Here is a 994,656-nt window from a genome sequence, read left to right as displayed (position 1 = left end):
TGAACACTGAGTGTGAGAGGTCACTGGGTGTGAACACTGAGTGTGAGAGGTCACTAGGCGTGGACACTGAGTGTGAGAGGTCACTGGGCGTGGACACTGAGTGTGAACACTGAGTGTGAGAGGTCACTGGGCGTGAACACTGAGTGTGAGAGGTCACTGGGTGTGAACACTGAGTGTGAGAGGTCACTGGGTGTGAACACTGAGTGTGAGAGGTCACTAGGCGTGGACACTGAGTGTGAGAGGTCACTGGGCGTGGACACTGAGTGTGAACACTGAGTGTGAGAGGTCACTGGGCGTGAACACTGAGTGTGAGAGGTCACTGGGTGTGAACACTGAGTGTGAGAGGTCACTGGGCTGTGAACACTGAGTGTGAGAGGTCACTGGTGTGAACACTGAGTGTGAGAGGTCACTGGGTGTGAACACTGAATGTGAGAGGTCACTGGGGCGTGGACACTGAGTGTGAACACTGAGTGTGAGAGGTCACTGGGCGTGAACACTGAGTGTGAACACTGAGTGTGAGAGGTCACTGGGCGTGAACACTGAGTGTGAGAGGTCACTGGGTGTGAACACTGAGTGTGAGAGGTCACTAGGCGTGGAACACTGAGTGTGAGAGGTCACTGGGCGTGGACACTGAGTGTGAACACTGAGTGTGAGAGGTCACTGGGCGTGAACACTGAGTGTTGAGAGGTCACTGGGTGTGAACACTGAGTGTGAGAGGTCACTGGGTGTGAACACTGAGTGTGAGAGGTCACTGGGCGTGAACACTGAATGTGAGAGGTCACTGGGACGTGAACACTGAGTGTGAGAGGTCACTGAGCGTGAACACTGAGTGTGAGAGGTCACTGGGTGTGAACACTGAATGTGAGAGGTCACTGGGACGTGAACACTGAGTGTGAGAGGTCACTGAGCGTGAACACTGAGTGTGAGAGGTCACTGGGTGTGAACACTGAGTGTGAGAGGTCACTGGGTGTGAACACTGAATGTGAGAGGTCAGCTGGGCGTGAACACTGAGTGTGAGAGGTCACTGGGTGTGAACACTGAATGTGAGAGGTCACTGGGCGTGAACACTGAGTGTGAGAGGTCACTGAGCGTGAACACTGAGTATGAGAGGTCACTGGGTGTGAACACTGTCTGAGAGAGGTCACTGGGTGTGAACACTGAATGTGAGAGGTCACTGGGCGTGAACACTGAGTGTGAGGGGTCACTGAGTGTTGAACACTGAGTGTGAGAGGTCACTGAGCGTGAACACTGAGTGTGAGAGGTCACTGGGTGTGAACACTGACTGTGAGAGATCACTGAGTGTGAACGCTGAGTGTGAGAGGACACTGGGTGTGAACGCTGAGTGTGAGAGGTCACTGGGTGTGAACACTGAATGTGAGAGGTCACTGGGCGTGAACACTGAGTGTGAGAGGTCACTGAGTGTGAACACTGAATGTGAGAGGTCACTGGGCGTGAACACTGAGTGTGAGAGGTCACTGAGTGTGAACACTGAGTGTGAGAGGTCACTGGGTGTGAACACTGACTGTGAGAGGTCACTGAGTGTGAACGCTGAGTGTGAGAGGCCACTGGGTGTGAACGCTGAGTGTGAGAGGTCACTGGGCATGAACACTGAGTGTGAACACTGACTGTGAGAGGGAGTGAGACGCTGAGTGTGAGGTCACTGAGTGTGAACGCTGAATGTGAGAGGTCACTGGGCGTGAACACTGAGTGTGAGAGGTCACTGAGTGTGAACACTGAATGTGAGAGGTCACTGGGCGTGAACACTGAGTGTGAGAGGTCACTGAGTGTGAACACTGAGTGTGAGAGGTCACTGGGCGTGAACACTGAGTGTGAGAGGTCACTGAGTGTGAACACTGAGTGTGAGAGGGTCACTGGGTGTGAACACTGAGTGTGAACACTGACTGTGAGAGGTCACTGAGTGTGAACGCTGAGTGTGAGAGGACACTGGGTGTGAACGCTGAGTGTGAGAGGTCACTGGGTGTGAACACTGAGTGTGAACACTGACTGTGAGAGGGAGTGAGACGCTGAGTGTGAGGTCACTGAGTGTGAACGCTGAATGTGAGAGGTCACTGGGCGTGAACACTGAGTGTGAGAGGTCACTGAGTGTGAACACTGAATGTGAGAGGTCACTGGGCGTGAACACTGAGTGTGAGAGGTCACTGGGTGTGAACACTGAGTGTGAACACTGACTGTGAGAGGTCACTGAGTGAACGCTGAGTGAGAGGACACTGGGCGTGAACACTGAGTGTGAGAGGTCACTGGGTGTGAACACTGAGTGTGAGAGGTCACTGGGTGTGAACACTGAGTGTGAACACTGACTGTGAGAGGGAGTGAGACGCTGAGTGTGAGGTCACTGAGTGAACGCTGAATGTGAGAGGTCACTGGGCGTGAACACTGAGTGTGAGAGGTCACTGAGTGTGAGCACTGAGTGTGAGAGGTCACTGGGTGTGAACACTGAATGAGAGGGAGTGAGACGCTGAGTGTGAGGTCACTGAGTGTGAACGCTGAATGTGAGAGGTTACTGGGCGTGAACACTGAGTGTGAGAGGTCACTGAGTGTGAACACTGAATGTGAGAGGTCACTGGGCGTGAACACTGAGTGTGAGAGGTCACTGAGTGTGAACACTGAGTGTGAGAGGTCACTGGGCGTGGACACTGAGTGTGAACACTGAGTGTGAGAGGTCACTGGGCGTGGACACTGAGTGTGGACACTGAGTGTGAGAGGTCACTGGGCGTGAACACTGAGTGTGAGAGGTCACTGGGCGTGAACACTGAGTGTGAGAGGTCACTGAGCGTGAACACTGAATGTGAGAGGTCACTGGGCGTGGACACTGAGTGTGAACACTGAGTGTGAGAGGTCACTGGGCGTGAACACTGAGTGTGAACACTGAGTGTGAGAGGTCACTGGGCGTGAACACTGAGTGTGAGAGGTCACTGGGTGTGAACACTGAGTGTGAGAGGTCACTAGGCGTGGACACTGAGTGTGAGAGGTCACTGGGCGTGGACACTGAGTGTGAACACTGAGTGTGAGAGGTCACTGGGCGTGAACACTGAGTGTGAGAGGTCACTGGGTGTGAACACTGAGTGTGAGAGGTCACTGGGTGTGAACACTGAGTGTGAGAGGTCACTAGGCGTGGACACTGAGTGTGAGAGGTCACTGGGCGTGGACACTGAGTGTGAACACTGAGTGTGAGAGGTCACTGGGCGTGAACACTGAGTGTGAGAGGTCACTGGGTGTGAACACTGAGTGTGAGAGGTCACTGGGCGTGAACACTGAGTGTGAGAGGTCACTGGGTGTGAACACTGAGTGTGAGAGGTCACTGGGTGTGAACACTGAATGTGAGAGGTCACTGGGCGTGGACACTGAGTGTGAACACTGAGTGTGAGAGGTCACTGGGGCTGAACACTGAGTGTGAACACTGAGTGTGAGAGGTCACTGGGCGTGAACACTGAGTGTGAGAGGTCACTGGGTGTGAACACTGAGTGTGAGAGGTCACTAGGCGTGGACACTGAGTGTGAGAGGTCACTGGGCGTGGACACTGAGTGTGAACACTGAGTGTGAGAGGTCACTGGGCGTGAACACTGAGTGTGAGAGGTCACTGGGTGTGAACACTGAGTGTGAGAGGTCACTGGGTGTGAACACTGAGTGTGAGAGGTCACTGGGCGTGAACACTGAATGTGAGAGGTCACTGGGCGTGAACACTGAGTGTGAGAGGTCACTGAGCGTGAACACTGAGTGTGAGAGGTCACTGGGTGTGAACACTGAATGTGAGAGGTCACTGGGCGTGAACACTGAGTGTGAGAGGTCACTGAGCGTGAACACTGAGTGTGAGAGGTCACTGGGTGTGAACACTGAGTGTGAGAGGTCACTGGGTGTGAACACTGAATGTGAGAGGTCACTGGGCGTGAACACTGAGTGTGAGAGGTCACTGGGTGTGAACACTGAATGTGAGAGGTCACTGGGCGTGAACACTGAGTGTGAGAGGTCACTGAGCGTGAACACTGAGTATGAGAGGTCACTGGGTGTGAACACTGTCTGTGAGAGGTCACTGGGTGTGAACACTGAATGTGAGAGGTCACTGGGCGTGAACACTGAGTGTGAGGGGTCACTGAGTGTGAACACTGAGTGTGAGAGGTCACTGAGCGTGAACACTGAGTGTGAGAGGTCACTGGGTGTGAACACTGACTGTGAGAGATCACTGAGTGTGAACGCTGAGTGTGAGAGGACACTGGGTGTGAACGCTGAGTGTGAGAGGTCACTGGGTGTGAACACTGAATGTGAGAGGTCACTGGGCGTGAACACTGAGTGTGAGAGGTCACTGAGTGTGAACACTGAATGTGAGAGGTCACTGGGCGTGAACACTGAGTGTGAGAGGTCACTGAGTGTGAACACTGAGTGTGAGAGGTCACTGGGTGTGAACACTGACTGTGAGAGGTCACTGAGTGTGAACGCTGAGTGTGAGAGGCCACTGGGTGTGAACGCTGAGTGTGAGAGGTCACTGGGCATGAACACTGAGTGTGAACACTGACTGTGAGAGGGAGTGAGACGCTGAGTGTGAGGTCACTGAGTGTGAACGCTGAATGTGAGAGGTCACTGGGCGTGAACACTGAGTGTGAGAGGTCACTGAGTGTGAACACTGAATGTGAGAGGTCACTGGGCGTGAACACTGAGTGTGAGAGGTCACTGAGTGTGAACACTGAGTGTGAGAGGTCACTGGGCGTGAACACTGAGTGTGAGAGGTCACTGAGTGTGAACACTGAGTGTGAGAGGTCACTGGGTGTGAACACTGAGTGTGAACACTGACTGTGAGAGGTCACTGAGTGTGAACGCTGAGTGTGAGAGGACACTGGGTGTGAACGCTGAGTGTGAGAGGTCACTGGGTGTGAACACTGAGTGTGAACACTGACTGTGAGAGGGAGTGAGACGCTGAGTGTGAGGTCACTGAGTGTGAACGCTGAATGTGAGAGGTCACTGGGCGTGAACACTGAGTGTGAGAGGTCACTGAGTGTGAACACTGAATGTGAGAGGTCACTGGGCGTGAACACTGAGTGTGAGAGGTCACTGGGTGTGAACACTGAGTGTGAACACTGACTGTGAGAGGTCACTGAGTGAACGCTGAGTGAGAGGACACTGGGCGTGAACACTGAGTGTGAGAGGTCACTGGGTGTGAACACTGAGTGTGAGAGGTCACTGGGTGTGAACACTGAGTGTGAACACTGACTGTGAGAGGGAGTGAGACGCTGAGTGTGAGGTCACTGAGTGAACGCTGAATGTGAGAGGTCACTGGGCGTGAACACTGAGTGTGAGAGGTCACTGAGTGTGAGCACTGAGTGTGAGAGGTCACTGGGTGTGAACACTGAATGAGAGGGAGTGAGACGCTGAGTGTGAGGTCACTGAGTGTGAACGCTGAATGTGAGAGGTTACTGGGCGTGAACACTGAGTGTGAGAGGTCACTGAGTGTGAACACTGAATGTGAGAGGTCACTGGGCGTGAACACTGAGTGTGAGAGGTCACTGAGTGTGAACACTGAGTGTGAGAGGTCACTGGGTGTGAACACTGAGTGTGAACACTGACTGTGAGAGGTCACTGAGTGTGAACGCTGAGTGTGAGGACACTGGGTGTGAACACTGAGTGTGAGAGGTTACTGAGTGTGAACACTGAGTATGAGAGTTCACTCAGTGTGAACGCTGAGTGTGAGAGGGAGTGAGGCGCTGAGTGTGAGGTCACTGAGTGTGAATGCTGAGTGTGAGAGGTCACTGGGTGTGAACACTGAGTGTGAGGTCACTGAGTGTGAACACTGAGTGTGAGAGGGAGTGAGATGCTGAGTGTGAGGTCACTTGGTGTGAACGCTGAGTGTGAGAGGTCACTGCGTCGGAATGCTGAGTGTGAGATGTCACTGAGTGTGAGAGGTCACTGGGTGTGAACACTGAGTGTGAGAGGTCACTGAGTGTGAACACTGAGTGTGAGAGGTCACTGCGTGTGAACACTGAGTGTGAGAGGTCACTGAGTGTGAACACTGAGTGTGCGAGGGAGTGAGACGCTGAGTGTGAGGTCACTGAGTGTAACCACTGAGTGTGAGAGGTCACTGGGCGTGAACACTGAGTGTGAGGTCACTGAGTGTGAGAGATCACTGAGTGTGAGAGGTCACTGAGTGTGAACGCTGAGTGTGAGAGGGAGTGAGATGCTGTGTGTGAGGTCACTTGGTGTGAACGCTGAGTGTGAGAGGTCACTGCGTGGGAGCGCTGAGTGGGAGAGGTCACTGAGTGTGAACACTGAGTGTGAGAGGTCACTGAGTATGAACGCTGAGTGTGAGAGGTCACTGGGTGTGAACACTGAATGTGAGAGTTCACTGAGTGTGAACACTGAGTGTGAGAGGTCACTGAGTGTGAACACTGAGTGTGAGAAGGAGTGGGGAACGAAATGTATCGGAGCGAGGGCTGTTCAGGAATGCAAGTTTCAACAACCTGTGCACACCCACACCCTCCACTCCCCTCTGACCCCATTCCCTCCCCCTGACCCCATTCCCTCCCCTCTGATCCCATTCCCTCCCCTCTGACCCCATCCGCATCCCCTCCCCTCTTACCCCATCCCCTCCACTCCCCTCTGACCCCATCGCCTCCACTCCCCTCTGACCCCATTCCCTCCCCTCTGACCCCATTCCCTCCCCTCTGACCCCATCCCTTCCACTCCCCTCTGACCCCATCGCCTCCACTCCCCTCTGACCCCATTCCCTCCCCTCTGACCCCATTCCCTCCCCTCTGACCCCATCTCCTCCACTCCCCTCTGACCCCATCGCCTCCACTCCCCTCTGACCCCATGCCCTCCCCTCTGACCCCATTCCCTCCCCTCTGACCCCATTCCATCCCCTCTGACCCACTCCCCTCTGACCCCATCGCCTCCACTCCCCTCTGACCCCATTCCCTCCCCTCTGACCCCATTCCCTCCCCTCTGACCCCACCCACATCCCCTCCCCTCTGACCCCCTCCACTCCCCTCTGACCCCATCCCCTCCACTCCCCTCTGACCCCATCCCCTCTACTCCCCTCTGACCCCCTCCATTCCCCTCTGACCCCCTCCATTCCCCTCTGACCCCATCATTTCCACTCCCCTCTGACCCCCTCCACTCCCCTATGACCCCATTCCGTCCCCTCTGACCCCATTCCCTCCCCTCTGACCCCACCCACATCCCCTCCCCTCTGACCCCCTCCACTCCCCTCTGACCCCATCCCCTCCACTCCCCTCTGACCCCATCCCCTCTACTCCCCTCTGACCCCCTCCATTCCCCTCTGACCCCCTCCATTCCCCTCTGACCCCCTCCATTCCCCTCTGACCCCATCATTTCCACTCCCCTCTGACCCCCTCCACTCCCCTGTGACCCCATCCCCTCTTCCAATCTCATCTCTTGATATATATTCACAAACCCTCTGACCTGAATTTGAACAATCTGTACTCAGCAGGAAGCTCAGCTTTCAGCCCTTACGCCCCGCACCTCAATGAATTGTCAACTCAGCACAATATTCCGCTGCCTTTGACTCAGGGCTCGTCCATTTACCAGAACCCCCACCCCCCCACACACCAGCAAACCCTTTCATCAGCCTCCAGTATTCTCCCTCCACCTTCTGCCTCATTCTTGTATTTGATATTTTCATTGGGAACTGTCGACAGAACATCAGGCATCTAAGTTTCACTGCCCCCCTCACTCACTCACTCACAACCTCCAACACCGAGAAGGACAAGAGCAGCATATACCTGACAACACCTCCACCTGTAAGTTCCCCTCCAAGCCACACACCATCCCGACTTGGAAATCTAACGTCGTTCCTTCATTGTCATGGGTCAAAATCCTGGAACTCCCTCCCTAACAGCACTGTGGGTGTACCTACACCAGATAGACTGCAACAGTTTAGGAAAGCAGTTCAACACCACCTTCTCAGGGGCAATTAGGAATGGGCAATAAATTCTAGCCGAGCCAATGACACCCGTATTCAATGAAGGATAATCAATTACTTTAAAAATCACAAGAGATGTAACATCTGCCCTCCAGCAGAGGGCAGTAGAGCGGAGCCGCTGATTGGTGTTGCAAGGGAAATTTGCATTCCTCCGTCGTGGTCACCCTAATTTGAAGGTGTACCTGAGCTAAAGACCCTAGCTGTTCGAGTGAACACAAGCATCCAGCAGAGGGCAGTAGAGCGGAGCTGCTGATTGGTGTTGCAAGGGAAATTTGCATACCTCCGTCGTGCATACCTGCGAGTCAGGTCAGGAGAGCTGCGAGTCAGAGCGGAGATTTTAAAAGATCGCGGCCTAGTTTCGGGAGCCGTTCAGAGGAGGAGGAGCAGTCTCTGTCAGGGAGAGAACCTGAGAACATCTAAGATACTCAGAAGGTAAGTAAGTGATTTTTACTCATTTTTACTTTTATACCTTTTTCAAATTGTGTGTGTCGGGGGAAACAGAAAAGCTGTGACCTGAGTGGCTGGTTGGGAATCTACACTAAATTAAAAAAATTAAGCATTGGTAACTAATTAAACATAATTACTGAATTATAATTTAGAGGGGTATCTAAGCGAGAGATCGGAGAGTACTATATTTAGCTTTCGCATTTATATTAGAAATCTAGTGCTAGGAAACAGATAGTTAACAGTAACTTTAAAAAATATATATATATATTTAAAACATTTCAAAACTTTTAATTTTAATTAATTGACGCAATGTCAGTTAGAGGGGTGCAGTGCTCTGACTGTGAGATGTGGCAGGTCCGGGAGGCTTCATCTGCAGAAAGTGCACCCAACTGGAGCTCCTCACAGACCGCATGGTTCGGTTGGAGCAGCAATTGGATGCACTTAGGAGCATGAAGGTGGCGGAAAGCGTCATAGATCGCAGTTATATAAATGTGGTCACACCCAAGGTGCAGGCAGAGAAATGGGTGACCACCAGAAAGGGCAGGCAGTCAGCGCAGGAATCCCCTGTGGTTGTCCCCCTCTCGAACAGGTATACCCCTTTGGATACTGTCGGGGGGGGTAGCCTATCAGGGGAAAACAGCAGCAGACAGAGCAGTGGCACTACAGCTGGCTCTGATGTTCAGAAGGGAGAGTCAAAGCGCAGAAGAGCAATAGTAATAGGGGACTCTATATTCAGGGGCACAGATAGGCGCTTCTGTGGACGTGAAAGAGACTCCAAGATGGTATGTTGCCTCCCTGGTGCCAGGGTCCAGGATGTCTCCGAACGGGTAGAGGGCATCCTGAAGGGGGAGGGCAAACAGGCAGAGGTCGTTGTACATATTGGTACTAATGACATAGGCAGGAAGGGGCATGAGGTCCTGCAGCAGGAGTTCAGGGAGCTAGGCAGAAAGTTAAAAGACAGGACCTCGAGGGTTGTAATCTCGGGATTACTCCCTGTGCCACGTGCCAGTGAGGCTAGAAATAGGAAGATAGAGCAGCTAAACACGTGGCTAAACAGCTGGTGTAGGAGGGAGGGTTTCCGTTATTTGGACCACTGGGAGCTCTTCCGGGGCAGGTGTGACCTATATAAGAAGGACGGGTTGCATCTAAACTGAAGAGGCATAAATATCCTGGCCGCGAGGTTTGCTAGTGTCACACGGGAGGGTTTAAACTAGTATGGCAGGGGGGTGGGCACGGGAGCAATAGGTCAGAAGGTGAGAGCATTGAGGGAGAACTAGGGAATAGGGACAGTGGGGCTCTGAGGCAAAGCAGACAGGGAGAAGTTGCTGAACACAGCGGGTCTGGTGGCCTGAAGTGCATATGTTTTAATGCAAGAAGTATTACGGGTAAGGCAGATGAACTTAGAGCTTGGATTAGTACATAGAACATAGAACATAGAACAATACAGCGCAGTACAGGCCCTTCGGCCCACGATGTTGCACCGAAACAAAAGCCATCTAACCTACACTATGCCATTATCATCCATATGTTTATCCACGTACTTGGAACTATGATGTTGTTGCCATTACAGAGACCTGGTTGAGGGAAGGGCAGGATTGGAAGCTAAACGTTCCAGGATTTAGATGTTTCAGGCGGGATAGAGGGGAATGTAAAAGGGGTGGCGGAGTTGCGCTACTGGTTCGGGAGAATATCACAGCTGTACTGTGGGAGGACACCTCAGAGGGCAGTGAGGCTATATGGGTAGAGATCAGGAATAAGAAGGGTGCAGTCACAATTTTGGGGGTTTACTATAGGCCTCCCAACAGCCAGCGGGAGATAGAGGAGCAGATAGGTAGACAGATTTTGGAAAAGAGTAAAAACAACAGGGTTGTGGTGATGGGAGACTTCAACTTCCCCAATATTGACTGGGACTCACTTAGTGCCAGGGGCTTAGACGGGGCGGAGTTTGTAAGGAGCATCCAGGAGGGCTTCTTGAAACAATATGTGGACAGTCCAACTAGGGAAGGGGCGGTACTGGACCTGGTATTGGGGAATGGGCCCGGCCAGGTGGTAGATGTTTCAGTAGGGGAGCATTTCGGGAACAGTGACCACAATTCAGTAAGTTTTAAAGTGCTGGTGGACAAGGATAAGAGTGGTCCTAGGATGAATGTGCTAAATTGGGGAAAGGCTAATTATAACAATATTAGGCGGGAACTGAAGAACATAGATTGGGGGTGGATGTTTGAGTGCAAATCAACATCTGACATGTGGGAGGCTTTCAAGTGTCAGTTGAAAGGAATTCAGGACCGGCATGTTCCTGTGAGGAAGAAGGATAAATACGGCAATTTTCGGGAACCTTGGAGAAGGAGAGATATTGTAGGCCTCGTCAAAAAGAAAAAGGAGGCATTTGTCAGGGCTAAAAGGCTGGGAACAGACGAAGCCTGTGTGGAATATAAGGAAAGTAGGAAGGAACTTAAGCAAGGAGTCAGGAGGGCTAGAAGGGGTCACGAAAAGCCATTGGCAAATAGGGTTAAGGAAAATCCCAAGGCTTTTTACACGTACATAAAAAGCAAGAGGGTAGCCAGGGAAAGGGTTGGCCCACCATAGGCAAGGGAATCTATGTGCAGAGCCAGAGGAAATGGGCGAGGTACTAAATGAATACTTTGCATCAGTATTCACCAAAGAGAAGAAATTGGTAGATGTTGAGTCTGGAGAAGGGTGTGTAGATAGCCTGGGTCACATTGAGATCCAAAAAGACGAGGTGTTGGGTGTCTTAAAAAATATTAAGGTAGATAAGTCTCCAAGGCCTGATGGGATCTACCCCAGAATACTGAAGGAGGCTGGAGAGGAAATTGCTGAGGCATTGACAGAAATCTTTGGATCCTCACTGTCTTCAGGTGATGTCTCGGAGGACTGGAGAATAGCCAACGTTGTTCCTCTGTTTAAGAAGGGTAGCAAGGATAATCCAGGGAACTACAGGCCGGTGAGCCTTACTTCAGTGGTAGGGAAACTACTGGAGAGAATTCTTCGAGACAGGATCTACTTCCATTTGGAAGCAAATGGACGTATTAGTGAGAGGCAGCATGGTTTTGTGAAGGGGAGGTCGTGTCTCACTAACTTGATAGAGTTTTTCGAGGAGGTCACTAAGATGATTGATGCAGGTTGGGCAGTGGATGTTGTCTATATGGACTTCTGTAAGGCCTTTGACAAGGTCCCTCATGGTAGACTAGTACAAAAGGTGAAGTCACACGGGATCAGGGGTGAGCTGGCAAGGTGGATACAGAACTGGCTAGGTCATAGAAGGCAGAGAGTAGCAATGGAAGGATGCTTTTCTAATTGGAGGGCTGTGACCAGTTGTGTTCCACAGGGATCAGTGCTGGGACCTTTGCTGTTTGTAGTATATCATAGATTATCATAGAATTTACAGTGCAGAAGGAGGCCATTCGGCCCATCGAGTCTGCACCGGCTCTTGGAAAGAGCACCCTACCCAAGGTCAACACCTCCACCCTATCCCCATAACCCAGTAACCCCACCCAACACTAAGGGCAATTTTGGACACTAAGGGCAATTTATCATGGCCAATCCACCTAACCTGCACATCTTTGGACTGTGGGAGGAAACCGGAGCACCCGGAGGAAACCCACGCACACACGGGGAGGATGTGCAGACTCCACACAGACAGTGACCCAAGCCGGAATCGAACCTGGGACCCTGGAGCTGTGAAGCAATTGTGCTATCCACAGTGCTACCGTGCTGATATATAAATGATTTGGAGGAAAATGTAACTGGTCTGATGAGTAAGTTTGCAGACGACACAATGGTTGGTGGAATTGCGGATAGCGATGAGGACTGTCAGAGGATACAGCAGGATTTAGATTGTTTGGAGACTTGAGTGGAGAGATGGCAGATGGAGTTTAATGTGGACAAATGTGAGGTAATGCATTTTGGAAGGTCTAATGCAGGTAGGGAATATACAGTGAATGGTAGAACCCTCAAGAGTATTGAAAGTCAAAGAGATCTAGGAGTACAGGTCCACAGGTCACTGAAAGGGGCAACACAGGTGGAGAAGGTAGTCAAGAAGGCATACGGCATGCTTGCCTTCATTGGCCGGGGCATTGAGTCTAAGAATTGGCAAGTCATGTTGCAGCTGTATAGAACCTTAGTTAGGCCACACTTGGAGTATAGTGTTCAATTCTGGTCGCCACACTACCAGAAGGATGTGGAGGCTTTAGAGAGGGTGCAGAAGAGATTTACCAGAATGTTGCCTGGTATGGAGGGCATTAGCTATGAGGAGCGGTTGAATAAACTCGGTTTGTTCTCACTGGAACGAAGGAGGTTGAGGGGCGACCTGATAGAGGTCTACAAAATTATGAGGGGCATAGACAGAATGGATAGTCAGAGGCTTTTCCCCGGGGTAGAGAGGTCAATTACTAGGGGGCATAGGTTTAAGGTGAGAGAGGCAAGGTTTAGAGTCGATGTACGAGGCAAGTTTTTTACGCAGAGGGTAGTGGGTGCCTGGAACTCGCTACCGGAGGAGGTGGTGGAAGCAGGGACAATAGTGACATTTAAGGGGCATCTTGACAAATACATGAATAGGATGGGAATAGAGGGATACGGACCCAGGAAGTGTAGAAGATTGTAGTTTAGTCGGGCAGCATAGTTGGCACGGGCTTGGAGGGCCGATGGGCCTGTTCCTGTGCTGTACATTTCTTTGTTCTTTCTTTCTTTCTTTACCACCTCACCCCTCACCATCGAAGGTCCCAAACACTCCTTCCAGGTGAAGGAGCAATTTACTTATGCTTTTTTCAATTTGGTCTACTTTATTCTTCTCTACACCTGAGTAACCAAATGCAGATTGGGTGACTGCTTTATGGAACACCTCCTGCAAGCATGACCTCGACCTTGCATAAGAACATAAGAACTAGGAGCAGGAGTAGACCATCTGGCCCCTCAAGCCTGCTCCGCCATTCAATGAGATCATGGCTGATCTTTTGTGGACTCAGTTCCACTTTCCGGCCCAAACACCATAACCCTTAATCCCTTTATTCTTCAAAAAACTATCTATCTTTATCTTAAAAACATTTAATGAAGGAGCCTCAACTGCTTCACTGGGCAAGGAATTCCATAGATTCACAACCCTTTGGGTGAAGAAGTTCCTCCTAAACTCAGTCCTAAATCTACATCCCCTTATTTTGAGGCTATGCCCCTGTTGCTAACTTTTGGTTGGTTCAATTGGCTCTATTTTATAACCTTTGCTCTAGAGTCGCCAGGTATCTTTATGATACCGCCACGAGGTTCAAGTTCAAGAAATGATCAATAACTCAACACACCAATTAGTAAGATTCAAATCAAAGCACATTTATTATACACAGTCAATCGCTACTCATGCATAAATTCTACTTCATAAACTATCTCTATAACTAGCAGGCCTATACTTAACTTCGGACTGGCCCACCAGGTCAGGGGAACAAATGGCCTTTCGTTCAGGTCCTGAGCCTACGGGATTCAAAAGCTGGTATGGACTGGTAGCTAGGAGCGCCCATCTCGTAGCGAGCGTTGACTTGAGACTTACTTGCTTGGGGGCCGCTGGACAGTTCACTCTCAGGGGTTGCTTCGCGTTGCTGAGTGACCCTGTCAAGAAGGACGATTTGAACTTGGGGGCTTTGTTTTATAGTCCCCAGGGGCTTCCTGCCCTTTGGGACGGACCCCGTACCCGGTTCCAAGTGATTGGACTTCGTTCCAATCGCTTGGTTCGATTTCTCCAATGCTGGAGCGGTTCCCTGATCGTTGGGCGGTCTTTAAGTGTCCGTTAACCTCTTTTGTGTTGGCTCCTGCTGGCGCCGAGGAGCCTGGCTTGGCTTTGTTTACCTTAAAATGTTTTGATTGTTCCCGGGGATCACTCATTACTATGCAGATGGCTGCTACATTATTATGCAGATGGCTGCTTGTATCGATGCTGTCTGGGTTTCTGCAGAGTCTAATACACAGTAAACTTGCACCTGCTAGTTTTTGCCTGTGTTGGCTGAATTTCCCTTCAGCCTTTGCGGTTCTCCATTTTAAGTCGGGAAGTGGCCAACTCAGGTGACTACACCCCCCAGTTCTGCTTTCACCCGCAGTGGAAACAACCTGCCCACATCTATCCTATCTATTCCCTTCATAATCTTATATGTTTCTATAAGATCCCCCCTCATTCTTCTGAATTCCAACGAGTACAGTCCCAGTCTACTCAACCTCTCCTCGTAATCCAACCCCTTCAGCTCTGGGATTAACCTAGTGAATCTCCTCTGCACACCCTCCAGTGCCAGTACGTCCTTTCTCAAGTAAGGAGACCAAAACTGAACACAATACTCCAGGTGTGGCCTCACTAACATCTTATACAATTTCAGCATAACCTCCCGAGTCTTAAACTCCATCCCTCTAGCAATGAAGGACAAAATTCCATTCGCCTTCTTAATCACCTGTTGCACCTGTAAACCAACTTTTTGCAACTCATGCACTAGCACACCCAGGTCTCTCTGCACAGCAGCATGTTTTAATATTTTATCATTTCAATAATAATCCCTTTTGCTGTCATTCCTACCAAAATGGATTACCTCACATTTGTCAACATTGTATTCCATCTGCCAGACCCTAGCCCATTCACTTAACCTATCCAAATCCCTCTGCAGACTTCCGGTATCCTCTGCACTTTTCGCTTTACCACTCACCTTAGTGTCGTCTGCAAACTTGGACACATTGTCCTTGGTCCCCAACTCCAAATCATCTCTGTAAATTGTGAACAATTGTGGACCCAACACTGATCCCTGACGGACACCACTAGCTACTGATTGCCAACCAGAGAAACGCCCATTAAGCCCTACTCTTTGCTTTCTATTCATTAACCAATCCTCTATCCATGCTACTACTTTACCCTTAATGCCATGCATCTTTATCTTATGTAACAACCTTTTGTGTGGCACCTTATCAAAGGCTTTCTGGAAATCCAGATATACCACATCCATTGGCTCCCCGTTATCTACCGCTCTGGTAATGTCCTCAAACAATTCCACTAAATTAGTTAGGCACGACCTGCCCTTTATAAATCCATGCTGCGTCTGCCCAATGGGACAATTTCCATCCAGATGCCTCGCTATTTCTTCCTTGATGACAGATTCCAGCATCTTCCCTAAGTTAAGCTCACTGGCCTATAATTACCCGCTTTCTGCCTGCCTCCTTTTTTAAACAGTGGTGTCACGTTTGCTCATTTCCAATCCGCCGGGACCACCCCAGAGTCTAGACAACTTTGGTAAATTATCACTAGTGCATTTGCAATTTCCCCAGCCATCTCTTTTAGCACTCTGGGATGCATTCCATCAGGGCCAGGAGACTTGTCTACCTTTATCCCCATTAGCTTGCCCATCACTATCTCCTTAGTGATAACAATCATCTCATGGTCCTCACCTGTCATAGCCTCATTTCTATCAGTCACTGGCATGCTATTTGTGTCTTCCACTGTGAAGATGGACCCAAAAAACCTGTTCAGTTCCTCAGCCATTTCCTCATCTCCCATTATTAAATCTCCCTTCTCATCCTCTAAAGGACCAATATTTACCTTAGCCACTCTTTTTTGTTTTATATATTTGTAGAAACTTTTACTATCTGTTTTTATATTCTGAGCAAGTTTACTCTCATAATCTATCTTACTCTGTCCGGCAGCCGCTCCGAGACATCCTTGACCCTTGCACCAGGGAGGCAACATACCATCCTGGAGCCTCGATTGCGTCCGCAGAACCGCCTGTCTATTCCCCTTACGATTGAGTCCCCTATCACGAGAGCCCTGCTATTCTTCTTCCTGCCCTGCTACACAGCAGAGCCAGCCACAGTGCCATGAACCTGGCTGCTGCTGCCTTCCCCTGGTGAGCCATCTCCAGGGGAACGGTAGCATTGTGGATAGCACAATTGCTTCACAGCTCCAGGGTCCCAGGTTCGATTCCGGCTTCGGTCACTGTCTGTGCGGAGTCTGCACATCCTCCCCGTGTGTGCGTGGCTTTCCTCCGGGTGCTCCGGTTTCCTCCCACAGTCCAAAGATGTGAAGGTTAGGTGGATTGGCCATGATAAATTGCCCTTAGTGTCGAAAATTGCACTTAGTGCTGGGTGGGGTTACTGGGTGATGGGGATAGGGTGGAGGCTTTGACCTTGGGTAGGGTGCTCTTTCCAAGAGCCGGTGCAGACTCGATGGGCCGAATGGCCTCCTTCTGCGCTGTAAATTCTATGATAATCTATGAAACAGTATCCAAAACAGTATATCTGTTTTGCAGGGAGATGACCGCAGGGGACACCTGCACTGCCTTCCTACTCTTGCTCTGTCTTTTGGTCACCCATTTTCTATCTCCCTCAGTGCCTTTCACCTGCGGTGTGACCAACCCGCTAAACGTGCTGTCCACAACGTCCTCAGCATCGCGGATGCTCCAAAGTGAGTCCATCCGCAGCTCCAGAGCCATCAGTCGGTCTAACAGGAGTTGCAACTGGACACACTTCTTGCACGTGAAGGAGCCAGGGACAGTAGACATATCCCTGAGCTCCCACGTCGCACACGAGGAGCATGACACGGGTCTGGGATCTCCTGCCATGTCTTAAACCTTAGGTTAACTTCAACAACTCCATTTCCCCCCAAAAAACACGAAGAAAAAAATAAATAAATATACCAATGAAAAGAAAAAGAAAACAGAAAAACTACTTACCAGTCACTTACCAAGGATAAAAAGCACCTCCTCCCCACCCAGCTTTGATTTCCCACCTAGCTTCAAACTCCCAAACTCACTCTTGGCTGTGTCTCACTCTGGCTGTGTCTTCTCTGGCTCACTGGGACCTTCTGCTTGATGTCATTTTATTCAGCACCTTGTCCTCATCCAACTGCGGTGTTCCATTGAAACCTGATGCAAGCTTGAGGAACAGGTGCCTCATCGTCCAATTAGGCACTTTTACGGCCTTCTGGCCTCAGTATTGAGTTCAGAGGGGGTGGCACGGCGGCACAGTGGTTAGCAGTGCTGCCTCACGGCACGACGGACCTGAGTTTGATCCCAGCTCCGGGTCACTGTCTGTGGAGTTTGCACATTCTCCCCTGTCTGCGTGGGTCTCATCCCCACAACCAAAAGATGTGCAGGGTAGGTGGATTGGTCACGCTAAAATGCTCCTTAATTGGAAAAAAATGAATTGGGTACTTAAATTGAAAGTATTGAGTTCAGCAACATCAGACCGTGGGCTTTGTCCTCCACTTGGATTGGCTTTTTGCCGTTGGCCAGTTTGAATCTTGTTTTTCATGTTTCTGCTTTTGTCCAAAGCTGTCCATTATTCTGCATTTCACATCAACTGGACAAATATTTTATCCCTTTACTACAATCATTACCCTTACCACTCCCTTTGCCTTTTGTTCTTTGATATATTTGACATTTAATCTATCCTGTCTTCTACCCAATACCAGATCTTCCTGTTTTTGTTTTTCTTCCTCTTTTCAATGGCATGAAACCCATCAGAATTCTACCGTCCTTCAGCTTGACTTGGAATGTGAAGGCAGTTTGTCCCTCTCCACAGATTTGCTGAGTTTTTCCAGCATTTTCTGTTTCTATTTCAGATTTCCAGCATCCAGCGTATTTTGCTTTCAGAACCATAGAGACGTTACGGTGCCTGTGCTGGCCAAAGAAGAGAAAAATCAAACCAGCCACTTATTTTAATCCCATTTTCCAGCACCTGGTCGCTGACCTTGCAGTTTCAAATTCAAATCCAAGAAGGCAAAGGGTGGGAAATTGATGGGAAATGTTCAGCCTGGAGTCCAGTTACTAGTGGTGTACCACAAAGATCTGTTTTGAGGCCACTGCTGTTTGTCATTTTTATAAATGACCTGGAGGAGGGCGTAGAAGGATGGGTGAGTAAACTTGCCGATGACACTAAAGTCGGTGGAGTTGTGGACAGTGCGGAAGGATGTAACACGTTACAGAGGGACATAGATTGTAGCCACCTAAAATGGCTGATCCCCGATTAATTTGGCCAAAACCCGATTTAAAACGGCTAACCGAAAAGGCTGATGGGAAAAGCAGCCAACAGGGCACAAACGGACAGCTGCAGACAGAACAGCGTATTCGGCTCTGGGGAAGTCGGCCCAGATCGATACCTGCGACCATTAGCAGCACATCAACCCAGACATCTGCAGTTTAATCGGCTATCCCCGGGAACAATTGCAACATATTAGCAATTGAATGCCGATCCAGACCTTTCGGCGCCAGCAGTGGCCGAGACAAAGAAAGGTGAACGACCACCCCCCGATCAAGGAATCGCCCCATTATTGGAGCATATCGAACCCAGTGATTGGGAACAAGTCCAATCACTTGCGACCAGGGTCAAGGTCCGCCCCGAGAGCCGCGAAGCCCCCGGGAACTATGAAAGATAGGGGCCAAGTTCAGATCGGCCCTTCTCTCCCTTCTTCTCCTGCTCGCATCCTTCGCAAGAACCATCGACCAGCAACCGTAAGTTTGACTCCAGCGATCGCTACCCGATAGAGACTCCTAGCCATCGACCTGTATCAGCCTTTGAATCCCGCGGGCCAGACCCAATTCGATAAGCCATTTGTTTCCCTGACCTGGTGGGCCATTCCCAAAAGTTAAGTATTGGCCAGTAGTGGTAGGTAGTAGTCTAGAAAGTAGGATTATTGTGTAAGTATTTATTGCTGTACATAATAAATGACCGTTGATTTTAATCTTACTAAGCGGTGTGCTGTCTTATTAATCATAACTAGAGCTTGAACCACGTGGCGGTATGAGAAAGATACCTGGCGACTCGTGAGCAAAGGTGACAGAATTAGAGCTAATAAAACTAAGGCTAATAAGAGCAACAAATTGGCTACTCCGCCGGGACCCGATCTAGACGTGGAAAACCACTCTGGGAGAACCCAAGAAATTTGAATAGAATCCAATTGGAAACAAAAAAAAACCCACAAGTGTTCAAGCGGTTCTGGTTAATAATTCACAATTCAGAAGTGTGTGCATGCATGCGTAACTAACAGGGTTATAAGGTAAAACTGATAGATTTTGTTGCGTCAAAACTGTCGGAAGTCGGTATTTTCGGAAATTAGCACATGCCGTACCCGCATCTACGACACCACCTTAGCCCCCTGTTCCAAATTCGACCGAAGCAAGCAGATAAGAGAGATGGCCATGCAGGCAATGCAACGCCTCATGAATCCCGAAGAATTTGCGGTCGCAGCGACCAGCAGCAGTAGAGTGGGACAGTGTACCATTTGGGAGGAGGAGATTCGGAAATATCTCAAGGGCAAAGGATGGCCCATGTGGGATGATTTCTGCAGTAATGACGACTCAGGTCCCGGATGTATAGGGCATACTTGGTGGGAGAACATGAGTGAAATCCATAAGAAGAGCTTAGCAAAAGCGCGCAAGCCGATGGCAATTGTGTCCTGTCTGGCACAATTGCGAGGCACAGAGGAGGTCGTCAGGACGCTCCGCAAAGAGGTAGAGGGCATGCATCGTATGAGTAAAGTCGATGTATGCGAGGTGGAGAAAGAGAATCTGGAGTTAAGGCGGAAATTAGTGGCAAAGGACGAAGAGGTGACTGACGCCAAACGGGGTCACCAGTCTTGTCTGGCGCATTTGAGTAGTTTCCAGTCCCAGTATGAGAAGGCTTATCAGGACACGCAGCGTGCAGTCCTAGTAAAGAAAGAGACAGAGAAGCAGGTGGAGACGCTACAGAAGCAATGTAGTGATCTCAAGGCAGCCTTGAGAGCGCTCCACGCTGCAACCACGGAACAAAGGCAGAGTACCATAGACCATGCGAAGTGCCAAAAGCAGATTGCAGACCTGCAATCACAGCTTTCTGTCCAAAAAGGATTCCAAGATACCTTTGGGGAAAGTTTAGAACAGGAAGACGGCCCTGATTGGGAAGAATTGCAGGAGACAGCGCAGCGATATGTTCAGGGAACATGTGCGCAGGGAAAGCCCCAAAGGAGGAAAGCACCCCCACCCCCCACACAGCAGGTAGTTCAGGCTCCGATGAACCCCGTAACAACCCACCGCACAGCCACAGCAGACGAGGCGGAATTCCTATATTCCACCCCCCTCACAGTGACCCAATTACGGGACGCGTGTGCGAAAATCACACCGTTCCTCCCCGCTTCAGACCCACACCATTTCTTTGCCACCGTCAAACACCAGGCGACCTTGTACGGCCTGGATGAGAAAGAGCAGGTAAAGCTCACGGTCCTAAGCTTAGACCCATCGGTAGCAGCAGCCCTTCCCGACCCACAGAACATAGGAGGAGGCACCCTTGCAGAAATGCATACCGCGATCCTGGATGCGATCGGGTATAACCGAGGCGACCCCGTAGATGGCCTGAATAAGTGCAGACAGAAGAAGTCTGAACACCCCACAGCGTTCGCAGGATGCTTGTGGATTCACTTTGAAGCCGTTTTCGGAAACGTAGACCGTGCCCATTTGTCCCCAGATAATATGGACAAATGGACCCGCATCCTTATCGCCCATGCCACAGAGGCAGGACAGAATGCCTGTAGTAATTATGACCCCTCGGAGGAGGCTCATAATGAGAAGTGGGTGGTAAAAAGATTGTCCCGCGTTTGGGAACAGTCTGCTCACAATAAACCTGCCGCTAAAACCCCCGAGGAAAAGCAAGCCGCCGCAGATGGGTAAATGAGGGAAAGAGCAGCCCCCCAGCAAAACCGCAAGAATGTTACAACTGCGGACAGTTGGGACATTTCGCCAAAGAGTGCAATGCCCCTAAAAAGCCACAGAGAGCCCAACAGACAGGCACTCTCAGTAAGAAAAAGGCAGAGTCCATACATAGCGTTACCGCCCGGTCGGATCAGACAGACTTGACCGGAACGGACTGACGGTGTACAGGCTCCCCCAGTTGGGTCTGCGATACCCTTTGGGATAGGTCAGGACGACCCGTAGTGGCAGCGAAAATTCGGGGACAGCCTATCGAGCTTCTCTGGGACACAGGAGGGTCCCGCACCACCTTAAATTCCTCCACCCTTGGTCAGGACACGTGGCCCACTACAGCCACTATCACCCTCAGCAGCTTCACAGGCCACTCACAACAGGGACATATCACAACCCCTGTACCCATCCAGATCGGAACCATTAGCACAAAACTCCCCGTAATTTTAGTCGACCTGCCCCAAACAGCAGAACACATTTTGGGAATCGACTTCATGAATTCCCACCACCTATCTTTCGGTCCAGTCAACCAGTGTGTCTGGAATATGGCGAAATCTGCTAGAGCCCCCGCAATGCTCACCATAGGGAACTACTTGAACAAAATTAGCGCAGTAGGCGAGTTTTGGTTCAACCCCACCACACTCAGCACGGTCCGACAGGTTAAGGCAGTCCTGCAAAAAAACAGGGCAGCATTCGCGACCCACAAGCACGACTGTGGACGGATGACTGGCTCCGTACAAATAACAGGACCGGACCCTAGACCCCAAAAGCAGTACGGATTCCCCCTAGAAGCAGAGGGAGAAATCCTAAAGGTTATAGAGAGCTTATTAGAGCAGGGCGTCCTAAGATCGGTAGCCTCAGTGAGAAAGCCCGATGGATCATGGCGCCTGACCATTGATTATCGGGAACTCAATAAAGTCACCCCCGCAGCAGCCCCCACCGTAGCAACAAGTCCCGAGTCCATGCTCAAACAGGGACTCCATGCCCGATATTTCACGGTTTTGGACGTCAGTAATGGGTTCTGGTCCATTCCATTGGCAAAGGCGTGCCAGTACAAATTTACCTTCACCTTTCAGAGCGCAGCAGTACACGTGGACATGCCTGCCACAAGGCTTCCACAACTCCCCCTCCATTTCCCACCGACAGCTGGCAAATGGACTAGCAAAATTTTCTCGCCCCGAATGTCTGGTACAGTATGTAGATGATCTACTACTGCAGACAGACACTAAGGAAGAGCACATTGAGCTTCTGTCCGAACTCCTGGAATTACTACATTCCATTGGATGTAAAGTAAACCCCCAAAAAGCCCAGATATTGGAAGAAAAAGTGGTATATTTGGGTACAATTATCACACACGGCAAACGCGAGATTGAGCACAAAAGAATTGACTCGATCGCTAAATTGCCCCTTCCCCAGAACGTTTCAGCCCTCCGGTCGTTTTTAGGACTGGTTGGCTACTGCCGAAACCACATTGACGGTTTTGCCAGCAAGGCAGCGCCCCTCTCAGACCTCCTAAAGAAAGGAGCCCCCTGGGAATGGCTTCCGCAGCATACGGATGCTGTGGAATCATTAAAACAGGCGCTCATAGCCACCCCCGCACTACAAGTCCCAGACCCGTTTCCCCCTTACGCCATAGAGGTAGCAACCACAGACCGCACCCTTTCAGCCGTGCTCCTGCAGGAACGGCATGACCAGCTAGCTTATGCCTCCCGAATTTTAGATGCTGTGGAGCAGGGATTTTCAGCCTGTGAGAGGCACCTGCTCGCAGTTTTCTGGGCAGTCCAGTACTTTTCATACATTACCGGACTGAACCCCATCACCATTTTGACCGAGCACACCCCCGCCCAACGTTTACTAGAGGCGCTGCTAGGTGGACCCTTCTCTTGCAGGGACGGGACATCGCAGTAAAACGGACAAAGACCCACACATACTTAGCGGACAATTTACAGTACCCCGGAACCCCCCATGAGTGTGAAATCATCTCGCCCCCACCATAATACAGGCCCCTTTATAGCTAAAACACCCCCCAGAAAACTAGCCACTCCATCTCAGAGTCCCCCTCACCCGGACACATGTGACCCCATTAAGATCTATGTGGATGGATCTTCCACAGTCTTGGATGGGCAACGCATAACAGGTTGTGGGATTTATGTGGAGGACGCGCAGGGACGCGCCCTCGAGGAAATCGCATTTAAATTACCCGGACACTTAGGCGCGCAGGCGGCAGAGCTTGCGGCCATCGCCTACATTGTAGAGCACCCAGACTCCTTCCCCAGCCCAGCAGACATATATTCAGACAGCCTATATGTCTGCAACAGCCTCACAGAATTTCTGCCGCTCTGGGAAACAAGAGGATTTGTTTCCGCTGATGGGAAACCCCTCCCCTCAGCCCCATTACTCCGCCATATTTTGCAAAAAGCCAAGGACAGGACTTTTGGCTTTATAAAAGTCCGCAGCCACCATCGTTCCTCCCCCCCTGGAAATGTAAAAGCCGACGCACTGGCTAAGGCAGGATCCAGGCATGGGTACTTTCGGAAGCCCCCCGAAAGCGCGCCAGTGAGTGCGCCAGTGAGTGCAGTTCAGGTCACACAGACTAGGATTGAGGATCTAGTAGAGGCCCAGAAGAGGGATAGCGCTCTCACTGAGATCGTGAAAGGGAAGTTTCCAGCCTCATACGAGAGGTACAGAAATACGATGACCACACATGACGGTGTGGTGCTAAAGGACACCCTTTATGTAGTTCCTGAGCAGGATAGGAACCAATTAATCTGTTTATTCCATGATGGTCATGGACACCAGGGAATCGATCCCACTACAGCCCACCTCAAACAGCTTTGTTGGTGGCCAAATCTCAAGGAAGATGTATCCCATTACATTGAGAATTGCCTCATCTGCGCACAGAACAACCCAGATAGATATGCCAAAAAGGCACAACTCAGCCACACCCGACCCGTTAACGGCCCCTGGACTAACCTCCAGATCGATTTTATAGGTCCATTGCCCCCTTGCAGGAATGGCTATAAATATGTTCTGGTGGTCATAGACACTTTTACCAAGTGGGTGGAAGCATTTCCAGCCCGCACCAATACCGCGAAAACCACAGCCAAAATCCTAACCCACCACATCTTTACAAGATGGGGACTCCCCCGCAGTATTGAATCGGACCAAGGTTCTCACTTTACGGGACGGGTCATGCAGAACGTCCTCACGATATTTGGCATAACCCAAAAATTTCACATTGCGTACCACCCACAGTCGAGTGGTATAGTGGAGCGCATGAATCGGACCCTAAAAACTACCCTCAGAAAAATGGTCCAGCAGAACAACAACACTTGGGACTCAGTCCTCCCCTTTGCGCTGATGTTTTTGCGTAACACTGTTTCCACCTCCACAGGTTACACCCCACACACCCTCATGACCGGACGCCCCATGAAAGGGACAGAATACTTGTTAGGTCTAGACCTGACCAGCCCTGAAGTAACGGCCTCACCCACAAGAAAGCCGTTGAGCAATTAGTTGCGAATGTAAAAACGGCTCAGTTAGCAGCCGCAGTTAAATTGGGCACCAAAAAGAAACATAGAACATAGAACATAGAACAATACAGTGCAGTACAGGCCCTTCGGCCCACGATGTTGCACCGAAACAAAAGCCATCTAACCTACACTATACCTTTATCATCCATATGTTTATCCAATAAACTTTTAAATGCCCTCAATGTTGGCGAGTTCACTACTGTAGCAGGTAGGGCATTCCACGGCCTCACTACTCTTTGCGTAAAGAACCTACCTCTGACCTCTGTCCTATATCTATTACCCCTCAGTTTAAGGCTATGTCCCCTCATGCTAGCCATTTCCATCCGTGGGAGAAGGCTCTCACTGTCCACCCTATCTAACCCTCTGATCATTTTGTATGCCTCTATTAAGTCTCCTCTTAACCTTCTTCTCTCTAACAAAAACAACCTCAAGTCCATCAGCCTTTCCTCATAAGATTTTCCCTCCATACCAGGCAACATCCTGGTAAATTTCCTCTGCACCCGTTCCAAAGCCTCCACGTCCTTCCTATAATGCGGTGACCAGAACTGTACGCAATACTCCAAATGCGGCCGTACCAGAGTTCTGTACAGCTGCAACATGACCTCCTGACTCCGGAACTCAATCCCTCTACCAATAAAGGCCAACACTCCATAGGCCTTCTTCACCACCCTATCAACCTGGGTGGCAACTTTCAAGGATCTATGTACATGGACACCTAGATCCCTCTGCTCATCCACACTTTCAAGAACTTTTCCATTCGCCAAATATTCCACATTCCTGTTTTTCCTTCCAAAGTGAATCACCTCACACTTCTCTACAATAAACTCCATTTGCCACCTCTCAGCCCAGCACTGCAGCTTATCTATATCCCTCTGTAACCTGCTACTTCCTTCCACACTATCGACAACACCACCGACTTTAGTATCGTCTGCAAATTTACTCACCCACCCTTCTGCGCCTTCCTCTAGGTCATTGATAAAAATGACAAACAGCAACGGCCCCAGAACAGATCCTTGTGGTACTCCACTTGTGACAGAACTCCATTCTGAACATTTCCCATCAACCACCACCCTCTGTCTTCTTTCAGCGAGCCAATTTCTGATCCACATCTCTAAATCACCCTCAATCCCCAGCCTCCGTATTTTCTGCAATAGCCTACCGTGGGGAACCTTATCAAACGCTTTGCTGAAATCCATATACACCACATCAACTGCTCTACCCTCGTCTACCTGTTCAGTCACCTCAAAGAACTCGATAAGGTTTGTGAGGCATGACCTACCCTTCACAAAGCCATGCTGACTATCCCTGATCATATTATTCCAATCTAGATGATTATAAATCTTGTCTCTTATAATCCCCTCCAAGACTTTACCCACTACAGACGTGAGGCTCACCGGTCTATAGTTGCCGGGGTTGTCTCTGCTCCCCTTTTTGAACAAAGGGACCACATTTGCTATCCTCCAGTCCTCAGGCACTATTCCTGTATCCAATGATGACATAAAAATCAAAGCCAATGGTCCAGCAATCTCTTCCCTGGCCTCCCAGAGAATCCTAGGATAAATCCCATCAGGTCCCGGGGACTTATCTATTTTCAGCCTGTCCAGAATTGCCAACACCTCTTCCCTACGTACCTCAATGCCATCTAATCTATTTACCTGGAGCTCAGCATTCTCCTCCACAACATTATCTTTTTCCTGAGTGAATACTGACGAAAAATATTCATTTAGTATCTCGCCTATCTCTTCAGACTCTACACACAACTTCCCATCCCTGTCCTTGACTGGTCCTACTCTTTCCCTAGTCATTCGCTTATTCCTGACATACCTATAGAAAGCTTTTGGGTTTTCCTTGATCCTTCCTGCCAAATACTTCTCATGTCCCCTCCTTGCTCGTCTTAGCTCTCTCTTTAGATCCTTCCTCGCTACCTTGTAACTATCCATCGCCCCAACTGAAACTTCACACCTCATCTTCACATAGGCCTCCTTCTTCCTCTTAACAAGAGATTCCACTTCTTTGGTAAACCACGGTTCCCTCGCTCGGCACCTTCCTCCCTGCCTGACCGGTACATACTTATCAAGAACACGCAGTAGCTGATCCTGAACAAGCTCCACTTATCCAGTGTGTCCAACACTTGCAGCCTACTTCTCCACCTTATCCCCCCCAAGCCACGTCTAATGGCATCATAATTTCCCTTCCCCCAGCTATAACTCTTGCCCTGCGGTGTATACTTATCCCTTTCCATCCTTAACGTAAACATCACCGAATTGTGGTCACTGTCCCCAAAGTGCTCACCTACCTCCAAATCCAACACCTGGTCTAGTTCATTACCCAAAACCAAATCCAATGTGGCCTCGCCTCTTGTTGGCCTGTCAACAAACTGTGTCAGGAAACCCTCCTGCACACACTGTACAAAAAACGACCCATCTAATGTACTCGAACTATATCTTTTCCAGTCAATATTTGGAAAGTTAAAGTCTCCCATAATAACTACCCTGTTACTTTCGCTCTTATCCAGGATCATCCTCGCCATCCTTTCCTCTACATCCCTAGAACTATTTGGAGGCCTATAGAAGACTCCCAACAGTGTGACCTCTCCTTTCATGTTTCTAACCTCAGCCCATACTACCTCGGAAGATGAGTCCCCATCTAGCATCCTCTCCGCCACCTTAATACTGCTCTTGACTAGCAGCGCCACACCTCCCCCTCTTTTGCCTCCTTCTCTGAGCTTACTAATACACCTAAACCCCGGAACCTGCAACATCCATTCCTGTCCCTGCTCTATCCATGTCTCCGAAATGGCCACAACATCGAAGTCCCAGGTACCAACCCATGCTGCCAGTTCCCCTACCTTATTTCGTATACTCCTGGCATTGAAGTAGACACACTTCAAACCACCTACCTGAACACTGGCCCCCTCCTGCCACGCCAAATCTGAGCTCCTGACCTCTATACTCTCATTCTCCCTTACCCTAAAACTACAATCCAGGTTCCCATGCCCCTGTTTTGATAAGGCAGTACATGCAACGGAGTATGATATAGGACAACAAATGATGTTGTCTGTATATAACCCCAGCACATTCCTGTCTCCGAAATACTCGGGTCCGTACTCCATTACGGATAAAGTAAGCCCATCGGTATCCAAAATCAAATACCAAAATGGTAAGACTGCGTGGTTTCACATAAACCAGTTAAAGGCTTATGGAGCCCAGTCAAACCACGGCCACCACGTCATGCTTGACGCAGCAGACCACACCCCGCCCACAGCCAACGTGACCAGACCAACCCCCACCACATCCAGCCCAGACACGGACTCGCCCTCGACTCCACCCCCAAAATCTACACTCCGCCCCGGAACGCCCACAGACTGCAGCAGCAGAGACAGCGACTGTGACTCGGACGATAGCCACAGCACGCCTCCCTACTATCCCCATACAACCGGACCCACACCCAGCGACTCCGATTTCGACTCCAGTGATCCCTTCATGATCAATTTTCTAAACAAACCACACCACCGACCACCGAACCAAACGGACAACCCCGACTTTGTCCCCACACAACTCGACAAAACTCATTGGCACCGCGACAACTCCTGCAGACTCGTCCGAAACGACGAAAGCAACCCCAACACACACTACGCAGCCCTCTCAGCATTAATTCACTCCAGAGTTTGGCACCCGGGAGAAGGGGACGACCTCGAGTCTGACCCCCAATCCGCCAACCCCTTTGCGACCCTGTTCGCAACAGAGAACGGAGGTGTCCACATGATGTTTAAAGGTGACACTTGGGAGAAGTGTTGTCCTTCCTGATGGAACCTGCAGGATGTTTTATGTTGTTTGTACGTTTGTTTAGTGTTGTTTGTCCGACAGGAGAATGTTTCTCACTGTCACACACCCATTCACCTGAAACTTCTGAGCTATTGCCCTCAGAGACCCTCTGCGGCCAGACGCTTGTTCAGCGGTACCAACTTGTCCACAGATACGTGGTCAACAGACCAGACACTTGTTCAGCGGAACTAGCTTATCTGCAGATACCTGGTCAGCAGACCACACGCTCGTTCAGAGGAACTAGCTTTTCAGCTCATACTGGTTCGGGTATCAGACGCCCGTTCTGATTCGAAGGTAGAATCACAGCAGGAACCTCACCATGATGACTGCATTTTTGCCCGTTCTTGTCGGTTGCTCAGGCAGTGGAGAAACGGTGTGAGACCCGCCCTGCCTAGGGACCCCCCCCCCGGTTGGTCAAACACGCTCGGGTAGGGGAGATACGGCATTGGTAGCCGTCCTACCCGGGGACTCCATCCAAATCTCACCCGGCGCGGCCCATACGCACCTCATTTGGCATTTTCATTTCAAAAAGTTTATTTATTTTTTGGCGACCTTTAGGTTGCTGCCACCTGCTATTTACATCCTAGAACATTGGGATGGTGAATCAGCACTGGCCCTCACTGGGAAGTGTGCCGTGTCCTAAAATTTGTTTTGAAAAAAAAATGAGGGAGTCACACATAGTGACCAATTATAAGGTATAATTGGCCCCAAAAAGGACAGACACACTAACATACCGGATATTATACCAAGGTAGTTACAGATACTATGCTTGTTTTACAGAACTCCAGAGGCTCCAGGACCGGAGAAAACAGAGAACACAAAGAAAGAGGACAGCCATGCGGACTTCTTTCATCGTGATCAACATCTTTTTTTTGGACATTTGGTTGCGCGGGAACGCGAACCCCATTACTCCAAACCTCCCTGCCGTTAATGTTTCACTGCCTCGCAGTACCCAAAGCCCAGTCACCAGCGACACTGCATCTTCCTGGTGTGCCAGGCTCATAACCTGGTACTCCATGTCTTACGTGATTGAAGCACTGTTAGCGTTGGCGATACTCTGCTGTGCAGTGCAGACTATGCGCCTCCACAAATGGAGAAGGAGAGCATACCGCGCTCGAACCCCGGTATATCGGATCCGATCCCCTATATTCGGGTATGACCAGACCCCCGACCCCCGCGACCTATAACACAATAATAAAGAACATGCACTTGCGTTTTTCTGTAAGTAAAAGATGTACAAAACTCCCATAAACAAAAAAAATGTATGATCCTGAGCTTGACTGCCCAGCCAGGAAAGAGTATATTGAATGTTATGATTGTTGTTGTATGTTTTAAGAAGATAGGATAATGCAATGTTTGGTGAGTATAGTGTATTTAGGTAAAATTAGAGGTTCCAAGTTTTTATTTTGTAGACGCATGCCCCTGCCTGACATAGCGCCCTTAGAATTGTTTAGGTAAAAAAAATTTGTGCATAGCTAGGGTCAGAGTAGTGGCCATGTAGGAGGTGTGTCCCCCCCGGTCAGGGAACGGAAAGGACAACATTTATGTGATCCTTCACGCTTCGCGTTAGGATCACAAGTAGGGTATGTAGCCACCTAAAATGGCTGATCCCCGATTAATTTGGCCAAAACCCGATGTAAAATGGCTAACCGAAAAGGCTGATGGGAAAAGCAGGCAACAGGGCACAAACGGACAGCTGCAGACAGAACAGCGTATTCGGCTCTGGGGAAGTCGGCCCAGATCGATACCTGCGACCATTAGCAGCACATCAACCCAGACATCTGCAGTTTAATCGGCTATCCACGGGAACAATTGCAACATATTAGCAATTGAATGCCGATCCAGACCTCTCGGTGCCAGCAGTGGCCGAAACAAAGACAGGTTAACGACCACCCCCCCCCCGATCAAGGAATCGCCCCATTATTGGAGCATATCGAACCCAGTGATTGGGAACAAGTCCAATCACTTGCGACCAGGGTCAAGGTCCGCCCCGAGAGGCGCAAAGACCCCGGGAACTATAAAAGATAGGGGCCAAGTTCAGATCGGCCCTTCTCTCTCTTCTTCTCCTGCTCGCAACCTTCGCAAGAACCACCGACCAGCAACCGTAAGTTTGACTCCAGCGATCGCTACCCGATAGAGACTCCTAGCCATCGACCTGTATCAACCTTTGAATCCCGCAGGCCAGACCCAATTCGATAAGCCATTCGTTTCCCTGACCTGGTGGGCCATTCCCAAAAGTTAAGTATTGGCCAGTAGTGGTAGGTAGTAGTCTAGAAAGTAGGATTATTGTGTAAGTATTTATTGCTGTACATAATAAATGACCATTGATTTTAATCTTACTAAGCGGTGTGCTGTCTTATTAACCATAACTGGAGCTTGAGAAAGATACCTGGCGACTCGTGAGCAAAGGTGACAGAATTAGAGCTAATAAAACTAAGGCTAATAAGAGCAACAAGATAAGCTGCAGAGCTGGTCTGAGAGGTGGCAAATGGAGTTTAATGCAGAAAAATGTGAGGTAATTCATTTTGGAAGGAATAACAGGAAGACAGAGTACTGGGCTATTGGTAAGATTCTTGGTAGTGTGGATGAGCAGAGAGATCTTGGTGTCCATGTACATAGATCCCTGAAAGTTGCCACCCAGGTTGAGAGGGTTGTTAAGAAGGCATAAGGTGTGTTAGCTTTTATTGGTAGAGGGATTGAGTTTCGGAGCCATGAGGTCATGTTGCAGCTGTACAAAACTCTGGTGCGGCCGCATTTGGAGTATTGCGTGCAGTTCTGGTCGCCACATTATAGGAAGGATGTGGAAGCATTGGAAAGGGTGCAGAGGAGATTTACGAGGATGTTGCCTGGTCTGGAGGGAAGATCTTATGAGGGAAGGCTGAGGGACTTGAGGTTATTTTCTTTAGAAAGAAGACGGTTAAGAGGTGACTCAATTGAGGCATACAAGATGATCAGAGGATTAGATAGGGTGGCCAGTGAGAGCCTTTTTCCTCGGATGGTGATGTCTAGCACGAGGGGACATAGCTTTAAATTGAGGGGAGATAGATATAAGACAGATGTCAGAGGTAGGTTCTTTACTCGGAGAGTAGTAAGGGTGTGGAATGCCCTGCCTGCAACAGTAGTGGAGTCGCCAACATTAAGGGCATTTAAATGGTCATTGGATAAACATATGGATGAAAAGGGAATAGTGTACATAGAACATAGACATAGGTGTTAAGGAGGTTTGGGTTTGGGAACGGGTTTATTAGCTGGGTTAGACTTCTTTATGGGGCTCCAACGGCAAGCGTAGTTACAGGTCGACATAGATCGGAGTATTTCCGACTATATAGGGGAACAAGACAGGGATGCCCGCTTTCTCCATTGTTGTTCGCGTTGGCAATTGAACCTCTGGCCATGGCGTTGAGAGACTCCAGGAAATGGAGAGGGGTGATTAGAGGGGGAGAAGAACACCGAGTCTCGTTATACGCGGATGACCTATTGTTATACGTGTCGGACCCAGCGGGGGGGATGATAGAGGTTATGCGAATTTTGAGGGGGTTCGGGGATTTCTCGGGGTATAGGCTAAACATGGGGAAGAGTGAATTATTTGTGATACATCCAGGGGACCAGAGTAGAGAGATAGAAGTCTTGCCTCTAAGGAAAGTGGAAAGAAACTTCCGATACCTGGGGATTCAGATCGCTAGGAGCTGGGGAACCTTGCACAGACTTAATCTGACACGGTTGGTAGAACAAATGGAGGAGGACTTCAAGAGGTGGGACATGCAGCCTCTATCGCTGGTGGGCAGGGTGCAAGCAATTAAGATGATGGTCCTCCCGAGGTTCTTATTTGTATTTCAATGTCTCCCTATACTAATCACCAAGACCTTTTTTAATAAAATAGACAGGAGCATCACGAGCTTCGTGTGGGCAGGGAAAGTTCCGAGAGTAAGGAGGGGGTTCCTTCAGCGTAGTAGGGACAGAGGAGGATTGGCACTACCGAACTTGGGCGATTACTATTGGGCTGCCAATGTGGCAATGATACGTAAATGGATGATGGAGGGTGAGTGAGCGGCGTGGAAAAGACTGGAGAGAAAGTCCTGTAAAGGGACGAGTTTAGAGGCGCTGGTGACGGCGCCGCTACCGATCTCACCTAAAAAGTTTACCACGAACCCGGTGGTGGCAGCAACATTGAATATCTGGGGACAGTGGAGGCGACAGAGAGGGATGCGGGGAGCCCTGGTGGGGTCCCCAATCAGGAACAACCATAGGTTCGCCCCAGGAAGAATGGATGGAGGATTTCAGAGCTGGTACCAGTTTGGAATTAGGAGGGTGGGAGATTTATTTATAGATGGGACTTTTGCGAGCTTGGGAGCATTGGAGGAAAAGTATAAGTTGCCCCGGGGAAATTTCTTGAGATATATGCAGGTGAGGGCGTTTACTAGACAACAGGTGAGGGAAGTTCCGTTGCTCCCGACACAGGGGATACAGGACAGGGTGCTTTCAGGGGTGTGGGTCGGAGAGGGCAAGGTGTCAGAGATTTACCGAGAGATGAGGGAAGAGAGGGAGGAGTCGGTGGGCGAACTAAAAGGAAAGTGGGAAGAAGAGCTAGGGGAGGAGATAGAGGAGGGTATGTGGGCTGATGCCCTAAGCAGGGTAAATTCCTCTTCCTCATGTGCCAGGCTTAGCCTGATTCAATTTAAGGTGCTACATAGAGCACACATAACGGGAGCAAGATTGAGCAGGTTCTTTGGAGTGGAGGACAAATGTGGGAGGTGTGGCGGGAGCCCGGCAAACCACGCACATATGTTTTGGGCATGCCCGGCACTGGAAGGGTATTGGAAGGGAGTGACGGGAGTGATTTCGCGGGTTGTGAAGGCCGGGTCAAACCAGGCTGGGGGTTAGCTCTATTTGGAGTTGCGGAAGAGCCGGGAGTGCAGGAGGCGAAAGAGGCCGACGTTGTGGCCTTTGCGTCCCTAGTAGCCCGGCGCAGGATCCTACTCATGTGGAAGGAGGCGAAACCCCCCGGACTGGAGGCCTGGGTAAATGATATGGCGGGGTTCATTAAACTGGAGCAGATAAAGTTTGCCCTGAGAGGATCGGCTCAAGGGTTCACCAGGCGGTGGCAGCCATTTCTCGACTGCCTAGGGGAACGTTAGAGGGAAGACAGATGACCAGCAGCAGCAACCCAGGGGGAGGGGGGGGGGGTTTAGTTTAGTTTAGGTCAAAGATAAAGGGGTTTTGTTACTTGTGTATTGTTAAAAATTTCTGAATTGTTATTGTTGCGTTTGCTTTGTAAGAGGGGAAAAATTGTTGTTTGGGAAAAAAAATTCAATAAAACATATTTTTTAAAAAAAGAACATAGACATACAGCGCAGTACAGGCCCTTCGGCCCACGATGTTGCACCAAAACAAAAGCCATCTAACCTACACTATGCCATTATCATCCATATGCTTATCCAATAAACTTTTAAATGCCCTCAATGTTGGCGAGTTCACTACTGTTGCAGGTAGGGCATTCCGCGGCCTCACCACTCTTTGCATAAAGAACCTACCTCTGACCTCTGTCCTATATCTATTACCCCTCAGTTTAAAGCTATGTCCCCTCGTGCCAGCCACTTCCATCCGCGGGAGAAGGCTCTCACTGTCCACCCTATCTAACCCCCTGATCATTTTGTATGCCTCTATTAAGTCTCCTCTTAACCTTCTTCTCTCCAACGAAAACAACCTCAAGTCCATCAGCCTTTCCTCATAAGATTTTCCCTCCATACCAGGCAACATCCTGGTAAATCTCCTCTGCACCCGCTCCAAAGCCTCCACGTCCTTCCTATAATGCGGTGACCAGAACTGTACGCAATACTCCAAATGCGGCCGTACCAGAGTTCCCAACAGGGTGACCTCTCCTTTCCTGTTTCTAACCTCAGCCCATACTACCTCGGAAGATGAGTCCCCATCTAGCATCCTCTCCGCCACCGTATGTAGATGGGCTTTAGAGTGGTTTCAAAGGTTGTAGTGAATTCCAGACACTTACCACCCTCTGGTGAATAAAAACAGTAAATGCTGGATAAACTCAGCAGATCTGGCAGCATTTGTGGAGAGAAACAGTTAACAGAGTTAACAGAAACAGAGTTAACAGACCAGGTTAAAGTCCAACAGGCTTGTTTCAAACACTAGCTTTCGGAGCACTGCTCCTTCCTCAGGTGAATGAAGAGGTATGTTCCAGAAACATATATATTGACAAATTCAGAGATGCCAAACAATGCTTGGAATGCGACCATTAGCAGGTGATTAAATCTTTACAGATCCAGAGATGGGGTAACCCCAGGTTAAAGAGGTGTGAATTGTCTCAAGCCAGGACAGTTGGTAGGATTTCGCAGGCCAGATGGTGGGGGATGACTGTAATGTGACATGAATCCCAGGTCCCGGTCGAGGCCGCACTCATGTGTGCGGAACTTGGCTATAAGTTTCTGCTCGGCGATTCTGCGTTGTCACGCGTCCTGAAGGCCGCCTTGGAGAACGCTTACCCGGAGATCAGAGGCTGAATGCCCTTGACTGCTGAAGTGTTCCCCGACTGGAAGGGAACATTACTGCCTGGTGACTGTCGCGCGATGTCCGTTCATTCGTTGTCGCAGCGTCTGCATGGTCTCGCCAATGTACCACGCTTCGGGACATCCTTTCCTGCAGCGTATGAGGTAGACAACGTTGGCCGAGTCGCACGAGTATGTACCGCGTACTTGGTGGGTGGTGTTCTCACGTGTAATGGTGGTATCCATGTCGATGATCTGGCACGTCTTGCAGAGATTGCCATGGCAGGGTTGTGTGGTGTCGTGGTCGCTGTTCTGAAGGATGGGTAGTTTGCTGCAAACAATGGTTTGTTTGAGGTTGCGCGGTTGTTTGATGGCAAGTAGTGGGGGTGTGGAGATGACCTTGGCAAGATGTTCATCTTCATCGATGACGTGTTGAAGGCTGCAAAGAAGATTTCGTAGTTTCCTGGTTTTCATGTGTGGGGCCCGGCACCCCTCAGAGTGTAAGGCCTATTTCCAAGGTGTGGGTGTTTCCCCCCTTCCTCTGGTTGTTCCTCCTCTCCCCCCTTTCCCTCCCCCTTTCTTGCTCCCCTCCCCCCTATCTGTACCCCTCTCCCCCTGCCACCCTAGTCGCTGGTTACAAACGGACCTTCGAAGAGGCTGGTGAAATTTTCCCACGTGTGGTAGAATCTCTCATCAGACCCCTTAATTTTTGACAACTTTAGGAACTTGGTTAGGTTGGTGAGACAGTTTGAGGCTCTGTGTGGTGCAGCTGACCTCCATCTGAGCAAAACCCTTTATCGGGTGATCAGGGAGGCGAAGGTCAGGATGCCGCCCCACTATCCGTGAAAACTCTCGATGCTCCGATACTCTGAAGACCACCATGAACGGGCATGGCTCCATCTTCACCTCAACCACCCTGGACATGGCCTCAAAGAAAGCAGTGCAGAACCCTTCGAGTCTGGGGAAGCACCAGAACATGTGGATGTGGTTGGCCGGTCCCCCTGACACCATTTGCACTTATCATTCACCTCCGGGAAGAATCTACTCATCCATGTCTTGGTCACGTGCGCTCTGTGCACCACTTTAAGTAGCATTGGGCTCAGCCTTGCGCAGGAGGAGGTGGAGTTGGTCCTGCCTCGATCCGGAGTCCTCCCCTTATCTCCATGCCGAGCTCCTCCCCCATTTCTGTCACGTTTTGTCAAGTGGGGTCCTGACCTCTTCCAAAAGTTGTCCGTATATGTCGCCATGCTTGTCCCCCCCCCTATCCAGCCCGGTGCTAACATCTTGTCCAGTAGGGGGTGTCTGGGGGAGCGTCATGGTCTCTGCAGAGAAAGTCTCACTGCTACAGGTAAGTGGAGCTTCTCTGATAGTTCCCCCAAGGTCACTACGCTACCGTCCCTCACCGTCAGCACCCCTCTGTCCACATACATGTCCCTCACCGTCAGTACCCCTCTGTCCACGTACATGTCCCTCACCGTCAGTACCCCTCTGTCCACGTACATGTCCCTCACCGTCAGCACCCCTCTGTCCATGTACATGTCCCTCACCGTCAGTACCCCTCTGTCCACGTACATGTCCCTCACCGTCAGTACCCCTCTGTCCACGTACATGTCCCTCACTGTCAGCACCCCTCTGTCCATGTACATGTCCCTCACCGTCAGTACCCCTCTGTCCACGTACATGTCCCTCACCGTCAGTACCCCTCTGTCCACGTACATGTCCCTCACCGTCAGTACCCCTCTGTCCACGTACATGCCCCTCACCGTCAGTACCCCTCTGTCCATGTACATGTCCCTCACCGTCAGCACCCCTCTGTCCATGTACATGTCCCTCACCGTCAGTACCCCTCTGTCCACGTACATGTCCCTCACCGTCAGTACCCCTCTGTCCACGTACATGTCCCTCACCGTCAGTACCCCTCTGTCCACGTACATGTCCCTCACCGTCAGTACCCCTCTGTCCACGTACATGTCCCTCACCGTCAGTACCCCTCTGTCCACGTACATGCCCCTCACCGTCAGTACCCCTCTGTCCACGTACATGTCCCTCACCGTCAGTACCCCTCTGTCCACGTACATGTCCCTCACCGTCAGTACCCCTCTGTCCACGTACATGCCCCTCACCGTCAGTACCCCTCTGTCCACGTACATGTCCCTCACCGTCAGCACCCCTCTGTCCACGTACATGTCCCTCACCGTCAGTACCCCTCTGTCCACGTACATGCCCCTCACCGTCAGTACCCCTCTGTCCTTTTCCCATGTCTAGAACGTGGTGTTATTTTTGCCGATGGCAGCTTCCACAGACATACCGCTGAGTTTAAAGTGTTGCCTGAACTGGTTCCAGGTCTTTAATGTGGCCTTTACCATCAAGTGTGTGTATGTGGGGGGCAGGAGCGAGGTGGTGGTTTGTGCCCAGAGATACATCCCCGTACAGGAGGCCTCCTCCATTTGAACCCACTCCGCCTCCGGCTCCCCCAAACACCCCCGCACTCTCTCTGTGTTTGATGCTGTGGTGGTATATATTAGGGGTATTAAGGTACCCTGTGATGCCGAGAGGCTATTGGTGGATAGACGGTGGGTCCCGATTGGATCAGCCGCCTGCTGGCTCCACCCAGTAAGGCGGAGTATAAGAGCCCGGGTTCTCCCAGCAGCCGCATTCTGTAACTGTGCTGCTGGGGAACAAGTCTGCGTAATAAAGCCATCGATCGACTCCTTCTCATCTCGTCTCGTGAGTGATTGATTGTGCTACCATTTATTACGCAAACTTTAAAGGACATGGAGCTGCGAATCATTCCAGAGTGCCTGCGAATCAGCCCCCACGCGGCAAACCCAGCGGCCACTTTTAAACATTGGTTAGCGTGTTTTCAGGGATACCTCCGAACGGCCCCCAGCATACCGACAGAAGAACAGCAAATCCAGGTCCTGCATGCCAGGGTGAGCCCTGAAATCTATACGCTCATAGAGGATGCGGACGATTTCCAGGTGCGCTCGCCATGCTGAGAGGAATCTACGTTCGGCCCGTCAACCAGGTCTACACACGCCACCAGCTCGCGACGAGACGGCAGATCCCCGGGGAATCGCTGGACGAATTCTCCGGTGCGCTGTTAATACTGGGGAGAAACTGCAACTGCCCATCGGTTTCGGCTAACGAACACACAGAGCTGCTGGTCCGAGATGCGTTCGTGGCAGGTATGCTTTCATCCCAAATTCGCCAGCGATTGCTGGAAAGAGATACACTAGGCCTCAAAGAGACACGGGCCCTCGCTGCCTCGTTCGACGTGGCATCGCAGAACGCCAGTGCCTACGCCCTCGACCGCGCGGCAGCCCCTTGGGCACCGTGGACCCCCACCGCGACCGAACCCCCGGGACCCCCTCGCAGGCCTGCGCTGCCAGAGCGGCAGATCACCAGGGGGGGCCCCGCTGCTACTTTTGTAGGCAAGGGAAACACCCCCGAATGCGCTGCCCGGCCCGCTCGGCCCTCTGTAAAGGGTGCGGCAAAAGGGGGAACTTTTTAGCAGTTTGCCAGGCCCAGGGGGTAGCCGCAATCTCCGGGGGAGAACCCCAAACTCAACCCCCCCAGCGATTCATGTGTGGCCATCGGGCGCCGCTATCTTGGGTCCCGGACTCCATGCGGGAGGGATGGGTGCCGCCATTTTGGGCTCCGCAGGCAATGTGCGATCCAGGGGCAGCACCATCTTGTCCACCCCCGACCGTGTGCGACCCATTGACGCCGCCATCTTTGCTGACAGGTAAGGACCCCGAGATGGACGGCCCCACGTGGCCAGAAGAAAACACCCATGATGCAGCAACTACGACTAGCTTCGGTGACCCTGGACCCGTCGCGGCCACGACCCCTCCAAACAGCAACAACGACAGTATTTATAAACGGGTACGAGACGCCCTGCCTGATCAACTCTGGGAGCACGGAGAGTTTTATACATCCCGATACGGTAAGACACTGTTCCCTTCCGATCCACCCAAGTAATCAAAAAATCTTTCTGGCGGCAGGGTCCCATTCGGTAGAGATAAAAGGGTTCTGCATCGCGAACCTCACGGTGCTGGGGAGGGAGTTCAAGAACTACCGGCTTTACGTCCTTCCCCACCTCTGCGCTGCCATACTCCTGGGATTGGATTTTCAGTGTAACCTCCAGAGTTTAACGTTTAAATTCGGCGGCCCTATACCCCCACTCACTATCTGCAGCCTCGCGACCCTCAAGGTCGATCCGCCTTCCCTGTTCGCGAACCTCACCCCGGATTACAAACCAGTCGCCACGAGGAGCAGACGGTACAACGCCCAGGACCGATCTATTATCCGGTCAGAAGTCCAGCAGCTGCTGAGGGAAGGCATAATCCAGGCCAGCAATAGTCCCTAGTTGTAAAGACCGGGGAGAAGCAGAGGATGGTCGTAGACTATAGTCAAACCATCAACAGGTACACGCAGCTGGATGCAAACCCTTTCCCCCGCATATCCGACATGGTCAATCGGATTGCACAGTACAAGGTATTTTCCACGGTGGACCTTAAGTCCGCCTATCACCAGCTCCCCATCCGCCCGAGCGACCGCAACTACACTGCTTTTGAAGCAGATGGGCGGCTATACACTTCTTAAGGGTTCCATTCGGCGTCACTAACGGGGTCTCGGTCTTCCAACGGGAGATGGACCGAATGGTTGACCGGTTGGTTGCGGGACACGTTCCCGTACCTCGAGAACGTCACCATCTGCGGCCACGATCAGCAGGACCACGACGCCAACCTCCGCAAATTCCTCCAGACCGCGCGCGCCCTGAATCTCACATACAACAGGGAGAAATGCATGTTTAGCACCGACCGTCTAACCGTCCTCGGCTACGTAGTGCGAAATGGAGTGATAGGCCCAGACCCCGAACGCATGAGCCCCCTCGTGGAGTTCCCCCTCCCTCACTGCTCCAAGGCCCTGAAAGGCTGCCTGGGCTTTTTCTCTTATTACGCTCAGTGGGTCCCCAACTACGCGGACAAGGCCCGTCCGCTAATCCAGTCCACGGTTTTTCCCCTGTCGACAGAGGCCCGCCAGGCCTTCAGCCGCATCAAAGCGGATATCGCAAAGGCCACGATGCACGCAATCGATGAGTCCCTCCCATTCCAAGTTGAGAGCGATGCGTCCGACGTAGCTCTGGTGGCCACCCTCAACCAAGCGGGCAGACCCGTGGCCTTTTTTTCACGCACCTCCACGCTTCAGAAATCCGCCACTCCTCAGTGGAAAAGGAGGTCCAGGCCATAGTGGAAGCTGTGCAGCATTGGAGGCATTACCTGGCCGGTAGGAGATTCACTCTCCTCACTGACGAACGGTCGGTTGCCTTCATGTTCGATAATGCACAACGGGGCAAGATCAAGAACGACAAGATCTTGCGGTGGAGGATCGAACTCTCCACCTATAACTATGAGATCTTGTATCGTCCCGGGAAGCTGAACAAGCCTTCCGATGCCCTATCCCACGGCACATGTGCCAACACACAAGTGGACCGTCTCCGAACCCTCCACGAGGACCTCTGCCACCCGGGGGTCACTCGGTTTTACCACTTCGTAAAGACCCGCAACCTGCCCTACTCCATCGAGGAGATCAGGACCGCCACCAGGAACTGCCAGGTCTGCGCAGAGTGCAAACCGCACTTCTACCGGCCAGATAAAGCGCACCTGATAAAGGCTCCCCGTCCTTTTGAGCGCCTCAGCCTGGACTTCAAAGGCCCCCTCCCCTCCACCGATCGCAACACGTACTTCCTGAACGTGATTGACGAATACTCCCGGTTCCCTTTCGCCAACCCCTGCCCCGACATGACCGCGGCCACGGTCATTAGAGCCCTCGGCACCATCTTAACACTGTTCGGTTTCCCCGCCTACATACATAGTGATAGGGGGTCCTCCTTCATGAGCGACGAACTGCGTCAATTCCTGCTCAGCAAGGGCATCGCCTCGAGCAGGATGACCAGTTACAACCCCCGGGGGAACGGTCAGGTAGAGAGGGAGAACGGAACGGTCTGGAAGGTCCACAGCCGGGTGGATCGGTCCTTCCCCCGGCCCCGAATAAGGGTATTAGAACCTCCCAGAGACGACAGGGCCCGAACCAGCGCCTGCATCACCACCGGGGCTAAGACGATCGGCGAGGACGACCAGGGCACCCATTCAAATCAGTATAGTAAAGCAAGAAATGCCTCTGTAAATAATTTTATTGGGTTGCCCAGTAAAAGCGCATTGTAAGTAGTACTAGTAGTTGATATCGGAGCATAGCCGCCATGTTAGCGGCATCCTAGGTACCGACTCTGTAAACCCCTACCACCATACGGCCCACTACTACCCCGCCGGGTTCTTTTTTAACAAGGGGTGAATGTGGTGGTATGTATTAGGGGTATTAAGGTACCCTGTGATGCCGAGAGGCTATTGGTGGATAGACGCTGGGTCCCGATTGGATCAGCCGCCTACTGGCTCCACCCAGTAAGGCGGAGTATAAGAGCCCGGGTTCTCCCAGAAGCCGCATTCTGTAACTGTGCTGCTGGGGAACAAGTCTGCGTAATAAAACCATCGTTCGACTCCTTCTGATCTTGTCTCATGAGTGATTGATTGTGCTACAGATGCCCAGCGATAGAATGGGAGGTTCGGCAGGGCCAGGCATCCCACGTGCTGCCGTCTTTGCAGAATGGCTTTCTGCACCCGAGGATTCTTTCTTGCCCAGACAAAGACACGATTAGTTTGTTAATCCTGGTGAAGAAGGAGTTGGGGACAAAGATCGGGAGTGTTCTGAATAAGAGGAGGATCCTTGGCAGTAAGTTCATCTTTATCGTCTGCACCCTTCCCGCTAGGGAGAATGGGAGTGAGTCCCATCTTTGCAGGTCCCTCTTCACCTCCAACAGGCTGGACAGGTTCCACTGATGGCACCTTGTCCAGTTGTGAGCTACCTGTATCCCCAGGTACTTTAATTTGGTCTGGGTCTGTTTCATAAAATTTGAATCATAGAATGTAGAGTGCAGAAGGAGGTAATTCGGCCCATCGAGTCTGCACCGGCTCTTGGAAAGAGCACCCTACCTAAGCCCACACCTCTAGCCTATCCACCTAACCCCCACCTAACCTAAGGGCAATTTATCATGGCCAATCCACCTAACCTGCATGTTTTAGGACTGTGGGAGGAAACCGGAGCACCCGGAGGAAACCCACACAGACATGGGGAGGATGTGCAGACTCCACACAGACAGTGACCCAAGCCGGGAATCGAACCTGGAACCCTGGCACTGTGAAGCCAAAGTGCTAACCACTATGCTACCTTTGGCGAGGAAAGCTGCATCCCGCCTCCATGGGGGAGGGGGGGGGGCGGAGTTGGGCCCGTCCCTTCTCTAACCACATGCAGCGCGTGGTTGGAGATTACAATCACAAAATATTCCGCTTTTGTTACCCCTGGAAGTGCCCTCTTCCCTACCACAAAAAAGCCTGTCCGGGAGTAGGCCTTATTATGGTGAAACCTCCATGTGTCTATACCCCCCCTATCTGCTCCATAAAGGTGTTCAATTCTTGTCCCATGTCTGCCACGCTACCTGTCCTGGGGTTGGATCTGCCCAGTGTCGGGTCCTGCACACAATTACAGCTCCCCCCCATGATTAGTCGGTGCGTGTCCAAGTCCGGGATTTCGACTTTCGTTTTCTTGACAAACCCTTCGTCATCCCAGTTTTGGACGTATATATTTACCAGAACTAGGGTCCCGCTGACCATTACATACCACCCCCCGGGTCCGTCATATGCTCTTCACCATAAATGAAATTGTCCTGCTAACTAATATGGCTGTTCCCCTTGTCCTGGTGTCGAAACATGAATAAAACGTTTGTCCCCACCTCTGCCCATTCCTTACCCGCGGTCGGTCCCTCTCTCTCAGCTGTGTTTCCTGTAGGAAGACTATGTCCATCCTCAGACTCTTGAGATGGGTGAGCTTCTGGATCTCTTCACCGCCCTGTTGAAGCCCCTCACATTCCATGTAACTATCTGGATGGGGAGGAAGGGGTGCCCTCCTGGGGGGAGGGGGGTTAACCATACTACCTTGTGGGCCTGGCTCTGTCCAATTGGGCCTTCCCTCGCTCATGAGTCATTCAAAATGGCCACTGCTTCCTCTTTTTCACCATCTCCACGTGTTGTCTGTTGCAACCACCACTCTACTCTCCCACTCCCCCCTTTGTTTCTCCCCCGTACCCCCTTACCATTGTGCATCCCCTTCCTGGTCCCTCTTCCCCCCTTGGCCTTCCCCCCACACCCCGTAACCCGCCCCCCCCTTATTTTATCCTTTTTCCCCCCTACATTTCTGACTTTTCTCTCTCTTTTGCGAGGTGCACCCTATCTCCAAGGAGGCGGCCACTACCTCATCCTCCACCAGCTCCCCTCTTGGGTCAGGTTCTCCTATTTAATCCCCATCTGCCTCTCCCCACCTCCACCCCCACCAACCCCTCCTGCCTACGATCTATGCCCGTGTTCGATCCTACCCATCTTGGTTCTCGCAATTTGCGTTCCAGCCCTTGCGTGCTATCACGGCCTGCTCAGGCCATTATTCTGGACAAATTTGTTGGCCTCCTCAAAATAATACTCTTTCCCCTGGTGGGTGAACAAAGAACAAAGAACAAAGAAATGTACAGCACAGGAACAGGCCCTTCGGCCCTCCAAGCCCGTGCCGACCATACTGCCCGACTAAACTACAATCTTCTACACTTCCTGGGTCCGTATCCTTCTATTCCCATCCTATTCATATATTTGTCAAGATGCCCCTTAAATGTCCCTATCGTCCCTGCCTCCACTACCTCCTCCGGTAGTGAGTTCCAGGCACCCACTACCCTCTGCGTAAAAAACTTGCCTCGTACATCTACTCTAAACTTTGCCCCTCTCACCTTAAACCTATGCCCCCTAGTAATTGACCCCTCTACCCTGGGGAAAAGCCTCTGACTATCCACTCTGTCTATGCCCCTCATAATTTTGTATACCTCTATCAGGTCGCCCCTCAACCTCCTTCGTTCCAGTGAGAACAAACCGAGTTTATTCAATCGCTCCTCATAGCTTATGCCCTCCATACCAGGCAACATTCTGGTAAATCTCTTCTGCACCCTCTCTAAAGCCTCCACATCCTTCTGGTAGTGTGGCGACCAGAATTGAACACTATACTCCAAGTGTGGCCTAACTAAGGTTCTATACAGCTGCAACATGACTTGCCAATTCTTATACTCAATGCCCCGGCCAATGAAGGCAAGCATGCCGTATGCCTTCTTGACTACCTTCTCCACCTGTGTAGCCCCTTTCAGTGATCTGTGGACCTGTACTCCTAGATCTCTTTGACTTTCAATACTCTTGAGGGTTCTACCATTCACTGGGTGACCCATAACATGGCAGAGTAAAGCATGCCAAACTGCACCTGTTCCTCTGGTCATTGACTTTTCCCTTTAGACCCTTCTGGGTCTTGATCCGGCTCATCACCTCAGCTTGGTGAGCCGCGATCTGGTCCCCTTGGTCCGTGGCCTTCTCGAGGTCTCTCACCGTCGACTCTTGGGCCTCAAGCCGACACTCCATCTTGGCCATTGCTTCCCTCATGGGGGCTGTCACCTCCTCATTGCTGTCTTGATGGCTGTCAATAGGTCTCTCTCCAGCTGCTCCCTGTGTTTTTGGAGCTCGGAGGTTATGAAGCTCGTCAGCCTGACCATCAGCCCGGGTCTGCGCTGGGAACTCTGTGGAGTCAGCCGTTCCTGGTTCCGTGTCACCTTGTGTGGCTCCCGGCTCCGAGGGTGAGGCTTCCCTCCCCTCGTCATCCTGGCGTTTCTGCTGGGCGGTTGGCTTTTTCCCAAGTGGATCAGAAATTGGCTAGCTGAAAGAAGACAGAGGGTGGTGGTTGATGGGAAATGTTCAGAATGGAGTTCAGTTACAAGTGGCGTACCACAAGGATCTGTTCTGGGGCCGTTGCTGTTTGTCATTTTTATCAATGACCTAGAGGAGGGCGCAGAAGGGTGGGTGAGTAAATTTGCAGAGGACACTAAAGTCGGTGGTGTTGTCGACAGTGCGGAAGGATGTAGCAGGTTACAGAGGGACATAGATAAGCTGCAGAGCTGGGCTGAGAGGTGGCAAATGGAGTTTAATGTAGAGAAGTGTGAGGTGATTCACTTTGGAAGGAATAACAGGAATGCGGAATATTTGGCTAATGGTAAAGTTCTTGGAAGTGTGGATGAGCAGAGGGATCTAGGTGTCCATGTACATAGATCCCTGAAAGTTGCCACCCAGGTTGATAGAGTTGTGAAGAAGGCCTATGGAGTGTTGGCCTTTATTGGTAGAGGGATTGAGTTCCGGAGTCATGAGGTCATGTTGCAGCTGTACAAAACTCTGGCACGGCTGCATTTGGAGTATTGCGTACAGTTCTGGTCACCGCATTATAGGAAGGACGTGGAAGCTTTGGAGCGGGTGCAGAGGAGATTTACCAGGATGTTGCCTGGTATGGAGGGAAAATCTTATGAGGAAAGGCTGATGGACTTGAGGTTGTTTTCGTTAGAGAGAAGAAGGTTAAGAGGAGACTTAATAGAGGCATACAAAATGATCAGGGGGTTAGATAGTGTGGACAGTGAGAGCCTTCTCCCGCGGATGGAAATGGCTAGCACGAGGGGACATAGTCTTATACTGAGGGGTAATAGATATAGGACAGAGGTCAGAGGTAGGTTCTTTACGCAAAGAGTGGTGAGGCCGTGGAATGCGCTACCTGCAACAGTAGTGAACTCGCCAACATTGAGGGTATTTAAAAGTTTATTGGATAAGCATATAGATGATAATGGCATAGTGTAGGTTAGATGGCTTTTGTTTTTTGACTTCCCATGTCGGTGCAACATCGTGGGCCGAAGGGCCTGTACTGCGCTGTATCGTTCTATGTTCTATGTTCTATGTCTATGTTCTTCCTATTTCATGCCAATGCCGTTTCTGGGGGTTAGGTTGGGGAGTTGTGGATATTTGTGGCAAAGGTTTGCTGGAGTTAAAAGGTTGTATTCGAGGATTTCATACGAGAGCCACCTGTACCACTGCTCAGCTCAGAAGTCATCACAGCGAGAGTATTGTGTGCAGTTCTGGAATTCACATTATAGGAGGGATGTGATAGCACTGGAAAGGGTGCAGAGGAGATTTACCAGGATGTTGCCTGGGCTGGAGAGTTTTAGCTATGAAGAGAGATTGGATAGACTGGGGTTGTTTTCCTTGGAGCAGAGGAGACTGAGGGGGACAGGATTGAGATGTATAAAATTATGAGGGACAGAGATGGAGTAGACAGGAAGAAACCTTTCCCCTTGGGGGAGGGGTCAATGACCAGGGGGCAGAGATTTAAGGTGAGAAGCGGGAGGTTTAGAGGGGATGTGAGGAAATCCTTTTCACCCGGAGGGAGGTGGGAGTCTGGAACTCGCTGCCTGAAAGGGGGGTGGAGGCAGAGACCCTCAGAACATTTAAGTATTTAGATGTGCCCCTGCGATCCCAGGGCAGACACGGCTATGGGCCAAGTGCTGGGAAATGGGATTAGAATAATTAGGTGGTTGCTTTTGTCCCGTGCAGGAGCGATGGGCCGAAGGGACTTTTCTGTGCTGTAGACCTCGATGACTTGTTTGTAAATCACAAGCCTTCCCTTGGAGTTCAACTTATGAAATTATGAATGCTAATTATTTGGTGATTTACAAGAATATTATTTTGATGTAACATATAAACTACTTATGATTTCTCATGACCTGAATTTCTACAAGGATATTGGGATTCGGGGAATTTTTCAATAAAGATCTTCAATAAATGATGACAGAAACAGAACAATGTATAAATTTGGCATTGGTGGGTAATATACGTATCGCCTCAGCTAATCAACAGACACCAAAAGCTTGGTGTGAATGATTACTGAGTGTCCTTGTACAGAGCTTTAAAATGGGTTAAGGTCCTAGAATCAGCTCCCTTCAGGAAAGGTCAGAGTTGTGGAGCTCTGTACTGTCCCCATTCCCAATTTGCACTTCTGCAGAGAGAGAAGCGGTGATGTGTGAAAATCTGGCTATGGTCCTCATGTTTGACATTTGTGTTAATGATGCAGACTGTTTCAAAGTGAGCAGTGTAAATGGGGCACAGCATCACAGGAGCTGCCCTACTTAACAATTTATATAAAAGTGTGCCCTATATTTAAAGAACTGGCTGTGCAGAGCCGGAGGGAATGTTTAAACTTCAATAAAATATTGCACTTGGCATCACTTACTTTTTTCTTTTCTTCTTTTAAAAAAAATTTAGAGTGTCCAATTCATTTTTTCCAATTAAGGGGCAATTTAGAACATAGAACATAGAACAATACAGCGCAGTACAGGCCCTTCGGCCCAAGATGTTGCACCGAAACAAAAGCCATCTAACCTACACTATGCCATTATCATCCATATGTTTATCCAATAAACTTTTAAATGCCCTCAATGTTGGCGAGTTCACTACTGTAGCAGGTAGGGCATTCCACGGCCTCACTACTCTTTGCGTAAAGAACCTACCTCTGACCTCTGTCCTATATCTATTACCCCTCAGTTTAAAGTTATGGCCCCTCGTGCCAGCCATATCCATCCGCGGGAGAAGGCTCTCACTGTCCACCCTATCCAACCCCCTGATCATTTTGTATGCCTCTATTAAGTCTCCTCTTAACCTTCTTCTCTCCAACGAAAACAACCTCAAGTCCATCAGCCTTTCCTCATAAGATTTTCCCTCCATACCAGGCAACATCCTGGTAAATCTCCTCTGCACCCGCTCCAAAGCCTCCACGTCCTTCCTATAATGCGGTGACCAGAACTGTACGCAATACTCCAAATGCGGCCGTACCAGAGTTCTGTACAGCTGCAAAATGACCTCCTGACTCCGGAACTCAATCCCTCTACCAATAAAGGCCAACACTCCATAGGCCTTCTTCACAACCCTATCAACCTGGGTGGCAACTTTCAGGGATCTATGTACATGGACACCTAGATCCCTCTGCTCATCCACACTTTCAAGAACTTTACCATTAGCCAAATATTCCGCATTCCTGTTATTCCTTCCAAAGTGAATCACCTCACACTTCTCTACATTAAACTCCATTTGCCCCCTCTCAGCCCAGCTCTGCAGCTTATCTATATCCCTCTGTAATCTGCCACATCCTTCCACACTATCGACAACACCACCGACTTTAGTATCGTCTGCAAATTTACTCACCCATCCTTCTGCGCCTTCCTCTAGGTCATTGATAAAAATGACAAACAGCAACGGCCCCAGAACAGATCATGGTGGTACTCCACTTGTGACTGTACTCCATTCTGAACATTTCCCATCAACCACCACCCTCTGTCTTCTTTCAGCTAGCCAATTTCTGATCCACATCTCTAAATCACCCTCAATCCCCAGCCTCTGTATTTTTTGCAATACCCTACCGTGGGGAACCTTATCAAACGCTTTGCTGAAATCCATATACACCACATCAACTGCTCTACCCTCGTCTACCTGTTCAGTCACCTTCTCAAATAACTCAATAAGGTTTGTGAGGCATGACCTACCCTTCACAAAGCCATGCTGACTATCCCTGATCATATTATTCCTATCTAGATGATTATAAATCTTGTCTCTTATAATCCCCTCCAAGACTTTACCCACTACAGACGTGAGGCTCACCGGTCTATAGTTGCCGGGGTTGTCTCTGCTCCCCTTTTTGAACAAAGGGACCACATTTGCTATCCTCCAGTCCTCTGGCACTATTCCTGTATCCAATGATGACATAAAAATCAAAGCCAAAGGTCCAGCAATCTCTTCCCTGGCCTCCCAGAGAATCCGAGGATAAATCCCATCAGGTCCCGGGGACTTATCTATTTTCAGCCTGTCCAGAATTGCCAACACCTCTTCCCTATGTACCTCAATGCCATCTATTCTATTAGCCTGGTTCTCAGCATTCTCCTCCACAACATTATCTTTTTCCTGAGTGAATACTGACGAAAAATATTAATTTAGTATCTCGCCTATCTCTTCAGTCTCCACACACAATTTCCCGTCCCTGTCCTTGACTGGTCCTACTCTTTCCCTAGTCATTCGCTTATTCCTGACATACCTATAGAAAGCTTTTGGGTTTTCCTTGATCCTTCCTGCCAAATACTTCTCATGTCCCCTCCTTGCTCGTCTTAGCTCTCTCTTTAGATCCTTCCTCGCTACCTTGTAACTATCCATCGCCCCAACCGAAACTTCACACCTCATCTTCACATAGGCCTCCTTCTTCCTCTTAACAAGAGATTCCACTTCCTTGGTAAACCACGGTTCCCTCGCTCGACGCCTTCCTCCCTGCCTGACCGGTACATACTTATCAAGAACACGCAGTAGCTGATCCTTGAACAAGCCCCACTTATCCAGTGTGCCCAACACTTGCAGCCTACTTCTCCACCTTATCCCCCCCAAGTCACGTCTAATGGCATCATAATTGCCCTTCCCCCAGCTATAACTCTTGCCCTGCGGTGTATACTTATCCCTTTCCATCATTAACGTAAACGTCACCGAATTGTGGTCACTGTCCCCAAAGTGCTCTCCTACCTCCAAATCCAACACCTGGCCTGGTTCATTACCCAAAACCAAATCCAACGTGGCCTCGCCTCTTGTTGGCCTGTCAACATATTGTTTCAGGAAACCCTCCTGCACACACTGTACAAAAAACGACCCATCTATTGTACTCGAACTATATCTTTTCCAGTCAATATTTGGAAAGTTAAAGTCTCCCATAATAACTACCCTGTTACTTTCGCTCTTATCCAGAATCATCTTCGCCATCCTTTCCTCTACATCCCTAGAACTATTAGGAGGCCTATAAAAAACTCCCAACAGGGTGACCTCTCCTTTCCTGTTTCTAACTTCAGCCCATACTACCTCGGAAGAAGAGTCCCCATCTAGCATCCTCTCCGCCACCGTAATACTGCTCTTGACTAGCAGCGCCACACCTCCCCCTCTTTTGCCTCCTTCTCTGAGCTTACTAAAACACCTAAACCCCGGAACCTGCAACATCCATTCCTGTCCCTGCTCTATCCATGTCTCCGAAATGGCCACAACATCGAAGTCCCAGGTACCAACCCATGCTGCCAGCTCCCCTACCTTGTTTCGTATACTCCTGGCATTGAAGTAGACACACTTCAAACCACCTACCTGAACACTGGCCCCCTCCTGCGACGTCAAATCTGTGCTCCTGACCTCTATACTCTCATTCTCCCTTACCCTAAAACTACAATCCAGGTTATCATGCCCCTGCTGCATTAGTTTAAACCCCCCCAAAGAGCACTAACAAATCTCCCCCCCAGGATATTTGTGCCCCTCAGGTTCAGATGTAGACCATCCTGTCTGTAGAGGTCCCACCTTCCCCAGAAAGAGCCCCAGTTATCCAGAAATCTGAATCCCTCCCGCCTGCACCATCCCTGTAGCCACGTGTTTAAATGCTCTCTCTCCCTATTCCTCATCTCACTATCACGTGGCACGGGCAACAACCCAGAGATAACAACTCTGTTTGTTCTAGTTCTGAGCTTCCATCCTAGCTCCCTGAAAGCCTGCCTGACATCCTTGTCCCCTTTCCTACCTATGTCGTTAGTGCCAATGTGGACCACGACTTGGGGCTGCTCCCCCTCCCCCCTAAGGACCCGGAAAACACGATCCGAGACATCACGTACCCTTGCACCTGGGAGGCAACATACCAAACGTGAGTCTCTCACGCTCCCACAAAATCTCCTATCTGTGCCCCTGACTATAGAGTCCCCAATTACTAATGCTCTGCTCCTCTCCCCCCTTCCCTTCTGAGCAACAGGGACAGACTCCGTGCCAGAGGCCCGTACCCCATGGCTTACCCCTGGTAAGTCCCCCCCCCCACAAGTATCCAAAGCGGTATACTTGTTTCTCAGGGGAACGACCGCAGGGGATCAAAGAACAAACAAAGAACAAAGAAATGTACAGCACAGGAACAGGCCCTTCGGCCCTCCAAGCCCGTGCCGACCATACTGCCCGACTAAACTACAATCTTCTACACTTCCTGGGTCCGTATCCTTCTATTCCCATCCTATTCATATATTTGTCAAGATGCCCCTTAAATGTCCCTATCGTCCCTGCCTCCACTACCTCCTCCGGTAGTGAGTTCCAGGCACCCACTACCCTCTGCGTAAAAAACTTGCCTCGTACATCTACTCTAAACTTTGTCCCTCTCACCTTAAACCTATGCCCCCTAGTAATTGACCCCTCTACCCTGGGGAAAAGCCTCTGACTATCCAAAAGTGACTGCTTTTTCCCAGTCCCTCTTACAGTTACCCACCTATCTCCAATCTTTGGTGTAACTAATTCCCTGAAGCTGCTATCTATGACCTCTTCTGCCTCCCGAATGATCCGAAGTTCTTCCAACTCCAGCTCCAGTTCCCTAATTCGGTCTTGGAGGAGCTGGAGATGGCAGCACTTCCTGCAGGTAAAATCAGCAGGGACACTAACTGCATCCCTCACCTCAAACATCCTGCAGGAGGAACATTGCACTCCTTTCCCTGCCATTCCTCTAACTTTCTACCAAGATCTGGCTAACAACTAAATTAAATTTTTTATAAAAAATAATAATAATATAATAAAATATGGTACTTACCTCAGACCAATGGGTTTTATTATTAGGTTAGAGGAGGAGGGCGGGTGGGAGACACTACACGTGTAGTGTCTCGGGTTTCCTCTCCACCAGAATTTATTGGTGAGGGTCTTCCCAGACGTCCGCGGGTCGACTTCCTGTTCCCACCTAAAACACTAATTTTTTTTTTTTTAAATTTTCTCAGCTCCTGCTGAAATTGACTAACCAGCCAGCTCCACTCCCGCCAAAATCGACAGGCCTGCCCCTGCAAAGACAAGTGCTTTTAAAGGACAGACTTACCTCCCAGCAACCACTTCCGCACTGCTCCCGCTGAAACTGACTCACCAGCTGTTCTCACGCCGAAATCGACTGGCCTGCCCCTGCAAAGACAAGTGCTTTTAAAGGACAGACTTACCTCCCAGCAACCACTTCCGCGCTGCTCCCGCTGAAACTGACTCACCAGCTGATTCTCCCGCCGAAATCGACTGGCCTGCCCCTGCAAAGACAAGTGCTTTTAAAGGACAGACTTACCTCCCAGCAACCACTTCCGCACTGCTCCCGCTGAAACTGACTCACCAGCTGTTCTCACGCCGAAATCGACTGGCCTGCCCCTGCAAAGACAAGTGCTTTTAAAGGACAGACTTACCTCCCAGCAACCACTTCCGCACTGCTCCCGCTGAAACTGACTCACCAGCTGTTCTCACGCCGAAATCGACTGGCCTGCCCCTGCAAAGACAAGTGCTTTTAAAGGACAGACTTACCTCCCAGCAACCACTTCCGCACTGCTCCCGCTGAAACTGACTCACCAGCTGTTCTCACACCGAAATCGACTGGCCTGCCCCGGCAAAGACAAGTGCTTTTAAAGGACAGACTTACCTCCCAGCAACCACTTCCGCACTGCTCCCGCTGAAACTGACTCACCAGCTGTTCTCACGCCGAAATCGACTGGCCTGCCCCTGCAAAGACCAGTGCTTTTAAAGGACAGACTTACCTCCCAGCAACCACTTCCGCACTGCTCCTGCTGAAACTGACTCACCAGCTGTTCTCACGCCGAAATCGACTGGCCTGCCCCTGCAAAGACAAGTGCTTTTAAAGGACAGACTTACCTCCCAGCAACCACTTCCGCACTGCTCCCACTGAAACTGACTCACCAGCTGTTCTCACGCCGAAATCGACTGGCCTGCCCCTGCAAAGACAAGTGCTTTTAAAGGACAGACTTACCTCCCAGCAACCACTTCCGCAATGCTCCCGCTGAAACTGACTCACCAGCTGTTCTCACGCCGAAATCGACTGGCCTGCCCCTGCAAAGACAAGTGCTTTTAAAGGACAGACTTACCTCCCAGCAACCACTTCCGCACTGCTCCCGCTGAAACTGACTCACCAGCTGCTCTCATGCCGAAATCGACTGGCCTGCCCCTGCAAAGACAAGTGCTTTTAAAGGACAGACTTACCTCCCAGCAACCACTTCCGCACTGCTCCCGCTGAAACTGACTCACCAGCTGATTCTCCCGCCGAAATCGACTATAGAACATTACAGTGCAGTACAGGCCCTTTGGCCCTCGATGTTGCGCTGACCTGTGAAACCACTCTAAAGCCCATCTACACTATTCCCTTATCGTCCATATGTCTATCCAATGACCATTTGAATGCCCTTAGTGTTGGTGAGTCCACTACTGTTGCAGGCAGGGCATTCCACACCCTTACTACTCTCTGAGTAAAGAACCTACCTCTGACATCTGTCTTTTATCTATCTCCCCTCAATTTAAAGCTATGTCCCCTCGTGCTAGACATTACCATCCGAGGAAAAAGGCTCTCACTGTCCACCCTATCCAATCCTCTGATCATCTTGTATGCCTCAATTAAGTCAGCTCTTAACCTTCTTCTCTCTAACGAAAACAGCCTCAAGTCCCTCAGCCTTTCCTCATAAGATCTTCCCTCCATACCAGGCAACATTCTGGTAAATCTCATCTGCACCCTTTCCAATGCTTCCACATCCTTCCTATAATGCGGCGACCAGAATTGTACGCAATACTCCAAATGCGGCCACACCAGAGTGTTGTATAGCTGCAACGTGACCTCATGGCTCCTAAACTCAATCCCTCAATAAAAGCTAACACACCGTACGCCTTCTTAACAACCCTCTCAACTTGGGTGGCAACTTTCAGGGATCTATGTACATGGACACCGAGATCTCTCTGCTCATCCACACTGCCAAGAATTTTACCATTAGCCCAGTACTCAGTCTTCCTGTTATTCCTTCCAAAATGAATCACCTCACACTTTTCTGCATTAAACTCCATTTGCCACCTCTCAGCCCAGCGCTGCAGCTTATCTATGTCCCTCTGTAACTTGTAACATCCTTCCCCACTGTCCACAACTCCACCGACTTTAGTGTCATCTGCAAATTTACTCACCCATCCTTCTACGCCCTCCTCCAGGTCATTTATAAAAATGACAAACAGCAGTGGCCCCAAAACAGAGAATGTGCAAACTCCACACGGACAGTGACCCAGAGCCGGGATCAAACCTGGGACCTCGGTGCCGTGAGGCTGCAGTGCTAACCACAGCACCACCGTGCTGCCCCTACTTGGCATCACTTTGAAGATTTTGCATAAACCTGTTTGGGCCCAAACTGAGATTCTAGAGCAGCAGTGAGATTATTTTACAATTGATACAGAGCTATGGGGAGAAAGTGGGGCAGTGGGATTAGTTTGGGGATTGATACAGGGCTATGGGGAGAGAGCGGGGCAGTGGGATTAGTTTATAGAACATAGACATAGAAAAATACAGCACAGAACAGGCCCTTCGGCCCACGATGTTATGCCGAACCTTTGTCCTAGATTATCATTGAATTTACAGTGCAGAAGGAGGCCATTCGGCCCATTGAGTCTGCACCGGCTCTTGGAAAGAGCACCCTACCCATAGTCAACACCTCCACCCAACACTAAGGGCAATTTATCATGGCCAATCCACCTAACCTGCACATTTTTGGACTGTGGGAGGAAACCAGAGCACCCGGAGGAAACCCACGCAGACACGGGGAGGATGTGCAGACTCCACACAGACAGTGACCCAAGCCGGAATCGAACCTGGGACCCTGGAGCTGTGAAGCAATTGTGTTATCCACAATGCTACCGTGCTGCCCTTAAGAACATAATAACTAAGAACAAATGAATCTACACTATAGCATTTTACCGTAATCCATGTACCTATCCAATAGCTGCTTGAAGGTCCCGAATGTTTCCGACTCAACTACTTCCACAGGCAGTGCATTCCATGCCCCCACTACTCCCTGGGTAAAGAACCTACCTCTGACATCCCCCCTATATCTTCCACCATTCACCTTAAATTTATGTCCCTTGTAATGGTTTGTTCCACCCGGGGAAAGAGTCTATGACTGTCTACTCTATCTATTCCCCTGATCATCTTATAAACCTCTATCAAGTCGCCCCTCATCCTTCTCTGTTCTAATGAGAAAAGGCCTAGCACCCTCAACCTTTCCTCCTAAAACCTACTCTCCATTCCAGGCAACATCCTGGTAAATCTCCTTTGCACCTTTTCTAAAGCTTCCGCATCCTTCCTAAAATCAGGCGACCAGAACTGTACACAGTACTCCAAATGTGGCCTTACCAAAGTTTTGTACAGCTGCATCATCACCTCACGGCTCTTAAATTCAATCCCTCTGTTAATGAACGCTAGCTCACCATAGGCCTTCTTCGCAGCTCTATCCACTTGAGTGGCAACTTTCAAAGATGTATGAACATAGACCCCAAGATCTCTCTGCTCCTCCACATTGCCAAGAACTCTACCGTTAACCCTGTATTCCGCATTCATATTTGTCCTTCCAAAATGGACAACCTCACACTTTTCAGGGTTAAACTCCATCTGCCACTTCTCAGCCCAGCTCTGCATCCTATCTATGCCTCTTTGCAGCTGACAACAGCCCTCCTCACTATCCACAACTCCACCAATCTTCGTATCATCTGCAAATTTACTGACCCACCCTTCAACTCCCTCATCCAAGTCATTAATGAAAATCACAAATAGCAGAGGACCCAGAACTGATTCCTGCGGAACGCCACTGGTAACTGGGATCCAGGCTGAATATTTGCCATCTACCACCACTCTCTGACTTCTATCGGTTAGCCAGTTCGTTATCCAACTGGCCAAATTTCCCACTATCCCATGCCTCCTTACTTTCTGCAGAGGTCTACCATGGGGAACCTTATCAAATGCCTTACTAAAATCCATGTACACTACATCCACTGCTTTATCTTCATCCACATGCTTGGTCACCTCCTCAAAGAATTCAATGAGACTTGTGAGGTAAGACCTACCCCTCACAAATCCGTGCTGACTGTCCCTAATCAAGCAGTGTCTTTCCAGATGCTCAGAAATCCTATCCTTCAGTACCCTTTCCATGACTTTGCCTACCACCGAAGTAAGACTAACTGGCTTGTAATTCCCAGGGTTATCTCTATTCCCTTTTTTGAACAGGGGCACGACATTCGCCACTCTCCAATCCCCTGGTACCACCCCTGTTGACAGTGAGGACGAAAAGATCATTGCCAACTGCTCTGCAATTTCATCTCTTGCTTCCCACAGAATCCTTGGATATATTCCGTCAGGCCCGGGGGACTTGTCTATCCTCAAGTTTTTCAAAATGCACAACACATCTTCCTTCCTAACACGTATTTCCTCGAGCTTACCAGTCTGTTTCACACTGTCCTCTCCAACAATATGGCCCCTCTCATTTGCAAATACAGAAGAAAAATACAGTTAGGACTGATACAGGGCTATTGGGAGAGAGTGGGGCAGTGGGATTAGTTTGGGATTGATACAGGGCTATTGGGAGAGAGTGGGGCAGTGGGATTAGTTTGGGATTGTTACAGGGCTATGGTGCGATAATGGGGCAGTGGGATTAGTTTGCGGTTTAATACAGGGCTATGGGGAGGGAGCAGGGCAGTGGGATTATTTTACAATTGATACAGGGCTATGGGGAGAGAGTGGGGCAGTGAGATTAGTTTGGGATTGATACAGGGCTATGGGGAGAGAGCGGGGCAGTGGGATTAGTTTAGGACTGATACAGGGCTATGGCGAGAGAGAGGGGCAGTGGGATTAGTTTATGATTGATACAGAGCTATGGGGAGAGAGTGGGGCATTGGGATTAGCCTTGATCCACTGCAATTCGCATACCGCCGCAACTGGTCCACAGCAGACGCCATCTCCCTGGCCCTACACTCACCCCGAGAGCATCTCGACAACAAAGACTCCTACATCAGACTCCCATTTATTGACTACAGCTCCGCCTTCAACACCATTATCCCAGCAACATTCATATCAGAGCTCCAAAACCTAGGACTTGGCTCCTCACACTGCAACTGGATCATTGACATTCTGACCCACAATCAGTAAGAATAAACAACAGCAGCTCCTTCACAATAGTCCTCAATCCTGGGACCCCACAAGGCTGCGTACTTAGCCCCCTACTCTACTCCCAGTACACACACAACTGCGTGGCAAAATTTGGTTCCAACTCCATCTACAAATTTGCTGACGATACGATCATAGTGGGCCAGATCTCGAATAACGATGAGTCCGAATACAGGAGGGAGATAGAGAACCTAGTGGAGTGGTGTAGCGACAACAATCTCTCCCTCAATGCCAGCAAAACTAAAGAGCTGGTCATTGACTTCAGGAAGCAAAGTACTGTACACACCCCTGTCAGCATCAACGGGGCCGAGGTGGATATGGTTAGCAGTTTCAAATTCCTAGGGATGCTCATCACCAAAAATCTGTCCTGGTCCAACCACGCCGACGTTACCACCAAAAAAAGCACAACAGCGCCTATACTTCCTCAGGAAACTAAGGAAATTCAGCATGTCCACATTAACTCTTACCAACTTTTACAGATGCACCATAGAAAGCATCCTATCGGGCTGCATCACAGCCTGGTATGGCAACTGCTTGGCCCAAGACTGCAAGAAACTTCAGAGAGTCGTGAACACCGCCCAGTCCATCACACGAACCTGCCTCCCATCCATTGACTCTATTTACACCTCCCGCTGCCTGGGGAAAGCGGGCAGCATAATCAAAGACCCCTCCCACCCAGCTTACTTGTTAAACGTTTAGCTGCTGTAGTATAAAGAGTCAAAGGTTTTGCTGCTTTTCCGTAAAACACCTTTAATTTCCTTCAACAGACTTTGCACAAAACTCTAACATCACATCATCTGACACAAGGGCCACCTGAAGCCCCTTTACATATCAGTGTCAATTATTGGATGCTTAACATAAATGAGACAACTAATTGGAATGTCTCTTAACCCATTACTTATAAGCCTCCCCTTCCTTGGAGGAAAAAAAAAATTAGATGAAACAAAGTTACAAGAAACTCAAAAACACACACGCAATTTCCCCCTTCTTTTTTTTCATTTTTGGAAGAAGAAAAAAAAACAGTCACAGAAATAGGCGCCCTTCTTTAACAATATCCAAAAGTTTCTGTGAACTAGCCCCTCTTTCTGTAAAACAGTCTGACAATTGATAGCTGCTGTCAACCCATTTAATTTTTGCTATCTCCGCTCTATCCAACATCTGCTTCAAACTTGCGATGCCTATCCTTAACCTTTTTTCATTGACACTTTTTGTAGAGTGCACATTTTCCCACAGGGATTTATTGTCAATGTGACAGTCAATAGGTATATCACCCAAATCCCCTAATCCCCAAATTTCTGTCAATATTTGAGATGTATAAAAGGCCATTTCCACCGCCTCTACAAGGCTTAACGTCTCAGCAGCCAAAGTGCTTTTTACCACTCTCCTTATTTTCTTTGTTTCCCACACAAGAGGGCAACATTTACCATTGTTCCCCAAAAGGAAAATTATAAAACCTCCTGCGCTTGAAACCCCATCACATAAATTTGCATATCTATTGGATTGGCTTTTGTGAACTTAAAGAAATGAAGGATTGTTGCTTTTCCAGTGTGTATTTTAGTTTAAGTGGGGAGACTGTTGCGAACAATGGCTCTTTCAGAGGCTCAGAGGTTTTTGGGGGTGGAGAATGTTACACGTAGTACTTTACGGACAGCAACGAAAAGCAGACTGTTAGATTTGGCAAGAACATTGCAGTTAACATCACCTGCCAAAATGCGAAAATATGAGGTAATCAAGGCGGTGGTTAAGCATTTAAAGTTGCCTGAGATAGAGTTTGACTCATTGGAAATGGCAAAAATTCAGTTGCAAATTAAACAAATGGAACATCAGAAAGAATTAAAGCGGCTTGAATACGAGAGTGAGAGAGAGAAAAAAGAAAGAGAGAGAGAGAGAAAGGAAAAAGAAAGAGAAAGAGAGAGAGAGAGGAAAAAGAAAAGGAGAGAGAAGAAAGGAGAAAAGAAAGAATAGCCCTAGCAGAACAAAAATAAAAAGAACGGGAGATACAGATCAGGGTAAAAGATAAAGAGAGGGAGATTCAACTTCAGAAAATGGCCATGAAACATGACAAGCAGTTAAAATTGGCAGACGTAAAGGGAAACGTATAGTTGGATGATAGTGATGAGGATAGTGAGAAAGAGCGTCATAGTCGAAGTCTTGGTGGGAATCTATTTAAATATGTCCAAGCATTGCCAAGGTTTGACGAGAAGGAAGTGGAAGCCTTTTTCATTTCATTTGAGAAGGTAGCTAAACAAATGAAATGGCCACAGGACATGTGGGTGTTACTGATTCAAACAAAGCTGATAGGTAGAGCTAGTGAAGTGTTTGCATCACTACCGGAGGAGGTTTCTGGAACGTATGAGGAGGTGAAGAAATCCATCTTAAGTGCATATGAGCTAGTGCCTGAAGCTTACAGACAAAGGTTTAGAAATTTAAGGAAAGAATTTGGTCAAACATACATGGAGTTTGAAAGGCTCAAACAGAGTAATTTTGAGAGGTGGATAAGGGCTTTGAAAATAGACCAAACGTATGAAGCTCTCAGAGAAATTATACTTTTGTAGGAGTTTAAAAATTCATTTCCTGATGTAGTGAGAACTCATGTGGAAGAACAGAGGGTTAAAACTGCGAGATTAGCAGCGGAAATGGCAGTTGATTATGAATTAGTTCATAAATCAAAGATTGATTTCCGACATCAGTTTCAGCCTGTGAGGGATAGAAACTGGGGACATGAGAAATACTCAAGTGGTAAAAGTAAAGGTGATACGATGGGAGACAATAAAGAGAGTGTACCTCAGATTAAAAAATAAATCCAGGAGGGTGGAAAAGAAATGAAAAGTTTCAGATGTTTTCACTGTAATAAACTATGCCATGTAAAGTCACAGTGTTGGTGGTTGAAGAAAAGCACTGGGAAGGCTGATGTGGTAAAACCGGATAAGACAGTGGGGTTTGTTAGAGTGGTAAAGGAAAGCCCAAGGGAAGCGAAGGAGGTGCAAACGATTGTACAGCCTGTTCAAGAGGTGATTGATAAGAAGGTGCCAGATGTATTTAAAGAATTTACTTGTGTAGGTAAAGTTTACTCATGTGTATCAGGAGGAGCAGGTAAAGAAGTCACAATTTTAAGAGATACAGGGGCTAGTCAATCTTTAATGGTAAGAGATGAGGAATTATGTAGTTTGGGAAGAATGTTGCCAGAAAAGGTGGTGATATGTGGAATTCAGGGTGAGAGGAGTATCGTTCCATTATATAAGGTAAGGTTGGAAAGTCCAGTGAAGAGTGGTGAAGTGGTATAGGAGTAATAGATAAACTATCTTGTCCAGGAATACAGTTTATCTTGGGTAATGATATAGCAGGATCGCAGGTGGGAGTGATGCCTACTGTGGTTGATAAGCCAGTGGAAAATCAGACAACTGAAGTGTTGAAGGACGAATATCCTGGGATTTTTCCAGATTGTGTAGTAACCAGGTCGCAAAGTCACAGGTTAAGACAAGAGGAGAAATCAAAGAGTGAAGATGAAGTTGAAGTGCAATTATCAGAAACGATTTTTGATCAGATGGTTGAAAAAGAACAAGAACAGGTGGAGGATGAGGCGGATATTTTTAGTTCAGGAAAATTGGCGGAGTTACAATAGAAAGATGTAGAAATAAAATGGATTTATCAGAAAGCAGAGACAGAAGAGGAATCTGAGAGTATACCAGAGTGTTATTACCATAAAAATGATGTCTTGATGAGAAAATGGAGATCTGTACATATGCAGGTGGATGAAAAGTGGGCAGAAGTTCATCAAGTAGTATTGCCGGTAGGGTATAGAAAGGAGGTGTTGCAAGTTGCACATTAGGTACCAGTGGGAGGTCATTTGGGAATAAGGAAAACTCAAGCTAAAATCCAGAAACATTTTTATTGGCCTGGACTACATAAAGATGTAGTTAAATTTTGTCAATCATATCACACATGTCAAGTAATAGGGAAACCTCAAGCAGTGATAAAACCAGCGCCCTTAATACCCATTCCAGCATTTGAGGAACCTTTTACAAGGGACCTAATCGATTGTGTAGGACCGCTTCCTAAAACAAAAAGTGGGAATCAATATCTTTTGACTGTAATGGATGTGTCTACTAGGTTTCCAGAGGTCATTCCAGTATGTAATATTACAGCTAAAAGGATTGTGGAGGAGTTACTTAAATTCTTTACTAGATATGGACTAGCCACAGAAATTCAATCGGATCAAGGAACAAATTTTACTTCAAAGTTATTCAAAGAAGTTATGGATAGCTTAGGAATAAAACAATTTAAACCAACTGCGTACAATCCAGAATCGCAGGGAGCGTTAGAAAGGTGGCATCAGACATTAAAGACAATGTTGAGGGCGTATTGTCAAGATTATCCAGAGGATTGGGATAAAGGAATTCCATTCGTATTGTTTGCAATTAGGGATGCACCTAATGAGTCAACCAAATTTAGTCCTTTTGAACTCATTTTTGGTCATGAGGTAAGAGGACCTTTTGAATTGATTAAGGAAAAATTGTTGGGTGAGAAATCGAAAATTACACTATTGGATTACGTGTCAAATTTTAGGGAATGATTAATTAGAGTAGGTGAATTGGCTAGGCAACATTTGAAAGTTGCACAAATGTGATGAAACGGGTAGCGGACAAGAAATCCAAAGTTCATAGTTTTGCCAGTGGGGTAACGTTTTAGTATTGTTACCAGTGGTAGGGGAGCCTTTAAAAGCTCGGTTTTGTGGACCATATGAGATTGAAAGGAAATTAAGTGAGGTGAATTATGTGGTTAAAGACACCAGATAGAAGGAAGACTCACTGAGTGTGCCATGTGAATATGCTTAAAAGGTACTTTGAAAGGGAAGGAGAGAAAAATGAGGTTTTAATGATTCTAACTCAAAGGGACAAACCAAATCCAGATGACTGTGAATTTGGCATACCTCAAATTAAATTGGAAAATGAGGATGTTCTTAAAAATTGGGATGAATTGTTAAGTTACCTTCCAGAGGAAAAATGAACTGACCTGAAAGAGTTATTGATATCACATGGGCAAGTTTGTAGAGATAAATTGGGAAGTACTCAAATGGCTATACATGATGTAGATGTTGGAAATGCTGTTCCTATCAAACAACGTCCATATAGACTTAATCCTTTAAAATTGGCACAGGTTAACAGAGAGATTGAGAGTATGCTGAAGAATGGCATAATTGAAGTGGGTTGTAGCCAATGGAGCTCACTCATAGTGATGGTACCTAAACAAGACGGTACCCAACGGTTGTGTGTGGACTATAGAAAGGTGAATGCAGTTACAAGAACGGACTCTTATCCTGTCCCACCATTGAAGGATTGCATTGAGAAAGTGGGACAATCTGCTTTTATTTCCAACTTCCAGACATGGAAAGAACATTTAAAACATCGTATGGAGTTCTTCGATCGACTTCAGGAGGCGGGTTTGGTGGTGAACCTAGCCGAAGGTGAATTTGGAGGAGCCTGAATCACTTTTCTTGAGGAGTTTCCAATACCCTCAAGACGAAGGGAAATAATGTGATTTCTTAGCATGAGTGGATTTGATCGAACATTTGTGCAAAAGTTTTGTGGCGTGATTACTCCACTGATGAAATTGCTAATGAAACGTCAAAAATTTCAATGGACAGCAGATGTTCAACAGGCATTTGACTGCCTGAAAGCTGTGGTAACCAATGCTCCTGTATTGGAGAATTGCAAGGGACTCTGTGGTCAGATTGAACTAAAGTATCTGATTCTAATGAGAAATGCCGAGGAGTAGAGGAATGGATGGATCGTGCAGAGACTTTGTTCAAAGAGACTGTCAATTGAGAAGGATTTTGGTTGGAGGAAGAAGAACAAAGAAAAATGGATTATATTATTATACCTGTTTGCACGTGTTGTTTTTTTAAAAAACGAAAAGGTATATTTACTGCGTGCATTTCTTAGTGGATGGTGCAAAAGTGAAAAATGAAACCATCTTGAAGTTGATGGGTTTTTTTTTCTTGGGGGGAGGTGTCATGTGAGAGTATCTTTAAGAATTGAATGTTTAAGCAATGTACCTTTAAGAAAACAGTGATGTCATAGAGTGGGTGGAGCTCAGCTCAGTTCAGCCATTTTGCAGTTTGGTTTTGCAGTTTGAAAAGTGCCTGGCTGGTTTTGCTGAGAGCAGTTTAAAAGTGTCTGGCTGTTTTGCTGTGAGCTGATTAAAAGGAGGAAGCCGGTTTGAGACAGCAGCTTGAGAAGTTCTGGTTTGCTGTGAGCTGCTTGAAGGGAGAAAGCCAGTTGGAAAAAGCAGTTGGTGTGTGTCTGTGTGTGTCCAGAGAGCTGCAGGAAGAAAGCAAGGTGCTGGAGCTGAAGTCAACCAAGCTAATATATCTCTGCCATTCTACAGAAAAAATATATATCCTTTAACCTGTTGTGATACTGTTTAAAGGTGTTAAGTCTCTTGGAAGTTTGAAGGAACATTTTAAGGAGTTATTTACCGTTGCAATATTTTCTGAGTTATCTTTGAAGTAAGGGGTGTTAAGAGATCCAATGTTTATTTAAGATGTTAAGTTGAGTTCATGGAATAAACAGTGTTTTGTGTTTAAAAACCCACGTGTCTCATTGAGGGAGTCTAATAAATGGAGGGGGGTGGTCCGAGGGGGAGATGAGCATCGGGTGTCGCTATATGCGGATGACCTGTTGCTGTACGTGGCAGATCCAATGGAGGGGATGGTGGAGGTCATGCAGACTCCACGGGAGTTTGGGGAGTTTTCGGGCTATAAGCTCAATGTAGGGAAGAGTGAGCTCTTTGTATTACAGGCGGGGGACCAAGAAAGAGGGATAGGGGACCTACCGCTGAGGAGGGCGGAGGGGAGCTTTCGGTATCTGGGGATCCAGATAGCCAGGAGTTGGGGGACCCTACATAAACTGAATCTGACGAGGTTGGTGGAGCAAATGGAGGAGGACTTCAAAAGATGGGACATGTTACCGCTCTCACTGGCGGGTAGAGTGCAGTCGGTCAAAATGGTGGTCCTTCCGAGGTTTCTGTTTGTGTTTCAGTGCCTTCCCATCGTGATCACTAAGGCCTTTTTTAAGAGAGTAGGCAGGAGTATTATGAGGTTTGTGTGGGCGAATAAGACCCCGAGAGTAAGGAGAGGGTTCCTGGAACGCAGTAGGGACCGAGGAGGGTTGGCGCTGCCAAACCTGGGGAGCTACTACTGGGCAGCAAATGTGGCGATGATCCGCAAGTGGGTTATGGAGGGAGAGGGGGCGGCATGGAAGAGGATGGAGACGGCGTCCTGTAAAGGAACGAGCCTGGGGGCGTTGGTGACGGCACCGCTGCCGCTCTCACCGACAAAGTATACCACGAGCCCGGTGGTGGCGGCAACGCTAAGGATCTGGGGCCAGTGGAGACGGCACCGGGGTGCAATGGGAGCATCGGTGTGGTCCCCGATCAGGGGTAACCACCGGTTTGTCCCGGGGAAGATGGACGGGGGGTTCCAGAGCTGGCATCGGGTGGGGATTAGAAGAATGGGGGACCTGTTCATCGACGGGACGTTTGCGAGCCTAGGGTCACTGGAGGAGAAGTTCGAGTTACCCCCGGGAAATGCCTTTAGATATATGCAGGTGAGGGCTTTTGTGAGGTGACAGGTGAGGGAATTCCCATTGCTCCCGGCACAAGAAGTTCAAGATAGGGTGATCTCGGGTGTATGGGTCGGGGAGGGCAAGGTGTCGGAAATACACCAGGAGTTGAAAGAAGAGGGGGAAGCGCTGGTAGAAGAGTTGAAGGGTAAATGGGAGGAGGAGCTGGGGGAGGAGATCGAGGAAGGTCTGTGGGCTGATGCCCTAGGTAGGGTTAATTCCTCCTCCTCGTGTGCCAGGCTCAGCCTGATACAATTTAAGGTGGTCCACAGAGCGCACTTGACGGGGGCAAGGTTGAGTAGGTTCTTTGGGGTAGAGGACAGATGTGGAAGGTGCTCAGGGAGCCCGGCGAACCATGTCCATATGTTTTGGTCATGCTCGGCACTGGAGGGATTCTGGAGAGGAGCGGCGGGAGCAATATCTCAGGTGGTGAAAGATGGGTCAAGCCAAGCTGGGGGCTAGCTATATTTGGAGTAGTGGACGAACCGGGAGTGCAGGAGGCGAAAGAGGCCGGCATTCTGGCCTTTGCGTCCCTAGTAGCCCGGCGAAGGATCTTGCTAATGTGGAAGGAGGCGAAGCCCCCCAGCCTGGAGGCCTGGATAAATGATATGGCTGGGTTCATAAAGTTGGAGAGGATTAATTTCGCCTTGAGAGGGTCTGCGCAGGGGTTCTACAGGTGGTGGCAACCGTTCCTAGACTAGCTCGCGGAGCGTTAGAGGAAGGTCGGTCAGCAGCAGCAGCAACCTTGGGGGGGGGGGGCGGTGGAGGGGATGTCCTGGGAGGGTGGGGAGGGGGGGGGAAGGGGGGACTGCCTGGGAGGGTGGATGAGCAAGAGATAACATGAAGGGTTGGGGAAACTGGCACGTACGGGTGAGGGTCAGTGTACAAAGCTGTGTAAATATATCATTTTGCCATGTATATACCTTGCTCTGCACGATTTCTCGTTTTTTTTGTTACGGGGGGGGGTGGGGTGTTATTGTTTGTAAGGCAGAAAAATTGTGTTAAAAAACTTTAATAAATATATATATTTTTTTAAAAACCACGTGTCCATAATTTTAATCCCACACCTAGGGAAAAAGCCGTGTGCTCGGAAAAGCAACAAATCCATTAAAGGGCGAGGTTGGTTCAACTCCATGATACATTTTGGGGTTCAGAAAACGCCTCGCCCCATATCACTATAAACTATGAGTTCCAAGTGCCTAAGGACACCTAAAACCGGGAACCTCAAAACACACTCTGCATTTTTAGTTTGACCAACGCTTTATTTGCTCTTATTATGTCTTCCACTTTGGGATCATTCATTTTTGTACTCAACTCTAAGACATCAAAACTCACGTCCGGTCTAGTCTGTCTACCTAACCAATTCAGTTGCCCAATTAAACTTTGCAATTGCTCTTTTTCCATCTTTGAAACCATTGCGGTTTTTTGTGAAACCCGGCCACAACTAATTGCTATTGGGCTAATGCTTTCCAAATAAGATTGCTGACATAAAGTTGCCCCTAACTTAGTCTGTCCAATTTCTAGTCCAATATATTTAAATGCACCGGAAGCCTGACTTCCAACCCTGAATTCTTTCCTCAAACCAGAGATTACAATAGCTTCAAAATCACTAGTCCCACACCACAAAAAATCATCGACATGCATCATAAAGATGCCAGAAAGGTTCCCTTTATAGTGCCAGTAAAACATTGCTGGATCTGCTTTCAACTGGCAACAGCCTAACTTTAACAAAACTGATCTTACCGAAAAATACCAGACTCTAGATGCATCATTTAATCCATATACACATTTGTTCAACTTCCAGAGTACCCCTTCTGTGTTAGCTGCTTCTTTAGGAGAACAGAGAAAAATGTCTCTTTGGAGCTGATGCCCCTGCAAAAAGGCAGCTTTTATATCTATAGATTTGCATTCCCATGCCTTTGTGGCTAATAGAGCCAAGAATATCTTTAAAATAACCTTTTCTGCCGTAGGTGAATCTACCCTTAAATCCTGATCTTCTAAGTTTTCTTCAAATCCCCTTGCCACAAGCCTGGCCTTTGCCTTATAAGTTCTATCCGGAAGAACCTTTTCCGTACAAATCCATCTGTGGGGGAGAGCTCTTTGTCCCCTATCCGGTACCGTGTATACCCCAAATTCACTCCAACTATGCAATTCTTGCTGTTTGGCATCTTTGATAACTTTTTCATCTAATTTATTTGAAGCCACCAAAATCTCATGTGCATGTGGGCTTCTACTCCTATTAGTATTCGTAGTCTTACTCATGTTCCGAGATCTTGACAAACTACGTCCCCTCTCCCGCCTGGTATCTCGTTCTGTACTGCTACTGCTTGATCTTTCCCTTCTGCTGTGGGATGTCCTTTCAATACTTCGCGACCTTTTCCTGCGGACCTGTTCACTATCTGATGTACTATCAGAACTGGCACTGCGTTTCTGTGCCCTCCATTTTTGAACTTCGTTTTCCCATTCCATTGTCTTGACTCCCTCCCCTGAATGCTGTACATTCAACCAATGTTTATACTTTCCAGTGGCCTTCCCTGCTCTACTCGTAACAGTTGCATCCTTCCATTGACTAGACCCTTCAGGCAAGTATGTCATTTTTGTACCAACTTTTGGCATTCGCCCTTTCGGCAAAATGGCCTGTTTTAATTCATCAGAAGTGTTGTGTTCCTCTACAGAAACCCTGTCTATATCAGTTAACTGGTCGTCATAGTTCTGCAACACATGCGTACCAGATGACTCTGGTTCCTCGTCATGTCTGTCTGCTCTGTCTAAATTTGAAAATGTATCATCTGTATCCATTATCCTTGATGAATGGACCCTAACAGTTTGATTACCATGTTGCAAAATAATTGTTTTGCCATCTATGCCTATGATCTTCCCTGGGCCTTTCCATTCATTAGAATTGTCTCTCTTATAGTATACCATGTCTCCCTGCTGAAAAACGGCATCTGATGGCCGTACATTATGTCTTAAAGCTCTGCGAATTCTTTCAGAGACTTCTGCTTCCAAAAAAGCTTTTCTACTGCTATGTAATGCGTTTAAATGCTCAGCAAAAGCAGAGCTAATTGTAGTCCCCTCACAAGCTGGAGGCTGGTCATCTAAGATGGACGGAATTTTAGGGTTTCTATCAAACACTAATTGATAAGGACTATAGCCCCCAACCATCTGCAATGAATTCTTTGCATGCACCGCCCATGCTAAAGCTGAATTTAACTTGCAGTTTGGTCTATCCGCCAAAATTTTCCGAAGCATGTCATCGATGACAGCATGATTTCTTTCACAGACACCATTACTAAATGGGCTTTCCGCAGCCGTATTCATAACTCTGATATTCATGTTTTCACACATATCCCTAAACTCATCGTTAGCAAATTCTCCCCCATTGTCCGTAAGGAATTTTGCCGGTGGGCCCATTCCTGTCCCTATCCATTTTTCCACGATTTGATCCAGAACTACGCTCTTTTCTTCACTTCGTACAATCGTTGATTGACTAAATCTGGTTGCTAAATCTACAAAATGCAAAATAAATATATTATTGGCTTTATCCCAGATCTTAAGGTCCATGGCCACAATGTCGTTAAAATCCTTGGCCAAAGGTAAGGTTACTATCGGTCGTGCTGGTGTCCTTCTGTACTTCCTACAAACTTCACAGCAATCACTAACCTGTTCTATCAGTTTAGTATAGTTTTCATCCCTTACCCCTGCATCCTTGAAAACATTTTTCAGCCTCCGAGGAGACAGCTACAGGGATGGTGCAGGAGGGAGGGTTTCAGATTTCTGGATAATTGGGGCTCATTCTGGGGTCGGTGGGACCTCTACAAACGGGATGGTCTGCACCTGGACCAGAGGGGTACCAATATTTTGGGGGGGAAATTTGCTAATGCTCTTCGGGAGGGTTTAAACTAGTTCAGCAGGGACTTGGGAACCTGAATTGTAGCTCCAGTATACAGGAGGTTGAGAGTAGTGAGGTCATGAGTAGGGTTTCAAAGTTGCAGGAGTGTACCGGCAGGCAGGAAGGTGGTTTAAAGTGTGTCTTCGTCAATGCCAGGAGCATCCGGAATAAGGTGGGTGAACTTGCGGCATGGGTTGGTACCTGGGGCTTCGATGTTGTGGCCATTTCGGAGACATGGATAGAGCAGGGACAGGAATGGTTGTTGCAGGTGCCAGAATGTAGATATTTCAGTAAGCTCAGGGAAGGTGGGAAAAGAGGGGGAGGGGTGGCATTGTTAGTCAAGGACAGTATTACGGGGCAGAAAGGACGTTTGATGAGGACTCGTCTACTGAGGTAGTATGGGCTGAGGTTAGAAACAGGAAAGGAGAGGTCACCCTGTTAGGGGTTTTCGATAGGCCTCCGAAAAGTTCCAGAGATGTAGAGGGGAGGATTGCAAAGATGATTCTGGATAGGAGCTAAAGCAACAGGGTAGTTATTATGGGGGACTTTAACGTTCCAAATATTGACTGGAAACGCTATAGTTCGAGTACATTAGATGGGTCCGTTTTTGTCCAATGTGTGCAGGAGGGTTTCCTGACACAGTATGTAGATAGGCCAACGAGAGGCGAGGCCATATTGGATTTGGTACTGGGTAATGAACCAGGACAGGTGTTAGATTTGGAGGTAGGTGAGCACTTTGGTGATAGTGACCACAATTCGATTACGTTTACTTTAGTGATGGAAAGGGATAGGTATATACCGCAGGGCAAGAGTTATATCTGGGGGAAAGGCAATTATGATGCGATGAGGCAAGACTTAGGATACATCGGATGGAGAGGAAAACTGTAGGGGATGGGCACAATGGAAATGTGGAGCTTGTTCAAGGAACAGCTATTGCGTGTCCTTGATAAGTATGTACCTGTCAGGCAGGGAGGAAGTGGTCGAGTGAGGGAACCGTGGTTTACTAAAGCAGTCGAAACACTTGTCAAGAGGAAGAAGGAGACTTATGTAAAGATGAGACATGAAGGTTTAGTTAGGGCGCTCGAGAGTTAGCTAGGAAGGACCTAAAGCGAGAGCTAAGAAGAGACAGGAGGGGACATGAGAAGTCTTTGGCAGGTAGGATCAAGGATAACCCTAAAGCTTTCTATAGATATATCAGGAATAAAAGAATGACTAGGGTAAGAGTAGGGCCAGTCAAGGACAGTAGTGGGAAGAGTCCGAGGAGATAGGAGAGGTGCTAAATGAATATTTTTCGTCAGTATTCACACAGGAAAAAGACAATGTTGTCGAGGAGAATACTGAGATTCAGGCTACTAGACTAGAAGGGCTTGAGGTTCATAAGGAGGCGGTGTTGGCAATTCTGGAAAGTGTGAAAATAGATAAGTCACCTGGGCCGGATGGGATTTATCCTAGGATTCTCTGGGAAGCTAGGGAGGAGATTGCTGAGCCTTTGGCCTTGATCTTTAAGTCATCTTTGTCAACAGGAATAGTGCCAGAAGACTGGAGGATAGCAAATGTTGTCCCGTTGTTCAAGAAGGGGAGTAGAGATAACCCCGGTAACTATAGACCAGTGAGCCTTACTTCTGTTGTGGGAAAAATCTTGGAATGGTTTATAAGAGACAGGATGTATAACCACCTGGAAAGGAATAATTTGATTAGAGATAGTCAACACGGTTTTGTGAAGGTTGCCTCACAAACCTTATAGAATTCTTTGAGAAGGTGACCAAACAGGTGGATGAGGGTAAAGCAGTTGATGTGGTGTATATGGATTTCAGTAAAGCGTTTGATAAGGTTCCCCATGGTAGGCTACTGCAGAAAATACGGAGGCATGGGATTCAGGGTGATTTAGCAGTTTGGATCAGAAATTGGCTAGCTGGAAGAAGACAAAGGGTGGTGGTTGATGGGAAATGTTCAGACTGGAGTCCAGTTACTAGTGGTGTACCACAAGGATCTGTTTTGGGGCCACTGCTGTTTGTCATTTTTATAAATGACCTGGAGGAGGGCGTAGAAGGATGGGTGAGTAAATTTGCAGATGATACTAAAGTCAGTGGAGTTGTGGACAGTGGGGAAGGATGTTACAAGTTACAGAGGGACATAGCTAAGCTGCTGCGCTGGGCTGAGAGGTGGCAAATGGAATTTAATGCAGAAAAGTGTGAGGTGATTCATTTTGGAAGGAATAACAAGAAGACAGAGTACTGGGCTAATGGTAAGATTCTTGGCAGTGTGGATGAGCAGAGAGATCTCGGTGTCCATGTACATAGATCCCTGAAAGTTGCCACCCAGGTTGAGAGGGTTGTTAAGAAGGCGTACAGTGTGTTAGCTTTTATTGGTAGAGGGATTGAGTTTAGGAGCCATGAGGTCATGTTGCAGCTATACAACACTTTGGTGCGGCCGCATTTGGAGTATTGCGTGCAATTCTGGTCGCCGCATTATAGGAAGGATGTGGAAGCATTGGAAAGGGTGCAGAGGAGATTTACCAGGATGCTGCCTGGTATGGAGGGAAGATCTTATGAGGAAAGGCTGAGGGACTTGAGGCTGTTTTCGTTAGAGAGAAGAAGGTTAAGAGGTGACTTAATTGAGGCATACAAGATGATCAGAGGATTGGATAGGGTGGACAGTGAGAGCCTTTTTCCTCGGATGGTGATGTCTAGCACGAGGGGACATACCCTTAAATTGAGGGGAGATAGATATAAGACAGATACTCAGAGAGTAGTAAGGGCGTGGAATGCCCTGCCTGCTACAGTAGTGGACTCGCCAACACTAAGGACATTCAAATGGTCATTGGATAGACATATGGACGATAAGGGAATAGTGTAGATGGGCTTTAGAGTGGTTTCACAGGTCGGCGCAACATTGAGGGCCGAAGGGCCTGTACTGCGCTGTAATGTTCTATGTTCTATGTTCCCCCCTTATTGCTTTTTTAGTTGTCCTCTGCTTGCTTTTAAAGGCTTCCCAATTCTCTGGCTTCCCACTAATACTCGCCACTCTGTATGCTTTTTCTTTAGCTTTTATGCTGTCCTTGACTTCCCTCATCAGCCATGGATGCCTTGTCCTCCCCTTAGCATGTTTCTTCCTCCTTGGGATGAATTTCTGTTGTGCCTCCCGAACAACCCCCAAAAACTCAGCCATTGCTGTTCCACTGTCTTCCCTGCTAGGCTCCTTTTCCAATCAACTCTGGCCTGCTCCTCCCTCATGTCTTTTAGTTACCCTTATTTAATTGTAATACCGTTACATCTGATTCCAGCTATTCCCTCTCAAACTGCAGGGTAAATTCAATCCTATTGTGGACACTGCTCCCTAAGGGTTCCTTCACCTTAAGCTCCCTAATCAAGTCTGCCTCATTACACATCACCAAATCCAGAATTGCCTGTTCCTTAGAAGGCTGTCACAAGCTGCTCCAAAAAACCATCTCTTAGACATTCGACAAATTCCCTTTCTTGGGATCCACTACCAACCTGATTTTCCCAGTCCACCTGCATATTGAAGTCCCCCATGATTATTGTGATATTGCCTTTTTTACATGCTTTCTCAATCGCCTGATTTATGTTCTGCCGCACATCCTGAAATGAAATGAAATGACTACTGCTAGGGGGCCTGTACATAACTCCCATCAGGGTCTTTTTACCTTTGCGATTCCTCAACTCTACCCACAGAGATTCTATGCCTTCTGATCCTATATCGCTCCTTGCTATCGATTTAACTTCATTCCTTACTCACAATGCAACCCCACCCCCTCTGCCCATCTGCCTGTCCTTTTGATAGGACACATATCCTTGGATATTTAAATCCCAGCCCTGAAACTCTCCCTTCTACACCACCAGTTTAGCCACGTGTTTAGCTGCACTATCCTCCTATTTCTAGCCTCGCTGGCACGTGGCACAGGGAGAAATCCTGAGATTACAACCCGAGAGGTCCTGCTTTTTAGTTTACTGCCTAATCCCCTGAACTGCTTCTGCAGGACCTCATCACTCTTCCTACCTATGTCGTTAGTACCTATGTGTACTACGACTTCTGGCTGTTCACCCTCCCCCTTCAGGATGTCTTGTGTTTTCATTCAGAGACATCCTTGACCCTGGCACCAGGGAGGCAACATACCATCCTGGAGTCTCTTTCCTGTCCACAGAAGCGCCGATCTGTGCCCCTTACTAGAAAGTCCCCGATAACTATCGCTCTCCTGCACTTTGCCCTCCCCTGCTGAGCAACAGAGCCAATTATGGTGCCCCTGTTCTGGTTGCTCTTGTCCCCTGATAGGCTATCCCCTCAAAAATATCCCAAACAGTATATCTGTTACAGAGGGGGACAGCCACAGCGGATTCCTGCACTGACTGCCTGCCCTTCCTAGCGGTCATCCAGTAGGGGCTGGTTTAGCACAGGGCTAAATCGCTGGCTTTGAAGGCAGACCAAGTTAGGCCAGCAGCACGGTTCAATTCCCGTACCAGCCTCCCCGAACAGGCGCTGGAATATGGCGACTAGGGGCTTTTCACAGTAACTTCATTTGAAGCATACTTGTGACAATAAGCGATTTTCATTTCATTATCCATCTGTCTGCTTGCATCTTGGGTGTGACCACGTCTCTGTAACTGCGATCTATGACGCTTTCCGCCACCTGCAAGCTCCTAAGTGCATCCAACTGCTGCTCCAACTGAACCACGCGGTCTGTGAGGAGCTACCATTGGTTACATTTCCTGCAAACGTAGTCAACCGGAATGCTGGAAGATTCACGGATCTCCTGCATTTCCAGATTTTATTGAATTCAAATTTCGCAATGTGCTATGGTGGGATTCAAAACTGTTCCCGCAAAGTATTACCCCGGATTACCACTGGATTAGTCCAGTTGCAGTACTGGCACCCTGGATTACTAGTCCAGTGGTAGTGCCGGCTCCCTGGATTACTAGTCCAGTGGTAGTACCGGCTCCCTGGATGACTAGTCCAGTGGTAGTACAGGCTTCCTCCGATTACTAGTCCAGTGGTAGTACCGGCTCCCTGGATTACTAGTCCAGTGGTAGTACCGGCTCCCTGGATTACTAGTCCAGGGTAGTGCCGGCTCCCTGGATTACTAGACCAGTGGTAGTACAGGCTCCCTGGATTACTAGTCCAGTGGTAGTACCGGCTCCCTGGATTACTAGTCCAGTGGTAGTACCGGCTCACTGGATTACTAGTCCGGTGGTAGTACAGGCTCCCTGGATTACTAGTCCAGTGGTAGTACCGGCTCCCTGGATTACTAGTCCAGGGTAGTGCCGGCTCCCTGGATTACTAGACCAGTGGTAGTACAGGCTTCCTCCGATTACTAGTCCAGTGGTAGTACCGGCTCCCTGGATTACTAGTCCAGTGGTAGTACCGGCTCCCTGGATTACTAGTCCAGGGTAGTGCCGGCTCCCTGGATTACTAGACCAGTGGTAGTACAGGCTCCCTGGATTACTAGTCCAGTGGTAGTACCGGCTCCCTGGATTACTAGTCCAGTGGTAGTACCGGCTCCCTGGATTAGTCCAGTGGCAGTACCAGCTCCCTGGATTACTAGTCCAGTGGTAGTACCGGCTCCCTGGATTACTAGTCCAGGGTAGTGCTGGCTCCCTGGATTACTAGACCAGTGGTAGTACCGGCTCCCTGGATTACTAGTCCAGTGGTAGTACCGGCTCGCTGGATTACTAGTCCAGTGGTAGTACCGGCTCCCTGGATTAATCCAGTTGCAGTACTGGCTTCCTGGATCACTAGTCCAGTGGGAGTACCGGCTCCCTGGATTACTAGTCCAGTGGTAGTACCGGCTCCCTGGATTACTAGTCCAGTGGTTGTACCGGCTCCCTGGATTAATAGACCAGTGGCAGTACCGGCTCCCTGGATTACTAGTCCAGTGGTATTACCGGCTCCGTGGATTACTAGACCAGTGGTAGTACCGGCTCCCTGGATTACTAGTCCAGTGGTAGTACCGGCTCCCTGGATTACTAGTCCAGTGGGAGTACCGGTGTGGTAGTATGTATTGGGGGTCATGTGGGACTGGAAGCCCTAATGTCATTGGCTGACGGATCCTGGGTCCTGGTTGGCCGTTGACCTCAAGCTCCGCCCTGAAGGCGGAGTATAAGAAGCCGGAGTCTTCCCCCGCAGGCCAGTTTACTATCGAGCTGCGGGGGAACAGACACGCTTAATAAGGCCTCATCGACTTCACTCTATTCGTCTCACGGAGTCTTTGTGCGCTACAATTTATTAAGCGTGCCTAAAAAAAAAAAAAGGACTCTGGAGCTCAGGATCATTCCGGAATGCCTGAGGATCAGCCCCCACGCAGTGAACGCGGCAGCAGCCTTCAAGCACTGGCAGACTTGCTTCGAGGCCTACCTCAGAACGACCACCGGCCGAGTCTCAGAAGACCAAAAACTGCAGGTCCTGCACTCGAGGGTGAGCACGGAGATTTTCTCCCTCATCGAAGACTCGGACGATTTCCAGACGGCGTTCGCAGCACTGAAAAGTCTCTATGTCCGCCCTGTTAACCAAATCTACGCTCGCTACCAGCTCGCGATGAGACGGCAAGCTCCCGGAGAATCGATGGACGAGTTCTACGCCGCGCTGCTGATTTTGGGACGAGCCTGCAGCTGCCCGTCGGTGAACGCAAACGAACACATGGACATGTTAATGCGCGACGCTTTTGTGGCAGGTATGCAATCCTCCCAAATCCGCCAAAGACTTCTAGAAAAAGAGTCGCTAGGACTCTCAGAGGCCCGGGCCCTAGCAGCCTCCCTAGACGTGGCCGCGCGTAATACCCGCGCCTACGGCCCCGACCGCGCGGCAACCCATTGGGCCCCGTACGTACCCGTCGCGGCAAACCCCCTACCCCCCCGGACACCCCACAGGCTTGCGCGGTCCAAACGCCGAGTCGCACCGGGGGCGCCCACTGTTATTTCTGCGGCCAGGCGAAACACACCCGACAGCGCTGCCCGGCCCGTGCAGCCATCTGCAAAAGCTGCGGGAGAAAGGGCCATTATGCGGTTGTGTGCCGGTCCCACGAGGTCGTCGCCGTCCCGGGAGCACAGGGAGCCCTGCAAGCAGTTTACGCACCCCAACCCCCCCAGCACGCCATGTACGACCCGCAGGCGCAGCCGCTCTGGGTCCCGACCACCGCGGTCCCGGGAGAACTGGGAGCCCTGCACGCCGCCTACGCTCCCCAAACCCCCTCCCCGCAGCCCATGTATGACCCGCCGCCGGCGCTACCGCTTTGGGTCCCGGCCAACACTCTCCACGGAGAGGAGGGAGTTTTCCGCGTCCCTAACGCCACCCTAACCCCCACCCCGCGCCCCACGCCTGACCCGCCAGCGCCACCTACTTGGGCCCCGACCACCGCTGTCCCCGGTGAGGGAGCTCCGCGCGGTCCTAGCGCTCGCGGTCCTAGCGCTCACGGTCCTAGCGCTCCCCAGCCCCCCCAGCACACCATGTGCGACCCGCAGATGCCGCCATTTTGGGTCCCGGCCACCACGAGGGGAGGAGGGGCGCCGCCATCTTGGACCGCCCCAGACCTGTACGACGCATGGGGGCGGCCATTTTGTCCACCCCCGCCGCCATCTTGTGACCCCCCAGCCACGTGCGATGTATGGGGGCGGCCATTTTGTTCATCCCGACGCCATCTTGGACGGCAACAACGGACCTCACTCCACTACTACAACCACGGCTTGCTTCGATTACGCTTGATCAAGCTCGGCCCCGGACACTCCAGACGACGACGACAACGGTACTAATAAACGGCCACAAGACACCATGCCTAGTCGACTCCGGGAGCACGGAAAGCTTTATCCACCCCGACACGGTAAGACGCTGTTCCTTGACCACCTATCCCAGCGCACAAAAGATTTGCCTAGCTGCAGGATCCCACTCCGTACAGATCCAGGGATTCTGCATAGTTACCCTAACGGTGCAGGGGAGGGAGTTCAAAAACTACAAACTAAACATCCTTCCCCAACTCTGTGCCCCCACCTTGCTGGGATTAGATTTCCAATGCAATCTACAGAGCCTTACGTTCAAATTCGGCGGCCCCATACCCCCACTCACTATCTGCGGCCTCGCAACCCTCAAGGTGCAACCCCCGTCCTTGTTTGCGAACCTCACCCCGGATTGCAAACCCGTCGCCACTAGGAGCAGACGGTACAGCGCCCAGGACCGGACCTTCATTCGGTCCGAAGTCCAGCGGCTACTAAAGGAGGGCATAATCCAGGCCAGCAATAGTCCCTGGAGAGCGCAGGTGGTAGTAGTGAAGACAGGTGAGAAACAAAGGATGGTCATTGACTATAGCCAGACCATCAACAGGTACACACAACTAGACGCGTACCCTCTCCCCCGCATATCCGACATGGTCAATCAGATTGCCCAATATAAAGTCTCCTCCACCGTGGACCTCAAGTCCGCCTACCATCAGCTCCCCATCCGCCCAAGTGACAGCAAGTACACAGCCTTCGAGGCAGACGGGCGATTATACCATTTCCTACGGGTCCCTTTTGGCGTCACAAACGGGGTCTCAGTCTTCCAACGGGAGATGGACCGAATGGTTGATCAACATGGGTTGCGGGTCACATTCCCGTATCTCGACAATGTAACCATCTGCGGCCACGATCAGCAGGACCACGACGCCAACCTCCAAAAATTCCTCCAGACCGCCAAAGCCTTGAACCTCACGTACAACGAGGACAAGTGCGTTTTTAGCACCGATCGGCTAGCCATTCTGGGCTACGTAGTGCGCAATGGGATAATAGGCCCCGACCCCGAACGTATGCGCGCACTCATGGAATTTCCCCTCCCGCACTGCCCAAAAGCCCTGAAACGCTGCTTGGGTTTCTTTTCGTACTACGCCCAGTGGGTCCCCCAGTACGCAGACAAGGCCCGCCCCCTAATACAGACCACGACCTTCCCGCTGTCGACAGAGGCTCGCCAGGCCTTCAGCCGCATCAAAGCGGATATCGAAAAGGCCACGATGCGCGCCATCGACGAGTCCCTCCCCTTCCAGGTCGAGAGCGACGCCTCCGACGTAGCTCTAGCGGCCACCCTTAACCAAGCGGGCAGACCCGTGGCCTTTTTCTCCCGGAACCTCCACGCCTCAGAAATCCGCCACTCTTCAGTAGAAAAGGAAGCCCAAGACATAGTGGAAGCTGTGCGACATTGGAGGCATTACCTGGCCGGCAGGAGATTCACTCTCCTCACGGACCAATGGTCGGTAGCCTTCATGTTCGATAGTGCACAGCGGGGCAAAATCAAAAACGACAAAATCTTAAGGTGGAGGATCGAGCTCTCCACCTTCAACTATGAGATTTTGTATCGTCCCGGAAAGCTGAACGAGCCGTCCGATGCCCTATCCCGCGGCACATGTGCCAACGCACAAATTAACCGCCTCCAAACCCTCCACGAGGACCTCTGCCACCCGGGGGTCACTCGGTTTTACCACTTCATCAAGTCCCGCAATCTCCCATACTCTTTAGAGGAGGTCCGTACAGTCACAAGGGACTGCCACATCTGCGCGGAATGCAAGCCGCATTTTTTCAGGCCAGATGGAGCGCATCTGATTAAGGCTTCCCGCCCCTTTGAACGCCTCAGTCTCGATTTCAAAGGGCCCCTCCCCTCCACCGACCGCAACGCATATTTTCTTAATGTAGTGGACGAATACTCCCGCTTCCCTTTTGCCATTCCCAGTTCTGACATGACCGCGGCCACAGTCATTAAAGCCCTGAACAGCATCTTCACACTGTTCGGTTACCCCGCATACGTCCACAGCGACAGGGGCTCCTCTTTCATGAGTGACGAGCTGCGCCAGTTCCTGCTCAGCAAGGGCATAGCCTCAAGCAGGACGACCAGCTACAACCCCCGGGGGAACGGGCAAGTAGAAAGGGAGAACGGTACGGACTGGAAGGCCGTCCTACTGGCCCTACGGTCCAGGGACCTCCCAGTTTCACGGTGGCAGGAGGTCCTCCCGGACGCTCTCCATTCCATCCGGTCGTTATTATGTACGAGCACTAATCAAACGCCTCATGAGCGTCTCCTTGTCTTCCCTAGGAGGTCCTCCTCTGGAACGTCGCTGCCGACCTGGCTGGCGGCCCCAGGACCCATCCTGCTCCGAAAGCATGTGCGGGCACATAAGGCGGACCCGTTGGTCGAAAGGGTTCACCTCCTCCACGCGAACCCCCAGTACGCCTACGTGGAGTACCCCGACAGCCGACAGGACACGGTCTCCCTGCGGGATCTGGCGCCCGCCGGCAACACGCACACCCCCCCCCGACACCATCAACCCAACCCCCCCCTTCCTGCCACCGCCGCACCCCACGACCGCCCCCTTCCCAGGAGGATCGGTTCCCCTCCCCTCAGCACCGACCAAGAATCAAGCCCGAGCTGAAACCGTACGGCTCCTGGAGGCGACAACACTGGTACAAGCACCACCACCACCGCCGGGGCCGAGGCGATCGACACGGACGACCAGACCGCCCGACCGATTCGTGGCGTCGATGTAAAACAAATATGGACTGTTCACAAGAACATTTTGCTTTTCTTCCTATACCCTCTGTAAATAGTTGCAACAGGACGAAATTGTCCAATACTGTATTGCCATGTGAATGTTTTGTCCTCCCAGGATCAGCCCTGTAAACCCTTACCACCATACGAAGCATCACCCCGCCGGGTTCATTTTTGACAAGGGGTGAATGTGGTAGTATGTATTGGGGGTCATGTGGGACTGGAAGCCCTAATGTCATTGGCTGACAGATCCCGGGTCCTGGTTGGCCGTTGACCTCAAGCTCCGCCCTGAAGGCGGAGTATAAGAAGTCGGAGTCTTCCCCCGCAGGCCAGTTTACTATCGAGCTGCGGGGGAACAGACACGCTTAATAAAGCCTCATCGACTTCACTCTATTCGTCTCACGGAATCTTTGTGCGCTACAACCGGCTCCCTGGATTACTAGTCCAGTGGTAGTGCCGGCTCCCTGGATTACTAGTCCAGTGGTAGTACCGGCTCCTGGATTACTAGTCCAGTGGTAGTACCGGCTCTCTGGATTACTAGTCCAGTGGTAGTACAGGCTCCCTGGATTACTAGACCAGTGGTAGTACTGGCTCCCTGGATTACTAGTCCAGTGGTAGTACGGCTCCCTGGATTATTAGTCCAGTGGTCATACCGGCTCCCTGGATTACTAGACCAGTGGTAGTACCGGCTCTCCGGATTACTAGTCCAGTGGTAGTACAGGCTCCCTGGATTACTAGTCCAGTGGTAGTACCGGCTCCCTGTATTACTAGTCCAGTCGTAGTACTGGCTCCCTGGATTACTAGTCCAGGGTAGTACCGGCTCCTTGGATTACTAGTCCAGTGGTAGTACTGGCTCCCTGGATTACTAGTCCAATGGTAGTACCGGCTTCCTGGATTGCTAGTCCAGTGGTAGTACCGGCTCCCTGGATTGCTAGTCCAGCATAGTACCGGCTCCCTGGGTTACTAATCCAGTGGCAGTACCGGGTCCCTGTATTACTCGTCCACTGGTAGTACTGGCTCCCTGGATTACTAGACCAGTGGTAGTACCGGCTCCCTGGATTACTAGTCCAATGGTAGTACAGGCTCCCTGGATTACTAGTCCAGTGGTAGTACCGGCTCCCTGGATTACTAGTCCAGTGGTAGTACCGGCTCCCTGGATTACTAGTCCAATGGTAGTACCGGCTCCCGGGATTACTAGTCCAGTGGTAGTACCAGCTCCCTGGATTACTAGTCCAATGGTAGTACCGGCTCCCTGGATTACTAGTCCAGTGGTAGTACCGGCTCCCTGGATTACTAGTCCAATGGTAGTGCCGGCTCCCTCGATTACTAGTCCAGTGGTAGTACCGGCTCCCTGTATTACTAGTCCAATGGTAGTACCGGCTCCCTGGATTACTAGTCTAGTGGTAGGCCCAGATCCCTGGATTACAAGTCCAGTGGTAGTACCGTCTCCCTAGATTACTAGTCTAGTGGTAGGCCCAGATCCCTGGATTACTAGTCCAGTGGTAGTACCAGCTCGCTGGATTACTAGTCCAATGGTAGTACCGGCTCCCTGGATTACTAGTCTAGTGGTAGGCCCAAATCCCTGGATTACTAGTCCAGTGGTAGTACCGGCTCCCTGGATTACAAGTCCAGTGGTAGTACTGGCTCCCTGGATTACTAGTCTAGTGGTAGGCCCAGATCCCTGGACTACTAGTCCAATGGTAGTACCGGCTCCCTGGATTACTAGTCTAGTGGTAGGACCAGATCCCTGGATTACTAGTCCAGTGGTAGTACCGGCTCCCTGGATTACTAGTCCAGTGGTAGTACCGGCTCCCTGGATTACTAGTCCAGTGGTAGTACCGGCTCCCTGGATTACTAGTCCAGTGGTAGTACCGGCTCCCTGGATTACTAGTCCAGTGGTAGTACCGGCTCCCTGGATTACTAGTCCAATGGTAGTACCGGCTCCCTGGATTACTAGTCCAGTGGTAGTACCAGCTCCCTGGATTACTAGTCTAGTGGTAGTACTGGCTCGCTGGATTACTAGTCTAGTGGTAGGCCCAGATCCCTGGATTACAAGTCCAGTGGTAGTACTGGCTCGCTGGATTACTAGTCTAGTGGTAGGCCCAGATCCTTGGATTACTAGTCCAATGGTAGTACCAGCTCCCTGGATTACTAGTCTAGTGGTAGGACCAGGTCTCTGGATTACTAGTCCAGTGGTAGTACCGGCTCCCTCGATTACTAGTCCAGTGGTAGTACCGGCTCCCTATTACTAGTCCAGTGGTAGTACCAGCTCCCTGGATTACTAGTCCAGTGGTAGTACCAGCTCCCTGGATTACTAGTCCAGTGGTAGTACCGGCTCCCTGGATTACTAGTCCAGTGATAGTACCAGCTCCCTGGATTACTAGTCCAGTGGTAGTACCGGCTCCCTGGATTACTAGTCCAGTGGTAGTATTGGCTCCCTGGATTACTAGTCCAGTGGCAGTACCGGCTCCCTGGATTACTAGTCCAGTGTAGTATTGGCTCCCTGGATTACTAGTCCAGTGGCAGTACCGGCTCCCGGGATTACTAGTCCAGTGATAGTACCAGCTCCCTGGATTACTAGTCCAGTGGTAGTACCGGCTCCCTGGATTACTAGTCCAGTGATAGTACCAGCTCCCTGGATTACTAGTCCAGTGGTAGTACCGGCTCCCTGGATTACTAGTCCAATGGTAGTACCGGCTCCCTGGATTACTAGTCCAGTGGTAGTACCGCCTCCCTGTATTACTCGTCCAGGGTAGTACCGGCTCCCTAGATGACTAGTCCAGTGGTAGTACCAGCTCCCTGGATTACTAGTCCAGTGGTAGTACCGGCTCCCTAGATGACTAGTCCAGTGGTAGTACCAGCTCCCTGGATTACTAGTCCAGTGGTAGTATTGGCTCCCTGGATTACTAGTCCAGTGGTAGTATTGGCTCCCTGGATTACTAGTCCAGTGGTAGTACCGGCTCCCTCGATTACTAGTCCAGTGGTAGTACCGGCTCCCTCGATTACTAGTCCAGTGGTAGTACCGGCTCCCTCGATTACTAGTCCAGTGGGAGTACCGGCTCCCTGGATTACTAGTCCAATGGTAGTACCTGCTCGCTAGATTACTAGTCCAGTGGTAGTACCGGCTCCCTGGATTGCTGGTCCAGTGGTAGTACCAGCTCCCTGGATTACTAGTCCAGTGGTAGTACCGGCTCCCTGGATTACTAGTCCAGTGGTAGTACCGGCTCCCTGGATTACTAGTCCAGTGGTAGTACAGGCTCGCTGGATTACTAGTCCAGTGGTAGTACCGTCTCCCTAGATTACTAGTCCAGTGGTAGTACCGGCTTCCTGGATTACTGGTCCAGTGGTAGTACCGGCCCCCTGGATTACTAGTTCAGTGGTAGTACCGGCTCCATGGATTACTAGTCCAGTGGTAGTACGGGCTCCCTGGATTACTGGTCCAGTTGTAGTACCGGCTCCCTGGATTACTAGTCTAGTGGTAGTACCGGCTCCCTGGGTTACTAGTCCTATGGTAGTACCGGCTCCCTGGATTATTAGTCTAGTGGTAGGCCCAGATCCCTGGATTACAAGTCCAGTGGTAGTACCAGCTCCCTGGATTACCAATCCAATGGTAGTACTGGCTCCCTGGATTACTAGTCTCGTGGTGGGACCAGATCTCTGGATTACTAGTCCAGTGGTAGTACCGGCTCCCGGGATTACTAGCCCAGTGGTAATACCGGCTCCCTGGATTACTAGTCCAGTGGTAGTACCGGCTCCCTGGATTACTCATCCAGTGGTAGTACCAGCTCCCTGGATTACTCATCCAGTGGTAGTACCGGCTCCCTGGATTAGTCCAGTGGCAGTTCCAGCTCCCTGGATTACTAGTCCAGTGGTAGTACCGGCTCCCTGGATTACTAGTCCAGTGGTAGTACCGGCTCCCTGGATTACTAGTTCAGTGGTAGTACCAGCTCCCTGGATTACTAGACCAATGGTAGTACCGGCTCCCTGGATTACTAGTCCAGTGGTAGTACAGGCTCCCTGGATTACTAGTCCAGTGGTAGTACCGGCTCCCTGGATTACTAGTCTAGTGGGAGGCCCAGATCCCTGGATTACTAGTCCAGTGACAGTACAGGCTCCCTGGATTGCTAGTCCAGTGGTAGTACCGGCTCCCTGGATTACTAGTCCAGGGTAGTACTGGCTCCCTGGATTACTAGTCCAGTGGTAGTATCGGCTCCCTTGATTACTAGTCCAGGGTAGTACTGGCTCCCTGGATTACTAGTCCAGTTGTAGTACCGGCTCCCTGGATTACTAGTCCAGTTGTAGTACCGGCTCCCTGGATTACTAGTCCAGTGGTAGTCCCGGCTCCCTGGATTACTAGTGCAGGTTAGTCTCACTTCACCACTGCCTTCAGTTAATGTATGTTTATTTCGGATTATGACTTATTTCTTTAAATATTTGCCATTTTTTATCTGTCAGATTATTCTTTTAATTAATCTTCCAATTTATGTCAGCCAATCATCCCTCATGTCTTCATGCTTGCCTTTGTTTCAATTTAAGACCCCAGTTTTGGAGTTAATCACATCACTCAAAATGAAAGGGAAATTCTTAAGATCACTCGTCCCAGAGGATTTGTTATAATAATGTTACTGATAAACCCTATCTCATTGCACTAGATCTAAAATCTGTTGTTGGTTTCTTGTTCTATTTTCTTCGCAGGTTTGAAACACCTTGGATGGGATTAGCCAGTGCCTGGCGGTGGGACATATAGAAACATCGAGAGCAAATAGGAGCAGGAGGAGGCCATTCGCCCCCTCGAGCCAGCTCCGCCATTCATTCTGATCATGGCTGATCATCAAGATCAATACCCTGATCCCGCCTTCCCCAAATCCCTTGATCCCTTTAGTCCCAAGAGCTGTATCGAATTCCTTCATGAAATTACACAACATTGTCACCTCAACTACTTTCTGTGGGAGTGAATTCCACAGATTCCCGCTCTCTGGGTGAAGAAATGTCTCCACACCTCAGTCCTAAAAGGTTTACCCCGTATCCTCAAACTATTACCCCCACCTAGAGTCCCCCACCATCGGGAACATTCTTTCTGAATTTACCTGTCTAATCCTGTTAGAATTTTGTAAATTTCTATGCCTTTATAGGGCGGGGTATCGAGTATAAAAGTACAAAAATTATGTTACAATTATATAGAATGTTGGTTAGGCCACGTTTGGAAGACTGTGTCCAATTCTGGTCACCGCACTACCAGAAGGACGTGGAAGCTTTGGAGAGAGTACAGAAAAGGTTTACCAGGATGTTGCCTGGTATGGAGGGTATTAGCTATGAGGAGAGATTGAATAAACTGGGATTGTTCTCCCGAGAGAGACGGAGGCTGAGGGGCGACCTGATAGAAGTTTATAAAATTAATAGGGGTGTAGATAGGGTGAACAGTTGGAGGCTTTTTCCCAGGGCGGAAATGACAATTACAAGGGGCACAAGTTCAAGGTGAGGGGGGAAAGGTTCAGCGGAGATGTAAGTTTTTTTACACAGAGGGTGTTGGTGCCCTGGAATGCACGGCCAAGTGAGGTGGGTGAGGCAGATACGTTGGCGACCTTTAAGACTTATCTGGATAGGCACATGAACAGATGGGGTATAGAAGGATACAGGCAGTTGGTCTAGATAGGACACGTGATCGGTGCAGGCTTGGAGGGCCGAAGGGTCTGTTCCTGTGCTGTATTGTTCTTTGTTCTTTGAGATCCCCTCTCACTCTTCTAAACGCCAATGAATATAATCCGAACCAATTTAGTCTCTCCTGATATGACAGTCCCGCCATCCCAGGAATCAGCCTGGTAAACCTTCGCTGCTCTCCCTCCATAACAAGAACATCCTTCCTCAGATAATGACACCAAAATTGCACACAATACTCCAGGTGTGGCCTCATCAATGCCTATACAATTGTAGTAAAACATCCTTCTTTTTTCATTTTTTCTTATACCCAACTCCTCTCGCTATGAAGACCAATATATTTGCCTTCTTTACTGCCTGCTGTACCTGCGCGCTTACTTTCAGCGACTGATGCACAAGGACACCAAGGTCTCGCTGAGTATCCACCTCTCTCAGTTTACACTGTTATGGGCCAGGGTTTAAAAACTCCAAAGTGTATTATGAAGTCCACCTGACCTACAATCTTTATGTTGAATTTGGCTGGTTGAGCAAAGAGCCTTCCCTTCAGATGTGATTCAACAGACTTCCCAGACACTTTAATCAAAATAAGCTTTATTCTAAGAACTTAGTTAACATTTATATAAAGACACAGCAAGAATTTTTATCAATTACAAACATAAAGACACCACACAGCTACAGTCATCTATGTATAACACTTAATGAATTCCCCCCTTAACTGTTCCAATTCAAAAACAAAATTCCATAAACCAAAAGCCCCTATTCAAGGGCGTGGCCCAGCACTCTGCATTCTCACTTGAATAAGACTGGCTTTCCCTGAGATTCTGACCCCGTCTCACCAGCAGGATTAAACCCTTCGGGAAAGCAAACTATATCTTTTAAGTTACCTAAACAGCAGGTAGCTATAATCAATGTTTTTTTTACTGGAACAAATATAAATTGAAAATAGAGAGAGAGAGGCCAAAACACACTGTTCTCTGTCTGAGTCCACAGCAGCCAAAAATGAAAGAGAACCCAAAAACAGCTCACAGAGCCACAGCCCAGCTCCACCCAGACAATTACATCACTGAAGCCATGTGATAAGCCAAAAACCTTTCTTAAAGGGACACTCACATGACAACACCCATTCAAATACTGTTACATCTTCAAAGAATTACAGTAGATTTGTCAAGCATGATTTTCCTTTTGTAAATCCACGCTGACTTTGATTACACCACTGCTTTCCAAATGCTGTGCTATGAAATCCTTGATAATGGACTCCAGCAACTTCCCTACTACCGACGTTAGGCTCATTGGTCTATAGTTCCCTGTTTTCTCTCTACCTCCCTTTTTGAATAGCGGGGTTACATTCGCTAACCTCCAATCTGTAGGAATCAATCCAGAGTCTAATAATTTTGGAAAATGGCCACCAAATGGATCTACTATTTCTATGGTCACTTCCTTAAGTACTCTGGGATGAGGATTATCAGGCCCTGCAGATTTATCCACCTTTTATCCCATTAATTTCCCCAAAACTATTTCTTTACGAATTCTAATTTCCTTCAGCTCCTCACTAAAACTTGTGTTTCTCAGAACTTCCGGTACATTATTCATGTCTTCCTTTGTGAAGACAGGAGCAAAGTCCGAATTTAGTTCCTCAGCCATTTCTTTGTTCCTGTTGTACATTCTCCCGTTTCTGACTGTAAGGACCTACATTTGTTTTTATTAATTTCTCTTTACATACCTGTTCTCTGATCCCACTGGCAGTGATCCCCCCCCCCCCCCCCCCCCCCGCCCATAGGGCTGCATGAGGCGGCTTCAATGCTAATTCCCGTTGACAGCACCGGGAGCAGAGAATTCAGCCATCAGCGAACGTCACGCCGTCTCCCGCTGCTGGGGAACATGTGGTTGGGAGCCCAGAGAATCAAGTTCCTTATTTCAAAGTGCAGCTAAGACATCAGTTATTTTATGGTGAAGTGGTTCTGGTAATGGGTTAAGATTGCTTTGTGTTGAGTAGGTCATATATATCAATCCATCATCAATAATAGAGCAGTGCATGTAATTCACTTCGCGAGTTAGTGGTTCAGGCAGTAATTTTGTCAACATTCACAATTAGATCTGTGGAATAATTATTTCAGATAAAAGAAACACTTGCCTTTAGATAGTGCACGTCATGGCCTCAAAACATCCCGAAGCACTTTACAGTTAATTAATTTACTTTGAAGTTGCAATGTATAAGCTGAGGAAGATATATCCGGATGGTCAAATGGGCAGAAAAGTGGCAGATGGAATTTAACCCTGAGAAATGGGAGGTGATACACGTTGGAAGGAGTAATTTGACAAGGGATTATTCAATGAATGACCTGACACCAGGAAGTTCTGAGGAACAAAGGGACCTTGGCGTGTTTGATCCAGCAGAGGCAGCAGAAGAGTATTCTGGGTGAAGTTAACTCAGTCACCTCGACTACTGTGGGTAGCCAAAGAGCTGCTGTCAAAGGGCGGTTAAACCCAAAACACTAAATTAGTGTTTCCCTCCCTCCCTCCTCCTCCAACTAAAAAAAAGGCACCGTGAGGAGGACAAGCAAGGTAAGATTCTAATTCCTATATCTTAAGTGTACAAGGGCAGAGATGGCAATTAGGGCAGTAATATGCTCCTCCTGCCAGATGTGGGAGATCAGGGAGCTTTCTAGTGTCCCTGACAACTATGCCTGCGGGAAGTGTGACCAGCTGCATATCCTCACAGACCGCGTAGTTCAGCTGGAGCATCAGCTGAACACATTGCAGAGCATACAGGGGGCAGAGAGTGTGATAGATACCAGCTTCAGGGAGGTGATCACACCACAGGTTCAGACAGGTAGATAGGTAACTGCCAGGGGAGGCAGGCAGGTAGCCTCCTGTGGCTATTCCCCTCTCAAACAGGGAGACCGTTTTGGATACTGTTGGGGGGGGGGGGCAGGATAGCCTCTCTGGGGAATATACCAGCAGCAGCCAGGCCTGTGGCACCACAACTGATTCTGCTATAGAGCAGGGTCAGGCTATGTCAAAGCGAGTGATAGAAGTAGGAGTCTCGATAGTCAGTGGCACAGACAGGCATTTCTGTGGCCGCAAACGGGACTCAGGGATGGTGTGTTGCCTCCCTGGTGCCAGGGTCCTGGATGTCTCGAAATGGCTACAGGGCATCCTGAAGCATGAGGGTAAACAGACAGTTGTAATTGTTCACATTGGTACTAATGACATAGGGAGAACGAGGGAAAAGGTCCTGCAAAGACAATTCAGGGAGTTAGGGTGGGAGCTAAAAAGCAGGACCTTGAGGGGAGTAATCTCAGGATTACTCCCTGTGCCACGTGTTAGTGAGGCTTGGACCAGGGAGCTAGTACAGTTGGACACATGGCTAAAGAGCTGGAGTAGGAGGGAGGAGCTTTCGCTATATGGATCACTGGGATGTCGTCTGCGGAAGGTGGGACCTGTAAAGAAGGACAGGTTGCATCTGAACTGGAGGGGCATCAATATCCTGGGCGGGGGTTTTGCGAGTTCTGTTCGGGATGGTTTATACTAGTGTGACAGGGAGGTGGGAACCGGGACAGCAGGCCAGTAAGTGTAGAGACTGGGGAAAAATTGAGACTGAGATAAACATAGCGCAGAGTAAGATCAGGCCGCGGGGCTCAGCGGGACTGTCGGTCTGGAGGGCGTTTGCTTCAATGCAAGAAGTATAACAGCTAAGGCAGATGAACTGAGAGCCTGGATTACTGCATGGAACTATGATGTAATTGCAATTACGGAGACATGGTTAAAGGAGGGACAGGACTGGCAGCTTAACATTCCGGGATATTGTTGTTTTAGACGGGACAGAAGGGGAAACAAAAGAGGTGGGGGAGTGGCATTGCTGACCAGGGAGCAGATCACAGCTGTGTTGAGGGAGGACACATTGGAGGGATCCCGCAGTGAGGCATTGTGGGTAGAGCTCAGGAATAAGAAGGGTGAAATCACAATGTTGGGAGGGTATTATAGACCTCCCAACTGCCCACAGGAGACAGGAACAGTTGTGTAGTCAGAAACTGAAAAGGTGTGAAAAAAGCAGGGTAGTTGTGATGGGCGACTTTAACTTCCCCATATTGACTGGGAATCCCTGACAGCCAGGAGCTCGGGTGGAGAGCAATTTGTTAGATGTGTCCTGGGGGGCTTTACGATACAGAAGGTTGACAACCCAACCAGGTAGGGGGCCAGACTAGACTTGGTATTGGGGGGTGAACCAGGCCAGATGAGTGACGTTTCAGTGGCGGAGCATTTTGGGCTTAGTGTCCATAATTGGGTGGCATGGTAGCACAGTGGTTAGCACTGCTGCTTCATAGCGCCAAGGTCCCGGGTTCGATTCCCGTTTGGGTCACTATCTGTGTGGAGTTTGCATGTTCTCCCTGTGTCTGTGTGGGTTTCCTCCGGGTGCTCCGCTTTCCTCCCACAAGTCCTGAAAGACATGTTTGTTAGGTGAATTGGACATTCTGAATTCTCCCTCTGTGTACCCGAACAGGTGCCGGAATGTGGCGACAAGGGATTTTTCACAGTAACTTCATTGCAGTGTTAATGTAAACCTACTTGTGACACTAATAAAGATTATGATGATTATTATTATTATTAATTCCGTAAGATTTCGGGTGGTCATGGGAAAGGACATGAGTGGCCAGTGGGTGAGGGTGCTTAATTGGGTGAGAGTCAATTACATCCAAATTAGACAGGAACTGGGGAATGTGGATTGGGAGCCTCTATTTGAGGGCAAATCCACATCTGACATGTGGAAGGCTTTCAAAGGTCTAACGAAAACAACCTCAAGTCCATCAGCCTTTCCTCATAAGATTTTCCCTCCATACCAGGCAACATCCTGGTAAATCTCCTCTGCACCCGCTCCAAAGCTTCCACATCCTTCCTATAATGCGTTGACCAGAACTGTACGCAATACTCCAAAAGAGGGGGTGCAGAGGAGATTCACCAGGATGTTGCCTGGGATTGAACATTTAAATTATGAAGAGGTTGGATAGGCTTGGGTTGTTTTCGCTGGAGCAGAGAAGACTGAGGGGTGACCTGATCGAGGTTTCTGATAATCTGCATCCAAGAGTACTTAAGGAAGTGGCTTTAGAAATAGTGGATGCATTGTTGGTCATCTTCCAGGATTCTATAGACTCTGAAACAGTTCCTGCAGATTGGAGGGTAGCAAATGTGGGCAGCACGGTAGCATTGTGGATAGCACAATTGCTTCACAGCTCCAGGGTCCCAGGTTCGATTCTGGCTTGGGTCACTGTCTGTGCGGAGTCTGCACATCCTCCCAATGTGTGCGTGGGTTTCCTCCGGGTGCTCCGGTTTCCTCCCACAGTCCAAAGATGTGCAGGTTAGGTGGATTGGCCATGATAAATTGCCCTTAGTGTCCAAAATTGCCCTTAGTGTTGGGTGGGGTTACTGGGTTCTAGGGATAGGGATGTGGGCTTGGGTAGGTTGCTCTTTCCAAGAGCCGGTGCAGACTCGATGGGCCGAATGGCCTCCTCCTGCACTGTAATGTCTATGAAATGTAACCTCACTATTTAAAAAGGGAGGTCGAGAGAAAGCAGGTAATTATAGACCAGTCAGCCTGACGTCGATAGTGGGAAAGTGCAAGAGTCCACTATCAAAGATATTATAGTAGAGTACTTAGAACATAGTGGCAGGATCGGACAGAGTCAGAATGGATTCATGCAGGGGAAATCATGCTTGACAAAGCTACTGGAATTCTTTGAGGGTGTAACTAGTAGAGTTGGTGAGGGGGAGCTAGTGGGTGTGGTTTATTTGGACTTTCAGAATGAATTTGACAAAGTCCCGCATCAGAGATTATTGTGCAAAATTAAAATATATGCGATTGGGGGTAGTGTTGAGATGGATAGAAAACTGGGTTGGCAGACAGGAAACAAAGAGTAGGAATTAACAGGTCTTTTACAAATTGGCAGGCAGTAACTAGTGGGGTACCGCAGGGATCAGTGCTGGAACCCCAGCTATTCACAATATATATTCATGATTTAGATGAGGGAACAAAATGTAATATCTCCAAATTTGCAGATGACACCAAGTTGTGTGGGAGGGTGAGCTGTGAGGAGGATGCAGAGATGCTTCAGCGTGATTTGGACAAGTTGAGTGAGTGGGCAAATTAATGGCAGATGCAGTATAATGTTGATAAGTGTGAGGTAATATATTTTGTTGGCAAAAACAGGAAGACAGATTATTATCTGAATGGCTTTAAATCGAGAAATGTGCAACGAGCCCTGGATGTCCTCAAAAAACAGTCGCTGAAGGTAAGCATGCAGGTGCAGCAGGTGGTAAAGAAGGCATATGGTATGTTGGCCTTCAGAGCGAGAGGATTCGAGTACAGGAGCAGGGATGTCTTAGAGTCATAGAGTCACAGCATGGAAACAGGCCCTTCGGCCCAACTTGTCCATGCCGCCCAGTTTTACCACTAAGCTTGTCCCAGTTGCCCACATTTGGCCCATATCCCTCTATACCCATCTTACCCACATAACTGTCTAAATGCTTTTTAAAAGAAAAAATTGTACCTGCCTCTACCACTGCCTCTGGCAGCTCGTTCCAGACATTCACCACCCTCTGTGTGAAAACATTGCTCCTCTGGACCCTTTTGTATCTCTCCCCTCTCACCTTAAACCTGTTCCCTCTAGTTTTAGACTCCCCTACCTTTGGGAAAAGATGTTGACTATCTACCTTATCTATGCTCCTCATTATTGTCTGGACCTCCATAAGATCACCCCTTTTAAAAAATAAATTTAGCATTCCCAATTCATTTTTTTCTAATTAAGGGCAATTTAGTGTGGCCAATCCACCTACCCTGCACATCTTTGGGTTGTGGGGGCGAAACCCACACAGACACGGGGAGAATGTGCAAACTCCACACAGACAGTGACCCAGAGCTGGGATCGAACCTGGGACCTCAGCGCCATTAGGCAGCAGTGCTGACCACTGTACCATCGTGCTGCCCTATAAGATCACCGCTAAGCCTCCTACGCACCAGGAAAAAAAGTCCCAGCTTATCCAGCCTCTCCTTATAGCTCAGACCATCAAGTCTCGACAGCACCCTCGTAAATCATTTCTTCACTCTTTCTAGTTTACCAATATCCTTCCTATAATAGGGCATTCCGATAAGGGGAAATAGTGAACAAAAATAATAGAACATCGCCCCCAGGCAGAGCAAAAAAGGTGACAAGTGTGAGACGGGAGGTGGTCAATGCAGGACTGAGGGTGTTGGACCTAAATGCGCGCAGTACACGGAACAAGGTAAATGAGCTTGTTGCGCTCATTGAAATTGGCCGGTACGATGTTGTGGGCATCACAGAGACGTGGCTGCAAGGGGATCAGGGCTGGGATCTAAATATCCAAGGATATGTGTCCTATCGAAAGGACAGGCAGATGGGCAAAGGGGGCAGGGTTGCATTGTTAGTAAGGAATGAAGTTAAATCGATAGCAAGGAGCGATATAGGATCAGAAGGCACAGAATCTCTGTGGGTAGAGTTGAGGAATCGCAAAGGTAAAAAGACCCTGATGGGAGTTATGTACAGACCCCCTAGCAGTAGTCAGGATGTGGGGCAGAAAATAAATCAGGAGATTGAGAAAGCATGTAAAAAAGGCAATATCACAATAATCATGGGGGACTTCAATATGCAGGTGGACTGGGAAAATCAGGTTGGTAGTGGATCCCAAGAAAAGCAATTTGTGGAATGTTTAAGAGATGGTTTTTTGGAGCAGCTTGTGACAGAGCCTACTCGGGAACAGGCAATTCTGGATTTGGTGATGTGTAATGAGGCAGACTTGATTAGGGAACTTAAGATGAAGGAATCCTTAGGGAGCAGTGACCACAATATGATAGAATTTACCCTGCAGTTTCAAGCTGCCATCAGAAGTAACGGTATTACAATTAAATAAGAGTAACTACAAAGACATGAGGGAGGAGTTGGCCAGAGTTGATTGGAAAAGGAGACTAGCAGGGAAGACAGCGGAACAGCAATGGCAGGAGGTTTTGTGGGTTTTTCGGGAGGCACAGCAGAAATTCATCCCAAGGAGAAGGAAACATGCTAAGGCGAGGACAAGGCATCCAAGGCTGATGAGGGATGTCAAGGACAGCATAAAAGAAAAAGAAAAAGCATACAAAGTGGCGAGGATTAGTGGGAAGGCAGAGGATTGGGAAACCTTTAAAAGTGAACAGAGGACAACTAAAAAAGCAATAAGGGGGGAGAAGGTGAAATATAAGTGCAAGCTAGCTATCAACATAAAAGAAGATAGGAAGAGTTTTTTTCAATATATAAAAGATAAGAGTGAGGCAAAGATCGACATTGGACCACTGGAAAATGTGGCTGGAGAAGTAATAATAGGAAACAAAGAAATGGCAGACAAACTGAATAGTTACTTTGCATCAGTCTTCATGGTGGAAGACACCAGTGGGATGCCAGAGCTCCAGGAGAACCAGGGGGCAGAGGTGAGTGCAGTGACCATTACTAAGGAGAAGGGTCTGGGGAAACTGAAAGGACTGAAGGTGGATAAGTCACCTGGACCGGATGGGCTACATCCCAGGGTTCTAAAAGAGATAGCTGATGAGATTGTGGAGGCTTTGGTGATGATCTTTCAGGAATCACTGGAGGCAGGGAGGGTTCCAGAGGACTGGAAAGTGGCTAATATAACACCCCTGTTTAAGAAGGGAGGGAGGCAGAAGACAGGTAATTATAGGCCGGTTAGCCTGACTTTGGTCATTGGTAAAATTTTAGAGTCTGTTATTAAAGATGAGATCGCGGAGTACTTGGAAATGCATGGTAAAATAGGACTGAGTCAGCACGGCTTTGTCAAAGGGAGGTTGTGTCTGACAAATCTGTTAGAGTTCATTGAGGAGGTAACAAGCAAATTAGACAAAGGAGCTCCAGTGGAAGTGATTTATTTTGACAAGGTGCTGCATAGGAGACTGTTAAATAAGTTTAGAGCCAATGGTGATAAGGGTAAGATCCTGACATGGATAGAGGATTGGCTGACTGGCAGAAGGCAGAGAGTGGAGATAAAGGGGTCTTTTTCAGGATGGCAGCTGGTGACTCATGGTGTGGTTGAATAAACTCGGCTTGTTCTCACTGGAACGACGGAGTTAAGGGGCGACCTGATAGAGGTCGACAAAATTATGAGGGGCATAGATAGAGTGGATAGTCAGAGACTTGTTCCCAGGGTAGAGGGGTCAATTACTAGGGGGAATAGGTTTAAGGTGAGAGGGGCAAGGTTTAGAGTAGATGTACGAGGCAAGTTTTTTACGCAGTGGGTAGTGGGTGCCTGGAACTCGCTACCGGAGGAGGTGGTGGAAGCAGGGACGATAGGGACATTTAAGGGGCATCTTGACAAAGACATGAATAGGATGGGAATAGAGGGATACGGACCCAGGAAGTGTAGAAGATTTTAATTTAGACGGGCAGCATGGTCGGCACTGGCTTGGAGGGCCGAAGGGTCTGTTCCTGTGCTGTACTTTTCTTTGTTTCTTTAACTACGTAGTAAATATTCCTGTACAGAGGTGGTTAGAAAAGAAAGGGAAATAATGAAAGGAAGAGGCGTGGCAGTATTGATTTCAGGATAAGGTTATTGTTCTGGAGAGAAAGGATAACTGTGAGGGATCAAGGACAGAATTTATTTGGTTAGATACACCAGTGGGTGTATTCTACTGGCCAACAACTGGTGGGAACAACACAGAGGAGGAAATTTGTAAGGAAATTACAAAGGTGGAAAAAATATGATAACAATGGGGGACTTTCATTATCCTAATATAGAATGGTATTGTAATAGTATAAAGAAGGCAAAGAGTTTCTGAAAGGTGTTCAGGAGGATTTTCTTGATCAGTATGTTTCTGACCCAAGAGGAAGGAAGAATCACTGGATCTGGTTCTGGGGAATGAGGTAGGACAAGTGGATCAGTATGGTAACATTTAGAAGACCGTTATCATAGTACTAAAAGGCTTAGGATAGCTATGGAAATGATCAGGAGGAACCAAGAGTAAAAACCCTTAATTGGAGGAAGGCCAATTTCAGTGGGGAGCCTTTAACAGAATCAGGAGCTTCCTTTCAAGTACAGTAAAGGTGTATTTACACAAAAAAGAAGGTAAGGGCAGCACGGTGGGGCAGTGGGTTAGCACTGCTGCCTCACAGTGCCGAGGTCCCAGGTTCGATCCCGGCACGGTGGCGCAGTGGTTAGCACTGCTGCCTCACAGCGCCGAGGTCCCAGGTTCGATCCCGGCACGGTGGCACAGTGGGTTAGCACTGCTGCCTCACGGCGCCGAGGTCCCAGGTTCAATCCCGGCTCTGGGTCACTGTCCGTCTGGAGTTTGCACATTCTCCCCATGTCTGTGTGGGTTTCGCCCCCACAGCCCAAAAGATGTGCAGGCTAGGTGGATTGGCGACACTAAATTGCCCCTTAATTGAAAGAAATAAAAATTGGGTACTCTAAATTTAAAAAAAAAAGAAAGGTAGACAAACAAAACCAGACCCAGATCACTAAATGTATATCAAGAAGAGCAAGAGTCCCAATTCTGAAGCCTGGAATTCCACAACAAGCTTTCCTCCAATCTGTAAAATATCTATTAACCACTACTCTCGGTTTCCTGTCACTCACCAATTTTGTATTGATATTGAAAATGTGGAGACCTTCCTGTTTATTTCCCTTGTTCCCATATTAATTAATTTATTATTTTTGGTCGCTGGACCTCGGGATGTGCCTTTAAGCAGAAGAGTGCTTGCCAGAACAGTACGTTCCTAGGTTTTGAATTTTGTAGAAACCAGACTCGTCGGCACCGAGTGAATCTTAGGAACTGGTTTTGGAGGAAGTCGGTTCGATTGGCTAACTGGCAACCGGTGGGTTGGCCTGGGACAGTGTTCTACCTGACAACAGTTGGCGATTGGCTCCTGTCTGGAATTTCTTTTGGGGAGAACTTGCCAGAAGCCTCTAGATCCTCAAAGGAAGAGGATCTGTGTTTTCTCCCTCTCTCTGCTGTCTCTGTGAGTATGTTGTAAAGTTCATTACCAGCAGAAAACATAAACATTGATACCAAAAGCTTTTATCAGAATATAAAGAGGAAGAGAATAGTGAATGTTAATGTTGGCCCTATCGAGGACGATACTGGTGAGGTAATAATGAGGAACACAGAGATGGCGGATGCATTGAACTAATATTTTGCCTTTGTCTTCACGGTAGAAGATGATTTAAAAAAAATCAAATTTAATGTAGAGGAACTTAATGCAATGGCCATCACCAGGGAGAAGGTCTTGAATAAATTGATGGGATTAAAGGCAGATAAGTCTCCGGGTCCTGATGGCCTGCATCCTAGGGTGCTAAAGGAGGTGACAGCGGAGATAGTGGATGGATTGGCTATGATGTTTCAAAATTCCCAGAATCCTGGAAGGGTCACGGTGGATTGGAAACATGCTGTGGTATTATAGGTATTACGGTACCTGAGAGGCTGAAGTACCATTGGTGGAACCTGTATGCCTGCTATTGGCTAGAGTGTATAATAGCTCCGCCCTGATAGGTGGGGTATAAGAACACGTGCCGCCCCAGCAGCCCTCATTCTGTACCTGAGCTGCTGGGGGAAACATCTAGCTTATTAAAGCCTTCAGTTGGACTACAACCTCGCTTTAGTGGTCATTGATCGTGCATCAATTTAATAAGCTAGAATTTTAAGAAGAAAGGATGGAGCTCCGAATCAAGCCAGAGTGTCTGCAACTTAGCCCCCACGCGGCGAACTCAGCGGCAATCTTTAAGCACTGGCTGGCGTGTTTTAAAGGGTATCTCTGGATGGCCGAAAACGCACTCTCGGGAGAGCAGAAACTGCACGTCCTGCACTCAAGGGTGAGCCCGGAGATTTACACCCTCATCGAGGAAGCGGAAGACTTCGATGCAGCAATCGAGCTGCTAAAAGGACACTATATTCGCCCGGTAAACTAGGTCTACGCCCGGCACCTGCTTGCAACAAGGCGACAAACCCCTGGGGAATCGTTGGAGGAATTCTACTGTGCACTCCAGGTGCTGGGAAGAAGCTGCGGCTGCCCGCAAGTTTCGGCGAGCGAACACACGGAACTCTTAGTCCGGGACGCTTTCGTGGCAGGTATGCTTCCATCACAAATCCGCCTGCGCCTTTTAGAGAAGGACACCCTGGGTCTCAGGGAGGCACTGGCCCTTGCAGGGTCCCTGGACGTGGCCTCCAGGAACGCCCGCGCCTACGTTCCCGACCGCACGGCAGCGCCCTGGGCAGCGTGGAACCCCGCAGCGGCCGACCCCAAGACTTCCCCCGTTCCCCCGCAGGCCTGCGCTGCAAGGTGGCCTGGCAGCCCTGAGGGGCCCCGCTGCTACTTTTGCGGGCAGGCCAGCGCTGCCCGGCCCACGCATCCACCTGCAAGGGATGTGGCAAAAGGGCCATTTCGTGGGGGTATGTCAGGCCCGAGTGGTGGCCACGGTCTCCAGTGGCGAATCCGGACCGCCACCACAAACTTCTCCAAGGGCCCCATATGGCCAGCGGTCGCCGCCACCCCCATAACCCAGGGCCACGTGCAGACCCCGGGCGCCGCCATCTTGTTCCACGGACGCCATGCTTGAGGGATGGGCGCCGCCATTTTGTGCACCCCCAGCCATGTGCAACCTATGGGAGACACCATCTTGAATGAACCCCCAGGACCCCAGCTCGGCCGACCACACACTGCCTGAACAGAATTCCCAACTACTGTGATTGGCCTCGGTGACTCTGAATCAGTCTCGACCTCGAACACTCTCAACCGCTACGACGACCGTTTTCATCAGGACGAGACGTCCTGCCTAATTGACTCTGGGAGCATGGAGAGCTTCATACACCCCGATACGGTAAGGCGCTGTTCCCTCCTCATCCACCCTGTTAATCAAAAAATCTCACTGGCCTCCGGTTCCCACTCAGTGGAGATGGTCACAGTCCAGGGAAGGGAGTTCAAAACTTTCCGTCTCTACGTCCTTCCCCACCTCTGCATGGCTACACTCCTGGGTTTAGACTTCCAGTGTAACCTTCAAAGTCTGACCTTCCAATTCGGCGGCACTGTACCCCCCCGTACTGTCTGCGGCCTCGCGACCCTTAAGATTGACCCGCCTTCCCTGTTTGCGAACCTCACCCCGGGTTGCAAACCCGTCGCCACCAGGAGCAGACGCTACAGTGCCTAGGACCGGATCTTTATTAGGTCAGAGGTCCAAAGGCTACTGAGGGAAGGGGTCATTGAAGTCAGTAACAGCAGTGGTGGTAAAGACCGGGGAGAAGCATAGGATGGTCATCGCCTACAGTCAGACCATCAACAGATTTACGCAGCTGGACGCGCACCCTCTCCCCCGCATATCCGACCTGGTAAACAGGATCGCGCATTATAAGGTCTTCCCCACGGTGGATCTCAAGTCCGCCTACACCAGCTCCCCCTCCGTACTAGTGACCGCAAATACACTGCCTTCGAGGCAGACGGGCGGCTCTATCACTTCTTAAGGGTTCCCTTTGGCGTCATTAATGGGGTCTCGGTCTTCCAGCGCGAGATGGACCGAATTGTTGACCGGTACGGTTTACGGGCAACATTCCCGTATCTCGATAATGTCACCAGCTGCAGCCACGACCAGAAGGACCACGACACCAACCTCCGTAAATTTCTCCAGACCAATAAAATCCTTAACCTAACTTACAATAAGGATAAATGCATGTTTAGCACCGACCGTCTAGCCATTCTCAGCTACGTAGTGCGAAATGGAGTTCTAGGCCCCGACCCTGAATGCATGCGCCCCCTTATGGAGTTCCCTCTCTCTCACTGCTCTAAGGCCCTTAAACGCTGTCTAGGGTTTTTTAGCTACTACGCCCAGTGGGTCCCCAACTATGCGGACAAGGCCCGTCCACTGATCCAATCCACAGTTTTTCCCCTGTCGATAGAGGCCCGCCAGGCCTTCAGCCGCATCAAAGCACACATTGCAAAGGCCACGATGCACGCCATCGACGAGTCCCTCTCCTTCCAGGTCGAGAGCGATGCATCCGACGTAGCTCTGGCGGCCACCCTCAACCAAGTGGGCAGACCCGTGGCCTTCTTCTCCCGTACCCTCCATGCTTCCGAAATCCGCCACTCCTCAGTCGAAAAGGAGGCCCAGGCCATAGTAGAAGCTGTGCGACATTGGAGGCATTACCTGGCCGGCAGGAGATTCACTCTCCTCATGGACCAACGGTCGGTTGCTTTCATGTTCGATAATGCACAGCGGGGCAAGATAAAAAACGACAAGATCTTGCGGTGGAGGATCGAACTCTCCACCTATAACTACGAGATCTTGATCGTCCCGGGAAGCTGAATGAGCCTCCTGACGCCCTGTCCCGCGGCACATGTGCCACCGCACAAGTGGATCGCCTCCGAGCCCTCCACGAGGACCTCTGCCACCCGGGGGTCACTCACTTTTTTCATTTCGTCAAGACCCGCAACCTGCCTTACTCCATCGAGGAGGTCAGGACTGCCACCAGGGACTGCCAAATCTGCGCGGAGTGCAAACCGCACTTCTACCTGATGTGCCAGGCGGAGGAGCGAGCTGTGGCTATCGGGGTGACCAGGATCGGGGACGTGCCGGGTGGGGGAGGAGCGAGCTGTGGCTCCCGGGTGACCAGGATCGGGGACGTGCCGGGTGGGGGAGGAGCGAGCTGTGGCTATCGGGGTGACCCGGATCGGGGACGTGCCGGGTGGGGGAGGAGCGAGCTGTGGCTATCGGGGTGACCAGGATCGGGGACGTGCCGGGTGGGGGGGGAGCGAGCTGTGGCTCCCGGGTGACCAGGATCGGGGACGTGCCGGGTGGGGGAGGAGCGAGCTGTGGCTATCGGGGTGACCCGGATCGGGGACGTGCCGGGTGGGGGAGGAGCGAGCTGTGGCTATCGGGGTGACCAGGATCGGGGACGTGCCGGATTGCGGAGGAGCGAGCTGTGGCTATCGGGGTGACCCGGATCGGGGACGTGCCGGGTGGGGGAGGAGCGAGCTGTGGCTATCGGGGTGACCAGGATCGGGGACGTGCCGGGTGGGGGAGGAGCGAGCTGTGGCTCCCGGGTGACCAGGATCGGGGACGTGCCGGGTGGGGGAGGAGCGAGCTGTGGCTATCGGGGTGACCAGGATCGGGGACGTGCCGGGTGGGGGAGGAGCGAGCTGTGGCTATCGGGGTGACCAGGATCGGGGACGTGCCGGATTGCGGAGGAGCGAGCTGTGGCTATCGGGGTGACCAGGATCGGGGACGTGCCGGGTGGGGGAGGAGCGAGCTGTGGCTATCGGGGTGACCAGGATCGGGGACGTGCCGGGTGTGGGAGGAGCGAGCTGTGGCTATCGGGGTGACCCGGATCGGGGACGTGCCGGGTGGGGGAGGAGCGAGCTGTGGCTGCCGGGTGACCAGGATCGGGGACGTGGCGGGTGGGGGAGGAGCGAGCTGTGGCTATCGGGGTGACCAGGATCGGGGACGTGCCGGGTGGGGGAGGAGTGAGCTGTGGCTATGGGGGTGACCAGGATCGGGGACGTGCCGAGTGGCGGAGGAACGAGCTGTGGCTATCGGGGTGACCCGGATCGGGGACGTGCCGGGTGGGGGAGGAGCGAGCTGTGGCTATTGGGGTGACCAGAATCGGGGACGTGGCGGGGGAGCGAGCTGTGGCTATCGGGGTGACCAGGATCGGGGACGTGCCGGGTGGGGGAGGAGCGAGCTGTGGCTATGGGGGTGACCAGGATCGGGGACGTGCCGGGTGGGGGAGGAGCGAGCTGTGGCTATCGGGGTGACCAGGATCGGGGACGTGTCGAGTGGCGGGGGAGCGAGCAGTGGCTATCGGGGTGACCCGGATCGGGGACGTGCCGGGTGCCGGGGGAGCGAGCTGTGGCTATCGGGGTGACCAGGATCGGGGACGTGGCGGGTGGGGGAGGAGCGAGCTGTGGCTATCGGGGTGACCAGGATCGGGGACGTGCCGGGTGGGGGAGGAGCGAGCTGTGGCTATGGGGGTGACCAGGATCGGGGACGTGCCGGGTGGGGGAGGAGCGAGCTGTGGCTATCGGGGTGACCAGGATCGGGGACGTGCCGGGTGCCGGGGGAGCGAGCTGTGGCTATCGGGGTGACCAGGATCGGGGACGTGCCGGGTGGGGGAGGAGCGAGCTGTGGCTATCGGGGTGACCAGGATCGGGGACGTGCCGGGTGGGGGAGGAGCGAGCTGTGGCTATCGGGGTGACCAGGATCGGGGACGTGCCGGGTGTGGGAGGAGCGAGCTGTGGCTATCGGGGTGACCAGGATCGGGGACGTGCCGGGTGGGGGAGGAGCGAGCTGTGGCTATGGGGGTGACCAGGATCGGGGACGTGCCGAGGGGCGGAGGAGTGGGCCACGAATTAGCACAATGTGCGGCGGTGGACATCCGGCTCGCGGCTAATGCCATCCAAGACCTCAAAATGGTCGTGCTTGGACCCGATGGCACTCGTGTTTTGGAGGAAGCACAGGTGTACGGTGGTATCCGATCTGAGCGATCCCCTGCCCGGTCAGAAATCCACATTGGCCCCAGGCCCCGAAACCTCCCTCGGGAGTTGGTGCCCCACAATCCTAGACGTCTCCACAGGGATCAGTGCTGGGACCTTTGCTCTTTGTAGTATATATAAATGATTTGGAGGAAAATGCAACTGGTCTGATTAGTAAGTTTGCAGACGACACAAAGGTTGGTGGAATTGCGGATAGCGATGAGGACTGTCGGAGGATACAGCAGGATTTAGATTGTCTGGAGACTTGGGCGGAGAGATGGCAGATGGAGTTTAATCCAGACAAATGTGAGGTAATGCATTTTGGAAGGTCTCCTAAGCAGGTCAGCTGTTCGGGAGAGAGAGGGAGCCGGGACCTTGGAAACAGCGCGGGAGTTTCAAAAAGCGCGGGAGCTGCGAGGCAGAGGGGACAGTTTAAAAGGTCGCGCCGTGGGTGAGGTAAGTACTGCTTAACCACTTCCTTACCTTGCAGGTCAGCTGTTCGGGAGAGAGAGGGAGCCGGGACCTTGGAAACAGCGCGGGAGGTTCAAAAAGCGCGGGAGCTGCGAGGCAGAGGGGACAGTTTAAAAGGTCGCGCCGTGGGTGAGGTAAGTACTGATTAACCACTTCCTTACCTTGCAGGTCAGCTGTTCGGGAGAGAGATCAGTTTTGGGAGCAGGCCTATTGGCTGACTGTAAATCAGGAAGGATACAAAGGGTGTGGCTGAAGTGCCTATAGAAACAGAGTGCTGGAGGCAAACAGAGTGTATCTGAGTTTGGGTAAGGCTGAGTTCGGGTAAGAGGGGAGTGACAAAAAAAAAAAAAAATCAAATTAATTAACTAGTTAAGGGAATTTGGTGCTCACCTGAAGGAGGTCCAGAGAAGCAGAGCTGTGAGGGAGTCTCTGGAGCAATTACATCACAGCCAGCAGGTAAGTGATTGGCTTGTAACTGGTAAGTGATTTCTCTCTCTTTGACTTTCTCTTAGCTGTGTAGTGTAGTTCAAATTTAACTTCAGGTTTAAGTCATGGCAGGAGAGCTCAGACCCGTGTCATGCTCCTCTTGTGAGATGTGGCAAGTCAGGGACCTTCAGGTTCATGGCACCGTGGCTGGCTCTGCTGCACAGAAGGACGGGAAAAAGAGTGGCAGAGCTATAGTGATAGGGGATTCAATTGTAAGGGGAATAGACAGGCATTTCTGCGGACGCAAACGAGAATCCAGGTTGGTATGTTGCCTCCCTGGTGCAAGGGTCAAGGATGTCTCGGAGCGGCTGCAGGGCATTCTGGAGGGGGAGGGTGAACAGCCAGCTGTCGTGGTGCATATAGGCACCAACGATATAGGTAAAAAACGGGATGAGGTCCTACAAGCTGAATTTAGGGAGTTAGGAGTTAAACTAAAAAGTAGGACCTCAAAGGTAGTAATCTCAGGATTGCTACCAGTGCCACGTGATAGTCAGAGTAGGAATGACAGGATAGCTAGGATGAATACGTGGCTTGAGAGATGGTGCAAGAGGGAGGGTTTCAAATTCCTGGGACATTGGGACCGGTTCTGGGGGAGGTGGGACCTGTACAAATCGGACGGTCTGCATCTGGGTGGGACCGGAACCAATGTTCTCGGGGGAGTGTTTGCTAGTGCAGTTGGGGAGGGTTTAAACTAATGTGCCAGGGGGATGGGAACCGATGTAGGAAGTCAGTGGGGACAGAAACAAAAGGCAGGAAGGGAGAGTGTGTAAAGCATGACCAGAGAAAGCAGGGCAGAGAGCAAGGAAGGTCTACATTAAACTGCATTTATTTCAATGCAAGGGGCCTGACGGGCAAAGCGGATGAACTCAGGGCATGGACGGGCACATGGGACTGGGATATTATAGCTATGACTGAAACATGGCTAAGGGAGGGGCAGGACTGGCAGCTCAATGTTCCGGGGTACAGATGCTATAGAAAGGATAGAACAGGAGGTAAGAGAGGAGGGGGAGTGGCGTTTTTGATTAGGGAGAACATCACGGCAGTACTTAGAGGGGATATATCCGAGGGTTCGCCCACTGAGTCTATATGGGTGGAACTGAAAAATAAGAAGGGAGAGATCACCTTGGTAGGACTGTACTACAGGCCCCCAAATAGTCAGCGGGAAATTGAGGAGCAAATATGTAAGGAGATTACAGATAGCTGCAAGAATAATAGGGTGGTAGTAGTAGGGGACTTTAACTTTCCCAACATTGACTGGGACAGCCATAGCATTAGGGGCTTGGATGGAGGGAAATTTGTTGAGTGTATTCAGGAGGAATTTCTCATTCAGTATGTGGATGGACCGACTAGACAGGGGGCAAAACTTGACCTCGTCTTGGGAAATAAGGAAGGGCAAGTGACAGAAGTGCTAGTGAGGGATCACTTTGGGACAAGTGACCATAATTCCATTAGTTTTAAGATAGCTATGGAGAATGATAGGTCTGGCCCAAGAGTTAAAATTCTTAATTGGGGCAAGGCCAATTTTGATGGTATCAGACAGGAACTTGCAGAGGTAGATTGGGGGAGACTATTGGCAGGCAAAGGGACGGCTGGTAAATGGGAGGCTTTTAAAAATGTGTTAACCAGGGTGCAGGGTAAGCACATTCCCTTTAGAGTGAAGGGCAAGGCTGGTAGAAGTAGGGAACCCTGGATGACTCGAGATATTGAGACTCTGGTCAAAAAGAAGAAGGAGGCATATGACGTACATAAGCAACTGGGATCAAGTAGATCCCTTGAAGAGTATAGAGATTGTCGAAATAGAGTTAAGAGGGAAATCAGGAAGGCAAAAAGGGGACATGAAATTGCTTTGGCAAATAATGCAAGGGAGAATCCAAAGAGATTCTACAGATACATAAAGGGGAAAAGAGTAACTCGGGACAGAGTCGGGCCTCTTAAGGATCAACAAGGACATCTCTGTGCAGAGCCACAAGAGTTGGGTGAGATCCTGAATTAATATTTCTCATCGGTATTCACGGTGGAGAAAGGCATGGATGTTAGGAAACTAAGGGAAATAAATAGTGATGTCTTGAGAAGTGTGCATATTACAGAGGAGGAGGTGCTGGAAGTCTTAAAGCGCATCAAGGTAGATAAATCCCCGGGACCTGATGAAATGTATCCCAGGATGTTGTGGGAGGCTAGGGAGGAAATTGCGGGTCCCCTAACCGAGATATTTGAATCATCGGCAGCCACAGGTGAGGTGCCTGAAGATTGGAGAGTGGCGAATGTTGTGCCCTTGTTTAAGAAGGGCAGCAGGGAAAAGCCTGGGAACTACAGACCGGTGAGCCTAACGTCTGTAGTAGGTAAGTTGCTAGAAGGTATTCTGAGAGACAGGATCTACAAGCATTTAGAGAGGCAAGGACTGATTCGGGGCAGTCAGCATGGCTTTGTGCGTGGAAAATCATGTCTCACAAATTTGATTGAGTTTTTTGAGGGGGTGACCAAGAAGGTAGATGAGGGCAGTGCAGTAGACGTTGTCTACATGGACTTTAGCAAAGCCTTTGACAAGGTACCGCATGGTAGGTTGTTGCAGAAGGTTAAAGCTCACGGGATCCAGGGTGAGGTTGCCAATTGGATTCAAAATTGGCTGGACGACAGAAGGCAGAGGGTGGTTGTAGAGGGTTGTTTTTCAAACTGGAGGCCTGTGACCAGTGGTGTGCCTCAGGGATCGGTGCTGGGTCCACTGTTATTTGTGATTTATATTAATGATTTGGATGAGAATTTAGGAGGCATGGTTAGTAAGTTTGCAGATGACACCAAGATTGGTGGCACAGTGGATAGTGAAGAAGGTTATCTAGGATTGCAACGGGATCTTGATCAATTAGGCCAGTGGGCCGACGAATGGCAGATGGAGTTTAATTTAGATAAATGTGAGGTGATGCATTTTGGCAGATCGAATCAGGCCAGGACCTACTCAGTTAATGGTATGGTGTTGGGGAGAGTTATAGAACAAAGAGATCTAGGAGTACAGGTTCATAGCTCCTTGAAGGTGGAGTCGCAGGTGGACAGGGTGGTGAAGAAGGCATTCGGCATGCTTGGTTTCATTGGTCAGAACATTGAATACAGGAGTTGGGACGTCTTGTTGAAGTTGTACAAGACATTGGTACGGCCACACTTGGAATACTGTGTGCAGTTCTGGTCACCCTATTATAGAAAGGATATTATTAAACTAGAAAGAGTGCAGAAAAGATTTACTAGGATGTTGCCGGGACTTGATGGTTTGAGTTATAAGGACAGGCTGGATAGACTGGGACTTTTTTCCCTGGAGCGTAGGAGGCTTAGGGGTGATCTTATAGAGGTCTATAAAATAATGAGGGGCATAGATAAGGTAGATAGTCAACATCTTTTCCCAAAGGTAGGGGAGTCTAAAACTAGAGGGCATAGGTTTAAGGTGATTGGGGAGAGATTCAGAAGGGCCCAGAGGGGCAATTTCTTCACTCAGAGGGTAGTGAGTGTCTGGAATGTGCTGCCAGAGGTAGTAGTAGAGGCGGGTACAATTGTGTCTTTTAAAAAGCATTTAGATAGTTACATGGGTAAGATGGGTATAGAGGGTTATGGGCCAAGTGCGGGCAACTGGGACTAGCTTAATGGTAAAAACTGGGTGGCATGGACTGGTTGGGCCGAAGGGCCTGTTTCCATGCTGTAAACTTCTATGATTCTATGATTCTAATGCAGGTAGGGAATATACAGTGAATGGTAGAACCCTCAAGAGTATTGAAAGTCAAAGAGATCTAGGAGTACAGGTCCACAGGTCACTGAAAGGGGCAACACAGGTGGAGAAGGTAGTCAAGAAGGCATACGGCATGCTTGCCTTCATTGGCCGGGGCATTGAGTATAAGAATTGGCAAGTCATGTTGCAGCTGTATAGAACCTTAGTTAGGCCACACTTGGAGTATAGTGTTCAATTCTGGTCGCCTCACTACCAAAAGGATGTGGAGGCTTTAGAGAGGGTGCAGAAGAGATTTACCAGAATGTTGCCTGGCATGGAGGGCATTAGCTATGAGGAGCGGTTGAATAAACTCGGTTTGTTCTCACTGGAACGAAGGAGGTCGAGGGGCGACGTGATAGAGGTCTACAAAATTATGAGGGGCATAGACAGAGTGGATAGTCAGAGGCTTTTCCCCAGGGTAGAGGGGTCAATTACTAGGGGGCATAGGTTTAAGGTGAGAGGGGCAAGGTTTAGAGTAGATGTATAAAGCAAGTTTTTTTACACAGAGGGTAGTGGGTGCCTGGAACTCGCTACCGGAGGAGGTGGTGGAAGCAGGGACGATAGTGACATTTAAGGGGCACCTTGACAAATGCATGAATAGGATGGGAATAGAGGGATACGGACCCAGGAAGTGTAGAAGATTGTAGTTTAGTCGGGCAGCATGGTCTGCACGGGCTTGGAGGGCCGAAGGGCCTGTTCCTGTGCTGTACATTTCTTTGTTCTTTGTCTTTGTTTGTTTGTCTCACGGAAATGCCCTCCATGCCTTTTCGCACTGCACAGAGGGGTATCCTGTACGGGCTGCTGCTGCACACCCGTCACCTCCTTACCCTCGCGTATCGCCCGGACACACCATTGCCTTTTTGCCGTCCGGCGGCGGAAATCCCCACTGGAGGTCCCTGTATGGTGGAATCCTCCCCCTCAATCTGGGAGCCTGGGGTGGAGGGTGTTGCATGCAGCAGGGCAGTACAATCTCTGATTGCACTAATTCACGGACTCCCAAGAAGCCTGCCTGTTTTGCAGCCGTGTGTTGTCCGTGGACCATGTCTACCGGCCTCCCCGAACAGACACCAGAATGTGGCGACTTGGGGATTTCGACAGTAACTTCATTGAAGCCTACTTGTGACAATAAGTGATTATTATAATTATTATTATATGTTACTTGTTTTAGGCTGCACCCCCTTTTTAGTTTTCCAACCAATCTTTTGTTGAAGTTTTCTTTGCACTTCAGCCCCACGCTCCTGATCTACGGGCACCCGTTGCGGAGAGGGCGGGGAAGGCGGAGGACCTCCTTGTGAACCTGCTCCTGGGCCTGGCGAAACCCGCCATTTATAGGTCCAGGCAACGGGCGACCGAGGGGGTCGTCCGACTGGACTGTCGGCCCCTCCTCTGTGGCTACATTTGCGGCCGAGTGTCCCTGGAAAGGGAGCCTGCGGTGACCACGGACACCATCAAGGCCTTCTGGGCCTGGTGGGCACCGCAGGTGTTTGGGTGCTTTATTGACCCCTTTAGCTGCACTCTTATTTGATGATGTTAAGTTTCTGTTGATCTTTGTTCTGTTCGGCATGTCCCTCTCTCAGGAACGGCTCTTTTTTGTTTTAACACAGTGGGCGCTATTCACCCCCCCCGCCAGGCCTGGTGGGAGAATCGCCGGGGCACCGCTCGAATCGTGCCGTGCCGCCCTGACCCCCGCACGCGATTCTCCCACCCCCCGGAAACCAGCGGCGTGCGATTCACACCGGGCCGCTCGGAGCGGTGAGCGGCGATTCTCCGGCCAGATGGACCGAGCGGCCGCCCCGACACGAAAGGTTCCCGCTGGCGCCGTCCACCCCGGTCGCTACCGGCGGGAACTCTGCGGGAACGCTGGGGGGGGGGGGCCTGTGGTGGGGGGGGGGGGGGGGGGTAGCCTCCAATGGGGTCTGGCCCACGATCGGGGCCCACAGATCAGCGGGCCGGCCTCTCCCCGCCTGGGCCTACCTCCTTCCGCTCGTGGCCCCAGAACACCGGCACCATGTTGGTGAGGGGCCGGCGTGCGTAAGACGTTCCCCGCGCATGCGCAGGATTGGGCTGCCCCGACTGCGCATGCGCGGGTTGGCGCGGCGCCCATTTGGCGCCGTGTAAGGATGCTGGAGCAGCATGAACCGCTCCAGCGCCGTGCTGGCCCCAGGGGGGGCCAGAATAGGTCGGGTCCGGGCCCTGTTTGAAACACGACGGCGTTCACGACGGCGTTCACGACGGCACGAGCACTTGGCCTCAATATCGGAGAATCGCCCCCAGTTTGTTTTCTTTTTCTTTCCTTTGTTTGGTTGACCTCAAAAGACAACCCGGAAAACACGTTTAATTAATATTTACCTCCTGATAACTCATAACTTGAACTTCCTGTTCCCACCCAACTCTGAAAGCACTCTCACTCAGCCAAGCAGCACTCAGTCCAGGCAAGCCAGAACTTGAGAACTCTGCTTTTATAGATTTCAAGCAACAGTTTGAATCACTGACACAATTAACTTGCCAGAGCTGAAGTTGAGTGCAACCTTTATCAAAAATATACCTATCTCCTTCTTGAAACCATTTAATGGGTGGCACGGTCGCACAGTGGTTAGCACTGTTACTTCACAGCTCCAGGGTCCCAGGTTCGATTCTGGCTTGGGTCACTGTCTGTGTGGAGTCTGCACATTCTCCCCGTGTGTGCGTGGGTTTCCTCCGGGTGCTCCGGTTTCCTCCCACAGTCCAAAGATGTGCAGGTTAGGTGGATTGGCCATGATAAATTGCCCTTAGTGTCCAAAATTGCCCTTTATTTTTAATGACTCAGATTCCACCGCACTATGGGGCAGTGAGTTCCACAAATTCACCACCCTCTGTGGTCCCTCCTCATCTCAGTTTTAAATCTACTGCCTCTCAACCTATATCTGTGACCTCTCGTTCCAGATTGCCCCACAAGGGGGAACGTTTACTTTATCAATCCCTTTTAGTATTTTATACACCTCGATCAGATCCCCTCTCACCAAAGAACAAAGAACAAAGAAAGGTACAGCACAGGAACAGGCCCTTCGGCCCTCCAAGCCCGTGCCGACCATGCTGCCCGACTAAACTAAAATCTTCCACACTTCCTGGGTCCGTATCCCTCTATTCCCATCCTATTCATGCATTTGTCAAGATGCCCCTTAAATGTCACTATCGTCCCTGCTTCCACTACCTCCTCCGGTAGCGAGTTCCAGGCACCCACTACCCTCTGTGTAAAAAAACTTGCCTCGTACATCTACTCTAAACCTTGCCCCTCACACCTTAAACCTATGCCCCCTAGTAATTGACCCCTCTACCCCGGGGAAAAGCCTCTGACTATCCACTCTGTCTATGCCCCTCATAATTTTGTAGACCTCCATCAGGTCGCCCCTCGACCTCCTTCGTTCCAGTGAGAACAAACCGAGTTTATTCAACCGCTCCTCATAGCTAATGCCCTCCATGCCAGGCAACATTCTGGTAAATCTCTTCTGCACCCTCTCTAAAGCCTCCACATCCTTCTGGTAGTGTGGAGACCAGAATTGAACACTATACTCCAAGTGTAGCCTAACTAAGGTTCTATACAGCAGCAACATGACTTGCCAATTCTTCGACTCAATGCCCCGGCCAATGAAGGCAAGCATGCCGTATGCCTTCTTGACTACCTTCTCCACCTGTGTTGCCCCTTTCAGTGACCTGTGGACCTGTACACCTAGATCTCTGTGACTTTCAATGCTCTTGAGGATTCTACCATTCACTGTATATTCCTTACCTGCATTAGACCTTCCAAAATGCATGACCTCACATTTGTCCGGATTAAACTCCATCTGCCATCTCTCCGCCCAAGTCTCCAAACAGTCTAAATCCTGCTGTATCCTCTGACAGTCCTCATCGCTATCCGCAATTCCACCAACCTTTGTGTCGTCTGCAAACTTACTAATCAGACCAGTTACATTTTCCTCCAAATCTTTGTTCTTTGTTCTAATCCTGTTGGAATTTTATAAGTTTCTCTGAGATCCCCTCTCACTCTTCTAAAGTTCAATGAATATAATCCTAACCAACTTAGTCTCTCCTCATATGACAGTCCCGCCATCCCAGGAATCAGCCTGGCAAACCTTCGCTGCTCTCCCTCCACAGCAAGAACATCCTTCCTCAGATAGAGACACCAAAACTGCACACAATACTCCAAGTGTGGCCTCACTAATGCCTTATACATATCTCTATTCCTACTCTCAAATCCTCTCGCAATGAAGGCCAACATACCATTTGGCTTCTTTACTGCCTGCTGTACCTGCGCACTTACTTTCAGCGACTGATGCACGAGGACACCAAGGTCTCGCTGGGTATCCACCTCTCTCAATTTACACCCATTCAAATAATAATCTGCCTTCCTATTTTTGCTACCAAAGTGGATAACCTCATATTTATACTCATTATACTGCATCTGCCATGCATTTGCCCACTCGCTCAACCTGTCCAAATCCCTCTGAAGCATCTCTGCGTCCTCCTCACAGCTCACCCGCCCACCTGATTTTGTACCACCTGAAAATTTTGAGATAATACATTTAGTTCCCCGTTCCAAATTATTAATATATAATGTGAACAGTGATGCGCAATCAATTACTCTCAAGACAAGGTGAGGCATAACTAATAGGCTTTAATCTGCTAGAACTCTTCCCCAACAGCTTTGATACAGAAAGTGAAGGCTGCTGGGACGGCATTGGTTCTTATACTCCGCCTCTCAGGGCGGAGCTATGTACATCAGCCAATGGTAGACTCCTAGGTCTAGCCAATGGTCATCCACCTCTCAGCTACCGCAATACCTGGTATTACCACAAACAGTTGGGGTCCTGGCACAGATCCCTGCGGTACCCCACTAGTCACTGTCTGCCAATCGGAAAAAGACCCATTTATTCCAACTTTGTGCTTCCTGTCTGCTAGCCAGCTTTCTAACCATCTCAAGACACTACCCACAATCCCATGCTCTTGGATTGGATTGCATTGGATTTGTTTATTACCACATGTACCGAGGTACAGTGAAAAGTATTTTTCTGCGAGCAGCTCAACAGATCATTAAGTACATGAAAAGAAAAGAAAATAAAAGAAAATACATAATAGGGCAACACAAGGTACACAATGTAACTACATAAACACCGGCATCGGGTGAAGCATACAGGAATCTGCTATGTGAGACCTTGTTGAAAGCCTTCTGAAAGTCTAAATAAACCACATCCACCGGTTCTCCCTGGTCAACTCTACTAGTTACATCTTCAAATAATTCTAGTGGATTTTTCAAGCATCATTTTCCTTTTGTAAATCCACGCTGACTTTGTCTAATTACACCACTGCTTTCCAAATGCTGTGCTATGAAATCCTTGATAATGGACTCCAGCAACTTCCCTACTACCGACGTTAGGCTCACTGGTCTACAGTTCCCTGTTTTCTTTCTCCTTCCCTTTTTGAATAGCGGGGTTACATTTGCTACCCTCCAATCTGTAGGAACCAACCCAGAGTCCAAAGAATTTTGGAAAATGACCACCAATGGATCTACTATTTCTAGGGTCACTTCCTTAAGTACTCTGGGATGAAGATTATCAGGCCCTGGAGATTTATCCGCCTTCAATCCCATTAATTTCCCCAAAACTATTCCTTTACTGATACTAATTTCCTTCAGCTCCTCACTGAAACTTGTGTTTCTCAGAACTTCCAGCACATTATTCATGTCTTCCTTTGTGAAGACAGAAGCAAAGTAGGAATTTAGTTCCTCAGCCATTTCTTTGTTCCCAGATATGAATTCCTCCGTTTCTTTACGAATACTAATTTCCTTCAGCTCCTCACTGAAACTTGTGTTTCTCAGAATTTCCGCTACATTTTTCATGTCTTCATCGAATAGATTCATAAAATCATAGAAAGGTTCCAGAGCAGAAGGAGGCCATTCAGCCCGTCTGTCCATGCCAGCCCAAGGCCTCCCAGGTGCCCTTTTTAATCCCACTTTCCTGACCCGGTTCCTTTGTGAAGACAGAAGCAAAGTACAAATGTTTTTTGTCCCTTGATGTTGGTTAACTCGACCCAGACAGATTCCACATCATCTGCGCTAATATCTTTCCTCAATATTGTATCAATATCTTCTTCAATCAACAGTGCAACTCCACCACCTTTCCCTTTCTGTCTGTCCTTCCTAAAAACTGAATAGCCTCAATGTTTAGTTCCCATCCTTGGTCACCTTGGAGCCATGTCTCCGTAATCCCAACTATATCATACCCCTTTACATTTATCTGCACAATTAATTCATCCATTTTATCTCAAATGCTAGACCTCATCCTCACCAATTTACCTGTCACAGATGAATTTGCCCATGACAGTATTGGTAGGAGTGACCACTGAGCAGTCCTTGTGGGGTCAAAGCCTAGGTGACAATAATAATAATCTTTATTATTGTCATAAGTAGGTTTACATTAACACTGCAATGAAGTTACTGTGAAAAGCCCCTAGTCGCCACATTCCAGCGCTTGTTCGAGTAGACTGAGGGAGAATTCAGAATGTCCTATTCACCTAACAGCACATCTTTTTGGACTTGTGGGATTAAATCGGAGCACCCGGAGGAAACCCACGCAGACACAGGGAGAACGTGCAGACTCCGCACAGACAGTGACCCAAGCCGGGAATCGAACCTTGGACCCTGGAGCTGTGAAGCAAAAGTGCTAACCACTGTGCCGTCCAGGTGCACATTGAGGATACCTTCCATCATGTTGTTTGGCACTAGAAGGACAAGAGCAGCAGATACCTGGGAACCCCACCACCTGGGGGTTCCTCTCTAGGTCACTCACCATCCTGACTGGGAGATATATCGCCATTCCTTCACTGTCGCTGGGGCAACATCCTGGAACTCCCTCGCTAACAGCACAGTGGGTGTACCTACACCACACGGACTGAAGGGTTCAAGAAGGCAGCTCACCATCACCTTATGAATGCCAATAAGGGATGGACAATAAATGCTGACCTTGCCAGTGAAGCTCATATCCCATGAATGTATAAAACAAAACTATCATTGTGCTGAATGGAATCGATTTAAATCAGATCTACCCACTGAAAACTGGGCATACATGAGGTGCTGTGGGCCATCAACAGCAGAAGGATTGCATTGAATCACAATCTCTCACCACATGTCCCCTACTCTACCATTACCACCAAACCAGGATCAACACTGATTCAGTGAAACGTACAGGACCGCAAATCAGGAACAACACTTGGTAGACCTAACAATGAGGTGACAACCTGGTTAAGCGACATCACAGGATGATAGGATGCCATTCAGTGGTAGCAGCAAGTGAGATACAGAGCTATGTGATCCCACAAACAATGGTTCAGATCTGAGCTCTCCAGTTCTGTCACATCCAGCCGTGAATGGTGATGACAATTAAACACGAGAGGAAAGAACTCCACAAATATCCCCATCCTTAATGATGTAGGAGCCCAAGATATCAATGCAAAAAGACAAGACCGAGGCATTCGCAACAATCTTTAGCCAGAAGTGCCGAGTGCACGATCCGTCTCGGTCTCCTCCAGAGGTCCCCAGCAGCACAGATGTCAGTCTTCAGCCAATACGATTTCCTCCACATGATATCAAGAAATGGCTGAAGGCACTGGATGTTAAGTTATGGGTTAAGAGACATTGCAATTAGTTGTCTCATTTATGTTAAGTATCCATTAATTGACACTGATATGCAAAGGTGCTTCAGGTGGCCTCTGGCAGGTGATGGATGGTTAGAGTTTTGTGCAAAGGCTGTTGGAATTAAATAAATGTGCGTTTGTGAAAAAGGAACAGAACTTTAGACTCTTCATATCACAGCAACTAAAACGTCTAACACTGTATACTGCAAAGGCTATGTGTCCTGACAATATCCCGGCAATAGTACTGAAGACTTGTGCTCCAGAACTTGCCACACCCCTAGCCAAGCTGTCCCACTACAGCTACAACACTGGCATTTACCCGGCAATGTGGAGAATTACCCAGGTGTGTCCTGTACACAAGAAACAGGACAAATCCAGCATAGCATATTGCGGGCAATTCTGGTCGCGCATTATAGGAAGGATGTGGAAGCATTGGAAAGGGTGCAGAGGAGATTTACCAGAATGTTGCCTGGTATGGAGGGAGGATCTTATGAGGAAAGGCTGAGGGACCTGAGGCTGTTTTCATTAGAGAGAAGGTTAAGAGGTGACTTAATTGAGGCATACAAGATGATCAGAGGACTGGATAGGGTGAGAGCCTTTTTCCTTGGATGGTGATGTCTAGCACGAGGGGACATAGCTTTAAATTGAGGGGAGATAGATATAAGACAGATGTCAGAGGTAGGTTCTTTACTCAGAGAGTAGTAAGGGCGTGGAATGCCCTGCCTGCAACAGTAGTGGACTCGCCAACACTAAGGGCATTCAAATGGTCATTGGATAGACATATGGATGATAAGGGAATAGTGTAGATGGGCTTTAGAGTGGTTTCACAGGTCGACGCAACATCGAGGGCCGAAGGGCCTGTACTGCGCTGTAATGTTCTATGATCTATAGCCAATTAGCATCCTATCAGCAACTCTCCATCATCAGAAAAGTGATGGAAGGAATCATCGACAGTGCTATCAATTGACACTTATTCAGCAATAGCCGGCTCAGTGGCTTTCAGTTTGGGTTCTATCAGGTTCACTCAGCTCCTGACCTCATCAAAGCCTTGGTTGAAACATGGACAGAAGCACCGAATGCCACAGGAGAGAGTGACTGCCCTTAACATAAGGCAGCATCTGACCAAGAGTAGCACCATTAGAATTAAGGAGAACATTTTCCACTGGTTGGAGTCATACCTGGTACAAAGGAACATGATTGTGGTGGTTGGAGGTCAATCATCGCAGCTCCAGGACATCACTGCAGGAGTTCCTCAGGGTAGTGTCCTCGGCTCGACCATCTTCAGCTGCTCCATCAATTACTTCCCTGATGCGACCATCAAAGCACACGAGATGGAGAGTTGAAGTGAACGGTGGTTTTAATCAGCTAGAACTGTGCCTGCCTGCGACTGCTCTGTACTGAGTGCCGCCTACAGGCTGCAGATCTATATACCTCCCCCGAGGGGGTGGGGCCATAGGCGGAGCCCACAAGGGCATCAACATAATACAATACAATGTAATGTAATACAATGGTGAAAGGTAGCAGTAATACATTCACCACATTCACCCCCTGTTAAAAATTGAAGTCCAGCGGGGGCGAAATGGGCTAACAGATCGAGTCTGTCCAGCGCCTTGATCGTTCACTGCGATCGCCTGCGCTCTGGCTTCGCTGCGGGCATGGGTGTTGGACCCGTCGCTGAGGGCACGGGTGTTGGACCCGTCGCTGAGGGCATGGGTGTTGAGCTCGTTGACTCGGGGAGCGTGTCGTCTGGAGCTTCATCCCTGTAGGTCGGCGATGGGTGGAGGGAGGGTGTAGGCCATGTAGGGGCGGGGGCGGTGTTCGGTGTAGGGTGTGGGGGGGTAGGTAATGGTCGCAGGGGACCCGGCGGGTGCCAGGTCCCAGAGGGAGACTGTATCTTGTCGGGAGTCGTGGTGCGCCACGTAGGCATACTGGGGGTTGGCATGAAGGAGCTGGACCCTCTCGACCAGGGGGCTGGACCTATGGCTCCTCACGTGTTTTCGGAGGAGGACAGGCCCCGGTGTTGCCAGCCAGGACGGAAGCGAGACCCCGGAGGTGGATTTCCTGGGGAAGATAAATAGACGGTCGTGAGGGCTCCCGTTTGTGGCTGTGTAGAGGAGCAAACTAATTGAGTGGAGCGCGTTGGGGAGGACCCCCTGCCAGCGGGAAACTGGGAGACTCCTAGACCACAGGACCAGAAGGACGGCCTTCCATACTGTCGCGTTCTCCTTCTCCACCTGTCCGTTTCCCCGGGGGTTGTAGCTGGTAGTCCTGCTCGAGGCAATGCCCTTACCGAGCAGGTACTGACGCAGCTCGTCGCTCATAAACGAGGAGCCCCGGTCACTGTGGATGTAAGTGGGGAAACCGAACAGGGTGAAGATACTATGCAGGGCCTTAATGACAGAGGCCGCGGTCATGTCGGGGCAGGGGATGGCAAAGGGGAAACGAGAATACTCATCAACGACGTTAAGAAAATATGCGTTGCGCTCAGTGGAGGGGAGGGCCTCTTTGAAATCGATGCTGAGGCGCTCAAAGGGCCGGGATGCCTTCACCAGGTGGGCCTTGTCTGGTCAATAGAAGTGCGGCTTGTACTCTGCGCAGATCTGGCTGTCCCTGGTCATGGCCCTGACCTCCTCGGTGGAGTAGGGTACGTTGCGGGCCTTGATGAAGTGGAGAAGCTGGGTGACCCTCGGGTGACAGAGGTCATTGTGGATGGCCCAAAGTCTGTCACCTTGCATGCTGGCGCATGTGCTGCGGGACAGAGCATCTGGGGGCTCGTTGAGCTTCCCTGGATGATATACAATATCATAGTTATAGATGGAGAGTTCGATTCTCCACCTCAAGATTTCATCATTCTTGATCTTGCCTCACTGTGTATTGTTGAACATAAAGACTACCGATCATTGGTCAGTGACGAGGGTGAACCTCCTACCAGCCAGGTAGTGCCTTCAATGCCGCACAGCTTCCACGATAGCTTGAGCTTCCTTTTCGACAGAAGAGTGTCGAATCTCGGTGGCGTTGAGGGTACGGTAAAAAAAGGCCACGGGCCTGCCTGCCTGATTAAGGGTAGCGGCCAGGGCGACATCTGATGCGTCGCTCTCCACCTGGAAGGGGATGGACTCGTCCACCGCATGCATCGCGGCCTTGGTGATGTCTGCCTTGATGCGGCTGAAGGCCAGGCGGGCCTCAGTCGTCAGGGGGAAGGTGGTGGCTTTGATAAGTGGGCGGGCTTTGTCCGCATAGTTGGGGGACCCACTGGGCATAGAACATAGAACATAGAACATTACAGCGCAGTACAGGCCCTTTGGCCCTCGATGTTGCGCCGACCTGTGAAACCACTCTAAAGCCCATCTACACTATTCCCTTATCGTCCATATGTCTATCCAATGAGCATTTGAATGCCCTTAGTGTTGGCGAGTCCACTACTGTTGCGGGCAGGGCATTCCACACCCTTACTACTCTCTGAGTAAAGAACCTACCTCTGACATCTGTCTTATATCTATCTCCCCTCAATTTAAAGCTACGTCCCCTCGTGCTAGACATCGCCATCCGAGGAAAAAGGCTCTCACTGTCCACCCTATCCAATCCTCTGATCATCTTGTATGCCTCTATTAAGTCACCTCTTAACCTTCTTCTCTCTAACGAAAACAGCCTCAAGTCTCTCAGCCTTTCCTCATAAGATCTTCCCTCCATACCAGGCAACATTCTGGTAAATCTCCTCTGCACCCTTTCCAATGCTTCCACATCCTTCCTATAATGCGGCGACCAGAATTGCACGCAATACTCCAAATGCGGCCGCACCAGAGTTTTGTACAGCTGCAACATGACCTCATGGCTCCGAAACTCAATCCCTCTACCAATAAAAACTAATGATGTGGAGAAGCCGGCGTTGGACTGGGGTGAGCACAGTACGAAGTCTTACAACACTAGGTTAAAGTCCAACAGGTTTGTTTCGATGTCACTAGCTTTCGGAGCGCTGCTCCTTCCTCAGGTGAATTCACCTGAGGAAGGAGCAGCGCTCCGAAAGCTTGTGACATCGAAACAAACCTGTTGGACTTTAACCTGGTGCAATAAAAACTAACACACTGTACGCCTTCTTAACAACCCTCTCAACCTGGGTGGCAACTTTCAGGGATCTATGTACATGGACACCGAGATCTCTCTGCTCATCCACACTGCCAAGAATCTTACCATTCGCCCAGTACTCTGTCTTCCTGTTATTCCTTCCAAAATGAATCACCTCACACTTTACTGCATTAAACTCCATTTGCCACCTCTCAGCCCAGCGCTGCAGCTTATCTATGTCCCTCTGTAACTTGTAACATCCTTCCGCACTGTCCACAACTCCACCGACTTTAATGTAATCTGCAAATTTACTCACCCATCCTTCTACGCCCTCCTCCAGGTCATTTATAAAAATGACAAACAGCAGTGGCCCCAAAACAGATCCTTGTGGTACACCACTAGTAACTGGACTCCAGTCTGAACATTTCCCATCAACCACTAGCCTTTGGCTTCTTCCAGCTAGCCAATTTCTGATCCAACTCACTAAATCTCCCTGAATCCCATGCCTCTGTATTTTCTGCAGTAGCCTACCGTGGGGAACCTCATCAAACGCTTTACTGAAATCCATATACACCACATCAACTGCTTTACCCTCATCCACCTGTTTGGTCACCTTCTCAAAGAAAGGCATAGTATGAAAAGAACCCGAGGCATCTTTTCAGGGCCTTGGGCCAGTGGGGGAGGGGGAGTTGCAGGAGGGGGCGCATACGGTCGGGGCCGGGCCCTAGGACTCCGTTTTCCACGACATAGCCGAGGATAGGCAGTCGGGTTGTGCGGAAAACGCATTTCTCCTTGTTATAGGTGAGATCGAGGGCTTGGGCGGTTTGGAGAAACTTCTGAAGGTTGGGGTCGTGGTCCTGCTGATCATGGCCGCAGATGGTGACGTTGTCCAAGTACGGAAATGTGGCCCGCAGCCCGTACTGGTCCACCATTCGGTCCATCGTTCTTTGGAAGACTGAGACCCCGTTTTTTTTTGTTTAAAAAATAAATAAATTTAGAGTACCCGATTGATTTTTTTCCAATTAAGGGGCAATTTAGCGTGGCCAATGCACCTACCCTGCACATCATTGGGTTGTGGGGGCGAAACCCATGCAAACACGGGGAGAACGTGCAAATTCCACACGGACAGTGACCCAGAACCGGGATCGAACCTGGGACCTCGGCTCCGTGAGGCTTCAGGGCTAACCCATTGCGCCACCGTGCTGCCCCGAGACCCCGTTTTTGACGCCGAAAGGGACCCGGAGGAAGTGGAAGAGGCGGCCATCTGCCTCAAAGGCAGTGTAGTGGCGGTCTTCCGGGCGGATCGGAAGCTGGTGGTATGTGGACTTCAGATCTACCGTGGAGAAAACCCGGTATTGTGTGATGTGATTCACCATGTCCGCTATCCGGGGAAGGGGGTATGCATCGAGTTGCATGTACCGATTTATGGTTTGGCTGTAGTCTACAACCTTTTCCCCGGTCCTGACGACCACCACCTGGGCTCTCCAGGGGCTATTATTGGCCTCGATGGCCCCCTCCCTCAGGAGCCACTGGACCTCGGACTTGATAAAAGTCTTATCCTGGGCACTGTACCGCCTGCTCCTGGTGGCGACGGGTTTACAGTCGTCAGTGAGATTCGCGAAGAGCGAGGGAGGGGCGACCTTGAGGGTCGCGAGGCTACATACGGTGAGAGGGGGTAGGGGTCCGGCGAACTTCAGGGTCAGGCTCCTGAGGTTGCACTGGAAGTCCAGTCCTAACAGGAGAGGAGCGCAGAGATGGGGGAGGACATATAGTTTAAAGTTGGAGTACTCGGCGCCCTGTATCGCGAGGTTTGCGACACAGTACCCCCGGATCTTCACTGAATGCAATCCGGAAGCGAGGGAGATTGTTTGGGATGCGGGGGAAATTTGGAGAGAACAGCGCCTTACCGTGTCTGAATGTATGAAGCTCTCCGTGCTCCCAGAGTCAAACAGGCAGGGCTTTTCGTGCCCATTGACCCGGACGGTCATCATCGGGTTCCTGAGGTGCTTGGGCCGTGACTGGTTGAGGGTGACAGCGCCGAGCTGCGGGTAGCCGGCGTGGTCAGTGGTAGTGGGGTGGTCCCAAGATGGCGGCCCCCATGAGTCGCACGTGTCGGGTAGGGTTAAAGATGGCGGCCCTCACAGACAGCCCGAGGCTGATCTCGCGTCCGAAGGGGGCGGCACCGGCAGCCACGCTGCGGGGTCTGCGGGCCTGTGAGTCTGTAAATCGGGCCTGTGATTTAGGAGTTTTGGATCTGGCCAGGCAGACTTTGGCAAAGTGTCCTTTCTTGCCGCAGTCTCTACAGGCCGCGTTCCGAGCCGGGCAGCGCTGCCTGAGCTGCTGGTTCTGGCCGCAGAAATAGCAGGGCAGCCCCGCGGGTTGGGCGGGCAGCCGAGCCACACAGGCCTGGGCACCCTCTGGTCAGGGGTCCACGAGGGGGGGTCGCGTGGTCGGAGGGGAAAGCGGTGAGACTCTGAAAAGCAACTTCTAAGGAGGTGGATAGTTTTACCGTCTCTTCTAGTTCGAGGGCGCCCTTTTCGAGCAGGCGCTGTCTGACATAGTTGGACCGGACTCCAGCCACATAGGTGTCCCGGATGGCGAGTTCCATATGCTGCGAGGCCGTGACGTCCTTGTAATTGCAGTTTCGAGCGAGTACCCTCAGGTCGCGTAGGTATTCCTCCAGCGATTCCCCGGGGCGTTGACGACGAGTGGTGAGGAGATGCCGCGCGAAGACTTCGTTCACCGGCCTCACATAATGTCTTTTCAGGATCGCGACCGCGTCTGCGTACGTGGTCGCTTCCTTGATCAGCACGGAGATTCTGTGGCTCACCCGGGCGTGGAGGAGACTCAGTTTCTGTTCCTTGGTGACGGCGGGCAAAGAGGAGGCGGCGAGGTAGGCCTCAAAACAGCGGAGCCAGTGCGAAAAGATTCCTTTGGCTTCAGCTGCCTGTGGGTCGAGTTCCAGTCGATCAAGTTTGAGGGCTGCTTCCGTAGCGATATTGTAGCTGATTAAATTGATGCGACCATCAATTCACATGAGACGGAGAGTTGAAGTGAACAGTGGTTTTAATCAGCTAGAACTGTGCCTGCCTGCGACTGCTCTGTACTGAGTGCCGCCTACAGGCTGCAGATCTATATACCACCCCCGAGGGGGCGGAGCCATAGGCGGAGCCCACAAGGGCATCAACATAATACAATACAATGTAATGTAATACAATGGTGAATGGTGGCAGTAATACATTCACCACACTCCCTGCCATCATAAGGTCAGAAGTGTAGATGTTGGTTGATGCTTGCACAATGTTCAACACCATTTACAACTTCTGGATCAAACCCTGGAACGTCCTCCCAACAGCTCTGTGGGTGTACCTACACAATATGGACTATCGTGGTTCAAGAAGGCAGCTCACCATCACCTTCTCAAGAGAGGTTGTGAACCATAGGGGACTGATGTGAGGTGAAGTACAAATAGAGATATGAGGAAAAATCTGATTCATGGATTGTTGGGGATGTGGAAAGCACTGCCTGTGAGTGTGAAGTAGACAGGTTCAATCATGGCTTCAGAAGGGAATTGGATCTTTATCAGGATGATGGGGAAAGGGGCGGGGCCAGTTCAATGACCCCTTTTTCTGATTCTATGTAATGGGAGAACTAGGCAAGAGTAACAAAGTTTTCCAAAGATGTTTGTTCTGAGGATTGTCAGAGTACATTCTGCAGGAAGGGTTTCTGTTCTTTCAAGGTTGAATTGATGAATGAATGATTCTGTTTCAGTGTGTAAGCCTGCTCTCCAGAGTCTCATGTCACCCAGGAAGAGAGTTTGAAGAGAAGGAGCAGAAATCTATTATAAAAGTAATATCCTATTGAAGCTGGCAATCTGAAATAAAAGCAGTAAATGCTGAAAATACTCAGCAGGTCAGATAACATTTGTGGGATCATTTCAAGTTGACAACCTTTCATCAAAACTATGAAAAGTTAGAAATGTAAAAGGCTTCAAGGAAGTGGAAAGGGGACCTGGGAAAAAGAACAAAAGGGAATGTCTGTGATAGGGTGGAAGACAAGAGTGATTAAGTGACAAAAGAGAGGGGGCAGCGCAGTAGCACAGTGGATAGCACTGTGGCTTCACAGCTCCAGGGTCCCAGGTTCGATTCCCGGCTTGGGTCACTGTCTGTGCGGAGTCTGCACGTTCCCCCCGTCTGTGCGTGGGTTTCCTCCGGGTGCTCCGGTTTCTTCCCACATTCCAAAGACGTGCAGGTTAGGTGGATTGGCCATGATAATTTGCCATTTGTGACAAAAAAAATGTTCGGAGGGTTTATTGTGTTACGGGGATAGGGTGGAAGTGAGGGCTTAAGTGGGTCGGTGCAGACTCGATGGGCCGAATTCTGCATTGTATGTTCTATGTAACCCAAAAATGTGTAGGGTAGGTGGATTGGCCGCGCTAAATTGCCCCTTAATTGGGAAAAAAAGAATTGGGTACTCTCAATTTTTAAAAAACCTAACAAAAGAGTTGGTGGTGAAGGATCAAAGAAAGTAGCAAAGGGTCAAGCCAGGGCCTGAATTTTATACATGTCAGGTGCGCATGGCAGGTGGGACCAGAAATGGCCACTTTTCTACTTCAGTCTGAAATCAACTAAAAGATGCAGTATCACACTGGCTGGTCATCTAAGGGCCAGCCAGCGTGAAACATGCCCCACAGAGGCACTGCAAGGCCAGCCCCGGGGGGCGGGGGGTGCTGGGCGTTATGTCCAATGGGGACCCAGCGTGAGGTTTAAAGGCAGCTGAGTCAGATCACAGAGGCATCGGGGAAGGCACAGTGAGCTCTCCAGATGGGTAGTAACCAGGAGACACACCAGGTGGGAGGGAAATCCAGGTAGACAGTCTACCGCCTGGTTTTCAGATGACTGTCTTTGTGCTCTTGTGGAGACAGTGAGTGCCAGGCGGGACACTCTAATGGTATGGCAGAAGATGCCACCCCACCAAACTCAAAACACCTGGGCAGAGGTGGCAGCCGAGGTCAGTGGCCATGAGGTGATAGGCTGCACATGGATATTGTGCTGTAAAAGGTTCAATGATCTTCTGCACCCGGTAAGGGTGAGTACCAAGTTGGCATGGCCCGATGTGGGTCAGTGTGTAAGGGTGTCCGTCCTTAGCGGCTTTTAGGCGGTGGCAATCAGAGTCTCAGTCAATACGTCTGTACGTGTGTGTTAAAGCTGGGAAATAAGATCGGAAGCCCTGGGTCCATCTGAGGTTCAGATACACAAAGATGTCAGGAACGTCAACATGGTTCACGGAGATGAAGTGGGGGGAGATCATGTTAAGTTGTTGGAGGTGGAGGATTGAATAATGAATGCTCCTTTGCACTTGCATGAGAAGAGAAGCAACAATAAATCTGAGTGACCTGCAACCGGCGGTGGTCAGACCATCAGACACAGGAGCAGAATCAGGCCACTCGGCCCATCGAGTCTGCTCCGCCATTCAATCATGGCTGATATTTTCTCATCCCCATTCTCCTGCCTTCTCCCCACAACCCCTGATCCCCTTATTAATCAAGAACCTATCTATCTCTGTCTTAAAGACACTCAGTGATTTGGCCTCCACAGCCTTATGCGGCAAAGAGTTCCACAGATTCACCACCCTCTGGCTGAAGAAATCCCTCCTCATCTCTGTTTTAAAGGATCGTCCCTTTAGTCTGAGATGGTGCCTCTGGTTCTAGTTTCTCCTACAAGTGGAAACATCCTCTCCACTTCCACTCTATCCAGGCCTCGCAGTATCCTGTAAGTTTCAATAAGATCCCCCCTCATCCTTCTAAACTCCAACGCGTACAGACCCAGAGTCCTCAACCATTCCTCATACGACAAGCTCTTCCTTCCAGGGATCATTCTTAAGAACCTCGTCTGGACCCTTTGCAAAGCCAGCACATCCTTCCTTAGATACAAGGCCCAAAACTGCTCACAATACTCCAAATGGGGTCTGATCAGAGACTTATACAACCTCAGAAGTACCTCCCTGGTCTTGTCATGACATGACAAGCCCTCTTGACATGAATGCTAACATTGCATTTGCCTTCTTAACTGTTGACTGAACCTGCACATTAACCTTAAGAGAATCGTGAACAGGGACTCCCAAGACCCTTTGTGCTTCTGATTTCCTAAGCATCTCCCCATTTAGAAAATAGTCTCTGCCTAAATTCCTCCTTCCAAAGTGCATAACCTCACACTTTTCCACATTGTATTTCATCTGCTACTTCCTTGCCCACTCTCCTCGCCTGTCCAAGTCCTTCTGCAGCCCCCTTGCTTCCTCAATACTACCTGTCCCTCTACAGATCTTTGTATCATCTGCAAACTTATCAACATTGCCTTCAGTTCCTTCTTCCAGATCATTAATGTATATTGTGAAACGTTGTGGTCCCAGCACCGACCCCTGAGGCACACCACTAGTCACCGGCTGCTATCCTGAAAAAGACCCCTTTTTCCCCACTCTCTGCCTTCTGCCAGTCAGCCAATCCTCTTACCCTGAACATCATGGACTCTTAACTTATTTAACACTAACACTGACCTGCAGTGAAATTGTGCCCTGGAGCTTGAGTGTAAATGTAAAGGTCCTCAGGTCACGGGGAGTAGGCATTTCAGAAGAATGTAAGAGTCCAGTTTACTGAAGTGGGAGAGGCTGAGAGTGAAAAGAATGTAAGGTCATCTGGTCTCTCATAACGACCTCTGAAAATGAGTCCCTGGTGATTAATCAATCACAAAGCAGCTACGATGCCATTGGTGTCAGTCACACCCACCTGCCCAGCATGGATATTCACTATGTGATGAGTGATAGTACTGACCAATTGTCTTCCTCCCTCAGCAGAGCCCACCTTCAGATGCAGCCAGAGAACTCCAGGGCCGTCCATCGACCCTCCACCTGAGGAGACGCTGCTGACAGATCCACCCACGTCATATCCTCTCTCCACATCAACCACCAGGACAGAATCGGTGTGTCAAAAGCACTGACTCAGTTGGTGGTGCACAATGATGAGGACACAAGACGCTGATATGTGGACCTGGGTTCAGGGCGTTGGCAGTCAGAGGGCTGATGGAGACAGGACCATGCTGAGTCAGGTGGTGAGCTTCTGGAGTTGTCTATCAGGTGGCAGAGGCTGAATGTCCAGTGGGCTATGCAGGGAGACCCAGTGGAGATCCCTGAGGGTCTGCGTGCCATGGTTTCTGTTATGGAGGGGTTCATGTGGGGCGTGAGCATTGCGTTCACTCTGCAGATCGAGTGCAGCGTCCTCCACTGTGGGAGTAGCGACTCTCTGGAGACACAACTGCAGGAACAGAAGCTGGGGTTCAGAGGGTGGCGCGTGGACCTGGAAGTGCTCACACCGGCAGAAGGACACTGTCAGTGAGAGATCGATGCGACACCTCTGGCATGATTTTCCCTCCACATTGCGTCTGGCGCTGATCTGGGCACGTCACGGTAGAGGCCCAAATCGAGATTTGCAGCAGGAGCGAACCATTTTGCAATTGACTGGGCTGCTCACAATGGCGAGAAGCTCATTCAGCCTAATTCACATTCATTTCAATCTCATTAGTGAGAAGTAGAATCCGCAGCCTCCTGTCATCAGCTGCCCCAGTGCCGGGGGGGGTGGGGGTAATTTTACACATCGCAATCAAGTCCTCCCTCAGTCTCCTCTGCTCCAAGGAAAACAATCCACACTCTCCAGCCCAGGCAACATCCTGGTAAATCTCCTCCGCACCCTTTCCAGTGCTATCAAACCTCCTCTACAATGTGGATTCCAGAACTGCCCACAATACCCTCGCTGTGACTTAACCTACGTTTTATACAGTTCCAGCATAACCTCCCTGCTCTTAAGCTTACTGCCTCGGCTAATAAAGATATCTATTCAGGTCCCAGCTATTTCTCCCCTTGCCTCCTGCAGTAACCTGGGATAGATCCCATCTGGCTCAAACCCATGGGCGGGATTCACTGATCCTGAGGCTAAGTATTGACGCCGTCGCGTTTCCCGATGGCGTCAACGTGGCCTCAGGAGGGACTTCCGGTGGCGGCCAGGATGAAGTAGGTCGCAGGTCTGATCGTTCTCAACGGTGATGGGCTAACAGACCTTTTTCGACCGGATTTTTCGGGACTTTGCGACCTGAATCAGTGGAGGAAACAACAGGGAAGAGGTTTTCCCCCTGCCGGGGTATGGACGGCTGGACCAGAAGTGGTCGAGTGGAGCGGCTAGGATCGAAGCGGGAGCAGCGGGGACCCCAGACCGGGCGGCTAGGCATGGTAGACGGCAGGGACCAGGGAGCGGAGGCTCACTGGCCAAGGGAGCAGCAGATGGAGTTTTTTAAGAACTGCTTCGCCGAATTGAAAAGAGACATCATCATGCTGGACCCGATGAGAGCGGTGATGGACCGAATGGTCGAGACACAGGCGGTCCAGGAGAAGGCAATCAAGGAGGTTGAGTCAAAGCTTTCCAGCCAGGAAGACACTGTGGTAGTCACCACTGTTGTATTATATTGTATATATGGGTATTACCACAGGTACGGGAGCAGATCCCTACCTGCTGGCTCCACCCAATAGGCGGAGTATAAATGTGTGTGCTCTCCGAACAGCAGCCATTTTGTAAGCTGCTGTAGGAGGCCACACATCTCAGTGTAATAAAGCCTCGATTACATTCTACTCTCGTCTCGTCGTAATTGATAGTGCATCAATTTATTACACAGAGATTTTTAAAAGATGGACCTCCGTATCAAGTCGGATCGCCTGCAGCTGCATCCTCAAGCAGACAACGCCAAAAAGGACTTCCAACATTGGCTAGCTTGCTTTGAAGCGCACATCGGGTCTGTGCCAGACCCAATCTCAGAAGCACAGAAGCCCCAGATTCTGTACACGCGGCTGAGCTCCAACGTTTTTCCCCTCGTCCAGGACGCGCCGACCTACGCAGAGGCCATGGTGCTACTGAAGGAAAATTACGCTCAGCAGACCAACAAGATCTACGCCAGGCAAATCCTATCCACGCGGCATCAACTTCCCGGTGAGTCTGTGGAAGATTTCTGGGGTGCCCTGCTCGCCCTGGTGAGAGACTGTGATTGCCAGGCCGTTTCGGCCGCTGAACATTCTAACCTGCTAATGAGAGACGCGTTTGTTACGGGCATAGGGTCGGCCCACACCCGGCAGCGTCTCTGAGAAGGGGCCACGCTTGACCTCGCAGCGACCAAGAAACTAGCGCTCTCGCTCACGGCCGCCTCACGCAACGTACAGGCTTATGCCCCCGACCGCATGGCCCACCCCCCCTAAGCATCGTGGACCCCACCAGCAGCCACCCCATCGTGGAACTCCCCCTCCCGCACTGCCCCAAGGCCCTCAAACGATGCCTGGGGTTCTTTTCATATTACGCCCAGTGGGTCCCTAACTATGCGGACAAGGCCCGCTCACTCATCCACTCCACCGCTTTCCCACTGACGGCCGAGGCTCACCAGGCCTTCAACCGTATCAAGGCCGACAGCGCCAAGGCCGCGATGCACGCGGTCGACGAGATGCTCCCCTTCCAAGTTGAGAGCGATGCATCAGATGTCGCTCTGGCCGCCACCCTCAATCAGGCAGGCAGGCCCATGCTATTCTTTTCCTGCACCCTCCATGCCTCTGAAATTCGGTACTCCTCCGTCGAAAAGGAGGCCCAAGCGATCGTTGAAGCTGTGCGACATTGGAGGCATTACCCGGCCGGCAGGAGATTCACTCTCCTGACTGACCAACGGTCGGTAGCCTTCATGTTCAACAACACACAGTGGGGCAAGATCAAAAATGATAAAATCTTGAGGTGGAGGATCGAGTTCTCCACCTACAATTACGAGATTTTGTACCGCCCCGGTAAGCTCAACGAGCCCCCGATGCCCTGTCCCGAGGTACATGTGCCAGCGCACAAGTGGACCGACTCCACACCCTGCATGACAATCTCTGTCACCCGGGAGTCACCCGCTTTTACCACTTCATTAAGGCCCGCAATCTGCCCTACTCCATCGAGGAAGTCAGGGCTGTCACCAGAGACTGCCAGGCCTGCGCGGAGTGTAAACCGCACTTCTACCGGCCAGACCGTGCGCGCCTGGTGAAGGCCTCCCGCCCCTTTGAACGCCTCAGCGTGGACTTCAAAGGGCCCCTCCCCTCCACCGACCGCTTTCTTAATGTTGTTGGCGAGTACTCCCGATTCCCCTTCGCCGTCCCATGCCCCGATATGCCGTCTGCCACCGTCATCAAAGCTCTCAACACCATCTTCGCTCTGTTCGGTTTCCCCTACTACGTCCACAGCGACCGGGGATCCTCATTTATGAGCGAGGAGCTGCACCAGTTCCTGCTCAATAGGGGCATTGCCTCGAGCAGGACGACCAGCTACAACCCCCGGGGAAACGGGCAGGTGGAGCGGGAGAATGGGACGGTCTGGAGGGCCGTCCAGCTGGTCCTACGGTCCAGAAATCTCCCGGCCTCCCGCTGGCAGGAGGTCCTCCCCGACGCACTTCACTCCATTCGGTCGCTCCTGTGCACCGCGACCAACGAAACCCCCCATGAACGTCTCTTTGCCTTCCCCAGGAAGCCCACCTCCCAACGTGGCTGGCAGCTCCAGGACCCGTTCTCCTCCACAAGGCGGACCCGTTGGTTGAGAGAGTACAGCTACTCCATGTAAACCCGCAGTACGCCTACGTAGCATACCCTGACGGCCGTCAAGACACAGTCTCCCTCAGGGATCTGGCACCAGCTGTGTCCCCACACCCCCCCCCCTGCCCCGGCGCCATCCTCCACTCCCATGGCGCACCCCACCACAGCCCCCTTGCTCCCATCCGGGGATGAAGAGGATTTCGACATGCTCCCGGAGTCACCGAAGACCAAGCCGCCGCCTGAGTCGCCACCAGCACTGCGGCGCTCTCACCGACAGATCAAGGCGCCCGATCGTCTAAATTTGTAACCTTCTCTGTAATTTTAAAACCAATCTGTATGTATATAGTTTTCCACCACCCCCGCTGGACTCATTTTTAACAGGGGGTGAATGTGGTAGTCACCACTGTTGTATTATATTGTATATATGGGTATTATGGTAAGGCCCCTGTACTACAGGTACGGGGGTAGATCCCTGCCTGCTGGCTCCGCCCAGTAGGCGGAGTATAAATGTGTGTGCTCTCCGAACAGCAGCCATTTTGTAAGCTGCTGTAGGAGGCCACACATCTCTTGTGTAATAAAGCCTCGATTACATTCTACTCTCGTCTCATCGTAATTGATAGTGCATCAGACACGATAACGGTGCTGGAGCACGAGGTGGAGGAACTGAACGCCCGCCAAAAGAGGATGCAGGAGCAGCTTGAGGAGATGGGAAACAGAGCCAGAAGACAGAACCTAAGGATCGTTGACCTTCCCGAAGGCAGTGAGGGATCGGACGAGAGAGCATACACGTCGAGTATGCTGAAGGTGTTGATGGGGCCGGGGGCCTTCCCTCGACCTCTGGAGCTGGATGGGGCGCACAGAGCCCCCGCAAGGAAGCCCAAGGTGGGCGACCGAGGGCCCTGGTGATTCGCTTCCACCGTCTTTCAGACAAGGAACGTGTGCTGCGGTGGGCCAAGACGGAGCGGAGCAGCAGGTGGGGGAACCGTGAGGTGCGCATATACCAGGACCTGGGAACGGAGCTGACCAAGAGGCGTGCGGGGTTCATCGAGGTAAAGGCGGCCCTCTTTAAAAAGGTGAGGTTTGGAATGCTGTATCCTGCGAAGCTTTGGGTAACATTCGGAGAGCATCACGACGACTCTGAGTCGCCAGATCAGGTTTGGACTTTTATTAAAGAGAAGAAACTGGACTTGAACTAAAGGACTTTTGGCTTCCAGAGATGTAATGTGGCGGCGGTTTGTTAATTTAATCTGTACTGTACTGCTCCATTCAAGAAGGTACTTAGTCTTTGCAGAGAATATGGACTGGAGGGACGGTTGGAGGGCGCATTGTTTCGGGAGTTTGCATGGCGGGGGGTGGGGGCCTGCAAGGGGGGCCCTGCAGTCAGTATCTTTCGGCGGGAGAGTGGGGCCTCTGTTCTGGGGGACTGGCTCTGGGCTGGTTAAGGGCGATGTAAATGTCCTTTACAGAGTAGCTGTTTACTCAATCAAGTTAATGGGTCTTTTCTGTGTTGGGGGGAGGGCCCGAGTGGTCAGGTGGTAGTCAGACAGGCGCCAAGGGTAGGGGTCAGCGAGGCTAGTGTAGGTCAGGGGCACTAGGGCCGAGCAGATGGCTGACCTGGGACTTCAGGCTTTTGGGGCTGAGGAAGTCTGGGGGTTGGGGAGGGGGACTGCTGTTAGATAGGGTAGGGGAGGCACTAGTGGGGCCAGTGGTGGGGACCAGGGGTACCCCGGAGGGGGAAGTCGCCATATTGTCAGGCCCCAGAGCCTTTGCAGTATCCAGGGCCTTCAGCCGTTTCTTGATATCACCTGGAGTGAATCGTATTGGCTGAAGACGGACATCTGTGATGCTGGGGACCCCCGGAGGAGACCGAGACGGATCATCCACTCGGCACTTCTGGCTGAAGATTGTTGCGAATGCCGCAGCCTCGTCTTTTGCACAGATGTGCTGGGCTCCTCCATTATTGAGGATGGGGATATTTGTGGAGACGACCCCTCCAGTGAGTTGTTTAATTGTCCACCCCCATTCACGGCTGGATGTGGCAGGACTGCAGAGCTTAGATCTGATCCATTGGTGTTGGGATGGATTCGCTCTGTCTATCACTTGCTGCTGATGCTGTTTGGAACACAAGTAGTCCTGTGTTGTAGCTTCACCAGGTTGACACCTCATTTTTCAGCGTGCCCGGTGTTGCTCCCGGCACCCCCTCCTGCACTCTTCATTGAACCAGGGTTGATTCCCTGGCTGGGTGGTAATGGTAGAGTGGGGGATACGCCGGGCCATGAGGTTACAGATTGTGGTTAAATACAATTCTGCTGCTGATGGTCCACAGCATCTCATGGATGCCTGATGCACAATCAACACTCTTGAGACCACGAGGAGTCATATCGATTCAGCTTTAATCAGATAGAACTGTACCCAGCAGCGATGTTACAGAAGTGAAGGCTGCTGGGATGGCACTGGTTCTTATACCCCGCCTCTCAGGGCGGGGCTATGTACATTACCCAATGGTAGACCCCGCGGTCTAGCCAATGGTCATTCACCTCTCAGGTACTGCAATACCTGGTATTACCACAATGCCCAGTCTTGAGTTGCTAGATCTGTTTGAAGTCGGGCAACACGGTGGTAGTGCCACACAACACGATGGAGGCTATCCTCAATGTGAAGATGGGACTTTGTCTCCGCAAGGACTGTGCGGTGGTCACTTGTACCGATACTGTCAGGGACAGATGCATCTGCAGCAGGAAGGTTGGTGAGGATGAGGTCAAGTATGTTTTTCCCTCTTGTCGGCTCCCTCACCACCTGCTGTGGTCGCTGAGCGGAGTCGGCACGTTCTCCCCGTGTCTGCGGGGGTTTCCTCCGGGTGCTCCGGTTTTCTCCCACAGTCCAAAGATGTGCAGGTTAGGTGGATTGGCCATGATAAATTGCCCACAGTGCCCAAAAAGGTTAGGTGGGGTTAGGGGAGAGGGTGGAGGTGTTGGCTTAGGTAGGGTGCTCTTTCCAAGGGCCGGTGCAGACTCGATGGGCCGAATGGCCTCCTTCTGCGCTGTAAATTCTATGATTTGATATGTAAATGGAATGAGAGCTGAGTTCTAACACCGAATGTTGTTGAATGGCAATTTGTGTATTAAAGAAACTGCATATAATAATTTAGTGTTAGAATGATGAAGTTTGAGATTTTAAATATTGTTTTCTTTTCATTTGCTTTAATAAAGTTTTGTTTATAAAATTTAAAAAAGCCCATTTCTTATATTATCACTCCTGGAATTAATCGATCTTTTCTGCACAGTCTTAAACGTTACGCGTCTTGCTCGGTATCTTACGCTTTGTTGAGATCTGACAAGGCGTTTGTAACAAATTGAGGGCTCGTAGCCGGGATATTCAAACTTAAACGTCAGTGAGCGTGTGTGGACTTCTTTCCAGGTTTGAAATATTGAATAGGAAGTGACTGGAAATGGCCCTTACAGTTTTAAAAGATGTCCTGGGGTTGAAGAAATCACTCGGGAGGATTTACAAGGGGAATCGAAAGCAAAGCTTTTGAGTTTGACAGAGAAATTGCAGTTAGCCCTGCGAAAAGGGGCAAAGAAAGGCAGAGATAATACAGGAAAAGCCAGAGGGCAGCAGAGCGGAGCCGCTGATTGGCTGTTGCGGGGAAAGTTTGCATCAGTGCATTGCGGTCGCTGTATCCAGAAGGTGCACCTGAGCAAGACACCCTCCGTGTTCAAGTGAAGGCAAGCATCCAGCAGAAGGCAGCAGAGTGGAGCCGCTGATTAGCTGTAGTGGGGAAAATTTGCATCAGTGAATTGCGGTCACTGTATCCAGGGAGTGGTTTGTGGACGAGCTGTTGTCAAGTGACAGGAGGGCACTATGGAGGACTCGAGCAGTGAGGCGATATGGGCAGAGCTCAGAAATAGGAAGGGTGCAGTAACAATGTTGGGGCTGTACTACAGACCTCCCAACAGCAAGCGTGAGATAGAGATACAAATATGTAAACAGATTATGGAAAGATGTAGGAGCACCAGGGTGGTGGTGATAGGAGATTTTAATTTTCCCAACATTGACTGGGATACATTTAGTGTCAGAGGCCTAGATGGTGCAGAATTTGTAAGGAGCATCCAGGAGGGTTTTCTAGAGCAGTATGTAAATAGTCCAACTCGGGAAGGGGCCATACTGGACCTGGTATTGGGGAATGAGCCCGGCCAGGTGGTTGAAGTTTCAGTCGGGGATTACTTTGGGAATAGTGATCACAATTCCGTAAGTTTTAGAATACACATGGACAAAGACGAGAGTGGTCCTAAAGGAAGAGTGCTAAATTGGGGGAAGGCCAACTATACCAAAATTCAGCAGGAACTGGGGAATGTGGATTGGGAGCAGCTGTTTGAAGGTAAATCCACATTTGATATGTGAGAGGCTTTTAAAGAGAGGTTGATTAGAGTGCAGGACAGACATGTCCCTGTGAAAATGAGGGATAGAAATGGCAAGATTAGGGAACCATGGATGACAGGTGAAATTGTGAGACTAGCTAAGAGGAAAAAGGAAGCATACATAAGGTCTAGGCGACTGAAGACAGACGAAGCTTTGGAAGAATATCGGGAATCTAGGACCAATCTGAAACGAGGAATCAAGAAGGCTAAAAGGGTTCATGAAATATCTTTAGCAAACAGGGTTAAGGAAAATCCCAAAGCCTTTTATTCATATATAAGGAGCAAGAGGGTAACTAGAGAAAGGGTTGGCCCACTCAAAGACAAAGGAGGAAAGTTATGCGTGGAGTCAGAGAAAATGGGTGAGATTCTTAACGAGTACTTTGCATCAGTATTCACCGAGGAGAGGGACATGACGGATGTTGAGGTTAGGGATAGATGTTTGATTACTCTAGGTCAAGTCGGCATAAGGAGGGAGGATGTGTTGGGTATTCTAAAAGGCATTAAGGTGTACAAGTCCCCAGGTCTGGATGGGATCTATCCCAGGTTACTGAGGGAAGTGACAGAGAAAATAGCTGGGGCCTTAACAGATATCTTTGCAGCATCCTTGAACACAGGTGAGGTACCGGAGGACTGGACAATTGCGAATGTTGTCCCCTTGTTTAAGAAAGGTAGCAGGGATAATCCAGGTAATTATAGACCTGTGAGCCTGGCGTCAGTGGTAGGGAAGCTGCTGGAGAAGATACTGCGGGATAGGATCTATTCCCATTTGGAAGAAAATGGGCTTATCAGTGATAGGCAACATGGTTTTGTGCAGGGAAGGTCATGTCTTACCAACTTAATAGAATTCTTTGAGGAAAAGAATTGATTGATGAGGGAAGGGCTGTAGATGTCATATACATGGACTTCAGTAAGGCATTTGATAAGGTTCCCCATGGTAGGCTGATGGAGAAAGTGATGTCTCATGGGGTCCAGGGTGTACTAGCTAGATGGATAAAGAACTGGCTGGGCAACAGGAGACAGAGAGTAGTAGTGGAAGGGAGTTTCTCAAAATGGAGAACTGTGACCAGGGATCCGTGCTGGGACCACTGTTGTTTGTGATATACATAAATGATCTGGAGGAAGGTATAGGTGGTCTGATTAGCAAGTTTGCAGATGACACTAAGATCGGTGGAGTAGCAGATAGTGAAGTGGACTGTCAGAGAATACAGCAGAATATAGATAGATTGGAGAGTTGGGCGGAGAAATGGCAGATGGAGTTCAATCCGGGCAAATGCGAGGTGATGCATTTTGGAAGATCCAATTCAAGAGCGAACTATATGGTAAATGAAAAAGCCCTGATGAAAATTGATGTACAGAGAGATCTGGGTGTTCAGGTCCATTGTACCCTGAAGGTGGCTGCGCAGGTCGACAGAGTGGTCAAGAAGGCATACGGCATGCTTTCTTTCATCGGAAGGGGTATTGAGTACAAGAGTTGTCAGGTCATGTTACAGTTGTATAGGACTTTGGTTAGGCCACATTTGGAATACTGCGTACAGTTCTGGTCGCCACATTACCAAAAGGATGTGGATGCTTTAGAGAGGGTGCAGAGGAGGTTCACCAGGATGTTGCCTGGTATGGAGGGTGCTAGCTATGAAGAGAGGTTAAGTAGATTAGGATTATTTTCATTTGAAAGATGGAGGTTGAGGGGGGACCTCATTAGGTCTACTAAATCATGAGTGGCATAGACAGGGTGGATAGCAAGAAGCTTTTCCCCCAGAGCGGGGGACTCAATTACTAGGGGTCACGAGTTCAAGGTGAGAGGGGAAAAGTTTAAGGGAGATATGCGTGGAAAGTTCTTTACGCAGAGGGTGGTGGGTGCCTGGAACGCATTGCCGGCGGAGGTGGTAGAGGCGGGCACGATAGCGTTATTTAAGATGTATCTAGACAGATACATGAATGGGCAGGGAGCAGAAGGATACAGATCCTTAGAAAATAGGCGACAGTTTTAGATGGAGGATCTGGATCGGCGCAGGCTTGGAGGGCCGAACGGCCTGTTCCTGTGCTGTAATTTTTCTTTGTTCTTTCTTTCTTTGTTCTAAAACATAGCTCAATATTGAAACTTACCTGTAACACATTAGAATTAGCTCAAATCCAATATAAAATTGGAAATGCAGCAAAAACGGAGAAATGGAGATGGCAAATGAAGCCCAAGAAAAAGAGAGAGTTTTCCAAAGAGAAATGGAAAGGGAAAAATTAGCAGTAGAGAGAGAATTTGAGCTTTGAAAATTAGCATTGCAAGGAAAGCAACAACTTAAAGTGTTGGAAGCAAAGGAGGAACTGAGGAACATTTCGGGGAAGAAGAAATATCCCCAGTCAAAGATTTAGTAGGGATATGTTTAAATATATGTGCGCCTTGCCTAGATTTGATGAGAAAGAAGTTGACGGGTTCTTTTTATGCTTTGAGAAAATAGCTAAACAATTGAACTGGACAAAGACCATGTGGGTGGTGTTGGTTCAATCTAAATTGGTAGGTAGAGCTAGTGATGTGTTTGCCTCACTATCGGAGGACATACCTGGGGATTATGATGTGGTGAAGAAAGCCAGATTAAGTGCCAGCAAACTAGTGCCAGAAGCTTCCAGAGGTTTAGAAATCTACGAAAAGAACCAGGTCAGACCTGATAGGTGGACAAGGATACTAAAAATAAACCAAACCTATGAGGCACTTTGGGAAATAATCCTTTTAGAGGAATTTAAAGATTCACTTCCTGCAGTAGTGAGAACTCATGTGGAAGAGCAGAGAGTTAAAACAGCTAAGCAGGCCGCAGAAATGGCTAACAATCATGAATGGTTCATAAAGCAAAGTTCAATATCCAACTGGACGTGCACCCAATGTCTTCTTGCATGATTTTGCATGCTTCCCGGTCAGGTGCACACCCACACCTTCAATGTAAAATTCTGGCCAGTGTGTTTTGAGGAAGTACAAATGGCAGAATGATTGATAGCTCCTGTCCAGAAGCAGACAGAAGAGAAAAAGTACTAAAACTGAAATCTTCAAGGTAAAAGGATACAAAATGGGGGCAGAGATTACTGTCTGATAATGTCAAACTCAATGTTGAATCTGTAAAATGCCTGACCTGCTGAATACTTGCCGCATGCTCTGTTTTTATTTTCTATTGAAGCAGAAATCGCTGAATGAAAAATACAAGAAGCTGCCGGAAATTTCTGAATGTCAGAATATTCTCATTAATCATAGCAAAGATTGCCTTCATCCTAAAAAGGCTTTTTCAATCCATCATCTTATTTTTAGAAGAAATGAGGGCAGCCATACCATATTTCAGAGAAAACAAAATGAGCCTGAATTTGATGTTAATTGTCACTGGTGTATTGCAACCCCGTTTTAATTCAGACTCACTCTGAAGATCTATGTTCTGTGACAATTTCAAAGCGGATGTTTTTCCTTTGGAATGTCTGTCACCAAAATCTTCTCAATAACAAACTCTGAATAGTACAGCCCAACAACTGAGCAGCGTGCCTGGAATCAGTAGCCCTCACAATAGGAAGCAAACTTTGAGAGCGAAGAGGGAAGAAAGTGTATCTTCAAATACTAGCAACACAATATTACCTGAAAGGGAGATTTGCATAACAAAAGTTTGTTTTGTTTTGTTTTAAAAAATATATATTTTATTCAAATTTGTTTGGCCAAACAAAACAATACAAAGGTTTTCCTTTTTACAACAATGAAACAGTATAAATAACAGTGGCCGTTTTTAACAAATAAATAAATAATATATAAACTAAATGGCAACTGCCATATCAAAAATAATAACTCTCCAAAAATAAAATCAAACAATCCAATATACATAGCCTAATACAAATATCTATACAAAAACACCCCTGAGGACCCGCCCGGGCCCTCTCCCCCCTCTCCCCCCTGGGTTGCTGCTGTTACCTTCCCATTTCCTTTATCGTTCTGCGAGGTAGTCAATGAACGGTTGCCACCGCCTGGTGAACCCTTGAGCCGAACCCCTTAGTGCGAACTTTATCCGTTCTAGTTTTATAAACCCTGCCATGTCATTTATCCAGGTCTCCACGCCCGGGGGTTTGGCTTCCTTCCACATAACAACAACAAAGAACAAAGAAATGTACAGCACAGGAACAGGCCCTTCGGCCCTCCAAGCCCGTGCCGACCATACTGCCCGACTAAACTACAATCTTCTACACTTCCTGGGTCCGTATCCTTCTATTCCCATCCTATTCATATATTTGTTAAGATGCCCCTTAAATGTCCCTATCGTCCCTGCTTCCACTACCTCCTCCGGTAGCGAGTTCCAGGCACCCACTACCCTCTGCGTAAAAAACTTGCCTCGTACATCTACTCTAAACCTTGCCCCTCTCACCTTAAACCTATGCCCCCTAGTAATTGACCCCTCTACCCTGGGGAAAAGCCTCTGACTACCCACTCTGTCTATGCCCCTCATAATTTTGTATACCTCTATCAGGTCGCCCCTCAACCTCCTTCGTTCCAGTGAGAACAAACCGAGTTTATTCAATCGCTCCTCATAGCTTATGCCCTCCATACCAGGCAACATTCTGGTAAATCTCTTCTGCACCCTCTCTAAAGCCTCCACATCCTTCTGGTAGTGTGGCGACCAGAATTGAACACTATACTCCAAGTGTGGCCTAACTAAGGTTCTATACAGCTGCAACATGACTTGCCAATTCTTATACTCAATGCCCCGGCCAATGAAGGCAAGCATGCCGTATGCCTTCTTGACTACCTTCTCCACCTGTGTTGCCCCTTTCAATGACCTGTGGACCTGTACTCCTAGATCTCTTTGACTTTCAATACTCTTGAGGGTTCTACCATTCACTGTATATTCCCTACCTGCATTAGCCCTTCCAAAATGCATTACCTCACATTTGTCCGGATTAAACTCCATCTGCCATCTCTCCGCCCAAGTCTCCAGACAATCTAAATCCTGCTGTATCCTCAGACAGTCCTCATCGCTATCCGCAATTCCACCAACCTTTGTGTCGTCTGCAAACTTACTAATCAGACCAGTTACACTTTCCTCCAAATCATTTATATATACTACAAACAGCAAAGGTCCCAACACTGATCCCTGTGGAACACCACTGGTCACAGCCCTCCAATTAGAAAAGCATCCCTCCATTGCTACCCTCTGCCTTCTATGGCCTAGCCAGTTCTGTATCCACCTTGCCAGTTCACCCCTGATCCCGTGTGACTTCACCTTTTGTACTAGTCTACCATGAGGGACCTTGTTAAAGGCCTTACTGAAGTCCATATAGACAACATCTACTGCCCTACCTGCATCAATCATCTTTGTGACCTCCTCGAAAAACTCTATCAAGTTAGTGAGATACGACCTCCCCTTCACAAAACCGTGCTGCCTCTCACTAATACGTCCATTTGCTTCCAAATGGGAGTAGATCCTGTCTCGAAGAATTCTCTCCAGTAATTTCCCTACCACTGAAGTAAGGCTCACCGGCCTGTAGTTCCTGGGATTATCCTTGCTACCCTTCTTAAACAGAGGAACAACATTGGCTATTCTCCAGTCCTCCGGGACATCCCCTGAAGACAGCGAGGATCCAAAGATTTCTGTCAAGGCCTCAGCAATTTCCTCTCCAGCCTCCTTCAGTATTCTGGGGTAGATCCCATCAGGCCCTGGGGACTTATCTACCTTAATATTTTTTAAGACACCCAACACCTCGTCTTTTTGGATCACAATGTGACCCAGGCTATCTACACCCCCTTCTCCAGACTCAACATCTACCAATTCCTTCTCTTTGGTGAATACTGATGCAAAGTATTCATTTAGTACCTCGCCCATTTCCTCTGGCTCTGCACATAGATTCCCTTGCCTATCCTTCAGTGGGCCAACCCTTTCCCTGGCTACCCTCTTGCTTTTTATGTACGTGTAAAAAGCCTTGGGATTTTCCTTAACCCTATTTGCCAATGACTTTTCATGACCCCTTCTAGCCCTCCTGACTCCTTGCTTAAGTTCCTTCCTACTTTCCTTATATGCCACACAGGCTTCGTCTGTTCCCAGCCTTTTAGCCCTGACAAATGCCTCCTTTTTCTTTTTGACGAGGCCTACAATATCACTCGTCATCCAAGGTTCCCGAAAATTGCCGTATTTATCTTTCTTCCTCACAGGAACATGCCTGTCCTGTATTCCTTTCAACTGACACTTGAAAGCCTCCCACATGTCAGATGTTGATTTGCCCTCAAACATCCACCCCCAATCTATGTTCTTCAGTTCCCGCCTAATATTGTTATAATTAGCCTTCCCCCAATTTAGCACATTCATCCTCGGACCACTCTTATCCTTGTCCACCAGTACTTTAAAACTTACTGAATTGTGGTCACTGTTACCGAAATGCTCCCCTACTGAAACATCTACCACCTGGCCGGGCTCATTCCCCAATACCAGGTCCAGTACCGCCCCTTCCCTAGTTGGACTGTTTACATAGTGTTTTAAGAAGCCCTCCTGGATGCTCCTTACAAACTCCGCCCCGTCTAAGCCCCTGGCACTAAGTGAGTCCCAGTCAAAATTGGGGAAGTTGAAGTCTCCCATCACCACAACCCTGTTGTTTTTACTCTTTTCCAAAATCTGTCTACCTATCTGCTCCTCTATCTCCCGCTGGCTGTTGGGAGGCCTGTAGTATACCCCCAACATTGTGACTGCACCCTTCTTATTCCTGATCTCTACCCATATAGCCTCGCTGCCCTCTGAGGTGTCCTCTCGCAGTATAGCAATATCCTTCGCTGGGCTACTAGGGACGCAAAGGCCAAGACATCAGCCTCTTTCGCCTCCTGCACTCCCGGCTCTTCTGCAACCCCGAATATAGCCAACCCCCAGCCTGGCTTGACCCGGACCCCACCACCTTCGAAAGCACCTTTGCCACCCCCACCCAGAACCCCTGTATTGCCGGACATGACCAAAACATGTGGGTGTGGTTTGCTGGGCTTCTCGAGCATCTCGCACACCTATCCTCTACCCCGAAAAATTTACTGAGCCTTGCTCCGGTCATATGCGCCCTGTGCAAAACCTTGAATTGTATCAGGCTTAGCCTGGCGCACGAGGACGACGAGTTTACCGTATGTAGGGCATCAGCCCACAGCCCCTCCTCAATCTCTTCCCCCAGCTCTTCTTCCCATTTCCCCTTCAGCTCATCCACCATGATCTCCCCCTCGTCCCTCATTTCCCTGTATAAATATCCAACACCCTACCATCCCCCACCCATGTCCCTGAGATCACTCTATCTTGAATCTCCTGCATCGGGAGCTGCGGGAATTCCCTCACCTGCTGCCTCACAAAAGCCCTCAGTTGCATGTATCGAAATTCATTCCCTTGGGGCAACCCATATTTTTCCGTCAGCCCTCCCAGACTCGCAAACGTCCCGTCTACGAACAGATCTCTCAGTTGCACAACCCCAGCTCTCTGCCATGCTCCAAATCCCCCATCCATTCTCCCCAGGACAAGCCTATGGTTATTTCTTATCGGGGACCGCACCAAGGCTCCCGTCCTTCCCCTATGTCGTCTCCACTGCCCCCAAATTTTTAGTGTTGCCACCACCACTGGACTTGTGGTGTATTTCTTCGGGGAGAACGGCAACGGCGCCGTCACCATTGCTTGCAGTCTGGTTCCTTTGCAGGACGCCATCTCCAATCTCTTCCACGCCGCTCCCTCCCCTTCTCCCATCCACTTACACACCATTGAGATATTGGCGGCCCAGTAGTTTTCACTTAGGCTCGGTATTCCGGATTTGGGGGGCGATTCCGGATTTGGGGTGGTTATCCCGGATTTGGGGGGTGATTCCGCATTTGGGGGGTTATTCCTGATTTGGGGGGAGATTCCGGATTTGAGGGTGATTCCGGATTTGGGGGGTGATTCCAGATTTGGGGGGTTATTCCGGATATGGGGGGATATTCCGGATTTTGGGGATGAATCCGGATTTGGGGGGTGATTCTGGATTGGGGGGGTTATTCCGGATTTGGGGGGTGATTATTCCGGGTTTGGGGGTGATTCCGGATTTGGGGGGTGATTCCGTATTTGGGGGTGATTCCGGATTTGGGGGTGATTCAGGATTTGGGGGGCGATTCTGGATTTGGGGGGCTTATTCCGGATTGGGGGGGTGTTTCCGGATTTGGGGGGTGATTCAGGATTTGGGGGGGTTATTCCGGATTTGGGGGGTGATTCCAGATTGGGGGTGATTCCGGATTTGGGGAGTTATTCCGATTTTGGGGGGGGATTCTGGATTTGGGGGTGATTCCGGATTTGGGGGGGTGATTCCGGATTTGGGGAGTTATTCCGATTTTGGGGGGATTCCGGATTTGGGGGTGATTCCGGATTTGGGGGGTGATTCCGGATTTGGGAGGTGATTCCGGATTTGGGGGCTGATTCCGGATTTGGGGGTGATTCCGGATTTGGCGGGTGATTCCGGATTTGGGAGGTGATTCTGGATTTGGGAGGTGATTCCGGATTTGGGGGGTGATTCCGAATTTGGGGGGGTTATTCCGGATTTGGGGGGTGATTCCAGATTGGGGGTGATTCCGGATTTGGGGTGGTGATTGCGGATTGGGAGGTGATTCCGGATTTGGGAGGTGATTCCGGATTTGGCGGGTGATTCCGGATTTGGCGGGTGATTCCGGATTTGGGGGTGATTCCGGATTTGGGAGGTGATTCCGGATTCGGCGGGTGATTCCGGATTTGGCGGGTGATTCCGGATTTGGGGGTGATTCCGGATTTGGGAGGTGATTCCGGATTTGGGGGGTGAATACCGGATTTGGCGGGTGATTCCGGATTTGGGAGGTGATTCCGGATTTGGGGGGTGATTCCGGATTTGGGGGGTGAATACCGGATTTGGCGGGTGATTCCGGATTTGGGAGGTGATTCCGGATTTGGGGGGTGATTCCGGATTTGGGGGGTGATTCCGGATTTGGGAGGTGATTCCGGATTTGGTGGGTGATTCCGGATTTGGGGGGTTATTCCGGATTTGGGGGGTGATTCCGGATTTGGGAGGTGATTCCGGATTTGGGGGGTGATTCCGGATTTTGGGGGTGATTCCGGATTTGGGAGGTGATTCCGGATTTTGGGGGTGATTTCGGATTTGGGACGTGATTCCGGATTTGGGGGGTGATTCCGGATTTGGGAGGTGATTCCGGATTTTGGGGGTGATTCCGGATTTGGCGGGTGATTCCGGATTTGGGGGGTGATTCCGGATTTGGGAGGTGATTCCGGATTTGGGGGGTGATTCCGGATTTGGGGGGTGAATACCGGATTTGGCGGGTGATTCCGGATTTGGGAGGTGATTCCGGATTTGGGGGTGATTCCGGATTTGGGAGGTGATTCCGGATTTGGGGGGTGATTCCGGATTTGGGAGGTGATTCCGGATTTGGGGGGTGATTCCGGATTTGGGGGGTGAATACCGGATTTGGCGGGTTATTCCGGAATTGGGAAGTGATTCCGGATTTGGGGGGGTGAATACCGGATTTGGGAGGTGATTCCGGATTTGGGGGGTGATTCCGGATTTGGGAGGTGATTCCGGATTTGGGTGGTGATTCCGGATTTGGGAGGTGATTCCGGATTTGTGGGGTTATTCCGGATTTGGGAGGTGATTCCGGATTTGGGGGGTGATTCCGGATTTGGGAGGTGATTCCGGATTTGGGGGGTTATTCCGGATTTTGGAGGTGATTCCGGATTTGGGAGATGATTCCGGATTTGGGAGGTGATTCCGGATTTGGGAGGTGATTCCGGATTTGGGAGGTGATTCCGGATTTGGCGGGTTATTCCGGATTTGGGAGGTGATTCCGGATTTGGGAGGTGATTCGGATTTGGGGGGTTATTCCGGATTTGGGAGGTGATTCCGGATTTGGGGGGTGATTCCGGATTTGGGAGATGATTCCGGATTTGGGAGGTGATTCCGGATTTGGGAGGTGATTCCGGATTTGGGAGATGATTCCGGATTTGGCGGGTTATTCCGGATTTGGGAGGTGATTCCGGATTTGGGAGGTGATTCCGGATTTGGGGGGTTATTCCGGATTTGGGAGGTGATTCCGGATTTGGGGGGTGATTCCGGATTTGGGAGGTGATTCCGGATTTGGGAGGTGATTCCGGATTTGTGGAGTTTAATTGAAAGTTTCCGCGCCTTGGCTCAGTGACGTCACTGGAGCGGAGTCGCCACAAGTTCAAAAAAGTGAAAAAAAGAAATGAGGGAAAAGAGAGAGAGGGAGAGGGGGGGGGGGGGGGGCGGCGCCGCTCGGGGACTCGGGCTCCGCCCCGCCGCCAGTTCCTGTCCCGCTCTCAGTTCCGGGCCCCGCCCAGAGCCGGAGCGCAGCGGCCGGGAGGTGAGTGCGGCGCGCGGGGGGGTTCCGGCTCCGCTCTGACTTTCCTCAAACTCCCGCCTCAGCTTCAACCCCCAACTGCCCCCCCCCTCCCCTCACCCCCCCTAACCTCCCCCCCCCCCCCAACCTCACCCTCACCCCCCAACCTCCCCCTCACCCCCCCCCTCAGCTCACCCCCCCCAACCTCACCCTCACCCCCCCCAACCTCACCCTCACCCCCCCAACCTCCCCCTCACCCCCCCCAACCTCACCCTCACCCCCCCCAACCTCCCCCTCACCCCCCCCCAACCTCACCCTCACCCCCCCCAACCTCACCCTCACCCCCCCAACCTCACCCTCACCCCCCCCCCAACCTCCCCCTCACCCCCCCAACCTCCCCCTCACCCCCCCCCCAACCTCCCCCTCACCCCCCCAACCTCCCCCTCACCCCCCCAACCTCACCCTCACCCCCCCCCAACCTCACCCTCACCCCCCCCCAACCTCCCCCTCACCCCCCCAACCTCCCCCTCACCCCCCCAACCTCCCCCTCACCCCCCCCAACCTCCCCCTCACCCCCCCCAACCTCACCCTCACCCCCCCCAACCTCACCCTCACCCCCCCAACCTCACCCTCACCCCCCCCCAACCTCACCCTCACCCCCCCAACCTCACCCCCCCCAACCTCACCCTCACCCCCCCCCCAACCTCACCCTCACCCCCCCCCCCAACCTCACCCTCACCCCCCTCAACCTCACCCTCACCCCCCCCCAACCTCACCCTCACCCCCCCAACCTCACCCTCACCCCCCCAACCTCACCCTCACCCCCCCAACCTCACCCTCACCCCCCCCAACCTCACCCTCACCCCCCCCCCAACCTCACCCTCACCCCCCCCAACCTCACCCTCACCCCCCCAACCTCACCCCCCCCAACCTCACCCTCACCCCCCCCAACCTCACCCTCACCCCCCCAACCTCACCCTCACCCCCCCCAACCTCACCCTCACCCCCCCAACCTCACCCTCACCCCCCCCAACCTCACCCTCACCCCCCCCAACCTCACCCTCACCCCCCCCCAACCTCACCATCACCCCCCCCAACCTCACCCTCACCCCCCCCAACCTCACCCTCACCCCCCCCAACCTCACCCTCAGCCCCCCCAACCTCACCCTCACTCCCCCAACCTCACCCTCACTCCCCCAGTGAGGGCTGTTAGGGGCTGTATAGCACAGGGCTAAATCGCTGTTTTTTAAAGCAGACCAAGGCAGGCCAGCAGCACGGTTCGATTCCCGTAACAGCCTCCCCGAACAGGCACCGTAATGCGGTGACTAGGGGCTTTTCACAGTAACTTCATTGAAGCCTACTTGTGACAATAAGCGATTTTCTTTTCATTTCATTTCTTTCCCCACCCCCCCCCCCGGCTTCACTCTGACCCCCCCCCCCCCACCCGGGTTCACTCTGACCCCCCCCCCCACCCGGGTTCACTCTGACCCCCCCCACCCGGGTTCACTCTGACCCCCCCCACCCGGGTTCACTCTGACCCCCCCCCCACCCGGGTTCACTCTGACCCCCCTCCACGGCATCACTCTGACCCCCCCACCCCCGGCTTCACTCTGCCCCCCCCCCCCGGCTTCACTCTGCCCCCCCCCCCGGCTTCACTCTGCCCCCCCCCCCCCCGGCTTCACTCTGCCCCCCCCCCCCCCGGCTTCACTCTGACCCCCCCCCCCCCGGCTTCACTCTGACCCCCCCCCCCCGGCTTCACTCTGACCCCCCCCCCCCCCCGGCTTCACTCTGAACCCCCCCCCACGGCTTCACTCTGACCCCCCCCCACCCCCGGCTTCACTCTGACCCCCCCCCCCCGGCTTCACTCTGACCCCCCCCCCCACCTCCCGGCTTCACTCTGACCCCCCCCTCCTTCCCGGCTTCACTCTGCCCCCCCCCCCCCTCCCGGCTTCACTCTGACACACACAATGTTCATACCTGAGGAAGGAGCAGTGCTCCGAAAGCTAGTGACATCGAAACAAACCTGTTGGACTTTAACCTGATGTTGTAAGACTTCTTACTGTGCTCACCCCAGTCCAACGCCAGCATCTCCACATCATATCTCCTCTAAAACTTAGATCTTTGCACTTCTCACACTGTCTGCTCATTCTGTTACACTGCCTTCCTATTTTATCAATCTAATCATCTGAGAATTATTTGTAATGACTTCTCTTCCTGTTCCAGACCTATTACCTTTGATAACCCAAGCATTTATCCTCGGTCCCATCTGTTTCTTAACTACATGTTGCCTGCCCCACAGTGACATCACCTGAAGATACAGCTTTGGTTTTGCAATTAAGCTGACTACACCTAACTCTATCTCACCACCACCCCCACCTCTCCCAACTCCTCCAGTCTCCAAGTTACCACACTGCTTGTCCAACATCTGCACATCGCTGGCATCTCCACATCATAACATCTGATAGTACTGGGTGACCAGAAATCGCCTCCCAATTAATTATTGGGAGGTCTGATGCCATTGTTCTCAGACCCTGCTGCACATCCGTTCCTTCACTGCTGACTCCATCTCCCTCGCAATTGTTTGAAGCTAAACTCAACTGTTTGCAACTATGGTATCTTATTTAAGCCAGAGATGATCTTCCAAACTTGTGCACACCATCACTAAGACTGCTTATTTCCATTTCGTAACATTGCCTGACTCTGTCCCTGTTTTAATTCCATCTGGTGCTGAAACCCTTTCCTTTGTTACCTCCAGACTCGATGTTCCCAGTTAGTCTCCCACGTTCTGCATTCCATAAACTTAAGGTCATCCAAAACTCTGCCACTAGTTTCTTCCCTTGCCTCAAGTCCTGTTCCCCTATGCTTCTTGATCAAAATTGCCTCCTGGTCAAGAAATGTCTTGATTTTAAAATTCAAAGCCTTGTTTTCAAGTCCCACAGTGTGCTAACTCCCTGCCCATCTCTAATCTCCTCCAGCCCCATTCCCTCCATCCCAAGATCCCTTTCTTAGAATTCCCCATTTGAATCACTTCATCCTCCTGGGCTTGAAGATTTGAAATTCCCTCTGTAAACCTCACTGTCTCTGTTTCTTCTTTTTACCCAAATGATCTGGTACTCACCTGCCTAAATGGGTGTTCGAGACCGAAAGGTTCATTGCATTGAAACATTTTTTGGAAATGCATTGAACCTACAATCACAAATCAAAAGCTGAAAGTAGAATTAGACTGGATATCTGTTTCTTGGCTGGTTTAGTCACGCTGGACCGAAGAGTCTCCTGTGAATCAGGGAAAATTACCGCACAGCGATTTGTTAAAATATTTCTGAAAGCCTATCTCTTCGCCCATGCTTTTGATCACCTTAACATCGCTTATATGACTTGTCGTTTTGTACAATAATGTGTTTATGAAGCACCTTGGGATGCTTTACTATATTCAAACCACTTTTTAAATGCAAGTTGTTGAAGTTCTACTTTTTCCATTTGCCGGTTTATATTTCTGATGTCCTTTACAGATAAACTATTTGATTTATAGGGCGGTCCTGGATACGTTCTAAAGCGTAATCCCCACTTTGACCTCAGACATGTATCTTTATTTAGGTCATTTCAAGATAGATGAAATTGGTCTTGCATCTTTCTGAATCTGACCATTCTTGTAAACACTGACCTTGCTCCCTTTTCTGGTTTCCTAGTCTCTGCTGAAAATCAATAATATTAGACTCCAAAATCAAATACTGCAGGTGCTGAAAACCTGAAATAAAACAGAAAGTCTGGAAACATGCAGGTCAGGCAGCATCAGTGGGGAGAGAAACGGTTTACGTTTCAGATCAATGAATTCCAATCTTGTCCATATCTTTTCCAGTGACTGTCACACCCTGCAAATGTGTCTACCTTGACGGGAAGATGCTGAGGGGAATATTTTCCCTTGTGGAGGAGTCCAGAACTGGGGGACACTATTAAGAGGAGGAGGAATTTTTTTCCTCAGGATTGTTCGACTTTGCTTTCTGGGGAAAATGATTCTAGTGGAGACTGGGTCACAGAATCACAGAACATACAGAGCAAAAGAGGCCTCTCGGCCCATTTCAGCTACAGTAGTGAACTCGCCACATTGAGGGCATTTAAAAGTTTATTGGATAAACATATGGATGATAATGGCAGTGTAGGTTAGATGGCTTTTGTTTCGGTGCAACATCGTGGGCCGAAGGGCCTGTACTGCGCTGTATTGTTCTATGTTCTATGTTCTATGAAAAACACTTGACCTACCTAATCTCATTAAATTTATTCAAGGCTGAGGTTGACAGATTTTTGATTGACAAGGAGGACAGGCAGCAAAGTGGAGTCAAGGCGACAATCTGATCAGCCATAAACATTTTTTAAAAATTAATTTTTTTTTTTTTTTAAAGAGTATTCAATTCTTTTTTCCAATTAAGGGGCAATTTAGTGTGGCCAATCCATAGAATCATAGAATCATAGAAGTTTACAGCATGGAAACAGGCCCTTCGGCCCAACCAGTCCATGCCGCCCAGTTTTTACCATTAAGCTAGTCCCAGTTGCCCGCACTTGGCCCATAACCCTCTATACCCATCTTACCCATGTAACTATCTAAATGCTTTTTAAAAGACACAATTGTACCCGCCTCTACTACTACCTCTGGCAGCCCTTTCCAGACACTCACTACCCTCTGAGTGAAGAAATTGCCCCTCTGGGCCCTTCTGAATCTCTCCCCAATCACCTTAAACCTATGCCCTCTAGTTTTAGACTCCCCTACCTTTGGGAAAAGATGTTGACTATCTACCTTATCTATGCCCATCATTATTTTATAGACCTCTATAAGATCACCCCTAAGCCTCCTACGCTCCAGGGAAAAAAGTCCCAGTCTATCCCGCCTCTCCTTATAACTCAGACCATCAAGTCCCGGCAACATCCTAGTAAATCTTTTCTGCACTCTTTCCAGTTTAATAATATCCTTTCTATAATAGGGTGACCAGAACTGCACACAGTATTCCAAGTGTGGCCGTACCAATGTCTTGTACAACTTCAACAAGACGTCCCAACTCCTGTATTCAATGTTCTGACCAATGAAACCAAGCATGCCGAATGCCTTCTTCACCACCCTGTCCACCTGCGACTCCACCTTCAAGGAGCTATGAACCTGTACTCCTAGATCTCTTTGTTCTATAACTCTCCCCAACGCCATACCATTAACTGAGTAGGTCCTGGCCTGATTCGATCTGCCAAAATGCATCACCTCACATTTATCTAAATTAAACTCCATCTGCCATTCGTCGGCCCACTGGCCTAATTGATCAAGATCCCGTTGCAATCCTAGATAACCTTCTTCACTATCCACTGTGCCACCAATCTTGGTGTCATCTGCAAACTTACTAACCATGTCTCCTAAATTCTCATCCAAATCATTAATATAAATCACAAATAACAGTGGACCCAGCACCGATCCCTGAGGCACACCACTGGTCACAGGCCTCCAGTTTGAAAAACAACCCTCTACAACCACCCTCTGCCTTCTGTCGTCCAGCCAATTTTGAATCCAATTGGCAACCTCACCCTGGATCCCGTGAGCTTTAACCTTCTGCAACAACCTACCATGCGGTACCTTGTCAAATGCTTTGCTAAAGTCCACGTAGACAACGTCTACTGCACTGCCCTCATCTACCTTCTTGGTCACCCCCTCAAAAAACTCAATCAAATTTGTGAGACATGATTTTCCACGCACAAAGCCATGCTGACTGCCCCGAATCAGTCCTTGCCTCTCTAAATCTTTGGGTTGTGGGGGTGAAACCCACGCAGACACGGGGAGAATGTGCAAACTCCACAAGGACAGTCCGGACCCAGGTCCTCAGCGCTGTGAGGCAGCCACCGGGCCGCCCATCGATCAGCCATGAACCTAATGAATGGTGGAGCAGGCTCAGTGGGCTGAATGTCCTACTCTGTCCTTATTTCTTATAAATCTACCTCTGATATTGTTTTAAATAAATTGGGCCACTCAATTCTGATGGTGCTTTTTGGAATATTGTGTACTTTTCCCTGATTAAATTTAATTTACTATATTGGCACATCTTGGTGCTGCTAATTGGGAGTTTTCAGTTCTAAACTGCTTTTCGTTCAGTCGGAATGTTTTCTCGTTAGTTCAGCTAAAATTCCTATTCCATCGGTTTTCCATTGTCTAGATCTACGGCTCAACCCATGACCATTGGTTCAATCTTGCGTTGTCCTATTTGTTCTCCACAGCTTTATCGGAATCTTTTCATTACATTTATGGCACAGAAGGAGGCCAATCAGTCCATACTGGCTCCCCACAGGGCAATAGGTTAGTCCCATTCCTCCCTCTACCCCCCACAGTCCTACAAGTCTATTTCCCTCAAGCATCCATTCAATTTCCTTCTGAAATCTTTGATCATCTCTGCTTCCACCACCCTCATGGGCACGGGTTCCAGGTCATTACCACTCACCGTATTTAACAATAGCTCTTCCAGACATTCCCCCTACTCCCTCCATCGTTTCTCAAATAGTTTTTGTACTACCTGCCAATGGGAACAGTTTTTCCTTGACTACCTTATTGAAGCCGATCATAATTTTGGATACCTTGACCAAAATTCCCTTTGCTCCAAGGGGAACAACACCAGCTTCAACCTAATCTTGTAGCTAAAATCTTTTTTCTGTGGAACGTAAATCTATTCTGCACCCTTCAAGGGCTCTCAGTTCCTTCCTAAAGTGTGGTGATCACAACTGGACACATATTCCAGTTGTGACCTAACCCAGGGCTCTATAAAGGTTCAGCATAATTTCACTGCTTTTGTTCTCCAGACCAGCTATTTAAATACTGTTGGTACAAGAACAGGTCAGGGGCTGGGATTTCTCTGGCGATTTCTTCAAAGCCTTTCCACCATCTACAAAACCCGAGTAAGGAGTGTGATGGAATACTCCCCACTTGTCTGGATGTGTGCAACAGCACTCAAAAAGCTCGACATCTTTCAGGACAAAGCAGTCCATTGATCACGACATCCGTCACCTTCAACTTTCATTCTCTCCGCCACCGACATACCGTGCAATCAGTGCGTACCACCTACAGCATGCACTGCAGAAACTCACCAAGGTTCTTTCAACAGCATCTTTCAAACCTATTAACCTCCATCACCTGGAAGGACAAGGGCAACTGATACACAGGAATTCCACCTCCTGCAGGTTCCCTTCCCAAGCTGCCCACCATCCTGGCTTGTAATTATATCACTGCCCTTCACTCCCACTAAGTCAAAATCACTAAGTGGTTAGCACTGCTGCCTCACAGCGCCAAAGGTCTGGCTTCAATCCCGGCCTTGGGTCACTGTCCGTGTGGAGTTTGCACATTCTCCCCGTGTCTGTGTGGGTCTCTCTCTCTCTCTCTCTCTCTTGTTTCCCCTCCCCCCAACCCAAAGATGTGCAGCATAGGTGGATTGGCCCACGCTAAATTGCCACTTAATTTTTTAAAAAGTCTATATTACCTCCATATCGCTTCTTACAAATTGCATCACCTCATACTTCTGTATTAAATTCCATCTGCCCATTCTGCTAGCCTCTCTGGCTTGTTGCAGGCATTTCATACCATCCTGATTGTTTTCCACTCCTCCAAGTTTAGTATCATCAAGACCCAAGTCATTTATATATTGCAAAAAAGCACTGAACCTTGGGAAACATCACCGTCTATCACCAGTCTGAAAAACAAACATCTACCATGACCCGCTGCTTTCTGTCCTTAAGCCAATCTTTATCCATTGGACTCTGACCCATAAATCTCAATTTTTCCAACCAGCCTTTTATGTGGTACTTTCCTGAATCCTTTATTAAATTCCATACAGGCAGCATCAACCACATTCCCTTCATGAATCTGCTAATGTTCATTTGGATTAGTCAAGCACCAACTACTTTACAAATTGTGCTGACTCACCTTAATTAACTCAACCTACCCAAGTGCCTATTGATTCCTTCCTTGATGAAGGACTCCAAAACCTTTTACCACCCCTGATGTTAAACTAACTCGCCTGTAGAATTCTAAATATTCTATAGAATTCCTCCAGTGCAGGGGGCGGCATGGTGCTGCAGTGGTTAGCACTGCTGCCTCACGGCGCTGAGGACCCGGGTTTGATCCAGCCCTTGGGTCACTGTCCGTGTGGAGTTTGCACATTCTCCCCGTGTTTGCATGGGTCTCACCCCCACAACCCAAAGATGTGCGGGGTAGGTGGATTGCCCATGTTAAATTGTCCCTTAATTGGAAAAAAAAGAATTGGGTACTCTAAATTTAAAAAAATTCCTGCAGTGCAGTAGGAGGCCATTCGGCCCAATGAGACTGCCCTGACTGAAAGAGTGCCCAACCCACTCCACCCTATTGTTGCTGATTTTCTCCTTGGTTCAATTGCTCTGTTTTATTACCTTTGCTCTCGAGTCGCCAGGTATCTTTATGATACCGCCACGAGGTTCAAGTCCGAGTAATGATCAATAATCCAATACACCGCTTAGTAAGATTCAAATCAAAGCAAATTTATTATACACAGTAATCGCTACTCATGCACAAATTCTGCGTCTAAGCTACTTCTACAACTAACAGGCCGATACTTAACTTTGGACTGGCCCACCAGGTCAGGGGAACAAATGGCCTTTCGTTCGGGTTCTGAGTCTGCGGGATTCGAAGTTGGTACGGATTGGTAGCTAGCAGCGCTTATCTCGTAGCGAGCGTCGTGTTGGTCTTCACTGCACCGGTCACGGTCAATGTTGGTTCGTGTTGCTGGGTGACCTGGCAGGAAGAAGAGGTGAAGAGGAGCTGCTGAAAGTGAAGAGCGCGATTTGAACTTGGGGGCTTAACTCTTATAGTCCCCAGGGGCTTCCCGCCTTTCGGGGCAGACCCTGTACCTGGTCCCAAGTGATTGGACTTTGTCCCAATCGCTTGGTTCGATTTTCTCCAATACTGGAGCAGTTCCCTGAGCGATGGATGGCCGGTCTTGAGGTGCTCGTTCACCTCCTTTGTGTTGGCTCCTGCTGGCGCCGAGGAGTCTGGCTTTGCTTTGTGTGTCAAAATGTTATTTATTGTTCCCGGGGATTGCTCATCAGTATGCAGATGGCTGCTACATTGTTATGCTGATGGTCGCTGGTATCGATGTTGTCTGGTTTTTGCAGAGGTAAATACACAGCAAACTTGCAGCTGCTGGTTTTTGTCTTGTTGGCTGACTTTCCCATCAGCATTTGCCATTTTGAATTGGGAGTTGGCCAATTTAGGTGGCTACACTACCCCCATAACACCACCTACGCAGCACATCCCTGGGCACTAAGGGGCAATTTATAGTAGCCAGTCAACCTAACCTGCACATCTTTGGACTGTGGGAGGAAACCAGAGCACCCGGAGGAAACCCATGCAGGCACGGGTGAATTTTCAACTCCACCCAGACTGATCCAAGGCCAGAATTGAACCGGGTCTCTGGCGCTGGGTAGTTGCTATGACTGTCCTTGTATCCTTTGTTGAATAAGGGTGTTATTTAAAATATTTATTCATTTATGGGATTCGGGTGTTGCTGTCTAGGCCAACTTATTGCCCATCCTTAATTGCTCTTGAGAAGGTAGTGGTGAGCTGCCTTGTTGAACTGCTGCAGCCCATGTGGTGTAGGTGCACCCACAGTGCTGTTAGGAAGGAGTTCCAGGAGTTTACCTGGTGACAGTGAAGGAACAGTGATATATTTACAACTCAGGATGGTGTGCGACTTGGGAGAGGAACTTGCAGGTGGTGTTGTTCCCAGATATCTGCTGCTGCTAGATGGTAGTGTTCACGGGTTTGGAAGGTGCTGTCATGGGAGCCTTGGTTAGTTATTGCAGTGCATTTTGTAGATGGTACATACTGCTGCCACTGTGTGTGTGGTAGAGGGAGTGAATATTGAAGGTGGTGGATGTGGTGCCAGTTAAGTGGGCTGCTTTGTTCTGAATGGATTGAGCTTCTTGGGTGGTGTTGGAGCTGTAAAAGTGTTCCCTTTTTTTCAAATTTTTTACATCAATCCAAGAATGTAAACATTTTGATGCAATCACACAATAAGCAGTTCAGAGATTATCATCTTGTTTTACAATCTATTGCTGAATACCTTAAATACCTGGGGCTGGTTTAGCACACTGGGCTAAATCGCTGGCTTTTAAAGCAGACCAAAGCAGGCCAGCAGCACGGTTCAATTCCCGTACCAGCCTCCCCGAACAGGTGCCGGAATGTGGCGACTAGGGGCTTTTCACAGTATTGAAGCCTACTTGTGACAATAAGCGATTTTCATTTCAAATTCCCTTTGCAAGACCTGAGTATGTATCATTGGTTCGGACGTGGACCACAGCCATTGGCTGCTGTCCCTCTCTCCCATTATGATGCCCTTCCCTTTGATGTCAGAATATATAATGCACCATCCATTAATGATGAATAAGGATTGTAAATACTCTTGCTCTTACGAGTTTTCTGCTATTCTGTTCCTGCTTCCTGTTCTCACAGTCTGCCCCGTGTAATCAAATAGAAAGTTAAGGTTCATTCTAATAATAATAAACTTTATTAGTGTCACAGGTAGGCTTACATTAACACTGCAATTAAGGTACTGTGAAAAGCCCCTCGTCGACACACTCCGGCGCCTGTTCGGGCACACTGAGGGAGAATCCAGAATGTCCAATTCACCTAACAGCACGTCTTTTGGGCCTTGTGTGAGGAAACCGGAGCACCCGGAGGAAACCCACGCAGACACGGGGAGAACGTGCAGACTCCGCACAGACAGTGACCCGAGCCGGGATTCGAGCCCAGGTCCCTGTCTCTGTGAAGAACAGTGCTAACCACTGTGCTGCCCTGCTCTCTGCAGTTTGATCACATTCTCTGATTTATGATTTGCTGTTTGGCTGTAGCTTACGTTCCTAATTTTGAAATCACAGCTGACCTTTGCCCATGTTGCGCCTGTCGTCTCCAATGCCTCCTTCAGCTTCATCCTGACCTGTTTCTTGTACTTTTCAATGAGTGTGTACTTGTATTTTCTTACAGGGAACACTTTATCGTTGTCTGTATTGCATTGCAGCAGCCACCATGGTCATTTTAAAAAAATGTTCTTGGGATGTGGCATCGCTGTCAAGGCTAACATTTATTTCCAAGTCTTAATTGGCAGGAGAAGGTGGTGATCAGTTTTAAAAGGGTTGTAATCACACAAATCCTTGAAAGTAATAATAATAATTTTTTATTGTCACAAGTATGAAGTTACTGTGAAAAGCCCCTAGTCGAATCATTCCGGTGCCTGTTCGGGTAAGCCGGTACGGGAATTGAACCCGCGCTGCTGGCCTCGTTCTGCATCACAAACCAACTGTCGAGCAGAACAAGTTAAGAAAAAGCAGATAGAGTCCTTGGCTTTATTTATAGAGGCAGATAGTGTAAAACAAGAAAGTTATGCAGAGCTATTATTTTTTTTGAAATATATTTTATTGAAGTTTTTCAAACAAAGATTTTCCGTTTTTACAACTTAATAAAGGAATATACATTAAACGTTATTTAAATAATATATTAAACTAACAACAGATGGAAAAAGAAATAAACAAAAAGCAAATATCAACAACTAACTAAGAAAAAACAAAAACACATAATAATACTCCCCCCCCCCCCCTCTCCCCCCTGGGTTGCTGCTGCTGTCTTTTCTGTTTTTCCATTATCGTTCCGCGAGATAGTCCAGGAACAGTTGCCACCGCCTGGTGAACCCCTGAGCCGATCCTCTTAACGCATATTTTATTTGTCCCAGTCTTATGAACCCTGCCATGTCATTTATCCAGGCCTCCACGCCTGGGGGCTTTGCTTCTTTCCACATAAGTAGAATCCTTCGCTGGGCTACTAGGGACGCAAAGGCCAAAACGTCGGCCTCTTTCGCCTCCTGCACTCCCGGTTCTTCTGCAACCCCAAATATAGTCAACCCCCAGCTTGGTTTGACCCGGACCCCCACCACCTTTGAGATCACTCTTGCCACACACCCCCAGAACTCATGCAGTGCCGGACACGACCAGAACATGTGAGTGTGGTTCGCCGAGCTTCCCGAGCACCTGTCCTCCACCCCAAAAAACCTGCTCAGTCTTGCTCCCGTCATATGCGCTCTGTGTAGAAGCTTAAATTGAATCAGGCTAAGCCTGGCACATGAGAACGAGGAATTTACCCTACTTAGGGCATCTGCCCACAGCCCCTCCTCAATCTCTTCCCCCAGCTCCTCTTCCCATTTTCCCTTCAGCTCCTCTACCATCGCCTCCCCCTCGTCTCTCATCTCCCTGTATATTTCGGAGACTTTACCTTCTCCAACCCATGCCCCCAAAATCACTCTATCCTGGACCCCTTGCGTCGGGAGCCGGGGAAATTCCCTCACCTGTTGCCTCGTAAATGCCCTCACTTGCATGTATCGGAAAGCATTCCCTGGTGGCAACTTATATTTTTCTTCCAATGCTCCCAAACCCGCAAACGTCCCGTCCACAAACAGGTCCTTCAGCTTCCTAATTCCTGCTCGCTGCCAACATTGAAATCCCCCATCTATCCTCCCCGGGACGAACTTGTGGTTATTCCTTATCGGGGACCACACCGAGGCACCCGTCACTCCCCTATGTCGTCTCCACTGCCCCCAGATCTTCAAGGTCGCCACCACCACTGGGTTTGTGGTGTACCTTTTCGGGGAGAACGGTAGCGGCGCCGTCGCCAGCGCTTTTAGGCTTGTTCCCTTACAGGACGCCATCTGCAGCCTTTTCCACGCCGCACCTTCTTCTTCCCTCATCCACTTACAGACCATTGACACATTGGCGGCCCAATAGTAGTCACTCAGACTCGGCAGTGCAAATCCCCCTCTGTCCCTACTGCGCTGCAGGAACCCCCTCTTTACCCTCGGGGTCTTTCCCACCCACACAAAGCTCATAAGGCTCCTGTCTATTTTTTTGAAGAAGGCCTTTGTGATCAGGATGGGGAGGCACTGAAACACGAAAAGAAACCTCGGGAGGACCACCATTTTAACCGCCTGTACTCTGCCCGCCAATGACAGGGGCACCATATCCCACCTCTTAAAGTCCTCCTCCGTCTGCTCTACCAGTCGCGTCAGGTTAAGTTTATGTAGGGTTCCCCAGCTCCTGGCCACCTGGATCCCCAGGTATCAAATATTCCTTACTACTCTCCTCAGTGGCAGAGCATCTATCCCCCTGCCTTGTTCCCCGGGGTGCATCACAAAAAGTTTGCTCTTTCCCATATTTAATTTGTATCCCGAGAACTCTCCAAACTCCCTGAGTATCTGCATTACCTCTGGCATCCCCTCTACCGGGTCCGCCACATATAGCAGCAAATCGTCTGCATATAGTGACACTCGATGTTCCTCTCCCCCTCTAAGCACCCCCCTCCACTTCTTAGAGTCCCTCAGCGCTATGGCCAATGGTTCAATTGCCAACGCGAACAATAACGGGGACAGGGGGCACCCTTGTCTTGTACCCCTATGTAATCGAAAGTATCCCGATCTTTGCCTGTTTGTAACGACGCTTGCCACCGGGGCCGCGTACAAGAGTCTAACCCATCTAATGAACCCCTCCCCGAACCCAAATCTCTTCAGCACCTCCCACAAATAGTCCCACTCCACCCTGTCGAATGCCTTCTCTGCATCCATCGCCACCACTATCTCTGCCTCCCCCTCTGGTGGGGGCATCATCATCACCCCCAGCAACCTTCGTACATTGGCATTCAATTGTCTCCCTTTAACAAACCCTGTCTGGTCGTCATGTACCACCCCTGGGACACAATCCTCTATCCTTGTCGCCATCACTTTGGCCAGCAGCTTGGCGTCTACGTTTAGGAGGGAGATGGGCCTGTATGACCCGCACTGCAGCGGGTCTTTGTCTCGTTTCAGAATTAGCGATATCGTCGCCTCCGACATTGTTGGGGGTAATGTCCCCCTTTCCTTAGCCTCATTAAAGGTTCTCGCCAAAAGCGGGGCCAACAGGTCCATATACTTCCTATAAAATTCCACCGGGAACCCATCTGGTCCCGGGGCCTTCCCTGCTTGCATGTTCCCAATTCCTTTGATCACCTCCTCCACCTCAATCTGCGCCCCCAGACCTGCCACCTCTTGCCCCTCCACCCTCGGGAACTCTAGCTGGTCCAAAAAGTGTATCATTCCCTCTTTCCCCTCCGGGGGTTGGGACTTGTACAGCCTCTCATAGAATGTCTTGAACACCTCGTTCACTTTCCCTGCTCTCTGCTCCATCTTTCCCATTTCATCCCTCACTCCTCCGATCTCTCTCGCCGCCCCCCTCTTCCGAAGTTGTTGGGCCAGCAGTCGGCTCGCCTTTTCCCCATATTCATATTGTATCCCCTGTGCCTTCCTCCACTGTGTCTCTGCCTTTCCCGTGGTCAGCAGGTCAAACTCCGTCTGTCATCTTCGTCTTTCCCTGTATAGCCCTTCGTCTGGGGCCTCCGCATACTTCCTATCCACCCTCAAAATTTCCCCTACTAAACTCTCTCTTTATCCTCTTGTTTCCCCTTGTGGGCTCTGATGGAAATCAGCTCTCCTCTAACCACCGCCTTCAGCGCTTCCCATACTACCCCACCTGGACCTTCCCATTGTCATTGACCTCCAGGTATCTTTCGATACATCCCCTCACCCTTCCGCGTACCCCCTCGTCCGCCAGTAGTCCCATTTCTAATCGCCAGAGTGGGCGCTGGTCCCTTTCCTCTCCTAGTTCCAGCTCCACCCAATGCGGGGCGTGATCTGAAACGGCTGTGGCCGAGTACTCCGTTCCTGCCACTTTCAGGATCAGTGCCCTTCCCAAAACAAAAAAGTCTATCCGAGAATATACCTTGTGGATGTGGGAGAAAAAGGAAAACTCTTTACCCAACGGTCTGGCGAATCTCCACGGATCTACTCCCCCCATTTGCTCCATGAATCCCTTAAGTACCTTGGCCGCTGCCGGCCTTCTCCCGGTCCTGGATCTGGACCGGTCCAGCCCTGGGTCAAGCACTGTGTTAAAGTCCCCCCCCCCCCCCCATTAACAAGTTTCCCACCTCCAGGTCCGGGATACGTCCCAGCATTTGCTTCATGAATCCCGCGTCATCCCAGTTCGGGGCGTATACGTTCACCACCACAACCGCCTCACCCTGCAATCTGCCACTCACCATCACATACCTGCCCCCACTATCCACCACTATGGTCTTAGCCTCGAACGATACACATTTCCCCACCAGTATTTCCACCCCTCTGTTTTTCGCGTCCAACCCTGAGTGGAATACCTGTCCCACCCATCCTTTCCTTAGTCTAACCTGATCCGCCAACTTCAGGTGCGTCTCCTGGAGCATAACCGCGTCCGCCTTCAGTCTCTTTAAGTGCGCAAACACCCTTGCCCTCTTAATCGGCCCATTTAAACCTCTCACATTCCACGTGATCAGCCGGGTTGGGGGGCCATTTACCACCCCCCCCCCCTCGTCGACTAGCCATCCCCTTTTTTAAACCATCTCCTCACCCAGGTCTCACGCACCCGTCTGTCCCCCAGACGGCGCCCTCCCGTCCCGACCACCTTGTCTCGTATCAGCTCCCCCTTACCCTCAGCAGCAGCAACCCAGTTAATCCCCCCCCCCCCAGATCCCCCTCTAGCTTGATTCCTCCCCCCATATTGCTTCTGGAAGTCAGCTAACTCTGGCTGACCTCGGCTTCCCCCGTTCATCCTTTGACCTCCCTGCGTGTGAGGCCCCCTTCCTTCCTGCGCCCTTTTTTCCCGCCATAGTTTTCATAGCGCGGGAAAATACCCGCGCCTTCGTCTCGGCCCCGCCCCTAATGGCGCTGTTCCCTCATTCCCCTTCCCTTTTCCCTTTTCCACCGGCGCCCACATTTCTTCATGTCCCCCACATCGGGGGGAGAAAAATTCCCCGTCCAACATTATCATACATTAGCCCTCCCCTCTCCCCACTTTACATTTCTATGCCACCACCTCGCTACCCCTCTCCGGGCATCAGTTTCTCAAGTCTAGTCCAATTTCTCTTCCTGAATGAATGTCCATGCCTCCTCCGCCGTCTCGAAGTAGTGGTGTTTGCCCTGATGTGTGACCCACAATCTCGCCGGCTGCAGCATCCCAAATTTGACTTTCTTCCTATGGAGCACCGCCTTGGCCCGATTGAAGCTCGCCCTCCTTCCCGCCACCTCCGCACTCCAGTCTTGATACACGCGTATCACCGCGTTCTCCCACTTGCTACTCTGTGTCTTCTTAGCCCAGCTCAGGACCATCTCCCTGTCCCTGTAGCGATGGAACTTCACCACTATTGCTCGTGGTGTTTCCCCTGCCTTTGGTCTTCTCACGAGGACCGCTCCCTCCACTTCCAGGGGGCCCGTTGGGGCCTCAGCTCCCATTAGAGTATGGAGCATCGTACTCACATACGCCCCAGCATCAGCTCCCTCTGTTCCTTCGGGGAGACCTAAAATCCGTAGGTTCTTCCTCCTCGAGCTGTTCTCCAGGGCTCCAGCCTTTCTATGCACCTCTTGTGTAGTGCCTCGTGCGTCTCCGTTTTTACCACCAGGCCCTGTACCTCGTCTTCGTTCTCGGCTGCCTTTGCCTTCACTCCACCAAGCTCCATCGCCTGGACCTTTTGTGTTTCCTTTAGTCCCTCGATTGCCAGTAACATCGGCGCCCGCACCTCTTTCTTGAGCTCCTCCACACATCGTCGGAGGAACTCCTGCTGTTCCGGGCCCCATACCATCTGGGCTCCCTCAGCCGCCATCTTGCTTCTCCCTTCTCTTCTCTGCCGCTGCTCCAAAGGATCCTCCGCAATCTGGCCACTACTGTCGCTCCTTTCCATCCACACCCGGGGGGACTCCTTCCTTTGTCACCTCACAGTGGGTTTGGCCGCAAAAAATTTCCGTTGGGGCTCCCGATAAGAGCCCAAAAGTCCGTTGAAACGGGAGGTGCCGAAACGTGCGGCTTAGCTGGTCATCGCCGCAACCGGAAGCCATGCAGAGCTATTATAAAATACTACTTGGTCCAAGCGAGAGCATTGTGTCTGATTCTGGGTTCCACATCTGAAGGAACGATTTCAAAGTTTTGGATAGGATGCAGAAGAGATTTACTCGAATGGGATTAGGAATGAGGGAATTCAGTTACATGGAGAGACTGGAGAAGTTGGAATCGTTTTCTTTAGAGCAGGTAAGATTAAGTGGGGATTTTTCAGAGGTGTCCAAATCATGAGGGGTTTGACAGTATAGATAGGGAGAAACTGTTTCCAGTGTTGGGATAGTTAATAATCAGAGAATGCAAATATAAACCCCAAGGGATACTTTTTTATGCAATAAGTTATGATTTGGAAAGTACACCTCTTAAGGGTAGTGGAGGCAGATTGCACAGTAACTTTCAAAAGGAATTAAATAAATACATATGGAGAAAATGACGGGGTCAAAGGAAAAAGTACAGGAGTGGGACTAATTGGATAGTTCTTTCAAAGAGCCAACATATGGACTGAATGGCCTCCTCAAAGAACAAAGAAATGTACAGCACAGGAACAGGCCCTTCGGCCCTCCAAGCCCGTGCCGACCATGCTGCCCGACTAAACTACAATCTTCTACACTTCCTGGGTCCGTATCCCTCTATTCCCATCCTATTCATGTATTTGTCAAGATGCCCCTTAAATGTCACTATCGTCCCTGCTTCCACCACCACCTCCGGTAGCGAGTTCCAGGCACCCACTACCCTCTGTGTAAAAAAAACTTGTCTCGTACATCTACTCTAAACCTTGCCCCGCTCACCTTAAACCTATTCTCCCTAGTAATTGGCCCCTCTACCCCGGGGAAAAGCCTCTGACTATCCACTCTGTCTATGCCCCTCATAATTTTGTAGACCTCTATCAGGTCGCCCCTCGACCTCCTTGGTTCCAGTGAGAACAAACCAAGTTTATTCAACCGCTCCTCATAGCTAATGCCCTCCATACCAGGCAACATTCTGGTAAATCTCTTCTGCACCCTCTCTAAAGCCTCCACATCCTTCTGGTAGTGTGGCGACCAGAATTGAACACTATACTCCAAGCGTGGCCTAACTAAGGTTCTATACAGCTGCAACATGACTTGCCAATTCTTATATTCAATGCCCCGGCCAATGAAGGCAAGCATGCCGTATGCCTTCTTGACTACCTTCTCCACCTGTGTTGCCCCTTTCAGTGACCTGTGGACCTGTACTCCTAGATCTCTCTGACTTTCAATACTCTTGAGGGTTCTACCATTCACTGTATATTCCTTACCTGCATTAGACCATCCAAAATGCATTACCTCACATTTGTCCGGATTAAACTCCATCTGCCATCTCTCCGCCCAAGTCTCCAACCAATCTAAATCCTGCTGTATCCTCTGACAGTCCTCATCGCTATCCTCCTGTGCACTATGTTTCTCTGCTTTGTCTTCAAGGGATAGTTAAGAGGCACAAATGCTCGATGGGTTAAGGAGGGCAGGTTTCCTTCTCTGAAGGACATTGAGCCAGTTGATTTTTTCTGACAATCGGACAGCATTATGCTCACTTGTACTGACATCTGCTTTTTATTTCGGAATATTTTTCAAACCAAATCCCTGGCGAGATTTGAACTTTTATTCTGTGGGGTGTTATTCCAGAACCATCTAGTTGGACTGATTTGCAGTGTGTTTCTGAATCTAGGTCACAAATGTAAAGGGATGATCACAATCACAGAATGCTACAGTGCAGAAGAGGCCTTTCGGCCAATCGAGTCTGCACCGCGCTTGGAAGACATCTGTCCTGCCCACCTAATCCCATTTGCCAGCACTTGTCCCATATCCTTGAACGTTAAGATGTGCCAAGTACTCATCCAGGTACTTTTTAAAGGATGTGAGGCAACCCGCCTCTACCCCCCTCCCAGGCAGCGCATTCCAGACTGTCATCACCCTCTGGGTAAAAGTTTTTCCTCAATCCCCCCCCTAAACCTCCTGCCCCTTATCTTGATTTTGTGTCCCCCTCGGAACTGACTCTTCAGCTAAGGGGAACACCTCCCTATCCACCCTCCCATGCCCCTCATAATCTTGTCCACCTCGATCACGTCGCCCCTCTGCTCCAGTGAAAACAACCCAAGCCTATCCAACCTCTCTTCATAATTTAAATGTTCCATCCCAGGCAACAGCCTGGTGAATCTCCTCTGCACCCCCTCCAGTGCAATCACATCCTTTCTGTAATGTGGCGACCAGAATTGCACACAGTGCTCCAGCTGTGGCCGCACCAAAGTTCTATACAACTCCAACATGACCTCCCTGCTTTTGTAATATATGTCTCAATTGATAAAGACAAGTGTCCCATATGCCTTTTTCACCCCCCTACTAACCTGCCCGTCTGCCTTCAGAGATCTGTGGACAACACGCCAAGGTCACTTTGTTCCTGGGAACTTCCCAGTGTCAGATCATTCATTGAATAATCCCTTGTCAAATTACTCCTTCCAAAGTGTCTCACATCGCACTTTTTAGAGTTAAATTCCATCTGCCACCTTTCTAACCATTTGACCATCCCGTCTATATCTTCCTGTAAGCAAAGACACTCACCCTCACTGTTACCCACCCGGCCAATCTTTGTGACAGCTGCAAATTTACTGATCCCACTCCCCATGTAGTCAACTATGTTGTTTATATAAATGACGAATGATAGAGGACCCAGCACAGTGGTACCCCACTGGACACTGGCTTCCAGTCACTAACGCAGCCGTCTGCACATCACCCTCAGCCTCTTACAGTTAAGCCAATTTTGAATCCACGTTATCAGGTTACCCTGCATCCCATGTGCATTTGCCTTCTTAATAAGTCGTGAGGGACCTTGTCAAAGGCTTTGCTGAAATCCAAATAAAATACATCAACTGCAATACCCTTATCTACACACTTCGTCACATGCTCAAAAAGTTCAATCAAATTTGTCCACAGAATGTACAGCGCAGAAGGAGGCCATTTGGCCCATTGAGTCTGCACCAGCCCTTGGAAAGAGCACCCCACCCAAGCCCACGCCTCAACCCTATACCCGTAACCCAGCAGCCCCATCTAACCTTTTTGGACACTAAGGGCAATTTATCGTGGCCAATCCACCTAACCTGCACATTTTGGACTGTGGGAGGAAACCGGGGCACCCGGCGGAAACCCACGCAGACACGGGGGGAACGTGCAGACTCCGCACAGACAGTGACCCAAGCCGGGAATCGAACGTGAGACCATGGAGCTGAGAAGCAGCTGTGCTAACCACAATGCTACCGTGCTGCCCTGTTCGGCATGACCTCAATCTGACAAAGCCATACTGACTCTTCCTGATCAAACTTTGCTTCTCTAAGTGGAGATACATTCTCTCCTTCAGAATTTTCTCCAACAGTTTCTCTGCCACTGATGTGAGACTCCCTGGCCTGTAGTTCCCTGGCTTATCCCTTTAATAGTCTTTCTTTAATAGTGGGACCAATTTCACGGTTCTCCAGTCCTCTGGCACCTCTCCCGTGACCAGACAGGAATTAAAACTTTGGGTCAGAGCCCCTATGTCAATTTGATCAAGAACCTCAGAGTCTCTCTCCCTGAGTTCCATATCTGCATCCTCATTCACTTGGGTGAAAATGGATGTGAAATATTCGTTCAACACCCTATCCATGTCCTCAGGCTCCACTCACTGATTGCCCCTTGGTCCTTAATGGGCCCTACTCTTTCCCTGGTTATCCTCTTCTAATTGATATATTTATAGAATATCTTGAGGTTTACCCAACTTTTACCAACCAGAGCTTTCTCATATCCCCCTCTTTGCTCTCCTAATTGCTTTTTTAAGCTCCATCCTGCACTTCTGTACTCCATTAATGCCTTCACTGATTTGTTTCCCTGGTACCTGCTAAAAGTATTTCATTCCCTTCTCATCATATCCTGAATTCCTGAATATCTCTGGTCATTCATGGTTCTCTGGGTTTGTTACTCCTTCCTATTATTCTAGAGAGAACACGTTTGACCTGTACTCTCCCCATTTCCCTTTTAACCCCCCCCCCCCCCCCCCCCCCCACCCACACCCCCACCACACACACTCTCACAAACACACACACTGCTCTTCTGTAGTAACTCTTTTCAGTCTACCTTGGCCAGATCTTTTTTTTTATGCATTTACGGGATGTGGGCGTAGCTGGCTATACCACCATTTATTGCTCATCCCGAGTTGCTCTTCAGAAGGTGGTGGTGAGCTGCCTTCTTGAACCGCTGCAGTCCTTCAGGTGTAAGTACACCCCCATGTTGTTAGGGAGGGTGTTACAGGATTTTGCCCCAGTGACAGTGAAGAAACGGCGATATATTTCCAAGTTGTGGTGAGTGGCTTGGAGATGAACCTCCAGGTGTTGGGGTCCCAGATATTTGCTGCTCTTGTCCTTCTAGATGGCAGTGGTCATGGGTTTGGAAGGTGCTGTCGAAGGAACCTTGGTGAGTTACTGCAGTGCATCTTGTAGATGATACACACAGCTGCCACTTTTGGTCAGTGGTGGAGGGTTTGAATGTTTGTGAAAGGGGGAGCAATCAAGTGGGCTGCTTTGTCCTGGATGGTGTCAAGCTTCTTGTGTTGTTGGAGCTGCACTAATCCAGGCATGTAGAGAGTATTCCATTACATTCCTGACTTGTGCCTTGTAGATGGTGGTCAGGCTTCAGGAGGTCAGGGGGTGCGTTACTCGTTGTAGGATTCATAAGAACATAAGAAGAACATAAGAACTAGGAGCAGGAGTAGGCCATCTGGCCCCTCGAGCCTGCTCCGCCATTCAATGAGATCATGGCTGATCTCGGGCTGGTTTAGCACACTGGGCTAAATCGCTGGCTTTTAAAGCAGATCAAGGCAGGCCAGCAGCATGGTTCGATTCCCGTACCAGCCTCCCCGAACTGGCGCCGGAATGTGGCGACTAGGGGCTTTTCACAGTAACTTCATTGAAGCCTACTCGTGACAATAAGCGATTTTCATTTCATTTCTTTTGTGGACTCAGCTCCACTTTCCGGCCGGAACACCATAACGCTTAATCCCTTTATTCTTCAAAAAACTATCGATCTTTATCTTAAAACCATTTAATGAAGGAGCCTCTACTGCTTCACTGGGCAAGGAATTCCATAGATTCACAACCCTTTGGGTGAAGAAGTTCCTCCTGAACTCAGTCCTAAATCTACTTCCTCTTATTTTGAGGCCATGTCCCCTGGTTCTGTTTTCACCCGCCAGTGGAAACAACCTGCCCGCATCTATCCTATCTATTCCCTTCATAATTTTATATGTTTCTATAAGATCCCCCCCCCTCGTCCTTCTCAATTCCAACGAGTACAGTCCCAGTCTACTCAACTTCTCGTAATCCAACCCCTTCAGCTCTGGGATTAACCTAATGAATCTCCTCTGCACACCCTCCAGTGCCAGTATTTCCTTTCTCAAATAAGGGGACCAAAACTGAACACAATACTCCAGGTGTGGCCTCACTAACACCTTACACAATTGCAGCATAACCTCTCTCGTCGTAAACTCCATCCCTCTAGCAATGAAGGACAAAATTCCATTTGCCTTCGTAATCACCTGTTGCACCTGTGAACCAACTTTTTGCGACTCGTGCACTAGCACACCCAGGTCTCTCTGCACAGCAGCATGTTTTAATATTTTATCATTTAAATAATCCCTTTTGCTGTTATTCCTACCAAAATGGATAACCTCACATTTGTCAACATTGTATTCCATCTGCCAGACCCTAGCCCATTCACTTAACCTATCCAAATCCCTCTGCAGACTTCCAGTATCCTCTGCACTTTTTGCTTTATCACTCATCTTAGTGTCGTCTGCAAACTTGGACACATTGCCCTTGGTCCCCAACTCCAAATCATCTATGTAAATTGTGAACAGTTGTGGGCCCAACACTGAACCCTGAGGGACACCACTAGATACTGATTGCCAACCAGAGAAACACCTGTTAATCCCCACTCTTTGCTTTCTATTAATTAACCAATCCTCTATCCATGCTACTACTTTACCCTTAATGCCATGCAACTTTATCTTATGCAGCAACCTTTTGTGTGGCACCTTGTCAAAGGTTTTCTGGAAATCCAGATATACCATATCCATTAGCTCCCCGTTATCTACCGCACTAATAATGTCCTCAATAAAATCCACTAAATTAGTTAGGCACGACCTGCCCTTTATGAACCCATGCTGTGCCTGCCCAATGGGACAATTTACGTCCAGATGCCTCGCTATTTCTTCCTTGACTGGGGCTGTTTAGCACAGGGCTAAATCGCTGGCTTTGAAAGCAGACCACGGCAGGCCAGCAGCATGGTTCAATTCCTGTAACAGCCTCCCCGAACAGGCGCCGGAATGTGGCGACTAGGGTCTTTTCACAGTAACTTCATTTGAAGCCTACTTGTGACAATAAGCGATTTTCATAGGGGCTGTTTAGCACAGGGCTAAGTCGCTGGCTTTGAAAGCAGGCCAAGGCAGCCCAGCAGCACGGTTCAATTCCCGTAACAGCCTCCCCGAACAGGCGCCGGAATGTGGTGACGAGGGGCTTTTCACAGTAACTTCATGTGAAGCCTACTTGTGACAAGCGATTTTCATTTCATTTCATGATAGATTCCAGCATCTTCCCTACTACCGAAGTTAAGCTCACTGGCCTAAAATTACCCGCTTTCTGCCTACCTCCTTTTTTAAACAGTGGTGTCACGTTTGCTAATTTCCAATCTGCCGGGACCACCCCAGAGTCTAGTGAATTTTGGTAAATTATCACTACTGCATTTGCAATTTCCCCAGCCATCTCTTTTAGCACTCTGGGATGCATTCCATCAGGGCCAGGAGACTTGTCTACCTTTAGCCCCATTAGCTTGCCCATGACTACCTCCTTGGTGATAACAATCCTCTCAAGGTCCTCACCTGTCATAGCCTCATTTCTATCAGTCACTGGCATGTTATTTGTGTCTTCCACTGTGAAGACCGACCCAAAAAACTTGTTCAGTTCCTCAGCCATTCCTCATCTCCCATTATTAAATCTCCCTTCTCATCCTCTAAAAGACCAATATTTACCTTAGCCACTCTTTTTTGTTTTATGTATTTGTAGAAACTTTTACTATCTGTTTTTATATTCTGAGCAAGTTTACTCTTATAATCTATTTTACTCTTCTTTATAGCTTTTTTAGTAGCTTTCTGTTGCCCCCTAATGATTTCCCAGTCCTCTAGTCTCCCACTAATCTTTGCCACTTTGTATGCTTTTTCCTTCAATTTGATACCCTCCCTTGTTTCCTGAGATATCCACGGTCGATTTTCCCTCTTTCTACCGTCCTTCCTTTTTGTTGGTATAAACCTCTGCTGAACACTGAAAAATTGCTTGGAAGGTTCTCCACTGTTCTTCAACTGTTTCATCATAAAGTCTTTGCTCCCAGTCTACCTTAGCTAGTTCTTCTCTCATCCCATTGTAATCTCCTTTGTTTAAGCATAAAACACTAGTGTTTGATTTTACCTTCTCACCCTCCACTGTATTTTAAATTCCACCATATTGTGATCGCTCCTTCTGAGAGGATCCTTAACTATGAGATCCTGAATCAATCCTGTCTCATTGCACAGGACCAGATCTAGGACCGCTTGTTCCCTTGTAGGTTCCATTACATACTGTTCAAGGAAACTATCACGGATATATTCTATAAACTTCTCCTCAAGGCTGCCTTGACAGACCTGATTAAACCAATCAACATGTAGATTAAAATCCCCCATGATAACTGCTGTACCATTTCTACATGCATCCGTTATTTCTTTGTTTATTGCCTGTCACACCATAATGTTACTATTTGGTGGCCTATAGACTACTCCTATCAGTGACCTTTACGCCTTACTATTCCTGATTTCCACCCAAATGGATTCAACCTTATCCTCCATAGCACCGATGTCATCCCTTACTGTTGCCCGGATGTCATCCTTAAATAACAGAGCTACACCACCTCCCTTACCATCCACTCTGTCCTTCCGAAAAGTTTGATACCCTCGAATATTTAACTCCCAGTCGTGACCATCCTTTAACCGTGTTTCAGTAATAGCCACTAAATCATAGTCATTCACGATGATTTGCGCCATCAACTCATTTACCTTATTCCGAATACTACGAGCATTCCGGTAAAGTACACTTATGTTGGCTTTTTTACCTCTGTTCTGAATCTTAACACCTCGATCAGTAACCTCTCATAAGTTATATTTCCTCTTAACTTTTCTCCTAATTTTCCTTGTCGTTGAACCCATATCTTCATGTAACAACCTGCCGCGTCGCTTACCATTAATGTTTTCACTTCCCGTTTTATTCCTTTTAGTATTACTGGGCCTATTCACTGAGCTCCCCTCAGTCACTATACCTTGTACTGTCGCTTTTTTTGATTTTTGACTATAGCTTCTCTGCCTTACACTTTCCCCCTTACTGCCTTTTGTTTCTGTCCCTGTTTTACTACCTTCCAACTTCCAGCATTGGTTCCCATCCCCCTGCCACATTAGTTTAAACCCCCCCCCCATCCCCCCCAGGATATCGGTTCCAGTCCTGCCCAGGTGCAGACCGTCCGGTTTGTACTGGTCCCACCTCCCCCAGAACCGGTTCCAATGCCCCAGGAATTTGAATCCCTCCCTTTTGCACCATCTCTCGAGCCACGTATTCATCCTATCTATCCTGACATTCCTACTCTAACTAGCTCGTGGCACTGGTAGCAATCCTGAGATTACTACCTTTGAGGTCCTACTTTTTAGTTTAACTCCTAACTCCCTGAATTCAGCTTGTAGGATTCCTCGCCTTTGATCTACCCTGGTAGCCACAGTATTAATATGGCTAGTCCAGTTCAGTTTCTGATCAATGGTAACCCCCAGGCTGTTGATTGTTGGGGATTCAGTGATGGTAATACCATTGAGTGTCAAAGAACAGTGGTTAGATCCTCTCTTGTTGGAAATGGTCATTGTCTGGCACTTGTGTGGCGTGAATGTAACTTGCCACTTGTCAGCCCAAGCCTGGACATTGTCCAGGTCTTGCTGCATTTGGACAGGGACTGCCTCATTATCTGAGGAGTCGCGAATGGTGCTGACCATTGTGCAGTCATCAACAAACATCCCCACTTCTGACCATATGATGGAAGGGAGCTGAAGATGGTTGGGCCGAGGGCACTACCCTGAGGAACTCCTGCAGTGAGGTCCTGGAGCTGAGATGATTGACCTCCAACCGCCACAACCATCTTCCTGTGTGCCGGGTATGATTCCAACCAGCGGTAAGTTTTTCCCCTGCTTCCCATTGACTCCAGTTTAGCTCGGGCTCCTTGATGCTGTACTCGGTCAAATGCTGTGTTGGTGTCAAGGGCAGTCACTCTCACCTCACCTCTGGCATTCAACTCTTTTGTCCATGTTTGAACCAAGGCTGTAATGAGGTCAGGAGCTGAGTGACCCTGGCTGAACCCACACTGAGCGCCCATGAGCAGGTTATTGCTGAGTGATAATAACAATAATCTTTATTATTGCCACAAGTGGGCTTACATTAACACTGCAATGAAGTTACTGTGAAAAGCCCCTAGTTGCCACATTCCGGCGCCTGTTCGGGTACACAGAGGGGAATTCAGAATGACGAAATTACCTAACAGCACGTCTATCAGGACTTTTGGGAGGAAACCGGAGCACCCGGTGGAAACCCACGCAGACGGGGAGAATGTGCAGACTGCACAGAAGTATGTCCCATTAATTCATCAGTAACTGAATTTTAGATAAAGGAATTCAACCAAACTAGGTGGTAAAGGTAATGATACTGATCTGAGTTTCTGTGTGATCAGAATCTTCTCTCCACCCCCAACGCAACATAAATGGTAACACAAAGTGTTGGTCAGAGAAGGTTTAATGGGAACCTGTCTGACTTTGGATAATAATCTTTATTGTCACAAGTAGGCTGACATTAACGCTGCAATGAAGTTACTGTGAAAAGCCCCTAGTCGCCACATTCCGGCGCCTGTTCAGGTGCACAGAGGGAGAATTCAGAATGTCCAATTCACCTAACAGCACGTCTTTCGGGACTTGTGGGAGGAAACCGGAGCACCCGGAGGAAACCCACGCAGACACAGGGAGAACGTGCAGTCTCCGTACAGACAGTGACCCAAGCCGGAATTGAACCTGGGACCCTGGAGCTGTGAAACAACAGTGCTGACCACTGTACTACCCTCGATACCAGATGCCTGGTTCTTGTTTCAAAGGGACTGTGTTGGGTTGTTAGGAGTGAGCTTCCTATTGTGGAATTGTCGGTGGATGTTTTGAGGGGCAGGTTCAGTGTTGTGGTTTGCTTTGTCACAGCTGAGTGCTGTGTCCCTTTATTGAAGCAGGAACATCTCACTCGGGAAGGAGTGCTTCAGTCTCTGGACTGTTTACAGATTCTCGGTGACTCCACATCTCTGGTGAGTCACTGGCTGCTGTTCCTCCGAAACAGATCAAACCTGCCGATCCAGTCTCTGGTGTAATGTGCTTGGATTCCATGGCTCTGTTTGAATTTTCATGTGGCCAGAGTTTAAGCCTGGTACCTCCTCCCTTTTCCCTTTCCTGAACCCACTGTTTCCAGAGGAGATGTTGAAGGTGGGAAGCCCCCAGCCTCGAGGAGTCCTCCCTGGTTTTGACATTGTTCCACATGAAATCTTGACTCTGGGATTATGGCCCCTTTGGTGCAATCACACTGCCAACTTGCCAGGCTCAATGTCCAGTTAGAGCCTCTTCCCCATGACAGGTATCCAGTTGCAGAGTCAATCTGTCTAACCCACGGTCACATTGATGGCAGGGGTGTGTGCACTGCCCTGCTTGCGGAGGAGGGGAGGAGTGATTCGGACGACCGTGTTTACATGTGCTGGGGAGGAGGGGTTTGGGCATTCAGCCCAATATGTGGGTATGATGAGTTTGCAGACTGCCCTGTTTGTGGTGGGGGTGCGGGCAGCCCTTTCGCTGGGGGGATGGGAAGAGGCGGGGCACCCCATTCGCTGGGGTGTGCGCAAGGGATAGCGTCCCTTTCACTGGGGGTGGGGAAGCGAGGGACAGGGTGTCCCTTTCACTGGGGGGGGGGAAGAGAGCGAGGGACAGGGTGTCCCTTTCACTGGGGGGGGGGGGAAGAGAGCGAGGGACAGGGTGTCCCTTTCACGGGGGGGGAGAGAGCGAGGGACAGGGTGTCCCTTTCACTGGGGGGGGGGGAGAGAGCGAGGGACAGGGTGTCCCTTTCACTGGGGGGGGGGGGAGGGAGCGAGGGACAGGGTGTCCCTTTCACTGGGGGGGGGGGAATAGAGCGAGGGGTGGGTGCCCCTTTCACTGGGAGTGGGGAAGTGAGGGACAGGGTGTCCCTTTCACTGGGGGAGGGGGGGAGCGAGGGACAGGGTGTCCCTTTCACTGGGGCGGGGGGAAGAGAGCGAGGGACAGGGTATCCCTTTCACTGGGGGTGGGGAAGCGACGTACAGGGTGTCCCTTTCACTGGGGGGGGGGGGGGGGGGAGCGAGGGACAGGGTGTCCCTTTCACTGGGAGGGGGAGAGAGCGAGGGACAGGGTGTCCCTTTCACTGGGGGGGGGGGAAGAGAGCGAGGGGTGGGTGCCCCTTTCACTGGGGGTGGGGAAGTGAGGGACAGGGTGTCCCTTTCACTGGGGGAGGGGGGGAGCGAGGGACAGGGTGTCCCTTTCACTGGGGCGGGGGGAAGAGAGCGAGGGACAGGGTATCCCTTTCACTGGGGGTGGGGAAGCGACGTACAGGGTGTCCCTTTCACTGGGGGGGGGGAGCGAGGGACAGGGTGTCCCTTTCACTGGGAGGGGGAGAGAGCGAGGGACAGGGTGTCCCTTTCACTGGGAGGGGGAAGAGAGCGAGGGACAGGGTGTCCCTTTCACTTGGGGGGGGGGGGGGCGGGGGGGGGGGGAAGAGAGCGAGGGACAGGGTGTCCCTTTCACTGGGGGGGGGGGGAGATAGCGAGGGACAGGGTGTCCCTTTCACGGGGGGGGGGAAAGAGAGCGAGGGGTGGGTGCCCCTTTCACTGGGGTGGGGGGTGCTGTGGGAACGGGTGCAGTCACTGGGCGGGTTGTCTGCCTGTCCTGTTTGAGGGGCAGCGGAAGGTTTGTTGCTGTGTTTGTCACCGGTTGATTGTAGCTTCTCTGCGGGTGAGTTGCTGCAACTGTGCAAACTGCCAGGGGGCAGCAGGTTGAGCAGAGTTTGACGTCAGGAGTATGTTGGAGCATTTTGTTGCAGAATCTGAGTGAGCAGCTTTTCATATTGTGAATTCCTATCCCAGGACACAAGGTTCTCCTGCACAGGTGAGTGTGCGAGTGAGTGAGCTCTTGTCTTTATCAGAACTGAGTTGCCAGTGGCACAGTGAGTGCCAGAGAGTTAAAGCTGTGAAGGTTTTGTCAGTTTGAGACTAGAAACTAATTCATTAGGAGAGAGAAGAGTGAGAAATGGTATGAAAGCTGCCGGGAGTGCAACAGCCAGAGGAAGATGAGAGTAGAATGGCTGCACATTGGATACTTTTTTCCATCCAGCAAGTCTAGTTAAAATCCATCGGGAAAGCTTAGTTAAACAGGGGGGATAGGGGTCCTAAAATCCAGAAATAATTGCATCCCAGAAATTTGATCTTGAGGCAACAAGAACTGAAAGGGAACTGCATTGATTCTGATCTCTTTGTACTGTCCCCTGGCCTCTCGATACTCTGGGAACTGCTGTTTAATTTCTGCATTTTCGGTTTCCAATCTCGGTCTGCTCTGACCCAATATCAGATTTGAGACGTTTAATAAGCTGAAAGTTGCTGATGGCTGCATTCTTGAGAGAGCAAAGGCACGGCGAGACGGGCGGGGTTAACTCAGTGTGCCGGGGGAGGTGGGGTGCCAGGGGAGACGGGCGGCTTAACTCAGTGTGTTGGGGGGGCGGGGGGCGGGTGGGCGGGGGGGAGAGGGGTGCCGGGCGAGACGGGCAGGTTAACACAGTGTGTCGGGGGGCGGTTAACTCAGTGTGCCGGGGGGACGGGGGAGAGGGGGTGGGGGGGGGGGGGGGGGCGGGGGGGCGGGGGGGGGGGGATGGGAGGGTGCTGGGCGGGTGGGAGGGTGCCAGGCGAGACGGGGGGTTGGTGTTGGGGGAGACAGGCAGGTTACGTGTGCCGGGCGAGATGGAGGGGGGGGGGTGTGTTCTGGGGAGACAGGCGGGTTAACTCAGTGTGCCGCGGGAGAGGGGGAGGGTGTCGGGGGAGACGGGAGTGGGCGGGGGGTGCCGGGCGAGACGGACGGGTCAACCCAGTGTGCTGGGGGAGAGGGTGGGGGTATATCAGGCACCAGGGGAGACTGGGGGACCCTTTGAGGTCGACAGGTTGGATGTGTGAGGAGATAGTGGGATGTCCTGATGCAATAGGGGTGGGGATTGTCTTGACCTGACTCTGGGAGATGAGAGGGCATCCTGACGCATGTGTGCAGATTGCATCGTGTCTCACTGAAATTGAGGAGGGGGTATCTTGGCCTGTCGGTTGGGGGTATAGGGAGGCATCTCTGCACATAAGGGGAGATGGAGGCATTTCGGCATGATGGGGGGTTCTCGCCGTATCAGGAGAGTGGAATGTCAGTGGAGGGGGGGCTTCTTGGTGCATAGGGGCAGACGGATGGGCTGTCTCAGTGGGGCAGGCAGACCGGGCTGGTGGGGGCAACTTGCTGCAACCGGGAGTATAGGTTTAGGTGAGCATCTCCTGACGTCAGTTAGGAGTTGGGAGGGGGCATCTTGGCACACTGGCACACCGGGGGCGATGGGTGGATGGGCCATGGGGATTGGGTTAGGCAAGACTGAGATGGCGCTTCGAGCATCAGGGGAGGTTTCTCGGTACATCAGGGGAGACAGAGGATTGTATCTAAGTGACACGGAGGGTGAGATAGGGAGTGTGTCGGGGAGGCGGTCGGGGGGGTGTCGGGGAGGCGGTGGGGGGGTGTCGGGGAGGCGGTGGGGGGGGGGGTGTCGGGGAAGCGGTGGGGGGGGTGTCGGGGAGGCGGTGGGGGGGTGTCAGGGAGGCGGTGGGGGGGTGTCGGGGAGGCGGTGGGGGGGTGTCGGGGAGGCGGTGGGGGGGTGTCGGGGAGGCGGTGGGGGGTGTCGGGGAGGCGGTGGGGGGGTGTCGGGGAGGCGGTGGGGGGGGGTGTCGGGGAGGCGGTGGGGGGGTGTCGGGGAGGCGGTGGGGGGGTGTCGGGGAGGCGGTGGGGGGGGTGTCGGGGAGGCGGTGGGGGGGGGTGTCGGGGAGGCGGTGGGGGGGGGGGTGTCGGGGAGGCGGTGGGGGGGGGTGTCGGGGAGGCGGTGGGGGGGGGTGTCGGGGAGGCGGGGGGGGGGTGTGTCGGGGAGGCGGTGGGGGTGTGTCGGGGAGGCGGTGGTGGGGTGTCGGGGAGGCGGTGGTGGGGTGTCGGGGAGGCGGTGGGGGGGTGTCGGGGAGGCGGTGGTGGGGTGTCGGGGAGGCGGTGGTGGGGTGTCGGGGAGGCGGTGGGGGGGGTGTCGGGGAGGCGGTGGTGGGGTGTCGGGGAGGCGGTGGTGGGGTGTCGGGGAGGCGGTGGTGGGGTGTCGGGGAGGCGGTGGTGGGGTGTCGGGGAGGCGGTGGTGGGGTGTCGGGGAGGCGGTGGTGGGGTGTCGGGGAGGCGGTGGTGGGGTGTCGGGGAGGCGGTGGTGGGGTGTCGGGGAGGCGGTGGTGGGTGTCGGGAGGCGGTGGTGGGGTGTCGGGGAGGCGGTGGTGGGGTGTCGGGGAGGCGGTGGTGGGGTGTCGGGGAGGCGGTGGTGGGGTGTCGGGGAGGCGGTGGTGGGGTGTCGGGGAGGCGGTGGTGGGGTGTCGGGGAGGCGGTGGTGGGGTGTCGGGGAGGCGGTGGTGGGGTGTCGGGGAGGCGGTGGTGGGGGTGTCGGGGAGGCGGTGGTGGGTGTCGGGGAGGCGGTGGTGGGGTGTCGGGGAGGCGGTGGTGGGGTGTCGGGGAGGCGGTGGTGGGGTGTCGGGGAGGCGGTGGTGGGGTGTCGGGGAGGCGGTGGTGGGGTGTCGGGGAGGCGGTGGTGGGGTGTCGGGGAGGCGGTGGTGGGGTGTCGGGGAGGCGGTGGTGGGGTGTCGGGGAGGCGGTGGTGGGGTGTCGGGGAGGCGGTGGTGGGGTGTCGGGGAGGCGGTGGTGGGGTGTCGGGGAGGCGGTGGTGGGGTGTCGGGGAGGCGGTGGTGGGGTGTCGGGGAGGCGGTGGTGGGGTGTCGGGGAGGCGGTGGTGGGGTGTCGGGGAGGCGGTGGTGGGGTGTCGGGGAGGCGGTGGTGGGGTGTCGGGGAGGCGGTGGTGGGGTGTCGGGGAGGCGGTGGTGGGTGTCGGGGAGGCGGTGGTGGGGTGTCGGGGAGGCGGTGGTGGGGTGTCGGGGAGGCGGTGGTGGGGTGTCGGGGAGGCGGTGGTGGGGTGTCGGGGAGGCGGTGGTGGGGTGTCGGGGAGGCGGTGGTGGGGTGTCGGGGAGGCGGTGGTGGGGTGTCGGGGAGGCGGTGGTGGGGTGTCGGGGAGGCGGTGGTGGGGTGTCGGGGAGGCGGTGGTGGGGTGTCGGGGAGGCGGTGGTGGGGTGTCGGGGAGGCGGTGGTGGGGTGTCGGGGAGGCGGTGGTGGGGTGTCGGGGAGGCGGTGGTGGGGTGTCGGGGAGGCGGGTGGTGGGGTGTCGGGGAGGCGGTGGTGGGGTGTCGGGGAGGCGGTGGTGGGGTGTCGGGGAGGCGGTGGTGGGGGTGTCGGGGAGGCGGTGGTGGGGTGTCGGGGAGGCGGTGGTGGGGTGTCGGGGAGGCGGTGGTGGGGTGTCGGGGAGGCGGTGGTGGGGTGTCGGGGAGGCGGGTGGTGGGGGTGTCGGGGAGGCGGTGGTGGGGTGTCGGGGAGGCGGTGGTGGGGTGTCGGGGAGGCGGTGGTGGGGTGTCGGGGAGGCGGTGGTGGGGTGTCGGGGAGGCGGTGGTGGGGTGTCGGGGAGGCGGTGGTGGGGTGTCGGGAGGCGGTGGTGGGGTGTCGGGGAGGCGGTGGTGGGGGTGTCGGGGAGGCGGTGGTGGGGTGTCGGGGAGGCGGTGGTGGGGTGTCGGGGAGGCGGTGGTGGGGTGTCGGGGAGGCGGTGGTGGGGTGTCGGGGAGGCGGTGGTGGGGTGTCGGGGAGGCGGTGGTGGGGTGTCGGGGAGGCGGTGGTGGGGTGTCGGGGAGGCGGTGGTGGGGTGTCGGGGAGGCGGTGGTGGGGTGTCGGGGAGGCGGTGGTGGGGTGTCGGGGAGGCGGTGGTGGGGTGTCGGGGAGGCGGTGGTGGGGTGTCGGGGAGGCGGTGGTGGGGTGTCGGGGTAGACGGTGGGGTGTGTCCGGGTAGAGGGGGGGGGGGTGTCGGGGAGACGGTGGGGGAATGCCAGGGTAGACGGTGGGGGGGGGGGGGGGGTGCCGGGATAGACGGTGGGGGGTGCCGGGGGAGAGGGGTGTGTGTCTGCGTGGAGTCTGCACGTTCTCCCCGTGTCTGCGTGGGTTTCCTCCGGATGCCCCGGTTTCCTCCAACAGTCCAAAGACGTGCAGGTTAGGTCAATTGGCCATGCTAAGATTGCCCATTAGTGACCAAAGATGTGCAGGTTAGGTGGGGTTACGGAGATAGGGAAGGGTAATCTTTCAGAGGGTTGGTGCATGGCCCCCTTCTGCACTGTACGGATTCTATGATTGTGTTTAATCCTCTTCAGGTGGGACATTAGTTCTTGAATAAAAGTTATTTTCCCCTCCCAAATAGCGGCTCCTCAGTTGCACAAGGGCAAGCACCTCATAACTGTTGAGGATAGTGGCTTCCATTCATTCAGAAACCTGTACCTGGCAGATGCTACTGGGGTGACCTTGCAGGACGTGTCTGATCCTGGAACACTTCTGTTGCTGTTGCTTTGACTATTCTTTTGCTCTCCTTGCCCACACCGCTAACCCAATCCCCATGCCCTCCCTGCGCTGTTCTGCTGCACTTCTTTGTATTCCTTACTAATTCTCCCTTTCATCTTTTCAATGAGTTACTGCAGGTTCTGTCTCTCCACACTCTGTCACCAATCTGAGCTGTTGGCAGTGTGTGGGCGAGGGGAGGGCACTTGTGTTTATATCACCTTAATCTGGAATTTTTGACTGAAATTTCAGAAGCCAGTTAAACCAGAATCACATTGTTCTCTGGGTGATTCTGTCATTAAAATTACCTCTTTATAGAAACTCTCTGTAGAATAAATCAGACAAATTAACTTCATCTCAAATTCTGGAGAAAGTTGACGTAGCAATGAGTGCTGGCGGGGGCTGGAGACACAGGCGTGCGTGCTGGCGGGGACTGGAGACACAGGCGTGCGTGCTGACGGGGGCCGGAGACACAGGCGTGCATGCTGGCGGGGACTGGAGAAACAGGCGTGTGTGCTGGCGGGGACCGGAGACACAGGCGTGTGTGCTGGCGGGGACCGGAGACACAGGCGTGCGTGCTGGCGGGGGCCGGAGAAACAGGCGTGTGTGCTGGCGGGGGCCGGAGACACAGGCGTGTGTGCTGTTGGGTACGATAGACACAGGCCTGCGTGCTGGCGGGGACCGGAGACACAGGCGTGTGTGCTGTTGTGTACGATCGACATAGGCGTGCGTGCTGGCGGGGACCGGAGACACAGGCGTGCGTGCTGGCGGGGACTGGAGAAACAGGCGTGGGTGCTGGCGGGGACCGGAGACACAGGCGTGCGTGCTGGCGGGGACTGGAGACACAGGCGTGCGTGCTGGCGGGGGCCGGAGAAACAGGCGTGTGTGCTGGCGGGGACCGGAGACACAGGCGTGCGTGCTGGCGGGAACTGGAGAAACAGGCGTGTGTGCTGGCGGGGACCAGAGACACAGGCGTGTGTGCTGGCGGGGACGGGAGACACAGGAGTGCATGCTGGCGGGGATTGGAGACACAGGCGTGTGTGCTGGCGGGGGCCGGAGACACAGGCGTGTGTGTTGGCGGGGACCGGAGACACTGGCGTGTGTGCTGGCGGGGACGGGAGACACACCCGTGTGTGCTGGCGGGGGCCGGAGACACAGGCGTGTGCGCTGGCGGGGACGGAGACACAGGCGTGCGTGCTGGCGGGGACCGGAGACACAGGCGTGCGTGCTGGCGGGGGCCGGAGAAACAGGCGTGCGTGCTGGCGGGGGCCGGAGAAACAGGCGTGCGTGCTGGCGGGGACCGGAGACACAGGCGTGCGTGCTGGCGGGGACCGGAGACACAGGCGTGCGTGCTGGCGGGGGCCGGAGAAACAGGCGTGTGTGCTGGCGGGGACCGGAGACACTGGCGTGTGTGCTGGCGGGGACCGGAGACACAGCCGTGCATGCTGGCGGGGGCCAGAGACACTGGCGTGTGCGCTGTCGGGGACCGGAGACACAGGCGTGCATGCTGGCGGGGGCCGGAGACACTGGTGTGTGTGCTGGCGGGGACCGGAGACACTGGCGTGTGTGCTGGCGGGGACCGGAGACACTGGCGTGTGTGCTGGCGGGGACCGGAGACACAGCCGTGCATGCTGGCGGGGGCCAGAGACACTGGCGTGTGCGCTGTCGGGGACCGGAGACACAGGCGTGCATGCTGGCGGGGGCCGGAGACACTGGCGTGTGTGCTGGCGGGGACCGGAGACACTGGCGTGTGCGCTGTCGGGGACCGGAGACACAGCCGTGCATGCTGGCGGGGGCCGGAGACACTGGCGTGTGTGCTGGCGGGGACCGGAGACACTGGCGTGTGTGCTGGCGGGGACCGGAGACACAGCCGTGCATGCTGGCGGGGGCCAGAGACACTGGCGTGTGCGCTGTCGGGGACCGGAGACACAGGCGTGCATGCTGGCGGGGGCCAGAGACACTGGCGTGTGTGCTGGCGGGGACCGGAGACACAGGCGTGCGCGCTGTCGGGGACCGGAGACACAGGCGTGCGCGCTGGCGGGGACCGGAGACACTGGCGTGTGTGCTGGCGGGGACCGGAGACACAGGCGTGCGCGCTGTCGGGGACCGGAGACACAGGCGTGCGCGCTGGCGGGGACCGGAGACACAGGCGTGCGCGCTGGCGGGGACCGGAGACACAGGTGTGCGCGCTGGCGGGGACCGGAGACACTGGCGTGTGTGCTGGCGGGGACCGGAGACACTGGCGTGAGTGCTGTTGGGGGCGATAGACACAGGCGTGTGTGCTGGCGGGGACCGGAGACACAGGCGTGCGCGCTGGCGGGGGCCGGAGACACTGGCGTGTGTGCTGGCGGGGACCGGAGACACTGGCGTGTGTGCTGGCGGGGACCGGAGACACTGGCGTGTGTGCTGGCGGGGACCTGAGACACTGGCGTGTGTGCTGGCGGGGACCGGAGACACTGGCGTGTGTGCTGGCGGGGGCCGGAGACACTGGCGTGTGTGCTGGCGGGGACCTGAGACACTGGCGTGTGTGCTGGCGGGGACCGGAGACACTGGCGTGTGTGCTGGCGGGGGCCGGAGACACTGGCGTGTGTGCTGGCGGGGGCCGGAGACAGGCGTGCGGGCTGGCGGGCCGGAGAGACAGGCGTGTGTGCTGGTGGGGGCAGTAGACACAGGCGTGCGTGCTGGCGAGGACCGGAGACAGGCGTGCGTGCTGGCGGGGACTGGAGAAACAGGCGTGTGCTGGCGGGGACCGGAGACACAGGCGTGCGTGCTGGCGGGGACCGGAGACAGGCGTGCGTGCTGGCGGGGACCGGAGACAGGCGTGCGTGCTGGCGCGGGCAGGAGACACTGGCGTGTGTGCAGGCGGGGACGGGAGACACTGGCGTGTGTGCAGGCGGGGACGGGAGACACTGGCGTGTGTGCAGGCGGGGACGGGAGACACTGGCGTGTGTGCAGGTGGGGACGGGAGACACTTGCGTGTGTGCTGGTGGGGACGGGAGACACTGACGTGTGTGCAGGCGGGGACGGGATCACTGACGTGTGTGCAGGCGGGGACGGGAGACACAGGCGTGTGTGCAGGCGGGGACGGGAGACACAGGCGTGTGTGCAGGCGGGGACGGGATCACTGACGTGTGTGCAGGCGGGGACGGGAGACACAGGTGTGTGTGCAGGCGGGGACGGGATCACTGACGTGTGTGCAGGCGGGGACGGGAGACACAGGCGTGTGTGCAGGCAGGGACGGGAGACACTGGCGTGTGTGCTGGCGAGGACGGGAGACGCTGGCGTGTGCAGGCGGGGACAGGAGACACTGGCATGTGTGCTGGCGGGGGCCGGAGACACTGGCGTGTGTGCTGGCGGGGGCCGGAGACACAGGCGTGTGTGCTGGCGGGGGCCGGAGACACAGGCGTGAGTGCTGTTGGGGGCGATAGACACAGGCGTGTTTGCTGGCGGGGACCGGAGACACAGGCGTGAGTGCTGTTGGGGACGATAGACACAGGCGTGTGTGCTGGCGGGGGCCAGAGACAGGCGTGCGGGCTGGCGGGCCGGAGACACTGGCGTGTGCGCTGGCGGGGGCCGGAGACAGGCGTGCGTGCTGGCGTGGGCCGGAGACACAGGCGTGTGCGCTGGCGGGGGCCGGAGACACAGGCGTGTGTGCTGGCGGGGGCCGTAGACACAGGCGTGCGTGCTGGCGAGGACTGGAGAAACAGGCGTGTGCTGGCGGGGACTGTAGACACAGGCGGGTGTGCTGGCGGGGACCGGAGACAGGCGTGCGTGCTGGCGGGGGCAGGAGACACAGGCGTGTGTGCAGGCGGGGACGGGAGACACTGGCGTGTGTGCAGGCGGGGACGGGAGACACAGGCGTGTGTGCAGGCGGGGACGGGAGACACATGCATGTGTGCAGGCGGGGACGGGAGACACAGGCGTGTGTGCAGGCGGGGACGGGAGACACTGGCGTGTGTGCAGGCGAGGACGGGAGACACTGGCGTGTGTGCAGGCGGGGACGTGAGACACAGACGTGTGCGCAGGCGGGGACGGGAGACACAGGCGTGTGTGCAGGCGGGGACGGGAGACACAGGCGTGTGTGCAGGCGGGGACGTGAGACACAGGCGTGTGTGCAGGCGGGGACGGGAGACACTGGCGTGTGTGCAGGCGAGGACGGGAGACACAGGCGTGTGTGCAGGCGAGGACGGAAGACACAGGCGTGTGTGCAGGCGAGGACGGGAGACACAGGCGTGTGTGCAGGCGGGGACGGGAGACACAGGCGTGTGTGCAGGCGGGGACGGGAGACATAGGCGTGTGTGCAGGCGGGGACGGGAGACACTGGCGTGTGTGCAGGCGGGGACGGGAGACACTGGCGTGAGTGGGGACGGGAGACACTGGCGTGAGTGGGGACGGGAGACACAGGCGTGTGTGCAGGCGGCGATGGGAGACAAAGGCGTGTGTGCTGGCAGGGACGGGAGACACTGGCGTGTGTGCAGGCGGGGACGGAAGACACTGGCGTGTGTGCTGGCGGGGACGGGAGACACTGGCGTGTGCGCAGGCGGGGACGGGAGACACTGGCGTGTGTGCAGGCGAGGATGGGAGACACAGGCGTGCGTGCAGGCGAGGACGGGAGACACAGGCGTGTGTGCAGGCGGGGATGGGAGACACAGGCGTGTGTGCAGGCGGGGATGGGAGACATAGGCGTGTGTGCAGGCGGGGACGGGAGACATAGGCGTGTGTGCAGGCGGGGACGGGAGACATAGGCGTGTGTGCAGGCGGGGACGGGAGACACTGGCGTGTGTGCAGGCGGGGACGGGAGACACTGGCGTGTGTGCTGGCAGGGACGGGAGACACTGGCGTGTGTGCTGGCGGGGACCGGAGACACTGGCGTGTGTGCTGGCGGGGACGGGAGACACTGGCGTGTGTGCTGGCAGGGACGGGAGACACTGGCGTGTGTGCTGGCGGGGACCGGAGACACAGGCGTGAGTGCAGGCGGGGACGGGAGACACTGGCGTGAGTGGGGACGGGAGACACTGGCGTGTGTGCAGGCGGGGACGGGAGACACTGGCGTGTGTGCTGGCAGGGACGGGAGACACTGGCGTGTGTGCTGGCGGGGACCGGAGACACTGGCGTGTGTGCTGGCGGGGACGGGAGACACTGGCGTGAGTGCAGGCGGGGACGGGAGACACTGGCGTGAGTGGGGACGGGAGACACAGGCGTGTGTGCTGGCGGGGACGGGAGACACAGGCTTGTGTGCAGGCGGGGACGGGAGACACAGGCGTGTGTGCATGCGGGGACGGGAGACACAGGCGTGTGTGCAGGCGGGGACGGGAGACACAGGCGTGTGTGCAGGCGAGGACGGGAGACACAGGCGTGAGTGCAGGCGGGGACGGGAGACACTGGCGTGTGTGCAGGCAGGGACGGGAGACACTGGCGTGTGTGCAGGCGGGGACGGGAGACACTGGCGTGTTTGTAGGCGGGGACGGGAGACACAGGCGTGTGTGCAGGCGGGGACGGGAGACACAGGCGTGTGTGCATGCGGGGACGGGAGACACAGGCGTGTGTGCAGGCGGGGACGGGAGACACAGGCATGTGTGCAGGCGGGGACGGGAGACACAGGCGTGAGTGCAGGCGGGGACGGGAGACACTGGCGTGTGTGCAGGCAGGGACGGGAGACACTGGCGTGTGTGCAGGCGGGGACGGGAGACACTGGCGTGTTTGTAGGCGGGGACGGGAGACACAGGCGTGTGTGCAGGCGGGGACGGGAGACACTGGCGTGTGTGCTGGCGGGGACGGAGACACAGGCGTGTGTGCAGGCAGGGACGGGAGACACTGGCATGTGTGCAGGCGGGGACGGGAGACACTGGCGTGTGTGCAGGCAGGGACGGGAGACACTGGCATGTGTGCAGGCAGGGACGGGAGACACTGGCGTGTGTGCAGGCAGGGACGGGAGACACTGGCATGTGTGCAGGCGGGGACGGGAGACACTGGCGTGAGTGCAGGCGGGGACGGGAGACACTGGCGTGAGTGGGGACGGGAGACACAGGCGTGTGTGCATGCAGGGACGGGAGACACTGGCGTGTGTGCAGGCGGGGACGGGAGACACAGGCATGTGTGCAGGCGGGGACGGGAGACACTGGCGTGAGTGCAGGCGGGGACGGGAGACACAGGCGTGTGTGCTGGCGGACACGCGAGACACAGACGTGTGTGCAGGCAGGGACGGGAGACACTGGCGTGTGTGCTGGCAGGGACGGGAGACACTGGCGTGTGTGCTGGCGGGGACCGGAGACACTGGCGTGTGTGCTGGCGGACACGCGAGACACAGACGTGTGTGCAGGCAGGGACGGGAGACACAGGCGTGTGTGCAGGCGGGGACGGGAGACACTGGCGTATGTGCTGGCGGGGACGGGAGACACAGGCGTGTGTGCTGGCGGGGACGGCAGATACTGGCGTGTGTGCTGGCGGGGACGGAGACACAGGCGTGTGTGCAGGCGGGGACGGGAGACACAGGCGTGTGTGCATGCGGGGACGGGAGACACAGGCGTGTGTGCAGGCGGGGACGGGAGACACAGACGTGTGCAGGCGGGGACGGGAGACACAGGCGTGTGTGCAGGCAGGGACGGGAGACACTGGCCTGTGTGCAGGCGGGGAGGGGAGACACAGGCGTGTGTGCAGGCGGGGACGGGAGACACAGGCGTGTGTGCAGGCGGGGACGGGAGACACTGGCGTGTTTGTAGGCGGGGACGGGAGACACAGGCGTGTGTGCAGGCGGGGACGGGAGACACTGGCATGTGTGCAGGCGGGGACGGGAGACACTGGCGTGTGTGCTGGCGGGGACGGGAGACACTGGCGTGCGGCTGGCGGGGACGGGAGACACAGGCGTGTGTGCTGGCAGGGACGGGAGACACTGGAGTGTGTGCTGGCGGGGACCGGAGACACTGGCGTGTGTGCTGGCGGGGACGGGAGACACTGGCGTGTGTGCTGGCAGGGACGGGAGACACTGGCGTGTGTGCTGGCGGGGACCGGAGACACTGGCGTGTGTGCAGGCGGGGACGGGAGACACTGGCGTGTGTGCTGGCAGGGACGGGAGACACTGGCGTGTGTGCTGGCGGGGACCGGAGACACTGGCGTGTGTGCAGGCAGGGACGGGAGACACTGGCATGTGTGCAGGCGGGGACGGGAGACACTGGCGTGAGTGCAGGCGGGGACGGGAGACGCTGGCATGCATGGGGACGGAATACACTGGCGTGTGCTGACGGGGACGGGAGACACTGGCGTGAGTGGGGACAGGAGACACAGGCGTGCGTGCTGGCGGGGACGGGTGAGACAGGCGTGGGTGCAGTTGGGGACGGGAGACACTAGCGTGTGCTGACGGGGACGGGAGACACTGGCGTGAGTGGGGACGGGAGACACAGGCGTGCGTGCAGGCGGGGACGGGAGACGCTGGCATGCATGGGGACGGAATACACTGGCGTGTGCTGACGGGGACGGGAGACACTGGCGTGAGTGGGGACGGGAGACACAGGCGTGCGTGCAGGCGGGGACGGGCGAGACGCGTGTGTGCTGGCGGGGACGTGAGACACTGGCGTGTGCTGGCGGGGACGGGAGACACTGGCGTGTGCTGGCGGGGACGGGAGACACTGCCGTGTGCTGGCTGGGACGGGAGATACAGGCGTGTGTGCTGTGGGGACGGGAGACACAGGCGTGCGTGCTGGCGGGGACGGGAGACACTGGCGTGTGCTGGCGGGGCGGGAGACACAGGCGTGTGTGCTGGCGGGGACGGGAGACACAGGCCTGTGCTGGCGGGGACGGGAGAAACTGGCGTGTGTGCTGGCGGGCACGAGAGACACAGGCGTGTGTGCTGGCGGGGATGGAGACACAGGCGTGTGTGCTGGCGGGGACGGGAGACACTGGCGTGTGCTGGTGGGGACGGGAGACACTGGCGTGTGCTGGCAGGGACGGGAGACACTGGCGTGTGTGCTGGCGGGGACGGGAGACACAGGCGTGTGTGCTGGCAGGGACGGGAGACACAGGCGTGTGTGCAGGCGGGGACGGGAGACACTGGCGTGTGTGCAGGCAGGGACGGGAGACACTGGCATGTGTGCAGGCGGGGACGGGAGACACTGGCGTGAGTGCAGACGGGGACGGGAGACACTGGCGTGAGTGGGGACGGGAGACACAGGCGTGCGTGCAGGCGGGGACGGGAGACGCTGGCATGCATGGGGACGGAAGACACTGGGGTGTGCTGGCGGGGACGGGAGACACTGGCGTGTGTGCAGTCGGGGACGGGAGACGCTGGCATGCATGGGGACGGAAGACACTGGCGTGTGCTGACGGGGACGGGAGACACTGGCGTGTGCTGGCGAGGACGGGAGACACTGGCGTGAGTGGGGACGGGAGACACAGGCGTGCGTGCAGGCAGGGACGGGGGACACTGTCGTGAGTGGGGACGGGAGACACAGGCGTGCATGCTGGCGGGGACGGGTGAGACAGGCGTGTGTGCAGTTGGGGACGGGAGACACTAGCGTGTGCTGGCGGGGACGGGAGACACAGGCGTGCGTGCAGGCGGGGAACGGGTGAGACGCGTGTGTGCTGGCAGCGAAGGGAGACACAGGCGTGTGTGCTGGCGGGGACGGGAGACACAGGCGTGTGCTGGCGGGGACGGGAGACACTGGCGTGTGTGCTGGCGGGCACGAGAGACACAGGCGTGTGTGCTGGCGGGGATGGAGACACAGGCGTGTGTTCTGGCAGGGACGGGAGACACTGGCGTGTGCTGGCGGGGACGGGAGACACTGGCGTGTGCTGCCGGGTACGGGAGACACTGGCGTGTGTGCTGGCGGGGACGGGAGACACAGGCGTGTGTGCTGGCGGGCACGAGAGACACAGGCGTGTGTGCTGGCGGGGACGGGAGACACAGGCGTGTGTGCTGGCAGGGACGGGAGACACAGGCGTGTGAGCTGGTGGGGACGGGAGACACAGGCGTGTGTGCTGGTGGGGACGGGAGACAAAGGCGTGTGTGCTGGCGGGGACGGGAGATGCTGGCGTGTGTGCTGGCGGGGACGGGAGACACTGGCGTGTGTGCTGGCGGGGATGGGCGACACTGGCGTGTGCTGGCGGGGACGGGAGACACTGGCGTGTGTGCTGGCGGGGACGGGAGACACAGGCGTATGTGCTGGCGGGCACGAGAGACACAGGCGTGTGTGCTGGCGGGGACGGGAGACACAGGCGTGTGTGCTGGCAGGGACGGGAGACACAGGCGTGTGAGCTGGTGGGGACGGGAGACACAGGCGTGTGTGCTGGTGGGGACGGGAGACAAAGGCGTGTGTGCTGGCGGGGACGGGAGATGCTGGCGTGTGTGCTGGCGGGGACGGGAGACACTGGCGTGTGTGCTGGCGGGGACGGGCGACACAGGCGTGTGTGCTGGCGGGGACGGGAGACACAGGCGTGTGTGCTGGTGGGGACGTGATACAAAGGCGTGTGTGCTGGTGGGTACAGGAGACACAGGCGTGTGTGCTGGTGGGGACAGGAGACACAGGCGTGTGTGCTGGTGGGGACTGGAGACGCTTGCATGCTGGCGGGGACGGGAGACACTGGCGGGTGTGCTGGCGGGGACGGGAGACACTGGCGTGCGGCTGGCGGGGACGGGAGACACTGGCGTGCGGCTGGCAGGGACGGGAGACACTGGCGTGTGTGCTGGCGGGGACGGGAGACACTGGCGTCTGCTGGTTTGAAGGATTTGCTGGTTGTGTGGAGAAACCCATACGTGAACATTCTCTGATGTTTTGTCAATGCCATTAGTGTTTTAATGACTTTCACTCCGTATGAATCCCTTGATTGAACCTTCAGCCAGTACATTCGCACCCAGAAACCCATCCACTTATGTTGCTGTATGTTGTAAAGTATAATACTTGATGGTGCTGTTGGTGGTCTGTCAGCGGGTAAAGGATTGGTACTCTGGGGCTGAGAGGGTAGGATGGGGTGGGCAGGGTTGAGGAGAGGGCTGGATGGAAATTGTAGTGAAACTGGAACCTTCAGGAATCTAATTGTGAAACAGAAAGCATTCTTTTCTTTGCAAAACAGTATTGTCTCTTTAATCTTCTTACCTGACCCCTCCCTAAAATGAATGAGCTCCAACTGGCAAAGGGATGAACTGCAGTCATGTCTTTCAACATTTTCATATTTATTTAGAGATTTTCGTTGCAAGTATTTTCCTTTGAACACTGCATCCCCAGTTTCAATCTGTGTTTTTAAAAATTCTTTCCTGGGATTGTTCCCCATCCTTAATTGCCCTTTTAGGCAATTTCAGAGGGCAGTTCAGACTACATTACTGTGGGTCTGGAGTCACGTCTCGGCCAGACCAGGTAAGGATGGCAGATTTCCTTCCCTAAAGGACAATTGTGACCCAGTTGGAGTTTTACAAAATTTAATGATGCACCATTACTGAGACTTGTTTTCAATTCCAGATTTCATTAATTGAATTTAAATTCCCCACTGGCTGCCTTGGTGGGATTTGAACCGATGCCTGCAGAGCTGGGCCTCTGAATTACCAGTCCAGTGACATTGTCATCGCCGCTTTATTTATAGAACCTCAAGTGAATCCCAAGTTAATACCCACTATCTGCGTATAATTATTAGAACATTTTCATGCTCGCTCTCATCTTTCCTGTACCTGCCCCCCAGGCCCCTACCCCGTTCTCTCTCATTAATCACAGGGTTTTTCTCAAACAGAAATTTTATACAAATGCTGTGCCTGCAAATGAGGCTTTGATATAGTGAAACTCAAATCATTTCCTGATGGACAGCTGCAATGCCTGTAGTTTCTGTACTTTCTGTCTGCACTGGACCCTGGACAGTGACCTCACTGTGTTGCAATATTTCACCAACAGTCATTTTTATTAAATCGTCAGCACTCAGCCCAAGTTTCAGTTCCCATTCCAGCCCCATGAAATGCTGATGGTTCTGTCTCGGACATATCAGGAGAAAGGCAGCTCCATGTCCATGAGAAGAGGTTTTTGGGGTAGTTGTTTTCGTGAGGAATGGATTATTGGATAGATTGTGACCCAGATACATAGAATACAAAACTTGCACTTATGCAGAACCTTAAATGCAGTGAAATATCTCTCGGCCCTTCATTGGAGCATTGTCGAACAAAATTTGGTACTGAGTTAATAAGGTGATATTAATAGTCATTTGGTAGTACAGAACTGAATTTTGTTGAAATAGAGACATTTTGTCAAAGCCTTTTGTCCAGCACTCACCAGGAAAAACAACAAACTGAGACAACGAGCAGAGAGTGCTGATTGGTTGACAGGTGGACTCTGATTATTTGCCTCTGCCAATCAGATCACCCAAATATCGCCCCCCACCATTCACTTGCTGACAGAATTTGTCTGGTGTTTTGTTCCTTTCCACCAACCTTTCCATAAAAGGTCTATTGTCAATCTGATGCCTGAGACGATCAATTGCATTGTGACAGCTTTGATCAATTGTGACCTACAATTGTGGGTGTGATCTAACGGAAAAGTTTCCACATGTCATTTGTGGTGGGTTTTGTTGGGAGTTTCTGAGTTCGCCACCACTACCTAACCACATTTTGTCACTTTTTGGGGTCCTGTGAAGTTTCCCACCGGTTCAGCCCACACTTTGAAGTTTTTTCATCACTGGGGATTTTGAAAGGGTGCCCCAATCTCTGAGTGAGCTTGTGTGTCCCCCACACCGCCCACCCATGGGAATTGTCATCCCTCACACACATGGACACTGCCCTGCACCTCCCAAGTGAGGACAGTCCACTGTGGGGTCCCTGGGCCCCCCCCCCCCCACTTCAGACCCCCATAAGTTTCTTTACAGCCCGCTCCCTGCTTCCAGAAGCCCCTTCATACCTGCCCTGCAATCCCCCCCCCCCCCCCCCCCCCCCCCTCCATAACCCCTGTCCACCCTCCTTTCATGGCCTTGGCCCCCCTCGGGCCCTGACCTTTGACAGCACAGCCGCCCTGGCAGTGTTCCTGCTGGCTTGGCAGTGCCACCCGGGGGCCTTGGCAATGCTAGTATGCCAGCCAGGAGGTGTCAAGGTGCCCATATTCTAGGGGGAGGGCCAGGGGGCCACCCTGCTCCATCGGTGCTGTTCCGCCTGGTCCACATTTGTATGGACCAGTACTGAATGGCCCCTGGCTGGGGACTCCCTGGGGAGGTAGATCCTGGGTGAGTAGGCCATACTAGGTCTAAGGCCTATTTAAAGCTTGGTCATGCCCATTGTGGGCGGGTTCCTGATCTCAATGCCTCGCGGGACTTGAGTGATCCTGTCAGGCTGCTGGGGAGCCCGCGTGAGTCTTCACCCAGCATCTACTGGCTGCACTGCCGAGCGCGACGTGGCTGGTACATCTCGCCCTGTCAATCTAGACCGGCAATACTTTGCAGAATCGTAACTGCAGAAGCTTTCTGCTCTTTATAAATCAAGACTGCATTTTCTACCTTCCTAACCTGCACATCTTTGAATTCAGAAGGCATTTCAACTGGGTACAGGTCTCACTGTATAACACCAGGTACTAGCGGAGACAGGTCTGTCCCTGTAAAGCACTGCTGTCTATCAGTACTTCAATAGGAAAAGAGTAACTAAATCTAATGTTGGTTCTCTGGAAGCAGTCTGGGGAATTGATAATATAAAACAAGGATGTGGAGATGCCGGCGTTGGACTGGGGTGAGCACAGTACGAAGTCTTACAACACCAGGTTAAAGTCCAACAGGTTTGTTTCGATGTCACTAGCTTTCGGAGCGCTGCTCCTTCCTCAGGTGAATGAAGAGGTCTGTTCCAGAAACACATATATAGACAAATTCAAAGATGCCAAACAATGCTTGGAATGCGAGCATTAGCAGGTAATTAAGTCTTTACAGATCCAGAGATGGGGTAACCCCAGGTTAAAGAGGTGTGAATTGTCTCAAGCCAGGACAGTTGGTAGGATTTCGCAGGCCAGATGGTGGGGAATGAATGTAATGCGACATGAATCCCAGGTCCCGGTCGAGGCCGCACTCATGTGTGCGGAACTTGGCTATAAGTTTCTGCTCGGCGATTCTGCGTTGTCGCGGGTCCTGAAGGCCGCCTTGGAGAACGCTTCATCTTTGCATAAAACAAGGAAGCAGTGCAGAAGTATTTTGAGTCTCTCATTGCTGTGGAAAATTTGGAAAGCTTCCCAAAGATACTTGAAAATCAAGAGGTGAAATGGAGGAACTTAAAATGATTATTATCACCAGGGAAGAGGTGCTGGGAAAACTAAGGGGCGATTGGTCCCCAGGACCAGATGATCTGCATTCTAGGGCCTTAAAATAAGTGACTGTAGAGAGAGTAGAGGCATTGGTCATAATCTTCCAAAATTCCTTCGATTCTGGAAAGTCCTTTTGGGTTGGAAAATTGCTCGAATCCAACGTTAAAGAGGCCTAAGTAGGGTGCTCTTTCTCAGGCCGATGCAGACTCGATGGACCGAATGGCCTCCTTCTGCACTGCAGGGATTCTATGATGAAGCAAAATCTTTGAAAATCATGATGGATGCGATTCTCCAGAAAGATTTGTGTGTTGTAGCAAGGGGGAACTGCACATCTACATGGCCCGCCCATTTACTGTCCATCCCCTATCAGCATAGGCAAAGGAGGAAATTGTGTCATCGTAGTAATGTCACTGAACTCGTAATTCAGAGGCCTTGGCTAATGCAAGGTTGAGTTAAGTAGATAATCTTTATTGTCACAAGTAGGCTTACATTAACACTGCAATGAAGTTACTGTGAAAATCCCCTAGTCGCCACACTTCCAACGCCTGTTCGGGTACACGGAGGGAGAATTCAGAATGTTCAATTCACCTAACAGCACGTCTTTCAGGAACTTGTGGGAGGAAACCAGAGCACCCGGAGGAAACCCACGCAGACGGGGAGAACGTGCAGACTCTGCACAGACAGTGACCCAAGCCGGGAATCGAACCTCAGAGCCTGGCGCCGTGAAGTAACAGTGCTAACCACTGGTTTTAATAGACAAGGGAATCAAGTGTTATTGGCAGTAGGTCGAACAGTCTCCTTATGCTGCTCTCCATTTGTCTGGTTTGAGTGCAACTCCAACAGCACTTAATAAGCTCGACACCAGGGGCAGCACGATGGCACAGTGATTAGCACTGCTGCTTCACGGCACCGACGTCCCAGGTTCGATACTGAGTCACTGTCCGTTGGAGTTTGCATACTCTCCCCGTGTCTGCGTGGGTTTCGCCCCCACAACCCAAAGTTGTTCAGGTTAGGTGGATTGGCCACGCTAAATTGCCCCTTAATCGACTAAAAATTAATTGGGTACTCTAAACTTTTTTAAAAAGCAGCTCGCACCATCCAGCACAAAGCAGCTCATTCAATTGGCATCCAATCATTAACATTCATTCCCTCCACAAACATCCTGCCTAACTTGAAGAACCTCCAGCTAGTTATACTTAAAGCTTTGATTTTCATAAACATTAACTTTGAGTTTTAATTGTTTGGATTTTGTTCCTCCCTTTCCAGAGCCTCCGACATTTTGAGTTATGTCTCCGTTTCTTCGCCTCTCATTTAATTCCTATGAGGTGGGATCTGTCCTAAATTCAGCCGAAACGCAGCCGCCATTTGTCGCTGTGAAGGTGAAGGAAGCCTTGACAACAGGTATGAAAGCTGCAACTCTGAGATTCCAGCCCCTTCTCGTGGGGTATCGAGGGGTGGGAGGGAGTTCCCTGTTGACCCTGACCCTAACCACCACCATGTAATCCTGCCGAGTGGGAGTGACCCCTGCAGAGTGGGAGCGACCCCGATCAGCTTTCAGGGTGGGGGCCACTGGCAGCTAGACTCGGGCAGTCTAATGCAATGATAATACCAGGCCTGATGTTTAATACCATATTACCGTAATACCAGCTGTGATGATTAATACCATATTACCGTAATACCAGCTGTGATGTTTACTAGCGTATTACCGTAATACCAGCTGTGATGTTTACTAGCGTATTACCGTAATACCAGCTGTGATGTTTACTAGCGTATTACCGTAATACCAGCTGTGATGTTTAATACCGTATTACCGTAATACCAGCTGTGATGTTTAATACCGTATTACCGTAATACCAGCTGTGATGATTAATACCATATTACCGTAATACCAGCTGTGATGTTTACTAGCGTATTACCGTAATACCAGCTGTGATGTTTACTAGCGTATTACCGTAATACCAGCTGTGATGTTTACTAGCGTATTACCGTAATACCAGCTGTGATGTTTAATACCGTATTACCGTAATACCAGCTGTGATGTTTAATACCGTATTACTGTAATACCAGCTGTGATGATTAATACCATATTACCGTAATACCAGGCTGTGATGTTTAATACCGTATTACTGTAATACCAGGCCTGATGTTTAATACCATATTACCGTAATACCAGCTGTGATGTTTAATACCATATTACCGTAATACCAGCTGTGATGATTAATACCATATTACCGTAATACCAGCTGTGATGTTTAATACCGTATTACTGTAATACCAGCTGTGATGATTAATACCATATTACCGTAATACCAGGCTGTGATGTTTAATACCGTATTACTGTAATACCAGGCCTGATGTTTAATACCATATTACCGTAATACCAGCTGTGATGTTTAATACCATATTACCGTAATACCAGCTGTGATGATTAATACCATATTACCGTAATACCAGCTGTGATGTTTAATACCGTATTACCGTAATACCAGCTGTGATGTTTACTAGCGTATTACCGTAATACCAGCTGTGATGTTTAATACCGTATTACCGTAATACCAGCTGTGATGTTTACTAGCGTATTACCGTAATACCAGCTGTGATGTTTAATACCGTATTACCGTAATACCAGCTGTGATGTTTACTAGCGTATTACCGTAATACCAGCTGTGATGTTTAATACCGTATTACCGTAATACCAGCTGTGATGTTTAATACCGTATTACCATAATACAAGCTGTGATGTTTAATACCCTATTACCGTAATACCAGGCCGTGATGTTTAATACCCTATTACCGTAATACCAGCTGTGATGTTTAATACCATATTACCGTAATACCAGCTGTGATGTTTAATACCATATTACCGTAATACCAGCTGTGATGTTTAATACCAGGCCGTGATGTTTAATACCGTATTACCGTAATACCAGCTGTGATGTTTAATACCATATTACTGTAATACCAGGCCGTGATGTTTAATACCATATTACTGTAATACCAGGCCGTGATGTTTACTTGCGTATTACCGTAATACCAGCCGTGATGTTTACTAGCGTATTACTGTAATACCAGCTGTGATGTTTAATACCGTATTACCGTAATACCAGCTGTGATGTTTAATACCATATTACTGTAATACCAGGCCGTGATGTTTACTTGCGTATTACCGTAATACCAGCTGTGATGTTTAATACCGTATTACCAGCTGTGATGTTTAATACCATATTACCGTAATACCAGGCCGTAATGTTTAATACCGTATTACTGTAATATCAGCTGTGATGTTTAATACCATATTACTGTAATACCAGCTGTGATGTTTAATACCGTATTACTGTAATACCAGGCCGTGATGTTTAATACCGCCTTACCGTAATACCAGCTGTGATGTTTAATACCGTATTACTGTAATACCAGCTGTGATGTTTAATACCAGGCCGTGATGTTTAATACCGTATTACCGTAATACCAGCTGTGATGTTTAATACCATATTACTGTAATACCAGCTATGATGTTTAATACCGTATTACCGTAATACCAGCTGTGATGTTTACTAGCGTATTACCATAATACCAGCTGTGATGTTTAATACCATATTACCGTAATACCAGGCCGTGATGTTTAATACCGTATTACTGTAATACCAGCTGTGATGTTTAATACCGTATTACTGTAATACCAGGCCGTGATGTTTAATACCGTATTACCGTAATACCAGCTGTGATGTTTAATACCCTATTACCGTAATACCAGGCCGTGATGTTTAATACCGTATTACTGTAATACCAGCTGTGATGTTTAATACCGTAATACCAGCTGTGATGTTTGGTGGTAAGTACCTATAGTGCATCCTTTAGGAGGCATGCTGATTGCAATACCAGTAACTGTAGGGTGAATCCAGGATGTAGAGGTCAGTGATGTTTCCGATCACTAACATCTGTGCTCCAAAGAGTACGGACAAAATAATTGTAATTGATATAACATTAAGTGGAAAAAAAGTATTTTAAGCATTAAATTGGGACAAAAAGATGAAAGGTATTGTGGCTGGTCCTGACTGCTCGCCAGGGAATGTCATACGTACAGAAGTGACAAGTGAACAAGAGTTCTGACATTTAAAAGAAGAAATATGAATATCCTTGCATTCTGTCAGAGTTCCAATGTTGATGGTTTGGGACAGGCTGACCATGGGTTTGATTCCTAGTTCTGTGCTCGCCACACAATATGGCACCTGTCACTGTTTTCCACTGTCCACCCCCCTGTTGCTGATAAGCCGTGTTACTTGTCTTTGAGCAGAGCGTGGAAAAACGCTGCTTCAGAAGAAGCCAACTATGTATCCAAACTGGAAGTCTTCCTTTGACGCTCACATACATGAGGGACGTGTGATCCAGATTGTGCTGATGAGGAGTGCGGAGGAGCCTCTCTCTGAGATGACTGTGGGAGTCTCGGTCCTTGCAGAACGCTGCAAGAAAGGCAATGGCAAGGCAGAGTTCTGGGTAAGTGAGGGCATGTTGGCTTTGTGTAAGTTGCATCAATGACTGTTTGCAGCAGCGTGACATCAGCAAGAAAGAGGAGGTTTCATCTGATGTAAAGCAGCAGAGGAGGATCAGGGTGAAGAGCCAACAGGGCAGAGGCCAGCAGACATTCCATTTACTGCTCAACTGCCCCATTCTGATTGCATTGCTCACAACTGCCCCATTCTGATTGCATTGCTCACAACTGCCCCATTCTGATTGCATTGCTGCACAACTGCCCCATTCTGATTGCATTGCTGCACAACTGTACCATTCTGATTGCATTGCTGCACAACTGTCCCATTCTGATTGCATTGCTGCACAACTGTCCCATTCTGATTGCATTGCTGCACAACTGCCCCATTCTGATTGCATTGCTGCACAACTGTACCATTCTGATTGCATTGCTCACAACTGCCCCATTCTGATTGCATTGCTGCACAACTGTCCCATGATAATATAATAATAACTTATTGTGACAAGTAGGCTTCAATGAAGTTACTGTGAAAAGCCCCTAGTCGCCACATTCCGGCGCCTGTTCGGGGAGGCCGGTACGGGAATTGAACCCGCGCTGCTGCCTTGTTCTGCATTACAAGCCAGTTGTTTAGCCCAGTGTGCTAAACCAGCCATTCTGATAGCATTGCTGCACAGGTGGTTAAACAGGAGCAAACAGCAGTGGCTGAAAAAGAATCGGCTAAAGCAAGAATTTCTAAATATATTGTTTGCAGAGTCGCAATGCTCCTTACAGTTTGAGTACAAAATAACTATCAGCCAATATTCCCATTAAACCCGTATTACTCTTGTTCTGGGAGTATTTGATGGGGGTAGTGTAAAGGGAGCTTTCTTCTGTCTCTATCCAGTCTTATCACAATCCTCAGACTCAGTGGTTTTGATATGCCTTGGATTACTTTTGGGCTTTAGTTGCTATTTTTTTTGTTTGGTGAATGTGAGAATGAATTGAAACAGCAAGGTTCAAAGGAACAATTAAATGAATGGCTAATTCCTTTGCTATTGGATGAGGGGTGAATGTTGGCCACGATAATTGATGACGTCATTGACACACGTCATTGATGACGATGAACATCTTGCCAAGGTCATCCCCACACCCCCACTACTTGCCTTCAAACAACCGCGCAACCTCAAACAAACCATTGTTTGCAGCAAACTACCCAGTCTTCAGAACAGCGACCACGACACCACACAACCCTGTCATGGCAATCTCTGCAAGACGTGCCAGATCATTGACATGGATACCACTATTACACGTGAGAACACTACCCACCAGGTACGCGGTACATACTCGTGCGACTCGGCCAACGTTGTCTAGCTCATACGCTGCAGGAAAGGATGTCCCGAAGCGTGGTACATTGGCGAGACCATGCAGACGCTGCGACAACGAATGAACGGACATCGCGCAACAATCACCAGGCAGGAATGTTCCCTTCCAGTCGGGGAACACTTCAGCAGTCAAGGGCATTCAGCCTCTGATCTCCGGGTAAGCGTTCTCCAAGGCGGCCTTCAGGACCCGCGACAACGCAGAATCGCCGAGCAGAAACTTATAGCCAAGTTCCGCACACATGAGTGCGGCCTCAACTGGGACCTGGGATTCATGTCGCATTACATTCATCCCCCACCATCTGGCCTGCAAAATCCTACCAACTGTCCTGGCTTAATACAATTCACACCTCTTTAACCTGGGGTTACCCCATCTCTGGATCTGTAAAGATTTAATCACCTGCTAATGCTCGCATTCCTAGCATTGTTTGGCATCTTTGAATTTGTCTATATATATGTTTCTGGAACAGACCTCTGCATTCACCTGAGGAAGGAGCAGCGCTCCGAAAGCTAGTGACATCGAAACAAACCTGTTGGACTTTAACCTGGTGTTGTAAGACTTTGTACGATAATCAAGGCATTGAATCTTGCAATTGCAGTCTTCAATATCCACCTGAACAAAAAGTTAGAATCGCTATTTGAAAACCTGACCCAGACTGGGTGGCACCTCCTTGGAAACCGACCCTCCGACAGTGAACAAGACCCCGGCCCAGACGCCACTCAGTAACTGACCCATCGATAGTGACCCCTCAGCCACTCAATAACTGATCCTCAGACAGTGACCCCCCGCCACTCAGTAACTGACCCTCCGACAGTGACCCCCACCCCCGCCACTCAGTAACTGACCCTCCGACAGTGACCCCCACCCCCGCCACTCAGTAACTGACCCTCCGACAGTGACCCCCACCCCCGCCACTCAGTAACTGACCGTCCGACAGTGACCCTCCGCCAGTCAGTAACTGACCCTCCGACATTGACCCCCACCCCCGCCACTCAGTAACTGACCCTCCTACAGTGACCCCCCGCCAGTCAGTAACTGACCCTCCGACAGTGACCCCCCCCCAAGCCATTCTGTAATTGACCCTCCAACAGTGACCCCCAGCCACTCGGTAACTGACCCTCCGACAGTGACCCCACCCCCGCCACTCAGTAACTGACCCTCCGACAGTGACCCCCCGCCAGTCAGTAACTGACCCTCCGACAGTGACCCCCCCCAGCCATTCTGTAATTGACCCTCCAACAGTGACCCCCAGCCACTCGGTAACTGACCCTCCGACAGTGACCCCACCCCAGCCACTCAGTAACTGACCCTCCGACAGTGACCCCACCCCCGCCACTCAGTAACTGACCCTCCAACAGTGACCCCCAGCCACTCGCTAACTGACCCTCCGACAATGACCCCCCAGCCTCTCAGTAACTGACCCTCCGACAGTGACCCCCCGCCACTCAGTAACTTACCCTCTGACAGTGACCCCCGGCCACTCAGTAACTGACCCTCCGACAGTGACCCCCGCCACTCAGTAACTGACCCTCCGACAGTGACCCCCACACCCGCCACTCAGTAACTGACCCTCCGACAGTGACCCCCGCCACTCGCTAACTGACCCTCCAACAGTGACCCCCAGCCACTCGCTAACTGACCCTCCGACAGTGACCCCCCAGCCTCTCGGTAACTGACCCTCCGACAGTGACCCTGACAGTGACCCCCGGCCACTCAGTAACTGACCCTCCGATAGTGACCCCCGCCACTCAGTAACTGACCCTCCGACAGTGACCCCCACCCCCGCCACTCAGTAACTGACCCTCCGACAGTGACCCCCCCAGCCACTCGCTAACTGACCCTCCGACAGTGACACCCCCCAGCCACTCAGTAACTGACCCTCCGACAGTGACCCCCCCCAGCCACTCGCGAACTGACCCTCCGACAGTGACCCCCACCCCCGCCACTCAGTAACTGACCCTCCGACAGTGACCCCCCCAGCCACTCGCGAACTGACCCTGCGACAGTGACCCCCCCAGCCACTCAGTAACTGACCCTCCGTCAGTGACCCCCCCAGCCACTCGCTAACTGACCCTGCGACAGTGACCCCCACCCCGCCACTCAATAACTGACCCTCCGTCAGTGACCCCCCCAGCCACTCGCTAACTGACCCTCCGACAGTGACACCGCCCCCCCAGCCACTCAGTAACTGACCCTCCAACAGTGACCCCCCAGCCACTCGCTAACTGACCCTCCGACAGTGACACCCCCCCCAGCCACTCAGTAACTGACCCTCCAACAGTGACCCCCCCAGCCACTCTGTAACTGACCCTCCGACAGTGACCCCCACCCCGCCACTCAGTAACTGACCCTCCAACAGTGACCCCCACACCGCCACTCAGTAACTGACCCTCCAACAGTGACCCCCAGCCACTCAGTAACTGACCCTCCAATAGTGACCCCCCCAGCCACTCGCGAACTGACCCTGCGACAGTGACCCCCCCAGCCACTCAATAACTGACCCTCCGTCAGTGACCCCCCAGCCACTCGCTAACTGACCCTCCGACAGTGACACCGCCCCCCCAGCCACTCAGTAACTGACCCTCCAACAGTGACCCCCCAGCCACTCGCTAACTGACCCTCCGACAGTGACACCCCCCCCCCCAGCCACTCAGTAACTGACCCTCCAACAGTGACCCCCCCAGCCACTCTGTAACTGACCCTCCGACAGTGACCCCCACCCCGCCACTCAGTAACTGACCCTCCAACAGTGACCCCCAGCCACTCAGTAACTGACCCTCCAATAGTGACCCCCCCGTCTCTCAGTAACTGACACTCCGACTGACCCCCCCACCCCCCAGCCACTCAGTAACTGACCCCCCGGCCTCTCAGTAACTGACCCTCCGACAGTCCCCCACCCCCAAGCCACTCGGTAACTGACCCTCCGACAGTGACCCCCACCCCTGCCACTCAGGAACTGACCCACCGACAGTGACCCCACCCCTGCCACTCAGGAACTGACCCTCCGACAGTGACCCCACCCCTGCCACTCAGTAACTGACCCTCCGACAGTGACCCACCCAGCCACTCAGTAACTGACCCTCCGACAGTGCCCCCCAGCCACTCAGTAACTGACCTTCTGACAGTGACCCCACCCATGCCACTCAGTAACTGACCCTCCGACAGTGCCCCCCGGCCACTTGGTAACTGACCCTCCAACAGTGACCCCCCAGCCACTCTGTAACTGACCCTCCGACAGTGACACCCCCCCCCCCCCCAGCCGCTCAGTAACTGACCCTCCAACAGTGACCCCCCCAGCCACTCTGTAACTGACCCTCCGACAGTGACCCCCACCCCAGCCACTCAGTAACTGACCGTCCGACAGTGACACCCCGCCACTCAGGAACTGACCCTCCGACAGTGACCTCCCCCGCCACTCAGTAACTGACCCTCCAACAGTGACCCCCAGCCACTCAGTAACTGACCCTCCGATAGTGACCCCCCCCCAGCCACTCAGTGACTGACCCTCCAACAGTGACCACCAGCCACTCAGTAACTGACCCTCCGACAGTGACCCCCCCGTCTCTCAGTAACTAACACTCCGACAGTGACCCCCCCACCCCCCAGCCACTCAGTAACTGACCCTCCAACAGCGACCCCCAACCACTCAGTAACTGACCCCCCGGCCTCTCAGTAACTGACCCTCCGACAGTCCCCCCCCCAAGCCACTCGGTAACTGACCCTCCGACAGTGACCCCCACCCCTGCCACTCAGGAACTGACCCACCGACAGTGACCCCACCCCTGCCACTCAGGAACTGACCCTCCGACAGTGACCCCACCCCCACCACTCAGTAACTGACCCTCCGACAGTGCCCCCCAGCCACTCAGTAACTGACCTTCTGACAGTGACCCCACCCCTGCCACTCAGTAACTGACCCTCCGACAGTGCCCCCCGGCCACTCGGTAACTGACCCTCCGACAGTGACCCCCCCAGCCACTGACAGTGCAGCACTCCCTCAGCACTGATGTTCTGAAGTGCAGCACTCCCTCAGTACTGATCGTCTGACAGTGCAGCACTCCCTCTGTACTGGCCCTCTGACAGTGCAGCGCTCCCTCCGTACTGACCCTCTGACAGTGCAGCGCTCCCTCAGTACTGACCCTCTGACAGTGCAGCGCTCCCTCAGTACTGACCCTCTGACAGTGCAGCGCTCCCTCAGTACTGACCCTCTGACAGTGCAGCACTCCCTCAGTACTGACCCTCTGAATGTGCAGCACTCCCTCAGTACTGACACTCTGACAGTGCAGCACTCCCTCAGTACTGACCCTCTGACAGTGCGGCACTCCCTCAGTACTGCCCCTCTGACAGTGCGGCACTCCCTCAGTACTGACCCTCTGACAGTGCAGCACTCCCTCAGTACTGACCCTCTGACAGTGCTGCATTGCTGTACCAGCTTGGTTGTGACATCAATGTTCTGACTCAGAGTGTGGTTGTTTGCAGTGTCCGGACAGTAGATGTCAGTTGTCTGTGCCCTAGTGTGACTGTGTGAGGGGATGTTACAGTCTTCATTTGTGTCTACCTGTCTCTCCACAGCTGGACCTACAGCCCCAGGGGAAAGTGCTGATGGCAGTACAGCTGTTTCTGGAAGATTCAGGTAAGATTCTATAGGATTCCACTGCTGCAGGTGAAGGTTCCCTTTTAATTGTTCCTTTTCCACTCCTCCCAAGAGGGAATGTTGAGGATGAATTTCTCCCAGGCTGGTTGATGTCTCCTTTATTGGTGCTGGGTTATGGCGTTGAATGGAGCAATACAATTCGAAATCTGAATCTCGGGCATGTTTGTTGTGAATATGTTAATGAGCAGGTTTTATAGAGAGGGAGTGAAACTTGGCAATGTTGAGTGACATTATTCGCAGTGTTGCAGGATGAATCACTGTGACCTTTGCACCATGTTTATTTATTTATTTTTACTTGTTCTGAGTTACAAAGGCAGGGCTCAGAGTGTGGGTCAGGAGCGAACCCCTAATCCAGCTCCTCGCCTATTTAGTGACCATAGTTGCTGGGTAATGAACTGCATACTGAAGAGAGTTTAAAGGGAAAGCCACACATCCAGTGGACCATCTTTAGGTCCACAATGTGGTATCTTCCTGTATGTTCTTCCTGCACCCCCCTCGGGTATGGGGAAGTGTGAATGATCTGCATTTCCACTCTGTTACCACAAATTAGAATCCAAAATATCTGGAGTTTTTAGAGCACTAGTGGATTATTCCCGGGATTGCTGTGTGAGAGCACACAAGCACCACCCACCGCTCATTCCCACATGTATAGATCAAGCTCAAAACCAGAAACAACCCACTAACCGAACTCTGCTGCCACAACACTTTGGACCTCCGCACTTACACTGCTCGGTATCGTACACCTGGCAGAGGTCATCACACACACATCTTGTTGACACTCTGTTAAATGCAACAATGCGCATTGTAACTGGAACTCTCCTCTCAACACCCCTTCCTGGCTTCCTGTCCTCGCAAACATCACCCTGCCACACATCTGCAGACTGACCAAACCCAGAAGCTGGTTGAAACTATCTGGTTGAAACTATCTGTGCTGCACCTCACTCACCACTCCATGGTGACCTGCTGAACCTACTCATTGCCCGTCTTCCCTCAGAATCCCAGAGAGAGCAGCCTTCCTGAGCAAGATCCAACAGCAGATATTCTTTGCATCACGGAATGATAAATACGGAAAGTCACTAACAAGTTCCTTGTGACAAACTCTGCGGATGGCAGACTTTGAACGATCATGGCAAGAGTGCTCCTTGCTGAATAGATTGAAGACAGGCTGGGGCCTCTGAGCAGCCAACCCCCCCCCCCCCCTGCTGGGCCCCCAGTACAACCTCCCCCGCTGGGCCCCCAGTGCAACCTCCCCCGCTGGGCCCCCAGTACAACCTCCCCCGCTGGCCCCCAGTGCAACCTCCCCCGCTGGGCCCCCAGTACAACCTCCCCCGCTGGGCCCCCAGTACAACCTCCCCCGCTGGGCTCTCATTACGACCTCCCCGCTGGGCTCTCAGTACAACCTCACCCCCCCCCCCCCCCCCCCCCCCCCCCCGCCCCAGCTGGGCTCTCAGTACAACCTCCCCCGCTGGGCTCTCAGTACAACCTCCCCCGCTGGGCCCTCAATATGACCTCCCCCGCTGGGTCCTCAGTACGACCTCCCCCGCTGGGCCCTCAGTACAACCTCCCCGCTGGGCCCTCAGTACAACCTCCCCCCCACCCCCCGCTGGGCCCTCGGTACAACCTCCCCCGCTGGGCCCTCGGTACAACCTCCCCCGCTGGGCCCTCGGTACAACCTCCCCCGCTGGGCCCTCGGTACAACCTCCCCCGCTGGGCCCTCAGTGCAACCTCCCCCGCTGGGCCCTCGGTACAACCTCCCCCGCTGGGCCCTCGGTACAACCTCCCCCGCTGGGCCCTCGGTACAACCTCCCCCGCTGGGCCCTCGGTACAACCTCCCCCGCTGGGCCCTCGGTACAACCTCCCCCGCTGGGCCCTCTGTACAACCTCCCCCGCTGGGCCCTCGGTACAACCTCCCCCGCTGGGCCCTCGGTACAACCTCCCCCGCTGGGCCCTCGGTACAACCTCCCCCGCTGGGCCCTCGGTACAACCTCCCCCGCTGGGCCCTCGGTACAACCTCCCCCGCTGGGCCCTCGGTACAACCTCCCCCGCTGGGCCCTCGGTACAACCTCCCCCGCTGGGCCCTCGGTACAACCTCCCCCGCTGGGCCCTCGGTACAACCTCCCCCGCTGGGCCCTCGGTACAACCTCCCCCGCTGGGCCCTCGGTACAACCTCCCCCGCTGGGCCCTCGGTACAACCTCCCCCGCTGGGCCCTCGGTACAACCTCCCCCGCTGGGCCCTCGGTACAACCTCCCCCGCTGGGCCCTCGGTACAACCTCCCCCGCTGGGCCCTCGGTACAACCTCCCCCGCTGGGCCCTCGGTACAACCTCCCCCGCTGGGCCCTCGGTACAACCTCCCCCGCTGGGCCCTCGGTACAACCTCCCCCGCTGGGCCCTCGGTACAACCTCCCCCGCTGGGCCCTCGGTACAACCTCCCCCGCTGGGCCCTCGGTACAACCTCCCCCGCTGGGCCCTCGGTACAACCTCCCCCGCTGGGCCCTCGGTACAACCTCCCCCGCTGGGCCCTCGGTACAACCTCCCCCGCTGGGCCCTCGGTACAACCTCCCCCGCTGGGCCCTCGGTACAACCTCCCCCGCTGGGCCCTCGGTACAACCTCCCCCGCTGGGCCCTCGGTACAACCTCCCCCGCTGGGCCCTCGGTACAACCTCCCCCGCTGGGCCCTCGGTACAACCTCCCCCGCTGGGCCCTCGGTACAACCTCCCCCGCTGGGCCCTCGGTACAACCTCCCCCGCTGGGCCCTCGGTACAACCTCCCCCGCTGGGCCCTCGGTACAACCTCCCCCGCTGGGCCCTCGGTACAACCTCCCCCGCTGGGCCCTCGGTACAACCTCCCCCGCTGGGCCCTCGGTACAACCTCCCCCGCTGGGCCCTCGGTACAACCTCCCCCGCTGGGCCCTCGGTACAACCTCCCCCGCTGGGCCCTCAGTACAACCTCCCCCGCTGGGCTCTCAGTACAACCTCCCCCGCTGGGTTCTCAGTACAAACCCCTCATGCACTTGTGGAAAGAAACCAACAGTGCTGCCCATTATCAAGGGCCCAGACTAAACCAACAGTGTTGCTACTGGTGAGGTCCCCGAGCACTGGAGAATAGCCAATATTGTTCCTTTGTTTGAGAAGGGTAGCAAGGCTAATCCAGGAAATTATAGCCCAGTGAGCCATCCGGCAGTGATAGGGAAATTATTGGAGAGGTTTCTTCCCGACCGGATTTACTCCCATTTGGAAACAAGTGGATGTATCAGCGAGAGGCAGCACGGTTTTGTGAAGGCCGGGGCATTGAGTATAAGAATTGGCAAGTCATGTTGCAGCTGTATAGAACCTTAGTTAGGTCACACTTGGAGTATAGTGTTCAATTCTGGTCGCCACACTACCAGAAGGATGTGGAGGTTTTAGAGAGGGTGCAGAAGAGATTTACCAGAATGTTGCCTGGAGCGGTTGAATAAACTCGGTGTGTTCTCACTGGAACGACGGAGGTTGAGGGGTGACTTGATAGAGGTCTACAAAATTATGAGGGGCATAGACAGAGTGGATAGTCAGAGACATTTCCCCAGGGTGGAAGTCAATTACTCGGGGACATAAGGTGCGAGGGGGGAAGTTTAGAGGAGATGTGCGAGGGAAGTTTTTTTTACAGAGGGTAGTGGGAGCGTGGAACTCGCTGCCGGAGGAGGTGGTGGAAGTTGGTACGATAGTGACATTTATATGAATAGGAAGGGAATAGAGGGATACGGATCATGGAAGTGTTGAAGGTTTTGGGTTAGTTGGGCAGCATGGTCGACACAGGCTTGGAGGGCCAATGGGCCTGTTCCTGTGCCGTACTTTTCTTTGTTCTATTACCCAAGGAGTATTCCCTCTACAGACTAAGTGGTGACAAAACACCTTAAAAACTCTGCAAATGAGTAGGCTGTTGCCTGGTTTCGGGGATTTGAATTTACCAAGGACATGAGCCTTCTTGCGGTTGAAGCTGAAACAGATTCTTTGGTATGCTTCTGCGAAGGCGTCAAGCAAGGCTTGGAGATTCTCGTCAAAGAGACTTAGAAACACAGAAAATAGAAGCATTCAGCCCTTCGAGCCTGCTTGCCAGTCATTATGATCATGGCTGATCATCAAGTTCAATACTTTCTGTGGGAGTGAATTCCACAGATTTCTCCTCACCTCGGCCCTAAAAGGTTTACTCCATATCCTCAAGTTATGACCCCTAGTTCTGAACACTCCCACCATCGGGAACATTCTTTCTGAATCTAACCTGTCTAATCCTGTTCTGAAGGCTGGGTAGTTTGCTGCAAACAATTGTCTGTTTGAGGTTGCGCGGTTGTTTGAAGGCAAGTAGTTGGGGTGTGGGGATGACCTTGACAAGATGTTCATCTTCATCGATCACGTGTCGAAGGCTGCAAAAAATGTTTCTTAGTTTCTCTGCTCCGGGAAGTACTGGACGACGAAGATTGCTCTGTTGGTTGTGTCCTGTGTTCGTCTTCTGAGGCGGTCGGTGCGTTTGTTTGCTGTGGCGCGTTGGAACTGTTGATCGATGAGTCGAGCGTCACACCCCGTTCGTATGAGGGCATCTTTCAGCATCTGTAGATGTCTGTTACGTTCTTCCTCGTCTGAGCAGATCCTGTGTATACGGAGGGCTTGTCCATAGGGGATGGCTTCTTTAACAGCGACCATGACACCACACAACCCTACCATGGTAATCTCTGCAAGATGTGCCAGATCATCGACATGGGTACCACCATTACACATGAGAACACCACCCACCACCCACCAGGTACATGGTACATACACGTGCGACTGGGCCAACTTTGTCTACCTCATACGCTGCAGGAAAGGATGTCCTGAAGCATGGTACATTGGCGAGACCATGCAGACGCTGTGACAACGGATGAATGGACATTGCGCGACAATCGCCAGGCAGGAATGTTCCCTTCCAGTCGGGGAACACTTCAGCAGTCAAGGGCATTCAGCCTCTGATCTCCGGGTAAGCGTTCTCCAAGGCGGCCTTCAGGACGCGCGACAACGCAGAATCGCCGAGCAGAAACTATAGCCAAGTTCCGCACACATGAATGCGGCCTCAACCGGGTCCTGGGATTCATTTAAAAAAAAAAAAAATTTTATTCAAGATTTTGTGGCCAAACATAACAGTACATAGTTTTTCTTTTGAACAACAACAAAGCAATATAAATAACCGTGGCCAATTTTAAACAAATAAATAAATAATATATAAACAAAAACAAAACTGAACTGAGTGGCAACTGCCTTGTCAAAAATAGTTACTCTCCAAAGATACAATCCAACAATCCAATATACATTACCTATAACAAGTGTCTATACATATACAATGACATCCCTGAGAGTCTGTCCGATTCCTCCCTCCCCCCCTGGGTTGCTGCTGTTGTCTTCTTTTCCATTCCCTCTATCTTTCTGTGAGGTAGTCGACGAACGGTTGCCACCGTCTGGTGAACCCTTGAGCCGAACCCCTTAATACGAACTTGATCCGTTCTAACTTTATAAACCCTGCCATGTCGTTTATCCAGGTCTCCACACCCGGGGGTTTGGCTTCCTTCCACATTAACAATATCCTACGCCGGGCTACTAGGGACGCAAAGGCCAAAACATCAGCCTCTCTCGCCTCCTGCACTCCCGGCTCTTCTGCAACGCCGAATATAGCTAACCCCCAGCTTGGCTCGACCCAGACCCCCACCACCTTCGAAAGCACCTTTGCCACCCCCACCCAGAACCCCTGTAGTGCCGGACATGACCAGAACATGTGGGTGTGATTCGCTGGGCTTCTCGAGCATCTCCCACACCTATCCTCTACCCCAAAAAATTTACTGAGCCGTGCTCCAGTCATATGCGCCCTGTGTAGAACCTTGAATTGTATCAGGCTTAGCCTGGCACACGAGGACGATGAATTTACCCTACGTAGGGCGTCAGCCCACAGCCCCTCCTCAATCTCCTCCCCAGCTGCTCTTCCCATTTCCCTTTCAGCTCATCTACCATGTTCTCCCCCGCGTCCCTCATTTCCCTATATATGTCCGACACCTTACCATCCCCCACCCATGTCTCTGAGATCACTCTATCCTGCACCTCCTGCGTCGGGAGCTGCGGGAATTCCCTCACCTGTTGCCTCGCGAAAGCCCTCAGTTGCATATACCGAAATGCATTCCCTTGGGGCAACCCATATTTTTCCGTCAGCGCACCCAGACTCGCAAACGTCCCATCTACGAACAGATCTCTCAATTGTACTACCCCAGCCCTTTACCATGCTCAATCCCCCATCCATTCTACACGAGAAGAGTAAATGAGTTAGGAGAGTGTCCACTCCCAATTAAAGGCATTGATTGGTCTAGTCGGCAGCTCCATGGCAAATGAGTGGGGATCAGTAATGTTACCAAATTGTCCCAGAAAGAATGAGGGTGATGTCTCACTTAGTTGAAAAGCCACATGGAGGTAAGCGACAGCTGACCATCCACTAGACGGTAGTGATGTTCTGAAATACATGGGGCGGGATTCTCCGCCGCCGTGATTCTCTGCCGCCGTGATTCTCCGTTTTGCCGGCTCCCGGGGCTTTCCCGATGGCGTGGGGCTCTCCCACAATGGGAAACCCCATTGATCGACCAGAGTAACGGAGATTCCTGCCGGCGGGTCGGGGCAGAAATGTGACGTGGCCGGGGCGGAGAATCCCGGCCAGGAAGCCTACCACCCAAGTGACCACCAGAAAGATTCCAACCACATTGGATTCCATACCCACTCACCTTATTGCAGAACTGAGAGGGAACCTGTCAGAGGCTGCCCCATGTATATAAAATGACCTGTAATAACCCACCAAACTACGGACAGCTGCCCTACACGGATTGGATGCAGGAGTGGTACCCCTTACAGTAGGTAGTCTTCCTACCAGCTGGACCCAGAAAGGTAGTTCCAAGTTCAGGAGCAGATTTCCCGCCTGTTGATGTGCCAACCCATAGCATCTAGCAACAGTAACTGGAACATCCCGGTGGTGCTAGCGTCCAAGCCAGTTCCGGTGAAGATTGTCGCAACAGTACAGCTCCCACATTCCCCAGTACTGGTGCCAGTGCCATGAACCAAAAGCCATTTCTTCCACACCAGTCCTTGAGCCCTGTATTGCTCACTCTGATCTTATTTACCCTACCCAATTACTTGTGGCTCAGTTAATATTACCGTCGAGATCCTGCTAATTAATTTGGCCCTTAGCTGCTCATGATCCCCAAGCAGAACCTGTTTGCTTGTTCTGTATCTGATTGATCCTCGTATGGACCATGACAACTGGGTCTTCCCGCTCCCACTGCAAGGTCCTCTCCAACCCTGAGCAGATGTCTTGGACCCTGGCACCGGGCAAGTAACACAGCCAGCTCCGAGAATTGTCTATCTCTCTGACTAACATCTCCTGAGACCATGACATTTCTATTAACTCCCCCGATCGAATGTCTTCCTGTACTATGGTGCCGTGGTCAGTTTTCTCATCCAACTTGCAGCTTTCGCTTTCATCCATATAGGCTGCAAGAACCTCAAACCTATTGAACAATTGCAGGGGCTGAGGCTCCTCCACTTCTACCTTCTGGGTTCCCTTACCTGCCTTACTCGTGGTCACATCCAACTGTCCCTGGCCACTGACCAAATCAGGAGGCCCAATATCAAGGAGTATGACCACCTCCTGAAATAGTGTCCAGGTAACTATCCCCCTCTCTGATGCATCGCACTGTCTTCAGTTCTGTTTCTGTAAATGACTCTGACTCGGGCACCACGGTAGCACAGCGGTCAGCACAGTGGCTTCACAGCTCCAGGGTCCCACGTTTGATTCCTGGCTTGGGTCACAGTCTGTGCGGAGTTTGCACGTTCTCCCTGTGTCTGCATGGGTTTCCTCCGGGTGCTCCAGTTTCCTCCCACTGTCCAAAGATGTGCAGGTTAGGTGGATTGGCCATGCTAAATTGCCCTTAGTGTCTGAAAAGATTAGGTGGGGTTACTGGGTTACAGGGATAGGGTGGGCTTCGGTAGGGTGATCTTCCCAAGGGCTGGTGCAGACATGATGGGCCGATGGGCTCCTTCTGCACTGTAAATTCTATGATGCTATGAACACTTCTTTCAACCTGTGCTGTTCAAAACCAGTCCAAATCTCAAAGCGAAAGTAAAAACTCACGAGCCACAACTCCACCCACACAATGACATCACTGAAGCCATGTGATAAGACAAAAACATTTCTTAAAGGGACACTCGCATGACACTTTACTACTGCCAGTAAACTTATTAGTACTAACAAAACCTTCCAGTTATTAAATAACATGAGTTTTTAATGAAAAGAACAAAGAAATGTACAGCACAGGAACAGGCCCTTCAGCCCTCCAAGCCCGTGCCGACCATGCTGCCCGACTAAACTACAATCTTCTACACTTCCTGGGTCCGTATCCCTCTATTCCCATCCTATTCACGTATTTGTCAAGATGCCCCTTAAATGTCACTATCGTCCCTGCTTCCACCACCACCTCCGGTAGCGAGTTCCAGGCACCCACTACCCTCTGTGTAAAAAAAAAAAAAAAAAAAAAAAAAAACTTGCCTCGTACATCTACTCTAAACCTTGCCCCTCTCACCTTAAACCTATGCCCCCTAGTAATTGACCCTTCTACCTTGGGGAAAAGCCTCTGACTATCCACTCTGTCTATGCCCCTCATAATTTTGTAGACCTCTATCAGGTCGCCCCTCAACCTCCGAGGTTCCAGTGAGAACAAACCGAGTTTATTCAACCGCTCCTCATAGCTAATGCCCTCCATACCAGGCAACATTCTGGTAAATCTCTTCTGCACCCTCTCTAAAGCCTCCACATCCTTCTGGTAGTGTGGCGACCAGAATTGAACACTATACTCCAAGTGTGGCCTAACTAATGTTCTATACAACTGCAACATGACTTGTCAATTCTTATACTCAATGCCCCGGCCAATGAAGGCAAGCATGCCGTATGCCTTCTTGACTATCTTCTCCACCTGTGTTGCCCCTTTCAGTGACCTGTGGACCTGTACTCCTAGATCTCTCTGACTTTCAATACTCTTGAGGGTTCTACCATTCACTGTATATTCCCTACCTGCATTAGACCTTCCAAAATGCATTACCTCACATTTGTCCGGATTAAACTCCATCTGCCATCTCTCCGCGCAAGTCTCCAAACAATCTAAATCCTGCTGTATCCTCTGACAGTCCTCATCGCTATCCGCAATTCCACCAACCTTTGTGTCGTCTGCACACTTACTAATCAGACCAGTTACACTTTCCTCCAAATCATTTATATATACTACAAACAGCAAAGGTCCCAGCACTGATCCCTGCAGAACACCACTGGTCACAGCCCTCCAATTAGAAAAACATCCTTCCATTGCTACTCTCTGCCTTCTATGACCTAGCCAGTTCTGTATCCACCTTGCCAGCTCACCCCGGATCCCGTGTGACTTCACCTTTTGTACTGGTCTACCATGAGGTACCCTGTCAAAGGCCTTACTGAAGTCCATATAGACAACATCCACTGCCCTACCTGCATCAATCATCTTTGTGACCTCCTCGAAAAACTCTGTCAAGTTAGTGAGACACGACCTCCCCTTTACAAAACCATGCTGCCTCTCACTAATACGTCCATTTGCTTCCAAATGGGAGTAGATCCTGTCTTGAAGAATTCTCTCCAGTAATTTCCCTACCACTGAAGTAAGGCTCACCGGCCTGTAGTTCCCGGGATTATCCTTGCTACCCTTCTTAAACAGAGGAACAACATTGGCTATTCTCCAGTCCTCCGGGACATCACCTCACGAGACAGGTGAGGATCCAAAGATTTCTGTCAAGGCCTCAGCAATTTCCCCTCCAGCCTCCTTCAGTATTCTGGGGTAGATCCCATCAGGCCCTGGGGATTTTTCTCCCTTAATATTTTTTAAGACGCCCAACACCTTGTCTTTTTGGATCTCAATGTGAACCAGGCTATCTACACACCCTTCTCCAGATTCAACATCTACCAATTCCTTCTCTTTGGTGAATACTGATGGAAAGTATTCATTTAGTACCTCGCCCATTTCCTCTGGCTCCACACATAGATTCCCTTGCCTATCCTTCAGTGGGCCAACCCTTTCCCTGGCTACACTCTTGCTTTTTATGTACGTGTAAAAAGCCTTGGGATTTTCCTTAACCCTATTTGCCAATGACGTTTCATGACCCCTTCTAGTCCTCCTGACTCCTTGCTTAAGTTCCTTCTAGGGGCTGTTTAGCACAGGGCTAAATCGCTGGCTTTGAAAGCAGACCAAGGCAGGCCAGCAGCACGGTTCAATTCCTGTAACAGCCTCCCCGAACAGGCGCCGGAATGTGGCGACTAGGGGCTTTTCACAGTAACTTCATTTGAAGCCTACTTGTGACAATAAGCGATTTCCATTCATTCATTTCATTTCATTTCCTACTTTCCTTATATTCCACACAGGCTTCGTCTGTTCCCAGCCTTTTAGCCCTGACAAATGGCTCCTTTTTCTTTTTGACGAGGCCTACAATATAGCTCGTTATCCAAGGTTCCCGAAAATTGCCGTATTTATCCTTCTTCCTCACAGGAACATGCCGGTCCTGAATTCCTTTCAACTGACACTTGAAAGCCTCCCACATGTCAGATGTTGATTTGCCCTCAAACATCCGCCCCCAATCTAGGTTCTTCAGTTCCCGCCTAACATTGTTATAATTAGCCTTCCCCCAATTTAGCACATTTACCCTAGGACCACTCTTATCCTTGTCCACCAGCACTTTAAAACTTATTGAATTGTGGTCACTGTTCCCGAAATGCTCCCCTACTGAAACTTCTACCACCTGGCCGGGCTCATTCCCCAATACCAGGTCTAGTACCGCCCCTTCCCTAGTTGGACTGTCTACATATTGTTTTAAGAAGCCCTCCTGGATGCTCCTTACAAACTCTGCCCCGTCTAAGCCCCTGGCACTAAGTGAGTCCCAGTCAATATTGGGGAAGTTGAAGTCTCCCATCACCACAACCCTGTTGTTTTTACTCTTTTCCAAAAGCTGTCTACCTATCTGCTCCTCTATCTCCCGCTGGCTGTTGGGAGGCCTGTAGTAAACCCCCAACATTGTGACTGCACCCTTCTTATTCCTGATCTCTACCCATATAGCCTCACTGCCCTCTGAGGTGTCCTCCCGTAATACAACTGTGATATTCTCCCGAACCAGTAGCGCAACTCCGCCACCCCTTTTACATCCCCCTCTATCCCGCCTGAAACATCTAAATCCTGGAACGTTTAGCTGCCAATCCTGCCCTTCCCTCAACCAGGTCTCTGTAATGGCAACAACATCATAGTTCGAAGTACTAATCCAAGCTCTAAGTTCATCTGCCTTACCCGTAATACTTCTTGCATTAAAACATATGCACTTATAGAACATAGAACAATACAGCGCAGTACAAGCCCTTCGGCCCACGATGTTGCACCGAAACAAAAGCCATCTAACCTACACTATGCCATTATCATCCATATGTTTATCCAATAAACTTTTAAATGCCCTCAATGTTGGCGAGTTCACTACTGTAGCAGGTAGGGCATTCCACGGCCTCACTACTCTTTGCGTAAAGAACCTACCTCTGACCTCTGTCCTATATCTATTACCCCTCAGTTTAAAGTTATGTCCCCTCGTGCCAGCCATATCCATCCGCGGGAGAAGGCTCTCACTGTCCACCCTATCCAACCCCCTGATCATTTTGTATGCCTCTATTAAGTCTCCTCTTAACCTTCTTCTCTCCAACGAAAACAAACTCAAGTCCATCAGCCTTTCCTCATAAGATTTTCCCTCCATACCAGGCAACATCCTGGTAAATCTCCTCTGCACCCGCTCCAAAGCCTCCACGTCCTTCCTACAATGCGGTGACCAGAACTGTACGCAATACTCCAAATGCGGCCATACCAGAGTTCTGTACAGCTGCAACATGACCTCCCGACTCCGGAACTCAATCCCTCTACCAATAAAGGCCAACACTCCATAGGCCTTCTTCACAACCCTATCAACCTGGGTGGCAACTTTCAGGGATCTATGTACATGGACACCTAGATCCCTCTGCTCATCCACACTTTCAAGAACTTTACCATTAGCCAAATATTCCGCATTCCTGTTATTCCTTCCAAAGTGAATCACCTCACACTTCTCTACATTAAACTCCATTTGCCACCTCTCAGCCCAGCTCTGCAGCTTATCTATATCCCTCTGTAACCTGCTACATCCTTCCACACTATCGACAACACCATCGACTTTAGTATCGTCTGCAAATTTACTCACCCACCCTTCTGCGCCTTCCTCTAGGTCATTGATAAAAATGACAAACAGCAACGGCCCCAGAACAGATCCTTGTGGTACTCCACTTGTGACTGTACTCCATTCTGAACATTTCCCATCAACCACCACCCTCTGGCCACCAGACCCGCTGTGTTCAGCAACTTCTCCCTGTCTGCTCTGCCTCAGAGCCAAACTGTCCCTATTCCCTAGTTCTCCCTCAATGCTCTCACCTTCTGACGTATTGCTCCCGTGCCCACCCCCCTGCCATACTAGTTTCAACCCTCCTGTGTGACACTAGCAAACCTCGTGGCCAGGATATTTATGCCTCTCCAGTTTAGATGCAACCCGTCCTCCTTATATAGGTCACACCTGCCCCGGAAGAGCTCCTAGTGGTCCAGATAACGGAAACCCTCCCTCCTACACCAGCTGTTTAGCCACGTGTTTAGCTGCTCTATCTTCCTATTTCTAGCCTCACTGGCACGTGGCACAGGGAGCAATCCCGAGATTACAACCCTAGAGGTCCTGTCTTTTAACTTTCTGCCTAGCTCCCTGAACTCCTGCTGCAGGACCTCATGCCCCTTCCTGCCTATGTTGTTAGTACCAATAAGTACAACGACCTCTGCCTGTTTGCCCTCCCCCTTCAGGATGCCCTCTACCCATTCGGAGACATCCTGGACCCTGGCACCAGGGAGGCTACCATCCTGGAGTCTCTTTCATGTCCACAGAAGCACCTATCTGTGCCCCTGACTATAGAGTCCCCTATTACTATTGCTCTTCTGTGCTTTGACCCTCCCTTCTGAACATCAGAGCCAGCCGTGGTGCCACTGCTCTGGGTGCTGCTGTTTTCCCATGATAGGCTATCCCCCCCGACAGTATCCAAAGGGGTATACCTGTTCGAGAGGGGGACAACCACAGCGGATTCCTGCACTGACTGCCTGCCCTTTCTGGTGGTCACCCATTTCTCTGTCTGCACCTTGGGTGTGACCACATTTATATAACTGCGATCTATGACGCTTTCCGCCACCTGCATGCTCCTCAGTGCGTCCAATTGCTGCTCCAACCGAACCATGCGGTCTGTGAGGAGCTCCAGTTGGGTGCACGTTCTGCAGATGAAGCCATCCGGGACGCTGGAAGCCTCCCGGACCTGCCACATCTCACAGTCAGAGCACTGCACCCCTCTAACTGACATTGCGTCAATTAATTAGTTAATTAAAATTAAAAGTTAAAATTGAAAAAAAAAATCACTGCCTTACCTGATTACCCTCTCTCCCCTCTGTGTCTTTTTTCAAAGCTTGGCAGTCTCTCTCTTACACCTCTTTTCAACTCCCCAACTGGTCTGCCCATTGCACTAGCCTTTGTTTTTTTGAAGTTCTACACTATCCTTCTCACCGTTCACAATGCTTTCAAGTTTCATGTCAATTACAAATTTAAAAATTGTATCTTGTACACCAAGGTCTAGATCGTTAATATATCAGGAAGAGCAAAGGTCCTGGGCAACATGGTGGCGCAGTGATTAGCACTGCTGCATCACAGGCCAAGGTCATGGCTTCGATCCTGGCCCGGGGGTCACTGTCCGTGTGCAGTTTGCACATTCTCCCCGTGTCTGCGTGGGTCTCACCCCCACAACAAAAAGATGCGCAGGGTAGGTGGATTGACCACGCTAAATTGCCCCTTAATTGGGGAAAAAAAAGATTTGGGTACTCTAAATTTAACTTCTTTTTAAATAAAAAAGGAAGAACAAAGGTCCCAACACTGATGCCTGGCTTACTCCACTACAAATATTGCTCTATCCTGAAAACCATCTACTCTTTTGACAGGTGCAGGAAGAAAATACAGTTGAGAACCAAGAGGAATACAAAAGGCTCATAGGGGAGGTGAAAAAGCTCATTAGAGAGGACGGATTATGCAGCTTCTAGCTAACCAGATTTCGGAGCTGGAGCTGTGAGTGAGCTCACTGGAACATCCGCGATGCAGAGGAAGTCGTGGATAGCACGTTTAGACAGGTGGTCACACCGCAGGTGAGGATTGCACAGGAAGAAAGGGATTGGGTGACCATCAGGAACAGTCAAACACTCAGGAAGGCAGTGAAGGAGTCCCCTGTGGTCATCCCCCTCTCAAACAGATATACCACTCACATACTGTTTGGGGGGGTGAGGGTGGCGCCTCAGGGGTAAGCAGCAGCAGCCAAATCCACAGCACTGTGGCTGGCCCTGCTGCTCAGATGGGTGGGAGAAAAATGAGTGTCTGGGCTATAATAGGTAATTCAATAGTAAGGGGCACAGACAGATGCTTCTGTGGCTGCAAATGTGAATCAAGGATGATATGTTGCCCTCCTGGGTCCGGGATGTCATGCAGCTACTGCAGGGCATTCTGGGGATGGAAGATGATTAGGCAGTGGTCGTTGTTCACATTGGTACCAACAACATGTGAACTAAAGGGTGAGGACCTGCAAACCGAGGACAGGAAATTAGGAGATGAACTAAAATGCAGGACCTCAAATGTAGTAATCTCAGGATTACTCCCACCTCCACGCGTTAGAGAGAGCAGGAATAAGAAGATAGATTAGATGAATCGGTGGCTGGAGAAATGGTGTAGCCGGGAGGGTTTCAGATTCTTGAGGCACTGGGACCAGTTCTGGGGATGATGGGACCTGTACAAACCAGACCTGGTTGCACCTGGGCAGAGCTGGGATCAATGTCCTTTAGGGGCTTTCACTAGTTCGATTGGGGAGCATTTAAACTAGGGTGGCAGGAGGATGGGATCCCAGGAGTAGGATCAGATAGGTCAAAATGGAGGTAGAACATTAGCCAGAGATGTAGGCGATGTTGTGATAGCTTGGAATTACAGGAGAAGCAAAATTATAAAGGTATCCAGCAGGGGAAATGATGAGGTTAAACTGTTTATACTTCAATGTAGGGAGTATTAGAAACAAGGTAGACAAGTTAAGGTTACAGGTAGACACATGGCAACATGATGTCTTTGTTATAACAGAAACTTGGCTAAAGAAGGGACTAAATTGGCAGCTCAATATCTCTGGATACAGAGTTTTCAGAGGGGGGAGGGAGTGGCACTAATGGTTAAGGAATCAATTCCAGCGGGCAGCACGGTGCGGCAGTGGTTAGCACTGCCGCTTCACGGCGCCGAGGTCTCAGGTTCGATCCCAGCTCTCAATCACTCTCTGTGTGGAGTTTGCACATTCTCCCTGTGTTTACATGGGTTTCGCCCCCACAACCCAAAGATGTGCAGGGTAGGTGGATTGGCCACACTTAATTGCCCCTTAATTGGAAAAATGAATTGGGTACTCTAAATTTAAAAAAAAGGGATCAATTCCAGTTGTGAGAAGGGATGATAACGAAACGGGTCAACAAACAAGGCTTCATGGGTTAAACTTAGAAATTTACAAAGGAGCAGTCACACTGCTGGGAATATACTACAGACCCCCAAATAGTGAAAGGAAGATAGAAGAGCAAATATGTAGACAAATTTCTGCCTGAGAGAACAATAATAGTTGGAGACTTTAACTATCTCAATATCAACTGGGATTCAAACAATATAAGGGAAACTGAGGGAGAGAAATTCATGCAATGTGTCCAGGAAAATATTTAAACCAATTAGTGACAAACCCAGTGAGTAAGTGCAATTCTAGACCTAGTCTTGGGGAACGAAGAAGGACTTAGCTTTACACCCTTTTCTGAACATTTGTAATTCTCCAATACTCTGGCACCACCCCTGAGCTGAAGGAAGACTGAAACATCTCCAGTTTTACTTCCCTCAGTATCTTCGGATGCATCTCATCCAGTCCTGGTCCCTTCAAGTACAGACAAGCGGATCCAAAACCTCATCCTGATCAATATTAAACCCATTAATTGTCTGAATTATCACCTCTTTCATTATGGCCTGGGCAGCAGCATCTTCCTTGGGAAAGGCAGATGTAAAGTATTCATTTAAAACTTTAGCCGTGCCCTCTGTCTGCATGTGTCAATCCCCTTTTTGGTCCCTAATTGACTTTACCCCACCTCTTTACCACCCTATTTAAGTGGCTATAGAAAGTTTTGGAGTTCCTTTTATATTAGCTGTGTTATAAGTGGATATGTTTGCAATGGTCAGAAGTGGGGATGTTTGCTGATGACTGCACAATGTTCAGCACCATTCTCAACTCCTCAGATGATGAAGCAGTCCGTGTCCAAATGCAGCAAGACCTGGACAATATCCAGGCTTGGGCTGACAAGTGGCAAGCTACATTTGTGCGACACAAGTGCCAGGCAATGACCATCTCCAACAAGAGAGGATCTAACCACCGACCCTTGACATTCAATGTCATTGCCATCGCTGAATCCCCACAATCAACATCCTGGGGTTACCATTGATCAGAAACTGAACCGGGCTAGCCACATTAATACTGTGGATACCAGGACAGGTCAAAGGCTTGGAATCCTACAGCGAGCAACGCACCCCCTGACCCCCCAAAGCCTGTCAACCATCTCCATATTCTCCACTTGCCGGGATGAGTGCAGCTCCAACAACACTCAAGAAGTTCGACACCATCCAGGACAAAGCAGCCTGCTTTATTACTCCTCCTTCCACAAACATTCAGTCCATCCACGATCGACGAACAGTAACAGCCGTAACTCACCAAGGTTCTTTAGACACCACCTTCCAAACCCACAACCACTACCATCTAGAACGACAAGAGCAGCAGATACCTGGGAACCCCACCACCTGGAGGTTCCCCTCCAAGTCATTCACCATCCTGACTTGGAAATATATCGCCGTTCCTTCACTGTCGGCAACATCCTGGAATTCCCTCCCTAACAGCACAGAGGGTATACCTGCACCTCAAGGGCTGCAGCGGTTCAATAAGGCAGCTCACCACCACCTTCTGAAGGGTAACTAGGGATGGGCAATAAATGCTGGCCTAACCAGCGATGCACACATCCCGTAAATGAATTTTTTGAAACCCCACTAGGACCATGGGAAAAGGATCATTGAGCTCTCTTTGGGACTCACGGAATACGAGTTTCCTAGGAATGGGGATGGAGGCCAATCACCCGGGCTTGTTAAGGCAGGGGATAAAAGCAAGTGCAACTCAGAGCCTGATCAGATCTATCCTCTCAGGAAGGTCTGCATAGGAGTGAGATGCTGTACTAAGCCTGCAATTGTAAATATGTAAATAAATTCACCGTTGTTAACGACAGCCTCCTTATGAGTTATTAAAAGCTGCTAGTTTCTTTTCATGTTTGTTTCTTCTCTTACGTATTTTTCATTTCCCCTCTGAATATTCTTTGTTCAACCTGGTTCATGGTTGTATTGCCCACCTGACATCTGTCGTAAGTAGACTTTATCGTATTTCGTCATCCAGTGAACTCAGGATTTGTCGCCCTGCCTTTTGTGCTAACTTTTGGTTGGTTCAATTGGCTCTGTTTTATAACCTTTGCTCTCGAGTCGCCAGGTATCTTTATGATACCGCCACGAGGTTCAAGTAATGATCAATAACTCAATACACCGATTAGTAAGATTCAAATCAAAGCACATTTATTATACACGGTCAATCGCTACTCATGCATAAATTCTACTTTCTAAGCTACTTCTACAACTAACAGGCCTATACTTAGCTTCGGACTGGCCCACCAGGTCAGGGGAACAAATGGCCTTTCGTTCGGGTTCTGAGTCTGCGGGATTTGAAGTTGGTACGGATTGGTAGCTAGCAGCGCCTATCTCGTAGCGAGCGTTGACTTAAGACTTACTGGATATCGGCGGCAGCTGCACCGGATCACGGTCAAGGTTTGGTTCGTGTTGCTGAGTGACCCGGGGATCGCTTATTAGATGGCTGCCACATTATTATGCAGATGGCTGCTTGTATCGATGCTGTCTGGGCTTTTGCAGAGTTTAATACACAGTAACTTGCACCTGCTGGTTTCTGCCTGTGTTGGCTGAATTTCCCTTCAGCCTTTGCTGTTCTCCATTTTGCGTTGGGAGTTGGCCAACCCAGGTGGCTACACCCTTTGTGGGAATATGTCTTATTTGTTGATCGGATTTGGGCGTCGCTGGCTGGCCAGCATTTATTGCCCATCCCTGAGAGCATTTAAGAGTCAACCGCATTGCTGTGGGTTTGGAGTCAAATGTAGGCCGCACCAGATAAGCATAGAACATACAGTGCAGAAGGAGGCCATTTGCCCATCGAGCCCTCACTTCCATCCTATCCCCATAACCCAATAACCCCTCCTAACCTTTTTGGTCACTAAGGGCAATTTATCATGGCCAATCCACTGCACATCTTTGGACTGTGGGAGGAAACTGGAGCACCCGGAGGAAACCCACGCAGACACTGGGAGAACGTGCAGATTCCGCACAGACAGTGACCCAAGCCGGGAATTGAACCTGGGACCCTGGCGCTGTGAAGCCAGAGTGCTATCCACTTGTGCTACCCCATAAGGACGACAGATTTCTTGTCCAGATTTTAAGAGTTCAAATTTCACCATGTGCAGTGGTGGGATTCGAACCTGGGTCCCCAGAGCATTAGCCTGGGTCTCTGGATTGCTAGTCCAATAACAATACCACTACGCCACTGCCTCCCCTGTACTTTGTTTTATGTCGATAAGACATGAAAAGAAATCCAAAACTGTTTGTATCAAAGTTTTATTATTTTTCTATTTTCAAAATGTACTTCTGCTGAACCACAAAATGGCTGCCACGTAATTCAAAAGATTGGCAGGCTGTTCTGGAAAGCTCTAACAAAGACAACAAGAAGAAAAGAGATCCACTCCCATCCTTGTGGAATCTCACAATCCATTGTAAAGCCATATTATTATCATGAAACGGACTCCTTCAGCTGAGTCAATAACAAAGTCTAAGGGGGCGATCTATCCGAATTGAACACAGTCCCCTGACCAGCATGTTTAGCTTGTCGATTCCCGGTGCTCGGAGTGTCGCGAAACACCATGCTGTCTACCAGGACTCTGGTTCAATTCGGGGCCTCAGTGGGAACGCCTCGACAAGGCCGCACTTAGTCCTGTTTCCTGCACAGAGGAGCTCCGTTTGCAGGAACTCCTCAGTGCAGGAAGAGATCGGGAAGCCATTTTTAAATGGGGGCAGGGAGGGGCCCTGACATCCTGCCTCACATATGCAGGGCACTTTCTGGCCTGATCCCTGGGGCAGGAAAAATGCCAACTTGGCATCGCCAGCCTGGCACCCTGGCAGTGCCCGTGCCAGCTGGCCGTGCTACCTGGGCACCTTGGCAATGCCAGGCTGGCACCCAGGTGACACCGCCAAGCTGGCAGTGCTAGGGTGCCCAGGAGGCGCCAGGGTGCCACTCTACCCGTAGGGCAAGCACTGGAGCCTCCGATCACTTGGGAGACCCTCACGAACACCATTCTGTCTCGCCCCCGTTTGTGCAGGCCAGCATTGAACAGCGCAAGCCCGAGGTCTCGAGGCAAAGGGGTTAGATCCCATTGCCTTCGGTAGATTGGGGAGAGCATATTAGAGTGAGACGAGCTGTCTGACTCTAATATGCTCCAATATGCAGATTTGCAAAATAGTGATCCCGCCGACAATTATCGGGATTCAGATCACATCGTCTGGTGAGATTGTGTTAGATCTCGCCAGGTGTGGTGAACCGGTTAGATCGTGCCCAAAGACATCAAAACCCATTATCCCTGATGAGATTTTAACAGCCACCATTTTGCTTCAAGTGTTGGCGAGACATTAGGCCACATCATGTGACCCCATGCTGCTAGCCTTTTGGGTCATTTTAGTATTCCATTTTTAGCCTCACAGCTCAGTCTGCTGATGTAACATCAACCGGAAAGAACTCCAGCAGCACCAGGTGGATAACAGCCATCCACAATCTCTCAAATCCTCCAAGCCTATTTGATTTTAAAAGTTTCTGATCAATGGCCTGGACACACACAGTCCATCGGGCTGCAGAGTTATTCGTTTTGAGAATATTTGTGTTGTCTCCAATCAAAAGCTGATCTGGGCTGAATGCCACCACAAAGGAACTTTGGACTTTGGCTTCTTGGACACTGGAAATCAAGTGAACTAATATTCATCTCCATGGTTATTTACTGTTGATGCCCATAGTTGTAAATCTTCCTGTTTCCTATCTCCCTGGCCCCTTGCTGTGTGTTATTAAATTGGATCTTACAAACTGCGGGTTTGGAGAAACACCACCGCCTACTCTAAAAATAATTTTAAAAACACCCCTGATTACAGACATAGAGGGAGAGAATAAAAAAGTCAATTTCCTTTTCTCTGTCCGTAATCCTTGACTGTGCCTAAACTATCGCTTCTCTAAAGGCAGCCCATTGTTCAGATACCTTTGGGCCAATCCATTCTCACCCTATTGACGTTACCTTACTCCCAGTACAATAAAAGCAAAATAGCTCAGATGTGGGGTGCAGGCTGTACATGTCGACGCAGTACCTGAGGTATGTTTTCTCACTTGCCTGAAACATGTTTTCTTTTAACGCGGATGCCTGCATCAGAAAATCACCATCACGCTTCCTCCAAATTTTCCATATGTTCCTTCTCCGTGTCTCCTGAGATTAATTAGTCATTCAGGTCCATCCTGGACAATACTTGAAGGATGTTTTCCATCACCCTATGAAAAATAACGCACGCTAATAACACTGAAACGTAGGCGAGTTTACTTGCATTACCACTTGTGGGTATTAATAGTGGCGTATGTCACTGTCTCCAGCAGTTTTGCCTATAGGTCCTCGATAGATGCAATACCGGTCTAGTTGGGAGGCTCTCTTGATGGTAATCTTATAGTCACCACAAAAGTGGACCGACTTGTCATGCTTCAATACTGGGACCACTGGTGCAGCCCATTCTGTGAATTCTGACGAACATATCATGCCTAGGTTCCCCAGTTGCTTCAATTTGGGCTCTACTTTGGTGAGTAAGGCATAGGGGACTGGCCGTGCCCTGAAGTACTGTGGTAGGGCTTCTAGGTCTATAATAATCGCTTATTGTCACAAGTAGGCTTCAATGAAGTTACTGTGAAAAGCCTCTAGTCGCCACATTCCGCCTGATCGGGGAGGCCGATATGGGAATTGAACCCGCGCTGCTGGCCTTTGTCTGCATTACAAGCCAGCTGTATATAGACCTACGATGCGTAATGACTCATTTGTGTATCCCGCAGGCCCTGGTGCAATATACTCACTCGCAGCCGCCTGAAAGTCTGTTCCCCTGTAAAGGATTTGGTGGCTCCAGTGTCTACTTCCATGTCCAGGGGGGTGACCATTGACCTGGAGTTTGATCTGGATTGGGGCCATTTTGAGGATAGTGACAGAATTTAATTGCATCAACTTTTCCTGATCGAACTGGTTGATTTGTAAAGCCCTGGCTTGAGGTGGCTTTGTCTTCAGCCTGGATGATATGCGTTCTACTGATTCTGGCAGCCTTGCCTCGGATGTGTCCTCCGAGCACAGGTGCGGCAACTCTATGATCGTTCGCCGTAGTCCCCGGGGAGGATTCCCATCTGTTTCTGGTGTCTCGCGGCCTTCGACTCCGCTCCTTGTCTCTCGTGTCTGATTGTTGATTTGCTGGTGGGTGGGTTACATTTTTAAAAATAAATTTTAGAGTACCCAATTATTTATTTATTTTCTCAATAAAGGGCAATTTAGCGTGGCCACTCCACCTAACCTGCACATCTTTGGGTTGTGGGGGTGAAACCCACGCAGACACAGGGAGAATATGCATACTCCATACAGACAGTGACCCAGGACCGAGAATAGAACCCGGGTGGTCCTCAGCGCCGCAGTCCCAGTGCTAACCACTGCACCACATGCTGCCCTGTGGGTTGGTTACATGAGTACTGTGCTTGGCGAAACCGGTTCTCCTGAATGGTTCATGGAACCCTGGAATTCCTGAGCCCATTTTTGGAATTTTTGCGAGACTGCTAATTCTATGGCTCTTTTAAGATCCAGGGTAGGCACTGCCAGCAGTTTCCTATGAGTTGTGTCATTATTTATCCCACGTACAAGACGACCTGGAGCATCTCTGGGAAGGGCGGACCATGCTCTCGGTTCTACCAGTTTCCAAAACCTTATCAGGAATTCTGTGACTGATACTCCGGGGATTGTTCTGCTGTGTTGAATCTGTAACATTGCAGTATCACAGATGGTTTAGGGTCACAGTGGTTTGCCACCAGGTCTATCAGTTCATTGAAAGACTGAGTCCGTGGCTGCTGGGTAGGTCAGGCTTTGAATGATGCTGAATGTTGGGGCTCCGAATCAGGCGGGAAAATCACCTTCTTTCGCTCTTTGCCCAACAGAAGTATCGCATTGTTGCAGCAGACGGGGGCCAATCTTCCACACCCCACCATATGGCTCTATTTTACCAAATAGTGCCATTTTTGGATTTTCTGTCTCTTACTGGAATCGTTTGATTATGGAAAGGCTGTCCAGAATCCATTTCTGCTCCTCATCTCCAGTGTCATAATCCGGGAGACCCCGAGCGGGGAGACCCCGAGCGGGGAGACCCCGAGCGGGGAGACCCCGAGCGGGGAGACCCCGAGCGGGGAGACCCCGAGCGGGCACATCCTTCCTTAGATACGGGGCCCAAAACTGCTCACAATACTCCAAATGGGGTCTGACCAGAACCTTATACAGCCTTATACAGCCTCAGAAGTACATCCCTACTCTTGTATTACAACAGCCCTCTCGACATGAATGCTAACATTATGTTTGCCTTCATAACTATCAACTGAACCTGCACATTAACCTTAAGAGAATCGTGAACAAGGATTCCCAAGTCCCTTTATGCTTCTGATTTCCTAAGCATTTCCCCATTTAGAAAATAGTCTATGCCTAAATTCCTCCTTCCAAAGTGCATAACCTCACACTTTCCACATTGTATTCCATCTGCCACGTCTTTGCCCACTCTCCTAGCCTGTCTACAAGTCCTTCTGCAGCCTCCCTGCTTCCTCCATATTACCTGTCCCTCTACAGATCTAAGCCTACTTGTGACAATAATAAAGATTATTATCATTATTATTAAATGCTGTGTCCCTGGTTATTCGTTCCTCCACCAATGGGAAAAGTTTCTTCCTGTCTACTCTAACTATGTCCCACATAATTTTATACATCTCAATCATGTCCCCCCTCAGTCTCCTCTGCTCCAAGGAAAACAACCCCAGTCTGTCCAATCTCTCTTCATAACTAAAACTCTCCAGCTCAGGCAACATCCGGGTAAATCTCCTCTGCACCCTTTCCAGTGGCTATCACATCCCTCCTATAATGTGGATTCCAGAACTGCACACAATACTCTCGCTGTGGCCTCACCAATGTTTTGTACAATTAGGGCAGCACGGTAGCACAAGTGGATAGCACTGTGGCTTCACAGCGCCATGGTCCCAGGTTCGACTCCCCGCTGGGTCACTGTCTGTGCGGAGTTTGCACGTTCTCCCCGTGTCTGCGTGGGTTTCCTCCGGGTGCTCCGGTTTCCTCCCACAGTCCAAAGACGTGCGGGTTAGGTGAATTGGCCATGCTAAATTGCCCTTAGTGTCCAAAAAGGTTAGGAGGGATTATTGGGTTACGGGGATAGAGTGGAAGTGGGGGCTTAATGTGGGTCGGTGCAGACTAGATGGGCCGAATGGCCTCCTTCACTGTATATTCTATGTAATGTATGTAATTTCAGCATAACCTCCCTGAGCTTAAACTCTATGCCTTGGCTAATAAAGACAACTATACCATATGCCTTAACCACTGTATCCACCTGCTCTGCTACTTTGAGGGACGGGTGTACATGCACACCAAGTTCCCTCTGATCCTCGGTGCTTCCCAGGGTCCTGCCGTTTATCATGTATTCCCTTGCCTTGTTTGTCCACACATTTATCCGGATTGAATTCCATTTGCCACTGATCAGCCCATCTGACCAGCCTGTCTGTATCCTCCTGTCACCGAAGGCTATCCTCTATACTATTTACCAACCCATCAATTTTTGTATCATCCATGAATTTACTGGTCAACCCTCCTATATTCATAGAATCATAGAATTTACAGTGCAGAAGGAGGCCATTCAGCCCATTGAGCCTGCACCGGCCCTTCGAAAGAGCACCCTACTTAAGCCCCACGCCTCCACCCTATCCCCGTAACCCAACCTAACCTTTTTCATAGAATTTACAGTGCAGAAGGAGGCCATTCGGCCCATCGAGTCTGCAGCGGCTCTTGGAAAGAGCACCCTACCCAAGGTCCGCACCTCCACCCTATCCCCATAACCCAGTAACCCCACCCAACACTAAGGGCAATTTTGAACACTAAGGGCAATTTATCATGGCCAATCCACCTAACCTGCATATCTTTGGACTGTGGGAGGAAGCCGGAGCACCCGGAGGAAACCCACGCACACACGGGGAGAACGTGCAGACTCCGCACACACAGTGACCCAAGCCGGGAATCGAACTTGGGACCTGGGACCCTGGAGCTGTGAAGCAACTGTGCTAACCAATGTACTACCGTGCTGCCCAAATCATGTCTAAATCATTTATATGAACCACAAACAGCAAGGGTCCCAACACTGATCCCTGCAGGACCCCACTGGACACAGGCTTCCAGTCAGAAAAACACCCCTCGACTATCTCCCTCTGCTTCCTGCCACTCAGCCAATTCTGGATCCAATTTGCCAAATTTCCTTGGATCCCATGGGCTCTTACCTTCGCTATCAGTCTCCCGTGGGGAACCTTATCAAAAGCCTTTGCTGAAGTCCACTAAACCACATCAAATGCATTTCTATCATCAACACACCTGGTCAGCTCTTCGGAAAATTCAAACAAGTTGGTCAAACAAGATCCCCCCTTAACAAAACCATGTTTTTTTTATAAAACATTTTATTGAGGTATTTGTGATTTTGTAACAATAACAGAAGAAACAGTGTACATACAAATATAAACATAGTGCAAAGGCCGTCTTCCCCCCTCACAGATCCCACCTTTCTTACACACTAATCTAAACTAAACCCCCCCACCCTCCTCTCTGCTGACAGTTAATGTTCTCTAAAGAAGTCGACGAACGGTTGCCACCTCCGGACGAACCCTGACTTTGACCCTCTCAGGGCGAACTTGATTTTCGCCAGACAGAGTAAGCTAGCCATGTCAGTGAGCCAGGTCTCTGACTTCGGGGGCTTTGAGTCCCTCCAAGCTAATAGTATCTGTCTCCGGGCTACCAGGGAGGCAAAGGCTAGAACGTCTGCCTCCTTCTCTTCCTAGATTCCCGGGTCTTCCGACACTCCGAAAATCACCACCTGTCTTCTATCCCAAAGAGCCTCCTCATCCGGGCCACTGTCCTATGTGCCCGGTGAACGATCTTAAATTGTATCAGCTTGAGAGACCATCCTCTATCTCTCCTCCTAACTCCTCTTTCCATTTGTGTTTCAGCTCCTGGGTCTGCGTTTCCTCTGACCCCATGAGTTCTTTATAGATGTCTGAAACCCTCCCCTCTCCCACCCATACTCTGGAAACTACCCTGTCCTGTATCCCCCTTGGTGGTAGGAACAGGAAAGTTGAGATCTGCCTGCGTAGGAAGTCCCGCGCCTGCAGGTACAATAAAACGATGTTAACTGTTCTTGATTAATCCCAGCCTCTCCAAATGCAGATTGATTCTGTCTTAGAATCACTTCTTTCACTTTCCCCACCACTGAGGTTAGACTGACTGGCCTGTAGTTTCCTCCCGTCTTGAATAATGGAACCACATTGGCTATCCCCCAGTTCTCCTGCACCTCTCCTGTGGCCAGAGAGGAATTGAAAATTATTGCCAGCGCCCCTGATATTTCCTCCCTTGTCTCACTCAACAGCCTGAGATGCATTTCATCTGACCCTGGAGATTCGTCTACTTTTAACCCTGCCAGACCACTCAGAACCTCCTCTCTGTCTATGTTAATCTCTAATTTTATTACAGTCCTTCTCCCTTGTCATGATTTGCAAACGTGCAACCAATGAACACTTAGAAATAGGACACAACCAATGGGTAGTCAGGACACTCGGAGGTAGCATCACCACAAGGGGGCATGACATAAACACTATAAAAGGGATGAGGCGCTCACACCCTGCCTCTTTCCACAGACAGACATCTAGAGAGTTAGACAGGGTTGATCAGCATCATACCCCAGCACGTGGCTTAGAGCAAGCTGGCACAGTTAGACTGAGTTACTACAGTTAGATTAGCAGAGAGTAGGACTCATTTGAGAACTGTGTTAATAGTTCAATAAACACGTTGAACTCACTTCAGAGTCTGGAGCATCCTTTAGTTAAGACTGCATCAAGTAGCGGCCTGTGTTATCCGAAGCAGCATAACACAACATCCCTGATTTCTATACCCACAACGTCCCTCTCACGAGTGAACACAGACACAAAGTATTCATTTAGAACCCTACCTACATCCTCTGGCTCCAAACACAAATTATCACTGTGGTCCTTCATGGACCCTACTCTTTCCCTCAATATCCTTTTATCCTTAATGTATTTGTAAAGCAATTTAGGATTTTCCTTTATTTTATCTGCCAGTATATTTCATGTCCCCTTTTTGCTCTCCGAATTCCTTTTTTCCCCTTCGCACATTCCATAACCCTCACAGGCTTCTGCTGTTTTGAGTCCTCGATATCTGCCATAAGCCTCCCTTTTTCTCTTGATACAATGCTGTATATCCCTGGATATCCAGGGCTCACTGGATTTGTTGGTCCCACACTGTTTCGTGATTGGAACATGTTGACACTGCACACGCCCCATTTCCTGTTTGAATGCATCCCACTGTTCTGTCACAGATTTACCTCATAATAATCTACTGTCACAAGTAGGCTTACCTTAACACTGCAAAGAAGTTACTGTGAAAATCCCCCTTTAAAGTAAAAGTGTCTGCTCCCAGTCCACAGTCTGAATCATATCTGATCTTATTTAAATCGGCCTTTCCGCAGTTTAGAACATTGATTTCAGGCCCATCCTTGTCCTTTGTCATAAAAATCTTGGAACCGAGTTAGAACCACTGTCTACAAAATGTTCCCCCACTGATACTTCAACCACTTGTCTGGCTGTGTTACCTACAATAAACTCCAAGACCCCCTGCCTCTCTTGTAGGATCTTCTTCATACTGGCTTAAATGTTCTCCTGGATGCATTTTAAAATTCTGCTCCCTGTAACCCCGTACTGTACCTGCTCTGGGAGTGTTTGATGGGGACAGTGTAGAGGAACCTTTACTCTGTATCTAACCCCGTGCTGTCCCTGTCCTGGGAGTGTTTGATGGGGACAGTGTAGAGGGAGCTTTACTCTGTATCTAACCCGGTGCTGTACCTGTCCTGGGAGTGTTTGATGGGGACAGTGTAGAGGGAGCTTTACTCTGTATCTAACCCCGTGCTGTACCTGTCCTGGGAGTGTTTGATGGGGACAGTGTAGAGGGAGCTTTACTCTGTATCTAACCCGGTGCTGTACCTGTCCTGGGAGTGTTTGATGGGGACAGTGTAGAGGGAGCTTTACTCTGTATCTAACCCCTGTGCTGTACCTGTCCTGGGAGTGTTTGATGGGGACAGTGTAGAGGGAGCTTTACTCCGTATCTAACCCCGTGCTGTACCTGTCCTGAGAGTGTTTGATGGGGACAGAGCTTTACTCTGTATCTAACCCCGTGCTGTACCTGTCCTGGGAGTGTTTGATGGGGATAGTGTAGAGGGAGCTTTACTCTGTATCAAACCCCGTGCTGTACCTGTCCTGGGAGTGTTTGATGGGGACAGTGTAGAGGGAGCTTGACTCTGTATCTAACCCCGTGCTGTACCTGTCCTGGGAGTGTTTGATGGGGACAGTGTAGAGGGAGCTTTACTCTGTATCTAACCCCGTGCTGTACCTGTCCTGGGAGTGTTTGAAGGGGACAGTGTAGAGGGAGCTTTACTCTGTATCTAACCCCGTGCTGTACCTGTCCTGGGAGTGTTTGATGGGGACAGTGTAGAGGGAGCTTGACTCTGTATCTAACCCCGTGCTGTACCTGTCCTGGGAGTGTTTGATGGGGACAGTGTAGAGGGAGCTTTACTCTGTATCTAACCCCGTGGTGTACCTGTCCTGGGAGTGTTTGGTGGGTACAGTGTAGAGGCAGCTTTACTCTGTATCTAACCCCGTGCTGTACCTGTCCTGGGAGTGTTTGATGGGGATAGTGTAGAGGGAGCTTTACTCTGTATCAAACCCCGTGCTGTACCTGTCCTGGGAGTGTTTGATGGGGACAGTGTAGAGGGAGCTTGACTCTGTATCTAACCCCGTGCTGTACCTGTCCTGGGAGTGTTTGATGGGGACAGTGTAGAGGGAGCTTTACTCTGTATCTAACCCCGTGCTGTACCTGTCCTGGGAGTGTTTGGTGGGTACAGTGTAGAGGGAGCTTTACTCTGTATCTAACCCCGTGCTGTACCTGTCCTGGGAGTGTTTGATGGGGACAGTGTAGAGGGAGCTTGACTCCATCAAACACTGTGCTCTGCCTGACTTTGCTGGCATTATCGCTGCAGTTTTTGGAATGTGTGGTATTCCGAACACTGAATTTCTGTGCTGGTTACTGGGTGATGGGTTATTGTCGGCAGTACTGGATGACTGGAAATGAACAGATTGTTGAAAGAAAGGACTGAAAGTGGAGGTGGGGAACCAATCGTCTTGCTGACAATTGGCCACACCTCTTGGCCCAGTGACATGTTGCTGTGGTAACAGCTGCCATCAGATCAAAATAATAAGTTGTTAAACCTGAATGAATTCCTCCTCAGTCCCCACCTGTTTTACACATTAAATATCAATCTTAACCTGTAGTAAATGGTTATGTTCCTTCTGCACTGGGTTGAACCAATCAGTGGGTGAGGAGAGTATTGGCAATTGGTTGGTTACTTTGGTTAAGCTCAGTTGGCTGGACGGGGGGTTCGTAATGCAGAGCGAGGCAGCAGAGCGGGTTCAATCCCTGTACCGGCTGAGGTTATTCATCAAGGCCTCACCTTCTCAATCTTGCCCCTCACCTGAGGTGTGGTGACCCTCAGGTTGAATCGCCGCCAGTCAGCTCTCTTCCCCCCCCCCCCCCTCAAAGGGGGAAGCAGCTTATGGTCATCTGGGACTATAGCAACTTTACCATACATTGGCAAGATTCCGTGACCCTGGGAGTTTGGCAAAAGATGATGTCCAAGCGGGAGGGGTTACTGGGTTTGTGGCAATGATCTCCAGATAGCAGAGCTGCACAGCAGTTGAGAATGTGCTGCTCGGAGAACAAACAGGTCAAGCTCAAGGACATTGCCCTTAAGATGCACACATGCGTGTGTATGTGGCAATCGTAAAGAGACTGCACAGTGCAACGAACTAACTGGCTGCACACTGCAAACAAAAATTAGAGGGAACATTGGGCTGGATTCTCCGATTTTAAACTAAGTACTGACACCGGCCTGGGAACTGTGGCGTTTTATGCCCAAAGAAACGGCACAAAAGCTGCACCCCGGCTTTACCTGCAGATACGGCCGGAGAATTGCCGGCTCCGTGACCGCGCATGCAGCCCGTATCTAACCCCGTGCTGTGCAACATGGCGCCGGCTGCGAGCAGACCTGGCCTGCCAGAAACTGCCCCCCCCAGTAATCAGCCTCACCACCCCCAGAACACCCCACAGCCCCCGCCAATGCCCGTGGAACAACTCCCTCACGACTGTGGTGGCGCTGGACTCAGTCCGCAGCTGCCACGCCGGGTTCACAAAAATAGAAAGGGTAAGTGTTCCACGCCGTCGGGAGCTTGGCCCATCGGGGGTGGAGCATCGTGGGAGGGCCACAGGTGATGTCCTGAGGCCATCCCGACGGCGTGCGACATACTCGAGGAGTACGCGGTTTTTGAGGGGGTGGAGCATTGCAAAAGCGGTGCCGCCCCCGATTTTGGAACAAACTGGGATTCTCCGGCTGATTGCCGAATGCGATTTTGGTGTCGGCGACCGGAGAACCCGCCCAGAGAACCCGCCCAATGTGTTTGAAAGCAAGTGCCTTCGTTCTTTATCTGACCATGTTGAATGGTGGAGCAGCCTCAAGCATAGTATGGTCTACTCCTCCCATTTCTTATGGTCTTACACCTCGGGTTGGCTCAGTTAGCTGGACAGCTGGTTCATGATGCATATCGAGGCCAGCAGGCCGGGTTCCCGTATCGACTGAGGTTATCCTTAAGGCCCCGCTTCCTCAACCTTGACCCTTGCCTGAGGTGTGGTGACTCTCGGGTTAAGTCACCATCAGTCAGCTCTCTCTCTCTCAAAGAGGAAAGAAAGCAGCCTATGGTCATCTGGGACTGTGGCGACTTTACTTTTATCCCTCGATATTCTCATCTACCTATTGATCTCAATCTTGAAATTCACGATTAAATGCAGCCTCAATAACCTTTTGGGAGCGGGTGGGGGGAGAGTTCCAGATTTCCACGTCCTTTGATGTCAAGTGTTCACTGACATCACCCCTGAACAGCCTGGCTCCAATTTTAAAGTTTTGACCCTTTGTTCTGGGTCCTCCTATGCGACAAAGTAGTTTGCCTTTCTCCACCTCAGCAAAACGCTTAGAAGTCAACAGCTGGCTATCACACCGGGTCGTTGATGTACTCCAAGGTCGAGGAAAACTGGTTTGATCTGAGATTGGAGGCACAGGGGCACAATTCTCCCCCACCCCTCTGGTTGGACACTGTCACTCACCCTGGGACAGGGTTAATGAAATCAGCGAACCAGTTGCGTTTTGTGACAACTCAACAGCTTTTTAAAAAAAAATGTAAAGTACACAATTCCTTTTTTTTCCCAATTAAGGGGCAATTTAGCGTGGCCAATCCAACTACCCCGCACAGCTTTGGGCTGTGGGGATGAGGCCCACGCAGACACTGGGAGAATGTGCAAACTCCACAAGGACAGTGACCCAGGGCCGAGATTCGAACCCAGAACCTCGGTGCCGTGAGGCAGCAGCGCTAACCATTGTGCCACCGTGCCGCCCTGTTGTTGCTAACTTTTGGTTGGCTCTTAAATATTGCCCGTTGTATCTTTACTTAATTTGCTCTGTTTCTATAACCTTTGCTCTGGAGTCACCAGATATCTTTATGATACCGCCACGAGGTTCAAGTTCAAGTACTGATCAATAACTCAATACACCAGTTAGTAAGTTTCAAATCAAAACACATTTATTATACACAGTCAATCACTACTCGTGCATAAAACTCTACTTTCTAGACTATCTCTATACTATAGGCCTATACTTAGCTTTGGACTGGCCCACCAGGTCAGGGGAACAAATGGCCTTTCGTTCGGGTTCTGAATCTGCAGGCTTCAAAGCTGGTACGGACTAGTAGCTAGGAGCGCCTATCTCGTAGCGTGCGTTGGCTGGAGACTTACTTGGTTGGTGCAGCAACTTGGGCAGTTCACTGTCAAGGGTTGGTTCGATCTGCTGAGTGACCCTGCCAAGAAAGACGAATTGAACTTGGGGTTTCTATTTTATAGTCCCCAGGGGCTTCCCGCCCCTTTGGGCGGACCCCATACCTGGTTCCAAGTGATTGGACTGCGTTCCGATCACTTGGATCGATTTCTCCAATATTGGAGCTGTCCCCTGATCGCTGGGCGGTCCCCGAGTGTCCGTTGGTCTTCCTTTGTCTTGGCTCCTGCTGGCGCCGAGGAGTCTGGCTTGGCCTTATTCACCTTAATGTTTCGATTGTTCCCGGGGATCGCTCATTAGTATGCAGATGGCTGTGAGTTTCAGTGCTGTCTGGGCTTTTGCAAGTTCTAATACACAGGAGACTTTGTACTTGCTAGTTTTTCCTGCCTTGGCTGAATTTCCCTGTAGTCTTTGCGGATCTTCATTTTAAGTCGGGAAGTGGCCAACCCAGGTGGCTACACTGTGCGGCAGCATTGCTAACCACTGCCCCACCATGCCACCCCTGACAACTCAACAGCCTTTTGGGTCTCTCTTATTTCTAGATTCATTCTTAATCTAAATAAAGCTCTGAAATCTTTGTGATGCTCCCGTACTCTGGATTATAAGTTCCATAAGGCAACCTCTATGCAACTGATCCTGAGCCCAAATCTGTCCCCTCCCCCCTGCAGTGTCAGGGAGGCAGCGTTCCTGATGAAATTGCTCTTTGTGTCCACAGATTGTCACCAGTCAGTGAGCGAGGAGGATGGGGCAGTGACTTTGAATCGGCGCCGTGGGGCAATTAAACAGGCCAAAATCCATTACATTAAGAACCATGAGTTCACTGCAACCTTCTTCCGGCAGCCCACCTTCTGCTCGGTGTGCCGGGATTTTGTCTGGTAAGAATCGCGGTGCAGAGCTGCTGTGACTGTAACTCTGATTAAGTGTGTGATTGACAGCAAATCAGCGGATCCTATTGGAGAAAGGAGGATAGGGATACGGATCGGGTGTTTGAGAGAACGGAATGGGAGGGGTGCTTGGACAGTGGGTGTGTGAAAGGGGAGCACGTGGAGAGGGCAGGGGACCTGGCCACATTTGGGGTCGGAATGGGGAATGACTGCTGGGGCACCGCTCTGACTCTTGGCCTTCACTGCGCCATTTGTTCCATTCCATTCCCTTCTGGGTGGAATGTTTCCAGATTCTCATTCATTCCAGATTCAATCTCTGGACCCGAGACTTGGAAGTCAGGATGAATGCTGCAATTCCTGCCTTCGGATTCTGCCCTTTATTCACTCCATCTCTCCACAGCACCCCATGGCTGTTCGAATTATGACCCCCCCACCCCTTTCCTCCCGTTTGCTCCGGTCTCTCCTACCAACTGGGCGCTCAAACTCGACCTCACTCTCTCCTCACCCCAAGGCTCCTTCCATTCCTCCATTGCCCAAGGTGTCATTCTTCCTCCCTGTCCTCTGGGCTAGCCCATCCCACCTGAGAATGGTGGTCTGGTTAAGGTTGTCTCAGGAGAACCCTTTCAAATTTGATGTTGGGGGTGAGGGGAAACTATATTTGTGTCTGTGTGTCTGCTGCCAATTGCTAAGTGTTAATTCTCCTCTACAGGGGCTTGAACAAACAGGGATACCAGTGTCGACGTGAGTATTATCACAAAATTGACTAAATCGCAGTCCTTGCTCTCCACAAATCCTCACTTGACTTCTAATCCTGTCTCTAATTCCCCTGCAGAATGCAATGCTGCAATCCACAAGAAATGTATTGATAAGATCATTGGTCGCTGCACAGGCACCGCTACCAACAGCAGGGACACAGTGGTAAGAGCAGTAGGAACCTGACCTCAGCACATTGACAACCCCACCCCTCTGCCGATGCTTCCCTTTGGGCCCCCACGCCTTTTGCCCCATCCCCCCTCCGCGTGTTCCTCTCTTTTTGGAGACCTTTCCTGGGCCCCTCTCTTTTGGGGACCCCGTCCACGGGCCCCCTCTTTTTCGGGACCACTCTTGCCCTTATTTTGGAGCCCCCCCCCCCCCACCGGTGCCCCGCACTGGTGGGGGACCCGGCCCCCCATGCCTCAGTCACTCTGATTGCCCTAATAAGCTGATGATTAGTCACCTTTTTCAGAGTTTGGTGACCTTTCGGGTCATTCCAGAGGTTTGTGTGTGGCTGGAGTCACGTGGACCACGCCAGGTAAAGGCGGCAGCTGTCCTGTGCTAAATGATATTAATGAACCAGATATATATTTTTTGACAATCCAGTAAATTATTGGCCAGCTGCCGCTGATGCTGTGTCAGTGCATTGTGTCATTACATTGCTTTGCAATGTCTATGGTTGTAAAATATCAGCAATCTGATGAGGGATGCTGTCAATGTAACACTTTGTTCTCCAGTTCCAGAAGGAGCGTTTCAACATCGATGTTCCACATAGGTTTAAAGTGAACAACTACATGAGCCCGACGTTTTGTGATCACTGCGGGAGCTTGTTGTGGGGCCTGGTCAAACAAGGACGCAAATGTGAAGGTGCTCATTTCACCTGCTTCCAAAACACAGCAAACATCTTTGCATTACACGCTACCTCATTCAGTAAACACCATGTTTCTCTTCCTGCTACAGAATGTATGATGAATGTGCACCACAAATGTCAGTCCAAAGTGGCCAATCTCTGTGGAATCAACCAGAAACTGATGGCCGAGGCACTCAATCAGATCAGCATGGTAAGGGAAATCCTGGTCGCTGGGCATCTGGATGTCGGGCACTGGTTAGCTATGAACATTGATTTCTATGCCTGTAGAGAAATTCAGATTTTATAACCATACCAATTACAGTAATAGGGACAGGAGCCATAGAAAAACAAAGAACAAAGAAAAGTACTGCACAGGAACAGGCCCTTCGGCCCTCCAAGCCTGTGCCGATCATGATGCCCTAACTTAAAACAAAACCTTCTGCCCTTACTCGGTCCGTATCCCTCTATATCCTCCCTATTCATGGATCCATCCAGATGCCTTTTCAATGTTGCTAATGTGCTGCTTCCACCACATCCTCTGGCAGCGCGTTCCAGGCACCCACCACTCTCTGTGTGAAAACCTTACCCCGCACATCTCCCTTAAACTCCCCCTCTCACCTTGCACCTGTGAACCCTTGTAACTGACACTTCCACCCTTGGAAAAAGTCTCTGACTATCCACCCTGTCTGTGCCTCTCAGAATTTTTTAGACCTCTATGAGGCCTCTCGTCAGCCTCCGTCTTTCCAGTAAAACAACCCTAGCTTATTCAACCTTTCCTCATAGCCAACACCCTCGAGACCAGGCAACATCCTGGTGAGCCTTCTTTGCACTCTCGCCAAAGCTTCCTCGTCCTTCTGATAATGTGGTGAACAGAACTGCACGCAATACTCCAAATGCAGCCTAACCAGGGTTTTATACAGCTGCAACATGATTTCCCAACTCCTGTACTCAGTGCCCCGGCTGATGAAGGCAAACATGCCATATGGCTTCTTAATCAACTTGGCCACCTGTGTTGCCACTTTAGGGAACTGTGGACCTGCACGCCCCGATCCCTCTGTATGTTAATGTTCCTAAGAGTTCTGCCATTTACAGTATAATTCACACCGAGATTTGATCCTCCAAAATGCATCACCTCACACTTGTCCATGGTGGGGACACTGCTCTGGAGATGGAGGAAAGTGAGCCAGTTCAGTTTGCAGGTTTCATTCTCTGTTTCACTCGTGCCCACTGTCACTAACTGTCTCTTCTGCTTTGTTTGTTAGTTGGAATGATTCATTGTAGAGAGATGCCTGTAACAATTCTTTGAAAGATCTATTTACTTAATCCCATACTTTTCCCCTCTAGCTCTACATATTTCAAATCTTAACTTGCTCCATAATCATAGAATCTTCGAATCACAGAATAGTTAGAGCACAGAAGTAGGTAATTCAGCTCATCGTGTCCTTGCCGGCTCTTTGAATGCCTTTCCCCTGCAGTTTTGCACAATTGATAATCTAATTCCCTCTTGAATACTTTGATTGAACTTACCTCCACCTCACTCACAGACAGTGCATTCCAGATCCTAACCACTCGCTGTGTGAATCTGTCTCCACCACACTCGCAGACAGTGCATTCCAGATCCTAACCACTTGCTGTGTGAATCTGCCTCCACCACACTCACAGACAGTACATTCCAGATCCTAACCACTCGCTGTGTAAACGTTTGTCCTCCAGACTCTGTGTTTCTTTTGACAATTACTTTAAATCTGGGCCCTCTGATTCTCGATCCGTCCACCAATGGGAACAGTTTTTCTCTGTCCAGGTTGTCCAGACCCCTCATGATTTTGAATACCTCTATCAAATCTCTCAACCCTCTTTTTAAGGAAAAAAGTCCCAACTTCTCCAATTTATCTAACAAACTGAAGTTGCAAATCACTGGAACATGCTCGTGAATCTTTTCTGCAGTCTCCAGTGCCTTCACATCTTTGCTAAAGTGTGGTACCTAGAACTGAACGTCATACTGCAGTTGGGGGCAAACCTGTGTTTTGTCTTAAGTTTAACATGACTGCCTTGTTATTATACTGTATTCCAATGTTGATAAAGCCCTGGATGCCATATGGTTTATTAACCGTGCTCGCAATCTGCCCTCTCACCTTCAGTGACCTGCACATATACATCCAGGTCCCTCTGCCTGCGTCCACTTTAAAATTGCACCCTTTATTTTAGATTGTCTCCCTGCATTCCTCCTGAAATGCACAGTTCTCTGCATTAAATTTCATCTGCCACTTGTCCTATTCTGCCAAGCTGTCTATGTCCTTTGGAATCCTGCAGTATCCTCGCAGTTCACAACACTTACAAGCTTCACATTATCTGCAAATTTTGAAATTGTGCCCTGTACACTAAAGTCTAAGTTGTTAATATATTTCAGCAAGAGCAGGGGTCATAACACCGATTCCTGGGAAATTTCACTGTAAACCTTCGTGTAAACTGAAAAACATCCATTGCCGCTACTCCCTGTTCCTGTCACTCAGCCAGTTTTGTATCCATATCTCTTTTATGCCATGAGCTCTAACGTATCTCAAGTCTGTGCAGCACAATATCACAGAATAGTTCTGTACACCACACCAACAACATTATCCTCTTCAACTCTCTTACCGCATCAAAAATCTCCAAGATAGTTGAACACAATTTGCCCGTAACAAATCTGTGATGGTTTTCCTTAATTAATCCACATTTGCACAAGTGACCACTAATTTTGTCCCAACTTAATGTTTCTCCACCACCAAAGTTAAACTGACTGGCCTGTAGTTGCTGGGCTTATCTTTATACCGTCTTTTGAATAGGGTAAAACATTTGCAATTCTCCAATCTTCTGACACCATCACTGAGTCTAAGGAAGACTGAAAAATTATAGCCCATGCCTCCACAATCTTCACTCACCTCTGCAAAAAAAGGTTCTCCTCTCTGGCTCTTCTGCCAATTACCTTTAAAACTGTGTCACCTGCGCCTCCCGCGACTAGAAACCTCTTCTCATTATTTACTCGAGCAAAACTTTCTATTAAATCTCCCTATCACCTCTAGTCTAAAAACAATCAGCTTTTCCAGTTGCTTCACTGTAGTCGAGAGTAATGCTGCTTAAAGTTTTAAAATAGATTTTCTATTTCTCTCAGAAATCATCTACTCGCAAGTCCGATAGCAGTATGCCTGACAATTCAAACGTAGGAATTTATCAGCCTTTCGACAGCACCAGTGGGTCTGGAATGCCAAACTTGGACAGCACAGGTACGTGCACAGAGACCCTCCCGAGAGTCAGCTGGAAGCTGGGATGTGACCTCATGTTGCCCATTGGCAGAATTTGTTGGCAAAGGTGAAAAATGTTGATTGTGCTGACTTCTGCAGGTGTTCTGAAGAACTGCATCAGTAATGGGTCCACTAGTTACTCCGGCAGCAGGATGGGTGAGCCATGCATAATGGCGTAGATATCGGGCGACTGGCAGATTTTTTTGGGGGGAGGGGGTGCGAATGTGTCGACAGGACCTGGGCAGGTCTGGAACCGATGTCCTAGGGGGTGCTTTTGCTAACACTGTTGGGGAGGTTTTAAACGAATGTGGCAGGGGGATGGAAACCAGATTAGGAAGTTAGAGGTCAGTAAAGAGGCAGCAACTAAAGCCAGTAAGGTACTAGATAATAAACTCAATGTGACTAAGGGGAAGAGTAGACTGGGAAGAGATGATGAACGCAAAGGGACAGGTGGTCTGAGGTGCATTTGCCACAATGCGAGAAGTGTAGCAGGTAAGGCAGATGAACTTAGGGCTTGGGAAAATGATGTTATTGGTATTACTGTGACTTGGTTGAGGGAAGGGCAAGACTGGCAACTAAATATCCCAGGAGGGATAGAGAGGGAAGTAAAAGGGCTGGAGGAGTTGGATTACTGGTCAGAGATGATATCACAGCTGTGATTTAAGAGGGCACGATGGAGGATTCGAGCACTGAGGCAATATGGGTAGAGCTAAGAAATAGGAAGGGTGCAGTAACATTGTTGGGACTTTACTACAGGCCTCCCAAAAGCGAGCGTGAAGTAGAGGTACAAATATGTAGACAAATTATAGAAAAATGTAGGAGCAATAGGGTGGTTGTGATGGGAGATTTTAACTTCCCCAACATTGAATGGGACTCATGTAGTGTTGGAGGCGTAGATGGAACAGAATTTGAAAGGAGCATCCAGGAGAGTTTTTTTAGAGCAGTATGTAAATAGTCCAACTCGGGAAGGGGCCATACTGGACCTGGTATTGGGGAATGATCCCAGCCAGGTGGTTGAAGTTTCAGTCGGTGATTACTTTTGGAATAGCGATCACAATTCCGTAAGTTTTAAAATACTCATGGACAAAGACGAGAGTGGTCCTAAAGGAAGAGTGCTAAATTGGGGAAAGGCCAAGTACAACAAAATTCGGCAGGAGCTAGGCAATGTGGATTGGGAGCAGCTGTTTAAGGGTAAATCCACATTTGAAATGTGGGAGTCTTTTAAGGAAAGGTTGAGTAGAGTGCAGGACAGACATGTCCCCGTGAAAATGAGGCATAGAAATGGCAAGATTAGGGAACCATGGATGACGGGTGGAATTGTGAGACTAGCTAAGATGAAAAAGGAAGCATACATAAGATCTAGGCAACTTAAAACTGATGAAGCTTTGGAGGAATATCGGGAAAGTAGGACAAATCTCAAAAGTGCAATAAAGAGGGCTAAAAGGGGTCATGAAATATCTTTGGCTAACGGTTAAGGAAAATCACAAAGCTTTTTATTCGTATATAAGGAGCAAGAGGGTAACGAGAGAAAGGATTGGCCCACTCAAAGACAAAATAGGGAATTTATGCGTGGACTCAGAGGAAATGGGTGAGATTCTTAATGAGTATTGCGCCAGTCAGGGGTCGTTGAAAGCAGCCCCCCCACCCCCGGCGATTCTCCACGCCTCGATGGGCCGAGTGCCCGCCGAGTTCCGCTGAGACCCGCTAAATTGGCCTTTCCCCAATTTAGCACTCTTCCTTTAGGACCACTCTCGTCTTTGTCCATGAGTATTCTAAAACTTACGGAATTGTGATTGCTATTCCCAAAGTAATCAGTCCGAATTAGCCTGCCCGCCGATCGGTAGGTCCCGATCGCGGGCCTGGCCACCGTGGAGGCCCCTCCTCCCGGAGTTGCATCTCCCCCCACACCAGGACGGCCCCCGCAGCCAAGACTCTGAGGTCCCACCGGGTAGGACCACACGTAACCCACGCCGGCGGGCACTCAGCCCATTGAGGCGTGGAGAATCGCCGGGGGAGGGGGCACTTTCAACGACCCCTGACTGGCGCAGCAGTGACCCCGCGGGCACGATTGCCACCGATTCTCCGGTCGGCAGCCCACCTTCGTAGTGGCGTGGCGCGATTCTCAACCCCCCCCCCCCAAGCGATTCTCCGACCTGCTGCAGGATCGTAGAATCCCGGCCAGTAGCTAAGGACATTCCAATGTCAAATGTTTGACTACATTGTGACCGTGTGAGGTTCAAGCGAGGTGGTGGGTGGTTGAGGTGAGTTTGTGTGTACGTGCCTACAAGGGGCATCGTGTTAGAACCATAGAATCCCTACAGTGCAGAAAAAGGCCACTGAGGAGACTGTTGAGGAGGAGGAGATCGATCCTTCGCGGACTCTGGAGTTGGGGGCAAAAGAGATGCTCTGAGGATGATCGGGAAAGGAAGAGGTCTGGAGGTTGACATGGTTGATCATGTCAAAGACCGGGTGAAATAATGTCCCCATGGTCAGAGTCACAGAACCTTGGAGTGGATTAATTGGTTTGGGAAGCTGGAATCTGAGATGGACATAGATTTGGGAGGTAACAACGTGCAATGGGGATGGAATGGCAGTGGGTTTGGGCTGGGGGATCAAGGGTATTTTTTTGAGGAGGGGCAATTTATGCAGAAATCACAACACAGAAACAAGCAATTCTTCTAAGCTTGTGGATGTCATTTGTTTCCCAAGATATCAGCAGTAGGGGGCAGCACGGTAGCATTGTGGACAGCACAATTGCTTCACAGCTCCAGGGTCCCAGGTTCGATTCCGGCTTGGGTCACTGTCTGTGCGGAGTCTGCACATCCTCCCCGTGTGTGCGTGGGTTTCCTCCGGGTGCTCCGGTTTCCTCCCACAGTCCAAAGATGTGCAGGTTAGGTGGATTGGCCGTGATAAATTGTCCTTAGTGTCCAAAATTGCCCTTAGTGTTGGGTGGGGTTACTGGGGATAGGGTGGAGGTGATGACCTTGGGTTGGGTGCTCTTTCCAAGAGCCGGTGCAGACTCGATGGGCCGAATGGCCTCCTTCTGCACAGTAAATTCTATGAAATTGTTTGCCCTCCACGCAGAATGTCAGGAACAGGGTGGGGAGATTGTTGGATGTATTTTATTCATTATTTCATGGGATGTGGGCATCATTGGCAAGTTCAGCATTTGTTTCCCATCCCTAATTGCAGCTTGTTGGGCCATTTCAGAGGGGGGCAGTTAAGAGTCACCACATTGCTGTGGATCTGGAGACTCCTGTTGGCAGCAGATTTCTTTCCCTAACCAGATGGTGTTTTCAGACAATTGATTATAATTTTCTGATAGCCATTGTTGAGACTAGCTTTCGATTGCAGACTTTTATTGATTGATTGATTGAATTTCTGAATTGAATTTTAAATTCCACCAGCTGCTATGGTGAGACCAGAGTACTGGCCTAGACTTGTGTATTACTAATCCAGTGACATGAACGCTAATCAGCATCTCCTCTGTCAGTGGTTGATGGGAATGCGATCAAGGGAGCAGGATTTGGCTCCCACGGATGAGACAAGTAAGTTGGGGGAGAAAGAGCTCCACATCCAAGGATGAAATTGTGAGTTAGAAATGAAATGAAATTAAAATCGCTTATTGTCACAAGTAGGCTTCAAATGAAGTTACTGTGAAAAGCCCCTAGTCGCCACATTCCGGCGTCTGTTCGGGGAGGCTGGTACGGGAATTGAACCGTGCTGCTGGCCTGCCTTAAAAGCCAGCGATTTAGCCCAGTGTGCTAAACCAGCCCCATGAAACACGCCTGTCCACATGAGAACACGAAAGCTCATGTGTGCAGCTCCACATATACAACTCCTGGTATTTGTGACACATTCACCTGCTCAGTGAGCATTGCTTCCTGGGCTTGACACTCTGAGGAACTGAGGTGGATCTTTGAACTCAGCTTTACACCAACCTTGATGAGTTGGAGCGTCCTTCTGCTTTAATTGTGTTGGAACCATAGATTAATATCTATATTCTGCCAACATTTGTCCCCACTAAACTGAGGCCCTATCTGCCCTCTCAGGCGAACATAAAATATCCTATTGTACTATTTTGAAGAAAACATTTTGAAGAAGATGATGACTACCTAGAGTCCTGGCCAGTATTTATTCTTCAACCAGCATTACCTAATCTTGTCAGGTTGCTCTTTGTGAGATCTTACTGTGTGTAAATTGGCTAACATATTTCCTACATTCCAACAATGTATTTCAAAAGTACATAATTGGCTGGGGAGTGTTTTGGGAGATCTGGAGGTGGTGAAAGGCGTCAAGGTTTTTTGACTATAGAACATAGAACGATACAGCGCAGTACAGGCCCTTCGGCCCACGATGTTGCACCGAAACAAAAGCCATCTAACCTACACTATGCCATTATCATCCGTATGCTTATCCAATAAACTTTTAAATGCCCTCAATGTTGGCGAGTTCACTACTGTTGCAGGTGGGGCATTCCACGGCCTCACCACTCTTTGCGTAAAGAACCTACCTCTGACCTCTGTCCTATATCTATTACCCCTCAGTTTAAGCTATGTCCCCTCGTGCCAGCCATTTCCATCCGCGGGAGAAGGCTCTCACTGTCCACCCTATCTAACCCCCTGATCATTTTGTATGCCTCTATTAAGTCTCCTCTTAACCTTCTTCTCTCCAACGAAAACAACCTCAAGTCCATCAGCCTTTCCTCATAAGATTTTCCCTCCATACCAGGCAACATCCTGGTAAATCTCCTCTGCACCCTCTCCAAAGCCTCCACGTCCTTCCGATAATGCTGTGACCAGAACGCAATACTCCAAATGAGGCCGTACCAGAGTTTTGTACAGCTGCAACATGACCTCATGACTCCGGAACTCAATCCCTCTACCAATAAAGGCCAACACTCCATAGGCCTTCTTCACAACCCTATCAACCTGGGTGACAACTTTCAGGGATCTATGTACATGGACACCTAGATCCCTCTGCTCATCCACCCTTCCAAGAACTTTACCATTAGCCAAATATTCCGCATTCCTGTTATTCCTTCCAAAGTGAATCACCTCACACTTCTCTACATTAAACTCCATTTGCCACCTCTCAGCCCAGCTCTGCAGTTTATCTATGTCCCTCTGTAACCTGCTACTTCCTTCCACACTGACGACAACACCACCGACTTTAGTGTCGTCTGCAAATTTACTCACCCACACTTCTGCGCCCTCCTCTAGGTCATTGATAAAAATGACAAACAGCAACGGCCCCAGAACAGATCCTTGTGGTACGCCACTTGTAACTGAACTCCATTCTGAACATTTCCCATCAACCACCACCCTCTGTCTTTCAGCTAGCCAATTTCTGATCCACATCTCTAAATCACCCTCAATCCCCAGCCTCCGTATTTTCGGCAATAGCCTACCGTGGGGAACCTTATCAAACGCTTTACTGAAATCCATATACACCACATCAACTGCTCTACCCTCGTCTACCTGTTCAGTCACCTTCTCAAAGAACTCGATAAGGTTTGTGAGGCATGACCTACCCTTCACAAAGCCATGCTGACTATCCCTGATCATATTATTCCTATCTCGATGATTATAAATCTTGTCTCTTATAATCCCCTCCAAGACTTTACCCACTACAGACGTGAGGCTCACCGGTCTATAGTTGCCGGGGTTGTCTCTACTCCCCTTTTTGAACAAAGGGACCACATTTGCTATCCTCCAGTCCTCTGCCACTATTCCTGTAGCCAATGATGACATAAAAATCAAAGCCAAAGGCCCAGCAATCTCTTCCCTGGCCTCCCAGAGAATCCTAGGATAAATCCCATCAGGCCCCTGGGACTTATCTATTTTCAGCCTGTCCAGAATTGCCAACACCTCTTCCCTACGTACCTCAATGCCATCTATTCTAATAGCCTGGTTCTCAGCATTCTCCTCTACAACATTATCTTTTTCCTGAGTGAATACTGACAAAAAATATTCATTTAGTATCTCGCCTATCTCTTCAGACTCCACACACAACTTCCCATCCCTGTCCTTGACTGGCCCTACTCTTACCCTAGTCATTCGCTTATTCCTGACATACCTATAGAAAGCTTTTGGGTTTTCCTTGATCCTACCTGCCAAATACTTCTCATGTCCCCTCCTTGCTCGTCTTAGCTCTCTCTTTAGATCCTTCCTCGCTACCTTGTAACTATCCATCGCCCCAACTGAAACTTCACACCTCATCTTCACATAGGCCTCCTTCTTCCTCTTAACAAGAGATTCCACTTCTTTGGTAAACCACGGTTCCCTCGCTCTACGCCTTCCTCCCTGCCTGACCGGTACGTACTTATCAAGAACACGCAGTAGCTGTTCCTTGAACAAGCTCCACTTATCCAGTGTGCCCAACACTTGCAGCCTACTTCTCCAACCTATCCCCCCCAAGTCACGTCTAATGGCATCATAATTGCCCTTCCCCCAGCTATAACTCTTGCCCTGCGGTGTATACTTATCCCTTTCCATCACTAACGTAAACGTCACCGAATTGTGGTCACTGTCCCCAAAGTGCTCTCCTACCTCCAAATCTAACACCTGGCCTGGTTCATTACCCAAAACCAAATCCAATGTGGCCTCGCCTCTTGTTGGCCTGTCAACAAACTGTGTCAGGAAACCCTCCTGCACACATTGTACAAAAAACGACCCATCTAATGTACTCGAACTATATCTTTTCCAGTCAATATTTGGAAAGTTAAAGTCTCCCATAATAACTACCCTGTTACTTTCGCTCTTATCCAGGATCATCCTCGCCATCCTTTCCTCTACATTCCTCGAACTATTTGGAGGCCTATAGAAAACTCCCAACAGGGTGACCTCTCCTTTCCTGTTTCTAACCTCAGCCCATACTACCTCGGAAGATGAGTCCCCATCTAGCATCCTCTCCGCCACCGTAATACTGCTCTTGACTAGCAGCGCCACACCTCCCCCTCTTTTGCCTCCTTCTCTGAGCTTACTAAAACACCTAAACCCCGGAACCTGCAACATCCATTCCTGTCCCTGCTCTATCCATGCCTCCGAAATGGCCACAACATCGAAGTCCCAGGTACCAACCCATGCTGCCAGTTCCCCTACCTTATTTCGTATGGTTGTGTTTATTCACAGTGTTGGCAACCGCGGACAGATATTGGTGAATGTTTGCAGGATATAAATTTGATTTGCTGCCTCTGCAGCCAGAGAATATAACTTTTTTTTTATTCGTTCATGGGACGTGGGCTGTGCCAGCATTTATTGCCCATCCCTAATTGCCCCCCTTGAGGGGGGAAGTTAAGAGTCAACCACATTGCTGTGCGTCTTGAGTTACATGTCGGCCAGACCAGGTAAGGACATTAGTGAACCAGATGGGTTTTTATGACAATCGACCATAGTTTCATGGTCATCATTAGACTTTTTAATGTAAATTCCAGATTTTTGTGGAATTCAAATATCACCATCTGCAGTGGCAGGATTTGAACCTGGGTCCCCAGAGCATTACTCTGGGTCTCTGGTTTACTGGTCCAGTGACAATCCCACTGCGCCACCGCCTTTCCCTTACCTCCTCCTTACTAGCTGGCAGGCTGTGTTACACCATGCTGGGTACCTGTCCGCTAACCTTTACTCCATTGAAGACGGTGGGCTGGAGTTTCTGATGTTTTGCCTGTGATCTAATTTCTGATTCCTGACGCTGTCCCTAACTAACTTTTAAATGGAGAAATGACCAAACTTTAGCTGCAACGTGTTCCTGGGTTTTCTCCTCTCCTGTTAAAATCACTGTTCCTAAGATTGGGCTCAAAGACACCATGAATCATGATTGTTGTTGTTCCCACTCGATTGACAGTGTGCTCCATATGAACTATGTAACTGTCTGGGTAGCTTGCAGCATTCAGCCAAACCTGTATTCACTGTCTGACCTTTGCCTATTTTCAGACAATAACCAATATGGCAAGTTGTGGGAAGATGGATCACCAAAACCACCGAAACGAGGACCCAGTCTGCGTCCTGATTCAATGAGGAAACTGACCATCAACAACTTTACGCTTCACAAAGTACTGGGAAAAGGAAGCTTTGGAAAAGTGAGACTGGCTCGAGGAGCTTGAATATAGATTTTATCTCTTCGTTGTACAACAACCCAACCCCCCACACCCCACTCCCACCCCAGGACTTTTATCCCAACTCACTCCTTTTGTGCCCCTGGTTGTCATTCCGGTTCAGGCCAGCTGCTGTGTTATACATCAATGCCGGAGGCCGCCATTCGGTCCTTCGTGCCTGCTCCACCATTCATTGTGATCATGGCTGATTATAGAATTCAGGACCCTGCTCTCACCCCCCATATCCCTTGATTCCTTTAGCCCCAAGAGCTATATCGAATTCCTTCTTGAAATTACACAACGTTTTGGCCTCAACTACCTTCTGTGGTAGTGAATTCCACAGATTCACCGCTCTCTGGGTGAAGAAATTTCTCCTCACCTCAGTCCTGAAAGGTTTAACCCTTATCCTCAAACCCCTAGTTCTGGACTCCCCCATCTGGAACATTCTATCTGAATCTACCCTGTCTAATCCTGTTAGAATGTTGTAAGTTTCTATGATATCGCCCCTCACTCTTTTAAACTCCAATGAATATAATTCTAACCGATTTAGTCTCTCCTCATATGACAGTCCCACCATCTGACGAATCAGCCTGGTAGCCTCCACAGCAAGAACATCCTCCCTCCAATAAGAGCACCAAACTGCAATACAATACTCCAGGTGTGGCCTCACCAATGCCCGATACAACCGCAGTAAAACATCTCTATTCCTATGCTCATATCCTTTCGCTGTGAAGGCCAACATACCATTTGCCGTCTTTACTGCCTGCTGTACCTGTGCGTTTACTTTCAGCGACTGACGCACGACGACACCAAGGTCTCGCTGAGTATCCACCTCTCGATTTACACCCATTCAAATAATAATCTGCTTTCCTATTTTTGCTACCGAAGCGGATAACCTCACATTTATCCACATTATACTGCATCTGCCATGCATGTGCCCACTAATTCAGCCTGTCCAAATCCCGCTGAAGCTCTCTGCATCCTCCTCACAGCTCACCCTCCCACCCATCTTTTTATCATCAGCAAATTTGGAAATATTACATTTAGTTCCCTCGTTCAAACCATTAATATATAATGTGAACAGTTGTGGTCCTAGCACAGCTCCTTGCCGTACCCCACTAGTCACTGTCTGCCAATCGGAAAAAGACCCTTTAATTCCAACTTTTTGCTTCCTGTCTGCTAACCAGCTTTCTATTCATGTCAAGACACTACCCACAATCCCATGCACTTTAACTTTACATATTAATCTTCTGTGAGAGATCTCGTCGAAAGCCTTCTGAAAGTCTAAATAAACCATATCCACTAGCAGAGTTTGTAAGGAGCATCCAGGAGGGCTTCTTAAAACAATATGTAGACAGTCCAACTAGGGAAGGGGCGGTACTGGACCTGGTATTGGGGAATGAGCCCTGCCAGGTGGTAGAAGTTTCAGTAGGGGAGCATTTCGGGAACAGTGACCACAATTCAGTAAGTTTTAAAGTGCTGGTGGACAAGGATAAGAGTGGTCCTAGGATGAATGTGCTAAATTGGGGGAAGGCTAATTATAACAATATTAGGCGGGAACTGAAGAACCTAGATTGGGGGCGGATGTTTGAGGGCAAATCAACATCTGACATGTGGGAGGCTTTCAAGTGTCAGTTGAAAGGAATTCAGGACCGGCATGTTCCTGTGAGGAAGAAGGATAAATACAGCAATTTTCGGGAACCTTGATTAACGAGAGATATTGTAGGCCTCGTCAAAAAGAAAAAGGAGGCATTTGTCAGGGCTAAAAGGCTGGGAACAGACGAAGCCTGTGTGGAATATAAGGAAAGTAGGAAGGAACTTAAGCAAGGAGTCAGGAGGGCTAGAAGGGGTCACGAAAAGTCATTGGCAAATAGGGTTAAGGAAAATCCCAAGGCTTTTTACACGTACATAAAAAGCAAGAGGGTAGCCAGGGAAAGGGCTGGCCCACTGAAGGATAGGCAAGGGAATCTATGTGTGGACTAGAGAATAGCCAATGTTGTTCCTCTGTTTAAGAAGGGTAGCAAGGATAATCCAGGGAACTACAGGTCGGTGAGCCTTACTTCAGTGGTAGGGAAATTACTTGAGAGAATTCTTCGAGACAGGATCTACTCCCATTTGGAAGCAAATGGACGTATTAGTGAGAGGCAGCATGGTTTTGTGAAGGGGAGGTCGTGTCTCACTAACTTGATAGAGTTTTTCGAGGAGGTCACAAAGATGATTGATGCAGGTAGGGCAGTGGATGTTGTCTATATGGACTTCAGTAAGGCCTTTGACAAGGTCCCTCATGGTAGACTAGTACAAAAGGTGAAGTCACACGGGATCAGGGGTGAGCTGGCAAGGTGGATACAGAACTGGCTAGGTCATAGAAGGCAGAGAGTAGCAATGGAAGGATGTTTTTCTAATTGGAGGGCTGTGACCAGTGGTGTTCCGCAGGAATCAGTGCTGGGACCGTTGCTGTTTGTAGTGTATATAAATGATTTGGAGGAAAATGTAACTGATCTGATTAGTAAGTTTGCAGACGACACAAAGGTTGGTGGAATTGCGGATAGCGATGAGGACTGTCAGAGGATACAGCAGGATTTAGATTGTTTGGAGACTTGGGCGGAGAGATGGCAGATGGAGTTTAATCCGGACAAATGTGAGGTAATGCATTTTGGTAGGTCTAATGCAGGTAGGGAATATACAGTGAATGGTAGAACCCTCAAGAGTATTGAAAGTCAGAGAGATCTAGGAGTACAGGTCCACAGGTCACTGAAAGGGGCAACACAGGTGGAGAAGGTAGTGAAGAAGGCATACGGCATGCTTGCCTTCATTGGCCGGGGCATTGAGTATAAGTTTGGCAAGTCATGTTGCAGCTGTAAAGAACCTTAGTTCAGCCACACTTGGGGTATAGTGTTCAATTCTGGTCGCCACACTACCAGAAGGATGTGGAGGCTTTAGAGAGGGTGCAGAAGAGATTTACAAGAATGTTGCCTGGTATGGAGGGCATTAGCTATGAGGAGCGGTTGAATAAACTCGGTTTGTTCTCACTGGAACGAAGGAGGTTGAGGGGCGACCTGATAGAGGTCTACAAAATTATGAGGGGCATAGACAGAGTGGATAGTCAGAGGCTTTTCCCCGTGGTAGAGGGGTCAATTACTAGGGGGCATAGGTTTAAGGTGAGAGGGGCAAGGTTTAGAGTAGATGTACGAGGTAAGTTTTTTACACAGAGGGTAGTGGGTGCCTGGAACTCGCTACCAGAGGAGGTGGTGGAAGCAGGGACGATAGGGACATTTAAGGGGCATCTTGACAAATACATGAATAGGATGGGAATAGAGGGATACGGACCCAGGAAGTGTAGAAGATTGTAGTTTAGTCGGGCAGCATGGTCGGCACGGGCTTGGAGGGCCGAAGGGCCTGTCCTGTGTTGTACATTTCTTTGTTCTTTGTACGCTGTATTTGGTGATTACTTTGTACCCCCCAGGTTACCCTGTGTTTGGTGATTACTGTATTCACCGCGGGTTACCCTGTGTTTGGTGATTACTGCATTCACTGCGGGTTACCCTGTGTTTGGTGATTACTGTATTCACCGCGGGTTGCACTGTGTTTGGTGATTACTGTGTTCACCACGGGTTACCCTGTCATTGGTGATTACTGTATTCACAGCGGTTACCCTGTGTTTGGTGATTACTGTATTCACCGCGGTTACCCTGTGTTTGGTGATTACTGTGTTCACCGCGGGCTACGCTGTGTTTGGTGGTTACTGTGTTCACCGCTGGCTACGCTGTGTTTGGTGATTACTGTGTTCACCGCGGGCTACGCTGTGTTTGGTGGTTACTGTATTCACAGCGGTGACCCTGTGTTTGGTGATTACTGTGTTCACCGCGGGCTACGCTGTGTTTGGTGGTTACTGTGTTCACCGCTGGCTACGCTGTGTTTGGTGATAACTGTATTCACCGCTGGCTACGCTGTGTTTGGTGATTACTGTGTTCACTTAGCCTGTGTTTGGTGATTACTGTGTTCACCGCGGGCTACGCTGTGTTTGGTGATTATTGTATTCACCGCCGTTACCCTGTGTTTGGTGATTGCTGTGTTCACCGCGGTTACCGTGTGTTTGGTGATTACTGTATTGACTGCTGGTTACCCGGTGTTTGGTGATTACTGTGTTCACTGCCGTTTACCATGTGTTTGGTGATTACTGCGTTCACCGCGGGTTACCCTGGGTTTGGTGATTACTATATTCTCCGCGGTTTAGTGCCCGGGCTTCGCCGTCACCTGTAGCGGATTTACCGGTGGAGAATCCGACGTCTGGGAGAAAACCGGATCGGCGACAGGAGCTGATCCATTTCCGATGCGCAGGCCCACAGCTGGTGACGAGATTGTGTTTTGTGCCAGCGGGAAGGTGCAAATGGCTCCTTGCAGGCCGGGCACCATATTATCCGGACTCGTCCAATTTTCATGTCCTCTGGTTCTCTGTAGGCGAGGATTACTCCAGCTATGGACAAGCGTGTACCTAACGGGATGGACCTTGCAGTGAGCCAAGAGGATAACTCTTTCAGGGAGTTGCCCCCAATTTCTATCTGAGGGCCACCCTCCCCCTGCCCTGACGCCCCACAAGACTTGTCTGGCTCCCCATGCTACAGAGAACCCCCTAAATAAGGAGGCACTCTTACCCCGAGAGACTCCCTAAATAGGCGTCCCACTGATCCCCACAAGAAAGGCCCCTGTCAGGAAACCCTGCCCCAGAATAGAGACCCATGTCTGGAAGCTAGAGAGCAGTCCGACAGGCAGTGACAAAAAATACCTGCTAAAACACCTGCTGCCTTGACACAGAATACACCACCTGTCAATTTCTGGAAAGAGAAACCAGTCAGCTGTGTTTAAACCCCTCCGATCCTTGTGCTGCCAGCCATTCATTCATTTCCCATGCTATGCTGTGATTGACAGCATGTACACACACACCGCTGTCAGCCTTGCTTTATTCATCTTCCTTCACAGTTGAGTAACTCTGAAGTGCTCTAACCATGATCTTTATAAACATCAACCACTTCAAAGTGAGTTAAGTGCTTTCCAATCACCCCCCCTTCGTGCTTGAGTGATTTTGAAGTGTTGAGCTGGGAGGCTGATTTGTGCTGGCAGCCACTGGACCTCGCTATCGGGCTGCCCGCTGAAAATGATGGCCCGATAGTGGGAATCCCTCGCAAGTGTGAACCACTTCCTGATTTGGCCGCAGATCACATGTAATTCAGCTCCAGTGGAAGAACATAGGGGTGAATGGTCTGCCTCCCAGCTGTACGTTTCTCAGCAGCGTGCCATCACTGGTAGCGGGATCCTCCAATCCCACTGCTTGCCAATGGGATTTCCCACTGTCGCCACCCACAGGCGGGGGTGCATTGCAGGCGGGAGGTAGAATCCCGACGATGGAGAATTCCTCCCCATAGTCCCCCAAACAGAGCATCTCGCCCAGTGTCTGTGTATTTACTAATTTACCCGGTATTTGTTTTGATGGCAGGTGTTACTGGCAGAGTTGAAGGGAAAGGGCGAGTTCTTTGCAGTGAAAGCGCTGAAGAAGGATGTGGTTTTAATGGATGATGATGTGGAATGTACGATGGTGGAAAAGCGGGTTCTGGCTCTGGCCTGGGACAATCCATTCCTCACCCACCTCTACTCAACCTTCCAAACCAAGGTATCAAATCATCGTAAACCAAGAGAATCCTTAATGAGATGAGGCAATGAAATGGGGCAACTTGTCACATGTCGTGATGCGAAGAAGATTCGAGGGTTCGGATTTGGCAAAAGAGGTTCCTGTCGCAGCTCTTGTGGAGAGGCTGCATTGCTATCTCCTGTGCTGATGGTAACTTGTGTAAAACAGGTCGAAGGTGAATTATAACCAAAGAACAAATCACAATCCACACTGGACCAGACCAGTTGTGCCAAGTTGTCTGTTAGGATTAGAACTCCGACCAACCATTCCCTGTCTCCCAATCTGGCCCTGATGAGCTGAATGACTTCTGCTGGATTTAGAATATGTGCTGGTGTCAGGGATACTGGATCAGGGAGGGTCACGGTGGACGTTTTTAAAAGTTATTTCATGGGATATGTGACTGGCTGGGTCAGCATTTGCTGCCCTTCCCTAATTGCCCTTGAACGGAGTGTCTCGCTCAACCATTTCAGAGGGGGCCGTGCAGAGTCATCCACATTGCTGTGGGTCTGGAGTCACATGTAGGCCAGACTGGGAAAGGACGGAGATTTCCTGGGTGTTCGTGATCAGATGGGTTTTTAGAATAATCAATGATAGTTTCATTGGTCATCAATATTTGGACCAGCTTTATATTTGTGATTTGAACCCATGTCCCTTGAGCATTAGGCTAGTCCTGTGGGATTACTACTACACCCTGTGGGATTACTACTACACCCTGTGGGATTACTACTACACCCTGTGGGATTACTACTAGACCCTGTGGGATTACTACTACACCCTGTGGGATTACTACTACACCCTGTGGGATTACTACGACATCACCATGTCAACAGGGTTATTCTATTTGTTGGATTGATAATACATTTCAATTAAACAGTTAAATTACATCCATGAATTAGGGATCTGAAAGTTGGTGTTTTGTTTTTTTCATGGACAGGAGCATCTGTTCTTTGTCATGGAATATTTGAATGGTGGTGACTTGATGTTCCATATTCAGGAAAAAGGACGTTTCGATCTGTACCGAGCGATGTAAGTCAATCCCCTCCCTATAGGAGGTTCACTGGCACCGAGCGAAGCCAGAGACCCTGGCCCTCTGCACCCTGGCCCTCTGCACCCTGGCCCTCTGCACCCTGGCCCTCTGCACCCTGGCCCTCTGCACCCTGGCCCTCTGCACCCTGGCCCTCTGCACCCTGGCCCTCTGCACCCTGGCCCCCTGCACCCTGGCCCCCTGCACCCTGGCCCCCTGCACCCTGGCCCCCTGCACCCTGGCCCCCTGCACCCTGGCCCCCTGCACCCCTATCTGGTCAGAATCACATTGCTGTTTGTTGAAGCTCGCTGTGTGCAAATTGTCTACTGCACTTTCCACATTCGAACAGGATCTACAACTATTGCATGTAAAGTGCATTGGGACATTGAGGTGGTGGAAGATGCCTTAGGAATGCATTCCCATAATAACAGTTGGTCCAGGGCTGTGCGTCTCCATGTGTTGTTCTTGAGCCCCTTGCTGTGACATCCCCGTCAGATTAGTGAAGATCAACTGCTATGGGTCAGGGTTTAGACAACCCCAAAGTGTATCATGGAATTCACCTGACCCACAACTTTTAATAGATTGTGGTATGGGGAGCACACGGCCCACTCTACAGGTGTGGTACAGCAGAAATGGACGAGTATTTTTTAAAACAAAACAATGTTTATTCTGTGAACTCAAGTTAACCTTTTTAAAACAAGCAGTGAATCTCTTAGCAACCATCAATTCAAATACACCCCCAAAGAATACAACACTAAGTAATCTGTATGCTGTTCTTTTAGCGTCCAACAGACTTTAACATCCAAACCTCTAAACAGAAGCACATCAGGGTTTACATTCAATACTGAAATCATTTATAATTCTGAATTCACCAAATGATCCATAGATAGTCTTTGGATGGCAGAGATCAACAGTACAGCCCTTTGTTTTAACTCCAGATGCAGCTCACTGAAAAACACACACACCCAAGCTTTTTCTCAAACTGAAACTAAAAAGCAGAAGTAGAGCTCAGCTCCACCAACACTCTGACACCACTCCAGTAACATGAGCAGCTCCATTTCTTAAACACCCATTTCTTAAAGGTACTCTCACATGACGCCTCCCCCCAAGAAAATAAAATAGACCATCAACTTCAAGATGGTTTCATTTTTCACCTTTGCACTATCCTTTACGAAATGCACACAGTAAATATAATTTATCATTTCAAAAAAACAACACACAAACAGGTACAACAATATAGTTCATTATTTTTCCGTTCTTCTTCCTCCAACTGAAATCCTTCCTGATTGACAGTCTCTTTGAACAATCCGTCCATTTCTCTACGCCGCGGCATTTCTCTTTAAAGTCAGATAATTTAGTTCAACCTGATCACAGAGTCCCTTGTAATTCTGCAACACAGGAGCATTGGTTATCACAGCTTTCAGTCTTTCAAATGCCTGTTGAAATTCTGCTGTCCATTGAAATTTTCGACGTTTCTTCAGCAAGTCCGTCAGTGGAGCGACCACGCTACAAAACCTTTGCACAAATGTTCGATCAAATCCACTCATGCCAAGAAATTGCATTATTTCCCTTCGTCTTGAGGGTATCGGAAACTCCTCAAGGAAAGTGACTTGGGCTTTTCCAAATTCACTTTTGGCTAGGTTTATCACCAAACCAGCCTCCTGAAATCGATCGAATAACTCCATCAGATGTTTCAAATGTTCTGTCCACGTCTGTCTGAAAATTACCAGATTGTCGATGTATACCGCACAATTGGGTAATCCTGAAACGACGTTGCTAGTTAACCGTTGAAATATGGCTGGTGCGTTTTTCATACCAAATGGCATAACTTTGAATTGGTATATACCACCTGGAGTCACAAAAGCTGAAATCTCTTCCGGTGACGGCGGGCGGGAGGCGGCCGCACAATGGAGGGCTCCTGTTCGGGATTGGCATTTTCGGGGCTTTAAGCCCGGTCCCAGGGTCCACGGAGGCGGCAAAAGCAGGGAGAAGGCACAGTAAAGAAAAATGTCAAAGTTGAGCAAAAAAACGGCCGTACAAAAAAACAGCCGAAGGTCCGTCGGAGAGTGGAAAGGTCACCGCGGGGTCATGAAGGAAAATGGAGGCTGGAGCAACGGGGAGGCCGCATTGCTTACGGCTGAAGAAATAACTAAGGTGATGGCTGCGGAATTCGAAAAGCAGTTTACAAAATACATGGAGACAATGAGGAAGGAGATGAGGGAGGTTTTGAGTGTGTTAGTGGAGGAGGCGATTTCCCCGGTGATGGCGGCGGTGCGAGAGCAAGGGGAGGCGCTGAAGGAAGTGGAAGAGACGTTAGTGGAAGAGACGTTATTGCAGAACGGTGATCAACTTGCCTCGATGGGGAAGGAGATGCCGAAGGTGATGGAGATTAACAAGGATCTGCGAGGAAAAATGGAAGACCTGGAAAACAGATCCAGGCGACAGAATCTGAGGATTGTAGGGCTGCCCGAAGGAGTTGAAGGACCGAGGCCGACTGAGTATTTTGCCGCGATGCTGGTGAAACTATTGGAGGGGGAGGATCCCTCCCGATATGAGCTGGATCGGGCTCACAGGTCGTGGAGACCTGTACCAAAGGCGAGTGAGCCGCCAAGGGTAGTGACTCTGTGCTTCTGGAGGTACAGTGCGAAGGAGAAGGTCCTGTGCTGGGCCAAGCAGAAGCGGGCGGTGCAGTGGGCTGGGGCTGGTATACGTGTATACCAGGACTTTACGGTGGAGCTGGCGAGGAGGCAGGCTGCCTTCAACCGGGTGAAGAGGGCACTGTACATTAGCAAGGTGCAGTGCGGCATTGTATATCCAGCGAAGCTGAGGGTGACTTACAAGCTCAGGGACCTTTATTTTGGAACGGCGGACGCAGCGAAGGAGTTTGCGGCGGCAGAAGGACTGTGGCAGAACTGAGAAATTGAGAAATGGCCATGTGCCGATGTAACCTCGTGACTGTATTTTCTTCATTTTTGTTTCACTGCGTGCGGGTGTATGGGCTAAAGGAGCCAATGTTGTATATATTTGGACAAGGGAAGTGATGGGACTTTCACTCGAAATGAGGGCTCTTTGGGGTTGTGGTGGATATGCGGGGTTTGTGTGCTAAAAGGGGATTTCTGGGCTTTCCTAGGGCCGGGCAAGGGGGAAAGGGACCCGGGCGGGGGCCTCCACGCTGGCCGGTTTAAGCCGGCCAGTGAACGGAAGTGAGGTGAGGGGAGGGGCTGCGACCATCGGAGCCTGGCAGAACAGGGTCCGAGTGGTCTAGCCGGGGTGGAAAGTTGGGGGGAAGGAACTGAGGTTGGGGGGAGGAGTTTTACAGGAGGCAGTGGACGGGAGGAGTTGGAGAGGGGGGGGTGGGGTGTTTACAACTCTTGGGTATCATGTACGGTACTCTTTCAGAGGTTGGATGGCGTTGAGTGTAGGTGGGGGGGGGGGGGGGGGGAGGAGAGTGGACTCTAAGGGTGACCATGGGCGGTCCCGGACTCCTTTTTCTTTTTCTCCTTTGTTTTTTGTTTCCACCGTGGGAGGGTTTGTTTTATTGGATGCATATATTGACGGGTGGGTCGTTGTTTGGGGTGATGGGAGGATGGGACCATTGTTATTGTTAAGGGGATTGATTTTGTATTTGTTACCATTTACTGCCTGTGGGTGGGGTGTAAATTTTGAAGGAAAATGTGAGAATGGAGAATAAAAACATTTTAATTTAAAAAAAAAAAAGCTGAAATCTCCTTCGCCCTTTCGAATAAAGGTTACCTTTAAGTAAATCCAATTTGGAAATAAAAGCGGACTGTCCCACTTTCTCAATGCAATCCTCCAAACGTGGGATAGGATAAGAGTCCGTTCTTGTAACTGCATTCACCTTTCTATAGTCCACACACAACCGTTGGGTACCATCTGGTTTTGGTACCATCACTGTGGGTGAGCTCCATTGGCTGCAACCCACTTCAATTATGCCATTTTTAAGCATACTCTCAATCTCTTTGTTAACCTGTGCCAATTTTAAAGAGTTAAGTCTATATGGATGTTGTTTGATTGGAACAGCATTTCCCACGTCTACATCATGTATAGCCGTTTTAGTACTTCCCAATTTATCTCCACAAATTTGCCCATGTGATATCAATAACTATTTCAGGTCAGTTTGTTTTTCCCCTGGAAGATAACTCAACAATTTATCCCAATTTGTAAGAACATCCTCATTTTCCAATTTAATTTGAGGTATGTCAAATTTACAGTCATCGGACTTCCGGTTGCGGCTATGCGGAGCCAAGTCGCACGTTCGGCAGCTCCCGCTAGAAACAGACTTTTGGGCTCTTTTTAGGGCCCCCAACGGTACTTTTTCGACGATTCCCAGTGTGGGAAGGGGACAGCAATATTCCCCCGGCACTTTATGGATTGCACCAGGAGTGGAGCAGTGAAAAAAGTGGAATTGGAACAGAGAAAGGTGCGAGGGAGGAAGACCAAGATGGCGGCGTGTGGAGAGCAGACAGTGTGGGCGCAGTGGTTACAGGAGCAGCAGGAGTTTCTCCAGTGCTGCTTCACGGACTGAAGGCAGAGCTGCTGGAGCCGATGTAGGCGTCAATTGACAAGCTGCTTGAGACTCAGACTGCCCAATAACAGGCCAATTCCAAGTTATGTATTGGCCTGTTAATCGCAAAAGTAGCTTAGATGTAAATGGACCAGAATCCATTACTGACGTCCAAAACCGTAAAGAATCGGGAATTGAGTCCCTGCTTGAGCATGGTCTCGGGACTTGTTGCTACTGTGGGGGCTGCTGCGGGGGTGACTTTGTTGAGTTCCCGGTAATCGATGGTCAGTCGCCATGATCCATCGGGCTTTCTCACTGGCCAAATCGGGGCATTATTAGTGGAGGCTACTGATCTAAGTACGCCCTGCTCTAATAAGCTTTCTATTACCTTTGAGATTTCTCCCTCTGCCTGGTTCCAAGTGATTGGACTTTGTCCCAATCACTTGGTTCGATTTTCTCCAATGCTGGAGCGGTTCCCTGATCGATGGTCGGTCCTGAGGTGGTCGTTCACCTCCCATTGTGTAGGCTTCTGCTGGCGCCAAAGAGTCTGGTTTGGCTTTGTGTGTCTAAATGTTGCTCATTGTTCCCGGGGATTGCTCATTAATATGCAGATGGCTGGTGTTTTGTTTTGCTGATGGTTGCCGGTATCGATCTTGTCTGGCCTTTCCAGAGGTAAATACACACTCAACCTGCAGCTGCTTGTTTGTGTCCTGTTGGCTGACTTTCCCATCAGCCTTTGCCGTTCACCATTCTAAATCGGGAGTTAGCCATTTTAACTGGCTACAAGGTACATTTCTTAAACACCCATTTCTTAAAGGTACTCTCACATGACACCACAGGTCGATGTTGCTGCTCTGTGTGGGTGGGGTTTGAATTCTTCACTCTCAGTCCTTGGGTGTGGAATGTCAAGAGAGTTTCTGTGTCACAACATCTATAATTCTCTCTTTCTATGATTGTCACTGGCAAAGCCACATTTCCTGATTTCCCAAAGAGGAGGAGGTGGTTGCAGGAGAGGGAGATGCTTTCAAATTAACTCTTTAGTGAGTTTCTGCTGTGCATCGTGTCGATTGGACTCACTGCGGTAAGTGTGCAGAGATGTCAGGCTCAGGCAAAATATCCTGCAGCTGTGATAGGCAGTCATTCCACCCAACTTTCAACCCCAACACATTGTCCCACAGTTAGGCGGCCCCCAGTGGCAGCCCTCGAACTGCTCCACCCCTCCGGCTGACCCTCCTGCTGGCCACAACCACACCTTGGGGTGGCTCTCCAATTGTCTGGAATTTGACCTCTCAATCATTTTACTCAAAGATGAGAGAATGAGAATAGAGACAAGTTTGATGATCACTAGATGTGTAAATGATGAGTTGGGCCCACTGAACCTGTTCTGTAAATGGTGAGTTGGGCCCACTGAACCTGTTGTGTAAATGGTGAGTTGGGCCCACTGAACTTGTGTGTAAATAGTGAGTTGGGCCCACTGAACCTGTTGTGTAAATGGTGAGTTGGACACACTGAACCTGCTGTGTAAATGGTGAGTTGGGCCAACTGAACCTGTTGTGTAAATGGTGAGTTGGGCCTGCTGAAACTGTTGTGTAAATGGTTCAATGGAATTGACTATATAACAGAATGATTTGTTTCTGATCCTACAGGTTTTATGGAGCAGAGATAATCTGCGGACTGCAGTTCTTGCACTCGAGGGGGATCATTTACCGGTGAGTGCTAGGATCGTTCAGCAAGTTCCAGGGCACCCCATACCTGGTCACTTAGATTTGTAGAGATTGTGAGACTTCTTCCTGGTTTATAAAAGTAAGGATATGATAGTGGAATTGTATAAAACACTGGTGAGGCCACAACTGGAGTATTGTGTGCAGTTCTGGTCACCACATTACAGGAAGGACGTTATTGCTATGGAGAGGGTGCAGAGGAGGTTTACAAGAATGTTGCCAGGGCTAGAAAAGTGTAGCTACGAGGAGAGATTGGATAGGTTGGGGTTATTTACCTTGGAACAAAGAAGGATGAAGGGTCACTTAATTGACGTGTACATAGGGCAGCACAGTGGTGCAGTGGTTAGCATTGCTACTTCACGGCGCCGAGGTCCCAGGTTCGATCCTGGCCCTGGGTCACTGTCCGTGTGGAGTTTGCACATTCTCCTCGTGTCTGCGTAGGTTTCACCCCCACAGGGTAGGTGGATTGGCCACGCTAAATTGCCCCTTAGTTGGAAAAATGAATTGGGTACTCTAAATTTATATTAAAAAATAAATGAGGTGTACCAAATTATGAGGGAAATAGATAAAGTGGAAAGGATAAAATTGTTTCCCTTGGTGGAGAATTCTAGAACCAGGGACATAGATTAAAGATAAATGGCAAAAAAGTGTCGAGGGGACATGAGGAAGAACGTTTTATGCCCGAGTTGGTGGTGGAGGCAGAGACCCTAAACTCTTTTAAGCCGAACCTGGATCTGCACCTTAAGTGCTGTAAACTACAGGGCTGTGGGCTGGGTGCAGGAAGGTGGGGAAAGGACACCTGGGTGTCCTCGGGCTGGCATAGACAAGAAGGCCCAAATGATCTCCCTCTGTGCTGTAACTTTTCTATGATTCTAAGTTTGATATGGGTCCTCTGGACAACATGGAAAGGATTTCAGGGAATATAGCATACAATCTGGAGAAGAATATGAGTTAAGGGTCAGGGCAGGTGTTCTTTGGAGAATTTTGCACAAGTGGGATAATGGAAGGGAGATACACAAAACATGTAGCTGATTGAATTGTCTCGATCTTAATGACCAAGATGTTCATGAGCTCCTTGGCTTATTGTTGAAGATGAGAGAGAGAGAGAGAAGACAGGAGTAAGGGGTTTAAAGTGGCAATTTAAAATGGAAGCGGGGCAGTGTTTATCTTGGCTTTCCAGAATGATTCTGGAATAATAAACCGTGTTAAATTCCAACAAACATGATCCGTTAGTGTATTGTGCTCCAGCCAGACCTGCCGGTAGAGGACTAAACACACGCCTGCCATAAACTTTCAAGCCTGTGTCCCTTGGATTTAAGGTAGTGGAATTGAGGGTCGTATAAGACGTAACAACTAAGATGAGAATGTAATGGTCTTAATGAGGACATGACAAGTGGGAGCAGAGGGTGCGATTGAGATCAGCATCCGCAGAAATGTCGTGAAAGGAGGGTCGTGGACAGGTGAGATTTGGGTGAATTGTGACTGACTTGTTTTCAAAGGGTGGATACAGAGAAAGATGGTTTGAAGGTGGAATTGGAATATGGGTGGAGAGTGATACAAGGAAGTGATCAAAGTTGGCTTTATCTGTAATTCAACGCAATGAGATTAATGAGTCCATGCGAGATCACAAGGTTAAGGAGGTGGTTGTGTTTATAGGTTTGGAGATTTACACTGAGGGAGATTTAGGGAGGATAAGAGGGAGTGAATTTATAGAGGAGACAAAACATGAGCTGAGGATGGGGGTTGATGTCAGCAAGGATGAGAAGTTGTTTAATGCACAGGCTGAGAGAAGAAAGGAGTCAGACAAGCCTACAGCACAGAAAAGGCCCATCGTGTCTGCGCTGGTCAAAAACAACCACCTGACTATCCCAATCTCACTTTCCAGGATTTGGCCCATAGCCTTGTCTGCCCTGGGATTGCAAATGCACATCTAAATACTTAAATGTCATGAGGGTCTCTGCCAGGGCGGCATGCAGCGCAGTGGTTAGCACTGGGACTGCGGCGCTGAGGACCCGGGTTTGAATCCCGGCCCTGTCCGTGGGTCACTGTCTGTGTGGAGTTTGCACATTCCCCCCGTGTCTGCGTGGGTTTCATCCCCACAACCCAAAGATATGCTGGTTAGGTGGATTGGCTATGCTAAATTGCCCCTTAATTGGAAAAAAATAATAATAATTGGGTACTCTAAATTTTTTCTTAATGAGGGTTTCTGCCTCCACCTCCCTTTCAGGCAGCGAGTTCGAGACTCTCACTCCCCTCTGGGTGAAAAGGTTTTTCCTCACATCCCCTCTAAACCGCCTGCCCCTCACCTTAAATCTCTGCCCCCTGGTCATTGATCCCTCCACCAAGGGTATTACGATCCCAGACCAGACCCCAACTGTGGCTACGATACAGGACCGAAACTCCAATATTTTGGATTATTTTGTAAGACTGTGCGGGAAGAACACTTTTCTCCATGAGCGATTGCACAAAGAAATTGGATTTGGTATTTTAAAACCACCTTAAAAAAAAAAAAAAAAAATTTAGAGTGCCCAATTAATTTTTTCCAATTAAGAGGCAATTTAGCGTGGCCAATCCACCTACCCTGCACATCTTTGGGTTGTGAGGGCGAAACCCACGCAAACACGAGGAGAATGTGCAAACTCCACACGGACAGTGACCCAGAGCCGGGATCGAACCTGGGACCTCAGTGTCTTGAGGCAGCAGTGCTAACCACTGCACCATCGTGCTGCCGCAAATCACCTTATTTTTTTACAGAATATTAAACTCTTTAACATCACACCCGAAAATAGCTTCCAATTACCCCTTAAATAATGCAACTATCTCGATTCCCAATTAAACAACAAAAAAACATACAGCTCTGAATCCATCCCACATGGGTGGGGCAGCTCCTTTTAAATTTCAGGTGTTTAAATTAATTTAAATTAAGCTAGTATTGTGCAGTGTGGGTTAACAAGGGCTGCCCCACCCACTCTCATAACTGGTTGGCAGTTAAGTGTCAGTCACTTAAATCTACCTTGATCTAAAAGCAGGTGGGGGAGGGGAGTCAATTCAGGACAGTTTAAAAAGAGCAACTTGTAAACTCACTCCCAGTGAGTTCTCCCAGTGAGCCAGAGAAGACACAGCCAGGAGTGAGACACAGCTAAGAGTGAGTTTGGGAATTTGAATCTAGGTGGGAATTGAATTAAATCAGTAAGGCAGCTCCTTTTAAATTTCAGGAGTTTAAATTAATTTAAATTAAGCTAGTATTGTGCAGTGTGGGTTAACAAGGGCTGCCCCACCCACTCACATAACTGGTTGGCAGTTAAGTGTCAGTCATATAGGTAAAAAAACGGGACGAGGTCCTACAAGCTGAATTTAGGGAGCTAGGAGTTAAACTAAAAAGTAGGACCTCAAAGGTAGTAATCTCAGGATTGCTACCAGTGCCACGGGCTAGTGAGAGAAGGAATGTCAGGATAGAGAGGATGAATGCGTGGCTCGAGAGATGGTGCAAGAGGGAGGGATTCAAATTCCTGGGACATTGGTACCTGTTCTGGGGGAGGTGGGACCAGTACAAACCGGACGGTCTGCACCTGGGCAGGACTGGAACGGATGTCCTGGGGGGGGTGTTTGCTAGAGCTGTTGGGGAGAGTTTAAACTAATGTGGCAGGGGGATGGGAACCGATGCAGGAAGTTGGAAGGTAGTAAAACAGGGACAGAAATAAAAGGCAGTAAGGGGGAAAGTGTAAGGCAGAGAAGCCATAGTCAAAAATCAAAAAGGGCGACAGTACAAGGTACAGTGACTGAGGGGGGCTCAGTGAATAGGACCAGGAATACTAAAAGAAATAAAACGGGAAGTGAAAACATTAATGGTAAGCGACGCGGCAGGTTGTTACATGACGATATGGGTTCAACGACAAGCAAAATTAGGAGAAAGGTTAAGAGGAAATATAACTTATGAGAGGTTACTGATCGAGGTGTTAAGATTCAGAACAGAGGTAAAAAAAGCCAACATAAGTGTACTTTACCCGAATGCTCATAGTATTCGGAATAAGGTAAATGAGTTGATGGCGAAAATCATCGTGAATGACTATGATTTAGTGGCCATTACTGAAACATGGTTAAAGGATGGTCACGACTGGGAGTTAAATATCCGAGGATATCAAACTTTTCGGAAGGACAGAGTGGATGGTAAGGGAGGTGGTGTAGCTCTGTTATTTAAGGATGACATCCGGACAATAGTAAGGGATGACATCGGTGCTATGGAGGGTAAGGTTGAATCCATTTGGGTGGAAATCAGGAATAGTAAGGCGAAAAGGTCACTGATTGGAGTAATCTATAGGCTACCAAATAGTAACATTATGGTGGGGCAGGCAATAAACAAAGAAATAACAGATGCATGTAGAAATGGTACAGCGGTTATCATGGGGGATTTTAATCTACATGTTGATTGGTTTAACCAGGTCGGTCAAGGCAGCCTTGAGGAGGAGTTTATAGAATGTATCCGCGATAGTTTCCTAGAACAGTATGTAATGGAACCTACGAGGGAACAAGCGGTCCTAGATCTGGTCCTGTGTAATGAGACAGGATTGATTCAGAATCTCATAGTTAGGGACCCTCTCGGAAGGAGCGATCACAATATGGTGGAATTTAAAATACAGATGGAGAGTGAGAAGATAAAATCAAGCACTAGTGTTTTGTGCTTAAACAGAGGAGATTACAATGGGACGAGAGTAGAACTAGCTAAGGTAGACTGGGAGCAAAGACTTTATAGTGAAACAGTTGAGGAACAGTGGAGAACCTTCCAAGTGATTTTTCACAGTGCTCAGCAAAGGTTTATACCAACAAAAAGGAAGGACAGTAAAAAGAGGGAAAATCGACCGTGGATATCTTAGGAAATAAGGGAGAGTATCAAATTGAAGGAAAAAACATACAAAATAGCAAAGATCAGTGGGAGACTAGAGGACTGTGAAAAATTTAGGGGGCAACAGAAAGCTACTAAAAAAGCTATAAAGAAGAGTAAGGTAGATTATGAGAGTAAACTTGCTCAGAATATAAAAACAGATCGTAAAAGTTTCTACAAAGACATAAAACAAAAAAGAGTGGCTAAGGTAAATATTGGTCCTTTAGAGGATGAAAAGGGAGATTTAATAATGGGAGATGAGGAAATGGCTGAGGAACTGGTTTTTGGGTCGGTCTTCACAGTGGAAGACACAAATAACATGCCAGTGACTGATGGAAATGAGGCTATGGCAGGTGAGGACCTTGAGAGGATTGTTATCACCAAGGAGGTAGTGATGGGCAAGCTAATGGGGCTAAAGGTAGACAAGTCTCCTGGACCTGATGGAATGCATCCCAGAGTGCTAAAAGAGATGGCTAGGGAAATTTCAAATGCACTAGTGATAATTTACCAAAATTCACTAGACTCTGGGGTGGTCCCGGCGGATTGGAAATTAGCAAACGTGACACCACTGTTTAAAAAAGGAGGTAGGCAGAAAGCGGGTAATTATAGGGCAGTGAGCTTAACTTCGGTAGTAGGGAAGATGCTGGAATCTATCATCAAGGAAGAAATAGCGAGGCATCTGGATGGAAATTGTCCCATTGGGCAGACGCAGCATGGGTTCATAAAGGGCAGGTCGTGCCTAACTAATTTAGTGGAATTTTTTGAGGACATTAACAGTGCGGTTGATAACGGGGAGCCAATGGATGTGGTATATCTGGATTCCCAGAAAGCCTTTGACAAGGTGCCACACAAAAGGTTGTTGCATAAGATAAAGATGCATGGCATTAAGGGGAAAGTAGTAGCATGGATAGAGGATTGGTTAATTAATAGAAAGCAAAGAGTGGGGATTAATGGGTGTTTCTCTGGTTGGCAATCAGTAGCTCGTGGTGTCCCTCAGAGATCAGTGTTGGGCCCACAACTGTTCACAATTTACATCGATGATTTGGAGTTGGGGACCAAGGGCAATGTGTCCAAGTTTGCAGACGACACTAAGATAAGTGGTAAAGCAAAAAGTGCAGAGGATACTGGAAGTCTGCAGAGGGATTTGGATAGGCTAAGTGAATGGGCTAGGGTCTGGCAGATGGAATACAATGTTGACAAATGTGAGGTTATCCATTTTGGTAGGAATAACAGCAAAAGGGATTATTATTTAAATGATAAAATATTAAAGCATGCTGCTGTGCAGAGAGACCTGGGTGTGCTAGTGCATGAGTCGCAAAAGGTTGGTTTACAGGTGCAACAGGTGATTAAGAAGGCAAATGGAATTTTGTCCTTCATTGCTAGAGGGATGGAGTTTAAGACTAGGGAGGTTCTGCTGCAATTGTATAAGGTGTTAGTGAGGCCACACTTGGAGTCTTGTGTTCAGTTTTGGTCTCCTTACTTGAGAAAGGACGTACTGGCACTGGAGGGTGTGCAGAGGAGATTCACTAGGTTAATCCCAGAGCTGAAGGGGTTAGATTACGAGGAGAGGTTGCGTAGACTGGGACTGTACTCGTTGGAATTTAGAAGGATGAGGGGGGATCTTACAGAAACATGTAAAATTATGAAGGGAATAGATGGGATAGATACGGGCAGGTTGTTTCCACTGGCGGGTGAAAGCAGAACTAGGGGGGCATAGCCTCAAAATAAGGGGAAGTAGATTTAGGACTGAGTTTAGGAGGAACTTCTTCGCCCAAAGGGTTGTGAATCTATGGAATTCCTTGCCCAGTGAAGCAGTAGAGGCTCCTTCATTAAATGTTTTTAAGATAAAGGTAGATAGTTTTTGGAAGAATAACGGGATTAAGGGTTATGGTGTTCCGGCAGGAAAGTGGAGCTGAGTCCACAAAAGATCAGCCATGATCTCATTGAATGGTGGAGCAGGCTCGAGGGGCCAGGTGGCCTACTCCTGCTCCTAGTTCTTATGTTCTTACGTTATCCCAATGACACAGTGGCTTTCCAGAACAGATATGACTCCTGTTAGAACCCCTGCAGACTCTGAAACCAAAGAGAAAGTGCTGGAAAATCTCAGCAGGTATGGCAGCATCTGTCGGGAGAGAAAAGAGCTAACGTTTTGAGTCCAGATGACCCGTTGTCTGCTTTGACATAGCGTCACCTGGACTCTCAAAATCAGTTCTTTTCTCTCCCTACTGAGATTTTCCAGCATTTTCTCTTTGGTTTCAGATTCCAGCATTTCGCAGTAATTTGCTTTTACCCTGCAGACTCTGGCTGGATGTCTTCAGAAAGCTGTACCTACTGGCTTGTTTCAGCTTCTTCCTTATCCACAGACAAATGTGCACTGCTTTAAATACTATTAATCCTATTTAACTATCCTACCAAGAGAGCAGAAGACTTTACTTGTGGTCATAAGGGTAACCAGATCCACAGCACAACTCAAAAAGCTTTCACAAAATGTCTGAATACCATAGCTCCACCCTGCAATGACATTACCTCCCTAAGCTGAAAACACCTCCCAGGGACCCCCCCCCCCCCCCCCCCCCCGGTCCAGCAACAGCGCATTTGTCCAGGCTTTTACTCAGCTCAATTTCACCTCTGTCTATTAAAAGCTTTCTGGTCTTGCATAACAAAATTCTTTTAAAACATGACTTCTGTAGTCAAACACACTCTAACCCAGACTTTTAACCCTTAAATTGCCAAATGTTTATTATACAATATATCTAAAATCCTGCATTTGTCACACCTCCCCCCTCAAACAAAATGAACCAGCAATGTAAACAGATGGCTTCATTTTTCCAAAGCCTTTTAATCCTAAACATTTCTCATGATTAAATACATTTCATACTCTATACGATACATACATTTACATTTTAAACATGTAAACATAAGTGTCATCCATTTCAGTCTTTCCTTTCCACCTTCCAACATTCCAGTCTTCTCACACTTCACAGTTGTGATAAAGCTTCAACATTTTCTCATCCTGCCACATGTCGAATGTTTTAAATGGTTGTGACAATAAACTCCACCTGAACAATCTTGCATTTTGATTTTTAAATTTGTCCAGATTATGGTCTGTATGTTATGTTACCAACATAAATGTCAAAATATTATAACGCCAATATTAGAGGTCTACAGGATTATGAGGGGTATGGATAGAGTGGTTGGGCAGGCACTCTTTCCCAGGGTGGAGGGATCAGTCACCAGGGGGAACAGGTTTAAGGTCTGTAGGGCAAAGTTTAGAGGAGATGTGCGAGGCAGGTTTTTTACACAGACGGTGGGCCGGGAGAGCTGCAATGGGTTTGCATCCAAGGGGAATCCCGTTTTTTGCCCTCCGACATGCGTCAGCGGCCATCGTGATTCCCGCCTGGGGTTAGTGTGGGCAAAAACTCTGCAATCCCCTCACTAGCTAGTCTGTCTCTGTATCGTCTTTTCCTTCTTTAATACGCTCCCTAAAATCTTGCCCATGCTAATCTTTTTGTCATCACTCTGAATATTTCCGTATCTGACTTAGTGTTAAAATTTGCTTTAGAATGCTCCTGAGATGTGCCTTTTGTTTTGTTATGTTAAAGGCACTATATAAATGCATATCTGTGCAGGACAGCACGGTAGCACAGTGGTTAGCACAGTTGCTTCACAGCTCCAGGGTCCCAGCTTCGATTCCCGGCTTGGGTCACTGTCTGTGCAGAGTCTGCACGTTCTCCCCGTGTCTGTGTGGGTTTACTCCGGTTTCCTCCCACAGTCCAAAGATGTGCAGGTTAGGATAAATTGCCCTTAATGCCCAAAAAGGTTCGGTGGGGTTGCTGGGTTATGGGGATAGGATGGAGACGTGAGCTTACGGTGGCAGAAAGGACGTTTGATGAGGACTCATCTACTGAGATAGTTTGGGCTGAGGTTAGAAACAGGAAAGAAGAGGCCACCCTGTTAAGGGTTTTCTATAGTCCTCCGAAAAGTCTCAGTGATGTAGAGGAAAGGATTGCAAAAATGATTCTGGATAGGAGCAAAAGCAACAGGGTAGTTGTTATGGGGGACTTTAACCTTCCAAATATTGACTGGAAACGCTATAGTTCGAGTACTTTAGATGGGTCCGTTTTTGTCCAATGTGTGCAGGAGGGTTTCCTGACACAGTATGTAGATAGGCCAACGAGAGGCGAGGCCACATTGGATTTGGTACTGGGTAATGAACCAGGACAGGTGTTAGATTTGGAGGTATGTGAGCACTTTGGTGATAGTGACCACAATTCGATTACGTTTACTTTAGTGATGGAAAGGGATAGGTATATACTGCAGGGCAAGAGTTATATCCGGGGGAAAGGCAATTATGATGCGATGAGGCAAGACTTAGGATGCATCGGATGGAGAGGAAAACTGCAGGGGATGGGCACAATGGAAATGTGGAACTTGTTCAAGGAACAGCTACTGTGTGTCCTTGATAAGTATGTACCTGTCAGGCAGGGAGGAAGTGGTCGAGCGAGGGAGCCATGGTTTACTAAAGCAGTCGAAACAATTGTCAAGAGGAAGAAGGAGGCTTATGTAAAGATGAGACATGAAGGTTCAGTTAGGGCGCTCGAGAGTTACAAGTTAGCTAGGAAGTACTTAAAGAGAGAGCTAAGAAGAGCCAGGAGGGCACATGAGAAATCTTTGGCAGGTAGGATCAAGGATAACCATAAAGCTTTCTATAGATATGTCAGGAATAAAAGAATGACTAGGGTAAAAGTAGGGCCAGTCAAAGACAGTAATGGGAAGTTGTGCGTGGAGTGCGAGGAGATAGGAGAGGTGCTAAATGAATATTTTTCGTCCGTATTCACACAGGAAAAAGACAATGTTGTCGAGGAGAATACTGAAATTCAGACTACAAGACTAGAAGGGCTTGAGGTTCATAAGGAGGAGGTGTTAGCAATTCTGGAAAGTGTGAAAATAAATAAGTCCCCTGGGCCGGATGGGATTTATCCTAGGATTCTCTGGGAACCTAGGGAGGAGATTGCTGAGCCTTTGGCTTTGATCTTTAAGTCATCTTTGTCTACAGGAATAGTGTCAGAAGACTGGAGGATAGCAAATGTTGTCCCCTTGTTCAAGAAGGGGAGTAGAGACAACCCCGGTAACTATAGACCAGTGAGCCTTACTTCTGTTGTGGGCAAAGTCTTGGAAAGGTTTATAAGAGATAGGATGTATAATCATCTGGAAAGGAATAATTTGGTTAGAGATAGTCAACACGGTTTTGTGAAGGGTAGGTCGTGCCTCACAAAGCTTATTGAGTTCTTTGAGAAGGTGACCAAACAGGTGGATGAGGGTAAAGCAGTTGATGTGGTGTGTATGGATTTCAGTAAAGCGTTTGATAAGGTTCCCCACGGTAGGCTACTGCAGAAAATACGGAGGCATGGGATTCAGGGTGATTTAGCAGTTTGGATCAGAAATTGGATAGCTGGAAGAAGACAAAGGGTGGTAGTTGATGGGAAATGTTCAGACTGGAGTCCAGTTACTAGTGGTGTACCACAAGGATCTGTTTTTTTGGCCACTGCTGTTTGTCATTTTTATAAATGACCTGGAGGAGGGCGTAGAAGGATGGGTGAGTAAATTTGCAGATGACACTAAAGTCGGTGGTGTTGTGGACAGTGCGGAAGGATGTTACAAGTTGCAGAGGGACATAGATAAGCTGCAGCGCTGGGCTGAGAGGTGGCAAATGGAGTTTAATGCAGAAAAGTGAGAGTGATTCATTTTGGAAGGAATAACAGGAAGATAGAGTACTGGCCTAATGGTAAGATTCTTGGCAGTGTGGATGAGCAGAGAAACCTCGGTGTCCATGTACATAGATCCCTGAAAGTTGCCACCCAGGTTGAGAGGGTTGTTAAGAAGGCGTACGGTGTGTTAGCTTTTATTGGTAGAGGGATTGAGTTTCGGAGCCATGAGGTCATGTTGCAGCTGTACAAAACTCTGGTGCGGCCGCATTTGGAGTATTGCGTGCAATTCTGGTCGCCGCATTATAGGAAGGATGTGGAAGCATTGTAAAGGGTGCAGAGGAGATTTACCAGAATGTTACCTGGTATGGAGGGAAGATCTTATGAGGAAAGGCTGAGGGACTTGAGGCTGTTTTCGTTAGAGAGAAGAAGCTTAAGAGGAGACTTAATTGAGGCATACAAGATGATCAGAGTATTGGATAGGGTGGACAGTGAGAGCCTTTTTCCTCGGATGGTGATGTCTAGCACGAGGGTACATAGCTTCAAATTGAGGGGAGATAGATATAGGACAGATGTCAGAGATAGGTTCTTTACTCAGAGAGTAGTAAGGGCGTGGAATGCCCTGCCTGCAACAGTAGTGCACTTGCCAACACTAAGGGCATTCAAATGGTCATTGGATAGACATATGGACGATAAGGGAATAGTGTAGATGGGCTTTAGAGTGGTTTCACAGGTCGGCGCGACATCGAGGGCCGAAGGGCCTGTACTGCGCTGTGATGTTCGATGTTCTTAAGTGGGGTGCTCTTTCCAAGAGCTGGTGCAGACTCGATGGGCTGAATGGCCTCCTTCTGCACTGTAAATTCTATGATCAGAGCAGGAGGTATCCACAGCCTCAAGTCTGTTTATGGTTGACTTTTCGAGCTCCAATAGACTTTACAGCCTGCTCCCCATATTATAATCTTTATTAGTGTCACAAGTAGGCTCACATTAACACTGCAATGAAGTTACTGTAATTTTGTAAGTTTCAATTTGATTTGATTTATTGTCACATGTACCGAAGTACAGTGAAAAGTATTTTTCTGCGGCCGAGGGAACGTACACAGTACGTACATAGTAGACAAAAGAATAATCAACAGAGAACATTGACAAATGGTACATTGGTTACAGTGCGGAACAAGGGGCCAAACAAAGCCCCTTGACATTTTCAATGACATGTCCTCTCATTCTTTAAACTTCAGTCAGTTTAGGGCCAATTTACTTAACCTTTCATCAGAGGACAGACCTCATCCCAGGTATCAGTCAAGTGAATCATTGCTGTACTGTCAGCAATGCAAGCTCACCCTTTCTTAAATAATGGGACCAAAACTGCTCATAGCACTCCAGGTGTAGTTTCACCAAAGTCCTGGATAATTGAGGCCTGGGGCGAAATTCTCCACCAACAGCGGGATGTCCGCCGACTGGTGCCAAAAACGGCGCCAATCAGACTGGCATCGCGCCGGCCCAACATTGAGGGGCTAGGCCGACGCCGGAGGGATTTCCGCCCCGCCAGCTGGCGGAAATGGCGTTTGTTGCCCCGCCAACTGGCGCGGAAATGCGGTGCATGCGCGGGAGCATCAGCGGCCGCTGACAGTTTCCCGGCGCATGCGCGGGAGCGTCAGTGGGCGCCGACAGTTTCCCGCGCATGCACAGTGGGGAGAGTCTCTTCCGCCTCCGCCATGGTGGAGGCCGTAGCGGAGGCGGAAGGGAAAGAGTGCCCCCACGGCACAGGCCCGCCCGCGGATCGGTGGGCCCCGATCACGGGCCAGGCCACCGTGGGGGCACCCCCCGGGGTTAGATCGCCCCACGCCCCCGCCCCCCCCCCCCCCCCCCAGGACCCCGGAGCCCACCCACGCCGCCTGGTCCCACCGGTAAATACCAGGTTTGATTTACGCCGGCGGGACAGGCAATTTCTGGGCGGGACTTGGGCCCATCCGGGACGGAGAATTGAGCGGGGGGTCCCGCCAACCGGCGCGGCGCGATTCCCGCCCCCGCCCAATCTCCGGTACCGGAGACTTCGGCGGGGGCTGGATTCACGGCGGCCAACGGCCATTCTCCGACCCGGCGGGGGGTCGGAGAATGACGCCCCAGATTCTTTATTCTTGTGTTCCAATACCTCGGCAATGAAGGCCAAAGTGTCTTACTGATATTTTTTTTAATGAATTTTTACGGGATATGAGCTTCCCTTTCTCAGCCAGCATATGTTGCCCATCCCGAATTGCTCTTCAGAAGGTGATGGTGAGCTGCCTTCTTGAACTGCTACAGTCCCTGAGGTGTAGGTACACCCGCTGTGCTCTTAGGGAGGGAGTTCCAGGATTTTAACCCAGCGACAGTGAAGGAACAGCGATATATTTCCAAGTCAGGGTGGTGAGTGACTTGAAGGGGAACCTCCAGGTGGTGGGGTTTCCAGGTATCTGCTGCTCTTGTCCTTCTAGATGGTAGTGATCGTGGGTTAGGAAGGTACTTCCGATGGAACCTTGGTGAGTTACTGAAGTGCATCTTGTAGTTGGTGCACACGGCTGCCACTATGTGTCGGTGGTGGAGGGAGTGAATGTTTGTGGAAAGGGTCCCAATCAAGCAGGGCTGCCTTCTCCTGGATGGTGCCGAGTTTCTTGCGGTGTTGTTGGAGCTGCACTCATCCAGGCAAGTGGAGAGTATTCCATCACACTCCTGACTTATGCATTGCAGGTGGTAGACAGGCTTTGGGAAGTGCTGCAGGATTCCTAGCCTCTGACCTGCTCTTATAGCCACAGTACTAATGTGGCTAGTCCAGTTCAGTTTTGAATCAATGGTAACCCCCAGGATGTTGATTGGGGGGCTTCATAATGTGGAGATGCCGGCATTGGACTGGGGTGGGCACAGTAAGAAGTCTTACAACACCAGGTTAAAGTCCAACAGGTTTGTTTGGAATCACTAGCTTTCGGAGCGCAGCTCCTTCACCAGCTTTAACCTGGTGTTGTAAGAATTCTTACTGTGGGGGATTCAGTGATGATGATGCCATTGAATGTCAAGGGGCGGTGGTTAGATCCTCTCTTGTAGATGGCCATTGCCTGGCACTTGTGTGGCGCGAATGTAACTTGCTACTTGTCAGCCCGAGCCTGGATATTGTCCAGGTCTTGCTGCATTTGGACAGGGACTGCCTCATTATCTGAGGAGTCACGAATGGTGCTGAACATTGTGCAGTCATCCGCAAACATCCCCACTTCTGACCTCGTGTTGGAGGGAAGGTCATTGATGAAGCAGCTGAAGATGGTTGGGGCCGAGGACACGACCCTGAGGAACTCCTGCAGTGATGTCCTGGAGCTGAGATGATTGACCTCCAACCACCAAAACCATCTTCCTTTGTGCCGGGTATGACTCCAACCAGCGGAGAGTTTTCCCCCTGATTCCCACTGACTCCAGTTTAGCTCGGGCTCCTTGATGCCACACTCGGTCAAATGCTGCCTTGATGTCGAGGGCAGTCACTCTCACCTTACCTCTGGCATTCAGCTCTTTTGTCCATGTTTGAACCAAGGCTGTAATGAGGTCAGGAGCTGAGTGACCCTGGGCGGAACACAAACTGAGCGTCTGTGAGCCGGTTATTGCTGAGTAAGTGCTGCCTGATAACACTGTTGATGACTCCCTCTATCTTTAGAGTGGTTTCACAGGTCGGCGCAACATCGAGGGCCGAAGGGCCTGTACTGCGCTGTTATGTTCTATGTTCCATCACTTTGCTAATGATGGAGAGTAGACTGATAGGGTGGTAATTGGCTGGGTTGGACTTGTCCTGTTTCTGGTGTACAGGGCACACCTGGGCAATTTTCCACATTGCCGGGTAGATGCCAGTGCTGTAGCTGTACTGGAACAGCTTGGCTAGGGGTGCGGCAAGTTTCCTGCTGGACCTGCCTTGCTCACTTTGTGTTCCCTGTACAGATATCACACATTCTGTCTGAACATCAAAAATTAAGTTTAATGCTTCTTAAAAAAATATTTTGTTTACTATTTTAATTAGCAAAGTGGATAATCTTTCACTTTATATAATAAACTGTTGAGATTTAATCTGCAAAATTAGTTTCCAGATTACTAGTGGAAAAGGTGTCAGTCTAATTTTGATCTTTTGGTGCAGGGATCTCAAGCTGGACAATGTGATGTTGGACAAGGATGGACATATCAAAATCGCTGACTTTGGAATGTGCAAGGAGAATGTGTTTGGGGAAAACCGAGCTACCACTTTCTGTGGAACCCCAGATTACATTGCACCGGAGGTCAGTGTCTCACTGTGTCAAGTATGAGCCCATCAGCCCGCCCCTCTTTCCAGAGGTTCCCCCACAGCACAGGGACCTGTACGGTTATTTGTGACACATGTTCTGTCTCTCACTCTCTGGGGCGAGCACATTGGCCCTCGCTCTGGGATCCTCATGTAGGTTCTTGTGCGTAGACTCATGTACCCAGGTACACTGTGCTTCCTTCTCCCTTTGCCTCACCCTCTGCCTCCCTGCATCACCTCAGCCCCCGCCTTGCTTTTGGAGGCCCTGCATCTTCCCCCCCCCCCCATCTCCTCTTTCTCCCCCCCTCCACCTCTCCCTCCCCCCCTCCACCTCTCCCTCCACCTCTCCGTCCCCCCTCCCCATCTCTCTCCTCCCCCCCCATCTCTCTCCTCCCCCCCGTCTCTCCTCACTCCCCATCTCTCTCTTCCTCCCCCTCCCCATCTCTCCCCCCTCCCCATCTCTCTCCTCCCCCCCCATCTCTCTCCTCCCCCCATCTCTCCTCACTCCCCATCTCTCTCCTCCCCCCCCCCCCCGTCTCTCTTCCCCCCCCCCCCGTCTCTCTTCCCCCCCCCCATCTCTCCTCCCTCCCCCTCTCTCTCCTCCCTCCCCCTCTCTCTCCTCTCTCCCCCTATCTCTCCTCCCTCCCCTCTCTCTCCTCTCTCCCCCTCTCTCTCCTCCCTCCCCTCTCTCTCCTCCCTCCCCCGCTCAACTGCGCCCCCTCTCTCTCTGCGCCCCCTCTCTCTCTGCGCCCCCTCTCTCTCTGCGCCCTCTCTCTCTCTGCGCCCCCTCTCTCTCTGCGCCCCCTCTCTCTCTGCGCCCCCTCTCTCTCTGCGCCCCCTCTCTCTCTGCGCCCCCTCTCTCTCTGCGCCCCCTCTCTCTCTGCGCCCCCTCTCTCTCTGCGCCCCCTCTCTCTCTGCGCCCCCTCTCTCTCTGCGCCCCCTCTCTCTCTGCGCCCCCTCTCTCTCTGCGCCCCCTCTCTCTCTGCGCCCCCTCTCTCTCTGCGCCCCCTCTCTCTGCGCCCCCTCTCTCTCTGCGCCCCCTCTCTCTCTGCGCCCCCTCTCTCTCTGCGCCCCCTCTCTCTCTGCGCCCCCTCTCTCTCTGCGCCCCCTCTCTCTCTGCGCCCCCTCTCTCTCTGCGCCCCCTCTCTCTCTGCGCCCCCTCTCTCTCTGCGCCCCCTCTCTCTCTGCGCCCCCTCTCTCTCTGCGCCCCCTCTCTCTCTGCGCCCCCTCTCTCTCTGCGCCCCCTCTCTCTCTGCGCCCCCTCTCTCTCTGCGCCCCCTCTCTCTCTGCGCCCCCTCTCTCTCTGCGCCCCCTCTCTCTCTGCGCCCCCTCTCTCTCTGCGCCCCCTCTCTCTCTGCGCCCCCTCTCTCTCTGCGCCCCCTCTCTCTCTGCGCCCCCTCTCTCTCTGCGCCCCCTCTCTCTCTGCGCCCCCTCTCTCTCTGCGCCCCCTCTCTGCGCCCCCTCTCTGCGCCCCCTCTCTCTCTGCGCCCCCTCTCTCTCTGCGCCCCCTCTCTCTCTGCGCCCCCTCTCTCTCTGCGCCCCCTCTCTCTCTGCGCCCCCTCTCTCTCTGCGCCCCCTCTCTCTCTGCGCCCCCTCTCTCTCTGCGCCCCCTCTCTCTCTGCGCCCCCTCTCTCTCTGCGCCCCCTCTCTCTCTGCGCCCCCTCTCTCTCTGCGCCCCCTCTCTCTCTGCGCCCCCTCTCTCTCTGCGCCCCCTCTCTCTCTGCGCCCCCTCTCTCTCTGCGCCCCCTCTCTCTCTGCGCCCCCTCTCTCTCTGCGCCCCCTCTCGCTCTGCGCCCCCTCTCGCTCTGCGCCCCCTCTCGCTCTGCGCCCCCTCTCGCTCTGCGCCCCCTCTCGCTCTGCGCCCCCTCTCGCTCTGCGCCCCCTCTCGCTCTGCGCCCCCTCTCGCTCTGCGCCCCCTCTCGCTCTGCGCCCCCTCTCGCTCTGCGCCCCCTCTCGCTCTGCGCCCCCTCTCGCTCTGCGCCCCCTCTCGCTCTGCGCCCCCTCTCGCTCTGCGCCCCCTCTCGCTCTGCGCCCCCTCTCGCTCTGCGCCCCCTCTCGCTCTGCGCCCCCTCTCGCTCTGCGCCCCCTCTCGCTCTGCGCCCCCTCTCGCTCTGCGCCCCCTCTCGCTCTGCGCCCCCTCTCGCTCTGCGCCCCCTCTCGCTCTGCGCCCCCTCTCGCTCTGCGCCCCCTCTCGCTCTGCGCCCCCTCTCGCTCTGCGCCCCCTCTCGCTCTGCGCCCCCTCTCGCTCTGCGCCCCCTCTCGCTCTGCGCCCCCTCTCGCTCTGCGCCCCCTCTCTCTCTGCGCCCCCCTCTCTCTCTGCGCCCCCTCTCTCTCTGCGCCCCCTCTCTCTCTGCGCCCCCTCTCTCTCTGCGCCCCCTCTCTCTCTGCGCCCCCTCTCTCTCTGCGCCCCCTCTCTCTCTGCGCCCCCTCTCTCTCTGCGCCCCTCTCTCTCTCTGCGCCCCCTCTCTCTCTGCGCCCCCTCTCTCTCTGCGCCCCCTCTCTCTCTGCGCCCCCTCTCTCTCTGCGCCCCCTCTCTCTCTGCGCCCCCTCTCTCTCTGCGCCCCCCTCTCTCTCTGCGCCCCCTCTCTCTCTGCGCCCCCTCTCTCTCTGCGCCCCCTCTCTCTCTGCGCCCCCTCTCTCTCTGCGCCCCCTCTCTCTCTGCGCCCCCTCTCTCTCTCTGCGCCCCCTCTCTCTCTCTGCGCCCCCTCTCTCTCTGCGCCCCCTCTCTCTCTGCGCCCCCTCTCTCTCTGCGCCCCCTCTCTCTCTGCGCCCCCTCTCTCTCTGCGCCCCCTCTCTCTCTGCGCCCCCTCTCTCTCTGCGCCCCCTCTCTCTCTGCGCCCCCTCTCTCTCTGCGCCCCCTCTCTCTCTGCGCCCCCTCTCTCTCTGCGCCCCCCTCTCTCTGCGCCCCCTCTCTCTCTGCGCCCCCTCTCTCTCTGCGCCCCCTCTCTCTCTGCGCCCCCTCTCTCTCTGCGCCCCCTCTCTCTCTGCGCCCCCTCTCTCTCTGCGCCCCCTCTCTCTCTGCGCCCCCTCTCTCTCTGCGCCCCCTCTCTCTCTGCGCCCCCTCTCTCTCTGCGCCCCCTCTCTCTCTGCGCCCCCTCTCTCTCTGCGCCCCCTCTCTCTCTGCGCCCCCTCCCTCTCTGCGCCCCCTCCCTCTCTGCGCCCCCTCCCTCTCTGCCCCCCTCCCTCTCTCCATCTGCCTTCCATCCCTCTGCCTTCCCTCTTTCTCTCACTCTGCCTCCCTCCCTCTCTCCCTCTGCCTCCCCTCCCTCTCTGCCTCCCCTCCCTCTCTGCCTCCCCTCCCTCTCTGCCTCCCCTCCCTCTCTGCCTCCCCTCCCTCTCTCCCTTTGCCTCCCCCTCTCTCCCTCCGCCTCCCCTCCCTCCGCCTCCCCTCCCTCTCCCTCCACCTTCGCTCCCTCTCTCCCTCTGCCTCCCCTCCCTCTCTCCCTCCGCCTTCCCTCCCTCTCTCCCTCTGCCTCCTGCCCCCTCTGCCTCCCCTTCCTCCCTCCCTCCCTCTGCCTCCCTCTCTCTCTCTGCCTCCCGCCCCGTTCCTCCCTCCCTCTGCCTCCCCTCCCTCTGCCTCCCCTCCCTCTGCCTCCCCTCCCTCTGCCTCCCCTCCCTCTGCCTCCCCTCCCTCTGCCTCCCCTCCCTCTGCCTCCCCTCCCTCTGCCTCCCCTCCCTCTGCCTCCCCTCCCTCTGCCTCCCCTCCCTCTGCCTCCCCTCCCTCTGCCTCCCCTCCCTCTGCCTCCCCTCCCTCTGCCTCCCCTCCCTCTGCCTCCCCTCCCTCTGCCTCCCCTCCCTCTGCCTCCCCTCCCTCTGCCTCCCCTCCCTCTGCCTCCCCTCCCTCTGCCTCCCCTCCCTCTGCCTCCCCTCCCTCTGCCTCCCCTCCCTCTGCCTCCCCTCCCTCTGCCTCCCCTCCCTCTGCCTCCCCTCCCTGTGCCTCCCCTCCCTCTGCCTCCCCTCCCTGTGCCTCCCCTCCCTCTGCCTCCCATTGTCTCTCCTCCTCCCTTCCCACAATCTCGTACAGAGAAACATAGAAAATGGAAGCAGGAGGAGTCCATTCGAGCCCGCTCCGCCATTCATTATGATCATGGCTGATTATTAAGTTCGATACCGTGATCCCTCCTTCCCCCCCCCATATCCCTTGATCCCGTTATCCCCAAAAGCTATATCTAATTCCTTCTTGAAATTACAAAACGTTTTCACCTCAACTACTTTCTGTGGGAGTGAATTCCACAGATTCCCCGCTCTCTGGGTGAAGAAATCTCTCATCACCTCAGTCCTAAAAGGTTCACCCCTTATCCTCAAACTATGACCCCTCGTTCTGGACTCCCCACCATCGGGAACATTCTTTCTGAATCTACCCTGTCTAATCCTGTTAGAATTTTATAAGTTTCTATGAGATCCTGTCTCACTCTTAACGTCAGTGAATATAATCCGAACTGATTTATATGACAGTCCCACCATTCCAGGAATCAGCCTGGTAAAAGCCACCGGTGCATCCCCTCCATCCTTCCTCGGATGGCATGAATATTCAGTGCAGAAGGAGGCCATTCGGCCCATTGAGTCTGCACCGACCCTCGGAAAGAGCACCCCACCCAAGCCCACACCTCCACCCTATCCCTGTAACCCAGCAGCCCCACCTATCCTTTTTGGAAATGAAGGGCAATATATCATGACCAATCCACCTAACCTGCACATCTTTGGACTGTGGGAGGAAACCGGAGCACCCGGAGGAAACCCACACAGACACAGGGAGAACATGCTTACTCTGCCCAAGACAGTGACCCAAGCCTGGGAAATGAACCTGGAGCTATGAAGCAACAGTGCTAACCACTGTGCTACCGTGCCGTTCCCTTTCTATTCTTGCACAAATAGGAATAAACAACTTTTGGAGTTCACCCTCGCGTTCATTGAATGCTGCCATTGCCTGTCCGCTGTTCAGTAATGTTTCCCAGTCCGTCATTGCCGGCTCATGCCTCGTACCATCATAGTTACCTTTATTGAGGTTCAAGATCCTCGGGCGAAATTCTCCTGTATCGGAGCGATGTCCGCCGACCGGCGCCCAAAACGGCGCAAATCAGTCGGGCATCGCGCCGCCCCAAAGGTGCGGAATCCTCTGCATCTTAGGGGGCCGAGCCCCAACCTTAAGGGGCTAGGCCCGCGCCGGACTAATTTCCGCCCCGCCAGCTGGCGGGAAAGGCCTTTGGTGCCCCGCCAGCTGGCGCGGAAATGACATCTCCGGGCGGCGCATGCGCGGGAGCGTTAGCGACAGCTCACGGCATCCCCGCGCATGCGCTGTGGAGGGAGTCTCTTCCGCCTCCGCCATGGTGGAGACCGTGGCGAAAGCGGAAGGAAAAGAGTGCCCCCACGGCACAGGCCCGCCCGCGGATCGGTGGGCCCCGATCGCGGGCCAGGCCACCGTGGGGGCACTCCCCGGGGCCAGATCGCCCCGCGCCCCCCCCAGGACCCTGGAGCCCGCCTGCGCCGCCTTGTCCCGCCGGTAAGGTTTAATCTACGCCGGTTTAATTTACGCCGGCGGGACAGGCATTCTAGCAGCGGGACTTCGGCCCATCCAGGCCAGAGAATCGCGGGGGAGGGGGTGGGACGGGGGGGGGGGGGGGGGGGCGCCAACCGGCGCGACGCAATTCCCCGCCCCCGCCGAATATCTGGTGCCGGAGCATTTGGCAACCGGCGGGGGCGGGATTCACGCCAGCCCCCGGCGATTCTCCGACCCGTTGGGGGTTGGAGAATCTCGCCCCTAGTCTCAGAATCAACTACCTCACTATCCACTTTGATAACGAATTCTACCAAATTATGGTCACTCATCCCCAAGGGTTCACTCACAACTAGATTGCCTTCTAATCCTCTCTCATTGCAAAACACCCAGTCCAACATGGTCTGTTCCCTTGTTGGTAACATACTGATCCAGAAAACCACCCCGTGCACAGTCCAGAAATTCCTCCTCTGTTGCACTGTGACTAATTTGATTCTCTCAATCTATACGCAGGTTAAAGTCCCCAGAATCACAGATGTTCTTTCATCACATGATCTCTGATTTCCTGTCTAATGCTATTCCCAACATTATCACTGCAGTTTGGTGGTCTGTATAGCGCCCCTACGAATATTTTTGCCCGGTGCTGTTTCTTAACTCGACCCATATGGATTCCATATCATTTGTACTAATATCTTTCCTCAATATTGTATCAATATCTCCTTTCATCAACAGTGCAACTCCAACACCTTTCCCTTTCTGTCTGTCCTTCCTAAAAACTGAATAGCCTCAATGTTTAGTTCCCACGGTCACCTTGGAGCCTTGTCTCCGTAATCCCAACTATATCATATCCCTTTACATTTATCTGCGCAACTAATTCATCCGTTTTATGTTGAGTGCTCCGAGCGTTCAGATACAAAATCTTAAGGCTAGTCCTTTTGATGTTCCTTGTCCTGTGCCTATTTTGTACATTGTCATTATCTGATACAGGCCCTTGATTTCTCTGCCTATCACTTTTCTTATTTTCCTTGCTGTTTTTTTCTCTTGTTCTTGATTCCCCCTGTTCTGAATCCTTACCTAGGCCCCCCCCCCCCCCCCCACCCTTGACCCTAGCACCAGGGAGGCAACGTACCCTCCTGGAGTTTCTTTTGTGGGCACACAAACGTCTATTTATTCCCCTCACAATTGAATCCCCTGTAACTATTGCATTTCTACACCCTAAGACCATACACCTTTTGCTCCTCCCCTCTGCAACAGAACCAACCATGGTACAGGGAATTTGGCTGTTGCTGTTTTCCCATGAGAGACCATCCTCCTCGACAGTTTCCAAAGCGGTATATCTGTTTTACAGGGATATGGCTGCAGGAGATTCCAGCACTGCCTGCCCACCTTTCTTGTTCTGCCTGTGGAGTCTGAGCCTGTGATGTGACCACCTCTCTATATGTGCTATATTCGACACACTCCGTCTCGCGTCAGTGTCCCCAGCCGCCGCTCCAGCTCCGAAACCCAGGCTTCCAGAAGCTGCAGTTGGTGGCACTTCCTGCATTTGTGCTGGTCCTGGGAACTGGAAGCGTTCCTGGTCTCCCACATGGAGCAAGAAGAGCAGACCAGGGCTTGGAGCTCTCTTGCCACGACTTGCCCCTTTAAATTACATTAATCCTTTTAATATCAAACAATATTACCAGGACCCTCTTCTCCGCTCTTTGTTATTGTGGAATATATTTCTCATAAACAATGAATCACAGAATGATATCTTAACAATTACAACCAACAGTTGTGGTAAGTACCAACCCAACCGCACTCACCCAAACAGCTCTTTTCATTTCCTGAGGAGATATAAACTTGCATCCGCTCTTTCTTAGTCTTTTAACCACCTGATTCTTGTCTTAGATTCACTTTTCCTTTACTCCTCCCAGCTTTGCTCCCTAACTGTTTTCTTATTTAGTTATTTATATTTCAGCTGTTTAAAGATGGTCCCTAATATCAGTTATTCACCATCCAGTCAGCTTTCCGGTGACATTACTCTTGGATTTTTCAAACTCAGCGCGCTGTCTGGACAGTGGCTGTCCATCGGGTGAGGGCCCCGAGCCTTGCTCTCCCTTTATCCTCGGCTCCCGAAGAGTGTTCCTGGCAGGTCCGGTGTTCTCTGCTGCCTGAAGGCACTTTCCCTCCCTCTGTCTCCCGTCCCTTCTCCCTCTTACTCACTCCCCGCCTGCCCTCACTCCCGCCTGCCCTCACTCCCCGCCTGCCCTCGCTCCCCGTCTGCCCTCGCTCCCCGTCTGCCCTCGCTCCCCGTCTGCCCTCGCTCCCCGTCTGCCCTCGCTCCCCGCCTGCCCTCGCTCCCCGCCTGCCCTCGCTCCCCGCCCTGCCCTCGCTCCCCGCCTGCCCTCGCTCCCGCCTGCCCTCGCTCCCCGCCTGCCCCGCTCCCCGCCTGCCCTCGCTCCCCGCCTGCCCTCGCTCCCCGCCTGCCCTCGCTCCCCGCCTGCCCTCGCTCCCCGCCTGCCCTCGCTCCCCGCCTGCCCTCGCTCCCCGCCTGCCCTCGCTCCCCGCCTGCCCTTCGCTCCCCGCCTGCCCTCGCTCCCTCCGCCTGCCCTCGCTCCCCGCCTGCCCTCGCTCCCCGCCTGCCCTCGCTCCCCGCCTGCCCTCGCTCCCCGCCTGCCCTCGCTCCCCGCCTGCCCTCGCTCCCCGCCTGCCCTCGCTCCCCGCCTGCCCTCGCTCCCCGCCTGCCCTCGCTCCCCGCCTGCCCTCGCTCCCCGCTGCCCTCGCTCCCCCGCCTGCCCTCGCTCCCCGCCTGCCCTCGCTCCCCGCCTGCCCTCGCTCCCCGCCTGCCCTCGCTCCCCGCCTGCCCTCGCTCCCCGCCTGCCCTCGCTCCCCGCCTGCCCTCGCTCCCCGCCTGCCCTCGCTCCCCGCCTGCCCTCGCTCCCGCCTGCCCTCGCTCCCCGCCTGCCTCGCTCCCCGCCTGCCCTCGCTCCCCGCCTGCCCTCGCTCCCCGCCTGCCCTCGCTCCCCGCCTGCCCTCGCTCCCCGCCTGCCCTCGCTCCCCGCCTGCCTCGCTCCCCGCCTGCCCCGCTCCCCGCCTGCCCTCGCTCCCCGCCTGCCCTCGCTCCCCGCCTGCCCTCGCTCCCCGCCTGCCCCTCGCTCCCCGCCTGCCCTCGCTCCCCGCCTGCCCTCGCTCCCCGCCTGCCCTCGCTCCCCGCCTGCCCTCGCTCCCCGCCTGCCCTCGCTCCCCGCCTGCCCTCGCTCCCCGCCTGCCCTCGCTCCCCGCCTGCCCTCGCTCCCCGCCTGCCCTCGCTCCCCGCCTGCCCTCGCTCCCGCCTGCCCTCGCTCCCCCCGCCTGCCCTCGCTCCCCGCCTGCCCTCGCTCCCCGCCTGCCCTCGCTCCCGCCTGCCCTCGCTCCCCGCCTGCCCTCGCTCCCCGCCTGCCCTCGCTCCCCGCCTGCCTCGCTCCCCTCGCCTGCCCTCGCTCCCGCCTGCCCTCGCTCCCCGCCTGCCCTCGCTCCCCGCCTGCCCTCGCTCCCCGCCTGCCCTCGCTCCCCGCCTGCCCTCGCTCCCCGCCTGCCCTCGCTCCCCGCCTGCCCTCGCTCCCCGCCTGCCCTCGCTCCCCCGCCTGCCCTCGCTCCCCGCCTGCCCTCGCTCCCCGCCTGCCTCGCTCCCCGCCTGCCCTCGCTCCCCCGCCTGCCCTCGCTCCCCGCCTGCCCTCGCTCCCCGCCTGCCTCGCTCCCCGCCTGCCCTCGCTCCCCGCCTGCCCTCGCTCCCCGCCTGCCCTCGCTCCCCGCCTGCCCTCGCTCCCCGCCTGCCCTCGCTCCCCGCCTGCCCTCGCTCCCCGCCTGCCCTCGCTCCCCGCCTGCCCTCGCTCCCCGCCTGCCCTCGCTCCCCGCCTGCCCTCGCTCCCCGCCCTGCCCTCGCTCCCCGCCTGCCCGCTCCCGCTCCCCGCCTGCCCTCGGCTCCCCGCCTCTGCCCTCGCTCCCCGCCTGCCCTCGCTCCCCGCCTGCCCTCGCTCCCCGCCTGCCCTCGCTCCCCGCCTGCCCTCGCTCCCCGCCTGCCCTCGCTCCCCGCCTGCCCTCGCTCCCCGCCTGCCCTCGCTCCCCGCCTGCCCTCGCTCCCCGCCTGCCCTCGCTCCCCGCCTGCCCTCGCTCCCCGCCTGCCCTCGCTCCCCGCCTGCCCTCGCTCCCCCGCCTGCCCTCGCTCCCCGCCTGCCCTCGCTCCCCGCCTGCCCTCGCTCCCCGCCTGCCCTCGCTCCCCGCCTGCCCCTCGCTCCCCGCCTGCCCTCGCTCCCCGCCTGCCCTCGCTCCCCCGCCTGCCCTCGCTCCCCGCCTGCCCTCGCTCCCCGCCTGCCCTCGCTCCCCGCCTGCCCTCGCTCCCCGCCTGCCCTCGCTCCCCGCCTGCCCTCGCTCCCCGCCTGCCCTCGCTCCCCGCCTGCCCTCGCTCCCCGCCTGCCCTCGCTCCCCCGCCTGCCCTCGCTCCCCGCCTGCCCTCGCTCCCCGCCTGCCCTCGCTCCCCGCCTGCCCTCGCTCCCCCCGCCTGCCCTCGCTCCCCGCCTGCCCTCGCTCCCCGCCTGCCCTCGCTCCCCGCCTGCCCTCGCTCCCCGCCTGCCCTCGCTCCCCGCCTGCCCTCGCTCCCCGCCTGCCCTCGCTCCCCGCCTGCCCTCGCTCCCCGCCTGCCCTCGCTCCCCGCCTGCCCTCGCTCCCCGCCTGCCCTCGCTCCCCGCCTGCCCTCGCTCCCCGCCTGCCCTCGCTCCCCGCCTGCCCCTCGCTCCCCGCCTGCCCTCGCTCCCCGCCTGCCCTCGCTCCCACGCCTGCCCTCGCTCCCCCGCCTGCCCTCGCTCCCCGCCTGCCCTCGCTCCCCGCCTGCCCTCGCTCCCCGCCCTCTGTCTCCCCCCCCACCCTCTGTATCCCCCCCGCCCTCTGGTATCCCCCCCACCCTCTGTATCCCCCCCACCCTCTCTCTGACCGCCCCCCCCCCCCTCCCGTGTCTCTCCTCCCACCCTCCGTCACTCCCTCCCACACTCTCCGTTTTAATTCTGTCCCTTTCCTGACAGATTTACTGGGTCAGAAATACACCTTCTCAGTTGACTGGTGGTCGTTTGGGGTGCTGCTCTACGAGATGCTGATTGGTCAGTCGCCATTCCATGGTGATGATGAGGATGAGCTCTTTGAGTCAATCCGGGTGGACACTCCGCACTATCCACGCTGGATCACCAAAGAATCCAAGGACCTTCTGGAAAAAGTATGTGCCTGCTTTAGTGTCCTTAACATTCTATTAATTCTCTGGCGCCTGGTTACTGACTTGAGCGGGTCAGCCGATCTCCGCCATGAGGCACCGTGATAATGAGAATAATGATGATAATCTTTATTGTCACAAGTAGGTTTACATTAATGCTGCAATGATGTTACTGTGAAAAGCCCCTAGTCGCCACATTCAGGCGCCTGTTCGGGTACACAGGGAGAATTCAGAATGTCCAATTCATCTAATAGCACGTCTTTCGGGACTTGTGGGAGGAAATGCTGGACGGCTGGTCTGAGTGTGTCCGGGATTCTGTGGGAGCAGAATTGGGGTCACTGTGTGCACTGAATCTATGGATGGGCATTTGTATGTCATAGAACATAGAAAATACAGCACAGAACAGGCCCTTCGGCCCACGATGTTGTGCCGAACCTTTGTCCTAGATTAATCATAGATTATCATTGAATTTACAGTGCAGAAGGAGGCCATTCGGCCCCCTGAGTCTGCACCGGCTCTTGGAAAGAGCACCCTACTCAAACTCAACACCCTCCACCCAACACCAAGGGCAATTTTGGACACTAAGGGCAATTTATCATGGCCACTCCACCCACCCTGCACATCTTTGGACTGTGGGAGGAAACCGGAGCACCCGGAGGAAACCCACGCAGACACGGGGAGGACGTGCAGACTCCGCACAGACAGTGACCCAAGCCGGAATCGAACCTGGGACCCTGGAGCTGTGAAGCAATTGTGCTATCCACAATGCTACCGTGCTGCCCTTAAGAACAAATAAATCTACACTATATCATTTTACCGTAATCCATGTACCTATCCAATAGCTGCTTGAAGATCCTAATGTTTCCGACTCAACTACTTCCACAGGCAGTGCATTCCATGCCCCCACTACTCTCTGGGTAAAGAACCTACCTCTGATATCCCTCCTATATCTTCCACCTTTCACCTTAAATTTATGTCCCCTTGTAATGGTTTGTTCCACCCGGGGAAAAAGTCTCTGACTGTCTACTCTATCTATCTATCTATTCCCCTGATCATCTTATAACCTCTATCAAGTCGCCCCTCATCCTTCTCCGTTCTAATGAGAAAAGGCCTAGCACCCTCAACCTTTCCTCGTAAGACCTCCTCTCCATTCCAGGTACATCCTGGTAAATCTTCTTTGCACCTTTTCCAAAGCTTCCACATCCTTCCTAAAATGAGGTGACCAGAACTGTACACAGTACTCCAAATGTGGCCTTACCAAAGTTTTGTACAGCTGCATCATCACCTCACGGCGCTTAAATTCAATCCCTCTGTTAATGAACGCGAGCACACCATAGGCCTTCTTCACAGCTCTATCCACTTGAGTGGCGACTTTCAAAGATGTATGAACATAGACCCCAAGATCTCTCTGCTCCTCCACATTGCAAGAACTCTACCGTTAACCCTGTATTCCGCATTCATATTTGTCCTTCCAAAATGGACAACCTCACACTTTTCAGGGTTAAACTCCATCTGCCACTTCTCAGCCCAGCTCTGCATCCTATCTATGTCTCTTTGCAGCCGTTGTCGTTACTGGCAACAGGCTGTCATTTTCATGTTCCCCTGTATTCCTGACCGGGAGGGGGCATCTTGGAATTTGGGAATATCACACTCTGGCCATTGAGAAACTGGAAGGATTGAGTGTGGATGACACAAAATAGGTGGTAGGCAAGTGGTGAGGATGACATAGTCCAAACTCGGCAGATGGAATATACGAAGGAAAATGTGAAGTTCTGCACTTTGTTGGGGAGATTGAAGGAGCTGAATATTATTTAAATGGAGAGAGATTGCAGAAAGCTGCTGAAGGGAGGGATCTGGGCGTCTTGTGCATAACTCTCAAAACGTTAGCACACAGGTAATTGGGAAGGCAAGTGGAATGTTGGCCTTTATTTCAAAGGGAATGGAGTTTACAAATAGGGAAGTCCCGCTAAACCGATACAAGGCAGTAGTTACCCACACCTGGAACACTGTGAACAGTTTTGGTCCCCTTATCGAAGGAAAGATAAACTAATAGGAGGCCGTCCAGAGAAGGTTCACTGGGCTGATCCCGGGTATGGAGGGATTTTCTTATGAGGAGAGGTTGTGGGTTGGGCCTGAACTCATTGGACTTTGGAAGACTGAGAGGCGACCTTAGTGAGACATATCGGATTCTCGGGGTTGACAGTGTCGATGCTGCGAGGATGTTTCTTGTGGGACTCAAAGACCAGACGGCAGAATCTCAGAGTAAAGGGGTCACCCATTTATGTAGAAGGAGGCCATTTGGCCCATCGAGTCTGCACCGGCCCTTGGAAAGAGCACTCCACTGAAGCCTGCACCTCCACCCTATCCCCATAACCCAGTAACCCCACCAACCTTTGGACACTATGGCCAATCCACCTAACCTGCACATATTTCGACTGTGGGAGGAAACTGGAGAAACCCCACATGGGGAAGACGTGCAAACTCTACACAGACAGTCACCCAAGGCTGGAATTGAACCTGGGTCCCTGGAGCTGTGAGGCAGCAGTGCTAACCACTGCCGCCCAAGAGGGTAGTGAATCTGTGGAAATGTTACCGCAGAGAGCTGTAGAGGCTGGGGCGTTAAGTATGTTCAAGGCTGAGGGAGACAGGTTTTTAATCACTGAGGGGATCGAGGGTTATGGGGATAAGATGGGAAAGTGGAGTTGAGGATTACATCAGATCAGTCATGGTCTGATCAAATGGCGGAGCAGTCTCGATGGGCCGGCTGGTTTGCTCACTGGGCTAAATCGCTGGCTTTGAAAGCAGACCAAGGCAGGCCAGCAGCACGGCTCAATTCCCATACCAGCCTCCCCGAACAGGTGCCGGAATGTGGCGACTAGGGGCTTTTCACAGTAACTTCATTGAAGCCTACTTGTGACAATAAGCGATTTTCATTCATTTCATTTCTTGTTTACCCACACTTGCTGTCCACTTAACTGCGATATTGGATGAATGTAAAATGTAAAAGCAGCATTTCCCCTGATCCCTGGGGACTCCCGTTTGATGAATTGGAGGAAGCTTACTCCCCAGTATTGACATTCCACATTAGTCACTATTTATCCAGGGTGTGTGGCTAAAAGCACGACTTTACAATTCTAATCCTTTTCCAATTGCTCCATGCCCTCGCCTCTCTTTACCTCTGGAATGTCCTCCAGCTCAATAACCCTTCGACCCCCCCCCTCGCCCCCCCCACTGACTGGCTCTGTCAGATTTTGCTCCATGATGTTTCTATGAAGCACCCTGGGACATGTTGCTATATCACAATGCTATGTAAATACTGCACTCAATTTCTTATTTCAGCTCTTTGAAAGAGATCCATTAAAGAGACTTGGCATTTCAGGAAATATCAAACTGCATAACTTCTTCAAAACCGTGAACTGGACGGCACTGGAGAAAAAGGAAATTGATCCTCCATTCAAACCCAAAGTGGTGAGATTTATCCCCATGTCTCCCAGCCCCACCCCTCTCTCTCTCCCGGCCCACCCCTCTCTCTCCCTCCAGGCCCACCCCTCTCTCTCCCTCCCGGCCCACCCCCCTCTCTCTCTCTCCCGGCCCACCCCTCTCTCTCTCTCCCGGCCCACCCCTCTCTCTCTCTCCCGGCCCACCCCTCTCTCTCTCTCTCCCGGCCCACCCCTCTCTCCCGGCCCACCCCTTTCTCCCTCCCGGCCCACCCCTTTCTCCCTCCCGGCCCACCCCTCTCTCTCCCTCCAGGCCCACCCCTCTCTCTCCCTCCCGGCCCACCCCTCTCTCCCTCTCCCGGCCCACCCCTCTTTCTCCCTCCCAGCCCACCCCTCTCTCTCCATCCCAGCCCACCCCTCTCTCTCCCTCCCAGCCCACCCCTCTCTCTCCCGGCCCACCCCTCTCTCTCTCTCCCGGCCCACCCCTCTCTCTCCCTCCCAGCCCACCCCTCTCTCTCCCTCCCAGCCCACCCCTCCCTCTCCCTCCCAGCCCACCCCTCTCTCTCCCTCCCAGCCCACCCCTCTCTCTCTCTCCCGGCCCACCCCTCTCTCTCCTTCCAGGCCCACCCCTCTCTCTCTCTCCCGGCCCACCCCCCTCTCTCCCTCCAGGCCCACCCCTCTCTCTCTCTCCCGGCCCACCCCTCTCTCTCTCTCTCCTGGCCCACCCCTCTCTCTCTCTCTCTCTCCCGGCCCACCCCTCTCTCTCTCTCTCTCTCCCGGCCCACCCCTCTCTCTCCCTCCTGGCCCATCCCACTCTCTCTCTCCCGGCCCACCCCTCTCTCTCCCTCCCTGCCCACCCCCCTCTCTCTCCCTCCCGGCCCACCCTCCTCTCTCTCTCTCCCGGCTCACCCCCCTCTCCCTCCCGGCCCAGCCCTCTCTCCCTCCCGGCCCAGCCCTCTCTCCCTCCCGGCCCAGCCCTCTCTCCCTCCCGGCCCAGCCCTCTCTCCCTCCCGGCCCACCCCCCCTTCCGTCCCGGTCCACCCCTCTCTCTCCCTCCCGGTCCACCCCTCTCTCTCCCTCCCGGTCCACCCCTCTCTCTCACTCCCGGCCCCCCCTCTCTCTCCCTCTCTGCCCCCCCTCTCTCTCCCTCCCTCCCTGCCCCCCCCTCTCCCTCCCTCCCTGCCCCCCCCTCTCTCCCTCCCACCCTGCCCCCCCCCCCCCCTCTCTCCCTCCCGCCCCCCCCCCTCTCTCCCTCCCGGCCCCCCTCACTCTCCCTCCCGGCCCCCCCTCTCTCTCTCTCCCTCCCGGCCCCCCCTCTCTCTCTCTCCCTCCCGGCCCCCCCTCTCTCTCCCTCCCGCCCCCCCCCCCCCTCTCTCCCTCCCGGCCCCCCCTCACTCTCTCTCCCTCCCGCCCCCCCCCCCCCTCTCTCCCTCCCGGCACCCCCCTCTCTCTCCCTCCCGGCCCCCCCCCCACTCTCTCCCTCCCGGCCCCCCCCCCACTCTCTCCCTCCCGGCCCCCCCCTCTCTCTCCCTCCCGGCCCACCCCTCTCTCTTGGAGATCCTGTGTTCATTCAAGGTTTAATTTCTTTTGTTTTCAGAAATCCCCTGGTGATTACAGCAACTTTGACCGTGAGTTTCTGAGTGAGAAACCCCGCCTCTCTCAGGGGGAAAAGAACTTGATTGATTCCATGGATCAGACAGCGTTCTCAGGATTCTCGTTCATTAACCTTAACATGGAGCGACTCCTGAAATAGTGCAGACACACTCCAACCCCATTCCTTCATTTCATCCGAATCTGAATTGACCGGAGGGGTGGCAGTTGGAGCTAGTTTTTCTCGTCTATATAATCTGTTAATATCATGGGAGTTAGTTTAATCTGTTCATTTTTCCCGGTGTTGGTGTTGCCATGACTGGAATCTGTACGCACGACCCTTGACCTGTAAATTGTGTGCATGCCTTTTCTTTGCTGGGTGAAGTAATTTGGGAGCATTTGGTTCTCGGGACTGGCTGCAATGAGGTCTCCGGTTGCTAGGCGACATGCAATTGCTGGGTTTGTATAAAGCTACTTGGGAATAGTGAAGCAAGAAATGTTCGTCCAGATATTTTTAAATTCTTATCGTTTAGTCTTTGTATCATCGGCTCTGATTAAAGTATACATTATTTAAAGGTGACATTTAAAGTAAAGTTTTTTTTCTAAAGCTCTGTTTGGGGCTTCCATTGACAGACGTGGCAAAGACAGACTAATGGTTCTGTTTAAATGGGTGTCATAGATTTTCTTTAGATCGTTCTTTTTTAAAATAAATTTAGAGTGCCAATTCAATTTTTTCCAATTAGGGGGCAATTTAGTGTGGTCAATCCACCTACCCTGCACATCTTTGGGTTGTGAGGGTGAGACCCACGCAGACACGGGGAGAATGTGCAAACTCCACACGGACAGTGACCCAGGGCCGGGATCGAACCTGGGTCCTCAGCGCCGCAGTCCCAGTGCTAACCATTGCGCTACAGTGCTGCCCCCCAAGCCTTGAACATACTGAATGACCCGGCCTCTACAGCTCTCTGTGGTGAAGATTCTCCAACCTCGAGAGAAGAAAACCCTCCTCATCTCTATCCTAAATGGGCGATCCCTCTGAACAAAGAAAAGTACAGCACAGGAACAGGCCCTTCGGCCCTCCAGGCCTGTGCCGATCATGATGCCCTAACTAAAAAAATCCTTCTGCCCTTACTCGGTCCGTATCCCTCTATTTCCTCCCTATTCATGGACCCATCCAGATGCCTCTTATATGTTGCTAATGTGCTGCTTTCACCACAGCCTCTGGCAGCACATTCCAGGCCCCCTTAACTCTCTATGTGAAAAACGTACCCCACACATCTCCCTTAAACTTTCCCCCTCTCACCTTGAACCTGTGCCCCCTGTAATTGACACTTCCACCCTTGGAAAAAGCCTCTGACTATCCACCCTGTCTATGCCTCTCATCAGGTCTCCCCACAGCCTCCGTCTTTCCAGTAAAAACAATCCTAGTTTATTCAACCTCTCTTCAGAGCCAACACCCTCGAGACCAGGCAGCATCCTGGTGAACCTTCTTTGCACTCTCTCCAAAGCTTCCACGTCCTTCTGATAATGTGGTGACCAGAACTTCATGCAATACTCCAAATGGGGCCTACCAAAGATTTTATACAGCTGCAACATGATTTCCCAACTCTTGTACTCAATGTCCCGGCTGATGAAGGCAAGAATGCCACATGCCTTCTGAATCACCTTGGCCACTTTTAGGGAGCTGTGGACCTGCACGCCCAGATCCCTCTGTATGTTAATGTTCCTAAGGGTTCTGCCATTTACAGTATAATTCATACCGAGATTTGATCCCCCAAAATGCATCACCTCTCATTTGTCCAGATTTTACTCCATCTGCCATTTCCCCAAGTTTCCAATCTATCCATATCCTGTTGTATCCTCTGACAATCCTCTGCACTATCAGCAACTCCGTGTCATCCGCAAACTTACTAATCACACCACCCACGTTTTCCTCCAGGTCAGTTATATATACTACAAACAACAGAGGTCCCAGCACTGATCCCTGCAGAACACCACTAGCTACAGATCTCCATTCAGAAATACACCCTTCCACCGCTACTCTCTGTCTTCTATAACCAAGCCAGTTCTGTATCCATCCAGCCAGCCCACCCCGAGTCCCATGTGATTTTAGTTTTTGCACCAGTCTGCCATGTGGGACCTTGTCCAACGCCTTATCAAAGTCCATATAAACTACATTAACAGCCTTTCCCTCATCAAATTTTTTTGTCACCTCTTCAAAAACCTCAATCAAGTTGGTGAGGCATGACCTTCCCCGTACAAAATCATGCTGCCTGTCACTAACTAGTCCATTTTTCATCAAATGTGCATATATCCTGTCTCTCGGTATCTTTTCCAAAAGCTTCCCCACCACTGACGTCAGGCTCATTGGCCTATAACTTGTTGGATTGTCCCTGCTTCCTTTCTTAAACAAGGAAACAACATTGGTTATTCTCCAGTCCTCTGGAACCTCGCCTGTGGTCAAAGAGGATGTGAAGATATCTGTTAAGGCCCCGACTATTTCTCCCTTTGCCTCCCGCAATAACCTGGGATAGATCCCATCCGGCCCTGGGGACTTGTCTACCGTATTGCAATTTAGGATACTCAACACTTTCTCCTTTGATATATTGGTGTTCTCAAGAGCGTTGTTCACACACCTATCCCTGACCTCAACATCCGTCATGTCCCTTCTCCCTGGTGAATACCAATACAAAGTACTGATTAAAGATTTCACCCAGTTCCTGTGGTTCCACGCATAAAGTCCCTCCATTGTCCTTGAGTGGGCCTACTCTTTCTCTTGCGACCAATATATGCATTAAGAAGCCTTGGGATTCTCCTTGACCATGTTTGCTAAAGACATTTCGTGGTCCTTTGTAGCCCTCCTAATTCCACGTTTAACTTCCTACTTGGATTGGATTTGTTTATTGTCACGTGTACCGAGGTACAGTGAAAAGTATTTTTCTGCGAGCAGCTCAACAGATCATTAAGTACATGGGAAGAAAAGAAAATACATAATAGGGCAACGCAAGGTATACAATGTAACTACGTAAGTACTGGCATCGGATGAAGCATACAGGGTGTAGTGTTAATGAGGTCAGTCCATAAGAGGGTCATTTAGGAGTCTGATGACAGTGTGGAAGAAGCTGTTTTTGAGTCTTCGTGCGTGTTCTCAGACTTCTGTATCTCCTGCCCGATGGAAGAAGTTGGAAGAGTGAGTAAGCCGGGTGGGAGGGATCTTTGATTATGCTGCCCGCTTTCCCCAGGCAGCGGGAGATGTAGATGGAGTCAATGGATGGGAGGCAGGTTCGTGTGATGGTCTGGGCGGTGTTCACGACTCTCTGAAGTTTCTTGCGGTCCTGGGCCGAGCAGTTGCCATACCAGGCTGTGATGCAGCCCGATAGGATGCTTTCTATGGTGCATCTGTAAAAGTTCAGGAAGAAGTCTTACAACACCAGGTTAAAGTCCAACAGGTTTGTTTCAAACACTAGCTTTCGAAGCACTGCTCCTTCCTCAGGTGAATGAAGAGGTATGTTCCAGAAACATGTATATAGACAAATTCAAGACAATGCTTTGAATGCGAGCATTTGCAGTTAATTAAATGTTTACAGATCCAGAGATAGGGGTAACCCCAGGTTAAAGAGGTGTGAATTGTCTCAAGCCAGGACAGTTGGTGGGATGAATAATGCGACATGAATCCCAGGTCCCGGTTGAGGCCGCACTCATGTGTGTGGAACTTGGCTATAAGTTTCTGCTCGGCGATTCTGCGTTGTCGCGGGTCCTGAAGGCCGCCTTGGAGAACGCTTACCCGGAGATCAGAGGCTGAATGCCCTTGACTGCTGAAGTGTTCCCCGACTGGAAGGGAACATTCCTGCCTGGTGATTGTCGCACGATGTCCGTTCATTCGTTGTCGCAGCGTCTGCATGGTCTCGCCAATGTACCATGCTTCGGGACATCCTTTCCTGCAGCGTATAGGGTAGACAACATTGGCCTCCACCATTTGGCCTGGGCTTGCGAAATCCTACCAACTGTCCTGGTTTGAGACAATTCACACCTCTTTAACCTCTGGGCTTTTGCAAGTTCTAATACACAGGATTTCTGCACTTGCTGGTTTTTGCCTGTGTTGGCTGAATTTCCCTGTAATCTTTGCGGATCTCCATTTTAAGTCGGGAAGTGGCCAACCCAGGTGGCTACAGGGCGTAGAAGGGTGGGTGAGTAAATTTGCAGATGACACTAAAGTCGGTGGAGTTGTGGACAGTGCGGAAGGATGTTACAAGTTACAGAGTGACATAGATAAGCTGCAGCGCTGGGCTGAGAGGTGGCAAATGGAGTTTAATGCAGAAAAGTGTGAGGTGATTCATTTTGGAAGGAATAACAGGAAGACAGAGTACTGGGCTAATGGTAAGATTCTTGGCAGTGTGGATGAGCAGAGAGATCTCGGTGTCCATGTACATAGATCCCTGAAAGTTGCCACTCAGGTTGAGAGGGTTGTTAAGAAGGCGTACGGTGTGTTAGCTTTTATTGGTAGAGGGATTGAGTTTCGGAGCCATGAGGTCATGTTGCAGCTGTACAAAACTCTGGTGCGGCCGTATTTGGAGTATTGCGTGCAATTCTGGCCGCCGCATTATAGGAAGGATGTGGAAGCATTGGAAAGGGTGCAAAGGAGATTTACCAGAATGTTGCCTGGTATGGAGGGAAGATCTTATGAGGAAAGGCTGAGGGACTTGAGGCTGTTTTCGTTAGAGAGAAGGTTAAGAGATGACTTAATTGAGGCATACAAGATGATCAGAGGATTGGATAGGGTGGACAGTGAGAGCCTTTTTCCTCGGATGGTGATGTCTAGCACGGGGGGGACATAGCTTTAAATTGAGGGGAGATAGATATAGGTAGGTTCTTTACTCGGAGAGTAGTAAGGGCGTGGAATGCCCTGCCTGCAACAGTAGTGGACTCGCCAACATTAAGGGCATTTAAATGGTCATTTCCGTATCCACCCTGTCAACCCCCGAGAATCCTCTCTGTTCTCAATAAGTTCTGATGTGGAGATGCCGGCGTTGGACTGGGGTGAGCACAGTAAGAAGTCTCACAACACCAGGTTAAAGTCCAACAGGTTTGTTTCGATGTCACTAGCTTTCGGAGCGCACCTGAGGAAGGAGCAGCGCTCCGAAAGCTAGTGACATCGAAACAAACCTGTTGGACTTTAACCTGGTGTAAGATATCTCACTGTGCTCACTAAGGTCGCCCCTCATTCTTCTCAACACCAATGAGTTCCCCCACCCACAACCCCACCGCATAAGAAATCCCTCCATACCCGGGATCAGCCCAGTGACCCTTCTCTGGACGGACTCCAATGTCAGTATATATTTCCTTCGATAAGGGGACTAAACTTTTCACAGTATTCCAGCTGTGGTCGAACTAGTGCCTTGTATAGTGCCAAATACCTGCATATAAGTAGAGTCTTTACTTTTTGCCTTTTTACCATTTTTCCCCCTTTGACCCTATTTGCTTTTTATGTTTGTACTGTCATTCTCTGTCACTCCCTGACCCTCCCTCTCTCTGCCCCTCCTGTCACTCTCTGTCCCTCCCTCTCACTCTCTGTCCCTCCCTGTCACTCTCTGTCCCTTCCTGTCACTCTCTGTCCCTCCCTGTCACTCTCTGTCCCTTCCTGTCACTCTCTGTCCCTTCCTGTCACTCTCTGTCCCTCCCTCTCACTCTCTGTCCCTCCCTCTCACTCTCTGTCCCTCCCTCTCACTCTCTGTCCCTCCCTGTCACTCTCTGTCCCTCCCTCTCACACTCTGTATCTCCCTCTCACTCTCTGTCCCTCCCCCTCTCTGTCCCTCCCTGTCACTCTCTGTCCCTCCCTGTCACTCTCTGTCCCTCCCTCTCACACTCTGTCCCTCTCTGTCCCTCCCTCCCACTCTCTGTCCCTCTCGCTCTCTCTCCCTCCCTCTCACTCTCTGTCCCTCCCTCTCACTCTCTGTCCCTCCCTCTCACTCTCTGTCCCTCCCTCGCACTCTCTGTCCCTCCCTCGCACTCTCTGTCCCTCCCTCGCACTCTCTGTCCCTCCCTCGCACTCTCTGTCCCTCCCTCGCACTCTCTGTCCCTCCCTCGCACTCTCGGTCCCTCCCTCGCACTCTCGGTCCCTCCCTCGCACTCTCGGTCCCTCCCTCGCACTCTCGGTCCCTCCCTCGCACTCTCGGTCCCTCCCTCGCACTCTCGGTCCCTCCCTCGCACTCTCGGTCTCTCCCTCGTACCCTCTGTCGTTACCTAAAGAGTTGCTGTGGTCAAGATGAGCAACATTGCATCATTCCTTTGAGAAAAACCACGTTAGATTAACATTTCAGAAAATTGTTCTCGAAATTCAATAAAGCTCAGTCCTGAGGCAGTCACGTTTCATAAATACACCTCACCAAGCTTGTTAAAGAAAGATTTGCTTTTATAGCACCGATCACATCTATAGGACATCACACAGCTGTGTATAACCAAATAAATAATATCCTGTAGTGTCATTGCTGTAGGGAAATGCTGAAATCAACAGCTGAACCGGAAGATTCTACAATCTGACTGACCAGGTGATCTGTTTAAATTACGTTAATAATGGATATTTATTGGTCAGGACACAGCAGATAACTTCAGCTCTTTCAGTCACAATGGGATCATTTTACACACATCAAATAGGATAGACACAAACTTGTTTTAAATCTCATCCAAAAACCAGCATTTCTGAGTGCAGCATTCGCTCGGTACTGACCCTCCGACAGTGAAATACTGACCCTCTGACAGTGCAGCACTCCCTCAGTACTGACCCTCTGACAGTGCAGCGCTCCCTCAGTACTGACCCTCTGACAGTGCGGCACTCCCTCAGTACTGACCCTCTGACAGTGAAATACTGACCCTCTGACAGTGCCGCACTCCCTCAGTACTGACCCTCCGGCAGTGAAATACTGACCCTTTGACAGCGCAGCACTCCCTCGGTACTGACCCTCTGACAGTGCAGCTCTCCCTCCGTACTGACCCTCTGACAGTGCGGCACTCCCTCAGTACTGACCCTCTGACGGTGCAGCATTCCCTCAGTACTGACCCTCTGACAGTGAAGCACTCCCTCAGTACTGACCCTCTGACAGTGCAGCACTCCCTCAGTACTGATCCTCTGACAGTGCAGCTCTCCCTCAGTACTGACCCTCTGACAGTGCGGCACTCCCTCAGTACTGACCCTCTGACAGTGCAGCATTCCCTCAGTACTGACCCTCTGACAGTGCGGCACTCCCTCAGTACTGACCCTCTGACAGTGCGGCGCTCCCTCAGCTGCACTGAATGCACGTGGTGAAGTCTCTGAAGTGAGTGTTGAAGCCACAAAATTCTGAATCCGGGAAGAGGTCTGCACACAGCTACCAGCTCAGTACTGAACATGAGGCAATATCACAAGCTAAAATCTACTTCACATTCTGTGCATATAAATTTGTAATCTTTATATAGAATATCACTCCTGTTATTTTAAAAAGAAAAACTATTCACAGCACCAATCCCTTCGCCGTTGCCGTCACAACATAGAATCACTCAAACCAGCCTCAAAAAATCACAGTACGGACAGTGGACAAGAGTCTGGGTGAAAAGTTATAATTCGCTGCGAGTGCTGCTCGGATATCCGTAAATTCCCCTCAAACCATTGTCATTGTTTGGAGTGAGTCTCGATCAGGCTCGTCCCGGCCTCTCAACACATCCTCCGCTGTCCTGCGTGCTGGCCGAGATCAGCTGGAGATTGAGTGGCTGGAGTGTGAGCTGGAATAGTCTTCAGCGCTTCCTCCGATGAGCGATTCACATTCACATTCTAAATTAAAAAGAGGAAGTGAGAAGCAGAGTTATGACAGATCAATTAGTAAAATTGTCAACCATTGATTTATTCACAGCAAAGTCAAAATTCACTGGGTCCATAACAGACTGACGGAGGAAACTGAGGGAGTGCTGTACTGTCAGAATATCAGTACTGAGGGAGTGACGCACTGTCAGAGGGTCAGTACTGAGGGAGTGCCGCACTGTCAGAGGGTCAGTACTGAGGGAGTGCTGCGCTGTCAGAGGGTCAGTACTGAGGGAGTGCCGCACTGTCAGAGGGTCAGTACTGAGAGAGTGCCGCGCTGTCAGAGAGTCAGTACTGAGGGAGTGCCGCACTGTCAGAGGGTCAGTACTGAGGGAGTGTTGCACTGTCAGAGGGTCAGTACTGAGGGAGTGCCGCACTGTCAGAGGGTCAGTACTGAGGGAGTGCCGCACTGTCAGAGGGTCAGTACTGAGGGAGTGCTGCACTGTCAGAGGGTCAGTATTGAGGGAGTGCTGCACTGTCACAGGATCAGTACTGAGGGAGTGCCGCACTGTCAGAGGGTCAGTACTGAGGGAGCACTGCACTGTCAGAGGGTCAGTACTGACTACTGACTCTGCCTTGACCACAGTCTCAGGGCATTTCAGATGCTAACCACTCAATGCCTTTAAAATTTTGCCATTTCTTCTGTTGCTAATTATCTTCAGTTTGTTGGTTTTCGATCCTTCTCCATTGGGAGCAGTTTCTCCTTATCTTTTCGACCACCTCATGATGGGGATGGGAACCAATGCAGGAAGTCCGAGTGTAGTAAAGAGAGGTTAGAAAGAAAAATTGGTAAGGAGAAAAGTGGAAGGCAGAGAAACAGATTGAACTGCCTGGTATGGCGGGGGGGTGGGAACCAGAGCAGTCGGTCAGCGGGAGAAATAACTGAGGGAGAGCTACAGACAAAGGCCAGTAAGATTAAGAGGAAGAGCAGGCAGGGAGTGGTTGGTCAACGCAGTGGGGCTGGTGGGTTGAAGTGCATTAGTTTCAATGCGAGGAGTATTTCAGGTAAAACAGATGAACTTAGAGCTTGGATTAGTGGAATTATGATGTTGCTGCTATTACAGAAACTTGGTTGAAAGAGGGACAGGATTGGCAACTAAACATTCCAGGATTTAGATGCTTCAGGCAGGATAGAGGGGGATGCAAAAGGGGTGGGGGAGTTGCATTAGCGGTTAAGGAGAATAACACAGCTGTGCTGAGGGAGGACACCTTGGAGGGTTCAGGCAGCGAGGCAATATGGGTAGAGCTCAGGAACAGGAAGGGTGCTGTCACAATGTTGGGGGTTTACTTCAGACCTCCTAACAGCCAGCGGGAGATAGAGGAGCTGATATGCAAACAGACCTTGGAAAGATGCATAAACAATAGGGTTGTTGTGGTGGGTGATTTTAACTTTCCCGATATTGACTCACTTACTATGAGAGGCAAGGATGGAGCAGAATTTGTAAGAAGCGTCCAGGAGGGTTTCTTGAAACAATATGTAAATAGCCCAGCTCGGGAAGGGGCCATATTAGACCTGGTGCTGGGGAATGGGCCCGGCCAAGTTTCAGTCGGAGATCATTTTGGGAACAGTGACCATAATTCTGTAAGTTTTAAGCTGCTTAAGGAAAAGGACAAGAGTGGTCCTTGGGTGAAGATGTTAGACTGGGGGAAGGCTAATTACAACAGCATTAGTCAGGATCTGGAGAGTGTTGACTGGGCGAGGCTGTTTGAGGGAAAATCAACACCCAGTATGTGGGAGGCTTTCAAATGTCAGTTGATTAGAATTCATCCTGGACCACTGCTACACAAATATCAAACACGCCTACCACTCTATCGCCCGCCCACACTTTGGCAAATCTGACCACAAGGCTGTGCTCCTGCCCCCGGCTTAGAAGCAAAAACTGAAGCGGGAGAATCCGTCAAAGAAAGCCGTGCGTTGTTGGTCTGAGGAATCGGATGGTCTCCTACGGGACTGCTTAGAGTCAGTGGACTGGTCAGTATTTAAAAACTCTGCGACCAGCCTGAACGAGTGCCCCACTACAGTAACTGACTTCATTAGTAAGTGTGTAGAAGACTGTGTGCCAAAGAAACAAATCCGCGTGTTCCCCAACCGGAAACCCTGGATGAACAGGGATATCCACTGCTCGCTGAAGTCTCGGTCTGAGGCGTTCAAGTCAGGCGACCCTGACCTCTACAAGAAAGCCAGATATGATCTAAGGAGATCCATCAAAGATGCCAAAAGACAGTCTGGACCAAGCTCGAGTCCCAGGCTCGCCACACTGATCCCCGCCGTCCATGGCAAGATCTTCAAGGCTTAATGGGCTACAAGATGAAGGCATGTAAAATCGTTGGCTCCACGCACTCCTCCCTGATGAGCTCAACGCATTCTTTGCCCACTTTGAGCAAGAGGTCAGCGAGAGCGAGCCCTCCAGCCCAGAAGCCGCGGATGAACTTGTATCTGAGATCACCACCGCAGATGTCAGAACAGCCTTCTCGAAGGTCAACCCACGGAAAGCCACTGGCCCGGATGGGGTACCCGGGTGAGCACTCAGGTCTTGCGCAGAGCAGCTGGCAGGGGTATTTGCAGACACCTTCAACCTCTCATTACAACAATCTGAGGTCCCTATCTGCTTCAAGAAGACGACCATCATCCCTGTACCAAAAAAATGTCAAGCAGGATGGCCTTAATTAATTTTGTCCAGTGGCTCTGACATCCATCATCATGAAGTGCTTCGAAAGGTTATTCATGGCACAAATCAACTCCAGCCTCCCGGATTGCCTTGATCCACTACAGTTCGCCTACCGCTGCAACAGGTCCACAGCAGACGCCATCTCCATGGCCCTGCACTCTACCCTGGAACACCTAGATAACAAAGACACCTATGTCAGACTCCTATTTATCGACTACAGCTCAGCCTTCAACACGATCATTCCTACGAAACTCATCTCCAAACTCCGTGGCCTTGGCCTCGGCTACTCCCTCTGCGACTGGATCCTGAACTTTCTAACCCACAGACCACAATCAGTAAGGATAGGCAACAACACTTCCTCCACAATCATCCTCAACACCGGTGCCCCACAAGGCTGTGTCCTCAGCCCCCTACTATACTCCTTGTACACCTATGACTGTGGCCAAATTCCCCTCCAACTCGATTTTCAAATTTGCTGATGACACCACCGTAGTGGGTCGGATTTCAAACAATGACGAGACAGAGTACAGGAATGAGATAGAGAATCTGGTGAACTGGTGCGACGACAATAATCTCTCCCTCAATATCAACAAAACGAAGGAGATTGTCATCGACTTCAGGTAGCGTAGTGGAGAACATGCCCCTGTCTACATCAATGAGATCGAAGTAGAAAGGGTCGAGAGGTTCAAGTTTTTAGGTGTACAGATCACCAACAGCCTGCCCTGGTCCCCCCATGCTGGCACTAGAGTTAAGAAAGCCCACCAATGACTCTACTTTCTCAGAAGACGAAGGACATTTGGCATGTCAGCTACGACCCTCACCAACTTCTACGGATGCACCATAGAAAGCATTCTTTCTGGTTGTATCACAGCTTGGTATGGAGCCTGCTCTGCCCAAGACCACAGGAAACTACAAAATGTCGTGAATGTAGCTCAATCCATCACGCAAACCAGCCTCCCATCCATTGACTCTGTCTATAATTCCCGCTGCCTCAGAAAGGCAGCCAGCATAATTAAGGACCCCACACACCCCAGACATACTCTCTTCCACCTTCTTCCGTCAGGAAAAAGATACCAAAGTTTGAGGTCACGTACCAACCGACTCAAGAACAGCTTCTTCCCCACTGCCATCAGACTTTTGAATGGACCTACCTCGTATTAAGTTGATCTTTTCTCTACACCTTGCTGTAACTGTAAGATTATATTCTGCAGTCTCTCCTTCCTTCCCTATGTACGGTGTGCATTGTTTGTACAGCATGTAAGAAACAACTTTTCACTGTATACTAATACATGTGACAATAATAAATCAAATCAAAATTCAGGCCCGGCATGTACCTGTGAGGACGAAAGATAAGGGCTGGCAAGTATCGGGAACCCTGGATAACGAGGGATATTATGAACATTGTCAAAAAGAAAAAGGAAGCATTCGCAAGGTTTAAAAGGCTTAGAACAGATGAAGCTCTTGAAGAATATAAAGCAAGTAGGAAGGAACTTAAGGTAGGAGTTAGGAAGGCTAAAAGTGGTCATGAAATGTTGTTGGCAAACAGGATTGAGGAAAACCTAAGGCGTTTTATACCTATGTAAAGAGTAAGTGGGTAGCCAGAGAAAGGGTTGGTCCATTCAAGGATATTGGAGGGAATCTATGTATGGAACCAGGGGAAATGGGAGAGATACTGAATGAATACTTTGCCTCAGTATTCACCAAAGAGAAGGACTTGGTGGATGAGGCGTATAGGGTAGAGTGTGTAGATATTCTGAGTCATATTGATATTAATAAAGAGGAGGTATTGGGCATCTTAAAAACCATTAAAGTAGATAAGTCCCCAGGACCTGATGGGATCTACCCCAGAATACTGAGGGAGGCAAGGGAGGAAATTGTTGGGGCCTTGACAGAAATCTTTGTATCCTCATTGGCTCCAGGTGAAGTTCCAGAGGACTGGAGAGTAGCCAGTGTTCCATTGTTTAAGAAGGGCAGCAGGGATAATCCAGGAAATAATAGGTTGGTGAGTTTTACGTCAGTGATAGGGAAATTATTGGAAGAGATTCTTAGCGACAGGATTTACTCACATTTGGAAACAAATGAACTTATTAGTGATGGACAGCATGGTTTTGTGAAGGGGAGGTGGTGCCTCACTAATTTGATCGAGTTTTTCGAGGAAGTGACAAGATGATAGATGAGGGAAAGGCAGTAGATGTTGTACACATAGACTTCAGCAAAGCCTTTGTCAAGGTGCCTAAGGGTAGACTGGTACAAAAGTTGAAGTTATAGAATTTACAGTGCAGAAGGAGGCCATTCGGCCCATCGAGTCTGCACCAGCTCTTGGAAAGAGCACCGTACCCAAGCCCACACCTCCCCCCCTATCCCCATAACCCAGTAACCCCTCCCAACACTAAGGGCAATTTTGGACACTAGGGGCAATTTATCATGACCAATCCGCCTAACCTGCACATCTTGGGACTGTGGGAGGAAACTGGAGCACCCGGAGGAAACCCACGCACACACGGGGAGAACATGCAGACTCCGCACAGAGTGTGACCCAAGCCGGGAATCGAACCTGGGATCCTGGAGCTGTGAAGCAATTGTGCTAACCACTATGCTACCGTGCTGCCCCTTAAGTCACATGAGATCAGAGGAGAGCTGGCAAGTTGGATACAGAACTGGCTTGGGCACAGAAGACATAGGGTAGCAGTAGAAGGTGCTTTTCTGAATGGAAGGCTGTGACTAGCGGCGTTCCACAGGGATCAGTTCTGGGACCTTTGTAGACTGTGGTGTACATCAATGATTTGGAAGAAAATGTAGCTGGTCAGATTAGTAAATTCACAGATGACATAAAAATTGTGGAGTTGCGGATAGTGAAGAAGATTGTCAGAGGATACAGCCGGATATAAACTGTTTGGAGTCTTGGGCGGAGAAATGGCAGATGGAATTTAATCCGGACAAGTGTGAGGTAACGCACTTTGGAAGACCCAATGCAGGTAGTAATTACAGAATAAATGGGAGTATTCCCCTCTTGCGAGTCCTGACAGGCAGAGATCTGGGCGCGCATGTCCACCGATCACTGAAAGTGGCAACGCATGTGGATAAGGTGGTCAAGAAGGCATACGGCATGCTGGCCTTCATTGGTCGGGGCATTGAATATAAAAATTGGCAAGTCATGTTGCAGCTGTACAGGACCTTATTTGGAATATTGTGTACAATTCTGGTCGCCACACTACCAGAAGAATGGGGATGTTTTGGAGAGGGTACAGAAATGATTTACTAGGATGTTGCCTGGTATGGAGGGCATTAGCTATGAGGAGAGGTTAGATAAACTCGTTCTGTTCTCACTGGGACGACGGAGGTTGAGAGGCGACCTGATAGAGGTCTACAACATTATGAGTGGCATGGACAGAGTGGATAGTCAGACGCTCTTTCCTAGGGTAGGAGAGTCAAGTACTAGGGGACATAGGTTTAAAGTGCGTGGGGAAAAGTTTAGAACAGATGTGCGAGGCAAGTTTTTTTTACACAGAGGGTGGTAAATATCTGGAACGCGCTGCCTGGGGAGGTGGTGGGAGCAGGTACGATAGAGGCATTAAAAAAAAATGTTTTAAAAATAATGTTTATTAAAGGTTTTCATAAAATATCAATAACAAAATGAGAAAGAAAAAAGAACCCAACAGGGTTAAGTACAAAACACAATCTAAAAAAGCAACCCCCCAAACCCCTCCCCCCCTGTACATAAATAATAAATTAACATTAACACCCCGACTTAACACAACAGGTGTATACACCCCCTCAGACCCTCCAGTGTAAATAACATAAACAAAAATAAAGTAACCCCCCCCGGGCTACCAGGGACTCAAAGGCCAGAATTCCGACCTCTTTCGCCTCCTGCACTCCCGGCTCCTCTGCCACCCCAAATATTGCGAGCCCCAGCCCGGTCTGACCCTGGATCCTACCACCCTCTACACCGTCCTCGCTACGCCCTTCCAAAATTCCTCCAGCGCTGGGCATGCCCAGAACATATGGGTGTGATTTGCTGGGCTCCCTGAGCACCTAACACACCTGTCCTCACCCCCAAAGAACCGGCTCATCCTTGTCCCGGTCATGTGTGCCCTGCACAATAGAGGCATTTAAGGGACATCTAGACAAATATATGAATAGGGTGGGAATGGAAGGATAAGGACTCCCTAAGTGTATACGGTTTTAGTTTAGGCAGGTATCATGGTCGGTGCAGGCTTGGAGGGCCGAAGAGCCTGTTCCTGTGCTGTATTGTTCTTTGTTCTTTGATTTTGAATACCTGATAAAAATCACCTCTCAACCTCCTCGGAGCAGAACAATCCCAAATTCTCCAAACTTTCTACACAACTTCCTCAACCCTGGAACCATTCTTGTGAATCTTTTCTGCATTCCCTCCAACACTTTCACATCCTTCCTAAAGTGTGAAACCCAGAATGGGACACAGTTCCAGTTGAGGCTGAACCAGTGTTTTATGCACAATTAACACAGCCTCCTTGCTCTTGTCTCTTTGCCCCTTATTAATAAAGCTCAAGATATTGTTTGGTTTATTAACCACACTCTCCAGCAGTCCTGCCACCTGCAATGATTTACAAGAACATATTCCCAGTCTCTTTGCTTCTCCCCCTTTAGAATTAAACTATTTGTTTTATATTTGTTTCTCCATTTTCTTTCAACCAAAATGAATCACTTCACACTTGGCTACATTTAGTTTAATCTGCCACCTGTCTGCCTGTTCCACAACCTGCCAATGAAGCAGCTGCTCGTCAGGACAGTGTGTTCCCAGGTCTTTTTTTGGAGAGGAGAAACTGGACTTGCCGGTGCTGAGTAAACCCCAGGAACCAGCTTTGGAGGAAGTTGATTCAATTGGTTGGCTGGTAAACTCTGGGTTAGCCAGGGTGGCATGTTGGCACAGTGGTTAGCACTGCTGCCTCCCAGCACCAGGGACACGGGTTTGATTCTGGCCTTGGGTGACTGTGTGGAGACGGCATGTCCTCCCCGAGTTTCCTCCGGGTGCTCCGGTTTCCTCCCACAGTCCAAGGATGTGTAGGTTAGGTGGATTGGCCATGATAAATTGCCCCTTGTATCCAAAAGGTTAGGTTGGGTTATGGGGATGGGGTGGAGCCGGGGCTTAAGTAGGATGCTCTTTCCAAGGGCCAGTGCAGACTCGATGGACCGAATGGCCTTCTTCTGCACTGTAGAGATTCTGTGATCTAGTGTTCTGCCTGACAATAGTCAGTGATTGGTTCCTGCATGATGCTTTGAGAGAGCTGGGCAGAAGTGATTAGACCTTGGAAGGAGAAATTACATTTTCTCTCTCTCGCTGAATGAACTGCTTTATTGTTCATAAACCAGTGAGTGCCTGGGACATCTTTGCTGCAAACTTGAAATGATCCTGAATCTACAGAGAAAGTAGATAACCTTGCCGGAAAAAACCATCGCAAGCCGAGAAGGAAGAAGTATTGAAAGGAAAGCTGAACCTCCGAAAGATACTGGCTGGGTTTCTCTGTTGAGAGGCTGTCCCGTTACCACCGGAATTCAACCAAATCTCCCATTCACCGCAACGGGACCCAAGGATCCTGGTCAATAACTAGAAATCACCCCAGTGCAAAGATCCTTTATCCTTGTTAATATTTCCTTTACCTCTCAACCACCCTTTTCTCCTGCGTGTGTGTGTGTGTACATAGAAGGGGGGGGGGGAGGGGTTGGTTAGAAAGCGGGTATTGCGAAAGGGATATCAGATAGTCAGTTACATTTCTCTGTCAGTTTAATTATCATACTGTACATAATAAAAGGTTATTTGTGTTATAGTTACAAACCAGCCCAGCGTGTTGTGACACAATTTGGGAGCTCAGACTTGGGACCTTTGGTAGGGTATATATTGAAGAGGCACCAGCTGTGTAATAGCAGAACAGGACGGTTCTGGCTCAGGCCTTTCTTCAGGTGGAGAACCTGTCTTTGGTTTATTTACAAGGCTTTTGAAAAGAAAAGTTAATTGAATTGACAAGTGAATTAAAAGTAAAGGTGCAAAGCTAGGAAGACAGAGATATATGATATATTAGTTGAATGCTTTGGTCTGTTAGAAACATAGGAGAGCAGAAGTCCAGGTAGCGTAGCATCAAAGGCACTTTCTAGTGGGGAAAGCGATCTGCAGAGATTTCGATTGAAGTTTTGAGTATGGGAGGGAATTTTTAAAATGGAATTAGAGTTCCATATTAAGTGCTGGAAATTAAAGGAGAGCTGCCAATGTGAGTGGGGAGCCTAACCCTAGAGTAGAACCCAGTGGGGATATGCTTAGGCTTATACAGGCCCTGCCAAAATTTGAGGAGAAGGGCACAGAGGCATTTTTCATGACATTTGAGAAAATAGCAAACCAAATAGAGTGTCTGAAGGAAAAGTGGACATTACCCATACAAAGTAAATTAACGGGTCATGCACAGCAAGTTATGCTTCCCGGTCAGAGGGCTGTCTAACGATTACGATGAAGTGAAAAAGGCTCTAGGTGCATATGAATTAGTTCCAGATGCATATTGAAAAAAGTTTAAGAATTTCATACAACAGCCGGGACAGACTGCTGTTGAATTTGAAAGGGTTAAACTGCACCGGCTCTTGGAAAGAGCACCCTACTTAAGCCCACACCTCCACCCTATCCCCGTAACCCAATAACCCCTCCTAACCTTGTTTGGACACTAAGGGGCAATTTAACATGGCCAATCCACCTAACCTGCACATCTTTGGGCTGTGGGAGGAAACCAGAGCACCAGGAGGAAACCCACGCAGACACTAGGAGAACGTGCAGACTCCGCACAGACAGTGACCCAGCGGGGAATCGAACCTGGGACCCTGTAGCTGTGAAGAAACTGAGCTAACCACTGTGATAGCGTGCTGCCCACAAGGAAAGGATATTTCGCTCCAGGAACGATTCCAGTGACCAATTGGAATCTTTATATTAAAACAAACTTTATCCTTAATACAGGATTAAGCACATCAACATCACATAAAATAACTTACAATTAACAGTTAAACAATTCTTAAAATAAAAGGAAACCCTTCTTAATGCTAACTTATACCTTCTCCATCTCCAATTAAGCAAAGCACATTACAGACCAAAGCCACTGGTAAATAAAGTTAGCAAACACAAACTTGCTGTGCACTTGTGTAGATTTCTTGGAAAGTCTGCTTAGATACATAGGAGATAGGAGCAGGAGGAGGCCTTTTGGCCCTTCGAGCCTGCTCCACCTTTCATCGCGATCATGGCTGATCATCCAACTCAATAGCCTAATCCTGCTTTCTCCCCCTAGCCTTTGATCCCATTCTCACCAAGTGCGATATCCAGCCGCATCTTGAATATATTCAAAGTTTTAGCATCAACTACTTCCTGTGGTAATGAATTCCACAGGCTCACCGCTCTTTGTGTGAAGAAATGTCTCCTTATCTCTGTCTGAAATGGTTTATCCTGGATCCTCAGGCTGTGACCACTGGTTCTGGTTACACCCATCATTGGTAACATCTTCCCTGCATCTACCCTGTCCAGTCCTGTTAGAATTTTATAAGTCTCTATGAGATCCCCCCCCTCATTCTTCTGAACTCCAGCGCGAACAATCCCAACCCAGTCAATCTCTCCTCATCTGACAGTCCCGCCATCCCTGGAATCAGTCTGGTAAACCTTCGCTGCACTCCCTCGAGAGCAAGAACATCCTTCCTCAGAGAAGGAGACCAAAACTGCCCACAATACTCCAGGTGTGGCCTCACCAAGGCCCTGTACAATTGCAGCAACACATCCCTGCTTCAATACTCAAAACCTCTCGCAATGAAGGCCAACATACCATTAGCCTTCTTTACCGCCTGCTGCACCTGCATGCTTACCTTCAGCGACTGGTGCACAAGGACACCCAGGTCCCGCTGCACACTCCCTTCTCCCAATTTACAACCATTCAGGTAGTAATCAGCCTTCCTGTTTTTGCTTCCAAAGTGAATAACCTCACACTTACCCAAATTATACTGCATCTGCCATTGGTTTGCCCACTCGCCCAACCTGTCCAGATCTTGCTGTCGGATTCCTGCATCCTCGTCACAATTCACCCTCCCACCTAATTTGGTATCATCTGCAAACTTTGAGATGTTGCATTTTGTTTCCTCATCCAAACCATACATAGAACAGTACAGCACAGTACAGGCCGTTCAGCCCACGATGTTGTGCCGACCATTTATCCTAATCTAAGATCAACCTAACCTACACCCCTTCAATTTACTGCTGTCCTTGTGCCTGTCCAAGAGTCGCTAAAATGTCCCTAATGACTCTGACTCCACCACCTCTGCTGGCAGTGCATTCCACACACCCACCACTCTCTGTGTAAAGAACCTACCTCTGACATCTCCCCTATACATTCCTCCAATCACCTTAAAATTATGTCCCCTTGTGACAGCCATTTCTACCCTGGGGAAAGGTCTCTGGCTATCCACTCTATCCATGCCTCTCATCGCCTTGTACACCTCTATCAAGTCACCTCTCTTCCTTCTTCGCTCCAGTTTGAAAAGCCCTTGCTCCCTCAACCTTTCTTCATAAGACATGCCCTCCAGTCCAGGCAGCATGCTGGTAAATCTACTCTGTACCCTCTCCAAAGCATCCACATCCTTCTGATAATGAGGCAACCAGAACTGGACACAATATTCCAAGTGTGGTCTAACTCGAGTTTTATAAAGCTGCAACAAAACCTTGCGGCTCTTAAACCCAATGCCCCTGTTAATGAAGTGGAGATGCCGGCGTTGGACTGGGGTGAGCACAGTACGAAGTCTTACAACACCAGGTTAAAGTGTCGGTGTTGAGTACTGAGGCTGTTGCAGCAATGCCGTCGTCATGGGGGATGCTGGTGTAGAGTGCCGAGACGTCCATTGTGACGAGGAATGTTCCTGGTTCAACTGGTCCATGGGTGCTGAGTTTCTGTAGGAAGTCCGTCGTGTCGCGACAGAAGCTGGGTGTACCTTGTACGATGGGTTTCAAGATGCCCTCGATGTAGCCAGAGAGGTTCTCACACAGGGTCCCATTGCCTGAAACGATTGGGCGGCCTGGTGTGTTGGCCTTATGTATTTTCGGGAGGCAGTAGAGATCTCCAATGCGGGGAGTAGGTGGGATGAGAGCACGTAGGGTGCTCTGAAGATCTGGATCCAAGGTCTTGATCAGTCTGTTAAGTTGGCGGATGTGTTCCTTGGTCGAATCTGCGGGTAACTGTCTGTAGTGTTCTTGGTTGTTCAGTTGTCGGTATACTTCTTTGCAGTAGTCCGTTCTGTTCAGTACGACAGTGGCCCCCCCTTTGTCTGCTGGTTTGATGACGATGCTGTGGTTGGTCTTGAGAGCGCGGATGGCATTGCGTTGTGCTTGGGTGACGTTCGGGGCTGTCTTGTGAATGCGACTGATGAATCTGGCATTGACGCGACTCCTGACGGCTTGAGCATACATGTCGAGTCTAAGGCAGCGGCCTTCCGGAGGGGTCTAATTCGACTCTTTCCTCTTCGGTTGCCACACCGCAGATCTCTCGGTCTGCTGTTCCGGTTCATTGGTAGTCTGCTTGGGTTCGCTGTTGGCCTCTTGGGGTCTGTGGAAGAATTCCCGGAGCCTCATTCGCCTGTTAATGAAAGCTAACACATCATACGCCTTCTTAACAACCCTATCAACCTGGGTGGCAACTTTGAGGGATCTATGTATGTGGACCCCAAGATCCCTCTGGTCCTCCACACTTCCAAGAATCCTGCCTTTAACCCTGTATTCAGCATTCAAATTCAACATTTCCAAATGAATCACTTCACATTATTTTGTGAATAGCTGGGGTCCCAACACCGATCCCTGTGGTACCCCACTAGTTACTACCTGCCAATTTGAAAAGGACCCATTAATCCCTACTCTTTGTTTCCTCTCTGCCAACCAATTTTCTATCCACCTCAATACATTTCCCCCAATCCCATGCGCTTTAAATTTGCACAATAATCCCTTATGCGGGACTTTGTCAAATGCTTTCTGAAAGTCCAAATATACCACATCGTCTGGCTCCCCCTTGTCGACTGTATTGGTTACATCTTCAAAGAATTCCAACAGATTTGTCAAGCATGATTTTCCCTTCATAAATCCATGCTAACTCTGACTGATCCTGCCACTGCTTTCTAAATGTTCCGCTATAAAGTCCTTGATAATGGATTCAAGCATTTTCCCCACTACCGATGTTAGGCTTACTGGTCTATAATTCCCTGCTTTCTCTCTACCTCCTTTTTTAAATATTAGAGTGACGTGAGCTACCCTCCAATCTGCAGCGACAGTTCCAGAGTCTATAGAATCCCGGCAGATGACCACCAACGCATCCACTATTTCCAGAGCCGCCACCTTAAGCTCTCTGGGATGCAGATTCTCAGGCCCTGGGATTGATCCGCCTTCATTCCCATCAGTTTTCCCAGTACTATTTCTCTACTAATGTTGATCTCCCTCAGTTCTTCCCTCTCACTAAACCTTTCATTCTCCAACTTTTCTGGGATCTGATTTGTGTCCTCATTTGTGAAGACAGAACCAAAGTATGTATTCAATTGCTCAGCCATTTCTTGGTCCCTTATTCTGCATTCCCCTGTTTCTGTCTGTAGTGGGTCTACATTTCTCTTCACCAATCTCTTTCTCTTCACATGTCTGTAGGAACTCTTAGTGTCAGTCTTTATGTTCCCTGCAAGCTTCCTTTCGTACTGTACTTTCCCCTTCTTAATCAATCCCTTCGTCCCTCTTTGCTGAATTCTAAACTGCTCCCAATCCTCAGATCTGTTCCCAGATCTACTCCTGGATCTGCTCCTATATCTGTTCCTGGATCTGCACCTGGATCTGCTGCTGGATCTGTTCGTGGATCTGTTCCTGGATCTGTTCGTGGATCTGTTCGTGGATCTGTTCGTGGATCTGTTCGTGGATCTGTTCCTGGATCTGTTCCTGGATCTGCTCCTATATCTGTTCCTGGATCTGCACCTGGATCTGCTGCTGGATCTGTTCGTGGATCTGTTCCTGGATCTGTTCCTGGATCTGCTCCTATATCTGTTCCTGGATCTGCACCTGGATCTGCTGCTGGATCTGTTCGTGGATCTGTTCCTGGATCTGTTCCTGGATCTGATCCTGGATCTGTTCCTGGATCTGCTCCTGGGTCTGTTCCTGGATCTGTTCCTGGAACTGCTCCTGGATCTGTTCCTGGATCTGCTCCTGCATTTGTTCCTGGATCTGCTCCTGGATCTGTTCCTGGATCTGCTCCTGGATCTGTTCCTGGATCTGCTCCTGGATCTGTTCATGGATCTGCTCCTAGATCTGTTCCTGGATCTGCTCCTAGATCTGTTCCTGGATCTGCTCCTGGATCTGCTCCTGGATCTGCCCCTGGATCTGTTCCTGGATCTGTTCCTGGATCTGTTCCTGGATCTGCTCCTGGATCTGTTCCTGGATCTGTTCCTGGATCTGCTCCTGGATCTGCCTCTGGATCTCCTCCTTTCTTGGCCAATCTGTATGCTTCTTCCTTGTATCAGACAGTATATCTAATTTCCTTTGTAAGCCATGGATTGGCCCTCTTACTCCCTTTGCTTTTGTGCCAGACAAGAATGAACAGTTGCTGCAGTTCCTCCATGCGTTCCTTGAATGTTTGCCGTTGTCTATCCACTGTCATCCCTTTAAGTAACTCTCCCAAATCTATCAAGGCCACGTACAAGGCCTCATATCCTCATAGTTCCCTTTATTAACAGTCAGCACCCTAGTCTCCGAATGAACTACTTCACTCTCCATCTTGATAGAAAATTCTATCATGTTATGGTCACTCATCCCCAAGTGGTCTCAACAAAGAACAAAGAAATGTACAGCACAGGAACAGGCCCTTCAGCCCTCCAAGCCCGTGCCGCCCATGCTGCCCGACTAAACTACAATCTTCTACACTTTCTGGGTCCGTATTCCTCTATTCCCATCCTATTCATGTATTTGTCAAGATGCCCCTTAAATGTCACTATCGTCCCTGCTTCCACCACCTCCTCCGGTAGCGAGTTCCAGGCACCCACTACCCTCTGCGTAAAAAACTTGCCTCGTACATCTACTCTAAACCTTGCCCCTCTCACCTTAAACCTATGCCCCCTAGTAATTGACCCCTCTACCCTGGGGAAAAGCCTCTGTCTATCCACTCTGTCTATGCCCCTCATAATTTTGTAGACCTCTATCAGGTCGCCCCTCAACCTCCGTCGTTCCAGTGAGAACAAACCGAGTTTATTCAACCGCTCCTCAATGCTAATGCCCTCCATACCAGGCAACATTCTGGTAAATCTCTTCTGCACCCTCTCTAAAGCCTCCACATCCTTCTGGTAGTGAGGCGACCAGAATTGAACACTATACTCCAAGTGTGGCCTAACTAAGGTTCTATACAGCTGCAACATGACTTGCCAATTCTTATACTCAATGCCCCGGCCAATGAAGGCAAGCATGCCGTATGCCTTCTTGACTACCTTCTCCACCTGTGTTGCCCCTTTCAATGACCTGTGGACCTGTACTCCTAGATCTCTCTGACTTTCAATACTCGAGGGTTCTACCATTCACTGTATATTCCCTACCTGCATTAGACCTTCCAAAATGCATTACCTCACATTTGTCCGGATTAAACTCCATCTGCCATCTCTCCGCCCAAGTCTCCAGACAATCTAAATCCTGCTGTATCCTCTGACAGTCCTCATCGCTATCCGCAATTCCACCAACCTTTGTGTCGTCTGCAAACTTACTAATCAGACCAGTTACACTTTCCTCCAAATCATTTATATATACTACAAAGAGCAAAGGTCCCAGCACTGATCCCTGTGGAACACCACTGGTCACAGCCCTCCAATCAGAAAAGCATCCTTCCAATTCCGGTTGCGGCGATGCACTGCTAAGCCGCACGTTTTGGCAGCTCCCGCTTTAACAAACTTTTGGGCTCTTTTTGGGAGCCCCAACAGAAATTTTTTCAGACCAAACCCAGTGTGGGGTGACGAAGGAAGGAGTCCCCCCCCCCGGTGTGTATGGAAAAGATCGGTGGTAGTGGCCAGATTGCGAAGGATCCTCTGGAGCAGCGGCAGAGAAGAGAAGGAAGAAGCAAGATGGCGACGGATGGAGGCCAGACGACATGGGGGCCGGATCAGCAAGAGTTCCTGAGACTGTGTGTGGAGGAATTAAAGAAGGAGACGCTGGCACCGATGTTGTTGGCAATCGAAGGGCTGAAAGAAACGCAAAAGGCCCAGGCGATAGAATTCCGTGGGGTGAAGGAGAAGGCAGCTGAGAACGAGGATGAGATTCTGGGCCTAGCGGTAAAAATGGAGACGCACGAGGCGCTACACAAGAGGTGTATCGAAAGGCTCGAAGTCCTGGAGAACAGCTCGAGGAGAAAGAACCTCCGGATTCTGGGTCTCCCCGAGGCAGTGGAGGGAGCTGACGTTGGGGCTTATGTGAGCACGATGCTCCATTCGCTAATGGGAGCTGAGGTGGAAGGGGCTCACTGGGTCCTTGTGAGGAGACCCAAGGCTGGAGAACCACCAAGGGCGATAGTGGTGAGATTTCACCGCTTCACCGACAGAGAGGCTGTTTTGAGCTGGGCCAAGAAGGTACGGAGCAGCAGGTGGGAGAATGCGGTGATACGAGTGTATCAGGACTGGAGCGCGGAGGTGGCGAGAAGGAGGGCGAGTTTTAATCGGGCCAAGGCGGCGCTTCACAAGAAGAAAGTAAAGTTTGGGATGCTGCAGCCGGCGCGATTGTGGGTCACGTACCAAGATAGACACTATTATTTTGAAACGTCAGAAGAAGCATGGACCTTCATCCAAAAAGAGAAACTGGACCAGAACTGAGGGACTGATGCTGTGGGGAGATGACGAGGTTGATGTACAGAAATGTAAATTGGGGAATGGGAGGTTCGCCGTATCGGGACGATAGGTGGGAGGGGAAAAGGAAGAGAAGAATCCCTTTTTTCTTTGACGGGGGGACACTGAGAAATGTGGGTGCCGGTGGAAAAAGGGACATAGGTGGGGGATGGGGAATGGGAACGGGGCTGTAGGGGGAGCTGCGCCATAGGGGGCGGGGCTGATCTAGGAAAGCACGGGTGGGGGTCAAGGAGAGAGCGGGGGAAGCCGGGGTCAGCTGGAGTCAGCTGACCTTCGGAAGCATTATGGGGGGAGTAACCATGCTAGATGGGGATCTAGCTGGGGGGGGGGGGGATAACTGGGTTGCTGCTGCTGGGATCGAGAGGGAGCTGGCGAGGGAAGAGGTGGTCGGGACGGGAGTGCGCCGCCTGGGGGACTGGTGGGTGCGCGGGACCTGGACGTGGGACTGGCCTAGAGTAGGTGATGGCTTGTCAACGGGGGGGGGGGGGGTGATCACGTGGAATGTGAGAGGCCTAAATGGGCCGATTAAGAGGGCCCGAGTGTTCGCGCACTTAAAAGGACTGAAGGCAGACGTGGCCATGCTTCAGGAGACGCATCTGAAGGTGGCGGATCAGGTCAGGTTAAGGAAAGGATGGGTGGGACAGGTGTTCCACTCAGGGCTGGACGTGAAAAATAGAGGGGTGGCGATATTGGTGGGGAAACGGGTGTTGTTCGAGGCTAGGAATATTGTAGTGGACAGCGGGGGGCAGATATGTGATGGTGAGCGGCAGACTGCAGGGAATGGAGGTCGTGCTGGTAAATGTATATGCCCCGAACTGGGATGATGCGGGATTTATGAAGCGGAAACTGGGACGTATCCCGGACCTGGAGGTAGGAAACCTGGTAATGGGGGGGGGGATTTCAATACTGTGCTGGATCCAGGGTTAGATCAGTCTAGATCCAGGACCGGAAGAAGGCCGGCAGCGGCCAAGGTGCTCAGGGGGTTTATGGAGCAAATGGGGGGAGTGGATCCGTGGAGATTTGCTAGGCCGTTGGCCAAAGAGTTTTCCTTTTTCTCCCATGTTCATAAGGCTTACTCCGGGATAGATTTCTTTGTTTTGAGTAGGGCACTGATTCTGAGGGTGGAAGGAACGGAGTATTCGGCCATAGCCGTTTCAGATCATGCCCCGCACTGGGGGGATCTGGAACTAGGAGAGGAGAGGGAACAGCGCCCACTGTGGCGACTGGATGTGGGACTATTGGCGGATGAGGGAGTCTGCGGAAGGGTGCGGGGATGTATTGAAAGGTACCTGGAGGCCAATGATGATGGTGAGGTCCAGGTGGGGGTAGTATGGGAAGCGCTGAAGGCGGTGGTTAGGGGAGAGCTGATCTCCATTAGAGCTCACAAGGAGAAACAAGAGGGCAAAGAAAGGGAGAGATTAGTGGGGGAGATTTTGAGTGTGGATAAAAAATATGCGGAGGCCCCGGACGAAGGACTATATAGAGAAAGGCGAAGACTTCAGACGGAGTTTGACCTGCTGACCACAGGGAAGGCAGAGGCACAGTGGAGGAAGGCACAGGGAGATACGAATATGGGGAAAAGGCGAGCCGGCTGCTGGCCCACCAGCTTCGTAAGAGGATAGCGGCGAGGGAAATAGAGGGAGTTAGGGATGAAACGGGAACTACGGAGCAGAGTGCAGGGAAGGTAAATGAGGTGTTTAAGACCTTTTATGAGAGGCTATATAGGTCCCAACCCCCAGAGGGAAAAGAGGGGATGCAACATTTTCTGGACCAGCTAAGGTTCCCGAGGGTGGAGGAGCAGGAGGTGGCAGGTCTGGGGGCGCCAATCGGGGTGGACGAGGTGACTAAAGGGCTGGGGAACATGCAGGCAGGGAAGGCCCCGGGACCAGACGGGTTCCCGGTGGAATTTTATAGGAAGTACGTGGACTTGTTGGCCCCACTGTTGGCAAGAACCTTTAACGAGGCCAGAGAAGGGGGGATTCTACCCCCGACAATGTCGGAGGCGACGATATCACTAATCCTGAAGCGGGATAAAGATCCGCTGCAATGCGGGTCATATAGGCCTATCTCGCTCCTGAATGTAGACGCCAAGTTGCTGGCAAAAGTGCTGGCGATGAGGATCGAGGATTGTGTCCCGGGGGTGGTGCATGAAGACCAGACAAGGTTTGTAAAGGGGAGATAACTGAATGTTAACGTGCGACGGCTGTTGGGGGTGATAATGATGCCCCCAGTGGAGGGGGAGGCAGAGATAGTGGCAGCGATGGATGCGAGAAGGCATTCGATAGGGTAGAGTGGGAGTATCTATGGGAGGTGCTGAGGAGGTTTGGGTTCGGGGAGGGGTTTGTCAGTTGGGTTAAACTCCTTTATGGGGCCCCAGTGGCAAGTGTAGTCACAAATCGGCAAATATCGGAGTATTTTCGGTTACATAGGGGAACAAGGCAGGGGTGCCCCCTGTCCCCATTACTGTTCGCGCTAGCAATTGAACCACTGGCCATAGCGCTGAGAGACTCTAGGAAATGGAGGGGGGTGGTTAGAGGGGGAGAGGAACATCGAGTGTCACTCTATGCAGATGACCTACTGCTGTATGTGGCGGATCCTGTGGAGGGGATGACAGAGGTTATGCAGATATTGAGGGAGTTTGGAGATTTTTCGGGATATAGGCTTAATATGGGGAAGAGTGAGCTTTTCGTAGTACACCCCGGGGATCAGGGAAGAGGGATAGACGGCCTGCCGCTAAGGAGAGCGGAAAGGAGCTTCCGATATTTGGGGATTCAGATAGCCAGGAGCTGGGGAACTTTACACAAACTCAATCTGACGCGGCTGGTGGAGCAGGTGGAGGAGGATTTCAAGAGGTGGGATATGCTGCCGCTCTCACTGGCAGGCAGAGTGCAGGCGGTCAAGATGATGGTCCTCCCAAGGTTTCTTTTTGTGTTTCAATGTCTCCCCATTTTGATCACTGAGGCCTTTTTTAAGAAAATAGATAGGAGCATTATGAGTTTTGTGTGGGCGGGGAAGACCCCGAGGGTAAGGAGGGGGTTCCTGCAGCGCGGCAGGGACAGAGGGGGACTGGCGTTGCCGAATCTGGACGATTATTACTGGGCCGCCAATGTGGCGATGGTTTGTAAGTGGATGAGGGAGAGAGGGCGGCGTGGAAGAGGCTGGAGATGGCGTCCTGTAAAGGAACGAGCCTAAAGGCGCTGGTGACGGCGCCGCTACCGCTCTCCCGAAAAGGTATACCACAAACCCAGTGGTGGCGGCAACCTTAACGGTCTGGGGGCAATGGAGGCGACATAGGGGTGTGACGGGTGCCTCGGTGTGGTCCCCGATCAGGAACAACCATAGGTTTGTCCCAGGAAGGATGGACGGAGGGTTCCAGAGCTGGCATCGGGCAGGAATTAGGAGATTGGGAGATTTATTTATTGACGGGACGTTTGCGAGCCTGGGAGCGCTGGAGGAAAAGTATGAGTTGCCCCCGGGGAATATCTTTAGATGCATGCAAGTGAGGGCGTTTACGAGGCAACAGGTGAGGGAATTTCACTGCTCCCGACACAGGGGATCCAGGATAGAGTGATTTCCGGGGTATGGGTCGGGGAGGGCAAAGTGTCCGAAATATATCAGGAGATGAGAGAGGAGGGAGAGGCGCTGGTAGAGGAGCTGAAGGGAAAATGGGAAGAAGAGCAGGGGAGGAGATTGAGGAGGGACTGTGGGCTGATGCCCTAAGTAGGGTAAATTCCTCTTCCTCGTGTGCCAGGCATAGCCTGATAGAATTGAAGGTTCTACACAGAGCACACATGACGGGAGCAAGACTGAGCTAGTTCTTCGGAGTGGAGGACAGGTGCGGGAGGTGCTTGGGAAGCCCAGCGAACCACACACATATGTTCTGGTCGTGTCCGGCACTGGATGAGTACTGGAGGGGAGTGGCAAAGGTGATCTCAAAGGTGGTGAAGGCCCGGGTCAAGCCAGGCTGGGGGTTGGCTATATTTGGGGTAGCGGATGAGCCGGGAGTGCAGGAGGCGAAAGAGGCCGATATTCTGGCCTTTGCATCCCTGGTAGCCCGGCGAAGGATCTTACTCATGTGGAAGGAAGCGAAACCTCCCCCGGGGTGGAGGCCTGGACAAATGATATGGCAGGGTTCATAAAACTGGAATGGATGAAGTTTGCGTTGAGAGGATCGGTTCAGGGGTTCTCCGGGCGGTGGCAACCGTTCCTTGACTATCTCGCGGAACGTTAAGGGAAAATAGATCGTCAGCAGCAGCCCAGAGGGGGCGGGGGGGGGGGGGGAGGGGGGGGGGAAGAGGGGGGGCAACCTGTTTTGTTCTGGTTTTGGTGGAGGTGGGGGGGAGCACTATTTTTTGTTACTTTGTTAGATCACTATTTTATTTAAATTGTGTTATCTTTTTTGTTGATTTGTAAGGTGGAAAAATTGTGTTTGAAAACTTTAATAAAATATATTTTTTTTAAAAAAAGAAAAGCATCCTTCAATTGCTACTCTCTGCCTTCTATGACCTAGCCAGTTCTGTGTCCACCTTGCCAGCTCACCCCTGATCCCGTGTGACTTCACCTTTTGTACTAGTCTACCATGAGGGACCTTGTCAAAGGCCTTACTGAAGTCCATAGAGACAACATCCACTGCCCTACCTGCATCAATCATCTTTGTGACCTCCTCAAAAAACTCTATCAAGTTAGTGAGACACGACCTCCCCTTCACAAAACCATGCTGCCTCTCACTAATACGTCCATTTGCTTCCAAATGGGAGTAGATCCTGTCTCGAAGAATTCTCTCCAGTAATTTCCCGACCACTGAAGTAAGGCTCACCGGCCTGTAGCTCCCTGGATTATCCTTGCTACCCTTCTTAAACAGAGGAACAACATTGGCTATTTTCCAGTCCTCCGGGACATCACCTGAAGACAGTGAGGATCCAAAGATTTCTGTCAAGGCCTCAGCAATTTCCTCTCTACCTTAATATTTTTTAAGATGCCCAACACCTAGTCTTTTTGGATCTCAATGTGACCCAGGCTATCTACACACCCTTCTCCAGATTCAACATCTGCCAATTCCTTCTCTTTGGTGAATATTGATGCAAAGTATTCATTTAGTACCTCGCCCATTTTCTCTGGCTCCACACATAGATTCCCTTGCCTATCCTTCAGTGGGCCAACCCTTTCCCTGGCTACCCTCTTGCTTTTTATGTACGTGTAAAAAGCCTTGGGATTTTCCTTAACCCTATTTGCCAATGACTTTTCGTGACCCCTTCTAGCCCTCCTGACTCCTTGCTTAAGTTCCTTCCTACTTTCCTTATATTCCACGCAGGCTTCGTCTGTTCCCAGCCTTTTAGCCTTGACAAATGCCTCCTTTTTCTTTTTGACAAGGCCTACAATCGTTATCCAAGGTTCCCGAAAATTGCCGTATTTATCCTTCTTCCTCACAGGAACATGCCGGTCCTGAATTCCTGTCAACTGACACTTGAAAGCCTCCCACATGTCAGATGTTGATTTGCCCTCAAACATCCGCCCCCAATCTAGGTTCTTCAGTTCCCGCCTAATATTGTTATAATTAGCCTTCCCCCAATTTAGCACAATCATCCTAGGACCACTCTTATCCTTGTCCACCAGCACTTTAAAACTTACTGAATTGTGGTCACTGTTCCCAAAATGCTCCCCGACTGAAACTTCTACCACCTGGCCGGGCTCATTCTCCAATACCAGGTCCAGTACCGCCCCTTCCCTAGTTGGACTGTCTACATATTGTTTTAAGAAGCCCTCCTGGATGATCCTTACAAACACTGCCCCGTCTAAGCCCCTGGCACTAAGTGAGTCCCAGTCAATATTGGGGAAGTTGAAGTCTCCCATCACCACAACCCTGTTGTTTTTACTCTTTTCCAAAATCTGTCTATCTATCTGCTCCTCTATCTCCCGCTGGCTGTTGGGAGACCTGTAGTAAACCCCCAACATTGTGACTGCACCCTTCTTATTCCTAATCTCTACCCATATAGCCTCACTGCCCTCTGAGGTGTCCTCCCGTAGTACAGCTGTGATATCCTCCCTAACCAGTAGCGCAACTCCGCCACCCCTTTTACATCCCCCTCTATCCCGCCTGAAGCATCTAAATCCTGGAACATTTAGCTGCCAATCCTGCCCTTCCCTCAACCAGGTCTCTGTAATGGCAACAACATCATAGTTCCAAGTACTAATCCAGGCTCTAAGTTCATCTGCCTTACCCGTAATACTTCTTGCATTAAAACATATGCACTTCAGGCCACCAGACCCGCTGTGTTCAGCAACTTCTCCCTGTCTGCTCTGCCTCAGAGCCCCACTGTCCCTATTCCCTAGTTCTCCCTCAATGCTCTCACCGTCTGACCTATTGCTCCCGTGCCCACCCCCCTGCCATACTAGTTTAAACCCTCCCGTGTGACATTAGCAAACCTCGCGGCCAGGATATTTATGCCTCTCCAGTTTAGATGCAACCCGTCCTTCTTATATAGGTCACATCTGCCCCGGAAGAGCTCCCAGTGGTCCAGATAACGGAAACCCTCCCCCCTACGCCAGCTGTTTAGCTGCTCTATCTTCCTATTTCTAGCCTCACTGGCACGTGGCACAGGGAGTAATCCCGAGATTAGAACCCTCGAGGTCCTGTCTTTTAACTTTCTGCCTAGCTCCCTGAACTCCTGCTGCAGGACCTCATGCCCCTTCCTGCCTATGTCGTTAGTACCAATATGTACAACGACCTCTGCCTGTTTGCCCTCCCCCTTCAGGATGCCCTCTACCCGTTCGGTGACACCCTGGACCCTGGCACCAGGGAGGCAACATACCATCTTGGGAGTCTCTTTCACGTCCACAGAAGCGCCTATCTGTGCTCCTTACTATAGAGTCCCCTATTACTATTGCTCTTCTGCGCTTTGACCCTCCCTTCTGAACATCAGAGCCAGCCGTGGTGCCACTGCTCTGTCTGCTGCTGTTTTCCCCTGATAGGCTATCCCCCCCGACAGTATCCAAAGGGGTTTACCTGTTCGAGAGGGGGACAACCACAGGGGATTCCTGCACTGACTGCCTGCCCTTTCTGGTGGTCACCCATTTCTCTGTCTGCACCTTGGGTGTGACCACATTTATATTCTTGATTTCTCGAGGAATTAAGGGCTATGGAGAGAGAGCGGGTAAATGGAGTTGAAATCAGCCATGATTGAATGGCGGAGTGGACTCGATGGGCCGAATGGCCTTACTCCCGCTCCTATGTCTTATGGCCTTATGGTCTTATAACTGCGATCTATGATGCTTTCCGCCACCTGCATGCTCCTAAGTGCATCCAATTGCTGCTCCAACCGAACCATGCGGTCTGTGAGGAGCTCCAGTTGGGTGCACTTTCTGCAGATGAAGCCATCCAGGATGCTGGAAGCCTCCCGGACCTGCCACATCTCACAGTCAGAGCACTGCACCCCTCTAACTGACATTGCATCAATTAATTAGTAAATTGAAATTAAAAGTTAAAAAATTTTTTTTTAAAGTTACTGTTAACTATCTGTTTCCTAGCACTAGATTTCTACTGTAAATGTGAAAGCTAAATATAGTCCTAAATTATAATTAAGTAATTATGTTTAATTAGTTACCAATGCTTAATTTTTTAAATTTAGTGTAGCTTCCCAACAAGCCACTCAGGTCACAGCTTTCCTGTGATGTCACTTCAGTTTTCCCCCGACACACAGACAACTTGAAAAGTAATAAAAGTAAAAATGAGTAAAAATCACTTACTTACCTTCTTACCTTCTGAGGGTCTCAGATGTTCTCAGGTTCTCTCCCTGACAGAGACTGCTCCTCCTCCTCCGAACGGCTCCCGAAACTAGGCCGCGATCTTTTTAAATCTCCGCTCCGACTCGCAGCTCCCGCGCTTTTTAAATCTCCGCTCCGACTCGGAGCTCCTGCGCTTTTTAAATCTCTGCTCCAACTCGCAGCTCCCGCGCTTTTTAAATCTCCGCTCCGACTCGCAGCTCCCGCGCTTTTTAAATCTCTGCTCCGACTCGCAGCTCCCGCGCTTTTTAAATCTCTGCTCCGACTCGCAGCTCCCGCGCTTTTTAAATCTCCGCTCTGACTCACAGCTCCCCCGCTTATTAAATCTCGGCTCCGACTCGCAGCTCCCGCGCTTTTTAAATCTCTGCTCCGCCTCACAGCTCCAGTGCTTTTTAAATCTTCGCTCCGACTCGCAGCTCCCGGTCTTTTTAAATCTCCGCTCTGACTCACAGCTCCCGCTCTTTTTAAATCTCCGCTCCGACTCGCAGCTCCCGCTCTTTTTAAATCTCCATTCCGACTCGCAGCTCCTGCTCTTTTTAAATCTCCACTCCGACTCGCAGCTCCCGCGCTTTTTAAATCTCCGCTCCGACTCGCAGCTCCCGGTCTTTTTAAATCTCCGCTCCGACTCGCAGCTGCCGCTCTTTTTAAATCTCCGCTCCGACTCGCAGCTCCCGCGCTTTTTAAATCTCCGCTCTGACTCACAGCTCCCGCGCTTTTTAAATCTCCGCTCTGACTCACAGCTCCCGCTCTTTTTAAATCTCCGCTCTGACTCACAGCTCCCGCGCTTTTTAAATCTCCGCTCCGACTCGCAGCTCCCGCGCTTTTTAAATCTCCGCTCCGACTCACAGCTCCCGCTCTTTTTAAATCTCCGCTCCGACTCGCAGCTCCCGCGCTTTTTAAATCTCTGCTCTGACTCGCAGCTCCCGCGCTTTTTAAATCTCCGCTCTGACTCACATCTCCCGCTCTTTTTAAATCTCCGCTCTGACTCGCAGCTCCCGCGCTTTTTAAATCTCCGCTCCGACTCGCAGCTCCCACGCTTTTTAAATCTCCACTCCGACTCGCAGCTCCCGCGCTTTTTAAATCTCCGCTCCGACTCGCAGCTCCCGCGCTTTTTAAATCTCCGCTCCGACTCGCAGCTCCGGTGCTTTTTAAATCTCCGCTCCGACTCACAGCTCCCGCGCTTTTTAAATCTCCGCTCCGACTCGCAGCTCCCGCTCTTTTTAAATCTCCGCTCCGACTCGCAGCTCCCGCGCTTTTTAAATCTCTGCTCCGACTCGCAGCTCCTGCGCTTTTTAAATCTCTGCTCCGACTCGCAGCTCCGGCTCTTTTTAAATCTCCGCTCCGACTCGCAGCTCCCGCTCTTTTTAAATCTCCGCTCCGACTCGCAGCTCCCGCGCTTTTTAAATCTCCGCTCCGACTCACAGCTCCTGCGCTTTTTAAATCTCCGCTCCGACTCGCAGCTCCCGCTCTTTTTAAATCTCCGCTCCGACTCGCAGCTCCCGCGCTTTTTAAATCTCCGCTCCGACTCGCAGCTCCCGCGCTTTTTAAATCTCCGCTCTGATTCGCAGCTCCCGCACTTTTTAAATCTCCGCTCCAACTCGCAGCTCCGGTGCTTTTTAAATCTCCGCTCCGACTCACAGCTCCCGCGCTTTTTAAATCTCCGCTCCGACTCGCAGCTCCCGCGCTTTTTAAATCTCTGCTCTGACTCGCAGCTCCCGGTCTTTTTAAATCTCCGCTCCGACTCGCAGTTCCCGCGCTTTTTAAATCTCCGCTCCGACTCACAGCTCCCGCGCTTTTTAGATCTCCGCTCCGACTCACAGCTCCCGCGCTTTTTAAATCTCCGCTCCGACTCGCAGCTCCCGCTCTTTTTAAATCTCCGCTCCGACTCGCAGCTCCCGCGCTTTTTAAATCTCCGCTCCGACTCGCAGCTCCCGCGCTTTTTAAATCTCCGCTCCGACTCGCAGCTCCAGTGCTTTTTAAATCTCCGCTCCGACTCGCAGCTCCCGCGCTTTTAAAATCTCCGCTCTGATTCGCAGCTCCCGCACTTTTTAAATCTCCGCTTCGACTCGCAGCTCCGGTGCTTTTTAAATCTCCGCTCCGACTCACAGCTCCCGCGCTTTTTAAATCTCCGCTCCAACTCGCAGCTCCCGCGCTTTTTAAATCTCTGCTCTGACTCGCAGCTCCCGCGCTTTTTAAATCTCCGCTCCGACTCGCAGCTCCTGCGCTTTTTAAATCTCCGCTCAGACTCGCAGCTCCTGCTCTTTTTAAATCTCCGCTCCGACTCGCAGCTCCTGCGCTTTTTATATCTCCACTCCGACTCGCAGCTCCCGCTCTTTTTAAATCTCCGCTCAGACTCGCAGCTCCTGCTCTTTTTAAATCTCCGCTCCGACTCGCAGCTCCAGTGCTTTTTAAATCTCCACTCCGACTCGCAGCTCCCGGTCTTTTTAAATCTCCGCTCCGACTCGCAGTTCCCGCGCTTTTTAAATCTCCGCTCCGACTCACAGCTCCTGCTCTTTTTAAATCTCCGCTCCGACTCGCAGCTCCCGTGCTTTTTAAATCTCCACTCCGACTCACAGCTCCCGGTCTTTTTAAATCTCCGCTCCGACTCGCAGTTCCCGCGCTTTTTAAATCTCCGCTCCGACTCACAGCTCCTGCTCTTTTTAAATCTCCGATCCGACTCTCAGCTCCCGCGCTTTTTAAATCTCCGCTCCGACTCGCAGCTCCCGCTCTTTTTAAATCTCCAAATGCCAGATTGGCATTTAAATCTCGTGCAGCCAGATTGGCAATGACTCCCTTCTCATTACACAGTACCCAGTCTAAGATGGCCTGCTCTCTAGTTGGTTCCTCCACATATTGGTCAAGAAAACCATCCCATATACACTCCAGGAATTCCTCCTCTATGACATTGTGGCTAATTTGAGTTGCCCAATCTATATGAAGACTAAAATCACCCATGATCACCGATATTCCCTTATTACATGCATCTCTAATTTCTTGTTTAATGCCATTCCCAACCTCACCACTGCAGTTCGGGGGTCTATATGACACCCACTAATGTTTTCTGTCCTTTGGTATTTCTCAACTCTACCCATAGAGATTCCACATCGTCAGAGCTAATATCCTTTCTCACTATTGTGTTAATTTCCTCTTTAACCAGCAGTGCCACAGCAGGGAGAGACTCTTTCAGGAAACAGCACTGCAGATCTTTCTGTCTGTGTCAAACTACTGCTTCAGCTCACAGCATTTGGCAAGAACTGCTGCTCAACTTAAAAACTCCTAGAAGACTGCCAAATCCAAAAGACATAGGAGCAGAATTAGGCCACTCGGCCCATCGAATCTGTCCGCCATTCAATCAGGGCTGATATTTTTCTCATCCCCATTCTCCTGCCTTCTCCCCATAACCCCTGATCCCCTTATTAATCAAGAACCTATCTATCTCTGTCTTAGAGACTCAGTGATTTGGCCTCCTCAGCCTTCTGCGGCAAAGAGTTCCACAGATTCACCACCCTCTGGCTGAAGAAATTCCTCCTCATCTCTGTTTTAAAGGATTGTCCCTTTAGGCTGAGATTGTGTCCTCTGCTTCTAGTTTTTCCTACAAGTGGAAACACCCTCTCCACGTCCACTCTATCCAGGGTCGCTGTATAAGTTTCAATAAGATCCCCCCTCATCCTTCTAAACTCCAACGAGTACAGGCCCAGGGTCCTCAATCGTTCCTCATACGACAAGCTCTTCATTCCAGGGATCATTCTTGTGAACCTCCTCTGGACCCTTTCCAAGGCCAGCACATCCTTCCTTAGATACGGGGCCCAAAACTGTTCACAATAGAACAAAGAACAATCCAGCGCAGGAACAGGCCCTTCGGCCCTCCAAGCTTGCGCCAATGACATGGACATAGAACATACAGTGCAGAAGAAGGCCATTCGGCCCTTCGAGTCTGCACCGACCCACTTAAGCCCTCACTTCCACCCTATCCCCGTAACCCAATAATCCCTGCTAACCTTTTTTTGGTCACTTAGGGCAATTTATCATGGCTAATCCACCTAACCTGCACGTCTTTGGACTGTGGGAAGAAACCGGAGCACCCGGAGGAAACCCACGCAGACACGGGGAGAACGTGCAAACTGCGCACGGATATTGACCCAGTGGGGAATCGAACCTGGGACCCTGGCCCTGTGAAGCTACAGTGCTTTCCACTTGTGCTACCGTGCTGCCCAAATGACTCGTCCTATCTAGACAACCGCCTGTATCCTTCTATACCCTGTCTGTTCATTCAACATAGAACATATAGTGCTGAAGGAGGCCATTCGGCCCATCGAGTCTGCACCGACCCACTTAAGCCCTCACTTCCACCCTATCCCCGTAACCCAATAACCCCATCTAACCATTTTGGTCACTAAGGGCAATTTATCATGGCCAATCCACCTAACCTGCACATCTTTGGACTGTGGGGGGAAACCGGAGCACCCGGAGGAAACCCACGCAGACACGGGGAGAAGGTGCAGACTCCGCACGGACAGTGATCCAGCGGGGAATCGAACCTGGGACCCTGGCACTGTGAAGCCACAGTGCTATCCACAATGCTACCGTGCTGCCCATGCTGTTCCTGTGCCTTTCGCCAACATATCTGCTTCAACCACCACTGGGCCGAGCATTCCAGGCCACCACCACCCTCTGTGTAAAAAAAACTTCCCCCTCACATCTCCACCAAACCTTTCTCCCTCACCTTGAACTTCTGCCCCCTTGAGATTTTCAATTCTGCCCTGGGAAAATACTCCAAGTGGGATCTGACCAGAGCCTTTTACAGCCTCAGAAGTACAGCCCTGGTCTTGTATTCTAGCCCTCTTGACATGAATGATAACATTGCATTTGCCTTCCTAACTGCCGACCGAACCTGCACGTTAACCTTAAGAGAATCTTGAACAGGGACTCCCAAGTCCCTTTGTGCTTCTGATTTCCGAAGCATTTCCCCATTTAGAAAATAGTCTATGCCTAAATTCCTCCTTCCAAAGTGCATAACCTCACACTTTTCCACATTGTATTCCATCTGCTACTTCTTTGCCCACTCTCCTAGCCTGTCCAAGTCCTTCTGCAGCCCCCCTGCTTCCTCAATACTACCTGTTCGTCAACAGATCTTTGTATCATCTGCAAACTTAGCAACATTGCCTTCAGTTCCTTCTTCCAGATCATTTATGTATGAAAATTATGTATTTTATTATTGTTATTAATATTTTTTTTATATATATAAAAAATTTAATTTAGTTGTTAGCCAGATCTTGATAGAAAGTTAGAGGGATGGCAGGGAAGGGAGTGCAATGTTCCTCCTGCAGGATGTTTGAGGTGAGGGATGCCGTTAGTGTCCCTGCTGATTTTACCTGCAGGAAGTGCTGCCATCTCCAGCTCCTCCAAGACCGAGTTAGGGAACTGGAGCTGGAGTTGGAAGAACTTCGGATCATTCGGGAGGCAGAAGGGGTCATAAATAGCAGCTTCAGGGAATTAGTTACACCAAAGATTGGAGATAGATGGGTAACTGTAAGAGGGTCTGGGAAAAAACAGTCAGTGCAGGGATCCCCTGCGGTCGTTCCCCTGAGAAACAAGTATACCGCTTTGGATACTTGTGGGGGGGACGACTTACCAGGGGTAAGCCATGGGGTACGGGCCTCTGGCACGGAGTCTGTCCCTGTTGCTCAGAAGGGAAGGGGGGAGAGGAGCAGAGCATTAGTAATTGGGGACTCGATAGTCAGGGGCACAGATAGGAGATTTTGTGGGAGCGTGAGAGACTCACGTTTGGTATGTTGCCTCCCAGGTGCAAGGGTACGTGATGTCTCGGATCGTGTTTTCCGGGTCCTTAAGGGGGAGGGGGAGCAGCCCCAAGTCGTGGTCCACATTGGCACTAACGACATAGGTAGGAAAGGGGACAAGGATGTCAGGCAGGCTTTCAGGGAGCTAGGATGGAAGCTCAGAACTAGAACAAACAGAGTTGTTATCTCTGGGTTGTTGCCCGTGCCACGTGATAGTGAGATGAGGAATAGGGAGAGAGAGCAATTAAACACGTGGCTACAGGGATGGTGCAGGCGGGAGGGATTCAGATTTCTGGATAACTGGGGCTCTTTCTGGGGAAGGTGGGACCTCTACAGACAGGATGGTCTACATCTGAACCTGCGGGGCACAAATATCCTGGGGGGGAGATTTGTTAGTGCTCTTTGGGGGGGTTTAAACTAATGCAGCAGGGGCATGGGAACCTGGATTGTAGTTTTAGGGTAAGGGAGAATGAGAGTATAGAGGTCAGGAGCTCAGATTTGACGTCGCAGGAGGGGGCCAGTGTTCAGGTAGGTGGTTTGAAGTGTGTCTACTTCAATGCCAGGAGTATACGAAATAAGTTAGGGGAACTGGCAGCATGGGTTGGTACCTGGGACTTCGATGTTGTGGCCATTTCAGAGACATGGATAGAGCAGGGACAGGAATGGATGTTGCAGGTTCCGGGGTTTAGGTGTTTTAGTAAGCTCAGAGAAGGAGGCAAAAGAGGGGGAGGTGTGGCGCTGCTAGTCAAGAGCAGTATTACGGTGGCGGAGAGGATGCTAGATGGGGACTCATCTTCCGAGGTAGTATGGGCTGAGGTTAGAAACGTGAAAGGAGAGGTCACACTGTTGGGAGTCTTCTATAGGCCTCCAAATAGTTCTAGGGACGTAGAGGAAAGGATGGCGAGGATGATCCTGGATAAGAGCGAAAGTAACAGGGTAGTTATTATGGGAGACTTTAACTTTCCAAATATTGACTGGAAAAGATATAGTTTGAGTATATTAGATGGGTCGTTTTTTGTACAGTGTGTGCAGGAGGGTTTCCTGACACAGTTTGTTGACAGGCCAACAAGAGGCGAGGCCACATTGGATTTGGTTTTGGGTAATGAACCAGGCCAGGTGTTGGATTTGGAGGTAGGTGAGCACTTTGGGGACAGTGACCACAATTCGGTGACGTTTACGTTAAGGATGGAAAGGGATAAGTATACACCGCAGGGCAAGAGTTATAGCTGGGGGAAGGGAAATTATGATGCCATTAGACGTGACTTGGGGGGGATAAGGTGGAGAAGTAGGCTGCAAGTGTTGGACACACTGGATAAGTGGAGCCTGTTCAAGGATCAGCTACTGCGTGTTCTTGACAAGTATGTACCGGTCAGGCAGGGAGGAAGGTGCCGAGCGAGGGAACCGTGGTTTACCAAGGAAGTGGAATCTCTTGTTAAGAGGAAGAAGGAGGCCTATGTGAAGATGAGGTGTGAAGTTTCAGTTGGGGCGATGGATAGTGACAAGGTAGCGAGGAAGGATCTAAAGAGAGAGCTAAGACGAGCAAGGAGGGGACATGAGAAGTATTTGGCAGGAAGGATCAAGGAAAACCCAAAATCTTTCTATAGGTATGTCAGGAATAAGCGAATGACTCGGGAAAGAGTAGGACCAGTCAAGGACAGGGATGGGAAGTTGTGTGTAGAGTCTGAAGAGATAGGCGAGATACTAAATGAATATTTTTTGTCAGTATTCACTCAGGAAAAAGATAATGTTGTGGAGGAGAATGCTGAGCTCCAGGTAAATAGAAGAGGTGTTACAATTCTGGACAGGCTGAAAATAGATAAGTCCCCGGGACCTGATGGGATTTATCCTAGGATTCTCTGGGAGGCCAGGGAAGAGATTGCTGGACCATTGGCTTTGATTTTTATGTCATCATTGGCTACAGGAATAGTGCCAGAGGACTGGAGGATAGCAAATGTGGTCCCTTTGTTCAAAAAGGGAGCAGAGACAACCCCGGCAACTATAGGCCGGTGAGCCTCACGTCTGTAGTGGGTAAAGTCTTGGAGGGGATTATAAGAGACAAGATTTATAATCATCTAGATAGGAATAATATGATCAGGGATAGTCAGCATGGCTTTGTGAAGGGTAGGTCATGCCTCACAAACCTTATCGAGTTCTTTGAGAAGGTGACTGAACAGGTAGATGAGGGTAGAGCAGTTGATGTGGTGTATATGGATTTCAGCAAAGCGTTTGATAAGGTTCCCCACGGTAGGCTATTGCCGAAAATACGGAGGCTGGGGATTGAGGGTGATTTAGAGATGTGCATCAGAAATTGGCTAGCTGAAAGAAGACAGAGGGTGGTGGTTGATGGGAAATGTTCAGAATGGAGTTCAGTCACAAGTGGAGTACCACAAGGATCTGTTCTGGGGCCGTTGCTGTTTGTCATTTTTATCAATGACCTAGAGGAAGGCGCAGAAGGGTGGGTGAGTAAATTTGCAGACGATACTAAAGTCGGTGGTGTTGTCGATAGTGTGGAAGGAAGTAGCAGGTTACAGAGGGATATAGATAAGCTGCAGAGCTGGGCTGAGAGGTGGCAAATGGAGTTTAATGTAGAGAAGTGTGAGGTGATTCACTTTGGAAGGAATAACAGGAATGTGGAATATTTGGCTAATGGAAAAGTTCTTGAAAGTGTGGATGAGCAGAGGGATCTAGGTGTCCATGAACATAGATCCCTGAAAGTTGCCACCCAGGTTGATAGGGTGGTGAAGAAGGCCTATGGAGTGTTGGCCTTTATTGGTAGAGGGATTGAGTTCCGGAGTCAGGAGGTCATGTTGCAGCTGTACAGAACTCTGGTACGGCCGCATTTGGAGTATTGCGTACAGTTCTGGTCACCGCATTATAGGAAGGACGTGGAGGCTTTGGAGCGGGTGCAGAGGAGATTTACCAGGATGTTGCCTGGTATGGAGGGAAAATCTTATGAGGAAAGGCTGATGGACTTGAGGTTGTTTTCGTTGGAGAGAAGAAGGTTAAGAGGAGACTTAATAGAGGCATACAAAATGATTAGGGGGTTGGATAGGGTGGACAGTGAGAGCCTTCTCCCGCGGATGGAAATGGCTGGCACGAGGGGACATAACTTTAAACTGAGGGGTAATAGATATAGGACAGAGGTCAGAGGTAGGTTCTTTACGCAAAGAGTAGTGAGGCCGTGGAATGCCCTACCTGCTACAGTAGTGAACTCGCCAACATTGAGGGCATTTAAAAGTTTATTGGATAAACATATGGATGATAATGGTATAGTGTAGGTTAGATGGCTTTTGATTCGGTGCAACATCGTGGGCCGAAGGGCCTGTACTGCGCTGTATTGTTCTATGTTCTATGTTCTATAAAAGTTGTGGTCCCAGCACCGATCCCTGAGGCACACCACTAGTCACCGGCTGCCATCCTGAAAAAGACCCCTTTATCCCCACTCTCTGCCTTCTGCCAGTCAGCCAATCCTCTATCCATGCCAGGATCATACCCTGAACACCATGGGCTCTTAACTTATTTACCATCTCCTATGCGGCATCTTGTCAAAGGCGATCTGGAAATCTAAATAAATCACGTCCACTGGTTCTCCTTTGTCTAACTTGCTTGTTACTTCCTCAAAGAACTCTAACAGATTTGTCAGACATGACCTCCCTTTGACGAAGCCGTGCTGACTCAGTCCTATTTTACCATGCACTTCCAAGTGCTTCGCAATCTCATCTTTAATAACAGACTCTAAAATTTTACCAATGACCAGTCAGGCTAACCAGCTATAATTTCCCGTCTTCGGCCTCCCTCCCTTCTTAAACAGGGGTGTTACATTCGCCACTTTCCAGTCCTCTGGACCCTTCCTGCCTCCAGTGATTCCTGAAAGATCATCACCAATGCTCCACAATTTCCTCAGCTATCTCTTTTAGAACCCTGGGGTGTAGTCCATCCGGTCCAGGTGACTTATCCACCTTCAGACCTTTCAGTTTCCCCAGAACCTTCTCCTTAGTAATGGTCACTGCACTCGCCTCTGCCCCCGATTCTCCTGGAGCTCTGGCATCCCACTGGTGTCTTCCACCGTGAAGACTGATGCAAAATTTGTCATTTTTATCAATGACCTAGAGGAAGGCGGAGAAGGGTGGGTGAGTAAATTTGCAAACGATACTCAAGTCGGTGGTGTTGTCGATAGTGTGGAAGGATGTAGCAGGTTACAGAGGGATATAGATAAGCTGCAGAGCTGGGCTGAGAGGTGGCAAATGGAGTTTGATGTAGAGAAGTGTGAGGTGATTCACTTTGGAAGGAATAACAGGAATGCGGAATATTTGGCTAATGGTAAAGTTCTTGAAAGTGTGGATGAGCAGAGGGATCTAGGTGTCCATGTACATAGATCCCTGAAAGTTGCCACCCAGGTTGATAGGGTTGTGAAGAAGGCCTATGGAGTGTTGGCCTTTATTGGTAGAGGGATTGAGTTCCGGAGTCGGGAGGTCATGTTGCAGCTGTACAGAACTCTGGTACGGCCGCATTTGGAGTATTGCGTACAGTTCTGGTCACCGCATTATAGGAAGGACGTGGAGGCTTTGGAGCGGGTGCAGAGGAGATTTACCAGGATGTTGCCTGGTATGGAGGGAAAATCTTATGAGGAAAGGCTGATGGACTTGAGGTTGTTTTCGTTGGAGAGAAGAAGGTTAAGAGGAGACTTAATAGAGGCATACAAAATGATCAGGGGGTTGGATAGGGTGGACAGTGAGAGCCTTCTCCCGCGGATGGATATGGCTGGCACGAGGGGACATAACTTTAAACTGAGGGGTAATAGATATAGGACAGAGGTCAGAGGTAGGTTCTTTACGCAAAGAGTAGTGAGGCTGTGGAATGCCCTACCTGCTACAGTAGTGAACTCGCCAACATTGAGGGCATTTAAAAGTTTATTGGATAAACATATGGATGATAATGGCATAGTGTAGGTTAGATGGCTTTTGTTTCGGTGCAACATCGTGGGCCGAAGGGCCTGTACTGCGCTGTATTGTTAAAAAAAAAAGTAACTATTCAGTTCCTCTGCCATTTCTTTGTTTCCTATTATTACTTCTCCAGCCACATTTTCTAGTGGTCCAATGTCTATTTTTGCCTCTCTCTTACCTTCTATATATTGAAAAAAAATCTTCCAATCTTCCTTTAAATTACTAGCTAGCTTGCACTCATATTTCATCTTCTCCCCCTTATTGCTTTTTTAGTTGTCCTCTGCTCACTTTTTAAAAAAATATATGTTTATTAAGAGTTTTTAAACAAAATTCTCAACCATACAAACAACATCCCCCCCCCCCAACCCCGTAACAAAAAAAAGAAAGAAAGCTTGCATAGCAAGACATGAACATGGCAAGTCAATATGATACAGAACTTTCTACATTGGATTCCTCCCGTACATGTCAGTTTTCCAGATCATTCATGTGTTTTCTCGCTCAAATGCCCCCCAGAAACCCCCCCCCCCCCCATGAAAGATATCCTCCCCTCCCCCCTGGGTTGCTGTTGCTGCTGTCCGACCTTCATCTAACGCTCCGCGAGATAGTCTAGGAACGGTTGCCACCGCCTGTAGAACCCCTGCGCAGTCCTCTCAAGGCAAACTTTATCCTCTCCAACTTGATAAACCCAGCCATTTCATTTATCCAGGCCTCCACGCTGGGGGGCTTCGCCTCTTTTCACATTAACAAGATCCTTCGCCGGGCTACTAGGGACGCAAAGGCCAGAATGCCAGCCTCTTTCGCCTCCTGCACTCCCGGCTCGTCCCCTACTCCAAATAGTGCAAGCCCCCATCTTGGCTTGACCCGGACTTTCACCACCTCAGATACTATTCCCGCATCTCCTCTCCAGAACCCCTCCAGTGCCGGGCATGACCAAAACATATGGACATGGTTCGCTGGACTTCCTGAGAACCTCCCACATCTGTCCTCCACCCCAAAGAACCTACTCAGCCTCGCCCCCATCATATGCGCTCTGTGAACTACCTTAAAATGTATCAGGCTAAGCCTGGCACACGAGGAAGAGGAATTAACCCTACTTAGGGCATCAGCCCACAGTTCCTCCTCAATCTCCACCCCCAGCTCCTCTTCCCATTTACCTTTCAGCTCCTCTACCAAAGCCTCCCCCTCTTCTTTCATCTCCTGGTATATCGCCAACACCTTGCCCTCCCATATGCCCGAAATCACCCTGTCTTGAATCCCCTGTGCTGGGAGCAGCGGGAATTCCCTCACCTGCCGCCTCACAAATGCCCTCACTTGCATGCACCTGAAGGCATTTCCCGGGGGTAGTCCAAATTTCTCCTCCAGCGCCCCTAAGCTCGCAAACGTCCCATCGATGAACAGGTCTCCCATTCTTCGAATCCCTGCCCGATGCCAGCTCTGAAACCCCCGTCCATCCTTCCTGGGACAAACCGATGGTTATCCCTAATCGGGGACCACACCAAGGCTCCCAACGCTCCCCTGTGTCGTTTCCACTGCCCCCAGATCTTTAGCGTTGCCGCCACCACCGGGCTCGTGGTGTACCTTGTCGGCGAGAGCGGCAGCGGTGCCGTCACCAGCGCCCCCAGGCTTGTTCCTTTGCAGGACACCATCTCCAACCTCTTCCACGCCGCCCCCCCCTCCCTCCATCACCCACTTACGGATCATCGCTACGTTGGCTGCCCAGTAGTAACCACCTAAATTCGGCAACGCCAACCCTCCTCTATCTCTGCTATGCTCCAGGAACCTGAGTTATTTTCTGCCCCACATCCTGACCACTGCTAGGGGGCCTGTGCCCACCTTCTGATCCTATATCGTTCCTTGCTATCGATTTGACTTAATTCCTTACTAACAATGCAGCCCTTTGACCATCTGCCTGTCATAGAATCATTGAATTTACAGTGCAGAAGGAGGCCATTCGGCCCATTGAGTCTGCACCTCGGAAAGGGCACCCGACACAAGCCCACACCTCCACCCTATCCCCATAACCCAGTAACCCCCACCCAACACTAAGGGCAATTTTGGACATTAAGGGCAATTTAGCATGGCCAATCCACCTAACCTGCACATCTTTGGACTGTGGGAGGAAACCGGAGCACCCGGAGGAAACCCACGCACACACAGGGAGAACATGCAGACTCCACATAGACAGTGACCCAAGCCGGGAATCGAACCTGGGACCCTGGAGCTGTGAAGCAAGTGTGCTAACCACTATGCTACCGTGCTGCCCTTTTGATAGGACACATATCCTTGGATATTTAGATCCCAGACCTGATCCCCTTGCAACCACGTCTCGGTGATGCCCACAATATCGTACCGGCCAATTTCAATGTCCGGAACAAGCTCATTTACCTTGTTCCGTATACTGCGCGCATTTAGGTACAACACCCTCAGTCCTGCATTGACCACCTCCCGCCTCACACTTGTCACCTTTTTTGCTCTGCCTGAGGGTGAGATTGTTCTCTTATTTCGGTTCTCTATTTCCCCTTCAGTAATTACACCTTCTAAGCTCACATTCTGGCTCCCACCCCCTGCTATACTAGTTTAAATCCTCCTGAGGAGAGTGGACCAGGTCAGGATCAAATTAAGTTCATCCCTTTAATATCAAACAATATTAACTAATATTAACAAATATTAACTAGGGCCCTTCTTCCCTGTCCTTGTTATTCTAGAATATCTCGATGGGCTCACCCAATCAGCTGGTAGCAGGGAAAATGTTAAATAGTCTAGTACAAAGAATGTGATAACTGAGCCAGTGAATGTGGTGCACGTGAATTTTCAGAATGCTCTTGATAAGGTTTCACACAAGGTTTCCTCCGGGTGCTCCGGTTTCCTCCCACAAAGTCCTGAAAGACGTGCTGTTAATTGAATTGGACAATCTGAATTCTCCCTGTGTACCCGAACAGGTGCCAGAATGTGGCATCTAGGGGATTTTCACAGTAACCTCATTGCGGTGTTAATGACACTAATAAAGATTATCAGGTACAGGCTGGGATCAGGGGTTCTCAGTTATTCACAATCTATAATCAATGATTTGGGTGTGGGGCCCAAATAGAATATTTCCAAGTTTGCTGGTGGCACAAAACCGGTGGGAATGTGATTGTGACAAAATGCAGAGAGACTTTGCTGATCACGAATAACAAGGGTTATAAAATGCTGATAGGAGCAATTTATTGAAGATTTTAGTTTAGACGGGCAATATGGTCGGCTCAGGCTTGGAGGACCGAAGGGCCTGTTCCTGTGCTATACTTTTCTTTGTTCTTTGTTCTATAGAGCACTTCACAATAGTTGAACAGAGCACTTGAGTCAGACAAAGTGAGGGCTTCTACCAAAGAGAATGTAATAATCGTGGGACTTTAATCTCGATATTGACAGGGCAAATCACATGGCAATTGTCAACTGGAAGTTAATTTTGTAAAATTATGTTGTGACAGCTTCCCAGAAAAATATGGTGTTGTACCAACAAGGGACAAAGCTTTCTTAGATCTAGTATTAGGCAAATCCACCTCCCATCCATTGATTCTGTCTATACCTCCCGCTGCCTGGGGAAAGCGGGTAGCATAATCAAAGATCCCTCCCACCCGACTTACTCACTCTTCCAACTTCTTCCATCAGGCAGGAGATATAAAAGTCTGAGAACGTGCATGCACAGACTCAAAAACAGCTTCTTCCCCACTGTTACCAGACTCCTAAACGACCCTCTTATAAAACTCTTCACACATCTTCTCTACTGAGTAGTACTACACTCCGTATGCTTCACCCGATGCCTGTGTCTATGTATTTACATTGTGTAATTCTGTTTGCCCAATGTTTTTTTTCCCCATGTATGGAACGATTAGTCTGGACTGTATGCAGAACAATACTTTTAACTGTACCTCGGTGCACGTGACAATAAACAAATCCAATTATTAACAAAGATCACAGTGAAGAGAGCGGGAAGAGTGTGAAGCAGATCAGGATCACTGTGAAGAGACCGGGAGGAGAGTGAACATAAGAACATAAGAACTAGGAGCAGGAGTCGGCCATCTGGCCCCTCGAGCCTGCTCCACCATTCAATGAGATCATGGCTGATCTTTTGTGGACTCAGCTCCACTTTCCGGCCCGAACACCATAACCCTTTATTCCTTTATTCTTCAAAAAACTATCTATCTTTGCCTTGAAAACATTTAATGAAGGAGCCTCTCCTGCTTCACTGGGCAAGGAATTCCATAGATTCACAACCCTTTGGGTGAAGTAGTTCCCCCTAAACTCAGTCCTAAACCTACTGCCCCATATTTTGAGGCTATGCCCCTAGTTCTGCCTTCCCCTGCCAATGGAAACAACCTGCCCGCATCTATCCTATCTATTCCCTTCATAATTTTATATGTTTCTGTAAGATCCCCCCACATCCTACAAAATTCCAGTGAGTACAGTCCCAGTCTACTCAACCTCTCCTCGTAATCCAACTCCCCCAACTCTGGGATTAACCTAGTGAATCTCCTCTGCACACCCTCCAGCGCAAGTACGTCCTTTCTCAGGTAAGGAGACCAAAACTGAACACAAGTGGGCAGCACGGTGGCACAGTGGTTAGCATTGCTGCCTATGGTGCTGAGGACCGGGGTTCGAATCCCGGCCCTGGGTCACTGTCTGTGTGCAGTTTGCACATTCTCCCCGTGTCTGCGTGGGTTTCACCCCCACAACCCAAAAGATGTGCAGGCTAGGTGGATTGGCCACGTTAAATTGCCCCTTAATTGGAAAAAATAATTGGGTACTCTAAATTTTTTTTTAAAAACTGAACACAATACTCCAGGTGTGGCCTCACTAACACCTTATACAATTGCAGCATAACCTCCCTAGTCTTAAACTCCATCCCTCTAGCAATGAAGCACAAAACTCCATTCGGCACCTGTAAACCAACTTTTTGCGACTCATGCACTAGGACACACAGGTCCCTCTGCACAGCAGCATGTTTTAATAATTTATCATTTAAATAATAATCCCATTTGCTGTTATTCCTACCAAAATGGATAACCTCACATTTGTCAACATTGTATTCAATCTGCCAGACCCTAGCCCATTCACTTAGCCTATCCAAATCCCTCTGCAGACTTCCAGTATCCTCTGCACTTTTAGCTTTACCACTCATCTTAGTGTCGTCTGCAAACTTGGACACATTGCCCTTGGCATCACTGTGAAGCAGACCGGGAGGAGAGTGAAGCAGATCAGGATCACTGTGAAGCAGACCGGGAGGAGAGTGAAGCAGATCAGGATCAATGTGAAGAGCCTGGGAGGAGTGTGAAGCAGATCAGGATCACTGTGAATAGACCGTGAGGAGAGTGAAGCAGACCGGGAGGAGAGTGAAGCAGATCAGGATCACTGTGAAGACTCCAGGAGGGGAGTGAAGCAGGTCGAGATCACTGTGAAGCAGTCCGGAATTTCATAGAATTTACAGTGCAGAAGGAGGCCATTCAGCCCATCGAGTCTGCACCGGCTCTTGGAAAGAGCACCCTACCCAAGATCCACATCTGCACCCTATCCACATAACCCAGTAACCCCACCCAACACTAAGGGCAATTTTGGACACTAAGGGCAATTTAGAACGGCCAATCCACCCAACCTGCACATGTTTGGACTGTGGGAGGAAACCGGAGCACCCGGAGGAAACCCACGCACACACGGGGAGGATGTTCAGACACCGCACAGACAGTGACCCAAGCCGGATTCGAACCTGGGACCTTGGAGCTGTGAAGCAATTGTGCTATCCACAATGCTACCGTGCTGGGAGGAAAGTGAAGCAGATCAGGATCACTGTGAATAGACCAGGAGGAGAGTGAAGCAGATCAGGATCACTGTGAAGAGAGTGGGAGGAGAGTGAAGCAGGTCAGGATCACTGTGAAGCAGACCGAGAGGAGAGTGAAGCAAATCAGGATCACTGTGAAGAGAGCGGGAGGTGAGTGAAGCAGATCAGGATCACTGTGAAGCAGACCGGGAGGAGAGTGAAGCAGATCAGGATCACTGTGAAGCAGACCGGGAGGAGAGTGAAGCAGATCAGGATCACTGTGAAGCAGACCGGGAGGAGAGTGAAGCAGATCAGGATCACTGTGAAGAGAGCGGGAGGTGAGTGAAGCAGATCAGGATCACTGTGAAGCAGACCGGGAGGAGAGTGAAGCAGATCAGGATCACTGTGAAGCAGACCGGGAGGAGAGTGAAGCAGATCAGGATCACTGTGAAGAGAGCGGGAGGTGAGTGAAGCAGATCAGGATCACTGTGAAGAGAGCGGGAGGAGAGTGAAGCAGATCAGGATCACTGTGAAGCAGACCGGGAGGAGAGTGAAGCAGATCATGATCACTGTGAAGAGAGCGGGAGGAGAGTGAAGCAGATCAGGATCACTGTGAAGAGAGCGGGAGGTGAGTGAAGCAGATCAGAATCACTGTGAAGCAGACCGAGAGGAGAGTGAAGCAGATCAGCATCACTGTGATGAGCGGGAGGAGTGCGAAACAGATGAGGATCGCGGAGAGGACATTGGGCAGTGGAGGGGGGTGGGGCAGTTGGGGACATTTATGTCCACCATTAAATTCTGTTGGTCCTTGCCCAACATGACGCCTCTGGCACTCTCTCCCACAATGCAGCCCAGCACCAATGCCATGCCCCATCTCCCTGGACATGGTGGTCCTGTGGCTCCCCTCCTTCTCCAGCATACCGCCATGCTGCTGTTCCAGGCTGTACCAGGACAAAGAGACCACCACAAAGCGGGTGACCCTCTCGGGGTCTACTGCAGTGCACCACAAGAGTGGTTAAGGCATTGGAACTGCAATTTTCAGAATTCGATGCAGCGCTTGTCACATGGGCGTCATTGTATTGGGTCTCCACATCAGTCACCGGCCTCTGTACTGGTGTCATTAGCCAGATCCTCAGCGGGCACCCCTTATCCCCAAAGAGCTAACCAGCCATCCTGGGGTGCTCCTCGAACAGGCCAGGAATGTGCAACTGCCCCAGGGTGTAGCTGTCGTGCACACTCCTGGGATGTGTGCACACACATAGTATATAGAACATACAGTGCAGAAGGAGGCCATTCGGCCCATTGAATCTGCACGGACCCACCTAAGCCCTCACTTCCACCCTATTCCCATAACCCAATAACCCCTCCTAACCTTTTTGGTCACTAAGGGCAATTTATCACGGCCAATCCACCTAACCTGCACATCTTTGGACTGTGGGAGGAAACCGGAGCACCCGGAGGAAACCCACGCAGACACAGGGAGAACATGCAGACTCCGCACAGACAGTGACCCAAGCCGGGAATTGAACCTGGGACCCTGGCGCTGTGAAGCCACAGTGCTATCCACTTTGTGCTAACGTGCTGCCCCTTTTGTTTTTTTATTTTATTTTTTCTGTGGTGTGGAAACACGTGCATGATCTTCAGGTGGTGGTGGCACACGAGCTGGATGTTCAGGGAGTGGAACCTCTTCCTGTTGATGTAGGGCATTCCCAGACGAGAGTGCCATCTATAACCCACTAGACTTGGGGCATCCCGACAATGGCAGAGAATCCTGCTGCCTGGGCATCTTGTTGGGCCTGGTCCATGTCAAAGTTTATATTGTTTGCAACCCGGCAAACAGGCATCTGTGACTTCACGGATACACTTCTGGGCTGTAGCTTGTGAGCTGCTGCACAAGTCTCCCCTCCAGCCCTGGAATGATCCTGACGCTTAAACGTTCAGGCTGCGGTGTCCTTGATGGCCAGTTCGCAAAGATATGGCACAGGAGCTGCACTGTCTCCTTGTTGAGTCGGAGCCTTGATGCTGTTACAACCAAGAAAACACAACAGTACCTATACTCTCTCAGGAAACTAAGGAAATTCGGCATGTCCACTTTGACTCTTACCAGTTTTTACAAAGGCACCATAGAAAGCATCCTATCTGGCTGCATCACAGCCTGGTATGGCAACTGCTCGGCCCAAGACTGTAAGAAACTACAGAGAGTCGTGAACACTGCCCCGTCCATCACATGAACCTGCCTCCCATCCATTGGCTCTGTTTACACCTCCCGCTGCCTTGGCAGCATCGTCAAAGACCCCTCCCTCCCGGGTTATTCTCTCTTCCAACCTCTTCCATCGGGCAGGAGATACAAAAATCTGAGAACACGTACCAACAGATTAAAAAACAGCTTCTTCCCCGCTGTTACCAGACTCCTGAATGGCCCTCTTATGGACTGAACTGATATCTTCACGCATCTTCTCTACTGAGTAGTACTACACTCTGTATGCTAACCCGATGCCTGTGTCTATGTATTTACATTGTTCTATTGTATGTCCTATGTTTTTCATGTATGAAACGATCTGCCTGGAATTTTGGCAAAACAATACTTTTCACTGTACCTCAGTACACGTGGCAATAAACCCAAATCTAATCCTACTGCACATGCTATCCGGCATCTGTTCGAAAGACCAGCAGTGCCTGTACAACTTGGGCCGTCGCGGAACTCCTCCTTTGGGTCCCTCTGGGCCCTGATGGGCGTTCAGGTCCTCGGTGTGGGGTGGGACCCCGCACACAGGCCGCCACCTGGCTTGTCAGCACCACTACGAGGGCACATTCCGTGGGATCCAAGATATCGTCTATGCCGTGAACGATCTGTAAGGGATTGGTGAGGGTGCGAGACTAACAACCAGCGGTGTCTTCCACCTAGTACCCTCCATAGTTCCTCCCACAACCGCCCAACCGACACGCCCTGTCCACGCACCCCCGGACGCGAAGGGCCACCGGACCCCAGATCCTGCACCCCAGACACCCGCATGCAACATTACCAGGACCGGGTACTGGTCCCCTCCCCGGTGCACACACCCACCCTCTGGCTGCGGAGATGTCCCGGTGCCAGGTCCCAGCCCCTGGGTGTTTGGATGTCGCCCACCGCGTCCATGCTGTTCATTCCCGCAGTGTCCAGGCCTGACGGCAATGACTCCCACCTGCTACGAAGATCCACTTGGGATGTATGAAGTGGTCACTTAACCACGATTGCCAATTCCCTATTAGCGATAGCCTTCAGCCGCATGGCCAGTGGTCTCCGCGGTCAGTGGGAGTTATGGGTGGTCAGTGGGGCAGACAGGCAGGGGCTAGGATTATAATAATAATCTACCATAATAATAATAATAATCTTTATTGTCACAAGTAGGCTTACATTAACACTGCAATGAAGTTACTGTGAAAATCCCCTAATTGCCACATTCCGGCGCCTGTTCGGGTACACAGAGGGGAATTCAGAATGTCCATATTACCTCACAAGCACGTCTCTCGGGACTTGTGGGAGGAAATGGGAGCACCCGGAGGAAACCCACGCAGGCACGGGGAGAACGTGCAGACTCCGCACAGTGACCCAAGCTGGGAATCAAACCTGGAACCCTGGAGTTGTGAATGGGGCTACACAGTCCAGGGGCTGGCATGGTGGACTCGTGGGTGCTGAGTCACCTATCTCCCTCAATGCCACACCCCCAAGCCAAGGACGGCCATCCCCCCTGATCCGCAATCCATCTTCCCCCGATGGTACCTGTCTTGTTACCAGTAAGGCAGATAATCTGTGCTACTCAATTTAGTTACAGTAGAGGCTTTGGAAGAAGGCTCGAAGTCGTCCAGAAGTTTTACAGGTTTATTGAGCAACACAACTTAAATAACTGCGTGAGTTCTTACTTTAAGAACTGTACTGGTAGAAAGGTTACAACCTTTCTATACTCTACAACTAGGCCTGACCACACTCGCAGCCCCTACTAAATCTCTGCCTCTGTTCTCCTCAGTCTAATCAGCCAAAGAGGCCAGAGGGCTGCTTGCGTCCCCTTTTATAACACACCAGTGCTGTCCCCTAGTGGTCTTTCCATTACCCATCAGCCCCTTTTGTACATACCCGTGTAAACATTACTACATCCCCCTTTTTCACTTTTTTTTTCATAGTTGCAGAGCTGTAACTAAAGAAAATCAAACACAGTTAGTTTTGTGCACAAATGCAGAACAGAGAGCAATTATTGTATCAGTTCATGTTCACAAGTTCAGATGGTTGGGTGCACGTCTGATTCGGGTAGACCTCCTGAGTGGGCATGGAGACCCAGAGATTTTTATGTCCATTTGGGCACCAGCTGCTGGTGTCCCGGGATGTTGCATGATAGCGTCCTGCTGATCCAACATCGGAAATACAGGTCGATGAGGTGGAACCTTCAGCAAGTCTCGCCGATTGCGCGAAACAGTATTCCATCATCAGATTCACAACGTTGATCGCGGCGATACTTGGCGGAGCACCATCGCCATGTTAGACCAACCTCCACCAGGGTGTCACAATCTAACCATGTCGTTGATCGCTAACGGATGCAGCACTTTTGCATGCCGGTCATAGGTGCTGCTTTTGTCCGTGACGTTGCTGACGCATCTTGTCCAGGACTGGCGAGTGATCTGGATTGGCGAAGTGTAACGCCGGTAGTGTTATCCTCACATCTCGATTGAAGAGGATTTGAGCCGGTGACAGCCCAGGGCTCAAAGGCGATGAACGATATGACAATAGAGCCAAGTGTATGTTGGAATTCAAGTCAGTGGCCTTGCTGATCAGTTGCTTAATAATGTGGACACCTTTCTCCACCCTGCCATTCGATTGAGGAAAGTGTGGACTCGACGTCACGTGCTTGAAGTTGTATTTTTTTGAGAATTCCAACCACTCCCAGCTTGCAAAGCAAGGACCGTTGTCGGACATGACCGTCTGTGGGATGCCATGCCTCAAGAAGGTTTCCTTGCAGGCTTTGGTAACTGACGCCGATGTGAGATCCGGGAGTTTCATTACCTCCGGGAAGGAGTAATAATCTATGAGAAGAACATAGTGTCGACCCATGGAATGAAACAAGTCGATGCCAACTTTATCCCACAGTGATGTAGCCATCTCATGCTGCTGGAGTGGCTCCTTGCATTGTGCCGGTCGATGTTTTTGGCACGTGTCACATGTGAGCACCATGTTTGTTATGTCGTTGTTTATCCCAGGCCAGTACACAGATTGCCTCGCTCTTCTTTTGCACTTCTCGACACCAAGGTGACCCTCATGAATCCTGCGGAGCATGTCCGCCCGGAGCGCCAGTGGAATGACGATTCTGTCATTTCGCAGTACGATGCCATCCACCACGGACAGTTCAGTTTGGACATTTTGGAACTGTGGGCACCGCCCTCTTGGCCAGTCATGCTGAAGGTTGTGCATGACCTGGAGCAGGGTCGCATCTTCTCGTGTCACCTGACGAATTTGCTGCAGCCTCTCGTCCGTTGCCGAGAGTGTCTCCCTTCACCACTGTGCGTGAGCTTCCACATCACTAATGGAAGCCGGAGGTGGACTGTCAGCATCAATGGCTCGGGATAAGGTGTCAGCGATTATTAGGTCCTTCCCAGGAGTGTAGATCAGCGTGAAGTCGTACCTCCACAACTTCATCATCATGCGCTGTAGGCACGGCGTCATGTCATTGAGATCTTTGTTCATAATGTTGACCAGTGGCCTATGATCAGTCTCCACTAGAAATGTAGGAAGACCATTCACATAGTGGTGGAATTTTGTTATACCAGTCATCAATCCCAGGCACTCATTCTCTGTCTGTGCATACCTGCACTCGGTGGCGGTCATCGCACGAGAAGCGTAAGCCGCTGGTACTCAGTCCGACTGGTCATTCTGTTGAAGTAGCACCGCACCAATTCCATGTTGACTGGCGTCAGTGGAGACCGTTGTGGGTTTTGCCGGGTCAAAGAATGCCAGCGTTGGAGCTGCCATCAATTGGTGCTTCAGATCCACCCACTCGTCTTGGTGGCGTGGAGTCCAGTCAAACTCCGTGTCCTTCCTTATCACGTGTCGTAATGCCATCGTCCGTGCTGCTAGGTTCGATGTGAACTTGCCCAGGAAGTTGATGAATCCAAGAAACCTGAGCACCGCTTTCTGGTCACGTGGCCGCTGCATGTTCTGAATTGCCGCGATCTTCTCAGCGTCCGGCTTCACCCCGTGCTCTGATATCGTGTCACCCAGGAAGGTCAGAGATGAGCGTGTGAAGGTGCACTTGGATCGGTTGAGCGTCAGCTCCCTAACCCCTCCTCTAACCAAAAAAAAAGACAATCACTGTAAGGATCCCAGCCGAGTAAAGATCAAGAGGGAGACTCGAAGGCAGGTAGAAGTAGAAAGAAGTTGAACCGTGACGTCACAACCTGCAGTGAAAGAGTACGAGGAGAGCGGCGGAGATTCCCATGGCAGGTTGATGGAAAAAGTGAGGTCGCATGGGGTTCAGGGTGTACTAGCTAGATGGATAAAGAACTGGCTGGGCAACAGGAGACAGAGAGTAGTGGTGGAAGGAAGTGTCTCAAAATGGAGAATGGTGACTAGTGGTGTTCCACAGGGATCCGTGCACGGACCACTGTTGTTTGTGATATACATAAATGATCTGGACGAAGGTACAGGTGGTCTGATTAGCAAGTTTGCAGATGATACTAAGATTGGTAGAGTTGCAGATAGCGAGGAGGACTGTTAGAGAATACAGCAAAATATAGATAGATTGGAGAGTTGGTCAGAGAAATGGCAGATGGAATTCAATCCAGGCAAATGCGAGGTGATGCATTTTGGAAGATCTAATTCAAGAGCGGCCTATACGGTCAATGGAAGAGTCCTGGGGAAAATTGATGTACAGAGAGATCTGGGAGTTCAGGTCCATTGTACCCTGAAGGTGGCAACGTAGGTCGATAAGAGTGGTCAAAAAGGCATACATAGAACATAGAACATAGAAAATACAGCACAGAACAGGCCCTTCGGCCCACGATGTTGTGCCGAACCTTTGTCCTAGATTAATCATAGATTATCATTGAATTTACAGTGCAGAAGGAGGCCATTTGGCCCTTTGAGTCTGCACCGGCTCTTGGAAAGAGCACCCTACCCAAAATCAACACCTCCACCCAACACCAAGGGCAATTTGGACATTAAGGGCAATTTATCATTGGCCAATTCACCTAACCCGCACATCTTTGGACTGTGGGAGGAAACCGGAGCACCCGGAGGAAACCCACGCAGACACGGGGAGGACGTGCAGACTCCGCACAGACAGTGAGCCAAGCCGGAATCGAACCTGGGACCCTGGAGCTGTGAGGCAATTGTGCTATCCACAATGCTACCGTGCTGCCCTTGAGAACAAATAAATCTACACTATATCATTTTACCGTAATCCATGTACCTATCCAACAGCTGCTTGAAGGTCCCTAATGTTTCCGACTCAACTACTTCCACAGGCAGTGCATTCCATGCCCCCACTACTCTCTGGGTAAAGAACCTACCTCTGATATCCCTCCTATATCTTCCACCTTTCACCTTAAATTTATGTCCCCTTGTAATGGTTTGTTCCACCCGGGGAAAAAGTCTCTGACTGTCTACTCTATCTATTCCCCTGATCATCTTATAAACCTCTATCAAGTTGCCCCTCATCCTTCTCCGTTCTAATGAGAAAAGGCCTAGCACCCTCAACCTTTCCTCGTAAGACCTACTCTCCATTCCAGGCAACATCCTGGTAAATCTTCTTTGCACCTTTTCCAAAGCTTCCACATCCTGCCTAAAATGAGGCGACCAAAACTGTACACAATACTCCAAATGTGGCCTTACCAAAGTTTTGTACAGCTGCATCATCACCTCACGGCTCTTAAATTCAATCCCTCTGTTAATGAACGCTAGCACACCATAGGCCTTCTTCACAGCTCTATCCACTTGAGTGGCAACTTTCAAAGATGTATGAACATAGACCCCAAGATCTCTCTGCTCCTCCACATTGCCAAGAACTCTACCGTTAACCCTATATTCCGCATTCATATTTGTCCTTCCAAAATGGACAACCTCACACTTTTCAGGGTTAAACTCCATCTGCCACTTCTCAGCCCAGCTCTGCATCCTATCTATGTCTCTTTGCAGCCGACAACAGCCCTCCTCACTATCCACAACTCCACCAATCTTCGTATCATCTGCAAATTTACTGACCCACCCTTCAACTCCCTCATCCAAGTCATTAATGAAAATCACAAACAGCAGAGGACCCAGAACTGATCCCTGCGGTACGCCACTGGTAACTGGGATCCAGGCTGAATATTTGCCATCCACCACCACTCTCTGACTTCTATCGGTTAGCCAGTTCGTTATCCAACTGGCCAAATTTCCCACTATCCCATGCCTCCTTACTTTCTGCATAAGCCTACCATGGGGAACCTTATCAAATGCCTTACTAAAATCCATGTACACTACATCCACTGCTTTACCTTCATCCACATGCTTGGTCACCTCCTCAAAGAATTCAATAAGATTTGTAAGGCAAGACCTACCCCTCACAAATCCGTGCTGACTATCCCTAATCAAGCAGTGGCTTTCCAGATGCTCAGAAATCCTATCCTTCAGTACCCTTTCCATTACTTTGCCTACCACCGAAGTAAGACTAACTGGCCTGTAATTCCCAGGGTTATCCCTAGTCCCTTTTTTGAACAGGGGCACGACATTCGCCACTCTCCAATCCCCTGGTACCACCCCTGTTGACAGCGAGGACGAAAAGATCATTGCCAACGGCTCTGCAATTTCATCTCTTGCTTCCCATAGAATCCTTGGATATATGCCGTCAGGCCCGGGGGACTTGTCTATCCTCAAGTTTTTCAAAATGCCCAACACATCTTCCTTCCTAACAAGTATTTCCTCGAGCTTACCAATCTGTTTCACACTGTCCTCTCCAACAATATCGCCCCTCTCATTTGTAAATACAGAAGAAAAGTACTCGTTCAAGACCTCTCCTATCTCTTCAGACTCAATACACAATCTCCCGCTACTGTCCTTGATCGGACCTACCCTCGCTCTAGTCATTCTCATATTTCTCACATATGTGTAAAAGGCCTTGGGGTTTTCCTTGATCCTACCCGCCAAAGATTGTTCATGCCCTCTCTTAGCTCTCCTAATCCCTTTCTTCAGTTCCCTCCTGGCTATCTTGTATCCCTCCAATGCCCTGTCTGAACCTTGTTTCCTCAGCCTTACATAAGTCTCCTTTTTCCTCTTAACAAGACATTCAACCTCTCTTGTCAACCATGATTCCCTCACTCGACCATCTCTTCCCTGCCTGACAGGGACATACATATCAAGGACACGTAGCACCTGTTCCTTGAACAAGTTCCACATTTCACTTGTGTCCTTCCCTGCCAGCCTATGTTCCCAACTTATGCACTTCAATTCTTGTCTGACATCGTATTTACCCTTCCCCCAATTGTAAACCTTGCCCTGTTGCACGTACCTATCCCTCTCCATTACTAAAGTGAAAGTCACAGAATTGTGGTCACTATCTCCAAAATGCTCCCCCACTAACAAATCTATCACTTGCCCTGGTTCATTACCCAGTACTAAATCCAATATTGCCCCTCCTCTGGTCGGACAATCTACATACTGTGTTAGAAAAGCTTCCTGGACACACTGCACAAACACCACCCCATCCAAACTATTTGATCTAAAGAGTTTCCACTCAATATTTGGGAAGTTAAAGTCGCCCATGACTACTACCCTATGACTTCTGCACCTTTCCAAAATCTGTTTCCCAATCTGTTCCTCCACATCTCTGCTACTATTGGGGGGCCTATAGAAAACTCCTAACAAGGTGACTGCTCCTTTCCTATTTCTGACTTCAACCCATACTACCTCAATAGGGTGATACTCCTCGAACTGCCTTTCTGCAGCTGTTATACTATCTCTAATTAATAATGCCACCCCCCACCTCTTTTACCACCCTCCCTAATCTTATTGAAACATCTATAACCAGGGACCTCCAACAACCATTTCTGCCCCTCTTCTATCCAAGTTTCCGTGATGGCCACCACATCGTAGTCCCAAGTACCGATCCATGCCTTAAGTTCACCCACCTTATTCCTGATGCTTCTTGCGTTGAAGTATACACACTTCAACCCATCTCCGTGCCTGCAAGTACTCTCATTTGTCAGTGTTCCCTTCCCCACTGCCTCATTACATGCTTTGGCGTCCTGAATATCGGCTACCTTAGTTGCTGGACTACAAATCCGGTTCCCATTCCCCTGCCAAATTAGTTTAAACCCTCCCGAAGAATACTAGAAAACCTCCCTCCCAGGATATTGGTGCCCCTCTGGCTCAGATGCAACCCGTCCTGCTTGTACAGGTCCCACCTTCCCCAGAATGCGCTCCAATTATCCAAATACCTGAAGCCCTCCCTCCTACACCATTCCTGCAGCCACGTGTTCAACTGCACTCTCTCCCTATTCCTAGCCTCGCTATCACGTGGCACCGGCAACAAACCAGAGATGACAACTCTGTCTGTCCTGGCTTTTAACTTCCAGCCTAACTCCCTAAACTTGTTTATTACCTCCACACCCCTTTTCCTACCTATGTCGTTTGTACCAATGTGCACCACGACTTCTGGCTACTCACCCTCCCCCTTAAGGATCCTGAAGACACGATCCGAGACATCCCTGGCCCTGGCACCCGGGAGGCAACATACCTTCCGGGAGTCTCGCTCGCGACCACAGAATCTCCTATCTATTCCCCTAACCATTGAATCTCCTACAACTATTGCTTTTCTATTCTCCCTCCTTCCCTTCTGAGCCCCAGAGCCAGACTCAGTGCCAGAGACCTGGCCGCTAGGGTCTTCCCCCGGTAGGTCATCCCCCCCAACAGCATCCAAAACGGTATACTTGTTTTGAAGGGGAACGGCCACGAGGGATCCCTGCACTTTCTGCCAGTTTGTTTTTTTCCCCTTGACTGTAACCCAGCTATTCTTGTCCTGTACCTTGGGTGTGGTTACCTCCTTGTAACTCTTCTCAATCACCCCCTCTGCCTCCCGGATGATCCGAAGTTCATCCAGCTTCAGCTCCAGTTCCCTAACACGGTCTTTGAGGAGCTGAAGTTGGGTGCACTTCCCGCAGGTATAGTCAGTGGGGACACCGGTGGTATCCCTCACCACCCACATCCTACAGGAGGAGCATGTAACTGGCCTAGCCTCCATCCCCTCTGACCTGACAGAATATAGCTGCCCTGTGGACTAACTAGATCTCCGCCCTCCGACCCTGCTCCCAGTCAGCTACACTTTCTGTAAACTCCTGGCTCTCTTTGCACACTTTGCGGAAATGTCGGAAACAAAATGAAACAAGCACCCTACTCCCTCCTCACCTAACTCCCTCGGTCACCAAACTCTCACTATCGCACTCAAATGCACCAAATTCAGCACTCCCTCGGTCACCAAACTCTCACTATCGCACTCAAATGTACCAAATTCAGCACTCAGTGCAAACAAAGTCTGCACCGTAGGGGATCACTTTTATACTGTGAATCTAGCCTCTGAAAACTGGCCTAATCCAATTAACTAATTAACAAGCTCCACCTGCAAGTGCCTACAAGTAGAAGCCTGTTTAAAGCTGATTGAAAATTCACCTTCTTCTAAACCAAACAGCAACTTTTAAGTTAATTAACTAAATAAAAGAAAGACTAAACTTTAGTTAAAAATGAAGCCTTATACTCCCTCGGTCACCAAACTCTCAGTATCGCACTCAAATGCACCAAATTCAGCACTCAGTGCAAAACAGCATGCTTGCCTTCATTGGACGGGGTATTGAGTACAAGAGTCGGCAGGTAATGTTACAGTTGTATAGGACTTTGGTTAGGCCACATTTGGAATACTGCGTGCAGTTCTGGTCGCCACATTACCAGAAGGATGTAGATGCTTTAGAGAGGGTGCAGAGGAAGTTCACCAGGATGTTGCCTGGTATGGAGGGTGCTAGCTATGAAGAAAAGTTGAGTAGATTAGGATTGTTTTCGTTGGAAAGACGGAAGTTGAGGGGGGACCTGATTGAGGTCTACAAAATTATGAGAGGTATGGACAGGGTGGATAGCAACAAGCTTTTTCCAAGAGTGCGGGGTGTCAATTACAAGGGGTCACGATTTCAAGGTGAGAGGGGGAAAGTTTAAGGGAGATGTGTGGGGAAAGTTTTTTACGCAGAGGGTGGTGGGTGCCTGGAACGCTTTGCCAGCGGAGGTGGTAGAGGCGGGCACGATAGCATCATTTAAGATGCATCTAAACAGATATATGAACGGGCGGGGAACAGAGGGAAGTAGATCCTTGGAAAATAGAAGACAGGTTTAGATAAAGGATCTAGATCGGCGCAGGCTGGGAGGGCCGAAGGGCCTGTTCCTGCTGTAATTTTCTTTGTTCTTTGTTTCAAATTGGTGGATTCTTTGGAAGACTTGTTTTAACCGAGCAATGTGGTCGTCCTCTGTCGTTGACCATATTATGATGTCATCAACATATACACGGACGCCTTTCATTGCCTTCCGTCATCTGCTCCATAATTCTGTGAAATATTTTGGATGCAGAGATAATCCCGAAAGGAATACGATTATAACAGTATCGTCCAAATGGTGTGTTGAAGGTCCACAGCTGTCGGCTGGAATCATCGAGCTGCACCTGCCAGAAGCCTTGTGAGGCATCAAGTTTGGTGAATACTCGAGCCTTCGCCATTTCGCTCATTATCTCCTCTCGCTTGGGGATGGGGTAGTGCTCCCTGCGAATGTTTTTGTTCAAGTCTTTGGGATCTAAACAGATTCTGAGTTCACCGGACGGCTTCTTGACACATACCAACGAGCTGACCCAGTCAGCCGGTTGTGTGACCTGTGATATGATGCCTTGAGATTGGAGGCGTTGGAGTTCTGCTTTTAGCTTGTCCCACAATGGAGCTGGTACCCTCCTTGGTGCATGAATGACCGGTGTTGCATCGTCTTTGAGCAGGATTTTGTACTTGTAGGGTAACGTACCCATGCCACAAAAGACGTCAGGATACTAATTAGGGTAGCCCGGTAGCACAGTGGACAGCATTATGGCTTCACAGCACCAGGGTCCCAGGTTAAATTCCTTGCTGGGTCACTGTCTGTGGAGTCTGCCCGTGAAATGAAAATCATTCATTTTCATTCTCCCCGTGTCTGCGCAGGTTTCTTCCGGGTGCTCCGGTTTCCTCCCACAGTCCCAATTGCCCTTAGTATCCAAAATGTTTAGGAGGGGTTATTGGGTTATGGGGATAGGATGGAAGTGAGGGTTTAAGTGGGTCGGTGCAGACTCGTTGGGCCGAATGGCCTCCTTCTGCACTGTATGTTCTATGTGAAACTCACTGAGAAGCAGCTGGATGGCATCGGCCAGTCGTGATGAGGCAACCGTGTTCATGAAAATCCTTTGTATCAGCAGCAAATCCTTGCAGGGTTGAGCACCTAATTGTGACGTTCTTTTGTCGTCCACGATCTCAAAACGTAGTCCTTTCGTGCCTTTCTTATGAACTACTTGTAGGTGGCATGATCCCCTCGAGGTGATCTGGTTGCCATTGTAGTCTGTTAACTTGCACGCAGCAGGTATCATCTCGTGTGTCCCTGGGATGGATGCAAGATCTTTGCTTGTCATCAAGTTTGCGGATGCTGGGCAGCACGGGGGCACAGTGGTTAGCACTGCTGCCTCACGGCGCCGAGGTCCCAGGTTCGATCCCGGTTCTGGGTCACTGTCCGTGTGGAGTTTGCACATTCTCCCCGTGCTTGCGTGGGTTTCGCCCCCACAACCCAAAAATGTGCAAGGTAGGTGGATTGGCCACGCTAAATTGCCCCTGAATTGGAGAAAATGAATTGGGTACTCTAAATTTAAAAAAAACCTGTAAGTTTGCGAATGCTCCCGTGTCGAGCTTGAACGTAATTGGGGAGTTGTTCACTTGCACGCGGCACTCCATTCGCTTGTGGATTCAATGGTATGCACGTATTGAGGCTTTGTGGTCAGCTCGTGCGGCTCCTCTGTGGCATTTATGATTCCAACGCCGTATGTGTTGTCCCAGGAGTGGAACTCTTTGTGGTCAGAAAGGTTTTCTTTGGGTCTGAATGTCCATTGCATCTACTGTGCGAACCTTGAAGTTTCCATGTCTTTACATTGGAGAGTAATATTTGGCTGTGGACTGACACTGGGAGGCAAAAAGATTAATCTTGGAGCACTTTAAACATCTTTTCCCTCGTGCAGGACATTTCCCTTTTATATGGGCGGTGCCACAGCGGTAGCACGTCATGACGTCCGTGACGTCACGCGTTGGCAGCGATTGCGCATGCGCGGCTCACTCTTCTGGCAGGGGTCGGTATTTTACATACTGCGCATGCGCATACCGGGATCTTGCGTGATCGCGTTCTTCCTGATTGCGCGCATGCGCAGACATTCTGTAATGGGCACCAGCAGCCGGAAAAGGCCTGTGAGGAGAGGGGAGCATTTTGACATCTTCGACCTCGTGGAGTACTTTCTCCATGTTTTTTTCTCAAGAAACTCCAGGTACTGCTGTTTTTTCTGTGCTTGCTGTAAGTATTTTGCTATGGTAGTTTTTAAAGTTAAATCATTTTGCTGCATTAATGATTCCCATAAATTTTCATCTGAGAGACCATAGATTAATTGATCCCTGATGATGGAGTCTGTTACATCAGCATAGTTACACTCTTGTGCTAGCAGTCGGAGATCTGTGACAAAATTAGAGATAGTCTCCCCGGTTTTTTGGAATCTGTTACGCAGGTTAAATCGTTCCATGATTTCATTTGACTGATTTACAGAGTTCATCAAATTTTGCCATTTTCACTTGAAAGCTAGTTTTATCTTCATTGTCACCATACGTAAAAGAGTTATACATGTCTACAGCTTGCCGGTCTGCCGTTGAGAGTAATATCCCAATCTTTCTCTCATTGGGGGCTGCATTTAAGGCAGTAGCTGCCATGTATATTTGAAGCTGCTGTTTATACATTTCCCAGTTACTATTTAAGTTACCGGTAGTTTTCAGCAACTCTGGGAGTGGCGAGTGGTCCATCGCTTCAGTCGGTTGTTTGGAATCAAAATGCTGCGAAGTCTTCCACAGTCGAGCGGCCGGCCCATTACTTTTGCTGCTTGTTTTGGTTCTTTCTGGTCTCTAACCTAATCTATCTAGTACTGTCCGATTAAAGCCAATCTGGTACCATGTTTTGTTACCTGTAAGGCAGGTAATCTGTGCTACTCAACTCAGTTACAGTAGAGGCTTTGGAAGAAGGCTCTAAGTCGTCCAGAAGTTTTACAGGTTTATTGAGCAACACAACTTAAATAACTGCGCGAGTTCTTACTTTAATAACTGTATTAGTAGAAAGGTTACAACTTTTCTATACACTACAACTAGGCCTGACCACACTCTGCCTCTGTTCGCCTCACAGTCTAATCAGCCAAAGAGGCCAGAGGGCTGCTTGCTTCCCCTTTTATAACATGCCAGTGCTGCCCCTAAGTGGTCTTTCCATTACCCATCAGCCCCTTCTGTACATACCCATGTAAAGATCACTACAGTACCCACCCTGACTGAGGCTGGCTTCCTGGTGGCTCCCCCACACCCCTCCGAGCACCGGGGCAGCAACCCTAGTGACCTGGGCTCTTTCCCCAGTGAAGATGGCTACTCACCTTCTCGGATACCTGCAGCAGTCCTTCCTCCAGCTTCACCTTTTTAAATCAGAGTACTAATCTGCGCCCGTATGCCACTTGTTGGGGAGGCGGTTTGATCACAAGGGGGCAGCCAGATATGGGGTGGCTCCCTTTAATTGGAGATTGGGGTTAAGTGATGATCATTGGTTTCTCGGCGCGCTACGGTGGGATCCTGATTTCGCCAACGGGAGTGGGCTGGTTCGATTGCAAACAGAGGTAGAGGGGCGGAGGTGGGAAGGGAGAGAAGGTGAAGGGAGGGAGGGGGAGGATGGGAGGGAGGGGAGAGGAAGTGAGAGGAGAAGGGAGGTGGGAGGGAGGGAGGTGCAGGAGGTTTTCTCTCACACCGCTCACAATGTCAGGATGTTGCAAAGCACTTTCCAGATAATGAAGTATTTTTGAAATGTAATCACTTATCATGGAGAAATGACACCTATTGTGTGCACAGAAAGCTCCCACAAACTGCAACGTGAGAATAAGAAGATCATCTGCTTCTTGTACAACCATTGTACTCCCAACATTTTCACTCACCTGGATTTCAGAGGAAGCCCACATAAACAAACAGGAGCTCTGATTAAATTCGAAAGAGTGGCAGTAAGTGTAAATGGTAATTCCCCCCAGTACAGGGAGATGTATAGCCGTGTACAATGGAGGAGGAATGATAGTGGAGGAGGTACAGGGGCAGTCGGCAATCACTCTCACAGCGGGATGTAATATTTCGAGTGACATGTCTGAACATTGAATGGACAGACTGGAGATGAACCAGAATGCAGACTGCACATCAACACAACTACATGTTATAGACGGAACGGAGGAGAATCTCTCAGATATAAGAATATACAATTAATTGCTACAAATTTTAATTAAAACCAGCTTTAAATCAAGCAACACATACTGAGAAGCAGCCAGAACAATGATAAATAAAACTGGTTTCAAACTTTGCACAGTTTGAATAGGGTCTATACATCTCTGTTACTTTTATATAATTAAAATTATTTATTACAAGCAATGCAACATTCCATAATAATACTGTTAAACACACACAACCTGCTTCTGAAAGAAGGACACATTTACACAGTATCAATTATCTGAAAAAAAATCAATTTAAGCATCCCTTACAGTCAAATATAAACTTAGTCCCTGCCCATTTAAGACGTTGCGAATCACTGGTTAGGATTCACGTCACAAGAATGAGATACTGGCTACGAGCTGCGTGGTAAGACTTCTCTTAATTACATCAAATATATTTCATTTTCCAGTTCTGATCTATGTATGTCCCTACTGTAAAAACAGTGCAGCATTACCAGGTTAAACCAACCCTAATACCAGGTTAAACCAACCCCTATACCAGGTTAAAACAATCTCTATACCAGGGTAAACCAACCCCTAAACCAGGTTAAATCATTCCAATTCCCGTAATCCAATCCCGATTCCAGGTTCAACCAATCCCGATACCAGGTTAAACCAACCCTTTTACCAGGTTAAACCAATCCCGATTCCCGGTTAAACTAATTCCTGTAGCAGGTTAAACCAACCCCTATACCAGGTTAAACCAATCCTGATTCCAGGTTAAACCAACCCTTTTACCAGGCTAAACCAATCCCGATTCCCAGTTAAACTAATTCCTGTAGCAGGTTAAACCAACCCCTATAACCAGGTTAAACCAACCCCTATACCAGGTTAAACCAACCCCTATACCAGGTTAAACCAATCCCGATTCCCGGTTAAACTAATTCCTGTAGCAGGTTAAACCAACCCCTATACCAGGTTAAACCAATCCCTACACCAGGTTAAAACAACCCCTATACCAGGTTAAACCAACCCCTATACCTGGTTAAACCAACCCCTATACCAGCTTAAACCAACCCCTATACCAGGTTAAACCAATCCCTACACCAGGTTAAAACAACCCCAATACCAGGTTAAACCAACCCCTATAACCAGGTTAAACCAATCCCTACACCAGGTTAAACCAACCCCTATACCAGGTTAAACCAATCCCGATTCCAGGTTAAACTAACACGATGCCAAATATAAAAGGAGTTATTAAATGTAAACAGTTTTGAACATTTGAATATTTCCGCAAATGGATCCTGTTGGCGTTCCCAGCTGATTATTCCCTCTCGACATTATTACTGCTTTTCAAAGGCACAGTGCAAACTCCCAGAGTAAACAATCTGACGGATGATGAATACATGTCCAGTTGTAGATCTATTGAATCAGTTATTGAGGCTCAGTCAGTGGTTATAGCCTATTCCACACAGAAGGAGTTGTGCAGATTGGTTAAAATTGGATTTGGTGATATTTCATCACAATTTCATTGCACTGTTACCCAAAGCTTCTTGTGTCCTGGAACATTTTAATCTATGAACACTTCATAAAAGAGCCACAAGTAAAATCATTTATTTTCAGTTATTTAAGAATTTGAAATAAAAACTGGTTGCATCACAAGGTTAGATGGTGAGGGATGTCCCCCGTGTTAGGGCAGCAATGGTGACAGGAGAGGCAGCAAGTCTCATTGGTGAGCAGGGACGGTTACAAGGGCTTCCTCGGGAGGTCTCGAAATGTCTACATTCTGCATGACAATAAAACAGAAACTGTGAACAATAAAACACACCAACACCAGGAATACCAGTTAACTGAAGCACAACGGAAATGCAATTAGTTACATGCTCCCATTGAAAAACTGCAAAAGGTTACATCGTCCTCAGAGTTATTTACATTCCGTGCACCATTCGACATGGAGGGACACAATGTGGTGGGTTGGTGGGTTTTGGTGATGGAGGGGGGGATGTTGGAGATGGGGATCAATTGCAGTAACTGGATTGGAAGGCCTGGGTGTTTGTTGTTGTGATTATGGTGGTTCACACTTCAACCATTGTTCAAGGTGTAAATTACTCCATTAAAATGAACCCCTTTGTACTTCTTGTGTGACTGACCGAGTGAAACATTTCCCCCCCCTATGTTTCTATGTTTTGTAATCTTTAAAATTGTGACTGGATTTGATGGGTGGAACTGGAGGTGACGTTTCAATTACTAAAGTAAAATGCTGCAGATGCTGGAAATTTGAAATAAAACCAGAAAATGCTGGAAATACGCAGCAGGTCAAGCAGAGTCTGTGGAGAGAGAGAAACCTTTCAGGTCGAGGTGACCTTTCATCAGAACGAGGAGTCATCAAATCAAGACAGTGCCAAATAAAAACAGTACCGAATTCAGGAGAGGGGTGAGAGGGGTGGCCTTGATTTGGGCATCCAGGCCAGCATTTACCAGCCATCACTTCTTGCCTCAAGAAGGTGGAATTCTCTCCTCCCTCCTTCAAACACAGGCAAGTTCCCAGTGTTAAACTTCACATTTCACTTCTTACCAGAGTTAAAGATTGTTGCAGTTAAATTTCAGCTTGCACTACATCCTTAGCACCACAAAGAATGGTGCAAATTCTGTTTTGGAAACAAGCATAACTTGCATCAAAGCTAAATTATTCAAGTGAAATTTCAATGCTGTTAAAGTGGTCACATTGCTTTTATCCATTCACTTCAGTTGGTTTCAGTGCTGCAGTTCTGTTTATTACGTGGTCTGTGCACACCCCACTGGGCCCAGTTCTGGGAACATTAATACTTACAAATAAGGGGCACCACATTGGTTAGCATTGATGCTTCACAGCTCCAGGATCCCAGGTTCGATTCCTGGCTTGGGTCACTGTCTGTGCGCAGTGGACACGTTCTCCATGTGTCTGCATGAGTTTCCTCCGGGTGCTCCGGTTTCCTCCCACAGTCCAAAGATGTGCAGGTTAGGTGGATTGGCCGTGCTAAATTGCCCCTTACTGTCCAAAGGTTAGGTGGGGTTACTGGGTTACAGGAATGGGGTGGATGTGTGGGCTTAAGCAGTGTGCTCTTTCCAAGGGCCAGTGCAAACTCGATGGGCCAAATGGCCTCCTTCTGCACTGTAAATTCTATGAAATAGAATACCTGGATAATTAGATTTGTTGGGTGGGATTTTCTGTGCAACCCGTTGCGAGGAGGCAGCCCGTGATTGGCCAGTGACAGGATCTACTGGTCCTGCTCCTGCCACGCCAACGGGAATTCCCGTTGAATGCGCCTCGTGCCATCGGGGATCTGCAGCATGGATGGGACACGGAGATGCTGCTGGCATGGTCGGCCAGGAAATTCCAGACAACTATATCCGAACTTTCATCAACGTGAATCACAATGTTCCCTCTAACAGCGGCTCTCATCCAGCAATGCCACATTTTCAAATCATTTTCCTATGACCTCCATGGCCTTGCCTCTCTGTAACTTCCTTCAACCCCACAAGCCTCCAAGATCTCTGTGTTCCTCCAAATCGAGCCTATTGTGCATGGCCAGATTCACTCAATAACATTGGTGGCCAATGTTGACGCGGAGCTGGCAAAGAGGTGCACGGGATTCAACAGTGTTGTATCAATGGAAGATTCCTTTCGGGGTGCTGCGCTCGACGAGACTGGGGTGAATGTATTCACCCAAGTATGAACTGTCTGTATAGTGCTGTGACCTATGACCTGGAAATGATAATACGGTCTACTTCCAGGTACTGTACTGGAACCCCGGTGGGCTCCGCCTTCACCGGGGGATATATAGACCCGGCCACCTGTGGGTGGCACTCATTTGTACAGCAGATACTGGCAGGCGAGTTCCTGGATAATAAAGCCTAGTATTCACTCGTTCTCACGGTCTCACAGTGAATTGACGGTATAACAGACTTTGGGTTATATTCATCGGCCGGGAGCACTATTTTGAGACACCAGAGGAGGCGAACGACTTTATAAGGGACCATAAACTGGAAGAGAACCGAGGGGTGGTGTGGGGTAGAGGGGTGAAGTCTGCAAAAGTTGGGTCTTATGGTTGTTTTGTGTTGCCGAAAGGTGGGAATTTTTGGGGGAGTTGTAAGTTTGTAAAGGGGGGGGGGGGGTGATTGCTGACTGAACCTGCACGTTAACCTTAACAGAATCTTGAACAAGGACTCCCAAGTTCCATTGTGCTTTTGATTTCCGAAGCATTTCCCCATTTAAAAATAGCCTATGCCTCCATTCCTCCTCCCAAAGTGTATAACCTCACACTTTTCCACATTGTATTCCATCTGCTACAGTGGTTAGCACTGCTGCCCGAGGGAGGCACGGTGGAACAGTGGTTAGCACTGCTGTCTGAGCGCTGAGGTCCCAGGTTCGATTCCAGCCCCAGGTCACTGTCCGAGTGGAGTTTGCACCTTCTCCCCATGTCTACGTGGCTTTCATTCCAACACCCAAAGATGTGCAGGGGAGGTGGATTGGCCACGCTAAATTACCCCTTAATTGGGGGGGGGGGGGGGGGGGGAAATTAGGTATTGGTATTCTAAACTTATGAAAAAAATTATTATTGAATGTGGATGCCAAGATTCTGGCAAAGGCGTTGACACTTAGGTTGGAAGAGTGCCTCCCAAAGATGAGCCATGATTGAATGGTGGAGCAGACTCGATGGGCCGAGAGGCCTAATTCTGCTCCCATGTCTTATGATTGGGGAAGAACAGATGGAGTTTGTGAAGGACAGACACTTCTGGCTAATGTGCGCACTCTGTTGAATGTGGTGATTTCTCCGGCAGAAAGAAAGGGGTTGGAGGTGCTGGTGGCGCTGGATGCAGAGAAGGCGTTTGATTGTGTGGAGTGGAGCTAAGGTGTGGTTACCACCGTTGCTTCACAGGGCCAGGGTCCCGGGTTCGATTCCCGGCTTGGGTCACTGTCTGTGCGGAGTCTGCACGTTCTCCCCGTGTGTGCGTGGGTTTCCTCCGGGTGCTCCGGTTTCCTCCCACCAGTCCCGAAAGATGTGCTTGTTGAGGTAATGTGGACATTCTGAATTCTCCCTCTGTGTACCCGAACAGGCGCTTTTTAGTTGAAATATCCTTTATTAAAATGAATGTTTGAATTTTGTTAATTTTAGTTGGTTTGTTACAGTAAAATTTTTAAAAAGTGAAAATCCTTGTCCATCGGTTTTCTGTATGTTGGCCTCGAGAGGATTCCTCTCTGGGATCATTACACCATAGAATTTACAGTGCAGAAGGAGGCCATTTGGCCCATCGAGTCTGCACCGGCTCTTTGAAAGAGCACCCTACCCAAGCCCACACCTCCACCTTATCCCCATAACCCAGTAACCCCACCTGACACTAAGGGCAATTTTGGTCACTAAGGACAATTTATCGTGGCCAATCCTCCTAACCTGCACATCTTTGGACTGTGGGAGGAAACCGGAGCACCCGGAGGAAACCCACGCACACACGGGGAGAACGTGCAGACTCCGCACAGACAGTGACCCAAGCCAGGAATCGAACCTCGGACCCTGGAGCTGTGAAGCAATTATGCTAACCATAATGCTACCGTGCTACAGTTAACACTGTAGCTGCTAGTTTAACACGTTGATATAAGACTATCGCGGCTAGCACAATACAATGTTGCTGTTGGGCTAAGTGCCAAAACATTATCTCTCTCTATATAGTGCAGTTGTGGATGTTGGTCAATCATCTCAGCCCCAGGACATCACTGCAGGAGTTCCTCAGGGTAGTGTCCTCGGCCCAACCATCTTCAACTGCTACATCAATGACCTCCCTTCCATCAGAAGGTCAGATGTGGGGATGTTTGCGGATGACTGCACAATGTTCAGCACCATTCGCAACTCCTCAGACACTAAAGCAAATGCAGCAAGACCTGGACAACCACCAACACAGTAGCAGCCGTGTGTACCATCTACAAGATGCTCTGCAGGAATTCACCAAGGTTCCTTAGGCAGCACCTTCCAAACCCACGACCACGGCCATCTAGAAGGACAAGCACAGCAGATACCTGGGAACCCCACGGGTTCCCCTCCAAGTCACTCACCACCCTGGCGTAGAAATATACCACCGTTCCTGAGGCAACATCCTGGAACTCCTTCCCTAACAGCATAGTGGGTGTACCTACACCTCATGGATTGGAGTGGGTTCAAGAAGGCAGTTCAACACCACCTTCTTAAGAGCAATTAGAGATGGACAATAAATGCCGGCCTCTCCAGCGATGTTCCGCCCCAAAAAAGAATAAAAAAATAAAAAGGCTTGCAGGTTACTGAGAGTAAAACTGTCCAATGTTTGACATCAAACTCATGGGCATATTTGACCACCCTTCTCAGGAGCTGTCTGAATAACTATACCAAGAATATTTTACAAAGCCTATTGAATTTTTAAAATGAAATAATTTAACTGGGTTTTCCACCTCACCTCTGGTTTTTCTCGGTGTGTGTTGACGGCTTCGATATTGAGGAAAATGGATTCCACTTTACAGCCTGAGAGGGGAGGGACATTCAAAGCTGTCAAAAATGTTGATTCACATTTTAAAGCATTAAGATTATCAGAAATTTCATGAAATGAAAAATAAAATGCAGTTATTGGAAGATGATCTTTCTGTGCAGTGGCCATCTATAGTTTTAAAGAACTCATTATGATATAAGGCGCAATCTAACCAAGTTCGTTCGAAGTGTGGTAGCGAGTGGGATCCGCCAGGTGTTCCCGACGTGGTGAGGCCGTCACCAGTTTCTAACGTTAATTAGGGCACTCGAACGCTCACGGACTTTATGCCATAAATGACTATCCCGCCGGCTGATTGGCTGGGAACAGCTGGTCCCCTGTAATGAGGGGGAGCAGCACTTAAACCCTTCCCACAGACAGCACGCAGCCACGTCACCACGGAAACCAGCTCCGCGATTCGGGGCGCAGACCAGCTCCGCGATTCAGGGTGCCGAACTGGCCAGGCTCACGGACGCATTTGAATCCTAGTGCCGCCTGGGAGGCTAGGCAGCAGCCGTCAGCTTGGGGAGTGTCACCAGGACGACCACCACCCAGTGCCGCAAGAAGATCGACAACCTCCACCGGACCGCACGGGTGAGCTGGCATCAGCCCCCTGGCACTGGGCCCCGCCTGCCATCCTCGGACCCACCCCCCGCGACTCTGTGTCCAGCCCCCCCCCCCCCCCCCCCCCCCCCCCCCCCCCCAACACACCCCATCCGTGCGAGTTTCCCCACTGCTATCTGACCACACTTTGTCACTTTTCTGGGCCCTGGGGAGTTTCCCTTCGTGCTAGCCCATATTTAGACTTATTTCTATCACTGGGGAGCTGAACTCAGTGATCAGCCCTGCTCCTCCGCGATCGGGCCATCATTTTGAAAGGTGGTGCCGATCCTTAAGTGGTCACCCACAGCCTCCACCCATGGGCAGTGTCATCCCCCACACATACAGGGGGATTCATCCACCTCCCCAAGTGATGACGCCCCACTATAGGGTTGCTGAGGGACCCCCTTTTCAGGCACCCCCCTTCCAGGACAAACACTCTTCCCCCCCCCTCCCAACCTTCCAGATCCCCCTTTAAACCTTCCCTGCACCCCCCCCCCCCCCCACACACACACACTTCATACAACCCTTCACCCTCCTTTCATGGGCACAGTCCCCCTCAGGCCTGGACCCTTGGTAGTGTCACCATGGGATCCGGGAACCTTGGCACTGCCACACTGGTACATCTCCTGCTGACTTTGCAGTGCCACCCAGGCACCTTGGCAGTACCAGGGTGCCAGCCTGACAGTGCCAAGGTGCCCCACATTTCAGGGGGAGAGCCAGGGGGCCATCCTGCCCCATCCCTGGCCATCCGATAGCCTGGGAGACCCTCTGGGTGCCCTTCCACCTGGTCCGCCTTTGTGTGACACTGAAGGACACGTGGCTGGAGATTCCCTGGGGAGGCCGGTGGATCACGGGTAATCACGCCTAACTGGGTTTTGTGATGCTTGGCCCCGCCCATTTTGGGCGGGATTCTGATCTGGCTGTCGGGATCTCTCCCGGGATCTACTGGCCGAAAGATAGTTAATTACACTTGATTATACGGCAGTTTCGGAGTGCAGTATATAATGAAACTGAGTGGGACTCAAAGCATCGGAAGAAGAGTATATTTTACTTAAACTTGTGACAAATTAACACAATGATACCCTACCCCACATATCAACCATCCCCCCGTACCAACCATTGTTACCCATAGATATCAGCTTCTGTGCAGCTCTCACTATCTTTTCTATTTTCTAGTAGAGTTGACCAGGGAGAAGCAGTGGGTGTGGGGGCGAAACCCACGCAAACATGGGGAGAATGTGCAAACTCCACACGGACAGTGACCCAGTGCCGGGATCGAACCTGGGACCTCGTCGCCGTGAGGCAACAGGGCTAATCCACTGCGCCACCGTGCTGCCCTTAATATGTAAAGTTAAAGCACATGGGATTGTGGGTAGTGTCTTGAGATGGATAGAAAGCTGGTTAGCAGACAGGAAGCAAAAGGTTGGAATAAATGTGTCATTTTCTGATTGGTGGGCAGTGACTAGCGGGGTACCGCAGGGATCTGTGCTGGGACCCCAACTGCATTAATGATTTGGACGAGGGAACTAAATGTAATATCTCCAAATTTGCAGATGATACAAAGTTGGGTGGGAGGGTGAGCTGTGAGGAGGATACAGAGATGCTTCAGCGGGATTTGGACCGGCTGGGTGAGTGGGCATATGCTTAGCAGATGCAATATAATGTGGATAAATGTGAGGTTATAAACATTGGTATCAAAAATAGGAAGGCAGATTATTACTTGAATGGGTGTAAATTGAGAGAGGTGGAAACTCAGCGAGATCTTGGTGTCCTCGTGCATCAGTCACTGAAAGTAAGCGCGCAGGTACAGCAGGCAGTGAAGGCGGCAAATGGTATATCGGCCTTGATAACGAGAGGATTTGAGTATAGGAATAGGGATGTTTTACTGCAATTGTATAGGGCCTTAGTGAGGCCACACCTGGGGTATTGTGGCAGTTTTGGTGTCCTTATCCTCTCCAATAATTTCCCAAACACGGGGCGAAGTGCAAACTCCACGCAGTTACCCGAGACTGGGATTGAACCGGGTACCTGGTGCTGTGAGGTTCTCTCTAGGTTCAAACAATGACAGGTGAGAGGGTGGATGTGGATAAGACGTTTCCTCTGGCTGTTGAGTCTAGAACCAGGGGACATTGCCTCAGAATAAGGGTCAGGCCATTTAAGACTGGGCTGAGGAGGAATTTCTTCATGCGGAAGGTGGTGAATCTTTGGAACCCTCAACTCGAGGGGGCTGTGGAAACCCAATTATTGAGTAAGTTTAAAACAGGAAATTGATACATTTCTGGAGAGTAATGACTTCAAGGGATATGGGAATAGTTGTAAAACAATGGTGTTGAAGTGGATGCCGTTCATGATCAATTGGTTTGAATGGAGGGGCGAGCTGGGCTGAATCACCTATCCCAATTTCCTATGTTCCTATAATTGATGTAATTCATTTCATCCCTTTCATTTTGATATTATTTCTCAACTCTCTTGTTGATCAAGGTTGTTTAATTACCAAAGTTGATCGGTTTCCCTTCAGCGGTATGGGTAGGTCTTGCATTTTACCCAATACTCCTTAAACACCTCATGGTTCATCTATAGTTTTATCCATCTCCTTCCAGCATCCTGTGTCCTTATTTAAATTTAAACGCTAGCTTTGTGATTCGCTCGTCTCTCAAACCGAACCTTGAATTCAGCCATATGGTCATCAATGAACGTGAAAGATACAGACAAACAAATTGCCAAGGAAATCACAGAGAGGTGCAAAACCTACAGAGTAGGCATAAAGGAGAACTATCTAATATAGACTGGGTTAGTGAGAGTGGAAAGAGCAGAGGGGCCAAGAGTTTTTCGAGTATATCTAACAAGGAAGGAGGCATTGCTGGATTTGGTTCCAGGGACCCGGGTTCGATTCACGGCTTGGGTCACTGTCTGTGTGGAGTCTGCACGTCTCCCCGTGTCTGCGTGGGTTTCCTCTGGGTGCTCCGGTTTCCTCCCACAAGTCCCGAAAGACGTGTTGTCAGGAAAATTGGACATTCTGAATTCTCCCTCTGTGTACCCGAACAGGCGCCGGAATGTGGCGACTAGGGGAATTTCACAGTAACTTCATTGCAGTGTTAATGTAAGCCCACTTGTGACAATATGATTATTATTATTACAGGGAATGATTAATCAAGGGTTAGTAGGGGAATATTTAGGGGTCAGTGATCATAGTAACATAACGTCGGGTTAGTTATCAAAAAGGACAAGGAGCAATTTCGAGTTCCAGGTGGCATGGTTGCACAGTGATTCGCACTGCTACCTCACAGCACCAGAGACCCAGGTTCAATTCCGGTCTCGGGTAACTGCGGAATTTGCAGTTCTATTGGAAAGGTTCTTCGAGACAGGATTTACTCCCATTTGGAAGCAAGTGGACGTATTAACGACAGGCAGCATGGTTTTGTGAAGGGGGGTCGTGCCTCAGTAACTTGATCATGTTTTTCAAGGAAGTGATGAAGATGACTGATGAGGGTAGGACAGTGGATGTTGTCTAGATGGACTTCAGGAAGGCCTTTGACAAGGTCTTTCATGGCAGACTGGTACTTAAGGTGAAGTCACACGGGATCAGGGGTGAGCTGGCAAGGTGGATACAGAACTTTCATAAAAGACAGGGTAGCAGTGAAAGGGTTCTTTTCTAATTGGAGGGCTGCGACGAGTGGTGTTCCGCAGGGATCAGTGCTGGGACCTTTGCGGTTTGTCGTATATACAAATAATTTGGAGGAAAATGTAACTGCTTTGATTAGTAAGTTTGCAGACGACACAAAGGTTGGTGGAATTGCGGATAGTGATGAGGACTGTCAGAGGATACAGCAGGATTTAGATCATTTGGAGACTTGGGCGGAGAGATGGCAGATGGAGTTTAAACCGGACAAATGTGAGGTAATGCATTTTGGAAGGTCTAATACAGTTGGGTAATATACAGTAAATGGTAGAACCCTTAAGAATCTTGACAGGCAGAGGGATCTGGGTGTACAGGTCCACAGGTCATTGAAAGGGGCAACACAGGTGGAGAAGGTAGTCAAGAAGGCATACGGCATGCTTGCCTTCATTGGCCGGGGCATTGAGTATAAGAATTGGCAAGTCATGTTGCAGCTGTATAGAACCTTAGTTAGGCCACACTTGGAGTATAGTGTTCAATTCTGGTCGCCACACTACCAGAAGGATGTGGAGGCTTTAGAGAGGGTGCAGAAGAGATTTACCAGGATGTTGCCTGGTATGGAGGGCATAAGCTATGAGGAGAGGTTGAATAAACTTGGTTTGTTTTCACTGGAACGACAGAGGTTGAGGGGCGACCTGATAGGTCTACAAAATTATGAGGGGCATAGACAGTGGATAGTCAGTGGCTTTTTCCCAGGGTAGAGGGGTCAATTACTAGGGGGCATAGGTTTAAGGTGTGAGGGGCAAGGTTTAGAGGAGATGTACGAGGCAAGGTTTTTTACACAGAGGGTTGTGGTGCCTGGAACTCGCTGCCAGAGGAAGTAGGGACAATAGTGACGTTTAAGGGGCATCTTGACAAATACATGAATAGGATGGGAATAGAGGGATACGGACCCCTGAAGTGCAGAAGATTTTAGTTTAGACGGGCAGCATGGTCGGCACATGCCTGGAGGGTCGAAGGGCCTGTTCCTGTGCTGTATTTTTCTTTGTTCTTTGACATAGACAGGCTGGTGGAATGGGTGAATGGGCAGCTGAATTGTAATGCACTCAAGTGTTAAGTGACACGTTTGGTAGGTGGAATGAGGAGAGGCAATCCAAAAAATGATGCAATTCTAAAGTGGGTGCAGGAGAAAGGACTGGCGAGTTTCTGCGCACAAATCCTCGATGATGGCAGGAAAAGTTGAGAAAGTGGTTTATAAATTATACAGAATCCTGGGCTTGATAAGTAGGGGCATGGAATACAAAAGCACGGAAGTCACGTTGAATCAATATTTAACACTGGTGTTCCCTCCATTGGAGGATTGAGTCCAATTCTGGTTTATTCAATTGGGAAGAATGTGAAGGCTTTGGAGAAGCTGCAAAGTAAGAATGGCTTCAGAGAGACATCCACAGGGGACCAGCCTGGACCCGTGGCTCTCAGTCTCTCAGCCAATTCTGTATCCGTGCTCTCACTGCACCTTTTAATCCCACTGGGTTTCATCTCAAAGCCTTTTGAAACATATCAATTGCACTACCCTCATACAAACAAGGGGCACACCATTCGGCCCCTCGAGCTCCGCCATTTAATAAGATCATGGCTAATTTGACAGTAACCTCAAATCTGCTTCCCACCCAACCCCGATAGCCTTTCACCCCCTTGCTCACCAAGAATCTATCCACCTCTGCCCTAAAAATATTCATAGACCCTGGGCTGGATTCTCCGCCGTCGGAGGCTCCGTTTTGCCGGCAGCCCCGAGGTTTCCCGACGGCGTGGGGCTGCTCCACAATGGGAAACCCCATTGACCAGTCGGCGAAATGGAGCATCCCGGTGGCGTGCTGAGCCAGAAATCTGGTGCGGTCGGACGGAGAAACCCACCCCCTCTTTCCATCGCCTTCTTAGGAAAAGAGTACATCGTGGGGTACCCAGGTATCGGTATGGGAATGACCCTTACAACCCTCTGGGTCTCCATTACTTCACAGAACTCAATTAAGTTAGTCAAACATGATCGATCTTTAACAAATCTGTGCTGACATTTATTTATTAGTGTCAATTTGAAGTGTAAATTAATTTTGTCCTGAATTATTGACCCCTATGTTTTCCCCACTACAGATGTTGGCCTCAGGATAAAAGAGCGCGAGGAGAGCAGCGGGGACACAGTGAAAGAGCGCGAGGAGAGCGGCGGGGACACAGTGAAAGAGCGCGAGGAGAGCTGCGGGGACACAGTGAAAGAGCGCGAGGAGAGCGGCGGGGACACAGTGAAAGAGCGCGAGGAGAGCGGCGGGTACACAGTGAAAGAGCGCGAGGAGAGCGGCGGGGACGCAGTGAAAGAGCACGAGGAGAGCGGCGGGGACACAGTGAAAGAGCGCGAGGAGAGCGGCGGGGACACAGTGAAAGAGCGCGAGGAGAGCGGTGGGGACACAGAGTAAAAGAGCGCGAGGAGAGCGGCGGGGACACAGTGAAAGAGCGCGAGGAGAGTGGCGGGGACACAGTGAAAGAGCGCGAGGAGAGCGGCGGGGACACAGGATAAAAGAGCGCGAGGAGAGCGGCGGGGACACAGGATAAAGGAGCGCGAGGAGAGCGGCGGGGACACAGTGAGAGAGCGCGAGGAGAGCGGTGGGGACACAGTGAGAGAGCGCGAGGAGAGCGGTGGGGACACAGTGAAAGAGCGCGAGGAGAGCAGCGGGGACACAGTGAGAGAGCGCGAGGAGAGCGGTGGGGACACAGTGAAAGAGCGCGAGGAGAGCAGCGGGGACACAGTGAAAGAGCGCGAGGAGAGTGGCGGGGACACAGTGGGGCTTGTTCAAGGATCAGCTACTGCGTGTTCTTGATAAGTATGTACCGGTCAGGCAGGGAGGAAGGCGTCGAGCGAGGGAACCGTGGTTTACCAAGGAAGTGGAATCTCTTGTTAAGAGGAAGAAGGAGGCCTATGTGAAGATGAGGTGTGAAGTTTCAGTTGGGGCGATGGATAGTTACAAGGTAGCGAGGAAGGGTCTAAAGAGAGAGCTAAGACGAGCAAGGAGGGGACATGAGAAGTATTTGGCAGGAAGGATCAAGGAAATCCCAAAAGCTTTCTATAGGTATGTCAGGAATAAGCGAATGACTAGGGAAAGAGTAGGACTAGTCAAGGACAGGGATGGGAAATTGTGTGTGGAGTCTGAAGAGATAGGCGAGATACTAAATGAATATTTTTCGTCAGTATTCACTCAGGAAAAAGATAATGTTGTGGAGGAGAATGCTGAGCCCCAGGCTAATAGAATAGATGGCATTGAGGTACGTAGGGAAGAGGTGTTGGCAATTCTGGACAGGCTGAAAATAGATAAGTCCCCGGGACCTGATGGGATTTATCCTAGGATTCTCTGGGAGGCCAGGGAAGAGATTGCTGGACCTTTGGCTTTGATTTTTATGTCATCATTGGCTACAGGAATAGTGCCAGAGGACAGCAAATGTGGTCCCTTTGTTCAAAAAGGGGAGCAGAGACAACCCCGGCAACTATAGAGCGGTGAGCCTCACGTCTGTAGTGGGTAAAGTCTTGGAGGGGATTATAAGAGACAAGATTGATAATCATCTAGATAGGAATAATATGATCAGGGATAGTCAGCATGGCTTTGTGAAGGGTAGGTCATGCCTCACAAACCTTATTGGGTTCTTTGAGAAGGTGACTGAACAGGTAGATGAGGGTAGAGCAGTTGATGTGGTGTATATGGATTTCAGCAAAGCGTTTGATAAGGTTCCCCACGGTAGGCTATTGCAGAAAATACGGAGGCTGGGGATTGAGGGTGATTTAGAGATGTTGATCAGAAATTGGCTAGCTGAAAGAAGACAGAGGGTGGTGGTTGATGGGAAATGTTCAGAATGGAGTACAGTCACAAGTGGAGTACCACAAGGATCTGTTCTGGGGCCGTTGCTGTTTGTCATTTTTATCAATGACCTAGAGGAAGGCGCAGAAGAGTGGGTGAGTAAATTTGCAGACGATACTAAAGTCGGTGGTGTTGTCGATAGTGTGGAAGGATGTAGCAGGTTACAGAGGGATATAGATAAGCTGCAGAGCTGGGCTGAGAGGTGGCAAATGGAGTTTAATGTAGAGAAGTGTGAGGTGATTCACTTTGGAAGGAATAACAGGAATGTGGAATATTTGGCTAATGGTAAAGTTCTTGAAAGTGTGGATGAGCAGAGGGATCTAGGTGTCCATGTACATAGATCCCTGAAAGTTGCCACCCAGGTTGATAGGGTTGTGAAGAAGGCCTATGGAGTGTTGGCCTTTATTGGTAGAGGGATTGAGTTCCGGAGTCGGGAGGTCATGTTGCAGCTGTACAGAACTCTGGTACGGCCGCATTTGGAGTATTGCGTACAGTTCTGGTCACCGCATTATAGGAAGGACATGGAGGCTTTGGAGCGGGTGCAGAGGAGATTTACCAGGATGTTGCCTGGTATGGAGGGAAAGTCTTATGAGGAAAGGCTGATGGACTTGAGGTTGTTTTCGTTGGAGAGAAGAAGGTTAAGAGGAGACTTAATAGAGGCATACAAAATGATCAGGGGGTTGGATAGGGTGGACAGTGAGAGCCTTCTCCCGCGGATGGAAATGGCTGGCACGAGGGGACATAACTTTAAACTGAGGGGTAATAGATATAGGACAGAGGTAGGTTCTTTACGCAAAGAGTAGTGAGGCCGTGGAATGCCCTACCTGCTACAGTAGTGAACTCGCCAACATTGAGGGCATTTAAAAGTTTATTGGATAAACATATGGATGATAATGGCATAGTTTAGGTTAAATGGCTTTTGTTTCGGTGCAACATCGTGGGCCGAAGGGCCTGTACTGCGCTGTATTGTTCTATGTTCTATGACACAGTGAAAGAGCGCGAGGAGAGCGGCGGGGACACAGTGAAAGAGCGCGAGGAGAGCGGCGGGGACACAGGATAAAAGAGTGCGAGGTGAGCGGCGGGGACACAGGATAAAAGAGAGCGAGGAGAGCGGCGGGGACAGTGAAAGAGCGCGAGGAGAGTGGCGGGGACACAGGATAAAAGAGCGCGAGAGCGGCGGGGACACAGGATAAAGGAGCGCGAGGAGAGCGGCGGGGACACAGTGAGAGAGCGCGAGGAGAGCGGCGGGGACACAGTGAAAGAGCGCGAGGAGAGCAGCGGGGACACAGTGAAGGAGCGCGAGGAGAGTGGCGGAGACACAGTGAAAGAGCGCGAGGAGAGCGGCGGGGACACAGTGAAAGAGCGCGAGGAGAGCGGCGGGGACACAGCGAAAGAGCGCGAGGAGAGCGGCGGGGACACAGCTAAAGAGCGCGAGGAGAGCGACGGAGACACAGTGATAGAGCGCGAGGAGAGCGGCGGTGACACAGTGAAAGAGCACTAGGGAGCGGTGGGGACACAGCGAAAGAGCGCGAGGAGAACGGCGGGGACACAGTGAAAGAGCGCGAGGAGAGCGGCGGATACACAGGATAAAAGAGCGCGAGGAGAGCGGCGGAGACACAGTGAAAGAGCGCGAGGAGAGCGGCGGGGACACAGTGAAAGAGCGCGAGGAGAGTGGCGGGGACACAGTGATAGAGCGCGAGGAGAGAATCATAGAATCATAGAAGTTTACAGCATGGAAACAGGCCCTTCGGCCCAACCAGTCCATGCCGCCCAGTTTTTTACCATTAAGCTAGTCCCAGTTGCCCGCACTTGGCCCATAACCCTCTATACCCATCTTACCCATGTAACCATCTAAATGCTTTTTGAAAGACACAATTGTACCCGCTTCTACTACTACCTCTGGCAGCCCATTCCAGACACTCACTACCCTCTGAGTGAAGAAATTGCCCCTCTGGGCCCTTCTGAATCTCTCCCCTCTCACCTTAAACCTATGCCCTCTAGTTTTAGACTCCCCTACCTTTGGGAAAAGATGTTGACTATCTACCTTATCTATGCCCCTCATTATTTTATAGACCTCTATAAGATCACCCCTAAGCCTCCTACGCTCCAGGGAAAAAAGTCCCAGTCTATCCAGCCTCTCCTTATAACTCAAACCATCAAGTCCCGGCAACATCCTAGTAAATCTTTTCTGCACTCTTTCTAGTTTAATAATATCCTTTCTATAATAGGGTGACCAGAACTGCACACAGTATTCCAAGTGTGGCCGTACCAATGTCCTGTACAACTTCAACAAGACGTCCCAACTCCTATATTCAATGTTCTGACCAATGAAACCAAGCATGCCGAATGCCTTCTTCACCACCCTGTCCACCTGCGACTCCACCTTCAAGGAGCTATGAACCTGTACTCCTAGATCTCTTTGTTCTATAACTCTCCCCAACGCCATACCATTAACTGAGTAGGTCCTGGCCTGATTCGATCTGCCAAAATGCATCACCTCACATTTATCTAAATTAAACTCCATCTGCCATTCGTCGGCCCACTGGCCTAATTGATCAAGATCCCGTTGCAATCCTAGATAACCTTCTTCACTATCCACTATGCCACCAATCTTGGTGTCATCTGCAAACTTACTAACCATGCCTCCTAAATTCTCATCCAAATCATTAATATAAATCACAAATAACAGTGGACCCAGCACCGATCCCTGAGGCACACCACTGGTCACAGGTCTCCAGTTTGAAAAACAACCCTCTACAACCACCCTCTGCCTTCTGTCGTCCAGCCAATTTTGAATCCAATTGGCAACCTCACCCTGGATCCCGTGAGCTTTAACCTTCTGCAACAACCTACCATGCGGTACCTTGTCAAAGGCTTTGCTAAAGTCCATGTAGACAACGTCTACTGCACTACCCTCATCTACCTTCTTGGTCACTCCCTCAAAAAACTCAATCAAATTTGTGAGACATGATTTTCCACGCACAAAGCCATGCTGACTGCCCCGAATCAGTCCTTGCCTCTCTAAATGCTTGTAGATCCTGTCTCTCAGAATACCTTCTAGCAACTTACCTACTACAGACGTTAGGCTCACCGGTCTGTAGTTCCCAGGCTTTTCCCTGCTGCCCTTCTTAAACAAGGGCACAACATTCGCCACTCTCCAATCTTCAGGCACCTCACCTGTGGCTGCCGATGATTCAAATATCTCAGTTAGGGGACCCGCAATTTCCTCCCTAGCCTCCCACAACATCCTGGGATACATTTCATCAGGTCCCGGGGATTTATCTACCTTGATGCGCTTTAAGACTTCCAGCACCTCCTCCTCTGTAATATGCACACTTCTCAAGACATCACTATTTATTTCCCTTAGTTTCCTAACATCCATGCCTTTCTCCACCGTGAATACCGATGAGAAATATTCATTCAGGATCTCACCCAACTCTTGTGGCTCTGCACATAAATGCCCTTGTTGATCCTTAAGAGGCCCTACTCTGTCCCTAGTTACTCTTTTCCCCTTTATGTATCTGTAGAATCTCTTTGGATTCTCCCTTGCATTATTTGCCAAAGCAATTTCATGTCCCCTTTTTGCCCTCCTGATTTCCCTCTTAACTCTATTTCGACAATCTCTATACTCTTCAAGGGATCTACTTGATCCCAGTTGCTTATGTACGTCATATGCCTCCTTCTTCTTTTTGACCAGAGTCTCAATATCTCGAGTCATCCAGGGTTCCCTACTTCTACCAGCCTTGCCCTTCACTCTAAAGGGAATGTGCTTACCCTGCACCCTGGTTAACACATTTTTAAAAGCCTCCCATTTACCAGCCGTCCCTTTGTCTGCCAATAGTCTCCCCCAATCTACCTCTGCAAGTTCCTGTCTGATACCATCAAAATTGGCCTTGCCCCAATTAAGAATTTTAACTCTTGGGCCAGACCTATCATTCTCCATAGCTATCTTAAAACTAATGGAATTATGGTCACTTGTCCCAAAGTGATCCCTCACTAGCACTTCTATCACTTGCCCTTCCTTATTTCCCAAGACGAGGTCAAGTTTTGCCCCTTCTCTAGTCGGTCCATCCACATACTGAATGAGAAATTCCTCCTGAATACACTCAACAAATTTCCCTCCATCCAAGCCCCTAATGCTATGACTGTCCCAGTCAATGTTGGGAAAGTTAAAGTCCCCTACTACTACCACCCTATTATTCTTGCAGCTATCTGTAATCTCCTTACATATTTGCTCCTCAATTTCCCGCTGACTATTTGGGGGCCTGTAGTACAGTCCTACCAAGGTGATCTCTCCCTTCTTATTTTTCAGTTCCACCCATATAGACTCAGTGGGCGAACCCTCGGATATATCCCCTCTAAGTACTGCCGTGATGTTCTCCCTAATCAAAAACGCCACTCCCCCTCCTCTCTTACCTCCTGTTCTATCCTTTCTATAGCATCTGTACCCCGGAACATTGAGCTGCCAGTCCTGCCCCTCCCTTAGCCATGTTTCAGTCATAGCTATAATATCCCAGTCCCATGTGCCCGTCCATGCCCTGAGTTCATCCGCTTTGCCCGTCAGGCCCCTTGCATTGAAATAAATGCAGTTTAATGTAGACCTTCCTTGCTCTCTGCCCTGCTTTCTCTGGTCATGCTTTACACACTCTCCCTTCCTGCCTTTTGTTTCTGTCCCCACTGACTTCCTACATCGGTTCCCAGAGAGCGGCGGGGACACAGTGAAAGAGCGCGAGGAGAGCGGCGGAGACACAGTGAAAGAGCGCGAGGAGAGTGGCGGGGACACAGTGATAGAGCGCGAGGAGAGCGGCGGGGACACAGTGAAAGAGCGCGAGGAGAGCGGCGGGGACACAGTGAAAGAGCGCGAGGAGAGCGGCGGAGACACAGTGAAAGAGCGCGAGGAGAGCGGCGGGGACACAGTGAAAGAGCGCAAGGAGAGCAGCGGGGACACAGTGAGAGAGCGCGAGGAGAGCGGTGGGGTCACAGTGAAAGAGCGCGAGGAGAGCAACGGGGACACAGTGAGAGAGCGCGAGGCGAGCGGCGGGGACACAGGATAAAAGAGAGCGGCGGGGACACAGTGAAAAAGCGCGAGGAGAGCGGCAGGGACACAGTGAAAGAGCGCGAGGAGAGCGGCGGGGACACAGTGAAAGAGCGCGAGGAGAGCGGCGGGGACACAGTGAAAGAGCGCGAGGAGAGCGGCGGGGACACAGTGAGAGAGCGCGAGGAGAGCGGCGGGGACACAGTGAAAGAGCGCGAGGAGAGCAGCGGGGACTCAGTGAAAGAGCGCGAGGAGAGTGGCGGGGACACAGTGAAAGAGCGCGAGGAGAGCGGCGGCGACACAGTGAAAGTGCTCGAGGAGAGTGGCGGAGACACAGTGAAAGAGCGCGAGGAGAGTGGCGGGGACACAGTGATAGAGCGCGAGGAGAGCGGCGGGGACACAGTGAAAGAGCGCGAGGAGAGCGGCGGGGACACAGGAGCGCGAGGAGAGCGGCGGGGACACAGTGATAGAGCGCGAGGAGAGCGGCGGGGACACAGTGATAGAGCGCGAGGAGAGCGGCGGGGACACAGTGATAGAGCGTGAGGAGAGCGGCGGAGACACAGTGAAAGAGCACGACGGGAGTGGCGGGGACACAGTGAAAGAGCGCGAGGAGAGCGGCGGGTACACAGGATAAAAGAGCGCGAGGAGAGCGGCGGATACACAGTGAAAGAGCGCGAGGAGAGCGGCGGGGACACCGTGAAAGAGCGCGAGGAGAGCGGCGGAGACACAGTGAAAGAGTGCGAGGAGAGCGGCGGGGACACAGTGAAAGAGCGCGAGGAGAGTGGCGGGGACACAGTGATAGAGCGCGAGGAGAGCGGCGGGGACACAGTGAAAGAGCGTGAGGGGAGCGGCGGAGACAGTGAAAGAGCGCGAGGAGAGTGGCGGGGACACAGTGATAGAGCGCGAGGAGAGCGGCTGGGACACAGTGAAAGAGCGCGAGGAGAGCGGCGGGGACACAGTGAAAGAGCGCGAGGAGAGCGGCGGGGACACAGTGAAAGAGCGTGAGGAGAGCGACGGAGACACAGTGAAAGAGCGTGAGGAGAGCGACGGAGACACAGTGAAAGAGCGCGAGGAGAGCGGCGGGGACACAGTGAAAGAGCGCGAGGAGAGCAGCGGGGACACAGCTGCCGGAGAAGCGGCCTTCAGATTTTCAGCGGGAGCAGTGGCCAGGGGTCTGTCGGGAAGGTAGGTTTCTTCTTTAAAAACTTACCTTGAAGAGTGACATCACAGCAACGCAGTGACCTGATTGGCTGGTAAGGAAAGTGCTCCAATTAGCAGTAGCTGGGAGAAATTTAACTCTTCGTGTGTTGGTAAGTATTTTGATTGGTAAGTAAAATCTTTATTCCTTTCACTTATTCGATATTATATTGGTCATCAGTTAAGGTAAAGTGTAAAAATGGCAGGAGATCCCAGACCCGTGTTATGCTCCTCGTGCTCAATGTGGGAGTTCAGGGACGCGGCCGATGTCCCTGACTCCTTCATGTGCGGGAAGTGTGTCCAGCTGCAGCTCCTGTTAGACCGCATGACGGCTCTGGAGCTTCGGATGGGCTCACTTTGGAGCATCCGCGATTCTGAGGTCGTGGATAGCTTGAGAGATGGTGCAGGAGGGAGGGGGTTCAGATTTTTGGGACATTGGAACCGGTTCTGGGTGCGGTGGTACCATTACAAATCGGATGGTCTACACCTGGGCAGGACTGGAACCAATGTCCTAGGGGGTGCTTTGGCTAACACTGTTGGGGAGGTTTTAAACTAATGTGGCAGGGGGATGGGAACCAGATTAGGAAGTTAGAGGTCAGTAAAGAGGCAGCAACTAAAGCCAGTAAGGTTCTAGATAACAAACTCAATATGACTAAGGGGGAGAGAAGACAGGGAAGAGGTGATGAACGCAAAGGGACAGGATGTCTGAGGTGCATTTGTTTTCATGCGAAAAGTGTAGCAGGTATGGCAGATGAACTTAGGGCTTGGATTAGTACCTGGGAATATGATGTTATTGGTATAACTGAGACTTGATTGAGGGGAGGGCAAGACTGGCAACTACATATCCCAGGGTACAGATACTTCAGAAGGGATAGAGAGGGAGGTAAAAGGGGTGGAGGAGTTGCATTACTGGTCAGAGATGATATCACAGCTGTGATTAAGGAGGGCACGATGGAGGATTCGAGCACTGAGGCAAGAGGGTAGAGCTAAGAAATAGGAAGGGTGCAGTAATATTGTTGGGACTTTACTACAGGCCTCCCAAAAGCGAGCGTGAAGTAGAGGTACAAATATGTAGACAGATTATAGAAGAATGTAGGAGCAATAGGGTGGTCGTGATGGGAGATTTTAACTATCCCAACATTGAATGGAACTCATGTAGTGTTGGAGGCGTAGATGGAGCAGAATTTGTAAGGAGCATCCAGGAGAGTTTTTTTAGAGCAGTATGTAAATAATCCAACTTGGGAAGGGGCCATACTGGACCTGGTATTGGGAAATGATCCCGGCCAGGTGGTTGAAGTTTCAGTCGGTGATTACTTTGGGAATAGCGATCACAATTCCGTAAGTTTTAAAATACTCATGGACAAAGACGAGAGTGGTCCTAAAGGAAGAGTGCTAAATTGGGGAAAGGCCAAGTATAACAAAATTCGGCAGGAGCTAGGGAATGTGAATTGGGAGCAGCTGTTTAAGGGTAAATCCACATTTGAAATGTGGGAGTCTTTTAAGGAAAGATTGATTAGAGTGCAGGACAGACATGTCCCTGTGAAAATGAGGGATAGAAATGGCATGATTAGGGAACCATGGATGACGGGTGGAATTGTGAGACTAGCTAAGATGAAAAAGGAAGCATACATAAGATCTAGGCGACTTAAAACTGATGAAGGTTTGGAGGAATATCGGGAAAGTAGGACAAATCTCAAACGCGCAACAAAGAGGGCTAAAAGGGGTCATGAAATATCTTTGGCTAACAGGATTAAGGAAAATCCCAAAGCTTTTTATTCGTATATAAGGAGCAAGAGGGTAACTAGAGAAAGGATTGGCCCACTCAAAGACAAAAGAGGGAATTCATGTGTTGAGTCAGAGGAAATGGGTGAGATTCTTAATGAGTACTTTGCATACGGTATTCACCAAGGAGAGGGACATGACGGATGTTGAGGCTAGGGATGGATGTTTAGAAACTCTAGGTCAAGTCGGCATCAGGAAGGGGGAAGTTTTGGGTATTCTAAAAGGCATTAAGGTGGACAAGTCCCCAGGTCCGGATGGGATCTATCCCAGATTACTGAGGGAAGCGAGGGACAAAACAGCTGAGGCCTTAACAGATATCATAGACTTATCAGTGATTGGCAGCATGGTTTTGTGCAGGGAAGGTCATGTCTTACAAACCGAATAGAATTCTTTGAGGAAGTGACAAAGTTAATTGATGTGGGAAGGGCTGTAGATGTCATATACAGGGACTTCAGTAAGGCGTTTGATAAAGTTTCCCATGGCAGGTTGATGGACAAAGTGAAGTTGTATGGGGTTCAGGGTGTACTAGCTAGATGGATAAAGAACTGGCTGGGCAACAGGAGACAGAGAGTAGTGGTGGAAGGGAGTGTCTCAAAATGGAGAAAGGTGACTAGTGGTGTTCCACAGGGATCCGTGCTCGGACCACTGTTGTTTGTGATATACATAAATGATCTGGACGAAGGTATAGGTGGTCTGATTAGCAAGTTTGCAGATGATACTAAGATTGGTGGAGTTGCAGATAGCGAGGAGGACTGTCAGAGAATACAGCAAAATATAGATAGATTGGAGAGTTGGGCAGAGAAATGGCAGATGGAGTTCAATCCAGGCAAATGCGAGGCGATGCATTTTGGAAGATCTAATTCAAGAGCGGACTATACGGTCAATGGAAGAGTCCTGGGGAAAATTGATGTACAGAGAGGTCTGGGAGTTCAAGTCCATTGTACCCTGAAAGTGGCAACGCAGGTCGATAGAGTGGTCAAGAAAGCATACAACATGCTTGCCTTCATCGGACGGGGTATTGAGTACAAGATTTGGCAGGTCATGTTACAGTTGTGTAGGACTTTGGTTAGGCCACATTTGGAAATACTGCGTGCAGTTCTGGTCGCCACATTACCAGAAGGATGCAGAGGAGGTTCACCAGGATGTTGCCTGGTATGGAGGGTGCTAGCTATGAAGAAATGTTGAGTAGATTAGGGTTGTTTTCATTGGAAAGACGGAGGTTGAGGGGGGACCTGATTGAGGTCTACAAAATTATGAGAGATATGGACAGGGTGGATAGCAACAAGCTTTTTCCAAGAGTGGGGGTGTCAATTACAAGGGGTCACGAGTTCAAGGTGAGAGGGGGAAAGTTTAAGGGAGATGTGCGTGGAAAGTTTTTTTACGCAGAGGGTGGCGGGTGCCTGGAACGCTTTGCCAGCGGAGGTGGTAGAGGCGGGCACGATAGCATCATTTAAGATGCATCTAGACAGATATATGAACGGGCGGGAACAGAGGAAAGTAGAACTTTGGAAAATAGGCGACAGGTTTAGATAAAGGATCTGGACCGGCGCAGGCTGGGAGGGCCGAAGGGCCTGTTCCTGCTGTAATTCTCTTTGTTTGTTCTAGTGACTGGGTTTAGTTCTCGCCCCTTTTGTAAACAGGGGTGAAACACTCACAATGCTCCAGTCCTCTGGCACCACCTCAGGGGTGAAACACTCACAATGCTCCAGTCCTCTAGCACCACCTCAGGGGTGAAACACTCACAATGCTCCAGTCCTCTGGCACCACCTCAGGGGTGAAACACTCACAATGCTCCAGTCCTCTGGCACCACCTCAGGGGTGAAACACTCACAATGCTCCAGTCCTCTAGCACCACCTCAGGGGTGAAACACTCACAATGCTCCAGTCCTCTGGCACCACCTCAGGGGTGAAACACTCACAATGCTCCAGTCCTCTGGCACCACCTCCATAGTTAAAGGGGGATTGGAAGATTGTAGTTAGAGCCTCTCATTTCATCTCTGTTTCCCCCGATAACCTAGGATCCAGACCATCCTTTTCACTTTGAGGACCGCCAATGTTCTAAGAACATCCTCTTCATTTTATTCCATCTAATATCACCACTATATCCTCCTTTACTACTGCATTCTGAGCATCCTATTCTGTAGTGAATACACATCCCGAGCACTCATTTAGTATGTCAGCCATTCCCTCTGCCTCTACAAAAGGAGAATCTTTTTGGCCCTTTACCAGCTGCACTCTCCTTTTTGCTACTTATGTGTTTAAAAACGGTTTTGGGATTACCCCTTATGTTGGCTCTGAATCTATTCTTGTTCTCTCTCTCTCAGTTCCTCCCATTTCCTTGTCTACTGATTAAAAGCAACTAAATGAAGTTAAGGTACAGATCAGCCATTAGCTAATTGATTGGAAGGATCTGATAAAGGACTGATGATCTCTTCCTATTGCTGTGTTCACTGTTTAATTTACAAAGTTTAATTGTGAGTCTGACAGGCTTACCGTATGCCACTGGCGTCAATTTTAAGACAGTGTGCAGGGGGCACTTCAGGTATGGGAGTTCCTCTGCAAATACAAGGATAGGTACATGGTAATTATAAATCACTGTGACAAACAGAGATCCAACTAAACACAGAATTCTATAAATCTCTTTCCTCTCGTTTTTGAATGTGTTGTCATCTCTCAAACTTATACCCATACACATACGCCACTTATGCACCCTGGGTGGCATGGCAGCACAGTGGTTAACACTGCTGCCTTGCAGCATCAGGGACCCGGGTTCAATTCCAGCCTTGAGTGATTGTGTGAAGTTCGCACGTTTTCCTCGTGTCTGCGTGGGTTTCCTCTGGGTGCTCCGCCTTCCACTAGTCCCGAAAGACGTGCTGTTAGGTGAATTGGACATTCTGAATTCTCCCTCCGTGTACCCGAACAGGCGACAGAATGTGGCAATTAGGGGATTGTCACAGTAACTTCATTGTAGTGTTAATGTAAGCCTACTTGTGACAATAAAGATTATTATTATTTAATGTTTTTCTTACAAATCTGCTGCCTGTAACTCAGCGGGCAAAGATTTCAGGAAAATACACAATTATTGGTTAATTGACTTATGTTGGGACTCGGGGCTCTGTGGGGCTGGAATTGACTGCACACTCGCCCAGAGTGTCATAACACTATCAGTCTCCCATGTCGGAAATTATCAAAAGCCTTGCTGAAGTCCAAGTAGACGACATCAAATACATTTCCCTCATCTACACACCTGGTCACCTCTTCGAAAAATTCAATCAAACTGGTCAAACATCACCTCCCCCTAACAAAACAAAACTGACTCTCCAAATGCAGATTAATTCTGTCAGATTTGCTTCCAACACTTTCCCCACCACTGAGGTTAGACTGACTGGCCTGTAGTTTCCTGGTTTATCCCTTCCTCCCTTCTTGAATAATGGAACCACATTGACTATCCTCCAGTCCTCTGGCACCTCTCCTGTGGCCAGAGAGGAATTGAAAATTATTGCCAGCATCCATGCTATTTCCTCCCTTGTCTCACTCAACAACCTGGGATACATTCCATCTGGCCTTGGATGTTTGTCTACTGTTAAGCCTGACAGACCATTCAGAACCTCCCCTCTGTCTATGTTAATCTCTTTAATTTTATTACGGTTCTTTTCCCTGATGTCTATACCCGCACAAAGAACAAAGAAATGTACAGCACAGGAACAGGCCCTTCGGCCCTCCAAGCCCGTGCCGACCATGCTGCCCGACTAAACTACAATCTTCTACATTTCTCCGTATTCTCCGTATCCTTCTATTCCCATCCTATTCATGTATTTGTCAAGATGCCCCTTAAATGTCCCTATCGTCCCTGCTTCCACCACCTCCTCCGGTAGCGAGTTCCAGGCACCCACTACCCTCTGCGTAAAAAAACTTGCCTCGTACATCTACTCTAAACCTTGCCCCTCTCACCTTAAACCTATGCCCCCTAGTAATTGACCCCTCTACCCTGGGGAAAAGCCTCTGACTATCCACTCTGTCTATGCCCCTCATAATTTTGTATACCTCGATCAGTCTCCCCTCAACCTCCTTCGTTCCAGTGAGAACAAACCGAGTTTATTCAACCGCTCCTCATAGCTAATGCCCTCCATACCAGGCAACATTCTGGTAAATCTCTTCTGCACCCTCTCTAAAGCCTCCACATCCTTCTGGTAGTGTGGCGACCAGAATTGAACACTATACTCCAAGTGTGGCCTAACTAAGGTTCTATACAGCTGCAACATGACTTGCCAATTCTTATACTCAATGCCCCGGCCAATGAAGGCAAGCATGCCGTATGCCTTCTTGACTACCTTCTCCACCTGTGTTGCCCCTTTCAATGACCTGTGGACCTGTACTCCTAGATCTCTTTGACTTTCAATACTCTTGAGGGTTCTACCATTCACTGTATATTCCCTACCTGCATTAGACCTTCCAAAATGCATTACCTCACATTACAAATGTGAGGTAATGCATTTTGGAAGGGCTAATGCAGGTAGGGAATATACAGTGAATGGTAGAACCCTCAAGAGTATTGAAAGTCAAAGAGATCTAGGAGTACAGGTCCACAGGTCATTGAAAGGGGCAACACAGGTGGAGAAGGTAGTCAAGAAGGCATACGGCATGCTTGCCTTCATTGGCCGGGGCATTGAGTATAAGAATTGGCAAGTCATGTTGCAGCTGTATAGAACCTTAGTTAGGCCACACTTGGAGTATAGTGTTCAATTCTGGTCGCCACACTACCAGAAGGATGTGGAGGCTTTAGAGAGGGTGCAGAAGAGATTTACCAGACTGTTGCCTGGTATGGAGGGCATAAGCTATGAGGAGCGATTGAATAAACTCGGTTTGTTCTCACTGGAACGAAGGAGGTTGAGGGGCGACCTGATAGAGGTATACAAAATTATGAGGGGCATAGACAGAGTGGATAGTCAGAGGCTTTTCCCCAGGGTAGAGGGGTCAATTACTAGGGGGCATAGGTTTAAGGTGAGAGGGGCAAGGTTTAGAGTAGAAGTACGAGGCAAGTTTTTTACGCAGAGGGTAGTGGGTGCCTGGAACTCACTACCGGAGGAGGTAGTGGAATCAGGGACGATAGGGACATTTAAGGGGCATCTTGACAAATATATGAATAGGATGGGAATAGAAGGATACGGACCCAGGAAGTGTAGAAGATTGTAGTTTAGTCGGGCAGTATGGTCGGCACGGGCTTGGAGGGCCGAAGGGCCTGTTCCTGTGCTGTACATTTCTTTGTTCTTTGTTCTTTGTATTTGTCCGGATTAAACTCCATCTGCCATTTCTCCGCCCAAGTCTCCAGACAATCTAAATCCTGCTGTATCCTCCGACAGTCCTCATCGCTATCCGCAATTCCACCAACCTTTGTGTCGTCTGCAAACTTACTAATCAGACCAGTTACATTTTCCTCCAAATCATTTATATATACTACAAAGAGCAAAGGTCCCAGCACTGATCCCTGTGGAACACCACTGGTCACAGCCCTCCAATTAGAAAAGCATCCCTCCATTGCTACTCTCTGCCTTCTATGGCCTAGCCAGTTCTGTATCCACCCTGCCAGCTCACCCCTGATCCCGTGCGACTTCACCTTTTGTACTAGTCTACCATGAGGGACCTTGTCAAAGGCCTTACTGAAGTCCATATAGACAACATCCACTGCCCTACCTGCATCAATCATCTTAGTGACCTCCTCGAAAAACTCTATCAAGTTAGTGAGACACTACCTCCCCTTCACAAAACCGTGCTGCCTCTCACTAATACGTCCATTTGCTTCCAAATGGGAGTAGATCCTATCTCGAAGAATTCTCCCCAGTAATTTCCCTACCACTGAAGTAAGGCTCACCGGCCTGTAGTTCCCGGGATTATCCTTGCTACCCTTCTTAAACAGAGGAACAACATTGGCTATTCTCCAGTCCTCCGGGACATCCCCTGAAGACAGCGAGGATCCAAAAATTTCTGTCAAGGCCTCAGCAATTTCCTCTCCAGCCTCCTTCAGTATTCTGGGGTAGATCCCATCAGGCCCTGGGGACTTATCTACCTTAATATTTTTTAAGACACCCAACACCTCGTCTTTTTGGATCACAATGTGACCCAGGCTATCTACACCCCCTTCTCCAGACTCAACATCTACCAATTCCTTCTCTTTGGTGAATACTGATGCAAAGTATTCATTTAGTACCTCGCCCATTTCCTCTGGCTCCACACATAGATTCCCTTGCCTATCCTTCAGTGGGCCAACCCTTTCCCTAGCTACCCTCTTGCTTTTTATGTACGGGTAAAAAGCCTTGGGATTTTCCTTAACCCTATTTGCCAGTGACTTTTCGTGACCCCTTCTAGCCCTCCTGACTCCTTGCTTAAGTTCCTTCCTACTTTCCTTATATTCCACGCAGGCTTCGTCTGTTCCCAGCCTTTTAGCCCTGACAAATGCCTCCTTTTTCTTTTTGACGAGGCCTACAATATCACTCATCATCCAAGGTTCCCGAAAATTGCCGTATTTATCCTTCTTCCTCACAGGAACATGCCGGTCCTGTATTCCTTTCAACTGCCACTTGAAAGCCTCCCACATGTCAGATGTTGATTTGCCCTCAAACATCCGCCCCCAATCTATGTTCTTCAGTTCCCGCCTAATATTGTTATAATTAGCCTTCCCCCAATTTAGCACATTCATCCTCGGACCACTCTTATCCTTGTCCACCAGTACTTTAAAACTTACTGAATTGTGGTCACTGTTACCGAAATGCTCCCCTACTGAAACATCTACCACCTGGCCGGGCTCATTCCCCAATACCAGGTCCAGTACCGCCCCTTCCCTAGTTGGACTGTCTACATATTGTTTTAAGAAGCCCTCCTGGATGCTCCTTACAAACTCCGTCCCGTCTAAGGCCCTGGCACTAAGTGAGTCCCAGTCACTATCGGGGAAGTTGAAGTCTCCCATCACCACAACTCTGTTGTTTTTACTCTTTTCCAAAATCTGTCTACCTATCTGCTCCTCTATCTCCCGCTGGCTGTTGGGAGGCCTGTAGTATACTCCAAACATTGTGACTGCACCCTTCTTATTCCTGATCTCTACCCATATAGCCTCACTGCCCTCTGAGGTGTCCTCTCGCAATACAGCTGTGATATTCTCCCGAACAAGTAGCGCAACTCCGCCTCCCCTTTTACATCCCCCTCTATCCCGCCTGAAACATCTAAATCCTGGAACGTTTAGCTGCCAATCCTGCCCTTCCCTCAACCAGGTCTCTGTAATGGCAACAACATCATAGTTCCAAGTACTAATCCAAGCTCTAAGTTCATCTGCCTTACCCGTAATACTCCTTGCATTAAAACATATGCACTTCAGGCCACCAGACCCGCTGTGTTCAGCAACTTCTCCCTGTCTGCTCTGCCTCAGAGCCACACTGTCCCTATTCCCTAGTTCTCCCTCAATGCTCTCACCTTCTGACCTATTGCTCCCGTGCCCACCCCCCTGCCATACACTGTCCCTCTCACGAGTGAACATTGACACAAAGTATTTAGAACCCTACCTACATCCTCTGGCTCCTCACACAAATTACCACTGTGATCCTTAATGGGCTAAACTATTTCCCTAGTTAACCTTTTACCTTTAATGTACTTGTAAAACAATTTAGGATTTTCCTTTATTTTACCCGCCAGTAGCCTTTCATGTCTCCTTTTTGCTCGCCTAATTTCCTTTTTAAGTTCCGTCTTGCATATTTTATAGAAGTTGGGGGACAAGTTAAAGTGGGGAATTAGGAATTAGATTATAGTTGGGGCTGCACGGTGGCACAATGGTTGGCACTACTTCCTACGGCGCTGAGGACCGAGTTTGAATCCCGGCCCTGGGTCTGTGTGGAATTTGCACATTCTCCCCGCGTCTGCGTGGGTTTCACCCCCACAACCCAAAGATGTGCCGGGTGGGTGGATTGGCCGCGCTAAATTGTCCAATAATTGGAAAAAGATAATTAGGTACTCTAAATTTATTTTGAAAAAAGGAATTAGTCAATAGTTAACCAGTTGTATTTGATGCATATTTCATCACAGTTCTTGTTATAAAGAATCAACAATTGTGTTTACATTTACAAACCTGATGACTGTAATTATTGGGCAGCCAAGAGCCAAAGATTTGGGGCGGGATTCCGCAAAGCAGAGAATCGGCACCATTGGCGCCGGGGTGTTCGGCGTGGCACTGGTCACGGGCGGCCGGCCGATTCTCAGGCCGGGATGGGCCGAGCGGCCATCGTGGAAACGCTCAGTCCCGCCGCCGCCGTTATAACCTGCTCTCAACCGGCCGGACCTCAGCGTGGAAGGGTTGGGTGGCGGCCTGCGGGGGGGGGGGCGCCAACCCCGGGGGGGGGGGGGGGGGGGGGGGCCTCCAATGCGACCTGGCCTGCGCCGGGGCCAACCGATCGGCGGGACGGCGTCTCTGGCTGGGGGCCTCCTTTTCTACGCGCCTGCCCCTGTAGGCCTGCGCCATGTTGCGTCGGGGCCGGCGCGTTGAAGGAGGCCACTGCGCATGAGCGGATCCCACGGCGCCCAGTTCGCGCCGGGATCGGCAGCTGGAGCGGCGCGAACCGCTCCAGCGCCGAGCTGGCCCCCTGTAGGAGCCAGAATTACTCCTGGCAGCGGCCCGTTCATGCCGTCGTAAAACGCGACGCCGTTTACAACAGCGTGGACACTCTGCCGTGGGATGAGAGAATGCCACCCTTGGGGTATTTTTATCAGAATTGCTGGTCAATTCAATTGTGTTGTGACTCTGGGACAAGTGAGGCTGGAATTAACTGCATCGTAGTCAAGGGTGTCATAACCGCATAAAGCGCTGGTTCGGCCCCAGCAGAAGCGCTATGTGCAGTTCTGGTCAGCACACTATAGGAAGGGAGTGATTGAACGGGAGAGGATGTGGAGGAGATTTCTACAGATGTGACTGAGAATTCTACAGAGCCTGAAATCCCAGCAAAAGGAAATAGATACACAAAACCCAATGACCTTGGTGTCTGGGGTGTCTTGACTGATGATGAAATTTCATTCTGGACACAGAAGGATTGATTTGAGAAATCAAAGCAGTCACTCAAAAACCAGATATTATTCAATGGTCTATATCATTCAAAAAAAGTTAATGCGAGTGATTAGAATACTCTCAATAATCGGTTGTGCTCATTGATTTGTCTGAAACAAAGGGACCTTGATGCACAAGTCCATGGATCCCTGAAGGTGGCAGCAGAGGTAGAGAGGGTGGTGAAGAAGGCACACACAATGCTTACCTTCACCAGCCAGGGCACAGAATATAGGAGCAGGGAGGTCTTGGTACAACTTGCAACAGATGGAATGTTGTGTGCAGTTCTGTCATCCCACTATTGGAAGGAGGTGATTGCACTGGAAAGGGTGCAGAGGAGATTCACCAGGATGTTGCCTGGGCTGGAGCGTTTCAGCTGTCACGAGAGGCTGGTTAGGCTGGGGTTGTTTTCCCTGGAGCAGAAATGGCTGAGGGGGAGGACTTGATTGAGGTGTATAAAATTGAGGGACAGAGGGTGGATAAAAAGGTACTTTTCCCCTTTGTGGAGCGGTCAATGACTGAGGGGGGGGGGGAGGGGGGGGCGAGGGGGGGCATAGATTTAAGGTAAGGGGCAGGAGGTTTAGAGGGTGGTTGGAATCTGGAACTCGCTGCCTGAAAGGGTGGTGGAGGCAGAAACCCTCACAACATTTAAAAAGTATTTAGATGAGCAGTTGAAATGTCATTGCAGACAAGGCTATGGACCAAATGCTGGATAATGGGATTTGAATAGATAGGTGCTTGAGGGTGGGCAGGAACGTGATGGGTTGAACGGCCTTTTTCCATGTTGTAAAGCTCAATGACATAATCAAGCAAAGTCAGCATGGCTTTATGAGGGAGAAATGATTCCTCCCAAATTTATTAGAATTCTTTGAGGTGGTAATGAGTAGGATAGATAAAGGGGAACTAGTAGATGTGATATACTTGGTATTTGCAAAACGCACACAAAAGTATACTTAATAAGATGGTGTTGGAGGTTGAATATTAACATGGATAGAGGATTGAATAATTTGGACGAGGGAAATTAATGTACTATTACCAAGTTTGTGGATGACACAAAAATAGGTGGGAAGGCAAGTGTTGAGGATGACACAAAGAAGCTACAGAGGGATAGAGACAGGTTAGGTGAGTGGGCAAAAACGTGAAGTTATGCACTTTGGTAGGAAGAATAAAGGAGCTGAATATTATTTAAATGGAGTAAGACTGCAGAAAGCTGCAGCACAGAGGGATCTGGGAGTCCTCGTGCATAAGTCACAAAAATCGAGCATGAAAGTGCAGCTATGCAAATGAAATGTTGGTCATTATTTCAAAGGGAATGGAGTATAAACTAAAAAAATTCTCCTGATTGGATGACGGAGCAGACTTAAGGGACAGAATGTCCTGCCCCATTCCCATTTCTAATGTTAGGACCTTGGACCAGTAGCAGCGAGTAGTTGGTGAGCTGAGGGGGACAGTTCGAGACCCAGGAACGATATTAACCCATTCCAGCAGACTTTTTAAAATCACTGTCACATACAGGGTAGGGAGGGTGAGGTGGAGGGCCAGGGTCGCTGGTTAATGTGAGGTGGGGGGGTCTGGGTCACTGGTTAATGTGAGGTGGGGGGGGTCTGGGTCGCTGGTTAAAGTGAGGTGGGGGGGTCTGGGTCGCTGGTTAATGTGAGGTGGGGGGTCTGGGTCGCTGGTTAATGTGAGGTGGGGGGTCTGGGTCGCTGGTTAATGTGAGGTGGGGGGTCTGGGTCGCTGGTTAATGTGAGGTGGGGAGTCCGGGTCGCTGGTTAATGTGAGGTGGGGGGTCCGGGTCGCTTGTTAATGTGAGATGGGGGATCCGGGTCGCTGGTTAATGTGAGGTGGGGGGTCTGGGTCGCTGGTTAATGTGAGGTGGGGGGGGGGGTCTGGGTCGCTTGTTAATGTGAGATGGGGGATCCGGGTCGCTGGTTAATGTGAGGTGGGGGGTCTGGGTCGCTGGTTAATGTGAGGTGGGGGATCCGGGTCGCTGGTTAATGTGAGGTGGGGGGTCTGGGTCGCTGGTTAATGTGAGATGGGGGATCCGGGTCGCTGGTTAATGTGAGGTGGGGGGTCTGGGTCGCTGGTTAATGTGAGATGGGGGATCCGGGTCGCTGGTTAATGTGAGGTGGAGGGGGGGGTCTGGGTCGCTGGTTAATGTAAGGTGGGGTGGCCTGGGTCGCTGGTTAATGTGAGGTGGGGGGTCTGGGTCGCTGGTTAATGTGAGGTGGGGGGGGTCTGGGTCGCTGGTTAATGTGAGGTGGGGGGTCTGGGTCGCTGGTTAATGTGAGGTGGGGGGGGTCTGGGTCGCTGGTTAATGTGAGGTGGGGGGGTCTGGGTCGCTGGTTAATGTGAGGTGGGGGGTCCGGGTCACTGGTTAGAATCATAGACGTTTACAGCATGGAAACAGGCCCTTCGGCCCAACCAGTCCATGCCGCCCAGTTTTTACCATTAAGCTAGTCCCAGTTCCCCGCACTTGGCCCATAACCCTCTATACCCATCTTACCCATGTAACTATCTAAATGCTTTTTAAAAGACACAATTGTACCCGCCTCTACTACTACCTCTGGCAGCACATTCCAGACACTCACTACCCTCTGAGTGAAGAAATTGCCCCTTCTGGGCCCTTCTGAATCTCTCCCCTCTCACCTTAAACCTATGCCCTCTAGTTTTAGAGACCCCTACCTTTGGGAAAAGATGTTGACTATCTACCTTATCTATGCCCCTCATTATTTTATAGACCTCTATAAGATCACCCCTAAGCCTCCTACGCTCCAGGGAAAAAAGTCCCAGTCTATCCAGCCTCTCCTTATAACTCAAACCATCAAGTCCCGGCAACATCCTAGTAAATCTTTTCTGCACTCTTTCCAGTTTAATAATATCCTTTCTATAATAGGGTGACCAGAACTGCACACAGTATTCCAAGTGTGGCCATACCAATGTCTTGTACAACTTCAACAAGACGTCCCAACTCCTGTATTCAATGTTCTGACCAATGAAACCAAGCATGCCGAATGCCTTCTTCACCACCCTGTCCACCTGCGACTCCACCTTCAAGGAGCTATGAACCTGTACTCCTAGATCTCTTTGTTCTATAACTCTCCCCAACGCCATACCATTAACTGAGTAGGTCCTGGCTTGATTCGATCTGCCAAAATGCCTCACATTTATCTAAATTAAACTCCATTAATGTGAGGTGGGGGGGGGTCTGGATCGCTGGTTAATGTGAGGTGGGGGGGGGGGGGTCTGGGTCGCTGATTAATGTGAGGTAGGGGGGGTCTGGGTCGCTGGTTAATGTGAGGTGGGGGGTCTTGGTCGCTGGTTAATGTGAGGTGGGGGGGTCTGGGGAGGGGGTTAATGTGAGGTGGGGGGTCTGTGTCGCTGGTTAATGTGAGGTGGGGGGTCTTGGTCGCTGGTTAATGTGAGGTGGGGGGGTCTGGGTAGGGGGTTAATGTGAGGTGGGGGGGTCTGGGTCACTGGTTAATGTGAGGTGGGGGGTCTTGGTCGCTGGTTAATGTGAGGTGGGGGGGTCTGGGTAGGGGGTTAATGTGAGGTGGGGGGGTCTGGGTCGCTGGTTAATGTGAGATGGAGGGGTCTGGGTCGCTGGTTAATGTGAGGTGGGGGGGTCTGGGTAGGGGGTTAATGTGAGGTGGGGGGGGTCTGGGTCGATTGTTAATGTGAGGTGGGGGGGTCTGGGTAGGGGGTTAATGTGAGGTGGGGGGTCTGGGTCGCTGGTTAATGTGAGGTAGGGGGGGTCTGGGTCGCTGGTTAATGTGAGGTGGGGGGTCTTGGTCGCTGGTTAATGTGAGGTGGGGGGGTCTGGGTAGGGGGTTAATGTGAGGTGGGGGGGTCTGGGTCGCTGGTTAATGTGAGATGGGGGGTCTGGGTCGCTGGTTAATGTGAGGTGGGGGGGTCTGGGTCGCTGGTTAATGTGAGATGGGGTGTCTGGGTCGCTGGTTAATGTGAGATGGGGTGTCTGGGTCGCTGGTTGTGAGGTGGGGGCTCTGGGTCGCTGGTTAATGTGAGGTGAGGGGTCTGGGTAGGGGGTTAATGTGAGATGGGGGGTCTGGGTCGCTGGTTAATGTGAGGTGGGGGGTCTGGGTAGGGAGGGGTGGTAAGTTTCTTTATTCAAATTACAGCAGAGTTGCTCTGTGAAAATTGTGTGTCTAACTTTATTTGCTAATTAGCAGTGTAACCGGGAAGGACAATTAGCAGTGTAACCGGGAAGGACAATTAGCAGTGTAACCGGGAAGGACAAGTAGCAGTGTAACCGGGAAGGACAATTAGCAGTGTAACCGGGAAGGACAATTAGCAGTGTAACCGGGGAGTCGACTATTCGCCCCATCATGCTGCTCGTCTATTCATGGCTGATCTCGGGATTTAATCCAGTTTTCCGCCAGCTCCCCCTCGCCCATCATATCTCTTGATTGCCCAAGACACCAAAAATGTGCCATTTGAAGAGATGAATGTTTTCAACAAAGCAGCATCCACAACTCTCTGGAGTAGAGGTTTCCAAGATTTGATTACAAGAACTTGATGTAACATGGCATTAAGAAAATTCAGGAAAGTCATTTGGGGCTGGAACATAATGTGCTGTTTATTAACCTTGCGATAGCGGGAAGGGTGAGTGCTTTTTAATTATTTATGTTTGTGTTCTGATACCAGCTCTTTACTCAGTTACCCTGACAGGAGTTGGCAGCGGATTGCAGGATAATCTGCTATTGTAACTGAATACATCAATGACACAGGTAATGATGATGTGGAGATGCCGGCGTTGGACTGGGGTGAGCACAGTAAGAAGTCTCACAACACCAGGTTAAAGTCCAACAGGTTTGTTTCGATGTCACTAGCTTTCGGAGCGCTGCTCCTTCCTCAGGTGAAGGCAGAGGTATGTTCCAGAAACATATATATAGACAGATTCAAAGATGCCAGACAATGCTAGGAATGCGAGCATTAGCAGGTGATTAAATCTTTACAGATCCAGAGATGGGGTAACCCCAGGTTAAAGAGGTGTGAATTGTCTCAAGCCAGGACAGTTGGTAGGATTTTGCAGGCCAGATGGTGGGGGATGAATGTAATGTGACATGAATCCCAGGTCCCGGTTGAGGCCGCACTCATGTGTGCGGAACTTGGCTATAAGTTTCTGCTCGGCGATTCTGCGTTGTCGCGCGTCCTGAAGGCGCCTTGGAGAACGCTTACCCGGAGATCAGAGGCTGAATGCCCTTGACTGCTGAAGTGTTCCCCGACTGGAAGGGAACATTCCTGCCTGGTGATTATCGCGCGATGTCCGTTCAGGACGCGCGACAACGCAGAATCGCCGAGCAGAAACTTATAGCCAAGTTCCGCACACATGAGTGTGGCCTCAACCGGGACCTGGGATTCATGTCACATTACATTCATCCCCCACCATCTGGCCTGCGAAATCCTAACAACTGTCCTGGCTTGAGACAATTCACACCTCTTTAACCTGGGGTTACCCCATCTCTGGATCTGTAAAGATTTAATCACCTGCTAATGCTCGCATTCCAAGCATTGTCTGGCATCTTTGAATCTGTCTATATATATGTTTCTGGAACAGACCTCTTCATTCACCTGAGGAAGGAGCAGCGCTCCGAAAGCTAGTGACATCGAAACAAACCTGTTGGACTTTAACCTGGTGTTGTGAGACTTCTTACAGATAATGATGGCCTGGGAGAGAAAACTGATTGGAGTTTCCCTGAACAGACACAGCTCCCTCATTGGTGTGTGTGTGTCTGTCAGTGGATTCTCTGAGCAGACACAGCTCTCTCCCTGGGTCAGGGGGCTTCTGCTGCCCTCCAGCTGTGTTCCCTCTTTCTCTCTTCCTCTCCTAAAAACAAGTGGGAAATGCTTTCAGGCAAAGTGGCAACAGCTGAACTATTAGTGGCTGCGCTTTCTTCATTTCTCTTCCAACGGGAACTTGTGCAGTTTCGGTAGAATGGAAAGCAGGAGCGGACTGCAGGTCACAGGAACAGACTACAGGTCACAGGAACAGACTACAGGTCACAGGAGCGGACTGCAGGTCACAGGAACAGACTACAGGTCACAGGAACAGACTGCAGGTCACAGGAACAGACTACAAGTCACAGGAACAGACTACAGGTCACAGGAACAGACTGCAGGTCACAGGAACAGACTACAGGTCACAGGAGCGGACTGCAGGTCACAGGAACAGACTACAGGTCACAGGAACAGACTATAGGTCACAGGAACAGACTACAGGTCACAGGAACAGACTACAGGTCACAGGAACAGACTACAGGTCACAGGAGCGGACTGCAGGTCACAGGAACAGACTACAGGTCACAGGAACAGACTGCAGGTCACAGGAACAGACTACAGGTCACAGGAACAGACTACAGGTCACAGGAACAGACTAAAGGTCACAGGAGCGGACTGCAGGTCACAGGAACAGACTACAGGTCACAGGAGCGGACTGCAGGTCACAGGAACAGACTACAGGTCACAGGAACGGACTGCAGGTCACAGGAACAGACTACAGGTCACAGGAGCAGACTAAAGGTCACAGGAACAGACTACAGGTCACAGGAACAGACTGCAGGTCACAGGAACAGACTACAGGTCACAGGAACAGACTACAGGTCACAGGAACAGACTACAGGTCACAGGAACAGACTACAGGTCACAGGAACAGACTACAGGTCACAGGAGCGGACTGCAGGTCACAGGAACAGACTAAAGGTCACAGGAGCGGACTGCAGGTCACAGGAACAGACTACAGGTCACAGGAGCAGACTACAGGTCACAGGAGCGGACTGCAGGTCACAGGAACAGACTAAAGGTCACAGGAACAGACTACAGGTCACAGGAGCGGACTGCAGGTCACAGGAACAGACTAAAGGTCACAGGAGCGGACTGCAGGTCACAGGAACAGACTACAGGTCACAGGAGCGGACTGCAGGTCACAGGAACAGACTACAGGTCACAGGAACAGACTACAGGTCACAGGAGCGGACTGCAGGTCACAGGAGCAGACTACAGGTCACAGGAGCAGACTAAAGGTCACAGGAGCGGACTGCAGGTCACAGGAACAGACTACAGGTCACAGGAACAGACTACAGGTCACAGGAACAGACTACAGGTCACAGGAGCGGACTACAGGTCACAGGAGCGGACTGCAGGTCACAGGAACAGACTACAGGTCACAGGAACAGACTACAGGTCACAGGAACAGACTACAGGTCACAGGAACAGACTACAGGTCACAGGAGCGGACTACAGGTCACAGGAACAGACTACAGGTCACAGGAACAGACTACAGGTCACAGGAGCGGACTGCAGGTCACAGGAACAGACTACAGGTCACAGGAACAGACTAAAGGTCACAGGAACAGACTAAAGGTCACAGGAACAGACTAAAGGTCACAGGAACAGACTGCAGGTCACAGGAACAGACTAAAGGTCACAGGAACAGACTACAGGTCACAGGAACAGACTGCAGGTCACAGGAACAGACTGCAGGTCACAGGAACAGACTAAAGGTCACAGGAACAGACTGCAGGTCACAGGAACAGACTAAAGGTCACAGGAACAGACTACAGGTCACAGGAACAGACTGCAGGTCACAGGAACAGACTAAAGGTCACAGGAACAGACTACAGGTCACAGGAACAGACTGCAGGTCACAGGAACAGACTGCAGGTCACAGGAACAGACTAAAGGTCACAGGAACAGACTGCAGGTCACAGGAACAGACTACAGGTCACAGGAACAGACTACAGGTCACAGGAGCGGACTACAGGTCACAGGAGCGGACTGCAGGTCACAGGAACAGACTAAAGGTCACAGGAACAGACTAAAGGTCACAGGAACAGACTGCAGGTCACAGGAACAGACTGCAGGTCACAGGAACAGACTAAAGGTCACAGGAACAGACTAAAGGTCACAGGAACAGACTACAGGTCACAGGAACGGACTGCAGGTCACAGGAACAGACTACAGGTCACAGGAACAGACTGCAGGTCACAGGAGCGGACTGCAGGTCACAGGAACAGACTACAGGTCACAGGAACAGACTACAGGTCACAGGAACAGACTACAGGTCACAGGAACAGACTACAGGTCACAGGAACAGACTAAAGGTCACAGGAACAGACTACAGGTCACAGGAACAGACTACAGGTCACAGGAACAGACTAAAGGTCACAGGAACAGACTACAGGTCACAGGAACAGACTACAGGTCACAGGAACAGACTACAGGTCACAGGAACAGACTACAGGTCACAGGAACAGACTACAGGTCACAGGAACAGACTACAGGTCACAGGAACAGACTACAGGTCACAGGAACAGACTGCAGGTCACAGGAACAGACTGCAGGTCACAGGAACAGACTGCAGGTCACAGGAACAGACTGCATGTCACAGGAGCGGACTGCAGGTCACAGGAGCGGACTGCAGGTCACAGGAGCGGACTACAGGTCACAGGAACAGACTACAGGTCACAGGAACAGACTACAGGTCACAGGAACAGACTACAGGTCACAGGAACAGACTAAAGGTCACAGGAGCGGACTGCAGGTCACAGGAACAGACTACAGGTCACAGGAACAGACTACAGGTCACAGGAACAGACTACAGGTCACAGGAACAGACTACAGGTCACAGGAACAGACTACAGGTCACAGGAACAGACTACAGGTCACAGGAACAGACTACAGGTCACAGGAACAGACTACAGGTCACAGGAGCAGACTACAGGTCACAGGAGCAGACTAAAGGTCACAGGAGCGGACTGCAGGTCACAGGAACAGACTACAGGTCACAGGAGCAGACTACAGGTCACAGGAACGGACTGCAGGTCACAGGAACAGACTACAGGTCACAGGAGCGGACTGCAGGTCACAGGAACAGACTAAAGGTCACAGGAGCGGACTGCAGGTCACAGGAGCGGACTGCAGGTCACAGGAACAGACTAAAGGTCACAGGAGCGGACTGCAGGTCACAGGAACAGACTACAGGTCACAGGAACAGACTACAGGTCACAGGAACAGACTACAGGTCACAGGAACAGACTGCAGGTCACAGGAACAGACTAAAGGTCACAGGAGCGGACTGCAGGTCACAGGAGCGGACTGCAGGTCACAGGAACAGACTAAAGGTCACAGGAACAGACTACAGGTCACAGGAGCGGACTGCAGGTCACAGGAACAGACTAAAGGTCACAGGAGCGGACTGCAGGTCACAGGAACAGACTACAGGTCACAGGAGCGGACTGCAGGTCACAGGAACAGACTACAGGTCACAGGAACAGACTACAGGTCACAGGAGCGGACTGCAGGTCACAGGAGCAGACTACAGGTCACAGGAGCAGACTAAAGGTCACAGGAGCGGACTGCAGGTCACAGGAACAGACTACAGGTCACAGGAACAGACTACAGGTCACAGGAACAGACTACAGGTCACAGGAGCGGACTACAGGTCACAGGAGCGGACTGCAGGTCACAGGAACAGACTACAGGTCACAGGAACAGACTACAGGTCACAGGAACAGACTACAGGTCACAGGAACAGACTACAGGTCACAGGAGCGGACTACAGGTCACAGGAACAGACTACAGGTCACAGGAACAGACTACAGGTCACAGGAGCGGACTGCAGGTCACAGGAACAGACTACAGGTCACAGGAACAGACTAAAGGTCACAGGAACAGACTAAAGGTCACAGGAACAGACTAAAGGTCACAGGAACAGACTGCAGGTCACAGGAACAGACTAAAGGTCACAGGAACAGACTACAGGTCACAGGAACAGACTGCAGGTCACAGGAACAGACTGCAGGTCACAGGAACAGACTAAAGGTCACAGGAACAGACTGCAGGTCACAGGAACAGACTAAAGGTCACAGGAACAGACTACAGGTCACAGGAACAGACTGCAGGTCACAGGAACAGACTAAAGGTCACAGGAACAGACTACAGGTCACAGGAACAGACTGCAGGTCACAGGAACAGACTGCAGGTCACAGGAACAGACTAAAGGTCACAGGAACAGACTGCAGGTCACAGGAACAGACTACAGGTCACAGGAACAGACTACAGGTCACAGGAGCGGACTACAGGTCACAGGAGCGGACTGCAGGTCACAGGAACAGACTAAAGGTCACAGGAACAGACTAAAGGTCACAGGAACAGACTGCAGGTCACAGGAACAGACTGCAGGTCACAGGAACAGACTAAAGGTCACAGGAACAGACTAAAGGTCACAGGAACAGACTACAGGTCACAGGAACGGACTGCAGGTCACAGGAACAGACTACAGGTCACAGGAACAGACTGCAGGTCACAGGAGCGGACTGCAGGTCACAGGAACAGACTACAGGTCACAGGAACAGACTACAGGTCACAGGAACAGACTACAGGTCACAGGAACAGACTACAGGTCACAGGAACAGACTAAAGGTCACAGGAACAGACTACAGGTCACAGGAACAGACTACAGGTCACAGGAACAGACTAAAGGTCACAGGAACAGACTACAGGTCACAGGAACAGACTACAGGTCACAGGAACAGACTACAGGTCACAGGAACAGACTACAGGTCACAGGAACAGACTACAGGTCACAGGAACAGACTACAGGTCACAGGAACAGACTACAGGTCACAGGAACAGACTGCAGGTCACAGGAACAGACTGCAGGTCACAGGAACAGACTGCAGGTCACAGGAACAGACTGCAGGTCACAGGAGCGGACTGCAGGTCACAGGAGCGGACTGCAGGTCACAGGAGCGGACTACAGGTCACAGGAACAGACTACAGGTCACAGGAACAGACTACAGGTCACAGGAACAGACTACAGGTCACAGGAACAGACTAAAGGTCACAGGAGCGGACTGCAGGTCACAGGAACAGACTACAGGTCACAGGAACAGACTACAGGTCACAGGAACAGACTACAGGTCACAGGAACAGACTACAGGTCACAGGAACAGACTACAGGTCACAGGAACAGACTACAGGTCACAGGAACAGACTACAGGTCACAGGAACAGACTACAGGTCACAGGAACAGACTACAGGTCACAGGAGCAGACTACAGGTCACAGGAGCAGACTAAAGGTCACAGGAGCGGACTGCAGGTCACAGGAACAGACTACAGGTCACAGGAGCAGACTACAGGTCACAGGAACGGACTGCAGGTCACAGGAACAGACTACAGGTCACAGGAGCGGACTGCAGGTCACAGGAACAGACTAAAGGTCACAGGAGCGGACTGCAGGTCACAGGAGCGGACTGCAGGTCACAGGAACAGACTAAAGGTCACAGGAGCGGACTGCAGGTCACAGGAACAGACTACAGGTCACAGGAACAGACTACAGGTCACAGGAACAGACTACAGGTCACAGGAACAGACTGCAGGTCACAGGAACAGACTAAAGGTCACAGGAGCGGACTGCAGGTCACAGGAGCGGACTGCAGGTCACAGGAACAGACTAAAGGTCACAGGAGCGGACTGCAGGTCACAGGAACAGACTACAGGTCACAGGAACAGACTACAGGTCACAGGAACAGACTACAGGTCACAGGAACAGACTACAGGTCACAGGAACAGACTACAGGTCACAGGAACAGACTAAAGGTCACAGGAACAGACTACAGGTCACAGGAGCGGACTGCAGGTCACAGGAGCGGACTGCAGGTCACAGGAACAGACTACAGGTCACAGGAACAGACTAAAGGTCACAGGAACAGACTACAGGTCACAGGAACAGACTACAGGTCACAGGAACAGACTACAGGTCACAGGAACAGACTGCAGGTCACAGGAGCGGACTGCAGGTCACAGGAGCGGACTGCAGGTCACAGGAACAGACTAAAGGTCACAGGAACAGACTAAAGGTCACAGTAGCGGACTGCAGGTCACAGTAACAGACTACAGGTCACAGGAACAGACTGCAGGTCACAGGAACAGACTAAAGGTCACAGGAACAGACTACAGGTCACAGGAACAGACTACAGGTCACAGGAACAGACTACAGGTCACAGGAACAGACTGCAGGTCACAGGAGCGGACTGCAGGTCACAGGAGCGGACTGCAGGTCACAGGAACAGACTACAGGTCACAGGAACAGACTACAGGTCACAGGAACAGACTGCAGGTCACAGGAGCGGACTGCAGGTCACAGGAACATACTAAAGGTCACAGGAACAGACTACAGGTCACAGGAACAGACTACAGGTCACAGGAACAGACTACAGGTCACAGGAATAGACTAAAGGTCACAGGAACAGACTACAGGTCACAGGAACAGACTACAGGTCACAGGAACAGACTAAAGGTCACAGGAACAGACTACAGGTCACAGGAACAGACTACAGGTCACAGGAACAGACTACAGGTCACAGGAACAGACTACAGGTCACAGGAACAGACTACAGGTCACAGGAACAGACTACAGGTCACAGGAGCAGACTACAGGTCACAGGAGCAGACTAAAGGTCACAGGAGCGGACTGCAGGTCACAGGAACAGACTACAGGTCACAGGAGCAGACTACAGGTCACAGGAACGGACTGCAGGTCACAGGAACAGACTACAGGTCACAGGAGCGGACTGCAGGTCACAGGAACAGACTAAAGGTCACAGGAGCGGACTGCAGGTCACAGGAGCGGACTGCAGGTCACAGGAACAGACTAAAGGTCACAGGAGCGGACTGCAGGTCACAGGAACAGACTACAGGTCACAGGAACAGACTACAGGTCACAGGAACAGACTACAGGTCACAGGAACAGACTGCAGGTCACAGGAACAGACTAAAGGTCACAGGAGCGGACTGCAGGTCACAGGAGCGGACTGCAGGTCACAGGAACAGACTAAAGGTCACAGGAGCGGACTGCAGGTCACAGGAACAGACTACAGGTCACAGGAACAGACTACAGGTCACAGGAACAGACTACAGGTCACAGGAACAGACTACAGGTCACAGGAACAGACTACAGGTCACAGGAACAGACTAAAGGTCACAGGAACAGACTACAGGTCACAGGAGCGGACTGCAGGTCACAGGAGCGGACTGCAGGTCACAGGAACAGACTACAGGTCACAGGAACAGACTAAAGGTCACAGGAACAGACTACAGGTCACAGGAACAGACTACAGGTCACAGGAACAGACTACAGGTCACAGGAACAGACTGCAGGTCACAGGAGCGGACTGCAGGTCACAGGAGCGGACTGCAGGTCACAGGAACAGACTAAAGGTCACAGGAACAGACTAAAGGTCACAGTAGCGGACTGCAGGTCACAGTAACAGACTACAGGTCACAGGAACAGACTGCAGGTCACAGGAACAGACTAAAGGTCACAGGAACAGACTACAGGTCACAGGAACAGACTACAGGTCACAGGAACAGACTACAGGTCACAGGAACAGACTGCAGGTCACAGGAGCGGACTGCAGGTCACAGGAGCGGACTGCAGGTCACAGGAACAGACTACAGGTCACAGGAACAGACTACAGGTCACAGGAACAGACTGCAGGTCACAGGAGCGGACTGCAGGTCACAGGAACATACTAAAGGTCACAGGAACAGACTACAGGTCACAGGAACAGACTACAGGTCACAGGAACAGACTACAGGTCACAGGAATAGACTAAAGGTCACAGGAACAGACTACAGGTCACAGGAACAGACTACAGGTCACAGGAACAGACTAAAGGTCACAGGAACAGACTACAGGTCACAGGAACAGACTACAGGTCACAGGAACAGACTACAGGTCACAGGAGCGGACTACAGGTCACAGGAACAGACTACAGGTCACAGGAACAGACTACAGGTCACAGGAACAGACTACAGGTCACAGGAACAGACTAAAGGTCACAGGAGCGGACTGCAGGTCACAGGAACAGACTACAGGTCACAGGAACAGACTACAGGTCACAGGAACAGACTACAGGTCACAGGAACAGACTACAGGTCACAGGAACAGACTACAGGTCACAGGAACAGACTACAGGTCACAGGAACAGACTACAGGTCACAGGAGCAGACTACAGGTCACAGGAGCAGACTAAAGGTCACAGGAGCGGACTGCAGGTCACAGGAACAGACTACAGGTCACAGGAGGAGACTACAGGTCACAGGAACGGACTGCAGGTCACAGGAACAGACTACAGGTCACAGGAGCGGACTGCAGGTCACAGGAACAGACTAAAGGTCACAGGAGCGGACTGCAGGTCACAGGAGCGGACTGCAGGTCACAGGAACAGACTAAAGGTCACAGGAGCGGACTGCAGGTCACAGGAACAGACTACAGGTCACAGGAACAGACTACAGGTCACAGGAACAGACTACAGGTCACAGGAACAGACTACAGGTCACAGGAACAGACTGCAGGTCACAGGAACAGACTAAAGGTCACAGGAGCGGACTGCAGGTCACAGGAGCGGACTGCAGGTCACAGGAACAGACTAAAGGTCACAGGAGCGGACTGCAGGTCACAGGAACAGACTACAGGTCACAGGAACAGACTACAGGTCACAGGAACAGACTACAGGTCACAGGAACAGACTACAGGTCACAGGAAGAGACTGCAGGTCACAGGAACAGACTAAAGGTCACAGGAACAGACTACAGGTCACAGGAACAGACTACAGGTCACAGGAACAGACTACAGGTCACAGGAACAGACTAAAGGTCACAGGAACAGACTACAGGTCACAGGAGCGGACTGCAGGTCACAGGAGCGGACTGCAGGTCACAGGAACAGACTACAGGTCACAGGAACAGACTAAAGGTCACAGGAACAGACTACAGGTCACAGGAACAGACTACAGGTCACAGGAACAGACTACAGGTCACAGGAACAGACTAAAGGTCACAGGAACAGACTACAGGTCACAGGAACAGACTACAGGTCACAGGAACAGACTACAGGTCACAGGAACAGACTACAGGTCACAGGAACAGACTACAGGTCACAGGAACAGACTGCAGGTCACAGGAACAGACTGCAGGTCACAGGAACAGACTGCAGGTCACAGGAACAGACTAAAGGTCACAGGAGCGGACTGCAGGTCACAGGAGCGGACTGCAGGTCACAGGAGCGGACTACAGGTCACAGGAACAGACTACAGGTCACAGGAACAGACTACAGGTCACAGGAACAGACTACAGGTCACAGGAACAGACTAAAGGTCACAGGAGCGGACTGCAGGTCACAGGAACAGACTACAGGTCACAGGAACAGACTACAGGTCACAGGAACAGACTACAGGTCACAGGAACAGACTACAGGTCACAGGAACAGACTACAGGTCACAGGAACAGACTACAGGTCACAGGAACAGACTACAGGTCACAGGAGCAGACTACAGGTCACAGGAGCAGACTAAAGGTCACAGGAGCGGACTGCAGGTCACAGGAACAGACTACAGGTCACAGGAGCAGACTACAGGTCACAGGAACGGACTGCAGGTCACAGGAACAGACTACAGGTCACAGGAGCGGACTGCAGGTCACAGGAACAGACTAAAGGTCACAGGAGCGGACTGCAGGTCACAGGAGCGGACTGCAGGTCACAGGAACAGACTAAAGGTCACAGGAGCGGACTGCAGGTCACAGGAACAGACTACAGGTCACAGGAACAGACTACAGGTCACAGGAACAGACTACAGGTCACAGGAACAGACTACAGGTCACAGGAACAGACTGCAGGTCACAGGAACAGACTAAAGGTCACAGGAGCGGACTGCAGGTCACAGGAGCGGACTGCAGGTCACAGGAACAGACTAAAGGTCACAGGAGCGGACTGCAGGTCACAGGAACATACTACAGGTCACAGGAACAGACTACAGGTCACAGGAACAGACTACAGGTCACAGGAACAGACTACAGGTCACAGGAACAGACTACAGGTCACAGGAACAGACTGCAGGTCACAGGAACAGACTAAAGGTCACAGGAACAGACTACAGGTCACAGGAACAGACTACAGGTCACAGGAACAGACTACAGGTCACAGGAACAGACTAAAGGTCACAGGAACAGACTACAGGTCACAGGAGCGGACTGCAGGTCACAGGAGCGGACTGCAGGTCACAGGAGCGGACTGCAGGTCACAGGAACAGACTACAGGTCACAGGAACAGACTAAAGGTCACAGGAACAGACTACAGGTCACAGGAACAGACTACAGGTCACAGGAACAGACTAAAGGTCACAGGAACAGACTAAAGGTCACAGTAGCGGACTGCAGGTCACAGTAACAGACTACAGGTCACAGGAACAGACTGCAGGTCACAGGAACAGACTAAAGGTCACAGGAACAGACTACAGGTCACAGGAACAGACTACAGGTCACAGGAACAGACTACAGGTCACAGGAGCAGACTGCAGGTCACAGGAGCGGACTGCAGGTCACAGGAGCGGACTGCAGGTCACAGGAACAGACTACAGGTCACAGGAACAGACTACAGGTCACAGGAACAGACTGCAGGTCACAGGAGCGGACTGCAGGTCACAGGAACATACTAAAGGTCACAGGAACAGACTACAGGTCACAGGAACAGACTACAGGTCACAGGAACAGACTACAGGTCACAGGAATAGACTAAAGGTCACAGGAACAGACTACAGGTCACAGGAACAGACTACAGGTCACAGGAACAGACTACAGGTCACTGGAACAGACTAAAGGTCACAGGAGCGGACTGCAGGTCACAGGAACAGACTACAGGTCACAGGAACAGACTACAGGTCACAGGAACAGACTACAGGTCACAGGAACAGACTGCAGGTCACAGGAACAGACTAAAGGTCACAGGAACAGACTACAGGTCACAGGAACAGACTACAGGTCACAGGAACAGACTACAGGTCACAGGAACAGACTGCAGGTCACAGGAACAGACTGCAGGTCACAGGAACAGACTAAAGGTCACAGGAGCGGACTGCAGGTCACAGGAGCGGACTGCAGGTCACAGGAGCGGACTACAGGTCACAGGAACAGACTACAGGTCACAGGAACAGACTACAGGTCACAGGAACAGACTACAGGTCACAGGAACAGACTAAAGGTCACAGGAGCGGACTGCAGGTCACAGGAACAGACTACAGGTCACAGGAACAGACTACAGGTCACAGGAACAGACTACAGGTCACAGGAACAGACTACGGGTCACAGGAACAGACTACAGGTCACAGGAACAGACTACAGGTCACAGGAACAGACTACAGGTCACAGGAGCAGACTACAGGTCACAGGAGCAGACTAAAGGTCACAGGAGCGGACTGCAGGTCACAGGAACAGACTACAGGTCACAGGAGCAGACTACAGGTCACAGGAACGGACTGCAGGTCACAGGAACAGACTACAGGTCACAGGAGCGGACTGCAGGTCACAGGAACAGACTGCAGGTCACAGGAGCGGACTGCAGGTCACAGGAGCGGACTGCAGGTCACAGGAACAGACTAAAGGTCACAGGAGCGGACTGCAGGTCACAGGAACAGACTACAGGTCACAGGAACAGACTACAGGTCACAGGAACAGACTACAGGTCACAGGAACAGACTACAGGTCACAGGAACAGACTGCAGGTCACAGGAACAGACTAAAGGTCACAGGAGCGGACTGCAGGTCACAGGAGCGGACTGCAGGTCACAGGAACAGACTAAAGGTCACAGGAGCGGACTGCAGGTCACAGGAACAGACTACAGGTCACAGGAACAGACTACAGGTCACAGGAACAGACTACAGGTCACAGGAACAGACTACAGGTCACAGGAACAGACTGCAGGTCACAGGAACAGACTGCAGGTCACAGGAACAGACTAAAGGTCACAGGAACAGACTACAGGTCACAGGAACAGACTTTAGGTCACAGGAACAGACTACAGGTCACAGGAACAGACTAAAGGTCACAGGAACAGACTACAGGTCACAGGAGCGGACTGCAGGTCACAGGAGCGGACTGCAGGTCACAGGAACAGACTACAGGTCACAGGAACAGACTAAAGGTCACAGGAACAGACTACAGGTCACAGGAACAGACTACAGGTCACAGGAACAGACTACAGGTCACAGGAACAGACTGCAAGTCACAGGAGCGGACTGCAGGTCACAGGAGCGGACTGCAGGTCACAGGAACAGACTAAAGGTCACAGGAACAGACTAAAGGTCACAGTAGCGGACTGCAGGTCACAGTAACAGACTACAGGTCACAGGAACAGACTGCAGGTCACAGGAACAGACTAAAGGTCACAGGAACAGACTACAGGTCACAGGAACAGACTACAGGTCACAGGAACAGACTACAGGTCACAGGAACAGACTACAGGTCACAGGAACAGACTGCAGGTCACAGGAGCGGACTTCAGGTCACAGGAGCGGACTGCAGGTCACAGGAACAGACTACAGGTCACAGGAACAGACTACAGGTCACAGGAACAGACTGCAGGTCACAGGAGCGGACTGCAGGTCACAGGAACATACTAAAGGTCACAGGAACAGACTACAGGTCACAGGAACAGACTACAGGTCACAGGAACAGACTACAGGTCACAGGAACAGACTAAAGGTCACAGGAACAGACTACAGGTCACAGGAACAGACTACAGGTCACAGGAACAGACTACAGGTCACTGGAACAGACTAAAGGTCACAGGAACAGACTACAGGTCACAGGAACAGACTACAGGTCACAGGAACAGACTACAGGTCACAGGAACAGACTAAAGGTCACAGGAGCGGACTGCAGGTCACAGGAACAGACTACAGGTCACAGGAACAGACTAAAGGTCACAGGAACAGACTAAAGGTCACAGGAGTGGACTGCAGGTCACAGGAGCGGACTGCAGGTCACAGGAACAGACTAAAGGTCACAGGAGCGGACTACAGGTCACAGGAACAGACTAAAGGTCACAGGAGCGGACTACAGGTCACAGGAACAGACTACAGGTCACAGGAACAGACTAAAGGTCACAGGAACAGACTACAGGTCACAGGAGCGGACTGCAGGTCACAGGAACAGACTACAGGTCACAGGAACAGACTACAGGTCACAGGAGCGGACTGCAGGTCACAGGAACAGACTGCAGGTCACAGGAACAGACTAAAGGTCACAGGAACAGACTAAAGGTCACAGGAACAGACTACAGGTCACAGGAGCGGACTGCAGGTCACAGGAACAGACTACAGGTCACAGGAACAGACTACAGGTCACAGGAACAGACTACAGGTCACAGGAACAGACTACAGGTCACAGGAACAGACTACAGGTCACAGGAGCGGACTGCAGGTCACAGGAGCGGACTGCAGGTCACAGGAACAGACTACAGGTCACAGGAACAGACTGCAGGTCACAGGAACAGACTGCAGGTCACAGGAGCGGACTGCAGGTCACAGGAACAGACTGCAGGTCACAGGAACAGACTGCAGGTCACAGGAACAGACTACAGGTCACTGGAACAGACTACAGGTCACAGGAACAGACTACAGGTCACAGGAACAGACTACAGGTCACAGGAACAGACTACAGGTCACAGGAACAGACTGCAGGTCACAGGAACAGACTAAAGGTCACAGGAGCGGACTGCAGGTCACAGGAGCGGACTGCAGGTCACAGGAACGGACTACAGGTCACAGGAACAGACTACAGGTCACAGGAACAGACTACAGGTCACAGGAACAGACTACAGGTCACAGGAACGGACTAAAGGTCGCAGGAACAGACTGCAGGTCACAGGAACAGACTGCAGGTCACAGGAACAGACTACAGGTCACAGGAACAGACTACAGGTCACAGGAACAGACTACAGGTCACAGGAACAGACTGCAGGTCACAGGAACAGACTGCAGGTCACAGGAACAGACTACAGGTCACAGGAACAGACTAAAGGTCACAGGAGCGGACTGCAGGTCACAGGAACAGACTACAGGTCACAGGAACAGACTGCAGGTCACAGGAACAGACTACAGGTCACAGGAACAGACTACAGGTCACAGGAACAGACTAAAGGTCACAGGAGCGGACTGCAGGTCACAGGAACAGACTACAGGTCACAGGAACAGACTACAGGTCACAGGAACAGACTAAAGGTCACAGGAGCGGACTGCAGGTCACAGGAACAGACTACAGGTCACAGGAACAGACTACAGGTCACAGGAACAGACTAAAGGTCACAGGAGCGGACTGCAGGTCACAGGAACAGACTACAGGTCACAGGAACAGACTGCAGGTCACAGGAACAGACTAAAGGTCACAGGAGCGGACTGCAGGTCACAGGAACAGACTGCAGGTCACAGGAACAGACTAAAGGTCACAGGAGCGGACTGCAGGTCACAGGAACAGACTACAGGTCACAGGAACAGACTACAGGTCACAGGAACAGACTACAGGTCACAGGAACAGACTACAGGTCACAGGAACAGACTGCAGGTCACAGGAACAGACTAAAGGTCACAGGAGCGGACTGCAGGTCACAGGAGCGGACTGCAGGTCACAGGAACAGACTAAAGGTCACAGGAGCGGACTGCAGGTCACAGGAACAGACTACAGGTCACAGGAACAGACTACAGGTCACAGGAACAGACTACAGGTCACAGGAACAGACTACAGGTCACAGGAACAGACTGCAGGTCACAGGAACAGACTAAAGGTCACAGGAACAGACTACAGGTCACAGGAACAGACTACAGGTCACAGGAACAGACTACAGGTCACAGGAACAGACTAAAGGTCACAGGAACAGACTACAGGTCACAGGAGCGGACTGCAGGTCACAGGAGCGGACTGCAGGTCACAGGAACAGACTACAGGTCACAGGAACAGACTAAAGGTCACAGGAACAGACTACAGGTCAAAGGAACAGACTACAGGTCACAGGAACAGACTGCAGGTCACAGGAGCGGACTGCAGGTCACAGGAGCGGACTGCAGGTCACAGGAACAGACTAAAGGTCACAGGAACAGACTAAAGGTCACAGGAACAGACTAAAGGTCACAGTAGCGGACTGCAGGTCACAGTAACAGACTGCAGGTCACAGGAGCGGACTGCAGGTCACAGGAGCGGACTGCAGGTCACAGGAACAGACTAAAGGTCACAGGAACAGACTACAGGTCACAGGAACAGACTGCAGGTCACAGGAACAGACTACAGGTCACAGGAACAGACTACAGGTCACAGGAACAGACTACAGGTCACAGGAACAGACTACAGGTCACAGGAACAGACTGCAGGTTACAGGAGCGGACTGCAGGTCACAGGAGCGGACTGCAGGTCACAGGAACAGACTACAGGTCACAGGAACAGACTACAGGTCACAGGAACAGACTACAGGTCACAGGAACAGACTACAGGTCACAGGAACGGACTAAAGGTCACAGGAGCGGACTGCAGGTCGCAGGAACAGACTGCAGGTCACAGGAACAGACTACAGGTCACAGGAACAGACTACAGGTCACAGGAACAGACTACAGGTCACAGGAACAGACTACAGGTCACAGGAACAGACTGCAGGTCACAGGAACAGACTACAGGTCACAGGAACAGACTAAAGGTCACAGGAGCGGACTGCAGGTCACAGGAACAGACTACAGGTCACAGGAACAGACTGCAGGTCACAGGAACAGACTACAGGTCACAGGAACAGACTACAGGTCACAGGAACAGACTAAAGGTCACAGGAGCGGACTGCAGGTCACAGGAACAGACTACAGGTCACAGGAACAGACTACAGGTCACAGGAACAGACTAAAGGTCACAGGAGCGGACTGCAGGTCACAGGAACAGACTACAGGTCACAGGAACAGACTACAGGTCACAGGAACAGACTAAAGGTCACAGGAGCGGACTGCAGGTCACAGGAACAGACTACAGGTCACAGGAACAGACTGCAGGTCACAGGAACAGACTAAAGGTCACAGGAGCGGACTGCAGGTCACAGGAACAGACTGCAGGTCACAGGAACAGACTAAAGGTCACAGGAGCGGACTGCAGGTCACAGGAACAGACTACAGGTCACAGGAACAGACTACAGGTCACAGGAACAGACTACAGGTCACAGGAACAGACTACAGGTCACAGGAACAGACTGCAGGTCACAGGAACAGACTAAAGGTCACAGGAGCGGACTGCAGGTCACAGGAGCGGACTGCAGGTCACAGGAACAGACTAAAGGTCACAGGAGCGGACTGCAGGTCACAGGAACAGACTACAGGTCACAGGAACAGACTACAGGTCACAGGAACAGACTACAGGTCACAGGAACAGACTACAGGAACAGACTGCAGGTCACAGGAACAGACTAAAGGTCACAGGAACAGACTACAGGTCACAGGAACAGACTACAGGTCACAGGAACAGACTACAGGTCACAGGAACAGACTAAAGGTCACAGGAACAGACTACAGGTCACAGGAGCGGACTGCAGGTCACAGGAGCGGACTGCAGGTCACAGGAACAGACTACAGGTCACAGGAACAGACTAAAGGTCACAGGAACAGACTACAGGTCAAAGGAACAGACTACAGGTCACAGGAACGGACTGCAGGTCACAGGAGCGGACTGCAGGTCACAGGAGCGGACTGCAGGTCACAGGAACAGACTAAAGGTCACAGGAACAGACTAAAGGTCACAGTAGCGGACTGCAGGTCACAGTAACAGACTACAGGTCACAGGAACAGACTGCAGGTCACAGGAACAGACTACAGGTCACAGGAACAGACTACAGGTCACAGGAACAGACTACAGGTCACAGGAACAGACTACAGGTCACAGGAACAGACTGCAGGTCACAGGAGCGGACTGCAGGTCACAGGAGCGGACTGCAGGTCACAGGAACAGACTACAGGTCACAGGAACAGACTACAGGTCACAGGAACAGACTACAGGTCACAGGAACAGACTACAGGTCACCGGAATAGACTAAAGGTCACAGGAACAGACTACAGGTCACAGGAACAGACTACAGGTCACAGGAACAGACTACAGGTCACTGGAACAGACTAAAGGTCACATGAACAGACTACAGGTCACAGGAACAGACTAAAGGTCACAGGAGCGGACTGCAGGTCACAGGAACAGACTACAGGTCACAGGAACAGACTAAAGGTCACAGAAACAGACTAAAGGTCACAGGAGTGGACTGCAGGTCACAGGAGCGGACTGCAGGTCACAGGAACAGACTAAAGGTCACAGGAGCGGACTACAGGTCACAGGAACAGACTAAAGGTCACAGGAGCGGACTACAGGTCACAGGAACAGACTACAGGTCACAGGAACAGACTAAAGGTCACAGGAACAGACTACAGGTCACAGGAGCGGACTGCAGGTCACAGGAACAGACTACAGGTCACAGGAACAGACTGCAGGTCACAGGAACAGACTGCAGGTCACAGGAACAGACTAAAGGTCACAGGAACAGACTAAAGGTCACAGGAACAGACTACAGGTCACAGGAGCGGACTGCAGGTCACAGAAACAGACTACAGGTCACAGGAACAGACTACAGGTCACAGGAACAGACTACAGGTCACAGGAACAGACTACAGGTCACAGGAACAGACTACAGGTCACAGGAGCGGACTGCAGGTCACAGGAACAGACTGCAGGTCACAGGAACAGACTGCAGGTCACAGGAACAGACTGCAGGTCACAGGAACAGACTGCAGGTCACAGGAACAGACTACAGGTCACAGGAACAGACTACAGGTCACAGGAACAGACTACAGGTCACAGGAACAGACTACAGGTCACAGGAACAGACTGCAGGTCACAGGAACAGACTAAAGGTCACAGGAGCGGACTGCAGGTCACAGGAGCGGACTGCAGGTCACAGGAACAGACTACAGGTCACAGGAACAGACTACAGGTCACAGGAACAGACTACAGGTCACAGGAACAGACTACAGGTCACAGGAACAGACTACATGTCACAGGAACAGACTACAGGTCACAGGAACGGACTAAAGGTCACAGGAGCGGACTGCAGGTCACAGGAACAGACTGCAGGTCACAGGAACAGACTGCAGGTCACAGGAACAGACTACAGGTCACAGGAACAGACTACAGGTCACAGGAACAGACTACAGGTCACAGGAACAGACTGCAGGTCACAGGAACAGACTACAGGTCACAGGAACAGACTACAGGTCACAGGAACAGACTACAGGTCACAGGAACAGACTGCAGGTCACAGGAACAGACTACAGGTCACAGGAACAGACTAAAGGTCACAGGAGCGGACTGCAGGTCACAGGAACAGACTACAGGTCACAGGAACAGACTGCAGGTCACAGGAACAGACTACAGGTCACAGGAACAGACTACAGGTCACAGGAACAGACTAAAGGTCACAGGAGCGGACTGCAGGTCACAGGAACAGACTGCAGGTTACAGGAACAGACTAAAGGTCACAGGAACGGACTGCAGGTCACAGGAACAGACTGCAGGTCACAGGAACAGACTACAGGTCACAGGAACAGACTACAGGTCACAGGAACAGACTACAGGTCACAGGAACAGACTGCAGGTCACAGGAACAGACTACAGGTCACAGGAACAGACTACAGGTCACAGGAACAGACTACAGGTCACAGGAACAGACTACAGGTCACAGGAACAGACTACAGGTCACAGGAACAGACTACAGGTCACAGGAACAGACTACAGGTCACAGGAACAGACTGCAGGTCACAGGAACAGACTACAGGTCACAGGAACAGACTGCAGGTCACTGGAACAGACTACAGGTCACAGGAACAGACTGCAGGTCACAGGAACAGACTACAGGTCACAGGAACAGACTGCAGGTCACAGGAACAGACTGCAGGTCACAGGAACAGACTACAGGTCACAGGAACAGACTACAGGTCACAGGAACAGACTGCAGGTCACTGGAACAGACTACAGGTCACAGGAACAGACTGCAGGTCACAGGAACAGACTACAGGTCACAGGAACAGACTACAGGTCACAGGAACAGACTGCAGGTCACAGGAACAGACTACAGGTCACAGGAACAGACTACAGGTCACAGGAACAGACTACAGGTCACAGGAACAGACTACAGGTCACAGGAACAGACTACAGGTCACAGGAACAGACTACAGGTCACAGGAACAGACTACAGGTCACAGGAACAGACTGCAGGTCACAGGAACAGACTACAGGTCACAGGAACAGACTGCAGGTCACTGGAACAGACTACAGGTCACAGGAGCGGACTGCAGGTCACAGGAACAGACTGCAGGTCACAGGAACAGACTGCAGGTCACAGGAACAGACTGCAGGTCACAGGAACAGACTGCAGGTCACAGGAACAGACTACAGGTCACAGGAACAGACTACAGGTCACAGGAACAGACTACAGGTCACAGGAACAGACTACAGGTCACAGGAACAGACTGCAGGTCACAGGAACAGACTAAAGGTCACAGGAGCGGACTGCAGGTCACAGGAGCGGACTGCAGGTCACAGGAACAGACTACAGGTCACAGGAACAGACTACAGGTCACAGGAACAGACTACAGGTCACAGGAACAGACTACAGGTCACAGGAACAGACTACATGTCACAGGAACAGACTACAGGTCACAGGAACGGACTAAAGGTCACAGGAGCGGACTGCAGGTCACAGGAACAGACTGCAGGTCACAGGAACAGACTGCAGGTCACAGGAACAGACTACAGGTCACAGGAACAGACTACAGGTCACAGGAACAGACTACAGGTCACAGGAACAGACTGCAGGTCACAGGAACAGACTACAGGTCACAGGAACAGACTACAGGTCACAGGAACAGACTACAGGTCACAGGAACAGACTGCAGGTCACAGGAACAGACTACAGGTCACAGGAACAGACTAAAGGTCACAGGAGCGGACTGCAGGTCACAGGAACAGACTACAGGTCACAGGAACAGACTGCAGGTCACAGGAACAGACTACAGGTCACAGGAACAGACTACAGGTCACAGGAACAGACTAAAGGTCACAGGAGCGGACTGCAGGTCACAGGAACAGACTGCAGGTTACAGGAACAGACTAAAGGTCACAGGAACGGACTGCAGGTCACAGGAACAGACTGCAGGTCACAGGAACAGACTACAGGTCACAGGAACAGACTACAGGTCACAGGAACAGACTACAGGTCACAGGAACAGACTGCAGGTCACAGGAACAGACTACAGGTCACAGGAACAGACTACAGGTCACAGGAACAGACTACAGGTCACAGGAACAGACTACAGGTCACAGGAACAGACTACAGGTCACAGGAACAGACTACAGGTCACAGGAACAGACTACAGGTCACAGGAACAGACTGCAGGTCACAGGAACAGACTACAGGTCACAGGAACAGACTGCAGGTCACTGGAACAGACTACAGGTCACAGGAACAGACTGCAGGTCACAGGAACAGACTACAGGTCACAGGAACAGACTACAGGTCACAGGAACAGACTAAAGGTCACAGGAACGGACTGCAGGTCACAGGAGCGGACTACAGGTCACAGGAGCGGACTGCAGGTCACAGGAACAGACTACAGGTCACAGGAACAGACTACAGGTCACAGGAACGGACTGCAGGTCACAGGAGCGGACTACAGGTCACAGGAGCGGACTGCAGGTCACAGGAACGGACTGCAGGTCACAGGAGCGGACTACAGGTCACAGGAGCGGACTGCAGGTCACAGGAACAGACTAAAGGTCACAGGAACAGACTACAGGTCACAGGAACAGACTACAGGTCACAGGAACAGACTACAGGTCACAGGAACAGACTGCAGGTCACAGGAACAGACTACAAGGTCACAGGAACAGACTACAGGTCACAGGAACAGACTACAGGTCACAGGAACAGACTACAGGTCACAGGAACAGACTACAGGTCACAGGAACAGACTGCAGGTCACAGGAACAGACTACAGGTCACAGGAACAGACTACAGGTCACAGGAACAGACTGCAGGTCACAGGAACAGACTACAGGTCACAGGAACAGACTACAGGTCACAGGAACAGACTACAGGTCACAGGAACAGACTGCAGGTCACAGGAACAGACTACAGGTCATAGGAACAGACTACAGGTCACAGGAACAGACTGCAGGTCACTGGAACAGACTACAGGTCACAGGAACAGACTGCAGGTCACAGGAACAGACTACAGGTCACAGGAACAGACTGCAGGTCACAGGAACAGACTACAGGTCACAGGAACAGACTACAGGTCACAGGAACAGACTGCAGGTCACTGGAACAGACTACAGGTCACTGGAACAGACTACAGGTCACAGGAACAGACTACAGGTCACAGGAACAGACTACAGGTCACAGGAACAGACTACAGGTCACAGGAACAGACTGCAGGTCACTGGAACAGACTACAGGTCACAGGAACAGACTACAGGTCACAGGAACAGACTACAGGTCACAGGAACAGACTGCAGGTCACAGGAACAGACTGCAGGTCACAGGAACGGACTGCAGGTCACAGGAGCGGACTACAGGTCACAGGAGCGGACTGCAGGTCACAGGAACAGACTACAGGTCACAGGAACAGACTGCAGGTCACAGGAACAGACTGCAGGTCACAGGAACAGACTGCAGGTCACAGGAGCGGACTACAGGTCACAGGAACAGACTAAAGGTCACAGGAACGGACTGCAGGTCACAGGAACAGACTACAGGTCACAGGAACAGACTAAAGGTCACAGGAGCGGACTGCAGGTCACAGGAACAGACTACAGGTCACAGGAACAGACTGCAGGTCACAGGAACAGACTGCAGGTCACAGGAACAGACTGCAGGTCACAGGAACAGACTGCAGGTCACAGGAGCGGACTACAGGTCACAGGAACAGACTAAAGGTCACAGGAGCGGACTGCAGGTCACAGGAACAGACTACAGGTCACAGGAACAGACTGCAGGTCACAGGAACAGACTACAGGTCACAGGAATAGACTGCAGGTCACAGGAGCGGACTACAGGTCACAGGAACAGACTGCAGGTCACAGGAACAGACTGCAGGTCACAGGAGCGGACTACAGGTCACAGGAACAGACTAAAGGTCACAGGAGCGGACTGCAGGTCACAGGAACAGACTACAGGTCACAGGAACAGACTGCAGGTCACAGGAACAGACTACAGGTCACAGGAACAGACTGCAGGTCACAGGAACAGACTACAGGTCACAGGAACAGACTACAGGTCACAGGAACAGACTGCAGGTCACAGGAACAGACTACAGGTCACAGGAACAGACTACAGGTCACAGGAACAGACTGCAGGTCACAGGAACAGACTGCAGGTCACAGGAGCGGACTACAGGTCACAGGAACAGACTAAAGGTCACAGGAGCGGACTGCAGGTCACAGGAACAGACTACAGGTCACAGGAGCGGACTGCAGGTCACAGGAGTTGAATGTCAGTTGAGATTGTGTCCTCAATAGATGTTAATGAGCAACAAACTATTGGGAAATAAATTCTCTACAGATGCGATAGGTGAAACTGGCAATTTGGCTGTTACTTGTCAGCAGCCTTGCCCTGTGGGAAGATCCCAATTTAAATGCTGCTGCAACTGTTTAACTTTCTTTTTACCTGCTGTTTTGTCGAGGAAGTAGGCCAACAAACACCGCATGACGGCCTGGTGACAGATGACTAAAACATTCTCTTGTCTTTCCAGCTCCATGATCGCCGGCTCCAGGCGCTGAACCAAATCTTCATATGACTGAAGAATAAGGAAATCAATGAGCAGGCGTCAGTGACGAACTCGTATATTATTATTATCTCACTTCTAGCCTGAGTCTCTGAAACAAGATTTTAAATGTGGAAACTGAAAACTAACTTTCAAACAACGGGTGAACATTTCAGATCCACTGTTTATCAACTGATTCGAATTTCAGCGCAGAGCAGGGCTGGCAGTTCGGGACTGGCAGAGGATGGTTGGCAGAGCAGGGCTGGATGGCAGTGCAGGGCTGGGAGAGGGAGGCTGGCAGAGGGGGCTGGATGGCAGTGCCAAGCTGGCAGTGTCTGGCAGTGCAGGGTGGGCAGTGTACGGTTGGCAGAGCAGGGCTGGCAGAGCTGGGCTGGCAGTGCAGGGCTGGCAGAGGGGGGCTGGCAGAGCAGGGCTGGCAGAGCAGGGCTGGCAGAGGGGAGCTGGCAGTGCAGGGCTGGCAGAGGGGGGCTGGCAGAGCAGGGCTGGCAGTGCAGGGCTGGCAGAGGGGGGTTGGATGGCAGTGCAGGGCTGGCAGAGGTGGGCTGGCAGAGGGGGACTGGCAGAGGGGGACTGGCAGTGTACGGTTGGCAGAAGGGGATTAGATGGCAGTGCAGGGCTGGCAGAGCGGGGCTGGCAGAGGGGGGCTGGATGGCAGTGCCGAGCTGGCAGTGCAGGGCTGGCAATGTACGGTTGGCAGAGCAGGGTTGGCAGAGCAGGGCTGGCAGAGAGGGGTTGGATGGCAGTGCAGGGCTGGCAGAGGGGGGTTGGCAGAGCAGGGCTGGCAGAGGGGGACTGGCAGAGGGGGGCTGGCAGAGGGGGGTTGGATGGCAGTGCAGGGCTGGCAGAGGACGGTTGGCAGTGCAGGGCTGGCAGAGCAGGGCTGGCAGAGCAGGGCTGGCAGAGCAGGGCTGGCAGTGCAGGGCTGGCAGAGGGGGGTTGGCAGAGCAGGGCTGGCAGAGCAGGGCTGGCAGAGCAGGGCTGGCAGAGCAGGGCTGGCAGTGCAGGGCTGGCAGAGGGGGGTTGGCAGTGCAGGGCTGGCAGAGCAGGGCTGGCAGTGCAGGGCTGGCAGAGGGGGGCTGGCAGAGGGGGGTTGGATGGCAGAGCAGGGCTGGCAGAGCAGGGCTGGCAGAGGGGGGCTGGCAGAGCAGGGCTGGCAGAGCAGGGCTGGCAGTGCAGGGCTGGCAGAGGGGGGCTGGCAGAGGGGGGTTGGATGGCAGAGCAGGGCTGGCAGAGCAGGGCTGGCAGAGGGGGGCTGGCAGAGCAGGGCTGGCAGAGCAGGGCTGGCAGTGCAGGGCTGGCAGAGCAGGGCTGGCAGTGCAGGGCTGGCAGAGGGGGGCTGGCAGAGGGGGGTTGGATGGCAGAGCAGGGCTGGCAGAGGGTGGCTGGCAGAGGGGGGTTGGATGGCAGAGCAGGGCTGGCAGAGCAGGGCTGGCAGAGGGGGGCTGGCAGAGCAGGGCTGGCAGTGCAGGGCTGGCAGAGGGGGGCTGGCAGAGGGGGGCTGGCAGTGCAGAGCTGGCAGAGGGGGGCTGGCAGAGGGGGGCTGGCAGAGAGGGGCTGGCAGAGTTACTGTTCTCACAGGAATTCTGTGCCTAAAGTTATGTTCAGTCACCATCCTTGAAAATAACGCATGGTCTGTTGTACTGAGAGGTATTTTGATTATGATAAAGTGATAATATTACAGCCGGTCCTCGGTGTGGAAATGCTTAGTCTAGAGTCCCGTGAAGGAACTTTTCTCCCCTCTGGCTCTCCTCAACAATGCCTCCTCCTGGGGTATGGATTCTGTCCCCGGTACCCTCTCCTTAACATCACTAAAAATTGTGTCCGATTAAACCCACGGGGTTTACCAGCAGAGGGCAGCAGAGCGGAGCTGCTGATTGGCTGTTGCCGGGAAATTTTGCATCAGTGCATTGCGGTCACTGTATCCAGAAGGTGTACCTGAGCAAGACACCCTCCGTGTTCAAGTGAAGGCAAGCATCCAGCAGAGGGCAGCAGAGCGGAGCCGCTGATTGGCTGTTGCGGGGGAAATTTGCATCAGTGCATTGTGGTCACTGTATCCAGGTGGTTTGTGGAGGAGCTGTTGTCAAGTGACAGTTAAACCCCAAACATTTCTTCAGTGTTTCCCTCCCTCCCTCCTCCTCGAACCAAATAAAACAATCACTGTAAGGATCCCAGCCGAGTAAAGATCAAGAGGGAGGCTGAATGGCCTCCTTCTGCACTGTAGGGATTCTATAACTCTATCGATGGACTGCAGCGGTCCGAGGCTGTGGCCCACCACCACCTTCTCAAAGTCAATCGGGGTGGGCAATAATATTTCGGGCCAAACCAGCGAAGCCCAAGTCCCCGGAAAGAATAAACAAAAGCTGGTTTGTTGAAGCAACTCTGACTCAGCAGGTGCAGGTTTGGCTCAGGATTCGCACCGATTACTGAATATCAAGGTTACACAGGATGCAGGCGTAAGGAATTGAAAGGGTTTTTAAATGTGTAGGGGGCTTAAGTTTATGAGCCGTGGGGTTATGCTGCAACTGTACAGGACCCTGGTGAGACCACATTTGGAGTATTGTGTGCAGTTCTGGTCACCTCATTATAGGAAGGATGTGGAAGCATTCGAAAGGGTGCAAAGGAGATTTACCAGGATGCTGCCTGGATTGGAGGGTAGGTCTTATGAGGAAAGGTTGAGGGAGCTAGGGCTTTTCTCTTTGGAGCAGAGGAGGATGAGAGGTGACTTAATAGAGGTTTATAAGATGATGAGGGGGAGAGATAGAGTGGACGTTCAGAGACTTTCCCCTCGGGTGGATGTAGCTGTTACAAGGGGGCATAACTATAAGGTTCGGGGTGGGAGATATAGGAGGGCTGTCCGAGGTAGGTTCTTTACTCAGAGAGTGGTTAGGGTGTGGAATGGACTGCCTGCTGTGATAGTGGAGTCGGACACTTTTGGAACTTTCAAGCGGTTATTGATAGGCACATGGAGCACACCACAATGAGAGGGAGTGGGATAGATTGATCTTGGTTGCGGACAAAGCTTTGCACAACATCGAGGGCCGAAGGGCCTGTTCTGTGCTGCACTGTTCTATGTTCTATTACTTTTTCAGTACTCTGAAAAAGCCACTGTGCTAATTGCCAATCCCGTGTACACTTGACCTACATTATTAAATCTAGTAAGCTGCCCAGCTGTCCTGTGCTGAATCAGCCCAAGAAGCTGTTTGTGATGAACTTGGTATTACTGCCAACGGGTTGCCAGTTTATTCCACTGCCTATTGCGATTTCATTAATTTCTTTATATAGGAACCACCATGCACGGAATAAGTGCTGCCTTGTCTGAACTGAAGCATTGTTTTGTGCGCATTAGAGAGAAGTTGAAGTTTGGTGAGTAAGGGAGTTCAGTGAAGAGGGAAGACGGTGCTCCTTTCATTTTCTACCTTTTCTCAGATTCCAGTAGCTGACTCTTACTGTCCTACAGGGGTAGTCAGAGAGCCGCGGGAGCTCAGTGAGAGAGTCTGGAATAAGCAGGGAGCGGTGGGAGCTCAGTGAGAGAGTCTGGAATAAGCAGGGAGCAGTGGGAGCTCAGTGAGAGAGTTTGGAATAAGCAGAGAGCCGCGGGAGCTCAGTGAGAGAGTCTGGAATAAGCAGAGAGCCGCGGGAGCTCAGTGAGAGAGTCTGGAATAAGCAGAGAGCCGCGGGAGCTCAGTGAGAGTCTGGAATAAGCAGGGAGCAGTGGGAGCTCAGTGAGAGAGTCTGGAATAAGCAGAGAGCAGCGGGAGCTCAGTGAGAGTCTGGAATAAGCAGAGAGCCGCGGGAGCTCAGTGAGAGAGTCTGGAATAAGCAGAGAGCCGCGGGAGCTCAGTGAGAGAGTCTGGAATAAGCAGAGAGCCGCGGGAGCTCAGTGAGAGAGTCTGGAATAAGCAGAGAGCCGCGGGAGCTCAATGAGAGAGTCTGGAATAAGCAGAGAGCAGCGGGAGATCAGTGAGAGAGTCTGGAATAAGCAGAGAGTCGCGGGAGCTCAGTGAGAGAGTCTGGAATAAGCAGAGAGCCGCGGGAGCTCAGTGAGAGAGCCTGGAATAAGCAGAGAGCCGCGGGAGCTCAGTGAGAGAGCCTGGAATAAGCAGAGAACCGCGGGAGCTCAGAGAGAGAGCCTGGAATAAGCAGGGAGCAGCGGGAGTTCAGTGAGAGAGCCTGGAATAAGCAGAGAGCCGCGGGAGCTCAATGAGAGAGCCTGGAATAAGCAGAGAGCCGCGGGAGCTCAGTGAGAGAGTCTGGAATAAGCAGGGAGCAGCGGGAGTTCAGTGAGAGAGTCTGGAATAAGCAGAGAGCCGCGGGAGCTCAATGAGAGAGCCTGGAATAAGCAGAGAGCAGTGGGAGCTCAGTGAGAGTCTGGAATAAGCAGGGAGCAGCGGGAGCTCAGTGAGAGAGTCTGGAATAAGCAGGGAGCAGCAGGAGCTCAGTGAGAGAGTCTGGAATAAGCAGAGAGCCGCGGGAGCTCAGTGAGAGTCTGGAATAAGCAGGGAGCAGTGGGAGCTCAGTGAGAGAGTCTGGAATAAGCAGAGAGCCGCGGGAGCTCAGTGAGAGAGTCTGGAATAAGCAGAGAGCCGCGGGAGCTCAGTGAGAGAGTCTGGAATAAGCAGAGAGCCGCGGGAGCTCAGTGAGAGTCTGGAATAAGCAGGGAGCAGTGGGAGCTCAGTGAGAGAGTCTGGAATAAGCAGAGAGCAGCGGGAGCTCAGTGAGAGTCTGGAATAAGCAGAGAGCCGCGGGAGCTCAGTGAGAGAGTCTGGAATAAGCAGAGAGCCGCGGGAGCTCAGTGAGAGAGTCTGGAATAAGCAGAGAGCCGCGGGAGCTCAGTGAGAGAGTCTGGAATAAGCAGAGAGCCGCGGGAGCTCAATGAGAGAGTCTGGAATAAGCAGAGAGCAGCGGGAGATCAGTGAGAGAGTCTGGAATAAGCAGAGAGTCGCGGGAGCTCAGTGAGAGAGTCTGGAATAAGCAGAGAGCCGCGGGAGCTCAGTGAGAGAGCCTGGAATAAGCAGAGAGCCGCGGGAGCTCAGTGAGAGAGCCTGGAATAAGCAGAGAACCGCGGGAGCTCAGAGAGAGAGCCTGGAATAAGCAGGGAGCAGCGGGAGTTCAGTGAGAGAGCCTGGAATAAGCAGAGAGCCGCGGGAGCTCAATGAGAGAGCCTGGAATAAGCAGAGAGCCGCGGGAGCTCAGTGAGAGAGTCTGGAATAAGCAGGGAGCAGCGGGAGTTCAGTGAGAGAGTCTGGAATAAGCAGAGAGCCGCGGGAGCTCAATGAGAGAGCCTGGAATAAGCAGAGAGCAGTGGGAGCTCAGTGAGAGTCTGGAATAAGCAGGGAGCAGCGGGAGCTCAGTGAGAGAGTCTGGAATAAGCAGGGAGCAGCAGGAGCTCAGTGAGAGAGTCTGGAATAAGCAGAGAGCAGCGGGAGCTCAGTGAGAGAGTCTGGAACAAGCAGGGAGCAGCAGGAGCTCAGTGAGAGAGTCTGGAATAAGCAGGGAGCTGCGGGAGCTCAATGAGAGAGCCTGGAATAAGCAGGGAGCAGCGGGAGCTCAGCGAGAGAGTCTGGAATAAGCAGGGAGCAGCGGGAGTTTCAGTGAGAGAGTCTGGCATTGAGCCCAAATGTAGGAATCTGTAATTTATAGGATCTTAACCTGTCGAACTACGCCAAGTTTGGGGGAAGCTTAGTTGATGAATCAAAGTCCTGGCGCAATACGACAAGTTGTAAGATTTGTAATATTTCTGGACTATGCCAAGTTGTTCGATTCCTTGTATTATTCGACGGTGTAAAGTTGAAGGAATTTATATTATCTCTACTATTCGGTTACCAGTAGCACTTTGCGAATACTGGGACTCAGCAGAAATTTGCAGTTAAAACTTCTCAGGTGCCAAAAAGAATTGTTTTATTTGTAGTCGCTTGATTACAATTTGAAAGTCATTTAAAAGGCAATTCGTAGACAATTCGAAGCTTTCAGAGAATTACAGACATTATCTTTTTTTGCTTAGGCAGACAGCTCGAAAGTAACTTTTAAAAGGTCAAAGTCTGGCAATGAAACATGAAGAGAGAGAGAGAGAAAGCTAATCTTCAGCTAAACTCAAACTCAAAGTCAAAAGTACACTCCATCACTGACACAGACTGACAGAACCCCCAAAAGACATCTTCTAAACTAACAGAAAGACTATTAAGGACAAAACTGACTAAACTAACAGAAAGACAAACTGACAGAATCAAAGACAGAAATTAAGGACAGACAACACCAAAAGACAACACCCAAAATGGCGGGCGGAAACTTTTCAGTTATACACTTTCATATCTGTCTTAAGTCATCTAATCACACCCCAGTATAATCCTAATTGGTTTGGGTTAGACTCAAACACATTTGATTTGATGGCAAGCCGTCCATCTTCAATGTGCAACATCAGCTTTTTAATTGTTTCATGTCTACATGTTATGGAATGTGATATTCTGCTAATCTTTACCAGCAATAGACTGGTTTTAAGCGAGCTTAGCTGTTACCTGCATTGTGGACAATGGTGCCTTCATGTTGCTATGGTATTCAGTCCTTGTCCTTGACAATTAGCACAAGCAGTGTCAAATTGTTTTGCAACTGTGCTGTTTTAATGTCACACTGACTTTGAAAATATGCATTTGCCAGAACAACGGACCTCAGTAAAAGTGAATTATGCTGTATAAGTGGGTATTTAAAACTGGGGCTTAATATTTACGCTTAAACAGCTATCTTTTACCTATACTAGTTGTATTCGAAATACCTGGCTTCTACAGTCGGCCCTTTGATAAATCGAAAAATTAAGTGAGATATATCACCATAAGATAAAAGACATCATTAATGCGATAGGATAGGTAAAATCTACAGCCCTCCACCAAGGGGAAAAGTTACTTCCTGTCTATACTCTATCTATAACCCTCATAATTTTATACATCTCAATCATGTCTTCCCTCAGTCTTCTCTGCTCCGAGGAAAACAACCCCAGTCTTTCCAATCTCTCTTCATAGCTAGAACTCTCCAGCTCAGGCAACATCCTGGTCAATCTCCTCTGCACCATTTCCAGTGCTATCACATCCCTCCTGTAATGTGGATTCCAGAACTGCACACAATACTCTTAGTTGTCACCTAACTAACGTTTTATACATTTCCAGCATAACCTCCCTGCTTTTAAACTCTATGCCTCAGCTAATAAAGGCAATTATACCAATTGCCTTCATAACCACTGTATCCACCTGCTCTGCTACTTTGAGGGACGGGTGTACATGCACACCAAGGTTCCTCTGATCCTCGGTGCTTCCCAGGGTCCTGTTGTTTATCGTGTATTCCCTTGCCTTGTTTGTCCTGCCCAAGTGCATCACCTCACACTTATCCGGATTGAATTCTATTTCCCATTGATTTGCAAAGAAATTATAGAAGTGGGGAACTTTAATTATTCAAACATAGACCAGGATAGGAAGAGTGCAAAGGTACACGAGGGGTGCGAGCTCCTGGAATGTGTTCAGGATCATTTTCTGCAGCAATATGTTTCTGATCCAACAAGAGGACAGGCATCGAGACGCCTCGGGCTGGGAATGAGTTGGTCCAAGTACAGCAAATATTAGTGGGGGGGCATTTCAGTCACAGTGACTATTGTATCATAAGGTTTAGATTGGCCAAAGAAAATGACGAGGAGCAATTCAGAGCAGGGAAATTTACCAGGGAAATCCAACTTCGATGGGTTGAGTGAGTTGGAATCAAATGTTGGCAGAAAAGATGTCCCTTCAAAGAATAAAGTATTACAGATAATGCCACGGTAATTGTCTTGAAGGGGAATGGTAGGACAAATATATCCAGAGCGCCCTGGATGACGAGGGAGATAGAGGTGAAGATGAAAGGACAGAGTGCGCGTGTGACATGTCAGGTCGAAAATACAAAAAGGAATCAGCCGGAATATAGACCAGAAGGGAAGTGAAACCCTGAAAAACAAGGAGAGAGCTCGAAAAGAGACTGGCAACTAACATAAAGGGAATCCCAAGGCTTACATTGACATATAAAAATAAAAGGGTGATAAAAGTGTGCGGCAGATTAGGGATAAAAAGGGGGACTTGCACGTGGATGCAGGAGAAATAGTGGAGGTATTAAACAAGGACTTTGCATCTGTTTTTACAAAGAACGAGGATGCTACCCAGACGGAGGTGAGACAGGAGGTAACCGGTACACTCAAGGAATTTACATTGAGAAGGAGAGGTGTGAGAAAGACTATGGGCTGGATTCTCCCAAAATGGGGCTATGTCCTCATGCCGGCGTAAAAACGCTGGTGTTTCACTCCGCAGTTTACTGCAGAAAATAAAGAGCAATTCACTTACCTGCAGGGGGCTAGCAGGGACTCGGAGTGCATCAGGCAGCTTTGGCTGCAGATACAGGCCGCCACACTTCCGGTTCAGAGTCCGCGCATGCGCACGGCGGTGGCCTCCAGCGGCCGCGCCGAGCGCCATGGCGGACTCGGACCGCAGCACTAAGAAACACGGTCCCCCCAATCGGCCCCGCGCCGCTTCATCCGACCCGCCCGATTACTGCCCAGGCCACCCATAAGGCCCCCCCCCCAGTGATGGTACCCCCGCCCCCCACCATAGCCGCAGCCGCCGCACGCGAGTCCCGTCCAGCCATAAATGGTTAGAACCACGCCGTCGGGAACTCGGCCGGTCGGGATCAGAGTATCGCTGGGAGGGCCTCTGTCAATGGCCCCCCAGCCACGCGGCGTAATCCGCGGGCGAGCGATTCTCTGAGGAACAGAGAATCGTGGGAGCGGCGCCGGGCCTGATTCGGGTGTAAAAGCCGATTCTCCGCCCCCGCGCCAACCGCGATTTCGGCGCCGGGCTGCGGATAATCCAACCCTATATTTACTTAAAATAGAAAAAGTGCCAGGACTGGGTGAGATGCACCCAGGATACTGAGGGAAGTGAGGGTGGAAATTGCAGAGGCACTGGTGAGACTCTTCCAGTCTTCCTTAGACATAGGGATGGCCAGGAGCGACAGACCAGTCAGTTTGACTAATAATTAAGGAAGCCAGCATGGATTCATTAAGGGACAATCATGTTTAACTAACTTGGTGTCTTTTGAAGAGGTAACAGAGAAGATTGATAAGGGCAACACTGTTGATGAGGTGTAGATGGATTTTCAAAAGGCATTTGATACAGAATAGCCACATAACAGACTTAGGAGCTAAACTTTAGCTCATGGAATAAAAGGGAAAGTAGGGACTTGGATAAGAAATTAGGTGAGTGACAGGAGACAGTGAGTTGGTTGTTTTTCCAGATTGGAGCAAGGTGTGTAGTGGAGTTCCCCAGGGTTCAGTGTTGGGAACTTTGCTCTTCCTGAAATATATAGATTTTTATAAATTTAGAGTATCCAATTTTTTTTCCAATTAAGGGACAATTTAGTGTGGCCAATTCAACAAGGAACAAAGAAAAGTACAGCACAGGAACAGGCCCTTCGACCCTCCAAGCCCGTGCCGACCATGCTGCCCGACTAAACTACAATCTTCTACACTTCCTGGGTCCGTATTCCTCTATTCCCATCCTATTCATGTATTTGTCAAGATGCCCCTTAAATGTCACTATCGTCCGTATAACAGCAAAGGTCCCAGCAATGATCCCTGCGGAACACCACTAGTCACAGCCCTCCAACTAGAAAAGCACCCTTCCATTGCTACTGTCTGCCTTCTATGACCTAGCCAGTTCTGTATCCACCTTGCAAGCTCACCCCTGATCCCGTGTGACTTCACCTTTTGTACCAGTCTACCATGAGGGACCTTGTCAAAGGCCTTACTGAAGTCCATATAGACAACATCCACTGCCCTGCCTGCATCACTCATCTTTGTGACCTCTTCGAAAAGCTCTATCAAGTTAGTGAGACACGCCCTCCCCTCAGGGGCAGCACGGTAGCCTTGTGGATAGCACAATTGCTTCACAGCTCCAGGGTCCCAGGTTCGATTCCGGCTTGGGTCACTGTCTATGCGGAGTCTGCACATCCTCCCCGTGGGTTTCCTCCGGGTGCTCCGGTTTCCTCCCACAGTCCAAAGATGTGCAGGTTAGGTGGATTGGCCATGATAAATTGCCCTTAGTGTCCAAAATTGCCCTTAGTGTTGGTTGGGGTTACTGGGTTATGGGGATAGGGTGGCGGTGTTGGCCTTGGGTAGTGTGCTCTTTCCAAGAGCCGGTGCAGACTCGATGGGCCGAATGGCCTCCTTATGCACTGTAAATTCTATGATATGATTCACAAAACCATGCTGCCTCTCACTAATACGTCCATTTGCTTCCAAATGGGAGTAGATCCTGTCTCGAAGAATTCTCTCCAGTAATTTCCCTACCACTGACATAAGGCTCAACGGCCTGTAGTTCCCTCGATTATCCTTGCTACCCTTCTTAAACAAAGGAATAACATTGGCTATTCTCCAGTCCTGCGGGACATCACCTGAAGACAGTGAGGATCGAAAGATTTCTGTCAAGGCCTCAGCAATTTCCTCTCTCGCCTCCTTCAGTATTCTGGGATAGATCCCATCAGGCCCTGGGGACTTACCTACCGTAATATTTTTCAAGACGCCCGTCACCTCGTCTTTTTGGATCTCAATGTGACCCAGGCTATCTACACACCCTTCTCCAGACTCAACATCCACCAATTTCTTCTCTTTGGTGAATACGGATGCAAAGTATTCATTTAGTACCTCACCCATTTCCTCTGGCTCCACACATAGATTCCCTTGCCTATCCTTCAGTGGGCCAACCCTTTCCCTGGCTACCCTCTTGCTTTTTATGTATGTGTAAAAAGCCTTGGGATTTTCCTTAACCCTATTTGCCAATGACTTTTCGTGAGCCCTTCTAGCCCTCCTGACTCCTTGCTTAAGTTCCTTCCTACTTTCCTTATATTCCACGCAGGCTTCGTCTGTTCCCAGCCTTTTAGCCCTGACAAATGCCTCCTTTTTCTTTTTGACGAGGCCTACAGTATCTCTTGTTATCCACGGTTCCCGAAATTTTCCCTATTTATCCTTCTTCCTCATGGAACATGCCGGTCCTGAGTTCCTTTCAACTGACACTTGAAAGCCTCCCACATGTCAAATGTTGATTTACCCTCAAACATCCGCCCCCAATCTAGGTTCTTCAGTTCCCGCCTAATATTGTTATAATTAGCCTTTCCCCCAATTTAGCACATTCACCCTAGGACCACTCTTATCCTTGTCCACCAGCACTTTAAAACTTACTGAATTGTGGTCACTGTTCCCGAAATGCTCCCCTACTGAAACTTCTACCACCTGGCCGGGCTCATTCCTCAATACAAGGTCCAGTACAGCCCCTTCCCTGGTTGGACTGTCTACATATTGTTTTAAGAAGCCCTCCTGGATGCTCCTTACAAACTCTGCCCCGTCTAAGCCCCTAGCACTAAGTGAGTCCCAGTCAATATTGGGGAAGTTGAAGTCTCCCATCACAACAACCCTGTTGTTTTTACTCTTTTCCAAAATCTGTCTACCTATCTGCTCCTCCATCTCCTGCTGGCTGTTGGGAGGCCTGTAGTAAACCCCCAACATTGTGACTGCACCCTACTTATTCCTGATCTCTATCCATATAGCCTCACTGCCCTCTTGAGGTGCCTCCCGTAGTACAGCTGTAATATTCTCCCTAACCAGTAGCGCAATTCCACCACCCCTTTTACATCCCCCTCTATCCCGCCTGAAACATCTAAATCCTGGAACGTTTAGCTGCCAATCCTGTCCTTCCCTCAGCCAGGTCTCTGTAATGGCAACAATATCATAGTTCCAAGTACTAATCCAAGCTCTAAGTTCATCTGCCTTACCCGTAATACTTCTTGCATTAAAACATATGCACTTCAAGCCACCAGACCCGCTGTGTTCAGCAACTTCTCCCTGTCTGCTCTGCCTCAGAGCCCCACTGTCCCTATTCCCTAGTTCTTCCTCAATGCTCTCACCTTCTGACCTATTGTTCCCGTGCCCACCCCCCTGCCACACTAGTTTAAACCCTCCCGTGTGACACTAGCAAACCTCGCGGCCAGGATATTTATGCCTCTCCAGTTTAGACTTCTTGTACAGGTCACACCTGCCCCGGAAGAGCTCAATTCAGCTACTCTGCACATCTTTTTGTATAGTGGGGCGAGACCCATGCAGACACGGCGAGAATGTGCAAACTCCACTCGGTGACCCAGGACCGGGATCGAATCTGGATCCTCACACCGTGAGGCAGCAGTGCGCCGATATATATTAATGACCAAGACTGTGTTGTTCAGGGCATGATTTCAACATTTTCAGATGATCTGAAGATTGGCAACGTTATCAATTGTGCTGAGGATAATTCTGATCTTCGAAAGGCCAAAGACATATTGGTGGATTGGACAGAAAGTGGCAAATGATTTGGATTTGTCACATGCACTGAGTAACAATGAAAAGTACTGTTCTGCGTACAGTCCAGACAGATCGTTCCAGACATGAAAAACATAAGATAGATACATAATATAAATACATAGACATGGTGTGAAGCATACGGAGTGTCGCAACACTCAGTAGAGAAGATGCGTGGAGTGATCAGTTCAGTCCATAAGAGGGGAAGAAACTGTTTTTGAATCTGTTCTCAGACTTTTGTATCTCCAGCCTGATGGAAGAGGTTGGAAGAGAGAATAACCCGGGTGGGAGGGGTGTTTGATTATGATGCCTGCTTTCCCGAGGCAGTGGGAGGTGTAGACAGAGTCAATGTGGACATGCCGAATTTCCTTAGTTTCCAGAGGAAGTACAGGCGCTATTGTGCTTTCTTGGTGGTAGCGTTGACATGGACGGATCAGGGCAGATTGTTGGTGATGTGCACACCTAGGAATTTGAAGCGGTCAACCATCTCCACCTCGGCCCCATTGATGCTGACAGGGGTGTGTACAGTAATTTGCTCCCTGAAGTCAAACAGCAAGGAGTCCATACACATGTTCCAATCTTTCATTTTAAACCCAAATAACCTTCTCCCATCATCCCTTTTGCGTGTGTGTGCAAATCTTCGGCAAGAATTATTCAATAACCCTCGTGAAAATTGGACATATGACTACACCATGCTGGGCAACATTACAGTCACCCAAAAATTCTATTCAATGTTGAGTGTGAAACATGCAGAATGAGTACTTGGGCAGTCTCACAAAGCCACAGCAGGAGGTGCCAGAGAGAAGGCGGTGCCCACAGAACTCCCAGCAAACCCTCATTATATTTGCCATAAAAATTGTATTTGAAAGCTCTGACATGAAACTCCAAAGTGACGGAGTTTAATGATATCAAGTGATGGACAAAACCACTGTGAAGAGATTTGCTCAGAGTTATACAATGATGCTGCATTCCGTTCCTCACCTCTCCTTTTGGATACCGATATCTGTATTTGTCCTGATCTCTTAATGCAAATTCTGCTGGGTAATTCTTCTGAATCTCCTCATACATCATCTCCTCGCAGACACCCTGAAAAACATGCATCAAATCATGAGACCCGAATTGAGATAACAGATTCTTCTCCCAACCTCCCCCACTCCCTCTAAATCTCAGGAACAATCCACCTAGAATTATAGAAACGTTCCCGCACAGGGGGCCATTCGGCCCTTCTTGTCCATGCCAACCCGAGGACACTCTGGTGCCCTTTCTAATCCCACCTTCCTGCACCCGGTCCATAGCCTTGAGCTTAGAGCAGTTAAGGTGCAGGTCCGGGTCCCTTTTAAAAGAGTTTAGGGTCGCTGCCTCCACCACCAACTCGGGCAGCGAATTCCAGACTCCCAGTACCCTGTGTGTAAAAAACTATTCCTCGCGTCCCCTCCACACCTTCTGCCTCTTATCTTGAATCTATGTCTCCTGGTTCTAGAATTCGACACGAAGGGAAACAATTTATTCTGTCCACGCTATTACTTCCTCTCATAATTTTGTTCACCTCAATCAAGTCACCCCCTCAGCCTTCTTTGTTCCAAGGAAAATAACCCCAACCAATCCAATCTCTCCTCATAGACACATTTTTTCAGCCCTGGCAACATTCTTGTAAACCTCCTCTACACTCTCTCCATAGCAATTACATTCTGTCTATAATGCGGTGTGCAGAACTGCACACAATATTCCAGTTGTGGCCTCACCAGTGTTTTATACAATTCCAACATTATAGGCGAGAATCTCCAAGCCCCAGCCGGGTCGGACAATCCCCGGGGGCGGCGTGAATCCCGCCCTGCCGCCGGCTGCCGTATTCTCCGGGGGCGGGATTCACGCCACGCCTGTCGGGGGCCGTTGGCAGCGCCCCCCCCCCGGCAATTTTCCGGGCCCCGATGGGCCGAACGGCCGTCTGTTTTTGGCCAGTCCCGCTGGCGTGAATCACTCAACGAACGCACCGGTGGGACATGGCAGGTAAGTCGGCGGGAGCAGTGCTCGGGGGGATCTGACCCCGGGGGGGGGGGGGCCCCCATGGTGGCCTGGCCTGCGATCGGGGCCCACCGATCTGCGGGCGTGTCTGTCCAGTGGGGGCACTTCTTCCTTCCTCGCCGGCCCCTATAGGGCTCCGCCATGGCCGGCGCGGAGAAGAGAACCCCCCGCGCATGTGCCAAAATACGCCAGCCGGTCTGCGCATGCGCAAACTCGCGCCGGCCCTTTGGTGCCGGCTGGAGAGGTGCCGACCCCTCCGCCGTCCATCTAGCCCCCGAAAGGGCGGAGAATGCTGCACTTTCGGGGACTGTTGACACCGGCGTGGTTGGCGCCGGTTCTCCCGCCGGCGTGGGGACTTAGTCCCCAGAAGGGAGAATCCCGGCCTATATCTTTACTTTTATATTCTACACCTCTGCTAATGAAGGAGAGCATTCCATATGCTTTCTTTACAACCTTGTCTACTTGAACAGCTGCCTTTAGGGATCTGTGTACTTGTACATCAAGATCTCTCACTTCATCCACCCCTCTTTAATATATTCCCATTTATTGTGTACTCCGAATTTATTGGCCTCCCTAAATGGGTGACCTCGCACTTCTCTGTGTTAAATTCCAGCTGCCACTTTATCGCCCACTCCACCAACCCATCGATATCGTTTTGGAGATTGTAGCTAGCCTCCACACTGCCCACCACTCGGCCAATCTTTGTCGTCAGCAAATTCCCCAACCATGCCCCCCACGTTCACGTCAAAATCTTTGTGAATTTCAGTAACATCTAATGCCCTAACGAACCCCACTGTGAATCACAGTAACTCATGTGACAGCAGAATTAAATGTTCTTGCAGACTATTTTCGCAAACCTTTTTTTTTTACATAAAAAGAAAATGTTGTACCTTTAGACGAACAGTACAAAATAAATAGATTGCTGAAGCATGTGTGTTTGATGGAAAATTAACTGAGATCTATTTAATCAGTCTTCACTGTACAGAGTTTGGCACTAGACTTCTCTAAAAACCCAAAGTAGACAATGATGTCACGCATGTCATGTGTCTCGATCTTTAAGAGACATTTCACACATACAATAACCCACATCTATAACATAGCTAATTCTAAAGTCCAACACAACTTGTATTTTAACACAATTCACTTTATGTAGACCCTTACTGTCAATTACATGTCCTAGATATTGTATGGGTGTCTGAAATAAATCACATTTCTCTTTCCTGACACGCAGCCCATACATCTGAAGGCATTTAAGTGTGAGTTTTCAGTCTAAGTAAATCTTCATCGGCAATCAAATGTCATCGAGGTAAGTCATTGCGGATCTGGTCCATTGATTGTTGAAATAAAGCTGGTGCTGACGTTATTCCGAAAGGCAATTTGCTGTAGTGGAACAGACCTTTCCCATGATGGTAGCAGGCGTTAAGATTCAGCTGCCGCATTCATTTGTAGCTAGGCCTGCGATAGGTCAGTCTTGCTGAACTTCTGTCCCGCTAGGCCTGTGAACAAATCTTCAATCAATGGTAGCGGGTATTGATGTACACATTGAACTGGATTGTTTGTTAAAACCTCCACAGATACAAATTGACCCATCCTGCTTGATGACAGGAGTTGTCCAGTCACTAATAATGATGGTGTTACAACACCCTGGGCCAGCGCACAGTCAATTCCAGCCCCACTTGTCCCTTCCCTGAGTCACAACACAAGTGAATTAACTTATAATTCTCATAAAAATACCCAAAGTCTTTGGCCCTTGGCTTCCCAAGAATTACAGTCACCAGGTTTGTAAATGTAAACACAATTACTGTTTATTTATTTTTAAATTTAGAGTACCCAATCATTTTTTCCAATTAAGGGGCAATTTACCATGGCAAATCCACCTAACCTGCACATCGCGCACACAGGGAGAATGTGTAGTGCTTATTTATAACAAGAAGTATAATGACTCTACAGCAAATAGAAGTGGTCAACTATTGTCGAATTCCACATACCATGCTACATACCCCTACACATACCCCTACACACACACAGAAAGAATGGGGCAAAATAAAATAAGTAAAAGGATTTTTTTTTTCAGTTGGTGGTTTCCCACAACTTTACTCCTCTCAAACCTTGCTTACAGTTTATGGTTTTATTGTAGGTTCATTTGGGTCTCTGCAGTTTCAGAAAAACAGCAACTCACATGTTTTCTTGAGAGCAAGAGAGAGCGAGGTCCTTTCCCCTGAGCGTCCAGGATCCAAAGGGAAACTCCTTCGGACTCTGAAAAGCATTCCACTGGGAGAGGCTTCAATCACCACTTGTTACCAGACAGAGTACGACCTTTTGGACAATTCATTGGCTGCCAGCCAATCAATCAAACCTAGTCCCACCCAATCTCTCTCGCTCTCTGGTGCCGACAACTCTGCAGCCTCCTGTACAATCCAGCTGAGACTAGCAGAGTGTTTTCACCTGTAACTTTTAAATTCTACTGATCGTCTTAAAGAGACAGGTCATTAATCATCCATGGATCAAAATGACAACAGCAAAATTAAAGAAAGGGGAAATAGGGGAATAAACAGGAAGGATAAAAACAAATTACTGTGGATGCTGGAATCTGAAACAAAAACAGAAAATCTGGACAATCTCTGCAGGTCTGACAGCCTCTGTGGAGAGAAAAGGGAGCGAACGTTTCGAGCCTGGATGACTCAATGAACACAAATATCCTGACAATGTGTTCCAAGACTCCCGTTTCTACAAGTCTCGGTAGTTTTGCTTCAATCTTTGGACATATTGCATAGGGCACTGGTCTAACCTCGAGACATCTCTGCTGGCTATTTTCCTTCATCTTCGTGGACACTTTTACTCCTTCATGGACCCCATTCAAAAACACTGCTGTTTTTTTCATGATGGTCTGTAAGTCAGACTTTGAATCAACTAAGCTGTTGACAGCGCTCCAACTCAATTTAATGCTTTCCAGCCAAGACTGGCTAAAGAAAGCTGGAAACCTCCTTGCCCCACGTGGGAAGTGGTTGCTTTGCAGTTTGACCTCTTAGCTCAAACCTGACTATAATGCAGCCACTCAGAGGTACTCGCTCTTCAGTTTAGATCCTCAAGATCACACCTGCTGGTTTTAAAGGCGGATGATTAGGTTTCTGTCCGCAGGTGGTCTCAGGAATTAGGGAGATGGCAGTCCCTAATCGACCTCCATTTTAATAGGTTGTCCAGTAACAGTGTGACTCACCCTGGGCATAGAGTGCGTTCAACTTTCTTCTTCATCAGAACAAATTGTTTTAGTTTCATTGTGGCTTTTGTTCTTTATGATTAATCATAGAATCCCTACAATGCAGAAGGAGGCCATTCAGCCCACTGAGTCAGCACCAACCCTCTGAAAGAGCACCCTATCTAGGCCTAATTCCCACTTTATCCTCGTAATCCCACCTAACCTTTGGGCACTAAGGGGCAATTTTTTTAGTAAGGCCAATCCACCTAACCTGCACATCTTTGGACTGTTGGAGGAAACCAGAGCACCCGGAGGAAACCCACCCAGTCACTGAGAGAAAGTGCAAACTCCACACAGACAGTCACACGAGGTCGGAATTGAAACCAGGTCCCGGACGCTGTGAAGCAGCAGTGCTAACCACTCTGCTGCCCATTCTACATTGTGAATTTTCTTACTTGATTTTGTTTTGTATCTTCCTTTAAATGAGTTTTGTCTTCCTGTGAGCATTTCTCTCTGGAGTTTACTGCAGCACGCTCTTGCTGTGTGAGCACTTTTATATTGACTGTCCTTGCTCCAGCGTTCAGCCTGTGAATGGCCCCTTTTTGCACAGCAATGAACGCCTGTTGCTGGATAGACATCTTCTGGCGGCCGCCAGTTTATGGATCCTTGGCTTATCCGAGCTGAGAAACCTCCTTAGCCGCGTGTTGCACTGAAACAACAATATCTAACGGAGTCTTCAGACTTAGATTTTGTTCAGTTAATAATCTTCTTTGAATGGCCTAATTTTTCAAACCACACACTAAACGATCTCTAATTGTGTCATCTAACAAGTCGCCAAATTTGCAAACGCTCTGCAAGTCGCTTCAGGGTTGCAACAAACTGCGCAATACTGTCCCCTTCAAACTGATTCCTTTGATGAAAACGAAACCTCTCCAAATAATCAACAACTTTGGTGAATAATGATCTTCTAATATTTTAACCAATTCCGGTTTTCTCAGGCTGAACTAACTTTTTAATAAATTAAAAGCTTTGTTAACAATTGTATTTAGGAATGCAGGGAACTTAATTTTTGTGAGGACCACAAAGAATCCAGCACGAGTTTGTAGAATCAAACAGAAAGTAACTTTATTCACAAGGATATAATAATAATCTTTTATTGTCACAAGTATGAAGTTACTGTGAAAGGCCCCTAGTCGCCACATGCCGGCACCTGTTCGGGTAAGCTGGTATGGGAATTGAACCCACGCTGCTGGCCTTGTTCTGCACTACAAACCAGCTTTTTAGCCCACTGATATATGTAAACAGGGTCAGTATTTCATTACTGATTCCCTCTGTAGCCGGTATCACAGTGGCCAGCTCTATTTATACAGCTGTGTTGTTAATGATTGCCCCACGGCTCCTCTGATTGAGGGATCTCATATTCCCCAAGTAACATGGGGTAACCAATTGTCCTCAGCCATTAGGATCCGGGCAGGTTATAACATTAATATATTCCCAAAGTTTATTGGCTAAAATGTAACAATGGAATCTCTCTGAATATGATTTATAGAGTCTATTGCGCCAAAATGTCCTGCCACTTTACACAAAATCGGAATGCTCCCCCACTTTGCTTAATTGAGTGGTTTAGTTCAAGATGGATTACCAATTTGTAACAGCTTTAACTTTCATACAAATTATGATAATAGTTTGTTCTCTTTCTCGCGCTACCTCGGTGTATTTCTGTACTGTTCGTGGCGAGCCTCGCAGCTCGATTCCTCAGATTGCCGGTTTCAATCCGGTACCAGCCCTTCCTTTGAAATTTTCCCCCATACCCTTCCCATTACTGATGCCAGTAATCTTTAACCTTTTGTTAATCTGCTTGATCGATTGATCTGTTAAAGCTGCTCCACTCCTTGAAAAATAATGTTTTTCTTCTTCGGATTCCATTCTCATCACCAGTTTTCTTTTTGTAACTTGTTTTTTCTTTTTAATTTGTTCATGGGGAGAGAGCGTCGCTGTGCCAGCATTTATTGTCCATCCCTAGTTGCCCTTGAGGGGCAGTTAAGAGTCAATCACATTGCTGTGGGTCTGGAGTCACATGTGGGCCAGACCGGGTAAGGACGGCAGATTTCCTTCCCTAAAGGACGTTAGTGAATAGTTGTATCTTTAGACTAACAGTAAAAAATAAATAGATTGCCGAAACATGTGGTTTTGATGCAAGATCAACAAAGCTTCATTGAGTAGGTCTTCACTGTTCAAGGTTTGGCACCAGCTGATGACATCATGTATGTCACGTAATGCGATCTTAAAGGGACATTCAATAACCCACATATATAACAGAAAAGGTTTTATTTTTCATTCTGAATCTGCACCATTTCCAGGTATGCGCTATAATCAATTCTGCACCTCTTGTAAGTGCCCACAATCTATGTTTGATTTCCCACATTCATCAACTTTATCCTCATTGCTTCAAACTGAACTGGTCCTCTAGTCTTTTCTCCAATTATATAATAGGAGTTACGACAATGCTGAAAGGACTGGACTCCAACAAAAAAGCGAATTAAATGTGAACTGACCGCATCAATTTCATTCAATATCTTCCACTGCTCGTAGGGCACCTTCAGGGCCTCTGCAGTCTGGATCGTTCTTTTCATCTGACTTGTCCAGACCTTCAGGTCTCTTATGTTCTGCTCCTGTATGAACTCTCCTAATGAACTGGCAAACTAGCAAAAACAGCAAAGAGGAGCAAGATATTTTAATGTACATAACTTCCAGGTGTACATTTGCATCAGAGGCTTAATAATTTTCATTTTGACATGTATGAACACTTGGATTCCTCCAAACAGCAGATCACAAGTAATACTGTTGCTTCACACTCGCAGCTCAGACAGATACCCAGGCTCTTCGGGAGGGTGTTGAGGGTTTGGTGCCACGTCGAGGGTTTGGTGCCACGTTGAAGGCTGTTGAGGGTTAGGTGCCATGTGATACAAGAAGGAAAGCTAACTGCTCTTGAAGAATATACAACCACCCAAACATTGCATGAAATCTACCAAAAGAGAGGCAGTCTGCATTTCTGGCAGCATTTTAATGAGACAAAGTTTTGCACTGTTGCCAATTACATGAACTCTTCATAGACTCGGTCCACCAATAAACAAACAGTAATCAGTTGTACTGTCAGAGTGTATTTGGTGAGTGGAATTTAATGCTCTCCTGCACCCCCCCTCCCCATGGTAAGTTTAAAGACAGATAGGGTGCCCCACTGCCTACCCACCTCTGCACCGATCACGTCAATCAAAAGACTTGTGGACAGCCCATCACCAAATGGGACCCCTATGTTGGCAAATAACTACGGACCTCATCCTTCCAATGCTGGTACTGACCCAGCAGCAGGTGTGGGAGTCACCATGAGGGGAGCCAAAATGCAAACCCTGTCAGAGGGAGCATCTCATTCAAAGGCATTCAGTGTCTCATTCAATGAATGGACATTAGGAAGGGGGGGGGGCAGTCACTGACAGCCAACTACTCCCAGCCTTGCAGTCCACAGCCATCCCCACCCAGTGAAGCCCCTACCATCATCTGTGCAGAGAGACCTGGGAGTGCCAGTGCATGAGTCGCAAAAAGTTGGTTTACAGGTGCAACAGGTGATTAAGAAGGCAAATGGAATTTTGTCCTTCATTGCTAGAGGGATGGAGTTTAAGACTAGGGAGGTTATGCTGCAATTGTATAAGGTGTTAGTGAGGCCACACCTGGAGTATTGTGTTCAGTTTTGGTCTCCTTACTTGAGAAAGGACGTACTGGCACTGGAGGGTGTGCAGAGGAGGTTCACTAGGTTAATCCCAGAGCTGAAGGGGTTGGATTACAAGGAGAGGTTGAGTAGACTGGGATGGTACTCGTTGGAATTTAGAAGGATGAGGGTGGATCTTATAGAAACATATAAGATTATGAAGGGAATAGATAGGATATATGCGGGCAGGTTGTTTCCACTGGTGGGTGAAAGCAGAACTAGGGGGCACAGCCTCAAAATAAGGGGAAGTAGATTTAGGACTGAGTTTAGGAGGAACTTCTTCACCCAAAGGGTTGTGAATCTATGGAATTCCTTGCCCAGTGAAGCAGTAGAGGCTCCTTCATTAAATGTTTTTAAGATAAAGATAGATAGTTTTTTGAAGAATAAAGGGATTAAGGGTTATGGTGTTCGGGCCGGAAAGTAGAGCTGAGTCCACAAAAGATCAGCCATGATCTCATTGAATGGTGGAGCAGGCTCGAGGGGCCAGGTGACCTACTCCTGCTCCTAGTTCTTATGTTCTTATGTGTGTGGGTCTTTAGGCAATCCTGAATCTGGGAGGGGTATGACACTGCCAGCAGCCACCACTGCTACCCCTGTGGCGCTGCTGAGCAAAGAATGGCTGCCAGCCTGTGATTGGCTGCCAGCTCTCAGTGGACGGTGTTACGACACCCTGGGATAGCTCACGGTCAATTCCAGCCCCACAGACCCCGGAGTCCCGACACAAGTGGATTATCAAATAATCATATAAAGTTTCTAAAACCCTTGACCCTTTACTGCTCCAATGACTTACAGGCACCATATTTGTAAGTGAAACACAACAACTGTTTATTTATAGCAAAAATAGAGATAAGACATGTAATAATTATAAGAGAATGCGGCCAGCTAATCTACCCCCCCCCCTCCTTTTACCGTCCCACTATCTACCCAAACACACACAAGACACGGACACACACAGAGAAATAGAAAGGGATAAACTGATAAGCTTTAAAATGGAAAAAGAGAAGTGTCCTTATTTCTGATATTCAAGTCATTACAGCCGGCTATTGCCCAGCACGCGGAGTGCTGAAACCATCAATGAGATAATTAGATTACTAACGAGGATCTTCGGGCAGCTACATTTAATCAGAACTCCCCGGCTGCAGGATTTACTCTGGGAGTCACTTTCACTTTTATTAACCTGGTTTCACTCAAAGACCAGTCTCAGGCTTGTTTAATTCTTATTTGTTTCCAGCTCCAACAGAATGTCCAACAGATTGCCTGAGGTAAGAACAGAGTTCTCCACAAAAGAGTTTAAAAATATTTTCAAACAACTGACCCTGCCTGCAGCTTGTGGCTGGACTGAACATCCTGCAGTTCAATCTGGCTGAAAAGAGAGAAACGTTTTCACCTTGAATCTTTAAACAGGGTCCATCAGGTACGAGAGAGGGGTCAGGGCTGTAGCCCTCCAGCTTCTTGATCAAACTGAAACTAAAAATTCCAGATGAAGTTTTCCTGCCCTAGGCAGAACATTCCAAAGTGATCAGCACCAACCAGCATAAATTATCAGCTAAGAACCTGGCAAAGTAAACAGCTCATTGGCCGCCAGCCAAGTCCATCAAGAAGAGTCAATACCGATGTCAGCACATCCTGCTGGATTCCTTTTCTTTCAAATTAAAAGGTGAAGTCCATCTTAAAGGCATAGGCGAATTTCTGCCCACGTACCAAAATTGAAATAGAATGATGGAAATTAAAAGGAAAAAACAAGAGACAGACAGGGATTAACCAGAGGATCCTCACACCAGGACTTTTGCTCTCCGGGGTTCTTGAAACTGAGGAAAGCCCACCTCTGCAGACCTAATTGCCACTTAATCCAACACTGTCCAACTGTCCGGAATTTAATGGGATTGTTGCTTATTCTGACCGTCAAAGACGTCCCTTACCCTCTATTTCCAGCACGGTCTGGAAGTGACTGAGCCTGGACGTTTCCTCTTGTCTTTGCATGTCGTTGGCCACTGGGAGAGGAGATGGGGGATATGATCACCAACACAAACCTCTCTCCACCCCAAGTTGACTGAAATATCCCTTATTTGATCTCATAAGTGTAGTGTTAGGATCTGGCACATAAAGCGTTTACATTCAGAAAGTCAGGGGGCATGGGATACAGGGAAGTTTGCCTGTCTGGATACAGAATTGGCTGGCTGAAAGAAGATAGCGAGTGGTAGTGGATGGAAAGTATTTCGCCTGGAGGTCGGTGACCAGTGGTGCCCCGCAAGGATCTGTTCGGGGACCTCTGCTCTTTGTGTTTTTTATAAATGACTTGGATGAGGAAGTGTAAGGGTGGGTTAGTAAGTTTGCCGATGACACAAAGGTTGGGGGAGTTGTAGATAGTGTTGAGGGCTGTTGCAGGTTACAACAGGACATTGACAGGATGCAGAGCTGGGCTGAGAAGTGGCAGATGGAGTTCAACCATGGAGCGCGGGAGATTGAAAAAGCGCGGGAGCTGCGAGGCAGAGCGGACAGTTTAAAAGGTTGCGGCCTGGGTGAGGTAAGTACTGCTTAACAACCTCCTTACCTTGCAGGTCAGCTGGGAGCGGGAGAGAGAGAGAGCCGGGACTTTGGAAACAGCGCGGGAGATTGAAAAAGCGCGGGAGCTGCGAGGCAGAGCGGACAGTTTAAAAGGTTGCGGCCTGGGTGAGGTAAGTACTGCCTAACAACTTCCTTACCTTGCAGGTCAGCTGTTAGTTTCGGGAGATCAGTTTCGGGAGCAGGCCTATTGGCTGACTGTAAATCAGGAAGGATACAAAGGGTGTGGCTGGAGTGCCTATAGAAACGGAGTGCTGGAGGCAAACAGAGTGTATCTGAGTTTGGGTAAGGCTGAGTGAGGGTAAGAGGTGAGTGAGGGCTGTGTTTTTTTTTGGAGTTTGGTGATTGGGGTTGAGTTTCCAAAAAAAAAACCCCCAAAAAATCCAATTAATTAAGTAAATTAATTAACTAGTTAAGGGAATTTGGTGCTCATCTTAAGGAGGTGCAGAGAAGCAGACCTGTGAGGGAGTCTCGGGAGCAATTACATCACAGCCAGCAGGTAAGTGATTGGCTTGTGACTGGTAAGTGATTTCTCTCTCTTTGACTTTCTCTTAGCTGTGTAGTGTAGTTCAAATTTAACTTCAGGTTTAAGTCATGGCAGGAGAGCTCAGACCTGTGTCATGCTCCTCTTGTGAGATGTGGCAAGTCAGGGACCCTTCTGGTGTTCCTGACTCCTTCATCTGCAAGAAGTGTGTCCAACTGCAGCTCCTGTTAGACCGCTTGACGGCTCTGGAGCTGCGGATGGATTCACTTTGGAGCATCCGCGATGCTGAGGAAGTTGTGGATAGCACATTCAGTGAGTTGGTCACACCGCAGATTAAAATTACTGAGGCAGATAGGGAATGGGTGGCCAACAGACAGAGGAAGAGTAGGATGGCAGTGCAGGGATCCCCTGCGGTCATCTCCCTCCAAAACAGATTTACCGTTTTGGAAACTGTTGGGGGAGATGACTCACCAGGGGACGGTGGCAGCAGCCAGGTTCATGGCACCGTGGCTGGCTCTGCTGCACAGAAGGGCGGGAAAAAGAGTGGCAGAGTTATAGTGATAGGGGATTCAATTGTAAGGGGAATAGACAGGCGTTTCTGCGGACGCAAACGAGAATCCAGGTTGGTATATTGCCTCCCTGGTGCAAGGGTCAAGGATGTCTCGGAGCGGCTGCAGGGCATTCTGGAGGGGGAGGGTGAACAGCCAGCTGTCGTGGTGCATATAGGCACCAACGATATAGGTAAAAAATGGGATGAGGTCCTACAAGCTGAATTTAGGGAGTTAGGAGTTAAACTAAAAAGTAGGACCTCAAAGGTAGTAATCTCAGGATTGCTACCAGTGCCACGTGATAGTCAGAGTAGGAATGACAGGATAGCTAGGATGAATACGTGGCTTAAGAGATGGTGCAAGAGGGAGGGTTTCAAATTCCTGGGACATTGGGACCGGTTCTGGGGGAGGTGGGACCTGTACAAATCGGACGGTCTGCATCTGGGTGGGACCGGAACCAATGTTCTTGGGGGTGTGTTTGCTAGTGCAGTTGGGGAGGGTTTAAACTAATGTGGCAGGGGGATGGGAACCGATGTAGGAAGTCAGTGGGGACGGAAACAAAAGGCAGGAAGGGAGAGTGTGTAAAGCATAACCAGAGAAAGCAGGGCAGAGAGCAAGGAAAGTCTACATTAAACTGCATTTATTTCAATGCAAGGGGCCTGACGGGCAAAGCGGATGAACTCAGGGCATGGATGGGCACATGGGACTGGGATATTATAGCTATGACTGAAACATGGCTAAGGGAGGGGCAGGACTGGCAGCTCAATGTTCCGGGGTACAGGTGCTATAGAAAGGATAGAACAGGAGGTAAGAGAGGAGGGGGAGTGGCGTTTTTGATTAGGGAGAACATCACGGCAGTACTTAGAGGGGATATATCCGAGGGTTCGCCCACTGAGTCTATATGGGTGGAACTGAAAAATAAGAAGGGAGAGATCACCTTGATAGGACTGTACTACAGGCCCCCAAATAGTCAGCGGGAAATTGAGGAGTAAATATGTAAGGAGATTACATATAGCTGCAAGAAAAATAGGGTGGTAATAGTAGGGGACTTTAACTTTCCCAACATTGACTGGGACAGCCATAGCATTAGGGGCTTGGATGGAGGGAAATTTGTTGAGTGTATTCAGGAGGAATTTCTCATTCAGTATGTGGATGGACCGACTAGAGAGGGGGCAAAACTTGACCTCGTCTTGGGAAATAAGGAAGGGCAAGTGACAGAAGTGTTAGTGAGGGATGACTTTGGGACAAGTGACCATAACTCCATTAGTTTTAAGATAGCTATGGAGAATGATAGGTCTGGCCCAAGAGTTAAAATTCTTAATTGGGGCAAGGCAAATTTTGATGGTATCAGACAGGAACTTTCAGAGGTAGATTGGGGGAGACTGTTGGCAGGCAAAGGGATGGCTGGTAAATGGGAGGCTTTTAAAAATGTGTTAACCAGGGTGCAGGGTAAGCACATTCCCTTTAGAGTGAAGGGCAAGGCTGGTAGAAGTAGGGAACCCTGGATGACTCGAGATATTGAGACTCTGGTCAAAAAGAAGAAGGAGGCATATGACGTACATAAACAACTGGGATCAAGTGGATCCCTTGAAGAGTATAGAGATTGTCGAAATAGAGTTAAGAGGGAAATCAGGAGGGCAAAAAGGGGACATGAAATTGCTTTGGCAAATAATGCAAAGGAGAATCCAAAGAGATTCTACAGATACATAAAGGGGAAAAGAGTAACTAGGGGCAGAGTAGGGCCTCTTAAGGATCAACAAGGACATCTATGTGCAGAGCCACAAGAGTTGGGTGAGATCCTGAATGAATATTTCTCATCGGTATTCACGGTGGAGAAAGGCATGGATGTTCGGAAACTAAGGGAAATAAATAGTGATGTCTTGAGAAGTGTGCATATTACAGAGGAGGAGGTGCTAGAAGTCTTAAAGCGCATCAAGGTAGATAAATCCCCGGGACCTGATGAAATGTATTCCAGGATGTTGTGGGAGGCTAGGGAGGAAACTGCGGGTCCCCTAACAGAGATATTTGAATCATCGGCAGCCACAGGTGAGGTGCCTGAAGATTGGAGAGTGGCGAATGTTGTGCCCTTGTTTAAGAAGGGCAGCAGGGAAAAGCCTGGGAACTACAGACCGGTGAGCCTAACGTCTGTAGTAGGTAAGTTGCTAGAAGGTATTCTGAGAGACAGGATCTACAAGCATTTAGAGAGGCAAGGACTGATTCGGGGCAGTCAGCATGGCTTTGTGCGTGGAAAATCATGTCTCACAAATTTGATTGAGTTTTTTGAGGGGGTGACCAAGAAGGTAGATGAGGGCAGTGCAGTAGACGTTGTCTACATGGACTTTAGCAAAGCCTTTGACAAGGTACCGCATGGTAAGTTGTTGCAGAAGGTTAAAGCTCACGGGATCCAGGGTGAGGTTGCCAATTGGATTCAAAATTGGCTGGACGACAGAAGACAGAAGGTGGTTGTAGAGGGTTGTTTTTCAAACTGGAGGCCTGTGACCAGTGGTGTGCCTCAGGGATCGGTGCTGGGTCCACTGTTATTTGTGATTTATATTAATGATTTGGGTGAGAATTTAGGAGGCATGGTTAGTAAGTTTGCAGATGACACCAAGATTGGTGGCACAGTGGATAGTGAAGAAGGTTATCTAGGATTGCAACGGGATCTTGATCAATTAGGCCAGTGGGCCGACGAATGGCAGATGGAGTTTAATTTAGATAAATGTGAGGTGATGCATTTTGGCAGATCGAATCAGGCCAGGACCTACTCAGTTAATGGTATGGCGTTGGGGAGAGTTATAGAACAAAGAGATCTAGGAGTACAGGTTCATAGCTCCTTGAAGGTGGAGTCGCAGGTGGACAGGGTGGTGAAGAAGGCATTCGGCATGCTTGGTTTCATTGGTCAGAACATTGAATACAGGAGTTGGGACGTCTTGTTGAAGTTGTACAAGACATTGGTACGGCCACACTTGGAATACTATGTGCAGTTCTGGTCACCCTATTATAGAAAGGATATTATTAAACTAGAAAGAGTGCAGAAAAGATTTACTAGGATGTTGCCGGGACTTGATGGTTTGAGTTATAAGGAGAGGCTGGATAGACTGGGACTTTTTTCCCTGGAGCGTAGGAGGCTTAGGGGTGATCTTATAGAGGTCTATAAAATAATGAGGGGCATAGATAAGGTAGATAGTCAACATCTTTTCCCAAAGGTAGGGGAGTCTAAAACTAGAGGGCATAGGTTTAAGGTGAGAGGGGAGAGATTCAGAAGGGCCCAGAGGGGCAATTTCTTCACTCAGAGGGTAGTGAGTATCTGGAATGGGCTGCCAGAGGTAGTAGTAGAGGCGGGTACAATTGTGTCTTTTAAAAAGCATTTAGATAGTTACATGGGTAAGATGGGTATCGAGGGTTATGGGCCAAGTGCGGGCAACTGGGACTAGCTTAATGGTAAAAACTGGGCGGCATGGACTGGTTGGGCCGAAGGGCCTGTTTCCATGCTGTAAACTTCTATGATTCTATGATTCTAACCTAGATAAATGTGAAGTGATTCATTTTGGAAGGTCAAATTTGAATGCAGAATACAGGGTTAAAGGCAGGATTCTTGGTCCAAAGAGAAAATGCTGGAAAATCTCAGTTGGTCTGGCAGCATCTGTAGGGAGAGAAAAGAGCTAATGTTTTGAGTCCAGATGACCCTTTGTCAAAGCTTTCAGATAGAAACCCGGGGTGCTAATATCCACAGAAACCAAGGAGAAAGAATGCTAATGGCAGTCCCCAGAGAGAACAAAGATGTGAAATTCTTGGAAGTTTGCAGGAACAGAGGGATCTTGGGGTCCACGAACATAGATCCCTCAAAGTTGCCACCCAGGTGATGGGGTTGTTAAGGTGCATGGTGGGTTGGCTTTCATGAACACGGGGATTGAGTTTAAGAGCCACAAAGTTTTGCTGCAGCTTTATAAAACCCTGGTTAAACCACACTTGGAATATTCTGGTCGCCTCATTATAGGAAGGATGTGGATGCTTTGGAGAGGGTGCAGAGGTGATTTACCAGGATGCTGCCTGGACTGGAGGGCATGTCTTATGAAGAAAGGTTGAGGGAGCTTGGGCTTTTCTCACTGGAGGGAAGAAGGGAGAGAGGTGACTTGATAGAGGTGTACAAGGTGATGAGAGGCATGGATAGAGTGGATAGCCAGAGACTTTTCCCCAGGGTGGAAATGGCTGTCACGAGGGGACATAATTTTAAGGTAATTGGAGGAATGTATAGGGGAGATGTCAGAGGCAGGTTCTTTACACAGAGAGTGGTGGGTGTGTGGAATGCACGGCCAGCAGAGGTGGTGGAGTCAGAGTCATTAGGGACATTTAAGCGACTCTGAGACAGGCACATGGACAGCAGTAAATTGAAGGGGTGCAGGTTAGGTTGATCTTAGATTAGGATAAATGGTCGGCACAACATCGTGGGCTGAAGGGCCTGTACTGTGCTGGACTGTTCTGTGAGACTGAGTACAGTACCGCCAACATAGTGATGTAAGAGATTACATCATCCAATCTAGGTGTCAGTGTAACGTTAGAGAGAGCTGTGCAAGCATGGGACAGATCTTATCTTGGACCTTTACTGTATCAACGTAAATAGTTTCTGCTCGTTAATAAATAATTACTATTGAACTAAGACTACGGATACCTTAAAAATACCTCCGGAATTTGCACACAAATTTTGTGGAAGATGTAAATCCTGGAAAACGGAATGAAATAAAAATCAAAGAAATAATCTGAGCAGAAGAAATGCTCAAGAAGCAAAAGCGCAGAAGGAAACTGACAGAGGAAAGATCCAAAGAAAGGCTTGGAAGCTGAAGGCAGAAACTAAATTTCTCACTGCAGCAGAAGACTCTGTTGAATCCCGTGGACATCCAGCTTCAATACCCAAAGTGTGCCGAGTCAGTGGACCTAGCAGGGGTCAGGGGTCAGGTAAACATCTGAACACAAGTCCTAAAAAAAGTGAAAAACTGTAGTGGTCAGGAATTGGCAATTAAATCGCAGTCATAGAATTATATAATCTCGACAGTGCAGGAGGCCATTCAGCCCATCGAGTCCACACCAACCCTTCAAATGAACACTCTTTGCCCACTCGCCCCATCCCACAGGATGTCGCCTGGTCTCGGGGATGTTGGCAATGAGGAAAGGTTGAATAAACTAGGATTGTTTTTACTGGAAAGTCGGAGGCTGAGGGGAGACCTGATAGAGACTACAACATTATGAGAGGCATAGACAGGGTGATAGTCAGAGGCTTTTTCCAAGGTTGAAAGTGTCAATTACAAGGGGGCACAGGTTTAAGGTGAGAGGGGGAAAGTTTAAGGGAGATGTGCGGGGTAAGGTTTTCACACAGAGAGTGGTGAGTGTCTGGAACGCGCTGCCAGAGGATGTGGTGAAAGCAGCACATTAGCAACATTGAAGAGGCATCTGGATGGATCCATGAATAGGGAGGAAATAGAGGGATATGGACCGAGTAAGGGCAGAAGGTTTTTTTTAAAAGTTAGGGCATCATGAGCGGTACAGGCTTGGAGGGCCGAAGGGCCTGTTCCTGTGCTGTACTTTCCTTTGTTCTTTGAAACAAAAACTGACAAAGATCAACAGAGCATATTTAAGTTCACACATTGCAATCTTGCTTCAAAATACCACCTACAGAATATGGACACCCAAATCAATCATAGAACATAGAACATTATAGCGCAGTACAGGCCCTTCGGCCCTCGATGTTGCGCCGACCTGTGAAACCGCTCTAAAGCCCATCTACACTATTCCCTTATTGTCCATAATAGAACATAGAACATTACAGCGCAGGAGCACCAACTCTCGTAGATGAGGGCAAGTTAACATGAGGCTGGAGCAAGGTTCAGGATTGATAGGTCCCCACCAAATGTTCCATCTGAAATCGTATCAGCAAACAATATTCTGTGTCGTCACAGCCGCTATATGTAACTGGTACTGGTGCTGCTATGGTCTGATTGAAAAACAGCCAATCCTTTCCATTCGCATCCACTACACTCACCATTCTCTGTCCGGCTGCAGAATATCTCACCAGAATCGACAACTGCAGGCAACCTTTTTCAAACAGACATTTACTCCATGCTGCAATAGAGATTTATTACATGCTGTTTGGAAATGTGATCCAGATGGGTCAGCCACAGTGACAGACAGGTACAAGTCTTTGGTCACAGGCACATTTTGACCAGCAAACTCTGGTAATCGGAATAATTCTGAACTCACCTGTTTGCCTCGAAGAGAAAGACCCGAGTCGCCACCTATCCTGCCCTTCAGGTTTAGGTCACTCTCGCCATGGCGACACAGGTAGATGGAGCGTGGAGTTATATGGATGTTCATGAGGTAGTAAACAATTTTGCTTTGAATATGGTCGAGTACATGATTGACAAGATAGCGTCGTCCAACATCCATGATTTTAATAAAAGACAGATCCCTTTGAGGAAAAGAAATATTACACATCAATAAAAACACACCCTCACACTCAAACACACTAACACACCCTCACACTCAAACACACTAACACACCCTCACACTCAAACACACTAACACACTAACACACCCTCACACTCAACACACCCTCACACTCAACACACTAACACACCCTCACACTCAACACACTAACACCCTCACACTCAACACACTAACGCCCTCACACTCAACACACGAACACACCCTCGCACTCAACACACTAACACACCCTCACACTCAACACACCCTCACACTCAACACACTAACACACCCTCACACTCAACACACTAACACATCCTCACACTCAAACACACTAACACACCCTCAACACACTAACACACCCTCACATTCAACACACTAACACACCCTCACACTCAACACACTAACACCCTCACACACATTAACACCCTCACACTCAAACACACTAACACATCCTCACACTCAACACACTAACACCCGCACACTCAAACACACTAACACCCTCACACTCAACACACTAACACACCCTCACACTCAAGACACTAACACACCCTCACACTCAAACACACTCACACTTAATAATAATAATAATAATAATAATATTTATTGTCACAAGTAGGCTTAAATTAACACTGCAATGAAGTTACTGTGAAAAGCCCCTAGTCTCCACATTCCGGCGCCTGTTCAGGTACACAGAGGGAGAATTCAGAATGTCCAATTCACCTAACAGCACGTCTTTCGGGACTTGTGGGAGGAAACCGGAGCACCCAGAGGAACCCACGCAGACACGGGGAGAACGTGCAGACTCCGCACAGACAGTGACCCAAGCCAGAAATCGAACCTGGGACCCTGGCGCTGTGAAGCCACAGTGCTAACCACTGTTTCAACACACCCTCACCACCACAACACACCCTCACCACCGCAACACACCCGCACCACCGCAACACACCCTCACCCGCACCACCGCAACACACCCTCACCCTCACAACCGCAACACACCTTCACAACCGCAACCGCAACACACCCTCAGCACCGCAACACACCCGCACCCTCACAACCGCAACACACCCTCACCCTCACACCCGCAACACACCCTCACACCCGCAACACACCCTCACCCTCACAACCGCAACACACCCTCAACACACCCTCACCCTCACACCCGCAACACACCCGCACACCCGCAACACACCCTCACACCCTCAACACACCCTCACCCTCACACCCGCAACACACCCTCACACCCGCAACACACCCTCACACCCGCAACACACCCTCACACCCGCAACACACCCTCAACACACCCTCACACCCGCAACACACCCTCACACCCGCAACACACCCTCAACACACCCGCAACACACCCTCACACCCGCAACACACCCTCACACCCGCAACACACCCTCACACCCGCAACACACCCTCACACCCGCAACACACCCTCACACCCGCAACACACCCTCACACCAGTAACACACCCTCACACCCTCAACACACCCTCACACCCTCAACACACCCTCACACCCGCAACACACCCTCACACCCGCAACACACCCTCACACCCGCAACACGCCCTCACACCCGCAACACACCCTCACACCCGCAACACACCCTCACACCCGCAACACACCCTCACACCCGCAACACACCCTCACACCCGCAACACACCCTCACACCCGCAACACACCCTCCTCACACCCGCAACACACCCGCAACACACCCTCACACCCGCAACACACCCTCACACCCGCAACACACCCTCACACCCGCAACACACCCTCACACCCGCAACACACCCTCACACCCGCAACACACCCGCACACCCGCAACACACCCTCACACACGCAACACACCCGCAACACACCCTCACACTCGCAACACACCCTCACACCCGCAACACACCCTCACACCCGCAACACACCCTCACACACGCAACACACCCGCAATACACCCTCACACTCGCAACACACCCTCACACCCGCAACACACCCTCACACCCTCAACACACCCTCACACCCGCAACACACCCTCATCACCGCAACACACCCTCACACCCGCAACACACCCTCACACCCGCAACACACCCTCACACCAGCAACACACCCTCACACCCGCAACACACCCTCACACCCGCAACACCCTCACACCCGCAACACACCCTCACACCCGCAACACACCCTCACACCCGCAACACACCCTCACACCCGCAACACACCCTCACACCCGCAACACACCCTCAACACACCCGCAACACCCTCACACCCGCAACACACCCTCACACCAGCAACACACCCTCACACCCGCAACACACCCGCAACACACCCTCAACACACCCGCAACACACCCTCACACACGCAACACACCCTCACACTCGCAACACACCCTCACACTCGCAACACACCCTCACACTCGCAACACACCCTCACACTCGCAACACACCCTCCACAGATACAGAGACTCCATGCTGAAGTGCGATTGGAAGCAACAGTGCTACCCACTGTAAAAGACCCACTACACACTAACACACCCTCACACTCAAACACACAAACACCCTCACACTCAAACACACTAACACACCCTCACACTCAAACACGCTAACACACTCTCACTCAGCACACTAACACACCCTATGGCTGCAGAAGGTGCAATTAGTACTTTATAATAGTGAGATAATTGTTATTTCCAACCATGCTTTCATTTACAAAATAAAGGGGCAGCACGATGGCGCAATGGTTAGCACTGCTGTCTCACGGCGCCGAGGTCCCAGGTTCGATCCCGGCTCCTGGTCACTGTCCGCGGGGAGTTTGCACATTCTCCCCGTGTCTGCGTGGGTCTCAGCCCCACACACAAAGATGTGCAGGGTAGGTGGATTGGCCTCGCCAAATTACCCTTTAATTGGAATAAAAGAATTATTTATTTATTTTAAATTTATTATAAAATGTCTAATGAGGATTACACACAGAGCATTTGTTTAATAAAATTAGTGAACATGACTGAAATGCATTTGCCATGGCCATCTGTGACTAGCAAGTAGTTTGGACACCGCAATTTAGGAAGGTGCCAAAGCCTTGGAAAGGGTTGTCATGTGAGGGAGATATTAGGACTCTAGGTCCAGAAATGAGACCCCAATGCAGCAGGCAATTTAGTGGTTAAACATACTGAGGGAAAAAAAACCTTCTAGCACAGAAGGATACACCCACACCTGTCCAAGTTACATTGTCCCTTTGAGACTTAAACTCATTGGTGGGAAAACACAGAATTGCTTGGTTCAGCAAGGGTGATTCACTCGAGATCCATTGTCTTTTGGAACACTCCTGTCCAACCAGCTATTAACCCATTACAGATTCTGATACCTCTTGTCAGCCAATGGGAGGCTAGGTGCACATCAACAGCACGGCTCTGTTCTTTTGTATTAATGGGAGTCGGAAATCAAACAGCAAAGATGACACCGATGGGTTCAAGTCTGATTGAGAACAAAGAACAATACAGCACAGGAACAGGTCCTTCGGCCCTCCAAGCCTGTACCAGTCATGATACCACCCTTGGCCAAAACCCTCAGCACTTCCTTGTGCCGTATTCCTCTAGACCCATCCTATCCATGTGTTTGTCAAGATGCCCTTTGAATGTCGTTAACGTATCTGCTTCCACAACCTCCCCTGGCAACGCATTCCAGGCACTCACCAGCCTCTGTAAAAAACCTACCTCGCACATCTCCTCTAAACATTGCCCCATGGACCTTAAACCTATGCCCCCTGGTGACTGACCCCTCCACCCTGAGAAAGAGTGCCTGCCCATCCACTCTATCCATTCCCTCATAATCTTGTAGATTAATTGATTTGATTTGTCATGTGTACCGAGGTACAATTCTGTGTACCGTCCAGACAGATCGTTCCATACATGTAAAAAAATATAGGACATACATAAATACACAATGTAAATACAAGAAGGCATACGGCATGCTTGCCTTCATTGGCCGGGGCATTGAGTATACGAATTGGCAAGTCATGTTGCAGCTGTATAGAACCTTAGTTACACCACACCTGGAGTATCGTGTTCAATTCTGGTCGCCACACTACCAGAAGGATGTGGGGGCTTTAGAGAGGGTGCAGAAGAGATTTACCAGGATGTTGCCTGGTATGGAGGGCATTAGCTATGAGGAGCGGTTGAATAAACTCGGTTTGTTCTCACTGGAATGACGGAGGTTGAGGGGCGACCTGTAGAGGTCTAGAAAATTATATGGGGCATAGACAGAGTGGATAGTCAGAGGCTTTTCCCCAGGGTAGAGGGGTAAATTACTAGGTGGATTGGCCACGCCAAATTACCCTTTAATTGGAATAAAATAATTATTTATTTATTTTAAATTTATTATAAAATGTCTAATGAGAATTACACACAGAGCATTTGTTTAATAAAATTAGTGAACATGACTGAAATGCATTTGCCATGGCCATCTGTGACTAGCAAGTAGTTTGGACACCGCAATTTAGGAAGGTGCCAAAGCCTTGGAAAGGGTTGTCATGTGAGGCATAGGTTTAAGGTGCGAGGGGCAAGGTTTAGAGGAGATGTACGAGGCAAGTTTTTTTTACACAGAGGGTAGTGGGTGCCTGGAACTCGCTGCCAGAGGAGATGGTGGAAGCAGAGACGATAGTGACGTTTAAGGGACATCTTGACAAATACATATTTGGGGCAGCACGGTAGCATTGTGGATAGCACAGTTGCTTCACAGCTCCAGGGTCCCAGGTTCGATTCCGGCTTGGGTCACTGTCTGTGCGGAGTCTGCACATCCTCCCAGTGTGTGCGTGGGTTTCCTCCGGGTGCTCCGGTTTCCTCCCACAGTCCAAAGATGTGCAGGTTAGGTGGATTGGCCATGATAAATTGCCCCTTAGTGTCCAAAATTGACCTGAGTGTTGGGTGGGGTTACTGGGTTATGGGGATAGGGTGGAGGTGTTGACCTTGGGTAGGGTGCTCTTTCCAAGAGCCAGTGCAGACTCGATGGGCCGAATGGCCTCCTTCTGCACTGTAAATTCTATGATATTCTATGAATAGGATGGGAATGGAAGGATACGGACCCCAGAAGTGCAGAAGATTTTAGTTTAGACGGCAGCATGTTCGGCACAGGCTTGGAGGGCCGAAGGGCCTGTTCCTGTGCTGTACTTTTCTTTGTTCTTTGTTCTATAGACACAGGCATCGGAGTGTATTACTACTCAGTAGAGAAGATGTGTGAAGGGATCAGTTCAGTCCATAAGAGGGTCGTTTAGGAGTCTGGTAACAGTGGGGAAGAAGCTGTTTTTGAGTCTGTTAGTGCGTGTTCTCAGACTTTTGTATCTCCTGCCCGATGGAAGAAGTTGGAAGAGTGAGTAAGCCGGGTGTGAGGGGTCTTTGATTATGCTGCCCGCTTTCCCCAGACAGCGGGAGGTGTAGATGGAGTCAATGGATGGGAGGCGGGTTCATGTGACAGACTGGGCTGTGTTCACGACTCTCTGAAGTTTCTTGTGGTCCTGGGCAGCAGCACAGGCACCAGAACCAGTATAAGAATAACACAGCACTTGGTGCCGTATTGATAGACGATATGATGGCTTTAGAAGGGTGAAGAAAAAATTTAGGGAAATGGTTTGAGGGATGAGGAACTTCAATGATGGAGATAAATTCAAGAAGCTATGGCTGATTTCCTTGGAGAGGCTTCACAGAGATTTAGTTGAGGAGTTTCAGGATCATGAGGGTTCTGGGCAGAGTCGAGATGAGAAATTGTGGAAGGAGAGAGAACCAGAAGGCACACGTTTAAGGTGATTAGTAAAAGAACCAATAGTTTTTTATAAATAACTTTAGAGTACCCAATTCATTTTGTTCCAATTAAGGGGCAATTTAGCGTGGCCAATCCACCTACCCTGCACATGTTTTGGGTTGTGGGGGTGAAACCCACACAGACACTGGGAGAATGTGCAAACTCCACACGGACAGCGGCCCAGGGCCGGGATTGAACCTGGGACCTCGGTGCCGTGAGGCACAGTGCTAACCACTGTACCACCATGCTGCCCTTTAGAACCAATAGTTTAATGGCAATATGAGGAAAAACTTTTTTATGCAGTGAGTGTTTATACTGGAATGTGTTGTCTGAAAACGAGGGTGATGGCTTCCAAAAAACAATTGGATTATCTGGCGAGAAAAGATTTGCAAGACTATGTGGAAAAGGCCGGTGAGTGGGACGAGGTGAGTTGCTCTCAGAGAGCGGCGGCTCAGACACAATGGGCGTCATTCTCCGCCGGCGGGAGTCTCCGTTTTGCCGGCGCCCGGGGGTTTCCCGACGGCGTGGGGCTGCCCCACAATGGGAAACCCCATTGACCGGCCGGTGTTACGGAGCATCCCGCCGGCGGGTCGGGGCAGAAATGTGGCGGGGCGGGATGGAGAATATTGCTCAATGTGCTGAATGATCTCTTTCTGTCCTGCCACCATTCAACTACTTTCTGATTTGAAATTCTCACCCACAGACAACCAGCCTCCTAAAGAACCAGTCCGGCAGACATAAGAACATAAGAACTAGGAGCAGGAGTCGGCCATCTGGCCCCTCGAGCCTGCTCCGCCATTCAATGAGATCATGGCTGATCTTTTGTGGACTCAGCTCCACTTTCCGTCCCGAACACCATAACCCTTAATCCATTTATTCTTCAAAAAACTATCTATCTTTATCTTAAAAACATTTAATGAAGGAGCCTCTACTGCTTCACTGGGCAAGGAATTCCATAGATTCACAACCCTTTGGGTGAAGAAGTTCCTCCTAAACTCAGTCCTAAATCTACTTCCCCTTATTTTGAGGCTATGCCCCCTAGTTCTGCTTTCACCCGCCAGTGGAAACAACCTGCCCGCATCTATCCTATCTATTCCCTTCATAATTTTATATGTTTCTATAAGATCCCCCCACATCCTTCTAAATTCCAACGAGTACAGTCCCAGTCTACTCAACCTCTCCTCGTAATCCAACCCCTTCAGCTCTGGGATTAACCTAGTGAATCTCCTCTGCACACCCTCCAGTGCCAGTACGTCCTTTCTCAAGTAAGGAGACCAAAACTGAACACAATACTCCAGGTGTGGCCTCACTAACACCTTATACAATTGCAGCAGAACCTCCCTAGTCTTAAACTCCATCCCTCTAGCAATGAAGGACAAAATTCCATTTGCCTTCTTAATCACCTGTTGCACCTGAAAACCAACTTTTTGCGTCTCATGCACTAGCACACCCAGGTCTCTCTGCACAGCGGCATGTTTTAATATTTTATCATTTAAATAATCCCTTTTGCTGTTATTCCTACCAAAATGGATAACCTCACATTTGTCTACATTGTATTCCATCTGCCAGACCCTAGCCCATTCACTTAGCCTGTCCAAATCCCTCTGCAGACTTCCAGTATCCTCTGCACTTTTTGCTTTACCACTTATCTTAGTGTCGTCTGCAAACTTGGACACATTGCCCTTGGTCCCCAACTCCAAATCATCTATGTAAATTGTGAACAGTTGTGGGCCCAACACTGATCCCTGAGGGACACCACTAGCTACTGATTGCCAACCAGAGAAACACCCATTAATCCCCACTCTTTGCTTTCTATTAATTAACCAATTCTCTATCCATGCTACTACTTTCCTATTAATGCCATGCATCTTTATCTTATGCAACAACCTTTTGTGTGGCACCTTGTCAAAGGCTTTTTGGAAATCCAGATATACCACATCCATTGGCTCCCCGTTATCTACCGCACTGGTAATGTCCTCAAAAAATTCCATTAAATTAGTTAGGCACGACCTGCCCTTTATGAACCCATGCTGCGTCTGTCCAATGGAACAATTTCCATCCAGATGCCTCGCTATTTCTTCCTTGATGATAGATTCCAGCATCTTCCCTACTACCGAAGTTAAGCTCACTGGCCTATAATTACCCGCTTTCTGCCTACCTCCTTTTTTAAACAGTGGGGTCACGTTTGCTAATTTCCAATCCGCTGGGACCACCCCAGAGTCTAGTGAATTTTGGTAAATTATCACTAGTGCATTTGCAATTTCCCTAGCCATCTCTTTTAGCACTCTGGGATGCATTCCATCAGGTCCAGGAGACTTGTCTACCTTTAGCCCCATTAGTTTGCCCATCACTACCTCCTTGGTGATAACAATCCTCTCAAGGTCCTCACCTGTCATAGCCTCATTTCCATCAGTCACTGGCATGTTATTTGTGTCTTCCACTGTGAAGACCGACCCAAAAAACCTGTTCAGTTCCTCAGCCATTTCCTCATCTCCCATTATTAAATCTCCCTTCTCATCCTCTAAAGGACCAATATTTACCTTAGCCACTCTTTTTTGTTTTATGTATTTGTAGAAACTTTTACTATCTGTTTTTATATTCTGAGCAAGTTTACTCTCATAATCTATCTTACTCTTCTTTATAGCTTTTTTAGTAGCTTCCTGTTGCCCCCTAAAGATTTCCCAGTCCTCTAGTCTCCCACTGATCTTTGCTACTTTGTATGTTTTTTCCTTCAATTTGATACTCTCCCTTATTTCCTTAGATATCCACGGTCGATTTTCCCTCTTTCTACCGTCCTTCCTTTTTACTACAGAAAGAAAATATATATTCCTGAGCACATTCTTACAGAATGCACACAGCATGGATGCACAAACAGACATAATCACATGCTGACATAATATGCACACAATAGAGGAGCTAAGGGAGCGGATAGAGCTGCCGAGGGGGAGCGAGGTCAGGTATCTGCAGGTAAGGGACTTTGTGCGAAAGGTCTGGAAGGGGTTCCCTAGGTTGCCGGGATACACTCTGCTGGAGCAACTGCTGCTCCCAGATGTGGAAGGGGAGGTAAAATTTGGGGATATATACAAGTGGCTGGAGGAGGCAGGGAGGCGAGCGGGTGGTGAAGATCAAGGAGAAATGGGAAGCGGAGTTGGGAGGGGAGATCATTTGGGGAGTATGGAGTGAGGCACTTCGAGAATGAGGGAGTTCTTTCATGGGATAGCAGATGTTGTGAGAGGTGTGGGCGGGGGCCAGCAAATCATGTTTTGGGGTTGTGAAAAACTGGGAAGATTCTGGGTGGGAGTGTTCGCGGTCTTTGCCAAGATAGTGGAGGAGGGAGTGGACCCGGACCCTTTGGTGGTGATATTTGGGGTTTCAGAGAAGCTGGAGCTCATGGAGAGGAGGAAGGCTGATGTTGTGGCCTTCGCCTCTCTGATTGCACGGCGGCAAATTTTGCTGGAGTGGCGGTCGGCATCGCCACCGGGGGTAGCGGCTTGGTTGGGTGACCTGTACGACTTCCTGCGGTTACAGAAGATAAAGTATGAGTTAAGGGGCTCAGCAGGGGGGTTTGAGAAAAGGTGGGGGATGTTTGTGACCGTGTTCGAAGTGCTGTTTGTTGCGTGGGAGGCGGGGGACAATCTATACAGACTGTGCAGTTGATTGTTGGGAAGTATTTATTTGCTGTAACCTGCTTTGGTACATGTTTGCAATAAAAGACGTTTTTTTAAAAAAAAAATACACACAAACAGATCTGTACTCCCAAATACAGACTGGCATCAGTTATGGTTCCAGTTGGTGTGACTACTGGACGGGAAGATTCCAGAATGAAACCTTGGCTCAAAAACCCTAACTTTGACACTTTGTTTTGGAAAACATGGAGGAACAGGGTCCCAGGATTGCTCATTAGAAAAAACATTCAACATGAAAAGTTTGATTATAATACAATACTCATTTACTCCCCCCTTAGCTTCACAAATGCGAACAATTTTCAAAGATAACAGCCCACTCTGAACTAAATGAGCTGGATTCTGCGGGTCCCCAGCCCCGTGCGTCTCGGCGGCACGCCGTTCGCTAGCAGCGGGATTCTATCTTCCCGCCGCATGTCAATGGGTCTTCACGCGGTGGGATGCCCGTGGGCGGAGCTGCACTGCCGATCGGTAAAGTGAATCGCAACGACCAGAGAATTCCAGTCATTATTTCTGATATTTAACAATACAAATATAAATCCCTTAAAACTACCGGTTTTCCTGAAACATCCTCCTTCTAATACAAGGCAGGCTGACAAATATTCTTCACAGGTCGATGTTAAACCATGCTAAACTTAGTTTTTCATTGTTTTTTTCCCCCCAAACGTTTTTGAAAAAACTTGATCTCAGCAATATTTTTAACCTTTACTATCACAGGACTATAATTAAATATGAAATTAATTTTAAACTTAATAAAAACAGTTCCAGAAAACATCAACATTTTAAATGGGCAAATGATTCAGAATAACACACCGAAACATACATCACTGGAAATGCAAATTGTGACATGTCGTGGAAGAGTGCACGGCTCCGCAGACACAACAGGAGAATGGGAAAAGAGGAAGACCAAACGACAGGCTGCTGTAAAAGAGAATGGAGAGTGAGGGGGAGAGTGGGGTTAGCGCGGGGAGTGAGGGGAGAGTGGGATTAGACTGGGTGGGATATTAATGGGTGCGGGGAGTGAGGAGGAGAGTGGGATTAGACTGGGTGGGATATTAAAGGGTGCGGGGAGTGAGGAGAGTGGGATTAGACTGGGTGGAATATGAAAGGGTGCGGGGAGTGAGAGGGAGAGTGGGATTAGACTGGGTGGGATATTAAAGGGTGTGGGGAATGAGGGGAGAGTGGGATTAGACTGGGTGGAATATGAAAGGGTGCGGGAAGTGAGAGGAGAGTGGGATTAGACTGGGTGGGATATTAAAGGGTGCGGGGAGTGAGTGGAGAGTGGGATTAGACTGGGTGGGATATTAAAGGGTGTGGGGAGTGAGGGGAGAGTGGGATTAGACTGGGTGGGATATTAAAGGGTGTGGGGAGTGAGGGGGAGAGTGGGATTAGACTGGGTGGGATATTAAAGGGTGCGGGAAGTGAGAGGAGAGTGGGATTAGATTGGGTGGGATATTAAAGGGTGCGGGGAGTGAGGGGAGAGTGGGATTAGACTGGGTGGGATATTAAAGGGTGTGGGGAGTGAGGGGAGAGTGGGATTAGACTGGGTGGGATATTAAAGGGTGTGGGGAGTGAGGGGAGAGTGGGATTAGACTGGGTGGGATATTAAAGGGTGCGGGAAGTGAGAGGAGAGTGGGATTAGATTGGGTGGGATATTAAAGGGTGCGGGGAGTGAGGGGAGAGTGGGATTAGACTGGGTGGGATATTAAAGGGTGTGGGGAGTGAGAGGAGAGTGGGATTAGATTGGGTGGGATATTAAAGGGTGCGGGGAGTGAGGGGAGAGTGGGATTAGACTGGGTGGGATATTAAAGGGTGTGGGGAGTGAGGGGAGAGTGGGATTAGACTGGGTGGGATATTAAAGGGTGTGGGGAGTGAGGGGAGAGTGGGATTAGACTGGGTGGGATATTAAAGGGTGCGGGAAGTGAGAGGAGAGTGGGATTAGATTGGGTGGGATATTAAAGGGTGCGGGGAGTGAGGGGAGAGTGGGATTAGACTGGGTGGGATATTAAAGGGTGTGGGGAGTGAGGGGAGAGTGGGATTAGACTGGGTGGGATATTAAAGGGTGTGGGGAGTGAGGGGAGAGTGGGATTAGACTGGGTGGGATATTAAAGGGTGCGGGGAGTGAGGAGAGTGGGATTAGACTGGGTGGGATATTAAAGGGTGCGGGAAGTGAGAGGAGAGTGGGATTAGACTGGGTGGGATATTAAAGGGTGTGGGGAGTGAGGGGAGAAGGGGATTAGACTGGGTGGGATATTAAAGGGTGTGGGGAGTGAGGGGAGAAGGGGATTAGACTGGGTGGGATATTAAAGGGTGCGTGTTTGGGCAGCACGGTAGCACAGTGGTTAGCACTGTGGCTTCACAGCGCCAGGGTCCCAGGTTCGATTCCCTGCTGGGTCACTGTCTGTGCGGAGTCTGCACATTCTCCCCATGTCTGCGTGGGTTTCCTCCGGGTGCTCCGGTTTCCTCCCACAGTCCAAAGACGTGCAGGTTAGGTGGATTGGCCGTGATAAATTGCATTAGTGCCCAAAAAGGTTTGGAGGGGTTATTGGGTTACGGGGATGGGTGGAAGTGAAGGCTTCAGTGAGTCAGTGCAGACTCGATAGGCCGAATGGCCTCCTTCTGCACTGTATGTTCTATGAACTAAAGGATGGGGGAGTGAGAGGAGAGTGGGATTAGATTGGGTGTGATATTAAAGGGTGTGGGGAGTGAGGGGGAAGAGTGGGATTAGACTGGATGGGATATTAAAGGGTGCGGGGAGTGAGGGGGAGAGTGGGGTTAGACGGAGTGGGATATTAAAGGGTGCGGGGAGTGAGTGGGATTAGACGGGGTGGGATATTAAAGGGTGTGGGGAGTGAGGGGGAAGAGTGGGATTAGACTGGATGGGATATTAAAGGCTGCGGGGAGTGAGGGGGAGAGTGGGGTTAGACTGAGTGGGATATGAAAGGGTGAGGGGAGAGTGGGATTAGTCTGGGTGGGATATTAAAGGGTGCGGGTTTGGGGTTAGACTGAGTGGTATATTAAAGGGTGCGGGGAGTGAGAGGAGACCGAGTTTAGACTGGGTGGGATATTAAAGGGTGCGGGGAGTGAGGGGAGAGTGGGATTAGTCTGAGTGGGATATTAAAGGGTGCGAGTTTGGGGTTAGACTGAGTGGTATATTAAAGGGTGCGGAGAGTGAGGGGAGACCGAGTTTAGACTGGGTGGGATAAGACTGGGTGGGGTTAGATGGGTGGGATATTAACGGTGTGGGGAGTGAGGGGAGAACGGGATTAGACTGGGTGGGGTATTAACGGTGTGGGGAGATGGGCGAGTGCTCAGACTCACTGCCTGGTACGCCTTTGTATTGTGTGATGCCGATAGACATGAAAGCTAACATACCTATCTGACACTTCGTCCAACGGTTCATACGTGTTTTGGTAACACTCTATCCTTTTCAGGAAATCAGATATAGCTTCGTCATTGTTACAGTCGCTGTAATCTGGGCTGCCCAGTTTCACTTGCTAAATGGGGTATAAGTGTAACTATTAGCAATGACTTTGGAAAGAGGCAATCAACAATATTCAGAGCAACACTGGAAAATAAATCAAAATTATCTAAAAATTCAGTTTAGATCATTGCCAACCAGAAAAATAGAACATACAGTGCAGAAGGCCATTCGGCCCATCGAGTCTGCACCGACCCACATTAAGCCCACACTTCCAGCCTATCCCCGTAACCCAATAACACCATCTAACCTTTTTGGACACTAAGGGCAATTTATCATGGCCAATCCACCTAACCTGCACATCTTTGGGCTGTGGGAGGAAACCGGAGCACCCGGAGGAAACCCACGCACACACGGGGAGAAGATGCAGACTCCGCACAGACAGTGACCCAGCGGGGAATCGAACCATAGTTACCTTCAACTTTCAACGTATAAATTGGGCGGCAGGGGGACCAGGTGGAGGGCGGCAGGGGGACACAGTGGAGGGCGGCAGGGGGACACAGTGGAGGGGGCAGGGGGAGACAGTGGAGGGGGGCAGGGGGACACAGTGGAGGGGGGCAGGGGGACACAGTGGAGGGGGGCGGGGGGCACAGTGGAGGGGGGCAGGTGGACACAGTGGAGGGGGCAGGGGGACACAGTGGAGGGGGCAGAGGGACACAGTGGAAGGGGGCAGGGGGACACAGTGGAGGGGGGCAGGGGGACACACTGGAGGGCGGCAGGGGGACAAAGTGGAGGGCGGCAGGGGGACACAGTGGAGGGCGGCAGGGGGACACAGTGGAGGGCAGCAGGGGGACATAGTGGAAGGGGGCAGGGGGACACGGTGGAGGGTGGCAGGGGGACACAGTGGAGGGTGGCAGGGGGACACAGTGGAGGGCGGCAGGGGGACACAGTGGAGGGCGGCAGGGGGACACAGTGGAGGGCGGCAGGGGGACACAGTGGAGGGCGGCAGGGGGACACAGTGGAGGGCAGCAGGGGGACACAGTGGAGGGTGACACAGTGGATGGCGGCAGGGGCACACAGTGGAGGGGGGCAGGGGGACACAGTGGAGGGTGACACAGTGGAGGGCGGCAGAGGGACACAGTGGAGGGCGGCAGGGGAACACAGTGGAGGGGGCGGGGGGACACGGTGGAGGGGGGAAGGGGGACACGGTGGAGGGCGGCAGGGGGACATGGTGGAGGGCGGCAGGGGGACACGGTGGAGGGCGGCAGGGGGACACAGTGGAGGGCGGCAGGGGGACACAGTGGAGGGCGGCAGGGGGACACAGTGGAGGGCGGCAGGGGGACACAGTGGAGGGCGGCAGGGGGACACGGTGGAGTGCAGCAGGGGGACACAGTGGAGGGTGACACAGTGGAAGGGGGCAGGGGACACAGTGGAGGGCGGCAGGGGGACACAGTGGAGGGTGGCAGGGGGACACAGTGGAGGGTGGCAGGGGGACACAGTGGAGGGTGGCGGGGGACAAAGTGGAGGGGCGCAGGGGGACACAGTGGAGGGTGGCAGGGGGACACAGTGGAGGGCGGCAGGGGGACACAGTGGAGGGCGGCAGGGGGACACAGTGGAGGGGGCAGGGGGACACAGTGGAGGGGGGCAGGGGGACACAGTGTAGGGGGGCAGGGGGACACAGTGGAGGGGGGCAGGGGGACACAGTGGAGGGGGGAAGGGGGACACAGTGGAGGGGGGAAGGGAGACACAGTGGAGGGCGGCAGGGGGACACAGTGGAGGACGGCAGGGGGACACGTTGGAGGGCGGCAGGGGGACACGGTGGAGGGGGGCAGGGGGACACGGTGGAGGGCGGCAGGGGGACACAGTGGAGGGGGGCAGGGGGATACAGTGGAGTGGGGCAGGGGGACACAGTGGAGAGGGCAGGGGGACACAGTGGAGGGGGGCAGGGGGACACAGTGGAGGGGGCAGGGGGACACAGTGGAGGGGGCAGGGGGACACAGTGGAGGGGGCAGGGGGACACAGTGGAGGGGGCAGGGGACACAGTGGAGGGCGGCAGGGGGACACAGTGGAGGGCGGCAGGGGGACACGGTGGAGGGGGACAGGCGGACACGGTGGAGGGTGGCAGGGGGACACGGTGGAGGGGGCAGGGGGACACAGTGGAGGGCGGCAGGGGGACACAGTAGAGGGGGCAGGGGGACACAGTGGAGGGGGCAGGGGGACACTGTGGAGGGCGGCAGGGTGATATAGTGGAGGGCGGCAGGGTGACACAGTGGAGGGCGGCAGGGGGACACAGTGGAAGGGGGCAGGGGGACACAGTGGAAGGGGGCAGGGGGACAGTGGAGGGCGGCAGGGGGACACAATGGAGGGGTCAGTGGGACACGGTGGAGGGCGGCAGGGGGACATAGTGGAGGGTGACACAGTGGAGGGCGGCAGGGGCACACAGTGGAGGGGGGCAGGGGGACACGGTGGAGGGCGGCAGGGGGACACGGTGGAGGGCGGCAGGGGGACACAATGGAGGGGTCAGTGGGACACGGTGGAGGGCGGCAGGGGGACACGGTGGAGGGCGGCAGGGGGACACAGTGGAGGGGGGCAGGGGCACACGGTGGAGGGGGGCAGGGGCACACGGTGGAGGGCGGCAGGGGGACACGGTGGAGGGCGGCAGGAGGACACAGTGGAAGGCGGCAGGGGGACACAGTGGAGGGTGGCAGGGTGACACAGTGGAGTGGGGCAGGGGGACACAGTGAAGGGGGGAAGGGGGACACAGTGGAGGGCGGCAGGGGGACACGGTTGAGGGCGGCAGGGGGACACAGTGGAGGGGGGCAGGGGGACACAGTGGAGGGGGGCAGGGGGACACAGTGGAGGGGGCAGGGGGACACAGTGGAGGGGGCAGGGGGACACAGTGGAGGGGGCAGTGGGACACAGTGGAGGGGGCGGGGGGACACAGTGGAGGGCGGCAGGGGGACACAGTGGAGGGCGGCAGGGGGACACGGTGGAGGGGGGCAGGGGGACAAAGTGGAGGGTGGCAGGGGGACACAGTGGAGGGGGCTGTGGGACACAATGGAGGGTGGCAGGGGGACATGGTTGAGGGCGGCAGGGGGACACAGTGGAGGGTGGCAGGGGGACACAGTGGAGGGCGGCAGGGGGACACAGTGGAGGGCGGCAGGGGGACACAGTGGAGGGTGACACAGTGGAGGGGGGCAGGGGCACACAGTGGAGGGGGGCAGGGGGACACGGTGGAGGGCGGCAGGGGGACACGGTGGAGGGCGGCAGGGGGACACGGTGGAGGGCGGCAGGGGGACACGGTGGAGGGGGGCAGGGGGACACGGTGGAGAGCGGCAGGGGGACACGGTGGAGCGTGGCAGGGGGACACAGTGGAGGGGGGCAGGGGGACACAGTAGAGGGAGGCAGGGGGACACAGTGGAGGGGGGCAGTGGGACACAGTGGAGGGTGGCAGGGGGACACAGTGGAGGGCGGCAGGGGGACACAGTGGAGGGCGGCAGGGGGACACAGTGGAGGGTGACACAGTGGAGGGCGGCAGGGGCACACGGTGGAGGGGGGCAGGGGGACACGGTGGAGGGCGGCAGGGGGACACGGTGGAGGGCGGCAGGGGGACACGGTGGAGGGCGGCAGGGGGACACGGTGGAGGGCGGCGGGGGACACAGTGGAGGGGGGCAGGGGGACACGGTGGAGAGCGGCAGGGGGACACGGTGGAGGGTGGCAGGGGGACACAGTGGAGGGGGGCAGGGGGACACAGTAGAGGGAGGCAGGGGACACAGTGGAGCGGGGCAGTGGGACACAGTGGAGGGTGGCAGGGGGACACAGTGGAGGGCGGCAGGGGGACACAGCGGAGGGCGGCAGGGGGACACAATGGAGGGGTCAGTGGGACACGGTGGAAGGCGGCAGGGGGACACGGTTGGAGGGCGGCAGGGGGACACAATGGAGGGGGGCAGGGGGACACGGTGGAGAGCGGCAGGGGGACACGGTGGAGGGCGGCAGAGGGACACAGTGGAGGGTGGCAGGGGGACACAGTGGAGGGTGGCAGGGGGACACAGTGGAGGGGGGCAGGGGGACACAGTAGAGGGAGGCAGGGGGACACAGTGGAGGGGGGCAGGGGGACACAGTGGAGGGTGGCAGGGGGACACAGTGGAGGGCGGCAGGGTGACACAGTGGAGGGCAGCAGGGGGACACAGTGGAGGGGGCAGGGGGACACAGTGGAGGGGGCAGGGGGACACAGTGGAGGGGGCAGGGGGACACAGTGGAGGGTGGCAGGGGGACACAGTGGAGGGGGCAGGGGGACACGGTGGAGGGCGGCAGGGGGACACAGTGGAGGGCGGCAGGGGGACACAGTGGAGGGCGGCAGGGGGACACAGTGGAGGGGGCAGGGGGACACAGTGGAGGGCGGCAGGGGGACACAGTGGAGGGGGCAGGGGGACACAGTGGAGGGGGCAGGGGGACACAGTGGAGGGGGGCAGGGGGACACAGTGGAGGGGGCAGGGGGACACAGTGGAGGGCGGCAGGGGGACACAGTGGAGGGTGGCAGGGGGACACAGTGGAGGGTGGCAGGGGGACACAGTGGAGGGCGGCAGGGGGACACGGTGGAGGGCGGCAGGGGGACACGGTGGAGGGCGGCAGGGGGACACAGTGGAGGGGGGCAGGGGGACACGGTGGAGAGCGGCAGGGGGACACGGTGGAGGGTGGCAGGGGTACACAGTGGAGGGGGGGCAGGGGGACACAGTAGAGGGAGGCAGGGGGACACGGTGGAGGGCGGCAGGGGGACACGGTGGAGGGCTGCAGGGGGACACAGTGGAGGAGGGCAGGGGGACACAGTGGAGAGCGGCAGGGGGACACGGTGGAGGGCGGCAGGGGGACACGGTGGAGGGCTGCAGGGGGACACAGTGGAGGGGGGCAGGGGGACACAGTGGAGGGTGACACAGTGGAGGGCGGCAGGGGCACACAGTGGAGGTGGGCAGGGGGACACGGTGGAGGGAGGCAGGGGGACACGGTGGAGGGCGGCAGGGGGACACGGTGGAGGGCTGCAGGTGGACACAGTGGAGGGGGGCAGGGGGACACAGTGGAGAGCGGCAGGGGGACACGGTGGAGGGTTGCAGGGGGACACAGTGGAGGGGGGCAGGGGGACACAGTAGAGGGAGGCAGGGGGACACAGTGGAGGGGGGCAGTGGGACAGAGTGGAGGGTGGCAGGGGGACACAGTGGAGGGCGGCAGGGGGACATAGTGGAGGGCGGCAGGGGGACACAATGGAGGGGTCAGTGGAACACGGTGGAAGGCGGCAGGGGGACACGGTGGAGGGCGGCAGGGGGACACGGTGGAGGGGGGCAGGGGGACACGGTGGAGAGCGGCAGGGGGACACGGTGGAGGGCGGCAGGGGGATACAGTGGAGGGCGGCAGGGGGACACAGTGGAGGGCGGCAGGGGGACACAGTGGAGGGCGGCAGGGGGACACAGTGGAGGGGGCAGGGGGACACAGTGGAGGGGGGCAGGGGGACACAGTGGAGGGGGGCAGGGGGACACAGTGGAGGGGCAGAGGGACACTGTGGAGGGGGGCAGGGGGACACGGTGGAGGGCGGCAGGGGGACACAGTGGAGGGGGCAGGGGGACACAGTGGAGGGGGCAGGGGGACACAGTGGAGGGTGGCAGGTGGACACAGTGGAGGGGCAGGGGGACACAGTGGAGGGCGGCAGGGTGACACAGTGGAGGGCGGCAGGGGGACACAGTGGAAGGCGGCAGGGGGACACAGTGGAAGGGGGCAGGGGGACACAGTGGAGGGCGGCAGGGGGACACAATGGAGGGGTCAGTGGGACACGGTGGAGGGCGGCAGGGGGACATAGTGGAGGGTGACACAGTGGAGGGCGGCAGGGGCACACAGTGGAGGGGGGCAGGGGGACACGGTGGAGGGCGGCAGGGGGACACAATGGAGGGGTCAGTGGGACACGGTGGAGGGCGGCAGGGGGACACGGTGGAGGGCGGCAGGGGGACACAGTGGAGGGGGGCAGGGGCACACGGTGGAGGGCGGCAGGGGGACACGGTGGAGGGCGGCAGGAGGACACAGTGGAAGGCGGCAGGGGGACACAGTGGAGGGTGGCAGGGGGACACAGTGGAGTGGGGCAGGGGGACACAGTGGAGGGGGGAAGGGGGACACAGTGGAGGGCGGCAGGGGGACACGGTTGAGGGCGGCAGGGGGACACAGTGGAGGGGGGAAGTGGGACACAGTGGAGGGGGGCAGGGGGACACAGTGGAGGGGGCAGGGGGACACAGTGGAGGGGGCAGTGGGACACAGTGGAGGGGGCGGGGGGACACAGTGGAGGGCGGCAGGGGGACACAGTGGAGGGCGGCGGGGGACACAGTGGAGGGCGGCAGGCGGACACGGTGGAGGGGGGCAGGGGGACACAGTGGAGGGTGGCAGGGGGACACAGTGGAGGGGGCTGTGGGACACAATGGAGGGTGGCATGGGGACATGGTTGAGGGCGGCAGGGGGACACAGTGGAGGGTGGCAGGGGGACACAGTGGAGGGCGGCAGGGGGACACAGTGGACGGCGGCAGGGGGACACAGTGGAGGGTGACACAGTGGAGGGGGGCAGGGGCACACAGTGGAGGGGGGCAGGGGGACACAGTGGAGGGCGGCAGGGGGACACGGTGGAGGGCGGCAGGGGGACACGGTGGAGGGCGGCAGGGGGACACGGTGGAGAGGGGCAGGGGGACACGGTGGAGAGCGGCAGGGGGACACGGTGGAGCGTGGCAGGGGGACACAGTGGAGGGGGGCAGGGGGACACAGTAGAGGGAGGCAGGGGGACACAGTGGAGGGGGGCAGTGGGACACAGTGGAGGGTGGCAGGGGGACACAGTGGAGGGCGGCAGGGGGACACAGTGGAGGGCGGCAGGGGGACACAGTGGAGGGTGACACAGTAGAGGGCGGCAGGGGCACACAGTGGAGGGGGGCAGGGGGACACGGTGGAGGGCGGCAGGGGGAGACGGTGGAGGGCGGCAGGGGGACACGGTGGAGGGCGGCAGGGGGACACAGTGGAGGGGGGCAGGGGGACACGGTGGAGAGCGGCAGGGGGACACGGTGGAGGGTGGCAGGGGGACACAGTGGAGGGGGGCAGGGGGACACAGTAGAGGGAGGCAGGGGGACACAGTGGAGCGGGGCAGTGGGACACAGTGGAGGGTGGCGGGGGACACAGTGGAGGGTGGCAGGGGGACACAGTGGAGGGCGGCAAGGGGACACAGCGGAGGGGGGCAGGGGGACACGGTGGAGAGCGGCAGGGGGACACGGTGGAGGGCGGCAGGGGGACACGGTGGAGGGCGGCAGGGGGACACAGTGGAGGGCGGCAGGGGGACACAGTGGAGGGTGGCAGGGGGACACAGTGGAGGGGGGCAGGGGGACACAGTGGAGGGGGGCAGGGGGACACGGTGGAGGGGGGAAGGGGGACACAGTGGAGGGCGGCAGGGGGACACGGTGGAGGGCGGCAGGGGGACACAGTGGAGGGGGGCAGGGGGACACGGTGGAGAGCGGCAGGGGGACACAGTGGAGGGCGGCAGGGGGACACAGTGGAGGGTGGCAGGGGGACACAGTGGAGGGGGGCAGGGGGACACAGTAGAGGGAGGCAGGGGGACACAGTGGAGGGGGGCAGGGGGACACAGTGGAGGGCGGCAGGGGGACACAGTGGAGGGCGGCAGGGTGACACAGTGGAGGGCGGCAGGGGGACACAGTGGAGGGGGCAGGGGGACACAGTGGAGGGGGCAGGGGGACACAGTGGAGGGGGCAGGGGGACACAGTGGAGGGCGGCAGGGGGACACAGTGGAGGGCGGCAGGGGGACACTGTGGAGGGCGGCAGGGGGACACAGTGGAGGGGGGAAGGGGGACACAGTGGAGGGGGCAGGGGGACACAGTGGAGGGGGCAGGTGGACACAGTGGAGGGGGCAGGTGGACACAGTGGAGGGGGCAGGGGGACACAGTGGAGGGGGCAGAGGGACACAGTGGAGGGGGGCAGGGGGACACGGTGGAGGGGGGCAGGGGGACACAGTGGAGGGCGGCAGGGGGACACAGTGGAGGGTGGCAGGGGGACACAGTGGAGGGTGGCAGGGGGACACAGTGGAGGGCGGCAGGGGGACACGGTGGAGGGCGGCAGGGGGACACGGTGGAGGGCGGCAGGGGGACACGGTGGAGGGCGGCAGGGGGACACGGTGGAGGGCGGCAGGGGGACACGGTGGAGGGGGGCAGGGGGACACGGTGGAGAGCGGCAGGGGGACACGGTGGAGAGCGGCAGGGGGACACGGTGGAGGTTGGCAGGGGGACACAGTGGAGGGGGGGCAGGGGGACACAGTAGAGGGAGGCAGGGGGACACGGTGGAGGGCGGCAGGGGGACACGGTGGAGGGCTGCAGGGGGACACGGTGGAGGGGGGCAGGGGGACACAGTGGAGAGCGGCAGGGGGACACGGTGGAGGGTTGCAGGGGGACACAGTGGAGGGGGGCAGGGGGACACAGTAGAGGGAGACAGGGGGACACAGTGGAGGGGGGCAGTGGGACAGAGTGGAGGGTGGCAGGGGGACACAGTGGAGGGCGGCAGGGGGACATAGCGGAGGGCGGCAGGGGGACACAATGGAGGGGTCAGTGGAACACGGTGGAAGGCGGCAGGGGGACACGGTGGAGGGCGGCAGGGGGACACGGTGGAGGGCGGCAGGGGGACACGGTGGAGGGCTGCAGGGGGACACAGTGGAGGGGGGCAGGGGGACACAGTGGAGGGTGACACAGTGGAGGGCGGCAGGGGCACACAGTGGAGGGGGGCAGGGGGACACGGTGGAGGGAGGCAGGGGGACACGGTGGAGGGCGGCAGGGGGACACGGTGGAGGGCTGCAGGGGGACACGGTGGAGGGGGGCAGGGGGACACAGTAGAGGGAGGCAGGGGGACACAGTGGAGGGCGGCAGGGGGACATAGCGGAGGGCGGCAGGGGGACACAATGGAGGGGTCAGTGGAACACGGTGGAAGGCGGCAGGGGGACACGGTGGAGGGCGGCAGGGGGACACAGTGGAGGGGGGCAGGGGGACACGGTGGAGAGCGGCAGGGGGACACAGTGGAGGGTGGCAGGGGGACACAGTGGAGGGCGGCAGGGGAACACAGTGGAGGGCGGCAGGGGGATACAGTGGAGGGGGCAGGGGGACACAGTGGAGGGGGCAGGGGGACACAGTGGAGGGGGCAGGGGGACACAGTGGAGGGGGCAGGGGGACACAGTGGAGGGCGGCAGGGGGACACAGTGGAGGGCGGCAGGGGGACACAGTGGAGGGCGGCAGGGGGACACAGTGGAGGGCGGCAGGGGGACACAGTGGAGGGCGGCAGGGGGACACAGTGGAGGGCGGCAGGGGGACACAGTGGAGGGCGGCAGGGGGACACAGTGGAGGGCGGCAGGGGGACACAGTGGAGGGCGGCAGGGGGACACAGTGGAGGGGGCAGGGGGACACAGTGGAGGGGGGCAGGGGGACACAGTGGAGGGTGGCAGGTGGACACAGTGGAGGGGCAGAGGGGCACAGTGGAGGGGGGCAGGGGGACACGGTGGAGGGTGGCAGGGGGACACAGTGGAGGGTGGCAGGGGGACACAGTGGAGGGTGGCAGGGGGACACAGTGGAGGGTGGCAGGGGGACACAGTGGAGGGCGGCAGGGGGTCACAGCGGAGGGCAGCAGGGGGACACAGTGGAGGGTGACACAGTGGAGGGCGGCAGGGGCACACAGTGGAGGGGGGCAGGTGGACACAGTGGAGGGTGACACAGTGGAGGGCGGCAGGGGGACACAGTGGAGGGCGGCAGGGGAACACAGTGGAGGGCGGCAGGAGGACACGGTGGAGGGCGGCAGGGGGACATGGTGGAGGGCGGCAGACGGACACAGTGGAGGGCGGCAGGGGGACACAATGGAGGGGTCAGTGGGACACGGTGGAAGGCGGCAGGGGGACACGGTGGAGGGCAGCAGGGGGACACAGTGGAGGGGGGCAGGGGGACACGGTGGAGAGCGGCAGGGGGACACGGTGGAGGGGGGCAGGGGGACACGGTGGAGGGGGGCAGGGGGACACGGTGGAGGGGGGCAGGGGGACACGGTGGAGGGCGGCAGGGGGAGACAGTGGAGGGGGGCAGGGGGACACAGTAGAGGGAGGCAGGGGGACACAGTGGAGGGGGGCAGGGGGACACAGTGGAGGGTGGCAGGGGGACACAGTGGAGGGCGGCAGGGGGACACAGTGGAGGGCGGCAGGGGGACACAGTGGAGGGCGGCAGGGGGACACAGTGGAGGGGGCAGGGGGACACAGTGGAGGGGGGCAGGGGGACACAGTGGAGGGGGGCAGGGGGACACAGTGGAGGGGCAGAGGGACACTGTGGAGGGGGGCAGGGGGACACGGTGGAGGGCGGCAGGGGGACACAGTGGAGGGGGCAGGGGGACACAGTGGAGGGGGGCAGGGGGACACAGTGGAGGGTGGCAGGTGGACACAGTGGAGGGGCAGGGGGACACAGTGGAGGGCGGCAGGGTGACACAGTGGAGGGCGGCAGGGGGACACAGTGGAAGGCGGCAGGGGGACACAGTGGAAGGGGGCAGGGGGACACAGTGGAGGGCGGCAGGGGGACACAATGGAGGGGTCAGTGGGACACGGTGGAGGGCGGCAGGGGGACATAGTGGAGGGTGACACAGTGGAGGGCGGCAGGGGCACACAGTGGAGGGGGGCAGGGGGACACGGTGGAGGGCGGCAGGGGGACACAATGGAGGGGTCAGTGGGACACGGTGGAGGGCGGCAGGGGGACACGGTGGAGGGCGGCAGGGGGACACAGTGGAGGGGGGCAGGGGCACACGGTGGAGGGCGGCAGGGGGACACGGTGGAGGGCGGCAGGAGGACACAGTGGAAGGCGGCAGGGGGACACAGTGGAGGGTGGCAGGGGGACACAGTGGAGTGGGGCAGGGGGACACAGTGGAGGGGGGAAGGGGGACACAGTGGAGGGCGGCAGGGGGACACGGTTGAGGGCGGCAGGGGGACACAGTGGAGGGGGGAAGGGGGACACAGTGGAGGGGGGCAGGGGGACACAGTGGAGGGGGCAGGGGGACACAGTGGAGGGGGCAGTGGGACACAGTGGAGGGGGCGGGGGGACACAGTGGAGGGCGGCAGTGGGACACAGTGGAGGGCGGCGGGGGACACAGTGGAGGGCGGCAGGCGGACACGGTGGAGGGGGGCAGGGGGACACAGTGGAGGGTGGCAGGGGGACACAGTGGAGGGGGCTGTGGGACACAATGGAGGGTGGCATGGGGACATGGTTGAGGGCGGCAGGGGGACACAGTGGAGGGTGGCAGGGGGACACAGTGGAGGGCGGCAGGGGGACACAGTGGACGGCGGCAGGGGGACACAGTGGAGGGTGACACAGTGGAGGGGGGCAGGGGCACACAGTGGAGGGGGGCAGGGGGACACGGTGGAGGGCGGCAGGGGGACACGGTGGAGGGCGGCAGGGGGACACGGTGGAGGGCGGCAGGGGGACACGGTGGAGAGGGGCAGGGGGACACGGTGGAGAGCGGCAGGGGGACACGGTGGAGCGTGGCAGGGGGACACAGTGGAGGGGGGCAGGGGGACACAGTAGAGGGAGGCAGGGGGACACAGTGGAGGGGGGCAGTGGGACACAGTGGAGGGTGGCAGGGGGACACAGTGGAGGGCGGCAGGGGGACACAGTGGAAGGCGGCAGGGGGACACAGTGGAGGGTGACACAGTAGAGGGCGGCAGGGGCACACAGTGGAGGGGGGCAGGGGGACACGGTGGAGGGCGGCAGGGGGACACGGTGGAGGGCGGCAGGGGGACACGGTGGAGGGCGGCAGGGGGACACGGTGGAGGGCGGCAGGGGGACACGGTGGAGAGCGGCAGGGGGACACGGTGGAGGGTGGCAGGGGGACACAGTGGAGGGGGGCAGGGGGACACAGTAGAGGGAGGCAGGGGGACACAGTAGAGGGAGGCAGAGGGACACAGTGGAGCGGGGCAGTGGGACACAGTGGAGGGTGGCGGGGGACACAGTGGAGGGTGGCAGGGGGACACAGTGGAGGGCGGCAAGGGGACACAGCGGAGGGGGGCAGGGGGACACGGTGGAGAGCGGCAGGGGGACACGGTGGAGGGCGGCAGGGGGACACGGTGGAGGGCGGCAGGGGGACACAGTGGAGGGCGGCAGGGGGACACAGTGGAGGGTGGCAGGGGGACACAGTGGAGGGGGGCAGGGGGACACAGTGGAGGGGGGCAGGGGGACACGGTGGAGGGGGGAAGGGGGACACAGTGGAGGGCGGCAGGGGGACACGGTGGAGGGCGGCAGGGGGACACAGTGGAGGGGGGCAGGGGGACACGGTGGAGAGCGGCAGGGGGACACAGTGGAGGGCGGCAGGGGGACACAGTGGAGGGTGGCAGGGGGACACAGTGGAGGGGGGCAGGGGGACACAGTAGAGGGAGGCAGGGGGACACAGTGGAGGGGGGCAGGGGGACACAGTGGAGGGCGGCAGGGGGACACAGTGGAGGGCGGCAGGGTGACACAGTGGAGGGCGGCAGGGGGACACAGTGGAGGGGGCAGGGGGACACAGTGGAGGGGGCAGGGGGACACAGTGGAGGGGGCAGGGGGACACAGTGGAGGGCGGCAGCGGGACACAGTGGAGGGCGGCAGGGGGACACTGTGGAGGGCGGCAGGGGGACACAGTGGAGGGGGGCAGGGGGACACAGTGGAGGGGGCAGGGGGACACAGTGGAGGGGGCAGGTGGACACAGTGGAGGGGGCAGGGGGACACAGTGGAGGGGGCAGAGGGACACAGTGGAGGGGGGCAGGGGGACACGGTGGAGGGGGGCAGGGGGACACAGTGGAGGGCGGCAGGGGGACACAGTGGAGGGTGGCAGGGGGACACAGTGGAGGGTGGCAGGGGGACACCGTGGAGGGCGGCAGGGGGACACGGTGGAGGGCGGCAGGGGGACACGGTGGAGGGCGGCAGGGGGACACGGTGGAGGGCGGCAGGGGGACACGGTGGAGGGGGGCAGGGGGACACGGTGGAGAGCGGCAGGGGGACACGGTGGAGAGCGGCAGGGGGACACGGTGGAGGGTGGCAGGGGGACACAGTGGAGGGGGGGCAGGGGGACACAGTAGAGGGAGGCAGGGGGACACGGTGGAGGGCGGCAGGGGGACACGGTGGAGGGCTGCAGGGGGACACGGTGGAGGGGGGCAGGGGGACACAGTGGAGAGCGGCAGGGGGACACGGTGGAGGGTTGCAGGGGGACACAGTGGAGGGGGGCAGGGGGACACAGTAGAGGGAGACAGGGGGACACAGTGGAGGGGGGCAGTGGGACAGAGTGGAGGGTGGCAGGGGGACACAGTGGAGGGCGGCAGGGGGACATAGCGGAGGGCGGCAGGGGGACACAATGGAGGGGTCAGTGGAACACGGTGGAAGGCGGCAGGGGGACACGGTGGAGGGCGGCAGGGGGACACGGTGGAGGGCGGCAGGGGGACACGGTGGAGGGCGGCAGGGGGACACGGTGGAGGGCTGCAGGGGGACACAGTGGAGGGGGGCAGGGGGACACAGTGGAGGGTGACACAGTGGAGGGCGGCAGGGGCACACAGTGGAGGGGGGCAGGGGGACACGGTGGAGGGAGGCAGGGGGACACGGTGGAGGGCGGCAGGGGGACACGGTGGAGGGCTGCAGGGGGACACAGTGGAGGGGGGCAGGGGGACACAGTAGAGGGAGGCAGGGGGACACAGTGGAGGGCGGCAGGGGGACATAGCGGAGGGCGGCAGGGGGACACAATGGAGGGGTCAGTGGAACACGGTGGAAGGCGGCAGGGGGACACGGTGGAGGGCGGCAGGGGGACACAGTGGAGGGGGGCAGGGGGACACAGTGGAGGGGGGCAGGGGGACACAGTGGAGGGTGGCAGGGGGACACAGTGGAGGGCGGCAGGGGGACACAGTGGAGGGCGGCAGGGGGATACAGTGGAGGGGGCAGGGGGACACAGTGGAGGGGGCAGGGGGACACAGTGGAGGGGGCAGGGGGACACAGTGGAGGGGGCAGGGGGACACAGTGGAGGGCGGCAGGGGGACACAGTGGAGGGCGGCAGGGGGACACAGTGGAGGGCGGCAGGGGGACACAGTGGAGGGCGGCAGGGGGACACAGTGGAGGGCGGCAGGGGGACACAGTGGAGGGCGGCAGGGGGACACAGTGGAGGGCGGCAGGGGGACACAGTGGAGGGCGGCAGGGGGACACAGTGGAGAGCGGCAGGGGGACACAGTGGAGGGGGCAGGGGGACACGGTGGAGGGGGGCAGGGGGACACAGTGGAGGGTGGCAGGTGGACACAGTGGAGGGGCAGAGGGGCACAGTGGAGGGGGGCAGGGGGACACGGTGGAGGGTGGCAGGGGGACACAGTGGAGGGTGGCAGGGGGACACAGTGGAGGGTGGCAGGGGGACACAGTGGAGGGTGGCAGGGGGACACAGTGGAGGGCGGCAGGGGGTCACAGCGGAGGGCAGCAGGGGGACACAGTGGAGGGTGACACAGTGGAGGGCGGCAGGGGCACACAGTGGAGGGGGGCAGGTGGACACAGTGGAGGGTGACACAGTGGAGGGCGGCAGGGGGACACAGTGGAGGGCGGCAGGGGAACACAGTGGAGGGCGGCAGGAGGACACGGTGGAGGGCGGCAGGGGGACATGGTGGAGGGCGGCAGAGGGACACAGTGGAGGGCGGCAGGGGGACACAATGGAGGGGTCAGTGGGACACGGTGGAAGGCGGCAGGGGGACACGGTGGAGGGCAGCAGGGGGACACAGTGGAGGGGGGCAGGGGGACACGGTGGAGAGCGGCAGGGGGACACGGTGGAGGGGGGCAGGGGGACACGGTGGAGGGGGGCAGGGGGACACGGTGGAGGGCGGCAGGGGGAGACAGTGGAGGGGGGCAGGGGGACACAGTAGAGGGAGGCAGGGGGACACAGTGGAGGGGGGCAGGGGGACACAGTGGAGGGTGGCAGGGGGACACAGTGGAGGGCGGCAGGGTGACACAGTGGAGGGCGGCAGGGGGACACAGTGGAGGGGGCAGGGGGACACAGTGGAGGGGGCAGGGGGACACAGTGGAGGGCGGCAGGGGGACACAGTGGAGGGCGGCAGGGGGACACAGTGGAGGGCGGCAGGGGGACACAGTGGAGGGCGGCAGGGGGACACAGTGGAGGGCGGCAGGGGGACACAGTGGAGGGGGCAGGGGGACACGGTGGAGGGAGGCAGGGGGACACGGTGGAGGGCGGCAGGGGGACACGGTGGAGGGCTGCAGGGGGACACAGTGGAGGGGGGCAGGGGGACACAGTGGAGGGTGACACAGTGGAGGGCGGCAGGGGCACACAGTGGAGGGGGGCAGGGGGACACGGTGGAGGGAGGCAGGGGGACACGGTGGAGGGCGGCAGGGGGACACGGTGGAGGGCTGCATGTGGACACAGTGGAGAGGGGCAGGGGGACACAGTGGAGAGCGGCAGGGGGACACGGTGGAGGGTTGCAGGGGGACACAGTGGAGGGGGGCAGGGGGACACAGTGGAGGGCGGCAGGGTGACACAGTGGAGGGCGGCAGGGGGACACAGTGGAGGGGGCAGGGGGACACAGTGGAGGGGGCAAGGGGACACAGTGGAGGGCGGCAGGGGGACACAGTGAAGGGCGGCAGGGGGACACAGTGGAGGGCGGCAGGGGGACTCAGTGGAGGGCGGCAGGGGGACACAGTGGAGGGGGCAGGGGGACACAGTGGAGGGGGGCAGGGGGACACAGTGGAGGGTGGCAGGTGGACACAGTGGAGGGGGCAGGGGACACAGTGGAGGGGGCAGGTGGACACGGTGGAGGGGGGCAGGGGGACACAGTGGAGGGGGCAGGGGGACACAGTGGAGGGGGCAGGGGGACACAGTGGAGGGGGCAGGGGGACACAGTGGAGGGCGGCAGGGGGACACAGTGGAGGGCGGCAGGGGGACACAGTGGAGGGCGGCAGGGGGGCACAGTGGAGGGGGCAGGGGGACACAGTGGAGGGGGCAGGGGGACACAGTGGAGGGGGCAGGGGGACACAGTGGAGGGGGCAGGGGGACACAGTGGAGGGGGCAGGGGGACACAGTGGAGGGGCAGGGGGACACAGTGGAGGGGGCAGGGGGACACAGTGGAGGGGGCAAGGGGACACAGTGGAGGTGGCAGGGGGACACAGTGGAGGGGGGGCAGGGGGACACAGTAGAGGGAGGCAGGGGGACACGGTGGAGGGCGGCAGGGGGACACGGTGGAGGGCTGCAGGGGGACACAGTGGAGAGCGGCAGGGGGACACGGTGGAGGGTTGCAGGGGGACACAGTGGAGGGGGGCAGTGGGACACAGTAGAGGGAGGCAGGGGGACACAGTGGAGGGGGGCAGTGGGACAGAGTGGAGGGGGGCAGGGGGACACAGTGGAGGGCGGCAGGGGGACACAGTGGAGGGCGGCAGGGTGACACAGTGGAGGGCGGCAGGGGGACACAGTGGAGGGGGCAGGGGGACACAGTGGAGGGGGCAGGGGGACACAGTGGAGGGGGCAGGGGGACACAGTGGAGGGCGGCAGGGGGACACAGTGGAGGGCGGCAGGGGGACACTGTGGAGGGCGGCAGGGGGACACAGTGGAGGGGGGCAGGGGGACACAGTGGAGGGGGCAGGGGGACACAGTGGAGGGGGCAGGTGGACACAGTGGAGGGGGCAGGGGGACACAGTGGAGGGGGCAGAGGGACACAGTGGAGGGGGGCAGGGGGACACGGTGGAGGGGGGCAGGGGGACACGGTGGAGGGGGGCAGGGGGACACAGTGGAGGGTGGCAGGGGGACACAGTGGAGGGTGGCAGGGGGACACCGTGGAGGGCGGCAGGGGGACACGGTGGAGGGCGGCAGGGGGACACGGTGGAGGGCGGCAGGGGGACACGGTGGAGGGCGGCAGGGGGACACGGTGGAGGGGGGCAGGGGGACACGGTGGAGAGCGGCAGGGGGACACGGTGGAGAGCGGCAGGGGGACACGGTGGAGGGTGGCAGGGGGACACAGTGGAGGGGGGGCAGGGGGACACAGTAGAGGGAGGCAGGGGGACACGGTGGAGGGCGGCAGGGGGACACGGTGGAGGGCTGCAGGGGGACACGGTGGAGGGGGGCAGGGGGACACAGTGGAGAGCGGCAGGGGGACACGGTGGAGGGTTGCAGGGGGACACAGTGGAGGGGGGCAGGGGGACACAGTAGAGGGAGACAGGGGGACACAGTGGAGGGGGGCAGTGGGACAGAGTGGAGGGTGGCAGGGGGACACAGTGGAGGGCGGCAGGGGGACATAGCGGAGGGCGGCAGGGGGACACAATGGAGGGGTCAGTGGAACACGGTGGAAGGCGGCAGGGGGACACGGTGGAGGGCGGCAGGGGGACACGGTGGAGGGCGGCAGGGGGACACGGTGGAGGGCGGCAGGGGGACACGGTGGAGGGCTGCAGGGTGACACAGTGGAGGGCGGCAGGGGCACACAGTGGAGGGGGGCAGGGGGACACGGTGGAGGGAGGCAGGGGGACACGGTGGAGGGCGGCAGGGGGACACGGTGGAGGGCTGCAGGGGGACACAGTGGAGGGGGGCAGGGGGACACAGTAGAGGGAGGCAGGGGGACACAGTGGAGGGCGGCAGGGGGACATAGCGGAGGGCGGCAGGGGGACACAATGGAGGGGTCAGTGGAACACGGTGGAAGGCGGCAGGGGGACACGGTGGAGGGCGGCAGGGGGACACAGTGGAGGGGGGCAGGGGGACACGGTGGAGAGCGGCAGGGGGACACAGTGGAGGGTGGCAGGGGGACACAGTGGAGGGCGGCAGGGGGACACAGTGGAGGGCGGCAGGGGGATACAGTGGAGGGGGCAGGGGGACACAGTGGAGGGGGCAGGGGGACACAGTGGAGGGCGGCAGGGGGACACAGTGGAGGGCGGCAGGGGGACACAGTGGAGGGCGGCAGGGGGACACAGTGGAGGGCGGCAGGGGGACACAGTGGAGGGCGGCAGGGGGACACAGTGGAGGGCGGCAGGGGGACACAGTGGAGGGCGGCAGGGGGACACAGTGGAGGGCGGCAGGGGGACACAGTGGAGGGCGGCAGGGGGACACAGTGGAGGGGGCAGGGGGACACGGTGGAGGGGGGCAGGGGGACACAGTGGAGGGTGGCAGGTGGACACAGTGGAGGGGCAGAGGGGCACAGTGGAGGGGGGCAGGGGGACACGGTGGAGGGTGGCAGGGGGACACAGTGGAGGGTGGCAGGGGGACACAGTGGAGGGTGGCAGGGGGACACAGTGGAGGGTGGCAGGGGGACACAGTGGAGGGCGGCAGGGGGTCACAGCGGAGGGCAGCAGGGGGACACAGTGGAGGGTGACACAGTGGAGGGCGGCAGGGGCACACAGTGGAGGGGGGCAGGTGGACACAGTGGAGGGTGACACAGTGGAGGGCGGCAGGGGGACACAGTGGAGGGCGGCAGGGGAACACAGTGGAGGGCGGCAGGAGGACACGGTGGAGGGCGGCAGGGGGACATGGTGGAGGGCGGCAGAGGGACACAGTGGAGGGCGGCAGGGGGACACAATGGAGGGGTCAGTGGGACACGGTGGAAGGCGGCAGGGGGACACGGTGGAGGGCAGCAGGGGGACACAGTGGAGGGGGGCAGGGGGACACGGTGGAGAGCGGCAGGGGGACACGGTGGAGGGGGGCAGGGGGACACGGTGGAGGGGGGCAGGGGGACACGGTGGAGGGCGGCAGGGGGAGACAGTGGAGGGGGGCAGGGGGACACAGTAGAGGGAGGCAGGGGGACACAGTGGAGGGGGGCAGGGGGACACAGTGGAGGGTGGCAGGGGGACACAGTGGAGGGCGGCAGGGTGACACAGTGGAGGGCGGCAGGGGGACACAGTGGAGGGGGCAGGGGGACACAGTGGAGGGGGCAGGGGGACACAGTGGAGGGCGGCAGGGGGACACAGTGGAGGGCGGCAGGGGGACACAGTGGAGGGCGGCAGGGGGACACAGTGGAGGGCGGCAGGGGGACACAGTGGAGGGCGGCAGGGGGACACAGTGGAGGGGGCAGGGGGACACGGTGGAGGGAGGCAGGGGGACACGGTGGAGGGCGGCAGGGGGACACGGTGGAGGGCTGCAGGGGGACACAGTGGAGGGGGGCAGGGGGACACAGTGGAGGGTGACACAGTGGAGGGCGGCAGGGGCACACAGTGGAGGGGGGCAGGGGGACACGGTGGAGGGAGGCAGGGGGACACGGTGGAGGGCGGCAGGGGGACACGGTGGAGGGCTGCAGGTGGACACAGTGGAGGGGGGCAGGGGGACACAGTGGAGAGCGGCAGGGGGACACGGTGGAGGGTTGCAGGGGGACACAGTGGAGGGGGGCAGGGGGACACAGTGGAGGGCGGCAGGGTGACACAGTGGAGGGCGGCAGGGGGACACAGTGGAGGGGGCAGGGGGACACAGTGGAGGGGGCAGGGGGACACAGTGGAGGGCGGCAGGGGGACACAGTGGAGGGCGGCAGGGGGACACAGTGGAGGGCGGCAGGGGGACACAGTGGAGGGCGGCAGGGGGACACAGTGGAGGGGGCAGGGGGACACAGTGGAGGGGGGCAGGGGGACACAGTGGAGGGTGGCAGGTGGACACAGTGGAGGGGGCAGGGGACACAGTGGAGGGGGCAGGTGGACACGGTGGAGGGTGGCAGGGGGACACGGTGGAGGGGGGCAGGGGGACACAGTGGAGGGGGCAGGGGGACACAGTGGAGGGGGCAGGGGGACACAGTGGAGGGCGGCAGGGGGACACAGTGGAGGGCGGCAGGGGGACACAGTGGAGGGCGGCAGGGGGGCACAGTGGAGGGGGCAGGGGGACACAGTGGAGGGGGCAGGGGGACACAGTGGAGGGGGCAGGGGGACACAGTGGAGGGGGCAGGGGGACACAGTGGAGGGGCAGGGGGACACAGTGGAGGGGGCAGGGGGACACAGTGGAGGGGGCAAGGGGACACAGTGGAGGTGGCAGGGGGACACAGTGGAGGGGGGGCAGGGGGACACAGTAGAGGGAGGCAGGGGGACACGGTGGAGGGCGGCAGGGGGACACGGTGGAGGGCTGCAGGGGGACACAGTGGAGAGCGGCAGGGGGACACGGTGGAGGGTTGCAGGGGGACACAGTGGAGGGGGGCAGGGGGACACAGTAGAGGGAGGCAGGGGGACACAGTGGAGGGGGGCAGTGGGACAGAGTGGAGGGTGGCAGGGGGACACAGTGGAGGGCGGCAGGGGGACATAGCGGAGGGCGGTAGGGGGACACAATGGAGGGGTCAGTGGAACACGGTGGAAGGCGGCAGGGGGACACGGTGGAGGGCGGCAGGGGGATACGGTGGAGGGCTGCAGGGGGACACAGTGGAGGGGGGCAGGGGGACACAGTGGAGGGTGACACAGTGGAGGGCGGCAGGGGCACACAGTGGAGGGGGGCAGGGGGACACGGTGGAGGGAGGCAGGGGGACACGGTGGAGGGCGGCAGGGGGACACGGTGGAGGGCTGCAGGTGGACACAGTGGAGGGGGGCAGGGGGACACAGTGGAGAGCGGCAGGGGGACACGGTGGAGGGTTGCAGGGGGACACAGTGGAGGGGGGCAGGGGGACACAGTAGAGGGAGGCAGGGGGACACAGTGGAGGGGGGCAGTGGGACAGAGTGGAGGGTGGCAGGGGGACACAGTGGAGGGCGGCAGGGGGACATAGCGGAGGGCGGCAGGGGGACACAATGGAGGGGTCAGTGGAACACGGTGGAAGGCGGCAGGGGGACACGGTGGAGGGGGGCAGGGGGACACAGTGGAGGGCGGCAGGGGGACACAGTGGAGGGCGGCAGGGGGACACAGTGGAGGGCGGCAGGGGGACACAGTGGAGGGCGGCAGGGGGACACAGTGGAGGGCGGCAGGGGGACACAGTGGAGGGCGGCAGGGGTACACAGTGGAGGGGGCAGGGGGACACAGTGGAGGGGGGCAGGGGGACACAGTGGAGGGGGGCAGGGGGACACAGTGGAGGGGCAGAGGGACACTGTGGAGGGGGGCAGGGGGACACGGTGGAGGGCGGCAGGGGGACACAGTGGAGGGGGCAGGGGGACACAGTGGAGGGGGGCAGGGGGACACAGTGGAGGGTGGCAGGTGGACACAGTGGAGGGGCAGGGGGACACAGTGGAGGGCGGCAGGGGGACACAGTAGAGGGGGCAGGGGGACACAGTGGAGGGGGCAGGGGGACACGGTGGAGGGCGGCAGGGTGATATAGTGGAGGGCGGCAGGGTGACACAGTGGAGGGCGGCAGGGGGACACAGTGGAAGGCGGCAGGGGGACACAGTGGAAGGGGGCAGGAGGACACAGTGGAGGGCGGCAGGGGGACACAATGGAGGGGTCAGTGGGACACGGTGGAGGGCGGCAGGGGGACATAGTGGAGGGTGACACAGTGGAGGGCGGCAGGGGCACACAGTGGAGGGGGGCAGGGGGACACGGTGGAGGGCGGCAGGGTGACACAATGGAGGGGTCAGTGGGACACGGTGGAGGGCGGCAGGGGGACACGGTGGAGGGGGGCAGGGGCACACGGTGGAGGGCGGCAGGGGGACATGGTGGAGGGCGGCAGGAGGACACAGTGGAAGGCGGCAGGGGGACACAGTGGAGGGTGGCAGGGGGACACAGTGGAGTGGGGCAGGGGGACACAGTGGAGGGGGGAAGGGGGACACAGTGGAGGGCGGCAGGGGGACACGGTTGAGGGCGGCAGGGGGACACAGTGGAGGGGGGCAGGGGGACACAGTGGAGGGGGGCAGGGGGACACAGTGGAGGGGGCAGGGGGACACAGTGGAGGGGGCAGTGCGACACAGTGGAGGGGGCGGGGGGACACAGTGGAGGGCGGCAGGGGGACACAGTGGAGGGCGGCGGGGGACACAGTGGAGGGCGGCAGGCGGACACGGTGGAGGGGGGCAGGGGGACACAGTGGAGGGTGGCAGGGGGACACAGTGGAGGGGGCTGTGGGACACAATGGAGGGTGGAAGGGGGACATGGTTGAGGGCGGCAGGGGGACACAGTGGAGGGTGGCAGGGGGACACAGTGGAGGGCGGCAGGGGGACACAGTGGACGGCGGCAGGGGGACACAGTGGACGGCGGCAGGGGGACACAGTGGAGGGTGACACAGTGGAGGGGGGCAGGGGCACACAGTGGAGGGGGGCAGGGGGACACGGTGGAGGGCGGCAGGGGGACACGGTGGAGGGCGGCAGGGGGACACGGTGGAGGGCGGCAGGGGGACACGGTGGAGGGGGGCAGGGGGACACGGTGGAGAGCGGCAGGGGGACCCGGTGGAGCGTGGCAGGGGGACACAGTGGAGGGGGGCAGGGGGACACAGTAGAGGGAGGCAGGGGGACACAGTGGAGGGGGGCAGTGGGACACAGTGGAGGGTGGCAGGGGGACACAGTGGAGGGCGGCAGGGGGACACAGTGGAGGGCGGCAGGGGGACACAGTGGAGGGTGACACAGTGGAGGGCGGCAGGGGCACACAGTGGAGGGGGGCAGGGGGACACGGTGGAGGGCGGCAGGGGGACACGGTGGAGGGCGGCAGGGGGACACGGTGGAGGGCGGCAGGGGGACACAGTGGAGGGGGGCAGGGGGACACGGTGGAGAGCGGCAGGGGGACACGGTGGAGGGTGGCAGGGGGACACAGTGGAGGGGGGCAGGGGGACACAGTGGAGGGTGGCAGGGGGACACAGTGGAGGGGGCTGTGGGACACAATGGAGGGTGGCATGGGGACATGGTTGAGGGCGGCAGGGGGACACAGTGGAGGGTGGCAGGGGGACACAGTGGAGGGCGGCAGGAGGACACAGTGGACGGCGGCAGGGGGACACAGTGGAGGGTGACACAGTGGAGGGGGGCAGGGGCACACAGTGGAGGGGGGCAGGGGGACACGGTGGAGGGCGGCAGGGGGACACGGTGGAGGGCGGCAGGGGGACACGGTGGAGGGCGGCAGGGGGACACGGTGGAGAGGGGCAGGGGGACACGGTGGAGAGCGGCAGGGGGACACGGTGGAGCGTGGCAGGGGGACACAGTGGAGGGGGGCAGGGGGACACAGTAGAGGGAGGCAGGGGGACACAGTGGAGGGGGGCAGTGGGACACAGTGGAGGGTGGCAGGGGGACACAGTGGAGGGCGGCAGGGGGACACAGTGGAAGGCGGCAGGGGGACACAGTGGAGGGTGACACAGTAGAGGGCGGCAGGGGCACACAGTGGAGGGGGGCAGGGGGACACGGTGGAGGGCGGCAGGGGGACACGGTGGAGGGCGGCAGGGGGACACGGTGGAGGGCGGCAGGGGGACACAGTGGAGGGGGGCAGGGGGACACGGTGGAGAGCGGCAGGGGGACACGGTGGAGGGTGGCAGGGGGACACAGTGGAGGGGGGCAGGGGGACACAGTAGAGGGAGGCAGGGGGACACAGTAGAGGGAGGCAGGGGGACACAGTGGAGCGGGGCAGTGGGACACAGTGGAGGGTGGCGGGGGACACAGTGGAGGGTGGCAGGGGGACACAGTGGAGGGCGGCAAGGGGACACAGCGGAGGGGGGCAGGGGGACACGGTGGAGAGCGGCAGGGGGACACGGTGGAGGGCGGCAGGGGGACACGGTGGAGGGCGGCAGGGGGACACAGTGGAGGGCGGCAGGGGGACACAGTGGAGGGTGGCAGGGGGACACAGTGGAGGGGGGCAGGGGGACACAGTGGAGGGGGGCAGGGGGACACGGTGGAGGGGGGAAGGGGGACACAGTGGAGGGCGGCAGGGGGACACGGTGGAGGGCGGCAGGGGGACACAGTGGAGGGGGGCAGGGGGACACGGTGGAGAGCGGCAGGGGGACACAGTGGAGGGCGGCAGGGGGACACAGTGGAGGGTGGCAGGGGGACACAGTGGAGGGGGGCAGGGGGACACAGTAGAGGGAGGCAGGGGGACACAGTGGAGGGGGGCAGGGGGACACAGTGGAGGGCGGCAGGGGGACACAGTGGAGGGCGGCAGGGTGACACAGTGGAGGGCGGCAGGGGGACACAGTGGAGGGGGCAGGGGGACACAGTGGAGGGGGCAGGGGGACACAGTGGAGGGGGCAGGGGGACACAGTGGAGGGCGGCAGGGGGACACAGTGGAGGGCGGCAGGGGGACACTGTGGAGGGCGGCAGGGGGACACAGTGGAGGGGGGCAGGGGGACACAGTGGAGGGGGCAGGGGGACACAGTGGAGGGGGCAGGTGGACACAGTGGAGGGGGCAGGGGGACACAGTGGAGGGGGCAGAGGGACACAGTGGAGGGGGGCAGGGGGACACGGTGGAGGGGGGCAGGGGGACACAGTGGAGGGCGGCAGGGGGACACAGTGGAGGGTGGCAGGGGGACACAGTGGAGGGTGGCAGGGGGACACCGTGGAGGGCGGCAGGGGGACACGGTGGAGGGCGGCAGGGGGACACGGTGGAGGGCGGCAGGGGGACACGGTGGAGGGCGGCAGGGGGACACGGTGGAGGGGGGCAGGGGGACACGGTGGAGAGCGGCAGGGGGACACGGTGGAGAGCGGCAGGGGGACACGGTGGAGGGTGGCAGGGGGACACAGTGGAGGGGGGGCAGGGGGACACAGTAGAGGGAGGCAGGGGGACACGGTGGAGGGCGGCAGGGGGACACGGTGGAGGGCTGCAGGGGGACACGGTGGAGGGGGGCAGGGGGACACAGTGGAGAGCGGCAGGGGGACACGGTGGAGGGTTGCAGGGGGACACAGTGGAGGGGGGCAGGGGGACACAGTAGAGGGAGACAGGGGGACACAGTGGAGGGGGGCAGTGGGACAGAGTGGAGGGTGGCAGGGGGACACAGTGGAGGGCGGCAGGGGGACATAGCGGAGGGCGGCAGGGGGACACAATGGAGCGGTCAGTGGAACACGGTGGAAGGCGGCAGGGGGACACGGTGGAGGGCGGCAGGGGGACACGGTGGAGGGCGGCAGGGGGACACGGTGGAGGGCGGCAGGGGGACACGGTGGAGGGCTGCAGGGGGACACAGTGGAGGGGGGCAGGGGGACACAGTGGAGGGTGACACAGTGGAGGGCGGCAGGGGCACACAGTGGAGGGGGGCAGGGGGACACGGTGGAGGGAGGCAGGGGGACACGGTGGAGGGCGGCAGGGGGACACGGTGGAGGGCTGCAGGGGGACACAGTGGAGGGGGGCAGGGGGACACAGTAGAGGGAGGCAGGGGGACACAGTGGAGGGCGGCAGGGGGACATAGCGGAGGGCGGCAGGGGGACACAATGGAGGGGTCAGTGGAACACGGTGGAAGGCGGCAGGGGGACACGGTGGAGGGCGGCAGGGGGACACAGTGGAGGGGGCAGGGGGACACAGTGGAGGGCGGCAGGGGGACACAGTGGAGGGCGGCAGGGGGACACAGTGGAGGGCGGCAGGGGGACACAGTGGAGGGCGGCAGGGGGACACAGTGGAGGGCGGCAGGGGGACACAGTGGAGGGCGGCAGGGGGACACAGTGGAGGGCGGCAGGGGGACACAGTGGAGGGCGGCAGGGGGACACAGTGGAGAGCGGCAGGGGGACACAGTGGAGGGGGCAGGGGGACACGGTGGAGGGGGGCAGGGGGACACAGTGGAGGGTGGCAGGTGGACACAGTGGAGGGGCAGAGGGGCACAGTGGAGGGGGGCAGGGGGACACGGTGGAGGGTGGCAGGGGGACACAGTGGAGGGTGGCAGGGGGACACAGTGGAGGGTGGCAGGGGGACACAGTGGAGGGTGGCAGGGGGACACAGTGGAGGGCGGCAGGGGGTCACAGCGGAGGGCAGCAGGGGGACACAGTGGAGGGTGACACAGTGGAGGGCGGCAGGGGCACACAGTGGAGGGGGGCAGGTGGACACAGTGGAGGGTGACACAGTGGAGGGCGGCAGGGGGACACAGTGGAGGGCGGCAGGGGAACACAGTGGAGGGCGGCAGGAGGACACGGTGGAGGGCGGCAGGGGGACATGGTGGAGGGCGGCAGAGGGACACAGTGGAGGGCGGCAGGGGGACACAATGGAGGGGTCAGTGGGACACGGTGGAAGGCGGCAGGGGGACACGGTGGAGGGCAGCAGGGGGACACAGTGGAGGGGGGCAGGGGGACACGGTGGAGAGCGGCAGGGGGACACGGTGGAGGGGGGCAGGGGGACACGGTGGAGGGGGGCAGGGGGACACGGTGGAGGGCGGCAGGGGGAGACAGTGGAGGGGGGCAGGGGGACACAGTAGAGGGAGGCAGGGGGACACAGTGGAGGGGGGCAGGGGGACACAGTGGAGGGTGGCAGGGGGACACAGTGGAGGGCGGCAGGGTGACACAGTGGAGGGCGGCAGGGGGACACAGTGGAGGGGGCAGGGGGACACAGTGGAGGGGGCAGGGGGACACAGTGGAGGGCGGCAGGGGGACACAGTGGAGGGCGGCAGGGGGACACAGTGGAGGGCGGCAGGGGGACACAGTGGAGGGCGGCAGGGGGACACAGTGGAGGGCGGCAGGGGGACACAGTGGAGGGGGCAGGGGGACACGGTGGAGGGAGGCAGGGGGACAAGGTGAAGGGCGGCAGGGGGACACGGTGGAGGGCTGCAGGGGGACACAGTGGAGGGGGGCAGGGGGACACAGTGGAGGGTGACACAGTGGAGGGCGGCAGGGGCACACAGTGGAGGGGGGCAGGGGGACACGGTGGAGGGAGGCAGGGGGACACGGTGGAGGGCGGCAGGGGGACACGGTGGAGGGCTGCAGGTGGACACAGTGGAGAGGGGCAGGGGGACACAGTGGAGAGCGGCAGGGGGACACGGTGGAGGGTTGCAGGGGGACACAGTGGAGGGGGGCAGGGGGACACAGTGGAGGGCGGCAGGGTGACACAGTGGAGGGCGGCAGGGGGACACAGTGGAGGGGGCAGGGGGACACAGTGGAGGGGGCAGGGGGACACAGTGGAGGGCGGCAGGGGGACACAGTGGAGGGCGGCAGGGGGACACAGTGGAGGGCGGCAGGGGGACACAGTGGAGGGCGGCAGGGGGACACAGTGGAGGGGGCAGGGGGACACAGTGGAGGGGGGCAGGGGGACACAGTGGAGGGTGGCAGGTGGACACAGTGGAGGGGGCAGGGGACACAGTGGAGGGGGCAGGTGGACACGGTGGAGGGTGGCAGGGGGACACGGTGGAGGGGGGCAGGGGGACACAGTGGAGGGGGCAGGGGGACACAGTGGAGGGGGCAGGGGGACACAGTGGAGGGCGGCAGGGGGACACAGTGGAGGGCGGCAGGGGGACACAGTGGAGGGCGGCAGGGGGGCACAGTGGAGGGGGCAGGGGGACACAGTGGAGGGGGCAGGGGGACACAGTGGAGGGGGCAGGGGGACACAGTGGAGGGGGCAGGGGGACACAGTGGAGGGGGCAGGGGGACACAGTGGAGGGGCAGGGGGACACAGTGGAGGGGGCAGGGGGACACAGTGGAGGGGGCAAGGGGACACAGTGGAGGTGGCAGGGGGACACAGTGGAGGGGGGGCAGGGGGACACAGTAGAGGGAGGCAGGGGGACACGGTGGAGGGCGGCAGGGGGACACGGTGGAGGGCTGCAGGGGGACACAGTGGAGAGCGGCAGGGGGACACGGTGGAGGGTTGCAGGGGGACACAGTGGAGGGGGGCAGGGGGACACAGTAGAGGGAGGCAGGGGGACACAGTGGAGGGGGGCAGTGGGACAGAGTGGAGGGGGGCAGGGGGACACAGTGGAGGGCGGCAGGGGGACACAGTGGAGGGCGGCAGGGTGACACAGTGGAGGGCGGCAGGGGGACACAGTGGAGGGGGCAGGGGGACACAGTGGAGGGGGCAGGGGGACACAGTGGAGGGGGCAGGGGGACACAGTGGAGGGCGGCAGGGGGACACAGTGGAGGGCGGCAGGGGGACACTGTGGAGGGCGGCAGGGGGACACAGTGGAGGGGGGCAGGGGGACACAGTGGAGGGGGCAGGGGGACACAGTGGAGGGGGCAGGTGGACACAGTGGAGGGGGCAGGGGGACACAGTGGAGGGGGCAGAGGGACACAGTGGAGGGGGGCAGGGGGACACGGTGGAGGGGGGCAGGGGGACACGGTGGAGGGGGGCAGGGGGACACAGTGGAGGGTGGCAGGGGGACACAGTGGAGGGTGGCAGGGGGACACCGTGGAGGGCGGCAGGGGGACACGGTGGAGGGCGGCAGGGGGACACGGTGGAGGGCGGCAGGGGGACACGGTGGAGGGCGGCAGGGGGACACGGTGGAGGGGGGCAGGGGGACACGGTGGAGAGCGGCAGGGGGACACGGTGGAGAGCGGCAGGGGGACACGGTGGAGGGTGGCAGGGGGACACAGTGGAGGGGGGGCAGGGGGACACAGTAGAGGGAGGCAGGGGGACACGGTGGAGGGCGGCAGGGGGACACGGTGGAGGGCTGCAGGGGGACACGGTGGAGGGGGGCAGGGGGACACAGTGGAGAGCGGCAGGGGGACACGGTGGAGGGTTGCAGGGGGACACAGTGGAGGGGGGCAGGGGGACACAGTAGAGGGAGACAGGGGGACACAGTGGAGGGGGGCAGTGGGACAGAGTGGAGGGTGGCAGGGGGACACAGTGGAGGGCGGCAGGGGGACATAGCGGAGGGCGGCAGGGGGACACAATGGAGGGGTCAGTGGAACACGGTGGAAGGCGGCAGGGGGACACGGTGGAGGGCGGCAGGGGGACACGGTGGAGGGCGGCAGGGGGACACGGTGGAGGGCGGCAGGGGGACACGGTGGAGGGCTGCAGGGGGACACAGTGGAGGGGGGCAGGGGGACACAGTGGAGGGTGACACAGTGGAGGGCGGCAGGGGCACACAGTGGAGGGGGGCAGGGGGACACGGTGGAGGGAGGCAGGGGGACACGGTGGAGGGCGGCAGGGGGACACGGTGGAGGGCTGCAGGGGGACACAGTGGAGGGGGGCAGGGGGACACAGTAGAGGGAGGCAGGGGGACACAGTGGAGGGCGGCAGGGGGACATAGCGGAGGGCGGCAGGGGGACACAATGGAGGGGTCAGTGGAACACGGTGGAAGGCGGCAGGGGGACACGGTGGAGGGCGGCAGGGGGACACAGTGGAGGGGGGCAGGGGGACACGGTGGAGAGCGGCAGGGGGACACAGTGGAGGGTGGCAGGGGGACACAGTGGAGGGCGGCAGGGGGACACAGTGGAGGGCGGCAGGGGGATACAGTGGAGGGGGCAGGGGGACACAGTGGAGGGGGCAGGGGGACACAGTGGAGGGGGCAGGGGGACACAGTGGAGGGGGCAGGGGGACACAGTGGAGGGCGGCAGGGGGACACAGTGGAGGGCGGCAGGGGGACACAGTGGAGGGCGGCAGGGGGACACAGTGGAGGGCGGCAGGGGGACACAGTGGAGGGTGGCAGGGGGACACAGTGGAGGGCGGCAGGGGGACACAGTGGAGGGCGGCAGGGGGACACAGTGGAGGGCGGCAGGGGGACACAGTGGAGGGCGGCAGGGGGACACAGTGGAGGGGGCAGGGGGACACGGTGGAGGGGGGCAGGGGGACACAGTGGAGGGTGGCAGGTGGACACAGTGGAGGGGCAGAGGGGCACAGTGGAGGGGGGCAGGGGGACACGGTGGAGGGTGGCAGGGGGACACAGTGGAGGGTGGCAGGGGGACACAGTGGAGGGTGGCAGGGGGACACAGTGGAGGGTGGCAGGGGGACACAGTGGAGGGCGGCAGGGGGTCACAGCGGAGGGCAGCAGGGGGACACAGTGGAGGGTGACACAGTGGAGGGCGGCAGGGGCACACAGTGGAGGGGGGCAGGTGGACACAGTGGAGGGTGACACAGTGGAGGGCGGCAGGGGGACACAGTGGAGGGCGGCAGGGGAACACAGTGGAGGGCGGCAGGAGGACACGGTGGAGGGCGGCAGGGGGACATGGTGGAGGGCGGCAGAGGGACACAGTGGAGGGCGGCAGGGGGACACAATGGAGGGGTCAGTGGGACACGGTGGAAGGCGGCAGGGGGACACGGTGGAGGGCAGCAGGGGGACACAGTGGAGGGGGGCAGGGGGACACGGTGGAGAGCGGCAGGGGGACACGGTGGAGGGGGGCAGGGGGACACGGTGGAGGGGGGCAGGGGGACACGGTGGAGGGCGGCAGGGGGAGACAGTGGAGGGGGGCAGGGGGACACAGTAGAGGGAGGCAGGGGGACACAGTGGAGGTGGGCAGGGGGACACAGTGGAGGGTGGCAGGGGGACACAGTGGAGGGCGGCAGGGTGACACAGTGGAGGGCGGCAGGGGGACACAGTGGAGGGGGCAGGGGGACACAGTGGAGGGGGCAGGGGGCCACAGTGGAGGGCGGCAGGGGGACACAGTGGAGGGCGGCAGGGGGACACAGTGGAGGGCGGCAGGGGGACACAGTGGAGGGCGGCAGGGGGACACAGTGGAGGGCGGCAGGGGGACACAGTGGAGGGCGGCAGGGGGACACAGTGGAGGGGGCAGGGGGACACGGTGGAGGGAGGCAGGGGGACACGGTGGAGGGCGGCAGGGGGACACGGTGGAGGGCTGCAGGGGGACACAGTGGAGGGGGGCAGGGGGACACAGTGGAGGGTGACACAGTGGAGGGCGGCAGGGGCACACAGTGGAGGGGGGCAGGGGGACACGGTGGAGGGAGGCAGGGGGACACGGTGGAGGGCGGCAGGGGGACACGGTGGAGGGCTGCAGGTGGACACAGTGGAGGGGGGCAGGGGGACACAGTGGAGAGCGGCAGGGGGACACGGTGGAGGGTTGCAGGGGGACACAGTGGAGGGGGGCAGGGGGACACAGTGGAGGGCGGCAGGGTGACACAGTGGAGGGCGGCAGGGGGACACAGTGGAGGGGGCAGGGGGACACAGTGGAGGGGGCAGGGGGACACAGTGGAGGGCGGCAGGGGGACACAGTGGAGGGCGGCAGGGGGACACAGTGGAGGGCGGCAGGGGGACACAGTGGAGGGCGGCAGGGGGACACAGTGGAGGGGGCAGGGGGACACAGTGGAGGGGGGCAGGGGGACACAGTGGAGGGTGGCAGGTGGACACAGTGGAGGGGGCAGGGGACACAGTGGAGGGGGCAGGTGGACACGGTGGAGGGTGGCAGGGGGACACGGTGGAGGGGGGCAGGGGGACACAGTGGAGGGGGCAGGGGGACACAGTGGAGGGGGCAGGGGGACACAGTGGAGGGCGGCAGGGGGACACAGTGGAGGGCGGCAGGGGGACACAGTGGAGGGCGGCAGGGGGGCACAGTGGAGGGGGCAGGGGGACACAGTGGAGGGGGCAGGGGGACACAGTGGAGGGGGCAGGGGGACACAGTGGAGGGGGCAGGGGGACACAGTGGAGGGGGCAGGGGGACACAGTGGAGGGGCAGGGGGACACAGTGGAGGGGGCAGGGGGACACAGTGGAGGGGGCAAGGGGACACAGTGGAGGTGGCAGGGGGACACAGTGGAGGGGGGGCAGGGGGACACAGTAGAGGGAGGCAGGGGGACACGGTGGAGGGCGGCAGGGGGACACGGTGGAGGGCTGCAGGGGGACACAGTGGAGAGCGGCAGGGGGACACGGTGGAGGGTTGCAGGGGGACACAGTGGAGGGGGGCAGGGGGACACAGTAGAGGGAGGCAGGGGGACACAGTGGAGGGGGGCAGTGGGACAGAGTGGAGGGTGGCAGGGGGACACAGTGGAGGGCGGCAGGGGGACATAGCGGAGGGCGGTAGGGGGACACAATGGAGGGGTCAGTGGAACACGGTGGAAGGCGGCAGGGGGACACGGTGGAGGGCGGCAGGGGGATACGGTGGAGGGCTGCAGGGGGACACAGTGGAGGGGGGCAGGGGGACACAGTGGAGGGTGACACAGTGGAGGGCGGCAGGGGCACACAGTGGAGGGGGGCAGGGGGACACGGTGGAGGGAGGCAGGGGGACACGGTGGAGGGCGGCAGGGGGACACGGTGGAGGGCTGCAGGTGGACACAGTGGAGGGGGGCAGGGGGACACAGTGGAGAGCGGCAGGGGGACACGGTGGAGGGTTGCAGGGGGACACAGTGGAGGGGGGCAGGGGGACACAGTAGAGGGAGGCAGGGGGACACAGTGGAGGGGGGCAGTGGGACAGAGTGGAGGGTGGCAGGGGGACACAGTGGAGGGCGGCAGGGGGACATAGCGGAGGGCGGCAGGGGGACACAATGGAGGGGTCAGTGGAACACGGTGGAAGGCGGCAGGGGGACATGGTGGAGGGGGGCAGGGGGACACAGTGGAGGGCGGCAGGGGGACACAGTGGAGGGCGGCAGGGGGACACAGTGGAGGGCGGCAGGGGGACACAGTGGAGGGCGGCAGGGGGACACAGTGGAGGGCGGCAGGGGGACACAGTGGAGGGCGGCAGGGGTACACAGTGGAGGGGGCAGGGGGACACAGTGGAGGGGGGCAGGGGGACACAGTGGAGGGGGGCAGGGGGACACAGTGGAGGGGCAGAGGGACACTGTGGAGGGGGGCAGGGGGACACGGTGGAGGGCGGCAGGGGGACACAGTGGAGGGGGCAGGGGGACACAGTGGAGGGGGGCAGGGGGACACAGTGGAGGGTGGCAGGTGGACACAGTGGAGGGGCAGGGGGACACAGTGGAGGGCGGCAGGGGGACACAGTAGAGGGGGCAGGGGGACACAGTGGAGGGGGCAGGGGGACACGGTGGAGGGCGGCAGGGTGATATAGTGGAGGGCGGCAGGGTGACACAGTGGAGGGCGGCAGGGGGACACAGTGGAAGGCGGCAGGGGGACACAGTGGAAGGGGGCAGGAGGACACAGTGGAGGGCGGCAGGGGGACACAATGGAGGGGTCAGTGGGACACGGTGGAGGGCGGCAGGGGGACATAGTGGAGGGTGACACAGTGGAGGGCGGCAGGGGCACACAGTGGAGGGGGGCAGGGGGACACGGTGGAGGGCGGCAGGGTGACACAATGGAGGGGTCAGTGGGACACGGTGGAGGGCGGCAGGGGGACACGGTGGAGGGGGGCAGGGGCACACGGTTGAGGGCGGCAGGGGGACACGGTGGAGGGCGGCAGGAGGACACAGTGGAAGGCGGCAGGGGGACACAGTGGAGGGTGGCAGGGGGACACAGTGGAGTGGGGCAGGGGGACACAGTGGAGGGGGGAAGGGGGACACAGTGGAGGGCGGCAGGGGGACACGGTTGAGGGCGGCAGGGGGACACAGTGGAGGGGGGCAGGGGGACACAGTGGAGGGGGGCAGGGGGACACAGTGGAGGGGGCAGGGGGACACAGTGGAGGGGGCAGTGGGACACAGTGGAGGGGGCGGGGGGACACAGTGGAGGGCGGCAGGGGGACACAGTGGAGGGCGGCGGGGGACACAGTGGAGGGCGGCAGGCGGACACGGTGGAGGGGGGCAGGGGGACACAGTGGAGGGTGGCAGGGGGACACAGTGGAGGGGGCTGTGGGACACAATGGAGGGTGGAAGGGGGACATGGTTGAGGGCGGCAGGGGGACACAGTGGAGGGTGGCAGGGGGACACAGTGGAGGGCGGCAGGGGGACACAGTGGACGGCGGCAGGGGGACACAGTGGACGGCGGCAGGGGGACACAGTGGAGGGTGACACAGTGGAGGGGGGCAGGGGCACACAGTGGAGGGGGGCAGGGGGACACGGTGGAGGGCGGCAGGGGGACACGGTGGAGGGCGGCAGGGGGACACGGTGGAGGGCGGCAGGGGGACACGGTGGAGGGGGGCAGGGGGACACGGTGGAGAGCGGCAGGGGGACCCGGTGGAGCGTGGCAGGGGGACACAGTGGAGGGGGGCAGGGGGACACAGTAGAGGGAGGCAGGGGGACACAGTGGAGGGGGGCAGTGGGACACAGTGGAGGGTGGCAGGGGGACACAGTGGAGGGCGGCAGGGGGACACAGTGGAGGGCGGCAGGGGGACACAGTGGAGGGTGACACAGTGGAGGGCGGCAGGGGCACACAGTGGAGGGGGGCAGGGGGACACGGTGGAGGGCGGCAGGGGGACACGGTGGAGGGCGGCAGGGGGACACGGTGGAGGGCGGCAGGGGGACACGGTGGAGGGCGGCAGGGGGACACGGTGGAGAGCGGCAGGGGGACACGGTGGAGGGTGGCAGGGGGACACAGTGGAGGGGGGCAGGGGGACACAGTGGAGGGTGGCAGGGGGACACAGTGGAGGGGGGCAGGGGGACACGGTGGAGAGCGGCAGGGGGACACGGTGGAGGGCGGCAGGGGGACACAGTGGAGGGCGGCAGGGGGACACAGTGGAGGGTGGCAGGGGGACACAGTGGAGGGTGGCAGGGGGACACAGTGGAGGGGGGCAGGGGGACACAGTGGAGGGGGGCAGGGGGACACTGTGGAGAGCGGCAGGGGGACACGGTAGAGTGCGGCAGGGGGACACAGTGGAGGGGGGCAGGGGGACACGGTGGAGAGCGGCAGGGGGACACAGTGGAGGGCGGCAGGGGGACACAGTGGAGGGTGGCAGGGGGACACAGTGGATGGGGCAGGTGGACACAGTGGAGGGGGCAGGGGGACACAGTGGAGGGGGCAGAGGGACACAGTGGAGGGGGGCAGGGGGACACGGTGGAGGGGGCAGGGGGACACAGTGGAGGGCGGCAGGGGGACACAGTGGAGGGTGGCAGGGGGACACAGTGGAGGGTGGCAGGGGGACACAGTGGAGGGCGGCAGGGGGACACGGTGGAGGGCGGCAGGGGGACACAGTGGAGGACGGCAGGGGGACACAGTGGAGGGGGGCAGGGGGACATGGTGGAGGGGGGCAGGGGGACACGGTGGAGAGCGGCAGGGGGACACGGTGGAGGGTGGCAGGGGGACACAGTGGAGGGGGGGCAGGGGGACACAGTAGAGGGAGGCAGGGGGACACGGTGGAGGGCGGCAGGGGGACACGGTGGAGGGCTGCAGGGGGACACGGTGGAGGGGGGCAGGGGGACACAGTGGAGAGCGGCAGGGGGACACGGTGGAGGGGGGCAGGGGGACACAGTAGAGGGAGACAGGGGGACACAGTGGAGGGGGGCAGTGGGACAGAGTGGAGGGTGGCAGGGGGACACAGTGGAGGGCGGCAGGGGGACATAGCGGAGGGCGGCAGGGGGACACAATGGAGGGGTCAGTGGAACACGGTGGAAGGCGGCAGGGGGACACGGTGGAGGGCGGCAGGGGGACACGGTGGAGGGCTGCAGGGGGACACGGTGGAGGGCTGCAGGGGGACACAGTGGAGGGGGGCAGGGGGACACAGTGGAGGGTGACACAGTGGAGGGCGGCAGGGGCACGCAGTGGAGGGGGGCAGGGGGACACGGTGGAGGGTGGCAGGGGGACACAGTGGAGTGGGGCAGGGGGACACAGTGGAGGGGGGAAGGGGGACACAGTGGAGGGCGGCAGGGGGACACGGTTGAGGGCGGCAGGGGGACACAGTGGAGGGGGGCAGGGGGACACAGTGGAGGGGGGCAGGGGGACACAGTGGAGGGGGCAGGGGGACACAGTGGAGGGGGCAGTGGGACACAGTGGAGGGGGCGGGGGGACACAGTGGAGGGCGGCAGGGGGACACAGTGGAGGGCGGCGGGGGACACAGTGGAGGGCGGCAGGCGGACACGGTGGAGGGGGGCAGGGGGACACAGTGGAGGGTGGCAGGGGGACACAGTGGAGGGGGCTGTGGGACACAATGGAGGGTGGAAGGGGGACATGGTTGAGGGCGGCAGGGGGACACAGTGGAGGGTGGCAGGGGGACACAGTGGAGGGCGGCAGGGGGACACAGTGGACGGCGGCAGGGGGACACAGTGGACGGCGGCAGGGGGACACAGTGGAGGGTGACACAGTGGAGGGGGGCAGGGGCACACAGTGGAGGGGGGCAGGGGGACACGGTGGAGGGCGGCAGGGGGACACGGTGGAGGGCGGCAGGGGGACACGGTGGAGGGCGGCAGGGGGACACGGTGGAGGGGGGCAGGGGGACACGGTGGAGAGCGGCAGGGGGACCCGGTGGAGCGTGGCAGGGGGACACAGTGGAGGGGGGCAGGGGGACACAGTAGAGGGAGGCAGGGGGACACAGTGGAGGGGGGCAGTGGGACACAGTGGAGGGTGGCAGGGGGACACAGTGGAGGGCGGCAGGGGGACACAGTGGAGGGCGGCAGGGGGACACAGTGGAGGGTGACACAGTGGAGGGCGGCAGGGGCACACAGTGGAGGGGGGCAGGGGGACACGGTGGAGGGCGGCAGGGGGACACGGTGGAGGGCGGCAGGGGGACACGGTGGAGGGCGGCAGGGGGACACAGTGGAGGGGGGCAGGGGGACACGGTGGAGAGCGGCAGGGGGACACGGTGGAGGGTGGCAGGGGGACACAGTGGAGGGGGGCAGGGGGACACAGTGGAGGGTGGCAGGGGGACACAGTGGAGGGGGGCAGGGGGACACGGTGGAGAGCGGCAGGGGGACACGGTGGAGGGCGGCAGGGGGACACAGTGGAGGGCGGCAGGGGGACACAGTGGAGGGTGGCAGGGGGACACAGTGGAGGGTGGCAGGGGGACACAGTGGAGGGGGGCAGGGGGACACAGTGGAGGGGGGCAGGGGGACACTGTGGAGAGCGGCAGGGGGACACGGTAGAGGGCGGCAGGGGGACACAGTGGAGGGGGGCAGGGGGACACGGTGGAGAGCGGCAGGGGGACACAGTGGAGGGCGGCAGGGGGACACAGTGGAGGGTGGCAGGGGGACACAGTGGAGGGGGCAGGTGGACACAGTGGAGGGGGCAGGGGGACACAGTGGAGGGGGCAGAGGGACACAGTGGAGGGGGGCAGGGGGACACGGTGGAGGGGGCAGGGGGACACAGTGGAGGGCGGCAGGGGGACACAGTGGAGGGTGGCAGGGGGACACAGTGGAGGGTGGCAGGGGGACACAGTGGAGGGCGGCAGGGGGACACGGTGGAGGGCGGCAGGGGGACACAGTGGAGGACGGCAGGGGGACACAGTGGAGGGGGGCAGGGGGACATGGTGGAGGGGGGCAGGGGGACACGGTGGAGAGCGGCAGGGGGACACGGTGGAGGGTGGCAGGGGGACACAGTGGAGGGGGGGCAGGGGGACACAGTAGAGGGAGGCAGGGGGACACGGTGGAGGGCGGCAGGGGGACACGGTGGAGGGCTGCAGGGGGACACGGTGGAGGGGGGCAGGGGGACACAGTGGAGAGCGGCAGGGGGACACGGTGGAGGGGGGCAGGGGGACACAGTAGAGGGAGACAGGGGGACACAGTGGAGGGGGGCAGTGGGACAGAGTGGAGGGTGGCAGGGGGACACTGTGGAGGGCGGCAGGGGGACATAGCGGAGGGCGGCAGGGGGACACAATGGAGGGGTCAGTGGAACACGGTGGAAGGCGGCAGGGGGACACGGTGGAGGGCGGCAGGGGGACACGGTGGAGGGCTGCAGGGGGACACGGTGGAGGGCTGCAGGGGGACACAGTGGAGGGGGGCAGGGGGACACAGTGGAGGGTGACACAGTGGAGGGCGGCAGGGGCACGCAGTGGAGGGGGGCAGGGGGACACGGTGGAGGGCGGCAGGGGGACACGGTGGAGGGCGGCAGGGGGACACGGTGGAGGGCTGCAGGGGGACACGGTGGAGGGGGCAGGGGGACACAGTGGAGAGCGGCAGGGGGACACGGTGGAGGGTTGCAGGGGGACACAGTGGAGGGGGGCAGGGGGACACAGTAGAGGGAGGCAGGGGGACACAGTGGAGGGGGGCAGTGGGACAGAGTGGAGGGCGGCAGGGGGACATAGCGGAGGGCGGCAGGGGGACACAATGGAGGGGTCAGTGGAACACGGTGGAAGGCGGCAGGGGGACACGGTGGAGGGTGGCAGGGGGACACAGTGGAGGGGGGCAGGGGGACACAGTGGAGGGCGGCAGGGGGACACAGTGGAGGGCGGCAGGGGGATACAGTGGAGGGGGCAGGGGGACACAGTGGAGGGGGCAGGGGGACACAGTGGAGGGGGCAGGGGGACACAGTGGAGGGCTGCAGGGGGACACGGTGGAGGGCTGCAGGGGGACACAGTGGAGGGGGGCAGGGGGACACAGTGGAGGGTGACACAGTGGAGGGCGGCAGGGGCACGCAGTGGAGGGGGGCAGGGGGACACGGTGGAGGGCGGCAGGGGGACACGGTGGAGGGCGGCAGGGGGACACGGTGGAGGGCTGCAGGGGGACACGGTGGAGGGGGCAGGGGGACACAGTGGAGAGCGGCAGGGGGACACGGTGGAGGGTTGCAGGGGGACACAGTGGAGGGGGGCAGGGGGACACAGTAGAGGGAGGCAGGGGGACACAGTGGAGGGGGGCAGTGGGACAGAGTGGAGGGCGGCAGGGGGACATAGCGGAGGGCGGCAGGGGGACACAATGGAGGGGTCAGTGGAACACGGTGGAAGGCGGCAGGGGGACACGGTGGAGGGTGGCAGGGGGACACAGTGGAGGGGGGCAGGGGGACACGGTGGAGAGCGGCAGGGGGACACAGTGGAGGGTGGCAGGGGGACACAGTGGAGGGCGGCAGGGGGACACAGTGGAGGGCGGCAGGGGGACACAGTGGAGGGCGGCAGGGGGATACAGTGGAGGGGGCAGGGGGACACAGTGGAGGGGGCAGGGGGACACAGTGGAGGGGGCAGGGGGACACAGTGGAGGGCGGCAGGGGGACACAGTGGAGGGCGGCAGGGGGACACAGTGGAGGGCGGCAGGGGGACACAGTGGAGGGCGGCAGGGGGACACAGTGGAGGGCGGCAGGGGGACACAGTGGAGGGCGGCAGGGGGACACAGTGGAGGGCGGCAGGGGGACACAGTGGAGGGGGCAGGGGGACACAGTGGAGGGGGGCAGGGGGACACAGTGGAGGGTGGCAGGTGGACACAGTGGAGGGGCAGAGGGGCACAGTGGAGGGGGGCAGGGGGACACGGTGGAGGGTGGCAGGGGGACACAGTGGAGGGTGGCAGGGGGGGACAGTGGAGGGTGGCAGGGGGACACAGTGGAGGGTGGCAGGGGGACACAGTGGAGGGTGGCAGGGGGACACAGTGGAGGGCGGCAGGGGGTCACAGCGGAGGGCAGCAGGGGGACACAGTGGAGGGTGACACAGTGGAGGGCGGCAGGGGCACACAGTGGAGGGGGGCAGGTGGACACAGTGGAGGGTGACACAGTGGAGGGCGGCAGGGGGACACAGTGGAGGGCGGCAGGGGAACACAGTGGAGGGCGGCAGGAGGACACGGTGGAGGGCGGCAGGGGGACATGGTGGAGGGCGGCAGGGGGACACAGTGGAGGGCGGCAGGGGGACACAATGGAGGGGTCAGTGGGACACGGTGGAAGGCGGCAGGGGGACACGGTGGAGGGGGGCAGGGGGACACAGTGGAGGGGGGCAGGGGGACACGGTGGAGAGCGGCAGGGGGACACGGTGGAGGGCGGCAGGGGGAGACAGTGGAGGGGGGCAGGGGGACACAGTAGAGGGAGGCAGGGGGACACAGTGGAGGGGGGCAGGGGGACACAGTGGAGGGTGGCAGGGGGACACAGTGGAGGGCGGCAGGGTGACACAGTGGAGGGCGGCAGGGGGACACAGTGGAGGGGGCAGGGGGACACGGTGGAGGGCGGCAGGGGGACACGGTGGAGGGCGGCAGGGGGACACAATGGAGGGGTCAGTGGGACACGGTGGAGGGCGGCAGGGGGACACGGTGGAGGGGGGCAGGGGGACACAGTGGAGGGGGGAAGGGGGACACAGTGGAGGGCGGCAGGGGGACACGGTTGAGGGTGGCAGGGGGACACGGTTGAGGGCGGCAGGGAGACACAGTGGAGGGCGGCAGGGGGACACAGTGGAGGGGGGCAAGGGGACACAGTGGAGGGGGCAGGGGACACAGTGGAGGGGGACACAGTGGAGGGCGGCAGGGGGACACAGTGGAGGGTGGCAGGGGGACACAGTGGAGGGGGCAGGGGGACACGGTGGAGGGCGGCAGGGGGACACGGTGGAGGGCGGCAGGGGGACACAGTGGAGGGCGGCAGGGGGACACGGTGGAGGGTGGCAGGGGGACACGGTGGAGGGTGGCAGGGGGACACGGTGGAGGGTGGCAGGGGGACACGCTGGAGGGCGGCAGGGGGACACAACCGATATTCCCCCACACTTGGCCATTGTTTTGAGCTTGGTGAGTTTCTCGCCTGTAGATCCCACACTGAGGGTGCGATGCTTTGGCTGCGTTTATGTTCAGGCGAGAGCGGGATGTGGCCGGAGAATCCCAGGTGAGGCCTGCAGCGGACCCCATGGCAGCCTCCGCACCATGCAGGATTCACCGGTGGCATTGCCCATGGGTGGGTGACCCACAAGCTCACTCAGAAATCGGGACCCCCTTTCCAAAGGCCTGCCCGATCTCAGAGTTCTGCTCCCCATGGCTAAAAATAATTTGAAGGGCATGACCCCCCGGCCATGTTGTGCTGGAAAAGCAGCTTACCGGCGCAGCGTGGCGAGAGAAAGCCGGGTGACCCCAGTCCCGGCTTCTACCCGGCTCACAATGCTTTGCAAGATTCAACACAATCTCATGAGACGTTGCAAGGGGAATTCCGCCCACTATGGGAGGGATCAGTTTTTGGCAAATCTGCATATTCGAGCGGGGCAGTAAGGAAGCCTCACTGTAATGTGCAGGTTCCCGAGGTATCTGAGGCTTTGGGATTCAATCCCTTCGGCTCGGGGACTGTTTGGTATTGATCCCCACAAACGGGGACCAGACGGAATGAAACTCGTTGGGTTCTCCAATGGGATCGGAGACCCCCAGCTGCATGCCCTTTGGGCAGGGTGGTGCCCTGGTACTGCTAGTGCCACCTGGGTGTCCACTGCCAAGGTGCCCAGGTGGCATTGCCAGCTGGTAGTGGTACAGCCAGGTTGGCATGGTGGGGGTGGGCGACCCTCCCATTTTGCATTAAGGTGGGGGGGGGGGGAGGGGGTGGCTGGGGATTCTTTTCAGGGTCTTGGAGATCGGGACACCATTTCGGAACTCCCCATTGTAAAACGGGGCTGTGTGTACCTCGGCACACATTCCCTGTTCAGGCCCCTGTCGTGTTGAATAGCCATGTCCTTCTCAGCACTGCGAGTGCCAGCAAACATGCGGCTAAACGTGCTCGCTCAGGGACTTTGCTCCCTTTGGGAAGCTAGCGCCCTAAGTGCAGGCTAAGCCAGTGAGTGTCATTGAATAGCGGTGGGAAACTCCTTGGAAAAACTGCCATAAATGAAATTTTCCAGAGAATCGCACCCTTACATTTTTTCTGTAGTGGAGAACTAAACTCACCGGCAAGATTAGCGCCTCAGAGGTCGGCCCCTCAGAGGTCGGCCCCTCAGAGGTCGGCCCCTCAGAGGTCGGCCCCTCAGAGGTCAGCGCCTCAGAGGTCAGCGCCTCATTTTGAAAGGGAAAGCAATCTCAAAATGAGGTTGAGAGGCCCCTACACCCCTACCCATGGACAACACAACCCCCCGCAGACATGGGCAACACCCCAACCCTTGCCCCATGAGGGGCAACCTCCCCCATCACTAATATTAGTGTGAGACCCCCTCCCCCCTCACAACCCAGACATGGGTAACCCAGCCCCACATTCATCCATCAGGACATTGCCTGTCCCCCCCCTCCTCCACCCCAACCACGGGGTCACTGTGGGCCCCACCACCACCTTTAGGTGCTCCCCCATTCTTCACGCTCCTCTGTATGCCCCTTCACCCCCCGCTCTTTTATGGACATGGACACGGCCATCACCCCCAACCCCATGCCCTGCCAACCTGCCACACTACCAGGATGCCCAGGTTGCCACTGCCAGGGCACTGCCCCGACCACCCGGAGGCTCAAATGGCTTCTGAGGCGCCCGGTGTGGCCATCAGTTTGTGGAAACCGGCACTAATCCGGTGCGGTCGGACTCCTGGGAGCCGGGACAATGTGGCCTACAATGGGTCACACATATTTAGGTGCCCCTCAAGGCTATTTTAAATATGATTATCTGGATCGCAGTGGGCAGAGTGAGTCGGGTAAATCGCAATTGGCTTGGCGCTCAGTGTGAAGCCAGTTTTGGGACACTCCCATGAGGCGCCGGGGTCAACAGGGTCAGCGCCTGGTGCAAAGTGTTGGGAAAATGGTTCCCAATATCTCATCCCAGATTTAGAAAGGTCCATTGTGAAAGTGCTTTATCGATTTTCTCTGCACCTCTCAGCCGAGCTGTATCTCGGAGCTGGAACTTTCCCAGGATCTCTGCATCTGGAGCTGGCAAACCAGGAGACAAAAGCACTCAGACTTACCAGTGCTGTAAACCAATCCAATTCAGAAATTCATCATTACCATCCAAATCAGCATTTCAGTCAAATCACAGAGCTTTCAATCTCTAACTTACCACAATGTTTGTCTCAATAACGTCAGGATCTTCACACACAGACTCAACAAAAAATACCTTGGATACAAAATGGATAAGAAATCAGTAAGAGAAAGAACAAAGAACAAAAGAAAATTATAGCACAGGAACAAGCCCTTCGGCCCTCCAAGCCTGCGACGATCCAGATCCTTTTTGTCTAAACCTGTCTTCTATTTTCCAAGGATCTACTTCCCTCTGTTCCCCGCCCGTTCATATATCTGTCTAGATGCGTCTTAAATGATGCTATCGTGCCCGCCTCTACCACCTCCGCCGGCAAGGCGTTCCAGGCACCCACCACCCTCTGTGTAAAAAACTTTCCACGCACATCTCCCTTAAACCTTCCCCCTCTCACCTTGAAATCGTGACCCCTTGTAATTGACACCCCCACTCTTGGAAAAAGCTTGTTGCGATCCACCCTGTCCATACCTCTCGTAATTTTGTAGACCTCAATCAGGTCCCCCCTCAACCTCCGTCTTTCCAACGAAAACAATCCTAATCTACTCAACCTTTCTTCATAGCTAGCACCCTCCATACCAGGCAACATCCTGGTGAACCTCCTCTGCACCCTCTCTAAAGCATCCACATCCTTCTGGTAATGTGGCGACCAGAACTGCACGCAGTATCCCTAATGTGGCCTAACCAAAGTCCTATACAACTGTAACATGACCTGCCGACTCTTGTACTCAATACCCCGTCCGATGAAGGCAAGCATGCTGTATGCCTTCTTGACCACTCTATCGACCTGCGTTGCCATCTTCAGGGTACAATGGACCTGAACTCCCAGATCTCTCTGTACATCAATTTTCCCCAGGACTCTTCCATTGACCATATAGTCCGCTCTTGAATTAGATCTTCCAAAATGCATCACCTCGCATTTGCCTGGATTGAACTCCATCTGCCATTTCTCTACCCAACTCTCCAATCTATCTATATTTTGCTGTATTCTCTGATAGTCCCCCTCGCTATCTGCAACTCCACCCTTAGTATCATCTGCAAACTTGCTAATCAGACCACCTGTACCTTCGTCCAGATCATTTATGTATATCAAAAACAACAGTGGTCCCAGCACGGATCCCTTGCCATTTCCAGAAACTCAATGGTGACCATGTAACTACCGCATTGATGTTAAGAATTAATCGATTCACTAATGTCCTTCGGGGAACAGAATCTGCCATTATTCCTAATCTGGAATGCACGTGACTCCAGCCCCATAACTGTCTCTAAACGCCCCCGAAATGGTTCAACAACTATTCCGTTGTATTCAAGGTGATGCTTCATCAACACATTCTCAAATAGGAAGGGGCAATAAATGCTGGCAGAGTCTAAACATCAAAATCCATGAATGAACAAAATGAAAGCCAGCTGCATCGATTAGAGAACAAACACATTTCCGATGTAGCTGAAGAGAGGTTCATTACATCAGCCCATTCTCCGCCCCTTTCCTGCTGGTTTCTCCTGGGAACATTACAACGGCAGTTTGAGGAGATACTGTGTTCTGGACTTTGGATGGATAGATGATATCAAAAGAAGAGTGAGAAAGGACAGAGTGCATTTCACAATTAATAGAGAATACCTGGGTCTGAGCAAAGGCAGATCCAGTGGCTGCTGTCAGATCATGTGTGGTAAACTTTACGAGATAAATGCAGCATATTTTTCCTCTCCTCAGTTCACAGTCAACAATGCATTAACTTGAAGAACTGAACCATAAAGTACGAAAATGGTAAAATATGCAAAAATATAAATAGGCAGCAGGAAGCTAAGGGCATGTCACAGAGGGGAGAATGGCTGCGAATGGATGAGGACTGCTGACAACATGGAAAAGATGCATCAGCTCGATGGGAGCGTTATCAGCCATAGGCAAGTTGTACAGTGCAGGATCCCGCATCACTCAGCAAGAAATAGTTCATATCCATTCCATTCTCTCTGTTGGCAACCTGAGCTTTCTGATGCAGTACATAATAATAATAATCACTTATTGTCACAAGTAGGCTTCAGTGAAAAGCTACCGTGAAAAGCCACATTCTGGCGCCTGTTCGGGGAGGCCGGTACGGGAATTGAACCCACGCTGCTGACATTGTTCTTCATTACAAGCCAGGTATTTAGCCCACTGTGCTAAACCAGCCTCTGGTACACAGAGGGTTCTGGGGGGGGGGGGGGTGGGGGGGGGGGTTTGTTTATGTGACGTGGGTGTCGCAGGCTGGGCTAACATTTATTGCCCATCCCTAATTGCCCTTGAGGGGGCAGTGAACAGTCAACCACATTGTTGTGGGTTTGGAGTCACATGTAGGCCAGACCGGGTAAGGACGGCAGATTTCCTTCCCTAAAGGACATCAGTGAACCAGATGGGTTTTTACGACAATCGACAATGGTTTCATGGTCATCATTAGACTTTTAATTCCAGGTTTCTACTGAATTCAAATGTCACCATCTGCCCTGGCGGGAATCGAACACGAGTCCCCAGAGCATAACTCTGCGTCTCTGGTTTACTAGTCCAGTGACAATACCACTGCAGCACTGTTCCCCCCCCCCCCCCCCGAGCAGCACAGAATTTGAATAAATATTATAAAATTTAGGAGATAAATGTAACATATTTCTCCCCTCAGAGGTTTACAGCTCAACAGAATGAAATAGGCTGGCCTTGCAATGCCATGAGGCAGTGTTAATCCAGCAATCACTGCAAACTAACCTTGTATCCATTCTGTTCTGCAAAGTTTATAATGGTTTCCCTCCGTTCCCGTGTCGTGTTTGTGGCATCAAAGACCTGTTTAGAGATTATTAGAAATAATTTCAGCAGGTAAGGAGATGGGGGGGCTTGCTGGTAGGTGGCAGGAACCAGTCCCTAATACACAAAGCAATTGCTGATTTTCAATTCAACCAATAAAAGGGTGGGGGAGTCTATGACTTGCCAAAACTTGTTGCAACCCATTGAACCCTTTTCACTGTTCAGATAGAGCGAGCAGTTTCAGGGGCGAAATTCTCCCCAAACGGCGCGATGTCCGCCGACTGGCGCCCAAAATGGCGCCAATCAGATGGGCATCGCGCCCCCCCAAAGGTGCGGAATGCTCCGCATCTTTGGGGGCCGAGCCCCAACATTGAGGGGCTAGGCCAGCGCCGGAGGGATTTCCGCCCCGCCAGCTGGCGGAAACGGCCTTTGTTGCCCCGCCAGCTGGCGTGGAAATGACATGTCGGGGCTGCGCATGCGCGGGAGCGTCAGCGGGCGCTGACAGTTTCCCGCGTATGCGCAGTGGAGAGAATCTCTTCCGCCTCCGCCATGGTGGAGACCGTTGCGGAGGCGGAAGAGAAAGAGTGCCCCCACGGCACAGGCCCGCCCGCGGATCGGTGGGCCCCGATCGCGGGCCAGGCCACCGTGGGGACACCCCCGGGGTCAGATGGCCCCGCGCCCCCCCCCAGGACCCCGGAGCCCACCCGCGCCGCCTTGTCCCGCTGGTAAATAGGTACTTTAATTTACACCGGCGGGACAGGCAATTCATCGGCGGGACTTCGGCCCATCCGGGCCGGAGAATCGAGCGGGGGTGCCCGCCAACCGGCGCGGCCCGATTCCCGCCCCCGCCGAATATCCGGTACCGGAGACTTCGGCAACCAGCAGGGGCGGGATTCACGGCAGCCCCCGGCGATTCTCCAACCCGGCGGGGGGTCGGAGAATGACACCCCAGATCTTGATAACTTGAGTGAAAGAAATCCTCATCTGCTCTTCGATATTTTTCCAACAATATTTAATCCACTACCTGTACTCATTAACCCATTCACCAGAGGGAACTTTTCCCCGTTATTTACTCAATCAAAACCACCCATCTTCTTGAAAACCTCTGGAAGGTCACATCTTAACCAAGAACAATCCTAAGTTTTCCAAACTTTCCTCATAACTGAAGTCGCTCATCCCTGGTAACATCGAAACTTTCTGGGCACAATTCCTCCCCCCCATTGCACCCGGCACACTTCTTCATTACCTGGAGAAGTGTGGGAGAGCCCCGAAACGGTGTTCGTGCCGGGCGCCGAATGGAACGCAATGCTCCTGACCCATGGCATCTAACACGATGTGGTTCACACCCTCGCTGGGAATGAAGCAGTTGAGCATAATTAAAAGAACATTTAAATATGCTCAGCCCATCTGAAGCCAGAGTCTTCCAGCTCCCGGATTCTCCGCCCAGACTGGCACAGCACGAGGCCAGCAGGAATCATTACTGGTCTCCATGAAATGGTGATGATCACATGGGGGGGCTCAGAGGCCATTGGAGCCTCTGGGTGGTCACGGACAGGGCAAGGCAGTCCCCTCGTACTGCCCCTGATACCCTGCAGTTTGGCACAGCCTGAGTGCTAAGGGGCACTGCCTGATCGAGTGGGATGTTGAAGGGGGGGGCGGGGAGAAATGAAAAGGGGGAGGGGCCTTTGGCGACCCCATAGTGGGTGCTGGTACCAGCGATGGTTGGGGAAGGGGGGGGGGGCACAGATCTGATACCGGTGAGTCGTGGGGTACTTTAGGGTGTCTGGAAATTGGGACACCCTTTAAAAACGGTGTCTGATCTCGGAGGAGCTGGTCTGGCCAGAGGCTTTAGATTCTGCCCTTTGCTTTCCCAGTGGAAACCTCCCCAGGCTCCAAATAAGTGACTAAGTGTGGGCGGATTGCGATGGGAATCGTGCCGGAACAGCCGGCGGGATTCTCACCAGTTTTCCCGGCTGAAATCAAATTCAATTTTGGTAGAATTCCATCCTCCATGTTACTTTACCCAAGGCCTTAATATCTTTCTTAAAGTCTGGTGTCGGAAGTGTCCACAACATTCCAACTGTAGCCTGAAGTGTTAGTAAAATCTCTTTGCTTTTATATTCTATGCCTTTATTTATAAACCCAATTAACTCGTGCTGTTTCGGCCAGCACAGACTGGATGGAACAAATGGCCTCCTTCTGTCCTATCATTCGAGGATTCATAACTTGCTGTGACACTTTTAATGATTTGAATTCCATCTGCCTCTTTCACCCATGATCCTGATTATAAGGAGCACCTATTATCTTGCTGCATTGAAATGCAAGTGCACTCAGCCTATTGGAGAGAGAGGGCCACTTCCCGTGACCTCCAATGATTGGAACTTCTGATTCGAAGACCTGCTCTGCATATTCCAACTCGGAGTTTCAGATTCACACACTCCGTTGTTAAGTAATGGGTTTAGAGACATTGCAATTAGTTGTCTCATTTATATTAAGTATCCATTAATTGACACTGATATGTAAAGGGGCTTCAGGTGGCCTCTGGCAGGTGATGGGTGGTTAGAGTTTTGTGCAGAGTCTGTTGGAATGAAATAAATGTGTTTGTGAGAAAGGAAGTCTGTGATTTAGACTCTTATCACAGCAACTAAAACGTCTCACATCCGTCTGAAATTACAGCTTTCCTCATTGTGTCCAACACCTTCCTTTAAGCAGTCACATTCCTGTCCAATCCTGTATCTACTCTGCTTCAATTCCGTAAAAATCAGCTCATTTAACACATGTTCATTTAAACTGTTGTTCAGGCTCGAGGGAGGTAAATTTTTTGTTTCCAATTAAGGGGCAATTTAGTGTGGCCAATCCACCTACCCTGTACAATCTTTGGGTTGTGAGGGTGAAACCCACGCAGACACGGGGAGAATGTGCAAACTCCACACGGACAGTGACCCAGGGTCGGGGTTCGAACCCGGGTCCTCAGCGCCGTAGACCCAGTGCTAACCACTGCGCCACCGTGATGCCCTTCTAGGGAGGTTAATGATCTATCCTGCCCTGATGTACATCACAACGGTTCTCACCTGAACACTCTGCTAGAATATCAAGGCAGAAGCCTACCTCACATAGGAGGATTGTGTCTCTGGGTTAAAAGGTTATCAGCTAACCACAAAGCTGAGGCAAGCACTCCAATGCAGTGCTGAAAAATCACCAAACTGTCAGAGGTGCTAAACTGGGGTTGTGTCTGTCTCTTCTCGTGTCTTGGATAATTCTGGAGATCCTTCAGTACCATCAAGAACAGTAGGGAGGACTCAGTTTCCTGAACAATATCACCAAGCAAACATTAACTGGTCATTCATCACATTTCAATTCCTTGGATCTTGCTGTGTGGATGGTGGTCATTGCACAAGGTCAAAGTACACAAAGCACTTTCTGAGCAACTCAATCAAGCACCATGTCCACTTACTGCCACTTGTCCCCCTTCCTTATCGAGATATTTCTTCACATCATTCATGGCAGTTGATGCACATTGTCTGCAGATAGAAAGACAGCAGGCAATCAATCGAACGTGGTTGATAAAGAGCAGACACACGGGATATTAAGGGACTGCAGTCCCAATAAGCATTACCTTCGGATTTGCAAACCTTCTTCATTGTCAGGCAGGAAAAACTCAAAGGATTTATAGGTCTTCACCAGGTCACGACGATACTGCCCAACATTAAATGCTGTGAAATAGAAGAGTTACCCAATTAGACACCACCTATCAATGGATCACTGCACTGTGAAAATGCGTTACACACCTCAAATAATATTTCAGATTTTTGATGTGAAACTTCATAAACAAACACTCAAAATTAGTACCGTGGTCCCAAAACATACAGCAAGGTAATCTCTTACAGTAAAAGGAAAATGCTGGGAAATCTCAGTAGGTCTGGCAGCATCTGTATGGACAGAAAAGAGTGAACGTTTCGAGTCCAGATGACCCTTTGTCAAAGTCCAGGTTCACCTGGACACGAAACATTAGCTCTTTTCTCTCCCGACAGATGCTGCCAGACCTGCTGAAATTTCCCAGCATTTTCTTTTTGGTTTCAGATTCCAGCATCCGCAGTAATTCGCTTTTAATCTCTTACACAGCAGATCGCAGACATGAAACTCAAATACAAGGGGGGGGGGGGGTCCTGAAAGGATTGGTGAGTAATGCCCTGCACGGTGAGTAACGTCCTGCACGGTGAGTAATGCCCTGCACGGTGAGTAACGTCCTGCACGGTGAGTAATGCCCTGCACGGTGAGTAACGCTCTGCACGGTGAGTAACGTCCTGCACGGTGAGTAACGCCCTGCACGGTGAGTAATGCTCTGCACGGTGAGTAACATCCTGCACGGTGAGTAACGCCCACCACGGTGAGTAACGCTCTGCACGGTGAGTAACGCCCTGCACGGTGAGTAACGCCCTGCACGGTGAGTAATGCTTTGCACGGTGAGTAACATCCTGCACGGTGAGTAACGCCCACCACGGTGAGTAACGCTCTGCACGGTGAGTAACGCTCTGCACGGTGAGTAACGTCCTGCACGGTGAGTAACGCCCTGCACGGTGAGTAATGCTCTGCACGGTGAGTAACATCCTGCACGGTGAGTAACGCCCACCACGGTGAGTAACGCTCTGCACGGTGAGTAATGCTCTGCACGGTGAGTAACGCTCTGCACGGTGAGTAACGTCCTGCACGGTGAGTAACGCCCTGCACGGTGAGTAATGCTCTGCACGGTGAGTAACATCCTGCACGGTGAGTAACGCCCTGCACGGTGAGTAACGCTCTGCACGGTGAGTAACGCTCTGCACGGTGAGTAACGCCCTGCACGGTGAGTAATGCCCTGCACGGTGAGTAACGCTCTGCACGGTGAGTAACGCTCTGCACGGTGAGTAACGCCCTGCACGGTGAGTAATGCCCTGCACGGTGAGTAATGCCCTGCACGGTGAGTAATGCCCTGCACGGTGAGTAATGCCCTGCACGGTGAGTAACGCTCTGCACGGTGAGTAACGCCCTGCACGGTGAGTAACGCCCTGCACGGTGAGTAACGCTCTGCACGGTGAGTAACGCCCTGCACGGTGAGTAACGCTCTGCACGGTGAGTAATGCCCTGCACGGTGAGTAACGCCCTGCACGGTGAGTAACGCCCTGCACGGTGAGTAACGCCCTGCACGGTGAGTAACGCCCTGCACGGTGAGTAACGGTCTGCACAGTGAGTAACGCTCTGCACGGTGAGTAACGCCCTGCACGGTGAGTAACGCCCTGCACGGTGAGTAACGCCCTGCACGGTGAGTAACGCTCTGCACGGTGAGTAACGCTCTGCACGGTGAGTAATGCCCTGCACGGTGAGTAATGCCCTGCACGGTGAGTAACGCCCTGCACGGTGAGTAACGCTCTGCACGGTGAGTAATGCCCTGCACGGTGAGTAACGCCCTGCACGGTGAGTAACATCCTGCACGGTGAGTAACGCCCTGCACGGTGAGTAACGCCCTGCACGGTGAGTAACGCCCTGCACGGTGAGTAACGCCCTGCACGGTGAGTAACGCCCTGCACGGTGAGTAACGCCCTGCACGGTGAGTAATGCTCTGCACGGTGAGTAATGCCCTGCACGGTGAGTAATGCCCTGCACGGTGAGTAATGCTCTGCACGGTGAGTAACGCCCTGCACGGTGAGTAATGCCCTGCACGGTGAGTACCGCCCTGCACGGTGAGTAATGCCCTGCACGGTGAGTACCGCCCTGCACGGTGAGTAATGCCCTGCACGGTGAGTAACGCCCTGCACGGTGAGTAACGCCCTGCACGGTGAGTAACGCCCTGCACGGTGAGTACCGCCCTGCACGGTGAGTAATGCCCTGCACGGTGAGTAACGCCCTGCACGGTGAGTAACGCCCTGCACGGTGAGTACCGCCCTGCACGGTGAGAAACGCCCTGCACGGTGAGTAACGCCCTGCACGGTGAGTAACGCCCTGCACGGTGAGTAACGCTCTGCACGGTGAGTAACATCCTGCACGGTGAGTAACGCCCTGCACGGTGAGTAACGCCCTGCACGGTGAGTAACGCCCTGCACGGTGAGTAACGCCCTGCACGGTGAGTAATGCCCTGCACGGTGAGTAACGCCCTGCACGGTGAGTAACGCCCTGCACGGTGAGTAACGCTCTGCACGGTGAGTAACGCTCTGCACGGTGAGTAATGCCCTGCACGGTGAGTAACGCCCTGCACGGTGAGTAACGCCCTGCACGGTGAGTAACGCCCTGCACGGTGAGTAACGCTCTGCACGGTGAGTAACGCTCTGCACGGTGAGTAATGCCCTGCACGGTGAGTAATGCCCTGCACGGTGAGTAACGCCCTGCACGGTGAGTAACGCCCTGCACGGTGAGTAACGCTCTGCACGGTGAGTAACGCTCTGCACGGTGAGTAATGCCCTGCACGGTGAGTAACGCCCTGCACGGTGAGTAACGCCCTGCACGGTGAGTATCGCCCTGCACGGTGAGTATCGCCCTGCACGGTGAGTAACGCCCTGCACGGTGAGTAACGCCCTGCACGGTGAGTAATGCTCTGCACGGTGAGTAATGCCCTGCACGGTGAGTAACGCTCTGCACGGTGAGTAACGCCCTGCACGGTGAGTAATGCTCTGCACGGTGAGTAACGCCCTGCACGGTGAGTAACGCCCTGCACGGTGAGTAATGCTCTGCACGGTGAGTAATGCCCTGCACGGTGAGTAACGCTCTGCACGGTGAGTAACGCCCTGCACGGTGAGTAATGCTCTGCACGGTGAGTAACGTCCTGCACGGTGAGTAACGCCCTGCACGGTGAGTAATGCCCTGCACGGTGAGTAACGCTCTGCACGGTGAGTAATGCCCTGCACGGTGAGTAATGCCCTGCACGGTGAGTAACGCTCTGCACGGTGAGTAACGCCCTGCACGGTGAGTAACGCCCTGCACGGTGAGTAACGCCCTGCACGGTGAGTAACGCCCTGCACGGTGAGTATCGCCCTGCACGGTGAGTATCGCCCTGCACGGTGAGTAACGCCCTGCACGGTGAGTAACACCCTGCACGGTGAGTAATGCCCTGCACGGTGAGTAATGCCCTGCACGGTGAGTAATGCCCTGCACGGTGAGTAACCCCCTGCACGGTGAGTAATGCTCTGCACGGTGAGTAACGCCCTGCACGGTGAGTAACGCTCTGCACGGTGAGTAACGCCCTGCACGGTGAGTATCGCCCTGCACGGTGAGTAATGCCCTGCACGGTGAGTAATGCCCTGCACGGTGAGTAACGCTCTGCACGGTGAGTAACGCCCTGCACGGTGAGTAACGCCCTGCACGGTGAGTAACGCCCTGCACGGTGAGTAATGCTCTGCACGGTGAGTAACGCTCTGCACGGTGAGTAATGCCCTGCACGGTGAGTAACGCCCTGCACGGTGAGTAATGCTCTGCACGGTGAGTAACGCTCTGCACGGTGAGTAATGCCCTGCACGGTGAGTAACGCCCTGCACGGTGAGTAACGCCCTGCACGGTGAGTAACGCTCTGCACGGTGAGTAATGCCCTGCACGGTGAGTAATGCCCTGCACGGTGAGTAATGCCCTGCACGGTGAGTAATGCCCTGCACGGTGAGTAACGCTCTGCACGGTGAGTAATGCCCTGCACGGTGAGTAATGCCCTGCACGGTGAGTAATGCCCTGCACGGTGAGTAACGCCCTGCACGGTGAGTAATGTCCTGCACAGTGAGTAACACTCTGCACGGTGAGTAACGCTCTGCACGGTGAGTAATGCCCTGCACGGTGAGTAATGCCCTGCACGGTGAGTAATGCCCTGCACGGTGAGTAACGCCCTGCACGGTGAGTAATGCCCTGCACGGTGAGTAACGCTCTGCACGGTGAGTAACGCTCTGCACGGTGAGTATCGCCCTGCACGGTGAGTAATGCCCTGCACGGTGAGTAACGCCCTGCACGGTGAGTAATGCCCTGCACGGTGAGTAATGCCCTGCACGGTGAGTAATGCTCTGCACGGTGAGTAACGCCTGCACGGTGAGTAATGCCCTGCACGGTGAGTAATGCCCTGCACGGTGAGTAGTGCCCTGCACGGTGAGTAACGCCTGCACGGTGAGTAATGCCCTGCACGGTGAGTAATGCCCTGCACGGTGAGTAATGCTCTGCACGGTGAGTAATGCCCTGCACGGTGAGTAATGCCCTGCACGGTGAGTAACGCTCTGCACGGTGAGTAATGCTCTGCACGGTGAGTAACGCCCTGCACGGTGAGTAACGCCCTGCACGGTGAGTAATGCCCTGCACGGTGAGTAATGCCCTGCACGGGTAGTAATGCCCTGCACGGTGAGTAATGCCCTGCACGGTGAGTAACGCTCTGCTGGGTGAGTAACGCCCTGCACGGTGAGTAATGCTCTGCACGGTGAGTAATGCTCTGCACGGTGAGTAATGCCCTGCACGGTGAGTAACGCCCTGCACGGTGAGTAATGCTCTGCACGGTGAGTAACGCTCTGCACGGTGAGTAATGCCCTGCACGGCGAGTAATGCCCTGCACGGCGAGTAATGCCCTGCACGGTGAGTAACGCCCTGCACGGTGAGTAACGCCCTGCACGGTGAGTAACGCCCTGCACGGTGTGTAACGCCCTGCACGGTGAGTAATGCCCTGCACGGTGAGTAACGCTCTGCACGGTGAGTAACGCTCTGCACGGTGAGTAACGCCCTGCACGGTGAGTAACGCCCTGCACGGTGAGTAATGCCCTGCACGGTGAGTAACGCTCTGCACGGTGAGTAACGCCCTGCACGGTGAGTAATGCCCTGCACGGTGAGTAACGCCCTGCACGGTGAGTAATGCCCTGCACGGTGAGTAATGCCCTGCACGGTGAGTAATGCTCTGCACGGTGAGTAACGTCCTGCACGGTGAGTAACGCTCTGCACGGTGAGTAATGCCCTGCACGGTGAGTAATGCTCTGCACGGTGAGTAACGTCCTGCATGGTGAGTAATGCTCTGCACGGTGAGTAACGCCCTGCACGGTGAGTAATGCCCTGCACGGTGAGTAATGCCCTGCACGGTGAGTAATGCCCTGCACGGTGAGTAATGCCCTGCACGGTGAGTAATGCCCTGCACGGTGAGTAATGCCCTGCACGGTGAGTAATGCTCTGCACGGTGAGTAATGCTCTGCACGGTGAGTAATGCTCTGCACGGTGAGTAATGCTCTGCACGGTGAGTAACGCTCTGCACGGTGAGTAACGCCCTGCACGGTGAGTAACCCCCTGCACGGTGAGTAACGCTCTGCACGGTGAGTAATGCCCTGCACGGTGAGTAATGCCCTGCACGGTGAGTAATGCCCTGCACGGTGAGTAACCCCCTGCACGGTGAGTAACGCCCTGCACGGTGAGTAACCCCCTGCACGGTGAGTAATGCCCTGCACGGTGAGTAATGCTCTGCACGGTGAGTAATGCCCTGCACGGTGAATAACCCCCTGCACGGTGAGTAATGCTCTGCACGGTGAGTAATGCCCTGCACGGTGAGTAACCCCCTGCACGGTGAGTAATGCTCTGCACGGTGAGTAATGCCCTGCACGGTGAGTAACCCCCTGCACGGTGAGTAACGCTCTGCACGGTGAGTAATGCCCTGCACGGTGAGTAATGCCCTGCACGGTGAGTAATGCCCTGCACGGTGAGTAATGCCCTGCACGGTGAGTAATGCCCTGCACGGTGAGTAATGCCCTGCACGGTGAGTAACGCCCTGCACGGTGAGTTACGCCCTGCACGGTGAGTTACGCCCTGCACGGTGAGTTACGCCCTGCACGGTGAGTAACGCCCTGCACGGTGAGTAACCCCCTGCACGGTGAGTAACGCTCTGCACGGTGAGTAATGCCCTGCACGGTGAGTAATGCCCTGCACGGTGAGTAACGCTCTGCACGGTGAGTAACGCCCTGCACGGTGAGTAATGCCCTGCACGGTGAGTAACCCCCTGCACGGTGAGTAATGCTCTGCACGGTGAGTAATGCCCTGCACGGTGAGTAACGCCCTGCACGGTGAGTAACCCCCTGCACGGTGAGTTACGCCCTGCACGGTGAGTTACGCCCTGCACGGTGAGTTACGCCCTGCACTGTGAGTTATGAAATGATGCTGACCAATACAGACTTTAAAGGGACCACGTTCCAGCTGTGGGATGTAGAGTTCACTGATTTCAGCCAGAGTAAATCTACATAAATCTCAATTACCTCAAAGATGTAAATGTGAGGCTCAAAGGCTGGTTTACGAGAAATGGGTTTGAATTCATGGGATACTGGCACCAGTATTGGGGAAGAAGGGAGCTGGTCCGATGGGATGGTCTTCACCTAAATCAAGCTGGGACCCGAGTCCTGGCACATTGCATAACTAGGGCTGTAGATAGGGCTGAAAACGGAATAGTGGGGTTCAGCCATACATGGGGGACAGTGTCGTGCGGCCAGGGACCGGTTGGTTTCAGACCTTTATCTCACTGATGTTTAGCTTAAGGCCCATGTTCCCTCGGTGACAGTGATAACTTGGGGCTCTCCTCCCACTCTGCTCCACACCGGGTTCACCGCACTGCTCCACACAGGGTTCACCGCACTGCTCCACACTGGGTTCACCGCACTGCTCCACACTGGGTTCACCGCACTGCTCCACACTGGGTTCACCGCACTGCTCCACACTGGGTTCACCGCACTGCTCCACACTGGGTTCACCGCACTGCTCCACACTGGGTTCACCGCACTGCTCCACACTGGGTTCACCGCACTGCTCCACACTGGGTTCACCGCACTGCTCCACACTGGGTTCACCGCTCTGCTCCACACCGGGTTCACCGCACTGCTCCACACCGGGTTCACCGCACTGCTCCACACCGGGTTCACCGCACTGCTCCACACTGGGTTCACCGCACTGCTCCACACTGGGTTCACCGCTCTGCTCCACACCGGGTTCACCGCTCTGCTCCACACCGGGTTCACCGCTCTGCTCCACACCGGGTTCACCGCTCTGCTCCACACTGGGTTCACCGCTCTGCTCCAGACTGGGTTCACCGCACTGCTCCACACTGGGTTCACCGCACTGCTCCACACTGGGTTCACCGCTCTGCTCCACACTGGGTTCACCGCACTGCTCCACACTGGGTTCACCGCTCTGCTCCACACTGGGTTCACCGCACTGCTCCACACTGGGTTCACCGCACTGCTCCACACTGGGTTCACCGCTCTGCTCCACACCGGGTTCACCGCTCTGCTCCACACCGGGTTCACCGCTCTGCTCCACACCGGGTTCACCGCTCTGCTCCACACTGGGTTCACCGCTCTGCTCCAGACTGGGTTCACCGCACTGCTCCACACTGGGTTCACCGCACTGCTCCACACTGGGTTCACCGCTCTGCTCCACACTGGGTTCACCGCACTGCTCCACACTGGGTTCACCGCTCTGCTCCACACTGGGTTCACCGCACTGCTCCACACTGGGTTCTCCTGGTGAATCATAACCAGGTATCTGTGCACTGGAGAATCATAATCAGGGGCGAAATTCTCCGGAAACGGCGCGATGTCCGCCGACTGGCGCCCAAAACGGCGGCAATCAGACGGGCATCGCGCCACCCGAAAGGTGCGGAATGCTCCGCATCTTTGGGGGCCGAGCCCCAACATTGAGGGGCTAGGCCGACGGCGGGGGAATTTCCGCCCCGCCAGCTGGCGCGGAAATGACATCTCCGGGCGGCGCATGCGCGGGAGCGTCAGCGGCCGCTGACAGTTTCCCACTCATGCGCAGTGGAGGGAGTCTCTTCCACCTCCGCCATGGTGGAGACGGAGGCGGAGGCGGAAGGGAAAGAGTGCCCCCACGGCACAGGCCCGCCCGCGGATCGGTGGGCCCCGATCGCGGGCCAGGCCACCGTGGGGGCACCCCCCGGGGTCAGATCGCCCCGCGCCCCCCCCCAGGACCCCGGAGCCCGCCCACGCTGCCTTGTCCCGCCGATAAGGTAGGTGATTTAATTTACGCTGGCGGGACAGGCAATTTATCAGCGGGACTTCGGCCCATCCGGGCCGGAGAATCGAGCGGGGGGGCCCGTCAACCGGCGCGGCCTGATTCCCGCCCCCGCCGAGACTGGTGAATCATAACCAGGTATCTGCGCACTAGTGAATCATAACCAGGTACCTGCGCACTAGTGAATCATAACCAGGTACCTGCGCACTAGTGAATCATAACCAGGTACCTGCGCACTAGTGAATCATAACCAGGCTTTAGACAGTGGGGCGGGGCCTTTGTTTACAAAGTTAAAGAAATAGGACACCAGATAATGACAACTTGAAGAGATTTGCAACTAAACCTCCCTGGCGCAGATAATTACAATCGGCAGTGTTTACGAACACATTCACGTGTGTAGCCATCTAAGTTGGCCACCTGCAAAGGACCATGGGAATTATGGCCAACCCAGGGCTCTGACAGATACACAGCCTATGGGTATCTGAAACACAGGTAACCAGGCCTGATCGAAACCCCCACTCGTTTGCATTTTAATGCCCTATTTTCCCAGGACAATAGAACTCCAATCAAGCAACCGGTACAGCCACAGACTGATCGGCGCCACTCCCCTTACTCAGAAAGCACAACTGCCAAGGTCAACGACCACTAAGAACCTGCCCAGCCACCAAGGCACCCGCCCCTTTATTGGTCGAAATCGAAGACAGTGATCAGAGCCCTGTCAAACTATTGGGTCCAAGGTTAAGGACCGCCCCAAAGAGCGCGAAATCCTAGAGGGATAAAAGAGAGCACAGCCATGTGTTCTGTCTCTTTTGGATCCGGCCGGTGCCAATCCAATTGCAGCAGGAACAGCCAGCCAAGTTCAAGACCAACGATCGCTACCTGATGGATGAGCCCAACTTTCTTCGAACCAGCCAAGTGAAATCCAGATAAAGGCCTTTATCCATTTGCACAGTGCAGGTTGCCCTGAAGTTAAGTATAGGTTATTGTAGCTGATAGGTGTAGTTTAATCATAGTAGATATTGTGTTTGCATGTCGAGGTAACTCTTGTGTATGCAAATGAACCATCTTTTGAACTAACTAACTGGATTTGTGGTCATTTGATCGATATAAGGGAAGGTTTGTGGTTCACCAACATTATTAATAGAGCAACATTATTGGCAAACTCTGACGGGACTCAATTATAAGTGACTTTGTCACTCCGAGAGAACCCACAAACTTTGAATCCAATTGTGAGAAAGAGAAAGAACCACAAGTGCAAGTCCCATATCGACCAAATAACCGAATTTCGGAAGTGTGTGCTAACCCGCATGCGTACCTAACAGGAAGAGTAAGGTAAACTCGTTAGAATTGTGTACAACTATCGAGGGATGGTGAGCCGGAAAATAGCTTAAGCCATACCCGCTGTTCAAATCGCCGCCTTATTCCCCTGTCCCAAATTAAAAGTAAGAGAAAAAGATAAGAGAAGTAATGGCCACCAAAGCAATGGAAAGATTGATGAATTCACAGGAACCCAAGGTCGCAGCGATTAATAGAGCAGAGCAATGCCCCATATGGGAGGAAGAGTTAAGGAAATACATAAAGGGGAAAGGATGGCCTCTTTGGTCGAATTTTTGCGCTAATGATGAGTCAGGTCCAGGAAAGATAGGACAAACTTGGTGGGAGAACCTAAGCGAGGTCCACAAGAAAAATGTAGGGAAAGGCAGAAAGCCGATGGCAATAGTGTCCTGTTTGGTACAGTTGCGATGCACAGAGGAGATCGTAAAGACACTCCGTAGGCAGTTAATTGAGAAGGAAGAAAAGAACGAGGGAAACAGTAACGAAAACGAGAAGATAATTGAGCAACTCCAAGAACAGTTAGCAGCTAAGGATAAGGAAATGGCCGATGTAAAACGTGCACATCAATTTTGTCTAGTTCACCTTAGTAGCTTCCAGACCCAGTACGATAAAGCCTCCCAAGATGCACAGCGCGCAGTCCTGGTAAGAGAGGAAACAGAACAACAGGTCGCCCAGCTAACTAGCAAATGCACAGATTTAAAAGCAGCTTTGAGAGCGCTCCACAACTCCACTAAGGAACAGAGGCAGAGTACCGTTGACCATGCTAAATGCCGACAGAAGATGGAAAAGTTACAGTCGCTACTCTCAGTACAGAATAGCTTCAGGTACACTTTCGGGCAGGATTTAGATGAGGAAGATGCCTCCGATTGGCAAGAGTTAAACAAAATCGCCCAAAGATACGTAGAGGACACGGGAAATCAAAATCGAACCCCCCCCCCACGCCCCAAAAAGAAAAGCACCCGCACCACCAACTGCACAGGCAGTACACACCCCTACTCACAATTCAACCCCCATGAATCCGGTTACCACACAACGTAAGTCATCGGATCAGGATGAGCCTGATGTTGTTTACACCACCCCACTATCCATAATCCAATTAAGAGAAGCTTGCACGAAAAGTAGTCCATTCCAGCCCACCGCAGACCCGCACAGCTTCTTTGAGGAGGTGCGCCAACAAAAAGTTATGTACGTCCTAGATGAGAGAGAGGAAGTGAAGCTAATAGTTATGAGCCTTAACCAGTCCATAAGATCAGCTTTGCCCAAACCCCAAAATGTAGCAGGAGAAACCCTACAGGAAAAATGAAAACAGCCATATTAGATGCCATCGGGTATAACAAAGGAGGTCCAGTCGAGGGTTTAAATCACTGCAGGCAAAAGAAGGGAAAACATCCGACCGCATTTGCTGGTTGTCTATGGATTCATTTCATGGCAGTCTACGGACAATTGAATCGCGCACACCTAAATGAGGACACCATTAAACGCACCTTAGTCTCGCATGCCACAGATGCAGGTCAAAAGGCTTGTGTAAACTGTAGCCATCTTGGATGGCCACTTACAAACAGGAACAGGGAAAGTCGCAAAGCATAGCGGGAAAAATGGACAATGCGCGATTCAGGCAGGCTCAGAGCCTGAATGTATATTTGTGAGTGAGGAATACAGAAGGTATCGAAACCACCAACCGATTACCATTTTGATGGCCCATCTCCGACAGACAAAAGACTGATACTTGAGCGACCGATACAGTCCCAGACATTTCGGCGTCACTCCCTGTACTCGGGAAGCGTAAACAACAGAGTCAATGACCGCTTAGGACACGCCCAGCCATCAAGGCACCCGCCCCTTTATTGGTTCGAATCGAACACAGTGATTAGGAGTTACCCAATTAGTGGGGTCCAAACTGAAGGACCGCCCAAAAGAGCGCGAAAACCCCCAAGGATAAAAAGAGAGACCACCATGTGTTCGGCCTCTCTTGGACCTGGCGCTCTGGCAACGTGAAATCCAGATAAAGGCCTTATCCATTTGCACAGTACCGGTCACCCTGAAGTTAAGTATAGGTTATTGTAGCTGATAGGTGTAGTTTAACTCATAGTAGATATCGCGTTTGCATGTCGAGGCAACTCTTGTGTATGTAAATAAACCATCTTTTGAACTAACTAACTGGTTGTGTGATCATTTGATCGACACAAGGGAGGCTTGTGGTTCACCAACATTAATAGAGCAATACGTGGAAGCAACTCTCTGTGCCAGATCTTCCTATGGATTATTTACAGTGATCCATACACCCTACAAGTTCATTTTGTGAAATAAAATAATGCCAAGCAGACCAGTGTAAAATTATAATCCTACCTGCTCATTGGTGTTGGTCATCCTCATCGATGATACATTTTTCAGCAGGTTATTCAACCAGATAGCCACATGTGGGAACTTACCTTTAGTTGGAACCCCAATCCAGTTGAAATAACGAGTGAGTTTCTTTGATATGTAGGTTTTCCCCCTGGCAGGCAGACCAACCATTACAATGAGCGAGGGCGAGTTTGTCAGGTGTGGTATCCATACTAAAATTAGAACAGAGCATATGTTTATTGGTCAAAATGCAATACATAATAACTTCAAATCCCATCTATTTACAAGATTAAAGATGTAACTGGACGTTTGAAAGCCAACAATGAGCGATTGGCAGTGTGGAGTGACTGGGTAAGTTGTTTGTGTCTCTCGATACAACAATACAGAACAACAGGAACATTTCATTGTACTCATCGACCCGACTGAGTAAATCTCAAAGCTCTGTGGATTCTGCTCCAAAGATTTGGGTGTCCAAGAAGCTTCATCACAATCCTGCTATTGGTCCATAGAACATAGAACAATACAGCGCAGTACAGGCCCTTCGGCCCACGATGTTGCACCGAAACAAAAGCCATCTAACCTACACTATGCCATTATCATCCATATGTTTATCCAATAAACTTTTAAATGCCCTCAATGTTGGCGAGTTCACTACTGTAGCAGGTAGGGTATTCAACGGCCTCACTACTATTTGCGTAAAGAACCTACCTCTGACCTCTGTCCTATATCTATTACCCCTCAGTTTAAAGTTATGTCCCCTCGTGCCAGCCATTTCCATCCGCGGGAGAAGGCTCTCACTGTCCACCCTATCCAACCCCCTGATCATTTTGTATGCCTCTATTAAGTCTCCTCTTAACCTTCTTCTCTCCAACGAAAACAACCTCAAGTCCATCAGCCTTTCCTCATAAGATTTTCCCTCCATACCAGGCAACATCCTGGTAAATCTCCTCTGCACCCGCTCCAAAGCCTCCACGTCCTTCCTATAATGCGGTGACCAGAACTGTACGCAATACTCCAAATGCGGCCATACCAGAGTTCTGTACAGCTGCAACATGACCTCCCGACTCCGGAACTCAATCCCTCTACCAATAAAGGCCAACACTCCATAGGCCTTCTTCACAACCCTATCAACCTGGGTGGCAACTTTCAGGGATCTATGTACATGGACACCTAGATCCCTCTGCTCATCCACACTTTCAAGAACTTTACCATTAGCCAAATATTCCGCATTCCTGTTATTCCTTCCAAAGTGAATCACCTCACACTTCTCTACATTAAACTCCATTTGCCACCTCTCAGCCCAGCTCTGCAGCTTATCTATATCCCTCTGTAACCTGCTACATCCTTCCACACTATCGACAACACCACCGACTTTAGTATCATCTGCAAATTTACTCACCCACCCTTCTGCGCCTTCCTCTAGGTCATTGATAAAAATGACAAACAGCAACGGCCCCAGAACAGATCCTTGTGGTACTCCACTTGTGACTGTACTCCATTCTGAACATATCCCATCAACCACCACCCTCGGTCTTCTTTCAGCTAGCCAATTTCTGATCCACATCTCTAAATCACCCTCAATCCCCAGCCTCCGTATTTTTTGCAATAGCCTACCGTGGGGAACCTTATCAAACGCTTTGCTGAAATCCATATACACCACATCAACTGCTCTACCCTCGTCTACCTTTTTCAGTCACCTTCTCAAAGAACTCAATAAGGTTTGTGAGGCATGACCTACCCTTCACAAAGCCATGCTGACTATCCCTGATCATATTATTCCTATCTAGATGATTATAAATCTTGTCTCTTATAATCCCCTCCAAGACTTTACCCACTACAGACGTGAGGCTCACCGGTCTTAGTTGCCGGGGTTGTCTCTGCTCCCCTTTTTGAACAAAGGGACCACATTTGCTGTCCTCCAGTCCTCTGGCACTATTCCTGTAGCCAATGATGACATAAAAATCAAAGCCAAAGGTCCAGCAATCTCTTCCCTGGCCTCCCAGAGAATCCTAGGATAAATCCCATCAGGTCCCAGGGACTTATCTATTTTCAGCCTGTCCAGAATTGCCAACACCTCTTCCCTACGTACCTCAATGCCATCTATTCTATTAGCCTGGGGTTCAGCATTCTCCTCCACAACATTATCTTTTTCCTGAGTGAATACTGACGAAAAATATTCATTTAGTATCTCGCCTATCTCTTCAGACTCCACACACAATTTCCCATCCCTGTCCTTGACTGGTCCTACTCTTTCCCTAGTCATTCGCATATTCCTGACATACCTATAGAAAGCTTTTGGGTTTTCCTTGATCCTTCCTGCCAAATACTTCTCATGTCCCCTCCTTGCTCGTCTTAGCTCTCTCTTTAGATCCTTCCTTGCTACCTTGTAACTATCCATCGCCCCAACCGAAACTTCACACTTCATCTTCACATAGGCCTCCTTCTTCCTCTTAACAAGAGATTCCACTTCCTTGGTAAACCACGGTTCCCTCGCTCGACGTCTTCCTCCCTGTCTGACCGGTACATACTTATCAAGAACACGCAGTAGCTGATCCTTGAACAAGCCCCACTTATCCAGTGTGCCCAACACTTGCAGCCTACTTCTCCACCTTATCCCCCCCAAGTCACGTCTAATGGCATCATAATTGCCCTTCCCCCAGCTATAACTCTTGCCCTGCGGTGTATACTTATCCCTTTCCATCATTAACGTAAACGTCACCGAATTGTGGTCACTGCCCCCAAAGTGCTCTCCTACCTCCAAATCCAACACCTGGCCTGGTTCATTACCCAAAACCAAATCCAACGTGGCCTCGCCTCTTGTTGGCCTGTCAACATATTGTTTCAGGAAACCCTCCTGCACACACTGTACAAAAAATGACCCATCTATTGTACTCGAACTATATCTTTTCCAGTCAATATTTGGAAAGTTAAAGTCTCCCATAATAACTACCCTGTTACTTTCACTCATATCCAGAATCATCTTCGCCATCCTTTCCTCTACATCCCTAGAACTATTAGGAGGCCTATAAAAAACTCCCAACAGGGTGACCTCTCCTTTCCTGTTTCTAACTTCAGCCCATACTACCTCGGAAGAAGAGTCCCCATCGAGCATCCTCTCCGCCACCGTAATACTGCTCTTGACTAACAGCGCCACACCTCCCCCTCTTTTGCCTCCTTCTCTGAGCTTACTAAAACACCTAAACCCCGGAACCTGCAACATCCATTCCTGTCCCTGCTCTATCCATGTCTCCGAAATGGCCACAACATCGAAGTCCCAGGTACCAACCCATGCTGCCAGTTCCCCTACCTTGTTTCGTATACTCCTGGCATTGAAGTAGACACACTTCAAACCACCTACCTGAACACTGGCCCCCTCCTGCGACGTCAAATCTGTGCTCCTGACCTCTATACTCTCATTCTCCCTTACCCTAAAACTACAATCCAGGTTCCCATGCCCCTGCTGCATTAGTTTAAACCCCCCCAAAGAGCACTAACAAATCTCCCCCCCAGGATATTTGTGCCCCTCAGGTTCAGATGTAGACCATCCTGTCTGTAGAGGTCCCACCTTCCCCAGAAAGAGCCCCAGTTATCCAAAAATCTGAATCCCTCCCGCCTGCACCGTCCCTGTAGCCACGTGTTTAAATGCTCTCTCTCCCTATTCCTCATCTCACTATCACGTGGCACGGGCAACAACCCAGAGATAACAAGTCTGTTTGTTCTAGTTCTGAGCTTCCATCCTAGCTTCCTGAAAGCCTGCCTGACATCCTTGTCCCCTTTCCTACCTATGTCGTTAGTGCCAATGTGGACCACGACTTGGGGCTGCTCCCCCTCCCCCTAAGGACCCGGAAAACACGATCCGAGACATCACGTACCCTTGCACCTGGGAGGCAACATACCAAACGCGAGTCTCTCACTTTGTTCAATGATGATATAATAGCAACTGTCTTGAGCGGAAGATCTGAAAACAAATGCCTTTAAAATCCGAATGGGGTCAAGGAAGGTTGTGTAATAGCCCCAAGACGATTTATAATCCACCTGACTGTTCACCTCTGGGGCCAGTATTAAATACCATCCAGCTGGGAAACTCTTTAACAAAGAACAAACAAACAAAGAACAAAGAAAAGTACAGCACAGGAACAGGTCCTTCGGCCCTCCAAGCCCGTGCCGACCATGCTGCCCAACTAAACTACAATCTTCCACACCTCCTGGGTCCGTATCCCTCTATTCCCATCCTATTCATGTATTTGTCAAGATGTCCCTTAAATGTCACTATCGTCCCTGCTTCCACCACCTCAGGCAGAGAGTTCCAGGCACCCACTAACCTCGGTGTAAAAAAAACTTGCCTTGTACATCTACTCTAAACCTTGCCCCTCGCACCTTAAACCTATGCCCCCTAGTAATTGACCCCTCTACCCTGGGGAAAAGCCTCTGACTATCCACTCTGTCTATGCCCCTCATAATTTTGTAGACCTCTATCAGGTAGCCCCGCAACCTCCGTCGTTTCAGTGAGAACAAACCGAGTTTATTCAACTGCTTCTCATAGCTAATGCCCCCCATACCAGGCAATATCCTGGTAAATCTCTTCTGCACCCTCTCTAAAGCCTTCACATCCTTAGAATAGTGACACGACCAGAATTGAACACTATAATCCAAGTGTGGCCTAACTAAGGTTCTATACAGCTGCAACATGACTTGCCAATTCTTAGACTCAATGCCCCGGCCAATGAAGGCAAGCATGCCGTATGCCTTCTTGACTACCTTCTCCACCTGTGTTGCCCCTCTCAGTGACCCGTGGACCTGTACACCTAGATCTCTTTGACTTTCAATACTCTTGAGGGTTCTACCATTCACTGTATATTCCCTACCTGCATTAAACCTCCCAAAATGCATTACCTCACATTTGTCCGGATTAAACTCCATCTGCCATCTCTCCACCCAAGTATCCAAACAATCTATATCCTGCTGTATCCTCTGACAGTCCTCATCGCTATCCGCAATTCCACCAACCTTTGTGTCGTCTGCAAATTACTAATCAGACCAGTTACATTTTCCTCCAAATCATTTATATATACTACAAACAGCAACGGTCCCAGCACTGATCCCTGCGGAACACCACTGGTCACAGCCCTCCAATTAGAAAAGCATCCTTCCATTGCTACTCTCTGCCTTCTATGACCTAGCCAGTTCTGTATCCACCTTGCCAGCTCACCCCTGATCCCGTGTGACTTCACCTTTTGTACCAGTCTACCATGAGGGACCTTGTCAAAGGCCTTACTGAAGTCCATATAGACAACATCCACTGCCCTACCTGCATCAATCAGCTTTGTGACCACTTCAAAAAACTCTATCAAGTTAGTGAGACCCGACCTCCCCTTCACAAAACCATGCTGCCTCTCACTAATACGTCCATTTGCTTCCAAATGGGAGTAGATCCTGTCTCGAAGAATTCTCTCCAGTAATTTCCCTACCACTGAAGTAAGGCTCACCGGCCTGTAGTTCCCTGGATTATCTTTGCCACCCTTCTTAAACAAAGGAACAACGCTGGCTATTCTCCAGTCCTCTGGGACATCACCTGAAGACAGTGAGGATCCAAAGATTTCTGTCAAGGCCTCAGTAATTTCCTCTCCAGCCTCCTTCAGTATTCTGGGGTAGATCCTATCAGGCCCTGGGGACTTATCTATCTTGATATTTTTCAAGAAGCCCAACACCTCGTCTTTTTGGATCTCAATGTGACCTCAGTCACTTCCGTGCCAAAACTAAACTGACCACCAGAGACACACATGATCTACAGTTCACAGCAGTGTCTGCACCACACTTGCAGCAGTCTCAACCTCGTCAATTCTGAATGCCAGATACTCGGCCTGTCCATGAATGTTGCCAAAACAAAACTCATATCAACCCAGACCCAGTCAGTCAAATATTTCACCTCCCATATAAGACGAAGGAGACACTGATCTACTTTGACGGCGACCTCTCTCAAAAGGCCACAATTGATGATCCAACACGGATCAGCTGTACCAGTTCAGCCTGCTCCAAACTACAGCAACGAGTGTGGACAACAAGCCCGGCAGATCAACAGAGTAGCTGCCCTCACCACTCCCATTCTGAAGTGAGAACTGCACTGTCAGTGATAGAAAAACTCCATCAACAATTCTCGACCACATCCTCCAGATTCAATGCAAAGACTTTCAAACAAAAGCTAATGTTCTTCTAGAGGCCACTTTCCTTATCCTTCAGGCAAAACCCCTGAAAAATCAACTTTGATCAACTGGACACTGCATCAGGATGACCGAGACCATCAGTGCAATGGAAACAGCTGAACAAATTTAATACCTTTTTCTGAATAAAGTGGATCATCTTTTGGCTCCAATGCATCAAACACTCCCAGGACAGGTACAGCACGGGGTTAGATACACAGTAAAGCTCCCTCTTCACTGTCCCCATCAAACACTCCCAGGACAGGTACAGCACCGGGTTAGATACAGAGTAAAGCTCCCTCTACACTGTCCCCATCAAACACTCCCAGGACAGGTACAGCACCGGGTTAGATACAGAGTAAAGCTCCCTCTACACTGTCCCCATCAAACACTCCCAGGACAGGTACAGCACCGGGTTAGATACAGAGTAAAGCTCCCTCTACACTGTCCCCATCAAACACTCCCAGGACAGGTACAGCACGGGGTTAGATACAGAGTAAATCTCCCTCTACACTGTCCCCATCAAACACTCCCAGGACAGGTACAGCACCGGGTTAGATACAGAGTAAAGCTCCCTCTACACTGTCCCCATCAAACACTCCCAGGACAGCGACAGCATGGGGTTAGATACAGAGTAAAGCTCCCTCTACACTGTCCCCATCAAACACTCCCAGGACAGGTACAGCACCGGGTTAGATACAGAGTAAAGCTCCCTCTACACTGTCCCCATCAAACACTCCCAGGACAGGTACAGCACCGGGTTAGATACAGAGTAAAGCTCCCTCTACACTGTCCCCATCAAACACTCCCAGGACAGGTACAGCACCGGGTTAGATACAGAGTAAAGCTCCCTCTACACTGTCCCCATCAAACACTCCCAGGACAGGTACAGCACGGGGTTAGATACAGAGTAAATCTCCCTCTACACTGTCCCCATCAAACACTCCCAGGACAGGTACAGCACCGGGTTAGATACAGAGTAAAGCTCCCTCTACACAGAAAAGCTGTGACCTGAGTGGCTGGTCGGGAATCTACACTAAATTAAAAAAATTAAGCATTTGTAACTAATTAAACATAATTACTTAATTATAATTTAGAGGGGTATCTAAGCCAGAGGTCGGAGAGTACTATATTTAGCTTTCGCATTTATATTAGAAATCTAGTGCTAGGAAACAGATAGTTAGCAGTAACTTTGAAATTAAAATAAATATATATTAAAAAAAATAATTTAAATTTTTTTTAAAAATTTTAATTAATTGACGCAATGTCAGTTAGAGGGGTGCAGTGCTCTGACTGTGAGATGTGGCAGGTCCGGGGGGCTTCCAGCGTCCCGGATGGCTTCATCTGCAGAAAGTGCACCCAACTGGAGCTCCTCACAGACCGCATGGTTCGGTTAGAGCAGCAATTGGATGCACTTAGGAGCATGCAGGTGGCGGAAAGCGTCATAGATCGCAGTTATGTAAATGTGGTCACACCCAAGGTGCAGGCAGAGAAATGGGCGACCACCAGAAAGGGCAGGCAGTCAGTGCAGGAATCCCCTGTGGTTGTCCCCCTCTCGAACAGGTATACCCCTTTGGATACTGTCGGGGGGGATAGCCTATCAGGGGAAAACAGCAGCAGCCAGAGCAGTGGCACCACGGCTGGCTCTGATGTTCAGAAGGGAGGGTCAAAGCGCAGAAGAGCAATAGTAATGGGGGACTCTATAGTCAGGGGCACAGATAGGCGCTTCTGTGGATGTGAAAGAGACTCCAGGATGGTATGTTGCCTCCCTGTTGCCAGGGTCCAGGATGTCTCCGAACGGGTAGAGGGCATCCTGAAGGGGGAGGGCAAACAGGCAGACGTCATTGTACATATTGGTACTAACGACATAGGCAGGAAGGGGCATGAGGTCCTGCAGCAGGAGTTCAGGGAGCTAGGCAGAAAGTTAAAAGACAGGACCTCTGGGGTTGTAATCTCGGGATTACTCCCTGTGCCACGTGCCAGTGAGGCTAGGAATAAGAAGATAGAGCAGCTAAACACGTGGCTAAACAGCTGGTGTAGGAGGGAGGGTTTCCGTTATCTGGACCACTGGGAGCTCTTCCGGGGCAGGTGTGAACTATATAAATTGTGCCGAACCTTTGTCCTAGATTAATCATAGATTATCATAGAATTTACAGTGCAGAAGGAGGCCATTCGGCACATCAATTCTGCACCGGCTCTTGGAAAGAGCACCCCACCCAAGGTCAACACCTCCACCCTATCCCCATAACCCAGTAACCCCACCTAACACTAAGGACAATTTTGGACACTAAGGGCAATTTATCATGGCCAATCCACCTAACCTGCACATCTTTGAACTGTGGGAGGAAACCGGAACACCCGGAGGAATCCCACGCACACACGGAGAGGATGTGCAGACTCCGCACAGACAGTGACCCAAGCCAGAATCGAACCTGGGACCCTGGAACTGTGAAGCAATTGTGCTATCCACAATGCTACCGTGCTGCCCTGAAGAACAAATTAATCTACACTATATCATTCTACCGTAATCCATGTATCTATCCAATAGCCGCTTGAAGGTCCCTAATGTTTCCGACTCAACTACCTCCACAGGAAGTGCATTCCATGCCCCCACTACTCTCTTGGTAAAGGACCTACCTCTGACATCCCCCCTATATCTTCCACTATTTACATTAAATCTATGTCCCCTTGTAATGGTTTGTTCCTCCCGGGGAAAAAGTCTCTGACTGTCTACTGTATCTATTCCCCTGATCATCTTATAAACCTCTATCAAGTCACCCCTCATCCTTCTCCGTTCTAATGAGAAAAGGCCTAGCACCCTCAACCTTTCCTTGTAAGACCTACTCTCCATTCCAGGCAACATCCTGGTAAATCTTCTTTGCACCTTTTCCAAAGCTTCCACATCCTTCCTAAAATGAGGCGACCAGAACTGCACACAGTACTCCAAATGTGGCCTTCCCAAGGTTTTGTACAGCTGCATCATCACCTCACGGCTCTTAAATTCAATCTCTCTGTTAATGAACGCGAGCACACCATAGGCCTTCTTCACAGCTCTATCCACTTGAGTGGCAACTTTCAAAGATGTATGAACATAGACCCCAAGATCTCTCTGCTCCTCCACATTGCCAAGAACTCTACCGTTAACCCTGTATTCCGCATTCATATTTGTCCTTCCAAAATGGACAACCTCACACTTTTCAGGGTTAAACTCCATCTGCCACTTCTCAGCCCAGCTCTGCATCCTATCTATGTCTCTTTGCAGCCGACAACAGCCCTCCTCACTATCCACAACTCCACCAATCTTCGTATCGTCTGCAAATTTACTGACTCACCCTTCAACTCCCTCATCCAAGTCATTAATGAAAATCACAAACAGCAGAGGACCCTGAACTGATCCCTGCTGTACGCCACTGGTAACTGGGGCCCAGGCTGAATATTTGCATTCCACCACCACTCTCTGACTTCTATCGGTTAGACAGTTCGTTATCCAACTGCCCAAATTTCCCACTATCACATGTCGCCTTACTTTCTGCATAAGCCTACCATGGGGAACCTTATCAAATGCCTTACTAAAATCCATGTACACTACATCCACTGCTTTACCTTCATCCACGTGCTTGGTCACTTCCTCAAAGAATTCAATAAGACTTGTAAGGCAAGACCTACCCCTCACAAATCAGTGCTGACTATCCCTAATCAAGCAGTGTCTTTCCAGATGCTCAGAAATCCTATCCCTCAGTACTGTTTCCATTACTTTGCCTACCACCGAAGTAAGACTAACTGGCCTGTAATTCCCAGGGTTATCCCTAATCCCTTTTTGAACAGGAGCACGACACTTGTCACCAGAGAGAGAGGGGGAGAGTGTGAGAGAGCGTGACAGAGAGGGAGAGAGATAGAGAGTGAGAGAGCGAGACAGAGAGAGAGGGAGAGAGATAGAGAGTGAGAGAGCAAGACAGAGAGAGAAGGGGAGAGTGTGAGAGAGCGAGACAGAGAGGGAGAGAGATAGAGAGTGAGAGAGCGAGACAGAGAGAGCGGGAGAGAGATAGAGAGTGAGAATGAGAGAGAGGGGGAGGGAGAGAGAGAGTGGGGGGGAGAGAGGGAGACTGAAAGACAGGGGGAGGGAGAGAGAGAGAGGAGGAGGGAGAGAGAGAGGAGGACGGCGAGAGAGGACGAGGGAGAGAGGAGGAGGGAGAGAGAGAGAAGGGGGGAGGGCGATAGAGAGAGTGAGGAGAGAGAGAGAGAGAGAGAGAGAGAGAGAGAGAGAGAGAGAGTGAGAGTGAGAGAGAGTGAGAGTGTGAGAGAGAGAGAGAGCGCGAGAGAGAGCGCAAAAGAGAGCGCGAGAGGGAGCGCAAGAGGGCGCGCGAGAGAGAGCGAGAGAGAGCGCGAGAGAGAGCGCGCGAGAGAGCGCGCGAGAGAGCGCGCGAGAGAGAGCGCGAGAGAGAGCGCGAGAGAGAGCGCGAGAGAGAGAGCGCGAGAGAGAGCGCGAGAGAGAGAGCGCGAGAGAGAGCGCGAGAGCGCGAGAGAGAGCGCGAGAGAGAGCGCGAGAGAGAGAGAGCGCGAGAGAGAGAGAGCGTGAGAGAGAGAGAGCGTGAGAGAGAATGAGAGAGAGAGCGAGAGCGAGAGAGCGCGAGAGAGAGCGAGAGAGAGCGAGAGAGAGCGAGAGAGAGCGAGAGAGAGCGAGAGAGAGAGCGAGAGAGAGAGCGAGAGAGAGAGCGAGAGGTTGATGGGTTGAGACTTGGTTTGACTGCTCGGCAATTGCCAATGAATGGACCCAAAAGGGTTGTACGCTGTCCAGGAACAGTTGATGATTGGATCCCATCTCAGTGGAATGCTTTTCAGAGCCTCAGGGAGTTTCAGTTGACTCCTGGCGGCTTAGAGGGAGGATCCTACTCTCGGCTCTCCATGTTTCTCCAGAAAGGCTGTATTCCTGGGGCTGCAGAGAACCTGAATGTAAATCCACCGGAAAAACATTATCGGCTGCAGATAAAGGCAAGACCTTCCCTCTCTCTCTCTCGCCAGAAACGGTGTGTGCTGTTTTTCTGAAATTACAGAATGGACGAAACTGCAGTAAAATTGAAGTTAAAGCAAAGGCTTGAAGAGATGCAGGGTACGGGAAAAACCCTATCTTAAACAAAGACTCTTTTTCACTTTTACTTACCTTTATTTTACCCATTTCTTCCCTCTGTGTTTGGCTGTCTTCCATATCAGTGTACACAGGGTGAGGGGGGGGGGGGGGCAAGTTAAAGCAGGGAATTAGGAATTAGATAATAGCTAACCAGTTGTATTTGCTGCATATTTCCATTTTACAGTAAGAAGTCTTACAACATCAGGTTAAAGTCCAACAGGTTCGTTTTGAATCAACAAACCTGTTGGACTTTAACCTGCTGATGTAAGACTTCTTACTGTGCCCACCCAAGTCCAACACCGGCATCTCCACATCATGTATTTCATTTTAATTCTTGTCATAAATAAACAGTAATTGTGCTTAAACTTACCAACCTGGTGAGTGTAATGATTGGGCAGCCGAGGGTCAAAGACTTTGTGTCCGGGACCAGTGGGGCTGGAGTTGACAGTGCACTGGCCCTGGGTGTCGTAATTATTGAAAAGGAAATATGTACACGGATATAGCAGGTGGAATATGTCAGTGAGGAGGGGATGAGGAACCGTTTGGCCGGCCACATGACTGATGGGTAAGACATTGAGATAATTCTCAATTTCCCTCCCACAGCATAACTCCTCAGAGCAGCTGTCCAACTGGCACTAAAAGATCTCCATAAAAGGTGGGAAGTCTCACCCAGCAGATCATGCTCTCTGCCACACCACCCTGACAGGGTCTGCCACACTGCTCTTTAACCATCGCAACTTGTTCTATCTATTCCTATGTCCTTCACCCAGAAAGACTGCTTTACTGATGATTCAGCGGGCTGTTGTAATGGGAGGTTTATAGAGCTAGAATGATGAGGCAGTTAGCTCACAGGTTCACAGATCTGGAAATCCAAGGAGATGCCAGGCTGATTCTAGGAAGTAAAGTATGGCTGAGGCATGAGACCAGAAGGACTGAGCATGTCTATTTCTGTCACCGAGCGCATGTTGTGTTTCCACATATCTGTGATCCATCCCTGCAGTGATGCTCCATGGTAGTTGTACCAAGCAGTGGCCAGCACAAGGGAATGGCCACTGTTGCCTTTTTCTCACTGCACCAGCTCTGATTGTGCAACATCGCCAAAACGCAAGTACAGCACAGTGAAGATCAATATTCTCACCTACTCTAAACTCTTCCTTAAATTTAGCAATCAGTTCAATCTCAAACTAGACTAGAGAGGTAAACAGTCTGCAGAGTGAAGCCTTGTGAAACCAGGCAACAAGAGAAAATGATGAAAGGTCACTGACCTGAACGTTTCTCTCTCCAGAATTGCCGCCTGCCGTGCGGAGTATTTCCAGCATTTTCATTTGCTACTCACAATAATTGTAAATTGTCATTAAATGTGTCAGTTACTCGAGTGCCGAATAATTACTAATGTCCGACCATAGAGCCAAAAACAGTGCAGGTGATACGTACTGTGTAGAGGCCGGCAATACCACACACACAACCACACAGAGGATTCTGAAATGAAACGATTGCTCCATTCCTCTTGGTAACACAGATAGAAATGGGCATCGTTCTGATTGGAGATGATGGATGTGCAGCAAATCATTGCCATGGGATCAATTCAAATGGGACACCTTTGCTGATGGCTGAAGAGACCAATCTGTGGGAGGCAGGTTCTGTACGTCAGTGTGCTGGAGCTGCTGCCCGTTACCAAGCTCACAACACACCTTTCATCATTTTGCCAACTGGCACACAATCTTCCAGACCAATTTTAAACTGAACATCATGGGTGGCAGGGTAGCACAGTGGTTAGCACTGTTGCTTCACAGCGACAGGGTCGCAGGTTCCATTCCCGGCTTGGGTCACTGTCTGTGTGGAGTCTGCACGTTCTCCCCGTGTCTGCGTGGGTTTCCTCCGGGTGCTCCGGTTTCCTCCCACAAGTCCCGAAAGACGTGCTGTTAGGTAATTTGGACATTCTGAATTCTCCCTCTGTGCACCCGAACAGGCGCCGGAATGTGGCGACTAGGGGCTTTTCACAGTAACTTCATTGCAGTGGGGTTTTATTCTTTTTTGGGAGGGAGGGGGGTGGAATCAGATACCCGTTCCAGCAACATCCAATTACTGCAGAACATTAAACTGTAAACAGCCGAATTGTACAGAATTGTGACGGAGCAGAAGGCGGCCACTATAATATAAAAATCACTTATTGTCACAAGTAGGCTTCAATGAAGTTACTGTGAAATGCCCCAAGTCGCCATGTTCCGGAGCCTGTTCAGGGAGGCTGGTACGGGAATTGAACCCGTGAGGCTGGCTTTGTTCGGTCTTTCAAGCCAGCTGTTTAGCCCACTGTGCTAAACCAGCCCCTGGTTTACGCCCATCGTGTCTGCACCAGCTCTCCAAACGAGCATCGTGACTTAGTGCCATTCCTGGCCTTTTCCCCCGTGACCCTACACATTGGATAATTACTTGAATAGAAATAACGTCCTCTGAATGCCTCGGCTGAATCTGCCTCCAACACCCTTCCAGACTCTGGCCAGGATTCTCCAAAAACGCGGCTAAGTGTTGAAGCCGGCGTAAACACCGGAGTGGTTACGCCAGCGTCAATGGGCCTCTTGGTCCAGCGATTCCGTGGCTCTCAGGGGGCCAGCACAGCGCCAGAATGCGCGGCTCTGCACTGCGGCACGGGTCCGCGTGGCGGCCATTCCCGCGCCGGTGCCGTGCAACATGATGGAGCCACACAGCGGGCCGGCGCGGAAGAAGGTAACACCCCCCAGATCTCGCCCGCCCGCCAATCGTTGGCCCCTGATCGCGGGCCTGGCCACCGTGGAGACCCCCCCCGCAGAGACTGATCCCCACACCAGGACGGCCACCGCAGCCGCAACGCCAAGCTCCCACCGGGTGGAACCATACGTGAACCAAGCCGGGGGAACTCAGCCGGTCGACCGCGGAGTATCGGCGCGGGGGGCTCTTTCAACGGCCCCCGATCGGCGCTGCAGTGACCGCGCACGCGCGACTGCCGCCAATTCTCCGGTCGCCGGTGATTCGCGTCCCGGCGTCAGACCCGATCGCGGGTCTGAGGCCCCATTCTCCGCCCCCGCGCCGAGCGCGATTTCAGCGTGGGGCTTGGCGAATCCCGGCCCAGAACTACGCGTTCTGTTTTTCTCACATCACATTTGCTTCTTTTGCAAATCACTTTAAATCTGTGCCCTCTCGTTCCTGATCTTTTTACTTGTGGGACCAGTTTCTTCCTATCCACTCTGTCCAACCCAATCTTCATCAAATCTCCTCTCAGCTTCCTTCTCTCCAAAGAGAACAGTCCCAACCTCTCCAATCTATCCTCACAACTGAAGTTTCTCATCCCTGGAACCATCCTTGTAAAACTCTTCCCCACTCTCTCCAATGTGTTCACATCCTCCCTATAGTGTGGAGCCCAGAACTGTGCCCAATATTCCAGCTAAGGTCGAACTATAGTTTTGTATAAGTTCAGTATAACCTCCTTGCTCTTGTACTCTCTGTCCCTATTAATAAAACCCACAATACCCTCTGCTTTATTAACTGCTCTCGCCACCTGCCCTGTCACCTTCAATGATCTGCGCACAGATCCACCCGGGTCCCTCTGCTCCTGCACCCCTTTAAGAATTTTACCCCTTATTTTCTATTGTCTCTCCATGTTCTTCCTACCAAAACACCTCACCTCACTCTTCTCTACATTAACTTTATCTGCCACCAATCAGCCCACTCCACCAACTTGTCTTTGTCCTTTTGAATGTCTACACTGTCCTCTTCACAGTTTGCAATACTTCCAAGTTTTGAATCATCCACAAACTTTGAAATTATAACCTGCACATCAAGCTCCAGATCATTAATCGATGTCAGAAAAAGTAAAGGTCCTAATTTCAACCATGGGAACCCCTCTACAAACGTTCCTCCAGCCATGATAAAAGGCAGACATTGCAAAACCCCTTTCCCGTGTTGTGTGTGTTATAATCCAACCCTTTTATTTTTACCGTCTCGAGTTTGCTGTGTAAGTTATGAGGGTTGGAACACTCCAAATTCAAGGCTTGGGGAAAATCCGCTAAGGGGGGGAAATCAAAACACAGGAATGGGCAGTGAGAGGAGAAATCAGGCCTGTTTAAATTACCCCCAACCCCCCTACCATTTTCTATTCTTTTTATAAATTTAGAGTACCCAATTTATTTTTTCCAATTAAGGGGCAACTTAGCGTGGCCAATCCATCTAGCCGTGAATGTTAAGACGTGCCAAGTGCTCATCCAGGTACTTTTTTTTTTTAAAAATGTAAAATATTTTTATTCTCCTCCTTTTTCACATTTTCTCCCACATTTACACCCATCAACAATAAACAATAATCAGCAAGATATGTCAATCCCCATAATAACAACGATCCCATCCTCCCACCAACCCCCAAACATCAGCCCGCATGTTTACATAAGCAAATGACAAAAAGGAATCAGGGATTACCCATAGTCACCCTGAATATACACAGCACCCCCACCCCCCCCACCCCGCCATCCCCCCCCCAGCTAATGTTCGATGTGATCCAGTTCTTGAAAGTGCATAATAAATAGTGCCCATGACTTGTAGAACCCCTCCGAGCTTCCCCTCAGTTCGAACTTAACCTTCTCAAGGGTCAAGTATTCCAACAGGTCCCCCCGCCACGCCAGAGCACTGGGTGGAGAGGCTGCTCTCCATCCCAGCAGGATCCGCCTTCGGGCGATCAACGAGGCGAAGGCTATGATATCTGCCTCCGCTCCCGTTTCCAACCCTGGCTGGTCCGACACCCCGAATATGGCCTCCTGGGGACCCGGGTCCAGTTTCACACGCACCACCTTGGAAACTACCCTAAACACCTCCTTCCAGTTCTCCCCTAGCTTTGGACATTACCAAAACATATGAACGTGATTAGCACCCCCCACCCCCCCCCCACCCCCGCCCCGCAACGCTCACACACATCCTCTACTCCTTCATAAAATCGGCTCATCCTCGCCCTCGTGAGGTGCGCTCTATATACCACCTTCTGCTGTATCAGCCCCAACCTCGCACATGAGGTGGAGGCATTCACTCTCCGGAGCACCTCACACCAGTCCCCCTCCTCTATAACCTCTCCCAGCTCTTCCTCCCACTTTGCTTTGATCCCTTCCAGTGATGCCTTATCCTCTTCCACAATAGCTCCCTACACCGCTAACACTGCCCCCTTCTCCAGTCCCCTTGTCGTCAGCACCTCCTCCAGCAATGTGGAGGCCGGTTCCTCTGGGAAGCTCTGTATCTCCTTCCTGGCAAAATCCCGAACCTGCATGTACCTAAACACTTCTCCCTGCTCCAGCCCATAATTCGCTTCCAGCTCCCTCAATCCTGCAAACTGACCCCGAAGAAACAAATCTTTTAGTGTCTTAATCCCCTTCTCTTCCCATTTCCGAAAACTTCCATCCCACCTCCCTGGCTCAAATCTGTGGTTCCCCCGAATCGGCATTTCCCTTGACCCTAAACCCAACCTGAAGTGTTGGCGAAACTGCCTCCAGATTTTCAATGAAGCTATTATTACCGGACTCGCTGAATATTTCCTCGGAGCTATCGGGAGCGGCGCTGTTGCTAGTGCCTTCAGCCCCGACCCCCTGCACAAACTCTCCTCCATTCTGACCCACTGAGAATCCACCCCTCTGACCCAGTTCCGCACCTTCTCCACATTCGCCGCCCAGTAGTAGTACAACAGGTTCGGGAGACCCAAACCCCCTGCCTGCCTTCCCCTCTGTAGCAGCACTTTTCTCACTCTGGCCACCTTCCCTCCCCATATGAATGAGGTAATCGTTCCCTCAATCTCCCTGAAAAAAGACTTTGGCAGGAAAATCGGTAGGCATTGAAAAATAAACAGAAATCGCGGCAACACATTCATTTTAACCGCCTGTACCCGACCCGCCAGTGACAGAGGAAGGCCGTCCCACCTTGCCAGATCAGCTTTCACTCTCCCCACCAAACTAGTGATGTTGTACCTGCGAAGCCTCCCCCACTTCCGGGCAACCTGCACCCCCAGATACCCAAAGTGAGTCCCTGCCCTACGGAATGGCAGCCCCCCCCACCCCTACCCCTGCCCCCACCCCCGGCCGAGACACCACAAAATACTCACTCTTGTCCAGGTTCAGCTTGTACCCCGAGAAAGACCCAAATACCCGCAGTAGCTCCAATATTCCTCCTATCGACGCACTCGGTTCCGACACATACAGCAGCAAGTCGTCGGCATATAAGGACACCCTATGCTCTATCCCCCCCCCGCACTATTCCTTTCCATGCTCTCGAACTTCTCAATGCGATGGCCAACGGCTCAATCGCAAGTGCAAACAGCAGGGGGGACATAGGACATCCCTGTCTCGTCCCACGGTGGAGAGAAAAGTATCCTGAACTGATGTTGTTTATGCGGACACTCGCCTTCGGCTCCTTATAATAGCTTTACCAGTTCACAAATCTTGGTCCAATCCCAAACCGCTCCAGCACTGCCATCAGGTACCCCCATTCTACCCGATCAAACGCCTTCTTGGCGTCCAGTGCCACAACCACCTCTGTTTCCTTCCCTTCCGCCGGTGCCATAACGACGTTCAAAACCCTCCTAATGTTCAAAAACAGCTGCCTCCCTTTCACGAACCCCGTCTGATCCTCTCCTCTCACCTTCGGGAGGCACTCCTCCAGCCTACCCGCCAGTACCTTCGTCAACACTTTTGCGTCCACATTCAGAAGTGATATGGGCCGATACGACCCACACTCCGTCGGATCCTTATCTTTTTTTAGCAACAGTGAAATCGATGCCTGCCCCAAGGTTTGCAGCAACAACCCCCTTCCCTATCGCCTCCTCAAACATCCCCACCATCAGGGGTGCCAACCTATCCTTGAATTTTTTATAATATCCCACCGGAAACCCTTCCGGCCCTGCCAACTTCCCCGACTGCATCCTCCCAATCGCATCCTTTATCTCCTGCTCCACTATTGCTCCTTCTAATGTAGCCCTGTCCCCCTCCCCTAGCCTCGGGTACTCCAACCCATCGAGAAATTCCTGCATCTCACGGTCTCCCCCGAGTGGCTCTGACCTGTACAACCTCTCATAAAACTCCTCAAAAGCTTTGTTAATCAGCACTGGAGCCACCACCAACTTCCCTGCCCTATCCCTCACCTGAAGAATTTCCCTTGCCGCAGCCTCCCTCCGGAGCCGACCTGCTAACATGCCCCGCCTTATCTCAATGTTCATAAACTGCACCCTTTGCTCGTCTCAGTTGGCGCACCGCCTTCCTGGTGGACAGTCGGTCGAAGCTCGCATGTAGTTCCTTCCTCTCTTCCAGCTTCGCTGGGTCCCCATCGTCTGCATACCTCCTATCTACCTCCAACATCTCATCTATTACCCTCTGCCACTCTAACCTCTCCTCTTTGTCCACCCTGGCCTTAAACAAAATTACCTCCCCCCTCACCACCGCCTTTAGAGCCTCCCAGACAACTACCTTCGACACCTCACCCGTACAATTGAAACCTACATATTCCTTAATTACCTTTTCAATTTTCTCACAGAACACTTGGTTCCCCAAAAGTCCCACATCCAGTTTCCACCCCGGTCTCTGCGCTACCCCCTTCTCCAGCACCACATCCACCCAATGTGGAGCGTGATCTGACACTGCAATTGCAGAGTATTCCGATCCCTTGACCCCAGCCAGCAAAGCCTTCCCCACCCCAAAAAAGTTGATCCGCGAGTATACCTTATGGACCACTGAGAAAAACGAGTACTCCCGTTCCCTTGGGTGCAGGAACCTCCAAGGGTCCACCCCTGCCATTTCCACCATTAGCCCAGCCAGCGCCTTCGCCCCCCCTGATGGGGCCAGCGAGCGCGGCCGTGATCTGTCCAACCTTGGCTCCTGCACCAGGTTCCAGTCCCCCCCCACAAATCAGCTCATGCGTGTCCAAGTCGGGAATGGCCCCAAACACCTTCCTTGCGAATCCCACATCGACCCAATTGGGAGCGAATACACTTAACAGCGCCACTAATCTCCCCTCCAATGCCCCTGCCACAATCACATATCTACCCCCCTGATCTGCCACCACCTTCTCCATCTGGAAGCGTACCCTTTTGCTGACCAACACCGCTACCCCTCAAGCCCATCCATCAAATCCGGAGTGAAACACTTGACTAACCCAGCCCTTTTTAAGTCTCACCTGGTCCTTCAGCCTCAAGTGAGTCTCCTGCAGCATTGCTACATCGGCTTTCAAACTTTTAAGATGCGCAAGCACCCTTGACCTCTTGACCGGACCTCCTAGCCCTTTCACGTTCCACGTGATTATCCTTACTGGGGGTTTCTCACCCCCACCACCTTTCTTATCCACCATCACCATACCCCCGGGCCCTGCCCCATAAGCCTGACCCGCCCCTGTCCATTGTTAACATCGAACCCCTTCCCCCCCTCCCAAGAAGCCCCCTACAAAAACATCCCCCAACATCCATCCCTTCCCCCCGTCTCGCTCGCCTCGTAGGCCCATTGAAGCCTGCTATCCAGGCTCCAACGTCCGCAGCCCTCCTCTCACCTCACCCCCGTTCACTAACTGACTTTAGTTAGCTAGAGCGGGTAGCTCCCCCCGCCAATACCTCTCGCCCCCTTCCGCCCAGTCCCAGAGAAACACCAAAACAAACCCAACATTCCAACCCCTACAATTCACTAACATAACATTTAACCATCGCAACACAGAACGCCATCAACTTGAACTCTGTAACAATGCAAAGAGAAGTAAATTGCAATACAAATCAGTAAAAAGAAAGTTGTAACATTTATACATTTTCCAGCCGCTCAAACACAGTCCACAGTCTCTCTTCCAGCTCCGCTCTTCACGTCTGTCCCAAGCCTTCTGCCCTCATGAACACCTCAGCCGCCTCCGCTGTCTCAAAATAAAAGTCTTTGGTGTTATATGTTACTCTCAACTTCGCCAGGTACACCATACCAAATCGCACCCCCTTCTTGTACAAAGCCGCCTTCACTCGCCCAAACGCCGCTCGTCGTTTTGCCAACTCCACCGTCCAGTCCTGGTAGATCTGAACCGCAGTACCATCCCACAGCACCTCACGCTCCTGCTTCGCCCAGCTTAATACCTTCTCCTTCATGCAAAACTTATGGAAGCAGATAATTACTGCCCTTGGCGGCTCGTTCACTTTGGGCTTCGGCCTTAATGACCGATGAGCTTGGTCTAGCTCATACAGGGTGGGGCTCTCACCCTCCTCCATCAGCTCCGCCAACTTCTTAGCGAAGTGTTGCATTGGCCTTGGACTCTCTGTCCCTTCGGGCAAGCCCACAATTCTCAAATTGTGCCGCCCGGAGCGGTTTTCCAAGTCTTCCAGCTTTGCTCGGAGTCCTCTGTTAACCTCCACCACCCTCCGCAGCTCGTCCCCCATCGAAGTGACCTGGTCGCTGTGTCGTGGCACGGCCTCCTCCACTTCCTTCATCTTCTCGCCCTGCTCTCTCACCTCGGCCGATGCCTTTGCACCTCCACCATCACCGGGCCGATTGCCTCCTCCACCAATGACTTCAACACGACCGCCATCTCCTTCCTCAAGGCCTCCATGTGCCTCGCAAACTCTTTTTCCAGCTCCACCGCCATCACCTCGGTCATCATCTCCACCGTAAGTTGTGCGGCCCCGCCTTGCAGCTCGGCTTCCGTCATCCTGTCAACACTTTTGCTCGTCTTCTCCTTCAGCGGCGAACCCGCGTTTCCTCCTTTCTTCGATGTTGCTTTTCGCATCCTTTAGCGGCTTATTGTTTTTTATCTTCTTTCTTTTCTCCTCTCTCCCCCTTCACCCTCCTGTCCTTCAACAATCTGACTTATTCTTTTTTTGCAAAAAAAAAGGGGAGAGAAAAAAAAACTTTTACCAAACTTCCTTAAACCTTCTTTCTTTCTCCTCTGCATTCACCCAGAGCTCCCCTGGGACCAGGCTTCAGCCTTCTTTCTTCCTCCTAGGTGGGAGCCATCCGACGTGGACCACCCTCCCGACATAGTGCCCTGGCCTCGGGTCTGCCGCCTCGGCCTCCTCGTAGCTCCGCTCCCGCTGCTCTGACCTCGATGCCGCGCCGAGCCCAGCGCCTCAGCCCCCGCCGCTCGCGCGGGGTTCTTCGCCGGTTTTTAAACCGGCCCCGCTGGCTGCTCGTGACGGCCCCAGAGGCCGACGATAGTCGGGGGGTGCGTGAAGACTCGGGGATTTCGCCGAAATCGCCGCGAATCGCGGCCACGGGCGGGAGCTCTTGTTGCTGCGGCCGCCCTGCTCGCCCACGCCACCGGAAGTCCCCTCCAGGTACTTTTAAAAAACGTGAGGCAACCCGCTACTACCAGTCTCCCAGGAGTGCGATCCGGACCGTCACCACCCTCTGGGTAAAAGAGTTTTTCCTCAAATCCCACCTAAACCTCCTGCCCCTCAGTTTGAACTTGTGCACCCTCGTAACCAATCCTTCAACTAAGGGGAACAGCTGCTCCCTATCCCCGCTCCTCATAATCTTGTCCACCTCGATCAGGTCATCCTCAGTCTTCTCTGCTCCAGTGAAAACAACCCCAGCCTGTCCAACCTCGCTTCATAACTTAAATGTTCCATCCCAGGCAACATCCTGGTGAATCTCCTCTGCTCCCCCTCCAGTGCAATCACATCCTTCCTATAATGTGGCGACCAGAACTGCACACAGTACTCCCGCTGTGGCCTCACCAAAGTTCTATACAACTCCAACATGACCTCCCTGCTTTTGTAATCGATGCCTCGATTGATAAAGGCAAGTGTCCCATATGCCTTTTTCACCACCCTACTAACCTGTCCGTCTGCCTTCAGAGATCTGTGGATAAACAGTCCAAGGTCCCTTTGTTCCTGGGAACTTCCCAGTGTCAGATCATTCATTCGAGCCTGCTCCGTCATTCATCACGTTCATGGCTGATCATCCAACTCAATAGCCTAATCCTGCTTTCTCCCCATAGCCTTTGATCCCATTCTCCCCAAGTGCTATATCCAGCCGCCTCTTGAATATATTCAAAGTTTTAGCATCAACTACTTCCTGTGGTAATGAATTCCACAGGCTCACCACTCTTTGTGTGAAGAAATGTCTCCTTATCTCTGTCCGAAATGGTTTATCCTGAATCCTCAGGTTGTGACCCCTGGTTCTGGACACACCCATCATTGGTAACATCTTCCCTGCATCTACCCTGTCTAGTCCTGTTAGAATTTTATACGTCTCTATGAGATCCCCCCTCATTCTTCTGAACTCCAGCGAGAACAATCCCAACCTAGTCAATCTCTCCTCATAAGGCAGTCCCGCCATCCCTGGAATCAGTCTGGTAAACCTTCGCTGCACTCCCTCGAGAGGGGGTGTTGGCAATTCTGGACAGGCTGAAAATAGATAAGTCCCCGGGGCCTGATGGGATTTATCCTAGGATTCTCTGGGAAGCCAGGGAAGAGATTGCTGAGCCTTTGGCTTTGATTTTTATGTCATCATTGGCTACAAGAATAGTGCCAGAGGACTGGAGGATAGCAAATGTTCCCTTTGTTCAAGAAGGGGAGTAGAGACAACCCCGGCAACTATAGACCGGTGAACCTCACGTCTGCAGTGGGTAAAGTCTTGGAGGGGATTATAAGAGACAAGATCTATAATCATCTAGATAGGAATAATATGATTAGGGATAGTCAGCATGGCTTTGTGAAGGGTAGGTCATGCCTCACAAACCTTATCGAGTTCTTTGAGAAGGTGACTGAACAGGTAGACGAGGGTAGAGCAGTTGATGTGGTGTATATGGATTTCAGTAAAGCGTTTGATAAGGTTCCCCACGGTAGGCTATTGCAGAAAATACGGAGGCTGTGGATTGAGGGTGATTTAGAGATGTGGATCAGAAATTGGCTAGCTGAAAGAAGACAGAGGGTGGTGGTTGATGGGAAATGTTCAGAATGGAGTTCAGTTACAAGTGGCGTACCACAAGGATCTGTTCTGGGGCCGTTGCTGTTTGTCATTTTTATAAATGACCTAGAGGAGGGCGCAGAAGGGTGGGTGAGTAAATTTGCAGACGACACTAAAGTCGGTGGTGTTGTCGACAGTGCGGAAGGATGTTGCAGGCTACAGAGGGACATAGATAAGCTGCAGAGCTGGGCTGAGAGGTGGCAAATGGAGTTTAATGTAGAGAAGTGTGAGGTGATTCACTTTGGAAGGAATAACAGGAATGCGGAATATTTGGCTAATGGTAAAATTCTTGGAAGTGTGGATGAGCAGAGGGATCTTGGTGTCCATGTACATAGATCCCTGAAAGTTGCCACCCAGGTTGATAGGGTTGTGAAGAAGGCCTATGGTGTGTTGGCCTTTATTGGTAGAGGGATTGAGTTCCGGAGTCATGAGGTCATGTTGCAGCTGTACAAAACTCTGGTACGGCCGCATTTGGAGTATTGCGTACAGTTCTGGTCACCTCATTATAGGAAGGACGTGGAAGCTTTGGAACGGGTGCAGAGGAGATTTACAAGGATGTTGCCTGGTATGGAGGGAAAATCTTATGAGGAAAGGCTGATGGACGTGAGGTTGTTTTCGTTAGAGAGAAGAAGGTTAAGAGGAGACTTAATAGAGGCATACAAAATGATCAGAGGGTTAGATAGGGTGGACAGTGAGAGCCTTCTCCCGCGGATGGAAATGGCTAGCACGAAGGGACATAGCCTTAAACTGAGGGGTAATAGATATAGGACAGAGGTCAGAGGTAGAGTGGTGAGGCCGTGGAATGCCCTACCTGCAACTGTAGTGAACTCGCCAACATTGAGGGCATTTAAAAGTTTATTGGATAAGCATATGGATGATAATGGCATAGTGTAGGTTAGATGGCTTTTGTTTTTTGACTTCCCATGTCGGTGCAACATCGTGGGCCGAAGGGTCTGTACTGCGCTGTATCGTTCTATGTTCTATGAGAGCAAGAACATCCTTCCTCAGAGAAGGAGACCAAAACTGCACACAATACTCCAGATGTGGTCTCACCAAGGCCCTGTACAATTGCAGCAACACATCCCTGCTTCTATACTCAAAACTTCTTGCAATGAACGCCAACATACCATGAGTCTTCTTTACCGTCTGCTGCACCTGCATGCTTATCTTCAGTGAATGGTGCATAAGGTATCCCTCGATACTCAGCGAGTCCTCGTGCATCAGTCGCTGAAAGTAAGCGCGCAAGTACAGCAGGCAACAAAGAAGGCAATGTTCTCCCTGTGTCTGCGTGGGTTTCCTCCGGGCGCTCCGGTTTCCTCCCACAAGTCCCGAAAGATGTGCCTGTTAGGTAATTTGGACATTCTGAATTCTCCCTCAGTGTACCCGAACAGGCACCAGGGTCAGCACGGTAGCATTGTGGTCAGCACGGTAGCATTGTGGATAGCACAATTGCTTCACAGCTCCAGGATCCCAGGTTCGATTCCGGCTTGAGTCGCTGTCTGTGCGGAGTCTGCCCATCCTCCCTGTGTCTGCGTGGGTTTCCTCCGGGTGCTCCGGTTTCCTCCCACAGTCCAAAGGTGTGCAGGTTAGGTGGATTGGCCATGATAAATTGCCCTTAGTGTCCAAAATTGCCCTTAGTGTTGGGTGGGGTTACTGGGTAATGGGGATAGGGTGGAGGTGTTGACCTTGGGTAGGGCGCTCTTTCCAAGAGCCGGTGCAGACTCGATGGGCCGAATGGCCTCCTTCTGCACTGTAAATTCTATGATAATCTATGAGTGTGTGGCAACTAGGGTTTTTTTTACAGCAACTTTACTGCAGTGTTAATGTAAGCCTACTTGTGAGATTAAAGATTATTATAAAACTCTACTAGTTACATATTTCATAAATCCATGCTGACTTTGTCTGATTACACCACTGCTTTCCAAATGCTGTGCTATGAAATCCTTGATAATGGACTCCAATAACTTCCCCACTACTGAAGTTAGGCTCACTGGTCTACAGTTCCCTGTTTTCTCTCTACCTCTCTTTTTGAATAGCGGGGTTACATTCGCTACTCTCCAATCTGTAGGAACCATTCCAGAGTCCAAAGAACTTTGGAAAATGGCCACCAATTGATCTACTATTTCTAGGGTCACTTCCTTAAGTACTCTGGGATGAAGATTATCAGGCCCTGGAGATTTATCAATCATCAATCCCCTTGATTTCCCCAAAACCATTTCTTTACTAATAATAATATTTATTAATGTCAAAAGTAGGCTTATATTTACACTGCAATGAAGTTACTGTGAAAATGCTAATTTCCTTCAGCTCCTCGCTAAAACTTGTGTTTCTCAGAATTTCCGGTACATTATTCATGTCTTCCTTTGTGAAGACAGAAGCAAAGTAAGAATTTAGTTCCTCAGCCATTTCTTTGTTCCCAGTTATGAATTCCCTCGTTTCTGACTGTGAGGGGTCTACATTAGTTTTTATCAATCTTTTTCTCTTTACATGCCTACAGAAAATTTTACACAGTTTTTATGTTCCCCGCTAACTTACTTTCAAATTGTATTTTCCTCTTCTTAATCAATCCCTTGGTCTGCCTTTGCTGAATTTTAAACTGTTTGCAATCCTCAGGTCTATTGCTTTTTCTTGCTAATTTGAATGCCTCTTCTTTGAATCTAACACTATCTCTAATTTCCCTTGTGAGCCATGGTTTGGCCACAGTTCCCTTTCTACTCTTGCGCCAAATAGGAATAAACTTTTGGAGTTCACCTATTCACTCTTTGAGTGCCGCCATTGCCTATCCGTTGTCCTTCCTTTCGATAATGTTTCCCAGTCCGTCACAGTCCATCCATGGAGATGGGAAAGAAGCCACGTTAGAATATACCAGGATATTTGTGCAGAACTTGCGAAGCAGACGACCTTTAATAAGGCCAAAGTGGCTTTGTACAAGAGTGAAGTGGGGTTTGGAGGGTGTACCCGGCAAGGCTGCATGTTACCTTCGGGTCACGGCACCAATACTTCGACACTTCAGAGGAGGCTGAAGCTTTGGTTACAGAACATGGACTGGGATAAAGTTAAGCAGGCTGTGTGTGGACTTGTTATGATTGTTAATGGGAAGGGGTTTGGGGTGTTTTGTATACATTTGTTGTAATTTCTTTTTTTTTGGGTTGGGGTGGGATTGTTTTGTAATGGGAGGGTGGTGGGGTGAGGGTGGGAGGGTGGTTGCAGGGTCTCTGGCAGGAATGTTGGTGGTATTGGGTAATTTATATGCCCCGGACTGTGACGATGCAGCATTTGTTAGGCAGCTGTTGGCTTTCATTTTTATTTACCCCCAATTTTAATTACCCCAAATCCGAAGATGGATCCTACTAAGCCAAAATTGTTGGTGCTCACGGGGGTGAAGACGACGCTATTAGTGTTTATGGAGCAGGTGGGGGGGGGGGGGGACAGATCTGTAGAGGGGGCATGCGTGGTCATGTCGACATTTTTAGATGGGTTGGAGTTTCTGGTGATGAGAGAAGGAAGGGTTGAAGGCCCTGTTAGGCCCTGAGGAGATGGAAAGTGGGTAAAGCGCTGGGTCTAATAGATTTTCAGTGGAATTCTACAAGAAGTTTGCAGGTCAGCTAGTCCCGTTGCTGGCAGATATATTTAACAACTCTGTTCTGGGAATCCCTGCCTGCTACATTCTCGCAGACCTCTACTTCATTTCTGTTGAAGAAGGATAAGGACCCAACAGAGTGTGGGTCATGGCGGCCTATCTCGCTGTTAAATGTGGACGCCAAGATGCTGGCTAGGGTGTTGGTGGTAAGGCTGGAGCCCCGTCTCCCAGAGGTGGTTGCGGAGGAGCAGTCGGGCTTTGTCAAGGGCTGGCAATTGTCAGCCAATATTCGGAGACTGTTGAATATTCTTCTCTCCCCGTCCAAGGAGCCCAGGCCGAAGGTGATTGTGTCTTTAGGCGGAGAAGGCACTTGACAAGGTGGAATGGAGGTACCGTTTCAAAGATCTGGAGAGGTTTGGTCTCGGGCCAAAATTGATTGGGCTAGCCAATCACAACCACATGTTCTAGTCTTGCCCCAAACTGGTAACCTTTGGGTCTCCTGCTTCAGGACCATGCCAGTGATTCTGAGTATCGATCTGGAGCTTGTACTCTGGTGGCCATTTTTAATGTGTCAGACTCTTCGGGGCTGCAAACGGGAGTGAAGGCAGGTGTCCTTGACTTTGCCTCGTTGATCGCCTGGAGATGAGTTCTGCTGGGGTGGAGGTCTTCTACTCCGCCAGCGCCTCGGTGTGATTAAGTGGCACAATGGAATTCTTGTACCCGAAAAAGTCAAGTACCCTGTTAGGGGGTTCTACAGGGCATGGCAGCTATTCCTTACCTACTTTAAGGGATGAGTCACCGTCAGTTGCTTTCTGGGGTGGGGGTGGGGTTTGTTTCATTTTGTTTCTTTTTTCGACTGTTTTTCTTAGTGGATGGGGCTGGGCATGATTGGTTGGGGTTTTTGTTACGCTGGATTTGTGTATCACCTGCTGTGGGTAATATGGGTTTTGTTGTAAAATTTATTTTAAAATGGAAAATCTCTAATAAAAATACATTTTTAAAATTAAACTGTTTGACATCACACCCGCAAAGAACAGCTTACAATTACCCCTTAAACACTACTACTCAACTCCCCATTAACAACAAGAAAAGAAACATAAAGCTCTCAATCCATCTTAAAATCCGCAAGGCATTGAGTATTACTTGCTTCACAGAACAGAGTTAGACTCCTGTTAGAACCCCTTCAGACTCTGGCTGAATATCTTCTAAAAGCTGATACACTTGACGTGCATCAGCTTCTTCCATGTCCTCCGACAAGACTGTTCTGCTTTAAATATTATTACTCTTTTTATAACTATGCTACTGTGATAGAAAATTGCCTTTACGTGTAGTCAAAACTATTTGATTGCCGAGGGCAGCAGGGTGGCGCAGTGGCTAGCACTGCTGCCTCACGGCACCGAGGTCCCAGGTTTGATCCCACTCTGGGTCACTGTCCGTGTGGAGTTTGCACATTCTCCCCGTGTTTGCATGGGTTTCGTCTCCACAACCTAAAAAAGATGTGCAAGGTAGGTGGATTGGCCACGCTAAATTGCCCCTTAATTAGAAAAACTGAATTGGAAACTCTTAAAAACATTTTTTTTTAAAAACAAGGATTGCCAGATCAGACTTGAACTCCTCTCCAAAGCTTTCTCAAAATCTTTTTCCCTTAGCTCCATCCAGCAGTGACATAATCTCCCCAGTAAGAAGTCTAACAACACCAGGTTAAAGTCCAACAGCTTTGTTTCAAACACTAGCTTTCGGAGCACTGCTCCTTCCTCAGGTGAATGAAGAGGTATGTTCCAGAAACATATATATAGACAAATTCAAAGATGCAAGACAAAGCTTAGAATGCGAGCATTTGCAGGTAATTAAGTCTTTACAGTTGTCTACCTCATACGCTGCAGGAAAGGATGTCCCGAAGCGTGGTACATTGGCGAGACCATGCAGACGCTGCAACAACGGATGAATGGACATCACACGACAATCGCCAGGCAGGAATGTTCCCTTCTAGTCGGGGAACACTTCAGCAGTCAAGGGCATTCAACCTCTGATCTCCGGGTAAGCGTTCTCCAGGGCGGCCTTCAGGACGCGCAACAACGCAGAATCGCCGAGCAGAAACTTATAGCCAAGTTCCGCACACATGAGTGCGGCCTCAACCGGGACCTGGGATTCATGTCACATTACATTCACCCCCCCAGCATCTGGCCTGTGAAATCCTACCAACTGTCCTGGCTTGAGACAATTCACACCTCTTTAACCTGGGGTTACCCCATCTCTGGATCTGTAAAGACTTAATTACCTGCAAATGCTCGCATTCTAAGCATGGTCTTGCACCTTTGAATTTGTCTATATCTTGGTTTCTGGAAAATACCTCTTCATTCACCTGAGGAAGGAGCAGTGCTCCGAGAGCTAGTGTTTGAAACAAACCTGTTGGACTTTAACCTGGTGTTGTAAGACTTCTTACCGTGCTCACCAAAGTCGAACACCGGCATCTTCACATCACAATCTCCCCAAGCTGAAAACAGGTGACTAGGGGATTTTCACAGTAACTTCATTGCAGTGTTAATGTAAGTCTACATGTGACAATAAAGATTATTATTAAACAAATTCACTTTCCAGGCTGAAAGCACATTAACTCCCCAGGACATCCCCCAGTCAAACCACAGTGCATTAGTCCAGACTGAAAAACACAATTCTCTGGTCAATATCATCATCTGGCTAAAAGCTCCCAGGCCTTGCAAACAAAATCCTTTATAAAAGCATGATGGGCAGCACGGTGGCGCTGTTGTTAGCACTGCTGCCTCAGGGCGCCGAGGTCCCAGGTTCGATCCCGGCTCTAGGTCACTGTCCGTGTGGCGTTTGCACATTCTCCCAGTGTCTGTGTGGGTTTCACCCCCACAACCCAAAGATGTGCAGGGTAGGTGGATTGGCCACGCTAAATTGCCCCTAAATTGGAAAACATGAATTGGGCACTCTAAATTTTTTTTAAAAACTGCAATGAAGTTACTGTGAAAAGCCCCTAGGTGCCACATTCCGGCGCCTGTTCGGATTCACTGAGGGAGAATTCAGAATGTCCAAATTACCTAAGCCATGCTAAATTGCCCTTAGTGTCCAAAATGTCCCTTACTGTTGGGTGGGGTTACTGGGCTATGGGGATAGAGTGGAGGTGTGGACCTTGGGTAGGGTGCTCTTTCCAAGAGCTGGTGCAGACTCGATGGCAGAATGGCCTCCTTCTGCACTGTATATTCTATGATGATGTATGATAATCTAACAGCAAGTCTTGTGGGAGGAAACTGGAGCACCCGGAGGAAATCTACGCAGACACGAGGAGAACGTGCAGACTCCACACAGACAGTGACCCAGCGGGGAATCGAACCTGGGACCCTGGAGCTGTGAAGCAACTGTGCTAACCACTGTGCTACCGTGCTGCCCATTCCTCAGCCTGTTTCAGGACCTGTTCCAAGCCAACAACTGATAGATTGAAACTAATCAACAAATATCAAAAGATACTGAGTACAGAAAAAGGAATTCTCGCCACTTGCCACAGCTTCAACTACGCTCAAGCAGATCGACACCATCCAAGAGAAAGCCGCCCCACTTGATTACTCCCCCTCCCTCACACATTCACTCCCTCCGCCACCAACACACAGTATACCAGCTATATGCACCATCTACAAGATGCACTGTAGCAACTCACCAAGGATCCTTCAACAGCACCTTCCAAACCCACGATCACTACCATCTAGAAGGATGGGATCAGCAGATACCTGGGAAACCCACCACCAGGAGGTTCCCTTCCAAGTCACTCACCACCCTGACTTGGAAATATATCACCGTTCCTTCACTGTCGCTGGGTCAAAATCCTGGAACTCCCTCCCCAACAGCACAGTGCGTGTACCTATACCACACGGACTGCAGCAGTTCAAAAAGGCAGCCTCTCAAGGGCAATTAGGGATGGACAATAAATGTTGGCCTGGCCAGCGAAGCCCACATCCCATAAAAATGAATTTTAAAAAAAGGCTTTGTGAAGATGGGTTTGCGAAAGGGGAATCCTGGGCAGGATTCTCCCCTACCCAGCGGGGCAAGGGGTCCCGGCGTGATGGAGTGGCAGGAACCACTCTGGCGTCGGGCTGTCCCAAAGGTGAGGAGACCGCACCTTTAGGGGCCAAGACCTCACCTTGAGGGGCTAGGCCCACGCCGGAGTGGTTTCTGCTCCACCGGCTGGCGTGGAAGGTCTTTGGCGCCACACCAGACAGGGCCAAAAGGACTTTGCCATCCTGCGTAAGTCCACGCATGCACGGGAGCGTCAGCGACTGCTGACGTCATCCCCCGCATGCGCAGGGGAGGGGGTCTCTTCCGCCTCCACCATGGTGGAGACCATGGCGAAGGCGGAAGAAAAAGAGTGCCCCCACGGCACAGGCCTGCCCGCGGATCGGTGGGCCCCGATCGCGGGCCAGGCCACCGTGGGGGCACCCCCCCCGGGGCCAGATCGCCCCGCCGCCCCCCCCCCCCCCCCCCCCCCCCCCCCCCCCAGGACCACAGAACCCGCCCGCACAGCCTGCTCCCACCTGTAAGGTAGGTGGTTTAATCCACGCTGGCAGGAGAGGGTTGACACCGGCGGGACTTCGGGCCAGAGAATCGCCGGGGGTTTCCGCCCCTGCCGAATCTCTGGTGGCGGAGAATTCGGGACACGGCGGGGGCAGGATTCACCCGATATTCTCCGACCCAGCGGGGGGTCGGAAAATCCTGCCCCCTGTTTAACTAATTTATTTGAAATTTTTGACAAACGTGGATAATGGGGAACTGATAAATGTGATTTCCAAAAGGCATTTGATAGGATGTCACATCAAAGATTACTACACAAGATAGGAGTACATGGCCTTGGGGGTAACATTAACGTGGATAAAGGAGGCAAACAGGAAGCAGAGAATAGGGATAAATTGATATTCTTGAATTGGCGAGAGTGCCACATGGATCAGTGCTCTGTGTCCTCAATGCTTTACAATCGATATCAATGAGATTGGATGAAGGGACTGAATGCATGGTCGCTAAATTTGCTGATGACACAGAGATACATAGGAAAGTTAGTTGCCAAGAGGAGGTGGAGAGGCTGCAAACAGATGGAGACAGGTTAAGTGAGTGGGAACAATCTGGCAGATGGGAGTATAATGTAGGTAAATGTGAACTTGTCCAGTTTGGCAGGAAGAACAGGCAAGCAGCAAATGATGTAAGTGGAGAGAGATTACAGAACTCGGTGATACAGGTATCCTTGTACATGAATCACAAAATATTAGAATACAAATTCAGCAAGTGATTGGGAGGGCAAATGTAACGTTTGCCTTTTTTGTAATCGGAATGGAATATAAAAGTAAGAAGGTTTTACTGCAGCTGTACAGAGCCTTGGTGAAACAACAGTGATAAAATGGTGTACATTCCTGACCTCCATACTTGAAAAAAGATGTAATTGTATTAAAAACAATTCGGAGAAGGTTCACTTGACTCATTCCTCAGATGAGGGGCTTATTTTATGACAAAAGTTTGAACAGGTTAGGCTCATCGATATCCATTGGAGTTTAGAAGAATGAGGTGATCTTATTGAAACACATAAGGTCCTGAGGATAGGGTGGATACCAGACAGATGTTTCCACTTGTGGATGAGACTAGAACAAGGGAACATGTCTCCTTTTAAGACAGAGATGATGAGGATTTTTTTTCTCTGAAGGTCTGTGGAATTCTCTTTCTCCAAAAAATGTATTCAAGGCCGAGTTAAATAGATTTTTGATAAAGGGAGTCAACGATTGGCGGTGGTGTTTGGTGGCGGGGGGGGGGGGGGGGGGGGGAGAGAAACGAGAACAGGAAGGCGAGGCCGAGACCACAACCATAATCTTATTGAATGATGCAGCAACTCGAAGGGCCAAATGGCCGACTCCTGTTCCCAAGTCTGATGTTTTAAATGTCCATAATCTCTTCTTATCAGAAGGGGTAAAGCCAAACGGTCAGATGCAAAGTTGAATTCTCAGTACAATTTGCTCAAAACATTTACAGAACAGTATTTAAAACTCACTGCAAGTTAGGTTATAAATTCTTAATTAAATAACCAATTTGAGGCAAATGAGAAATCTGTACCTAACATGGGAGGCACTGAGCGAGAAGATTGGATTCTTCAAACTGTGTCCAGCGTAACACGATAATGTCCAGTCGCACACTTTTGGGAGTCCCAAGGATCACCGCGATGTTATTTTGTTAATCAACGTAATCAGCAGGCCAGAGGTGAAGGTCACAGTTCCAATAGCGAACAGAATCTCAGTTACCAATGGAGAGGCAGAGTGACTGTGGGTCTGCAGTGAATCTATGCATCAGGTTATACCACACTAATCAGTGATATGCTGACGCCTGTTTACATTAAAGAAGCTTACCCAAGCAGATTGGTCGATGCTATGCAGCTTGTTCTATTTACAGTAAAGGGTACATGCCGCAGTACAGCCACAAGGAATCAATTCTATGGGGATGTGTAAACAGGTACACATTCTCCGAGCTAAGCACAGGCTGTGACTGAAGCTGGACATTGCTGGCTGCATGTTCTGGGCCAGTGATCGACCTGCACAATATTATTGGCGGGATTTTCAGGGTGTGTTTGACGGCAGCGGAGGCAGCCCGTCAAAGTGGGAGCTTCTGGTCTCACCACTGGTGTGGGGTTTCCCGTTCTATGCACCCCCCACTGCCAGGAAACCCACGGCAAGCAGGAACGGATGGAAAATTGAGGCCTGTTTCTTCCAAACTGGCAACATTTACCATTTAGGACAAGAGCAGCAAATACCTGGAACCCCACCTCCTGGAGGTTCCCCTCCAAGTCACTCACTACCCGGACTTGGAAATATATCACCGTTCCTTCACTGTCGCTGGGGCAACATCCTGTACCTACGACACACAGACTGCAGCAGTTCAAGAAGGCAGCTCACCACCTCCTTCTCTAGGGCAATTAGGGATGGGCAATTAATTCTGGCCTCACCAGCGACACACCCACATTCCATGAATGAATAGAAAAAAAACACCATCTAGCCGGATTCCCGATATCGCTGGTATTTGGAAAACTAACTAGCCATCTGCTCCAGATCCAATAGAATTGTTTAACTGGCAGTGTCACTGTCAACTGCAGACCATCCACTGTCCACAGACCATCAGCTGCCCTCTGCCGTGGACAAGAATAAAAGTCTAAACAGCAGATTTAACTGCAGTAGCTGATGGGGAACCACAAAAAGGAGTTTTCCACCAATCCTTGACTCAGCCTGGGAATGAGGGAGGCTTCTCAGAATGAGAAGGTTGAGGAGGAATTTATAATAATAATAATAATATTAATAGCTTATTGTCACAAGTAGGCTTGAACGAAGTTACTGTGAAAAGCCCCTCGTCGCCACATTCCAGCGCCTGTTCGGGGAGACCGGTACAGGAATTGAACCCGGCTGTTGCCTTGTTCTGCATTACAAGCCAGCTGTTTAGCCCACTGTGCTAAACCAGCCGTTATCATATTTAACACCATGAAAGGAAGTGATAATATAAACTTGGGCAGCTAATTTCCAACAGCAGAAAATTGAAGCCAGAGACCATGATCTCAAGATGATAATGGATTGAGAAGGGAGTTCAGAAGAAGCTTTCTCACTCATGTAAGGATCCTCAAAAGAAAGAAAGAATAAAGAAACTTTGCTTTACTCGTTTAAATCTTGCTTTTCCCTTATGCAGGCTACTACAATTCTGCAGACTGTTTTTAAACCGAATTAACCGAGCCTAATATGCTATTTGGACTGGTCTAAGGACTCCCCTCGGTACAATGTGCTGTTCAGCATGGTCCAGTGATGTCACATTTTGATGGACTTGGCTAGCAGCTAATCTATTCTTTTGGAATCCCGGGACTTGTGTATCTTTTGATTGGGAGAAAGCTCCAGAAGATTCTGTAAAGAGGCCAACTCCATTTTTGAGTTCAGTTCGGTGTTGACTGAGGAGAGTGGGGGACACAGGTTTGGACTCTCTCAATCAGCTAATGTCTAGCGATTAAAATTCTCACTAGTCATCCTGTGAAAGTTTAACCCCTGTTTGAAAGTCTGACAAAAGCCCAGGCTGTTATCTCTCCTGAGATCTCTAGAAGTCTTCAAGGAAAGACCCTTTTTCTCTCTCTCTCCACTACAGTTAGTTCTGATCTGCAGAAAGAGGAGGCCAGCTGCTGAGTATACAAAAGACCTGGCTAGACCCAGCATTTATTGTCCATCCCAAGTTACCCTTCAGAAGTTGGTGGTGAGTTGCCTTCTTGAACTGTTGCAGTCCATGTGGGTCCTCTGCTGTTTGTGATTTTCATTAATGACTTGGATGAGGGAGTTGAAGGGTGGGTCAGTAAATTTGCAGACGATACGAAGATTGGTGGAGTTGTGGATAATGAGGAGGGCTGTTGTCGGCTGCAAAGAGACATAGATAGGATGCAGAGCTGGGCTGAGAAGTGGCAGATGGAGTTTAACCCTGAAAAGTGTGAGGTTGTCCATTTTGGAAGGACAAATATGAATGCGGAATACAGGGTTAACGGTAGAGTTCTTGGCAATGTGGAGGAGCAGAGAGATCTTGGGGTCTATGTTCATACATCTTTGAAAGTTGCCACTCAAGTGGATAGAGCTGTGAAGAAGGCCTATGGTGTGCTAGCGTTCATTAACAGAGGGATTAAATTTAAGAGCCGTGAGGTGATGATGCAGCTATACAAAACTTTGGTAAGGCCACATTTGGAGTACTGTGTACAGTTCTGGGGCGAAATTCTCCGTTATCGGCGCAAAATCCGTCGATCGGCGCAAAAAACGGCGCAAATCCGACTTGCGTCACGTCGGAAAAATGGGTCGAAAGTCTCCGGCCCGAAATGGGCTAGCAGCAACGTAACGGGATCCGCGCTTGCGCAGTGGTTCACGCCGTGCAGCGTCATACGCGCTGCACGGCGTGATGGCTCATAAGGCCACGCTGCTCCCCCCCACCCGACCGGAACACCCGACCGGAACACCCGACTGGATGGCTGGCCGTCGCTCAGCCCCGAGGTTCGAGTCACGCGATGTGGAGGCGCTCCTGGATGCAGTGGAGCAGAGGAGGGACGCCCTGTATCCCGGGCACGGCCGCAGAGTTGCCCCCACGCCACAGCCAGCGTCTGTGGAGGGAAGTGGCAGAGGCCGTCACCGCTGTGGCCCCGACACCACGAACAGGCACCCAGTGCCACAAGAAGGTGAACGACCTCATCAGAGCAGGCAGGGTGAGCCTCCCCCATATCCCCCCCCATATCCCCCCTCCCCATATCCCCCCTCCCCATATCCCCTCCTCCCCATATCCCCTCCTCCCCCATATCCCCCCTCCCCCATCCCCCCTCCCCCATATCCCCAAGTGAATCCCCCAAATCCCCCCTCCCCCATATCCCCCCTCCCCCATATCCTCCCTACCCCATATCCCCCTCCCCCATATCCCCCTCCCCATATCCCCCCTCCCCCATATCCCCCCTCCCCCATATCCCCCCTTCCCATATCCCCTCCTCCCCCATATCCCCCCTCCCCCATCCCCCATATCCCCCCACTCCCCCATATCCCCAAGTGAATCCCCCAAATCCCCCCTCCCCCATATCCCCCCTCCCCCATATCCCCTCTCCCCCATATCCTCCCTCCCCCATATCCTCCCTCCCCCATATCCCCCCTCCCCCATAACCCCCCTCCCCCATATCCCCCCACTCCCCCATATCCCCCCACTCCCCCATATCCCCCCACTCCCCCATATCCCCAAGTGAATCCAGCCCTAACCTTAACCTCTGCAATGCACGCGCAACCGATGGCGTGCATTCATATACCTGCCTAACACTGTTGCCTTTTACCCCTGCCACCACCCCCACCCACCCCGCCCCCCCCCCCCACAGGAGAAGCGCGCACACAACAATAGGGAGCATGTGAGGACTGGAGGAGGCCCCGCTGATGAGAGGCCACTGACCGAACACGAGGAAAGGGCCCTGGAACTGGCTGGCGGACCTGACGACCGGGAGATTGCTGATGCAGAGGTCGGGGGCGTACTAGCAAGTGAGCCACCGACAGCCCGTCCCCATATCCCCCCTCCCCTATATCCCCCTCCCCCATATCACCTGATCACTGCCTGCGTGTCTAACCATGCATGCTTCATTGTGTATCGCAGGACCAAACGTCCAGGCACCCATCCCCGCAAATGCAGACCGCCCGCAGGATGCCCCTCGGAGGCCACGGGTGACAGAGAGACCCGGACCCTCTAGCATGCGACGCCCGCAGGATGCCCCTCGGAGGCCACGGGAGACAGAGAGACCCAGACCCTCTAGCATGCGACACCCGCAGGATGCCCCTCGCACACCACGGGAGACGGAGAGACCTGGAGCAACAGGAAGACGACACCCCCGTCACGTGCGGGAGCGACCACCCAGCGACGAGGGGGGCAGCCACAGGCCCCCGTCACATTCGAGCCAGAACACCACTACCCAGGACACCACTGCCCAGGACACCACTGCCCAGGACACCACTGCCCAGGACACCACTGCCCAGGACACCACTGCCCGCGACAGCACTACCCAGGAAGACAAAATACCGGACAGTGACTCAGAGTGGATGGGTGGAGACGAACCCCCACCCCAAAGTGCCATGGACTCAGAGTGGGACGAAGAGCACGACACAACGCCACTGCTGTCACCAACACCCTCCACCATCGCAGAAACACTCACCTCGGTTGGGCACTTTAGTGATGAGGCGTCTGGTACACTCACTGGTGCGCACAACACAGCCGTCCCGGTACAGCAGGTGGAGGTAGGAGCAGCAGAGGGGCCGGGCGGTCGGAGGGCAGCCCAGCCCAAGCGAACATCTGCCGCCCAGATGGATCCCGGGTTCCTGGAGTTTCCACACCCACACATAGATCCGATGCAACCACCGACCCGGAGACGAGCGAAGAGGGTGACGGCCGGCTTGCGGCAGCTGCAGTCGCAGGTGGAGGAGTCCACCCGCGTCCAGGAGCTGGGAGTGGTGCCGGTCATGCGTGCCATCCAGGCTGACACCGCACGGGTGGCGTCCGCGGTGGAGGCAATGGGTGCGACGGTGTCAGACATGGGGAACGGTTTGCGAGGTCTGGGGCTTTCCGTGCAGGCGGCGTCTGTGGCCCAGGACATGGCTGCCCTCTCACAGGAGGCCATGAGCCAGTGCCAGCGCCAGATGGCAGAGGCGCTCAACACCATAGCCCAGTCTCTGCAGCCCATGGCCCAGTCTCAGCAGGCCATCGCTGAGGGCATCGGCGCCAGTGGCCATGTGCGAGCCGGCGTCGCACAGTCACAGACAGGGTTTGCCAACCCCCTGGGCTCCATGGCTGCAAACCTGCAGACCCCTGTTGATACCAGCACGGGCCTCCAGGGCTGGCAGCGCCAGATGTCGGGGGGGCGTCGGATGGCCAGTCTGTTCGCATCCCCCACCCATGTAGAGGCCTGGGGGCCATCGGGCACCCCGAGGGAGGAGGTGGTGTGGTCCGTCCCGGCCCCCCCTGTAGGGGAGGTCCGGGAACACCGCGACACCTCGGACTCTCCCCCTTCCGTCCCAGGTGCATCGGGTGGGCAACGGGCAGGACAGGCTGGCAGCTCGCCATCCCAGTCGCCCGGGCTGCAGCCTGGCCCATCGAGGCCACGACACCCCAGGAAACGGCCGCCAAAGGGATCCAGTGTCAGAGGGCAGGAATCACAGGAGTCCACCTCCAGTTCTGCTGTACCGTCTGGGGAACCACGTAGACGTAGTCAAAGGGCCCGTAAGGCCAAACAATTAGACACTGAGTAAGTTGGCACGGGTGCAGGGCACAGATGAGGGTGCTGGGTGGGTGGATGGGTGTGGGGTGTGGGTGGTCGGCTGTTGCCATGGTGTGCGGTCTGTGGCCATACTACCCGATTCTCACGCCCATCTAGTCAGTGAAGCGGGCGGCTATCAGCCTGTCCCGTGCCCGCTGGGCCAGCCGGTAACGGTGGACAGCCACCCGCCTGTGTCTACCCAGTCTGCCCTGACCATTACCCCCATCCCCCTCATCTGGGGAGGACTGCGCCTCTTCCTGCTGCTCCTCCACTCCGCCCTCCCTGCCTGTGACGAATGTGATATAAAATAGTTACTTTAGAGATACTAGTTAATGTAATGTAGAAATAAGCCACTTTGATTTTTGCAGTTAGGGACAAAGGAATTTGAGACCGCATGGAAAAAGCAGGAAGAGGTGTGTCTATGAGAGTGAGACTGCATTGATAGGGGCCAGAGAAAGGGATTGGAAGTGAGCCAATCAGAATAGATCGAACAGGTCAGGAGGGACCTAGGCTGACCTATGTCCGTCGAGTATGTGAAACTTGATACCATTTGAATTGATTTTGCAGAGATCTCTTTGTCTTTTAGTCAGTCGTTTTCTGGAATGAAAGAGGCTGGATGTCTCTTACATTTCTGTAAGATGATTAAGCTTGCAAGCTAAATAAATAACTTCTGTTTACGTGCGAATCCGTCTCAACTTTTATTGAGGCCAGACTGACAGAGAAAGAAATTTGGAGATCAACATTTGGTGCCGAAACCCGGGATTTCTCTGGGCGATCCTGTTCCAACTGCGAAATCAGAATTAGACTGATTATGAACAGGAGGACGGGAACAAAGGGCCCTCAATGTAGAAATGGAAAACGACCAGCATTGATTGTTCCCCTCTTCTTATCGTCTGATTAGTCTGGTCACTCGCGGTTGGCACAGAAAGACCGCCTCGACGAAATCACAGGTCAGTCTGGGGATTAGCACTTTAATTGATGGGATTTCATATTGTTGTTTCGGCTTGGGTTAGGGTTTTGGGCTGATGGGACTTTAAATAATAAAGGTTCAGTCTATTATTAGGGTTCAGAGGCTGATGTGACTTAAATAATAAAGGTTCAGTCTATTATCGGGGTTCAGAGGCTGATGTGACTTAAATAATAAAGGTTCAGTCTATTATCAGGGTTCAGAGGCTGATGGGACTTTAAATAATAAAGGTTCAGTCTATTATATGGGTTCAGGGGCTGATGGGACTTCAATAGATGGGGGTTCAGTCCAGTATAACTGTTTTTAAATCTGAAGATGGTTCAACTCTATGTGTGAGTGTTTTAAATATATAGTTGATTAAGCTAAAATTGTCTCCTTGGACTGTAAAGTTCCGAGGTCTAGTTGAGATTGTGAGGTTGAAGCAGAAGTCTCTCAAAGGGTTAACAGCAGCAGGCGGAGTTGAAAACAGACAGTGCTTCTCACTCAGGCTTTGAGAGAACAGCAGCAGCCATAGTGTAATCGGATACCTTTCCTTTGAGTCAGTGAACACCAGCAAAGTTACGTTTTGAATTAATTAAAGGAAACCAGTGGGTTTCTCCACCTCTTTGATAAAAGTTATTATTTTCGAAAGCAATTGATTGAAATTGCCAGAATCTTAAATTTTACTTACTTGAAATAAGGTTTATCTCATTTTATCTGGAGATTAATAGAAACTTAAAGAAGATCATGGACACCATTTTAAAAAGTGTCAATCTGGAGATGATAATTGATTTTGCTAATACTTATGATAGTTGATTTTGCTAATACTTATGTGTATGTAACAGAAAAAAAACTTGTTAAAAGAAAAAATTGTTAAGATAAAGAAATAATTAAGTTGTAAAGTTATACAAGTTTGTGTTAAGCAAATTGTAAATTTAGTTCTGAGTTGAGATCAGAGCTAAGCTTGCAAGTTGCAGTAATTCAATTTGAATTTTCAAACATTTTTAAGTTTTAAAAAAAAAAGAGAGCAAATAGAGAAAAGAAGGACACAGATCTTGAATGCGTTGAATAGCACATTTCAGGGGCCCATGAATCTTTCTGTTATCTTAGACCTAAAACCTGGGAAGATTGGTGAGCCATAGGAATGTCTGGGGCGTTTTAATGAAATCTACCGGGGGCAGTCAGGCGATTTGCTGTATCAAAATGGTCAGAATTCCCCTCAATACTGTGCTATGTTAATGCATTGCCTACCACCTTCTGTGGTTACTGCTGTGAAATGTAATAACATGAATTGGACGGAGAACGACCCTTCCCAGATGGCAAGGGCAGTCAGATTTTACTGGAAGGAGGGTGTAGGCCAAGAAGGAGGCTCAGTTACAAAGGTTAAGACTGAGTATGTAATGAAAAAGGATGATCTGCGATCCCAACAAGCGGCAGAAATGGTAGTTTACCAGCAGGAGCTCCAATATAGTGACTTTGGGTGGGTGGATCAGCGAAGAGGAGGATGAGACAACAGTGCTATATTTCTATCACCCCCCAGTGGTGGACGTTAGACATTGAACAGCAACTATCACTGCATCACGTTACCCTGGCCTATGACAGAACTGGACGAAACAGGGAGTTGGAGGACAAATACCGGCCATTACTTGAGACCGAATGGCCAGTCAAGGTTACAGCCACAGTCACGGGAAAAGAAGGTACAGCCGATTTTGTTACAATATCACCACATTTATGGCCACAGTCAGCTTCGGTAAGCCCTCATATTACACGTCAGGTCCATGACCAGTACCATGCCAGGGATATGGGGCGAATGGTCAGCATCTTACCACAGCTCGTCAGAATAGGTATGAGATATACCTTTTGAACAATCCACGTCTGACATTTAAACACTGTACCACTATCAATCCAGCCTGTTTTCTTAGTGGTCCCCCTGTCCATGAAGACGCACCTGGCCACGACTGTTTAGCCTTGATTCAGGAAACTACCACAATAAGGGGCGATTTGAGTGACATTTCGTCAGAACAACCTGACATGATTATGTGTGGTCAAATATCCCACCGGGGTTTAGTTAATGACCTACTGCAGGCCCTCCTTCTGCCAGCGCAGATTTCCGTTATTAAATGCGCTGCCCACACGAATGGTACAACCCCAGTTGACGTTGGTAATGAACGAGCAGATTGTGCAGCGCGCACAGCCGCACAAATTCAGCAAGTGATGGTGCCTAAAATGTTAAGTCAGACTAAACGATCTACTATGAATGTGTCTGCTTCTGACAAGCCAATGCCAACCATCCAAGACGTCATAAGGTTACAGGAGGACGCTCCTGAGAGTGATAAACAAATGTGGAAACGGTTAGGTTGTACATATGATTCTGTTTCCTCTTTATGGACCACGCCTGCACATCAGACTTGTATGTCTGATGTACTGGCTTTATGGGTCATCGAATGTGTACACTTTGCAACTCATTGTGGGGCTCGGGGGACTAGTGATTTGTTGCTGGACACTTGGTGGCACCCTAAAATGCAGGGGTTGGCCCAAAGTATCAGTAATCGGTGTTTGATTTGTCAGCAATATAACACCGGAAAAGGTATCCCTTGTGGGAAGGGGCAAACCCCGTTGCCCAGTGGTCCCTTTGAGACGCTCCAAATGGATTACATTGAGTTGGAAAGGTGTCAATGTTATAAATATGTTTTGGTCATTGTGGATGTGTTCAGCAGATGGGTTGAGGCGTATCCGACTATCTATAGTAAAGCTGCTACTGTGGTTAAAGTCTTGATGAGGGAAATCATTCCCCGGTACGGTATACCAGCTCAGTTAAGTTCTGATAATGGGCCTCATTTTATTGGACAAATTAACAAGGAGTTTTGCTCCCAGTTGGGCATACGCCAGCAGTTACACTGTGCTTACAGACCGCAGGCAGCCGGGGTGGTTGAGAGACACAATCAGACCCTCAAAACTAAATTGGCTAAATTAAGAGCAGACACGGGACTGACATGGCTTAAGTTGCTCCCCGTTGCCCTCTTCCAGCAGCGGGTTACACCTGCGGGACCAGCCCGGCTCTCTCCCGCCGAGATTCTTTATGGCAGGCCTCTTAGAACTCCCTGGAGCCTGCAGGTTCCCAGACGGGTTCAGTTTCATCAGATGACTGAAGAAATGACCACCTATGTTCTAGCCCTTACGCAAGTGCTCAAGGAACTCCATGGCCCAGTCCGTGCGGCTCACCAGCCATTGCCCAGTACCTAGCTCACTTTGAGTCCAGCCCGGTAGTTATGTAATGGTCAAAAATTGGACTAGGAAGGGGTCGGAGCCGCGATGGGACGGGCCCTTCCAAGTTCTCCTTACCACCCCCACAGCAGTTAAAGTGGAGGGGCGAAGTGCTTGGGTCCACCTACATCACTGTAAATTGAGTCCATCTCCACTACTGTAAAAGGTCGGATACTAACCTGCCTCCCTTCTCCAGTGCTATTTTACAGGTGTGGAGCATGATGGAGTGGCTACGCATCGTCTGTCTGATATTTGGCCTCACTTCGCTTGGCGTGTTATTGGCGATGGACATGGAAAAGGGGAATATTATGTATCTGTGTAGCCCCAACCAATCTACAAGGATACATCACCTATGCACAGGTGATGTTCTTCACTGCCCCCATATACGAGGACATGGTATCGACTCATGGAAGGTCATCAAAGTTAAGGAGAATGCGGGAGTCATGAAGCAGCTGCACCGGTCCCGGCGATGGGAAGGGAACATTATGTGGACATTGCCTTGTTTTTGGAATACATGTAAATTTGATTTTGGATGTGTTAAAAGTGGTACAATAAAGGTAACATCAAGCTGTCAGAAGAGTGTAGGAAGAGACCATGAGAAAGAGAAAGGGACTAGAGAGAGGACGGGGCGTGTGAGAAGGGAAGTACAGCTAGAACGTAGGTTACCGGGAGATACACTTAAGTTAATTAAAGGCCAAACTGAGGAAAACCCGGGTAGTATGAATCTCTTCTACCAGATTTACCACCGTCTGTATGGCCAGGGACGGGTTGTCTGCTACCCAAACCCCGCAGCGGTGTCTAGGTTATTTTCTGTTTCACCGCTTTGGGGCACTCCCCAAACGGTGGTTCATTGTCAGCGTTCCGAGCCATTGCCCGAGCACGTCACTCTTCCTTACGATCCGGATTCAGCACCACCGGCTATTTGCCTTCTCCTTCCTCGGGGTAATCCCCACTCACAGTACGATAGGCTGCGACGGTGGAGGGCGTACATACCTAGCCACTTCACTCCCAATAGGGATTCCCGGTCGTACGAGAATTGCTTCAGCAGTGAAGGGTACGGCTGTTTGCTGGTAGAGGTGGACACAAATATAACATGTCTGTTTCCCACCTGTACGGACAGGAGGTGCCATATCACCCAGGCGTCTGGCCAATGCGTTTGTTATAGCACCACTTGCGTTCCATTGAACGCTGGCCTCCAGCTCCTTTGTGGCTGGGCGAATGTCTCTCATATCACTGTCGGGAATAGGGCTTTCCGCATTGCTGGGCGGCCCGAATGGGCATTTCAAAATTGGATAAACTGGGCTACTGGGAGGTCCTTACGCAACCGATATGCTGATTGTGATGCTAGTCTCCACACGGAACAAGGATACTACTTTTTATTTAATGGTACGGCGACCAACGTTTTGTCACCCCATTTCCCCGCCGAATTGCTATAGGGACTCTAGTCCCTACCACAGTCCCCTGCCCTTCGGCGTGGAAGCTGCATAATCAGTTAGCACGCCGGGCAGTCTCTGCTGAATTTTGCGAGAACTGGAAAAAACCTCAGGTTCTTGCACCCAACCGGGGCCACTCAGCCGGGTGGGGCATTCTGAGCGTATTGACACTGCGAGGTGTGGGGGGTTCCTTGGCTGTTAGTGATCGGAATTATTTTATTTGCGGCCTTACCATTTTGGGAAATGAAACCTTGGGAGCCCTCGGGGCAATAACTAAGGAGTTGTCTCAGCTACGGGTGTTTGCAATGCAGAACCGGTATGCTCTTGACTATCTTCTGGCCCGTGAGGGTGGGGTATGCGCCATAGTACAGGGCAAGTGGATCATGGGTGTTCAGGACTTGACCGCTAACATTACTACATTTATGGATCGCATACGGGATCACTTGGACGGGATGCAGGATCCTGACTCTTGGGGTAACTGGGGATCTGGAGGATGGAAGGACTGGTTGATAAATATGGCCATGTATCTAGTGGTAGCTATCGGCTGCATCTTTGTGGGCCTGGCCATCCTTAAATGTGTGATGGGTAGAATGCTGGGTGCACTGGATCAGATCACCGCCCCAATCACCGAGAAAAAAAATTTAACTGTTAAAATCCATGAGGGTGAAGCAGATGAAGGGGGGCTAAGACAGGAATTGGAAATGCAGCGACGAATCTTTTTAGATGAGGAACCGTAGCTATAGATTGGATAGTTCGGTTATCATGGAATGATAAAAGGAGGGAATGACGAATGTGATATAAAATAGTTACTTTAGAGATACTAGTTAATGTAATGTAGAAATAAGCCACTTTGATTTTTGCAGTTAGGGACAAAGGAATTTGAGACCGCATGGAAAAAGCAGGAAGAGGTGTGTCTATGAGAGTGAGACTGCATTGATAGGGGCCAGAGAAAGGGATTGGAAGTGAGCCAATCAGAATAGATCGAACAGGTCAGGAGGGACCTAGGCTGACCTATGTCCGTCGAGTATGTGAAACTTGATACCATTTGAATTGATTTTGCAGAGATCTCTTTGTCTTTTAGTCAGTCGTTTTCTGGAATGAAAGAGGCTGGATGTCTCTTACATTTCTGTAAGATGATTAAGCTTGCAAGCTAAATAAATAACTTCTGTTTACGTGCGAATCCGTCTCAACTTTTATTGAGGCCAGACTGACAGAGAAAGAAATTTGGAGATCAACACCTGCGGCACATCGCCCCTCTGCTGGGCTATGTTATGCAGGACGCAGCACACCACAATGATGCGGCCGACCCTATCTGACCGATACTGGTGGGCGCCCCCAGAGAGGTCCAGGCACCTGAAACGCATCTTCAGCACGCCAAAGCACCTCTCTATCACTCCCCTTGTCGCTACATGGGCATCAGTGTAGCGGTTCTCCGCCTCATTGCGTGGCCTCCGTATAGGCGTCATCAGCCACGATCGCAATGGGTAGCCCCTGTCGCCCAGCAACCAGCCCCTCAGCCGGGGATGGCGTCCCTCGTACATGCTGGGGATGGATGACCGCGACAACACGTATGAGTCGTGTACTCTGGGTAACGGGCGCAGACTTGCAGGATCATCATGCGGTGGTCGCAGACCACCTGTATGTTCATCGAATAGGTCCCCTTCCTATTGGTGAACACGGCCCTGTTATCTGCAGGTGGCCGCACGGCGACGTGCATCCCATCAATCGCGCCCTGGACCATGGGGAACCCGGCCACGGCAGAGAAGCCCACGGCCCGGGCATCTTGGCTGGCCCGGTCCACAGGGAAGCGGATGTAGCGGTGCACCATGGCATATAGGGCATCTGTCACTGCCCCGATGCACCGATGTCTGCGATATGCCGGCAGGTCCCCACTCGGTGCCTGGAATGACCCCGTTGCATAAAAGTTCAGGGCCACCGTAACCTTGACGGACACGGGGAGAGGGTGTCCCCCGCCAGTGCCACGCGGTGACAGGTGTGCCAGCAGGTGGCAGATGTGTGCCACGGTTTCCCGCCTCATCCGGAGTCTCCTCCTACATTCCCGGTCCGTGAGGTCCTGGTATGACTGCCGGGGCCGGTACACACGGGGCGACCTCGGGTGCCTCCGTTGCCGTGGGGCCGCGACGTCCTCCTCCCCCTCCTCGTCCTGTCGGTCAGGTGTCCCTCCAGCCTGGGCGGCTGCCGCCTGCCCCTCTGCGGCAGCCTGCGCCGCCTCTCTGGCACGCTCCTCCTCCTCCTCATCCAGGGCAAAATGGACATTAGCGGCTGCCGCCACGGCGGCCAACATCGCTGGATGATCTGAAAACATGACGGCCTGGTTGGGGGGGGGGAACGACGACATGTCATCATTGCCCATATCCCCTCCTTCCCCCAAGCCAGGTGGCATGGACCGCATGGGTCCAACTGTTGGAGGCTGGCACCTGGCCAGGTGGACCAACCCACTTGCCCTCGCACCCCCTCTCCCCGGCACGGACCCCCCATCCTCCTCCCCGGCACGGACCCCCCAAACCTCCGCCCCAGCACGGACCCCCCCAACCTCCTCCCCGGCACGGACCCCCCAAACCTCCGCCCCAGCACGGACCCCCCATCCCCTCCCCGGCACGGACCCCCCCCATCCCCCTCCCCGGCACGGACCCCCCCCATCCCCCTCCCCGGCACGGACCCCCCCCAACCTCCTCCACGGCACGGACCCCCCATTCCCCTCCCCGGCACGGACCCCCCCCATCCCCCTCCCCGGCACGGACCCCCCCAACCTCCTCCCCGGCACGGACCCCCCCATCCTCCTCCCCGGCACGGACCCCCCTCCCGGCACTCCCCCGGAGCCCAGCACACTCTAACCACCCCCCCCCCGCCGCACACACACACACACAACCCGAGACACACCTCTCCCCACACATTCAGACTGCGGCCACGCCATCGCCTGCCCAGCGGCCAACCCCCCAGGCCGTCACTCACCTCCACGCTGGTCGGCGTGAAGCTGGAGCACAGGTTCACGCCGATGAAAAGGAGGTTTGATTTACGTCGACGTGAACGGTCATCACGTCGACGGGACTTCGGCCCATCCGGAAGGGAGAATATCGGCAGGCCGAAAATCGGCTGCCTTACGCAGACCCGTGCCATTCTCCAAAGTCAGCGGTACCATTAACGGCCCGCCGACTTTTCTCCCTTCGGAGACTTCGGCAACCGGCGGGGGCGGGATTCACGGCGGCCAACGGCCATTCTCCGACCCGCTGGGGGGTCGGAGAATGACGCCCCTGGTCTCCTCATTTCAGGAAGGATGTGGAAGCTTTGGAAAAGGTGCAAAGGAGATTTACCAGGATGTTGCCTGGAATGGAGAGTAGGTCTTACGAGGAAAGGTTGAGGGTGCTAGGCCTTTTCTCATTAGAACGGAGAAGGATGAGGGGCGACTTGATAGAGGTTTATAAGATGATCAGGGGAATAGATACAGTAGACAGTCAGAGACTTTTTCCCCGGGTGGAACAAACTATTACAAGGGGACATAGATTTAATGTGAATAGTGGAAGATATAGGGGGGATGTCAGAGGTAGGTTCTTTACCCAGAGAGTAGTGGGGGCATGGAATGCACTGCCTGTGGAAGTAGTTGAGTCGGAAACATTAGGGACCTTCAAGCAGCTATTGGATAGGTACATGGATTACGGTGGAGGTGTTGATCTTGGGTAGGGTGCTCTTTCCAAGAGCCGGTGCAGACTCAATGGGCCGAATAGCCTCCTTCTGCATTGCAAATTCAATGATAATCTATGATTAATCTAGGACAAAGGTTCGGTACAACATCGTGGGCCGAAGGGCCTGTTCTGTGCTGTATTTTTCTATGTTCTATGTTCTATGTGGTGTAGGTACACCCACAGTGCTGTTAGGGAGTTCCAGGATGTTGCCCCAGCGATAGTGAAGGAACGGTGATATATTTACAAGTCAGGGTGGTGGGTGACTTGGAGGAGAACCTCCATGTGATGGGGTCCCAGGTATCTGCTGCTCTTGTCCTTCTAGATGGTAGAGGTCGTGGGTTTGGAAGGTGCTCTCGAAGGAACCTTGGTGAGTTACTGCAGTGCATCTTGTAGATGGTACACACGGCTGCCACTGTTGGTCGGTGGTGGAGGGTTTGAATGTTTGTGGAAGGGGGAGCAATCAAGTGGGCTGCTTTGTCCTGGATGGTGGCGAGCTTCTTGAGTGTTGTTGGAGCTGCGCTCACCCAGGCAAGTGGAGAATGTCCATTACACTCCTGACTTGTGCCTTGTAGATGGTGGACAGGCTTTGGGGGGTCAGGAGGAGAGCTACTCGCCACAGCATTAATATGGCTGGGTCCAGTTCAGTTTCTGATCAATGGTAACCCCCAGGATGTTGATTGTGGGGGATTCAGCGATGGTAATGCCGTTGAGTGTCAGGGGTCGGTGGTTAGATCCTCTCTTGTCGGAGATGATCATTGCCTGGCACTTGTGTGGCGTGAATGTTACTTGCCATTTGTCAAGCCAGATATTCCCCAGGTCCTGCTGCATCTGGACATGGACTGCTTCAGTGTCCTGAGGATACACAGCTACACACTTGTGAAACAGATTTCTGCCTCATGAATTAAATGAGGGGCTGGCTCTCCTTCTCCCGGCGCCGGAAGCTGGAATTGTGTTCGGGCAGAGAAGGCGGAATAATGCAAAAATCGCTATTTGTGCCAGCGTCAATTGCGACATCACGCTCTGGTCCCCTGCTGAAATACAATTATATGGAGGCATTTAATGAAGACAGTTATATGGGTAAGATGGGTATAGAGGGGGGCAGCATGTTGGCACAGTGGTTAGCACTGCTGCCTCACGGCGCTGAGGACCCGGGTGCGATCCCAGCCCCGATCACTGTCCGTGTGGAGTTTGCACATTCTCCCCGTGTCTGCGTGGGTGTCACCCGCACAACCCAAAGATGTCTAGGTTAGGAGGATTGGCCACGCTAAAATGCCCCTTAGTTTAAAAAAAAGATGCGTATGGAGGGATATGGACCAAATGCGGGCAATTGGGACTAGCTCAGTGGTAAAAACTGGGCGGCATGGACAAGTTGGGTTGAATGGCCTGTTTTCATGCTGTAAACCTCGACTCTATGACGCATCCAATGCCGGTGGGCCTATACAAAATTCATTTGCATGGATTTGAATGCCATTAGCAGGTTGGAAACAGTATGTTCTACACCTCGGCAATGCTCCACCCCTCTCAGGCGGGAGTCACACGGGTACGAATTGGTGCAAGTATTTACAAGCGGGGCCTCAACATGGCTGTTGAGGGGAAGAGAGAAGGAAAGAAAACTTTCAAAACCTGTCAGGCTTGCTGGGGAGTGGTTGCCTAGGCCAGGGAGAGAAGCGGGAATGACTTGGTGCCAGGTCCGTGCACTCGGACTGCCCCCTCAGGATCAGGATGGCCTGGCTGAGGCCACAATGCAACAATATGTGATTACAGGCCCGGCTGGTCACACTACGGACTGTGTCCTGTAAATGCTCAGAGTCACTGGTCATGTCGGAACCCATCCAGCCCAAGCCCCTGGAACCGTGAGATCATAGCTGAATTTAGCGCGGCCAATCTACCCAACCTGCACATCTTTGGGTTGTGGGGGTGAAACCCACACAAACATGGGGAGAATGTGCAAACGCCACACAGACAGTGACCCGGGGCCGGGATCGAACCTGGGTCCTCAGAGCTGTAGGCAGCAGTGCTAACCTCTGTGCCACCCTGCCCCTTGCGTTAGTACAAAATGCACACTATTCAGTTCTGGCGGGAACTATGGGCGCGATTCTCCACTCCCACGCCGGTTGGGAGAATCGCCTAGGCCGCCAAAATTTCCGGGGACGCCGGTCCGACGCCCTCCCGCGATTCTCCCAAGCGGCGGGAACGGCCCGGTCGAGTTTCGTGGGCCACAGGCCGGAGAATCGCCGGAGACACCCAAAATGGCGATTCTCCGGCACCCCCGCTATTCTCAGTCCCGGATGGGCCGAGTGGCCAGGCCAAAACGGCGGGTGCCCCCCAGCGCCGTCCACACCTGGTCGCTACAGTCGTGGGCGGTGCGTGAACGCTGGGGGGGGTGGCCTGTGGGGGGGCGAGGGGGGATCCTGCACCGGGGGGTATGTGGGGTGGCCCGCGATCGGTGCCCACCGCATGCGCGGTTGACGTCCGTTATGCGGCGCTGGCCGTGTCATCTATGCGGCGCCGCTTTTACGCGGGTGACAAGGCCTGGCGCGGGTAGATGACGCGGCCCCGATACTGGCCCATTGTCAGGGCCTGAATCGGTCGGGACCGGGGCCGTTCCGCGCCGTCGTGAACCTCGACGGCATTCACGACGGTGCGGCCACTTCAGCGTGGGGGTGGAGAATCGCGCCCATTATCTCCCAAATGGAGAATTCAGCCCCAATTCATCAATTACGCAGACGAATAAATATTGCACTTGTGTAGAGCCTTATCAAAGAAAGGTACAAGTCATTTGACAGTTGATGCCTGAATCTTTGATGAGCAGTCCAATGCGTCTCACTCCACCTGGGCTTCTCCCCATCGCCCTGTAAAACTTTTGGTTACAAGGATTTATCCCATTCCCTTTGCAAAATTACTATTGCATTTGCTTCAGTTTCAGGGAGTCATTCCAGATCATAATGTAACAAAACTCCATCTCAGCTGCATTTTTTTTGCCAATCATCTAATGAAACTGAAACAACAAACATTCCACACAATGAATTATTTTCAGTGCAAAGAATATTAGACAAATTGAAAAGCTATCGGTCAGTGAAATGTAATCTCACTGTGCTTTGACAGTGTTGGCTGAGAGAGGAATAAATGGTAGCCAGGACTCTGAGAACTCCTTGTTCCTCTAAGAGAGGATCTTTAACATCCTCTGCAAACAACACAAAGGGAACCTCTGAAGAACCAACAATTAACAAAGATAGAAATCTCTCCCAACAAACGTGCTTTTAAGTAAAGAGTGGAACTAAATTAATACAAGATGAAAGTAATAGTTATCATCATCATTCTGTTCAGCCCATTCAGCCCAACAACTCCACTCTTGTTGTAACCGGCCATTACCAGGGATGTAACCGGCCGTTACCAGGGATGTAACCGGCCGTTACCAGGGATGCAACCGGCCGTTACCAGGGATGCAACCGGCCGTTACCAGGGATGCAACCGGCCGTTACCAGGGATGCAACCGGCCGTTACCAGGGATGCAACCGGCCGTTACCAGGGACGTAACCGGCCGTTACCAGGGATGTAACCGGCCGTTACCAGGGATGTAACCGGCCGTTACCAGGGATGTAACCGGCCGTTACCAGGGATGTAACCGGCCGTTACCAGGGATGTAACCGGCCGTTACCAGGGATGGGACATGGTAACCAAATGGACTCTGGCATTTCCTCGCCAGTAATTCCCGTTTCCATACGATCCTTTAGGATGACATTGAACTAAAATCCTGGTTATAGGACCAAGTATTGGAGGTAAAAGCATAGTCTGCAAGTACAGCCTTGCCTACTCCCTAAAATATTACAGAGAAACGAGGAGCAGGGGAGGGAACAGCAGGAGGCCATTTGACCTTCAATCCTGCTCCACCATTCAATATGATCGTGGCTGATCTCAATGCCGTATCCCCACTTTCTTCCCATACCCCTTGATGCCATTAAAATCTAAAATCAATTTCTTGAATATATTCTGTGGTTTGGCCTCCACAGCCTCTGTGGTAGAGATTTCCACAGTTTCACTATCCCCCGAGTGAAAAAATGTTTCCTCATCTCAGTCCAAAATGGATTACCCAGTGTCCTGGGAGTCTGTCTCCTGGTTCTGGATTCCACAACCAGGCAAAACATCCTCCCCGCATTGCGTCTGCCCAGTCCTGTTTGAGCCTCACAGCTCCAGGGTCCCGTGTTCGAATCCCGGCTTGGGTCACTGTCTGTGCGGAGTCTGCACATTCTCCCCGTGTGTGCGTGGGTTTCCTCCGGGTGCTCCGGTTTCCTCCCACAGTCCAAAGATGTGCAGATTAGGTGGATTGGCCGTGATAAATTGCCCAAAGGGGTCAGGTGGGGCTGTGGGTTTAAGTAGGGTGCTCGTTCCAAGGGCCGGTGCAGAGTCCTGGAGCTGTGAAGAGACAGTGCTAACCACTGTGCTACCGTGCCGCCCCCAAGGAGCGGATACAGAGTTCTGTGGCCACGGTCCGAGGGAGCATCGTGCCAACGTAGGAGTTGGCATCAAGACATCGACAAGCCATTTGAGCGGCCGTGCAGGAGTGCTGTGCCACTCCAGGGGGCACTGCCATGGGGTGCTCCGCACCACCCAAGGGGCAGCATCAAAGGAGCGCAGCATTGATGGACGTGCCGGAGAGGGAGCACCGCACTGTCCGAGTGGTAGCACAGACAGAGTGCCACACTGCCTCGGGGCAAGTGCGATGGAGTACACCATTGTGCACGAGGCAGTAGTGAAGGCATGCTGTAAGATTAGAGGACAGTACTGAGGAAGTGCTACACTGTCGAAGAGGTCGTCTTCACGATAAGGTGTAAACTGGGCCATGTCTACCCTCTGGCTGGATGCAAATAGAATCAAGGCCACTGTTTTTGGGGAAAACAGCAGCAGCCAGAGCAGTGGCACCACGGCTGGCTCTGATGTTCAGAAGGGAGGGTCAAAGCGCAGAAGAGTAATAGTTATAGGGGACTCTATAGTCAGGGGAACAGATAGGCGCTTCTGTGGACGTGAAAGAGACTCCAGGATGGTATGTTGCCTCCCTGGTGCCAGGGTCCAGGATGTCTCCGAACGGGTAGAGGGAATCCTGAAGGGGGAGGGCAAACAGGTAGAGGTCGTTGTACATATTGGTACTAACGACATAGGCAGGAAGAGGCATGAGGTCCTGCAGCAGGAGTTCAGGGAGCTAGGCAGAAAGTTAAAAGACAGGACCTCGAGGGTTGTAATCTCGGGATTACTCCCTGTGCCACGTGCCAGTGAGGCTAGAAATAGGAAGATAGAGCAGACAAACACGTGGCTAAACAGCTGGTGTAGGAGGGAGGGTTTCGGTTATCTGGACCACTGGGAGCTCTTCCGGGGCAGGTGTGACCTGTATAAGATGGACGGGTTGCATCTAAACCGGAGAGGCATAAATATCCTGGCCGCGAGATTTGCTAGTGTCACACGGGAGGGTTTAAACTAGTATGGCAGGGGGGTGGGCACGGGAGCAATAGGTCAGAAGGTGAGAGCGTTGAGGGAGAACTAGGGAATATGGACAGTGTGGCTCTGAGGCAGAGCAGACGGGGAGAAGTTGCTGAACACAGCGGGTCTGGTGGCCTGAAGTGCATATGTTTTAATGCAAGGAGCATTACGGGTAAGGCAGATGAACTTAGAGCTTGGATTACTACTTGGAACTATGATGTTGTTGCCATTACAGAGACCTGGTTGAGGGAAGGGCAGGATTGGCAGCTAAACGTTCCAGGTTTTAGATGTTTCAGGCGGGATAGAGGGGGATGTAAAAGGGGAGGCGGAGTTGCGCTACTTGTTCAGGAGAGTATCACAGCTATACAGCGAGAGGACACCTCAGAGGGCAGTGAGGCTATATGGGTAGAGATCAGGAATAAGAAGGGTGCAGTCACAATGTTGGGGGTATACTACAGGCCTCCCAACAGCCAGCGAGAGATAGAGGAGCAGATAGGTAGACAGATTTTGGAAAAGAGTAAAAACAACAGGGTTGTGGTGATGGGAGACTTCAACTTCCCCAATATTGACTGGGACTCACTTAGTGCCAGAGGCTTAGACGGGGCAGAGTTTGTAAGGAGCATCCAGGAGGGCTTCTTAAAACAATATGTAAACAGTCCAACTAGGGAAGAGGCGGTACTGGACCTGGTATTGGGGAATGAGCCCGGCCAGGTGGTAGATGTTTCAGTAGGGGAGCATTTCGGTAACAGTGACCACAATTCAGTAAGTTTTAAAGTACTGGTGGACAAGGATAAGAGTGGTCCGAGGATGAATGTGCTAAATTGGGGGAAGGCTAATTATAACAATATTAGGCGGGAACTGAAGAGCATAGATTGGGGGCGGATGTTTGAGGGCAAATCAACATCTGACATGTGGGAGGCTTTCAAGTGTCAGTTGATAGGAATACAGGACAGGCATGTTCCTGTGAGGAAGAAAGACAAATACGGCAATTTTCGGGAACCTTGGATGACGAATGATATTGTAGGCCTCGTCAAAAAGAAAAAGGAGGCATTTGTCAGGGCTAAAAGGCTGGGAACAGACGAAGCCTGTGTGGCATATAAGGAAAGTAGGAAGGAACTTAAGCAGGGAGTCAGGAGGGCTAGAAGGGGTCATGAAAAGTCATTGGCAAATAGGGTTAAGGAAAATCCCAAGGCTTTTTACACTTACATAAAAAGCAAGAGGGTAGCCAGGGAAAGGGTTGGCCCACTGAAGGATAGGCAAGGGAATCTATGTGTGGAGCCAGAGGAAATGGGCGAGGTACTAAATGAATACTTTGCATCAGTATTCACCAAAGAGAAGGAATTGGTAGATGTTGAGTTTGGAGAAGGGGGTGTAGATAGCCTGGGTCACATTGTGATCCAAAAAGACGAGGTGTTGGGTGTCTTAAAAAATATTAAGGTAGATAAGTCCCCAGGGCCTGATGGGATCTACCCCAGAATACTGAAGGAGGCTGGAGAGGAAATTGCTGAGGCCTTGACAGAAATCTTTGGATCCTCGCTGTCTTCAGGGGATGTCCCGGAGGACTGGAGAATAGCCAATGTTGTTCCTCTGTTTAAGAAGGGTAGCAAGGATAATCCCGGGAACTACAGGCCGGTGAGCCTTACGTCAGTGGTAGGGAAATTACTGGAGAGAATTCTTAGAGACAGGATCTACTCCCATTTGGAAGCAAATGGACGTATTAGTGAGAGGCAGCACGGTTTTGTGAAGGGGAGGTCGTGTCTCACTAACTTGATAGAGTTTTTCGAGGAGGTCACTAAGATGATTGATGCAGGTAGGGCAGTAGATGTTGTCTATATGGACTTCAGTAAGGCCTTTGACAAGGTCCCTCATGGTAGACTAGTACAAAAGGTGAAGTCACACGGGATCAGGGGTGAACTGGCAAGGTGGATACAGAACTGGCTAGGCCATAGAAGGCAGAGGGTAGCAATGGAGGGATGCTTTTCTAATTGGAGGGCTGTGACCAGTGGTGTTCCACAGGGATCAGTGCTGGGACCTTTGCTCTTTGTAGTATATATAAATGATTTGGAGGAAAATGTAACTGGTCTGATTAGTAAGTTTGCAGACGACACAAAGGTTGGTGGAATTGCGGATAGCGATGAGGACTGTCTGAGGATACAGCAGGATTTAGATTGTCTGGAGACTTGGGCGGAGAGATGGCAGATGGAGTTTAACCTGGACAAATGTGAGGTAATGCATTTTGGAAGGGCTAATGCAGGTAGGGAATATACAGTGAATGGTAGAACCCTCAAGAGTATTGAAAGTCAAAGAGATCTAGGAGTACAGGTCCACAGATCACTGAAAGGGGCTACACAGGTGGAGAAGGTAGTCAAGAAGGCATACGGCATGCTTGCCTTCATTGGCCGGGGCATTGAGTATAAGAATTGGCAAGTCATGTTGCAGCTGTATAGAACCTTAGTTAGGCCACACTTGGAGTATAGTGTTCAATTCTGGTCGCCACACTACCAGAAGGATGTGGAGGCTTTAGAGAGGGTGCAGAAGAGATTTACCAGAATGTTGCCTGGTATGGAGGGCATAAGCTATGAGGAGCGATTGAATAAACTCGGTTTGTTCTCACTGGAACGAAGGAGGTTGAGGGGCGACCTGATAGAGGTATACAAAATTATGAGGGGCATAGACAGAGTGGATAGTCAGAGGCTTTTCCCCAGGGTAGAGGGGTCAATTACTAGGGGGCATAGGTTTAAGGTGAGAGGGGCAAAGTTTAGAGTAGATGTACGAGGCAAGTTTTTTACGCAGAGGGTAGTGGGTGCCTGGAACTCACTACCGGAGGAGGTAGTGGAGGCAGGGACGATAGGGACATTTAAGGGGCATCTTGACAAATATATGAATAGGATGGGAATAGAAGGATACGGACCCAGGAAGTGTAGAAGATTGTAGTTTAGTCGGGCAGTATGGTCGGCACGGGCTTGGAGGGCCGAAGGGCCTGTTCCTGTGCTGTACATTTCTTTGTTCTTTGTTCTTTGTTGTTCAAAGAAAGATGGTTCTGTCCCGTGTCCTGGCCAACATATATTCCTCAACTCACATCATTAAAACAGGCTGATTGTTGTGACATTTCAGTGCCATATTTGCCTTCATTTAAAATGATTAAAACAAAAATATGGGGGGGAATTTGCAGAGGCTTCTCTAATAAACCAGACCAGGTGAGAAATTCTCGTCATATTAAGCTGCATCTTCCCAACATCAGCTAGGAATTCAACTCATCTCCATGGTAACATGAGTCACACGGACAATTCTAAAGAAATGTGCTTTGCCAAAATAATCCACAATTCACAAAACCAACCCCACATTGAGAATGAATGAAAACAGAAATTTGAATGCAAATTTTTTTCCTTTTCTTCAATCTGTTAAGATTCACTGGGGCGTCCCTCGCCGGAGCGCCGCTCTGTACACATTACCGTCCCTCGCCGGACGCTGCTCTGTACACACTACCGTCCCTCGCCGGAGCGCCGCTCCGTACACACTACCGTCCCTCGCCAGAGCGCCGCTCTGTACACACTACCGTCCCTCGCCAGAGCGCTGCTCTGTACACACTACCGTCCCTCGCCAGAGCGCCGCTCTGTACACACTACCGTCCCTCGCCGGAGCACTGCTCTGTACACACTACCGTCCCTCGCCGGAGCGCCGCTCTGTACACACTACCGTCCCTCGCCGGAGCGCTGCTCTGTACACACTACCGTCCCTCGCCAGAGCGCCGCTCCGTACACACTACCGTCCCTCGCCGGAGCGCTGCTCTGTACACACTACCGTCCCTCGCCGGAGCGCTGCTCTGTACACACTACCGTCCCTCGCCGGAGCGCTGCTCTGTACACACTACCGTCCCTCGCCAGAGCGCCGCTCTGTACACACTACTGTCCCTCGCCGGACACTGCTCTGTACACACTACCGTCCCTCGCCGGAGCGCCGCTCTGTACACACTACCGTCCCTCGCCAGAGCCCCGCTCCGTACACACTACCGTCCCTCGCCGGAGCGCTGCTCTGTACACACTACCGTCCCTCGCCAGAGCGCCGCTCCGTACACACTATCGTCCCTCGCCGGAGCGCTGCTCTGTACACACTACCGTCCCTCGCCGGAGCGCTGCTCTGTACACACTACTGTCCCTCGCCGGACGCTGCTCTGTACACACTACCGTCCCTCGCCGGAGCGCTGCTCTGTACACACTACCGTCCCTCGCCGGAGCGCTGCGCTGTACACACTACCGTCCCTCGCCAGAGCGCCGCTCCGTACACACTACCGTCCCTCGCCAGAGCGCCGCTCCGTACACACTACCGTCCCTCGCCGGACGCTGCTCTGTACACACTACCGTCCCTCGCCAGAGCGCCGCTCCGTACACACTACTGTCCCTCGCCGGAGCGCCGCTCTGTACACACTACCGTCCCTCGCCAGAGCGCCGCTCCGTACACACTACCGTCCCTCGCCAGAGCGCCGCTCCGTACACACTACCGTCCCTCGCCAGAGCGCTGCGCTGTACACACTACCGTCCCTCGCCAGAGCGCTGCTCTGTACGCACTACCGTCCCTCGCCGGAGCGCTGCGCTGTACACACTACCGTCCCTCGCCGGAGCGCTGCGCTGTACACACTACCGTCCCTCGCCAGAGCGCCGCTCCGTACACACTACCGTCCCTCGCCAGAGCGCTGCGCTGTACACACTACCGTCCCTCGCCGGAGCGCTGCGCTGTACACACTACCGTCCCTCGCCGGAGCACTGCTCTGTACACACTACCGTCCCTCGCCGGAGCGCCGCTCTGTACACACTACCGTCCCTCGCCAGAGCGCTGCGCTGTACACACTACCGTCCCTCGCCAGAGCGCCGCTCCGTACACACTACCGTCCCTCGCCAGAGCGCTGCGCTGTACACACTACCGTCCCTCGCCGGAGCGCTGCGCTGTACACACTACCGTCCCTCGCCAGAGCGCTGCTCTGTACACACTACCGCCCCTCGCCGGAGCGCTGCTCTGTACACACTACCGTCCCTCGCCAGAGCGCCGCTCCGTACACACTACCGTCCCTCGCCAGAGCGCCGCTCCGTACACACTACCGTCCCTCGCCGGAGCGCCGCCCTGTACACACTACCGTCCCTCGCCGGAGCGCTGTACACACTACCGTCCCTCGCCGGAGCACTGCTCTGTACACACTACCGTCCCTCGCCGGAGCGCCGCTCTGTACACACTACCGTCCCTCGCCGGAGCGCTGCTCTGTACACACTACCGTCCCTCGCCAGAGCGCCGCTCCGTACACACTACCGTCCCTCGCCGGAGCGCTGCTCTGTACACACTACCGTCCCTCGCCGGAGCGCTGCTCTGTACACACTACCGTCCCTCGCCGGAGCGCTGCTCTGTACACACTACCGTCCCTCGCCAGAGCGCCGCTCTGTACACACTACTGTCCCTCGCCGGACACTGCTCTGTACACACTACCGTCCCTCGCCGGAGCGCCGCTCTGTACACACTACCGTCCCTCGCCAGAGCCCCGCTCCGTACACACTACCGTCCCTCGCCGGACGCTGCTCTGTACACACTACCGTCCCTCGCCGGACGCTGCTCTGTACACACTACCGTCCCTCGCCAGAGCGCTGCACACACTACCGTCCCTCGCCGGAGCGCTGCTCTGTACACACTACCGTCCCTCGCCGGAGCGCCACTCTGTACACACTACCGTCCCTCGCCGGAGCGCTGCTCTGTACACACTACCGTCCCTCGCCGGAGCGCCGCTCTGTATATGCCGACTCTCGCCGGGGCGCTGCTCTGCAAAGTCACCGTCCTTCGCCAGCGCGCTGCTCCGCACACGCCACCATCTATCACCAGGGCGCCACTCTGCGTGCACCGCCAACCTTCGCCTTCAACATCATAACCCCAGCCAAGCTCAAATCAAATCTCCAAAGCCTAGGACTTGGCTCCTCACTCTACGACTGGATCCTCAGCTTCCTGACCCATAGGCCACAACAACACCTCCTCCACGATAGTCCTCAATACCGGCGCCCCGCAAGGCTGCCTACTTAGCTCCCTATTATACTCCCTATACACAAACGACTGACTGTGTGGCAAAATTTGGCTCTAACTCCATCTACAAGTTTGCTGATGACACGACCGTAGTGGGTTTGGTCTCGAACAAAGGTGATCAGAACACAGGAGGGAGATAGAAAACGTAGTAGAGTGGTGCAGCGACAACAATCTCTCCCTCAATGTCAGCAAAACTAAGGAGCTGGTCATTGACTTCAGGAAGCTAAGCATCGTACACACCCTTGTCAGCATCAACAGAGCCAAGCTGGAGATGGTTGACAACTTCAAATTCCTAGCTGTGCTCATCACCAACAATCTGTCTGAGTCCACCCATGTCGACGCTACGACCAAGAAAGCACAATAGCACCCATACAGCACCGTAGCACAGTGGTTAGCACAGATGCTTCACAGCACCAGGGTCCCAGGTTCGATTCCCGGCTTGGGTCACTGTCTGTGCGGAGTCTGCACGTTCTCCCAGCTTGGGTCACTGTCTGTGCGGAGTCTGCACGTTTTCCCCGTATCTGCGTGGGTTTCCTCCGGGTGCTCCGGTTTCCTCCCACAGTCGAAAGATGTGCAGGTTAGGTGGATTGGCCATGATAAATTGTCCCTAAGTGTCCAAAAAGATTAGGTTGGGTTACGGGGATAAAAGGGATAGGGGGAGTCATGGGGCATAGGTGGGGCGCTCTTTCCAAGAGCCGGTTCAGACTCGATGGGCTGAATGGCCTCCTTCTGCACTGTAAATTCTATGAATTTCCTAAATGCAACACTTCAAACCTCTTCGCATTGAGCTCCATCTGCCAAGTATGAACCAGCCATGTCTCAGCACCCTCTGCTCCCTCTTACTGTATTCACACCCCAACATTCTCTCCATTAATTAGGTTCCAGTCTATTTTATCAGTCTCCTATCTGGCATTTTGTTGAAGGCCTTCTGAAAGTCCAGAAACACATATTCTGCACTGCCTTGATCACCCTTTGGTTAATTACCCAATAAATTAATGCAATTAGTCAGACATGATTTGCCTTTAACACATTGATGCTGATTGTCCTTGATTAAATCATGACTTTCCAAATGAAAATTTATTTATTTTGTCCCCGATTATGGTTTCCAACATTTGTGCGCCGCTGATGTTCAGCTGACGGACCTGTACTTTTCTGGTTTATCTGCCTCACCTTATTGAATAGAGGTGTAACATTGGCAACCCTCCTGTCCTCTGGCACAACTCCCATATCTAATGAGGACTGAAAGATTGTGACCAATGCCTCGTTCATTTCTACCAGTGTTTCTTTCCAGGTGATGCGCCAGCCTTCAGTAATGACAATCTTCTTTCGTACATCTCTCTCTGTTATCATGCATTGTACAACGTCCATGATCCCTTTCATTGTAACCTCCACATCATCCACTTCCTTGGTGAAGACAGATATAAAGTATGCCTTCAATGGCCTCCTCTAATGCTGTCATGACTCTATGTTTTCCACCTCCATGAGTTATTGGACTCACAATATCAGAAACAGAAAGAGTTAGGATTATAATGTGGTAACCACAAGGAGGAGGAAGAGATGACTAATATTCGCAATGTTAACAAGGAATCAAAGGTCTATTCAATATATTATATGTTCTTTAACTTGAATTAAATTGATCCACTTTCTATATACTATGATGTGGAGACCTAAACCTAGAATTTCCTCTTTACAGATGCTCACAGTATCATTTCATTCATTACCGGATAAATTGCTGCAAATAATGTAGGAAAGAACAAGTTCAGTGTTTAACAAATAAATCAGCTTCAGTCCTAAAACCTACCCCAGCACCCACTCCAGCCACAACTTAATCTAACTGCCCAATCAATGGTTCAAAGATGTCTCTGCAGCTGGCTGCCTTGAATTACACTTTGTCCTCTTACCCAATTCTGCTCTTGAATCCACATTATCAAAGCAATTTTAGCACAGGATTCACATAAGGTTTTGCAAACACTAAGCAAGGCTTGAGGCCAAATCTGTCTCCAGGCATAAAGGTATCCAAGCGCATTCCCTGCTGCACTGCAGGTTTCAATAGAGGACTTTTAAAAGGAGAGTACAAACATCAGGCTCCTTCAGCACCAAAAGCATTCAAAATAATTCAGTGGCAGAAGGCACCACATGTGGGGCTGCACTTTTCCAGATCCGTACCCAAACACATACCTACCCTTTCTTTGTGAAGTGTGTACCTCACAGAGGCCATTTTTACAAGGAATCCAAATCTTCTTCAGGGGATTCTGAGTGAGTTCCAGAGGTGAGTTTGCCATATTACTCCTCGTTCCCTTGTCTTGTTGCAAATTTAAATGCACACGGCCATCCCTGCAGTCTGTCAATTCTTTGTCTTGGTCTCTAAACTGCTGCTCTTTCTTCCCTGTTTGCAGTCATAGTGAGTACTGGCTGATAGAACTGAGCATGTCACGTGAAATCAAACTGCACACTACCGTAAGTATCCTAGATCATGGGCACTCAGGTTGTAAGGCCAAAAGGTAAAATTAAAATCAACATCAACAAGCTCAAGCTAACCTTCTCCAGCAGTGCTGAAATACAGAGAACTGATCCAAAAACATTAATCTATATAATTAGAAGCTGCTGATTGACCTGCTGTGTATTTACAAAGTGAGGTTTGAGGTTCACAGCAATTATTTCTTATTCTGTTTATTCAAATATTAGTCAAATCGCCGTTGAAACTTACTGCACTTCTGCTCAGAGTATGTTTTATAAAAAAAGAGTTCCTTAAAATAACTAATTATAGATTAAATTACATTTTACATGGAATCTTGTCAGAATTTGTACGACAGACTTCCCAGAATTATTTATTTCCAGCTTTTATTACATAAAATGATTGAGTACTTTCTGTAGCGCTGTCCATTTGCAGTTCCTTGTGTACAGGGTACAAGCTGATAAGTTTGTCTCAGTGTTGCATCATTTTGGGTTCATTCCACCCTGCTGGATCACACGTGTAAATCATGAGCTGTTCAGGCAGAGCAACCAATCCCTGGAAGTGCTACAACACCAGCGCCAATCGACTTCCTCACAACAGGAAACATGCTCCAGAATAACAGATATTGCTGCATACAGAGAGTGTGCTCGCACCAATAACCAAAGTGCTACACACAAGAATTTCAAGGCTGAATCAGTCCAGTCAGCAACAGCTCTCGGTTATCAGAAACACCCGCCCAGCAGCATTAAAACAACGCCACTCATTTTCACAAACTTTGAATTTATATTGTCCACAATGCAAACACTAAACCAAAGCGATTCACAACTAGGCAATGATAAGCAAGCCAAGAAGGAAGATATTCAGAGGCTAAGTGGATTCATTGTTTTTATTTTTCAAAGTGAGGACACAGGTGAAGGCACTCACTCACAGCAGGACTGAGGTACACGTGACCGGTGTTGGAGTGAAGACAGGACAATGCACAGAATGATGGAGTCACGTTAATGGCACATTTGGAAGAGTGAATAAGGGGAGTGAAGGTATGGGAAAAGATAAGCTCATGGGATATTTTCTGAATTAATGATCAGGATTTTGCACTCATTCACATCAGGCATCTAACAGGAGTAGACAGGGTAGATGCAGGAAGGATGTTCCCAATGCCCTGGCCATGTACTAATATCATGTTCCTTTGCTTGCAGGAACACCCAATCGGCCTGGCCCATCCACCAGGGGTGTCCCGCCGCCCACCCGCGACACAACCTCAGAGTAGATGCCGGAGGAGGACAGCGAAGGAGCATCATGGCTGACCACCTCCACCAGCACAGAGACACACACCTCGGTGGGCGATCTGAGCAGGCAGGCTCCTGATCCCTATCTGTTAAGCAACACACTGTTTCTGATGCAACTGATAGCAGCAACGTCCCAGGGATCAGACAGTCAGGGGTCTGCTTAATCCTAGGGTTTAACTGCAGCCAGGTACCAAACCTTTGGACACGTTCGTCCCTCAGCTGCTGGAGATGGAAAGGCAGAGCCAGGGATACCAGGAAGGGGTGTGAGCGACATACCTGCAACTACAAGGCGGATGGAGGAGTCCCACAGCCTTCTGTCACAGGAGGTGCTACCAGCAATTCAAGGCAGCCAATCCAACAATGCAGGGGTGGTGTCCACAATGGAAATCCTGGGGCAAGAAGTCAGATCCATGATCGGAGAACTCTGAAGCAGGGCTCATTCCCCTTCAATGTTATGGTTCTGACCAGGGAGGGCTTCCAAGGCTGACAGCGCCAGATGACATTGAGGCTTCTGGAGCTCACTCCAGCTGCCCCTCCATCCCATCAGTAACCCAGGGGTCAGTGAGCACCCAGAGGGAGAAGGATTTGCTTGAGCACAGCTTGGGGCCTTGCACCCAGGAGACCCGGAAGGTGACCCTCCAATCTGAATCCCCCCTTCCCAAGGCCAGCGCAATGCAGGCACAGTGGACAGAACAGGGTGACATGACAGCGCCAGTGTCATCCCAAAGTAGGTCAGGGGCCCCTAGGCATCCGCCCTTCACAGGATGCCTGCCAAAGGCATTTCAGGCAACCAGGCAGGGAAGTCAGCAAGCCGTGTCCACCTCTAAAATGCATCCTGGGGACATACCGAGACATAGTGGGAAGGTTTGCAAGTCTAAGGAATTTTCGGGGCACAGTGTGGCCGCGGGTGAAATAGGCACGAGCAGTTGGGGGACATTGTCACGTGTAACATTTTGATATGTCACTGAATTAAATACTATTGTTGCTCACCATTTAACCACTCTGAATCTTTAACTCTCCTCTCAGTTACCCTGCGTTTTCCCCATCGAGACACAGCTATTCTCAGTGAAGCTCTGGGCCGGCCAGTCAGTTAGGCTCACTCATTGCAAATGTTTTATTCACAGTTGTCGTGTGAGGTATAACACTGGCTGCAACTGGATGCAGCTTAGATAAGAAAGATACTCCAGACCTTGAAGTTAATTCAATCAGGTTTATTGAACTAATAGCACAGTTAGCACAGTTCTCTGTGAGTTCGACTCTCTGCTAACTTCAGTGTGGTTACTCTCTCTGACTGAACCAGACTAGCGCTTCGCCACGTGGTGGAGGTGTGGGATTGTAACAACACCCTTGACTGACTCTCTAGATGTTCATCAGTGGAAAGAGGCGGAGTGTGAGTGCCTCGTGTCTTTAATACTCAGATCCCACTCCTGAGTGTCCTGCCTGCTTATTGGTCATGTCCTGTTCTCTGTGCCCATTAGCTGCTTGTCTGTATATCATTATGTGTGTGCTTGCATATCATAACATCTCCCCTTTTTTTTTAAATGTTTGGATGACATATGTGAACGTATTTACAAGAATAGGCCAATATTAACATATATACATGCAGTGGATGTGAACATATGTACATGTGAAAACAGCTGTCTAAGGCGAGAACACAGAACAAAGCAAACAGAACAAATGTTCATAAGTCCAGTCTCTGTGGTTTGCGTCTGATCCTGGTCGACCGCCGGAGAGGTGGTGGTGGGGACGACAGCGCCTTGATGGGCGGGATTGAAGCCTGACTGGTGGCCTCGTGAGTCGAGGTATCAGGAGGTGGCAAAACAACAGAAGGAAACGGAGAAGAATGTGGTTGCGGGCAGGCAACTTTGCGAAGTGCCCGTCTGTTTCGTCGCACAACAGAACCATCAGCCAGACGCACAACATACGAGTGGGGGGCAGTCAGTCGAACAACGACAGCTGGAGCTGACCAGCCTCCATCAGGGATCTTGACCGGAAACAGAGTCTGACGGGGATAACACGGGCAAATCGATGGCATGAGCATCATAGCCCTGTTTTTGCTGGTCTCAGAGTTGCTGCACCTTCTGCAGGACCGGGGGGTGATCCGGGTTGGGCAAGTGTAAGGCTGGAAGTGTCGTTCACAGGTCCCTGTTCATCAGGAGTTGAGCCGGCGATATGCCAGTGGACAGTGGGGTCACCCTGTACGCAAGCAGCGCAAGGTGAATGTCAGACGCAGAATCCGCGGCCTTGCAGATGAGCTGCTTCACTATGTGCACCCCTTTCTCAACTTTTCCGTTTGACTGTGGATAGTGTGTGCTGGAAGTGACATGTTTGAACGACGTGTTTGAACTGATACGACTGGGCAAACAGAGACCATGGCTGCTGAAGCACGGGCCATTGTCACTCATGACAGTGAGTGGGATACCATGCCTGGAGAACGTCTCCTTACAGGCCTTGATGACGGTCCGAGATGTGAGGTCTGAGAGCTTCACGACTTCAGGGTAATTGGAAAAATAATCAATGATTAACACGTAATCACGACCATTTGCATGAAAGAGGTCGATGCCAACCTTGGACCACGGAGAGGTTTCGATTTCATGCTGCTGAAGTGTCTCCTTACTCTGCGCTGGCTGGAAGCGTTGACAGGTCGTACAGTTAAGGACCAGGGGCGTCATTCTCCGACCCCCCGCCGGGTCGGAGAATGGCCGTTGGCCGCCGTGAATCCCGCCCCGCCGAAGTCTCCGCTCCCGGAGATTGGGCGGGGGCGGGAATCCGGCCGCGCCCGTTGGCGGGACCCCCTGCTGGATTCTCCGGCCCGGATGGGCCGAAGTCCCGCCCAGGAATTGCCTGTCCCGCCGACGTAAATCAAATCTGGTATTTACCGGCGGGACCAGGCGGCGTGGGCGGGCTCCGGGGTCCTGGGGGGGGGGCGCGGGGCGATCTGACCCCGGGGGGTGCCCCCACGGTGGCCTGGCCCGCGATCGGGGCCCACCGATCCGCAGGCGGGCCTGTGCCGTGGGAGCACTCTTTCCCTTCCGCCTCCGCCACGGTCTCCACCATGGCGAAGGCGGAAGAGACTCTCCCCACTGCGCATGCGCGGGAAACTGACAGCGGCCGCTGACGCTCCCGCGCATGCGCTGGGAAACTGACAGCGGCCGCTGACGCTCCCGCGCATGCGCTGGGAAACTGACAGCGGCCGCTGACGCTCCCGCGCATGCGCCGGAAATGGCGTTTGTTTCCCCGCCAGCTGGCGGGGCGGAAATCCCTCCGGCGCCGGCCTAGCCCCTCAATGTTGGGGCTAGGCCGCCAAAGATGCGGAGCCTTCCGCACCTTTGGGCCGGCGCGATGCCCGTCTGATTGGCGCCGGCTTTGGCGCCAGTCGGCGGACATCCCGCCGTTGGGGGAGAATTTCGTCCCAAGTTCGCGATGTCCTGGCTAATCCCGGGCCAGTAGACAGCCTGCCTGGCTCTGCATCTGCACTTTTCCACAGCCAGGTGGCCCTAATGGATTTGACGGAGCACCAAGCTCTGGAGACTGTGTGGAATCACAAACCGGTCCAGTTTGAGGAGGATACCATCAACCACCGTCAGGTCGCCCTTTACATTGAAAAATTGAGGGCACTGCCCTTTTTGCCAGCCATTGGCTAGATGTTGCATAACACGCTGCAAGAGGGGTCTTTGGCTGTTTCCCCACGGATACGAATCACCTTCTCATCAGATGCCGGGAGGGTGCTGGCACACAACTGCACCTGTGACTCAACCTGTGACTCAATTTGCCGGATGATGTTCAGTGGTTCACTAGGCACGGTGATGGAGCGGGACAGTGTATCGGCGATGATGACCTCCTTTCCAGGCGTGTAGACCAGGTCAAAGTCGTACCTTCTGAGTTTGAGGAGGATGTGCTGCAACCGAGGCGTCATGTCATTCAGGTCCTTGTGGATAATGTGGACCAGGGGCCTGTGATCCGTCTCGACTGTGAATGTCGGCAGGCCGTAGACATAGTCGTGAAACTTGAGGATGCCAGTGAGGAGGCCGAGGCATTCCTTCTCTATTTGTGCATACCTTTGTTCGGTGGGTGTCATTGTCCTTGATGCGTAGGCAACCGGTGCCCAGGATGAAGTGTCATCGCGTTGCAGCAGCACCGCACCGATGCCATCCTGGCTCGCATCTGTCGAGATTTTCGTTTCCCTGCCTGGGTCGAAAAATATCAATACGGGTGCAGTGGTGAGCTTGGCTTTCAGCTCCAACCACTCTGCCTGATGGGCCGCCTTCCACTCGAAGGCAGTGAACTTCTTCAGTAGGTTTCGTAGGGCCGTGGTGTGTGAGGCCATGTTTGGGATGAACTTGCCCAGAAAATTGACCATGCCCAGGAAGCGCAATGCCGCCTTCTTGTCTTCCGGGACCTTCATGGCTGCGATGGCCTTGACCTTGTCTGTGTCAGGGCACACGCCCTGCTGAGAGATCTGAGGAACTTGAGTGTCGACATGCCAAAGCAATATTTGGCCCTGTTCAGCTTCAGGCCATTGGCGTGGACATGGCAGAATACCTGCTGGAGACGGGAAACGTGCTCCTCAGGGGTCGATGGACCATATTATGACATCGTCCATGTACACACGAACCCCTTCGATGCCCTCCATCATCTGCTCCATGATGTGATGAAATATCTCTGATGCTGAGACAATGCCGAACGGCATACGGTTGTAGCAGTACCTGCCAAACGGTGTGTTGAAGGTGCAGAGCCTTCTGCTGGACTCATCCAGCTGGATTTGCCAGAATCCATGTGACGCATCTAACTTCATGAAAAACCGGGCGTGTGCCATCTCCCTGGTGAGTTCCTCCCGCTTCGGGATGGGGTAGTGTTCACGCATTATATTCTGGTTGAGATCCTTGGGATCAATGCAGATGCGCAGGTCTCCAGAGGGTTTTTTAACACACACCATCGAGCTGACCCAGTCAGTCAGTTCGGTTACCCTGGGAATGATCCTCTGCTGCTGCAGCTCCTTGAGCTGTTCCTTCAGGCGCTCCTTCAGCGGAGCCGGGACCCGGCGTGGTGCATGGACCACTGGCTTGGCATCAGGTCGCAGTAGGGTCTTGACCCGATATGGCAAAGTGCCCATCCCGTCAAACACATCTGGATACTGAGCGAGGATGTCGTCAATGCCAGCTTGAAGATCTGCGTTGGAGGATGTCGTTGAATAAACCCGCTGCACCAGGTTTAGCTTTTTGCAGGCACGCGCGCCCAGTAGGGATGCCCTGTCCGGCTTGACAATTTCAAACCTTAGCCGTGCATGAGTGCTCCGGTTGGAGACAAGTTGATGGCAGGATCCCAGTGCCGTGATGGCATTACGTTATAGTCCAGGAGCTGGCAGGCTGCTGGAAGGACCTTGGGGGGCTTCTTGATGCGTTTGAAGTCTGCCTGTGAGAGGAGGTTGGCAGAAGCACCTGTGTCCAGCTTGGACTGGATGGAGCAGCGGTTGACCTGCATCACCGCACGCCATTCGTCCTCCGAATCCACAGCGAGGATGGACTGAATGCGTGATGAGTTAGGTGTGGCATGTTCACGTGTCGTAAAGATGCCCACTCGGTAGGCGGACTCCAGGCACTCGTCCTCTGGATCCATTGTACTGCCAGGATCAGAATCCTGTAATCATCGTTGCACATTCTGGACGCGCTGTTGTCGGAATTGGGAGCGTTGGCCTCTGACTGGTGGTGCAGACCTGCACAAGGCTGCATAGTGTCCAGGCTTCCCACAGTTTAAATATCGCCTGCCTCTTGCAGTGTCCCTTTAAGTGGGCATTGCCATAGTTCGGGCACGTCATGACGTCGGCGTCGTGACGCGGTGTACATCGTCGCACATGCGCAGTGCGGTTGGCAGACGTCTGGACCTGCGCAGTGTGGGTGTCGGCCGCTTCGTTATCCCGTTCGCATCGCGCATGCGTGGGGCTCCGGGAAAAGTGCGCGAGATGGTCGCTGTCTTCAATGCTGAGGCGCTGCATCCGGGAGATGTCCTGCACAGTCTCTGCCTCGTGGGAGGTAAGTTACTAATTTTCAGCCGATTTGTTTTGGGAATACCGATTTTTTGCGTGCTCATGCACTGTACATGTTTCAATCGCGACTGGAAGGGTCATATGCTTGATTTTTAAGAGCTGCTCTCTCAGAGGATCAGAGTGAACTCCAAACATGATTTGGTCTCTGATCATGGAGTCAGCACTATCACCAAAGTTGCAGGACAGTGCTAGCAGGCGGAGGTTAGTTAAGAAGGCATTGAAAGATTCATCTTTACCTTGAAGACGTTGTTTGAATATGTAGTGCTCGAAGATCTCATTGGTGTCCACTTCACAGTGACTATCAAACTTGTCCAGGATGGTCTGAAACTTTGTCTTGTCCTGGCCTTCGGTGAAGTTAAACGAGTAGAAGAGTTCGATGGCTTCATCATCCGCTGTTGAGAGGAGAAGCGCGATCTTTATTGCATCAGACGCATCCTCGAAGTCTGAGGCTGTGATGTACAGCAGAAACATTTGCTTGAATGTCCACCAGTTGGCACTGAGATTGCCGGAGGTCCTGAACTGGTGAGGAGCCTGAATCTTCTCCATGGTGCCAGGATACAGTTGCTGGTCGTCACAGAATGGACTGAGGTAAGCCACCTTAAATTAGTAGTCTCCTGGTATCATGTCGTGTTAGGTACACTGGTATAACACTGGCTGCAACTGGATGCAGCTTAGATCAAAAAGATACTCCAGACCTTGAAGTTAGTTCAATCAGGTTTATTGAACTAATAGCACAGTTAGCACAGTTCTCTGTGAGTTCGACTCTCTGCTAACTTCAGTGTGGTTACTCTGTCTGACTGAACCAGACTAGCTCTTCGCCACGTGGTGGAGGTGTGAGATTGTAACAACACCCTTGACTGACTCTCTCGATGTTCATCAGTGGAAAGAGGCGGAGTGTGAGTGCCTCATGTCTTTTATACTCAGATCCCACCCCTGAGTGTCCTGCCTGCTTACTGGTCATGTCCTGTTCTCTGTGTCCATTAGCTGCTTGTCTGTGCCTGCCTGTATATCATTTTGTGTGTGTCTGCACATCATGACAACAGTGATAGGACTCAGACGTGATTCAGTGAACCATAGACCCTCACCCCTAATCCCTTCCAGACCCTCACCCCTAATCCCCTCCAGACCCTCACCCCTAATCCCCCTCTAGACCCTTACCCCAATCCCAATCCCCCTCTAGACCCTCACCCCTAATCCCCCCTAGACCCTCACCCCTAATCCCCCTCTAGACCCTCACCCCTAATCCCCCTCTAGACCCTCACCCCTAATCCCCCTCTAGACCCTCACCCCCAATCCCCCTCTAGACCCTCACCCCCAATCCCCCTCTAGACCCTCACCCCTAATCCCCCTCTAGACCCTCGCCCCTAATCCCCCTCTAGACCCTCACCCCTAATCTCCCTCTAGACCCTTCCCCTAATCCCCCTCTAGACCCTCACCCCTAATCCCCCTCTTGACCCTCACCCCTAATCCCCCTCTAGACCCTCACCCCTAATCCCCCTCTAGACCCTCACCCCTAATCCCCCTCTAGACCCTTACCCCAATCCCCCTCTAGGCCCTTACCCCAATCCCCCTCTAGACCCTCACCCCTAATCCCCCTCTAGACCCTTACCCCAATCCCCCTCTAGACCCTTACCCCAATCCCCCTCTAGACCCTCACCCCTAATCCCCCTCTAGACCCTCACCCCCAATCCCCCTCTAGACCCTCACCCCTAATCCCCCTCTAGACCCTCGCCCCTAATCCCTCTCTAGAGCAAAAGGATTTAGATTTAGATTTATTGTCACCTGCACCGAGGTACAGTGAAAAGTATTGTTCTGCGTACAGTCCCAGGCAGATTGTTCCATCCATAAAAAACATAGGACAAGCATAAATACACAATGTAAATACATAAACAGGCATCGGGTGAAGCATACAGGAGTGGAGTACTACTCAGGAGAGGAGATATGTGAAGAGATCAGTTCAGCCCATAAGAGGGTCATTCAGCGGGTTAGCAACGGGAAGAAGTTGTTTTGAATCTGTTAGTGCGCGTTCTCAGACTTTTGTATCTCCTGCCCGATGGAAGAAGTTGGAAGAAAGAATAACCCGGGTGGGAGGGGTCTTTGATTATGCTGCCCGCTTTCCCCAGGCAGCGGGAGGTGTAGACAGAGTCAATGGATGGGTTTGTGTGATGGACTGGGCTATGTTGACGACTCTCTGTAGTTTCTTACAGTCTTGGGCCGAGCAGTTGCCATAATAATAACCTTTATAATAATCTTCATTGTCACAAGTAGGCTTACATTAACACTGCAATGAAGTTACTGTGAAAAGCCCCTAGTCGCCACATTCCGGCGCCTGTTCGGGTACACAGAGGGAGATTTCAGAATGTCCAAATTATCTAACAGCACGTTGTTCAGGACTTGTGGGAGGAAACTGGAGCACCCGGAGGAAACACACACAGACATAGGGAGAAAGTGCAGACTCCGCACAGACACTGACCCAAGCCGGGAATCGGACCTGGGACTCTGGCACTGTGAAGCAACAATGCTAACCACTGTGCTACCCTGCCGCCCATACCAGGCTGTGATGCAGCCCGATAGGATACTTTCAATGGTGCATCTGTAAAAGTTGGTAAGAGTCAATGTGGACATCTAAAAGTTCCTTAGTTTCCTGAGAAAGTACAGGCGCTGCTGTGCTTTCTTGGTCGTGTCGTTGACTTGGGTGGACCAGGACAGATTGTTGGTGATGTGCACACCTAGGAATTTGAAGCTGTCAACCATCTCCACCTCGGCCCCGTTGATGCTGACAGGGGTGTGTACAATACTTTGCTTCCTGAAGTCAATGACCAGCTCCTTAGTTTTGCTGGCATTAAGGGAGAGAGTGTTGTCATTACACCACACCATTAGGTTCTCTACCTCCCTCCTGTATTCTGACTCATGGTTGTATTCGAGATCCGACCCAATACGGTTGTGTCATCAGCAAACTTGTAGATGGAGTTGGAACCAAATTTTGCCACACAGCCGTGTGTGTACAGGGAATATAGTAGGAGGCTAAGTACGCAGCCTTGTAGGACCCTGGTATTGAGGACTATTGTGGAGGAGGTGTTGTTTATTGTTACTGATTGTAGTCTGTGTGTCAGGAAGTCGAGGATCTAGTTGCAGAGGGAGGAGCCAGGTCCTAGGCTTTGGAACTTTGATATGAGCTTGGCTGGGGTTATAGTGTTGAAGGCTGAGCTGTAGTCAATGAATAGGAGTCTGACGTAGAAGTCCTTGTTGTCAAGACGCTCCAGGGGTGCGTGTAGGACCAGAGAGATGGCGCCTGCTGTGGACTGGTTGTGGTGGTAAGCGAATTGCAGTGGATCTAGGCATTCTGGGAGTATGGAGTTGATGTGTCTCATGACCAACCTCTCAAAGCACTTCATAATGATAGATGTCAAGGCCACTGGACGGTAGTCATTGAGGCACGTCTCCTGGTTCTTCTTTGGCACAAGTATGATAGTGGTCTTCTTGAAGCAGGTGGGAACCTCAGAATGGAGTAGGGAGAGCTTGAAGATGTCCACAATCAGACCCGCCAGTTATCCACGCACGATCTGAGTGCACGACCAAGGACTCCGTCAGGACCCGTTGCTTTCCGAGGGTTCACTTTCAAGAAGGCCAGAGACAAAGGAATGTGGGGTAGAACCTGCCTCAGACATGAGCCGGGGACTTAGTGTGGTGGCAGCAGGCAGACAGGAGTCAGACATAAGCAATAGCTGAGGAACATCACAGAACATTCCTCACTGCGAGTCGTCATTACCCTCCTGCAATGACCGGGCTGCAGCCACTCAAGCATTCCCAGCGCCCTGATGATCGATATCCCCCCCACCTTCATCCCCTGGTCGCAGAGGAGTCACAAAGTCTTGGGAGTTCCTGCTTCAGTGCAGAAGGAGGCCATTCAGCCCATTGAGTCTGCACTGGCCCTCGGAAAGAGCACCCTACCTGAGCCCATATCTCCACCCTATCCCCGTAACCCCATCTAACCTTTAGACACTAAGGGACAATTTATCAAAGCCAATCCAGCTGACCTGCACATCTTTGGACTGTGGGAGGAAACCGGAGCACCCGGAGGAAACCCACGCAGACACGGGGAGAACGTGCAGACTCCGCACAGACTGTGACCCAAGCCAGGAATCGAACCTAGGACCCTGATGCTGTGAAGCAATTGTGGTATCCACTGTGCTACCGTACTGCCCACGGTGCTGCCCATGGAAGCACATTGGTTAGCACAGTTGCGAGGAGAGCGAGCTAGTCCTCCTTCATGAAGTGGGAGGCAATGAAGGCATCTCTAGTCCTCCTGCCCATGTTCACCCTTGCCCCACCTGGCCTACACCCTCTGGATCCTCAGCAGGCTCTGCCTCAACACCCTCCTGCATGTCCTGCTCGACCGAGGACCTGTGCCGCTCCTTGAGGTCATCCTGCTACAGACTGCACTCTACCCACCAACGAGAGCGGGAGCATGTCCCATCTTTTAAAATCCTCCTCCATTTGCTCCACCACCCTCGTCAAATTCAGTTTATGTAGGGCCCCCCAACTTCTGGCTATCTGGATCCTCAGATACCGAAAACTCCTCTCCGCCCTCCTCAGCGGTAGGTCCCCTATCCCTCTTTCTTAGTCCCCTGCCTGTAATACAAAAGCTAACTCTTCTCTACATTAAGCTTGTAGCCCGAGAACTCTCCAAACTCCTTCAGAGTCTGCATGACCTCCACCATCCCCTCCATTGGGTCCGCCACGTACAGCAGCAGGTCATCCGCATATAGCGATACCCGATGCTCCTCTCCCCCGCGGACTATCCCCCTCCATTTCTGAGACTCCCTAAGTGATATGGCCAAGGGTTCGATCGCCATTGCAAACAACAGGGGGGGACAGGGGGCACCCCTGTCTCGTCCCTCGGTACAGCCGAAAGTACTCCGACCTCCGCCGGTTCGTCTCTACGCTCGCCACCGGGGCGCTGTAAAGGAGCTTAACCCATCTAATAAACCCTCCCCTGAACCCAAACCCGCGCAATACCTCCCAGAGGTACTCCCACTCTACTCGGTCAAAGACTTTTTCCGCGTCCATAGCTGCCACTATCTCCGCCTCTCGCTCCTCCGATATCATCATTATCACGTTTAAGAGCTGCCGCACATTGGTATTTAACTGCCTGCCCTTTACGAATCCAGTTTGGTCCTCGTGAATCACCCCCGGGACACAATCCTCACTCCTAGTGGCCAGTACCTTCGCCAATAGCTTAGCATCCACATTGAGGAGCAAAATCGGCCTGTACGATCCACATTGCAGTGGATCCTTGTCTCGCTTTAGAATCAAGGAGATTGTCGCCTCCGACATTGTCTGGGACAATCCCTCCTCTCTTGCCTCATTGAAGGTCCTCACTAGTAGCGGGGCCAGCAGGTCCACATATTTTCTACAGAATTCCACCGGGAACCCGTCCGGCCCCGGGGCCTTCCCCGCCTGCATGCTCCCCAAACCCTTACTCAACTCCTCCAACCCAATTGGTTCCCCCAAACCAACCGCCTCCTGCTCCTCCACCCTCAGGAACCCCAGCTGGTCCAGGAATCGCCTCATCCCCCTTCCCCCCCTGGGGGCTTTGATCTGTACAGCTCTTCATAGAAGTCCTTGAATACCTTATTTATTTTCGTTGCACTTCGAACCGTGGCTCCCCTTCCATCTTTGATTCCCCCTATTTCCCTCGCTGCCGCCCTCTTACAGAGCTGGTGCGCCAGCATCCGACTAGCCTTTTCCCCGTACTCGTAAGTCGCCCCTTGCGCCTTCCTCCACTGTGCCTCCCCGTTGTCGTTGGCCTCCAAGTACCTTTCAATACACCCCCTCACCTTCCCACACACCACCTCATCGGCCAGCAGTCCCACATCCAGCCGCCACAGCGGGCGTTGGTCCCTCTCCTCTCCCAGCTCCAGTTCCACCCAGTGCGGGGCATGGTCCGAAACGGCTGTGGCCGAATACTCCGTCCCCTCCACTCTCGGGATGAGCGCCCTGCCCAGAACAAAGAAATCTATCCGGGAGTAAGCCTTATGCACGTGGGAGAAAAAAGAAAATTCCCTGGCCTGCGGTCTTGCAAACCTCCATGGGTCCACTCCCCCCATCTGATCCATAAACCCCCCAAGTGCCTTGGCCGCCACCGGCCTCCTTCCCGTCCTTGATCTGGAGCGGTCCAGTGCTGGGTCCAGCACCGTATTGAAGTCCCCTCCCATTATCAGTCCTCCTACCTCCAGGTCCGGAATGCGCCCCAACATGCGCTTCATAAATCCCGCATCATCCCAGTTCGGGGCGTATACATTTACCAACACCACCCACGTCCCTTGCAACCTACCGCTCACCATCACATATCTCCCTCCACTATCCGCTACAATAGTCTTGGCCTCAAATTACACATGCTTTCCCACCAGAATTGCCACCCCTCTATTCTTTGCGTCCAATCCCGAGTGAAATACCTGTCCTACCCATCCCTTTCTTAACCTGACCTGGTCCGCCACCTTCAGGTGTGTCTCTTGGAGCATTGCCACGTCTGCCTTCAGTCCCTTCAAGTGCGCGAACACTTGAGCCCGCTTCACCGGCCCATTCAGGCCCCTCACGTTCCACGTTATCAGCCAGATTGGAGGGACTCTCACTGCCCCCCCCCCCCCCCCCCCCCCCGCCCCCGGCCGACTAGCCATCTCCTTTTCTGGGCCAGTCCCTTGTCCGCGTCTCCCCAGCCACCTCTTCTGTGTCCCGTTCTCTTTCGGCCAGTGCAGCAGCAACCCTTTCCCCCTCCCCTCCCCCCCCCTCTCCTCTCTCCTCTCCCGCCCCCCCCCCCTCCCCCTGGCTAGATCCCCGTCTAGCTTTTTTGCTCTCCCCATATCCCTCCCGTAAGTCAGCTGACACCTGCTGACCCCAGCTTCCCCCGCCATCCCTTTAACCCCCCCGTGTGGGAATCTCCCAATCAATGTACATTCCTTTGTTCCCCTTCCCGCCTTTTTTGCCGCGCGCGGGAAAGAAAACCCCGCGCTTTCCAAAGCCTGCCCCGCCCCCCATGGCGTGGCCTTGTCCCTCTCCCCCAGTCCATATAGCATTTCCTGCGTGTGGTTGACCCCCTATGTACAACAACCGTCATACTTCAACCCTCAAACACCCCCCTCCCACACAAACCCTCAATTAGAGTCCAATTCTTCAGCTAGTATAAAGGTCCACGCCTCTTCGGGGGTTTCGAAGTAGTGGTGTTGGCCATTATGTGTAACCCACAGCCGCGCTGGCTGCAACATTCCAAATTTCACTCCTTTCCGATGCAGCACCGCTTTGGCCCGGTTGAAACCCGCTCTCCGCTTAGCAACCTCCGCGCTCCAGTCCGGGTATATTCTGATCTCCGCATTGTCCCACTTGCTGCTCCGTTCCTTCTTGGCCCCTTTCAGGACCCTCTCTCTGTCCGTAAACCGGTGAAATCTCACCACCATCGCCCTTGGCGGCTCTTTTGCCTTGGGCTTCCTCGCTAGCACTCGGTGCGCCCCATCCAGCTCCAGCAATCCCGGGGGGGCCTCCGCACCCATCAGCGTCCCAATCATTGTGCCCGCATATGCCGCTGCATCGGCCCCCTCCACTCCTTCTGGGAGACCCAGGATCCTCAAGTTGTTTCTCCTTGATCTGTTCTCCAGGTCTTCGAGTCTTCCCGCACACATCTTGTGCAGCGCCTCGTGCCACTCTCTCCGCCAGGCCCATGAGCTCGTCGTCGTTCTCACTCACTTTTTCCTGGATCTCCTGGATCTTCACCTCTTGGGCTTTCTGGGTTGCTCCAAGTTTTTCCACCATTGCCAGTATAGGCGCCACCATCTCCTTACGCAGCTCCTCGAAGCAGCACTTGATGAACTCTTTCATCTCCTCTCTGTCCGTGGGTGCTGCCATTTTGTTTTTTCCTTCTTTTTCTTCTTTCTTCTCCTGCTGCTCCAGGGCCGCTTTTTTCGCCGTTTCGCTGCGGGTCCGATCCATGCAGGTCTGTAGGGGACTTTCTCCTTCCTTCCCCACGGGTTGGTTTTTTAAAAAAATGTCGTTGGGACTCCGTTAGCGGGCCCAAAAGTCCGTTTTCGCTGCCGAATCGCGCGGCTTAGCTCCGCCTCGCCGCAACCCGGAAGTCATCTCCTGCTGTATCCTCTGACAGTCCTCATCGCTATCCGCAATTCCACCAACCTTTGCGTCGCCTGCAAACTTACTAATCAGACCAGTTACATTTTCCTCCAAATCATTTATATATACTACAAACAGCAAAGGTTCCATCACTGATCCCTGCGGAACACCACTAGTCACAGCCGTCCAATTAGAAAAGCATCCTTCCATTGCTACTCTCTGCCTTCTATGACCTAGCCAGTTCTGTATCCACCTTGCCAGTTCACCCCTGATCCCGTGTGACTTCACCTTTTGTACTAGTCTACCATGAGGGACCTTGTCAAAAGCCTTACTGAAGTCCATATAGACAACATCCACTGCCCTACCTGCATCAATCATCTTTGTGACCTCTTCGAAAAACTCTATCAAGTTAGTGAGACACGACCTCCCCTTCACAAAACCAAGCTGCCTCTCACTAATACGTCCATTTGCTTCCAAATGGGAGTAGATCCTGTCTCGAAGAATTCTCTCCAGTAATTTCCCTACCACTGAAGTAAGGCTCACCGGCCTGTAGTTCCCGGGATTATCCTTGCTACCCTTCTTAAACAAAGGAACAACACTGGCTATTCTCCAGTCCTCCGGGACATCCCCTGAAGACAGTGAGGATCCAAAGATTTCTGTCAAGGCCTCAGCAATTTCCTCTCTACCTTAATATTTTTTAAGACGCCCAACACCTCATCTTTTTGGATCTCAATGTGACCCAGGCTATCTACACACCCTTCTCCGGAGGTGACTGTCTCTGGATGCGAAAAGGCATTTGATAGAGTGGAGTGGAAGTACATAGAAACATAGAAAATAGGAGCAGGAGTCGTCCATTCGGCCCTTCCAGCCTGCTCCGCCATTCATTATGATCATGGCTTATCATCCAACTCAAGAGCCTAATCCCGCTTTCTCCCCATATCCTCTGATCCCCTTCACCCTCAGTGCGATACCTAACTGCTTCTTGAAAACATCCAATGTTTTGGCCTCAACTACTTCCTGTGGTGACGAATTCCACAGACTCACCACTCTCTGGATAATGAAATTTCTCCTCATCTCTGACCTAAATGGTCTATCCCGTATCCTCAGACTGTGACCCCTGGTACTTATTTGAGATTCTTGGGAGGTTTGGTTTTGGCACAAATTTATTTCTTGCATTTGTCTATTGGTAAGGCCATCACTGCAAGTGTTTGCACGAATGTCCAGACTGCATGGGTTTCCTCCGGGTGCTCCGGTTTCCTCCCACTGTCCAAAGATGTGCAGGTTAGGTGGATTGGCCAATGATAAATTGTCCTTAGTCTCTAAAAAGGTTAGGTGGGGTTACTGGGTTACGGGGATAGGGCAGAGTGGTGGGGTGCTCTTTGCAAGGGCTGGTGCAGATTCGATGGACCGAATGGCCTCCTTCAGCACTGTAAATTCTATGATTCTATGAACTCTGGATATTTTCTGTTGAACGGAGCATGAGGCAGGGCGCTGTTTTTATTTGCTTTTGCAAATTAAGCTGAGGGGGATGGATAATAATAATAATCTTTACGATTGTCACAAGTAGGCTTACATTAACACTGCAATGAAGTAACTGTGAAAAGCCCCTAGTCGCCACATTCTGGCGCCTGTTTGGGTACAGAGGGAGAATTCAGAATGTCAAATTCACCTAACAAGCACGTCTTTCGGGACTTCAGAGCACCCGGAGGAAACCCACGCAGACACGGGGAGAACGTGCAGACTCCGCACAGACGGTGACCCAAGTGGGAATCGAACCTGGGACCCTGGAGTTGTGAAGAAACAGTGATAACCACTGTGCTACCGTGCCACCCATACGAGTGGTTGGGGTCTGGAATGCACGGCCTGGAAGTGAGGTGGAGGAAGGTTCAATTGAAGCATTCAAGAGGGTATTACATGATTACTTGAAAAGAAACAATGTTCTGGAGTATGGGGAATGACACTAAGTCACGATGCTCGTTTGGAGAGCTGGTGCAGATCTGATGGGCCGAATGGCCTCCTTCTGTTCCGTAACAATTTTGATTTTGGGAGTTACACTTCCAAGAGTAAGTGGTTAAAGTGGCTGAAAAGATGTTCAAAATCACCGTTCCAGCAGTGGAAGAGTCTCCGCCTACCTCTATTTCCTCAAGCATTTCTCAAAACTTCGAGCATCCAACTGAGCCTCAGCTTTATAGATCACTCTGGCCGGACATTCCCGGTACAGATCCATCAGTGTGGTAGAGCAGGCTGACCTCTATCGTCAATCACTGAATACCATTCCAGCTTTGGAGCTGAACTCTTAGTTTAGTCTCTTTTATCACTCTATCTTCTAGTTACAAAAACCTCTCAATCACTGGTACTCCTTACGTCCTTTGTCCTTGAAGGCTCTGCATTACCCAGGCTACACCTGGGTAGGTGCAGCACGGTAGCACAAGTGAATAGCACTGTGGCTTCACAGCGCCAGGGTCCCAGGTTCGATTCCCCACTGGGTCACTGTCTGTGCGGAGTCTGCACGTTCTCCCCGTGTCTGCGTGGGTTTCCTCCGGGTGCTCCGGTTTCCTTCCACAGCCCAAAGACGTGCAGGTTAGGTGGACTGGCCATGATAAATTTTCCTTAGTGACCAAAAAGGTTAGGAGGGATTATTGGGTTACGGGGATAGGGTGGAAGTGAGGACTTAAGTGATCGGTGCAGACTCGATGGGCCGAATGGCCTCCTTCTGCACTGTATGTCAACTCAGGACAATTTAAAAAGAGCAACTTGTAACTCACTCCCAGTGAGTTCTCCCAGTGAGCCAGAGAAGACACAGCCAGAGTGAGACAGCAAAGAGTGAGTCCCTGGCTCCTTCACGTGCAAGAAGTGTGTCCAGTTGCACCTCCTGTTAGACCGCTTGACGGCTCTGGAGCTGTGGATGGACTCACTTTGGAGCATCCGTGATGCTGAGGACGTCGTGGATAGCACATTTAGCGAGTTGGTCACACCGCAGGTGAAAGTTACTGAGGGAGATAGAAAATGGGTGACCAAAAGACAGAGCAAGAGTAGGAAGGCAGTGCAGGTGTCCCCTGCGGTCATCTCCCTGCAAAGCAGATATACCGCTTTGGATACTGTTGAGGGAGATGGCTCACCAGGGGAAGGCAGCAGCAGCCAGGTTCATGGCACCGTGGCTGGCTCTGCTGCGCAGCTGGGCAGGAAGAAGAATGGCAGGGCTATAGTGATAGGGGACTCAATCGTTAGGGGAATAGACAGGCGGTTCTGGGATGCAATCGAGACTCCAGGATGGTTTGTTGCCTCCCTGGTGCAAGGGTCAAGGATGTCTTGGAGCGGCTGCAGGACATTCTGGGGGGGGGGGGGGGGTGAGCAGCTACCTGTCGTGGTGCACATAGGCACCAACGATATAGGTAAAAAATGGGACGAGATCCTACAAGCTGAATTCAGGGAGTTAGGAGTTAAACTAAAATGTAGGACCTCAAAGGTAGTAATTGCTACCAGTGCCATGAGCTAGTCAGAGTAGGAATGTCAGGATAGATAGGATGAATGCATGGCTCGAGAGATGGTGCAAGAGGGAGGGATTCAAATTCCTGGTGCATTGGAACTGGTTCTGGGGGAGGTGGGACCAGTACAAACTGGACGGTCTGCACCTGGGCAGGACTGGAATCAATGTCCTGGGGGGGGGTTTGCTGGAGCTGTTGGGGAGAGTTTAAACTAATGTGGAAGGGGGATGGGAACCGATGCAGGAAGTTGGAAGGTAGTAAAACAGGGACAGAAACAAAAGGCAGTAAGGGGGAAAGTGTAAGGCAGAGAAGCCATAGTCAAAAATCAAAAAGGGCGACAGTACAAGGTACAGTGACTGAGGGGAGCTCAGTGAATAGGACCAGGAATACTAAAAGGAATAAAATGGGAAGTAAAAACATTAATGGTAAGCGACACGGCAGGTTGTTACATGAAGATATGGGTTCAACGACAAGGAAAATTAGGAGAAAAGTTAAGAGGAAATATAACTTAGGAGAGGTTACTGATTGAGGTGTTAAGATTCAGAACAGAGGTAAAAAAAACAACACAAGTGTACTTTACCTGAATGCTCGTAGTATTCGGAATAAGGTAAATGAGTTGATGCCGCAAATCATCGTGAATGACTCTGATTTAGTGGCCATTACTGAAACATGGTTAAAGGATGGTCACGACTGGGAGTTAAATATCCGAGGGTATCAAACTATTCGGAAGGACAGAGTGCATGGTAACGGAGGTGGTGAATATATAAAACAAAGAAGAGTGGCTAAGGTAAATATTGATCCTTTAGAGGATGAGAAGGGAGATTTAATAATGGGAGATGAGGAAATGGCTGAGGAACTGAACAGGTTTTTTGGGTCGGCCTTCACAGTGGAAGGCATTTATTTATATATTTGTAGAAACTTTTACTATCTGTTTATGTTCTGAGCAAGTTTACTCTCATAATCTATCTTACTCTTCTTTATAGCTTTTTTAGTAGCTTTCTGTCGCCCCCTAAAGATTTCCCACTATTACTTAGCTTCGGGCGCCCACTCAGTCAGAGGAACAATGGCCGTTGCTCGGTTCTGAGGCTGCTGGGTTGAGCTGTTTACAGGGGAGCAACTAGGAGCGTCTATCTCGTAGCGTGCGTTGACTTGAGAATTACTTGGTCTGGTGCAGCTGCTAGGCTGGTCTCTCTCTTTGGTGAGAGCCAAAGCCAAAGGAGGGCGTTCTGTTCTCCCTTGGGTGATACCTCTTATACGGCAAAGGGCTTCGTGCTCTTTTGGGCGGGCCTTGAACTTGGCCTCAACTAATTGGGTCTTTCCCAATCATCTGTATCGATTTTCCTCCAATAGAGGGGTGGTTCCCGGATCGCTGGGCGTGTCCTGGTGACTGTCAGTCTGCTTTGTCTTAGCTTCTTCTGGAGTCTGTCCTAACATTGTGTATCTAAATATTTCCCTTTTGTCCCCGGAGATGGCTCATTAGTATGGAGGTCGTTTGATAGTTTCTGTCCTGTCTGAGCATTTAAGGTTCTAATCAACAGACAGAGCTTGCACCTGCTTGTTTCTTAGCATTGTCCAATTATCCCTGCAGTCTTTGCGGGTGTCCATTTTGTAATCGGGACGTGGCCATCCCAGATGGCTACAGCACTGGGGCAGAAAGGTGCTGACAAACTGGCATGCTGGCTCCCACCCCGAATGGGAGCAAAAACTCAGTCCCCTGTGTGAGTCGGAAGCCTGCAACCTTAATTGTATCACTTCTTTATCTTCTTTAAAACAATCAAGTAGCTGGTTCCCAGACTGCATCTGCATGGCTCAATTCATTTCAGATTGGAAACTACATCACCCAGAATGCACCAACTCTAATATTTATGGCACTCTGAATGACTGCATCGCCCAGAGCACATAGAAGTACTTGCTCAATCTGTCTTCAGTCTGTCTGACTCAGCACATACCGTATAGGGAACCGTGGCTTGTTCTGTGAATGGACAGTCTTGTTAGTCATTAAAAAAACATTTTTGCTGTTTTAAACTTTCTGATTTGGCAATCGAGATACTTTGCTTTAAGGTGCAGCAGTCAGACTGCAAACCAGATGCGGGAAATCAAATTTCTGAAAAAACCTCACAATGGTTTTCAGGAGTCTAAGCACTCGTGAACTGGCAAGGCCCTCCTTCTCTGTGGTTCCATCTATACACTGCCCTCATACACACCCAGCTCACACTATCACTTTCAGAAGGATGTGAAGGCCTTAGCAGGGGTGCAGGAACGAAAATTACAAGAATGGTTCCAGAGATGAGGAACGAGTTGGATAGCGGATTTTTTTAGCTCCCACTATACATTTCCTATTGGGTGGGCTACCACCAGCTTAATAAGGGAATTGATATTCCACTAAGCCTATGGGGAGATCTATTGATGATTGGCACGTGTCCTTTGTAGCCACCGTAAGAGTTTCCTTCCTTATAGAGGGGAGTACTTGCATTGGAAGCAGTTCAGAGAAAGTTCACTAGGCCGATTCCTAGGATGTGGGGGTTGTTTTATGAGGAGAGGTTGAGCAGGTTGGACCTATACTCATTGGCGTTTAGAAGGATGAGAGGTGGTCTTACTGAATTAATGGGTGTTTTCTGGTTGGCAATCAGTAGCTAGTGGTGCCCCTCAGGGATCAGTGTTGGGCCCACAATTGTTCACAATTTACATAGATGATTTGGAGTTGGGGAATAAGGGCAATGTGTCCAAGTTTGCAGACGACACTAAGATGAGTGGTAAAGCAAAAAGTGCAGAGGATACTGGAAGTCTGCAGAGGGATTTGGATAGGCTAAATGAATGGGCTAGTGAATACAATGTTGACAAATGTGAGGTTATCCATTTTGGTAGGAATAACAGCAAAAGGGATTATTATTTAAATGATAAAATATTAAAACATGCTGCTGTGCAGAGAGACCTGGGTGTGCTCGTGCATGAGTCGCAAAATGTTGGTTTACAGGTGCAACAGGTGATTAAGAAGGCAAATGGAATTTTGTCCTTCATTGCTAGAGGGATGGAGTTTAAGACTAGGGAGGTTCTGCAGCAATTGTATAAGGTGTTAGTGAGGCCACACCTGGAGTATTGTGTTCAGTTTTGGTCTCCTTACTTGAGAAAGGACGTACTGGCACTGGGGGGTGTGCAGAGGAGATTCACTAGGTTAATCCCAGATCTGAAGGTGTTGGATTACGAGGAGAGGTTGAGTAGACTGGGACTGTACTCGTTGGAATTTAGAAGGATGAGGGGGGGATCTTATAGAAACATATAAAATTATGAAGGGAATAGATAGGATAGATGCGGGCAGGTTGTTTCCACTGGCGGGTGAAAGCAAAATAAGGGGAAGTAGATTTAGGACTGAGTTTAGGAGGAACTTCTTCACCCAAAGGTTTGTGAATTTATGGAATTCCTTGCCCAGTGAAGCAGTAGAGGCTCCTTCATTAAATGTTTTTAAGATAAAGATAGATAGTTTTTTGAAGAATAAAAGGATTACGGGTTATGGTGTTCGGGCCGGAAAGTGGAGCTGAGTCCACAAAAGATCAGCCATGATCTCATTAAATGGCGGAGCAGGCTCAAGGGGCCAGATGGCCGACTCCTGCTCCTAGTTCTTATGTTCTTACACTATCGACCCGTCAGTCTGTGGCCTCTTATCTTGTGAAGATCTCTCTGTGCTAATCCTATCAGAGTGTCTACTTGAGATCTTTTCTACTGTATGTGATCCTTTCCTCTGCCTAAATGTATCTCCCACATCAGTACTCGAACTCAGGATCCATTTTCTTACTCTCCACTCCACTCTCTGCTGACAATCCATGGCCCTCATCTTGGACATTTAAGCAGTTTTTATATTTGCCTGTAGACCTTCCTGCTTCTTCCAATATTGTGGCCTCCCTCAGCTGTCTGAATCTTCTGTCTGATACAGCATCCGGGAACGATTATGAGGGGGGGTGGCGTAGTGGTATTGTTGCTGGACGAGTAATCCAGAGACCCAGCAGGTGGTGGAATTTAAACTCAATAAAATATCTGGAATTAAAAGACTAATGATGACCATGAAACCATTGTCGATTGTCGTCAAAACCCATCTGGTTCACTAATGTCCTTCAGGGAAGGAAATCTGCCATCCTTACCTGGTCTGGCCTACATGTGACTCCAGACCCACAGCAATGTGGTCTGAAATGGCCGAGCGAGACACTCAGTTGTATTCAACCGCTACGAAAAGGCACAAGAAAAAGGAATGAAACCGGACAGATCACCTGGCATCGAACCAGGCACCGGAAACAACGACAAACCCAGACCTGCCGACCCTGCAATGTCCTCCTGACTAACATCTGGGGGCTTGTGCCAAAATTGCGAGAGCAACAGCCTGACATAGTCACACTCACAGAATCATACCTTGCAGACAATGTCCCAGACACCCCGATCACCATTCCTGGGTATGTCCTGTCTCACCAGCAGGACAGACCCAGCAGAGGCTGCAGCACAGTGGGATACAGTCGGGGGGGGGGGGGGCTGTCCTGGGAGTCCTCAAAATCGACTATGGACCCCATGAAGTCTTTTGGCTTCAGGTTAAACATAGCCAAGGAAACCTCCTGCTGATTACCACGTACCGGCCACCATCAACTGACGAATCCGTACTCCTCCATGTTGAACACCACTTGGAGGAAGCACTGAGGGTGGCAAGAGCACAGAATATGCTCTGGGTGGGGGCTTCAATGTCCATCACCAAGAGAGGCTCGGTAGTGCCACCACAGACCGAGCTACCGGGTCCTAAAGGACAGAGCGGCCAGACTGGGACTGCAGATGTGAGGTGTGATTCCTGAGATGTAAGGAAACTAACAAGAGGGAAAAACATACCTAACCTCCTCCTCACCAGCCTGCCTGCTGCAGATGTATCTGTCCATGACAGTAATGGTAGAAGTGACCACCGCACAGTCCTTGTGGAGACAAAGTCCCATCTTCACATTGAGGATACCCTCCATCGTGTTGTGTGGCACTACCACCGTGCTAAATGAGAAAGACTTCAAACAGATCCAGCAACTCAAGACTGGGCATCCACGCGGCGCTGTGGGCCATCAGCAGCAGAATTGTATCAACCACAATCTGTAACCTCATGGCCCGGCGTATCCCCCACTCTACCATTGGAGAGCATGCCGGGAGCAACATCAGATACACCGAAAAATGAGGTGTCAACCTGGTGAAGCTACAACACAGGACTACTTGTGAGCCAAACAACATAAGCAGCAAGTAATAGACAGAGCCAAGCGATTCCAAAACAAACGCATCAGATCTAAGCTCTGCTGTCATGCCATATCCAGCCATGAATGATGGTGGACAATTAAACAACTCACTGGAGGAGGAGGCTCCATAAATATCCCCATCCTCAATGATGGAGGAGTCAGCACGGTAGCACAATGGTTAGCACAGTTGCTTCACAGCTCCAGGATCCCAGGTTCGATTCCGGCTTGGGTCGCTGTCTGTGCGGAGTCTGCACGTTCTCCCAGTGTATGTGTGGGTTTCCTCCGGGTGCTCCGGTTTCCTCCCACAGTCCAAAGATGTGCAGGTTAGGTGGATTGGCCACGATAAATTGCCCTTAGTGTCCAGGTTAGGTGGGGTTACTGGGTTACAGGGATAGGGTGGAGGTGTGGGCTTAAGTAGGGTGCTCTTTCCAAGGGCCGGTGCAGACTTGATGGTCCGAATGGCCTCCTTCTGCACTATAAATTCTATGATCTGTGCCAAAGTCAAGGCTGAGGCATTCGCAACAATCTTCAGCCAGAAGTGCCGAGTGGATGATCCGTCTCGGTCTCCTCCGGGGGTCCCCAGCATCACGATGTCAGTCTTCAGCCAATACGATTCACTCCAGGTGATATTAAGAAACGGCTGAAGGCCCTGGATACTGCAAAGGCCGTGGGTCCTGACCATATCCTGGCAATAGTACTGAAGACTTGTGCTCCAGAATTTGTCGCTCCCCTAGCCAAGCTGTTCCAGTACAGCTACAGCACTGTTATCTACCCGGCAATGTGGAAAATTGTCCAGGTGTGCCCTGTACACCAGAAACAGGACAAGTCCAACCCAGCCAATTACCATCCTATCAGTCTCCTCTCCATCATCAGCAAAGTGATGGAAGGAGTCATCAACAGTGCTATCACACGGCACTTACTCAGCAATAACCTACTCACGAACGCTCAGTTTGGGTTCCGCCGAGGTCACTCAGCTCCTGACCTCATTTACAGCCTTGGTCCACACATGGACAAGAGCTGAATGCCAGGGGTGAGATGAAAGTGACTGCCCTCAACATCAAGGCAGCATTTGACCGAGTGTGGCATTGAGGAGCTCTAACTAAACTGGAGTCAATGGGAATCAGGGAGAAAACTCTCCGCTGGTTGGAGTCGTACCCGGCACAAAGGAAGATGGTTTTGGCGGTTGGAGGTCAATCATCTCAGCTCCAGGACCTCACTGCAGGAGTTCCTCAGGGTAGTGCCCTCAGCCCAACCATCTTCAGCTGCTTCATCAATGACCTCCCTTCCATCATAAGGTCAGAAGTGGGGATGTTTGTTGATGACTGCACAATGTTCAGCACCATTCGCGACTCCTCAGATAATGAAGCAGTCCATGTCTAAATGCAGGACCTAAGCTGCAAGCGTCGGACTGTCTAACACTGTTGTTTTCTGTTTGCTGCCCCCCCCCCCCCCACACACCCAGGAGAAAGCTGCCCACAACCGCCGGGAGGGGGAGAAGACTGGAGGGGACCGTCAGATTTGCGGCCCCTCACCATGGCAGAGCAGTGGGCCCTGGATGTGGTCGGCACCCGGAGGAAAGGGAGGTCGCTGGGGTGGAGCTCTGCCATGGGCGAGGAAGTGACCCTGCTGATGCTGTTCCCCGTGACACCTGTGTGAACAACCACCCTCAACCCCACCCCCCCCCCCACCACTCTCACCCCCAAACCACCTTCATCCTCACCCCACCACCCCCACACCACCCACAAGCCCACCCAACTCCTCCACGGCCCACGATCTAATCATGCATCTTGTCTTGTATCTTGCAGGACCTGTTGGAGATGGGGCGGGTCCATCCGGTGTCCCCCACCACCAGCCAGTGCCACAGTCAGAGCCCCCCCCCCCGTTAGCTGAGCACTGATGGGGACAGCAGCTCGGACACCAGCCCCCCGCCCGAGACCCAGGACACCCCGGAGCTCGGGTCTGGGGATGACAGTGATTTCCCGTCACAGCTTCTCCAACACCCTCCACCATCCCAGAGACACTCACCTCGGTTGGGTACTTTAGTGAAGAGGCTCCTGGGACACTCTCTGGCGCCCACCACACAGCTGATCCGGTACAGCAGGTGGAGGTAGGAAGACCTGAGGGGGTGAATGGTCGGAGGGCAGGTCGATCCCTGGGACTAGCTGCCGTCCAGATGGGTTTCGGGTTTCTGGGACGGACAGTCCCATTGATTGTGGAGATGCAGCGGCAGAACCAGGGACTCCATGAGGGGTTGTCGGTGAGCATCCAGCGCCTGTAGGTGCAGCTGGAGGAGTCCAACCGCATGCAGGAGCAGGGGGCGGTGCTGACCATGTGTGCCACCCAGGCCAACACCGCACGGGTGGTGTCCGCGGCGGAGGCAAGGGGGGGGGCAACAATTTTGGCTATGGATCAGCATGTCCAAGGTTTGGGGCATTCTGTGCAGGCGGGGACCGAGGCCCTAGGCAGGATTGCTGCCTCACAGACAACAATGTGCCAGAGCCACCTGGAAGTTACAGCAGTGCTCCTGAGCGTGGCCCAGTCTCAGCAGGCCATGACGGTGCCATGCATGTGACCTTGCGTGCCACGAGGGGTCCGGGAGCGCCCCTTCATTGACAAGGGGTTACACTCCCTGAACTTCAAACTCATGTGCGACCACCACCTGAAGGTCATGCACATGTGTGCACGCTTCATAGGGAGTGTGCATGGCAGCTACATCCTGGGACACTCAGAGATCCCGGAATCTTCAAGGGACATTTTGCCTGAACTCTGGAGATAAGGGGTACCCGCTTAGGTCCTGGCTAATGATGCCAGTATGGAGGCCGGTGACCGGTGACAATGTAACAAGGCCAATGTGGCTGTCATTGAGTGGTGTATCGACTACTGAAAATGCGGTTCCGATGCCTTGACCGCTCGGGTGGTGCACTGCGGTACATCCCCTGAAGGATCGGCCGCATTGTGGTGGTCTGCTGTGCCCTCCACAAACTGGCACAGCAGCGGGGCGGTGTGCTGGAGGTGGAGGAGGAGGGAAGTGTGACCATCTCCGAGGAGGTGCTGGACCATGAAGGGCTGGAAGACGAGCCTGGGGAGGACCCACGGGACCAGCCAGGGGATACAGGTCAGGCGGCAAGGGTCCGGAATGCCCGGAGGAGCAGGGAGGCCCTCATCCTTGTCACAGAACGTGGCTTCATTCGTCATCGCACCCGCTCTCCCCATCCCACCCACCGTCCGCCCGCAATGGTGCCCCCCTCCTCCCCCTTTCCCTCCCCCTCCCACAAGCGCCCTGTACCACCCTCCCAGAGTTAGTGTTTTATCACTCCAGCGTGATGTGCCTGTGTCGGCACTGTCTGCGGCTCAATGTACAAGGAAGGAGGGTGATGATAACCCACTATGAGCTGAACTCTGGTGCTTATCAATATATGGCATTTGCACCCATCACATTCATGTGGTATGCCTGGGGTGGAGGGGTGGGGGAGGGGGGGCCTGGTCCAGTAGCAGGAAGCCTGGGGGCATGGGTCTGGGAAGGGCATGTGGGATAGGGAGGGGGCAGTCTGCCCGCAGTGCAGAATAACATGAGGGAGGCTTCACAAATTCACATATTTCGGGTGTAACGTGTTTTAATGGTGTCCCTCGGTACCGATGGGGCTGCACCCGCCCACCCCTTCCCCTGCCCCCATCAGTGGTCCTCAATGTGCTTAGCCCTCCATGCACTACCACTACGTCGAGGTGTGTCCCCATGAAACACATCAGAGGTGGGTGCAGTCTGCTGCTTACCGTATCCTTTTCCTGTGGCCTTTGATGCCCCAGGTGGGCGTCCGCTGGAGGGTCCCTGCAGACTTGGCGGTGGCTGTGCCTGGCTATGCCACCCTGTTCTGTACACTGACCCCAGGACATGCCTTTCTCAGGGGGTGTGGGGGGTGGGGTGGTGGACTTGGGAGAGCTGGTGACCTCTGTCATCTCCCTGTAGGATGGCTCCTGGTCGATCTCCAGCGCTCCTTCCTCCCGATCAGTACCCGCTGGGACCTGGGAGCAGCTGGATTGAGCTCCGGATGCCACTGCGTCATCTGGCTCTGCCAGATGCCCAATGTCCTCACCATGGTGTCAATGCCCTCCGCAACCCAGCCACGCTCTGCAGCTCCTCGCCAGTGTCCGGAACACGGTCCTCAGCAACCGGGGCAAGCTCTGGAGCGCCTCAGTAATTCCAATCTGAGACTGGAACACGCTCCGCAGAGCCCCAGCAAGGTCCACCTGCGTCCATCCCCCAGCGTCTGGGACACGCCCCCCAGCATCTGGGACATGCCCCCCAGTGCCTGGGACATGCCCCCCAGTGTCTGGGCCACATCCCCCAGTGTCACAGACACGCCCCCAGCGTCTGGGACACGTCCCACCAGCGTCGGGGAGACGCCCCCCAGCATCTGGGACACGCCCCCCAGCATCTGGGACACGCCCCCCAGTGTTACAGACAGGCCCCCCCAGTGTCTGGGACACCCCTCCCAGCATCTGGGACACGCCCCCCCCCCCCCCAGCATCATGGATACGTCCCCCAGTGTCTGAGACACGCCCCCCAGCATCTGCGACAGGCCCCCCCCAGCATCTGGGACCCGCCCCCCAGCATCTGGGACAGGCCCCCCAGCATCTGGGACCCGCCCCCCAGCATCTGGGATAAGCCCCCCAGCATCATGGATAAGCCTCCCAGCATCATGGATAAGCCCCCCAGCATCATGGATAAGCCCCTCAGCATCTGGGACCCGCCCCCCAGCATCTGGGACCCGCCCCCCAGCATCTGGGATCCGCCCCCCAGCATCTGGGATCCGCCCCCCAGCATCTGGGATCCGCCCCCCAGCATCTGGGATAAGCCCCCCAGCATCTGGGATAAGCCTCCCAGCATCTGGGATAAGCCCCCCAGCATCTGGGACAGGCCCCACAGCATCTGGGACCCGCCCCCCAGCATCTGGGATGAGCCCCCCAGGGTCTGGGACATGCTGCTGAGGCGCTCAACCATGACCGTAATTGACTGGGCAACGCCTTGGACTACACCAGCCATGATGCTGATATCGGGCTCCAGGCTGTCCACTGTGGTCGCTACCCAAGCAGCGCTGATCGCGGTGCCACGCATTGCCGGCACCATCTCCTGCGCGCTTAACCTCTGGGACTCCTCCAATCGGCTATGGACCTGCTGGAGTGTCGCTGATACCCCGCTGAATCTCACGGCCGCACCCTAACGATTGTATCAGTGCCGGGACAGTCTGGTCTGGGAGCTCAGCATCGGACTGAGACCCAGCAGACCTCCAACTGCTGTCTCCCCCAGGCGTTCCTGCATCCATCTGATGTGCATCAGCACCTGTGAGGTGCTCATCAGAATGTGTCCCAGATGTCTGTACACTACTTTCAGCCACCAAGGTGTGTGTCTCTGTGCTGGTGGAGGGTGGGGATGACAGCTGCGACACCCCAATGGTGGCATCTCGGAGCTCTCCTCCGAGGTGTTCCTTTGGAAGGCGAGAGGGGGGCCAACCCGAATGGGCCGGCACCATCCAATGGTGATCCTGTGGAAGAAGGGACATGTGGACAGTCAGAGCGAAGGGTCATCATGATGACATAAACAGGTCATCTGGGTGGGGGCTGGTGGATCCTCACCTCTCCGGTTCAGGCCTGATCCCGACATCGGTGACCCATCTGTTCTCGGCCACACCCGCAGCCTCCAGGGCTCGCTCTTTGTAGGAGGTGAGGGCCCTGAGGGCCGGCAAGCCGTCTGGGTCCTTTCCCCCATATTGTGTGCCAACTTCTCCTGCGGGGACACAGAGGGGGGCCATCGTGAACCGAACACTTCACGCATCATGGGTGAGCGAGGAGAGACATAACGGGTACCAGGCATGGGCAACACTGCTGGGCATGGGTGCGGTGCACTGGTGGGTGCCATGGAGTGCTGGGGCACGGGAGGGGCATTGTGCTGGGGGGGGCTGATCCCAGATGCAGAGTCGCCGGGGGATGGGAGAGGGGGGGTGATGCCAGGCGCAGACTTGCTGGGGGGCGAAAATGGCAGGCGGGACCGGTGCCAGGGGGCTGATGCCAACTCAGGTGGGGCCCAGTGGAGGCATTGGCCTCCTTGCAGCAATGGGTGGTGCTCCTCCTGGTGACACTCCCCGAGCTGAGGACCACTGCCACTGCCTCCCAGGTGGTACTGGCTGCCTTGTGGCTGACTCTCTGACTCCTCGGAAGGACAGGATATTCCTCCTGTCCATCAACCTGGCCAGGTTGGCATCCCAAATCGTGGGACTGGTCTGCACGGTGGCATTGCTGTGTGGTGTCTGGGGTTTGCTCTGGGAGATCGGTTTAAGTGCTGTGCTCCCCCTCATTAGCGGAGTGCTGCCGGACACGGTCCCGGCGAATCAGCTGGCGGGATAGGCACTTGCGATGTAAAGCCCGTGGGGCATCGTTAAGTGGCACAATTAACATTAGATACCGGTGACAGCCTCGCTGGGTCGGCTGTCGGGAAACACCTGGCGGTTCCCGCTCGCTACTAAACCTTTCCTTTAGATCGCACTTACGGTTAGCAAATAGATATCCATTTACCGAATCAGGCAGCAAAAGACATTGTGTGCTTTACAACTGTTTTAATGTTCAACACAAATACCAACACTTATCTCTTCTGGATACTCTCCTTGTCCAGAAGCCACTTTCTGTGAAAACCCAACTCTTAAGTACAGATTTCAATGAGCACCACTTGCTCTCAACTCTCTCTGAAACATTTCCTGATTTACTTTATGTTACTTTGCGACGTTCACAGGTTATTCATGAAGGTTATTCATGAAGGTCCCGCCTTCTCAATCTCTCCCTTTACCTGAGGTGTGGTGATCCTCAGGTTAAATCCCCACCTGTCAGCTTTCCCCCTCAAAGGGGAAATAGCCGATAGTCATCCGGGACTATGGTGACTTTACCTTTACACAGCAATGCAATGGTGTCATACTGAAACATGCCAGATTGAACAGGAAAAGTGAGATTACAATCAGTTATTTAAAATAAGATTAGGTCACTCACCTCTATTGGTTATCATATTTGAATTGACTCCATGCAGCATGAGTAAGGGGAGAGATATATCCAGGAGAAGCTGCAGTCCAGCTGCTGTTTCAAAGAGCTCTCAGGAAGATATAGTGTGATCTTCCCTGGCTGTGCTTGAGTGCTCGCTGAGTCATAATCTCTTCTTCCAACCAACAGGAGTCATCTTAGTCCAAGAATTTCTGAACAAACCTGTCGATCCACTCTCTTAAGTTCTGGTTTGTGATCTAAAAAAAAGATTGGCAGTATAATAATCACCTTGTATTATGTACACAAATCTACTGAATAATCTGAACAGTCATCGGAAAGGATGGTTGGATTTTTTAAGCAAATGACTATTGTAAAACAGCAATGGGACTTGTGAAGATCTATTAAACAAGGCGGATTCCTGCAGAAATGTGGCAATGTTGCTGGAAATGACACATCAGTTCTTCTGGTGTTTACTGTGCGCAATGTGTTGGTGCTGATATGAAGGAAGTGGTTCTGGAGATTGCCCATTAATGTGTTTCTCCCTCTGGGACATAAATAGGGGCTGGTTCAGCACAGTGGGCTAAACAACTGGTTTGTAATGCTGAACAAGGCCAGCAGCACGGGTTCAATTCCTGTTCCAGCCTCCCCGAACAGGCGCCGGAATGTGGTGACTAGGGGCTTTTCACAGTAACTTCATTGAAGCCTACTCGTGGCAATAAGCAATTATTATTTATTATTATTATTATTCAATCCACTGCACTCTGTAAATGAGCCCAAATCTACTCATGCTTTTTTGGGGGAAACAGGTTGGCTCTGGCGGTATTGTCAATCATGTTAAACCTGTGTCCCTCTCAGCACAGATGAGTTGTGGAGGAAGACCTCAGGAAGTCACCTGAAGCGGCTTCGGCCCCCATTCGAGCGGTTCTGGGGAAAGCTAATCAGACCATGGATGCCCAGAGCCACGATCAAAGACAACAACAACAATTTATTATTGTCACAAGTCGGCTTACATTAACACTGCAATGAAGTTACTGTGAAAAGCCCCTAGTCGCCACATTCCGGCGCCTGTTCGGGTACACAGAGGGAGAATTCAGAATGTCCAATTCACCTAACAGCACGTCTTTCAGGACTTGTGGGAGGAAACCGGAGCACCCGGAGGAAACCCACGCAGACACGGGGAGAGCGTGCAGACTTCGCACAGACAGTGACCCAAGCCGGAATCGAACCTGGGACCCTGGAGCTGTGAAGCAACAGTGGCCTAAGCACATTCTTCCTCAGATAGGGGCCTCGATAGTACATCCTGCTCTTGTATTCTAGCCCTCTCAACATGAATGCTAACATTGCATCTGCCTTCCTAACAGCCGACTGAACCTGCACGTTAACCTTAGGAGAATCATAGAACTTGGAACTGTACAGCACAGTACAGGCCCTTCGGCCCAACATTTTGTGCCGAACTAGTCTGAAACTAAGATCAAATCAACCTACTCCCAATCATTCTAGTGCACTCCATGTGCCTATCAATAACCGCTTGAAAGTTCCTAAACTGTCCGACTCCACTATCACAGCAGGCAGTCCATTCCACACCCTAACCACTCTCTGAGTAAAGAACCTACCTCTTACATCCCTCTTATATCTTCCACCATGAACCTTACAGTTATGCCCCCTTGTAACAGCTACATCCACCTGAGGGGAAAGTCTCTGAACGTCCACTCTATCTATCCCCCTCATCATCTTATAAATCTCAATTAAGTCACCTCTCATCCTCCTTTTCTCAATGAGAAAAGCCCTAGCTCCCTCAACCTTTCCTCATAAGACCTACCCTCCAATCCAGGCAGCATCCTGGTAAATCTCCTTTGCACCCTTTCCAATGCTTCCACATCCTTCCTATAATGAGGTGACCAGAACTGCACACAATACTCCAAATGTGGTCTAACCAAGGTCTTGTACAGTTGCAGCATAACCTTACGGCTCTTAAACTCAATCCCCCTGTTAATAAACGCTAACACACTATAGGCTTTCTTCACGGCTCTATCCACTTGGGTGGCAACTTTCAGAGATCTATGGACATGAACTCCGAGATCTCTCTGCTCCTCCACATTCTTCAGAACCCTGCCGTTAACCCTGTAATCCGCATTCAAATTTGTCCTACCAAAATGAATCACCTCACACTTATCAGGGTTAAACTCCATCTGCCACTTTTCAGTCCAGCTCTACATCCTATCAATGTCTCTTTGCAGCCTACAACAACCCTCCACTTGATCCACTACTCCACCAATCTTGGTGTCATCAGCAAATTTACTAACCCAACCTTCAACTCCATCATCCAAGTCATTGATAAAAATCACAAATAGCAGAGGGCCCAGCACTGATCCCTGTGGTACACCGCTGGTAACTGGGCTCCAGGATGAAAATTTACCATCAACCACCACCCTCTGTCTTCTATGTGATAGCCAGTTACTGATCAAATAGGCCAAATTTCCCTCTATGCCATGCCTCCTTACTTTCTGCATGAGCCGACCATGGGGCACCTTATCGAACACCTTACTAAAACCCATGTATACGACATCAACTGCTCTACCTTTATCTATGTACTTAGTTACCTCCTCAAAGAATACAATCAAACTTGTGAGGCAAGACTTAACCCTCAAAATCCGTGCTGATTATCCTGGATTAAGCTGTATCTTTCCAAATGATCATAAATCCTATCCCTCAGAACCCTTTCCAATAATTTACCTATGACCGAAGTGAGACTAACTGGCCTATAATTCCCAGGGTTATACCTATTCCCTTTCTTGAACAAGGGGACAACATTCGCCTCTCTCCAGTCTTCTGGCACTATTCCTGTAGACAGCGAGGACATAAAGATCAAAGCCAAAGGCTCTGCAATCTCATCCATCGCCTCCCAAAGAATCCGAGGATATATCCCATCAGGCCCAGGGGACTTATCTATCCTCAGGCTTCTCAAAATTTCTAACACATCTTCCTTCCGAATATCTACCTCCTCCAGCCTACCAGCCTGTATCGCACTATCCTCCTCAACAACATGGCCCCTCTCCTTTGTGAACACTGAAGAAAAGTATTCATTTAGGGCCTCGCCTATATCTTCAGACTCCATGCACACGTTCCCACTACTGTCCTTGACCAGCCCTAACTTCACCTTGGTCATTCTTTTATTCCTCACGTAAGTGTAAAAAGCCTTGGGGTTTTCCTTGATCCTACCCGCCAAGGACTTCTCATGCCCCCTCCTAGCTCTTCTAAGCCCTTTCTTGAGCTCCTTCCTAGCTATCTTGCATCCCTCAAGTGCCCTAACTGAACCTTGTTTTCTCATCCTTACATAAGCCCCCTTCTTCCTCTTGACAAGACATTCAACCTCTTTTGTAAACCATGGTTCCCTCACTCAACCATTTCCTCCCTGCCTGACAGGGACATACATATCAAGGACACGCAGGATTTGCTCCTTGAACAAGCTCCACATCTCAATTGTGCCTATCCCTGACAGTTCCTGTTTCCATCTTATGCGCCCCAATTCTTGCCTAATCGCATCGTAATTACCCTTCCCCCAGTTATAATCCTTGCCCTGCCGTGTGTTCCTATCCCTCTCCATTGCTATAGTGAAAGTCACCAAATTGTGGTCACTATCTCCAAAGTGCTCTCCCACAACCAAATCTAACACTTGGCCCGGTTCATTACCCAGTACCAAATCCAATGTGGCCCCGCCTCTTGTCGGTCTATCCACATATTGTGCGAGGAAACCCTACTGCAGACACTGGATAAAAACAGCCCCATCCAAACTATTCGAATTATAGTGGTTCCAATCAATATTTGGAAAGTTAAAGTCACCCATGGCAACTACCCTATGACTACCGCATCTATCCAAAATCTGCATTGCAATCTTTTCCTCCACATCTCTGTTACTGTTTGGGGGCCTATAGTAGGGGCTGTTTAGCACAGGGCTAAATCACTGGCTTTGAAAGCAGACCAAGGCAGGCCAGCAGCACGGTTCAATTCCCGTAACAGCCTCCCCGAACAGGGGCCGGAATGTGGCAACTAGGGGCTTTTCACAGTAACTTCATTTGAAGCCTACTTGTGACAATAAGCTATTTTCATTCATTATAGAAAACTCCTAACAAAGTGACCGCTCCTTTCCTATTTCTAACTTCAGCCCACATTACCTCAGTAGACAGATCCTCCTCAAACTGCCTTTCTGCAGCCATTATACTATCCTTGATTAACAATGCTATTCCTTCACCTCTTTTACCACCTTCCCTAATCTTACTGAAACATCTAAACCCCGGAATCTCCAACAACCATTCCTGCCCCTGTTCTATCCACGTCTCCGTAATGGCCACAACATCATAGTCCCAGGCACCAATCCATGCTTCAAGCTCACCAACCTTATTCCTGATGCTCCTCGCATTGAAGTAGACACACTTCAAACCACCTTCATTCCTGCAGGTCCACTCTTGTGACCTTGGTACCTTCCTCAGTACTGCACTACCCTCAACTTCCTGAACTCTAGCAACGCTATCTCCTGGACTACAAATCAGTTTCCCATCCCCTGGTTGTAGGGTAGGACAGAGAATACAGCAAAAAATAAGTAAGGAGTGCAAAGAAGGTACCACTATCATCATGAATGACTTTAATCTTTGTTGATTGGGTGAACCAAACAAGTTCATAGAATGTATTTGGGACAATTTGTTCGAGCAGTAAGTTCCAAAGCCACCCGTGGAGCAGGTTATCTGGACCAGGTAATGAGAAACGAGGCAGGATTAATCAATAACCTCAGGAGCCTCTAGCAATCATAACAGGATAGAATTTCATGTTTGATTTGAGGGAGAGAAATATGGGTCTAAGACTAGTTTAAGACTAATGTTTCAAACCTGAATAAAAGGTAATAAGGGTATTAAAGCTCATGGTATTGGGGGTAATGTATTGACGTGGATAGAGAACTGGTTGGCAGACAGGAAGCAGAGAGTGGGAATAATGGGGTCTGTTTCAGAGAGGCAGGCAGTGACAGTGGGGTACCGCAGGGTTCAGTGCTGGGACCCCAACTGTTCACTATATACATTAATGATTTGGATGAAGGAATTACAAAATCTCCAAATTTGCAGATGACACTAAGCTGGGTGGCAGTCTGTGCTGTGAGGAGGATGCAGGGTGACTTGGACAGGCCGGCTGAGTGGGAAAATACTTGTCAAATGCAATATGTGGGTAAATGTGAGGTTATCCAGTTTGGTGGCAAAAACGGGAAGGCAGATTATCTGAATGGTGACAGTTTAGGAAAAGGGGAAGTGCAACAAGACCTGGGTGTCAAGGTGGAACAGTCGCTGAAGGTTGGCGTGCAGGTACAGCAGGCAGTGAGGAAAGCTAATGGCATGCTGGCCTTCATGGCTAGATGATTTGAGTATCTGAGTAGGGAAGTCTTGCTGCAGTAATACAGGGCCTTGGTGAGGCCACACCTTGAGTATTGTGTGCAGTTTTGGTCTCCGAGTCTGAGGCAAGACATTCTTGCTATTGAGGGTGTCCTACGAAGGTTCACCAGACTAATTCCTGGGATGGCAGGACTGACATATGGGCTTGTACTCACTGGAATTTGGAGTTTAGAAGAATGATGTTGGATCTCATATAAACATATAGACTCCTGATGGGACTCGACAGGCTAGTTGCGGGAATCCCAACTTCCTGAACTCCAGCAACGCCATCTCCTGGACTACAAATCAGTTTCCCATCCCCCTGCCAAATTAGTTTAAGCCCCCCCGAAGAGCTGTAGCAAATTTCCCTCCCAGGATATTGGTGCCCCTCTCGTTCAGGTGTAACCCGTCCTGTTTGTACAGGTCCCACCTGCCCCAGAATGTGCTCCAATTATCCAATAACTGAAACCCTCTCTCCTACACCATCCCTGTAGCCACGTGTTTATCTGCACTCTCTCCCTGTTCCTCACCTCGCTATCACGTGGTACTGGCTGCAAACCAGAGATGACAACACGGTCTGTCCTGGCTCTCAGCTTCCACCCTAGCTCCCCGAATTCCTGTTTTACATCCCCGTCCCTTTTCCTACCTATGTCATTGGTACCGATGTGTACCACGACTTGTGGCTGCTCCCCCTCCCCCTTAAGGATCCTGAAAACACGATCAGAGATGTCACGGACCTTGGCACCCGGGAGGTAACACACCAACCGTGAGCCTCTATCGTTGCTACAGAACCGCCTATCTGTACCTCTAACTATCGAGCCTCCAATAACTAATGCTCTCCTGCTCGCCCCCTTCCCTTCTGAACAATCGAGAACAAGGACTGCCAAGTTCCTTTGTGCTTCTGCTTTCCTAAGCATCTCCCCATTTAGAAAATAGTCTATGCCTCCATTCTTCCTACCAAAGTGCATAACCTCACACTTTTCCACATTGTATTCCATCTGCCACTTCATTGCCCACTCTCCTCGCCTGTCCAAGTCCTTCTGGAGACCCCCTGCTTCCTCAATACTACCTGTCCCCCTGCATATCTTTGTATAATCTGCAAACTTATCAACATTGCCTTCAGTTCCTTCTTCCAGATCATTAATATATATTGTGAAAAGTTGTGGTCCCAGCACAGACCCCTGAGGCACACCACTAGTCACCGGCTGCCATCCTGAAAAAGACCCCTTTGTCACCACTCTCTGCCTTCTGCCAGTCAGCCAATCCTCTTACCCTGAACATCATGGGTTCTTAACTTATTTAACAGCCTCCTATGAGGGCACCTTGCCAAAGGCCTTCTGGAAATCTAAATAAATCACGTCCATTGGTTCTCCTTTGTCTAACTTGCTTGTTACTTCCTCAATGAACTCTAACAGATTTGTCAGACACAACCTCCCGTTGACAAAGCCGTGCTGACTCAGTCCTATTTTACCATGCACTTCCTTTTTTTTAAAATATGTTTTATTGAATTTCTTTTCCCAAACAACAATTTTTCCCCTCTTACAAAGCAAACGCAACAATAATACAGAATTTTTTAACAATACACAAGTAACAAAACCCCTTTATCTTTGACCTAAACTAAACTAAACCCCCCCCCTCCCCCTGGGTTGCTGCTGCTGGTCATCTGTCTTCCCTCTAACGTTCCCCTAGGCAGTCGAGAAATGGCTGCCACCGCCTGGTGAACCCTTGAGCCGATCCTCTCAGGGCAAACTTTATCTGCTCCAGTTTAATGAACCCCGCCATATTATTTACCCAGGCCTCCAGTCCGGGGGCTTTCGCCTCCTTCCACATGAGTAGGATCCTGCGCCGGGCTACTAGGGACGCAAAGGCCACAACGTCGGCCTCTTTCGCCTCCTGCACTCCCGGCTCTTCCGCAACTCCAAATAGAGCTAACCCCCAGCCTGGTTTGACCCGGGCCTTCACCACCCGCGAAATCACTCCCGTCACTCCCTTCCAATACCCTTCCAGTGCCCGGCACGCCCAAAACATATGTGCGTGGTTTGCCGGGCTCCCGCCACACCTCCCACATTTGTCCTCCACTCCAAAGAACCTGTTCAATCTTGCTCCCGTTATGTGTGCTCTATGTAGCACCTTAAATTGAATCAGTCTAAGCCTGGCGCATGAGGAAGAGGAATTTACCCTGCTTAGGGCATCAGCCCACATACCCTCCTCTATCTCCTCCCCTAGTTCTTCTTCCCACTTTCCTTTTAGTTCGCCCACCGACTCCTCCCCCTCTTCCCTCATTGCTCGGTAAATCTCTGACACCTTGCCCTCTCCGACCCACACCCCTGAAAGCACCCTGTCCTGTATCCCCTGTGTCGGGAGCAACGGAAATTCCCTCACCTGTTGTCTAGTAAACGCCCTCACCTGCATATATCTCAAGAAATTTCCCCGGGGCAACTTATACTTTTCCTCCAATGCTCCCAAGCTCGCAAAAGTCCCATCTATAAATAAATCTCCCACCCTCCTAATTCCCAACTGGTACCAGCTCTGAAATCCTCCATCCATTCTTCCTGGGGCGAACCTATGGTTGTTCCTGATTGGGGACCCCACCAGGGCTCCCCACACCCCTCTCTGTCGCCTCCACTGTCCCCAGATATTCAATGTTGCCGCCACCACTGGGTTTGTGGTAAACCTTTTAGGTGAGATCGGTAGCGGCGCCGTCACTAGCGTCTCTAAACTCGTCCCTTTACAGGACTTTCTCTCCAGTCTTTTCCACGCCGCTCCCTCACCCTCCATCATCCATTTACGTATCATTGCCACATTGGCGGCCCAATAGTAATCGCCCAAGTTCGGTAGTGCCAATCCTCCTCTGTCCCTACTACGCTGAAGGAACCCCCTCCTTACTCTCGGAACTTTCCCTGCCCACACGAAGCTCGTGATGCTCCTGTCTATTTTATTAAAAAAGGTCTTGGTGATTAGTATAGGGAGACATTGAAATACAAATAAGAACCTCGGGAGGACCATCATCTTAATTGTTTGCACCCTGCCCGCCAGCGATAGAGGCTGCATGTCCCACCTCTTGAAGTCCTCCTCCATTTGTTCTACCAACCGTGTCAGATTAAGTCTGTGCAAGGTTCCCCAGCTCCTAGCGATCTGAATCCCCAGGTATCGGAAGTTTCTTTCCACTTTCCTTAGAGGCAAGCCTTCTATCTCTCTACTCTGGTCCCCTGGATGTATCAGAAATAATTCACTCTTCCCCATGTTTAGCCTATACCCCGAGAAATCCCCGAACCCCCTCAAAATTCGCATAACTTCTATCATCCCCCCCGCTGGGTCCGACACGTATAACAATAGGTCATCCGCGTATAACGAGACTCGGTGTTCTTCGCCCCCTCTAATCACCCCTCTCCATTTCCTGGAGTCTCTCAACGCCATGGCCAGAGGTTCAATTGCCAACGCGAACAACAATGGAGACAGCGGGCATCCCTGTCTTGTTCCCCTATATAGTCGGAAATACTCCGATCTATGTCGACCTGTAACTACGCTTGCCGTTGGAGCCCCATAAAGAAGTCTAACCCAGCTAATAAACCCGTTCCCAAACCCAAACCTCCTTAACACTTCCCATAAATACTCCCACTCCACCCTATCAAATGCCTTCTTTGCGTCCATTGCCGCCACTATCTCTGCCTCCCCCTCCACTGGGGGCATCATTATCACCCCTAATAGTCGTCGCACGTTAACATTCAGTTGTCTCCCTTTTACGAACCCTGTCTGGTCTTCGTGCACCACCCCCGGGACACAGTCCTCTATCCTCGATGCCAGTACCTTTGCCAACAATTTGGCGCCACGTTCAATAATGAAATGGGTCTATAGGACCCGCACTGCAACGGATCTTTATCCCTCTTCAAAATTAACGATATCGTCGCCTCCGACATCGTCGGGGGTAGAGTCCCCCCTTTCCTGGCCTCATTGAATGTCCTCACCATCAACGGGGCCAACAAGTCCACATATTTTCTGTAATACTCCACCGGGAACCCGTCTGGTCCTGGGGCCTTCCCTGCTTGCATGCTTCCCAGTCCCTTAATAACCTCGTCCACCCCAATCGGTGCCCCCAGGCCTACCACCCCCCGCTCCTCCACTTTCGGGAACCTCAATTGGTCCAGGAACTGCCGCATCCCCTCCTCTCCCTCTGGGGGTTGAGACCTATACAGTTCCTCATAGAAGGTCTTGAACACCTAATTTATCTTTCCTGCCCTTCGCACCGCGTCTCCCCTTTCGTCTCTAATTCCTCCTATCTCCCTCGCTGCTGCCCTCTTTCGCAATTGATGAGCCAACAGGCGACTAGCCTTTTCCCCATATTCATACCTCCTCCCCTGTGCCTTCCTCCACAGTACCTCCGCCTTTCTGGTGGTCAGAAGGTCAAATTCCGTCTGGAGTCGTCTCCTCTCCCTGTACAATTCCTCCTCCGGGGTCTCTGCAAATTCCCTATCCACCCTTAAAATCTCCCCCAGTAATCTTTCCCTTTCCTTGGCCTCTGTTTTCCTTTTGTGGGCCCCAATGGAGATCAGCTCTCCTCTGACCACCACTTTTAGTGCTTCCCATACCACTCCCACAGGGACCTCGCCGTCGTCATTGACCTCCAGATATCTCTCAATACACCCCCGCACTCTTGCACACACTCCCTCATCCGCCATCAGTCCCACATCTAATCGCCAGAGTGTTTACCACGCACTTCCAAGTACTCCGCGATCTCATCTTTAATAATGGACTCTAAAATTTTACCAATGACCGAAGTCAGGCTAACCGGCCTATAATTTCCCATCTTCTGCCTCCCTCCCTTCTTAAACAGCAGTGTTACATTAGCCACTTTCCAGTCCTCTGGGACCCTTCCTGCCTCCAGTGATTCCTGAAAGATCATCACTAATGCCTCCACAATTTCCTCAGCTATCTCCTTTAGAACCCTGGGATGTAGCCCATCCGGTCCAGGTGACTTATCCACCTTCAGACCTTTCAGTTTCCCCAGAACCTTCTCCTTAGTGTTGGCCACTGCACTCACCTCTGGCCCCTGATTCTCCTGGAGCTGAGCCATCCCACTGGTGTCTTCCACCAGGAAGACTGATGCAAAGTAACTATTCAGTTCCTCGGGTTGGTCCACGTAGAACGTCCGGACTCTAGCTGACATCTGCCTCGGGCAGGGTGGCTTGTTGGCCAGCTGCCCTGGGGTTTTCTTTCCCTGTGGTTACTCCACCCACTAGTGACACACCATCTGGGGCCGTCCTCTACTTATTCGCGGGGGGGGGGGTTCCTGCCTGGTTTACACGGCTCTACACCCACTGACCTGGCCCCGGCTGTGCTTGGGCCACGGTGGAGTCCCTGGGGCTGCCGTACGCCGGGATGGTACATGTTCCATGCTGTTGCCTCCATCCCCGATGTCCCCCGGAGTTCCTGGACTCCCTTCTCCACGCTTGCCCGCGAAAGAGAGATCTCCACAACTTTTTTAAGGTCCAACAAGTGTTCGGCCTACAACATCCGCTGGGTGGCCATGTTGTTCACTCCACATACCAGTCAGTCTCGCAGCATCTCTGGAAGTGATGGACCATATACGCACAATTCCGCAAATTTTTGTAATAATGTCAAGAAGTCAGTAACAGACTCCCCTGGGGTCCTGTCAGCAATATTGAAACAGTACCGCTGAACTATGACTGATGGCTTGGGGTTGCAGTGGTTCACCAGCAATGTCACCAGTTCTTCGAAAGTCTTGGAGTATGGGGCTGCGGGGTTCGTCAGGCTTTTTCAAACACTGAACGTGGGATCACCGTCTGTCGCTCATCCCCGACTATAGCATTAGCCTTAAAGAAATAGCACATACGCTCTGCAATTTGCGTCCACGCTTGCATCAGACACATCGAATCTTCAAAAGGGCATTTTTACTCAATTTATTTATTCCAATTAAGGGGCAATTTAGCGTGGCCAATCCACCTACCCTGCACATCTTTGGGTTGTGGGGGTGAGACCCATGCAAACACGGGGAGAATGTGCAAACTGTCCATGCAGCACTTTGACCACAAGGTGAGGTTGAACATATGAATATACAAATTAGGATCAATTTGCCAATCGAGGCTGCTACCTCTTCAATAAGATCACGGCTGATCTGACTGTAGCCTCAGCCCACATTCCTGTCCAACCCCTTGTTCATTAAGAATCCATTCGCTCGGCCATAAAAATTATCAAAGATTTTGCTTCCACTGCCTTTTGAGAAAGCGAGTTCCAGATACTCATCCCTCTGGGTGAAAACATTTCTCCTCATCTCCGTATTAAATGAGTGATCCCTGATTTTGAAACACTGACCTCCAGTTCTAGATTCTCTGACAAGAGGGAACATCCTCTCCACATCCACCCGGTCAACACCACTCCGGATCTTAAAGCTTTCAATCAAGTCGTCTCTTAATCTTCTAAACTTCAGCGGATATAAGCCGAGCCTGTCCAATGGTGGCACGGTAGCATAGTGGTGAGCACTGTTGCTTCCCAGCGCCAGGGACCCAGGTTCGATTCCCAGCTCGGATGACTGTGCGGAAACTGCACGGGTTTCCGCCGGGTGCTCCGGTTTCCTCCCACAGTCCAAAGATGTGCGGGTTAGGCGGACTGGTCACACTAAATTGCCCCGTAGTTAGGTCCAAAAGTTAGGTGAGGTTGCTGAGTTACGGGGATAGGGTCGAGGTGTGGGCTTAGGTAGGGAGGTCTTTCAGGGGTCAGTGTAGACTCGATGGGCCGAATGGTCTCCTGCTGCACTGTAAATTCTATCATTCTATGAAGATTTCCTCATCAGACAACCCGTCCATTCTGGTGTTGGTCTAGTGAACCTTCTCTGAACTGCTTCCAACGCATTTACATCCTTCCTTAAATAAGGAGACCAATCCTGTCCATAGTACGCCAGGTGTGATGTCACCAGTGTCCTGTACAATGGAAGCTTAACCTCCCTATATTCAATTCGCCTCACAATAAATGATAACATTATATTAGATTTCCTAATTGCGTGCTGTACCTGTATATTAGCCTTTTGCAATTCATGCACTAGGACACCCAGATCCCTCTGCACCTTATAGCTCTGTAATCTCTCATTATTTAGGTAATATATTTCTTTTTTATTCTTCCTGTCAAAATGGGCAATTATAATGCATTTGACGGCTCTTTGTCCAGTCATAGACCTGTTTATGTCCCTTTGTAGCCTCCTTGTGTCCTCTTCACAACTTCTTTTTTTTTTAATTAAATATTTTATTGAAAATTTTTGGTCAACCAACACAGTACATTGTGCATCCTTTACACAATATTATAACAACACAAATAACAATGACCTATTTTATAAACAAAAAATGAATAAATAATAAATAACAAAAATGAAAACTAACCCTAATTGGCAACTGCCTTATCACAAGTAACACTCTCCAAAAATATAATTTGACAGTCCAATATATAATTATCTGTAGCAACGACCTATACATACTATACAGTATATATTAACAACCCTGAGAGTCCTTCTTGTTCCTCCTCCCCCCCCCCCACCCCTCCCCCCCCCACCCCCCCCCCCCCCCGATCCTGGGCTGGTGCTGCTGCCTTCTTTTTCCCATTCCGTCTATCTATCTGCGAGGTATTCGACGAACAGTTGCCACCGCCTGGTGAACCCTTGAGCCGACCCCCTTAGGACGAACTTAATCCGCTCTAGCTTTATAAACCCCGCCATGTCATTTATCCAGGTCTCCACCCCCGGGGGCTTGGCTTCTTTCCACATTAGCAATATCCTGCGCCGGGCTACTAGGGACGCAAAGGCCAAAACATCGGCCTCTCTCGCCTCCTGCACTCCCGGCTCTTGTGCAACCCCAAATATAGCCAACCCCCAGCTTGGTTCGACCCACCTCCTACTACTTTTGAAAGCACCTTTGTCACCCCCATCCAAAACCTCTGTAGTGCCGGGCATGACCAAAACATATGGGTATGATTCGCTGGGCTTCTCGAGCACCTCGCACACCTATCCTCCACCCCAAAAAATTTACTGAGCCGTGCTCCAGTCATATGTGCCCTGTGTAATACCTTAAACTGAATCAGGCTTAGCCTGGCACACGAGGACGACGAGTTTACCCTGCTTAGGGCATCTGCCCACAGCCCCTCCTCGATCTCCTCCCCCAGCTCTTCTTCCCATTTCCCTTTTAATTCATCTACCATAGTCTCCCCTTCGTCCCTCATTTCCCTATATATATCTGACACCTTACCATCCCCCACCCATGTCTTTGAGATCACTCTGTCCTGCACCTCTTGTGTCGGGAGCTGCGGGAATTCCCTCACCTGTTGCCTCGCAAAAGCCCTCAGTTGCATATACCTGAATGCATTCCCTTGGGGCAACCCATATTTCTCGGTCAGCGCTCCCAGACTCGCGAACTTCCCATCCACAAACAGATCTTTCAGTTGCGTTATTCCTGCTCTTTGCCACATTCCATATCCCCCATCCATTCCCCCCGGGGCAAACCTATGGTTGTTTCTTATCGGGGACCCCCCCAAGGCTCCAGTCCTTCCCCTATGCCGTCTCCACTGTCCCCAAATCTTCAGTGTAGCCACCACCACCGGGCTTGTGGTGTAGTTCCTCGGTGAGAACGGCAATGGGGCTGTCACCATAGCCTGTAGGCTAGTCCCCCTACAGGACGCCCTCTCTAATCTCTTCCACGCCGCTCCCTCCTCCTCTCCCATCCACTTACTCACCATTGAAATATTAGCGGCCCAATAATACTCACTTAGGCTCGGTAGTGCCAGCCCCCCCCTATCCCTGCTACGCTGTAAGAATCCCTTCCTCACTCTCGGGGTCTTCCCGGCCCACACAAAACCCATGATGCTCTTTTCAATCCTTTTTAAAAAAGCCTTCGTGATCACCACCGGGAGGCACTGAAACACAAAGAGGAATCTCGGGAGGACCACCATCTTAACCGCCTGCACCCTCCCTGCCATTGACAGGGATACCATATCCCATCTCTTGAAATCCTCCTCCATCTGTTCCACCAACCGCGTTAAATTTAACCTATGCAATGTGCCCCAATTCTTAGCTATCTGGATCCCCAGGTAACGAAAGTCCCTTGTTACCTTCCTCAACGGTAGGTCCTCTATTTCTCTACTCTGCTCCCCTGGATGCACCACAAACAACTCACTTTTCCCCATGTTCAATTTATACCCTGAAAACTCCCCAAACTCCCCAAGTATCCGCATTATTTCTGGCATCCCCTCCGCCGGGTCCGCCACGTATAGTAGCAAATCGTCCGCATACAAAGATACCCGGTGCTCTTCTCCTCCCCTAAGTACTCCCCTCCACTTCTTGGAACCCCTCAACGCTATCGCCAGGGGCTCAATCGCCAGTGCAAACAATAATGGGGACAGAGGGCATCCCTGCCTTGTCCCTCTATGGAGCCGAAAATATGCAGATCCCCGTCCATTCGTGACCACGCTCGCCACTGGGGCCCTATACAACAGCTGCACCCATCTAACATACCCCTCTCCAAAACCAAATCTCCTCAACACCTCCCACAAATAATCCCACTCCACTCTATCAAATGCTTTCTCGGCATCCATCGCCACTACTATCTCCGTTTCTCCCTCTGGTGGGGCCATCATCATTACCCCTAACAACCTCCGTATATTCGTGTTCAGCTGTCTCCCCTTCACAAACCCAGTTTGGTCCTCGTGGACCACCCCCGGGACACATTCCTCTATTCTCATTGCCATTACCTTGGCCAGGACCTTGGCATCTACATTTAGGAGGGAAATAGGTCTATAGGACCCGCATTGTAGCGGGTCCTTTTCCTTCTCTAAGAGAAGCGATATCGTTGCTTCAGACATAGTCGGGGGCAGTTGTCCCCTTTCCTTTGCCTCATTAAAGGTCCTCGTCAGTACCGGGGCGAGCAAGTCCACATATTTTCTATAGAATTCGACTGGGAATCCATCCGGTCCCGGGGCCTTTCCCGCCTGCATGCTCCTAATTCCTTTCACCACTTCTTCTGCCTCGATCTGTGCTCCCAGTCCCACCCTTTCCTGCTCTTCCACCTTGGGAAATTCCAGCCGATCCAAGAAGCCCATCATTCTCTCCCTCCCATCCGGGGGTTGAGCTTCATATAATTTTTTATAAAATGTCTTGAACACTCCATTCACTCTCTCCGCTCCCCGCTCCATCTCTCCTTCCTCATCCCTCACTCCCCCTATTTCCCTCGCTGCTCCCCTTTTCCTCAATTGGTGTGCCAGCAACCTGCTCGCCTTCTCCCCATATTCGTACTGTACACCCTGTGCCTTCCTCCATTGTGCCTCTGCAGTGCCTGTAGTCAGCAAGTCAAATTCTACATGTAGCCTTTGCCTTTCCCTGTACAGTCCCTCCTCCGGTGCTTCCGCATATTGTCTGTCCACCCTCAAAAGTTCTTGCAGCAACCGCTCCCGTTCCTTACTCTCCTGCTTCCCTTTATGTGCCCTTATTGATATCAGCTCCCCTCTAATCACCGCCTTCAACGCCTCCCAGACCACTCCCACCTGGACCTCCCCATTATCATTGAGTTCCAAGTACTTTTCAATGCACCCCCTCACCCTTAGACACACCCCCTCATCTGCCATTAGTCCCATGTCCATTCTCCAGGGTGGGCGCCCTCCTGTTTCCTCCCCTATCTCCAAGTCCACCCAGTGTGGAGCGTGATCCGAAATGACTATAGCCGTATACTCCGTTCCCCTCACCTTCGGGATCAATGCCCTACCCAGCACAAAAAAGTCTATTCGCGAGTAGACTTTATGGACATAGGAGAAAAACGAGAACTCCTTACTCCTAGGTCTGCTAAATCTCCACGGGTCTACACCTCCCATCTGCTCCATAAAATCTTTAAGTACCTTGGCTGCTGCCGGCCTCCTTCCAGTCCTGGACTTCGACCTATCCAGCCCTGGTTCCAACACCGTATTAAAATCTCCCCCCATTATCAGCTTTCCCATCTCTAGGTCCGGAATGCGTCCTAGCATCCGCCTCATAAAATTGGCATCATCCCAGTTCGGGGCATATACGTTTACCAAAACCACCGTCTCCCCCTGTAGTTTGCCACTCACCATCACGTATCTGCCCCCGCTATCCGCCACTATAGTCTTTGCCTCGAACATTACCCGCTTCCCCACTAATATAGCCACCCCCCTGTTTTTCGCATCTAGCCCCGAATGGAACACCTGCCCCACCCATCCTTTGCGTAGCCTAACCTGGTCTATCAGTTTCAGGTGCGTTTCCTGTAACATAACCACATCTGCCTTAAGTTTCTTAAGGTGTGCGAGTACCCGTGCCCTCTTTATCGGCCCGTTCAGCCCTCTCACGTTCCACGTGATCAGCCGGGTTGGGGGCTTCCTACCCCCCCCCCTTGTCGATTAGCCATCACCTTTTTCCAGCTCCTCACCCGGTTCCCACGCAGCTGTATCTCCCCCAGGCGGTGCCCCCCGCCCATCCTCTCCCATACCAGCTCCCCCCTCTCCCCAGCAGCAGCAACCCAGTAATTCCCCCCTCCCACCCCCCCCGCTAGATCCCCCGCTAGCGTAATTACTCCCCCCATATTGCTCCCAGAAGTCAGCAAACTCTGGCTGACCTCGGCTTCCCCCCGTGACCTCGGCTCGCACCGTGCGACGCCCCCTCTTTCCTGCTTCTCTATTCCCGCTATGATTATCATAGCGCGGGAACCAAGCCCGCGCTTCTCCCTTGGCCCCGCCCCCAATGGCCAACGCCCCATCTCCTCCACCTCCCCTCCTCCCCCATCACCACCTGTGGGAGAGAGAAAAGTTACCACATCGCAGGATTAGTACATAAAACCCCTCTTTGCCCCCCACATTCGCCCCACCACTTTGTTCGAACGTTCTTTTTAATAACCCGCTCATTCCAGTTTTTCTTCCACAATAAAAGTCCACGCTTCATCCGCCGTCTCAAAGTAGTGGTGCCTCCCTCGATATGTGACCCACAGTCTTGCCGGTTGCAGCATTCCAAATTTTATCTTCTTTTTATGAAGCACCGCCTTGGCCCGATTAAAGCTCGCCCTCCTTCTCGCCACCTCCGCACTCCAGTCTTGATAAACGCGGATCACCGCGTTCTCCCATTTACTGCTCCGAGTTTTCTTTGCCCATCTAAGGACCATTTCTCTATCCTTAAAACGGAGGAATCTCACCACTATGGCTCTGGGAATTTCTCCTGCTCTCGGTCCTCGCGCCATCACTCGGTATGCTCCCTCCACCTCCAACGGACCCGCCGGGGCCTCCGCTCCCATTAAAGAGTGCAGCATCGTGCTCACATATGCCCCGACGTCCGCTCCCTCCACACCTTCAGGAAGACCAAGAATCCTCAGGTTGTTCCTCCTTGCGTTGTTTTCCAGTGCCTCCAACCTTTCCACACATCGTTTCTGATGTGCCTCCTGCGTCTCCGTCTTCACCACCAGGCCCTGTATATCGTCCTCATTCCCGGCTGCCTTTGCCTTCACGACCCGAAGCTCCCGCTCCTGGGTCTTTTGTTCCTCCTTTAGCCCTTCGATCGCCTGTAGTATCGGGGCCAACAGCTCTTTCTTCATTTCCTTTTTGATCTCTTCCACACAGCATTTCAAGAACTCTTGTTGTTCAGGGCCCCATGTTAAACTGCCACCTTCCGACGCCATCTTGGTTTTTGCTTGCCTTCCTTGCCGCTGTTCTAAAGGATCCATTGCAATCTGGCCACTCTCTCCTCCTTTTTCCATCCGTATCCAGGGGGGATTCCCTTCTGGTTTACCGCACAGTGTTTTTAGCCGTCAAAATTGCCGTTGGGGCTCCTATCAAGAGCCCAAAAGTCCGTTTCACAGGGAGCTGCCGAAACGTGCGACTCAGCTGGTCATCGCCGCACCCGGAAGTCCTCATCCTCTTCACAACTTCAATCTCGCCAACCAGAAATGACCCACAGTGCGGCAAGGCTTGGGTCACTGCCTGTGCGGAGGCTGCACGTTCTCCCGTGTCTGCGTCGGTTTACTCCCGCTAACATAGCACATAGAAAATACAGCACAGAACAGGCCCTTCGGCCCACGATGTTGTGCCGAACCTTTGTCCTAGATTAATCATAGATTATCATTGAATTTACAGTGCAGAAGGAGGCCATTCGGCCCCCTGAGTCTGCACCGGCTCTTGGAAAGAGCACCCCACCCAAACTCAACACCTCCACCCAACACCAAGGGCAATTTTGGACACTAAGGGCAATTTATCATGGCCAATCCACCTACCCTGCACATCTTTGGACCGTGGGAGGAAACCGGAGTACCCGGAGGAAACCCACGCAGACATGGGGAGGACGTGCAGACTCCGCACAGACAGTGACCCAAGCCGGAATCGAACCTGGGACCATGGAGCTGTGAAGCAATTGTGCTATCCACAATGCTACCGTGCTGCCCTTAAAAACAAATAAATCTACACTATATCATTTTACCGTAATCCATGTACCTATCCAATAGCTGCTTGAAGGTCCCTAATGTTTCCGACTCAACTACTTCCACAGGCAGTGCATTCCATGCCCCCACTACTCTCTGGGTAAAGAACCTACCTCTGATATCCCTCCTATATCTTACACCTTTCACCTTAAATTTATGTCCCCTTGTAATGGTTTGTTCCACCCGGGGAAAAAGTCTCTGACTGTCTACTCTATCTATTCCCCTGGTCATCTTATAAACCTCTATCAAGTCGCCCCTCATCCTTCTCCGTTCTAATGAGAAAAGGCCTAGCACCCTCAACCTTTCCTCGTAAGACCTACTCTCCATTCCAGGTAACATCCTGGTAAATCTTCTTTGCAACTTTTCCAAAGCTTCCACATCCTTCCTAAAATGAGGTGACCAGAACTGTACACAGTACTCCAAATGTGGCCTTACCAAAGTTTTGTACAGCTGCATCATCACCTCACGGCTCTTAAATTCAATCCCTCTGTTAATGAACGCGAGCACACCATAGGCCTTCTTCACAGCTCTATCCACTTGAGTGGCAACTTTCAAAGATGTATGAACATAGACCCCAAGATCTCTCTGCTCCTCCACATTGCCAAGAACTCTACCATTAACCCTGTATTCCGCATTCATATTTGTCCTTCCAAAATGGACAACCTCACACTTTTCAGGGTTAAACTCCATCTGCCACTTCTCAGCCCAGCTCTGCATCCTATCTATGTCTCTTTGCAGCCGACAACAGCCCTCCTTACTATCCACAACTCCACCAATCTTCGTATCGTCTGCAAATTTACTGACCCGCCCTTCAACTCCCTCATCCAAGTCATTAATGAAAATCACAAACAGCAGAGGACCCAGAACTGATCCCTGCGGTACGCCACTGGTAACTGGGATCCAGGCTGAATATTTGCCATCCACCACCACTCTCTGACTTCTATCGGTTAGCCAGTTCGTTATCCAACTGGCCAAATTTCCCACTATCCCATGCCTCCTTACTTTCTGCAGAAGCCTACCATGAGGAACCTTATCAAATGCCTTACTAAAATCCATGTACACTACATCCACTGCTTTACCTTCATCCACATGCTTGGTCACCTCCTCAAAGAATTCAATAAGATTTGTAAGGCAAGACCTACCCCTCACAAATCCGTGCTGACTATCCCTAATCAAGCAGTGTCTTTCCAGATGCTCAGAAATCCTATCCTTCAGTACCCTTTCCATTACTTTGCCTACCACCGAAGTAAGACTAACTGGCCTGTAATTCCCAGGGTTATCCCTAGTCCCTTTTTTGAACAGGGGCACGACATTCGCCACTCTCCAATCCCCTGGTACCACCCCTCTTGACAGTGAGGACAAAAAGATCATTGCCAACGGCTCTGCAATTTCATCTCTTGCTTCCCATAGAATCCTTGGATATATCCCGTCAGGCCCGGGGGACTTGTCTATCCTCAAGTTTTTCAAAATGCCCAACACATCTTCCTTCCTAACAAGTATTTCCTTGAGCTTACCAGTCTGTTTCACACTGTCCTCTCCAACAATATCGCCCCTCTCATTTGTAAATACAGAAGAAAAGTACTCGTTCAAGACCTCTCCTATCTCTTCAGACTCAATACAGAATCTCCCGCTACTGTCCTTGATCGGACCTGCCCTCGCTCTAGTCATTCTCATATTTCTCACATATGTGTAAAAGGCCTTGGGGTTTTCCTTGATCCTACCCGCCAAAGATTGTTCATGCCCTCTCTTAGCTCTCCTAATCCCTTTCTTCAGTTCCCTCCTGGCTATCTTGTATCCCTCCAATGCCCTGTCTGAACCTTGTTTCCTCAGCCTTACATAAGTCTCCTTTTTCCTCTTAACGAGACATTTAACCTCTCTTGTCAACCATGGTTCCCTCACTCAACCATCTCTTCCCTGCCTGACAGGGACATACATGTCAAGGACACGTAGTACCTGTTCCTTGAACAAGTTCCACATTTCACTTGTGTCCTTCCCTGACAGCCTATCTTCCCAACTTATGCACCTCAATTCTTGTCTGACAACATCGTATTTACCCTTCCCCCAATTGTAAACCTTGCCCTGTTGCACGCACCTATCCCTCTCCATTACTAAAGTGAAAGTCACAGAATTGTGGTCACTATCTCCAAAATGCTCCCCCACTAACAAATCTATCACTTGCCCTGGTTCATTACCAAGTACTAAATCCAATATTGCCCCTCCTTTGGTCGGACAATCTACATACTGTGTTAGAAAAGCTTCCTGGACACACTGCACAAACACCAACCCCATCCAAATATTGCGTGTGTGTGGGGGGTGTGAGTGTTGTCTGTGTGGGGGGTGTGAGGTGTGTGTGTGTGGGGTGTGAGTGTTGTGTGTGTGGGGTGTGAGTGTTGTGTGTGTGGGGTGTGAGTGTTGTGTGTGTGTGGGGTGTGAGTGTTGCGTGTGTGGGGGGTGTGAGTGTTGCGTGTGTGTGGGGTGTGAGTGTTGCGTGTGTGGGGGGTGTGAGTGTTGCGTGTGTGGGGGGTGTGAGTGTTGCGTGTGTGGGGGGTGTGAGTGTTGCGTGTGTGGGGGGTGTGAGTGTTGCGTGTGTGGGGGGTGTGAGTGTTGCGTGTGTGGGGGGTGCGAGTGTTGTGTGTGTGTGGGGTGTGAGTGTTGCGTGTGTGTGGGGTGTGAGTGTTGTGTGTGTGTGGGGTGTGAGTGTTGCGTGTGTGTGGGGTGTGAGTGTTGTGTGTACTAAATCCAATATTGCCCCTCCTCTGGTCGGACAATCTACATACTGTGTTAGAAAAGCTTCCTGGACACACTGCACAAACACCACCCCATCCAAATATTGCGTGTGTGGGGGGGATGTGAGTGTTGTGTGTGTGGGGTGTGTGAGGTGTGTGTGTGTGGGGTGTGAGTGTTGTGTGTGTGGGGTGTGAGTGTTGTGTGTGTGGGGTGTGAGTGTTGTGTGTGTGTGGGGTGTGAGTGTTGTGTGTGTGGGGGGTGTGAGCGTTGCGTGTGTGGGGGGTGTGAGTGTTGCGTGTGTGGGGGGTGTGAGTGTTGCGTGTGTGGGGGGTGTGAGTGTTGCATGTGTGGGGGGTGTGAGTGTTGCGTGTGTGGGGGGTGTGAGTGTTGTGTGTGTGTGGGGTGTGAGTGTTGCGTGTGTGTGGGGTGTGAGTGTTGTGTGTGTGTGGGGTGTGAGTGTTGCGTGTGTGGGGGGTGTGAGTGTTGCGTGTGTGGGGGGTGTGAGTGTTGCGTGTGTGGGGGGGGTGAGTGTTGCGTGTGTGGGGGGTGTGAGTGTTGTGTGTGTGTGGGGTGTGAGTGTTGCGTGTGTGTGGGGTGTGAGTGTTGTGTGTGTGTGGGGTGTGAGTGTTGCGTGTGTGTGGGGTGTGAGTGTTGCGTGTGTGGGGGGTGTGAGTGTTGTGTGTGTGTGTGGGGTGTGAGTGTTGCGTGTGTGGGGGGTGTGAGTGTTGCGTGTGTGGGGGGTGTGAGTGTTGTGTGTGTGGGGTGTGAGTGTTGCGTGTGTGTGGGGTGTGAGTGTTGTGTGTGTGTGGGGTGTGAGTGTTGCGTGTGTGTGGGGTGTGAGTGTTGTGTGTACTAAATCCAATATTGCCCCTCCTCTGGTCGGACAATCTACATACTGTGTTAGAAAAGCTTCCTGGGAGATTTGGCTTTGGAGATGGGTATGTCAGATGGGTACAGTTGCTGTATAGGGCCCCAATGGCGAGCGTGGTCACGAATGGACATGGGTCTGATTATTTTCGGCTCCATAGAGGGACGAGGCAGGGATGTCCTCTGTCCCCGTTATTGTTTGCACTGGCGATTGAGCCCCTGGCCATAGCATTGAGGGGTTCCAGGAAGTGGAGGGGGGTACTCAGGGGAGGAGAAGAACACCGGATATCTCTGCATGCGGATGATTTGTTGCTATATGTGGCGGACCCGGCGTTGGGGATGCCAGAGATAATGCGGATACTTGGGGAGTTTGGGGATTTTTCAGGGTATAAATTGAACATGGGGAAAAGTGAGTTGTTTGTGGTGCATCCAGGGGAGCAGAGCAGAGAAATAGAGGATTTACCATTGAGGAAGGTAAGAAGGGACTTTCGGTACTTGGGGATCCAGATAGCCAAGAATTGGGGTACGTTACATAGGCTTAATTTAACACGGTTGGTGGAACAGATGGAGGAGGACTTTAAGAGATGGGACATGGTGTCCCTGTCACTGGCACTGAGGGTGCAGGCAGTTAAAATGGTGGTCCTCCCGAGATTTCTTTTTGTGTTTCAGTGCCTCCCGGTGGTGGTCACGAAGGCTTTTTTCAAAAGAATCGAGAAGGGTATTATGAGTTTTGTGTGGGCCGGGAAGACCCCGAGAGTGAGGAGGGGATTTTTGCAGCGTAGTAGGGACAGGGGGGGCTGGCACTACCGAGCCTAAGTGAGTATTATTGGGCCGCTAATATTTCAATGGTGTGTAAGTGGATGGGAGAAGAGGAGAGAGCGGCGTGGAAGAGATTGGAGAGGGCGTCCTGCAGTGGGACTAGCCTACAAGCTATGGTGACGGCACCGTTGCCGTTCTCACCGAAGAAATACACCACAAGCCCGGTGGTGGTGGCTACATTGAAAATTTGGGGGCAGTGGAGATGGCATGGGGGAAAGACGGGAGCCTCGGTGCGGTCCCCGATAAGAAATAACCATAGGTTTGTTCCGGGGAGAATGGATGGGGGATTTGGAGCATGGCAAAGAGCAGGGGTAGCACAATTGAGAGATCTGTTCGTAGATGGGACGTTTGCGAGTCTGGGAGCGCTGACGGAAAAATATGGGTTGCCCCAAGGGAATGCATTTCGGTATATGCAACTGAGGGCTTTTGCGAGGCAACAGGTGAGGGAATTCCCGCAGCTCCCGACGCAGGACGTGCAGGATAGAGTGATCTCAGAGACATGGGTGGGGGATGGTAAGGTGTCGGACATATATAGGGAAATGAGGGACGAGGGGGAGATCATGGTAGATGAGCTGAAAGGGAAATGGGAAGAAGAGCTGGGGGAGGAGATTGAGGAGGGGCTGTGGGCTGATGCCCTAAGTAGGGTAAACTCATCGTCCTCGTGTGCCAGGCTAAGCCTGATACAATTTAAGGTGTTACACAGGGCGCATGTGACTGGAGCACGGCTCAGTAAATTTTTTGGGGTAGAGGATAGGTGTGCGAGATGCTCGAGAAGCCCAGCGAATCACACCCACATGTTCTGGTCATGCCCGGCACTACAGGGGTTTTGGGTGGGGGTGACAAAGGTGCTTTCGAAGGTGGTGGGGGTCCAGGTCGAACCAAGCTGGGGGTTGGCTATATTTGGGGTTGCAGAAGAGCCGGGAGTGCAGGAGGCGAGAAAGGCTGATGTTTTGGCCTTTGCGTCCCTAGTAGCCCGGCGCAGGATATTGTTAATGTGGAAGGAAGCCAAACCCCCGGGTTTGGAGACCTGGATAAACGACATGGCAGGGTTTATAAAGCTAGAGCGGATTAAGTTCGTACTAAGGGGTTCGGCTCAAGGGTTCACCAGGCGGTGGCAACCGTTCGTCGACTACCTCACAGAAAGATAGAGGGAATGGAAAAGAAGAAGACAACAGCAGCAACCCGGGGGGGGGTGGGGGGAGGAATCGGACGGACTCTCAAGGATGTTATTGTATATGTATAGGCACTTGTTTTAGGTAATGTATATTGGACTGTGGATTGTATCTTTGGAGAGTATTTATTTTGGACAAGGCAGTTGCCATTTAGTTTGGTTTATGTTTCTGTTCGTATATTATTTATTTATTTGTTTAAAACTGGCAACTGTTATTTATATTGCTTTATTGTTGTTTAAAAGAAACACTACATACTGTTATGTTTGGCCAAAAAATCTTGAATAAAATATATTTTTTTAAAAAAGAAAAGCTTCCTGGACACACTGCACAAACACCACCCCATCCAAACTATTTGATCTAAAGAGTTTCCACTCAATATTTGGGAAGTTAAAGTCGCCCATGACTACTACCCTGTGACTTCTGCACCTTTCCAAAATCTGTTTCCCAATCTGTTCCTCCACATCTCTGCTACTATTGGGGGGCCTATAGAAAACTCCTAACAAGGTGACTGCTCCTTTCCTATTTCTGACTTCAACCCATACTACCTCAATAGGGTGATACTCCTCGAACTGCCCTTCTGCAGCTGTTATACTATCTCTAATTAACAATGCCACGCCCCCACCTCTTTTACCACCCTCCCTAATCTTATTGAAACATCTATAACCAGGGACCTCCAACAACCATTTCTGCCCCTCTTCTATCCAAGTTTCCGTGATGGCCACCACATCGTAGTCCCAAGTACCGATCCATGCCTTACGTTCACCCACCTTATTCCTGATGCTTCTTGCGTTGAAGTATACACACTTCAACCCATCTCCGTGCCTGCAAGTACTCTCCTTTGTCAGTGTTCCCTTCCCCACTGCCTCATTACACGCTTTGGCGTCCTGAATATCGGCTACCTTAGTTGCTGGACTACAAATCCGGTTCCCATTCCCCTGCCAAATTAGTTCAAACCCTCCCGAAGAGTACTAGAAAACTTCCCTCCCAGGATATTGGTGCCCCTCTGGTTCAGATGCAACCCGTCCTGCTTGTGCAGGTCCCACCTTCCCCAGAATGCGCTCCAATTATCCAAATACCTGAAGCCCTCCCTCCTACACCATTCCTGCAGCCACGTGTTCAACTGCACTCTCTCCCTATTCCTAGCCTCGCTATCACGTGGCACTGGCAACAAACCAGAGATGACAACTCTGTCTGTCCTGGCTTTTAACTTCCAGCCTAACTCCCTAAACTTGTTTATTACCTCCACACCACTTTTCCTACCTATGTCGTTGGTACCAATGTGCACCACGACTTCTGTCTGTTCCCCCTCCCCCTTAAGGATCCTGAAGACACGATCCGAGACATCCCTGGCCCTGGCACCCGGGAGGCAACATACCTTCCGGGAGTCTCGCTCGCGACCACAGAATCTCCTATCTATTCCCCTAACCATTGAATCTCCTACAACTATTGCTTTTCTATTCTCCCCCCTTCCCTTCTGAGCCCCAGAGCCAGACTCAGTGCCAGAGACCTGGCCGCTAGGGTCTTCCCCCGGTAGGTCATCCCCCCCCCAACAGCATCCAAAACGGTATACTTGTTTTGAAGGGGAATGGCCACGAGGGACCCCTGCACTGTCTGCCTGTTTGTTTTTTTCCCCCTGACGGTAACCCAGCTATTCTTGTCCTGTACCTTGGGTGTGGTTACCTCCCTGTAACTCTTCTCAATCACCCCCTCTGCCTCCTGGATGATCCGAGGTTCATCCATCTTCAGCTCCAGTTCCCTAACACGGTCTTTGAGGAGCTGAAGTTGGGTGCACTTCCCGCAGGTATAGTCAGCGGGGACACCGGTGGTATCCCTCACCACCCACATCCTACAGGAGGAGCATGCAACTGGCCTAGCCTCCATCCCCTCTTACCTGACAGAATATAGCTGCCCTGTGGACTAACTAGATCTCCGCCCTCCGACTCTGCTCCCAGTCAGCTACGCTTTCTGTAAACTCCTGGCTCTCTTCTCACTCTTTGCGGAAATGTCGGAAACAAAATGAAAGGAGCACCTTACTCCCTCCTCACCTAACTCCCTCGGTCACCAAACTCTCACTATAGCACTCAAATGCACCAAATTCCGTACTCAGTGCAAACAAAGTCTGCACTGTAGGGGATCACTTTTATACTGTGAATCTAGCCTCTGAAAACTGGCCTAATCCAATTAACTAATTAACAAGCTCCAGCTGCAAGTGCCTACAAGTAGAAGCCTGTTTAAAGCTGATTGAAAATTCACCTTCTTCTAAACCAAACAGCAACTTTTAAGTTAATTAACTAAATAAAAGAAAGACTAAACTTTAGATAAAAATGAAGCCTTATACTCCCTCGGTCACCAAACTCTCACTATCGCACTCAAATGCACCAAATTCCGTACTCAGTGCAAAAAAAAAGTCCCGAAAGGCGAATTGAACATTCTGAATTCTCCCTCAGAGTACCCGAACAGGCACCGGAGTGACTAGGGGCTTTTCACAGTAACTTCATTGCAATGTTAATGTAAGCCTACTCGTGACAATAATAAAGATTATGAAAAAAAAACTGCCTCTAAATTTTCAAAGTAGCCACCATCACCGGGCTACCCACATACCTCCCTGGAGTAAACGGGAGAGCATCATCGGCAGCGCCCGCAACCACGACCCTTAGATCACTGGGCGAGACAGCTGGTTTGTGATGCAGAACAAGGCCAACAGCACGGGTTCAATTCCTGTACCAGCTTACCCGAACAGTCGGTGGAATGTGGCGACTAGGGGCTTTTTACAGTAACTTCATACTTGTGACAATAAAAGGTTATTATTATTACAGAAACCAGCCTACAACTTCCCCCACAACATTTCCAACTCTCTACGCCAACCCCGCACTTTCTCGGCGTTCACCGTCCAATAATAATATAGCAAGTTCAGAGATGCCAAACGTCCCGACTGCCACCCTCTCTGGACCACCTTCCTCCTAATCTATGCCACTTTACCCACCCATATAAATGAAGAAATCAACCTCTCCACCCCTATAGAATATGACTTTGGGAGAGAGACCGGCAGGCACTGGAACAAGAATAAGAACCGTGGCAAAATGTTCATGCTGACCACCTGTACCCGGCCAACCAATGATAAGGGGAGACGGTCCCACCTCAGCAAATCCTCCCTTAGCCTGCTCATTAAACTTGGAAAGTTCAGTTTGCGGAACCCAGCCCAGCCCCATTCCACCTGCACTCCCAGATACCCACAGTGCGTTGGTGCAACACAAAATGGCAATCCCCCCCATTCCCCCATCCTCTCCCCGATCCCAGCTCCCGAAGGAGACACTACAAAACATTCACTTTTCCCCGTATTTAGTTTGTATCCTGAAAAAGCCCCGATTCTCTGAAGCAACCCCATTAGATTCGCCACTGAAGCACCCGGATTGGAAACAGACAGCAGCCCCCCCACCCTCCTTCCTTAACTCCTTTCATTTTTCCGAGCACCTCAGTGCTATGGCCAAGGTCTCCATTGCCAGCCAAAACAGAACAAAAGAACTACGAGCAAGTACTCTCTTGAAGTACTCCATCTCCCTCGGATGTAAGAATCTCCACAACTCCACCCTTCCCGTCTTCTTCATACTCGCAGCCAACACCCTCACTCCCCACGAGGGGGTCAAGGACCGAGGCTTAGACCTATCCACCTTTGGGTTCAGCACCGTATTCAAGTCCTCTCCTCCAGTGTGCCCATTACTATTACATACCTATCCCTTGATCCACCACCACTCTCTCCATCTGAAACTTCACCCTCTTACCCACCAGTACCGCAACCCCCCCAGGCCTTCCAATGAAGCCTGAGTGAAATACCTGACTTACCCAACCCTTCCGCAGCCTCACCTGGTCCTTCACCCTTAGGTGGGTCTCTTACAATAGCACCACATTGGCTTTCAAACTCTTTAAATGCAAGAAGACACTCACTCGCTTCACCGGTCCCCCCCCAAACCCTCACCTGTTCCACATCACCACCCGGACCAGGGGTCTCTCATTGCCCCCCCTCCTGTCAGTCATTACTACTCCTCCAGACCCTGCCACATGGGCGGGCCCCCGCCCTACCGCCATCCCCTAAGAACCCCCCACCCCGCCACTTCATCTCAAAACCACCTCCCCAGTATCGTCCCCACCCCCCAACCATTCACACCTCCCAGGCCCATCGAGACCTATCCATGTAGGTTCAAAGGCCACAGCCCCTCCCACAACTCGCTACCGTTCACCAACCAACTTATATTTGCTAATGTAGCGACCCCTGCCAGAGCCCCTCCCCACAACGAAAATACACACCAACATCAATGTCCCCCACACCCAACTCTTCCAAACTCCCACAATCCAGTCCATTGAGCCCCTAATCCCCCAAACCCCACAAATCCCCACCAATGTCCCCAACCCACCCCAACCCAAACACCACCTGCACAAAAGCACAGAAACAGCCAGAACAAGAACAGAAGAAGCTGAACAAAAACCAAACTCAGTCCAATCCCAAACCTTTTACCTTCACAAACCCCTCCATCCCGAAATAAGAGTCGCTGTCATTATGTGTGGCCCTCAGCTTCGCTGGGTCGACCACACCAAACTGCACGTTGCGTTTGTACAACACCGCCTTTGTCCGACCAATGGCCGCCCATCTCCTCGCCTGCTCCGCCATGAGGTCCTGGTGTACACACATACCACTCCCTTCCCACATCACCTCTCGTTTCACCTCCGCCCATCGCAGCACCTTCTTCACCTGGTAACTGTGGAAACAGACGATCACAGCTCTCGGTGGCTCATTCGCCTTTTGTTTCGGCCGGAGTGACCGGTGGGCCTTATCCACCTCCCCCTCCCCCATCAGCTTGGCAAACATCTCAGCAAAGCACTCTGTGGACCTCTGGCCCTCCAGCCCCTCAGGCAAACCCACCATCCTCAGTTCTGCCTTTGTGACCTGTTCTCCAGGCCCTCCACATTTGCTCTCAGCCCTCTATTACTCTCCACCACCCTCCGCACCTCCTCACCCATCGAGGTGAACTGGTCGCTGTGCTGCGACAGTGCCTCCTGCACCGCTTTCAGTCTCTCTCTTTTTGCTCCCACACCACCAAAGTCTTTGCCACAGCCTTCTTCATTGGGCCAAGGGTCTCACCCACTCACTCCTTGAGCGAGGTCGTCCTCTCCGTCCAATGCATATCAAAATGTTTCGGAAACAGTCACTCAAACTCCACGGTCATCATCTCGGCCTCTTTTCTACTGTAATGGGTGCAGCTCCGCCCAACAAGTCTTCTCCCACCATCTTTCCTCCCGCTGAGCCCCTCACCACGCTCCACGGCGGACTCTCGCTAACTCCCTTTTCCCCTGGATTCTCTTTCCTGGTTTTTGACACCTTTGAAGTACTTCCCGTAAATCCTCACATAAAACGTTCCCCCAAAGGTGGGTGCAAAAGGGCCAAAGAACTACTCTGGCAGGACCTCCTCCTAATGTCGCCACCGGAAGTCCGCTTCAACATGTTAAACATAAGCAATGTTTGGCACATTGCCAGATTTTCCCCATCTCTGCGTGGGCTCTGCTCTGGTTTCCTCCCACATGTGTGTAGGTTAGGTGGATTGGCCACGATAAATTGCCCCTTACGATGTGTAGGTTAGGTTCTGAGGTTACTGGGTTATGGCAGGGTGGACAAGGGAGTGGACATGGGTAGAGGTCTCATTCAAAGGGTCAGTGCACACTCGATGGGTTGAATGTTCTCCTTCTACACTGTAAGGATTCCATGATTCTGTTCAATGGGTTCCCTAAGACAAAACCATGTTGACTCTGCCGAATTGCCATAGTTTTACGTGCCCTGTTATACATCTTTAAAGGCAGTTTCCAACATTTTTCCTATAAGAGGTGTTAGGCCAATCGGCCTGTAGTTTCCTGCATTCTGTCTCCCTCCCTTTTGCAATAAAGGAGTTGCATTATTTTACAATCAAATGGAACCTTCCCCGAATCTAGGGGTTTTGAAAAATTAAAACCAACGCATCAACTAGCTTACTAGCCAGATATTTTGAGATCCTAGAATGAAGTCCAACAGGACCCAGGGATTTGTCAGACCACAACTCCAACAATTTGCTTAGCACCACTTCATTTTCCTGAGTTCTTCCCTCCCTTCCAATCCTGATTTACAGGATTTACTGTCGGCGGGGGAGGGGTGGGGGGAGGGGGTGTATGTATATAAATATCTGTAATGAGAGTACCTTTAAGAAATGGGTGTTTACTACTGCAGTGATGTCAGAGAGTGGGTGGAGCTGGGCTGTCTGTCAGCTTTTTACTTGTGTTTTTGTGCTGGTCACAGGGTGTGTTGTAGTTTCCTTTTCAGTGTTGGAGCTGACGCCAGACCAAGCAGGTGTACTGCTGTTCTCTCTGTCATCAAAAGACTATCTCTTGATCATTTGGTGAATTCAGAATTATAAATGTTTTCAGCAGTGAATGTAAACGTAATGTGCTTCTGTTGAAAGGTGTTTCTTCTGTCTTCTGGATGTTGTTTGGGAAGTTATATATAATTACTTAGTGTTGTATTCTTTGGGGGTTGTATTTGAATTGATGGTTGCTAAGATGTTCACTGTATGTTTTAAAAAGGTTAACTTGAGTTCATAGAATAAACATTGTTTTGCTTTAAAAAACACTTTTCCATTTCTGCTGTACCACACCTGTAGAGTGGGCCGTGTGCTCCCCATACCACAATCTATTAAAAGTCATGGGTCAGGTGAACTCCATGATACATTTTGGGGTTCTCTAAACTCTGGCCCATAACAAATGTAACATGCTGAGTATTTCCAGCATTTTCCGTTCATATTTCAAATGTATGTCACTGCTTGTGAAATGCCTGTGTGGTCATCATGAAAGGCGCTGTAGAAATGCAGGATTTGTATTTGTAAGTAGAAGGTCCTGCCTATTCTCCAGGGGAGAGCAGTGCTGCAACCAATTGAATCTTTTTGCATCTAATGATTTATTTTATTTATTTAGTAATTGCAAATCCTCAAAACCAGGCCATAGCTGAGCTTAGTGATTAATCCCCACTTAGACTGGAATTCTCCGGCCATTTGCTGGGGGCAGGATTCTCTGGCCCTGACAGCGCCCCCCCCCCCCCCCCCTCCCCGGTTTATTCTGTACAGGGAATATTCCTTGGTAATGAGCGAGCATATATAAATTATTTGGAGGAAAATGTAACTGGTCTGATTAGTAAGTTTGCGGACGACTCAAAGGTTGGTGGAATTGCGGATAGCGATGAGGACTGTCTGAGGATACAGCAGGATTTAGATCGTTTGGAGACTTGTGCGGAGAGATGGCAGATGGAGTTTAATCCGGACAAATGTGAAGTCATGCATTTTGGAAGGTCTAATGCAGGTAGGGAAGAATCGGTGAATGGTAGAACCCTCAAGAGTATTGAAAGTTAGAGAGATCTAGGTGTACAGGTCCACAGGTCACTGAAAGGGGCAACACAGGTGGAGAAGGTAGTCAAGAAGGCATACGGCATGCTTGCCTTCATTGGCCGGGGCATTGAGTATAAAAATTGGCAAGTCATGTTGCAGCTATATAGAACCTTAGATAGGTCACACTTGGAGTGTAGTGTTCAATTCTGGTCGCCACACTATCAGAAGAATATGGAGGCTTTAGAGAGGGTGCAGAAGAGATTTACCAGGATGTTGCCTGGTATGGAGGGCATTAGCTATGAGGAGAGGTTGAATAAACTCGGTTTGTTCTCACTGGAATGAAGGAGGTTGAGGGGCGACTTGATAGAGGTCTGCAAGATTATGAGGGGCATCGACAGAGCGGATAGTTAGAGACTTTTTCCCACGGTAGAGGGGTCAATTACTCGGGGGCATAGGTTTAAGGTGAGAGGGGCAAGGTTTAGAGGAGATGTACAAGGTAAATATTTTACACAGAGGGTAGTGGGTGCCTGGAACTCGCTACCGGAGGAGGTGGTGGAAGCAGGGACGATTGTGACGTTTAAGGGGCATCTTGACAAATACATGAATAGGATGGAAATAGAGAGATACGGACCCCGGAAGTGTAGAAAATTTTAGTTCAGACAGGCAGCATGGTCGGCGCAGGCTTGGACGGCCGAAGGGCCTGTTCCTGTGCTGTACTTTTCTTTGTTCTTTCTGAACTGTTGGTTTAGTCTGTATGGGAGTATTCCTTGGTAATGGGCAGCACTTTTGATTTTGTTCCACAAGAGGGGTTTGTACTGTCGGGAAATAGTTAAAAACCAAATTTTCGCAATATTGTGTCTGTAGGAACGTATAATGTTGGAACACATCAGTTTTACAGAACCCTGACTGCAGATGTGACAATATAACAAAGTGTATACAGCCAGTAAGTTAGATCCCAATGTGAGTGGCGGTAAAGACCACTATTCAGAAGTCACAATTCACAACATGTAAGCCATTAGGGAGCAGAGAGGGGGCAGTATCAAACCGCACAGGTATAAAGGTACAGGTATAAAGTTACTGGTATAAAGGTACAGGTATAAAGTTACTGGTATAAAGGTACAGGTATAAAGGTACAGGTATAAAGGTACTGGTATAAAGTTACTGGTATAAAGTTACAGGTATAAAGTTACTGGTATAAAGTTACTGGTATAAAGTTACAGGTATAAAGGTATAAAGGTACTGGCATAAAGGTACAGGTATAAAGGTACAGGTATAAAGTTACAGGTATAAAGGTACAGGTATAAAGGTACTGGTATAAAGTTACAGGTATAAAGTTACTGGTATAAAGTTACAGGTATAAAGGTACAAGTATAAGGGTACAGGTATAAAGGTACTGGTATAAAGTTACTGGTATAAAGGTACAGGTATAAAGTTACTGGTATAAAGGTACAGGTATAAAGGTACAGGTATAAAGGTACTGGTATAAAGTTACAGGTATAAAGGTACTGGTATAAAGGTACAGGTATAAAGGTACAGGTATAAAGTTACTGGTATAAAGTTACTGGTATAAAGGTACTGGTATAAAGTTACAGGTATAAAGGTACAGGTATAAAGTTACTGGTATAAAGTTACTGGTATAAAGTTACTGGTATAAAGTTACAGGTATAAAGGTACAGGTATAAGGGTACAGGTATAAAGGTACTGGTATAAAGTTACTGGTATAAAGGTACAGGTATAAAGTTACTGGTATAAAGGTACAGGTATAAAGGTACAGGTATAAAGGTACTGGTATAAAGGTACAGGTATAAAGGTACAGGTATAAAGGTACAGGAATAAAGGTACAGGCATAAAGGTACAGGTATAAAGGTACAGGCATAAAGGTACAGGCATAAAGGTACAGGTAGAAAGGTACTGGTAAAGGTACTGGTATAAAGGTACTGGCATAAAGGTACAGGTATAAAGGTACAGGTATAAAGGTACTGGTATAAAGGTACTGGCATAAAGGTACAGGTATAAAGGTACAGGTATAAAGGTACAGGTATAAAGGTATAAATGTACTGGTATAAAGGTACAGGTATAAAGTTACTGGTATAAAGGTACAGGTATAAAGGTACTGGTATAAAGGTATAAATGTACTGGTATAAAGGTACAGGTATAAAGGTACTGGTATAAAGGTACAGGTATAAAGGTACAGGTATAAAGGTACTGGTATAAAGGTACTGGCATAAAGGTACAGGTATAAAGGTATAAATGTACTGGTATAAAGGTACAGGTATAAAGTTACTGGTATAAAGGTACAGGCATAAAGGTACAGGTATAAAGGTACAGATATAAAGTTACTGGTATAAAGGTACAGATATAAAGGTACTGGTATAATGGTACTGGTAAAGGTACAGGTATAAAGGTACTGGCATAAAGGTACTGGCAAAAAGGTACGGGTATAAAGTTACAGGTATAAAGGTACTGGTATAATGGTACTGGTAAAGGTACAGGTATAACGTTACTGGCATAAAGGTACAGGTATAAAGGTACAGGTATAAAGGTACAGGTATAAAGGTACAGGTATAAAGGTACAGGTATAAAGTTACTGGCATAAAGGTACAGGTATAAAGGTACAGGTACAAAGGTACAGATATAAAGGTACAGGTATAAAGTTACTGGTATAAAGGTACTGGCATAAAGGTACAGGTATAAAGGTACAGGTACAAAGGTACAGATATAAAGGTACAGGTATAAAGGTACAGATGTAAAGGTACAGGTATAAAGTTACTGGCATAAAGGTACGGGTATAAAGGTGCGGGTATAAAGGTACTGGTATGAAGGTACAGGTATAAAGGTACAGGTATAAAGCTACTGGCATAAAGGTACAGGTGTAAAGGTACAGGTATAATGGTACAGGTATAAAGGTACAGGTATAAAGTTACTGGCATAAAGGTACAGGTGTAAAGGTACAGGTATAAAGGTACAGGTATAAAGGTACAGGTATAAAGGTACAGGTACAAAGGTACAGATATAAAGGTACAGGTATAAAGGTACAGGTATAAAGTTACTGGCATAAAGGTACAGGTATAAAGGTACAGGTACAAAGGTACAGATATAAAGGTACAGGTATAAAGGTACAGATGTAAAGGTACAGGTATAAAGTTACTGGCATAAAGGTACGGGTATAAAGGTGCGGGTATAAAGGTACTGGTATGAAGGTACAGGTATAAAGGTACAGGTATAAAGCTACTGGCATAAAGGTACAGGTATAACGGTACAGGTATAACGGTACAGGTATAAAGGTACAGGTATAAAGTTACTGGCATAAAGGTACAGGTGTAAAGGTACAGGTATAAAGGTACAGGTATAAAGGTACTAGTATAAAGGTACAGGTATAAAGGTACAGGTATAAAGCTACTGGCATAAAGGTACTGGTATAAAGGTACAGGTATAAAGGTACTGGTATAAAGGTACAGGTATAAAGTTACTGGCATAAAGGTACAGGTATAAAGGTACAGGTATAAAGGTACAGGTATAAAGGTACTGGTATAAAGGTACAGGTATAAAGTTACTGGCATAAAGGTACAGGTATAAAGGTACAGGTATAAAGTTACAGGTATAAAGGTACTGCCACACGTGCGGCCCGCTCTCTTCACCTTTGTTCTCTCTCCAGTTGTTTTCTTCCTTCTGCCCCACTGGACTTTCGTTTCTTTTGTTTTCTATTTTTAGAAGTGTACTAACTACGTTTTTGCAATCAAACTCAATCTCGCACTACCACCAGACCCTCATCTCTCATTTGAAAATAAGTGATCCTACAATTGTGCGCTGCGAGCAGGGTCGCTAAGAGGAAAAAAGGACCGAGCGTCTATTCCTGGAGGTAAGGCCACCTCTCTATTAAAAGAAAATCCATGGCCGTTGTTTACACTTGGTAATCCACTTACACAACCTCGAACATCTCCGGTATGGTAGTCTGTTCGGGACCTGAAGCCTACTTGTGACAAGAAGCGATTATTATTATATAATTATTAGGACCATTGTCCTAATAACGGCTCAAGTCCCGAACAGACGCTGGATTTCGGTGGTACATAAGGTAGATATACTGGCTAGGCTGAAAGAAGCTTCAGAGCTTGTGTTTAAACAGAGGTACAATGTCAGAGGAAAAGAACAAACAGTTAGTTTCCAACCACAGTCAAAGGTGGGCAGACCCCACAGGACGTTTCCATTGACGAGATCCTTTGGCAATTAAAAGAGTTTATAGAGTAGCAGTTTGACTTATCCAAAGCCTGTACCGAGATTGAGGAAAAGTATGGTACCTACAAAGGACAATGGTCCTAATAATTATATAATAATAATCGCTTCTTGTCACAAGTAGGCTTCAGTGAAGTTACTGCAAAAAGCCCCTAGTCGCCATATTCCAGCGCCTGTTCGGGGAGACCGGTACGGGAATTGAAACTGCGCTGCTAGCCTTGTTCTGCATTACAAGACAGCTGTTTAGCCCACTGTGCTAAACCAGCCCCATGGTCCTTGGAAGATATTAAAAGAAAAACGACCCAGATGAAAGAACAGGACCGAACCAAACGGTCCCTAGTCGTTATGGGCCAGGTTCAACAGCTAAACAAAATTACGAATCAATCCCAACATGATCGCTCACTGACCGCTGTGAAAGAACAGTTAAAGGCAGTAAGCAAACAGTTAAAAAAGGAAAAGTTAGAAGTCAAAGTAAAGAACTTAAATCAGAAGTTAAGGAACTGAAGTCCAATATCGAGTCCGAGATCAAACTGCTTAAAAAGCAATTTCACGCCAAAATAGAAACCTCAGCACCAAAAAGGTCAGGGGCACCCCTCAGATTCCCCGCGAGTAAATCTTCCAATTTGTACCCTTGCTGAGGAGAAATAGAAGCGGAACAGCGAAAAGCGCAGTTAGGCGGGGCTGGTACAGAAACCGATTCGGAGTTTTCTTGCAACTGCAGTGGTGAAAGTCATCCGGAGGAGGCGTCCTCCTCGTGCGAGACAATCCTCTGAAGAAAAATCAGGTTCAGATCAAGTCAGAAGAAACCACTGACCCCGGGGCACAAAAACAATTCGAGCTAAATACGCCCAGTATTTTCACCATGCCCCAGCAGAACCGGAAAATATTGATGAATGGCTAAAGAATTGTCACACCCAAGAAAGGGGGAATGCAACCTGGGAACAGTTAGAACGTTTAAAAGGCATTTGTAACCTCCACCCATGGGACGGGGTACAGATCCTGATGGTAATGGTACCTAGACGAGATGGGAAGAGATTGAGTAAAGAGGTCCGAATCGCCCTTGGGACGATGAGCAACAATTATCATAGAATCATAGAATTTACAGTGCAGAAGGAGGCCATTTGGCCCATCGAGTTTGCACCGGCTCTTGAAAACAGCACCCTACCCAAGGTCAACACCTCCACCCTATCCCCATAACCCAGTAACCCCACCCAACACTAAGGGCAATTTTGGACACTAAGGGGCAATTTATCACGGCCAATCCACCTAACCTGCACATCTTTGGACACTGGGAGGAAACCGGAGCACTCGGAGGAAACCCAAGCACACGGGGAGGATGTGCAGACTCCGCACAGACAGTGACCCAAGCCGGAATCGAACCTGGGACCCTGGAGCTGTGAAGCAATTGTGCTATCCACAATGCTCCCGTGCTGCCCCAAATTAGGGGCAGGATGGGCTGCGATCCAGCGCAGAATTGGCAAAAATGCAAAAGATTACTCTGCCCAGGTGGGAAACCAGAGAAATAACTTTTGCAGCATTAGTCAATCGGTGTTACCAGTTAGACCGGGATATGGCAGCTAAACTCGGGCAGGGGGGGAAGCTCAACCATTAGAGTGACAACAATACCCAACAAAACGTCCTGGAACGTGTTATCACTGCAGGGAAATGCCATTGGGCGAAATCATACCGGTGCCAAAGAAGAACCTGGCAAAGTGCCACAATGACTACCGTCCGGTGGCCTTGACATCGATCATTATGAAGTGTTTCGAGAGGTTGGTCATGAGGCACATCAACTGCATACTCCTAGAATGCCTTGATCCACAGCAATTCGCAAATTCGCATACCGCCACAACGCAGAATCGCCGAGCAGAAACTTATAGCCAAGTTCCGCACACATGAGTGCGGCCTCAACTGGGACCTGGGATTCATGTCACATTACATTCATCCCCCACCATCTGGCCTGCGAAATCCTACCAACTGTCCTGGCTTGAGACAATTCACACCTCTTTAACCTGGGGTTACCCCATCTCTGGATCTGTAAAGATTTAATCACCTGCTAATGCTCGCATTCCTAGCATTGTTTGGCATCTTTGAATTTGTCTATATATGTGTTTCTGGAACATCCCTCTTCATTCACCTGAGGAAGGAGCAGCGCTCCGAAAGCTAGTGACATCGAAACAAACCTGTTGGACTTTAACCTAGTGTTGTAAGACTTCGTACTGTGCTCACCCCAATCCCACGCCGGCATCTCTACATCTATGTATTTACATTGTGTTTTTATGTTTGCCCTATGTATTTTTTTCATGTACAGAATGATTTGTCCAGACTGTACGCAGAATAATACTTTTCACTGTATCTCGGTACACGTAACAACAAACAAATCCAATCCAATCCAAAAGGTGTAAAGAAAAGGGCAAGTAAAAAGGACGACAGGGAAAGAGCCCGACATCCAATCCAAGCACGTCCTCTGGTGGTGAGGATGACCTGGTGCAAAGATTTAAGCATCTTACTGGAAGATGCAAAAACCTAGGAGTGCCTGCCCTCGCTCTTCCAGCACCTCTCCTGGCATTACAGCGAAGAGATGGATTTATATCGCCATGAGGGTGAGCAATCACGATATAGACTGTCTCCTGGCAGCAGAAGGACCATTGCACAACCCAGTGAAGCAGGAATGAAGCTCGATGATGAAGGCACCTGGAGACAAAGAGGTACTGACAAGCCAGTCGCGCCACAAGCACTGATACCCTGTTTACAGACGGCTCCTCCTTTGTTAGCAATGACATCCGAAAAGCAGAATGGCTAGTGTAGAAGCCAGGTATTTTGAATACAACTAGTATAGGTAAAAGATAGCTGTTTAAGCATAAATATTAAGCCCCAGTTTTAAATACCCATTTATACAGCATAATTCACTTTTACTGAGGTCCGTTGTTGTGGCAAATGCATATTTTCAAAGTCAGTGTGACATTAAAACAGCACAGTTGCAAGACAATTTGACACTGCTTGTGCTAATTGTCAAGGACAAGGTCTGAATACCATAGCAACATGAAGGCACCCTTGTTCACAATGCAGATAACAGCTAAGTCAGCAAAAGACCAGTTTTTGTTGGTCAGAATATCACATTCCATAACATGAAGACATGAAACAATTAAAAGCTGATGTTGCACATTGAAGATGGACGGCTTGCCATCAAATCAAATGTGTTTGAGTCTAACCCAAACCAATTAGGATTATATTGGGGTGTGATTAGATGACTTAAGACAGATATGAAAGTGTATAACTGAAAAGTTTCCGCCCGCCATTTTAGTGTTGTCTGTCCTTAATTGCTGTCTTTAATTCTCTTAGTCTTTCTGTTAGTGAGTCTTTGTGTTGTTGTGTTGTCTTTCTATTAGTTTAGTCAGTTTTGTCCTTAATAGTCTTTCTGTTTGAGATGTCTTTTGGGGGTTCTGTCTTTGATTTTTTGATTCTGTCAGTCTGTTTTGTACTTGAGTTTGAGTTTAGCTGAAGTTTAACTCTCTCTCTCTCTTCATGTTTCATTGCCAGACTTTGACCTTTTAAAAAGTTACTTTCGAGCTGTCTGCCTAAGCAAAAAGATAATGGGCGAAATTCTCCCGAAATGGCGCGATGTCCGCCGACTGGCGCCCAAAACGGCGCCAATCAGACGGGCATCGCGCCGCCCCAAAGGTGCGGAATGCTCCGCATCTTTGGGGGCCGAGCCCCAACACTGAGGGGCTAGGCCGGCGCCGGAGGAATTTCTGCCCCGCCAGCTGGCGGAAACGGCCTTTGTTGCCCCGCCAGCTGGCGTGGAAATGACATCCCCGGGCGGCGCATGCGCGGGAGCGTCAGCGGCCGCAGTGGAGGGAGTCTCTTCCGCCTCCGCCATGGTGGAGACCGTGGCGGAGGCAGAAGGGAAAGAGTGCCCCCACGGCACAGGCACCCACGGATTGGTGGGCCCCGATCGCGGGCCAGGCCACCGTGGGGGCACCCCCCGGGGCCAGATCGCCCCGCGCCCCCCCCAGGACCCCGGAGCCCGCCCACGCCGCCTTGTCCTGCCGTTCAAAAGGTGGTTTAATCCATGCTGGCGGGACAGGCAATTTATTGGCGGGACTTCGGCCCGTCCGGGCCGGAGAATCGAGCGGGGGGGCCCGCCAACCGGCGCGGCGCGATTCCCGCCCCCGCCGAATCTCCGGTGCCGGAGACTTCGGCAACTGGCGGGGGCGGGATTCACGCCAGCCCCCGGCGATTCTCCGACCCGGCGGGGGGTCGGAGAATGACGCCCCATGTCTGTAATTCTCTGAAAGCTTCGAATTGTCTACGCATTGCCTTTTAAATTACTTTCAAATTGTAATCAAGCAACTACAAATAAAACCATTTTTATTGGCACCTGAGAAGTTTTAACTGCAAATTTCTGCTGAGTCCCAGTGATCGCAAAGTGCTGCTGGTAACCGAATAGCAGAAATAATATAAATTCCTTCAACTTTACACCGTCGAATAATACAAGGAATCGAACAACTTGGCATAGTCCAGAAATATTACAAATCTTACAACTTGTCGTATTGCGCCAGGACTTTGATTCATCAACTAAGCTTCCCCCAAACTTGGCGTAGTTCGGCAGGTTAAGATCTGGTCAAATTTCAGAATTCCAAGAGCCAGTTACAAGCCAACACGAGATTGTAGCAAAGGATTGACACGCACACTGTGATTAAAAAGACAATTTTTGCTCCTATCTTTTGAAAGGACAATGCTTACAATTTTGTTTTGCCAATATGTTTTAATCATATTGTTGTATCCGTTGCTTGCGTTTCTTTGCATTCCAGGTTTTCCCTTGACCAGCCATTCCAGCTACACTGCATCTGAACATTCCCAAGGAGCTAAATGTTAAAACCTTCCTTTACATGTCCTATACGTGTGCCAAAGGTGCCAACCTTTCCAGCTGTTGGGTATGTACTTACATTCCCACTTACTCCAAGGAAGGCATTCCCTTGAGACCTATCCCCTTTAACCCGTCTGAAATGGCTCAATGGCATATCTTCCAGAACATCTCCCGCTCACTATCCTCCCATGAGGGGCTACCACATGTGAGGGAATAACTACCTGATCAATGCAGCAGATAACATTGGAAAATGTCACTCAGTGGGTTATCCTTTGACCACTTTCTCGGGGTGGTCCCGGCCTAGTTACAATCGGAGCCAGGGGCCCCCAGATACAGAACGTCCCACTGCCTCGAGACAGAGAGGATCCACATGCTTCACTAGCATATAGTTGGGCGGGGGGGTGCAAGAGCTAGGATACAGCAGCTGCAATCACGATATTGATGTCAGCAACATAGTGCAATGTTATACATCTCATGGGCAAACTGCTACTCAGCCTTGTTCTGCATCACAAACCAGCTGACTAGCCCACTGAGCTAAACCAGCCCCCTGTATGAGTTACTTGCCATAGAATCCACAGAATCTGACCTGCTCTTGTAGCCACAGTATTTATATGGCTGGCCCAGTTCAGTTTCTGGTCAATGGTAAAGCCCCAGGATGTTGATTGTGGGAGATTCAGTGATGGTAATGCCATTGAATGTCAGGGGGAGATGGTTAGATTCCCTCTTGTTGGAGATGGTCATTGCCTGGCATTTCTGTGGCGTGAATGTTTCTTGCAGGTTTTCAACCCAAACCTAAATATTGTCCAGGTCTTGCTGCATTTGGACAGGGACTGCTTCATTATCTGAGGAGTCGCGAATGGTGCTGAACATTGTGCAGTCATCCGCAAACACCCCCACTTCTGACCTTATGATGGAAGGAATGTCATTGATGAAGCAGCTGAAGATGGTTGGGCCGAGGACACGACCCTGAGGAACTCCTGCAGTGATGTCCTGGGACTTTGATGATTGATTTCCAACAACCACAATTATCCAACATGTTCCCTCAAGGGTGATAGGAAGGAGTAACAAGCCCAGAGAACCAAGGATGATAACGGGCTACAAAGCGGAGCCGAGCAGTATCACCGGCAGCAGGGCACCCCTCCCCGATGAACTCAATGCATTCTATGCTCAGTTCGAGCAGGAAACCAACAATCCGCTGTCGAGTGTCCCAGCAGCCCATAACTCACCCGTACCCACCATCACAGCTTCCGAAGTCAAAGAACAAAGAACAAAGAAAAGTACAGCACAGGAACAGGTCCTTCGGCCCTCCAAGCCCGTGCCGACCATGCTGCCCATCTCAACTAAAATCTTCTACACTTCCTGGGTCCATATCCCTCTATTCCCATCCTATTCATGTCTTTGTCAAAGATGCCCCTTAAACGTCACTATCGTCCCTGCTTCCACCACCTCCTCCAGCAGCAAGTTCTAGGCACCCACTACCCTCTGTGTAAAAGATTTGCCTCGTACATCTCCTCTAAACCTTGCCCCTCGCACCTTAAACCTATGCCCCCTAGTAATTGACCCCTCTATCCTGGGAAACAGTCTCTGACTATCCACCCTATCTATGCCCCTCATAATTTGGTAGACCTCTATCAGATCCCTCAACCTCCTTTGTTCCAGTGAGAACAAACCAAGTTTATTCAACAGACGCCGGAAAGTGGCGATTAGGGGCATTTCACAGTAACTTCATTGCAGTGTTAATGTAAGCCTACTTGTGATAATAAAGATTATTATATTATTATAAAAATTCCTATGTTCCTACGTGTGGCCCTGGTGGAACACAAGCTGTGTCCCAGTGATCTCATGGTGATATTCAAAAGTGACACAGGGAGGGCAGCATGGTGGCTCAGTGGGTTAGCCCTGCAGCCTCATGGCGCCGAGGTCCCAGGTTCGATCCTAGCTCTAGGTCACTGTCCGTGTGGAGTTTGCACATTCTCCCCGTGTTTGCGTGGGTTTTACCCCCACAACCCAAAGATGTGCGGGGTAGGTGGATTGGCCATGCTAAATTGCCCTTTAATTGGAGAAAATGAATTGGGTACACTAAATTTATTTTTAAAAAGTGACACAGGGAGAGCTACTGACATCGCGGTCAGCGTTTATCTTCAAACAACATGACCAAAAAGTGGAATAATTTGTAATTATTTGGAATCTTGCTGCCTGTAAATATTCTGCAACATTGACTTACATAAAACTCTGTTACACAATTATCTGTGAAGTGTTTTGGGATACGAAAGGCACTATTTAAATGTGAGTTCATTCTTTGAGTGATGGCACCAGTTGCAGAAGAAACAACTGCTGTACAATGGATCACAAATAAGTGTCGGATATTCCAGTGTTGACCCCGAAACTATTCCCGAAGACTCAGTTACTTTTTTCCAAAAATAAACTTCATGGTGTTTTGATGCAAGCTGCCTTTAGCAACCAGCAGCAAGTTAATACCGGCTCCAGCTAATTTCTCAGACATTTAGTACAGTACACCTGAAATATATGTCGCTGGTTAAAAATATTTGTGAATAAGTGTACAAAAAATTGTAGTTGTGGTTTTCAGTTCAGAATCTACTGTAATTATTAGGCTTATAAGACAAACATAAATCATTTATTAGTTGTTCTAAAACACAACACTAAACCACTGATCGTCCTCTTGGAATTTGGTCGGGGTGGCTTAACTCTCAGCCCAAATTCTCAGGAATTACCACAGTCACATTTAATCCATCTTGTTTATGTTTAGCTACTAAACTAGAAATATCATGACATTTAATAGCTCGTCTAATATTAGTACCTAGATTTCAGTCACTTGTAGAATCTCAGTTACCACTGGTAACAATATATTCTCTCACTCATATTTAGAAACTTTAGCCAAAGTGGGAAAATGCAACAAATTCAGGAGTCTCCGGAATATTCTCAAAGGTTTGAAAATTTATTTAATTTATTTTTATACATAAATGCTGTGGCTGCAAGAACAGGTCACATGTTGGATATTCTGAGGCAAGTGACTCGCCTCACAATTCCTCAAAGTTATTCCACAATGTACAAAGGAGTGTGGTGGAATGCTCTCCATTCCCCGAGGTAACTGCATCTCCAACAACTGAAGCTCAAAGCCATTCAGAAGTCCATCCACCAGCAGTGCACAGAGGCAGCAGTGTGTACAATCTCTCAGATGGCCAGGGTCCCAGCAGAAGACGAAGAAAACACTTCAGAGACACACTGGGTTGGATTCTCCCGAAATGGGACTTTGATCCCACGCCGGCGTAAAAACGCTGGCGCTGCACCCCCGAGTTTCCTCAAAAAAATACAAGCTGATTCACTCACCTTCAGGGGGCTAGCAGGGTAATGGAGTGCTTCAGGCAGCTTTAGCTGCGGATACGGGCCCCCGCATTTCCGGTTATGAGTCTGTGCATGCGCACGGCGGTGGCCTCCAGCGGCTGCGCCGAACGCCATGGCAATCACCGACCCCGAAGGCACCTGGAAGATGTAGGCCCGCACCATCGGCTGCGGGCCCATCTCTCCCCCGGACGCACATAAGGTCGTCCTCCTCTCACGCCCCCTCCCCCCCCCCCCCCCCGCACACCACGGCGGTCGCGGACCGGCCATAGCATGTTAGTTACACGCCGTCGGGAACTCGGCTGGTCGGGAGCAGAGGTTCACTCGTCGGGCCTCTGGCAATGGCCCCCCAGCTGCACGGAGTACTCGTGATGGCCCCCCAGCTGCGCGGAGTACTCGTGATGGCCCCCCAGCTGCGCGGAGTACTCGTGATGGCCCCCCAGCTGCACGGAGTACTACGTGATGGCCCCCCAGCTGCACGGAGTACTACGCGATGGCCCCCCAGCTGCACGGAGTACTACGCGATGGCCCCCCAGCTGCACGGAGTACTACGCGATGGTCCCCCAGCTGCGCGGAGTACTCGTGATGGCCCCCCAGCTGCACGGAGTACTACGCGATGGCCCCCCAGCTGCATGGAGTACTACGTGATGGCCCCCCAGCTGCGCGGAGTACTCGTGATGGCCCCCCAGCTGCACGGAGTACTACGCGATGGCCCCCCAGCTGCATGGAGTACTACGTGATGGCCCCCCAGCTGCACGGAGTACTACATGATGGACCCCCAGCTGCACGGAGTACTACGCGATGGTCCCCCAGCTGCACGGAGTACTATGCGATGGCCCCCCAGCTGCACGGAGTACTACGCGATGGCCCCCCAGCTGCACGGAGTACTACGTGATGGACCCCCAGCTGCACGGAGTACTACGCGATGGCCCCCCAGCTGCACGGAGTACTACGCGATGGCCCCCCAGCTGCATGGAGTACTACGCGATGGTCCCCCAGCTGCGCGGAGTACTACGTGATGGTACCCCAGCTGCACGGAGTACTACGTGATGGTACCCCCAGCTGCACGGAGTACTACGTGATGGTACCCCAGCTGCACGGAGTACTACGTGATGGTCCCCCAGCTGCATGGAGTACAACGTGATGGTCCCCCAGCTGCACGGAGTACTACGCGATGGCCCCCCAGCTGCGCGGAGTACTACGCGAATGCAGTGATTTTCGGGGCCCGGAGGATCGCTGGACCAGCGCCGGGCCCGGTTTCGGAGCGAAATCGGATTCTCTGCCCCCGCGTCAAATGCAGTTTTGGCGCGGGGCTGCGGAGAATCCAGCCCACTCAATCTCTCTGTAAAGCACAGCAGCATTAATATTGATGATTGGGGGGAGCTTGCATTCAAAATGGCAACAACTTGTGCATCACCCTGAGTCCCAACGTATTAATGATGAGGCAGAGCCAGAGTGGAGAGGGAAAGAAGAGGAAACAAATCCTGCTCTCCGGATCCCGCCACCTCACCGACATCCTGCCCCGTATCCCAAAGGTCTATGGTTGGGAATTGGGCTTGTAGTGATCTGCCTATCTGTATGTACACAGGGGTTAATGTACACATGTAACAGCCACGTAATCACTAGAGGGCAGCACTAGAGACAGGTGTAAATAAACTCAAGCCAAGATCCGCCTCTTCATGAGAACAGTGACTCGTGACAACAACAAAGACAGCTCAGCCCAGGTGTAGCTAATCATAAGTATTTCTTATTTAGTCATGTTCATGGAACGTCGAGTTTAAGTATTGGAGCGAGAACAAACTCAGAGTTAATGCATCAATAAATAATTTACTCAATAAAGTATTTGATCTAATTGGAAGACTACGCGTGTTAATCAAAATCGAGTTAAGGATCATTCTGGAAGAAGCAAGTGAGTAACTTATATTGCACAAAGCAATACAACATTACTATCAGAAATAGCAATATAATCTGGCTGTTCAGCTCCATGAAAACCTGAGCAGACACTCATGACCCGGAGTAGATCATCCTTGAATCGGGACCAATAGCCAACAATCATAATCATTAGATAAATGCTCTGGCTGCAACAGCGGTCTGCACTGCAGCAACTTGCCAAGCCTCCTTCAACAGTACCTTCCAAACACACAACCTCCAGCACCTCAAAGGACAAGGGCAGATGATGCATGGAAAGAGCAGCACCTGCAAGCTCCCCTCTGTGGCAACATGCTCCCTTTGAGCCTAGAGCCCATGGGAACAATGCGCGAATATAAGCCAATCAGGAGTTTGGGCGCGATCCTGGCCGCTGGGGCTTGGTGAGGATTAGCCCGGGAGTCGTTGGGGTGGGAAAGGGGGTGTGGGGTGGGGGGATAGGGGAAGAGTCTCTCAGAATACAAAAAGGTAAAAAGTCGCCAGCAGTCGAATTCAGAGAACTCTTCGGAAAAATTGAACCATTTTATCCAGAAGTCGAAAATTGGGGCCAATATGTCAAAAGCTTTGATACTTTTTCACTGCCAGTGAAATAACAGCAGAAGAAATATAAAAAGTAATATCACTTACTGTTTGCTGCCCACAAACATACATTGATGGCGCCGGAGCCTGGCGACTCTCTGAGCTCCCCCAAACAGATCCTCTTTTTACATCTCTTACCTTTTTCTTTTCATGTACTAAATGATACATATATCGATACATAGAAGATAGGAGCAGGAGGCCTTTTGGCCCTTCGAGCCTGCTCCGCCATTCATCACCATCATGGCTGATCATCCAACTCAATAGCCTAATCCTGCTTTCTCCCCGTACCCTTTGATCCCATTCTCCCCAAGTGCTATATCCAGCCGCCTCTTGAATATATTCAAAGTTTTAGCATCAACTACTTCCTGTGGTAATGAATTCCACAGGCTCACCACTCTTTGTGTGAAGAAATGTCTCCTTATCTCTGTCCGAAATGGTTTACCCTGAATCCTCAGACTGTGAACCCTGGTTCTGGACACACCCATCATTGCAAACATCTTCCCTGCATCTACCCTGTCCAGTCCTGTTAGAAATTTATACGTCTCTATGAGATCCCGCCTCATTCTTCTGAATGTACGAGACCAATCCCAACCTAGTCTATAAGACCATAAGACATAGGAGCGGAAGTAAGGCCATTCGACCCATCGAGTCCATTCCACCATTCAATCATGGCTGATTTCAACTCCATTTACCCGCTCTCTCTCCATAGCCCTTAATTCCTCGAGAAATCAAGAATTTATCAACTTCTGTCTTAAAGACACTCAACGTCCCGGCCTCCACCGCCCTCTGTGGCAATGAATTCCACAGACCCACCACTCTCTGGCTGAAGAAATTTCTCCTCATCTCTGTTCTAAAGTGACTCCCGTTTATTCTCAGGCTGTGCCCCCGGGTCCTAGTCTCCCCTGCTAATGGAAACAACTTCCCTACGTCCACCTACGTGTACCCTACGTGTACTTAATGATCTGTTGAGCTGCTCGCAGAAAAATACTTTTCGCTGTACCTCGGTACACGTGACAATAAACAAATCCAATCCAATCCCTATCTAAGCCATTCATTATCTTGTAAGTTTCTATTAGATCTCCCCTCAACCTCCTAAACTCCAATGAATATAATCCCAGGATCCTCAGATGTTCATTGTATGTTAGGCCTACCATTCATGGGATCATCCGTGTGAATCTCCGCTGGACCCGCTCCAGTGCCAGTATGTCCTTCCTGAGGTGTGGGGCCCAAAATTGCTCACAATATTCTAAATGGGGCCTAACTAGTGCTTTATAAAGCTTCAGAAGTACATCCCCGCTTTTATATTCCAAGCCTCTTGAGATAAATGACAACATTGCATTTGCTTTCTTAATTACGGACTCAACCTGCAAGTTTACCTTTAGAGAATCCTGGACTAGGACTCCCAAGTCCCTTTGCACTTCAGCATTATGAATTTTGTCACCGTTTAGAAAATAGTCCATGCCTCTATTCTTTTTTCCAAAATGCAAGACCTCACACTTGCCCACATTGAATTTCATCAGCCATTTCTTGGACCACTCTCCTAAACTGTCTAAATCTTTCTGCAGCCTCCCCACCTCCTCAATACTACCTGCCCCTCCACCTATCTTTGTATCATCGGCAAACTTAGCCAGAATGCCCCAGTCCCGTCATCTAGATCGTTAATATATAAAGAGAACAGCTGTGGCCCCAACACTGAACCCTGCGGGACACAACTCGTCACCGGTCAATCACACATGACAGTCCCGCTATCCCTGGAATCAGTCTGGTAAACCTTCGCTGCACTCCCTCGAGAGCAAGAACATTCTTCCTCAGAGAAGGAGATCAAAACTGCACACAATACTCCAAGTGTGGCCTCACCAAGGCCCTGTACAATTGCAGCAACACATCCCTGCTTCTATACTCGAAACCTCTCGCAATGAAGGCCAACATACCATTTGCCTCCTTTACCGCCTGCTGCACCTGCATGCTTACCTTCAGCGACTGGTGCACAAGGACACCCAGGTCCCGCTGCACACTCCCCTCTCCCAATTTACAACCATTCGGGTAGCTATCTGCCTTCCTGTTTTTGCTTCCAAAGTTAATAACCTCCCACTTATCCAAATTATACTGCATCTACCATTGATTTACTCACTCGCCCAACCTGTCCACATCTTGCTGTCGGATCCCTGCATCCTCGTCAAAATTCACCCTCCCACCTAACTTGGTATCATCTGCAAACTTTGAGATGTTACATTTTGTTCCCTTATCCAAATCATTGATATATATATTGTGAATAGCTGGGGTCCCAGCACCGATCCCTGTAGTACCCCACTAGTTACTACCTGCAAATTTGAAAAGGACCCATTATCCCTACTCTTTGTTTCCTCTCTGCCAACCAGTTTTCTATCCACCTCAATACATTTCACCCAATCCCGCAGCTGGGCAGGAAGAAGAATGGCAGGGCTATAGTGATAGGGGACTCAATTGTAAGGGGAATAGACAGGCGGTTCTGCGGACGCAATCGAGACTCCAGGATGGTATGTTGCCTCTCTGGTGCAAGGGTCAAGGATGTCTCGGAGCGGCTGCAGGACATTCTGGGGGGGAGGGTGAACATCCAGCTGTCGTGGTGCACATAGGCACCAACGATATAGGTAAAAAACGGGACGAGGTCCTACAAGCTGAATTTAGGGAGCTAGGAGTTAAACTAAAAAGTAGGACCTCAAAGGTAGTAATCTCAGGATTGCTACCAGTGCCACGAGCTAGTCAGAGTAGGAATGTCAGGATAGAGAGGATGAATGCGTGGCTCGAGAGATGGTGCAAGAGGGAGTGATTCAAATTCCTGGGACATTGGAACCGGTTCTGGGGAAGGTGGGACCAGTACAAACCGGACGGTCTGCACCTGGGCAGGACTGGAACCGATGTCCTGTGGGGGGGGGGGGGGTTGCTAGAGCTGTTGGGGAGAGTTTAAAGTAATGTGGCAGGGGGATGGGAACCGATGCAGGAAGTTGGAAGGTAGTAAAACCAGGACAGAAATAAAAGGCAGTAAGGGGGAAAGTGTAAGGCCGAGAAGCCATAGTCAAAAATCAAAAAGGGCGACAGTACAAGGTACAGTGACTGAGGGGAGCTCAGTGAATAGGACCAGGAATACTAAAAGAAATAAAACGGGAAGTGAAAACATTAATGGTAAGCGACGCGGCAGGTTGTTACATGAAGATATGGGTTCAACGACAAGGAAAATTAGGAGAAAGGTTAAGAGGAAATATAACTTAGGAGAGGTTACTGATCGAGGTGTTAAGATTCAGAACAGAGGTAAAAAAGCCAACATAAGTGTACTTTACCTGAATGCTCGTAGTATTCGGAATAAGGTAAATGAGTTGATGGCGCAAATCATCGTGAATGACTATGATTTAGTGGCCATTACTGAAACATGGTTAAAGGATGGTCACGACTGGGAGTTAAATATCCGAGGGTATCAAACTTTTCGGAAGGACAGAGTGGATGGTAAGGGAGGTGGTGTAGCTCTGTTATTTAAGGATGACATCCGGGCAACAGTAAAGGATGACATCGGTGCTATGGAGGATAAGGTTGAATCCATTTGGGTGGAAATCAGGAATAGTAAGGCGAAAAAGTTACTGATAGGAGTCATCTATAGGCCACCAAATAGTAACATTATGGTGGGGCAGGCAATAAACAAAGAAATAACTGATGCATGTAGAAATGGTACAGCAGTTATCATGGGGGATTTTAATCTACATGTCGATTGGTTTAACCAGGTCGGTCAAGGCAGCCTTGAGGAGCAGTTTATAGAATGAATCCGCGATAGTTTCCTAGAACAGTATGTAATGGGACCTATGAGGGAACAAGCGGTCCTAGATCTGGTCCTGTGTAATGAGACAGGATTGATTCAGGATCTCATAGTTAGGGATCCTCTCGGAAGGAGCGATCACAATATGGTGGAATTTAAAATACAGATGGAGGGTGAGAAGGTAAAATCAAGCACTAGTGTTTTGTGCTTAAACAGAGGAGATTACAATGGGATGAGAGAAGAACTAGCTAAGGTAGACTGGGAGCAAAGACTTTATGGTGAAACAGTTGAGGACCAGTGGAGAACCTTCCAAGTGATTTTTCACAGTGCTCAGAATATAAAAACAGATAGTAAAAGTTTCTACAAATACATAAAACGGGCAGCACGGTAGCATTGTGGATAGCACAATTGCTTCACAGCTCCAGGGTCCCAGGTTCGATTCCGGCTTGGGTCACTGTCTGTGCGGAGTCTGCACATCCTCCCCGTGTGTGCGTGGGTTTCCTCCGGGTGCTCCGGTTTCCTCCCACAGTCCAAAGATGTGCAGGTTAGGTGGATTGGCCATGATAAATTGCCCTTAGTGTCCAAAATTGCCCTTAATGTTGGGTGGGGTTACTGGGTTATGGGGATAGGGTGGAGGTATTGACCTTGGGTAGGGTGCTCTTTCTAAGAGCCGGTGCAGACTCGATGGGCCGAATGGCCTCCTTCTGCACTGTAAATTCTATGATTCTATGAAAACAAAAAAGAGTGGCTAAGGTAAATATTGGATCTTTGGAGGATGAGAGGGGAGATTTAATAATGGGAGATGAGGAAATGGCTGAGGAACTGAACAGGTTTTTTGGGTCGGTCTTCACAGTGGAAGACACAAAAAACATGCCAGTGACTGATGGAAATGAGGCTATGACAGGTGAGGACCTTGAGAGGATTGTTATCACCAAAGAGGTAGTGATGGGCAAGCTAATGGGGCTAAAGGTAGACAAGTCTCCTGGACCTGATGGGATAGAACATAGAACATAGAACATAGAACAATACAGCGCAGTACAGGCCCTTCGGCCCACGATGTTGCACCGAAACAAAAGCCATCTAACCTACACTATGCCATTATCATCCATATGTTTATCCAATAAACTTTTAAATGCCCTCAATGTTGGCGAGTTCACTACTGTAAACCAGATGCATCCCAGAGTGCTAAAAGAGATGGCTAGGGAAATTGCAAATGCACGAGTGATAATTTACCAAAATTCACTAGACTCTGGGGTGGTCCCGACGGATTGGAAATTAGCAAACGTGACACCACTGTTTTAAAAAGGAGGTAGGCAGAAAGCGGGTAATTATAGGCCAGTGAGCTTAACTTCGGTAGTAGGGAAGATGCTGGAATCTATCATCAAGGAAGAAATAGCGAGGCATCTGGATGGAAATTGTCCCATTGGGCAGACGCAACATGGATTCATAAAGGGCAGGTCATGCCTAACTAATTTAGTGGAATTTTTTGAGGACATTAACAGTGCGGTAGATAACGGGGAGCCAATGGATGTGGTATATGTGGATTTCCAGAAAGCCTTTGACAAGGTGCCACACAAAAGGTTGCTGCATAAGATAAAGATGCATGGCATTAAGGGGAAAGTAGTAGCATGGATGGAGGATTGGTTAATTAATAGAAAGCAAAGCGTGGGGATTAATGGGTGTTTCTCTGGTTGGCAATCAGTAGCTAGTGGTGTCCCTCAGGGATCATTGTTGGGCCCACAACTGTTCACAATTTACATAGATGATTTGGAGTTGGGGACCAAGGGCAATGTGTCCAAGTTTGCAGACGACACTAAGATAAGTGGTAAAGCAAAAAGTGCAGAGGATACTGGAAATCTGCAGAGGGATTTGGATAGGCTAAGTGAATGGGCTAGGGTCTGGCAGATGGAATACAATGTTGACAAATGTGAGGTTATCCATTTTGGTAGGAATAACAGCAAAGGGATTATTATTTAAATGATAAAATATTAAAACATGCTGCTGTGCAGAGAGACCTGGGTGTGCTAGTGCATGAGTCGCAAAAAGTTGGTTTACAGGTGAAACAGGTGATTAAGAAGGCAAATGGAATTTTGTCCTTCATTGCTAGAGGGATGGAGTTTAAGACTACGGAGGTTCTGATGCAATTGTATAAGGTGTTAGTGAGGCCACACCTGGAGTATTGTGTTCAGTTTTGGTCTCCTTACTTGAGAAAGGACGTCCTGGCACTGGAGGGTGTGCAGAGGAGATTCACTAGGTTAATCCCAGAGCTGAAGGGGTTGGATTACGAGGAGAGGTTGAGTAGACTGGGACTGTACTCGTTGGAATTTAGAAGGATGAGGGGGGATCTTATAGAAACATATAAGATTATGAAGGGAATAGACAGGATAGATGCGGGCAGGTTGTTTCCACTGGCGGTAGAAAGCAGAACTAGGGGGCATAGCCTCAAAATAAGGGGAAGTAGATTTAGGACTGAGTTTAGGAGAAACTTCTTCACCCAAAGGGTTGTGAATCTATGGAATGCCTTGCCCAGTGAAGCAGTAGAGGCTCCTTCATTAAATGTTTTTAAGATAAACATAGATAGTTTTTTGAAGAATAAAGGGATTAAGGGTTATGGTGTTCGGGCCGGAAAGTGGAGCTGAGTCCACAAAAGATCAGCCATGGTCTCACTGAATGGTGGAGCAGACTCGAGGGGCCAGATGGCCGACTCCTGCTCCTAGTTCTTATGTTCTTATGCGCTTTAAATTTGCATAATAATCTCTTATGCGGGACTTTGTCAAACGCCTTCTGAAAGTCCAAATATACCACATCGTCTGGCTCCCTCTTGTCAACTGTACTGGTTACAACTTCAAAGAATTTCAACAAATTTGTCAAGCATGATTTCCCCTTCATAAATCCATGCTGACTCTGACTGATCCTGCCACTGCTTTCCATATGTTCCGCTATAAAGTCCTTGATAATGGATTCAAGAATTTTCCCACTACCGATGTAAAGCTTACTGGTCTATAATTCCCTGCTTTTTCTCTACCTCCTTTTTTAAATATTAGAGTGACGTTTGCTACCCTCCAATCTGCAGCGACAGTTCCAGAATCTATAGAATCCCGGAAGATGACCACCAACGCATCCACTATTTCCAGAGCCACCTCCTTAAGCTCTCTGGGATGCAGATTCTCAGGCCCTGGGGATTTATCCACCTTCAATCCCATCAATTTTCCCAGTACTATTTCTCTACTAATGTTGATCTCTCTCAGTTCTTCCCTCTCACTAAACCTTTCATTCTCCAACTTTTCTGGTATCTGATTTGTGTCCTCTTTTGTGAAGACAGAACCAAAGTATGTATTCAATTGCTCAGCCATTTCTTTGTCCCTTATTATGCATTCCCGTTTCTGTCTGTAGGAGGCCTACATTTCTCTTTACCAATCTCTTTCGCGTCACATATCTGTCGAAACTCTTAGTGTCAGTCTTTATGTTCTCTGTAAGCTTCCTTTCGTACTGTACTTTCCCCTTCTTAATCAATCCCTTCGTCCTTCTTTGCTGAATTCTAAACTGCTCCCAATCCTCAGATCTGTTTGAGCTGCTCGCAGAAAAAAACTTTTCACTGTACCTCGGTACACATGACAATAAACAAATCCAAACAACCTTGTGCGAAGCTTAACATCTCAGGAGCTCCACACAAGGTTGTCCTGTGTCTCCGTTTCAGTTCACGTGGCAATTGAGGTCCTCGAACAAGTGGTGAGGGAATGTGAGGGGGAGGATGGACGGTGTAGGGCACAGGGTATCTTTGTACACCAATCCCACTATCGGAATTATATGTACATTAATGACCTCTTGTTGTATGTAAGGGACCCAGGTGATATCATGGGGATATGGGAGAGGTTTGGTTCTTTTTCAGGATATTAGTTGAATGTTGGAAAGAGTGAATATTTTGTGGTTTGTCCCTTGAGGCGGGATCTGAGGTGAGGGGGCTGCCTTTTCACTGTGCTGGGACTAGAACAAAGAACAAAGAAATGTACAGCACAGGAACAGGCCCTTCGGCCCTCCAAGCCCGTGCCGACCATGCTGCCCGACTAAACTACAATCTTCTACACTTCCTGGGTCCGTATCCCTCTATTCCCATCCTATTCATGTATTTGTCAAGATGCCCCTTAAATGTCACTATAGTTCGCTATCTCAGGGTCCAGGTGGCGTGGGACTGCGTGCAAACAAGCTGAACTTCATTAGTTTGGCGAGTAGGGTGAGGGTGGATTTGCAGAGGTGGGACTGCCTTCCATTGTCTCTGGTGGGCCGATGCAGGCGACTGAGATGAATATCTTGCCAACATTCGTGTTCTTGTTTCAGTGCCTTCCGGTCTTCCCGCCTAAAGCATTTTCCCAAGGGCTGGAGCGGCTTATAACGGGGTTTATACGGGCAGGGAGACCGCCTCAGATTTGGAGGGGACACTTTCTGAGGGAGGCGAAGGTGGGGGTCCTGCCACTGCCGAACTGTAGCCATGTAAAATGGCTGCGTTCCGATTAATCTGGCCAAAACCCAGTTTAAAACGGCTAACCCGAAAGACTGCTGGGAAAAGCAGCCAAGAAGACACAAGCAGGCAGCTGCAGACAGTTTTGCATATTCGGCTCTGGGAAGGTAGCCCAGATCGATACTCAGGGCTATCAACAGCCCTTCAACCCAGGTATTCGCAATTGCATTCAGGACTGTTTGCAGCCAATCTATTCAGACATCCACAGTTAAATCGGCTATCCCCGGGAACAATTGCAACATATCAGCAATTGAATACCGGGCCAGACCTGTCGGCGCCTGCAGTGGCCGAAACAAAGACAGGTGAGCGACCACCCCCCGATCGAGGAATCGCCTCACCATTGGACACATCGACCCCAGAGATTGGGGACAGAATCCAATCACTTGGGACTCAGGGTCAAGGGCCGCCCCGGGAGGCGGGAAGCCCCTGGGCCCTATAAAAGTGAAGGTCCAAGTTCAGATCTCTCTCTCTCTCCTCTTCGCCTGCTCGAGACCTTCGCAAGACCAGCCACCGGCAACTGTAAGTTTGAATCCAACGATCGCTATCCGGTAGAGACACCTAGCCACCGACCTGTAGCAGCCTTTTGAATCCCGCGGGCCAGATTTGATTGGACAAGCCATTCGTTTCCCTGACCTGGTGGGTGGCTCTTCCTAAAGTTAAGTATTGGCCAGTAGTGATAGGTTTATTGTATAAATAATAGTATTAGGGTATTAATATTGCTTGTTGTATATAATAAATGACCATTGTTTTAATCCTTACTAAGCGGTGTGCTGTATTATTAATCATAACCTGAACTTGAACCACGTGGCGGTATCATAGATACCTGGCGACTCATGCGCAAAGGTGACGTAAACAGAGCAAATAGACTAAGGTTAAAAAGAGCAACAGAACGTATTGTTTTACTATTGGGCGGCCAATGCGGAGATGGTGTTGGGTTGGTTCGGGGTCCAGGTGTTGTCTGGGTAAGGATCATGGGGGAGGAGCAGATCTCGGTGGAGAAGATGAATGCTCGGTGGGAGGAGGGGTTGGGTCTCATTTTGGAGGAGGGGTGGAGAGAGTATATCCATAGGGTAAATGCTACGTCATCCTGCACGAGGTTAAGTTTGATACAACTGAAGCTGGTGTTCAGGGCACATCTCTCCAAGGTCAGAATGAGTTGTTTTTTACAAGAGGGTTGTGGGTAGGCGCGAGTGGTGCTCAAGAGGGCTGGTGAACCATGCACATGTTCTGGTCCCGCTCCAATTTGGGGCAGCACGGTAGCACAAGTGATTAGCACTGTGGCTTCACAGCGCCAGGGTCCCAGGTTCGATTCCCCGCTGGGTCACTGTCTGTGTGGAGTCTGCGCGTTCTCCCCGTGTCTGCGTGGGTTTTCTCCGGGTGCTCCGGTTTCCTCCCACAGTCCAAAGACGTGCAGGTTAGGTGGATTGGCCATGATAAATTGCCCTTAGTGACCAAAAAGGTTAGGAGGGGTTATTGGGTTATGGGGATAGGGTGGAAGTGAGGGCTTAACTGGGTCGGTGCAGACTCGATGGGACAAATGGCCTCCTTCTGCACTGTATGTTCTATGTTCTATGTTCTAAATTGGTTGGTTTTTGGGGGCAATTTTTTAAACAACATATTGGCAACTTTAAATGTGGAGTTGGAGCCGTGCCCATTAGTTGCAATATTTGTGGGTCGGGCCAGCCAGAATTGAGGACGGGGTGATGGCGGCTGCGTTGGCTTTTTCTTCCTGGCTGGCTGGGGGGTGGATCCTGCGGAGTTTGAGGCAGGTGGCACTACCCAATGCTGCAGAACGGGTGAGTGACTTGGGGTTAGGTTCAGAATGCGGGGAGAGATTGACGGGTTCTATCGCAGGTGACATCCATTTATATGACATTTCAGGGATCAGGGGCGAAATTCTCCCCCAACGGCGGGATGTCCGCCGACTGGCGCCAAAGCCGACGCCAATCAGACGGGCATCGCGCCGGCCCAAAGGTGCGGAAGGCTCCGCATCTTTGGCGGCCTAGCCCCAACATTGAGGGGCTAGGCCGACGCCGGAGGGATTTCCGCCCCGCCAGCTGGCGGAAATGGCGTTTGTTTCCCCGCCAGCTGGCGCGGAAATGCGGCGCATGCGCGGGAGCGTCAGCGGCCGCTGTCAGTTTCCCGGCGCATGCGCAGTGGGGAGAGTCTCTTCCGCCTCCGCCATGGTGGAGGCCGTAGCGGAGGCGGAAGGGAAAGAGTGCCCCCACGGCACAGGCCCACCTGCGGATCGGTGGGCCCCGATCGCGGGCCAGGCCACCGTGGGGGCAGCCCCCGGGGCCAGATCGCCCCGCGCCCCCCCCCAGGACCCCGGAGCCCGCCCACGCCGCCTGGTCCCGCCGGTAAATACCAGATTTGATTTACGTCGGCGGGACAGGCAATTCTTGGGCGGGACTTCGGCCCATCCGGGCGGGAGAATCCAGCGGGGGGTCCCGCCAACCGGCGCGGCCGGATTCCCGCCCCGCCCAATCTCCGGGAGCGGAGACTTCGGCGGGGGCGGGGGCGGGATTCACGGCGGCCAACGGCCATTCTCCGACCCGGCGGGGGGTCGGAGAATGACGCCCCAGGTCACTGCTAGCTGTTGGGGCAAGGGGGTGTTCTACTGAGGGTGCGGGAGATTATAATTGTTGGAGGGGGGGTTGTTTTTGTTCGATGTGGTTTGTTAAGATTGTTGACACATGCTTTATTGTTTGGCTTTTACTTATGTGAAAAATGTTAAAAACTCAAAAAATATATATTTTTTAAAAACCATCTCTGGATGCTCCTGACCTGTCCTTTGATCAATTGGTGCAGTTAGTGAAGGATCATTCCAATTCCAACCCCCCATTATTATGCAGAGATACAAGTTTCATATAACGGTCTGAGTGAAATTACATCTGCTTTCGTAGTCAGACTTCGACAGACGTCTGAACATTGTCCTCTTCGTAAATTAGCACAGGGCTAAATCGCTGGCTTTGAAAGCAGACCAAGGCAGACCAGCAGCGCGGTTCGATTCCCGTAACAGCCTCCCCGAATAGGTGCCGGAATGTGGCGACTAGGGGCTTTTCACAGTAACTTTCACAGAAGCCTCCTTGTGACAATAAGCGATTTTCTTTTTTTTTTCATTTTCATGCTGTATGACCGCTTGGTCTGTGGGATCAACAACGTAAATATTCAGAAGTTGCTGGCAGGAACTAATATATGCTTGGACAAAGCGGTTGAATTGGCTCAAGTGACTGAAAACACTGAGAAGAGGGCTTTCGAATTGCAAGACGTGCATTTGGAGTATTGCGTACAGTTCTGGTCACCGCATTATAGGAAGGACGTGGAGGCTTTGGAGCGGGTGCAGAGGAGATTTACCACGATGTTGCCTGGAATGGAGGGAAAATCTTATGAGGAAAGGCTGATGGACTTGAGGTTGTTTTCATTGGAGAGAAGAAGGTTAAGAGGAGACTTAATAGAGGCATACAAAATGATCAGGGGCTTAGATAGGGTGGACAGTGAGAGCCTTCTCCCGCGGATGGAAATGGCTGGCACAAGGGGACATAGCTTTAAACGGAGGGGTAATAGATATAGGACAGAGGTCAGAGGTAGGTTCTTTACGCAAAGAGTAGTGAGGCCGTGGAATGCCCTACCTGCAACAGTAGTGAAATCGCCAACATTAAGGGCATTTAAAAGTTTATTGGATAAACATATGGATGATAATGGCACAGTGTAGGTTAGATGGCTTTTGTTTCAGTGCAACATCGTGGGCCGAAGGGCCTGTACTGCACTGTATCGTTCTATGTTCTATGTTCTAGACCGAGGTGAACCAGTTATGGGGGAAGTGAGGGTTCCTGAAGCGGGGCAGCTGCGGAGCCAGAAAAGGAAAGCTTAGAGGTTTGTTACCGTTGTGGAGGAGAACACTCCTCAAGGACAGATGCCGATACAAAGAATTCAGTTGTTTCAGATATTTGGTACTCATGGAAGGGACCCAACAGGAGAGCCAAAATGAGGTTTATTTCCAAAGGAAAGTATTTGCAAGTAACGGTCAGTCTCTGTCGGGATAACTCTGCAGCGCGGCCCCTTCCTGGGCCGGCATTTCTGGTTGTGAATTAATGAGCGTGTTGATGGGCCTCCGCCATAGCTGGTGCCTCAAGAGGCTCACCAGGGGATTATTCGGATCATCCCTGTGGTTCTTATGGGTTTATAAAAAGATGGAACAAGAAAGGCCATTTGCAAGTCAGGTGCAGAGGCGGAGAATCTAATTCAAGTTCCAAAAGAAACCACGGTGACTCCAGTCAACAGGAAGACCTTAATGAAACATCAGGGGCGTCATTCTCCGCCGGCGGGAGTCTCCGTTTTGCCGGCGCCCGGGGGTTTCCCGACGGCGTGGGGCTGCCCCACAATGGGAAACCCCATTGACCGGCCGGTGTAACGGAGCAAGTATGGAGGAACAGGTAGATATTGGGGTCCACATACATAGATCCCTCAAAGTTGCCACCCAGGTTGATAGGGTTGTTAAGAAGGTGTATGGTGTGTTGGCTTTCATTAACAGGGGGATTGAGTTTAAGAGCCGCGAGGTTTTGCTGCAGCTTTATAAAACCCTAGTTAGAACACACTTGGACTATTGTGTCCAGTTCTGGTTGCCTCATTATAGGAAGGATGTGGATGCTTTGGAGAGGGTGCAGAGGAGATTTAGCAGGATGCTGCCTGGACTGGAGGGCATGTCTTATGAAGAAAGGTTGAGGGAGCCAGGGCTTTTCTCACTGGAGCGAAGAAGGAAGAGAGGTGACTTGATAGAGGTGGACAAGGCGATGAGAGGAATGGATAGAGTGGATAGCCAGAGACTTTTCCACAGGGCGGAAATGGCTGTCACGAGGGGACATAATTTGGAGGAAGGTATAGGGGAGATGCCAGAGGTCGGTTCTTTACACAGAGAGTGGTGGGTGTGTGGAATGCACTGCCAGCAGAGGTGGTGGAGTCAGAGTCATTAGGGATATTTAAGCGACTCTTGGACAGGCACAAGGACAGCAGTAAATTGAAGGGGTGTAGGTTAGGTTGAACTTAGATCAGGATAAATGGTCGGCACAACATTGTGGGCCGAAGGGCCTGTACTGTGCTGTACTGTTCTGTGTTCTATGTTCTATAATACGGTGAGATTAAATAAAACACCCACATTGAGACAGCCCCGTCAATGGCAACCCACTCAAAATGTAGGGGCAGCTACCACAGTAGTGGGTGATCAGATATTTAAATACCTTCAGGGAGGGCAGCAGCCTGTGAATCTCAGCAGTACTTTGGTAACTTTAGCCACCCACACTGGGGAGGCACTGAAGATACTGGGGACGGCCTCCATACCAGTATCACAACAACAGCAGTCAGCCCAGCTGCCTTCAATCATTGTGAGGTGAAAAAGGCCAAACCTCATGGCGTGTGATTGGCTGAAGAAAATCAAACTGACTTGGTTTGAAATATTCAGCATCACTGACAGGGTTTTCCAGGAGCTTCTGTGGAAACACGACAAGGTCTTCCCGAAAGAGTTAGGGTGCATCAAAGGAGTGAAAGCAAAGATCCATGTAGAACCGGAAGCAACACCAAAAATTGTTTCTTGCCAGAAAATAGAGGTGGAGTTCAAGTGTCTGGAAGACCTGGGGGGTAATTACTCCAGTACAGTTTTCAGAATGGGCAACACCCATCGTTCCAGTGTTGAAGTTGAACCGCACAGTCCAACTGTAGTGATTATAAGTTGACGGTGAACAGGGCGGATAAAGTAGATAAATATCCTATACCTAGGATAGAAGATTTATATACTAAGTTGACTGGAGGTCTTAAATACACTAAGTTAGATTTAAGCCATGTGTACCAGCAGCTTGAGCTAGAAGAAGAGTCAAGAAACGTCATTACTCATTACTAAACTAACCATAAATCTTGTACCAATCTACAAGATTGCCTTTCAGCATCTCATTGGCTTGCGCGATATTCCAGTGCACAATGAAGAGACTATTGCTTAGAATTCCGATGGTTGTCGTGTCCCTGGACAATGCCCTAGTGACGGGGTAACACCAGAGAAGCACAAAGCAAATTTGGAAGAAGAATAAAGAGATTTAAAGAAGCCAGTATTCGGTTAAATTGGAAAAAGTGCACGTTTCAAGGTGATGAAATGATGTATTTAGGTTTTGGAGTTGTTGCAAAGGGATCACACCCGCTTGAAGATAAAATAAAGACAATCAAAGGAGTTCCAGAACCAAAACATGAAGCGGAATTTCAGGCATTTCTAAGAATGGTCAATTATTATGGCCACTTTTTGAACAACCTTTTGACCATTTTGACCTGCATGAACTTCTAAAAAAGCACCAGCGATGGAAGTGGGAGGTGGTCCAGAGGATGTCTTTTGATCGGGCCAAACAGGCCTTGCAGTCATTGATTTTATTGGTCCATTTCAACCTGGATAAACCCATTGTGGTTATTTGCGATGCAACTCTATATAGCATTGCTGCGGTACACTCACACAACCTGGGAAACGGTGAGGAAAGGTCTGTTGCCTTCGCATCCTGAACACTGTCAGATGCTGAAAGGAAACATTCCCTGATCAACAAAGAATGTCTGGCTGTCATTTAACAAAATTTCATCAAGAATAGTTAAGAATAGTTCTTAAGTAGTGGCATTTCGAGAAGCCGCAACAGAATAGGCCCTATCTGCAAAGCAGGGATGAAATCACAGGGCGGCACGGAAGCACAGTGGTTGGCACTGTGGCTTCACAGCGCCAGGGCCCCAGGTTCGATTCCTGGCTTGGGTCACTGTTTGCACATTCTCCCTGTGTCAGCGTAGGTTTCCCCCGGGTGCTCTGGTTTCCTCCCACAAATCTTGAAAGACTTGCTGTTAGGTGAATTGGACATTCTGAATTCTCCCTCAGTATACCCGAACAGGCGCCGGAGTATGGCGACTAGGGGCTTTTCCCAGTAACTTCATTGCAGTGTTACTGTAAGCCTACTTGTGTCAATAATAAAGATTATTATTATTACTTGTGTGGACGGGCTCCTCCTGTGGTGTTACAGAGTAATATTGCCACCCCGGAGCTACAGCCTCCTCTCCAAGAACCGCACAGTAGTCACTCGGGGCAATCTTAAATAAAGGTACCAGCCAGGCGTTACATTCGGCAGTCGAAGATTTACAAGGACATCGAAAGTATGGTCAATCGGTGCGACCACCGTCAATCTCAACACAACCTCTGCCTGCAACATGTTTGCACCGGTGGAAGTGACCTGGGAGTCCGTGGATGAGTCTCCACATCGACTTTGCGGGTCCCTTTTTGGGTATGGAGTTTGTGATTGTCATAGACACCCACTGGATGTCCAGCCTACGCATTCAACCACCGCAGAAGCCACACTGGACAAGCTACGCCAAAGTTTTGCCATTCATGATCCTGCCTTCACAGTCGCAGAGTTTCAACTCTTTTGTGAACTCCAATGGGATCCAACATGCAAGGACAAGCCCCTACCATATGCAAGGACAGCCCCTACCACATGCAAGGACAGCCCCTACCACATGCAAGGACAGCCCCCTACCATATGCAAGGACAGCCCCTACCACATGCAAGGAAAGCCCCCTACCACATGCAAGGACAGCCTCCTACCACATGCAAGGACAGCCCCTTACCACATGCAAGGACAGCCCCCTACCACATGCAAGGACAGCCCCCTACCACATGCAAGGACAGCCCCCTACCACATGCAAGGACAGCCTCCTACCACATGCAAGGACAGCCCCTTACCACATGCAAGGACAGCCCCCTACCACATGCAAGGACAGCCTCCTACCACATGCAAGGACAGCCCCCTACCACATGCAAGGACAGCCTCCTACCACATGCAAGGACAGCCCCTTACCACATGCAAGGACAGCCCCCTACCACATGCAAGGACAGCCTCCTACCACATGCAAGGACAGCCCCCTACCACATGCAAGGACAGCCTCCTACCACATGCAAGGACAGCCCCTTACCACATGCAAGGACAGCCCCTTACCACATGCAAGGACAGCCCCTTGCCACATGCAAGGACAGCCCCCTACCACATGCAAGGACAGCCTCCCACCACATGCAAGGACAGCCCCTTACCACATGCAAGGACAGCCCCCTACCACATGCAAGGACAGTCCCCTACCACATGCAAGGACAGCCCCCTACCACATGCAAGGACAGCCTCCTACCACATGCAAGGACAGCCCCTTACCACATGCAAGGACAGCCCCCTACCACATGCAAGGACAGCCCCCTACCACATTCAAGGACAGCCCCCTACCACATGCAAGGACAGCCCCCTACCACATGCAAGGACAGCCCCCTACCACATGCAAGGACAGCCCCCTACCACATGCAAGGACAGCCTCCTACCACATGCAAGGACAGCCCCTTACCACATGCAAGGACAGCCCCTTACCACATGCAAGGACAGCCCCTTGCCACATGCAAGGACAGCCCTCTACCACATGCAAGGACAGCCTCCTACCACATGCAAGGACAGCCCCTTACCACATGCAAGGACAGCCCCTTGCCACATGCAAGGACAGCCCCCTACCACATGCAAGGACAGTCCCCTACCACATGCAAGGACAGCCCCTTACCACATGCAAGGACAGCCCCTTACCACATGCAAGGACAGCCCCCTACCACATGCAAGGACAGCCCCCTACCACATGCAAGGACAGCCCCCTACCACATGCAAGGACAGCCCCCTACCACATGCAAGGACAGCCCCCTACCACATGCAAGGACAGCCCCCTACCACATGCAAGGACAGCCCCCCTACCATGCCACATCAAACACACCGGCTGAAAGAGCTGTCCAAACTTTTGAAGCATCGATGAAGAAACAAGCTCTTAGGCCACTACTGCTCTAATTAGCAGACTTCTTGCTCTCGTACAATTCAACCCCGTGTACCACCACCGGAGTCACCCCGGCTGAGCTGTTAATGAGCCGGCACCTCAGGATCCGGCTCGCCCGTATTTTTCCAAATTTGAAGGGGTGGGTGAGGCTATGTCTGCCTCACAGAAAAGGCACCCTGGAGGGCAGGTCATTTTAAGCAGACGGTGTGGTGTACGTGTGGAATTTTGGTGGGGGACCGGAATGGTTAGCTGGAAGAGTTGTGACCAGGACTGGGCCAGGATCCTGTCATAAACCTGCAGGGCGGTGCGGTTAGAAAAGACGTCTAGGAAAAGGGCCAGGTGGACCCAATCCCAGTTACCTGTATACCACTGGCTGAGGCAATGGTGTAAGAACAAAGATCTTCTTGAGGGGATTCTTCAAAGGCCACCGAGGGAGCTGATGTGGTCGTCAGCCCAATCCCTCGATGTGCCTGTTGTTTCTGGAGACTCAGATGATCCTAATCTGGAAGAGGCAGTGGCCAAATTGAGATGTTCAGCAAGAGTTAGGAAGTCACCTGAACTTTGTGAACTTTATGAACTTTGTTTTGTTTTTTAAATTTAGAGTATCCAATTCATTTTTTCCAATTAAGGGGTAATTTAGTGTGGCCAATCCACCTAGCCTGCACATCTTTGGGTTGTGGGGGCTGTTGCTAACTTTTGGTTGGTTCAATTTGCTCTGTTTTATAACCTTTGCTCTAGAGTCGCCAGGTATCTTTATGATACCGCCACGAGGTTCAAGTTCAAGTACTGATCAATAACTCAACACACCAATTAGTAAGATTCAAATCAAAACACATTTATTATGTACAGTAGGTCACTACTTATGCATATAACTCTACGTTCTAGACTATTTCTATCACTAACAGGCCTATACTTAGCTTCGGAATTGGCCCACCAGGTCAGGGGAACAAATGGCCTTTCGTTCAGGTCCTGAGTCTGCAGGATTCAAAAGCTGGTATGGACTTGTAGCTCGGAGCGCCTATCTCATAGCGAGCGTTGACTGGAAACTTACTTGGTTGATGCGGCAGCTGGGCAGTTCACTCTCAGGGGTTGATTCACGTTGTTGAGTGACCCTGCCAAGAAGGACGATTTGAACTTGGGGCCTCTATTTTATAGTCCCCAGGGGCTTCCCGCCCCTTTGGGCAGACCCCGTATCTGGTTCCAAGTGATTGGACTGCGTTCCGATCACTTGGATCGATTTCTCCAATACTGGAGTTGTTCCCTGATCGCTGGGCGGTCCCCGAGTGTCCGTTGGTCTTCCTTTGTCTTGGCTCCTGCTGGCGCCGAGGAGTCTGGCTTGGCCTTATTCACCTTAAATGTTTCAATTGTACCCGGGGATCGCTCATTAGTATGCAGATGGCTGTGAGTTTCAGTGCTGTCTGGGCTTTTGCAAGTTCTAATACACAGGATTTCTGCACTTGCTAGTTTTTGCCTGTGTTGACTGAATTTCCCTGCAGCCATTGCGGACCTCCATTTTAAGTCGGGAAGTGGCCAACCCAGGTGGCTACACTCCCTCGTGATCCCTAACGCGAAGCATGAAGGATCACATAACTGCGTTGTCTTCACTTCCTGACCCAGCGAGCACTCTTTCCATGGCCTCTAATCTGACCATAACTATGTATGAAACATTTTTCACTCACAATTCTAAGTGGTGCTATGTCAGACAGGGACATGCATTACAACAACAAAAAAACGGTACCTCTAACTATCTCTCATAAACTACACTCACTCAAACATTCAATCATACTAACTTCCTAACAATACAAAAATAATAGCAGCATTCACATTTTTCCTCTGGCTTGGCAGTCAAGCACAGAGGTGTACAATATTTTCGTTGTAAACGAAACACATTTCTTTATTTACAAAAAGAACGCAAACGAATGTCCTTTATTGTAGATCAAGGGGTTGGGGGTCCTAACCAAAATAGGGGATCTTATCCTGTCTACCGGGGTGCGAGAGCGGTAGGCTCTCCTTCGCCATTTCGTCATGCGGATAGTCTGCACGGTACTGCAGAGTGTCGCCAACACTAGAAGGGATTCAATTACGTATGATAGTGAATACCAGGTTATGAACGTATCACACCATGATGGTGTGTCGGTGACTTTATCGGGGTTAACTATTTCAGGGTGTAATGTATGGTAGGGGTGGGAATCATTCACGGCGTGTGTGGAAGGGGTCGGGGGGTAGCATCCGTGCACAACTGAAGGGATCCTGCTAAGATCCAGGTGAACATGAAGGTTGTCTTCATCTTTCCTTTTTGTCTCTTCCTTTCCGTTTTTTCTCTCTTGAGTTCCTGAGGTTCCGGAGTTCTATGGTCACAAGCATAATATCTGTCACTATCTTGGTTAATATCTCGTGCGTTAGCATGTCTGTCCTTTAGTGCCAATTTCCCTTTATAATTGGTCACCATGTGTGACTCCCTCATTTTTTTAAAAAACCGAATATTAGGACAAGACATCTAAGAACATACTGCCGTACTGCGAGCCGTCCCACAGCCTGTGTCATTTACCATCCTAGTGTTTGACTATGTAAATAGCATAGGGAAGCAATCCTAAGGGTTGCTAAACCAAACAAAGAATTTTGAACGTAACGAGTCAAAATGGGGTGCGTATGGGCCGCGGCGGGTAAGAATGTGGTCGTCGTGGGGGCTGCCTCTATTGATTACCTCCGAATCAGGAGAGTAGTTATGATTGTTGTCTGACGACAGACTAGTTCCTCTGAACTATTGTCTGGGACAAACTTGTACCTTTAACAGCCAGGGGGGGGTTAAAGGAGTGGTGGTGTGGGGTCGTGAAAACTTTCCAGTTTACACACAACACTTAACTATAACATTAACGAACAAACATTGAACAAACATGCTGCAGGTTTCATCAGAAAGGACATCGTAAATCACATTTGGACTGGGTGTAACTAGTATATGGAGACAGTGTCGTGTGGCCGAAGAAGATAGGAGATAGATATAAGACAGATGTCAGAGGTAGGTTCTTTACTCAGAGAGTAGTAAGGGCGTGGAATGCCCTGCCTGCAACAGTAGTGGACTCGCCAACACTAAGGGCATTCAAATGGTCATTGGATAGACATATGGACGATAAGGGAATAGTGTAGATGGGCTTTAGAATGGTTTCACAGGTCGGCGCAACATCGAGGGCCGAAGGGCCTGTACTGCGCTGTAATCATAGATTATCATAGAATTTACAGTGCAGAAGGAGGCCATTCAGCCCATCGAGTCTGCACCGGCTCTTGGAAAGAGCACCCTACCCAAGGTCAACACCTCCACCCTATCCCCATAACCCAGTAACTCCACCCAACACTAAGGGCAATTTTGGACACTAAGGGCAATTTTTTTATCATGGCCAATCCACCCAACCTGCACATCCTTGGACTGTGGGAGGAAACCGGAGCGCCCGGAGAAAACCCACGCACACACAGGGAGGATGTGCAGACTCCGCAGACAGTGACCCAAGCCAGAATTGAACCTGGGACCCTGGAGCTGTGAAGCAATTGTGCTATCCACAATGTTACCGTGCTGCCCACATAATGTTGTAGAACATAATGTTTTATGAAGAGAGGAAGGAGGAGTGAAACATAAATGAAGTGGCCTTGCTGAGGTGTCCCTGCCAGAAGAAGTGGTGGGTAAGTGCTCACAGTTTGCATAGGGCAGCTGGGACCTTGTAGCTGCTGTGGGTGGTGTTCTCTTTCATATCTGGGGGCTAGTCTAGCTGGTGGGGGTCTCCTGCAATCTCGGGCGAAGTGTCCTGACTGCCCACAGTTGTAACATGACCCCTGGGGCACGTAAGGTGGAGCAGGCTCTCTGGGGTATTGCTCCCTTGGATATGGTTCCCTGGGTGTGGGACGTTGGGGCTGTTGGTGTCTTTGCTGGTTCGGGGGGCATTTGTGGGCTGATTCCGTTGCTGTTTCAGGGGGGCTTGACATTCTCGTGCGTAATGTCCTAATTGTCCGCAATTGTAACATTCTTGAGCTTTGGGCTGGGGTTGGCTGTTCCTGCCCTCATTTACCCATGCGGGGTTCTGGTGCGCTTTAACTGGGTCCATTTCTACCTGCTCTTCATCGGGTGCTAGAAATGCGGTTTTGCCTGCAATTGATTGCTCCCAAGCGCGGGACAATCTTTTTAAAACCCACTTTTTGTTGTGCGCTTCTTCTGAGGAGTCATAATTGGTACAGGCTTTTTGTCCTGCCTCTGTGGCATGGGAGATAAGGGTGCGGGTCCATTTGGCCATATCGTCTGGGGACAAATGGGCGCGGTCTAAGTTGCTGAAAACGGCTGTAAAATGGATCCACAGGCATCCAGCAAACGCTGTGGGGTGTTCTGTCTTTTTGTGCCTGCACTTATTCAGGCCTTCTACTGGGTCACCTCTGTTGTAACCGATCGCGTCTAGGATCGCCGCGTGCATCTCTGCAAGGGTGCCTCCTCCTACATTCTGTGGGTCGGGAAGGGCTGCTACAACAGAAGGGTCTAAGCTCAAAACTGTGAGCTTCACTTGCTCTCGCTCATCCAGGCCGTACATGGTCGCCTGCTGCTTCACTCTAGCAAAGAAGTGGTGGGGGTCTGAGGTGGGGAGGAACGGTGTGATCTTTTTGCACGCGTCCCGTAATTGGGTTAAGGGGGTGGTGTAAAGGAATTCTGCGCCTCCTTCCGATGTGACTGTGCGGTGGGTAGTGACTGGATTCATGGGAACCTGATCTATCTGCTCTGTGGGGGGTTGGGATGCGTTTCTCTTTTGGGGCTTTCCTTGCGCACATGTTCCCTGAGCATATCTATGCGCGGTTTCGTTTAATTCTTGCCAATCAGGGCCGTCTTCCTCATCTAATTGGGATCCAAAGGTGCTTTGAAACCCATTTTGCACTGAAAGCACAGACTGCAGTTCCACAATCTGCTTCCTGCATTTCGCATGATCCACTGAGCTTTGTCTGTGCTCCATGGTGGCAGCATGGAGTGCTCTTAACGCTGCCTTTAATTTGCTGCACTGCCTTTGCAATGCCTCGACCTGTTTCTCTGTCTCTTCTCTTACCAGGACTGCACGTTGCGTGTCCTGATAGGCCTTTTCGTATTGGGTTTGGAAGCTGCTCAGATGCGCTAGACAAGACTGGGGTGCCCTCTTGGCATCATCCACCTCTCCGTCCTTTGCTGCCAACTTCCTTCTTAATTCTATATTCTCTTTCTCGATCTCGCTAACATCGACCTTGCTCATTCGATGTGTCTCCTCTATCTCTTTGCGGAGCGTCTGAATGACCTCCTCTGTGCCTCGCAATTGTGCCAGACAGGACACGATTGCCATCGGCTTGCGAGCTTTTCCTAAGCTTTTCTTATGGATCTCTGACAGGTTCTCCCACCAAGTATGTCCTATACTCCCGGGTCCTGTTTCCTCATTATCACAGAATTCACTCCAACGGGGCCATCCTTTCCCTTTGAGATATTTTCTGATCCCTTCTTCCCAAATGGGACACTGTCCTACTCTGCTGCTGGTCGCTGCGACCACAAATTCCTGGGGTTTCATCAGGCGTTTCATTGCCATTTTCTCTTTCTGAATGCTCTTTTAAAATTTGGAACGAGGGGTACTAAGGCGGTGCTGTAAACACGGATACGGCGTTCGCTAATTTCCGGAATACAAACTCCCGACAGTTTTTCGCAACAAAAATCTATCAGTTTTACCTTATAGCCCTGTTAGTTACGCATGCATTTACACGCTTCCGAATTATGAGGATTGATCAGAACCGCTTGAACACTTGTGGTTTTTCTGTTCCCAATTGGATTCTAAATTCAAATTTTGGGTTCTCCCGGAGTGGTTAGGCCACTTCTAAATCGGGTCCCGTCAGAATCAGCCAGTAAATGTTGCTAACTTTTGGTTGGTTCAATTTGCTCTGTTTTATAACCTTTGCTCTAGAGTCGCCAGGTATCTTTGTGATACCGCCACGAGGTTCAAGTTCAAGTACTGATCAATAACTCAACACACCAATTACTAAGATTCAAATCAAAACACATTTATTATATACAGTAAGTCACTACTTATGCATTTAACTCTACGTTCTAGACTATTTCTATCACTAAAAGGCCTATACTTAGCTTCGGAATTGGCCCACCAGGTCAGGGGAACAAATGGCCTTTCGTTCAGGTCCTGAGTCTGCGGGATTCAAAAGCTGGTATGGACTTGTAGCTAGGAGCGCCTATCTCGTAGCGAGCGTTGACTGGAGACTTACTTGGTTGATGCGGCAGCTGGGCAGTTCACTCTCAGGGGTTGATTCGCGTTGTTAAGTGACCCTGCCAAGAAGGACGATTTGAACTTGGGGACTCTATTTTATAGTCCCCAGGGGCTTCCCGCCCCTTTGGGTGGACCCCGTACCTGGTTCCAAGTGATTGGACTGCGTTCCGATCACTTGGATCGATTTCTCCAATACTGGAGTTGTTCCCTGATCGCTGGGAGTCCCTGAGTGTCGGTTGGTCTTCCTTTGTCTTGGCTCCTGCTGGCGCCGAGGAGTCTGGCTTGGCCTTATTCACCTTAAATGTTTCCATTGTACCCGGGGATCGCTCATTAGTATGCAGATGGCTGTGAGTTTCAGTGCTGTCTGGGCTTTTGCAAGTTCTAATACACAGGATTTCTGCACTTGCTGGTTTTTGCCTGTGTTGACTGAATTTCCCTGCAGCCTTTGCGGATCTCCATTTTAAGTCGGGAATTGGCCAACCCAGGTGGCTACAGGGCGAAACCCACGCTAACATGGGGAGAATGTGCAAACTCCACACGGACAGTGACCCGGAGCCGGGATCGGACCTGGGCCTCGGTGCATGAGGCAGCAATGCTATCCACTGCGCCACCGTGCTGCCCTTTATGAACTTTGTTTTAAGCTCCTTTACTGTAACCCTTTTGTATGTAGATACTATCACTTTTACAGGGATCGATAAGAGAACTTAAAGGGGAAAGAATGTGGCAGCGTGGCCCCTTTAAGGGGCAATACTTCACAGGCCCCGTGTCAGGCCTACAGCCTATGGGGACACAGTGTGTGAACATAGGCCAATCAGGAGTTTTGGCAATTCCCTGGCCGTTGGGACTTGGTTAGAGTTATCTGGGAATCGTGGGAACAAGGCCTGTGTGTTTGTTAGTTGTGCTGTCTGGAGAACATAGTTCTCCGTGGTTCAATAAACCTCGTTTGTGTTTCCGCACTGCTTCATCGATCACCTCGCAGTATAACATCCTCCAAGCCATTCACTAGCCGCACTTCCTTTATTGCTCTTCCTTTAGCGTCACTGGGTCAAAATCCTGGAACTCCCTCCCTAATAGCACTGTGGGTGTGCCTACACCACATGGACTGCAGCGGTCCAAGAAGGCAGCTCACCACCACCTTCTCAAGGTCAATTAGGGATGGGCAATAAATACTAGCTCGCCAACGAGACCCACTATCCAAGAATGAATAATTAAAACCACAAGCTATTGTAAAGCACCTGAGCGAATATACTTTCTCATTCTCCCTCAATGCCCATAATTAGGGTTTTGATTTAATTTGGATAAATTCGACTGAACATTTCAATAACTTGTATTAGTGCTATCACCTTTCGTTTATAAAATATATCAGCTACAATCAGCACCTTACAGTTAATGGTGTAAATTCTTTTGGTAACCAGGGGCGAAATTCTCCGTTATCGGCGGAAAGTCCGCCGATCGGCGCAAAAAACGGCGCAAATCCCACTTGCGTCACGTCATAAAACTGGGACGATAGTCTCCGGCCCGAAATGGGCTAGCAGCGACGTAACGGGATCCGCGCTTGCGCAGTGGTTCACGCCGTGCAGCGTCATACGCGCTGCACGGCGTGACGGCTCATAAGGCCGCGCAGCTCCCCCCCACCCGACCGGAACACCTGACCGCAACACCCGACTGGATGGCTGGCCGTCGCTCAGCCCCGAGGTTCGAGTCACGCGATGTGGAGGCGCTCCTGGACGCGGTGGAGCAGAGGAGGGACGCCCTGTATCCCGGGCACGGCCGCAGAATTGCCCCACGCCACAGCCGGCGTCTGTGGAGGGAAGTGGCAGAGGCCGTCACCGCTGTGGCCCTGACACCACGGACAGGCACCCAGTGCCACAAGAAGGTAAACGACCTCGTCAGAGCAGGCAGGGTGAGCCTCCCCCATATCCCCCCTCCCCCATATCCCCCCTCCCCCATATCCCCCCCCCATATCCCCCCTCCCCCATATCCCCCCTTCCCCATATCCCCCCTCCCCCATATCCCCCATATCCCCCTCCCATATCCCCCCTCCCCCATATCCCCCCTCCCCCATATCCCCCATATCCCCAAGTGAATCCAGCCCTAACCTTAACCTCTGCAATGCACGCGCAACCGATGGCGTGCATTCATATACCTGCCTAACAGTGTTGCCTTTTACCCCTGCCACCACCACCCCACCCCCCCCCCCACAGGAGAAGCGCGCACACAACAATAGGGAGCATGTGAGGACTGGAGGAGGGCCCGCTGATGAGAGGCCACTGACCGTACACGAGGAAAGGGCCCTGGAACTGGCTGGCGGACCTGAGGACCGGGAGGTTGCTTATGCAGAGGTCGGGGGCCCACGAGCAAGTGAGCCACCAACAGCCCGTCCCCATATCCCCCCTCCCCTATATCCCCCTCCCCCGTATCACCTGATCACTGCCTGATGTCTAACCATGCATGCTTCATTGTGTATCGCAGGACCAAACGTCCAGGCACCCATCCCCGCAGATGCACACCGCCCGCAGGATGCCCCTCGGAGACCACAGGAGATGGAGAGACCCGCGCCCTCCAGCATGCGACGCCCGCAGGATGCCCCTCGGAGACCACGGGAGACGGAGAGACCCGGACCCTCCAGCATGCGACGCCCGCAGGATGCCCCTCGGAGACCACGGGAGACGGAGAGACCCGGACCCTCCAGCATGCGACGCCCGCAGGATGCCCCTCGGAGACCATGGGAGACGGAGAGACCCGGACCCTCCAGCATGCGACGCCCGCAGGATGCCCCTCGCACACCACGGGAGACGGAGAGACCTGGAGCAACAGGGAGACGACACACCCGTCACGTGCGGGAGCGACCACCCAGCGATGAGGGGGGCAGCCACAGGCCCCCGTCACATCCGAGCCAGGACACCACTACCCAGGACACCACTATCCAGGACACCCCTACCCGGGACACCACTACCCAGGACACCCCTACCCGGGACAGCACTACCCGGGACACCACTACCCAGGACACCCCTACCCGGGACAGCACTACCCGGGACAGCACTACCCAGGACACCCCTACCCGGGACAGCACTACCCGGGACAGCACTACCCGGGACAGCACTACCCGGGACAGCACTACCCAGGACACCCCTACCCGGGAAGACGAAATACCGGACAGTGACTCAGAGTGGATGGGTGGAGACGAACCCCCACCCCAAAGTGCCATGGAGTCAGAGTGGGACGAAGAGCACGACACAACGCCACTGCTGTCACCAACACCCTCCACCATCGCAGAAACACTCACCACGGTTGGGCACTTTAGTGATGAGGCGTCTGGTACACTCACTGGTGCGCACAACACAGCCGTCCCGGTACAGCAGGTGGAGGTAGGAGCAGCAGAGGGACCAGGCCAAGCGAACATCTGCCGCCCAGATGGATCCCGGGTTCCTGCAGTTACCACACCCACACATAGATCCGATGCAACCACTGACACGGAGACGAGCGAATAGGGTGACGGGTGGCTTGCGGCGGCTGCGGTCGCAGGTGGAGGAGTCCACCCGCGTCCAGGAGCTGGGAGTGGTCCCGGTCATGCGTGCCACTCAGGCTGATACCGCACGGGTGGCGTCCGCGGTGGAGGCAATGGGTGCGACGGTGTCAGACATGGGGAACGGTTTGCGAGGCCTGGGGCCTTCTGTGCAGGCGGCGTCTGTGGCCCAGGAAATGGCTGCCCTCTCACAGGAGGCCATGAGCCAGTGCCAGCGCCAGATGGCAGAGGCGCTCAACGCCATAGCCCAGTCTCAGCAGGCCATGGCCCAGTCTCAGCAGGCCATGGCCCAGTCTCAGCAGGCCATAGCCCAGTCTCTGCAGGCCATGGCCCAGTCTCTGCAGGCCATGGCCCAGTCTCTGCAGGCCATGGCCCAGTCTCAGCAGGCCATCGCTGAGGGCATCGGCGCCAGTGGCCATGTGCGAGCCGGCGTCGCACTGTCACAGACAGGGTTTGACAACCCCCTGGGCTCCATGGCTGCAAACCTGCAGACCCCTGTCGATACCAGCACGGGCCTCCAGGACTGGCAGCGCCGTTCGCATCCCCCACCCATGTAGAGGCCTGGGGGCCATCGGGCACCCCGAGGGAGGAGGAGGTGGTGTGGTCCGTCCCGGCTCCCTCTGTAGGGGAGGTCCCGGTACACCGCGACACCTCGGACTCCCCCCCTTCCGTCCCAGGTGCATCGGGTGGGCAACGGGCAGGACAGGCTGGCAGCTCGCCATCCCAGTCGCCCGGGCCGCAGCCTGGCCCATCTAGGCCAGGACGCCCCAGGAAACGGCCGCCAAAGGGATCCAGTGTCAGAGGGCATGAATCACAGGAGTCCACCTCCAGTTCTGCTGTACCGTCTGGGGAACCACGTAGACGTAGTCAAAGGGCCCGTAAGGCCAAACAATTAGACACTGAGTAAGTTGGCACGGGTGCAGGGCACAGATGAGTTTTAGGGGAGGTGTCCCTCCAGCCTGGGCGGCTGCCGCCTGCCCCTCTGCGGCAGCCTGCGCCGCCTCTCTGGCACGCTCCTCCTCCTCCTCCTCCTCCTCCTCATCCAGGGCAACATAGACATGAGCGGCTGCCACCACGGCGGCCAACATCGCTGGATGGTCTGAAAACATGACGGCCTGGTGGGGGGGGAGGGGAACGACGACATGTCATCATTGCCCATATCCCCTCCTCCCCCCAGCCAGGTGGCATGGACCGCATGGGTCCAACTGTTGGAGGCTGGCACCTGGCCAGGTGGACCAACTCATTTGCCCTCCCATCACCCAGCCCGGCACGGACACCCTCCCCAACCTCCACCCCAGCACGGACCCCCCCCAACCCCCAACCTCCACCCCAGCACGGACCCCCCCCAACCCCCAACCTCCACCCCAGCACGGACCGCCCCCAACCCCCAACCTCCACCCCGGCACGAACCCCCTCCCCAACCTCCACCCCAGCACGGACCCCCCCCCCAACCCCCAACCTCACCCCAGCACGGACCCCCCCCAACCTCCACCCCAGCACAGACCCCCCCCAACCCCCAACCTCCACCCCGGCACGGACCCCCCCCAACCCCCAACCTCCACCCCAGCACGGACCCCCCCCAACCCCCAACCTCCACCCCAGCACGGACCCCCCCAACCCCCAACCTCCACCCCAGCACGGACCCCCTCCCGGCACTCCCCCGGAGCCCAGCCTACTCTAACCACCCCCCCCCCCCCCGCCGCCGCACACACACACACACAAGCCGAGACACACCTCTCCTCACGCAATCAGTCTGCGGCCACGCCATTTCCTGCCCAGAGCCAACGCCCCAGGCCGTCACTCACCTCCTCGCTGGTCGGCGTGAGCCTGGAGCACCGGGTCACGCCGATGAAAAGGAGGTTTGATTCACGTCGACGTGAACGGTCATCACATCGACGGGACTTCGGCCCATCCGGAAGGGAGAATATCGGAAGGCCGAAAATCGGCTGCCTTGCGCAGACCCGTGACATTCTCCGCGGCAGCGGCGCCATTAACGCCCCGCCGACTTTTCTCCCTTCGGAGACTTCGGCGGGGGCGGGATTCACGGCGGCCAACGGCCATTCTCCGACCCGGCGGGGGGTCGGAGAATGACGCCCCAGAAGTGGGACAGCACTTGCCTCCGGATCTGCGACCAGAATAGAAACAGCAGCAGATCCGGCAACAAAACAGTTCTTGCATTTCAAAATTTTCATTTTTTTCATCCAAATAATTCAGGGTAAAAGGAAAATGAAAGGCTTGCATTTCCATTCGATCTTCCACAACCTCCGGACATTGGAATGTGATTTAAATCCAATTAACCCCACTTAAAGTGTGGTCACTGCTGTAGTGTGCACAGCAAAACCCAGTACAGGGGAATTGACTAGATAATGTCTTTTAGTGATGTTGATTCAGAGAGAATGTTGGCCTGGCCACTGGCAAGATTTATCTTGCTATTCTTCTAGTGCACACTTTGGATTGAAGGCATTGTCTGAAAGATAGCGGGCGGGATTCTCCGTCCAGTTATGCTAGAATTACGATCGGGCGAACAATCGCGCATCAGTGAAAATCGATGCGGCCGCTGGGCACCCAACAGGTCGGCATGCTCCAAATCCTCGATTGCAGCATGAATCTGTTCGCATGTCGCACCGGAGTGGGCAAGCAAACTGTACAGTAACGGTCGTTAGCATATCATTGAGGGGCCCAATCCGCCAGGCAGATGTGACGCCGCCGCGGTTCACGTGTGGTATTTAAAAACAGGAACCGAGCTCTGCTGCTGAGGGCAAGTGAGGAGGGAAAACAGGTTTCTAAAAGCACAACAGTGGCTGCCAGTTGTGCCGCAGGCTGGAGGGCCGTCGGCCATGGCCGAGGGCGGGGGGGGGGGGGGAGGAGTAGCAGGGCATGACCAGGGGGGTGGCTGGGCGCAAGCCGCCATGGCCACGGTCTGCAAGGCAGCGGCCTGGCTGCTGCGCACTCCAGGCTGCCCACATCTCCCACATATATGCAGAGCGCCACCAGCGACGCGCCCCCTCCCCCAGGAACCCCCGGACCCCAGCCGACACATCAATGGGATGTGCATCGCCCAGCGCAGCCAGCGGTCCACCAGGTGCTGGCAACTCTCAGTATGCCCATCTGAGGGGGAGCCTGAGGTGGGGGAGGGAGGGGATGCAGAGGACACCCTAAACAGCGGATGCATGCAATGAGGCCCTTGCCACCCTCCCGTGCAATGCCCACCCCGCCCCCCCATTCTCCCCTCACAGGGCGGATGCCCCACCAGTGGCACCATCAGCCAGGAACCCCACAGGACCACCATCCGGCACCAAGCCCTGCCTACCCGCTGCACCCCCACTCCCATCGATCCTACAGTTACGATCCCAAAGAATGCCCACCCCCCTCACCCAGCCCTTTCCGCAGCCCCTGCCCGCATGCATGCCACCAGGCATGGCGCCAGTCAGTGGCATGCAGTATCCCTCCAGCATCCAAGTGGCACCCAGCTGGTGGGGTAGCACACGGCCCACACAAGGAAGGGCACACAGTTGACCCCACAGCAGGGCGCAGGACAGGGATTGCAGAGTGTAACCCTGGCAGGGACGGGTTGGGGGGGGAAGGGAAGAGAGTGTCGGGGGGTACAGCTAGGGCGTAGGGCAAGGGCTGAAATGCAGGCCATGGTCACTGTGCAGTCCATTGGACCTGGTTGGGCACTGGAGTACTCACCATGCGAACATGCCTACCCTAACCCCCTGCAGAGAATGGATTTCGGTGCATAGCCGGGTGTGGTTGGCAATTGCCTGGCTGCCGCAGCCCACGTGGATGTATAGAGGCTGCTCGGGGAGGACCCTGCAGAACAGAAGCCTTCCCCAGCGGAGCAGGAGCCATCTGGTGACGATGGAAAGCCGGTCGCCCAACAGGCTGAGGAGGAGACGGGAAGGGGGAGTCGGATCAGACCCCGTGTACACCAGCCGTGCCTGCCATACTGCACCTGCCAGACCGAGCGTAAAGCCAAAGACTGCGGCTGAGCAGGGAGACCATGCCACATCTCTGCCAGATGTTGGTGCATCTGGAACCGTGGGAGTATGGGGGAGGACACCCTCTTCCGGTGGCCGTCAAGTTGACGTTGCCCTGAACTTATTTGCCACAGGGCCCTTCCAGGTTCTGAGTGGGGAAATGTTTGGGATAGCTCCCAGACCTTCGAGCACAGGTGCAGCCGCATCAGAAGTGAAAGTGACCTGTATATCCTGCCCTGTGACCCGGGACCTCTTCGGCAGCCGTCTGGACATGCCCGGCAGTCAGCCGGGTGTCACTGGTGGAGTGGTGCCAGCCTGCTCTGCCCGCTGCCAATAGGATGTGTTATGAGCCAGGGTTTAGAGAACCCCAAAGTGTATCATGGAGTTCACCTGACCCACAACTTTTAATAGATTGTGGTACGGGGAGCACACGGCCCACTCTACAGGTGTGGTACAGCAGAAATGGAAAAGTGTTTTTTAAAGCAAAACAATGTTTATTCTATGAACTCAAGTTAACCTTTTTAAAACATACAGTGAACATCTTAGCAACCATCAATTCAAATACAACCCCCAAAGAATACAACACTAAGGAATCCTTCAAGCTTTCCTTTTAACATCCATACGACTGAAAAACAAAACCTTTAACAGAAGCACATCAGGTTAAAGTCACTACTGAAAACATTTATAATTCTGAATTCACCAAATGATCAAGAGATAGGCTTTTCATGGCAGAGAGATCAACAGTACACCTGCTATGTCTGGCTTCAGCTCCAACACTGAAAACGAAACTAAAACACACCCTGCAGCAAACAGCCGAAAACTTAAGTAAAAAGCTGACAGACAGCCCAGCTCCACCCGCTCTCTGACATCACTGCAGTAGTAAACACCCATTTCTTAAAGGTACTCTCACTACAGATATGTATCTACACACCCATTTATAAACACCCATTTCTTAAAGGTATTCTCACATGGCATCTCCCCCCAAGAAAAAAAAATAAACCATCAACTTCGAGATGGATTCATTTTTCACCTTTTCGCTATCCTTTAAGAAATGCACACAGTAAATATACTTTTTTGTTTCAAAAAAACAACACTCGCAAACAGGTATAATAATATAGTCCATTTTTTTTTCTTCTTCCTCCAACTGAAATCCTTCTCGATTGACAGTCTCTTTGAACAAGAAGGTCTCTGCACGATCCGTCCATTTCTCTACGCTTCGGCATTTCTCTTTAAAATCAAATACTTTAATTCAATCTGGTCACAGAATCCCTTGCAATTCTCCAACACAGGAGCATTGGTTATCACAGCTTTCAGGCAGTCAAATGCCTGATGAAACTCTGCTGTCCATTGAAATTTTCGACGTTTTTTCAGCAGGTCCATCAGTGGAGCAATCACCCTACAAAACATTTGCACACATGTTCGATCAAATCCACTCATGCCAAGAAATCGCATTATTTCCCGTTGTCTTGAGGGTATTGAAAACTCCTCAATAACTGTTGGTTTCACATCCCGTGTGACCATTCGACCCTGTCCGATTGTATGGCCAAGGAAAGTGACTTGGGCTTTTCCAAATTCACTTTTGGGCTAGGTTTATCACCAAACCAGCCTCCTGAAATCGATCGAATAACTCCATCAGATGTTTTAAATGTTCTTTCCATGTCTGGCTGAAAACTACCAGGTCGTCGATATATACCACACAATTGGGTAATCCTGAAACAACCTTGTTAGTTAACCGTTGAAATGTGGCTGGGGCGTTTTTCATGCCAAATGGCATAACTTTGAATTGGTATATACCATCTGGAGTCACAAAAGCTGAAATCTCCTTCGCCCTTTCGGATAAAGCTACCTGCCAGTAACCTTTGAGTAAATCCAGTTTGGAAATAAAAGCTGATTGTCCCACTTTCTCAATGCAATCCTCCAAACGTGGGATAGGGTAAGAGTCTGTTCTTGTAACTGCATTAACCTTTCTATAGTCCACACACAACCGTTGGGTACCGTCTGGTTTTGGTACCATCACTATGGGTGAGCTCCATTGGCTGCAACCCACTTCAATTATGGCATTCTTCAGGATACTCTCAATCTCTTTGTTAACCTGTGCCATTTTTAAAGGATTAAGTCTATATGGATGTTCTTTGATAGGAACAGCATTTCCCACATCTACCATATATAACCATGTATAACCATTTTAGTACTTCCAATTTATCTCTACAAACTTGCCCATGTGATATCAATAACTTTCAGGTCAGTCCGTTTTTCCGCTGGAAGGTAACTCAACAATTTACCCCAATTTTTAAAAACATCCTCGTTTTCCAATTTAATTTGAGGTATGTCAAATTCACAGTCATCTGGATTTGGTTCGTCACTGAGTTAGAATCATTAAAACCTCCTCCTATTGCTCTCCTTCCCTTTCAAAGTACCTTTTAAGCATATTCACATGACACACTCGGTGAGTCTTCCTTCTATCTGGTGTTTTTACCACATAATTCACCTCACTTAATTTCCTTTCAATCTGATAAGGTCCACAAAACCTAGCTTTTAAAGGTTCATTGACCACTGGTAACAACACTAAAACTTTATCTCCACAGGCAAAACTACGAACTTTGGATTTCTTGTCCGCTACCCGTTTCATCACATTTTGTGCAACTTTTAAATGTTGTCTAGCCAATTCACCTGCTCTATTTAATCGTTCCCTAAAATTTGACACATAATCTAATAATGTAATTCCTGATTTCTCACTCACTAATTTTTCCTTAATCAATTTAAGTGGTCCTCTTGTCTCATGACCAAAAATAAGTTCAAAAGGACTAAATTTGGTTGACTCATTAGGTGCATCCCTAATTGCATACAGTACAAATGGAATTCCTTTATCCCAATCCTCTGGATAATCTTGACAATAAGCCCTCAACATTGTCTTTAATGTCTGATGCCACCTTTCTAACGCTCCCTGCGATTCTGGATGGTATTCAGTTGATTTAAATTGTTTTATTCCTAAGCTATCCACAACTTCTTTGAATAACCTTCCGGTAAAATTCGATCCTTGATCCGATTGTATTTCTGTGGGTAGTCCATATCTAGTAAAGAATTTAAGTAACTCCTCCACAATCTTTTTCGCTGTAATATTACATACTGGAATGGCCTCTGGAAACCTAGTCGACACATCCATTATAGTCAAAAGATATTGATTCCCACTTTTAGTTTTAGGAAGCGGTCCTACGCAATCAATTAGGACCCTTGGAAAAGGTTCCTCAAATGCTGGAATGGGTATTAAGGGCGCTGGTTTTATCACTGCTTGAGGTTTCCCTATCACTTGATATGTGTGACATGATTGACAAAATTTAACTACATCTGTATGTAGTCCAGGCCAATAAAAATGTTTTTGGATTTTAGCTTGACCTTTCCTTATTCACAAATGACCTCCCACTGGTACCTCATGTGCAACTCGCAACACCTCCTTTCTATACCCTACCGGCAATACTACTTGATGAACTTCTGCCCACTTTTCATCCGCCTGCATATGTACAGGTCTCCATTTCTCATCAAGACTTCACTTTTACGGTAATAACACTCTGGAATACACTCAGATTCCTCTTCCGTATATGCTTTCCGATACATCCGTTTTATTTCTATATCTTTTTGTTGTAACTCCGCCAATTTTCCTGAACTAAAAATATCCGCCTCATCCTCCACCTGTTCTTGTTCTTTTTCAACCAACTGATCAAAAATCGTTCCTGATAATTGCACTTCAACTTCATCTTCACTCTTTGATTTCTCCTCTTGTCTTAACCTGTGACTTTGCGACCTTGTTACTACACAATCCGGAAAAATCCCAGGATATTCGTCCTTCAACACTTCAGTTGTCTGATTTTCCACTGGCTTATCAACCACAGTAGGCATCACTCCCACCTGCGATCCAGCTATATCATTACCCGATATAAACTGTATTCCTGGACAAGATAGTTTATCTATTACCCCTACTACCACTTCACCACTCTTCACTGGACTTTCCAACCTTACCTTACATAATGGAACACTACTCCTCTCACCCTGAATTCCACATATCACCACCTTTTCTGGCAACATTCTTCCCAAACTACATAATTCCTCATCTCTTACCATTAGAGATTGACTAGCCCCTGTATCTCTTAAAATTGTGACTTCTTTACCTGCTCCTCCTGATACACATGAGTAAACTTTACCCACACAAGTAAATTCTTCAAAGAGATCTGGCATCTTCTTATCAATCACCTCTTGATCAGGCTGTACAATCTTTTGCCCCTCTTTTGATTCACTTGGGCTTTCCTTTACCACTTTAACAAACCCCACTGTCTTATCCTGTTTTACCACATCAGCCTTCCCAGTGCTTTTCTTCAACCACCAACACTGTGACTTTACATGGCCTAGTTTATTACAGTGAAAACATTTGAAACTTTTCATTTCTTTTCCAGCCTCCTGGATTTATTTTTTAATCTGAGGTACACTCTCCTTATTATCGCCCATCAGATCACCTTTACCTTTACCACTTGAGTATTTCTCATATCCCCAGTTTCTATCCCTCACAGGCTGAAACTGATGTTGAAAACCAAGCTTTGATTTATGAACTAATTCATAATCATCTGCCATTTCTGCTGCTAATCTCGCAGTTTGAAACCTCTGCTCTTCCACATGAGGTCTCACTACATCAGGAATTGAATTTTGTAACTCCTCCAAAAGTATAATTTCTCTGAGAGCTTCATATGTTTTATTTATTTTCAAAACCCTTATCCAGCTATCAAAATTACTCTGTTTGATCCTCTCAAACTCCATGTATGTTTGACCACGTTCTTTCCTTAAATTTCTAAACCTTTGTCTGTAGGCTTCAGGCACTAGTTCATATGCACCTAAGATGGATTTTTTAACCTCCTCATACGACCCAGATACCTCCTCCGGTAGTGATACAAACACCTCACTAGCCCTACCTACCAGCTTTGTTTGAATCAGTAATACCCACATGTCCTGTGGCCATTTTTAATTTGTTTAGCCACCTTCTCAAATGAAATGAAAAAGGCTTCTACCTCCTTCTCGTCAAATCTTAGCAATGCTTCTTGACACTCTTTCTCACTATCCTCATCACTGTCATCCAACTGTACGTTTCCCTTTACAACTGCCAATTTTAACTGACTGTCATGTTTCATGGCCATTTTCTGAAGTTCAAATTCTCTCTCTTTATCTTTTTTCCTGATCTGTATCTCCTGTTCTCTTTCTTTTTGTTCTGCGAGGGTTATTCTTTCTGTTTTCCTTTCTTCTCTATCTTTTTCCTCTCTCTCTTTCTTTATCCTCTCTCTTTCTTTTTCCTCTCTCTCTCTTTTGTATTCAAGCTGCTTTAATTTTTTCTCATGTTCCATTTGTTTAATTTGTAACTGAATTTTTGCCATTTCCAATGAGTCAAACAGTATCTCAGGCACCTTTAAATGCTTAGCCACTGGCATAATGACCTCATCTTTTCGCATTTTGTCAGGTAATGTTAACTGCAATGTTTTTGCCAAATCTAACAGTCTGCTTTTAGTCTCTGTCTGTGACCGTCTCCACTCCCAAATACTTCTGAACCTCTGAAAGAGCCATTGTCCACAACACACTACCTACTTAAACTAAAATACCACACCTGAAAAGCACCCACAATATGCTCACCCCTCACTGTCTTTAAGTTCGCTAAGCCAATCCAATAGATAGACTTTTATCCCGGACAAGCCCCCAATTTGTTATGGGTCAGGGTTTAGAGAACCCCAAAGTGTATCATGGAGTTCACCTGACCCACAACTTTTAATAGATTGTGGTATGGGGAGCACACGGCCCACTCTACAGGTGTGGTACAGCAGAAATGGAAAAGTATTTTTTAAAGCAAAACAATGTTTATTCTATGAACTCAAGTTAACCTTTTTAAAACATACAGTGAACATCTTAGCAACCATTAATTCAAACACAACCCCCAAAGACTACAACACTAAGTAATCCTTTAAGCTTTCCTTTTAACATCCATACGACTTAAAAACGAAACCTTTCACAAAAGCACATCAGGGGGCTGGTTTAGCTCACTGGGTTAAATCGCTGGCTTTTAAAGCAGACCAAGGCAGGCCAGCAGCACAGTTCAATTTCCGTACCAGCCTCCCCGAACAGGCGCTGGAATGTGGCCATTGAAGCCTACTCGTGACAATAAGCGATTTTCATTTCATTTCATTTCAAGTTAAAGTCACTACTGAAACATTTAGAATTCTGAATTCACCAAATTATCAAGAGATAGTCTTTTCATGGCAGAGAGATCAACAGTACACCTGCTTTGTCTGGCTTCAGCTCCAACACTGAAAATGAAACGAAAACACACCCTACAGCAAACAGCCTAAAACGAAAGTAAAAAACTGACAGACAGCCCAGCCCCCCGACAGTACAGCGCTCCCTCAGTACTGCCCCTCTGACAGTGCAGTGCTTCCTCAGTACTGAGCCTCTGACAGTGCAGCACTCCCTCAGTACTGACCTTCTGACAGTGCGGCACTCCCTTAGTACTGACCCTCTGACAGTGCAGCACTCCCTCAGTACTGACCCTCTGACAGTGCAGCACTCCCTCAGTACTGACCCTCTGACAGTGCAGCACTCCCTCAGTATTGACCCTCTGACAGTGCAGCACTCCCTCAGTACTGACTCTCTGACAGTGCAGCACTCCCTCTGTACTGACTCTCTGACAGTGCAGCACTCCCTCAATACTCAATACTGACCCTCTGACAGTGCAGCACTCCCTCAGTACTGCCCCATTGTTTTGTGTGACCCGTGGTATATTCTATCTGAAGTACTTTGAGATTTTCCTGACGGAAATATTGAAGCGTTATGTTAATATGACTGTAATTTTGTTCAACTTTTACAGGCTATTTACAGAAGTCAGAGTAGTCTGCGTTCAGCTCACAACCAATAACTGTCAACAACTCTCTATGAAAGCTAAAATTAGCTCCTTAAAAATCAACGCAGAAATACCAAAACACGTCCACACTTTTCAAACATTTCCGACACTTCCCTTCTGCTGTTCCTCCGATTGGAAACTCTGGCATCAACTGTCAAAACTGCAATTAATGTGGTAGTAAACCGCTAAAGAACTGTTTGAAAACTCAGAAACAGACAACTAAAAAGCCACTTTTCTCTGTTGTTTTATAGTTGTGCGACCAGTGATGAAGTGTAGTCAGTCCATGTGAGCTACTCACCGGGTTCCGCGGAACACGTCTGTCCTCCAGTGAACAGAGGCTGAACACGTTATTGGAGTTCATGTCCCAAAAGGCAAGGAGTGGACTGGAATATTCCCAGGCTGAACACTAAATCTCCCTCGGCTATTCCCGATTTTAAATTTAGCCACTGTCAAAATCCAGAGATCACTTACCTCCTGATTACTCGACGAGACCATTGGTTTATGTCATCAGGGTAGGACCATGGCATGAAAACATGCACAAGTAGGTTCAGTCTATTTATGGTTTATAAATAAGCAATTGATGAGGGAAGTACAACAGTTTCAAAGGTTAACTGAGGTAATAATGAGATTAATACGTAACCAGATAATAAAGGAACACCATACAGTCAGCTGTAACACTTAATATTTAATTATTCCCAAAACTTTAACTATCCACATGCAAACAAAAACATTTAGCACAAATAAGGCTAATGGATTTTACAAAAGGTTTATTTAAATATTCCAAACGTATTCACAAAGTGCATGATGGAAAAAAGCTAACAATTGATAGATACTAAAATCCTGCAATACCACTGCCTGGTGAGCTAGGATCATAGAAACATAGAAAATAGAAGCAGGAGGAGGCCATTCGGCCCGATCATCAAGTTCAATACCCTGATCCCGCCTTCCCCCATATCCCTTGATCCCTTTAGCTCCAAGAGTTGTATCTAATTCCTTCTTGAAATTACAAAACGTTTTCACCTCAACTACTTTCTGTGGTAGCGAATTCCACAGATTCACAACTCTCTGGGTGAAGAAATCTCTCCTCACCTCAGTCCTAAAAGGTTTACCCCTTATCCTCAAACTATGACCCCCTAGTTCAGGACTCCCCACCATCGGGAACATTCTTTCTGAATCTACCCTGTCTAATCCGGTTAGAATTTTGAAAGTTTCTATGAGATCCCCTCTCACTCTTCTAAACTCCAATGAATATAATCCTAACCGACTTAGTCGCTCCTCATATGACAGTCTCACCATCCCAGGAATCAGCCTGGTAAACCTTCGCTGCTCTCCCTCCATAACAAGAACATCCTTCCTCAGATAGGGACACCAAAACTGCCCACAATACTCCAGGTGTGGCCTCACAAATGTCCTACACAATTGCAGTAAAGCATCCCTATTTTTATATTCAAATCATCTCTTGAAGGAGGAGACTAACTGAGAAACAACACAAATAAGTCAAAATCAGTGTAGTGCTATCATGGTTGTGTTGTAACCGTCTGACCACTAGGGAGTCTATTAGTATATAAGTGAATGTTAGAGTCAGGTGTCCTCAGACTGTCCTTCGTCTGTTGTTTTGTATATATTTGACCCACAGTTAATGTTAATAAATCATTTATAGCTTTAGCTACAAGTGTTCTTGTAATATAAATCAGGCCATCCAAGAAGAACATTACATGGTACCAGAGTTCAATGGTTTTAAAGAGCTGGAGGAAAAACTATCACATCATCTATGAAGACGGCACGAGGTCCCCAGGGATTTGAAGATTTTTCAGACTGCAGGAATTAACAATGTGGAGTTGTTGAAGCCACCAATGAGTCTGTCATGTGAGGGTACCTTTAAGAAATGGATGTGTAGCCGTCACAGGGGGGAGGTGGGGGCCTCGGTGTGCTCCCCGATTCGGTGGAACCACCGGTTTGCCCCGGGGAGGATGGATGGAGGGTTTCTGAGCTGGCACAGGGTAGGTATTAGAAGGATGGGGGACCGGTTTGTGGACGGGAAGTTCGCGAGCCTGGGTGAGCTGGAGGAGAAATTTGGGCTCCCCCCGGGCAACACCTTCAGATATATGCAGGTAAGGGCGTTTGTTCGGCGGCAGGTGGTGGAGTTCCCACTGCTGCCGCCACGCGGGGTCCAGGACAGGGTGCTGTGGGGGTGTGGGTTGGAGAGGGAAGGATTTCGGCAACATATCAGATGATGCAGGAGGAGGAGGAGGCCTCGGAGGAGAAGCTAAAGGGTAAGTGGGAGGAGGAGTTGGGTGAGGAGATTGATGAGGGGATGTGGGCGGATGCCCTGGGGAGGGTGAATTCTTCCTCCTCTTGCGCGAGGCTCAGCCTCATACAATTTAAGGTGCTGCATTGGGCTCACATGACCGGGACAAGGATAAGCCGGTTCTTTGGGTGTGAGGACAGGTGTGTTAGGTGCTCCGGGAGCCCAGAAAATGACCCACATGTTCTGGGCCTGCCCAGCGCTGGAGGACTTTTGGAAGGGTGTAGCGAGGACGGGGTCGAGGGTGGTAGGATCCAGGGTCAAGCCGGGCTGGGGGCTCGAAATATTTGGGGTGGCAGAGGAGCCGGAAGTGCAGGAGGCGAAAGAAGCTGGTATTCTGGCCTTTGTGTCCCTGGTAGCCCGGCAAAGGATTCTTCTTCAGTGGAAAGATGCGAGACCCCCAAGCGTGGAATCCTGGATCAGCGATATGGCAGCGTTCCTTAAATTGGAGAGGGTGAAATTCCCCTTAAGGGGATCGGTACAAGGGTTCTTCAGGTAGTGGCAACCGTTCCTAGACTTCCTGGCAGAACGTTAGAAGATGGTCAGCAGTGGCAGCAACCGGGGGGGGGGGGGGCGCATCGGGGGGGGGGGGGGGGGGGGCGGCATCGGGGGTGGGGGGGGGGGTGTTCGTTTTTCTGGAGTGGGCATGTATTTTTGCCTGTGTGTTGATGAAGGTTGTTAATTTATTATTTATGTATAGTGGGGGGGGGGGGGGGGTTGTTCTTTTCTTTCTGTATTTTGTTGTTGATATTTTGTGAAAATTTGAATAACAATTTTTTTTTAAAGAAATGGATGTGTAAACAATGTACCTTTAAGAAAACAGTGATGTCAAAGAGTGGGTGGAGCTCAGCTCAGGTCAGCCATTTTGCAGGTTTTTAGTTTCAGTTTAAAAGCAGTGTTTGTGTGTCTGTGTGTTTCCAGAGAGCTGCAGGTTTTGCAGTTCAGAAAGTGCCTGGCTGTTTTGCTGTAGCTGAAGGCAACCAAGCTAATATATCTCTGCCATTCTACAGAAACTATATATATCCTTTAACCTGATGTGATTCTGTTTAAAGGTGTTAAGTCTCTTGGAAGTTTGAAGGAACATTTTAAGGAATTATTTACTGTTGCAATATTTTCTGAGTTATCTTTGAAGTAAGGGGTGTTAAGAGATCCAATGTTTATTTAAGATGTTAAGTTGAATTCATGGAATAAACAGTGTTTTGTGTTTAAAAAACCACGTGTCCATAATTGTAATCCCACACCTAGGGAAAAAGCCGTGTGCTCGGAAAAGCAACAAATCCATTAAAGGGTGAGGTTGGTTGAACTCCATGATACATATTGAGGTTCTGAAACGCCTCACCCGATAACAATTGGGGGCTCGAGGGGGATAAAAGTCTATCTATTGGATTGGCTTTTGTGAACTTAAAGACAGTGAAGGATTGTTGCTTTTCCGGTGTGGTATTTTAGTTTAAGTGGGGGGAGTGTTGTGAACAATGGCTCTTTCAGAGGCTCAGAAGTTTTTGGGGGTGGAGAATGTCACACGTAGTACTTTACGGACAGAAACGAAACGCAGACTGTTAGATTTAGCAAGAACATTGCAGTTAACATTACCTGACAAAATGAGAAAAGGTGAGGTAATTATTTTTTTTGAAAATATGTTTATTAAGAATTTTAACAGAATTTTCAACCATATAAACCCCCCCCCCACCACCACCCCCCGTAGCAAAAAAGAAGAAAAAACATGGCAAATCAATATGATACAGAGCTTTGTACATTGGATTCCTCCCGTACACATCAGTTTTCCGGATCGTTTATGTATTTTCTTGCTCAAATGCGCCCCCCGAAGAACCCCCCTTCCCTATCCCTCCTTCTTCCCCCTCCCCCCCAGAAAGAGATATCCCCCCCTCTCTCCACCCCCCCCCCCCCCCCCCCCGGGTTGCTGCTGCTGTCAACCGAACTCCATCTAGCGCTCCGCGAAATGGTCTAGGAACGGTTGCCACCGCCTGTAGAACCCCTGTGCAGACCCTCTCAAGGCAAACTTTATCCTTTCCAATTTGATAAACCCTGCCATATCATTTATCCAGGCTTCCACACTGGGGGGCTTCGCATCCTTCCACATTAACAAGATCCTTCGCCGGGCTACCAGGGACGCAAAGGCCAGAATGCCGGCCTCTTTCGCCTCCTACACTCCCGGCTCGTCCGCTACTCCAAATAGTGCTAGCCCCCAACTTGGCTTGACCTAGACTTTCACCACCTTAGATACTGTTCTTGCAATTCCCCTCCAGAACCCATCCAGTGCCGGGCATGACCAAAACATATGGACATGGTTCACCGGGCTTCCTGAGCACCTCCCACATCTGTCCTCCACCCCAAAGAATCTACTCAGCCTCGCCCCCATCATATGCGCTCTGTGAACAACCTTAAATTGTATCAGGCTAAGCCTGGCACACGAGGAAGAGGAATTAACCCTACTTAGGGCATCAGCCCACAGCCCCTCCTCAATCTCCTCCCCCAGCTCCTCCTCCCATTTACCCTTCAGCTCCTCTACCAAAGCCTCCCCCTCTTCTTTCATCTCCTGGTATATCGCCGACACCTTGCCCTCTCCGACCCATATGCCCGAAATCACCCTGTCTTGAATCCCCTGTGCCGGGAGCAGCGGCAATTCCCTCACCTGCCGCCTCACAAACGCCCTCACCTGCATATACCTGAAGACATTTCCCGGGGGTAGTCCAAATTTCTCCTCCAGCGCCCCTAAGCTCGCAAACGTCCCGTCAATGAACAGGTCCCCCATTCTTCTAATCCCTGCCCGATGCCAGCTCTGAAACTCCCCGTCCATCCTTCCTGGGACAAACCGATGGTTGTCTCTAATTGGGGACCACACTGAGGCTCCCGTCGTACCCCTGTGTCGTCTCCACTGCCCCCAGATCTTTAGCGTTGCTGCCACCACCGGGCTCGTGGTGTACCTTGTCGGCGAGAGCGGCAGCGGTGCCGTCATCAGCGCCCCCAGGCTCGTTCCTTTGCAGGACGCCATCTCTTCCATGCCGCCCCCTCTCCCTCCATCACCCACTTACGGATCATTGCCACATTGGCTGCCCAGTAGTAGCCACCCAGATTCTGCAACGCCAACCCTCCTCTATCTCTACTACCCTCCAGGAACCCCCTCCTTACCCTCGGGGTCTTGCTCGCCCACACAAATCCCATAATGCTCCTGCTTACTCTCTTCAAGAACGCCTTGGTAATCACAATTGGGAGGCATTGGAATACAAAAAGAAACCGCAGGAGGACCACCATTTTAACCGACTGTACCCTACCCGCTAGCGAGAGTGGCAACATGTCCCACCTTTTAAAGTCCTCCTCCATCTGCTCCACCAGCCGCGTCAAATTAAGTTTGTGCAGTGCCCCCCAGCTCTTAGCTACCTGGATCCCCAAGTATCGAAAGCTCCTTTCCACCCTCCTCAACGGTAGGTCGTCTATCCCTCTTCCCTGATCCCCCGGATGCACCACAAAGAGCTCACTCTTTCCCACATTGAACTTGTAGCCCGTGAAGTCTCCAAACTCCCTTAGGATCTGCATGACCTTAACCATCCCCTCCACTGGATCCGCCACATACAGCAACAGGTCATCTGCGTACAGTGACACTCGATGTTCCTCCCCCCGTCGAACCACCCCCTTCCATTTCCCCGACTCCCTTAACGCCATGGTTCAATTGCCAATGCAAACAGCAGAGGGGACAGGGGGCACCCCTGCCTCGTCCCTCGATACAGCCGGAAATACTCCGACCTCCGCCGGTTCATGACCACACTCGCCACCGGGGCTCTATACAGGAGCTTAACCCAACTAATAAACCCTCCCCCGAACCCAAACCTCTTCAACACTTCCCAGAGATACTCACACTCTACTCGGTCAAAGCCCTTCTCCGCGTCCATAGCTGCCACTATCTCCGCCTCTCCCTCCACCGATGGCATTATAATCCCATTCAGCAGCCTCCGCACATTAGTATTTAACTGCCTGCCCTTTACAAACCCCGTCTGGTCCTCGTGAATCACCCCCGGGACACAGTCCTCAATCCTCGTAGCTAACACTTTTGCCAGCAACTTAGCATCTACGTTGAGGAGCGAGATCGGCCTATACGACCCACATTGCAGTGGGTCCTTATCCCGCTTCAGGATCAAAGAGATCGTCGCCTCTGGCATTGTCGGGGGCAGGGTCCCCCCCTCCCTTGCCTCATTGAAAGTTCTTACCAGCAACGGGTTAACAGGTCCACATACTTTCTATAGAACTCCACCAGGAACCCATCCGGTCCCAGGGCCTTCCCTGCCTGCATGCTCCCCAGTCCTGTAACCAGCTCCTCTACCCCAATTGGCGCCCCCAAACCAGCCACCTCCTGCTCCTCCACCCTCGGGAACCTCAGTTGGTCCAAGAATCGTCGCATCCCCTCTTTTCCCCCTGGGGGCTGGGACCTAGACAGCTCCTCGTAGAAGGCCTTGAATGCCTCATTCACTTTCACCGCACTCCGCACCGTAGTTCCCCTTCCATCCTTGACTCCACCTATTTCCCTCTCTGCCATCCTCTTACGGAGCTGATGTGCCAGCATCCGGCTCGCCTTCTCCCCATATTCATACATCGCCCCCTGTGCCTTCCTCCACTGTGTCTCTGCCTTCCCTGTGGTCAACAGGTCGAACTCCGTCTGGAGACTTCGCCTCTCCCTGAGTAGTCCCTCATCAGGGGCCTCTGCATATCTCCTGTCCACTCTTAAAATCTCCCCCACTAACCTCTCCCTTTCCCTACCCTCTCTCTTCACCCTATGAGCCCTGATGGAGATTAACTCTCCCCTGACCACCGCCTTCAGCGCCTCCCATACTACTCCCACCTGCACCTCCCCATTGTCATTGGCCTCCAGATACCTTTCGATGCACCCCCGCACCCTCCCACACACTTCCTCGTCTGCCAACAGTCCCACATCCAACCTCCACAACGGGCGTTGGTCCCTCTCCTCCCCCAGCTCTAATTCCACCCAGTGCGGGGCGTGGTCCGAAACGGCTATGGCCGAATATTCCATTCCCTCCACTTTCGAGATCAATGCCCTGCCCAGAACAAAAAAATCTATCCGTGAGTAGGCTTTGTGTACATGGGAGAAAAAAGAAAATTCCCTGGCCAAAGGCCTGGCAAACCTCCACGGGTCTACTCCCCCCATCTGGTCCATAAACCCCCTGAGCACCTTGGCCACAGCCGGCCTCTTACCGGTCCTGGATCTGGAACGATCCAGTGCTGGGTCCAGCACCGTGTTGAAGTCCCCCCCCCCCCATTATCAAACTTCCTACCTCCAAGTCCGGAATGCGCCCCAACATACGTTACATGAATCCAGTGTCGTCCCAGTTCGGGGCGTATACATTTACCAATACCACCCCCGTCCCCTGCAACCTACCACTCACCATCACATACCGGCCTCCGTTATCCACCACTATGTTCTTGGCCTCAAACGACACCCGCTTCCCCACCAGTATTGCCACCCCTCTATTCTTCGCATCCAGCCCTGAATGGAACACCTGTCCTACCCATCCCTTTCTTAACCTGACCTGATCTGCCACCTTCAGATGTGGCTCCTGAAGCATGACCACGTCTGCCTCCAGTCCCTTTAAGCGCGCGAACACTCGGGCCCTCTTAATTGGCCCATTTAGGCCTCTCACATTCCACGTGATCAGCCGGATTGGGGGGCTACCCCCCCCCCCTACCCCCCCCCCCTACCCCCCCCCCCCCCCCCCCCCCCCCCGCCACCGACTAGCCATCTCCTATTTTAGGCCAGTCCCCTGCCCGCGTCTCCCGCACCCTCCAGTCACCCAGACGGGGAACCCCCGCCCCGACCACCTCTTCCATTTTCAGTTCCCCCTCGGCCATTGCAGCAGCAACCCTATTGTCCCAAAAAATTTCCTTTGGGGCTCCTCCGGAGAGCCCAAACGTCCGTTCTAGCGGGAGCTGCCGAAATGTGCGGCTTAGCTCCGCATCGCCGCAACCGCAAGATGACGTAATTATGCCGGTGGTTAAGCATTTAAAGTTGCCTGAGATAGAGTTTGACTCATTGGAAATGGCAAAAATTCAGTTGCAAATTAAACAATGGAACATCAGAAAGAATTAAAGCAGCTGGAATACGAAAGTGAGAGAGAGGAAAAAGAAAGAGAAAGAGAGAGAGAGGAAAAACAAAAGGAGAGAGAAGAAAGGAGAAATGAAATAATAGCCCTAGCAGAACAAAAAGAAAAAGAAAGGGAGATACAGATCAGGGAAAAGGATAAAGAGAGGGAGTTTGAACTTCAGAAAATGGCCATGAAACATGACAATCAGTTAAAATTGGCAGACATAAAGGGAAACGTACAGTTGGATGATAGTGATGAGGATAGTGAGGAAGAGCGTCATAGTCGAAGGCTTGGTGGGAATCTATTTAAATATGTCCAAGCATTGCCAAGGTTTGACGAGAAGGAAGTGGAAACCTTTTTCATTTCATTTGAGAAGGTGGCTAAACAAATTAAATGGCCACAGAACATGTGGGTGTTACTGATTCAAACAAAGCTGGTAGGTAGAGCTAGTGAGGTGTTTGCATCACACCCGGAGGAGGTATCTGGAACATATGAGGAGGTGAAAAAATCCATCTTAAGTGCATATGAGCTAGTGCCTGAAGCTGACAGACAAAGGTTTAGAAATTTCAGGAAAGAATTTGGTCAAACATACATGGAGTTTGAAAAGCTCAAACAGAGTAATTTTGATAGGTGGATAAGGGCTTTGAAAATAGACCAAACGTATGAAGCTCTCAGAGAAATTATTCTTTTGGAGGAGTTTAAAAATTCAATTCCTGATGTAAGTGAGAACTCATGTGGAAGAACAGAGAGTTCAAACTGCGAGATTAGCAGCGGAAATGGCAGATGATTATGAATTAGTTCATAAATCAAAGATTGGTTTCCGACATCAGTTTCAGCCGGTGAGGGATAGAAACTGGGGACATGAGAAATACTCAAGTGGTAAAGGTAAAGGTGATCTGATGGGAGACAATAAAGAGAGTGTACCTCAGATTAAAAAAGAAATCCAGGAGGGTGGAAAAGAAATGAAAAGTTTCAGATGTTTTCACTGTAATAAACTAGGCCATGTAAAGTCACAGTGTTGGTGGTTGAAGAAAAGCACTGGGAAGGCTGATGTGGTAAAACAGGATAAGACAGTGGGGTTTGTTAGAGTGGTAAAGGAAAGCCCAAGGGAAGCGAAGGAGGTGCAAACGATTGTACAGCCTGTTCAAGAAGTAATTGTTAAGAAGGTACCAGGGGCGCGATTCTCTACTCCCGCGCCGGTTGGGAGAATCGCCTGGGCCGCCAAAATTTCCCGGGCCGCCGGTCCGATGCCCTCCCGCGATTCTCCCAAGCGGCGGGAACGGCCCGGTCAAGATTCGTGGGCCGCAGGCCGGAGAATCGCCGGAGACACCCAAAATGGCAATTCTCCGGCACCCCCGCTATTCTCAGGCCCGGATGGGCCGAGCGGCCAGGCCAAAACGGCGGGTTCCCCCCGGCGCCGTCCACACCTGGTCGCTGCCGTCGTGAGCGGTGCGTGAACGCTGGGGGGGGCGGCCTGCCGGGGGGGGGGGGGGGGGCGAGGGGGGATCCTGCACCGGGGGGTACCTCAAATGTGCGGTAGCCCGCGATCGGTGCCCACCGATCGTCGGGCCGTCCTCTCTGAAGGAGGACCTCCTTCCTTCCGCGGCCCCGCAAGATCCGTCCGCCATCTTCTTGCGAGGTGGACTTAGAGAGGACGGCACCCACGCATGCGCCCATTATGCAGCGCCGGCCGCGTCATCTATGCGGCGCCACCTTTATGCGGGCGACAAGGCCTGGCGCGTGTAGATGACGCGGCCCCGATCCTGGCCCATTGTCAGGTCCTGAATCGGTCGGGATCGGGGCCGTTTCGCGCCGTCGTGAACCTCAACTGCGTTCACGACGGCGCGGCCATTCCGGCGGGGGAGTGGAGAATCCCGCCCCTTATGTCTTTAAAGAATTTACATGTGTGGGTAAAGTTTACTCATGTGTATCAGGAGGAGCAGGTAAAGAAGTCACAATTTTAAGAGATACAGGGGCTAGTCATCTTTAATGGTAAGAGATGAGGAATTATGTAGTTTGGGAAGAATGTTGCCAGAAAAGGTGGTGATATGTGGAATTCAGGGTGAGAGGAGTATCGTTCCATTATATAAGGTAAGGTTGGAAAGTCCAGTGAAGAGTGGTGAAGTGGTAGTAGGGGTAATAGATAAACTATCTTGTCCAGGAATACAGTTTATATCGGGTAATGATATAGCTGGATCGCAGGGGGGAGTGATGCCTACTGTGGTTGATAAGCCAGTGGAAAATCAGACAACTGAAGTGTTGAAGGACGAATATCCTGGGACTTTTCCGGATTGTGTAGTAACAAGGTCGCAAAGTCACAGGTTAAGACAAGAGGAGAAATCAAAGAGTGAAGATGAAGTTGAAGTGCAATTATCAGAAATGACTTTTGATCAGATGGTCAAAAAAGAACAAGAACAGGTGGAGAATGACGCGGATATTTTTAGTTCAGGAAAATTGGCGGAGTTACAACAGAAAGATGTAGAAATAAAACGGATATATCAGAAAGCATATACAGAAGAGGAATCTGAGAGTATACCAGAGTGTTATTATCGTAAAAATGATGTCTTGATGAGAAAATGGAGACCTGTACATATGCAGGCGGATGAAAAGTGGGCAGAAGTTCATCAAGTAGTATTGCCGGTAGGGTATAGCAAGGAGGTGTTGTGAGTTGCACATGAGGTACCAGTGGGAGGTCATTTGGGAATAAGGAATAAGGAAAACTCAAGCTAAAATCCAGAAACATTTTTATTGGCCTGGACTACATAAAGATGTAGTTAAATTTGGTCAATCATGTCACACATGTCAAGTGATAGGGAAACCTCAAGCAGTGATAAAACCAGCGCCCTTAATACCCATTCCAGCACTTGAGGAACCTTTTACAAGGATCCTAATTGATTGTGTAGGACCGCTTCCTAAAACAAAAAGTGGGAATCAATATCTTTTGACTGTAATGGATGTGCCTACTAGATTTCCAGAGGCCCTTCCAGCACGTAATATTACAGCTGAAAGAATTGTGGAGGAGTTACTTAAATTCTTTACTAGATATGGACTACCCACAGAAATTCAATCGGATCAAGGAATGAATTTTACTTCAAAGTTATTCAAAGAAGTTATGGATAGCTCAGGAATAAAACAATTTAAATCAACTGCGTACTATCCAGAATCGCAGGGAGCGTTAGAAAGGTGGCATCAGACATTAAAGACAATGTTGAGGGCGTATTGTCACAATTATCCAGAGGATTGCGATAAAGGAATCCCATTCGTATTGTTTGCAATTAGGGATGCACCTTTGTTAGACGTTTTAGTTGCTGTGAAATGAAGAGTCTAGAGTTCTTTTTCCTTTTCACTAAACACCATTCATTTCACTTCCACAGCCTCTGCACAAAACTCTTAACAACACACCACCTGGCAGAAGCCACCTGAAGCCCCTTTACATATCAGTGTCAATTACTGGATACTTAACATAAATGAGACAACTAATTGCAATGTCTCTTAACCCATTACTTAACAACCTAATGAGTCTACCAAATTTAGTCCTTTTGAATTAATTTTTGGTCATGAGGTAAGAGGACCACTTAAATTGATGAAGGAAAAATTGGTGGGTGAGAAATCGGAAATTACACTATTGGATTGGGGAGGGGGAGCAGCCCCAAGTCGTGGTCCACATTGGCACTAACGACATAGGTAGGAAAGAGGATAAGGATGTCAGGCAGGCTTTCAGGGAGCTAGGATGGAAGCTCAGAACTAGAACAAACAGAGTTGTTATCTCTGGGTTGTTGCCCGTGCCACGTGATAGTGAGATGAGGAATAGGGAGAGAGAGCAATTAAACACGTGGCTACAGGGATGGTGCAGGCGGGAGGGATTCAGATTTCTGGATAACTGGGGCGCTTTCTGGGGAAGGTGGGACCTCTACAGACAGGATGGTCTACATCTGAACCTGCGGGGCACAAATATCCTGGGGGGGAGATTTGTTAGTGCTCTTTGGGGGGGTTTAAACTAATGCAGCAGGGGCATGGGAACCTGGATTGTAGTTTTAGGGTAAGGGAGAATGAGAGTATAGAGGTCAGGAGCTCAGATTTGACGTCGGAGGAGGGGGCCAGTGTTCAGGTAGGTGGTTTGAAGTGTGTCTACTTCAATGCCAGGAGTATACGAAATAAGGTAGGGGAACTGGCAGCATGGGTTGGTACCTGGGACTTCGATGTTGTGGCCATTTCGGAGACGTGGATAGAGCAGGGACAGGAATGGATGTTGCAGGTTCCGGGGTTTAGGTGTTTTAGTAAGCTCAGGGAAGGAGGCAAAAGAGGGGGAGGTGTGGCGCTGCTAGTCAAGAGCAGTATTACGGTGGCGGAGAGGATGCTAGATGGGGACTCATCTTCCGAGGTAGTATGGGCTGAGGTTAGAAACAGGAAGGGAGAGGTCACCCTGTTGGGAGTTTTCTATAGGCCTCCAAATAGTTCTAGGGATGTAGAGGAAAGGATGGCGAAGATGATCCTGGATATGAGCGAAAGTAACAGGGTAGTTATTATGGGAGACTTTAACTTTCCAAATATTGACTGGAAAAGATATAGTTCGAGTACATTAGATGGGTCGTTTTTTGTTCAGTGTGTGCAGGAGGGTTTCCTGACACAGTTTGTTGACAGGCCAACAAGAGGTGAGGCCACATTGGATTTGGTTTTGGGTAATGAACCAGGCCAGGTGTTGGATTTGGAGGTAGGTGAGCACTTTGGGGGCAGTGACCACAATTCGGTGACGTTTACGTTAAGGATGGAAAGGGATAAGTATACACCGCAGGGCAAGAGTTATAGCTGGGGGAAGGGAAATTATGATGCCATTAGACGTGACTTGGGGGGGATAAGGTGGAGAAGTAGGCTGCAAGTTTTGGACACACTGGATAAGTGGAGCTTGTTCAAGGATCAGATATTGCGTGTTCTTGATAAGTATGTACCGGTCAGGCAGGGAGGAAGGTGCCGAGCGAGGGAACCGTGGTTTACCAAAGAAGTTGAATCTCTTGTTAAGAGGAAGAAGGAGGCCTATGTGAAGATGAGGTGTGAAGTTTCAGTTGGGGCGATGGATAGTTACAAGGTAGCGAGGAAGGATCTAAAGAGAGAGCTAAGACGAGCAAGGAGGGGACATGAGAAGTATTTGGCAGGAAGGATCAAGGAAAACCCAAAAGCTTTCTATAGGTATGTCAGGAATAAGCGAATGACTAGGGACAGAGTAGGACCAGTCAAGGACAGGGATGGGAAGTTGTGTGTAGAGTCTGAAGAGATAGGCGAGATACTAAATGAATATTTTTCGTCAGTATTCACTCAGGAAAAAGATAATGTTGTGGAGGAGAATGCTGAGCTCCAGGTAAATAGATTAGATGGCATTGAGGTAAGTAGGGAAGAGGTGTTGGCAATTCTGGACAGGCTGAAAATAGATAAGTCCCCGGGGCCTGATGGGATTTATCCTAGGATTCTCTGGGAGGCCAGGGAAGAGATTGCTGGACCATTGGCTTTGATTTTTATGTCATCATTGGATACAGGAATAGTGCCAGAGGACTGGAGGATAGCAAATGTGGTCCCTTTGTTCAAAAAGGGGAGCAGAGACAACCCCGGCAACTATAGACCGGTGAGCCTCACGTCTGTAGTGGGTAAAGTCTTGGAGGGCATTATAAGAGACAAGATTTATAATCATCTAGATAGGAATAATATGATCAGGGATAGTCAGCATGGCTTTGTGAAGGGTAGGTCATGCCTCACAAACCTTATCGAGTTCTTTGAGAAGGTGACTGAACAGGTAGACGAGGGTAGAGCAGTTGATGTGGTGTATATGGATTTCAGCAAAGCGTTTGATAAGGTTCCCCACGGTAGGCTATTGCAGAAAATACGGAGGCTGGGGATTGAGGGTGATTTAGAGACGTGGATCAGAAATTGGCTAGCTGAAAGAAGACAGAGGGTGGTGGTTGATGGGAAATGTTCAGAATGGAGTTCTGTCACAAGTGGAGTACCACAAGGATCTGTTCTGGGGCCGTTGCTGTTTGTCATTTTTATCAATGACCTAGAGGAAGGCGCAGAAGGGTGGGTGAGTAAATTTGCAGACGATACTAAAGTCGGTGGTGTTGTCGATAGTGAGGAAGGAAGTAGCAGGTTACAGAGGGATATAGATAAGCTGCAGTGCTGGGCTGAGAGGTGGCAAATGGAGTTTAATGTAGAGAAGTGTGAGGTGATTCACTTTGGAAGGAAAAACAGGAATGTGGAATATGTGGCTAATGGAAAAGTTCTTGAAAGTGTGGATGAGCAGAGGGATCTAGGTGTCCATGTACATAGATCCCTGAAAGTTGCCACCCAGGTTGATAGGGTGGTGAAGAAGGCCTATGGAGTGTTGGCCTTTATTGGTAGAGGGATGGAGTTCCGGAGTCAGGAGGTCATGTTGCAGCTGTACAGAACTCTGGTACGGCCGCATTTGGAGTATTGCGTACAGTTCTGGTCACCGCATTATAGGAAGGACGTGGAGGCTTTGGAACGGGTGCAGAGGAGATTTACCAGGATGTTGCCTGGTATGGAGGGAAAATCTTATGAGGAAAGGCTGATGGACTTGAGGTTGTTTTCGTTAGAGAGAAGAAGGTTAAGAGGAGACTTAATAGAGGCATACAAAATGATCAGAGGGTTAGATAGGGTGGACAGTGAGAGCCTTCTCCCGCGGATGGAAATGGCTAGCACGAGGGGACATAGCCTTAAACTGAGGGGTAATAGATATAGGACAGAGGTCAAGGGTAGGTTCTTTACGCAAAGAGTAGTGAGGCCGTGGAATGCCCTACCTGCTACAGTAGTGAACTCGCCAACATTAAGGGCATTTAAAAGTTTATTGGATAAACATATGGATGATAATGGTATAGTGTAGGTTAGATGGCTTTTGTTTCGGTGCAACATCGTGGGCCGAAGGGCCTGTACTGCGCTGTATTGTTCTATGTTCTATGGATTACGTGTCAAATTTTAGGGAACGATTAAATAGAGCAGGTGAATTGGCTAGACAACATTTGAAAGTTGCACAAAATGTGATGAAACGGGTAGCGGACAAGAAATCCAAAGTTCGTAGTTTTGCCAGTGGGGATAAAGTTTTAGTGTTGTTACCAGTGGTAGGGGAGCCTTTAAAAGCTAGGTTTTGTGGACCGTATCAGATTGAATGGAAATTAAGTGAGGTGAATTATGTGGTAAAAACACCAGATAGAAGGAAGAATCACCGAGTGTGTCATGTGAATATGCTTAAAAGGTACTTTGAAAGGGAAGGAGAGAAAAAGGAGGTTTTAATGATTCTAACTCAAAGTGACGAACCAAATCCAGATGACTGTGAATTTGACATACCTCAAATTAAATTGAAAAATGAGGATGTTCTTAAAAATTGGGATGAATTGTTAAGTTACCTTCCAGAGGAAAAACAAACTGACCTGAAAGAGTTATTGATATCACATGGGCAAGTTTGTAGAGATAAATTAGGAAGTACTAAAATGGCTATACATGATGTAGATGTGGGAAATGCTGCTCCTATCAAACAACATCCATATAGATTTAATCCTTTAAAATTGGCACAGGTTAACAAAGAGATTTAGAGTATGCTGAAGAATGGCATAATTGAAGTGGGTTGCAGCCAATGGAGCTCACCCATAGTGCTGGTACCTAAACCAGACGGTACCCAACGGTTGTGTGTGGACTATAGAAAGGTGAATGCAGTTACAAGAACGGACTCTTATCCTATCCCACGTTTGGAGGATTGCATTGAGAAAGTGGGACATTCCGCTTTTATTTCCAAATTGGATTTATTGAAAGGTTACTGGCAAGTACCTTTATCTGAAAGGGCGAAGGAGATTTCAGCTTTTGTGACTCCAGATGGTATATACCAATTCAAAGTTATGCCCTTTGGCATGAAAAACGCCCCAGCCACATTTCAACGGTTAACTAATACAGTCGTTTCAGGATTACCCAATTGATACATCGATGATCTGGTAGTTTTCAGCCAGACATGGAAAGAACATTTAAAACATCTGAGGGAGTTATTCAATCGATTTCAGGAGGCGGGTTTGGTGATAAACCTAGCCAAAAGTGAATTTGGAAAAGCCCAAGTCACCTTCCTTGGCCATACAATCGGACAGGGTCGACTGGCCCCACGGGATGTGAAAAAGAAAGTTATTGGGGAGTTTCCGATACCCTCGACACGATGGGAAATAATGCGATTTCTTGGTATGAGTGGATTTTACCGGAAATTTGTCCCAAATGTTAGCAGTGTGGTCGCTCCACTGAGGGACTTGCTCAAGAAGCGTAACAAATTCCAGTGGACAGCGGAGTGTCAACAGGCATTTGACAGCCTGAAGGCTGTGTTAACCACTGCCCCTGTGTTAGTCATCCCAAATTATACCAAACCATTCAAAGTGGCTGTTGATGCGAGCGATGTGGGCGTAGGTGCAGTGCTTCTACAAGACAACGACGAAGGGCTAGAGCGGCCTGTTGGTTATTTTTCAAAGAAATTGAATTCTCACCAGAAAAAGTATTCGACGATTGAGAAGGAGACTTTGAGTTTGGTGCTGGCTTTGCACCATTTTCACATTTATGTGACCAGCAATCCATCTGACACCATTATATATACGGATCATAATCCTTTGATGTTTTTGGAGCGATTCTGGAATAACAATGCAAGGCTGTTTCACTGGAGCTTGTTGTTACAGCCATTTTATTTTAAAATAGTACATGTGGCAGGACGGGAAAATGTGATAGCCGATGCTTTGTCACGAATGTGATCAATCGAGAAGGATTTCGGTTGGAGGAAGAAGAGCAAAGAAAAATGGACTCTATTATTATGCCTGTTGGCGTGTGTGTTTTTTTGTGAAAGGTAAAAGTATTTTTACTGTGTACATTTCTTAGTGGATGGTGCAAAAGTGAAAAATGAAATCATCTTGAAGTTAATGGTTTATTTATTTTTCTTGGGGGGGAGGTGTCATGTGAGGGTACCTTTAAGAAATGGATGTGTAAGCAATGTACCTTTAAGAAAACAGTGGTGTCAGAGAGTGGGTGGAGCTCAGCTGTCAGCCATTTTGCAGGATTTTAGTGTGTCTGTGTGTTTCCAAAGAGCTGCAAGTTTTGCAGTTTGGTTTTGCAGCTCAGAAAGTGCCTGGCTGTTTTGCTGGAGCTGAAGGCAACCAAGCTAATATATCTTTGCCATTCTACAGAAAATATATATATCCTTTAACTGGATGTGATACTGTTCAAAGGTGTTAAGTCTCTTGGAAGTTTGAAGGAACATTTTAAGGAATTATTTACTGTTGCAATATTTTCTGAGTTATCTTTGAAGTAAGGGGTGTTAAGAGATCCAATGTTTATTTAAGATGTTAAGTTGAATTCATGGAATAAACAGTATTTTGTGTTTAAAAAAACCACGTGTCCATAATTGTAATCCCACACCTAGGGAAAAAGCCGTGTGCTCGGAAAAGCAACAAATCCATTAAAGGGAGAGGTTGGTTGAACTCCATGATACATTTTGAGGTTCTGAAACGCCTCGCCCATAACAAGTCTCAGATTTCATGGTGGACTGCAACTGGTGTACGTTTAAAAACAATTTAATCTGTTTCTTACTTCAGTAAATTTAAGAGATTAATCAGATTTGCACAAGGTAGCAATGCTCTTAACAGCGGCAGGACCCAAAGCAATTGCTGTGTTTAATACGTTTAAATTTGCAAACGGTGAAGATAGTAAATATTTTAACATAAGAAATTTGAAGATTTCATATAATTTACAGTGCAGAAGGAGGCCATTCGCCCCATCGAGTCTGCACCGGCTCTTGGAAAGAGCACCCTACCCAAGGTCAACACTTCCACCCTATCCCCATAATCCAGTAACCCCACCCAACACTAAGGGCAATTTTATGGACACTAAGGGCAATTTATCATGGCCAATCCACCTAACCTGCACATCTTTGGACTGTGGGAGGAAACCGGAGCACCCGGAGGAAACCCACGCACACACGGTGAGGATGTGCAGACTCCGCACAGACAGTGACCCAAGCCGGAATTGAACCTGGGACCCTGGAGCAGTGAAATAATTGTGCTAACCACAATGCTACCATGCTGCCGGAGTGCCTATCAGCACTCTGCTCCTCACATGCTCCCGAGATTCACAGATGCATAGCTGGAGATATTGCTGGAAGAAAGGCAGGGCACCCTGTTTGGGTTGGGAAGGTGGCTGCCAGCCACCGACGTCAACCAGGCTTGGGTGCAGGTGGCAGAGGCCTTGAGCGCAGTGGGCCCCACTGCACGGACCAGCAGCAGTTCCAGAAAAGGCTGCACGTCCTCCTCAGGGTGGCCAGTGTGAGTCGCCAACTCCGTGCCCCTGGCACCCCTCCTCCCAGGCAGCCCGGTAGGCAGTGCTGGGTTAGGATGGGCAATCCCCTGACGAGACATGGTGAGTCACCAGCTCTGTGCCCCTGGCACCATCCCTGTCCCATTCCCGCACCCACTCGCCCGCCATGGCCTGGGGCCCTGCACACACAGATCACCATTTGCGGATCTGGGCTGCCTGCAGTGTCTTACACTGTGCATTATCTGTCCCCCCCAGGAGAAGGTGGCCCACAACCGCCTGGAGTGGGAGAAGAATGGATGGGGCCTCCGGGACCTGCGGCCCCTCACTGTCCCGGATTATTTGATGAACATTGCACCCTCAGAAAGAATTTAATTTATGAATGCTATGTATTTAGATCACGTTTACAGAAGACAGGAGAGTCCATAGATCATTTCATCCCTGATTTAAAGTTAAAAGGTAAAACCTGTAATTTTTCTGCGGTGGGATCTTCCCTGATTGGGGACCAGATTGTGTTTGGTGTGAATGAAAATAATACCCTTCGTCGTCCAGTACTTTCCCGGAGCAGAGAAACTACAACATCTTCTTCAGAGCCTTCAATACGTCATCGATGGAGATGAACATCTTGCCAAGGTCATCCCCACACCCCCACTACTTGCCTTCAAACAACCGCGCAACCTCAAGCAAACCATTGTTTGCAGCAAACTACCCAGTCTTCAGAACAGTGGCCACGACACCACACAACCCTGCCATGACAATCTCTGCAAGACGTGCCAGATCATCGACATGAATACCACCATTATACGTGAAAACACCACCCATCAGGTACGCGGTACATACTCGTGCGACTCGGCCAACGTTGTCTACCTCATACACTGCAGGAAAGGATGTCCCGAAGTGTGGTATGTTGGCGAGACCATGCAGACGTTGCGACAACGAATGAACGGACATCGCGCGACAATCACCAGGCAGGAATGTTCCCTTCCAGTCGGGGAACACTTCAGCAGTCAAGGGCATTCAGCCTCTGATTTCCGGGTAAGCGTTCTCCAAGGCGGCCTTCAGGACGCGCGACAACGCAGAATCGCCGAGCAGAAGCTTATAGCCAAGTTCCGCACACATGAGTGCGGCCTCAACCGGGACCTGGGATTCATGTCGCATTACATTCATCCCCCACCATCTGGCCTGCGAAATCCTACCAACTGTCCTGGCTTGATACAATTCACACCTCTTTAACCTGGGGTTACCCCATCCCTGGATCTGTAAAGATTTAATCACCTGCTAATGCTCGCATTCCTAGCATTGTTTGGCATCTTTGAATTTGTCTATATATGTGTTTCTGGATCAGACCTCTTCATTCACCTGAGGAAGGAGTAGCGCTCCGAAAGCTAGTGACATCGAAACAAACCTGTTGGACTTTAACCTGGTGTTGTAAGACTTCTTACAATGAAAATAAGCTGAGGGAACAGTTGCTGAGGGAACGGTTGCTGAGGGAATCTTTGGAACAAATAGTTATGATTTGTCAGGCTGACGAGCCAGCAACATGGCATTCTAAAATGTTTCTCAGTAATGGCGGCGTCTTCTTGGAGGAAAGCACGGCGGTCGCCGCCCTTTTTCCAAAAAGGCTGGGAATTTCTGAAAAAAGGTGGGAAAGTGTTATAACCTGCCTACTTACCATTGGCTGGGGACTAATGACTATCCCACAATCCTGTGGGAGTATGAGCTTCCCCAATGAGGGGGGCGGAGAAACCATTAGTAAACTCCTAGTATAAATAAAGCTGGCCAGTTCAGGAACCAGCAGGAAGTAGTTTGTAGCAAGGGAAGTTACTGCTACTGTTATGTATATATGTTATAGTAAAATAAATGTTATTACTTTGTATCCTTAAAACTCATGCTGGATTCTTCGTGGCCCTTACAAAAGAAAGTTTCTGCAGCTCCTTGCACACCAACAAGCAGGTTAAAGATCAGGACGAAGTATTTCTGTGTGAAAGATGTGGTCAAATGTACAAATTCAGGCCGTGTCCAGCGTTTGGCAAGTTTTGTTCCAGATGCAAAGGGAAAAAATCACTTTGCTCTGAATTGTTACTCTAAGCTCAACCCCAGATCAGTCAGCACAGTGGAAGACACAGTCTCCAGTGATGAAACATCATTGTTTTTTTGAGGAATAATAGAGAAGAAGAATTTCTTGGAGACTTCAAAAAATCTCCAGCACTTAAAAAAATGTAAACTGATGCTCCATTTAAAATAAATGCGGTTGATGAGGACAAATGGCTGCTATCATTTGAAGTGAACGGTACAGTGGTCCAATTAAAGTTAGACACTGGTGCCAAAGCCAATTTGATCAGTATGACTTATTTTAAAAATCTAAAAATTCAGCCGATGAGAAGAAATCACAAAATATCTCAGGGATTATAATAGTTCAGGCATTAAATGTTATGGTGCTTGTGACCCGAGTGTGGTGGTGAGAAACACAGTTCATTCTGTCCCGCTCCGTATTGTATCCAAGGGCTTGGATTCATTATTAGGTGATCGGTCCTGCGAAGAATTAGGTCTAGTACAGTTGGTATATAGCATCTAAAACACTCCAACGATTCTGAGAACATTATCAGCAAATTCAGCGATGTGTTCACTGAATTTAGTGCACTGCCATTCGCCAACGAGATACAATTTAAAGAAGATGCATTAGCTAAAGCACTAATACAAACTATTAGTAGTGAAATTGCTGAAGATGTAGATCTGCGCATCAAACTCATTTCTATCCTATATTCTATCCTGGATCAGATACGAAACTACAAGTTATTAAGAAGGCAGAAGAGCCTACCAATGGAGTAAATTCCATGGTACGTGTGAAACAAAAGAATGGTGATGCTCTTTTAGGCATGGATCCCAAAGATCTTAATGAAAAAAGTGTACATACTAACGAAAAAAGTGTACATATTGTGAAACAATCATTACAGAAAGCAATGAACAGCTCATCTGATCCATATCTCACGGAATCACATTACAAAGTGTTACCATTGTAGGTGGTAGATCGCCAGCAGAATAGAAGGTTGTGTACCACACTTTCATACTTGGAAAAGGAGGAGAATGCAGTGGTACTGCAGGAAATGCAAAACATTAAAGCAAAACAAAAGCAGTTCTATGATCAAGTGTCTAGAACTTTACCACCCGGGTAGTGATGACATTGTGAGAATAGGAGTTTCAGACAATTGGTCGAGAAAAGCCATTATACTTGAAAAAGTAGCACCTCGCTCCTACAATTTACAGACAGAACAATGTAAGAAGAAATCGTCGCGCGCTCTTGTAAATTAGTCAAAAGGAAAAAGGAAGCAAATGATCGGTCGAGGCATCTAAACACTGCCGAAGCACTTGAGGAGACTGTGAAAGTAGGAAGGAACTTAAACAGAGAATTAGGAGGCTAAAAGGGGCCATGAAATATCTTTAGCAAACATGATCGAGGAGAATCCCAAGACTTTTTTAAAAATTATTTTTATTCTCCTCCTTTTTCACATTTTCTCCCGCATTTACACCCATCAACAATAAACAATAATCAGCAAGATATGTCAATCCCCATAATAACAACGATCCCATCCGCCCACCAACCCCCAAACAACAGCGCCTATACTTCCTCAGGAAACTAAGGAAATTCGGTATGTCCACATTGACTCTTACCAACTTTTACAGGTGCACCACAGAAAGCATCCTATCGGGCTGCATCACAGCCTGGTAAAGCAACTGCTCGGCCCAGGACCGCAAGAAACTTCAGAGTCGTGAACACCGCCCAGTCCATCACACGAACCTGCCTCCCATCCATTGACTCCATCTACACCTCCCGCTGCCTGGGGAAAGCGGGCAGCATAATCAAAGATTCCTCCCACCCAGCTTACTCACTCTTCCAAATTCTTCCATCGGGCAGGAGATACAGAAGTCTGAGAACACGCACGAACAGACTCAAAAACAGCTTCTTCCCCGCTGTCACCAGACTCCTAAATGACCCTCTTATGGACTGACCTCATTAACACTACACCCTGTATGCTTCATCCGATGCCAGTGCTTATGTAGTTACATTGTATATGTTGTGTTGCCCTATTATGTATTTTCTTTTATTCCCTTTTCTTCCCATGTACTTAATGATCTGTTGAGCTGCTCGCAGAAAAATACTTTTCACTGTACCTCGGTACACGTGACAATAAACAAATCCAATCCAATCCAAACATCAGCCCGCATGTTTACAAAAGCAAATGACAAAATGGAATCAGGGATTACCCATAGTCACCCTGAATATACACAGCCCCCCTCTCCCCCCCCCCCCCCCCAACTAATGTTTGATGTTATCCAGTTCTTGAAAGTGCATAATAAATAGTGCCCATGACTTGTAGAACCCCTCTGAGCTTCCCCTCAGTTCGAACTTAACCTTCTCAAGGGTCAAGTATTCCAACAGGTCCCCCCGCCACGCCAGAGCACTGGGTGGAGAGGCTGCTCTCCATCCCAGCAGGATCCGCCTTCGGGCGACCAACGAGGTAAAGGCTATGATATCTGCCTCCGCTCCCGTTTCCAACCCTGGCTGGTCCGACACCCCGAATATGGCCTCCTGGGGACCCGGGTCCAGTTTCACACGCACCACCTTGGAAATTACCCTAAACACCTCCTTCCAGTACTCCCCTAGCTTTGGACAGGACCAAAACATATGAACGTGTAGAGCGGGCCCCCCCCCCTCCCCTCCCCGGGCAACGCATACACACATCCTCTACTCCTTCAAAAAATCGGCTCATCCTTGCCCTCGTGAGGTGCGCTCTATATACCACCTTCAGCTGTATCAGCCCCAACCTCGCACATGAGGTGGAGGCATTCACTCTCCGGAGCACCTCACATCAGACCCCCTCCTCTATAACCTCTCCCAGCTCTTCCTCCCACTTTGCTTTGATCCCTTCCAGTGGTACCTTATCCTCTTCCAAAATAGCTCCTTACACCGCTGACACTGCCCCCTTCTCCAGTCCCCTTGTTGTCAACACCTCCTCCAGCAATGTGGAGGCCTGTTCCTCTGGGAAGCTCTGTATCTCCTTCCTGGCAAAATCCCGAACCTGCATGTACCTAAACACTTCTCCCTGCTCCAGCCCATAATTCGCTTCCAGCTCCCTCAATCCTGCAAACCGACCCCTAAGAAACAAATCTTTTAGCGTCTTAATCCCCTTCTCTTCCCATTTCCGAAAACTTCCATCGCACCTCCCTGGCTCAAATCTGTGGTTCCCCCGAATCGGCATTTCCCTTGACCCTAAACCCAACCCGAAGTGTTGGCGAAACTGCCTCCAGATTTTCAATGAAGCTATTATTACCTGACTCCCTGAATATTTCCTCGGAGCTATCGGGAGCGGCGCTGTTGCTAGTGCCTTCAGCCCCGACCCCCTGCACAAACTCTCCTCCATTCTGACCCACTGAGAATCAACCCCTCTGACCCAGCTCCGCACTTTCTCCACATTCGCCGCCCAGTAGTAGTACAACAGGTTCGGGAGACCCAAACCCCCTGCCTGCCTTCCCCTCTGTAGCAGCACTTTTCTCACTCTGGCCACCTTCCCTCCCCATATGAATGAGGTAATCGTTCCCTCAATCTCCCTGAAAAAAGACTTTGGCAGGAAAATCGGTAGGCATTGAAAAATAAACAGGAATTGCGGCAACACATTCATTTTAACCGCCTGTACCCGACCCGCCAGTGACAGAGGAAGGCCGTCCCACCTCGCCAGATCGGCTTTCACTCTCCCCACCAAACTAATGATGTTGTACCTGCAAAGCCTCCCCCACTCCTGGGCAACCTGCACCCCCAGATACCCAAAGTGAGTCCCTGCCCTACGGAATGGCAGCCCCCCCACCCCTACCCCTGCCCCCACCCCCGGCCGAGACACCACAAAATACTCACTCTTGTCCAGGTTCAGCTTGTACCCCGAGAAAGACCCAAATACCCGCAGTAGCTCCAATATTCCTCCTATCGACGCACTCGGTTCCGACACATACAGCAGCAAGTCGTCGGCATATAAGGACACCCTATGCTCTATCCCCCCCAGCACTATTCCTTTCCATGCTCCCGAACTTCTCAATGCGATGGCCAACGGCTCAATCGCAAGTGCAAACAGCAGGGGGGAATCCCAAGGCTTTTTATGCATATATTAAGAGCAAGAGGGTACAAGAGAAAGAGTAGGCCCGCTCAAGGTCAATGGAGGGAAGTTATGTGTGGAACCATAAGAAGTGGGTGAAATCCTTAAAGAGTACTTTGTATCTGCATTCACCAGGGAGAAGGACATGGCGGATGTTGAGGTCAGGGATAGGTGTGTGAAGGATCTTGAGATCAATAATAATAGTAGAATGATCTTTAGTGTCACAAGTAGGCTTACATTAACACGCCAATGAAATGACTGTGAAAATATATCAAAGGAGGAAGTGTGGAGCATTCTAAATTGCATTAAGGTAGACAAGTCCCCGGGGCCGGATGGGATCTATCCCAGGTTGCTGCGGGAGTCATGGGAAGAAATATCTGGGGCCGTAACAGATATTTTCACATCCTCATTGACCACAGGCGAAGTTCCAGAGGACTGGCGAATAACCAATAGAACATAGAACATAGAACATTACAGCGTAGTACAGACCCTTCGGCCCTTGATGTTGCGCCGACCTGTGAAACCACTCTAAAGCCCATCTACACTATTCCCTTATCGTCCATATGTCTATCCAATGACCATTTGAATGCCCTTAGTGTTGGCGAGTCCACTACTGTTGCAGGCAGGGCATTCCACGCCTTTACTACTCTCTGAGTAATGTTGTCCCCTTGTTTAAGAAAGGAAGCAGGGGCAATCCAGCAAATGATAGGCTGGTGAGCCTAACATAAGTGAATCATAGAATTTACAGTGCAGAAGGAGGCCATTCGGCCTATCGAGTCTGCACCGGCCCTTGGAAAGAGCACCCTACATATCCCCGTAACTCAGTAACCCCAACTAACCTTTTTTGGACACTAAGGGCAATTTAGCATGGTCAATCCACCTAACCTGCACATTTCTGGACTGTGGGAGGAAACCGGAGCACCCGGAGGAAACCCACGCACACACGAGGAGGATGTGCAGACTCCGCACAGTGACCCAAGCCGGAATCGAACCTGGGACCCTGGAGCTGTGAAGCAATTGTGCTATCCACAATGCTACCGTGCTGCCCTTAAGAACAAATTAATCTACACTATATCATTCTACCGTAATCCATGTGCTTTCCAATAGCCGCTTGAAGGTCCCTAATGTTTACGACTCAACTACTTCCACAGGCAGTGCATTCCATGCCCCCACTACTCTCTGGGTAAAGAACCTACCTCTGACATCCCCCCTATATCTTCCACCATTCACCTTAAATTTATGTCCCCTTGTAATGGTTTGTCCCACCTGGGGAAAAAGTCTCTGTCTACTCTATCTATTCCCCTGATCATCTTATAAACCTCTATCAAGTCGCCCCTCATCCTTCTCCATTCTAATGAGAAAAGGCCTAGCACCCTCAACCTTTCCTCGTAAGGACTTCTCTCCATTCCAGGCAACATCCTGGTAAATCTCCTTTGCACCTTTTCCAAAGCTTCCACATCCTTTCTAAAATGAGGCGACCAGAACTGTACACAGTACTCCAAATGTGGCCTTACCAAAGTTTTGTACAGCAGCATCATCACCTCACGGCTCTTAAATTCAATCCCTCTGTTAATGAACGCTAGCACACCATAGGCCTTCTTCACAGCTCTATCCACTTGAGTGGCAACTTTCAAAGATGTATGAACATAGACCCCAAGATGTCTCTGCTCCTCCACATTGCCAAGAACCCTACCGTTAACCCTGTATTCCGCATTCATATTTGTCCTTCCAAAATGGACAACCTCACACTTTTCAGGGTTAAACTCCATCTGCCACTTTTGGTCACCACATTATCAGAAGGATGTGGAAACTTTGGAGAGAGTGCAAAGAAGGTTCACCAGGATGTTGTCTGGTCTCAAGGGTATTGGCTATGAGGAGAGGTTGAATAAACTAGGGTTGTTCTCCCTAGAGAGACAGAGGCTGAGGAGCGACCTGATAGAAGCTAAAAACATTATTAGAGGTATAGATAGGGTGAACAGTTGGAGGCTTTTTCCCAGGGCGGAAATGATAATCATAAGGGGGCACAAGTGAATGAAAAATGAAATGAAAATCGCTTATTGTCACAAGTTGGCTTAAAATGAAGTTACTGTGAAAAGTCCCTAGTCACCGCATTCACTGGAAAGACGGAGGCTGAGGGGAGATCTGATAGACGTCTACAAAATTATGAGAGGCATAGACAAGATGGATAGTCAGAGGCTTTGTCCATGGGTGGAAGTGTCAATTACAAAGGGGAACAGGTTCAAGGTGAGAGGAGGAAAGTTATGTTTAAGGGAGATGTGTGGGGTACGTTTTTCATACAGAGTGGTGGGTGCCTGGAACGCGCTGCCAGAGGCTGTGGTGGAAGCAGCACATTAGCAACATTTAAGAGGCATCTGGATGAGTACATGAATAGGGAGGAAATAGAGGGATATGGACCGAGTAAGGGCAGAAGGATTTGTTTTTAGTTAAGGAATCATGATTGGCACAGGCTTGGAGGGCCGGAGGACTGTTCCTGTGCTGTAATTTTCTTTATTCTTTGATAATGTATTAATTTCCTTCAAAGGAAAGGGGATGAAGTGATATCATGGTTGTGTTGTAATTCACAGACTCACCACTAGGAGTCTCATTAGTATATAAGTGAATGTTAGAGTCAGGTGACCTCAGACTGATGAGGGGGCTGGGAGAGAGGTTGCTTGTGCTGTTCATACGGTTATTAATCTGTTGTTTGTATATATTTGACTCACAGTAATGTTAATAAATAGTTTATAGCTTTAGCTACAAGTGTTCTTGTAATACAAATCAAGCCATCTGACAAGAACACCACAGTCAGGGTTATTATAATAAAGTGATATAAGTAAATAAAGTAGGGTAGGTAGGGTGCTTTTTCAGACGGTCGGTGCAGACATGATAGGCCAAATGGTCTCTTTCTGCATTGTAGGAATTCTATGATTCTAAGTTAGCGCGAGGGAAGTAAATAATAATCTTATATGGCTTAATCTTTTGCAAAAAGGGAGTAAATAAAGGACCTTGTCATGGCAGGAGAACTCGCACCCGTGATATGCTCCTCCTGTGCTATGTGGCAAATCATGGAAGCTTCAGTTGTCCCTGGTGACCATGTGTGCAGGAAATGTGTCCAGCTGCAGCTACTAGCTAACCATGTTTGAAAGGGGAGGAGGAAGAATGTCAGGGCTACAGTGGTAGTGGATTAAATTGTAAGGGGAACAGACAAGCGTTTCTGTGGCCGCAAAAGAGACTCCAGGATGGTATGTTGCCTCCCTGGTGCCAGGGTAAGGGATGTCACTAATAGGCTGCAGGGCAGACTGAAGGGGGAGAGCAAACAGACAGATATTGTGGTACATACTGGTACCAACAATTGAGGCAAGAAAAGGGATGAGATCCTGAAAGCAGAATTTAGGGAGCTAGGAAGAAGATTAAAAAACAGGACCCAGAAGGTAGTAATCCTATCCAGTGCCACGTGCTAGTGAGTATAGAAATCGGAGATTAGGCCAGATGAATGCATGCATGGACTGATGGTGCAGGAGAAAGAACTTTAGATTTCTGGGACATTGGGACTGTTTTTGGGGTCAGTGGGATCTGTACAAGATGGACGGTTTGCCATCGAAGTAGGAACGAAAATGGGACCAGCGTCCTTACACGGGGGTTTGCTAGTGCTGTTGGGGAGCGTTTAAACTAATTAAACTGGCATAAAATCATAGAATTTACAGTGCAGATGGAGGCTATTCAGCCCTTCGAGTCTGCACCGGCCCTTGGAAAGAGCACCCTACTTAAGCCCACACCTCCACCCTATCCCCGTAACAACACCTAACCTTTTTTGGACACTGAGGGCAATTTAGCATGGCCAATACACCTAACAGCAAGCCTTTGGACTGTGGGAGGAAACCGGAGCACCCGGAGGAAACCCACGCAGACACAGGGAGAACGTGCAGACTCCACACAGTGACCCAAGCCGGGAATCGAACCTGGGACCCTGTAGCTGTGAGGCAGCCCTGCTAACCACTGAGCTACCGTGCTACCCTGAGATCCTGAGAGAAGGTCCAGCAGAGACAGATGCACTGCGAAATTAGAAGATACATCAAGTGAGTCAGAAAGGCACAGAATGTTTAGATCAGTAAAGTCACAAGTGAGTTTGGCAAGATTGTTTGGTATTTATTTTAATGCGAGGAGTCTAACGAATAAGGCAGATGAATTGAGGGCACAAATTAACACATGGGGGTATGATGTCATTGCTGTCACTGAGACAGCACCGAGAGAGGGACAGGATTGGCAGCTCAACATTCCAGGATACAGGTCTTCAGGAGAGATAGGGAAGGAGGTAAAAGAGAAGGTGTTGCAGTTTTGATCAGGGAATCAATTACAGCAGTAAGGAGGAACGATATCTCTTCAAGTGAAGCTATATGGGCAGAACGTAAAAGGAGCAATCACATTGCTGGGAATGTTCGATAGGCCCCCTAACAGTCCAAGAGAAACAGAAGAGCAGATATGTTGGCAAATTTCAGAGAAGTGTAAAAGTAATCGGTTAGTGATAGTGGGGGATTTCAACTTCCCCAATATTAACTGGGGAAGACATAGTGTGAAGTTTAAAGGGAGCAGAATTCTTAAAAGGCATCCAGGAGAACTTTTTAAGCCAGTACGTAGAATGTATTACAAGAGAGGGGGGTCCTGGAGTTTGGCAATTAAGCTGGGCAGGTGGCTGAAGTATCAGCGGGGGAGCATTTTGCAGACAGTGATCATAACTCTGTTAGGTTCAAGAGTGTTATGGAAATGGACAAGGATGGGCCTGAGATCAAGGTTCTAAACTGGGGAACCGTCGATTTTAATAAGATCAGATATGATTTAGCCAGAGTAGACTGGGAGCAGACACTTTTAGATAAATCTGTGACAGAACAGTGGGACGTATTCAAGAAGGAAATAGGGAGATAGGAAATAGGAAATAGGAAATATGAGTGCAGGGCCAACGTGTTCCAATCACGAAAAGGAACCCAGAATATCGAGGGATATACAGCATTGGATCAGGAGAAAAAGGGAGGCTTATGGCAGATATCAAGGACTCAAAACAGCAGAAGCGCTAATAATAATATAATAATAATCGCTTGTCACAAGTAGGCTTCAATGAAGTTACTGTGAAAAGCCCCTAGTCACCACATTCCAGCGCCTGTTCGGGGAGACTGGTACGGGAATTGAACCCGAGCTGCTGGCATTGTTCTGCATTACAAGCCAGCTGTTTAGCCCAATGTGCTAAACCAGCGAGAGGCATATAGAGGGAACATAAAAGGAAATTAGGGCAACAAAAAGGGGACATGAAAGGATACTGAGGGCAGCACAGTGGTGCAGTGGATAGCACTGCTGCCTCACGGTGCCGAGGTCCCAGGTTCGAACCCGGCTCTGGGTCACTGCCCGTGTGGAGTTTGCACATTCTCCCCGTGTTGCAGGGGTTTTGCCTCCACAACACAAAGATGTGCAGGGTAGGCGATTGGCCACACTAAATTGCCCCTTAATTGGAAAAAATGAATTATGTACTCTAAATTTATATATTTTTTAAAATGAAAGGATACTGGCAGGCAAAATAAAGGAAAGCCCTTTACAAATCCATTAAGGGTAAAAGGATAACTAGGGAAAGAGTAGGGTCCATGAAGGACCACAGTGATAATTTGTGTTTGGAGCCAGAGGATGTAGGTAGGGTTCGAAATTAATACTTTGTGTCGGTGTTCATTCATGAGGGGGATGATGTGGGTATAGAAATCAGGGATTTTAAATAAAATTAAAGAGATTAACATTGACAGAGAGGAGGTTCTGAGTGACCCTAAAAGTAGACAAGTCTCCAGGGCCAGATGAAATGTATCCCAGGCAAGTGAGTGAGACAAGGGAGGAAATAGCACGGGTGCTGGCAATAATTTTCAATTCCGCTCTAGCTACAGGAAAGGTGCCAGAGGACTGGGGGATAGCCAATGTGGTTCCATTATTCAAGAAGGGAGGAAGGGATAAACCAGGAAGCTACAGGCCAGTCAGTCTAACCTCAGTAGTGGCGAAACTATTGGAAGCAATTCTAAGAGACAGAATTAACCTGCATTTGGAGAGGCAGGGATTAATCTTGAACAGTCAGTATGGTTTTGTTAAGGGGAGATCATGTCTGACCAACTTATTTGAATTTTTCGAAGTGGTGATGTTGCTAACTTTAGGTTGGTTCAATTGGCTCTGTTTTATAACCTTTGCTCTAGAGTCGCCAGGTATCTTTATGATACCGCCACGAGGTTCACGTTCAAGTAATGATCAATAACTCAGTACACCAATTAGTAAGATTCAAATCAAAGCACATTTATTATACACAGTAAATCGCTACTCATGCATAAATTCTACTTCTAAGCTACTTCTACAACGAACAGGCCTATACTTAGCTTCGGAATGGCCCACCAGGTCAGGGGAACAAATGGCCTTTTGTTCGGATTCTGAAACTGCGGGATTCAAAGCTGGTATGGACTGGTAGCTAGGAGTGCCTATCTCATAGCGAGCGTTGACTTAAGACTTACGTTCTTGGAGGCAGCTGGACAAGTCACTCTCAGGGGTTGCTTCGCGTTGCTGAGTGACCCTGTCAAGAAGGACGATTTGAACTTGGGGGCTTTACTTTATAGTCCCCAGGGGCTTCCCGCCTTTCGGGGCGGACCCCGTACCTGGTTTCAAGTGATTGGACTTCGTTCCAATCGCTTGGTTCGATTTCTCCAATACTGTAGCGGTTCCCTGATCAATGGGCGGTCTTTAGGTGTCCATTAACCTCTTTTGTGTTGGCTCCTGCTGGCGCCGAGGAGTCTGGCTTGGCCTTGTTTATCTCAAATGTTTTGATTGTTCCCGAGGATCACTCATTAGTATGTAGATGGCCGCTACATTATTATGCAGATGGCTGCTTGTATCGATGCTGTCTGGGCTTTTGCAGAGTTTAATACACAGTAACTTGCACCTGCTGGTTTCTGCCTGTGTTGGCTGAATTTCCCTTCAGCCTTTGCTGTTCTCCATTTTACGTCGGGAGTTGGCCAACCCAGGTGGCTACAGTGACCAGGTGTGTAGATGAGGGAAATGCATTTAACATAGTCTATTTGGACTTCAGCAAGGCTTTTGATAAAGTCCCACGTAGAAGGCCGATAGCGAAGGTAAGAGCCCATGGCATCCAAGGAAATTTGGCAAATTGGATCTAGAATTGGCTGAGTGGCAGGAAGCAAAGGGTGATGCTTCCATCCCATCAGTGCCAAAAAAGAACCAGGCAACGTGCCTCAACGACTACCATTTGGTGGCCTTGACATCTATCATTATGAAGTGCTTCGAGAGGTTGGTCATGAGACACTTCAACTCCATACTCCCAGAATGCCTTGATCCACTGCAATTCGCATACCGCCACAGCAGACTCCATCTCCCTGGCCCTACACTCATCTCTGGAACATCTCGACAACAAGGACTCATATTTATTGACTACAGCTCTGCCTTCAACACCATAATCCCAACCAAGCTCATATCCAACCTCCAAAACCTAGGACTTGGCTCCTCACTCTGCAACTGGATCCTCGACTTCCTAACCAACAGACCACAATCAGTAATGATAAACAACAACACCTCCTCCACAATAGTCCTCAATACCGGGGCCCCGCAAGGCTGCGTACTTAGCCCCCTACTATACTCCCTATACACACACGACTAACTTGATCGAGTTTTTTGAGGAAGTGATGAAGATGATTGATGAGGATAGGACAGTGGATGTCATCCACATGGACTTCGGTAAGGCCTTTGACAAGGTCTCTCATGGCAGAATGTGTAGTCGCACGGGATCGGAGGTGAGCTGGCAAATGGATACAGAACTGGTACGGTCATCGAAGACAGAGGGTAGCAGTGGAAGGTTGCGTTTCTGAATGGACGGCTGTGACTGGTGGTGTTCCGCAGGGATCAGTGCTGGGACCTTTGCTGTTTGTAATATAAATGATTTTGAGGAAAATGTAACTGGTTGGATTAGTAAGTTTGCGAACAACACAAATGTTGGTGGAATCGCGAATATCGATGAGGATTTGATTTGATTTATTATTGTCACATGTATTAGTATACAGTGAAAAGTTGTTTCTTACATTCTGTACAAACAATGCATACCGTACATAGGGAAGGAAGGAGAGACTGCAGAATATAATGTTACAGTTATAGCAAGGTGTTGAGAAAAGATCAACTGAATACGAGGTAGGTCCATTCGAAAGTCTGATGGCAGTGGGGAAGAAGCTGTTCCTGAGTCGGTTGGTACGTGACCTCAAACTTTGGTAACTTTTTCCTGACGGAAGAAGGTGGAAGAGAGTATGTCTGGGGTGCATGGGGTCCTTAATTATGCTGGCAGCCTTTCCGAGGCAGCGGGAATTATAGACAGAGTCAATGGATGGGAGGCTGGTTTGCGTGATGGATTGAGCTACATTCACGACATTTTGTAGTTTCCTGCGGTCTTGGGCAGAGCAGAAACCATACGAAGCTGTGATACAACCAGAAAGAATGCTTTCTATGGTGCATCTGAAGCAGTTGGTGAGAGGCGTAGCTGACATGCCAAATTTCCTCAGTCTTCTGAGAAAGTAGAGTCGTTGGTGGGCTTTCTTAACTCTAGTGCCAGCATGGGGGGACCAGGACAGGCTGTTGGTGATCTGTACACCTAAAAACTTGAAGCTCTCGACCCTTTCTACTTCGTTACCATTGATGTAGACAGGGGCATGTTCTCCACTACGCTTCCTGAAGTCGATGACAATCTCCTTTGTTTTGTTGGCATTGAGGGAGAGATTATTGTCGTTGCACCAGTTCACCAGATTCTCTATCTGATTCCTGTACTCTGTCTCGTCATTGTTTGAAATCCGACCCACTACGGTGGTGTCATCAGCAAATTTGAAAATCGAGTTGGAGGGGAATTTGGCCAGTCATAGGTGTATAAGGAGTATTGTAGGGGGCTGAGGACACAGCCTTGTGGGGCACCGGTGTTGAGGATGATCGTGGAGGAGGTTTAAAGTGCAAGGGGCAGGGTTTAAAGAGATGGACGAGGGAAGGTTTTTACACAGAGGGTAGTGGGTGCCTGGAACTCGCTGCCGGAGGTGGTGGTGGAAGCAGGGACGATAGTAACGTTTAAGGGGCATCTTGACAAATACATGAATAAGATGGGAATAGAGGGATATGGACCCCGGAAGGGTAGGGGGTTTTAGTTCAGATGGGCAGCATGGTCAGTGCAGGCTTGGAGGGCCGAAGGGCCTGTTCCTGTGCTGTACTTTTCTTTGTTCTTTGACTGTGTGGCAAGATTTGGCTCCATCAAGTTTGCTGATGACACGACCGTAGTGCAGGGGTTTTCAAACTCTGGGTCGCGGGTGGGTGCCGTGAGGGTCGTGGAGCGAACGGTTGTGGCATATCCGATCGCGGGAAAATGTTTGCATCTGCCGGGTCCGGCTTTTAAGAATGCTGGCCGCAGGCAGTCCCCGATTGCTTACGTGTTTGAGGGGGCGGGCAGCGCGAGGCTAGGCTGTGTGCTGGTCACCGTGTGCAGAGCAGGGGGGCGGGGGGGGGGGGGGGGGGGGGGGGTTTGACAGGCATCCACATGGCGCTATGCTAACAGTGGTGGCCCCAGCTTGGAGCTCCGCTCTGGTGCTCGTCCTTTGCGCGCTGCTCGGCTCGTCCCCACCACTGATTGGCATTATGCAACTTACGGACACTTTTTCAACCGTTCAATGGCACAATGTCCGTTTGCACTCCCACAACGGTAAGTGCTGATCGGGATGTGGTCTGTGACTGGATGGGTACAGTGAGAGGAAGCCAGGCCAGGTTTCTCAGAATACTGATTAATACCAGTAAAGGGAGCTGACATGTGAACACGGGAAGAAACCTAAACAGTCATCACTCTGTGTCGACACTCTCTGGAAACCAGGAAGTCAGAGCTTTTGGTGAGAATGGAGCAGGAGGTGACTTGGATGTTTGGACAGTGCAATGCAGTGGAACCAGTAAGAAATAGTGTGACATTATGTGTGTTTGACAAGTTACTTCATCTCCCGTAAAGTCGGAGTTTGTAAAGTAAAAACAAGATTGTACTTTTTTCTACAATTGGTTAACTTTCTAAAGAAATGTTAATATATATATATAACAAAGTTTGTGCGCACATGTAAGGATGCACAAGTTCAACTGAAGTTGTTTTCATTTTTAGCAGTAAAAAGTCAAATTTGGAAATACTACATCTCGGAAATAAAGTTTCAAAGTTTAAAAAAAAGACTGCCGGCCGCATCCGACCTTTAAATATGATCGCTGAGTCTTTCTGCAAGAGACAGCGGCAGAGAGGTCACGCGTCCGGCACATCAATGCTTTGGGTACAAAAATCATAGAGGTGAGATTCCCCCATTTTGTAGCTGACAGCAAGAAAGTAACAAACAGATCAGGATCTCACACTAAATCTGCTGGAAAGAGCTTCTCATGAGAGTCCACAGCAGGACAAAGCAGTGCTGGTGTGAGCTGTATCCCGAGCTCCAGGGCCTCTGGTGAACAAACAATTAAGAAAAAACTGAAATAGGAAAAAAAGCAGTATGAAGATTCTTTCTTGAGGTATGGCTTTACTTGTGTCAATGGAAATCATGATGCAAAACCCATGTGTGTTGTATGCAGGGAAGTACTGACACATGACGTTTAAAACCCTCAAATCTTCAAAAGGCATTTGAAGACTAAGCATGGAGAGTTCAAGGACAAACCTCTTGATTTTTTTCAAAGCATGCAACAAGAACTTAAATCGTCAGCTGAAGTGCTTAGCAGAAATGTAACATTAATGACGACGCAAGAGATCATGAGGACCAAACAGGCCCACCTGCCGCATAAAGGAGTCCAGATATCATTCCGGCAAACCTGTCTGCACCCCCTCTCTCCTATCCGGCGATGTGATACCCTGTATCCAGGATTATTCACAGTATTCCAGCTGTTTTTTATTCATTTATGGGATGCGGGTGACGTTGGCTGGGTCAGCATTTCTTGCCCATCCCTAATTGCCCTTGAACTGTGTCTCACCCCGCTATTTCAGAGAGGGGCAGTTAAGATGGCCCACATTGTAGGCAAGACCAGGTAAGGACGGTAAATTTCCTCCCTGAAAGGGCATTAGTGAATCAGATGTTTTTTTATGACAATTGACAAGGGTTGCATGGTCACCCTTACTAAGACAAACTTTTATTTCAATTATTAGTTGCTCCATGCTGCCGGAGTGGGATTTGAACCCCAATCCCCAGCGCTTGGGCCCAGGTCCCTGGGTTACTTGTCCAGTGATATTGCACTGTACTGTATCCTCTGGTGTGGTCTAACCAGGGCTCAGTACAGATGATGTTTCTATTCTATTTCACGAGGTAGAAAGGTCAGCATGCCATGAAGCCTTCTAATTGTTTCTTGGATCCATCTACGATAGTTGAAGGATTTTATATCTGGACGCCCAACTCTCTCGAAACCTCTAATGATTCTAACTCTTTATCATGTTGAAACTCCACATTTCCTTTTAGATCGAAAGTGAATAACCTCATTTACCAATTTTGAAATCCATTTGCCACAACTTTGCACTTTCACTAAATCTCTGCAACATATTGTTCAACTTTACAATTCTGCTTAAGTTACTATGATTGGAAAATTTGGATAAACGACATGTGATTTTGTCATGTGGGTAATACTTGCTGCATACCAGTTACATTCTACCAATTAGTCAGTATTTGTGGGACCCATACCCCAGTGAGAGTCAGTGTGTGTGGGACCCGTACCCCAGTGAGAGTCAGTGCGTGTGGGACCCGTACCCCAGTGAGGGGCAGTGTGTGTGGAACCCGTACCCCAGTGAGAGTCAGTGTGTGTGGAACCCGTACCCCAGTGAGAGTCAGTGTGTGTGGGACCCGCACCCCAGTGAGAGTCAGTGTGTGTGGGACCCGTACCCCAGTGAGAGTCAGTGTCTGTGGGACCCGTACCCCAGTGAGAGTCAGTGTGTGTGGGACCCATACCCCAGTGAGAGTCAGTGTGTGTGGGACCCGTACCCCAGTGAGAGTCAGTGTGGGTGGGACACGTACCCCAGTGAGAGTCAGTGTGTGTGGTACTGTACCCCAGTGAGAGTCAGTGTGTGTGGGACCCATACCCCAGTGAGAGTCAGTGCGTGTGGAACTGTACCCCAGTGAGAGTCAGTGTGTGTGGGACCCGTACCCCAGTGAGAGTCAGTGTGTGTGGGACCCGTACCCCAGTGAGTCAGTGTGTGTGGGACCCGTACACCAGTGAGAGTCAGTGTGTGTGGAACCCGTACCCCAGTGAGAGTCAGTGTGTGTGGGACCCGTACCCCAGTGAGAGTCAGTGTGTGGGACCCGTACCCCAGGGAGAGTCAGTGTGTGTGGGACCCGTACCCCAGTGAGAGTCAGTGTGTGTGGAACCCGTACCCCAGTGAGAGTCAGTGTCTGTGGGACCCGTACCCCAGTGAGAGTCAGTGTGTGTGGGACCCGTACCCCAGTGAGAGTCAGTGTGTGTGGGACTGTACCCCAGTGAGAGTCAGTGTGTGTGGGACTGTACCCCAGTGTGTGTCGGACCCGTACCCCAGTGAGAGTCAGTGTGTGTGGAACTGTCCCCCAGTGAGAGTCAGTGTGTGTGGAACCCGTACCCCAGTGAGAGTCAGTGTGTGTGGGACCCATACCCCAGTGAGAGTCAGTGTCTGCGGGACCCGTACCCCAGTGAGAGTCAGTGTGTGTGGGACCCGTACCCCAGTGAGAGTCAGTGTGTGTGGAACTGTCCCCCAGTGAGAGTCAGTGTGTGTGGGACCCGTACCCCAGTGAGAGTCAGTGTCTGCGGGACCCGTACCCCAGTGAGAGTCAGTGTGTGTGGGACCCGTACCCCAGTGAGAGTCTGTGTGTGGGACCCGTACCCCAGTGAGAGTCAGTGTGTGTGGAACTGTCCCCCAGTGAGAGTCAGTGTGTGGGACCCGTACCCCAGTGAGAGTCAGTGTGTGTGGAACTGTCCCCCAGTGAGAGACAGTGTGTGTGGGACCCGTACCCCAGTGAGAGTGAGTGTGTGTGGGACCCGTACCCCAGTGAGAGTCAGTGTGTGTGGAACTGTCCCCCAGTGAGAGTCAGTGTGTGGGACCCGTACCCCAGTGAGAGTCAGTGTGTGTGGAACTGTCCCCCAGTGAGAGTCTGTGTGTGGGACCCGTACCCCAGTGAGAGTCAGTGTGTGTGGAACTGTACCCCAGTGACAGTCAGTGTGGGACCCGTACCCCAGTCAGAGTCAGTGTGTGTGGGACCCGTACCCCAGTGAGAGTCAGTGTGTGTGGAACTGTCCCCCAGTGAGAGTCAGTGCGTGTGGGACCCGTACCCCAGTGAGAGTCAGTGTGTGTGGAACTGTACCCCAGTGACAGTCAGTGTGGGACCCGTACCCCAGTCAGAGTTAGTGTGTGTGGGACCCGTACCCCTGTGAGAGTCAGTGTGAGTGGAACCCGTACCCCAGTGAGAGTCAGTGTGTGTGGGACTGTACCCCAGTGAGAGTCAGTGTGAGTGGAACCCGTACCCCAGTGAGAGTCAGTGAGAGTGGAACCCGTACCCCAGTGAGAGTCAGTGTGTGTGGTACCCGTACCCCAGTGAGAGTCAGTGTGAGTGGAACCCGTACCCCAGTGAGAGTCAGTGTGTGTGGGACCCGTACCCCAGTGAGAGTCAGTGTGTGTGGGACCCGTACCCCAGTGAGAGTCAGTGTGTGTGGGACCCGTACCCCAGTGAGAGTCAGTGTGTGTGGGTCCCGTACCCCAGTGAGAGTCAGTGTGTGGGACCCGTACCCCAGTGAGAGTCAGTGTGTGTGGGTCCCGTACCCCAGTGAGAGTCAGTGTGTGTGGGACCCGTACCCCAGTGAGAGTCAGTGTGTGTGGAACCCGTAACCCAGTGAGAGTCAGTGTGTGTGGAACCCGTACCCCAGTGAGAGTCAGTGTGTATGGGACCCGTACCCCAGTGAGAGTCCGTGTGTATGGGACCCGTACCCCAGTGAGAGTCAGTGTGTGGGGAACCTGTACCCCAGTGAGAGTCAGTGTGTGTGGGACCCGTACCCCAGTGAGAGTCAGTGTGTGTGGGACCCGTACCCCAGTGAGAGTCAGTGTGTGTGGAACCCGTACCCCAGTGAGAGTCAGTGTGTGGGGAACCCGTATCCCAGTGAGAGTCAGTGTGTGTGGGACCCGTACCCAGTGAGAGTCAGTGTGTGTGGAACCCGTACCCCAGTGAGAGTCAGTGTGTGTGGAACCCGTACCCCAGTGAGAGTCAGTGTGTGTGGGACCCGTACCCCAGTGAGAGTCAGTGTGTGTGTAACCCGTACCCCAGTGAGAGTCAGTGTGTGTGGGACCCGTACCCCAGTGAGAGTCAGTGTGTGTGGGACCCGTACCCAGTGAGAGTCAGTGTGTGTGGAACCCGTACCCCAGTGAGAGTCAGTGTGTGTGGGACCCGTACCCCAGTGAGAGTCAGTGTGTGTGGAACCCGTACCCCAGTGAGAGTCAGTGTGTGAGGGAACCCGTACCCCAGTGAGAGTCAGTGTGTGTGGGACCCGTACCCCAGTGAGAGTCAGTGTGTGTGGCACCCGTACCCCAGTGAGAGTCAGTGTGTGTGGGACCCGTACCCCAGTGAGAGTCAGTGTGTGTGGGACCCGTACCCCAGTGAGAGTCAGTGTGTGTGGGACTGTACCCCAGTGAGAGTCAGTGTGGGTGGAACCCGTACCCCAGTGAGAGTCAGTGTATGTGGAACCCGTACCCCAGTGAGAGTCAGTGTGTGAGGGAACCCGTACCCCAGTGAGAGTCAGTGTGTGTGGGACCCGTACCCCAGTGAGAGTCAGTGTGTGTGGGACCCGTACCCCAGTGAGAGTCAGTGTGTGTGGGACCCGTACCCCAGTGAGAGTCAGTGAGTGTGGGACCCGTACCCCAGTGAGAGTCAGTGTGTGTGGGACCCGTACCCCAGTGAGAGTCAGTGTGTGTGGGACCCGTACCCCAGTGAGAGTCAGTGTGTGTGGGACCCGTACCCCAGTGAGAGTCAGTGTGTGTGGGACCCGTACCCCAGTGAGAGTCAGTGTGTGTGGGACCCGTACCCCAGTGAGAGTCAGTGTGTGTGGGACCCGTACCCCAGTGAGAGTCAGTGTGTGTGGGACCCGTACCCCAGTGAGAGTCAGTGTGTGTGGGACCCGTACCCCAGTGAGAGTCAGTGTGTGTGGGACCCGTACCCCAGTGAGAGTCAGTGTGTGTGGGACCCGTACCCCAGTGAGAGTCAGTGTGTGTGGGACCCGTACCCCAGTGAGAGTCAGTGTGTGTGGGACCCGTACCCCAGTGAGAGTCAGTGTGTGTGGAACCCGTACCCCAGTGAGAGTCAGTGTGTGTGGAACCCGTACCCCAGTGAGAGTCAGTGTGTGTGGGACCCGTACCCCAGTGAGAGTCGGGGGGGGGGGGGGGGGGGTGCGGGAGCCCCACTCCTCTCTCTCTCCCCCGCCCCCTCCTCCGGTTCCGGGTCTCTTACCTCAGCCGCGGCTCGCGCTCCCGGGCGGCAGACAACACGCTGGCCCCGCCCATCCTGGCGCCGCCCCCTCCGGCCCCGTCCCCGCCCCCCCTCACTGGCCCCGCCCCCGGCCACTGGCCCCGCCCCCTGGCCTGCGTCACAAACAGCCGCTCACAATCTGACACAAAGTCACTTTATTTGAAAAACATTCACAAACATTCCGAGTGGCAACTCCCCCCCCCCCCGGAATATACCCCCCCCCCCAGAATATACACCCCCCCCCGGAATATACCCCCCCCCCCCGGAATATACCCCCCCCCCCCGGAATATACCCCCCCCCCCCGGAATATACCCCCCCCCCCGGAATATACCCCCCCCCCCGAATACACCCCCCCCCCCGGAATATACCCCCCCCCCCGGAATATACCCCCCCGGAATATACACCCCCCCCCCGGAATATACCCCCCCCCCCCCAGAATACACCCCCCCCCCGGAATATACACCCCCCCCCCGGAATATACCCCCCCCCCCCGGAATATACCCCCCCCCCCCGGAATATACCCCCCCCCCAGAATATATACCCCCCCCCAGAATATACACCCCCCAGAATATACCCCCCCACAGAATATACACCCCCCAGAATATACCCACCCCCCAGAATATACCCCCCCCACAGAATATACCCCCCCCCACAGAATATACCCCCCCACAGAATATACCCCCCCACAGAATATACCCCCCCACAGAATATACACCCCCCCCCAGAATACACCCCCCCCCAGAATACACCCACACCCCCGGACCCCCCAACACCAAACCCACACTAACCCTCCCCCAAAACCCAGACACTCCCAGCCCCCCAATACACCTTTCACTTACAACAACATTCATTTCTGCTTCAAATTTGCTGCCAGCAGACCCAGGACAGGGCTGGACAAGGGGAATTCAAAATATTGATTAAAAAACACTCAAACAAGAAAAAATGTCCCAGAAATCTGGTGAAATAAAAGTTGACAGACACGTAGAATTAGTGGCATTTCTACAATGGCGTTGATCCAAAAATGACCTCCCCTTGAGAGGTGAAGAATTTAATCATCCCATTCATCGTCATCTTCAAAATCAGCTGGAGCACAAACAGATCATCAAAATCACAATGTCCTTGTACAGCCCAGCATAACCCCCTTATGACCCCGTCCCATCCTCTCCCACCCCCACACCCTGTCCCATCCACCCACCTCCCAAACCCTGTCCCACTCCCACCCCAAACCCTGTCCCATCCTCTCCCACCCCCACCCCCAAACCCCGTCCCACCCCTACCCCCAAACCCCGTCCCACCCCCAAACCCTGTCCCACCCCCAACCCCAAACCCTGTCCCACCCCATCCCACCCCCAAACCCCGTCCCACCCCCAAACCCCGTCCCACCCTCTCCCACCCCCACACCCCATCACTCCCCCACATCCTGTCCCACCCCCGTCCCATCCTCTCCCACCCCCACCCCCAAACCCTGTCCCACCCCCAAACCCTGTCCCACCCCCACCCCCAAACCCTGGTCCATCCTCTCCCACCCCCACCCCCAAACCCTGTCCCATCCACCTCACCCCCCAAACCGTCTCCCATCCCCACCCCCAAACCCTGTACCACCCTCTCCCACCCCTACCCCCAAACCCCATCCCATCCTCCCCCACCCCAAAACCCCGTCCCATCCTTTCCCACCCCCAAACTCTGTCCCACCCTCACCCCCAAACCCCATCCCACCCTCTCCCACCCCCACCCCCAAACCCCGTCCCATCCTCTCCCACCGCCAAACCCTGTTCCACCCTCTCCCACCCCCAAACCCTGTCCCATCCTCTCCCACCCCCAAACTCCGTCCCACCCTCTCCCATCCCCACCCCCAAACCCCCTCCCACCCTCTCCCACCCCCACCCCCAAACCCCCTCCCACCCTCTCCCACCCCCAAACCCCGTCCCATCCTCTCCCACCCCCAAACCCCGTCCCATCCTCTCCCACCCCCAAACCCCGTCCCATCCTCTCCCACCCCCAAACCCCGTCCCATCCTCTCCCACCCCCAAACCCCGTCCCATCCTCTCCCACCCCCAAACCCCGTCCCATCCTCTCCCACCCCCAAACCCTGTCCCATCCTCTCCCACCCCCAAACTCCGTCCCACCCTCTCCCATCCCCACCCCCAAACCCCCTCCCACCCTCTCCCACCCCCAAACCCCGTCCCATCCTCTCCCACCCCCAAACCCCGTCCCATCCTCTCCCACCCCCAAACCCCGTCCCATCCTCTCCCACCCCCAAACCCCGTCCCATCCTCTCCCACCCCCAAACCCCGTCCCATCCTCTCCCACCCCCAAACCCCGTCCCATCCTCTCCCACCCCCACCCCATCCCATCCTCTCCCACCCCCACCCCCTGTCCCATCCTCTCCCACCTCCAAACCATGTCCCACCCTCTCCCACCCCACGACCCTGTCCCATCCTCTCTTAACCCCACCCCCAAACCCTGTCCCAATCTCTCTTAACCCCACCGTCTCCCACCCCCACCTCCGTCCTGGGGTGGTGGGGGCCGGGCTGTAAAATGGAAAAGACTGCTCAAAACAGTGTGACCCTGAAAATCCCACCAGCGGGAGGGGCTACAAAATTCTGCCCAATGACTCTCAACGGCTCAGAACAGTCAGAGGTTTGCAACATGGAATCAGGCCCTTCGGCTCAACTGGTCCATGCCACCCGGTTTTTAACCACTAAGCTAGTCCCAATTGCCCGGATTTGGCCTATATCCCTCTATACCCAGCATTCCCATATAACTGTCAAGACAAAATTGTACCCGTCTGTACTTCTGCATGATCTGGCAGCTCGTTCCAGACACACAACTCTGAAACATTTGCCCTTCAGGACCCCTTTTGTATCCCCCCCCCCCTATTCCCCATAAAAACTATGCGTTCTAGTTTTAGACTCCTCTACCTTTGGGAAAATGATGTTGACTATCTCCCTTATCTATGCCCCTCATTATTTTATAGACCTCTACAAGATCACCCCTAAGCCTCCTACGCTCCAGGGAAAAAAGTCCCAGTCTATCCAGCATCGCCTTATAACTCAAACCATCAAGTCCCGGTAGCATCCTCGTAAATCTCTTCTGCACTCTTTCTAGTTTAACAATATCCTTCCTATAATAAGGTGACCAGAACTGTACACAGTATTCCAAGTGTCTTGTACAACTTCAACAAGATGTCCCAATTCCTATATTCAATGTTCTGACCAATGAAACCAAGCATGCCGAATGCCTTCTTCACTACCGTGTCCACCTGTGACTCCACTTTGAAGGAGCTATGAACCTGTACTCCTAGATCTCTGTTCTACTCTCCCCAACACCATTAACTGAGTAGGCCCTGCCCCAATTCAATCTACCAAAATGCATCACCTCACATTTATCTAAATTAAACTCCATCTGCCATTCGTCGGCCCACTGGCCTAATTGATCAAGATCCCGTTGCAATCCTAGATAACCTTCTTCACTGACCCCTATGCCACCAATCTTGGTGTCATCTTCATACTTACTAACCATGCCTCCTAAATTCTCATCCAAATCATTAATATAACAAATAACAGTGGACCCAGCACAACTCTGGTCACAGGACTCCAGTTTGAAAATCAACCCTTTACAACCACACTTTTTGTCTTCTGTCGTCCAGCCAATTTTGTATCCCATTGGCTACCTCACCCTGGATCCCATGAGATTTAACCTTATGCAACAACCTACCATGTGGTACCTTGTCAAAGGCCTTGCGGAAGGCCATTTGGATAACGTTGACATCACTGCCCTCATCTACCTTCTTGGTTATCCCTTCAGAAAACTCAATCAAATTGGTGAGACATGATTTTCCACTCACAAAGCCATGCTGACTGTCTCTAATCTGTCCTTGCCTCTCTAAATGTCTGTAGATCCTGTCTCTCAAAATACCCTCTAACAACTTACCCACCACAGACGTTAGGTTCACCGGTCTGTAGTCCCCAGGATTTTCCCTGCGGCCCTTCTTAAACAAAGGCACAACATTTGCTACCCTCCAATCATCAGGCACCTCGCCTGTGGCTGCCGACGATTCAAATACCACTGCTAGGGGACCACAATTTCCTCCCTAGCCTCCCACAACGTTCTGGGATACATTTAATCAGGTCCCGGGGATTTATCTACCTTGATGTGCTTTACGACTTCCAGCATCTCCTTCTCTGTAACATGTACCCTCCTCAAGACATCACTATTTATTTCCCCAAATTCCCTAACATCCATGCCTTTCTCAATAGTAAAACCGATGAGAAATATTTATTTAGGATCTCACTCATCTCTTGTGGATCTGCACATAGATGACCTTGTAGATCCTCAAGAGGCCCTACCCTCTGAGTTACTCTTTTGCCCTTTATGTATTTGTAGAAACTCTTTGGATTCTCCTTTGCCTGATCTGCCAAAGCAATCTCACGTCCCCTTTTTGCCCTCCTGATTTCTCTCTTAACTCTACTCCGGCAACCTCTATATTCTTCAAGGGATCCACTTGATCCCAGCTGCCGATGCATGTCATATGCCTCCTTCTTTTTGACCAGGGCCTCAATATCCAGAGTCATCCAGGATTCCCTACTTCTACCAGCCTTGCCCTTCACTCTAAAAGGAATGTGCTCACCCTGAACCCTGGTTAACACACTTTTGAAAGACTCCCACTTACCAGCTGTCCCTTTGCTGCCAACAGACTCCCCCAATCAACTTTTGAAAGTTCCTGTCTAATAACATCAAAATTGGCTTTGCCCAATTTAGAATTTTAACTTTTGGGCCAGACCCATCATTCTCCGCAGCTATCTTAAAATTAATGGAATTATGGTCACTGGTCCCAAAGTGATCCCTCACTAACACTTCTGTCACCTGCCCTTCCTTATTCCCCAAGAGGAGGTCAGGTTTTGCCCCCTCTCTAGTCGGGCCATCCACATATTGAATGAGAAATTTCTCCTGAATACACTCAACAAATTTCTCTCCATCCAAACCCCAAATGCTATGGCTGTTCCAGTCAATGTTGGGAAAGTTAAAGTCCCCAACTATTACCACCCTATATTTCTTAGCTTTCTGTAATCTCCTTACATATTTGCTCCTCAATTTCCTGCTGACTATTTGTGGATCTGTAGTACAATCCTATCAAATCCCATCAAAGAAACAGAAACATTCTGGCTCACTTGATGAGTGAATGACAGAATTCCTTTTCTGCAGCACTTTCATAAGGGCTCCCACAATGTCATCGGCCTCAGCAGGTGGAATGGGCCTGGAGACCGGGCTGTCAGCTATCTGAAAGAAAGTTATGACAAGATTAGAATGCTCAGTCAAAGGATTCAGAACCGCCATTCTTTCAAAGCCACAATTCAGTCAGTCAGCTTATTCCAACAGGGCAGAGTGTAAATTTCTATATCATTTTCTGGGCAGTGATTATTAAACATCAGAACCAATGATCAATTCCACATAGAAACCGATAATCAGGTAGATGCTACCCTGGGACAGTGATTCAGTCAGACATTCAGCTCAGAGAAAAATAAACATATTCTAGGTCCAAACTAAACCTCACCAGAAGTTGGATTGGATTAGTTTATTGTCACATGTACCGAGGTACAGTGAAAAGTATTTTCTGCGAGCACCTCAACAGATCATTTAGTCCATGAAAATAAAATAAAACATAATAGAACATAGAACATAGAACAATACAGCGCAGTACAGGCCCTTCGGCCCACGATGTTGCACCGAAACAAAAGCCATCTAACCTACACTATGCCATTATCATCCATATGTTTATCCAATAAACTTTTAAATGCCCTCAATGTTGGCGAGTTCACTACTGTAGCAGGTAGGGCATTCCACGGCCTCACTACTCTTTGCGTAAAGAACCTACCTCTGACCTCTGTCCTATATCTATTACCCCTCAGTTTAAAGTTATGTCCCCTCGTGCCAGCCATATCCATCCGCGGGAGAAGACTCTCACTGTCCACCCTATCCAACCCCCTGATCATTTTGTATGCCTCTATTAAGTCTCCTCTTAACCTTCTTCTCTCCAACGAAAACAACCTCAAGTCCGTCAGCCTTTCCTCATAAGATTTTCCCTCCATACCAGGCAACATCCTGGTAAATCTCCTCTGCACCCGCTCCAAAGCCTCCACGTCCTTCCTATAATGCGGTGACCAGAACTGTACGCAATACTCCAAATGCGGCCGGACCAGAGTTCTGTACAGCTGCAACATGACCTCCCGACTCCGGAACTCAATCCCTCTACCAATAAAGGCCAACACTCCATAGGCCTTCTTCACAACCCTATCAACCTGGGTGGCAACTTTCAGGGATCTATGTACATGGACACCTAGATCCCTCTGCTCAGCCACACTTTCAAGAACTTTACCATTAGCCAAATATTCCGCATTCCTGTTATTCCTTCCAAAGTGAATCACCTCACACTTCTCTACATTAAACTCCATTTGCCACCTCTCAGCCCAGCTCTGCAGCTTATCTATATCCCTCTGTAACCTGCTACATCCTTCCACACTATCGACAACACCACCGACTTTAGTATCATCTGCAAATTTATAATAGGGCAACACAAGGTACACAATGTAACTACATAACACCGGCATCGGATGAAGCATACAGGGTGTAGTGTTAATCAGGTCAGTCCGTAAGAGGGTCATTTAGGAGTCTGGTAACACTTGCCTCGATTGATAAAGGCAAGTGTCCGATATGCTTTTTTCACCACCCTATTAACTTTCCCCTCTGCCTTCAGGAGATCTATTTACAAACACGCCAAAATCTCTTTGTTCTTCAGGACCACGTAGTGTGGTGCCATTCATTGAATACTTCCTTGTTAAATTGCTCCTTCCAAAGTGTATCACCTCACACTTTTCAGGATTAAATTCCATCTGCCACTTTTCTGCCCATTTGACCATCCCGTCTAAATCTTCCTGTAACCCAAGACACTCAACCTCACCGTTAACCACCCGGCCAATCTTTGTGTCATCCACAAACTTACTGATCCTTCCCCCCACATAGTCATCTATGTTGTTTATATAAATGATGAATAATAGGGGACCCAGCACAGATCCCTGTGGTACCCAACTGGTCACTGGCTTCCAGCCACTAACGCAGCCGTCTGTCATCACCCTCTGTCTCCTACAGCTCAGCCAGCTTTGAATCCACCTTATCAAGTTCCCCTGTATCCCAATGTGCATTTGCCTTCTTTATAAGTCTCCCATGTGGAACCTTGTCAAAGGCTTTGCTGAAATCCATGTAAACTACATCAACTGCACTACCCTCATCTACACACTTAGTCACATGCTCAAACAATTCAATCAAATTTGTTAGGCATGACCTCCCTCTGACAAAGCTACGCTGACTATTCCTGATCAAACCTTGCCTCTCCAAGTGGAGATAGATTCTCTCCTTCAGAATCTTCTCCATTAGTTTCCCCACCACTGACGAGAGACTCACTGGCCTGTGAAAATGAAAATCGCTTGTCACAAGTAGGCTTCAAATGAAGTTACTGTGAAAAGCCCCTAGTCGCCACATTCCGGCGCCTGTTCGGGGAGGCTGTTACGGGAAGTTCCCTGTAGTTCCCTGGCTTAGCCCTACTACCTTTCTCAAATAGTGGGACCACATTAACTATCCTCCGACACCTCCCCCGTGGCCAGAGAAGAATTAAACATTTGCTTCTGAGCTCCTGCAAGCTCCCCCTCGCCACCCACAGCAACCTGTACATAATTCATCTGGAGCTGGAGATTTCTCCACTTTTAAGCCTGCCAACATCTCCAATACCTTGTCCCTCCCTAAGACAACTTGCTAAATAACCTTTCAGTCTCTCTCCCAGAGTTCTATATGTGCCTCCTCATTCTCTTGGGTGAAGACAGATGTGAAATAGTCATTCACACTCTACCAATGTCCTCTGCCTCCACCCACAGATTCCCCCCTTGGTCCCTAATGAACCCTACTCTTTTCCTGGTTATCCTCTTCCCATTTATATACTTGTAGACTACCTTGGGATTTTCTAAAGCTTGCCCACGACCGATGTTAAACCGACCAACCTATAATTTCTGGGGTTAACCTTACAAACATTTTCCATTCGCCAGTCCTCCAGCCCCTCTCCCGAGTATAGAGCAGATTATGACTTGTGCAATTTCTATTCTCTCATCCTTCAATATCCTTGGGTATATCTCATCTGGTCTCAGTGCCAACAGTCCATTCAACACTTCCTCATTAATTTTGAACCTTTATAAGGATAGAATTTCTTCGACTGTCGCCATTTAACTCCCTGGTAAAGACGGATGCAAAGTATTCATTTACTACCTCAGCCATGCCCCCTGGATCCATGTAAATTCCCTTTTGGTTCCCGAATTGACCACACTCCTCCTTTTACATTTTATTTGCCCATCGAAGACTTTGGGATCCCCTTTATCTTAGCTGCCAGTCTTTTCCTAGAACCCCTCTTCAGTTCTCCACCTCCTCCCTGAACCTTCTCTATTCCTCTTGGTTCTCACTGAAGAACTTATTCTTTCCAAAAATGTTTCCAATCTTCTGCGTTACCATTAATCTTTGCAGAATTTACATCTTTTCTTTCAATTTGATATCACCTTCCTCCAGTTACCTGTAGATATTGCATCATTCTGGTAGAGGATTTCGGTCTCAATTGAATATACCTTTACTGAGTTACTTAGGAGCAGGTTGAGGCCATTAGCCCCCCCCCCCCCCCACCATTTAATAACTTCATGGCTGACCATCAATAATCTTTCACCCCTTCATTTATCAAGAATCTATATACCTCTGCCGTAAATCTATTCAAATATTGCCATTATGAAATATCTCCTTAAATGTCTGCCATTGCTCTTCTACTGCCCTCACCATTTCACCTCTTACCAATTCACGTTAGCCAACTCTAGTCTTCAGACCAATAAATAAAGAACAAGGTTGTGTGGTCTCCCAGATTGTACACAGAGGGCAGTACCATTCACAGCAGGACCAGGGCTAAGTCGTTTCAGGATTCCACAGTTCTGGCCAAGTTACAACAAACAAGCAATGGGCTTCTGGGGAAATGGATCTGCTCAGCATTTGTTCCCAACCAGAGCAAAGTTCCTCCCTGTTCACACCACCAAAAATGCTTCACAGTTTTTAAACCTTTATTAAATCTCTCCCTAACCTTCCTGACTCTGGCGGAAACAGTCCCAGAATCTCACGTCTCTCCTCATCTGTATCAGTATTGATTCTGATCATGGCCGTTATCCTGGTGAATCAATACTATTGTGCTCTAAATTCAACAGCATCCTCCCCAAACTTACCGACTTTAAATTGCATCCTTGTCGGATCTGATCCAACAGCAAATATCGAGAACTGGCTGCTGCCAGAGATTTCCCCGTCTCCACTGGATTCAACCCAGCACCTCGTCTGACGTCTTCAGGCAGAAAATGATTTCGGAGATTTGGAGGGAGTGAGGCAACACTGTCAAAGACAGGGGGTGGCGGGGGTGAGGCAACTGGGGCACTGAATATATTAGTGAGAGGGGATAGGCCTCCAGAATCTGGACTGGGTGGAAGAAGCGCTTCTGCTCCTAGTGGAGTAGGTTGCCCACAACTGGGAGAAGCTCGTTGACCTCCCCTTGTTTGAGCAGAGGGGTGAGCAGGACCTGTTCCAGCTTTGTGAGGGGGAAGCTCGTCATTGGATGGAGGAGGAGCGACTGCTCGCGCACAATTAAACCCGGAGGCAACTGGAGGAGAGAGAGGGAGAGAGGGAGAATCAGTCTTGCCTCTGACCCTGTAACCCACCGCCCACTTCCACTCAGATAAAAGTAAATTACTGCAGAAGCTGGAATCCGAAACCAAAACAGAACTGGAGCTCTCAGAGGATCTGGCAGCATCGGAGGAGAGAAGAGTGCGGATAACCCTTCATCAGAACAGGAAATAGGACCAGATGTATACTGCCGGCGGTGTTTCTCTTCCAACCATCCGTTTCTCTTTCCACAACCCCCCCTTCCAGCCTTGATCACCACCATTTACAACCCTTTGTCCATTGAAGTGTTGGGTGCTCTGCCACACAGATGAACCAACACGGTTGTGAATGGTACAACGCAGTTTTATTTCAAACATTTATTTACACTAGTAAACTGTTTACGGAGGTTCGATCATGACCCTTGATTCTGTGGACCTATTCCTAATTCTATCTTGTAGTGGCACTCAGCACATGGTGGATGTCTGAGTGGCTGGCAATGAACTCTGTGCCCTGAGCCGTCTCCTGCTCGAGTGCCCAGGAAGTGTTGTGTTCCCTGTTTTGTACTGTGTATGCTCTTGCCTGTGATTGGCTGTCGTGTTGTGTGTGTTGATTGGTCCGTTGATCTGTCCATTAGTATGTATGCATGTGCTATGATGTTTACCTGAATATCATGACATCCATGACATCTTCAATCTCTCCCCAGCCTCCACCAATCGTTGCCCCTATACCCATCCCCAAGGGTATAAATCACACTTCTCCAGCTGTGATGGAGTCATTCAGACTCCAAACTCCACAGATGCTGACAGAACCGCTGAGATTTTCAAACATTTTCGGTTTTTGAACTTTCATTCTTGCCTCTGGCCCAGACAACCAGAGTCTCCTCCTCAACCAGCCAGGGTGCCTTGGGGGAAGAGACTGTGGGGCAAATAACCAGGTGCTTAATTTCTAATGTCTCAGTGAAAATTCCCCGTCTCACTGGCCCACATTCCCCACTCAGCCTTCTCCCTCTCGCCCAAACCTGCCCAGGCCCTTTCAGTACCTCGCTGATCCATTTCTGTCCCCACAGCTTCAATCCCTCCTTTCTGATCGATAACAAAGTCCGTCGGCTGCACGTTTCCGACACCCTTCAGCCGCTTTCTCTTTAATGTCGACTCGCGAAGCAACACCATCAAATCCGGCTCCAGGAGATTCATCTACAGCAGAGAGGGGGTAACGGAGAGCAGCTCACACACCTCATCAACCACTGCCTAACCCCTCACCATGGGCACAGGCCCAGACCCTGCACCTCCCCACACCCCCCAGGCCCCTCACCATGGGCACAGGCCCAGACCCTGCCCACCCCCCCCAAACCCTCACCATGGGCACAGGCCCAGACCCTGCCTCCCCACATCACCACCCCACCCCTCACCATGGGCCCTGGCCCACACCCTGCCAACCTCCCCAACCCCTCACCATGGGCCTGCACCTTCCCCCCCAGGTCCCTCACCATGGGCACAGGCCCAGACCCTGCCCACCCCCCCCAACCCCTCACCATGGGCACAGGCCCAGACCCTGCCTCCCCACATCACCACCCCACCCCTCACCATGGGCCCTGGCCCACACCCTGCCAACCTCCCCAACCCCTCACCATGGGCCCAGGCCCAGACCCTGCACCTCCCCACACCACCCCTCACCATGGGCACAGGCCCAGACCCTGACAACCTCCCCAACCCCTCACCATGGGCCTGCACCTTCCCCCCCAGGTCCCTCACCATGGGCACAGGCCCAGACCCTGCCTCCCCACATCACCACCCCACCCCTCACCATGGGCCCAGGCCCACCCCCTGCCCACCCCCCCAACCCCTCACCATGGGCACAGGCCCAGACCCTGCACCTCCCCCCACCCCCCAGGCCCCTCACCATGGGCCCGGGCCCAGACCCATCCCCCCCTACCCCTCACCATGGGCCCAGACCCAGGCCCAGACCCTGTCCCCCCACACCACCACCCCCACCCCTCACCGAGGCCCAGACCCATCCCCCCCACCCCTCACCATGGGCACAGGCCCAGTCCCTGCCCCCCCCCCCACTACACCCCCCCCAACCCCTCACCATGGGCACAGGCCCAGACCCTGCCCCCCCCCCCACACCACCACCCCACACCACCACCCCCACCCCTCACCATGGGACCAGGCCCAGACCTTCACCACATCTTCCCCTTACTACCAGACCCACCACCCCCTCCACAGAGACTGCTCACTGGATGATGCTGCAGAGCTGAGCTCACTGCCCCATAATGAAACCCAGTGTCCACACCCCCTCAAAGGGAGTGGGGGAGGGAGTGGGGGAGGGAGTGGGGGAGGGAGTGGGGGAGGGAGTGGGGGAGGGAGTGGGGGAGGGAGTGGGGGAGGGAGTGGGGGAGGGAGTGGGGGAGGGAGTGGGGGAGGGAGTGGGGGAGGGAGTGGGGGAGGGAGTGGGGGAGGGAGTGGGGGAGGGAGTGGGGGAGGGAGTGGGGGAGGGAGTGGGGGAGGGAGTGGGGGAGGGAGTGGGGGAGGGAGTGGGGGAGGGAGTGGGGGAGGGAGTGGGGGAGGGAGTGGGGGAGGGAGTGGGGGAGGGAGTGGGGGAGGGAGTGGGGGAGGGAGTGGGGGAGGGAGTGAGTTGAGGGCACATTCATTGCCTACAGGCTCTGGTCACACAATTCCTCAGCGCCCCCCCCCCACACTATCACCCCCCTACTCCCCACACAATCATCACCCCCAATCACACCCCCCCCACACAATCATCTCCCCCCCCCACACACAATCAATCATCTCCCCCCCACACACAATCAATCATCTCCCCCCCACACACAATCAATCATCTCCCCCCCCACACACATATCATCCCCCCCCCACACACATATCATCCCCCCCCCACACACATATCATCCCCCCCCCACACACATATCATCCCCCCCCCACACACATATCATCCCCCCCCCACACACATATCATCCCCCCCCCACACACATATCATCCCCCCCCCACACACATATCATCCCCCCCACACACATATCATCCCCCCCCACACACATATCATCCCCCCCACACACATATCATCCCCCCCCACACACATATCATCCCCCCCCACACACATATCATCCCCCCCCACACACATATCATCCCCCCCCACACACATATCATCCCCCCCCACACACATATCATCCCCCCCCACACACATATCATCCCCCCCCACACACATATCATCCCCCCCCACACACATATCATCCCCCCCCACACACATATCATCCCCCCCCACACACATATCATCCCCCCCACACACATATCATCCCCCCCCACACACATATCATCCCCCCCCACACACATATCATCCCCCCCACACACATATCATCCCCCCCCACACACATATCATCCCCCCCACACACATATCAACCCCCCCCACACACATATCATCCCCCCCCACACACATATCATCCCCCCCCACACACATATCATCCCCCCCCACACACATATCATCCCCCCCCACACACATATCATCCCCCCCCACACACATATCATCCCCCCCCACACACATATCATCCCCCCCCACACACATCATCCCCCCCCACACATATCATCCCCCCCACACACATATCATCCCCCCCACACACATATCATCCCCCCCCACACATATCACTCCCCCACAATCACTCCCCCACAATCACTCCCCCACCCCCCACAATCACACCCCACACTCCCCCACCCCCCCCCGACAATCACACCCCCCCACAATCTCACCCCCCCACAATCACCCCCCTTACTCCCCCTACAATCACAGCCCCCCCCACTCACACCCCCCCCACTCCCCCCACAATCACCCCCCCCAACTTACCCCCCCCAACTCCCCCATTCCCCCCACAATCACACCCCCCACTCCCCCCACAATCACCCCCCCTACTCCCCCCACAATCACCCCCCCTACTCCCCCCACAATCACCCCCCCTACTCCCCCCACAATCACCCCCCCTAATCACCCCCCCTAATCCCCCCACAATCACCCCCCCAATCCCCCCCACAATCCCCCGCCCCCCCCCCAAATCAAGCCCCCCCCCCCCACAATCACCCCACAATCATGCCCCCCCCCACCGGGTTACATTAATTGAGGGGAGGGGGGCGATTCTGCACTTACATCAAGTGCGGTTTCAGGGTCCCAGGCTACATGACCAATGTGCCTGTGGAGAGAAAAACAATGACCAGCAGGAACAGCAAATAGTCCAGTAACCCCTAAACCCCGATATTCCCCAATCTCAGCCACCCAACAAAAACACAATAATGAGGCCACACGGCCCCTCTAGTCTGCTCTGCCATCCCATCGGATTGTGATGTCAACACCACATTCCCACCTGCCCCATGACCTTTGACTCACTAGATCAACATCTGTCAAATCCAGCCTTGAATAAATTCAATATCCCAGCCTCCAGCGCTCTGTTAGAAAATTCCACAGACTAAATACCCAGAGAGAAACCAATTCTCCCAATCTTGGTGTCAAACCTCTTATTCTTAAACATGCCCCCTGGTTGTAGTCACTTCCTCAAGTGGAAACATATTCCTGGTAATAACCCTATCAAACCCCCACAGAATGTGGTCTTTCAATAAGATCACGTCTCATCCGTCTAAACTCCGGGGGGAACAGAACCGCCCAATCTTTCCCAATCAGATAAGCCCCATCATCCCAGGATATCAGCCGAGTGAACCTTCTCGGAATTGCTTTAATGCGACTACATCGCAAGTAAGGAAACCAAAAGTGTCTCAGGCCTCTAGTTCCAGTTTCACCAATACCACGTACAATTATAGCAAAACATCCCCGAATTATATTCGATTCTCCTCGCAATAAACAGAATCGTTACACCGCCATTTGGTCCGTCGTGTCTGCAGTGACTCCCCAGACAAGCATCGTGACTTAGTGCCATTGCTCTGCCTGTTCCCCGCACCCAATTATCCAACGCCCTCTCGACTGCCTCGATTGAACCTGCCTCCACCACATTTCCACGCCAAACATTCCAGACCCAACCCACTCGCTGGGGGGGAAAGTTTTTTCTCACATCACATTTGCTACTTTTGCAAATCACACTAAATCTGTGCCCCTCTCATCCATGGTCCTTTTACGAGCGGGAACAGTTTCTCCCGGTCTACTCTGAAAAGCCCCCTCATGATTTTGAGCATTTCTATCAAATCTCATCTCAGTCTCCTTCTCCCCAATCTATCCTTATAACTGAAGCTTCTTATCCCTAGAACCATCCTTGTAAACCTCTTCCCCACTCTCTCCAATGTGTTCACATCCTCCCTATAGTGTGGAGCCCAGAACTGTGCCCAATATTCGGTTTAGCACTGGGCTAAAGAGCTGGTTTGCAATGCGGAACAATGCCAGCAGCGCAGGTTCAATTCCCGTACCAGCCTCCCCGAACAGGTGCCGGAATGTGGCGACTAGGGGCTTTTCACAGTAACGTCAATGAAGCCTACTTGTGGCAATAAGCTATTATTATTATTAATATTCCAGCTGAGATCTAACTAATGTTTTGTACAAGTTCAGCGTAAACTCCTTGCTCTTGTACTCTCTGTCCCTATTAATGAAACCAGAATACGCTCTGCTTTATTAACTGCTCCCTCCACCTGACCTGTCACCTTCAATAATCTGCGCACAGATCCACCCAAGTCCCTCTGATCCTACACCCATTAAGTGTTTTACCCCTTATTTTATATTGTCTCTCCACGTTATTCATACCAAAGCACAATTTTAATTTTTTAAATAATCTTTATTGTCACAAGTAGGCTTACATTAACACTGCAATGAAGTTACTGTGTCCTTAGTCGCCACACTCCGGCACCTGTTCGGGTACACAGAGGGAGAATTCAGAATGTCCAATTCATCCAACAAGCACGTCTTTCAGGACTTGTGGGAAGAAACCGGAGCACAGCGAGGAAACCCACGCAGACACGGGAAGAACATGCAGACTCCGTACAGACAGTGACCCAAGCGGGAATCAAACCTGGGACCCTGGTGCTGTGAAGCAACAATGCTAACCACTGTACTACTGTGCTGTCCACCTCACCTCACACTTCTCCACATTGAACTTTATCTGCCACCAATCAGCCCACTCCATCAACTTGTCTTTGTCCTTTTGAATTTCTACACTGTCCTATTGTTTGCAATACTTCCAAGCTTTTAGTCATCCACAAACTTTGAAATTATAACCTGCACACCAATATATATCAGGAAAAGCAAGGGTCCCAATACCACCCCCTGGGGAACACCACTACAAACCTTCCTCCAGCCTGAAAAATATCCAGTGACCCTTACTCTCTGCTTCCTATTATTCAGCCAGTTTTCTATCCATTCTGCTACAGTCCCTTTTATTCCAGGAGCTATACTTTCTCACAAGTCAGTTGTGTGGCACTGTATCGAATGCCTTCTGAAATCCATGAACACCACATCTACGACAATACCCTCATCAACCCTTTCATCACCCAGTCATCACCACATCTACGACAATACCCTCATCAACCCTTTCATCACCCAGTCATCACCACATCTACGACAATACCCTCATCAACCCTTTCGGTTACCTCCTGAAAAAAAAACTATATTCCATCTGCCTTCGTAATCACTTTCATAGTATTCTTAAGTTCATGTACCAAAACACTCAAATCCCACAGTACCACAACAATTCTGCAATCTCTCTCCATTGAACCTATCCATCACCCCTTTAACTTCAAATCCAAACCCTCCCACTGATACCTTACCCCATCTATGATCCCTCAACCCCAAACCCCCCACTGAAACCCAACTCCAAACACCAACATACCACCGATCATCAACGGCACCGCCCAGCATCACTCCCTCAACTCAGAACACCAACATTCACCAACTCTTGCCCCACCCCCTGACCTCAAACCCCCTGTCATTGACCCAGAAACCAAATTCAACCTCAAACCCCCGCCGCCTGTTCAGTGTTGGGAACCGGAGCTTTTGGAATTCTCACTGGAAGTTGCTGGGAGTCCCGATTTCCGATTTGGAGAGTTTGCTGCGGTTGGATCCTTTCCTTTTCTCCCGTGCCGATCCTGGCGTGATGCCAATGACCCGGTAATGATGATTGGTGTTGTCAAGGTTTGGTGTCACAGGGTTGGGGATTTCAGTGGGCAGTGAGGGGCTTGTGGAATCACTCCAACTGGCCACTAAAAAAGAAGAGTCAATAATCACAGACTGACCCAAATCCCCCTCCTTCCCTCCAACCCCAACCACCACAACCCAAACCAACCATCCAATAACCACCCAACTCCCGCCACTGTACATAAACCCCCAACCACCCCATCTCTCCACAATATATCACCCTCGCAACACCCCATTCCATTCCCCCCAAAAAACCACCTCTCCCATTCCATTCCCCCCCAAAAAACCACCTCCCCCATTCCATTCCCCCCCAAAATAACCACCTCCCCCATTCCATTCCCCCCAAAAATAACCACCTCCCCCATTCCATTCCCCCCCAAAAAACCACCTCCCCCATTCCATTCCCCCAAAAAATAACCACCTCCCCCATTCCATTCCATCCCCAAAAAAGCATCCCTCCCTCATTTCCCCCCCAAAATTCCCGTACACAAACCATTCCCTCCCCCAGCACCAATTCTCCCATTCACCCAGAGTATTAACCCCAAAAGCTGGCAACAATATACCAGCAAACGAGTGAAAGTGTAACAACAGCTGGAGGGTTTACAGAGGGTCAGGAGCTGGTATTCATTCAGAGCTGGAATGAGAATAACCGGAATAATAAAACTCCCACAGAAACAGAAATCCACTTACCAAACCGGCACAGCATCTTCACTAAAGCAACTTTCATCTCTGCAGGGTCAGAGTCACTCTCACTCAGCGTCAGTCTCAGACTCACTCAGAGACAGAGTCACTCTCACTCAGCGTCAGTCTCAGACTCACTCAGAGACAGAGTCACTCTCACTCAGTCTCAGAGTGTCTCTGGGTAACTCAGCAAACAGAGAGCTGGAGGTGTCCAGCTGAAAGTCATTGGGAACCAGCCAATCACTGCAGGCCCAGCGTGTAAACAACTCCAAACTTAAAGAGCCACTTCAAACTGCTCATCACAACTTTGACATAAATTATTAATCAATCAGATAGTTTGCCCTTTTTAAATTCCAGGATCTCAATGTTTTGAATAGTCACATGCACCAGGAAGGGCGGGGCTTGGGTAGAATCTCTGCTTTGCACTGAGTGTAACTACAGCAGAAATGGGAGCAGCAGATCATTCAGCTCCTCAATCCAGCTCCACCTGTCAATCATTGCTGATCGTCTACATCAACTCCTGGGTCAAGATGGTCAGGTTAAGGCTTTGGCCATTCAAGATTGAGGTGAGGAGGAATGCCTGCACTTCTCAGCCCTAGAGGCTGTGCAAGCTCAGTCTCTGAATATGTTCAAGACTGAATTCATTGAATGTACAGTGCAGAAGGAGGCCATTCGGCCCAATGGGACTGCACCGGCCCTCAAAAGAGCACCCTACTTAAGCCAAAGTCTCCGCCCTACCCTGTAACCCAGTACCCCAACTAGCCATTGGACACTAAGGGACAATTTAGCGTGGCCAATCCACCTAAGCTGCACATCTTTGGACCGTGGGAGAAAACCGGAGCACCCTGAGGAAACCCACACAGACACGGGGAGAGCGTGCAGACTCCGCACAGACAGTGACCCAAGGCTGGAAATGAACCCGGGTCCCTGGTGCTATGAGGCAGCAGTGCTAACCACTGGAGACTAATGACGTGAAGGGATATGGGGATAATGTGGGAAAGTGGCATTGAAATACATGGTGAAATTGAACAGCCCAGGATGCTCGATGGGGTGAATGGTCTCCTCCTGTTCCTCTGTTCCACTTTTCTACCTTATCCCCATATCCTCAATTCTCTTTAGTCTCCAAAATTTATCAATCTCAATCCTGAATATACACAATACTGGGTGTCCACAATATTCTGGGATAGACAATTCCAAAGATTCGCAAACCTTTTGAATGAAGAAATTTCCCCTCGTGACAGTTCTAAATGTTTAACCCCTTATCCGGAGTCTATGTCCCCATGTTCTAGATTCCACAGCCAGGGGATTAACCTCTTCCCATTCACCAGAGTCAAGCCCTCTCAGAATGTATCACTTTCATTAAGGTCACCTCTCATTCTTCTAACTCTAGAGAGACCCGTTCTTCTCAATCTCTGCTCATAGGACAGTCAGTCCTCGTCCCAGGAACCAATCCAGTAAATCTTTGTTGCACTCCCTGTAAAGTAAGTATACCCTTCCTCAGATAAGGAGATTAAAACTGTGCACAGTATTCCAGCTGTCGGGTACTCCAGTACCCCAGATCTCCAAGCACCAATGGGAGCGCCACGTGGCCGGTACATCCCAAGTGAAGTCACCCGTGTGCTTCCCGACAGCCATAACGCCACACGGGGTCTACCACCTCCCGCTAGGCGTTGGGATCAGAAACCCATCCACAATGGGCAGGACCAAGCTGCGCTCACATAAACCTACTTAAGGCCTACTCACCCAGGATCACCTAGCAGCCGGGCACCGTTCAATACTGCTCCACATAAACTGGCGGAAAGGTACTCGGGGGTTCCCCAGGCCATTGCAGCCCCTGGTGGCTAAGGATAGTGGAGGGTGGCCCCCTGGCCCACTCCCAGGAAGGTGAGCACCCTGGCACTGCCAAGCCTGCAGGAGCAATGCCAGGGTGCTGGGGTGGCAGTGCCCAGGGTTAGCATCCAAGGGAGGCTATTCCCATGAAAGGAGTGTGGGGGTGGGGGGGGGGTGGTATGAAGGGTGGGGGTTTGCAAGGCAGGTAAGTAGGGGCCTCTGGAAGGTTGGGTGGGGTGACAGGTGGGGGCCCTGGAAGGGGGGCCCTTTAAGGGGGTATGGGGGGGCCTGAAGAGGGGGGACCCAGGAGCCCCATAGCAGGGTGTCCTTACTTGGGAGGGGTGTGGGGTAGTGCCCATGTGTGTGGGGGGTGACATTGCCCATGGGTGGGGTAGTGAGAGACCCAGAAGCTCACTTAGAGATCGGGGCACCGTGCCCAATCTCTGTGTTCAGCTCCCCGGTGATGAAAATATTTTTAAGGCCGCGATCTAAGTGTCTGACCTTGCTGCTTGCTTCTCGACACTCGGACCGGCAAGGCTGTCACTGCGATAAAACATTCATTGGCAGATGGAGTTTAACCCTGATAAGTGCGGGGTGATTCATTTTGGTAGAAAAAATTTGAATGTGGATTACAGGATCAACGGCAGGGTTCTGAGGAATGTGGAGGAACAGAGAGATCTTGGGGTTCTTGTCCACTGATCTCTGAAGTTGTCACTCAAGTGGATAGAGCCGTGAAGAAGGCCTATAGTGTGTTAGCGTTTATTAACAGGGGGCTTGAGTTTAAGAGTCGTGGGGTTATGCTGCAACTGTACAGGACCCTGGTGAGACCACATTTGGAGTATTGTGTGCAGTTCTGGTCACCTCATTATAGGAAGGATGTGGAAGCTTTGGAAAGGGTGCAGAGGAGATTTACCAGGATGCTGCCTGGATTGGAGGGTAGGTCTTATGAGGAAAGGTTGAGGGAGCTAGGGCTTTTCTCTTTGGAGCGGAGGAGGATGAGAGGCGACTTAATAGAGGTTTATAAGATGATGAGGGGGAGAGATAGAGTGGACGTTCAGAGACTATTTCCTCGGGTGGATGTAGCTGTTACAAGGGGGCATAACTGTAAGGTTCGGGGTGGGAGATATAGGAGGGATGTCCGAGGTAGGTTCTTTACTCAGAGAGTGGTTAGGGTGTGGAATGGACTGCCTGCTGTGATAGTGGATCGGACACTTTAGGAACTTTCAAGCGGTTATTGGATAGGCACATGGAGCACACCAGAATGACAGGGAGTGGGATAGATTGATCTTGGTTTCGGACAATGCTCGGCACAACATCGAGGGCCGAAGGGCCTGTTCTGTGCTGCACTGTTCTACGTTAATGAGGCCCCACGGATCATTTGGGGCAGCACAGTGGTTAGCACTGCTGCCTCACGGGGGTGGCACGTGGCACAGTGATTAGCACTGCTGCAGCACAGCGCCGAGGTTCCAGGCTCGATCCCGGCTCTGAGTCACTGTCCGTGTCGAGTTTGCACATTCTCCCCGTGTTTGTGTGGGTTTCGCCCCCACAACCCAAAAATGTGCAGGCTAGGTGGATCGCCAACGCTAAATGGGAAAAAAATTATTTGGTACTCTAAATTTATTTTAAAAATGAGGTCGCACTGGAATCACGCCGTAAATCAGGCTCACCAGCTGATTGGCCGGGACTCTGTCACCAACCCCCCGCTAACAAGTGACAGCAGCAGTTTAACCGCTCCTGCGCTGCCAATCGCACTCCGCCCACAGCCGTGACATCATGGAGACCAGGCTTTGGCGATGCCGAGCTGGCATAACTGCTGGGCGCGGTGGAGGCCAGACGGGTGCCCGGTACCCCCGGCGGTCCCGGAGGGTCAGCCACAGGGCAGTCACCTGCACCTGGGGTAAAGTGGCAGTGGCCTGTCTGCCCGGGGAGTGTGAGCAGGAGGACCGGCCACCCAGTTCCACAAGGAGGTCAACAGCCGCTCAGGTGAGTTTGCACCAGACACCTGATTTCCCCGCCCCATATTCCCCATTCCCCCAATCTCCCCATCCCCCCCATACCTCTCACCTCCCCAAGCCCCTCCCACAACCCCCAGCCCTCCTCCAGGCGATGAACCGTACGTACGGGTAACAATACCCTCTCTGTGTCCCCGCAGGAGAAGTTGGCCCACAACTGTTGGGAAAGGGCCCAGGCGGGCAGCGGGGTGCCAAACATCAGAGTCCTCGCCTCCTGTGAGGAACGGGCTCTGGATGTTACGGGGTGGCCTAGGACAGAGTGGTGACCACGGTGGATGGTCAGCGCAAGGCGCAGAGGTGGTGAACCCCTGGCCCCACCCAGAAGACCTATCAAACGTGAGTTGTGAATGCCGTACAGACTGACCCATCCCTCGCACTGACCACATTCTCCCGCAGTACCTGCAGCCGACCTCGCCGGCCCACCTGGGATGGCCCCCCCACCCCCTCCCCTCACCTCCCATGAGAACACCTCGGAGGAGATCTCTGATGATGCCACCATAATAGTCGCGGCACAGCTGCCATCCCCACCCTCCACCAGTGCAGAGACACCTCGGTGGGTGACAGCAGTGGACAGACTTCTGGGGCACAATTTGGTGAACACCACACAGTTGCCGATGTTCATCAGGTAGAGGCAGGAACCCTCGGGCGAGCAGCTGTGGGAGGATCCCAGGACCCAGCTGGGTCCCAGTCCGATGCTGAGCCTCTGGACCAGGTTTACCCGGAGCTGATGCAGATGCTAGGGTACGGCCGTGAGATTCAGAGGGGTGTGTCAGCGACATCCAGCAGGTCCATAGCTGATTGGAGGAGCCCCAGAGGCTACAAGCGCACGAGATGGCACTGGAAATGCGTGGCACCAATGCCAACACTGCTAGGGTGACAACTGCAGGGGACAGCCTGGGTGTTTCTCTGGTTGGCAATCAGTAGCTAGTGGTGTCCCTCAGGGATCAGTGTTGGGCCCACAATGGTTCACAATTTACATAGATGATTTGGAGTTGGGGACCAAGGGCAATGTGTCCAAGTTTGCAGACGACACTAAGATAAGTGGTAAAGCAAAAAGTGCAGAGGATACTGGAAATCTGCAGAGGGATTTGGATAGGCTAAGTGAATGTGCTAGGGTCTGGCAGATGGAATACAATGTTGACAAATGTGAGTTTATCCAATTTTAGGAGGAATAACAGCAAAAGGGATTATTATTTAAATGATAAAATATTAAAACATGCTGCTGTGCAGAGAGACCTGGGTGTGCTAGTGCATGAGTCGCAAAAAGTTGCTTTACAGGTGCAACAGGTGATTAAGAAGGCAAATGGAATTTTGTCCTTCATTGCTAGAGGGATGGAGTTTAAGACTAGGGAGGTTCTGCTGCAATTGTATAAGGTGGTAGTGAGGCCACACCTAGAACATAGAACATAGAACAATACAGCGCAGTACAGGCCCTTCGGCCCACGATGTTGCACCGAAACAAAAGCCATCCAACCTACACTATGCCATTATCATCCATATGTTTATCCAATAAACTTTTAAATGCCCTCAATGTTGGCGAGTTCACCACTGTAGCAGGTAGGGCATTCCACGGCCTCACTACTCTTTGCGTAAAGAACCTACCTCTGACCTCTGTCCTATATCTATTACCCCTCAGTTTAAAGTTATGTCCCCTCGTGCCAGCCATATCCATCCGTGGGAGAAGGCTCTCACTGTCCACCCTATCCAACCTGGAGTATTGTATTCAGTTTTGGTCTCCTTACTTGAGAAAGGACGTACTGGCACTGGAGGGTGTGCAGAGGAGATTCACTAGGTTCATCCCAGAGCTGAAGGGGTTGGATTAGGGGCAGCACGGTAGCTTTGTGGATAGCACAATTGCTTCACAGCTCCAGGGTCCCAGGTTCGATTCCGACTTGGGTCACTGTCTGTGCGGAGTCTGCACATCCTCCCCGTGTGTGCGTGGGTTTCCACCGGGTGCTCCGGTTTCCTCCCACAGTCCAAAGATGTGCAGGGTATGTGGATTGGCCATGCTAAATTGCCCTTAGTGTCCAAAATTGCCCTTAGTGTTGGGTGGGGTTACTGGGTTATGGGGATAGGGTGGAGGTGTTGATCTTGGGTAGGGTGCTCTTTCCAAGAGCCGGTGCAGACTCGATGGGCCGAATGGCCTCCTTCTGCACTGTAAATTCTATGATCTATGATTACGCGGAGAGCATGAGTAGACTGGGACTGTACTCGTTGGAATTTAGAAGGATGAGGGGGGATCTTATAGAAACATATTTGATTATGAAGGGAATAGATAGGATAGATGCGGGCAGGTTGTTTCCACTGGCGGGTGAAAGCAGAACTAGGGGGCATAGCCTCAAAATAAGGGGAAGTAGATTTAGACATAGACATAGACATAGAATTTACAGTGCAGAAGGAGGCCATTCGGCCCATCAAGTCTGCACCGGCTCTTGGAAAGAGCACCCTACCGAAGGTCCAAACCTCCACCCTATCCCCATAACCCAGTAACCCCACCTAATCCCCATAACCCAGTAACCCCACCCTACGGGCAATTTTGGACACTATGGGCAATTTAGCATGGCCAATCCACCTAACCCGCACATCTTTGGACTGTGGGAGGAAACCGGAGAACCCGGAGGAAACCCACGCACACACGGGGAGAACGTGCAAACTCCGCACAGACAGTGACCCAAGCCGGAATCGAACCTGGGACCCTGGAGCTGTGAAGCATTTGTGCTAACCACTATGCTACCGTGCTGCCCATTTAGGACTGAGTTTAGGAGGAACTTCTTCACCCAAAGGGTTGTGAATCTATGGAATTCCTTGCCCAGTGAAGCAGGAGAGGCTCCTTCATTAAATGTTTTTAAGACAAAGATAGATAGTTTTTTGAATAATAAAGGGATTAAGGGTTCTGGTGTTCGGGCCGGAAAGTGGAGCTGAGTCCACAAAAGATCAGCCATGATCTCATTGAATGGCGGAGCACGCTCGAGGGGCCAGATGGCCGACTCCTGCTCCTAGTTCTTATGTTCTTAGGACGTCAGCAGCATGATAATAATAATAATCTTTATTGTTACAAGTAGGTTTACATTAACACTGCAATAAAGTTACTGTGAAAATCCCCATGAGTGGAGGTGTCCAAGGCGTGACTCAGTCAGTGATGGCCATGCCAGAGCGACTCGTCAGCATGTCCACCCTGTATCAGGCAGACCTTGATGAGGCACTGCGGAGCGTGCCCCAGTCCCAGGCGGGCATAGCCCACACACCAGAGCGTGTCCCGGTCCCAGGTGGGCATAGCCGACGCACCTGAGTATGTCCCGGTCGCTGGGGATGGATGGATGGATTTGTTTATTGTCACGTGTACCGAGGTACAGTGAAAAGTATTTTTCTGCGAGCAGCTCAACAGATCATTAAGTACATGGGAAGAAAAGGGAATAAGAGAAAATACATAATAGGGCAACACAACATATCCAATGTAACTACATAAGCACCGGCATCGGGTGAAGCATACAGGGTGTAGTGTTAATGAGGTCAGTCCATAAGAGGGGCATTTAGGAGTCTGGTGACAGTGTGGAAGAAGCTGTTTTTGAGTCTGTTCGTGCGTGTTCTCAGACTTCTGTATCTCCTGCCCGATGGAAGAAGTTGGAAGAGTGAGTAAGCCGGGTGGGAAGGATCTTTGATTATGCTGCCCACTTTCCCCAGGCAGCGGGAGGTGTAGATGGAGTCAATGGATGGGAGGGGGGTTTGTGTGATGGACTGGGCGGTGTTCACGACTCTCTGAAGTTTCTTGCGGTCCTGGGCCGAGCAGTTGCCATACCAGGCTGTGATGCAGCCCAATAGGATGCTTTCTATGGTGCATCTGTAAGGGTTAAGAACAACAAAGAACAAAGAAATGTACAGCACAGGAACAGGCCCTTCGGCCCTCCAAGCCCGTGCCGACCATGTTGCCCGACTAAACTACAATCTCCTACACTTCCTGGGTCCGTATCCCTCTATTCCCATCCTATTCATGCATTTGTCAAGATGCCCCTTAAATGTCACTATCGTCCCTGCTTCCACCACCCCCTCCGGTAGCGAGTTCCAGGCACCCACTACCCTCTGTGTAAAAAACTTGCCTCGTACATCTACTCTAAACCTTGCCCCTGTCACCTTAAACCTATGCCCCCCAGCAATTGACCCCTCTACCTTGGGGAAAAGCCTCTGACTATCCACTCTGTCTATGCCCCTCATAATTTTGTAGACCTCTATCAGGTCACCACTCAACCTCCGTCGTTCCAGTGAGAACAAACCGAGTTTATTCAACCGCTTCTCATAGCTAATGCCCTCCATTCCAGGCAATATTCTGGTAAATCTCTTCTGCACCCTCTCTAAAGCCTCCACATCCTTCTGGTAGTGTGGCGACCAGAATTGAACACTATACTCCAAGTGTGGCCTAACTAAGGTTCTATACTGCTGCAACATGACTTGCCAATTCTTATACTCAATGCCCCAGCCAATGAAGGCAAGCATACCATATGCCTTCTTGACTACCTTCTCCACCTGTGTTGCCCCTTTCAGTGACCTGTGGACCTGTACACCTAGATCTCTCTGACTTTCAATACTCTTGAGGGTTCTACCATTCACTGTATATTCCCTACCTGCATTAGACCTTCCAAAATGCAGTACCTCACATTTGTCCGGATTAAACTCCATCTGCCATCTCTCCGCCCAAGTCTCCAAACAATCTAAATCCTGCTGTATCCTCTGACAGTCCTCATCGCTATCCGCAATTCCACTAACCTTTGTGTCGTCTGCAAACTTACTAATCAGACCAGTTACATTTCCCTCCAAATCATTTATATATACTACGAACAGCAAAGGTCCCAGCACTGATCCCTGAGGAACACCACTGGTCACAGCCCTCCAATTAGAAAAGCATCCTTCCATTGCTACTCTCTGCCTTCTATGACCTAGCCAGTTCTGTATCCACCTTGCCAGCTCAGCCCTGATCCCGTGTGACTTCACCTTTTGTACTAGTCTACCATGAGGGACCTTGTCAAAGGCCTTACTGAAGTCCATATGGACAACATCCACTGCCCTACCTGCATCAATCATCTTTGTGACCTCCTCGAAAAACTCTATCAAGTTAGTGAGACACGACCTCCCCTTCACAAAACCATGCTGCCTCTCACTAATACATCCATTTGCTTCCAAATGGGAGTAGATCCTGTCTCGAAGAATTCTCTCCAGTAATTTCCCTACCACTGAAGTAAGGCTCACCGGCCTGTAGTTCCCTGGATTATCCTTGCTACCCTTCTGAAACAGAGGAACAACATTGGCTATTCTCCAGTCCTCCGGGACATCACCTGAAGACAGTGAGGATCCAAAGATTTCTGTCAAGGCCTCAGCAATTTCCTCTCCAGCCTCCTTCAGTATTCTGGGGTAGATCCCATCAGGCCCTGGGGACTTATCTACCTTAATATTTTTTAAGACGCCCAACACCTCGTCTTTTTGGATCTCAATATGACCCAGGCTATCTACACACCCTTCTCCAGACACAACATCTACCAATTCCTTCTCTTTGGTGAATACTGATGCAAAGTATTCATTTAGTACCTCGCCCATTTCCTCTGGCTCCACACAGAGATTCCCTTGCCTATCCTTCAGTGGGCCAACCCTTTCCCTGGCTACCCTCTTGCTTTTTATGTAATGGGTAAAAAGCCTTGGGATTTTCCTTAACCCTATTTGCCAATGACTTTTCATGGGATACGGGTCCCACACACACTGACTCTCACTGGGGTACAGTTCCACACACACTGACTCTCACTGGGCTACGGGTCCCACACACACTGACTCTCACTGGGGTGCAGTTCCACACACACTGACTCTCACTGGGGTATGGGTTCCACCCACTGACCCTCACTGGGGTACAGTTCCACACACACTGACTCTCACTGGGGTACGGGTTCCACACACTGAGTCTCACTGGGGTACAGTTCCACACACGCTGACCCTCACTGGGGTACAGTTCCACACACACTGACTCTCACTGGGGTACGGGTCCCACACACTGAATCTCACTGGGATACGGGTCCCACACACACTGACTCTCACTGGGGTACAGTTCCACACACACTGACTCTCACTGGGGTACGGGTTCCACACACACTGACTCTCACTGGGGTACAGTTCCACACACACTGACTCTCACTGGGGTACGGGTCCCACACAAACTGACTCTCACTGGGGTACGGGTTCCACACACTGAATCTCACTGGGGTACGGGTTCCACCCACTGACTCTCACTGGGCTACGGGTCCCACACACACACTGACTCTCACTAGGGTACGGGTCCCACACACACTGACTCTCGCTGGGCTACGGGTCCCACACACACACTGACTCTCACTGGGGTACAGTTCCACACACACTGACTCTCACTGGGGTACGGGTCCCACACACACTGACTCTCACTGGGGTACGGGTCCCACACACACACTGACTCTCACTGGGGTACAGTTCCACACACTGACTCTCACTGGGGTACGGGTTCCACCCACTGACTCTCACTGGGGTACAGTTCCACACACTGACTCTCACTGGGGTACGAGTTCCACACACACTGACTCTCATTGGGCTATGGCTTTAGGCTTTAGAGAGGGTGCAGAAGAGATTTACCAGAATGTTGCCTGGTATGGAGGGCATTAGCTATGAGGAGCGGTTGAATAAACTTTTTTTTTTTCTCACTGGAACGACGGAGGTTGAGGGGCGACCTGATAGAGGTCTACAAAATTATGAGGGGCATAGACAGAGTGGATAGTCAGAGGCTTTTCCCCAAGGTAGAGGGGTCAATTACTAGGGGGCATAGGTTTAAGGTGCAAGGGGCAAGGTTTAGAGGAGATGTACGAGGCAAGTCTTTTACGCAGAGGATAGTGGGTGCCTGGAACTCGCTACCGGAGGAGGTAGTGGAAGCAGGGACGATAGTGACGTTTAAGGGCCATCTTGACAAATACATGAATAGGATGGGAATAGAGGGATACGGACCCAGGAAGTGTAGAAGATTGTAGTTTAGTCAGGCAGCATGGTCGGCACGGGCTTGGAGGGCCGAAGGGCCTGTTCCTGTGCTGTACTATTCTTTGATGTGGAGATGCCGGCATTGGACTTGGGTGAGCAGAGTAAGAAGTTTTACAACTTTTCTTTGTTCTTTGTTCTCACTGAGGTACGGGTTCCACACACACTGACTCTCACAAGGGTACAGGTCCCACACACACTGACTCTCACTGGGCTACGGGTCCCACACACACTGACTCTCACTGGGGTACGGGTCCCACACACACTGACTCTCACTGGGGTACAGTTCCTCACACACCAACTTGCTCAGTACTGACCCTCTGACAGTGCGGTACTCCCTCAGCACTGACCCTCTGACAGTGCAGCACTCCCTCAGTACTGACCCTCTGACAGTGCGGCACTCCCTGAGTACTGACCCTCTGACATTGCGGCACTTCCTCAGCACTGACCCTCTGACAATGCAGCACTCCCTGAGTACTGACCCTCTGACAGTGCGGCACTCCCTCAGTACTGACTCTCTGACAGTGTGGCACTCCCTCAGCACTGACCCTCTGACAATGCAGCACTCCCTCAGTACTGATCCTCTGACAGTGCAGCACTCCCTCAGTACTGACCCTCTGACAGTCCGGCACTCCCTCAGCACTGTCCCTCTGACAATGCAGCACTCCCGGAGAACTGACCCTCTGACAGTGCGGCACTCCCTCAGCACTAACCCTCTGACAGTGCAGCAGTCCCTCAGTGCTGACCCTCTGACAGTTCGGCACTCCCTCAATACTGACCCTCTGACATTACGGCACTCCCTCAATACTGACCCTCTGACATTACGGCACACCCTCAGCACTGACCCTCTGACAGTGCAGCACTCCCTCAGTACTGACCCTCTGACAGTGCAGCACTCCCTCAGTATTGACCCTCTGACAATGCAGCTCTCCCTCAGCACTGACCCTCTGACAGTGCAGCACTCCTCAGTACTGACCCTCTGACAGTCCGGCACTCCCTCAGCACTGTCCCTCTGACAATGCAGCACTCCCGCAGAACTGACCCTCTGACAGTGCGGCACTCCCTCAGCACTAACCCTCTGACAGTGCAGCAGTCCCTCAGTGCTGACCCTCTGACAGTTCGGCACTCCCTCAATACTGACCCTCTGACATTATGGCACACCCTCAGCACTGAATCTCTGACAGTGCGGCACTCCCTCAGCACTGACCCTCTGACAATGTAGCACTCCCTGAGTGCTGACCCTCTTGACAGTGCGGCACTCCCTGAGTACTGACCCTCTGAAAGTGTGGCACTCCCTCAGCACTGACATAGAACATAGAACGATACAGCGCAGTACAGGCCCTTCGGCCCACGATGTTGCACCGAAACAAAAGCCATCTAACCTACACTATGCCATTATCATCCATATGTTTATCCAATCAACTTTTAAATGCCCTCAATGTTGGCGAGTTCACTACTGTTGCAGGTAGGGCATTCCACGGCCTCACCACTCTTTGCATATAGAACCTACCTCTGACCTCTGTCGTATATCTATTACCCCTCAGTTTAAAGCTATGCTCCCTTGTGCCAGCCACTTCCATCCACGGGAGAAGGCTCTCACTGTCCACCCTATCTAACCCCCTGATCATTTTGTATGCCTCTATTAAGTCTCCTCTTAAGCTTCTTCTCTCCAACGAAAACAACCTCAAGTCCATCAGCCTTTCCTCATAAGATTTTCCCTCCATACCAGGCAACATCCTGATAAATCTCCTCTGCACCCGCTCCAAAGCCTCCATGTCCTTCCTATAATGCGGTGACCAGAACTGTACGCAATACTCCAAATGCGGCCGTACCAGAGTTTTGTACAGCTGCAACATGACCTCCTGACTCCGGAACTCAATCCCTCTACCAATAAAGGCCAACACTCCATAGGCCTTCTTCACAACCCTATCAACCTGGGTGGCAACTTTCAGGGATCTATGTACATGGACACCTAGATCCCTCTGCTCATCCACACTTCCAAGAACTTTACCATAAGCCAAATATTCCGCATTCCTGTTATTCCTTCCAAAGTGAATCACCTCACACTTCTCTACATTAAACTCCATTTGCCACCTCTCAGCCCAGCTCTGCAGCTTATCTATATCCCTCTGTAACCTGCTACATCCTTCCACACTGTCGACAACACCACCGACTTTAGTGTCGTCTGCAAATTTACTCACCCACCCTTCTGCGCCTTCCTCTAGGTCATTGATAAAAATGACAAACAGCAACAGCCCCAGAACAGATCCTTGTGGTATGCCACTTGTAGCTGAACTCCATTCTGAACATTTCCCATCAACCACCACCCTCTGTCTTCTTTCAGCTAGCCAATTTCTGATCCACATCTCTAAATCACCCTCAATCCCCAGCCTCCGTATTTTTTGCAATAGCCTACCATGGGGAACCTTATCAAACGCTTTGCTGAAATCCATATACACCACATCAACTGCTCTACCCTCGTCTACCTGTTCAGTCACCTTCACAAAGAACTCGATAAGGTTTGTGAGGCATGACCTACCCTTCACAAAGCCATGCTGACTATCCCTGATCATATTATTCCTATCTAGATAATTATAAATCTTGTCTCTTACAATCCCCTCCAAGACTTTACCCACTACAGACGTGAGGCTCACCGGTCTATAGTTGCCGGGGTTGTCTCTGCTCCCCTTTTTGAACAAAGAGACCACATTTGCTATCCTCCAGTCCTCTGGCACTATTCCTGTAGCCAATGATGACATAAAAATCAAAGCCAAAGGTTCAACAATCTCTTCCCTGGCCTCCCAGAGAATCCTAGGATAAATCCCATCAGGCCCCGGGGACTTATCTATTTTCAGCCTGTCCAGAATTGCCAACTCCTCTTCCCTACGTACCTCAATGCCATCTATTCTAATACCCTCTGACAATGCAGCATTCCCTCAGTACTGACCCTCTGACAGTGCGGCACTCCCTCAGCACTGACCCTCTGACAGTGCGGCACTCCCTCAGTACTGACCCTCTGACAGTGCAGCACTCCCTCAGTACTGACCCTCTGATAATGCAGCACTGCCTCAGTACTAGCCCTCTGACAGTGCAGCACTACCTCAGTACTGACCCTGCAGCACTCCCTCAGTACTGACCCTCTGAAAGTGCATCACACCCTCAGTACTGACCCTCTAACAGTGCAGCACTCCCTCAGGCACTCCCTCAGTACTGACCCTCTGACAGTGCAGCACTCCCTCAGTACTGACCCTCTGACAGTGCAGCACTCCCTCAGTACTGACCCTCTGACAGTGCAGCACTCCCTCAGTACTGACCCTCTGACAGTGCGGCACTCCCTCAGTACTGACCCTCTGACCCTGCAGCACTCCCTCAGTACTGACCCTCAGACAGTGCGGCACTCCCTCAGTACTGACCCTCTGACAGTGCAGCACTCCCTCAGTACTGACCCTCAGACAGTGCGGCACTCCCTCAGTACTGACCCTCTGACAGTGCAGCACTCCCTCAGTACTGACCCTCAGACAGTGCAGCACTCCCTCAGTACTGACCCTCTGACAGTGCAGCACTCCCTCAGTACTGACCCTCTGACAGTGCAGCACACCCTCAGTACTGACTCTCTGACAGTGCGGCACTCCCTCAGTACTGACCCTCTGACAGTGCAGCACTCCCTCAGTACTGACCCTCTGACAGTGCAGCACACCCTCAGTACTGACTCTCTGACAGTGCAGCACACCCTCAGTACTGACCGCTCTTTTTAAAACTCAGCTCTGACTCTCAGCGCCGAATCATTTTAAATTTCCGCTCTGACTCTCAGCTCCTGCTCTTTATAAATCTCTGCTGTCACTCTCATCCCCCGCTCCTCCGCTCTGACTCTCAGCTCCTGCTCTCAGGGATATTGAGTGTCTTTAAGACAGAAGTTGATAAATTCTTGATTTCTCGAGGAATTAAGGGCTATGGAGAGAGAGCGGGTAAATGGAGTTGAAATCAGCCATGATTGAATGGTGGAGTGGACTCGATGGGCCGAATGGCCTTTCTTCCGCTCCTATGTCTTATGGTCTTATGCTCTCTATAAATCTGCCTGTTACTCTCCGCTCCCGCTCTTTATAAATCTCCTGTGCTGGAGTCTCCGATTTGTAGACTCTCTCCTGACACCGTGTGGGAATGGTGGCGTTTTATGACTGAAAAATTGGTGCAAAAAGGCCACTGATCCTCCATGTGGTGGGGGGCTGGTAGGCACGCAGCGTGGAGCTCCCAGCTCTAGCTGCCGATATGGCCGGAGAATTGCCGGGTCCGTGGCTGCGCCGTGCAACATGGTACCCCCCTTTGGCCATGTTCGCCATCCCCAGACCACCATTCAGCAGTGCCCTCAGCCCCTGCCTAAGTCCCCCAGTCCATGAATCAGCTGCCCCCTGACTGTGGCTGCACTGGACTCAGTCTGCAGCCGCCGTGCCGAGACCCCGACAAAGAATAGCATCAGAGACCCACGCCGTCGGGAACTCTGCCAGTCGGGGGCGGAGCATCGGCGGGTGGCCTTGGGTAACATACGGCGTGCCGTGTACTCCTTGAGTACAAAAATTTGGAGGGGGAGGAGCATCACAGAAGTGCGGCACCCCCCCCCCCCCGATTTCGGCGCCAACGTGGATTCTCCGGCCAATCGCCGAACGCAATTTCGCCAACGGAGACCGGAGAATCCCACCCCTGTTTGTGAACGCAAATCCTGACCCCAGCGATTCAGCTGACGGCAGGGAGCGGGCGCGGGTGGGCTGCACGTCGCTGTGTACTGGGTTATTTACAAGACAATAACCCTGAACTCTGCCCCAGGGAGTGACGGTCTAGCTAGCCCAGGAATGGGCCAGGAGCTGATGATGTGCTCTTTGCGTATATTCCTGTAAGCAGCTTTTGTGGAGATTAAATCTCCATGTGTAGCTGCCATGGTATATCTGGACTTGCGGGAACAATGAGGTCTTATCACATTGTTTAATAACGCTCCAATCTTTCATTTCTAAATGTCATGGTAATGTTGTGGAGCCACAAACTGCTCTGGTCCCAGTGTTTGGGAAATTGACAGCAATCCGCTGACCCAGAGAGTGTGAATCCACAAGGACAGCTATGGAGCACAGTCACCCTCTGTGAGGACCATGAACAGATTTCACTGGGCCAGAGTCAGGCTCGGAATCGCCCTGATATAAACCCCCCTCTCACTGGACTCTCACCCTGACCGAAGCCCGACCCCCCCCTCACTGGATCCTCACCTGGACCGAACCCCGCCCCCCCCCCCTCAATTCATCAGTCAATGAAGATGAGTCAATGAAGATGAGTCAATGAAGATGAGTCAATGAAGATCAGCCAATGAAGTTCAGTCAGTGAAGATCAGCCAATGAAGATCAGTCAGTGAAGATCAGTCGGTGAAGATCAATGACTGAAGATCAGTCAGTGAAGATCAGCCAATGAAGATCAGTCAGTGAAGATCAGTCAATGCAGATCAGTCAGTGAAGATCAATCACTGAAGATCAGTCACTGAAGATCAGTCGGTGAAGATCAATCACTGAAGATCAGTCAGTGAAGATCAATCAACGAAGATCAGTCAGAGAAGATCAGTCAATGAAGATCAGTCAGTGAAGATCAGCCACTAAGATCAGTCAGTGAAGAACAGCCAATGAAGATCAGTCAGTGAAGATCAATCAACGAAGATCAGTCAGAGAAGATCAGTCAATGAAGATCAGTCAGTGAAGATCAGCCACTAAGATCAGTCAGTGAAGATCAGCCAATGAAGTTCAGTCAGTGAAGATCAGCCACTAAGTTCAGTCAATGAAGATCAATCAATGAAGATCAGTCAGAGAAGATCAGTCAATGCAGATCAGGCAATGCAGATCAGTCAATACAGATCAGTCAATGAAGATCAGTCAGTGAAGATCAGCCAATGAAGATCAGTCAGTGAAGATCAGCCAATGAAGTTCAGTCAGTGAAGATCAATCAACGAAGATCAGTCAGAGATGATCAGTCAATGAAGATCAGTCAGTGAAGATCAGCCACTAAGTTCAGTCAATGAAGATCAATCAACGAAGATCAGTCAGAAGATCAGTCAATGAAGATCAGTCAGTGAAGATCAGCCACTAAGATCAGTCAGTGAAGATCAGCCAATGAAGTTCAGTCAGTGAAGATCAATCAACGAAGATCAGTCAGAGAAGATCAGTCAATGAAGATCAGTCAGTGAAGATCAGCCACTAAGATCAGTCAGTGAAGATCAGCCAATGAAGTTCAGTCAGTGAAGATCAGCCACTAAGTTCAGTCAATGAAGATCAATCAATGAAGATCAGTCAGAGAAGATCAGTCAATGCAGATCAGGCACTGCAGATCAGTCAATACAGATCAGTCAATGCAGGTCAGTCAATAAAGTTCATCCAATGAAGATCAGTCAATGTAGTTCAGTCAATGAAGATCAGTCAGTGACGATCAGTCAATGCAGATCAGTCAATGAAGATCAGTCAGTGCAGATCAGTCAGTGAAGATCAGTTAATGAATATCAGTCATTGACGATCAGGCAATGCAGATCAGTCAATGAAGATCCTGAATGCAGATCAGTCAGTGAAGATCAGTCAATGAAGATCAGTCAATGCAGATCAGTCAATGCAGTTCAGTCAATGAAGATCCTCAATGCAGATCAGTCAATGAAGATCAGACAATGAAGATCAGACAATGAAGATCAGTCATGAAGATCAGTCAATGAAGATCAGTCAATGAAGATCAGTAAATGCAGGCCAGTCAATGCAGATTAGTCAATGCAGTTCAGTCAATGAAGATCCTCAATGCAGATCAGTCAATGAAGATCAGTTAATGAATATAAGTCAGTGAAGATCAGTCAATGAAGATCAGTCAGTGCAGATCAGTCAGTGAAGATCAGTTAATGAATATCAGTCATTGACGATCAGGCAATGCAGATCAGTCAATGAAGATCCTGAATGCAGATCAGTCAGTGAAGATCAGTCAATGAAGATCAGTCAATGCAGATCAGTCAATGCAGTTCAGTCAATGAAGATCCTCAATGCAGATCAGTCAATGAAGATCAGACAATGAAGATCAGACAATGAAGATCAGTCATGAAGATCAGTCAATGAAGATCAGTCAATGAAGATCAGTAAATGCAGGCCAGTCAATGCAGATTAGTCAATGCAGTTCAGTCAATGAAGATCCTCAATGCAGATCAGTCAATGAAGATCAGTTAATGAATATCAGTCAGTGAAGATCAGTCAATGAAGATCAGTCAATGCAGATCAGTCATGAACATCAGTCAATGAAGATCAATCAGTGAAGATCAGTCAGTGAAGATCAGTCATTGAAGATCAGTCATTCAAGATCAGTAATGAAGATCAGTCACTGAAGATCAGACAATGAAGATTAGTCATGAAGATCAGTCAATGAAGATCAGTCAATGAAGATCAGTCAATGAAGATCAGTCAATGAAGATCAGACAATGAAGATCAGTCAATGAAGATCAGTCATTGAAGATCAGTCATTGAAGATCAGTCAATGAAGATCGGTCATTCAAGATCAGTCATTCAAGATCAGTCATTCAAGATCAGTCAATGAAGATCAGACAATGAAGATCAGTCATGAAGATCAGTCAATGAAGATCAGTCAGTGCAGATCAGTCAGTGAAGATGAGTCAATGAAGATCAGTCAATACAGATTGGTCAGTGAAGATCAGTCAATGCAGATCAGTCAATGAAGATCAGTCAGTGAAGATCAGTCAATGCAGATCAGTCAGTGCAGATCTGTCAATGCAGTTCAGTCAGTACATATCAGTCGATGAAGATCAGTCAATGCAGATCAGCCAATGAGGATCAGTCAATGCAGATCTGTCAATGAAGAACAGTCAATGCAGATCAGACAGTGAAGATCAGACAGTGAAGATCAGTCATTGGCGATCAGTCAATGCAGATCAGTCAATGCAGATCAGTCAATGCAGATCATACAGTGAAGATCAGTCATTGACGATCAGTCAATGCAGATCAGTCAATGCAGATCAGTCAATGCAGATCAGACAGTGAAGATCAGTCATTGATGATCAGTCAATGCAGATCAGTCAATGCAGATCAGACAGTGAAGATCAGTCAGTGAAGATCAGTCAGTGAAGATCAGTCAATGATGATCAGTCATTGATGATCAGTCAATGCAGATCAGTCAATGCAGATCAGTCAATGCAGATCAGTCAATGCAGATCATACAGTGAAGATCAGTCATTGACGATCAGTCAATGCAGATCAGTCAATGCAGATCAGTCAATGAAGATCAGTCAATGCAGATCAGTCAATGAAGATCAGTCATTGACGATCAGTCAATGCAGATCAGACAGTGAAGATCAGTCATTGATGATCAGTCAATGCAGATCAGTCAATGCAGATCAGTCAATGAAGGTCAGTCAATGCAGATCAGTCAATGAAGGTCAGTCAATGCAGATTAGTCAATGCAGATCAGACAGTGAAGATCAGTCAGTGAAGATGAGTCAATGCAGATCAGTCAGTGAAGATCAGTCAATGCAGATTAGTCAATGAAGGTCAGTCAATGCAGATTAGTCAATGCAGGTCAGACAGTGAAGATCAGTCAGTGAAGATGAGTCAATGAAGATCAGTCAGTGAAGATCAGTCAATGCAGATCAGTCAGTGAAGATCAGTCAATGCAGATCAGTCAATGAAGGTCAGTCAATGCAGATTAGTCAATGCAGATCAGACAGTGAAGATCAGTCAGTGAAGATCAGTCAGTGAAGATGAGTCAATGAAGATCAGTCAATGAAGATCAGTCAATGAAGATCAGTCAATGCCGATCAGTCAATGCAGATAAGTCAATGCAGATCAGTCAATGAAGATCAGTAAATGCAGATTAGTCAATGCAAATCAGACAGTGAAGATCAGTCAGTGAAGATGAGTAAATGAAGATCAGTCAATACAGATCAGTCAGTGAAGGTCAGTCAATGAAGATCAGTCAATGAAGATCAGTCAATGAAGATCAGTCAGTACATATCAGTCGATGAAGATCAGTCAATGCAGATCAGCCAATGAGGACCGGTCAATGCAGGTCTGTCAATGAAGAACAGTCAATGAAGATCAGTCAGCGAAGATCAGACAGTGAAGATCAGTCAATGAAAATCAGTCAATGAAGATGAGTCAATTATGATCAGTGAATGATGGTCATTCCAATGCAGATCTGTCAATGAAGACCAGTCAACGAAGATCAGTCAACGATGATCAGTCAATGAACATCAGTCAATGTTGATCAGTCAATGAGGATGAGTCAATTATGATCAGTCAATGGTGGTCAGTCAATGCAGACCAGTCAATGAAGATCAGTCAATGAAGATCAGTCAATGAAGATCACTCAGTGAAGATCAGTCAGTTGAGATCAGTTAATGAAGATCAGTCAATGAAGATCAGTTAATGAAGATCAGTGAATGAAGTTCAGTCAGTGAAGATCAGTCAGTGCAGATCAGTCAATGAAGGTCAGTCAATACAGATCAGTCAATGCAGATCAGACAGTGAAGATCAGTCACTGAAGATCAGTGATTGACGATCAGTCATTGCAGATCAGTCAGTGAAGATCAGTCAATGCAGATCAGTCAGTGAAGATCAGTCAATGAAGATCAGTCAATGCAATCAGTCAGTGAAGATCAGTTAGTGAAGATCAGTCAATGAAGATCAGTCACTGAAGATCAGTGATTGATGATCAGTCAATGAAGATCAGTCATTGCAGATCAGTCAGTGAAGATCAGTCAATGCAGATCAGTCAGTGAAGATCAGTCAATGAAGATCAGTCAATGAAGATCAGTCAGTGAAGATCAGTCAGTGAAGATCAGTCAATGCAGATCAGTCAGTGAAGATCAGTCAGTGAAGATCAGTCAATGAAGATCAGTCAATGAAGATCAGTCAGTGAAGATCAGTCAGTGAAGATCAGTCAGTGATGATCAGTCAGCGAAGATCAGTCAATGAAGATCAGTCAATGAAGGTCAGTCAATGAAGATCAGTCAATGAAGATCAGTCAATGCAGATTGGTCATTGAAGATCAGTCATTGATGTTCAGTCAATGAAGATCAGTCAATGCAGATCAGTCAATGCAGATCAGACAGTGAAGATCAGTCAATGAAGGTCAGTAAATGCAGATTAGTCAATGCAGATCAGACAGTCAAGATCAGTCAGTGAAGATGAGTCAATGAAGACCAGTCAATACAGATCCGTCAATGAAGGTCAGTCAATGCAGATCCTCAATGCAGATGAGTCAATGAAGATCAGTCAGTTGAGATCAGTTAATGAAGATCAGTCAATGAAGATCAGTTAATGAAGATCAGTGAATGAAGTTCAGTCAGTGAAGATCAGTCAGTGCAGATCAGTCAATGAAGGTCAGTCAATACAGATCAGTCATTGCAGATCAGTCAGTGAAGATCAGTCAATGCAGATCAGTCAGTGAAGATCAGTCAATGAAGATCAGTCAATGCAATCAGTCAGTGAAGATCAGTTAGTGAAGATCAGTCAATGAAGATCAGTCACTGAAGATCAGTCAATGAAGCTCGGTCAATGATGATCAGTCAATGAAGATGTGTCAATGAAGATCAGTCAATGAAGGTCAGTCAATGAACACCAGTCAATGAAGACCAGTCAATGAAGACCAGTCAATGAAGAACAGTCAATGAAGATCAGTCAATGAAGATCAGTCAATGAAGATCAGTCAATGAACACCAGTCAATGAAGGTCAGTCAATGAAGACCAGTCAATGGAGATCAGACAATGATGATCGGTCAATGATGATCAGTCAATGAAGATCTGTCAATGAAGATCAGTCAATGAAGGTCAGTCAATGAACACCAGTCAATGAAGATCAGTCAATGAAGACCAGTCAATGAAGACCAGTCAATGAAGATCAGTCAATGAAGATCAGTCAATGAAGATCAGTCAATGATGATCAGTCAATGAAGATCTGTCAATGAAGATCAGTCAATGAAGGTCAGTCAATGAACACCAGTCAATGAAGATCAGTCAATGCAGATCAGTCAATGAACGTCAGTCAATGAAGGTCAGTCAATGCAGATTAGTCAATGCAGATCAGACAGTGAAGATCAGTCAGTGAAGATCAGTCAATGCAGATCAGTCAGTGAAGATCAGTCAGTGAAGATCAGTCAATGAAGATCAGTCAATGAAGATCAGTCAGTGAAGATCAGTCAGTGAAGATCAGTCAGTGATGATCAGTCAGCGAAGATCAGTCAATGAAGATCAGTCAATGAAGGTCAGTCAATGAAGATCAGTCAATGAAGATCAGTCAATGCAGATTGGTCATTGAAGATCAGTCATTGATGTTCAGTCAATGAAGATCAGTCAATGCAGATCAGTCAATGCAGATCAGACAGTGAAGATCAGTCAATGAAGGTCAGTAAATGCAGATTAGTCAATGCAGATCAGACAGTCAAGATCAGTCAGTGAAGATGAGTCAATGAAGACCAGTCAATACAGATCAGTCAATGAAGGTCAGTCAATGCAGATCCTCAATGCAGATGAGTCAATGAAGATTGGTCAATGAAGATCAGTCAATGAAGCTCGGTCAATGATGATCAGTCAATGAAGATGTGTCAATGAAGATCAGTCAATGAAGGTCAGTCAATGAACACCAGTCAATGAAGACCAGTCAATGAAGACCAGTCAATGAAGAACAGTCAATGAAGATCAGTCAATGAAGATCAGTCAATGAAGATCAGTCAATGAACACCAGTCAATGAAGGTCAGTCAATGAAGACCAGTCAATGGAGATCAGACAATGATGATCGGTCAATGATGATCAGTCAATGAAGATCTGTCAATGAAGATCAGTCAATGAAGGTCAGTCAATGAACACCAGTCAATGAAGATCAGTCAATGAAGACCAGTCAATGAAGACCAGTCAATGAAGATCAGTCAATGAAGATCAGTCAATGAAGATCAGTCAATGATGATCAGTCAATGAAGATCTGTCAATGAAGATCAGTCAATGAAGGTCAGTCAATGAACACCAGTCAATGAAGATCAGTCAATGCAGATCAGTCAATGAAGGTCAGTCAATGAAGGTCAGTCAATGCAGATTAGTCAATGCAGATCAGACAGTGAAGATCAGTCAGTGAAGATGAGTCAATGAAGATCAGTCAATGAAGATCAGTCAATGAAGATCAGTCAATACAGATCAGTCAATGAAGATCAGTCAATGAAGATCAGTCAATGAAGATCAGTCAATAAAGATCAGTCAGTGAAGATCAGTCAATGAAGACCAGTCAATGAAGATCAGTCAATGAAGATCAGTCAATGAAGACCAGTCAATGAAGATCAGTCAGTGAAGTTCAGTCAGTGAAGATCAGTCAATGAAGATCAGTCAATACAGATCAGTCAATGAAGATCAGTCAATGAAGATCAGTCAGTGAAGATCAGTCAATGAAGACCAGTCAATGAAGATCAGTCAATGAAGATCAGTCAATGAAGACCAGTCAATGAAGATCAGTCAGTGAAGTTCAGTCAGTGAAGATCAGTCAGTGAAGATCAGTCAATGAAGATCAGTCAATGAAAATCAGTCAATGAAGGTCAGTCAATGAAGATCAGTCAATGCAGATCAGACAGTGAAGATCAGTCAATGAAGATCAGTCAGTGAAGATGAGTCAATGAAGATCAATCAATACAGATCAGTCAATGAAGGTCAGTCAATGCAGATCAGTCAATGAAGATCAGTCAATGCAATCAGTCAGTGAAAATTAGTTAATGAAGATCAGTCATTGACGATCAGTCGATGAAGATCAGTCAAAGCAGATCAGTCAAAGCTGATCAGTCAAAGCAGATCAGTCAGTGAAGATCAGTCAATGCAGATTAGTCAATGCAGATCAGACAGTGAAGATTAGTCAGTGAAGATGAGTCAATGAAGATGAGTCAATGAAGATCAGTCAATGAAGATCAGTCAATACAGATCAGTCAATGAAGATCAGTCAATGAAGGTCAGTCAATGAGGATCAGTCAATGAAGATCAGTCAATGCAATCAAGTCAGTGAAAATTAGTTAATGAAGATCAGTCATTGACGATCAGTCGATGAAGATCAGTCAAAGCAGATCAGTCAAAGCTGATCAGTCAAAGCAGATCAGTCAGTGAAGATCAGTCAATGCAGATTAGTCAATGCAGATTAGTCAATGCAGATCAGACAGTGAAGATCAGTCAGTGAAGATGAGTCAATGAAGATGAGTCAATGAAGATCAGTCAATGAAGATCAGTCAATACAGATCAGTCAATGAAGATCAGTCAATGAAGGTCAGTCAATGAGGATCAGTCAATGAAGATCAGGCAATACAGATTGGTCAATGAAGATCAGTCAATGAAGGTCAGTCAATGAAGATCAGTCAATGAAGGTCAGTAAATGCAGATCAGTCAGTGAAGATCAGTCAATGCAGATCAGTCAGTGAAGATCAGTCAGTGAAGATCAGTCAGTGAAGATCAGTCAATGAAGACCAGTCAATGAAGATCAGTCAATGAAGATCAGTCAATGAAGACCAGTCAATGAAGATCAGTCAGTGAAGTTCAGTCAGTGAAGATCAGTCAATGAAGATCAGTCAGTGAAGATCAGTCAGTGAAGATCAGTCAATGAAGACCAGTCAATGAAGATCAGTCAATGAAGATCAGTCAATGATGACCAGTCAATGAAGATCAGTCAGTGAAGTTCAGTCAGTGAAGATCAGTCAATGAAGATCAGTCAATACAGATCAGTCAATGAAGATCAGTCAATGAAGATCAGTCAGTGAAGATCAGTCAATGAAGACCAGTCAATGAAGATCAGTCAATGAAGATCAGTCAATGAAGACCAGTCAATGAAGATCAGTCAGTGAAGTTCAGTCAGTGAAGATCAGTCAGTGAAGATCAGTCAATGAAGATCAGTCAATGAAAATCAGTCAATGAAGGTCAGTCAATGAAGATCAGTCAATGCAGATCAGACAGTGAAGATCAGTCAATGAAGATCAGTCAGTGAAGATGAGTCAATGAAGATCAATCAATACAGATCAGTCAATGAAGGTCAGTCAATGCAGATCAGTCAATGAAGATCAGTCAATGCAATCAGTCAGTGAAAATTAGTTAATGAAGATCAGTCATTGACGATCAGTCGATGAAGATCAGTCAAAGCAGATCAGTCAAAGCTGATCAGTCAAAGCAGATCAGTCAGTGAAGATCAGTCAATGCAGATTAGTCAATGCAGATCAGACAGTGAAGATCAGTCAGTGAAGATGAGTCAATGAAGATGAGTCAATGAAGATCAGTCAATGAAGATCAGTCAATACAGATCAGTCAATGAAGATCAGTCAATGAAGGTCAGTCAATGAGGATCAGTCAATGAAGATCAGGCAATACAGATTGGTCAATGAAGATCAGTCAATGAAGGTCAGTCAATGAAGATCAGTCAATGAAGGTCAGTAAATGCAGATCAGTCAGTGAAGATCAGTCAGTGAAGATCAGTCAATGCAGATCAGTCAGTGAAGATCAGTCAGTGAAGATCAGTCAATGAAGATCAGTCAATGAAGATCAGTCAGTGAAGATCAGTCAGTGAAGATCAGTCAGTGATGATCAGTCAGTGAAGATCAGTCAATGAAGATCAGTCAATGAAGGTCAGTCAATGAAGATCAGTCAATGAAGATCAGTCAATGCAGATTGGTCATTGAAGATCAGTCATTGATGTTCAGTCAATGAAGATCAGTCAATGCAGATCAGTCAATGCAGATCAGACAGTGAAGATCAGTCAGTGAAGATGAGTCAATGAAGACCAGTCAGTACAGATCAGTCAATGAAGGTCAGTCAATGCAGATCCTCAATGCAGATGAGTCAATGAAGATCGGCCAATGAAGATCAGTCAATGAAGCTCGGTCAATGATGATCAGTCAATGAAGATGTGTCAATGAAGATCAGTCAATGAAGGTCAGTCAATGAACACCAGTCAATGAAGACCAGTCAATGAAGGCCAGTCAATGAAGAACAGTCAATGAAGATCAGTCAATGAAGATCAGTCAATGAAGATCAGTCAATGAACATCAGTCAATGAAGACAAGTCAATGGAGATCAGACAATGATGATCGGTCAATGATGATCAGTCAATGAAGATCTGTCAATGAAGATCAGTCAATGAAGGTCAGTCAATGAACACCAGTCAATGAAGATCAGTCAATGAAGACCAGTCAATGAAGATCAGTCAATGATGATCAGTCAATGAAGATCAGTCAATGAAGACCAGTCAATGAAGATCAGTCAGTGAAGTTCAGTCAGTGAAGATCAGTCAGTGAAGATCAGTCAATGAAGATCAGTCAATGAAGATCAGTCAGTGAAGATCAGTCAATGAAGACCAGTCAATGAAGGTCAGTCAATGAAGATCAGTCAATGAAGATCAGTCAATGAAGATCAGTCAGTGAAGATCAGTCAATGAAGACCAGTCAATGAAGATCAGTCAATGAAGATCAGTCAATGAAGACCAGTCAATGAAGATCAGTCAGTGAAGTTCAGTCAGTGAAGATCGGTCAGTGAAGATCAGTCAATGAAGATCAGTCAATGAAGATCAGTCAGTGAAGATCAGTCAATGAAGACCAGTCAATGAAGATCAGTCAATGAAGATCAGTCAATGAAGACCAGTCAATGAAGACCAGTCAATGAAGATCAGTCAATGAAGATCAGTCAATGAAGACCAGTCAATGAAGATCAGTCAGTGAAGTTCAGTCAGTGAAGATCAGTCAATGAAGATCAGTCAATACAGATCAGTCAATGAAGATCAGCCAATGAAGATCAGTCAGTGAAGATCAGTCAATGCAGACCAGTCAATGAAGATCAGTCAATGAAGATCAGTCAATGAAGACCAGTCAATGAAGATCAGTCAGTGAAGTTCAGTCAGTGAAGATCAGTCAGTGAAGATCAGTCAATGAAGATCAGTCAATGAAAATCAGTCAATGAAGGTCAGTCAATGAAGATCAGTCAATGCAGATCAGACAGTGAAGATCAGTCAATGAAGATCAGTCAGTGAAGATGAGTCAATGAAGATCAAACAATACAGATCAGTCAATGAAGGTCAGTCAATGCAGATCAGTCAATGAAGATCAGTCAATGCAATCAGTCAGTGAAAATTAGTTAATGAAGATCAGTCATTGACGATCAGTCGATGAAGATCAGTCAAAGCAGATCAGTCAAAGCTGATCAGTCAAAGCAGATCAGTCAGTGAAGATCAGTCAATGCAGATTAGTCAATGCAGATCAGACAGTGAAGATCAGTCAGTGAAGATGAGTCAATGAAGATGAGTCAATGAAGATCAGTCAATGAAGATCAGTCAATACAGATCAGTCAATGAAGATCAGTCAATGAAGGTCAGTCAATGAGGATCAGTCAATGAAGATCAGTCAATACAGATTGGTCAATGAAGATCAGTCAATGAAGGTCAGTCAATGAAGATCAGTCAATGAAGGTCAGTAAATGCAGATCAGTCAGTGAAGATCAGTCAGTGAAGATCAGTCAATGCAGATCAGTCAGTGAAGATCAGTCAGTGAAGATCAGTCAATGAAGATCAGTCAATGAAGATCAGTCAGTGAAGATCAGTCAGTGAAGATCAGTCAGTGATGATCAGTCAGTGAAGATCAGTCAATGAAGATCAGTCAATGAAGGTCAGTCAATGAAGATCAGTCAATGAAGATCAGTCAATGCAGATTGGTCATTGAAGATCAGTCATTGATGTTCAGTCAATGAAGATCAGTCAATGCAGATCAGTCAATGCAGATCAGACAGTGAAGATCAGTCAGTGAAGATGAGTCAATGAAGACCAGTCAATACAGATCAGTCAATGCAATCAGTCAGTGAAAATTAGTTAATGAAGATCAGTCAATGAAGATCAGTTAATGAAGATCAGTGAATGAAGTTCAGTCAGTGAAGATCAGTCAGTGCAGATCAGTCAATGAAGGTCAGTCAATACAGATCAGTCAATGCAGATCAGACAGTGAAGATCAGTCACTGAAGATCAGTGATTGACGATCAGTCATTGCAGATCAGTCAGTGAAGATCAGTCAATGCAGATCAGTCAGTGAAGATCAGTCAATGAAGATCAGTCAATGCAATCAGTCAGTGAAGATCAGTTAGTGAAGATCAGTCAATGAAGATCAGTCACTGAAGATCAGTGATTGATGATCAGTCAATGAAGATCAGTCATTGCAGATCAGTCAGTGAAGATCTGTCAATGCAGATCAGTCAGTGAAGATCAGTCAATGAAGATCAGTCAATGAAGATCAGTCAGTGAAGATCAGTCAGTGAAGATCAGTCAATGCAGATCAGTCAGTGAAGATCAGTCAGTGAAGATCAGTCAATGAAGATCAGTCAATGAAGATCAGTCAGTGAAGATCAGTCAGTGAAGATCAGTCAGTGATGATCAGTCAGTGAAGATCAGTCAATGAAGATCAGTCAATGAAGGTCAATCAATGAAGATCAGTCAATGAAGATCAGTCAATGCAGATTGGTCATTGAAGATCAGTCATTGATGTTCAGTCAATGAAGATCAGTCAATGCAGATCAGTCAATGCAGATCAGACAGTGAAGATCAGTCAATGAAGGTCAGTAAATGCAGATTAGTCAATGCAGATCAGACAGTCAAGATCAGTCAGTGAAGATGAGTCAATGAAGACCAGTCAATACAGATCCGTCAATGAAGGTCAGTCAATGCAGATCCTCAATGCAGATGAGTCAATGAAGATCGGTCAATGAAGATCAGTCAATGAAGCTCGGTCAATGATGATCAGTCAATGAAGATGTGTCAATGAAGATCAGTCAATGAAGGTCAGTCAATGAACACCAGTCAATGAAGACCAGTCAATGAAGACCAGTCAATGAAGAACAGTCAATGAAGATCAGTCAATGAAGATCAGTCAATGAAGATCAGTCAATGAACACCAGTCAATGAAGGTCAGTCAATGAAGACCAGTCAATGGAGATCAGACAATGATGATCGGTCAATGATGATCAGTCAATGAAGATCTGTCAATGAAGATCAGTCAATGAAGGTCAGTCAATGAACACCAGTCAATGAAGATCAGTCAATGAAGACCAGTCAATGAAGACCAGTCAATGAAGATCAGTCAATGAAGATCAGTCAATGAAGATCAGTCAATGATGATCAGTCAATGAAGATCTGTCAATGAAGATCAGTCAATGAAGGTCAGTCAATGAACACCAGTCAATGAAGATCAGTCAATGCAGATCAGTCAATGAAGGTCAGTCAATGAAGGTCAGTCAATGCAGATCAGTCAATGAAGATCAGTCAATGAAGGTCAGTCAATGAACACCAGTCAATGAAGATCAGTCAATGCAGATCAGTCAATGAAGGTCAGTAAATGCAGATTAGTCAATGCAGAGCAGACAGTGAAGATCAGTCAGTGAAGATGAGTCAATGAAGATCAGTCAATGAAGATCAGTCAATGAAGATCAGTCAATGAAGGTCAGTCAATGAACACCAGTCAATGAAGATCAGTCAATGCAGATCAGTCAATGAAGGTCAGTAAATGCAGATTAGTCAATGCAGATCAGACAGTGAAGATCAGTCAGTGAAGATGAGTCAATGAAGATCAGTCAATGAAGATCAGTCAATGAAGATCAGTCAATGCAGATCAGTCAATGCAGATCAGACAGTGAAGATCAGTCAATGAAGGTCAGTAAATGCAGATTAGTCAATGCAGATCAGACAGTCAAGATCAGTCAGTGAAGATGAGTCAATGAAGACCAGTCAATACAGATCCGTCAATGAAGGTCAGTCAATGCAGATCCTCAATGCAGATGAGTCAATGAAGATCGGTCAATGAAGATCAGTCAATGAAGCTCGGTCAATGATGATCAGTCAATGAAGATGTGTCAATGAAGCTCAGTCAATGAAGGTCAGTCAATGAACACCAGTCAATGAAGACCAGTCAATGAAGACCAGTCAATGAAGAACAGTCAATGAAGATCAGTCAATGAAGATCAGTCAATGAAGATCAGTCAATGAACACCAGTCAATGAAGGTCAGTCAATGAAGACCAGTCAATGGAGATCAGACAATGATGATCGGTCAATGATGATCAGTCAATGAAGATCTGTCAATGAAGATCAGTCAATGAAGGTCAGTCAATGAACACCAGTCAATGAAGATCAGTCAATGAAGACCAGTCAATGAAGACCAGTCAATGAAGATCAGTCAATGAAGATCAGTCAATGAAGATCAGTCAATGATGATCAGTCAATGAAGATCTGTCAATGAAGATCAGTCAATGAAGGTCAGTCAATGAACACCAGTCAATGAAGATCAGTCAATGCAGATCAGTCAATGAAGGTCAGTCAATGAAGGTCAGTCAATGCAGATCAGTCAATGAAGATCAGTCAATGAAGGTCAGTCAATGAACACCAGTCAATGAAGATCAGTCAATGCAGATCAGTCAATGAAGGTCAGTAAATGCAGATTAGTCAATGCAGATCAGACAGTGAAGATCAGTCAGTGAAGATGAGTCAATGAAGATCAGTCAATGAAGATCAGTCAATGAAGATCAGTCAATGAAGGTCAGTCAATGAACACCAGTCAATGAAGATCAGTCAATGCAGATCAGTCAATGAAGGTCAGTAAATGCAGATTAGTCAATGCAGATCAGACAGTGAAGATCAGTCAGTGAAGATGAGTCAATGAAGATGAGTCAATGAAGATCAGTCAATACAGATCAGTCAATGAAGATCAGTCAATGAAGATCAGTCAGTGAAGATCAGTCAATGAAGACCAGTCAATGAAGATCAGTCAATGAAGATCAGTCAATGAAGATCAGTCAATGAAGATCAGTCAGTGAAGATCAGTCAATGAAGACCAGTCAATGAAGATCAGTCAATGAAGATCAGTCAATGAAGACCAGTCAATGAAGATCAGTCAGTGAAGTTCAGTCAGTGAAGATCAGTCAGTGAAGATCAGTCAATGAAGATCAGTCAGTGAAGATCAGTCAATGAAGACCAGTCAATGAAGATCAGTCAATGAAGATCAGTCAATGAAGACCAGTCAATGAAGATCAGTCAGTGAAGTTCAGTCAGTGAAGATCAGTCAATGAAGATCAGTCAATACAGATCAGTCAATGAAGATCAGTCAATGAAGATCAGTCAGTGAAGATCAGTCAATGAAGACCAGTCAATGAAGATCAGTCAATGAAGATCAGTCAATGAAGACCAGTCAATGAAGATCAGTCAGTGAAGTTCAGTCAGTGAAGATCAGTCAGTGAAGATCAGTCAATGAAGATCAGTCAATGAAAATCAGTCAATGAAGGTCAGTCAATGAAGATCAGTCAATGCAGTTCAGACAGTGAAGATCAGTCAATGAAGATCAGTCAGTGAAGATGAGTCAATGAAGATCAATCAATACAGATCAGTCAATGAAGGTCAGTCAATGCAGATCAGTCAATGAAGATCAGTCAATGCAATCAGTCAGTGAAAATTAGTTAATGAAGATCAGTCATTGACGATCAGTCGATGAAGATCAGTCAAAGCAGATCAGTCAAAGCTGATCAGTCAAAGCAGATCAGTCAGTGAAGATCAGTCAATGCAGATTAGTCAAAGCAGATCAGACAGTGAAGATCAGTCAGTGAAGATGAGTCAATGAAGATGAGTCAATGAAGATCAGTCAATGAAGATCAGTCAATACAGTTCAGTCAATGAAGATCAGTCAATGCAGATCAGTCAATGCAGATCAGACAGTGAAGATCAGTCAATGAAGGTCAGTAAATGCAGATTAGTCAATGCAGATCAGACAGTCAAGATCAGTCAGTGAAGATGAGTCAATGAAGACCAGTCAATATAGATCAGTCAATGAAGGTCAGTCAATGCAGATCCTCAATGCAGATGAGTCAATGAAGATCGGTCAATGAAGATCAGTCAATGAAGCTCGGTCAATGATGATCAGTCAATGAAGATGTGTCAATGAAGATCAGTCAATGAAGGTCAGTCAATGAACACCAGTCAATGAAGACCAGTCAATGAAGACCAGTCAATGAAGAACAGTCAATGAAGATCAGTCAATGAAGATCAGTCAATGAAGATCAGTCAATGAACACCAGTCAATGAAGGTCAGTCAATGAAGACCAGTCAATGGAGATCAGACAATGATGATCGGTCAATGATGATCAGTCAATGATGATCAGTCAATGAAGATCTGTCAATGAAGATCAGTCAATGAAGGTCAGTCAATGAACACCAGTCAATGAAGATCAGTCAATGAAGACCAGTCAATGAAGATCAGTCAATGAAGATCAGTCAATGAAGACCAGTCAATGAAGATCAGTCAGTGAAGTTCAGTCAGTGAAGATCAGTCAGTGAAGATCAGTCAATGAAGATCAGTCAATGAAAATCAGTCAATGAAGGTCAGTCAATGAAGATCAGTCAATGCAGATCAGACAGTGAAGATCAGTCAATGAAGATCAGTCAGTGAAGATGAGTCAATGAAGATCAATCAATACAGATCAGTCAATGAATGTCAGTCAATGCAGATCAGTCAATGAAGATCAGTCAATGCAATCAGTCAGTGAAAATTAGTTAATGAAGATCAGTCATTGACGATCAGTCGATGAAGATCAGTCAAAGCAGATCAGTCAAAGCTGATCAGTCAAAGCAGATCAGTCAGTGAAGATCAGTCAATGCAGATTAGTCAATGCAGATCAGACAGTGAAGATCAGTCAGTGAAGATGAGTCAATGAAGATGAGTCAATGAAGATCAGTCAATGAAGATCAGTCAATACAGATCAGTCAATGAAGATCAGTCAATGAAGGTCAGTCAATGAGGATCAGTCAATGAAGATCAGTCAATACAGATTGGTCAATGAAGATCAGTCAATGAAGGTCAGTCAATGAAGATCAGTCAATGAAGGTCAGTAAATGCAGATCAGTCAGTGAAGATCAGTCAGTGAAGATCAGTCAATGCAGATCAGTCAGTGAAGATCAGTCAGTGAAGATCAGTCAATGAAGATCAGTCAATGAAGACCAGTCAATGAAGATCAGTCAGTGAAGTTCAGTCAGTGAAGATCAGTCAGTGATGATCAGTCAGTGAAGATCAGTCAGTGAAGATCAGTCAATGAAGATCAGTCAATGAAGGTCAGTCAATGAAGATCAGTCAATGAAGATCAGTCAATGCAGATTGGTCATTGAAGATCAGTCATTGATGTTCAGTCAATGAAGATCAGTCAATGCAGATCAGTCAATGCAGATCAGACAGTGAAGATCAGTCAATGAAGGTCAGTAAATGCAGATTAGTCAATGCAGATCAGACAGTCAAGATCAGTCAGTGAAGATGAGTCAATGAAGACCAGTCAATACAGATCAGTCAATGAAGGTCAGTCAATGCAGATCCTCAATGCAGATGAGTCAATGAAGATCGGTCAATGAAAATCAGTCAATGAAGCTCGGTCAATGATGATCAGTCAATGAAGATGTGTCAATGAAGATCAGCCAATGAAGGTCAGTCAATGAACACCAGTCAATGAAGACCAGTCAATGAAGACCAGTCAATGAAGAACAGTCAATGAAGATCAGTCAATGAAGATCAGTCAATGAAGGTCAGTCAATGAACACCAGTCAATGAAGATCAGTCAATGAAGACCAGTCAATGAAGACCAGTCAATGAAGACCAGTCAATGAAGATCAGTCAATGAAGATCAGTCAATGAAGATCAGTCAATGATGATCAGTCAATGAAGATCTGTCAATGAAGATCAGTCAATGAAGGTCAGTCAATGAACACCAGTCAATGAAGATCAGTCAATGCAGATCAGTCAATGAAGGTCAGTCAATGAAGGTCAGTCAATGCAGATTAGTCAATGCAGATCAGACAGTGAAGATCAGTCAGTGAAGATGATTCAATGAAGATCAGTCAATGAAGATCAGTCAATGAAGATCAGTCAGTGAAGATCAGTCAATGAAGATCAGTCAATGAAGATCAGTCAGTGAAGATCAGTCAATGAAGACCAGTCAATGAGGATCAGTCAATGAAGATCAGTCAATGAAGATCAGTCAATGAAGATCAGTCAGTGAAGATCAGTCAATGAAGACCAGTCAATGAAGATCAGTCAATGAAGATCAGTCAATGAAGACCAGTCAATGAAGATCAGTCAGTGAAGTTCAGTCAGTGAAGATCAGTCAGTGAAGATCAGTCAATGAAGATCAGTCAATGAAGATCAGTCAGTGAAGATCAGTCAATGAAGACCAGTCAATGAAGATCAGTCAATGAAGATCAGTCAATGAAGACCAGTCAATGAAGATCAGTCAGTGAAGTTCAGTCAGTGAAGATCAGTCAATGAAGATCAGTCAATACAGATCAGTCAATGAAGATCAGTCAATGAAGATCAGTCAGTGAAGATCAGTCAATGAAGACCAGTCAATGAAGATCAGTCAATGAAGATCAGTCAATGAAGACCAGTCAATGAAGATCAGTCAGTGAAGTTCAGTCAGTGAAGATCAGTCAGTGAAGATCAGTCAATGAAGATCAGTCAATGAAAATCAGTCAATGAAGGTCTGTCAATGCAGATCAGACAGTGAAGATCAGTCAATGAAGATCAGTCAGTGAAGATGAGTCAATGAAGATCAATTAATACAGATCAGTCAATGAAGGTCAGTCAATGCAGATCAGTCAATGAAGATCAGTCAATGCAATCAGTCAGTGAAAATTAGTTAATGAAGATCAGTCATTGACGATCAGTCGATGAAGATCAGTCAAAGCAGATCAGTCAAAGCTGATCAGTCAAAGCAGATCAGTCAGTGAAGATCAGTCAATGCAGATTAGTCAATGCAGATCAGACAGTGAAGATCAGTCAGTGAAGATGAGTCAATGAAGATGAGTCAATGAAGATCAGTCAATGAAGATCAGTCAATACAGATCAGTCAATGAAGATCAGTCAATGAAGGTCAGTCAATGAGGATCAGTCAATGAAGATCAGTCAATACAGATTGGTCAATGAAGATCAGTCAATGAAGGTCAGTCAATGAAGATCAGTCAATGAAGGTCAGTAAATGCAGATTAGTCAATGCAGATCAGACAGTGAAGATCAGTCAATGAAGATGAGTCAATGAAGATCAGTCAATACAGATCAGTCAATGAAGATCAGTCGATGAAGGTCAGTCAATGCAGATCAGACAGTGAAGATCAGTCAGTGAAGATCAGTCAATTCAGATCCTCAATGCAGATGAGTCAATGAAGATTGGTCAATGAAGATCAGCCAATGAAGCTCAGTCAATGAAGGTCAGTCAATGAACACCAGTCAATGAAGATCAGTTAATGAACACCAGTCAATGAAGATCAGTCAGAGAAGATCAGTCAATGAAGGTCAGTCAATGAAGATCAGTCAATGAAGGTCAGTCAATGAAGATCAGTCAATGAAGATAAGTCAATGCAGATCAGTCAATGAAGATCAGTCAATGAAGATCAGTCAATGAAGATCAGTCAATGAAGATCAGTTAATGCAGATCAGTCAATGCAGATCAGTCAATGCAGAGCAGTCAATGCAGATCAGTCAATGAAGATAAGTCAGTGAAGTTCAGTCAGTGAAGTTCAGTCAATGAAGTTCAGTCAATGAAGATCAGTCAATGAAGATCAGTCAGTGAAGATCAGTCAATGAAGACCAGTCAATGAAGATCAGTCAATGAAGATCAGTCAATGCAGATCAGTCAATGAAGATAAGCCAGTGAAGTTCAGTCGGTGAAGATCAGTCAATGAAGATCAGTCAATGAAGATAAGCCAGTGAAGTTCAGTCAGTGAAGACCAGTCAATGAAGATCAGTCAATGCAGAGCAGTCAATGAAGATAAGTCAGTGAAGTTCAGTCAGTGAAGATCAGTCAGTGAAGATCAGTCAGTGAAGATCAGTCAGTGAAGATCAGTCAGTGAAGATCAGTCAATGAAGGTCAGTCAATGCAGATCAATCATGGGTCACTGTCTGTGTGGAGTCTGCACATCCTCTCCGTGTCTGCGTGGGTTTCCTCCGGGTGCTCTGGTTTCCTCCCACAGTCCAAAGATGTGCAGGTTAGGTGGATTGGCCATGCAAAATTGCCTTTAGTGTCGAAGGACAGTAGTGGGAAGTTGTGCTTGGAGTCCGAGGAGATAGGAGAGGTGCTAAATGAATATTTTCCGTCAGTATTCACACAGGTAAAAGACAATGTTGTCGAGGAGAATACTGAGATTCAGGCTACTAGACTAGAAGGGCTTGAGGTTCATAAGGAGGAGGTGTTAGCAATTCTGGAAAATGTGAAAATAGATAAGTCACCTGGGCCAGATGGGATTTATCCTAGGATTCTCTGGGAAGCTAGGGAGGAGATTGCTGAGCCTTTGGCCTTGATCTTTAAGTCATCTTTGTCTACAGGAATAGAGCCAGAAGACTGGAGGATAGCAAATGTTGTCCCCTTGTTCCAGAAGGGGAGTAGAGATAACCCCGATAACTATAGACCAGTGAGCCTTACTTCTGTTGTGGGAAAAATCTTGGAAAGGTTTATAAGAGATAGGATGGATAATCATCTGGAACGGAATAATTTGATTAGAGGTAGTCAACACGGTTTTGTGAAAGGTAGGTCGTGCCTCACAAACCTTATAGAGTTCTTTGAGAAGGTGACCAAACAGGTGGATGAGGGTAAAGCAGTTGATGTGGTGTATATGGATTTCAGTAAAGCGTTTGATAATGTTCCCCATGGTAGGCTACTGCAGAAAATACGGAGGAATGGGATTCAGGGTGATTTAGCAGTTTGGATCAGAAATTGGCTAGCTGGAAGAAGACAAAGGGTGGTGGTTGTTGGGAAATGTTCAGAATGGAGTGCAGTTACTGACGAATGTGATATAAAATAGTTACTTTAGACATATTAGTTAATGTAATGTAGAAATAAGCCACTTTGATTCTGGTTAGTTCATAGACAAAGGATTTTAGACCGCATGGAAAAAGCAGGAAGAGGTGTGTCTACGAGAGTGATGCTGGATTGATAGGGGCCGGAGAAAGGGATTGGAAGTGAGCCAATCAGAATAGATCAAACAGGTCAGGAGGGACATAGGATGACCTATGGGCGTCGAGTATGTGAAACTTGATGCCATTTGAATGTATCAGTACGGAGCTCTTTGTCTTATCCTCACTTGGTCCCGGAGCTGCAGAGAGCAAGATGTTATCTGTATCACTGTGGACTAAGTTTAGCTTGCAAGCTGAATAAAATAACTAATGTTATACCTGCAAATCCATCTCGACTTTTATTGAGGCCAGACTGACGGGTAAAGAAACTTGGGATTCAACATTACTAGTGGTGTACCACAAGGATCTGTTTTGGGGCCACTGCTGTTTGTCATTTTTATAAATGACCTGGAGGAGGGCATAGAAGGATGGGTGAGTAAATTTGCAGATGACACTAAAGTCGGTGGAGTTGTGGACAGTGCGGAAGGATGTTACAAGTTACAGAGGGACATAGATAAGCTGCAGCGCTGGGCTGAGAGGTGGCAAATGGAGTTTAATGCAGAAAAGTGTGAGGTGATTCATTTTGGAAGGAATAATAGGAAGACTGAGTACTGGGCTATATACAGTGAATGGTAGAACCCTCAGGAGTATTGAAAGTCAAAGAGATCTAGGAGTACAGGTCCACAGGTCATTGAAAGGGGCAACACAGGTGGAGAAGGTAGTCAAGAAGGCATACGGCATGCTTGCCTTCATTGGCCGGGGCATTGAGTATAAGAATTGGCAAGTCATGTTGCAGCTGTATAGAACCGTAGTTAGGCCACACTTGGAGTATAGTGTTCAATTCTGGTTGCCACACTACCAGAAGGATGTGGAGGCTTTAGAGAGGGTGCAGAAGAGATTTATCAGAATGTTGCCTGGTATGGAGGGCATTAGCTATGAGGAGCGGTTGAATAAACTCGGTTTGTTCTCACTGGAACGAAGGAGGTTGAGGGGAGACCTGATAGAGGAATACAAAATTATGAGGGGCATAGACAGAGTGGATAGTCAGAGGCTTTTCCCCAGGGTAGAGGGGTCAATTACTAGGGGGCATAGGTTTAAGGTGAGAGGGGCAAGGTTTAGAGTAGATGTACGAGGCAAGTTTTTTACGCAGAGGGTAGTGGGTGCCTGGAACTCACTACCGGAGGTGGTAGTGGAAGCAGGGACGATAGTGACATTTAAGGGGCATCTTGACAAATATATGAATAGGATGGGAATAGAAGGATACGGACCCAGGAAGTGTAGAAGATTGTAGTTTAGTCGGGCAGCATGGTCGGCACGGGCTTGGAGGGCCGAAGGGCCTGTTCCTGTGCTGTACATTTCTTTGTTCTTTGTTCTTTGGGCTAATGGTAAGATTCTTGGCAGTGTGAATGAGCAGAGAGATCTCGGTGTCCATGTACATAGATCCCTGAAAGTTGCCACTCAGGTTGAGAGGGTTGTTAAGAAGGCGTACGGTGTGTTAGCTTTTATTGGTAGAGGGATTGAGTTTCGGAGCCATGAGGTCATGTTGCCGCTGTACAAAACTCTGGTGCGGCCGCATTTGGAGTATTGCTGGTCGACGCATTATAGGAAGGATGTGGAAGCATGTGAAAGGGTGCAGAGGAGATTTACCAGAATGTTGCCTGGTATGGAGGGAAGATCTTATGAGGAAAGGCGGAGGGACTTGAGGCTGTTTTCGTTGGAGAGAAGAAGGTTAAGAGGTGACTTAATTGAGGCATACAAGATGATCAGAGGATTGGATAGGGTGGACAGTGAGAGCCTTTTCCCTCGGATGGTGATGTCTAGCACGAGGGGACATACCTTTAAATTAAGGGGAGATAGATATAAGACAGATGTTAGAGGTAGGTTCTTTACTCAGAGAGTAGTAAGGGCGTGGAATGCCCTGCCTGCAACAGTAGTGGACTCGCCAACACTAAGGACATTCAAATGGTCATTGGATAGACATATGGACAATAAGGGAATAGTGTAGATGGGCTTTAGAGTGGTTTCACAGGTCGGTGCAACATCGGGGGCCGAAGGGCCTGTACTGCGCTGTAATGTTCTATGTTCTAAAGTTAAGATGGGGTTACTGTGTTACGGGCATAGGTTGTAGGAGTGTGTTTAGGTCGGGTGCCCTTTCCCAGGCCTGGTGCAGACTCGATGGGCCGAATGGCCTCCTTCTGCACTGTAAATTCTATGATTTATCAGTCAATGAAGATCAGTCAATGCAGATCAGTCAATGAAGCCTCCATGTCCCTCTGGTAGTGCGGTGACCAGAATTGGACACAGTATTCCAAATGTGACCTAACCATATAATTGTAACATAATGTCTGAGCTTTTATTCTCGATACCCCGTCCTATGAAGCCAAGTATACCATTTGCTTTCTTCACAACCATTTCTACCTGTGCTGCCACATTTAAGGATCTGTGGACCTGCACGCCTAGATCTCTCTGTGTCTCTGCTCCTGATGGTTCTGCCATTTATTTTATAGCTCCCACCTGAATTGGGTTTACCAAAATGCATCACCTCGCATTTGTCCGTTTAAATTCCTTCTGCCATTTCTCTGCCGAATTTTGCAGCCTATCTATATCCTGTTGTATTCTCTGACAATCTTCATCACTATCCGCAACTCCTGCAATCTTAGTATCATCCACAAACTTGCTAATCAGACCTGCTACGTTTTCTTCCAAGTCATTTATATATATTACAAAGAGCAGAGGTCCCAGAACTGATCCCTGCGAAACCCACTAGTTACAGACCTCCATTTGGAAAAACACCCTTCCACTGCTACCCTCTGTCTTCTATGGTCAAGCCCGTTCTGGATCCATCCAGCTAGTTCCCCCATGACCCCATGTGATCTAATCGTTTGCACCAGCCTGTCATGAGGGACCTTGTCAAATGCTTTACTAAAGTCCATGAAGACAACATCCACAGCCCTTCCCTCGTCAATCATTTTTGTCACCTCCTCCAAACATTCAATCAAAAATAGTGAGGCATGACCCCGCCTCGTACAAAACCATGCTGTTTGTCGCTAATAAGACCATTTACTTCCAAATGTGCATAGATCCTATCTCTGAGAATCTTTTCCAACAACTTCACTATCACTGACGTCAAGCTCACTGGCTTATAATTACCCGGATTATCCTTGCTACCCTTCTTAAATAACGGTACAACATTGGCTCTCCTCCAATCCTCTGGGATCTCACCTGTTGCCAATGAGGACACACAGATTTCTGTCAGAGGCCCAGCCATTTCATCTCTTGCCTCCCTCAGGAATCTGGGATAGATGCCATCTGGCCTTGGGGATTTGTCTACTTTAAGGGCAGCACGGTAGCATTGTGGATAGCACAATTGCTTCACAGCTCCAGGGTCCGAGGTTCGATAAGGCTTGGGTCACTGTCTGTGCGGAGTCTGCACGTTCTCCCCGTGTCTGCGTGGGTTTCCTCCGGGTGCTCCGGTTTCCTCCCACAGTCCAAAGATGTGCAGGTTAGGTGGATTGGCCATGATAAATTGCCCTTAGTGTCCAAAATTGCCCTTAGTGTTGGATGGGGTAACTGGGTTATGGGGATAGGGTGGAGGTGTGGGCTTGGGTAGGGTGCTCTTTCCAAGAGCTGGTGCAGATTCGATGGGCCGAATGGCCTCCTTCTGCACTGTAAATTCTATTAATATGTTTTAACACACCTAGCCCTTGCTCCCTCATAATAACAACCTGTTCTAAAGTGTTTACACATCCCTCTGAGACACCGCCAATCAGCATGTCCCTCTCCTTTGTGACTACCGCTGCAAAATACTCATTAAGGACCTCACCTACTTCCTCTGGTTCTACACATAATTTCCCTCCTTTGTCCTTGAGTGGGCCAACTCTTTCTCTTGTTCCTAATATACCGATAAAATGCCTTGGGATTCTCCTTAATCCTGTCTGCCAGGAATTTCGTGACCCCTTTTTGCCCTCCTAACTCCCTGCTGGATCTCTTTTCTACTTTACTTATATTCCTCAAGTGCTTTATCTGTTTTTAGTTGCCTGTACCTCACATATGCATCTTTTTTCTTTTTTAACAATGTTATCAATTTCCCTGGTCATTTGTGGTTCCCGAATCCTGCCTTTCCTATCCTTCCTTTTTACCGGCACATGCCTGTCCTGCACTCCCATCAACTGCTCCTTAAAAGATTCCCACATGCCAAATGTGGATTTACCCCCAAACACCAGCCTCCAAATCCGGCCTAATCTGGTTGTAGACGACACAAAGGTTGGTGGAATTGCGGATAGCGATGAGGACTGTCAGAGGATACAGCAGGATTTAGATTGTTTGGAGACTTGGGCGGAGAGATGGCAGATGGAGTTTAATCCGGACAAATGTGAGGTAATGCATTTTGGAAGGTCTAATGCAGGTAGGGAATATACAGTGAATGGTAGAACCCTCAAGAGTATTGAAAGTCAAAGAGATCTAGGAGTACAGGTCCACAGGTCATTGAAAGGGGCAACACAGGTGGAGAAGGTAGTCAAGAAGGCATACGGCATGCTTGCCTTCATTGGCCGGGGCATTGAGTATAAGAATTGGCAAGTCATGTTGCAGCTGTATAGAACCGTAGTTAGGCCACACTTGGAGTATAGTGTTCAATTCTGGTTGCCACACTACCAGAAGGATGTGGAGGCTTTAGAGAGGGTGCAGAAGAGATTTATCAGAATGTTGCCTGGTATGGAGGGCATTAGCTATGAGGAGCGGTTGAATAAACTCGGTTTGTTCTCACTGGAACGAAGGAGGTTGAGGGGAGACCTGATAGAGGTCTACAAAATTATGAGGGGCATAGACAGAGTGGATAGTCAGAGGCTTTTCCCCAGGGTAGAGGGGTCAATTACTAGGGGGCATAGGTTTAAGGTGAGAGGGGCAAGGTTTAGAGTAGATGTACGAGGCAAGTCTTTTACGCAGAGGGTAGTGGGTGCCTGGAATTCGCTACCGGAGGAGATGATGGAAGTAGGGACGATAGTGACATTTAAGGGGCATCTTGACAAATACATGAATAGGATGGGAATAGAGGGATACGGACCCAGGAAGTGTAGAAGATTGTAGTTTAGTCGGGCAGCATGGTCGGCACGGGCTTGGAGGGCCGAAGGGCCTGTTCCTGTGCTGTACATTTCTTTGTTCTTTGTTCTTTTGTTCTAGTTGGCCTTCCCCCAATTTAGCACCTTAAAGGACACTTGTCCTTTTGCATGAATATCCGAAATCTTACGGAATTGAGGTCACTGTTCGCCACATGTTCTCCCACTGCAACTTTAATGACCTGTCCGAGCTCGTTCCCTAGAACTAGGTCCAGTATAGGCCCCTCTCTACTCGGACTATCCACATATTGTTCCAAAAAACCTTCTTGGACACACTTAGCAAATTCCTCACCATCCAGACCCCTAGCCCTAAGGGATTTCCAGTCAATATGAGAAAAATTAAAGTCTCCCACTACAACAACCCTATTATTTCCACATCTATATCCTGTTGTAGTCTGTGCTCTGCCCTGCTGTGATCTTTCACCACTGGAACTAGGAGACTTCTTCCCGGTGACTCAGATATTTGATGTTTTTTTGTCAGCTTAGACTTGACAACTGGGCAGGAAACCAGTCCCCACTCTGACCCTGCTCTGACCCCACTCATTGCCCCTCACCCCCCTCGATGTCCCCTCACTGCGCCCTCACCCTCTCACTATCCCCGCACTGACCCCCTCTCTGTCTCCTCGCTGTTGTTGGGCAGCGTTTGTTCAACTGTAACATTCCGGAAAAGTGACCTGTTTGAAGATTTTGTCCCAAAGGTTTGGGATCCGTTGGTTGATGTTGAGATTCTTCCCCAGGAGCTAATTGGTCAATCTCTATTTCCCACTCAACCTGTCCAATGTTTACATTTTTTATGGTTTCATATCTTGATGCCATTTCTAGACCATAACTGCTGCGTTTGAGCCCTTGACTTTGTGTAACCATGGTAACTGTGTAGTCACAGTTTATTACTTTGTTACTTGTCACGAGTTGCCTGTTGCCGAGATACAAACTAATAACTTTGATGTTGGTCACAGTTTGGACAAATGACCAATGGATGTTACCTGGTATGGAGCCGATTACCTGTGTGGTCAGAGCGGTTTGTCCGTCAGTCCAGCCAGCAGTGGAATCTTCAGTACTGCCCTGTGTCTCCTCTTCATACTGCACCCAGCCCAGGTTCAATCCACCAAGCAGTCCATGCCCCCTTTAATGGACAACCAGCCTTTCATGGTAATTTGGAACATTCCAACTGGGAAATGCAAGACTCACCGAGGAGTTGACCTTCAACTAAACGATTTTAACATAGTAACCAATCAGAATGAGGTTTTTATGGGAGGGAATATCACGATATTCTACATTGAACAATTTGGCAAATATCCTCACTATGATAAAGGTCACACAGTGAATGGAGGTTTGCCTCAGAACACAAGCCTGACTGGACACATTAAAAAGATGGAGGCCGACATTAAGAGGTATTTGCCATCCAGTTCCTACAGAGGTCTGGCGATTATTGACTGGGAGGAGTGGAGACCCCAGTGGGTCCGTAACTGGGGCAGTAAAAGCATCTATCGGGATAAGTCCCTGGAGCTGGTCCAAGCCAAGCACTCTCTCTGGACCGCTGATCAAATCTTGGAAAAGGCAAAGTGGGAATTTGACACGGCAGCGAGAAATTTCATGGGCCAGACTCTGAATGTTGCTCACATAAGGAGGCCCCAAGCATTGTGGGGTTACTACCTGTTCCCAGACTGTTACAATTACCATTACAACAACGATTTTTCACATTATGATGGGAAGTGCCCAAAGGTTGAGTTTGGACGCAATGATCAGCTCCACTGGCTCTGGGAAAAAAGTAAAGCTCTGTACCCCTCCATCTACATGGAGGAAATTTTAAAATCTTCAGAACAAGGGAAGCGTTTTGTGAGAGCGAGGGTACAAGAGGCCATGCGTGTGTCACTGATGACCAAATCGAAATATGCTCTGCCTGTCTTTGTGTACACCAGATCCCACTATGCTTACACCTTCAAACCAATGACACAGGTAGGTGAACACACCTTGAACAAGAGTTCAAACAGCAACATGCGGTTCTCCAGAAGCCTGCGGCCCACCTGGGTTCCGAGCGCGGCCCGGTTGGAAATTTTGTTGATCGTTATCCACGTGTAGCGTTGCCATATTTCACTGATTTACAACCTGATAGGTTTTTCCCTCGGTTTGACTGAATGATTCACACGTAAAGAGAGGGCGGGCGAAGAGAGGAGCTTGGCGATTACTCACAACATTTAGTGTGACAGCCTCTCTGTGTCCAAAGTGTAAATATTTGTATTGTTTTTGCCATTTGATGACAGTTCTATGAATATATAAATAGTTGAATCATTTTCCGTACAAAGAACAAAGAAATGTACAGCACAGGAACAGGCCCTTCGGCCCTCCAAGCCCGTGCCGACCATGCTGCCCGACTAAACTACAATCTTCTACACTTCCTGGGTCCGTATCCTTCTATTCCCATCCTATTCATATATTTGTCAAGATGCCCTTTAAATGTCACTATCGTCCCTGCTTCCACTACCTCCTCCGGTAGCGAGTTCCAGGCACCCACTAACATCTGCGTAAAAAACTTGCCTCATACATCTACTCTAAACCTTGCCCCTCTCACCTTAAACCTATGCCCCCTAGTAATTGACCCCTCTACCCTGGGGAAAAGCCTCTGACTATCCACTCTGTCTATGCCCCTCATAATTTTGTAGACCTCTATCAGGTCTCCCCTCAACCTCGTTCGTTCCAGTGAGAACAAACCAAGTTTATTCAACCGCTTCTCATAGCTAATGCCCTCCATACCAGGCAACATTCTGGTAAATCTCTTCTGCACCCTCTCTAAAGCCTCCACATCCTTCTGGTAGTGAGGCGACCAGAATTGAACACTATACTCCAAGTGTGGCCTAACTAAGGTTCTATACAGCTGCAACATGACTTGCCAATTCTTATACTCAATGCCCCGGCCAATGAAGGCAAGCATGCCGTATGCCTTCTTGACTACCTTCTCCACCTGTGTTGCCCCTTTCAATGACCTGTGGACCTATACTCCTAGATCTCTTTGACTTTCAATACTCTTGAGGGTTCTACCATTCACTGTATATTCCCTACCTGCATTAGACCTTCCAAAATGCATTACCTCACATTTGTCCGGATTAAACTCCATCTGCCATCTCTCCGCCCAAGTCTCCAAACAATCTAAATCCTGCTGTATCCTCTGACAGTCCTCATCGTTATCCGCAATTCCACCAACCTTTGTGTCGTCTGCAAACTTACTAATCAGACCAGTTGCATTTTCCTCCAAATCATTTATATATACTACAAAGAGCAAAGGTCCCAGCACTGATCCCTGTGGAACACCACTGGTCACAGCCCTCCAATTAGAAAAGCATCCTTCCATTGCTACTCTCTGCCTTCTATGACCTAGCCAGTTCTGTATCCACCTTGCCAGCTCACCCCTGATCCCATGTGACTTCACCTTTTGTACTAGTCTACCATGAGGGACCTTGTCAAAGGCCTTACTGAAGTCCATATAGACAACATCCACTGCCCTACCTGCATCAATCATCTTTGTGACCTCCTCGAAAAACTCTATCAAGTTAGTGAGACACGACTTCCCCTTCACAAAACCATGCTGCCTCTCACTAATACGTCCATTTGCTTCCAAATGGGAGTAGATCCTGTCTCGAAGAATTCTCTCCAGTAATTTCCCTACCACTGAAGTAAGGCTCACCGGCCTGTAGTTCCCTGGATTATCCTTGCTACCCTTCTTAAACAGAGGAACAACATTGGCTATTCTCCAGTCCTCCGGGACATCCCCTGAAGACAGTGAGGATCCAAAGATTTCTGTCACGACCTCAGCAATTTCCTCTCCAGCCTCCTTCAGTATTCTGGGGTAGATCCCATCAGGCCCTGGGGACTTATCTACCGTAATATTTTTTAAGATACCCAACACCTCGTCTTTTTGGATCTCAATGTGACCCAGGCTATCTACACACCCTTCTCCAGACTCAACATCTACCAATTTCTTCTCTTTGGTGAATACTGATGCAAAGTATTCATTTAGTACCTCGCCCATTTCCTCTGGCTCCACACATAGATTCCCTTGCCTATCCTTCAGTGGGCCAACCCTTTCCCTGGCTACCCTCTTGCTTTTTATGTACGTGTAAAAAGCCTTGGGATTTTCCTTAACCCTATTTGCCAATGACCTTTCGTGACCCCTTCTAGCCCTCCTGACTCCTTGCTTAAGTTCCTTCCTACTTTCCTTATATTCCACACAGGCTTCGTCTGTTCCCAGCCTTTTAGCCCTGACAAATGCCTCCTTTTTCTTTTTGACGAGGCCTACAATATCTCTCGTGATCCAAGGTTCACGAAAATTGCCGTATTTATCCTTCTTCCTCACAGGAACATGCCGGTCCTGAATTCCTTTCAACTGACACTTGAAAGCCTCCCACATGTCAGATGTTGATTTGCCCTCAAACATCCGCCCCCAATCTATGTTCTTCAGTTCCCGCCTAATATTGTTATAATTAGCCTTCCCCCAATTTAGCACATTCATCCTAGGACCACTCTTATCCTTGTCCACCAGTACTTTAAAACTTACTGAATTGTGGTCACTGTTACCGAAATGCTCCCCTACTGAAACATCTACCACCTGGCCGGGCTCATTCCCCAATACCAGGTCCAGTACCGCCCCTTCCCTAGTTGGACTGTCTACATATTGTTTTAAGAAGCCCTCCTGGATGCTCCTTACAAACTCCGCCCCGTATTAAGCTCCTGGCACTAAGTGAGTCCCAGTCAATATTGGGGAAGTTGAGGTCTCCCATCACTACAACCCTGTTGTTTTTACTCTTTTCCAAAATCTGTCTACCTATCTGCTCCTCTATCTCCCGCTGGCTGTTGGGAGGCCTGTAGTAAACCCCCAACATTGTGACTGCACCCTACTTATTCCTGATCTCTACCCATATAGCCTCACTGCCCTCTGAGGTGTCCTCCCGCAGTACAGCTGTGATATTCTCCCGAACCAGTAGCGCAACTCCGCTTCCCCTTTTACATCCCCCTCTATCCCGCCTGAAACATCTAAATCCTGGAATGTTTAGCTGCCAATCCTGCCCTTCCCTCAACCAGGTCTCTGTAATGGCAACAACATCATAGTTCCAAGTACTAATCCAAGCTCTAAGTTCATCTGCCTTATCCGTAATACTTCTTGCATTAAAACATATGCACTTCAGGCCACCAGACCCGTTGTGTTCAGCAACTTCTCCCTGTCTGCTCTGCCTCAGAGCCCCACTGTCCCTATTCCCTAGTTCTCCCTCAATGCTCTCACCTTCTGACCTATTGCTCCCGAGCCCACACCCCTGCCATACTAGTTTAAACCCTCCCGTGTGACACTCGCAAACCTCGCGGACAGGATATTTATGCCTCTCCGATTGAGATGCAACCCGTCCTCCTTATACAGGTCACACCTGCCCCGGAAGAGCTCCCAGTGGTCCAGATAACGGAAACCCTCCCTCCTACACCAGCTGTTTAGCCACGTGTTTAGCTGCTCTATCTTCCTATTTCTAGCCTCACTGGCACGTGGCACAGGGAGTAATCCCGAGATTACAACCCTAAAGGTCCTGTCTTTTAACTTTCTGCCTAGCTCCCTGAACTCCTGCTGCAGGACCTCATGCCCCTTCCGGCCTATGTCGTTAGTACCAATATGTACAACGACCTCTGCCTGTTTGCCCTCCCCCTTCAGGATGCCCTCTACCCGTTCGGAGACATCCTGGACCCTGGCACCAAGGAGGCAACATACCATCCTGGAGTCTCTTTCACGTCCACAGAAGCGCCTATCTGTGCCCCTGACTATAGGGTCAGTACTGAGGGAGTGCTGCACTGTCAGAGGGTCAGTACTGAGGGAGTGCCGCACTGTCAGAGGGTCAGTATTGAGGGAGTGCTGCACTGTCAGAGGGTCAGTACTGAGGGAGTGCTGCACGGTCAGTAGGTCAGTATTGAGGGAGTGCTGCACTGTCAGAGAGTCAGTATAGAGGGAGTGCTGCACTGTTAGAGGGTCAGTACTGGGGGAGTGCTGCATTGTCAGGGGGTCAGTACTGAGCGAGTGCCGCACTGTCAGAGGGTCAGTACTGAGGGAATACTGCACTGTCAGAGGGTCAGTACTGAGGGAGTATGCACAGTCAGAGGGTCAGTACTGAGGGAGCGCTGCACTGTCAGAGGATCAGTACTGAGGGAGTGCCGCACTGTCAGAGGGTCAGTACTGAAGGAGTGCCGCACTGTCAGAGGGGCAGTACTGAGGGAGTGCCGCACTATCAGAGGGTCAGTACTGACTGCACTGTCAGGGGGTCAGTACTGAGGGAGCGCTGCACTGTCACAGGGTCAGTACTGAGGGAGTGCTGCACTGTCAGAGGGTCAGTACTGAGGGAATGCCGCACTGTCAGAGGGTCAGTACTGAGGGAATGCCGCACTGTCAGAGGGTCAGTACTGAGGGGGTGCTGCACTGTCAGAGGGTCAGTACTGAGGGAGTGCCGCACTGTCAGAGGGTCAGTACTAAGGGAGTGCTGCACTGTCAGAGGGTCAGTACTGAGGGAGTGCTGCACTGTCAGAGGGTCAGTACTGAGGGAGCGCTGCACTGTCAGGGGGTCAGTATTGAGGGTGTGCTGCACTGTCAGAGCGTCAGTGCTGAGGGAGTGCTGCACTGTCAGAGGGTCAGTACTGAGGGAGTGCTGCACTGTCAGAGAGTCAGTATTGAGGGAGTGCTGCACTGTCAGAGGGTCAGTACTGAGGGAGTGCGGCACTGTCAGAGGGTCAGTACTGAGGGAGTGCTGCACTGTCAGAGGGTCAGTACTGAGGGAGTGCTGCACTGTCAGAGGGTCAGTAGTGAGGGAGTGCTGCACTGTCAGAGGGTCAGTACTGAGGGAGTGCGGCACTGTCAGAGGGTAGGTACTGAGGGAGTGCTGCACTGTCAGAGGGTCAGTACTGAGGGAGTGCCGCACTGTCACAGGGTCAGTACTGAGGGAGTGCTGCACTGTGAGAGAGTCAGTACTGAGGGAGTGCCGCACTGTCAGAGGGTCAGTACTGAGGGAGTGCTGCACTGTCAGAGGGTCAGTACTGAGGGAGCGCTGCACTGTCAGAGGGTCAGTACTGAGGGAGTGCCGCACTGTCAGAGGGTCAGTACTGAGGGAGCGCTGCACTGTCAGGGAATCAGTATTGAGGGAGTGCTGCACTGTCAGAGGGTCAGTACTGAGGGAGTGCTGCACTGTCAGAGGGTCAGTACTGAGGGAGTGCTGCACTGTCAGAGGGTCAGTACTGAGGGAGTGCTGCACTGTCAGAGGGTCAGTACTGAGGGAGTGCTGCACTGTCAGAGGGTCAGTACTGAGGGAGTGCTGCACTGTCAGAGGGAGAGTACTGAGGGAGTGCTGCACTGTCAGAGGGTCAGTACTGAGGGAGTGCCACACTGTCAGAGGGTCAGTACTGAGGGAGTGCTGCACTGTCAGAGAGTCAGTATTGAGTGAGTGCTGCACTGTTAGAGGGTCAGTACTGGGGGAGTGCTGCACTGTCAGAGGGTCAGTACTGAGGGAGTGCCGCACAGTCAGAGGGTCAGTACTGAGGGAGTGCTGCACTGTCAGAGAGTCAGTACTGAGGGAGTGCCGCACTGTCAGAGGGTCAGTACTGAGGGAGTGCTGCAATGTCAGAGGGTCAGTACTGAGGGAGTGCTGCACTGTCAGAGAGTCAGTATTGAGGGAGTGCTGCACTGTTAGAGGCTCAGTACTGGGGGAGTGCTGCATGGTCAGAGGGGCAGTACTGAGGGAGTGCCGTACTGTCAGAGGGTCAGTACTGAGGGAATACTGCACTGGAAGAGGGTCAGTGCTGAGGGAGTGCCGCACTGTCAGAGGGTCAGTACTGAGGGAGTGCCGCACTATGAGAGGGTCAGTAGTGAGGGAGTGCTGCACTGTCAGAGGGTCCGTACTGAGGGAGTGCTGCACTGTCAGAGGGTCAGTACTGAGGGAGTGCCGCACTATCAGAGGGTCAGTAGTGAGGGAGTGCTGCACTGTCAGAGGGTCCGTACTGAGGGAGTGCTGCACTGTCAGAGGGTCAGTACTGAGGGAGTGCTGCACTGTCAGAGGGTCAGTACTGAGGGAGTGCTGCACTGTCAGAGAGAGTACTGAGGGAGTGCTGCACTGTCAGAGGGTCAGTACTGGGGGAGTGCCGCACTGTCAGAGGGTCAGTACTGAGGGAGTGCTGCACTGTCACAGGGTCAGTACTGAGGGAGTGCTGCACTGTCAGAGAGTCAGTATTGAGTGAGTGCTGCACTGTCAGAGGGTAAGTACTGAGGGAGTGCTGCACTGTCAGAGGGTCCGTACTGAGGGAGTGCTGCACTGTCAGAGAGTCAGTATTGAGGGAGTGCTGCACTGTTAGAGGGTCAGTACTGGGGGAGTGCTGCACTGTCAGAGGGTCAGTACTGAGGGAGTGCCGCACAGTCAGAGGGTCAGTACTGAGGGAGTGCTGCACTGTCAGAGAGTCAGTACTGAGGGAGCGCCGCACTGTCAGAGGGTCAGTACTGAGGGAGTGCTGCACTGTCAGAGAGTCAGTATTGAGGGAGTGCTGCACTGTTAGAGGGTCAGTACTGGGGTAGTGCTGCATGGTCTGAGGGGCAGTACTGAGGGAGTGCCGTACTGTCAGAGGGTCAGTACTGAGGGAATACTGCACTGGAAGAGGGTCAGTGCTGAGGGAGTGCTGCACTGTCTGAGGGTCAGTACTGAGGGAGTGCCGCACTGTCAGAGGGTCAGTACTGAGGGAGTGCTGCACTGTCAGAGGGTCAGTACTGAGGGAGTGCCGCACTATCAGAGGGTCAGTAGTGAGGGAGTGCTGCACTGTCAGAGGGTCCGTACTGAGGGAGTGCTGCACTGTCAGAGAGTCAGTACTGAGGGAGTGCTGCACTGTTAGAGGGTCAGTACTGGGGGAGTGCTGCACTGTCAGAGGGTCAGTACTGAGGGAGTGCTGCACTGTCAGAGGGTCAGTACTGAGGGAGTGCTGCACGGTCAGAGGGTCAGTAGTGAGGGAGTGCTGCACTGTCAGAGGGAGAGTACTGAGGGAGTGCTGCACTGTTAGAGGGTCAGTACTGAGGGAGTGCCGCACTGTCAGAGGGTCAGTACTGAGGGAGTGCTGCACTGTCACAGGGTCAGTACTGAGGGAGTGCTGCACTGTCAGAGAGTCAGTATTGAGTGAGTGCTGCACTGTCAGAGGGTAAGTACTGAGGGAGTGCTGCACTGTCAGAGGGTCCGTACTGAGGGAGTGCTGCACTGTCAGAGAGTCATTATTGAGGGAGTGCTGCACTGTTAGAGGGTCAGTACTGGGGGAGTGCTGCACTGTCAGAGGGTCAGTACTGAGGGAGTGCCGCACAGTCAGAGGGTCAGTACTGAGGGAGTGCTGCACTGTCAGAGAGTCAGTACCGAGGGAGCGCCGCACTGTCAGAGGGTCAGTACTGAGGGAGTGCTGCACTGTAAGAGGGTCAGTACTGAGGGAGTGCTGCACTGTCAGAGAGTCAGTATTGAGGGAGTGCTGCACTGTTAGAGGGTCAGTACTGGGGGGGTGCTGCATGGTCAGAGGGGCAGTACTGAGGGAGTGCCGTACTGTCAGAGGGTCAGTACTGAGGGAATACTGCACTGGAAGAGGGTCAGTGCTGAGGGAGTGCTGCACTGTCTGAGGGTCAGTACTGAGGGAGCGCTGCACTGTCAGAGGGTCAGTACTGAGGGAGTGCCGCACTATCAGAGGGTCAGTAGTGAGGGAGTGCTGCACTGTCAGAGGGTCCGTACTGAGGGAGTGCTACACTGTCAAAGGGTCAGTACTGAGAGAATGTCACACTGTCAGAGAGTCAGTACTGAGGGAGTGCCGCACTATCAGAGGGTCAGTAGTGAGGGAGTGCTGCACTGTCAGAGGGTCCGTACTGAGGGAGTGCTGCACTGTCAGAGGGTCAGTACTGAGGGAGTGCAGCACTGTCAGAGGGTCAGTGCTGAGGGAGAGCCGCACTGTCAGAGGGTCAGTACTGAGGGAGTGCTTCACTGTCAGAGGGTCAGTACTGAGGGAGTGCTGCACTGTCAGAGGGTCAGTACTGAGGGAGCGCTGCACTGTCAACGAGTCAGTACTGAGGGAGTGCTGCACTGTCAGAGAGTCAGTACTGAGGGAGTGCTGCACTGTCACAGGGTCAGTACTGAGGGAGTGCTGCACTGTCAGATGGTCAGTACTGAGGGAGTGCTGCACTGTCAGAGGGTCAGTACTGAGGGAGTGATGCACTGTCAGAGGATCAATACTGAGGGAGTGCCGCACTGTCAGAGGGTCAGTACTGAGGGAGTGCTGCACTGTCAGAGGGTCAGTACTGAGGGAGCGCCGCACTGTCAGAGGGTCAGTACTGAGGGAATGCTGCACTGTCAGAGGATTAGTACTGAGGGAGTGCCGCACTGTCAGAGGGTCAGTACTGAGGGAGTGCTGCATTGTAAGAGGGTCAGTGCTGAGGGAGTGCTGCACTGTCAGAGGGTCAATGCTGAGGGAGTGCAGCACTGTCAGAGGGTCAGTACTGAGGGAGTGCCGCACTGTCAGAGGGTCAGTACTGCGGGAGTGCTGCACTGTCAGAGGGTTAGTACTGAGGGAGTGCCTCACTGTCAGACGGTCAGTACTGAGGGAGTGCTGCACTGTCAGAGGGTCAGTACTGAGGGAGCGCTGCACTGTCAGAGGATCAGTACTGAGGGAGTGCTGCACTGTCAGAGGGTCAGTACTGAGGGAGTGCCGCACTGTCAGAGGGTCAGTACTGAGGGAATGCTGCACTGTCAGGGGGTCAGTACTGAGGGAGCGCTGCACTGTGAGAGGGTCAGTACTGAGGGAGCGCTGCACTGTCACAGGGTCAGTACTGAGGGAGTGCTGCACAGTGAGAGGGTCAGTACTGAGGGAGTGCTGCACTGTCATAGGGTCAGTACTGAGGGAGTGCTGCACTGTCAGAGGGTCAGTACTGAGGGAGTGCCGCACTGTCAGAGGGTCAGTATTGAGGGAGTGCTGCACTGTCAGAGGGTCAGTACTGAGGGAGTGCTGCACGGTCAGTGGGTCAGTACTGAGGGAGTGCTGCACTGTCAGAGAGTCAGTATTGAGGGAGTGCTGCACTGTTAGAGGGTCAGTACTGGGGGAGTGCTGCATTGTCAGGGGGTCAGTGCTGAGCGAGTGCCGCACTGTCAGAGGGTCAGTACTGAGGGAATACTGCACTGTCAGAGGGTCAGTACTGAGGGAGTATGCACAGTCAGAGGGTCAGTACTGAGGGAGCGCTGCACTGTCAGAGGATCAGTACTGAGGGAGTGCCGCACTGTCAGAGGGTCAGTACTGAGGGAGTGCCGCACTGTCAGAGGGGCAGTACTGAGGGAGTGCCGCACTGTCAGAGGGTCAGTACTGAGGGAGTGCCGCACTGTCAGAGGGGCAGTACTGAGGGAGTGCCGCACTATCAGAGGGTCAGTACTGACTGCACTGTCAGGGGGTCAGTACTGAGGGAGCGCTGCACTGTCAGAGGGTCAGTACTGAGGGAGTGCTGCACTGTCAGAGGGTCAGTACTGAGGGAGTGCCGCACTGTCAGAGGGTCAGTACTGAGGGAATGCCGCACTGTCAGAGGGTCAGTACTGAGGGGGTGCTGCACTGTCAGAGGGTCAGTACTGAGGGAGTGCCGCACTGTCAGAGGGTCAGTACTGAGGGAGTGCTGCACTGTCAGAGGGTCAGTATTAAGGGAGTGCTGCACTGTCAGAGGGTCAGTACTGAGGGTGTGCTGCACTGTCAGAGGGTCAGTACTGAGGGAGCGCTGCACTGTTAGAGGGTCAGTGCTGAGGGAGTGCTGCATGGTCAGAGGGGCAGTACTGAGGGATTGCCGTACTCTCAGAGGGTAGGTACTGAAGGACTACTGCACTGGAAGAGGGTCAGTGCTGAGGGAGTGCCGCACTGTCTGAGGGTCAGTACTGAGGGAGCGCTGCACTGTCAGAGGGTCAGTACTGAGGGAGTGCCGCACTATCAGAGGGTCAGTAGTGAGGGAGTGCTGCACTGTCAGAGGGTCCGTACTGAGGGAGTGCTGCACTGTCAAAGGGTCAGTACTGAGAGAGCGCCGCACTGTCAGAGAGTCAGTACTGAGGGAGTGCTGCACTGTCAGAGGGTCAGGACTGAGGGAGTGCTGCACTGTCAGAGGGTCAGTACTGAGGGAGTGCTGCACTGTCAGAGGGTCAGTACTGAGGGAGTGCTGCACTGTCAGAGGGTCAGTACTGAGGGAGCGCTGCACTGTCAAAGAGTCAGTACTGAGGGAGTGCTGCACTGTCAGAGAGTCAGTACTGAGGGAGTGCGGCACTGTCAGAGGGTCAGTACTGAGGGAGTGCCGCAATGTCAGAGGGTCAGTACTGAGGGAGTGCTGCACTGTCAGAGAGTCAGTACTGAGGGAGTGCTGCACTGTCAGAGGGTCAGTACTGAGGGAATACTGCACTGTCAGAGGGTCAGTACTGAGGGAGTATGCACTGTCAGAGGGTCAGTACTGAGAGAGCGCCGCACTGTCAGAGGGTCAGTACTGAGGGAGTATGCACTGTCAGAGGGTCAGTACTGAGAGAGCGCCGCACTGTCAGAGGGTCAGTACTGAGGGAGTGCCGCACTATCAGAGGGTGCTGCACTGTCAGAGGGTCAGTACTGAGGGAACGCTGTACTGTCAGTGGGTCAGTACGGAGGGAGTGCTGCCATGTCAGAGGGTCAGTACGAGCGAGTGCTGCACTGTCAGAGGGTCGGTACTGAGGGAGTGCTGCACTGTCAGAGGGTCAGTACTGAGGGAGTGCTGCACTGTCAGAGGGTCAGTACTGAGGTAGTGCTGCACTGTCAAAGAGTCAGTACTGAGTGAGTGCTGCACTGTCTGAGGGTCAGTACTGAGGGAGTGCTGCACTGTCAAAGAGTCAGTACTGAGTGAGTGCTGCACTGTCTGAGGGTCAGTACTGAGGGAGTGCTGCACTGTCAGAGGGTCAGTACTGAGGAAGTGCTGCACTGTCAGAGGATCAGTACTGAGGGAGTGCCGCACTGTCATAAGGTCGGTACTGAGGGAGTGCCGCACTGTCAGAGGGTCAGTACTGAGGGAGTGCTGCACTGTCAGTGGGTCAGTACTGAGCGAGTGCTGCACAGTCAGAGGGTCAGTACTGAGGGAGCGCTGCACTGTCAGAGGGTCAGTACTGAGGGACTGCTGCACTGTCAGTGGGTCAGTACTGAGCGAGTGCTGCACAGTCAGAGGGTCAGTACTGAGGGAGCGCTGCACTGTCAGAGGGTCAGTACTGAGGGAGTGCTGCCATGTCAGAGGGTCAGTACGAGCGAGTGCTGCACTGTCAGAGGGTCGGTACTGAGGGAGTGCTGCACTGTCAGAGGGTCAGTACTGAGGGAGTGCTGCACTGTCAGAGGGTCAGTACTGAGGGAGTGCTGCACTGTCAAAGAGTCAGTACTGAGTGAGTGCTGCACTGTCGGAGGGTCAGTACTGAGGGAGTGCTGCACTGTCTGAGGGTCAGTACTGAGGGAGTGCTGCACTGTCAGAGGGTCAGTACTGAGGGAGTGCTGCACTGTCTGAGGGTCAGTACTGAGGAAGTGCTGCACTGTCAGAGGGTCAGTACTGAGGGAGTGCTGCACTGTCTGAGGGTCAGTACTGAGGCAGTGCTGCACTGTCAGAGGGTCAGTACTGAGCGAGTGCTGCACAGTCAGAGGGTCAGTACTGATGGAGCGCTGCACTGTCAGAGGATCAGTACTGAGGGAGTGCCGCACTGTCAGAAGATCAGTACTGAGGGAGTGCCGCACTGTCAGAGGGGCAGTACTGAGGGAGTGCCGCACTATCAGAGGGTCAGTACTGACTGCACTGTCAGGGGGTCAGTACTGAGGGAGCGCTGCACTGTCAGAGGGTCAGTACTGAGGGAGTGCTGCACTGTCAGAGGGTCAGTACTGAGGAAGTGCTGCACTGTCAGAGGATCAGTACTGAGGGAGTGCCGCACTGTCATAAGGTCGGTACTGAGGGAGTGCCGCACTGTCAGAGGGTCAGTACTGAGGGAGTGCTGCACTGTCAGAGGGTCAGTACTGAGGGAGTGCCGCACTGTCAGAGGGGCAGTACTGAGGGAGTGCCGCACTATCAGAGGGTCAGTACTGACTGCACTGTCAGGGGGTCAGTACTGAGGGAGCGCTGCACTGTCAGAGGGTCAGTACTGAGGGAGTGCTGCACTGTCAGAGGTTCAGTACTGAGGGAGTGCCGCACTGTCAGAGGGTCAGTACTGAGGGAATGCCGCACTGTCAGAGGGTCAGTACTGAGGGAGTGCTGCACTGTCAGAGGGTCAGTACTGAGGGAGTGCCGCACTGTCAGAGGGTCAGTACTGAGGGAGTGCTGCACTGTCAGAAAGTCAGTACTGAGGGAGCGCTGCACTGGAAGAGGGTCAGTGCTGAGGGAGTGCCGCACTGTCTGAGGGTCAGTACTGAGGGAGCGCTGCACTGTCAGAGGGTCAGTACTGAGGGAGTGCCGCACTATCAGAGGGTCAGTAGTGAGGGAGTGCTGCACTGTCAGAGGGTCCGTACTGAGGGAGTGCTGCACTGTCAAAGGGTCAGTACTGAGAGAGCGCCGCACTGTCAGAGAGTCAGTACTGAGGGAGTGCTGCACTGTCAGAGGGTCAGGACTGAGGGAGTGCTGCACTGTCAGAGGGTCAGTACTGAGGGAGTGCTGCACTGTCAGAGGGTCAGTACTGAGGGAGTGCTGCACTGTCAGAGGGTCAGTACTGAGGGAGCGCTGCACTGTCAAAGAGTCAGTACTGAGGGAGTGCTGCACTGTCAGAGAGTCAGTACTGAGGGAGTGCGGCACTGTCAGAGGGTCAGTACTGAGGGAGTGCCGCAATGTCAGAGGGTCAGTACTGAGGGAGTGCTGCACTGTCAGAGAGTCAGTACTGAGGGAGTGCTGCACTGTCAGAGGGTCAGTACTGAGGGAATACTGCACTGTCAGAGGGTCAGTACTGAGGGAGTATGCACTGTCAGCGGGTCAGTACTGAGAGAGCGCCGCACTGTCAGAGGGTCAGTACTGAGGGAGTATGCACTGTCAGAGGGTCAGTACTGAGAGAGCGCCGCACTGTCAGAGGGTCAGTACTGAGGGAGTGCCGCACTATCAGAGGGTGCTGCACTGTCAGAGGGTCAGTACTGAGGGAACGCTGTACTGTCAGTGGGTCAGTACGGAGGGAGTGCTGCCATGTCAGAGGGTCAGTACGAGCGAGTGCTGCACTGTCAGAGGGTCGGTACTGAGGGAGTGCTGCACTGTCAGAGGGTCAGTACTGAGGGAGTGCTGCACTGTCAGAGGGTCAGTACTGAGGTAGTGCTGCACTGTCAAAGAGTCAGTACTGAGTGAGTGCTGCACTGTCTGAGGGTCAGTACTGAGGGAGTGCTGCACTGTCAAAGAGTCAGTACTGAGTGAGTGCTGCACTGTCTGAGGGTCAGTACTGAGGGAGTGCTGCACTGTCAGAGGGTCAGTACTGAGGAAGTGCTGCACTGTCAGAGGATCAGTACTGAGGGAGTGCCGCACTGTCATAAGGTCGGTACTGAGGGAGTGCCGCACTGTCAGAGGGTCAGTACTGAGGGAGTGCTGCACTGTCAGAGGGTCAGTAGTGAGGGAGTGCTGCACTGTCAGAGGGTCAGTACTGAGGGAGCGCCGCACTATCAGAGGGTCAGTACTGAGGGACTGCTGCACTGTCAGTGGGTCAGTACTGAGCGAGTGCTGCACAGTCAGAGGGTCAGTACTGAGGGAGCGCTGCACTGTCAGAGGGTCAGTACTGAGGGAGTGCTGCCATGTCAGAGGGTCAGTACGAGCGAGTGCTGCACTGTCAGAGGGTCGGTACTGAGGGAGTGCTGCACTGTCAGAGGGTCAGTACTGAGGGAGTGCTGCACTGTCAGAGGGTCAGTACTGAGGGAGTGCTGCACTGTCAAAGAGTCAGTACTGAGTGAGTGCTGCACTGTCGGAGGGTCAGTACTGAGGGAGTGCTGCACTGTCTGAGGGTCAGTACTGAGGGAGTGCTGCACTGTCAGAGGGTCAGTACTGAGGGAGTGCTGCACTGTCTGAGGGTCAGTACTGAGGAAGTGCTGCACTGTCAGAGGGTCAGTACTGAGGGAGTGCTGCACTGTCTGAGGGTCAGTACTGAGGCAGTGCTGCACTGTCAGAGGGTCAGTACTGAGCGCGTGCTGCACAGTCAGAGGGTCAGTACTGATGGAGCGCTGCACTGTCAGAGGATCAGTACTGAGGGAGTGCCGCACTGTCAGAAGATCAGTACTGAGGGAGTGCCGCACTGTCAGAGGGGCAGTACTGAGGGAGTGCCGCACTATCAGAGGGTCAGTACTGACTGCACTGTCAGGGGGTCAGTACTGAGGGAGCGCTGCACTGTCAGAGGGTCAGTACTGAGGGAGTGCTGCACTGTCAGAGGGTCAGTACTGAGGAAGTGCTGCACTGTCAGAGGATCAGTACTGAGGGAGTGCCGCACTGTCATAAGGTCGGTACTGAGGGAGTGCCGCACTGTCAGAGGGTCAGTACTGAGGGAGTGCTGCACTGTCAGAGGGTCAGTACTGAGGGAGTGCCGCACTGTCAGAGGGGCAGTACTGAGGGAGTGCCGCACTATCAGAGGGTCAGTACTGACTGCACTGTCAGGGGGTCAGTACTGAGGGAGCGCTGCACTGTCAGAGGGTCAGTACTGAGGGAGTGCTGCACTGTCAGAGGTTCAGTACTGAGGGAGTGCCGCACTGTCAGAGGGTCAGTACTGAGGGAATGCCGCACTGTCAGAGGGTCAGTACTGAGGGAGTGCTGCACTGTCAGAGGGTCAGTACTGAGGGAGTGCCGCACTGTCAGAGGGTCAGTACTGAGGGAGTGCTGCACTGTCAGAAAGTCAGTACTGAGGGAGCGCTGCACTGTCAGAGGGTGAGTACTGAGGGAGTGCTGCACTGTCAGAGGGTCAGTACTGAGGGAGTGCTGCACTGTCAGAGGGTCAGTACTAAGGGAGTGCTGCACTGTCAGAGGGTCTGTACTGAGGGAGTGCTGCACTGTCAGAGGGTCAGTACTGAGGGAGTGCTGCACTGTCAGAGGGTCAGTACTGAGGGAGTGCTGTACTGTCAGAGGGTCAGTACTGAGGGAGTGCCGCACTGTCAGAGGGTCAGTACTGAGGGTGTGCTGCACTGTCAGAGGGTCAGTACTGAGGGAGTGCTGCACTGTCAGAGGGTCAGTACTGAAGGAGCGCCGCTGTGTCAGAGGGTCAGTACTGAGGGAATGCCGCACTATCAGAGGGTCAGTACTGAGGGAGTGCTGCACTGTCAGAGGGTCAGTACTGAGGTAGTGCTGCACTGTCAGAGGGTCAGTCCTGAGGGAGTGCTGCACTTTCAGAGTGTCAGTACTGAGGGAGTGCCGCATTGTCAGAGTGTCAGTACTGAGGGTGTGCTGCACTGTCAGAGGGTCAGTACTGAGGGAGTGCCGCACTATCAGAGGGTCAGTACTGAGGGAGTGCTGCACTGTCAGAGGGTCAGTACTGAGCGAGTGCTGCACAGTCAGAGGGTCAGTACTGAGGGAGCGCTGCACTGTCAGAGGGTCAGTACTGAGGGAGTGCTGCCATGTCAGAGGGTCAGTACGAGCGAGTGCTGCACTGTCAGAGGGTCGGTACTGAGGGAGTGCTGCACTGTCAGAGGGTCAGTACTGAGGGAGTGCTGCACTGTCAGAGGGTCAGTACTGAGGGAGTGCTGCACTGTCAAAGAGTCAGTACTGAGTGAGTGCTGCACTGTCGTAGGGTCAGTACTGAGGGAGTGCTGCACTGTCTGAGGGTCAGTACTGAGGGAGTGCTGCACTGTCAGAGGGTCAGTACTGAGGGAGTGCTGCACTGTCAGAGGGTCAGTACTGAGGGAGTGCTGCACTGTCTGAGGGTCAGTACTGAGGAAGTGCTGCACTGTCAGAGGGTCAGTACTGAGGGAGTGCTGCACTGTCTGAGGGTCAGTACTGAGGCAGTGCTGCACTGTCAGAGGGTCAGTACTGAGCGAGTGCTGCACAGTCAGAGGGTCAGTACTGATGGAGCGCTGCACTGTCAGAGGATCAGTACTGAGGGAGTGCCGCACTGTCAGAAGGTCAGTACTGAGGGAGTGCCGCACTGTCAGAGGGGCAGTACTGAGGGAGTGCCGCACTATCAGAGGGTCAGTACTGACTGCACTGTCAGGGGGTCAGTACTGAGGGAGCGCTGCACTGTCAGAGGGTCAGTACTGAGGGAGTGCTGCACTGTCAGAGGGTCAGTACTGAGGGAGTGCCACACTGTCAGAGGGTCAGTACTGAGGGAATGCCGCACTGTCAGAGGGTCAGTACTGAGGGAGTGCTGCACTGTCAGAGGGTCAGTACTGAGGGAGTGCCGCACTGTCAGAGGGTCAGTACTGAGGGAGTGCTGCACTGTCAGAACGTCAGTACTGAGGGAGTGCTGCACGGTCAGAGGGTCAGTACTGAGGGAGTGCTGCACTGTCAGAGGGTCAGTACTGAGGGAGTGTTGCACTGTCAGAGGGTCAGTACTGAGGGAGTGCCGCACTGTCAGAGGGTCAGTACTGAGGGAGTGCCGCACTGTCAGAGGGTCAGTACTGAGGGAGTGCTGCACTGTCAGAGGGTCAGTACTGAGGGAGCGCTGCACTGTCAGAGGGTGAGTACTGAGGGAGTGCTGCACTGTCAGAGGGTCAGTACTGAGGGAGTGCTGCACGGTCAGAGGGTCAGTACTAAGGGAGTGCTGCACTGTCAGAGGGTCAGTACTGAGGGAGTGCTGCACTGTCAGAGGGTCAGTACTGAGGGAGTGCTGCACTGTCAGAGGGTCAGTACTGAGGGAGTGCTGTACTGTCAGAGGTTCAGTACTGACGGAGCCCCGCACTGTCAGAGGGTCAGTACTGAGGGAGTGCTGCACTGTCAGAGGGTCAGTACTGAGGGAGTGCTGCACTGTCAGTGGGTCAGTACTGAGGGAGTGCCGCTGTGTCAGAGGGTCAGTACTGAGGGAATGCCGCACTATCAGAGGGTCAGTACTGAGGGAGTGCTGCACTGTCAGAGGGTCAGTACTGAGGGAGTGCTGCACTGTCAGAGGGTCAGTCCTGAGGGAGTGCTGCACTGTCAGAGGGTCAGTACTGAGGGAGTGCCGCATTGTCAGAGGGTCAGTACTGAGGGCGTGCTGCACTGTCAGAGGGTCAGTACTGAGGGAGTGCCGCACTGTCAGAGGGTCAGTACTGAGGGAGTGCCGCACTATCAGAGGGTCAGTACTGAGGGACTGCTGCACTGTCAGAGGGTCAGTACTGAGTGATTGCTGCACTGTCAGAGGGTCAGTACTGAGGGAGTGCTGCACTGTCAGAGAGTCAGTACTGAGAACAAAGAACAAAGAACAAAGAAATGTACAGCACAGGAACAGGCCCTTCGGCCCTCCATGCCCGTGCCGACCATGCTGCCCGACTAAACTACAATCTTCTACACTTCCTGGGTCCGTATCCCTCTACTCCCATCCTATTCATGTTTTTGTCAAGATGCCCCTTAAATGTCACTATCGTCCCTGCTTCCACCACCTCCTCCGGTAGCGAGTTCCAGGCACCCACTACCCTCGGTGTAAAAAACTTGCCTCGTACATCTACTCTAAACCTTGCCCCTCGCACCTTAAACCTATGCCTGCTAGTAATTGACCCCTCTACCCTGGGGAAAAGCCTCTGACTATCCACTCTGTCTATGCCCCTCATAATTTTGTAGACCTCTATCAGGTCGCCCCTCAACCTCTGTCGTTCCAGTGAGAACAAACCGAGTTTATTCAACCGCTCCTCATAGCTAATACCGTCCATACTAGGCAACATTCTGGTAAATCTCTTCTGCACCCTCTCTAAAGCCTCCACATCCTTCTGGTAGTGTGGCGACCAGAATTGAACACTATACTCCAAGTGTGGCCTAACTAAGGTTCTATACAGCTGCAACATGACTTGCCAATTCTTATACTCAATGCCCTGGCCAATGAAGGCAAGCATGCCGTATGCCTTCTTGACTACCTTCTCCACCTGTGTTGCCCCTTTCAGTGACCTGTGGAGCTGTACACCTAGATATCTCTGACTTTCAATACTCTTGAGGGTTCTACCATTCACTGTATCTTCCCTACCTGCATTAGACCTTCCAAAATGCATTACCTCACATTTGTCCGGATTAAACTCCATCTGCCATCTCTCCGCCCAAGTCTCCAAACAATCTAAATCCTGCTGTATCCTCTGACAGTCCTCATCGCTATCCGCAATTCCGCCAACCTTCGTGTCGTCTGCAAACTTACTAATCAGACCAGTTACATTTTTCTCCAAATCATTATTATATACTACAAACAGCAAAGGTCCCAGCACTGATCCCTGCGGAACACCACTAGTCACAGCCCACCAATTAGAAACGCATCCTTCCATTGCTACTCTCTGCCTTCTATGACCTAGCCAGTTCTGTATCCACCTTGCCAGCTCACCCCTGATCCTGTGTGACTTCACCTTTTGTACTAGTCTACCATGAGGGACCTTGTCAAAGGTCTTACTGAAGTCCATATAGACAACATCCACTGCCCTACCTGCATCAATCATCTTTGTGACCTCTTCGAAAAACTCTATCAAGTTAGTGAGACACGACCTCCCCTTCACAAAACCATGCTGCCTCTCACTAATACGTCCATTTGCTTCCAAATGGGAGTAGATCCTGTCTCGAAGAATTCTCTCCAGTAATTTGCCTACCACTGACATAAGGCTCACCGGCCTGTAGCTCCCTGGATTATCCTTCCTACCCTTCTTAAACAGAGGAACAACATTGGCTATTCTCCAGTCCTCCGGGACATCACCTGAAGACAGTGAGGATCCAAAGATTTCTGTCAAGGCCTCAGTAATTTCCTCTCTAGCCTCCTTTAGTATTCTGGGATAGATCACATCAGACCCTGGGGACTTATGTACCTTAATATTTTTCAAGACGCCCAACACCTCGTCTTTTTGGATCTCAATGTGACCCAGGCTATCTACACACTCTTCTCCAGACTCAACATCCACCAATTCCTTCTCTTTGGTGAATACTGATGCAAAGTATTCATTTAGTACCTCGCCTATTTCCTCTGGCTCCACACATAGATTCCCTTGCCTATCCTTCAGTGGGCCAACCCTTTCCCTGGCTACCCTCTTGCTTTTTATGTACGTGTAAAAAGCCTTGGGATTTTCCTTGACCCTATCTGCCAATGACTTTTCGTGACCCCTTCTAGCCCTCCTGACTCCTTGCTTAAGTTCCTTCCTACATTCCTTATATACCACACAGGCTTCGTCTGTTCCCAGCCGTTTAGCCCTGACAAATGTCTCCTTTTTCTTTTTGACGAGGCCTACAATATCTCTCGTTATCCAAGGTTCCCGAAAATTGCCGTATTTATCCTTCTTCCTCACAGGAACATGCCGGTCCTGAATTCCTTTCAACTTACACTTGAAAGGGACTTCCGGGTGCGGCGATGACCAGCTGAGTCGCACGTTTCGGCAGCTCCCTGTGAAACGGACTTTTGGGCTCTTGATAGGAGCCCCAACGGCAATTTTAACGGTTGAAAACACCGTGCGGTAAACCAGAAGGGTGTTCCCCCTGGACACGGATGGAAAAAGGAGAGGAAAGTGGCCGGATTGCAGCGGATCCTTTGGAACAACGGCAAGGAAGGCAAGCAGAAACCAAGATGGCGTCGGAAGGTGGCAGTTTCATATGGGGCCCTGAACAACAAGAGTTTTTGAAGTGCTGCGTGGAGGAGATAAAAAAGGAAATGAAGAAAGAGTTGTTGGCCCCGATATTACAGGCGATTGAAGGGCTGAAAGAGGAACAAAAGACCCAGGAGCAGGAGCTTCGGGTCGTGAAGGCGAAAGCAGCAGAGAATGAAAACGACATACAGGGCCTGGTGGTGAAGTCGGAGATACAGGAGGCACACCAGAAACGATCTGTGGAGAGGTTGGAGGCACTGGAAAATAACGCAAGGAGGAACAACTTGAGGATTCTTGGCCTTCCTGAAGGTGTGGAGGGGGCGGACGTCGGGGCATATGTGAGCACGATGCTGCACTCGTTAATGGGAGTGGAGGCCCCGACGGGTCCGTTGGAGGTGGAGGGAGCATACCGAGTTATGGTGCGAGGACCGAGAGCAGGAGAAGCTCCCAGAGCCATAGTGGTGAGATTTCTCCGTTTTAAGGATAGAGAAATGGTCCTTAGATGGGCGAAGAAAACTCGGTGTAGTAAATGGGAGAACGCGGTGATCCGCGTCTATCAAGATTGGAGTGCGGAGGTGGCGAGAAGGAGGGCGAGCTTTAATCGGGCCAAAGCGGTACTTCACAAAAAAAAGATAAAGTTTGGAATGCTGCAACCGGCAAGACTGTGGGTCACATATCAAGGGAGGCACCACTACTTTGAGACGGCGGATGAAGCGTGGACTTTTATTGTAGAAGAAAAATTGGAATGATTGGACTACGAAAATGAACGTTTGGACAAAGTGGTGGGACGAGTGGGGGGGGGGGGGGCGAAGAGGGATTGTATGATTAATCCTGCGGTATGGTAACTTTTCTTTCTCCCACAGGTGGTGATGGGGGGAGGTGGGGAGGGAGAGGAGATGGGGCGTTGGCCATGGGAGGCGGGGCCGAGGGAGAGGCGCGGGCTTGGTTCCCGCGCTATGATAATTATGGCGGGAATAGAGAAGCAGGAAGGAGGGGGCGCCGCACGGGGCGAGCCGTGATCACGGGGGGAAGCCGAGGTCAGCCAGAGTTTGCTGACTTCTGGGAGAAACATGGGGGGAGTAATTACGCTAGCGGGGGGTCTAGCGGGGGTGGGGGGGAGGGGGGAATTACTGGGTTGCTGCTGCTGGGGAAAGGGGGGAGTGGGTGCGGGAAAGGATGGGCGGGGGGGCACCGTCTGGGAGAAATACAGCCGCGTGGGAACTGGGCGAGAAGCTGGAAAAAGATGATGGCTAACCGGCAAGGGGGGGGGGGGTGGGAAGCCCCCCAACTCGGCTGATCACGTGGAACGTGAGGGGGCTTAACGGGCCGATAAAGAGGGCACGAGTACTCGCACACCTTAAGAAACTTAAAGCAGATGTGGTCATGTTACAGGAAACGCACCTGAAACTGATAGATCAGGTTAGGTTGCGCAAAGGATGGGTAGGGCAGGTGTTCCATTCGGGGCTGGATGCGAAAAACAGGGGGGTGGCTATATTAGTGGGGAAGCGGGTAATGTTCGAGGCAAAGACTATAGTGGCGGATAACGGGGGCAGATACGTGATGGTGAGTGGCAAATTACAGGGAGAGATGGTGGTGTTGGTAAACGTGTATGCCCCGAATTGGGACGATGCCAATTTTATGAGGCGAATGCTAGGACGCATCCCAGACCTAGAGACCGGAAAGCTGATAATGGGGGGAGACTTTAACACGGTGTTGGAACCAAGGCTGGATAGGTCGAAGTCCAGGACTGGTAGGAGGCCGGCAGCAGCCAAGGTGCTTAAGGATTTTATGGAGCAGATGGGAGGGGTGGACCCGTGGAGATTCAGTAGACCTAGGAGTAAGGAGTTCTCGTTTTTCTCCTATGTCCATAAAGTCTATTCACGCATAGACTTTTTTGTGTTGGGTCGGGCATTGATCCCGAGGGTGAGGGGAACGGAATATACGGCTATAGCCATTTCGGATCATGCCCCACACTGGGTAGACTTGGAGATAGGGGAGGAAACAAGAGGGCGTCCACCCTGGAGAATGGATATGGGACTAATGGCGGATGAGGGGGTGTGCTTAAGGGTGAGGGGATGCATTGAAAAGTACTTGGAACTCAATGACAATGGGGAGGTTCAGGTGGGAGTGGTCTGGGAGGCGTTGAAGGCGGTGGTTAGGGGGGAGCTGATATCAATAAGGACACATAAAGGGAAGCAGGAGAGTAAGGAACGGGAGCGGTTGTTGCAAGAACTTTTGAGGGTGGACAGACAGTATGCGGAAGCACCGGAGGAGGGACTGTATAGGGAAAGGCAAAGGCTGCATGTGGAATTTGACTTGCTGACCACAGGCACTGCAGAGGCACAATGGAGGAAGGCGCAGGGTGTACAGTATGAATATGGAGAGAAGGCGAGCAGATTGCTGGCACACCAATTGAGGAAAAGGGGAGCAGCGAGGGAAATAGGGGGGGTGAGAGACGAAGATGGAGAGACGGAGCGGGGAGTGGAGAGAGTGAATGAAGTGTTTAAGACATTTTATAAAAAATTGTATGAAGCTCAACCCCCGGATGGGAGGGAGAGAATGATGGAGTTTTTGGATCGGCTGGAAATTCCCAAGGTGGAAGAGCAGGAAAGGATGGGATTGGGAGCACAGATCACGGTAGAAGAAGTGGTGAAAGGAATTAGGAACATGCAGACGGGAAAGGCCCCGGGACCGGACGGATTCCCAGTTGAATTTTACAGAAAATATTTGGACTTGCTCGCCCCGCTACTGACGAGGACCTTCAACGAGGCAAAGGAAAGGGGACAACTGCCCCCGACTATGTCAGAAGCAACGATATCGCTTCTTTTAAAGAAGGAAAAGGATCCGCTACAATGCGGGTCCTACAGACCAATCTCCCTCCTCAATGTAGATGCCAAGGTCTTGGCCAAGGTAATGGCAATGAGAATAGAGGAATGTGTCCCGGGGGTGGTTCATGAGGACCAAACTGGGTTTGTGAAGGGGAGACAGCTGAACACGAACATACGGAGGTTGTTAGGGGTAATGATGATGGCCCCACCAGAGGGTGAAACGGAGATAGTAGTGGCGATGGATGCCGAGAAAGCATTTGATAGAGTGGAGTGGGATTATCTGTGGGAGGTGTTGAGGAGATTTGGGTTCGGAGAGGGGTATGTTAGATGGGTGCAGCTGTTGTATAGGGCCCCAGTGGCGAGTGTGGTCACGAATGGACGGGGATCGGCATATTTTCGGCTCCATAGAGGGACAAGGCAGGGATGTCCTCTGTCCCCATTACTGTTTGCACTGGCGATTGAGCCCCTGGCGATAGCGCTGAGAGGTTCCAAGGGATGGAGGGGAATACTTAGGGGAGGAGAAGAACACCGGGTATCTTTATATGCGGATGATCTGCTACTATATGTGGCGGATCCAGCGGAGGGGATGCCAGAAATAATGCGGATACTTGGGGAGTTTGGGGATTTTTCAGGGTATAAATTGAACATGGGAAAGAGTGAGCTGTTTGTGGTGCATCCAGGGGAGCAGAGTAGAGAAATAGAAGACCTACCGTTGAGGAAGGTAACAAGAGACTTTCGTTACCTGGGGATCCAGATAGCTAAGAATTGGGGCACATTGCACAGGCTAAATTTGACGCGGTTGGTGGAACAGATGGAGGAAGATTTCAAGAGATGGGATATGGTAGCATTGTCAATGGCAGGGAGGGTGCAGGCAGTTAAGATGGTGGTCCTCCCGAGATTCCTTTTTGTGTTTCAGTGTCTCCCGGTGGTGATCACGAAGGCTTTTTTCAAAAGGATAGAAAAGAGTATCATGGGTTTTGTTTGGGCCGGGAAGACTCCGAGAGTGAGGAAGGGATTCTTACAGCGTAGTAGGGATAGGGGGGGGCTGGCATTACCGAGCCTAAGTGAGTATTATTGGGCCGCTAATATTTCAATGGTGAGTAAGTGGATGGGAGAGGAGGAAGGAGCGGCGTGGAAGAGATTAGAGAGGGCGTCCTGTAGGGGGACCAGCCTGCAGGCTATGGTGACAGCCCCATTGCCGTTCTCACCAAGGAACTATACCACGAGTCCGGTGGTGGTAGCTACACTGAAGATTTGGGGACAGTGGAGACGACATAGGGGAAAGACCGGAGCACTGGGGGGGTCCCCGATAAGAAACAACCATAGGTTTGCCCCGGGGGGAATGGATGGGGGATATGGAATGTGGCAAAGAGCAGGTATAACGCAATTGAAAGATCTATTTGTGGATGGGAAGTTTGCGAGTCTGGGAGCGCTGACCGAGAAATATGGGTTGCCCCAAGGGAATGCATTCAGGTATATGCAATTGAGGGCTTTTGCGAGGCAGCAGGTGAGGGAATTCCCGCAGCTCCCGACACAAGAGGTGCAGGACAGAGTCATCTCAAAGAAATGGGTGGGGGACGGTAAGGTGTCGGATATATATAGGGAAATGAGAGACGAAGGGGAGACTATGATGGATGAACTAAAAGGGAAATGGGAAGAAGAGCTAGGGGAGGAGATTGAGGAGGGGATGTGGGCAGATGCCCTAAACAGGGTAAACTCGTCGTCCTCGTGCGCCAGGCTAAGCCTGATTCAGTTTAAGGTATTACACAGGGCACATATGACTGGAACACGGCTCAGTAAATTTTTTGGGGTGGAGGATAGGTGTGCGAGGTGCTCGAGAAGCCCAGCGAATCATACCCATATGTTTTGGTCATGCCCGGCACTACAGGGGTTTTGGATGGGGGTGACAAAGGTGCTTTCGAAAGTAGGAGGAGTCCGGGTCGAACCAAGCTGGGGGTTGGCTATATTTGGGGTTGCACAAGAGCCGGGAGTGCAGGAGGCGAAAGAGGCCGATGTTTTGGCCTTTGCGTCCCTAGTAGCCCGGCGCAGAATATTGCTAATGTGGAAAGAAGCCAAGCCCCCGGGAGTGGAGACCTGGATAAATGATATGGCGGGGTTCATAAAGTTAGAGCGGATTAAGTTCGTCCTAAGGGGGTCGGCTCAAGGGTTTACTAGGCGGTGGCAACCGTTCGTCGAATATCTTGCGGAAAGATAGATAGGGGAGAACAAAGAAGGCAGCAGCAGCGGCCCAGGACTTGGGGGGGGGGGGGGAGGGATGGGGGGGGGGGGGGTGTGGCCTGAGACAAGGCAGTTGCCAATTAGGGCTAGTTTTTATTTTTTGTTATTTAATATTTATTTATTTGTTGTTGTTTTTGTTTAAATTTAAAAAAGGTCATTATTATCTGTATTGTTACAATGTTGTGTAAAGGATGCACAATGTACTGTGTTGGTTGACCAAAAATTTTCAATAAAATATTATTTTTTTAAAAACTTACACTTGAAAGCCTCCCACATGTCAGATGTTGATTTACCCTCAAACATCCGCCCCCAATCTAGGTTCTCCAATTCTCATCTTATATTGTTATAATTAGCTTTCCCCCAATTTAGCACATTCACCCTAGGACCACTCTTATCCTTGTCCACCACTTTAAAACTTACTGAATTGTGGTCACTGTTCCCGAAATACTCCCCTACTGAAACTTCTACCACCTGGCCGGGCTCATTCCCCAATACCAGGTCCAGTACAGCCCCTTCCCTAGTTGGACTGTCTACATATTGTTTTAAGAAGCCCTCCTTGATGCTCCTTACAAACTCTGCCCTTCTAAGCCCCTGGCACTAAGTGAGTCCCAGTCAATATTGGGGAAGTTAAAGTCTCCCATCACAACACTGTTGTTTTTACTCTTTTACAAAATCTGTCTACCTATCTGCTCCTCTATCTCCCGCTGGCTGTTGGGAGGCCTGTAGTAAACCCCCAACATTGTGACTGCACCCTACTTATTCCTGATCTCTACCCATATAGCCTCACTGCCCTCTGAGGTGTCCTCCCGTAGTACAGCTGTGATATTCTCCCTAACCAGTAGCGCAACTCCGCCACCCCTTTTACATCCCCCTCTATCCCGTCTGAAACATCTAAATCCTGGAACGTTTAGCTGCCAATCCAGTCCTTCCCTCAACCAGGTGTCTGTAATGGCAACAACATCATAGTTCCAAGTACTAATCCAAGCTCAAAGTTCATCTGCCTTACCCGTAATACTTCTTGCATTAAAACATATGCACTTCAGGCCACCAGACCCGCTGTGTTCAGCAACTTCTCCCTGTCTGCTCTGCCTCAGAGCCATACTGTCCCTATTCCCTAGTTCTCCCTCAATGCTCTCACCTTCTGACCTATTGCTCCCGTGCCCACCCCCCTGCCATACTAGTTTAAACCCTCCCGTGTGACACTAACAAATCTCGCGGCCAGGATATTTATGCCTCTCCGGTTTAGATGCAACCCGTCCTTCTTATATAGGTCACACCTGCCCCGGAAGAGCTCCCAGTGGTCCAGATAACGGAAACCCTCCCTCCTACACCAGCTGTTTAGCCACGTGTTTAGCTGCTCTATCTTCCTATTTCTAGCCTCACTGGCACGTGGCACAGGGTGTAATCCCGAGATTACAACCCTAGAGGTCCTGTCTTTTAACTTTCTGCCTCTCTGACTTCCGGTTGCGGTGATGACTAGCTAGCCGCACGTTTCGGCGGCTCCAGCTCCGACGGACCTTTGGGCTCTTTTAAGAGCCCCGACGGGAAATTTTTGGGCGACGCAACCCGGTGTGGGGTGAGTGAGAAGGGAGTCCCCCCCCAACGAAGGAGGAAAATACCGTCGGCGGCGGCTGCAGCGCGAGGAATCGTCGACCAAAGAGACAGAAAGGGAGAAGCACAAGATGGCGGCGGAGAAAGCTCAGGCGACATGGGGGCCCGAGCAGGACGAATGTTTGAGACGGTGTGTGGAGCTACTGAAGAGGGAGGTACTGACCCCGATGCTACAGGCAATTGAGGGGCTCAAGGAGACACAAAAGACCCAGGAGACAGAGCTCCGCGTGGTGGAGCAGAAGGTGACGGATAATGAGGACGAGATCCTGGGCCTGGCGGTCAAAACACAGACGCACGAGGCACTTCATAAAAAGTGTACTGAAAGGATCGAGGCCCTAGAAAACGGAGCGCGAAGGAAGAACCTTCGGATACTGGGTCTCCCTGAGGGTGTGGAAGGAGTGGACTGTGGAGCTTATGCAAGTATGATGCTGAGCTCACTGATGGGTGCTGAGGCCCCTACGGGCCCCTTGGAGGTGGAGTGGGCACATCGGATCCCGGCGAGAAGACCAAAAGCGGGAGAACCACCCAGGGCGATAATCGTGCAATTTCACTGCCTTAAGGATAGAGAAGAGGTCCTGAGATGGGCTAAAAAGGTGCGGAGTAGCAGATGGGAGAATGCAGTGGTACGGGTGTACCAGGATTGGAGTGCGGAGGTGGCGAGTAGGAGGGCGAGTTTTAACCGAGCCAAGGAGGTGTTGCATAAAAAGAAGGTGAAGTTCGGGATGCTGCAGCCGGCAAGACTATGGGTCACGTATCAGGAGAGACACCATTATTTCGAGACGGCGGAGGAAGCATGGACCTTTACTAAAGCGGAGAAATTGGATCGGAACTGAGGGAGGGGGGGGAAAAAGCGAGAAATTGGAGCGAACTGAGGACGAGAGAGAAATTGGAGGGGGGGGGAGGGAAGGAAGATGGAAGAGGGGGAAAGGGGAGAAGGGGGGGGAGCCAGGGAAAGGAGGGAGGAGAAGGAGGAAGGGGAGGGAAGGGAAAGGGAGCTGCGCCACAAGAGGCGGGTCAGGTAAAGGGATGTTCCCGCGCCAGAAAGAATATGGCGGGAAGGACAGGCGCAAGGCAGATGGGAGTTCCCCACACGGGGGGTGTCGAGGAGTGAGCAGAGTAGCCGGGGTCAGTTGAAGTCAGCTGACTTACGGAAGTAATATGGGGGGAGCTGGGGGGGGGGGGCAACTGGGTTGCTGCTGCTGCGGAAATCCAAAAGGAAATGGCTAAAGAGTGGGTGGGCAGGGATGGTGTGCGACGCTGGGGGAGCGAGCGGGAGCGCGGAGGCGGGATATGGGACTGGCCTAGAGAAGGTAATGGCTAGTCGACACGGAGGGGGGCAGGTAGCCCCCTAGTGAGGCTGATCACGTGGAAACGTGAGAGGCGTGAACGGACCGATAAAAAGGGGCCCGAGTGCTCGCGCATTTGAAAGGACTAAGGGCAGACGTGGTTATGCTCCAAGGAGACGCACCTGAAGGTGGCGGACCAAGTTAGGTTAAGGAAAGGATGGGTGGGACAGGTGTTCCACTCAGGACTAGACGCAAAGAACAGAGGGGTGGCCATATTGGTGGGGAAACGGGTAGCATTTGAAGCAAAGAACATCGTAGCAGATAGCGGAGGTAGATATGTAATGGTGAGTGGCAGGCTGAGGGAATGGAGGTCGTGTTGGTTAATGTATATGCCCCGAACTGGGACGATGCGGGATTTATGAGACGGATGCTGGGGCGTTATACCGGACCTGGAGGTAGGAAACTTGATTTTAGGAGGGGACTTTAATACGGTGCTGGACCCGGGGCTAGATAGATCCAGCTCAAGGACCGGAAGAAGGCCGGCAGAGGCCAAGGTGCTTTAAGGGGTTTATGGACCAAATGGGGGGAGTGGATCCATGGCGATTTCTTAGACCTAGGGCTAGGGAGTTTTCCTTCTTCTCCCATGTCCATAAAGTGTACTCCCGGATAGATTTTTTTGTTTTGGGAAGGTCGTTGATCTCTTAGGGTGGAAGAAGCTGAGTACTCAGCCATAGCGGTTTCGGATCATGCCCACATTGGGTGGCCTGGAATTAGGAGAGGAAAGGGAGCAGAGAACACTCTGGCGATTAGATGTGGGACTGATGGCGGATGAGGAGTGTGTGCAAGAGTGCGGGGGTGTATCGAGAGATACCTGGAGGTCAATGACGACGGCGAGGTCCCTGTGGGAGTGGTATGGGAAGCACTAAAAGCGGTGGTCAGAGGAGAGCTGATCTCCATTGGGGCCCACAAAGGGAAAACAGAGGCAAGGAAAGGGAAAGATTACTGGGGGAGATTTTAAGGGTGGACAGGGAATTTGCAGAGACCCCGGAGGAGGAATTGTACAGGGAGAGGAGACGACTCCAGACGGAATTTGACCTTCTGACCACCAGAAAGGCGGAGGTACTGTGGAGGAAGGCACAGGGGAGGAGGTATGAATATGGGGAAAAGGCTAGTCGCCTGCTGGCTCATCAATTGCGAAAGAGGACAGCAGCGAGGGAGATAGGGGGAATTAGAGACGAAAAGGGAGACACGGTGCGAAGAGCAGGAATGATTAATGAGGTGTTCAAGACCTTTTATGAGGGACTGTATAGGTCTCAACCCCCAGAGGGAGAGGAGGGAATGCGGCAGTTCCTGGATTAATTGAGGTTCCCGAAAGTGGAGGAGCGGGGGTGGTAGGCCTGGGGCACCGATTGGGGTGGACGAGGTTATTAAGGGACTGGGAAGCAGGGAAGGCCCCAGGACCAGACGGGTTCCCGGTGGAGTATTACAGAAAATATGTGGACTTGTTGGCCCCGTTGATGGTGAGGACGTTCAATGAGGCCAGGGAAGGAGGGACTTTACCCCCGACAATGTCGGAGGTGACGATATCGCTAATTTTGAAGAGGGATAAAGATCTGTTGCAGTGCGGGTCCTATAGACCCATTTCATTATTGAACGTGGACGCCAATTGCTGGCAAAGGTACTGGCATCGAGGATAGAGGACTGTGTCCCGGGGGTGGTGCACGAAGACCAGACGGGGTTCGTAAAAGGGAGACAACTGAATGTTAACGTGCGACGACTATTAGGGGTGATAATGATGCCCAGAGGAAGGGGAGGCAGAGATAGTGGCGGCAATGGATGCAGAGAAGGCATTTGATAGAGTGGAGTGGGAGTATTTATGGGAAGTGTTAAGGAGGTTTGGGTTCGGGAACGGGTTTATTAGCTGGGTCAAGCTACTTTATTGGGCCCCAACGGCAAGTGTAGTTACGGGTCGACAAAGATCGGAGTATTTCCGACTATATAGGGGAACAAGACAGGGATGCCCGCTGTTTCCATTGTTGTTCGCGCTGGCAATTGAACCTCTGGCCATGGCGTTGAGAGACTCCAGGAAATGGAGAGGGGTGATTAGAGGGGGAGAAGAACACCGAGTCTCGCTATATGCAGATGACCTATTGTTATAGGTGTCGGACCCAGCGGGGGGATGATAGAGGTTATGCGAATGTTGAGGGGGTTCGGGATTTCTCGGGGTATAGGCTAAACATGGGGAAGAGTGAATTATTTGTGATACATCCAGGGGACCAGAGTAGAGAGATAGAAGTCTTGCCTCTAAGGAAAGTGGAAAGAAACTTCCGATACCTGGGGATTCAGATCGCTAGGAGCTGGGAACCTTGCACAGACTTAATCTGACACGGCTGGTAGAACAAATGGAGGAGGACTTCAAGAGGTGGGACATGCAGCCTCTGTCGCTGGCGGGCAGGGTGCAGGCAATTAAGATGATGGTCCTCCCGAGGTTCTTATTTGTATTTCAATGTCTCCCTATACTAATCACTAAGACCTTTTTCAATAAAATAGACAGGAGCATCACGAGCTTCGTGTGGGCAGGGAAAATTCCAGAGTAGGAGGGGGTTCCTTCAGCGTAGCAGGGACAGAGGAGGATTGGCACTATCGAACTTGGGCGATTACTATTGGGCCACCAATGTGGCAATGATACGTAAATGGATGATGGAGGGTGAGTGAGCGGCGTGGAAAAGACTGGAGAGAAAGTCCTGTAAAGGGACGAGTTTAGAGGCGCTGGTGACGGCGCCGCTACCGATCTCACCTAAAAAGTTTACACAAACCCGGTGGGTGGCGGCAACATTGAATATATGGGGACAGTGGAGGCAACAGAGAGGGGTGCGGGGAGCCTGGTGGGGTCCCCTATCAGGAACAACCATAGGTTCGCCCCAGGAAGAACGGATGGAGGATTTCAGAGCTGGCACCAGTTGGGAATTAGGAGGGTGGGAGATTTATTTATAGATGGGACTTTTTGCGAGCTTGGGAGCATTGGAGGAAAAGTATAAGTTGCCCCGGGGAAACTTCCTGAGATATATGCAGTGTGAGGGCGTTTACTAGACAACAGGTGAGGGAATTTCCGCTGCTCCCGACACAGGGGACTCAGCACAGAGTGCTTTCAGGGGTGTTGGTCGGAGAGGGCAAGGTGTCAGAGATATACCGAGAGATGAGGGAAGAGGGGGAGGAGTTGGTGGGCGAACTAAAAGGAAAGTGGGAAGAGGAGCTAGGGGAGGAGATAGAGGAGGTATGTGGGCTGATGCCCTAAGCAGGGTAAACTCTTTTTCCTCATGCGCCAGGCTTAGCCTGATTCATTCAAGGTGCTACATAGAGCACACATAACGGGAGCAAGACTGAGCAGGTTCTTTGGAGTGGAGGACAAATGTGGGAGGTGCGGCGGAAGCCCGGCAAACCACGCACATATGTTTTGGGCGTGCCTGGCACTGGAGGGGTATTGGAAGGGAGTGGCGGGAGTGATTTGAAGGTGGTGAAGGCCCGGGTCAAACCAGGCTGGGGGTTAGCTCTATTTGGAGATGCGGAAGAGCCGGGAGTGCAGGAGGCGAAAGAGGCCGACGTTGTGGCCTTTGCGTCCCTAGTAGCCCGGCGCAGGATCCTACTCATGTGGAAGGAGGCGAAACCCCCGGACTGGAGGCCTGGGTAAATGATATGGCGGGGTTCATTAACTGGAGCAGATAAAGTTTGCCCTGAGAGGATCGGCTCAAGGGTTCACCAGGCGGTGGCAGCCATTTCTCGACTACCTAGGGGAACGTTAGAGGGAAGACAGATGACCAGCAGCAGCAACCCAGGGGGAGGGGGGGGGGGGAGGGGGGGGGGAAGAGGGGGGGGGGGGAAGAGGGGGGGGGGAAGAGGGGGGGGGAAGAGGGGGGGGGAAGAGGGGGGGGGAAGGGGGGGGGGGGAGAGGGGGGGGGAAGAGGGGGGGGAGAAAGAGGGGGGGGGAAAGAGGGGGGGAAAGAGGGGGGGGAAAGAGGGGGGGGGAAAGAGGGGGGGGGAAAGAGGGGGGGGAAAGAGGGGGGGGGGAAAGAGGGGGGGGAAGAGGGGGGGGGAAAGAGGGGGGGGGAAGAGGGGGGGGGGGAAGAGGGGGGGGGGGGGGAAGAGGGGGGGAAAGAGGGGGGGGGGGGAAGAGGGGGGGGAAGAGGGGGGGGAAGGGGGGGGAAGGGGGGGGAAGAGGGGGGGAAGAGGGGGGGGAAAGAGGGGGGAGAGGGGGGGGGGAAGAGGGGGGGAAGAGGGGGGGGGAAGGAAGGGGGGGAATGGAGGGGGGGGGGGGGAGGGAGGGGGGGGGGGGGGGGGGGGGGGAAGAGGGGGGGGAAGGTGGGGCGGGGGGAGAGGGGGGGGGAGAGGGGGGGGGGAGGAGGGGGGGGGGGGGAAGGGGAGGGGGGGGGAAGGGAGGGGGGGGGAAGAGGGGGGGGGGAGAGGGGGGGGGGAAGAGGGGGGGGGGGGGAAGAGGGGGGGGAAGGAGGGGGGGAAGAGGGGGGGGGAAGAGGGGGGGGAAGGAGGGGGGGGAAGGGGGGGAGGGGGGGAAGAGGGGTGGAGAGGGGGGGAAGAGGGGGGGGAAGAGGGGGGGAAGGGGGGGGAAGGGGGGGGGAAGAGGGGGGAGGGGGGGGAGAGGGGAGGGGGAGGGGGGAGGGGGAGGGGGGGAGGGGGAGGGGGGAGGGGGAGAGGGGGAGGGGGGAGGGGGGGGGAAGTGGGGGAGGGGGGAGTGGGGGGGGAGTGGGGGGAGAGGGGAGGGGGAGGGGGGAGAGGTGGGGGGGGAGAGGGGGTCAGGGGGAGAGAGGGGGGAGAGGAGAGGAGGGGGGTTTTAGTTTAGTTTATGTTAAACGATTATGGGGTTTAGTTATTTGTTTATTGTTAAAATTTCTTTACTGTTACGCTTGCTTTGTAAGAGGGAAAAAATTGTTTGGAAAAGATTTTCAATAAAATATATATATTTTTAAAAAACTTTCTGCCTCGCTCCCTGAACTCCTGCTGCAGGACTCATGCCCCTTCCTGCCTATGTCGTTAGTACCAATATGTACAACGACCTCTGCCTGTTTGCCCCTCCCCTTCAGGATGCCCTCTACCCGTTTCAGAGACATCCTGGACCCTGGCACAAGGGTGGCAACATACCATCCTGGAGTCTCTTTCACGTCCACAGAAGCGCCTATCTGTGCCCCTGACTATAGAGTCCCCTATGACTATTGCTCTTCTGCGCTTTGACCCTCCCTTCTGAACATCAGAGCCAGCTTGTGGTGCCACTGCTCTGGCTGCTGCTGTTTTCCCATGATAGGGGCTATCCCCCCCGACAGTATCCAAAGGGGTATACCTGTTCGAGAGGGGGACAACCACAGGGGATTCCTGCACTGACTGCCTGCCCTTTCTGGTGGTCACCCATTTCTCTGCCTGCACCTGGTGTGACCACATTTATATAACTGCTATCTTTATGCTTTCCGCCACCTGCATTGCTCCTAAGTTGCATCCAACTGCTGCTCCAACTGAACCATGTTGTCTGTGAGGAGCTCAGTTGGGTGCACTTTCTGGCAGATGAAGCCATCCGGTACGCTGGAAGCCTCCCAGACCTGCCACATCTCACAGTCAGAGCACAGCACCCTCTAACTGACATTGCGTCAATTGATTAGTAAATTAAATTGAAAAGTTTTTTTAAAAGTTACTGTTAACTACATGTTTCCTAGCACTAGATTCTACTATAAATGATAAAGCTAAATTCAGTACTCTCCGATCTCTGGCTTAGATACCCCTTTAAATTATAATTAAGTAATTATGTTTAATTAGTTTGCTTAATTGTTTTAATTTAGTGGAGATTCCCAACCAGCCAATCAGGTCACAGCTTTTCTGTGATGTCACTTCAGCCCCCCCCCCCCCCCCACCCCCACACACACACAAATTGAAAAGGTAATAAAAGTAAAAATGAGTAAAAATCACTTACTTACCTTCCGAGGGTCTCAGATGCTCTCTGGTTCGCTCCCTGCTGATTAAAAGTTACAGGCCAGAAGAAAGAGAGAGAACAAAACAGTAGGGAAAAAGCACCTTCTCCCACTCTGCACCGAATTACCTCACTGCACCAAATTACCAAGCTGCAATTCCCACTCTGGATGTGTCTCACTCAGGCTGTGTCTCTTTGACCTGCGCAAAGCTTACTGAGTGCACTTTCTGTCTGTATTTAATTACAGACCTCAGCTGACCAGGGTGACTCACACTACTTAAATTTCAAAGAGAAGAATACAATGTGCACCTTTGTGCCCCCTAAACAGGCCTCAGGTGACAGACAGATAACTGCCCTCTCAGCAATTAGGGTGGGGCAGCTTCAGCAATCAGACACTAATCTACACACTGCACTTTTGACTGAAAAACAGCAGAATTAGACTTACAAAGAACAAAGAAACAAAGAAATGTACAGCACAGGAACAGGCCCTTCGGCCCTCCAAGCCCGTGCCGACCATGCTGCCCTACTAAACTACAATCTTCTACACTTCCTGGGGTCCGTATCCTTCTATTCCCATCCTATTCATGTATTTGTCAAGATGCCCCTTAAATGTCACTATCGTCCCTGCTTCCACCACTCCTCCGGTAGCGAGTTCCAGGCACCCACTACCCTCTGTGTAAAAAACTTGCCTCGTAACATCTACTCTAAACCATACCCCTCGCACCTTAAACCTATGCCCCCCTAGTAATTGACCCCTCTACCCTGGGGAATAGCTCTGACTATCCACTCTGTCTATGCCCCTCATAATTTTGTAGACCTCTATCAGGTCGCCCCTCAACCTCCGTCGTTCCAGTGAGAACAAACCGAGTTTATTCACCGCTCCTCATAGCTAATGCCCTCCATACCAGGCAACATTCTGGTAAATCTCTTCTGCACCCTCTCCAAAGCCTCCACGTCCTTCTGGTAGTGTGGCGACCAGAATTGAATACTATACTCCAAGTGTGGCCTAACTAAGGTTCTATACTGCTGCAACATGACTTGCCAATTCTTATACTCAATGCCCCGGCCAATGAAGGCAAGCATGCCGTATGCCTTCTTGACTACCTTCTCCACTGTGTTGCCCCTTCAGTGACCTGTGGAGCTGTACACCTAGATATCTCTGACTTTCAATACTCTTGATGGTTCTACCATTCACTGTATATTCCCTACCTGCATTAGACTTCCAAAATGCATTACCTCACATTTGTCCGGATTAAACTCCATCTGCCATCTCTCGCCCTAGTCTCCAAACAATCTAAATCCTGCTGTATCCTCTGACAGTCCTCATCGCTATCCACAATTCCACCAACCTTTGTGTCGTCTGCAAACTTACTAATCAGACCAGTTACATTTTCCTCAAATTATTTATATATACTACAAAACAGCAAAGGTCCCAGCACTGATCCCTGTGGAACACCACTGGTCACAGCCCTCCAATTAGAAAAGCATCCTTCCATTGCTACTCCCTGCCTTCTATGACCTAGCCAGTTCTGCATCCACCTTGCCAGCACACCCCTGATCCTGTGTGACTTCACCTTTTGTACTAGTCTACCATGAGGGACCTTGTCAAAGGTCTTACTGAAGTCCATATAGACAAAATCCACTGCCCTACCTGCATCAATCATCTTTGTGACCTCTTCGAAAAACTCTATCAAGTTAGTGAGACACGACCACCCCTTCACAAAACCATGCTGCCTCTCACTAATACGTCCATTTGCTTCCAAATGGGAGTAGATCCTGTCTCGAAGAATTCGCTCCAGTAATTTGCCTACCACTGACGTAAGGCTCACCAGCCTGTAGTTTCCTGGATTATCCTTACCACCCTTCTTAAACAGAGGAACAACATTGGCTATTCTCCAGTCCTCTGGGACATCACCTGAAGACAGTGAGGATCCAAAGATTTCTGTCAAGGCCTCAGCAATTTCCTCTCTAGCCTCCTTTAGTATTCCTGGGATAGATCACATCAGACCCTGGGGACTTATCTCCCTTAATATTTTTTAAGACACCCAAACACTTCGTCTTTTTGGATCTCAATGTGACTCAGGCTATCTACACACTCTTCTCCAGACTCAACATCCACCAATTCCTTCTCTTTGGTGAATACTGATGCAAAGTATTCATTTAGTACCTCGCCCATTTCCTCTGGCTCCACACACAGATTCCCTTGCCTATCCTTCAGTGGGCCAACCCTTTCCTTGGCTACCCTCTTGCTTTTTATGTACGTGTAAAAAGCCTTGGGATTTTCCTTGACCCTATCTGCCAATGACTTTTCGTGACCCCTTCTAGCCCTCCTGACTCCTTGCTTAAGTTCCTTCCTACATTCCTTATATTCCACACAGGCTTCGTCTGTTCCCAGCCTTCTTGCCCTGACAAATGCCTCCTTTTTCTTTTTGACGAGGCCTACAATATCTCGCGTTATCCAAAGTTCCTGAAAATTGCCGTATTTATCCTTCTTCCTCACAGGAACATGCCGGTCCTGAATTCCTTTCAACTTACACTTGAAAGCCTCCCACATGTCAGATGTTGATTTACCCTCAAACATCCGCCCCCAATCTAGGTTCTCCAATTTTCATCTAATATTGTTATAATGAGCCTTCCCCCAATTTAGCACATTCACCCTAGGACCACTCTTATCCATATGACCATAAGACATAGGAGCGGAAGTAAGGCCATTCGGCCCATCGAGTCCACTCCACCATTCAATCATGGCTGATTTCAACTCCATTTACCCGCTCTCTCTCCATAGCCCTTAATTCCTCGAGAAATCAAGAATTTATCAACTTCGGTCTTAAAGACACTCAACGTCCCGGCCTCCACCGCCCTCTGTGGCAATGAATTCCACAGACCCACCACTCTCTGGCTGAAGACATTTCTCCTCATCTCTGTTCTAAAGTGACTCCCTTTTATTCTAAGGCTGTGCCCCCGGGTCCTAGTCTCCCCTGCTAATGGAAACAACTTCCCTACGTCCACCCTATCTAAGCCATTCATTATCTTGTAAGTTTCTATTAGATCTCCCCTCAACCTCCTAAACTCCAATGAATATAATCCCAGGATCCTCAGACGTTCATCGTATGTTAGGCCTACCATTCCTGGGATCATCCGTGTGAATCTCCGCTGGACCCGCTCCAGTGCCAGTATGTCCTTCCTGAGGTGTGGGGCCCAAAATTGCTCACAGTATTCTAAATGGGGCCTAACTAATGCTTTATAAAGCTTCAGACGTACATCCCTGCTTTTATATTCCAAGCCTCTTGAGATGAATGACAACATTGCATTTGCTTTCTTAATTACGGACTCAACCTGCAAGTTTACCTTTAGAGAATCCTGGACTAGGACTCCCAAGTCCCTTTGTACTTCAGCATTATGAATTTTGTCACCGTTTAGAAAATAGTCCATGCCTCTATTCTTTTTTCCAAAGTGCAAGACCTCGCACTTGCCCACGTTGAATTTCATCAGCCATTTCTTGGACCACTCTCCTAAACTGTCTAAATCTTTCTGCAGCCTCCCCACCTCCTCCATACTACCTGCCCCGCAACCTATCTTTGTATCATCGGCAAACGTAGCCAGAAACCCACCAGTCCCGTCATCTAGATCGTTAATATATAAAGAGAACAGCTGTGGCCCCAACACTGAACCCTGTGGGACACCACTCGTCACCGGTTGCCATTCCGAAAAAGAACCTTTTATCCCAACTCTCTGCCTTCTGCCTGACAGCCAATCGTCAATCCATGTTAGTACCTTGCCTCGAATACCATGGGCCCTTATTTTACTCAGCAGTCTCCCGTGAGGCACCTTATCAAAGGCCTTTTGGAAGTCAAGATAGGTAACATTCATTGGCTCTCCTTGGTCTAACCCATTTGTTATCTCTTCAAAGAACTCTAACAGGTTTGTCAGGCACGACCTCCCCATACTAAATCCATGCTGACTTGTCCTAATCCGACCCTGCACTTCCAAGAATTTAGAAATCTCATCCTTAACAATGGATTCTAGAATCTTGCCAACAACCGAGGTTAGGCTAATTGGCCTATAATTTTCCATCTTTTTCCTTGTTCCCTTCTTGAACAGGGGGGTTACAACAGCGATTCTCCAATCCTCTGGGACTTTCCCTGACTCCAGTGACTTTTGAAAGATCATAACTAACGCCTCCACTATTTCTTCAGCTATCTCCTTTAGAACTCTAGGATGTAGCCCATCTGGGCCCGGAGATTTATCAATTTTTAGACCTCTTAGTTTCTCTAGCACTTTCTCCTTTGTGATGGCTACCATATTCAACTCTGCCCCCTGACTCTCCTGAATTGTTGGGATATTACTCATGTCTTCTACTGTGAAGACTGACGCAAAGTACTTATTTAGTTCCTCAGCTATTCCCTTGTCTCCCATCACTAGATTACCAACGTCATTTTGGAGCGCCCCAATGTCAACTTTTGCCTCCCGTTTGTTTTTAATGTATTTAAAGAAACTTTTACTATCATTCCTAATGTTACTGGCTAGCCTACCTTCATATTTGATCTTCTCTTGCCTTATTTCTCTCTTTGTTATCCTCTGTTTGTTTTTGCAGCCTTCCCAATCTTCTGACTTCCCACTACTCTTTGCCACATTATAGGCTTTCTCTTTTGCTTTGATGCATTCCCTAACTTCCTTTGTCAGCCATGGCTGCCTAATCCCCCCTCTGATAACCTTTCTTTTCTTTGGGATGAACCTCTGAACTGTGTCCTCAATTACTCCCAGAAACTCCTGCCATTGCTGTTCTACTGTCTTTCCCACTAGGCTCTGCTCCCAGTCGATTTTCGTCAGTTCCTCCCTCATGCCCCTGTAGTTACCTTTATTTAACTGTAACACCTTTACATCTGATTCTACCTTCTTTCTTTTAAATTGGAGATTGAATTCGACCATATTTTGATCACTGCCTCCTAAGTGTTCCCTTACTTTAAGATCTTTAATCAAGTCTGGCTCATTACATAACACTAAGTCCAGAATGGCCTGTTCCCTCGTGGGCTCCACCACAAGCTGTTCCAAAAAGCCCTCCTGTAAACATTCAATTAATTCCCTTTCCTTGGGTCCACTGGCAGCATTATTTACCCAGTCCACCTGCATATTGAAGTCCCCCATGATCACTGTGACCTTGCCTTTCTGACATGCACTTTCTATTTCGTGGTGCATTTTGTGCCCCCGGTCCTGGCCACTGTTAGGAGGCCTGTACATAACTCCCATTATGGTTTTTTTGCCTTTGTGGTTCCTCAACTCTACCCACACAGACTCCACATCATCTGACCCTATGTCGTTTAGTGCTATTGATTTAATTTCATTCCTAATTAACAAGGCAACCCCGCCCCCTCTGCCCACCCACCTCTCTGTCTTTTCGATAGGTTGTGAATCCCTGGATGTTTAAATGCCAGTCCTGAACCCCCTGCAACCACGTCTCTGTGATGCCTACCACATCATACCTGCCAGTCACAATCTGGGCCACAAGCTCATCTACCTTGTTCCGTACACTGCGTGCATTTAAATATAGCATCTTTAATTCTCTATTGACCGTCCATTTTTGTTTTCTTAGTGTGGTGGACCTTGGTTTACAGAGCCTTTCCATACACTGTGTCATATTTTGTGGGATGGGGACTATCCTTGTCCACTCACACTTTAAAACTTACTGAATTGTGGTCACTGTTCCCGAAATACTCCCCTACTGAAACTTCTACCTCCTGGCCGGGCTCATTCCCCAATACCAGGTCCAGTACAGCCCCTTCCCTAGTTGGACTGTCTACATATTGTTTTAAGAAGCCGTCCTGGATGCTCTTTACAAACTCCGCCCCGTCTAAGCCCCTGGCACTGAGTGAGTCCCAGTCAATATTGGGGAAGTTGAAGTCTCCCATCACAACAACCCTGTTGTTTTTATTCTTTTCCAAAATCTGTCTACCTATCTGCTCCTCTATCTCCCGCTGGCTGTTGGGAGGCCTGCAGTAAACCCCCAACATTATGACTGCACCCTTCTTATTCCTGATCTCTACCCACATAGCCTTAATGCCCTCTGAGGTGTCCTCCTGTAGTGCAGCTGTGATATTCTCCCTAACCAGTAGCGTAACTCCGCCACCCCTTTTACATCTCCCTCTAACGCTCTTGAAACATCTAAATCCTGGAACGTTTAGCTGCCAATCCAGTCCTTCCCTCAACCAGGTCTCTGTAATGGCAACAACACCATAGTTCCAAGTACTAATCCATGCTCTAAGTTCATCTGTCTTACCCATAATACTTCTTGCATTAAAACACATGCACTTCAGGCCACCAGACCCTCTGTGTTCAGCAACTGTCTGCTCTGCCTCAGAGCCATACTGGCCCTATTCCCTAGTTCTCCCTCAATACCTTCTGACCTATTGCTCCCATGCCCACCCCCCTGCCACACTAGTTTGAACCCTCCCGTGTGACACAAGCAAATCTCGTGGCCAGGATATTTATGCCTCTCCAGTTTAGATGCAACCCGTCCTTAAATAGGTCACACCTGCCCCAGAAGAGCTCCCAATGGTCCAGATAACGGAAACCCTCCCTCCTATACCAGCTGTTTAGCCATGTGTTTAGCTGCTCTATCTTCCTATTTCTAGCCTCACTGGCACGTGGCACAGGGAGTAATCCCGAGATTACAACCCTAGAGGTCCTGTCTTTTAAAACTTTCTGCCTATCTCCCTGAACTCCTGCTGCAGGACATCATGCCCCTTCCTGCCTATGTCGTTAGTACCAACTTACCAACTTACCACTTACCTTTCCTGATTACCTCACTGCACCAAATTACCAAGTTCCAAAATCCCACTCTGGATGTGTCTCACTCAGGCTGTGTCTCTTTGACCTGTGCAAGCTTCAAGTCAATCGAATAACTCCATCAGATGTTTTAAATGTTCTTTCCATGTCTGGCTGAAAATTACCAGGTCGTCGATATATACCGCACAATTGGGTAATCCTGAAACGACTTTGTTAGTTAACCGTTGAAATGTGGCTGGGGCATTTTTCATGCCAAATGGCATAACTTTGAATTGGAATGTACCATCTGGAGTCACAAAAGCTGAAATCTCCTTCGCCCTTTCGGATAAAGGTACCTGCCAGTAACCTTTAAGTAATTCCAGTTTGGAAAAAAGGGCTGATTGTCCCACTTTCTCAATGCAATCCTCCAAACGTGGGATACGATAAGAGTCCGTTCGTGTAACTGCTTTAACCTTTCTATAGTCCACACACAACCATTGGGTACCGTCTGGATTAGGTACCATCACTATGGGTGAGCTCCATTGGCTGCAACCCACTTCAATTATGCCATTTTTAAGCACTCTCTCAATCTCTCTGTTAACCTGTGCCAATTTTAAAGGGTTAAGTCTATCTGGATATTGTTTGATAGGAACAGCATTTCCCACATCTACATCATGTATAGCCATTTTAGTATTTCCCAATTTATCTCCGCAAACTTGCCCATGTGATATCAATAACTATTTCAGGTCAGTTTGTATTTCCTCTGGGAGGTATCTCAACAATTTATCCCAATTTTTAAGAACATCCTCATTTTCCAATTCAATTTGAGGTGTGTCAAATTCACAGTCATCTGGATTTGGTTCGTCATTTTGAGTTAGAATCATTAAAACCTCCTTTTTCTCTCCTTCCCTTTCAAAGTACCTTTTAAGCATATTCACATGACACACTCGGTGAGTCTTCCTTCCATCTGGTGTTTTTAACCACATAATTCACCTCACTGAATTTCCTTTCAATCTAATAAGGTCCACAAAACCGAGCTTTTAAAGGCTCCCCTACCACTGGTAACAACACTAAAACTTTATCTCCACTGGCAAAATTACGAACTTTGGATTTCTTGTCCGCCACCCGTTTCATCACATTTTGTGCACCTTCAAATGTTGTCTAGCCAATTCACCTGCTCTATTTAATCATTCCCTAAAATTTGACATGTAATCCAATCATGTAATTTCCGATTTCTCACCCACCAATTTTTCCTTAATCAATTTATGTGGTCCTCTTACCTCATGACCAAAAATTAGTTCAAAAGGACTAAATTTGGTTGACTCATTAGGTGCATCCCTAATTTCAAACAGTACGAATGGAATTCCTTTATCCCAATCCTCCGGATAATATTGACAATAAGCCCTCAACATTGTCTTTAATGTCTGATGCCACCTTTCTAACGCTCCCGGCGATTCTGGATGGTACGCAGTTGATTTAAATTGTTTTATTCCTAAGCTATCCATAACTTCTTTGAATAACCTTGAGGTAAAATTCGATCCTTGATCCAATTGTATTTCTGTGGGTAGTCCATATCTAGTAAATAATTTAAGTAACTCCTCCACAATCTTTTTAGCTGTAATATTACGTACTGGAATGGCAAAAGATATTGATTCCCACTTTTTGTTTTCGGAAGCGGTCCTACGCAATCAATTAGGACCCTTGTAAAAGGTTCCTCAAATGCTGGAATGGGTATTAAGGGTGCTGGTTTTATCACTGCTTGAGGTTTCCCTATCACTTGACATGTGTGACATGATTGACAAAATTTAACTACATCTTTATGTAGTCCAGGCGAATAAAAATGTTTCTGGATTTTAGCTTGCGTTTTCCTGATTCCCAAATGACCTCCCACTGATACCTCATGTGCAACTCGCAACGCCTCTTTTCTATACCCTACCGGCAATACTACTTGATCAACTTCTGCCCACTTTTCTCCGCCTGTATATGTAAAGATCTCCATTTTCCCACCAAAACTTCACTTTTACGGTAATAACACCCTGGTATACACTCAGATTCCTCTTCAGTATATGCTTTCTGATACATCCCTTTTATTTCTACATCTTTCTGTTGTAACTCTGCCAATTTTCCTGAACTAAAAATATTCGCCTCATCCTCCACCTGTTCTTTTTCAACCATCTGATCAAAAATCGTTTCTGATAATTGCACTTCAACTTCATCTTCACTCTTTGATTTCTCCTCTTGTCTTAACCTGTGACTTTGCGACCTTGTTACTACACAATCCTGAAAAATCCCAGGATATTCGTCATTCAACACTTCAGTTGTCTGATTTTCCACTGGCGTATCAACCACAGTAGGCATCACTCACACCTGCGAACCAGCTATATAATTACCCAAGATAAACTGCATTCCTGGACAAGATCGTTTCTCTATTACTCCTACTACCACTTCACCACTCTTCACTGGACTGTCCAACCTTAACTTATATAATGGAACACTACTCCTCTCACCCTGAATTCCACATATTACCACCTTTTCTGGCAACATTCTTCCCAAACTACATAACTCCCCATCTCTTACCATTAAAGATTGATTAGCTCCCGTATCTCTTAAAATTGTAACTTCTTTACCTGCTGCTCCTGATACACATGAGTAATCTTTACCCACACAAGTAAATTCTTTAAAGAGATCTGGCACCTCTTGATCAGGCTGTACAATCTTTTGCCCCTCCTTCTCTTCCCTTGGGCTTTCCTTTACCACATTAACAAACCCCACTGTCTTATCCGGTTTTACCACATCAGCCTTCCCAGTGCTTTTCTTCAACCACCAACATTGTGACTTTACATGGCCTAGTTTATTACAGTGAAAACATCTGAAACTTTTCATTTCTTTTCCACCCTCCTGGATTTATTTTTTAATCTGAGGTACACTCTTCTTATTATCTCCCATCAGATCACCTTTACCTTTACCACTTGAGTATTTCTCATGTCCCCAGTTTCTATCCCTCACCGGCTGAAACTGATGTTGGAAACCAAGCTTTGATTTATGAACTAATTCATAATCATCTGCCATTTCTGCTGCTAATCTCGCAGTTTTAACCCTCTGCTCTGCCACATGAGTTCTCACTACATCAGGAATTGAATTTTTAAACTCCTCCAAAAGTATAATTTCTCTGAGAGCTTCATATGAGTGAGTTCTCCCAGTGAGCCAGAGAAGACAGAGCCAGGAGTGAGACACAGCTAAGAGTGAGTTTGGGAATTTGAATCTAGGTGGGAATTGAATTAAATCAGTAAGGCAGCTCCTTTTAAATTTCAGGAGTTTAAATTAATTTAAATTAAGCTAGTATTGTGCAGTGTGGGTTAACGAGGGCTGTCCCACCCACTCACATAACTGGTTGGCAGTTAAGTGTCAGTCGCTTAAATCTACCTTGATCTAAAAGCAGGTGGGGGAGGGGCGTCAATTCAGGACAGTTTAAAAAGAGCAACTTGTAAACTCACTCCCAGTGAGTTCTCCCAGTGAGCCAGAGAAGACAGAGCCAGGAGTGAGACACAGCTAAGAGTGAGTTTGGGAATTTGATTCTAGGTGGAAATTCGAAGCTGGGTGAGGAGGAAGTGCTTTTTATCCCTGGTAAGTGACTGGTAAGCAGTGTTTCTGTTTTTCTGTTTCTTTTCATTGGTATATTTATTTATTTTTTCTTTGTTTTTTTTTGTTGAAATTGTAGTTGTTGAAGTTAACCGAAGGTTTAAGACATGGCAGGAGATCTCAGACCCATGTCATGCTCCTCGTGTGTGATGTGGGAGCTCAGGGACGCGTCCACTGTCCCTGGCTCCTTTACGTGCAAGAAGTGTGTCCAGTTGCAGCTCCTGTTAGACCGCTTGACGGCTCTGGAGCTGCGGATGGTCTCACTTTGGAGCATCCGCGATGCTGAGGACGTCGTGGATAGCACGTTTAGCGAGTTGGTTACACAGCAGGTGAAAGGTACTGAGGGAGATAGAAAATGGGCAACCAAAAGACAGAGCAAGAGTAGGAAGGCAGTGCAGGTGTGCTCTGCGGTCATCTCACTGCAAAACAGATATACCGCTTTGGATACTGTTGAGGGAGATGGCTCACCAGGGGAAGGCATCAGCAGCCAGGTTCATGGCACCATGGCTGGCTCTGCTGCGCAGCTGGGCAGGAAGAAGAATGGCAGGGCTATAGTGATAGGGGACTCAATTGTAAGGGGAATAGACAGGCGGTTCTGCGGATGCAGTCGAGACTCCAGGATGGTATGTTGCCTCCCTGGTGCAAGGGTCAAGGATGTCTCGGAACAGCTGCAGGACATTCTGGGGGGGGGGGGAGGGTGAACAGCCAGCTGTCGTGGTGCACATAGGCACCAACGATATAGGTAAAAAACGGGACAAGGTCCTACAAGCTGAATTTAGGGAGCTAGGAGTTAAACTAAAAAGTAGGACATCAAAGGTAGTAATCTCAGGATTACTACCAGTGCCACGAGCTAGTCAGAGTAGGAATGCCAGGATACAGAGGATGAATGCGTGGCTCGAGAGATGGTGCAAGAGGGAGGGATTCAAATTCCTGGGACATTGGAACCGGTTCTGGGGGAGGTGGGACCAGTACAAACCGGACGGTCTGCACCTGGGCAGGACTGGAACCGATGTCCTAGGGGGGGTGTTTGCTAGAGCTGTTGGGGAGAGTTTAAACTAATGTGGCAGGGGGATGGGAACCGATGCAGGAAGTTGGAAGGTAGTAAAACAAGGACAGAAATAAAAGGCAGTAATAGGGAAAGTGTAAGGCAGAGAAGACATAGTCAAAAATCAAAAAGGGCGACAGTACAAGGTGCAGTGACTGAGGGGAGCTCAGTGAATAGGACCAGGAATACTAAAAGAATTAAAACGGGAAGTGAAAACATTAATGGTAAGCGACGCGGCAGGTTGTTACATGAGGATATGGGTTCAACGACAAGGAAAATTAGGAGAAAGGTTAAGAGGAAATATAACTTGGAAGACGTTACTGATCGAGGTGTTAAGATTCAGAACAGAGGTAAAAAAGCCAACATAAGTGTACTTTACCTGAATGCTCGTAGTATTCGGAATAAGGTAAATGAGTTGGTGGCGCAAATCATCGTGAATGACTATGATTTAGTGGCCATTACTGAAACATGGTTAAAGGATGGTCACGACTGGGAGTTAAATATCCGAGGGTATCAAACTTTTCGGAAGGACAGAGTGGATGGTAAGGGAGGTGGTGTAGCTGTTTCTTAAGGATGACATCCGGGCAACAGTAAGGGATGACATCGGTTCTATGGAGGATAAGGTTGAATCCATTTGGGTGGAAATCAGGAATAGTAAGGCGAAAAAGTCACTGATAGGAGTAATCTATAGGCCACCAAATAGTAACATTATGGTGGGGCAGGCAATAAACAAAGAAATAACAGATGCATGTAGAAATGGTAAAGCAGTTATCATGGGGGATTTTAATCTACATGTTGATTGGTTTAACCAGGTCGGTCAAGGCAGCCTTGAGGAGGAGTTTATAGAATGTATCCGCGATAGTTTCCTAGAACACTATGTAATGGAACCTACGAGGGAACAAGCGGTCCTAGATCTGGTCCTGTGTAATGAGACAGGATTGATTCAGGACCTCATCGTTAGGGATCCTCTCGGAAGGAGCAATCACAATATGGTGGAATTTAAAATACAGATGGAGGGTGAGAAGGTAAAATGAAGCACTCGTGTTTTGTGCTCAAACAAAGGAGATTACAATGGGATGAGAGAAGAACTAGATAAGGTAGACTGGGAGCAAAGACTTTATGGTGAAACAGTTGAGGAACAGTGGAGAACCTTCCAAGTGATTTTTCACAGTGCTCAGCAAAGGTTTATACCAACAAAAAGGAAGGACGGTAAAAAGAGGGAAAATCGACCGTGGATATCAAAGGAAATAAGGGAGAGTATCAAATTGAAGGAAAAAACATACAAAGTAGCAAAGATCAGTGGGAGACTAGAGGACTGGGAAATCTTTAGGGGGCAACAGAAAGCTACTAAAAAAGCTATAAAGAAGAGTAAAATAGATTATGAGAGTAAACTTGCTCAGAATATAAAAACAGATAGTAAAAGTTTCTACAAATACATAAAACAAAAAAGAGTGGCTAAGGTAAATATTGGTCCTTTAGAGGATGAGAAGGGAGATTTAATAATGGGAGATGAGGAAATGGCTGAGGAACTGAATAGGTTTTTTGGGTCGGTCTTCACAGTGAAAGACACAAATAACATGCCAGTGACTGATGGAAATGAGGCTCTGACAGGTGAGGACCTTGAGAGGATTGTTATCACCAAGGAGGTAGTGATGGGCAAGCTAATGGGGCTAAAGGTAGACAAGTCTCCTGGACCTGATGGAATGCATCCCAGAGTGCTAAAAAAGATGGCTAGGGAAATTGCAAATGCACTAGTGATAATTTACCAAAATTCACTAGACTCTGGGGTGGTCCCGGCGGATTGGAAATTAGCAAATGTGACACCACTGTTTAAAAAAGGAGGTAGGCAGAAAGCGGGTAATTATAGGCCAGTGAGCTTAACTTCGGTAGCAGGGAAGATGCTGGAATCTATCATCAAGGAAGAAATAGCGAGGCATCTGGATGGAAATTGTCCCATTGGGCAGACGCAGCATGGGTTCATAAAGGGCAGGTCGTGCCTAACTAATTTAGTGGAATTTTTTGAGGACATTAACAGTGCGGTAGATAACGGGGAGCCAATGGATGTGGTATATCTGGATTTCCAGAAAGCCTTTGACAAGGTGCCACACAAAAGGTTGTTGCATAAGATAAAGATGCATGGCATCAAGGGGAAAGTAGTAGCATGGATAGAGGATTGGTTAATTAATAGAAAGCAAAGCGTGGGGATTAATGGGTGTTTCTCTGGTTGGCAATCAGTCGCTAGTGGTGTCCCTCAGGGATCAGTGTTGGGCCCACAACTGTTCACAATTTACATAGATGATTTGGAGTTGGGGACCAAGGGCAATGTGTCCAAGTTTGCAGACGACACTAAGATAAGTGGTAAAGCAAAAAGTGCAGAGGATACTGGAAGTCTGCAGAGGGATTTGGATAGGCTAAGTGAATGGGCTAGGGTCTGGCAGATGGAATACAATGTTGACAAATGTGAGGTTATCCATTTTGGTAGGAACAACAGCAAAAGGGATTATTATTTAAATGATAAAATATTAAAACATGCTGCTGTGCAGAGAGACCTGGTTGTGCTAGTGCATGAGTCGCAAAAAGTTGGTTTACAGGTGCAACAGGTGATTAAGAAGGCAAATGGAATTTTGTCCTTCATTGCTAGAGGGATGGAGTTTAAGACTAGGGAGGTTCTGCTGCAATTGTATAAGGTGTTAGTGAGGCCACACCTGGAGTATTGTGTTCAGTTTTGGGCTCCTTGCCTGAGAAAGGATGTACTGGTGCTAGAGGGTGTGCAGAGGAGATTCACTAGGTTAATCCCAGAGCTGAAGGGGTTGGATTACGAGGAGAGGTTGAGTAGACTGGGACTATACTCGTTGGAATTTAGAAGGATGAGGGGGGATCTTATAGAAACATATAAAATTATGAAGGGAATAGATAGGATAGATGCGGGCAGGTTGTTTCCACTGGCGGGTGAAAGCAGAACTAGGGGGCATAGCCTCAAAATAAGGGGAAGTAGATTTAGGACTGAGTTTAGGAGGAACTTCTTCACCCAAAGGGTTGTGAATCTATGGAATTCCTTGCCCAGTGAAGCAGTAGAGGCTCCTTCATTAAATGTTTTAAAGATAAAGATAGATTGTTTTTTGAAGAATGAAGGGATTAAGGGTTATGGTGTTCGGGCCGGAAAGTGGAGCTGAGTCCACAAAAGATCAGCCATGATCTCATTGAATGGCGGAGCAGGCTCGAGGGGCCAGATGGCCTACTCCTGCTCCTAGTTCTTATGCTTGGTCCATTTTCAAAGCCCTTATCCACCTCTCAAAATTACTCTGTTTGATCCTTTCAAACTCCATGTATGTTTGACCAAATTCTTTCCTTACATCTATAAACCTTTGTCTGTAGGCTTCAGGCACTAGTTCATATGCACCGAAGATGGATTTTTTCACCTCCTCATACGTCCCAGGTACCTCTTCCAGTAGTGATGCAAACCCTTCACTAGCTCTACCTACCAGCTTTGTTTGAATCAGCAATACCCACATGTCCTGTGGCCATTTCATTTGTTTAGCTACCTTCTCAAATGAAATGAAAAAGGCTTCTACCTCTTTCTCGGCAAACCTTTGCAATGCTTGGGCATATTTAAATTGATCCCCACCAAGCCTTCGACTCTGACGCTCTTTGTCACGATCCTCATCACTATCATCCAACTGTACCTTTCCCTTTATGTCTGCCAATTTTAACTGACTGTCATGTTTCATGGCCATTTTCTGAAGTTCAAACTCTCTCTCTTTATCTTTTTCCCTGATCTGTATCTCGCATGTTCTTTCCTTTTTGTTCTGCTAGGGCTATTCTTTCGTTTCTCCTTTCTTTGCTCTCCTTTTCTTTTTCCTCTCTCTCTCTTTCGTATTCAAGTTGCTTTAATTCTTTCTCATGTTCCATTTGTTTAAGTTGTAACTGAATTTTTGCCATTTCCAATGAGTCAGACTGTATCTCAGGCAACTTTAAATGCTTAGCCACCGCCATAATTATAAGACCATAAAACCTAGGAGCGGAAGTAAGGCCATTCGGCCCATCGAGTCCACTCCACCATTCAATCATGGCTGATTTCAACTCCATTTACCCGCTCTCTCTCCATAGCCCTTAATTCCTCGAGAAATCAAGAATTTATCAATTTCTGTCTAAAAGACACTCAACGTCCCGGCTTCCACCGCCCTCTGTGGCAATGAATTCCACAGACCCACCACTCTCTGGCTGAAGACATTTCTCCTCATCTCTGTTCTAAAGTGACTCCCTTTTCTTCTAGGGCTGTGCCCCCAGGTCCTAGTCTCCCCTGCTAATGGAAACAACTTCCCTACGTCCACCCTATCTAAGCCATTCATTATCTTGTAAGTTTCTATTAGATTTCCCCTCAACCTCCTAAACTCCAATCAATATAATCCCAGGGTCCTCAGATGTTCATCGTATGTTAGGCCTACCATTCCTGGGATCATTCGTGTGAATCTCCGCTGGACCCGCTCCAGTGCCAGTATGTCCTTCCTGAGGTGTGGGGCCCAAAATTGCTCACAGTATGCTAAATGGGGCCTTACTAATGCTTTACAAAGCTTTAGAAGTACATCCCTGCTTTTATAGTCCAAGCCTCTTGAGATAAATGACAACATTGCATTTGCTTTCTTAATTACGGACTCAACCTGCAAGTTTACCTTTAGAGAATCCTGGACTAGGACCCCCAAGTCCCTTTGCACTTCAGCATTATGAATTTTGTCACCGTTTAGAAAATAGTCCACGCCGCTATTCTTTTTTCCAAAGTGCAAGACCTCGCACTTGCCCACGTTGAATTTCATCAGCCATTTTTTGGGCCACTCTCCTAAACTGTCTAAATCTTTCTGCAGCCTCCCCACCTCCTCAATACTACCTGCCCCTCCACCTATCTTTGTATCATCGGCAAACTTAGCCAGAATGCCCCCAATCCCGTCATCTAGATCGTTAATATATAAAGAGAACAGCTGTGGCCCCAACACTGAACCCTGCGGGACACCACTCGTCACCGGTTGCCATTCCGAAAAATAACCTTTTATCCCAACTCTCTGCCTTCTGCCTGACAGCCAATCGTCAACCCATGTTAGTACCTTGCCTCGAATACCATGGGCCCTTATTTTACTCAGCAGTCTCCCGTGAGGCACCTTATCAAAGGCCTTTTGGAAGTCAAGATAGATAACATCCATTGGCTCTCCTTGGTCTAACCTATTTGTTATCTCTTCAAAGAACTCTAACAGGTTTGTCAGGCACGACCTCCCCTTACTAAATCCATGCTGACTTGTCCTAATCCGACCCTGCACTTCCAAGAATTTAGAAATCTCATCCTTAACAATGGATTCTAGAATCTTGCCAACAACCGAGGTTAGGCTAATTGGCCTATAATTTTCCATCTTTTTCCTTGTTCCCTTATCTCATCTTTTCGCATTTTGTCAGGTAATGTTAACTGCAATGTTTTTGCCGAAACAGTCTGCTTTTCGTCTCTGTCCATACGGTACTGCATGTGACCGTCTCCACCCCCAAAAACTTCAGAGCCTCTGAAAGAGCCATTGTCCACAACACACTCCCTACTTAAACTAGAATACCACACCTGAAAAGCAACCACAATATGCTCACCCCTTACTGTCTTTAAGTTCACTAAGCCAATCCAATAGATAGACTTTTATCCCCCTCGAGCCCCGAATTTGTTATGGGCCAGAGTTTAGAGAACCCCAAAGTGTATCATGGAATTCCCCTGACCCACAACTTTTAATAGATTGTGGGATGGGGAGCGCACGACCCACTCTACAGGTGTGGTACAGCAGAAATGGAAAAGTATTTTTTAAAGCAAAACAATGTTTATTCTATGAACTCAAGTTAACCTTTTTAAAACATACAGTGAACATCTTAGCAACCATCAATTCAAATACAACCCCCAAAGAATACAACACTAAGTAATCCTTTAAGCTTTCCTTTTAACATCCATACGACTTAAAAACAAAACCTTTAACAGAAGCACATCAGGTTAAAGTCACTACTGAAAACATTTATAATTCTGAATTCACCAAATGATCAAGTAATAGTCTTTTGATGGCAGTACACCTGTTTTGTCTGGCTTCAGCTCCAACACTGAAAAAACGGAACCAAAAATACACAGTCACACCCAAGCTATTCTCAAAGTGAAACTAAAAAGCAGAGCCAAAGATCAGCTCCACCCACACTCTGACATCACTGCAGTAACATGAGCAGACAGACATTTCTTAAAGTGACATTCTGATGACAGTACCCTCTCCAAAGCATCCACATCCTTCCTATAATGAGGCGACCAGAACTGGGCACAATATTCAAAGTGTGGTCTAACCAGGGTTTTATAAAGCTGCAGCAAAACCTCACGGCTCTTAAACTCAACCTCCCTGTTAATGAAAGCCAACACACCATACGCCTTCTTAACAACCCTATCAACCTGGGTGGCAACTTTGAGGGATCTATGTACATACAAAGAACAAAGAACAAAGAAATGTACAGCACAAGAACAGGCCCTTCGGCCCTCCAAGCCCGTGCCGACCATGCTGCCCGACTAAACTACAATCTTCTACACTTCCTGGGTCCGTATCCCTCTATTCCCATCCTATTCATGTATTTGTCAAGATGCCCCTTAAATGTCACTATCGTCCCTGCTTCCATCACCTCCTCCGGTGGCGAGTTCCAGGCACCCACTACCCTCTGCGTAAAAAACTTGCCTCGTACATCTACTCTAAACCTTGCCCATCTCACCTTAAACCTATGCCCCCTAGTAATTGACCCCTCTACCCTGGGGAAAAGCCTCTGACTATCCACTCTGTCTATGCCCCTCATAATTTTGTAGACCTCTATCAGGTCTCCCCTCAACCTCCTTCGTTCCAGTGAGAACAAACCGAGTTTATTCAACCGCTCCTCATAGCTAATGCCCTCCATACCAGGCAACATTCTGGTAAATCTCTTCTGCACCCTCTCTAAAGCCTCCACATCCTTCTGGTAGTGTGGCGACCAGAATTGAACACTATACTCCAAGTGTGGCCTAACTAAGGTTCTATACAGCTGCAACATGATTTGCCAATTCTTATACTCAATGCCCCGGCCAATGAAGGCAAGCATGCCGAATGCCTTCTTGACTACCTTCTCCACCTGTGTTGCCCCTTTCAATGACCTGTGGACCTGTACTCCTAGATCTCTTTGACTTTTAATACTCTTGAGGGTTCTACCATTCACTGTATATTCCCTACCTGCATTAGACCTTCCAAAATGCATTACCTCACATTTGTTCGGATTAAACTCCATCTGCCATCTCTCCGCCCAAGTCTCCAAACAATCTAAATCCTGCTGTATCCTCTGACAGTCCTCATCACTATCCGCAATTCCACCAACCTTTGTGTCGTCTGCAAACTTACTAATCAGACCAGTTACATTTTCCTCCAAATCATTTAAATATACTACAAAGAGCAAAGGTCCCAGCACTGATCCCTGTGGAACACCACTGGTCACAGCCCTTCAATTAGAAAAGCATCCTTCCATTGCTACTCTCTGCCTTCTATGACCTAGCCAGTTCTGTATCCACCTTGCCAGCTCACCCCTGATCCCGTGTGACTTCACCTTTTGTACTAGTCTACCATGAGGGACCTTGTCAAAGGCCTTACTGAAGTCCATATAGACAGCATCCACTGCCCTACCTGCATCAATCATCTTAGTGACCTCCTCGAAAAACTCTATCAAGTTAGTGAGACACGACCTCTCCTTCACAAAACCATGCTGCCTCTCACTAATACGTCCATTTGCTTCCAAATGGGAGTAGATTCTGTATGGACCCCAAGATCCCTCAGTTCCTCCACACTTCCAAGAATCCTGCCTTTAACCCTGTATTCACCATTCAAATTCGACCTTCCAAAATGAATCACTTCACATTTATCAAGGTTGAACTCCATCTGCCACTTGTCAGCCCAGCTCTGCATCCTGTCAATGTCCTGTTGTAACCTGCAACAACCCTCAACACTATCTACAACTCCACCAACCTTCGTGCCATTGGCAAACTTACTAATCCACCTTCCACTTCCTCATCCAAGTCATTTATAAAAACCACAAAGAGCAGAGGTCCCAGAACAGATCCTTGCGGGACACCACTGGTCACCGACCTCCAGGTGGGATACTTTCCATCCACTACCACTCGCTATCTTCTTTCGGCCAGCCAATTCTGTATCCAGACAGCCAAATTTCCCTGTATCCCCTGCCCCCTAACTTTCTGAATGAGCCTACCATGGAGAACCTTATCAAATGCCTTACTGAAATGCATATACACTACATCCACTGCCCGACCTTCATCAATGTGTCTCGTCACATCCTCAAATAATTCAATGAGGCTTGTGAGGCATGACCTGCCCCTTACAAAGCCATGCTGACTATCTTTAATCATGATGTGGAGATGCCGGCGTTGGACTGGGGTGAGATCAGTAAGAAGTCTTACAACACCAGGTTAAAGTCCAACAGGTTTTAATCATAGTCATAGAATTTACAGTGCAGAAGGAGGCCATTCGGCCCATCGAGTCTGCACCGGCTCTTGGAAAGAGCACCCTACCCAAGGTCAACACCTCCACCCTAGCCCCATAACCCAGGAACCCCACCCAACACTAAGGGCAATTTTGGACACTAAGGGCAATTTATCATGACCAATCCACCTAACCTGCACATCTTTGGACTGTGGGAGGAAACCGGAGCGCCCGGAGGAAACCCACGCACACACGTGGAGGATGTGCTGACTCCGCACAGACAGTGACCCAAGCCGGAATCGAACCTGGTACCCTGGAGCTGTGAAGCAATTGTGCTATCCACAATGCTACCGTGCTGCCCTAACGTGCTGCCTGTTTCGAATCTGTCTATATATATGTTTCTGGAACATACTGTAGTGATATTGTAGGCCTCGTCAAAAAGAAAAAGGAGGCATTTGTCAGGGCTAAGAGGCTGGGAACAGACGAAGCCTGTGTGGCATATAAGGAAAGTAGGAAGGAACTTAAGCAAGGAGTCAGGAGGGCTAGAAGGGGTCACGAAAAGTCATTAGCAAATAGGGTTAAGGAAAATCCCAAGGCTTTTTACACGTACATAAAAAGCAAGAGGGTAGCCAGGGAAAGGGTTGGCCCACTGAAGGATAGGCAAGGGAATCTATGTGTGGAGCCAGAGGAAATGGGCGAGGTACTAAATGAATACTTTGCATCAGTATTCACCAAAGAGAAGGAATTGGTAGATGTTGAGTCTGGAGAAGGGGGTGTAGATAGCCTGGGTCACATTGTGATCCAAAAAGACGAGGTGTTGGGTGTCTTAAAAAATATTAAGGTAGATAAGTCCCCAGGGCCTGATGGGATCTACCCCAGAATACTGAAGGAGGCTGGAGAGGAAATTGCTGAGGCCTTGACAGAAATCTTTGGATCCTCGCTGTCTTCAGGGGATGTCCCGGAGGACTGGAGAATAGCCCATGTTGTTCCTCTGTTTAAGAAGGGTAGCAAGGATAATCCCGGGAACTACAGGCCGGTGAGCCTTACTTCAATGGTAGGGAAATTACTGGAGAGAATTCTTAGAGACAGGATCTACTCCCATTTGGAAGCAAATGGACGTATTAGTGAGAGGCAGCACGGTTTTGTGAAGGGGAGGTCGTGTCTCACTAACTTGATAGAGTTTTTCGAGGAGGTCACTAAGATGATTGATGCAGGTAGGGCAGTAGATGTTGTCTATATGGACTTCAGTAAGGCCTTTGACAAGGTCCCTCATGGTAGACTAGTACAAAAGGTGAAGTCACACGGGATCAGGGGTGAACTGGCAAGGTGGATACAGACTGGCTAGGCCATAGAAGGCAGAGGGTAGCAATGGAGGGATGCTTTTCTAATTGAAGGGCTGTGACCAGTGGTGTTCCACAGGGATCAGTGCTGGGACCTTTGCTCTTTGTAGTATATATAAATGATTTGGAGGAAAATGTAACTGGTCTGATTAGTAAGTTTGCAGATGACACAAAGGTTGGTGGAATTGCGGATAGCGATGAGGACTGTCTGAGGATACAGCAGGATTTAGATTGTCTGTAGACTTGGGCGGAGAGATGGCAGATGGAGTTTAATCCGGACAAATGTGAGGTAATGCATTTTGGAAGGTCTAATGCAGGTAGGGAATATACAGTGAATGGTAGAACCCTCAAGAGTATTGAAAGTCAAAGAGATCTAGGAGTACAGGTCCACAGGTCATTGAAAGGGGCAACACAGGTGGAGAAGGTAGTCAAGAAGGCATACGGCATGCTTGCCTTCATTGGCCGGGGCATTGAGTATAAGAATTGGCAAGTCATGTTGCAGCTGTACAGAACCTTAGTTAGGCCACACTTGGAGTATAGTGTTCAATTCTGGTCGCCACACTACCAGAAGGACGTGGAGGCTTTAGAGAGGGTGCAGAAGAGATTTACCAGAATGTTGCCTGGTATGGAGGGCATAAGCTATGAGGAGCGATTGAATAAACTCGGTTTGTTTTCACTGGAACGAAGGAGGTTGAGGGGCGACCTGATAGAGGTATACAAAATTATGAGGGGCATAGACAGAGTGGATAGTCAGAGGCTTTTCCCCAGGGTAGAGGGGTCAATTACTAGGGGGCATAGGTTTAAGGTGAGAGGGGCAAGGTTTAGAGTAGATGTACGAGGCAAGTTTTTTACGCAGAGGGTAGTGGGTACCTGGAACTCGCTACCGGAGGAGGTAGTGGAAGCAGGGACGATAGGGACATTTAAGGGGCATCTTGACAAATATATGAATAGGATTGGAATAGAAGGATACGGACCCAGGAAGTGTAGAAGATTGTAGTTTAGTCGGGCAGTATGGTCGGCACGGGCTTGGAGGGCCGAAGGGCCTGTTCCTGTGCTGTACGTTTCTTTGTTCTTTGTTCTATACCTCTTCATTCACCTGAGGAAGGAGCAGCGCTCCGTAAGCTAGTGACATTGAAACAAACCTGTTGGACTTTAACCTGGTGTTGTAAGACTATCTTTAATCAAACTATGTTTTCCTAAATAATCATAAATCCTATCTCTCAGAATCCTTTTCAATATTTTGCTCACCACAGACATAAAATTGATGGGTCTGTAATTTCCAGGGAATTCCCTATTCCCTTTCTTGAACAGGGGAACAACATTCACCTCCCTCCAATCATCCGGCACTACTCCAGTGGAGAGTGAGTACGCAAAGATCATCGCCAACAGTGCAGCAATCCCTCCCTCGCTTCCCATAGTAACCTTGGGTATACCCCGTCAGGCCCAGGGGATCTATCTATCCTGATGCTTTTCAAAATTTCCAGCAAATCCTCCTTAATATAAACCTCTTTGAGTCTATTAAACTGGTTCACACTGCTCTCACAAGCAACAAGTTCCCTCTCTCTAGTGAAAAGTGGAGCAGTAGGTTAGCTTTTTGTGCGCCTGTTGTGTTTATTGCATATTTCATCATCATTCTTCTTATAAATTAACATTAATTGTGTTTCAACTTACTAATCTGGTGACTGTAATTATTGGACAGCCAAAAGCCAAAGGTTTGGGTATTTTAACGGAATTATTGGTTATTTCACTTGTGTTGTGACTCTGGAGCACGTGGAATTGACCGTGCACTAGCCCAGGGTATTGGAACATAATTTGGGGGCTCGTCCACGATCTATGGACTTGAATATGATGGAGTTTGGGTTACAGTATAAACTTTAACAGATCCCAGGTTTGTACTGATATAACAGGATGGCTTTGAGAACTGCAAAGTCTTTTCTTCAGGTGGGTTACATATCTCTGGTTTATTTAAAGGAGTTTCGAAACGTCACGTTAGTCGAATTGGTTGGTGAATTATAAATAGACGTCCAGCTAGAGCTAGGAGGGTAGAGATAGTTGAAACAATTGCCCAACATTTACATTTGAAGAGAATGCAGAAAATAAATTGAGATAAAGCAAAGAGAAAAGGAAAAGAAAAAGAAATGGAAACGAGGAGGTTGGAATTAGAAAGAGAGGAAAGGGAAAAACAGAGAGTTACGTATGAAGGCACCAGAAATGTGTGGGGAACTGCCATTCAGTATTGAGGGAGTGCTGCACTGTCAGATGGTCAGTACTGAGGGAGTGCCGCACTATCAGAGGGTCAGTACTGAGGGAGCGCTGCACTGTCAGATGGTCAGTACTGAGGGAGTGCCGCACTGTCAGAGGGTCATACTGAGGGAGTGCTGCACTGTCAGAGGGTCAGTACTGAGGGAGTGCCGCACTGTCAGAGGGTCAGTACTGTGGGAGTGCTGCACTGTCAGAGGGTCAGTACTGAGGGAGTGCCGCACTGTCAGAGGTTCAGTACTGAGGGAGTGCTGCACTGTCAGAGGTTCAGTACTGAGGGAGTGCTGCACTGTCACAGGGTCAGTACTGAGGGTGTGCTGCACTGTCAGAGGGTCAGCACTGAAGGAGTGCTGCACTATCAGAGGGTCAGTACTGGGGGAGTGCCGCACTGTCAGAGGGTCAGTACTGGGGGAGTGCCGCACTGTCAGAGGATCAGTACTGAAGGAGTGCTGCACTGGAAGAGGGCCAGTACTGTCCTTCCTAAATAACAAATATTCATGAACATTCTATTTTCAGACTTGGTCACCCTGTAACCAGGTCTCCGTAATGGCAAATAAATTATACCTATTTAGCTCTCATTCATAGAATAGAATCGTAGAATTCCTACACTGCAGAAGGAGGCGTTTAGCCCATCGAGTCTGCAATAATCCTCCGAAAGAACACCCTACCCACCCCTCCCCTCCCCAATCTATCCTCGTAACCTGGTAACTCCACCTATCCTTTGGACACCAAGTATCAATTTTGACATGGCCAATCTACCTAACCTGCCCATCTTTGGACTGTGGGTGGCAATTTGTGCCTTCAAATCATTTATCATATAACGAATATTGCTTGAATTCGGATAAAGTGCCCTTTGCGTTGTTGTTTCAACTTTATTCTACACTCTGATCATATTTGATGTTTGCCTTCACTTTCTCTGCTTTCACCTACTTACTACTTTTCTACTTCCTGCCGCCTGTTTTGCTTCCGTCCAATCTGAGCTCCCTCTCAGATTTACATCCAACATTCCCGCAGCCATCCGACTTTTAACCCTCACAAAATGAGGCACATTGGAATAATCATTGTTATCTTACAGCGCCAGGAACCCGGGTTCGATTCCCGGCTTGGGTCACTGTCTGTGTGGAGTCTGCACGTTCTCCCCGTGTCTGCGTGGGTTTCCTCCGGGTGCTCCGGTTTCCTCCCACAAGTCCCGAAAGACGTGCTGTTAGGTGGATTGGACATTCTGAATTCTCCCTGTGTACCCGAACAGGCGCCGGAATGTGGCGACTAGGGGCTTTTCACAGTAACTTCATTGCAGTGTTAATGTAAGCCTACTTGTGACAGTAATAAAGATTATGATTATTATTAATCCAAAGTTATGGGGGCAGGGACAGGAAAGTGGAGTTGAGACTCGTGTCAGTTCATCCAAGATATTATCGAATGTGAGCAGGTATGAGGACCGAGTGAGTGTGAGGCTGCTGGGAGCAGGCTGGATGGAATGTCAGCCTCTGGCGTCCTCTCTGTTGAATTAAACAAGACAGAGGAATGAAACAAAAAGCAGAGGTCCATCCCTCACCCCTTCACGCTCAACACACACCTTGTGTACTATCCATGCCACGTATGCCATCTCCTGCCTCCCACCCACCCCCATGGTCCTTCATATCCCCGATGCTAACACATGCCCACCTAATTGTATCATGATAACTTTCTCCCAAAAGATCTTTTGCTTTGAGATTACTAAATGAAGCTGAATTAACAATACTAGCTCTAAAACAGCATCATCCCTTATTAGTCCCACAACACTATTGATGAGGACACCATGAAACGATTGTACAAATTCATCTTCCAGATCACCTGTGACATTTTGATTGTCCAGTCAATATGAATCTTAAAGTCTCCCACAATTATTAATTTGCCTTTATCAGTTATTATTACATAACTACTGTTAGGGGTCTATAAACTCCTCCCAGCAGCATGTTCAGATCCCTTTTATTCTAAACCTCTGATTCTGCTTCCTAACCTTCTGAGCCAGGATCCTTTCTCACTCCTGCGCTTATGACATTGTTTTACTAAGACAGGGAAACAGTTTAAAATTTGCATTCTGCACTCGCTCAGCAAACATCTTCTCCAGACAGAGAGCATCAATGTGCCATGCACTTTGGTTTGAAGACCCATCCGTATTTACCAACTCTCGTGCTCCAATTTGGGTTCTTCACCAGTGCGACCCTCCCTCGAGAGAGAGATGGGAAATGAATGATGACCCAGCCAGTGACAATCATCCCAGGAATTAATCATTTTTTAAACCTTGCTTTTATCCCTGAGTGAGGTTAGCTGATTAAACGGGCCCTCACTGAATTTCTAAATACTTGTGAGAACATCATTTAAACACCCTGACAGAACAATATAAGTGCGTGTCGCTTCACATGGCCAGACCAAACCTCCCCCCCCTCCCCCTCAGAGCAAAATGAATTATAACAAACACAATAACTCATTGACACCCCTTGTATTTCAGGCAGATTTAATACACACCATTGGAGAAAGTGCAGCCATGGGGGCAAGTGGAATCATCCTGTGGGGAGGCATTGAATTTTCTCGCACTAAGGTAAGAAACTGGACATCATAGTCACAGTCACCAAGGAAATGGTTGAGAATGATTAACATTTAAACCCACTCGCAGGGTGAGCCTGGAAGTGGATCGTAGATGATTGTTACATTGTTCATCGAGTGAGAATCCAAACCGACCAGGATTGTGGGTGATTGGGCAAAATACTGAAAGTTTTTTTTAACAATAATCTTTATTATTGCCACAAGTAGGCTTACATTAACACTGCAATGAAGTTACTGTGAAAATCCCCTCGTCGCCACATTCCGGCGCCTGTTCAGGTACACTAAGGGAGAATTCAGAATGTCCAAATTACCTAACAAGCATGTCTTTCGACACTTGTGGGAAGAAACCGGAGCACCCGGAGGAAACCCACGCTGACACGGGGAGAACATGCAGACTCCGCACAGACAGTGACCCAAGCCGGGAATCGAACCCGGGTCCCTGGCGCTGTGAAGCAACAGTGTTACCACTCTGTTTTCATTGGTTGCTGAATCGAGAATAAACCTGACAATTATCTTGAGGAAAGATAAGGATCTGTATTTGTATTTGGACTGACTCTTGTTCAACACAAAACATAGGTTACGACCCTCCAACACTGCAGCACTTCCTCAGTACTGACCCTCTGACAGTGCAGCACTTCCTCAGTACTGACCCTCTGACAGTGCAGCACTCCCTCAGTACTGACCCTCTGACAGTGCAGCACTTCCTCAGTACTGACCCTCTGACAGCGCAGCGCTCCCTCAGTACTAACCCTCTAACACTGCAGCACTTCCTCAGTACTGACCCTCTGACAGTGCAGCACTTCCTCAGTACTGACCCTCTGACAGTGCAGCACTCCCTCAGTACTGACCCTCTGACAGTGCGGCACTCCCTCAGTACTGACCCTCTGACAGTGCGGCATTCCCTCAGTACTGACCCTCTGACAGTGCGGCACTCCCTCAGTACTGACCCTCTGACAGTGCAGCACTCCCTCAGTACTGACCCTCTGACAGTGCAGCACTTCCTCAGTACTCACCCTCTGACAGTGAAGCACTCCCTCAGTACTGACCCTCTGACAGTGCAGCACTCCCTCAGTACGGATCCTCTGACAGTGCGGCACTTCCTCAGTACTCACCCTCTGACAGTGAAGCACTCCCTCAGTACTGACCCTCTGACAGTGCAGCACTCCCTCAGTACTGACCCTCTGACAGTGCAGCACTCCCTCAGTACTGACCCTCTGACAGTGCAGCACTTCCTCAGTACTGACCCTCTGACAGCGCAGCGCTCCCTCAGTACTGACCCTCTGACAGTGCAGCAATCCCTCAGTACTGACCCTCTGACAGTGCAGCACTCCCTCAGTACTGACCCTCTGACAGTGCGACACTCCCTGAGTACTGACCCTGTGACAGTGCAGCACTCCCTGAGTACTGACCCTCTGACAGTACAGCACTCCCTGAGTACTGACCCTCTGACAGTGCAGCACTTCCTCAGTACTGACCCTCTGACAGCGCAGCGCTCCCTCAGTACTGACCCTCTGACAGTGCAGCAATCCCTCAGTACTGACCCTCTGACAGTGCAGCACTCCCTCAGTACTGACCCTCTGACAGTGCGACACTCCCGGAGTACTGACCCTGTGACAGTGCAGCACTCCCTGAGTACTGACCCTCTGACAGTACAGCACTCCCTGAGTACTGACCCTCTAACAGTGCAGCACTCCTTCAGTACTGACCATCTGACATTGCAGCGCTCCCTCAGTACTGACCCTCTGACAGTGCAGCACTCCCTCAGTACTGACCCTCTGACAGTGCGGCACTCCCTCAGTGCAGACCCTCTGACAGTGCAGCACTCCCTCAGTACTGACCCTCTGACAGTGCAGCACTCCCTCAGTACTGACCCTCTGACAGTGCGGCGCTCCCTCAGTACTGATCCTCTGACAGTGCGGCACTCCCTCAGTACTGACCCTCTGACAGTGCGGCACTCCCTCAGTACTGACCCTCTGACAGTGCGGCACTCCCTCAGTGCAGACCCTCTTACAGTGCGGCACTCCCTCAGTACTGACCCTCTGATAGTGCGGCACTCCCTCAGTACTGACCCTCTGCCAGTGCGGCACTCCCTCAGTACTGACCCTCTGACAGTGCGGCACTCCCTCAGTACTGACCCTCTGACACTGCAGCGGAACTCCCTCAGTACTGACCTTGGTTGTGGGCAGTAATGTCTGGCTCATGGTTTAAATTGTAAGAGTGTTTCGTGTTCATTTTCCTTGTTCCTGTATCTTTTATTTTATTTTTATTATTTTTGGTTCATTGATGTATAATTGAGATTAACCTTTAAGTCGAGTGGAGGAATTGACCTGCCTCCTGGAACGCTCAGTTCTCCGCTTTCGTATTTGGGAAAGAAGAACTCAGACTATTCAGCACCCAGCAGGCTGAAGCAAAGCAGTTTAATTTGTTAACTTGTCAGCCAATGGGTTGGCCAGGCACAGTGTTCTGCCTGACAACAGTCAGCGATGGTTCCTGTCAGGTGGTTTATTTAGAGAGAACACCTCTGTACCCTGGAAGGGAGAGGAGCCGTGTTTCTCCCTCTCTCTGCTGCCGGTTACCTGTTGTTTCTGTGAGGCTGCAGTGACGATCGTCACAAACTGAAGGAAAAGGAAGAACCCAACTGAAGGCCCAACCCTGAGGAAGAAACTAACTGGAAAACGCCCGTTTGCATCAGAGACCTTAAACCTTTTATTGTATTATTATTTCTTGACCAGTGAGGGTTAGAATCAGATAAAGAACAAATAAAAGTATAGCACAGGAACGGGCCCTTCGGCCCTCCAAGCCTGTGCGGATCGTGATTCCCGAACTGAAAAAAATCCTTCTGCCCTTACTCGGTCCGTATCCCTCTATTTCCTCCCTATTCATGGACCCATCCAGATGCCTCTTGAATGTTGCTAATGTGCTGCTCCTACCACATCCTCTGGCAGCGCGTTCCCTCTTTAAACTTTCCCCCTTTCACCTTGAACCTGTGCCCTGTGTAACTGACACTTCCACCCTTGGAAAAAGCCTCTGACTATCCACCCTGTCTGTGCCTCTCATAATTTTGTAGATCTCTATCAGGTCTCCCCTCAGCCTCCATCTTTCCAGTGAAAACAATCCTAGTTCATTCAACCTCTCCTCATATCCAACACCCTCGAGACCAGGCAACATCCTGGTGAACCTTCTTTGCACTCTCGCCAAAGCTTCCTCGTCCTTCTGATAATGTGGTGACCAGAACTGCACGCAATACTCCAACTGTGGCCTAACCAAGGTTTTGTACAGCTGCAACATGATTTCCCAACTCCTGCACTCAATGCCCCAGCTGGTGAAGGAAAGCACGGTAGCATAGTGGTTAGCACTGTTGCTTCACAGCACCAGGGTCTCAGGTTCGATTCCCGGCTTGGGTCACTGTCTGTGCGGAGTCTGCACGTTCTCCCCGTGTCTGCGTGGGTTTCCTCCGGGTGCTCCGGTTTCCACCCACAAGTCCCGAAAGACGTGCTGTTAGGTGAATTGGACATTCTGAATTCTCCCTCTGTGTACCCGAACAGGCGCCGGAATGTGGCGACTAGGGGATTTTCACAGTAACTTCATTGCAGTGTTAATGTAAACCTACTTGTGACAATAAAGATTATTATTATAAGGCTTCTAAATGACGTTGGCCACCTGTGTTGCCACTTTTAGGGAGCTGTGGACCTGCACGCCCAGATCCCTCTGTATGTTAATGTTCCTAAGGGTTCTGCCATTTACAGTATAATTCATACCGAGATTTGATCCCCCAAAATGCATCACCTGGCATTTGTCCAGTATGGTAGTTCGACAGTTGTATTTTCTGCCTGTTTAATTATAATTACTTTTAATAACAAAAGGTTACTTGTGGTTAAATGTTACAAAGCTGGTGATTGCAGTCAACTTAACTCAGCTAAAACCACGGGGGAATTAATATCAAATCTAACTTCACCTGCGATGTGAGTCTGGGCCAGGTGGGGCTGGAATTGACAGTGGACTAGCCCAGGGGGTCGTGACCACCCAAATTAGTCAAGCTGTGGGGTTGCTGTGCAAGATCTCTTGAATGATTCTGGGCTGACAGGTCAAGATTATGGGGATAGCTTTTCAGAGACAAAAATTCCTTCAAAGATACTTAGGGCAGAATTCAACCAAAAATGTCTAAGTGTAATTGTGAAATGACTGGCTCCTCGGAGACCAGTCCGCCATTTTGAAAGGGTGCTCCGATCTCGAAGTGAGCATGAGGGTCTCTCACCCCCCCCCCACCCACATAGCCATTACGTCACAACCCCCCCCCTCCCCCGCCCCCGCCCACTCCCCCTCCTGCAAGTGAGGATGCCCTGCCATGGGGTCATTGAGGGCCCCCCCTTTCAGGATCCCCGCCCTTCACCCCCTGAACCTTTATGAGGTCCCCTCATACACTCTTTCATTGGCATGGCCCTCTTCAGGCCTCAACCTTTGGCAGTGCCCCCTGGCACCACAGGACTGCCACCCTAGCACCCTGGCAATGCCCCTGTGCCAGGGTGGCAGTGCCCAGAGGGAGAGCCAGGGGGCCAACCCTCCCTGTCCCCGAACACTCAGGGGTTTCCAATGGCCAAGGAAACTCCCCAGGTGGCATTATGCCTGATCCAGGTTTGTGTGGAGCAGGACTAAATGGTGCCCCGTCAATGCCTCGCTGGGGAGGCCATTAGTTCCCAGGAACCCGGAGAATCTGGCAAATGCATATTTTAATGAGCCTAACGGCCCAATGAGGGCGAGATCCCGACCACGACGTCTTGCTGCGTTCGGTTCAATCTTTGAATCATTAGGAGCGTCGCAAATCCTGTGGTGAATGTAAATACAGTTAATTCACCAGTTATGTTCTATGTTATTAATCCTGTGGGTTTTATCTGTGAGCCATTGTATGGTTTCACCCACAGGGGGAGATGTTGGAGGATGTTGGAGCATGTACGGGCTCTGCCCATGGCTCCGCCCCTTTGAAGGAGTATAGGAGTAGCTGGCCTGTGGGACTGTCCTCAGTATGTACCAGTCACAGGCAGGCAAAGTTGATAGTGAATTAAAACCACTGTTTTACTCCGACACGAGTCAGAGAGTGAATTGATGGTCGCATCAATTTAATTAACTATCTGAACAAAAACGATTATGGAGTCAGCCCTCAAACCTGACAGACTGGAGCTCGATCCACAGGCTGTGGAGGCAAAGGACATTTTTTCACACTGGCTGCGGTGTTTCCAGGCCTATCTCGCCGCGTCGTCGACGCCATCCGTCACGGACGAACAAAAATTGAGTCTCCTCAACGCACGGGTGAGTCACCGCATTTCTGTGCAACTTGAAGAGTCCACCTCATATAGCGCCGCTCTCGCAATCCTCGAGCGCATCTACGTGCGGCCTGTGAACAAGGTCTATGCGCGACATATTCTCACTACTCGACGCCAGCGCCCCGGGGAGTAATCAACGACTATCTGCGCGACCTCAAAGCCCTCACGCGCAACTGCAACTATCAGGCCGTTACGGCCACTCAGCACATGGAGCTCGCCGTCCGAGACGTCTACGTTGCGGGGGTCAGATCAAATTACGTGCGGCAGCGACTGCTCGAGAAAGGGGCCCAGGACCTGGACGAGACGGTGAAACTGGCGACTTCGCTGGAGGTCGCTTTCCTGAGCCTCACTGCATTACCGGCCGAACACTCGACCCCCGCGTGGGCTCCCGACCAGAGACTACCCCAGGCCTGTGCTGCGCGCCCACCCACTCATCATGGGGGGTTGCCTTGTTATTTTTGCGGCCATCCTCAACACCCTCGACAGCACTGCCCGGCCCGCAACGCGCGCTGCAACAGTTGCGGCCGAAAGGGCACTTCGCCAAGGTCTGCCTTGCCAAGCCTCAGCGCGCGAACTCTCGGACCCGGACTACCGGCTCTCAGGCCCGCAGGCCTCGCAATGTGGCAGCGTGCCTGCCGACTCCGCACAGCACGTCCGACTCACGGGGCCGCCATTTTGGCCATCCTCCCCCACGCGGCCGGCCACGTGCGATCCATGGGGGCCGCCATCTTGGACGCCATCTGCTACGCCGCTCGACGCGTACGCCCTGCTCAGACAGTCACCGGGGGGCCGTCCCAGCACAGCCGACCACGCCGCCGGTTACCCTCAACTCAGCGCAGTCACCTTGGACCAGTCGCGACCCAAGCACCTCAAGAGCTCAATGATGGCCGTCCGGGTTAACGGGTACGAGACACCTTGCCTGCTCGACTCCGGAAGCACCGAGAGTTTCATCCACCCGGATCTGGTAAGCCGCTGCTCGCTCCTGATATTCCCAGCGCACTCGGTACAAATCCGAGGGTGCACGACGGTAACCTTAGCGGTACAGGGCGCTGAGTTCACTCATTTCCAGCTGTACGTGCTCCCAGACCTCTGCGCCCCCCTCCTTTTAGGGCTCGATTTTCAATGTAATCTCAAGAGCCTGACGCTTAGCTTTGGAACATAGAACATAGAACATTACAGCGCAGTACAGGCCCTTCGGCCCTCGATGTTGCGCCGACCTGTGAAACCGCTCTAAAGCCCATCTACACTATTCCCTTATTGTCCATATGTCTATCCAATGACCATTTGAATGCCCTTAGTGTTGGCGAGTCCACTACTGTTGCAGGCAGGGCATTCCACACCCTTACTACTCTCTGAATAAAGAACCTACCTCTGACATCTGTCCTATATCTATCTCCCCTCAATTTAAAGCTATGTCCCCTCGTGCTAGACATCACCATCCGTGGAAAAAGGCTCTCACTGTCCACCCTATCCAATCCTCTGATCATCTTGTATGCCTCAATTAAGTCACCTCTTAACCTTCTTCTCTCTAACGAAAACAGCCTCAAGTCTCTCAGCCTTTCCTCATAAGATCTTCCCTCCATACCAGGCAACATTCTGGTAAATCTCCTCTGCACCCTTTCCAATGCTTCCACATCCTTCCTATAATGCGGCGACCAGAATTGCACGCAATACTCCAAATGCGGCCGCACCAGAGTTTTGTACAGCTGCAACATGACCTCATGGCTCTGAAACTCAATCCCTCTACCAATAAAAGCTAACACACCGTACGCCTTCTTAACAACCCTCTCAACCTGGGTGGCAACTTTCAGGGATCTATGTACATGGACACCGAGATCTCTCTGCTCATCCACACTGCCAAGAATCTTACCATTAGCCCAGTACTCAGTCTTCTTGTTGTTCCTTCCACTTTGGCGGACCCCTGCCCCCACTCACTGTGTGCAGCCTAGCCACTCTGAAAGTCGACCCTCCTTCCCTCTTCGCTAATCTCACCGCTGATTGCAAGCCAGTAGCCACTCGCAGCAGGCGATATAGCCTGCAGGACAGAATATTTATTAGGTCTGAGGTCCTGAGTCTCTTGCGGGAAGGAGTCATCGAGGCCAGCAATAGCCCCTGGAGAGCTCAGGTGGTGGTCGTCAAGACCGGGGAGAAGCTCCGGATGGTGGTTGATTACAGCCAGACCACTAACCGGTTTATGCAACTCGATGTGTACCCCCTTCCCCGGATTGCAGACAAGGTCACTCAGATCGCTCACTACCGCATGTTCTCCACGGTGGATCTGAAGTCTGCAAACCACTAGCTCCCAATCCGCCCAGAGGACCGCCACTACACGGCGTTTAAGGCAGACGGCCGCCTTTTTCATTTCCTCCGGTCCCTTTTGGCGTCACGAACGGGGTTTTGGTGTTCCAACGAGCGATGGACCGAATGGTGGACCAGTACGGGCTGCGGGCCACGTTTCCGAACTTGGACAACGTCACCATCTGCGGCCATGATCAGCAGGACCACGACGCCAACCTCCACCGATTTCTCCAAACCGCCCAAAAACTTAATCACACCTATAATAAGAAGAAATGCATTTTCCACACCACCAGGCTAGCCATCCTCGGCTACGTCGTGGAAAACGGAGTCCTAGGGCCCGACCCTGACCGTCTGCGTCCCCTCCTGCAACTCCCCCTCCCCCACTGCCCCAAGGCACCTCTTCCTACTACGCCCAGTGGGTCCCCCAGTATGCGGACAAAGCCCGCCTACTATTTAAGGCCACCCTTTTCCCTCTGGTAGCCGAGGCTCGCCAGGCCTTCAACTGCATCAAGGCGGACATCGCCAAAACCGCGATGCGCGCGGTGGACGAGTCCGTCCCCTTTCAGGTGGAGAGCGACGCCTCAGAGGTCACTCTCGCCGCCACTCTCAATCAAGCAGGCAGACGGGTTGCGTTTTTTTCCCGCACCCTCACCGCTTCTGAACTTCGACACTCCTCGGTCAAAAAAGAGACTCAAGCCATCGTGGAAGCCGTGCGGCACTGGAGGCACTACCTCGCTGGTAGGAGGTTTACCCTCGTCACCGACCAACGATCGGTAGCCTTCATGTTCGACAATACGCAGCGGGGCAAAATCAAGAACGATAAGATCTTGAGGTGAAGAATCAAACTCTCCACCTATAATTACGATATAGTGTATCGTCCTGGGAAGCTCACTGAGTCCCCAGATGCCCTGTCCCGCGGCACATGCGCCAGTGCGCAAGAGGACCGACTACGGGCTATCCACGACGACCTCTGCCACCCGGGGGTCAGCCGGCTCACCCACTACATCAAGGCCCGGAACCTGCCCTCCTCCACCGAGGAGGTCAAAGCTGTAACCAGCGACTGCCCAATCTGTGCGGAGTGTAAACCGCACTTCCATCGACCAGATAAGGCCCACCTGGTGAAGGCGTCCTGGCCCTTTGAATGCCTCAGTATCGATTTCATAGGGCCCCTCCCCTTGAATAATCGCAATACCTACTTTCTCAATATTATTGGTGAGTTCTCCCGTTTCCCGTTTGCCATCCCGTGCCCCGATATGACCACCCCCACTGTTATCAGAGCCCTGCACAGTGTCTTCACCCTGTTTGGTTTCCCCAACTATGTCCACAGCGACAGGGGCTCGTCGTTCATGAGCGACGAACTGCGTCAGTACCTGCTCAGTAAAGGCATCGCCTCGAGCAGGACTACCAGATACAACCCCCGGGGAAACGGACAGGTGGAGAGGGAGAACGCGACGGTCTGGAAGACCGTCCAACTGACCCTACGGTCCAGGAATCTCCCGGTTTCCCACTGGCAGGAAGTCCTCCCCGATGCACTCCATGGTATTAGGTCCCTCCTTTGCACGGCCACAAACCAAACTCCTCATGACCGCTTGTTTATTTTCCCTAGGGGGACTACCTCAGGGGCCTCGCTCCCACCCTGGCTGATGACACCGGGTCCGGTTCTCCTCCGGAAACACGTTCGGACCCATAAGACCGATCCCCTGGTAGAGAGGGTCCAGCTCCTGCACTCAAACCCGCAATACGCATATGTTGAGCACCCCGATGGTCGACAGGATACCGTCTCCCTCCGAGACCTTGCGCCCGCAGGCTCCACCACCATGTGCACAGTAGCCCCCGCGCTGTACCCCGCTCTTTCTCCAATGCCCAGCACCCCCGCGCCCATTTGGCTCCGGCGCTCCCTTCCGCCCGGCACACCGGTCCACAGGAATGAAGCTCAGGAAGAGCCGCTCCCGGAGTCCACCCCTGGGGCTGCTCCGGACCCACTTCCCCAGCCACCTGAAGCGGCTGCAACACCAGCGCTTCGGCGGTCGCAGCGCACGATCCGGGCGCCGGACCGGCTGAACTTGTGACCCATCACCCCCGCTGGACTTTATTTTTTACAGGGGGTGAATGTGGTGAATGTAAATACAGTTAATTCACTAGTTATGTTCTATGTTATTAATCCTGTGGGTTTTATCTGTGGGCCATTGTATGGCTTCACCCACAGGGGGAGATGTTGGAGGATGTTGGAGCATGTACGGGCTCAGCCCATGGCTCCGCCCCTTTGAAGGTGTATGAGAGTAGCTGGCCTGTGGGACTGTCCTCAGTATGTACCAGTCGCAGGCAGGCAAAGTTGATAGTTAATTAAAACCAGTGTTTTACTCCGACACGAGTCCTTGAGTGAATTATGGTCGCATCAAATCCCACGAGAGGCCTCTCGAGATTCAAAGGCCTCATTGCGACACCAAGTCAGGTGGGTCGAGGCGGTACATCCCCCTGGTGCTGATTTACTTGAGTGGGTTTAGAAAGTGAAACTGCTTCTCTGGCCCAGAGATTCCAGAACAATCCAGTCAGACCTTAAAGTTGGAGCAAGGCTGTTGGGGGGGGGGTCAGGAATCATTTACATAAACAGGAGCAGGAATCTGGAACTGTGTCCTGGGAGGTGTGAAGTCAATTGGAGCTTTAAAGACTGAGATGACGGCTCGATTGGGAAAATCGAGGGATGTGGAGACAAGGTGGGAAAGTGGGGATGATGTTCAGACTGGCCACAATCTCACTGGACTCCAAGCAGCAGGCCTGATGTACAGAACATTCGCTTCCTCTTCCTGTTCAGCTAAGGGGAGACAATGTGATTTATTAAAACTGTGTATTGATCGCTATTGACACAGAGACTGGTCTGAAGTGAATTCACTTCTCGGAGAAGGAGTCTGAATGTGTTCAATGTGGAAGCTGCTGTGTGACCCCCCCTAATCTTCACTGATTAACCTGATTCACCTCTCTCTCTCTCTCTCTGCAGGACAATTGCCAACATGTGAAAGATTATTTGAAGAATACTCTGGGGCCCTATATTGTAAACGTTACTACAGCTGCTCGGAGTTGCAGTCAGTATCTGTGCAGCAAACACGGCCGATGTTACCGAAAATATCCTGAAGGAAACGCTTACTTACATTTGAGTAAAAGGTCTTTTCAGATTGTCACACGGAGAGATCACGGTACATTCAGAGTTTACACGAAAGGCAAATTGAGCTTTAAGGACAAGAGACAATTGAAGGCACATTTTGCGTGTCAGTGCTACAAGGGCTGGGATGGCCAATACTGCAATAAGTCAAAATGCACAGGCTCCAAGTGGAGGCAAAACGGTTCCCTGCTCATCGCAGCCCTGCTCCTCCACATCTGCATCCAATCCTGATGTGGGCATCGTTTGCACAATGATGATCAACTTCCCTAACTTGAAAAGCTCACCCTGATAGTGTTAACTGTGTGTGTGTGTCCATACTCATACTGACACACACACACACACACTCTGTCACACACACACACACACTCTCTCTCTCACACACACACTCACACCGACACACACACCATCACACACACTCACTCTCAGTCAGTCACACACACGCGCACACACACTCACTCTCTTACACACACACCCACACTCTGTCACACATACACTCTCTCTGACACGCACACTCACTCTCTCACACACACTCACTCTCTCACACACACAGTCAGTCACATGCACACACACTCACTGACACATACACACTGAAAGACACACTTACTGACACAAACAGTCGCACACACACCTACACTGAGTGCCTAATTGATGGTGACTGAGTTACTACGTAAATGGTGCGAGTGGAGTTTGACGAACGGTCGGATTAGAAACTGGGTTGAGTTTCTGGCCCTTTCTGGGAAACCGGGAGACCAGAATCTGCCTTAATTTGCTGCTGATTACAGACGCTGAGTGAATGGGTTTAAAACAAATTCCAGAGGTTTGGACTAAATAGTGATGGACACCCAACTGGATTGAAGACTTTCTTGTGTTTGATAGAAATGGGGTTAAAATGTAAAGTAATTGTGGAGGTTAATTGGTGATTGGCAGCGAGTTACAGATAATGGTGAATAGAATGCGGTGTGAATCAGAGAAAGGATTGGTAAATAATTGAGCTGCTGTAAATCACTTCGAGTTTCTGGATGAAATTATCAATGCGATAACAAACCATGAAAATGGTTATTTAAAAAAGCAGCAGCAGGTGAATCACAAAGTTATCTCTTACTCAGTACAGTAAGAATAGCAGAGCCGTATCTCTATTCCTATCTCACTAACTGCCCAGGGCCAATTATCGATCAATCAAGTTTTAATTATATAATTAGTCATGAAATTTCAGGAGTGTTCAGCTGGTCTGAGACTGAGGAAATTGCATGGATCATAAATATTCATTGTTACTTTGTACAAAGTGCAATAATGCACAACACGATCTGACAAACCCTGGCCAGCCTAGAAATTTACCAACTGAGACACGGTAAATCTGTCACCACGTTAATCGGATGGTGCAGGAAATGGGGGCAGTTTGCGCTTTCTTGCCCAGTGGAGTTTTGTTCCCAAAACAAATGAACTGTGTTTGTTCCTGTGGTACGGCCAGGAACATGCAACAACATCAGGGTCAGACTGAGCTTTGATAAAGAGTTATCTGGACTCGAAACGTTAGCTCTTTTCTCTCCCTTCAGATGCTGCCAGACCTGCTGAGATTTTCCAGCATTTTCTATTTGCTATCAGGGTCAGACGAACTTATTTCATAGAATTTACAGTGCAGAAGGAGGCCATTCAGCCCATCGAGTCTGCATTGGCTCTTGGAAAGAGCACCCTACCCAAGGTCAACACCTCCACCCTATCCCCATAACCCAGTAACCCCACCCAACACTAAGGGCAATTTTGGACAATAAGGGCAATTTATCATGGCCAATCCACCTAACATGCACATCTTTGGACTGTGGGAGGAAACCGGAGCACCCGGAGGAAACCCACGCACACACGGGGAGGATGTGCAGACTCCGCACAGATAGTGACCCAAGCCGGAATCGAACCTGGGACCCTGGAGCTGTGAAGCAATTGTGCTATCCACAATGCTACCGTGCTGCCCCCTAAGGTTAATTGGTGACTGGACTGCAGTTTGACTGAGGGGATGCAGGAGGAGAGTTCACATCCTCAACGTCGGTGACTGAGCATTGCACTGTGATGCCCACTGTGGGTGAACTGCACTCCCACAGGTGCCGCATGAATTCTAACACTGGAGGCTACGAAAGGAACATGATGTCATGCGAAAGTTCAGTGAGGGGTTTTAATAGTTGGGATCATATAAAGTGTGTAATTATTGATGGGAGATGCTCCATGCTCGACAGCCTGATAATTCATCGTGTGTTTCTTCAAGTTGTATCCCGGGATACTCAATATCCCAAACATCTCAGCTTCAATCCTGGTTTAAAGCGAGATAGTGGAGGTGGACAGGGAATATTCAAGGGTGCCCACCGTGGAGGGATTGGCGAGGAGGAAAAGTTGCAGGGGCAGTTTGACAGGCTGACAACGGGGAGGGCAGTAGGGCAACTGCGTAGGGCAAGGGGGGTGCAATATGAGTATGGGGAGAAGGCGAGCCGCATGCTGATGCACCAGCTGCGGAGGCAGGCTGCGTCCAGGGAAATATTGAAGATACGGACTGGGGCTGGGGATGTGGTGCTGGAGCCGGGGAAGATAAAGGAGGCGCTTAGGCAGTACTACCAGGGAATTTGCGAGGCGGGCCCGGGGGGGAGAGGAGGGGGACGTGGGGCGGTTCTGGACGAGCTGGAATTTCCCCAGGTGGAGGAAGCAAAGAAGCAGGTGTTGGAGGAGCCCCTGGGGCTGAGGGAGGTGCTGGATAGTATCGGGGGTATGAAGTCGGGGAAGGCCCCTGGGCCGGATGGGTACCCGGCAGAATTTTATAAGGAATTTGCGGCGGACCTGGCACCACATCTGTTGGGGCGTTTGATGAAGCGCTGGAGAAGGGGGAGTTGCCGGAGACGATGACGCAGGCAATAATCATATTAATCCCAAAAAAGGGGAAGGACCCAGTGGAATGTGTGTCGTATAGGCCCATATCACTATTGAACACGGATGTGAAGGTATTGGCTAAGTTGTGGGAGGGGAGGATGGAGGATTGTGTCCCGGGAGTGGTTGCAGAAGATCAAACAGGCTTCGTGAAGGGCAGGCAGCTCGCGGGTAATATAAGACAACTGTTGAATGTGGTGATGGATCCGTCAGGGGCTCTGGTACCAGAGGTGGTGGTGTCCATGGACGTGGAGTAGTCATTTGATCGGGTGGAGTGACGGTACTTGTTTGAAGTTTTGGGAAGGTTTTTGTTTGGGCCGAGATTTGTGGCATGGGTGCGGTTGCTGTGTGTAGCACTATGAGGATGAATGATATGAGCTCACAAAGCTTTGACTTACACAGGGGTACGAGGCAGGGGTGCCCGCTGTCGCCGCTGCTGTTTGCGCTGGCCATAGAGCCGTTGCCGATGGCTGTCAGGGGGTCGGCGGAGTGGCGGGGGATTATGAGGGGACAGACAGAGCATCAGGTGTCGCTCTATGCTGATGACCTCTTGGTGTATGTTTCAGATCCGTTGGAGAGTATGGGAAGGATTATGGGCCTGTTGGGGAGCTTTGGAGGGTTCTCGGGGTACAAACTGAATGGAGGGAAAAGCGAGGTAATCCCGGTGAATGAGCTGGGATAGCGGGTTAATTTAGGGGGGATGCCATTTACTGTAGCGAGGGATAGGTTTAGGTACTTGGGGATTCAGGTAGCGAGGGAATGGACGGGGCTCCATAAGTGGAACTTAACAAAGCTGGTGGAGGAGGCGAGGGAAGCTCTTAAGAGGTGGGATACACGGCACTTAACGCTGGCGGGGAGGGTCCAAGTGGTGAAAATGAATATTCTGCCGAGGTTCTTGTTTATCTTTCAGGATCTCCCGATCTTTATACCAAAGGCCTTCCTTCAGAAAGTGGACATGATAATTTCTGACTTTGTATGGACGGGGAAGGTGCCGAGGGTGGGGAGGACCCTGCTACAAAGGATAGGGTATACAGGAGGTGGAGGGAAGTGGGGCTGGTCAAGGTGAGGGATTTGTATTTGGAAGAAGGGTTCACCAGTCTGGAGGAGCTAAGGGAGAGGATAGAGCTGCTGAGGGGGAGTGAGTTCAGGTATCTACAGGTTAGGGACTTTGTCCGAAAGGTCTGGAGGGGGTTCCCTAGGTTATTGGGATACACCCTGCTGGAGCGACTGCTGCTTCCAGATGTGGAAGGGGAGGGAAGAATTGGGGATATATATAAGTGGCTGGGGGAGAAGGGAGGCGAGCGGGTGGTGAAGATCAAGGAGAAATGGGAAGCGGAGTTGGGAATGGAGATCAATTGGGGAGTATGGAGTGAGGCACTGCGAAGGGTAAACGGGACCTCCTCGTTTGCGAGGATGAGCCTGATACAGTTTAAGGTGCACAGGGTGCATGTGACTCGGGCGAGAATGAGTGGGGTCTTTCAGGGGTTAGCAGATGAGTGTGAGAGGTGTGGGCGGGGGCCAGCGAATCACGTGCACATGTTTTGGGGTTGTGAAAAATTGGGAAGATTCTGGGCGGGAGTGTTCGCGGTCTTAGCCAGGATAGTGGAGGAGGGAGTGGACCCGGACCCTTTGGTGACGATATTTGGGGTTTCAGAGAAGCCGGAGCTCATGGAGAGGAGGAAGGCCGATGTCGTGGCCTTCGCCTCTCTGATTGCACAGCGGTGAATTTTGCTGGAGTGGCGGTCGGCATCGCCACCGGGGTAGCAGCTTGGTTGGGTGACCTGTACGACTTCCTGCGGTTACAGAAGATAAATTATGAGTTAAGGGGCTCAGCAGGGGGGTTTGAGAAAAGGTGGGGGGTGTTTGTGACCGTGTTTGAGGAGCTGTTCGTCGCAGGGGAGGGGGGGGGGGTGAAAATGGGGGGACATCTGTACAAACTGTATAGTTGATTGTAGGGAAGTATGTTTCCCAGGGTCATTGTTTGCTGCAACATGTTTTGATACATGTTTGTAATAAAATATATATATTTTTTTAAATCCTGCTTCAAACAAAAGTTAATTAAAGCTCCTCCTTTGGAATTCAAGATGTGGAGATGCCGGCGTTGGACTGGGGTGGGCACAGTACGAAGTCTAACAACACCAGGTTAAAGTCCAACAGGTTTGTTTCAAACACTAGCTTTCGGAGCGCTGCTCCTTCCTCAGGTGAATGAAGAGGTATGTTCCAGAAACATATATATAGACAGATTCAAAGATGCCAAACAATGCTTGGAATGCGAGCATTAGCAGGTGATTAAATCTTTACAGATCCAGAGATGGGGTAACCCCAGGTTAAAGAGGTGTGTAAAGATCTGTAAAGATTTAATCACCTGCTAATGCTCGCATTCCTAGCATTGTTTGGCATCTTTGAATTTGTCTATATATGTGTTTCTGGAACAGACCTCTTCATTCACCTGAGGAAGGAGCAGTGCTCCGAAAGTTAGTGACATCGAAACAAACCTGTTGGACTTTAACCTGGTGTAAGACTTCTTACTTTGGAATTCAAAGAAGAACAAAAATCAAATAAAAGTACAGCACAGGAACAGGCCCTTCGGCCCTCCAAGCCTGTGCCGATCATGATACCCTAACTTAAAAAAACCTTCTGCCCTTACTCGGTCCGTATCCCTCTATTTCCTCCCTATTCATGTTCCCATCCAGATGCCTCTTCAAGGTTGCTAATGTGCTGCTTCCACCACATCCTCTGGCAACGCGTTCCAGACACTCACCACTCTGCATGGAAATCTTAGCCCGCACATCTCCCTTAAACGTTTCCCCTCTCACCTTGAACCTGTGCCCCTTTGTAATTGACACCTCCACCCTTGGAAAAAGCCTCTGACTATCCACCCTGTCTATGCCTCTCAGTCAGTTGAACATTTGAGGTTATCTGTTCCCTGGAGAATTTAATGTCACTGAATTTCCAGACCAGGCTCCTGTCAAAAAACCCTGTTCACAACAGCTGAGCAACATCGTCAGGTGGTGGGAACAGCAGACCCCGAAATTACAGAGCACCATTCACTCAAAGAGGACCAGGCTCTCCTCCACCTGTCCTGGGAGTGATGGGAACAGCGCTGAGGGAGCTTTACTCTGTATCTAACCCCGTGCCACATGATAGCGAGATGAGGAATAGGGAGAGAGGGGAGTTGAACACGTGGCTACAGGGATGATGCAGAAGGGAGGGTTTCAGATTTCTGGATAATTGGGGCTCATTCTGGGGTAGGTGGGACCTCTACAAACGGGATGGTCTACACCTGGACCAGAGGGGTACCAATATTCTGGGGGGGAAATTTGCTAATGCTCTTCAGGACGGTTTAAACTAGTTCAGCAGGGGCTTGGGAACCTGAATTGTAGCTCCAGTATACAGGAGGTTGAGAGTAGTGAGGTCATGAGTAGGGTTTCAAAGTTGCAGGAGTGTACCGGCAGGCAGGAAGGTGGTTTAAAGTGTGTCTTCTTCAATGCCAGGAGCATCCGGAATAAGGTGGGTGAACTTGCAGCATGGGTTGGTACCTGGGACTTCGATGTTGTGGCCATTTTGGAGACATGGATAGAGCAGGGACAGGAATGGTTGTTGCAGGTGCCGGGGTTTAGATATTTCAGTAAGCTCAGGGAAGGTGGTAAAAGAGGGGGAGGGGTGGCATTGTTAGTCAAGGACAGTATTACGGTGGCAGAAAGGACGTTTGATGAGGACTCGTCTACTGAGGTAGTATGGGCTGAGGTTAGAAACAGGAAAGGAGAGGTCACCCTGTTAGGGGTTTTCTATAGGCCTCCAAAAAGTTCCAGAGATGTAGAGGAGAGGATTGCAAAGATGATTCTGGATAGGAGCGAAAGCAACAGGGTAGTTGTTATGGGGGACTTTAACTTTCCAAATATTGACTGGAAATGCTATAGTTCAAGTACTTTAGATGGGTCCGTTTTTGTCCAATGTGTGCAGGAGGGTTTCCTGACACAGTAGTAGATAAGCCAACGAGAGGCGAGGCCATATTGGATTTGGTACTGGGTAATGAACCAGGACAGGTGTTAGATTTGGAGGTAGGTGAGCACTTTGGTGATAGTGACCACAATTCGATTACGTTTACTTTAGTGATGGAAAGGGATAGGTATATACCGCAGGGCAAGAGTTATATCTGGGGGAAAGGCAATTATGATGCGATGAGGCAAGACTTAGGATACATCGGATGGAGAGGAAAACTGCAAGGGATGGGCACAATGGAAATGTGGAGCTTGTTCAAGGAACAGCTACTGCGTGTCCTTGATAAGTATGTACCTGTCAGGCAGGGAGGAAGTGGTCAAGTGAGGGAACCGTGGTTTACTAAAGCAGTCGAAACACTTGTCAAGAGGAAGAAGGAGACTTATGTAAAGATGAGACATGAAGGTTCAATTAGGGCGCTCGAGAGTTACAAGTTAGCTAGGAAGGACCTAAAGAGAGAGCTAAGAAGAGCCAGGAGGGGACATGAGAAGTCTTTGGCAGGTAGGATCAAGGATAACCCTAAAGCTTTCTATAGATATGTCAGGAATAAAAGAATGACTAGGGTAAGAGTAGGGCCAGTCAAGGACAGTGGTGGGAGGTTGTGCTTGGAGTCCGAGCAGATAGGAGAGGTGCTAAATGAATATTTTTTGTCAGTATTCACACAGGAAAAAGACAATGTTGTCGAGGAGAATACTGAGATTCAGGCTACTAGACTAGAAGGGCTTGAGGTTCATAAGAAGGAGGTGTTAGCAATTCTGGAAAGTGTGAAAATAGATAAGTCACCTGGGCCGGATGGGATTTATCCTAGGATTCTCTGGGAAGCTAGGGAGGAGATTGCTGAGCCTTTGGCCTTGATCTTTAAGTCATCTTCGTCTACAGGAATAGTGCCAGAAGACTGGAGGATAGCAAATGTTGTCCCCTTGTTCAAGAAGGGGAGTAGAGATAACCCCGGTAACTATAGACCAGTGAGCCTTACTTCTGTTGTGGGAAAAATCTTGGAAAGCTTTATAAGAGATAGGATGCATAATCATCTGGAAAGGAATAATTTGATTAGAGATAGTCAACATGGTTTTGTGAAGGGTAGGTCGTGCCTCACAAACCTTATAGAGTTCTTTGAGAAGGTGACCAAACAGGTGGATGAGGGTAAAGCAGTTGATGTGGTGTATATGGATTTCAGTAAAGCGTTTGATAAGGTTCCCCACGGTAGGCTACTGCAGAAAATACGGAGGCATGGGATTCAGTGTGATTTAGCAGTTTGGATCAGAAATTGGCTAGCTGGAAGAAGACAAAGGGTGGTGGTTGATGGGAAATGTTCAGACTGGAGTCCAGTTACTAGTGGTGTACCACAAGGATCTGTTTTTTGGCCACTGCTGTTTGTCATTTTTATAAATGACCTGGAGGAGGGCATAGAAGGATGGGTGAGTAAATTTGCAGATGACACTAAAGTCGGTGGAGTTGTGGACAGTGCGGAAGGATGTTACAAGTTACAGAGGGACATAGATAAGCTGCAGCTAGGGCTGAGAGGTGGCAAATGGAGTTTAATGCAGAAAAGTGTGAGGTGATTCATTTTGGAAGGAATAACAGGAAGACTGAGTACTGGGCTAATGGTAAGATTCTTGGCAGTGTGGATGAGCAGAGAGATCTCGGTGTCCATGTACATAGATCCCTGAAAGTTGCCACCCAGGTTGAGAGGGTTGTTAAGAAGGCGTACGGTGTGTTAGCTTTTATTGGTAGAGGGATTGAGTTTCGGAGCCATGAGGTCATGTTGCAGCTATACAACACTCTGGGGGGGGGGGGGGGCGCATTTGGAGTATTGCGTGCAATTCTGGTCGCCGCATTACAGGAAGGATGTGGAAGCATTGGAAAGGGTGCAGAGGAGATTTACCAGAATGTTGCCTGGTTATGGAGGGAAGATCTTATGAGGAAAGGCTGAGGGGCTTGAGGCTGTTTTCGTTAGAGAGAAGGTTAAGAGGTGACTTAATTGAGGCATACAAGATGATCAGAGGATTGGATAGGGTGGACAGTGAGAGCCTTTTTCCTCGGATGGTGATGTCTAGCACGAGGGGACATACCTTTAAATTGAGGGGAGATAGATATGAGACAGATGTTAGAGGTAGGTTCTTTACTCAGAGAGTAGTAAGGGCGTGGAATGCCCTGCCTGCAACAGTAGTGGACTCGCCAACACTAAGGACATTCAAATGGTCATTGGATAGACATATGGACAATAAGGGAATAGTGTAGATGGGCTTTAGAGCGGTTTCACAGGTCGGCGCAACATCGAGGGCCGAAGGGCCTGTACTGCGCTGTAATGTTCTATGTTCTATGCTGTACCTGTCCTGGGAGTGTTTGATGGGGACAGTGTAGAGGGAGCTTTACTCTGTATCTAGCCCCGTGCTATACCTGTCCTGGGAGTGTTTGATGGGGACAGTGTAGAGAGTACTTTACTCTGTATCTAACCCCGTGCTGTACCTGTCCTGGGAGTGTTTGATGGGGACAGTGTAGAGAGTACTGTACTCTGTATCTAACCCCTGTAACTGAAAATATGGAAAGATATGTCATTTGAAACATGGAAGTCTGGCAATACCTGGTCTAAGAAACATGAGAGAATGTAGGGAAAAATCCCACGAAGGGTTAACAGCAGCTGCGGGAGAGAGCTGTGAAATGCAGATAGCATTTAGCAGATAGTCGCGCAGGCTTAGCAAACAAAACAAGCAGGACTTTCAAGTCACAATCAAGTGAATTTTAATATAAAGCTAAAAGCAATGTTTTGCACCTCCTTTTGAAGTTAGGTAAGCAGATGGAAAAGAATGGATAAGGTTTTCAGCTGAATTAGGTGACAAATGTTTAAATGTGAGCAAGTCTTTGAACTCACCACCAATTGAATTTTTAGTATAAAGCTAAAAGCAATATTTCACACCTTCATTGAAGTTAAGTCAGCAGATGGAAAAGAATGGATGAGGTTCAGTTGAATTAGGTGACAAATGTTTAGAGGTGAAATTCTGCTGATACCAGGTAAATTAAAGAAAGCTGGAGACAACGTATCTACAAGAACCCAAATCAAAGTCAAAATTATGAGCTGGGGACACAATTTGATAATAATAAAACCATAGAAATGACAGGAATCAAAAGTCACACCACTTTGAAATCAAAGCATTTTTGAACATCGCAAAGGAAACAATGTAATCAGATATCTATCAGCTGAGGTCATGCTCAAAATGAATACTTGTGTGTGGAAAATTTATATTAAAGGTACTTTTTACAATCCAAGTGAAATAAAAGTTACTTGACAATAAAGTCATGAAAACGTAATAGGTGTTAGAAAGATATATAAAGCCTGAGAAAGGGGGCGGTAGGCAGAGAAGAAACAAGAGAAGCGAGCAGAATCAGCTCAGAGTCAGTTAAGAGTCAGCTTACAGTCAGCTCGGTAATGGGAAAGGGACAGAGCAAAGCAGCCGAGCTAAAACAGCTAATACATCTGAGAAAGACCAAAAGCTAAAGAAGAGAGAGAGCCAGCTCTCATAGCTCGGTACATGGGAAAGATAGAGCATAGCAACGAGCAGAACAGCGAATACATCTGAGGAAGACCAAATGCTAAAGAAAAGTAATTGTCAAGGTGGACCTGAAGGTCTCTTCAACCAACCAGGAGAATCCAGAAGCAAGATCTTTTTACTTTTCTGTAAAGGCAGTGATTGCATCTTTTCAAAGAAAAAATATAATAATAAAATAACTTTAAAGTTTTAACCTGAAACAGTGGTTATTACAAAGCCTACTTTACTTACTTCACAACGCAAGACCCAGGATACCGATGCTACGAAGTGGTAAGTAGGTAAAATTATTCTGTGAATCATAGAATCATAGAATCATAGAAGTTTACAGCATGGAAACAGGCCCTTCGGCCCAACCAGTCCATGCCGCCCAGTTTTTACCATTAAGCTAGTCCCAGTTGCCCGCACTTGGCCCATAACCCTCTATACCCATCTTACCCATGTAACTATCTAAATGCTTTTTAAAAGACACAATTGTACCCGCCTCTACTACTACCTCTGGCAGCCCATTCCAGACACTCACTACCCTCTGAGTGAAGAAATTGCCCCTCTGGGCCCTTCTGAATCTCTCCCCTCTCACCTTAAACCTATGCCCTCTAGTTTTAGACTCCCCTACCTTTGGGAAAAGATGTTGACTATCTACCTTATCTATGCCCCTCATTATTTTATAGACCTCTATAAGATCACCCCTAAGCCTCCTACGCTCCAGCCTCTCCTTATAACTCAAACCATCAAGTCCCGGTTTGGTTTGGGTTATACCAGGGGATAACTTGAAAACATAGTTTGACCTGAATAGCACCCACCTAAGCCTGCATAGGAGTCAGGGAGTGAGAATCCATGTTCACCATTTAGAATATCAATCCTTTTTGGTATAGAGGGAGTTCTAAGAATAGTGGTGAGTTTTTAACTTCACACTGGGGACAGTGTAGAGAGAGCTTTACTCTGCATCTATCCCCGTGCTGTACCTGTCCTGGGAGTGTTTGATGGGGACAGTGTAGAGGGAGCTTTACTCTGTATCTAACTCCGCGCTGTACCTGTCCTGGGAGTGTTTGATGGGGACAGTGTAGAGGGAGCTTTTCTCTGTATCTAACCCCGTGCTGTACCTGTCCTGGGAGTGTTTGATGGGGACAGTGTAGAGGGAGCTTTACTCTATATCTAACCCCCGTGCTGTACCTGTCCTGGGAGTGTTTGATGGGGACAGTGTAGAGGGTGCTTTACTCTGTATCTAATCCTGTGCATAAAATGACAAAAATATTAATGGATTAATCGAATGGACAAAACTGTGACAAATGGACTTGAAAAAATTGAAGAGGGGACTTTCTAAATGTTGAAAATCTGGAAACAGTGGAGCTGGAAAGAGACTTGGCAACTGAACACACAGAGATCATAAAATGTCACAAACAGACACAGAAAAGTGTCAAAACAGCCAATGGAATGTTGTTGTTTTTGTCGAGAGGACTAGATGCAAGAGGGTAGAAGTCCACAGCTCCTGATAGGACCACAGTGTGGGTTGTGTGAGGTTCTGGGCACCACACCTTTGGAAGGGAAATCGACCTTGGAGGGAGCGCAGTGTAGATTGATATAAATGATATTTGTGGACTCAAAGTGTTACATTTCGAGGAGGCATTGCACTAACTTGGGTGATATACTCTGGAATGTCAAAGGTTAACAGGTGAATAATGGCAACAGAGAGAGTCACTCCAGAGAAACGATGTGCGCAGTTGGGGGGATTGGGCCTCGGGGGGAAATCCCAAAGTTAGACCGAATGGTTTTCAAAGTGAAATTGGAGAATATTTCTGCTCGTGGAGATTTTCAAAACTCCTCCGAAAACAACAATTGAAGCTCGATTGATGCTTATTTTAAACTGGGATTGATAAATTTGTGTTCACCAATGGTGTTAAAGGATATGGAATTAGGTCACAAATCAGCCATATTGAATAGTTGGACAGGATTGATGGGCTGAATGATCTGCTGTTCCTGTGTTCTGATGAACAATATTCGGTGTGTTGAGACAAGAGGTGATCTCTCGGTTACAGAGGCTGTAATGTTGGGATTTGGTGGGTGTTTTGAGGAGTTACTATCCAAGTCTGTCACCACCTGATCACAATGTAAAATAAAGATGAAATGGATCTTTCTACAGATTGTTTCCCAACTCTCAATCTCTTCTTTCCAATCAATTTTCAGCCACGTTTGGCTCATTTTGTAAAGAACTGCAATGAATGAATGTGTGACTCGAGGCAGTAACTAAATGCAATGGCATTGTAAACCTGGTACCATGCGAGAAACTGGCCAGGAAATCCCAACTGAGTCACTCCCGCAGTTCTCACCCACTGACAGTGCAGCACTCTCTCAGCACTGACCCTCTGACAGTGCGGCGCTCCCTCAGTACTGACCCTCTGACAGTGCAGCACTCCCTCAGTACTGACCCTCTGACAGTGCGGCGCTCCCTCAGTACTGACCCTCTGACAGTGCGGTACTCCCTCAGTACTGACCCTCTGACAGTGCAGCACTCCCTCAGCATTGACCCGCTGACAGTGCAGCACTCCCTCAGTACTGACCCTTTGACAGTGCAGCACTCCCTCAGTACTGACCCTCTGACAGTGCAACACTTCCTCATTCCTGACCCTCTGACAGTGCAGCACTCCCTCAGTGCTGACCATCTGAGAGTGCAGCACTCCCTTAGTGCTGACCCTCTGACAATGCAGCACTCCCTCAGTACTGACCCTTTGACAGTGCAGCACTCCCTCAGTACTGACCCTCTGACAGTGCAACACTTCCTCACTCCTGACCCTCTGACAGTGCAGCACTCCCTCAGTGCTGACCCTCTGAGAGTGCAACACTTCCTCACTCCTGACCCTCTGACAGTGCAGCACTCTCACTGCACTGACCCTCTGACAGTGCGGCGCTCCCTCAGTACTGACCCTCTGATAGTGCGGTACTCCCTCAGTACTGACCCTCTGACAGTGCAGCACTCCCTCAGTACTGACCCTCTGACTGTGCAGCACTCCCTCAGCATTGACCCGCTGACAGTGCAGCACTCCCTCAGTACTGACCCTTTGACAGTGCAGCACTCCCTCAGTACTGACCCTCTGACAGTGCAACACTTCCTCACTCCTGACCCTCTGACAGTGCAGCACTCCCTCAGTACTGACCCTCTGACAGTGCAGCACTCCCTCAGTACTGACCCTCTGACAGTGCAGCACTCTCTCAGTACTGACCCTCTGACAGTGCAACACTTCCTCACTCCTGACCCTCTGACAGTGCAGCACTCTCTCAGCACTGACCCTCTGACAGTGCGGTGCTCCCTCAGTACTGACCCTCTGATAGTGCGGTACTCCCTCAGTACTGACCTTCTGACAGTGCAGCACTCCCTCAGTACTGACCCTCTGACTGTGCAGCACTCCCTCAGCATTGACCCACTGACAGTGCAGTTCTCCCTCAGTACACACCCTCCGACAGTGCAGCACTCCCTCAGTACTGATGCCCTGACAGTGCAGCACTCCCTCAGAACTGACCCTCTTACAGTGCAACACCCCCGCAGTACTGACCCTCTGACAGTGCAGCACCTCCTCAGTACTGACCCTCTGACAGTGCAGCACTCTCTCAGTACTGACCCTCTGACAGTGCAACACTTCCTCACTCCTGACCCTCTGACAGTGCAGCACTCTCTCAGCACTGAACCTCTGACAGTGCGGTGCTCCCTCAGTACTGACCCTCTGATAGTGCGGTACTCCCTCAGTACTGACCCTCTGACCGTGCAGCACTCCCTCAGTACTGACCCTCTGACTGTGCAGCACTCCCTCAGCATTGACCCGCTGACAGTGCAGTTCTCCCTCAGTACACACCCTCCGACAGTGCAGCACTCCCTCAGTACTGATGCCCTGACAGTGCAGCACTCCCTCAGAACTGACCCTCTGACAGTGCAATACCCCCGCAGTACTGACCCTCTGACAGTGCAGCACCCCCTCAGTACTGACCCTCTGACAGTGCAGCACTCCCTCAGTACTGACCTTCTGTCAGTGCGGCACGCCAGCAGTACTGACCCTCTGACAGTGCGGCACTCCCTCAGTACTGACCCTCTGACAGTGCTGCACTCCCTCATTTTATGGGCCAGGGTTTAGAGTACCGCAAGGTGTATCATGGAGTTCACCTGACTCACAACTTTCTATAGATTGTGGTATGGGGAGCACATGGTCCACTCGACAGGTGTGGTGCAGCAGAAATGAAAAAGTATTTTTTAAAGCAAAACAATGTTTATTCCATGAACTCGTTAACCTTTTTAAAACATACAGTGAACATCTTAGCAACCATTAATTAAAATACAGCCGCAAAAGAATACAACACTAAGTAATCCTTAAGCTGTCCTTTTAACATCCATAAGACGGAAAAAACCTTGAACAGAAGCACATCAGGTTAAAGTCACTACTGAGAGCAGTTATTAGTTTTAAATCACCAAAGGATCGATTTATAGTCCTTAGATTACACAGAGAGAGACCCATACACCTTCTGGCTGTGACTGCAGCTATCCAGCTCTGGAAACAAAACTAAACACATCCTGCAGCAAACAGCCTAAAACAAAAGTAAAAAGCTGACAGACAGCCCAGCTCCATCCACACTCTGACATCACTGCAGTAATAAACAACCATTTCTTAAAGGTACTCTCACTACAGATATTTATATACACACCCAGTTATAAACACCCATTTCTTAAAGGAACACTCACGTGACACTCAGTACTGACCCTCTGACAATGCAGCACTCCCTCAGTACTGACCCTCTGACAGTGCGGCACTCCCTCAGAACTGATCCTCTGACAGTGTAGCACTCCCTCAGTACTGACCCTCTGACAGTGCAGCACTCCCTCAGTACTGACCGTCTGACAGTGCAGCACTCCCTCAGTACTGACCCTCTGACAGTGCGGCACTCCCTCAGTACTGACCCTCTGACAGTGCAGCACTCCCTCAGTACTGACCCTCTGACAGTGCAGCACTCGCTCAGTACTGACCCTCTGACAGTGCAGCGCTCACTCAGTACTGACCCACTGACAGTGCAGCACTCACTCAGTACTGAGCCTCTGACAGTGCGGCACTCCCTCAGTACTGACCCTTGACAGTGCAGCACTCCCTCAGTACTGACCCTCTGACAGTGCAGTACTCCCTCAGTACTGACCTCCTGACAGTCCGTCACTCCCTCAGTCCTGACCCTCTGACAGTGCAGCACTCCCTCAGTACTTACACTCTGACAGTGCGGCACTCCCTTAGTACTGACCCTCTGACAGTGCAGCACTCCCTCAGTACTGACCCTCTGACAGTGCGGCACTCCCTCAGTATTGACCCTCTGACAGTGCCGCACTCCCTCAGTACTGAGCCTTTAACAGTGCAGCACTCCCTCAGTACTGACCCTCTGAATGTGCGGCACTCCGTCAATACTGCCCCTCTGACAGTGCGGCACTCCCTCAGCACTGACCCTCTCACAATGCGGCACTCCCTCAAAACTGACCCTCTGACAGTGCAGCGCTCCATCACTACTGACCTCCTGACAGTGCGTCACTCCCTCAGTACTGACACTCTGACAGTGCAGCACTCCCTCAGTACTAACCCTCTGACAGTGCAGCACTCCCTCAATACTGACCCTCTGACAGTGCAGCACTCCCTCAGTACTGACCCTCTGACAGTGCAGCACTCCCTCAGTACAACCCTCTGACAGTGCAGCACTCCCTCAGTACTGACCCTCTGACAGTGCAGCATTCCCTCAGCACTGACCCTCTGACAGTGCGGCACTCCCTCAGTACTGACCCTCTGACAGTGCAGCACTCCCTCAGTACTGACCCTTGACAGTGCGGCACTGCCTCAGTACTGATCCTTTGACAGTGCGGGACCCCCTCAGTAATAACGTTCTGACATTGCAGCACACCCTCAGTACTGACCGTCTGACAGTGCAGCACTCCCTTAGAACTGATCCTCTGACAGTGCAGCACTCGCTCAGCACTGACCCTCTGACAGTGCAGCGCTCACTCATTTCTGACCCTCTGACAGTGCTGCACTCCCCCAGTACTGACCCTTGACAGTGCGGCACTGCCTCAGTACTGACCCTCTGACAGAGCAGCACTCCCTCAGTACTGACCCTCTGACAGTGCGGCACTCCCTCAGTACTGACCCTCTGACAGTGCAGCACTCCTTCATTACTGACCCTCTGACAGTGAGGCACTCCGTCAATTCTGTCCCTCTAACTGTGCGGCAATCCCTCAGTACTGACCCTCTGACAGTGCAGCACTCCCTCAGTATTAACCCTCTGACTGTGCAGCACTCCCTCAGTACGACCCTCTGACAGTGCAGCACTCCCTCAATACTGACCCTCTGACAGTGCAGCACTCCCTCAATACTGACCCTCTGACAGTGCTGCACTCCCTCAGTACTGACCCTCTGACAGTGCAGCACTCCCCCAGTACTGACCCTCTGACAGTGCGGCACTCCCTCAGTACTGACCCTCTGACAGTGCGGCACTACCTCAATACTGACCCTCTGACAGTGCGGCACTCCGTCAATTCTGTCCCTCTGACTGTGCGGCACTCCCTCAGTACTGACCCTCTGACAGTGCAGGACTCCCTCAGTACTGACCCTCTGACAGTGCAGCACTCCCTCAGTACTGACTAACTGACAGTGCAGCACTCACTCATTTCTGACCCTCTGACAGTGCTGCACTCCCCCAGTACTGACCCTCTGACAGCGCGGCGCTCCCTCAGTACTGACCCTCTGACTGTGCAGCACGTCCTCAGTACTGACCCTCCGACAGTGCAGCACTCCTTCATTACTGACCCTCTGACAGTGCTGCATCCCTCAGTACTGACCCTCTGACAGTGCGGCACTACCTCAATACTGACCCTCTGACAGTGCGGCACTCCGTCAACACTGTCCCTCTGACAGTGCGTCACTCCCTCAGTACTGACCCTCTGACTGTGCAGCACTCTCTCATTTCTGAACCTCTGACAGTGCTGCACTCCCCCAGTATTGACCCTCTGACAGTGCGGCGCTCCCTCAGTACTGACCCTTGACAGTGCGGCACTGCCTCAGTACTGACAGTCTGACAGTGCAGCACTCCCTCAATACTGACCCTCTCACAATGCGGCACTCCCTCAAAACTGACCCTCTGACAGTGCAGCACTCCCTCAGTACTGACCTCCTGACAGTGCATCACTCCCTCAGTACTGACACTCTGACAGTGCAGCACTCCCTCAGTACTAACCCTCTGACTGTGTAGCACTCCCTCAGTACAACCCTCTGACAGTGCGGCACTCCCTTAGTACTGACCCTCTGACAGTGCAGCACTCCCTCAGTACTGACCCTCTGACAGTGCAGCACTCCCTCAATACTGACCCTCTGACAGTGCAGCACTCCCTCAGTACTGACCCTCTGACAGTGCAGCACTCCCTCAGTACTGACCCTCTGACAGTGCAGCACTCCCTCAGTACCGACCCTCTGACAGTGCAGCATTCCCTCAGCACTGACCCTCTGACAGTGCGGCACTCACTCAGAACTGACCCTCTGACAGTGCAACACCCCCGCAGTACTGACCCTCTGACAGTGCAGCACCCCCTCAGTACTGACCCTCTGACAGTGCAGCACTCTCTCAGTACTGACCCTCTGACAGTGCAACACTTCCTCACTCCTGACCCTCTGACAGTGCAGCACTCTCTCAGCACTGACCCTCTGACAGTGCGGTGCTCCCTCAGTACTGACCCTCTGATAGTGCGGTACTCCCTCAGTACTGACCCTCTGACCGTGCAGCACTCCCTCAGTACTGACCCTCTGACTGTGCAGCACTCCCTCAGCATTGACCCGCTGACAGTGCAGTTCTCCCTCAGTACACACCCTCCGACAGTGCAGCACTCCCTCAGTACTGATGCCCTGACAGTGCAGCACTCCCTCAGAACTGACCCTCTGACAGTGCAACACCCCCGCAGTACTGACCCTCTGACAGTGCAGCACCCCCTCAGTACTGACCCTCTGACAGTGCAGCACTCCCTCAGTACTGACCTTCTGTCAGTGCGGCACGCCAGCAGTACTGACCCTCTGACAGTGCGGCACTCCCTCAGTACTGACCCTCTGACAGTGCTGCACTCCCTCATTTTATGGGCCAGGGTTTAGAGTACCGCAAGGTGTATCATGGAGTTCACCTGACTCACAACTTTCTATAGATTGTGGTATGGGGAGCACATGGTCCACTCGACAGGTGTGGTGCAGCAGAAATGAAAAAGTATTTTTTAAAGCAAAACAATGTTTATTCCATGAACTCGTTAACCTTTTTAAAACATACAGTGAACATCTTAGCAACCATTAATTAAAATACAGCCGCAAAAGAATACAACACTAAGTGATCCTTAAGCTGTCCTTTTAACATCCATAAGACGGAAAAAACCTTTAACAGAAGCACATCAGGTTAAAGTCACTACTGAGAGCAGTTATTAGTTTTAAATCACCAAAGGATCGATTTATAGTCCTTAGATTACACAGAGAGAGACCCATACACCTTCTGGCTGTGACTGCAGCTATCCAGCTCTGAAAACAAAACTAAACACATCCTGCAGCAAACAGCCTAAAACAAAAGTAAAAAGCTGACAGACAGCCCAGCTCCATCCACACTCTGACATCACTGCAGTAATAAACAACCATTTCTTAAAGGTACTCTCACTACAGATATTTATATACACACCCAGTTATAAACACCCATTTCTTAAAGGAACACTCACGTGACACTCAGTACTGACCCTCTGACAATGCAGCACTCCCTCAGTACTGACCCTCTGACAGTGCGGCACTCCCTCAGAACTGATCCTCTGACAGTGTAGCACTCCCTCAGTACTGACCCTCTGACAGTGCAGCACTCCCTCAGTACTGACCGTCTGACAGTGCAGCACTCCCTCAGTACTGACCCTCTGACAGTGCGGCACTCCCTCAGTACTGACCCTCTGACAGTGCAGCACTCCCTCAGTACTGACCCTCTGACAGTGCAGCACTCGCTCAGTACTGACCCTCTGACAGTGCAGCGCTCACTCAGTACTGACCCACTGACAGTGCAGCGCTCCCTCAGTACTGACCTCCTGACAGTCCATCACTCCCTCAGTCCTGACCCTCTGACAGTGCAGCACTCCCTCAGTACTTACACTCTGACAGTGCGGCACTCCCTTAGTACTGACCCTCTGACAGTGCAGCACTCCCTCAGTCCTGACCCTCTGACAGTGCGGCACTCCGTCAATACTGCCCCTCTGACAGTGCGGCACTCCCTCAGTACTGACCCTCTCACAATGCGGCACTCCCTCAAAACTGACCCTCTGACAGTGCAGCGCTCCATCAGTACTGACCTCCTGACAGTGCATCACTCCCTCAGTACTGACACTCTGACAGTGCAGCACTCCCTCAGTACTAACCCTCTGACTGTGCAGCACTCCCTCAGTACAACCCTCTGACAGTGCAGCACTCCCTCAATACTGACCCTCTGACAGTGCAGCACTCCCTCAGTACTGACCCTCTGACAGTGCAGCACTCCCTCAGTACCGACCCTCTGACAGTGCAGCATTCCCTCAGCACTGACCCTCTGACAGTGCGGCACTCCCTCAGTACTGACCCTCTGACAGTGCAGCACTCCCTCAGTACTGATCCTTTGACAGTGCGGCACTCCCTCAGTAATAACGTTCTGACATTGCAGCACTCCCTCAGTACTGACCGTCTGACAGTGCAGCACTCCCTTAGAACTAATCCTCTGACAGTGCAGCACTCGCTCAGCACTGACCCTCTGACAGTGCAGCACTCCCTCAGTACTGACCCTCTGACAGTGCGGCACTCCCTCAGTACTGACCCTCTGACAGTGTAGCGCTCACTCATTTCTGACCCTCTGACAGTGCAGCACTCCCTCAGTACTGACCCTCTGACTGTGCAGCACTTCCTCAGTACTGACCCTCTGACAGTGCAGCACTCCTTCATTACTGACCCTCTGACAGTGCGGCACTCCGTCAATTCTGTCCCTCTGACTGTGCGGCAATCCCTCAGTACTGACCCTCTGACAGTGCAGCACTCCCTCAGTACTAACCCTCTGACTGTGCAGCACTCCCTCAGTACGACCCTCTGACAGTGCAGCACTCCCTCAATACTGACCCTCTGACAGTGCAGCACTCCCTCAATACTGACCCTCTGACAGTGCTGCACTCCCTCAGTACTGACCCTCTGACAGTGCAGCACTCCCCCAGTACTGACCCTCTGACAGTGCGGCACTCCCTCAGCACTGACCCTCTGACAGTGCGGCACTACCTCAATACTGACCCTCTGACAGTGCGGCACTCCGTCAATTCTGTCCCTCTGACTGTGCGGCACTCCCTCAGTACTGACCCTCTGACAGTGCAGCACTCCCTCAGTACTGACCCTCTGACAGTGCAGCACTCCCTCAGTACTGACCCACTGACAGTGCAGCACTCACTCATTTCTGACCCTCTGACAGTGCTGCACTCCCCCAGTACTGACCCTCTGACAGCGCGGCGCTCCCTCAGTACTGACCCTCTGACTGTGCAGCACGTCCTCAGTACTGATCCTCCGACAGTGCAGCACTCCTTCATTACTGACCCTCTGACAGTGCTGCATCCCTCAGTACTGACCCTCTGACAGTGCGGCACTACCTCAATACTGACCCTCTGACAGTGCGGCACTCCGTCAACACTGTCCCTCTGACAGTGCGTCGCTCCCTCAGTACTGACCCTCTGACTGTGCAGCACTCCCTCATTTCTGAACCTCTGACAGTGCTGCACTCCCCCAGTATTGACCCTCTGACAGTGCGGTGCTCCCTCAGTACTGACCCTTGACAGTGCGGCACTGCCTCAGTACTGACACTCTGACAGTGCAGCACTCCCTCAATACTGACCCTCTCACAATGCGGCACTCCCTCAAAACTGACCCTCTGACAGTGCAGCACTCCCTCAGTACTGACCTCCTGACAGTGCATCACTCCCTCAGTACTGACACTCTGACAGTGCAGCACTCCCTCAGTACTAACCCTCTGACTGTGCAGCACTCCCTCAGTACAACCCTCTGACAGTGCGGCACTCCCTTAGTACTGACCCTCTGACAGTGCAGCACTCCCTCAGTACTGACCCTCTGACAGTGCAGCACTCCCTCAATCCTGACCCTCTGACAGTGCAGCACTCCCTCAGTACTGACCCTCTGACAGTGCAGCACTCCCTCAGTACTGACCCAATGACAGTGCAGCACTCCCTCAGTACCGACCCTCTGACAGTGCAGCACTCCCTCAGTACAACCCTCTGACAGTGCGGCACTCCCTTAGTACTGACCCTCTGACAGTGCAGCACTCCCTCAGTACTGACCCTCTGACAGTGCAGCACTCCTTAAGTACTGACCCTCTGACAGTGCTGCATCCCTCAGTACAGACCCTTGACAGTGCGGCACTGCCTCAGTACAGACCCTCTGACAGTGCAGCACTCCCTCAGTACTGACCCTCTGATGTGCAGCACTTCCTCCGTACTGACCCTCTGACAGTGCAGCACTCCTTCATTACTGACCATCTGACAGTGCGGCACTCCCTCAGTACTGACCCTCTGACAGTGCAGCACTCCCTCAGTACTGACCCTCTGACAGTGCGGCACTCACTCAGTACTGACCCTCTGACAGTGCGGCACTACCTCAAAACTGACCCTCTGACAGTGCGGCACTCCGTCAATTCTGTCCCTCTGACTGTGCGGCAATCCCTCAGTACTGACCCTCTGACAGTGCAGCACTCCCTCAGTACTAACCCTCTGACTGTTCAGCACTCCCTCAGTACGACCCTCTGACAGTGCAGCACTCCCTCAATACTGACCCTCTGACAGTGCAGCACTCCCTCAATACTGACCCTCTGACAGTGCTGCACTCCCTCAGTACTGACCCTCTGACAGTGCGGCACTGCCTCAGTACTGACCCTCTGACAGTGCGGCACTACCTCAAAACTGACCCTCTGACAGTGCGGCACTCCGTCAATTCTGTCCCTCTGACTGTGCGGCAATCCCTCAGTACTGACCCTCTGACAGTGCAGCACTCCCTCAGTACTAACCCTCTGACAGTGCAGCACTCCCTCAGTACTGACCCTCTGACAGTGCTGCACTCCCTCAGTACTGACCCTCTGACAGTGCGGCACTGCCTCAGTACTGACCCTCTGACAGTGCGGCACTACCTCAAAACTGACCCTCTGACAGTGCGGCACTCCGTCAATTCTGTCCCTCTGACTGTGCGCAATCCCACAGTACTGACCCTCTGACAGTGCAACACTTCCTCACTCCTGACCCTCTGACAGTGCAGCACTCCCTCAGTACTGACCCTCTGACAGTGCAGCACTCCCTCAGTACTGACCCTCTGACAGTGCAGCACTCTCTCAGTACTGACCCTCTGACAGTGCAACACTTCCTCACTCCTGACCCTCTGACAGTGCAGCACTCTCTCAGCACTGACCCTCTGACAGTGCGGTGCTCCCTCAGTACTGACCCTCTGATAGTGCGGTACTCCCTCAGTACTGACCTTCTGACAGTGCAGCACTCCCTCAGTACTGACCCTCTGACTGTGCAGCACTCCCTCAGCATTGACCCACTGACAGTGCAGTTCTCCCTCAGTACACACCCTCCGACAGTGCAGCACTCCCTCAGTACTGATGCCCTGACAGTGCAGCACTCCCTCAGAACTGACCCTCTGACAGTGCAACACCCCCGCAGTACTGACCCTCTGACAGTGCAGCACCTCCTCAGTACTGACCCTCTGACAGTGCAGCACTCTCTCTGTACTGACCCTCTGACAGTGCAACACTTCCTCACTCCTGACCCTCTGACAGTGCAGCACTCTCTCAGCACTGACCCTCTGACAGTGCGGTGCTCCCTCAGTACTGACCCTCTGATAGTGCGGTACTCCCTCAGTACTGACCCTCTGACAGTGCAGCACTCCCTCAGTACTGACCCTCTGACTGTGCAGCACTCCCTCAGCATTGACCCGCTGACAGTGCAGTTCTCCCTCAGTACACACCCTCCGACAGTGCAGCACTCCCTCAGTACTGATGCCCTGACAGTGCAGCACTCCCTCAGAACTGACCCTCTGACAGTGCAACACCCCCGCAGTACTGACCCTCTGACAGTGCAACACCCCCGCAGTACTGACCCTCTGACAGTGCAGCACCCCCTCAGTACTGACCCTCTGACAGTGCGGCACGCCAGCAGTACTGACCCTCTGACAGTGCGGCACTCCCTCAGTACTGACCCTCTGACAGTGCTGCACTCCCTCATTTTATGAGCCAGGGTTTAGAGTACCGCAAGGTGTATCATGGAGTTCACCTGACTCACAACTTTCTATAGATTGTGGTATGGGGAGCACATGGTCCACTCGACAGGTGTGGTGCAGCAGAAATGAAAAAGTATTTTTTAAAGCAAAACAATGTTTATTCCATGAACTCGTTAACCTTTTGAAAACATACAGTGAACATCTTAGCAACCATTAATTAAAATACAGCCGCAAAAGAATACAACACTAAGTAATCCTTAAGCTGTCCTTTTAACATCCATAAGACGGAAAAAACCTTTAACAGAAGCACATCAGGTTAAAGTCACTACTGAGAGCAGTTATTAGTTTTAAATCACCAAAGGATCGATTTATAGTCCTTAGATTACACAGAGAGAGACCCATACACCTTCTGGCTGTGACTGCAGCTATCCAGCTCTGAAAACAAAACTAAACACATCCTGCAGCAAACAGCCTAAAACAAAAGTAAAAAGCTGACAGACAGCCCAGCTCCATCCACACTCTGGCATCACTGCAGTAATAAACAACCATTTCTTAAAGGTACTCTCACTACAGATATTTATATACACACCCAGTTATAAACACCCATTTCTTAAAGGAACACTCACGTGACACTCAGTACTGACCCTCTGACAATGCAGCACTCCCTCAGTACTGACCCTCTGACAGTGCGGCACTCCCTCAGAACTGATCCTCTGACAGTGCAGCACTCCCCCAGTACTGACCCTTGACAGTGCGGCACTGCCTCAGTACTGACCCTCTGACAGAGCAGCACTCCCTCAGTACTGACCCTCTGACAGTGCAGCACTCCCTCAGTACTGACCCTTGACAGTGCGGCACTGCCTCAGTACTGACCCTCTGACAGTGCAGCACTCCCTCAGTACTGACCCCCTGACTGTGCAGCACTTCCTCAGTACTGACCCTCTGACAGTGCAGCACTCCTTCATTACTGACCCTCTGACAGTGCGGCACTCCGTCAATTCTGTCCCTCTGACTGTGCGGCAATCCCTCAGTACTGACCCTCTGACAGTGCAGCACTCCCTCAGTACTAACCCTCTGACTGTGCAGCACTCCCTCAGTACGACCCTCTGACAGTGCAGCACTCCCTCAATACTGACCCTCTGACAGTGCAGCACTCGCTCAATACTGACCCTCTGACAGTGCTGCACTCCCTCAGTACTGACCCTCTGACAGTGCAGCACTCCCCCAGTACTGACCCTCTGACAGTGCGGCACTCCCTCAGTACTGACCCTCTGACAGTGCGGCACTACCTCAATACTGACCCTCTGACAGTGCGGCACTCCGTCAATTCTGTCCCTCTGACTGTGCGGCACTCCCTCAGTACTGACCCTCTGACAGTGCAGCACTCCCTCAGTACTGACCCTCTGACAGTGCAGCACTCCCTCAGTACTGACTAACTGACAGTGCATCACTCACTCATTTCTGACCCTCTGACAGTGCTGCACTCCCCCAGTACTGACCCTCTGACAGCGCGGCGCTCCCTCAGTACTGACCCTCTGACTGTGCAGCACGTCCTCAGTACTGACCCTCCGACAGTGCAGCACTCCTTCATTACTGACCCTCTGACAGTGCTGCATCCCTCAGTACTGACCCTCTGACAGTGCGGCACTACCTCAATACTGACCCTCTGACAGTGCGGCACTCCGTCAACACTGTCCCTCTGACAGTGCGTCACTCCCTCAGTACTGACCCTCTGACTGTGCAGCACTCTCTCATTTCTGAACCTCTGACAGTGCTGCACTCCCCCAGTATTGACCCTCTGACAGTGCGGCGCTCCCTCAGTACTGACCCTTGACAGTGCGGCACTGCCTCAGTACTGACAGTCTGACAGTGCAGCACTCCCTCAATACTGACCCTCTCACAATGCGGCACTCCCTCAAAACTGACCCTCTGACAGTGCAGCACTCCCTCAGTACTGACCTCCTGACAGTGCATCACTCCCTCAGTACTGACACTCTGACAGTGCAGCACTCCCTCAGTACTAACCCTCTGACTGTGCAGCACTCCCTCAGTACAACCCTCTGACAGTGCGGCACTCCCTTAGTACTGACCCTCTGACAGTGCAGCACTCCCTCAGTACTGACCCTCTGACAGTGCAGCACTCCCTCAATACTGACCCTCTGACAGTGCAGCACTCCCTCAGTACTGACCCTCTGACAGTGCAGCACTCCCTCAGTACTGACCCTCTGACAGTGCAGCACTCCCTCAGTACCGACCCTCTGACAGTGCAGCATTCCCTCAGCACTGACCCTCTGACAGTGCGGCACTCACTCAGAACTGACCCTCTGACAGTGCAACACCCCCGCAGTACTGACCCTCTGACAGTGCAGCACCCCCTCAGTACTGACCCTCTGACAGTGCAGCACTCTCTCAGTACTGACCCTCTGACAGTGCAACACTTCCTCACTCCTGACCCTCTGACAGTGCAGCACTCTCTCAGCACTGACCCTCTGACAGTGCGGTGCTCCCTCAGTACTGACCCTCTGATAGTGCGGTACTCCCTCAGTACTGACCCTCTGACCGTGCAGCACTCCCTCAGTACTGACCCTCTGACTGTGCAGCACTCCCTCAGCATTGACCCGCTGACAGTGCAGTTCTCCCTCAGTACACACCCTCCGACAGTGCAGCACTCCCTCAGTACTGATGCCCTGACAGTGCAGCACTCCCTCAGAACTGACCCTCTGACAGTGCAACACCCCCGCAGTACTGACCCTCTGACAGTGCAGCACCCCCTCAGTACTGACCCTCTGACAGTGCAGCACTCCCTCAGTACTGACCTCCTGTCAGTGCGGCACGCCAGCAGTACTGACCCTCTGACAGTGCGGCACTCCCTCAGTACTGACCCTCTGACAGTGCTGCACTCCCTCATTTTATGGGCCAGGGTTTAGAGTACCGCAAGGTGTATCATGGAGTTCACCTGACTCACAACTTTCTATAGATTGTGGTATGGGGAGCACATGGTCCACTCGACAGGTGTGGTGCAGCAGAAATGAAAAAGTATTTTTTAAAGCAAAACAATGTTTATTCCATGAACTCGTTAACCTTTTTAAAACATACAGTGAACATCTTAGCAACCATTAATTAAAATACAGCCGCAAAAGAATACAACACTAAGTGATCCTTAAGCTGTCCTTTTAACATCCATAAGACGGAAAAAACCTTTAACAGAAGCACATCAGGTTAAAGTCACTACTGAGAGCAGTTATTAGTTTTAAATCACCAAAGGATCGATTTATAGTCCTTAGATTACACAGAGAGAGACCCATACACCTTCTGGCTGTGACTGCAGCTATCCAGCTCTGAAAACAAAACTAAACACATCCTGCAGCAAACAGCCTAAAACAAAAGTAAAAAGCTGACAGACAGCCCAGCTCCATCCACACTCTGACATCACTGCAGTAATAAACAACCATTTCTTAAAGGTACTCTCACTACAGATATTTATATACACACCCAGTTATAAACACCCATTTCTTAAAGGAACACTCACGTGACACTCAGTACTGACCCTCTGACAATGCAGCACTCCCTCAGTACTGACCCTCTGACAGTGCAGCACTCCCTCAGTACTGACCTCCTGACAGTCCATCACTCCCTCAGTCCTGACCCTCTGACAGTGCAGCACTCCCTCAGTACTTACACTCTGACAGTGCGGCACTCCCTTAGTACTGACCCTCTGACAGTGCAGCACTCCCTCAGTACTGACCGTCTGACAGTGCAGCACTCCCTTAGAACTGATCCTCTGACAGTGCAGCACTCGCTCAGCACTGACCCTCTGACAGTGCAGCGCTCACTCATTTCTGACCCTCTGACAGTGCTGCACTCCCCCAGTACTGACCCTTGACAGTGCGGCACTGCCTCAGTACTGACCCTCTGACAGAGCAGCACTCCCTCAGTACTGACCCTCTGACAGTGCAGCACTCCCTCAGTACTGACCCTTGACAGTGCGGCACTGCCTCAGTACTGACCCTCTGACAGTGCAGCACTCCCTCAGTACTGACCCTCTGACAGTGCAGCACTCCCTCAGTACTGATCTTTTGACAGTGCAGCACTCCTTCATTACTGACCCTCTGACAGTGCAGCACTCCCTCAATACTGACCCTCTGACAGTGCTGCACTCCCTCAGTACTGACCCTCTGACAGTGCAGCACTCCCCCAGTACTGACCCTCTGACAGTGCGGCACTCCCTCAGTACTGACCCTCTGACAGTGCGGCACTACCTCAATACTGACCCTCTGACAGTGCGGCACTCCGTCAATTCTGTGCCTCTGACTGTGCGGCACTCCCTCAGTACTGACCCTCTGACAGTGCAGCACTCCCTCAGTACTGACCCTCTGACAGTGCAGCACTCCCTCAGTACTGACTAACTGACAGTGCAGCACTCACTCATTTCTGACCCTCTGACAGTGCTGCACTCCCCCAGTACTGACCCTCTGACAGCGCGGCGCTCCCTCAGTACTGACCCTCTGACTGTGCAGCACGTCCTCAGTACTGACCCTCCGACAGTGCAGCACTCCTTCATTACTGACCCTCTGACAGTGCTGCATCCCTCAGTACTGACCCTCTGACAGTGCGGCACTACCTCAATACTGACCCTCTGACAGTGCGGCACTCCGTCAACACTGTCCCTCTGACAGTGCGTCACTCCCTCAGTACTGACCCTCTGACTGTGCAGCACTCTCTCATTCCTGAACCTCTGACAGTGCTGCACTCCCCCAGTATTGACCCTCTGACAGTGCGGCGCTCCCTCAGTACTGACCCTTGACAGTGCGGCACTGCCTCAGTACTGACAGTCTGACAGTGCAGCACTCCTTCAATACTGACCCTCTCACAATGCGGCACTCCCTCAAAACTGACCCTCTGACAGTGCAGCACTCCCTCAGTACTGACCTCCTGACAGTGCATCACTCCCTCAGTACTGACACTCTGACAGTGCAGCACTCCCTCAGTACTAACCCTCTGACTGTGCAGCACTCCCTCAGTACAACCCTCTGACAGTGCGGCACTCCCTTAGTACTGACCCTCTGACAGTGCAGCACTCCCTCAGTACTGACCCTCTGACAGTGCAGCACTCCCTCAATACTGACCCTCTGACAGTGCAGCACTCCCTCAGTACTGACCCTCTGACAGTGCAGCACTCCCTCAGTACTGACCCTCTGACAGTGCAGCACTCCCTCAGTACCGACCCTCTGACAGTGCAGCATTCCCTCAGCACTGACCCTCTGACAGTGCGGCACTCACTCAGAACTGACCCTCTGACAGTGCAACACCCCCGCAGTACTGACCCTCTGACAGTGCAGCACCCCCTCAGTACTGACCCTCTGACAGTGCAGCACTCTCTCAGTACTGACCCTCTGACAGTGCAACACTTCCTCACTCCTGACCCTCTGACAGTGCAGCACTCTCTCAGCACTGACCCTCTGACAGTGCGGTGCTCCCTCAGTACTGACCCTCTGATAGTGCGGTACTCCCTCAGTACTGACCCTCTGACCGTGCTGCACTCCCTCAGTACTGACCCTCTGACTGTGCAGCACTCCCTCAGCATTGACCCGCTGACAGTGCAGTTCTCCCTCAGTACACACCCTCCGACAGTGCAGCACTCCCTCAGTACTGATGCCCTGACAGTGCAGCACTCCCTCAGAACTGACCCTCTGACAGTGCAACACCCCCGCAGTACTGACCCTCTGACAGTGCAGCACCCCCTCAGTACTGACCCTCTGACAGTGCAGCACTCACTCAGTACTGACCTTCTGTCAGTGCGGCACGCCAGCAGTACTGACCCTCTGACAGTGCGGCACTCCCTCAGTACTGACCCTCTGACAGTGCTGCACTCCCTCATTTTATGGGCCAGGGTTTAGAGTACCGCAAGGTGTATCATGGAGTTCACCTGACTCACAACTTTCTATAGATTGTGGTATGGGGAGCACATGGTCCACTCGACAGGTGTGGTGCAGCAGAAATGAAAAAGTATTTTTTAAAGCAAAACAATGTTTATTCCATGAACTCGTTAACCTTTTTAAAACATACAGTGAACATCTTAGCAACCATTAATTAAAATACAGCCGCAAAAGAATACAACACTAAGTGATCCTTAAGCTGTCCTTTTAACATCCATAAGACGGAAAAAACCTTTGACAGAAGCACATCAGGTTAAAGTCACTACTGAGAGCGGTTATTAGTTTTAAATCACCAAAGGATCGATTTATAGTCCTTAGATTACACAGAGAGAGACCCATACACCTTCTGGCTGTGACTGCAGCTATCCAGCTCTGAAAACAAAACTAAACACATCCTGCAGCAAACAGCCTAAAACAAAAGTAAAAAGCTGACAGACAGCCCAGCTCCATCCACACTCTGACATCACTGCAGTAATAAACAACCATTTCTTAAAGGTACTCTCACTACAGATATTTATATACACACCCAGTTATAAACACCCATTTCTTAAAGGAACACTCACGTGACACTCAGTACTGACCCTCTGACAATGCAGCACTCCCTCAGTACTGACCCTCTGACAGTGCAGCACTCCCTCAGTACTGACCTCCTGACAGTCCATCACTCCCTCAGTCCTGACCCTCTGACAGTGCAGCACTCCCTCAGTACTTACACTCTGACAGTGCGGCACTCCCTTAGTACTGACCCTCTGACAGTGCAGCACTCCCTCAGTACTGACCCTCTGACAGTGCGGCACTCCCTCAGTATTGACCCTCTGACAGTGCCGCACTCCCTCAGTACTGAGCCTTTAACAGTGCAGCACTCCCTCAGTACTGACCCTCTGAATGTGCGGCACTCCGTCAATACTGCCCCTCTGACAGTGCGGCACTCCCTCAGTACTGACCCTCTCACAATGCGGCACTCCCTCAAAACTGACCCTCTGACAGTGCAGCGCTCCATCAGTACTGACCTCCTGACAGTGCATCACTCCCTCAGTACTGACACTCTGACAGTGCAGCACTCCCTCAGTACTAACCCTCTGACTGTGCAGCACTCCCTCAGTACTGACCCTCTGACAGTGCGGCACTCCCTCAGTACAACCCTCTGACAGTGCAGCACTCCCTCTATACTGACCCTCTGACAGTGCAGCACTCCCTCAGTACTGACCCTCTGACAGTGCAGCACTCCCTCAGTACCGACCCTCTGACAGTGCAGCATTCCCTCAGCACTGACCCTCTGACAGTGCGGCACTCCCTCAGTACTGACCCTCTGACAGTGCAGCACTCCCTCAGTACTGATCCTTTGACAGTGCGGCACCCCCTCAGTAATAACGTTCTGACATTGCAGCACTCCCTCAGTACTGACCGTCTGACAGTGCAGCACTCCCTTAGAACTGATCCTCTGACAGTGCAGCACTCGCTCAGCACTGACCCTCTGACAGTGCAGCGCTGACTCATTTCTGACCCTCTGACAGTGCTGCACTCCCCCAGTACTGACCCTTGACAGTGCGGCACTGCCTCAGTACTGACCCTCTGACAGAGCAGCACTCCCTCAGTACTGACCCTCTGACAGTGCAGCACTCCCTCAGTACTGACCCTTGACAGTGCGGCACTGCCTCAGTACTGACCCTCTGACAGTGCAGCACTCCCTCAGTACTGACCCTCTGACTGTGCAGCACTTCCTCAGTACTGACCCTCTGACAGTGCAGCACTCCTTCATTACTGACCCTCTGACAGTGCGGCACTCCGTCAATTCTGTCCCTCTGACTGTGCGGCAATCCCTCAGTACTGACCCTCTGACAGTGCAGCACTCCTTCATTACTGACCCTCTGACAGTGCGGCACTCCGTCAATTCTGTCCCTCTGACTGTGCGGCACTCCCTCAGTACTGACCCTCTGACAGTGCGGCACTCCCTCAGTACTAACCCTCTGACTGTGCAGCACTCCCTCAGTACGACCCTCTGACAGTGCAGCACTCCCTCAATACTGACCCTCTGACAGTGCAGCACTCCCTCAATACTGACCCTCTGACAGTGCTGCACTCCCTCAGTACTGACCCTCTGACAGTGCAGCACTCCCCCAGTACTGACCCTCTGACAGTGCGGCACTCCCTCAGCACTGACCCTCTGACAGTGCGGCACTACCTCAATACTGACCCTCTGACAGTGCGGCACTCCGTCAATTCTGTCCCTCTGACTGTGCGGCACTCCCTCAGTACTGACCCTCTGACAGTGCAGCACTCCCTCAGTACTGACCCTCTGACAGTGCAGCACTCCCTCAGTACTGACCCACTGACAGTGCAGCACTCACTCATTTCTGACCCTCTGACAGTGCTGCACTCCCCCAGTACTGACCCTCTGACAGCGCGGCACTCCCTCAGTACTGACCCTCTGACAGTGCAGCACTCCTTAATTACTGACCCTCTGACAGTGCTGCATCCCTCAGTACTGACCCTTGACAGTGCGGCACTGCCTCAGTACTGACCCTCTGACAGTGCAGCACTCCCTCAGTACTGACCCTCTGATGTGCAGCACTTCCTCCGTACTGACCCTCTGACAGTGCAGCACTCCTTCATTACTGACCATCTGACAGTGCGGCACTCCCTCAGTACTGACCCTCTGACAGTGCAGCACTCCCTCAGTACTGACCCTCTGACAGTGCGGCACTCACTCAGTACTGACCCTCTGACAGTGCGGCACTACCTCAAAACTGACCCTCTGACAGTGCGGCACTCCGTCAATTCTGTCCCTCTGACTGTGCGGCAATCCCTCAGTACTGACCCTCTGACAGTGCAGCACTCCATCAGTACTAACCCTCTGACTGTGCAGCACTCCCTCAGTACGACCCTCTGACAGTGCAGCACTCCCTCAGTACTGACCCTCTGACAGTGCGGCACTCACTCAGTACTGACCCTCTGACAGTGCGGCACGCCCTCAGTACTGACCCTCTGACAGTGCGGCACTCCATCAGTACTGACCCTCTGACAGTGCGGCACTCCCTCAATACTGACCCTCTGACAGTGCAGCACTCCCTCAATACTGACCCTCTGACAGTGCTGCACTCCCTCAGTACTGACCCTCTGACAGTGCGGCACTGCCTCAGTACTGACCCTCTGACAGTGCGGCACTACCTCAAAACTGACCCTCTGACAGTGCGGCACTCCGTCAATTCTGTCCCTCTGACTGTGCGGCAATCCCTCAGTACTGACCCTCTGACAGTGCAGCACTCCCTCAGTACTAACCCTCTGACAGTGCAACACCCCCGCAGTACTGACCCTCTGACAGTGCAGCACCCCCTCAGTACTGACCCTCTGACAGTGCAGCACTCCCTCAGTACTGACCTTCTGTCAGTGCGGCACGCCAGCAGTACTGACCCTCTGACAGTGCGGCACTCCCTCAGTACTGACCCTCTGACAGTGCTGCACTCCCTCATTTTATGGGCCAGGGTTTAGAGTACCGCAAGGTGTATCATGGAGTTCACCTGACTCACAACTTTCTATAGATTGTGGTATGGGGAGCACATGGTCCACTCGACAGGTGTGGTGCAGCAGAAATGAAAAAGTATTTTTTAAAGCAAAACAATGTTTATTCCATGAACTCGTTAACCTTTTTAAAACATACAGTGAACATCTTAGCAACCATTAATGAAAATACAGCCGCAAAAGAATACAACACTAAGTGATCCTTAAGCTGTCCTTTTAACATCCATAAGACGGAAAAAACCTTTGACAGAAGCACATCAGGTTAAAGTCACTACTGAGAGCAGTTATTAGTTTTAAATCACCAAAGGATCGATTTATAGTCCTTAGATTACACAGAGAGAGACCCATACACCTTCTGGCTGTGACTGCAGCTATCCAGCTCTGAAAACAAAACTAAACACATCCTGCAGCAAACAGCCTAAAACAAAAGTAAAAAGCTGACAGACAGCCCAGCTCCATCCACACTCTGACATCACTGCAGTAATAAACAACCATTTCTTAAAGGTACTCTCACTACAGATATTTATATACACACCCAGTTATAAACACCCATTTCTTAAAGGAACACTCACGTGACACTCAGTACTGACCCTCTGACAATGCAGCACTCCCTCAGTACTGACCCTCTGACAGTGCAGCACTCCCTCAGTACTGACCTCCTGACAGTCCATCACTCCCTCAGTCCTGACCCTCTGACAGTGCAGCACTCCCTCAGTACTTACACCCTGACAGTGCGGCACTCCCTTAGTACTGACCCTCTGACAGTGCAGCACCCCCTCAGTACTGACCCTCTGACAGTGCGGCACTCCCTCAGTATTGACCCTCTGACAGTGCCGCACTCCCTCAGTACTGAGCCTTTAACAGTGCAGCACTCCCTCAGTACTGACCCTCTGAATGTGCGGCACTCCGTCAATACTGCCCCTCTGACAGTGCGGCACTCCCTCAGTACTGACCCTCTCACAATGCGGCACTCCCTCAAAACTGACCCTCTGACAGTGCAGCGCTCCATCAGTACTGACCTCCTGACAGTGCATCACTCCCTCAGTACTGACACTCTGACAGTGCAGCACTCCCTCAGTACTAACCCTCTGACTGTGCAGCACTCCCTCAGTACTGACCCTCTGACAGTGCGGCACTCCCTCAGTACAACCCTCTGACAGTGCAGCACTCCCTCTATACTGACCCTCTGACAGTGCAGCACTCCCTCAGTACTGACCCTCTGACAGTGCAGCACTCCCTCAGTACCGACCCTCTGACAGTGCAGCATTCCCTCAGCACTGACCCTCTGACAGTGCGGCACTCTCTCAGTACTGACCCTCTGACAGTGCAGCACTCCCTCAGTACTGATCCTTTGACAGTGCGGCACCCCCTCAGTAATAACGTTCTGACATTGCAGCACTCCCTCAGTACTGACCGTCTGACAGTGCAGCGCTCCCTTAGAACTGATCCTCTGACAGTGCAGCACTCGCTCAGCACTGACCCTCTGACAGTGCAGCGCTCACTCATTTCTGACCCTCTGACAGTGCTGCACTCCCCCAGTACTGACCCTTGACAGTGCGGCACTGCCTCAGTACTGACCCTCTGACAGAGCAGCACTCCCTCAGTACTGACCCTCTGACAGTGCAGCACTCCCTCAGTACTGACCCTTGACAGTGCGGCACTGCCTCAGTACTGACCCTCTGACAGTGCAGCACTCCCTCAGTACTGACCCTCTGACTGTGCAGCACTTCCTCAGTACTGACCCTCTGACAGTGCAGCACTCCTTCATTACTGACCCTCTGACAGTGCGGCACTCCGTCAATTCTGTCCCTCTGACTGTGCGGCAATCCCTCAGTACTGACCCTCTGACAGTGCAGCACTCCCTCAGTACTAACCCTCTGACTGTGCAGCACTCCCTCAGTACGACCCTCTGACAGTGCAGCACTCCCTCAATACTGACCCTCTGACAGTGCAGCACTCCCTCAATACTGACCCTCTGACAGTGCTGCACTCCCTCAGTACTGACCCTCTGACAGTGCAGCACTCCCCCAGTACTGACCCTCTGACAGTGCGGCACTCCCTCAGCACTGACCCTCTGACAGTGCGGCACTACCTCAATACTGACCCTCTGACAGTGCAGCACTCCGTCAATTCTGTCCCTCTGACTGTGCGGCACTCCCTCAGTACTGACCCTCTGACAGTGCAGCACTCCCTCAGTACTGACCCTCTGACAGTGCAGCACTCCCTCAGTACTGACCCACTGACAGTGCAGCACTCACTCATTTCTGACCCTCTGACAGTGCTGCACTCCCCCAGTACTGACCCTCTGACAGCGCGGCACTCCCTCAGTACTGACCCTCTGACAGTGCAGCACTCCTTAATTACTGACCCTCTGACAGTGCTGCATCCCTCAGTACTGACCCTTGACAGTGCGGCACTGCCTCAGTACTGACCCTCTGACAGTGCAGCACTCCCTCAGTACTGACCCTCTGATGTGCAGCACTTCCTCCGTACTGACCCTCTGACAGTGCAGCACTCCTTCATTACTGACCATCTGACAGTGCGGCACTCCCTCAGTACTGACCCTCTGACAGTGCAGCACTCCCTCAGTACTGACCCTCTGACAGTGCGGCACTCACTCAGTACTGACCCTCTGACAGTGCGGCACTACCTCAAAACTGACCCTCTGACAGTGCGGCACTCCGTCAATTCTGTCCCTCTGACTGTGCGGCAATCCCTCAGTACTGACCCTCTGACAGTGCAGCACTCCATCAGTACTAACCCTCTGACTGTGCAGCACTCCCTCAGTACGACCCTCTGACAATGCAGCACTCCCTCAATACTGACCCACTGACAGTGCAGCACTCCCTCAATACTGACCCTCTGACAGTGCTGCACTCCCTCAGTACTGACCCTCTGACAGTGCGGCACTGCCTCAGTACTGACCCTCTGACAGTGCAGCACTCCCTCAGTACTGACCCTCTGACAGTGCGGCACTCCCTCAGTACTGACCCTCTGACAGTGCAGCACTCCCTCAGTACTGACCCTCTGACAGTGCGGCACTCCTTCAACACTGTCCCTCTGAAAGTGCGGCACTCCCTCAGTACAGACCCTCTGACAGTGCGGCACTCCCTCTGTCCTGTCCCTCTGACAGTGCGGCACTACCTCAATACTGACTCTCTGACAGTGCAGAACTCCTTCAGCACTGACCCTCTGACAGTGCGGCACTCCGTCAACACTTCCCCTCTGACAGTGCGGCACTCCCTCAGTACTGACCCTCTGACAGTGCGGCACTCCCTCAGTACTGACCCTCTGACAGTGCGGCACTCCATCAATACTGACCCTCCGACAGTGCGGCACTCCCTCAGCACTGACCCTCTCACAGTGCGGCACTCCCTCAATACTGACCCTCTGACAGTGCTGCATCCCTCAGTACTGACCCTCTCGCAGTGCGGCACTCCGTCAACACTGCCCCTCTGACAGTGCGGCATTCCCTCAGTACTGACCCTCTGACAGTGCGGCACTCCCTCAGTCCTGACCCTCTGACAGTGCGGCACTCCCTCAGGACTGACCCTCTGACAGTGCAGCACTCCCTCAGTACTGACCCTCTGACACTGCGGCACTCCCTCAGTATTGACCCTCTGACAGTGCAGCGCTCCCTCAGTACTGACCCTCTGACAGTGCAGTACTCCCTCAGTACTGACCCTCTGTCTGTGCAGCACTCCCTCAGTACGGCCCTCCGACAGTGCGGCACTCCCTCAGTACTGACCCTCTGACAGTGCAGCACTCCCTCAGTACTGACCCTCTGACAGTGCGGCGCTCCCTCAGTACTGACCCTCTGACAGGGCAGTACTCCCTCAGTACTGACCCTCTGACAGTGCGGCACTCCGTCAATTCTGTCCCTCCGACAGGGTGGCACTCCCTCAGTACTGACCCTCTGACAGTGCAGCACTCCTTCAGTACTGACCCTCTGTCTGTGCAGCACTCCCTCAGTACGACCCTCTGACAGTGCAGTACTCCCTCAGTACTGACCCTCTGACTGTGCAGCACTCCCTCAGTACTGACCGTCTGACAGTGCGGCACTCCCTCAGTACTGACCCGCTGGCAGTGCAGCACTCGCTCAATACTGACCCTCTGACAGTGCAGCACTCCCTCAAAACTGACCCTCTGACTGTGCAGCACTCCCTCAGTACTGACCCTCTGACAGTGCGGCACTCCCTCAGTACTGACCCGCTGGCAGTGCAGCACTCGCTCAATACTGACCCTCTGACAGTGCAGCACTCCCTCAAAACTGACCCTCTGACAGTGCGGCACTCCGTCAATTCTGTCCCTCTGACTGTGCGGCAATCCCTCAGTACTGACCCTCTGACAGTGCAGCACTCCCTCAGTACTAACCCTCTGACTGTGCAGCACTCCCTCAGTACGACCCTCTGACAATGCAGCACTCCCTCAATACTGACCCACTGACAGTGCAGCACTCCCTCAATACTGACCCTCTGACAGTGCTGCACTCCCTCAGTACTGACCCTCTGACAGTGCGGCACTGCCTCAGTACTGACCCTCTGACAGTGCAGCACTCCCTCAGTACTGACCCTCTGACAGTGCGGCACTCCCTCAGTACTGACCCTCTGACAGTGCAGCACTCCCTCAGTACTGACCCTCTGACAGTGCGGCACTCCTTCAACACTGTCCCTCTGAAAGTGCGGCACTCCCTCAGTACAGACCCTCTGAAAGTGCGGCACTCCCTCTGTCCTGTCCCTCTGACAGTGCGGCACTACCTCAATACTGACTCTCTGACAGTGCAGAACTCCTTCAGCACTGACCCTCTGACAGTGCGGCACTCCGTCAACACTTCCCCTCTGACAGTGCGGCACTCCCTCAGTACTGACCCTCTGACAGTGCGGCACTCCCTCAGTACTGACCCTCTGACAGTGCGGCACTCCATCAATACTGACCCTCCGACAGTGCGGCACTCCCTCAGCACTGACCCTCTCACAGTGCGGGACTCCCTTAATACTGACCCTCTGACAGTGCTGCATCCCTCAGTACTGACCCTCTCGCAGTGCGGCACTCCGTCAACACTGCCCCTCTGACAGTGCGGCATTCCCTCAGTACTGACCCTCTGACAGTGCGGCACTCCCTCAGTCCTGACCCTCTGACAGTGCGGCACTCCCTCAGGACTGACCCTCTGACAGTGCAGCACTCCCTCAGTACTGACCCTCTGACAGTGCGGCACTCCCTCAGTATTGACCCTCTGACAGTGCAGCGCTCCCTCAGTACTGACCCTCTGACAGTGCAGTACTCCCTCAGTACTGACCCTCTGTCTGTGCAGCACTCCCTCAGTACGGCCCTCTGACAGTGCAGCACTCCCTCAGTACTGACCCTCTGACAGTGCAGCACTCCCTCAGTACTGACCCTCTGACAGTGCGGCGCTCCCTCAGTACTGACCCTCTGACAGGGCAGTACTCCCTCAGTACTGACCCTCTGACAGTGCGGCACTCCGTCAATTCTGTCCCTCCGACAGGGTGGCACTCCCTCAGTACTGACCCTCTGACAGTGCAGCACTCCTTCAGTACTGACCCTCTGTCTGTGCAGCACTCCCTCAGTACGACCCTCTGACAGTGCAGTACTCCCTCAGTACTGACCCTCTGACTGTGCAGCACTCCCTCAGTACTGACCCTCTGACAGTGCGGCACTCCCTCAGTACTGACCCGCTGGCAGTGCAGCACTCGCTCAATACTAACCCTCTGACAGTGCAGCACTCCCTCAGTACTGACCCACTGACAGTGCAGCACTCCCTCATTTCTGACCCTCTGACAGTGCTGCACTCCCCCAGTACTGACCCTCTGACAGTGCGGCGCTCCCTCAGTACTGACCCTTGACAGTGCGGCTCTGCCTCAGTACTGACCCTCTGACAGTGCAGCACTCCCTCAGTACTGACCCTCTGACAGTGCGGCACTCCCTCAATACTGACCCTCTGACAGTGCTGCATCACTCAGTACTGACCCTCTGACAGTGCGGCACTCCCTCAGTACTGACCCTCTGACAGTGCAGCACTCCATCAATACAGACCCTCTGACAGTGCGGCACTCCCTCAGCACTGATCCTCAGACAGTGCGGCACTCCCTCAGTACTGACCCTCTGACAGTGCAGCACTCCTTCAGCACTGACCCTCTGACAGTGCGGCACTCCGTCAACACTGCCCCTCTGACAGTGCGGCACTCCCTCAGTACTGACCCTCTGACAGTGCGGCACTCCCTCAGTACTGACCCTCTGACAGTGCAGCACTCCCTCAGTACTGACCCTCTGACAGTGCGGCACTCCTTCAACACTGTCCCTCTGAAAGTGCGGCACTCCCTCAGTACAGACCCTCTGACAGTGCGGCACTCCCTCTGTCCTGTCCCTCTGACAGTGCGGCACTACCTCAATACTGACTCTCTGACAGTGCAGAACTCCTTCAGCACTGACCCTCAGACAGTGCGGCACTCCGTCAACACTTCCCCTCTGACAGTGCGGCACTCCCTCAGTACTGACCCTCTGACAGTGCGGCACTCCCTCAGTACTGACCCTCTGACAGTGCGGCACTCCATCAATACTGACCCTCCGACAGTGCGGCACTCCCTCAGCACTGACCCTCTCACAGTGCGGCACTCCCTCAATACTGACCCTCTGACAGTGCAGCCCTCCCTCAGTACTGACCCTCTGACAGTGCAGCGCTCCCTCAGTACTGACCCTCTGACAGTGCAGCACTCCCTCAGTACTGACCCTCTGACAGTGCAGCACTCCCTCAGTATTGACCCTCTGAAAGTGCAGCACTCCCTCAGTACTGACCCTCTGACAGTGCGGCACTCCATCAATTCTGTCCCTCCAACAGTGCGGCACTCCCTCAGTACTGACCCTCTGACAGTGCAGCACACCCTCAGGACTGACCCTCTGACAGTGCGGCACTACCTCAATACTGACCCTCTGACAGTGCGGCACTCCGTCAACACTGTCCCTCTGACAGTGCGTCACTCCCTCAGTACTGACCCTCTGACTGTGCAGCACTCCCTCAGTACTGACCCTCTGACTGTGCAGCACTCCCTCATTTCTGAACCTCTGACAGTGCTGCACTCCCCCAGTATTGACCCTCTGACAGTGCGGCGCTCCCTCAGTACTGACCCTTGACAGTGCGGCACTGCCTCAATACTGACCCTCTCACAATGCGGCACTCCCTCAAAACTGACCCTCTGACAGTGCAGCACTCCCTCAGTACTGACCTCCTGACAGTGCATCACTCCCTCAGTACTGACAATCTGACAGTGCAGCACTCCCTCAGTACTAACCCTCTGACTGTGCAGCACTCCCTCAGTACAACCCTCTGACAGTGCGGCACTCCCTTAGTACTGACCCTCTGACAGTGCAGCACTCCCTCAGTACTGACCCTCTGACAGTGCAGCACTCCCTCAATACTGACCCTCTGACAGTGCTGCACTCCCTCAGTACTGACCCTTGACAGTGCGGCATTGCCTCAGTACTGACCCTCTGACAGTGCGGCACTCCCTCAGTACTGACCCTCTGACAGAGCAACACTCCCTCAGTACTGACCCTCTGACAGTGCAGCACTCCTTAATTACTGACCCTCTGACAGTGCTGCATCCCTCAGTACTGACCCTTGACAGTGCGGCACTGCCTCAGTACTGACCCTCTGACAGTGCAGCACTCCCTCAGTACTGACCCTCTGATGTGCAGCACTTCCTCCGTACTGACCCTCTGACAGTGCAGCACTCCCTCAGTACTGACCCTCTGACAGTGCGGCACTCCCTCAGTACTGACCCTCTGATGTGCAGCACTTCCTCCGTACTGACCCTCTGACAGTGCAGCACTCCTTCATTACTGACCATCTGACAGTGCGGCACTCCCTCAGTACTGACCCTCTGACAGTGCAGCACTCCCTCAGTACTGACCCTCTGACAGTGCGGCACTCACTCAGTACTGACCCTCTGACAGTGCGGCACTACCTCAAAACTGACCCTCTGACAGTGCGGCACTCCGTCAATTCTGTCCCTCTGACTGTGCGGCAATCCCTCAGTACTGACCCTCTGACAGTGCAGCACTCCCTCAGTACTGACCCTCTGACTGTGCAGCACTCCCTCAGTACTGACCCTCTGACAGTGCAGCACTCCATCAGTACTAACCCTCTGACTGTGCAGCACTCCCTCAGTACGACCCTCTGACAGTGCAGCACTCCCTCAATACTGACCCTCTGACAGTGCAGCACTCCCTCAATACTGACCCTCTGACAGTGCTGCACTCCCTCAGTACTGACCCTCTGACAGTGCGGCACTGCCTCAGTACTGACCCTCTGACAGTGCGGCACTACCTCAAAACTGACCCTCTGACAGTGCGGCACTCCGTCAATTCTGTCCCTCTGACTGTGCGGCAATCCCTCAGTACTGACCCTCTGACAGTGCAGCACTCCCTCAGTACTAACCCTCTGACTGTGCAGCACTCCCTCAGTACGACCCTCTGACAATGCAGCACTCCCTCAATACTGACCCACTGACAGTGCAGCACTCCCTCAATACTGACCCTCTGACAGTGCTGCACTCCCTCAGTACTGACCCTCTGACAGTGCGGCACTGCCTCAGTACTGACCCTCTGACAGTGCAGCACTCCCTCAGTACTGACCCTCTGACAGTGCGGCACTCCATCAGTACTGACCCTCTGACAGTGCAGCACTCCCTCAGTACTGACCCTCTGACAGTGCGGCACTCCTTCAACACTGTCCCTCTGAAAGTGCGGCACTCCCTCAGTACAGACCCTCTGACAGTGCGGCACTCCCTCTGTCCTGTCCCTCTGACAGTGCGGCACTACCTCAATACTGACTCTCTGACAGTGCAGAACTCCTTCAGCACTGACCCTCTGACAGTGCGGCACTCCGTCAACACTTCCCCTCTGACAGTGCGGCACTCCCTCAGTACTGACCCTCTGACAGTGCGGCACTCCCTCAGTACTGACCCTCTGACAGTGCGGCACTCCATCAATACTGACCCTCCGACAGTGCGGCACTCCCTCAGCACTGACCCTCTCACAGTGCGGCACTCCCTGAATACTGACCCTCTGACAGTGCTGCATCCCTCAGTGCTGACCCTCTCGCAGTGCGGCACTCCGTCAACACTGCCCCTCTGACAGTGCGGCATTCCCTCAGTACTGACCCTCTGACAGTGCGGCACTCCCTCAGTCCTGACCCTCTGACAGTGCGGCACTCCCTCAGGACTGACCCTCTGACAGTGCAGCACTCCCTCAGTACTGACCCTCTGACAGTGCGGCACTCCCTCAGTATTGACCCTCTGACAGTGCAGCGCTCCCTCAGTACTGACCCTCTGACAGTGCAGTACTCCCTCAGTACTGACCCTCTGTCTGTGCAGCACTCCCTCAGTACGGCCCTCCGACAGTGCAGCACTCCCTCAGTACTGACCCTCTGACAGTGCAGCACTCCCTCAGTACTGACCCTCTGACAGTGCGGCGCTCCCTCAGTACTGACCCTCTGACAGGGCAGTACTCCCTCAGTACTGACCCTCTGACAGTGCGGCACTCCGTCAATTCTGTCCCTCCGACAGGGTGGCACTCCCTCAGTACTGACCCTCTGACAGTGCAGCACTCCTTCAGTACTGACCCTCTGTCTGTGCAGCACTCCCTCAGTACGACCCTCTGACAGTGCAGTACTCCCTCAGTACTGACCCTCTGACTGTGCAGCACTCCCTCAGTACTGACCCTCTGACAGTGCGGCACTCCCTCAGTACTGACCCGCTGGCAGTGCAGCACTCGCTCAATACTGACCCTCTGACAGTGCAGCACTCCCTCAGTACTGACCCACTGACAGTGCAGCACTCCCTCATTTCTGACCCTCTGACAGTGCTGCACTCCCCCAGTACTGACCCTCTGACAGTGCGGCGCTCCCTCAGTACTGACCCTTGACAGTGCGGCACTGCCTCAGTACTGACCCTCTGACAGTGCAGCACTCCCTCAGTACTGACCCTTTGACTGTGCAGCACTTCCTCAGTACTGACCCTCTGACAGTGCAGCACTCCATCATTACTGACCCTCTGACAGTGCAGCACTCCCTCAGTACTGACCCTTTGACTGTGCAGCACTCCCTCAGTACTGACCCACTGACAGTGCAGCACTCCCTCATTTCTGACCCTCTGACAGTGCTGCACTCCCCCAGTACTGACCCTCTGACAGTGCGGCGCTCCCTCAGTACTGACCCTTGACAGTGCGGCACTGCCTCAGTACTGACCCTCTGACAGTGCAGCGCTCCCTCAGTACTGACCCTCTGACAGTGCAGCACTCCATCATTACTGACCCTCTGACAGTGCAGCACTCCATCATTACTGACCCTCTAACAGTGCGGCACTACCTCAATACTGACCCTCTGACAGTGCAGCACTCCCTCAATACTGACCCTCTGACAGTGCGGCACTCCCTCAATACTGACCCTCTGACAGTGCAGCACTCCATCAATACAGACCCTCTGACAGTGCGGCACTCCCTCAGCACTGATCCTCAGACAGTGCGGCACTCCCTCAGTACTGACCCTCTGACAGTGCGGCACTCCGTCAACACTGCCCCTCTGACAGTGCGGCACTCCCTCAGTACTGACCCTCTGACAGTGCGGCACTCCCTCAGTACTGACCCTCTGACAGTGCAGCACTCCCTCAGTACTGACCCTCTGACAGTGCGGCACTCCTTCAACACTGTCCCTCTGAAAGTGCGGCACTCCCTCAGTACAGACCCTCTGACAGTGCGGCACTCCCTCTGTCCTGTCCCTCTGACAGTGCGGCACTACCTCAATACTGACTCTCTGACAGTGCAGAACTCCTTCAGCACTGACCCTCAGACAGTGCGGCACTCCGTCAACACTTCCCCTCTGACAGTGCGGCACTCCCTCAGTACTGACCCTCTGACAGTGCGGCACTCCCTCAGTACTGACCCTCTGACAGTGCGGCACTCCATCAATACTGACCCTCCGACAGTGCGGCACTCCCTCAGCACTGACCCTCTCACAGTGCGGCACTCCCTCAATACTGACCCTCTGACAGTGCTGCATCCCTCAGTACTGACCCTCTCGCAGTGCGGCACTCCGTCAACACTGCCCCTCTGACAGTGCGGCATTCCCTCAGTCCTGACCCTCTGACAGTGCGGCACTCCCTCAGGACTGACCCTCTGACAGTGCAGCACTCCCTCAGTACTGACCCTCTGACAGTGCGGCACTCCCTCAGTATTGACCCTCTGACAGTGCAGCGCTCCCTCAGTACTGACCCTCTGACAGTGCAGTACTCCCTCAGTACTGACCCTCTGACAGTGCGGCACTCCCTCAGTACTGACCCTCTGACAGTGCAGCACTCCATCAATACAGACCCTCTGACAGTGCTGCATCACTCAGTACTGACCCTCTGACAGTGCGGCACTCCCTCAGTACTGACCCTCTGACAGTGCAGCACTCCATCAATACAGACCCTCTGACAGTGCGGCACTCCCTCAGCACTGATCCTCAGACAGTGCGGCACTCCCTCAGTACTGACCCTCTGACAGTGCAGCACTCCTTCAGCACTGACCCTCTGACAGTGCGGCACTCCGTCAACACTGCCCCTCTGACAGTGCGGCACTCCCTCAGTACTGACCCTCTGACAGTGCGGCACTCCCTCAGTACTGACCCTCTGACAGTGCGGCACTCCATCAATACTTACCCTCTGACAGTGCGGCACTCCCTCAATACTGACCCTCTGACAATGCAGCGCTCCCTCAGTACTGACCCTCTGACAGTGCAGCACTCCCTCAGTACTGACCCTCTGACAGTGCGGCACTCCCTCAGTATTGACCCTCTGAAAGTGCAGCACTCCCTCAGTACTGACCCTCTGACAGTGCGGCACTCCATCAATTCTGTCCCTCCAACAGTGCGGCACTCCCTCAGTACTGACCCTCTGACAGTGCAGCACACCCTCAGGACTGACCCTCTGACAGCGCAGCACTCCATCAGTACTGACCCTCTGACAGTGCAGCACTCCCTCAGTACTGACCCTCTGACAGTGCAGCACTCCCTGAGGACGGACCCTCTGACAGTGCAGCACTCCCTCAGTACTGACCCTCTGACAGTGCAGCACTCCCTCAATACTGACCCTCTGACAGTGCAGCACTCCCTCAGCACTGACCCTCTGACAGTGCAGCACTCCCTCAGTACTGACCCTCTGACAGTGCAGCACTCCCTCAGTACTGACCCTCTGACAGTGCGGCACTCCCTCAGCACTGACCCTCTGACTGTGCAGCACTCCCTCAGTACTGACCCTCTGACAGTGCGGCACTCCCCTCAGTACTGACCCGCTGGCAGTGCAGCACTCGCTCAATACTGACCCTCTGACAGTGCAGCACTCCCTCAGTACTGACCCACTGACAGTGCAGCACTCCCTCATTTCTGACCCTCTGACAGTGCTGCACTCCCCCAGTACTGACCCTCTGACAGTGCGGCGCTCCCTCAGTACTGACCCTTGACAGTGCGGCACTGCCTCAGTACTGACCCTCTGACAGTGCAGCACTCCCTCAGTACTGACCCTTTGACTGTGCAGCACTTCCTCAGTACTGACCCTCTGACAGTGCAGCACTCCTTCATTACTGACCCTCTGACAGTGCTGCATCCCTCAACACTGACCCTCTGACAGTGCGGCACTACCTCAATACTGACCCTCTGACAGTGCGGCACTCCGTCAACACTGTCCCTCTGACAGTGCGGCACTCCCTCAGTATTGACCCTCTTACAGTGCGGCACTCCCTCTGCCCTGTCCCTCTGACAGTGCGGCACTACCTCAATACTGACCCTCTGACAGTGCAGCACTCCCTCAGTACTGACCCTCTGACATTGCGGCACTCCATCAATACTGACCCTCTGACAGTGCGGCACTCCCTCAGCACTGATCCTCAGACAGTGCGGCACTCCCTCAATACTGACCCTCTGACAGTGCGGCGCTCCCTCAGTACTGACCCTCTGACAGTGTGGCACTACCTCAGTACTGACCCTCTGCCAGTGCAGCACTCCCTCAGTACTGACCCTGACAGTGCAGCACTCCCTCAGTACTGACCCTCTGACAGTGCAGCACTCCCTCAGTACTGACCCTCTGACAGTGCAGCACTCCCTCAGTACTGACCCTCTGACAGTGCAGCACTCCCTCAGTACTGACCCTCTGACAGTGCGGCACTCCATCAATACTGACCCTCTGACAGTGCGGCACTCCCTCAGCACTGATCCTCAGACAGTGCGGCACTCCCTCAATACTGACCCTCTGACAGTGCGGCGCTCCCTCAGTACTGACCCTCTGACAGTGTGGCACTACCTCAGTACTGACCCTCTGCCAGTGCAGCACTCCCTCAGTACTGACCCTGACAGTGCAGCACTCCCTCAGTACTGACCCTCTGACAGTGCAGCACTCCCTCAGTACTGACCCTCTGACAGTGCAGCACTCCCTCAGTACTGACCCTCTGCCAGTGCAGCACTCCCTCAGTACTGACCCTGACAGTGCAGCACTCCCTCAGTACTGACCCTCTGACAGTGCAGCACTCCCTCAGTATTATATTCCCAGCAGATCCCAAACCTACAATTCTCCCACTGAGCAGCGAGAGCGGACAGAATGATGGGATGGATAAAGGAGCCAGAAGCTGAGTGGGTGCGTGTGGAGGTGGCGTCCTGCAAGGGGACCTCTCTCCGGGCCCTCGCCACAGCGGCACTGCCATCCCCGCCCAGGAAACACTCCAGCAGCCCAGTGGTGATAGCCACCTTCCATACGTGGATCCAACTACGGCAGCTATTCGGAGTTACCAAAATGTCTGACAAAGCCCCCATCTGCAATAACCACAGATTCGCACCCGCACTCACCAATGTCACCTTCAAAAGGTCGAGACAGGGCGGGGGCACATTGACAGCAGAGACCTATACACCGACGGCAGGGTCACAACACTGGACGAACTAATGCAGAGATTCCAATTAGCCAAAGGCAACAAACTCCGATACCTGCAGCTTAAAAAACTACTGCAGAAGGAGACAAGGACATACTCATGACCACCACGACAGACACAATTAGAAGAGGTACTGGACGCAGACGTCCTAGGCAGAGGGAACTGTAATGACATGTACGGACGACTGCCAGAGAGGGCCGATACCGAACTGGACACGACAAGGAGGAAATGGGAGCGAAGCACTGCACAGGATCAACTCCACCTCCACATGCACGAGGCTCAATCTAACGCAGCTAAAAGTGGTACATCGAGTCCACATTTAAAAAATTAATTTAGAGTACCCAATTCATTTTTCCAATTACGGGGCAATTCAGCGTGGCCAATCCACCTACCCTGCACATCTTTGGGTTGTGGGGGCGAAACCCACGCAGACACGGGGAGAATGTGCAAACTCCACACGGACAGTGACCCAGACCCGGGATCGAACCTGGGACCTCGGCGCCGTGAGGCTGCAGTGCTACCGTGCTGCCCCATAGAGTCCACTTGACCAGAACCCGAATGAGTAGGTTCTTCCCGGAGTTGGAGGATAGATGAGAGCGGTGCCAAGGAGGCCCGGCCAACCACGCCCACTTGTTCTGGTCCTGCCCCAGACTTGCTGGGTACTGGACAGCCTTCTTCGAGACAATGCCCAAGGTGGTGGGGATGAGGGTGGAGCCATGCCCGAGAGTGGCGGTCTTCGGGGTATCAGACCAGCCAGATCTCTTCATGGGGAGGATTGGCTATCTGACCTAGCGGAATTTCTTCAAATAGAGGAATTCAAATTTGCCATCCGTGGGTGGGAAGAGGCTTCCACAAAAGATGGGAGTCATTCACCCGGCTGTCCCGGGGCCTGTTTGTGGCGAACACATAAATAAATAAATAGCCAGGACAAGACAGGAAGAGGAAAGCGAGGGAGGACCCGGGGGGGGGGGGGGGGGGGGGGGGGGGGAGTGAGGCAGCAAAACCCAGCAGGAGAAAATGGGGGGCAGCAGTGAAGAATAGGGGGAAGGTGGGGTGGGGGGAGGGGGGATAGGGAGAGAGGGGGGGAAGGGGAAGAACAAAAAAGGGGGGCCAGTAGGGTGAAGAGATAAAAGAACAGTGGCATCAACCACAGCGCGGCGAGAGAACGGGAAGAAAAACGGGAAACGAGCAATGGCTGAAGCTGAGACAACTGCACAAAAGATTGTAAAAAGCATTCGGGCATCACCCAGGTGCCCCTTCCACCCCAGTTAGATTATCTGTAAAAAGGAAAGAATAGAGAGGGGAGGAAAGACCCCTCGACCAGTTATATTTATTAGAAACGATGTGTTTTGCTTTGCAATGTGTATACCTGTACTTACAACAAAACCCAATAAAAAACATTTTAGAACACTTTCCAGGGGAGGCTGCCACCACTGTGCTTGCCGCAGGTGAGGTGGGCAGACGCCGGAGAAGGCAGCAACACCACCAAGGCAGCCTGAGGTGGCACCACATGTGCAGGGGATGCCACACACCCTCAAGGCTCAGCCGCCCATCAGGCTGAAGAGAGACCCAGAACGGGAGGCCAGTGATGTGCCAGGGTGCACAGGAGTCACTCGTCATTCTGCACCTTAACATCGAGTCCGTGCAGCGCCCGTACTCGGTACCCACAGACAGGGCACCCTGTGGAGGAGGAGGACTCCGGCGTGGCATGAATGTCACTCCCAGCCACTCGCTCATTTCAGGGCTCGAGACTCCTGTCTTTCTGCTGACAGCACATTCACACCCATCCTCGGACCGGGGTCTGCATCGGGGGGTTTTATCCTGGACCACTGTGACTGGGGAGGGCAGGGGGTAGCGGAGGAAGAGAGGGGAGCAGCGGGGGTGACAGAAGGGTGGTGTGGGCAGGCCCGCTGTGAAGATTAACGTGACAGAGGCTTCACATGGAGCAGGTGTGACATGTTTTCATGGTGAACATTTTAATGTGACAGATTTCCAATCCTCCCTAGCTAAGGGGTGACCTCACCAGTTCCCATTCAGTGCGACTCACTCTTCTTGATCTTCTGTGGTTGAGTGCTACCTCTAGGTGTGTCCCCAGGATGTACCTCAGAGGTGGAGGCCGCCTGTTGATTTTCATGACCTGCTGCCTTCGATGTGCTTGGCGGACGTCCTCTGGAGGGTGTGGTAGTCACCACTGTTTGTATAATACATGTATTAGAGGTAATACGGTAAGACTCCTGTACTACAGGTACGGGGGTAGATCCCTGCCTGCTGGCTCCGCCCAGTAGGCGGAGTATAAATGTGTGTGCTCACCGAGCTGCTGCCATTTCGCTGGCAGCTGCAGGAGGCAACACATCTCTGCGTAATAAAGCCTCGATTACTCTCTACTCTCGTCTCGTCATAATTGATAGTGCATCAATTTATTAAGCAGAGATATTACAGCGATGGACTACGCATCAAGCCAGATCGCCTGCAGCTGCACCCTCAGGCAGCCAACGCCACGCGGCCTTCGACCACTGGCTAGCTTGCTTTGAAGCCGACATCGGATCAGCGACAGACCAACCCTCAGAAGCACAGAAACTCCAGATCCTGTGCTCACGGGTGAGCTCCGATATTTTTCCCCTTATCCGGGATGCGCCCAACTACACTGAGGCCGTGGCGCTTCTGAAAGAGAACTACACCCGGCCGATCAACGAACGCTACGCCAGGCACCTCCTGTCCACGGGGCAACAACTCCCCGGTGAGTCATTGGAAGATTTCTGGTGTGCCCTGCACGTCCTGGTGAGGAACTGCAATTGCCAGGCAGTTTCGGCCATTGAACATACTGAACTCTTAATCAGGGACGCTTTCGTTACGGGCATGGGGTCGGCGTACATCCGCCAGCGCCTCTTAGAAGGGGGTACGCTCGACGTCGCGGCGACCAAGCAACTCGTGACCTAACTAACGGTAGCCTCCCGTAATGTACAATCGTACGCCCCCGACCGCACGGCGCCCCCCTCATGGACATCGTGGGCCCCACCAGCGGCCGCCCCCAGCCAACCCCAAGCCCGCGCCGCGCGGCAGCCAGCCAACCCCGGGGGCCCAACTGCTATTTCTGCGGGCAGACAAAGCACCCCCTGGCAGCGCTGCCCGGCGCGGAGCGCACTCTACAAGACCTGCGGGAAGAAGGGACATTTCGCTGCGGTGTGCCAGGCCCGGTCAATCGTGCCTGTATCCAAGCCCATTGTTCCTGCAACCCCCACGTGTGACCCGTGGGCTCAGCCACCTTCCCCCCATCAGACCTCATGCGGCTCGTGGGCGCCGCCATCTTTAACGCCATTTTGGACGGCGCCTCAGGACCCCTGTTCGTCGGGCACCTCATCTGGCCGTCATCGCCCGCCACCGCCACCGACCATCCCGGGGCCCACCAACACCAGCCGCAACTCGCCTCCATCACGCTCGACCAGTCCCGGCCGCACAACCTCACAACCGCGACGACGACGGTGAAATTCGATGGCCACAAGACACCTTGCCTTCTCGACTCCGGGAGCATGGAGAGCTTTATCCATCCCTCTACGGTAAGGTGCTGCTCCCTCACGGTACACCCCCTTAACCAGAGAATCTCCCTGGCCTCCGGATCCCACTCCGTGGAAATCCAGGGGTACTGCATCGCCACCCTCACCGTCCAGGGCGTAGAGTTCAGCAACCTCTGACTCTACTTCACCCCCAACCTCTGCGCTGCCTTGCTACTCGGCCTGGACTTGCAGTGCAACCTCCAAAGTCTAACTCTAAAATTCGGCGGACCCCTACCACCCCTCACCGTATGCGGCCTCATGACCCTTAATGTCGACCCACCTTCCCTGTTTGCGAACCTCACCCCGGATTGCAAACCCGTCGCCACCAGGAGCAGACGGTACAGCGCCCAGGACAGGACCTTCATCAGGTCTGAGGTCCAGCGGCTGCTGTGGGAAGGTATCATCGAGGCCAGCAACAGCCCCTGGAGAGCCCTAGTGGTAGTGGTGAAAACCGGGGAGAAAAACAGGATGGTCGTTTACTACAGTCAGACCATCAATCGGTACCCCCTCCCACGCATATCTGATATGGTCAATCAGATTGCACAGTACCGGGTCTTCTTGACAGTGCACCTGAAATCCGCCTACCACCAGCTCCCCATCCGCAAGGCGGATCGCCAATACACTGCGTTCGAAGCAGACAGCTGCCTTTACCACTTCCTTAGGGTTCCTTTCGGCATCACTAATGGGGTCTCGGTCTGCCAACGGGAGATGGACCGAATGGTTGACCGGTACAGACTGCGGGCCACCTTCCCGTACCTAGATAATGCACCATCTGCGGCCACGACCAGCAGGACCACGACGCTAACCTTTTTAAATTTCCCCACACTGCCAAACTCCTGAACCTCACGTATAACAAGGAGAAGTGCGTGTTCAGCACCAACCGCTTAGCCATCCTTGGCTATGTTGCGCAAAATGGAGTTCTAGGCACCGACCCCGACCGCATGCGCCCCATCATGGAACTCCCCCTCCCCCACTGCCCCAAGGCCCTCAAACGATGCCTGGGGTTCTTCTCCTATTACGCCCAGTGGGTCCCTAACTCTGCGGACAAGGCCCGCACACTCATCCACTCCACAGTTTTCCCCATGATGGCTGAGGCCCATCAGGCCTTCAACCGTATCAAGGCCGACATCGCCAAGGCCGCGATGCACGCGGTCGACGAGACCCTCCCCTTTCAGGTCGAGAGCGATGCATCAAACGTCGCTCTGGCTGCCACACTCAACCAGGCAGGCAGACCCGTGGCATTCTTTTCCCGCACCCTCCATGCCTCCGAAATTCGCCACTCCTCCGTCGAAAAGGAGGCCCAAGCCATCGTAGAAGCTGTGCGACATTGGAGGCATTACCTGGCCGGCAGGAGGTTCACTCTCCTCACTGACCAAATGTCAGTTGCCGTCATGTTCAATAACACACAGCGGGGCAAGATCAAAAATGATAAAATCTTAAGGTGGAGGATCGAGTTCTCCACCTACAATTACGAGATTTTGTATCGGCCCGGTAAGCTCAACAAGCCCCCCAAAGCCCTATCCCGAGGTACATGTGCCAGCGGACAAGTGGACCGACTCCGGGCCCTACACGATGGTCTCTGTCACCCAGGGGTCACCCGGTTCTTTCACTTCATAAAGGCCCGCAACCTACCCTACTCCATTGCGGAAGTCAGGGCGGTCACCAAAGACTGCCAGGTCTGCGCGGAGTGTAAACCGCACTTCTACCGGCCCGTGCGCACCTGGTGAAGGCCTCCCGTCCCTTTGAACACCTCAGCATGGACTTCAAAGGGCCCCTCCCCTTCTCCAACCGAAACACGTACTTCCTGAACGTGATCGATGAATACTCCAGATTCCCCTTCGCCATCCCATGCCCCGATATGACGTCTGCCACAGTCATCAAAGCGCTCAACAGCATCTTCAGCCTGTTCGGTTTCCCCGCTTACGTCCACAGCGACCGGGGATCCTCCTTTATGAATGATGAGCTGCGTCAGTTCCTCCTCAGCAAGGGCATTGCCTCGAGCAGGACAACCAGCTACAACCCCCGGGGAAATAGGCAGGTGGAGAGGGAGAACGGAACGGTCTGGAAGGCCGTCCTGCTGGCCCTCCGGTCTAAAGATCTCCCGGTCTCCCGCTGGCAGGAGGTCCTCCCCGACGCGCTCCACTCCATCCGATCGCTACTTTGCACTGCAACTAATGAAACCCCCCATGAACGTCTCCTTGCCTTCCCCAGGAAGTCCACCTCCGGGGTTTCGCTCCCAACGTGGCTGGCAGCTCCAGGACCCGTCCTCCTCCGCAAACACGCGCGGCTTCACAAGGCGGACCCGTTGGTCGAAAGGGTACAGCTGCTGCACGCGAACCCGCAGTACGCCTACGTGGCGTACCCCGACGGCCGCCAGGACACAGTCTCCCTCAGGGACCTGACACCAGCTGGTTCCCCACCCCCCCCTCCGATTGCCCCGGCACCACCCACCCTCCCCCCAGCGCACCTCATCACAGCCCCCGCCCCAGGACGATCCGTCCTCCCATTAGTTCCACCCGGGGATGAAGATAAGGACTACACGCTCCCGGAGTCACAGGCGACCAAGCCGGCGCCTGCATCACCACCGGGACTGCGGCGCTCACAGCGGAGGATCAAGATCCCGACCGGCTAAATTTGTAAACTTCCACCAAACTGGACACTTTTAAAATTCTCACATACCTGTAAATAGTTTTCCACCACTGCCGCTGGACTCCTTTTTTTAAACAGGGGGTGAATGTGGTAGTCACCACTGTTTGTATGATACGTGTATTAGAGGTAATACGGTAAGGCTCCTGTACTACAGGTATGGGGGTAGATCCCTGCCTGCTGGCTCCGCCCAGTAGGCGGAGTATAAATGTGTGTGCTCACCGAGCTGCTGCCACTCCGGTAGCAGCTGCAGGAGGCAACACATCTCTGCTTAATAAAGCCTCGATTACTCTCTACTCTCGTCTCGTCGTAATTGATAGTGCATCAGAGGGTCTGGAGCCAGAGGGCCCTGTCTGACTGACTGATATCACAGGTGTCACTGTGCCACCCTGCTCTTCCCGCAGCCCAGTGCAATCGAGCAGTGGGAGAGAATCCATTCAGAGTGAGATACAGTGACAGTGAGTGTGGGAATTTGGAGCTGAGGGGGAATTAGGCGCTTGATGTTTTTCCCCTTTTTAACTTTTAAATTTTCAGAGAGTGGTCTTGCTCTGCTGCACCAGTAGAGGGCACAAGGGAGGGACTGCATGGTAAGTAGTGGATAAATCCCTGTATAATTCTATGACTCTGAAGTCAGGCATGTCTTTCCTACTTTTATCACTTATAGTTTGAGAGGTCTTCTTGTGGTTTATAGTTTATAGGGGCTATATTCGGTCGGAACAATGACCAGGGAGAAGGGTCCTAGAGAATTGGATATAATCTAATATCAAGCATCTTCCAAATATGTAATTGAAAGGGGTAAATCATGGCAGGTCAGCTCAAAGCCGTTGTTTGCTCCTCCTGCTCTTTGTGGGAAACCGAGAACATTTCCCGTGCCCGGTACCAGCATGTGTGCAGGACGTGTCTCCAGCTGCAGCTTCTGGAAGCCCGGGTTTCGGAGCTGGAGCGGTGGCTGGGGACACTGTGCAGCATCTGTGAGGTGAAGAATGTTGTGGATAACACATATAAAGAGGTGGTCACACCGCAGGCTCAGACTCTATACGAAGGGAGGGAATGGGTGACCACCAGGCAGAGCATGAGGACTAGGCAGGCAGTGCTGGAATCTTCTGTGGCTATTCCCCAGCAAAACAGATATACCGCTTTGAACACCGTTGAGGGGAATAGCCTCTCAGGGGAAAGCAGCAACATCCAAGTTTGATGCATCATGTTTGGTTCTGCTGCAGAGTGGAGGAGTAAAAAGTGTGGGAATGCAATAGTTACAGGGGATTCAATTGTAAGGAGAATGGATAGATTTTTCTGGCGGTGTAAACGGGACTCCAGGATGGTATGTTGCCTCCCTGGTGCTAGGGTCAAGGATGTCTCGGAGCGAGTACAGGACATTCTGGAGGGGGAGGGAGAACAGCCAGTGGTCGCGGTGCACATCGGTACCAACGACATAGGTAGCAAAAGGGATGAGGTCTTATAAGCAGAATATCGGGAGTTAGGAAGAAAGTTGAGAAGTCGGACCTCAAAGGTAGTGATTTCAGGGTTACTACCCTGTGCCACGTGCTAGTCAGAGTAGAAATAGCAGGATGTATCGGATAAATACGTGGTTGAAGAGATGGTGTCGGGGGAGGGTTTCAGATTCCTGGGGCATTGGGACTGGTTGTGGGAGAGGTGGGACCTGTACAAACTGGACGGGTTACACCTGGGCAGGACCTGGGCTGATGCCCCAGGGGGACTATTTGCGAGAGTGGTTAGGGAGGGTTTAAACTAATATGGCAGGAGTTCAAGGAGAAGGCAATAAGGACAAAAACAAAAGACAGAAAGGGGAATAAGAAAAGTGATAGGCAGAGAAACCAAGAATAGATAGAATAGAAATTACAGTGCAGAAGGAGGCCATTCGGCCCATCGAGTCTGCACCGGCTCTTGGAAAGAGCACCCCACTTCAGCCCACGCATCCCCATTCCCATAACCCAGTAACCCCACCTAACCTTTTTTTTTGGACACTAAGGGCAATTTATCACGGCCAATCCACCTAACCCGAACATCTTTGGACTGTGGGAGGAAACCGGAGCACCCGGAGGAAACCCACGCACACACGGGGAGGATGTGCAGACTCCGCACAGAGCCAGATTCAAACAGGGCGGATTACGGAGGGTGACCAGGGAAGGGAACTGAATGTCCAGGGGTATTCAGTATTTTGGAAAGACAGACAAAAAGGAAAAGGTGGGGGGGGGGGATGCATTGCTGATTAAAGAGGAAATTAACACAATAGTGAGGCAGAATATTAGCTCCAACAATGTGGAATCCGTGTGGGTAGAGCGGAGAAACACCAAGGGGCAAAAAACATTAGTGGGTATTGTACACAAACCCCCAAACTGCAGTGGTGAGGTTGGGAATGGCATTAAACAGGAAATTAGAGACACATGCAATAAAGGAACATGTGTAGTTATGGGTAATTTAAATCTGCATAGAGATTGGGAAAATCCAATTAGCCACAATACCCTAGAGGAGGAATTTCTGGAGTGTTTGCGGGATGGTTTTCTAGATCAATATGTTGAGGAACCAACTAGAGAACAGGCCATCCTAGACTGGGTGCTGGGTAATGAGAACAGAATCATTGGCAATCTAGTTGTGTGAGACCCCTTTGGGATGAGCGACCATAATGTGATAGAATTTTTCATCAAGATGGAGAGTGACGGAGTTGATTCTGAGACTGGGATCCTGAATCTTAATAAAGGAAACTGCGATGATATGAGGCATGAGTTGGCTATGATTGACTGGGGGACGTAACTTAAAGGGATGACAGTGGATAGGCAATGGCAAACATTCAAGAAGCGCTTGGGGGAACTGCAACAATGTTTAGTCCTGCCTGGCACAAAAGTCAAACGGTAAAGATGGCTAATCCATGGCTTACAAGAGAAATTAGAGATAGTATTCGATCCAAGGAAGAAGCATACAAATTGGCCAAGAAAAACAACAGGCCTGAGGATTTGGAGCAATTTAGAATTCAGCAAAGAAGGACTAAAGGATTGATTAAGAAGGGAAAAATAGAGTACGAGAGTGAGCTTGCAGGGAATATAAAACTGACTGTAAAAGGTTCTATACGTACGTGAAGAGAAAAAGATTGGTGAAGACAAATGTAGGTCCCTTACAGTCAGAAAAAGGGTAATGTATAATAGGGGGCTCAGAAATGGCTGAGCAACTAAATACATACTTTGGTCCTGTCTTCACAAATGAGGACACAAATCAAATACCAGAAATGTTGGACAAGGCAGGGTTTAGTGAGAGGGAGGAACTGAAGGAGATCAGTATTAGTAGAGAAATGGTGTTGGGGAAATTGATGGGATTGAAGGCTGTTAAATCCCCAGGGCCTGAGAATCTACATCCCAGAGTACTTAAGGAAATATCCTGAGAAATAGTGGATGCATTGGTGGTCATCTTCCAGGATTCTATAGACTCTGGAACATTTCCTGCAAATTGGAGGGTGGCTAATGTAACTCCACTATTTAAAAAGGGATGTAGAGAGAAAACAGGGAATTATAGACCAGTAAGCCTGACGTCAGTAGTGGGGAAATTCTAGAATCCATTATCAAAGATTATACAGCAGAGCACTTAGAAAACAGTGGCAGGATCGGACAGAGTCAGCACGGATTTATAAAGGGGAAATCATGCCTGACAAATCTACTGGAATTCTTCGAGGCTGTAACTAGTAGATTTGACGAGAGGGAGCCAGTGGATGTGGTATATTTGGACTTTCAGAAGTCTTTTGACAAAGTCCCACATAAGAGATTAACGTGTAAAATTAAAGCGCATGGGATTGGGAGTAGTGTTTTATTTAATTTTAAAGTACCCAATTTTTTTCCCCAATTAAGGGGTAATTTAGCACAGCCAATCCACCTTCCCTGCACATCTTTTTGGGTTGTGGAGGGGAAACAGAGAGAATGTGCAAACTCCACATGGACAGTGACCCGGGGCCAGGAACGAACCCAGGTCCTCGGCACCATAAGACAGCAATGCTAACCACTGCGCCACCATGCCACTCAAGGGGCACGGAGGGGGGAGGTGGGTAGTGTATTAAGAGTTGTAGAAAACTGGTTGGCAGACAGGAAACAAAGAGTAGCAATAAGTGAATCTTTTTCCAAATGGTAGGCAGTGACTAGTGGGGTATTGCAGGGATCTGGGACCCCAGCTATTCACAATATATATTAATGATTTAGATGAGGGAATGAAATGTAATATCTCCAAATTTGCAGATGACATGAATAGGATGGGAATAGAGGGATACGGACCCCGGAAGTGTAGAAGATTGTAGTTTAGTCGGGTAGCATGGTTGGCGCAGGCTTGGAGGGCTGAAGGGCCTGTTCCTGTGCTGTACATTGCTTTGTTCTTTGTTCTTTGTTCTTTGTTCTATGACACAAAGTTGGGTGGGAGGGTGAGTTGTGAGGAGGATGCAGAGATCCTTCAGTGTGATTTGGACAATTTGAGTGAGTGGGCAAATGAATGGCAGAAGCAGTATTATGTGGATCAGTGTTTTTCAAACGTTTTCCTCGTGACCCACGTTTATCAACCGATCAACCTTCGCGACCCATGCTGGCTGACCTTCATGGCCCATGCCTTGTGACCAACGCTGGCTGACCTTCACAACACACCATTTCACTTACCTTTAACGCGACAGGTGAGCCTGTTTGGTCCTCACGATCTCACTTGCTTTGTCATTCAATGTTACATTTCTGCTAAGGACTTCAGCTGACAATTTAAGTTCTTGCTAAAACCTTTGAAAACCTTTGAAAAAAATTAGGAAGTATGTCCTCGAACTGGCCGTGCTTAGTCTTCAAATGCCTTTGAAGTTTTGAGGGTTTTAAACTTCCATTTGCCAGTAGTTCCACTTCTCTGCAGAGGACACAAACTTTGCATCCTGATTTGCATTGTCATAATTAATTAAACCGTACCTCAAGAAATCATCTTTCTACTGTTTTGTTCCTGATTCTTCTTAATTGTTTGTTCACCAGAGGCCCTGGAACTCTGGATACAGCTCACACCAGCACTGCTTTGTCCTGCCGTGGACTCTCCTGTGAAGATCTCTCCAGTAGGTTCATTGTGAGATCCGGCCTCTTTGTATCTCTGGCTCTCTTTCTTGCTGGCAGCTACAAAATGGAGGAATCTCTCCTCCGTGATTCTGCAGCCAGAGGACGTGATATCAGTGTACGGGGCGGATGGCTCGCTTCTGGCGGGAAAACTCCATGAAATGTTTTAAAAGTCTGGGACTGGGAAAGCGCGTTGCGTCAGGAGGAGGAGATCTGCCCAACTGGGCTCTGGGTCTGCGCACTGCTGGATCCAGTGGAGGAGGCATGCATGTGCGAGAAGGCCCGAATTCTGGGAAGCTGCTCACGGCCGTTGGGCACTTCTTCCTGCGATTGGAAACGCCACGACCGATCGCTCCATGATACCCCGACATCTGCCCACAACCCACCCGTGGGTTTGAAAATGACTGATATGGATAAATGTGACGTTATCCACTTTGGTTGCAAAAACAATAAGGCAGATTGTTTGCTGAATGGCCATAAATGAGGAAAGGGGAAGACGCAATGAGACCTGAGTGTCCTTGTGCACCAGTCAGAAGTCTTTGAATCTTCACTGACCATAACTCAATCTGAAATAAGAACATAAGAACTAGGAGCAGGAGTAGGCCATCTGGCCACTCGAGCCTGCTCCACCATTCAATGAGATCATGGCTGATCTTTTGTGGACTCAGCTCCACTTTCCGGCCCGAACACCATAACCCTTAATCCCTTTATTCTTCAAAAAACTATCTATCTTTATCTTAAAAACATTTAATGAAGGAGCCTCTACTGTTTCACTGGGCAAGGAATTCCATAGATTCACAACCCTTTGGGTGAAGAAGTTCCTCCTTAGCTCTGTCCTAAATCTACTTCCCCTTATTTTGAGGCTATGCCCCCTAGTTCTGCTTTCACCCGCCAGTGGAAACAACCTGCCCGCATCTATCCTATCTATTCCCTTCATAATTTTATATGTTTCTATAAGATCCCCCCTCATCCTTCTAAATTCCAATGAGTACAGTCCCAGTCTACTCAACCTCTCCTCGTAATCCAACCCCTTCAGCTCTGGGATTAACCTAGTGAATCTCCTCTGCACACCCTCCAGCGCCAGTACGTCCTTTGTCAGGTAAGGAGCCCAAAACTGAACACAATACTCCAGGTGTGGCCTCACTAACACCTTATACAATTGCAGCAGAACCTCCCTAGTCTTAAACTCCATCCCTCTAGCAATGAAGGACAAAAGAGAGAGAGAGAGAGAAAGGGAGAGAGCATGAGAAAGAGAGACAGGGAGAGAAAGAGGGAGAGACAGACAGAGAGAGAGAGGGAGAGAGAGACAGAGAGAGAGAGAGAGAGGGAGGGAGACGGGCTGCTGCATTTCAATAGAAACTTGGTACAATGTGTGATTGGGGCTTCAACAATACACTGACCTGCCACCAAATCTGGGATAGACCTTTTTGGACCTAAAGGTTATTACCATCTTAAAGCTGAATTGTTTTGAATTCACTCCCTGACATGGACTAGATCCAGAGCAGGATCCCTGTCCACCAGCTCCTGATTCATCGAGCAGCCAGTGAATGAGGACTGACGGACGGAATCTGCAGTAACTCATACAGAGGAGACCCTGGCTGAGGTTGTTGTCGAGTGGTTTGAGAAGGCAGTGTTCGAGGGAGTGGATTGAGGGCCTGTCAAAGGGGGTGCTGAAACTACCCCACCTGAGTTTTGCCTCCCCGTTGTTTTTCCAGCCCTCAGCCGAGGCAGTGAATGCAATCGCTAAACTGAACTGCTCCTTTTATCAATTTAATCTGGGGCTGTGGGCATCACTGGTGTTGCCAGAGATTATTGTCCAGCATTCGTCACTCTGAGAGGGGGTAGGCATGTTCATTGAGTCACACCAGTGGGTTAACTATGTTACAGTGGGTCTGGAGTCACATACCTGGCCATTCTGGGTAACAATAGCTGCACTCCTTCCCTGAAATACAGTTGCGTTTTTCTGACATTCCAACAGTTTCATTGTCACTTTTACTGAGATCAGATTTTGATGTTCAGACTTTTTAAAACTTAAATTCTTAATGTGTCCAGGTTGGATTTGAACTCTGGATTCTCTGGATTATTGGCCCAGGATTGCCCACCCAGCCAGCGTACGACTGTGCTCATCACCAAGCCAGACGGTGAAAACTGAACAAAAATAAAGCTTGTTTCCAATGTGAGGCAGTCTTTTTTTTTTAAATTTAGAGCACCCAATTCATTTTTTCCAATTAAGGAGCAATTTAGCGCGGCCAATCCTCCTACCCTGCACATCTTTGGGTTGTGGGGGCGAAACCCACGCAAGCACGGGGAGAATGTGCAAACTCCACACGGACAGTGACCCAGAGCCGGGATCGAACCTGGGACCTCAGTGCTGTGAGGCTGCAGGGCTAACCACTGCGCCACCGTGCTGCCCTGTGAGGCAGTCATTAACGAGAACATTTCCACCCAGCCTGTGGCTGATGGTGTGTGTGTGACCTCACCCTCTCTCCGTCCTCACCTTTCCAATAGGATTGCCTCAGCACTTTGAGAAAAACACAAAATTAAGATCTGCTTTGTCAAAACTCATTTCCTTCTTTCAGAGTTTGACATTTACTGTGTAATATCCTTCCTGATTGAAGTATGTACTTCCTCTGATAAGTTTTTTGGACTTCAATAAAATTTCCTTTCTTATCTATGCATCCTCCTTGGCTGTTCATTGACTTCCTGGTATCAAGAGATACAGGATCCCCGCACACCCTCCCTCCGGCTCCCAGTTGACCAGCTTGGGTACATTACAGGGGAACAGGAGGCGATTGCTGCCACTCCTGCTTTGCAAAGGGGGACTTTGATATTTATTGGAGTCTGTGAGCTCAAATCCCACCAGTGCCAATCATCCCTGATCTAACGGAAGGATCAAGTTTGAGGAGTTAAACGGCTTCTTCCTGTTCCCATATTCCTATTTATGACTTGATCCTCAGAATGTACCACTGACTGGCAAGTCACACAGTTGGCAAACTCTGGCCTCAGGCAGAAGGTTCATTAATGCCTCTCTGATTCTCCAGCTCTGTACTCGCTGTGTCCATGTCAGTGTTGTCACCACTAACACAACCTGAAAGACCTCGGTTCAAGTAGTTGGTGTAGGAAGGGCAGAAAATGAGGGAGCCCTGCACAGGTCAGAAAAAGTGTCTACCCACCTGTTTAATGGAAGTTCATTGCCAAGTGACTCCCACCGAATCCAACTGCTCCCAAATCCTCACCCCAACTCCTAGTCACATGAGTGAAATGATTTTCTCATAATAGTTATCCTGTGAATGATGTTGGTGTCAGTCCAGTGGTTAATGCTATTGGATAAAGAAGGGGTGATGGCCAGCATGATGGTGATGAAGTGGAGAATGTGAGATGGGGTTTTCTGGGAGGTGTTTGGGGGCGGGAGGGGGGGCAGCCAGGGTAGTGTGAGGGAGATGGGGGTGAGCTGAAGTCTCTATTTCTCAGTATCTGGGTACATCAGAGTTTTCTTTCAGAATTTTGCTTCCATATCGGATCAACCCCTCCCACGGGAGCAGTGTGAACGAGGAGGGAGGGCATGGGTGTTACTGCTTGCTTTAGCAATACCTCCTGTTTAACTTCTCGATTATTCAAAACCTTTTTGCAATGCTACGGTTTTTGGGTGGGTTGATTGTAATCAGCAAGTCAAGAATAATCAGCAGTCCACCCATCCTCAGCAGGAAACTGAACTGACGCACAAGGAAATGGATTGACTTGGAGCTGAGACTGAATCTGAAGTGAAATTCAAAGTCCCAGTGGTGCTGACAGACTCTGCAAACTCTGGACTGAGGGCAGTTGTCAGGTAGGAATCCTCTCCACTCCATTCACCCACCCTCATAACCACTGCAGCTTTCTTTGTTGGCATTTTAGGATTTCACTAGATGAGCCAGTGCATCAGTAGTGAGTAGGATTTTTAAAGTGGATTGAGATTTGTGTGTATTCATGGCTGAGACGGCGAGATTAAAGGAAACAGGACATAGGGAATGGATGAGGATTTTTAAATGTTTTCATGGAATCTGGGCGTCGCTGGCTAGCCCAGCATTTATTGCCCATGCCCTTCAGAAGGTGGGGGTGAGCTGCCTTCTTGAACCGCTGCAGTCCGTGTGGTGTAGGTACATCCACTGTGCTGTTAGGGAGGGAGTTATAGGATGTTGTCCCAGTGACAGTGAAGCAACGACGATATATTTCCAAGTCAGGGAGGTGAGTGATTTGGAGGGGAACCTCCAGGTGGTGGGGTTCCCAGGTATCTGCTGCTCTTGTCCTTCTAGATGGTAGTGGTCATGGGTTTGGAAGGTGCTGTCTAAGGAATCTTGGTGAGTTACTGCAGTGCATCTTGTAGATGGTACACACGGCTGCCACTGTTCGTCGGTGGTGGAGGGATTGACTGTTTGTGGAAGGGGGAGCAATCAAGCGGGGCTGCTTTGTCCTGGGTGGTGTTGAGCTTCTTGAGTGTTGTTGGAGCTGCGCTCACCCAGGCAAGTGGAGAGTATTCCATCACACTCCTGACTTGTGCCTTGTAGATGGTGGACAGGCTTTGGGGGGGTCAGGGGGTGCGTTGCTCGCTGTAGGAATCCTAGCCTTTGACCTGCCCTGGTGGCCACAGTATTAATGTGGCTGGGTCCAGTCCAGTTTCTGATCTATGGTAACCCCCAGGATGTTGATTGTGGGGGATTCAGCGATGGTAATGCCGTTGAGTGTCAGGGGTCAGTGGTTAGATTCTCTCTTGTCGGAGATGGTCATTGCCTGGCACTTGTGTGGTGTGAATGCAACTTGCCACTTGTCAGCCCCGAGCCTGGATATTGTCCGGGTCTTGCTGCATTTAGACAGGGACTGCTTCAGTATCTGAGGAGTCATCAGCAAAACTCCTCACTTCTGATAAAAGTTAAATACTGTGGACGAAGGAAATATAAAATAGAAACAGAATATGCTGGATAAACTCAACTGATCTGGCAGCATCTGTGGAGAGGGAAACTTTGAGTCCATTGACTTATCTTCAAAGCTAAAGAGAGGGTGAAATGTGATGGATTGTTACTGTTGAAAGAGGGGGAAGGGCATCTGGAGCAGAAGAGAGTGTCAGGGATAGATTAGAGGATGCAAAGACACAATGGCAAAGATATCATGGAACAGAAGGCAAAGAGAGTGGAAATGATATAGCAGAACATGGGAAGGGATACATCGTATCCTTCACCCTGTGAACAAGGAGCAGGAGGAGACAATTCTGCCCCTCAAACCCTGTCCACCATTTAGTAAAATCATGGCTCATCTCATCTCTACCTTCCAGCCCGCTCCCCATCCTTCATCCCGCTAATTAAAAAACAATCTGTCTCCTCCTTAAATGTGTTTAGTGTTCTGCCGTCCAATGCACTCTGGGATACAGAATTTCACAGATTCACCACCCTTTAGATGATGTAATTCCTCCTCATTTCTGTTTTAAATCTGCAACTCTTTAGACTAAAACTATGGCCTCTTGTCCACCAAGGGGAAACATCCACTCTACGTCTGCCCTGTCAATTCCCTTTAGCACCTTGTATCCCTCAATTAGATCTACTCTCATTCTTCTAAACTCCAACGAGTATAGACCTAAGCTACACAATCTCTCATCATAAGACAAGTCCTTCATCCGTGGAATCAATCTAGTGAACCTTCTCTGAACCACCTCCAATGCATTTGCATCTTTCCTCAATCAAGGGGACCAAAACTGTGCTCCGTGCTCCAGATGTTGGTCTCACCAATGCCCCATACAGCTGCAACACCTCTTCCCTACTTTATACTCTATTCCATTAGCAATGGATATCAAAATTCCATTTGCCTTCCTTATTTCCTGCTACAACTGCAAACTAACTTTCTGCGATTCATGCACAAGGACGCCCAGGTCCCTCTGCACTGAAGCACTCTGAAGTTTCTCTCCATTGAGATAATAAGTTGCCTTTTTATTCCTCAGACCAAAATGCATGACCTCACACTTACCCACGTTAAACTCTACCTGCCAAATGTCAGCACAGTCACCTAACCTATCTGTATCCATTTCTTAAATTTCTTATTTCCTCATTGCAACTTACTGTCCCACCAATTTTAGTGTCATCTGCAAATTTGGCTGTAGTTTCTATAGGGGCTGGCTTAGCACACTGGGCTAAACAGCTGGCTTGTAATGCAGAACAAGCCCAGCACGCAGGTTCAATTTCCGTACCAGCCTCCCCGAACAGGCGCCGGAATGCAGCGACTAGGGGCTTTTCACAGTAACTTCATTGAAGCCGACTTGTGACAATAAGCGATTATTATATTATCCAAGTCATTAATACAGATTGTAAATAATATAGATTGTATATAATATAGATTGTAAGTAGCTGGGACCCGAGGACCGAACCATAGATTCCCTACAATGCGGGGGCTATTCGGCCCATCGAGACAGCACCGACCCTCCAAAAGAGCACCCCACCCCCCACCCAAATCACTATAACCTCACGGGTTGGTCACGGCCAATCCACCTAACCTGCAATTCTTTGGACCGTGGGAGGAAACCGGAGCACCCGAAGGAAACCCACGCACACACGGGGGGAACGTGCAGACTCCGCACAGACAGTTACCCGAGGTCACCGTATAGGTGGAGGTCACAGATTGGTGGCCAGAGTTGATTTTCTAGGCTCTCCACACCCAGTTTTGGGGGAAATTCTTTTGTGAGAAGTTGTGGGAGGTCTGAGGCATTTCAAGAATGTCAAAAACCGGGAACAGGAACCTAGAGAGACAGGGAGTAAGTGAAAGTCCGCTGCCGAGCATGGTGAGGAATTCAGTGGGAGGAAAGGAGCAGGGGAGAGCTCGTCGGGTGGGGCTGCACTCATCACGATGGAAAGGATGGCTGAAGTGATGGCCGGGGAGTTTGAGCGGCTGTTCTCAAACATTTTGAAAGGCAGCAGGCAGAGATGATGACCTTGCTTAAGAGGTCGGTGGGTGAGACTCTTGCCCGATGAGAGAGGAGTTGTGAAGACTTTGACGGTGCGGGAACAAGGAGAGAATGAAGAGGCATTGTCGCGGCAAAGCAACCAGTTCATCCCGATGGGTGAGGAGTTGCGGAAGGTGGCGGAGATCAACAGAGGGCTGACAGCAAAAGTAGAGAACCTGGAGAACAGGTCACAAAGGCAGAATTTGAGGGTAGTGGGTTTGCCTGAGGGGGTGGAGGGCCGGTGGCCTACAGTGTACTTCACCAAGATGCTGGCGAAGTTGATGGAGGAGTGGGAGGACCCCACCCAATACGAATTGGACAGCGTCCACTGGTCACTCCGGCCGAAACCAAGAACGAATGAACTGCCGAGAGCTTTGGTCGTCTGTTTTCACAGTTTTCAGGTGAAGGAGAGGGTGCTGAGGTGGGTGAAGCAGAAGCGGGACGTGGAGTGGGACGGTAAGGGTGTACGTACACACCAGGACAATGGAGCTGGCAAGGACGGGCGGCCTTCGGTCAGGCCAAGGTGGCGTTGTGTTAATGCAACGCGTAGTCAACCTGGGGAAGCTAAAGGTCACTCATAATGGCAGGAACTACTACTTTGAGGCGTTTGTGAAGGCAGAAGGCCTGGGACTGGACTGAGGTCGGACTTTGACAGTTTTTGACCGGGTTTTTTTTTTTGACGTTGTTCTTTCCCTTTATAGATGTTATGGTAACTGTTTTGCGTACGAGGTGTTCGGGTTGGAGTGGTTTGAGGAGGACGGTTGGGATTTGTGGTTGTTGAGTTTTGGGGTTTGTTTGGACGCAGGGTGTTGGGAGTTTGGGGGGAGGGTGGGAACTTTGGGGTAGGTTTATTTTCTTGATGTGGGGGAGGGGCTCTGGCAGAGGCCATTGCGCTAACAAACGCAATGTTGGCTGGTGAACGGGGGTGAGGTGGGGGGAGGGGCCATGGTCGTTGGAACCTGTACAGACAGGTCTTGATGGGCACGGGAGGTGGGGGGATGGGGACGATATTGGGAGAGGGGTTTTCAAGAGGAAGTGGTTGGGGGGGGTTTCTGGGAAGGCGGGGATGGGGGGGGCGATGGCGACCATGGCCGGGGCTGGGTCATGCTTGCCTGCCAGGACTTTTGGGCATGGTCATGGTGGGTAGGGAGGGTGAGGGGGGGTGAGAAAAATCCAGTCAGAATGGTGTTGTGGAATGTGGGAGGGTTGGGGGGACCGGTGAAGCGAGCGCGGGGTGTCTCGCACTTGAAGGGTCTGGAGGCGGCCCCAAACAGCGATGACACTGGGTTTGTGAGGAAAATGCTGGCGGCCATTCTGGACTTGGGGGGGGGGGGGGGGCGGGGGGGGGGGGGGGGCTGGAGTACAGTGTTGGACCCGAAGATGGACAGGTCCTGGCCACGATCGCTGGCCCCTTCGAGGGGAGGGGGCAAGGGGGGGTGAAAATGTGTTGGCGTGAAGGAGATGGGAGGGGTGGACCGTGGAGGTTTTTCAGCCCCCCCACCTCCACCTCATTGATCAGAATAAAGAGTATGTGTTTTTTTCAACGATGCATAAGGTGCGCTCGAAGATTGACTTTATCGTGGTGGGGAAGACGCTGCTAGCTGGAAAAGAAGGCTGAGTATTCGGTGATCGTGATATCGGACCACGCTCCGCACTGGGAGCATGTGGTCTTGGAGAAGAGTCCGGCCAAGAGTCCAGCGTGGAGGCTGGGTGTGGGGTTGTTGACAGACCCGGATTAAGGCCAAGTGGGAGGAGGAGTTGGGGATGGTTTTGGAGGAGGGATTATGGTGCGAGGTGCTGCGAAGGGTTAATGCCTCAATCTCGGGCGCGAGGCTGGGGTTGATTAAATCAAAAGTGGTATACGGGGCACACTTAACGAAGGCAAGGATGAGCCGGTTATTTGAGGGGGTGCAAATGGTGTGGGAGCGGCCCAGCCAATCATGTTCAATTGTCCTGGTCCTGCCCGAAGTAGGGGAAATTTTGGGGGTGGTTTTTCAGCACCAGGTCAGAGGTTCTGCACATGGTTTTGCAGCTGGGTCCCCTGGGGGTCATATTCGGGGTGTCAGAGCTGCCCGAGCTGCAGACGGGACCGGGGGTGGATGTTTTAGTCTTCGCCCTCCGTGCCTCGCTGGTGGGTATTGTTGAGGTGGAGGTCAGCTTCGCCTCCACCCCCCACCCCCACCCCCTCCCCCATGTATCGCTGTGGCTGGGGGATCTAATGGAGATCCTGTACTTGGAGAAGGTGAAGTTCCCTCTCAGAGGGCGGATGAAGGGGTTCCACCAGAAACGGGGTTTGTTTATCTACACTTTGGGGATCTGGTTTCTGTCAAGGGGTTGGGGGGTGCGGGGGAGGGGGGAGCGGGGGGGGGGAGCGGGGGGGGGAGCGGGGGGGAGAGCCGGGGGGGGGGGGGGGTGGCATTGGGGGTTGTGTTTATTTGTTGTTAAAATGTTGAACATTTGAATTAAAATATTTTTTTGATAACCCCTGTTACACACCCTGCTTGCCCCCCAGAAAAAAACACATTTATCCTCACTCTCTGATTTCTGTTGATTAGCAAATCCACTTTCCAAGTTAATAAATTACCCCAACCCCGTGGGATCTTCTCTTGTGAATTAACCTTCCGTCCAGATAAACTACATCTACAGGATCTCCATTATCCACTTTGCTCATTACATCTTCGAAGAACTCTAGTAATTTAGTCAAGCGTGATTTATCCTTCATAAAACCATGGCCGCGATTTTCATACCGCCTTGGGTGTGGCACGCGGGAACATCGCACGCCAGGCCCAAAATGGGCTTTGTTCTGGGCACCGGTTGGAGTCACTCGACCTGGGCGTGATCTGGATTACACCTTTACTGGGCGTGGTCCAGATAATCAAATTTCAATAAGCCAATAGGCTCTGAGGATGCCCGGCCAGGTTGAGGCCGCATTCTCCCGGCTCCCAGGCCCACTGGCCTCGACGGTGAGGCCTCACCCAGCCAATCCACAATCATAGACCAGGCGTTATGGCCACGCCCGGGGTCTCTGAGGCCGTTGCCCCCCCCCCCACCCCATGATGGTCGGGGACAGGACAGTGTCTAGTGGACAGCTGGATTGGCAGTGCCCGGGATTCCGGTTGGCACTGCTCATGGGCCCAAAGGAGGCCATGCCCATGAAAAATGGGGTGTAAGGGGGGGCATGAAGGGGCATCATGAGGAGTGAAGAAGGGGTCCTGATGGGGGGCAAGTCCTAAAGGTGGAGATCCCCCAATGGCCACATAATGGGGTATGCTCACTTTGGGGGGAGGGGGATAATGCGCCGATGCCAACAAGGATGGATGGGTGTGGGACAGGGTCTCCCTCATTTCTGGATGGTTGGGCGAGGGCGCACAATAACGTTCAGTGATGATGGGAGGTTGCCCTCAGGGGCAGGGAGTTCATAGAATTTACAGTGCAGAAGGAGGCCATTCAGCCCATCGAGTCTGCACCGGCACTTGGAAAGAGCACTCTACCCAAGGTCAACACCTCCACTCTATCCCCATAACCCAGTAACCCCACCCAACACTAAGGGCAATTTTGGACACTAAGGGCAATTTATCATGGCCAATCCACCTAACCCGCACATCTTTGGACTGTGGGAGGAAACCGGAGCACCCGGAGGAAACCCACGCAGACACGGGGAGGATGTGCAGACTCCGCACAGACAGTGACCCAAGCCGGAAGCGAACCTGGGACCCTGGAGCTGTGAAGCAATTGTGCTCTCCACAATGCTACCGTGCTGGGGGAGTTGCCCATGCCTGCAGGGATCGAATTGTCCTTGGATGGGGGGGTGTGGGGCCTCAATCTCACTTTGAGATCGAGGCACCCTTTGAACATGGCGCCCCGGTCTGTCCAGGGCCGGTGAGGTTAGTTGCCCACTGCCATGTGAGATTGACCAGTGAGAAACTCCCCAACTCCAAACAATGACTAAGTGTGGGTGAATCCAGGTCTGGACCTCAGCCAAACACCCAACGAGAAACAAACTCTTCCAAATCACACATAGTGAATCATTCCCCATGACTCACATGGATTGTATTTTGAATTCCCAAATGTCCTGTTACTACTTCCGTAATAATAAATTCCAGCAATTTCACAACGACAGACATTAAACTAACTTGTCTATACTTTCATACTTTCTTCCTCTCTCCTTTTTTGAACAGGGGCATTATATTAGCCTTTTTCCAATTCACTGAACCTTTCCCGTGTCCAGGGAATTTTGGAATATTATAACCAATGGATCCACTATCTCCGCTGCCGCTTCCTTTAACACCCTAGGATGTCGGCCATCGGGCCCTGGGGGACTTGTCTGCCCTCAGTCCCAATAATTTGCTCAGTAGTCTTTGCCTATTTGATGATGATTGTTTTAAGATCCTCCTTTTCTACAACCTCCGCACTGCCTGTTATTATTGGGATGATGCCCGTGTGCTCCACAGTGTAACCTGAAGCAAAATATTGATGTAGTATCGCCGCCATTTCTGTGTTCCCCAACTCTGAGGTTTCATCTTCCAAGACACAACATTCACTTCAGCTCCTCTCTTCCGTTCTATATTTAGAGAAGCTTCTGCTATTTTTTTTGATATTTTGTGCTAGTCTTTCCTAATTTACCTTTGCTGCTTTTATTGCTTTTTTAGTAACCTTTTGTTGATTTTAGAAGTTTCCCAATCTTCCAGCCAGCCGCTGGCCTTTGCAACATAAAGATATCTTAGTTTCACGGTAACACAGTGATTAGCAATACCTTCATCAGTGAACAAAGAACAAAGAACAAAGAAATGTACAGCACAGGAACAGGCCCTTCGGCCCTCCAAGCCCGTGCCGACCATACTGCCCGACTAAACTACAATCTTCTACACTTCCTGGGTCCGTATCCTTCTATTCCCATCCTATTCATATATTTGTCAAGATGCCCCTTAAATGTCCCTATCGTCCCTGCCTCCACTACCTCCTCCGGTAGTGAGTTCCAGGCACCCACTACCCTCTGCGTAAAAAACTTGCCTCGTACATCTACTCTAAACTTTGCCCCTCTCACCTTAAACCTATGCCCCCTAGTAATTGACCCCTCTACCCTGGGGAAAAGCCTCTGACTATCCACTCTGTCTATGCCCCTCATAATTTTGTATACCTCTATCAGGTCGCCCCTCAACCTCCTTCGTTCCAGTGAGAACAAACCGAGTTTATTCAATCGCTCCTCATAGCTTATGCCCTCCATACCAGGCAACATTCTGGTAAATCTCTTCTGCACCCTCTCTAAAGCCTCCACATCCTTCTGGTAGTGTGGCGACCAGAATTGAACACTATACTCCAAGTGTGGCCTAACTAAGGTTCTATACAGCTGCAACATGACTTGCCAATTCTTATACTCAATGCCCCGGCCAATGAAGGCAAGCATGCCGTATGCCTTCTTGACTACCTTCTCCACCTGTGTAGCCCCTTTCAGTGATCTGTGGACCTGTACTCCTAGATCTCTTTGACTTTCAATACTCTTGAGGGTTCTACCATTCACTGTATATTCCCTACCTGCATTAGCCCTTCCAAAATGCATTACCTCACATTTGTCCAGGTTAAACTCCATCTGCCATCTCTCCGCCCAAGTCTCCAGACAATCTAAATCCTGCTGTATCCTCAGACAGTCCTCATCGCTATCCGCAATTCCACCAACCTTTGTGTCGTCTGCAAACTTACTAATCAGACCAGTTACATTTTCCTCCAAATCATTTATATATACTACAAAGAGCAAAGGTCCCAGCACTGATCCCTGTGGAACACCACTGGTCACAGCCCTCCAATTAGAAAAGCATCCCTCCATTGCTACCCTCTGCCTTCTATGGCCTAGCCAGTTCTGTATCCACCTTGCCAGTTCACCCCTGATCCCGTGTGACTTCACCTTTTGTACTAGTCTACCATGAGGGACCTTGTCAAAGGCCTTACTGAAGTCCATATAGACAACATCTACTGCCCTACCTGCATCAATCATCTTAGTGACCTCCTCGAAAAACTCTATCAAGTTAGTGAGACACGACCTCCCCTTCACAAAACCGTGCTGCCTCTCACTAATACGTCCATTTGCTTCCAAATGGGAGTAGATCCTGTCTCGAAGAATTCTCTCCAGTAATTTCCCTACCACTGAAGTAAGGCTCACCGGCCTGTAGTTCCCGGGATTATCCCTGCCACCCTTCTTAAACAGAGGAACAACATTGGCTATTCTCCAGTCCTCCGGGACATCCCCTGAAGACAGCGAGGATCCAGTGCTAATGTAATTTGACGAGTTAACCAGAGGTTATTGTTTTGGGGGCACAGGTTAATCCAGAAGTCAGAGGTCATGAGCGGCAGGGTAGCACAGTGGTTAGCACTGCTGCCTCACAGCTCCAGGGTCCCAGATTCGATTCCCGGCTTGGGTCACTGTCTGTGTGGAGTCTGCACGTTCTCCCCGTGTCTGCGTGGGTTTCCTCCGGGTGCTCCGGTTTCCTCCCACAAGTCCCGAAAGATGTGCTGTTAGGTAATTTGGACATTCTGAATTCTCCCTCAGTGTACCCGAACAGGCGCCGGAATGTGGCAACTAGGGGCTTTTCACAGTAACCTCATTGCAGTGTTAATGTAAGCCCACTTGTGACAATAAAGATTATTATTATCTTCAACCTCCTTGTTTACCCGCAGATAGCATCCCCCCCTTACCATCGTTCTTCTCTCTGGGCTATATTTCAGTTGTGAGGAATTGACTATCTCCTTAAACAACTGCCACTGTTCAGCACCCAACCTTCCCGCCCAGCGCACGAGGGCCAAATCCATCCTCATGCTGATGTAATTACCTTTGTTTAATTCCAGAGCGCTAGTGTGGGACTCCACCTTCTCATCCTCAAATAGAATTTGAAATTCAAGCATCCTATGATCGATCTTCACCGTACCCGTTACCGCAGAGTCACCGAATTGTTAGGGAGCAGAAGGAGGCCATTCGGCCCCTCGTGTCTGTACCAGCTCTCCAAGCGGGCATCTTGACTTAGCGCCCTTCCCCGGCCTTTCCCCGTGATCCTGAACATTGTTTCTTTTCAAATAATCGTCTAATGCCCTTTGGAATACCTCGATGGACTTACCTCCAGCACACGTCCAAGCACTTCCCTCTCGTTCTTGTGCCTTTTAAAAGTGGAAATACTTTCTCCCGATTTCCTCGTTCCACGCATCATGATTTTGAGCATCGCCATCAAATCTCCTCAGTCTTCTTCCCTGCAAGGAGAACAGTCCCAACCTCTCCAATCTATCCTCAGAACTGAGGCTTCTCATCACTGGAACCATTCCTGTAAACCTGGTGCTCTGGGGGCAATGCATCCTTTACCCTGTGCTCTGGGACACTATGTCCTTTACTCTGGGCTCTGGGGCACTGTGACCTTTACCCTGGGCTCTGGGACACTGTGCTCTTTACTCTGGGGTTGGGGGCACTGTGACCTTTACCCTGTGCTCTGGGACACTGTGTCCTTTACCCTGTGCTCTGGGACACTGTGACCTTTACACTGGGCTCTGGGACACTTTGCCCTTTACCGTGGGCTCTGGGGCACTGTGTCCTTTACCCTGGGTTCTGGGGCACTGTGACCTTTACCCTGGGCCCTGGGGCACTGTGACCTTTACCCTCGGCTCTGGGGCACTGTGCCCTTTACCCTGGGCCCTGGGACACTGTGACCTTTACCCTGTGCTCGGGGGGCACTGTGACCTTTACCCTGTGCTCTGGGGCACTGTGACCTTTACCCTGGGCTCTGGGGCACTGTGCCCTTTACCCTGGGCCCTGGGACACTTTGACCTTTACCCTGTGCTCTGGGGGCACTGTGACCTTTACCCTGTGCTCTGGGGCACTGTGCCCTTTACCCTGGGCCCTGGGACACTGTGACCTTTACCCTGTGCTCTGGGGGCACTGTGACCTTTACCCTGTGCTCTGGGGCACTGTGACCTTTACCCTGTGCTCTGGGGCACTGGGGCCTTTACTCTGGGACACTGTGACCTTTACCCTGGACTCTGGGGGCACTGTGTCCTTTACCATGAGCCCTGGGACACTGTGACCTTTATCCTGGGCCCTGGGACACTGTGACCTTTACCCTGTGCTCTGGGGGCACTGTGACCTTTACCCTGTGCTCTGGGGGCACTGTGACCTTTACCCTGTGCTCTGGGGCACTGTGACCTTTACCCTGTGCTCTGGGACACTGTGACCTTTACCCTGTGCTCTGGGGGCACTGTGACCTTTACCCTGTGCTCTGGGACACTGTGCCCTATACCCTGTGCTCTGGAAAACTGGGGCCTTTACCCTGTGCTCTGGAGCACTGGGGCCTTTACCCTGGGCTCTGGGACACTGGGGCCTTTACCCTGTGCTCTGGAGCACTGGGGCCTTTACCCTGAGCTCTGCAGCACTGGGGCCTTTACCCTGTGCTCTGGGACACTGTGTCCTTTACCCTGTGCTCTGGGGGCACTGTGACCTTTACCCTGTGCTCTGGGGCACTGGGGCCTTTACCCTGGGCTCTGGGACACTGTGCCCTTTACCCTGTGCTCTGCAGCACTGCGGCCTTTACCCTGGGCTCTGCAGCACTGGGGCCTTTACTCTGTGCTCTGGGACACTGTGTCCTTTACCCTGTGCTCTGGGGGCACTGTGACCTTTACCATGTGCTCTGGGGCACTGGGGCCTTTACCCTGTGCTCTGGGACACTGTGACCTTTACCCTGGGCTCTGGGACACTGTGTCCTTTACCCTGTGCTCTGGGACACTGTGACCTTTACCCTGTGCTCTGGGACACTGTGCCCTATACCCTGTGCTCTGGAAAACTGGGGCCTTTACCCTGTGCTCTGGAGCACTGGGGCCTTTACCCTGGGCTCTGGGACACTGTGCCCTTTACCCTGTGCTCTGGACAACTGGGGCCTTTACCCTGTGCTCTGCAGCACTGCGGCCTTTACCCTGGGCTCTGGGGCACTGGGGCCTTTACCCTGTGCTCTGGAGCACTGGGGCCTATACCCTGAGCTCTGGGGGACGCTGGGGCCTTTACCCAATGCTCTGGGGGCACTGTGACCTTTACCCTGTGCTCTGGGACACTGTGCCCTTTACCCTGTGCTCTGGGACACTGGGGCCTTTACCCTGGGCTCTGGGGGACACTGGGGCCTTTACCCAATGCTCTGGGGGCACTGTATCCACAAGACCATAAGAAATCTTCCTCACTCTCTTTAATTCCAACCTCATCTCCATCTCCACTTCTTTTACTCTTTTTGCCTCAGCTCCATTTTGTTCTGTTTTTGCTGCACTCCAATTGTTTTATTTGTAACTGGATTTAGAACAATTCTATTGAGTGTTGCCATGACCCAGGCTGTGGTTCCTGCATCTCTTTCAAATCTAAATGTTGAGAAATTGCTTCAATTAACTGCACCTTCTATTTCTAATTTGCCTACCAATTCGACGAGCATGTCTTTGCGAAGCTCTTTTAAATAATCCAGAGTCCTGGAGAAACATCTCAGCAGCTACCAGAGCCTTTCTGTTCAATCACCACAAACCTGGGGCTGGATTCTCCGTTCTGGAGACTACGTTCCCTCGCTGGCGTGAGAACGGTGGCGTTTCACAATGGAAAAATCAGCTCCTGATTCTGCGTTCCGGTGGGGGGGGGGGGGGGAGGTAGCAGTCAGGCAGTGTAGAGCTCCCAGATCCAGCTGCCAATATGGCCCGGAGAATTGCTGGGTTTGTGGCCGCGCATGCAGACGCCGGTGGTCTGCAGCGGCGGGCCTCAGGTACGGAGGCCGTGCACATGGCGTGTGGCGTACTCCTGGAGTATGCTGCTTTTCAGGGGGCGGAGCATCGCGGGGTGGAGTATCGCGGGGGCGGGGCATCGCAGGGGCGGGGCATCGTGGGGGCGGCACCGCCCCAGATTTCAGCATCATTGTGGATTCTCCGCCCTGTCGCCAGACACGATTTTGGTGTCGGGATCAGAGAATCCAGCCCCTGGTGTCTCTGTTAATCTACACTGTAGCCCAAATCCAACGTCGACCATTCCAAAGATCCCAGACCAGACCACAAATTATGTTGCAACACCCTAGGCAAGTACGCAGTCAATTCGAGCCCCACTCGCCCCGGAATCACAACACAAGTGAATTACCTAATGATTCTTATAAAAATTCTCGAAAAGGGCAGCACGGTGGCGGAGTGGTTAGCACTGCTGCCTCACGGCGCTGAGGTCCCAGGTTCAATCTCGGCCCCGAGTTACTGTCCGTGTGGAGTTTGCACGTTCTCCCCATGTTTGCGTGGGTCTCACGCCCACAATCCAAGATGTGCAGGGTAGGTGGATTGGCCACACTAAATTGCCCCTTCATTGTAAAAAAAAAGAATTGGGCACTTTAAATTAATTAATTAATAGATAAATAAATAAAATACCTGAAGCCTTTGGCCCCTGGCTGCCCAATAATCACAGTCACCAGGTTTGTAAATAGAAACACAATTACTGTTTATTTCTAACAAACGGCCACAAACGGGAGTCTGGGATGGTGTGTTGCCTCCCGGGTGCCAGGGTAAAGGATATCTAGGAGTGACTGCAGAACATTCTCAAGGGGGAGGGGGAGCAGCCACAAGTTGTTGTGCACGTTGGCACAAATGACGTAAATAGAAATAGGGGTGAGGTCCTGAGGAGTGATTATAGAGAGCGAAGAAAAAGGTTAAGCAGCAGGACCTCGAGGGTGGTAATCTCTGGATTACTTCCAGTGCCACGTGCTACTGAGGGTAAGAACAGTAGAATATGGCAGATGAATGTGCGGCTAAAGAATCGGTGCAGGGGGCAGAGAGTCAGATTCTTAGATCATTGAGATTTTTTCTGGGGCAGAGGTGAGCTGTTTAAGAGGGACGGGTTGTATCTGAGGGGGGGGGGGGGGGTGACCAATATCCTGGGGGAAGATTTGCTAGTGCTAAAGGAGAGGGTTTGAACTAGATTGGCAGGGGGGTGGGGGGGGGGGTCCTCAGCAGCAGGGAAGCAAATGAGGGGCTGAAAGGAGATGCAGTGCTCAGCAAAGGCAAGCTGGATAGACACGGCAGGCAGGGCCAAGACAGGGAGCTGGATAGACACGGCAGGCAGGGCCAAGACAGGGAGCTGGATAGACACGGCAGGCAGGGCCAAGACAGGGAGCTGGATAGACACGGCAGGCAGGGCCAAGACAGGGAGCTGGATAGACACGGCAGGCAGGGCCAAGACAGGGAGCTGGATAGACACGGCAGGCAGGGCCAAGACAGGGAGCTGGATAGACACGGCAGGCAGGGGCACGGCAGGGAGCTGGATAGACACGATAGGCAGGGGCACGGCAGGGAGCTGGATAGACACGGCAGGCAGGGCCAAGACAGGGAGCTGGATAGACACGGCAGGCAGGGCCAAGACAGGGAGCTGGATAGACACGGCAGGCAGGGCCAAGACAGGGAGCTGGATAGACACGGCAGGCAGGGCCAAGACAGGGAGCTGGATAGACATGATAGGCAGGGGCACGGCAGGGAGCGAGGAAAACCTATCGGATTAAATTGCATCTATTTCAATGCAAGAGGACTGACAGGTAAGGCTGATGAACTCAGGGCATGGATAGGTACCTGGGACTGGGATATTATAGCCATAACTGAAACATGGTTAAGGGAGGGACAGGACTGGCAGGTTAATGTTCCAGGGTACATGTACTTTAGATGGGACAGAGGTGGAGGAAAGAGAGGAAGGGCAGTTGCATTTTTGATTAAGGGGAGCATCACGGCAGTAGCCAGAGATGAAATAACCGAGGGATCATCCAGCGAGGCTTTGTGGGTGGAACTAAGAAATAAGAAGGGATGGTGACCTTATTGGGGTTGAACTATAGGCCCCCAAATAGTCAACGGGAATTAGAAGAACAAATATGCAGGAAGATTGGGGAGACCTGCAGGAGTAACAGGGTTGCCATAGTCGGGGATTTTAATTTTCCTAACATAGACTGGGACTGCCGTCGTGTTAAGGGCTTTGATAGGGTGGAATTTGTTAAGTGTGTTCAGAAAAGTTTCCTCAGGCAGTATGTGGAGGGTCCTATTTGGGAAATGCAAAACTTGACCTACTCTTGGGAAATAGGGCAGGGCAAGTGACTGAGGTTACAGTGGGGAACCACTTCTGGTACCAGTGACCGTAGTTCTATTAATTTTTTAATAGTTTTGGAAAGGAACAAAACTGGTCCACAGGTACAAGTTCTAAATTGGGGCAAGGTGAATTTTGATGGAATTAGACAGGAGCTTGCAAGGATTGATTGGAGGAGCGTGTTTGAGGGCAAAGGGACCTCCGGCAAGTGGGAGGCCTTTAAAAATGAAATAGCTGGAGTTCAGGGTCTATATGTTCCTGTTGGGGTGAAGGGCAAGGCTGGCAGGAGGAGGGAACCCTAGGTGACAAAACATATTGAGGTTTTGGCCAGGAAAAAGGAGGAGGCGTGGCTCAGGTACGAGCAGCTGGAATCCAGGGATTCCCCTGGAAGGGGTACAGGGGACACAGGAGTATACTCAAGAAGGGAATTAGGAGGCAAAAAGAGGGCAAGAGGTAGCTTTGGCCGAGAAAATCTATATATATTTTTTAATATAAATTTAGAGTACCCAATTCATTTTTCCAATTATGGGGCAGTTTAGTGTGGCCAATTCACCTACCCTGCACATCTTTTGGGTTGTAGAGGCGAAACCCACGCAAACATGGGGAGAATGTGCAAACTCCACATGGACCGTGACCCAGAGCCGGGATCGAACCTGGGACCTCGGCGCTGTGAGGTCCTTTTTCCTTAAAGGAAAAGAAGAACTAGAGAGAGAATAGGACCCCCAAGGACCAAAGTACACATATATGTGTGGAACTGTGGGCAGCACGGGGCGCAGTGGTTAGCACTACTGCCTCACACCACCGAGGTCCTAGGTTTGATCCCGGCTCTGGGTCACTGTCCATGTGGAGTTTGCACATTCTCCCTGTGTTTGCGTGGGTTTCACCCCCACAACCCAAAGATGTGCAGGGTAGGTGGATTGGCCACGCTAAATTGTCCCTTAATTGGAAAAAATGAATTGGGTACTCTAAATTTATATTTTAAAAAATTAAAAATGTGTGGAATCGCAGGAGATGGGTGAAGTTCTCAATGAATATTCCTCCTCCGTGTTTACCGTGGAGAAAGACATGAAGACTTGGGAACCTGGGAAGGTTAGTGGCGATATATTGGGAACGGTTTGCATTACAGTAGAGGACGTGATGGACATATTATAATGTATGGAGGTGGATAAATCTCCTGGCCCAGACCAGGTATATCCAAAAACACTGCGTGAGGCTAGAGAAAAATTGTGGGAGCCCTGGATGAGATATTTGCATCTTCGTTAGCCACGGGTGAGGTACCAGAAGACTGGAGGGTAGCAAATGTTGTGCCCTTATTTAAGAAGGGCTACAAAGAAAAACCTGAGAATTACAGAGCGGTAAGCCTCACATCTGCAGTGTGTAAGTTACTGGAGAGGATTCTGAGGGATAAGATATACAGGCATTTGGAAGGACAGGGTTTGATTAGGAGTAGTCAGCGTGGCTTTGTGCATGGGAGATCATGCCTTACAAATTTGTTAGAGCTCTTTGATGAAGTGACCAGGAAGGTTGATGAGGGCAGGGCGGTAGACGTAGTCTATATGGACGTCAGTAAGGCCTTTCATAAAGTTACACATGGTAGGCTGCTCTGGAAGGTTAGTTCACATGGAATTCAGGGAGAGCTGGCAAATTGCAAAAACAATTGGCTTGGTGGCCGGAAGCAGAGGGTAATGGTGGAAGGATGCTTGTCGGACTGGAGGCCTGTGACTAGTGGTGTGCCTCAGGGGTCAGTGCTGGGCCCACTGCGGTTTGTTATCTGCATCAACGATTTGGATGAGAATGTACAAGGCATGATCAGTAAGTTTGCAGATGACACTAAAATAGATGGTATTGTAGATAGTGAGGAAGGTTATCAAAAATTGCAGCAGGATTTTGATCAGCTGGGGAAGTGGGCCGAGAAATGACAAATGGAGTTCAATACAGATAAGTGTGAGGTGTTGCATTTTGAAAAGTCAAATCAAGGTCGGACTTTCACAGTGAATGGTAGGACCTTAGGGAGTATCGTGGACCAGAGGGACCCTGGAGTTCAGGTGCACGGTTCTCTAAAGGTGGAGTAACAGGTAGATAGGGCAGTGAAGAAGGCTTTTGGCAAGCTGGCCTTCATCAGTCAGGGCATTGAGTATAGATGTTGGGAAGTTATGTTGCAAATGTACGACGTTGGTGAGGCCGCACCTGGAGTATTGTGTTCAGTTTTGGTTGCTTTGCTATAGGAATGATGTTATTAAACTGGAGCAATTTACAAGGAAAGGCAGCACAGTGGTGCAGTGGGTTAGCACTGCTGCCTCATGGCGCCGAGGTCCCAGGTTCGATCCCGGCTCTGGGTCACTGCCCGTGTGGAGTTTGCACTTCCTCCCCGTGTTTGCATGGGTTTCTCCCCCTGTCATGCGAGTGTCCCTTTAAGAAATGTTTTTGTCTTATCACATGGCTTCAGTGATGTAATTGCGCGGGTGAAGCTGGGCTGTGGCTCTGAGTTTTACTTACGCTTTGAGTTTGAACTCGTTTTGTTCTGCACAGGTTGCAAGGAGGTTTTTTCTCTGTCTGCATTTTAAAAGCTGTTTCCAGTCTGCTTGATAACTTTAAAAGAAATAACTGTTGGCTGGAAGGAATTCAAAGCTGCTGTTTTGGAAAGGACACAAGAGCGTCCAGACCAGGTCTGAGTGCCGTGTGCTGGGCCACACCTTGGAAAGGGGTTTCTGGTTTATGGGATATTTATATTAAATTAGAACAGCATATTATTAAGGGTTATATATAGAGTACTGTAGCTGTGCGGGGTATTTATGTTGGTAGTTAATAAAAATGCTTACTGTATGTGTTTATAAAAATGTTAACTAAATTTGTAGAATAAACTTTGTTTGTGATTAAAAGTGCTGAAGGCCTCTGTGAATAACCCCTGAAAGGCAGATCCTTGTGCTCCTCGTAACCAAAATCAATTAACAGCTGAGGTGAACTCGATGATATACTTTGGAGTTTTCTAAACCCTGGCCCAGAACACCCCTCAACCCAAAGATGTGCAGGGTAGGTGGGTTGGCCATGCTAAAGTGCCCCTTCATTGGAAAAACTGAACTGGGTATTCTAAATTTTTTAAAAAAGAGATTTACGAGGATGTTGCCAGGACTCAAGGAACTGAGTTCGAGGGAGTGATTGGACAGGCTGGGACTTTTTTCTTTCAAGCGTTAGGGACTAAGGGATGATCTTATAGAGGTGGATAAGATCATGGGGCATGGATAGAGTGAATGCACTCAGTCTTTTTCCCAGGGTTGGGGAATTGAGAACCAGATGGCATAGGTTTACGGTAAGAGGGGAAAGAATGAGTGGGAACCTGAGGAGCAGCTTTTTTACACAGAAGGTGGGACGTGTGTGGAATGAGCTGCCGGAGGAAGTGGGTGGGGCAGCGACATTGACAACATTTAAAAGAGAGATACATGGATAGGAAAGGTTTAGAGGGCTTTGGGCAAATGCAGGCAAATGGGGTTAGCTGAGATGGGCTTGTTGGTTGGCACGGAACAGTCTGGGCCGAAGGGACTGTCTCCATGCCGTACATTCTATGAATAATGATGAAATATGCAAAGGACAAGCTAACCTACTACCCACACCCACTACCCACACACTCAAGACAGATAAACACACTCAGCGCTCCACTGTCAGAGAGTCAGTACTGAGGGAGTGCTGCATGTCAGAGGGTCAGTACTGTGGGAGTGCTGCACTGTCAGAGGGTCAGTACTGAGGGAGTGCCGCACTGTCAGAGGGTCAGTACTGAGGGAGTGCCGCACTGTCAGAGGGTCAGTACTGAGGGAGTGCCGCACTGTCAGAGGGTCAGTACTGAGGGAGTGCCGCACTGTCAGAGGGTCAGTACTGAGGGAGTGCTGCACTGTCAGAGGGTCAGTACTGAGGGAGTGCTGCACTGTCAGAGGGTCAGTACTGAGGGAGTGCTGCACTGTCAGAGGGTCAGTACTGAGGGAGTTCGGCACTGTCAGAGGGTCAGTACTGAGGGAGTGCCGCACTGTCAGAGGGTCAGTACTGAGGGAGTGCTGCACTGTCAGAAGTGCCACTTGACAGATGAGATGAACACGTGAGGCCTGATCAATTGTCTCTTGTGAATATAAAAGATCATCTGCACCTTTGGAAGAGGAGCAGAGTGATTCTCCCTGAGGTCCTTGGGTCAATAACTATCCTTCAACTGACATCACCAAGCAGATCATGCAGTTCTTCTCACGTTGCTGGTTTGAGATCTTTGTCTGTGCAATTTGATGGCTGTGTCCTCCAGTATCGCTGTTTTAAAGGACAGTATCTGGGTGCATAATCATCACGTGTAGATTTGCCTCCCAGAGCTAAAACTCAGCCAATTACATCATTATGTGTGAAGAGTTTGGACAGGAAGTGACCAGTTGAGATGTTAACCAGGAAAGCGATGAACTCAGATCCTTTTCAATGTCATTTCCCAAGGGTTAATAGGCGGATGCTTCATTTCCTGCTTTTCAAAATTATTGCCGCACATCGTGCTGGCAGTTTAAAATTGACACTCCTGCAGCCTTGGATAATTATTTAGAAATAGTTTAACAAATCTCAGGGAACAAATAACACAATCAAGTGAAGTAATTGTTCCAAAACATGGGTGGACACTGTTACCAAAGTGGGTAATATTCACAGATAAACATCCAACACATTAAATCTGCAGGAATGTTTAACTTTGACTGTTATCTGGGTTTGCCTCGATTTCTCAGTCACTGTTCCTCACACTAGCCTCATCTTAAACACATACGCACTAGGATCGGAGTAGACCATTCAACCCTCTGAATATCCGTCATTTGATAGTATCTTGGTTGTTCAACCCCATATCCTTTGGCCTTGTCGGTCAAGAATCTATCCACCTCAGCCTTCCGAATATTCAATTGTCCAGCCTCTCCCGCTCTCATAGAATCCCTACAGTGCAGAAGGCCATTTGGCCCATTGAGTCTGCACTAGCCATCTGAAAGAGCACCCTATCTAGGCCCACTCCCCCTAACCCATCCCCACAACTGAGTGGCAATTTATCACGGCCAGTCCACTTAACCTGCATATCTTTGGACTGTGGGAGGAAACCGGAGCACCCGGAGGAACCCCATGCAGAGACGGGGAGAAAGTGCAGACACCGCACAGGCAGTGACCCAAGCCGGGAATCGAACACGGGACCCTGCCGCTGTGAGGCAGCAGTGCTAACCACTGAGATTAAGTGCCTGAAGCCCATTGCCTGAGAGTGCAGTTTCAGAGCCCTGTGTCCGGGTTCCTGAGACAGAAAATACAGCCCCGAGACCCTGGGCAGGTTTCTCCGTCCCACCGCACCAGATTTCTGGCTCAGCATGCCGGCGGGATTCTCCGTTTCGCCAGCTGGTCAATGGGGTTTCCCATTGTGGGGCAGCCACACGCCGTCGGGAAACCCCCCGGGGAAAACGGAGCCTCCGACGGCGGAAAATCCCGCCCTCAGTGTCTACTCAAAGCACAGGGTCTCGAGGCACAATGCCTGAGAACCAGTGCCTGGGAGTACAGTGTCCCAGAGCTAGTGCCTGACATCCAGTGCTTGAGAGCACAGTCCTTGAGTTCAGTGCCTGGGACCCAGTGCCTCAGATCCAGTGCCCGAGAACACAGTGCGTGATACTGAGATCCAGTGCCTTGGAGCACAGTGCTGGAGATCAAGTGTCTGGGTTCATACTGCCAGAGATCCAATGCATGAGAGCTGGGGTCACAAATGCTCCAGGCTCATCCTGGATTTAAGATCAATCTCCAGAGCACCACTGTGTACAACGCTGGGGAAATATCATCGGGACATTAAAAAAGAGAGTTTGGTTTTGCCATTTCCTTTGAACATTTCTCGTTATCAGTTCTAAATAAATTGACTGATGGCTGGAGTGTGGAGGCAAAACATATGAAACATTCAGGAATACATTTAATCACAGTTGGAAACCCAGTGTCTGGGAGATGGTGTCCAGTGTCTGGGAGCCAGTGCCCAGTGTCCGGGAGCCAGTGTCCAGTGTCTGGGAGCCAGTGTCCAGTGTCTGGAGCCGGTGTCCAGTGTCTGGGAGATGGTGTCCAGTGTCTGGAGCCGGTGTCCAGTGTCTGGAGCTGGTATCCAGTGTCTGGAGCCAGTGTCCAGTGTCTGGAGCCAGTGCCCAGTGTCCGGGAGCCAGTGTCCAGTGTCTGGGAGCCAGTGTCCAGTGTCTGGGAGATGGTGTCCAGTGTCTGGAGCCGGTGTCCAGTGTCTGGGAGCCAGTCTCCAGTGTCTGGGAGCTAGTGTCCAGTGTCTGGGAGCCAGTGTCCAGAGCCCAGTGTCCAGAGCCAGTGTCCAGTGTCTGGGAGATGGTGTCCAGTGACTGGGAGCCAGTGTCCAGTAGCCAGTGTCCAGTGTCTGGAGCCGGTGTCCAGTGTCTGGAGTCGGTGTCCAGTGTCCAGGAGATGGTGTCCAGTGTCTGGGAGCCAGTGTCCAGTGTCTGGAGCCGGTGTCCAGTGTCCGGGAGATGGTGTCCAGTGTCTGGAGCCTGTGTCCAGTGTCTGGAGCCGGTGTCCAGTGTCTGGAGCCGGTGTCCAGTGTCTGGAGCCGGTGTCCAGTGTCCAGGAGATGGTGTCCAGTGTCTGGGAGCCAGTGTCTAGTGTCTGGGGGCAGTGTCCAGTGTCTGAAGCCGGTGTCCAGTGTCTGGAGCCGGTGTCCAGTGTCCGGGAGCCAGTGTCCAATGTCTGGGAGCCAGTGTCTGGGAGCCGGTGTCCAGTGTCTGGAGCCAGTGTCCAGTGTCTGGAGCCAGTGACAGGGAGCCTGTGACCAGTGTCCGGAGACAGTGTCCAGTGTCTGGAGCCAGTGTCAGGGAGCCTGTGTCCAGTGTCTGGAGACAGTGTCCAGTATCTAGAGCCAGTGTCCAGTGTCTGGAGCCAGTGTCTGGGAGCCGGTGCCCAGTGTCCGGGAGCCAGTGCCCAGTGTCCGCCAGCCAGTGTCCAGTGTCTGGAGCCAGTGTCCAGTGACTGGAGCCAGTGTCCAGGAGTCTGTGTCCAGTGTCCGGAGACAGTGTCCAGTGTCTGGGAGCCAGTGCGCAATGTCCGGGAGCCGGTGCCCAGTGTCTGGAGCCAGTGTCCAGTGTCTGGGAACAGGTACTACGTGTCCTTGATATGTATGTCCCTGTCAGGCAGGGAAGAGATGGTCGAGTGAGGGACCATGATAGACAAGAGAGGTTGAATAGTCTTGTTAAGAGGAAAAAGGAGACTTATGTAAGGCTGAGGAAACAAGGTTCAGACAGGGCATTGGAGGGATACAAGATAGCCAGGAGGGAACTGAAGAAAGGGATTAGGAGAGCTAAGAGAGGGCATGAACAATCTTTGGCAGGTAGGATCAAGGAAAACCCCAAGGCCTTTTACACATATGTGAGAAATATGAGAATGACTAGAGCGAGGATAGGTCCGATCAAGGACAGTAGCGGGAGATTGTGTATTGAGTCTGAAGAGATAGGCGAGGTCTTGAACGAGTACTTTTCTTCTGTATTTACAAATGAGAGGGGCCATATTGTTGGAGAGGACAGTGTGAAACAGACTGTTAAGCTCGAGGAAATACTTGTTAGGAAGGAAGATGTGTTGGGCATTTTGAAAAACGTGAGGATAGACAAGTCCCCCGGGCCTGACGGGATATATCCAAGGATTCTATGGGAAGCAAGAGATGAAATTGCAGAGCCGTTGGCAATGATCTTTTCGTCCTCACTGTCAACAGGGGTGGTACCAGGGGATTGGAGAGTGGCGAATGTCGTGCCCCTGTTCAAAAAAGGGACTAGGGATAACCCTGGGAATTACAGGCCAGTTAGTCTTACTTCGGTGGTAGGCAAAGTCATGGAAAGGGTACTGAAAGCTAGGATTTCTGAGCATCTGGAAAGATACTGCTTGATTAGGGATAGTCAGCACGGATTTCAGAGGGGTAGGTCTTGCCTTACAAATCTTATTGAATTCTTTGAGGAGGTGACCAAGCATGTGGATGAAGGTAAAGCAGTGGATGTAGTGTACATGGATTTTAGTAAGGCATTTGATAAGGTTCCCCATGGTAGGCTTCTGCAGAAAGTAAGGAGGCATGGGATAGTGGGAAATTTGGCCAGTTGGATAACGAACTAGCCAACCGATAGAAGTCAGAGAGCGGTGGTGGATGGCAAATATTCAGCCTGGATCCCAGTTACCAGACATCATATCCGGTCCAATGTACAATTCCCACATTACATCACACCCGGTTCCCACGATACGTCACTTCCGACTCATATTGATGACGTAGGGTTGGCATGTCCCCAAGTAGGGTTGGCACGCCGCCAATTTTTTGGAGATAGACATTTCCCGCCGGCGGGAGATGTTTATCGCCAAAATATTGGCGTACCTCAGGGATCAGTTCTGGGTCCTCTGCTGTTTGTGATTTTCATTAATGACTTGGATGAGGGAGTTGAAGGGTGGGTCAGTAAATTTGCAGACGATACGAAGATTGGTGGAGTTGTGGATAGTAAGGAGGGCTGTTATCGGCTGCAAAGAGACATAGATAGGATGCAGAGCTGGGCTGAGAAGTGGCAGATGGAGTTTAACCCTGAAAAGTGTGAGGTTGTCCATTTTGGAAGGACAAATATGAATGCGGAATACAGGGTTAACGGTAGAGTTCTTGGCAATGTGGAGGAGCAGAGAGATCTTGGCGTCTATGTTCATATATCTTTGAAAGTTGCCACTCAAGTGGATAGATTCCGTGATTGGGATTCCGGGATGGGGGATTCCGGGAATGGGAATCCGTGATTGGGGATCCGGGATTGGGGATTCCGGGATTGGGAATCCGGGATTGGGGAATCTGGGATGGGGAATCCGGGATTGGGAACCCGGGATTGAGGAATCCGGGATTGGGATTCCGGGATTGGGATTCCGGGATAGGAAATCCGGGATAGGAAATCTGGGATGGGGTATCCGGGATGGGGATTCCGGGATTGGGATTCTGGGATTGGGATTCCGGGATGGGGGGTTCCGGGATGGGGGATTCCGGGATTGGGGATTCCGGGATGGGGGATCCGGGATTGGGGTTCCGGGATGGGGGATTCCGGGATTGGGAATCCGGGATGGGGGAACCGGGATTGGGGATTCTGGGATTGGGAATCCGGGATTGGGGATTCCGGGATGGGGGATCCGGGATTGGGATTCCGGGATTGGGATTCCGGGAAAAAGGGATCCGGGATTGGGATTTGAGATGGGGGATTCCGGGATTGGGAATGGGGATCTGGGATTCCGGGATTGGGATTCTGGGATTGGGGATCCGGGATTGGGAATCCGGGATTCCGGGATTGGTGATCCGGGATTGGGATTCCGGGATTGGTGATCCGGGATTGGGATTCCGGGATGGGGGATCTGGGATTGGGGATCCGGGATGGGGGATTCCGGAATTGGGGATCCAGGATTGGGAATCCGGATTGGGGATCCGGGATTGGGATTCCGGGATTGGGGATCCGGTATTGGGATTCCGGGATTGGGGATCCGGGATTGGGAATCCGGGATTGGGAATCCGGAATGGGGGATCCGGGATCCGGGATTGGGAATCCGGAATGGGGGATTCCGGGATGGGGGATCCGGGTTTGGGGATCCGGGATTGGGAATCCGGGATTGGGGATCCGGGATTGGGGGTCCGGGATTCCGGGATTGGGAATCCGGGATTGGGAATCCGGGATTCCGGGATTGGGAATCCGGGATTGGGGATCCGGGATTCCGGGATTGGGAATCCGGGATTGGGGATCCGGGATTCCGGGATTGGGAATCCGGTATTCCGGGATTGGGAATCCGGGATTGGAGATCCGGGATTCCGGGATTGGGAATCCGGGATTGGTGATCCGGGATTGGGAATCCGGGGTTGGGGATCCGGGATTCCGGGATTGGGAATCCGGGATTGGGGATCCGGGATTCCGGGATTGGGAATCCGGGATTGGAGATCCGGGATTGGGATTCCGGGATTGGGAATCCGGGATTGGGGATCCGGGATTCCGGGATGGGGGATCCGGGATTGGGGATCCGGGATTGGAGATCCGGGATTGGGATTCCGGGATTGGGAATCCGGGATTGGGAATCCGGGATTGGGGATCCGGGATTCCGGGATGGGGGATCCGGGATTGGGGATCCGGGATGGGGGATCCGGGATTCCGGGATGGGGGATCTGGGATTGGGGATCCGGGATGGGGGATCCGGGATTCCGGGATGGGGAATCCGGGATTGGGGATCCGGGATTCCGGGATTGGGATTCCGGGATTGGGGATCCGGGATTCCGGGATTGGGGATCCGGGATTCCGGGATTGGGATTCCGGGATTGGGGATCCGGGATTCCGGGATTGGGATTCCGGGATTGGGGATCCGGGATTCCGGGATTGGGGATCCGGGATTGGGATTCCGGGATTGGGAATCCGGGATGGGGGATCCGGGATTCCGGGATTGGGATTCCGGGATCCGGGATTGGGATTCCGGGATTGGGAATCCGGGATGGGGGATCCGGGATTCCGGGATTGGGAATCCGGGATGGGGGATCCGGGATTCCGGGATTGGGATTCCGGGATCCGGGATTGGGATTCCGGGATTGGGAATCCGGGATTGGGGATCCGGGATTCCGGGATTGGGGATCCGGGATTGGGGATCCGGGATTCCGGGATTGGGATTCCGGGATTGGGATCAGGGATTCCGGGATTGGGATCCGGGATTCCGGGATTGGGGATCCGGATTGGGGATTCCGGGATTGGGATTCCGGGATTGGGATCCGGGATTCCGGGATTGGGATCCGGGATTCCGGGATTGGGGATCCGGATTGGGGATTCCGGGATTGGGATCCGGGACCCTCCCCCCGGGAGGCCGCGCCCACCCCGGGCCCGGCAGCCCCTCCGCCGGGAGCCCAGTCACTGAAGCGGCGGCTCCGAGTCCGGGAGCCGGACCCAGGCTGAGCCCAACCCGGGGCCGCGGCCCAGCCCAGCGGAGCGGAGCCCAGCGGGAGCCCGGGGACGCAGCGGGGGGACGGGCCGAACCGCCGCCCCACAGACCCGGAAAACAGTAAGAAAAATATCAGCCAGAGAGAGAGAGAGAGGGAGGGTGAGAGAGGGAGGGAGGGAGGGAGTGAGAGAGAGGGAGGGTGAGAGAGGGAGGGAGGGAGGGTGAGAGAGAGGGAGGGTGAGAGAGAGGGAGGGTGAGAGAGAGGGAGGGAGGGTGGGTGAGAGAGAGGGAGGGTGAGAGAGAGGGAGGGTGAGAGAGAGGGAGAGGGAGGGAGGGAGAGGGAGGGAGGGTGAGAGAGAGGGAGGGTGGGTGAGGGAGAGGGAGGGAGGGAGGGTGAGGGAGAGGGGGAGGGTGGGTGAGGGAGAGGGAGGGAGGGAGGGTGAGGGAGAGGGGGAGGGAGGGTGAGGGAGAGAGGGGGAGGGTGGGTGAGAGAGAGAGGGGGAGGGTGGGTGAGAGAGAGGGGGTGAGGGAGAGGGAGGGAGAGGGGGAGGGTGGGTGAGAGAGAGGGGGTGAGGGAGAGGGAGGGAGAGGGGGAGGGAGGGTGAGAGAGAGGGAGGGTGGGTGAGAGAGAGGGGGTGAGGGAGAGGGAGGGTGAGGGAGAGGGGGAGGGAGGGTGAGGGAGAGAGGGGGAGGGTGGGTGAGAGAGAGGGGGTGAGGGAGAGGGAGGGAGGGAGGGAGGGTGAGGGAGAGAGGGAGGGAGGGTGAGGGAGAGGGGGAGGGAGGGTGAGGGAGAGAGGGGGAGGGTGAGGGAGAGAGGGGGAGGGTGGGTGAGAGAGAGGGGGTGAGGGAGAGAGGGAGGGAGGGTGAGGGAGAGAGGGGGAGGGAGGGTGAGGGAGAGAGGGAGGGAGGGTGAGAGAGAGAGAGGGAGGGTGAGAGAGAGAGGGAGGGAGAGAGAGAGGGAGGGAGAGAGAGGGGGAGAGAGAGGGAGGGAGAGAGAGAGAGGGAGAGAGAGAGAGAGAGGGAGAGAGAGAGGGAGGGTGAGAGAGAGGGAGGGAGAGAGAGAGGGAGGGAGAGAGGGAGGGAGGGAGAGAGAGAGAGGGAGGGTGAGAGAGGGAGGGTGAGAGAGAGGGAGGGTGAGAGAGAGGGAGGGAGGGTGGGTGAGAGATAGGGAGGGAGGGAGGGTGGGTGAGAGAGAGGGGGTGAGGGAGGGAGGGAGGGTGAGGGGGGGAGGGAGGGGGAGGGAGAGAGGGGGAGGGAGGGTGAGAGAGAGGGGGAGGGAGGGTGAGAGAGAGAGGGAGGGAGGGTGAGAGAGAGAGGGAGGGAGGGTGAGAGGGAGGGAGAGGGGGTAGGGAGAGACAGCGGGAGGGAGGGGGAGAGGGAAGGAGGGAGAGGGAGGGAGGGGAAAAGTATGAGAGAAAAAAGATAAAAGGAGAGAGAGACAGAGAGGGAGGGAGTGTGCAAGACGGTGAGAGTGAGAGGGAAGAAGGAGGGAGAGAGAAAGTGGGAAAGAGAGAAAGAAATTGAGGAGGGGGGGCGGAGTGAGTGTGTGAGAGAGAAAAAGAGAGAAGCCGGGAAAGCGGGAATGGGGTTATGTGGTTTGGGGAACGGAGGTAATGGGGGGATAGGGGGCAATGGGGGGAGGAGGGATTGGTCCAGCCTCAGTAATCAATTCAATGGGAAATTCAGGAGAAACAAACCGCTCCGAAGAACGGGGAGAATGTGGGACTTGCTCCCACAGGGAGTGGGGGAGAATGTGGGACTCGCTCCCACGGGGAGTGGGGAGAATGTGGGACTCGCTCCCACAGGGAGTGGGGGAGAATGTGGGACTCGCTCCCACGGGGAGTGGGGAGAATGTGGGACTCGCTCCCACGGGGAATGGGGAGAATGTGGAACTCGCTCCCACGGGAAATGGGGAGAATGTGGGACTCGCTCCCACAGGGAGTGGGGGAGAATGTGGAACTCGCTCCCACAGGGAGTGGGGGAGAATGTGGGACTCGCTCCCACGGGGAATGGGGAGAATGTGGGACTCGCTCCCACGGGGAATGGGGAGAATGTGGAACTCGCTCCCACGGGAAATGGGGAGAATGTGGGACTCGCTCCCACAGGGAGTGGGGGAGAATGTGGGACTTGCTCCCACGGGGAGTGGGGAGAATGTGGGACTCACTCCCACGGGGAGTGGGGAGAATGTGGGACTCACTCCCACGGGGAGTGGGGAGAATGTGGAACTCTCTCCCACAGTGAATGGGGAGAATGAGAGACTCGCTCCCACGGGGAGTGGGGAGAATGTGGGACTCACTCCCACGGGGAGTGGGGAGAATGTGGGACTCGCTCCCAAGGGGAGTGGGGAGAATGTGGGACTCGCTCCCATAGGGAATGGGGAGAATGTGGGACTCGCTCCCATGGGGAGTGAGGAGAATTTGAGACTCGCTCCCAAGGGGAGTGGAAAGAATGTGGGACTCGCTCCCACGGGGAGTGGGGAGAATGTGGGACTCACTCCCACGGGGAGTGGGGAGAATGTGGGACTCGCTCCCAAGGGGAGTGGGGAGAATGTGGGACTCGCTCCCACGGGGAATGGGGAGAATGTGGGACTCGCTCCCATGGGGAGTGAGGAGAATTTGAGACTCGCTCCCAAGGGGAGTGGAAAGAATGTGGGACTCGCTCCCACGGGGAGTGGGGAGAATGTGGAACTCACTCCCACAGGGAATGGGGAGAATGTGGGACTCGCTCCCATGGGGAGTGGGGAGAATTTGGGACTCTCTCCCAAGGGGAGTGGGGAGAATGTGGGACTCGCTCCCACGGGGAGTGGGGAGAATGTGGGACTCGCTCCCACGGGGAGTGGGGAGAATGTGGAACTCACTCCCACAGGGAATGGGGAGAATGTGGGACTCTCTCCCAAGGGGAGTGGGGAGAATGTGGGACTCGCTCTCACGGGGAGTGGTCAAGGTGAATGGATTGAGACATTGAAGGGGGAAGCTGGATAAACAGTTGTGGGGGGGGGGTGAACAGAGTGAGATGAAGTGGGGATAGGAGGAGGTTGGTGTGGAGAATAAGCACCAGTAGGGAGCAGTTGGGCCAAATGGCCTGTTTTTGAGTTGGTTTGTGATATATTAGCAACAGGGAAGGAAGCTGACACGAGGTAAGGGGGAATAAAACAATTTGCATTGCTTGAAGAGGCCATTCAGCCCACTGCCTCTGCTAGCTTTTTGAAAGTGTGACTCAATTATTCCCACTTTCCCGGCCCTTTCCCTGGAGTTTTCACCCTTTCTCGGATTTCTCCAATTCTCTTTTGCAAGTTCTTATTGAATTTGCTTCTGCCATCCTTTCGGACAGCCCCTTCCAGATCACAATATTCCAGAACATTCCGGATCACATCTCACTGGACAATATATTTCACCCCTTTTTTGCTGAAACCATTAACTCTAATGGAAATAAGGAGAAAGATCTCCTTTAACCATACCTGTTTGAAGAAGAAGAATTTACTGCAGTTAACTGAAATCCTTGATCTTTGATCCTGTTCCAGTCATCTCTTCCCTACCCTCCCCAAAGACATGGACGGATTCTCCCGTACCCCAGACGCATGTTCCTGAGCAGTGGGACTCTCTACTCCTGCCGCTTGTCAATGGGATTTCTGATCCCACGCCAGCGGGAAAAGCCCATCTCCCAAACGGACAATTCAGCCCATCCTTCCTGTAGACTGGGATTCAGAATTGGAGATGTTGCGGCTGAGGTTTAACCAGGGTATCTATAAAGGGTTGAGCATATTTACCAGAACGGTACACCCTAGCACCATAGAATTCCCACAGTGCAGAAAGAGGCCATTCGGCCCATTGAGTCTGCACCGATCCTCTGAAAGAGCTCCAGATCCCAAAGTAATTCGCAGTAGCATTCCGTGATAAACTGAGCCACATGATTAGGTCAGGTGGCCAAAAGCTTGGTCAGGAAGCAGGAAGCTTCTATCTTTTCAAATGGTTGTCACTCTGGGTTAGGCCGAGACGTCTCGCCCCCACATACAAGAGTGTTCAGCTCTGGTACACATTCCTGGGGAACACACGCTTCTCTCCAGCCTTAAATACAGAATTTCTTCAAAATTTAGACATCAGATCAAAGGACATCAGGCACTTCCCATGAGCTTGGAGTGACCCTGTGTTTGTATATCATGTTCTCTCACCCTGAACACAAACTCGCTCGCATCAAGAAACAAGGAATGCAGCAGGCGAGATTTTATAACAGAATTTATTGTAAAAGCTGAATGCCCAGTGGGGTGGTGAATTTGGGAGGGGTGTTGGGGTGAGGGCTGCAGAGGGAGCCTGGGATAGGTGGAGGGGGGAGCCTGGTAACTGTTGAATTCGTAGAATTTTACACCACAGATGGAGACCATTCGGCCCATCGGGTCTGCACCAGCTCCCGAAAGAGCTGCCCAGCTAGTCCCATTCCCCAGCCCAATCTCCGCAGCTCTCCAAATTCATCACTTTCAAATCTACATTCCTGACCTCGTTCAGTCAAACTTTCAGCTTGAAGTTTCTCACCTTGCGAAGCGACAGTGATCAGCCTAGCACACTCCCGCTGAGCCATCCTGCCCTGGGGACTCGGTTACCGAGAAGTGACAGTGATCAGCCCAGCACACTCCCGCTGAGCCATCCTGCCCTGGGGACTCGGTTACCGAGAAGTGACAGTGATCAGCCTAGCACACTCCCACTGAGCCATCCTGCCCTGGGGACTCGGTTACCGAGAAGTGACAGTGATCAGCCCAGCACACTCCCACTCAGCCATCCTGCCCTGGGGACTCGGTTACCGAGAAGTGACAGCGATCAGCCCAGCACACTCCCGCTGAGCCATCCTGCCCTGGGGTCGCAGTTACCGAGAAGTGACAGTGATCAGCCTAGCACACTCCCACTGAGCCATCCTGCCCTGGGGACTCGGTTACCGAGAAGTGACAGTGATCAGCCTAGCACACTCCCGCTGAGCCATCCTGCCCTGGGGACTCGGTTACCGAGAAGTGACAGTGATCAGCCCAGCACACTCCCACTCAGCCATCCTGCCCTGGGGCCGCAGTTACCGAGAAGTGACAGTGATCAGCCCAGCACACTCCCACTCAGCCATCCTGCCCTGGGGACTCGGTTACCGAGAAGTGACAGTGATCAGCCCAGCACACTCCCGCTGAGCCATCCTGCCCTGGGGTCGCAGTTACCGAGAAGTGACAGCGATCAGCCCAGCACACTCCCACTCAGCCATCCTGCCCTGGGGACTCGGTTACCGAGAAGTGACAGTGATCAGCCTAGCACACTCCCACTCAGCCATCCTGCCCTGGGGTCGCAGTTACCGAGAAGTGACAGCGATCAGCCCAGCACACTCCCACTCAGCCATCCTGCCCTGGGGACTCGGTTACCGAGAAGTGACAGTGATCAGCCTAGCACACTCCCACTCAGCCATCCTGCCCTGGGGACTCGGTTACCGAGAAGTGACAGTGATCAGCCTAGCACACCCCCGCTCAGCCATCCTGCCCTGGGGACTCGGTTACCGAGAAGTGACAGTGATCAGCCCAGCACACTCCCACTGAGCCATCCTGCCCTGGGGACTCGGTTACCGAGAAGTGACAGCGATCAGCCCAGCACACTCCCACTGAGCCATCCTGCCCTGGGGTCGCAGTTACCGAGAAGTGACAGTGATCAGCCCAGCACACTCCCGCTCAGCCATCCTGCCCTGGGGCTGCAGTTACCGAGAAGTGACAGTGATCAGCCTAGCACACTCCCACTCAGCCATCCTGCCCTGGGGTCGCAGTTACCGAGAAGTGACAGTGATCAGCCCAGCACACTCCCACTGAGCCATCCTGCCCTGGGGACTCGGTTACCGAGAAGTGACAGTGATCAGCCTAGCACACTCCCACTGAGCCATCCTGCCCTGGGGACTCGGTTACCGAGAAGTGACAGTGATCAGCCTAGCACACTCCCACTCAGCCATCCTGCCCTGGGGACTCGGTTACCGAGAAGTGACAGTGATCAGCCTAGCACACTCCCACTGAGCCATCCTGCCCTGGGGACTCGGTTACCGAGAAGTGACAGTGATCAGCCTAGCACACTCCCACTCAGCCATCCTGCCCTGGGGACTCGGTTACCGAGAAGTGACAGTGATCAGCCCAGCACACTCCCACTCAGCCATCCTGCCCTGGGGTCGCAGTTACCGAGAAGTGACAGTGATCAGCCTAGCACACTCCCACTCAGCCATCCTGCCCTGGGGTCGCAGTTACCGAGAAGTGACAGTGATCAGCCCAGCACACTCCCGCTCAGCCATCCTGCCCTGGGGACTCGGTTACCGAGAAGTGACAGCGATCAGCCCAGCACACTCCCACTGAGCCATCCTGCCCTGGGGTCGCAGTTACCGAGAAGTGACAGTGATCAGCCTAGCACACTCCCACTGAGCCATCCTGCCCTGGGGACTCGGTTACCGAGAAGTGACAGTGATCAGCCTAGCACACTCCCACTGAGCCATCCTGCCCTGGGGACTCGGTTACCGAGAAGTGACAGTGATCAGCCTAGCACACTCCCGCTCAGCCATCCTGCCCTGGGGACTCGGTTACCGAGAAGTGACAGTGATCAGCCCAGCACACTCCCGCTCAGCCATCCTGCCCTGGGGTCGCAGTTACCGAGAAGTGACAGTGATCAGCCTAGCACACTCCCGCTCAGCCATCCTGCCCTGGGGACTCGGTTACCGAGAAGTGACAGTGATCAGCCTAGCACACTCCCGCTCAGCCATCCTGCCCTGGGGACTCGGTTACCGAGAAGTGACAGTGATCAGCCCAGCACACTCCCGCTCAGCCATCCTGCCCTGGGGTCGCAGTTACCGAGAAGTGACAGTGATCAGCCTAGCACACTCCCACTGAGCCATCCTGCCCTGGGGTCGCAGTTACCGAGAAGTGACAATGATCAGCCCAGCACACTCCCACTGAGCCATCCTGCCCTGGGGACTCGGTTACCGAGAAGTGACAGTGATCAGCCCAGCACACTCCCACTGAGCCATCCTGCCCTGGGGTCGCAGTTACCGAGAAGTGACAGCGATCAGCCCAGCACACTCCCGCTCAGCCATCCTGCCCTGGGGACTCGGTTACCGAGAAGTGACAGTGATCAGCCCAGCACACTCCCACTGAGCCATCCTGCCCTGGGGTCGCAGTTACCGAGAAGTGACAGCGATCAGCCCAGCACACTCCCGCTCAGCCATCCTGCCCTGGGGACTCGGTTACCGAGAAGTGACAGTGATCAGCCTAGCACACTCCCGCTCAGCCATCCTGCCCTGGGGACTCGGTTACCGAGAAGCGACAGTGATCAGCCTAGCACACTCCCACTCAGCCATCCTGCCCTGGGGTCGCAGTTACCGAGAAGTGACAGTGATCAGCCCAGCACACTCCCACTGAGCCGTCCTGCCCTGGGGACTCGGTTACCGAGAAGTGACAGTGATCAGCCTAGCACACTCCCACTGAGCCATCCTGCCCTGGGGACTCGGTTACCGAGAAGTGACAGTGATCAGCCCAGCACACTCCCACTGAGCCATCCTGCCCTGGGGACTCGGTTACCGAGAAGTGACAGTGATCAGCCTAGCACACTCCCGCTCAGCCATCCTGCCCTGGGGACTCGGTTACCGAGAAGTGACAGTGATCAGCCTAGCACACTCCCACTGAGCCATCCTGCCCTGGGGACTCGGTTACCGAGAAGTGACAGTGATCAGCCTAGCACACTCCCACTGAGCCATCCTGCCCTGGGGTCGCAGTTACCGAGAAGTGACAGTGATCAGCCTAGCACACTCCCACTGAGCCATCCTGCCCTGGGGACTCGGTTACCGAGAAGTGACAGTGATCAGCCCAGCACACTCCCACTGAGCCATCCTGCCCTGGGGACTCGGTTACCGAGAAGTGACAGTGATCAGCCTAGCACACTCCCACTGAGCCTTCCTGCCCTGGGGACTCGGTTACCGAGAAGTGACAGTGATCAGCCCAGCACACTCCCACTCAGCCATCCTGCCCTGGGGACTCGGTTACAGAGAAGTGACAGTGATCAGCCTAGCACACTCCCGCTCAGCCATCCTGCCCTGGGGACTCGGTTACCGAGAAGTGACAGCGATCAGCCCAGCACACTCCCACTGAGCCATCCTGCCCTGGGGACTCGGTTACCGAGAAGTGACAGTGATCAGCCTAGCACACTCCCGCTCAGCCATCCTGCCCTGGGGTCGCAGTTACCGAGAAGTGACAGTGATCAGCCCAGCACACTCCCACTCAGCCATCCTGCCCTGGGGACTCGGTTACCGAGAAGTGACAATGATTTTTAAAAAAAATTAGAATACCCAATTATTTTTTTTCCAATTAAGGGGCAATTTAGCGTGGCCAATCCACCTAACCTGCACATCTTTGGATTGTGAGGGTGAAACCCACGCAGACATGGCGAGAATGTGCAAACTCCACACGGACAGTGACCCAGGGTCGGGGTTCGAACCCGGGTCCTCAGCGCCATAGTCCCAGTGCTAACCACTGCGCCACATGCCGCCCGAGAAGTGACATTGATAACAGTTTGTTGTGAAGAATGAAGTTGTTTTTCTTTTAGTATTGAACTGGGCTCTTGTGTCAAGGGATTAGGTGGATTGGCCATGGTAAATTGCCCTTAGTGCACAAAATTGCCCTTAGTGTTGGGTGGGGTTACTGGGTTATGGGGATAGGGTGGAGGTGTTGACCTTGGGTGGGGTGCTCTTTCCAAGAGCCGGTGCAGACTCGATGGGCCAAATGGCCTCCTTCTGCACTGTAAATTCTATGATATTGATCAGTGTTAAAAATCGCACGGGGTTACTGTGAGAGCAAGTGTGTAGCCGTTAGAAACTCATCCCCATTTATCTCATGAACTTGACAGATGCTTTCTAATGAGTCACGTTGACATGTAATCTGCTTTTAGCTCAGAACAATAACTGCTACGGTTAGCTCTGAATTCTTCTGCTCGCTTATCTTTGTGTTTACATTCCACGCTGAAGGACGAGGGTGTGTGTGGGTTGGGGGGTGGGCCACTCAAACGGAGGTCTGTCTGAGAACACTAAAGCGGCGCTGACTGGTAGGTAGAAGAAAGTTGGTAATTCGTGTTCAAAGGCAGGAAGAGGCTGAGGAAAGTCAAACTTCATACCAGAGGTAACAAATCTTCACCATTCTGCTCTGATAATTGAGATGTTTCGCTTCCATTTCCTCAACCTGAATTGAGGAATGATGTGGAGCCCTTGGGCTGCGATGGTCACAGTAACTGTCTTACAGCACCAGTTTTTAAAAAATAAATTTAGAGAACCAAATCAATTTTTTCCAATTAAGGGGCAATTTAGCGTGGCCAATCCACCCAGCCTGCACATCTCTGGGTTGTGGGGGTGAGACCCACGCAAACACCAGGTTAAAGTCCAACAGGTTTGTTTGGAATCACTAGCTTTCGGAGCGCTGCTCCTTCATCAGGCGAGTTATGAAATTGAGGAATATCGGGGGGTTTCCACCCAGGAAAGGGGTGGGAATTGGGGTTGGAGAGATCCAGCACAGACACAAAGGGGAAAGACTGGGAATGGTGCAGGTTGTCACTCATTGGAAGCATTCGTTTGTTTTCCCGTCTCCCACAGACACTTCCGCGGGAGTTGTTAGCACTGCTGCCTCACGGGGCTGGATGGTGGGGGAGTGGTTAGCACTGCTGCCTCACGGGGAGGCACGGTGGGGCAGTGATTAGCACTGCTGCCTCACGGGGCTGCAGGGTGGGGGAGTTGTTAGCACTGCTGCCTCACGGGGAGGCACGGTGGGGCAGTGATTAGCACTGCTGCCTCACGGGGCTGGATGGTGGGGGAGTTGTTAGCACTGCTGCCTCACGGGGAGGCACGGTGGGGCAGTGATTAGCACTGCTGCCTCACGGGGAGGCACGGTGGGGGAGTTGTTAGCACTGCTGCCTCACGGGGAGGCAGGGTGGGGCAGTGGTTAGCACTGCTGGCTCACGGGGCTGCAGGGTGAGGCTGTGATTAGCACTGCTGCCTCACGGGGCTGCACGGTGGGGGAGTTGTTAGCACTGCTGCCTCACGGGCGGCACGGTGGGGGAGTTGTTAGCACTGCTGCCTCACGGGGAGGCAGGGTGGGGCAGTGATTAGCACTGCTGCCTCACGGGAGGCACGGTGGGGCAGTGGTTAGCACTGCTGCCTCACGGGGAGGCACGGTGGGGCAGTGATTAGCACTGCTGCCTCACGGGGCTGGATGGTGGGGCAGTGGTTAGCACTGCTGCCTCACGGGGCTGCAGGGTGAGGCTGTGATTAGCACTGCTGCCTCACGGGGAGGCAAGGAGTGGCAGTGGTTAGCACTGCTGCCTCACGGGGAGGCACGGTGGCGATGGACGCTGAGAAGGCCTTCGATAGGGGACCAGGAGAGGGGGATTGGTGAGCTCCCACTAAAAAGGGCGGAGAGGAGTTTCAGGTATTTGGGGGTCCAGGTGGCCAGGAGCTGGGGGGGCCCTGCATAGGCTTAATTTCACGAGGCTGGTGGAGCAAATGGAGGAGGAGTATAAGAGATGGGACGCGTTGCCGCTGTCCCTGGCGGGTAGGGTGCAGTCAATCAAGATGACGGTGCTCCCAAGGTTTTTGTTCCTGTTCCACTGCCTCCCCATTCTTATCCCGAAGGCTTTTTTCAGGCGGGTTAACAGGAGTATAACGGGGTTTGTGTGGGCGCGAGGGACTCCGAGGGTGAGAAGGGTGTTCCTGGAGCGGAGTAGGGATGGGGGGGCTGGCACTGCCCAACCTCTGTGGGTACTATTGGGCCGCCAATGCGACAATGGTGCGCAAGTGGGTGATGGAGGGGGAGGGGCTGCATGGAAGAGGCTGGAGACGGCGTCCTGGGAGGGTACAAGTCTGGAGGCGCTGGCAACGGCGCCGCTGCCGCTCCCTCCAATGAGGTATACCACGAGCCCGGTGGTGGCGGCTGCCCTCAAAATTTGGGGGCAATGGAGGCGGCACGGGGGAAGTGGGGGCCTCGGTGTGGACCCCGATATGGGGGAACCACCGGTTTGTCCCAGGGAGAATAGATGGAGGGTTTTCGGGGTGGTACAGGGCAGGGATAAGAAGGTTGGGGGACTTGTTTGTGGATGGGAATTTTGTGAGCCTGGGTGAGCTGGAGGAGAAGTACGGGCTCCCACCGGGAAACGCCTTCAGATATCTACAGGTAAGGGCGTTTGCCAGGCGGCAAGTGGTGGAATTCCGCTGCTGCCACCACGCACAGTACAGGACAGGGTGCTCTCGGGGGCGTGGGTTGGAGAGGGGAGGATCTCGGCAACATACCAGGTGATGCAGGAGGAGGAGGAGGCCTCGGTGGAGGTGCTGAAAGGTAAGTGGGAGGAAGAGTTGGGGGAGGAGATCGAGGAGGGGACGTGGGCAGATGCCCTAGGGAGGGTGAACTCTTCCTCTTCGTGCGCGAGGCTCAGCCTCATACAGTTTGAGGTGCACAGGGCACACATGACCGGGACAAGGATGGGCCGGGTCTTTGGGGGTGAGGACAGGTGTGTTAGGTGCTCAGGGAGCCCAGCAAATCACACCCATATGTTCTGGGCATGCCCAGCGCTGGAGGAATTTTGGAAGGGCGTAGCGAGGACGGTGTCGAGGGTGGTAGGATCCAGGGTCAAACCGGGCTGGGGGCTCGCAATATTTGGGGTGGCAGAGGAGCCGGGAGTGCAGGAGGCGAAAGAGGCCGGTATTTTGGCCTTTGCGTCCCTGGTAACCCGGCGAAGGATTCTTCTTCAGTGGAAAGATGCGAGGCCCCCAAGCGTGGAATCCTGGATTAACGATATGGCGGGGTTCATTAAATTGGAGAGGGTGAAATTTGCCTTAAGGGTTCTTCAGGCGCTGGCAACTGTTCTTGGACTTCCTGGCAGAGCGGTAGACAATGGTCAGCAGCAGCAGCAACCCGGGGGGGGGGTTCTATTTTATTTATTTAATTTTATTTTTATTTATTTTTGTTTGTCTATACTGGGGGATCTGAGGGGGTGTATATATTTGCTATGTGTTTCGGCGGGTGTTAATATATTTATGTATAGGGGGGAGGGGGCACTGCGTTTTGTTTTGTATTTAATTCGATTGGGTTCCTTTTACATTTTGTTGTTGATATTTTGTGAAAACTTGAATAAAATTTTTTTTTTTAAAAAGGGAAGGACATCGGCCGTCCTTACCTGGTCTGGCCGACATGTGACTCCAGACCCTCAGTGTGTGTGCAACTGTATCCCAGTGAGCGTCAGTGTGTGTGGGACCCGTACCCCAGTGAGAGTCAGTGTGTGTGGGGCCCGTACCCTAGTGAGAGTCAGTGTGTGTGGGACCCGTACCCCAGTGAGAGTCAGTGTGTGTGGGACCCGTACCCCAGTGAGAGTCAGTGTGTGTGGAACCCGTACCCCAGTGAGAGTCAGTGTGTGTGGGACCCGTACCCCAGTGAGAGTCAGTGTGTGGGACCCATACCCCAGTGAGAGTCGGTGTGTGTGGGACCCGTACCCCAGTGAGAGTCAGTGTGTGTGGAACTGTATCCCAGTGAGGGTCAGTGTGTGTGGGACTGTATCCCAGTGAGGGTCAGTGTGTGTGGAACTGTACCCCAGTGAGAGTCGGTGTGTGTGGAACTGTACCCCAGTGAGAGTCAGTGTGTGTGGGACCCGTACCCCAGTGAGAGTCAGTGTGTGTGGAACCCGTACCCCAGTGAGAGTCAGTGTGTGTGGGACCCGTACCCCAGTGAGAGTCAGTGTGTGTGGAACCCGTACCCCAATGAGAGTCAGTGTGTCTGGGACCCGTACCCCAGTGAGAGTCGGTGTGTGTGGAACCCGTACCCCAGTGAGAGTCAGTGTGTGTGGAATCCGCACCCCAGTGAGAGTCAGTGTGTGTGGAACTGTATCCCAGTGAGAGTCAGTGTGTGTGGATCCCGTACCCCAGTGAGAGTCAGTGTGTGTGGAACCCGTACCCCAGTGAGAGTCAGTGTGTGTGGGACCCGTACCCCAGTGAGAGTCAGTGTGTGTGGAACCCGTACCCCAGTGAGAGTCAGTGTGTGTGGATCCCGTACCCCAGTGAGAGTCAGTGTGTGCGGGACCCGTACCCCAGTGAGAGTCAGTGTGTGTGGAACCCGTACCCCAGTGAGAGTCAGTGTGTGTGGGACCCGTACCCCAGTGAGAGTCAGTGTGTGTGTGGAACCCGTACCCCAGTGAGAGTCAGTGTGTGTGGGACCCGTACCCCAGTGAGAGTCAGTGTGTGTGGGACTGGGTATGAGGCGGAGTTGGGGTATGGGGGGCTATGGGTGTGACAACTGGTATCGAGCAAACTTGGTGGGTGGCCACCTCAACATCGATAAATTAATAATAATCTTTATTGTCACAAGTAGGCTTACATTAACACTGCAATGAAGTTACTGTGAAAAGCCCCTAGTCGCCACATTCCGGCGCCTGTTCGGGGTCACTGAGGGAGAATTCAGAATGTCCAATTCACCTAACAGCACGTCTCTCGGGACTTGTGGGAGGAAACCGGAGCACCCGGAGGAAACCCACGCAGACACGGGGAGAACGCACAGACTCCGTGACCCAAGTCGGGAATTAAACCTGGGACCCATGGGCTGTGAAGCCACAGTGCTAACCACTGTGCTACCCTACCGCCCACATAGGGGAGGAGTTTTCAGGATAAGTGGCTGTTTTTTGAGACTGTTGCGCACTCTGGTGTGAGTTGCGGAGGATATTCAGTGTGATATTTCTGACGTGTGCTAATGTTCTATCTTCCAGAATCTGGAGTGGGTATAAACTGGAACCGCAGCTTGTCCAGAAGCAGGAGGGAGGGTAACTGAGAGCAGCGAAGCCATGGCCCAAAGAAGCGTCTCTGTTGCCCGAGCTCTGGCTTGTGTTGTGACCCTCCTGGTATCCAGGAGTCGAGCTCAGCTGAAGCAAACTTCCCGATTTGGGAACAAACCCTTTGTGACCGTGTGGAATGCGCCAACTCAGGACTGTGTCCGTCATTCAGTCAATCTAAACCTCAACATGTTTGACATAATTTCATCTCCAAATGAAGGCTTTTACAACCAGAATCTAACCATTTTCTACAAGGAGAGACTGGGCAAATACCCTTACTACCACGGGCGCCAGCCTGTCAATGGGGGTGTGCCTCAGAACAGCAGTCTCCTGGAGCATCTGTCCACAATGGACTCGGACATTGAACGTTACATGCGATCTCGGACCACCAATGGCCTGGCTGTGATCGACTGGGAAGAGTGGAGGCCCCTCTGGATTCGAAACTGGAAAGACAAACAGGTTTACCGGAACACTTCCCGGCGCCTGGTGTCTGAAAGACACCCAGACTGGACCGAGACTAAACTCAACAGGGAAGCCCAGTTTGAGTTTGAGCAATCAGCACAGAGGTTCATGGTGGAGACCCTGCGAAGGGCCAGGAACTCCCGCCCACACAGTTTGTGGGGTTTCTATCTGTTCCCAGACTGCTACAACCACGACTACAAAAACAACAGGGCCAATTACACCGGACGGTGTCCTGACGTGGAGATTTCCCGCAATGATCTGCTCAGGTGGTTGTGGAGGAACAGCACCGCCATCTTCCCTTCCATCTACCTCGACCAAATGCTGACATCCACGGACAGAGCCACAAAGTTTGTCCGGTCCCGAGTCAAAGAAGCACTGAGAGTGTCCGAACTTCACAGCAACAACTATTCCCTGCCTGTGTTCGTCTATTCACGGCCCACTTACAGTTACACTTTCAACCTGCTCACCCAGGTAAGCAACCTCTTCCCAAAGGAGCAGGAATCAACTTCAGCACAAAGTCAATCACCAGCATTCCTCTGCTAGACACAGAGTAAAGCTCCCTCTGCACTGTCCCCATCAAACACTCCCAGGACAGGTACAGCACGGGGTTAGATACAGAGTAAAGCTCCCTCTGCACTGTCCCCATCAAACACACCCAGGACAGGTACAGCACGGGGTTAGATACAGAGTAAAGCTCCCTCCACACTGTCCCCATCAAACACTCCCAGGACAGGTACAGCACGGAGTTAGATACAGAGTAAAGCTCCCTCTGCACTGTCCCCATCAAACACTCCCAGGACAGGTACAGCACGGGGTTAGGTACAGAGTAAAGCTCCCCCTACACTGTCCCCATCAAACACTCCCAGGACAGGTACAGCACGGGGTTAGATACAGAGTAAATCTCCCTCTACACTGTCCCCATCAAACACTCCCAGGACAGGTACAGCATGGGGTTAGATACAGAGTAAAGCTCCCTCTACACTGTCCCCATCAAACACTCCCAGGACAGGTACAGCACGGAGTTAGATACAGGGTAAAGCTCCCTCTACACTCCCCATCAAACACTCCCAGGGCAGGTACAGCACGGGGTTAGATACAGAGTAAAGCTCCCTCTGCACTGTCCCCATCAAACACTCCCAGGACAGGTACAGCACGGGGTTAGATACAGAGTAAAGCTCCCTCTACACTGTCCCCATCAAACACTCCCAGGACAGGTACAGCACGGAGTTAGATACAGGGTAAAGCTCCCTCTACACTCCCCATCAAACACTCCCAGGGCAGGTACAACACGGGGTTAGATACAGAGTAAAGCTCCCTCTACACTGTCCCCGTCAAACACTCCCAGACCAGGAACAGCACGGGGTTAGATACAGAGTGAATTTGCCTTCGTAACATCTTTACTTGGCCGCCTGCATAGCTGTGATATTTTCCATTCCCCCTCCAGTTTGTGGCCTGCCACTCGGATACCGAGGGGCACTGCTCCTCTGGGTGATGATGTGCTTCCTGACATCACCCTGAATGAACACACTCAAATTGTAACACTGCGATGCCATCTCCTGGACACCCAGAGGAGCTTAGTCTCTGTTGTGTCAAATCCTTTAACTATTAAAATACCCTCATCAGTGCTAATGTAATTTGGCGAGTTAACCAGAGGTTATTGTTTTGGGGGCACAGGTTAATCCAGAAGTCAGAGGTCATGAGCGGCAGGGTAGCACAGTGGTCAGCACTGTTGTTTCACAGCTCCGGGGTCCCAGGTTTGATTCCTGGTTTGGATCACTGTCTGTGCGGAGTCTGCACGTTCTCCCCGTGTGTGCGCGAGTTTCCTCCGGGTGCTCCGGTTTCCTCCCACAATTCCCGAAAGACGTGCTGTTAGGTGAATTGGACATTCTGAATTCTCCCTCTGTGTACCCGAACAGGCGCCGGAATGTGGCGACTAGGGGATTTTCACAGTAACTTCATTGCAGTGTTAATGTAAGCCTACGTGTGACACTAATAAATGTTATTATTATTATTGTTATTGTCTTAGGGCACAGGTACAAATCCCAACACCGCAGCTGGTGGAATTGATATTCCATAATTAATAAATGATTAAAATTGAAAGCTGCCTTTATTTACGGTGACCATAAAACTCTCATTACAAACCCATCTGGTTGGGTCGGCCCGATGGCACAGGGGTTAGCACTGTCACCTCGCAGCGCCAGGGTCCTGGGTCGGCACGATGGCACAGGGGTTAGCACTGTCACCTCGCAGCGCCAGGGTCCTGGGTCGGCAGGGTAGCACAGGGGTTAGCACTGTCACCTCGCAGCGCCAGGGTCCTGGGTCGGCAGGGTAGCACAGGGGTTAGCACTGTCACCTCGCAGCGCCAGGGTCCTGGGTCGGCAGGGTAGCACAGGGGTTAGCACTGTCACCTCGCAGCGCCAGGGTCCTGGGTCGGCACGATGGCACAGGGGTTAGCACTGTCACCTCGCAGCGCCAGGGTCCTGGGTCGGCAGGGTAGCACAGGGGTTAGCACTGTCACCTCGCAGCGCCAGGGTCCTGGGTCGGCACGATGGCACAGTGGTTAGCACTGTCACCTCGCAGCGCCAGGGTCCTGGGTCGGCAGGGTAGCACAGGGGTTAGCACTGTCACCTCGCAGCGCCAGGGTCCTGGGACGGCAAGGTAGCACAGGGGTTAGCACTGTCACCTCGCAGCGCCAGGGTCCTGGGTCGGCACGATGGCACAGTGGTTAGCACTGTTGCTTCACAGCTCCAGGTTCGATTCCCCGTTGGGTCACTGTCTGTGCGGAGTCTGCATGTTCTCCCCGTGTCCGCGTGGGTTTCCTCCGGGCGCTCCGGATTCCTCCCACAGTCCAAAGGGTAGGTGGTGTTCCGGGGATAGGGTGGGGAGTTGGCCTGGTAGGGGGCTATCTCAAAAAAGATCAAAAGAAATAAAACCATAAGGTTCACGAATGTCCTTCAGGGAAATAAATCTGCCGTCCTTACCGTGACGGCCTACGTGTGACCCCAGACCCACAGCAATGAGGGTGACTTTGAAATGGCCGAGGGAAGCTCTCCGTTCAAGGGTAACATCCCATGGAAGAATGTAAATCAAGTCTTCCCTCGTCAACTACAAACAGACCTCCGAATTTAACCCTCTTCTCCCCGGGTCATCCTGGGGAATCTATGCTGTGCCCTCTCCAAGGTCAATCTCTCCTTCCTGAAGTACAGAGTCCCAGGCCTGAACCTGGTAACTCCAGTCGGAGTCTGACTGAGTCTCTGCAGAACTGAAGTATCAATTCCTCCCCGTTATAGCCTAGCCTCTTAGGACAACGGCCAACATTCCATTGGATGGTTTGGTGATTTTCTGTATCCATTACCAGCTTTTACTCATTTGTGAGCACCTTGTTCACTTTCCCACTCCACAGTTCCTCACTTTCGCCATTAGCGATGTATTCTGATTCATCTTTCTCACATCCACAGAGGCTAACCTCACACCTGAACTCCAGCTGTCACATTTCGAGTTGCTTCGTTACTCTCTCTCTGACCTCCGCAAGGATTCTGTTACTCACCCAGGTTGCTCTTGCACTCTCTATTCCAGACTCTCACTCTGACCTCTCACTCTCTCAGTCCCTCCCCCCCACCTCCCTGGCACACACTCAGTCTCAGTCATGTCCTCTCCCCCTGCTCTCTCTCTCTCCCCCTGCTCTCTCTCTCCCCCTGCTCTCTCTCTCCCCCTGCTCTCTCTCTCCCCCTGCTCTCTCTCTCCCCCTGCTCTCTCTCCCCCTGCTCTCTCTCTCCCCCTGCTCTCTCTCTCCCCCTTCTCTCTCTCTCCCCCTTCTCTCTCTCTCCCCCTTCTCTCTCTCTCTCCCTGCTCTCTCTCTCTCCCTGCTCTCTCTCTCTCCCTGCTCTCTCTCTCTCCCTGCTCTCTCTCTCTCCCTGCTCTCTCTCTCTCCCTGCTCTCTCTCTCTCCCTGCTCTCTCTCCCTGCTCTCTCTCTCCCTGCTCTCTCTCTCCCTGCTCTCTCTCTCCCTGCTCTCTCTCTCCCTGCTCTCTCTCTCCCTGCTCTCTCTCTCCCTGCTCTCTCTCTCTCCCCCTGCTCTCTCTCTCTCCCCCTGCTCTCTCTCTCTCCCCCTGCTCTCTCTCTCTCCCCCTGCTCTCTCTCTCTCCCCCTGCTCTCTCTCTCTCCCCCTGCTCTCTCTCTCTCCCCCTGCTCTCTCTCTCTCCCCCTGCTCTCTCTCTCTCCCCCTGCTCTCTCTCTCTCCCCCTGCTCTCTCTCTCCCCCTGCTCTCTCTCTCCCCCTGCTCTCTCTCTCCCCCTGCTCTCTCTCTCCCCCTGCTCTCTCTCTCCCCCTGCTCTCTCTCTCCCCCTGCTCTCTCTCTCCCCCTGCTCTCTCTCTCTCCCTGCTCTCTCTCTCTCCCTGCTCTCTCTCTCTCCCTGCTCTCTCTCTCGCCCTGCTCTCTCTCTCGCCCTGCTCTCTCTCTTCGCCCTGCTCTCTCTCTCGCCCTGCTCTCTCTCTCGCCCTGCTCTCACTCTCCCTGCTCTCTCTCTCCCTGCTCTCTCTCTCCCTGCTCTCTCTCTCCCTGCTCTCTCTCTCCCTGCTCTCTCTCTCTCCCTGCTCTCTCACTCTCCCTGCTCTCTCTCTCTCCCTGCTCTCTCTCTCTCTCTGCTCTCTCTCTCTCCCTGCTCTCTCTCTCTCCCTGCTCTCTCTCTCTCCCTGCTCTCTCTCTCTCCCTGCTCTCTCTCTCTCTCCCTGCTCTCTCTCTCCCTGCTCTCTCTCTCCCTGCTCTCTCTCTCTCTCCCTGCTCTCTCTCTCTCTCCCTGCTCTCTCTCTCTCTCCCTGCTCTCTCTCTCTCTCCCTGCTCTCCCTCTCTCTCTCTCCCTGCTCTCCCTCTCTCTCTCTCCCTGCTCTCTCTCTCCTGCTCTCTCTCTCCCTGCTCTCTCTCTCCCTGCTCTCTCTCTCCCTGCTCTCTCTCTCCCTGCTCTCTCTCTCCCTGCTCTCTCTCTCCCTGCTCTCTCTCTCCCTGCTCTCTCTCTCTCTCTCTCCCTCCCTGCTCTCCCTCTCTCCTCTCCCTCTCTCCTCCTCTCTCTCTCTCTCCCTGCTCTCTCTCTCTCTCTCTCTCCCTGCTCTCCCTCTCTTCTGCTCTCCCTCTCTCCTCCTCCTCTCTCTCTCTCCCTGCTCTCTCCCTCTCTCTCTCTCCTGCTCTCTCTCTGTCCCCTGCTCTCTCTCTTGCTCTCTCTCCCTGCTCTCTCTCTGTCTCCTGCTCTCTCTGTCTCCTGCTCTCGCTCTCTCCCTGCTCTCTCTCGCTCTCTCCCTGCTCTCATCGCTCTCTCCCTGCTCTATCTCTCTCCCTGCTCTATCTCTCTCCCTGCTCTATCTCTCTCTCCCTGCTCTATCTCTCTCTCCCTGCTCTATCTCTCTCTCCCTGCTCTATCTCTCTCTCCCTGCTCTCTCGCTCTCCCCCTGCTCTCTATCTCTCTCCTGCTCTATCTCTCTCTCCTGCTCTCTCTCTCTCCTGCTCTCTCTCTCTCCTGCTCTCTCTCTCTCTCTCTCTCCTGCTCTCTCTCTCTCCTGCTCTCTCTCTCTCCTGCTCTCTCTCTCTGTTGCTCTCTCTCTCTGTTGCTCTCTCTCCCTGCTCTCTCTCTCCCTGCTCTCTCTCTCTCCCTGCTCTCTCTCTCTCTCTCCCTGCTCTCTCTCTCCCTGCTCTCTCACTCTCCCCCTGCTCTCTCTCTCTCCTGCTCTATCTCTCCTGCTCACTCTCTCCTGCTCTCTCTCTCTCTCTCTCTCCTGCTCTCTCTCTCTCTCTCCTGCTCTCTCTCTCTCTCTTCTCTCTCTCTCTTCCTGCTCTCTCTCTCTCTCTGTTGCTCTCTCTCTGTTGCTCTCTCTCTCTGTTGCTCTCTCTCTCTGTTGCTCTCTCTCTCTGTTGCTCTCTCTCTCTGTTGCTCTCTCTCTCTGTTGCTCTCTCTCTCTGTTGCTCTCTCTCTCTGTTGCTCTCTCTCAGTTGCTCTCTGTCTCCCTGCTCTCTCTCTCTCTCCCTGCGCTCTCTCTCTCCCTGCTCTCTCTCTCTCTCTCCCTGCGCTCTCTCTCTCCCTGCTCTCTCTCTCTCTCCCTGCTCTCTCTCTCTCCCTGCTCTCTCTCTCCCTGCTCTCTCTCTCTCCCTGCTCTCTCTCTCTCCCCCTGCTCTCTCTCTCTCCCTGCTCTCTCTCTCTCCCTGCTCTCTCTCTCTCTCCCTGCTCTCTCTCTCTCTCTCCCTGCTCTCACTCTCTCTCTCTCCCTGCTCTCTCTCTCTCTCTCTCTCCCTGCTCTCTCTCTCCCTGCTCTCTCACTCTCTCTCTCCCTGCTCTCTCTCTGTAGCTCTCTCTCTCCATGCTCTCTCTCCCTGCTCTCTCTCTCCCTGCTCTCTCTCTCCCTGCTCTCTCTCTCCCTGCTCTCTCTCTCCCTGCTCTCTCTCTCCCTGCTCTCTCTCTCCCTGCTCTCTCTCTCCCTGCTCTCTCTCTCCCTGCTCTCTCTCTCCCTGCTCTCTCTCTCCCTGCTCTCTCTCTCCCTGCTCTCTCTCTCCCTGCTCTCTCTCTCCCTGCTCTCTCTCTCCTGCTCTCTCTCTCCCTGCTCTCTCTCTCCCTGCTCTCTCTCTCCCTGCTCTCTCTCTCCCTGCTCTCTCTCTCCCTGCTCTCTCTCTCCCTGCTCTCTCTCTCCCTGCTCTCTCTCTCCCTGCTCTCTCTCTCCCTGCTCTCTCTCTCCCTGCTCTCTCTCTCTCTCTCTCTCTCCCTGCTCTCCTCTCTTCTGCTCTCCCTCTCTCCTCCTCTCTCTCTCTCTCTGCTCTCTCTCTCTCTCCTGCTCTCTCTCTCTCCTGCTCTCTCTCTGTCCCCTGCTCTCTCTCTCTCTTGCTCTCTGTCTCCTGCTCTCTCTCTGTCTCCTGCTCTCGCTCTCTCCCTGCTCTCTCTCTGTCTCCTGCTCTCTCTCTCTCTTGCTCTCTCTCTCTCCCTGCTCTCTCTCAGTCTCCTGCTCTCTCTCTCTCTCTCCCTCTCTCCTGCTCTATCTCTCCCTGCTCTCTCGCTCTCCCCCTGCTCTATATCTCTCTCCTGCTCTATCTATCTCTCCTGCTCTCTCTCTCTCCTGCTCACTCTCTCTCTCCTGCTCTCTCTCTCTCCCTGCTCTTTCTCTCTCTCCTGCTCTCTCTCTCTGTTCCTCTCTCTCTCCCTGCTCTCTCTGTCTCCTGCTCTCTCTGTCTCCTGCTCTCTCTCTGTCCTGCTCTCTCTCTGTCCTGCTCTCTCTCTGTCCTGCTCTCATCTCTGTCCTGCTCTCTCTCTGTCCTGCTCTCTCTCTGTCCTGCTCTCTCTCTGTCTCCTACTCTCTCTCTGTCTCCTACTCTCTCTCTGTCTCCTACTCTCTCTCTGTCTCCTACTCTCTCTCTGTCTCCTACTCTCTCTCTCTCTCCTACTCTCTCTCTCTCTCCTACTCTCTCTCTCTCTCTCCTACTCTCTCTCTCTCTCTCCTACTCTCTCTCTCTCTCTCCTACTCTCTCTCTCTCCTACTCTCTCTCTCTCTCCTACTCTCTCTCTCTCTCCTACTCTCTCTCTCTCTCCTACTCTCTCTCTCTCTCCTACTCTCTCTCTCTCTCCTACTCTCTCTCTCTCTCTCCTACTCTCTCTCTCTCTCTCCTACTCTCTCTCTCTCTCCTACTCTCTCTCGCTCTCTCTGCTGCTCTCTCTCTATCCTGCTCCCTCTCTATCCTGCTCCCTCTCTCTCTCTCTCTCTCCCTGCTCTCTCTCTCTATCCTACTCTCTCCCTGCTCTCTCTCTCTCCCTGCTCTCTCTCTCTCCCTGCTCTCTCTCTCTCTCTCTCCCTGCTCTCCCTCTCTCCTCTCCCTCTCTCCTCCTCTCTCTCTCCCTGCTCTCCCTCTCTTCTGCTTTCCCTCTCTCCTCCTCTCTCTCTGCTCTCTCCTGCTCTCTCCCTCTGCTGCTCTCTCTTCCTCTGCTGCTCTCTCTCCCTCTGCTGCTCTCTCTCCCTCTGCTGCTCTCTCTCCCTCTGCTGCTCTCTCCTCTGCTGCTCTCTCTCCCTCTGCTGCTCTCTCTCCCTCTGCTGCTCTCTCTCCCTCTGCTGCTCTCTCTCCCTCTGCTGCTCTCTCTCTCTCCTGCTCTCTCTCTCCTGCTCTCTCTGCTGCTCTCTCTCTGTCCTGCTCTCTCTCTGTCCTGCTCTCTCTCTGTCCTGCTCTCTCTCTGTCCTGCTCTCTCTCTGTCCTGCTCTCTCTCTGTCCTGCTCTCCTCTCTGTCCTGCTCTCTCTCTGTCCTGCTCTCTCTGTCCTGCTCTCTCTCTTCGTCCTGCTCTCTCTCTGTCCTGCTCTCTCTCTGTCCTGCTCTCTCTCTGTCCCTGCTCTCTCTCTGTCCTGCTCTTGCCTCTCTGTCCTGCTCTCTCTCTGTCCTGCTCTCTCTCTGTCCCTGCTCTCTCTCTCTCCCTGCTCTCCTCTCTCTCCCTGCTCTCTCTCTCTCCCTGCTCTCTCTCTCTCCCTGCTCTCTCTCTCTCCCTGCTCTCTCTCTCTCCCTGCTCTCTCTCTCTCTCTCCCCTGCTCTCCCTCTCTCCTCTCCTCTCTCCTCCTCTCTCTCTCCCTGCTCTCCCTCTCTTCTGCTCTCCCTCTCTCCTCCTCTCTCTCTGCTCTCTCCTCTCTCCCTCTGCTGCTCTCTCTCCCTCTGCTGCTCTCTCTCCCTCTGCTGCTCTCTCTCCCTCTGCTGCTCTCTCTCCTCTGCTGCTCTCTCTCTCTCTCCTGCTCTCTCTCTCCTGCTCTCTCTCTGTCCTGCTCTCTCTCTGTCCTGCTCTCTCTCTGTCCTGCTCTCTCTCTGTCCTGCTCTCTCTCTGTCCTGCTCTCTCTCTGTCCTGCTCTCTCTCTGTCCTGCTCTCACTCTGTCCTGCTCTCTCTCTGTCCTGCTCTCTCTCTGTCCTGCTCTCTCTCTGTCCTGCTCTCTCTCTGTCCTGCTCTCTCTCTGTCCTGCTCTCTCTCTGTCCTGCTCTCTCTCTGTCCTGCCTCTCTCTCTGTCCTGCTCTCTCTCTGTCCTGCTCTCTCTCTGTCCTGCTCTCTCTCTGTCCTGACCTCTCTCTGTCCTGACCTCTCTCTGTCTGACCTCTCTCTGTCCTGACCTCTCTCTGTCCTGACCCTCTCTCTGTCCTGACCTCTCTCTGCTGCCTCTCTCTGTCCTGCCTCTCTCTGTCCTGCCCTCTCTCTGTCCTGCCTCTCTCTTCCTGCCCTCTCTCTGTCCTGCCCTCTCTCTGTCCTCCCTCTCTCTGTCCTGCCCTCTCTCTGTCCTGCCCTCTCTCTGTCCTGCTCTCTCTCTGTCCTGCTCTCTCTCTGTCTCCTACTCCCTCTCTGTCTCCTACTCTCTCTCTGTCTCCTACTCTCTCTCTCTCTCTCTCTCTCTCCCCTGCTCTCTCTCCTGCTCTCTCTCTCTCTCTCTCTCTGCTGCTCTCTCTCTATCCTGCTCCCTCTCTCTCTCTCTCCCTGCTCTCTCTCTCTCTCCTACTCTCTCCCTGCTCTCTCTCTCTCCCTACTCCCTCTCCTGCTCTCTCCCTCTCCTCTCTCCCTCTCCTGCTCTCTCTCCCACTCCTGCTCTCTCTCTCTCTCTCTCCTGCGCTCTCTCTCTCTCTCTCCTGCGCTCTCTCTTCTCTCTCCTGCTCTCGCTCTCTCCTGCTCTCTCTCTCTCTCCTGCTCTCTCTCTCTCTCTCTCCTGCTCTCTCTCTCTCTCCTGCTCTCTCTCTCTCCTGCTCTCTCTCTCCTGCTCTCTCTCTCTCCCTCTCATGCTCTCTCTCCTCTCATGCTCTCTCTCTCTCCTGCTCTCTCTCTCTCCTGCTCTCTCTCTCTCCTGCTCTCTCGCCTGCTCTCTCTCTCTACAGGTCTCTCTCTCTCTCCCTCTCTCCCTGCTCTCTCTCCCTCTCTCTCCCTGCTCTCTCTCTCTCTCTCTCTCTCCCTGCTCTCTCTCTCCCTGCTCTCTCTCCCTCCCTGCTCTCTCTCTCTCCCTCCCTGCTCTCTCTCTCTCTCGCTCCTGCTCTCTCTCTCTCTCTCTCCCTCTCTCCCTGCTCTCTCTCTGTCTCTCCCTGCTCTCTCTCTCTCCTCCTCTCTCTCTCCTGCTCTCTCTCTCTCCTGCTCTCTCTCTCTCTCCCTGCTCCCTCTCTCCTGCTCTCCCTCTCTCCTCCTGCTCTCCCTCTCTCCTGCTCTCCCTCTCTCCTGCTCTCCCTCTCTCCCTGCTCTCTCTCTATCCCTGCTTTCTCTCTCCCAGCTCTCTCTCTCCCTGCTCTCTCTCTCCCTGCTCTCTCTCCCCCTGCTCTCTCTCCCCCTGCTCTCTCTCCCCCTGCTCTCTCTCCCCCTGCTCTCTCTCTCTCCCTGCTCTCTCTCTCTCCCTGCTCTCTCTCTCTCTCCCTGCTCTCTCTCTCTCCCTGCTCTCTCTCTCTCCCTGCTCTCTCCCTCTCCCTGCTCTCTCCCTCTCCCTGCTCTCTCCCCTCTCCCTGCTCTCTCTCTCTCCCTGCTCTCTCTCTCTCCCCTGCTCTCTCTCTCTCCCTGCTCTCTCTCTCTCTCCCTGCTCTCTCTCTCTCTCCCTGCTCTCTCTCTCTCGCCCTGCTCTCTCTCTCTCGCCCTGCTCTCTCTCTCTCGCCCTGCTCTCTCTCTCTCGCCCTGCTCTCTCTCTCTCGCCTGCTCTCTCTCTCTCGCCCTGCTCTCTCCTCTCTCGCCCTGCTCTCTCTCTCTCGCCGTGCTCTCTCTCTCTCGCCCTGCTCTCTCTCTCTCGCCCTGCTCTCTCTCTCTCGCCCTGCTCTCTCTCTCTCGCCCTGCTCTCTCTCTCTTCGCCCTGCTCTCTCTCTCTCGCCCTGCTCTCTCTCTCTCGCCCTGCTCTCTCTCTCTCGCCCTGCTCTCTCTCTCTCGCCCCTGCTCTCTCTCTCTCGCCCTCGCCTCTCTCTCTCTCTCTCGCCCTGCTCTCTCTCTCTCTCTCGCCCTGCTCTCTCTCTCTCTCTCTCGCCCTGCTCTCTCTCTCTCTCTCGCCCTGCTCTCTCTCTCTCTCTCGCCCTGCTCTCTCTCTCTCTCTCGCCCTGCTCTCTCTCTCTCTCTCGCCTGCTCTCTCTCTCTCTCTCGCCCTGCTCTCTCTCTCTCTCTCGCCCTGCTCTCTCTCTCTCTCTCGCCCTGCTCTCTCTCTCTCTCTCGCCCTGCTCTCTCTCTCTCTCTCGCCCTGCTCTCTCTCTCTCTCTCGCCTGCTCTCTCTCTCTCTCTCCGCCCTGCTCTCTCTCTCTCTCTCGCCCTGCTCTCTCTCTCTCTCTCGCCCTGCTCTCTCTCTCTCTCTCCCCTGCTCTCTCTCTCTCTCGCCCTGCTCTCTCTCTCTCTCTCGCCCTGCTCTCTCTCTCTCTCTCTCCCTGCTCTCTCTCTCTCTCTCTCCCTCTCACCTGCTCTCTCTACAGGTCTCTCTCTCCCTGCTCTCTCTCTCTCTCTCTCCCTGCTCTCTCTCTCCCCTGCTCTCTCTCTCTCCCTGCTCTCTCTCTCTCCCTGCTCTCTCTCTCTCCTGCTCTCTCTCTCTCCTGCTCTCTCTCTCTCCCTGCTCTCTCTCTCTCCCTGCTCTCTCTCTCTCCCTGCTCTCTCTCTCAGTCCTACTCTCTCTCGTCCTGCTCTCTCTCGTTCCTGCTCTCTCTCGGTCCTGCTCTCTCTCGGTCCTGCTCTCTCTCTGTCCTGCTCTCTCTCTGTCCTGCTCTCTCTCTGTCCTGCTCTCTCTCTGTCCTGCTCTCTCTCTGTCCTGCTCTCTCTCTGTCCTGCTCTCTCTCTGTCCTGCTCTCTCTCTGTCCTGCTCTCTCTCTGTCCTGCTCTCTCTCTGTCCTGCTCTCTCTCTGTCCTGCTCTCCTCTCTGTCCTGCTCTCTCTCTGTCCTGACCTCTCTCTGTCCTGCCCTCTCTCTGTCCTGCCCTCTCTCTGTCCTGCCCTCTCTCTGTCCTGCCCTCTCTCTGTCCTGCCCTCTCTCTGTCCTGCCCTCTCTCTGTCCTGCCCTCTCTCTGTCCTGCCCTCTCTCTGTCCTGCCCTCTCTCTGTCCTGGCCCTCTCTCTGTCCTGCCCTCTCTCTGTCCTGCCCTCTCTCTGTCCTGCCCTCTCTCTGTCCTGCCCTCTCTCTGTCCTGCCCTCTCTCTGTCCCTGCCCTCTCTCTGTCCCTGCCCTCTCTCTGTCCTGCCCTCTCTCTGTCCTGCCCTCTCTCTGTCCTGCCCTCTCTCTGTCCTGCCCTCTCTCTGTCCTGCCCTCTCTCTGTCCTCCCTCTCTCTGTCCTGCCCTCTCTCTGTCCTGCTCTCTCTCTGTCCTGCTCTCTCTCTGTCCTGCTCTCTCTCTGTCCTGCTCTCTCTCTCTGTCCTGCTCTCTCTCTGTCCTGCTCTCTCTCTGTCCTGCTCTCTCTCTGTCCCTGCTCTCTCTCTGTCTCCTACTCCCTCTCTGTCTCCTACTCCTCTCTGTCTCCTACTCCCTCTCTGTCTCCTACTCCTCTCTGTCTCCTACTCTCTCTCTGTCTCCTACTCTCTCTCTGTCTCCTACTCTCTCTCTGTCTCCTACTCTCTCTCTGTCTCCTACTCTCTCTGTCTCCTACTCTCTCTCTGTCTCCTACTCTCTCTCTGTCTCCTACTCTCTCTCTGTCTCCTTCTCTCTCTCTCTGCTGCTCTCTCTCTATCCTGCTCCCTCTCTCTCTCTCTCCCTGCTCTCTCTCTCTCTCTGCTGCTCTCTTCTATCCTGCTCCCTCTCTCTCTCCTACTCTCTCCCTGCTCTCTCTCTCTCCCTACTCCCTCTCCTGCTCTCTCCCTCTCCTGCTCTCTCCTCTCCTGCTCTCTCCTCTCCTGCTCTCTCTCCCACTCCTGCTCTCTCTCTCTCTCCTGCGCTCTCTCTTCTCTCTCCTGCTCTCGCTCTCTCCTGCTCTCTCTCTCTCTCTCTCCTGCTCTCTCTCTCTCTCTCTCCCTCTCCCTGCTCTCTCTCTACAGGTCTCTCTCCCTGCTCTCTCTCTCTCTCTCTCCCTGCTCTCTCTCTCCCCCTGCTCTCTCTCTCTCCCTGCTCTCTCTCTCTCCCTGCTCTCTCTCTCCCCCTGCTCTCTCTCTCCCTGCTCTCTCTTCTCTCCCTGCTCTCTCTCTCTCCTGCTCTCTCTCTCTCCCTGCTCTCTCTCTCTCCCTGCTCCTCTCTCTCAGTCCTGCTCTCTCTCGGTCCTGCTCTCTCTCGTTCCTGCTCTCTCTCGGTCCTGCTCTCTCTCGGTCCTGCTCTCTCTCGTCCTGCTCTCTCTCTGTCCCTGCTCTCTCTCTGTCCTGCTCTCTCTCTGTCCTGCTCTCTCTCTGTCCTGCTCTCTCTCTGTCCTGCTCTCTCTCTGTCCTGCTCTCTCTCTGTCCTGCTCTCTCTCTGTCCTGCTCTCTCTCTGTCCTGCTCTCTCTCTGTCCTGCTCTCTCTCTGTCCTGCTCTCTCTCTGTCCTGCTCTCTCTCTGTCCTGCTCTCTCTCTGTCCTGCTCTCTCTCTGTCCTGACCTCTCTCTGTCCTGCCCTCTCTCTGTCCAGCCCTCTCTCTGTCCTGCCTCTCTCTGTCCTGCCCTCTCTCTGTCCTGCCCTCTCTCTGTCCTGCCCTCTCTCTGTCCTGCCCTCTCTCTGTCCTGCCCTCTCTCTGTCCTGCCCTCTCTCTGTCCTGCCCTCTCTCTGTCCTGCCCTCTCTCTGTCCTGCCCTCTCTCTGTCCTGCCCTCTCTCTGTCCTGCCCTCTCTCTGTCCTGCCCTCTCTCTGTCCTGCCCTCTCTCTGTCCTGCCCTCTCTCTGTCCTGCCCTCTCTCTGTCCTGCCCTCTCTCTGTCCTGCCCTCTCTCTGTCCTGCCCTCTCTCTGTCCTGCCCTCTCTCTGTCCTGCCCTCTCTCTGTCCTGCCCTCTCTCTGTCCTGCCCTCTCTCTGTCCTGCTCTCTCTCTGTCCTGCTCTCTCTCTGTCCTGCTCTCTCTCTGTCCTGCTCTCTCTCTGTCCTGCTCTCTCTCTGTCCTGCTCTCTCTCTGTCCTGCTCTCCTCTCTGTCTCCTACTCCCTCTCTGTCTCCTACTCCCCTCTCTGTCTCCTACTCCCTCTCTGTCTCCTACTCCCTCTCTGTCTCCTACTCTCTCTCTGTCTCCTACTCTCTCTCTGTCTCCTACTCTCTCTGTCTCCTACTCTCTCTCTGTCTCCTACTCTCTCTCTGTCTCCTACTCTCTCTGTCTCCTACTCTCTCTCTGTCTCCTACTCTCTCTCTGTCTCCTACTCTCTCTCTGTCTCCTACTCTCTCTCTGTCTCCTTCTCTCTCTCTCTCTGCTGCTCTCTCTCTATCCTGCTCCTCTCTCTCTCTCTCCCTGCTCTCTCTCTCTCTCTGCTGCTCTCTTTCTATCCTGCTCCTCTCTCTCTCCTACTCTCTCCCTGCTCTCTCTCTCTCCCTACTCCCTCTCCTGCTCTCTCCCTCTCCTGCTCTCTCCCTCTCCTGCTCTCTCTCCCACTCCTGCTCTCTCTCTCTCTCCTGCGCTCTCTCTTCTCTCTCCTGCTCTCGCTCTCTCCTGCTCTCTCTCTCTCTCTCTCCTGCTCTCTCTCTCTCTCTCTCTCTCCTGCTCTCTCTCTCTCTCCTGCTCTCTCTCTCTCCTGCTCTCTCTCTCCCTCTCCTGCTCTCTCCCACTCCTGCTCTCTCTCTCTCCTGCTCTCTCGCCTGCTCTCTCTCTCTACAGGTCTCTCTCTCTCCCTCTCTCCCTGCTCTCTCTCCCTCTCTCCCTGCTCTCTCTCTCTCTCTCTCTCCCTGCTCTCTCTCTCCCTGCTCTCTCTCCCTCCCTGCTCTCTCTCTCTCCCTCCCTGCTCTCTCTCCCTCCCTGCTCTCTCTCTCTCCCTCCCTGCTCTCTCTCTCTCGCTCCTGCTCTCTCTCTCTCTCTCTCCCTCTCTCCCTGCTCTCTCTCTGTCTCTCCCTGCTCTCTCTCTCTCTCTCTCTCTCTCTCTGCTCTCTCTCTCTCCTGCTCTCTCTCTCTCCCCTGCTCCCTCTCTCCTGCTCTCCCTCTCTCCTGCTCTCCCTCTCTCCTGCTCTCCCTCTCTCCTGCTCTCCCTCTCTCCTGCTCTCCCTCTCTCCTGCTCTCCCTCTCTCCTGCTCTCTCTCTCCCTGCTCTCTCTCTATCCCTGCTTTCTCTCTTCCTGCTCTCTCCCTGCTCTCTCTCTCCCTGCTCTCTCTCTCCCCTGCTCTCTCTCTCCCTGCTCTCTCTCCCCCTGCTCTCTCTCTCTCTCCCCCTGCTCTCTCTCTCTCTCCCTGCTCTCTCTCTCTCTCCCTGCTCTCTCTCCCTGCTCTCTCTCTCTCCCTGCTCTCCCTGCTCTCTCTCTCGCCCTGCTCTCTCTCTCTCCCTGCTCTCTCCCTCTCCCTGCGCTCTCTCTCTCCCTGCTCTCTCTCTCTCCCTGCTCTCTCTCTCTCCCTGCTCTCTCTCTCTCCCTGCTCTCTCTCTCCCCCTGCTCTCTCTCTCCCCTGCTCTCTCTCTCCCCCTGCTCTCTCTCTCCCCCCTGCTCTCTCTCTCTCCCTGCTCTCTCTCTCTCCTGCTCTCTCTCTCTCCCTGCTCTCTCTCTCTCCCTGCTCTCTCTCTCTCCCTGCTCCTCTCTCTCTCTCCCTGCTCTCTCTCTCTCTCTCCTGCTCTCTCTCTCTCTCTCCCTGCTCTCTCTCTCTCTCCCTGCTCTCTCTCTCTCTCCCTGCTCTCTCTCTCTCTCCCTGCTCTCTCTCTCTCTCCCTGCTCTCTCTCTCTCCCTGCTCTCTCTCTCTCCCTGCTCTCTCTCTCCCTGCTCTCTCTCTCCCTGCTCTCTCTCTCTCCCTGCTCTCTCTCTCTCCCTGCTCTCTCTCTCCTGCTCTCTCTCTGTCTCCTACTCTCTCTCTGTCTCCTACTCTCTCTCTGTCTCCTACTCTCTCTCTGTCTCCTACTCTCTCTCTGTCTCCTACTCTCTCTCTGTCTCCTACTCTCTCTCTGTCTCCTACTCTCTCTCTGTCTCCTACTCTCTCTCTGTCTCCTACTCTCTCTCTCTGTCTCCTACTCTCTCTCTCTGTCTCCTACTCTCTCTCTGTCTCCTACTCTCTCTCTGTCTCCTACTCTCTCTCTGTCTCCTACTCTCTCTCTGTCTCCTACTCTCTCTCTGTCTCCTACTCTCTCTCTGTCTCCTACTCTCTCTCTGTCTCCTACTCTCTCTCTGTCTTCCTACTCTCTCTCTGTCTCCTACTCTCCTCTCTGTCTCCTACTCTCTCTCTCTGTCTCCTCTCTCTCTCTCTCTCTCTCTCTCTCTCTCTCTCTCTCTCTCTCTCTCTCTCTCTCTCTCTCTCTCTCTCTCTCTCTCTCTCTCTCTCTCTCTCTCTCTCTCTCTCTCTCTCTCTCTCTCCCCTGCTCTCTCTCCTGCTCTCTCTCTCTCTCTCTCTCTGCTGCTCTCTGTCTATCCTGCTCCCTCTCTCTCTCTCTCCCTGCTCTCTCTCTCTCTCTCCTGCTCTCTCCCTGCTCTCTCTCTCTCCCTGCTCTCTCCCGCTCTCTCCCTCTCCTGCTCTCGTCCCTCTCCTGCTCTCTCTCCCTCTCCTGCTCTCTCTCTCTCTCTCTCCTGCTCTCCCTCTCTCTCTCTCTCCTGCTCTCTCTCTCCTGCTCTCTCTCTCTCTCCTGCTCTCTCCCTCTCCTGCTCTCTCTCTCCCTCTCCTGCTCTCTCTCTCCCTCTCCTGCTCTCTCTCTCCCTCTCCTGCTCTCTCTCTCTCCAGCTCTCTCTCTCTCCTGCTCTCTCTCTCTCCTGCTCTCTCCCTCTCCTGCTCTCTCGCCTGCTCTCTCTCTCTACAGTCTCTCTCTCTCTCCCTCTCTCCCTGCTCTCTCTCCCTCTCTCTCCCTGCTCTCTCTCTCTCGCTCCTGCTCTCTCTCTCTCTCTCCCTCTCTCCCTGTTCTCTCTCTGTCTCTCCCTGCTCTCTCTCTCTCTCTCCTGCTCTCTCTCTCCTGCTCTCTCTCTCTCCCTGCTCCCTCTCTCCTGCTCTCCCTCTCTCCTGCTCTCCCTCTCTCTCCTGCTCTCCCTCTCTCCTGCTCTCCCTCTCTCCTGCTCTCCCTCTCTCCTGCTCTCCCTCTCTCCTGCTCTCCCTCTCTCCTGCTCTCCCTCTCTCCTGCTCTCCCTCTCTCCTGCTCTCCCTCTCTCCTGCTCTCCCTCTCTCCTGCTCTCCTCTCTCCTGCTCTCTCTCTCTCTCCCTGCTCTCTCTCTCCCTGCTCTCTCTCTCCCTGCTCTCTCTCTCCCTGCTCTCTCTCTCCCTGCTCTCTCTCTCCCTGCTCTCTCTCTCCCCTGCTCTCTCTCTCCCTGCTCTCTCTCTCCCTGCTCTCTCTCTCCCTGCTCTCTCTCTCTCCCTGCTCTCTCCCTGCTCTCTCTCTCTCCCTGCTCTCTCTCTCTCTCCCTGCTCTCTCTCTCTCCCCCTGCTCTCTCTCTACCCCCTGCTCTCTCTCTCTCCCCTGCTCTCTCTTTCCCTGCTCTCTCTTTCCCTGCTCTCTCTCTCCCTGCTCTCTCTCTCCCTGCTCTCTCTCTCTCCCTGCTCTCTCTCTCTCCCTGCTCTCTCTCTCTCCCTGCTCTCTCTCTCTCCCTGCTCTCTCTCTCTCTCCCTGCTCTCTCTCTCTCCCTGCTCTCTCTCTCTCCCTGCTCTCTCTCTCTCCCTGCCCTCTCTCTCTCCCTGCCCTCTCTCTCTCCCTGCTCTCTCTCTCTCCCTGCTCTCTCTCTCTCCCTGCTCTCTCTCTCTCCTGCTCTCTCTCTCTCCCTGCTCTCTCTCTCTCTCCTGCTCTCTCTCTCCCTGCTCTCTCTCTCCCTGCTCGCTCTCTCCCTGCTCTCTCTCTCGCCCTGCTCTCTCTCTCGCCCTGCTCTCTCTCTCGCCCTGCTCTCTCTCTCGCCCTGCTCTCTCTCTCGCCCTGCTCTCTCTCTCGCCCTGCTCTCTCTCTCGCCCCCTGCTCTCTCTCTCGCCCTGCTCTCTCTCTCTCTCCTGCTCTCTCGCCTGCTCTCTCTCTCCTCTCTCTCTCTCCCTGCTCTCTCTCTCTCCCTGCTCTCTCTCTCTCCCTGCTCTCTCTCTCTCCCTGCTCTCTCTCTCTCCCTGCTCTCTCTCTCTCCCTACTCTCTCTCTCTCCCTGCTCTCTCTCTCTCCCTGCTCTCTCTCTCTCCCTGCTCTCTCTCTCTCCCTGCTTCCTCTCTCTCTCCCTGCTCTCTCTCTCTCCCTGCTCTCTCTCTCTCCCTGCTCTCTCTCTCTCCCTGCTCTCTCTCTCTCCCTGCTCTCTCTCTCTCCCTGCTCTCTCTCTCTCCTGCTCTCTCTCTCTCCCTCCTGCTCTCTCTCTCTCTCCTGCTCTCTCTCTCTCTCCTGCTCTCTCTCTCCTGCTCACACTCTCTCTCCTGCTCTCTCTCCCTCTCTCTCTGCCTGCTCTCTCTCTCCTCCTGCTCTCTCTCTGTTGCTCTCTCTCTCCCTGCTCTCTCTGTCTCCTGCTCTCTCTCCTCCTCTCTCTCCTCTGCTGCTCTCTCTCTCCTGCTCTCTCTCTCTTCCTGCTCTCTCTCTCTCCTGCTCTCTCTCTCTCCTGCTCTCTCTCTCTCCTGCTCTCTCTCTCTCCTGCTCTCTCTCTCTCCTGCTCTCTCTCTCTCCTGCTCTCCCTCTCTCCTGCTCTCCCTCTCTCCTGCTCTCCCTCTCTCCTGCTCTCCCTCTCTCCTGCTCTCCCTCTCTCCTGCTCTCCCTCTCTCCTGCTCTCTCTCTCTCTCCCTGCTCTCTCTCTCCCTGCTCTCTCTCTCCCTGCTCTCTCTCTCCCTGCTCTCTCTCTCCTGCTCTCTCTCTCCCTGCTCTCTCTCTCCCTGCTCTCTCTCTCCCTGCTCTCTCTCTCTCTCCCTGCTGTCTCTCTCTCCCTGCTCTCTCTCTCTCTCCCTGCTCTCTCTCTCTCCCCCTGCTCTCTCTCTACCCCTGCTCTCTCTCTCTCCCTGCTCTCTCTTTCCCTGCTCTCTCTCTTCCCTGCTCTCTCTCTCCCTGCTCTCTCTCTCTCCCTGCTCTCTCTCTCTCCCTGCTCTCTCTCTCTCCCTGCTCTCTCTCTCTCCTGCTCTCTCTCTCTCCCTGCTCTCTCTCTCTCCCTGCTCTCTCTCTCTCCCTGCTCTCTCTCTCTCCCTGCTCTCTCTCTCTCCCTGCTCTCTCTCTCTCCCTGCTCTCTCTCTCTCCCTGCTCTCTCTCTCTCCCTGCTCTCTCTCTCTCCCTGCTCTCTCTCTCTCCCTGCTCTCTCTCTCTCCCTGCTCTCTCTCTCTCCCTGCTCTCTCTCTCTCCCTGCTCTCTCTCTCTCCTGCTCTCTCTCTCTCCTGCTCTCTCTCTCTCCCTGCTCTCTCTCCTCTCTCCCTGCTCTCTCTCTCCCTGCTCGCTCTCTCCCCTGCTCTCTCTCTCGCCCTGCTCTCTCTCTCGCCCTGCTCTCTCTCTCGCCCTGCTCTCTCTCTCGCCCTGCTCTCTCTCTCGCCCTGCTCTCTCTCTCGCCCTGCTCTCTCTCTCTCTCCTGCTCTCTCGCCTGCTCTCTCTCTCCTCTCTCTCTCTCCCTGCTCTCTCTCTCTCCCTGCTCTCTCTCTCTCCTGCTCTCTCTCTCTCCCTGCTCTCTCTCTCTCCCTGCTCTCTCTCTCTCCCTGCTCTCTCTCTCTCCTGCTCTCTCTCTCTCCCTGCTCTCTCTCTCTCCCCTGCTCTCTCTCTCTCCCTGCTCTCTCTCTCTCCCTGCTCTCTCTCTCTCCCTCCTGCTCTCTCTCTCTCCCTCCTGCTCTCTCTCTCTCCCTGCTCTCTCTCTCTCTCCTGCTCTCTCTCTCTCCTGCTCTCTCTCTCCCTGCTCACACTCTCTCTCCTGCTCTCTCTCCCTCTCTCTCCTGCTCTCTCTCTCTCCTGCTCTCTCTCTGTTGCTCTCTCTCTCCCTGCTCTCTCTGTCTCCTGCTCTCTCTCCTCTCTCTCCCTCTGCTGCTCTCTCTCTCCTGCTCTCTCTCTCTCCTGCTCTCTCTCTCTCCTGCTCTCTCTCCCTGCTCTCTCTCTCTCCTGCTCTCTCTCTCTCCTGCTCTCTCTCTCTCCTGCTCTCTCTCTCTCTTGCTCTCTCTCTCTCCTGCTCTCTCTCTCTCCTGCTCTCGCTCTCCTGCTAGCTCTCTCTCCCTCCCTGCTGTCTCTCCCTCTCTCCTGCTCTCTCCCTCTCTCCTGCTCTCTCTCTCTCTCCTGCTCTCTCTCTCTCCTGTTCTCTCTCTCTCCCTGTTCTCTCTCTCTCCTGCTCTCTCTCCCTGCTCTCTCTCTCTCTCCCCTGCTCTCTCTCTCTCCCTGCTCTCTCTCTCTCCACTGCTCTCTCTCTCTCCTGCTCTCACTCTCTCCCTGCTCTCTCTCTCCCTTCTCTCTCTCTCCCTGCTCTCTCTCTCCCTGCTCTCTCTCCCTGCTCTCTCTCTCCCTGCTCTCTCTCTCCCTGCTCTCTCTCTCCTCCCTGCTCTCTCTCTCTCCCTGCTCTCTCTTCTCTCCCTGCTCTCTCTCTCTCCCTGCTCTCTCTCTCTCCCTGCTCTCTCTCTCTCCCTGCTCTCTCTCTCTCCCTGCTCTCTCTCTCTCCCTGCTCTCTCTCTCCCTGCTCTCTCTCTCTCCCCTGCTCTCCCTCTCTCTCCCTCTCCCTGCTCTCTCCTCTCCCTGCTCTGCCCTCTCCCTGCTCTCCTCTCCCTGCTCTCCCTCTCCCTGCTCTCTCTCTCCCTGCTCTCTCTCTCCCTGCTCTCTCTCTCCCTGCTCTCTCTCTCCCTGCTCTCTCTCTCTCCTGCTCTCTCTCTCTCCCTGCTCTCTCTCTCTCCCTGCTCTCTCTCTCCCTGCTCTCTCTCTTCCTGCTCTCTCTCTCCCTGCTGTCTCTCTCTTCCCTGCTCTCCCTCTCTCCTCCTCTGTCTCTCTCTGCTCTCTCCCTCTCTCCTGCTCTCTCTCCTCTCTCTCTCTCTCCTGCTCACTCTCTCTCTCCTGTTCTCTCTCTCTCTCCTGCTCTCTCTCTCTCTCCTGCTCTCTCTCTCTCTCTCCTGCTCTCTCTCTCGCTGTTGCTCTCTCTCTCCCTGCTCTCTCTCCTCTCTCTCCCTCTGCTGCTCTCTCTCTCTCTGCTGCTCTCTCTCCCTCTGCTGCTCTCTCTCCCTCTGCTGCTCTCTCTCCCTCTGCTGCTCTCTCTCCCTCTGCTGCTCTCTCTCCCTCTGCTGCTCTCTGCTGCTCTCTCTCCCTCTGCTGCTCTCTCTCCTCTGCTGCTCTCTCTCTCCCTCTGCTGCTCTCTCTTCCCTCTGCTGCTCTCTCTCCCTCTGCTGCTCTCTCTCCCTCTGCTGCTCTCTCTCCCTCTGCTGCTCTCTCTCCCTCTGCTGCTCTCGTCTCCCTCTGCTGCTCTCTCTCCCTCTGCTGCTCTCTCTCCCTCT

At 51.4% G+C, this 994,656-nt stretch overlaps 4 protein-coding genes across 15 annotated transcripts in view; 3 read left to right on the top strand and 1 right to left on the bottom strand.

Annotated features, from left to right (window-relative positions):
* The first annotated feature begins 142,921 nt into the window (after positions 1–142,921).
* Positions 142,922–290,244, top strand: LOC140388659 (protein kinase C delta type-like). Of its 2 annotated transcripts, XM_072473148.1 has the most exons (18): positions 142,922–143,010; positions 191,340–191,474; positions 194,368–194,567; positions 200,494–200,554; positions 232,965–233,124; positions 233,843–233,874; positions 233,966–234,051; positions 234,624–234,753; positions 234,847–234,947; positions 237,885–237,996; positions 245,949–246,094; positions 251,601–251,774; positions 252,727–252,818; positions 258,988–259,050; positions 273,788–273,930; positions 284,456–284,643; positions 287,977–288,105; positions 289,672–290,244. In XM_072473148.1, exons 2-18 carry the CDS (start codon positions 191,360–191,362, stop codon positions 289,825–289,827), a joined length of 2,088 nt encoding a protein of 695 aa, XP_072329249.1. In that variant the 5' UTR covers positions 142,922–143,010; positions 191,340–191,359; the 3' UTR covers positions 289,828–290,244. The 2 variants fall into 2 exon arrangements, with proteins under 2 accessions (XP_072329249.1, XP_072329248.1); XM_072473147.1 differs by lacking the exons at positions 142,922–143,010; positions 284,456–284,643; positions 287,977–288,105; positions 289,672–290,244 and adding an exon at positions 172,197–172,266 and having other exon boundaries at positions 273,788–273,983.
* Positions 290,245–296,223: 5,979 nt separating this feature from the next.
* LOC140388658 (6-phosphofructo-2-kinase/fructose-2,6-bisphosphatase 4-like) lies at positions 296,224–738,667 on the bottom strand. Of its 7 annotated transcripts, none has more exons than XM_072473142.1 (15): positions 738,595–738,667; positions 613,567–613,811; positions 520,480–520,605; positions 508,350–508,446; positions 508,188–508,254; positions 504,698–504,772; positions 501,994–502,050; positions 459,583–459,704; positions 446,521–446,728; positions 435,467–435,613; positions 428,675–428,779; positions 415,188–415,317; positions 380,021–380,083; positions 361,333–361,397; positions 354,925–356,678 (listed from the first exon to the last, which is right to left on the bottom strand). In XM_072473142.1, exons 2-15 carry the CDS (start codon positions 613,604–613,606, stop codon positions 356,535–356,537), a joined length of 1,446 nt encoding a protein of 481 aa, XP_072329243.1. In that variant the 5' UTR covers positions 613,607–613,811; positions 738,595–738,667; the 3' UTR covers positions 354,925–356,534. The 7 variants fall into 7 exon arrangements, with proteins under 7 accessions (XP_072329242.1, XP_072329243.1, XP_072329244.1 ...); XM_072473143.1 differs by lacking the exon at positions 738,595–738,667 and adding an exon at positions 698,512–698,630; XM_072473141.1 differs by lacking the exons at positions 354,925–356,678; positions 613,567–613,811; positions 738,595–738,667 and adding exons at positions 296,224–297,465; positions 582,087–582,343.
* A 60,464-nt stretch (positions 738,668–799,131) lies between these two features.
* On the top strand, positions 799,132–871,453 carry LOC140388657 (hyaluronidase-4-like). Of its 2 annotated transcripts, XM_072473137.1 has the most exons (3): positions 799,132–800,031; positions 859,740–859,829; positions 870,446–871,453. In XM_072473137.1, the coding sequence occupies exons 1-3, from the start codon at positions 799,192–799,194 to the stop codon at positions 870,836–870,838; spliced, it is 1,323 nt and encodes a 440-aa protein (XP_072329238.1). In that variant the 5' UTR covers positions 799,132–799,191; the 3' UTR covers positions 870,839–871,453. The 2 variants fall into 2 exon arrangements, with proteins under 2 accessions (XP_072329238.1, XP_072329239.1); XM_072473138.1 differs by lacking the exon at positions 859,740–859,829.
* A 61,282-nt stretch (positions 871,454–932,735) lies between these two features.
* LOC140388656 (hyaluronidase-2-like) overlaps positions 932,736–994,656 on the top strand; it is a 78,488-nt gene continuing 16,567 nt past the window's right edge. Inside the window, exons 1-2 of one of the 4 annotated variants that reach the window (XM_072473134.1) lie at positions 932,736–932,859; positions 972,790–973,785. In XM_072473134.1, coding sequence (XP_072329235.1) covers positions 972,865–973,785 — 921 coding nt within the window. In that variant the 5' untranslated portion in view covers positions 932,736–932,859; positions 972,790–972,864. Of the gene's footprint in view, positions 932,860–958,948; positions 959,141–962,135; positions 962,157–968,068; positions 968,175–972,789; positions 973,786–994,656 lie in introns of those variants that run through there. The other 3 variants (XM_072473133.1, XM_072473136.1, XM_072473135.1) reach the window with 3 other exon arrangements.

The sequence above is a fragment of the Scyliorhinus torazame genome, chromosome 13 (assembly GCF_047496885.1).
Source record: "Scyliorhinus torazame isolate Kashiwa2021f chromosome 13, sScyTor2.1, whole genome shotgun sequence".
In the NCBI taxonomy this organism is placed as follows: Eukaryota; Metazoa; Chordata; class Chondrichthyes; order Carcharhiniformes; family Scyliorhinidae; genus Scyliorhinus; species Scyliorhinus torazame.
This window is presented reverse-complemented; position numbering and strand designations above follow the sequence as displayed.

Excerpts from the sequence above, each read along its gene's own strand:
- LOC140388659 (XM_072473148.1), top strand. The coding sequence starts at position 191,360 with ATGTCTCCGTTTCTTCGCCTCTCATTTAATTCCTATGAGGTGGGATCT. Across the intron at positions 233,125-233,842 it reads GTGTGCCGGGATTTTGTCTG|GGGCTTGAACAAACAGGGAT; the intron begins GTAAGAATCGCG and ends TCTCCTCTACAG. Across the intron at positions 237,997-245,948 it reads GCCAAACTTGGACAGCACAG|ACAATAACCAATATGGCAAG; the intron begins GTACGTGCACAG and ends GCCTATTTTCAG.
- LOC140388658 (XM_072473139.1), bottom strand. The coding sequence starts at position 582,186 with ATGGCAAACTCACCTCTGGAACTCACTCAGAATCCCCTGAAGAAGATT. Across the intron at positions 520,606-582,086 it reads ACACACTTCACAAAGAAAGG|TATGGATACCACACCTGACA; the intron begins GTAGGTATGTGT and ends TTCTAATTTTAG. Across the intron at positions 380,084-415,187 it reads CTTCCTCGACAAAACAGCAG|AGGAACTCCCATACCTGAAG; the intron begins GTAAAAAGAAAG and ends TTGTATTTGCAG.
- LOC140388657 (XM_072473137.1), top strand. The coding sequence starts at position 799,192 with ATGCCCCCTTTAATGGACAACCAGCCTTTCATGGTAATTTGGAACATT. Across the intron at positions 800,032-859,739 it reads CCTTCAAACCAATGACACAG|GCAGATTTAATACACACCAT; the intron begins GTAGGTGAACAC and ends CTTGTATTTCAG. Across the intron at positions 859,830-870,445 it reads TTGAATTTTCTCGCACTAAG|GACAATTGCCAACATGTGAA; the intron begins GTAAGAAACTGG and ends CTCTCTCTGCAG.